The 1,153,433-nt window shown below is 46.5% G+C and overlaps 1 protein-coding gene across 2 annotated transcripts; it reads right to left on the bottom strand.

Annotated features, from left to right (window-relative positions):
* Positions 1–375,886: 375,886 nt before the first annotated feature.
* Positions 375,887–974,733, bottom strand: LOC138304113 (rho GTPase-activating protein 39-like). 2 transcript variants are annotated; one of them, XM_069243876.1, is made up of 10 exons: positions 974,192–974,733; positions 865,774–866,205; positions 736,488–737,778; positions 599,557–600,109; positions 516,341–516,433; positions 429,980–430,053; positions 410,743–410,942; positions 410,195–410,286; positions 384,733–384,902; positions 375,887–382,743 (listed from the first exon to the last, which is right to left on the bottom strand). In XM_069243876.1, exons 1-10 carry the CDS (start codon positions 974,200–974,202, stop codon positions 382,549–382,551), a joined length of 3,111 nt encoding a protein of 1,036 aa, XP_069099977.1. In that variant the 5' UTR covers positions 974,203–974,733; the 3' UTR covers positions 375,887–382,548. The 2 variants fall into 2 exon arrangements, with proteins under 2 accessions (XP_069099977.1, XP_069099978.1); XM_069243877.1 differs by lacking the exons at positions 865,774–866,205; positions 974,192–974,733 and adding an exon at positions 820,071–820,169.
* Between the last annotated feature and the right edge of the window lie 178,700 nt (positions 974,734–1,153,433).

Genomic DNA, 1,153,433 nt, shown 5'->3' with positions numbered 1-1,153,433 from the left:
GAGGAGCCACAAATTTGATTCCACCCAGCGTTCCCCCAAGTCTCCCTATAAAAATGATACCTCACTTGTGTGGGTAGGCCTAGCGCCCGCGACAGGAGTCACCCCAAAGCGCAACGTGGGCACATCCAATTTTTTTAAAGAAAACAGAGGTGATTTTTGCGAAGTGCCTACCTGTAGGTTTTGGCCTCTAGCTCAGCTGGCACCTATGGAAACCTACCAAACCTGTGCATTTCTGAAAACTAAAGTCGTAGGGGAATCCAAGATGGGGTGACTTGTGGGGCTCAGACCAGGTTCTGTTACCCAGAATCCTTTGCAAACCTCAAAATTTGGCTAAAAAAACACATGTTCCTCACATTTCTGTGGCAGAAAGTTCTGGAATCTGAGAGGAGCCACAAATTTCCTTCCACCCAGCGTTCCCCCAAGTCTCCCGATAAAAATGATACCTCACTTGTGTGGGTAGGCCTAGCGCCCACGACAGGAAACGTCCCAAAGCGCAACGTGGACACATCCAATTTTTTTTTTTAAAACAGAGGTGATTTTTGCGAAGTGTCTACCTGTAGATTTTGGCCTCTAGCTCAGCCGGCACCTAGGGAAACCTACCAAACCTGTGCATTTCTGAAAACTAGAGACCTAGTGGAATCCAAGATGGGGTGACTTGTGGGGCTCGGACCAGGTTCTGTTACCCAGAATCCTTTGCAAACCTCAACATTTGGCTGAAAAAACACATGTTCCTCACATTTCTGTGGCAGAAAGTTCTGGAATCTGAGAGGACCCACAAATTTCCTTCCACCCAGCGTTCCCCCAATTTTCCCGAAAAAATGATACCTCACTTCTGTGGGTAGGCCTAGCGCCCGCGACAGGAAACGCCCCAAAGCGCAACGTGGACACATCCCATTTTTTGAAAGAAAACAGAGGTGATTTTTGCGAAGTGCCTACCTGTAGATTTTGGCCTCTAGCTCAGCCGGCACCTAGGGAAACCTACCAAACCTGTGCATTTTTGAAAACTAGAGACCTAGGGGAATCCAAGATGGGGTGACTTGTGGGGCTCGGACCAGGTTCTGTTACCCAGAATCCTTTGCAAACCTCAAAATTTGGCTAAAAAAACACATGTTTCTCACATTTCTGTGGCAGAAAGTTCTGGAATCTGAAAGGAGCCACAAATTTCCTTCCACCCAGCGTTCCCCCAAGTCTCCTGATAAAAATGATACCTCGCTTGTGTGGGTAGGCCTAGCCCCCGCGACAGGAAACGCCCCAAAGCGCAACGTGGACACATCCCATTTTTTGAAAGAAAACAGAGGTGATTTTTGCGAAGTGCCTACCTGTAGGTTTTGGCCTCTAGATCAGCCGGCACCTAGGGAAACCTACCAAACCTGTGCATTTCTGAAAACTAGAGACCTAGTGGAATCCAAGATGGGGTGACTTGTGGGGCTCGGACCAGGTTCTGTTACCCAGAATCCTTTGCAAACCTCAAAATTTGGCTAAAAAAACACATGTTCCTCACATTTCTGTGGCAGAAAGTTCTGGAATCTGAGAGGAGCCACAAATTTCCTTCCACCCAGCGTTCCCCCAATTTTCCAGAAAAAATGATACCTCACTTCTGTGGGTAGGCCTAGCGCCCGCGACGGGAAACGCCCCAAAGCGCAACGTGGACACATCCAATTTTTTTAAAGAAAACAGAGGTGATTTTTGCGAAGTGCCTACCTGTAGATTTTGGCCTCTAGCTCAGCCGGCACTTAGGGAAACCTACCAAACCTGTGCATTTCTGAAAACTAGAGACCTAGGGGAATCCAAGATGGGGTGACTTGTGGGGCTCGGACCAGGTTCTGTTACCCAGAGTCCTTTGCAAACCTCAAAATTTGGCTAAAAAAACACATGTTCCTCATATTTCTGTGGCAGAAAGTTATGGAATCTGAGAGGAGCCACAAATTTCCATCCACCCAGCGTTCCCCCAAGTCTCCCGATAAAAATGATACCTCACTTGTGTGGGTAGGCCTAGAACCCGCGACAGGAGACGCCCCAAAGCGCAACGTGGGCACATCCAATTTTTTGAAAGAAAACAGAGGTGATTTTTGCGAAGTGCCTACCTGTAGATTTTGGCCTCTAGCTCAGCCGGCACCTATGGAAACCTACCAAACCTGTGCATTTCTGAAAACTAGTGACTTAGGGGAATCCAAGATGGGGTGACTTGTGGGGCTCGGACCAGGTTCTGTTACCCAGAATCCTTTGCAAACCTTAAAATTTGGCTAAAAAAAACATGTTTCTCACATTTCTGTGGCAAAAAGTTCTGGAATCTGAGAGGAGCCACAAATGTCCTTCCACCCAGCGTTCCCCCAAGTCTCCCTATAAAAATGATACCTCACTTGTGTGGGTAGACCTAGCGCCCGCGACAGGAGACACCCCAAAGCGCAACGTGGGCACATCCAATTTTTTGAAAGAAAACAGAGGTGATTTTTGCGAAGTGCCTACCTGTGGATTTTGGCCTCTAGCTCAGCTGGCACCTATGGAGACCTACCAAACCTGTGCATTTCTGAAAACTAGAGTCTTAGGGGAATCCAAGATGGGGTGACTTGTGGGGCTCAGACCAGGTTCTGTTACCCAGAATCCTTTGCAAACCTCAAAATTTGGCTAAAAAAACACAGGTTCCTCACATTTCTGTGGCAGAAAGTTCTGGAATCTGAGAGGAGCCACAAATTTCCTTCCACCCAGCGTTCCCCCAAGTCTCCCTATAAAAATGATACCTCACTTGTGTGGGTAGGCCTAGCGCCCGCGACAGGAGACACCCCAAAGCGCAACGTGGGCACATCCAATTTTTTGAAAGAAAACAGAGGTGATTTTTGCGAAGTGCCTACCTGTAGGTTTTGGCCTCTAGCTCAGCCGGCACCTAGGGAAACCTACCAAACCTGTGCATTTCTGAAAACTAGAGACCTAGGGGAATCCAAGATGGGGTGACCTGTGGGGCTCTGACCAGGTTCTGTTACCCAGAATCCTTTGCAAACCTCAAAATTTGGCTAAAAAAACACATGTTCCTCACATTTCTGTGGCAGAAAGTTCTGGAATCTGAGAGGAGCCACAAATTTCCTTCCACCCAGCGTTCCCCCAAGTCTCCCGATAAAAATGATACCTCACTTGTGTGGGTAGGCCTAGCGCCCACGACAGGAAACGCCCCAAAGCGCAACGTGGACACATCCAATTTTTTTTTTTTAAACAGAGGTGATTTTTGCGAAGTGTCTACCTGTAGATTTTGGCCTCTAGCTCAGCCGGCACCTAGGGAAACCTACCAAACCTGTGCATTTCTGAAAACTAGAGACCTAGTGGAATCCAAGATGGGGTGACTTGTGGGGCTCGGACCAGGTTCTGTTACCCAGAATCCTTTGCAAACCTCAAAATTTGGCTGAAAAAACACATGTTCCTCACATTTCTGTGGCAGAAAGTTCTGGAATCTGAGAGGAGCCACAAATTTCCTTCCACCCAGCATTCCCCCAATTTTCCCGAAAAAATGATACCTCACTTCTGTGGGTAGGCCTAGCGCCCGCGACAGGAAACGCCCCAAAGCGCAACGTGGACACATCCCATTTTTTTAAAGAAAACAGAGGTGATTTTTGCGAAGTGCCTACCTGTAGATTTTGGCCTCTAGCTCAGCCGGCACCTAGGGAAACCTACCAAACCTGTGCATTTTTTAAAACTAGAGACCTAGGGGAATCCAAGATGGGGTGACTTGTGGGGCTCGGACCAGGTTCTGTTAACCAGAATCCTTTGCAAACCTCAAAATTTGGCTAAAAAAACACATGTTTCTCACATTTCTGTGGCAGAAAGTTCTGGAATCTGAGAGGAGCCACGAATTTCCTTCCACCCAGCGTTCCCCCAAGTCTCCCTATAAAAATGATACCTCACTTGTGTGGGTAGGCCTAGCGCCTGCGACAGGAGACGCCCCAAAGCGCAACGTGGGCACATCCAATTTTTTGAAAGAAAACAGAGGTGATTTTTGCGAAGTGCCTACCTGTAGATTTTGGCCTCTAGCTCAGCCGGCACCTATGGAAACCTACCAAACCTGTGCATTTCTGAAAACTAGAGACTTAGGGGAATCCAAGATGGGGTGACTTGTGGGGCTCGAACCAGGTTCTGTTACCCAGAATCCTTTGCAAACCTCAAAATTTGGCTAAAAAAACACATGTTCCTCACATTTCTGTGGCAGAAAGTTCTGGAATCTGAAAGGAGCCACAAATTTCCTTCCACCCAGCGTTCCCCCAAGTCTCCTGATAAAAATGATACCTCACTTGTGTGGGTAGGCCTAGCCCCCGCGACAGGAGACGCCCCAAAGCGCAACGTGGGCACATCAAATTTTTTGAAAGAAAACAGAGGTGATTTTTGCGAAGTGCCTAAATGTAGATTTTGGCCTCTAGCTCAGCCGGCACCTAGGGAAACCTACCAAACCTGTTCATTTCTGAAAACTAGTGACTTAGGGGAATCCAAGATGGGGTGACTTGTGGGGCTCAGACCAGGTTCTGTTACCCAGAATCCTTTGCAAACCTTAAAATTTGGCTAAAAAAAACATGTTTCTCACATTTCTGTGGCAGAAAGTTCTGGAATCTGAGAGGAGCCACAAATTTCCTTCCACCCAGCGTTCCCCCAAGTCTCCCTATAAAAATGATACCTCACTTGTGTGGGTAGGCCTAGCGCCCGCGACAGGAGACGCCCCAAAGCGCAACGTGGGCACATCCAATTTTTTGAAAGAAAACAGAGGTGATTTTTGCGAAGTGCCTACCTGTAGATTTTGGCCTCTAGCTCAGCTGGCAACTATGGAAACCTACCAAACCTGTGCATTTCTGAAAACTAGAGTCTTAGGGGAATCCAAGATGGGGTGACTTGTGGGGCTCAGACCAGGTTCTGTTACCCAGAATCCTTTGCAAACCTCAAAATTTGGCTAAAAAAACACATGTTCCTCACATTTCTGTGGCAGAAAGTTCTGGAATCTGAGAGGAGCCACAAATTTCCTTCCACCCAGCGTTCCCCCAAGTCTCCCTATAAAAATGATACCTCACTTGTGTGGGTAGGCCTAGCGCCCGCGACAGGAGACGCCCCAAAGCGCAACGTGGGCACATCCAATTTTTTTAAAGAAAACAGAGGTGATTTTTGCGAAGTGCCTACCTGTAGGTTTTGGCCTCTAGCTCAGCTGGCACCTATGGAAACCTACCAAACCTGTGCATTTCTGAAAACTAGAGTCATAGGGGAATCCAAGATGGGGTGACTTGTGGGGCTCAGACCAGGTTCTGTTACCCAGAATCCTTTGCAAACCTCAAAATTTGGCTAAAAAAACACATGTTCCTCACATTTCTGTGGCAGAAAGTTCTGGAATCTGAGAGGAGCCACAAATTTCCTTCCACCCAGCGTTCCCCCAAGTCTCCCGATAAAAATGATACCTCACTTGTGTGGGTAGGCCTAGCGCCCACGACAGGAAACGTCCCAAAGCGCAACGTGGACACATCCAATTTTTTTTTTTAAAACAGAGGTGATTTTTGCGAAGTGTCTACCTGTAGATTTTGGCCTGTAGCTCAGCCGGCACCTAGGGAAACCTACCAAACCTGTGCATTTCTGAAAACTAGAGACCTAGTGGAATCCAAGATGGGGTGACTTGTGGGGCTCGGACCAGGTTCTGTTACCCAGAATCCTTTGCAAACCTCAAAATTTGGCTGAAAAAACACATGTTCCTCACATTTCTGTGGCAGAAAGTTCTGGAATCTGAGAGGAGCCACAAATTTCCTTCCACCCAGCGTTCCCCCAATTTTCCCGAAAAAATGATACCTCACTTCTGTGGGTAGGCCTAGCGCCCGCGACAGGAAACGCCCCAAAGCGCAACGTGGACACATCCCATTTTTTGAAAGAAAACAGAGGTGATTTTTGCGAAGTGCCTACCTGTAGATTTTGGCCTCTAGCTCAGCCGGCACCTAGGGAAACCTACCAAACCTGTGCATTTTTGAAAACTAGAGACCTAGGGGAATCCAAGATGGGGTGACTTGTGGGGCTCGGACCAGGTTCTGTTACCCAGAATCCTTTGCAAACCTCAAAATTTGGCTAAAAAAACACATGTTTCTCACATTTCTGTGGCAGAAAGTTCTGGAATCTGAGAGGAGCCACAAATTTCCTTCCACCCAGCGTTCCCCCAAGTCTCCCTATAAAAATGATACCTCACTTGTGTGGGTAGGCCTAGCGCCCGCGACAGGAGACGCCCCAAAGCGCAACGTGGGCACATCCAATTTTTTGAAAGAAAACAGAGGTGATTTTTGCGAAGTGCCTACCTGTAGATTTTGGCCTCTAGCTCAGCCGGCACCTATGGAAACCTACCAAACCTGTGCATTTCTGAAAACTAGAGACTTAGGGGAATCCAAGATGGGGTGACTTGTGGGGCTCGGACCAGGTTCTGTTACCCAGAATCCTTTGCAAACCTCAAAATTTGGCTAAAAAAACACATGTTCCTCACATTTCTGTGGCAGAAAGTTCTGGAATCTGAAAGGAGCCACAAATTTCCTTCCACCCAGCGTTCCCCCAAGTCTCCTGATAAAAATGATACCTCGCTTGTGTGGGTAGGCCTAGCCCCCGCGACAGGAAACGCCCCAAAGCGCAACGTGGACACATCCCATTTTTTTAAAGAAAACAGAGGTGATTTTTGCGAAGTGCCTACCTGTAGATTTTGGCCTCTAGCTCAGCCGGCACTTAGGGAAACCTACCAAACCTGTGCATTTCTGAAAACTAGAGACCTAGGGGAATCCAAGATGGGGTGACTTGTGGGGCTCGGACCAGGTTCTGTTACCCAGAGTCCTTTGCAAACCTCAAAATTTGGCTAAAAAAACACATGTTCCTCATATTTCTGTGGCAGAAAGTTATGGAATCTGAGAGGAGCCACAAATTTCCATCCACCCAGCGTTCCCCCAAGTCTCCCGATAAAAATGATACCTCACTTGTGTGGGTAGGCCTAGAACCCGCGACAGGAGACGCCCCAAAGCGCAACGTGGGCACATCCAATTTTTTGAAAGAAAACAGAGGTGATTTTTGCGAAGTGCCTACCTGTAGATTTTGGCCTCTAGCTCAGCCGGCACCTATGGAAACCTACCAAACCTGTGCATTTCTGAAAACTAGTGACTTAGGGGAATCCAAGATGGGGTGACTTGTGGGGCTCGGACCAGGTTCTGTTACCCAGAATCCTTTGCAAACCTTAAAATTTGGCTAAAAAAAACATGTTTCTCACATTTCTGTGGCAAAAAGTTCTGGAATCTGAGAGGAGCCACAAATGTCCTTCCACCCAGCGTTCCCCCAAGTCTCCCTATAAAAATGATACCTCACTTGTGTGGGTAGACCTAGCGCCCGCGACAGGAGACACCCCAAAGCGCAACGTGGGCACATCCAATTTTTTGAAAGAAAACAGAGGTGATTTTTGCGAAGTGCCTACCTGTGGATTTTGGCCTCTAGCTCAGCTGGCACCTATGGAAACCTACCAAACCTGTGCATTTCTGAAAACTAGAGTCTTAGGGGAATCCAAGATGGGGTGACTTGTGGGGCTCAGACCAGGTTCTGTTACCCAGAATCCTTTGCAAACCTCAAAATTTGGCTAAAAAAACACATGTTCCTCACATTTCTGTGGCAGAAAGTTCTGGAATCTGAGAGGAGCCACAAATTTCCTTCCACCCAGCGTTCCCCCAAGTCTCCCTATAAAAATGATACCTCACTTGTGTGGGTAGGCCTAGCGCCCGCGACAGGAGACACCCCAAAGCGCAACGTGGGCACATCCAATTTTTTTAAAGAAAACAGAGGTGATTTTTGCGAAGTGCCTACCTGTAGGTTTTGGCCTCTAGCTCAGCCGGCACCTAGGGAAACCTACCAAACCTGTGCATTTCTGAAAACTAGAGACCTAGGGGAATCCAAGATGGGGTGACCTGTGGGGCTCTGACCAGATTCTGTTACCCAGAATCCTTTGCAAACCTCAAAATTTGGCTAAAAAAACACATGTTCCTCACATTTCTGTGGCAGAAAGTTCTGGAATCTGAGAGGAGCCACAAATTTCCTTCCACCCAGCGTTCCCCCAAGTCTCCCGATAAAAATGATACCTCACTTGTGTGGGTAGGCCTAGCGCCCACGACAGGAAACGCCCCAAAGCGCAACGTGGACACATCCAATTTTTTTTTTTTAAACAGAGGTGATTTTTGCGAAGTGTCTACCTGTAGATTTTGGCCTCTAGCTCAGCCGGCACCTAGGGAAACCTACCAAACCTGTGCATTTCTGAAAACTAGAGACCTAGTGGAATCCAAGATGGGGTGACTTGTGGGGCTCGGACCAGGTTCTGTTACCCAGAATCCTTTGCAAACCTCAAAATTTGGCTGAAAAAACACATGTTCCTCACATTTCTGTGGCAGAAAGTTCTGGAATCTGAGAGGAGCCACAAATTTCCTTCCACCCAGCATTCCCCCAATTTTCCCGAAAAAATGATACCTCACTTCTGTGGGTAGGCCTAGCGCCCGCGACAGGAAACGCCCCAAAGCGCAACGTGGACACATCCCATTTTTTTAAAGAAAACAGAGGTGATTTTTGCGAAGTGCCTACTTGTAGATTTTGGCCTCTAGCTCAGCCGGCACCTAGGGAAACCTACCAAACCTGTGCATTTTTGAAAACTAGAGACCTAGGGGAATCCAAGATGGGGTGACTTGTGGGGCTCGGACCAGGTTCTGTTAACCAGAATCCTTTGCAAACCTCAAAATTTGGCTAAAAAAACACATGTTTCTCACATTTCTGTGGCAGAAAGTTCTGGAATCTGAGAGGAGCCACGAATTTCCTTCCACCCAGCGTTCCCCCAAGTCTCCCTATAAAAATGATACCTCACTTGTGTGGGTAGGCCTAGCGCCCGCGACAGGAGACACCCCAAAGCGCAACGTGGGCACATCCAATTTTTTTAAAGAAAACAGAGGTGATTTTTGCGAAGTGCCTACCTGTAGGTTTTGGCCTCTAGCTCAGCCGGCACCTAGGGAAACCTACCAAACCTGTGCATTTCTGAAAACTAGAGACCTAGGGGAATCCAAGATGGGGTGACCTGTGGGGCTCTGACCAGGTTCTGTTACCCAGAATCCTTTGCAAACCTCAAAATTTGGCTAAAAAAACACATGTTCCTCACATTTCTGTGGCAGAAAGTTCTGGAATCTGAGAGGAGCCACAAATTTCCTTCCACCCAGCGTTCCCCCAAGTCTCCCGATAAAAATGATACCTCACTTGTGTGGGTAGGCCTAGCGCCCACGACAGGAAACGCCCCAAAGCGCAACGTGGACACATCCAATTTTTTTTTTTTAAACAGAGGTGATTTTTGCGAAGTGTCTACCTGTAGATTTTGGCCTCTAGCTCAGCCGGCACCTAGGGAAACCTACCAAACCTGTGCATTTCTGAAAACTAGAGACCTAGTGGAATCCAAGATGGGGTGACTTGTGGGGCTCGGACCAGGTTCTGTTACCCAGAATCCTTTGCAAACCTCAAAATTTGGCTGAAAAAACACATGTTCCTCACATTTCTGTGGCAGAAAGTTCTGGAATCTGAGAGGAGCCACAAATTTCCTTCCACCCAGCATTCCCCCAATTTTCCCGAAAAAATGATACCTCACTTCTGTGGGTAGGCCTAGCGCCCGCGACAGGAAACGCCCCAAAGCGCAACGTGGACACATCCCATTTTTTTAAAGAAAACAGAGGTGATTTTTGCGAAGTGCCTACCTGTAGATTTTGGCCTCTAGCTCAGCCGGCACCTAGGGAAACCTACCAAACCTGTGCATTTTTTAAAACTAGAGACCTAGGGGAATCCAAGATGGGATGACTTGTGGGGCTCGGACCAGGTTCTGTTAACCAGAATCCTTTGCAAACCTCAAAATTTGGCTAAAAAAACACATGTTTCTCACATTTCTGTGGCAGAAAGTTCTGGAATCTGAGAGGAGCCACGAATTTCCTTCCACCCAGCGTTCCCCCAAGTCTCCCTATAAAAATGATACCTCACTTGTGTGGGTAGGCCTAGCGCCTGCGACAGGAGACGCCCCAAAGCGCAACGTGGGCACATCCAATTTTTTGAAAGAAAACAGAGGTGATTTTTGCGAAGTGCCTACCTGTAGATTTTGGCCTCTAGCTCAGCCGGCACCTATGGAAACCTACCAAACCTGTGCATTTCTGAAAACTAGAGACTTAGGGGAATCCAAGATGGGGTGACTTGTGGGGCTCGAACCAGGTTCTGTTACCCAGAATCCTTTGCAAACCTCAAAATTTGGCTAAAAAAACACATGTTCCTCACATTTCTGTGGCAGAAAGTTCTGGAATCTGAAAGGAGCCACAAATTTCCTTCCACCCAGCGTTCCCCCAAGTCTCCTGATAAAAATGATACCTCACTTGTGTGGGTAGGCCTAGCCCCCGCGACAGGAGACGCCCCAAAGCGCAACGTGGGCACATCAAATTTTTTGAAAGAAAACAGAGGTGATTTTTGCGAAGTGCCTACCTGTAGATTTTGGCCTCTAGCTCAGCCGGCACCTATGGAAACCTACCAAACCTGTGCATTTCTGAAAACTAGTGACTTAGGGGAATCCAAGATGGGGTGACTTGTGGGGCTCAGACCAGGTTCTGTTACCCAGAATCCTTTGCAAACCTTAAAATTTGGCTAAAAAAAACATGTTTCTCACATTTCTGTGGCAGAAAGTTCTGGAATCTGAGAGGAGCCACAAATTTCCTTCCACCCAGCGTTCCCCCAAGTCTCCCTATAAAAATGATACCTCACTTGTGTGGGTAGGCCTAGCGCCCGCGACAGGAGACGCCCCAAAGCGCAACGTGGGCACATCCAATTTTTTGAAAGAAAACAGAGGTGATTTTTGCGAAGTGCCTACCTGTATATTTTCTCCTCTAGCTCAGCTGGCAACTATGGAAACCTACCAAAGCTGTGCATTTCTGAAAACTAGAGTCTTAGGGGAATCCAAGATGGGGTGACTTGTGGGGCTCAGACCAGGTTCTGTTACCCAGAATCCTTTGCAAACCTCAAAATTTGGCTAAAAAAACACATGTTCCTCACATTTCTGTGGCAGAAAGTTCTGGAATCTGAGAGGAGCCACAAATTTCCTTCCACCCAGCGTTCCCCCAAGTCTCCCTATAAAAATGATACCTCACTTGTGTGGGTAGGCCTAGCGCCCGCGACAGGAGACACCCCAAAGCGCAACGTGGGCACATCCAATTTTTTTAAAGAAAACAGAGGTGATTTTTGCGAAGTGCCTACCTGTAGGTTTTGGCCTCTAGCTCAGCTGGCACCTATGGAAACCTACCAAACCTGTGCATTTCTGAAAACTAGAGTCATAGGGGAATCCAAGATGGGGTGACTTGTGGGGCTCAGACCAGGTTCTGTTACCCAGAATCCTTTGCAAACCTCAAAATTTGGTTAAAAAAACACATGTTCCTCACATTTCTGTGGCAGAAAGTTCTGGAATCTGAGAGGAGCCACAAATTTCCTTCCACCCAGCGTTCCCCCAAGTCTCCCGATAAAAATGATACCTCACTTGTGTGGGTAGGCCTAGCGCCCACGACAGGAAATGTCCCAAAGCGCAACGTGGACACATCCAATTTCTTTTTTTAAAACAGAGGTGATTTTTGCGAAGTGTCTACCTGTAGATTTTGGCCTCTAGCTCAGCCGGCACCTAGGGAAACCTACCAAACCTGTGCATTTCTGAAAACTAGAGACCTTATTGGAATCCAAGATGGGGTGACTTGTGGGGCTCGGACCAGGTTCTGTTACCCAGAATCCTTTGCAAACCTCAAAATTTGGCTGAAAAAACACATGTTCCTCACATTTCTGTGGCAGAAAGTTCTGGAATCTGAGAGGAGCCACAAATTTCCTTCCACCCAGCGTTCCCCCAATTTTCCCGAAAAAATGATACCTCACTTCTGTGGGTAGGCCTAGCGCCCGCGACAGGAAACGCCCCAAAGCGCAACGTGGACACATCCCATTTTTTGAAAGAAAACAGAGGTGATTTTTGCGAAGTGCCTACCTGTAGATTTTGGCCTCTAGCTCAGCCGGCACCTAGGGAAACCTACCAAACCTGTGCATTTTTGAAAACTTGAGACCTAGGGGAATCCAAGATGGGGTGACTTGTGGGGCTCGGACCAGGTTCTGTTACCCAGAATCCTTTGCAAACCTCAAAATTTGGCTAAAAAAACACATGTTTCTCACATTTCTGTGGCAGAAAGTTCTGGAATCTGAGAGGAGCCACAAATTTCCTTCCACCCAGCGTTCCCCCAAGTCTCCCTATAAAAATGATACCTCACTTGTGTGGGTAGGCCTAGCGCCCGCGACAGGAGACGCCCCAAAGCGCAACGTGGGCACATCCAATTTTTTTAAAGAAAACAGAGGTGATTTTTGCGAAGTGCCTACCTGTAGATTTTGGCCTCTAGCTCAGCCGGCACCTATGGAAACCTACCAAACCTGTGCATTTCTGAAAACTAGAGACTTAGGGGAATCCAAGATGGGGTGACTTGTGGGGCTCGGACCAGGTTCTGTTACCCAGAATCCTTTGCAAACCTCAAAATTTGGCTAAAAAAACACATGTTCCTCACATTTCTGTGGCAGAAAGTTCTGGAATCTGAAAGGAGCCACAAATTTCCTTCCACCCAGCGTTCCCCCAAGTCTCCTGATAAAAATGATACCTCGCTTGTGTGGGTAGGCCTAGCCCCCGCGACAGGAAACGCCCCAAAGCGCAACGTGGACACATCCCATTTTTTGAAAGAAAACCGAGGTGATTTTTGCGAAGTGCCTACCTGTAGGTTTTGGCCTCTAGATCAGCCGGCACCTAGGGAAACCTACCAAACCTGTGCATTTCTGAAAACTAGAGACCTAGTGGAATCCAAGATGGGGTGACTTGTGGGGCTCGGACCAGGTTCTGTTACCCAGAATCCTTTGCAAACCTCAAAATTTGGCTAAAAAAACACATGTTCCTCACATTTCTGTGGCAGAAAGTTCTGGAATTTGAGAGGAGCCACAAATTTCCTTCCACCCAGCGTTCCCCCAATTTTCCAGAAAAAATGAGACCTCACTTCTGTGGGTAGGCCTAGCGCCCGCGACGGGAAACGCCCCAAAGCGCAACGTGGACACATCCAATTTTTTTAAAGAAAACAGAGGTGATTTTTGCGAAGTGCCTACCTGTAGATTTTGGCCTCTAGCTCAGCCGGCACTTAGGGAAACCTACCAAACCTGTGCATTTCTGAAAACTAGAGACCTAGGGGAATCCAAGATGGGGTGACTTGTGGGGCTCGGACCAGGTTCGGTTACCCAGAGTCCTTTGCAAACCTCAAAATTTGGCTAAAAAAACACATGTTCCTCATATTTCTGTGGCAGAAAGTTATGGAATCTGAGAGGAGCCACAAATTTCCATCCACCCAGCGTTCCCCCAAGTCTCCCGATAAAAATGATACCTCACTTGTGTGGGTAGGCCTAGAACCCGCGACAGGAGACGCCCCAAAGCGCAACGTGGGCACATCCAATTTTTTGAAAGAAAACAGAGGTGATTTTTGCGAAGTGCCTACCTGTAGATTTTGGCCTCTAGCTCAGCCGGCACCTATGGAAACCTACCAAACCTGTGCATTTCTGAAAACTAGTGACTTAGGGGAATCCAAGATGGGGTGACTTGTGGGGCTCGGACCAGGTTCTGTTACCCAGAATCCTTTGCAAACCTTAAAATTTGGCTAAAAAAAACATGTTTCTCACATTTCTGTGGCAAAAAGTTCTGGAATCTGAGAGGAGCCACAAATGTCCTTCCACCCAGCGTTCCCCCAAGTCTCCCTATAAAAATGATACCTCACTTGTGTGGGTAGACCTAGCGCCCGCGACAGGAGACACCCCAAAGCGCAACGTGGGCACATCCAATTTTTTGAAAGAAAACAGAGGTGATTTTTGCGAAGTGCCTACCTGTGGATTTTGGCCTCTAGCTCAGCTGGCACCTATGGAAACCTACCAAACCTGTGCATTTCTGAAAACTAGAGTCTTAGGGGAATCCAAGATGGGGTGACTTGTGGGGCTCAGACCAGGTTCTGTTACCCAGAATCCTTTGCAAACCTCAAAATTTGGCTAAAAAAACACATGTTCCTCACATTTCTGTGGCAGAAAGTTCTGGAATCTGAGAGGAGCCACAAATTTCCTTCCACCCAGCGTTCCCCCGTCTCCCTATAAAAATGATACCTCACTTGTGTGGGTAGGCCTAGCGCCCGCGACAGGAGACACCCCAAAGCGCAACGTGGGCACATCCAATTTTTTGAAAGAAAACAGAGGTGATTTTTGCGAAGTGCCTACCTGTGGATTTTGGCCTCTAGCTCAGCTGGCACCTATGGAAACCTACCAAACCTGTGCATTTCTGAAAACTAGAGTCTTAGGGGAATCCAAGATGGGGTGACTTGTGGGGCTCAGACCAGGTTCTGTTACCCAGAATCCTTTGCAAACCTCAAAATTTGGCTAAAAAAACACATGTTCCTCACATTTCTGTGGCAGAAAGTTCTGGAATCTGAGAGGAGCCACAAATTTCCTTCCACCCAGCGTTCCCCCAAGTCTCCCTATAAAAATGATACCTCACTTGTGTGGGTAGGCCTAGCGCCCGCGACAGGAGACACCCCAAAGCGCAACGTGGGCACATCCAATTTTTTTAAAGAAAACAGAGGTGATTTTTGCGAAGTGCCTACCTGTAGGTTTTGGCCTCTAGCTCAGCCGGCACCTAGGGAAACCTACCAAACCTGTGCATTTCTGAAAACTAGAGACCTAGTGGAATCCAAGATGGGGTGACTTGTGGGGCTCGGACCAGGTTCTGTTACCCAGAATCCTTTGCAAACCTCAAAATTTGGCTGAAAAAACACATGTTCCTCACATTTCTGTGGCAGAAAGTTCTGGAATCTGAGAGGAGCCACAAATTTCCTTCCACCCAGCATTCCCCCAATTTTCCTGAAAAAATGATACCTCACTTCTGTGGGTAGGCCTAGCGCCCGCGACAGGAAACGCCCCAAAGCGCAACGTGGACACATCCCATTTTTTTAAAGAAAACAGAGGTGATTTTTGCGAAGTGCCTACCTGTAGATTTTGGCCTCTAGCTCAGCCGGCACCTAGGGAAACCTACCAAACCTGTGCATTTTTGAAAACTAGAGACCTAGGGGAATCCAAGATGGGGTGACTTGTGGGGCTCGGACCAGGTTCTGTTAACCAGAATCCTTTGCAAACCTCAAAATTTGGCTAAAAAAACACATGTTTCTCACATTTCTGTGGCAGAAAGTTCTGGAATCTGAGAGGAGCCACGAATTTCCTTCCACCCAGCGTTCCCCCAAGTCTCCCTATAAAAATGATACCTCACTTGTGTGGGTAGGCCTAGCGCCTGCGACAGGAGACGCCCCAAAGCGCAACGTGGGCACATCCAATTTTTTGAAAGAAAACAGAGGTGATTTTTGCGAAGTGCCTACCTGTAGATTTTGGCCTCTAGCTCAGCTGGCACCTATGGAAACCTACCAAACCTGTGCATTTCTGAAAACTAGAGACTTAGGGGAATCCAAGATGGGGTGACTTGTGGGGCTCGGACCAGGTTCTGTTACCCAGAATCCTTTGCAAACCTCAAAATTTGGCTAAAAAAACACATGTTCCTCACATTTCTGTGCAGAAAGTTCTGGAATCTGAAAGGAGCCACAAATTTCCTTCCACCCAGCGTTCCCCCAAGTCTCCTGATAAAAATGATACCTCACTTGTGTGGGTAGGCATAGCCCCCGCGACAGGAAACGCCCCAAAGCGCAACATGGGCACATACAATTTTTTGAAAGAAATCAGAGGTGATTTTTGCGAAGTGCCTACCTGTAGATTTTGGCCTCTAGCTCAGCCGGCACCTATGGAAACCTACCAAACCTGTGCATTTCTGAAAACTAGAGACTTAGGGGAATCCAAGATGGGGTGACTTGTGGGGCTCGGACCAGGTTCTGTTACCCAGAATCCTTTGCAAACCTCAATATTTGGCTAAAAAAACACATGTTCCTCATATTTCTGTGGCAGAAAGTTATGGAATCTGAGAGGAGCCACAAATTTCCATCCACCCAGCGTTCCCCCAAGTCTCCCGATAAAAATGATACCTCACTTGTGTGGGTAGGCCTAGCGCCCGCGACAGGAGACACCCCAAAGCGCAACGTGGGCACATCCAATTTTTTGAAAGAAAACAGAGGTGATTTTTGCGAAGTGCCTACCTGTAGATTTTGGACTCTAGCTCAGCTGGCACCTATGGAAACCTACCAAACCTGTGCATTTCTGAAAACTAGAGTCTTAGGGGAATCCAAGATGGGGTGACTTGTGGGGCTCAGACCAGGTTCTGTTACCCAGAATCCTTTGCAAACCTCAAAATTTGGCTAAAAAAACACATGTTCCTCACATTTCTGGGGCAGAAAGTTCTGGAATCTGAGAGGAGCCACGAATTTCCTTCCACCCAGCGTTCCCCCAAGTCTCCCTATAAAAATGATACCTCACTTGTGTGGGTAGGCCTAGCGCCCGCGACAGGAGACACCCCAAAGCGCAACGTGGGCACATCCAATATTTTTAAAGAAAACAGAGGTGATTTTTGCGAAGTGCCTACCTGTAGGTTTTGGCCTCTAGCTCAGCAGGCACCTAGGGAAACCTACCAAACCTGTGCATTTCTGAAAACTAGAGACCTAGGGGAATCCAAGATGGAGTGACCTGTGGGGCTCGGACCAGGTTCTGTTACCCAGAATCCTTTGCAAACCTCAAAATTTGGCTAAAAAAACACATGTTCCTCACATTTCTGTGGCAGAAAGTTCTGGAATCTGAGAGGAGCCACAAATTTCCTTCCACCCAGCGTTCCCCCAAGTCTCCCGATAAAAATGATACCTCACTTGTGTGGGTAGGCCTAGCGCCCACGACAGGAAACGCCCCAAAGCGCAACGTGGACACATCCAATTTTTTTTTTAAAAACAGAGGTGATTTTTGCGAAGTGTCTACCTGTAGATTTTGGCCTCTAGCTCAGCCGGCACCTAGGGAAACCTACCAAACCTGTGCATTTCTGAAAACTAGAGACCTAGTGGAATCCAAGATGGGGTGACTTGTGGGGCTCGGACCAGGTTCTGTTACCCAGAATCCTTTGCAAACCTCAAAATTTGGCTGAAAAAACACATGTTCCTCACATTTCTGTGGCAGAAAGTTCTGGAATCTGAGAGGAGCCACCAATTTCCATCCACCCAGCGTTCCCCCAATTTTCCCGAAAAAATGATACCTCACTTCTGTGGGTAGGCCTAGCGCCCGCGACAGGAAACGCCCCAAAGCGCAACGTGGACACATCCCATTTTTTTAAAGAAAACAGAGGTGATTTTTGCGAAGTGCCTACCTGTAGATTTTGGCCTCTAGCTCAGCCGGCACCTAGGGAAACCTACCAAACCTGTGCATTTTTGAAAACTAGAGACCTAGGGGAATCCAAGATGGGGTGACTTGTGGGGCTCGGACCAGGTTCTGTTACCCAGAATCCTTTGCAAACCTCAAAATTTGGCTAAAAAAACACATGTTTCTCACATTTCTGTGGTAGAAAGTTCTGGAATCTGAGAGGAGCCACAAATTTCCTTCCACCCAGCGTTCCCCCAAGTCTCCCTATAAAAATGATACCTCACTTGTGTGGGTAGGCCTAGCGCCCGCGACAGGAGACGCCCCAAAGCGCAACGTGGGCACATCCAATTTTTTTAAAGAAAACAGAGGTGATTTTTGCGAAGTGCCTACCTGTAGATTTTGGCCTCTAGCTCAGCCGGCACCTATGGAAAGCTACCAAACCTGTGCATTTCTGAAAACTAGAGACTTAGGGGAATCCAAGATGGGTTGACTTGTGGGGCTCGGACCAGGTTCTGTTACCCAGAATCCTTTGCAAACCTCAAAATTTGGCTAAAAAAACACATGTTCCTCACATTTCTGTGGCAGAAAGTTCTGGAATCTGAAAGGAGCCACAAATTTCCTTCCACCCAGCGTTCCCCCAAGTCTCCTGATAAAAATGATACCTCACTTGTGTGGGTAGGCCTAGCCCCGCGACAGGAAATGCCCCAAAGCGCAACGTGGACACATCCAATTTTTTGAAAGAAAACAGAGGTGATTTTTGCGAAGTGCCTACCTGTAGGTTTTGGCCTCTAGCTCAGCCGGCACCTAGGGAAACCTACCAAACCTGTGCATTTCTGAAAACTAGAGACCTAGGAGAATCCAAGATGGGGTGACTTGTGGGGCTCGGACCAGGTTCTGTTACCCACAATCCTTTGCAAACCTCAAAATTTGGCTAAAAAAACACATGTTCCTCACATTTCTGTGGCAGAAAGTTCTGGAATCTGAGAGGAGCCACAAATTTCCTTCCACCCAGCGTTCCCCCAAGCCTCCCGATAAAAATGATACCTCACTTGTGTGGGTAGGCCTAGCGCCCACGACAGGAAACGCCCCAAAGCGCAACGTGGACACATCCAATTTTTTTTTTTAAAACAGAGGTGATTTTTGCGAAGTGTCTACCTGTAGATTTTGGCCTCTAGCTCAGCCGTCACCTAGGGAAACCTACCAAACCTGTGCATTTCTGAAAACTAGAGACCTAGTGGAATCCAAGATGGGGTGACTTGTGGGGCTCGGACCAGGTTCTGTTACCCAGAATCCTTTGCAAACCTCAAAATTTGGCTAAAAAAACAAATGTTCCTCACATTTCTGTGGCAGAAAGTTCTGGAATCTGAGAGGAGCCACAAATTTCCTTCCACCCAGCGTTCCCCCAATTTTCCCGAAAAAATGATACCTCACTTCTGTGGGTAGGCCTAGCGCCCGCGACAGGAAACGCCCCAAAGCGCAACGTGGACACATCCAATTTTTTGAAAGAAAACAGAGGTGATTTTTGCGAAGTGCCTACCTGTAGATTTTGGCCTGTAGCTCAGCCGGCACCTAGGGAAACCTACCAAACCTGTGCATTTCTGAAAACTAGAGACCTAGGTGAATCCAAGATGGGGTGACTTGTGGGGCTCGGACCAGGTTCTGTTACCCAGAATCCTTTGCAAACCTCAAAATTTGGCTAAAAAAACACATGTTCCTCACATTTCTGTGGCAGAAAGTTCTGGAATCTGAGAGGAGCCACAAATTTCCTTCCACCCAGCGTTCCCCCAATTTTCCCGAAAAAATGATACCTCACTTCTGTGGGTAGGCCTAGCGCCCGCGACAGGAGACGCCCCAAAGCGCAACGTGGTCACATCCAATTTTTTGAAAAAACACAGAGGTGATTTTTGCGAAGTGCCTACCTGTAGATTTTGGCCTCTAGCTCAGCCGGCACCTATGGAAACCTACCAAACCTGTGCATTTCTGAAAACTAGTGACTTAGGGGAATCCAAGATGGGGTGACTTGTGGGGCTCGGACCAGGTTCTGTTACTCAGAATCCTTTGCAAACCTCAAAATTTGGCTAAAAAAACATATGTTTCTCACATTTCTGTGGCAGAATGTTCTGGAATCTGAGAGGAGCCACAAATTTCCTTCCACCCAGCGTTCCCCCAAGTCTCCCTATAAAAATGATACCTCACTTGTGTGGTTAGGCCTAGCGCCCGCGACAGGAGACGCCCAAAAGCGCAACGTGGGCACATCCAATTTTTTGAAAAAAAACAGAGGTGATTTTTGCGAAGTGCCTACCTGTAGATTTTGGCCTCTAGCTCAGCTGGCACCTATGGAAACCTACCAAACCTGTGCATTTCTGAAAACTAGAGACTTAGGGGAATCCAAGATGGGGTGACTTGTGGGGCTCAGACCAGGTTCTGTTACCCAGAATCCATTGCAAACCTCAAAATTTGGCTAAAAAAACACATGTTCCTCACATTTCTGTGGCAGAAAGTTCTGGAATCTGAGAGGAGCCACAAATTTCCTTCCACCCAGCGTTCCCCCAAGTCTCCCTATAAAAATGATACCTCACTTGTGTGGGTAGGCCTAGCGCCCGCGACAGGAGACACCCCAAAGCGCAACGTGGGCACATCCAATTTTTTAAAAGAAAACAGAGGTGATTTTTGCGAAGTGCCTACCTGTAGGTTTTGGCCTCTAGCTCAGCCGGCACCTAGGGAAACCTACCAAACCTGTGCATTTCTGAAAACTAGAGACCTAGGGGAATCCAAGATGGGGTGACTTGTGGGGCTCGGACCAGGTTCTGTTACCCAGAATCCTTTGCAAACCTCAAAATTTGGCTAAAAAAACACATGTTCCTCACATTTCTGTGGCAGAAAGTTCTGGAATCTGAGAGGAGCCACAAATTTCCTTCCACCCAGCGTTCCCCCAAGTCTCCCGATACAAATGATACCTCACTTGTGTGGGTAGGCCTAGCGCCCACGACAGGAAACGCCCCAAAGCGCAACGTGGACACATCCAATTTTTTTTTTTAAAACAGAGGTGATTTTTGCGAAGTGCCTACCTGTAGATTTTGGCCTCTAGCTCAGCTGGCACCTAGGGAAACCTACCAAACCTGTGCATTTCTGAAAACTAGAGACTTAGTGGAATCCAAGATGGGGTAACTTGTGGGGCTCGGACCAGGTTCTGTTACCCAGAATCCTTTGCAAACCTCAAAATTTGGCTAAAAAAACACATGTTCCTCACATTTCTGTGGCAGAAAGTTCTGGAATCTGAGAGGAGCCACAAATTTCCTTCCACCCAGCGTTCCCCCAAGTCTCCCGATAAAAATGATACCTCACTTGTGTGGGTAGGTCTAGCGCCCGCGACAGGAAACACCCCAAAGCGCAACGTGGACACATCCAATTTTTTGAAAGAAAACAGAGGTGTTTTTTGCGAAGTGCCTACCTGTAGATTTTGGCCTCTAGCTCAGCCGGCACCTATGGAAACCTACCAAACCTGTGCATTTCTGAAAACTAGAGACTTAGGGGAATCCAAGATGGGGTGACTTGTGGGGCTCGGACCAGGTTCTGTTACCCAGAATCGTTTGCAAACCTCAAAATTTGGTTAAAAAAACACATGTTCCTCACATTTCTGTGGCAGAAAGTTCTGGAATCTGAGAGGAGCCACAAATTTCCTTCCACCCAGCGTTTCCCCAAGTCTCCTGATAAAAATGATACCTCACTTGTGTGGGTAGGCCTAGCGCCCGCGACAGGAAATGCCCCAAAGCGCAACTTGGGCACATCCAATTTTTTGAAAGAAAACAGAGGTGTTTTTTGCGAAGTGCCTACCTGTAGATTTTGGCCTCTAGCTCAGCCGGCACCTAGGGAAACCTACCAAACCTGTGCATTTCTGAAAACTAGAGACCTAGGGGAATCCAAGATGGGATGACTTGTGGGGCTCAGACCAGGTTCTGTTACCCAGAATCCTTTGCAAACCTCAAAATATGGCAAAAAAAACACATGTTCCTCACATTTCTGTGGCAGAAAGTTCTGGAATCTAAGAGGAGCCACAAATTTCCTTCCACCCAGCGTTCCCCCAAGTCTGCCGATAAAAATGATACCTCACTTGTGTGGGTAGGCCTAGCGCCTACGACAGGAAACGCCCCAAAGCGCAACGTGGACACATCCAATTTTTTTTTTTAAAACAGAGGTGATTTTTGCGAAGTGCCTACCTGTAGATTTTGGCCTCCAACTCAGCCGGCACCTAGGGAAACCTACCAAACCTGTGCATTTCTGAAAACTAGAGACCTAGGGGAATCCAAGATGGGGTGACTTGTGGGGCTCGGACCAGGTTCTGTTACCCAGAATCCTTTGCAAACCTCAAAATTTGGCTAAAAAAAACACATGTTCCTCACATTTCTGTGGCAGAAAGTTCTGGAATCTGAGAGGAGCCACAAATTTCCTTCCACCCAGCGTCCCCCCAAGTCTCCCGATAAAAATGATACCTCACTTGTGTGGGTAGGCCTAGCGCCCGCGACAGGAAACGCCTCAAAGCGCAACGTGGACACATCCAATTTTTTGAAAGAAAACAGAGGTGTTTTTTGCGAAGTGCCTACCTGTAGATTTTGGCCTCTAGCTCAGCCGGCACCTAGGGAAACCTACCAAACCTGTGCATTTCTGAAAACTAGAGACCTAGGGGAATCCAAGATGGGGTGACTTGTGGGGCTCGGACCAGGTTCTGTTACCCAGAATCCTTTGCAAACCTCAAAAGTTGGCAAAAAAAACACATGTTCCTCACATTTCTGTGGCAGAAAGTTCTGGAATCTGAGAGGAGCCACAAATTTCCTTCCACCCAGCGTCCCCCCAAGTCTCCCGATAAAAATGATACCTCACTTGTGTGGGTAGGCCTAGCGCCCGCGACAGGAAATGCCCCAAAGTGCAACGTGGACACATCCAATTTTTTGAAAGAAAACAGAGGTGTTTTTTGCGAAGTGCCTACCTGTAGATTTTGGCCTCTAGCTCAGCCGGCACCTAGGGAAACCTACCAAACCTGTGCATTTCTGAAAACTAGAGACCTAGGGGAATCCAAGATGGGGTGACTTGTGGGGCTCGGACCAGGTTCTGTTACCCAGAATCCTTTGCAAACCTCAAAATTTGGCTAAAAAAACACATGTTCCTCATATTTCTGTGGCAGAAAGTTCTGGAATCTGAGAGGAGCCACAAATTTCCATCCACCCAGCGTTCCCCCAAGTCTCCTGATAAAAATGATACCTCACTTGTGTGGGTAGGCCTAGCCGCCGCAACAGGAAACGCCCCAAAGCGCAACGTGGACACATCCACTTTTTTTAAAGAAAACAGAGGTGATTTTTGCGAAGTGCCTACCTGTAGGTTTTGGCCTCTAGCTCAGCCGGCACCTAGGGAAACCTACCAAACCTGTGCATTTCTGAAAACTAGAGACCTAGGGGAATCCAAGATGGGGTGACTTGTGGGACTCGGACCAGGTTCTGTTACCCAGAATCCTTTGCAAACCTCAAAATTTGGCTAAAAAAACACATGTTTCTCACATTTCTGTGGCAGAAAGTTCTGGAATCTGAGAGGAGCCACAAATTTCCTTCCACCCAGCGTTCCCCCAAGTGTCCCTATAAAAATGATACCTCATTTGTGTGGGTAGGCCTAGCGCCCGCGACAGGAGACGCCCCAAGGCGCAACGTGGGCACATCTAATTTTTTTAAAGAAACAGAGGTGTTTTTTGCGAAGTGCCTACCTGTAGATTTTGGCCTCTAGCTCAGCCGGCACATAGGGAAACCTACCAAACCTGTGCATTTCTAAAAACTAGAGACCTAGGGGAATCCAAGATGGGGTGACTTGTGGGGCTCGGACCAGGTTCTGTTACCCAGAATCCTTTGCAAACCTCAAAATTTGGCTAAAAAAACACATGTTCCTCACATTTCTGTGGCAGAAAGTTCTGGAATCTGAGAGGAGCCACAAATTTCCATCCACCTAGCGTTCCCCCAAGTCTCCCGATAAAAATTATACCTCACTTGTGTGGGTAGGCCTAGCGCCCGCGACAGGAAACGCCCCAAAGCGCAACGTGGACACATCCAATTTTTTTTTTAAAAACAGAGGTGATTTTTGCGAAGTGTCTACCTGTAGATTTTGGCCTCTAGCTCAGCCGCCACCTAGGGAAACCTACCAAACCTGTGCATTTCTGAAAACTAGAGACCTAGGGGAATCCAAGATGGGATGACTTGTGGAGCTCAGACCAGGTTCTGTTACCCAGAATCCTTTGCAAACCTCAAAATTTGGCTAAAAAAACACATGTTCCTCACATTTCTGTGGCAGAAAGTTCTGGAATCTGAGAGGAGCCACAAATTTCCTTCCACCCAGCGTTCCCCCAAGTGTCCCTATAAAAATGATACCTCATTTGTGTGGGTAGGCCTAGCGCCCGCGACAGGAGACGCCCCAAGGCGCAACGTGGGCACATCTAATTTTTTTAAAGAAAACAGAGGTGTTTTTTGCGAAGTGCCTACCTGTAGATTTTGGCCTCTAGCTCAGCCGGCACCTAAGGAAACCTACCAAACCTGTGCATTTCTAAAAACTAGAGACCAGGGGAATCCAAGATGGGGTGACTTGTGGTGCTCGGACCAGGTTCTGTTACCCAGAATCCTTCGCAAACCTCAAAATTTGGCTAAAAAAACACATGTTCCTCACATGTCTGTGGCAGAAAGTTCTGGAATCTGAGAGGAGCCACACATTTCCTTCCACCCAGCGTTCCCCCAAGTCTCCCGATAAAAATGTTACCTCACTTGTGTGGGTAGGCCTAGCGCCCGCGACACGAAATGCCCCAAAGCGCAACGTGGACAAATCCAATTTTTTGAAAGAAAACAGAGGTGTTTTTTGCGAAGTGCCTACCTGTAGATTTTGGCCTCTAGCTCAGCCGGCACCTAGGGAAACCTACCAAACCTGTGCATTTCTGAAAACTAGAGACCGAGGGGAATCCAAGATGGGTTGACTTGTGGGGCTCGGACCAGGTTCTGTTACCCAGAATCCTTTGCAAACCTCAAAATTTGGCTAAATAAACACATGTTCCTCATATTTCTGTGGCAGAAAGTTCTGGAATCTGAGAGGAGCCACAAATTTCCATCCACCCAGCGTTCCCCCAAGTCTCCCGATAAAAATGATACCTCACTTGTGTGGGTAGGCCTAGCCCCGCGACAGGAAACACCCCAAAGCGCAACATGGACACATCCAATTTTTTGAAAGAAAACAGAGGTGTTTTTTGCGAAGTGCCTACCTGTAGATTTTGGCCTCTAGCTCAGCCGGCACCTAGGGAAACCTACCAAACCTGTGCATTTCTGAAAACTACAGACCTAGGGGAATCCAAGATGGGGTGACTTGTGGGGCTCGGACCAGGTTCTGTTACCCAGAATCCTTTGCAAACCTCAAAATTTGGCAAAAAAAACACATGTTCCTCACATTTCTGTGGCAGAAAGTTCTGGAATCTGAGAGGAGCCACAAATTTCCTTCCACCCAGCGTTCCCCCAAGTCTCCCGATACAAATGATACCTCACTTGTGTGGGTAGGCCTAGCGCCCACGACAGGAAACGCCCCAAAGCGCAACGTGGACACATCCAAATTTTTTTTTTTTAAACAGAGGTGATTTTTGCGAAGTGCCTACCTGTAGATTTTGGCCTCTAGCTCAGCTGGCACCTAGGGAAACCTACCAAACCTGTGCATTTCTGAAAACTAGAGACTTAGTGGAATCCAAGATGGGGTAACTTGTGGGGCTCGGACCAGGTTCTGTTACCCAGAATCCTTTGCAAACCTCAAAATTTGGCTAAAAAAACACATGTTCCTCACATTTCTGTGGCAGAAAGTTCTGGAATCTGAGAGGAGCCACAAATTTCCTTCCACCCAGCGTTCCCCCAAGTCTCCCGATAAAAATGATACCTCAAGTGTGTGGGTAGGTCTAGCGCCCGCGACAGGAAACGCCCCAAAGCGCAACGTGGACACATCCAATTTTTTTAAAGAAAACAGAGGTGTTTTTTGCGAAGTGCCTACCTGTAGATTTTGGCCTCTAGCTCAGCCGGCACCTAGGGAAACCTACCAAACCTGTGCATTTCTGAAAACTAGAGACCTAGGGGAATCCAAGATGGGATGACTTGTGGGGCTCAGACCAGGTTCTGTTACCCAGAATCCTTTGCAAACCTCAAAATATGGCTAAAAAAACACATGTTCCTCACATTTCTGTGGCAGAAAGTTCTGGAATCTGAGAGGAGCCACAAATTTCCTTCCACCCAGCGTTCCCCCAAGTCTGCCGATAAAAATGATCCCTCACTTGTGTGGGTAGGCCTAGCGCCTACGACAGGAAACGCCCCAAAGCGCAACGTGGACACATCCAATTTTTTTTTTAAAAACAGAGGTGATTTTTGCGAAGTGCCTACCTGTAGATTTTGGCCTCCAACTCAGCCGTCACCTAGGGAAACCTACCAAACCTGTGCATTTCTGAAAACTAGAGACCTAGGGGAATCCAAGATGGGGTGACTTGTGGGGCTCGGACCAGGTTCTGTTACCCAGAATCCTTTCCAAACCTCAAAATTTGGCTAAAAAAACACATGTTCCTCACATTTCTGTGGCAGAAAGTTCTGGAATCTGAGAGGAGCCACAAATTTCCTTCCACCCAGCGTCCCCCCAAGTCTCCCGATAAAAATGATACCTCACTTGTGTGGGTAGGCCTAGCGCCCGCGACAGGAAACGCCCCAAAGCGCAACGTGGACACATCCAATTTTTTGAAAGAAAACAGAGGTGTTTTTTGCGAAGTGCCTACCTGTAGATTTTGGCCTCTAGCTCAGCCGGCACCTAGGGAAACCTACCAAACCTGTGCATTTCTGAAAACTAGAGACCTAGGGGAATCCAAGATGGGGTGACTTGTGGGGCTCGGACCAGGTTCTGTTACCCAGAATCCTTTGCAAACCTCAAAAGTTGGCAAAAAAAACACATGTTCCTCACATTTCTGTGGCAGAAAGTTCTGGAATCTGAGAGGAGCCACAAATTTCCTTCCACCCAGCGTCCCCCCAAGTCTCCCGATAAAAATGATACCTCACTTGTGTGGGTAGGCCTAGCGCCCGCGACAGGAAACGCCCCAAAGTGCAACGTGGACACATCCAATTTTTTGAAAGAAAACAGAGGTGTTTTTTGCGAAGTGCCTACCTGTAGATTTTGGCCTCTAGCTCAGCCGGCACCTAGGGAAACCTACCAAACCTGTGCATTTCTGAAAACTAGAGACCTAGGGGAATCCAAGATGGGGTGACTTGTGGGGCTCGGACCAGGTTCTGTTACCCAGAATCCTTTGCAAACCTCAAAATTTGGCTAAAAAAACCCATGTTCCTCATATTTCTGTGGCAGAAAGTTCTGGAATCTGAGAGGAGCCACAAATTTCCATCCACCCAGCGTTCCCCCAAGTCTCCTGATAAAAATGATACCTCACTTGTGTGGGTAGGCCTAGCCGCCGCGACAGGAAACGCCCCAAAGCGCAACGTGGACACATCCAATTTTTTTAAAGAAAACAGAGGTGATTTTTGCGAAGTGCCTACCTGTAGGTTTTGGCCTCTAGCTCAGCCGGCACCTAGGGAAACCTACCAAACCTGTGCATTTCTGAAAACTAGAGACCTAGGGGAATCCAAGATGGGGTGACTTGTGGGACTCGGACCAGGTTCTGTTACCCAGAATCCTTTGCAAACCTCAAAATTTGGCTAAAAAAACACATGTTTCTCACATTTCTGTGGCAGAAAGTTCTGGAATCTGAGAGGAGCCACAAATTTCCTTCCACCCAGAGTTCCCCCAAGTGTCCCTATAAAAATGATACCTCATTTGTGTGGGTAGGCCTAGCGCCCGCGACAGGAGACGCCCCAAGGCGCAACGTGGGCCCATCTAATTTTTTGAAAGAAAACAGAGGTGTTTTTTGCGAACTGCCTACCTGTAGATTTTGGCCTCTAGCTCAGCCGGCACATAGGGAAACCTACCAAACCTGTGCATTTCTAAAAACTAGAGACCTAGGGGAATCCAAGATGGGGTGACTTGTGGGGCTCGGACCAGGTTCTGTTACCCAGAATCCTTTGCAAACCTCAAAATTTGGCTAAAAAAACACATGTTCCTCACATTTCTGTGGCAGAAAGTTCTGGAATCTGAGAGGAGCCACAAATTTCCTTCCACCCAGCGTTCCCCCAAGTCTCCCGATACAAATGATACCTCACTTGTGTGGGTAGGCCTAGCGCCCACGACAGGAAACGCCCCAAAGCGCAACGTGGACACATCCAATTTTTTTTTTTAAAACAGAGGTGATTTTTGCGAAGTGCCTACCTGTAGATTTTGGCCTCTAGCTCAGCTGGCACCTAGGGAAACCTACCAAACCTGTGCATTTCTGAAAACTAGAGACTTAGTGGAATCCAAGATGGGGTAACTTGTGGGGCTCGGACCAGGTTCTGTTACCCAGAATCCTTTGCAAACCTCAAAATTTGGCTAAAAAAACACATGTTCCTCACATTTCTGTGGCAGAAAGTTCTGGAATCTGAGAGGAGCCACAAATTTCCTTCCACCCAGCGTTCCCCCAAGTCTCCCGATAAAAATGATACCTCACTTGTGTGGGTAGGCCTAGCGCCCGCGACAGGAAACGCCCCAAAGCGCAACGTGGACACATCCAATTTTTTGAAAGAAAACAGAGGTGTTTTTTGCGAAGTGCCTACCTGTAGATTTTGGCCTGTAGCTCAGCCGGCACCTAGGGAAACCTACCAAACCTGTGCATTTCTGAAAACTAGAGACCTAGGGGAATCCAAGATGGGGTGACTTGAGGGGCTCGGACCAGGTTCTGTTACCCAGAATCCTTTGCAAACCTCAAAATTTGGCTAAAAAAACACATGTTCCTCATATTTCTGTGGCAGAAAGTTCTGGAATCTGAGAGGAGCCACAAATTTCCATCCTCCCAGCGTTCCCCCAAGTCTCACGATAAAAATGATACCTCACTTGTGTGGGTAGGCCAAGCCCCCGCGAAAGGAAAAGCCCCAAAGCGCAACGTGGACACATCCAATTTTTTGAAAGAAAACAGAGGTGATTTTTGCGAAGTGCCTACCTGTAGATTTTAGCCTCTAGCTCAGCCGGCACCTAGGGAAACCCACCAAACCTGTGCATTTCTGAAAACTAGAGACCTAGGGGAATCCAAGATGGGGTGACTTGTGGGGCTCGGACCAGGTTCTGTTACCCAGAATCCTTTGCAAACCTCAAAATGTGGCTAAAAAAACACATGTTCCTCACATGTCTGTGGCAGAAAGTTCTGGAATCTGAGAGGAGCCACAAATTTCCTTCCACCCCGCGTTCCCCCAAGTCTCCCGATAAAAATGATACCTCACTTGTGTGGGTAGGCCTAGCGCCCGCGACAGGAAATGCCCCAAAGCGCAACGTGGACACATCCAATTTTTTGAAAGAAAACAGAGGTGTTTTTTGCGAAGTGCCTACCTGTAGATTTTGGCCTCTAGCTCAGCCGGCACCTAAGGAAACCTACCAAACCTGACCATTTCTAAAAACGAGAGACCAGGGGAATCCAAGATGGGGTGACTTGTGGTGCTCGGACCAGGTTCTGTTACCCAGAATCCTTCGCAAACCTCAAAATTTGGCTAAAAAAACACATGTTCCTCACATGTCTGTGGCAGAAAGTTCTGGAATCTGAGAGGAGCCACACATTTCCTTCCACCCAGCGTTCCCCCAAGTCTCCCGATAAAAATGATACCTCACTTGTGTGGGTAGGCCTAGCGCCCGCGACAGGAAATGCCCCAAAGCGCAACGTGGACAAATCCAATTTTTTGAAAGAAAACAGAGGTGTTTTTTGCGAAGTGCCTACCTGTAGATTTTGGTCTCTAGCTCAGCCGGCACTTAGGGAAACCTACCAAACCTGTGCATTTCTGAAAACTAGAGACCTAGGGGAATCCAAGATGGGGTGACTTGTGGGGCTCGGACCGGGTTCTTTTACCCAGAATCCTTTGCAAACCTCAAAATGTGGCTAAAAAAACACATGTTCCTCACATTTCTGTGGCAAAAAGTTCTGGAATCTGAGAGGAGCCACAAATTTCCTTCCACCCAGCGTTCCCCCAAGTCTCCCGATAAAAATGATAACTCACTTGTGTGGGTAGGCCTAGCGCCCACGACAGGAAACGCCCCAAAGCGCAACGTGGACACATCCAATTTTTTTTTTTAAAACAGAGGTGATTTTTGCGAAGTGCCTACCTGTAGATTTTGGCCTCTAGCTCAGCTGGCACCTAAGGAAACCTACCAAACCTGACCATTTCTAAAAACGAGAGACCAGGGGAATCCAAGATGGGGTGACTTGTGGTGCTCGGACCAGGTTCTGTTACCCAGAATCCTTCGCAAACCTCAAAATTTGGCTAAAAAAACACATGTTCCTCACATGTCTGTGGCAGAAAGTTCTGGAATCTGAGAGGAGCCACACATTTCCTTCCACCCAGCGTTCCCCCAAGTCTCCCGATAAAAATGATACCTCACTTGTGTGGGTAGGCCTAGCGCCCGCGACAGGAAATGCCCCAAAGCGCAACGTGGACAAATCCAATTTTTTGAAAGAAAACAGAGGTGTTTTTTGCGAAGTGCCTACCTGTAGATTTTGGTCTCTAGCTCAGCCGGCACTTAGGGAAACCTACCAAACCTGTGCATTTCTGAAAACTAGAGACCTAGGGGAATCCAAGATGGGGTGACTTGTGGGGCTCGGACCGGGTTCTTTTACCCAGAATCCTTTGCAAACCTCAAAATGTGGCTAAAAAAACACATGTTCCTCACATTTCTGTGGCAAAAAGTTCTGGAATCTGAGAGGAGCCACAAATTTCCTTCCACCCAGCGTTCCCCCAAGTCCCCCGATAAAAATGATAACTCACTTGTGTGGGTAGGCCTAGCGCCCACGACAGGAAACGCCCCAAAGCGCAACGTGGACACATCCAATTTTTTTTTTTAAAACAGAGGTGATTTTTGCGAAGTGCCTACCTGTAGATTTTGGCCTCTAGCTCAGCTGGCACCTAGGGAAACCTACCAAACCTGTGCATTTCTGAAAACTAGAGACTTAGTGGAATCCAAGATGGGGTAACTTGTGGGGCTCGGACCAGGTTCTGTTACCCAGAATCCTTTGCAAACCTCAAAATTTGGCTAAAAAAACACATGTTCCTCACATTTCTGTGGCAGAAAGTTCTGGAATCTGAGAGGAGCCACAAATTTCCTTCCACCCAGCGTTCCCCCAAGTCTCCCGATAAAAATGATACCTCACTTGTGTGGGTAGGCCTAGCGCCCGCGACAGGAAACGCCCCAAAGCGCAACGTGGACACATCCAATTTTTTGAAAGAAAACAGGTGTTTTTTGCGAAGTGCCTACCTGTAGATTTTGGCCTCTAGCTCAGCCGGCACCTAGGGAAACCTACCAAACCTGTGCATTTCTGAAAACTAGAGACCTAGGGGAATCCAAGATAGGGTGACTTGTGGGGCTTGGACCAGGTTCTGTTACCCAGAATCCTTTGCAAACCTCAAAATTTGGCTAAAAAAACACATGTTCCTCATATTTCTGTGGCAGAAAGTTCTGGAATCTGAGAGGAGCCACAAATTTCCATCCACCCAGCGTTCCCCCAAGTCTCCCGATAAAAATGATACCTCGCTTCTGTGGGTAGGCCTAGCGCCCGCGACAGGAAATGCCCCAAAGCGCAACGTGGGCACATCCAATTTTTTGAAAGAAAACAGAGGTGTTTTTTGCGAAGTGCCTACCTGTAGATTTTGGCCTCTAGCTCAGCCGGCACCTAGGGAAACCTACCAAACCTGTGCATTTCTGAAAACTAGAGACCTAGGGGAATCCAAGATGGGGTGACTTGAGGGGCTCGGACCAGGTTCTGTTACCCAGAATCCTTTGCAAACCTCAAAATTTGGCTAAAAAAACACATGTTCCTCATATTTCTGTGGCAGAAAGTTCTGGAATCTGAGAGGAGCCACAAATTTCCATCCTCCCAGAGTTCCCCCAAGTCTCCCGATAAAAATGATACCTCACTTGTGTGGGTAGGCCAAGCCCCCGCGACAGGAAACGCCCCAAAGCGCAACGTGGACAAATCCAATTTTTTGAAAGAAAACAGAGGTGTTTTTTGCGAAGTGCCTACCTGTAGATTTTGGCCTCTAGCTCAGCCGGCACCTAGGGAAACCTACCAAACCTGTGCATTTCTGAAAACTAGAGACCTAGGGGAATCCAAGATGGGGTGACTTGTGGGGCTCGGACCGGGTTCTTTTACCCAGAATCCTTTGCAAACCTCAAAATGTGGCTAAAAAAACACATGTTCCTCACATTTCTGTGGCAAAAAGTTCTGGAATCTGAGAGGAGCCACAAATTTCCTTCCACCCAGCGTTCCCCCAAGTCTCCCGATAAAAATGATAACTCACTTGTGTGGGTAGGCCTAGCGCCCACGACAGGAAACGCCCCAAAGCGCAACGTGGACACATCCAATTTTTTTTTTTAAAACAGAGGTGATTTTTGCGAAGTGCCTACCTGTAGATTTTGGCCTCTAGCTCAGCTGGCACCTAGGGAAACCTACCAAACCTGTGCATTTCTGAAAACTAGAGACTTAGTGGAATCCAAGATGGGGTAACTTGTGGGGCTCGGACCAGGTTCTGTTACCCAGAATCCTTTGCAAACCTCAAAATTTGGCTAAAAAAACACATGTTCCTCACATTTCTGTGGCAGAAAGTTCTGGAATCTGAGAGGAGCCACAAATTTCCTTCCACCCAGCGTTCCCCCAAGTCTCCCGATAAAAATGATACCTCACTTGTGTGGGTAGGCCTAGCGCCCGCGACAGGAAACGCCCCAAAGCGCAACGTGGACACATCCAATTTTTTGAAAGAAAACAGGTGTTTTTTGCGAAGTGCCTACCTGTAGATTTTGGCCTCTAGCTCAGCCGGCACCTAGGGAAACCTACCAAACCTGTGCATTTCTGAAAACTAGAGACCTAGGGGAATCCAAGATAGGGTGACTTGTGGGGCTTGGACCAGGTTCTGTTACCCAGAATCCTTTGCAAACCTCAAAATTTGGCTAAAAAAACACATGTTCCTCATATTTCTGTGGCAGAAAGTTCTGGAATCTGAGAGGAGCCACAAATTTCCATCCACCCAGCGTTCCCCCAAGTCTCCCGATAAAAATGATACCTCACTTCTGTGGGTAGGCCTAGCGCCCGCGACAGGAAATGCCCCAAAGCGCAACGTGGACACATCCAATTTTTTGAAAGAAAACAGAGGTGTTTTTTGCGAAGTGCCTACCTGTAGATTTTGGCCTCTAGCTCAGCCGGCACCTAGGGAAACCTACCAAACCTGTGCATTTCTGAAAACTAGAGACCTAGGGGAATCCAAGATGGGGTGACTTGAGGGGCTCGGACCAGGTTCTGTTACCCAGAATCCTTTGCAAACCTCAAAATTTGGCTAAAAAAACACATGTTCCTCATATTTCTGTGGCAGAAAGTTCTGGAATCTGAGAGGAGCCACAAATTTCCATCCTCCCAGAGTTCCCCCAAGTCTCCCGATAAAAATGATACCTCACTTGTGTGGGTAGGCCAAGCCCCCGCGACAGGAAACGCCCCAAAGCGCAACGTGGACAAATCCAATTTTTTGAAAGAAAACAGAGGTGTTTTTTGCGAAGTGCCTACCTGTAGATTTTGGCCTCTAGCTTAGCCGGCACATAGGGAAACCTACCAAACCTGTGCATTTCTGAAAACTAGAGACCTAGGGGAATCCAAGATGGGGTGACTTGTGGGGCTCGGACCGGGTTCTTTTACCCAGAATCCTTTGCAAACCTCAAAATGTGGCTAAAAAAACACATGTTCCTCACATTTCTGTGGCAAAAAGTTCTGGAATCTGAGAGGAGCCACAAATTTCCTTCCACCCAGCGTTCCCCCAAGTCTCCCGATAAAAATGATACCTCACTTGTGTGGGTAGGCCTAGCGCCCGCGACAGGAAATGCCCCAAAGCGCAACATGGACACATCCAATTTTTTGAAAGAAAACAGAGGTGTTTTTTGCGAAGTGCCTACCTGTAGACTTTGGCCTCTAGCTCAGCCGGCACCTAGGGAAACCTACCAAACCTGTGCATTTCTGAAAACTAGAGACCTAGGGGAATCCAAGATGGGGTGACTTGTGGGGCTCGGACCAGGTTCTGTTACCCAGAATCCTTTGCAAACCTCAAAATTTGGTTAAAAAAACACATGTTCCTCACATGTCTGTGGCAGAATGTTCTGGAATCTGAGAGGAGCCACAAATTTCCTTCCACCCAGCGTCCCCCCAAGTCTCCCGGTAAAAATGATACCTCACTTGTGTGGGTAGGCCTAGCGCCCGCGACAGGAAACGCCCCAAAGCGCAACGTGGACACATCCAATTTTTTGAAAGAAAACAGAGGTGTTTTTTGCGAAGTGCCTACCTGTAGATTTTGGCCTCTAGCTCAGCCGGCACCTAGGGAAACCTACCAAACCTGTGCATTTCTGAAAACTAGAGACCTAGGGGAATCCAAGATGGGGTGACTTGTGGGGCTCGGACCAGGTTCTGTTACCCAGAATCCTTTGCAAACCTCAAAAGTTGGCAAAAAAAACACATGTTCCTCACATTTCTGTGGCAGAAAGTTCTGGAATCTGAGAGGAGCCACAAATTTCCTTCCACCCAGCGTCCCCCCAAGTCTCCCGATAAAAATGATACCTCACTTGTGTGGGTAGGCCTAGCGCCCGCGACAGGAAACGCCCCAAAGCGCAACGTGGACACATCCAATTTTTTGAAAGAAAACAGAGGTGTTTTTTGCGAAGTGCCTACCTGTAGATTTTGGCCTCTAGCTCAGCCGGCACCTAGGGAAACCTACCAAACCTGTGCATTTCTGAAAACTAGAGACCTAGGGGAATCCAAGATGGGGTGACTTGTGGGGCTCGGACCAGGTTCTGTTACCCAGAATCCTTTGCAAACCTCAAAATTTGGCTAAAAAAACATATGTTTCTCACATTTCTGTGGCAGAAAGTTCTGGAATCTGAGAGGAGCCACAAATTTCCTTCCACCCAGCGTTCCCCCAAGTGTCCCTATAAAAATGATACCTCTTGTGTGTGGGTAGGCCTAGCGCCCGCGACAGGAGACGCCCCAAGGCGCAACGTGGACACATCCAATTTTTTGAAAGAAAACAGAGGTGATTTTTGCGAAGTGCCTACCTGTAGATTTTAGCCTCTAGCTCAGCCGGCACCTAGGGAAACCCACCAAACCTGTGCATTTCTGAAAACTAGAGACCTAGGGGAATCCAAGATGGGGTAACTTGTGGGGCTCGGACCAGGTTCTGTTACCCAGAATCCTTTGCAAACCTCAAAATTTGGTTAAAAAAAACACATGTTCCTCACATGTCTGTGGCAGAAAGTTCTGGAATCTGAGAGGAGCCACACATTTCCTTCCACCCAGCGTTCCCCCAAGTCTCCCGATAAAAATGATACCTCACTTGTGTGGGTAGGCCTAGCGCCCGCGACAGGAAATGCCCCAAAGCGCAACGTGGACGCATCCAATTTTTTGAAAGAAAACAGAGGTGTTTTTTGCGAAGTGCCTACCTGTAGATTTTGGCCTCTAGCTCAGCCGGCACCTAGGGAAACCTACCAAACCTGTGCATTTCTGAAAACTAGAGACCTAGGGGAATCTAAGATGGGGTGACTTCTGGGGCTCGGACCAGGTTCTGTTACCCAGAATCCTTTGCAAACCTCAAAATTGGCTAAAAAAACATATGTTTCTCACATTTCTGTGGCAGAAAGTTCTGGAATCTGAGAGGAGCCACAAATTTCCTTCCACCCAGCGTTCCCCCAAGTCTCCCTATGAAAATGATACCTCACTTGTGTGGGTAGGCCTAGCGCCCGCGACAGGAGACGCCCCAAAGCGCAACGTGGGCACATCCAATTTTTTTAAAGAAAACAGAGGTGTTTTTTGCGAAGTGCCTACCTGTAGATTTTGGCCTCTAGCTCAGCCGGTACCTAGGGAAACCTACCAAACCTGTGCATTTCTGAAAACTAGAGACCTAGGGGAATCCAAGATGGGGTGACTTGTGGGGCTCGGACCAGGTTCTGTTGTCCAGAATCCTTTGCAAACCTCAAAATTTGGCTAAAAAAACACATGTTTCTCACATTTCTGTGGCAGAAAGTTCTGGAATCTGAGAGGAGCCACAAATTTCCATCCACCCAGCGTTCCCCCAAGTCTCCCGATAAAAATGATACCTCACTTGTGTGGGTAGGCCTAGCCCCCGTGACAGGAAACGCCCCAAAGCGCAACGTGGACACATCCAATTTTTTGAAAGAAAACAGAGGTGATTTTTGCGAAGTGCCTACCTGTAGATTTTGGCCTCTAGCTCAGCCGGCACCTAGGGAAACCCACCAAACCTGTGCATTTCTGAAAACTAGAGACCTAGGGGAATCCAAGATGGGGTGACTTGTGGGGCTCGGACCAGGTTCTGTTACCCAGAATCCTTTGCAAACCTCAAAATTTGGCTAAAAAAACACATGTTCCTCACATGTCTGTGGCAGAAAGTTCTGGAATCTGAGAGGAGCCACAAATTTCCTTCCACCCCGCGTTCCCCCAAGTCTCCCGATAAAAATGATACCTCACTTGTGTGGGTAGGCCTAGCGCCCGCGACAGGAAATGCCCCAAAGCGCAACATGGACACATCCAATTTTTTGAAAGAAAACAGAGGTGTTTTTTGCGAAGTGCCTACCTGTAGACTTTGGCCTCTAGCTCAGCCGGCACCTAGGGAAACCTACCAAACCTGTGCATTTCTGAAAACTAGAGACCTAGGGGAATCCAAGATGGGGTGACTTGTGGGGCTCGGACCAGGTTCTGTTACCCAGAATCCTTTGCAAACCTCAAAATTTGGTTAAAGAAACACATGTTCCTCACATGTCTGTGGCAGAAAGTTCTGGAATCTGAGAGGAGCCACAAATTTCCTTCCACCCAGCGTTCCCCCAAGTCTCCCGATAAAAATGATACCTCACTTGTGTGGGTAGGCCTAGCGCCCGCGACAGGAGACGCCCCAAAGCGCAACGTGGGCACATCCAATTTTTTTAATGAAAACAGAGGTGATTTTTGCGAAGTGCCTACCTGTAGATTTTGGCCTCTAGCTCAGCCGGCACCTATGGAAACCTACCAAACCTGTGCATTTCTGAAAACTAGAGACTTAGGGGAATCCAAGATGGGGTGACTTGTGGGGCTCGGACCAGGTTCTGTTACCCAGAATCGTTTGCAAACCTCAATATTTGGCTAAAAAAACACATGTTCCTCACATTTCTGTGGCAGAAAGTTCTGGAATCTGAGAGGAGCCACAAATTTCCTTCCACCCAGCGTTCCCCCTAGTCTCCTGAGAAAAATGATACCTCACTTGTGTGGGTAGGCCTAGCACCCGCGACAGGAAATGCCCCAAAGCGCAACTTGGGCACATCCAATTTTTTGAAAGAAAACAGAGGTGTTTTTTGCGAAGTGCCTACCTGTAGATTTTGGCCTCTAGCTCAGCCGGCACCTAGGGAAACCTACCAAACCTGTGCATTTCTGAAAACTAGAGACTTAGGGGAATCCAAGATGGGGTGACTTGTGGGGCTCGGACCAGGTTCTGTTACCCAGAATCCTTTGCAAACCTCAAAATTTGGCTAAAAAAACACATGTTCCTCACATTTCTGTGGCAGAAAGTTCTGGAATCTGAGAGGAGCCACAAATTTCCTTCCACCCAGCGTCCCCCCAAGTCTCCCGGTAAAAATGATACCTCACTTGTGTGGGTAGGCCTAGCGCCCGCGACAGGAAACGCCCCAAAGCGCAACGTGGACACATCCAATTTTTTGAAAGAAAACAGAGGTGTTTTTTGCGAAGTGCCTACCTGTAGATTTTGGCCTTTAGCTCAGCCGGCACCTATGGAAACCTACCAAACCTTTGCATTTCTGAAAACTAGAGACTTAGGGGAATCCAACATGGGGTGACTTGTGGGGCTCGGACCAGGTTCTGTTACCCAGAATCGTTTGCAAACCTCAATATTTGGCTAAAAAAACACATGTTCCTCACATTTCTGTGGCAGAAAGTTCTGGAATCTGAGAGGAGCCACAAATTTCCTTCCACCCAGCGTTCCCCCTAGTCTCCTGATAAAAATGATACCTCACTTGTGTGGGTAGGCCTAGCGCCCGCGACAGGAAATGCCCCAAAGAGCAACTTGGGCACATCCAATTTTTTGAAAGAAAACAGAGGTGTTTTTTGCGAAGTGCCTACCTGTAGATTTTGGCCTCTAGCTCAGCCGGCACCTAGGGAAACCTACCAAACCTGTGCATTTCTGTAAACTAGAGACCTAGGGGAATCCAAGATGGGATGACTTGTGGGGCTCAGACCAGGTTCTGTTACCCAGAATCCTTTGCAAACCTCAAAATATGGCTAAAAAAACACATGTTCCTCACATTTCTGTGGCAGAAAGTTCTGGAATCTGAGAGGAGCCACAAATTTCCTTCCACCCAGCGTTCCCCCAAGTCTGCCGATAAAAATGATACCTCACTTGTGTGGGTAGGCCTAGCGCCTACGACAGGAAACGCCCCAAAGCGCAACGTGGACACTTCCAATTTTTTTTTTTAAAACAGAGGTGATTTTTGCGAAATGCCTACCTGTAGATTTTGGCCTCCAGCTCAGCCGGCACCTAGGGAAACCTACCAAACCTGTGCATTTCTGAAAACTAGAGACCTAGGGGAATCCAAGATGGGGTGACTTGTGGGGCTCGGACCAAGTTCTGTTACCCAGAATCCTTTGCAAACCTCAAAATTTGGCTAAAAAAACACATGTTCCTCACATTTCTGTGGCAGAAAGTTCTGGAATCTGAGAGGAGCCACAAATTTCCTTCCACCCAGCGTCCCCCCAAGTCTCCCGGTAAAAATGATACCTCACTTGTGTGGGTAGGCCTAGCGCCCGTGACAGGAAACGCCCCAAAGCGCAACGTGGACACATCCAATTTTTTGAAAAAAAACAGAGGTGTTTTTTGCGAAGTGCCTACCTGTAGATTTTGGCCTCTAGCTCAGCCGGCACCTAGGGAAACCTACCAAACCTGTGCATTTCTGAAAACTAGAGACCTAGGGGAATCCAAGATGGGGTGACTTGTGGGGCTCGGACCAGGTTCTGTTACCCAGAATCCTTTGCAAACCTCAAAAGTTGGCAAAAAAAACACATGTTCCTCACATTTCTGTGGCAGAAAGTTCTGGAATCTGAGAGGAGCCACAAATTTCCTTCCACCCAGCGTCCCCCCAAGTCTCCCGATAAAAATGATACCTCACTTGTGTGGGTAGGCCTAGCGCCCGCGACAGGAAACGCCCCAAAGCGCAACGTGGACACATCCAATTTTTTGAAAGAAAACAGAGGTGTTTTTTGCGAAGTGCCTACCTGTAGATTTTGGCCTCTAGCTCAGCCGGCACCTAGGGAAACCTACCAAACCTGTGCATTTCTGAAAACTAGAGACCTAGGGGAATCCAAGATGGGGTGACTTGTGGGGCTCGGACCAGGTTCTGTTACCCAGAATCCTTTGCAAACCTCAAAATTTGGCTAAAAAAACATATGTTTCTCACATTTCTGTGGCAGAAAGTTCTGGAATCTGAGAGGAGCCACAAATTTCCTTCCACCCAGCGTTCCCCCAAGTGTCCCTATAAAAATGATACCTCATGTGTGTGGGTAGGCCTAGCGCCCGCGACAGGAGACGCCCCAAGGCGCAACGTGGGCACATCTAATTTTTTGAAAGAAAACAGAGGTGTTTTTTGCGAAGTGCCTACCTGTAGATTTTGGCCTCTAGCTCAGCCGGCACATAGGGAAACCTACCAAACCTGTGCATTTCTGAAAACTAGAGACCTAGGGGAATCCAAGAAGGGGTGACTTGTGGGGCTCGGACCGGGTTCTTTTACCCAGAATCCTTTGCAAACCTCAAAATTTGGCTAAAAAAACACATGTTCCTCACATTTCTGTGGCAAAAAGTTCTGGAATCTGAGAGGAGCCACAAATTTCCTTCCACCCAGCGTTCCCCCAAGTCTCCCGATAAAAATGATAACTCACTTGTGTGGGTAGGCTTAGCGCCCACGACAGGAAACGCCCCAAAGCGCAACGTGGACACATCCAATTTTTTGAAAGAAAACAGAGGTGTTTTTTGCGAAGTGTCTACCTGTAGATTTTGGCCTCTAGCTCAGCCGGCACCTAGGGAAACCTACCAAACCTGTGCATTTCTGAAAACTAGAGACCTAGGGGAATCCAAGATGGGGTGACTTGAGGGGCTCGGACCAGGTTCTGTTACCCAGAATCCTTTGCAAACCTCAAAATTTGGCTAAAAAAACACATGTTCCTCATATTTCTGTGGCAGAAAGTTCTGGAATCTGAGAGGAGCCACAAATTTCCATCCTCCCAGAGTTCCCCCAAGTCTCCCGATAAAAATGATACCTCACTTGTGTGGGTAGGCCAAGCCCCCGCGACAGGAAACGCCCCAAAGCGCAACGTGGACACATCCAATTTTTTGAAAGAAAACAGAGGTGATTTTTGCGAAGTGCCTACCTGTAGATTTTAGCCTCTAGCTCAGCCGGCACCTAGGGAAACCCACCAAACCTGTGCATTTCTGAAAACTCGAGACCTAGGGGAATCCAAGATGGGGTGACTTGTGGGGCTCGGACCAGGTTCTGTTACCCAGAATCCTTTGCAAACCTCAAAATTTGGCTAAAAAAACACATGTTCCTCATATTTCTGTGGCAGAAAGTTCTGGAATCTGAGAGGAGCCACACATTTCCTTCCACCCAGCGTTCCCCCAAGTCTCCCGATAAAAATGATACCTCACTTGTGTGGGTAGGCCTAGCGCCCGCGACAGGAAAAGCCCCAAAGCGCAACGTGGACACATCCAATTTTTTGAAAGAAAACAGAGGTGTTTTTTGCGAAGTGCCTACCTGTAGATTTTGGCCTCTAGCTTAGCGGGCACCTAAGGAAACCTACCAAACCTGTGCATTTCTGGAAACTAGAGACCTAGGGGAATCCAAGATGGGGTGACTTGAGGGGCTCGGACCAGGTTCTGTTACCCAGAATCCTTTGCAAACCTCAAAATTTGGCTAAAAAAACACATGTTCCTCACATTTCTGTGGCAGACAGTTCTGGAATCTGAGAGGAGCCACAAATTTCCTTCCACCCAGCGTTCCCCCAAGTCTCCCGATAAAAATGATACCTCACTTGTGTGGGTAGGCCTAGCGCCCGCGACAGGAAACGCCCCAAAGCGCAACGTGGACACATCCAATTTTTTGAAAGAAAACAGAGGTGTTTTTTGCGAAGTGCCTACCTGTAGATTTTGGCCTCTAGCTCAGCCGGCACCTAGGGAAACCTACCAAACCTGTGCATTTCTGAAAACTAGAGACCTAGGGGAATCCAAGATGGGGTGACTTGAGGGGCTCGGACCAGGTTCTGTTACCCAGAATCCTTTGCAAACCTCAAAATTTGGCTAAAAAAACACATGTTCCTCATATTTCTGTGGCAGAAAGTTCTGGAATCTGAGAGTAGCCACAAATTTCCATCCTCCCAGAGTTCCCCCAAGTCTCCCGATAAAAATGATACCTCACTTGTGTGGGTAGGCCAAGCCCCCGCGACAGGAAACGCCCCAAAGCGCAACGTGGACACATCCAATTTTTTCAAAGAAAACAGAGGTGATTTTTGCGAAGTGCCTACCTGTAGATTTTAGCCTCTAGCTCAGCCGGCACCTAGGGAAACCCACCAAACCTGTGCATTTCTGAAAACTAGAGACCTAGGGGAATCCAAGATGGGGTGACTTGTGGGGCTCGGACCAGGTTCTGTTACCCAGAATCCTTTGCAAACCTCAAAATTTGGTTAAAAAAACACATGTTCCTCACATGTCTGTGGCAGAAAGTTCTGGAATCTGAGAGGAGCCACACAATTCCTTCCACCCAGCGTTCCCCCAAGTCTCCCGATAAAAATGATACCTCACTTGTGTGGGTAGGCCTAGCGCCCGCGACAGGAAATGCCCCAAAGCGCAACGTGGACACATCCAATTTTTTGAAAGAAAACAGAGGTGTTTTTTGCAAAGTGCCTACCTGTAGATTTTGGCCTCTAGCTCAGCCGGCACCTAGGGAAACCTACCAAACCTGTGCATTTCTGAAAACTAGAGACCTAGGGGAATCCAAGATGGGGTGACTTGTGGGGCTCGGACCAGGTTCTGTTACCCAGAATCCTTTGCAAACCTCAAAATTTGGCTAAAAAAACACATGTTCCTCATATTTCTGTGGCAGAAAGTTCTGGAATCTGAGAGGAGCCACAAATTTCCTTCCACCCAGCGTTCCCCCAAGTCTCCCGATAAAAATGATAACTCACTTGTGTGGGTAGGCTTAGCGCCCACGACAGGAAACGCCCCAAAGCGCAACGTGGGCACATCCAATTTTTTTAAAGAAAACAGAGGTGTTTTTTTTGCGAAGTGCCTACCTGTAGATTTTGGCCTCTACCTCAGCCGGCACCTAGGGAAACCTACCAAACCTGTGCATTACTGAAAACTAGAGACCTAGGGGAATCCAAGATGGGGTGACTTCTGGGGCTCGGACCAGGTTCTGTTGTCCAGAATCCTTTGCAAACCTCAAAATTTGGCTAAAAAAACACATGTTTCTCACATTTCTGTGGCAGAAAGTTCTGGAATCTGAGAGGAGCCACAAATTTCCATCCACCCAGCGTTCCCCCAAGTCTCCCGATAAAAATGATACCTCACTTGTGTGGGTAGGCCTAGCCCCCGTGACAGGAAACGCCCCAAAGCGGAACGTGGACACATCCAATTTTTTGAAAGAAAACAGAGGTGATTTTTGCGAAGTGCCTACCTGTAGATTTTGGCCTCTAGCTCAGCCGGCACCTAGGGAAACCCACCAAACCTGTGCATTTCTGAAAACTAGAGACCTAGGGGAATCCAAGATGGGGTGACTTGTGGGGCTCGGACCAGGTTCTGTTACCCAGAATCCTTTGCAAACCTCAAAATTTGGCTAAAAAAACACATGTTCCTCACATGTCTGTGGCAGAAAGTTCTGGAATCTGAGAGGAGCCACAAATTTCCTTCCACCCCGCGTTCCCCCAAGTCTCCCGATAAAAATGATACCTCACTTGTGTGGGTAGGCCTAGCGCCCGCGACAGGAAATGCCCCAAAGCGCAACGTGGACACATCCAATTTTTTTAAAGAAAACAGAGGTGTTTTTTGCGAAGTGCCTACCTGTAGATTTTGGCCTCTAGCTCAGCCGGCACCTAGGGAAACCTACCAAACCTGTGCATTTCTGAAAACTAGAGACCTAGGGGAATCCAAGATGGGGTGACTTGTGGGGCTCGGACCAGGTTCTGTTACCCAGAATCCTTTGCAAACCTCAAAATTTGGCTAAAAAAACACAAGTTCCTCATATTTCTGTGGCAGAAAGTTCTGGAATCTGAGAGGAGCCACAAATTTCCATCCACCCAGCGTTCCCCCAAGTCTCCCGATAAAAATGATACCTCACTTGTGTGGGTAGGCCTAGCCCCCGCGACAGGAAACACCCCAAAGCGCAACGTGGACACATCCAATTTTTTGAAAGAAAACAGAGGTGATTTTTGCGAAGTGCCTACCTGTAGGTTTTGGCCTCTAGCTCAGCCGGCACCTAGGGAAACCTACCAAACCTGTGCATTTCTGAAAACTAGAGACCTAGGGGAATCCAAGATGGGGTGACTTCTGGGGCTCGGACCAGGTTCTGTTACCCAGAATCCTTTGCAAACCTCAAAATTTGGCTAAAAAAACATATGTTTCTCACATTTCTGTGGCAGAAAGTTCTGGAATCTGAGAGGAGCCACAAATGTCCATCCACCCAGCGTTCCCCCAAGTCTCCCGATAAAAATGATACCTCACTTGTGTGGGTAGGCCTAGCGCCCGCGACAGGAGACGCCCTAAAGCGCAACGTGGGCACATCCAATTTTTTGAAAGAAAACAGAGGTGTTTTTTGCGAGGTGCCTACCTGTAGATTTTGGCCTCTAGCTCAGCCGGCACCTAGGGAAACCTACCAAACCCGTGCATTTCTGAAAACTAGAGACTTAGGGGAATCCAAGATGGGGTGACTTGTGGGGCTCGGACCAGGTTCTGTTACCCAGAATCCTTTGCAAACCTCAAAATTTGGCTAAAAAAACACATGTTCCTCATATTTCTGTGGCAGAAAGTTCTGGAATCTGAGAGGAGCCACAAATTTCCATCCACCCAGCGTTCCCCCAAGTCTCCCGATAAAAATGATACCTCACTTGTGTGGGTAGGCCTGGCCCCCGTGACAGGAAACGCCCCAAAGCGCAACGTGGACACATCCAATTTTTTGAAAGAAAACAGAGGTGATTTTTGCGAAGTGCCTACCTGTAGATTTTGGCCTCTAGCTCAGCCGGCACCTAGGGAAACCCACCAAACCTGTGCATTTCTGAAAACTAGAGACCTAGGGGAATCCAAGATGGGGTGACTTGTGGGGCTCGGACCAGGTTCTGTTACCCAGAATCCTTTGCAAACCTCAAAATTTGGCTAAAAAAAAACACATGTTCCTCACATGTCTGTGGCAGAAAGTTCTGGAATCTGAGAGGAGCCACAAATTTCCTTCCACCCCGCGTTCCCCCAAGTCTCCCGATAAAAATGATACCTCACTTGTGTGGGTAGGCCTAGCGCCCGCGACAGGAAATGCCCCAAAGCGCAACGTGGACACATCCAATTTTTTGAAAGAAAACAGAGGTGTTTTTTGCGAAGTGCCTACCTGTAGATTTTGGCCTCTAGCTCAGCCGGCACCTAGGGAAACCTACCAAACCTGTGCATTTCTGAAAACTAGAGACCTAGGGGAATCCAAGATGGGGTGACTTGTGGGGCTCGGACCAGGTTCTGTTACCCAGAATCCTTCGCAAACCTCAAAATTTGGTTAAAAAAACACATGTTCCTCACATGTCTGTGGCAGAAAGTTCTGGAATCTGAGAGGAGCCACACATTTCCTTCCTCCCAGCGTTCCCCCAAGTCTCCAGATAAAAATGATACCTCACTTGTGTGGGTAGGCCTGGCGCCCGCGACAGGAAATGCCCCAAAGCGCAATGTGGACATCCAATTTTTTGAAAGAAAACAGAGGTGTTTTTTGCGAAGTGCCTACCTGTAGCTTTTGGCCTCTAGCTCAGCCGGCACCTAGGGAAACCTACCAAACCTGTGCATTTCTGAAAACTAGAGACCTAGGGGAATCCAAGATGGGGTGACTTGTGGGGCTCGGACCAGGTTCTGTTACCCAGAATCCTTTGCAAACCTCAAAATTTGGCTAAAAAAACACATGTTCCTCATATTTCTGTGGCAGAAAGTTCTGGAATCTGAGAGGAGCCACAAATTTCCATCCACCCAGCGTTCCCCCAAGTCTCCCGATAAAAATGATACCTCACTTGTGTGGGTAGGCCTAGCCCCGCGACAGGAAACACCCCAAAGCGCAACGTGGACACATCCAATTTTTTGAAAGAAAACAGAGGTGATTTTTGCGAAGTGCCTACCTGTAGGTTTTGGCCTCTAGCTCAGCCGGCACCTAGGGAAACCTACCAAACCTGTGCATTTCTGAAAACTAGAGACCTAGGGGAATCCAAGATGGGGTGACTTGTGGGGCTCGGACCAGGTTCTGTTACCCAGAATCCTTTGCAAACCTCAAAATTTGGTTAAAAAAACACATGTTCCTCACATGTCTGTGGCAGAAAGTTCTGGAATCTGAGAGGAGCCACACATTTCCTTCCACCCAGCGTTTCCCCAAGTCTCCCGATAAAAATGATACCTCACTTGTGTGGGTAGGCCTAGCGCCCGCGACAGGAAATGCCCCAAAGCGCAACGTGGACACATCCAATTTTTTGAAAGAAAACAGAGGTGTTTTTTGCGAAGTGCCTACCTGTAGATTTTGGCCTCTAGCTCAGCCGGCACCTAGGGAAACCTACCAAACCTGTGCATTTCTGAAAACTAGAGACCTAGGTGAATCCAAGATGGGGTGACTTCTGGGGCTCGGACCAGGTTCTGTTACCCAGAATCCTTTGCAAACCTCAAAATTTGGCTAAACAAACACAAGTTCCTCATATTTCTGTGGCAGAAAGTTCTGGAATCTGAGAGGAGCCACAAATGTCCATCCACCCAGCGTTCCCCCAAGTCTCCCGATAAAAATGATACCTCACTTGTGTGGGTAGGACTAGCCCCGCGACAGGAAACACCCCAAAGCGCAACGTGGACACATCCAATTTTTTGAAAGAAAACAGAGGTGATTTTTGCGAAGTGCCTACCTGTAGGTTTTGGCCTCTAGCTCAGCCGGCACCTAGGGAAACCTGTGCATTTCTGAAAACTAGAGACCTAGGGGAATCCAAGATGGGGTGACTTGTGGGGCTCGGACCAGGTTCTGTTACCCAGAATCCTTTGCAAACCTCAAAATTTGGCTAAAAAAACATATGTTTCTCACATTTCTGTGGCAGAAAGTTCTGGAATCTGAGAGGAGCCACAAATTTCCTTCCACCCAGCGTTCCCCCAAGTCTCCCGATAAAAATGATAACTCACTTGTGTGGGTAGGCTTAGCGCCCACGACAGGAAACGCCCCAAAGCGCAACGTGGACACATCCAATTTTTTGAAAGAAAACAGAGGTGTTTTTTGCGAAGTGTCTACCTGTAGATTTTGGCCTCTAGCTCAGCCGGCACCTAGGGAAACCTACCAAACCTGTGCATTTCTGAAAACTAGAGACCTAGGGGAATCCAAGATGGGGTGACTTGAGGGGCTCGGACCAGGTTCTGTTACCCAGAATCCTTTGCAAACCTCAAAATTTGGCTAAAAAAACACATGTTCCTCATATTTCTGTGGCAGAAAGTTCTGGAATCTGAGAGGAGCCACAAATTTCCATCCTCCCAGAGTTCCCCCAAGTCTCCCGATAAAAATGATACCTCACTTGTGTGGGTAGGCCAAGCCCCCGCGACAGGAAACGCCCCAAAGCGCAACGTGGACACATCCAATTTTTTGAAAGAAAACAGAGGTGATTTTTGCGAAGTGCCTACCTGTAGATTTTAGCCTCTAGCTCAGCCGGCACCTAGGGAAACCCACCAAACCTGTGCATTTCTGAAAACTAGAGACCTAGGGGAATCCAAGATGGGGTGACTTGTGGGGCTCGGACCAGGTTCTGTTACCCAGAATCCTTTGCAAACCTCAAAATTTGGCTAAAAAAACACATGTTCCTCATATTTCTGTGGCAGAAAGTTCTGGAATCTGAGAGGAGCCACACATTTCCTTCCACCCAGCGTTCCCCAAGTCTCCCGATAAAAATGATACCTCACTTGTGTGGGTAGGCCTAGCGCCCGCGACAGGAAAAGCCCCAAAGCGCAACGTGGACACATCCAATTTTTTGAAAGAAAACAGAGGTGTTTTTTGCGAAGTGCCTACCTGTAGATTTTGGCCTCTAGCTTAGCGGGCACCTAAGGAAACCTACCAAACCTGTGCATTTCTGGAAACTAGAGACCTAGGGGAATCCAAGATGGGGTGACTTGAGGGGCTCGGACCAGGTTCTGTTACCCAGAATCCTTTGCAAACCTCAAAATTTGGCTAAAAAAACACATGTTCCTCACATTTCTGTGGCAGACAGTTCTGGAATCTGAGAGGAGCCACAAATTTCCTTCCACCCAGCGTTCCCCCAAGTCTCCCGATAAAAATGATACCTCACTTGTGTGGGTAGGCCTAGCGCCCGCGACAGGAAACGCCCCAAAGCGCAACGTGGACACATCCAATTTTTTGAAAGAAAACAGAGGTGTTTTTTGCGAAGTGCCTACCTGTAGATTTTGGCCTCTAGCTCAGCCGGCACCTAGGGAAACCTACCAAACCTGTGCATTTCTGAAAACTAGAGACCTAGGGGAATCCAAGATGGGGTGACTTGAGGGGCTCGGACCAGGTTCTGTTACCCAGAATCCTTTGCAAACCTCAAAATTTGGCTAAAAAAACACATGTTCCTCATATTTCTGTGGCAGAAAGTTCTGGAATCTGAGAGGAGCCACAAATTTCCATCCTCCCAGAGTTCCCCCAAGTCTCCCGATAAAAATGATACCTCACTTGTGTGGGTAGGCCAAGCCCCCGCGACAGGAAACGCCCCAAAGCGCAACGTGGACACATCCAATTTTTTCAAAGAAAACAGAGGTGATTTTTGCGAAGTGCCTACCTGTAGATTTTAGCCTCTAGCTCAGCCGGCACCTAGGGAAACCCACCAAACCTGTGCATTTCTGAAAACTAGAGACCTAGGGGAATCCAAGATGGGGTGACTTGTGGGGCTCGGACCAGGTTCTGTTACCCAGAATCCTTTGCAAACCTCAAAATTTGGTTAAAAAAACACATGTTCCTCACATGTCTGTGGCAGAAAGTTCTGGAATCTGAGAGGAGCCACACAATTCCTTCCACCCAGCGTTCCCCCAAGTCTCCCGATAAAAATGATACCTCACTTGTGTGGGTAGGCCTAGCGCCCGCGACAGGAAATGCCCCAAAGCGCAACGTGGACACATCCAATTTTTTGAAAGAAAACAGAGGTGTTTTTTGCAAAGTGCCTACCTGTAGATTTTGGCCTCTAGCTCAGCCGGCACCTAGGGAAACCTACCAAACCTGTGCATTTCTGAAAACTAGAGACCTAGGGGAATCCAAGATGGGGTGACTTGTGGGGCTCGGACCAGGTTCTGTTACCCAGAATCCTTTGCAAACCTCAAAATTTGGCTAAAAAAACACATGTTCCTCATATTTCTGTGGCAGAAAGTTCTGGAATCTGAGAGGAGCCACAAATTTCCTTCCACCCAGCGTTCCCCCAAGTCTCCCGATAAAAATGATAACTCACTTGTGTGGGTAGGCTTAGCGCCCACGACAGGAAATGCCCCAAAGCGCAACGTGGGCACATCCAATTTTTTTAAAGAAAACAGAGGTGTTTTTTTTGCGAAGTGCCTACCTGTAGATTTTGGCCTCTACCTCAGCCGGCACCTAGGGAAACCTACCAAACCTGTGCATTACTGAAAACTAGAGACCTAGGGGAATCCAAGATGGGGTGACTTCTGGGGCTCGGACCAGGTTCTGTTGTCCAGAATCCTTTGCAAACCTCAAAATTTGGCTAAAAAAACACATGTTTCTCACATTTCTGTGGCAGAAAGTTCTGGAATCTGAGAGGAGCCACAAATTTCCATCCACCCAGCGTTCCCCCAAGTCTCCCGATAAAAATGATACCTCACTTGTGTGGGTAGGCCTAGCCCCCGTGACAGGAAACGCCCCAAAGCGGAACGTGGACACATCCAATTTTTTGAAAGAAAACAGAGGTGATTTTTGCGAAGTGCCTACCTGTAGATTTTGGCCTCTAGCTCAGCCGGCACCTAGGGAAACCCACCAAACCTGTGCATTTCTGAAAACTAGAGACCTAGGGGAATCCAAGATGGGGTGACTTGTGGGGCTCGGACCAGGTTCTGTTACCCAGAATCCTTTGCAAACCTCAAAATTTGGCTAAAAAAACACATGTTCCTCACATGTCTGTGGCAGAAAGTTCTGGAATCTGAGAGGAGCCACAAATTTCCTTCTACCCCGCGTTCCCCCAAGTCTCCCGATAAAAATGATACCTCACTTGTGTGGGTAGGCCTAGCCCCCGTGACAGGAAACGCCCCAAAGCGGAACGTGGACACATCCAATTTTTTGAAAGAAAACAGAGGTGATTTTTGCGAAGTGCCTACCTGTAGATTTTGGCCTCTAGCTCAGCCGGCACCTAGGGAAACCTACCAAACCTGTGCATTTCTGAAAACTAGAGACCTAGGGGAATCCAAGATGGGGTGACTTGTGGGGCTCGGACCAGGTTCTGTTACCCAGAATCCTTTGCAAACCTCAAAATTTGGCTAAAAAAACACAAGTTCCTCATATTTCTGTGGCAGAAAGTTCTGGAATCTGAGAGGAGCCACAAATTTCCATCCACCCAGCGTTCCCCCAAGTCTCCCGATAAAAATGATACCTCACTTGTGTGGGTAGGCCTAGCCCCCGCGACAGGAAACACCCCAAAGCGCAACGTGGACACATCCAATTTTTTGAAAGAAAACAGAGGTGATTTTTGCGAAGTGCCTACCTGTAGGTTTTGGCCTCTAGCTCAGCCGGCACCTAGGGAAACCTACCAAACCTGTGCATTTCTGAAAACTAGAGACCTAGGGGAATCCAAGATGGGGTGACTTCTGGGGCTCGGACCAGGTTCTGTTACCCAGAATCCTTTGCAAACCTCAAAATTTGGCTAAAAAAACATATGTTTCTCACATTTCTGTGGCAGAAAGTTCTGGAATCTGAGAGGAGCCACAAATGTCCATCCACCCAGCGTTCCCCCAAGTCTCCTTATAAAAATGATACCTCACTTGTGTGGGTAGGCCTAGCGCCCGCGACAGGAGACGCCCTAAAGCGCAACGTGGGCACATCCAATTTTTTGAAAGAAAACAGAGGTGTTTTTTGCGAGGTGCCTACCTGTAGATTTTGGCCTCTAGCTCAGCCGGCACCTAGGGAAACCTACCAAACCCGTGCATTTCTGAAAACTAGAGACTTAGGGGAATCCAAGATGGGGTGACTTGTGGGGCTCGGACCAGGTTCTGTTACCCAGAATCCTTTGCAAACCTCAAAATTTGGCTAAAAAAACACATGTTCCTCATATTTCTGTGGCAGAAAGTTCTGGAATCTGAGAGGAGCCACAAATTTCCATCCACCCAGCGTTCCCCCAAGTCTCCCGATAAAAATGATACCTCACTTGTGTGGGTAGGCCTGGCCCCCGTGACAGGAAACGCCCCAAAGCGCAACGTGGACACATCCAATTTTTTGAAAGAAAACAGAGGTGATTTTTGCGAAGTGCCTACCTGTAGATTTTGGCCTCTAGCTCAGCCGGCACCTAGGGAAACCCACCAAACCTGTGCATTTCTGAAAACTAGAGACCTAGGGGAATCCAAGATGGGGTGACTTGTGGGGCTCGGACCAGGTTCTGTTACCCAGAATCCTTTGCAAACCTCAAAATTTGGCTAAAAAAACACATGTTCCTCACATGTCTGTGGTAGAAAGTTCTGGAATCTGAGAGGAGCCACAAATTTCCTTCCACCCCGCGTTCCCCCAAGTCTCCCGATAAAAATGATACCTCACTTGTGTGGGTAGGCCTAGCGCCCGCGACAGGAAATGCCCCAAAGCGCAACGTGGACACATCCAATTTTTTGAAAGAAAACAGAGGTGTTTTTTGCGAAGTGCCTACCTGTAGATTTTGGCCTCTAGCTCAGCCGGCACCTAGGGAAACCTACCAAACCTGTGCATTTCTGAAAACTAGAGACCTAGGGGAATCCAAGATGGGGTGACTTGTGGGGCTCGGACCAGGTTCTGTTACCCAGAATCCTTCGCAAACCTCAAAATTTGGTTAAAAAAACACATGTTCCTCACATGTCTGTGGCAGAAAGTTCTGGAATCTGAGAGGAGCCACACATTTCCTTCCTCCCAGCGTTCCCCCAAGTCTCCAGATAAAAATGATACCTCACTTGTGTGGGTAGGCCTGGCGCCCGCGACAGGAAATGCCCCAAAGCGCAATGTGGACATCCAATTTTTTGAAAGAAAACAGAGGTGTTTTTTGCGAAGTGCCTACCTGTAGCTTTTGGCCTCTAGCTCAGCCGGCACCTAGGGAAACCTACCAAACCTGTGCATTTCTGAAAACTAGAGACCTAGGGGAATCCAAGATGGGGTGACTTGTGGGGCTCGGACCAGGTTCTGTTACCCAGAATCCTTTGCAAACCTCAAAATTTGGCTAAAAAAACACATGTTCCTCATATTTCTGTGGCAGAAAGTTCTGGAATCTGAGAGGAGCCACAAATTTCCATCCACCCAGCGTTCCCCCAAGTCTCCCGATAAAAATGATACCTCACTTGTGTGGGTAGGCCTAGCCCGCGACAGGAAACACCCCAAAGCGCAACGTGGACACATCCAATTTTTTGAAAGAAAACAGAGGTGATTTTTGCGAAGTGCCTACCTGTAGGTTTTGGCCTCTAGCTCAGCCGGCACCTAGGGAAACCTACCAAACCTGTGCATTTCTGAAAACTAGAGACCTAGGGGAATCCAAGATGGGGTGACTTGTGGGGCTCGGACCAGGTTCTGTTACCCAGAATCCTTTGCAAACCTCAAAATTTGGTTAAAAAAACACATGTTCCTCACATGTCTGTGGCAGAAAGTTCTGGAATCTGAGAGGAGCCACACATTTCCTTCCACCCAGCGTTTCCCCAAGTCTCCCGATAAAAATGATACCTCACTTGTGTGGGTAGGCCTAGCGCCCGCGACAGGAAATGCCCCAAAGCGCAACGTGGACACATCCAATTTTTTGAAAGAAAACAGAGGTGTTTTTTGCGAAGTGCCTACCTGTAGATTTTGGCCTCTAGCTCAGCCGGCACCTAGGGAAACCTACCAAACCTGTGCATTTCTGAAAACTAGAGACCTAGGTGAATCCAAGATGGGGTGACTTCTGGGGCTCGGACCAGGTTCTGTTACCCAGAATCCTTTGCAAACCTCAAAATTTGGCTAAACAAACACAAGTTCCTCATATTTCTGTGGCAGAAAGTTCTGGAATCTGAGAGGAGCCACAAATGTCCATCCACCCAGCGTTCCCCCAAGTCTCCCGATAAAAATGATACCTCACTTGTGTGGGTAGGACTAGCCCCGCGACAGGAAACACCCCAAAGCGCAACGTGGACACATCCAATTTTTTGAAAGAAAACAGAGGTGATTTTTGCGAAGTGCCTACCTGTAGGTTTTGGCCTCTAGCTCAGCCGGCACCTAGGGAAACCTACCAAACCTGTGCATTTCTGAAAACTAGAGACCTAGGGGAATCCAAGATGGGGTGACTTCTGGGGCTCGGACCAGGTTCTGTTACCCAGAATCCTTTGCAAACCTCAAAATTTGGCTAAAAAAACATATGTTTCTCACATTTCTGTGGCAGAAAGTTCTGGAATCTGAGAGGAGCCACAAATGTCCATCCACCCAGCGTTCCCCCAAGTCTCCCTATAAAAATGATACCTCACTTGTGTGGGTAGGCCTAGCGCCCGCGACAGGAGACGCCCTAAAGCGCAACGTGGGCACATCCAATTTTTTGAAAGAAAACAGAGGTGTTTTTTGCGAGGTGCCTACCTGTAGATTTTGGCCTCTAGCTCAGCCGGCACCTAGGGAAACCTACCAAACCCGTGCATTTCTGAAAACTAGAGACTTAGGGGAATCCAAGATGGGGTGACTTGTGGGGCTCGGACCAGGTTCTGTTACCCAGAATCCTTTGCAAACCTCAAAATTTGGCTAAAAAAACACATGTTCCTCATATTTCTGTGGCAGAAAGTTCTGGAATCTGAGGGGAGCCACAAATTTCCATCCACCCAGCGTTCCCCCAAGTCTCCCGATAAAAATGATACCTCACTTGTGTGGGTAGGCCTGGCCCCCGTGACAGGAAACGCCCCAAAGCGCAACGTGGACACATCCAATTTTTTGAAAGAAAACAGAGGTGATTTTTGCGAAGTGCCTACCTGTAGATTTTGGCCTCTAGCTCAGCCGGCACCTAGGGAAACCCACCAAACCTGTGCATTTCTGAAAACTAGAGACCTAGGGGAATCCAAGATGGGGTGACTTGTGGGGCTCGGACCAGGTTCTGTTACCCAGAATCCTTTGCAAACCTCAAAATTTGGCTAAAAAAACACATGTTCCTCACATGTCTGTGGCAGAAAGTTCTGGAATCTGAGAGGAGCCACAAATTTCCTTCCACCCCGCGTTCCCCCAAGTCTCCCGATAAAAATGATACCTCACTTGTGTGGGTAGGCCTAGCGCCCGCGACAGGAAATGCCCCAAAGCGCAACGTGGACACATCCAATTTTTTGAAAGAAAACAGAGGTGTTTTTTGCGAAGTGCCTACCTGTAGATTTTGGCCTCTAGCTCAGCCGGCACCTAGGGAAACCTACCAAACCTGTGCATTTCTGAAAACTAGAGACCTAGGGGAATCCAAGATGGGGTGACTTGTGGGGCTCGGACCAGGTTCTGTTACCCAGAATCCTTCGCAAACCTCAAAATTTGGTTAAAAAAACACATGTTCCTCACATGTCTGTGGCAGAAAGTTCTGGAATCTGAGAGGAGCCACACATTTCCTTCCTCCCAGCGTTCCCCCAAGTCTCCAGATAAAAATGATACCTCACTTGTGTGGGTAGGCCTGGCGCCCGCGACAGGAAATGCCCCAAAGCGCAATGTGGACATCCAATTTTTTGAAAGAAAACAGAGGTGTTTTTTGCGAAGTGCCTACCTGTAGCTTTTGGCCTCTAGCTCAGCCGGCACCTAGGGAAACCTACCAAACCTGTGCATTTCTGAAAACTAGAGACCTAGGGGAATCCAAGATGGGGTGACTTGTGGGGCTCGGACCAGGTTCTGTTACCCAGAATCCTTTGCAAACCTCAAAATTTGGCTAAAAAAACACATGTTCCTCATATTTCTGTGGCAGAAAGTTCTGGAATCTGAGAGGAGCCACAAATTTCCATCCACCCAGCGTTCCCCCAAGTCTCCCGATAAAAATGATACCTCACTTGTGTGGGTAGGCCTAGCCCGCGACAGGAAACACCCCAAAGCGCAACGTGGACACATCCAATTTTTTGAAAGAAAACAGAGGTGATTTTTGCGAAGTGCCTACCTGTAGGTTTTGGCCTCTAGCTCAGCCGGCACCTAGGGAAACCTACCAAACCTGTGCATTTCTGAAAACTAGAGACCTAGGGGAATCCAAGATGGGGTGACTTGTGGGGCTCGGACCAGGTTCTGTTACCCAGAATCCTTTGCAAACCTCAAAATTTGGTTAAAAAAACACATGTTCCTCACATGCCTGTGGCAGAAAGTTCTGGAATCTGAGAGGAGCCACACATTTCCTTCCACCCAGCGTTTCCCCAAGTCTCCCGATAAAAATGATACCTCACTTGTGTGGGTAGGCCTAGCGCCCGCGACAGGAAATGCCCCAAAGCGCAACGTGGACACATCCAATTTTTTGAAAGAAAACAGAGGTGTTTTTTGCGAAGTGCCTACCTGTAGATTTTGGCCTCTAGCTCAGCCGGCACCTAGGGAAACCTACCAAACCTGTGCATTTCTGAAAACTAGAGACCTAGGTGAATCCAAGATGGGGTGACTTCTGGGGCTCGGACCAGGTTCTGTTACCCAGAATCCTTTGCAAACCTCAAAATTTGGCTAAACAAACACAAGTTCCTCATATTTCTGTGGCAGAAAGTTCTGGAATCTGAGAGGAGCCACAAATGTCCATCCACCCAGCGTTCCCCCAAGTCTCCCGATAAAAATGATACCTCACTTGTGTGGGTAGGACTAGCCCCGCGACAGGAAACACCCCAAAGCGCAACGTGGACACATCCAATTTTTTGAAAGAAAACAGAGGTGATTTTTGCGAAGTGCCTACCTGTAGGTTTTGGCCTCTAGCTCAGCCGGCACCTAGGGAAACCTGTGCATTTCTGAAAACTAGAGACCTAGGGGAATCCAAGATGGGGTGACTTGTGGGGCTCGGACCAGGTTCTGTTACCCAGAATCCTTTGCAAACCTCAAAATTTGGCTATAAAAACATATGTTTCTCACATTTCTGTGGCAGAAAGTTCTGGAATCTGAGAGGAGCCACAAATTTCCTTCCACCCAGCGTTCCCCCAAGTCTCCCTATAAAAATGATACCTCACTTGTGTGGGTAGGCCTAGCGCCCGCGACAGGAGACGCCCTAAAGCGCAACGTGGGCACATCCAATTTTTTGAAAGAAAACAGAGGTGTTTTTTGCGAGGTGCCTACCTGTAGATTTTGGCCTCTAGCTCAGCCGGCACCTAGGGAAACCTACCAAACCCGTGCATTTCTGAAAACTAGAGACCTAGGGGAATCCAAGATGGGGTGACTTGTGGGGCTCGGACCAGGTTCTGTTACCCAGAATCCTTTGCAAACCTCAAAATTTGGCTAAAAAAACACATGTTCCTCATATTTCTGTGGCAGAAAGTTCTGGAATCTGAGAGGAGCCACAAATTTCCATCCACGCAGCGTTCCCCCAAGTCTCCCGATAAAAATGATACCTCACTTGTGTGGGTAGGCCTGGCCCCCGTGACAGGAAACGCCCCAAAGCGCAACGTGGACACATCCAATTTTTTGAAAGAAAACAGAGGTGATTTTTGCGAAGTGCCTACCTGTAGACTTTGGCCTCTAGCTCAGCCGGCACCTAGGGAAACCCACCAAACCTGTGCATTTCTGAAAACTAGAGACCTAGGGGAATCCAAGATGGGGTGACTTGTGGGGCTCGGACCAGGTTCTGTTACCCAGAATCCTTCGCAAACCTCAAAATTTGGCTAAAAAAACACATGTTCCTCACATGTCTGTGGCAGAAAGTTCTGGAATCTGAGAGGAGCCACACATTTCCTTCCTCCCAGCGTTCCCCCAAGTCTCCCGATAAAAATGATACCTCACTTGTGTGGGTAGGCCTAGCGCCCGCGACAGGAAATGCCCCAAAGCGCAACGTGGACATCCAATTTTTTTAAAGAAAACAGAGGTGTTTTTTGCGAAGTGCCTACCTGTAGATTTTGGCCTCTAGCTCAGCCGGCACCTAGGGAAACCTACCAAACCTGTGCATTTCTGAAAACTAGAGACCTAGGGGAATCCAAGATGGGGTGACTTGTGGGGCTCGGACCAGGTTCTGTTACCCAGAATCCTTTGCAAACCTCAAAATTTGGCTAAAAAAACACATGTTCCTCATATTTCTGTGGCAGAAAGTTCTGGAATCTGAGAGGAGCCACAAATTTCCATCCACCCAGCGTTCCCCCAAGTCTCCCGATAAAAATGATACCTCACTTATGTGGATAGGCCTAGCCCCGCGACAGGAAACACCCCAAAGCGCAACGTGGACACATCCAATTTTTTGAAAGAAAACAGAGGTGATTTTTGCGAAGTGCCTACCTGTAGGTTTTGGCCTCTAGCTCAGCCGGCACCTAGGGAAACCTACCAAACCTGTGCATTTCTGAAAACTAGAGACCTAGGGGAATCCAAGTTGGGGTGACTTGTGGGGCTCGGACCAGGTTCTGTTACCCAGAATCCTTTGCAAACCTCAAAATGTGGCTAAAAAAACATATGTTTCTCACATTTCTGTGGCAGAAAGTTCTGGAATCTGAGAGGAGCCACAAATTTCCTTCCACCCAGTGTCCCCCCAAGTCTCCCGATAAAAATGATACCTCACTTGTGTGGGTAGGCCTAGCGCCCGCGACAGGAAACGCCCCAAAGCGCAACGTGGACACATCCAATTTTATGAAAGAAAACAGAGGTGTTTTTTGCGAAGAGCCTACCTGTAGATTTTGGCCTCTAGCTCAGCCGGCACCTAGGGAAACCTACCTAACCTGTGCATTTCTGAAAACTAGAGACCTAGGGGAATCCAAGATGGGGTGACTTGTGGGGCTCGGACCAGGTTCTGTTACCCAGAATCCTTTGCAAACCTCAAAATATGGCTAAAAAAACACATGTTCCTCACATTTCTGTGGCAGAAAGTTCTGGAATCTGAGAGGAGCCACAAATTTCCTTCCACCCAGCGTTCCCCGAAGTCTCCCGATACAAATGATACCTCACTTGTGTGGGTAGGCCTAGCGCCCGCGACAGGAAACGCCCCAAAGCGCAACGTGGACACATCCAATTTTATGAAAGAAAACAGAGGTGTTTTTTGCGAAGTGCCTACCTGTAGATTTTGGCCTCTAGCTCAGCCGGCACCTAGGGAAACCTACCTAACCTGTGCATTTCTGAAAACTAGAGACCTAGGGGAATCCAAGATGGGGTGACTTGTGGGGCTCGGACCAGGTTCTGTTACCCAGAATCCTTTGCAAACCTCAAAATTTGGCTAAAAAAACACATGTTCCTCATATTTCTGTGGCAGAAAGTTCTGGAATCTGAGAGGAGCCACAAATTTCCATCCATGCAGCGTTCCCCCAAGTCTCCTGATAAAAATGATACCTCACTTGTGTGGGTAGGCCTGGCCCCCGTGACAGGAAACGCCCCAAAGCGCAACGTGGACACATCCAATTTTTTGAAAGAAAACAGAGGTGATTTTTGCGAAGTGCCTACCTGTAGATTTTGGCCTCTAGCTCAGCCGGCACCTAGGGAAACCCACCAAACCTGTGCATTTCTGAAAACTAGAGACCTAGGGGAATCCAAGATGGGGTGACTTGTGGGGCTCGGACCAGGTTCTGTTACCCAGAATCCTTCGCAAACCTCAAAATTTGGCTAAAAAAACACATGTTCCTCACATGTCTGTGGCAGAAAGTTCTGGAATCTGAGAGGAGCCACACATTTCCTTCCTCCCAGCGTTCCCCCAAGTCTCCCGATAAAAATGATACCTCACTTGTGTGGGTAGGCCTAGCGCCCACGACAGGAAATGCCCCAAAGCGCAACGTGGACATCCAATTTTTTGAAAGAAAACAGAGGTGTTTTTTGCGAAGTGCCTACCTGTAGCTTTTGGCCTCTAGCTCAGCCGGCACCTAGGGAAACCTACCAAACCTGTGCATTTCTGAAAACTAGAGACCTAGGGGAATCCAAGATGGGGTGACTTGTGGGGCTCGGACCAGGTTCTGTTACCCAGAATCCTTTGCAAACCTCAAAATTTGGCTAAAAAAACACATGTTCCTCATATTTCTGTGGCAGAAAGTTCTGGAATCTGAGAGGAGCCACAAATTTCCTTCCACCCAGTGTCCCCCCAAGTCTCCGATAAAAATGATACCTCACTTGTGTGGGTAGGCCTAGCGCCCGCGACAGGAAACGCCCCAAAGCGCAACGTGGACACATCCAATTTTATGAAAGAAAACAGAGGTGTTTTTTGCGAAGTGCCTACCTGTAGATTTTGGCCTCTAGCTCAGCCAGCACCTAGGGAAACCTACCTAACCTGTGCATTTCTGAAAACTAGAGACCTAGGGGAATCCAAGATGGGGTGACTTGTGGGGCTCGGACCAGGTTCTGTTACCCAGAATCCTTTGCAAACCTCAAAATATGGCTAAAAAAACACATGTTCCTCACATTTCTGTGGCAGAAAGTTCTGGAATCTGAGAGGAGCCACAAATTTCGTTCCACCCAGCGTTCCCCGAAGTCTCCCGATACAAATGATACCTCACTTGTGTGGGTAGGCCTAGCGCCCGCGACAGGAGACGCCCCAAAGCGCAACGTGGGCACATCCAATTTTTTGAAAGAAAACAGAGGTGATTTTTGCGAAGTGTCTACCTGTAGATTTTGGCCTCTAGCTCAGCCGGCACCTAGGGAAACCTACCAAACCTGTGCATTTCTGAAAACTAGAGACCTAGGGGAATCCAAGATGGGGTGACTTGAGGGGCTCGGACCAGGTTCTGTTACCCAGAATCCTTTGCAAACCTCAAAATTTGGCTAAAAAAACACATGTTCCTCATATTTCTGTGGCAGAAAGTTCTGGAATCTGAGAGGAGCCACAAATTTCCATCCTCCCAGAGTTCCCCCAAGTCTCCCGATAAAAATGATACCTCACTTGTGTGGGTAGGCCAAGCCCCCGCGACAGGAAACGCCCCAAAGCGCAACGTGGACACATCCAATTTTTTGAAAGAAAACAGAGGTGATTTTTGCGAAGTGCCTACCTGTAGATTTTAGCCTCTAGCTCAGCCGGCACCTAGGGAAACCCACCAAACCTGTGCATTTCTGAAAACTAGAGACCTAGGGGAATCCAAGATGGGGTGACTTGTGGGGCTCGGACCAGGTTCTGTTACCCAGAATCCTTTGCAAACCTCAAAATTTGGCTAAAAAAACACATGTTCCTCATATTTCTGTGGCAGAAAGTTCTGGAATCTGAGAGGAGCCACACATTTCCTTCCACCCAGCGTTCCCCCAAGTCTCCCGATAAAAATGATACCTCACTTGTGTGGGTAGGCCTAGCGCCCGCGACAGGAAAAGCCCCAAAGCGCAACGTGGACACATCCAATTTTTTGAAAGAAAACAGAGGTGTTTTTTGCGAAGTGCCTACCTGTAGATTTTGGCCTCTAGCTTAGCGGGCACCTAAGGAAACCTACCAAACCTGTGCATTTCTGGAAACTAGAGACCTAGGGGAATCCAAGATGGGGTGACTTGAGGGGCTCGGACCAGGTTCTGTTACCCAGAATCCTTTGCAAACCTCAAAATTTGGCTAAAAAAACACATGTTCCTCACATTTCTGTGGCAGACAGTTCTGGAATCTGAGAGGAGCCACAAATTTCCTTCCACCCAGCGTTCCCCCAAGTCTCCCGATAAAAATGATACCTCACTTGTGTGGGTAGGCCTAGCGCCCGCGACAGGAAACGCCCCAAAGCGCAACGTGGACACATCCAATTTTTTGAAAGAAAACAGAGGTGTTTTTTGCGAAGTGCCTACCTGTAGATTTTGGCCTCTAGCTCAGCCGGCACCTAGGGAAACCTACCAAACCTGTGCATTTCTGAAAACTAGAGACCTAGGGGAATCCAAGATGGGGTGACTTGAGGGGCTCGGACCAGGTTCTGTTACCCAGAATCCTTTGCAAACCTCAAAATTTGGCTAAAAAAACACATGTTCCTCATATTTCTGTGGCAGAAAGTTCTGGAATCTGAGAGGAGCCACAAATTTCCATCCTCCCAGAGTTCCCCCAAGTCTCCCGATAAAAATGATACCTCACTTGTGTGGGTAGGCCAAGCCCCCGTGACAGGAAACGCCCCAAAGCGCAACGTGGACACATCCAATTTTTTCAAAGAAAACAGAGGTGATTTTTGCGAAGTGCCTACCTGTAGATTTTAGCCTCTAGCTCAGCCGGCACCTAGGGAAACCCACCAAACCTGTGCATTTCTGAAAACTAGAGACCTAGGGGAATCCAAGATGGGGTGACTTGTGGGGCTCGGACCAGGTTCTGTTACCCAGAATCCTTTGCAAACCTCAAAATTTGGTTAAAAAAACACATGTTCCTCACATGTCTGTGGCAGAAAGTTCTGGAATCTGAGAGGAGCCACACAATTCCTTCCACCCAGCGTTCCCCCAAGTCTCCCGATAAAAATGATACCTCACTTGTGTGGGTAGGCCTAGCGCCCGCGACAGGAAATGCCCCAAAGCGCAACGTGGACACATCCAATTTTTTGAAAGAAAACAGAGGTGTTTTTTGCAAAGTGCCTACCTGTAGATTTTGGCCTCTAGCTCAGCCGGCACCTAGGGAAACCTACCAAACCTGTGCATTTCTGAAAACTAGAGACCTAGGGGAATCCAAGATGGGGTGACTTGTGGGGCTCGGACCAGGTTCTGTTACCCAGAATCCTTTGCAAACCTCAAAATTTGGCTAAAAAAACACATGTTCCTCATATTTCTGTGGCAGAAAGTTCTGGAATCTGAGAGGAGCCACAAATTTCCTTCCACCCAGCGTTCCCCTAAGTCTCCCGATAAAAATGATAACTCACTTGTGTGGGTAGGCTTAGCGCCCACGACAGGAAACGCCCCAAAGCGCAACGTGGGCACATCCAATTTTTTTAAAGAAAACAGAGGTGTTTTTTTTGCGAAGTGCCTACCTGTAGATTTTGGCCTCTACCTCAGCTGGCACCTAGGGAAACCTACCAAACCTGTGCATTACTGAAAACTAGAGACCTAGGGGAATCCAAGATGGGGTGACTTCTGGGTCTCGGAACAGGTTCTGTTGTCCAGAATCCTTTGCAAACCTCAAAATTTGGCTAAAAAAACACATGTTTCTCACATTTCTGTGGCAGAAAGTTCTGGAATCTGAGAGGAGCCACAAATTTCCATCCACCCAGCGTTCCCCCAAGTCTCCCGATAAAAATGATACCTCACTTGTGTGGGTAGGCCTAGCCCCCCTGACAGGAAACGCCCCAAAGCGGAACGTGGACACATCCAATTTTTTTAAAGAAAACAGAGGTGATTTTTGCGAAGTGCCTACCTGTAGATTTTGGCCTCTAGCTCAGCCGGCACCTAGGGAAACCCACCAAACCTGTGCATTTCTGAAAACTAGAGACCTAGGGGAATCCAAGATGGGGTGACTTGTGGGGCTCGGACCAGGTTCTGTTACCCAGAATCCTTTGCAAACCTCAAAATTTGGCTAAAAAAACACATGTTCCTCACATGTCTGTGGCAGAAAGTTCTAGAATCTGAGAGGAGCCACAAATTTCGTTCCACCCCGCGTTCCCCCAAGTCTCCCGATAAAAATGATACCTCACTTGTGTGGGTAGGCCTAGCGCCCGCGACAGGAAATGCCCCAAAGCGCAACGTGGACACATCCAATTTTTTGAAAGAAAACAGAGGTGTTTTTTGCGAAGTGCCTACCTGTAGATTTTGGCCTCTAGCTCAGCCGGCACCTAGGGAAACCTACCAAACCTGTGCATTTCTGAAAACTAGAGACCTAGGGGAATCCAAGATGGGGTGACTTGTGGGGCTCGGACCAGGTTCTGTTACCCAGAATCCTTTGCAAACCTCAAAATTCGGCTAAAAAAACATATGTTTCTCATATTTCTGTGGCAGAAAGTTCTGGAATCTGAGAGGAGCCACAAATTTCCATCCACCCAGCGTTCCCCCAAGTCTCCCGATAAAAATGATACCTCACTTGTGTGGGTAGGCCTAGCCCCCGCGACAGGAAACACCCCAAAGCGCAACGTGGACACATCCAATTTTTTGAAAGAAAACAGAGGTGATTTTTGCGAAGTGCCTACCTGTAGGTTTTGGCCTCTAGCTCAGCCGGCACCTAGGGAAACCTACCAAACCTGTGCATTTCTGAAAACTAGAGACCTAGGGGAATCCAAGATGGGGTGACTTCTGGGGCTCGGACCAGGTTCTGTTACCCAGAATCCTTTGCAAACCTCAAAATTTGGCTAAAAAAACATATGTTTCTCATATTTCTGTGGCAGAAAGTTCTGGAATCTGAGAGGAGCCACAAATGTCCATCCACCCAGCGTTCCCCCAAGTCTCCCTATAAAAATGATACCTCACCTGTGTGGGTAGGCCTAGCGCCCGCGACAGGAAACACCCCAAAGCGCAACGTGGGCACATCCAATTTTTTGAAAGAAAACAGAGGTGTTTTTTGCGAGGTGCCTACCTGTAGATTTTGGCCTCTAGCTCAGCCGGCACCTAGGGAAACCTACCAAACCCGTGCATTTCTGAAAACTAGAGACTTAGGGGAATCCAAGATGGGGTGACTTGTGGGGCTCGGACCAGGTTCTGTTACCCAGAATCCTTTGCAAACCTCAAAATTTGGCTAAAAAAACACATGTTCCTCATATTTCTGTGGCAGAAAGTTCTGGAATCTGAGAGGAGCCACAAATTTCCATCCACCCAGCGTTCCCCCAAGTCTCCCGATAAAAATGATACCTCACTTGTGTGGGTAGGCCTGGCCCCCGTGACAGGAAACGCCCCAAAGCGCAACGTGGACACATCCAATTTTTTGAAAGAAAACAGAGGTGATTTTTGCGAAGTGCCTACCTGTAGATTTTGGCCTCTAGCTCAGCCGGCACCTAGGGAAACCCACCAAACCTGTGCATTTCTGATAACTAGAGACCTAGGGGAATCCAAGATGGGGTGACTTGTGGGGCTCGGACCAGGTTCTGTTACCCAGAATCCTTTGCAAACCTCAAAATTTGGCTAAAAAAACACATGTTCCTCACATGTCTGTGGCAGAAAGTTCTGGAATCTGAGAGGAGCCACAAATTTCCTTCCACCCCGCGTTCCCCCAAGTCTCCCGATAAAAATGATACCTCACTTGTGTGGGTAGGCCTAGCGCCCGCGACAGGAAATGCCCCAAAGCGCAACGTGGACACATCCAATTTTTTGAAAGAAAACAGAGGTGTTTTTTGCGAAGTGCCTACCTGTAGATTTTGGCCTCTAGCTCAGACGGCACCTAGGGAAACCTATCAAACCTGTGCATTTCTGAAAACTAGAGACCTAGGGGAATCCAAGATGGGGTGACTTGTGGGGCTCGGACCAGGTTCTGTTACCCAGAATCCTTCGCAAACCTCAAAATTTGGTTAAAAAAACACATGTTCCTCACATGTCTGTGGCAGAAAGTTCTGGAATCTGAGAGGAGCCACACATTTCCTTCCTCCCAGCGTTCCCCCAAGTCTCCAGATAAAAATGATACCTCACTTGTGTGGGTAGGCCTGGCGCCCGCGACAGGAAATGCCCCAAAGTGCAATGTGGACATCCAATTTTTTGAAAGAAAACAGAGGTGTTTTTTGCGAAGTGCCTACCTGTAGCTTTTGGCCTCTAGCTCAGCCGGCACCTAGGGAAACCTACCAAACCTGTGCATTTCTGAAAACTAGAGACCTAGGGGAATCCAAGATGGGGTGACTTGTGGGGCTCGGACCAGGTTCTGTTACCCAGAATCCTTTGCAAACCTCAAAATTTGGCTAAAAAAACACATGTTCCTCATATTTCTGTGGCAGAAAGTTCTGGAATCTGAGAGGAGCCACAAATTTCCATCCACCCAGCGTTCCCCCAAGTCTCCCGATAAAAATGATACCTCACTTGTGTGGGTAGGCCTAGCCCCGCGACAGGAAACACCCCAAAGCGCAACGTGGACACATCCAATTTTTTGAAAGAAAACAGAGGTGATTTTTGCGAAGTGCCTACCTGTAGGTTTTGGCCTCTAGCTCAGCCGGCACCTAGGGAAACCTACCAAACCTGTGCATTTCTGAAAACTAGAGACCTAGGGGAATCCAAGATGGGGTGACTTGTGGGGCTCGGACCAGGTTCTGTTACCCAGAATCCTTTGCAAACCTCAAAATTTGGTTAAAAAAACACATGTTCCTCACATGTCTGTGGCAGAAAGTTCTGGAATCTGAGAGGAGCCACACATTTCCTTCCACCCAGCGTTTCCCCAAGTCTCCCGATAAAAATGATACCTCACTTGTGTGGGTAGGCCTAGCGCCCGCGACAGGAAATGCCCCAAAGCGCAACGTGGACACATCCAATTTTTTGAAAGAAAACAGAGGTGTTTTTTGCGAAGTGCCTACCTGTAGATTTTGGCCTCTAGCTCAGCCGGCACCTAGGGAAACCTACCAAACCTGTGCATTTCTGAAAACTAGAGACCTAGGTGAATCCAAGATGGGGTGACTTCTGGGGCTCGGACCAGGTTCTGTTACCCAGAATCCTTTGCAAACCTCAAAATTTGGCTAAACAAACACAAGTTCCTCATATTTCTGTGGCAGAAAGTTCTGGAATCTGAGAGGAGCCACAAATGTCCATCCACCCAGCGTTCCCCCAAGTCTCCCGATAAAAATGATACCTCACTTGTGTGGGTAGGACTAGCCCCGCGACAGGAAACACCCCAAAGCGCAACGTGGACACATCCAATTTTTTGAAAGAAAACAGAGGTGATTTTTGCGAAGTGCCTACCTGTAGGTTTTGGCCTCTAGCTCAGCCGGCACCTAGGGAAACCTGTGCATTTCTGAAAACTAGAGACCTAGGGGAATCCAAGATGGGGTGACTTGTGGGGCTCGGACCAGGTTCTGTTACCCAGAATCCTTTGCAAACCTCAAAATTTGGCTAAAAAAACATATGTTTCTCACATTTCTGTGGCAGAAAGTTCTGGAATCTGAGAGGAGCCACAAATTTCCTTCCACCCAGCGTTCCCCCAAGTCTCCCTATAAAAATGATACCTCACTTGTGTGGGTAGGCCTAGCGCCCGCGACAGGAGACGCCCTAAAGCGCAACGTGGGCACATCCAATTTTTTGAAAGAAAACAGAGGTGTTTTTTGCGAGGTGCCTACCTGTAGATTTTGGCCTCTAGCTCAGCCGGCACCTAGGGAAACCTACCAAACCCGTGCATTTCTGAAAACTAGAGACCTAGGGGAATCCAAGATGGGGTGACTTGTGGGGCTCGGACCAGGTTCTGTTACCCAGAATCCTTTGCAAACCTCAAAATTTGGCTAAAAAAACACATGTTCCTCATATTTCTGTGGCAGAAAGTTCTGGAATCTGAGAGGAGCCACAAATTTCCATCCACGCAGCGTTCCCCCAAGTCTCCCGATAAAAATGATACCTCACTTGTGTGGGTAGGCCTGGCCCCCGTGACAGGAAACGCCCCAAAGCGCAACGTGGACACATCCAATTTTTTGAAAGAAAACAGAGGTGATTTTTGCGAAGTGCCTACCTGTAGACTTTGGCCTCTAGCTCAGCCGGCACCTAGGGAAACCCACCAAACCTGTGCATTTCTGAAAACTAGAGACCTAGGGGAATCCAAGATGGGGTGACTTGTGGGGCTCGGACCAGGTTCTGTTACCCAGAATCCTTCGCAAACCTCAAAATTTGGCTAAAAAAACACATGTTCCTCACATGTCTGTGGCAGAAAGTTCTGGAATCTGAGAGGAGCCACACATTTCCTTCCTCCCAGCGTTCCCCCAAGTCTCCCGATAAAAATGATACCTCACTTGTGTGGGTAGGCCTAGCGCCCGCGACAGGAAATGCCCCAAAGCGCAACGTGGACATCAAATTTTTTGAAAGAAAACAGAGGTGTTTTTTGCGAAGTGCCTACCTGTAGATTTTGGCCTCTAGCTCAGCCGGCACCTAGGGAAACCTACCAAACCTGTGCATTTCTGAAAACTAGAGACCTAGGGGAATCCAAGATGGGGTGACTTGTGGGGCTCGGACCAGGTTCTGTTACCCAGAATCCTTTGCAAACCTCAAAATTTGGCTAAAAAAACACATGTTCCTCATATTTCTGTGGCAGAAAGTTCTGGAATCTGAGAGGAGCCACAAATTTCCATCCACCCAGCGTTCCCCCAAGTCTCCCGATAAAAATGATACCTCACTTATGTGGGTAGGCCTAGCCCCGCGACAGGAAACACCCCAAAGCGCAACGTGGACACATCCAATTTTTTGAAAGAAAACAGAGGTGATTTTTGCGAAGTGCCTACCTGTAGGTTTTGGCCTCTAGCTCATCCGGCACCTAGGGAAACCTACCAAACCTGTGCATTTCTGAAAACTAGAGACCTAGGGGAATCCAAGTTGGGGTGACTTGTGGGGCTCGGACCAGGTTCTGTTACCCAGAATCCTTTGCAAACCTCAAAATGTGGCTAAAAAAACACATGTTCCTCACATGTCTGTGGCAGAAAGTTCTGGAATCTGAGAGGAGCCACAAATTTCCTTCCACCCCGCGTTCCCCCAAGTCTCCCGATAAAAATGATACCTCACTTGTGTGGGTAGGCCTAGCGCCCACGACAGGAAACGCCCCAAAGCGCAACGTGGACACATCCAATTTTTTTTTTTAAAACAGAGGTGATTTTTGCGAAGTGCCTACCTGTAGATTTTGGCCTCTAGCTCAGCTGGCACCTAGGGAAACCTACCAAACCTGTGCATTTCTGAAAACTAGAGATTTAGTGGAATCCAAGATGGGGTAACTTGTGGGGCTCGGACCAGGTTCTGTTACCCAGAATCCTTTGCAAACCTCAAAATTTGGCTAAAAAAACACATGTTCCTCACATTTCTGTGGCAGAAAGTTCTGGAATCTGAGAGGAGCCACAAATTTCCTTCCACCCAGCGTTCCCCCAAGTCTCCCGATAAAAATGATACCTCACTTGTGTGGGTAGGCCTAGCGCCCGCGACAGGAAACGCCCGAAAGCGCAACGTGGACACATCCAATTTTTTGAAAGAAAACAGAGGTGTTTTTTGCGAAGTGCCTACCTGTAGATTTTGGCCTCTAGCTCAGCCGGCACCTAGGGAAACCTACCAAACCCGTGCATTTCTGAAAACTAGAGACTTAGGGGAATCCAAGATGGGGTGACTTGTGGGGCTCGGACCAGGTTCTGTTACCCAGAATCCTTTGCAAACCTCAAAATTTGGCTAAAAAAACACATGTTCCTCATATTTCTGTGGCAGAAAGTTCTGGAATCTGAGAGGAGCCACAAATTTCCATCCACCCAGCGTTCCCCCAAGTCTCCCGATAAAAATGATACCTCACTTGTGTGGGTAGGCCTGGCCCCCGTGACAGGAAACGCCCCAAAGCGCAACGTGGACACATCCAATTTTTTGAAAGAAAACAGAGGTGATTTTTGCGAAGTGCCTACCTGTAGATTTTGGCCTCTAGCTCAGCCGGCACCTAGGGAAACCCACCAAACCTGTGCATTTCTGAAAACTAGAGACCTAGGGGAATCCAAGATGGGGTGACTTGTGGGGCTCGGACCAGGTTCTGTTACCCAGAATCCTTTGCAAACCTCAAAATTTGGCTAAAAAAACACATGTTCCTCACATGTCTGTGGCAGAAAGTTCTGGAATCTGAGAGGAGCCACAAATTTCCTTCCACCCCGCGTTCCCCCAAGTCTCCCGATAAAAATGATACCTCACTTGTGTGGGTAGGCCTAGCGCCCGCGACAGGAAATGCCCCAAAGCGCAACGTGGACACATCCAATTTTTTGAAAGAAAACAGAGGTGTTTTTTGCGAAGTGCCTACCTGTAGATTTTGGCCTCTAGCTCAGCCGGCACCTAGGGAAACCTACCAAACCTGTGCATTTCTGAAAACTAGAGACCTAGGGGAATCCAAGATGGGGTGACTTGTGGGGCTCGGACCAGGTTCTGTTACCCAGAATCCTTCGCAAACCTCAAAATTTGGTTAAAAAAACACATGTTCCTCACATGTCTGTGGCAGAAAGTTCTGGAATCTGAGAGGAGCCACACATTTCCTTCCTCCCAGCGTTCCCCCAAGTCTCCCGATAAAAATGATACCTCACTTGTGTGGGTAGTCCTGGCGCCCGCGACAGGAAATGCCCCAAAGCGCAATGTGGACATCCAATTTTTTGAAAGAAAACAGAGGTGTTTTTTGCGAAGTGCCTACCTGTAGCTTTTGGCCTCTAGCTCAGCCGGCACCTAGGGAAACCTACCAAACCTGTGCATTTCTGAAAACTAGAGACCTAGGGGAATCCAAGATGGGGTGACTTGTGGGGCTCGGACCAGGTTCTGTTACCCAGAATCCTTTGCAAACCTCAAAATTTGGCTAAAAAAACACATGTTCCTCATATTTCTGTGGCAGAAAGTTCTGGAATCTGAGAGGAGCCACAAATTTCCATCCACCCAGCGTTCCCCCAAGTCTCCCGATAAAAATGATACCTCACTTGTGTGGGTAGGCCTAGCCCCGCGACAGGAAACACCCCAAAGCGCAACGTGGACACATCCAATTTTTTGAAAGAAAACAGAGGTGATTTTTGCGAAGTGCCTACCTGTAGGTTTTGGCCTCTAGCTCAGCCGGCACCTAGGGAAACCTACCAAACCTGTGCATTTCTGAAAACTAGAGACCTAGGGGAATCCAAGATGGGGTGACTTGTGGGGCTCGGACCAGGTTCTGTTACCCAGAATCCTTTGCAAACCTCAAAATTTGGTTAAAAAAACACATGTTCCTCACATGTCTGTGGCAGAAAGTTCTGGAATCTGAGAGGAGCCACACATTTCCTTCCTCCCAGCGTTCCCCCAAGTCTCCCGATAAAAATGATACCTCACTTGTGTGGGTAGGCCTAGCGCCCACGACAGGAAATGCCCCAAAGCGCAACGTGGACATCCAATTTTTTGAAAGAAAACAGAGGTGTTTTTTGCGAAGTGCCTACCTGTAGCTTTTGGCCTCTAGCTCAGCCGGCACCTAGGGAAACCTACCAAACCTGTGCATTTCTGAAAACTAGAGACCTAGGGGAATCCAAGATGGGGTGACTTGTGGGGCTCGGACCAGGTTCTGTTACCCAGAATCCTTTGCAAACCTCAAAATTTGGCTAAAAAAACACATGTTCCTCATATTTCTGTGGCAGAAAGTTCTGGAATCTGAGAGGAGCCACACATTTCCTTCCACCCAGCGTTCCCCCAAGTCTCCCGATAAAAATGATACCTCACTTATGTGGGTAGGCCTAGCCCCGCGACAGGAAACACCCCAAAGCGCAACGTGGACACATCCAATTTTTTGAAAGAAAACAGAGGTGATTTTTGCGAAGTGCCTACCTGTAGATTTTGGCCTCTAGCTCAGCCGGCACCTAGGGAAACCTACCAAACCTGTGCATTTCTGAAAACTAGAGACCTAGGGGAATCCAAGATGGGGTGACTTGTGGGCCTCGGACCAGGTTCTGTTACCCAGAATCCTTTGCAAACCTCAAAATTTGGCTAAAAAAACACATGTTCCTCATATTTCTGTGGCAGAAAGTTCTGGAATCTGAGAGGAGCCACAAATTTCCATCCACCCAGCGTTCCCCCAAGTCTCCCGATAAAAATGATACCTCACTTATGTGGGTAGGCCTAGCCCCGCGACAGGAAACACCCCAAAGCGCAACGTGGACACATCCAATTTTTTGAAAGAAAACAGAGGTGATTTTTGCGAAGTGCCTACCTGTAGGTTTTGGCCTCTAGCTCAGCCGGCACCTAGGGAAACCTACCAAACCTGTGCATTTCTGAAAACTAGAGACCTAGGGGAATCCAAGTTGGGGTGACTTGTGGGGCTCGGACCAGGTTCTGTTACCCAGAATCCTTTGCAAACCTCAAAATGTGGCTAAAAAAACACATGTTCCTCACATGTCTGTGGCAGAAAGTTCTGGAATCTGAGAGGAGCCACAAATTTCCATCCACCCAGCGTTCCCCCAAGTCTCCCGATAAAAATGATACCTCACTTGTGTGGGTAGGCCTGGCCCCCGTGACAGGAAACGCCCCAAAGCGCAACGTGGACACATCCAATTTTTTGAAAGAAAACAGAGGTGATTTTTGCGAAGTGCCTACCTGTAGATTTTGGCCTCTAGCTCAGCCGGCACCTAGGGAAACCCACCAAACCTGTGCATTTCTGAAAACTAGAGACCTAGGGGAATCCAAGATGGGGTGACTTGTGGGGCTCGGACCAGGTTCTGTTACCCAGAATCCTTTGCAAACCTCAAAATTTGGCTAAAAAAACACATGTTCCTCACATGTCTGTGGCAGAAAGTTCTGGAATCTGAGAGGAGCCACAAATTTCCTTCCACCCCGCGTTCCCCCAAGTCTCCCGATAAAAATGATACCTCACTTGTGTGGGTAGGCCTAGCGCCCGCGACAGGAAACGCCCCAAAGCGCAACGTGGACACATCCAATTTTTTGAAAGAAAACAGAGGTGATTTTTGCGAAGTGCCTACCTGTAGATTTTGGCCTCTAGCTCAGCCGGCACCTAGGGAAACCCACCAAACCTGTGCATTTCTGAAAACTAGAGACCTAGGGGAATCCAAGATGGGGTGACTTGTGGGGCTCGGACCAGGTTCTGTTACCCAGAATCCTTCGCAAACCTCAAAATTTGGCTAAAAAAACACATGTTCCTCACATGTCTGTGGCAGAAAGTTCTGGAATCTGAGAGGAGCCACACATTTCCTTCCTCCCAGCGTTCCCCCAAGTCTCCCGATAAAAATGATACCTCACTTGTGTGGGTAGGCCTAGCGCCCACGACAGGAAATGCCCCAAAGCGCAACGTGGACATCCAATTTTTTGAAAGAAAACAGAGGTGTTTTTTGCGAAGTGCCTACCTGTAGCTTTTGGCCTCTAGCTCAGCCGGCACCTAGGGAAACCTACCAAACCTGTGCATTTCTGAAAACTAGAGACCTAGGGGAATCCAAGATGGGGTGACTTGTGGGGCTCGGACCAGGTTCTGTTACCCAGAATCCTTTGCAAACCTCAAAATTTGGCTAAAAAAACACATGTTCCTCATATTTCTGTGGCAGAAAGTTCTGGAATCTGAGAGGAGCCACAAATTTCCTTCCACCCAGTGTCCCCCCAAGTCTCCGATAAAAATGATACCTCACTTGTGTGGGTAGGCCTAGCGCCCGCGACAGGAAACGCCCCAAAGCGCAACGTGGACACATCCAATTTTATGAAAGAAAACAGAGGTGTTTTTTGCGAAGTGCCTACCTGTAGATTTTGGCCTCTAGCTCAGCCAGCACCTAGGGAAACCTACCTAACCTGTGCATTTCTGAAAACTAGAGACCTAGGGGAATCCAAGATGGGGTGACTTGTGGGGCTCGGACCAGGTTCTGTTACCCAGAATCCTTTGCAAACCTCAAAATATGGCTAAAAAAACACATGTTCCTCACATTTCTGTGGCAGAAAGTTCTGGAATCTGAGAGGAGCCACAAATTTCGTTCCACCCAGCGTTCCCCGAAGTCTCCCGATACAAATGATACCTCACTTGTGTGGGTAGGCCTAGCGCCCGCGACAGGAGACGCCCCAAAGCGCAACGTGGGCACATCCAATTTTTTGAAAGAAAACAGAGGTGATTTTTGCGAAGTGTCTACCTGTAGATTTTGGCCTCTAGCTCAGCCGGCACCTAGGGAAACCTACCAAACCTGTGCATTTCTGAAAACTAGAGACCTAGGGGAATCCAAGATGGGGTGACTTGAGGGGCTCGGACCAGGTTCTGTTACCCAGAATCCTTTGCAAACCTCAAAATTTGGCTAAAAAAACACATGTTCCTCATATTTCTGTGGCAGAAAGTTCTGGAATCTGAGAGGAGCCACAAATTTCCATCCTCCCAGAGTTCCCCCAAGTCTCCCGATAAAAATGATACCTCACTTGTGTGGGTAGGCCAAGCCCCCGCGACAGGAAACGCCCCAAAGCGCAACGTGGACACATCCAATTTTTTGAAAGAAAACAGAGGTGATTTTTGCGAAGTGCCTACCTGTAGATTTTAGCCTCTAGCTCAGCCGGCACCTAGGGAAACCCACCAAACCTGTGCATTTCTGAAAACTAGAGACCTAGGGGAATCCAAGATGGGGTGACTTGTGGGGCTCGGACCAGGTTCTGTTACCCAGAATCCTTTGCAAACCTCAAAATTTGGCTAAAAAAACACATGTTCCTCATATTTCTGTGGCAGAAAGTTCTGGAATCTGAGAGGAGCCACACATTTCCTTCCACCCAGCGTTCCCCCAAGTCTCCCGATAAAAATGATACCTCACTTGTGTGGGTAGGCCTAGCGCCCGCGACAGGAAAAGCCCCAAAGCGCAACGTGGACACATCCAATTTTTTGAAAGAAAACAGAGGTGTTTTTTGCGAAGTGCCTACCTGTAGATTTTGGCCTCTAGCTTAGCGGGCACCTAAGGAAACCTACCAAACCTGTGCATTTCTGGAAACTAGAGACCTAGGGGAATCCAAGATGGGGTGACTTGAGGGGCTCGGACCAGGTTCTGTTACCCAGAATCCTTTGCAAACCTCAAAATTTGGCTAAAAAAACACATGTTCCTCACATTTCTGTGGCAGACAGTTCTGGAATCTGAGAGGAGCCACAAATTTCCTTCCACCCAGCGTTCCCCCAAGTCTCCCGATAAAAATGATACCTCACTTGTGTGGGTAGGCCTAGCGCCCGCGACAGGAAACGCCCCAAAGCGCAACGTGGACACATCCAATTTTTTGAAAGAAAACAGAGGTGTTTTTTGCGAAGTGCCTACCTGTAGATTTTGGCCTCTAGCTCAGCCGGCACCTAGGGAAACCTACCAAACCTGTGCATTTCTGAAAACTAGAGACCTAGGGGAATCCAAGATGGGGTGACTTGAGGGGCTCGGACCAGGTTCTGTTACCCAGAATCCTTTGCAAACCTCAAAATTTGGCTAAAAAAACACATGTTCCTCATATTTCTGTGGCAGAAAGTTCTGGAATCTGAGAGGAGCCACAAATTTCCATCCTCCCAGAGTTCCCCCAAGTCTCCCGATAAAAATGATACCTCACTTGTGTGGGTAGGCCAAGCCCCCGTGACAGGAAACGCCCCAAAGCGCAACGTGGACACATCCAATTTTTTCAAAGAAAACAGAGGTGATTTTTGCGAAGTGCCTACCTGTAGATTTTAGCCTCTAGCTCAGCCGGCACCTAGGGAAACCCACCAAACCTGTGCATTTCTGAAAACTAGAGACCTAGGGGAATCCAAGATGGGGTGACTTGTGGGGCTCGGACCAGGTTCTGTTACCCAGAATCCTTTGCAAACCTCAAAATTTGGTTAAAAAAACACATGTTCCTCACATGTCTGTGGCAGAAAGTTCTGGAATCTGAGAGGAGCCACACAATTCCTTCCACCCAGCGTTCCCCCAAGTCTCCCGATAAAAATGATACCTCACTTGTGTGGGTAGGCCTAGCGCCCGCGACAGGAAATGCCCCAAAGCGCAACGTGGACACATCCAATTTTTTGAAAGAAAACAGAGGTGTTTTTTGCAAAGTGCCTACCTGTAGATTTTGGCCTCTAGCTCAGCCGGCACCTAGGGAAACCTACCAAACCTGTGCATTTCTGAAAACTAGAGACCTAGGGGAATCCAAGATGGGGTGACTTGTGGGGCTCGGACCAGGTTCTGTTACCCAGAATCCTTTGCAAACCTCAAAATTTGGCTAAAAAAACACATGTTCCTCATATTTCTGTGGCAGAAAGTTCTGGAATCTGAGAGGAGCCACAAATTTCCTTCCACCCAGCGTTCCCCTAAGTCTCCCGATAAAAATGATAACTCACTTGTGTGGGTAGGCTTAGCGCCCACGACAGGAAACGCCCCAAAGCGCAACGTGGGCACATCCAATTTTTTTAAAGAAAACAGAGGTGTTTTTTTTGCGAAGTGCCTACCTGTAGATTTTGGCCTCTACCTCAGCTGGCACCTAGGGAAACCTACCAAACCTGTGCATTACTGAAAACTAGAGACCTAGGGGAATCCAAGATGGGGTGACTTCTGGGTCTCGGAACAGGTTCTGTTGTCCAGAATCCTTTGCAAACCTCAAAATTTGGCTAAAAAAACACATGTTTCTCACATTTCTGTGGCAGAAAGTTCTGGAATCTGAGAGGAGCCACAAATTTCCATCCACCCAGCGTTCCCCCAAGTCTCCCGATAAAAATGATACCTCACTTGTGTGGGTAGGCCTAGCCCCCCTGACAGGAAACGCCCCAAAGCGGAACGTGGACACATCCAATTTTTTTAAAGAAAACAGAGGTGATTTTTGCGAAGTGCCTACCTGTAGATTTTGGCCTCTAGCTCAGCCGGCACCTAGGGAAACCCACCAAACCTGTGCATTTCTGAAAACTAGAGACCTAGGGGAATCCAAGATGGGGTGACTTGTGGGGCTCGGACCAGGTTCTGTTACCCAGAATCCTTTGCAAACCTCAAAATTTGGCTAAAAAAACACATGTTCCTCACATGTCTGTGGCAGAAAGTTCTAGAATCTGAGAGGAGCCACAAATTTCGTTCCACCCCGCGTTCCCCCAAGTCTCCCGATAAAAATGATACCTCACTTGTGTGGGTAGGCCTAGCGCCCGCGACAGGAAATGCCCCAAAGCGCAACGTGGACACATCCAATTTTTTGAAAGAAAACAGAGGTGTTTTTTGCGAAGTGCCTACCTGTAGATTTTGGCCTCTAGCTCAGCCGGCACCTAGGGAAACCTACCAAACCTGTGCATTTCTGAAAACTAGAGACCTAGGGGAATCCAAGATGGGGTGACTTGTGGGGCTCGGACCAGGTTCTGTTACCCAGAATCCTTTGCAAACCTCAAAATTCGGCTAAAAAAACATATGTTTCTCATATTTCTGTGGCAGAAAGTTCTGGAATCTGAGAGGAGCCACAAATTTCCATCCACCCAGCGTTCCCCCAAGTCTCCCGATAAAAATGATACCTCACTTGTGTGGGTAGGCCTAGCCCCCGCGACAGGAAACACCCCAAAGCGCAACGTGGACACATCCAATTTTTTGAAAGAAAACAGAGGTGATTTTTGCGAAGTGCCTACCTGTAGGTTTTGGCCTCTAGCTCAGCCGGCACCTAGGGAAACCTACCAAACCTGTGCATTTCTGAAAACTAGAGACCTAGGGGAATCCAAGATGGGGTGACTTCTGGGGCTCGGACCAGGTTCTGTTACCCAGAATCCTTTGCAAACCTCAAAATTTGGCTAAAAAAACATATGTTTCTCATATTTCTGTGGCAGAAAGTTCTGGAATCTGAGAGGAGCCACAAATGTCCATCCACCCAGCGTTCCCCCAAGTCTCCCTATAAAAATGATACCTCACCTGTGTGGGTAGGCCTAGCGCCCGCGACAGGAAACACCCCAAAGCGCAACGTGGGCACATCCAATTTTTTGAAAGAAAACAGAGGTGTTTTTTGCGAGGTGCCTACCTGTAGATTTTGGCCTCTAGCTCAGCCGGCACCTAGGGAAACCTACCAAACCCGTGCATTTCTGAAAACTAGAGACTTAGGGGAATCCAAGATGGGGTGACTTGTGGGGCTCGGACCAGGTTCTGTTACCCAGAATCCTTTGCAAACCTCAAAATTTGGCTAAAAAAACACATGTTCCTCATATTTCTGTGGCAGAAAGTTCTGGAATCTGAGAGGAGCCACAAATTTCCATCCACCCAGCGTTCCCCCAAGTCTCCCGATAAAAATGATACCTCACTTGTGTGGGTAGGCCTGGCCCCCGTGACAGGAAACGCCCCAAAGCGCAACGTGGACACATCCAATTTTTTGAAAGAAAACAGAGGTGATTTTTGCGAAGTGCCTACCTGTAGATTTTGGCCTCTAGCTCAGCCGGCACCTAGGGAAACCCACCAAACCTGTGCATTTCTGATAACTAGAGACCTAGGGGAATCCAAGATGGGGTGACTTGTGGGGCTCGGACCAGGTTCTGTTACCCAGAATCCTTTGCAAACCTCAAAATTTGGCTAAAAAAACACATGTTCCTCACATGTCTGTGGCAGAAAGTTCTGGAATCTGAGAGGAGCCACAAATTTCCTTCCACCCCGCGTTCCCCCAAGTCTCCCGATAAAAATGATACCTCACTTGTGTGGGTAGGCCTAGCGCCCGCGACAGGAAATGCCCCAAAGCGCAACGTGGACACATCCAATTTTTTGAAAGAAAACAGAGGTGTTTTTTGCGAAGTGCCTACCTGTAGATTTTGGCCTCTAGCTCAGACGGCACCTAGGGAAACCTATCAAACCTGTGCATTTCTGAAAACTAGAGACCTAGGGGAATCCAAGATGGGGTGACTTGTGGGGCTCGGACCAGGTTCTGTTACCCAGAATCCTTCGCAAACCTCAAAATTTGGTTAAAAAAACACATGTTCCTCACATGTCTGTGGCAGAAAGTTCTGGAATCTGAGAGGAGCCACACATTTCCTTCCTCCCAGCGTTCCCCCAAGTCTCCAGATAAAAATGATACCTCACTTGTGTGGGTAGGCCTGGCGCCCGCGACAGGAAATGCCCCAAAGTGCAATGTGGACATCCAATTTTTTGAAAGAAAACAGAGGTGTTTTTTGCGAAGTGCCTACCTGTAGCTTTTGGCCTCTAGCTCAGCCGGCACCTAGGGAAACCTACCAAACCTGTGCATTTCTGAAAACTAGAGACCTAGGGGAATCCAAGATGGGGTGACTTGTGGGGCTCGGACCAGGTTCTGTTACCCAGAATCCTTTGCAAACCTCAAAATTTGGCTAAAAAAAACACATGTTCCTCATATTTCTGTGGCAGAAAGTTCTGGAATCTGAGAGGAGCCACAAATTTCCATCCACCCAGCGTTCCCCCAAGTCTCCCGATAAAAATGATACCTCACTTGTGTGGGTAGGCCTAGCCCCGCGACAGGAAACACCCCAAAGCGCAACGTGGACACATCCAATTTTTTGAAAGAAAACAGAGGTGATTTTTGCGAAGTGCCTACCTGTAGGTTTTGGCCTCTAGCTCAGCCGGCACCTAGGGAAACCTACCAAACCTGTGCATTTCTGAAAACTAGAGACCTAGGGGAATCCAAGATGGGGTGACTTGTGGGGCTCGGACCAGGTTCTGTTACCCAGAATCCTTTGCAAACCTCAAAATTTGGTTAAAAAAACACATGTTCCTCACATGTCTGTGGCAGAAAGTTCTGGAATCTGAGAGGAGCCACACATTTCCTTCCACCCAGCGTTTCCCCAAGTCTCCCGATAAAAATGATACCTCACTTGTGTGGGTAGGCCTAGCGCCCGCGACAGGAAATGCCCCAAAGCGCAACGTGGACACATCCAATTTTTTGAAAGAAAACAGAGGTGTTTTTTGCGAAGTGCCTACCTGTAGATTTTGGCCTCTAGCTCAGCCGGCACCTAGGGAAACCTACCAAACCTGTGCATTTCTGAAAACTAGAGACCTAGGTGAATCCAAGATGGGGTGACTTCTGGGGCTCGGACCAGGTTCTGTTACCCAGAATCCTTTGCAAACCTCAAAATTTGGCTAAACAAACACAAGTTCCTCATATTTCTGTGGCAGAAAGTTCTGGAATCTGAGAGGAGCCACAAATGTCCATCCACCCAGCGTTCCCCCAAGTCTCCCGATAAAAATGATACCTCACTTGTGTGGGTAGGACTAGCCCCGCGACAGGAAACACCCCAAAGCGCAACGTGGACACATCCAATTTTTTGAAAGAAAACAGAGGTGATTTTTGCGAAGTGCCTACCTGTAGGTTTTGGCCTCTAGCTCAGCCGGCACCTAGGGAAACCTGTGCATTTCTGAAAACTAGAGACCTAGGGGAATCCAAGATGGGGTGACTTGTGGGGCTCGGACCAGGTTCTGTTACCCAGAATCCTTTGCAAACCTCAAAATTTGGCTAAAAAAACATATGTTTCTCACATTTCTGTGGCAGAAAGTTCTGGAATCTGAGAGGAGCCACAAATTTCCTTCCACCCAGCGTTCCCCCAAGTCTCCCTATAAAAATGATACCTCACTTGTGTGGGTAGGCCTAGCGCCCGCGACAGGAGACGCCCTAAAGCGCAACGTGGGCACATCCAATTTTTTGAAAGAAAACAGAGGTGTTTTTTGCGAGGTGCCTACCTGTAGATTTTGGCCTCTAGCTCAGCCGGCACCTAGGGAAACCTACAAACCCGTGCATTTCTGAAAACTAGAGACCTAGGGGAATCCAAGATGGGGTGACTTGTGGGGCTCGGACCAGGTTCTGTTACCCAGAATCCTTTGCAAACCTCAAAATTTGGCTAAAAAAACACATGTTCCTCATATTTCTGTGGCAGAAAGTTCTGGAATCTGAGAGGAGCCACAAATTTCCATCCAACGCAGCGTTCCCCCAAGTCTCCCGATAAAAATGATACCTCACTTGTGTGGGTAGGCCTGGCCCCCGTGACAGGAAACGCCCCAAAGCGCAACGTGGACACATCCAATTTTTTGAAAGAAAACAGAGGTGATTTTTGCGAAGTGCCTACCTGTAGACTTTGGCCTCTAGCTCAGCCGGCACCTAGGGAAACCCACCAAACCTGTGCATTTCTGAAAACTAGAGACCTAGGGGAATCCAAGATGGGGTGACTTGTGGGGCTCGGACCAGGTTCTGTTACCCAGAATCCTTCGCAAACCTCAAAATTTGGCTAAAAAAACACATGTTCCTCACATGTCTGTGGCAGAAAGTTCTGGAATCTGAGAGGAGCCACACATTTCCTTCCTCCCAGCGTTCCCCCAAGTCTCCCGATAAAAATGATACCTCACTTGTGTGGGTAGGCCTAGCGCCCGCGACAGGAAATGCCCCAAAGCGCAACGTGGACATCAAATTTTTTGAAAGAAAACAGAGGTGTTTTTTGCGAAGTGCCTACCTGTAGATTTTGGCCTCTAGCTCAGCCGGCACCTAGGGAAACCTACCAAACCTGTGCATTTCTGAAAACTAGAGACCTAGGGGAATCCAAGATGGGGTGACTTGTGGGGCTCGGACCAGGTTCTGTTACCCAGAATCCTTTGCAAACCTCAAAATTTGGCTAAAAAAACACATGTTCCTCATATTTCTGTGGCAGAAAGTTCTGGAATCTGAGAGGAGCCACAAATTTCCATCCACCCAGCGTTCCCCCAAGTCTCCCGATAAAAATGATACCTCACTTATGTGGGTAGGCCTAGCCCCGCGACAGGAAACACCCCAAAGCGCAACGTGGACACATCCAATTTTTTGAAAGAAAACAGAGGTGATTTTTGCGAAGTGCCTACCTGTAGGTTTTGGCCTCTAGCTCATCCGGCACCTAGGGAAACCTACCAAACCTGTGCATTTCTGAAAACTAGAGACCTAGGGGAATCCAAGTTGGGGTGACTTGTGGGGCTCGGACCAGGTTCTGTTACCCAGAATCCTTTGCAAACCTCAAAATGTGGCTAAAAAAACACATGTTCCTCACATGTCTGTGGCAGAAAGTTCTGGAATCTGAGAGGAGCCACAAATTTCCTTCCACCCCGCGTTCCCCCAAGTCTCCCGATAAAAATGATACCTCACTTGTGTGGGTAGGCCTAGCGCCCACGACAGGAAACGCCCCAAAGCGCAACGTGGACACATCCAATTTTTTTTTTTAAAACAGAGGTGATTTTTGCGAAGTGCCTACCTGTAGATTTTGGCCTCTAGCTCAGCTGGCACCTAGGGAAACCTACCAAACCTGTGCATTTCTGAAAACTAGAGATTTAGTGGAATCCAAGATGGGGTAACTTGTGGGGCTCGGACCAGGTTCTGTTACCCAGAATCCTTTGCAAACCTCAAAATTTGGCTAAAAAAACACATGTTCCTCACATTTCTGTGGCAGAAAGTTCTGGAATCTGAGAGGAGCCACAAATTTCCTTCCACCCAGCGTTCCCCCAAGTCTCCCGATAAAAATGATACCTCACTTGTGTGGGTAGGCCTAGCGCCCGCGACAGGAAACGCCCGAAAGCGCAACGTGGACACATCCAATTTTTTGAAAGAAAACAGAGGTGTTTTTTGCGAAGTGCCTACCTGTAGATTTTGGCCTCTAGCTCAGCCGGCACCTAGGGAAACCTACCAAACCCGTGCATTTCTGAAAACTAGAGACTTAGGGGAATCCAAGATGGGGTGACTTGTGGGGCTCGGACCAGGTTCTGTTACCCAGAATCCTTTGCAAACCTCAAAATTTGGCTAAAAAAACACATGTTCCTCATATTTCTGTGGCAGAAAGTTCTGGAATCTGAGAGGAGCCACAAATTTCCATCCACCCAGCGTTCCCCCAAGTCTCCCGATAAAAATGATACCTCACTTGTGTGGGTAGGCCTGGCCCCCGTGACAGGAAACGCCCCAAAGCGCAACGTGGACACATCCAATTTTTTGAAAGAAAACAGAGGTGATTTTTGCGAAGTGCCTACCTGTAGATTTTGGCCTCTAGCTCAGCCGGCACCTAGGGAAACCCACCAAACCTGTGCATTTCTGAAAACTAGAGACCTAGGGGAATCCAAGATGGGGTGACTTGTGGGGCTCGGACCAGGTTCTGTTACCCAGAATCCTTTGCAAACCTCAAAATTTGGCTAAAAAAACACATGTTCCTCACATGTCTGTGGCAGAAAGTTCTGGAATCTGAGAGGAGCCACAAATTTCCTTCCACCCCGCGTTCCCCCAAGTCTCCCGATAAAAATGATACCTCACTTGTGTGGGTAGGCCTAGCGCCCGCGACAGGAAATGCCCCAAAGCGCAACGTGGACACATCCAATTTTTTGAAAGAAAACAGAGGTGTTTTTTGCGAAGTGCCTACCTGTAGATTTTGGCCTCTAGCTCAGCCGGCACCTAGGGAAACCTACCAAACCTGTGCATTTCTGAAAACTAGAGACCTAGGGGAATCCAAGATGGGGTGACTTGTGGGGCTCGGACCAGGTTCTGTTACCCAGAATCCTTCGCAAACCTCAAAATTTGGTTAAAAAAACACATGTTCCTCACATGTCTGTGGCAGAAAGTTCTGGAATCTGAGAGGAGCCACACATTTCCTTCCTCCCAGCGTTCCCCCAAGTCTCCCGATAAAAATGATACCTCACTTGTGTGGGTAGTCCTGGCGCCCGCGACAGGAAATGCCCCAAAGCGCAATGTGGACATCCAATTTTTTGAAAGAAAACAGAGGTGTTTTTTGCGAAGTGCCTACCTGTAGCTTTTGGCCTCTAGCTCAGCCGGCACCTAGGGAAACCTACCAAACCTGTGCATTTCTGAAAACTAGAGACCTAGGGGAATCCAAGATGGGGTGACTTGTGGGGCTCGGACCAGGTTCTGTTACCCAGAATCCTTTGCAAACCTCAAAATTTGGCTAAAAAAACACATGTTCCTCATATTTCTGTGGCAGAAAGTTCTGGAATCTGAGAGGAGCCACAAATTTCCATCCACCCAGCGTTCCCCCAAGTCTCCCGATAAAAATGATACCTCACTTGTGTGGGTAGGCCTAGCCCCGCGACAGGAAACACCCCAAAGCGCAACGTGGACACATCCAATTTTTTGAAAGAAAACAGAGGTGATTTTTGCGAAGTGCCTACCTGTAGGTTTTGGCCTCTAGCTCAGCCGGCACCTAGGGAAACCTACCAAACCTGTGCATTTCTGAAAACTAGAGACCTAGGGGAATCCAAGATGGGGTGACTTGTGGGGCTCGGACCAGGTTCTGTTACCCAGAATCCTTTGCAAACCTCAAAATTTGGTTAAAAAAACACATGTTCCTCACATGTCTGTGGCAGAAAGTTCTGGAATCTGAGAGGAGCCACACATTTCCTTCCTCCCAGCGTTCCCCCAAGTCTCCCGATAAAAATGATACCTCACTTGTGTGGGTAGGCCTAGCGCCCACGACAGGAAATGCCCCAAAGCGCAACGTGGACATCCAATTTTTTGAAAGAAAACAGAGGTGTTTTTTGCGAAGTGCCTACCTGTAGCTTTTGGCCTCTAGCTCAGCCGGCACCTAGGGAAACCTACCAAACCTGTGCATTTCTGAAAACTAGAGACCTAGGGGAATCCAAGATGGGGTGACTTGTGGGGCTCGGACCAGGTTCTGTTACCCAGAATCCTTTGCAAACCTCAAAATTTGGCTAAAAAAACACATGTTCCTCATATTTCTGTGGCAGAAAGTTCTGGAATCTGAGAGGAGCCACACATTTCCTTCCACCCAGCGTTCCCCCAAGTCTCCCGATAAAAATGATACCTCACTTATGTGGGTAGGCCTAGCCCCGCGACAGGAAACACCCCAAAGCGCAACGTGGACACATCCAATTTTTTGAAAGAAAACAGAGGTGATTTTTGCGAAGTGCCTACCTGTAGATTTTGGCCTCTAGCTCAGCCGGCACCTAGGGAAACCTACCAAACCTGTGCATTTCTGAAAACTAGAGACCTAGGGGAATCCAAGATGGGGTGACTTGTGGGCCTCGGACCAGGTTCTGTTACCCAGAATCCTTTGCAAACCTCAAAATTTGGCTAAAAAAACACATGTTCCTCATATTTCTGTGGCAGAAAGTTCTGGAATCTGAGAGGAGCCACAAATTTCCATCCACCCAGCGTTCCCCCAAGTCTCCCGATAAAAATGATACCTCACTTATGTGGGTAGGCCTAGCCCCGCGACAGGAAACACCCCAAAGCGCAACGTGGACACATCCAATTTTTTGAAAGAAAACAGAGGTGATTTTTGCGAAGTGCCTACCTGTAGGTTTTGGCCTCTAGCTCAGCCGGCACCTAGGGAAACCTACCAAACCTGTGCATTTCTGAAAACTAGAGACCTAGGGGAATCCAAGTTGGGGTGACTTGTGGGGCTCGGACCAGGTTCTGTTACCCAGAATCCTTTGCAAACCTCAAAATGTGGCTAAAAAAACACATGTTCCTCACATGTCTGTGGCAGAAAGTTCTGGAATCTGAGAGGAGCCACAAATTTCCATCCACCCAGCGTTCCCCCAAGTCTCCCGATAAAAATGATACCTCACTTGTGTGGGTAGGCCTGGCCCCCGTGACAGGAAACGCCCCAAAGCGCAACGTGGACACATCCAATTTTTTGAAAGAAAACAGAGGTGATTTTTGCGAAGTGCCTACCTGTAGATTTTGGCCTCTAGCTCAGCCGGCACCTAGGGAAACCCACCAAACCTGTGCATTTCTGAAAACTAGAGACCTAGGGGAATCCAAGATGGGGTGACTTGTGGGGCTCGGACCAGGTTCTGTTACCCAGAATCCTTTGCAAACCTCAAAATTTGGCTAAAAAAACACATGTTCCTCACATGTCTGTGGCAGAAAGTTCTGGAATCTGAGAGGAGCCACAAATTTCCTTCCACCCCGCGTTCCCCCAAGTCTCCCGATAAAAATGATACCTCACTTGTGTGGGTAGGCCTAGCGCCCGCGACAGGAAATGCCCCAAAGCGCAACGTGGACACATCCAATTTTTTGAAAGAAAACAGAGGTGTTTTTTGCGAAGTGCCTACCTGTAGATTTTGGCCTCTAGCTCAGCCGGCACCTAGGGAAACCTACCAAACCTGTGCATTTCTGAAAACTAGAGACCTAGGGGAATCCAAGATGGGGTGACTTGTGGGGCTCGGACCAGGTTCTGTTACCCAGAATCCTTCGCAAACCTCAAAATTTGGTTAAAAAAACACATGTTCCTCACATGTCTGTGGCAGAAAGTTCTGGAATCTGAGAGGAGCCACACATTTCCTTCCTCCCAGCGTTCCCCCAAGTCTCCCGATAAAAATGATACCTCACTTGTGTGGGTAGTCCTGGCGCCCGCGACAGGAAATGCCCCAAAGCGCAATGTGGACATCCAATTTTTTGAAAGAAAACAGAGGTGTTTTTTGCGAAGTGCCTACCTGTAGCTTTTGGCCTCTAGCTCAGCCGGCACCTAGGGAAACCTACCAAACCTGTGCATTTCTGAAAACTAGAGACCTAGGGGAATCCAAGATGGGGTGACTTGTGGGGCTCGGACCAGGTTCTGTTACCCAGAATCCTTTGCAAACCTCAAAATTTGGCTAAAAAAACACATGTTCCTCATATTTCTGTGGCAGAAAGTTCTGGAATCTGAGAGGAGCCACAAATTTCCATCCACCCAGCGTTCCCCCAAGTCTCCCGATAAAAATGATACCTCACTTGTGTGGGTAGGCCTAGCCCCGCGACAGGAAACACCCCAAAGCGCAACGTGGACACATCCAATTTTTTGAAAGAAAACAGAGGTGATTTTTGCGAAGTGCCTACCTGTAGGTTTTGGCCTCTAGCTCAGCCGGCACCTAGGGAAACCTACCAAACCTGTGCATTTCTGAAAACTAGAGACCTAGGGGAATCCAAGATGGGGTGACTTGTGGGGCTCGGACCAGGTTCTGTTACCCAGAATCCTTTGCAAACCTCAAAATTTGGTTAAAAAAACACATGTTCCTCACATGTCTGTGGCAGAAAGTTCTGGAATCTGAGAGGAGCCACACATTTCCTTCCTCCCAGCGTTCCCCCAAGTCTCCCGATAAAAATGATACCTCACTTGTGTGGGTAGGCCTAGCGCCCACGACAGGAAATGCCCCAAAGCCCAACGTGGACATCCAATTTTTTGAAAGAAAACAGAGGTGTTTTTTGCGAAGTGCCTACCTGTAGCTTTTGGCCTGTAGCTCAGCCGGCACCTAGGGAAACCTACCAAACCTGTGCATTTCTGAAAACTAGAGACCTAGGGGAATCCAAGATGGGGTGACTTGTGGGGCTCGGACCAGGTTCTGTTACCCAGAATCCTTTGCAAACCTCAAAATTTGGCTAAAAAAACACATGTTCCTCATATTTCTGTGGCAGAAAGTTCTGGAATCTGAGAGGAGCCACACATTTCCTTCCACCCAGCGTTCCCCCAAGTCTCCCGATAAAAATGATACCTCACTTATGTGGGTAGGCCTAGCCCCGCGACAGGAAACACCCCAAAGCGCAACGTGGACACATCCAATTTTTTGAAAGAAAACAGAGGTGATTTTTGCGAAGTGCCTACCTGTAGATTTTGGCCTCTAGCTCAGCCGGCACCTAGGGAAACCTACCAAACCTGTGCATTTCTGAAAACTAGAGACCTAGGGGAATCCAAGATGGGGTGACTTGTGGGCCTCGGACCAGGTTCTGTTACCCAGAATCCTTTGCAAACCTCAAAATTTGGCTAAAAAAACATATGTTTCTCACATTTCTGTGGCAGAAAGTTCTGGAATCTGAGAGGAGCCACAAATTTCCTTCCACCCAGTGTCCCCCCAAGTCTCCGATAAAAATGATACCTCACTTGTGTGGGTAGGCCTAGCGCCCGCGACAGGAAACGCCCCAAAGCGCAACGTGGACACATCCAATTTTATGAAAGAAAACAGAGGTGTTTTTTGCGAAGTGCCTACCTGTAGATTTTGGCCTCTAGCTCAGCCGGCACCTAGGGAAACCTACCTAACCTGTGCATTTCTGAAAACTAGAGACCTAGGGGAATCCAAGATGGGGTGACTTGTGGGGCTCGGACCAGGTTCTGTTACCCAGAATCCTTTGCAAACCTCAAAATATGGCTAAAAAAACACATGTTCCTCACATTTCTGTGGCAGAAAGTTCTGGAATCTGAGAGGAGCCACAAATTTCCTTCCACCCAGCGTTCCCCGAAGTCTCCCGATACAAATGATACCTCACTTGTGTGGGTAGGCCTAGCGCCCGCGACAGGAGACGCCCCAAAGCGCAACGTGGGCACATCCAATTTTTTGAAAGAAAACAGAGGTGATTTTTGCGAAGTGCCTACCTGTAGATTTTGGCCTCTAGCTCAGCCGGCACCTAGGGAAACCTACCAAACCTGTGCATTTCTGAAAACTAGAGACCTAGGGGAATCCAAGATGGGGTGACTTGTGGGGCTCGGACCAGGTTCTGTTACCCAGAATCCTTTGCAAACCTCAAAATTTGGCTAAAAAAACATATGTTTCTCACATTTCTGTGGCAGAAAGTTCTGGAATCTGAGAGGAGCCACAAATTTCCTTCCACCCAGTGTCCCCCCAAGTCTCCCGATAAAAATGATACCTCACTTGTGTGGGTAGGCCTAGCGCCTGCGACAGGAAACGCCCCAAAGCGCAACGTGGACACATCCAATTTTATGAAAGAAAACAGAGGTGTTTTTTGCGAAGTGCCTACCTGTAGATTTTGGCCTCTAGCTCAGCCGGCACCTAGGGAAACCTACCTAACCTGTGCATTTCTGAAAACTAGAGACCTAGGGGAATCCAAGATGGGGTGACTTGTGGGGCTCGGACCAGGTTCTGTTACCCAAAATCCTTTGCAAACCTCAAAATTTGGCTAAAAAAACACATGTTCCTCATGTTTCTGTGGCAGAAAGATCTGGAATCTGAGAGGAGCCACAAATTTCCATCCACCCAGCGTTCCCCCAAGTCTCCTGATAAAAATGATACCTCACTTGTGTGGGTAGGCCTAGCCCCCGCGACAGGAAACGCCCCAAAGCGCAACGTGGACACATCCAATTTTTTTAAAGAAAACAGAGGTGATTTTTTGTCGAAGTGCCTACCTGTAGGTTTTGGCCTCTAGCTCAGCCGGCACCTAGGGAAACCTACCAAACCTGTGCATTCCTGAAAACTAGAGACCTAGGGGAATCCAAGATGGGGTGACTTGTGGGGCTCGGACCAGGTTCTGTTAACCAGAATCCTTTGCAAACCTAAAAATTTGGCTAAAAAAACACATGTTTATAACATTTCTGTGGCAGAAAGTTCTGGAATCTGAGAGGAGCCACAAATTTCCTTCCACCCAGCGTTCCCCCAAGTGTCCCTATAAAAATGATACCTCATTTGTGTGGGTAGGCGTAGCGCCCGCGACAGGAGACGCCCCAAGGCGCAACGTGGGCACATCCAATTTTTTTAAAGAAAACAGAGGTGTTTTTTGCGAAGTGCCTACCTGTAGATTTTGGCCTCTAGCTCAGCCGGCACCTAGGGAAACCTACCAAACCTGTGCATTTCTGAAAACTAGAGACCTAGGGGAATCCAAGATGGGGTGACTTGTGGGGCTCGGACCAGGTTCTGTTACCCAGAATCCTTTGCAAACCTCAAAATTTGGCTAAAAAAACACATGTTCCTCACATTTCTGAGGCAGAAAGTTCTGGAATCTGAGAGGAGCCACAAATTTCCTTCCACCCAGCGTTCCCCCAAGTCTCCCGATAAAAATGATACCTCACTTGTGTGGGTAGGCCTAGCGCCCGCGACAGGAAACGCCCGAAAGCGCAACGTGGACACATCCAATTTTTTGAAAGAAAACAGAGGTGTTTTTTGCGAAGTGCCTACCTGTAGATTTTGGCCTCTAGCTCAGCCGGCACCTAGGGAAACCTACCAAACCTGTGCATTTCTGAAAACTAGAGACTTAGGGGAATCCAAGATGGGGTGACTTGTGGGGCTCGGACCAGGTTCTGTTACCCAGAATCCTTTGCAAACCTCAAAATTTGGCTAAAAAAACACATGTTCCTCATATTTCTGTGGCAGAAAGTTCTGGAATCTGAGAGGAGCCACAAATTTCCATCCACCCAGCGTTCCCCCAAGTCTCCCGATAAAAATGATACCTCACTTGTGTGGGTAGGCCTGGCCCCCGTGACAGGAAACGCCCCAAAGCGCAACGTGGACACATCCAATTTTTTGAAAGAAAACAGAGGTGATTTTTGCGAAGTGCCTACCTCTAGATTTTGGCCTCTAGCTCAGCCGGCACCTAGGGAAACCCACCAAACCTGTGCATTTCTGAAAACTAGAGACCTAGGGGAATCCAAGATGGGGTGACTTGTGGGGCTCGGACCAGGTTCTGTTACCCAGAATCCTTTGCAAACCTCAAAATTTGGCTAAAAAAACACATGTTCCTCACATGTCTGTGGCAGAAAGTTCTGGAATCTGAGAGGAGCCACAAATTTCCTTCCACCCCGCGTTCCCCCAAGTCTCCCGATAAAAATGATACCTCACTTGTGTGGGTAGGCCTAGCGCCCGCGACAGGAAATGCCCCAAAGCGCAACGTGGACACATCCAATTTTTTGAAAGAAAACAGAGGTGTTTTTTGCGAAGTGCCTACCTGTAGATTTTGGCCTCTAGCTCAGCCGGCACCTAGGGAAACCTACCAAACCTGTGCATTTCTGAAAACTAGAGACCTAGGGGAATCCAAGATGGGGTGACTTGTGGGGCTCGGACCAGGTTCTGTTACCCAGAATCCTTCGCAAACCTCAAAATTTGGTTAAAAAAACACATGTTCCTCACATGTCTGTGGCAGAAAGTTCTGGAATCTGAGAGGAGCCACACATTTCCTTCCTCCCAGCGTTCCCCCAAGTCTCCCGATAAAAATGATACCTCACTTGTGTGGGTAGTCCTGGCGCCCGCGACAGGAAATGCCCCAAAGCGCAATGTGGACATCCAATTTTTTGAAAGAAAACAGAGGTGTTTTCTGCGAAGTGCCTACCTGTAGCTTTTGGCCTGTAGCTCAGCCGGCACCTAGGGAAACCTACCAAACCTGTGCATTTCTGAAAACTAGAGACCTAGGGGAATCCAAGATGGGGTGACTTGTGGGGCTCGGACCAGGTTCTGTTACCCAGAATCCTTTGCAAACCTCAAAATTTGGCTAAAAAAACACATGTTCCTCATATTTCTGTGGCAGAAAGTTCTGGAATCTGAGAGGAGCCACAAATTTCCATCCACCCAGCGTTCCCCCAAGTCTCCCGATAAAAATGATACCTCACTTGTGTGGGTAGGCCTAGCCCCGCGACAGGAAACACCCCAAAGCGCAACGTGGACACATCCAATTTTTTGAAAGAAAACAGAGGTGATTTTTGCGAAGTGCCTACCTGTAGGTTTTGGCCTCTAGCTCAGCCGGCACCTAGGGAAACCTACCAAACCTGTGCATTTCTGAAAACTAGAGACCTAGGGGAATCCAAGATGGGGTGACTTGTGGGGCTCGGACCAGGTTCTGTTACCCAGAATCCTTTGCAAACCTCAAAATTTGGTTAAAAAACACATGTTCCTCACATGTCTGTGGCAGAAAGTTCTGGAATCTGAGAGGAGCCACACATTTCCTTCCACCCAGCGTTTCCCCAAGTCTCCCGATAAAAATGATACCTCACTTGTGTGGGTAGGCCTAGCGCCCGCGACAGGAAATGCCCCAAAGCGCAACGTGGACACATCCAATTTTTTGAAAGAAAACAGAGGTGTTTTTTGCGAAGTGCCTACCTGTAGATTTTGGCCTCTAGCTCAGCCGGCACCTAGGGAAACCTACCAAACCTGTGCATTTCTGAAAACTAGAGACCTAGGGGAATCCAAGATGGGGTGACTTCTGGGGCTCGGACCAGGTTCTGTTACCCAGAATCCTTTGCAAACCTCAAAATTTGGCTAAAAAAACACAAGTTCCTCATATTTCTGTGGCAGAAAGTTCTGGAATCTGAGAGGAGCCACAAATGTCCATCCACCCAGCGTTCCCCCAAGTCTCCCGATAAAAATGATACCTCACTTGTGTGGGTAGGACTAGCCCCGCGACAGGAAACACCCCAAAGCGCAACGTGGACACATCCAATTTTTTGAAAGAAAACAGAGGTGATTTTTGCGAAGTGCCTACCTGTAGGTTTTGGCCTCTAGCTCAGCCGGCACCTAGGGAAACCTACCAAACCTGTGCATTTCTGAAAACTAGAGACCTAGGGGAATCCAAGATGGGGTGACTTGTGGGGCTCGGACCAGGTTCTGTTACCCAGAATCCTTTGCAAACCTCAAAATTTGGCTAAAAAAACATATGTTTCTCACATTTCTGTGGCAGAAAGTTCTGGAATCTGAGAGGAGCCACAAATTTCCTTCCACCCAGCGTTCCCCCAAGTCTCCCTATAAAAATGATACCTCACTTGTGTGGGTAGGCCTAGCGCCCGCGACAGGAGACGCCCTAAAGCGCAACGTGGGCACATCCAATTTTTTGAAAGAAAACAGAGGTGTTTTTTGCGAGGTGCCTACCTGTAGATTTTGGCCTCTAGCTCAGCCGGCACCTAGGGAAACCTACCAAACCCGTGCATTTCTGAAAACTAGAGACCTAGGGGAATCCAAGATGGGGTGACTTGTGGGGCTCGGACCAGGTTCTGTTACCCAGAATCCTTTGCAAACCTCAAAATTTGGCTAAAAAAACACATGTTCCTCATATTTCTGTGGCAGAAAGTTCTGGAATCTGAGAGGAGCCACAAATTTCCATCCACGCAGCGTTCCCCCAAGTCTCCCGATAAAAATGATACCTCACTTGTGTGGGTAGGCCTGGCCCCCGTGACAGGAAACGCCCCAAAGCGCAACGTGGACACATCCAATTTTTTGAAAGAAAACAGAGGTGATTTTTGCGAAGTGCCTACCTGTAGATTTTGGCCTCTAGCTCAGCCGGCACCTAGGGAAACCCACCAAACCTGTGCATTTCTGAAAACTAGAGACCTAGGGGAATACAAGATGGGGTGACTTGTGGGGCTCGGACCAGGTTCTGTTACCCAGAATCCTTCGCAAACCTCAAAATTTGGCTAAAAAAACACATGTTCCTCACATGTCTGTGGCAGAAAGTTCTGGAATCTGAGAGGAGCCACACATTTCCTTCCTCCCAGCGTTCCCCCAAGTCTCCCGATAAAAATGATACCTCACTTGTGTGGGTAGGCCTAGCGCCCGCGACAGGAAATGCCCCAAAGCGCAACGTGGACATCCAATTTTTTGAAAGAAAACAGAGGTGTTTTTTGCGAAGTGCCTACCTGTAGCTTTTGGCCTCTAGCTCAGCCGGCACCTAGGGAAACCTACCAAACCTGTGCATTTCTGAAAACTAGAGACCTAGGGGAATCCAAGATGGGGTGACTTGTGGGGCTCGGACCAGGTTCTGTTACCCAGAATCCTTTGCAAACCTCAAAATTTGGCTAAAAAAACACATGTTCCTCATATTTCTGTGGCAGAAAGTTCTGGAATCTGAGAGGAGCCACAAATTTCCATCCACCCAGCGTTCCCCCAAGTCTCCCGATAAAAATGATACCTCACTTATGTGGGTAGGCCTAGCCCCGCGACAGGAAACACCCCAAAGCGCAACGTGGACACATCCAATTTTTTTAAAGAAAACAGAGGTGATTTTTGCGAAGTACCTACCTGTAGGTTTTGGCCTCTAGCTCAGCCGGCACCTAGGGAAACCTACCAAACCTGTGCATTTCTGAAAACTAGAGACCTAGGGGAATCCAAGATGGGGTGACTTGTGGGGCTCGGACCAGGTTCTGTTACCCAGAATCCTTTGCAAACCTCAAAATTTGGCTAAAAAAACATATGTTTCTCACATTTCTGTGGCAGAAAGTTCTGGAATCTGAGAGGAGCCACAAATTTCCTTCCACCCAGTGTCCCCCCAAGTCTCCCGATAAAAATGATACCTCACTTGTGTGGGTAGGCCTAGCGCCCGCGACAGGAAACGCCCCAAAGCGCAACGTGGACACATCCAATTTTATGAAAGAAAACAGAGGTGTTTTTTGCGAAGTGCCTACCTGTAGATTTTGGCCTCTAGCTCAGCCGGCACCTAGGGAAACCTACCTAACCTGTGCATTTCTGAAATCTAGAGACCTAGGGGAATCCAAGATGGGGTGACTTGTGGGGCTCGGACCAGGTTCTGTTACCCAGAATCCTTTGCAAACCTCAAAATATGGCTAAAAAAACACATGTTCCTCACATTTCTGTGGCAGAAAGTTCTGGAATCTGAGAGGAGCCACAAATTTCCTTCCACCCAGCGTTCCCCGAAGTCTCCCGATACAAATGATACCTCACTTGTGTGGGTAGGCCTAGCGCCCGCGACAGGAAACGCCCCAAAGCGCAACGTGGACACATCCAATTTTATGAAAGAAAACAGAGGTGTTTTTTGCGAAGTGCCTACCTGTAGATTTTGGCCTCTAGCTCAGCCGGCACCTAGGGAAACCTACCTAACCTGTGCATTTCTGAAAACTAGAGACCTAGGGGAATCCAAGATGGGGTGACTTGTGGGGCTCGGACCAGGTTCTGATACCCAGAATCTTTTGCAAACCTCAAAATTTGGCTAAAAAAACACATGTTCCTCATATTTCTGTGGCAGAAAGTTCTGGAATCTGAGAGGAGCCACAAATTTCCATCCACGCAGCGTTCCCCCAAGTCTCCCGATAAAAATGATACCTCACTTGTGTGGGTAGGCCTGGCCCCCGTGACAGGAAACGCCCCAAAGCGCAACGTGGACACATCCAATTTTTTGAAAGAAAACAGAGGTGATTTTTGCGAAGTGCCTACCTGTAGATTTTGGCCTCTAGCTCAGCCGGCACCTAGGGAAACCCACCAAACCTGTGCATTTCTGAAAACTAGAGACCTAGGGGAATCCAAGATGGGGTGACTTGTGGGGCTCGGACCAGGTTCTGTTACCCAGAATCCTTCGCAAACCTCAAAATTTGGCTAAAAAAACACATGTTCCTCACATGTCTGTGGCAGAAAGTTCTGGAATCTGAGAGGAGCCACACATTTCCTTCCTCCCAGCCTTCCCCCAAGTCTCCCGATAAAAATGATACCTCACTTGTGTGGGTAGGCCTAGCGCCCGCGACAGGAAATGCCCCAAAGCGCAACGTGGACATCCAATTTTTTGAAAGAAAACAGAGGTGTTTTTTGCGAAGTGCCTACCTGTAGCTTTTGGCCTCTAGCTCAGCCGGCACCTAGGGAAACCTACCAAACCTGTGCATTTCTGAAAACTAGAGACCTAGGGGAATCCAAGATGGGGTGACTTGTGGGGCTCGGACCAGGTTCTGTTATCCAGAATCCTTTGAAAACCTCAAAATTTGGCTAAAAAAACACATGTTCCTCATATTTCTGTGGCAGAAAGTTCTGGAATCTGAGAGGAGCCACAAATTTCCATCCACCCAGCGTTCCCCCAAGTCTCCCGATAAAAATGATACCTCACTTATGTGGGTAGGCCTAGCCCCGCGACAGGAAACACCCCAAAGCGCAACGTGGACACATCAAATTTTTTGAAAGAAAACAGAGGTGATTTTTGCGAAGTGCCTACCTGTAGGTTTTGGCCTCTAGCTCAGCCGGCACCTAGGGAAACCTACCAAACCTGTGCATTTCTGAAAACTAGAGACCTAGGGGAATCCAAGATGGGGTGACTTGTGGGGCTCGGACCAGGTTCTGTTACCCAGAATCCTTTGCAAACCTCAAAATTTGGCTAAAAAAACATATGTTTCTCACATTTCTGTGGCAGAAAGTTCTGGAATCTGAGAGGAGCCACAAATTTCCTTCCACCCAGTGTCCCCCCAAGTCTCCCGATAAAAATGATACCTCACTTGTGTGGGTAGGCCTAGCGCCCGCGACAGGAAACGCCCCAAAGCGCAACGTGGACCCATCCAATTTTATGAAAGAAAACAGAGGTGTTTTTTGCGAAGTGCCTACCTGTAGATTTTGGCCTCTAGCTCAGCCGGCACCTAGGGAAACCTACCAAACCTGTGCATTTCTGAAAACTAGAGACCTAGGGGAATCCAAGATGGGGTGACTTGTGGGGCTCGGACCAGGTTCTGTTACCCAGAATCCTTTGCAAACCTCAAAATATGGCTAAAAAAACACATGTTCCTCACATTTCTGTGGCAGAAAGTTCTGGAATCTGAGAGGAGCCACAAATTTCCTTCCACCCAGCGTTCCCCGAAGTCTCCCGATACAAATGATACCTCACTTGTGTGGGTAGGCCTAGCGCCCGCGACAGGAGACGCCCCAAAGCGCAACGTGGGCACATCCAATTTTTTGAAAGAAAACAGAGGTGATTTTTGCGAAGTGCCTACCTGTAGATTTTGGCCTCTAGCTCAGCCGGCACCTAGGGAAACCTACCAAACCTGTGCATTTCTGAAAACTAGAGACCTAGGGGAATCCAAGATGGGGTGACTTGTGGGGCTCGGACCAGGTTCTGTTACCCAGAATCCTTTGCAAACCTCAAAATTTGGCTAAAAAAACATATGTTTCTCACATTTCTGTGGCAGAAAGTTCTGGAATCTGAGAGGAGCCACAAATTTCCTTCCATCCAGTGTCCCCCCAAGTCTCCCGATAAAAATGATACCTCACTTGTGTGGGAAGGCCTAGCGCCTGCGACAGGAAACGCCCCAAAGCGCAACGTGGACACATCCAATTTTATGAAAGAAAACAGAGGTGTTTTTTGCGAAGTGCCTACCTGTAGATTTTGGCCTCTAGCTCAGCCGGCACCTAGGGAAACCTACCTAACCTGTGCATTTCTGAAAACTAGAGACCTAGGGGAATCCAAGATGGGGTGACTTGTGGGGCTCGGACCAGGTTCTGTTACCCAAAATCCTTTGCAAACCTCAAAATTTGGCTAAAAAAACACATGTTCCTCATATTTCTGTGGCAGAAAGATCTGGAATCTGAGAGGAGCCACAAATTTCCATCCACCCAGCGTTCCCCCAAGTCTCCTGATAAAAATGATACCTCACTTGTGTGGGTAGGCCTAGTCCCCGCGACAGGAAACGCCCCAAAGCGCAACGTGGACACATCCAATTTTTTGAAAGAAAACAGAGGTGATTTTTGCGAAGTGCCTACCTGTAGGTTTTGGCCTCTAGCTCAGCCGGCACCTAGGGAAACCTACCAAACCTGTGCATTTCTGAAAACTAGAGACCTAGGGGAATCCAAGATGGGGTGACTTGTGGGGCTCGGACCAGGTTCTGTTAACCAGAATCCTTTGCAAACCTCAAAATTTGGCTAAAAAAACACATGTTTATAACATTTCTGTGGCAGAAAGTTCTGGAATCTGAGAGGAGCCACAAATTTCCTTCCACCCAGCGTTCCCCCAAGTGTCCCTATAAAAATGATACCTCATTTGTGTGGGTAGGCCTAGCGCCCGCGACAGGAGACGCCCCAAGGCGCAACGTGGGCACATCCAATTTTTTGAAAGAAAACAGAGGTGATTTTTGCGAAGTGCCTACCTCTAGATTTTGGCCTCTAGCTCAGCCGGCACCTAGGGAAACCCACCAAACCTGTGCATTTCTGAAAACTAGAGACCTAGGGGAATCCAAGATGGGGTGACTTGTGGGGCTCGGACCAGGTTCTGTTACCCAGAATCCTTTGCAAACCTCAAAATTTGGCTAAAAAAACACATGTTCCTCACATTTCTGAGGCAGAAAGTTCTGGAATCTGAGAGGAGCCACAAATTTCCTTCCACCCAGCGTTCCCCCAAGTCTCCCGATAAAAATGATACCTCACTTGTGTGGGTAGGCCTAGCGCCCACGACAGGAAACGCCCCAAAGCGCAACGTGGACACATCCAATTTTTTTTTTAAACACAGAGGTGATTTTTGCGAAGTGCCTACCTGTAGATTTTGGCCTCTAGCTCAGCTGGCACCTAGGGAAACCTACCAAACCTGTGCATTTCTGAAAACTAGAGATTTAGTGGAATCCAAGATGGGGTAACTTGTGGGGCTCGGACCAGGTTCTGTTACCCAGAATCCTTTGCAAACCTAAAAATTTGGCTAAAAAAACACATGTTCCTCACATTTCTGTGGCAGAAAGTTCTGGAATCTGAGAGGAGCCACAAATTTCCTTCCACCCAGCGTTCCCCCAAGTCTCCCGATAAAAATGATACCTCACTTGTGTGGGTAGGCCTAGCGCCCGCGACAGGAAACGCCCGAAAGCGCAACGTGGACACATCCAATTTTTTGAAAGAAAACAGAGGTGTTTTTTGCGAAGTGCCTTCCTGTAGATTTTGGCCTCTAGCTCAGCCGGCACCTAGGGAAACCTACCAAACCTGTGCATTTCTGAAAACTAGAGACCTACGGGAATCCAAGATGGGGTGACTTGAGTGGCTCGGACCAGGTTCTGTTACCCAGAATCCTTTGCAAACCTCAAAATGTGGCTAAAAAAACACATGTTCCTCATATTTCTGTGGCAGAAAGTTCTGGAATCTGAGAGGAGCCACAAATTTCCATCCTCCCAGCGTTCCCCCAAGTCTCCCGATAAAAATGATACCTCACTTGTGTGGGTAGGCCAAGCCCCCGCGACAGGAAACGCCCCAAAGCGCAACGTGGACACATCCAATTTTTTGAAAGAAAACAGAGGTGATTTTTGCGAAGTGCCTACCTGTAGATTTTAGCCTCTAGCTCAGCCGGCACCTAGGGAAACCCACCAAACCTGTGCATTTCTGAAAACTAGAGACCTAGGGGAATCCAAGATGGGGTGACTTGTGGGGCTCGGCCCAGGTTCTGTTACCCAGAATCTTTGCAAACCTCAAAATTTGGTTAAAAAAACACATGTTCCTCACATGTCTGTGGCAGAAAGTTCTGGAATCTGAGAGGAGCCACACATTTCCTTCCACCCAGCGTTCCCCCAAGTCTCCCGATAAAAATTATACCTCACTTGTGTGGGTAGGCCTAACACCCGCGACAGGAAATGCCCCAAAGCGCAACGTGGACACATCCAATTTTTTTAAAGAAAACCGAGGTGTTTTTTGCGAAGTGCCTACCTGTAGATTTTGGCCTCTAGCTCAGCCGGCACCTAGGGAAACCTACCAAACCTGTGCATTTCTGAAAACTAGAGACCTAGGGGAATCCAAGATGGGGTGACTTGTGGGGCTCGGACCAGGTTCTGTTACCCAGAATCCTTTGCAAACCTCAAAATTTGGCTAAAAAAACACATGTTCCTCATATTTCTGTGGCAGAAAGTTCTGGAATCTGAGAGGAGCCACAAATTTCCATCCACCCAGCGTTCGCCCAAGTCTCCCGATAAAAATGATACCTCACTTGTGTGGTTAGGCCTAGCCCCGCGACAGGAAACACCCCAAAGCGCAACGTGGACACATCCAATTTTTTGAAAGAAAACAGAGGTGATTTTTGCGAAGTGCCTACCTGTAGGTTTTAGCCTCTAGCTCAGCCGGCACCTAGGGAAACCTACCAAACCTGAGCATTTCTGAAAACTAGAGACCTAGGGGAATCCAAGATGGGGTGACTTGTGGGGCTCGGACCAGGTTCTGTTACCCAGAATCCTTTGCAAACCTCAAAATTTGGCTAAAAAAACATATGTTTCTCACATTTCTGTGGCAGAAAGTTCTGGAATCTGAGAGGAGCCACAAATTTCCTTCCACCCAGCGTTCCCCCAAGTCTCCCTATAAAAATGATACCTCACTTGTGTGGGTAGGCCTAGCGCCCGCGACAGGAGACGCCCCAAAGCGCAATGTGGGCACATCCAATTTTTTGAAAGAAAACAGAGGTGTTTTTTGCGATATGCCTACCTGTAGATTTTGGCCTCTAGCTCAGCCGGCACCTAGGGAAACCTACCAAACCTGTGCATTTCTGAAAACTAGAGACCTAGGGGAATCCAAGATGGGGTGACTTGTGGGGCTCGGACCAGGTTCTGTTACCCAGAATCCTTTGCAAACCTCAAAATTTGGCTAAAAAAACATATGTTTCTCACATTTCTGTGGCAGAAAGTTCTGGAATCTGAGAGGAGCCACAAATTTCCTTCCACCCAGCGTTCCCCCAAGTCTCCCTATAAAAATGATACCTCACTTGTGTGGGTAGGCCTAGCGCCTGCGACAGGAGACGCCCCAAAGCGCAACGTGGGCACATCCAATTTTTTGAAAGAAAACAGAGGTGTTTTTTGCGAAGTGCCTACCTGTAGATTTTGGCCTCTAGCTCAGCCGGCACCTAGGGAAACCTACCAAACCTGTGCATTTCTGAAAACTAGAGACCTAGGGGAATCCAAGATGGGGTGACTTGTGGGGCTCGGACCAGGTTCTGTTACCCAGAATCCTTTGCAAACCTCAAAATTTGGCTAAAAAAACACATGTTCCTCATATTTCTGTGGCAGAAAGTTCTGGAATCTGAGAGGAGCCACAAATTTCCATCCACCCAGCGTTCCCCCAAGTCTCCCGATAAAAATGACACCTCACTTGTGTGGGTAGGCCTAGCCCCCGTGACAGGAAACGCCCCAAAGCGCAACGTGGACACATCCAATTTTTTTAAAGAAAACAGAGGTGATTTTTGCGAAGTGCCTACCTGTAGATTTTAGCCTCTAGCTCAGCCGGCAACTAGGGAAACCCACCAAACCTGTGCATTTCTGAACACTAGAGACCTAGGGGAATCCAAGATGGGGTGACTTGTGGGGCTCGGACCAGGTTCTGTTACCCAGAATCCTTTGCAAACCTCAAAATTTGGCTAAAAAAACATATGTTTCTCACATTTCTGTGGCAGAAAGTTCTGGAATCTGAGAGGAGCCACAAATTTCCTTCCACCCAGCGTTCCCCCAAGTCTCCCTATAAAAATGATACCTCACTTGTGTGGGTAGGCCTAGCGCCTGCGACAGGAGACGCCCCAAAGCGCAACGTGGGCACATCCAATTTTTTGAAAGAAAACAGAGGTGTTTTTTGCGAAGTGCCTACCTGTAGATTTTGGCCTCTAGCTCAGCCGGCACCTAGGGAAACCTACCAAACCTGTGCATTTCTGAAAACTAGAGACCTAGGGGAATCCAAGATGGGGTGACTTGTGGGGCTCGGACCAGGTTCTGTTACCCAGAATCCTTTGCAAACCTCAAAATTTGGCTAAAAAAACACATGTTCCTCATATTTCTGTGGCAGAAAGTTCTGGAATCTGAGAGGAGCCACAAATTTCCATCCACCCAGCGTTCCCCCAAGTCTCCCGATAAAAATGACACCTCACTTGTGTGGGTAGGCCAAGCCCCCGTGACAGGAAACGCCCCAAAGCGCAACGTGGACACATCCAATTTTTTTAAAGAAAACAGAGGTGATTTTTGCGAAGTGCCTACCTGTAGATTTTAGCCTCTAGCTCAGCCGGCAACTAGGGAAACCCACCAAACCTGTGCATTTCTGAACACTAGAGACCTAGGGGAATCCAAGATGGGGTGACTTGTGGGGCTCGGACCAGGTTCTGTTACCCAGAATCCTTTGCAAACCTCAAAATTTGGCTAAAAAAACACATGTTTCTCACATTTCTGTGGCAGAAAGTTCTGGAATCTGAGAGGAGCCACACATTTCCTTCCACCCAGCGTTCCCCCAAGTCTCCCGATAAAAATGATACCTCACTTGTGTGGGTCGGCCTAGCGCCTACGACAGGAAACGCCCCAAAGCGCAACGTGGACACATCCAATTTTTTTTTTAAAAACAGAGGTGATTTTTGCGAAGTGCCTACCTGTAGATTTTGGCCTCTAGCTCAGCCGGCACCTAGGGAAACCTACCAAACCTGTGCATTTTTGAAAACTAGAGACCTAGGGGAATCCAAGATGGGGTGACTTGTGGGGCTCGGACCAGGTTCTGTTACCCAGAATCCTTTGCAAACCTCAAAATTTGGCTAAAAAAACACATGTTCCTCACATTTCTGAGGCAGAAAGTTCTGGAATCTGAGAGGAGCCACAAATTTCCTTCCACCCAGCGTTCCCCCAAGTCTCCCGATAAAAATGATACCTCACTTGTGTGGGTAGGCCTAGCGCCCACGACAGGAAACGCCCCAAAGCGCAACGTGGACACATCCAATTTTTTTTTTTAAAACAGAGATGATTTTTGCGAAGTGCCTACCTGTAGATTTTGGCCTCTAGCTCAGCTGGCACCTAGGGAAACCTACCAAACCTGTGCATTTCTGAAAACTAGAGACTTAGTGGAATCCAAGATGGGGTAACTTGTGGGGCTCGGACCAGGTTCTGTTACCCAGAATCCTTTGCAAACCTCAAAATTTGGCTAAAAAAACACAGGTTCCTCACATTTCTGTGGCAGAAAGTTTTGGAATCTGAGAGGAGCCACAAATTTCCTTCCACCCAGCGTTCCCCCAAGTCTCCCGATAAAAATGATTCCTCACTTGTGTGGGTAGGCCTAGCGCCCGCGACAGGAAACGCCCCAAAGCGCAACGTGGACACATCCAATTTTTGGAAAGAAAACAGAGGTGTTTTTTGCGAAGTGCCTACCTGTAGATTTTGGCCTCTAGCTCAGCCGGCACCTAGGGAAACCTACCAAACCTGTCCATTTCTGAAAACTAGAGACCTAGGGGAATCCAAGATGGGGTGACTTGAGGGGCTCGGACCAGGTTCTGTTACCCAGAATCCTTTGCAAACCTCAAAATTTGGCTAAAAAAACACATGTTCCTCATATTTCTGTGGCAGAAAGTTCTGGAATCTGAGAGGAGCCACAAATTTCCATCCTCCCAGCGTTCCCCCAAGTCTCCCGATAAAAATTATACCTCACTTGTGTGGGTAGGCCAAGCCCCCGCGACAGGAAACGCCCCAAAGCGCAACGTGGACACATCCAATTTTTTTTTTTAAAACAGAGATGATTTTTGCGAAGTGCCTACCTGTAGATTTTAGCCTCTAGCTCAGCCGGCACCTAGGGAAACCCACCAAACCTGTGCATTTCTGATAACTAGAGACCTAGGGGAATCCAAGATGGGGTGACTTGTGGGGCTCGGACCAGGTTCTGTTACCCAGAATCCTTTGCAAACCTCAAAATTTGGTTAAAAAAACACATGTTCCTCACATGTCTGTGGCAGAAAGTTCTGGAATCTGAGAGGAGCCACACATTTCCTTCCACCCAGCGTTCCCCCAAGTCTCCCGATAAAAATGATACCTCACTTGTGTGGGTAGGCCTAACGCCCGCGACAGGAAATGCCCCAAAGCACAACGTGGACACATCCAATTTTTTGAAAGAAAACAGAGGTGTTTTTTGCGAAGTGCCTACCTGTAGATTTTGGCCTCTAGCTCAGCCGGCACCTAGGGAAACCTACCAAACCTGTGCATTTCTGAAAACTAGAGACCTAGGGGAATCCAAGATGGGGTGACTTGTGGGGCTCGGACCAGGTTCTGTTACCCAGAATCCTTTGCAAACCTCAAAATTTGGCTAAAAAAACACATGTTCCTCATATTTCTGTGGCAGAAAGTTCTGGAATCTGAGAGGAGCCACAAATTTCCATCCACCCAGCGTTCCCCCAAGTCTCCCGATAAAAATGACACCTCACTTGTGTGGGTAGGCCTAGCCCACGTGACAGGAAACGCCCCAAAGCGCAACGTGGACACATCCAATTTTTTTAAAGAAAACAGAGGTGATTTTTGCGAAGTGCCTACCTGTAGATTTTAGCCTCTAGCTCAGCCGGCAACTAGGGAAACCCACCAAACCTGTGCATTTCTGAACACTAGAGACCTAGGGGAATCCAAGATGGGGTGACTTGTGGGGCTCGGACCAGGTTCTGTTACCCAGAATCCTTTGCAAACCTCAAAATTTGGCTAAAAAAACATATGTTTCTCACATTTCTGTGGCAGAAAGTTCTGGAATCTGAGAGGAGCCACAAATTTCCTTCCACCCAGCGTTCCCCCAAGTCTCCCTATAAAAATGATACCTCACTTGTGTGGGTAGGCCTAGCGCCTGCGACAGGAGACGCCCCAAAGCGCAACGTGGGCACATCCAATTTTTTGAAAGAAAACAGAGGTGTTTTTTGCGAAGTGCCTACCTGTAGATTTTGGCCTCTAGCTCAGCCGGCACCTAGGGAAACCTACCAAACCTGTGCATTTCTGAAAACTAGAGACCTAGGGGAATCCAAGATGGGGTGACTTGTGGGGCTCGGACCAGGTTCTGTTACCCAGAATCCTTTGCAAACCTCAAAATTTGGCTAAAAAAACACATGTTCCTCATATTTCTGTGGCAGAAAGTTCTGGAATCTGAGAGGAGCCACAAATTTCCATCCACCCAGCGTTCCCCCAAGTCTCCCGATAAAAATGACACCTCACTTGTGTGGGTAGGCCTAGCCCCCGTGACAGGAAACGCCCCAAAGCGCAACGTGGACACATCCAATTTTTTTAAAGAAAACAGAGGTGATTTTTGCGAAGTGCCTACCTGTAGATTTTAGCCTCTAGCTCAGCCGTCAACTAGGGAAACCCACCAAACCTGTGCATTTCTGAACACTAGAGACCTAGGGGAATCCAAGATGGGGTGACTTGTGGGGCTCGGACCAGGTTCTGTTACCCAGAATCCTTTGCAAACCTCAAAATTTGGCTAAAAAAACACATGTTTCTCACATTTCTGTGGCAGAAAGTTCTGGAATCTGAGAGGAGCCACACATTTCCTTCCACCCAGCGTTCCCCCAAGTCTCCCGATAAAAATGATACCTCACTTGTGTGGGTCGGCCTAGCGCCTACGACAGGAAACGCCCCAAAGCGCAACGTGGACACATCCAATTTTTTTTTAAAAAACAGAGGTGATTTTTGCGAAGTGCCTACCTGTAGATTTTGGCCTCTAGTTCAGCCGGCACCTAGGGAAACCTACCAAACCTGTGCATTTTTGAAAACTAGAGACCTAGGGGAATCCAAGATGGGGTGACTTGTGGGGCTCGGACCAGGTTCTGTTACCCAGAATCCTTTGCAAACCTCAAAATTTGGCTAAAAAAACACATGTTCCTCACATTTCTGAGGCAGAAAGTTCTGGAATCTGAGAGGAGCCACAAATTTCCTTCCACCCAGCGTTCCCCCAAGTCTCCCGATAAAAATGATACCTCACTTGTGTGGGTAGGCCTAGCGCCCACGACAGGAAACGCCCCAAAGCGCAACGTGGACACATCCAATTTTTTTTTTTAAAACAGAGATGATTTTTGCGAAGTGCCTACCTGTAGATTTTGGCCTCTAGCTCAGCTGGCACCTAGGGAAACCTACCAAACCTGTGCATTTCTGAAAACTAGAGACTTAGTGGAATCCAAGATGGGGTAACTTGTGGGGCTCGGACCAGGTTCTGTTACCCAGAATCCTTTGCAAACCTCAAAATTTGGCTAAAAAAACACAGGTTCCTCACATTTCTGTGGCAGAAAGTTTTGGAATCTGAGAGGAGCCACAAATTTCCTTCCACCCAGCGTTCCCCCAAGTCTCCCGATAAAAATGATACCTCACTTGTGTGGGTAGGCCTAGCGCCCGCGACAGGAAACGCCCCAAAGCGCAACGTGGACACATCCAATTTTTGGAAAGAAAACAGAGGTGTTTTTTGCGAAGTGCCTACCTGTAGATTTTGGCCTCTAGCTCAGCCGGCACCTAGGGAAACCTACCAAACCTGTCCATTTCTGAAAACTAGAGACCTAGGGGAATCCAAGATGGGGTGACTTGAGGGGCTCGGACCAGGTTCTGTTACCCAGAATCCTTTGCAAACCTCCAAATTTGGCTAAAAAAACACATGTTCCTCATATTTCTGTGGCAGAAAGTTCTGGAATCTGAGAGGAGCCACAAATTTCCATCCTCCCAGCGTTCCCCCAAGTCTCCCGATAAAAATGATACCTCACTTGTGTGGGTAGGCCAAGCCCCCGCGACAGGAAACGCCCCAAAGCGCAACGTGGACACATCCAATTTTTTTAAAGAAAACAGAGGTGATTTTTGCGAAGTGCCTACCTGTAGATTTTAGCCTCTAGCTCAGCCGGCACCTAGGGAAACCCACCAAACCTGTGCATTTCTGATAACTAGAGACCTAGGGGAATCCAAGATGGGGTGACTTGTGGGGCTCGGACCAGGTTCTGTTACCCAGAATCCTTTGCAAACCTCAAAATTTGGTTAAAAAAACACATGTTCCTCACATGTCTGTGGCAGAAAGTTCTGGAATCTGAGAGGAGCCACACATTTCCTTCCACCCAGCGTTCCCCCAAGTCTCCCGATAAAAATGATACCTCACTTGTGTGGGTAGGCCTAACGCCCGCGACAGGAAATGCCCCAAAGCACAACGTGGACACATCCAATTTTTTGAAAGAAAACAGAGGTGTTTTTTGCGAAGTGCCTACCTGTAGATTTTGGCCTCTAGCTCAGCCGGCACCTAGGGAAACCTACCAAACCTGTGCATTTCTGAAAACTAGAGACCTAGGGGAATCCAAGATGGGGTGACTTGTGGGGCTCGGACCAGGTTCTGTTACCCAGAATTCTTTGCAAACCTCAAAATTTGGCCTAAAAAACACATGTTCCTCATATTTCTGTGGCAGAAAGTTCTGGAATCTGAGAGGAGTCACAAATTTCCATGCACCCAGCGTTCCCCCAAGTCTCCCGATAAAAATGATACCTCACTTGTGTGGGTAGGCCTAGCCCCGCGACAGGAAACACCCCAAAGCGCAACGTGGACACATCCAATTTTTTGAAAGAAAACAGAGGTGATTTTTGCGAAGTGCCTACCTGTAGGTTTTGGCCTCTAGCTCAGCCGGCACCTAGGGAAACCTACCAAACCTGTCCATTTCTGTAAACTAGAGACCTAGGGGAATCCAAGATGGGGTGACTTGAGGGGCTCGGACCAGGTTCTGTTATCCAGAATCCTTTGCAAACCTCAAAATTTGGCTAAAAAAACACACGTTCCTCATATTTCTGTGGCAGAAAGTTCTGGAATCTGAGAGGAGCCACAAATTTCCATCCTCCCAGCGTTCCCCCAAGTCTCCCGATAAAAATGATACCTCACTTCTGTGGGTAGGCCAAGCCCCCGCGACAGGAAACGGCCCAAAGCGCAACGTGGACACATCCAATTTTTTGATAGAAAACAGAGGTGATTTTTGCGAAGTGCCTACCTGTAGATTTTAGCCTCTAGCTCAGCCGGCACCTAGGGAAACCCACCAAACCTGTGCATTTCTGAAAACTAGAGACCTAGGGGAATCCAAGATGGGGTGACTTGTGGGGCTCGGACCAGGTTCTGTTACCCAGAATCCTTTGCAAACCTCAAAATTTGGTTAAAAAAACACATGTTCCTCACATGTCTGTGGCAGAAAGTTCTGGAATCTGAGAGGAGCCACACATTTCCTTCCACCCAGCGTTCCCCCAAGTCTCCCGATAAAAATGATACCTCACTTGTGTGGGTAGGCCTAACGCCCGCGACAGGAAATGCCCCAAAGCGCAACGTGGACACATCCAATTTTTTGAAAGAAAACAGAGGTGTTTTTTGCGAAGTGCCTACCTGTAGATTTTGGCCTCTAGCTCAGCCGGCACCTAGGGAAACCTACCAAACCTGTGCATTTCTGAAAACTAGAGACCTAGGGGAATCCAAGATGGGGTGACTTGTGGGGCTCGGACCAGGTTCTGTTACCCAGAATCCTTTGCAAACCTCAAAATTTGGCTAAAAAAACACATGTTCCTCATATTTCTGTGGCAGAAAGTTCTGGAATCTGAGAGGAGTCACAAATTTCCATCCACCCAGCGTTCCCCCAAGTCTCCCGATAAAAATGATACCTCACTTGTGTGGGTAGGCCTAGCCCCGCGACAGGAAACACCCCAAAGCGCAACGTGGACACATCCAATTTTTTGAAAGAAAACAGAGGTGATTTTTGCGAAGTGCCTACCTGTAGGTTTTGGCCTCTAGCTCAGCCGGCACCTAGGGAAACCTACCAAACCTGTGCATTTCTGAAAACTAGAGACCTAGGGGATTCCAAGATGGGGTGACTTGTGGGGCTCGGACCAGGTTCTGTTACCCAGAATCCTTTGCAAACCTCAAAATTTGGCTAAAAAAACATATGTTTCTCACATTTCTGTGGCAGAAAGTTCTGGAATCTGAGAGGAGCCACAAATTTCCTTCCACCCAGCGTTCCCCCAAGTCTCCCTATAAAAATGATACCTCACTTGTGTGGGTAGGCCTAGCGCCCGTGACAGGAGACGCCCCAAAGCGCAACGTGGGCACATCCAATTTTTTGAAAGAAAACAGAGGTGTTTTTTGCGAAGTGCCTACCTGTAGATTTTGGCCTCTAGCTCAGCCGGCACCTAGGGAAAACTACCAAACCTGTGCATTTCTGAAAACTAGAGACCTAGGGGAATCCAAGATGGGGTGACTTGTGGGGCTCGGACCAGGTTCTGTTACCCAGAATCCTTTGCAAACCTCAAAATTTGGCTAAAAAAACACATGTTCCTCATATTTCTGTGGCAGAAAGTTCTGGAATCTGAGAGGAGCCACAAATTTCCATCCACCCAGCGTTCCCCCAAGTCTCCCGATAAAAATGATACCTCACTTGTGTGGGTAGGCCTAGCCCCCGCGACAGGAAACGCCCCAAAGCGCAACGTGGACACATCCAATTTTTTGAAAGAAAACAGAGGTGATTTTTGCGAAGTGCCTACCTGTAGATTTTGGCCTCTAGCTCAGCCGGCACCTAGGGAAACCCTCCAAACCTGTGCATTTCTGAAAACTAGAGACCTAGGAGAATCCAAGAAGGGGTGACTTGTGGGGCTCGGACCAGGTTCTGTTACCCAGAATCCTTTGCAAACCTCAAAATTTGGCTTAAAAAAACACATGTTCCTCACATGTCTGTGGCAGAAAGTTCTGGAATCTGAGAGGAGCCACAAATTTCCTTCCACCCAGCGTTCCCCCAAGTCTCCCGATAAAAATGATACCTCACTTCTGTGGGTAGGCCTAGCGCCCGCGACAGGAAATGCCCCAAAGCGCAACGTGGACACATCCAATTTTTTTAAAGAAAACAGAGGTGTTTTTTGCGAAGTGCCTACCTGTAGATTTTGGCCTCTAGCTCAGCCGGCACCTAGGGAAACCTACCAAACCTGTGCATTTCTGAAAACTAGAGACCTAGGGGAATCCAAGATGGGGTGACTTGTGGGGCTCGGACCAGGTTCTGTTACCCAGAATCCTTTGCAAACCTCAAAATTTGGCTAAAAAAACACATGTTCCTCATATTTCTGTGGCAGAAAGTTCTGGAATCTGAGAGGAGCCACAAATTTCCATCCACCCAGCGTTCCCCCAAGTCTCCCGATAAAAATGATACCTCACTTGTGTGGGTAGGCCTAGCCCCGCGACAGGAAACACCCCAAAGCGCAACGTGGACACATCCAATTTTTTGAAAGAAAACAGAGGTGATTTTTGCGAAGTGCCTACCTGTAGGTTTTGGCCTCTAGCTCAGCCGGCACCTAGGGAAACCTACCAAACCTGTGCATTTCTGAAAACTAGAGACCTAGGGGAATCCAAGATGGGGTGACTTGTGGGGCTCGGACCAGGTTCTGTTACCCAGAATCCTTTGCAAACCTCAAAATTTGGCTAAAAAAACATATGTTTCTCACATTTCTGTGGCAGAAAGTTCTGGAATCTGAGAGGAGCCACAAATTTCCTTCCACCCAGCGTTCCCCCAAGTCTCCCTATAAAAATGATACCTCACTTGTGTGGGTAGGCCTAACGCCCGCGACAGGAGACGCCCCAAAGCGCAACGTGGGCACATCCAATTTTTTTAAAGAAAACAGAGGTGTTTTTTGCGAAGTGCCTACCTGTAGATTTTGGCCTCTAGCTCAGCCGGCACCTAGGGAAACCTACCAAACCTGTGCATTTCTGAAAACTAGAGACCTAGGGGAATCCAAGATGGGGTGACTTGTGGGGCTCGGACCAGGTTCTGTTACCCAGAATCCTTTGCAAACCTCAAAATTTGGCTAAAAAAACACATGTTCCTCATATTTCTGTGGCAGAAAGTTCTGGAATCTGAGAGGAGCCACAAATTTCCATCCACCCAGCGTTCCCCCAAGTCTCCCGATAAAAATGACACCTCACTTGTGTGGGTAGGCCTAGCCCCCGTGACAGGAAACGCCCCAAAGCGCAACGTGGACACATCCAATTTTTTTAAAGAAAACAGAGGTGATTTTTGCGAAGTGCCTACCTGTAGATTTTAGCCTCTAGCTCAGCCGGCAACTAGGGAAACCCACCAAACCTGTGCATTTCTGAACACTAGAGACCTAGGGGAATCCAAGATGGGGTGACTTGTGGGGCTCGGACCAGGTTCTGTTACCCAGAATCCATTGCAAACCTCAAAATTTGGCTAAAAAAACACATGTTTCTCACATTTCTGTGGCAGAAAGTTCTGGAATCTGAGAGGAGCCACAAATTTCCTTCCACCCAGCGTTCCCCCAAGTCTCCCGATAAAAATGATACCTCACTTGTGTGGGTAGGCCTAGCGCCTACGACAGGAAACGCCCCAAAGCGCAACGTGGACACATCCAATTTTTTTTTTTAAAACAGAGGTGATTTTTGCGAAGTGCCTACCTGTAGATTTTGGCCTCTAGCTCAGCCGGCACCTAGGGAAACCTACCAAACCTGTGCATTTCTGAAAACTAGAGACCTAGGGGAATCCAAGATGGGGTGACTTGTGGGGCTCGGACCAGGTTCTGTTACCCAGAATCCTTTGCAAACCTCAAAATTTGGCTAAAAAAACACATGTTCCTCATATTACTGTGGCAGAAAGTTCTGGAATCTGAGAGGAGGCACAAATTTCCTTCCACCCAGCGTTCCCCCAAGTCTCCCGATAAAAATGATACCTCACTTGTGTGGGTAGGCCTAGCGCCCACGACAGGAAATGCCCCAAAGCGCAACGTGGACACATCCAATTTTTTTTTTTTAAACAGAGGTGATTTTTGCGAAGTGCCTACCTGTAGATTTTGGCCTCTAGCTCAGCCGGCACCTAGGGAAATGATACCTCACTTGTGTGGGTGGGCCAGGTGCCTGCAACAGAATAAGGCCCAAAACTTGAAGATGTAGAAGGGATAGCACAGCGAGTTTATAAGGGCATATTCTTTTATACATCTTTAGACGGACTCTGCTTTGGGGACCCACATAAGTGAGGTGTCATTTTACTTGGGATACTGAGGGGAAAACTGGGGAGTAGGAATTTTGTGCTGGAGCGGTGATCCTACTAAGAAAAGTCAGGAAAATATGCTTTTTTATGCAAATTTTGAGCTTTACAGAGGAGTCTGGGTAAGAAAATGTTGGGGGAGCCACGCAAGCCACACCTCCCTGGACTCCTTGGGGTGTCTAGTTTTAAAAAATGTCTGGGTTTTGTAGGTTTCCCTAGATGAAGGCCGTACCCAGGACCAAAAACATAGGTGGGCCCTCCCCCCCAAACACAGGTATTTTTTTAATATATCATTTTGATGTGTGCACATACGTCCGTGATGTGCCAAACACTAAAATTGTGAAAAGAAACATACTTAGGTTATGTGAAGAAGACCCCTCACCCACCAACCAAGTTGGTGGCATGCTTCATCATCGGGGTCCCACCCGAGGCACCTAGCGTGTCACAGGTGTACTGCGACGCCTGATTACAGCGGAGCAGGTTTTGTCATTTTTACCACACATACTGGTTGGATTTGGCACGAGGGTGAGTGATGGTTCAGTGGATCAAATTTTATTAACAAGAGATTTCACAAAAATGAAATGCACTGCTAATAACTGAAAGGCAAAAAACTGAACCAATGACTCACAGCTCGTGAGCTGTAAAGCCGCGACAAGGCACCAACCTCTTTACAGTCCATTCACACACCTTTCATACATGACACGCACAAGACCATTCACACCGCCAGCCACGGGCCTAGCACATTACAACACTCACATCGACAGACCGCGCCACTCAAGGGCCCATCACTTACATACGCCCACATGCCTGATACAAGAATCACACCAGCTGATGGGAGTGTGGACTGCCGTTTGGCTGGCACCGCCAGCCAAGCGCCACCTCACGCACACCGCCAGCCAAGCGCCACCCCAAGGACACCGCCAGCTAAGCGCCACCCCAAGCACACCGCCAGGCAAGCGCCACCCCACGCACACCGCCAGCCAAGCGCCACCCCAAGCACACCGCCAGCCAAGCGCCACCCCACGCACACCGCCAGCCAAGCGCCACCCCACGCACACCACCAGCCAAGCGCCACCCCAAGGACACCGCCAGCCAAGCGCCACCCCACGCACACCGCCAGCCAAGCGCCACCCCAAGCACACCGCCAGCCAAGCGCCACCCCAAGCACACCGCCAGCCAAGCGCCACCCCACGCACACCGCCAGCCAAGCGCCACCCCACGCACACCGCCAGCCAAGCGCCACCCCACGCACACCACCATCACTTTTTTTGTTTATAAACAACAAAGAAACCACTAATTATAAAATAAGCACAAAACTACAAACACAAAAGCTCTAACTAAATACATGACAGAGATGCCAACCGTGAAACATATGAAAATATAAAACAGACAGCTTACGCTCACGGTATTTCCCGGAATTTTTTTTTGGTATGGTAACTTCTATAACAGCCGGGCACACACAGCCCAGGCTTTGAAGGGCATTCGGGGCAGTACATCCGGCTCTCCCTCCGGATTAATCTCCGGGCACATACTCTACATTTCTTTGTGGGCAAGTCTTTTTTGGGAGTGGGAGGAATGTGATCTGGAAAGTGCCGATCTTTCAATCTAGCCACATCCTCCACCACTTCTACTCTAGGAACTCTTGCCGGTTCCACCACAATAAGGGTTTCTATCACCGACTCCTGAAATTTAACAAATGTCATCCTTGACTCGGGTGAACAATCCTTGTATACAATAAAGGCATTAAAAGTTGCCAAATGAAATGAATGTAGGGCCAACTTTTTATACCACACATAAGACTTACGAAGAGCAGTGTAAGGTTCCAACCTCTGATCTACTCTATCAACACCACCCATGTGCCTATTGTAGTGCAAAATGCACGCAGGTTTGCGCACTTCCGCAACCTGACCCCAAACAGCCACAGGGGAAGTACTCTCATCATGGATTGTCGATAGCATGTACACATCCCTCCTGTCTGAAAATTTCAGAGCTAGCAGCTCATTATTCCGCAAGGCACTGCACTGTCCCCTCTCAAGTTTTTTACAGACAAGCTCCCTTGGATAGCCTTTCCGGTTAGAACGGATTGTGCTACAAGCAACAGTGTCCACCCTAAACAACTACTTGAACAACTGCACTCCAGTGTAGAAATTATCTACGTACAAATGGTGACCTTTGTTAAACAGCTGTCTAGCAAGTTCCCACACAATTTTTTCACTAACTCCAAAAGTGGCCGGACAACCAGGAGGGTCAATACTGGAATCCCTACCAGTGTAGACCCGGAAATTATACACATATCCTGTACTGCTTTCAGACAGCAGATACAATTTAATCCCATACCGTGCCCTCTTACTAGGAATGTACTGCTTAAAAACTAAACGCCCCTTGAAAAGGACCAAAGACTCGTCCACACTTATCTCTTTGCCTGGAACATAGACCTCTGAAAACCGATCCACAAAATGATCAAGGACAGGCCTAATCTTAAAAAGACAGTCACAATCAGGGTGATCTCGTGGCAAGGCTAAAGCATTGTCTACAAAATGCAGCATACGAAGAAGAAGCAAATACCGATTGCGTGTCATAGTTGCAGGAAATATAGCAGTTGCCATCAAGGGACTAGTAGACTAATAAGAAACCAGTGACGGCTTCCTGATCAACCCCATCAAAAAAGACAAACCTAAAAACCTTTTCATCTCTTCCAGATATGTGGGAACCCACTGAGTAGCTCTAGACTGAGGCTTAAGTCTGGCAGCGTTGTCCCACAAATATTGCTCTGCATACACATTTGTCTGCTCCACAATCTCTTCCAAAAATACATCGTCCATAAACAAGTGAAAGAAATGGACAGGCAAAAAGTTTTCCGTATTAACTCTACACCCTGGGAGACCAGTAAATGCAGGTAACTGTGTCTGCTCCATGTTTGGGGCAATCCAGGTGTCAGGTCTTCTAATGGGAAACCCTTCAGCCCCAGGCTGCTGCACTCTTGGCAGATCAATGTCCTCCTCTAACACAGGCCCTTCATCTGCACTGAGAGTAGCTTCCTCATCAGAAGAATACTCTCGGACAGAAAACTCACTTCCAGAATCTCCTGCTTCCTCCTCTGCCTCAGATGCAGAGTCAGTGTCGTAATCATGGTCTGAAGACGACTCAAAGAGCATGCGAACAACCTGCTGAGCTGTCACTTTGCGGCTAGCCATGATCCTAACAACAAATGGATTGCCAACAACAACTAGCACTAAAATAAGTAATAAACAAAGTGTAGCTTTATCACAAAGAGTTATGTACTACAAAAAACTATACCACTCACTTGCCTGAAAAAGCTACTCACCAAGCAACTACTCTGCACAGACACAGCAATCACCAATGATATCCCACTAAAAAGAGAAAAAAAAAAGCAAATTAGACATATGACAATACAAACATCACTGTGCTCAAATCTAAGGACAATGTCAAACACACAATACTGCATTTAGTATACCACCTACAAACATGTCATTCATGCATGTCAACAATACTCCTTTGGAGTAAATTGCTTTCACTTACCTAAAACATGCAACTATGCAAACCGCAGGACAACTACTGCCAAAACCGCAAAGATCCACAGCAAAGGAAGCAAAAGCGTTGAACTAGAAGAAAAAGAAGAAATAAATTGTTATAATCACAAATACAAATACTTTGCCAGTTGACAAACACCACCAACAACTTAGAAGTTGTCCCTGGTACCTAAGTGGATCCTGCCCCCCTCGGGGGTAGATGGGCGTAAAAAAATAGGGGCAGAGATGACCAATACGAACCTTCCCCACTTTAGGGGGGCGACCGTTGCCCAAGGGGTGCCCCCAAACACACACCACACACACACATACCACACAATCCCTGGCGCCTAGTGTGCTTCCACCCCCTGGGGGCCAGATCGTCCAAAAAATGTCTGGCCTGCCATCGGGTGGCCGAAACAGAAAAAAAAAAATAGCCCCCCAGGGGAGCGACCCTTGCCCAAGGGGTTGCCCCTAAAATAAACAATAAAAACAAAATCCCTGGTGTCTAGTGTATTTCGCCCCCCCCCCCTTGGGGGCAGATCAGCCCAAAAATTGGCAATCTGCCCGGGGGGGGCGAAATACAAAAAAAATAGCCCCCCAGTGGGGCGACCCTTGCCCAAGGGGTCGCCCCCAAAAGAAACTTTACAATAAAAAGAAATCCCTGGTGTCTAGTGGATTTCGCCCCCCCTGGGGGCAGATCCGCCGAAAAAAGGCGACCCGGGGGGGCAAAATACTGAAAAAGGCCCAAGGGGTCGCCCCTAAAATACACAGCAAAATAAAATCCCAGGTGTCTAGTGGTTTTCGCTGCCCCCGGGGGGGCGAAATACTAAAAAAAAAGCCCGGGGGGGGCGAACCTTGCCCAAGGGGTCGCCCCCAAAATACACAGCCAAAATAAAATCCCTGGTGTCTAGTGGTTTTCGCCCCCCACCCTGAAAAATCGGCAGATCTGCCCCCGGGGGGGGGGCAAAATACAAAAAAAAATGCCCCCCAGGGGGGCGACCCTTGCCCAAGGGGTCGCCCCCAAAAGAAACCTATTAGGAAAAATCCCTGGGGTCTAGTGGAGATTCCTGCTCCACAATCGCGGGCCCTGCCCGCGATCGTGGAGCAGGAATCTTGTGAAAACAGGCACAGGGGGAAAGGAAAAACCCTTTCCTTTCCCCATGTCTGTTTTCACCACCCCGCCCCCCAAAAACGGAAAGGACTCACCTTCTGGGTACTTTCCTCCTCACGCGCTGGAAGCAAATGGTTTCCAGCGCACCCGGCAACACTAGATGACTTCGACGCGCTGTGCGCACGCTGACGTCATCGGATTGCCGGGGGTGGGGTCGGGGTGGGAGGGGAAGGTCTTCCCCTTCCATCCCGCCTTGGGGGGGGAAGGGGGTGCACGGGGGCGCGCTAGCGCTCCCCCAAGTTCCCCTGTGCCTTGGACGAGGTGACCTCATCCAAGGCACAGGGGAACTGTAGCCTTGGACAAGGTCACCTCGTCCAAGGCACAGAACATGTTAAAAAAATCATTTGGACAGGAATGAGACATGCTCTAAACAATGTTTCTCTACCCTGCATCTGCCAATGTTTTGTTCCCCAAACACTTTTCAAATCAACATTTTTTGACCAATATTCATAGCCCTCAATAGACAGTTGGGAAACAAAACAATTTGAATATAGGAATTTCATATTAGTCAACAATATTTGCTTATCTTCATATGGAGTTATTTTAAAATAATATGACTTAGCATTCGTTTGATGATGCCCAGAAAAATACTCAAATTTATCAAAATATGTTTTAGAACTCCCTTGCGGGGGAGTCGGGCAATGCTCCCATTGCGTGTAGTCAAATATTGTCTTCAGACTACTGGCTTTATGAATAAAGTGGTGCCCATAATAATTGTAACAAAACATGTCACCATAATTATCCTTAAACTGGTAAACATCTTCATTCTCATAGACAGTATAATATTGTAACTCTGTCAATATGGAATCAACTGTCTTCACGTCCCAATCATCAGATACAATGCCTGGTATTACTATATCATTCATTGATAACTTTAGAACATACGGTAGTTGAATTATCTCAGTGGGACCATATATATCAAACATTACTCTATCCCACACAATCCCATCCGGAATTGGCACAGCAGAAATGTTCACAAAGGACAAGTCTCTTCAAACCTTATGTGATGAAAAATGTGGCTTCAACACCTCTTCCACCTGTTCAACCATTGATATCTCAGGAAGAAAATGACCATGTATTAACAGGAAAAAGGTAACGACAAACCCTATCCACAGAAAAAAAGCCATCACAGTCATGAAAAGCCACAAATAGTTCCAAGGAAAAACAAAATACGTATCTTTAAGCCAATACATCAGCTTACGTGGACCTGGGTCAGGTGTTGAAGAGGACAAAGAGTCCGATAGACCATCGTCGTTGGTGTTAAAGCATCTGGAGGCAGTTCTCGCAAAAGGTGCTGCCGTAAACAAAGGAGTAGTAGGTGTATCATGCGGTGGTACACTGTAGATAACACCACCAGCAACATCAGCAGTCACAGTGACTCGATCAAATGTTTCCAAATTATTTGTCGTTAGTGGAACTATCGTAAGATCATCTTCCACCCTCCCCAAGCTCGGAGAGACAACAGCGTTGGTGTAAATCACTTGGAGCAGAACATCTTCCCCAGTAGTGAGAGGGATTCGGGAACTACTGGGCGTTCCTCTTGGTCTGCTGTGCAGAATCGGCCACATGTTGTAACTTGACATTGTCGATGGAGACAAAGTGATTTTCTTTGGCACCTGGCAACGGCGGTAAAATCACAGTTCTTGTTCCGTGTATTCCCAGCACAGGGACTGGTGCTCGATAGGAAGGGCCAAATTCTTCTTTTACTGCGACCTTTTCACGCACAAGATCCCCAACTCTGGGAATCCAACCAGTAGGCGTCACTGGCTCATCCTAAATTCCTGTGGAGGCAGCACTTGCAGAAGAGTTATCTTCACGGAACTGTTGTAAGTCCTGCAAAACAGTGACACAATCATTTATGTCAAAAGGCGTTTCCGCCGCCTCCTCACCAGGACCATCTAGATCTGGAACAAACATTCGTGTTCCGAACAGGCATTCATATGAAGTACGACCCCCCAGGGACCTTCTAGGCAATTTATTTTGGGCCAGATGTAGCAAAGGATTTGCGCGTCGCAAACGGCAAAAATCGGCGTTTGCGAGGCGCAAATGCCTCTTTGCTATGCAAAAATGCATATTGCGAGTCGGGACCGACTCGCAATATGCATTTCAGAATCGCAAATAGGAAGGGGTGTTCCCTTCCTATTTGCGATTCGGAGTGGAATGCAATACCATTTGCGACCGCATATGCGGTCGCAAAGGGTATCGCAGTTACCATCCACTTCAAGTGGATGGTAACCCACTCGCAAATTGGAAGGGGTCCCCATGGGACCCCTTCCAGTTTGTGAATGGACCCAAAACATTTTTTTCAGGGCAGGTAGTGGTCTAAGGGACCACTGCCTGCCCTGAAAAAATACCGAAACTAAAGGTTTCGGTTTTTTTTTTTAAGTGCAGCTCGTTTTCCTTTAAGGAAAACGGGCTACACTTAAAAAAAATAAATGCTTTATTGATAAAGCAGTCACGAACATGGAGGTCTGCTGACGACAGCAGGCCTCCATGTTTGCGAGTGCCTAGACTCGCTATGGGGCCGCAATTTGCGACCCACCTCATGAATATTAATGAGGTGGGTCATTGCGACCCCATAGCGAGTCGCAGACGGTGTCTGAGACACCGTTCTGCATACCAATTTGCGACTTGCAAATTGCGAGTCGCAGGGACTCGCAATTTGCAAGTCGCAAATTGGCATTTTCCTACATCTGGCCCTTAGTGCTCTCTGTACTCCATACAGGTGGGTTAGCCAACTACGACCCGTACCTAAAACTCTGGCCGTTAAGGATTGCTTTAAATCGCTATTTAAATGCTCCACTACAGAATTTCCCTCGGGATGAAATGGAGACGAGAACTGGAGCTGGACCCCCAACAAAGCCATGGCGTCCCTGAATGCCTTTGAGGCAAAAGCAGGGCCCTGGTCCGAATGGAAAGCTGCAACTGCATATGTACCGAAAAGATACGCAAATCTTTAATAACAGTCAGCCGAGCGCTGTGGCCACACCCACACAAATCTGGAGCAAGAATCTACAACTACCAAAATATATTTTTATGCACTGTCTGGTGTCAGCGGACCACAATGGTCCAAGTACACACACTGTAATGGTTTATTTGAAATTAGAAGGGACGTCTGCGGCAGGTGCTTAGCGGTTGAAACTTTGATTTGTTGACAGATGTCACAACAAAGGACATACTGCTTTGTCTCTTTATAGAGACCAGGCCACCAGTAACGGGCCTGCAACAGCGAAATCGTGGCAGCCACGCCAGCATGTGCAGATGCCACCCCCTCATGCGCTGCAGTAATCAATTGAGGTCGTACAATTTTATTGGGCATCTCGCGTACACCTACGCCTGGTATTTTAACCTCAGCATTCAGCATACTACCCATTGAGTAATGATATTTAGATGGAAATCCTCTAGGATAAGGCGTGCCATCAGCCGTAGCTTTTATGGCTGCCAAAATCTCTGTGTCTGGTTTGGAATTCGAATGAGTAACTGCGGCCATAGTGGCAACTGCCACTGCCGATTTCGCGGCTTCATCAGCCAAAGTATTCCCAGCAACGTGTATTCCAATGCGCTGGTGTCCAAGAGTATGTACAACATGGACTTTAGGCAGCATCTCCTTTAGGTCTGCTACCTTCCCCCACAGTAGTCTGTGCTTTATGGTATTGCCCTTTGAATCTCTGAACCCATTCAACCGCCAGTAATGCAAATATTCATTAAAAGACTGTACACAATAATATGAATCACAAACAAGCAGTGTACACTGTGCCAGATCCGTATGTTCCAAGGCCAGCAACAGAGCTTTCAGCTCAGCCGACTGTGCCGTACAGTCCCCCAATGTTTGTGTATAAGTATGTTGGGGGCAGAACTTCTCCCCTTCCTTATGGCCGCTCATCACTGCACATGCAGCAGAATATTGGTGTTTTGTCCCCACCGCAGGTTGCGCAGAGCCATCGGTGTACATGACTACTTGATATTGATCAATAGGCAACGTGTCAGCGGGAACTGGGTATTCAATTTCATATTGGAGAAATTCCTGTGTCTGTAGCTTTGGGTCAAAAGTGTAATCTACATCAGTGGCTGTTAAAGATGTAGCCCATTGTATCCATTGCGGGTGTAATGCTTTCGCGTTAGGAACACTCGCTTTCGTAACAGCCTCTAGGGCCGGAATGGGGGAAACAACGATAATGCGTTTACCCTGAGCAAGAGGTCTTTCTTTAATAACAGCCATCTGTACAGCAGTGAGAATCTTCTCTGTTGGTGCAAATCGTTGTTCTGCAGTAGAATACAAGTGAGACTTGTATCCTATCGGGACTGTCTCACCCTCATTAAAGGTGACATACGTAAACCCAACGGCCCCAGCTACAACCCTGATGACCAAATGTGTCTTATTGTCCCGTGTGTGTAAATGCTTTGCAGCTAGATCAGTTTGCAAGTCTCGAAGAGTATGTGTATGCTCAATCGTCCAAAATCTACTTGAAAAATCTGGGCGAATTAATTCGTACAATGGTTTTATACGTGTAGCATAATCAGGAATGTAAGTTCTGCCAAAATTTAGAAATCCCAACAATGATTGGAGTTTCTTAATTGTATTAGGAGGTTGCAATTGTGCACATTTTTCTATAAAATGGGGCGCTAGGTTCTTACCTTCATTCGACAGCTCATACCCCAAGAAAATGACACTGAGGAAGGCAATTTTCGACTTTTTGAAGTTAAATTTGTAGCCAATTTCGGTAAACCCCACAACAATGCGGGCTACCCGTCTTAAATGTTGTAGTAACTCGTCATCTGTGAGATATATATCATCGACATATGACAGTGCTTCAGGGTCCAACTCTTGCAAAATGTCAGTCACACGAGCCGAAAACAGTCCTGGGCTATTCTTATACCCCTGAGGCAAACAACAGATTTTTTTCTGAGAGCCAAACGCACTAAAGCTGGTAAAATCCCTGCTCTCGGGTGCTATATTCTGGCAGAAGAAACCATTGTTTTGTACTTTTTACGCACAATGTTATTCATTAGTGCTGCGCTATGTGAATTTTGTATAGCATATGTACGTGTATGTCCGTTCAAATGTCTGTAGTCCAACACTATTCTATACGAATGGTCCGGTTTAGCTACAGGGTAAAGGGATTATTCATCGGCGAGAAACAGGGTTCAATTACTCCCTGGTACTCTAATTGTGTAAGTATGTCTCTCACCGATGCCCTTGCTTCATATTTTATGGGATATTGCGGTTGTGGCTGAGGTTCGCCCTTAATCGGAATTACATGATAAGGATAATCACCATCCCACCCCACGTGATTTCTATATAAGGCGGTGCTTGTGCTAGAGCCCATTTAATGCTATAGGACTCTGCGAGTTCCCCTGGAACAAGTGGTGAGAACGAAGGTTTAATAACCTCCTCCCCAACTGAACAGCTGCGAACAAAGTCAGGGGGCCAATCCTGTTCAGCCAGCAAAATGTCATATATCTTGACTACACAATCCCAAAATATTGCGTTTATAGTGCGTTCAATGTCTCCTTCCAATTGTAAAGTTACTGTATATACTCTATCGGGATCAGAGATACGCATATCTGCTGTTTCGACTTGTATGAAGTCATCAGTTGCTTTCACCTCCAGATGCTCTAGAAGATTCCGGCGAACTATTGTGACCTCTGCCGCGCTGTCTAACAGTGCCAGTGCCCATGTCTTGTTCTTCAAGAGAACTCTCTTCCTGTGTGGCATGTCTAACTGAGACTGCCGCCACTTTTTTCTTTTTAAACTGTTGTTTTGGTTGGATTGGTTTCTCTTCCTTCTTTAAAGAAACCTCAGAAGAGCGTTGTGATTCCTGTCTTGGTTTCACGTACTCTGTTCTCCGCTCTGATCACCCACCTCTCTCATTTCTCTTTTCCGATGAGACCTGAAAGGAACGAGATTGGCGTGTATCCGTGTATTGATATCTATCAGGCGTTTTCAAATTATCCCTATTTCTGAGATTATACTTAGTCTGCGGGGTCTCCGGTCTCGGAGATTCTCCCCTTTCTTTTTTAGGTGTCTGTTGTTTTTTCTCCCAGCACTTTTTATTACCCTCAGGTTGTTGTTTAGTAGTGTCTTTACTAACCTTTCCCTGAAACTGTGGTTTAGCCCCAAGGCTATCACGACCGATACTGGAATATGTTTCCGCTATTATTTTAGGCAGCTCCCGCTCCTGATCTAGTTGCGGGACGTCACAAAGACGCATATGCACCGCCAGTGCCACTGCCTCCCCTTTTAGATTACTCAATATAATTGAGGAAACCGTGGCAAAATTGCCCATCAGTTGCATTCCCAAATCTAAGGCTGGGGCAGCCCCATATTCATCCTGAATTTGTTTAAGCACTTCCGGTAAGTTCGCCAATGTTGGTGTACCGTGTGCTGTTGTGTAGAGCGCGGCAAACACCATGCCCGATGTATTACAATGTTCCACTGTGGGAACCATTCCAAACGGTAAACACATTGTTAATATCCTATGTTTATCCTGAGGTCCCGTATGGGGAAATACTGCCTCCAGCGTATTAATTTTTTGCGCCAGCCAAAATGGAGTCTGGCCGGAACCTTACCCATAATAGAGTGTACAGTCGCCGGATTGATACCTGGAGCGACTGCATGTTGTTGAGCTGGAGCAGCACGCGCTGGGTTTGTGTTTAGTGTCTGCATCACAAATTGTACTAAGCGTCTATATGTAGCCGTTAAGTCTGTATATAAACGACGAACTTCAGCCACCGCCATGTTAGCAACCGCTGGATGTGGTGTATATGTGGCCAATAAAGGCCAGGTAGGACCATCATTACTTAGTGGACCTAGCCTAACAGGTAATATGGTATGGGGTAGGGCACCATCAAGCCAATTATTATGGGGGTCATTACAACATTGGCGATAAAAGGCGCTTACCGCTGTGCAGAAGACCGCCAATACACTCTGCGGCCGCGGAATTCCGAACAGGTATTATGACACATATTTCGGAATCCACCGAAATTCAGACACCCACACAACACCGCCACACCAAAGGTCAGTTATAAACTGGCGAAAAAAAATCCTCCACCGTCACGCCAACAGAAACACGCCCATGCTATCACGACCCACGAATCCACGCGGCGGTCTTTCAACTGCGGTATTCCATTGGCGGTACACACCGCCGCGCTCAAAATACACACACATCTCAAAAACACCGTCACATTGGACAATTCCAAATGCACACACCTGATACACATACAAACACCACTCCCACACACCCAACACAATATAAAACACACACCCACATCACCCACAAACCCCTACGATCAAAAATTAGAGACGAAGACGACAGACAGAGAGCACAGCAATAGACAACCCCACCACACAGAGGCACACAACACCATCAGCCACACAATATCCACGCACAAAACACCACACACCACTACACATCACCACACTCATCACCACATACACAACCCCACACATCACCTACACCACCCCATGGCACTCCAAAGACACCCCAGGTTTTCAGAGGAGGAGCTCAGGGGTATGGTGGAGGAAATCGTATGGTTAGAGCCACAGCTATTTGGCTCACAGGTGCAGCACACCTCTATAGCTAGGAAGATGGAGCTATGGAGAAGAATCGTGGACAGGGTCAACGCAGTGGGACAGCACCCAAGAAATCGGGAAGACATCAGGAAGAGGTGGAACGACCTACGGGGGAAGGTGCATTCCGTGGTCTCCAGGTACAACATCGTGGTTCAGCGGACTGGCGGCGGACCCCCACCTCCTCCCCCACAACTAACAACATGGGAGGAGCAAGTCTTGACCATTATGCATCCTGAGGGCCTCGGACGAGTCGGTGGAGGAATGGACACTGGTAAGTCAAATCTTAACTATCATATCCCCCACTCTACCTGCATGCTATCATACACCCCCACCGTCACCCCTTCCCCCATCACCCCAACTCCTCACATATGTCCCAACATCACAAACCACCCATCCCAACACCAAGCCCTGCATGCAACAACAAAGCATGGTCACCCATCACTAAAGCATGCCCACTGCACATACCCATACACGCCCCTAAACCATCATCACAGAAGCTCCCACACAGGAATGCTAGCACTGGGGTACACGGTCACCCACCCATTGCACACCATGACACACACAGATGCAATAATCATGCTTTTATACCCCTGCAGGACCACTACCTAATGTCACCAGACAGGAGGGTCCAGACATCTCCACCCCACCCACAGAAGAGGCCCACAGTGATGACAGCAGCTCTGGCCAGCTGGATCCAGATGACCAGCCTGGACCATCGTGGGCCTCAGGACAGTCGGTTCCCCTCGCTCATGCACAGCCCAACACTGACCTTCCCCCCTCTGGGAATACCAGTACAGCATCCACCCAGCGGGCCCATACCTCCGTCCCCAGGACACGTCAATCAGCTGTGTGTCCACCACTACAGGGAACCCAGGATAACCCACCACCCCAACAACAACAGGGACCTGCGGGCAGTGGTAGTGGGCACACGGTCCAGGGGACGGAGCCCAGGAACACAGGGGAACTGGGAGGGCTGCTGTGCGACAGGGGGCGGACAGGCCAAGGGAACCCACTCTCCACGAGGCCCTCTCCTCCATCATGGGAGCATACCACCACTCCCAGGAGACGATGGCTACGGTCCTGGCCAAGTTTCAGGAGACCCAGCGCCTGCAGGAGGAAGAGTATTTGGGGTTCAGGGAGGAACTCAGAACCATCAGCTCCACCCTGGGTACCATCGTAGGGGTGCTGAAGGACATACAGAACACCATGAGGGACACCGTGGCACTCCAAGGTGCCCCTGACACTAGCATGGACAAAGAACTGCCCACCACCTCCGCCGGCGCTAGTGGACAGGACGCCCCGCCACAGGACGACCGCACCAGCACCCCACCCCAGACGGAGAACCACCCCGCAAACGGTCCCTGAGATCCAGGAACAGGACAGAGCACGATGGCAAGACACCCCCCAAAAAATGAGACCACCCTGATTGTCATCCCACTGTCCCACTTTGTAACCCTGTCCATATTGGAACTGCCCCAGCTCCACTTCCTATGCCCATATGGGCAGTGCACCTGTGAGACTAATAGACTGGACTCTGCCATGGACATTCCTCCACCATCACCATTTTACCACCCCCTCCAATAATTAGCACTTCAATAAATACCCTTGAACCACAAAACAATATGGAGTCAGTCTGTGATTTTGAAAATGTGTATTAGCAATGACAGTGACAAAATGCGTTCTCAAATGTAATGTCAACATACCTATGTCACACATCACAAGTCCATGAAGGATGCAAGCAGATGATACACGTTGGTAACCACACCTGTGAAACCATAATGGAAATGTACAACTCAGTGACCAAATACTGCATGAAATTGACAGACAGGATAGAGGTAGAAGTGTGAAAGTAAAGGTATTATTAAAGAAAGTGTTCTCACCTGTGTGTCACTGGAAATATTGCTGTATGACAGAGTCCCTGTTGTCAATGTCTTCTTCCTCTTCTTCCTCCTCATCACTGTCCACAGGCTCCACAGCTGCCACAACACTGTCATCTGGACCATCCTCCTGCAGAAAAGGCACTTGGCGTCGCAAAGCAAGATTGTGAAGCATGGAGCAGGCGATGATGATCTGGCACACCTTCCTTGGTGAGTAGAATAGAGAACCACCTGTCATATGGAGGCACCTGAGCCTGGCCTTCAGCAGGCCGAAGGTGCGTTCGATCACCCTCCTACTCTGCCCATGGGCCTCATTGTAGCCTTCCTCTGCGCTGGTCCTGGGATTCCTCACTGGGGTCAATAGCCACGACAGGTTGGGGTAACCAGAGTCCCCTAATAGCCACACTCGGTGCCTCTGGAGTTGACCCATCACATATGGGATGCTGCTATTCCGCAAGATGTAGGCGTCATGCACTGAGCCAGGGAACATAGCATTTACCTGGGAGACGTATTGGTCTGCCAAACATAACATCTGTACATTCATCGAATGATAACTCTTCCGGTTCCTGTACACCTGTTCACTCCTGCGGGGGGGACCAGAGCTACATGGGTCCCATCAATGGCACCTATGATGTTAGGGAAATGTCCCAGGGCATAGAAGTCACCTTTAACTTTAGCCAAATCTTCCACCTGAGGGAAAACAATGTAGCTCCTCATGTGTTTCAGCAGGACAGACAACACGTTGGAAAAATAGGCTAGGACATCACTGATGCCATGGCCGCTGTTGTCTGAAATGACCCACTTGCTAGGAAATGGAGCACTGATAGCACCTGCACTTGAGGGTGGATTCCTGTGGGATGGCGGATTTGTGACATAAGGTCTGGCTCCAACTGGGTACACAGTTCCTGGATTGTGGCACGGTCAAACCTGTAGGTGAGGATTAAATGTCGCTCCTCCATTATCAACAGGTCCACCAGCGGTCGGTACACCGGAGGATTCCACCAGCTCCTCACATGTCCCAGCTGACGGTGCCTAGGAAGGACAAAAGCGACCACAGAGATAAGCAACTCAGAGGTATGTACCCACAGCTACACTGAACACGAAACATAATCCAAAAAAGTTGTGTGTAAGAGTGTTGACTTCAGGCCTAGGTATGTGTGACGCAGTTGAAAATGAAGCCATGTGGGCCCCTGAAATGTCGGATGCCTGACCTCTAAAGTGGGACAATGGGATGTGAGGTAACTGAGATGGCGTTGTACACCGTCGCGGTAGGCGGTCGTAGACCGCGCCGCAATGCTGCATTGGTTAACATTGGATCCTATGGGTCCCAGGAGCCAATGACGAAGTGCGCCGGCAGTGATGATATGCACCGCCGCGGACGTCACCGCCATTTTCTATCTGTTCAATCACTCGATACCTGGTCTTCGACAGGAGAGGACCTACACTGCAAGTGCTGCTGTGACCTCGGTCTGGAAGAGACAATGGCATGTGCGTCTGGGGAAAGGGCCCCTGCCTTCACTGCACAGGAGTTGGAGATGCTCGTGGACTGGGTCCTCCCCCAGTACATGCTACTCTACGGTCCTCCAGACCAACAGGTGAGTACATAGGGTGCAAGTTGTATGGGCTATGCCTGGGTGGAGAGGGCTGGATGTAAGTAGGAAGGGGGCCCTGCGAGCATGAAGGAGTGTGAATGTATGTGCCACATGGCAAGGGCAGGGATGTGGGCCACTCACTTCGACGGTGAAGTTGCTAATGACTTCTCTTCTTCCCCTGTACATGTCATGTAGGTCAGCGCCCACCAGAAGAAGGATATTTGGCGTGCCATCGCCAAGGACGTCCGGACCCTGGGGGTCCACCAGAGACCGAGCACCCACTGCCATAAAAGATGGGAGGACATTCGCCGCTGGAGCAAGAAGACGGCAGAGGCTCAGCTGGGGATGGCCTCCCCACGTGGGAGGGGTGCCCGTCGCACCATGACCCCCCTGATGTACCGGATCCTGGCGGTGGCCTACCCTGAGTTGGATGGGCGCTTGAGGGCATCACAGCAGACACAAGGGGGTGAGTACACTATCATTCGGTGGACTTTGCGTGCAGTGGAGGGGTCTTGGTGGGGGAGGAGGGCTGTGGGTTTCCCTAGGCCAGGGCGAGTTACGTAGGCTAGGCCCCTCCGTAATGCAGGCCATGTGGCACTCCACCCCACCTCTGCAGAGTGCCAAGTACAGGTATACATGCCCCTGTGTCATCTATGTGTGCAGATGTCTATCATAGCCATGTAGGCCATATCCCAGGAACTGCATCTGTAGAGCCCAAGAGGGCGGCGTAGTGCAGGGGCTGCTGTGTCTGTATTGTCCACCAACGGTAGCGGTAAGCCATGCACTCAACCTGTCTTTCTTCTGTTTCCCCACCCCTTTTTGTGCTCTCCCTGTTCTCTTGTGCATCAGCATCATCAGGCGGAGGTACAGTTGGCACCGAGCACGAGGGAGCTGCATCCCACATGGCCATGGAGGGCCACACCACGGACTCTGAATACACCATTGGGACGTAGGGCGAGGGGAGCTTCACGGCGGTCACTGGATCAGCAAACAGCGACACGGACTCGTCCTCCGATGGGAGCTCCCTTGTGGTGGCGGCACCATCTGTGCCCCCCACTTCGACAGGTACAGCCGCCACCCCCCCACTAGCACCGCCCTCCCAGCAGCCCCTCAGCCTTCGCCCTGTGCCCGCTCACCCAGGAGGGTGGGCATCACCTTCACCCAAGGCACCTCAGCCCCTGCCCCTGTCACCCCTGTTGCCCTCAGTGAGGAGGCCATTGACCTCCTCAGGTCCCTCACTGTTGGGCAGTCTAACATTGTGAATGCCATCCAGGGTGTAGAAAGGGAGTTGCAACACACTAATGCATTCCTGGAGGGCATTCATTCTGGTCAGGCTGCCCATCATCGGACCCTGCAATCTCTGGCCTCAGCACTGATGGCAGCCATTGTCCCTGTGTCTAGCCTCCCCCCTCCAACTTCCTCCACCCAGACCCAATCCCCTGTAGCTCAGCCTATCCCAAGCACACCATCAGACCAGCCTGCACCCACGTCAACACACAAGGGCAGCTCAGGCAAACATAAGCACCACACATCCCACAGGCACTCTCACAAGCATCACCCACATACAGATACAGCAACATCCACTGCCTCCACTGTGTCCCCCTCCTCATCGTCTCCCTCCTCCCTCCCAGTCTCGTCTACACTCTCACCTGCATGCACTACCACTACAGCCACTAGGACTCGCATCAGAACACCCAGCACCACACCCCGCTCACCTGCACTCACCACCCCCACTACCATTTACACGTCCCCTGTGTCCTCTCCCAGTGTGTCTGTGACGCCCCCTCCCAAAGTACACAAACGCGGGCACACACACACCCAACATCCATCCACCTCACGACTGCCTCCAGAACATGCACCTGCACCCAAAGCATCAAAAGTTACACCTCCTACAACCACGTCCTCTTTCTCTACTCCCAAACCCCCTCCAGCTACCCGTCCCAGTGTTTGTCAGAAACTTTTCCTGAGCAACCTTGACCTCTGTCCCACCACCCCCCCTCCAATTCATAGGTCCCGTTCTAGCACCTCAGCCAAAAAAAGTCCGGTACCAGTGGTGCCTGTTAGAGGTATGTGGAGTGCACTGGGCACCAGGGCAGCCAGTGTGACACGGAGCCAAAGCACTGCCAGTCCACCTCCTGTGAAGCACCAGAAGTTGGATAGTGCCGGACGGGAGAGGGTGAAGACTCCTGCCGGCAAAGCTGCTCACAAGGGTCCCGGGGGGAGTATCGAGTCAGCTGTGACTCCTCCCAAGGTGGGGAAGGGGCAGAAGAAGTCGCCAAAGTCTGTGAAGAGCAGCAAGGCGGAGATGGCCGTCATCCTCCCCGCTGCCCAGGACGCCACCGCCAGCCCCATCGTCACTGGTCCGGAGACCACCGCCAGAGTCAGTGCCCAGGAGGGCAGCACAATCGTCACTGGTCCGGAGACCACCGCCAGAGTCAGTGCCACGAGGGCAGCACAATCGTCACTGGTCCGGAGACCACCGCCAGAGTAAGTGCCCAGGAGGGCCCCAGCAGCCACAACCCCGCTGGGCAATGAGGGACCGATATGACACACATCGCTGCACAGGTCAGAGACAGCAAAGTCAAGCACCGCTGAACAGGGCAAGCACCGCTGAACAAGGCAAAAACCGCCATGGCAAGCACCGCTGAACAGGGCAAGCACCGCTGAACAGGCCAAGCACCACTGAACAGGACAAGCACCGCTGAACAGGACAAGCACCGCTGAACAGGGCAAAGACCGCCATGGCAAGCACCGCTGAACAGGCCAAGCACCGCTGAAAAGGGCAAAGACCGCCATGGCAAGCACCGCTGAACAGGGCAAGCACCGCTGAACAGGGCAAAGACTGCCATGGCAAGCACCCCTGAACAGGGCAAGCACCGCCAACTCAAGCATCGTTAGCCCATGTGCGGCAGGGGCAGTGACGGAACTGGGACCGTCACGGGGAGAGTGATGCACTCTGGGCACCAGTCCCCCTCCAGAACCAGTGGAGAACAGCATCCACTCCGTTTGTCCTTAACAGGATGAAGCACTCTGGGCACCAGTCCCCCTCCAGAACCAGTGGAGAACAGCATCCACTCCATCTGTCCTTATCAGGGTGAAGCACTCTGGGCACCAGTACCCCTCCAAAACCAATGGAAACTGTTATCCACTTGTGAGACTGTGGCTTTGCACTCCCCAGGATGGTACAGTGGGCAAACCACTCACTGTAGAGACTTGAGAGACTGTGGCTTTGTACTCCCAAGGATGGTACAGTGGGCAAACCACCCACTGGAGAGACTTGAGAGACTGTTGCTTTGCACTCCCCAGGATGGTACAGTGGGCAAAGCACCCACTGTAGAGACTTGTGAGACTGTGGCTTTGCACTCCCCAGGATGGTACAGTGGGCAAAGCACCCACTGTAGAGACTTGTGAGACTGTGGCTTTGCACTCCCCAGGATGGTACAGTGGGCAAACCACCCACTGTAGAGACTTGAGAGACTGTGGCTTTGCACTCCCCATGATGGTACAGTGGGCAAACCACCCACTGGAGAGACTGTGGCTTTGCACTCCCCAGGATGGTACAGTGGGCAAACCACCCACTGGAGAGACTTGAGAGACTGTGGCTTTGCACTCCCCAGGATACATCAATGGGCATGGAGGCCCGTCGTGGATCTAGCGTGGTGCTGTCATCCGGCTGAGGTGCCCCCCCTTCCCTTGCCCCTGAGGTGCCTGTTGTATTTCTATCTGATGCCCCTGCAGTGTTCTCTCCGTTTCTGGACAGGTATCGTGTGTGGGCCTCGCCCATGCATTTTGGGCCCAGTGGTCCACGGACATTGAAATGTGCATACCTGCACTACTAATCGTGATGTATATATCTTTGGAATGTGTATATATTTATGTATATATGAGCTTACTGTATTTTGATACATTACAATGGTTGTACTGGATTTCCTTTCGTCTTAGCATTCTTCCAGGGGGATTGGGGGTTGTTCCTGTGATGTTTGGTAATGCATTGGTGTGTGTGTTGTAGTGTGCGAGGGTGGGGGTGTTGCATGTGTGTGTCCCTGACTTTTGCCTCCCATATGTCGTAGGTGCAGTACTCACCGTTGTCTTTGGTGCCGCCGTTGCTGATGGTCGGAGAGGAGCAGGAACACAATCGCAGGGAGTATTTGGAGTTCCGGCTCCATGGTGTACTCCTTCTTCGTGGAGTTTGTTCAGGTGAGCGGTTTCCCATTGCAAAAGCTGTTTCCGGCGTGTTTTTATCCACGGTGAATCCGCCCCGGAAAAGGTGGCGGATTGGCCTGTTGAAATACTGTGGGCGGTACTTTGTCTCCCGCCTGTCTGTTGGCGGTGACCGCCGTGCTGCTTGTCTGTCCCACTGTGGCGGTCAGAGTGTTAAAGTGGCTGTCTATGTTGGAGGTTTCCGCCACGGTCATGATTCCAATTTTTGTTCCGCCGGCCTGTTTGCGGTATTACCGCCGCTTTAACACCGTCCGCCAGGGTTGTAATGACCACCTATGTTCTTGATAAGATAGAGGTATCTCTAAATATGCGTACGCCCTGTACTGGCCAGGGGCGTTCGCCATCGTATAGGTGTGAAATGTATTTGAATTCCCATCAGCTGCTGGAAATGTGACCCAAGAGTAAAAAAGTTCTGTTCTATAGGCTGCATGGGCGGCCACCACAAACGTGACTGGACCCCCCTGGTTCGTTAGACCATGTGCAAGCAAATGTGCTGTGAGCAGTTGCCGCATATTAAGTGCTATTTGTATTGCCTGGGGATTCGCCATTATGAAAACAGCGACGGTTCAGAGAAGGCACACCAAAATGTTTTTTTTTTTCCTTTCAGAGTTCCAGCTTGAACAACCATCCGCTATAACTAGGATTTACCTATATCGCGGTGGCGGAATCCCTCAGTGCCACGGACGTCTCCGTTAAAGGAACCGAGGAGTCATTGTAATATATGAGACCGAGAGAGTCAGGCGGACCCGAAAATTAGAGCCAGACCAATCGTTGGCGGCGCCATGTCGCGTTGGCTCTCATTATCCTAAATGAGACTACTGGATTTTTGGGTATCAGGGTCGTTCTTGGTGTGGGGGACTAGGTCTGACCCACGAAGAAGGATCCCTGTCACCCTCAATCCGGTTTTGCTCTGGCTAACTAGCAGTGCCTCATCTCTCCCAAGGGGAAGGGATGATTGGGCAGTCGAGCGTATGACGTCTTAGAACTTCTCAGGGAAGTCCTGGTTGTAGGAAAGTACCATCTTGCCTGGCATGTTACCCCCATTTTTCACTGTATATATGTTGTTTTAGTTGTATGTGTCACTGGGACCCTGCCAGACAGGGCCCCAGTGCTCATAAGTGTGCCTGAATGTGTTACCTGTGTTATGACTAACTGTCTCACTGAGGCTCTGCTAACCAGAACCTCAGTGGTTATGCTCTCTCATTTCTTTCAAATTGTCACTAACAGGCTAGTGACCAATTTTACCAATTTACATTGGCTTACTGGAACACCCTTATAATTCCGTAGTATATGGTACTGAGGTACCCAGGGTATTGGGGTTCCAGGAGATCCCTATGGGCTGCAGCATTTCTTTTGCCACCCATAAGGAGCTCTGACAATTCTTACACAGGCCTGCCACTGCAGCGTGAGTGAAATAACATCCACGTTATTTCACAGCCATTTTACACTGCACTTAAGTAACTTATAAGTCACCTATATGTCTAACCTTTACCTGGTAAAGGTTGGGTGCTAAGTTACTTAGTGTGAGGGCACCCTGGCACTAGCCAAGGTGCCCCCACATTGTTCAGGGCCAATTCCCCAGACTTTGTGAGTGCGGGGACACCATTACATGCGTGCACTACATATAGGTCACTACCTATATGTAGCTTCACAATGGTAACTCCGAATATGGCCATGTAACATGTCTAAGATCATGGAATTGCCCCCTCTGTACCATCCTGGCATAGTTGGCACAATCCCATGATCCCAGTGGTCTGTAGCACAGACCCTGGTACGGCCAAACTGCCTTTCCCGGGGTTTCACTGCAGCTGCTGCTGCTGCCAACCCCTCAGACAGGCTTCTGCCCTCCTGGGGTCCAGCCAGGCCTGGCCCAGGATGGCAGAACAAAGGGCTTCCTCTGAAAGAGAGTGTTACACCCTCTCCCTTTGGAAAATGGTGTGAAGGCAGGGGAGGAGTAGCCTCCCCCAGCCTCTGGAAATTCTTTGTTGGGCACAGATGTGCCCAATTCTGCATAAGCCAGTCTACACCGGTTCAGGGACCCCTTAGCCCTTCTCTGGCGCGAAACTGGACAAAGGAAAGGGGAGTGACCACTCCCCTGACCTGCACCTCCCCTGGGAGGTGTCCAGAGCTCCTCCAGTGTGCTCCAGACCTCTGCCATCTTGGAAACAGAGGTGCTGCTGGCACACTGGACTGCTCTGAGTGGCCAGTGCCATCAGGTGACGTCAGAGACTCCTTCTGATAGGCTCCTTCAGGTGTTGCTAGCCTATCCTCTCTCCTAGGTAGCCAAACCCTCTTTTCTGGCTATTTAGGGTCTCTGTCTCTTGAGATTCCTTAGATAACGAATGCAAGAGCTCATCCGAGTTCCTCTGCATCTCTCTCTTCACCTTCTGCCAAGGAATCGACTGCTGACCGCGCTGGAAGCCTGCAAAACTGCAACAAAGTAGCAAAGACGACTACTGCGACCTTGTAACGCTGATCCTGCCGCCTTCTCGACTGTTTTCCTGGTGGTGCATGCTGTGGGGGTAGTCTGCCTCCTCTCTGCACTAGAAGCTCTGAAGAAATCTCCTGTGGGTCGACGGAATCGTCCCCCTGCAACGGCAGGCACCAAAGAACTGTATCACCGGTACCTTGGGTCTCCTCTCAGCACGACGAGCGAGGTCCCTTGAATCCAGCAACTCTGTCCAAGTGACTCCCACAGTCCAGTGACTCTTCAGTCCAAGTTTGGTGGAGGTAAGTCCTTGCCTCCCCACGCCAGACTGCATTGCTGGGAACCGCGACTTTTGCAGCTACTCCGGCCTCCGTGCACTTCCGGTGGAAATCCTTTGTGTACAGTCCAGCCTGGGTCCACAGCACTCTAACCTGCATTGCACGACCTCCTAAGTTGTTCTCCGGCGATGTGGGACTCCTTTGTGCGACTTCGGGTGAGCACCGTTTCACGCATCCTCGTAGTGCCTGTTTCTGGCACTTCTGTGGGTGCTGCCTGCTGCTGAGAGGGCTCCTTGTCTTGCTCGACGCCCCCTCTGTCGCCTGACACAATTGGCGACATCCTGGTCCCTCCTGGGCCACAGCAGCATCCAAAAACACTAACCGCATGATTTGCAGCTAGCAAGGCTTGTTGGCGGTCTTTTGGCGAGAAAATACTTCTGCACGACTCTCCACGGCATGAGGGATCTGTCCTCCAAAGGGGAAGTCTCTAGCCCTTGTCGTTCCTGAAGAAACCTAAACTTCTACTGTCCAGTAGCAGCTTCTTTGCACCCACAGCTGGCATTTCCTGGGCATCTGCCCATCTCCGACTTGCTTGTGACTTTTGGACTTGGTCCCCTTGTTCCACAGGTACCCTCGACTGGAAATCCATCGTTGTTGCATTACGGGTTTGTGTCTTTCCTGCAGAATTCCCCTATCACGACTTCTATGTCCTTTGGGGAACTTTAGTGCACTTTGCACTCACTTTTCAGGGTCTTGGGGTGGGCTATTTTTCTAACCCTTACTATTTTCTAATAGTCCCAGCGACCCTCTACAAGGTCACATAGGTTTGGGGTCCATTCGTGGTTCGCATTCCACTTTTGGAGTATATGGTTTGTGTTGCCCCTATCCCTATGTGTCCCCATTGCATCCTATTGTAACTATACATTGTTTGCACTGTTTTCTAATACTATTACTGCATATTTTGGTATTGTGTACATATATCTTGTGTATATTTGCTATCCTCATACTGAGGGTACTCACTGAGATACTTTTGGCATATTGTCATAAAAATAAAGTACCTTTATTTTTAGTATATCTGTGTATTGTGTTTTCTTATGATATTGTGCATATGACACTAGTGGTACTGTAGGAGCTTCACTCGTCTCCTAGTTCAGCCTAAGCTGCTCTGCTAAGCTACCATTATCTATCAGCCTATGCTGCTAGACACTCTATACACTAATAAGGGATAACTGGGCCTGGTGCAAGGTGCAAGTACCCCTTGGTACTCACTTCAAGCCAGTCCAGCCTCCTACATTGGTTGTGCAGCGGTGGGATAAGTGCTTTGAGACTACTTACCACTCTTGTCATTGTACTTTTCATAAGAGAAAAATATACAAAACAAGTACAGTGTGTGTACACATAACTAAAAAGTTTTGCATTTCCTCTTTTCACTCTTTTCTAAGTGCTGAAAAGTACTTCTAAACTTTCTAAAAGTTCTAAAGATTTTAAAAAGTTTTTTTTTCTGTCTTTCTAAAAGCTCTGACAAACTTTTTATCCGTTTTCTACCACTTTAACTCTTTCTAAAATGTCTGGCACAGGCCAAAATGTTGATCTGTCCAAACTTGCATATGACCACCTTAGCTGGAAAGGAGCAAGGAGTCTCTGTGTAGAAAGAGGTTTGAGTGTAGGGAAGAATCCTTCCTTGGAATTATTGCTTAACATGCTTAGAGAACAAGATAAGGCCAAAAGGGCCCCATCTGTTGAAAAAGTAGCTAATGGTTCCCAATCTGATCCAGGGACACCCCTAGGAAAAGATTCAGGAAAGAAACTTCAGAGCCTGCCCATTACTAGACAGTCTAGCATAGTTGGTACTGATGTTGAGTCACACCATACAGATAGTGTTGTCTCACATCATAGCAAGAGCATTCACAGTAGAAGTGATGTTTCTGTTAACCAAGCTGTTAGGGTGCCTTCTATAAGGGACAGGTCTCCTTCTGTCCATTCTCATCATACTTCTGTTTCAAGGCATGTCCCTCCCACCCATCCTGATGACAGATTGTTAGAAAGGGAGCTCAATAGATTGAGAGTGGAACAAACCAGACTGAAGCTCAAGAAGCAACAGCTGGATTTGGATAGACAGACCTTAGAAGTAGAGAAGGAGAGGCAGAAACTGGGTTTAGAAACCCATGGTGGCAGCAGCAGTATTCCCCATAGTCATCCTGCAAAAGAGCATGATTCCAGGAATCTGCACAAGATAGTTCCCCCTTATAAGGAGGGGGATGACATTAACAAGTGGTTTGCTGCACTTGAGAGGGCCTGTGCTGTACAGGATGTCCCTCAAAGGCAGTGGGCTGCTATCCTATGGCTATCATTTAGTGGAAAAGGTAGGGATAGGCTCCTTACTGTGAAAGAAAGTGAAGCCAATGATTACAAAGTTCTTAAGAATGCACTCCTGGATGGTTATGGCTTAACCACTGAACAATACAGGATAAAGTTCAGAGAGACCAAAAAGGAGTCTTCACAAGACTGGGTTGATTTCATTGACCATTCCATGAAGGCCTTGGAGGGGTGGTTACATGGCAGTAAAGTTACTGATTATGACAGCCTGTATAACTTGATCCTGAGAGAGCATATTCTTAATAATTGTGTGTCTGATTTGTTGCACCAGTACTTGGTGGACTCTGATCTGACCTCTCCCCAAGAATTGGGAAAGAAGGCAGACAAATGGGTCAGAACAAGGGTGAACAGAAAAGTTCATACAGGGGGTGACAAAGATGGCAACAACAAGAAGGATGGTAAGTCTTCTGACAAAGGTGGGGACAAATCTAAAAATGAGTCTTCATCAGGCCGACAAAAACACTCTGGTGGGGGTGGTGGGCCCAAATCCTCTTCTAATCAAAACAAAGAAAACAAACCATGGTGCTATTTATGTAAAATAAAAGGCCATTGGACAACAGATCCCAGTTGTCCAAAGAAAAGCACCAAGCCTCCTACCACTACAACCCCTACTGCTACACCTAGTGTCCCTACTAATAGCAGTGGTGGTGTGAGCAAACCTACTAATAGCCAACCCAAGGGAGTAGCTGGGCTCACTTTTGGTAACTTAGTTGGGGTTGGTCTGATTAGGGAGACCACAGAGGCTGCGTTAGTCTCTGAGGGGGCTATTGATTTAGCCACCTTAGTTGCTTGTCCCCTTAATATGGATAAGTACAAGCAGCTACCCCTAATAAATGGTGTTGAGGTTCAGGCCTACAGGGACACAGGTGCCAGTGTCACAATGGTGATAGAGAAACTGGTCCACCCTGAACAACACCTACTTGGTCACCAGTACCAAGTAACCGATGCTCACAACAACACACTTAGCCACCCCATGGCTGTTGTAAATCTCAACTGGGGGGGGGTTACTGGTCCAAAGAAAGTTGTGGTAGCCTCAGATGTACCTGTAGACTGTCTACTAGGAAATGATTTGGAGACATCAGCTTGGTCAGATGTGGAGTTGGAGGCCCATGCAGCAATGCTGGGCATCCCAGGGCATATTTTTGCTTTGACAAGGGCTCAGGCCAAAAAGCAAAAAGGACAGGGTGACTTGGATCCTGGAACAATGGACCAAGTGCTCCCTAAAGCTAGGGCTAGTAGAAGTAAAGCACTTCCTACTATCCCTCCCTCTACAGTGGATTCTACTTCTGAGGAAGAAGAATTTCCACCCTGTGCAGAACCTACACCAGAGGAGCTGGAAGCAGACACTGCTGAGCTTTTGGGTGAAGGGGGGCCTGCCAGGGAGGAGCTGAGTGTGGCACAGCAAACCTGTCCCACACTAGAGGGTCTAAGACAGCAAGCTGTCAAACAAGCTAATGGGGATGTCAGTGACTCTCACAGAGTTTACTGGGAGGACAACCTCTTGTACACTGAAGCAAGGGATCCTAAACCTGGAACTGCCAGGAGGTTAGTGATTCCTCAGGAGTACAGAAAGTTCCTCCTAACTCTAGCCCACGACATTCCCCTAGCTGGACATCTGGGACAAATGAAAACTTGGGACAGGCTTGTTCCCTTGTTTCATTGGCCTAGAATGTCTGAGGACACAAAAGAGTTTTGTAAGTTCTGTGAAACCTGTCAAGCCAGTGGCAAGACAGGTGGCACTCCAAAGGCACCCCTTATTCCACTGCCTGTGGTTAGGGTTCCCTTTGAAAGGGTAGGGGTTGACATAGTTGGCCCCCTTGACCCTCCTACTGCTTCAGGCAATAGGTTTATCTTGGTGATAGTGGACCATGCCACAAGATACCCTGAAGCAATTCCTTTAAGGACCACTACAGCTCCTGCAGTGGCAAAGGCCCCCTTGGGAATATTTTCCAGGGTGGGTTTCCCAAAGGAAGTAGTATCAGACAGGGGAAGCAATTTCATGTCTGCTTACTTAAAGGCCATGTGGAAGGAGTGTGGTGTGACTTACAAGTTCACTACACCCTATCATCCACAAACAAATGGACTGGTGGAGAGATTTAACAAAACTCTCAAAGGCATGATTATGGGTCTCCCTGAAAAACTCCGCAGGATATGGGATATCCTGTTACCATGCCTCCTTTTTGCCTACAGGGAGGTACCCCAAAAAGGAGTGGGCTTCAGCCCCTTTGAACTCCTCTTTGGACACCCTGTTAGGGGTCCACTAACACTTGTCAAGGAGGGTTGGGAACAACCTTTAAAAGCTCCAAAGCAAGATATTGTGGATTATGTACTTGGCCTCAGATCAAGGATGGCTGGGTATATGAAAAAGGCCAGTAAAAACCTTCAGGCCAGCCAAGAGCTCCAGAAGCAATGGCATGACCAGAAAGCTGTTTTGGTTCAGTACAAACCAGGGCAGAAAGTCTGGGTCTTGGAGCCTGTGGCCCCAAGAGCACTCCAAGATAAATGGAGTGGACCCCACACAATTGTTGAGAAAAAGGGTGAAGTCACCTACTTAGTTGACTTAGGCACTGCCAGGAGTCCCCTTAGGGTGCTCCATGTCATTCGCCTGAAACCCTACTATGACAGGGCTGATCTCACCCTGCTCATGGCAACTGATGAGGGACAGGAAGAAGACAGTGATCCTCTACCTGATCTCTTCTCTTCCACAGAACAAGATGCTCTAGTGGAAGGTGTAGTTTTGGCTGATTGTCTTACTGCTGAGCAGAAAGACCATTGCATAAATCTCCTGGGTCAGTTTTCTGAACTCTTCTCTACTGTGCCAGGTACCACTTCTTGGTATGAGCACACTATAGATACTGGAGACAGCTTGCCTGTCAAAAGTAAGATCTATAGGCAGCCTGACCATGTCAGGGACTGCATAAAGCAAGAGGTGCAGAAAATGTTAGAACTGGGAGTGGTTGAGCACTCTGAAAGTCCATGGGCTTCTCCTGTGGTACTTGTACCAAAACCTCATTCCAAGGATGGAAAGAAAGAAATGCGGTTTTGTGTTGACTACAGAGGTCTCAAACAGGTAACCAAAACTGATGCTCACCCTATACCCAGGGCAGATGAGCTCATAGATACACTGGCATCTGTCAAGTATCTAAGCACTTTTGATTTGACTGCAGGGTATTGGCAGATCAAATTATCAGAAGATGCTAAACCTAAAACTGCATTTTCAACCATTGGAGGCCATTACCAATTCACAGTAATGCCTTTCGGATTGAAAAATGCACCTGGCACTTTTCAGAGGTTGGTGAACACAGTCCTGCAAGGGCTGGAAGCTTTTAGTGCAGCATATCTGGACGATATAACTGTCTTTAGCTCCAGTTGGGATGATCACCTGGTCCACCTATGGAAAGTTTTAGAGGCCCTGCAAAAGGCAGGCCTCACTATCAAGGCTTCAAAGTGCCAGATAGGGCAGGGGAAGGTGGTTTATCTGGGACACCTTGTTGGTGGGGAACAGATTGCACCACTTCAGGGGAAAATCCAAACTATTATAGATTGGGCTCCCCCTACTACTCTGACTCAGGTGAGAGCCTTCCTAGGCCTCACTGGGTATTACAGGAGGTTCATTAAGAACTATGGCTCCATTGCAGCCCCTCTTAATGACCTCACATCCAAGAAAATGCCTAAAAAGGTATTATGGACAGCAAACTGTCAGAAAGCTTTTGAGGAGCTGAAGCAGGCCATGTGCTCTGCACCTGTCCTGAAAAGCCCGTGTTACTCTAAAAAATTCTATGTCCAAACTGATGCATCTGAATTAGGAGTAGGGGCAGTCCTATCACAACTTAATTCTGAGGGCCAGGATCAACCTGTTGCTTTTATTAGTAGAAGGTTGACCCGTAGAGAAAAGCGTTGGTCTGCCATTGAGGGGGAGGCCTTTGCTGTGGTCTGGGCACTGAAGAAGTTGAGGCCATACCTGTTTGGCACTCACTTCATTGTTCAGACAGACCACAAACCTCTACTTTGGCTAAAACAAATGAAAGGTGAAATCCTAAATTGTTGAGGTGGTCCATATCCCTACAGGGAATGGACTATACAGTGGAACATAGACCTGGGAGTAGCCACTCCAATGCAGATGGACTCTCCAGATATTTCCACTTAGACAATGAAGACTCATCAGGTCATGGCTAGTCCTATTGTCCTTCGTTTGGGGGGGGAGGGTTGTGTAGGAAAGTACCATCTTGCCTGGCATGTTACCCCCATTTTTCACTGTATATATGTTGTTTTAGTTGTATGTGTCACTGGGACCCTGGCAGCCAGGGCCCCAGTGCTCATAAGTGTGCCTGAATGTGTTACCTGTGTTATGACTAACTGTCTCACTGAGGCTCTGCTAACCAGAACCTCAGTGGTTATGCTCTCTCATTTCTTTCAAATTGTCACTAACAGGCTAGTGACCAATTTTACCAATTTACATTGGCTTACTGGAACACCCTTATAATTCCCTAGTATATGGTACTGAGGTACCCAGGAGATCCCTATGGGCTGCAGCATTTCTTTTGCCACCCATAAGGAGCTCTGACAATTCTTACACAGGCCTGCCACTGCAGCCTGAGTGAAATAACGTCCACGTTATTTCACAGCCATTTTACACTGCACTTAAGTAACTTATAAGTCACCTATATGTCTAACCTTTACCTGGTAAAGGTTGGGTGCTAAGTTACTTAGGTGGTCATTCTGACCTCGGCGGTAAAAGGCGCCTACCGCCGGTCAGAAATCCTCCATAATCCCGCCGCGGTCGCGGAAACCCGCCACGGTCATTCTGACCCGCAGAAGGCAAACCTCCGAAAATCCGACCGCCACAACAGACCGCCAGACCAGTGGTCGGCGGAAAGGTGGAGGTGACAAAACCTCCACCGTCACGCCAACAGAAATACGCCCATGCCATTACGACCCACGAATCCACGCGGCGGTCATTCAAACGCGGTATTCCATTGGCGGGACACACCGCCGCGGTCAGAATACACACAAACGAACAAAACTCAGCCACATTGGACGATTTGAATCCCACACACCTGATACACATACACACACCACTCCCACACACACAATACAATATAAAACACACACCCACATCACCCACAAACCCCTACGCTAAAAAATTCGTAAAGAAGGCAAGAGCGAGACACCAGCATCCCAAAAATAACAGCCACAGCCACTCAACACCATCACCCACACACTATCCACACACAAAACAACACACACCACCACACTCAACTCACTTAAATACACATACTCCACCCCACACATCATACACACCACCCCATGGCACCCCAAAGACAACCCCGCTTCACAGACGAAGAACTCAGGGTCATGGTGGAGGAAATCGTTCGGGTAGAGCCCCAGCTGTTCGGCACACAGATACAATACACCAGCATTGCCCGGAGGACGGAGCTATGGCAGAGGATTGTCGACAGGGTGAACGCAGTGGGACAGCACCCCAGAAATCGGGAAGACATCAGGAAGCGATGGAACGACCTACGGGGGAAGGTGCGTTCCATGGTATCCAGGCACAACATCGCCGTGCAGAAGACTGGCGGAGGACCCCCACCTCAACCCCCACAATTCACATCATGGGAGGAGGAAGTCTTGAACATCCTGCATCCTGACGGCCTCGCAGGAGTCGGCGGAGGAATGGATACTGGTAAGTTGAAGCGTCAATACTGCTTCCCCCCCACCTGCATGCCAAATCAGACCCCAACCCTCACCCCCATCCTCGAACCCCACCCTCACCCCCACCCCCATCCTCACCCCCACCCTCACCACCATCCTCACCCCCACCACCATCCTCACCCCCACCCCCAGCACACCTATTCCCCGCCAATGTCTCACCATCACAACCCACACATCCCAAAACCTAGGCCTGCATGCGTCCACTAAGCATGGACACCCATCACCAAAGCATGCCCAATGCATATACACATCCCCCCCACAAGCCACCCTCACCAAAGCCCCCACACACGAATGCCAGCACTTGGGGACACGAGAACCCACAGATACACCCATATGCCACACATTGAAACTATAACCATACCTCTATACCCCTGCAGGACCCGACCGTCAACACACCGCGGCGGAGGTGCCAGAATTCTCCACACCCCCCACCCAAGAGGCCGTCAGCGATGACAGCAGCTCTGTCGACCTGGACACCGATGACCAGCCCGGACCATCGGGGACCTCTGGACAGTCGGTTCCCCTCACACAGGCCCAGGCCACTACAGACCCTAACCCCTCTGGGAACACCAGCACAGCTCCCACCCAGCGGGCCCATGCCTCTGTCTCCAGGGCGCGTCAATCTGCGGTGTGTCTACCACTACAGGGCACCCAGGATAACCCACCACCCCAACAACAACAGGGACCTGGGGGCAGTGGTAGTGGGCACACCGGCCAGGGGGCAGAGGCCCAGGGAAACAGGGGAACTCGGAGGGCAGCTGTGCGACAGGGGGGGGAGGAGAGGCCCAGGGAACCCACTCTCCACGAGGTCCTCACCACCATCATGGGAGCATACAACCGCTCCCAGGAGACGATGGCGACGGTACTGGCCCGGTTCCAGGAGATCCAGGCACTGCAGGAGGAACACTATCGGGGGTACAGGGAGGACATCAGAGCCATCAACACCACCCTGGTTACCATGGTAGGGCTGCTGCAGGACCTCGTCAACAACAGGGCGGACACTGAACAACACCCAAGGGCCCCTGCCACTAGCCTGGACCAAGAACAGCCAACCACCTCCGCCGGCGCTAGTGGACAGGAGGCCCCCGCACAGCAGCAGCCCACCAGACCCCCACCTCCTGCAGGAGAAGAACCACCCCGCAAGAGGGCCCTGAGATCTCGCAAGAAGACAGAGTAGGATGTCAAGACCCCCGCCAGCAATGGATACCACCTGATGTCATCCCACTGTCCCACATTGTCACCCTGTCCATCCTTGAACTGCCCATGCTCCATCTCTCCACAGGCCTCTGGACAATGCACCTGTGTGACTGTTACTCTGGACTCTGCCATGGACATTCCTTCACCATAGCCCCCACCCACTTGAAACCACCCATCCCATTTTGAGCACTTAAATAAACACCTATTTTGCACCAAAATATCTGGAGTCTGGCTGTGATTTCAATATATTGTAATTGACATGACAGTGCAAATATGTCCTTGTACATGGTGAAGTCAACAAACAGCTGCCACAAAGCTGTAGTCCATGGGGAAACGAAGCACAGGACTCGTAGTGGGGACCCCAGATCTGAAATAGGGAGGGAAAAGCCAAAACTCAGTCATCATACACTGGGGCAAATAGACAGGCAGCAGAGATGCAGGAGAGTAGTTAACATTTACTAAATTATCTTTGAAATGTTACCTGTGTCCTATTGGAAGTACTGTTCAATGATTCTGTCCCTGTTGTCTGTTTCAGCCCCGTCGTCTTCCTCCTCGTCACTCTCCTCAGGTTCCACCGCTGCCACAACACCACCGTCTCGACCATCCTCCTGCAGGAAAGGCACCTGGCGACGCAAAGCCAGGTTGTGAAGCATGCAGCAGGCCACGATGATGTGACACACCTTCTTAGGTGAGTACATTAGGGATCCACCTGTCATATGCAGGCACCTAAACCTGGCCTTTAGGAGGCCAAAGGTGCGTTCGATCACCCTCCTAGTACGCCCATGGGCCTCATTGTACCGTTCCTCTGCCCTGGTCCGGGGATTCCTTACTGGGGTCAGTAGCCACGACAGGTTGGGGTACCCAGAGTCCCCCACTAGCCATACACGGTGTCTCTGTAGCTGTTCCATCACGTAAGGGATGCTGCTATTCCTGAGGATGTAGGCGTCATGCACTGACCCTGGGAATTTGGCATTTACATGCGAGATGTACTGGTCAGCCAAACACACCACCTGGATGTTCATTGAATGGTAATTTTTTCTGTTCCTGTACACCTGCTCCCTGTCTCTTGGGGGAACCAAAGCCACATGGGTCCCATCAATGGCACCAATTACGTTGGGAATATGTCCAAGGGCGTAGAAATCACCCTTCACTGTAGCCAATTCGCCCACCTCAGGGAAAATGATGTAGCTCCTCACGGATTTCATCAGGGCAGACAACACTCTGGATAACACCTTCGAAAACATGGGCTGAGACATCCCAGAAGCAATTCCCACGGTTGTCTGAAATGACCCACTTGCCAAGAAATGGAGTACTGACATGACCTGCACCAGAGGGGGAATCCCTGTGGGTTGGCGGATGGGGGACATCAGGTCGGGCTCCAGCTGGGCACACAGTTCATGGATAGTGGCACGGTTAAGACGGTAGGTCAGGATAATGTGGCGTTCTTCCATTGTCGACAGGTCCACCAGCGGTCGGTACACGGGAGGATTCATCCGTCTCCTCGCCCAACCCAGCGGACGGTGCCTAGGAAGGACAACATGGAGCACACAGTCAAGCAACCCACAGGTACGTACTCACAGCTAGCACAGTAAACGATTCTCTATGCAGTGAATGGCGTGTCTGAGTGGCTATGCAAGGCCTAGGCCTGTGTGACGCAGTTGAAATTGAGCCATGTGGGCCCTGGAAATGGCGGCTGCCTGACCTGTGAAGTGTGACAATGGGATGTGAGGTCAATGCGCTGGCGTGGCACACCGCGGCGGGCGGCGGGCCAAGACCGCGGCGCCAAGCCGCATTGGTTAACATTGAAGCCTATGGGTTTCAGGAGCCAATGGCGAAGGGCGCCGGCGGTGGCGGGACGCACCGCCGCGGTACGCACCGCCGCGGACGTGACCGCCATTTTCTATCTACTTATCCACTTGCGACTTGAACTTTCACAGGAGAGGACCTATACTGCAAGTGTTGCTGTGACCTCGGTCTGGAAGGGACAATGGCTGCTGCACCTGGGGAAAGGGCCCCTGCCTTCACTGGAGAGGAGTTGGAGAAACTTGTGGATGGGGTCCTCCCCCAGTATGCGCTACTCTACGGTCCTCCAGACCAACAAGTGAGTTTAATCCTATCTGGATTTGGGGCCACTGGCTGGCTTGGGGGCCTGGCGGGGGGCCTGGCGGGGATGGGGGGCATGTTGGGCCTGGCGGGGGCATGGCGGGGGGCCTGGCGGGGATGGGGGGCATGTTGGGCCTGGCGGGGGGCATGGCGGGGGGCCTGGTGGGGATGGGGGGCATGTTGGGCCTGGCGGGGGGCATGGCGGGGGGCCTGGCGGGGATGGGGGGCATGTTGGGCCTGGCGGGGGGCATGGCGGGGGGCCTGGCGGGGATGGGGGGCATGTTGGGCCACTGGCAAGGAAAATGCTGACAAACTTGAACGTGGTATTTCTCCCTCCCTGTACGTGTCACATAGGTCCGCGCCCATGAGAAGATCGGGATTTGGCGTGCCATCGCCAAGGAAGTCCGGACCCTGGGGGTCCACCATCGACGGGGCACCCACTGCCGCAAGAGGTGGGAGGACATCCGCCGCGGGACCAAGAAGACCGCCGAGTCTCTGCTGGGGATGGCCTCCCAACGTAGGCGGGGTGCCTGCCGTCAACTGAGCCCCCTGATGTTCCGGATCCTGGCGGTGGCCTACCCTGATTTGGATGGGCGCGTGAGGGCAGCACAGCAGACACAAGGGGGTGAGTACAAGCATTATCTACTCTGTTGTCGCGCAGTGGAGGTGTCTGGGTGGGGGAGGAGGGCTGGGGGTCCCCCTAGGCCAGGGCGATATCTGTAGGCTGGGCACCCCCGTAAGCCCCTGTGTCCCCAGCCACCACCCTCAGTAGTTTGTCAGTACAGCCATCCCTGGGCCGTGTCATCCATGGGTGCAGTTGTCAACTCTAGGCGTGTAGGGCATGTTCCACGGAATGCGTAGCGGACCCCAAGTGCGCAACTTAGTGCAGGGGGCATCTGTGTCTGTCATGTCCGCTAACTGTACCGGAGATCCATGTAATCAATATCCCTTTATTTCTCTCTCCCCCCCCCCTTTTTGTTTGTCTTTCTGTGCTTGTGTGCATCAGCATCATCAGGCGGAGGAGAAGTGGCATTGGGGCAGGAGGGAGCTGCATCTCACATGGCCCAGGAGGGCCATGCCACAGAGTCAGACTGGACCAGTGAGACGGAGGGCGAGGGGAGCTCCACGACGGGGACGACTGGACCCTGCAGCGACATGGACACGTCCTCGGAAGGGAGCTCCCTTGCGGGGGTGGCACCATCCGTGCCCCCCGCCATTACAGGTACAGCCGCCACCCAGCGCACCATCTCCGCCCTCCCAGCAGCCCCTCAGCGTTCGCCCCGTGCCCGCTCTGCCAGGAAGCCGGGCATCTCCTTCGCCCCAGGCACCTCAGGCCCTGCCCCTGTTACCCCCGCTGCCCTCAGTGAGGAGGTCATTGACCTCCTCCGAACGCTCATTGTTGGGCAGACTACCCTTTTGAATGCCATCCAGGGGGTGGAGAGGGAGGTTCATCGCAGCAATGCGTACCTGGAGGGCATTCATTCGGGTCAGGCTGCCCATCAGCGATTGTTCCAGGCTCTGGCCTCAGCACTGACGGCAGCCATTGTCCCTGTCTCCTGCCTGCCTCTACTAACTCCCTCCTCCCAGTCTCCTGTTCCTCTGCCTGTCCCACCCACACCATCAGACCAGCCTGCACACACCTCAACACCCAAGAGAAGCTCATCCAAACATAAGCACCACAGATCACGCAGACATTCACACACGCAACATTCCGATGCAGACATGCCAACAGTCACTACCACCTCTGTGACCCCCACCTCCTCGTCTCCCTCCTCCCTCCCTGTGACGTCTACACTCACACCTCCATTCACCTCACCATCAGCCAGTGTTTCCATCACCAGCACACCCTCCACTCCAGTCCGCACACGTGCAGTCACCACCCCCACTGCCATTTACACGTCCCCTGTGTCCTCTCCCACTGTGTCTGTCACCCCCTCTTCCACACCACACAAACGCAGCCACCCACCCACCCAACAGCCATCCACCTCACGACAGCCTATCCCTCCTGCACCTGCACCCAAAGACAGCAAACGTGACTCACCTACAACCACATCCTCTCCCTCCACTCCCATTCCCACTGTACCTACCACTCTCCATTGTCCCAAGAAGCTCTTCCTCGCCACTACTAACTTCTTTCCTGACCCTGAGCCCCCCCCTCCTTCTCGTCGGGGTAAGAAGAGCACCTCAGCCACCACCAGCCCTGCAGCCCCCTTGACAAGGGTGCAGGGGTATTGGAGCCCGCCAGCCCGCATGTCTGGATCTTCGCCCAGCAGCAAGGGGACAGCCAGCCCACCCCCTGGGAAGAGGAGCAGAAGGCGGAAGGGGCGCCGCAGGAGCCCGCCTTCTACATCCCCCCCGGACACCACCCAGAGACAGTCACCAGCCACAGCTCCAAAGGGAGGAAAGGGCCACAGGCCCACGACTAAGGAGGGCAAGGGCAGCAAGTCGGAGAGGTCAGGCAGCAGGCCTGCTGCCCAGGAGGAGCCCACAACCCCCATAGCCGCTGCCCCGGGAGGAACCGGCACAGCTGCCCCGGGAGAGCCCACCACCCCCATAGCCGCTGCCCAGGGAGGACCCAGCCCAGCTGGCCAGGAGGGCCCCACCACCCACAGCCCAGGTGGGCAGTGAAGGAGCACCATCCCCGCTGCCCAGGAGGGCACCACCAGGCAATTAGCAGTTGGCCATAGACCGTCCGCCGTCTCAAGAACCGCTGAACTGGGCCCTTCAAGGCAAGGACCGCTGAACTGGGCCCCGCCGTCTCAAGAACCGCTGAACTGGGCCCTTCAAGGCAAGGACCGCTGAACTGGGCCCCGCCGTCTCAAGAACCGCTGAACTGGGCCCTTCAAGGCAAGGAGCGCTGAACTGGGCCCCGCCGTCTCAAGAACCGCTGAACTGGGCCCTTCAGGGCAAGGGCCGCTGAACTGGGCCCGCCGTCTCAAGAACCGCTGAACTGGGCCCTTCAAGGCAAGGAGCGCTGAACTGGGCCCCGCCGTCTCAAGAACCGCTGAACTGGGCCCTTCAGGGCAAGGACCGCTGAACTGGGCCCCGCCGTCTCAAGAACCGCTGAACTGGGCCCCGCCGTCTCAAGCACCGCTCCGCTGGGCCCCGCCGTCTCACGCACCGCTCCGCTGGGCCCCGCCGTCTCAAGAACCGCTGAACTGGGCCCTTCAAGGCAAGGAGCGCTGAACTGGGCCCCGCCGTCTCAAGAACCGCTGAACTGGGCCCTTCAGGGCAAGGGCCGCTGAACTGGGCCCCGCCGTCTCAAGAACCGCTGAACTGGGCCCTTCAAGGCAAGGAGCGCTGAACTGGGCCCCGCCGTCTCAAGAACCGCTGAACTGGGCCCTTCAGGGCAAGGACCGCTGAACTGGGCCCCGCCGTCTCAAGAACCGCTGAACTGGGCCCCGCCGTCTCAAGCACCGCTCCGCTGGGCCCCGCCGTCTCACGCACCGCTCCGCTGGGCCCCGCCGTCTCAAGAACCGCTGAACTGGGCCCTTCAAGGCAAGGAGCGCTGAACTGGGCCCCGCCGTCTCAGGAACCGCTGAACTGGGCCCTTCAAGGCAAGAACCGCTGGCCCTTTGGCAGACGTGGCAGGGCAGGATCTATCTCGGGCAGGGCTGCAGGATGTCCTCTGGCCAACTTGCCTCCTCCAGTGGCAGTGGGGTCTGTTATGGACTGTTTGGACTGTGGCTTTGCTCTCCCCAGGATGGCCCAGTGGGCAGGCCACCCACTGTCTGGACTGTATGGACTGTGGCTTTGCTCTCCCCAGGATGGCCCAGTGGGCAGGCCACCCACTGTATGGACTGTATGGACTGTGGCTTTGCTCTCCCTAGGATGGCCCAGTGGGCAGGCCACCCACTGTATGGACTGTATGGACTGTGGCTTTGCTCTCCCCAGGATGGCCCAGTGGGCAGGCCACCCACTGTATGGACTGTATGGACTGTGGCTTTGCTCTCCCCAGGATGGCCCAGTGGGCAGGCCACCCACTGTATGGACTGTGGCTTTGCTCTCCCCAGGATGGCCCAGTGGGCAGGCCACCCACTGTATGGACTGTATGGACTGTGGCTTTGCTCTCCCCAGGATGGCCCAGTGGGCAGGCCACCCACTGTATGGACTGTTTGGACTGTGGCTTTGCTCTCCCCAGGATGGCCCAGTGGGCAGGCCACCCACTGTATGGACTGTTTGGACTGTGGCTTTGCTCTCCCCAGGATGGGCCAGTGGTCATGGAGTCCCCTCGTGGATCTGGCGTCGTGTACTCAAGTGGCTGAGGTGCCCCCCCTTCCCTTCCCCCTGAGGTGCCTGTCCTATTTTCTTTCTGATGCCCCTGCAGTGTTCTCTCCGTGGAGTTCTTGTCGTGGGACTGGGCCTTGCCCCTTTGCACAGGACCCCTGTGATCCACGGACAGTGGTTGGACTACATTTAGTAGCTGTATATATTTTGTACATAGTTTATTTATTTATTGGGATTACTGGTGTACATATTTCAATATATCTGCCCGTTTATGATCTCTTCTTTTGGTCTTTGCATTATTTCGGAGGGGGATGGTTTGTGGGTTGTGACAGTGATCTGTGGGAATGCATTGATGTGTGTGTTGTAGTGGGTGTGGGTGGGTGGGTGTGTGCCGGTAATCTTTTCCCTCCCCTGTGTCGTAGGTGCAGTACTCACCGATGTCTTCCGCGCCGCCGGGCGTGCTCCTGGTATATGAGCAGGAATAGGAGTGCGGGGATGACCTGCAACTCTGGTTCCATACTGCCGGAATCTCGCGTGGAGTGCGTAGAGGTGAGCGTTTTCCCGTTCGTAGTCTGTTTCCGCCGTGTTCTTATCGGCGGTGCTCCCGCCCCGGAAAAGGTGGCAGATTGGTGGGTCGTAATAGGGTGGGCGGTACATTGTCTGCCGCCTGGCTGTTGGCGGGAACCGCCGCGCTGTTTGTTTGTACCGCTGTGGCGGGCGGAGTGTTAAGTTGGCGGGCTGTGTTGGCGATTCCCGCCAGGGTCAGAATTGCATATTTTAGACCGCCGGCCTGTTGGCGGCTTGGCCGCCGCTTTATCACCGACCGCCAGGGTCAGAATGAGGGCCATAGTGTGAGGGCACCCTGGCACTAGCCAAGGTGCCCCCACATTGTTCAGGGCCAATTCCCCGGACTTTGTGAGTGCGGGGACACCATTACATGCGTGCACTACATATAGGTCACTACCTATATGTAGCTTCACAATGGTAACTCCGAATATGGCCATGTAACATGTCTATGATCATGGAATTGCCCCCTCTGTACCATCCTGGCATAGTTGGCACAATCCCATGATCCCAGTGGTCTGTAGCACAGACCCTGGTACGGCCAAACTGCCTTTCCCGGGGTTTCACTGCAGGTGCTGCTGCTGCCAACCCCTCAGACAGGCTTCTGCCCTCCTGAGGTCCAGCCAGGCCTGGCCCAGGATGGCAGAACAAAGGACTTCCTCTGAGAGAGAGTGTTACACCCTCTCCCTTTGGAAAATGGTTTGAAGGCAGGGGAGGAGTAGCCTCCCCCAGCCTCTGGAAATGCTTTCATGGGCACACATGGTGCCCATTTCTGCATAAGCCAGTCTACACCGGTTCAGGGACCCCTTAGCCCTGCTCTGGCGCGAAACTGGACAAAGGAAAGGGAAGTGACCACTCCCCTGACCTGCACCTCCCCTGGGAGGTGTCCAGAGCTCCTCCAGTGTGCTCCAGACCTCTGCCATCTTGGAAACAGAGGTGCTGCTGGCACACTGGACTGCTCTGAGTGGCCAGTGCCATCAGGTGACGTCAGAGACTCCTTCTGATAGGCTCCTTCAGGTGTTGCTAGCCTATCCTCTCTCCTAGGTAGCCAAACCCTCTTTTCTGGCTATTTAGGGTCTCTGTCTCTTGGGATTCCTCAGATAACGAATGCAAGAGCTCATCCGAGTTCCTCTGCATCTCTCTCTTCACCTTCTGCCAAGGAATCGACTGCTGACCGCGCTGGAAGCCTGCAAAACTGCAACAAAGTAGCAAAGACGACTACTGTGACCTTGTAACGCTGATCCTGCCGCCTTCTCGACTGTTTTCCTGGTGGTGCATGCTGTGGGGGTAGTCTGCCTCCTCTCTGCACTAGAAGCTCCGAAGAAATCTCCCGTGGGTCGACGGAATCGTCCCCCTGCAACCGCAGGCACCAAAGAACTGCATCACCGGTACCTTGGGTCTCCTCTCAGCATGACGAGCGAGGTCCCTTGAATCCAGCAACTCTGTCCAAGTGACTCCCACAGTCCAGTGACTCTTCAGTCCAAGTTTGGTGGAGGTAAGTCCTTGCCTCCCCACGCCAGACTGCATTGCTGGGAACCGCGACTTTTGCAGCTACTCCGGCCTCCGTGCACTTCCGGTGGAAATTCTTTGTGCACAGTCCAGCCTGGGTCCACGGCACTCTAACCTGCATTGCACGACCTCCTAAGTTGTTCTCTGGTGACGTGGGACTCCTTTGTGCGACTTCGGGTGAGCACCGTTTCACGCATCCTTGTAGTGCCTGTTTCTGGCACTTCTGCGGATGCTGCCTGCTGCTGAGAGGGCTCCTTGTCTTGCTCGACGCCCCCTCTGTCCCTTGACGCAATTGGTGACATCCTGGTCCCTCCTGGGCCACAGCAGCATCCAAAAACACTAACCGCATGATTTGCAGCTAGCAAGGCTTGTTGGCAGTCTTTCGGCGGGAAAATACTTCTGCACGACTCTCCACGGAGTGAGGAATCCGTCCTCTGAAGGGAAAGTCTCTAGCCCTTGTCGTTCCTGCAGAAACCTAAACTTCTACTGTCCAGTAGCAGCTTCTTTTCACCCACAGCTGGCATTTCCTGGGCATCTGCCCATCTCCGACTTGCTTGTGACTTTTGGACTTGGTCCCCTTGTTCCACAGGTACCCTCGACTGGAAATCCATCATTGTTGCATTGCGGGTTTGTGTCTTTCCTGCAGAATTCCCCTATCACGACTTCTATGTCCTTTGGGGAACTTTAGTGCACTTTGCACTCACTTTTCAGGGTCTTGGGGTGGGCTATTTTTCTAACCCTTACTATTTTCTAATAGTCCCAGCGAACCTCCACAAGGTCACATAGGTTTGGGGTCCATTCGTGGTTCGCATTCCACTTTTGGAGTATATGGTTTGTTTTACCCCTATCCCTATGTGTCCCCATTGCATCCTATTGTAACTATACATTGTTTGCACTGTTTTCTAATACTATTACTGCATATTTTGGTATTGTGTACATATATCTTGTGTATATTTGCTATCCTCATACTGAGGGTACTCACTGAGATACTTTTGGCATATTGTCATAAAAATAAAGTACCTTTATTTTTAGTATATCTGTGTATTGTGTTTTCTTATGATATTGTGCATATGACACTAGTGGTACTGTAGGAGCTTCACTCGTCTCCTAGTTCAGCCTAAGCTGCTCTGCTAAGCTACCATTATCTATCAGCCTATGCTGCTAGACACCCTATACACTAATAAGGGATAACTGGGCCTGGTGCAAGGTGCAAGTAACCCTTGGTACTCACTACAAGCCAGTCCAGCCTCCTACACTGGTCGCTCAGATCCCAACCAGCTCTCTCATGCAGGGTGTGGTCTCATATACAAATGACAAGGCAGTTTAAGTTTTATAGATTGATTTAATAAAACAACTGCATTTTAGAAAATAAGGCGTGAGCCGCAATAACCAGAACCATACAACACAGTAGCATTGAAATAGTAACAAGAAGAGTGAAACATAAGAATAACGCTATCATAGTGTTAACAGATTACGTTCTCTCTTATTAAGTTCTATTTTGAGCACAGCATGTTAAGCTCTAAGCTTGCCTTTCAGATTCCCCGGGAGGACATCAACCCTCATACCTGAGCAAAGGCCTGTGATCTGGATCAGCATCTGCAACAGGGCAGTCAGCGTCTAGTTGTGGTTCCCTGGTTGGAATCTCCATCTTACGTGTATTAGGATTAGGAAGTGTTTTTATAACTAACATGTCGATGTGCTAACAAACGTCCCTACGTAAGAATGTGTATCGTCTACAAACCAAAGACTAAACTCCTACCACGTCTATCGGCAATGTACCAGACTTTATCCTTGACTGAAGCACAGAGTGAGCAAGAATGTATTATTTGAGAACTCCGGTGCTGAAGTAGGCTAAACAGTGTGATATAAGAAAATAAAACAAGACCATGGAACTGGCTATTGAAAAATAACAGTACAAGGCTGAATAAAATGCATCTAGAGCAAAGTGCACAGAGGCCCAATGCTTTAAGCAAACAAATAAAATGCATCTAGGGCAAAGTGCACAAAGGCCTAATGCTTGAAGCAAACGTGCAAAAGCTACATAAAAATGGCTACACTACAGGGTGATGGGTGTGAGGGTGGGAGTATGTGATGGCACGCAGGTGGGGTGGGAGGTTAAAGTAGTTTAAGATATGACTTACCAGAGTCCAGTCCTCCTGATACTCCTGCGAGGCCCTCAGGATGCAGTATTGCCAAGACTTGCTCCTCCCATGTTGTTAGTTGTGGAGGAGGAGGTGGGGGTCCACCGCCTGTCCTCTGTGCAGCAATCTGGTGTTGATACCACGGAACGTACCTTCCCCCGTAGGTCGTTCCACCTCTTTCTGATGTCATTCCGTGTTCTTGGATGCTGTCCCACTGCATTGACCCTGTTGACGATTCTCCGCCATAGCTCCATCTTCCTTGCAATGGATGTCTGCTGCACCTGTGATCCGAATAGCTGTGGCTCTACCCGGATGATTTCCTCCACCATGACCCTGAGCTCCTCCTCTGAAAACCTGGGGTGTCTTTGAGGTGCCATGATGTGGTGTTGGTGATGTGTGAGGTGCTGTCTGTTGTGATGTGTGACAGGATGTGTTGGTGTGTGTTGTTTGAGGTGCGTTGATGTTGTATAAGTGATGGTGTTGCGTGTCTGTGGATGCTGGTTTTGTGTTAGCTAATCTCTCTCTGGCCTTCTTTCAAAATTTTGGTTGTAAGGGTTTGTGGGTGATGTGGGTGTGTGCTTTATATTGGATTGGGTGTGTGGGTGTGGTATGTGTATGTGTGTCAGGTGTGTGTATTTTGAATTGTCCAATGTGGTTGTGTTTTGTAAATATGTGTGTATTTTGAGGTCAGCGGTGTGTACCACCCATGGATTACCGCGGTTGAAAGACCGCCACGTTGATTCGTGGATCGTGATAGTGTGGGCCTATGCTTGTGGGCGTGATGGTGTGGGTTTTGCTATCACCAGTTTATCACTGTCCTTTGGTGTGGCGGACTTGTGTGGCTGTCTGTATTGTGGCAGATTCTGAGCTGTGAGTTGTAATACCTGTAGCTGAATTCTGCCGCCGCAACGGTATGTTGGCGGTCTTCAGCACGCCGGAAAGTGGGATTTACCGCCAGGGTTGTAATGAGGGCCATTATTTTTTTAAATTACCAATATTTTGGAGGACTTTCAAAACAGAGAGGGAGAGATTGTGTGTGCATTTTTGTCGGTCTGTATGTAAAAATTCCTGGTGAAATCTGACTGAAACTGTAGCATTTTCATCCTTCGCAGGAATCACTGCTCATCGTGATGGATGAATCTTTAGACCTTGTAAGTAGCTTGGTAGAACCATCAACAGAATTTCAATACCACCCCAAACAATTTAAATACCATGACCAAAAACAATGCAAATACCATGACCACTGTGGCCACAGAAGGAAAACTCCAGCCAGGAAATTAAGTGAAAGGATATATTACAAATGCAAGTTCAAAGTCATGTAGACAATGCGCAAAACCAGATTCTAAAGATAAAAAATTACCAAGGGTTGCCCAAGGTGTTGAAATAGATTTAAGCGAATTAACATTAATAAGACTAAGCATTCAAGAACAATAATGCATATCATCAGAAATAATATCTGAGAAACTGAGATAATACTTTGCTCAGAGTTAACAATCATTGGTCAATTCAGATTTAGCAATGTCAATAATCTTTGGCTGGGCACAGGTCAACCCTAAATCAATCAGGGAGATACATGTGTGGGGAGAAACTCCTCTGGGCAAAAGACAAAGGGACAAAATAAATTTGGAAAAGATAATCTCGGACAGCAGATCGCTAACCAAGTTTTAAAAAAAAATATTTTGTATTGACTTTATTCAATTATAATTAGATAACAGTAAGCAAATAACAAACATTCAATGCAGAGCTTCATTCTGGAAGAGGGGGGTTATACCCCAGTCAGCTGTCATGATAGTACATTCTCATACAATAGCAAACATAAGGTTGAGAGTAGGTATCAACTACAGGCAGTGGTTAGGGGCAGAGGTACGAGTTCAAGTCCATAAGCCTGGTTAGTAGTAAATAGTACATGCACGCAAGCCTCGCATTAACATTCACATTACATTAGGTGCAAGGGGCCACCCTCGTCACTCATCCCGCTCGGTGTCCTCCTCCGAGGTAGTAAAAGTGTTGGCTGTAAATTTGTTGAGAAGGTGTCCTCAAAACAGTACTGCATTCACAGCACCCTTGTCAGTGTGTGCCATCTGCATATGCACCTCTTTTACTACCTCCACTCCAAGAGGTCCCACTGCCATGAGGACACCAGTGGTGCCCGGGTACCCATCCACCCAATGGCCACGCGTCTCTTCGCCAAAAGCAGTGCAAGCTGGGTCAATCTATATGGGATTTTTCACCCCCTTGGCTTCAGTACCATCCCTAAGAGGCAAGCCTGGGGAGTTAGAGGAATCATTATGCCTGTTGCTTCCACAATTATGGGTACCACCTCCCTCTAGAATCCCTGGACTCTATTACAATCCCATGCCATATGTAGGAAGGTGGCTTCCACTTCCTGCAACATGCACATTGCACCCTCTTGAAAGGTCCACTTTATTTAATAACCCAGGTGTCACATAGGTGTGATGCAGATAATTGAAATTAACCTTGAACCTGTGATTGCATGACACACACCTCACCAGGGCACAAGCATGCATCTAGTAAGCGTCTTCAATGTGCTTGCCCAAATAACTAACTAAGTTATGTAAAAGATAAGTAAAAAGAGAAAGCGTCAGCCTCTCAGAAGCTCGGTCAAGAGTCTTCTGAAAGGAAAAATAAATGGATTTCTAAATCCAAAAGGGCATTTTAAAGGGCAAATGGCAGAGAGGAATATTCCTCTCCAAGGGTACAGCATTCAGGGAATCTTCATCAGCAAAGCATCAGTATTAGCAAGCAGTAGGACAGCATCTGGGGCCTGCAGAGGTCTGCCAAGGACTGCTCCATAGTTCAATTGTACATTTTAGAATTCACAAACCATTCTAATTTGTCAAAGATATCAGTTCATGTCATGTTAAATAGGCATCAGCCAATGGGAATTATTTGCATTACTCCAAATTGAAACAGTCCAGTTTCTTCCCAGGTCTGTCATGGGAACATCTTCCGTCTGCGTGAAACATAGTATACTATGCCAGTCCATGTTTCATACTGTTCTTCCGTCAAGGACACTAAGCTACATTCTCTCCATCCTTAAACAATAGAATCTATTACCAACTAGCTAAGCTTCTCATGAGAACATAACCTAAAAGAAAATTAATGTTAGGAAATGAATCAGCATATATAACACAATCACAAATTCCAAGATTCAACAGGCCTCACTCATGCTAATCCAAGAGAAAATATAGTATGCATTTAATTATTATGTTTAAGTAAACACACAGTGTATGCAAACTTATAGATTCAGCATTAATATTTCATTAATATGAGTAATACATTTCATTTATAAAGAAACAGCTTTGTTACTGCATTCCATTAGGCACAACAGAGAAGTGCATTTCTCTCACTTTGCACATATTTTTAAACTCATTAATCATTTACTAATCATAAGAAATTCAATAGTGCTTCTATATGCACTGTTAGTCTAGAGTATAAATTACATTTTAACATCAATTTTATCCTCCTAATGTGATTAAATTAAAATGCCATTGTGTCTGTGCAGCTTTCTACGTTTAGCCATTAAAACTACAATGAACGTAAAACACAAAGGGGCATAGTTATGAAAAATGAAGCACAGCTGCACTAATGCAGTTGTGCGTCATTTTTATTAAAACCAGCTAGCGTCGTTCCTTAGTGCAATCCTTGCGCCATATTTATGAAATGTCGTTGGATGGCTTTAAGGAATGGATAGCATAAAAAAGGCATTAACAGCTGCGCAATGCCATAAGGAAAAATGACGTTAAAGCTGCAAAAATAGTGCTTCACCATTTTGCAGATCGTAAACATGTCGCAAAAGGGTTAGCACCATTTTAACACTGCATCAGCATCAAAATAAAACGCAAAAGCAGGAAAGAGTACAATTGCAACAGAAGATGGATTCAACAGGCCATGAGAGACCCCAAACACCCAAGTACCAGCCAGGGGGGTACGGAAAAATCACAGGAGAAGGAGAAGAGAAAGCGCAAGTGTCTCTTTAGTGAGGAAGAACATGGCATCCTGGTCAGAGAGGTGATGGAGCACCAATATCAGCTATTCATCACCCCCAAATTGCCAGTGGGTAGGAGAGATGTGGCAGCAAATAGTGGACAAAATAAACAGTGTCGCTGAGGTGAAGAGAACTGTCACTGAGGTCAAGAAGCGCTGGCAGGATTGCAAGCGCAGGACTAAGGAGAAACTTGCCAAGAACCGTAAGGCAGCACTGCAGACTGGAGGTGGAAGTCCTGCACCATAGGAGGACCTGGATGAGCTGGAGGAGATGGTTGCAGCACTCTTCCCAGAGGAGCTTGTCACTGGACTCTCAGGACAGGACAGCACAGACTACCAGGAACCACCAGATATGCAGGGTAAGTTGCAGGGGGGATATCTGGAACTCCACTAATGGCAGAAGGGGGAGGCACATATGACATACTCAATGCATGCTAAAGGGTTGCATCGGGACACATAGGTCCTGAATCAAGACGTGTCATCCTCACCCAAGCCACACATGTACTGATGCTTTGGTTGTGCTATGCACACCAACATATAGACAACATCAACATAGGCAACTCACATTGGCTCACCATGTAAATATGCACCACATTGCCTAGTAGGCCCGTGCAAATAGTGTGGCTGTGCCATTACAACACCCATTGCATATAGTCAAAGCCATTGTACCAACACAACGTAGACATCAGAGACAAGGATGGAAGTCAATACCACCCCAGGCAGGGTGTTAGGGTGGTGTATCAGGCCAAAATGCTTCCCTACCTCAATGTTGCATTGCCTTTACTCATGTGTGCTGCATCTTGCAGCACACATTGAAATGCCATCTCCGCAAAAATTGCTTGTACATGTGCAGGAAGGGAAAGCTCCCTGCACATGAACAAATCGTCAGCCACCCCGTCATCATGCTGAAATAATTGATTTGTTGGTGTAGCGAACACTAATCTGTGCAGGTGCAGGGGGAATTGCGGGGCTGTTCTATATACAGGTAAATATGGCATATCACTGTGTATCAAAACTGCTGCAATGTACTGCAACACATCTTGCAGCTGCCCTGAGCCATGCCAAATGAGAAAAAGTCTGCCCTAAAGCTTGCAACCTGTGGATCACAACCCATACTGGCTGAACCCACAACAACTCACACACAACCACATGCATCATATGGGAATGGCCACAAAATAGAATGCATACAACACATTGTGCATCTATGTGAACATCAAGTGTGAAGCTGAACAAGTGGCTGCAATCTCACCATTTGACAAGTGAGATGTCTAGATCAAACAGAAAATGAGTGTGTGCTGCTGTGCAAAATTAGGCAGCATCATCATATTAAAAGAAAAGGGATGCACCATATACATTAGAATACACCGCTCCCCTGTATAACTCCCTGCGCTAGTGGTAATCACATGTTGTGCGCCAGTGCAGCCACCCTCGCACTATAGTGCAAGGATGGCTGCGTTGAGGGGGAGAATGTTTATGTGCAGAAAGGAACACCGTCCTGCACAACAACAACCTGAAAGTGTGATTTGCTCTTACTCTGTGTGCTGCATAATGCAGCACACATAGTAAAAGCAAGAAATGCAGTACAAATGTAAGTATTACTCATAGATTTTGTCATGCTAAATCCACCCCTGGGCTGGTGTCAGATATTGGCCCAGTATCCGGAATATAAATAGTCAAAAATCTGAGACAGTGTCAAAACTCAATGGGTGTTGCGGTGGTACACCCATTGCGACACCCATTGCACACACTTTCCATACAAAGTGTTGGGTGTGAAGGGACAATATTTACAAGGTGGCATCAAGGCACATAAAGTGGCTTCATGCCACCTAGTACATACGGGGTGGGGCATTGTGCAACCTGAGCCTCACCAAAGGTCACACTCAGGTGGCATTTGGGGCACCTACATATGCTCAAAAATACCTAGGGGAATATTCATGAGCCCCAAGCTCCACCGGAGCATCACTTTTTGTGATGCTCCAGTGGTGCAATGCACTGTGCCGTATTTACAAGGTGGTGTTAGGCCACTTCTTGTGCATTAATGCCACCCTGTAAATACGACCTGTTAGAAATGGGGTCTCTATTTGGCAGTCGGTTTGCACCCTGTCGAGGTAGGGACCCTCACTCTAGTCAGGATGATGGAGATACCCGCTCAGAAAACCCCTGCTCACCCCCTTGGTAGCTTGGCATGAGCAGTCAGGCTTATCTCAGAAATAATCTGAAAAGCATTTGCACATAACACACATTGATACAGTGAAAACACTATAAAAGGACACCACACCAGTTTTAGAAAAATAGCCAATATTTATCTATACAAAACAAGGCCAAATATGATAAAAATCCAACATACAGTAATAAATATAGGAATCTTTCAAGAATTACTTAAAAATACAGTTCCCTGAAGTTGATAGTTCCACCTGGGGCTATCACAGCATCGTGATCAACAAAACCAACAGTTCAGGCCGATCGTGGCTTTGCAGGCCAGCTACGGTGTCAGGAAGACCTGCAAACAGCACCTTGGAAATGCAGGGCATCGGGATGCTCACGATGAGATCCAGAGAGCATCGTCGCTAGCATCACAGGTATCAGTTCCGGGGGCTGTTGCGGGGGTCGCCGGGCCCTTGAAGTCACACGCGTTGCAGATCAAGCTCTAGGTTGATGAGGTCAGGAGGGCTGGTGTGGATGGTGTCGGGCTGCGGTGCGAAGCGGGACGATGCAATGTGCGGTGCACACTGGTCTCTGTGCAGGCAGCGGCTTGGTGATGGTATCAAGCGGTGTCAGTGAGACTAGGGCTGTGGTGTGAAGTAGGGTGGTGAGACGTGCAGTGTCACCAGGACACGGTGCAGGCGTCGTCGTTGTTATTGCTGAAAAGCTGTCGGTGGTAGGACCAAGTCGGTGCTTTGGCTTGGGACGGGCTCCGTGCAGCATCCAGGGATCGCAGTTCAGACATGGACGTCTGTTGACAACACTGGAGTCGATGGTACTGCCGTCAGTGGGCTGCGATGCGGGACGCAACGGTGCTTTGTGTACGTCACAAACGGTGTCCACAGGCCATGGTGCAGGCAACGGTGCTGATGTTAGCAGGAGCGTCCTTGTCGGGGATGCCCAGGCTGCGGTATGAGCAAGGCAATGCTGGAGTGCGGGGCCCACAGGTCACAGTGCAAGCACCTGCCCGGTGGTGGCGTCAAATGGCGGTGTTGGTGAGACCAGGGTTGTGGTGCGAAGCGGGGCAGTGCGACTCCGTGTGGCATCGGCAGGTCACAATGCAGGCCAGCGGCATCTGTTGTGGCGTTGCCGTGGTTTCTCTTCTTGAACAGCATAAAACACACCGTTCGCAGAGCTGCAGGCAGATGAAACTAAAGTCTTTGATATCCCTGAGAATTCCAACAGGAGGCAAGCTCTACTACAAGCCCTTGGAGAACTTTCTCAAGCAGGATACACAGCGAAGTTTACCCTTTGCTCTCTTTTAAGGCAAAAGCAGCAACTGCAGGCCAACCCAGCAAAGCAATGCAGCAAAGTGGCAGTACTCCTCCTCGATCTCTTCAGCTCTTGCCCTTGGCAGAGGCTCCTCTTGATTCCAGAAAGATTCTAAAAGTCTGGGGTTTTGGGTCCACTACTTATACCCCTTTCTGCCTTTGAAGTTGCCCAACTTCAAAGGAAAGTCTTTGCTGTTGACAAGATCCTGCCTTGCCCAGGCGAGGCCCCAGACACACCAGGGGGTTGGAGACTGCATTGTGTGAGGGCAGGCACAGACCTTGTAAGTGACCACTCCTCCCTCCACTCTAGCTCAGGTGGTTCATCAGGATTTGCAGGCTACACCCCAACTCCCTTTGTGTCACTGTCTAGAGGAGGGGTGCAAACAGCCCAACTGTCAAACTGACCCAGACAGGGAATCCACAAAAAGGCAGAGACACAGAATGGTTTAAGCAAGAAAATGCTTACTTTATAAAAGTGGCATTTTCAAACAGACAATTTAAAAACCAACTTTACTACAAGATGTATTTTTAAATTGTGAGTTCAGAGACCCCAAACTCCACATCTCTATCTGCTCTGAAAAGGAAAATGTTATTTAAAGGGAGCCCCCATGTTATCCTATAAGAAAGATGGGCTTTGCAACAGTGAAACCTGAATTTGGCAGTATTTCACTGTTAGGACATGTAAAAACATCAGCACATATCCTACCTTCTAAATACACTGCACCCTGCCCATGGGGCTATCTAGGGCCTACCTTAGGGTTGCCTTATATGTGGTAAAAGGGAAGGTTTGGGCCTGGCAAGTGGATACACTTGCCGGGTCAAATTGGCAGTTTAACACTGCACACACAGACACTACAGAGGCAAGTCTGAGACATGTTCACAGGGCTACTTATGTGGGTCGCGCAACCAGTGCTGCAGGCTCACTAGTAGCATGTGATTAAAGGCCCTTGGCACCTTTAGTGGACTTTACTAGGGATTTGCTAGTAAATCAGATATGCCAACCATGGATAAACCAATCACCAATACAATTTACCTAGGGAGCACTTGCACTTTAGCACTGATTAGCAGTGGTAAAGCGCACAGAGACAATAAACCAGCAAAAACAGAGTTTAGTATACCATAAAAACAGGAGGTCAGAAGGCAAAAAGACAGGGGAGACATGCCAAAAAGCTGTCAGGTCTCACATGGCCCCTTCACACCCATCACTTTGTGTGGAAGATGCGTGCAATGGATGTTGCTGTGGGCAAATCGCCATGAATGATTGTGTATGTGAAGGAATGGACACCTTCCCACACATAAACAATTAAACCTTTCAATGCAGACATCCTTGCATGATGGTGCAAGGATGCCTGCATTGGTGCCAGGTAGCTCTATGTAGTTCCAGTGCAGGGGACAACATAGGGGTGCGCCGTATGCAAATGAATATGGCGCATCCCTGTGTTGTGCAATTGATGCAGCGGGGTGCTGCCATTCTTAGTGCCACGTTGTGCTTTGTTCCATTACTTGTGAGCTTGAACCATGTGTGATGCACAATGCTAGATATAAGTACAACCACATCCTTGGGTCAGTAACATGTCAGTGAGCCTCCAGTGGCAAATACATGATGTCCCATGTCAACAGCCGATGCAATCCAATATTGATTTTACACTATCTCATTGCAGAGGATGATGGCTTACTTCCTGCTGACCCACCTGTCCTGTATTGTCCTGATGACATGGATGACCAGCTGCCAACACTCAATATATAGACCCTCTAGGATGTCCTAGGATCACTCCATACACCACCTCCATATGCAGGGAGGACACACAGCATTGCAGGGTCTCCACAGGAACTACACAACACCAGCCAGTACTCACACAGCCCTGGACTCCGAGGACCCAGACATCATCTTTCAGAGGACAGTGCTAGGAGTCCAGTGGGAGGAGGTAAAGCAGGTTTGGGTGTGGGAGGAGGCCATGGCAGGCAGCCTAGAGGGAGTGCAGGCGTGCCTCAGTCCAAATAAGGACAACTCAGCTGCCATCAGAGACACCCACTGCCCGCTACGTGGAGTCCAGCAGTCTCTGCCAGACATAGCTACTGTCATGAAGGAGAGGCTACAACAAATGCACTCCCAGAATGCCAGCAGCATTCAGAATACCCTGGAGTCTATACAGTGGGAAGTGGCCTCCCTCAGGGAAAACATGGCTGCCTACCACTGTGATGTTGTTGCGGTCTTGAAGAATCAGCAGTTCCTCCTTCCAGCAGTGATGCCTTATGTGTTGGCACAAATGGCAGCTGCCGGGTCCTTTGACTCTGCATCTCTATCCCATGAAGTGTGTGTGTGGCCCCCTCTATGTCTACAACAGCATCAGCCATGGTACAGGAGGCACCACACACATCAGAGGATGAAGATGTAGAAGGAATAACATTCACAAGGAAAAACATCCGGTAGCACCAGTCTGTGCCACATGGACAGTTTCTCCTTAGTTCTGGGCTTAAGATCATGACAGTGTTTTGACAGTATAACATATGCCCTCTTCACCTAAACACTGTAGAAATGTCTGCTATGTGCTGTCATTGTCTTAACCATACCAAATGGCAATGTTGTGTACTCCTCACTTATGCATACTACTCTTAGCCATGTCTCATGACATGTCCCTAAACTCTGGACTCCGATGGTGCTACATATGGCAAACGTTCACTCATGGGATCTCTGAAATGGATATTGTATAGAAATCACAATAACAATTCCACCTGCAAATAAAGCACATTGCACACATGTAGCATTTCTACGTTTACTGTGATCTATCTACTCAGTTAAAAGTTAACATTGTGGCAATCCAAGTCAATGTGTACAGAATATCAGAACATGAATGCATGACTGTCAGACATTAAGCCACACACTAGGATCCAAACAAGAGAACGCTGAATGATGGTGTTGTGGGCTACAACCAACTTACTGTGTATACTAAATGCTTTGGAACCCATATCCTTTGAAGTAGACATACAATATGTATGGATCATCACTCAATCAATTATAATTTACTCAGATAGGAGTACCAGTACTACTTATTTGTGTGGAACAGGAAAAGCTAACCTTATCAGCGATGGCCACCTGTCAGTGTTGCAGACTACAGTTCCAAATTTTGGAGTTGTCAGATGTACCTCACTTACCAACAATGAATTAGCAGGAACCCACCAATGACAGGTGAAGTACCATATTTACCTGTCCAAGATAAATATTACATACACATTGTGAATGGCTGGAACATAGTGTGGCAAATGTATGGCACTAGTAGACAGTATGTAGCAGTGATTCTGACAGCTCCTTGGTCATGGGGATGCAAATGGGAAACCTGGGAAATCAAGGCAGTAAGCATACAATACGCCATTCCCCCATCTTGGCCAGTGCACTCATGACAAGCCACAGACACAATCAATTACAAAACTAATTAGGCTAAGATGAATAGGATATTTTTTAAAAACCATTAAGCAAATGAAAACCCGAAACCTACCCTATTCTAAACTAACCTATAATAACTATCCTTAATTTAAAATTACACACATCTAAACTATTCTAAACTTATCTTACACATGTAACACCACACTCTAAACATTGGCCCCACACCCCCCTTAAGGTACGAGATACAAGTAGGACAAACTAAGCTATGGCTGCACTAGTACTACCCTAACCTATGGCCTAAACAAATATATATTTTTTGGTATTTTTTATATATATATTTTATACACAAATACCCCAACATTACCCCCTACTCAACCCCCAACAATGAAATAATGTAGAAAACCCCCACCCCCCACTATACTTAACCTAACCTATGCCTACCCTACACCAACCTAAGACTACACACCAAAAACCTCATATAAAACTATACAAAACAGTAAAAGGGAGGGGAATGAACTGGGAGGTTGTACAATACAATATTAGTTCACTTCCTGCTTTTCTTTAACGTTTTCTTTATGTATCGCAACAACTTGCAGTCCTCTGCTGCATCCACCTCCAAATTTAGTCAGTCTGGCCAAAATCTGCCAAATGTCCCTTCTCATGTCCTGCTCAAACTGGCTTGGGACTACTGCTGCAGGTGGCTGTACTGGTGGCAGCCTGATCACTGGTGCAGCTGACGTTGAGGGCCTTGGTCCAGCTGTGGCCCCCTGCACCCCTGATGGCTTGTCTCCAGTGTCCTTTTGTGGCTGTATTGGAGGTCTCCCATAGGGAAAGGCATACCATTCCCCTGGTGCTTTTTCTCGTCTGAGCCTCCTGGCCATTCGGAGATATGCATCATCAACCTCCATTATATGGCGGTATTGTTCGGCCCTCTTATGGAATTCTCGCCTCTGTACATTTGCCATGTTGACAGCTGAAATATGAGGAGAAAGAAGCATCAGTATCAGCATTGGGTGGAGGTTGTACAAACATATAGGGGGGTCATTCTGACCCTGGCAGTCATGGGGTGCCAGGGCCAACGACCGCGGAAGCACTGCCAACAGGCTGGTGGTGCTTCTGGGGCCATTCTGACCGCGGCGGTAAAGCCGCGGTCAGAAAAGGGAAACCGGCGGTTTCCCGCCGGTTTCCCGCTGCCCCAGGGAATCCTCCACGGCGGCGCTGCAAGGAGCGCCGCCGTGGGGATTCCGACCCCATTCCCGCCATCCTGGTCCTGGCGGTTTGCGGGAACGGGTGTCGTGGGGCCCCCTAACAGGGCCCCATTCAGATTTTCAGTGTCTGCTTTGCAGACACTGAAAATCACGACGGGTGCAACTGCACCCGTCGCACACCAGCAACTCCGCCGGCTCCATTCGGAGCCGGCTTCCTCGTTGCTGGTGCTTTCCCGCTCGGCGGGCGGGCGGCCTTTTGGCGGTCGCCCGCCAGCCCAGCGGGAAAGTCAGAATGACCGCCGCGGTCTTTTGACCGCGGTACGGTCTTCTGGCGGTTCCCGCCAGGCCGGCGGCTTCCGCCGCCGGCGGGGGTCAGAACAACCCCCATAATGTACACTGCAAGTGCAGATAAAACATACAGTCCATCAAACATTCCTAAAAAATTACTTACTCCTCCTCTATGACTATTTCCTACCAGCTATCATCAGTATCATGTACATGTCCCTGGAATAAAGGAAATCTATTTTGAAACAACAGGGACCAGAGCTAAGTGGACAAAATTGTCCATGATCAACATTTGTGTCTTTTAACTTACAAGTCTGGATTTCCTGTGCCCTTGTGCATAAGGGGGGCTGTGCATGCAATCCATCACCTCGACACATCATGAAACATCAAGGTTTGCCCAGTCATCATGGAGGCAAGGTGTGGTCCATATGATAGGGGGTCAGGTAACTTCCCACCTGCTATTCTAAAGTTTGGTAAACCAACATTAATGTGTCCTGTTGTAAGACCTGACCTGAGCATACGTAACAAGGGAGCACGCCATTGCCCATGATGTGCACACATGGACAACTGATTGAAACTTCCCAGAAAGTTTAGCTTTAAGCCTGAGCTACACATCAGAGTTGTCAACACATTACAGAACTGAAGCCTTCTACCTTGTGCTATGTAGTGCTACATGTGTTAAACAGCACACACATGGTGGCTTAATGGGTGCCCGAAGGCCCACAGTGAGTTGGACACTGCAGTGGGTGCTGCAACATTATCCAGAAACAGTGTACATCATTTGCACATGCATGTCAGACATCTTCAGAGTACCAGGTACGCACACAGCATTCACGTCATATGCATATGTGATGTGATCTACATTACCCACAAATATCATGGTGGCAGGACCATGTTATGAAAACTGCTTGAGATCTGATGTGGGAAGAATCATAGACTTTTCACACAACCATCTGGAGGTTAGTTGTCTACTAAATGTGTACACTACTGATTGTTGTGCAGCACAATATGGCTCCTTGCAGTACTACATACTCATTGTATCTGAAGTGTACTGAGGCACCTGTGGTGTATCTGTCTCCTTCAAAAGCCCCTAGAGCCATCTGCAGATATCACCCACATCTGTACCGTCCTGTCAGTAAGTGTAAGCTATGTGTGGCACACTGTACTGACAATGGTGCTGTGACACAATGGTTGTAAACAGGCATTCCATGTACATAAACAGCTGCCCTGAAACCTATGATGGTAGGCACTAATGAATAACTGGGCAGCTTAACAATTCCCATTTCACACAATTCCATGCCAGCACATGTTCCCTCTTGAACTACATGAAAGCCATTCTCATTGCACAACATTCCAACAGACATGATGTCGCCATCCATTCTCTGGTGATATCAGATCATTGGTCAGGCAAAACCATCTTTCATAGCATTCCACATTTAAGACTGACTCCCACCAAACCCTGGATTAGCACCCATGACGCACAAGATGACACTTACTGGATGCATCAGGGTATTCAAATCCTGCAACCTCTCCTACGGTGTAGGGTGCAGGTCCACCTGCAAGACATGGATGGAAAACATTGCATAGTGTAATTCGGACATTTCAGTTAATGGACAATATTGTATACTGTTAACTTGTTAGGCTAAGTGAGCACATCATGCTAGTGATAGAGCAGGGCAACTAACAAACATCTGTGATCAGTCAATCACACATAGGTGGTCATTCTGACCCTGGCGGTCTTTGACCGCCAGGGCGGAGGACCGCGGGAGCACCGCCGACAGGCCGGCGGTGCTTCCGCCGCGGTCGGACCGGCACCACTGGCGGGCTCCCGCCAGTGTACCGCCGCCCCATTGAATCCTCCACGGCGGCGCAGCTTGCTGCACCGCCGCGGGGATTCCGACCCCCCCTACCGCCATCCAGATCCCGGCGGTCCGACCGCCGGGATCCGGATGGCGGTAGGGGGGGTCGCGGGGCCCCTGGGGGCCTCTGCAGTGCCCATGCCACTGGCATGGGCATTGCAGGGGCCCCCGTAAGAGGGCCCCAACATGTATTTCACTGTCTGCTGCGCAGACAGTGAAATACGCGACGGGTGCAACTGCACCCGTCGCACAGCTTCCACTCCGCCGGCTCGATTCCGAGCCGGCTTCATCGTGGAAGCCTCTTTCCCGCTGGGCTGGCGGGCGGTCTGAAGGCGACCGCCCGCCAGCCCAGCGGGAAAGTCAGAATTACCGCGGCGGTCTTTCGACCGCGGAACGGTAATCTGACGGCGGGACTTTGGCGGGCGGCCTCCGCCGCCCGCCAAGGTCAGAATGAGGGCCATAGTCTCAGATAATGTAGACCCACACACCTACAAACCATCACTGCCCCTGACACTCCTGTGGCGCTTCTCAGTGCACCATTAATACACGGCATTGCCATGCAGGCGTCTGTTAGCTCTTCACCTCCATGACTATATGGGACTGCTTGACTCTGTATATTGCATCTGAGGGGCATGCAGGCTGTCCCATTGTGACACCCATAGCATTTGAGCCTGCCCCAGATGGTGCAGAGATCTACTTCATTGTCACAGCAAACTGGCAAACTACTGCCCAGGGGTAGTGTGGGTACTCCAAGGTGTTGAGGAATGACGTAATTCATCCTTCAGTGAAGTAAGTAATGTGCGTGTGCCATTGCAAGGCACATACATTAGCAATAACGCTATGGGAGTATACTAATGTGAAGACAGGTGTAACTACTGGCACGTTGACTGATTGAAATCATGGATGTCTTGCCAATAGTGTGTGGCCAGGCATTGTTGCCATAGCATACCATTATTTGTCCAGGGAGGGATAAGAACATGGGCATAGAAAATGCCTCAACACAGAAACACTGGCTCTGTGGTCCAAGGATGCATTTGTTGGTGCAGGGTACTGAGTAATGTGCCAGTGAAGCAGCAGATGCAGGGCAGCCCCATAGTGTCAGTGAGAAGTGGCAGGCCTGTGGAACTGACTCTGCACATGTGTGTGGTAACAGACATAGTATAGGGAGTATGTGATACTCAAGGAACAGGGAAGTGCTAGTAGTCTGGACCCAGTGCATGGTCAAGCTCCCTTACATGACCTTGGCCAATGACACAAAGGAGCCAATAGAGCAACAGGGGTGCAGCACCAATTGCATCAATACAGTCCTTGTGGCCCTCAGTGCACCCTTTACCCCCCCATGTGTGCGCCTAATGAGAATTAAGGCACAGCATGATGCAGGTAGGGTCCAAATGCATCTATTTATGTGTAGGTAAATGATGTGCTCTGCAGGAGTTGCAACAGATCCTCACAACTTCTGCTGAGTACACTGGGGGCCCATCTCATATATTTGTATGCCCCCATATCACTCCTGCTCTAAGCAGCCGTTCAGAGTGCCGGTAAAATTGAACTAAGGGATTTCTCATCTTACTCAGTGGCTTATACATATGCCACCCAAACAGGTTTTGGGATCCCCTTCCATACATGATGCATGGCGCAGGTCTCATTTGGTGTTGCTCATTACCGCGTTGCCCTATGCATGCATCAAAACAATTTGTAATGGTTGTGCAACCTTTGACCCTGCTTGCAGGTAGGTTGCTCCCCGCTCCGCCTTCCGCACCACCTCCTCTCCTGTTACCTTTTTGTCTTTTTTCCCCGCTCCCCCCTCCTTCTCACCTCTTCGCTAGGCTTCTTTTCCCCGCCGATGCGTCCCCTGCGGCCCCTCATGCCTCCCCCCTCTTTCTCACCTCTTCGCTAGGCTTCTTTTCCCCGCCGCTGCATCCCCTGCGGCCCCTCCCCCCTCCTTCTCACCTCTTCGCTAGGCTTCTTTTCCCCACCGCTGCGTCCCCTGCGGCCCCGCCCCCCAGCCCTCTCATTGGACAAGCCCTTCAGCCTCCGAGCTGCCACTTCCACCCTCCCCTCCTCTTACGGCAGCTGCGGCGCGCCAAAGGCACGCCCGTCTGTGCCTGGCCCGTGCCCAGCGCCACCCCCCCTGGTCTGCGAGACCCCTGCACCTCCAGACGCTGCTACACGGCCGAACATCTCAACGCCCTCAATCCCGGCCACATCACAGCATGCTCCCAGTCCTCACCAAGGAACACCCACGGACCTTTCGCATGCCATACCTGCAGATTCACCTGCGACAGAACAACAAAACCAACAAAGACCGAAACTAACCACCTCCACTGCATACTCCTCAACACCCGCTCCGCACGCAAGCACGCCATCGAGCTCTGGGACCTGCTCGACTCCGCCGCCCCAGACGTAGCCTTCCTGACCGAAACCTGGTGGAATGACTCCTCGGTACCCGACATCGCAATAGCCATCCTGGATGGCTACAAGATCATCCGTAGGGACCGCAACTAGGGAATCGGAGGAGGAATAGCCATCGCCCACAAATCCTCCCTCAAGGTCGACACCCACACTGACAACTCCCTCAAGACCACTGAACACCTACACTTCCGCATCCACACCGACCCCAACACCACTCTCAGAGGAACGCTCATCTACAGACCCCCCGGACCACGAGCACCATTCAGCGAATCCCTCGCCGACCTCCCAGCACCCACGCACTCACCTCAATGGATTACATCCTCCTCAGGGACCTAAATTTCCACCTGGAGAACAACAACGACACCAACTCCACTACCCTGATCGACAACCTCACCAATCATGGCCTCAGACAACTCGTCAACACACCAACCCACATCGCCGGCCACACGCTTGATCCCATCTTCTCCTCAAGCACCCACGTCACCTTCAACCATACCACTGTACTCCACTGGACCGACCACCACTGCATCCACTTCACCTACAAGAAACATACCGAGCACCATCGCACCCAACAACCACCCCGCCGATGCTGGAGCAAAGTTACGGAAGACCAGCTTACCAACTCCCTCGCCCAGAACCCACCCCGACTCCACCGACCCAGACACCACCGCCAACAACCTCACCCTGTGGATCAACGACTGCGCCAACACCCTCGCACCACTCAAAAAACCCACCGACAACCAAGCCAGAAGAAAAGCCACCTGGTTCACCGACGAGCTCCTAAATTCCAAACACGACTGTCGGAAGCTAAAAAAGGAATGGCTCCGCAAACGCACACCTGACAGCCTCACAGCCCACAAGGACGCCACCCACAAGCACCACCAACTCATCAGACAAGCCAAATTATCCCACTTCAAAGACCGCCTGGACAACAACGCACATGATAGCAAAGAGCTCTTCACCATCATGAAAGAACTCTCCAACCCCAGCGCCAACATCAACGACATCCCTCCATCCCAAGAACTCTGCAACGCACTGTCCACCTTCTTCCACCGGAAGATCACCGACATCCACGACAGTTTTGACGCCACTCCCACGCCAGACCCCACCCCCAGAACATTCCACCTGTGCAAACCACCTGACCTCCTGGACCAACATGAACGACACAGAGACACGCAAGATCATGAACTCCAACCACTAAGGATCTCTGTCAGACCCCTGCCCCCACCACGTATACAACAAAGCCGACTCCACCATCGCCCCCCAACTACGGAAGGTCATCAACATCTCGTTCGAAACAGCGACATTCCCTGAAAAATGGAAATCCGCGCCCTCCTTAAGAAGCCCAAAGCAGACCCCAATGACCTCAAGAACTTCTGACCCATCTCCCTGCTCCCTTTCCCAGCAAAGGTGATTGAAAAAATCATCAACACACAACTAACCAGCCACCTCGAAGACAACGGCATCCTAGACCCCTCCCAGTCCGGCTTCAGACAAGACCACAGCACCGAAACCGCCCTTCTTGCCGCCACAGACGACATCAGACGCCAAATGGAGAACGGCGAAACATCAGCCCTCATCCTCCTGGACCTATCTGCCGCCTTCAACACAGTCTGCCACCGCACCCTGAGATCGCGCCTCCATGAAACCGGGATTCAAGTAAAAGCCCTCGACTGGATCGTCTCATTCCTCTCCGGCAGAACCCAGAGAGTCCGCCTCCCCCCCTTCCGCTCCGAAGCCACCGACATCATCTGCGGCGTCCCCCGAGGCTCATCCCTCAGCCCGACGCTGTTCAACATCTACATGGCCTCCCTCGCACAAGTGGCCCGACAACACAACCTCAACATTCTCACTTACGCTGCCGACACCCAGCTCATCCTCTCACTCACCAAAGATCCGCACACCGCCAAAACCAACCTCCACGAGGGAATGAAATCCATTGCTGAATGGATGAGAAACAGTCGTCTCAAACTGAACTCAGACAAGACGGAGGTCCTCATCCTCGGACCCACCCCCTCCGTCTGCGACGACTCCTGGTGGCCCACCGCACTAGGAACCCCGCCGACACCGTCCGACCATGCTCGCAACCTGGGCTTCATCCTCGACTCCTCCCTCACCTTGTCTAAACAGGTCAACGCAGTTTCCTCCTCCTGCTACAACACACTCCGTATGCTCTGCAGAATCTACAAGTGGATCCCGACAGAAACAAGAAGAACAGTGACACAGCCCTCGTCAGCAGCAGGCTGGACTACGGCAACGCACTCTACACAGGCATCCCAGCAAAAGACCTACTACGCCTTCAACGCATCCAAAACGCCTCCGCCCGGCTGATCCTCGACGTACCCCACCACAGCCACATCTCCCACCACCTGAGAAACCTTCACTGGCTCCCCGTGGACAAAAGGATCTCTTTCAAGCTTCTTACCCATGCTCACAAAGCGCTCCACGACACCACCGGACCAGCCTACCTAAACAACAGACTCAGCTTCTACACCCCCACCCGTCAGCTCCGCTTCACTAACCTCGCCCTCACCGTCGTCCCCCGCATCCGAAGAAAGACCTCCGGCTGCAGATCCTTCTCATACCTCACCGCCAAAACCTGGAACACCCTCCCCACCAACCTGTGACAGACTCAAGACCTACTCACCTTCAGAAGACTCCTCAAGACCTGGCTCTTCGACCAGTAACACCAGCTCCCCCCCCCCCCAGCGCCTTGAAACCTTCACGGGTACGTAGTGCACTTTATAAATCCAATGATTGATTGATTGATTGATTGCAGGGAAATTGGTACATCTGCCCAGCATCCGCTTCATTATTGTACATCTGACTTGCAGGCCTAAGGTGGTGCTGGAACTCATCATACGGGTAGCATACAACATGTCCACATCCACAAGCATTACATGCAGCACTCATCTGTATCTGCAACTGTCATGCACATGCAAAAGTAAGGACTTTATATGGAAATGTGAGACTTACCAACTGCTCTACCAATCTCAATTTCCAGATGATCCAGCAGAACCTGTTCCCTTGTAACCATATCTGCCCATTGATGTTTGAGCTGGTGGTCGTTCTTCACCTGCCAAAGATCCATGTAAGGTGGTGGAGCACCTTGCCCCACCGCAGCCACCATGCCTCTGCAGGGTAGCCAAGGATTACATGGCCACCTAGCCTAGTTGCAGCATCAAAGGGAGGTAATGCTGAACAAGCCAGATGACTCCCCCAGCTCATCGTCAGACATCTGCGGCATCCTCCCTTCCCCAGACATACTGCAAATACAGTTCACCCCAAAAAAATAAATAATGAAAACCTAATACCTCACCAACAGCTATACTACCCCAGACTAATAACCCATAATACAGAGAGAAATACAGAACAATTACACTACAAAAGACACGTTTAAAGACAACTAAGGACAACACCTACAAGACACACCACAAGAAACTCTACAAACACCCCAAAAACACCAATCCACCTACAAGACCAGCTCCACCCACCTTCACGCAGTCGCAGACAATAAGACTGTGAAGTGAAAGTGAACTCACTGTACTATGTTTGCAGACAGGATGTCCTTGTTCATTACTTCTTGGGCATGTGCGTCTCGTTTCCAGCCTTGCGTCATTTTTTTTTTACTGCATTATGGTCATGTGTTGTTTTTCTCACCATTAGCATGAAAAGGCCTGTGGACGTGCAATAGATGCTCAGGGGCTAGGTGTCTTTTAGCTTAGAGGTATTGTATGGTAAATATGTATGCGTGAAAAAAAATTACGCATGAAGGTCATGCGTGTATTATACACCATGGTGCGTTCAGAGCCGTGTGTATGCGTAATTGCCGCTCAGGGCTGAGATGTCATTTTACTAATGTTGCAATGTGTAGTTGATGGGTTTGCGTCATTTATTTTTTGGACGCATGACAAAATTGCATGGATTTTTGCACTGTAAGCCTTGAGTGCACCCTGATTAACTTAACATATTACATGGGTTGTGCAACAATGTTGTATATGTGGTATGGCAACATGTGCGTGACTATCCAGTACTGTCATTTCGGTGACAATGGTATGTTGAACCTTTAGGTTCATTTATGAGTCTACTGAATGTGGTTACTCATACCTTGTGCACGTGCAGCTACACTGTGTCCACATACATGTTGGCACATGTGTGCTGTGTGTGTACACATGTATGTATACTAATTTGTGGGTGGACTACATTGTTATGTCTGAGATACAAATGTACACATATCTACAACATAATATATATATGGTGGCCTATTTCCAACACATTGTAAAGCATGTGACAACATGACAGTTTCTACTCACAGTATTCATTGGACTTGGACTGCATAGACATCATATAAATCCTGGCAATTTGTGTGTGCATGTGTGTCCACTCTGTGGTGTGCTGGATTTTACTTCATGTTGCTCTGCTACATGTGTGCCATTTGGTCACCCATGCATCTTATTTGCAGGAGATGTTATGTACACATGTGTTGGTGGAGATTGGTACATGTGTGTGTGTGTGTGTGTATAGACATGTATTTTGTAATTTCTGTAACATATGACCACAGTGGTATGTTTATGGGATGTGAAACATCAAATTACTATCTTCCTGCATTGACACATGTTGGCATTTGACAAATGCATGTGTTGTCACATCAATGCCACCTCTGTTTCCGTATGTCGGAACACAGGTGAAGGTAATTTCTTTCGGTCACTGATCTTGTGATACCTTTTGTTCAGAATCCATACACATTACCATGCCCGAGCTATTACAGTGGTACATGTGTGCTAAGATTTGTGACATAGGTGTGCATGCCACCAACTAGGCACTCACATTTGTCCACCTCATGTTTGTTAGGACTGTCACAAACAATGGCGTACCACTGTGTAACAGTGTTGCAGTCTGGCACAGATTGCAGTCTACTCATCATCACAACTATGTGAGTTTCTATGGCAACACAAACCCATGGTTGCATGTGAAGGGGCAAGTTAATGGAGCTCCAGTTTACTCAGCCCCTTGTACACATGAATCAGGCCCCTGACAATGTCATAAGTTAATGTAGTGAGAGCAGTGGTGTGTGGGTTTATTGAGCAGGGACCTAGCCTCTTCTTGATTGCTACTCAGCAGAACTATGCACACTCTCAGCAGACAGACACATGCACAATTGTGGTCAAATAGTCCAGGATATCACATTTTCCTCTGCAGTACCTGATGTCAGCTTTCCCCTCTCATGTACATAGCTTGGGTGCTTGCACATATGGGACATGTGACAAATGTTTTGAAGTCCTTAGTTGTTTCCTTGGGCAGCTTGTTGGGCTTGTATATCTGTGACTTCAATATTAGAAACATACCAGGGTACAGATGGTGTTGTCTGTCATAGCCTCCTGTCATGGTGGCATGTGATGGGCAAATACCATAGTATGCTAGTGGACAACATGACTGGGTTATGTACTGACTTGGCCACCGTCTCTGTACATATGTTAAATGTTCACATGTAGACATTGATGTGTTGTACAGTCAGTGTTGGTCTATGTGTGTCCCTTCTCCATGTATTCCTGCACTACTGGTAAGGCATATATTGCCCCCTACATTGCTTCCATTCTTTAGGCTGTTTACACTTTGTACACATCTTCTACAGCAACATTGTCTGGTCAAACATGGACATGATGCAACATGTGACTTGTGTAATTGAAAGATGTACACATCTCCTTCTACTGGCTACTTGATAGTTACGGTTCCATTGACGGTATTCGTGAGATGTAATGAGTTCCACACACACAACATTACTCCTGCCACAGCACTTGTGTTGTCTTCCTTTCACCTCCTGTGTTGTATTTGCAAGTATCTGTGGGTGTCTTGAAGCTGTCCATCCACAACTTCCATTGAACATGGGTATGCATTTATTCCAGCATGCCACAAACTATGTAACTCTTACCAAGACTGAATGAGATTGAGCTGTGAAATCATCTCACTGCTGTACAGTTAATTTGCCAATTGCAACATATATGGCTAGGTGTACTCCCACTCAGTTTGGTGTTGTGTCTCAGACATTTTTCAGCAATGCTGACCATAGTAGCACGTCCCACACCTGATTGCGATGTTGGAGGCCACAACATGTATGGGACAATTTGGAACTGTTGCTATCACGCACTTGTTCTGTCATGTGAGTGACAATGAGTGGTGTGTATTGCTTTGTGCTGTGTAATGTAGTTATACTCAGCATACTAGGTATACATGCTGACGTGCGAAGAATTGTTGATACTGGCAAACCCACTGCTACCTAGGACACACACCGTACATCAGTCTTCACATGTTTGCCAGGATTTGCTCTAGGCATGTGTCAAGGCAGCAGATTTGTGTGACAAGTGTGCTCCTCATCTACAAAGTGAACATTAGACACTCTGCCTACATTTGACCCAGATGAAAATTTGGTGGTGCATTGCCCCAGTAAATCCATTGTTTGTGACTATGAGTCATGTGTTTGGATAGTGAGTCTGCACTCATAGCTGATTATTTAGTCTGGCAACCCATTGCGCACTCCACAGCCAACGTGTGTGTGACATACGTGAGGTACAGTCCACAATGGGGTGTGCCCAACGGCCACTTGGGTTCCATAACCAAATACATATCATATACACATACCTGACATACCTTTAGTGTGCACATACATCTATCTGCTGCATTGTGTCACATACTTATACAAAAATATCTGCCAATGAAGACCATGGGGCTGAATCATGAGAAATGGGGCAGAATCATTTGATTTAGGTTCTGTCAGAGGCTTGCATACCATGGTTTACGTGGGACTGCCTAGGTGTGACTCCTTCAAAATAGCAATGGCCTATGCATTGACATGCCTGTGTGCTTCTTTGATTGGTGTAATGTGTGTGTGTGTGATCTGTATTTAGATGTCAACATGTGGACACTTGTAGTGGTTTGTGATCAGCTTCTGTGTGCAAAGGGGACTTTACTTCACCTGTCCACACGTGGTGGGCCAGTCGGGGTGTGGCTGTGTTTTGTACATTTGGGTGTATGTGTTTGTGACATGCAATGTAGTGTGGCATGTTGCATATGTTTTGTTGCCTGTACATTTCTGTGGCCCTGCCCATGTTTATTTAGTGTGGTGTTTGTCTTGTTTGTCCTAGATGGTTGGTGAGTTGTGTGTTATGATTGATATGGTGGCTTACCTATGAGTAGCCCATTGCAATATTGGCCATCCTGGAACCGCTTGTTGATGGTGCAATGGCGAAAGATGTATGCATCATGGACACTGCCGGGATATTTTGCAAGAATGTTGGTGAAGAGCCCACAGTGCTCCACAATGGCCTTCATATTGATAGAAGTGTGTGCTTGCAGATCCTATATAGGTGTTGTGTTGCTACAGGTGGCACCAGATGCACATTGGTACAGTCCTTGCACCCAGCACATGTGGAAACCCAGCAATTTGATAGAAACATTGCTTGGTCTGTTGCTGCAGAATCTGGGTGTTTAGGAAGCAGATGTGGTGGGGTGGGAGGCGTAGGATTGCACCCAGGACCTTTGGTAGAAAGACAGAGAAGAATGACAGGGAGATACCAGCCACTTGTGCACCCGTTATCTGGAATGATCCAGACGCCATCATATGGAGGACAGCGAGGAGTTTTGTCATGGGAGGAATGTTACAGGGAGTTTGCACCCTTGCTGTGATGTGTGGCACAATATGGTGCAGCAGGCATACCATGGACTCCTGTTGAGTCTGTACATCCGGACCACATCTTGTTCCCTCATTCCAAGGATGGTTGTGCGCTGCCTGAAGATCCTCTCCCTCCTTTTGCGCTGCCTTTGTGGCTGCTGTGGTGGTGTTTGGGGTTGCTGCAGTGCTGGTGGAGAGATCTGCTGTCTTCGCAGACGTCTGCGCCATGTACCAAGCTGGAGCAATACCACTTCCATGTTGTCCTGGACATTTCCAAAGCTCCTTCTGTGTGTTTTCCATGAGTGGTGGTGTGTGAGCCTCTTTTTAATGCCTGGTCTGACCAGGCGTTAACTTAGCGTCTTAGAGTCCGCTTCCTTAGCGTTGTTTTTGTGTCAGGAGGTAAATATAGTACTAGGGCGTTAGCGTTGTGTTTAGGATGGGAACGTCTGCCCTGCATTTCATTGACGCAAGGTGGGCTCGTGCATCCTAAGCATGGCGGCAACTCCAATATTTTGATGCTAGACGGATCTAGCGCCAAAATATAAATAAGGGGTAAGGTTAGTGCCAAAATAAATGGCATTAAAGCTACGCTAACCATCCTTAAATATGGGCCAAAGTGTCATATTCTGATGGCCTTTGTGACATGAGGGACTCTATTAAATGTTCAGCTACATCACTGACAGTTCATAATATCTGACTCAAAGCATCTGTAGCCAAGTATTTATCAGAAAATACATTAAGGGGAGTAAACCCCCCCCCTCAGAAAGCTATGACCATGGGGCGATCGTGCCCCACGAGTAAGCAGGGCATTTACCAGCAAAACAGAAAAAATATATAAACAGTGGAAGAATCTGAATGCACATGTTTCCTTATTCAGCACTTCAGGAGAGAAAACAATTGTAACGTGGGAACGTGGGTGTTGTCATGTGCAGCCCGCTGGAAAGCAACATGTCAGAGGTTGCAAGCTGAAGTCCTGAAATCGCAGTTGTGACCTCCAATGATCTTGAAATGAAGTTTATGTCAGTCCACTGTTTCAACCACTTAGTTGTGTTTCCATAAATCTCTCCTTAACACCAGGGTCTGCGAAACCTCCTCAGGGGGTCTGCTCAGAAAATTAAATAATATTAACAGATTGGGGCCCAAGCTTTCAGTAATGACTCAGCGGGGAGTCTCCGGATTCCAATTATGATTCCATGGGGGTCCCCAGGTTCCAGTAATGATATAGTGGGGGTCCACAGACGTCAAAAGGTTGGGAATCACTGGCATAAGGCACAAGGGGATTAGGGAGCTTTCTCCCATATTTTCACAGGCCTCTTCAAGAAGCGTTATTTAAAGTCTATAGTCTACAATCTGCTCGAGCTCCACATGCATCTGACATGATTATATGGGAGGTAGGAGGAGGTAGAGTGCACCCTGCTAAAGGAGGAGTGGAACACCATCTGAAGCAGGGTTACAAACATTTTGATTTGTATCCAGTACAAAGAAAATGCACACAAAATCCTAACCCATTTGAACCTGACTTGGTCTAGAAGAGAGCAATGTTTGGAGGATAGGACCTGTGCTAGCGGGATTGTCAGACAAGGTAAATGTTGCTCCATGACTGGTAAACACAGTCGTAAGCCAAAACCTTATTGGGCAGAACTAGTGACCCTTATAAAGGCTATAGCTGGATTGGTGTTGGCACTAGACCTCACTGTCATTCTCGTGGGACATCCAGGAGAGGACAGAGTATACCCTCTAAACATGCCTAAGGGCACATTAATATGAAACCTCCTATTGGCATTAGGAGTAACACTCGCCCATTTTTGGAAACAAGAATTCCCCAGAACCCCACTGTGGGCCTATAGTGGCCAACAATCTGACACATATATACCATGGAAAAAGCTATGTGCCATCCAAGCAAACAAGAAGCACTGATTTGAGAAAATATGGAAATCAATGGGAAGCTAATTGTTAACTTTTGATGCCTTTTCAATGGTACAGATAGGTGACACGCATTGCCCATGCCGGTTTTCTTGGAGTTGCCACACGAGGCAATTCCAGGTCTAAGTTGGAGGTAGACAGGTTCTCTGAGATTCAGCATACATGTAGGAACCCAGCAATCTCCACTGCACCCATCTATTCGTTCATATCTATAAAGAGAAATCTACATATTTGAAACCTCAGCCACAAGTCACCATTTAGGCTTCCATCTCGATGGTGGGAGCAGCACAACTACTGTAGAGATCTGAGCTTTCCTCTTGCAGTATGGCTTTACTCCTGCAGGCTTGGCCGATGTCTTATACCTTGTTCTTAAGGATGAAATGCAGGAGGGCTCCATTTAGTATAGAGGAATGTTGCGGAATAACCATATCCTTCGAGTCATCCTAAAGCTGGTCTGTGAAAAAGAATTACTTGAGAGTTTTGGAATAGGAAAAGTTAAGCGGTTGCAGGAAATTTTCACAGTTCATCTTTTTGCATTAATCGATTAGCCCATATCACACACAAATGGCGGCCACAATTGTGGTAGTCTTCTCACATTAGTTTCTACAAAGTATTCAAAGTAGGTTAGAAGGTTATATAGGGGGTCATTACAACATTGGCGGTAAAAGCTGCTTACTGCCGTGCAGAAGACCGCCAATACACCGCCGGCGCAGCGGAACTCCGCCACAGCTATTATGACCCACATCTCGGAATCCGCCGAAATTCAGGCACCCACACAAGCCCGCCACACCAAAGGTCAGTGTTAAAGCGGCGAAGACAAAACCTCCACCTCCATGCCAACAGAAACAAGCCCATGCTATTACGACCCACGAATCCACGCGGCGGTCTTTCAACCGCGGTATTCCATTGGCGGTACACACCGCCGCGCTCAAAATACACACACATCTCCAAAACACCGCCACATTGGACAATTCAAAATACACACACCTGATACACATACAAACACCACTCCCACACACCCAACACTATATAAAGCACACACCCACATCACCCACAAACACCTACGACCAAAAATTAGTCACGAAGGCCAGAGAGACAGCACAGAATAGACAACCTCACCACACAGAGGCACACAACACCATCACTCATACAACATCCTCGGACAAAACACCACACACCACTACACATCACCACACACATCAACACTGACACCGCCCCACACATCACACACACCACCCCATGTCACGCCAAAGACACCCCCGCTTTTCCGAGGAGGAGCTCCGGGTCATGGTGGAGGAAATCCTACGGGTAGAGCCACAGCTATTTGGCTCACAGGTGCAGCACACATCCATAGCCAGGAAGATGGAGCTATGGCGCAGAATAGTCGACAGGGTCAATGCTGTGGGACAGCATCCAAGAAATCAGGAGGACATCAGGAAGAGGTGGAACGACCTACGGGGGAAGGTGCGTTCAGCGGTCTCCAGGCACAACATCGCGGTTCAGCGGACTGGCGGCGGACCCCCACCTCCTCCCCCACAACTAACAACATGGGAGGAGCAAGTCTAGACCATCATGCATCCAGAGGGCCTCGGAGGAGTCGGTGGAGGAATGGACACTGGTAAGACAATTCTTAACTTTCATATCCCCCACCCTACCTGCATGCTATCACACACCCCCACCCTCACCCCCTCCCCTATCACTCCAACTCCGCACTAATGTACTCATAACACAAACCACCCATCCCAACACCAAGCCCTGCATGACACAACTAAGCATGGACACCCATCACTAAAGCATGCTCACTGCACATACCCAGAACACACCCCCAACCATCATCACCCAACCCCCACACAGGAATGCTTGCACTGGGGTACATGGTGAGCCACCAATTACACACCATGACACACACACATGCAATAATCATGCACTTATGCCCCTGCAGGAACACGAAGGACTGTCACCTCCCCGGAGGGTCCAGACAACTCCACTCCCCCCACAGAAGAGGCCTACAGTGACGATAGCAGCTCTGCCCTACTGGATCCTGATGACCAGCCCGGACCATCGTGGGCCTCGGGACAGTCGGTTCCCCTTTCACAGGCACAGCCCAACAGTGACCTTTCACCCTCTGGTAACACCAGCACAGCACCCACCCAGCGGGCCCAGACCTCCGTACCCAGGACAGGTCAATCAGCGGTGTGTCCACCACTACAGGGAACCCAGGATAACCCACCACCCCAACAACAGGGACCTGGGGGCAGTGGTAGTGGGCACACGGTCCAGGGGATGGAGGCACAGGAACACAGGGGAACTGGGAGGGCTGCTGTGCGACAGGGGGCGGACAGGCCAAGGGAACCCACTCTCCACGAGGCCCTATCCTCCATCATGGGAGCATACGACCACTCCCAGGAGACAATGGCGACGGTCCTGGTCAAGTTTCAGGAGACCCAGCGCCTGCAGGAGGACCAGTATTTAGGGTTCAGCGAGGAGCTCAGGACCATCAGCTCCGCCTTGGGCACCATTGTAGGGGTGCTGAAGGACATACAGCAGACCTTGAGGGACACCGTGGCACTCCAAGGGGCCCCTGACACTAACCAGGACGATGAACTGCCCACCACCTCCACCAGCGCTAGTGGACAGGAGGCCCCGCCACAGGACCACCACACCAGCACCCCACCCCCTGCAGACGGACAACCACCACGCAAGCGTGCCCTGAGATCCAGGAACAGGACAGAGCAAGATGGCAAGACCCCCGCCTGGAAATGAGACCACCCTGATTGTCCTCCCACTGTCCCACTTTGTTACCCTGTCCAGAATTAAACTGCCCATGCTCCACTTTCTATGTCCATATGGGCAGTGCACCTGTGTGACCAATAGATTGGACTCTGCCATGGACATTCCTCCACTGTTACCCATCACCATTTAACAAGCCCCCTCCATTTTTGAGCACTTAAACATAAACACCCTTGAACCACAAAACAATCTGGAGTCAGTCTATGATTTGGTAAAATGTATTATCAATGACAGTGTCAAAATGCATTTCTAGTTGTAAAGGCAACATACCTATGTCACACATCACAAGTCCTTGAAGGATGCATGCAGATGACACACGTTGGTAACCACACCTGTGAAACCGTATTGGAAAGGTACAACTCAGTTACCAAATAATGCTATGAAATTACACACAGGATAGAGGAAGACGTGTGACAGTGAATGTAATGGTAAAAATGAAAATGTTCTCACCTGTGTGTCACTGGAAATATTGCTGTATGACTGACTCCCTGTTGTCGTTGTCTTCTTTCTCAGAGTCCTCCTCATCACTGTCCACAGGGTCCACAGGCTGCCACAACACCGTCATCTGGACCATCCTCCTGCAGAAAAGGCACCTGGCATTGCAATGCAAGATTGTGAAGCATCGAGCAGGCGATGATGATCTAGCACACCTTCTTCGGTGAGTAGAATAGGGAACCACCTGTCATATGGAGGCACCTGAACCTGGCCTTCAGAAGGCCGAAGGTGCGTTCGATCACCCTCCTAGTCCGCCCATGGGCCTCATTGTAGCGTTCCTCTGCCCTGGTCCTGGGATTCCTCACTGGGGTCAATAGCCAGGACAGGTTGGGGTAACCAGAGTCTCCTAATAGCCACACACGGTGCCTCTGGAGTTGACCCATCATATCAGGGATGCTGCTATTCCGCAGGATGTAGGCGTCATGCACTGAGCCAGGAAACATAGCATTTACCTGAGAGATGTACTGGTCTGCCAAACATACCATCTGTACATTCATAGAATGATAACTCTTCCGGTTCCTGTACACCTGTTCACTCCTGTGGGGGGGACCAGAGCTACATGGGTCCCATCAATAGCACCTATGATATTGGGGATATGTCCAAGGGCATAGAAGTCCCCTTTAACTGTAGCCAAATCTTCCACCTCAGGGAAAATGATGTATCTCCTTACGTGTTTCAGCAGGGCAGCCAACACTCTGGACAGCACGTTGGAAAACATAGGCTGGGACATCCCTGATGCCATGGCCACTGTTGTCTGAAAAGAGCCACTTGCAAGGAAATGGAGCACTGACAGCACCTGCACGTCAGGGGGGATTCCAGTGGGATGGCGGATTGGTGACATCAGGTCTGGCTCCAACTGGGTACACAGTTCCTGGATAGTGGCACGGTCAAACCTGTAGGTGACAATTAAATGTCGCTCCTCCATTGTTAACAGGTCCACCAGCGGTCGGTACAATGGAGGATTACGCCATCTTCTCAATTGTCCCAACTGACGGTGCCTAGGAAGGACAGCAGCGACCACAGAGTCAACTTTTTTTTCAGGTATGTACCCACAATTACACAGAACACGACACCAAACACAAAACCCTTCCTGTATGTGTGTTGAGTGTAGGCCTAGCTATGTGTGACACAGAAGTAAATGAAGCCATGTGGGCCCCTGAAATGGCGGCTGCCTGACCTCTAAACTGGGACAATGGGATTGTGGGGTAACTGCATTGCCGTTGCACACCGTCGCGGTAGGCGGTCGTAGACGGCGGCGCAATGCTGCATTAGTTACCATTGGACCCTATGGGTCCCAGGAGCCAATGAACAAGTGCGCCGCCGGTGATGATACGCACCGCCGCGGACGTCACCGTCATTTTCTATCTGTTCAATCACTAGATACCTGATCTTCGACAGGAGAGGACCTACACTGCAAGTGCTGCTGTGACCTCGGTCTGGAAGCGACGATGGCTGCTGCGTCTGGGGAAAGGGCCCCTGCCTTCACTGCTCAGGAGTTGGAGAAACTAGTAGACGGGGTCCTCCCGCAGTACACGCTACTCTACGGTCCTCCAGACCAACAGGTTAGTACACAGTTAGCACGTTGTATGGGCTAGGCCTGGGTGGAGAGGGCTGGTTGTAAGAGGGGAGGGGGCAGAGTTCAGGGAACATTGATGCTTGTGAATACATGTGCCACATGGCTAGGGTAGGGAGGGGGGACACTCACATCGACGGTGCAGTTGGTAATGACTTCTCTTCTTCACTTGTGCATGTCATGTAGGTCAGCGCCCACCAGAAGAAGGACATTTGGCGTGCCATCGCCAAGGACGTCCGGACCCTGGGAGTCCACCAGAGACGGGGCACCCACTGCCGGAAAAGATGGGAGGACATCTGCCGCTGTAGCAAGAAGACGGCGGAGTGTCAGCTGGGGATGGCCTCCCAACGTGGGAGGGGTGCCCGTCGCACCATGACCCCCCTGATGTTCCGGATCCTGGCGGTGGCCTACCCGGAGTTGGATGGGCGCTTGAGGGCATTACAGCAGACACGAGGGGGTGAGTACAACCTCATTCTGCGGACTTGGCACGCAGTGGAGGGGCTGGCTGAGGGAGGAGGGCTGTGGGTGTACCTAGGCCAGGCAGAAATACGTAGGCTAGGCCCCTCCGTAATGCAGGCCATGTGGCACTCTACCTCACTGCAATAGAGTGCCAAGTACAGGTATACATGCCCCTGTGGCATCCATGTGTGCAGATGTCCACCATAGACATGTAGGCCAGATCCCAGAAATTGCATCTGTAGAGGCCAGGAGCACGGCATAGTGCAGGGGGCTGCTGTGTCTGTATTGTCCGCCAACGGTAGCGGTATGCCATGCACTCAACCTGTCTTTCTTCTGTCTCCCCCCCCCCCCTTTTCTGCTCTCCCTGTTTTTTTTTGCATCAGCATCATCAGGCGGAGGTACAGTGGCACCGGAGCACGAGGGAGCTGCATCCCACATGGCCATGGAGGGCCACACCATGGACTCTGAATGCACCAGTGGGATGGAGGGCGAGGGGAGCTTCACGTCAGCCACCGGATCACCAACCAGCAACACAGACTCGTCCGCCGATGGCAGCTCCCTTGTGGTGGCGGCACCATCTGTGCGCCCCACTTCTACAGGTACAGCCGCCACCTCCCCTACCAGCACCGCCCTCCCAGCAGCCCCTCAGCGTTCGTCCCGTGCACGCTCACCCAGGAGGGTGGGCATCACCTTCGCCCCAGGCACCTCAGGCCCTGCCCCAGTCACCCCTGCTGCCCTCAGTGAGGAGGCCATTGACCTCCTCAGGTCACTCACTGTTGGGCAGTCTACCATTGTGAATGCCATCCAGGGTATAGAAAGGGAGTTGCAACACGGTAATGCATTCCTGGAGGGCATTCATTCTGGTCAGGCTGCCCTTCATCGAACCCTGCAATCTTTGGCCTCAGCACTGATGGCAGCCATTGTCCCTGTGTCTAGCCTCCCCCCTCCAACTTCCTCCACCCAGATCCAATCACCTGTACCCCAGCCTATCCCAACCACACCATCAGACAAGCATGCACACACCTCAACACACAAAAGTAGCTCTGGCAAACATAGGCACCACAGAACCCACAAGCACACACACAAGCATCACCCACATGCAGACACAGCATCATCCACTGCCTTCACTGTGTCCCCCTCCTCGCCGTCTGCCTCCTCCCTCCCAGTATCGTCTACACTCTCACCTGCATGCACTACATCTACAGGCACCAGGACTCACACAAGAACAGGCTGCACCACACCCCGCTCCCCTGCACTCACCACCCCACTACCATTTACACGTCCCCTGTGTCCTCTCCCAGTGTGTCTCTGACGCCCCCTCCCAAAGTACACAAACGCGGGCACCCACACACCCAACATCCATCCACCTCACGACAGCCTCCAGTACCTGCACCTGCACCCAAAACACCTAGTGACACCTCCTACAACCACCTCCTCTTCCTCCACTCCCAGACCCCCTCCAGCTACCCATCCCAGTGTTCGTCAGAAACTGTCCCTCTGCAAAGTTGACCTTTTTGCCCCCACCCCTCCAATTCATCAGTCCCGTTGTAGCGCCTCAGCCACAAAGACTCCAGTACCAGTGGTGCGTGTTCAAGGTGTGTGGAGTGCACCGGCCACCAGGGCAGGCAGAGTGACACGGAGCCAAGGCACTGGCAGTCCACCCCCTGTAAAGGCTCTGAAGTTGGAAAGTGGCCGACGGGACCGTGTGAAGACTCCTGGAGGCAAAACAACTCACAGGGGTCCCAGGGGGATTGCAGCGTCAGCTGTGACTCCTCCAAAGGTGGGGAAGGGCCTGAAGAAATCTGCACAGCCTGGTGTGAGCATCACGGCGGAGAAGGGCGGCATCCTTCCAGGCGGTCAGGACGCCACCGCCAGCACCGTCGTCACTGGTCAGGAGACCACCGGCAACGCCGGAGTCATTGCCCAGGAGGGCCCAAGTATCGTCACTAGTCAGGAGACCACCGCCACCGCCGGAGTCATTGCCCAGGAGGGCCCAAGTATCCTCACTGGTCAGGAGACCACCGCCACCGCCGGAGTAAGTGTGCAGGAGGGCCCAAGTATCCTCACTGGTCAGGAGACCACCGCCGGAGTCATTGCCCAGGGGGGCCCAAGTATCGTCACTGGTCAGGAGACCACCGCCGGAGTCAGTGCCCAGGAGGGCCCAAGTATCGTCACTGGTCAGGAGACCACCGCCGGAGTCAGTGTCCAGGAGGGCCCAAGTATCGTCACTGGTCAGGGGACCACTGCCGGAGTCAGTGCCCTGGAGGGCCCCAGCAGCCACAGCCCCGCTGGGCAATGAGGGAACCTCATGCCACACACTAATGCCCAGTCCAGAGTACGTCATGCCACACACCAATGTCCAGTCCAGAGAACGTCATGCCACACACCAATGCCCAGTCCAGAGACCGCCATGGCAAAGCACCGCTGAACAGTCCAGAGACCGCCATGGCAAAGCACCGCTGAACAGGGCAAGCACTGCTGAACAGGGCATACACTGCTGCAGAAGGAAAAGACCGCCACATCAAGCATTGTTGTCCCATGTGCAGCTGGGACAGTGACGGGACAGGAACTGTCACTGGGCGACTAATCCAGTCTGGGCACCAGTCCCCCTCCAGAACCAGTGGAGAGATCCATCCACTCTGTCTGTCCTTCACAGGATGAAGCACTCTGGGCACCAGTCCCCCTCCAGACCAGTGGAGGCTGTTATCTACTTGAGAGACTGTGGCTTTGCACTCCCCAGGATGGAACAGTGGGCAAGCCACCCACTGTTATCCACTTGAGAGACTGTGGCTTTGCACTCCCCAGAATACAGCAGTGGGCAAGCCACCCACTGTAGAGACTTGAGAGACTGTGGCTTTGCACTCCCCAGGATGGAACAGTGGGCAACCCACCCACTGTAGAGACTTGAGAGACTGTGGCTTTGCACTCCCCAGGATGGAACAGTGGGCAAGCCACCCACTGTAGAGACTTGAGAGACTGTGGCTTTGCACTCCCCAGGATACATCAATGGGCATGGAGCCCCGTCGAGGATCTGGCTTTGCATTCATCCGGCTGAGGTGCCCCCCATTCCCTTCCCCCTGAGGTGCCTGTTGTATTTCTCTCTGATGCCCCAGCAGTGTTCTCTCCGTTTGTGGACAGGTATCTTGTGTGGGCCTCGCCCATGCATTTTTGGACTAGTGGTGCACGGACATTGATATGTGCATATCTGCCCTACTTCTTGTAATGTATATACTTTTGACTGATTTTATAATATATCTGTATATATTGGAGACATGTATATTGATACATTACAATGTTTGAACTGATTTTGTTTAGTCTTTGCATTCTTCCGGGGGGGTTGTGGGTTGCTACTGTGATGTTTCTAAATGCATTGGTGTGTGTGTTGTAATATGCCAGGGTGGGGGTGGGGTGTTGCGTGTGTGTCCCCCTGACTTTTGCCTCCCCTATGTCGTAGGTGCAGTACTCACCGTTGTCTTCGCCAGTGCAGGCGTTGGTCTTTGTAGATGAGTAGGAATACAAGGGCCGGTAGGATTTGTAATTCCAGCTCCATTGCGTCCTCCTTCCTCGTGGGATGTGTTCAGGTGAGCGTTTTCCCATTGCAGACACTGTTTCCGCCGTGTTTTTATCCACGGTGAAACCGCCCCGGAAAAGGTGGCGGATTGGCGGGTTGTGATACTATGGGCGGTACATTGTCTTCCACCGGTCTGTTGGCGGTGACCGCCGCGATGCTTGTCTGTACCGCCGTGGCGGGCGGTGTGTTAAAGTGGCTGTCTTTGTTGGTGGTTTCTGCCAGGGTCATGATTCCCTTTTTTGATTCCCTTTTTTTGTCTGCCGGCTTTAACACCGTCCGCCAGGGTTGTAATGACCCCCATATTGAGTAAAAGTTTACAGTCTCCATAATCTGATGACGTCTTTAATACTCATCTACAGTGCGTCTGAGCTGTCAGCAGAAGCTATTGTTTATTTAAAAAAATAAAAAAAGCTTAAAAATGGGCTTATAACTCATCCGTTACTTACCAGTACTTACCACTGATTGACCCTCATTTCCTTCCTTCTTACTGGTCATGCTTCCTTCTTCATGCCGGCTGCTCATCTCCTTGTGCGTTCTTCCTGGGGCTTCTGTCCTATGGAGGATGGACCTAGCATAGCTTCCTGTTTGTGACCAGTGTCCTTCCACTGGCCACATGCTGATCCATGTACTTGTTATTTTTTGTTTTTTTACTTTTGGCCATGCACTCCGTAAGAATGCATGGCACTGTTTGGTTTCCTACCACCTAGCCCTTCTCCCCCCTCCCATGCAGCACACTTTTGTTGCTACCCCTTGCCCTCCTCCTCCTGCTGTTTGTTACCCCCACTGCTGTCTGTTTGGTGGATACCCTGTGTCCTTCTTCCATTGCTAGTCTACACTCCTGCTGTCAGTGTTTCAAGCCCACACCCACTCCTTCCGCTGTCTTTTGTTTCCTCACCTTTTGTGTTGCTTGATCACCCACCCACCCCTAGTTGTTTTTACACATGTTGCACAGCCAGCACTGCTGCGCAACATGGCTTAAGGGTGAAAACAATCACTATGATGTGGTCAACGCTGACAGTGTCATGCCAGTTTTCTTTTTTTTTTTTTTTTAAGCTTGCGCTTCTGTGCAACATGTCTTGAAAGCATTAAAAAAACAGTAGGGGGGTCATTACAACATTGGCGGTAAAAGACGCTTACCGCCGTGCAGTAGACCGCCATGGCCGCGGAAATCCACCACAGGTATTATGACCCACATCCCGAAATCCGACAAAATTCAGACACCCACACAAGTCCGCCACACCAAAGGTCAGTGATAAACTGGAGAAAACAAAACCTCCACCATCATGCCAACAGAAATACGCCCATGCTATCACGACCCACAAATCCACATGGCGGTCTTTCAACTGCTGTATTCCATTGGCGGTACACACCGCCGCGCTCAAAATACACACACATCTCCAAAACTACACCACATTGGACAATTCGAAAGACACACACCTGATACACATACACACACCACTCCCACACACTCAATACTATATAAAACACACACCCACATCACCCACAGACCCCTACGACAAAAAAATCTGAAAGAAGGCCAGGGAGAGACACCACCATCCACAAACTAGCAGCCACAGCACTCAACACCATCACTCACACAACTTCCATGCACAAAACACCACACACCACTACATATCACCACACTTGTCACCACAAACACCACCCCACACATCACCTACACCACCTCATGGCACGGCAAAGACACCCCAGGTTCTCGGAGGAGGAGCGCAGGGTCATGGTGGAGGAAATCGTACGGGTAGAGCCACAGCTATTTGGATCACAGGTGCAGCACACCTCCATAGCTAGGAAGATGGAGATATGGTGAAGAATAGTCGACAGGGTCAATGCAGTGGGACAGCACCCAAGAAATCGGGACGACATCAGGAAGAGGTGGAATGACCTACAGGGGAAGGTGTGTTCCGTGGTCTCCAGACACAACATCGCTGTACAGCAGACTGGAGGCAGACACCCACCTCCTCCCCCACAACTAACAACATGGGAGGAGCAGGTCTTGACTATTCTGCATCCTGAGGGCCTCACAGGAGTCGGTGGAGGAATGGACTCTGGTAAGTCAATTCTTAACTATCATATCCCCCACCCTACCTGCCTGCTATCACACACCCCCACCCTCGTCCCCACCCCTATCACTCCAACTCCTCACAAATCTACCAATATCACAAACCACCCATCCCAACACCAAGCCCTGCATGACACAACAAAGCATGGACACCCACCACTAAAGCATGCACAATGCACATACCCATAACACTCCCCTCAATCATCATCACACAAGCCCACACACAGGAATGCTAGCACTGGGGTACACGGTCACCCACCCATTTAACACCATGAAACACACAGATGCAATAATCATGCCTTTACACCCCTGCAGGGCCACTGCCCAATGTCACCAGACAGGAGTGTCCAGACATCTCCACCCCACCCACAGAAGAGGCCTACAGTGATGACAGCAGCTCTGTCCACCTGGATCTGGATGACCTGCCGGGACCATCGTGGGCCTCGGGACAGTCGGTTCCCCTCACACAGGCACAGGCACTGCAGACCTTCCCCCCTCTGGAAACACCAGCACAGCACCCACCCAGCGGGCCCATACCTCCGTCCCCAGGACACGTCAATCAGCTGTGTGTCCACCACTACAGGGAACCCAGGATAACCCACCACCCCAACAACAACAGGGACCTGGGGGCAGTTAGTGGTAGTGGGCACACGGTCCAGGGGATGGAGGCACAGGAACACAGGGGAACTGGGAGGGCTGCTGTGCGACAGGGGGCGGACAGGCCTAGGGAACCCACTCTCCACGAGGCCCTCTCCTCCATCATGGGAGCATACCACCACTCCCAGGAGACAATGGCAAAGGTACTGGCCAAGTTGGGGCGTGGCCTGACACCGATGGCAGAGGAAGCCTCTCCGTGAGGCTCCTGCTAGCGATCCCCACTCCGTTCCAGCCTGAAATGCAGTGGACCCCCAACCCGCCCCATTGACTGGCTGAAAGTGCGAAGGGGTCCCGAGGTTCATTTTGAGGGGCCCGATCCCGAAGGGAAGAGAGTTTCGGGGCTGAATTTGCGGCCGACGTAGTGCCGCGGGAAAAAAAAAAAAAGATGGCGGCCGCGATCTGTCCGACGCTCCCGGCGGCAGACGACCCACTACAGCAACTCCCTGATCCTATCCAGCTCACCCCTTTGTGAGACAAGAATTACAAGGGGACCTGGCGGTTCCCTCTGGGGACCCACGCCGGTGAACAGTGGGGCCCAGCACTGCGACAGCGCTCGGCTGAGGTCTGCGGAGAACACACAACATGGCGGCCGGCACCTGAGGGAAGGATCCAATGGTTCACGGTTAGTGGCGATAATTCCGGGGTTCCCCCGGAGCACCGTTGACAGCTCCCCTCTGAGGACGATTGATCGTAGTCTACACGGCAAAGCCGGGGGGTACTCCTGGGGAGGCTTGACTCCATGGACTTCCTGAGGTGAGCTGGAACGAGGGGGACGAAGTCGGTGGCTTGATAGGGTGAACCTGGCCTGCACTGAGGCACGGTGCATACGGCCCCCCTTTGCAGGGGTCCCTCTAGATGCGCAGTGCTACCTACAGGAGAGTGCAGGGGGCCCCCAGACACTGGATGAGAGACATGAATGCTTGAGGGCGCCCTCCACGAACGGCGAGGCTACTTAGCTCGACAGGTCCACACCCTGACTGAGAGGAGAGAGGGAGTCCTGGCTACCTGACGTGTGGTGTCCCCAGGGGTTCTTGGCGGCCCAGAGTGCGGAGTGCAGCTGGCACTGGAAGGCGATAAGCCTCTTACACGAGTACCGAGCACCGGAAACAGCAGTTCTCTAATAACAGTTCGGCGATCTCTCTGGCAGTGAAGTATACAGCGCTGAGGTGGGAAAGTTGATGTCCAGAGGCCACCGACCAGACGGAGTTGGAACCATACCCTAGAAGATGGGTAAAGTCGGTCGCCGGAGGGACATGGAACAAAAAAGTGGGTCCTCAGCCGAGACACAAGCAGTCCCGCCTGACCCCAGGAATGACGCTTCAAGAGAGGGACGCGATGACCCCACACTTCAAGATGTCCTACAAGCTATAACGGCTTCCCGTGTAGCACTGGAGGGGAAAATCGACGCTTTGGCCACGGATCTCACAGTACTGCGAGATGATCACCGTCGTCTGGCCGAAAAAGTGTCCACCACCGACAAGCAACTTAAAGAGCTTCTTCCGGAGGTCAAGGATACCACTAAGTCTACAAAGCAGCTGGAGAACCGGGTCAGGGCCCTGGAATTAAGGGCCGAAGATGCGGAAAATAGATCGCGACGCAATAACATACGAGTGATCGGTATGCCTGAAAGTGTTCCACAAACTGGCCTGGCGGAGTTCCTTGAGCGGTGGCTCCGAGAGGACTTAGCGAGCGATGGACTTTCTCCCTTTTTTGCGATTGAGAGGGCACATAGAGTTCCGACGCGTCCTCCCCCCCCCCCGGGAGTCCCCCCACGACCTATAATAGCCAGACTTCTTCATTACCGAGATAGGGATTACCTGTTGCATCAGAGCAGGACCAAAGGAGATCGCACAATGGACAATCACACGGTACGTATCTTCCCAGACTTCTCCCGGGAAGTACAGAAACAACGAGCCTCCTTCAGGGAGGAAAAACAGAAACTGCGCCAATTAGGTCTACAATATGGCATGCTGTTCCCGGCGAAGCTTAGGGTAGTGGCCAAAGACAGCACACAGTTTTTCACTACGGCGGAGGAGGTATGGCAATGGCTTGATCTGCTGTCACATGAGGGGAATGGTCCTCCGACACAGAACCCTGAACATGAACGGAGGAGAGGGGCTAAAAGCAACACGACCCGTATAGTAAATAGTCCTTCCCCTGTGGAGATGCAAACTGAGAGACGAAAAGCCATGGAGGCAGCAGCTTCATTGAGTGGCTCTGATCGGGGATCCCAAGTACAGACCGCTGCGGACGATGAACCATCTGATTCGGACCATGAATCCGAGACCTCCCGTGTGTCTGACGGATCGGGCCCGGCCATAACACCGGGCACCTCTGACTGGGTGATGGCCCACTCCTTTTGTGATCTAGGAGTTCCCCCACTTTCGATAAACTAGTTGACATTTCACGAAGTTTGGATGAGAGACATTAAAACTTTTGTCCTGGGGAAGGGGAGTTGGGATGTTAATTGTTGGGGCTTGTTTAGGGGGAGTGATGAGTGGTGGATGTTTAACATTGGGCTGCTGGTGTTGGATAATGTGAGAGTAGGGATCTTCGTGGTATCTGCTAGCCCTGCTTGGGGCATGTCACAGATGGGGACTGAAATACAGTTATGGCGACATTAGGCACTTATAAATTTCTCTCTTGGAATGTACGGGGCATGCACACAATGTCCAAGAGATATAAGGTATTCTCACATTTACAGCGGAGAGGGATTCAGATTGCGTTGCTCCAAGAAACACATTTAACCCAGGCTGAAGGGCAAGCACTGCAGAAACGGTGGAGGGGCCAGGCATACTATACCTCTTATTCCGCATTCGCCAGGGGTGCCTTGATATGGATCAAAGCCGGGGTTCCATTCCAGTTATTGGACAAGCTCATAGACCCTGAGGGACGTTTTGTAGCAATCCGGGGTCGACTGGAGGGAAGGGATCTAGCGCTGATCAATGTTTATGCCCCGAACTGGGACCAGGGTGAGTTCTTTACACGCTTATCGGGCCTCCTGGCCACCTATTTGCAGTTCCCTCTAGTGATGGGGGGCGACTTTAATTGTGTGGCCGATCCCTCCAGGGATCGCTCCCACCCTCTGTTACATGATTCCCCTCTGATGAGAGTAGCAAGGCTATTCTCCTCCTGGCAGGCGAGCTGGGGGCTGGTGGATGTCTGGAGACGGCTACACCCTGAGACCAGAGACTATTCCTACTTCTCTCCCTGGCACGAGCTCCATGTCCGCTTAGATGTGTTTTTCTGCTCCCCAGACATTTTCCCTCAGGTGCATAATGTTGAATACCTGACCCGCACAATCTCTGATCATAACCCTCTATTATTAGAGTTACACTGAGGTTCACCCCCTTCCCGCATCCCCACCTGGCGGCTGAAGACTGAGTCCCTAGATGACGCACCCTTTCGGGAGGAGCTGAGACAACATATTACCCACTACTTTGTAGATAACGAGGCTTCGACCAATAACCCCTTGATTGAATGGGACGCTTTTAAAGTGGTAATGCGTGGGCACTGTATTGCGGGAGCGGTGGGGGTCCGAAGGACTCTACTCAGGGACACTGAACAAGCGGAGAGGGAGCTGCGAGAGGTGGAGAAAAAAAGACCTGAAAATCCGCTCCTTCAACCTACTATCCTAGAGCTTAGAGCAACGGTCGCTGACTGTGTGGAGCGCCTTCGTTGCTTCGACTACCAAAACTATATCACACGAGCACACGGGGAGAGAGACAAAGCGAGTCGGATGTTAGCATGGGTAGTATCGCAAGCGCATAAGACATCACCTATCCTGGAAATGTTATCGGAGGGGGGGAATCCCCTTCACGGGCAGGAGCAAATTAACTCTCACCTCATGACCTTTTATGAACGATTATATAAAAGCACTCTTCGTCCTGACAGTAACTCCATCAATAGTTATGTATCAAGACTGCAGTTACAGGCACTAACACCGGACGCTGCGTCACAACTTGAGGGCGCCATTACGCAACCAGAGATTCGGAGGGCCATTAGTGAACTATCAAGGGGAAAGACTCCGGGGACAGATGGTCTCCCTATTGAATTCTATGCCATGTATATAGATTTGTTAGCTCCTATGCTCGAGATTCTATTTCAATCCGCCAGAGACCGAGGAATTTTGCCAGCAACAGCGAGGGAGGCGGTAATAGTGCCCTTGCTTAAACCTGGGAAAAATCCTGCGGAAGCCGGGGCATACAGACCTTTATCCATGCTGAACCTGGATTACAAGATCCTCAGCAAGGTACTGGCCTCTAGGCTGCTCCCCCACATGACAACACTAATACATACAGACCAGGCAGGGTTCATCCCGGGGCGCAACACAGCGGATAACATACGCAGATTTATAGCGGTCATGAACGATCAGAATTCGACTAGCCCAGCCCCTGGAGTGCTCGCAGTCGATATAGAAAAGGCCTTTGATAGCTTGGAGTGGGCTTTCCTTTACACAGTGATGTCCCACCTTCGTTTCGGACCTGAATATATTGTCTGGGTCAGATTGTTGTATATCGAGCCCACTGCTAGGGTACGGACAGGAAGGACAATATCCAGACCTTATGCCGTTGAGCGGGGTACCAGACAGGGGTGTCCTCTATCACCGCTACTGTTTGCACTGGCTATGGAGCCACTGGCAGCCGCAGCCCGCGGCGGTGGTGGGGGTCCCGGCATAGTGGCGGGGGGCAAGAGACATCAGATAGCGTTATATGCGGATGACCTGTTGATCTTCTTAGACGATGTACACAGAGACCTTCCCCGAACCCAACAGATGCTTTCGCAATTTGGCGACTTTCTGGACTTCGGGTGAATTGGGGCAAGACCGGCCTGTTTCCTTTGAACGCTAATGTAACCCCACCATTGGAGTTGGGTAATGTCCAGTGGGTTCCAAGATGCCTCTCATACTTGGGGGTCAGGATTTTCCATGACCCACAGGATATAATAGACAGCAATATTGGAGGCTCAATGCGTTCCCTCCGTTCCAACATGGCTTTCTGGCAAACCTTACCTCTATCTGTAGCGGGGAGGGTAGCCATCCTTAAAATGGTGGTGTTGCCTCGCCTCCTGTATCACTTCACGGTCCTGCCAGTATGGATTCCTAAAGCCATATTTGAAGAACTGGAGTCCATGGTCATAGCCTATATCTGGGGTGGTGGACGGAAGCGAGTGGCTCTGGCCAAACTTCAGAGGCGATCCCCAGACGGAGGCCTAGCAGTTCCAGACTTTGAGGCTTACTACTTGGCAGCGCAGCTCCAGTGGTTGGCGCAATGGATAGCCAACAGAGCAGCGACAGGGATAGAGGTAAAAGCATTTACTCCCCCAGAGACTAGATTATACGAACTGTTGTTGGGGTGTCCGAGTACTGGGAAACATGATTCCCTTGAATTTAAAGTCCTTGCGCGCTGTTGGAGGAGCTTTTTGCGTTAACTTAAAGTAAAGGCTCCTTACTCCCCTGACCTACCCCTCTTGTCCCTAAGAGCTTTGCCCCACCGAGGTGACTGGGGTGGACTCCAGTCCTGGGTGGAGGCCGGGATACAGACGGTAGGAGCACTATTTAAGGAGGGAACGCTGATGCCGTTTGAAGTCCTTCGGACACAATTCGGTCTACAGGGAGGGCACTTCTTATTATATGGCTCAGTAGTGGCTAGTATCAGGAAACATTGGCTGAGACGGACAGGAGAGCTCACTGCACAAACAACCTGTACATATTTGGCGACTTCGTCTGGCACCTTTAAGGCAGTTTCTAATCTCTACAGCAGGGTTCAGGCCGATAGGACCATACCTTTGACTCAGCTCAAATCGTCCTGGGAAGTAGACCTAGGCACAACTATATCCGAAGTGGACTGGGAGTGTATTCTGGGGGCTTCCCCAAAATGACTCGCAATGCCAGATTTAAGCTGATTAATTTTTATGTACTACATAGGGCATACCTCACCCCTGAACGAATCAGCAGGTACATTGGAGTGGAAGGAGCACATTGCCCGAGGTGCGGGCTAGAGAAGGCGGAATTTAGGCATATGTTCTGGAGCTGCCCTACGGTGGAGGTGTATTGGACGGAGGTGAGCAGTCTGGTGGCTGGAGCGATAGGAAGGGAGGTCCCCTGCACAATAGGTCAATGTCTGCTTGGCTGGTTTCCACGCACGGCTAAGTACAAAATAACCAACAGGTTCCGGGACTTGGCCTACGTGCTTGCCAAGAGGGAAATAGCGATGTCCTGGAAGAATCCAGTTGGGCCGAGACTGTCCCAATGGACCAGAGAATTAACTAGGTGGGCTGGGTGCGAGAGCGCGGTTCTGCATGGTGAGGCCAGAAGGGGTTGGCGGCCCCTAGAGGCGGCGCAAGGTTGGGATGCGATACTAGACTCCTTTAAGGAGGAATGTCGATTGGGTCCAGACCCCTGATTGAATGATGATTGGATGTTTTGTGAAGTTACCTATAGACCCAATCCATTGGTGCCATTACAGATGACCCCGGGGCAGGATCCTACGGTTGGATTAGACGGGGGAAACACTCTCACATAGTGAGCGGAGGGTTGACTCCTTCATAACACACCTACATACAATACAACTGTCCAGATATGCTACCAACATCATCACTGGGGGGAGGGGCACTGTTGGGGAGGTGTGGGATGGGGAGTAGGGTAGATGTTGCAACATTAGATTGCTGTTAGTGCAGAGATGTATAGATTGAAAAAGCTATAGCCCTCAGAGTATATGTAGATTACTGTATGTTCTCTTATACTATGTTTACCTGCTCACTGGTTGATCGAAATTGCAATAAACTTTGTTTACAAAAAAAAAGGTACTGGCCAAGTTTCAGGAGACCCAGCGCCTGCAGGAGGAACAGTATTTGTGCTTCAGGGAGGAACTCAGAACCATCAGCACCGCCCTGGGCACCATCGTAGGGGTGCTGAAGGAGATACTTAACACCAGGAGGGACACTGTGGCACTCCAAGGGGCCCCTGACACTAGCCTGGACGATGAACTGCCCACCACCTCCGCCGGCGCTAGTGGACCGGAGGCACCGCCACAGGACCACCACACCAGCACCCCACCCCCTGCAGATGGAGAACCACCCCGCAAGCGGTCTCTGAGAACCAGGAACAAGACAGAGCACGATGCCAAGACCCCCGCCAAGAAATAAGACCACCCTGATTGTCATCCTACTGTCCCACTTTGTAACCTTGTCCATATTGGAACTGCCACAGCACCACTTCAAATGCCCATATGGGCAATGCACCTGTGAGACTAATAGACTGGACTCTGCCATGGACATTCCTCCACCATCACCCCTCACCACTTTACAACCCCCCTCCAATATTTAGCACTTCAATAAACACCCTTGAAGCACAAAACAATCTGGAGTCAGTCTGTGATTTTGAAAATGTGTATTAGCAATGACAGTGACAAAATGCGTTCTCAAATGTAATGTCAACATACCTATGTCACACATCTCAAGTCCACGAGAAATCTAAGCAGATAACACACGTTAGAAACCACACCTGTAAAACCGTAATGGAAATGTACAACTCAGTTACCATATACTGGTTGAAATCGACAGACAGGATAGAGGTAGAAGTGTGAAAGTACTTGTAGTAGACAGGAATGTATTCTCACCTGTGTGTCATTGGAAATATTGCTGGATAACTGAGTCCCTGTTGTCAATGTCTTCTTCCTCTGCTTCCTCCTCATCACTGTCCACAGGCTCCACAGCTGCCACAACACCGTCATCTGGACCATCCTCCTGCAGAAAAGGCACCTGTTGTCGCAAAGCCAAATTGTGAAGCATACAGCAGGCCACGATGAGTGGCACACCTTCCTTGGTGAGTAGAATAGGGAACCACCTGTCATATGTAGGCACCTGAACCTGGCCTGCAGGAGGCCAAAGGTGCGTTCGATCACCCTCCTAGTCTGCCCATGGGCCTCATTGTAGCGTTCCTCTGCCCTGGTCCTGGGATTCCTCACTGGGGTCAATAGCCATGACAGGTTGGGGTAACCAGAGTCCCCTAATAGCCACACCCGGTGCCTCTGGAGTTGACCCATCACATAAGGGATGCTGCTATTCCGCAGGATGTAGGCGTCATGCACAGAGCCAGGGAACATAGCATTTACCTGGGAGAAGTACTGGTCTGCCAAACATACCATCTGTACATTCATTGAATGATAACTCTTCTGGTTCCTGTACACCTGTTCTCTCCTGTGTGGGGGGACCAGAGCTACATGGGTCCCATCAATGGCACCTATGATGTTGGGGATATGTCCAAGGGCATAGAAGTCACCTTTCACTGTAGGCAAGTCCTCCACCTGACAGAAAACGATGCAGCTCCGCATGTGTTTCAGCAGGGCAGACAACACTCTGGACAACACGTTAGAAAACATAGGCTGGGACATCCCTGATGCCATGGCCACTGTTGTTTGAAATTACCCACTTGCAAGGAAATGGAGCACTGATAGCACCTGCACTTGAGGGGGGATCCCTGTGGGATGGCGGATTGCTGACATCAGGTCTGGCTCCAACTGAGTACACAGTTCCTGGATTGTGACACGGTCAAACCTGCAGGTGATGATCAAATGTCGCTCCTCCATTGTCAACAGGTCCACCAGTGGTCGGTACACCGGAGGATTCTGGCATCTCCTCACATGTCCCAGCGGACGGTGCCTAAGAAGGACAACAGCGACCACAGGGTCAAACAACTCAGAGGTATGTACCCACAGTCTACACAGAACACCATTCATACACAGAATCTGGCCTGTATTTGTGTTGTGCCACAAGGCCTAGGTCTGTGTGACGCAGTTGGTAATTAGGCCATGTGGGCCCCTGAAATGGCGGCTGCCTGACCTCTAAAGTGGGACAATGGGATGTGAGGTAACTGCGCTGGCGTTGTACACCGTCGCGGTAGGCGGTCGAAGACCGCGGCACAATGCTGCATTGGTTAACATTGGACCCTATGGGTCCCAGTGTAGTGTGGTCAGTTTTACGTATATTTTGCGCATTAGCTTCAGGCCTTAGGCCTCTGTGCACTTTGCCCTAAATATATTTTATTCATTTGCTAACAGCTTAGAGCCTCTGTGCACTTTACTCTAAATGCTTTCTATTAGGCTTCGTACTGTTATTTTACAGAATAGCCAGTTCTACGGTGTTGTTTTTTATTCATATCACACTGTTTTGCCTACTTCAGCACTGGAGTTCTTCATAACATATTCACTCTGTGCTTTAGTCAAGGATACAGTCTGGTACATTGCCGATAGACGTGGTAGGAGTCTAGACTTGCCATTCCTGCGTAGGAACATTTTGTGATCACGATGACATGTTAGTTATAAAATCACTTCCTTGTCCCAATACATGCAAGAGGGAGATTCCGACCAGGGAACCACAACTAGACGCTGACTGCCTCGTTGCAGATGCTGAACCAGATCACAGGCCTTTGCTCAGGTATGAGTGTGTCCGTCTCCCTAGTGATACAGAAAGGCAAGCTGAAAGCTTAAGATGCTGTGCTCCAAATAGAACAAGCAGAGGGAGAGTAGAAACGGTTAGGAATTATGATAGCTTTATTTCTATGTTTTACTCTCCTGGTTACTATATCAATCCTACTATGTTGTATTGTTCTGGTTATTGCGGCTCACGCCTTAATATCTAAAATACAGTCGTTTTATTAAAACATTATATAAAACTTATACTGTCTTTGTCATTTGTATATGAGACCATATTGTGAATGAGAGAGTTGGTTTGGATCTGAGTGACCACGACTTCCCTGAGAAGTTCCAAAGATGTCATGCGCTAGGCTGCCCAATCATTTCTTCCCCGTGGGAGAAATGAGGCACTGCTAGTTAGCCGGAGCAACAACCGGATTTAGGGTGACAGAGTTCCTTACACGTGGGTCAGACTCAGTCCCCCACACCGTTATCGATCCTGCTGCCTAGAAATCCAGTAGTCTCATTTAGGATAATGAGAGCCCACGCGACATGGCGCCGCCAACGTTTGATCTGGCTCTAATGTTTGGGTCCGACTGACTCTCTCGGTCTCGTATATATTTTGACTCCTCGGTTCCGTATACGGAGGCGTCCGTGGGGCTGAGGGTTTCCGCCACCACAGGTTGGGTACATCCTCATACTTTGTGGTTGGTTGTTCAAGCTTGAACTTTGAAAGGAAATACCCCGATATTGGTGTGCCTTCTCTGTCCTAGAGCTATTATTGTTATACTAATGGCGAATCCAGTTGTAATAAATATACCGCTTAATATGCGATTGCCGCTCACGGGTCATCTGATAGCACATGGACTGACGGTCCAGGGGGGTCCGGTCACTTTTGTGGTGGATGCCCATGCAGCCTATAGAACAGAACTTTTTTATTCTTGGGTCGTATTTCCAGCAGCTGATGGGGGTACAACTACTTTTCACGAATATACTGTTGCGAATGTCCCTGGACAATACAGGGCTTATGCATACTTAGAAATACCTTTATCTTATCAAGAACACCATAATTGGCTTGATGGCGCCCTCCCACATTCAGTAACACCAGTAAGGTTAGGTCCGTTGAGTAATGATGGTCCGACCTGGCCTTTATTGGCTACATATACACCATATCCTGGAGTGGCAAATGTGGCAGTGGCTGAGGTGCGTCGTTTATATGTGGAATTAACTGCAACGTACAGACGATTAGTTCAGTTTGTGATGCAGACATTAAATACTAATGCAGCGCGTGCTGCTCCAGCTCAACCACATGCGGTGGTACCGGGAATCAATCCGGCCACTGTACACTCTGTAATGGGCAAAGTACCGGCTAAACGTGAGGAGACTCCATTTTGGCTGGCGCAAAAAATTAATACGCTGGAAGCAGTATTTCCCCATACGGGACCTCAGGATAAGCATAGAATTTTGACGATGTGTTTGCCGTATGGGATGGTTCCTACGGTGGATCTTTGTAATACTTGGGGCACGGTGTTTGCCGCACTCTATACTACAGCACACGGTACACCGACTTTGGCTAATTTGCCGGAGGTGCTTAAACAAATTCAGGATGAATATGGGGCTGCCCCTGCCTTAGATTTAGGCATGCAATTGATGGGTAATTTTGACGCGGTTTCTTCTATTATTTTGAGTAATCTCAAGGGGGAGGCTGTAGCACTAGCAGTGCGAATGCGTCTTCGGGACGTTCCGCAGATTAATCAGGAGCGGGAACTTCCGAGAATAATAGCTGAAACATATTCTAGTATTGGTCGTGATAGCCTAGGGGCTCGACCGCAGAAGCCACAATTGCAGGGTAAAAATAATAAGGATAATTGTAAGCAGCAGCAACCTGAGGGTGCGAAAAAGCGCTGGGATAAGAAACAGCAAATACCTAAGAAAGATGATGGGCAGTCTCCGCAACCGGAGACCCCGCAAAATAAGTATAATCTCAGGAATAGGGATACTTTGAAGACGCCTGATAGATATCAATATACTGATACGCGCCAATCTCGTTCCTTTCAGGACTCCTCGGAGAAAAGAAGTGAGAGAGGTGGGCGGTCAGAGCGGAGGACGGAGTACGTGAAACCGAGACAGGATTCACAACGCTCACCGGAGGTTTCTATTAAACAAGAAGAGAAACCGCTGCAACAAAAACAGCAATTTAAAAAAAAGAAAGTGGCAGCAGTTTCAGTTAGACATGCCGCTCAAGAAGAGAGTTCTCTTGACGAACAAGACATGGGCGTTAGCGCTGTTAGACAGCGCGGCAGAGGTCACAATAGTTCGCCGGAGTCTTCTAGAGCATCTGGAGGTGAAAGCAACTGATGACTTCATACAAGTCGAGACGGCGGATATGAGTCTCTGATCCTGATCAAGTATATCTTGTGACTCTACGATTAGAAGGGGACATTGACCGCGTTGTACACGCCATCTTTTGGGACCATGTGGTGAAATCATATGATGTCCTGTTGGCCGAACAAGATTGGCCACCTGACTTTGTTCGCGACTGTCCGGTTGGGGAGGAGGTTATTGCGCCTTCCTTTTCACCACTTGTTCCGAGAGAACTAGCGGAGTCATATGGTAAATCATGGGCTCTAGCACAAGCCCCCGCCCTATATAGAAATAATGTGGGGTGGGATAAACATTCACCTTATCATGTCATTCCCATTAAAGGAGAACCTCAGCCACAGCCGCAATATCCTATTAAATTTGAAGCAAGGGCATCGGTTCGGAAAATTCTTACACAATTGGAGTACCAAGGTGTGATTGAGCCTTGTGTCTCGCCGATGAATATTCCCTTATTTCCGGTTGCTAAACCGGACCATTCCTATAGGATAGTGGTGGATTACAGACATTTGAATAGTCATACACGCACATATGCAATACAGAATTCACATAGCGCTGCGCTTATGAATAATATAGTGCGTAAAAAATACAAAACAACCTTGGATATCTCGAATGGATTTTTCTGCCAGAATATAGCACCCGAAAGTCGGGACTATACCAGTTTCAGTGCGTTTGGCTCTCAGAAAAAGTTTTGTCGTTTACCTCAGGGGTATAAGAATATCCCAGGACTGTTTTCGGCTCGTGTGACTGAACTTCTGCACGAGTTGGACCCTGAGGCGTTATCATATGTTGATGACATTTATTTGACGGACAATGAGATTCTACAACATCTCAGACGCGTATCGCGCATTGTTGTGGGTTTTGCTGATATTGGTTATAAGTTTAATTTTAAGAAATCGAAGATTGCCTTCCTCAGTGTTATTTTCCTGGGATATGAGTTATCGAGTGAGGGCAAGAGCCTGGCGCCACCTTTTTTGGAGAAATGTGCTTTACTGCAGCCTCCTAACACGGTTCGGAAGCTCCAGTCAATGTTGGGGTTTCTGAATTTTGGCAGAACTTACATTCCTGATTATGCTACACGTATAAAACCCTTATATGAACTGATTCGCCCGAATTTTTCAAGTAGATTTTGGACGATTGAGCATACACACATACTGCGAGAGTTGCAGAATGATCTCTTAGCGGTTAAACATTTACACAAACGGGACAATAAAACTCATTTGGTCATCAGGGTGATTCCTGGGGCTGTTGGATTTACGTATGTCACCTTTAATGAAGGGGAGACAGTCCCGATAGCATACAAGTCCCACTTGTATTCTGCTGCAGAACAACGTTTTGCACAGACTGAGAAAATTCTCACTGCAGTACAGATGGCGGTGATCAAAGAAAGACCGCTAGCCCAGGGCCAACGCATTATTGTCGTTTCCCCAATTCCAGCCTTAGAGGCTGTTACAAAAGCAAGTGTTCCTAATTCGAAAGCTTTACACCCGCGGTGGATACAATGGGCTACGTCTTTGACGGCCACTGATGTGGATTACATATTTGACCCTAAGCTGCAGACTCAAGAATTTCTTCAATATGAAATAGAGTACCCAGTTCCTGCTGGCACATTGCCTATTGACCAATATGAAGTGGTCATGTATACCGATGGCTCTGCGCAACCGGCGGTTGGGACTAAACAACAGTATTCTGCTGCATGTGCGGTGGTGAGCGGGACTATGGAGGGGGAAGTCTTCTGCCCCCGACATACTTATACTAAAACCTTGGGAGATTGCACGGCGCAGCTGGCTGAGCTCAAAGCTCTTTTGTTAGCGTTGGAGCATGCAGAGCCAGCGATATTGACCTTGCTGGTCTGTGACTCCTACTACTGTGTGCAATCCTTCAATGAATATCTGCATTATTGGAAAATGAATGGGTTCAGAGATTCTAAAGGCAACACCATTAAACATAAATTGTTGTGGGGTAAGGTTGCGGGTCTGAAAGAAACGCTTCCTAAAGTCCATGTTGTACATACACTTGGACACCAGCGCGTTGGAATACACGTTGCTGGGAATACTTTGGCTGATGAGGCTGCAAAGTCGGCAGTGGCTATCGCCACTGTAGCCGCGGTAACTCGTTCGAGTTCAAAACCAGACGTGGAGATTTCGGCTGCCATAAAAGCTACGGCTGATGGCACGCCATTTCCTAAAGGATTCCCTTCTAAATATAGTTACTGCTTGAGTGGTGCACTAAATGCTGTTGTTAATATTCCAGGCGTTGGTGTACGTGAGTTACCGAATAAGATTGAGAGACCTCGATTAATTTCTGCAGCACATGAAGGGGTGGCATCTGCGCATGCTGGTGTGGCTGCCACGATTTCACTTTTACAGGCCCGTTATTGGTGGCCTGGTCTCTATAAGGAGACAAAGCAGTATGTCCTTTGTTGTGACGTCTGTCAACAAATTAAAGCATTGTCGGCTAGACGCCCGCAGCAGACTCCTCTTCTGATATCAAATAGACCATTACAGTGTGTGTACTTGGACCATTGTGGTCCACTGTCACCAGATAGTGCATACAAATACATATTGGTTGCTGTAGATTCGTGCTCCAGATTTGTGAGGGTCTGGCCACAGCGCTCGGCTGAAGCTCGGACTGTTATTAAAGATTTGCGTATCTTTGTCGATACATTTGCAGTTGCGGCTTTTCATTCGGACCAGGGCCCTGCTTTTGCCTCTAAGGCATTCAGGGACACCATGGCTTCGTTGGGGGTCCAACTCCAATTCTCGTCTCCATTTCAACCCGAGGGAAATTCTGTCGTGGAGCGTTTAAATCGTGATTTAAAGCAATCCTTAACAGCCAGGGTTATAGGTACGGGTCGTAGTTGGCTAGCCCACCTGTATGGAGTACAGAGAGCACTTAATAACTTGCCTAGAAGGTCACTGGGGGGTTGTACTTCATATGAGTGCCTGTTCGGAACACAAATGTATGTTCCTGATCTAGATGGTCCTGGTGTGGAGGCGGCAGATACGCCCTTTGACATAAATGATCGTGTCACTGTTTTGCAGGATTTACAACAATTTCGTGAAGATAACTCTTCTGCGAGTGCTGCCTCCTCTGGAATTAAGGATGAGCCAGTAACACCTACTGGTTGGATACCCAGGATTGGGGATCTAGTGCGTGAAAAGGTCGCAGTAAAGAAAGAATTTGGTCCTTCTTATCGAGCACCTGTCCCGGTGTTGGGGGTGAGCGGCACGAGAACTGTGATTTTGCCGCCGCTGCAAGGGGCCAAAGGAAATCGTTTTGTTTCCATTGATAATGTCAAGTTACAACATGTGGCCGATTCTGCACAGCAGACCAAGAGGGACACCCAGTAGTTCCGGCATCCCTCTCACTACTGGGGAAGAAGTCCCGCTGCAGGTGATTAGCACCGACCCTGTTTCCTCTCCGAGCTTGGGGAGGGTGGAAGATGATCTTGCGATTGTTCCACAGTCAACGATTGATATCGATTATTTTTCTCAAGTTGCTGTACGTTCTACTGATGTTTCTGAACATGTGATTTATAGCGTACCTAGGAGAGAACCTCCATCAGCTTCCTTGTTCACTGTTGCACCTTTTGCAAGAACTGCCTCTGGCTGCTTCAACGACGCGGATGCGGCTGTATCCAGCTCTTCGTCTTCGCTGTCTTCAATCCGAGGTCCACGTAAGCTACTCAGTTGGCTTAAACGTACATATTTTGTTATTCCTTGGAACTATTTGTGGCTTTTTATGGCTGTACTGACTCTTTTTTTATGGTTGGGATTTGTGGTTACCTTTTTTCTAGTAATACATGGTCATTTTCTTCCTGATCGATCAGACATTGAGCACGTGGAGACTGTGTTGAGACCACATTTTTCGTCTCATATGGTTCGAAGAGACTTATCCAATGTGAACATTTCTGCAATACCAATTCCGGATGGGATTGTGTGGGACAAAGTAATGTTTGATATATATGGTCCCACTGAATTGATTCAAATACCGTATGTTCTTAAGTTATCAATGAATGATATTGTTATTCCAGGCATTGTTTCTGATGATTGGGATGTGAAGACAGTAGATGCTATGCTAAAAGATTTGCAATATGATACTGTCTATGACGATGAAGATGCTTACCAATTTAGAGATAATCATGGTGATATGTTTTGCTACACCTATTATGGACACCACTTTATTCACAAAGCGAGTAGCCCTAAGTCCATCTTTAATTATGTACAATGGGAACATTGCTCGACTCCTCCACAAGGGAGTTCGAAAACGTATAATGATAAATTTGCATATTTTTCTGGGCATGATCAGCGAAATGCTAAGTCTTACTATTTTAAAGTGACACCGTATTTTAATAAGCAAATTTTGTTGACCGATACTAAATTATTGTATTCTAATTCGTTTGTATCTAAACTTTCGGTCGAAGGATATGAATACTGGTTGAAGACTGTTGACTTGAAAAGTGTTTGGGGTACGAAAAATTGGCAGATGCAAGGCAGAGATACATTATTTCGAGCATGCATTATCCCTGTGCAAATGATTTTCCTCAATGACACAGTACAACAGACTAGTTGTTTGGGCTTGGCGTCGATTAGAGAATTGACTTTGCCTAGTATACCTGTCCCTTCTAAATTAAATAACTGGCAGCACTATGTGAATGCTACTTTTAGTGAATTTACGCATTGGGTCCAGAATGGTACGCTTAATGCTTCATCGTTACATCCGGGCGGGTGGTTATTGTGGCCTGTAGACACTAATCAGTGTCATCAATGTTTTGTTACCTCTTCTGGGGGGTTCAGGACTAGTAGGGCAGACCCTTGTTACATTTCACCAGAACATGCTGATATAATAACTACATACAGTGTGGGGAAACTTTGTCAACAATGGTTGAAGTACTCCACGCTGGGTGCAGTTAAGTCACACCTCAAGTTACTGTCTAATGGTACTGATTTACAAGATTTCTTATCAGGTCCCAAGGTTCCCCGGAGAAAAAGGTTCTTATACGAAGTGTATAATGAGTTTTGGAAACTTTCCCAGCAGGAGGCTGCAGCCCGGTTAAGACAGATTGATCAAGAAAATCTGCTGCAGACTTTGGTGGTCATTCTGACCTCGGCGGTAAAAGGCGCCTACCGCCGGTCAGAAATCCTCCATAATCCCGCCGCGGTCGCGGAAACCCGCCACGGTCATTCTGACCCGCAGCAGCCAAACCTCCGAAAATCCGACAGCCACAACAGACCGCCAGACCAGCGGTCGGCGGAAAAGTGGAGGTGACAAAACCTCCACCGTCACGCCAACAGAAATACGCCCATGCCATTACGACCCACGAATCCACGCGGCGGTCTTTCAAACGCGGTTTTCCATTGGCGGGACACACCGCCGCGGTCAGAATACACACAAACGAACAAAACTCAGCCACATTGGCCGATTTGAATTCCACACACCTGATACACATACACACACCACTCCCACACACACAATACAATATAAAACACACACCCACATCACCCACAAACCCCTACGACCAAAAATTCAGAAAGAAGGCCAGAGCGAGACACCACCATCCACAAACTAGCAGCCACAGCCACTCAACACCATCACCCACACAATATCCACACACAAAACAACACACACCACCACACTCAACACACTTAACTACACATACTCCACCCCACACATCATACACACCACCCCATGGCACCCCAAAGACACCCCCGCTTCTCAGACGAAGAACTCAGGGTCATGGTGGAGGAAATCGTTCGGGTAGAGCCCCAGCTGTTCGGCACACAGATCCAATACACCAGCATTGCCCGGAGGACGGAGCTATGGCAGAGGATTGTCGACAGGGTCAACGCTGTGGGACAGCACCCCAGAAATCGGGAAGACATCAGGAAGCGATGGAATGACCTACGGGGGAAGGTGCGTTCCATGGTATCCAGGCACAACATCGCCGTGCAGAAGACTGGGGGATGACCCCCACCTCAACCCCCACAATTTACAACATGGGAGGAGGAAGTCTTGAACATCCTGCATCCTGACGGCCTCGCAGGAGTCGGCGGAGGAATGGATACTGGTAAGTTGAAGCTTCAATACTGCTTCCCCCCCACCTGCATGCCAAATCATACCCCAACCCTCACCCCCATCCTCGAACCCCACCCCCACCCCCATCCTCACCACCACCCTCACCCCCACCACCATCCTCACCCCCACCACCATCCTCACCCCCACCACCATCCTCACCCCCACCCCCAGCACACCTATTCCCTGCCAATGTCTCACCATCACAACCCACACATCCCAAAACCTAGGCCTGCATGCATCCACTAAGCATGGACACCCATCACCAAAGCATGCCCAATGCATATACACATCCCCCCCACAAGCCACCCTCACCAAAGCCCCCACACACGAATGCCAGCACTTGGGGACACGGGAACCCACAGATACACCCATATGGCACACATTGAAACTATAACCATACCTCTATACCCCTGCAGGACCCGACCGTCAACACACCGCCACGGAGGGCCCAGAATTCTCCACACCCCCCACCCAAGAGGCCGTCAGCGATGACAGCAGCTCTGTCGACCTGGACACCGATGACCAGCCCGGACCATCGGGGACCTCTGGACAGTCGGTTCCCCTCACACAGGCACAGGCCACTACAGACCCAAACCCCTCTGGGAACACCAGCACAGCTCCCACCCAGCGGGCCCATGCCTCTGTCTCCAGGGCGCGTCAATCTGCGGTGTGTCTACCACTACAGGGCACCCAGGATAACCCACCACCCCAACAACAACAGGGACCTGGGGGCAGTGGTAGTGGGCACACCGGCCAGGGGGCAGAGGCCCAGGGAAACAGGGCAACTCGGAGGGCAGCTGTGCGACAGGGGGGGGACGGGCCCAGGGAACCCACTCTCCACGAGGCCCTCACCACCATCATGGGAGCATACAACCGCTCGCAGGAGACAATGGCGACGGTACTGGCCCGGTTCCAGGAGATCCAGGTACTGCAGGAGGAACACTATCGGGGGTACAGGGAGGACATCAGAGCCCACACCTCCACCCTGGTTACCATGGTAGGGCTGCTGCAGGACCTCATCAACACCAGGACGGACACTCAACAACAACAAAGGGCCCCTGCCACTAGCCTGGACCAAGAACAGCCAACCACCTCCGCCGGCGCTAGTGGACAGGAGGCCCCCGCACAACAGCAGCCCACCAGACCCCTACCTCCTGCAGGAGAAGAACCACCCCGCAAGAGGGCCCTGAGATCTCGCAAGAAGACAGAGTAGGATGTCAAGACCCCCGCCAGCAAAGGATACCACCTGATGTCATCCCACTGTCCCACATTGTCACCCTGTCCATCCTTGAACTGCCCATGCTCCATCTCTCCACAGGCCTCTGGACCATGCACCTGTGTGACTGTTACTCTGGACTCTGCCATGGACATTCCTTCACCATAGCCCCCACCCACTTGAAACCACCCATCCCATTTTGAGCACTGAAATAAACACCCATTTAGCACAAAACTATCTGGAGTCTGGCTGTGATTTCTAAATTTTGTAATTGACATGACAGTGCAAATATGTCCTTGTACATAGTGAAGTCAACAAACAGCTGCCACAAAGCTGTAGTCCATGGGGAAACGAAGCACAGGACTCGTAGTGGGGACCCCAGATCTGAAATAGGGAGGGAAAAGCCACAACTCAGTCATCATACACTGGGGCAAATAGACAGGCAGCAGAGATGCAGGAGAGTAGTTCACATTTACTAAATTATGTTTGAATTGTTACCTGTGTCCTATTGGAAGTACTGTTCAATGATTCTGTCCCTGTTGTCTGTTTCAGCCCCGTCGTCTTCCTCCTCGTCACTCTCCACAGGTTCCACGGCTGCCACAACACCACCGTCTCGACCATCCTCCTGCAGGAAAGGCACCTGGCGGCGCAAAGCCAGGTTGTGAAGCATGCAGCAGGCCACGATGATGTGACACACCTTCTTAGGTGAGTGCATTAGGGATCCACCGGTCATATGCAGGCACCTAAACCTGGCCTTTAGGAGGCCAAAGGTGCGTTCGATCACCCTCCTAGTACGCCCATGGGCCTCATTGTACCGTTCCTCTGCCCTGGTCCGGGGATTCCTTACTGGGGTCAGTAGCCACGACAGGTTGGGGTACCCAGAGTCCCCCAATAGCCATACACGGTGTCTCTCTAGCTGTTCCATCACGTAAGGGATGCTGCTATTCCTCAGGATGTAGGCGTCATGCACTGACCCTGGGAATTTGGCATTTACATGCGAGATGTACTGGTCAGCCAAACATACCACCTGGATGTTCATGGAATGGTAATTTTTTCTGTTCCTGTACACCTGCTCCCTGTCTCTTGGGGGAACCAAAGCCACATGGGTCCCATCAATGGCACCAATGACGTTGGGAATATGCCCAAGGGTGTAGAAATCACCCTTCACTGTAGCCAATTCGCCCACCTCAGGGAAAATGATGTAGCTCCTCACGTATTTCATCAGGGCAGACAACACTCTGGATAACACCTTCGAAAACATGGGCTGAGACATCCCAGAAGCAATTCCCACTGTTGTCTGAAATGACCCACTTGCCAAGAAATGGAGTACTGACAGGACCTGCACCAGAGGGGGAATCCCTGTGGGTTGGCGGATGGGGGACATCAGGTCGGGCTCCAGCTGGGCACACAGTTCATGGATAGTGGCACGGTCAAGACGGTAGGTCAGGATAATGTGGCGTTCTTCCATTGTCGACAGGTCCACCAGCGGTCGGTACACGGGAGGATTCATCCGTCTCCTCGCCAAACCCAGCGGACGGTGCCTAGGAAGGACAACATGGAGCACACAGTCAAGCAACCCACAGGTACGTACTCACAGCTAGCACAGTAAACGATTCTCTATGCAGTGAATGGCGTGTCTGAGTGGCTATGCAAGGCCTGTGTGACACAGTTGAAATTGAGCCATGTGGACCCTCGAAATGGCGGCTGCCTGACCTGTGAAGTGTGACAATGGGATGTGAGGTCAATGCGCTGGCGTGGCACACCGCGGCGGTCAGCGGTCGAAGACCGTGGCGCGAAGCCGCATTGGTTAACATTGAAGCCTATGGGTTTCAGGAGCCAATGGCGAAGGGCGCCGGCGGTGGCGGTACGCACCGCCGCGGTACGCCCCGCCGCGGACGTGACCGCCATTTTCTATCTACTTATCCTTGCGACTTGAACTTTCACAGGAGAGGACCTATACTGCAAGTGTTGCTGTGACCTCGGTCTGGAAGGGACAATGGCTGCTGCGACTGGGGAAAGGGCCCCTGCCTTCACTGGAGAGGAGTTGGAGAAACTTGTGGATGGGGTCCTCCCCCAGTATGCGCTACTCTACGGTCCTCCAGACCAACAAGTGAGTTTAATTCAATATGGATTTGGGGCCACTGGCTGGCTTGGGGGCCTGGCGGGGGGCCTGGCGGGGATGGGGGGGCATGTTGGGCCTGGCGGGGTGCATGGCGGGGGGCATGGCGGGGATGGGGGGCATGTTGGGCCTGGCGGGGGGCATGGCGGGGATGGGGGGCATGTTGGGGCTGGCGGGGGCATGGCGGGGGGCCTGGCGGGGATGGGGGGGCATGTTGGGCCTGGCGGGGGGCATGGCGGGGGGCCTGGCGGGGATGGGGGGCATGTTGGGGCTGGCGGGGGGCATGGCGGGGATGGGGGGCATGTTGGGCCTGGCGGGGGGCATGGCGGGGGGCCTGGCGGGGATGGGGGGCATGTTGGGGCTGGCGGGGGGCCGGGCGGGGATGGGGGGCATGTTGGGCCTGGCGGGGGGCATGGCGGGGGGCCTGGCGGGGATGGGGGGGCATGTTGGGCCTGGCGGGGGGCATGGCGGGGGTCTGGCGGGGATGGGGGGCATGTTGGGGCTGGCGGGGGGCATGGCGGGGATGGGGGGCATGTTGGGGCTGGCGGGGGGCATGGCGGGGGGCCTGGCGGGGATGGGGGGCATGTTGGGCCTGGCGGGGGGCATGGCGGGGGGCCTGGCGGGGATGGGGGGCATGTTGGGCCTGGCGGGGGGCATGGCGGGGGGCCTGGCGGGCATGTTGGGCCTGGCGGGGGGCATGGCGGGGGGCCTGGCGGGGATGGGGGGCATGTTGGGCATGGCGGGGGGCATGGCGGGGATGGGGGGCATGTTGGGCCTGGCGGGGGGCATGGCGGGGGGCCTGGCGGGGATGGGGGGCATGTTGGGGCTGGCGGGGGGCATGGCGGGGGGCCTGGCGGGGATGGGGGGCGTTGGGCCACTGGCAACGAAAATGCAGACAAACTTGAACGTGGTATTTCTCCCTCCCTGTACGTGTCACATAGGTCCGCGCCCATGAGAAGATCGGGATTTGGCGTGCCATCGCCAAGGAAGTCCGGACCCTGGGGGTCCACCATCGACGGGGCACCCACTGCCGCAAGAGGTGGGAGGACATCCGCCGCGGGACCAAGAAGACCGCTGAGTCTCTGCTGGGGATGGCCTCCCAACGTAGGCGGGGTGCCTGCCGTCAACTGACCCCCCTGATGTTCCGGATCCTGGCGGTGGCCTACCCTGATTTGGATGGGCGCGTGAGGGCAGCACAGCAGACACAAGGGGGTGAGTCCAAGCATTATCTACTCTGTTGTCGCGCAGTGGAGGTGTCTGGGTGGGGGAGGAGGGCTGTGGGTCCCCCTAGGCCAGGGCGATATCTGTAGGCTGGGCACCCCCGTAAGCCCCTGTGTCCCCAGCCACCACCCTCAGTAGTGTGTCAGTACAGCCATCCCTGGGCCGTGTCATCCATGGGTGCAGTTGTCAACTCTAGGCGTGTAGGGCATGTTCCACGGAATGCGTAGCGGACCCCAAGTGCGCAACTTAGTGCAGGGGGCATCTGTGTCTGTCATGTCCGCTAACTGTACCGGAGATCCATGTACTCAATATCCCTTTATTTCTCTCTCCCCCCCCCTTTTTGTTTGTCTTTCTGTGCTTGTGTGCATCAGCATCATCAGGCGGAGGAGAAGTGGCATCGGGGCAGGAGGGAGCTGCATCTCACATGGCCCAGGAGGGCCATGCCACAGAGTCTGACTGGACCAGTGAGACGGAGGGCGAGGGGAGCTCCACAACGGGGACGACTGGACCCTGCAGCGACACGGACACGTCCTCGGAAGGGAGCTCCCTTGCGGGGGTGGCACCATCCGTGCCCCCCGCCATTACAGGTACAGCCGCCACCCAGAGCACCATCTCCGCCCTCCCAGCAGCCCCTCAGCGTTCGCCCCGTGCCCGCTCTGCCAGGAAGCCGGGCATCTCCTTCGCCCCAGGCACCTCAGGCCCTGCCCCTGTTACCCCCGCTGCCCTCAGTGCGGAGCTCATTGACCTCGTGAGGACGCTCATTGTTGGGCAGACTACCCTTTTGAATGCCATCCAGGGGGTGGAGAGGGAGGTTCATCGCAGCAATGCGTACCTGGAGGGCATTCATTCGGGTCAGGCTGCCCATCAGCGATCGTTCCAGGCTCTGGCCTCAGCACTGACGGCAGCCATTGTCCCTGTCTCCTGCCTCCCTCTACTAACTCCCTCCTCCCAGTCTCCTGTTCCTCTGCCTGTCCCACCCACACCATCAGACCAGCCTGCACACACCTCAACACCCAAGAGAAGCTCATCCAAACATAAGCACCACAGATCACGCAGACATTCACACACGCAACATTCCGATGCAGACATGCCAACAGTCACTACCACCTCTGTGACCCCCACCTCCTCGTATCCCTCCTCCCTCCCTGTGACGTCTACACTCACACCTCCATTCACCTCACCATCAGCCAGTGTTTCCATGACCAGCACACCCTCCAGTCCAGTCCGCACACGTGCAGTCACCACCCCCACTGCCATTTACACGTCCCCTGTGTCCTCTCCCACTGTGTCTGTCACCCCCTCTTCCACACCACACAAACGCAGCCACCCACCCACCCAACAGCCATCCACCTCACGACAGCCTATCCCTCCTGCACCTGCACCCAAAGACAGCAAACGTGACTCACCTACAACCACATCCTCTCCCTCCACTCCCATTCCCACTGTACCTACCACTCTCCATTGTCCCAAGAAACTCTTCCTCGCCACTGCTAACTTCTTTCCTGACCCTGAGCCCCCCCCTCCTTCTCGTCGGGGTAAGAAGAGCACCTCAGCCACCACCAGCCCTGCAGCCCCCTTGACAAGGGTGCAGGGGTATTGGAGCCCACCAGCCCGCATGTCTGGATCTTCGCCCAGCAGCAAGGGGACAGCCAGCCCACCCCCTGGGAAGAGGAGCAGAAGGCGGAAGGGGCGCCGCAGGAGCCCGGCTTCTACATCCCCCCCGGACACCACCCAGACACAGTCACCAGCCACAGCTCCAAAGGGAGGAAAGGGCCACAGACTCCCGACTAAGGAGGGCAAGGGCAGCAAGTCGGAGAGGTCAGGCTGCAGGCCTGCTGCCCAGGAGGAGCACACCACCCCCATAGCCGCTGGCCAGGGAGGACCCAGCCCAGCTGGCCAGGAGGGCCCCACCACCCACAGCCCAGGTGGGCATTGAAGGAGCACCATCCCCGCTGCCCAGGAGGGCACCACCAGGCAATGAGCAGTTGGCCATAGACCGGCCGCCGTCTCAAGAACCGCTGAACTGGGCCCCGCCGTCTCCAGCACCGCTCCGCTGGGGACCGCCGTCTCAAGAACCGCTGAACTGGGCCCGCCGTCTCAAGCACCGCTGAACTGGGCCCCGCCGTCTCCAGCACAGCTCCGCTGGGGACCGCCGTCTCAAGAACCGCTGAACTGGGCCCCGCCGTCTCCAGCACAGCTCCGCTGGGGACCGCCGTCTCAAGCACCGCTGAACTGGGCCCCGCCGTCTCAAGAACCGCTGAACTGGGCCCCGCCGTCTCAAGAACCGCTGAACTGGGCCCCGCCGTCTCCAGCACCGCTCCGCTGGGGACCGCCGTCTCAAGAACCGCTGAACTGGGCCCGCCGTCTCAAGCACCGCTTAACTGGGCCCCGCCGTCTCAAGAACCGCTGAACTGGGCCCGCCGTCTCAAGCACCGCTGAACTGGGCCCCGCCGTCTCAAAAACCCCTGAACTGGGCCCGCCGTCTCAAGCACCGCTGAACTGGGCCCCGCCGTCTCAAGAACCGCTGAACTGGGCCCGCCGTCTCAAGCACCGCTGAACTGGGCCCCGCCGTCTCAAGCACCGCTGAACTGGGCCCCGCCATCTCCAGCACCGCTCCGCTGGGGACCGCCGTCTCAAGAACCGCTGAACTGGGCCCCGCCATCTCTAGCACAGCTCCGCTGGGGACCGCCGTCTCAAGAACCGATGAACTGGGCCCCGCCGTCTCCAGCACAGCTCCGCTGGGGACCGCCGTCTCAAGAACCGTTGAACTGGGCTCCGCCGTCTCCAGCACAGCTCCGCTGGGGACCGCCGTCTCAAGAACCGCTGAACTGGGCCCCGCCGTCTCCAGCACAGCTCCGCTGGGGACCGCCGTCTCAAGAACCGCTGAACTGGGCCCCGCCGTCTCCAGCACCGCTCCGCTGGGGACCGCCGTCTCAAGAACCGCTGAACTGGGCCCGCCGTCTCAAGCACCGCTGAACTGGGCCCCGCCGTCTCCAGCACAGCTCCGCTGGGGACCGCCGTCTCAAGAACCGCTGAACTGGGCCCCGCCGTCTCCAGCACAGCTCCGCTGGGGACCGCCGTCTCAAGCACCGCTGAAGTGGGCCCCGCCGTCTCAAGAACCGCTGAACTGGACCCCTCCGTCTCAAGAACCGCTGAACTGGGCCCCGCTGTCTCCAGCACCGCTCCGCTGGGGACCGCCGTCTCAAGAACCGCTGAACTGGGCCCGCCGTCTCAAGCACCGCTGAACTGGGCCCCGCCGTCTCAAGAACCGCTGAACTGGGCCCGCCGTCTCAAGCACCGCTGAACTGGGCCCCGCCGTCTCAAGAACCGCTGAACTGGGCCCGCCGTCTCAAGCACCGCTGAACTGGGCCCCGCCGTCTCAAGCACCGCTGAACTGGGCCCCGCCGTCTCCAGCACCGCTCCGCTGGGGACCGCCGTCTCAAGAACCGCTGAACTGGGCCCCGCCGTCTCTAGCACAGCTCCGCTGGGGACCGCCGTCTCAAGAACCGCTGAACTGGGCCCCGCCGTCTCCAGCACAGCTCCGCTGGGGACCGCCGTCTCAAGAACCGCTGAACTGGGCCCCGCCGTCTCCAGCACCGCTCCGCTGGGGACCGCCGTCTCAAGAACCGCTGAACTGGGCCCCGCCGTCTCTAGCACAGCTCTGCTGGGGACCGCCGTCTCAAGAACCGCTGAACTGGGCCCCGCCGTCTCCAGCACAGCTCCGCTGGGGACCGCCGTCTCAAGAACCGCTGAACTGGGCCCCGCCGTCTCCAGCACAGCTCCGCTGGGGACCGCCGTCTCAAGAACCGCTGAACTGGGCCCCGCCGTCTCCAGCACAGCTCTGCTGGGGACCGCCGTCTCAAGAACCGCTGAACTGGGCCCCGCCGTCTCCAGCACCGCTCCGCTGGGGACCGCCGTCTCAAGAACCGCTGAACTGGGCCCTTCAAGGCAAGAAGCGCTGAACTGGGCCCTTCAAGGCAAGAAGCGCTGAACTGGGCCCTTCAAGGCAAGAACCGCTGGCCCTTTGGCAGACGTGGCAGGGCAGGATCTGTCTCGGGCAGGGCTGCAGGATGTCCTCTGGCCAACATGCCTCCTCCAGTGGCAGTGGAGTCTGTTATGGACTGTTTGGACTGTGGCTTTGATCTCCCCAGGATGGCCCAGTGGGCAGGCCACCCACTGTATGGACTGTATGGACTGTGGCTTTGCTCTCCCCAGGATGGCCCAGTGGGCAGGCCACCCACTGTATGGACTGTATGGACTGTGGCTTTGCTCTCCCCAGGATGGCCCAGTGGGCAGGCCATCCACTGTATGGACTGTGGCTTTGCTCTCCCCAGGATGGCCCAGTGGGCAGGCCACCCACTGTATGGACTGTATGGACTGTGGCTTTGCTCTCCCCAGGATGGCCCAGTGGGCAGGCCACCCACTGTATGGACTGTATGGACTGTGGCTTTGCTCTCCCCAGGATGGCCCAGTGGGCAGGCCACCCACTGTATGGACTGTATGGACTGTGGATTTGCTCTCCCCAGGATGGGCCAGTGGTCATGGAGTCCCCTCGTGGATCTGGCGTCGTGTACTCAAGTGGCTGAGGTGCCCCCCCTTCCCTTCCCCCTGAGGTGCCTGTCCTATTTTCTTTCTGATGCCCCTGCAGTGTTCTCTCCGTGGAGTTCTTGTCGTGGGACTGGGCCTTGCCCCTTTGCACAGGACCCCTGTGGTCCACGGACAGTGGTTGGACTACATTTAGTAGCTGTATATATTTTGTACATAGTTTATTTATTTATTGGGATTACTGGTGTCCATATTTCAATATATCTGCCCGTTTATGATCTCTTCTTTTGGTCTTTGCATTATTTCGGAGGGGGGGGTTTGTGGGTTGTGACAGTGATCTGTGGGAATGCATTGATGTGTGTGTTGTAGTGGGTGTGGGTGGGTGGGTGTGTGCCGGTACTCTTTTCCCTCCCCTGTGTCGTAGGTGCAGTACTCACCGATGTCTTCCGCGCCGCCGGGCGTGCTCCTGGTACAGGAGCAGGTATAGGAGTGCGGGGATGACCTGCAACTCGGGTTCCATACTGCCGGAATCTCGCGTGGAGTGCGTAGAGGTGAGCGTTTTCCCGTCCGTAGTCTGTTTCCGCCGTGTTTTTATCGGCGGTGCTCCCGCCCCGGAAAAGGTGGCGGATTGGTGGGTCGTGATAGGGTGGGCGGTACATTGTCTGCCGCATGGCTGTTGGCGGGGACCGCCGCGCTGTTTGTTTGTTCCGCCGTGGCGGGCGGAGTGTTAATGCGGCGGGCTGTGTTGGCGGTTCCCGCCAGGGTCAGAATTGCATATTTTGGACCGCCGGCCTGTTGGCGGCTTGGCCGCCGCATTATCACCGACCGCCAGGGTCAGAATGAGGGCCTTTGTCTGTTGTTGATAATGGCATGCATACCCTTTCTGACCATGTTTACACGATTGACAGCATTGTCTCTTCTGCTATTGACATTTTAAAATCAGACATGTCTTCTTTATATCATGGGCAGAGTCAGACACGATCTATCATGCAGCTGGGTTGGACTCTTCAGACCTTGAAGGCGGGTCGCGTTCCATGGCAGCGCATTCGTGCCAGAGAGATCTTTATCTCCTTTAATTTAACTCGTCAACAACAATTGATGGCTAAGAAGGAAGCGACGTATGTTATGTTAAATATTGAAAAGTTGGAGAAACTGCCTTTTACGGTGGCTGAGATTCCGTCAGCTGAGTGGTTGATTCATGGGGTTATTAATTTGCCTATCTCCACTCTGCAATTTACTTCTTGTTTGAAGCACATTCCGGTGGGTAGATATGAACTATTGGGTGACAGTTACATACACGAGGTGTGGGAGCTTCCTTTTCAGTACAGATGTGTTAATGGTTTGCGGGAAGTTTTTCTTAGCGGTAGCGAATGCGAAGCTTCTGTTAGCCATTCCATGGTTTGTAAACAGCTGTCCTTGCACGGAGCGTGTAATGCTTCGATTGCTAACTTAGCTTGTTATCTGAAGGGAGTTCCAGTCCCGGTAATTAAAAACACTTTCCAGGTGCTTTCTAACGGCAGTTACATTGTTCTTAACAGCAAACGCTGCTGTGGCATGCGTGCCGGAATAGTTTACGTCGTTGTCGTCAACAAGGCCGTTACGTGCTGCGGGAATGTGTTGTTTCCCCCTACTGAATTTAGGGAGGTAGCGGACATCTGGCCTTATATTGCTACTTCCAAGGTTGATTTCGACAAGTTGAGTCGGCTGAAAGCTTTATTGTTTCAAAAGCATGTGGCCCTTACATCTGCTAGCGAGACCTACGCACTTCAAGTGGCAAGGTCATCGGCGGAGATACAGTCCCTTTTGAATACTAACTTTCCGAGTCACTTCGGTGAACTTGTGGGACGTATATTTAATGCACCCAGCACTGCTGGTATTGCTCATTTTTTCAAAGCCGTTGGTGTTGGTTTCGTTCACACCTTCTCTTCCATATTCCGTTTGATACCTTCGGCTATACACTCTATTTTCGGAAGCATTTTTGGGGGTTTCCCGATTACTTTGGCTTTATTGGCTGGAGTTTTGCTGTTGTTGCTATTTTTTCGCAATGGCTGTCCCGCCGCAACGAGATCCTGTATTGCTGCTCCCGTCAGCACAGCTGTGTCGTGAACGCATGATGCAGCGATTTGGAGCAACACTCCTGGCTCATCTGGAGTGTGACTGGTCTTTGTCGTTCCGACCGGTTTTGGATTGTGTGCAACCCGTGTTTCGATGCCTTTGGTGCTCGTTTGAACATGCACTGGCTTTCTGTCTCTCACTGCAGCGCTCTCCAGTGGTTGATCTTGATCTGTTGATGTTCCCGATTAGGGCTCATTCCCAGACTTGTGCACTACGGTTGCGTTTGCTTCGTGAAGCGGATTATGAGATTCCCTTCCTGGAGGAAGATGGTTTTGTCTCTTTCCTTGGCACTACACGGGGTGCCGCCCTGAATGGTTTTGGGGCTTTGGAACACACCTGCTCCATGGTACTTTGTGGCGTGGATCTTCCGATATTGACCTATCTCGAAGTGGAGGAGCTTCTACGTTCTATTGCTTCTGTCTGACAATTGGATTTTTTTTTCTCTCTCTCCCGACTAAATTGACACTATATTGCAATCCGCTCTATCGTCACATGTTTCCTAAATTTATGGCTTTGTTGTCTTCTCATCTTGTCGAAATGTTGGGTTTAAATTTAGGTCATGTTTTTAAAAAAAAAAATTATGTTGTTGGAACCACTTGCTACCGACAAGGGGAGGGTGTAGTGTGGTCAGTTTTACGTATATTTTGCGCATTAGCTTCAGGCATTAGGCCTCTGTGCACTTTGCCCTAAATATATTTTATTCATTTTCTAACAGCTTAGAGCCTCTGTGCACTTTACTCTAAATGCTTTCTATTAGGCTTCGTACTGTTATTTTACAGAATAGCCAGTTCTACGGTGTTGTTTTTTATTCATATCACACTGTTTTGCCTACTTCAGCACTGGAGTTCTTCATAACATATTCACTCTGTGCTTTAGTCAAGGATACAGTCTGGTACATTGCCGATAGACGTGGTAGGAGTCTAGACTTGCCATTCCTGCGTAGGAACATTTTGTGATCACGATGACATGTTAGTTATAAAATCACTTCCTTGTCCCAATACATGCAAGAGGGAGATTCCGACCAGGGAACCACAACTAGACGCTGACTGCCTCGTAGCAGATGCTGAACCAGATCACAGGCCTTTGCTCAGGTATGAGTGTGTCCGTCTCCCTAGTGATACAGAAAGGCAAGCTGAAAGCTTAAGATGCTGTGCTCCAAATAGAACAAGCAGAGGGAGAGTAGAAACGGTTAGGAATTATGATAGCTTTATTTCTATGTTTTACTCTCCTGGTTACTATATCAATCCTACTATGTTGTATTGTTCTGGTTATTGCGGCTCACGCCTTAATATCTAAAATACAGTCGTTTTATTAAAACATTATATAAAACTTATACTGTCTTTGTCATTTGTATATGAGACCATATTGTGAATGAGAGAGTTGGTTTGGATCTGAGTGACCACGACTTCCCTGAGAAGTTCCAAAGATGTCATGCGCTAGGCTGCCCAATCATTTCTTCCCCGTGGGAGAAATGAGGCACTGCTAGTTAGCCGGAGCAACAACCGGATTTAGGGTGACAGAGTTCCTTACACGTGGGTCAGACTCAGTCCCCAACACCGTTATCGATCCTGCTGCCTAGAAATCCAGTAGTCTCATTTAGGATAATGAGAGCCCACGCGACACCAGGAGCTAATGACGATGTACGCCGGCGGTGATGCTACGCACCGCCACGGACGTGACCGCCATTTTCTAGTTGTTCAATCACTCGATACCTGATCTTCAACAGGAGAGGACCTACACTGCAAGTGCTGCTGTGACCTCGGTCTGGAAGAGACAATGGCTTGTGCTTCTGGGGAAAGGGCGCCTGCCTTCACTGCAGAGGAGTTGGAGAAGCTCGTGGACGGGGTCCTCCCCCAGTACACGCTACTCTACAGTCCTCCAGACCAACAGGTAAGTACACAGGGAGCACGTTGTATGGGCTATGCCTGTGTGGAGAGGGCTGGCTGTAAGAAGGAAGGGGGCACAGTTCTGCGTGCATGAAGGACTGTGAATGCATGTGCCACATGGCAAGGCTAGGGATGTGGGCCACTCACTTCGACGGTGCAGTTGCTAATGACTTCTCTTCTTCCCCTGTACATTTCATGTAGGTCAGCGCCCACCAGAAGAAGGATATTTGGTGTCCCATCGCCAAGGACGTCCGGACCCTGGGGGTCCACCACAGACGGAGCACCCACTGCCGGAAAAGATGGGAGGACATTCGCCGCTGGAGCAAGAAGACGGCGGAGGCTCAGCTGGGGATGGCCTCCCAACATGGGAGGGGGGCCCGTCGAACCATGACCCCCCTGATGTTCCAGATCCTGGCGGTGGCCTACCCTGAGTTGGATGGGCACTTGAGGGCATCACAGCAGACACAAGGGGGTGAGTACAACATCATTCTGCGAACTTTGCGCGCAGTGAAGGTGTCTGGGTGGAGGAGGAGGGCTGTGAGTTTCTCTAGGCCAGGGTGAGTTCCGTAGGCTAGGCCCCTCCCTAAGGCAGGCCATGTGGCACCCCACCCCACCTCTGTAGAGTGCCAAGTACAGGTATACATGCCCCTGTGGCATCCATCTGTGCAGATGTCCACATAGCCATGTTGGCCATATCCCAGGAATTGCATCTGTAGAGGCCAAGAGCACGGCGTAGTGCACGGTGCTGCTGTGTCTGTATTGTCCGCCAACGGTAGCGGTAAGCCATGCACTAAACCTGTCTTTCTTCTGTCGTCCCCCCCTTTTTGTGGTCTCCCTGTTCTTGTGTGCATCTGCATCATCAGGCGGAGGTACAGTGGTACCGGAGCACGAGGGAGCTGCATCCCACATGGCCATGGAGGGCCACACCACGGACTCGGAATACACCAGTGGGACGGAGGGCGAGGGGAGCTTCACGGTGGTCACAGGAACTGCAACCAGCGACACGGACTCGTCCTCCAATGGGAGCTCCCTTTTGGTGGCGGCAAAATCTGTGCCCCCCCACTTCTACAGGTACAGCCGCCACCCCCCCTACCAGCACCGCCCTCCCAGCAGCCCCTCAGCCTTCGCCCGTACCCGCTCACCCAGGAGGGTGGGCATCACCTTCGCCCCAGGCACCTCGGCCCCTGCCCCTGTCACCTCTGCTGCCCTCAGTGAGGAGGCACTCACTGTTGGGCAGTCTATCATTTTGAATGCCATCCAGGGTGTAGAAAGGGAATTGCAACACACAAATGCATTCCTGGAGGGCAATCATTCTGGTCAGGCTGCCCTTCATCGAACCCTGCAAACTCTGGCCTCAGCACTGATGGCAGCCATTGTCCCTGTATCTAGCCTCCCCCTCCAACTTCCTCCACCCAGACCCAATCCCCTGTACCCCAGCCTATCCCAAGCACACCATCAGACCAGGATGCACACACCTCACCACACAAGGGAAGCTCAGGCAAACATAAGCACCACACATCCCACAGGCACTCACGCAAGCATCACACACATACAGAAACACCAACATCCACTGCCTCCACTGTGTCCCCCTCCTCATCATCTCCCTCCTCCCTCCCAGTCTCGTCTACACTCTCACCTGCATGCACTACCACTACAGCCACTACGTCCCGCACCAGCACACCCACCACCACACCGCGCTCACGTGCACTCACCACCCCCACTACCATTTACACGTCCCCTGTGTCCTCTCCCAGTGTGTCTGTGACGCCCCCTCCCTAAGTACACAAACGCAGGCACACACCCACCCAACATACATCCACCTCACAACAGCCTTTAGCGCGTGCACCTGCACCCAAAGCCACAACATTTACACCTCCTACAACCACCTCCTCTTCCTCCACTCCCAAACCCCCTCCAGCTACCCGTCCCAGTGTTCCTAAGAAACTTTTCCTGACCAAGCTTGACCTCTTTCCCACCCACCACCCCCTTCAATTCATAGGTCCTGTACTAGCACCTCAGCCAAAAAATCTCCAGGACCAGTGGTGCCTGTTGTTACAGGTATGTGGAGTGCACCGGGCACCAAGGCAGCCAGTGTGACACGGAGCCACAGCACAGCCAGCCCCCCCCTGTGAAGCACCAGAAGTTGGACAGTGCCCGGCGGGAGAGGGGGAAGACTCCAGCCAGCAAAGCCGCTCACAAGGGTCCCGGGGGGAGTGTCGACTCAGCTGTGACCCCTCCCACGGTGGGGAAGGGGCAGAAGAAATCGCGAAAGTCTGGGAGGAGCAGCACGGCGGAGAAGACCACCATCATCCCCGCTGCCCAGGAGTCCACCGCCAGCCCAATCGTCACTGGCCAGGAGGCCACCGCCAGAGTCAGTGCCCAGGAGGGCAGCTCGATCGTCACTGGCCAGGAGGCCACCGCCAGAGTCACTGCCCAGGAGGGCAGCCCGATCGTCACTGGCCAGGAGGCCACCGCCAGAGTCACTGCCCAGGAGGCCACCGTCAGCCACAGCCCAACTGCCCAGGAGGGCCCCGGCAGCCACAGCCCAGCTGCCCAATGAAGGACCGCAAGCCCCAGCCCAGCTGGGCAATGAAGGACCGCCATGGCAGGCTCCGCTGAACAGGGCAAAGACTGCCATGGCAAGCACAGCTGAACAGGTCAGAACTGCAAACTCAAGCTCCGCTAAACAGGGCAAAGACCGCCAGGGCAAGCACTGCTGAACAGGGCAAGCACCGCTGAACAGGTCAGAAACTGCAAACTCAAGCTCCGCTGAACAGGGCAAAGACCGCCATGGCAAGCTCCGCTGAAAAGGGCAAGGACCACCAAGTCAAGCACCGCTGAACAGGGCAAGCACTGCCAAGTCAAGCACCGCCGAACAGGGCAAGGACCGCCAACTCAAGCACCGCTAGCCCATGAGCGGCAGGGGCAGTGACGCAACTGGGACCGTCACGGGGTGAGTGATGCACTCTGGGCACCAGTCCCCCTCCAAAACCAGTGGATACATGCATCCACTACCTCTGTCCTTGACAGGATGAAGCACTCTGGGCACCAGTCCCCCTCCAGAACAAGTGGAGACATGCATCCACTACCCCTGTCCTTGACAGGATGAAGCACTCTGGGCACCAGTCCCCCTCCAGAACCAGTGGAGACATGCATCCACTACCTCTGTCCTTGACAGGATGAAGCACTCTGGGCACCAGTCCCCCTCCAGAACAAGTGGAGACATGCATCCACTACCACTGTCCTTGACAGGATGAAGCACTCTGGGCACCAGTCCCCCTCTAGAACCAGTGGAGACTGTTATCCACTTGAGAGACCGTGGCTTTGCACTCCCCAGGATGGTACAGTGGGCAACCCACCCACTGTAGAGACTTGAGAGACTGTGGCTTTGCACTCCCCAGGATGGTACAGTGGGCAACCCACCCACTGTAGAGACTTGAGAGACTGTGGCTTTGCACTCCCCAGGATACATCAATGGGCATGGAGCCCCCTCGTGGATCTGGCGTGGTGCACTCATCCTGCTGAGGTGCCCCCACTTCCCTTCCCCCTGAGGTGCCTGTTGTATTTCTATCTGATGCCCCAGCAGAGTTCTCTCCGTTTTGATCAGGTATCTAGTGTGGGCCTCACCCATGCATTTTGGGCCCAGTGGTCCACGGACAATGACTTGTGCATTACCTGCACTACTAATCGTGGTGTATATTTTGTTTCATGTGTATATATATATATATATGTAGATATTTGGTTACTTTATTTTGATATATTACAATGGTTCCACTCATTTCCTTTTGTCTTTGCATTCTTCCGGGGGGGTTGGGGGTTGTTACTGTAATGTTTGGATATGCATTGGTGTGTGTGTGTTGTAGTGGGTGAGGGTCGGGTGGGGGTGTTGCATGTGTGTGTCCCTGTCTTTTGCCTCCCCCTCCCCTATGTCGTAGGTGCAGTACTCACCGTTGTCTTCGCCGCCGGCGTATAGGAGCAGGAAGACTAGTGCAGGAAGAATATGGAGTTCAGGCTCCATGGTGCCCTCGTTCCTCGTGGAGTGTGTTGAGGTGAGCGTTTTCCCTTTGAAATGGCTGTTTCCGCCATGTTTTTATCCGCGGTGAATCCGCCCCGGAAAAGGTGGCAGATTGGTAGGTTGTGATACTGTGGGTGGTACTTTGTCTCCCGCCTGTCTGTTGGCGGTGACCGCCGCGCTGTTTGTCTGTACCGCCGTGGCAGTCGGAGTGTTAAAGTCGCTGTCTTTGTTGGCGGTTTCCGGCACGGTCATAATTCCCATTTTTTTACCGCCGGCCTGTTGGCGGTCTTACTGCCGCTTTAACACCGTCCGCCAGGGTTGTAATGACCACCTAGATCTTGTAAAGAGAACAAAACTTATTGGCTTAGTCAATGCTTGTTTCTCGTTACATCTGTATATGTGTAAGTTAATTTAAACTGCAAAGTATGCAGCTGTTAGAAAATGTGGAATTGGAACTTAATGGATTAAGTTTAGTTACTCTTCAGCCATTTTTGGGATCAATTCTATTTAGAGAAAAGATTACATTGGGGAAGAAGGACGCCACACGGCAAAAGGCCTCTTTATTGGAAACAGGTGCACTTACAGCAATAAGAGACCCTTGGCCTAAACACCTCACAAAACTAAAACCTCACCATACATCGAGTTATCCTATCATACCTCCCCCCTCCCTTTTCTCTTACCACATGGCCTCTTATTACCCCTTACATTGTAATGATTCCTTGCTGAAATCTATTGTCATGTTAATAGTTTCCTGCTGCTTCCTACCTCTTGAACGTGCAAATCCCCCAAACCTCTTAAAGTCCACCTATTCTTGTCTGAGTTGTCCTGCTGCCCTCCAGTCCTTTCCCACCTGCCAATGCCTTGTCGGTTTTGCCATCCCCCCCTGTTCTCATAGTCCTGTGCACTGTCTTAGTCCCGCCACCAGAAAAAGGAGCTCTCTCCTTTTTCTGCCCCCCCCCCCCCCCCAGTATGCAGGCGCACCCGCCGACCGACCTCACTCTTACCTTTCACCTAATAAGGCTTTTAGGACCTCCTTTACCTGGAGCAGGTACAACTCCATGCCCATGAAGGACAAGTGCACCGCAAAACACCTTAATTTCTTTATTGATCTTCCACCTGGCCCTCTCAATAGCCCCCGGTTTCTGCACCCCTCTCCAAATTCTACGCCTCACAAAGGCCATCCAGATCAAGTGACATCCATACCTTTGTCTATGAATCGCCAACAAGTCCGCCTTCATGGCCTTGATCACATCCAACCCCGCCTTCGTCACTAAATCATTCTCACCTAGGTGTAGTAATAAAACATCAGGACAGGAGTTGCACCCCTTTTCCGCCTGCAATGTCTCCAACAACTGTCCCCACTGCATTCCCCCTTTTCCCACCCATCGAACTCTGTATCTCTCCCTATCCAACCCCAAGTTGACACCAATAGCTGTTTGCCCTGCTTGTCTGTGAGCCCACTTGACAAAAGAATGTCAGACGAGCCATATGGACAGGAATTGCATCTCCGGACCCGACACCGAACCTGCAGCAGGAGAAAAAGATGTTGATGCTTAGTCAGCCACTCCGGAATCCCCACGTCTGACATAACGCTTATAAGCATCGGACCTTCACCTCCCCATTCGCATTATCTGTCCGGAAACCCATCCCCGCAATCCGGCCTCTGTCGCCATGCGTAAATGAGTGCATGCCAAAGTGAGATGCGTTCTGCCCCACATACTCCAGACTCGCTCAAAGCACTGCTAACAGCTGCCAAGCAGTTACCTTGGCCCCGTTGTTATGTTGGAATACTTCTTCTCCTACTTGTCCCTCCTGTTTCAGCGCCTTACACAACCTTACCGGGAATATCTCAGACACAGGATAAGTCACCAGCACCACATGCACCCCCAGCCCTTGTTGATCCGTCTTAGAACTCTTAAGTCTCACAATTACCGACGACCCCCGAAAACCCACATCAGTCCATCGCAACCCTGGCTTGGTCCTGGACCCCAGAAGCTCTGACACCCTGCACGCCCCAAAACATCCATGACATTAGCGTCTTGAAAAGGAGACTTACCGTCGCATCATAGCACTCATCCTAAAGACTGTTCATGACATCCTTCAACAATCCCAATGACATGGGCTGGCTCCCTGCGCCTCTCTTCCCCTCCTCCTTTGCCCAACCATATAGGATCAGCTGGCCCAATTTACCAGTGGATAGGGCATACCCCCCAAAAAATATACCCCAAAAGGCAATACCTGCTAATTTTCGCGGCGATGGTGATACGCGACTGTCGTCTCTCCACCATTGCCATAATAAAACGCACCACATCTTCCACTCTTCCTTTCTCATCTGGATGCCACCTCGCCCCTGATTGCCTGAACTCCTGCCAAGCCCGGATGTAAGCTTGCTGTGTAGATAGAGCCAGAGAATTCAGCAGTACCTGAATATCCTCTCTCTCCCACTGACCATAAGGCTACTGGCATCCGTGTCCTGGGCAAGGGCTCGCCCGCAACGAGCCCATGGAATCGCTCCCTCTGTGAATGAGACAAAGCATCAGCGATGTCATTGTTCACTCCTGGAACATGTCTTGCCCTAAATTGGATATTGCAGCGCAAGCAGTGCAACACAAAAACGTGCAGCAGTTGCAGCACCTGCGGATCACGCGCAGATTGCCTGTTCACTACTTGAACTTCTGCTAGGTTGTCAACTCTGAAGAGTACTTTTTGATGTTCCAGTAATTGCCCTCCTGTGACCACCGCAACCACCAACGGAAACAATTCCATGAAGGCTATGCTCCTCACCCCTCTTATCCACGATGCCCGCCAAGATTCAGCGCAAAACCACTCTACAAGCAAAATTCAGATGCCCCAGCAACACCTGACCATCTCTCACAGTGACTTTGTTTTTCCCCACCATGTCCGTAATCGTGATGATCATGGCCCTCTTTTTATCCAAAGGCAACCTGGCCACCATCAAATTTATGTCTAACTCAATCCCTAAAAAGGTCAATGCTGTGGATGGTCCTACCGTCTTTTCAGGGGCCAGGGGCACACCCAGGTCCCCCATAATGTCCTGGAACTGCCGGAGGATGACCACACAATAATCTGATTCCGCCGGAGCCACAAAAAAGAAGTCATCCAGATAATGTGTCACCCCGGTATGTCCCGTGGCATAGGAAAATATCAATTGCAAGCAAGTACTGAAACACTCTAATAACGAGCAGGAAATAGAACAACCCATGGGCAACGCTTTGTCGACATACCAGTGACCCTGACCTGAATGCCTAGCAATTCAAAATCATCAGGATGAACCGGCAGGAGGCGGGAAGCAGACTTTATGTCCGTCTTAGCCATCAAGGCCTTTTCTCCAAATGCCTCCACCATCAATCGCGTCATAAGACACCTTGGTCAATGCCTCTGGGATGAAGTAATTGACCGATATCCCTTCCGGCCAAGACAGGTGGTGAATGAGCCGAAACTGGCCTGCTTCTTTTTTGAGGACAACTCCAATAGGAGAAACAATGAGATTATCTAATGGCCAATCTGAGAGGGGGTCCTCGATCCTACCTTCCGCTATCTCCTTGTTGAGCTTTTGTTGTACAATTGCCTCTCATCCTGTTTTAGGTTGTCAGCCCACCGATGCACGCGCGGACCCGAGTTCGCTAGCCGAAAACCCTCTGAAAAACCAAGAAACAACAATTGCGCTGCGTCCCTGTCGTCATTCCGATCCAGCCAAAATCGCAACCTGTCCAGCCTAACCGTGTAAGAGCTTTTCCCCAGGGTACCCTGTCTTCCTCTGCATTTATTGGCACCCTGGTTACCTGTACTACTACCACCAGAAGCTGGGCCTTGCCCTGATCCTGATGTCCCAGAGAATTCCCAGAAGCATAACAGTGGATGACTGCATGTTTACCTGCGCAGTGAGCATTCATGCCGGAATTTGCAGTATTCTCGGGTGCACAAACCCTTGTTATAGTCCCAGCATATCCCAGACTTGACAGTCCCATTCCAACTTGTTCCAGTCGTGCCTTTTGTTTTTGCACCTGCCCCATCCTGGGTGGGGCGGTCCCGAAAGGGCCCATATGTAATGGCCAATCCGCTAACCGTAAAGACCATTTTCCCAAATTTTGAAAGGCCCATGGTATGCTGCCATAAGTCTGCGTCAATTTCCCCCCATAGGACTGAGTCGTCCGCCGCCAACCGCACCCGGAATTCCTCATCGTATTGAACCCATGCGTACCCCCCATAATTAGGCTGAGCTTTCCTTATCACATCCATGTATTTTAAGAGCGCTACCACCACTGGTGTAAATTAAAAAGGCCGCCGTCCAATTTTCAATAGTGAACGGGATCTTTGGCCTCTTAGCCAGCTCGTACTCCTCCTCCTCATTGGAACCTTCTTTGGACAGCACTTCCCTGTGTAGTAACTTCAACATCTCCACATACTCCCGCGCCAGATCTTTTCTTTCGTGGTTAATATCAAATGGAACCCCAGTGGCTTTGCCGTACTTATGTAGGGAAGCTTTTTGCCTCCTCCCCCCTTTCACAGTACCTGTCTCCACCTTTATCTCTTCCTGTCCTTGCGGAGGTGCCCCTTGTTCCCCCGCCTCATCCCGCCTGACACCTACAATAGCTACATAAACTCCTTTGTGCAAGCGCTCCTTGACCTCATCTACTTTTGCTTGAACCACCACCGAAACAGCCATGTCGGGCCTCTTACCTGTCATCAAGGACCGGGGCCGCTCCTGAGCCACTCGCCTTGTTCGTTGAAGTCTGTCACCCTTCGCTGCTGCTGTCTGTAACGACTGAACAACATCATAAGAAACCCCCCCTTAACGTACCACCCGTCATCCTCCACCCCCTCCCTCAACTCCCCTTCCTCCATGCTATCCTCCTCATAATCAAGGTCATCCATCTGTGCACCACTCTCCGCAGGCAGGGCGCCCTCCAAATCCCTTGCCTGTGCGTCACCCGTCCTACCTCTGGGGTGCACCACCAACTTACCCCGTGAGGGTCCCGCACGCTCCTGTTGGGCCCGGTTAGGTCGCCGCTCCAGAGAGGCTGCTGCAGGAGGGGGCGCAATACCCACTCTGCTACACCACCCCCTGGGAACAACCATAACCTCTTTGACCTCTTCCTCTGAACTTGTCCTCGCCGCCATCCAGCTAGCCGCTCGGGGCCCCGCCTTCTCTTCCTCCTGGGGTCTACGGGCCGCCCATGCCCATCCCAGGTCCCGCTGTCCTATCTTGCTGCCCTGCCATGAGATGCCCATAGATCCGGTTAAACCTGCATCGTCCACCATGTGACCTCCCAGACCTGCCTGCACCCTACACTCCCTCCCGCAAATGCTCCCTCTGGAATCACCTCCCTTCCTACCTGTACCTCTAGGCCCAGTGACCGCCCGTAAGTACGGCGAGGGGACGTACTTTCAATGTAATACTGTCCTCTTCTACTCCCCCTTCATCCCTTTCACCTTCATCACTCCAATCCCAAAGGAACTGATTTTTGGGATCCATTCCACCCAAACCTGCTGCTGCCTCCCCTGTACATGTAAAGCTTGTCCAGGAGCCTCCCTCCTGCCATTCATTCTCAGAATCCATTAACTGTGCCCCCTCCCCGCCCCAGCCCCCGACGTCCTCTACGGGGTTGTCTGCATGAAAGAACTGCCACTCCCCCATCCCTTTCATCCTTTGTGCCCTTACCCGACCCTCCCCCCTGCACCACTCGTCCCTTCGTGGGGGTTCTCCGCGCCCTGCTCCTCTCCCTTGTCTGCCAGCGTGACCATCCCGATGTACTGAGAATCTCCGTCTCCCTTCTTCAACAACTCCACCGTTTTCGGCACTGCATGCCGTACTTAAGAAGGGCGTGCAGATATTCCCCTTCCCCGCTCCTTCCTCTTGTCCCGCCTGCCGAGTGCCCGAGCCCTCCCCTTGTGCTGCACAGTTACCGTCTTCAGTTTTCCATACACATGGCGCAGGGGCGAACATACCAAAACGGCTGCCGCCACCACGCTCGTCGCTCTCCCAACCTCTGCGCTCACTAAGGCGGCCCGCCTCCTTCAAAAAGCAAAGTGCTTCCTGCACTTTCGCCTCCGCTGCCATAACGCCGATTGAACCCACACCGGTAAGTCAAATATGCTTCTGGAACCACTCCTTCCCGCCTAATCTTCACCTACCAGATCCTGCCACACTACCTATGATGAAAACCCACCCAGGAAAAGTACCAAAGTAAGGAATTTATAACACACCCAACTTGACGAGCCTGACTAACTGCCTACCACACTCTACTACTACTGCCAAAAGCTACGCTCCGAACATACCCGGGGTTTAACTAAAATGGCGACGGGGCATAAAATGACCCCTTTAAATAACTCCCACCATAGCCCAAAAAACACCCAAATGGCACCCAAGGGCTAAACCACTTCCCCCCCCGGACCTCCAGGGAGATCTGGTCCTTTCTTATATTATTCCCTATGAGCAGGTCCCTCTTTTATCAATGTAAAATAAAGCAAAGTCAATGGGATTAATGTGTCAGCTAAACATGGCATTTTTTTTCTTCTGATGCCACTGATAGCTTCACATGAGACTATATTTATGTTTCCCAGGCGTTTTTGAGGTATTAATCATTTTGAATCAATCAATCAATCAATCAAAAAATTTATTAAGTGCGCTACTCACCCGGTAGGGTCTCAAGGCGCTGTGGGAGGGGAATGGGGGGATGCCGATTACTGCTCAAAAAGCCATGTCTTGAGGTGTTTTCTGAATGTCAGGAGGTCCTGGGTCTTGTTTAGGTTGGTGGGGAAGCAGTTCCAGGTCGTGGAGGCAAGGTAGGAGAAGGATCTGCCTCAGGAGGTGGTGCTTGGATGCGGGGGACTGTGGCGAGGGCGAGGTCAGCAGAGCAGAGGAGACGAGTAGGTGCGTGAAAGTTCACTCGTACGTTGAGGTAGGCTGGTCCAGTGTTGTGGAGGGATTTGTGGGTGTGGATGAGGACTTTGAAAATGATCCTTTTGCTGATGGGCAGCCAGTGAAGGGATCTGAGGTGGGCGGAGATGTGTCCATGGCATGGGAGGTTCAGGATGAGATGTGCGGCTGCGTTCTGGATACACTGGAGTTTCTGCTGAAGCTTGGCTTTGGTACCAGCGTAGAGGGCGTTTCCGTAGTCTAATCTGCTGCTGATGAGTGCATGGGTGACATTTTTTCTGGTTTCTATGGCGATCCATTTGAAGGTCTTCTGTAGCATGCGAAGGGTGTTGAAACAGGAGGAAGTTATGGTGTTGATTTGCTGGGCCATGGAGAGAGATGAGTCTAAGATGATGCCGATATTGCGTGCATGGATGGAGGGTGTTTGGGGTGGTCCTAGGGTGGTGGGCCACCAGGAGTCATCCCATACTGTCTTGTTGGGGCCGAAGATGATGATTTCTGTTTTGTTGGAGTTGCGCTTGAGGTGGCTTGCTGTCATCCATTTGGCGGTGTCGAGGAGTCCGGCGTGGAGGTTTGTCTTGGCGGTGGCGAGGTTCCTGGTCAGGGAGATGACGAGCTGGGTGTCGTTTGCGTACAAGATGATGGTGATTCCGTGGGGGCGGAGGATGTTGGCGAGCGGGCCATGTAAATGTTGAAGAGGGTAGGGCTGAGGGAGGACCCTTGGGGGACCCTCAGATGATCTTGGTTGCTGGGGACTGCAAGGGAGGGAGGCGGACTTTCTGGGTTCTTTCAGCGAGGGAGGTGAGCCAGTCCAGGGCCTTGTGTCGGATTCCTGCGTCGAAAAGGCGTGCGCTGAGAATTTGGTGGCAAACAGTGTCGTAGGCTGCGGAGAGGTCCAGGAGGATGAGTGCGACAGTCTCGCCCATTTCAACTCTTCTTCTGATGTCGTCAGTGCAGGCGATGAGGGCAGTCTCAGTGCTGTGGTTCTTGCGAAATCCAGACTGGGAGCCGTTGAGTGCATTGTTTTCCTCTAGGAAGTGAGACAGACAGACGTTCCTTATCTTCTCAGCGAACTTGGTGGGGAAGGGGAGAAGAGAAATGGGGCGGTAGTTTGTGAGGTCTTCTGGGTCTGCTTTGGGTTTTTTGAGGAGTGTGGTGACTTTGGTGTGCTTCCAGGTGTCTGGGAAGGTGGCAGCATTGAAGGAGCTGTTGATTACGGAGCGGAGCTGGAGAGCGATGATTGGGCTGGCCTTGTTGAAGATGTGGTGGGGGCAGGGGTCTGTGGGGGAGCCTGAGTGGATGGAGTTCATGTTTTTTTCAGTTTCTTCGTCGTCAGTAGGGATCCAGGTGTGCAGTTAATTGGAGTGGTGGGGTGTGGTGTTGTTGGTCATGTCAGTGGTGTCGGTGGTGGTGATGGTGGGTGCAGAAGGTGTGAAGCTGTTGTGTATGCCTAAAATTTTGAGGTGAAAGTAGTTGGGGAGGGAGTTGCAAAGGATTTGAATGTGTGAGGGGGTCAATGGTGCAGGATTTGGGTTTGGTGAGCTCTTTGAGGATGGTAAAGAGTTCCTTGCTGTTATGTGAGTTACTATCTATGCGTTCTTTGTAGTATGCCCTTTTGGTGGTCCGGATGAGATGGTGGTGTTTGCGTATGGTGGTTTTGAGGGTGGAGAAGTTGATCATGGAGAGTTCTTGGCGCCAAGCTTTCTTGGTTTTGCGGCATTCGCGCTTGGAGTTCAGTGGTGAAGCAGGGGGCGGTCTTGATGTTTTGAGTGTTGTTGTTACTTTTCAGTGGGGCGAGGGAGTCTGTGCAGGTTGTAAGCCATTGTGTGAGGTTGTGAGCAGCGGTGTTGGGGTCGTTGGTGAGGGGGGTGGAGCTTGTGTGAGCTTGGCGTTCAGGTGTTCTATGGGGATCGTGTCCCACATTCGGTAGGTTGTGGTGTGTTGTCCGTAGTGGGTGGGGGATTTTGTGAAGGAGAAGTGGACGCAGTGGTGGTCGGTCCAGTGGAGTTCAGTGGTGTGTGTGAATGTTATGTGGTTGCTGGAGGTGAAAATTGCATCCAGCGTGTGTCCTGCTGAGTGAGTGGGTGAGGTGACCAGTTGTTTGAGTCCTAGGTTCGTAAGGTTGACTAACAGGGTAGTGGAGTTGTGGTTGTGGAAAACACTTCCAGGTGAAAGTTGAGGTCACCAAGGAGGATGTAGTCTGTGGAGGTGAGGGCGTGGGGGCTGATGGTATCAGCGATGGCGTCACAGAAAGGGGGCGGGGTCCTGGTGGTCTGTAAATGAGGGTTCCTCTGAGGGTGGTGTTGGCGTTTATGTGAATTAAGAAGTGTAGGTGTTCTGCGCTGTCTAGGGTGTCATGGGTGTTGGTGGTGATCTTGATGGTGCTTTTATGTATGATGGCGATGCCTCCTCCTCATTTGTTTATACGGTCTCTACAAGAGATTTTGTAGCCTTCTGGGATGGCTATGGCTATGACATGTTCTGATGAGGGGTTCATCCAAGTTTCCGTGAGGAAGGCAATGTCAGGTGAGTGTGTTGTGATCAAGTCCCAGAGCTCGATGGTAGGCTTGTGGATGGAGCTGGTGTTTAGGAGTATGCAGTTAAGGTGGTGGCGAGGGCTGTTGTTGTTGTGGTTCGTGTTAGTGTTGTTGTGGAGCCTGTTAGTGTTGTTGTGGAGCGTGTTGTTGTGGAGTGTGTTAGTGTTAGTGTTGGTGTGGAGTGTGTTAGTGTTGGTGTGGAGCGTGTTAGTGTTGTTGTGGAGTGTGTTAGTCAAGATAATGCAGAGGTGATTCCCCACAAAGATTTAATCAACTCATAAATACATTACTTCAAAAGATTTACCGCGGGACGCGCCGGCGAGTTACCGGCACTTTTCTCTTTCTCTTAACATCGAATAAGGGTTCTATCTACAACTGTGACAATTCAATGTCTGAAGTTTTTTGTAATATGCTCTGAATTAGCCTTGAGAAAGCCCCCGCTCATGCGCCAAAAGGGCGAAACACGTGTTGGCTGTTGCATCAACGTATATTTCTATCTGATTTTGCATCCAACTTGCTGATTAATGAAAATTACTTCAACTTCAAGCTCGTCTTTACCTCAAATGGACTAAATATTTCTGGAACTCTCCTTCTCTTTACATTGCAATTAAACAATCTTTTGAAGTAATGTATTTATGAGTTGATTAAATCTTTGTGGGGAATCACCTCTGCATTATCTTGACTATTACTATTGGGAGGCTTAGGGTCCAGGCCCCCCGGTTTGATTCTCCCACACCTTGCTAACCTACGAATAGGCATTCTAAGGAAGTCGATTGACTGGACTCCCCTTTTCTTTACTGGAGTGTGTTAGTGTTGGTGTGGAGCGTGTTAGTGTTGTTGGTATTTGTGGGGGTGTAGGAGAAGCGGCATGCATGACATGTGAAAGGTCTGTGTGTCTGCTTGGGGTTGGGTTGGGCGCAGGTAGGGTGCTGTCCTGGGTTGAGGGCGTGGAGTTTGGTGGAGGAGTAATGGTGCCTCGGGGATCGGGGCAGCGGGGGAAAGGTCCCTTCTTTGAAGGCCTGTAATGAGCAAGGTCAACTAGAGATTACTTGTAAAATAAAACAAGCATTTGCAATGCAATGGGTCTCGCATTACGTTGAGTTAGTGCTATGAGCGTTGTAAACTCCTAATCAGACTTTTCTTGCCACATTAAATGGAAAAAAACGTGATGATCGCGCTGCGAAATAAAGAGAAAATGTAGTCCAGAAACCAAACGGAAAACATGGCGCCTCGTATGATTCCAGTTGTTTATCGGTACTCACGAGGATGGACAAACACCGGAAAAGGCATGACCTATGCATGCCTGTTGCGAATTAAAAAAAGCAGATTTTAAAAGGCAAGCCCACGAACCAATGAAAGTGACTGAGGTAACAAGGGCATGGTTAAAATCCCCCTAAAATGAGATTAGAAGGGGGACGGAGCGCTTTGCCATCTCCCCTAAAAAAGATGACAATTTAGCTGAGACGGAGGCTCATTGCTGAAAGAGAACCTGCATGGAAGAGGAAGAGATTAAATATGCTGATGTGTCGCCAGTTCTGGCGGACCCATTTCTAGAGAGGGGGTGCTGACCATCGGGCGAAACGGCGCACAAACCACAACACTCTAAATGGGGGTAAAAGGCTGCTTTAATAGAACATGTCTGGAAACAATAATAACCTTGGCATTTGCCTTACAAAACTATAAAGCCTCACTAATACATAAAACTCCTAAAACCCACCCCACCCCTCCAGAAAGTTACCCCTCATCAATAACCTCTTTCCATGCCCACCCTGACCCGACCAATCCAGTACCCATCTGCCCAGCTGTCCACCTTCTGTAATTCCCTTTGCCTTTTCCTCCCTTTGTTGCTTTTCCAAATTCCTGACGTCTAATGTTGTGCATCCGGAACCCTTCCCCCCAAAGGCATGTCCGTAAAGACCCCGCCACACAAGAAGACCCGCCAGGCGTTTTCCTGCCCCACCCAAATTAAGTGCAAGAACCCAGATCCCACAAATTCTCCCCCAACAATTCCGATATCTTCAGTCTTAACTCCAGGATAATGCTCATTACCTAAAAAAGATAGATGCATTCCATCCTGGCAGACAAGAGCTACATCCCCATGGACAATCTCACCATGTTGCAGAATAGAAAAACCCTCAATACGACAAAAACTACGCATTTCCCTATTCACCTTCCTACGCTGCTTCTCAATTCCCTTAAAAGAATTAGCTCCTATCCAAACTCTCCTAGGAACCAACTGAATCCAAACTATATGCGTACCAGCCCATCTCTGCCTGATCCTCAACAAACCTAATTTCATTACCTTCAAAAGGCCAATCCCTGATAACGCCACTAAATCATTCTCGCCTAAATGAATCACCAATAAATCTGGACAAATCCCTTGATCCCTTGAGCCAACCTTTTGGAAAGAAAATATAACAATTCCCCCCACCTCATACCACTTTTTCCCAACCAGTAAACTTGAATACTAGCACCATCCAAACCCAGTTGCCTTCCAAAATGACATAACACCGCCTGCTTCTCAGCCCAATGCACGGAGGAATGCCCAAAAATCCAAACGGAACATTTTCGGGCCAGCCACACAACCTGCAAAAAGCAGAAAAAACAGAGGCATTACCTACAAAGAAATTAACATAAGGAAAAATCAACAGACCCCAAATCTGATGAGTTCGAACATAACGTCTAAAACATTGGGCGCGCCAATGCCCCAAATCCATAATCTCTATATCGGAATGCCCAAATTGTCTAGCTTCAGTGGCCGCTCCAATCCTAAAAGAGTGAGTACCATAATATGAAGGATCCAACCCCAATTTTTAATTGCCATTTTTAAGACTGCAAGCAGCTGAAAAGACTTCAACCCGGAACCATCCTGATAAATGAATACAAACCTGCAATCTTCTGGCAAAAAATTTGAAAAAGGCAACCAACAATAGACCGGACCATCTGGAAACTCCACCGCCCGCAACACTAACTCCCGACCCCTACCTAACTGATCAGCTTTTGAAGCCCATAACCACAAGTATGACCAAACATTACCTACCCTAATATCTGAACGTAGAAAACCATCCTTAACTCTCAAGCCCAACAATTCTGAACCTCGAAAAGCCCTGTGAAAAAGCCATGACATGCATAACGATATGAGAACCTCCTCCCAAGGAGAAAAACAAATGTGTGGCAAAACACCAATCAATTCCTTCAACAAATGTGACGTGATCGGGTGCCTCTGATCCCGCCGAACACCCCCTCTTCTAGCCCAACCCGCAATAATCCGTCTACAAATTTCACCTTCCATAGGATCATACCCCCAGAAGTATTTACCGTAAAAGGAAATGCTTGACAACTTAGCAGATATACTTACTGCTGATAGACCCAATTCAATCTGTTGCATGATAAATCAAACTGCATCCTCCCGTCAAAAGACGCAACACTTTTTCATCCTTTGCTTTTTGCACATTAACAAGATTCACTACAGTATGTTATCAACATTAAATACCGCATTCTTGTTGGCTAACGTGTGACCCCAAATTGACGGGGCCACAATTAAAGGAAAAAACTCCAAAAATGCAATGCTATATCTAGCCGCCTCCACTCCTCGGGCCAACTTTCTGCAGCCCAATGATCGTCCCAAAAACTCCAAAACCAAGCGCACCTGAGGCATCAGAAAAAATTTGCACTTGCCAAAACCAATCCTCAGCTTCCACCAACATCGTGACACCATTGAAATCCTGAAGAAAAGTAATCCACATCCTTCAGTCAGCCCTAACACTGGCCTTCAGCCGGATATGATGATGAGGCAAAAGCGCACCTCTGACTGAAAACCCCAACCTCCTACAAAAAGCCCTTCCAACTCTTACCACCTTGCATGCAAAGTTCAAATGCCCAAGTAACCATTGAACTTGCCTCAACTCCAACTTAGGTTTCTGTAGAGCCTTTTCTAACAACTCGATCAACAGCTGAACCTTGTCACGAGGTAAACGAACCTCCATTTTTTGTGAATCCTAGAAGTTTAAACATGTTTTGGGCCCTTCAGTTTTTTCTGGAGCTAATGGAACTCCCATGTCCTTCATGACCTTCTGAAAATCCAACAAAGCTGACATACAGTCACCCTACCCAGCAGCCCCAACCAAGAAAAAATCATCCAAGTAGTGTGTTACAAACTTATAACCTGTCTGTGCCTGAAAAAAACACTGTAAAAAGGAACTAAACAGTTCAAACAACGAACATGAAACCGAGCATCCCATTGCAGCATCCTGTCCACAAAAATAGCCCCATCAAACTGCATACCCAACAAAGAAAAATCATCAGGGTGCACCGGAAGGAGCCTAAAAGCCGAATGAATATCTGATTTTGCCATTTCTGCCCCAACACCTCAACGCTTCACTAATGTGATATCTTCATCAACCGAGGCATAGTGGACGATGGAATCCTCCGGAGCAATAAAATCGTTAACCGATGCTCCCTCCGGCCAAGATAAATGATGTATCAACCGGAACTCACCCAGTTGCTTCTTAGGCACCACTCCCAATGGGGAAATTGTCAAATTATCCAAAGGCCAATGATAAAATGGGCCAACAATTCTTCCCATTTCAAGCTCCTTATGCAATTTGGCCCTCACCACTTCCGGCTGATCTAAAGCCGAATTCAAATTGTTTGCCCATCTCTGCACTCGTGGTCTCTGATAACAAAGCCTAAAACTTTTGAAAAATCCCCAAAACAAAACTTTTCCTTCGGACCCCTTAGGATAGAACTGTAGCCAATATCTCATCACCTCAAAATTAATAGGCGTAGGGCCCTTTTCCTGCCACCTGCTGTATATGGCCCCTACCCCTATCACTGCCTCTCCCAAACGGGCCCTGCCCTCCCCAGTGCATGCCTCCAAAACATTGAAACACTCAATGTCTGCCCCCACAGTTGGAACAATCATGCCTGAATTTGCACTGCTGTTGTGTACAGATACCACTATTGAACGACCAGCATTCTCCGTTTTGCGGTATTTGACCCCTTGCTGCACCCCCCACCCCATAATGGGTGGGACGACCCTGAAAGGGCTGATACTGCAAAGGCAAACCACTAGCAGTATGCATAGCCGGCACATTCCTCCCCGTGTGCAACCACTGCATCCATAACTCGTTGTCTATTTCCCCTGAGTCTTTATCTGGGTACACTGCCAGCCAAGCCTGAAACTCTTCATCATACCTGAACCATCCGAAACCGCCGTAATCCATCTGTGCCCTCCGCACAATATCCATATACTTAATAAGGCAACACAATGCTCTGGAAAACACTCACAATAAACACTTGCGTATATCAAAAAGGCTGATGTCCAAATCTCAATTGTAGTAGGTACCTTAGGCCTATGCGCTAACTCCCACTCCTCCTCCTTCGAGCCTTCCTTAGCCTGAACCTCCCTATGCAATAACTTAAAAACATCAATGAACTCTCCTCTACAAATTTTATCCTTCAGAGATTGAGTGCAATGCGCCCCCAAAGGCATCAACACCCCTATGTAAGGCAGCTTCTTATTCTTAATACTTCCCCACACACCCTCACTATCCCTACAGACTCTTGCATTACCTTTTTTTCTGCATGACCCGAAACCAGCTTACCTGAAACTGTGTCCATAACACTTACCTCTGGAATTGAATTTGTATTCAACACAACATCAGCCCCAGGCCCAGCCTGGACCCCCATTTCTTTTAACACCTTACCAACCAAACCTACCCCCCAGAGTGAGACACCCCACCCAAAACGATATGCTCCCCCCTTTCCTCACCTCGAGGTAAGTTTCCCGCAGATAGGTCAATCCGAATCCGTCCACTGTGACGATCGCCCCGGACCTCTGCCCTAGATGATGTTAGATTCTTGCACACAAGTACCCTTCGGTACATTAATCGGTAAAGGTGCTACCACCTCAAAACCATTCCCTTCCTCATAATCCAGAAAATCTCCTTCGCTAGTGACACTGCAATCCAAACCACCAGTGCCCCAGCTGGTAGAAGGCTCTTCGTCTTGTGTAAAATACTGCATATTCTGTGTCACGGGCAAATTTGAATCCCCCAAAGTCAGGTGATCCGCTCTGGGTCTCACTCTCTCTTCTTGTCAGTGTCCAAGGGGTGTACCAACCCCCACCAATGATGCCTGATTACCAACAGGCCGCCCAGAACCTGCGGGTACCACCTGCTCTTTATGCCCACCCAATGCATAAAAGCCACCACACCCAGGATCCTGAACTAAACCACCTGGCTGCCAAAAATCCACCCTCACCTGTGCCCTACCAGCCTTACCACTAGTATCAAGCCTCTCCATATAACACACCTCTCATACTCATGCCACTATTAACTGACCCTTCCACATGCTGCCCTGACTGATAAATAGTCTGATTTCTCACATCCCATTCCTGCACTTTATGCAGCATTGGGCGAACCAATCTAGGCACTAATTGCAGCCTTCCCCCCTCTTGCTCCAAAACAGGGGCTTTAACAACCTCCACACCTGAAATAACACTGCTTCCACCTAAAATATTGACCTCCTCGCTATCCGATAATTCGATGACATCTTGTTGCTGCACTGTAATGGGAGCAGCCATCTTGAAAGCTGCTCCCAGCTGCTTTTCCTCTAAAACACACTCCTCTCGCTTTTTGTTACTTTCGGAGGGGAGTGGAGCTTATTTTTTCCCTCTAATGGAGCCGCCCGTTCCAACGCGCGCATGCGCGTCAACAGAAACAGCCCCCAAGCAGCCGGCACACAGCGCCGCACTACTTGGAGGGACACCTCGCCCCTTAGCAACAACGCGTTGCCGGATCGACGCACCAGAACGGCGTGCGAACGTCGTACCGCCTCTTCTCCCTGCTGCAATATGCACAGGTAAGGTCTTTACCTGATCGCCACTAAGAGGAACCACAACCTCCGGTGACGCAGCGATTTTCCGCCCTAAAGCGCCATTTTGCTTACATTGTTTGGCCTTGCGAGTCGGTGACTCGCAAGCCAGAACCGCTGCAGTCACACCCTCTGAGGAGGCTCTTTTGGGTCTCTTCAAGCCCACCCACACCTGTTGAAGCACGCCCTCCTGGAGGAAGTCCTCCCTACCCTCCTCCTGAAGCTTTTTTAAAGCCAGCAAACCTTATCTGAATTATCCATAATTCCTAACAAGACACTGCAACCGACTAAATATCGCCCCACAAAAACTTCAAACTTATCTAAGGCCTAACCTCACAAACCAAAACAACGACTATCCTGGGTGTGGCAAAACGGCCAAAGAGGCCGCCCACACCCTGCCCCACCTATATAAACCCTACCCTTAAACCCACCCTTCTGCCTAAATCTGCCCGGGGGAGACTGGGAATGTCCTCGCTCCCCCCAAGCCCCCAATAACTTAAATCCTTAGAGCATATGTGACAGTCTTTTGAAACTCAATACTTCTAAGTGAAAAACATTAAAGGGCCCCTTATTATTCATTCTTTAGCTAAACTCTGAGTTTATGAGAGTGCTACAGCACCTCCCACACCCTAGTTCCAGTGCCCCTGTGTGTCGCTTAGCTGTAAGCATTGCGGCTTTCTTTTTTTATTTGTCGTGTCCAAAGAGACAGTTGAGTTAGTGCCTCTCTTCTAGTGATGACAATCGTAATGAGTCAGTTTATGGTGTTACCTTACCACTTATGACCAAACGATTCTGTTTTTCTTGATGTAGTGCTTTTTCAGTGAGTGAAGAGCATGATCTGACTGTTGAATTCATCCAGTCATCTGTGAATGTTCATTTAAAGCAAGAAAAATAATAACATGTCCCATGTATTAAATATGCACCACAGGCTTTAAAGGTCTATTTTTTTTTACCTAAGTGTTCCTTTTTTAATTCATGCAAAAATGATATTACAGAAACAGTGTTTGGCTGTTCATTAGTACCAACCCTGAAAATAAATAAACTTTTGTTTCAAATAATTTTCACCATGCTCTAAAGCAGAACATGCATTTACAAATGTTTGCATAACACGTAGGCCTAGATTTAAGAAAAGTTGTGCTTCATTACATGAAGCGCCACTTTCCTTGCGCCCCATTGCGCCTCCCTCATGCCACTGTGTGTTCCCTGTATTAATGATACGGCGCACTATGGCGCATGTTAGGATCAATAGCATCATCATTTCTGACGTGATTGTGGTACTTTGCAGGATTAGTGCCAAAAATGCTGGTGCTAATCCTGCAACATTCATAGAGGCCCATTATAAACAATGGTGTGCCTTGATTTAACGCCTGCACTGAGCAGGCATTACAAATGACAAAACAATATGGAGCAGTGGAATCTCAGATTCCACTGCAACATTTTTCTGGGCCCCCTAATGGAGGAACACCCCCTGTGAATACATTATGCCTGGCGCAGGCATAATGTAGTGCAAGGGTTTACAAATTGGAGCAATGCACCCATTGAACCACTTTGTAAATTTGGCGTGGCATTTTTGCCAACCTAACGCCACATCAGCGTAAACAAAATGACGCTAATGTGGTGCTAGGACCTTCTTAAAGTTGGGCCTTAATGTTATAATGTTATGTTACATGTGTGGTTATCAAAGCCCACTCCAGGTTGGTGGTATCTGAGTTGTAAATACTTGACCATAGAAACAGACCATAAATAGACTAGTGCAAACGAGTCCTTTCTCTATTCCCTCATCCTCTGTTCCCCAATCCTTCACTCCCCGTATATGGCAACCGAACGGACCTTTACAGTTGGAGGCGCCTTGAGATGCTGTTAACATACCAACTGGCACTAGAGCTCTGACTGAAGATATGATGATGTAGGAATTAACCTAGTAAGAAACACATCGCCTTGTTGACACATAACACTGGTGATCAGTGACTATGAGGGGATAGCGACACCATCACCCCCTTTCTGCTGTACGCAAGAGCCTACAATTCTCATCTCAAGTGAAGAAGAAGAATTTAAAGCTTTTCCTGTACAGCACGCCAGATTGTCTTCTCAGGCTGGAAGGAAGATACCTACAGCCTATCGTATTGTATAGGCAGACATTTGCAAACAACTGTATGCCAGTAAATTGCCAACATTTGCAATAACTTACCTGCGTTATCAAAAGGAGCCTGCTGACTGTATAAATATTCTCTTATTCGGCTCTAGCACTCCAACTATTTAATTATAGCTACAAAGCATTTTTCTTTTTGCAAACGGCACGATTTACAGAATCGGGCGCTTGCAACAAGAAAAAAGCATTTTGCGATGCACAGACCCAATTTTGTGATTCGGTAACCTATTTACCAAATCGCAAAAAAGGTTTGTGTGTCGCAATTAGGAAGAGGTGTTCCCTTCCTAATTGTGAGTCTCAGTGCGATGTATGATTGTTTTGCAACCATAAATGCTGTCACGAAACAATTGCAGTTAGCAGCAATTTCAAATTGGTGCTAACCCATTCACAAACGGGAAGGGGACCACTTGGGACCCCTTCCCCTTTGTGAATGGATCCAAAAATATTTTTTCAGAGCAGGCAGTGTTCCCACGGACCATCGCCTGCTCTGAAAAAAAATGAAAAGAAAACTTTTTTTCTTTTAAATCCTTTAATCCCTGCGCTGCTACGCCTTTTCTATTTGGGCAGTTCGCGCTCAGGCCCCCTTTTTTTGTCCACGTAAGCCACCCACGTCATATTTGTTTTCTTTTTTTCCAGCATCTAAAGGATTCTAGAGGTACCCAGAGTTTGTAGGTTCCCCTTGAGGACACTAAGAAATTAGCCAAAATACAGCGAAAATTTCGTTTAAAAAAAAAAAGAAATGGGAAAAAAGTGCTGCAGAAGAAGGCTTGTGGTTTCTTCCCTGAACATGGCATAAACAAAGGTTTTGCATTGCTAAAATCACCATCTTCCTATCTTTCAGGAACAGGCAGACTTGAATCAGAAAACTAAATTTTTTCAACACATTTTTGGCATTTTACTGGGACATACCCCATTTTTACTATTTTTTGGTGCTTTTAGCCTCCTTCCAGTTAGTGACAGAAATGGGTGTGAAAGCAATGCTGGATCCCGGAAAGCTAAACATTTCGGAAAAGTAGACACAATTCAGAATTCAGCAAGGGGTCATTTGTGTAGATCCTACAAGGTTTCCCAACAGAAAATAACTGCTAATATAAAAAAATATTGAAATTGAGGTGTAAAAAACAGCCATTTCTCTCCACGTTGTAGTCTGTAACTTTTTCCTGCCATGTCAGATTTTCAAAAGTAATATACCGTTACGTCTGCTGGACTTCTCTGGTTGCAGGGATATATTGCCCTTGTAGGTTCATCAAGAACCTAGGTACCCAGAGCCAATAAATGAGTTGCACCTTGAAATGGGTTTTCAATGTGTGCTGGGTATACAGTAAATTATTTGATAAAATATAAAGAATCAAAAATAGATATCAAGGAAACCTCTGTATTTCCAAAATGGGCACATGATAAGGTGTTGAGAAGCAGTAGTTATTCGGACATCTCTGAATTCCAGGGCCCCCGTATTAGCATGTGAATTACAGGGCATTTCTCAAACAGACATCTTTTTTACACACAGTCTTACATTTGGAAGGAAAAAATGTTGAAAAAGGCAAGGGGCAATAACACTTGTTCTTCTATTCTGTATTCCCCCAGGTCCCACGATAAAAATGGTACCTCACTTGTGTGGGTAGGTCTGAAGCCCGCGACAGGAAATGCAACATGGACACATCACATTTTCACAAAGACAACTGACCTGTTTTTTTACAATGTGCCTAGCTGTGGATTTTGGCCTCTAGCTCAGCCGGCACCTAAGAAAACCTTCCAAACCTGGACATTTCTGAAAACTAGACACCTAGGAGAATTCAGAATGGGGTGACTTGTGGGGCTCTCACCAGGTCCTGTTACCCAGAATGCAAACCTCAAAATTTGTCAAAGAAAAAAAACACTTTTTCCTCACATTTCGGTGATGGAAAGTTCTGGAATCTAAGAGGAGCCACAAATTTCCTTCCACACAGCGTTCCCCCAAGTCTCCCGATAAAAATGGTACCTCACTTTTGTGGGTACGCCTAGTGCCCGCAGCAGGAAATGCCCCAAAACATAACATGGACACAGCACATTTCCCTAGAGAAAACTGTCCTGTTTTTTGCACAGTGTCTAGCTGTGGATTTTGGCCTCTAGCTCAGGCGGCACCCAGGAAAACCTACCAAACCTGGCCATTTCTAAAAACTAGACACCTTGGGGAATTCACAACGGGGTGACATGTGGGGCTCTCACCAGGTTCTGTTACCCAGAATCCTTTGCAAACCTCAAAATTTGGCAAAAAAAACACATTTTCCTCATTTCCGTGATGGAAAGTTCTGGAATTTAAGAGGAGCCCCAAATTTCCTTCAACCCAGCGTTCCCCTAAGTCTCACGATAAACATAGTACCTCACTTGTGTAGGTAGGCCGAGTGCCCGCGACAGGAAATGCCCCAAAACACAACGTGGACACAGCACATTTCCCTAGAGAAAACTGACCTGTTTTTTGCAAAGTGCCTAGCTGTGGATTTTGGCCTCTAGCTCAGCTGGCACCTAAGAAAACCTTCCAAACCTGGACATTTCTGAAAACTAGACACCTAGGGGAATTGAGAATGGGGTAACTTTTGAGGCTCTCACCAGGTTCTGTTACCCAGAATCCTTTGCAAACCCCAAAATGTGGCTAAAATACACTTTTTCCTCACATTTTGGTGACAGAAAGTTCTGGAATCTGGGAGGAGCCAGCCATCGTTCACCCAAGTCTCCCGATAAAATGGTACCTCACTTGTATGGGTAGGCCTAGTGCCCGTGACAGGAAATGTCCCAAAACACAATGTGGACACATCAAAATGATCTATTACAAAACAACCTGTTTTTGCAGGGGAGGACACCTGCGTTTTTGGTCCCAGCTACGGCGGTCATCTAGGGAAACCTACCAAACCAAGACATTTTTGAAAACTAGACACCCGGAGAAGTATAGGGAGGTGTGGCTTGCATGGATCCCCCAACATTTTCCTATCCAGACTCCTCTGCAAACCTCAAATATACCTAAAGAAATCACATTTTCCACACTTTTCTTTGTAGGATACCTGTTGCCGGTATAACTTTCCTACCACCCAATATTCCCCTTGATCTGCCGATAAAAATTATATCTCACTTGTGTGGGTGGCCCATGTGCCTGCAACAGAAAAAGGCCAAAAACCTGTAGACATTGAGGGGATAGCACAGCGAGTTGATAAGCACATACTTTTGTTTTATACATCTTTAGGCTGACTCTGCTTTGGGGACCCAAACAAGTGAGGTATAATTTTACTTGGGAGACTGAGGGGAACCCTGCCTGGTAGGAAATTTGTGCCGGAGCCGTGATCCTACAAAGAAAAGTGAGAAAAATATGCTTTTTAAAGCACATTTTGAGGTTTGCAGAGGAGTCTCGGTAAGCACGTTTTGGGGGATCCACATAAGCCACACCTCCCTGGACTCCTCCGGATGTCTAGTTAAAAAAAATGTTTGGGTTTGGTAGGTTTCCCTAGATGAAGGCCGCACCCGGAACCAAAAACTTAGGTGCCCCCCCCAAACACAGGTAGTTTTGTAATAGATCATTTTGATGTTTCCACGTACTTCTGTGATGTTCCATACACTAAAATTGTGAAAAGAAACGCACTTAGGTTATGTTAAAAAGACCCATCACCCACCAACCAAGATGGTGGAATGCTTCATCATCGGTGTCCCACCCAAGACACCTAGCATGTCAATGGTGTGCTGCAACACCTGATTACAGCGGAGCAGGTTTTGTCATTTTTACCACATATACTAGTTGGATTCGGCACAAGGGTGAGTGAAGATTCAGTAGAACAAATTGTATTAAGAAGAGATTTCACAAAAATGAAATGCACTGCTAACAACTGAAACACCAAAAAACTGAACTAATGACTCACAGCTCGTGAGCTGTAAAGCCGCGTCAAGGCACCAACTGCTTTACAGTCCATTCACACACCTTTCATACATGACATGCACAAGACCATTCACGCCGCCAGTCGCGGACCCAGCACAGTACAACACTTGCATCAAAGAGACAACGCCATTCCAGGGCCCCGCCTACATGCCTGACACAACACACCTGATGGGAGTGTGTGGACTGGCGTTTGGATGGCACCGCCAGCCAAGTGCCACTCCACGTATACCACCAGCTAAGCGCCACCCCACACACACCAGCAGCTAAGCGCCACCCCACGCACAGCGCCAGCCAAGCACCAGTCCACGCACACCACCAGCCAAGCACCACTCCACACACACCGCCAGCCAAGAGCCACTTCATGCACACCATCACTTTTTTTTGTTTTTAATCAACAAAGAAACCACTAACTAATCATAAATAAGTACAAAACTACAAACACAAAAGCTCGAACTGAATACATAACAGTAATGCCGACAATGAAACTGAACATATGAAAATAAAAAAACAGCTCTTTACGATCACAGTAGTTCCCAGTAATTCTTCTGTGTGTGGTAACTCCTGAAACAGCCAGCCACACACAGCCCAGGGGGTGAAGGACAGTCCGGGCAGTACATTCGGCTCTCCCTCTGGATACCTCTTCGACACAGACTCTATGGTGGTCATTACAACCCTGGCGGATGGTGTTAAAGGTGCGGTAATACCGCAAACAGGCCGGCGGACAAAAAAAGGGAATTATGACCCTGGCGGAAACCGCCAGCAAAGACAGCCACTTTAACACACCGCCCGCCACGGCGGTACAGACAAGCAGCGCGGCGGTCACCGCCAACAGACAGGCAGAAGACAATGTACCGCCCACAGTATCACAACCCCCCAATCCACTACCTTTTCCGGGGCGGTTTCACCATGGATAAAAACACGGCAGAAACAGTTTCTGCAATGGGAAAACGCTCACCTGAACACATCCCACGAAGAAGGAGGACTCCATGGAGCCGGAATTACAAATCCTACCGGACCTTGTATTCCTACTCATCTACGAAGACCAACGCTGGCGCTGGGGAAGACAACGGTGAGTACTGCACCTACGACATAGGGGAGGCAAAAGTTAGGGGGACACACACGCAACACCCCCACCCTCACCCCCACCCACGCATAGTACAACACACACACCAATGCATTCACAAAAATCTCCGGAACAACACACAACCCCCCCGGAAGAATGCAAAGACCAAACGAAATCAGTACAAACATTGTAATGTATCAATATAAATGTCTCAAAAATATACAGATATATCATTAAATCAGTCAAAAGTATATACATTACGAGAAGTAGTGCAGATATGCACATATCAATGTCCGTGCATCACTAGTCCAAAAAAGCATGGGCGAGGCCCACAAAAGATACCTGTCCACAGACGGAAAGAACACTGCCGGGGCATCAGATAGAAATACTACAGGCACCTCAGGGGGAAAGGAAGGGGGGGCACCTCAGCCGGATGAGTGCAAAGCCAGATCCACGACGGGGCTCCATGCTCATTGATGTATCCTGGGGAGTGCAAAGCCACAGTCTCTCACGTCTCTACAGTGGGTGGGTTGCCACCTGGACCATCCTGGGGAGTGCAAAGCCACAGTCTCTCAAGTCTCTACAGTGGGTGGGTTGCCCACTGGACCGTCCTGGGGAGTGCAAAGCCACAGTTATCACAAGTAGATAACAGCCTCCACTGGTTCTGTAGGGGGACTGGTGCCCAGACTGGATTAGTCTCCCTGTGACAGTTCCTGTCCTGTCACTGTCCCAGCTGCACATGGGATAACGATGCGTGATGTGGCGGCCTTGTCATTCTTCCCCGGTGCATGCCCTGTTCAGCTGTGCTTTGCCATGGCGGTCTCTGGACTGTTCAGCGGTGTTTTGTCATGGCGTTCTCTGGACTGTTCAGCGGTGCTTTGCCATGGTGGTTCTCGACTGTTCAGCGGTGCTTTGCCATGGCGGTCTCTAGACTGGGCATTGGTGTGTGGCATGACGTTCCCTGGATTGGGCACTGGTGTGTGGCATGACGTTCCCTGGATTGGGCATTGGTGTGTGGCATGAAGTTCCCTGGATTGGGCATTGGTGTGTGGCATGACGTTCCCTCAATGCCCAGCTGGGCTGTGGCAGTCAGGGCCCTCCTGGGCACTGACTCCGGCTGTGGCGGTGGTCTCCTGACCACTGACGATACTTGGGCCCTCCTGGGCACTGACTCTGGCGGTGGGCTCCTGACAAGTGACGATACTTGGGCCCTTCTGGGTACTGACTCTGGCAGTGGCGGTGGTCTCCTGACCAGTGACGATACTTGGGCCCTCCTGGGCACTGACTCTGGCGGTGGTCTCCTGACCAGTGACGATACTTGGGCCCTCCTGGGCACTGACTCCGGCGGTGGTCTCCTGACCAGTGACAATACTTGGGCCCTCCTGGGCACTGACTCCGGCGGTGGTCTCCTGACCAGTGAAAATACTTGGGCCCTCCTGGGCACTGACTCCGGCGGTGGTGGTGGTCTCCTGACCAGTGACGATACTTGGGCCCTCCTGGGCACTGACTCCGGCGGTGGTCTCCTGACCAGTGACGTTACTTGGGCCATCCTGGGCACTGACTCTGGCGGTGGTCTCTGGACCAGTAACGACGGTGCTGGCGGTTGCGTCCCAACCGCCGGGAAGGATGCCGCCCTTCTCCGCCGTGATGCTCACACCAGGCTGTGCAGACTTCCTCTGGCCCTTCCCCACCTTTGGAGGAGTCACAGCTGACTCTGCAATCCCCCTGGAACCCTTGTGAGTTGTTTTGCCTCCAGGAGTCTTCACACGGTCCCGTCTGCCCCCTTCCAATTTCAGAGCCTTTACAGGGGGTGGGCTGCCAGTGCCTTGGCTCCGGGTCACACTGCCTGCCCTAGTGGCCAGTGCACTCCACACACCTTGAACAGGCACCACTGGTACAGGAGGCCTTTTGGCTGAGGCGCTACGACAGGACTGATGAATTGGAGGGGGGGGGGGAGCAAAAAGGTCAATTTTACAGAGGGACAGTTTCTGACAAAGACTGTGATGGGTAGTTGGAGGGGGTCTGGGAGTGGAGGAAGAGGAGGTGGTTGTAGGAGGTGTCACTTTACGTGTTTTGGGTGCAGGTGCAGGTACTGGAGGCTGTCGTGAGGTGGATGGATGTTGGGTGTGTGGTTGCCGGCGTTTGTGTACCTTGGGTGGGGGCGTCACAGACACACTGGGAGAGGACACAGGGGACGTGTATATGTGAGTGGAGGTGGTGAGTGCAGGTGAGTGGCTTGTGGTGCTGGGTGTCCTTGTGCGATTCCTGGTGCCTGTAGATGTAGTGCATGCAGGTGAGAGTGTAGACGAGACTGGGAGGGAGGAGGCAGACGACGAGGAGGGGGACACAGTGGAGGCAGTGGCTGTTGGTGTGTCTGCATGTGTGTGATGCTTGTTTGAGTGCCTGTGGGTTGTGTGGTGCCTATGTTTGCCAGAGCTTCCCTTGGGTGTTGACATGTGTGCATGCTGGTCTGTAGGTGTGCTTGGGATGGGCTGGGGTACAGGGGATTGGGTCTGGGTGGAGGAGGTTGGAGGGGGGAGGCTAGACACAGGGACAATGGCTGCCATCAGTGCTGAGGCCAGAGATTTCAGGGTTTGCTGAAGGACAGCCTGACCAGAATGAATGCCCTCCATGAATGCATTACCGTGTTGCAACTCTCTTTCTACACCCTGGATGGCATTCACAATGGTAGACTGCCCAACAGTGAGTGACCTGGGGAGGTCAATGGCCTCCTCACTGAGGGCAGCAGGGGTGACTGGGGCAGGGCCTGAGGTGCCTGGGGCGAAGGTGATGCCCACCCTCCTGGGTGAGCGGGCACGGGGGGAACGCTGAGGGGCTGCTGGGAGGGCAGTGCTGGTAGGGGAGGTGGCGGCTGTACCTGTAGAAGTGGGGCGCACAGATGGTGCCGCCACCACAAGGGAGCTCCCATCGGCGGACAAGTCCATGTCGCTGGTTGGTGATCCGGTGGCCGACGAGAATCTCCCCTCGCCCTCCGTCCCACTGGTGTATTCTGAGTCCGTGGTGTGGCCCTCCATGGCCATGTGGGATGCAGCTCCCTCGTGCTCCGGTGCCACTGTACCTCCACCTGATGATGCTGATGCACAAAAGAACAGGGAAAGCACAAAAAGGGGGGGGGAGACAGAAGAAGAACAGGTTGAGTGCATGGCATACCGCTACCGTTGGCAGACAATACAGACACAGCTGCCCCCTGCACTATGCCGTGCTCCTGGCCTCTGCAGATGCAATTCCTGGGATCTGGCCTACATGGCTATGGTGGACATCTGCACACATGGATGTCACAGGGGCACCTTTACCTGTACTTGGCACTATACTGCGGTGGGGTAGAGTGCCACATGGCCTGCATTACCGAGGGGCCTAGTCTACGTATTTTGCCTGGCCTAGCTACACCCACAGGCCTCGTCCCCCACCCAGACCCCTCCACTGCGCGCTAAGTCCGCAGAATGAGGTTGTACTCACCCCCTTGTGTCTGCTGTGATGCCGTCAAGCGCCCATCCAACTCAGGGTAGGCCACCGCCAGGATCCGGAACATCAGCGGGGTCGTGGTGCGACGGGCACCCCTCCCACGTTGGGAGGCCATCCCCAGCTGAGCCTCCGCCGTCTTCTTCCTGCAGCGGCGAATGTCCTCCCATCTCTTCCGGCAGTGGGTGCCCCATCTCTGGTGGGCCCCCAGGGTCCGGACGTCCTTGGCGATGGCACGCCAAATGTCCTTCTTCTGGTGGGCGCTGACCTACATGACATGCACAAGAGAAGCCATTACCAACTGCCCCGTCTATGTAAGTGTCCCCCATCCCTAACCCTTGCCATTTGGCACTTGCATTCATGTTCCCTGAACTCTGCCCCCTTCCCTCTTACAACCAGCCCTCTCCACCCAGGCCTAGCCCATACAACGTGCTCCCTGAGTACTTACCTGTTGGTCTGGAGGACCGTAGAGTAGCGTGTACTGGGGGAGGACCCCATCCACAAGTTTCTCCAACTCCTGAGCAGTGAAGGCAGGGGCCCTTTCCCCAGACGCAGCAGCCATCGTCGCTTCCAGACCGAGGTCACAGCAGCACTTGCAGTGTAGGTCCTCTCCTGTCGAAGATCAGATATCTAGTGATTGAACAGATAGAAAATGGCGGTGACGTCCGCAGCGGTGCGTATCATCACCGCCGGTGCACTTCGTCATTGGCTCCTGGGACCCATAGGGTCCGATGTTAACTAATGCAGCATTGCGCCAGGGTCTACGACCGCCTACCGCGACGGTGTGCAACCGCAACGCAGTTACCCCACAATCCCATTGTCCCAGTGTAGAGGTCAGGCAGCTGCCATTTCAGGGGTCCACATGGCTTCATTTACTTCTGCATCACACATAGCTAGGCCTACACTCAACACACATACAGGAAGGGTTTTGTGTTTCGTGTAGTCTTCTGTGTAACTGTGGGTACATACCTTGATTAAAATTGACTCTGTGGTCGCTGTTGTCCTTCCTAGGCGCCGTCAGCTGGGACATCTGAGAAGATGGTGGAATCCTCCGGTGTACCGACCGCTGGTGGACCTGTTGACAATGGAGGAGCGACATGTAATCATCACCTACCGGTTTGACCGTGCCACAATCCAGGAACTATGTACCCAGTTGGAGCCAGACCTGATGTCACCAATCCGCCATCCCACTGGAATCCCCCCTGACGTGCAGGTGCTGTCAGTGCTCCATTTCCTTGCTAGTGGGTCTTTTCAGACAACAGTGGCCATGGCATCAGGAATGTCCCAGCCTATGTTTTCCAATGTCCTGTCCAGAGTTTTGTCTGCCCTGCTGAAACACGTAAGGAGATACATCATTTTCCCTGAGGTGGAAGATTTGGCTACAGTGAAAGGTGACTTCTATGCCCTTGGACATATCCCCAACATCATAGGTGCCATTGATGGGACCCATGTAGCTCTGCCCCCCCCCACAGGAGTGAACAGGTGTACAGGAACAGGAAGAGTTATCATTCTATGAATGTACAGATGGTCTGTTTGGCAGACCAGTACATCTCCCAGGTTTATGCTATGTTCCCTGGCTCAGTGCATGACGCCTACATCCTGCGGAATAGCAGCATCCCTGATATGATGGGTCAACTCCAGAGGCACCGTGTGTGGCTATTAGGGGACTCTGGTTACCCCAACCTGTCCTGGCTATTGACCCCAGTGAGGAATCCCAGGACCAGGGCAGAGGAACAGTACAATGAGGCCCATGGGCGGACTAGGAGGGTGATCGAACGCACCTTTGGCCTCCTGAAGGCCAGGTTCAGGTGCCTCCACAGGACAGGTAGTTCCCTATTCTACTCACCGAAGAAGGTGTGCCAGATCATCATCGCTTGCTCCATGCTTCACAATCTTGCATTGCGACGCCAGGTGCCTTTTCTGCAGGAGGATGGTCCAGATGACGGTGTTGTGGCAGCTGTGGAGCCTGTGGACAGTGATGAGGAGGAAGCTGAGGAAGAAGACAACGACAACAGGGAGTCAGTCATACAGCAATATTTCCAGTGACACACAGGTGAGAACATTTTCATTTTTACCATTAAATTCACTGTCACACGTCCTCTATCCTGTGTCTAATTTCATAGCATTATTTAGTAACTGAGTTGTTCCTTTCCATTACGGTTTCACAGGTGTGGTTACCAACGTGTGTCATCTGCATGCATCCTTCAAGGGCTTGTGATGTGTGACATAAGTATGTTGCCTTTACAAATAGAAACGCATTTTGACACTGTCATTGATAACACATATTACCAAATCATAGACTGACTCCAGATTGTTTTGTGGTTCAAGGGTGTTTATTGAAGTTCTCAAAAATGGAGGGGGGTTGTCAAATGGTGAGTGGTGATGGTGAAGGAATGTCCATGGCAGAGTCCAGTCTATTAGTCTCACAGGTGCACTGCCCATATGGGCATAGGAAGTGGAGCTGGGGCAGTTTAAGTGGGACAGTGGGAGGACAATCAGGGTGGTCTCATTTCCTGGCGGGGGTCTTGCCATCTTGCTCTGTCCTGTTCCTGGATCTCAGGGCCCGCTTGCGTGGTGGTTGTCCGTCTGCGGGGGGTGGGGTGCTGGTGTGGTGGTCCTGTGGCAGGGCGTCCTGTCCACTAGTACCGGCGGAGGTGGTGGGAAATTCATCGTCCCGGCTAGTGTCAGGGGCCCCTTGGACTGCCACGGTGTCCCGCAAGGTCTGCTGTATGTCCTTCAGCACCCCTACGATGGTGCCCAAGGGGGAGCTGATGGTCCTGAGCTCCTCCCTGAACCCCAAATACTGGTCCTCCTGCAGGCGCTGGGTCTCCTGAAACTTGTCCAGGACAGTCGCCATCGTCTCCTGGGAGTGGTGGTATGCTCCCATGATGGAGGATAGAGCCTCGTGGAGAGTGGGTTCCCTTGGCCTGTCCGCCCGCTGTCGCACAGCAGCCCTCCCAGTTCCCCTTTGTTCCTGTGCCTCCGTCCCCTGGACCGTGTGCCCACTACCACTGCCCCCAGGTCCCTGTTGTTGTTGGGGTGGTGGGTTACCCTGGGTTCCGTGTAGTGGTGGACACACTGCTGATTGACCTGTCCTGGGTACGGAGGTTTGGGCCCGCTGGGTGGGTGCTGTGCTGGTGTTACCAGAGGGTGGAAGGTCAGTGTTGGGCTGTGCCTGTGCAAGAGGAACCGACTGTCCCGAGGCCCACGATGGTCCGGGCTGGTCATCAGGATCCAGTAGGGCGGAGCTGCTATCATAACTGTGGGCCTCTTCTGTGGGTGGAGTGGAGTTGTCTGGACCCTCTGGGGTGGTGACGGTCCTTCGTGATCCTGCTGGGGCATAAGGACATGATTATTGCATGTGTGTGTGTCATGGTGTGCAATTGGTGGGTGACCGTCTACCCCAATGCAAGCATTCCTGTGTGGGAGTTGGGTGATGATGGTTGGGGGGATGTTGTGGGTATGTGCAGTGAGCATGCTTTAGTGCTGGGTGTCCATGCTTAGTTGTGTCATGCAGGGCTTGGTGTTGGGATGTGTAGTTTGTGTTATGAGTACATTAGTACGGATTTGGAGTGATAGGGGGTGAGGGTGGGGGGGGTGTGATAGCATGCAGGTAGGGTGGGGGATATGAAAGTTATGAATTGACTTACCAGTGTCCATTCCTCCACCGACTCCTCCGAGGCCATCTGGATGCATGATGGTCAAGACTTGCTCCTCCCATGTTGTTAGTTGTGGGGGAGGAGGTGGGGGTCCGCCGCCAGTCCGATGAACCGCAATGTTGTGCCTGGAGACTGCTGAACGCACCTTCCACCGTAGATCGTTCCACCTCTTTCTGATGTCCTCCCTATTTCTTGGGTGCTGTCCCACAGCGTTGACCCTGTCGACTATTCTGCGCCATAGCTCCATCTTCCTGGCTATGGATGTGTGCTGCACCTGTGAGCCAAATAGCTGTGGCTCTACCCGTAGGATTTCCTCCACCATGACCCTGAGCTCCTCCTCGGAAAAGCGGGGGTGTCTTTGGCGTGACATGGGGTGGTGTGGGTGATGTGTGGGGTGGTGTATGTGTTGATGAGTGTGGTGATGTGTAGTGGTGTGTGGTGTTTTGTGCGTGGATGTTGTGTTGGTGATGGTGTTGTGTGCCTCTGTGTGGTGGGATTGTCTAATCTGTGCTGTCTCTCTGGCCTTCGTGACTAATTTTTGGTCGTAGGGGTTTGTGGGTGATGTGGGTGTGTGTTTTATATTGCGTTGGGTGTGTGGGAGTGGTGTTTGTATGTGTATCAGGTGTGTGTATTTTGAATTGTCCAATGTGGCTGTGTTTTGGAGATGTGTGTGTATTTTGAGCGCGTCGATGTGTACCGCCAATAGAATACGGCGGTTCAAAGACCGCTGCGTGGGTTCGTGGGTCGTAATAGCATGGGCGGGTTACTGTTGCCGTGGAGGTGGAGGTTTTGTTTTCGCCAGTTTAACACTGACCTTTGTTGTGGCGGTCTTGTGTGGGTGTCTGAATTTCGGCGGATTCCGAGATGTGTGTCATAATAGCTGTGGCGGAATTCCGCGGCGGTGTTTTGGCGGTCTTCTGCATGGCGGTAAGCGCCTTTTACCACCAATGTTGTAATGACCCCCTATGTTTCTTAGCGGTAAAGTCTTTTTTGGGAGTGGGAGGAATCTGATCAGGAAAGTGTCGATCTTTCAATCTAGACACATCCTCCACAACTGCTACTCTAGGAACTCTTGCATGACCCACCATAATAAGGCTCTCTAGCACTGACTCCTGAAATTTAACAAATTTCATCCTTGACTCAGGGGAGCAATCCTTAAACATAATAAAAGCACTACAAGTTGCCTGATTAAACAAATGAATCGACAACTTTTTATACCACCGTAAGACTTACGAACAGCAGTGTAGGGTTCCAACCTCTGATCTACTCTGTCAACAACACCCATGTGCTTATTGTAGTCTAAAAAGCACACAGGTTTGCGCACTTCAGCAACTTGACCCCAAACAGCCACAGGTGAAGTACTCTCATCATGGTTAGTAGTTAGCTCCTGTCTACAAATTTCAGAGCTAGCAGCTCATCATTCCGCAAGACACTTGTAGGAAGTTGGCTCTATATATACTATTTCAAAGTAAGAAATAGTGTGCACAAAGTCCAAGGGTTTCCCTTAGAGGTAAGGTAGTGGCAAAAATAGATAATACTAATGCTCTATTTTTGGGAGTGTGGTCGAGCAGTAGGCTTATCAGAGGGTAGTGATAAGCATTTGCTGTACACACACAGGCAATAAATGAGGAACACACACTCAAAGACATACTCCAGGCCAATAGGGTTTTATGTTGAAAAATATATTTTCTTAGTTTATTTTAAGAACCGCAGGTTCAAGATTTACAAATAATACTTTAAATGGAAGGTACTTCAATTAGATACTTTAGGAACTTTGAATGAACACAATATCATGTACAGTCTTTGTAAAAGTGGCAATAAGCTATTTCAAAAGTGGACACAGTGCAAAAATCAACAGTTCCTGGGGGAGGTAAGTAAAGGTTGGTTTTGAAGGTAAGTAAAACACTTACAAGTCTCAAAGTTGGGGCATAGGAAGCCCACCTTTGGGGCTTCAAGGCAACCCCAAAGTTACCACACCAGCAGCACAGGGCCGGTCAGGTGCAGAGGTCAAAGAGGTGCCCAAAACACATAGGGGGTGATTCTAACACTGGTGGTCGGTGTTAAAGCGGCGGCCAACCCGCCAACAGGCTGGCGGTAAAAAAAATGGGATTCTGAGCCTGGCGGGAACCGCCAACACAGACAGCCACCTTAACACTGCGACCGCCACGGCGGTACAAACAAACAGCGCGGCGGTCACCACCAACAGACAGGCGGCAGACAATGTACCGCCCACACTATTCCAACTCACCAATACGCCACCTTTTCCGGGGCGGGAGCACCGCCGATAAAAACACGGCGGAAACAGACTACGGACGGGAAAACGCTCGCCACTACGCACTCCAGGAGGAAGGAGGACAGCATGGAACCCGAATTAAACATCCTACCTGCTCTCGTCTACCTTCTCATCTACCACGAGTACGAAGTCCGGCGCAGACGACAACGGTGAGTACTGCACCTACGACACACGGGAGGGGGAGGACGAAAGGTTACGGGCACACACATATGCGACCCCCCCCCCAACTATGTACTCACCAATGCAGAGCACCAAGTCACAGGGACACCACCCAAACACCCCTGAAAAATGCTAGGACATAATCATATTTGGAATAAATATTTATGTACCAAAAAGCTCCAGAAAATTATCGTACAACCATGAAAGATATTCACAACAAAACTAATGACATACACATCAGTGTATAACTGAAGTACCAAGTCCTGCACATCCTACGAATTCAGCATGTCCGTGGGCCAAAGTCTTGAGAAATAAGGGCAAAGCCCACACAGGAGACCTGAGTCCTTTGGAGAGAACACTGCAGGGGCATCAGATGTAAAAACTACAGGCACCTCAGGGGGAAGGGAAGGGGGGGGCACCACAGCCACATGAGTCCACGACGCCAGATCCACGAGGAGCCACCATGCCCACTGGACCATCCTGGGGAGTGCAAAGCCACAGTCTCTCAATGTCTCTACAGTGGGTGGGCTGCCCACTGGACCATCCTGGGGAGTGCAAAGCCACAGTCTCTCAATGTCTCTACAGTGGGTGGGCTGCCTACTGGACCATCCTGGGGAGTGCAAAGCCACAGTCCATCAGGTGGATGACAGTCTCCACTGGTCAAGGAGGAGGCATGGTGGGCACAGTGAACCATAAACGGTGCTTGAGACGGCGGTGCCCAGCGGAGCGGTGCTTGAGATGGCGGTGCCCAGCGGAGCGGTGCTTGAGAGGAAGGGCCCAGCGGAGCGGTGCTTGAGAGGAAGGGCCCAGCGGAGCGGTGCTTGAGACGGCGGTGCCCAGCGGAGCGGTGCTTGAGAGGAAGGGCCCAGCGGAGCGGTGCTTGAGAGGAAGGGCCCAGCGGAGCGGTGCTTGAGCTGAAGGGCCCAGCGGAGCGGTGTTTGAGATGGCGGTGCCCAGCGGAGCGATGCTTGAGAGGAAGGGCACAGCGGAGCGGTGCTTGAGACGGCGGTGCCCAGCGGAGCGGTGCTTGAGAGGAAGGGCCCAGCGGAGCGGTGCTTGAGAGGAAGGGCCCAGCGGAGCGGTGCTTGAGAGGAAGGGCCCAGCGGAGCGGTGCTTGAGATGAAGGGCTCAGCGGAGCGGTGCTTGAGATGGCGGTGCCCAGCGGAGCGGTGCTTGAGAGGAAGGGCCCAGCGGAGCGGTGCTTGAGACGGTGGTGCCCAGCGGAGCGGTGCTTGAGAGGAAGGGTCCAGCGGAGCGGTGCTTGAGAGGAAGGGCCCAGCGGAGCGGTGCTTGAGATGAAGGGCCCAGCGGAGCGGTGCTTGAGATGGCGGTGCCCAGCGGAGCGGTGCTTGAGAGGAAGGGCCCAGCGGAGCGGTGCTTGAGAGGAAGGGCCCAGCGGAGCGGTGCTTGAGACGGCGGTGCCCAGCGGAGCGGTGCTTGAGAGGAAGGGCCCAGCGGAGCGGTGCTTGAGAGGAAGGGCCCAGCGGAGCGGTGCTTGAGATGAAGGGCCCAGCGGAGCGGTGCTTGAGATGGCGGTGGCCAGCGGAGCGGTGCTTGAGAGGAAGGGCCCAGCGGAGCGGTGCTTGAGACGGCGGTGCCCAGCGGAGCGGTGCTTGAGAGGAAGGGCCCAGCGGAGCGGTGCTTGAGAGGAAGGGCCCAGCGGAGCGGTGCTTGAGAGGAAGGGCCCAGCGGAGCGGTGCTTGAGATGAAGGGCCCAGCGGAGCGGTTCTTGAGATGGCGGTGCCCAGCGGAGCGGTGCTTGAGAGGAAGGGCCCAGGGGAGCGGTGCTTGAGAGGAAGGGCCCAGCGGAGCGGTGCTTGAGAGGAAGGGCCCAGCGGAGCGGTGCTTGAGATGAAGGGCCCAGCGGAGCGGTGCTTGAGATGGCGGTGGCCAGCGGAGCGGTGCTTGAGAGGAAGGGCCCAGCGGAGCGGTGCTTGAGACGGCGGTGCCCAGCGGAGCGGTGCTTGAGAGGAAGGGCCCAGCGGAGCGGTGCTTGAGAGGAAGGGCCCAGCGGAGCGGTGCTTGAGAGGAAGGGCCCAGCGGAGCGGTGCTTGAGATGAAGGGCCCAGCGGAGCGGTGCTTGAGATGGCGGTGCCCAGCGGAGCGGTGCTTGAGAGGAAGGGCCCAGGGGAGCGGTGCTTGAGACGGCGGTGCCCAGCGGAGCGGTGCTTGAGATGAAGGGCCCAGCGGAGCGGTGCTTGAGATGGCGGTGCCCAGCGGAGCGGTGCTTGAGAGGAAGGGCCCAGCGGAGCGGTGCTTGAGATGAAGGGCCCAGCGGAGCGGTGCTTGAGATGGCGGTGCCCAGCGGAGCGGTGCTTGAGAGGAAGGGCCCAGCGGAGCGGTGCTTGAGAGGAAGGGCCCAGCGGAGCGGTGCTTGAGATGAAGGGCCCAGCGGAGCAGTGCTTGAGATGGCGGTGCCCAGCGGAGCGGTGCTTGAGAGGAAGGGCCCAGCGGAGCGGTGCTTGAGATGGCGGGGCCCAGCGGAGCGGTGCTTGAGAGGAAGGGCCCAGCGGAGCGGTGCTTGAGATGAAAGGCCCAGCGGAGCGGTGTTTGAGATGAAAGGCCCAGCGGAGCGGTGCTTGAGATGGCGGTGCCCAGCGGAGCGGTGCTTGAGATGAAGGGCCCAGCGGAGCGGTGCTTGAGAGGAAGGGCCCAGCGGAGCGGTGCTTGAGATGGCGGGGCCCTGTTCAGCGGTGCTCTTCTCCACGGCGGGGCCCTGTTCAGCGGTGCTCTTCTCCACGGCGGGCCCTGTTCAGCGGTGCTCTTCTGCACCGCGGGCCCTGTTCAGCGGTGCTCTTCTCCACGGCGGGGCCCTGTTCAGCGGTGCTCTTCTGCACCGCGAGCCCTGTTCAGCGGTGCCTATCTCCACGGCGGGCCCTGTTCAGCGGTGCTCTTCTGCACCGCGGGCCCTGTTCAGCGGTGCGTATCTCCACGGCGGGCCCTGTTCAGCGGTGCTCTTCTGCACCGCGGGCCCTGTTCAGCGGTGCTCTACTCCACGGCGGGCCCTGTTCAGCGGTGCCTATCTCCACGGCGGGCCCTGTTCAGCGGTGCTCTTCTGCACCGCGGGCCCTGTTCAGCGGTGCTCTTCTCCACGGCGGGGCCCTGTTCAGCGGTGCTCTTCTCCACGGCGGGGCCCTGTTCAGCGGTGCTCTTCTCCACGGCGGGGCCCTGTTCAGCGGTGCCTATCTCCACGGCGGGCCCTGTTCAGCGGTGCTCTTCTGCACCGCGGGCCCTGTTCAGCGGTGCTCTACTCCACGGCGGGCCCTGTTCAGCGGTGCTCTTCTGCACCGCGGGCCCTGTTCAGCGGTGCTCTACTCCACGGCGGGCCCTGTTCAGCGGTGCTCTTCTGCACCGCGGGCCCTGTTCAGCGGTGCCTATCTCCACGGCGGGCCCTGTTCAGCAGTGCTCTTCTGCACCGCGGGCCCTGTTCAGCGGTGCTCATCCAGCAGGTCAAGGGAGCCAGACCTGGCCTGGACTCCCTGCTCAGTCGCCCTCGGACCGTGACGTTTCTGGACCCTTCGGGGACGGACTCCTGGCCTCCTTAGTGTCCTCCTTCCCAGCTGGGATGTGGCATGTGGGGTCCACCTTCTCCGCGCTCCTGCTGCCCTTCCGCTCCTTTGATGGGGCTCTCGGGCCCTTGCCTCCCCTAGATGGTGTGGGTGGTGAAGTGGCCGCACATTGCTCCTTGGGGGCAGCCCTGTCGGTCCTCGCACGGCGGCCCTTGTTTTTGGGGGTCCTCTTGCCGGGGGGGGGGGGGGCTGGACGTGTCCTTGCTGCTGATCGATGTGTCACTGCTGGCAAAGGGTGGGCTCCAGAACCCAGGCACAACAGTGACACCCGAAGCTGGGCTGGTGGTGGCTGCGGTGCTCTTGGGACTCTTTGAAGATGGATGGGGGAGCTCATCGGGGGGAAAGAGGTTAAGGTTAGCCAGGAAAAGTTTTTTAGGGCCAAGGTAAAGGGTAGGAGAAGTGGAGATGGAAGTGGAGGTAGAGGAGGTGGTTGTAGGAGAGTCAGGTGTGCTGTCATTGGGTGAAGGTGCTGGTGCTGTAGGCTGTCGTGAGGTGGATGGCTGTTGGGTGGGTGTCTGCCTGCGTTTGTGTGTCTTGGAAGAGGGGGTGACAGACACAGTGGGAGAGGACACAGGGGACGTGTAAATGGCAGTGGGGGTGGTGACTGCACGAGTGTGGACTGTACTGGAGGGTGAGGTGGTGATGGAAGCACTGGCTGATGTTGGGGTGCATGCAGGTGTGAGTGTAGACGTCACAGGGAGGGAGGAGGGAGACGAGGAGGAGGGGGACACAGGGGTGGCAGTGGCTGTTGGCATGTCTGCATCTGGGTGTTGCTTGGGTGAGTGTTTGTGGGATCTGTGGTGCTTGTGTTTGGATGAGCTGCTCTTGGGTGTTGAGGTGTGTGCAGGCTGGTCTGATGGTGTGGATGGGATAGGCTGAGGAACAGGAGACAGAGAAAGGCTGGAGGCAGTAAGAAGAGGGGAGGCTGGAAACAGGGACAATGGCTGCCGTCAGTGCTGAGGCCAGAGCAGTGAACGCTCGTTGATGGGCAGCCTGACCCGAATGAATGCCCTCCAGGTACGCATTGCTCTGTTGCACCTCCCTTTGCACACCCTGGATGGCATTCAAAAGGGTCGTCTGCCCAACAATGAGCGTCCTTACCAGGTCAATGAGCTCCGCACTGAGGGCAGCAGGGGCAGCAGGGGCTGAGGTGCCTGGGGCGAAGGAGACGCGCGCCTTCCTGGGCGAACCGGCACGGAGCGAAGACTGAGGGGCTGCTGGGAGGGCGGGCTGGTGCGCTGGGTGGCGGCTGTACCTGTAGAGGCGGGGGGCACGGATGTTGCCGCCACCCCTAGGGAGCTCCCATCCAAGGACGTGTCGCTTTCGCTGCTCTCACCAGCGGTCCCCGTCGTGGTGCTCCCCTCGCCCTCCGGATCACTGGTGCCCTCGGTGTCTGTTCCTGGGCCCACCGGGGCCTTGTGTCCTGCAGCTCCCTCGTGCTCCGATGCCAAATCTCCTCCGCCTGATCATGCTAATGCACACATGCACAAGAAGATGAAGAGAAAGGGAGGGGAGAGAAAAAAGAAGACCAGGTTGAGTGCATGCAATGTCAACACCGTTGGCGGAGAGGACAGACACAGGTGCCTAATGCACTAAGCCGCGCATTCGGGGTACACTACTCAGTACTACTGACTAAGACAACAGGCCAAGAGACGTCAAACGCGCACATGGGAGATGCTGGACCTTCAATGGCTGTACTTGTCACCCTACCGAGGTGGGGGCCGGGGGCACAGAGCCATGCCTAAGGGAGAGGACTACACTACAGAAAGCGCCCTGGCCTAATGTCACCCACAGCCCTCCTCCCCCACCCAGATGCCTCCACTGCGCAGAAAGATAGGAGAATGTGCTGATACTCACCCCCTTGTGTCTGCTGTGATGTCTTAAAGCGCCCATCCAATTCAGGGTAGGCCACCGCCAGGATCCGGGACATCAGGGGGGTCATGGTGCGACTGGCACCCCTCCTAGGTTGGGAGGCCTTCCCCAGCAGTGTTTCTGCGGTCTTCCTTGTTCCGCGGCGGATGTCCTCCCACCTCTTGCGGCAGTGGGTGCCCCGTCTGTTGTGGACCCCCAAGTTCCAGACTTCCTTGGCGATGGCACGCCAAATCTCGATCTTCTGATGGGCGCTGACCTATTTGACATGTACAGGGTGGAAAGGAGGAAATCATGAATGACCTGCATGTTAGATGTGATTGGCCCCCCCCACCAACTTTGCCATATGGCACATGCTCTCATCTGTCGGGCGTTGCACTCCTCATTCGCCCCCCACCCCACCAACTTACATCCACCCCAATCCACACAGGCATAGCCCATTCCATGTGCACCCGGTGTACTCACTTGTTGGTCTGGAGGACCGTAGAGTAGCGCATACTGGGGGAGGACCCCATCCACGAGCTTCTCCAACTCTTCAGACGTGAAGGCAGGGGCCCTTTCCCCAGTCGCAGCAGCCATTGTATCTTCCAGACCGAGGTCACAGCAGCACTTGCAGTATAGGTCCTCTCCTGTGGATGATCAGGTCTCGAGTGATTAAGCAGATAGAAAATGGCAGTCACGCCCGCGGCGGTGCGTACCGCGGCGGTGCGTACCGCGACCGCCGGCGCACTTCGTCATTGGCTCCTGAAACCCATAGGCTTCAATGTTAACCAATGCGGCTTTGCGCCGCGGTCTTCGACCGCCTACCGCCACGGTGTGCCCCGCCAGCGCATTGACCTCACATCCCATTGTCCCACTTCACAGGCCAGGCAGCCGCCATTTCAAGGGCCTACATGGCTTAATTTTGACTGCGACACACAGGCCTAGGCCTTGCATTGCCACACATACACGCCTTTCAACCCATTGCCATTCTTTAACTGTGCAAGCTGTCTGTACGTACCTGTGGTTTGGCTGACTCTCTGCTCCATGTTGTCCTTCCTAGGCACCGTCCGCTGGGACTTGCGATGAGAAGGAGGAATCCTCGCGTGTACCGACCGCTGGTGGACCTGTCGACAATGGAAGAACGCCATATATTACTTCGATACAGACTTGACCGTGCCACTATCCATGACTTGTGTGCCCAGCTGGAGCCAGCCCTGATGTCCCCCATCCGCCAACCCACAGGGATTCCCCCTCTGGTGCAGGTTTTGTCAGTCCTCCATTTTTTGGCCAGTGGGTCATTCCAGACCACAGTGGCCATGTCATCTGGAATGTCTCAGCCTATGTTTTCTAAGATTTTGAGCAGAGTGTTGTCTGCCCTGATGAAACTCATGCGGAGCTTCATCATTTTCCCAGAGGAGGGTGACTTGCCTACAGTGAAGGGTGATTTCTATGCCCTTGGACATATCCCCAACATCATTGGTGCCATTGATGGGACCCATGTGGCTTTGGTACCCCCAAAAGACGATGAGCAGGTGTACCGAAACAGAAATAGTTATCATTCGATGAATGTCCAGGTGGTCTGTTTGGCTGACCAGTACATCTCCCATGTAAATGCCAAGTTCCCAGGGTCAGTGCATGACGCGTATGTGATGCGAAATAGCAGCATCCCCTATGTGATAGAGCAGCTACAGAGACAACGTGTGTGGCTAATAGGTGACTCTGGTTACCCCAACCTGCCGTGGCTACTGACCCCAGTGAGGAATCCCCGGACAAGGGCAGAAGAACGTTACAATGAGGCCCATGGGCGTACTATGAGGGTGATTGAGCGAACCTTTGGCCTCCTGAAGGCCAGGTTTAGGTGCCTGCATATGACAGGTGGATCCCTAATGTACTCACCAAAGAAGGTGTGCCATATCATCGTGGCGTGCTGTATGCTTCACAACCTGGCTTTGCGACGCCAGGTGCCTTTCCTGCAGGAGGATGGTCCAGATGGTGGTGTTGTAGAAGCCGTGGAGCCTGTGGAGAGTGAAGAGGAGGAAGACTCAGAGGACGACACAGACAATAGGGACAGAGTGATACAACAGTATTTCCAGTAACACCCAGGTAAGAATCACCCATGCCATTTCACAATTGGTTCTAGCCTCCTGCATCTGTACTTTCTGTAGTTCCCACCAGATCTTTTTGGGTAATTTTTGTTTTTCCCTTCCCTTCTCAGTGCTGTATGACTCAGTGCCTGACTTCTGCTTGGTTTGCCCATGAACTACAGCGTATTGACATTGGTATGTTGTCATCACTAATTGACAGAACAGATATTAAACAGTAATATGTAATACATTTGCTAATAATACAGCATGACTCCAAACTGATTTGTGTGCAATATGTGATTTATATACAGGGCTAGATATTGGTACATGTGATTATAAGGGTGATGGGTGGGGGTGGAGTAATGTCCATGGCAGAGTCCAGTTCTCAGTCTCACAGGTGCATTGTCCTTTTGCCTGTGGAAGGATGGAGCAGAGGCAGTTCATGGTTGGACAGGGTGGCAATGTGGGACAGTGGGAAGAGTTCAGGGGGTATGTCCTGCTGGCGGGGGTCTTGACATCCTACTCTGTCTTTTTTTTGGATCTCAGGCTCCTCTTACGGGGTGGTGGTTGTTCAGCAGGAGGTGGGGTTCTGGTGGCCTGCTGTGGTGTTGGGGCCTCCTGTCCACTAGCGCCGGCGGAGGTGGTAGGCTGTTCCTGGTCCGGGCTAGTGACAGGGGCCCTGTGTGGTGCCACATGGTCCCGCAACGCGTCTTCTATCCTGTTGAGGGCCAGGATGATGGTCCCCATTGCGGTCCCGATGATTCTCAGCTCCTCCCTGAACCCCATGTAGCGTTCCTCCTGCTGTGCCTGGATCTCTGTGAACCTGGCCAGTACCGTCGCCATCGTCTCTTGGGAGTGGTGGTAGGCCCCCATGATGGTGGTGAGGGCCTCTTGGAGAGTGGGTTCCCTGGGCCTCTCCTCCCCCCCCTGTCGCACAGCAGCCCTCCGAGCTGCCCGTTTTCCCCCGGCCTCTGTCTCCTGGACGGTGTGCCCGCTCCCACTGCCCCCAGGTCCCTGATGTTGTTGGGGTGTTGGGTTAGCCTGGGTGCCCTGTAGTGGCAGACACACCGCTGATTGACGTGTCCTAGAGACAGAGGCATGGGCCCGCTGGGTGGGAGCTGTGCTGGTGTTGGCAGAGGGGGTCGGGTCTGGTGTGGCCTGTGTCTGGGTGAGGGGAACCGACTGCCCAGAGGTCCCCGATGGTCCGGGCTGGTCATCAGGTTCAGTGTCGACAGAGCTGCTGTCCTCACTGTGGGCCTGTTCCGGGGGTGGGATGGACATTTCTGGACCCTCCTGGCTGGTGTTTTGGCGTTCGGGTCCTGCATGGGGTAAGAGAGTTTGGTTATTGTTTCTGTGTGTGCAATAGCGTGCGTGTTATGGGTGCCCTCGTCCCCCAGTGCAGGCATTCACTTGAGGGAGGTGTTGTGAGGGTAGTTAGTGGGGGGGGGGTAAGTGCGGTGGTCATGCTTGGGTGATGGGTGTCCATGGATTGTGTTGGCATGCAGGAGTTGGTGTTGGGATGGGTGGGTTGTGCTGGTGAGACATTGTCAGGGAGGATGTGTGCTGGGGGGTTGGGGGTGAGGGTGGGGGTGTGGGTTGGCATGCTGGTGGGGTGGGGGGGATCTAGTAGTTGAGATTAGACTTACCAGAGTCCATTCCTCCGGCTACTCCTGCGAGGCCCTGAGGATGCAGGATGTTGAAGACCTCTTGCTCCCATGATGTAAATTCGGGAGGGGTGGGTGGGGGTCCGCCGCCAGTCTTCTGGACCGCGATGTTGTGCCTGGAGACCATCGATCGGACCTTCCCCCGTAGGTCGTTCCATCGTTTGCGGATGTCCTCCCTATTCCTGGGATGCTGTCCCACCGCGTTGACCCTGTCCACGATCCGCTGCCATAGCTCCGCCTTCCTAGCTATACTGGTGTGCTGCACCTGTGAGCCGAAGAGCTGGGGTTCCACTCTTAGGATTTCCTCCACCATGACCCGGAGTTCTTGGTCCGAAAAGCGTGGGTGCCTTTGGGGTGCCATGGGGTGGTGTGGGTGAGGTGTGGGGTGGTGTATGTGATGATGAGTATGTTGGTGTGTGGTGCTTTGTGCTACTATGTGGTGTGTGTGATGGTGTAGTGTGCCTCAGTGTGTATTGCTATGGATTGTCTGCTGTGTCTCTCTCTCCTTCTCTCAGTAATTGTGGTCGTAGGGGTTTGTGGGTGATGTGGGGGTGTGTTTTATAGTTGATTGATTGTGTGGGAGTGGGTTGTGTATGTGTATCAGGTGTGTGTATTTGTAATTGTCCAATGTGCCTGTGTTTTGGTGCTGTGTGTGTATTTTGACCGCGGCGGTGTGTACCGCCAATGGAATACCGCGTTGGAAAGCCCGCCGCGTTGATTCGTGGGTCGTAATGGCATGGGTGTTTTTCTGTTGGCGTGACGGTGGAGGTTTGGTCATCTCCAGTTTATCGCTGCCCGCTGATGTGGCGGCCTGCAGTAGAGGTCGGATTTTTGGAGGTTTGGCCGTTGTGGGTCAGAATGACCGTGGCGGCTTTCCGCGGCCGCGGCGGTGTTATGGCGGTCTTCTGACCGGCGGTAAGCGCCTTTTACCGCCGAGGTCAGAATGACCCCCATAGGCTTCTATGGAGAACAGGGGTACCCCGGTTCCAGTCTGCCAGCAGGTAAGTACCCGCGTCCTCGGGGGGCAGACCAGGAGGGTTTTGTAGGGCACCGGGGGGACACAAGAATGCACAGAAAGTACACCCTTCCTGAAGTGTTGGTTTTCTGCAGGTCGAGCCAGGGGCGTTGGGTGCAGAGTGGAAAGTCTCACGCTTCCGGCGGGAAACGTGAAGTCTTTAAAGTTGCTTCTTTGTTGCAAAGAAGTTGCAGGTTTTTCAACAGGGCCGCTGTTCACAGGAGTTTCTTGGTCCTTGGGTGCAGGGCAGTCCCCTGAGGCTTCAGAGGTCCCTGGTCCCTGTTGGATGCAACGCTGTTGCAGTTTTCTTCGAAGTTGGGAATCAGGCCGGTAGGGCTGGGGCCAAGGCAGTTGTCGTCTCCGTCTTCTCTGCAGGGCTTCAGGTCAGCAGTCCTTCTTCTTGTTAAGGTTGCAGGAATCTGATTTCCTGGGTTCTAGGGTGCCCCTAAATACTGAATTTAGGGGTGTGTTTAGGTATGGGAGGGCAGTAGCCAATGGCTACTGTCCTTGAGGGTGGCTACACCCTCTTTGTGCCTCCTCCCTGTGGGGAGGGGGGCACATCCCTAATCCTATTGGGGGAATCCTCCAAAATCAAGATGGAGGATTTCTAAAGGCAGGGGTCACCTCAGCTCAGGACACCTCAGGACACCTTAGGGGCTGTCCCGACTGGTGGGTGACTCCTCCTTGTTTTTCTCATTATCTCCCCTTGACTTGCCGCCAAAAGTGGGGGCTGTGTCCAAGGGGCGGGCGTTTCCAAAAGCTGGAGTGCCCTGGGGCATTGTAACACAAAACTTGAGCCTTTGAGGCTCACTGCTAGGTGTTACAGTTCCTGCAGGGGGGAGGTGTTAAGCATCTCCACCCAGTGCAGGCTTTTGTTTCTGGCCTCAGAGTGCACAAAGGCTCTGACCCCAGGGGGTCAGAAACTTGCCTCTCAGCAGCAGGCTGGCACAGACCAGTCAGTCCTGCACTGAAGGACTGTGTAAAATACAGGGGGCATCTTAGAGATGCCCTCTGTATGCATTTTTTAATAAATCCAACACTGGCATCAGGGTGGGTTTATTATTCTGAGAAGTTTGATACCAAACTTCCCAGTATTCAGTGTAGCCATTGTGGAGCTGTGGGGTTTGTTTTTGACAAACTCCCAGACCATATACTTAATATGGCCACACTGTACTTACAATGTCTAAGAATAGACTTAGACACTGTAGGGGCATATTGCTCATGCAGCTATGCCCTCACCTGTGGTATAGTGCACCCTGCCTTAGGGCTGTAAGGCCTGCTAGAGGGGTGACTTACCTATGCCCCAGGCAGTATTGTGTGTGCATGGCACCCTGAGGGGGATACCATGTCGACTTTGCCTTTTTCTCCCCACCAACATACACAATCTGCAATGGCAGTGTGCATGTGTTAGGTGAGGGGTCCTTAAGGGTGGCACAACACATGCTGCAGCCCTTAGAGACCTTCCCTGGTCACAGGGCCCTTGGTACCACTGGTACCTTTTACAAGGGACTTATCTGTGTGCCAGTGGTGTGCCAATTGTGGAAACAATGGTACATTTTAGGTGAAAGAACACTGGTGCTGGGGCCTAGTTAGCAGGGTCGCAGCACACTCCTCAGTCAAGTCAGCATCAGTATCAGGCAAAAAGTGGGGGGTAACTGCAACAGGGAGCCATTTCCTTACAACACTGCACTGTCCCCTCTCAAGTTTTTTACAGACAAGCTCCCTTGGATAGCCTTTCCAGTTAGAGCGGATTGTGCCACACTGAACAATTCCTTGAACAACTGAACTCCAGTGTAGAAGTTATCTACATACAAATGGTGACCTTTGTTAAACAGTCGTCTACCAAGTTCCTACACAATTTTCTCACTAACTCCAAAAGTGGGCAGACAACCAGGGCGGGGTCAATACTGGAATCCCTACCAGTGTAGACCCGGAAATTATAAACATATCCTGTACTACTTTCAGACAAAATATACAATTTAATTCCATACTGTGCCCTCTTGCTAGGAATGTACTGCCTAAAAACCAGACAACCCTTGAACAGGACCAAAGACTCGCCCACACTTATTTCACTCAAAGAAATTGTCAGGCAAAAAGTTTTCTGTATTTACTCTACACCCTGGGAGGCCAGAAAAGGCAGAAAACTGTGGTTGCTCCATGTTTAGGGCAACCCAGAGTGCAGGTCTTCTAATGGGAAGCCTTTCAGCGGCTGGCTGCTGCACTATTGGCACATCAGTGTCCTCCTCCAAAACAGGCCCTTCATCTGCACTGAGAGTGGCTTCCTCATCAGAAGACGCCTCTCAGACAGATTCTCTCCCTTCCTTGCTTGCCTCAAATGCAGAGTCAGTCTCATAATCATGATCAGAAGACAACTCAAAAAGCATACTAACAACCTGCTGAGTGGTCACCCTGCGGCTGGCCGTGATCCTTTCTAAGAAAAGTAACTTTGCAAATGCGCCAACAACAACCAGCACTGTCTAAAATAAGTAATAAATAAAGTGTGGCTTTATCACAAAGAGTTATGTATTCAAAAACTATACCACTCACTTGCTTGAAAAAGCTAGACTCACCAGCAACTACTTTGCACAGACACAGCAATCACCAATGATATCCCACTAAAAAGAAAAACGAAAAGCAAATTAGACATAAGACAACACAAATATCACTGTGCACAAATCTAAGGACAATCCTGCATTTAGTACAGCACCTACAAACATGACATTCATGCATGGCAACAATACTCCTTTGGAGTAAATTTATTTATTTACTTACCTAAAACGGGCAACTATGCAAACCGCAGGGCAACCACTACCAAAACTTCAATGAGGAACAGCGAAGGAAGCAAAAGCTTTGAACTAGAGCAAAAAGGAGAAATACGCTGTAATAATCACAAATGCAAACTCTTCGCCAGTTGACAAACACCCCACCACCAAACATTTAGAAATTTTCCCTAGTGTCTAGTGTTCTCTGGCCCCCTTGCCAATCTGCCCCCCAGTACTGTGCTGAATCCCTTGCCTAAGGGGCTGCCACCCAAACAAAACAAAAAGAAAACTAAAAAAATCCATGGCGCCTTAGTGGCTTGGGGGCAGATGGGCCTAAAAAAAAGAAATATGCCGATCTGCCTCCAAGGTGGGCAGAAATTACATAAAATATATTGCCCCCTTTGGGGGGGTGACCGTTGCCTAAGGGCCACCCCGACACAAAGCACACACACTCACACACATAAGATACCTGGCACTAAGTGGATTCTGCCCTCCCGGGGGCAGATCAGCTTAAAAATAATGAGCCGGTCTGCCAGCAAGGGGGGGCAGAAACGGCGTAAAACATTATGTCCCCTTACAGGAGCGACCTTTGCCCAAGGGGCCGCTCCCTCACACACAAAAAACACACACACACATAAAAACAAAAATCTCTGGTGCCATCAGGAATGCTGAAAGAGTCATCAAAGGAAAGGGAAACCCTTCCCATTTCCTTTCCCCTGATGCCTCTTTTGTAGCAATCCCCCCCATGCCTCCCCCCACCGGCCGGAGGAAAAACTTACCTCCTTCCTCGTGGATGCGCTGGAAGCAAATGGCTTCCAGCGTGTCCGGCAGCCCCTAATGATGTGATGTCATTAGATGGGGCGGGGGTGGAAGGGGAAGCTATTCCCCTTCCAGCCCTGCCCTGGGGGGTGGGAGGGAGACCCTCGGGGGGAACGCTAGCGCTTCCACCAAGGGCCAGGTGCAGGATGTAACGGTTAAGTCCTGGGAACCCGAGTGGTACTGCTCAGGACGTAACTGTTACGTCCAAGGCACCTGAGGGGGTTAAGGAAATCAGGCTCCATTTAAAAAAACAAAAGCATGCACTGCTTTATTTAAAAGCAGTTACAGAGATGGTGGTCTGCTGTCCTCAGCAGGCCACCATCCCCGTGAGTGCGGCCATTCCCAATGGGGTTGCAAATCGCGACCAACTTCATGAATATTAATTAAGTGGGTCATTTGCGACCCCAATGGGAATCGCAAACAGTGTGAGTTACAGCATGAAGTATTGCGATTGCAATTTGAGAATCGCAATTATTTGCAAATTGCGATAGGCAATACCAAAGGGTCATACATCTGGCCCTAAGCGGCTGTGCAGTGAATGCATTTAATGTGTATGAACATTATGAGACTGAATAGGGGAGCGGCGAGTGCTACAAACCAATTTTAAGGCTGGCTGGAGTAAAAGAGAGAGAACACCTTCAGCATACTGTGATAAGTGTAATACTTCAGATGCTGCAGCGTCGATCGTGTACTGCGAATGCTACAAGCAAATCGTAATTCAGATTGAAATAACTAGAATGCTGACAGCCTATTGTGATAAGCGCTACAAGGCTGAGGCAATAGCTCCAAATGCAAAAGCGTAGTGGTTCGGGAAACTTTTGTAGAATATTCACTCTCTCATCTTAAATAAAGTACGGCGAGCTGTGACTGCATAGTAAACTTTGTAGGAAAGTACCCTCTTTTTGGCATGGTTTCCCCCACTTTGTGCCTGCTATCAGTGTGCTTAGACTGTTTTCACTGGGATCCTACTAACCAGGATCCCAGTGACTGTGCTCTCTCCCTCCAAATTTGGTTGACTGGGACTTGTGCACTCCACAATTGGCATACTGGTGCCCCCTTATGAGTCCCTAGTATATGGCACTTAAGTACCCAAGGCATTGGGGCACCAGGGGTTCCCCATGGGCTGCAGCATGTATTGTGCCACCCGTGGGAGCTCATGCAAAATGTGTCTGCAGGCCTGCCATTGCAGTCTGCGTGAAAAAGTGCATGCACCTTTTCACCACAGGTCACTGCACCAGGTCACTATAAGTCACCCCTATGGTAGGCCCTTCTAGCCCAGAGGGCAGGGTGCAGGTCCCTGTGTGTGAGGGCAATCCTTCATGAGCAGAGGTGCCCCTGGGAATTCCAGCTCCATTGCACTGGACTTCTTAAGTGCGGGGAAGCCATTTTACCCGTGTACTGGACACAGGACACCTGTGTCCATCTACATAATGGTAAGTCCGAACCTGGGCATGTTTGTATCAAACATGTTGGAATCATACCCCAATACTGTTGCCAGTATTGGCTGTATGATTTCATGCACTCTGAGAGCTCCTTAGATGCCCGCCCCCAGTATTGCTCCTATCAGTCTTCTAAGATTTACCAGGCAGCCCACGCTGCTGCCACCCCTCAGACAGGTTTCTGCCCTCCTGCTGCTTGACTAGCTCAGGCAAGGGAAGGCAGAGCAAAGGATTTCCTGTAGGAGAGGGAGTCAACACCCTCGCCCTTGGAAATAGGTGTTACAGGCTTGGGAGGGGTAGCCGCCCCAAACAACCGGTTTGCTTTGAAGGGCACATTTGGTGCCCTCCTTGCATAAATCTTTTTTCACCAGTCTAGGGATCCCCAGTCCCTGCTCTGTCACAAAACTGGACAAAGGAAAGGGAAGTGACCACTCCCCTGTCCATCACCACCCCGAGTGTGGTACCAAGAGCTCCTCCAAGAGGCCACTTTATTCTGCCATCTTGAAACCAAGATGTGCAGAGGCCCCTGGGAGCATCTGACTGGCCAGGTTAGGCAGGTGATGTCACGGACTCCTCCGGATAGGTGGTCACCTTGCAAGGTGACCAATCCCCCTTTTAGGGCTATTTAGGGACTCCCTTGCTGGTGGGTCCCCAGATCGACATGCAAGACTCTACTAAGACTCCTCTACATCATTTACTTCGACCTTGGACCACTAGAACCGCAACTGGACTGTTCAGGAACCAACAAGACTGCAACTCTGGCGACGACTTTGCTTTGCAACATTGTTTCTCCGGCTTGTTCCAGCAACTGCAACATTTCCTCAGCTGTGCATCCTCTGAGGTCCGCGAGACTTGAGCCTGCACCAAAAAACAAGAAAGAATCTCACTTGGAGTGAAGGAGTCACTCCCCTGCACCTTCAGGTACCTACAGCAACGACATCCCGCTGTGTGGATCTGCTTTCCTCTGGAAATGTGTGGATCCTGCATTACAGGTGGTGGTCTGGAGTGACCCCCTTGGTCCTCTCTGCCAGCTTTCCAGCTTGAGAGAAGGTGGGCCCTTGTCTCTCCTTGCAGGACAGTACCACTTTGCACAGTGACTCTTGCAGCTAGCAAGGCTTGTTGTCTCGTGCTCGGGATCTTCAGGCTCCGACTAGCCCCGGCCCCCAGCACTTCTTTCTGCAAAGCAGAGTCTCCTCTCTGCTGCTCCAGCGACATGAGACTCCTTTTCAGGTGTGCTGACTGGGCCTCACTCCAGCTTACTGTGACTGCTGCCTGTGGGGGCTGCGACTGCTTTTGTTGGCTCTCCCGACTGCTGAGGGTCACCCCTGACTCCCCTCCAAGGGTCGAGTCCCCAGGGCCTTGCTGGTTCTCTTCAGCCTTGCAACTCTTCTTTTGTTCCTCTTGCATTTGCCAAGGCTTTTTGGTGGTTCTTCAACACCACTGACCAACTGCAACCTGACAACCAACATGGGACACCATCTGCACTGCTCCAAGGATTCCTCTTCAGCTCCTGGGCTCCACAACTGGTCTTCTTTCCCCGTCGACGTGGTTCTTCATCCACAGAAGGGTAGGTAGTAGCTCCTGTCCCCTCTGGATACTCCATCGTGGACTGGACTCTGTCCCCCTTCTTTTGCAGGTTTTCTTCTTTCAGAATCCACCGTATTTTTCTAGACTGTCCTGTTCTTACCCAATCCCTTTTCCAAGTCCTCTTGTCCAAGTCCTCTTGTTAGTCCTTGGGAAGAACAGGTAATTACCTCTACTCTCCTGGTCGCCACTCAGGTACTCACCTCTTGGGGTTCCTAGTTTTTCCAGCTCCCCTCTATCAACTCCATGCCCTTGGGAGGGGGACCTCACTTCGCATTCCACTTTATTAGTACATGGTTTGGCCCTCCCCCAGGCCCCTTACAATTTTCACTATGTATTGCCAGTGCTTGTTGTTTCTATGCTAATTTCTGAGTTCTATTGTGTATATAACTAGTTTGTATTTACCTCCAGTTTAGGGGGGGCTGCCTATAAGTAATATAGTGTTGTGTTACTATCAGAAAGTACCTTTATTTTTGTAACACTGCGTGGTTCTTTCAAGTGTGACAACTTGCTTTGTGGCCATAGTGGTATGGTATAAGCTTTGCATGTCTCCTAGATAAGTCTTGGCTGCTCGTCCAAAATTACCTCAAGAGAGCCCTGGCTTCCTAGACACTGCCTTCACTTCACTAATAGGGGTTGCCTGGACCTGATATAAGGTGTCCACCACACCAGGCCAGCTTCCTACAAAATATGGGCTGCATTTCTGAGGAAAATATGTAGCGCAATAGTGAGCGCCAACATTGTAGGGGATATACGCGGCCGTAGGAGGTGATGGTGTGAGAAAATGTGCCGTATACATGCAACATTCTAAAGGTCGCAATGGTAACGGTGGTTGCCACCAAAGAGGAATCACAGCAGCGACTCTCTCTCCCCGCAGCGTACAAGTGCTGATAATAGCGGGTATAGTGGAAGCAAAAGAATTTGGAAAAAATTGGCAAACCGCATGTCTTGTTATTCAGAACAGTCTCTCAGCCTACTTTCTCCCACAAGGAATCCTAGGAGAACTCTGGGCGGTTCCTCTGCCACACACCCCTGGTGTCTGTAAATCTGATCGGTTTCCCTTTTGCACACTCACCTGGTAAATCAATACAGGTCATAACCACACCTATATAAATACGGAAGGGAACTAAGTATGGTGTGGAGAAGTAAACAGTCTTTGGGAAAGAAGCATTGGTATTTGCAAATACATGTAAAGTGTATTCTATTTTCTGATATTAGCACCCGCAATTATATTGTACTTGCTGATTTCTACACTAAAACTAAAGGTACACTTTACTGTAAACAACCCTATTTATTAATGGCACCAGCAAGTATGTCCCAGCCCCCACATTTTCTTAACGAGAAAGGAGATCCAATTCTACTCTGGAAACAGTGGACTAAACTGTTTGAACCATATATAATTGTCGTAGGGGGCAGGGGAATGTACGCCATGAAGGAAACAGCGCATCTTGCTACACAATCTGGGTATAGAGGGAAGGAAAATATCTGAAGATGTATCCCAAGCAGACAAAGATGAAGAAGAGGAAGAAGAGGACCAAGTGGATGTCAGGCTACCTTCAATAAACTGCAAGATCATTTTGGCAAAAGAATAAATGTTGTAGTAGAAAGACACAAGTTTTTCATGAGAATTCAGTGAAAATCAAAAAAAGTTACAGCATATATTTCTCCTCTAAAAGGATTATCCAACACTTGAACCCTAGCAGATTCCTTTATTCATGACCAGTTTGCCAGTCTACCAACAACCCCAAAGTACAAGAGAAACTACTGACACAAAACATGGACCTGAATCAATCTATTGATGTAGCAGTTGTTATGAAGCACACAGTGGAATGCATGAAGTAAATGAGGGTGAATACTGAAAAACAAACAACTTCTTCTGCTGAGGTAAATGTTATTAAGAAATTAGGAGGTCCACCTTAATACAAAATGATGACTCTTACAAACAGTCTTCACATAAAAATGATGACTCTTACAAGCAAACAGCAGCAAATGGAAAAACAAAATGTTTTCCATTGTCATCTTGCAAACTATGTACCATGTCAAACCAGAACTTCCATCTGTAGGACATGTGGGAAAAAGGCACTGTGCCAGAGTGTGTAGGAATGTACAGAACAAATAAACAGTGAAAGGTAAAATGGTATTTCAGGTGACTGAGGAGACACAAAAATTTGAAATTTCCATTCTGTGAAATTTTATTGGATAATGAGCCAGTAACTGTGTTTGGGGATTCCTTTTTCTCCATACACTTTATTGGATAAGGAAGTGGTTGAATGGAATGTTTCCCCGATAGGAGTGATTTATCAGAGCCACCAAATATTAAAAGTGGTGGGTGTAACGGGGATATAATACCGCTGGATGGTAAGGCGGAAATGCGTATGTGTTTCAAAGACGGAAGCACCATAAGGAGTGTATATATTACTGAGAGGCTCTAATCTTCTACGGTGGAAGCATCAGAAGGATTTAGGCATAAATTAGATCCTAATTGTGCTGATCCTGCCCTCCTAAAAAAAATCTATGGGTAGGGAAGAAGTATGCAAAGAGTTTCCTGAGGTGTTCTCAGCAAAGTTAGGAGTATTAAAAGACTATTAACACCACATTAAACTCAAGACAAAGGTTGGACCCCTTCTCCACCTCCTACATGCACCACTCAGAGTAGAGTTAGACAAATTACTCACAATTAATGTAATTAAACCAGTAGAACGTTCCGAGTGGTTAGCCCTGATTGTAATTGACTGGAAAGCCTCAAATAGTCACATTAGGCTATGTGTAGACCTCAGAGACTTAAATGCCAATATATGGGTGGACCGACATTCATTGCCCCGGATCCATGAAATTCTAACACTAATTGGCACAGCCTCCTATTTTAGTGTTTTAGACTTGTTGTTGGCCTACCATCAGGTAGAGTTAGACTCTCCCTCAAGACATTTAACTTCATTCATAACCCCGGTAGGACCCTTCCAATACAAAGGAATGCATTTTGGACTGGCTGCATTCCAGAGGATAATACAGCACCTTTTACAGACTTTTCCCAAAACCATCTGCTTCCAAGGTGACAGTTTGATCTTTGGCATCAAAGAGAAAGAGCATGATAACACTCTTAGGGCAGTATTAGGCAGACTAAAAAGGGCAGGGTTAATAAAACAAAAGAAAAATGATGTATATTTGTAATCTCTGTGGAATATTTGTGAAACACAATATCACAGGAAGGTATTAAAACCAAGATTGATTTAGTGGAGTCGATACAGAAAGCACCAGTGCCCACCAATAAAAATGAATTGAAGTGTTTCCTTGGACTTGCAGAATTTTACTCAAAATTTGTATCTGAGTTTGGAACTTTAGTGGATCCAGTATGTAATCAACATGGGAAGGTTTGATCCCATCAAACCTATCCTTCTAACTACTGATGCCAGTAACAAGGGACTAGGGCCACGCTCACACAAAAAGAAATCAGAGCAGAACATGTAATTGCTTTTGAATCAAAAGCTCTCAAAGGGGATGAATGCAAGTACTTGGTAGTGGAAAAGGAAGCATTGGGCTGCTATTGGGTGGTCAAACATTTATTTTTGTTGGGGGGCATTCCCTTCACTATCACAACAGACCACAAGCCTATAGTTTACTTTTTCATGACACAAGGGTCAGAAGGAACAACACCCAGGATTTATCAAGGGTGCTTGGACTGCAGGGATATAGTTTCAGGACACAGTGCCTACTAGGATCACAAAACAGTGTAGTCAATTACTCTTCCCAGAACCTCCTTGAGGGAGAGGCAGAAGGATAGAAGAAATTCCAGAGGATACAGTGTTAGCAATAACTTTGTCTGGCCTTGTGCCTTGAGACCCTTATTTTTTTTCAAATTCCTGATTGATTGATTGATTATGTCTGAGCAATGAGAGCGAAGCATGAAGGAAGATGAAGATTTCAAGCCTCTATTTTCTTATAGTCATTAGGGTTGCCCTACAAATAAGAGTAAACTACCCGACCACGTAAACAGATACTGGAAAGTGAGGGTGGCGTTAAGTGATACACGGAAATGTATTTGCAGAGGAGATAAAATTGTGCTTTCCCAAACAATGAGAGAAAACATAGCAAAATTAGAACACAAGGGACACCTTGGACACAAACTCTCACCTGTCAAGATTCCAGATAAACAGTGGACCCAGTTAGCTCTGGAAATTAATGAGCCACTTAGTGAACGATTCATACTGGTATTAGTAGACTACCACACATGATAGTTTCTAACAAAATGTATGCACATTTACAACTAATATCCTCATAAATGTTTTGAAAGATATTTCTTTTGAAGAGGGAATCCCAAACATTCTTATAACAGACAATGGGGTACAATGAAAAATGTCCTCGCTACTGTAACAAAAAGTTTCAATTCTAATAAGGAATTTGAGGCAAGGATTATGTAATCTTTTCTTCACTTTATTGACTAGCAGCCATTTCATAACTTCACCAATACAAACTACTATTTCCATGAAACACTGGGAATGAAGTAAAAGAAACAATAACATCCAATGGTCTATCAGTTCCATGGATTAGTCATGGATTAGTCAACACAGATATTAAAAGTCTCATTATAGTCCACCACTGTGTCCCCTCAGCCATTTTCGTCGCTCAAGTCACACTGTTGCTGTGTTGTCACAGGTCCTGTATACCCTCCTCTGTTCCTATAAAAAGAGGGAAATTTTAGCAGGCTACCGTGATTAGTGGTAACAACCTGCAGAAAAACAGCAGTTATATCCACTGAACATCAGATGCATGAGGTATTCTCATAATAAATTTAATTGAAACTAATAAATCCAATACTTACTAGTCACCGGGAGGGTCTTCATATCATGATTGACAGGGTGGGATAACCCTTGCCTCAGAGTCCTTAATAGAATTGAAACTTTTTGTTATGATAGCTAGTAACTTTTTCATACTATGTCAGGACCGGAGGTGAGGATTATGTAGTTCAAAACTTGCTCACTACCAGATGAGCCATATCCAATATCGGCTTTAAATAGAATCTCTTAAATGTAGAGTCCAAAGACCAGTCAGCCACATTCATGATGTCTTCCAGGTGGGCACCTAACCTATATGTTATTGAGGCCATGGCTCCACACGCAGAATACGCACCAAAGAAGAACAAGTCAATACAGGCCTCCTGCATCCCCCATCTCACCCAATATGCAATGGTGGGGGAAGACACCACCTTATGGGATTTCCGCAGTGCAATGAGAAGCGGACGTTCACCTGGAAGGCGAAATTCTGAACACATCTCCCCGTATGCTTTGAGGCATTGCATCACACAGCTCTGGGAAGTATGGAAAGGCCGGATGTGAAATAACTGTAGTATTACACTTTGTCCTCCTACTCATGGAGAAGGATTTTCCACAACAAGAAAAAGACCTGCCTGAAATATCCAAAGCACACACATGTGAGACCCTTCTACAGAATATCTACAGGATATCAGTCAGAGAAGTATAGTCAGCTTAGCTGACAGTTCCTTTCCAGACAAAAATTGGTTGGGTTGCCCAGACAAGAACAAGTTAGCACTTGGTAGACATCCCAAAGTGCAGAATAGTGAGGTTCCGGGGGAAGGGATAGGAGACGACACACAAACAGATGTTCCCCTAATTAGAAGCCCTCCATCGGAAAATGTCCCACCAAAATAGTGTAGCGGTACGTATTGATATTGACAAAGCAATATGGCAGTCCGTCCATCGCCATGCTAGCCAGGAAGTTAAGGATATGAACTTCATCAGCACCCACGGGATTGAGATCCCGTTGCAAACACCAACTCGTCCACTGAATCCAGGCTGATCTACAATGCTTAGTTGTACTGTCAGCCCGGGCTTTGGACAGGAAGTCCTCCTCTTGGTTTGAAAGGCCCGGGAATGACCATTGTCCCCTGTAATCTGCCACACCATTAGCAAAAGTGATCCCTCCAGAACCATCTGATGAGGAACCTGATCCGGATTGAGGAGAAGCAATGGAAACAGGGGGAGACGGACTGGGGAATATCAAGAAAGTTCGAGAAGTACCAGAAACCAAACTTAAGACTTCCATATAGGGGTGACCCTCACCAGACTGGCCTGCTGGCGCCTGACCTGAGCGGATGCTTGCATGATCATCATGAAGGGGCGAAAGGCATATCCGGTTTCCCGACTCCAGTTTTGGAGAAAAGTGTCTGTGGCTGCAGCCTGTGGGTCCAGTCTCCAGCTGAAAACCCTGGGTAGCTGGTGGTCCAACATGGACACAAACAGGTCTACTGAGAATGGATCCCACTAATCCTGGAGAAGATCTCCGGGTGGAGTTTCCACAAGCTAGAATCCCAGAAATGTTTGGATTGATAATTTGCTACTTGGTTTCTCCTGACCAGGGAGGTACTGTGCCATGACTGTGATCTGACAGTCCAGGTGATACTGCCAGAAACTGGTCGCCAGATCGAAGAGTGTCTTGGATCAAGTATCTCCCGAATGATATAGTGGACCATGGAGACGTTGTCCATTTTCAGGAATACACACAATTGAGCTGAGTCCTTGGTCCAGAACTGGACCGCAAAGGAGCCAGCTAAAAGTTCCAGACAGTTTATATGTAACTGCGGTTCATTCAGAGACCACAAGCCTCAGGTGGAAAAATCTTCACACTGCACGCCCCATCCTAACCTGCTGGTGTTGGATTCTATGACTAGGTCTGGGGCAGAGCCAAAAATCACACTCCCATTCCATGCATCCATATGGAAAAGCCACCCACATACTTCTACCCGCGCTTCTTCCGAAAGAGTGACTATTTGAGAGCATGTTAGGCCCTTTTGCAGGTGGACGGCCTTCAGGAGCTGTAACGCCTAGTTACAGTGGAGCGGGCTTGGAAAGATGGCTTGGATGGCCAGAATACTTTGCAACTTGTGATGAATCTTCGTCACCTTCTGGGATGGAAGACTCAGAGTGGCTTCAGTAGATTCTATTATGAATCCGAGAAAAAATGCTTTTTGGTATGGGATCAACAAGGACTTGCTCTTGTTTATGACAAACCTGAGCTGTAGAAGATCAACCACTAATTGCATCTGGTGGGACAGCTTTTGGGGGGCACTGGGCCAGGAAGAGCATATCTTTGAGGTATATGATCAGGCGTACCCCTTGCGCCCCAAGGTATTCCATGACAAGCTTGAGAACCTTCGTGAAGCACTAAGGTGTTGAGTAGAGGCTGAAGGGCAGAGTGGAAAATTCTGAAGTCTGTTGGTGCCAGACGAATTGGAGAAACCGCCTGTGTGGTGTGAAAATTGGAATAGAAAGGTATGTGCATCAACCAATCGAGGAGGCGCAAGACATCAGGCAGGAGGTGGATCCCCTCCATTCTGAAATGTCGGTATACCAGCCATTGGTTGAATTAGCGTAAGTTGATGACTGGTCATTGGCCCCCGTCTGCTTTGTCGACTAGGAAAAGATTGCTGATGAAGCCGCTCGGGTGTGGAGTCGTGGCAGATATAGCACCCTGGATCAGCAGTGCTGCGACCTCCGCGCCCATGAGGTAGGTCTTGTGGGAAGATAACTGAATGGGTTGTGGGCAGTAGTCCTGTCTAGAGGAACTGTAAATTCTATAAGAAAGCCTTGGATTGTTTGCAGGACCCATGCATCTTTTGTGATTGATACCCAAGACTGGGTAAAATTTGCCAGATGGCCCCCTACCTTTAGAAGGGAAGAAGGGAGAACACTCACCAGAATTGGTGAAAGCGCCTGCTCCTCTATCACCTCAACCTCTGAAGTGCAGTCCTCTTGTTGGATAGAGGTTAGTGAAGTGACTTTGATCCTGGTATTGGCCTTGCTGGGAGCCTTTCCCTCAAAAAGGGTACTGGGAGCGTGCCAGTCAGACAAGTGACCCCCACTCAACCTGCCGGGCCCGTGGCAAACCCAGGAAGTAAACACTCTTTTAATTGAGGTTTGTGCCTTTTCTAATGAAGTGAACGTGTTTAGGGACTCCTTAATAAAAGGTTCCCTAAAGAGTCCCCCTTGTGCTTCTGCCCCTACCTCAGAATCTGCTAGGTCCCCAAGCTTAGGGTCCACCTTTATTTGCAAGGAGCAGTGGGGCTCAGTGGATAACGTGCAATTTTCTGTTGCCGCGAAAAATGATGGCATGCTGCGCCCAACCAGACAGTACGTCTGGGTAAATTATGGAGCTCACAGACACTGAATCCTCAAATATGTCCAATATCTTTGTCAACGGGCCAAGGACGTCCAAGAGTTTGTCTTGGCACACCGGCCAGGATCCATCTATACCCTTCGCTGGGTCCTTCATTTACTTTTAGAGGAAGGTGGTCATTCTAGGGTCAAACTCAGTTGTGAAGACTACCTTACCCTCCAGGGAAGGGCGAGAGCATTCTGCCCTGAGGCAGTTACGGGACTCCTTTTCCATTAGTTTCCGGATGCGACCCGACACATAATTTGCCACCTTTTCAGATAGGGCTCATTTGGAAGACCGGGGGTGAAGGATGTCATCAGGGTCCAACATGTTGGACCCCTTGACTGCAGTATCGGGGGGGAGAGGGATGGGAAGAGAGGAGCCAAGGCTTTGAGGGGCAGGCATCATCTTTGGGCTACATCTCACCTCTGAAAACCCAGATTCGGAGGATGACAAGCAAGAGCTACCACATCACCAGCCTGGGGATGGAAGCATTGCAAATCAAGGCAGACAGAGACGGGACCACATTGCAAACCAATACTTTGGAAGGTACGTGGCAACTGTCACCACACTCACTAATGTCACACACAAAGAGCCCAGTTGTGAAGTGGATCAAACAAAACATTTTAATAAGTGAACCTAATAACTAAAGAACAGAACTGTCGGTTGCCTCATGTGCCTCACGAGTCCTGCAGTGTTTGTGCCTAACACCTCCTCCTGGTACGCCCAGCATGGCTCGTGCCAGGTGGGTCAGCAGACCCCTGACGTGCACTGCCACTCCGCAGTACACGTGTGTCTGTGGCAGATGCACTGCTGATAGTGGACCCCTCCTCACTGTCCTGAGGGGTCTCAGCCGTGCCCCTTGCCACCTGCCTGGCCTCCAACATGTCCACAGCATGGCTAATGCGGCCCAGTCCCCGCGCCACATCCCCTGCAAAGTGGCCCAGGTCCACCTGCAGGTTCACGGTCCGTTGTGACAGGCCTGTGGTGTTCACTGCAAGACGGACAATGGACGCTGCCATGCGGTCAAATCTCTGCACTAGTTGGCGCTCACAGCGCCTTGCACTTTGTCTCTCAGCCACCAGTTCCGTCACCAGTTGGCGTATTGATAGTGTTAGGTCATTGACATTGTCATTCAGTCTTGAGAACTGTGTGTTCACTTCTGCCAGGCCATGAGTGAAATTGTGTTCCATCCTCTGCATTGCACCAGAAATAATCCTCAATTGCCTTGTTTGCAGGTGCTGACCAGATAGGAGGGATGCCTCAACTGCAGACATGGATGCCTCCCCTATATCCTCCTGGGCCACTGCCTGGACCTGGACTCTGCGTCTGCGACACGGTGGTGCTTCTGGCTCTTGCTGTCTCACAGTGTGGCTGGGACCAGGTGTCGTGTCTCTTTCCTCCATGTCCACTTCTTCATCTGGAGGGAACTGTGGTGGTGTTGTGCTGGGCCCTGTATTGTACTGTATTGGCTGCTGCAGCCTCCTGCCCTGCCTGTGGCCTGCTGTTGTCACCCTGGCTGGTGTAGCTGGTGGGGGTGTCTTGTGGGAGACCTGTGGGACATAGGGAATACACTGTCAGTCTCTAACATCTGTTGTATGCCTCCTAATAAACATTTGCCTATATGCTGCCTACTGTACTACATTGCCCATAATGCACCATTCTGGTGGTTGCTAGTCTGGCATGGAGCTAGTCTGGTTGTGCATGCTGCTGTGTACTGGGTGAGTGTGGGTATAGCATTTATAGGTGTATATGCATGTTTCATGGTACTCACTTTTGGATGTCCCTTGCGCTGAGGTGTCCAGTGCTCCAATTCCTGACACTGCCTCAGGCTCCAGGGTCTGCTCCACCAATTCCTCCATGGCTGTGGGTGGTGGGATGGTGGATGGGCCTCCTCCTGTGCCCCTCATCTCCCTGAGGCGCTCTGCCACCCTCTCCTTTGTCCTGGAGCGCAGGTCATACCACCGTTTTTTAATTTCTTCAATGCTTCTGTGGCTCACCCCTATAGCATTGACCCTCTCCTGGATTTCCTGACAGATCCTCCTCTTTTCAGTGTCTGGGACACTCAGGGCTGCCTTTCCAAAAAGCTGGTCATGGTGCTGGCAGCATTCCTCTGTCAGCACCTCAAGTTCCTTCTCAGAGAATTTTAATTTCCTCTTCCTTCCTGCACTGCCTGTGTCTTCCATGGTTGCAGCTGTTCCTCCAGGTAGTTGCTTAGCAGTTTGAAAAGGGTGTGGTCCTCCCTCTTCCAGGGGTATTTGATGACTTCCTGGCTCTGATGTCATCAGCAAGAGCCAGGAAGTGTTTTTCCAACTGTTTTGCTGCACCTGCACCTGCATGCAATTTGCGGCACAGTCGCAATTTGCGACACCCGACTCGCAAATTGCGAGCTCGTTTTTAGCGAGGTCGCAAAAAGCGACCTCGCTAACAGCGGACTCACAATCTGCGGTGAAAAGTGTTTAATTTGTGCTTTCCTAGTTCTCATATATTCTGGAATATTTGCACAGTTCATTTGTAGACATTTATATTGTGCTCTGTGCTAGAAAAAAAACTTTGCCTTTACACTACCAGATTGTCAGATAAATCCTCTACTTTTCCTTCTATGACTTCAAAGTAAAACACCAATATCACTCAGGAAGACAGAGCCTGACATTTTACCTCAATCTTTGAATTCACAGCAAATGTGACAAGATAAGAACAAAATTTAAAGACCTATTTACAGAAAGCAAACGCTTGTGGCAGAATAGAGTAAACAGACTATGCTCCACGGGAAAGATAAAAACATGCTAGAAAGCCTACAACAAATAAAGTCAACAAACAGAAAGTCAGCAACTGTGAGTTACATAACACAAAGTAAGTAGTGGGTGGAATGTTTTGTCATGGAATCTTTCAGAATGCCCCTAAGAAGTGTTTGCAAACCAGACAGTTGCACTATCTGGCAGGGTTCGATGTAAAAAGGGGACAGGGAAAAGTCACAAACAGAAAATAGAATATATTTACAGCCTGACTGCAATATAAGTAAACGATAGACAACTGATTTACTTTACTGCTTATTTGTAGAGATACAGAATGTTTGCTACCTGTTAAAACATATACATAAGAGAATATGAATATGCACATTCATTGAGAAAGAATGAAACTTTTATGGTATGAGGATATCCGTCAGTTTTACTCTCTACAATCTTAAGACACGTAAATGAGAATAAACAGGTTATGAACTACTACCTGAAAATCCTGTGACGAGATGATACACAACAATTTTTATTTGTTTATTTTTCAATGGTGTGTGATCATCAATATGGCTTTGCAGATTTATTAGAAATAACAGATAGAAGGAAAAACGAACCTACTTTATGGTTATATTTGCTTTGTGGGTAGTTGTTCCCCGGAAAATGAGTTCTCTAATTATTGGACTTTTTCACCTGCCCTTAAAATACTTACATAGGAACACTGGACAATCAATATACAATGAAAGGTATGCTTTGCAGCCATAATTGATAGCTTTGCTGGCTGAAACCCACCTGGAAACGCACTATTATATTATTTTTACACAATATTTATGTGATTCGGTCCTAGGCCATTCAAATAAGACAAATCAAAGCAAAAAAATAAAAAGAAGAAAGAAACGCTACAAATATCTGGCTTATTCCAAAGCAAAAGATTCAGATACATGAATAAATCAATAAAAATCTAAACATGTTGCCCACTCCTACAGGTTTGGGCTGCACAGGTGCACCAAATCTCAGATGATGACCTCAGTTAGTGGCGTTGAATCAGTCAATTTCCAGGCTCAAGAGATGTAGAGGGACACTTTCTTGGATGCAAGTTCTCAGTCTGCCCAAAGGCATAGGGACAATGCTCTCTGCTTCTTCTGGTGGTGTGAGCTAGAAATACTGGATGGAAGGTTTCCCTTGCAGCCTAATAGAATGTAAGTATAAAAGCATGAAATTAAAAACTGCCTCCCGGCCTCCCAGGTTATATGCACATTTGTCGCTATTTGTTAAGGTTTCTGACCATTTTTGGGGGTAAGATAGTACTGGGAAGATCCTGAGTCTGCATTTATAATAAAGCTTTTGTTATTCCTCTGTTTAAGGAAAAGTTCAAATAATAAGGTAGACTTGATGAGCAAATATGCCCACTGTTTTGCTTTCACTAATGACCGAGATGACAACAATCTCTGCAATGCACTTCTTAGTTTAAAGAAGACATTTATTATTACTTCACCACGAGGTTCCTGAGAGAGGAGATTAGTAGGTTGGAGGCACACGTTTAAAAATAGTCACAACAATGAAAGGAAAATATATCAAAGTGATTCTCAACTGCAATGTACAAAGCAAATATATGTGATTATATTATAGCATCAAGCAAAGAATAAAAGTCAAAATTCATCACCGTAGGGCCTATCACTGCTCGTCATCTTTCTCATGCCAGCAAGTTGATGGCCCCTGTTCAACTGCGAGAAAGAGATTTTCCACCTTCACAGGACAGGTCAGGCAGTTGACGTCCACTCCTGAATGAAGTCTCAGAAAATTCCACCTCACTGCTGCCCAGGGACACCTTTTATAATATTCAAAACATGCTGGCTACTGTAGGTCAGAGTTGGAAGAAACACTGTTGAAAGTTGGCCAAGTTTTCAAGGCTGTTTCTCCCAAGGCCTCGCTAGAGAAAAACATGAAATATGCACTTCCTTATCATACTAGTGTTCGGTGAGAGGAAATAAGAAAAACACGGGCTTGTGGAAAAACACAGCTCATCTGCAATGTCTCAATTGCAATGTCTAACGCCACGATAAAGCCAATAGGCAGCTAAAATGAATGCAAAATGTAATGTCTTTTGCCACGTTAAAGCCAATAGGCAGCTAAACTGAATACAGAATGTAATGTCATGCCACGTTAAAGCCAATAGGCAGCTAAACTGAATACAAAATGTAATGTGCTACTGTAGTGAGATAAGGACTTTTGTGTCCTCAACCTGACCCAGTATAGGATGGGTTTTATGAGAAGTGATGATTCAGTACTTGGAAAACCCAGTTCACCCTTAAGGGATGCCATTGGAGTACTAGGGCGTAGGTATAGCAGCCAGCGAACACATTTGTTCTTCACTACTTGTAGGTTCTTGACAGTCTTGTATGCTCATATTTCCACACTGTAGGATCCTGCCGGCATTCATTTTGCTTTATAAGCATGAATTTTTGATTCAAGAGAACGTCTGCCAAAGAGTTGTTGGCAAAGTGGATAATTCCACCCTGTTGGGACAGAAAAAGTCCTCTGTATGGTGAGAGACGTGTACCCCTGCCCCGAGTGCCCAACGGTGCAATTGTCTGGATCTCTAATGCTAATTTTTTGTCATAGGTGAACACAGATCATGCATGTGCACCATGACATAGTCCCATCTCATAGATTGCATTCTTGTTGGACCAGGAGGGGCACTCAAAGCGCTAACCTCATAGTGGGGGAGGGTTACTATTTTCACCAGAAGTTCAATAGCATGAGCGTGGTGGTGGCAGCATGCTGTGTAGTGATCAGTAATAGTAAACATGTCCTTTTTACACTGTCACTGGAGTGAGGCCTACATGCTAACTCACCTTTTTAAAAGTTCAGCTGTTGTGTGATTAGTGCACCCTTGGCCTACATCAGACTGATGTGGAAGTGCGTGTGTGATGAAAACGTGCTGAGTGCATGTATGCTCACAAGGGGGTACTCTACACCCTGGGTGAAGTATGGTACAGTGTGCACATGGTATATGTGTGTGCACTGGCAGTGTGTGTTTAAAGTGACATACTCTGGTACAGTACAGAGGCACTGTAGCGCTGAACAGTGTGCGCAGAATGAGTACGTGTGTTACGAGTGGATATGCTAGTGATCGCATAATACATAAGGACAGCAGCGCTGGACAGTGAATGAAATGTGTATGTACATTGAGTGCAGAAGTGTCTGCACTGGTACATTACAAGGAAGGCATTGGTTTTGATTTTGGGAAGTCCAAGCCTGCCTGGTGAAAACATAAGGAGTAGAGGAATTCCCCCCAGACAGAATTGTATATTGTATTCTGCATTCCTGTAAACTGTGTGGGACAAGCACAGGATGAGGGGGAACCAGGCTCTCCCTGTGCATTTCAATGGGCTTTCTGATGCAGTGGCAGATCACAAGGAAGGGGCCTGGACATCTCTCAGGAAGAGGGAGATGGGTCTGATAAGGGAATCATAGAGGGTAGGGTTGAGGGCTCATAATTACTCTTTGATGCACATATCACTGTGGCTGGCATCCAGGTGTGGATTCTGGTCAATACCTTGTTATGGGTTAATGAGTTTCAGAGTCCTGCTTGCTATAACAGGCATCTTTCATGAGGAAGCATAAAGGCAAGAGATATGTTCACTTCAAAGAAGCAGAACCCTAACATAAAACTTCAAAGGTCTAGACCCTAAATCACATTTTGTATCTAGAAAAGAACTATAAGTAGTGGAGTCTGAGAAGCCATACTTAGTCATTTGCCCAGCAGCCTAGCTGCATCAGGAGGAGACGCTAAGCATACCTTCTGCCTGTTCCCAGGACTAGGGGCACAGCCTGCTAGTCTCTTTGCTGGGTGAGGGGGCATCACCCAGGGTTACCAAGACCAGCTGCCCTGATGTCTGGAGCACCAGTCCCTTTCTGCTCGCCAAGATCTGCATGCCTGTGAGGATAAGGAGCGAGTTGGGGAAAGTGAGATCCATAGGGGAGCCCAGGTGTGTGAGGCTCCTGAGTGAGGTGTAAGGAGCAGTGCAGCATTGATCAGGCCATTGCCTGTGCACTGCATTGTGAAGTTTGGTGACCCAGTATGCTAGGAGAGGCTGCTGTGCAACAAGAACAGTGCTGCATCGAACAAGCTGTTGCCTGTGTGAAGCACTGTGAAAGTTTGGTGACCCCATGTGCCTGGAGAGGTCACTGAGCACCAAGGACAAGAGCTGCATCAATCGGGCTGTTTTCCATATGCTGCATGGTGAAAGATTAGTGACCCCCATATGCCAAGAGGTACCAGTGTGTGCCAAGGAATTCTACTGCATACATCGGGCGTTTCTAATGTGCAGGAAGTTGCAACTACCCCGTACGACAGGAGGGGCTGGAGGGAGAGCCAACCTGAGGCCAGTGTGACCTACAGTGAGGTTTTCTGGAGCAATCCTGGATGCCAGGAGGGGTAGCTCGGAGCGCTAAGGCTGGAGGTCCGAGTCGCTGCCTGTGACAAATGCTGCTACGACCAAGACATGGGGGGGTTGTGTCAGAGGTGGCCAGAGGACACAGAAGACACCATCAGAGCCCAGCTGGAGCAAGGAGACTGCCACCATCATTGAGCAAGAAAGAAAAAGACTTACCACGTGTGGCTGGAGCCACAGCAACTCCAATCGACAGGACGCTGGTAAGCCCGGTTCAGGAGAGAGAGCTGGAGCCTACCAGGAACTGCACGTGTGAAAATGTTCAGCCTGACTTTTCCAATCCGGGCCAGGACTGCACCTCTGCCAGATTCTGTACCACTGGAATGGGTAAGCTGAGATCTGGGCCTACCGGGCCCCGGGGGAAATATACCGCCTTTGATTTTTGCAACCCTACTTCACTCTACTTGACTACACCTTACTAACTGAGTCTGAGAGGGGGATACCTCATAAACAGGACCTAGAAGATTACATTACCTGGATGCTGCCGTATGGGAATTGGGAATAATAGCACACCTGTTACATGAGAATTGGGTAGATGGAGTAGCCTTACACCTACTATTATGCCTACCTCAAGGGGAAACTGTGTTACAGCTTTTTGAATGTTGTTTACCTTTGCATGTGTAGAATTAGAATTAAAGTACTTTCATACAAAATAAGTATTTTACTGGACATTGATCTATTGTGTGTGCTGGTGCATTGGGTGCTTGACCTAGTTGAGCGGAATCCATAGTAGGGTGAGCCCCGGGACAATATGTGACACACCCGTGTGTTGACTCAATATAGCCTCACTTTTAGATGATTGCACCACCCAAGTCACCTTCTGATTGAAACAAATGCCGAAATAGTTGAAACGTTTTGCTCTTTCCAAGTTTGCACTGCAGCTGTTGAATATCTTTTTCAGCTTTTTTGGCAGTCTTAATATCATGAATTTTCTTTTATTGATGTTAATGGTTAGTTTTTTTTTAAATTTAAAGCAACATCTATCAAATTCCTGGAGGAACTGGTGCATCAATCGTTCTCTCTGTGATAAAAAGACAGAATCATCAGCGAAGAGAAATAATGGAAATTTGGTCCTCCTATTTTGGGAATATCGAGATCCAGGTCCAGGAGGGTTTTCACCATATCATTTATAAAGAGATTGAAAAGCAAGGGTGTGAGCACCCACCCTTGTTGCATGCCTTGATCGATCTTGATCTCAGGGGTGCACTCCCTTGTTCTGCCATACCGAGCATCAGCTGTATTTTTGTATAGATTTTGTAGGGCTGATGTTAATTTCTCCGAGACACCATGTGCTCTCAGAGAAACTCATAGGAGTGACCAGTCGACTAGATTAATAGTTGACTTTAGGTTGATGAATACCACTTGAAATGGTGCTTCTTGATTGCTACATACATCAAAGAGATCAGAAAAGGTTGCAGGGCCTGGTCAACCATGCCTTCTCCCTTTCAAAATCCAGTTTAGTAGTCAAACATGATCCTGTTTTCTTCAGCCCAGTCCTGCAGACGATTTAGCAGCAGCTTGACATATATTTTTTCCTTGGCATCTAGGAGTGAAATTGGCCTATAGTTGGTGGGGTTGTGACAGCTTCTCTTTTTTAACAGATAGGTACTTTATTGGCTTGTTCCATGAGGGTGTGACTTGCTGATGAGACCATATAACGTTAAATCTGGTGGCTAGGGCAGTTACCCTGATAGATTGTTTCTGAAGGCATCCAATGGGACATTATCTAGGCCTACGGCCTTTCCTGGCTTCTGATTTAGGATTGCCAATTGTACTTCGTCCTCTGAGAATCCCATGGTATAAAGATAGGAGCTATGCCGCGCTTCAGGCGTGGGTATTATGAAGGGTTTTCACATGGGTGACTAATTGGCGTTGATGCGGTATTTGTACTGGGAACGCAGCGCTAAAAAGTATAAATATGGCCTTAGTGCCTCAAAGCAACAGTCTTAGCTAATTCATCTTTTCCAACTGATACACTGCTTTGCTTGCTTGCTCTCAAGTATTTGCGTGTTGGGACTTCTAGGACAAGCGCTTCCTGGTGCGCATAACTATTGTTAGGTGCTTGATGTCTGAGTAGTCTGTGATGTTTCACTTTTTAGCACTCCCGGCGCTGTGTTGTCTGGTTTGTGTTGACACAGTGAGTTAAAATGGTTAGTCTATTCATTACAGTTGATCTCTAAATCTAAGCTCTTTTTTGGCCCCTTGTGCCCTCATCTGAACAACATCCAGAATTTAGTTGTATTTTTTCTCTAATCGCTATCTCCACTGACTGCCAGACTTTATTTTTTAATTGTACATTCTTTTTTATTAGGAGCTTATCGTTTTTTCTGAGATGTATTATATATTTGTTTTCCTCCTCGGTCTTGTGCCTTTATTTTAGGGCTTACGACAGTGCTTTCTTCTGGATCAGACAATCTTAGCTAAACCGCTCCAGTGATTGGGTACCAGCTCCACCTGTGAAGCCTTTGTGCATTTTGTTCCTGATACTAGCAGTTCCTGTCATGAGGCACTCGAGCCCTTGTCCATTTCTTTGGTTTTGTGGCTTGACAAGGTCAAGACGTTCAGTGCATTTCAGTGTCCAAAGTGTACTTTCTTCTTCAATAATCTAGATCTTATGTGTCCAGTTCGTGTGTGTCTCCGGTTGGGCTTAAGGGTAAATTTGCCTCGGTTTGAGTCCCACAACTTCAACAGCTTATGTATGTTACTGCAAGAGGGGCAAAGGTCAACTACAGGGGGACATGATCGCTTTCCATTTGTTGGATGATTTTCAGGTTCATCTCCTTATGTCATGTTTCTATATTGATTATTATCTAATCAATTAGACTTGAGTCTCCGAGGTGTACGGCATTTTGTCAGGTGTATTGGGAGACATACAACCATTTAAGGTCCAGACGGCATTTACTGAAAAAAGATTAGACAAACTCTCCTGACTTTGTCCCATTGGAGTTGGAGTTGGTTAGAGCTGCTTATCTTTGGGGATAGCACTGCTATGTGAGATCTGTCTGAGACCGTAAACACTGCGTACTTCAAAGGATACTTCTGCTGCCTGAGATATTGTTTGGGCTCCAATTCCTGTTTACTTTGAGGTACAGGTCCGCTGACTGAAACCCCTGTGTTGGTTAGAGGGTTTGGTTTGCATTATCAGCCTGCGAGATTGATGCAACCTGACAAATAGCTCTGATGAAGCCACAGCCTCTGATATCTGTGTACAACATAGGATATCTTACTTTTGGGGATCTCAGGACAGCTTTGTTGTTGTAAACCTACCCTAGGCTGTTAGAGCTGTATATTGCTGTAGTTTCAGCCTATAATTTCCAATTAATCAAATGCGTTGCCCTTCTAATCTCTATACATGTAATATATGTGAAGCTAATAGCATCGTAGCCCTTGCTGTCATTCTTACGGGCGAGCGCAAAGTGCTCCGTCCTGTGTTGTAATCTCTCTTTGGGCTTCAAACCATTCCCATGTCACGTCAGTGTCTTTCATTGGTTCGTCAGCTTGCCTTTTAAAATTTGCTTGCTTTCAATAGTGAAAGGCATGCATAAGTCATTCCTTTTCCGGTGTTAGCCCTCCTCGAGCGCAGCAACCAAGTACTGAAAACATACGAGGCTCCACATTTTCCGTCCGGTTTCTGGACTACTTTTTCTCTTTTTTCAAAGCGCAATCTCACTCGGCAGAAGTCAAGCGCTTTGCATGACATCGACCCTGTTACATCGTTAATTGCACTTTTGCCGGTTACGTAGATAATTGCACTTTTGCCAATAGGTTTCACTACGAGTGAACTTTTATTTCCCTTTGTGGGTCTGCTTTGCACTGATGGCGGTCGTCAGCTTATATGGCAAGAAAAGTCCAGTTAGTTATGTGAAACTGTTTTATTTTAATTTTCAATTTATGTGGCATGAAAAGTCCGGTTAGGAGTTTACAATGCTAATTGCTCTATCTCAAGCAAACAGGAGACCGGTTGCATTGCAAATGCTTGTTGTAACAATGTATCCAAGACGGAATGATGGCTCTTCTGTGTTAGATTTAGCCTGTGTGTTATGAGTAACCTGAGAGATAACTTTGCTGTGTTAAGCCAGAGCCCGTAATGTATGTGTGAACCAAAGGATGATTCTGCTGTCTAACTTCCCTGTAAGATTGATATTTTCAAAGGGATAGCACTGTTGTCTGAGCATGCAAGATAAGTCAATAGCATGTAAAACCTGCGCATCCCAAGGGATATCCTAAGAGGTAAAACTTGAATAATAACTCGAGGTCAGATCTTTGTACCCTGGGTAATGATTCTATTGTATGTGCCTCTTCCTGTAACATTTGATCACTCAATGGCTTACTCCTGCATGTGATGCCTTGGCACACACATTTACTACCAGGCTTGTTTAATTAGTCTATTTCTCTACATGGGCTGACTTTGAAAACCTGTTGAGTTTCCACTGCGGTCTTTTCTCCAACTGATTACTCCCTTTGTCTGCCACAAGGCCTTTAGAATTGTGTTTGTTAGATTACTCTACATGTCATATAACATGTCAAAATATGTTAACCTCTTAGGCCCTTATTTATACTTTTTTAGTGTCGCATTTGTGCCGCTTTTTGACGCAAACGCAGCGCTAAAAAGTATAAATATGGCCTTAGTGCCTCAAAGCAACAGTCTTAGCTAATTCATCTTTTCCAACTGATACACTGCTTTGCTTGCTTGCTCTCAAGTATTTGCCTTGATGTTTCTTAATCACTAAAAGTATGCCTAGAAGGATTAAAGGTTTGCCCAGTTACCAAATGTATTTTATTTTTTACATAAATGAAATTTTAGTGCTATCTCTGTAACAACTTTCTGACTGGTGGTGTTTTATACTAAAAGGCACAAAACAAGTGCAACGAGAACAGAGCATTTGAGGTAATACTTTTGTCATGGGGTTATTTTACCACTTTGCATGGGAACATTTATTTTAATTCTGGGCCTGTGGCCTGTGTCTCTTTACCTAGTTCATTTCATTTATTCCTTTTATTATTTTAGCTTTTATTATTATAGGCTTCATTTTAGCGGAGATGTTACGATGTCTACTTTACACAGAAAATACGCAATATCATGTCAGGGCAGTTCTCAGAACAACAACATGTTTTATTATAAAACCATACAGGTATGGCGTATGGGGTTGGGGTGCCTTTGTATAGACTAGTATGGGAGGATTAGGGCTAACACTGCAAGTGCTCTCATGAAGATTTTTAGAAGTGCAGGTAGGGATTTTAGATTCATCAGTGTGACAGAATGCTGGGACTTTACATCTGTTTCACTTTTTTGTCACAATAATGGTTATGTTGTGTTTCATCTCCATAATAATCGCAACACAGAACACAGTTGCTTCAATAAATGTATTGAATCAAATCCTGCTTCTGTTTGTCTGTGCATGTATGAGACTTGTGTAACTAAGAGAGAGGGGTAAGATCTGTTCCACCATGACTTTCCTGAGAAGTCAGAGTGTCATGCATCAGGCTGCCACAAATAGCCTTTACTTTTGGCTTTTGGTGAGGTGCAGCTAGCTAGCCAAAAGGGTTAGGCTGACAGCTGCTAGACGGTGTGGGATCGACTAAGTCCCCCACATGCAGAGGGTGCTGCCGCCCAAAGCCAGCAGTCTTGTCCCCATGACGAGAGTACTACGACATGGTGCCACCAAAATTGGTTAGGCACTAACTTTACGGATCTCCCAAGTATCTCTGTCTCTTTACGTGCTAAAGGAACCATAATTACCTTATATGGAGACATCCATGGTATTAGGGAACATCCTCTTCAGCTAAATAGACATTACCTATTTTAGGCTGTAGGTTGTTCAAGCTGGAACCTTAAAAATGATTTTCCCAAAATGGTGTTTCTATCGCTGAACTAACTGTTTTTAAACATGGCAGACCCTCAACGGGTAGCAATTGCAGCAAATATGAGACAACCTCTCACACAAAATTTATTAAATCATGGGCTCATCGCTGAGGGCGGGGAAGTTACGCTTGTGGTTGAGGCACACAAAGCATACAGAACTGAAATATTTTATTCCTAGGTCACTGTTTAAGCAGAAGATGGGAACACATACACATTTCACAACTACACTGTAGCAAACACACTTGCATAATACAGACCATATGCATATTTAGAAATACCGCTATATTTTAAGGATCAACAAAATTGGTTTCATGGTGCCCTACCACATGTTCCACAAAAAGATTGACTAGGTTCTTTAAGTAATGAGGGTCCTAGGTGACCAGACTTGGCCACATATACACCACACTCCCATGTAGAGGTTAGGACAGTTTGGGAGCCAGACCAGGTAAACTACAGTTACAAGGTAAATCCAAAAAGGATTCTACCAAGCAAATACAGGAGGGTTCTAAAATACACTGGGATACACAAAAACAAAATAAAGACAGTCAAAAACAAAGAGGAAAATCTCCACGATTGGAGTCCTCTGAGAAACGCTATAATCTTAGAAATAGGGAAACTTTAAAAACTCCCAATAGATACCAATATACTGACATTCGCCAATCTCATTCCTTTCAGGACTCACCCAACAAATGCAGTGAGAGTGGAGGGTAGTCAGAACACCAAAATGAGTACATGAAACCAAGAAAAGATTCACAATTCATCTAAAGTTTCAATATAAAAAGGAAGAGAAACTTCCTCGATAAAAACCCCATTTGTGAAAAGAAAAAAGTTGCAGCCATTTTGGTGAAAAATGCCACACATATTGAGAACCTTTCTGAAGATCCGGACATGGACAATGACTCTGCTAGACAGTGTGCCAGAGGCCACAATAGTTTGCCAGAATCTTCAAGAGTTTCTGGATGTGACAGCAACTGATGACTTTCTTGAAGTCGAAACTGCGGACAGGTCCTTCTCCCCATTCAGCAGGGTTTACAAGGCATATTTTAAGGATCAACAAAATTGGTTTCATGGTGCCCTACCACATGTTCCACAAAAAGATTGACTAGGTTCTTTAAGTAATGAGGGTCCTAGGTGACCAGACTTGGCCACATATACACCACACTCCCATGTGGCAAACTTACAAGTAGCGGACGCATGCTGCTTTTATTCTCATTTAGTAGAAATATATAGATGCTTAATACAATTTGTAATGCATCCTTTAAAACGGTCCTAACAATGGCTGTTCCAGCGCAACCACATGTGGCTACAGCAGGAATTAGCCCTGCAACTGTGCATTCAATAATGGGTAAGTTACCCACCAAATGTGAAGAAATTCAGTTTTGGTGGGCAAAAATAAGAGCTTTGTAAGCTGTGTTTCCCCATATGGGACCCCAAAACAAACAAGGAATTCTCACAATGGGCTTGCCCTTTTGGGATGGTTCCCTCAGTGGACAACTACGGCACATGGGGTGCAGTATTCGCTGCACTCTACACTACCACACATGGTACACCAACACTTGCAAATCTTTGGGAAGTGTTAATGCAGATTCAAGATGAATACGAGGCTGCCCAAGCACTAGATTTTGGATGCTAATAATGGGTTATTTTGCCACAGTGTCCTCAATAGCATTAAGTAATCCTAAAGGGGAAGCAGTAGCATTGGCAGTATGCCAGTGGCTCCAGGATGTTCCTGCACAGGATCAAGAACGTGAGCTGCCAAAATATTAACAAAACCTGTACTAGTAGAGGTTAGGACAGTTTGGGAGCCAGACCAGGTAAACTACAGTTACAAGGTAAATCCAAAAAGGATTCTACCAAGCAAATACAGGAGGGTTCTAAAATACACTGGGATACACAAAAACAAAATAAAGACAGTCAAAAACAAAGAGGAAAATCTCCACGATTGGAGTCCTCTGAGAAACGCTATAATCTTAGAAATAGGGAAACTTTAAAAACTCCCATAGATACCAATATACTGACATTCGCCAATCTCATTCCTTTCAGGACTCACCCAACAAATGCAGTGAGAGTGGAGGGTAGTCAGAACACCAAAATGAGTACATGAAACCAAGAAAAGATTCACAATTCATCTAAAGTTTCAATATAAAAAGGAAGAGAAACTTCCTCGATAAAAACCCCATTTGTGAAAAGAAAAAAGTTGCAGCCATTTTGGTGAAAAATGCCACACATATTGAGAACCTTTCTGAAGATCCGGACATGGACAGTGACTCTGCTAGACAGTGTGCCAGAGGCCACAATAGTTTGCCAGAATCTTCAAGAGTTTCTGGATGTGACAGCAACTGATGACTTTCTTGAAGTCGAAACTGCGGACAGGTCCTTCTCCCCATTCAGCAGGGTTTACAAGGCAAAAAAACAAACTGAAGGAATCATAGAGAGCACAATTAAGGTTATATTGTGGGGAAGATTAACTCTTAGGCCCTCATTACAACTCTGGCGGACGGCGTTATTTTGGAGAAATGTACTGCCAATAGGTTGGCTGTACCGTTCCCCAAAATATGACATTGGCGGTTTGGCTCAAGCCAAATCGTCAATGTACCACTCCGTCCGCCAGGACAGTAAGAGCCGCCAGGCTGGAGACTTCAGTCTCCAGCCAGACGGCCATCACTGTCCCACCCGTGGAATTTTGACCCCGCCTACCGCCATGGTTTACGTGGCTTCCTTACCGCCACGAAACCATGGCGTTAGGCACTATCAGTGCCAGGGAATTCCTTCCCTGACACTGATAGGGGTCTCCCCTACAACCCTCCCCCTCCCCATAGTCCTCCCCACCCCCATGACATACACGCACATTCACGCACCAACATACACACGCATACATACAGTCATACCCACATTCACCCACGCATGCATGCATACATACATTCACATTCACATACACTCACACACACACACACACACTGACATACATACAAGCACACACGCATTCACACAACACCACATACACGCACACTCACACCCATTCATGCACACATGCATTCCACACACCACACAGCTGCATGCATGCACACAGAAACATACACACACACACAACACCCCACACCCCCTCCCCTGTCAGAGAACCCAACTTACCTGCTTGCAGGGGGTCTTCCGGCAGGAGACAGAATGTGGCCATGGATCATGATACGGTCTGCAGCGGTCTACTGGTGTGGCGCTGCTGCTGGTAGCAGCGCCACCTTACTGCTGTCTGCCGCCATGACCGTAGCCGGAATTCTGCAGCCTTCTGGCGGAATTCCAGCTACGGTCATAATATGGCGGATGATAGGTAGCCATGGCGGTAGGTGGTCAATACCGCCATTGACATAATGAGGGCCTTAGTTATGATATCCTTCTGGCAGAAAAAGATTGGCCACCTGAATTTGTCTGCAATCTCCCACCAGGGGAAGATGTCATTTTGTCATCTTTGTCATCTTTTTCTGTACTAGTTCCAGAGGTACCATAAGAAGCTTATGCCGTAGACTTGGCATTGGCACAGGCTCCAGAGCTGTACCGCAACCACGTAGGGTGGGATAGAGATTCCCCTATTATGTTATACCAATTAGGTCAACACCACAGGTTCAACCACAATACGACATTAAACATGAGGCTAGAGCACCTGTGGGAGAAATACTCTCACAACTCAAGTACCAGGGAGTAATTGAACACTGTGTATCACCAATGAATAACCTTTTGTTTCCTGGAGCTAAGCTGGACCATTTGTTCCGAATAGTCTTAGATTGCAGACACCTTAATAGTTACACATGCACATTTGCAATACAAAATGCACACAGCACAGCAGTTAATAATGAATTCCCTCATTATGACATTGGTGGTAAATGGCGGAGGCGTACAACCATCTGCCAGATTATGACACATACATACAAAACGACAGAAAACAGCCACAACCACAAATCTGCCAGACCCACTGCATGTGATAAACTGTTGCTAGTACCACTAATACCGTTACGTCACCAATACAACGCCCTCCAAATAATGACCCACAAATCACCACAGTGGACATTCAACGGCGGTAAACCATTGGTGGTGCACACCGCCACGGCGGAAATGGCCACCCAAATACAAAACAAGACAACAATTGCCAGAACAAATAACTCACACCTGACACAAATACACACACCCCACACACCCACCAAAAGCAGTTTCAAACACCCCCTTATCACCCACAATCCTTTGCAAAAACGAGAAGATGGCTACACTTTGCTACGCCAATCCTAAAGAGAACTGCACACACATCTATTCATCCGACACACACCCCACCGCTCCACACATCACCCTCTGCACAACATACACACACCACACAACACCCATGTCTCCACAAAGGCACCCCCGTTTCACCAATGAGGAGTTGCGGGTCATGGTTGAGAAAATAGTCAGGGTAGAGCCACAGCTGTTTGGAGCACGGGTCCAGCAGATTTCCATTGCCAGGAAGATGGAGCTATTACAGAGGATCGTGGACAGGGTGAATGCTGTGGGACAACATCCACTCACAAGGGACGACATAAGGAAGAGGTGGGATGACCTACGGGGGAAGGTGTGTTCCATTGCAGCAAGGTACCAACTTGCCATCAGGAGGACTGGCGGTGGACCTCCACCTCCTCCCCCACAGCTGACAGCATGGGAGGAGCAAGTCTTGGCAATCCTGCATCCTGAGGGACTCACTGGAGTAGCCAGAGGACTTGACACTGGCGAGTCAACATTTACTACCTATCTCCTCCCATACCTGCATGCCACCACGACCCCTCACCCTGACACTCATCACCCCACTCCATCCCACACAGTCCACCACCACAATTAGCAAAATGAAATGCCAAGCCCTGCATGCCATACCCACTGTATGCACATCCCTTCCAGCCCTGCATGCACAGAATGGAGAACTAACAATCCCACGATCCATTACCACACACAACCAAAGGTGTCAGGGCAACAGCAATAACATTGGGGAAGCTAGTGATGCAGAATGTGTCAAAGACATGTAGCATAATATACCACTTACATCCCCACAGGTGCCCCAGCCAATGTCAGTGGCGAGGAGGTGCCACGGCTACCCAGTCCCCCCACCAGAATCCAGATGTGATTGCTTCAAATAAAGTACAGTTCAAATGATTCAAATTCCCTATGTACTCAAAGTATCTATGAATTATGTTATAACACCAGTGTTTGTTTCTGATGACTGGGATGAAAAAACAGTTGATTCTATGCTTTCTGAGCTTGAATATTACACTGTTTGAAAGTGACAATGTCTACATGACAGTAGCAGATTATCGGGAAAATGTTCTGTTACCATCATTACAGACATTTTTTTCTGCACGAAGCCAGCACCGCGAGAACTGTTTATAATTCTACACAATTAGAACATTGTTACTGGGTATGATGGTAAAATGAGTCTTATTATTTTAAACTGCCACCTACAAAATTGTAGAATATTTTGTTGACTGACACAACATTTATTCTGATTCCTTTGTTTCCTGGTTGGCTATAGAAGGATATGAATATTGGTTAAAGTCGATTGACTTAAAAAGTGTGTTAGAAATTAGAGATTGGCAAATACAGGGTAGGGAAGCTTTATTTAGAGCATGCCTTCTCCCATTACAAAGTATATTTCTCAATCAGACTGTACAACAAACAAGGTGCTTAGGCTTGGCAAAAATTAAAGAACCAAGGGCCAAATGTACAAAGCATTTTTCTAGTCGCAAACAGGCCGATTCGCAGAATCGGCCCATTTGCAACTGGAAACATGCGTTTTGGGATGTACAAGGCCCAAACCCAAACTGCGATTCAGTAACTTGTTACCGAATCACAATTTGGGTTTTGCAATTCGGTATTAGGAAGGGGCGTGTTCAGGGCATCCCTTCCTTATACCAAATCTAAGGGCCAGATGTATGAAACTTTTTTGCATTCGCAAACGTTGCGAATCGCAAAAAACAGCCGTTTGCGAATGCAAAAACGTGGTCTGCGATGCATGAAAGGCATTCGCAGATCAAAAATAAGAAATTGCAAAAATTGCGATTTTTTGCGTTGCGACCTGGTTTTGCGAGTCGCATTTTGCGATTCGGTATTTCCAGTAGGAAATTGCGAGGCGCAAAATGTGATTCGCAAAATCCAAGTCGCAATTCTATGCATCAAAAAATCGCAAATTGAGATTTTTCACAGAATGGCATTTTGCACATGCAAAATACCACTAAGGGAAACCAGGGGGTAACAAGGTGCAACCTATATAAAGAGGCCCAGAATGCCTCAGACTCTTTTCCACAATGGCTGCACTCTACGTCATGGCGAGGAGAATGAGGATCCTGGCAGGTTTGAGGAGAGGGAGGAGGCGACAGGAGCGCATTTTCAGAGTGCGCATTACACTTTTTAACGAGACAGAGGAGGAAATATTTGAGAGGTATAGGTTAACTCAGCCATGATACTTGATCTGATAGCTGAGCTACAACCCATACTGCAGCGCAGAACACAAAGGACTCATAGCATACCCACCCATGTGCAGGTATTATGCTCCCACCACCTACTCGCCTGAGGGAGCTATCACGGGGCCATAGCAGCAGCTGGAGGGGTATCACAGAGTACCCTCTCTAGATTTTTCAATGCATTTATCAACGCCATGCTGAGCAGGATACACCAGTACATCAGATTCCCCCACACCCCACAGGATATACAGCAGACAAAAATAGATTTGTACCAGATAGCACAGTTCCCCCACGTCCTAGGTGCCATAGATGGGACACATGTTGCAATCTGTCCACCATCAGCCACAGAGTATGTGTACCGCAACCGTAAATACCAACATTCAATGAATATACAGGTGATATGCAATGCCTCCTACATCATTACTGATCTCGTGGCCAGGTACCCAGGGAGCACACATGATTCGTACATCTTTCACCATAGCGGCATTCACACAAGACTGCTAGCTGGGGAGTTTGGAGAAGGATATCTACTAGGTATTGTCCCTCTGTACACTGGCGCATTGATGGCGTGCTGATGTCAGATGGCTCAGTTACTCAATATACCCTCTGTCCCTTCCAGGAGACAGTGCCTGCGCAGTGTGCACCTACATGATGACGCCCTACCTCAATCCTGCAACACCTGCTGAACGGAGATACAATGCAGCACACAGGGCGACCCGCAACGTGGTGGAGCGCACCTTTGGACGGCTGAAGAGTCGCTTCCAGTGCCTCCACAAAAGTGGAAAGGCACTACAGTACAGCCCAGAGACGACATGTAGAATAGGGGCTGTAGGAGGCTGCCCTGGCTTGTAGTGGGTACCAGAGGTACTTACACCTTGTGCCAGGTCCAGTTATCCCTTATTAGTGTAGAAGAGGTGTTTCTAGCAGCTTAGACTGATAGAAGGTAGCTATGGCAAAGCAGCTTAGGCTGAACTAGGAGACATGTAAAGCTCCTACTATACCACTTATATCATATGCACAATATCATAAGAAAACATAATACACAGAGTTACTAAAAATAAAGGTACTTTATTTTTATGACAATATGCCAAAAGTATCTCAGTGAGAATCCTCAGTAAGAAGATAAGATATATACACAAGGTATATGTACACAAACCAAAATTAGGTAAGTAAGAGCAAGAAAAGTAAGGCAAACAGTGTAGAATTACAATAGGTTGCAATAGGAGCACATAGGTATAGGGGCAACACAAACCATAAACTCCAAAAGTGGAATGCGAACCACGAATGGACCCCAAACCTATGTGAGCTTGTAGAGGGTCACTGGGACTGTAAGAAAACAGTGAGAGTTAGAAAAATACCCCACCCCAAGACCCTGAAAAGTAGGAGTAAAGTACACCTACTACCCCCAGAGAGCACAGAAGTCATGATAGGGGGATTCTGCAGGAAGAACAAACACCAGCAGTACACTGACAACGGATTTGCGGACCTGAGTACCTGTAAGACAAGGGGACCAAGTCCAATAGTCGCGACAGTGTCGAGAGTGGGCAGGAGCCCAGGAAATGCCAGCTGAAGGTGCAAGGAAGCTGCCACTGGTTGGAAGAAGCTTGGAGTTCTGCAAAAAAAGAAGAGGACTAGGGACTTCTCCTTTGGAAGACGGATGTCCCACGTCGCGATGAAGCTTGCAGAGGTGTTCCCATGCAGAAAGACCACAAACAAGCCTTGTTACCTGCAAGGGTTGCGGTAGAGGTTTTTGGGTGCTGCTGAGGACCAGGAAGAATGTCGCCTTTTGCAGGAGGAGACAGAGGGGGCACTCAGCAACTCAGAGAGCCCTAACAGAAGCAGGCAGCACCCGCAGAAGTACCCCAACAGGCACTTAGAATAAAAGTGAACCGGAGTCCACACGAAGTCACAAAAGGGAGTCCCACGACGCCGGAGGACAACTCAGAAGGTTGTGCACTGCAGGACAGAGTGCTGGGGACCCAGGCTTGGCTGTGCACGAAGGAAATCCTGGAAGAGTGCACAGGAGCCGGAGCAGCTGCAAATCACGCGGTACACAGCTTTTCAGTCTAGCGTGGGGAGGCAAGGACTTACCTCCACCAAGCTTGGACTGAAGAGTCACTGGACTGTGGGAGTCACTTGGACAGAGTTGCTGTGTTCCAGGGACCACACTTGTCAGGATGAGAGGGGACCCAGAGGACCAGTGTTGCAGTCTTTTGGTCCCTGCGTTAGCAGGGGGAAGATTCCGTTGACCCACGGGAGATTTCTTCGGAGCTTCTGGTGCAGGGTGAAGGCAGGCTACCCCTAGAGCATGCACCACCTGGAAACAGTCGAGAAAGCCGGCAGGATTAGGCGCTACAATGTTGCTGGTAGTCTTCTTGCTACTTTGTTGCGGTTTTGCAGGCGTCCTGGAGCAGTCAGCGGTCAATCCTTTGGTAGAAGGTGAAGAAGGAGATGCAGAGGAACTCTGGTGAGCTCTTGCATTCGTTATCTGAATAATTCCCTAAAGAAGAGACCCTAAATAGCCAGAAAAGGAGGTTTGGCTACCAAGAAAGGAGGATTGACTACCAAGAGGGTTAAGAGCCTATCAGAAGGAGCCTCTGACGTCACCTGCTGGCACTGGCCACTCAGAGCAGTCCAGTGTGCCCCCAACACCTCTGTTTCCAAGATGACAGAGGTCTGGGACACACCAGAGGAGCTCTGGGCACCTCCCCTTGGAGGTACTGGTCAGGGGAGTGGTCACTCCCCTTTCCTTTGTCCAGTTTCGCACAAGAGCAGGGCTGGGGGATCCCTGAACTGGTGTAGACTGGCTTATGCAGAGATGGGCACCATCTGTGCCCATCAAAGCATTTCCGGAGGCTGGGGGAGGCTACTTCTCCCCAGCCCTTCACACCTATTTCCAAAGGGAGAGGGTGTAACACCCTCTCTCAGAGGAAATCCTTTGTTCTGCCTTCCTGGGCCAGGGCTGCCTGGACCCCAGGAGGGCAGAAACCTGTCTGAGGGGTTGGCAGCAGCAGCAGCTGCAGTGGAGACCCCGGAAAGGCAGTTTGACAGTACCCGGGTTCTGTGCTAGAGACCCGGGGGATCATGGAATTATCCCCCCAATACCAGAATGGTATTGGGGTGATAATTCCATGATCTTAGACATGTTACATGGCCATGTTCGGAGTTACCATTGTGACGCTATACATAGGTAGTGACCTATGTATAGTGCACACGTGTAATGGTGTCCCCGCACTCACAAAGTGCGGGGAATCTGCCCTGAACAATGTGGGGGCACCTTGGCTAGTGCCAGGGTGCCCACACACTAAGTAACTTTGCACCCAACCTTCACCAGGTGAAAGTTAGACATATAGGTGACTTATAAGTTACTTATGTGCAGTGGTAAATGGCTGTGAAATAACGTGGACGTTATTTCACGCAGGCTGCAGTGGCAGGCCTGTGTAAGAATTGTCAGAGCTCCCTATGGGTGGCAAAAGAAGTGCTGCAGCCCATAGGGATCTCCTGGAACCCCAATATCCTGGGTACCTCAGTACCATATACAAGGGAATTATATGGGTGTACCAGTATGCCAATGTGAATTGGTAAATGTAGTCACTAGCCTGATAGTGACAAATTTGGAAAGCAGAGAGAGCATAACCACTGAGGTTCTGGTTAGCAGAGCCTCAGTGAGACAGTTAGGCACCACACAGGGAACACACATAGGCCACAAACTTATGAGCACTGGGGTCCTGGCTAGCAGGATCCCAGTAACACATAACAAACACACTGACAACATAGAGTTTTCACTATGAGCACTGGGCCCTGGCTAGCAGGATCCCAGTGATACAGTGAAAACACCCTGACATATACTCACAAACAAGCCAAAAGTGGGGGTAACAAGGCTAGAAAGAGGCTACTTTCCTACAGTGGCTACTTGTGCAATCTTGCACAATATAGCTACCACAAGGGGCATACCTGTAGAAATATGTGATACTGAATCTGATGAGGATGATGATCCCATACCACCCCTACAGCCAGCAGACAGGACCAGTGCAGCAGAGGGAAGGCAAAGGCGTGCTGACATCACACACAACCATTTCAGATGTAAGTATGAATAAGACAAATGCACTGACAAATGTACCTGTAGTGAAGTAAATTTATTACCTTAATGTCAGGTAATGATAGTCCAATGAATACCAATAAAAGTGAGTTAAAAATAGAAACAATAGAAGTTCAGAATAAAGCACTATTACTTCATAGTGTACTCATTACCCCTCTGGCCGCTACAGTTACTTCTTGCGGCACCTCTCTTGTCTGCCTCAGTGGCAGTGCTGTGCCTGGCACTGCGCCGTCTGCTGTCCATTGCGGGTACAGCTAGGCTGCTGAGGCTGGAAGTGTCCTCCGTGCCCCCCAGTCCAAGCTCACTAGGTGTGGCTGACCTGTGTCCCATGATGTTGTCTATCACATTTGTGATTTGGACAAGTCCATGAGCCACATCCCTGCTGCTGTGTGCTGCCTCCACCTGTGCAGCCACTGCACGATGTGCAATCTGTGAGGTTGAATTAGCTAACCTATTGACAGAGTGACAGAATCCCCCGAACATGTTCATGAATCGTCGCTCCTGCCTGCGGTGGCTCACCCTGTCATGGCGCAGCTCCTGGCATAGTTCCCGCACAGCAGAAGTGGACCTGTCCCTCATGCAGCTGTTCTATATTTGCATTCAGGCACTCCAGCTGGCGATGCAGGCCCCCCATGTTGGCATTATGTTGCTGCATCTGTTTTTGTAAACCAGTGATATTTGTGTTATGCAGGCGCTGCTGCTGCAACATAGCTGCTTCCAGGCCACCAAAGAAGGAGGTTCCCTCACCTGCCTCATATGCCTGTGCACCTGCATTTGTCGCCATCCTGCGGGGTGCTGTGGTGTGCTGCGTACTGGCCTCCTGCATCTGGGTGCGTCTGCCAGTTGGAGATGGTGTATGTGGCCCTTCCTGCTGCTCATCGGAGTCCTGACTGAGCTCTGGCAGTGGCAGTTCCCTGGGCCTGCGTCGGAGTGACGCAATGGTGAGAGACCCACTCGTGTTGGAGTCTGGGGCTGGATGGGTGTCAGTCTCCCCTAAGCTGGCACATTCTGTGGCTGCTAGGCCTGGCCCACCTTCAACGACAATATGCAGCATGTCAGTTATGTTTGTTACAAGTAAGGGCACACAATGGTAATAAAGGTACAAGTACTTCTCTTCACTGTGTTGTGGGTGTTGTGTTCTTCTGGGTGCCGCTCTACTTAAATACATTGTATGTGCTACTTTCAGCTCTGGGTTGTGGACTGCCACTCCCATAATGCATTGTTGTGCTGCTTCTAAGATGTGGAATGGACTACTTCTCACAATGTTTTACATTACTTGCTAATTCCTAAGGGGCTTTTGTGCATACACATATGGGGTCACAATTCAATATTGCACTTACCTTTGCTGGTACTTGGTGTGCCGGAGGTGTCTATCTCTGTAGACCCACTCACTGCTTCAGGGAGGAGTGTGGACTCCACTAGGTCCTCTAACGGGGTGGATGGTGACTTTGTGGGTGGACCGCCTCCTGTGCTCCTGGCCTCCTGCAGTCTTCTTGCCACCCTCTCCTTGGCACGGGACCGCAGGTCGGACCACCTCTTCTTAATTTCTTCGACCGAGCGATGTGCCACTCCAATAGCGCAGATCTTAGTTTGTATGTCTGCCCAGAGTCTCCTTTTCTCACTCTCCGGCACATGGAGTGAGCTTTTGCCAAAAAGCCGGTCATCGCTCCTGACCACCTCCTCTGTCAGCACCTCCAGCTCTTGCTCGCTAAATTTGAGCTTCCACTTTCTTTCTCCTTTCTCCTTTCCTTGGGCTGAGGTGTCCATGGTTGTTCAGGTGTGCTGCCTCCTTCAGAGTGTTGCTCAGTGTGGCTGGGCTGACTCTCTCTGGATGCTGGTTTGGGTGTGGCACCTGAAACTGCCTGGGATGACTCACTTCCTGCTTGTGATGTCATCAGGCTCCTCCAGGTGTGCTTTCTCAAAATTTCGCGCAATTTGCAATTTTCAATTACCGAATCGCAATTTGCAAAAATGCAAATTGCGATTCAGTAATTGGGCCTCGCAAACCACAAATAGCTTTTTTTTAAGAAATCGCTAATTCCGAATCGCAATTATGGTACATGGCCTACTGCGACTCGGAAATAGCGATTTCTTAAAAATCGCTATTTCGATTCGCAAAGCCATTTCTTCATAATATGGCCCTAAATTGTTTTGTGATCGTGAATGCGGTCGCAAAACAATCGCAGTTAGCACCAATTTCAAATTGGTGCCAACCCATTCGCAAAGTGGAAGGGGTCCCCAATGGACCCCTTCCCCTCTGTGAAGGCATGCGAAAACGTTTTTGAAGAGCAGGCAGTGGTCGCATGGACCACTGCCTACTCTTCAAAAATGAAACTGAAACATTTCATTTTCTTTCTTTTTAAACGCAGCCTGTTTTCCTTTAAGGAAAACAGGCTGCGTTTAAAAAAAAGATTGCCTCATTTAAAAGCAATCACAGACATGGTGGTCTGCTGACACCAGCAGGCCGCCATCCCTGTGATTTCTGCGATTCCAAGTGGGTCGCAAAATGCGACCTATCTCATTAATATTAATGAGGCAGGTATATTTGTGAACCACCGGGAATCACGAAAGCAACTCAATGGAGTTTCTTGCAATTGGAATTGCTATTACCTAATTGCAATTTGCATGGAATCGCAATTCCAAATATACGTACATGTGGCCCTAAATGCGGCCAGTATTCCCTCACCAGCTAAGTTTGAAAAATGCCAAAAGATTTTAAATGCAACTGAAGAACAGCTCAATGGATGGGTCCAGATCAGCATCTTTAATTGAACATTTTCGGGTCCCAATGGGTGGTTATTGACGCTAGTGGACACAAATGGTTGTCATGCACATTTTGTAAACTTCACAAAGGGTTTTTAGCACAAGCTGACCTGACCCTCGTTATTTCAGCACACAACACTCTGGGGTCATCACCACATATAGCGTGGCCAAGCTATGTCAACAATGGTTAAAGTCTTACTAATAGCCATTAAACAACACCTTAGTCTCCTGTCAAAAGATATAATTGTATATATGTTACAAGACTTTTTTTTAGGTCCCAGGAAACCACACACAAAATGTTTCTTATATGCAATATATAATGAAACATGGAAGCTTTCCCAAAAGGAAGCAGTTGTCTGGTTAAGGCAAATAGATGACGAAAATTTGCAGAAAGCTCTAACCGTTGTCATTATGCAGTTGGGTTAGATGTTACAAGTTCTTAAAAGTGGCTGCATGCCCCGGCAATAAGTTAACTCCAAGAAGTTGTTTGCCGCTTTTCATTTGACCTGAATACAACAGATAATGGCTAAGAAGCAATTTACCTTATGTTTAACAGTGAGAAGTTAGAAAAGTTGGCTTTTATTGTGGCAAAAATGCCATCAGCAAAGTGGTTAATACAGGGAGTAATTAATCTGCCGATTTCAACATTTTAGTTTACCTCATGCTTGAAACACTTTCAAATAGGCAGATTTGGGCACTAAGGAGATAGTTACATTCATGAGGTGTGGGAGCTACTCTTTACGTAAAAATGTTTCAGTGGCATGAAGGAGGTCTTTCTTAGTGGCAGTGACTGCAAAATGTCTGTGAGCCAATCAATAATTTGTAAACAGCTGTCCTTTCACAGAGCTTGTAATGCTTCAGTAGCAAACTTAGCTTCTTATCTGAAGGGTGTTCCTGTCTCTTTAATTCGCCCAGCATTCCAGGTGCTCTTGAATGGAAGTTATGTGATACTGAACAATAAATGCTGCTGTGGTATGCAGGCTGGCATCGCATACATGGTTTTAGTCTCCCGAATTGTGATTCGTGCAGAAAAGTGGTTCCCCCCAACCGCCATCCCCACCCCCACCCCGAGATTGATAGATAACAGTAGTAGACATATGGCCAAATATTGCTACTTTTAATGTAAATTTTGACAAGCTGAGCAGATTGAAGGCTCTTTCCTCATGAGGCCTTTCCCAGATGAATACCTATTCCTGCAGAGTTCCCATTGTGCCAAGCTACCTGTGCGCTGTTATCGGGTTACGCACAACAGTACTCCCACGTGCAGCCCGCACACACAACCACACGTGGGCACGTGTTCACGTGTACCAAGCCAAGTGCTCCTTACCTTTGCTGCATCGCAACAGGCATACCTTAAAAGGCGGGCACTGGCAGTAAACATGTGCAGTCCGTTTATTGTGTTAATACCTTGGGTGAGACACTGGTAATGAGGCTCACCCACAGTAAAAAGTCTAAAAACCAGGTGATCAAAAAGCGAAACATCCAGGCAGACTGCTGAGGCAGAACCCCATGCAACAGTGGCAATGGAAGCAAAACCACCACAGGAAGACCCCACTTCTGAATGAGCTTGAGAAACATCTGCCTGCTCAAGTAGTGCTCCTGAGAGGAAGGAATTACCCTGCTCAATGTGTTCACCCTGATATTCAGCTTCCAGTGAATGTACATTTCCTTCAAATATCTTGTCCTGTTCCCACAAGAAGATCTGTTCAGAAACCCTCAACAACGCAAGAGACCTTATGCCCTCTGCAGAGGTAATATTTGGCCGGTTTGTTGTCTGTCCTCACAAGAACACTTCTGCCCACTAAAAGATGAGTGAATGAATGGCTGTAGCGAAAGTTGAAATTCGTCCAACTCCCTCCAATTGGAGGATCTCAAATGTTGGACCCCTGGCCAAAGACCCTGGGCGTGCTGTGACCCAATCCAGGCTCCCCATCCTGCTGAGCTGGCATCCATTAATGATCAGAGTCAGGGATGTCAAGCTGATCCCTCTCTTGATGTTGGAGGACCCCATCCACCAAGAAAGCTCCTCTCTCATGTGCGCAGGACCAATGGAACAGCACATGCCTCACTACCCTCTTCAACTGTAACCTGGCCAAAGGCATCAAGACAATGGTTGCCGCAAAGTGGCTCTGCACCTGAAGCCAGGCCCCTGCAGAAGGATTGTCCTGAATCATTTTATCTGACAAGTGACTAATTTTTGTTGATCCTTTTCTATGTCAGAGAGACCAATACTTTATGGTGAGAAACCTTGCATCAATGAAAGTTTGTTCCCAAGCTGGAGTCAGATGAGATTTCTTCTTATTCACCAGAAAGCCATGACGTTATAGCACTGCAAGCACTCTTCTTATGTCAATCACTGTGGCTCCACAGTAGAAGAAAACACCAGAGAGTCGTCTGTATGGAAAAAATGCAACTCCCTCTTGCTGTAGCACACCCACCAGAGGAACCAGAACTTTGGGAAACACTCTTGGCACTGACTTTAGGCTGAAGGGCAGCAACTGGGACTGACAAGAGCCAACTGCAAAACGGCAGAAGCTTTGGTGATGTCTGAAAATAAGGACGTGGAGATAGGCGTTCTGAAGATTGATTGTAGCAATGAAGTCACCCCCTGCCACCAAATAAATTACTTGCTGCAGGAAAAGCATTTTGAAATGGATGGACTTTATCCATAAGTTTACGCCCCGCAGGTCAGCCACCAACCTTTATTCTCCATTGGCTGTCTGCACCAGAAAGAGAATGGAGTAGACTCTCTTACCCCTTTCCAATGCAGGAACCTCTACAATCATCCACTTTTCCAGAATGTCCAGAACTCCAGACCATAAAGCTTCTCTTTTTACTGGATCTATAGGGATAGACATAGGGAATGTGCCCAACTCTGGAGGCTTCCTGACAACCTCTTTCACATAACGTCTCTTCACTACACTGAGCACCCTTTGATCCCTTATGAAATCCTTCCAAGAACTGAGAATATCAAACAGCCTTCTACCCATTGGGCCTACCACATCTGGAAGAGAGGACCAGTCGGGAGAAATGCTTGCATGTTTCAGTCTTCTTTCTTGAATCCAGATTCTTAGTGGACCTTTTAAGCTGAAATCTTCTTCTCCAGGGAAGAAAATCCCTTGGATTCCTTTCTAGAAAAATCCATAGGGTCTCTGTTCCAGGACTCATAGGATTAGGTGCTGCACCCTTATAAGGAAGGGTGTGCTTACTGTCCTTAAAGGATTTTTTGATGGTAGCATCAAGCTGATCCCCAATCCTCTGCCCTTCAAAGGACATTTTGAGGAGAGATGCCTACTCCAAAATAATCTGTCTTCCAGCTACACATCCATAAATTCTGCCTCACCAGAATGGAAGCACCAGAAGCCACTGCAGGGGATCTGCGGAAACACCCACCAAATGTTTCTCTTCTTGCTCCATTTGAAGAAACAGATCGCCCAATCTACATTCCCCTGGACGGCAGCGGAAAGAGACTCAAAGTCCTTCAACAGTGATAATGCTATGTATGCCGCACAAGTAGCTGCCTTCTTGGGACACAGAGCTGGCAGAAAAAGACTTCTTAATCACACTGTCCACCATGCGATCTACTGCATCCGAAGGTGAACGATCCTCCAAGTTAACTGCCATCCTTCCAATCACGAGAAGTAGGATTGAATTAGCCTAGACATTAGATAGAAACACATCCTCCCCTTCTGTCAAGACGTACATCATTTGAAGAAACCTAGGTATATTGGACTGATCCACCTCCTTCCAGTGTCTGAAGATATCCCCTTTAATACTCTTGTGAAGCAAAAATGACAAGACTGAAAGTTTAGCAGATTGTGGGAGGTGTTCACCCACCTCTGGCTGGTCAGCTGGTACTTCCAAACTCAAATGGTCTCTGCCATGATCAGGAATCTGACACTCTCTGAAGGCATACTTACCTGATGAAGTTCTACTAGGACTCTCATCAGCTGCATCCGAGGAAGTATCTGGAGCAATAGCCTTCACCTTAGAAGATTTTGTATTATTCAGCCAGCCCCCCCCCCCAACCCCCCATTCTTCCCTCCCATCCCCTCCCCCCGTCAGACTGGATCTGGACTTCAGTCACAAAAGTTTAACTAGCCGAAGACTGCTCCCAGGGCCTCTTAGATATCTGTTACCTGAGCAGACTCCCCTCAGAATCAGAGAAAGATGAAATCAGACACCTGTTCTGAGTACTTGTTTTCTCTTCCATCATAATAGCCTGCACCATACACAGTGGAAGAGTAAACCACATAGAGCCAGAAATCTAGGGCACCTATAAATGTCCCCTGTGCTCCATAATTAATCAATTAAACAGAACAGCCAATAATGGCACACAAACCATTGATCATTTGCATAATACAAAACACATGTATCAACAAACTTGTGGTTATATAAAACAAGTACCTCATAACTACTAGATAGAGTAGTCCCTATCAACTAGTATCAAGTAAAACATGTAATAAAACTATAAAAGAGCCACAACAAAACCGCTTGTGGCCAGCATGCTCAAATATGTCAGCGGACATCTCCCCAGGTCCTCCACATCCCAGGAGACACCTGCTCTCACCTTCATTATCGTGACCCTCAGGCCCCCCTTGGGCACCTTGGAAGGCTGGGGCCAGCCTGCCTTCAAATTAAAAGAGTACATCTCTGGAAGGCGCCCTCAACTCAACAGCAAGCATGGGAAATAGGAGCAGGGCCACAGCAGGCATCAATCACTGGCAGGGCTTTCCTTAGCGCTGGTGTGTGATAGTGTTTGTTGGCGCTAGGGTGACCACCTGGCATTGAGGCAAATTCTGGATAGGACTGTAAAAAATTCCGGATAAAGGGTCTAAATTCAGGACAAAAATTCAGAATGAAGGGTCCAAATTCAGGACAAAAATTCAAGAACAAATGTCAATTTTACAGACACACCCAAGAGAGGCCATGCCTCACTATGTTATCAGTGCATTTATTTACTCTTTTTTAACACAGCACTATTTATTCACTGTGGTCTTAATGAGGCAGGGCAGATGGTGTGAGCAACAGTCCCACACCTAATGTCAGGATGTGAGGTACCCACAACTTGTCTGTAGCTTCACAGCACTAGAGTGTATGTCTGGGACTCTACATTTATCTCAGAACTGGGAGCCAGGACTACCAATCAAAGATAATAAAAGAGGAGGATGAAATTGAGATCAAATGGGAGATCCACAGCAATTGATTTAAAGGGTTGTTGCTAAGAACTGGATAAATAAGAAAGAGAAGAACAAGGTGGGACAGTTCCTAAAACCAGACAAGATGGGTCCACCAACACTATCGTAAGGTACTGGGTACCTGGGGAGTTGTCTCTGCAGGCAGGAGAGAAATAGAAGATGCACTGTCAAGTGGTTGAACAAGCAGCACCCACCCCCTTGGCAAACGTGTCTGGTGCAATGGTCCGCTGCTTGTGCTTGTGAAGGGTGGCCATAGGCCAGGCCCCTTGCAAGGTTGTGCAAGGCAATTGCCCACTTTGTCCATGTCTTAAAATGGTTTTGAAATTGAGCAAAAGCCAAACAAGTGATCTTGGTTATCCCTAAGTGTCAAGTACACATAGAATCTTCAAAATATAAGATGTAAATTGCACAAATAAAATGTAAAAATGTAATTAGTGTTTCTTTAATGTATGGCACTGTTTTCCCCTTTATATACAATTAGACCTCAGATTGAACTGGGAACCAGTTACCTTTCGATACCTAGTGATTAATATCTACCTTTCTCCCACAGATTTGCAGGATCAAAATCTCAGCAGAGCGTCATGGTCCCTCTGAGACCAGTTTGCCTTTTGGCCTTCTCTTCTGCTTTCTATGGGGGGCCACGTGGCACTGGTGAAGAGGGTGGGCTACCCTGATGGTAGTATTATTTTGCAAACCTTCCCCTGCTTGTCCTTCATTCATTCTTCAGACATGCCACACATCTGATTTGGTCGCAAGGGCGCCGCCTAATAGCTCTTTCCACTCCAAAGCTACCCGTGACTGCGGGTAGATTAGGCCTTCTGGACTTAGAACGCTATCATTCAGCTGCACAGGTCCAATGGGTGGCTCGCTGACTTTCTGCCCACCTCCTTGCATGCGATGGGGTTTATCTGTAAAGAATTTTAATGAGGGCTTACTGCACTGCTCATTGTTTCCTACTGACCATTCTACGGATCACCATATGTGCTTTTCATGCTCAGCTTTCTTTTGCCTTGCTAGAACCTCTAAACTCACTGACATGAAGAAACCCTGTTCTTCTGCACTACCTTTGCTAAGCCTTCTCACTCGCACAGGACAGCTGTGCTCTAAGCAACTCCATCAGTGGCATGCTGCAGGTGTCTTCAAATTGGGGGATTTTTTTTCTGAATGGCGAGCTACTAAATTTCCAAACCCTTGTGGCAGACTACCATCTTCACCCAGGTCAACTCCTTACTTATAAACCACTTTAAACAAACATTAAATGCCCTATTTCAGTGGTTCCCAACCTTTTGACTTCTGTGGACCCCCATTTCATCAATACTGGAGCCCGGGGACCCCCACTGAATCATTATTGGAATCCGGGGACCCCGACTGAGTCATTACTGATAGTTGGAACCTAATATTATTACATTTTCTGAGCAGTCATGGACCCCCTGAGGAGTCTTCACGGACCCCTAGGGGTCCCCGGCCCACAGGTTGGGAACCACTGCCCTATTTCATATCTGCCACCTAGCACTAACCCTACATGATGTGTGTCAGAAGCTCTACACCAAAGGGACTGGTGGCAAACTGATAGAATGGGTGTACAGACCTTTCCTGCAACCTGGAGACCATTCCAGGTCTTCTTGTCATACTACCTGGGTGACTGATGTGGCCAAACATCTACAAGATACTGAGTGGACTAAAATACTGGACTTTCCCCACAAAGTATCCCACGGCTGTCACTTTAAGTACAGTCATAGAGCTTCATTGGGAATGCATTCTGCCCATTGCTTGCCATTGGCTTTGTGGTTTGTAGCTCACATTTCGTTGCTTTCAATTTGCTGGCTTTATTAGTTTTAGGCTATGCAGCTTAATTTCATCCCTTCCCTTGCACAAACCTTATTTACAGTATCCTTCCAAGTGCTCCCTTTCTGTAAAAAGGCCTGTAAATCTTGTTCTTATCTCATCACATTTGCTGTACATTCAAAGAACAAGGTCAAATGTCAGGCTCTGTCTTCGGTTGGAACTTAGGCCCTCATTATGTCATTGGCGGTAAATGCCACATACTGCTGCGCTGACAGCCCCAACTTACCGCCGCTTTGGTGAATATCCGTTCGCCATATTATGACACACACAACAATCCGACAGATCACAGCCACATACACAAATCCGCCAGCCCAATGGTCAGTGATAAAGTGGCAGTTCCAAAACCCTGTTATGCCAACAGAACAACACCCATATCATTAAGACCCACGAATCACCACGGCGGACATTCAATGGCGGTAACCCATTGGCGGTACATACCGCTGCGCTCACAATGGACAACCACATTCAAAACAACACCACATTGGCCAATACCAAAAACACACACCTGACACTCATAAACACACCACACCCACACCACTATAAAACACACCCACATTACCCACAACCCTTTACCAACAACTATTGCCACCATGAGACTGAGAAGAACACAGAGACAAATAGACACACATACCACTGACACCCACACACCCCTTATGCACTCAACATCACACACCCCACCACATTACCCAACACACCCTCACCAACACACATCACGCAGCAACTATGGCACCACAAAGGCACCCCCGTTTCACTGGGGAGGAGTTAAGGGTCATGGTGGAGGAAATTGTCATTGTAGAGCCACAGCTCTCTGGAGCACACGTGCAGAAGATATCAATAGCAAGGAAGATGGAGCTATGGCGGAGAATCGTGGACAGGGTCAACGCCTTGGGACAGCACCCAATAACAAGGGACGACATCAGGAAGAGGTGGATCGACCTACAGGGGAAGGTATGTTCCAATGCAGCAAGACACCAGCTCACCATACAGAGGACTGGCGGTGGACCCCCACCCGACAACTCACAGCATGGGAGGAGCAGGTACTGGCAATACTGCATCCTGAGGGACTCGCTGGAGTTGGCGGAGAAATGGACACTGGTAAGTCAACTTTTAACAATTATCACCCCCCCCATACCTGCATGCCATCACACACCCTCACCCTTATTCCCATCACTCCACCACATCCCACACACTCCACCATCACATCTCACTAATCCCAATGTGAGGCCCTGCATGCTGTACCAATTAATGGACACCCCTCCCAACCCTGCATGGTCAATTATCACTAAAGCATGCACAGCATAGGGAAACTAACAATCCCACAATACATCACCATACACAAACAAAGGTGGCAGGGCAACAGCAACAATAGGGGGGAAGCCAGGGATGTTCAATATGTCACAGACATGAAGCATAATAATCACTTACATCCCCACAGGTGCCCCAGCCAATGTCACTGGAGAGGATGTGCCACCACTATCCAGTCCTCCAACAGAAGAGACCCACAGTGATGACAGTAACTCTGGACTTCTGGATCTGGACCACTGGACAGCCGGTCACCCAAGCCCACTCACAGACCACCACAGAGCCTCCCCCATCAGGAACCAACACTACAGCACCCACTTAGTGTACCCACACCTCCGTCCCCAGGACACGTCAATCAGCAGTGTACTCACCTGTACAGGGACCCCAGGCCACACATTGCCCACAAGACAATCAGGAACCTGGGGTCAGTGGCAGTGGACACAACGTTCAAGGGACAGAGGCACAGGCCGAAAGGGACACTGGGAGGACTGCTGTGGGCCAGGGGGAGAACAGGAGCAGGGAAACGACTCTCCAGAAGGCACTCTCCGAGATCCTGGGAGCCTACCAACATTCCCAGGACACGATGGGCCAGATCCTAGACAAAGTGCAGGAGAACAGGCTGCAGGAGGGACAGTATCAGGGGGTCAGGGAGGATTTGCAGCCCATTAACAACACCCTGATCCCCACAGCAGGGGTGCTGGCAGACATGGCCAATATCATGAGGGAGGCAACAGCACACCAGCGGGGCCCTGCCACTATCCAGCCATCTTAACAGCCCTCCACATCCGCAGCCGCTCGTGGCCAGGAGGCCCCACCACAGGACTCACAGGCCACCAGCACCCCTCCCCCTGCAGAAGGTCAACCACCCCGCAAACGTTCCCTTCGAACCAGACAGAAGCCAGAGACATTTGCCAAGACCACTGCCAGGAAATGAGACTCTCCTGATTGTTTCCCTTGTGTCCCACTCTGTCACCTTGTACACCTTGAACTGCCATTGCTCCCCTTCCTATCACCATGGACAATGCACCTGTGCTACAAACAGAGTGGAACAATACTCTGGACTTTCCTCCGTCATCAACCCATTCCATTGAACTTTCCCCTCTATATTTTAGCACAACAATAAACACCCTTGGATAAAACTTAACTACTAGTATTTTATGTATTGCACATTTGTATTGATTGAAACAGCTACAACCATTGCAAATTAACTGTAAATAGTATGAGGATAGAATTAATGACCTGTAGCTGGCTTTTGTGATCATATCAGAAGAATGTTGTCATATCACCAACATCTGTAAAATGAATATCCATAGGTAACAGTAAGTAGGGGAAAGAAGTGGGTAGTGCCAGCATGCCAATGCCCCACAGAATACACCAATAGTCATAGAAATGTGAAATACTACTGTCTCACCTGTGTATCATTGGAAGTACTGATGTATCACTAATGTCCTGTTGTCCAAATCCTCATCCTCTGCCTCCTCATCCTCACTGTCCTCAGGGTCCACTGCTGCCACAGGGGCATCTCCAGGCTCCTCCTCCTGCAGAAAAGGTACATGGCATCTGAGGACCACGTTGTGCAACATGCAGCATACCACTACTATCTGGCAGTTGGGTGAGTAGCACAGGGATCCCCCGGTCAGATGGAGGAACATGCACCTGGCCTTCAGGAGGCCGAAGGTCCTTTTAATGATCCTTCTGGTTCGCACATGTGCCTCATTATAACATTCTTCAGCCAATGTTCTTCTGCACAGGGTCAGCAGCCATGATAGGTTTGGGTAACCAGAGTCACCTGCATATACTGAGGGACAACATTTAGCCACACACTATCTTATATGGCCAACACCATATGCATACACCAACATATACTGGGTGGGAACCAGGGCTCACCTATTAGCCACAGCCTGTCCCTCTGTAGTTGGGCCATCTCATTTGGGATGCTGCTATTCCTTAGGACAAAGGCATCATGCACCGACCCAGGATACTTAGCATTGACGTGGGAGATCTACTGGTCCCCCAGGCACACCATCTGCACATTCATGGAGTGGAAACTCTTACAATTCCTGTACACCTGTTCATTTTGCCGGGGGGGGGGTACAAATGTAATTTGTGTTCCGTCAATCACCCCAATTATATTGGATATATGTCCCATTGCATAAAACAAGGCCTTCTCAGTGGCCAAATCCTCCAACTGGGGAAAAGCAATGTATCTGCACATGTGCTTTTATCAGGGCAGACAAGCACGATTGCGAACATTGGCGGTGACATTCCTGCTGCCAAGCCCACTGTCAATTGTAAAGAACCATTTGCCACGAAATGGAGCACTGATAGAACCTGCACAAGAGGGGGGATCCCAGTCGGCTGACGGATAGCTGATACCAGGTCAGGTTCTGCTTGGGCACACAGCTCTGTGATTGTGGCCCTGTCCAGCCTATAGGTGAGGATAATGTGCCTGTCCTCAAGTGTAGTCAAGTCCACCAGGGGTCTGTAAACAGTGTATATCTCCATCTCCTATTCATCCGCAGTGGTAGGTATCTAAGGGACACAAGAGTGAGTAGGCTGTCACAATTTGAACAATAATACCACAACAGCAGTCCACATCATGCAAACATGTTTTGGGACAGTGTAATTTATAAAGTATGTGCCTATTTATCCTGTGACACAGCAATTATCGATAGGCCTGTTCACCCCCCCTGAAATGGCGACCGCCTGTCCTGTGTGGAGGGACAGGTGGAAGTGAGGTAATGCCGCCAATGTTGTGCGCCGTGGGGGTAGGCGGCAGTGAACCGTTGTGCAATTCCTCATTGGTTTCATATTGGGCCCTATGGGGTACAGTGGCCAATAGGGATCTACGCCGGTGGTGACGAAATGCACCGCCGCAGACGTGACCGCCATTTTAATTCACATTCCTCACTTGTTTCCTGACCTTCCATAGGAGAGGACCTACACTGTGGCCCTCATTACAACCCTGGCGGAAAATCCCGCTTACAGCCGTACCGATGACTGCCAACATACCGTGACCGCGGCGGTATTCCGCTCCGGGTATTATGACCCACATAGAGAAACCCACCACAATACAGACACCCACACAAGTCTGCCACAGCAAAGGTCAGTGATAAACTGGCGATAGCAAAACCCACACCGTCACGCCAACAGGAATATGCCCACAGTATCACGACCCATGAATCAACACGGTGGTCTTTCAACCGCGGTAAACCATTGGCGGTACACACTGCTGCGCTCAAAATACACATGCACTAACAAAACTACACCACATTGGACAATTCAAACTACACACACCTGACACACGTACACACGCCACACCCACACACGCACACCACTAAAAAACACACATCCACATTACCCACAACCCTTTCAACGAAAAAATTTGAACAAGCAGAGAGAGAGAAAAGCAAAGACCACACCATCATCCAGAGGCACAGAACAGCATCACACATACACCATCCACGCCCATCACATAATACATCACAGCATAGCACCCCACACATCACCTCACACATCACTCACACCACATCATGGCACCTCAAAGACACCCCAGGTTTTCTGAGGAGGAGCTCAGGGTCATGGTGGAGGAAATCATCCAGGAAGAGCCACAGCTATACGGATCACAGGTGCAGCAGAACCTCCATTGCAAGAAAGATGGAGCTATGGCGGAGAATCGTCGACAGGGTCAACACCGTGGGACAGCATCCCAGAACCAGAGATGACATCAGGAAGAGGTGGAAAGACCTACGGGGGAAGGTACGTTCCGTGGTTTCAAGACACCAGATTGCTGTACAGAGGACTGCCAGTGGACCCCACCTTCTCCCCCACAACTAACAACATGGGAGGAGCAAGTCTTGGCGGATCATGCATCCTGAGGGCCTCTCAGGAGTAGCAGGAGGACTGGACTCTGGCAAGTCAAATCTTTACTACTTTATCCCCCCCACCCTACCTGCATGCCATCACAAACTCCTACCCCTACCCTCACCCCCATCACTCCAACACCTCACATATACCCCACTATCACAACCCACCCATCCCTATACCAAGCCCTGCATGCAACACCAATGCATGGACCCCCATCGCAGACCTACGTGGACACCCATCACCCACATAATCACCAATCACACAAGGCCAAGGCGACAGTGCAAGCCTATTAATACAGGGGACACATCCATTGCAGAAGATGGCACACACAGATACAATAACAATACATTTCCATCCCAACAGGACCACTACCCAATGTCACCGGACAGGAGGTGCCAGCCATATCCAGTCCTCCCACAGAAGAGACCCACAGTGATGACAGCAGCTCTGCACGCCTGGATCAAAATGACCAGCCTGGCCCATCTGGGACCTCTGGATAGTCGGTTCCCCTGCCACAGTCCCAAACCACCACAGAACCTCCCCCCTCAGGAAACACCAGCACAGCACCCTCCCAGCGGGCCCATTCCACTGTCCCCAGGACACGTCAATCAGCAGTGTGTCCACCACTACAGGGACCACAGGCAAACCCACTAACCCAGGATGATCAGGGACCTGGGGTCAGTGGCAGTGGGCACACAGTTCAGGGGACAGAGGCACAGGGCAACAGGGAAGCTGGGAGGAATGCTGTGCGACAGGGGGAGGACAGGCCCAGGGAACCCACTCTCCACAAGGCACTCTCCAACATCATGGGAGCATACCACTGTTCCCAGGAGACCATGGGCACAGTACTGGCCAAGTTTCAGGAGACCCAGCAGCTGCAGGAGGGACACTACATGGGTATCAGGGATGACCCCACCAAAATCCACACCATCCTGGTCACCATAGCAGGGATGCTGGCTGATATGGGCAAGACTATGAGGGAGGCAGTGGCACAACAAAGGGCCCCTGACACTAGCCAAACCGAGGAACAGCCTTCCACCTCCGCTGGCGCTAGTGGACAGGAGCCACAGGAACAACAGGCCAAAAGCACCCCACCCCCTGCAGAAGGAGAACCACCCTGCAAACGGTCCCTGCAATCCAGACTCTGCTGATTGTCACCCTTCTGTCCCACTATGTCACCCTGTCCAACTTGAATTGCCATTACTCCCCTTCCTATGCCACATTGGACAATGCACCTGTGATACAAATAGACTGGACTCTACTATGGACCTTCCTCCACCATCACCCCAGCCCCTTGCACATACCCCTATACTCATTAGCCCCTAAATAAACCCCTTTAATCACAAACCAATCTGGACTCAGTCTGATCTTTCACAAATGTATTATTACAACATTAGCAACAAATAGCAATGTAAATGTTCATTTACTCATACCAATGTATGACAGTTGTTGGGCAGCAGTACATATAGTAGAAGGCAGAATGTGGTACCCAGATCTTCAAAAAGGAAATCCAAAGGGAACAGTCAGTGTCCATAGATAGAGGTTAAGAGGCTGACATGCGCAATGTCCTACAGTATTCTGAATTGTGAGGAGGAGTTACAGTCTCATACCTGTGTGTCACTGGAAGTACTGCATGATGATATTTGTTCTGTTGTCAATATCTTCTTCCCCTGCCTCCTCTTCCTCACTGTCCACAGGCTCCACCACTGCCACAAGACCATCACCAGGCTCATCCTCCAGCAGAAAAGGCACCTGGCATCTCAAGCCAGGTTGTGCAACATACAGCATGCCACGAGTATGTGGCACACCTTCTTCGGTCAGTAGTATAGGGAGCCACCTGTTAGATGGAGACACCGGAATCTGGCCTTCAGAAGGCTGAACGTCCTCTCAATAATATGCCTAGTTTGGCCATGTGCCTCATTGTAGCGGTTCTCTACTCTTGTCCTGGCATTCCTCACTGGGGTCAGTAGCCATGACAGGTTGGGGTAACCAGAGTCACCTGCAAATTTCGAGGGATACCTGTTAGACACACACACTAACCCTTAGGGACTACCCCATACCCAGACACCTACTCATACTGTGTGGGGACCTTGGGCTCACTTATTAGCCACACCCGGTGCCTCTGGAGTTGGCCCAGCATATAAGGGATACTGCTATTCCGCAAGATATAGGCGTCATACACACAGCCAGGATATTTTGCATTCAAATGGGAGATGTAATGGTCCGCCAGACACACCATTTGCACATTCATCAAATGGTAGCTTTTTCTATTTCTGTACACTTGTTCATTTCTGCGGGGGGGGGAACAAATGCCACATGTGTACCATCAATGGCACCAATGATGTTGGGGATATGTCCCAGGGCATAGAACTCAGCTTTCACTGTGGCCAAATCCACCACCTGGGGGAACACGATGTAGCTGCGCATGTGTTTCAACAGGGCAGACAAAACTCTGGTCAACACGTTAGAAAACATTGTCTGAGACATCCCAGATGCCATGGCCACTGTAGTTTAAAAGAAGCCACTTGCCAGGAAATGGAGCACTGACAGGACCTGCACTAGAGGAGGGATACCTGTGGGCTGGCGGACAGATGACATCAGGTCTGGCTCCAATTGGGCACACAGTTCTTGGATTGTGGCACGATGAAGTCTGTATGTGATTATGATGTGTCTGTCTTCCATTGTCGACAGGTCCACCAGGGGTCTGTACACCGGAGGATGCCACCATCTCATCATCTGCCCCAGCTGTTGTAACCTATAGAGGAGAACGGTGAGCAGAGGGTCATTTACCACATAGGTAGCACAACTGTGTCTGCAGTAATGTTAGTAAATCTGTGTATGAAATAGTTAGTCCGTATATGTGCCAAGATGTGCTGTGACGCAGTTAGATGCACCCCTGAAATGGTGGCTGGCTGACTTGTCAGGAGGGACAAGGAAAAATGAGGTAACTGCGCTAGCGTTGTGCAGCGTCGTGGTAGGCGGTCAAAGACCGCCGCTCAACTCAGCATTGGTTATCATTGGGCCCTATGGGTTCCAGGAGCCAATGGCCACGTACGCCAGCGGTGACGGTATGCACCGCCGCAGACGTGACCGCCATTTTCTACCTGTTCACTCACTTGATACCTGACCATCAACAGGAGAAGGCCTACACTGCAGGTGCTGCTGTGACCTGAGTCTGGAAGCGACAATGGCTCAAGTGTCTGGGGAAAGGGCCCCTGCCTCCACTGAGGAGGAGTTGGACAAACCGGTGGATGGGGTCCTCCCTCAGTACACGCTACTCTATGGTCCTCCAGACAAACAGGTGAGTACACTGTGAGCATGATGCTCAGGCAATGCCTGTTTGGAGTGGTGTGGATGAAAGCCACATGTTGGGGGGGGCTGAGGGATGCATGTGAGGATGGTCAGTGTATGTGCGTCAAGGCATGGGTTGTAACTGGTGGGCAATGAGTATGACGGTCCGGACGAGTGAGTAACTTCCTTTCCTCCTGTACTTTACCTCTAGGTCAGCGCCCACCAGAAGAAGTGTGCCATCGCCAAGGAAGTGCAGACCATAGGGGTCTATCACAGACGGAGCACCCACTGCCGCAAGATATGGGAGGACCTGTGCCGCTGGAGCAAGAAGACGTCGGAGGCCCAGCTGGGGCTGGCCTTCCAACGTGGAAGGGTGCCTGTCGCACCATGACCCCCCCTGATGTTCTGCATCCTGGCAGTGGCCTATCCGGAGTTGGATGGGCGCTTGAGGGCATCACAGCAGCCACAAGGGGGTGAGTAAGGTGTCATAAAGCTGACTCTGTGCGGTTTAGGAGGGATCTGGGTGGGGGTGTGTGGGCTGTGGGTACCCCTACGGTAGTGGTGTTGCTGGCACTGACCATGTGTGTCCTCTGTCTTTCCCTCCTTCTTGTTTTGTCACCCTGTCATTGTGTGCATTAGCATCATCTGTCGGAGAAGCAGAGGCACCGGCGACGGAGGGAGCTGCATATCACATGGCCCATGAGGATGAATCCACGTAAGGTGAAGGCACCAGTGGGACGGAGGGCGAGGGGAGCTCCACGGCGGGGACAGGAGGGGATACCAGCGACATCGACTCCTCCTCTGATGGAAGCTCCATGGCGGTGGCGGATACCTCTGTGCCCACCCCAACTACTGGTACAGCCGCCACCCCCCTACCAGCACCATCCTCCCAGCAGCCCCTCAGTGTGTTTCCCGTGCCCCTCACCAAGGAGGGTGGGCATTTCCTTCGCCCCAGGCACCTCAGGCCCTGCCCCAGTCAGCCCTGCTGCCCTCAGTGAGGAGGCTATTGACTTCCTGAGATCCCTCACTGTTGGGCAGTCAACCATTCTGAATGCCATCCAGGGTGTCGAGAGGCATTTGCCTGGAGGGCATTCATTCTGGCGTGACAGCCCAACAGAGAGCATCTCAGGCTCTGGCCTTAGCACTGATGGCAGGCATTGTCCCTGTGTCCAGCCTCCTCCCTCCAACTTCCACTACCCAGACCCAATCCCCTCTACCTCATCCTATCCCAAGCACACCTTCAGACCAGCATGCATACACAGACAAAAGTGGCTCAGGAAAACATAAGCACCACACATCACACAGGCACTCACACAAGCACCATACCCATGCACACATACCAACATCCACTTCCTCCACTGTGTCCCCCTCCTCCACCTCCCTCCCAGTCTGGTCTTCACTCACACCTGCATTCACTACATCATCAGCCACTGCCTCCATCACCAGCACGCCCATCACAACACACCGCTCATGTGCAATCACAACCCCCACTACCATTCACACACCCCCTGTGTCCTTTCTCAGTGTGTCTGTGAGCCATCCTCCCAAAGTACACAAATGCAGGCACACACCCACTCAACAGCCATCCACCTCACAACAGCCTCCAGCCCATGCACCTTCACCCAAACTCAGCAGACGTACACCTCCAGCAACCGCTACCTCTTCCTCCACTCCCACATCCCCTCCATCTCCCGGTCCCAGTGTGTCTAAAAAACTTTTTCTGGCTAGCTTGAACCTCTTCCCTACACCTCCCCCCGTCCGACCTATAGGGTCAGGATGACTAGATCCCAGCCCAGCACCTCAGCCACACATCTGCGTCTGCTGAGATCCGTGCAAGTCGGGGTGGATCGAAGGGGGCAGCCGTCAGAGCTGCCAGTGTGCCACCTACAGATGTGAAGGACCACCCAATTCCGCCACATGCCAAGGTCAAAAAGGGGTCGGCTTCCAGCAGGGGAAAGTAGCACCACCCAGCAAGGCCTCGCCCAAACACAGAGACGACAGTGCCAAGGTCCCAGCATCGACTGCCAAGGTGGGGAAGGGCCACAAGACAAAGGGCAAGTCACCTCAGGGCACGATGCCTCCTGGTGAGGGGCTGGTGACCACCATTTCCTCAGGGATGCCAGCGATCTGTACCACAGTCACCACCGCCACAACAACCGCCACCTGCACCGGCACCGCTACCTGCACCGCCGCTGCCACAACGTCGGTCTGCAGCATCCTCCCCAAGAATCAGCCATTCGAGGCTGCCCAGAGATGGTATGGTGTCTCCCTCCACCACAAGAGACAACTGTACCACGGGCAGCACCGGCAGCATTTCCGCTGCAGCCACAGCCACCTGCACCACCATCTGCACCGCCACATGCCCAGCCGGTGCCACTCTTTTGGACGTCAGCAGCATCACCAGTGGGCAGCCGTTTGAGGCTGCAGGTGACGTCCTGGACACGCCATTTGAGGCACCACCACCAGCACTGGTACGACCAGCAGTGAGCAGCCTAAGTCTCCACAGGATAGAGTGTGGCTCTGCCTCCATGGAGTATCATGCTACCTGTTCCATGTACATCGCGTGGCTCAGACACCCAGGTGAGAGGATGTTAACTGCCACACCCCAGGTGCTGCATGACTGGGCACAATGCCCCCTCCAGAACCAGTGGAGAGATACATCAACTCACCCAAGCCTTGGCAGGATGAAGCACTCTGGGCACAAAGCCCCTCCAGAACCAGTGGAGAGATACATCCATTCACCCAATCCTTGGCAGGATGAAGCACACTGGGCACAAAGCCCCCTACAGAACCAGTGGAGAAAGGCATCCACTCACCCACTCCTTGGCAGGATGAAGCATTCTGGGCACAAAGCCCCCTCCAGAACCAGTGGAGAGATACATACACTCACCCAATCCTTGGCAGGATGAAGCACTCGGGGCACAAAGCCCCCTCCAGAACCAGTGGAGAAAGGCATCCACTCACCCAATCCTTGGCAGGATGAAGCACACTGGGCACAAAGCCCTCTCCGGAACCAGAGGACAGATACATTCACTCACTAAATCCTTGGCAGGATGAAGCACTCTGGGCACAAAGCCCCCTCCAGAACCAGTGGAGAAAGGCATCCACTCACCCAATCCTTGGCAGGATGAAGCACACTGGGCACAAAGCCCCCTCCAGAACCAGTGGAGAGATACATCCACTCACCCAATCCTTGGCAGGATGAAGCACTCTGGGCACACAAACCCCTCCAGAACCAGTGGAGAAAGGCATCCACTCACCCAATCCTTGGCTGGAGGAAGCACACTGGGCACAAAGCCCCCCTCCAAAATTAGTGGAAAAAGGCACCCACTAGAGAACCTGTGGCTTTGCACTCCCCAGGAGCAAGCAGTGGGCAAACCACCCACTTGAGAGACTTGAGAGGCTGTGGCTTTGCACTACCCAGGACCAAGCAGTGGGCAAATCACCCACTTGAGAGACTTGAGAGACTGTGGCTTTGCACTCCCCAGGACCAAGCAGTGGGCAAACCACAGACTTGAGAGACTGTGGCTTTGCACTCCCCAGGACCAAGCAGTGGATATGGAGCCCCCTCGAGGAGCAGTGGCTTCTTACCATCTTCCCCTTGAGGTGCCTGTGTTTTTTTGACCTGATGCCCATGCAGTGTTTTCTCAGTTTTGAGGCAGGTGTCATGTGTGGGCTTCGCCCATGCCTTCTGGGACCACTGGTCCACGGACATTTACAAGGGACAGTGTACAGCCTTGTGTACATAATGTAAATATTTGTGTATACTGATTATTTGATTTTCTCTTGATATATCTGAATATTCCAATATAACACTGGTTAGACTAATTTCCTTTTGTCCTTACGTTCTTCCAGGGGGTGATGGGGTGTATCTGTATTGTTGTTGGATGTGTTTGTGTGTATGGTGTTGTGGGTGAGGGTGGGGGTGTTGCGTGCCACATGTGTGTCACTCTCTTTTCCCTCCTCCCCTCCCCTGTGTGCTAGGTGCAGTACTCACTGTTGTCACCGTGGAGTGTCGAGAGATGAGTGGTTCCCCTTCATTGTTCAGTTTCCGCCGTGCTTTTGATGTCGTTGGTACCGCCCCAGAAAAGCTGGCGGATTGGTACCTTGTAATACGGTTGGCAGTACATTGTCTTCTGCCTGTCTGTTGGTGGTGACCGCTGCGGTTTTTGTTGCTACTGCCGTGGGGGTCGGAGTATTAAAGTGGCTGTCTATGTTGGTGGTTTCCAGTGTGGTCCTGATCCCATTTTCTTTTACCGCCAGCCTGTTGAGGGTGTTACCGCCGCTTTAACAACGACCGCCAGGGTTGTAATGAGGGCCTGTATGTGCTGCTGTGATCGGTGTCTGGAACCTACCATGGTCAGTGTGACCGGGGAGAGGGCCCCAGCCTTCACTTCTGAGGAGTAGGAGCGACTGGTGGATGGGGTCCTACCCCAGTACTGACTGCTGTATGGGCCTCCAGACCAACAGGTGAGTACACTGTGGGCATGATGCATGTGGTATGAATTCATGGAATTGTGTGTGAAGGCATTGTGTAAGTGCGGTGGGTTGATGTCCTCTTGGCGGTGTACATGTTGTACGCTGGGCTATGTGTGTGCCAATGGTGATGCAGATGGGTGCGGTGGGCCATTTGTGTGACATGCTGGACTGTTTGTCTAATGGTGTTCTCCTGTCTCTATTGCCTCTGCAGGTCAGCGCCCTTCAAAAGAAGGGAATAAGGTGTGCCATCGCCAAGGAGGTGCGGACCCTGGGGGTCTATGGTGAGATGCTGGGCACGAAAGACCGCGGAGGCCCAGCTGGGGATGGACTCCCAACGAGGAAGGGGTGCCCATCGGACCCTGACCCCCCTGACGGCCCACGTACTGGCGGTGGCCTACCCTGAACTGGATGGGTGTTTGAGGGCATCACAGCAGCCACAAGGGGGTGAGTACAGTGGCTGTCATTACAACTTACGGTTGGTGGGGTGGTATGCGGTTGTGGTGTGTCAGTGGATGCCCCAAGGCCAGGCCAGACATGGCAGCGTAGGTCCTGTGAAGGCTAAGCGTTGAATGGAAAATAATGCTTACCTAGCTTGTTAGAATTCACTTTTGGGCAGGGCATCGTGGGTCCCTGGTGTGCTGCAGTTGGCGGTGTGTGCCCCTCCTCATGCCTTGGTGACTAGCCATTTCACTGGTAGCACAATGCATAGTGCGTAGGCCTGTTCCCTGTGTGTGAGGGTGCTGTGTACACCAAAAGTGATGTTGGTGTAGTCATTGAGCCTGTGTATCCTTTGTCTCCCTCCCCCTCTTTCTTGTTTTGTCATCCTGTCCTAATGTGCATTAGCATCATCTGGCGGAGGAGCAAAGGCACTCTGAGACCTCCTCCGATGGGAGCTCCCTGGTGGTGGCGGACACCTCTGTGACCACCCCAGCTGCAGGTACTGCTGCCAACCCTGTACCAGCACCGCCCTCCCAGTAGCCCCTCAGCGAGTTGCCCATGCCCGCTCACCCAGGAAGGTGGGCATCTCCTTCGCCCCAGGCACCTCAGGCCCTGCCCCAGTGAGCCCTGCTGCCCTGAGTGAGGAGGCTATTGACCTCCTGAGATCCATCTCTGTAGGGCAATCAACCATTGTGAATGCCATCCAGGGGCTGGCATCCCAGATGCAGCAATGCAATGCATACCTGGAGGGCATTCATGCTGGATTGGCGGCTCTACACATGTCAGGAGCACTTTCCTCAGGAGCAGTACCCTCCAATGCCCACCTTCTGGCAGCATCGACTCTGCGACTATATTAGTTATCAGAGGTTCTGAGTGGCCGGATGAGGGGAAGGGATTTTGGGGAGGGTACTGCAGGGAGGGAGACCTGTGACAATAATAAAGACTATGAAATCAGATGTCATATATTAAATAGCTTGATATACTTTCAACAGATATGATTGTATGAACCTACTCTCACCTGTTGGATTTATGATGAATAAACCAGATCTGTAGTTTTACTTTCCAATACCAGGTAATTTAGGATTGTTGAGGGAATTTGATTTCTATTCTTATTTTCCCAAGAATATACAGTCTTATATTCATGTAACTTAAAAGTTCGGAAACTGTATTAACCTTTAAACAAATTATGCAGGATTCCTTAAAATAGCACTTAGGCCCTCATTACAACCCCGGCGGTCGGTGATAAAGCGGTGGTAATATGAATTAATGCATCAAAATACAAACGTGTATACATATTTACAAATGTAAGGACACAGCCCAGTCCTCAATGTCCGTGGGCCATTCTACCACAACACATAGGCCAACTCGAAAACTCGAGCTGCTCACCAAGAACCTGGGAAACATAAGAGCTCTGCTAAACTTAAAGGTTTCCTTCGGAGGAGATGTGGTCTTGCGGTTAGAGCTGCCTATTCATTACCTGGGGAACTTGGCCTTGGCTCAACATCAACGTTGGCTGAACCGGTATCACTGAGCGAGCACGTCCTCCAGCACTGACTTTACCTGCTGCACGTCGCCGCCTTTCATCAGTGGGCGTGATTTGTGGTTCTTCACTGGGTGACTTTGCTCATCCATCTCCCTGAGCCGACGCCTGGTCTTCACGTTTTTACTGCTTCACGTTTCCGAACTTTGATTTCTTTGCTCAGAGGCTTTTTGCAGCAGCAAACCGACGACGAGGTTTTGGCCCGAGCCGAGATAACGAGGTTCCTTCGCAGAGATTATCAGTCTGTGTTTGGGGTATGGCGCAGTGTCACAGCCGCGCCTCCTCTGCGCCGCGAAGAGCAAGCACTGGCAGTCCATGGTGCCCTTGAGAGCTGCGCAGCCCGCCAGGCTCCTCTGACGGGAGGAGGACCCCTGGCCACCACGCGCCGCCAGCTCCCTGAGCAGCATTGAGTTCAATTGTTTGGAAGAAGCTGTTCACAGAGACCCCGCAGTGGAGTCCTTCTCTATGACGAGTAGACCCCGTGACAGAGACAGGCAGCAAAATTCAAGAGTTGCAGTAAAAACAAAGTGAGACAATAAAAAAAGAAAGCACTTTGAAAACAAACCATCACAGCCATTACGATAATCAGACCTGAGTAGCTGCACGCCGAGCCAACCTGCTTTGGCCGTTTACTAGCCTCTTGCGTTTACATTCACTTTCGGATATCCTGGAACGTGGGCGTTATGATATAGACGACTGCTGTGTTTTTGGTGGTTATTACTTCAGCGAGGACTCCTTCCATCGCACTTGACTGTTGTTAGCGTCGGGCAGGGACGGTCTTCCGAGCGCCACCTCATTCTTCCAGAAATCTCCTCCTCGACTACCTGCAAGTCCGAAGTAGAACAAACACTCATTAAGCCAGGAGCTCTTTATTATTGAGTAAGGCGCTATTGCACTTAAAAGCCTACAAAAATATACTTATTCGATCATTTTTTTTGATTCTCCTTTCAGGAGGATTGTTCTCTTTGCTTCTGCATAAGTAGTTTTAGCTTCCAAGATACAGTCTCTCCTCCAGCCGCTTCCGTCTTTGCCAACGTTATCACGAGGGGGGCTAGGTCGGAACCTAGCAGGCACTGCTTTTCGCTTTTCACAGACTGCCCCTCGCTGACGCGGACTAGGCAGCGATGAGCCAAGGAACACAGTGCATCGAGGAACTACGGGCAGCTGGAGGCTATTGCTGGTCGGCGCTGGATGCCCATTAAGCTGACCTTGTCTGGGTCAGCTGGAGAAAAAGAGGGTGACATTTGTAAAGACCGAGTCCGCTCTTTCGTGCCACGTTCAATCGTAAGTCAGCTGCATTAACCTCCTTGCGTCCCGACCATGGGTACTCTTCACTATGACTTTGAAGAAGCTCCGTTCAGGTCGCCTTCTCCCAGGAAGATCTTGTTTAAAAACCAAATCTAACCCCAGGCGGAACAAAACCAACTCGGCTCTCTTGCTGAAGGGACAACCGCAGAAGCATCTTCTTTCCTTTTGGGGTAAAGAGAACCCCTCATTTCCGGAATCTAAAAGGTGAAGCTATTTCCATCGCATCCCCGGACTCAGAGTCCCTTGGAGGTCCTCCTAGGGAGTCCTCAGGGGGGCTATCAAGTGAGCCATCTCAGGCAGAAGCAAGCCAGAGAAGAGGAGCTGGGATCTTGGAGCAGGGCCCCATTGCCTCCATTGCCCCCCTTGCCGAGCCTTTGGGATCTGTCCACCCCGCTTGGAGCCCGTCGGGGCCGATGTACGTTCCCTCACTTTCTTCTGCCTGGGCAGTCGGTTCCCATTCCCAAGCTGACCAGGATCCGAAAAACTCTCAGGAAATTGCTCCCATCACTTCTTCAGCGTCTATTGCTATCGGACCCTGTGACTTCACTCTGCCGGACCTGGACCCAGTTTTATTTCAGAGATACGGCCCCCAGGTAAAAGAATCCTTGAGTCTGCCTGCGATCTCCGGGTCCAAGGGCCTTCCGACCCCTACTGGTCTGGAGCTGTTTAATAGTACTCCATCATTACAAGACTCATTATACATTCAATCTCATTTGTTTGTGTCGCCGGCCCTAGATATTAGTGGAATTCAGCCCACTCCTCCTCTGGAATCAGAGGTTAAGCTCTCAGCTTCTTTGTTCAACTTGGGAAATCTCCTCGCTTCTATTCTAAAGCTCTTGGAGAAATTTGTAGGGGGCTCAGACTGTATCCTTGACTCTGTTACAGCAATTTTAGCGGAGATGACTAAAGACCAAAAGGAGACTGTATATCTCTCGACCCGACTCAGCCCAGCGTTGCTCCTAGACAGTCTCTTGTCGACCAGAGGGCCCCCCGGGCTCCCCCCAGGGCGCCCCAAAAAATGTGTACGTTCATGGATGTAGGCACCCAAGCGGGGAGTTTTCAATGCATTCGTCCTAGCGATGTAAAGCCACTACCGGCTAGCCCTGTGGACTTCATTCGATTTATCTTTGACTCTCCCACACTGAAAGGCAATCACCTGGCACATTTGCCATCAGCTCCCTGCGAAGGTGTTCCCCATCTTCGAAAGAGCAGTCAACCAAAAAAATGGGCCAATAACCTCCCCCCCCCTTGCTATCCCCGGTAGAAGTCCCTGAGAGGGGAACCATTGCCAAAGGTGGGAAAAAACCTAAGAGATCGAAGAAACTAAACCAACGGATCAGCAGGAAAAAGAGAAGGAAGGTATCGTTCCCCAAAGTGATAATTGATGGGACAATCTACCCCCGAACCCACATAGAGCCACCCGCGATGCAGCCTAGTCCGCCCCTTCCACATAGGCCCAATTCCACCAAAAGGGGTCCTGTAAGCATGCATTCAACTGACCTCTCTTCCATTCCAGCTCTGAACCCAACTGTCTCTACATTTTTTCCCTCTAAACAGGAGACCATCCCTATTTAACCCTCTATCTCGTTGCCTAGGGACGGAGCTCCCTCTACAAGCTATAACACGGATTCTCTGATTGTTGACTTTTGTCCCATTTTTGATGCCGATTTAATTCTAAATAGGTCCACCTTGTTAAGATGCTTTTCTGAATCCACCTTTCTGAAACACATCACCAGCTACTATATTGACCTTGTTTCTCTACGGATGGTTAGTGGTGGTCTCAGGGCTAGGGTTGCCTTTCGCTCCCTCTACGCGGCAAACCTGGTCCTCTCTCATGCTGACTTTCTGCAGTGTCAGAGGATTGATGTAATTCCACTCTTACCCTACCCCACTTTCAGAGGGGAAAAGATTGTGACTAAGAGCCCTGTGAGACACCAATACCCGGTCTACTTCAAAGGCACTGATTTTCCCTTATACAGATCTAGATTAGATCTACAGGCCCTCAAAGTATCCTTAATAGGGAAGGATAGACAGGTGCTATTGCGGGAGCCACGACACGCTCTGAATCTTCTAGCTACCTACGCCCTGGATGGTTGGGGTTGGCTCTCGGGAGCCCTTGTGCAAGAACGGGGGTCCAGGGACTCACTCCAACCTTCTTCCTAATAGAGGTTTAAAAATCATTTCCTGGAATGCTGCCAGGGTAAAATTTAGCAGGGAAAAACAATCGTACCTCAGTACACTTAAACCAGATTTAATTTGTCTCCAGGAGACTTGGGCAGACACAGATCTATTGTGGGACAACTATTTTGTAGTCGATTGTAAGGCCTCTTCGTCTAGAAAAGGTCATGCTAAGGGGGGGTAGCTTGTCTACTGTCCAACTCCCTCAATTGGGATTATTCCTGCTATAAAGATCCCAGCAGCCTCTTTATGGCACTTATGATTCATCTTCGTAATATCAAGCTAGGTCCTACTTCACTGCTTCTAATTAATGCTTATGTGCCCCCAGAGGCCATATTTGACTCTTTGTTAGAAAGGGTCTTTGCCTTTATTGAGGACTCCTTAGATACTGAGTTCCCTCCACTGATCGCACTAATGGGAGACTTAAATTGTAAAGTTTCCAATTTCGCCTTATGTCAAGTGCTCGATGAAGAGAGAGAAACAGCGCTGTGTATCCCAGATTGTGTTTTCAACCCTCTAATTAAAACAAATAAAAGAGGCAAACTTCTCCTCGGTCTTCTTAAAAAAAACGACTATATTATTGCTAATGGTAGGTCCACTTCGGACTCCCCTGCCTCCTTCACACATATTTCTCAGCGGGGAAGAGCCATTCTGGACTACTTAGTACTTGGTTATTCCATTGATTGTCTATTGGAAGATCTTAAGATATTATGTTCCCCCTATAGCGATCATAGCCTGCTTTCTATCACTCTAGAAACCTCCATATTGTCACAAAACTCATGGAAATCTAATGCGTTTACCCAGAGTTTTTCTAATAAGAATTTTAAGAGGATGGCTGGTGTCACTGAGATTTTAGCACCTGTAGTTGCTAACCTGACTAGTTGGGAGGGAATGGAGTTGCAATACTTCTCTGATCTCCTGATGCAAATGGTGGCTAACAACTTGTCTGGTGGGCATAAAGTAGCCCGGAAAGCTATTCCCCGTGCATTGCTTGACCTAAACAGAGAAACAAATAACATGGTCAGGGCCCAGTTTTTTGTTTTTTTCTGAGGAGAGGAAAATCAGGGTTGCTCTATTAAAAAGGAGAAAGAAGCGGCTGAAGATCCGCCTTGCAAAAGAAGCGGGGGACAGGCTTTGGATTAAGCTCTGGGAAGCTGCTACAAAGGGCCAGGCTAGGTGTTTTTGGGCATTAGTGGGTCAAGGTTGTGGGTCTAGAATTCGCCCCCCCGTTCCAATCTCCGAAGCCCGATGGTTAGATTTCATCTCCTCCCTGTACGCTTCAAATGGGGTTGTATCTTTCCGGCTTCCAGAAATTCCAGGAACTTTCACTTTTCCTCCCTCGTCAATAAAAGAGATTGACTGTGCTATCAGTGAGATGCGCCCCTCCGCTGCAATGGGGCCAGATGAACTTCCTTTATCAGTTATTAAACAGGATAGGAGCTCTTGGTCTAAAATCTTACATGTGGTCTTTAGTAGATGTTTCCATTCCAGATGTATTCCTCCTTCGTGGGTCGGCAGTATAATTGTACCCTCATTCAAAAAGGGTGATCGATCTTGTCCTGGCAATTATCACCAGATTGCCCTCCTTGATGCAGTGGGAAAAGTTTTTACCAAATGTCTACTTTCTAGACTTATGTCTTGGGCGGAGGAGAATAACATCATCCCCTTGGAACAATCTGGATTCAGGCGCAAACATAGTACTCTAGATAACATCATGGTGCTGCAAACTATTACCGAAAAATATGTAAAACTGAGAGGTGGGGTTGTTTATGCCGCTTTCATAGACCTCTCCACGGCTTTCGATAAATTAGACAGAGATCTTTTATGGACTAAGCTCTGCAGTCTGGGGATACCTTTACCACTCCTGGAGTTAATAATTGCCTTCCAGTCCAATACCTGGTGCAGAATCCTCTTGGGGGGTGATAGAGGTTTATCCCATAAGATTTTTACTTCTAACAGGTTAAAACAGGGTTGCCTTTTGACTCCACTGCTTTTTTCCCTCTATATTTCAGATCTCCCCTCCTTTTTATCCAAGGGCAACGGTTTTCCCCCGCTGGTGGGTGGGCGCCCAATTTGTTGCCTGTTGTACGCTGACAACATCTTAATCCTTGATTTAACCCCCAAAGGCCTACATAACCGCTTGCAGTGCTTATCAAAGTATTCCGACTCACATTATCTGAAGATTAACTTATCCAAAAATAAGGTTCTCTGTTTCTTGGGGAAAAAAAGGATGACCTTCCCCAATTATCAGTGGATATTGGGCAACCAAATCCTTGAAATCGTATCCCTTTTTAGGGAAAATAGTGAGCGGGAACCTTAGCGATGTTGCCCACATCGCCTCTAATAAAGCAAAGGCTGAATGTCAGGCAAGAGGTCTGGGGGCCCTTTATACAGCTAACGGGAGAAGGCACTTCTTTTACCTCCTATCTGCTTATCGACTTAAAATTCCTGCATCCCTGCTATACGGGGTGGAACTCATTGACATCTCCAAATGGGGGTTCCTAAATCAGGCAGAAAGTAAAATTCTTCGAAAATTACTATCTGTTAATACGGCAGCCTCAGTGGCGATTCTGAGGCTGGAAATGGGGCTTACAAGTGCGTATGCTCAAGGATTAGCGGTGGTTATCGGTTGGCCACCTCAATTTTAAAAAGCGAGGAAAACACTTTAAGATCACTACTGAAGAAAGAGCTCCTCTTAGATAATAGCAAGCCCAAATTTGCCTTTTGTAAGAATTTTTCTACTGCCCTGGAGAGGCTGGAGCTGGATCGCAGCCAAGTTTTAGAACTCTCCCCACTGTACTTGAGGGTGACCCTGAAGAGTGCAACGTGGGTGTTGAGCTTCCGCCAAGACTTGGAGAGCTGTAAAAAATGAAGTTTCTCTGTGAATATAGTTAACACCCTAGTAATAAAAAAAACACAACCGTTCTTCATGTGGAACATCCCCTGTAGTGTTAGGCACTTTTGGACGCTGCTCCGACAGGAATTGCTCCCTTTGAATACACTATTGGCAAAATGGTACGGTACTGCAAAAGAGTGTAACTTTTGTCTGGCAGAATCTCAAGATTTACACCATGTTTTATTTGTCTGCCCTTCTCTTGCCTCATTCCGGCGTAAATGTCTAGAACCAATTCGTTTTCAGTTTTCTCTATTGTCAGAGCCTGAGTTTCTCCAATGCCTGTATGATCCTCTGAACGAAAGATTTTGTTTTAGAATATTCAATTTTTTAAATTGTTTTTTAAACTTATTTTAAGAAACTCTTGTTGTAAGGCAAGTCAGGTGGCATAGGATTTTGATGTAATATTTCACTATACTTATCTTTTAACTTACCTTCTGGTACTTGATTGGATGTAAAGTGTAAATTGCAGATCCGACCTTTTGCTCACCATTACTGTAAATTTTATGTGGTTCTCAGCAAGATGTAAATGGTAAATGTGATTTTTTTTCTCTTTTATTTTTGGGCTGCAATGTAAATGTAAATTTTCTGCTTTCTTCTTTTATGTGGACCTCGGTCGAGTTCCAAATCATAAATAAATAAATTGTCAATTGTCACAACACATAGGCCAAGACCCCACCTCGGGCCACAACACAGAGAGAACACTGCAGGGGCATCAGGTCGAAAATAGACAGGCACCTCAGGGGGACGGGGAATGGGGGGGCACCTCAGCCGGAAGATGGTACAACACCACTGGTCCTGGAGGGGGCAACATGCCCTGTGCGATGTCCTGGGGAGTGCAAGGCCACAGTCTCTCAAGTGGGTGGTTTGCCCACTGCTTGGTCCTGGGGAGTGCAAGGAAACAGTCTCTTAAGTGGGTAGTTTGCCTACTGCTTGGTCCTGGGGAGTGCGAGGTCACAGTCTCTCAAGTGTGTGATTTGCCCACTGCTTGGTCCTGGGGAGTGCAAGGCCACAGCCTCCTAAGTGGGTGATTTGCCCACTGGTTCCGGAGAGGGCCTTGCGCCCAGTGTGCTTCATCCTGGGAAGGATGGCGTGAGTGGATGGCTTCTTCCACTGGTTCTGGAGGGGGCTTTGTGCCCAGTGTGCTTCATCCTGGAAAGGATGGGATGAGTGGATGGCTTCTTCCGCTGGTTCTGGAGGGGGCCTTGTGCCCAGTGTGCTTCATCCTGGGAAGGACGGGGTGAGTGGATGGCTTCTTCCGCTGGTTCCGGAGGGGGCTTTCTTCCCAGTGTGCTTCATCCTGGGAAGGCTGGGGTGAGTGGATGGCTTCTCCACTGGCTCTGGAGGGGCCATTGTGCCCTGTGATGCAGATCTTGGGGAGTGCAAGGTCACATTCTCTCACCTCGGTCTTAGACCCACATCCCATGGATGCAGGACTACACACTGCCCGCCGGCGGTGACGGCTGCTCAGTGGTGGCAGTGGCGGTGCTGGTGGCAGTGCTGGCAGTGGTGGGGGAGGCTCCAGCCCGTCCTCTGCAGCCTCGGATGGCTGCCCACTGAGGCTGCTGCTGCTCTCAGTGGTGCTGGTGGCGGTGCTGGCAGTGGTTGGGGGGGCTCCAGCCCTTCCCCTGCAGCCTTGGACGACTGCCCACTGGGGCTGCTGCTGTTGGCAGTGGTGCTTGTGGCGGTGCTTCCAGTGGTGGGGGGACACCACTTTCCTTGCAGTCTCGGATGCCTGAACCACCATGGTTGGTGGTGGGGGCTCCAAATGAGTCCCAGCACCAGGCCGCCTGTCCTTCCTGTCTGCTGGTACAGGCCCCTTACCTTTCCTGTCAGAAGCCGGGGTTTGCCCCTTGCCCTTCCCTGTAGCAGCCGGGGGTGCCTCCTTGCCCTTCCTAGACGCAGCTGGTGGTGCCTCCTTGCCCTTCCCTGTAGCAGCTGGTGGTGCCTCCTTGCCCTTCCTTGAAGCACCTGGTGCAGGCACCCTTTCAGTGTGGCTGCCTGGTGCCCGGGATCCTCTCCCACCTGCAGTAGCTGTCGACACTACTGTGACCATGGACTGGGGTGGCTGAGGTGCTCGCCTGGGTTCTGACTACCCTGGCCCGACGTGAAGGATGGGGGGGAGTGGTATGGAAGAGGTCAACGGTGGAGATGAAAAGCTTCTTAGGGAGATTGGGGCGGGAAGAGGTTGAAGGTTTGGGAGTGAAGGAACAGGACGTGGTTGTAAGAGGTGTCTGTCTGCTGATTTTGGGTACAGGTACATGGGCTGGATGCTGTTGTGAGGTGGATGACTGTTCGGTGTCTGAGTGCTTGCGTTTGGGTACTTTGGGAGGAGGGGGCACAGACACAGTGGGAGAGGAAACAGGGGACGTGTGCATGGATGTGGGTGTGGTGACTGTCAGTGAGGGGCGTGTACTGATAGGGGTGATGGTGGTAGTGGATGAGGATGTAGTGCATGCAGGTGTGAGTGTAGACGCTACTGGGAGGGAGGTGGACAAGGAGGGGGACACAGTGGAGGCAGTGGATGTTGGTATGTCTGCATCTGGATAGTGTTTGTGTGAGTGACTGGGGGATGATGTGTGGTGCTTGTGTTTACCTGAACCACTCCTGTGTGTTGTCCTGCATGCATGCTGGTCTGCCTGTGTGCTTGGGATAGGTTGGGGTTGAGGGGAATGGGATTGTGTAGAGGAAGTTGGAGGGGGAGGCTAGAAACAGGGACAATGGCTGCCATCAGAGAGGAAGCCAGAGCCTGGATTGATCTCTGTTGGGCCGCCATGCCAGAGTGAATGCCCTCCAGGAATGCATTTGTCTGTTGCAAATGGGCTGCCAGACCCTGGATGGCATTCGCAATGAATGACCGCCCAACAGAGATGGATCTCAGGAGGTCAATAGCCTCCTCACTCAGGGCAGCAGGGCTAACTGGGGCAGGGCCTGAGGTACCTAGGGCGAAGGAGATGCCCACCCTCCTGGGTGAGCGGGCACGGGAAACACGCTGAGGGGCTGCTGGGAGGGCGGTGCTTGTATGGGCGGTGGCGGCTGTACCTGTAGTTGGGGTGGCACAGAGGTGTCTGCCACCACCAGGGAGCTTCCATTGGAGGAGGTATCACTGTCAGAACTGTCCCCTCCAGTCTCCACCGTGGTGCTCCCCTCGCCCTCCGTCCCACTGGTGCCCTCACCCTTGGTGGATTCGGCCTCCTGGACCCTGTGGGATGCAGCTCTCCCCGTCGCCTGTGCCTCTGCTCCTCCGCCATGTGATGCTAATGGCCATAAGGACAGGGTGAGAAAACAAAAAGGGGGGAGAAACAAAGGATACACTTGGTCAATGGCAGCAACAACACCACCGTTGGCGTACACGACACACACACACAGGGAACAGCCCTACGCACTAGGTTATGCACCAACAGTCACAATGCTAGTCACCAGCCCATGGACAGGGATACCTAACGCCAATTGCAGCATACCTGAGACCTACAGACTCCTGCCCAGTGGTGGAGCCTACTAGCTTGGTTGGAGGAAATTTACATCAGACCCTGCCCAACATGGGACCTACCCTGCAATATCCGGCTGAGCCTAGGGGCACCCACAGGCCCACATCCCCTACCTGGATGCCACCCCACCACACGCAAGTAGTATATTGGGGCACTGTACTCAACCCCTTGTGGCTGCTGTGATGCCCCCAAGCACCCATCCAGCTCCGGATAGGCCACCGCCAGTATCTGTGCCATCGGGGGGTCAGGGTTCGACGGGCACCCCTTCCTCTATGGAGGCCATCCCCAGCTGGGCCTCTGTGGTCTTCCGTGCCCAGCATCTCAGGTCGTCCCACCATTTACGACAGTGGGTGCTCCACCTGCTGTAGACCCCCAGGGTCCGCACGTCTTTGGTGATGGCACGCCATATACCCTTTTTCTGATGGGCGCTGACCTGCAGAGAAATACACATAGGAAAAGGTATCAGTCAGACCGTCCTGCCTGTTACACTCATGGCCCACCATAGCCCTCACATCCCCTTACACACAGACATTACCCACCATACATGCAGCACGCTACCCAGGGCCCTTCCACCAACCCCTCCACATGTGGCCCTCACACACACCAAGCCCTATGCATCATGCTCACAGTGTACTCACCTGTTGGTCTGGAGGCCCATACAGCATTCGGTACTGGGGGAGGACCCAATCTACCAGTCTCTCCAACTCCGCCACGGTGAAGGCACGGACCCTTACCCCAGTGACACGAGCCATGGTTGGTTCCAGAAACAGGTCACAGCAGCACTTGCAGTGTAGGTTCTCTCCCATTGAAGGTCAGGTAGCAAGTGAGTGAACGGATAGAAAATGACGGTCACGTCCGTGGCAGTGCGTACCATCACTGCTGGTGTACATCACCATTGGCCACTGTAGCCCATAGGGCCCAATGGTAACCATTGAGGAGTTGCACGGCGGTTCTATACCGCCTCCTGCAACGGCGCACAATGCCAGCGGAATTATCTCATTTCCACATGTCCCTTCTAACAGGACAGGCAGACGCCATGTCGGGGGGGGCAGGCCATGGCACCTAACTTCATCACAGTACATATAAGCACCATTTGGGCCTATCCAACAATATACTGTTACAGTCACAACATGCAATGAAGTGTAGTGTTTGGAAATATGGGATACTGACCAGCTGCTCACTGATTTTCCCCCTAGATTGCAACCGCTGCGGATGATTAGGAGATGAGACATCTCCCCATGTACAGGCCTATGGTGGACTTGGCAACAATGGAGGACAGGCACATTATCCTCACCTATAGACTGGACAGGGCCACAATCACAGAGCTGTGTGCCCAATTGGAGCCTGACCTAATATCTACTATCCGTCAGCCCACCGGCATCCCCCCTCTTGTGCAAGTCCTATCTGTGCTCCATTTCCTGGAAACTGGCTCCTTCCAAGTGACGAGGGGCTTGGCAGCAGGAATGTCACAGACAATATTCTCAATAGTGTTGACCAGAGTGTTGTCTGCTCTGATTAAACACATGCACAGCTACATCGTTTTCCCCCAGGTGGAGGATTTGGCCACAGTGAAAGCTAATTTCTATGCAGTGGAACATATCCCCAACATTACTGGGGCTATTGATGGTACACATGTTGCTTTTTTTCCCCCACCCCGGAGAAATGAACAGGTGTTCAGAATCGAGAGAGCTTTCACCCAATGAATGTGCAGATAGTGTGCCTGGCGGACCTGTACATCTCCCATGCCAATGCAAAGTATCCTGGGTCTGTGTATGATGCCTTTATCCTGATGAATAGCAGCATCCCATATGTGATGGCTCAACTCCAGAGGCACCTGGTGTGGCTAATAGGTGAGCCCTGGTTCCCACCCAGTGGATGTTGGTATATGGGTATGGTGTGGACCCTAAGGGTTAGTGTGTGTCTAACAGTTGTCCCTCAATATTTGCAGGTGACTCTGGTTACCCCAACCTCTAATGGTTACTGAACCCTGCGCGGAATCCCAGGACAAGTACAGAGGAACGATACAATGAGGCACATAGGTGAACAAGAAGAATCATAGAGGGGACATTCGGCCTCCTGAAGGCCAGGTTTCGTTGCCTCCATCTAACGGGTGGATCCCTGTACAACTCACCCAAGTAGGTCTACCAGATCATCGTGGCATGCTGTATGTTGCACAACCTTGCCTTACGTCGCCAGGTGCCTTTTCTGCAGGAGGATGAGGCTGGAGATGGGTGTGTGGCAGCAGTGGACCATGTGGACAGTGAAGATGAGGAGGCAGAAGATGAGGATGAGGACAACAGAAGTGCAATAATTCGACGATACTTCCAATGACACACAGGTAAGACAGTGTAACTTCACTTTTAATTGACAGTTTTGTGTTTGACATTGTCACTGGCAGGCTAATTTTCCCACTTCTATGGCCACTTACTGTACCCTTTGGCATGTCTATTTGTAGAGATTTGTGCCCCACTATCGCTCCTGGTGTGTTGACTGCAGCCAACTACAGGTCATTCCTATGTATACATTACTGTACAGTTGTATTGCAGTGTTTGAAGCTTGTTAAACAAATACATAGTTCAATCATTTGACAGACTCCATACTTGTATTTTTTCAAATGGTGTTTATTTAAGTGCTAATAGGTAGAGGGGGATGTGCAATGGGCTGGGTTGATGGTGGAGGAAAGTCCAGGATAGAGGACAGTCTATCTGGTTCACAGGTGCCTTATCCAAGGGGGCATTGGAAGGGGAGCAATGGCAGTTCAAGGTGGACAGGGTGACAGGGTGGGACACAAGGGTGACAATCAGGATAGTCTTATGTCCTGGCGAGGGTCTTGGCAATAGTCTCTGGCTTCTGCATGGGTCGCAGGGAATGTTTGCGGGGTGGTTCTCCTTCTGCAGAGGGAGGGGTGCTGGTGGCCTGTTGGTCCTGTGGCGGGGCCTCCTGTCCACTAGCGGCAGCGAGGTGGAGGGCTGTTCATCGGTTTGGCTAGTGGTAGGGGCCTGGTGGTGTGCCACTGCCTCCCTCATAGTTTTGCCCGTGTCTGCCAGCACCCCTGTAATGGTGACCAGGGTGGTGTTGATGTCCTTCAAGTCCTCCCTGATCCGCAGGGATCAGGGAACAGCCTCTGGTCCTCCTGCATTTTGTCCAGTATCTGGCCCATCGTCTCCTGGGAATGGTGGTATGCTCCCAGGATCTTGGTGAGTGCCTCCTGGAGAGTAGGTTCACTGGGCCTGTCCTCCCCCTGTCGCACAGCAGTCCTCCAAGCTTCCCTGTTGTCCTGTGCCTCTGTCTCCTGAACCGTGTGCCCACTGGCCCTCACCCCAGGTCCCTGATTGTCCTGTGTTTGTGGGGTGGCCTGGGGTCCCTGTGGTGGTGGACACACTGCTGATTGACGTGTCCTGGGGACAGAGGTATGGGCCCGCTGGGTGGGTACTGTGCTGGTGTTTCCTGAGGGGGGAGGCTCTGTGGTGGTATGGGACTGTGCCTGGAATACCGACTGTCCAGAAATCCATGATGGGCCAGGTTGGTCATCCAGATCCAGGCGTCTACAGCTGCTGTCATCACTGTGGGCCTCTTCTGTGGGGGACAGGATGTTGCTGGCACCTCCCCTCTGGTGACATTGGCTGGGGGACCTGTCGGGATGTAAATGCAGTGTTATTGTTTCTGCGTGTGACATCTTGTGCATGGGTGTGTTGCCCTCTATGGATGGTGTTGCATTCGCAGCTTAGCCTTGTGTAAGTAGTTATTTGGTCGGCTTGCTGTTTCCCTCTAGTGTGCATGCTTTAGTGATGGGTGTAAGGAAATGCCTCCTTGGCATGGTTACCCCCTAACTTTTTGCTTTGCTGATGCTAAGTTATGATTTGAAAGTGTGCTGGGACCCTGCTAAGCAGGCCCCAGCACCAGTGTTCTTTCCCTAAACTGTACCTTTGTCTCCACAATTGGCGCAACCCTGGCACTCAGGTAAGTCCCTTGTAACTGGTACCCGTGGTACCAAGGGCCCTGATGCCAGAGAAGGTCTCTAAGGGCTGCAGTATGTCTTATGCCAGCCTAGGGACCCCTCACCCAGCACATACACACTGCTTGTGTGTGCTGGTGGGGAGAAAATGACTAAGTCGACATGGCACTACCCTCAGAGTGCCATGCCAACCTCACACTGCCTGTGGCTTAGGTAAGTAACCCCTCTAGTGGGCCTTACAGCCCTAAGGCAGGGTGTACTACACTATACCACAGGTGAGGGCATGTGTGCATGAGCCTTAGACATTGTAAGTGCAGGGTAGCCATAAGAGTATATGATCTGGGAGTTTGTCAAACATGAACTCCACAGTTCCATAATGGCTACACTGAAAATTGGGAAGTTTGATATCAAACTTCTCAGCACAATAAATGCACACTGATGCCAGTGTGCAATTTATTGTAACATACACCCAGAGGGCATCTTAGAGATGCCCCCTGAATATCAATTCGACTTCTAGTGTAGGCTGACCAGTTTCTGCCAGCCTGCCACACACCAGACATGTTGCTGGCCACATGGGGAGAGTGCCTTTGTCACTCTGTGGCCAGGAACAAAGCCTGTACTGGGTGGAGGTACTTCTCACCTCCCCCTGCAGGAACTGTAACACCTGGCGGTGAACCTGAAAGGCTCACCCCTTTTGTTACAACACCCCAGGGCATCCCAGCTAGTGGAGATGCCCACCCCTCCGGCCACTGCCCCCACTTTTGGGGGCAAGGCTGGAGGAGATAATGAGAAAAACAAGGAGGAGTCACCCACCAGTCAGGACAGCCCCTAAGGTGTCTTGAGCTGAGGTGACCCCTGCCTTGAGAAATCCTCCATCTTGGGTTTGGAGAATTCCCCCAATAGGATTAAGGATGTGCCCCCCTCCCCACAGGGAGGAGGCACAAATGGGTGTAGCCACCCTCAAAGACAGTAGCCATTGGCTACTACAGGAAATCAGATTCCTGCAACCTGAAGAAAGAAGAAGGACTGCTGACCTACAAGCCTGCAGAGAAGGAAGACGAGAACTGCTTTGTCCCCAGCCCTACCGGCCTGTCTACAACTTCAAAAACCTGCTCCAGTGACTTATCCGACAGGGACCAGCAACCTCTGAAGCCTCAGAGGACTGCCCTGGACTAAAGGACCAAGAAACTCCAGTGAACAGCGGCCCTGTTCAAAACCAGCTACTTCTTTGCAACAAAGAAGCAACTTTCAAAGACTGCACGTTTCCCGCCAGAAGCGTGAGACTTCACACTCTGCACCCGACGGCCCTGGCTCGAGATCCAGAGAACAAACACCTCAGGGAGGACTCCCCGGTGACTGCGAGCCCGTGAGTAACCAGAGATGACCCCCCTGTGCCCCCACAGTGACGCCTGCAGAGAGAATCCAGAGGCTCCCCCTGACCGCGACTGCCTGTAACAAGGTGCACCCGCAGCCCCCAGGACCTGAAGGAACCGAACTTCAGCGCAGGAGTGACCCCCAGGCAACCCTCTGCCTAGCCCAGGTGGTGGCTGTCCAGAAAAGCCCCCCCAATGCCTGCCTGCACCGCTAGAGTGACCCCTGGGTCCCTCTATTGTTTTCTACCTGAAACCCGACGCCTGCTTTGCACACTGCACCAGGCCTCCCCTGTGCTGCTGAGGGTGTGTTTTGTGTGCCTACTTGTGTCCCCCCCCCAGTGCTCTACAAAACCCCCCTGGTCTTCCCCTGAGGACGTAGGTACTTACCTGCTGGCAGACTGGAGCGGGAGCACCCCTGTTCTCCATAGGCGTCTATGTGTTTTGGGCACCTCATTGACCTCTGTACCTGACTGGCCCTGAGCTGCTGGTGTGGTAACTTTGGGGTTGCCTTGATCCCCCAACGGTAGGCTGCCTATGCCCCAGAACTGAGACTTGTAAGTGTTTTACTTACCTCCTAATCTAATCTTTACTTATCTCCCCCAGGAACTGTTGATTTTTGCAGTGTCCTCTTTGAAAATAGCTTATTGCCATTTCTACAAAGACTGTATATGATATTGCTTTTATTCAAAGTTCCTAAAGTATCTAACTGAAGTAACTTGCATTTAAAGTGTTTACTTCAAATCTTGAACCTGCGGTTCTTAAAATAAAAATATATTTTTCAATATAAAAACCTATTGGCCTGGAGTAAGTCTTTGAGTGTGTGTTCCTCATTTATTGCCTGTGTGTGTACAACAAATGCTTAACACTACCCTCTAATAAGCCTACTGCTCGACCACACTACCACAAAATAGAGCATTAGAATTATCTAATTTTGCCACTATCTCACCTCTAAGGGGAACCCTTGGACTCTGTGCACACTATTTCCTACTTTGAAATAGTTTATACAGAGCCAACTTCCTACAATGGGTGTCCAAGCAGGTCTGTGATGGGGGTCTATGCATTGGTGTTGCATGCAGGGCTTGGTATTGGGAGGGGTGGGTTGTGATGGTGGGGTGTGTGGGAGGTGGTGGAGTGATGGGAATGAGGGTAAAGGTGGGGGTATGTGATGGCATGCAGGGGGTGATAGTGATAGAGATATGACTTACCAGAGTCCAGTCCTCCTCCTACTCCTGCCAGGCACCCAGGATGCATGATTGCCAAGACTTGCTCCTCCCATGTTGTTAGTTGTGGGGGACGAGGTGGGGGTCCACTGCCAGTCCTCTGTACAGCTATTTGGCCCCTTCTGCCACGAAACACACCTCCCCCATAGGTCATTCCACCTCTTCCTGATGTCATCCCTTGTTCTGGGGTGCTGTCCCAGGGAGTTGACCCTGTCCACGATTCTCTGCCATAGCTCCATCTTCCTAGCAATGGATGTCTGCTGCACCTGTGATCCAAATAGCTGTAGCTCTACCCAGATGATTTCCTCACCCATGACTCTTAGCTCCTCCTCTGAGAACCTGGGGTGTCGCTGTGATGCCATAGATGTAGTGTGAGTGGTGTGGGTGAGTGTGTGTGGGGTGATGTGTTAGGGTGTGTGATGTAAGGTGCGTGGATGGTGGTGTGTGGCTGTGGTCTTGTCTGTGGTCTTGCTATCTCTCTTGTGGCACTTGTTTGTAGTCATAAAGGGTTGTGGGTAATGTGGGTGTGTGTTTTATAGTGGTGTGGGTGTGGTGTGTGTATGGGTGTCAGGTATGTGTTATTTGAATGTTCCAATGTAGTGTTGTTTTGTATGTGTGTGTGTATATTGAGTGCAGGGGTATGTACTGCCAATGGTGTACCACCATTGAATGTCCGCCGCTGTGATTTGTGGAGCTTAATGTTGTTTGCGTGGTTCTGTTGGCGTAACGGTGTGAGTTTTGATACTGCCAGTTTATCACTGACTTTCGGGCTGGCGGACTTGTGTATGTGGCTGTATAGTGTTGGATTGCTATGTGTGTGTCATAATATGGGTAGAGGTAATCCGCTGTGGCAGCAGTATGTTGGTGGCAGTCAGCATGGCGGTAAGCGGTACTTACCACCAATTGATAATAAGGGCCTTTGGTGGTCATTCCGACCCTGGCGGTAAAAACCGCCAGGGCCGGGGACCACGGAAGCACCGCCAACAGGCTGGCGGTGCTTCCAGGGCCATTCTGACCGCGGCGGTAAAGCCGCAGTCAGAAAAGGGGATCCGGCGGTTTCCCGCCGGATTTCCCCAGGCCCGGAGAATCCGCCATGGGGATTCCGACCCCCTTCCCGCCATCCTGTTCCTAGTGGTAAAACCTGCCAGGAACAGGATGGCGGGAACGGGTGTTGTGGGGCCCCTGGGGGCCCCTGCACTGCCCATGCCACTGGCATGGGCAGTGCAGGGGCCCCCTAACAGGGCCCCACAAAGATTTTCACTGTCTGCTTTGCAGACAGTGAAAATCGCGACGGGTGCTACTGCACCCGTCGCACCCCTGCAACTCCGCCGGCTCCATTCGGAGCCGGCTTCATTGTTGCAGGGGCTTTCCCGCTGGGCCAGCGGGCGATCTTCTGGCGGTCGCCCGCCGTCCCAGCGGGAAAGTCAAAATGACCCCCGCGGTCTTATGACCGCGGTGCGGTCTTTCGGCGGCCGCCGCCCGCCGAAGTCGGAATGAGGGCCTTAGTCTTTTAAAATACCAGAAGACAAAAATCACCAAAAGAATATTCACCAAAAATGAAAGTACTGGTTGCTTTGAAGCTTGTCCACACCTTGTAAATCCACTTGTGTTCTCTTTTGCCAAAATACATGAATGTTCTGTGATTCTCTGATTAAAGTCTTTCAAACGCTGGTTATCACATCTCAAAAATAGTATTTCTGTAAATTAACTTAGACTTGACATTCTTTAAAAAATGCTTTTATCACATCTCAGAAAGATTCTGTTTCTATAAATTAACTTCCGCTTGATATTATTTCAAAATGGCTCTTTTATCACATCTCAGAAATAGTCTGTTTCTATTAATTAACTTCCACTTGACCTTCTTAAAAAGAAAATAATTTTATGACATCTCAGATATATTCAGTTTCTGTAAATTAACTTCCACTTAACATTCTTTCAAAAAGCTCTGTTATCACATCTCAAAATCAATCTTTTTCTGTAAATTAAGTTCCACTTGACATTTCTACTAGTTTTCACAAAATAAATTGAGTAAATTGTTCCTTTGGTTTTAACAAAACAATCTCTGTCTATAAGTACAGAGTTGTAACTCTCCGGTGCCTCTCACATAAACCACAAAGCTTTCATTGACAATTCCCAAAGGAGGCTTACCATGATTCAGGAGCTTATCAGTCACCACCAGCTGCCAGGAGAGAATCTAAATCACCAGCACAAGTCAGGCAGTTATGCTGGTATTTATAGATGGGCCTCACCTGATTATGGTAATCACCACGTGTATTCTAATTAAGTCAGCACATGGCACTTCTGTCGAAGAGAGGAAATACAGTCAATGTGTGTGCTTCACAGGATGTAAATAAAGGATATTTTTAAATGACTGTCATTTCTGGAATACTTGCTCTCTCTCCTTTTGTATCGCAACATTTATATGTTAACAAACCCAGATTCTCCAGTTACCACCACAGGCCGGGCTGATAATAATGACAACAGAGACCAATTCAGGCTCTGGCCTCCTCTCTGATGGCAGCCATTGTCTCTGTTTCAACTGTACCCCCACCAACTTCCACTTCCTAGTCCCACACTCCTCAACCCCAACCCATCACAAGCACACAGGCATACGGGCATGCAAATAAGACAACACCCAAGAGTGGCACAGACAAACACAAGCATCACACTTCATCCCACAGGCACTCACAAAAACACCATTCAGTTGCAGACACAACAACATCCACTGTCTCCACTGTCTCCCCCTCCTCCTCCACCTCCCCCCCAAGTTGCGTCCACACTTACACCTGCATGCACTACATCAAAATTCACTACAAGCATCATTACCACACCAAGCAGAACACACACCTCACTGGCAGACACCTCCACAACACCCATGCATGCGTTCCATGTGTCCTCTCCCACCGTGTCTGTCCACCCCCCCAAAGAACACAAACAGAAGCACTCAGACACCTAGTAGCCATCTACCTCACAACAGCATACAGCCCATGCACCTGCAACCAAATCCAGCAGACATACACCTCTGACAACCACCCCTCATCCTCCACTCCCATTACTCCTCCCTCCACCCACCCCAATGTCCCTAAAGCGCTTTTCCTTTCCCAGATTGACCTCTTCCCTACCCCTCCCCACCGTCCTTCACGTATGAGCAGGTTAGCAAGGACACAGCCCAGCACTTCAGCCAAAGAGTCCAGGGGGGCAGTGGTAGCACCACCTACTCGTGGTGGTAGGGATACCAGAACAACACTGAAGGGGAAGGAGACAGCACAACTTGGAATGAAAGGGAAGAGTCTGGCACCAGCTGTGAGGAAGGGGAAGGAGCCTGCACCAGCAGGCAGAGAGGGGACGTGCCCATCCACCCCTGCCAGGAAGGGAAAGGGATCCCCAACCCATGACCAGGAGGAGAAGGGGCACTCTACGCCAGCAGAAGCTGTCCGGCGCACACCGCCACCACCAGCAGCTGTCACAGGGCCCCCACCGCCAGCCATGGATGTGCTGCCACCACAGAGTGCAGGAGCTGCCCAAGAGCCTCCCTCAACCACCAACACAGTGCAGCCATCACAGAGTGCAGGGGCTGCCAGGAACCTCCCCCAACCACCACCAGCATGCAGCCATCACAGAGTGCAGGGGTTGACAAGGAGCCTCCCCAACCACCACCACAGTGCAGCCATCACAGAGTGCAGTGGCTGACCAGGAGCCTCACCCAACCACCACCAGATTGCAGCCATCACAGAGTCAAGGGCTGACCAGGAGCCTCCCACAACCACCACCACTATGCAGCCATCACCCCCAACAGACCGCATGTAGTCCACCCTTCAGGGGCTACTGTGCGGGCTGCCCCCTCCAGAACCAGTGGGGTATTCACCCACCCGAGAGACTGCTGCCTTGCACTCCCCAGGACAAAGCACAGGGCATGTTGCCCCCTCCAGAACCAGTGGGGAAGACACCCACTCGAGAGACTGTGGCCTTGCACTCCCCAGGACAAAGCACAGGGCATGTTGTCCCTTCCAGAACCAGTGGGGAAGACACCCACTCGAGAGACTGTGGCCTTGCACTCCCCAGGACAAAGCACAGGGCATGTTGTCGCTTCCAGAACCAGTGGGAGACACCCACTCGAGAGACTGGTGCCTTGTACTCCCAGGACAAAGCACAGGGGATGTTGCCCCCTCCAGAACCAGTGGGGAAGACACCTACTCGAGAGACTGTGGTCTTGCACTCCCCAGGACAAAGCACAGGGCAAGTTGCCCCCTCCAGAACCAGTGGGAAAGACACCCACTCGAGAGACTGTGGCCTTGCACTCCTCAGGACAAAGCACAGGGCATGTTGCCCCCTCCAGAACCAGTGGGATTGTTCCCGCATCCAGCTGAGGTGCCCCCCGTCTGAAACATTCTGCAGTAGGCAAATATGAGTGGCTTGGAGGCAGTTCCATACATGAAGTGTGGAAGATGCCTTTCGATTACAAGTGTATGAACGGCTAAACAGAGGTCTTTCTTAGCGGAAGCAAATGTGAGACTACTGTTAGTCATTCTTTGATTTGTAAGCAGCTGTCCTTGCATGGCATTTGCAACGTAGAGGACGTAAACTTGGCATGCCATCTGAAGGTTATTCCCATCCCTTTGATTCAGCCAGTATTTCAGATACTTTCAAATGGAAGTTATTTGGTTCTAAACAATGAAGGCTGCTGTGGTATGAAGCCTGGAATTTCTTATGTGATTTTGGTTTCTCAAATGGTAACTTGTTTCGGACATGTTTTATTCCCCCCCCACACAACAGATAACAGTAATAGACTTGTGGCCCCACAATGCTACTTCTAATGCAAATTTTGACAAGTTGAGCAGAGTAAAGGTGCTCAAGTAAAATTGATATCAGCCAGAGAGATTTTAGATCTCCAGATAGCGAGGTCATTAGCTGAGATACAGTCCCTATTAAATACCAATTTCCCCAAACACTTTGGAGAGTTGGTGAGCAGAATGTTCAACGCTTCTAGCACTGAAGAGGGTGTGTACTTTTTTGAGGCTGTCGGTTCTTGGTTTGTCAGCACTTTCCAGACCTTGTTTGGAGCCATACCTTCAGCCATACACTCACTCTTTTGAAGTGTCTTCGTCAGATTCCCAGTTACTTTGGTGTAAATTGGCAGAATATTGCTGCTATTATTTTTTCTACGCAACAGCGGCCCTATTTCAGTAAAGCAGAGTGATGGAGCTACTACCAACCAGGCTGTGTCGTGATCAGTACTTCAGAGCTTCCTTCCTGGAAGTACTGGAGCATGATTGGTCATTGAGATTCAGACCAGTCCTTACCTGTGGACAATCGGTTTTCCACTGCATTTGGTGCATCCTCGAATGTGCACCAACAGTGTGACTTGCCGTGCAGCCTGTGCTTCCTGTGGACAAGGCTCTGTTAATGTTCTCGTTGAGGGTTCATTCTCGGACATGCCCCTTGAGACAGAGGTTGATTTGCGAGGCATCTTTTGAGCCATCGCCTGTGGATTTCCTGTCTCCAGCGACATCTGGCTCAATGGATGGTGCCGCCTCCGCAGGTCATACTGCGTTTGAGGTCCCTGCACACTTCTGCTCAGTTCATCCCTCTGCTAATCCTTAATCCTTAATCTATTGCCTGCCGAAGTGGAGTCCTTTCTGGTCTCAATCTCCATCGATGACATTGGAGACCTTTTGCATGACCATGATTATTGATAATTTGACCACTGTTATTTTTTTCGGGGGGGGATAAAATGTGACAACAAATTGCCTTTCAATTCGGCCTGTGTTGCTTTTCACTGTTGACGTTAGATCTCTTATGTCTGCTTTTAAATTGGCTTTTAGATTTTAAGTTTAGAGCATTTTTTGATGTTGGATTACACACCCTTGTTTCGGCAAAAGGGGAGGGTGTCATGAATCCATTTTTAGCTTGCTTGGGTATAGGAGTTTAGCTTAGCTTTGGCTTGCAGGCCGGTGCCCTGTTATCATCATAAACATGCTCTGTTTTATTGTTTGCTTTTATTCATTTTAGCATTCCTTGCAGTTCTTTTAGATGAAGTATTTTTGTTTTATAACCAGTTGCCATTCTGTGAAAGAATCATTATCAGTAATGTACGTATTGGATTGTCATCATGTCCTTTTACATCACTTAGACAAGAACAGAATGTGAACATGTCAGGCATTTTGTTATGATATTGCTGGCACACATTTGTGCACACAATATAACGGTACATACTAGCGTCAAGATGTCTGCAAGGACAATAACTAGGGCCCTATAAAAAGACTCTCAGAGACCAAGGTCATTAGAAGGGGTTCCACCCAGGATGTTCCATCTATACTGCACGTCACTTTGCAGCAGACCTCCGCCTTTGTGTCTCTACGAAGCCTGATTTGGAGACTGGAGGCAGATCTTGTTCTATGGTAACAGGGGTGGTTGCACAACTACGCCATATAATACACCCCATTTATTCACATTGGTGCCTAGCCGTGTGATAGAGAACTTGTGCTTAGCAGTACCATACAGTTCTTGAAGTTAAGGCCTCTGAGAATCCGCATAAGTAGAAACGTAGAAAAGAAGTCCTTGTGTTTCCCAAGTATTTGTTGAGTTGCATAGTCTTCAGAGACATTGTTTCCAAGGAATCGCTGAACTTTTAAAGGAGTCTGACATCGCCAGTCAATCCACCCTTGTAAGGAAGGATCTGATGAAGTTGTGCAAGGACAGAAAGATCACTGTGGGAAAAAGACAAAGAGAGAGGATCTGGTGTAGGCCCTCAAAGCTTGGGAGGAAGCCCACAGAGCTCAACAAGCACTAGAAAAGTAGATACCCCAAGGTAGTGGGGAAGAAGAGAGGATTAGGAGGATGCCCTCCACCCGAACACCAGGCTAAGAGCACATAAAGGGAGTTCATACAGCAGCAGGTATCTTCAAAAGACAGTCCTGGAGCTAGAAGAGAGAGCTCTGACCCTGGATGAAAGGATGCTGGCCCTTGAAGGAAGAAGAGCCAAGCTGGACATGAGGCCAAAGAGAATGGTGGCAGCAATAGACACTGAAGTATCTGCCAGGGGGGCCCAAGTCATACTGCCCAAAGAGATAGTCCCTGGCTAATGTACCAGGGGATGACCTAGACAAATGGCTGGCCTTATATGAGGAAGCTCTCAAAATGAGGAAAGTGGGTCACAACTCTGGGGAACACTACTTTGGGAGTTAGTACCAGTAGTGGGCATGGATAGTCTGCTCACACTTGAGGATGAGGTAGCAGAATCCTACCCACACATGAAGGCAGCACTTGTTAAGTTGTTTGGTCTAACTCTTGAGGATTACGGGCACAAGCTTAGGACATCATACAAGGGGCAACACAAATCTAGGTTGACGTTGTAAATACATCAATAAAGGCACTGGATGGTTGAATAAATGGTGACCAGGTGCGTAAGGGTTCAACAATTTGGTGGTCAAGGAACACATCCTTACGAATTGCCCTTCAGACAAGTTACACCAACATCTAGTAGATTCCAAGCTAACTAGCCCCAGGGAGCTGGGCAACATAGCTAACAAGTGGCTTAGGACAAGAGTACCCAAGAAGACCCAGGGGATGATTCCATCTAAGGGGGGTTAGGCACATTGTAGGAAAAAGAGGGAGTAAGTAAAAACCCAGACCACCTCTAGCAAGCAGCGTATTGGGGACCCAAGTCTGAAGAAACTCTTAAAGAAGAGGTTGTGCTCTGACTGCCAGCAGTCAGGGCACCACAGAGGCGATGCAGTGTGTCATAAACAAAATTGGCACTGGGGTGGCTAGTGTAGACTTTTGAGGAGGACACCTCAGATGATGTGGTTCTAGTAGCTTTAAAATGGGATAAAGGTGTAGATGGTAAGCTGTTGATCCCTGAGGGCAATTCTACCACCTCAAGAAGAATGGGATCACAACCACTGGCCTGAGAGACACATGTGCCAGTCACATCCTAGCAGAGGACAGATAGGTTAGTGACCCCAGACCAGTACTGAGGAAAGATAGGGTAGCCTAAGGGGAGGTCAGAGACTTCTTTGATGCCATAGTGCCTCTCGAGGTACGGGGTACCCTTAGCTGGCATAGGGTGGTTATCACTCCTGACCTCCCCCTAGATTGTCTCCTTGGCAATGACCTCCCAGATGTTGGTCTGAGCCCAGAGGGGGGAGCCACCCAAGGTGCTGCCAGTCCCAAGCATCCTGGAGGTCCTGTCCCTAAAGTTACGAGACGTAGGACCCAGAAAAGAGGTAAGGGTGAGAAAGGAAGACTACTCTTAGTTAGAGACCTAGGGAGCCAGGAGCAACCTACTCCAGAAAGAAAGGGCCCCTAGACTGGCCTTGGTGAGTCAGGCACCTGCTCAGAGTCAGGGTGGATCCCCTGAACTGAGAGAAGAAAGGGTGAAAGGAGGGTATCTCCAGGAATCCACAGTAGCCCCTCAAGTAGCACATCCACCTGTCAGTGGGGAGCTGAGGGTGTGGTTCTGGGTATTGACAGTTGTCAGTAGCCGCTGTTGGGTAATTGCCTTTTTGGCAGCACTATCCTTGGCATGGGAACCACATCCCATGACAAGAAGTAAGGTGGGCCTCAAACCCTGCTGATCTAGGTAGGGTTACTTGAGTGTTGGGTAACCTCTTTGTGTCAGCTAGGCGTTACTATAGATGAGGGAGGGGTGTAGATGAGGTAGATACCTCATAGACCCAAGTAAAGGGTAGAGAGAAGGTTGGCACAGACAGAGTCCTAACCAAGGCCCAATTTAGGTTGGGGCCTGTCACGGTCAGCTCCCTAGTGGAAGTGACCCTGGCAGAAGGATGTAAGATAGAGTAGGCCCTGCAATGGATATCCAGGCCCTACATCCTTCCTCGCTGAATCGTCAAGCACACTTACAAAAAGTCTGGTTGAGTTCTCCTGGATGTATTAGCTGGGGGAGGGAGGTTTTGTAAGGAAACAGGCTTTTTGCAGGGGTACCACAACTTTCTGCTGCCATGTTGACTGCCAGGAATTGGTGTAACGACTCTGAAATGCCATGATAAACAGGACACTGCATGTGCTCTGACCTTGAGCAGAGTCAAGACTTATTTGCATATGGCTGGGTCGAAACTGAGGTGGCATGGTGGCCAAAAAAACATGGATTGGGATGTGGCCCAAGCGATTACCAATGGCTGAGATTAATTCAAGTATTCCACCCATCACTTTTTGGTTTTTGCATTTGCAGCCCTAAGTGTGCCAGGTATTCTCAGATGTGGGCCCCGGGCTCACTGTGCCACTGGAAGCTATAACTGGCTGAAAAGTCCTAACTGAGATTAAACTGGTCCTAGGTTGCTTGTGTTCCGGTTTAGGGAGGACCTGGGCTGGCAGTTTCAGTTGGTCTGTTCCCATAAGGAGCAGAGTTAAGACTGATTTGAATTTGGCTGAGTCCAAACTGAGGTGGCATGGTGGGCAAAAAAATGGATTGAGATGCGGCCCGAGTGATTGCCTGTGGCTGAGATTAATACAAGTATTCCATTCATTACCTTGTTTTTGCATTTGCAGCCATAAGTGTGCTGGGTGTGCCCAGAAGGTGGTCCCGGGCTCACTATGCCACTGGAACCAACCTGGCTTAAGAGTCCTAACTGAGGCAAAACTGGTCCTAAGCTGCTTGTGTTCTTGTTCAAGGAGGACTTGGCCTGTCAGTTCAGGCTGGACTGTTCCCATAAGGAGCAAGGTCAAGACTGATGTGCATATAGCTTGGCCCAAACTGAGGTGGCATGATGGGCAAAAAAACAATGGATTGGCATAAAGCACTGAGCGATAGCCAGTGGCTGAAATTAATTCAAGCATTCCATTCATCACCTTGTTTTTTGCAACTGAAGACTGGAAGAGTTCTCTAATACTGCTAACTCGACTTTGCCATTTAAAATTATTGCAAAGCCCAAATCTCCCTTTTTAATGTATGTTAGTCACCTGTATGGCAGGCCTAACGAGCCCCAAAGCAGGGAGCTGTATATTAAAAAGTGGAACATGTACTTTTGCAGGTTGTAGCAGTTAAAACCCTAAATTGTTGTTTTTACTTTGGAAAGACTGGTAGCCCCATTGGCCAGTACAGAGTTACAGGCTAGCACCCCAGCCCTACTAACTTCAGAATGGGACTAAGCTTGGTACTTACTGGTATCAAAAGAATCTGTGCATTAAATCCAATTTAATTGATAAATTAAATTTAATGTCACTGGTGGCCAATGTGCAACTTTAGAAGTTGTCACTTTAGTTGCCCAAGGTTTCCAGTGCCTATTTACTGATTCACATGACTTGCCTGCACACTGCTTTCTGTCCTCCTGTGAAGACGTGCTAACAAATCCAAGGAATAACACAATACGGGCCTGTATAGTTCCCTGTGCCATACTGGTTGCACACAGCTTTCTGCCGTTCTAAGGCGATACCCTACCAGCTCTCAGGAAAGTGTTTAATAAGACCATAATTTAGTTGCTGTTCATGCCGCTCGCCAACTCTACAAGCAGATCGTGAAAGATAAACAACATAAATGAGACGAAAAAATCTGACAGGATCTTTTAGACACTAATGAGGGTAGGCAAGAGGCACTGTTTTGGAGGGTCATCTCACCTGGTCATGTTGGGACCAGCATTCAGACAGACCATTTCATTTCATCATTAATTTGGACAAACCATTTTTTGTCGTTTCATGCCGATACCTCGTATGATCAACCAGTGCTCTCTAGTACTTCTTTTGTTATCCCTGTGTGTAAAGTACGCTCTGTTTCTCCAGCAGATACGAGATTGGCTATTAATTATCTATATCAACGCAAGGCCTCTGGACCTCATGCCATTTCTGGTGAGTTACATAATTCTTAGATAGATATTTGAACCCCATACATCAAGTGCCTCTCAAATGCAATTCTCAAAGAGGCAGGCCTACCTTCTACCTGGGCCAGGGCTCACATCATCCCTATTTACAAAAAGGGCAAAAGGAGCACTCCAACAAACTATAGCCCTATAAGTCTTTTTGACAACCTTTAAAAAATATTTTGCTCCCAGCTCCTCTCTAAGCTCCATGATTGAATGAACGAAGTTAAGATCTTGTCCCCCTTTCAGGCCGGGTTCCAGTGCAAGATTATCACACTAGACCAAACACTCAGTCTCCTTCTTATCATCTAGAAATATACCTTCCTCTCTAAAAATCATCTTTATGTGGATTTTGTTGATTTCAAGGTGGCATTCATTTTGCTCCCCAGACGTATCCTCTGGGAGGTGCTTGGTGACCTGGAAGTCCATTCTGGTGTTTTGAATACTCTTATCAGGCTTCACTAATCCAACCATGCAAGGGTGAGATGGGGCTCTGGCAGCGAATCAACTCAGCCTATTCCCGTGCAGAGGGGAGTCTGCCAGGGGTGCATGCATGGGGGTGTGACTGTGTGTGTATAGAGGGGGTGTGACTGTGTGTGTATGAATGCGGGGTGTGGTGTGTGTCAGGGGGATATATCGTGCGTGTGTGCAAGTGTGTTCGCGTGTATGTGTGTGTGTGTGCATGCGTGAGGGGTGGGGGGTATGTATGGGGGGCTCATGGAGTTGTGGGGGAGGGGGCCCTATCATCTTTGGGGGGGTTTGTAGGGGGCTGTGGCTGTTGGAGGAGGACTGTGGGGGGGGAAGATCCCTATCAGTGCCAGGGAAGGAATTCCCTGGCACTGATGGTGCCTACAGCCATGGTTTTCGAGGCGGTACAGCCGCCACGAAAACCATGGCGGTATGCGGGGTCATTATCCCACAGGCAGAATAGTGACGGCCGCCTCCCACCTAGCGGTCGTTACTGCCATGGCAGACGGTGGGGTACATTGGCAGTTTGGCATGAGCCAAACCACCAATGTCATAATTTGGCGGTAGTTACCAACAGCCTGTTGCCGGTGCTACCGCCAAGTTAACACCGTCCGCCAGGGTTGTAATGAGGGCCTAAGAGCTTATACTCTGGCAATAAAATAAAGTGGTTTGCCCACTTGACAGATTGGCTATGTGAATTAGGGCTGCAGTACTTCTCTATTTCACTCAAGTGCATTAACTCTGACTCTAAGGCTCTATTAAACAAAATGTACTGGGACTTTTTGGTGGCCCATTTGCATCCCTTGACTAGTTTGGGGTCTCTATCTTCCCAAATCTTGATCTATAAACCACTCCCTAAATTTAAGACATACCCTGATGAGATCTACCCGCCACTCACAAAAAAAACGTATATATTACATTTCATTTTTGCATTTTACCTTTATGGGTTTTACCTAGCAGATGGTCCCCAGACTCCCTCCTTAAGACTTAGTGTAAACTATCTGGGTACAAATCTGAGGATATTGGCTTTTTTCAGTTTTTCTGACCTCACTACAATGGCCCTAGGCTCAAATGGATTTGTCCTTTGTGCCTTAACCTGGGCCTTGACAGATTATTGTAAGCCCATAGAATTTTTACTACTGATTCCTCTAGGACCACAGTTTTTGGTATTAGTAAATACTTACTTGCGGCCTGGTTTACACACTCTAAACTCATGTTGATACTCTGAATTCTTGTTAACGTGCTACAAATTTCCATTCTGGTGTTTTACCTTTGTTCGCTTTACTAGATTATTTTTTCACATGCTTTTCACTGTTTCTTGATGCCACATTAATATGCATTTTACTTTATTGTTAACTCCCTTCGCTATTAATGCACTTTATAAGTACAATCTGTGGTACCGTGCTACTGTGTTTGCTGCTCGATTACTCAATAGCTGCTATGAATGTGTGTTTGTTTTTACATTGTACTTTTATGGCCTTTTGGCCGAAATAAAGTCTTACTGCTACCAGGGGCCTGCTCTGGAAGGAGGTGTCACCTCCTTCTTGCAGGAAGCCAAACAGTTGCTGGCCCAAAAGGTAAGCTTCAAAGGGGAAGTTGCTTTGAAGGACAAATGGGTAACACTTTGGGAGAGGGGCTGCTCCATTATTCAGGCAGACAGGCTGGCTTTAGGGATAGGAGAGGGGAAACCAGTTGCCAAACCAGTTTTCAAGTGACGTGTAGCCCCATTGGTAGACATACCTCTGGGTTAGGCAAGAGAGTGTAGGAAAGTATCCTCCTTTTGGCATGGTTACCCCCACTTTTTGCCTGCTGTCAGTGTGTTTTTGACTGTGTTCACTGGGATCCTGCTAATCAGGACCCCAGTGACTGTGCTCTCTCCCTCTAAATTTGGTTGTTACTGACTTTGTACACCCCACAAATGGCATACTGGTCCCCCCATTTAAGTCCATGCTATATGGTACCTAGGTACTCAGGGCATTGGCGCACCAGGGGTTCCCAATGGGCTGCAGCATGTATTACATCACCAATGGTAGCCCATGCAAAATGTGTCAGCAGGCCTGCCATTGCAGCCTGTGTGAAAAGGTGCATCCACCCTTTCACTACAGGTCACTGCACCAGGTCACTGTAAGTCACCCCTATGGCGGGCCTTTCTAGCCCAGAGGGCAGGGTCAAAGTACTTGTGCGTGATGTCACCCTTGCATGAACAGAGGTGCCCCTACAAACTCCAGCTCTATTTTCCTGGACGGGGAAGACATTTTACCTGTGTACTGGACACAGGTCACCTGTGTCCAGCTACATAATAGTAACTCCGAACCTGGGCATGTTTGGGATCAATCATGTCGGAATCATACCCCAATACTGTTGCCAGTATTGGTTGTATGATTCTATACACTCTAGGGTTTTCTGGGGCAGCCCGCGCTGCTGCCATCCTACAGTTAGGTTTCAGCCCGCCTGCTGCTTGACCAGGCCACGCCCAGAAAGGCAGAACAAAGGATTTCCTTTGGAGTGGGAGGCAACACCCTCTCCCTTTGGAAATAGGTGTTACATGGCATGGGAGGGGTAGCCTCCCCAAGCCACCCGTATTGTTTGAAGAGCACATTCGGTGCCCTCCTTGCTTGCACCAGTCCAGGGACCACCCTGTCCTGCTCTGGCACTAAACTGGACAATGGAAAGGGGAGTGACCACTCCTCTGTCCATCACTACCCCAGGGGTGATGCCCAGAGCTTCTCCAGGTGGCCACTTGATTCTGCCATCTTGAATCCAAGGTGGGCAGAGGCCTCTGAAAGCATCTGAGTGGCCAGGTTAAGCAGGCGACGTTACAGCCCCCTCCTGATAGGTGACGAATCCCCTTTCCTGGGCTATTTGGGGTCTTCCTCTTAGGTGGGTCCTTAGATTTGACGTGCAAGATTCTAGCAGGATTCCTCTTTATCATTTTCTTAAACTTCTGGCCAATGGGACTGCAACTGCACCCTCCAGGAACCGACAATCTGCAACTCCAGCGACGACTCCGCTTTGCAACATTGTTTCTTCCTTCTCTCCTTCCAGCAACTGCAACATTTCCCTGGCTGTGCATCCTCTGAGGGTGACGAGTCTTTAACCTGGACAAGAAGCATAAAGGAATCTCCCTTGGAGTGAAGGAGTCACTCCCTTGCATCCACAGGCACCAACTGCAACGACGACCTGCTGCTTGGATCTGCTCTCCTGCAAAACTGCGTGGATCCTGCAACACAGTGGTAGTCTGCAGTGGTCCCCTTGGTCCTCTCTACCAGCTGTCTAACTGGGAGTTGATAAGTCCTTGCCTCTCCCTGCAGGACAGTACCCCTGTGCACCGCGACTCTTGCAGTGACCAAGGCTTGTTGGCTATTCTTCCAAGGGATCTTCAGGCTCAGTGTCCTGCCTTCTGCTCCAGCAACGTGGGACTCATCTCCAGGTGTGCTGAGTGGGCCTCACTGCTACTGCTGTGCCCGCTGCCTGTGGGGGCTGCATCCTCAACTTCTGACTCTCCTCACTCCTGAGGGTTGCCTGGGACTCCCCTCTTTGAGTTGAGTCTCCCCGGACCTTCCTGGTCCCCAGCAGCTCTGCAACTCTTGCCTTTGCAAGGCTTGTTGGTGTTTTTTCCACACCACGGACTGACTGCAACTCTTCTTCTGACATGGGACATAGACTGCATCACTCTTTGAACTCTTTATATGCTCCTGTGCTGCATAGCAGACTCGTGGTCTTCACCGTTGACCTGGTCCTGCATCTCCAGAAGGGTAGGGTGGGCCATGGCTCCTGCTCCAACTGGACACTTCAACTGGAGCTGGTCTCCTTCATTTGCAGGTCCTCTTCTGTAAGGATCCACCTTGGATTTCTTCTGGTCTTGCTTGGGTCTTGCACAGTCCTTTTACAAAGTTTACCTGTGTGTTTGGGGAAAAAACAGGTACCTACCTCTTCTCTCCTGGTCACTGGGGGGGCACTCTGGTACTTACCTTTGGGGGTTCCTAGGTCCTCAAGCTCCCGTCTATAGGTTCCACTTCCTTGGGTGGGGGACTTATTTTTGCATTCCACTTACTTAGTATGTGGTTTGGTCTCCCCCTAGGGACTCCATTATTTTCTGATATTTCACAGTTTTCTATTGCTTTCTATGCCAATTCCTGACTTCTAATGCGCATATATCTGTGTGTTTACTCACCTGCTAATGGAGTATTGCTTATACAGCATTTTAGTATTTGTGTTACCATAAAAGTACCTTTATTTTTGTAACACTGTGTGGGTAAGTGCTCTGTGACTACAGTGGTATTGCATAAGCTTTGCAAGTCTCCTAGATAAGTCTTGGCTGCTCATCCACAGCCACCTCTAGAGAGCACTGGCTTCCTACACAGTGCCTACACCGCATTAATAGGGGATACCTGGCATAAGGTGATAATACCATAGGTGCTCATCACACACCACACCAGCTTCCTACAGGGAGCTCCATCTGTTGGGAGATGGGTCCTGGTGTCCTGAGAGATGTGCTAACAACTCCCAGGAAAAGATTCAACAGGGGCCTGCTTTAGAAGGTTTCACATCTGTCCTGCGGGAAGCCACATGGGAATTAGCCCAAAAGGCGAGCTTCAAAGGAGAAGCTGTCATTGAAGGGCTAATGGGTAACACTTGGGAGATCTGCTGCGCCACTGTTTAGGTAGACAGGCTGACACTGGGGACAGGGGAGAAGCCAGTTGTCAAACCAGTTTTTCAGGGGGTGTAGCATCTTGGTAGCTGCACCTCTGGGGGTGGGCTAGGGAGCCCTGAGAGTTGTCTCAGCATGTTAGGAGTCACCAGAATGGTGCATCCTGGGATAACCAGATGTCCCACTTCCCAGGAAGTGATCATCAGGAGGGAGGTAACCTAGCAGCCCATTGGCTACCATTCCCATCCTACCTTGAGGGCATTTTCTGAAGACAAATAGGGTACCCCTGGCACCTAGAACCAGATTACAACCGACTCAGAAGAACTGAAGGAATGCCCTGCTGCACCAAGGGATCAGCAACAAGAGGCTGCACCTACGAGGACTGCACTGGCTGGCTAGCAAAGAGCAGAACTTTGCCTGCTGTGTCCTTCTCAACGAGAAACCATCTCCAGAGCCCAGCCAAGTCAAGAGAACTCCAAGGGCAAGCTGACTGGCCTCCTGTTCGCAGCACAGGAACACAACAGCTGAAGAAGCCTGCTGGGGAAAGATGGCAGCCCAGAGTCTTCAAGCTGCTACCACTGCCATCATGCAGCACGAGGATCAAGACACGATGCACAGAGTTGCACTGAGTTTGCTGAGCCCAGGAGTGCTGTTGGAGAGTTGCTGGGACCCTCAGAAGGAAAGTCATCAACCCAGGTTGGATTGGCCTGCAACGGTGACTGGACTTCGGCCAGACTGGAAAGGATTTTGTAGGATGTCAACCCTGAAACCAGGACCCTCTCATCACCTTTGTTGACCAAGGAATCTCTGCAGGAAGACACCATTGACCGTGTCACAGCCACAGCATCCTTAAAGCATCTTCAGGATCCTTCATCCCTTTATTCAGAAGCACTACATAGGAATCCATTGCTACGAGGATATAGTGCCTGGAAATGTCAAGAATTGCTCCTCCTGTGAAGGTTAACTGTTCTCGAGGAACTTGCTAGTCACCTTGACTAAATCACTGCTTGCATTGGTCACCCCAAGTACTTCTAACCAACCCCTCTGACACCCACGTTTTCCTTGAAAAAGTATCTAAAGGTCCAATTCATTAACTTTGCCAAGGGTTGTTCGTGGTTGCGTGAAATTGCGTTCCTTTATTATTGCTTGTAAAATCTTTATCTTTGCAACCCTCCAGTGGATCTTTTTTGCTGTAGTGTCCAAATAATTAAAACATACAGTACATTTTTATAAATTGGTGACTGAGTTGTTGAGTGTAGTATCTATTTCTTCTTCAGTTGTCTTGGTGCTTAACACTTCTTCCTCTGTGAGAGCCTTGCTGCTCAGTGACACAGCTACCCAGGGCTGAGCTGAGGATTTTACAGGTGAAACCTACTGGACCTAAAGGGGTTCGTAAGTGTGTTACATGGTGCGGTCACACAATCACACTATATAATACACCCTATTTCCTCACAGCAATCAATTGCACCTACCACATGTGGAAAGCAAAAAAAAGTGGAAGAAATCCCTATCAACCCTCTTCCCTTCCTGCCAGTGTATGTGGCATACTTTTGTAGAGACACACTGTTTTATTTATGCAGCTCACAACCTGACACAAGGATTGGGACTGGTTTGTCTGAGAAATGGCCACAATATCACTGGACACCGCCAGGAATGACCCTGTAGCAAAGAAATGTAGAGCTGCTGGGAACCTGACATAGGCTGAGATGGAATGGGAGCGACGAAGCAGAATCAAGATTCTGCTGCCAGACAGAAACCATGTTCAAGATGACATAAGGTGGAAAACAGAATCTGGAGCTAATACCGTAGCTTGACATTCCAAGGAGGTTTATCTTTTGTCTGAAGATCCTCCCAGCTCTCCTCCTTCTCAAATCAGTCTGTCTCTTTACATGGGGCAAACCAACAATAACATTCAGCGACATGCAGTAAGGTCTGAAAGGGTTTGCTTGTGGCTGCTCAAATTTTATGTATACAGCCAGGCTGTGACTGGCTAGTGACATTCTGGTGGAGCTGGGTGGGGGCTTGGTAAGCATAGATACAGGTGTGTATAGTGTTTGGGAGAAACTTGGATATTCGTAGGTTTGATTAGAAGTTTTGACTTGTGTATAACATTCACGCTTCAACTGATTGTGGAAGACATTACATGACGGGTAAGTAGTTGTTAAATATGCAAATTATGAAGAGATGTTGTAACAAATATACTTGTGATGTTCTTGTTACCACTTGAAGGGTCATATGAATATGTTTATGTTTTTGTATCTTACTTGATATATCTACACTGTTTTAGAAGAATGGGTTAGCAATCCCAATTACCCATCCAATAACCTTCTTTATACCTAACTGGTCCTACTCCCATCACATTTGTTCAACAGCTTTTGTTTTTCACCTCCAAGTAACAAGTGTCCCTCACTCGCTGTGTAATCCAATGTTTTGTTAACATATTGTCATGCTCTACTGTTACCTGCACAGGTCCTACATATACACATATATAACAGCCAGTGCCTACATACAGCTATTTTCAATTAAAGTAAGGCATCTTACACTATGGTGGTTGTACAACTAGATGTCATATCTCATGATGTGTGAGTCGAAGCATATGTGTTGCAGCATACACCAATGTTGCTCTGTTATTTTACTGTGTTGTCGTCCATCTCAAGTGCGGAGAGATTCCTCCCTGACGTTTGGTCTAACTTTACCTTTGTGAATCGGGCCCTCAGTGCATAGCCATAGCAGATACACTATCCAGTACTGTTACTTCCATGCACTCAGTGCTTAATTTGTAAATAAAAGGTGCTATTGCCCAAAGCTTTCCTATTCAATACGCGGCTGCTGCTGCACTTAAATCTGCGAACACGGAATACTGAGGCAGCGTAATCCCAATGCTATCTCTGACCTCTTCAATCCATTTAAAGCCACTCACTGCCCATTTAGCTCACACCTGCAGCTTTCTGCTTTCTACTATCGTGATGCTTTTTCGTTTTTCTCATCCTCTGTCTTTCCCAAAGGTGTCTTTTGCTCGCAGCAAATGATTGAGGCTGAAGACTAAGCGCCGGCCCTCAAAAATAAGTGCCAGTGCTCAGCACCGGAAACCACAAGCACAAATTAAGCACTGCATGCACTGTACCATCAATGATACATATAAATTCCGCCCACACATTCATTTGGTGTGCACTACTCAGTGATGTAGCCTTTCTGTATTGTGACATGGTGTGCTACAAAAACACACAGAGCCAGCACATACACAAACCATGCGCGCTCTGCACAACACTTCACCTTTCATGTATTGTACTTCTCACAAGCACACGTACACCCAGCACATGCTTCCACTGCACAGCACTACATCTCTCATTTAATGTATGCCTTGCAGGTATACATACACCCAGTGCACGCACCCACCATGCATGTACTGCAGAGCACTTCTCTATCCGTGTACTTCACCCTTCCCAGACACCGATTAATCCATTTCAGTCACCACTAATGCATTGCGCTACACTCTACATCTTACTTATGTAGGCCAAGAGTGAGTTGAGCACACAGCAGCTTAGAAGTTTCTCCCTTCATAGCTATCAACCATTTCAGTGGGTTATGATCTGTTTACACCACAAACGTATATAGACAGAACTTGCATAAGGCCCAGACTTTGGAAAGGCACTTCTTCTCAACATGTTCCCAGTTCAGCTCTCTAGATGCTAATCTCCTACTAATAAAGGCTTCCTGAACCTCTCTACCTTTGATGTCCAGTTGAGCTCACACTGTTCCTACTCCTTTGTCAGGGGCATCTGTTTGTACAATGAAGGGCCGACTGTAGTCAGGTGTTTTTAGTGCCAGAGTAGTCCATATTGCCTTCTTCAGTTCCTCAAATGCTTTTTGACACTCTCCAGTTCATATAACTTGCCTGGGCTGCTTCCTAGCGGTCAAAGCAGTCAATGAGGCAACTATACTTCCATAATTAGCTACAATATTCCTTTAATACTCTACAAAGGCCATCACTTAAGTCTAGGTAGTAGCCACTTCCCACTCCTTGATGGATTGAATTATGGTATCCAATGGGCATATCTTCCCATTCCTCATCTCATGCCTATGGTAGACTACGGAGGACTCCCCCATCTGACACTTAGTTTCCTTGATGGTAAGTTTGCCTCGTGTATCCTGGTCAACACCAGTTAAAGATGCCTCAGGTGGCCCTTCCTTGAATTGCTGAACACTGCAATATCATCCAAGTAGGCCACACAAAATTCTCCCAGCCCTGCGAGAACATGGTTCACCAGATGCTGAAAAGTGGCAGGAGCATTCTTCAACCCAAAGGGCATCGCCTCAAATTGATATAGCCCCTCTAGCATAGAAAACACTGTCTTCTCCTTGACATATGGCGCCAAAGTGATCTGCCAATATCCACTTGTCAGATCCAAGGGGCTCAAGTACTTTGCAGCACCTAACTGATCCACAAGCTCATCTGTTCTTGGGATTGGATGGGCATCAGTTTTGGTTAACTCACTGAGGGCTAGGGAGTTAGTAGATCCCTGCTTTGGTGTTAGAACCAAAGGACTAGACTATGAGATCTCACAATGATTCCCAGGTCCAAAATGTTTTGTCAACCTCTGCCTTAATGCATCTCTGATCCCAGTTAGACATTCTGCCCTTTACTCCCAGACTGTAACCTGTGTCTATGTTCTGCACACAGACAAGGGTCAACCCTGGAGTCTGTAAAAGAGGTTGGCAAACTATTCCAACACCTCTCTACACTCTCTCTGCTGCTCAGGCGTTATCTCAAGGTCTAATTGAACTCCCTTCATAGTGAAATCCTTCATGTCACTATGCAGCAGGTCAAGAAAAGGCTGACTGTCTTCCTCAACTTCCGTTGCCATAGCCATGACATTCACTGTGTAGTGTCTACAGATGTAGGGCTTCAGTCAGTCACAGGGAACACCATCTTTGGTTCCCTTGTGGTACCTATGTCCATCAAGTAGTTTAGTTCAGACACCTTCTGAACTACTCTGTTTGGCCCAAACCATTTGTCCTCCAAAGCCCTGGGACAAACAGGCTTTAGTACCAACACCTGACTGTCCTGATACCCAGTAAGCATGGCTTTCTGGTCGTACCATTCTTTGTCATCACTTGGTAGCCTGAAGGTTTTCATTAGCCTGACTCATGTATTGTGCCGTCAAGTTCCTGTGGCCAATGACACAGTCCATCACATCATTCTGAGAAGACTCTGAGGTTCCTTCCCCCGCTTCTCTAAGTAAGGCAAGTGGACCCAACACCAACCTTACTTCCTTCTGCAGGGGATCTCGGTAGGCAAATAATAGGCATGGCAAAATATCCCACTTCCTTCCTGAGGTTCTCTGGCAGATGTCCCATCAAACTCTTCAGTGTTTTGTTAAACTGCTCCTCCAAACCACTGGTTTGCGGGTGGTATGCTGTGGAGAAGTGATAGATCATAACAACTTGCTTCCACATCTCCCCCATGTAATAAAATATGAAGTTGGTTCCCTGGTCAGATATTAACGAGGAAATCGAACCCTATAAAAGATCCGTAGGAGAGCTCTCACTACCACATTTGCAGTCATGCCCCCTCAGAGATACAGCTTCAGGGTACCTGGTGGCATGAAATACCACAACCAAGACATATTTGTTTCCCAACTGTGGGGGGGGGGGGAGGGGTTGAATATTTAAACTATGTCTATTCCCACTCAATCAAATGGAACACCTACAACTGATAGAGGCAATAACGGTGACTGAGTCCTCCTGTCTAACCACTCATCTGGTAAGATGGACAGGTTCCACAGAACCTCTCTGTGTTCCTGTGCATTCCTGGCCAGTAGAACACAGGGTTCAACCTCTCTAGGGATTTTCTAATGCCCAAATGTCCTGCTAAGATAACTTCATGGGCCAGTGACAATAGGTAGATCCTGTGCACTAATGAAACCACAAATCTCTTGGTAGTTCCTGGCTCACGGTTTGCTGGTTCATTAAAAAGCAGACCATCCTTTTAGCCAACATGGTATTTCCTGATCACTGCTTTGCTGACATGTTCTTGGGCTTCCTTCTAAAGTCCCACAAGTGTAGGGCACTCCTCTTGTACCTTGTGGAAATCTTCCAAGGTAGGCTGCCCAGCAGCTAACAAACCATGCAGCTCTTAAAGCGACCCAGACTCCAGCAAAGCATCTGCTTCAGAAGCCTAATCCTCCTCTCCCTCTAGAGCAGCGATGACCCCCACAGCCATTGCCTTCATGAGTCTGTCCTTTCCTGTAAAATACCTTTTCCAGGTCTCTGTAAATCAGAGGGGATACCAGTCCCAGTTTAAGACTGTTGTGTAGTGTGAGCCCTAGTTAACACAGCTGACGTTGTCCAAGCCATAAAGACCTCTGGTTCTGGTACCAAGTGAGGGACAATCAAATAATTGCCAAATAAACATCCAGCTCCTTGCTTTTTCCTTACCCCAACATCAATCATGGCCGTCTTGCCATAAAGCTCAACCTTAATCCTGGCAGGTACATACTCCGTGCAGTTTCCATTGGCTGCCAATCCTGTATCCTTGGTTCCAGGGTGCATCTCTTCAGGCTTATGGTACTTCCTCAAATATAGTACGGAAGGCTCCAGGATCTCTTAGGGTAGGCACGTTCCTCCCATTGATATTAAGTTACTGCACAAATCTCACTGTGTTAGGACGAATGAGGCAGAGCAACTGGGTCTCTTCCCCAACTGTCCATAGCTACTAGGTTATGCACACCCGGTCCCTCTCCGGTACCTCCACCCATGTGTAACATGCTTGCTGTCACAGTTTTTCTGGGTTAAGTTCCTTCTCTTAACAATCTCTCTTAAAATGTCCCACCTTGTGGCACTTAAAACAAGCCACTACTTTGGACTTGGAAAGACTACCTTAATGTCCCTTCTCATGATGCTCCTTCCCGGTACACCACTACCATTCCCATGTTTCCTGGGTCCTGCTCAAGTCCCATGAGAATTACTGTGGTCCTTACTTCTGGTTTGGAACCAGTCTGTGGAGAGCTATTTTCCCCTTCTGGCTTAAAACTATATTGCTCTAGCCCCTTTGAACCGTGTTACCCAACCACATATCAGCTAACACTGCAAGTTTTGTTGGATCTCTGTTCGATCACACAGGTATTGCCTAAGTGTGATAGAGCACTCCTCCTTGAGTTGCTTTGTCACCATCAACACTGGTTAAGATACTGAAAAGCCTTGGCCTCCATCCCTCTTGCCCACTCATTCCAATCACACAATACACCACAAATCCAAGCCTCAACCAGAACATCATCAGCTCTTTTGCAGTCTGTATTCTGCTTTCAGCCCAAACCACATAATGAGAGCTTCCTTCATTCCACTATAGACCATATGGTCTGCGACAGGCATTCTCCCAATACCAGCTGTCCCTTCCAATGACATGTGCCCCATTAAGGCTGATGGCTTAGACACCTTATTTAAGGCCTGCCCCTTGAAAGCAACCTCAAAGCTCGCAACCCATCCCAAAATATCCTGACCTTTCACATGCACATGCGCAAGATCTTTAAGAATATTGGCCAGAAGCTGGCCTGAACTGGAGGTAGACTCATTTATCCCAGATGGAGTTGTCATTGCTGCCATCTTAATTTTCCTTTCTCAAGAAGTATCATTTCCCTTGCCAGCTCTCTTTTCTTTTCCTTTATTTTCTCCTCCCACTCTGTTTCTGCTCCGTTTATATGTTTCTCTCTTCTCTCTATCTCACACAATTTCTTTCCGGGTCCATTCCTCTGGTCTCTCCCTCCTCCTCTCCTCTTGTCCTGGTGAGCTAGTCTTATCTTCCCCCTCTCACACTCTCTGACTTACTCATATTCCTCAGCCTTAGCTTTCTGAAGCGCCATCTGCAAGCTCAGGGTCTCTGCTAGACTCAAGCCATCCATGTAAGGGATTGGCTCCTGAAATTGGTGACAGTGGTACCCTTGAAATTTGAGGTGGTGGACATGCCTCAAATATTTTAGACACTAAAAGTGTTGAGTGTCTTGGTGAAACTCTGGAAAATGCATTAGGGGACACGCTCAGCGTGTGTTTGTGATATCTGTCACGGGGATCCTAGTAAATGAATCCACAGCGCTCTCTTCCTGGGCTTCTACCATGGTTCCCTCTCTAGAGTCAAATACAGCCACATCCCCTCCACTCACGGTCTCTGAGTGGTCCCTAATAAAATTAGCAAGGAACTCTGTTCCTTCTCCTAGGAATCCTCTGCCATCTGTCCCTACATACATCCTTCATCTGATCTATAACATGGTGTTAAGATCAATTGTGTTCTCCACTGTCTATGCATGTCGCCTTTGATAGTAGAAGAAATAAATTGGACATACTGCACTACTGGAACGTATTGGAAATGGGTAATATCACTGCTGTATTTAGGTTCCTAAACGTTTAGGCGCCCCACTGCTTGCCACCACTTGTCAGAACACCTTTCAGATAATGCAGGGGTTACTGGCCCAAACCCTGGGGCTTGAGGCCTTTTACTCCTGATGTCACAGGTCCAGACCTACTATAGATCCTGAGTAACTTGGCCAAGTACAACTTCTGCACTTGACTCTCAGTGGTATCTATGGTCAAGCAGACCAAGGCTCCCTTGGGGGAAGTGTGAATACAGGTCAGTAAAAACGACTCATAACTCAAAGAGGGCACAATGATGTCAATACATCAAAGTCCAGTAAAATACTTATTGTTATAGTAAAAAAAGAATTTTACTTCTGCCTCTATGCATTCAAAGCAAGATTACGACATATATACACAATAACACATTTCCTCTTGAGGTAGGGACTCTAGTGCTTTGCTAGTAGAACCCTCACCCACTTGCTCTTTGTAATATGGTAGGCGTTATTTCCCATTCACTGGTGGCCGCATCCAGAGATCCTCACGAGTAGGCCTCAACTCAAGAGTCCACTCAGACTCTTGGTAACCAACAGCAAAAGTGTCTTGGGTCTGCAGCACCCTCAGCAATGAGTTGGTTTGCAATATCCCAGCGAGTGCTTGACTAAGGGAACGCACACTGCTCCGGTCCTGTGCGGGGAGCTGGCTGCATGCAGCTCTCTCCTGAGCTTATGCCACCTGCTTCAGCAGAGATCAGATGTTCACCACTGCTCCTTCTGCACAGTAAGTCTTGCGTTCCCCACACAGGACTAGCGGGATTGGATTCCTGTGCTCCAACTTAGGGTCCAGGTTATGCAGTGATACACTCATGGTGTCTTCCTCAGTTTTAAGGATGGCCGCTCCGGCTTGGAAGACGGCGTGATTCACACAACCACTTGGGTATCTGCAGCCTGGCATACAGGGTTGCCGCTAGGCTCTGACCCTTCTAATCTGGCGATAACTTTCAAGGCGGCCTCTCCTGGTATACTGGGTCACTGTCAGAGGCACGACACAGTTTCACTTGCCCTGCACAGCACTCCACTCATGACTATCTTCATGGCAGCCCCCTCCTGGCATATGGGGGTAGATGACTGGAATCTGAACATGGGCATTGACCCGATCAGTAAAGCAGCCATCCTCACACCTTGAGCCCACCCGGCTGGGCTCCTCACTGGACCTCGGTTCCTCATGTGCTCTTCTCCTCACCACAGGGCACACAAGCAGGCAGTTGCTGGTGCTCGACGGCATGTGGTCTTGGTTTCCCAGGGTGATGTTCTATCACCCAGCAAGAAGACTAACAGACCTTGGCCACAAGACCAGGTCACAGGCAGAAGTCGTGCAGAGCTTGCCCTCTTCACACAGCTCGTCTGGCTGCTTGGGAGATGACAAATTTTGAGGTCTGCATCTTCCCTTCTTATAGTCCATTTCGAAATACCAAATGTGATTTATGGTCTTTATAGTTTTATGTTGGGGTTCTGCTTCTTTTGAAGTGTTCTTTTGACTATCTTCTTCCTCCTGAATGGCTGTCACAGCAGGAGAGACTCCAAAGCTGATAGTCCCAAAAGACAGGCCATGGAAGTGACTAGATTTCACACCTGGATGTCAGCCACACTGATATGTGCATTAAAAGATTAATCCCGGGCTTTCAATCCCTCCTCTTCATGGTTCCCATATCAGCCCCATCTCCTTCCTGAGTTGTGTCAGGCCCTTTCCGTGTGATATATCACTGAATCAAAATGCACCCTTTGAAGTGTACAGAGACTGTCTCTTTCTCCATTCTCTATCGAGTCCCACCAAGAAATGCAGTAATACACAAATCTGTTGGGGGGGTTGTTCCTCTACTCCTCATGTCTGCACCAGGCAGGCCTGGGCTTCCCAAAATGGAACTCAGAGTCCTCCATGTAATACACCATTACAGGCACCCATTGCACATACTCTATCCAGTTCTGGTACCTCCATGCATTGTGCCATCACTGACAAATACACATTCAGCCAACACATTTGTTCTGTGAGCACTGCTCAGTACTGCTACTCAGTGCTACTTGCAAACACACACACAATGCCAGCACATACACTCACCATACGCAAGCTGCATAATAATTCATCCTTCATGTATTGTACTTCTTGCAAGCACTCATACACCTAGCACATCTTCCCCCTGCCCAGCTCTACATTTCTCACGTAACGTATCCCTTGCAGGTGTACATACACCCAGTACACAAACTCATCATGCATGTTCTGCAAAGCACTGCTCTATCCCTGTAATGTACCGTTCCCGTGGTCACCACTCCTGTGCTGCAAAGCACTCTACACCGAGCTGATGTAGGCCAGAGCTGAGGTAAGTACAGAGCAGCCAAACTTTAGAAAGGTGAGTGAGACTGTAGCCACGCTACAGTGATGTAGGTTAAAACGAACCTGTTCCCTACTATTAATCATTAAACTGTATTCTGCCACCACCGCACTTGTGCTGCTTAACTCTTGGTGAAGGCAGTAGCTTTCCACCACTAAAAGGGTAGTGCTTTGGGCACCCCTCCTGGTCCAAACAAGAACGCAATCTGTGAGACAGACCTATGTCATGGCACACATACGATCTCTATTTGTCTATGACAACAAAAAGCAGCATTAGGGATCCAGACAACAGTATATTTGGGCACTCAGGGCAGGGGTTTACATCCATAACCAGTGCAAAGGACTTTTCCATCCCAAGAATCACGCTTCAGAAGTACAAAACAAATTGCTTCATTTGTGATTTCCTAATTGCTGATTAGTCTGAAATGTGTGTATAGTTAATTTACAATTATTTAAATGTTGTTGGGTGTTAGAAAAAAGACAGACATCCTGCTGCCTTTACCTTCACTTCCTGTACCTGCCTGATATCCCGGACCACCTCCTCAAGTATCCAAGGAAGTTCAAAACTTTGCAATTACCATGGACTCGAAGTTAACAATGAATGCCCAAGTGGACAAATTAGCACAATCAAGCTTCATCACCTTGAAGACTCTGCCACGCACCTTCCCCCACCTCGCATTTCCACACAAGGTGCAGGCTACTATCTCTCTTGTACTATCCAGACTGGATTATGCTCATGGCCTCTACCATGGACCATGTCTGTCTATTATGAAAAACGAAAATGTATTCAGAACTCAGCTGCCAGGCTAATATTACATGTAAAGCCACAAGCCCACATCATCCCTGACTTGAGAGCACTACACTGGTTACCTGTTGCCAGAAGATCCACCTTCAACCTGCTTTGTATCACCCACAAAGCTATACATGGAACAGGACCGCTTTTCATCAGAAACAAAATAACCAAATACATTCAACAAAGAAACCTCCGATCAAGATTGGCACCCCGCCTCAGAACACCATCATACAAATAAAAGACAATAGGTGGTACATCCCTCTCCGTTCAAGCAGCCAAACTATGGGATTCTTTACCCCCAAATATAAGATCCACGGATAACTATCTTGCCTTCAGAAGACTACTCAAGAGTTGGCTCTTTCCTTCATAACCACCATATTCAAACAGCAATGGACTGCATACGCCTGCCTGTGTTGATAAATATTTATAATCTGATTATGTGTCTATTCTAGATATGTATAGTTCTTTAAGAAATATGTATGTTACTATTTCATAATAATAAATTATACACATACTCTTTAAGCCTGTTTAACAAATGTATATTTAGTCACGGTTATATATATATATATATATATATATATATATATACTCACATACACACACACATATGTCTGTGTGCATGTATATATGTATAAGTTGTTATATTAGATACTTTTGAATCCCTGCTTTCGTTTTTATATCACAATGATCAAATGTGTATTATCATAAGCATATCGCTATTCAAAAATTAAGGAAAGAAAAATAAAATGAATGTTAGAAAACTACACTTATTAATGAAGTTCAAATATTACAAATCTTGAAAGTCAGTATTTATACAATATTACTTTTCTTCTCACATTATTATACCCATTATTGTATTCCTTGCACATACATTCCCTGACTATGTATTCACATATCTATTTATTACTCTAGTCTTACTGTACTAGAGAAAAAAGTTATACAAATAAATAAAATCTAGTCTATAAAATTAAATTCAAATGATAAATAATTAAAAATAATATATAAATAAAAGAAACATTTAAACAATAAATATATATACATATAAATATAATATAAAATAAATATAATATAAATGTACTCTCTTGTAAGCTTTACTCTGTCTCCCCATCACCCAATGTCTCTATCATTCTATCTTCCATCCCCAACCTGACTCATCCCTAACCCATTCTACTAATTTGTTCTCCAAAATAACCCTGCCTAAACTCTGGATTCTCCCCTCCACTATCGCTCCATTACTCTAGTCAATCCAACTAACAAATTCACATATCCTCTGCTCAAACTAACTCATAATAATACTAATATTGTACTCACATCTCCCTATACTAATTCACCACTAATTCCTCTTGGGTTCTGGAGTAGCATGCTACTCACCGAAAAGCGTTTGAGCGCCTTGTCAGTGGTAATAAGCACTATATAAATACAATTACCCCAACAAGGTTGTCACCTAGGTCACTTTTACAAAATCCTCTCACTTTGCAGTCAGAGAAACATACGTTAAAAAACAGTTTCTGAATAAGCAGTAATTTGTCATAAGACATTGCCTAACATTTGACTTTTTTCTTTAAACACACAGCAAATGTTTAAAAATAATCACAAAATGTAAAGGCATCTTTATTATTCGATCACTTTCTGAACGTCATCCCTACTTCAGCGCCTATCAGAGAGAGAGCCAATGTAAGGATTTCAGTGTTTATGACAAAGATTTTTTCCATTTAAACTGTGAAACAAAATATACTACAGCAAATGAAACATATTTTTGCAATTGAAACTTTATTATTGTTCATAAAACATTGTTTAAGGTCTTACATTTACAAACATTTTTGGCGTTACAAAAAGAAAATTATCCAGTGTAATTGAATATCTTATTATACAGGGTTGGCAAAAAATGCATTCATACAGAACAGCGGCAGCAGAAATACACAAATGTATGTATATATTTACAGGGGATCTAAGTGCGAAGACTACCGTCAATAGGGACGGTCTGCAGCTGAAGAATCATGCTCTCAAGAGCAACTGAACACGTACTGGGAAAAAAATAACATTAAGGAAGACAATCTCTGTACGGGATTCAAGAACTTTTTAAATTCATAAAATTAAAAACAAATGTAAAAGAACAAAAAGACTGCTTGCGTCCTGAAACATACCACCACATCAAACTCAAACACGCACGTCTTAGCTCTCAGAAAATATACTACTTCACTAACCACAAACATACACTTTTATGCAATCTGTCAAATCCCAAATAATTGGAAATGGTACATTACCTCGCAGATTAATGTATATGTTACAAACTGTCATGAGAAGGTAAACTACTTCCTTCTTCGGCATAGGCTGCCCTTGATACTAGGAAGTGCACTTAAGCCCACTCCTTTTCAGACAAACCTACTCAGGCCTTCCCTTAAATCGTAACAGTCCAACAAATACATCATATGTGTGTTAATAGTTCTCTGTGCACATCCTGCTGTAAATACAGCTACTGTCAAACAATGTGTGCATTTTCCTGTCTTGTGGGACCAGAAGGACGCTTGCATTGAATGGTAATACATCCACGTACTAAAATATATATATTTCTTTTTTACACAGGCTCCGGACTGCACCGGTTCTGCAAACAAATGAAGAAAACATAGTGAAGGCCTTCAAAGTATTAGTAATGATTTTTAGATACAAAAATGAACCTTCAGTTTCTTTTGCTTGAGCAACAGACCAGCAAATGTTTGTAAATCGGTTGTTCTTTTTTTGAGAACTAAAAGTCAAAAATATGTTTTCTGTGGCATGTCATGTTTAACAGTTGTGACATGATCCTTCTTTAACATGTATCATTATCAACATATGTAATTAAAAATAGGTGGATTGGAAATGTCGGTTTTGCATAGATCTGAGACATCTAACAGCTGTGCAATCTGCTAATTTCTAGCCATGAAACTGTACAATTTAAAAAAGTTATAAAAAAAAGCCTGATCACTTTGTACTTTAAGATTAAAATATTTAGAACGCCATAAAAAAAATCAGTGTTTGAATCAAAGTATACAAAATCAAGACTATAACCAATTTTCTGCACAAGCAGTCTATCACACAACTGCAAGTATAAAAGCACCAAAGCTCAGTCACAGTAAACAAAAACAATTTTAACAGAAAATAAACAACAAAATAGACAGTGTTGTGGTCATACTGGGCACAGACGGTGTTGCTGCTCTGAGCCAATAACCAGTATACTGCAATGTGACCTTCTAAGGATACATAGTGTTTATTTTCATGGAGTTGACAGCTATACAACGCCGAGAACACATAGCTGAACTAAAGCACGCATTAAACACTTTTTTCAAATATGACATTCCTTTTGCCTCAGAAAGCATTAAATCTGAATTGGTACATTAAATTATATTGGGACCTGAAATCTACTAATGAACAATATTCTACACCTAGCATATGCATCCCCTCCAATCCACATGCAAAAAAATCCTATCCTGACCTCTGCGTCCATTTACATACACTCATTACCCACCACAAGTGCCATCTGTGTTGACAAATACGTTATTCCAGCTCCAGTCAAGTGATGAAATCATAGGTGCGGGAAATATGCTGCACCAACGAGGGCACACATACACCACAATGTAGAGTGGATTAATTCTAAACAAACTTCAAGAGCGATACTGATCAAAGCGCGAGTTGATGGAACCTTCTGTCAGACTGTGGATATGTACGGGTGGCAATTCTAGTTGAGGCAGTTACAAAGCTGGTGGCAGAGCTTATGTAACCATGGATTGGGAAAATAAGGTCATCAGGATGAACATGATCAAGAGAAGGCATATGAACTTGGACACTGGACTAGCATGTTATTGTAGGGGTAGAGTGCCATAGGCATCAGAGCATCATTGACAAGAGTATGTACAAGTGGGATGCTAAATTGCTAGCCAGATCTGACAAAGGAAACTAAAAAGGTGCAGACTCTTGCAGCAAAATAGAATAAGTTATCAACCTGGTGAGCAGAGTATACACCGGGGGCATTGGAAGTTGGAGGCCTACAGCACATTGGCCGTAAAAAGGAGCTAATATTGTGGATTTACTGTCTGGAAAACAGTAAGGGCATTGCAGGAGGGATTCGGGAAGCACCTGAAGAAATCAAATATTTGTTTTACTGCTTACCTAAAGAAACATTTGCTGTTGAAGAAAAGACAGGACAAACAAATCTAGTTGTTAGAGGAACTATGGGATGCTGACGAGAGAGAAGACTGGATTCTTCTATGTGTCAATGGCGAGAAAATGCGTGGAATTTGGAAATGCATATGGGAAAATTTGGAAATATATATTTGAAAAAAAAATCTATGGAATTTAGCAAAACATTTGAATGGCAAGGTAAAGCTGGGTGATGTGTCAGAGATGCTACACCGGGTACTTGAGTACTGAATGCTTGCCACAAAGAGGAGTGTAGAACAATGATGAAAACCTTAAGCCTGTCTTGCGTTATGAGAGCGAGGTAATGAGTTACATAAAGTAATAAAAAAGGAGTTTCATAGTCTTTATTTTGATAACTTGAACCAAATTTGTGTGTTTGTCTGCAGAGGGTAATGGTAGTGTTAAGAAAGCCACTGTGAATGTAACAACGTTAAGAGGGCTTCTGTATTCCAGTATGTCTGCAGCCAAAATGTTGGGGGAACAGTGGTAACAGTATGAAGGCAACATGTGGAAAGAAGTGGAACCAGGCAAGAAGATAATGTAGAGGACAATGGAATTCAAATTCTAACCAAAGAACTGTAGATCGCAAAATACAGAAGTGAAACCATATATGACAATTTCTGGAATCAAGCAAAAGAACACATTTCTGTTTTTGTACACACTTAACTAATTGTGTCACAGACTTGCTTGCACATAGAAATAACAGGAAACATGAAATCAATTCTAAAGTTTTTAACAGTATAATTAGATGTCAGAATATGCCATGTGTGAGAATTTTGTTGGTGAATTAAGACCTATTAACAAGGAACAATTGTGTACTACTAGGATAGTCGTACATGCAAAATAGTACTTAGAGGTGCTCATCACGGCCTTTTCAGCAAGGCCATCTCTGTTTTAAGTTATTGACTCTAGTTCTGAATTCAGCATGTAACCAAAACAATGGGGTCAGTTTACTTTTGTTTTACTGTTATGTGGTACGTTTACCCCTCTACAGACTCATGTACTAGAAGGTACTAGTGGCAATATTAAGCCATGTCTGCTAACTTGGTGCAAGTGCACACTTGAAGGGTTTGGGTGAGGTGGGGTTCTTGATCATAAAATATACAGCTTAGAAGTTGGTGTACAGTAACTATTGCGTCCCTGAATATATGCAGCTTATCAGTGGGTTTCCTGCTGCTCCAATTCTTGTTGGAACTGGACACACAGCAGCAGAATAGGAGGCAAGTAACAGTCTCAGCGACTAAGAGACAATTTCCCTTTACCATATGTTAAAATGTTTCCAGGGTAACTAGATGTCATCATAATTTCCCCTAGTAAAGGTCTCCATATCTTTCACAAAAGAAACAATGAAATGTAGCCCACTTCCAGCAGCTCACAGTTTAGCGCATGCCAGGTTCACTGTGATAATTCAATGTGAATGGACGTACAATAGATGTTCACAACAAAATTCATAGAAGTGCACAGCCTAATACAAGGGTCTATAATGAAAGTCCAAAGCCCAATGCTTGGGTGTAGAACGGATAGCCTACAGCCTAAAGCAGATGTGCCCAGCTGTAGCTTTTCATGGGAACAAAACTTGGGTTTGCATGAATAATCATCCACTTCCAAAGGTACGGACGTATTTCTGAGATCACGGCCCAATGCAGGGTTTATGACTAATAATTCACAGTCTGATGCAAATGTGTTTAACAGTGAAATACAGGAGCCGAAGTCTGATAATTAAGTGCAAGTGTGTGCAATTGATTATTCACATTAAAATGCAGGGGCCTTTGATGGCCTACAGCTGTCCAGTGACCTATACAAGTGTATACCACTAACTGTTCATTCTCTGTTGTGGAAGGGCCTGTTCTGGATTTGAAAAATAGAAACTTAAGTCAGGAAGTAAGAATAACCATCTGATAAGCGCAAACTAAATAGCCTGAGGGGACTATCTTTTCTGAGGGGACATCAAAAAGATGCTGCTGCCCCTGATTTAGTACTCAGTCTGCTCATCTCTCCAAGTATGCTCCACTGAAGTCTAAGTATTTCATCCAATGTTTTTCTAATTTGCTCATGCTGAAGGTCTTCAAAGGTAGACCTGTAAGCCATCATGTTCAAACCAATGAGAAGGGTGACATAGTAGCTTACAACCAAAACAAGACGTCTAAACGTCCAAAGTGCTTGAAACTGCAACTCTAAGGCATATGGTCTCCTTTCTTGGGGAAATCTTACTTTGTTTCGGACATTCATAAGATAAAGGATTCAGAGGCCATGGTAGGTAAGAACAGAGAAAACTTCAGAGTAGAAAGAAACAGAATTATGTCCTGGTCCCTCATGTGATTTTAATGTGTGTGAGAAAAGAGGCAAGTTCGATGGTTTGGCCATATGTTAATGTACTGTGTACTGTCCTTTACGGGACATAGGGACCAAATCAAAATCACTTAATTTCTAAATATCGGGTTGCGCTGCATTTGGAGAAAAACAGAGCAACTGCAAACGCTTAAGTACAAGAGATAACGCTCAACTGCTTGACCACCATATTAGTGTTTTACAGTGCAGAAAAAGATAAATATGCTAGGTGCGTTTGAAAATATCTGCATGGTTGCAGTGCCAAATGAAGTTAGTCTTCAAATGCTTAAATTAGAGTTCCAGGCTTCTGCCACCTCTACAACCACCCAGTGTAATGTAATATGGGGCATGATTTGATCAGCTGTGACTTAAGTGTATAAGTCCACCTTCCACACAAGCAGTATTTCGAGCAAACCATTAGTCCACTCTGCATGTGAATGACCTAGTCTTTTGTTTTCACTCTGAAAGTAAAGCCAAATCCATTTGTGCTGATGGAATGTTTGACCAACTCGGGTGCTTGAAACATTTTAGCGGTTGACTAGTAAGTAAATGAGAAATTAAGGGCTACTTGCTCTTTAAAAAGTTGTGTATGTGTCATACACAGAAGAGCATAGAATACCTGGATAAGGCACAGAATTATAGTCATCTTCTACAGTGGTATAGGTAAAATTGTCTGCACCACTCGAGTTCCCCAAAAAGTCATAAAAAGAATACACTTCTTGGGGCATATATAGATCCAAGGCAACAATTCTTTTTGATGTGCAGATAAACATATCAGGTGATTTTAAGTAAGTGTGAAGTGTACTGTTTATGTTACAGTACATGATGTCTTACTACAGGAATCAGCTTTTAAGGGAGGTGCATCCTTTGCAGTTAGACAGCTATATGCATTTTTGCATAACATGGACATGACTCAGGGAAGCAAAGTTGATGACACAAATGTGGCTATGGTACTAAAGCTATTGTTTCATATGTAAATCAATGGAATAGTAATTTATGGTGTGTAACAACAAGATTATAATTTGCAACTAGATGGAATTTAGTGATACAGTCGATTTCCGAGTTACACTTTATCATGTAAAAAGGACGTGGGAATAGGGCATGCCACACAGCAGGCTTTAAGAAGAATATGTCCCCAAGCAAATGAAGACACTCAATTACAATACTTTAAAACATAATTTTATAAATTTGCTATGTGCCTCTTGTTTATCACTTTTCATTCTCAATGTACCATGAAAAAGACAGGGAAGTGTCTATAAGGTGCTTTGGAGAAATGAAATACATTAAAACTACCACTTGTCGACCCGAGCAAGAGAAATAGTAATCCCCTTCAAAGATACAACAGGGATTCAATCAATAATGAGTCACACCATCCAGTATTTGCTGAGCCCAATGCATCATTGATGTTTGAAAAGAGAATAAGGAACTCTAAAAACAAGTCTCTTCTACAAATCAGTAGGAGCATTTAAAACGTAACTGGGAACAAGCTCAAAAGCAGTGATCCGAGGATAGCGGGTTACTGGGGAACACTTGTTAGTCCCTCTAAAAAAAGTATTCTTCAAACTGGGCCTTTCAGAATTAAAGGCACTCATCTGCAGCAGTGATATGATATGATTAGTTACGAAAACTACACGCCAGTAATCTCTGGATTTATTAAAAAGTATGAAATCCACTTCTGTTTTATCTCAATGCATAACTTAAAAGAAATGGTTTTAAGAAACGCTTCCAGTACTAATTATGTTGAGGTTTACAAACAGAAGTACACTTCTCAGAAAGTTGACGCACAAACACTGAGCTGTACACAATTTCTCCACCTCTACTGAAGGCTGACACGCGAAAAAGGTCCTTTATAACTTCACTCCCAGTTTCCTCACAGAATGCACATATGTGACATACAACTTGATGTGCATTCCTATAGAAGCCCCTTAACGAAGCTCGTGTCCAGGTGCACTATCAGCATCCGCAGAAAAGACATCTCCTTGCGTGTGTTTTCAAAGATGACCCTGGGCTCATCCGACTGGCACCGGAGGCAGTTGGGGGCCATTACCATAGCTAGGTTGTTTACATCCATCTTGGTTGTGCCCACGTTGGTTGGTTGTGCAAAAATCTGCCCAATGAGAGAGAGGAAGAGGACAAGTTAGAAGGAAGTCAAAGTCAAGGAACACAAGGAACAGAAAAAGTGGGTTTACTTTTGCTTCAAAAACCCAGGAACCCTCCCTTAACAGGTCTCTGTCAACACATTAGCTAACAAAACAATGGCAACGAGAACATTTCTAAATACTTTTGCATTTATACACCTTAAAGTGAGGATTCTCCAGTCCTTGGGTTGATTTCATTCTTGGAGTCAGTTTGTGCCAAGCAGATGGGTCAAGGGGCGTTCACCGTGGTGGGTGTTCAGACTGTGGACTACAGCAAAAATACAGGTATGATAGTAGTGGGGCAGTACAGAGATGGATGAACAAGGTGAATGGGCTCACAGGAACTGAGGTGGGTTTGTCAACAGGCTACTACCTAATATCAACTACACAAGTCCCTTCTCAGATAGGAGTTTTTGGGTTGTCGTCGGACTGTATTTGCAACTTAAACTGAGAGTGCTAACTGCCAGGACTTGACAAACTTGAAGAGAACAGGATGAAAAGGGGCAAGATGCATTTTCTACAAACGCAGGATGGTGCACGAGAGGGCTGGAAGAGACGTCCCTCTCCTTCAGAAGCAAACCTTTTTTTGTACTGTGTTAACGTGAGACCAGGAGTGGGAAAGAAGACGGACAAACGCACACAAAGTGTTTGAAGTAGAACAGCAAGTATGGCAGTTACACAAATAGACACAATAACTGCATGATGATTTGAATAACAAGCCAGTTTTTATACACATGGACATAGACCTTAATTTAACAAGTTCACAAAGGCTCTCCATTTTTTTAAACCTTTGAGGATGTGTAGTGCACCAAACTGGAGATTTGCCAACGAAGTGGTGCAGACTCAGTGGTTCATCTGCCTAGACCTGTCCACGGCACTTCATGCACTGAATGAAGATTGTTGCACAGGACATGCACGAACCTAACAGCAGAGAAAGGCTCATGGCAAGAGACATGCACTGCAAATAAGCAAACACAGAAGACACCTAATGACGATATTCATAAACAATAACAAATGGAATCACATTTGAAGAAGTTAATGTTACTCCTTTGTATTCTGAATGTACAAAGATTAGAGTAGTCACACTACTACTGAAGACCAGTAGAGATGGCGCACACATAGTTGCTTCAAATGCATCTCCTATACGGATCCGATGTCCTGGCCTTTTAATGATGCTCTTCAACACGCATCCATTATCTGAAGCAACTGTATGTGCCACCTCTTCGTCCCTTTAGCACAATTATCCACCATGGTTACTCTCAACCTTTGTATATTCGGCCAATTAAGGTTCACCAACGTTAAGGGGGTCATTCTGACCCTGGCGGTCATGGACCACCAGGGCCAACGACCGCGGGAGCACCGCCAACAGGCTGGCGGTGCTTCCGTGGCAATCTGACCGCGGCGGTACAGCCGCGGTCAGAAACGGGAAACCGGCGGTGTCCCGCCGGTTTCCCGCTGCCCTGGGGAATCCTCCACGGCGGCGCTGCTAGCAGCGCCGCCATGGGGATTCCGACCCCCTTACCGCCATCCTGTTCCTGGCGGTGTTCGCCGCCAGGAACCGGATGGCGGTAACGGGTGTCGTGGGGCCCCCTAACAGGGCCCCACTATGATTTTCAGTGTCTGCCAAGCAGACACTGAAAATCGCGACGGGTGCAACTGCACCCGTCGCACCCCTTCCACTCCGCCGGCTCCATTCGGAGCCGGCATTCTCATGGAAGGGGGTTTCCCGCTGGGCTGGCGGGCGGCCTTCTGGCGGTCGCCCGCTGGGCTGGCGGGCGGCCTTCTGGCGGTCGCCCGCCAGCCCAGCGGGAAACTCAGAATAACCGCGGCGGTCTTTTGACCACGCAGCGGTATTCTGACGGCGGTACTTTGGCGGGCGGCCTCTGCCGCCCGCCAAAGTCAGAATGAGGGCCTAAGTCTTAACACAATGGCACACAATTTCTGAAATGTAACTCTACCTGAAGGAAGTGTATGAGGTAACACAGCACAAGTCTGTTCAGCTCCGGCAGTAAGTGGACGACAGATACAGCAGCATCTGGATTTTCATAGTTGCTGATGCACTGCTTGTAGAACTGCTGTGGGATCAGTGGTTCCTCAAGCTCCCGGTACCAGAGCTTCAGCAAGGATGCTAAAAGAACATGGAGAGGAGGTCAGAGACGGCTTAACGCAAGAAGCCTGTTCGCAATTCTTCAGTTCATCATTATGAAGCACACCACTCCCAAAACCCTATGAAACTCATCTTAATACAGAAGAGGAGTTGAACGAGAGGCGCATACACTTTAGACAGAGCTTTGAGGACATTCACTGGTGTTATGGATATTAATGTAAAACTACTTAAATCATATAGACAGAGGGGAACAAGAGCCCAACGGTGATAGCATAACAAGGGCCCTACAGCAAGAGAGGAGACAGGGTCTGAGAGCAAGATAGGCCCGAGAGCAAGAAAGGAGCCAGAGCCTACCAGCAAGAGAGCAGCCAGTTCCGCAGAGCGAGTGTGGAAGCAGGGTCTAACAGCAAGAGAGGAACGAGGGTTAAGAGCAAGTGAGGAACCAAGGCCAGACAGCTAGAGAGCACTGAAGTCATGGCCTGTAAGCAAGAGAGGAGCCAGGGCCAGACAGCAAGAGAAGGACCAAAGTCTGACGGCAAAAAAGGGACGAGGACCTGATAACAAGAGAGGGACCATATCCAATGGGAGGAACCAGGGCACAAAGCAAGAGAGGGGCCAGTGCAGACAGCGAAAAAGGAATGCTGACAGACCGCAAGAGAGGAACCAGAGCCTGGCGGCAAGAGGAACCAGATCCAGACAGTGAAAGAGAGTTACAGAGGCAAGACAAAAAAAGTGGAGAACATTCACCTCCACCTAAATCTGTATACAGAGCATACTGCATATCCAGCAATTTAACAAATCTTTATATTCATCACGATGTACACTAGTCTGTAGGCTGCACTTTCAGATCGTTGAAGACTCAAAGACAGTATTCAATGCAAATTAACGTATGATAGCAATGATTTTGCGAGGGCCTCACCCACTGGGTCCTGCATCATCCAGCACTAGTGTGGCCAAGGGACTCTTCTACAGGGCCATATCTGCACAAAGTATGTGTGTGGCCTTGGGCGGCCTCTCCTACAGGGCTCAGACAGCACGCGCCATTAGTGTGGCAAGGCTGTATTCTACAAAGGGGGTGGGGGCATGTGTGTACACCAAGCTGTCATTGCAGCAGCGTCACACTTTCACAGTCCGATGGCTCGGATAATGACACAGCAAGAGATTCAAGGATAATGCCACGCAATGTGGAAAAGCAAAGGATCTTCTTTATTAGGACAGTGTCTGTAGAGACCCCATCCACAATGAAGCATCACCACAACTGACATGGAATGCTATCTACCACGTTCCACATTGACAACCACCCCACATTCCATATCTTCATTACATAACATGGATATCTACATTCCAGAGATCAGCATTATCACATAGATACAGAATACAGAACACCAGATCACCTCCCTCACCCAATATTAAAACAACCAATTAAATTAACGTAAAATACAAAATATACAGCAAGGAAAATGAAACACTAATCACAAGACGTGATCTTGTTGACGAAGTGGCATCCTCCTCACACGCTAAGGTTTAGCAACCCCCTCATGTACATCATGTGCCGCACTCAGATGTGGAGTGTCTCCTTCATAGGGATAAAAACTGGCCACCCTGTTTAAGTTCCAACCTCTATGTTCATTTTTGTTTACCACATTTGTGAATACCTTAATGATGCTGAATGGTTGACTATATTTAGACATCTTTCCTTCCTTCTTAGGAAACTTCATTTTCACCCATTCCCTCACACACACATTAGTACTCTTAACAGCCTTCCTCACATCATACCACGTTTTTCATTTCACCATCCTCATTATCGTCATCACCATCATTTTCCTTTTCCTTCCATCCTTCATTTTTCCCCAGCTTGGTCATCCACCACCTTCCTTTTCTCATACACCCACATTGGAATGAATTCAGAATTAGCTACCCTGCCTTTGAACAACTGAAAAGGAGCTACCCCTGTAGAAGAATGCAGGGAAAACAGATACTCACACACTGTCTTTCTCATTGCTTATTCCCAGTTTGCACCACACGCCAGAGCTTGTTGCAACATTTCTTTCAGTACTTTTATAAACCTTTCCACCACACCATTGTTTACTGAATGATATAGAGCTACCTTTTTATGCTTTATGCCTCTAGCTTTAAAAAAATCCTCAAACACCAGAGGTTAGTTGCACACCATTGTGAGAAAGCAAAGTTAACGGGAAACCTTCCTTCTCAAATAGTTCTTCTAAGAATTCTATAATCACTCCAGACTCAACCAAGCCCACAACCGTAATCTCAGGCCAATGTGAAAACATGCCACCATACACTAGAATTTACCAGTCATAAGAATTAATTTTCACAGGACCCAGGATAACAAGAGCAATGTCAGTCCATGGACCACTAGCCTGCTCCCTCAAAACCATAGGCTGTGTTCTACATTTCAACTCCTTGCTACTGTGTGAGCACTCCACACAATTCCTAACCTCGCTCTTAATAAACAATTCCATGGCATGCCACCAATATCCCTCTCTGACCCTCTCTTTGAACTTGGCAATACACATGTGACTCACGCAAGCACTCACCAGCTTCTTTCTCAGCCTGCCTGAGGGAACTAGCTTACTACCACTGATAAACAAACCATCCATGACAACCAAATCATCTTTGATTTGCCAGAACCCTTTCAAATCATCTCCACACTCATTATTTTCTCAGCAACCAGAAGAAACCATCCTCATAACTTCCTAAAAGACACTGTCATTCCTCAGACCTGCTCTCCAATCTTCTGATACAATGTCCTCAGTAATCAAACATACAGTGACCTCTTCCTCTGAATTCTCTCCACCTAACCAATCTCCTTCCTCTGAAACTTCACTCTCTGAACCACCCAAACTAGACAATCTGCCAAAATATTGTTGGCTCCAGGTAAGTAAGATATGTCAGATTCCTAGCAAGGCGACAGACAACCCACTTGTGAATCCTGTGAGAGACAAAATATATATATATTTTTTTTTTAAAACACTTCCTTGAGGGACATTTCATCCATCTTGATTTCAAACTTCCTTCCCCACAGAAACTTCCTCAATTTACGCAGGGCTCAGAACACACCTAAAGCCTCCTTTTCCACCACTGAATAGTTAAGCTCCGTACCCCTCTGGCCCCTAGAAATGAACAAAATGGTTCTTTCTTTCCCATTCACCGTTTGCATCAGTGCAGCTCCTAATCCCTTTGAGCTTGAATCTGTCATGGTATACGATTCATCCTTAGGGTTAAAGCTGCCTAAGTAGGGCACCTGATTTAACCGCTGTTTCATACATTTAAATTCTCTGTTGCATTCCTGACACCACACAAATTATTTTCCATTCTTTAACAAGCCCCTCATACAAAATGTTTTCTCTGCAAATTTTGACACAATCTTATAGTAAATGTCAGCCATTCCAAGGAACTGTGACAGTTCCTCTTTGTTTTTCTGTGCATGGACACTAATAATGGTGTTCAACAACGCAAATTTTGTTAATATTATAGACATCGTAATCAAATGTCACAAACATTCGATCTCCTGGACATTACATTTACATGCCTTACCTCTTAACGTCACACCAGCTTCACATAGCCTTGACAAAAAATGTCTTAGCCTATCAACATGTTCTTTCCCATTGGTCCCAAAGATCAAAACATCATCCTGATACACCCTGACACCCTCAACACCTTGGCGAATGTGTTCCATCGCTCTATGAAGGACAGAGGTGGCTGAAATCAGCCCAAAGGGCATTCTCAAGAACTTTAAGGTGCCAAAAGGCGTCACAAATCCTGTCAATTCTTGGGATAAGGGGTGCAACCTTATTTGGTGATAGGCAGATGTTAAGTCCAGGGAGGAAAAATACCTAGCATCATCAAGAGAATTCAACATTTCACTTATATTAGGGAGTGGATAGTGGTCCATCTCACATTCCAGACCTTCAGAACATAACATGGATACCTACATTCCAGAGATCAGCATCATCACATAGATACAGAATACAGAACACTACACACAGGCTTGCAACATCATAATGCTCAAGCAAAAGGACAGCGTGGGGAAGAACTTTAGGATGTCAACACCACACCAGCTAACTGGAGAAGTTCTTACATGACCCATAAATAGATATTTAAATTGAAGTGCAGGGAATGCCCAACCTCAGGAGAACGGTAATTATAACTGGAATGGGCCCTGTCACATCCTAAGCACGTGGCATTCACAAATGCTGAGATTTCCATTCTAGGAAGTGATTTCTGACTCTCATGGCCCAACCACAGACAAGGTAACTAAACCTGCAGGTCTCCTGCAATCCAGCTCAAACCTGGGGGAGACCACAGCATTCTACAAATGAAGATATTCATCGAAAAGTGAATGCAACACAGCTCTAATGTGTGACATGATTATGGGCAACTTAACTACCTTCATCTTGGAAAAAATCAAAGTAACATTTTAAACCGTCTTCTAATAATGCTAAAGTCGGAACTTAAAAACACCTTGATGTAAAGAAGTTGGAGAAACTACTACTATTTTATATTCTGGACAGTAAATCACAAACTTTGATAAAATGATGAATAATACGCAATCAATAAATGTAGCAACAAGCTGCTGTAAGTACAGTGACAACAGAAATCAATCAACTCCTGATAAGCCTAGTGGAGCAAGCCCTGCCTAAACCAATAGGTTTGACAGTTGTATGGAATGTAGATTGGTTGTGTGCATGTCGTTAAAACTTCAAGCCTATTGGCTTTACCAGTGCTTGTTTACCCAGCATCACTGGGGAAAGAGCGCAGAGCAATGTATCTGAGAAATGAATGAAACAGAAAAAAGGGTTGCTTTCTTTCTGTAGCAGCCGGAAGCTTTTGTCAGCTCTTGCTCCCAGTGCTTCTGGGCTGCTCATCAATTGATTAAAACGAGGTGGCCATCTTTACAAACAGTTAGCAAGCACCACATGGCAGCACTGGGGAGTGAGCCACTTGAAAGAAATCTGCCCCTTTTTTTTATCATCCATTTTTCCGATTCTTTTTTCAACGCTCATTACTTAATGCTACCAGGATGCTTCCAAACTGATTTCAGTTGTAGAAGTGCCTCATACAGACCAATGAAGCTAGATGGACACACCTAGACAGACAACATAAAAAACAGTGATCTTCCTTCCACATTTGGAATCAACACTAGTTCCTTCACATAGGCACTTCCAAGTCCCAGAAGATCCCTATGACCTCCACAGCCCCTCAAAGATCTGTCCTGTACCCAGCTATCTTTAACCTCTCCATGGGGACCCTTCTGGTTTTACTCACCAATAACAGCATTAAAATTTTACAATTTTCACGTAGTACCAAGGGATATGGATTCACCCTGGACACGAACATCGTCCTAAAGGAACACATTGTCAAGAAAACAAAACTGCTTGGTATTAGCTCTCGATCATAAAGAAAGTGAAACTGTTCCTCGTAGAAAGCCACTTCGGAAATGAAAAACTGCTTACTCTTGCATTTGAAAATAGGCTACACCCTGCTCCATCATTTCCCAGATTCCACACTGGGCATTTTAGGGCATCCTGCAAGCTGCAGAACAACTCATCCACAGTTTGAGATAATATGACCACAACAGCCGCATCATGATGTAAATTCCACTAGAACTGATCTGCATGACTTTCAGAACCTATGCATGTACAAGCTCATCACTACCATTGCTACTGCCTTTCTGGCTTGCAAGCTCATCTCCCCTGGTGTCTCTCAGCACAAACTCAACCAAGAAACAATCTCTTTGTAGACAAAATGGTGTAAAGAAAAAGAATGCAACCGGCCTTCTCCAACAATGTACTAGAATCTATAGCAACATCCGTGTATTGTTCAGGACTCCTTCAATACTGCTTCATTTTAGGAAAAAAGCTTTAGACACACCTCTAAAAAAAACTCTGAATAGTTTCTTACCTGTAGGTGTAGTTTCACAGCTTGAAGAATCTTCTGGATTCACATACTGTGCATTATTCTGCCATTTAGTGGTTAGGTCAGGAATTTTCCTAATTCTTACGCCTTCTTTCGTCCTTTCTTTATTTTTTGTTTTTGTTTCTGGGAGTCAATGGATCTGTCCATTTGGAGCTTACTGTGAGGCTGTCTCTACTCCTCCTTAAGCTCCCACCTTTTGTCCCCATCTTCAGATTCTTTTTTTCTCCATCTTCTTGGGGGAGGTGGGTGGTTCTTTCGCTTGTGAATCTAGAAAATTGCTCAGGCTACAAAACTACATCTACAAATAGAGAACGATTTGTTTTGCAGCATGAATCTTTTCTGGATTCACTTGATGTGCATAGATTATGTAGCGCTATGTTCGATTTGCGGTGGTTGGGCTGAAAATGGACTTCTACTTGAAAATAGATGTTTTAGTACCCTTTGCCACACCTGAGATTCTTTGCTCATTCGAACGTCTATGCAGTAGGGTTTTGTGAAAGTGTGGGTAGACCATCCGTCTGTCATACAAATATCCTGTAATGGTGTGTTTGCTAGAAAGGCAATTGCTGCTCCTTTCTTCCTTGTTAAGTGTGCTCTTAAGTTTGAACTCAATTTTCCCCCGGAATTTGTGTGGCATATTTGAATAGTTTAAGAGATCCATCTGGCCACTGTACTTTTAGTTACTGTTTTTCCCATGTTGCTGTCCGCAAAAGAAACTAAAAGCTGTTTTGTCTTCCTGCATAGCATATTGTTCTTTCAATGTAGTACATTACTGCTTGCCTAGCGTCTATTGAATGCAAAGCTCTCTGTGCTTGATCTTTTGAGTTTTGGAAAAAACTTGGTATTTAAGTAGTTTGGCTTATATGAAATTGTGAAAGTATTTTTGGTAGAAACTGTGGATACGTTCTCATGACAGTTCTGTCCTTGAAAATTTGCATATATGGTTCCTGAATTGTAAGAGCTTGTATTTCGCTCACTGTCAGGAGCCACGTTATAGCCACCAGAAATGCTGTCTTTAATGTGAGCATCTTTTTTGAGGCTTTGTTTAAGGGCTCAAATGGTGACTTCATTAATTGAGACAACACTAGATTAAGGTTCAGTGCAGGTGCTAGTACCTTCCTTGGTGGTGCAATTCTTTTGGCTCCCTCTAGGAATCGTTTTATTACTGGCGCTGGGAAAAAAACATCTCTCTATGCAGTTCTTTGTGTAAGAAACTATTGCCGCTAAATGTACCTTTAAGGAGGCTTATGTTAAATTGCAATCTATCAGATAGTTAAGTAATTAGGCACTGTTGATTCTTTTGCAATTTTTCCTTTAATAATCCCCTTTTAAAGCACCATTACCAGTATCTTTTACATTTATTTAGATAACTAATGCCTTCTTGTTGGCTTTCTTGTCTCTCTAAGTGCTTTCATAATCTTTTCTAGTAGTTTTAAGTGTACAAATTCTAAGTCCCCGGGAGTCAGGCAGCTAAGCTCACAGCTTCTGGGTAAAAATCTTTCTGTTTAGATAACAGGTCTTGTTGTATTGGCAGTTTTTGAATGTTCCCGTCTGCCATCTGTAGCAGTTCTGAGAACCAGGTCTGTTAATCTGACTGGGGGCAATTAAGTTTAGAGTCATTTTGCTTCTTTTGCATTTGTTGATTACCCTCTGTAATAGTGGTATCAGGGGGCAAAGCATAAACAAATGTCCCTGAAAAGATTATAGGCAGAGCATTCCCCAGGGACTGGTGGTGAGGTTGTCTGGATGCACAGCTTTGGCCCTTTGCATTCTGTGTCATTACCAAAATATCTACTTTTGGAGTTCCTCACTTCTGAAAGATCCTTTTGAGTACTTTCTAATTTAGTTCCCATTCGTGTGAACAAGACTTCTGTCTGCTGAGCTTGCCCACCTCTGTACTGTCCTTCCACTGAAGGTGGATCCCTGTTCATGTTATCTTCCTTTGTCCCAATTCCAGAGCTCTTGGGCTAGCTTTGATAGCTGAAGAGATTGTGCTCTTCCCCCAATTTGGTGATGTAAAACACTGTTGCAGTGTTTTCTGTTTGGATAAATACTGTTTTCCCTAGTAGCTGCACCTGAAAGGCTTTTAAGGCTAGGAATACTGTTTTTAGTTCTAGGATGCTGATGTGTTTTACCGTATCCATTCCCTTCCAAACTTCTTTGACCTTGTGCAAGATCATGTGTGCTCCCCACCCCATAAGTGAGGCATCTGTTGTAACTTTACTGATGGGAGTTGGTTGCTGAAATGTCATGCCTTGAGTTATATTTGACTTGTTCCACTACACTAGTTACACCTGCATTTTTTGCATGACAACCACAAGATCGTCTCTGTGTATTGTGACCATTGGTTTTGTAACCATTCCTGAATTAGACTCATGTGTAGTCTCACATAAAGGATTAAGGGAATGCATGATACCATTTTCCCTAGAAATCTCCCCACCATCCTCACTGTCAGAGCTTACCCTTTCTGGTAAAGTTGAGTCTCAGCAATCTATGATTGTGTTCTCTTCTCATTGGGAAACACCTTCCCCTGATATGAGTATTTTCTTGCTTCAAGAAATATAGTTTCCTGCTCTGGTTTGGGGAATGATTCCTCTATGTTTATTGAGAATCCTAGTGAGTATAAGGTTTCTTTTACTTTCTGTATGTTCTCTTTGCATTTTTTGTAAGAATTACTAGCTCGTCGTCTAGTTAAGGCTAAACATGTATGCCTTGCCTCCTGAGGTGTGCTGCTGCTAGGCACTTGGGGAACACTCTTGGGGATGATTTTGTCCCGAATGCCAGTATTGAGAACTGGTAGTGAATCTTGTTTACCATAAGGCGTAGGAATCTTTTGTATTGTGCTTTCACTGGGATGTGCAAGTAGGCATCCTTTAAGTCTATTGTTGCCATGTAATCCCCTATTTGTAATTGAGGGATTACCTCTTGAAATGTCATCTTGAATTTTGAGGTGCCTATGAACCTGGGGTCTACAACTGTTCCTAGAGAGCCGTCTACTTTGGGAATTAAGAAATATGTTGAGTAGTATCCTTTGTTGGCCTCTTTGTTCAGAGTCCTCTCTATTGCTTTTCTCCCGAACAATTCTTCCACCTCTTTGTTGTTTCTTCTTTGAAGTGAATATTTTTCTTTGGCCCTCTCACTGGAGAGAATTTTAGAAAGTCTATGCAATATCCAAAATGGATTAAGTTTAACATCCATTTGTCTGATGTTATTTTCCTCCACCCCCTACAGGTGTAGCATGTAGGAATAGTTGTTCCTTGATGGGCCTCTCGCTGATGGTGTCTGTGAGAGGTCTTTTTGATTTGCTGAGTCTCTTGCGTGTGAGAGTAGATCCTCCCTTGTGGGGTTGACCCCTTCCATTGCCTCTTCAACAAAAAGGCTATTGACTTTGTTGTTGATATTGCCAGCCTTGTTTTACTGAGGCTCTTTGGCTGGTTGCCTGAAAGCCTTGATGCAAAGATACCGTCTGGAAACTTACTCTCTGTGTGATGGTACTGTTCCCCTGCGTACTCTTCCCCAAAACTGTAATGTTCCCATTGATTTTGTGGTTTCATTGTCCTTCTTTACCTGGTTGAGTTTGTTGACAACTGTACTGCCAAACAACTGTTCACCGTTGAATGGGGTGTTCAGGATACTGGCCTGTACCTCTGGCTTGAACTGTGAGGTTCTTAACCATGAGTGCCTTCCGAGTGTTACTCCCATCACCATTTGCAGGCTAGATGTATCTGCCACATCCAAAGCTGGCTTTAAACATGTGTTGATGATGTTTTTGTCATTATCCACTAAGTGTGCCGCCCTTTTCAGTATTGTTGTGGGAGGTGCTTCATCAGTTCTCCAATTTCTTCTCAGTGCTGATGTGCATGGCGATTCAGCAGTGCATTTGAATTTCCTAAGTGCCACTGATTGGCTGCACTCTGCTCAAATTTCCTCCCCATAAGCTCCATCCTCTTGCTTTCTTTTTCTGGAGGCATCCCTACTGTTGATAAAAAATTGCCCATTTTTCTTGCAGTTACGACAAAGATGGAAACTACAGACTGTTCCTTTTATATAGGCTGGGTCCTTTGATGAATGTTTGTATTTTTGCTCTTGGAGTCACAGCTCGACAAGTAGCAGGTTCTTTAAAGGCTCCTCTTCCCTGGTCTAGGACACTAGGGAGCATAAATAGAAACTGCTTCCTGGTTTGCGTAGGCATTAGGGCTTCCAGAAAAAAGCAGGACTGAGGTTTGTACTCCTCCAGGTGGACTCCATACTTCTCAGTCATATTTTTAGTGACTAGGTTATACATGCCTACATAGTTGGGTAGCGAGGGTCTCAAGGGGTATCTTTCCACCTTTTCTTCTGGGGAGTCTATATCCAGATCCTGCCACTGCTCTACATACTCAACTTCTGAGCTTTGTTCCTCCTCTTCCCTATAGAAAAGGTCTTTTTCCTCTTCTTGGGGCTCTGTAGTAGTTGGAGTGTAGGAAAGTGCTCCTTTCGGCATGGTTACCCCTCACACTTTTTGCCTGATAATGATGCTGCCTTGGCTGAGAGTGTACTGGGATCCTGCTAAACAGGCCCCAGCACCAGTATTCTTTCTCTAAAACTGTACCATTGTCTCCACGATTGGCACACCCCTAGCACACAGATAAGACCTTGTAAAAGGTAACAGTGGTACCAAGGGCTCTGTGACCAGGGAGGGTCCCTAAGGGCTGCAGCATTTATTGTGACAATCTAAGGGACCCCTAACCAAGCACATGCACACAGCCATTGCAGATTGTGTGTGCTAGAGGGGAGAAAAAGGTAAAGTCGACATGGCATCCCTTCCAGGGTGGCATGCCCACAAACCACTGCCTGTGGCATAGATAAGTCAACCCTCTAGCAGGCCTTACAGCTCTAAGACAGGGTGCACTATACCACAAGTGAAGGCATAGCTGCATGAGCAATATGCCCCTACAATGGCTAAGCCCATTCTTAGACATTGTAAGTGGAGTGTGGCCATATTAGGTACATTGGCTGGGAGTTTGTCATTATGAACTCCACAGCTCCATGATGGCTTCACTGAAGACTAGGAAGTTCAGAATGAAACTTCTCAGCACAATAAACCCACATTGGCATCTGCACTCTGACCCCTGTAACGCCCCTAAATCTAGGATTTAAGGGCTCCCCTTAACCTAGCTCACCAAATTCCAGGTGACCTCAACAAGGACTGCTAAGCAGAATGCCCAGCAGCGAAGACTCCAGATGACAACTGACTTGGCCCCAGCCCTACCGGCCTGTCTGCAGCTTCAAGGGCTCTGCTACCAAAAGGTCCAGCAGGACCAGCGACCTCTCCAAACCCCCAGAGGTCTGCCTGCCCACCAGAGGACCAAGAACTCCTGAGGACTTCGGCCCTGTCCAGATGAAACCCTCCAAAATGACTCAAGAACTGCCCCAGATCCGCGAGTCCTGCACACTCTGCACCCGACACCCACGGCACTTGTCCAGGTGGCCCACAGGCCTAGGGCAGGCCCCCAGGCAATTCTCACCTTGTGTCCACCCAGGGTTGACCCCTCCTGGCCAACACGACTACATCTGCAGCCTAAATCCATAGGACCTCCCTGACTGTAAGAGAACAGGGCAAATATTTCTGACGCCTAAAAGGTACTCCTGTACCCGCAGCCCCCTGGCCTTGGGGAATCCGACCACTGGTACAGCAACGTTCAGCAGGCGTCCCTCCTCCTTGTCCAGCTTGTGGTTTTTCAGAGCTGACCACCTGGACCCAGCCTGTAGCATCTTTGTAACCCCCGGGATCCCCCCTTTTGAAAAGCATTGGGAGCCCGACGCTGTGCCACTGAAGGAGTGTGTTTGGTATTACCTGTGGCCCCCCTCGTGTTCACCTAAACCCCCCAGGTCTGCCCTCCGAAGTTGCGGGTACTTACCTATCAGCAGATCTGTTTCTGAGTTCCCCCAGTCTCCGTAGGATCCCATTCAAAATCTAACTACAACTCTGACCTCTGCACCCCCATGTTGCAGGTGGTGTGAGTTTGGGGTCATCCTGAACCCCAACCAGTGAACACCCTAACCCCTGGAGACAGGAACTGTAAGTCGAGTACTTAACTCAAAACTGCATTAATCCCTCCCCCCCAGTATGTTTTGAAAATTGCACAGTGTCAACATTTAAAAATGAAAAGTGTTTCTTGCCTGTAAACCGTTTCCTTTGGCAAACTAGTGCTTTTGATACACATGTTCGATACTTACTTGCAAATATACTTACATACAACAAGATCCAATAGGTTCTGGAAATAAAGTAACAAAATATATTTTTCCAATATAAATACATTGGCCTGGAGTTAGTCATTGAGTGTGTCCCCCATGTATTGACTGTGCGTGTACAACAAATGCTTTGCACTACCCTGTGATAAGCCTAACTGCTCGACCACACTACCCCAAAAGAGAACATTAATATTATCTACTTTAGCCTCTATTAAGCCTCTGGGGAACCCCTGGACTCTGTACACACTATATCTCATTTTGATATAGAATATACAGAGCCAATTTCCTACAGGGAGGTTTAATTTCCTTGACCTCTTTCTCCTTGTGGTCTTTAAGCATCAAAGTATTTTGGGGTACGCAGAATCCCTTGAGGATCTCATGGAAATCCCTCCTTTTCTAAATGAGAGCTGCCATTTCGGTCTTGAGATGCCTCCTCTTCCGCTCTATCTCTGCCGCCTTCTCTTCGGCATCGAGGCTTGGTGTCTTCCTCTTTGGCGTCGAAGAGTCCTTCGAAGATGTCTTGGTCACTGAGCTTCATTGTTCCGCTCACAGCCTGCCTATTTTCGACGCCGATGCAGCTTTTACTCGACTGTCTTTCGACGACTTGGATTTGTTGTTGAGTCCTCCGGCGGAATTTCCTTTGAGAAATCCAAGGACTCTTTTAGTCGCGGTGTGCCTGTGGTCGGCAAAATCTTCTACGCCGAGGGTTCCTTTGACGGCCTTGAGTCCCATTTACGTGACTCAGGCTATTTTTTTTTTAGGTCGATGGCTCTCTTAGCTCTGGTTTCTTTGTCGTCTGGCCTTCGACGTCGATGATCTTCCCTTCGACGTCCGACATCTCTCACTCAGCTTCCTCTGCAACATTGTCACCTCTACGCTGGAGAGGCCCAGATCCCTTAGGGATGGTGTTGTCTGCTGGCACTGCAAGCTGTGGTGGGCCTGCCTCTGTCTCTCTCTCACCCCTTAATGTCTTTGACATGAAGATCAAGCAGGTATTGCACTCCTTGCTTTGGGTGTTAACAGGAAGGCAGAGGCTGTAGACTAGGTGCTCGTCCTTCCGGGAGAACTTGTGGTAGCAGTTATCGCAAAACTGGAAGGGAGTCTTCTCCATTTCAGCCCTTCAAGAAGCCCCCTGAATGGGCATTCTCAAAAGTCTTTCGAAAATCCTCTCTTTTCTCTGAATACGCCTCCTATACCTTTTCATCAGGAATTGAAATGACTCTGATTAACTTTTTGATGGTGTTCATGAATTTCTTCACAAACAACGTCTTCCTTGCATTGGAGCTCCTTCACTAGCCTTCGAGACTCAAAGGCGGAAAAAGAATCTGAAGATCGAGACAAAAGGTGGGAACTTCTGGAGAAGAAGCTACAGTGTCACAGGAAGCACCAAATGGGCAGATACGTTGAAGCTCAACAACAAAAACAAAAAAATAAAGAAAGGACTAATAAAAACATAAGATGTTGGAAAATTCCTGACACAGCCACTAGATGCCAGACAACATGTGAATCCAGAAAAGATTCAGGCTGCTAAATAAAACACAACAATGTGTCAAAAGTCCACTTCTGCTCCCAGAACCCAGCTATAGCTTCGATCATTTGCTCAGTGTTGCTTTTGCCTCTGACCATATGCAGCACTACACAACACTGCATTTTGGCTAAGTTGGCACTATACAAATACCACATATGTAGATGAAAATACTTATGGTAAGCTGACCCAAGATGTTATTGTCAAGGTCTTAAGCCAAGAGATGGTTATAGAGTAAAATAAACCAGTGGCTGAAGCAGGCTGACACACAGCCCCTTAAAGTAAGGAAAAAATATAATACTGTTATCATGTATTGAGTATGTTCCATAGAGGTCAATCTTAACAAGTGCTGCCAAAGCCAACATGTTTAGCATTTGTGAAGGAGCAAAATAGGCATGTGCACAAACATAACATCTACTTGCTAGTCATTGCTTATTTACTAGAAAGCACCAAGGCACAAGTGCACCTAGAACTGACAGCCTGCTTGCCAAATTATTATCAATGTGGTGGCCATCTGGAATAGTAAAACAATAATACAGTATTTAGAATACCATTCTAAGAGTACCTCCATGTTTATATTCAGTTGGTAAGCAGTGCAGCAGCACCAGGGAGTAAGCACTGACAAAACCATTTGAAAAATGTATGCAACTGACAATGTTTCATGCCAATGAGTGAAGATTCAGGAACAAAATAGGCCACTGGCTAAGGAAAGCTGGCTTAAAGCTTCTTAAATTAACTACAGAATACATGTTAACCCTACAAGCAGGAAACTATGGGGATAGATAGTTGTTGGTGGTAGTAATGTTTCTCCTTGTGTGCTGCAAACCCAAAGGGGTAGAGTTGGGGCAGACAACACTGTCCCCTTGTGCATGGGAGTGCTTCTGGGCACAGTCGCACTTTGTTTATTGCACAGGAGCATAGTGACCATTTGTGCACTGCAGTGCTTAGAGGCTTCAGGTTACGTGTAAACTACAGGTCCTAATGTCCCTTTGTTTTTTGCTGTGCTGGAAGGCAAGAGCCCGGCATGATCTTTCCCTCATTTATGTGCTCACTGCTTGGTTACAAGATGCTGTACTGTGCACTTCAATGTTTTGTGCACAGCGATCCTTTTGCACTAAATTGCTGGGGGAGCCACAGTGCTTCACTATGCTTTGCAGTATGCTTCCTTTGCACACTGCATGACAGAAGGAGCAGTCCATGTGTACTGTTGTTCCTTGGCTTTGGTATCCAACTCTACTCTTCAGAATGTGACCCATGTCACATTGGGCAATGCAAGGCTTGGAGACTAGTGGCACTGTGCTCTGAGGGTCTTGGACAGGTATGGCATCACCTTGCTTGGCAGTGCTAGAGGCCTGATCTCCACGTGAACTGCTGGCTGCACAATAATATTCTATGTACCATAATATAGTAGGCATAACTTTTTGCATGCTGCAATTCTGGGAAAACTGTGCTCCTATCAACAATGGAGTACTGCAGGCAGCCATGGTATGCCACTGTTCTCTGCAAGACTGATGGCATAGTGGTCCTGAATTGGTTGAATGAAGGATGCCTACTGAACAGAATTCCATATTGCAGTTTTGGATATCTCTGGCTGATACCCTATCACAATGAAGTCTTTGACTGAATACCACTTTTGGCAGAAGATTTCTATTTGGAGTCCTCAAATTATTTGACCTTGCCTCTTGCTTCATCCAGTTACTGATTTTTTTTCTTCCAAAAAACATCATTATACGAATCTTGTGGCTTATGTCCTCCTTGGCGAAACTGACATACACTGGGATGTATCTACAAACATGAATATTAGTGTTTTGCCCCTTACCCCAATCAGAACCAAATGATTTCCATATCAGATCACAAGATCTCCCCCAACTCAATCTTTGCCATGACCAGTTTGACCACGACATGGCACCTCCTCCTGGTATTCTCTCCTATGGCTCTTTCAACAACATCAGTCTATTGGCATTTGAATCCCTCTACATCCTCTGCATTTTTGCAGCCCTGGATAACTTTCACTATCAAATCCTTAAAGACTAGATGCACACCACTGGCAGAGAAGTATGGAATACCAGGCCCTAAGCACCACTATACATGTAAACAAGGCTTTACCACCTTCAGACCCATACTTGACTTACCGCAATCATCCTACTACTATGTCATTTTCCCTCTTTCAAACCCCTCACCAAAAGGCTAGACAATGCTCAGGAGGTTCCTTTTTGGCCACTGTGTAGCAGATCTTAATGCAGAGTACGACCCATCTGGCGATGGTCTTCTTCTGCACTGCCCAACCTTTCTTCGCACCCACAAACCCTACGAGGAGTTGGTCGTCCACCTGGAACTCTTTTGTTCCATCATGGAAGAACACCGACACTCTTTTTGGATCTAGGTGGTGGAGTCTCTCGTTTTCCTTAGAAGGATGTGGGGCTGTGTAAAAAGTAGGCAAGGTGATAGATCGGCCTCCCTGAAAAGATGTGACCAATTTGGGGAGAAAGGAGGCCCTATTGTGAAGCACCACTTTGTCAAGATTAACAGAGAGATGTACGGTGGTTTAGGCCTGCAGCTCACTCACCCTCCAGGCAGATGCAATTACCACAAGGATGGTTGTTTTCAATGTGAGATGCCTGAGGGAACAGTTGCAAAGAGAGGCTCGAAATTGCGCAGACAAATAGCCCTTAGGAGTTCCAAAAGCATGCTGGGCAAGGGAAAGAATGAACAGTAGTAACTCCGAAAGAGGAGCAGAAAGGGTGATCAACAGACTTATCTGTGCACCATGCCACAAATTCTTTCCAACAAAAAGGCGTATACTGTTCTGGTGGAGGGGCGTCTGGATGCTAAAATGATATTACAGAGAAGGAAGGACGGTCAAAAGCTTTCAACCTCTGCTGCTCAATCTCCATGTAAGAAGGTGGAGAGTGGACAGGTTTGGGTGAAGAACCTTGCCTTGCTGCTACGACAGAAGATCTTCCAGAAGGGGCAGTCTGATCAGTGGTACCAGACTCTCTGTGCACAGTCCGCAGCCACAAGGATTACTTGGGCCCAGTTGTTCCTGATCTTCTTGAGAACTGTGGGCACAAGTGGTATGAGTGGAAAAGCATATAGGAGGCCTGAATGTCACTGAGACGTGCAAAACTGCTGACAGTAAGTGTTCTCAGTGCAGGTGAACAGATTAACCCGAAACTCTCCCCACTGCTGAAAGAGACCTTATGCCATCATCGGATGGAGATGCAATTTGTGATCCATGAGGCATTTTCGTCTGCTCAGGGAATCAGAGAGTCCGTCAGATGTTGAACCACCACGGATATGCTCTGCTGTTCCAGCCGTGTCCAGAAACAAAGAGCTTCTTGGCAAAGGGTCCATGAGCCCATCCCGCCCTGCTTACTGCAGTACCACACGGTGGTGGTGTTTTCCATGAACACCTGCACTATCTTTCCCTTAATAGAGGGAAGAAAGGCTTCCAATGACAGTGTGATCGCACAGAGCTCCAGCATGTTGATGTGGAGTTCTGCTTCCGCCGCAGACCAGATTCCTCTGATCTTCACCTCTCCCATTTGGCCACCCCATCCCAGGAGTGGTGCATCTCTCACTACTGTCAGATCTGGGTGGGAAAGGGAAAGGGAAAGGGATCTGCCTATGGCCAAATCACGGTTCATTAACCACCAGTGCAGGTCTTTTGCAGTTCTCCCTGCGATCTGGGCCATGTCGGAGAGATTCCCCTGATGCTGTGCCCACTGGAACTTCAGGTCCCACTGCACAGCCTGCATATGCCATCTGCAATGTGTCACCAGCAGGATGCAGGAGGCTATGAGGCTCAGCAGCCTCAGAGTCAGTCTCACAAAAATACACAACAGAGGCTGAAACATTAGTATTATAGCCTGAATATCCTGGACTCGCCGCTCAGGAGGATAAGCCCAAAACTGCACTGTGCCCAGAACAGCTCTGATGAAAGGGAGCATTGGAGAGTGAGTCAGGTGTGACTTCGGTTCGTTTATAGTGAACCCTAGCGAATGCAGGGGGGTCACTGTAGTCTGGAGACGACAGCCTGGGGTGAACCAGCCTTCAGTAGCCAGTCGCCGAGCTAGGGGAAGACTGATACCCCTGATCTCCGCAGATGAGCTGCAACCACCGCCATTACCTTGGTGAACACCCGATGGGCGCTGGTAAAGCTAAAGGGGAGCACGGTAAACTGAAAGTGCTTGTGGTCTATCTTGAACCGCAAGTAATGTCTGTGGCAGGCACAACAGGGATATAAAAATAAGCATCCTGCAAGTCCAATGCTACCATCCAGGCTCCTGGGTCCAGGACAGACAAAATCAATGTGAGCATTTTAAACTTCTCCTCCTTGAGGAAAAGATTGAGGGCTCGTAGGCCCCCTTTTTGGGGACCATAAGGTAGCAGGAGTAGCAATCACATCCTACTTCTGGCACTGGAACCCTCTCTATGGCTCCCTTGGACAAGAGGCACGCAACGTCCTCGCAGAGAAGGAACAGATGATCCTCTGTGATCTGATCGAAAGATCGTGGCATGGATCGAGGGGTAGTTTTGAAGGGGAGGGAGTAGCCCCTTCTGGCTATCTGCAAAACACACCTGTCTCAACGAATAAACTGCCAGTTGGGCAGTTAATGGCGAATTGTGCCACCAACTGGGTGTCCTTGATGGTAGAGAGTCAGACTAGGAGGGTTTAGAGGCTACTGCAGAGTGGTGGGAGGGATGGTGGGGGTAAATCTCTATCGCTGGCAACCTGACCTACAAGGTCGTTGGGTCCAGCACCTTCTGCCACGCAGAGGCTGGGCAGCATGTGCAGCACGATGGCTGGGCGGGAATTGGTGTAATTTGGAAGCACCTCCTGTAGCCGGCAAAAGGCAGATTTGGGGGGGGGGGGGGGGGGGGGGGGGGAAGTAACGGACGAGGGATTGCTGCAAAGCCCAAGAACCTGGCTGTAGCACAAGAATCCTTGAAGCGCTCCAGTGCACCTGGATAGCCCCCGAAAAGCCAGACATCCTCAACGAGGCATGGCGCCTTGGGGCCACTGTCATTAAAACTGATCCCAGGACTTGTGGCAGCACTTACGCAACCGTGTCACAGCGTGTGGGAATAACAGCCTAAAAGGCATGCGATGTTCACAGACCACAACGCAAGGCTGGCAGAAGAAACATCTTCACAAATGAATCCAGCCTGTTGGATTCCTATCTGGTGGAGCAGTAGGGAACGAGCCATGGGAAATACACACTTGGACCATCAAGCTCTCAGGGGTGGGGTGTTTTGTCTGAAAACTTGGGTCCCCATGTGTAGGTTGATGGTGGCAGGCAATCACCCTATTCATAGGAGCCACTGTGCTAGGTTTGGACCAGGTACCCAGAAGGACGTCCGTGAAGGCATCACTGAATGGGACAAGGGTTCAGAGGTGAAAGCACCCGTTTGCAGCAACCCTGTCAAGAGATTAGTCTTGACTGCCACCAAGGGTAGCTGAAGGTCCAGGACCCAGCCACCCTCCTCACCTCCACTGCATAAGAGGCTCCCTCCTCCATAGCCATGGTAGGGGGAGAAAGCATACCAGTATCTGGAGATGTGTCCAATCCACTGGCTTCACCCAAGTCCTCACACCAGTTCATTTATTCTTCATATAGCTGGTATTCTAAAGTTTACAGCGACCCCTCACATTCTTTCCAAGGCCTAGCCCAGCAGAAAAGGGCTCAGGATCCGAAAGAGGCTGAAATGCTTCTGCAGGTGTCAGTCAGGCAACACCCATCCGATTAGGTGTCAGAGTCAGGGATGACAAAGGGGATGGCGGTGCTGGTGGGTGCTAGAGGAGGCAGGAGCGTCGGCAATGGGACCGGTGCTGGGGAAGGTCAAGGTGATACAACCAGCGACGTTTTGGATCGAGGAGTGGATCCATTACAGCCCATCAGCGCAGAGGCTGAAGCTGCCAGTGCAAAACCTAATGAGGGCCACTTAGATCCAACTGGACTGAAACCGCTCTGGCAGGGTCAGATTTCCCAAAAATGATACACATGGCCTCATAAAATTCTTTCAATTGGGCATGCGTCGATCCAGCTCCCAGAAACTCGGGGAGGTGCTTAGTCACACATGCAGAGGTTTCGAAGAACAAGGCCTAAATGACAAAGCTCCCTTGTCACGTCGGCAGGTGACAAGTCTGAGAGTCCTTCGACTTCTTATTCTTTTTCTTGTACCTCAATTTACTAGATTGCCCCAAGGAATTTGAGTGGGATGCCTTCTGACTCTGCAACCAGTTACAGGACCTTCCTCTCAACCGAGACCTTGACCTACACAGAGTTGAGTGCCAGGCTGCCATCAGCTTTAGGGACCACTCCCTCAAAGTCATCAAATGAATGGCCAGGCACTCGGTGCACAACTTCGGGCCTGGTCGCAATCCAAACACCACAAGCAGGCGTGGTGCAGATCCATATGGATATCGCCCAATGGCAGGATCCGCAGGGCTCAAACCCCTTCTTCCGTGACAATATTCTCGACACACCAGGATTAAGCTAAAAAAGAATTAAACAAAAAGTTGAAAAAACAAACAGTCAAAAATTGACTGAGGGGTAGCTCTCTCTCGGATCAGCGCTGGCTGGTTTGGAAAGAAAAGAACTGACGTCAGAGCACCTGGGTGGAGCCTATATAGAACCTTTGACTTCTTTTCTGCCATGATGACGCAAACAATGGACACGGAGCTGATCGAAGGTACCTACCGGCGCACAGAGGTACTACTAAAAAAAAATCTTACGGATCTAGTCTGACGCCTGGGGAGATTTCAAAGGTAAGGAATCTGCAGCGAGAACTCTCAATCAGATAATATTAGTAGTGCAGGATGATTTTCAATGAACCTAAGTAGCTCTTATTACAGAAACAACTGGGAGACCCTTGCTCTATGCAGTTTTTTTTCACCGCACTCTTAAGCACACCACGTAATACCTCTCACTCTGCTTGCCTCATGCCACCATGCTTCTTTTGATTTCCTTTCAGGTACTTAAAGTTTTAGATCAACAGTATTTAGACCACTGCTGCAAACTGATCACAGATCCTTCTTCGCCATCTAACCACACCCATGTGTAACAGCTTCATTTTGTTCCAAGACACTCTAACAGACTGTTTTCAATCTACTCAACATCTACAATCTGGTTTATGTGCTTTCCACTCCAGAGACCGGGCTCATACATGTATCCAACAGGATCATATTTTAGGCAGAGCCTTTCAGACAGCCAAGCTGTCTAGTTGCAAAAGGCCTATTGTGGACTTACCAACCACTGTCTGTTGCTTCCCCCTATCCATCCCTCCACTGACACCAATGCCCACTATTTTTTCGTTTTTTATTTGATCTTGTGGAGCACTAGGCAGTACATTGCTGTTCTCCCCTCCATATTAAAAAGAAAACTGCTTTCTCGCTTTTTAATGTACTAATCTATCTCTGGTTGGAAGGTGCCACATCATTGTGTAGACGTGCATTCTTAATGACTTATGCCCGCACCAACAAAATCACGCAGCTGTGTCATCACTTCTTTTTCCCCCAAAACCTTTTGCCATGCTGTGCACCGTCACCATAAGGCACTGGCACCCTCAATACATCCCTGAGACAAGACTTAGGGGGTGATTCCAACTCGGGACCCGCCATTTGGCCCCCATGCTGCCAAAATACCGACGCCCCCATTCCAACATTCCCGCTGGGCCGGCGGGCGCTAACCATGTTAGCGACCGCCGGCCCAGCGGGAATGAGGCCTGCAACACATGAGCCGGCTCCGAAAGGAGCCGGCGGTGTTGCGGCCGTGCGACGGGTGCAGTTGCACCCGTTGCGCTTTTCACTGTCTGCTAGGCAGACAGTAAAAAGCTGGCCGGGGCCCTGTTAGGGGGCCCCTGCACTGCCCATGCCAGTGGCATGGGCAGTGCAGGGGCCCCAGGACACCCCTTACCGCCAGCGTCTTCCTGGCAGTGACAACCGCCAGAAACAGGCTGGCGGTATCCCCAGGGCAGCGCTGCCCTGGCGGATTCTCCCAGCCGGGGCAAAAATGGCGGGAAACCGCCGGCCCCGGCGGGCCGACTGCGGTTTTACCGCCGCGGTCAGAATGTCATTGGAAGCACCGCCAGCCTGTTGGCGGTGCTTCCCTCATTCGTGACCCTGGCGGTCCAAGACCGCCAGGGTCAGAATGACCCCCTTAATGGCTTTGCCAATTCTTGTCTTCCTATCTCACTAAATGATTTTTACAATGCAGCCCTTTGCTAACTCCTGGTAAATGCTTTTAAAACCAAGAACTTTTATTTCCTGCATCTTCTGTCACTATTTCCTGTATCTTCTGTCACTCTTCGGTCACTCTCTGCCAATCAACCCTACATTATCCCCACTGACATTCTGACGTTGTCTCCTCTACTGCGAACAATAGTGCTATTCAACTTTTACCATTGTACGCCTTCTCATCCGAAAGGAAAAAATACACATAATGCCTTATCATGAGGTGAGAAAAGATTTGCTCTATTATCCCGTATCTTCGATGATGCCTTGTAGGGTTTTGCAGTAATAGTTCTGTTTTGGCGTGGTTTAGGATCATGAAATTTTAAGCCACCCGTATCTGAATAGTGAGATTTATAATGCCTGAGAAAGGACAGCTACAGAGTGGAATATAAACCCAGACATGTGGCACAGGCTCAACCTCTGAATCACTGTCTGTTACTTGGCTCATGGGTCAAGTCCACTAACTCCTGTGACCAACGTGAAGTGGAAGGAGCAATACAACATCAGAGTCATTCAAAGACAGAGCAGCGGGTTGGAGGGTATGGAACTGCTTGCTGAAAAAGAGTCCGTGATAGACAAGGCTAAGGTAGTAGGGTTGGATTATGTAAACATTGTACAGCTTTCTCTGCAATCCAACTGGTTATTAGGCGATTATGCTCCAAGACGTGTTAATCTAAAATAGGCCAAATGCTAAGTGTTTTAACGTAGCAAAGATGGACGTGCAAATGTGCTATTTAAAGGGATTCAAAAATAAGAGCGCAAAGATGGCATTAGGCCCAACTATTATTGTTAATCAGAATACGTAAGTACCAAAAGAAGAGTGTAATAAAGATTCTCGCAATTAGTAACAAGACTGCTGGATTTAGATGGCAGCAGCACTAGACGCAGGGGACGGAGTCTGATCCTGCACCGTGTGACAACTGTCAGCCTAAACCTCCCGGCCAGCTAGCAGCAACTCACCAGTACCCAAGAGTAAAAGATGATTTGTGGCACTCCTTGGCATGTCATCTGAATTTCCCAGGGAAATTGTGGTGGAACACATCTTACCCCTTTCTCTCAGTCACATATGTCTCACACAAAGGCAAAAAGGACGCAGGGCGAGGTTCAATATGTTTTACTGAATCAACTGCATTCCATGCAAAAAGGCATGTAGGGCGATTATGAGGATGATAAAACATAATAAAAGCAAGGCAGTGACAAGGAGAGTGAAACATAGGAAAAGCTCCACCATACTGTCACAACAATGGTCTAACATCCCTAACTGCACTACTAATATTCTCTACAAGAGCATGGCAGTGTAAGCCCTAATCTACCTATAAGGCCCATTGGAGAGCCCCATACCTGCGACTGCAGGTTAAGAAGAGGTCGGTTGCTCTACCTCCAATTCTCCCACATAGAGGAAGAGACTGCGTTAGCGACATGGAGTGTACGATGGCAACTAGTTGTAATTCCCCTCTATTGTGTAGGGGCAGTGAGGTGCTTTATAATAAAACATCTGATGTTCTGAGAAAACGTCCCTGACGTGACAAAACATATTTTTCTGTGTATAAGAGTTGGCGACATGATGAACGCTTTGTACCATATCCGCAACTCAAATTAACTCATAATAATACTAAAACTGTACTCATTATTAAATTATACTAATCCATCACTAATTCTTGTTGGGTACCGGAGTAGCGTGCTACTCATCGAAAAGTGCTTCGACGCCTCGTCAGGGGTAGTAAGCGCTATATAAATACGATTACAATACAATACAATACAATACAATATCACATACTACCTTGGACAGAGCACAGAATGAAAATGCTGTGCAGAGAAAAGAATAACAGAAGTCTGTGTAAAAGGACAAGCTAATAAAATAATAAAAACATTTACGCTAAAAGAAGGCTTCTGCTAAAACAATAGAAAAATAAAAATGCATGACTAAGTGAAAGAGCACAAGCTGCAGGTCTAGGCTAAAATACCGTGCCTGTGTAATAGCTAATGTAACCTCATGACAAGAGCATAAAGTGGCATTCTATACATATATTAATAATAATCAGGGTGTAGTACTTATATAAAATACTTAAAAGATGCCAAAGCACTTAACCAACAGATTCTACATATTCATAAGCAATCACAGTAAATCCTACCCTCGACTTCTTCAAAAACGTGCCGAGTGCACCTTGAAGAGACCTATCAAGTTTGACATGTTAATTCTGACACATGGGACCTTGGGAAATTAGAATGCAAGTCTATGTGGTTTAGTAGCTCTTACTGGTGCCACTAAGGTGTAATAACACCTGTTTCCATTTAAAAGCCATTGCAGTTTGTCTAAAATCTTTTTTTCAAATAGTTTCTTTAGTAGAACATTCCAGTGTTCCTTCTGGACCGTGTCTTATTCCTGTTTTGTGAGTTGAGGAGGATTCAAACATGAAATTAGATAGTCTGATTAAGGCGTTATTACCGAAGCCCTCAACTTTACACTAATTCCACAACTCTAGACTGTTCAAAATAATAATGGAAAAAACAATAAAGAAGTACGTATTGCATATCTCTGTAAATTACTTTATGTACAAAAATAAGCAACATTTTAGAAAATGCAAAGGAGTGGGGATTCTTAACCTAAAAACAGGATCTTTAATTTTGTACTACAGGCATAACAGTGCTTTCAATATAAAGCTCCCTGCTGGTTCCCCAAAATACTGTTAATGTGGTTTTGAAAACATGAACAGAGCCCTCATTTTTGATGGTCATGATGCTAGATCCATTAAAAGCAGGAGACAAGTTTTGACTTTTTTTTAAACCCGCACTTGACGTGTGCAGCTTCCTCATGGCGAAGAAGGTGAATGAAGGTTGGCCACCTCCAATGCACTACCAAGCAGGTCGGTCCGCCTCTTTATCCCAAGCCAAATAACGCAGCGTGATCTTCATAAATGTTGTAGAATGTAATTTGATAACCATTCAAGGCAAAATATCCTCTTTTTGAGCACTGGGTCACTAGAGTGGCAAAGATTACAAACCTCCCAAAAACACCCTCTGGCAAGAAAAGTATCAGTCACATGTTTGTCCTTTAGTTGTTTCCAAAAGTACCCTTTACAGGGTAACCAACTAACTAAGGAGGATCTTGTACATAGCTTGACCGGATGTCCCTGAGCAGCCTTAATTTACTGTTAGAAGAATTGCTTTGGAAACAAATATAAAACCTAGGACACAGAACAATCATGAGGATCTGTGGGCTCCACACTTCAGGACACGATCCTGAAGACACACATCCTGCCAACAGACATAGTTTTGCTTGCCAGGACAAAATATTTGCATATTCACACAGATATGCAGTGAAGTGCAGCTGCTGGATTCTAGGAGCATGTATATACACAAACAAGAATGTTTTCTTACCTGGTACTGTGGGATCCACTAGATTATTAGGAATCCGCCACTGATCCACTTGTAGCTTCAGTGCATTGACTTCATCAATATCGCCAGGTACTCTGCAAACAAACGCACAAAGGCATCAGCACCCCACATATGTGCCAGTAAACTCTACTAAAAATATGCTAAAGGGTTATTTAGGCAATTTGTGCCAATGACCAAATCCTGATATTTTTTCAGAAACCAATAACAAGAGGTAACAGAGTGAAATACGTGTAACTGTGGATTTTCAGCTTAATTTATTACACCTTTATAGACCTGCATACACACTTGAACCCCATTTTAGGATTATATTACATCTATGTTTTTATCTTCGATCTCCACTTCAATTTACTCTAGTGGTGACTGTGCACATAAAATAAAGAATTAACAGTCATGGCAGCAGTGGTGTCTATGGATAACCAGATCTCAATTTATACATTACTCTTTCAGGCAGTTCCATACTGTAACAGATCTAGAGTAAACGCTTTTAATAAAAACAGATGGCACGATGTTCCGTAGGCATTAAAATACACCTGAATATTCCTTCAGTCTGCTCTCCACCCAGTGCCAGGACTTGTTCTGAGAGCTGCGTCTGTACCCAGGGAAGCTTCCGGTCTGGAAACAATTCCTGCTGCCGCAACATGATCTCTTCCAGGGAGCTCCCAAACAGTGATGGTGTCAAGATGGCATTCCGAGCATGCTCGATTTCTTCCAGTGTTGGTTTCCGGATGCCCTGGAAAGCAAACGTAATGCAGAGTCATAAGTATATGTGTACAGATAAGACGGTGAAAACGTCCAGCATGGACTGTGTGCAAAAACATCATATCCAAGATTACTACCACAATTATTTGTAACCTTTTACAGTCACAACGATGGACTTTGAGCCATAGCCATAGCTAACTGACACTACTGTCTCAAAGCCATATCCAAGATTACCACCACAATTATTTGTAACCTCTGACAGTCACAATGATGGACCTTCAGCCATGGTCGTAGCTGATTGAAACTACTGTTTCAAAGCTTGAGGCTGCCCTGTAACTCAGCCTAGATGCAGTTTTCTGTCTGCAACACCTCAGTTGCCCACTTCCAACACCAACAGTCAAGCATACTGTTGTCTCTCAGTATTCTTCAACCATTAAGGACTGCAACCAAATAATTACAAAACATTGTATTTATCTATTTCAGGATGTTACTTTTCTGACACACTGGCCTTTAATCTTCCAAAAACTTTGAAACTCTCACTTAGAAGTTGAAAATCTGCTATGACTTAAGTGTTAGCATGTGAGCATCAAGGATGCAAAACATTAAGGCCCCTCATTACGACCCTGGTGGTCGGTGTTAAAACGGCGTTAAGACCGCCAACAGGCCAGCAATGAAAAAAAGGGATTTTGACCCTGGTGGTAACCGCCATCACAGACAGCCACTTTAACACACTGACCACCAGGGTGGTAATGGTCGCTGGGCTGGAGACTTCAGTGCCAATCTTACCGCCACGAAAACCATGGCGGTAAGCACTATCAATGCCAGGGAATCCCTTCCCTGGCACTGATAGGGGTCTCCCCACGCCCTTCCCAGAGTCCTCCCCCACGCATCCCTCCCTCTTCTGCCCTCCCACACATATACACACCCACACGCGCACCCATATACACACAAGCACACACTCATACACACCACCACCCATGCATGCACACATACATACCCACACAACGCAACACACACCAACATACCTTGTCACACACACTGTAGGAAGTTGGCTCTGTATGCACTATTTCAAAGTAAGGAATAGTATGCACGGAGTCCAAGGGTTCCCCTTAGAGGTAAGATAGTGGCAAAAAGAGATAATTCTAATGCTCTATTTTGTGGTAGTGTGGTCGAGCAGTAGGCTTATCAAAGGAGTAGTGTTAAGCATTTGTTGTACACACACAGGCAATAAATGAGGAACACACACTCAAAGACAATTCCAGGCCAATAGGTTTTTGTATAGAAAAATATATTTTCTTAGTTTATTTTAAGAACCACAGGTTCAAGATTTACATGTAATACTTTAAATGAAAGGTATTGCAGGTAGGTACTTTAGGAACTTTGAATTAGCAAAATAGCATATATACTTTTCACATAAATCACATATAGCTATTTTAAAACTAGACACAGTGCAATTTTCAACAGTTCCTGGGGGGAGCAAGAGTTTGTTAGTTTTTGCAGGTAAGTAAACCACCTACGGGGTTCAAGTTTGGGTCCAAGGTAGCCCACCGTTGGGGGTTCAGAGCAACCTCAAAAGTTACCACACCAGCAGCTCAGGGCCGGTCAGGTGCAGAGGTCAAAGTGGTGCCCAAAACGCGTAGGCTTCAATGGAGAAGAGGGTGCCCGGTTCCAGTCTGCCAGCAGGTAAGTACCTGCGTCTTCGGAGGGCAGACCAGGGGGGTTTTGTAGGGCACCGGGGGGGACACAAGTCCACACAGAAAGTACACCCTCAGCGGCACTGGGGCGGCCGGTTGCAATGTGTAAACAAGCGTCTGGTTTGTAATTGAAATCAATGGGAGACCAAGGGGTCTCTTCAGCGATGCAGGCAGGCAAGGGGGGGGGGGGGGGGGGCTCCTCGGGGTAGCCACCACCTGGGCAAGGGAGAGGGCCTCCTGGGGGTCACTCCTGCACTGGAGTTCGGATCCTTCAGGTCCTGGGGGCTGCGGGTGCAGAGTCTTTACCAGGTGTCGGGTTCTGAGAGCAGGCAGTCACAGTCAGGGGGAGCCTCGGGATTCCCTCTGCAGGCGTCGCTGTGGGGGCTCAGGGGGGTCAACTCTGGCTACTCACGGTCTCGCAGTCGCCGGGGAGTCCTCCCTGAAGTGTTTGTTCTCCACAAGTCGAGCCGGGGGCGTCGGGTGCAGAGTGGCAAGTCTCACGCTTCCGGCGGGAAACGCAAGTTGTTTTAAAGTTGCTCCTTTGTTACAAAGTTGCAGTCTTGGGTGAACAGAGCTGCTGTCCTCAGGAGTTCTTGGTCCTTCTAGATGCAGGGCAGTCCTCTGAGGCTTCAGAGGTGGCTGGTCCCTGGGGAGAGCATCGCTGGAGCAGTGTCTTTAGAAGTGGGGAGACAGGCCGGTAGAGCTGGGGCCAAAGCAGTTGGAGTCTCCGTCTTCTCTGCAGGGTTTTTCAGCTTAGCAGTCCTCTTCTTCTTAGGTTGCAGGAATCGGAGTTCCTAGGTTCTGGGGAGCCCTTAAATACTAAATGTAAGGGCGTGTTTAGGTCTGGGGGGTTAGTAGCCAATGGCTACTAGCCCTGAGGGTGGGTACACCCTCTTTGTGCCTCCTCCCAAAGGGGGGGGGGGGGGTCACATTCCTACCCCTATTGGGGGAATCCTCCATCTGCAAGATGGAGGATCTCTAAAAGTCAGAGTCACCTCAGCTCAGGACACCTTAGGGGCTGTCCTGACTGGCCAGTGACTCCTCCTTGTTTTTCCTCCGTGGCCGGAGGGGGCGGGCAACTCCACTAGCTGGAGTGCCCTGGGGTGCTGTAACAAAGGGGGAGAGCCTTTGAGGCTCACCGCCAGGTGTTACAGTTCCTGCAGGGGGAGGTGATAAGCATCTCCACCCAGTACAGGCTTTGCTACTAGCCACAGAGTGACAAAGGCACTCTCCCCATGTGGCCAGCAACATGTCTGGTGTGTGGCAGGCTGCTAGAACTAGTCAGCCTACACGGATAGTCGGTTAAGGTTTCAGGGGGCACCTCTAAGGTGCCCTCTGGGGTGTATGTTACAATAAAATGTACACTGGCATCAGTGTGCATTTATTGTGCTGAGAAGTTTGATACCAAACTTCACAGTTTTCAGTGTAGCCATTATGGTGCTGTGGAGTTTGTGCACGACAGACTCCCAGACCATATACTCTTATGGCTACCCTGCACTTACAATGTCTAAGGTTTATGCTTAGACACTGTAGGGGCACAGTGCTCATGCCCTCACCTATGGTATAGTGCACAGGGCTGTAAGGCCTGCTAGAGGGGTGACTTATCTATACTGCATAGGCAGTGTGAGGTTGGCATGGCACCCTGAGGGGAGTGCCATGTTGACTTACTCGTTTTGTCCTCACCAGCACACACAAGCTGGCAAGCAGTGTGTCTGTGCTGAGTGAGGGGTCTCCAGGGTGGCAGAAGATATGCTGCAGCCCTTAGAGACCTTCCCTGGCATCAGGGCCCTTGGTACCATGGGTACCAGTTACAAGTGACTTACCTGCATGCCAGGGTGTGCCAATTGTGGAAACAAAAGTATAGGTTAGGGAAAGAACACTGGTGCTGGGGCCTGGTTAGCAGGCCTCAGCACACTTTCAAATCAAAACTTAGCATCAGCAAAGGCAAAAAGTCAGGGGGTAACCATACCAAGGAGGCATTTCCTTACACACACGCATTCACAACACACAACATACACTCACATTCAGCCATTCACGCACACATTCAACGTGACTCACACCTGCATGCACGCATACCAAAACATACACCCCCACATACACACAACACCCCCCACATACATACAACACCCCACCTCCTGTCAGAGTATCCGACTTACCTGCTTGCAGGGGGTCCTCCGGCTGGAGATGGTCTGCGGCGCTGCTGTCAGCAGCAGCGTCCACCAGCAAACACCACCAGGCCGCATCATTGGTCATGATCCGGTTGGCGGTGTTTCACTGGCATTGCGGTGCTGCTGTCAGCAGCGCTGCCTTACCGCCGTCTGCTGCCATGACCGTCGGCGGTATTCCGCCAGCATTCTGGCGGAATACCGCTGGCGGTCATGAAATGCGTAGAAGGCTGGTAGCCACGGCGGTGGCACATTGACAGCCGTGGTGGTAGGCGGCAGTTACCGCCAAAGTTATAATGAGGGCATAAGTCCTTATCCTATGACTTCCTAGTAATAGTAGATGGCAGTGCCAGGTGAGCTTGGAAGTTGAGTAGCATAGGACTGAGCAGTTGGACGACCAGTATTATCAATGGTCTATCACAAGTAGGTAGAGTCCAGATCTAAACTGAATTACAATTGGCCTTTGTTGTTTGCTGAATACTGTGAGAGGAACTGAAATTTGATGGATCTATTTTCTGTGTGTGCTGGCTTGGTCTGAAATCAGTGAAACTATTCTTGTATTTATTTTAGTTTGGGGATCACGGGGTGTGTCCAGGAACAATGTAGACATGCTCGTGGGGACACAATGTTTATTTGGCGCTCTCTTTTCCTCATCTGAAAGCCTCAGTGATTTGTTGTATATTCACAAGTTGCCTGTAGGGGACATTGTTCGGATCAGCTTTCAGTTTAATACTGAAAGTATTTCATAATTCAAGGCCTGCAAATCCTAAAGGGGCTTCGCTTCTAAAAGTGATTAGCTGATTGTGGCAATTTTCACATCACTGCACTGTACTATTCTGATGAGATTGCATTGTGTGACAACTTATACATCAAGAGTGTGCTTAAGGTCCTACAAGATACTGTGAAGACAAAGTGACTATGGGAAGATCTATACAGTGTCGATTTGAAAGACAACTAAGGAAGCAAAACTGGCAACAGTGACTAAGGATTACAGAAATTGGAGCATTACCCTAAATAATAAGTTGTTATGTCAAGAAATATGACACTAGGAAAAAAACTTCTCTCTTGTATAAAATATTTACAGTTTAGCTACACTTATGGGGACTAATTCTTGGTTACCCTAATAATGGCATGTAATGTTAAAAAAAGAACCCAAAACTGACTGACAGTGTACCAAATTGGCTACCGCAGATAGGTGATTCATGAAAGAGTTCAAAGCCTCTTTTGACGAAAATTTCTTGAAGTAAGACTGTCAAGGTCCATTTAGTTAACAAGACAAAGGCTTAATCTTGAAGCTGGTAGGACTAAGTGATTCAGGTTACTCTTCGTTTGTTATGTCATAATAAGCACAGCAGCAAGTAACACGTAATTTGCTTTGATCTTCAGTGACACCTAAGGCTTGGACAGAAGATGGTGCTCATGTTTCATACTGCTAAGTATAGCTTAATATTTTAAACCTGCTGCTGATCATGATCAAAATATTAATCAACAATGGTTTCAAAATTGATGTGTGAATGGCAGATTATGATGAGCTAAGGAAAAAGGCAAAATGTTTTTGATAATGTGAGTTATTTATCAGATTTCAGTTACCGAAGTATATTAAACTTGTCCAATGCCTAGAAATAAGAAGAATACTTGTGCATTTTAGATTTGGTCCCCGTCTAAAACTGTGTGTCGCTGTGGCATGGCCAATAAAGCACTGGAGATTCAGGGTTTGAAACTGTACAGAACGTTTTATATTTTTGTAGTGTGCTACTTTTATTGGAGAATGCACGTTTCAATATTTATGAATGATTTTGTTGTTGAAAATGATAATGTCACTGTAACAAAACAGTGATTAGACTTTTTTTTGTAATACAAAATACACGTTTATATGGTTTTATTAAACAATTCTGCAGAACCTTCAACAGACTACCTCACTGAGCATTTCATAACACACCTAACTAAGAGTAGTTTTTATAATAGACTAATCCTACAGCATATTTTACAATGAACAAACCAGCAGAGGATACAATGGACAAGCATCAAAGCAAAGTTTACATTGGACTACTCTTGATGCAATGGTCACAGAGGGCCCGAACTTCAGCAGGATTTATAATAGACTAACCCTAAAATAGAGTTAACAATGACCTAATTCTACAGCACGGTTTACATTGAACTAAATTTACAGCAAGCAACAGAAAGGAATCTCTACCTATACTGTTTAATACGGACTAACCAAGAAACATAGTTTACAATTGACTAAGCTGTACAGCAAAGCACAGAACAGACTATGCCCACAACATTACTGACACCTGAATAACACCACAGTCCTCTATTCCGGAGGGTTACGCTACCATGCCTTGATAACTACTCGAAATTATGCACTTCAAGAAGGGCCTCTCTTACTCTGAGATCAAATTATCAGAGAAAGTCAGTATGGAGATATAAAGGCGGTTGGGCCATGTGAAAGCTTGGAATAGCCAGTTCTTTTTTGGTTCCATGCTAGACTTGGTAATCGAGTTACATTCAAGCGAATGCTGATCGCCTGCTGTGGAGAACTGTCTTCAGGTGGAAAGTACGGAGCTGAGGGTTCACTTGCATATCAACTGTTTGGAGCTCCTGGATGGATCCTCAGTGGAAATGTGCTTCTTAAATGACAAAATCAGTGTTGCATCCTTCCAAGGATGGAAATTACTGGGATTCTCCAATCCTTCTACCCTATTTTCAGGTTCTTCTTATTGGTCAGAGGAAAGAGATCAACTTGAGAGGGTCATCAATACCGTGGGCAATGGGCTAAAACATTACTCATATTTTACCTTTTTGTGATATGGTGGACGAGGGTAAGCCTTATTATATGACAAAGTTCTGCAGATCAACAGTGTCAGCAGGACATGCCCAGGTTGGAAAGCACCATTTAATTTACAGCTTTTATGGTGATTTAGGTTACTCAGACCCCAAAAATGCAGATTTTCAAAGCTATGGCATGACAACACAGCTCACTTGTGGTTTCAGAAGTTGTCCGATAAGAACTCCTAGTTTAAGGAACAGATGGCAAACACTGTCCATGCTTTTGGGCTTAACATCTTGCAAAAGAGATTAGACTGGATGAGCACTGGATTAAGCACAAAGAGTTTTTAATCGAGACGGCGTAATGTATTCAGTTTTTGTACCCAGCTTTTCAAAGGCACGCCTCTGTGTAAAGCACAGTATCTCAAGCATTATGACCAAACGACAATGGTGCAGTGGTGTGGAAATGTAATACGCATTCTTTCTGCAAACTGTTTGACTTTGGTTTTTCCATCCACACTAGATAAGTAGGTTTGTTGGGTGATGAAGGAGGTCTGTTTCGATAACATCCATTTGGCATCCACCGAGTTTACTTAAAATAAATCCAATTTTAAGCCATTAAAGGATTTCACCACAGTAACAAACTTACAGCATAACCCTCACCCTCCTGACTGCCATAGAAGGTAAAATGTCCTAGGCTGAAGGAAAGTTATAGGTCCAATAAGGACAATTAGGTAAGGGTTATCCCCGACTCAACTGTCAACTCCTGATGTTATTTCAATGTTATAGCCTTCCCATTGCCCATATTAAATATGTTCACAAGTCTATGCTAACAATGGAATTCTATTCACAAGCTTGAGGTTTGATTTTGTTTTGTTTCACAACAGAAGCAAGAGGAGAAGAGTTCGATGCAGATTTGACAACAGGGGTGTAATGAGTTTATCCAAGACATTTATGCAAAGAGATGGAGATAATCTTCATGCTTTTTAAGGTTGCAGGGCAGCTGACTGGTAGAAGACTTATGATGTTTGGTACTTATGTCCCTAAGGGTTCTGGGAAATACACTTTTTCTGATGTGTTTTGTCACTAGCTGCTGTATTCTGTCTGTAAATAAATGTTAGCATAATCCTCACTTTGTTCATCTAACAGAACTGCAACTTACTTTCACAGTACCTACACAATTTTACATTCTGCATTTTAATTAATCGTGAGATGTCTAAAAGATTATTTCCCAGCAGAATTTCTATTATGAAGATAATTTTGAATAACATTCTATTGCATAATGTGTACAGGTTAGTTGTATTCTATATGGGACAAGGATAGAGCATATCATTCCCATATAATAATTACCCTAATAATTAATCTAGTTTGTTGGCATTTATCAATTCCACATCATAAAACCATGCAATACATAGCTATTTCTGAGTTAATGACCAGATCATTCTTTACCTTCCATAAAGGAAGGCTGTATGGGTAAATGAGAAACAGTCTGGTAGGAATGGGCAGTTATTCATAGCAAACCCCAATACTAGCGTCTTCTAAAAGGTCTGGTAATTGTTACTGGTGTTTATGGAAGGGACCAGGCAGCAGGAGGACATCAAAGAGGTAGGTGTCTGTTAGGCTCCCTGCAACACAAAGAACATCTCCACCTATTTGTGGCAATACTTTGTCCACCCATTTTACTGGGAAAGGTGATGGAACCTCTGAAGTTGTAAATACGTACTAATCAAATGGGGACTCACACATAACCAGGCAACTGCACAAATCACTGTTTTCAATTGAATTTAACTCAATCAACCTCTCTATATATACCAGAGAGATCACAAGTGTTTATACTTCATCAGAGGTTGGGAAAGCAATGTACCACTGATGGCCTCCAGAATAAAATAAGGTGTAATTTCCAGGTATGATTACTTAACTATGGATAAACCACTATAATTATGTGATTCTGCAGCTGCAGTGTTTACACCATAATTGTGGATTTGCCGCACTTGCCATAAAAGCATGTCGGAGATTTCAACAAAAAAATGTTTATGGTTCAGTTTGATCAAAAGTCACTAAAAAAGCATCCGGTGACTTGTAGGTACAGACCCTCTGCAAAGGTTGACTGGTCACATTTTAGTTATTGATTGCTGATTTACAGTATTAAGGAAGTACTAAAGAGGTGAATAGTTTGCCCAAACAGTACTAATATGTAAAAATTACAAAACAGGGAATTAATACTACCACAGAAGGTTTTGCATAACGCTGCCTAATTTACCTTTTTCCTGACTACAGAGCAATAACAAAGTGGGTTATTTTCCGAGCTTTCTTACTAAGTTATGGTCCTGAGGGGCAGGACAAAGGTTGAGGTTCTAGCTCACTGCATATTTAAAACTACAAGCGGAATAGATTTAGACCAACACAAACATCTGGCTATATATGATGATAGGAAATTGGTTTTGCCTCTCTCCTAGCTGCTTTGGGCTCAGTATAAGGACACTTGCAGAGCAATAGCAGCTGATGGTACTCAGGATCCTATGATGAAGTGTAATTCCTGGGCCTTGCAGCATGCTGTTCTATACAGTAAAATAAAAAATATTTTCATTTACTGCCCAGTTACTTTCCTTGTTTAAGCAAGTAATTTCATTAACATTCAATTTATACCAGAGCTTTAGGGTGGGTTGACTCCTCAAACGAGCTTAGAATGGTTTAACAACTGCAGTAACAAACATGATTTGCAAAGGCAATGGGTCTTGTCTCTGTGATGTAATGGCTTTGCGAATCCCTTTTTATGATGCTGTGAAGCATCAGCAAAATAAATAAATATATATAGAAAAAATTGAGCTGCGATGTGCAAATAGGAAGTATACTTCATGACGCCACTGGTGCCGCATTATTTAGTATGCACATGCATATGTTACCAGACTTGTGCGTGACTAATGAATAGCGTGCACATAATTTTCTTTACTGATCTATGATGGTGGACACCACTTGGATTGGTAAATAAAAAAAAAATATATATATAGCAGCCTGGCAGCAAAAGTCAACTGCCAGGCCCTCCAAAAAAATAATGATTCCTTTTTTTAATGCCCTCGAGGGCAGGAAAGACTCATGAAGGAGCCAGTGTGAGGGGATCAAGAGAGAGAATGCGTGTAGCAACAGATGGGAGGGATAATTGGGAGACAAGAAAATAATGTATAAAGTAAAATAAAAAAAGCCAAAGAGGATGCAAAGGATAGGGTGGGGGGGGGGGGGGGGAGAGAGCAGCACAGAGCACATGGGAAAGTGGAATGGGTGAAATAAAAAGGGGCATATGAGGGAATGAGCAAGTGGGGAGGAGGGAGCAATAGTGAGCACTCGAGGAGGTGGTGGAAGGATTTGGTGAGAAGAAAGCAACACACGAGTGACAGATCCTGAAAACACGGTCAAAAAAGTATTTTCCTAAATGTGAGCAGTGAAAAGATACAAATTTCAATCAAAACCGGCGGTAACCACAGCAAATCTCAAGGGGTGATGGTGGAGGGGACGACGGGGGATGGGGTAAATACAGTTTTTTTTAAAGTATCTGTTACCGATGCCTCGCTCTTCTCTTCTGGTGTCCCCGCATTCTCTGGGACACCACCACAGGCTTCCCAGCAATCCTAGCGCTGCTCTCATGCTAACCCTAGCATGACAGCAGCACCAGGATTGGCCTTAGCAGCTTGGTCTGCCACTCAGACAGTGCACGGGAGACTGTGCAGTTTCTGTTGGAGAATCCTAAGTGTGCATGTGAGTCTGGCCAGGCTGAGACAGCCGACCAAACACACTTGCGCACTTAGTGCACAGACTCCACTCCCCCTCCCATGGCACAGCCCCGCACCGTCCCACACATGCTGCTGCCTGAGCCAGCAGCTGTAAAAAAAAATTAAAAAAACAATAATGAAATAAAATATTGTTTTATTTTACAGCTGCTGGCTCTTAGCTGGGGGGATTGGTGGGAGACTCTTTTCCGCCACTGCAGATTAGCTGCCCCTGATCAAAACTATGATATAAAGGGTATGTTAGAGGGAAGGGATAAACACAAGAAGGGGAATACAAGCCACTGAATAAGAAGCAAGCAAATGACAGTGACAATAAAGACAACCCATGGGAAGCTGTGGGTGGGCTTTAAGCCCACTGCAAGTTCTTGGTATGATCCACAAGAAGTTCTTGCTTACAGACAAATTAAAGATAGAAAAACATTGTTGCTCTGTTGTCCTTACTAGCTCGAACTGACACCACAGATTTGTAAACCATCACGTCATGATGTGATTTTTCTTTTAAACTTATATTGTATTTTTCAGAAAAGAATGGAAATAGAACAGCACAGCAGAACATAAACATAAAGCAACCATTCCCATGAGTGAGTCATCATAACAAAATTATAGCAACAGTTCATACAAGTAACTGTATAAAAAAAAAAGCTGTCATATTGTTCATCTGCACCTACCTTGTCAGTCTGCACCTTTTGCCACCAGGTAGTTATATAGCCAGGATCAGGAAAGCATTTTTTGTCTTGATAATCCCTTTATCACATTTTGACAATTCTTCACAATCCTTTCTAAATGAAAGTCTCATGCACCTCAGCTCCTTCCAGGAAAGTTTCAGAGTGATCCATCAAGCAGGGCCAAGATAAAAAAAAGGGGGTAGGGCCCCAAAATGCATTTTCCCTATGCAATTTTCCACAGAGAAATTGAACAGCGATTCCGCAAAAATTGCATTACACCAAATTTGGCGGAAAGCTCAATCTCGGTCCAGAAAATTAGCTTTTTGTGATTTGGAGCAAATGCGTAAATCTGTTCAGTAGTCTTTGCGGAACTACAGTTAGAAATGTATGTACATTTCACAAAGCAGATCCACCTCTGATCTGCCATGGAGGATCTGATGGTGGATGACAGCTACTAACTGGGGTGGACCCCCCATCTACAAGCTCAACTGCGTATTGTGATTGGCCAGCCAGAACCTGAATAAAAAATTGCCGCCCTAGGACTCAGGGCCCTAGAACATAAAAATAAATAAGGTATAAGGGGGAAGAGTAAGGGTATCCAGAGGGGCCCCTCCTGGGGTTAAAATTAAAAATAAATTATTTTTCATCTGTGTGGGAGGGGTAAGAGGGCATTACTAAAAATAAATATAAAAAAGGGGGTTGAGCGCCTGTGGGGCGGGAGCCCAATCCGATGCTGCTCACAGCCAAAAGCCATGCCACCACGGGGGGTCGGGTCCTGCGAGGGGTTGGTTGCAGGGCCTGGTCGGTGCCTAATTCCACGCTGTGCACAGCCTTAAACATCTTACTTTAGGTTAAAAATAAATAAATAATTGATAAAAACAAGGTTAAAATGGCATTATAGTTAGGTACTGTAATAATATCTTATTCAATGACTGCACTCATAACATCCTTAATCACATCCAAATTACATAATTGATAACAACACTGTGCATGACTGTGTATACTACTACCATCATTTAGAGTTGGGCCCGGATGTGTGAAAGTTGTTTTTTTTAAGTAGAAATATTTTTATTCAGAAGGTAATGAACGGGGTCATCAACTCCATTGTTAGATTGTTTTCCCGCAAAGTGGGTGAGGACTGAATGTGAAGTGAGGGGATACATAAAGAGATGCCCATGCATACGAGGAAAAAACAATATTAAGTGACTCTGCAGAAGCCATAGGCATCTGGGGAAGAGGGCAGGGGTATGTGACTCTACAGCACTACATGCCATGAACAGATGCTTAGAGGGCAAGCAACACTTTCCATTCGATTCATGTGTGGCTCTATATACACATGCTGTGCCTAGACTGCAAAGCAGTCCTCCCAAACAGTGGTGGCTAGCCTGTGGGTGTTGCAGCAGATTGAAAGAGCATAAGAAGAAGTGCCTAGCCAACATTAGCTAGTTGGCAGGGTAGGACACCCACGAAGTAATGTTTTGAGAAAGTGTCTGGTGTGGGCCAGATTGCTGTTTTGCATGTTTCAGCTAGAGGGATGTTTCCCAGGAAAGCCATAGAGGCTAATTTCTTCTAAGTAAAGTGTGGTCTAGGAGGAGCGGGAAGAGTCCTAGCCCAGAAACCTGCAAGTGAAGTAAGTAACAGACAATGGGCCGGATTACAACTTTGGAGGAGGTGTTAATCTGTCCCAAAAGTGACGGTAAAGTGACGGATATACCACCAGCCGTATCAAGAGTCCATTATATCCTATGGAACTCGTAATACGGCTGGTGGTATATCCGTCACTTTACCGTCACTTTTGGGACGGATTAACACCTCCTCCAAAGTTGTAATCAGGCCCAATGACTTGTACTATGGCTTTGAATGGCTCAATTTTTTGAGTGACAGTAGTACACAAATCTCTTCCACTTGGCCATGTAGCAGTCACAGGTGGTAGGTCTGTGAGCTTCCTTGAGAATGCTTATGTATTCTGATGGAAGATTAAGGTATCCAAATTCTATGACCTCAGGAGGCAGATCACAATGATGAGGGACCTTGGTGCCTGATTTCTCCATGGTTCTGTGTGAGAAGGTCTGCTTGTTGGGGAGCCTCTCGTGCGGAACCAGTGAGAGTTTGAGCAGAGTCATGAACCAGAGATGGCAGGCGCATGGTGGTGCCATCAGGATGAGCGTGAGGGAAGTCTGCCAAAGCCTTCAAACCACAAATGGAAGAAGAGGGAGAGGAGGAAATGCATAGGCAAATATTCCTGACCAGTTCAACCATAGTGCATTGCCTTTGGACTATGGGAACCTGGAGGTGAAGTTTGGGCATTTGGCGCTGCTGCGAGCTGGTGTCTTTGTGGGAATCCCCATCTCTGAAAGTAATGGAGGAGATATTGGGGGTGGAGTTTCCACTTGTGGAATTGCTATTGCTTCCTTCTGAGGAGATCGGCAAAAAAGTTGTCCATCCTCAGAAGGTACTCAGAAACAAATGAATTTTGTGGCAGAGAGTCCAATGCTGGATTGTTGAGGCAGCTGTGAAGCGTGTGTCTCCCGTCTAATTTATGAAGGTAATACACAGCTGTCATGCTGTCCACCCAGACAAGAACAACCTTGCCTAGCAGGTGAAGTAAGATAGCCTTCAACTCTAGGTGAACAGCTAGAAGTTCTAGGTGGTTGATGTGGAGGTCCTAGTACTTGGTCTCCCCCTGTACAGTTAGTTTTTTTTTAAGTGTGCACCACACTCTCTAAGACAGGCATCTGATATAACAATCCTCTGTGGAACTAGGTCCAGGAAAAGCTGCCCCTGCAAAAGGTTGTTGGTGTTCCATCACTGCAGAGAGCGATGAGTGCAGCAGCAGATCAACAGTAGATTGTCCCAATTACCCTCTGCCTGAGACCACTGTTGTTCTATACATTCTTGCTGGTTGCCTTGTCTGCTTTTTTGTATTGCTTTGCCGGAATCGGAATGTCCAAGGACATCTGACGTTTAGAGGGTGAAGCTGCAGGGCGCGAAGGGCAGGAAAGGATGCAGCCCATTTGTGGGTGAATAACCAGGTGTTTCTGCCTTGAGTCGAGCTGATCCAGCAGCTTATGGAGAATCGGCTTGACTGCGCTAGTGTCGGACTTGCTGGTTGACCCCAATGTCCTTGACTCCGTGGGTGTCTTCTGTTCCGTTGCTGAGGTTCCAGTCAGTGCATGGGTGGCTGGGTACCCATGTCTGGGTGGCCAGTTCCAAAGTGGCTGGTGTTGAAGGCTTTTTCTGTGGTTTTTCTGTGTCGAGCCAGAGCTGAAGTGGTTGTTGGTGCCTATTGGGGTCTGAAGGCCTGACTCTGATGCTCCACAATGGCTGAATGCCCTTAAGCCTCAGACTACTCGAGGTGGGTGCAGTGTCAAGGGGGAGAGGGTGCAGTACTCACGGACTGCTGAACTGGCAAAGGCCCTCGATATCCAGGTGGGAGCCAGAACTTTCTCCACAGGAGAAAGACTCCTCATCCGCAGCTGACAATTGTGGGTGTTGTTTCCCCTCGATATTCTCGGGACAGAAAAGGTCTGGGGTGTTGTATCCACCCCTATGAGACATCTTGAGCTGATGAGAACAACGCAGAAGGAATAGCAAGTGTCACAGGTGGCCTCATTGTGTTCCTTGACGGGCACAGATCGCAGACCCGATGGAGATTGGTACGAGGATATTTCGCGTGTCAGTGAGGGCAATACTGAAATGGCACCCATCCCATCACCATGGAGGTATGGTGGAGAGATAGAATGTACAGAAGGGTCTGATGGGAAGGGCCCAGTATGGGCAGCGGTCCGTCCAGATCCTGCTCGAGCAAAGTAATCAGACGTCGACATGAGACAGAAAGTAAGGGAGACGTGATCAAAGTACAGTATCTGTGAAAGGAAAGAACCATTTTAACCGAAAAGAGCACCACAACGGTGTTGACTCGGAGCACACGTCCCAACTCAATGGTGGAAAGAAAACAATTTAACAATGAAGTTGATGACCATGCACAGTATTGCCAAGAGAAGGAGTCACAGTACATTGTGACTCAAAAGACTACTTTCAAGAAAAACTACTTGCACACTTCTGGGACAAATACTAGGTGGCAAGAGTAAGCGTAGCATGTGTATCTACAGCCACACATGACTCCAACATAATTTATCTCTAATGTCTCATCCTCTAAGGAAATAGAGTTGTTCCTGAGGTGCAGACTAACTGTAGCACTATACTGCCATCAAAAGAGTTCTGATATGATTACTATAAAGGAAATGTTTATGAGACAAACACTCTATTCTTATGGCCTGGCCCCTTGAAACGTGCATTAATATTCATATTTCACAACTTATTGGTTAGTTTGACCTCTATGTTTGTGTTTATAAATAAATTGAATTAAAGCCTAATTGCAATGCCCAGCCCTTTTTTCCAACTGATGAATGCAGGTAAAATTGAGATGGTCATGGGGGCGATTTCCATACGGAGTGGAGTAAAAAAAAAAACCTGCCCATGGTTTTCTATGTATTGGTTTATATCGAGGCTATTACGCCAGTTGTTTGGACTTGGCATGATTTCACACTGACTCTTCACAAGGCTCTTAGGTCATTACTGTTCTCTGAAAACAGTCACGTTTGCATGTTTGTAATCTTTAATGTGATTTTACCCTTGAAACAAAGATTGTGACTACATACTACAATGTCCAGCCTAAACTCCTGTTCACTCACTTTTAATTTCCGTTTTGACTGGACTGCATAAGCTTCTCATTTTCCTGCTCCGAGCGTTTCACCTTGCCTTTAGTTATTCTTTCTAACTTGATACTTTCCAAAGGACTGAACAAAGGACAGGCATAGGGTGAAAACGAGGGCTATAAGTGGACAGGATGCAGGAGATATATAAAGCATGCCAAAGGGGCAGAAGGATAGCAGAAGAGGCAAGAGGAAGACTGTAAGTGAGCAGAGTGCAGGAGATATAGAACATCATTACAAAAGGGCAACATAAGACTAGAGGTGAGAGGAAGGCTGAAGGCGGGCAAGGGATAAGATATAAAACTACAAGAACAATGGGTGACTAGGAGACAAGGTAATAGGAAGGCTACTACTAGGCAGGATGCAGAGGAGTTATAAAACTTTCTGCCAAAGGGGAATGATATGCATTCTGGGGAGGGGATTGCTATAAGTAAGTAGAGTGTAAGATACAAAACAACATGGCCAAAGGCAAATTGGGAGTAGTAGGAGAGGAAGGGTACAGATGGGCAAGGTGCGGTGGTGCAAATGTTTGGACAGGAAGGTCCCATGCTTGGTGAATGAGCATGTTCCCCGGCCCAGAGTGCCTGATTGTATGCAAAACGGGTACCCTGCCCTAGCATCATGCTGACCTAGCATGTATGCAGAGGTCAAGTCCTGTCCTTTCTAATGTGAGGTCCAGAACTTGTGTTGTGATGTGGAGGGACACACCAAGTGCGCCCTTATTGAGGATTAAGGATCACTATCCATGGTCTAGGTAAGTCACAAAGTGGTGGCAGCGGACCGAATTTTTGTGATTTATTAGAGTGGCAAGTCCATTTTCTCTGCGTCACAGAGAGACGTATCTCATGGCCCCTCTCATTTAAACTTTCACTGTTATGTGAACTCCAGATTCTTGCACTGATATTCCATGTGAATGTCAAGCGCATGTGTGTGCAATGTCTGTGTAACAGATGTACGGAGGTAAGACTGTAAGTGAAGAGAGTCTGAATACTAATATCATTGGGGTCCATTTTGAAAGCTCCTGGTTTAGCATGACACTAGATGGAGGGTGTTACAGCTTCCCCAGACAGTGAAAGTGTACTGAATGTATTTCTGTTGCTGGAGGGTGGAGGTGCAGACACTGATGTGAAGGAGGGTGGAGCTAGGGCTCCCCTAGAGAATTATGTGAAGACCTTGTTAGCAAAGGCTGCTGATTAGTTCTTTTTGAGCACTGCCATTTGGTAGACGGCAGGGGTAAGAGGAAGGACTGCAGGTAATGTTGTTCAAGGTAAGGAAGTTTCTAGGCAGGGTCTGTCTTTCTGGCTGTCCGTTGATTACAGCTTCATGAAGGATGATGACAGACAGGCACAAAGAGCTCAAATTTCATTGGGCCTTTGTTTTGAATATTCCTGGTTGGTGCCAGCATCATTGTTCCCTGCTGCAAGAGCTGTCACTTTGCACAAATTCTGTGCCTTAGGAGCAGAAAATGTGGCGTAGGAAGAGCCAGAAAATAACACCAGAAAGAGAACCAATCCAAACTGGTTCAGAAACCTTAGAAAGTGGATCACATCGCTGTTCTGGAAAAGATGTATAAAGGTGGGATCCAAACCACCCCATTTGTCCAGTTCCAAGTTTTTCTTGATCACCCAGGAAGAGAATGCGCTGCATACAGAGTCAAGACTGGCAATCAGTAAAGCCAGGAGGGATGTGAGTGTGGAACGGGTCCTACGGTCACCCTAAATGGTTCTGATCATGAATTGCATCAAGCTTTCTACGGAAATCAAACATAGAGTAAGAGTGGCACCCTGATTTGGCTGGAACTTGTGCTGCCACTGTTGAAGTCCAAGTGCTTCATCAACACCGAGGTGTGTGACCTGAGCTACATACCAAAGTGCCAGGACTGGAGAAGGTGGGGGGAGAGGTGGATGGGGGGGCGGCAAAGCAAGAGTTTATTACCTCTGGGCCAGGGTGCCCATTAGTCAAGTGCATGGGAGAAGAGGGCACTCTTACAAGTTAAATAAGATCAGGATGTAGCCCTTCTGTATGTAAAGTAATGAATCTCAACTCAAAGGCCTCTGTTGGGCCACTACACCTCAAATTAGGCTGTTCTTTTACAAGCAGTGCCGTTAGACTCTGAGGTAACAGGAAGGAAGGAAAATGTCAACAGTCATAAATGAAAAACATGTAAAGTGTTATCAAATAATGTGGCTTCCAAAAAAGAACTCTCCTGCAAAACCTATTTCCACAACAATGTGGCTTGTAATAGGTTTGCCTTCTTTTGTTCTTATGATGGTGAGAGATTAGAAGCAGAAGGATGAAAAATGCAGTTGCACTAAACATCGGATGTTTTCATTCAAACCTCCTTTCTCAGGCTTATCTGGTTTGCTCTCTTTTTTTCTCTTCTTATCGGTTATTTTCATTTTATAAGTGCTTGTCTCTTGTAAATGCTTCTTTTCTAGTTCTTTGAACTTTTTATTCTTGCTCTTTTGTCTCACCCTCTCTCAGGATCCCCCTTGATTCTCATTTTTACCCTTGCTCCCTTAATCTTTAGACTTATCGCTCTACTTCTCACTCTTTTCCTCTTAGACGGTCCTTCTCAATCTTTCTTTATTCATAATTCTCTTTTTTGTTGTCTTCATCTTTAGACTCTACTCTCTGTTTCTGTGTTTTTCCACATTTCTCTATGTTTTCCTTTCGCAGGCTCTTGATCACTTTAGTATGTATCTTCTCACTGTTGGTGTCTCTCAGGCGATCACTCCGTCTCCTTTCATACTTTTCTTGTTTCCCCTTACTTTACCACTTTAGTTACCTCCACCACACTCCGATTCTCTTTTCCTGAAGATCTGTCCCTTGCTCTTTTCCCTCAAACTACCAAGAATCCATGTTCCCTGGACTGATTCTTAGAAGCAGCAGCTGCTACAGTTTTGAGGAGTGGTTCGCACATTCTGCTTGTGCCCTCTGAAGTACTCTGGGTACCTTCTGGGTCGGGGAGCAGAAGAAAGCTGAAATGCTAAGGTCTCTTAACGCTCGCTGCACTGGGGTCTCATGGTAACAGACACCAACTACTTCATTAAAGAAGGACCTCTGGTTTAGCACAGCCAGGGAAACTGTGGTATAAACGAACTCTGTCACTGCCTTCCCGGCAAATACCTCGCCACAGACCGACAGTAACATTTAGATTTAGTTCAGATTTCCTATAAATAACTGACATTCACTGAACTGTACATAGTCACAGAGTGAAGAACAACCAACAGCCAGCTGCCCTATGCGAATATGTACTGGTCGTTTTTCAGTCTTACCTTCTTTCCTCCGGTAACTGCCACCTTCTGCAGTTTGCGGTAACAGTACTTTGCATAAGTACTTATGGGCAACCCTGAAAAAAGAAGTGAAAGGGAGGCGGAGTCAGAGCAAGGTCACGATGTAACATATGTGAAAATACAAACAGAACCGTGGTTCCGAGAGGTCACGTGCGTGAGCAAGCAAAGGTAATTTCTGAGCATGAAACTGGCTCTTCCCCAGCCCTAATGCCCTTTTAAAGTAACATAGGGTTGATGCTGCCCCTTACATAACGACACTGAAGAGTCTGAGATGTGGCTGACACTGTCTTAAACATATAGGTAAACTGGACATTGAGAAGCAATTGACTAGAATGTACCCCAGCCATCTGATAGTGTACTGCCCCTGCCTGGCATGTAACACGATCTGCCTAGGCCTCACTGAGTCCTAAGAGTTTGGCATGCCTCATTCATACACACATTTTTAGAGTCCGACCCGTGACCGACTTTGACTTAATCTTAAAGAGACGTTTCAAAGCCTGCTTTGGGATAGCAAATCGGTTGAAACTGCAGTGTTCCTAATGGACTCCTCCGTTTGCGTTTCAATGGGAATGGCCTACATATAAACCAGAACGAACCAATCGCTACTCTTCAACTTTTGCTGCACAAACGGTGCAAAGGGGTGACCTGCTGACTGTTCAGACTCTACCAGGCTGTCATAGTGTCTCTTCAAATTACCTGTAGGTCAGGAACTTTGTCAAAAGAGGCCCTCGATGCTTCTAGCACGCGGAGCTTAGGACAAAAAATTCTGATATTGAACAAACACAGGTAAAGCCAGTCCTATTCAGTGGTGAAACCTATTGAAGTTGCTAAACCCTTTTTTCATTTCGTATTTGATCAGCCATCTTTGAAAGCATATTTTATTTTTACAGATCCTGTTCAAACATGACCATCTTCGAATGAGACTTGCAAAAATAAAAGAAACAATTTAAAGATGCCTCACGCATATGTGGGGGTCTATCTTGAAATAAAAACATTTGAAGAAGGCTGCCCGTGGCATGTGGACAGGCCTGGGCAATAAAGAGGCCTAGGTGGACAAGAGAGTGCTGGGTGGGGAGAGTGAAAAGAGAGAGGGGTCTTTAAGAGAAGGAATAAAAGGATGTTTTTCTACATCTCTGGCTCTGTCAACTGTGTATGACTTACACGGCAGGCAGACCACTAGTAATAGTTTACTGGCAAGTGATAGGTTAGCTGACAGACACGTGTTGGCACAACATTACCTGTGACTGTTGCACTGTTAACTAGTGGCAGGGCAGGAAATGTAAAAGCCACAATGTATATTTTATTTATTTACGGTTTTTTTCTTTTTTTTTCCTTCAATAATCCTTAGATGCTGGAGTTCCATTCTTTATAAGAGGGACAGTCCTCATTGCAAACTGTCAAAATCCTACCTTTACTCCATGAAATGTGTAACTTTATTACACATTGAGGGGATCTTGAACTATGCTAGTTTGAATGCTGTCTTCTGGATGTCTCTCTTGCTTCCCACATCAATGAGACTCGGAGACATAATTAGTTGAAATGGTGTTTTCCCAATTTCTGCTTCTACTTCTTTGGGGTTGTGGTGATGGAGTTAATTCGATGACCCAAGAAGAATTAGCAAAATGTAATATATTAGAAATAAGTATCTAATAGTAGGTTGGCTTTTTTTAAAACATACACTAACATATTCCCTATGAATACACTTTGAGCCACCAATATCCTAGATTTTTCGTAGCACAATATTTGTAGAGTATAGTTCTGGGAAGTTTTACCATTCAGAATGGGTAAATAAGCTGAGAATAAATGATTTCCCCCCTTTTTTTTTTTAAGTGGAAAACATTTCAACTATTTCTTTGAGAACTTTTAATTTTACATTCTTAAAGTAAAAGTGGTGATTCATCAATACAATAGTATCAAAGTATGTAACCGGTCTCAGAGATCACCACTTTCACTAACTAACCTGTTCCTCCAAATATCTCTGTAACGGTCCCCATATATCCTTTGGTGTATTTTCGGGCAGGAAGTAGCAGAGCGATACAGTCCCCTGTAGTAGACAGTAACCATCCCTCGGATTTGGGAGGAGACCTTGAAACCACACCATCACCACTTTTTTCACTCGTAGTAGTAGCATGGCTGTAATCCTCCTTACCAACAACAGTACTTGTGTCACATGACCTAGCAGTTTCAGAACGGGAGACACTTTCAATGGTGAACCAATGAGTTATTCAATCATACCTGGTACTTTCAGCCTGAATAGAGCTATAGAAGGATATTCCCATGCCAGATTTATAAAACCCGCGTACCTACCTTCTTTTACAACGTCTGCCATCAGAGCTCAAGGTAGGGTCAATTTTATTCAGTTATCTCCGTGTGTGATACGTTCTATTAATACATTTAAAAAACAAGTGTTTATTAGAGTAATTCACTGAATCTGCCCTTATTTGAGCACTGCAGTGTTTCTAGACACTGCGATGTGTGAAGTTGTCTGACTGGGTGGGGTTACCAGAAGACACCATGTCACCAGGGTCTCTCAACTGTCCTGTAGTAGGCTTTTCCTTAAGCAGTTAAATCAAAGTCAAGGACTGCATCATAGTGCCCCCAGTGACATGTAGTCATAACTTGACTTTACGCTTTGATGCCTGCAGTATAGTATATGGAGGACTGATTTTGCAGAGGTTGCCTTCAGCATGAACTTGGTAGCTTTACAGAGGTGGACGAGGCACTGAAAGCTTGAGTCAGTCATGAGCTTGAAGTCTGGCTCAGCTTGAGGTCCTTTTGAGACCTCATGTCCATAATGAGCAGTGATCCTTTGTGACTTCTGCCTGCTTCCCTCTACCCAAGATGTGGTGTTACCATTAGAGCGGCCGATTGTGGAACTAGGGAACCGGGTGCGAGTCTCGGCGTCGGCTGAACATCCTTTGATTCTGGGCAAATCAAATAATCTCTCCATGCCTATAAACAATGCCTGTGATGGTGGGTAATGTAGCTACATTACAATATGGTGCCTATGTAACATGCTTCAATACCTTTGGCTGATTTGTGCAAAGTGAAACCAAAACCCTGGATAAATTGTGGTTTCCCTGCTTTAATTCTGTCATCTTAGACATACATTTAATGACACTATAACTCTTTTTCTTCATTGCGTATTAAATCACTTTCAAATCTGTGAGTTTGTAGGGGCATGTCCAAGATGGCGCCCAAGTGAGAGCATTTATGTGGGGCTCAGCTGCCTGACTCGGATAGCCGACTGATCCAGCCTGCTCACCCTGGATCTGACCCATGATCCCAGCAGGGGAAACCCAGCAGATGACTGGGAGCCCAAAGAAACAACTCACGCACCAGCGCGACCACTTTGAGATGTGGTGGAGGCCAATGGATCAGGACTCGTGATCACGAAAGTGGCAGCCCCAGGGCCTGAATCACCTGCATAGGCGAGACTGGCGAAACTGCGGGCAAGATCCACGGAGTCCACAGCCCTGCCACCCTCTAGGGCATTTGGATCCGCCCCTACTGCACGAGACTCCTGCAAAGAAGGGCTAACCCAGCTGCAGCCAGGACCCACCTACTGGATACCTGGTGACACCCCCGCCCCTCCATAATGACAGGGCTCGTGATGCAAGTTGGTACCCCCGCGCCAGGCAAGTTACCAAGCCACACCCAGGAGGGGTTGGGGGGGCTCGACCTCCCCCATCTGATGTCTATCGAGGCCCCACAACATCACCTTCTGCAGCTGGCGGACACGGCACAGAGAGACATGTGAGAGGCCTACACCCATCCTCCCTCCCCTGCGTAGTATTGGGCACCATCATGGAGGCCTCCCACTGAGTAGTCACTGCACTCGTGGGGGATGCTCAGATCCCCAGGAACCTGCCTCAAGCAACAACTCCAGAAGTCGGGGATCTGAGCACCGCATGTAAATATAGATATTAATTTCACATTTGAAGTGTTGGAGAGGACGTCGTTTTTAGGTTCAGCATAGCGTGCAAGCACTGCTTTTCCGATGTGTTGGTATGTATCTGGACTTTTAACCACGCCCATCACTATCACTCGTTTATGGATTTGCCTTTTAAAAAGCCTTTGTTTTTATTGGTAACTGCTTCACTTTTCTCCCTCCTTAGGGCGGTTTTGTTACCACCTTGACCATCGACCCTGTTACATGGATACTTGCACTTTTGCAGATAACTTTGAATGTGAGCGAACTTCTTTTTCTTTTGTCTCTCTCCTTCGCATTCACGGCAGTGCTTTGAACCGGCTCGCTTACGTCAACTGTTTTACTTTTTATTTTCAGTTTATGTGACGAGAAAAGTTCAGTAAGAAATTTACAACGCTAATAGTTCTAACTCAGGCAAATGCAAGACCCATTGGACTGCAAAAAATGTTTTGTACCTGGAAGCTGTTGGTAAAATTGGAGGGATAACACTGTGAGTAGTGGGTATGTGATATGCGGCACAGCCAAATCGGTGAAGTCTTATTTAGGAACTGCTATTATCAATCACCTTGTCTGTGTTTTTTACTAGGCAACCATAACTCTTGCCCCAGAATTGTCTCATATGGTCTACTGATAGGCATTCACCGGTGGTCATATGGTAAATGTACTCTTATGGATAAAAGAAAGAGGGTGAAGATGCATTGAGCTTCATATGTTTATCCACTGTGATGCTTTTGTATGTGTTTAGTCCAATACTTGCTGTTTGTTTACTTACTTCTTTAGAAGGTACGGTGCACAGTTGGGTGACTACCGGTCCTCATGCCTTGATGAATTTGCCTGCAAGCTTTATTTTGCAATTAAACATGTCAGCTGCTCACAACAAAAAAGTCGAAACATGGAAGCTTGTTTTAATCATGAGCTGACGCATACAGTAAAAATGTATTTGATATGCCATATTTGTAATGGATTTCTGAGGAAGGTATTCTCTATTTTCTTCCTTTGATGAGGGCCTACAGGAGTGTGTTTTTTTTTTTTTACTTTAATCCGCAGCTATACACATTGAGCACCACTACTGATATACATGGTTTGTGTTCCTCCGGCTTCTATAGGAAAGTGCTGATGATGATACAGTGACCAAGTTGGTGAGCAATAGCCAACCGGCTCATGATGATCACTTACGTGGGGCACTTCCTATAATTTTATTGAGTATTCTTTGGAAGAATGTTTGTGTACAACTCCAAATGAATTATAAGGTCTCTAGGCACCAGTCTGGGAAAGAATCACACCTTAACATATGGTCTGACTGAGTTTTCGCTGGAGCATGAACTAGCCTTCTATATGGAGTTGGCTTGAGAGGAGTGTCTTGTATATTTTGGTGTGACAAGCACCAAGGACTTTTGTGTGGTATAGACTGGCCAATACACCTGGCACGCCACTGGACATCTTAACATGTGACCACCACTTCCTCCAGAAGGAAGCAATCATGGCAGTGGTGCCAGACTGTGTCTCAATTACATCTGGAGGTGTGAACCAAGACCTATCCCCCATCACCTTGCAATGCTACGGTACGCTCATAGCTACTATCTCTTTCCTGCAGGAAAATTGTGTTAAGTACAGTTCGGGCCACCCGTTCAGCCTGATCTCTATTTGGAACAAGGAAACACAGAAGGTATGCAGCATGAAGGAAGCAAACTCGATTCTAGAACTGGAAACCACATAGGAAGAGACCGACCACTCGGGCCCCCCTTTGCAAAACATGGGGGGCCCTTGAGATCTGGTTGGAGGGCCTCTAGAAAGGATACAGGCAAGCCCACAGCTGATGAAAGCCTCAGGGAGGAAAAGGGCCAGCCTCTCGTTAGCAGATGGAGGCCTGGGCGTCCCTACCTAAACCACTAATACCAGGCAGCCCAAATACAATATTTGGTGGAATGAAATAGACCCCTTACCGAAAAACACTGGTGCTTCACTGATCAAACAATAGCTGGGATTCACATTTAGAAGATTCCCTGGCTTTTTAAAAAACACTGCCCCCCCTCCACCCCCAGGGTATACATCTCGCCTATCACATGAGCAACACTAGGAATGTGGGACAGGATCAAGCTCCTTCGACATTTTTCCAATCACATTTCCACATACAAGCCGGTTGTAGGCAACCCTGCTTTCCCCTCTGCCATGCAGGACAATCCATTTCTCAGATGGCAAAGGCTAACTACAAACAATCTGGAGACCTCTTTGACCACTCAGGCCTTATGAATTTTCCTCAAATACAGGCCAGATATGGTTTACCAGCTGATGAGCACGGAAACTATACCGCCACCCACCTTTGAGAATACTCCCACGCAGCACGACCCCTTCCACAATTTGAGAAAACGGTCTTCTCCCACCAGAGTGACAACTGCATCCTCTCATACATCTACACTTCTTTGAACAGACATCTAGAAACCACAAAGTCTCCTGCACAGAAGAGGTGTGAATCCGAATTAGATCGGTCCACCCCCAGGGAATGGACTGACATCCTGTGCAGGGCCCACACTTCTTCTGATACTGCTCAAGATAGTCCACTATTGGTACTACAGTCTGGCCAGACTTGCCAGATTGTGGCTGCAGGGGCGGAGTGGCAAAGGCTGCTGGCTCAGCTGTGGTCACACAGGAACACTGCGATATACAAAACTGACATCCTCAACACACACAGCTATACTGTTAAGACTCTCTAATAAAACTGACATACCATCTGCACTCCAACAAAGGAAGATACATTACTCTGGCACTCTGCACGGATAAACAAGTCATCTTGGCCAAATGAAGCACAGACAAAAAAACAACTCATGCAGATTGGTTGCTTAAACTAATGGACCTACTGACCCTGAAGAAACTGATAACCATCACAGACAAAAGACTACCCTTCTGAAAAAATCTGGGGCCCATGCATTCAGTTCCTGTCCCAATACTTCCGAGTACTAACCTGCCCGGCATATTCACAAGTGGTCTGACTAACTGGTGCCAGGGACCCCATGGATTTGACTACTACAAGCTAAATTCTAGTGACAGTCTTCTGAAACATTCCACGACCTGCCCCTCCCCAAAGCTTTATATGTAACGGAGCCCCTTATCTATCACTGAACTACTTCCCAACACACCGCCCCTCCCCCCCAGACATGCTGTTCCCCATCAATGCTCCCCCTCTATAGCCCCCTCTCTGTCCTTCACCTCACCGGCAGTCGGATGCAGGGGTGAATTTATGTTTTAGATCAGTGGTTCCCAACCTTTTGACTTCTGTGGACCCCCACTCTCTCATTACTGGAACCCAGGGACCCTCACTGAATCATTCTTGGAATCTGTGTACCCCCCACTGAGTCATTACTGGAAGCCAGAGACCCCGGCCTAAACATTGTTGAAGATTTGAAGAGCAAAACAATACACAAAAAATACAGAAACAAGTATTCATCGAACACCCAGACAAATGATGACACTTTTTCTTTCATTTGCAAACAAATATACATAAAGAAATAAACATTTTGATTTTAATAGGAAGGCTGGAGCTTTTCTAAATTCAACTGAAGCCACATACACTATATTCTGCTTTATGCACCTGTACTTCTCCCACAAATCAATTTGAGGACACTAATTTCATTTTTAGCCTCCAGTTTCAAATTCATTGACATTCACAGAACATTTAAACTTTTTCATTTGTACATTTAGCCACTTTATGTATATACAATTTATTAATCAGTTAATATTACTTAATTTTCTAAGCAGTAGCAGACCCCCTAAGGAGGCTTCACTGACCCCCAGGGGTCCCCGGACCACATGTTGGGAGCCACTGTTTTATATTACAAAACTCAATAAAACAGATTTGAACTATAAATATTTTAGTTTAGACTACCAGTTGTACAACACTATCACTTTTAATAAGTGGTCCTTAGTGCAGTGGTATGATGTGCCCTATTAATGTTTGAAGAAACTTTGTAATATTTTACGTGGTGATTGTTGAATGATTTACATAGCAAATATGTTCAGGACTCGGTTCATCCCATGGATCGGCTCTGACTAGCTCTTCCTGTTAATTTGTGGCACGCCCACCTCTAGCTATGCAAAAAACATGAAAAACAAATAATTTGCTTTCTGCTGAGAATACAGCCATTGAATGTTACACATGAAAAATAACGTCGCAAAAAGTTAATCTTCTGCACAGTTTAGAGTAGTTGAAGCAACTGTGCTGAAAAAGGATAACTCGCTAATTCCATGGAAATAAAGATTACCTCATATCTTCAACAATTAAGGGGTGTCCAACCCTATTCCCGGCCTGGATACATAAATACTCTGGCCCTTGACTAGACTGAATTGCTGATCGCATTCAGGAAAGAATTATGGATTGATAGGTTTGCACATGTTCACAAATTCACCACTTTGAGGGTGTCAGATATTTTGCAAAGCTTCCTGACCTAAAAATGTCCATCCACAGCCACCTGTGAGCAGATTAATTTACATGTAATATTACACCATACATGTGCACTTTAAATTGAATTGCGAGTGTAACTTCATATTTAGTGAGCTGGAAACATGAAGTTGCACGAGTATCATGCATTATGCATACACCCGAGTTAAAATTAGGGATGCAAATGGCTTTGTGAAGCAGGCCTTACAGATGACCTGGAAATTGTAATAGTCCAATGTATCTTTAAATGGGGAATGACATGACAAAATTTCATTACAACATTGTGTTGCGCATTTCCAATAAGTTGCGCTACATGCATCAGCTTGTTGCTTGGCATGGCTGTCCTGTGATGTGATTACCACATTTAAAACGCAGAACAAATAATGCATTGTAAAACGCAAAGGGCATGTTAAATGTTACCACACATTTAACACGACTTCTGCACATTCACAAAAACTATCTCTTCATTAGCTAGAGAACTGGCAGAGCAATAACAGTTTGAAAGTCCATCGCCCTCAGCAACTGAAGCCAGAATCAAGATGTTACTTGCCAAGAAATCTAGAACCTCCCCGATAAGCTGGGGAGTCTGATCGAATGGTAGGGCTGGGAAAGAATCATGTTAGGCGTGAACTTTTCAGAGCCTCATCATCATCTGAAGGGTGCTGACACCAATAACCTGCACAGATGACAAGTGACACATGATGGAAAGCAGGTGTCCCAAGTACATGGCGGACAGAAGGTCCACCCTAGAAGAAAGGCGAGGAATTAGTCACAACATCAGCTCTCAAATATGTAAATGTGGGGACTGGATTCAGGGAATGCTCTCTTAGTTCTCCACTAGAATCTACATGCAAGATTCAACCAAAGAGTGCATGTGCGCGTGAATGCACCACAGCCCCAAAGAAAGTGCAGCACACTGGGCAGTTCAGTAATTGCTATGCAAATACCCCCACCGCATGGAGCCTCTTTCACATACTGATCCATTCTGAAAATGCCTGCTTGGAATTGGAATTCCGGGGTTAATACTTTACATCTCAAAGCACTAGTAATTCTAGTTGCAGTCCTATGCCAGAACTTGCTTTAAGATCCGTTTCCAAATAACGGAATCACCACACCAGTTCCACTGAATAACAACACCAGTTCCAGGGAATAGACGGGAGAAGAGAATAGTTTATATTTTGCAGAAGAGTTAGGATAGCTAGCTTCCACTGCTGCATCTTGGCAGGCCCCAACTATGTATACAACACCATCACTATTTAAAGATGAAAGATTCCACTCGGTGCCAGTTCGTTATGGGAACCAGCCATCATTTAATTCCATTGGAGTGCAACCCCATCATCCACACCATGTTTTATCGTTGTTCAGTTCACACAACTGCCATATATTTTCGATGCACTGTCATAGCCTCGAAAAATGCAAGATCACGCAATAACTAATTAGAGATTCAGACTACAGCAGACACATCGAAAAAGACGTACACATAAAACGTCTTACAAATGTGGTCTGGTGATATAAACGTAGTTTGAAATAGTAAGGCAAACGAATTTAGAGTAACTTTCAAAAGTTACTTTTCTAATGAATTAACGGCATTTTTAAAACAAAAGGACCCATCCTACGAATGATGAACAAGATGTGGCCCCGTACCCACCGGATGAACCTATCACGTTATAATGTCCATTGGTCTGCCATCTACAGCATCTATCAAAAACGCCCCATTGTTGTTCGACATTTAGACAACTCCATCCTTATTCGATCCAAGTTGCTATCTTCTCTTTATTATTCTCCTTCTGCCCCACGTCTTCCGCAAAGTGCTTGCAGTCAATTGTAGGGTGGCATACAGCACTTTGCAAATAACTATAAACATTTTTTTTTCTTTAGGGAGCAGCAATAATTATTAATTTTCACACTTCTATATGAAAATACATGCATGTTATTCTATTACAAAAGTACAAAACAAGTTTATAATATAAAATTTATTAAAAACTAAATTTTTCATTTAATGTTTTCATTGATTTCAACTGGCTTTATATATTTTCACTGATGCAGAAGATAACTGATTTTATGAGTATATAGTTTTTACTTCCTTCCATTGCCATATTTAGTGCCGTCTATTGTAATCTTTCTGTTTATTTATAGGCCACTCGATCACAGTTATTGTCAAAATCAGCCAACAATTGTTTTGCGGATTTACCCACTTCTTCACAGCTTTATTCACGTTCTTTTTCTGGTCCTCTCGCTCAATTGTGGCCCAATGTCTAAATAGTCTAAATACTCATCTATGAACACTGCATCCGATATTCTGATCCATTCCGTGGTTAACGTATTTTTTTAGGTTTCTCTACCCAGGTGCAAGACTCGCGTTATTACAGTGCTAGTCACATTATCTTTAGCCTTACATGATAGTCTAAAACAGCATATGTTCACTGACCACCACGAGACCCTGAAGAAGAGGATGAAACTGCGAAATAAGTGCTGACAACTGAACGCCAATACACAAAACTCGCTGCACACGGCCTTTGGCATGTTTGAGTCAAAAATCATGCTCAGTTTGCTAATTGTTTTTGTCTGCTACATGAGTTTTCTACACATTTGGCTCCCATAACAACTACCCTGCAGTCAGGCACTTATTATAGTGCCTCATCTTTGCTGTGGATTTTTTTTCCACAGTGCGAAAGTCGCAAATAGAACTTGATTCCTGAATTTTACAAGGTGGTGAGAAAAACTCTACAGACACCATCAAGAATAATATTTACCTGAAAATTCAATTATGATGGACACACCACTGGATCACATCTTGAAACAGCAGAGACAGCCCCACTAGCACTTTATTTATCCATAACTAATTAAGCTCAGTGTTTCTTTCTTAGTTTAAAACGTTACATTAAAACAACCATTTCCACCCCATTTATATTGTCACTTTAACCTTTATTTTTCAGGGAATTTGTTCAAATGTAAAGTAAGACACTATTACATACCCAACTATAATGTAACTTTAACCTTTGTTTTAGTTCAGTGAATTTCTAGGTATTTTTTTAAAACAGAAAGTAATATTTTATTATCATACCTAACTTTACCAACCCTGCTGCACATGCCCTTGGCTCAGTGCCCAATCCCACCTCACCTGGGGTAGCCACCCCACTGTAGTGGCCTCTGGCCGTGGGCGGCATGGTTCAGCCACAGGGTCAACTGCCCGTATGTAGCCAAACCACCACAGACACTCACACTCCCCATATTTTTTTTATTGTTTTCTGATCCCGGGGTTTTCTGTGTTCCTGAACAACTCGCATGAGTCACTGTGCAGGCTGGCAACCGCGGGAGACCATTGGGAGCACGGCAACCCGAAGAAATTTGATTGTGGTCCTCCTCTGGACCCCCTACCCCCCTCCTATAAGATCCAGGGGGGCAGGGCACCCCTATCCAGTCCCCTTACAGCTTTTAAAAAACATTTTCAGGACATGGGGACAAGTACCACTTTATAGTCTACCACTACACAGTTACCAACCTAAGATGGTTAATCATCTATATATCAATTTTTATATCTAAATATGAATGAAAATATTTGAAACTTGAACACAAAGATCACATGAGATGTATTAACAGAACAGAGCGAAGTAGTAAGGTTTGCGTTTAAACTGGTTTGTTTAATCTTTTATTCTTGATAACCTATGCCTTGCGAAACATACTTCTCTCTGGATTTACGTATTTAAGTACAGGGCTTATGTGTCACAAATATCTGTAACTCAAAGTAGACATAGCACAGAAAAAATATGTTACTTACCCTGCAGGCATCTGTTCATAGCGTGCAGTGATGTAGATTCACATGATTTACATACACATGCCATCTAGTGTTGAGCTTAGTTGTTTGCAACTTGTTTTACTTCAAAGAAGTATTTTGAGACACTAGGTATAGTGCCTTCTCCCTCATTTGGCAATGTGCATCAGCTCTATTGCTAGACAGTTTTCCACACAGTGGGTGAGGGTAGAGAGGGATTAGTAGATAGAAAAGGTGGGTGCAAGAAGCAATATATAAAAAGTTTATGTATGTGCGTGAATAACTAAACTGAAGCCTTCCAGTGTTAAGGAAAGAATAAAATGCGAGGAAATCTCACCACTACAGACATCAGTAGAGAGCACTGTAGATCTCTAAGTAGTTAAAGAGCAGTGCAGGCCCCAGTTGCAAGGACACAAAGTAGGTGAGAGTTTACCAGAAAGCAGAATATAAACTCAGTAAGTTTCAGCTAAATGGGAAAACATGTTTACCAAGCAGCCATGAAGTTGCCTCCCTCAGCAGCGAAACCACTTCCTGCAAATGACCATGCGGAAATATCATAAGAGGATGTACTTGTTGACTGACCTGAGCTCCAATATTAGCAGTAGGTTGTGAGCTACTGGTAGCTCTCCTGAGTGCAGCCTGGCCTACTAAATTTGGAGCTTTTGTTTGGTTGAATAAATATGTGTATGAAAATTGAGAGTGAATTTAACAACTCAAATGTTTTTTTTTTCCAGCACGCACAAGCTGATGTTTAAAGAAAAATGGGAAAATTACCAAAATATATTTGTAGCCGAATATTTGAGTGTCATTTGGAAGAGGCACTGGTATTAAGGACTGAGGGTGAGCTTGCGGGGTTGAACATTTGGTGGGGTTGAGGTGAGCTCCAGGCAGGAATTGTGCTCGATGATAAAGAGAACCCACTAGTCAGAGTGACTGCTTCCTAATGAGGAAGAAACCCCTGAAGTCTCCACCTGACAAATTGTGTATGATGGGGTGGGATTAGCTCCCTTTGCCCCTACCCCTGGCGTTTTGCCTCTGTAAGCCAATTTAGAACACTCCTGTGTGACTGCTAGTACTATACAGGGAGTGCAGAATTATTAGGCAAATGAGTATTTTGACCACATCATCCTCTTTATGCATGTTGTCTTACTCCAAGCTGTATAGGCTCGAAAGCCTACTACCAGTTAAGCATATTAGGTGATGTGCATCTCTGTAATGAGAAGGGGTGTGGTCTAATGACATCAACACCCTATATCAGGTGTGCATAATTATTAGGCAACTTCCTTTCCTTTGGCAAAATGGGTCAAAAGAAGGACTTGACAGGCTCAGAAAAGTCCAAAATAGTGAGATATCTTGCAGAGGGATGCAGCACTCTTAAAATTGCAAAGCTTCTGAAGCGTGATCATCGAACAATCAAGCGTTTCATTCAAAATAGTCAACAGGGTCGCAAGAAGCGTGTGGAAAAACCAAGGCGCAAAATAACTGCCCATGAACTGAGAAAAGTCAAGCGTGCAGCTGCCACGATGCCACTTGCCACCAGTTTGGCCATATTTCAGAGCTGCAACATCACTGGAGTGCCCAAAAGCACAAGGTGTGCAATACTCAGAGACATGGCCAAGGTAAGAAAGGCTGAAAGACGACCACCACTGAACAAGACACACAAGCTGAAACGTCAAGACTGGGCCAAGAAATATCTCAAGACTGATTTTTCTAAGGTTTTATGGACTGATGAAATGAGAGTGAGTCTTGATGGGCCAGATGGATGGGCCCGTGGCTGGATTGGTAAAGGGCAGAGAGCTCCAGTCCGACTCAGACGCCAGCAAGGTGGAGGTGGAGTACTGGTTTGGGCTGGTATCATCAAAGATGAGCTTGTGGGGCCTTTTCGGGTTGAGTCAAGCTCAACTCCCAGTCCTACTGCCAGTTCCTGGAAGACACCTTCTTCAAGCAGTGGTACAGGAAGAAGTCTGCATCCTTCAAGAAAAACATGATTTTCATGCAGGACAATGCTCCATCACACGCGTCCAAGTACTCCACAGCGTGGCTGGCAAGAAAGGGTATAAAAGAAGGAAATCTAATGACATGGCCTCCTTGTTCACCTGATCTGAACCCCATTGAGAACCTGTGGTCCATCATCAAATGTGAGATTTACAAGGAGGGAAAACAGTACACCTCTCTGAACAGTGTCTGGGAGGCTGTGGTTGCTGCTGCACGCAATGTTGATGGTGAACAGATCAAAAAACTGACAGCATCCATGGATGGCAGGCTTTTGAGTGTCCTTGCAAAGAAAGGTGGCTATATTGGTCACTGATTTGTTTTTGTTTTGTTTTTGAATGTCAGAAATGTATATTTGTGAATGTTGAGATGTTATATTGGTTTCACTGGTAATAATAAATAATTGAAATGGGTATCTATTTTTTTGTTGTTAAGTTGCCTAATAATTATGCACAGTAATAGTCACCTGCACACACAGATATCCCCCTAACATAGCTAAAACTAAAAACAAACTAAAAACTACTTCCAAAAATATTCAGCTTTGATATTAATGAGTTTTTTGGGTTCATTGAGAACATGGTTGTTGTTCAATAATAAAATTAATCCTCAAAAATACAACTTGCCTAATAATTCTGCACTCCCTGTAGTTGTTGATGCCTCTGAAAGGAGGCGTAGGGGATCTGAAGAGATGGTCTTAATTCCTCCCCTGAACTGTGGCCTCTGAATGGACTCTGAAAGGACTCTCTTGGAGTAGACGTCTAAATGGCACCAATGGCCTCCGCTATGTCTGTGTCTGTTCTCAGCTTCTCAAGCATCTGGTCCACCTGCAGTCCAAAGAGATTTTCACCGCTGAACGGCAGATTAACATATGCTTTTGACTGTTGGGAGCTATTGTTGCAGTGGGACTCGGTGTCCCAGTTTACTTTGCCTGCCCCAGGAGATCAGAAGAAGGGCTATCACTGCTGCCTTCCTGCCTGGGTGCTTTAAAAGCGCCTACCACCTCCTGTGGCATGGGTCTGTTGGGAGCTATAGTTGCTGTGGGACTCTGTGTCCAAGATTTCTTTGCCTGCCTCAAAAGCTCACAGGAGGTGCTGTCACCACTGCCTTCCCGCCCACACTGCACTCTCTAAAATCACCTACCACCTCCTGTGGCACGGGCTGCGGCCAGAGAAGCCTGGGCCAAGGGCCCTTCAACGCACAGAAGAGGCAGGGCAGGGCCAACCCCCCTGGTTTTATTTTTCTGACTTTGACGACTAGTTTTGTTCTCTGGACTCTATGGTAATCCTCAGACTGCTGCAATTGAAGACTTTTTCAGTTCACTATCACGGCTTGTATACCTTTCAGTCTTCCTGGTTGCTAAGCCCAGGGCTAACTGTGCAGTGGATTCATAAGAACAGTTGCTATGTGTGCACAATTTCCTTGACAAATTGCCACAGAGACCTACTTGGTGGCCCATATTTTCAGACTGTTGCTGTTGTTATTGGGAGAGCTGTTATAGTTATAAACTTATTGGGAGCACATTCATCTTCTACATATGAATGTCTGTGTGTCAATGTTAGTAAATGTTTTGTGGGGTGTAAATCTTGCAGCTGATGTTACCAGGGGAATTATAGAGTGCTTGCCAATGTTTAGCCAGAATATTGTCCGGTTGTTCCCTCAGCCCCAGGTTGAGGTTAAAGATCATAAGGCATCCTGAGCATGCATTGGCAAAGCTCAATAATACTGCGCTCTAACCTAGTGCCTGGGGATGTTTATTACCTTAAATTGTTTATTACCCATATGTCAACACACAGTTCTTTGCCTCCTCTCTGGAAGTCCTGTGCCCCAGGTTAACTATGGGAAGCCCTTTCATGGTCGTGGGAGCTTTACCTACTGCCCAACTTTCTTATTAGTCGTTCTTTTGGGGTTTCAAGCCGTGTGTTTACGTGATCACCTAATTCATCTAAGGTTTTATTTGTATATATTTGCTTATTTGTGATATTAATTACCATGGCCGTGGGAGCTTTACCTACTGCCCCACTTTCTTATTAGTCGTTCTTTTGGGGTGTCAAGCCGTGTGTTTACATGATCACCTAATTCATCTAAGGTTTTATTTGTATATATTTGCTTATTTGTGATATTAATTACCATGCAACACCAACAATAGAGGTTACGTTTTAGGGACTTAAGTTGTGCTTATATATCATGCTCTTTTCATTCTTAAATACAACCTTAACAGGGGACGCGCATTTGCTGGCCTTGAGGGACAGGGGCTCTGTGTCCCAGAAGCTTGAGAGGCGGGGGGCGGAGCAAGCCCCGTGAGTGCTTTATAGCGCAAGGATTCTTCCCGCCGCGCGGGACGCACATTTGCTAGCCTGGAGGGACAGGGACTCCGTGTCCCAGAAGCTTGAGAGGCAGGGGGTGGAACAAGCCCCGTGAGCGCTTCATAACGCAAGGATTCTTCCCGCCGCATGGGACGCGCCCGGGCCAAGGGCGGGCCCATCCTTTGCCCGTCATCAACCGACAGAGGCTGGGCTGGGCCACCCCCCTTTATTCTTGTGTGGTTGGTGAGTCTGTGATTATTTTATCTTTCTCTAGTGCCGGAGATCCCTTGTGAGATATAGGTTAGTGACTGCATTCTAATTTGTGACTCCTGCTGACCTACTTAGTGAGGTCTTACCTCTTGTGAAATGGGCAGGAAAAAGGGTCAGCAAATTGGAGCCCTGAGTGGTGGTGGAAGGCAGGGTAGCTCAAATACCACATTGGACTCCTTCCTTGCTAGAGCCGTTGGGGTTGTGACCAAGGAGATTGCTCTGGCGGAGAGGAGGCTCTCCATGGAGATGGATGACTGGCGCCATGTTTCAGTAGTGATCCCTCGGAGGGCCTGGGTGAGGAGGCGGCTCATCTTGGGAGAGATCAATGTGCCGCTCCTGAGCTCGCCCATACTGTGCTAATGGGGGATCTTGGTGGTCCAGGGCCTTTGAGAAGAAGTAAGAGGCTCCTACTGGCCTGTCCCCCGGCTTGCCCCCTGGATAACTGTAGCCCTCCCCAGAGAAAGAAAAAGTTATTGAAGAAAACGAGGACTAAAGTGAAATCATCTCTTTTGGAAAACTCTAAGGGGCTGAATAGTGGTTCTGACTCTTGCCAGCCCTTGGGATGTGATGCAACTAACTTATTGTTAAAATTTAAGGGGATGATTGAGGCTATTTTGTCCATTCCACAGGCGGACTTGTGTCCCCTAGCTGTTTGTATCAATCAAGTGAGGAGGTGATCTTGCAGGAGGACGCTCCTGGGGCGAGTGCCACGGCAAATGGAAAAACTTGCAAATCTTGGGGCACAGGGTGCCTGTGCTGAGTCTGTGCTGGATCCACCTACTGCCCAACCAACGGGGGCGAGGGCAGAAACCAAATCTAGTAGAGGCAGGCAACTTGACTGTGGATTTGTGGCAGTTGGGGGGGGGGACTGCCAACAGAATGGTGGAAATCATAATCAGTACCTGTTGAAGAAAAGCTCCTCGTTGGTTTGCTTGGAGATCCCCCTGGCCTGTGCCCTTATGTGGTGGTGTTGACTAACGTTCCTGCTCTGGCCCCTGGCGCTAGTGAATCTACAGCCCAATTAAAAAATAAGACTGCCCATTGGTTGAGTAAAAATTGTGATTTTGCATGTAAGGATCTCAAGGACATTTTGCTTGTTAGAAGAATTGATTGGGTCGGGCCTAAAAAAAAAAAAAAGAGGGCAATGAGGACTGTATTATTATAAATGTCAGATATTCTGGCCTGGTCCAACGGCTTCCCTCCACATATAGCCCGGCTTCCCCAAGAGTGGGAAAAATTGGTATGGCCCCTTGGGTTACTTTTATAATCATATGCGAGAGGGTGCTGAGTTTTTCCTTGGAAACGGTAGGAATCCCCCCAGGTCAGAACGCCCTGCAGCCAACCAGTAGGAGACCTGATGTCATTTGAGATCCTGACTTGGAAGGGGTGGATTGACGATGCGCTAAGAGTCAGACAGTAAATCGGGTAGTATTTCAGAATATTGATATGTCAAAGGTGGTGCAGGAGGGGAAGACTACGCAGTGTTGCCTTATTTCATGGAACGTTGCCAAGTTATCTGATCAGGCATGGGTCAGGTGCCTGGCTAATTACGATATTATGCTCCAGGAAACCTGTTCGGATGGGCAGGCTGCATGGGATGGATATGATAGATTTGTAGTCCCAGCTGTGCGGTCCCTTGGAGGCCGCTCGAAAGGTGGTCTGGTTACCCTGAGCCGCTTCTCCAAAATAGTGGGTGCATTTCAAATTATCTGTAACCGCCAGGGTACATTGCTTGTTTGGGTAATTTTTTCAAACAACTTTAACGTCCTCTTGGTAAATTTTTATAATGCTGTTTGGGATGTGGGGTGCCAAATCAGGGCCCTCTTCTCAGTTCTTCAGGTACTGAAGTGTAGAATGGAGGAGGTGGGGCTGGAATTCTGCGCTATTGTGTCGGGAGATTTGAATGCAAAGTTGGGACGACTTAGCACAGTGGTAAATCCTTTTGAGTATGACTGTGAGGATCACTCGGTGGAAGGTGTACAGGATTCTAGAGGCAGGGTTCTGATTAAGGGACTAAGGAAGATGGGCCTTTTGAACATTTGTGATATCGAAGTAGTGGACACTTACCAGCTCCCAACTTTTGTAGGTAGAGGGTCTGGCTCAACAATTGACTATATTTTTGTGTCCCCACTACTGAAAGATTTGGTGATCGGAGGAGAGGTGTTAGGGAAGTGTACTAGTGATCATAACCCCCTCACAGTCTGCTTTAATCTCCCAGGGGCTTTATGTAAACTAGGACTGGCGGGCCTGTATCAGTGAGGATAAAAGATCAGGGCAGACGAGTTGGTTGGAAACAGGTAGATTCCCAGCAAGTTGTAGAAAGGGTTGCGGGGGACAACCTAAATCTGATCAAGGGTATACTTTTGTCAGAGACTCCCAGTCCAAAGGAAGTTATGGCTGCAATGCTCAATATAAACATAGCCTTTAAAAACTGTCTACTTTCAATAGGTAATCGCCCCAGTAAGCATAGATGTGGGTGGTTCAGCAAGGCCTGTTGTGATGATAGGAAAAACATGAAGACGGCCCTAAAAGAATATCCCAGAAATAGGGTCCTTGTTAAAGAAGCAAGGATTAAATATAAAAGGTCTCTGAGGGACAGTAAGCTAAAACCTAAGGAAAAAGCCTGGGAGGAACTGGAGCGCGCTACAGTCCTTAAGGACCCTGATCTGTTCTAGAAGGTGGTTAATAGGGGCTATTTTGAAACTGAAACATCTGAGGGTCTGGGCTGTAATATTGCCCCGGAGGCCTAGGTAAATTATTTTTGTAGAATATTTCAGGGAAGCCCCTTAAGAAATAACTGGGATAATGAGTTTTATGTGATTCCCAGTGTAGCTATTAGGTTTTCACTTCAGGAGGTTATCGATGCACTCCAGGGTAGTGCCAGTAATAACGCCCCAGGCCCGGATTCGATCCCTATGGATCTTTATAAATCCTGTCCGCAGTTATGGGCGCCTATCCTGCTAAATGTTCTTAATGCAGCAGTCACTGTGGGAATTCCTGCCTCTTGGAGATTGGCCTGTACTATCCCAGTGTTCGGAATGATCCTAAGTCTTATTGCCCTATTTCCCTCCTTGATTCTTCAGCGAAAATTATGGGCCAGATTATTTTAAGGCGTATTGAGGCCTGGATGGCGGATAATGAAATTTTGAGCCAGGCTCAGTACGGTTTTAGGGAAGGGCTTGGCACTTGGGAACAGCTAGGAAGGGCACTCTCTACCTTGCCTTCATGGACCTCAGCTGTACCTTTGATAAGGTAAATCGGGCTATATTGTGGGAGAGGCTTAATCAGATAGGGATGGATCCTAATATTGTGGAGTTGCTTCGGTACCTCCACTTAGGAACGGCTGCAAATCTGGGGAGAAATGGGGAGTGTTCAGATGCTTTCAAGCTCAATAAGGGCGCACGTCAGGGTTATGTCCTGGCCCCTACTCTTTTTCTTTTATATACAAATGGATTGTCTGACTTTTTGGTGGAACACTGTAGGGATGTCCCTAAGGTGAATGGTAACAGTGTCCCTGTACTGACGTACGCGGATGATGCGGTCCTTATGGCCCGCACTATAAATGGCCTCCGTGAAGCAGTTAGAGCCTATGTTACTTTTATGCCAGCTCTGGACTTAGAGATTAACTATAAAAAAAATCACACTTTATGGTATGTGGAAAACCTCTGAGCAGGGTGGGGGAGTTGAAGATTGAAGAGCAAATTATTAGCAGGGTTCATGACTTCCCATATTTAGGGGTTATCTTTGATGATAAAGGTACATGGAAACCCTGTATTGCCAGAAGAGGAATGCTTTTCCATGCTACAGTTGGTGCTACATTTGATTTTGCTGCTAGAGTAGGAAATAAACATATTAAGTCATTGCTTGAAATCTACAGGCGTAAATGTCTCCCAGTCCTGCTGTATGGTGCAGCACTTTGGGGGTATATGGATACCCGAGCCCCCGAGGTAGAAGAAAACCGTTTCTGCAGAAGGCTATTGGGAGTTGGCCAAAACACCTCTGGTTTTTGTCTTCATTTGGAATTAGATCTCGAGTTTGTACAAGACATCATTCAGCTTGCTCCCCTCTTGCTATGGACCTCTATTTGGAGTAATGAGCATGCCACTTTTAATAGAGAGATTTTAAGGGTCTGCCTGGCTTGTGACAACGTAAAGAATATCCCCTGGCTGATGTACATAAGAAAGGCGGCCCATGATCTGGGGCGGCCTGACTTGTTTGATACTCCTGAGGGTATGACTAGTCATGATAAAAACTGGGTAAAGGATAACTTTCTGAGAATCTTGGAGGCCAAAAGAGAGGGGAAGGTTGTAGGGAAAAAAATCAGTCAGGGATTTTATTATGCTTAAGATGGGGGCGGGCCCTGATCCCTATCTCTTAGAGATAAATGATGTGAGGGAAAGGTCTCTTATTACCCGATTCCGCCTTGGGGTTATTAGAAGTAACCTATGCTTCCCGCTAGGCCAGTATGGTGAAAAATCTATTAGACTGTGTCCCTGTGACGGAGTGTCTTTGCAGACTGACCCATTTTACATTATTTTGTGTTTTTTATGCACCTTTTAGGCGTTGTTTTTTATTCCCCCTGTGAGGCACAAGGGTTTTGTGCAATATCGCCCTGCTTTCCTGTGGCTGCGAATGGCTCCAGATGCATTGGTGTGGCGGGGACTGGGATCTTTTTTGAGGGGAGCTATTACTTGGCGCAGTAACGTAAAGTACTTCTAAGAATGGCTTTTTAATTTTCAATATTGATGTTTTATTTGCTTTTAAATGATGGACATTTTTATACACTGTTTTATTGCTAATTGGTTTATGTATTGCTTTGTTTATTTGTTTTTATGGTTGAACTTTTCATACCGAATAAAGATGATGATGATGATGAGTAACCTTAACAGAAGTAATACCCATAAATGTTACCTGGCATTGAAAGATATCATATGGAAAAGGAAAAGCATAGATAAGCACTTAGATGAATCTACTAATAAAAACAAAAACGTCATGCCCCTCCTCAAACAATTGCACTTTGCGAGATATAGATAACCTTATAGAAGTAGGAAACATTCTCTGCCCTACTGCCCAAAAATCTCCAAACTCAAAATCATGAAATCCACTTAAAGTAGCCCCTTTATTTAAAAAAAAAAAAAAAACACAGGTATCTCAACCAAGCCCCAGAGCTCTAGAGATCTTAAAGATGTACCCTCACAGATTTCTGCTTGAGGGAAACCCCAGTAGTACTGAGTTTACCATACGATTGCTTTGTCCGTGAAGTCACTATGGAAACTATAATAGTCTGCTCAAACCGATTTGCAGCACTGTCCACAACTGTAGAATCCATTACTGAACCTTGGCTAAGAGCTAATCCCACTATGCCGCCTGTACTGACCGAGGCGGCCAATGACCAAATAAATGAACTCAGGGAAATAATTTCTATCTTGAGGGCTGAAATTACGGACCTAAGAATGAAGGTCCGGGTACTATCTTAATCCTGTTATATAGGGGGAGCCACTGAGGGTCGCGATATTGGCAGTGGCAATTTTATGGAAGGGAGTCATACAGTTACCCATTCTAATCTGACCCAAAATATAGTTCCACCTTGCAATTTAAAGGTACCCTCACCTAGGTTAGCATGCAACCCTAGGTTTCCTCCTGGGAATATGGGGCCGACTGTCCTTTTATCCCATGCTACTCACTCAGCCTTTCCATCGGGGATCCAAAAGGGACCTGATAACCTCAAGACCCTTCCTACTCTAGGTAAAGACACACAACTATCACAAACTCTACTGCACCTATCACTAATTTTTCCATACCTTTCACCCAATATCGACTAGAAACAAACCCAGATTTTATCACCTTTTTGCGTCTTAGGTCCATTTATATGACAGGAGTTCCCAAGTTCCATCCACAATATAGGGAACACAAGGCCTTCCTTATCAATAATTCTATCCATTGGATAAGGGACGTCTGAAGGTGCTATAGTGTAATTCCCTCAGACATTTTTAGGGCTACTATGCTAATAAATCCAGCTGGCACTTTTGATTTTATTAAGTAAACTTTTTCTCATTAATCCATAGTGAATGGGTTATTATCACTAGAAGCCCTAACTCTCCCTCTAGTAAATTTAAAAAATCAATTTAAAATATTCCTGGCTGCAGAAGAAGGCAGATGGCTCTAAAAATCTTTCTCCAACATACTTAAATGACTGACGGCAGTCTAAAAGGAACCCTGATTCAGACTGTTCTATAAGCCAAATTGCCAAACTGGAGATAGAGCCTCTCCAGATTTAGGTATTTGGGATAATCTTCAAGACCCTGGCTCTAGTCTCCCAAGTCAGCTTTTGTTTTCTTCGGCCCCAAAACATGAATCTGGCTTGGCCACACACAGGTCCTGTAAATCTACATTTTGTCCTGCCTCATTATGATGACCGGGAGACAACCTCTGCATCAGAGACCCCTGAAATTATCCTAAACAAAGGTGGACACCTTAACAGTAACCTCCTGGAATATAGCAGGCCTAAGGAGAAAAATAGTCCAAGTGGATCGGGGGACCTTTATAGATAACAGTGATACTGTTATGATCCAGGAAGCACGGGAATTGAAACCTTCCCACAGGCAAGGTTATAAAACTTTCTTTATTCCAGCTCAAAGTCAAAGACCGGCAGGCTGGCAGGAGGTCTCGCTTAATGGCTCAATATTACTTTGGGCTGATCTGTTAAGCAACTAGCTATTAATTCCCCCGACCTGCACGGGTTGGCGATATCACCCTAGCATGGGAAGAAACTATTTCTATATAAGGTGTACAATAAAAGTGCTCTGAAGAATTTAGAATCTCCAAACATATTCTTAGTAAGAGATCATATTGACGGGCTGGCCAAGGATGCAGCCATCATTGTTGCCAGTGACTAATATATCCTTTGAACATTTAACCCTTGTGTGTCGTGCCCAAATCACTGTTTCCTGGTAAGCAGGAGAGAAAATTAAGATTGTTAAACAGGGCTCACAATTAAATCCCAGTAATTACCGTCCAAAAAGCCTTATTGAGGCTTCACAGAAAATATTCTGCAAACAAGTTTTAGATCATCTTCTTGCATGGGTGGAAGACAACAAAATTCTCTCCCATTTCCAAGCTGGCTTTCGTTCTAAGACGAGTACTGTGGATCACGTTTTTAGATTTTTGCTTCTGAAGAGGAAGGTAGTGGATCTTAGCAGGGACAACCTTTATATGGCTTTTGTTGAGTTAAAGTCAGCCTTCAAAATGGTCCCAAGAGAAAGGCTTTGGTGCACCTTAAGAGAATTAGGCCCTCCCCCTTACTGGACAATATAATCTGTCTGCATACAGACAACTTTGCACACGTGAGATGGGGTCCTAATGGAGAGACAACTGAGAGGATTAATGTGGCCAAGGGAGTCAGGCAAGGCTGTGTACTCGCCCCAACCTTATATCTCCTTTTCATAACAGGTGTGTTGATTTTCTTTTGAATTGTGTTAACGACTCACTTGTTTTGGGGGAGGGACTCTACGAACCCCAGCCCTATTATTTGAGCCCTATCATCTGTAAGGGGGTTTCTTCACTGGCGGTTGCTTGCTGATTGGTGAAGGGAGCACCATGTTTGAGACTCACTGGCCTTATTAATAAAGGCCTTAAATTACTACTTCTGGATGCAGCCTCATTACTAGACCATGCCAAAGCTTTTTGCTGATGCTGTGCAACACTGAAAAAAATCTAAAACAAAAACAGAGAAACAAGCATTTGCAATGCAACGGGTCTCGCATTTGCTCGAGTTAGATCTATTAGCGTTATAAACTCCTAACCAGACTTTTCTTGCCACACAAATTGAAAGAAAAAAAATTAGTGCAATTGCACTATGTAAAAAACAGTGCGATTGCGCTGAAATTTAAAACCAAAAAAATGAGCGTGATCGCGGTATGTGCGCTGCGTGGAAAATAAAAAAGAGAAAGTAGTCCGGAAACCATGCTGATAACATGGAGCCTCGTATGTTTTCAGTAGTTTGCTGATGTGCTCGAGGAGGGCTAAACACCGGAAAAGGCATGACAAATACATGCATTTCACTAATGAAATCAAGCGGATTTTAAAAGTTAAGCCCACGAACCAATGAAAGTGAAAGGCGTGACATGGGCGTAGTTAAAAGCCCAAACAGAGATTACAACAGGGACTGAGCGTTTATGCGCTCAACCCTAAAGAGGCACATTGATGCAGCTACTGCTGCAGCCATGCCAGTATAGAAGTGTGTGCACGGGTAGTTACATATATGCAGTGTTACCACACATGCCGCACCTACGGAAGGACTTGTCACCCTGTGCTTTTATTTTATTTGCTGAACTAAAACGGTGGACACTACTTATAATGGGTAAATATCAGCAAATGTCAGCTGCCAGGCTCTTCAAAAAATAAATAAATGGCCACATGGGTGTGTGAGCAGGTGGAAGGAAAGCAATGTGGAAGTCGAGAGAAAGCAACTGAGGTGCACAAAAGTGATTTATGCAGTTTGGAACAGCCCAGCAACAAATGGCAGCTTCCCTGTTTTCTCAAACAAAAATTCTACAATGGCAAGGGGTAGGTGAGCAAAAGAGTGGGGTTGGCAAGGGAAGTAATGGGCATATGCAGGCATTTAATGGGAGAAGCAGCACAACACAAGTGAAATAAAGGGAGATAAAGAGGTTATGATCCAGAGGGGGGAACAAACAAAGGGAGAGGAAGGCAAGCCAATGAATATGAAGCAAGCAAATGAGAGTGACAATAAAGCTAACCAATTTGAGCAACAGCGGATTCTAAGCTGAATACGTTTTTGGCATGGTCCACAAAAAACCTTTGCCTATACACAGCAATAAACTGTCTGGTAGGTAAAGACTTAAAAATATGCATTGGAAAAGCCAATAGGTCTCGCCTATACAAGAGCAATTTGCTTTGGCAATGTGTTTTTGCCATGCTGTACACCAGTGTGGCGGCTCTTCAGCATGGCTAAAAGATAGTGGCATGGAGTGTCAGAGTGGAGTGGGGGGAGCAGTGTGTCGCAGAGGGGTTTTGTTGGAGCGCTGTAGCATGGAGTGGGGAGAGCAGAGTGTCAGTTGAGTAGAGGGGAGTAGAGTTCAGTGGCAGAGAGTGTTGTAGTGTGGAAAGGGGTGTGGTGGAATATGGTGGAGTGGGTTGAAGTGGATTGAGGTAGTTGAGTGGGCTGGATTGGAGTAGAGTGGGGTGGATATGATTGGGGTATGGGGTGGATTTAAATGGGGTGAGGTGGATTGGAGTGGATTTGAGTAAGGTGGATTAGACTGGATTGGAATGGGTGGTCTGGAATGGCATGATAGGGCTTGGGTGGGATGGACTGAATTAGGGTGGGATATACTATAATGGAGTGGGGTAGACTGGATAGGAGTGGGGAGGATAAGATTCTAATGGAGTGGGGTGGATTGGATTCTGGATTCGATTTGGGTGGAATTCATTGAGGTGGGGTGGACTGGATTGGCATAGGATGAATTGGATTAAGTGGGGTGAACTGGAGAAGGGTAGGCTGGGTGGACTGGGGTGGACTAAACTGGGGTGGGGTGGGGAGGATTGGGTTGGGGTGGAATGGAGTGGGGTGGACTGGATAGGGCTGGGGTGGATTGGACTGGAGTGGGGTGGGGTAGTTGGACTGGAATGGGGTGGACTGGATTGGACTGGAGTGTGGTGAATTGGATTGGTGTGGGGTTGATTGATTGGGGTGGGGTGGCTTGGCTTCGAGTGGGGTAGAATAAGATGGTTTGGAGTAGGGTGGATTTGACTGGAGGTGGATTGGGTAACACTGGTCTTGATTGGAGTGGGGTGGACTGGAGTGGGGTGGAATTGATTTGAGTGGGCAGATTGGGTTGGATTGGACTAGGGTGGATTGGATTGGAGCGGACTGGTGTGGGGTGGATCGGACCAGAGGGGGTTTAATTTAAGTGGGGTGGGTGGATTGGGGTGGGTGGATTGGACGGGGGCAGGGTGAACTGAAGTGGGGTGGGGTGGATTGGAATGGAGTTGGGTGAATTGGAGTAGAGTGGATTACAATGGGTCGATTGGGTTGGGGTGACATGTATTGTTTTGGAATGGGGTAGACTGGACTGGGTTGGATTGAAGTGGATTGGGTTGGTGTGGGGTAGATTTTGATTGGTGTGGGGATATTGTGGTGGATTGGAGTGGGGTGAACTGGGATAGAGTGGGTGGACTGGAGTGGGGCAGGCTGGAGTGGGGCAGATTGTTTTGGATTAAAGTGGGGCAGATTGATTTAGACTGGAGTGGGGCAGATTGAAATGTATTGGAGGGGGGCACGCTGTTTTGGATTGAAATGGGGCAGACTGGAGTGCTGCAGATTGTTCTGGTTTGGAGTGGGACAGATTTAAGTGGAGCAGATTGTTTTGGATTGGAGTGGGGCAGCCTGGAGTGCAGTAGATTGTTCTGGATTGGAGTGGGGCAGATTGTACTATGGCAGATTGCTTTCACTGGAGTGGGGCAGACTGTATTGAGGTGAATTGGAGTGGGGTGGATTGGATCGAAGTGGATTAGAGTGGAGTGGTTTAGGTAGGTGTGGAGTGGACTGGAAGGGAGTGGGGTGGACTGAAAGGGGTGAACTGGGCCATACTATTTTGGATTAGAGGGGGGCAGACTGGAGTGGGGCAAATTGTTTTGGATTGGAGTGGAGAACATTGGAGGGAGGCAGGTTGGAGTGGGACAGATTGCTTTGGATTGCAGTGGGGCACGTTGTTTTGGACTGGAGTGCAGCAGACTGTAGTAGGGCAGATTGTTTTGGAGTGGGGTAGATGGGAGTGGGACATATTGTTTTGGATTGGAATGGGGCAGATTGGTTTGGACTGGAATGGTGCAGATTGCTTTGGAGTGGTGCAGATTGTTTTTGATTGGAGTGGGACAGAATGGATTGGCGTGATCTGGAGTGGAGTGAATTGGGGTGAGAAGTTTGGATTTTAGTGAGGTGGACTGGTGTCAGCTGAGGTGATGTGGATTAGCGTGGATTGCAGTGGGGCAGATTGGATTGGGGTAGATCAGGGGGTACTGCACAATTATGTGTTAAAGCATCATTTCAGTATTTATACATAAGAAAGAAACAATGTAGCTTTGCAACATTTAGAACAAGATGAACGAGTTACTTACCTTCGGTAACGACTTTTCTGGTGGATACATTAGCTACCTGTGGATTCCTCACCTCATGAATACTCCCATGGCGCCAGCATTCGACGGAAATCTTCTTACTAGTCTCTGCACGTCGACGAGGACGTCACTCTAGCCCACGCGACGCCGTCTGACGTCATACAGGCAATAAGAGGTCCTCGACGACGTGCGGACGTCAGTACCAATCATTTTTTACGTGCATGAGAACAACCAGGCAATGCAATGAAAGAGCAAGGCAACATCCCATTACATTGTAAAAATACACAACATTGCATGAATAACTGTAAATCTTTTATATATATATATATAACTCTCTCTTTTTAAAATATATATACACATCAAGTATATACACAAAGATATATACATATTATAGATATATATAAATATATATATACAACCTCCATTGCACCCTCAAAGACCAAGAGGAGCGTACTCAAGGATTACTTGGTAAGACCAGAAAGGCAACGGGGAGGCGGGTGGGACCGTGAGGAATCCACAGGTAGCTAATGTATCCACCAGAAAAGTCGTTACCGAAGATAAGTAACTCGTTCTTCTGATGGATACAACTACCTGTGGATTCCTCACCTCATGAATAGAGTCCCAAAGCAGTACCACGCCCGGCGGTGGGTGCCTAAATGGTCAAACCAAGAAATCCTGCAGCACTGACCGTGCAAAATGGCCGTCCCTTCTAACCTCAGAATCCAAACAGTAATGCTTTGCAAAAGTGTGAAGGGACGACCAAGTTGCGGCCTTGCAGATGTCGACCACAGGAACACCCCTGGCCAAGGCCGAAGTGGCCGACTTAGCTCTGGTGGAATGAGCTCTAATGCCCTCAGGAGGATCCTTCTTTGCCAAAGAGTAACATATTTTAATGCAAAGAACAACCCACCTGGATAGTGTTCTCTTGTGGACTGCCTTTCCTCTCCTCTTGCCCACGTATCCAATAAACAGCTGATCCTCCAGCCTGAAATCCTTTGTTCTATCAATAAAGAAGCTCAACGCTCTCTATGGATCCAGACGGTGCAGTCTTTCTTCCTCTTTGGAAGGATGAGGCGGAGGATAGAACGTGGACAAAGTAATTGCCTGAGCCAAATGGAAGGGTGAAACAACCTTCGGGAGGAAAGCAGCCTTGGTTCTCAACACCACCTTATCCCCATAAAAAGTTGTATAAGGGGGCTTTACTGATAAGGCCTGCAACTCACTCACTCTCCTTGCTGATGTTATAGCTATCAGGAAGACTGTTTTTAAAACCAAATACCTCAAGGGGCAAGAATGCATAGGTTCAAAAGGGGACCCCATAAGGAAAGTCAGGACCAAGGACAAATCCCATTGCGGCATAATGAATGGCTTTGGAGGATATTGATTTAGAAGACCTTTCAAGAATCTGATAACAATAGGGGATTTAAATAAAGATGGTTGGTCTGGAAGACATATGAAGGCTGACAAGGCCGATAAATAACCCTTAATGGTAGCCACTGCACAACCTTTCTGCGCCAGAGATAGAGCAAAAGACAAAACGTCCGATAGATGAGCATGCAAAGGATCAATCTGCCTCTCTCCACACCACGCAACAAATTTAGACCACCTATTAGCGTAGATAGATTTAGTGGAGTGTCGCCTGGCCGCTAATATAACATCCACTACCTCAGGCGGGAGAGAGAAGGAACTCAGGTTGCCCCGTTCAATCTCCAGGCATGTAGGTGCAGACTCTGGAGGTTGGGGTGTAGAACCTGCCCCTGCGACTGCGAGAGGAGGTCTGCCCTGAAAGGGAGACGGAGCGGCGGGCACATTGAGAGTTGGAGAAGGTCGGAGTACCACACCCTCCTTGGCCAATCCGGAGCTATTAAGATTACTAGAGCCCGGTCTTGGCGAATCTTCCTCAATACTCGAGGAATCAAGGGTATGGGAGGAAACGCGTAAAGCAACTGGCCGCACCAGGTTATTTGAAACGCGTCCCCCAACGCTCCCTGCATCGGATACTGAAGGCTGCAGAACAACGGACAATGCGCGTTCTCTCGAGTGGCGAACAGATCTACCCGAGGAAACCCCCACCTCTGGAAGATTAAACGGACTTGATCTGGATGGAGACGCCACTCGTGGTCTGCCGAGAAGTGGCGACTGAGACTGTCCGCACGCACGTTCAAAACTCCGGCCAGATGGTTTGCTATCAAGCAAATCCGATGGTCCTTTGCCCAGGACCATAGTCGAAGAGCTTCTCTGCAGAGAAGGTACGACCCCACTCCTCCCTGCTTGTTTATGTACCACATCGTGGTAGTATTGTCCGTTAGGACCTGTACCGACTGACCACGAAGGGAAGGGAGGAAGGCCTTGAGAGCCAGACGTACAGCCCGTAACTCTAACAGATTGATGTGAAACATCTGTTCCTCTGGAGACCAAAGGCCTTTGATCTCCAGATCCCCCAGATGAGCTCCCCACCCTAGAGTGGAAGCATCCGTTATGACTGTGGCCACTGGTGGCGACTGCTGGAACGGCTTTCCTTGTGAAAGATTGTTGCTCGCAATCCACCACTTCAAATCCACAGCAGCATCTCTGGAGATCTTGACAGTACCCTCTAGATCCCCTCTGTGTTGAGACCACTGCCTTCGGAGGCACCACTGAAGAGCCCTCATGTGCCAGCGAGCATGCGTGACCAACAGAATGCAGGAGGCAAAAAGACCGAGCAGACGAAGGACCTTGAGGACTGGAACTACCGCTCCATTTCGAAACATTGGAACCAAATCCTGAATATCTTGAATCCGCTGAGGCGGAGGAAAGGCCCGACCCAATGTTGTATCCAGTACTGCCCCTATGAACAGGAGGCGCTGAGAGGGCTCTAGGTGAGATTTGGGCTCGTTCACCGAAAAACCCAGGTCGAACAACAACTGGGTTGTTGACTGCAGATGATGCGACACAAGCTCCGGGGACTTGGCTTTGATCAACCAGTCGTCCAAGTAAGGGAATACTGCTATCCCTTTCCTTCTGAGTTCTGCCGCAACCACCGACATCACCTTCGTGAAGACTCGAGGTGCTGAAGTAAGACCAAACGGAAGGACCGCAAACTGATAGTGTTGCGATCCCACCACAAACCGGAGATACTTCCTGTGTGACTTGAGTATCGGGATATGAAAGTAAGCATCCTGCAAGTCGACAGACACCATCCAGTCTTCCATGTTCAACGCCAAAAGCACCTGTGCTAGGGTCAGCATCTTGAACTTTTCCTGCTTGAGGAACCAATTCAAGATCCTCAGGTCCAGAATTGGTCTCAAACGACCATCCTTCTTGGGAATCAGGAAATACCTTGAGTAAACTCCTCGACCCCTTTCCTGCTCCGGGACCAACTCCACCGCGCCCTTTGAAAGGAGGACTTGCACCTCCTGTTCTAGCAACAGGAGGTGTTCTTCTGAACAATACGAAGGGCGGGGCGGGATGAGGGGCGGGAACTCCCGAAAGGGAAGGGTGTAGCCTTTTCCCACAACACTGAGAACCCAAGTGTCCGATGTAACAGTCTTCCATTTGGTGAGAAAATGCTGTAATCTTCCCCCTACAGGAGAGGAGTGAGTGGGAAATGGTGGAAGCCTAAGGCTGCTTCCCCTGCTGCACCCCGCTAGAGGATGAGGAAGAGGCAGAGTGCTGCTGAGAGGCTCCTCTGGTGCGGACCCTACCTCTCCCCCTGAAAGATCTATAGGGATGGGAAGAAGCAGGTTGCTGATATCTCCCCCGAAAGGAAGAGGAGGAAGAGCCACGCCCAAATCCACGAAACCTCCTGAAGAATCTGGAAGAGGCCGTGGAAGAAGGAGCTTGGAGCCCTAACGACTTAGCCGTGGCCCTGCTTTCTTTAAAACGTTCCAAGGCCGAATCAGCCTTAGCTCCAAACAGTTTGTCCCCATCAAACAGGAGATCCAACAATGTGGACTGTACATCTGCCGAAAAGCCCGAGTTACGGAGCCAGGCCTGTCTCCTTGCCACCACAGTTGTGCCCATTGCCCTGGCTACCGAGTCGGTGGTATCCAGTCCCGTCTGGATAATTTGGGTCGCAGCAGCCTGGGCATTTGAGACAAGATCCAAAAGACCCTGGGGAAGCTCTGTAAACGAAGAGGAAATGTCATCCATCAGAGCATGAATATACCTCCCCAGGATACAGGTTGCATTGGTGGCTTTTAACGCCAGACTGCAGGATGAAAAAATCTTCTTCGACTGCGCCTCTAGCTTCTTTGAATCTCTGTCCCCAGGCACCGTCGGAAAAGAACCAGGCGCTGACTTGGACGAACAGGAGGCCTGCACCACCAAGCTCTCCGGCGTAGGGTGCCTAGATAGGAAACCAGGGTCAGTCGGAGCCGTCCGATACCTCCTGGCCACGGCTCTGTGAGCTGCTGGGGAAGATGCCGGCCTCTTCCACACCTCTAACACCGGATCCAGCAGAGCGTCATTAAATGGTAACAGAGGCTCCGCCGCGGCTGAGGCCGGATGTAACACCTCTGTCAAAAGGTTTTGTTTTGCCTCCACCACCGGCAAAGGCAGGTCCAAAAAACTAGCTGCCTTCCGTACCACTGCATGAAAGGAAGCAGCTTCCTCAGTATATTCCCCCGGGGACGAAAGGTCCCACTCAGGGGAAGTGTCCAGCCCACTGGCCGACTCCAGTCCACGCAGCCCATCACCCGAGTCCTCTAGCTCTCCTTCCTCTAGGGCTCGTTGGTACTCCTGCTCTTCCAATACACGGAGAGCACGTCTCCTTGAATGAAGTCGTTGCTCAATACGCGGAGTCGACAATGCCTCCGCCGAAGTCGAAGATCGGCGCCGATCTTCAGAAGCCACCGACGCCGCATCCGGCGCCACAGGTAACTTCGGCGCCGACGGAAGAGCAACAGCCGCAGATGGACCCACCGGAGTCACAGGCCGAAATCCCGACGTCGACGGGATGGAAATCTCCGGGGCCAATCCTTCTGAAGCCACCGGAGCGGCCACCGGCGCCGACAGTGGCGCCGAGCCCACGTTCCCAAACGGGAGAAAGGGCATAAAGGGTGCCGGCCGAAGAGGCGCAGGATCACCCAAAGAAAAGGCCAAAGGCCCAGCCGGAGCACCCCCTGGAGCCATCTGTTGGAAGATGGCATACATCGCATTCAAGAATGCGGAACTATCGGCTCCAGGGGTGGGAAAAGCCGGATACTGGGGTGCCTGTCTCGGAGGCGACCCCGACGCCGGCCTCGGCGTCTGCGCCGGAGAAAACACTTGAGGCTCCAATACCTCAATCACCGACGCCTGTCCAGGTGAAGTTGGAGACGCCGGAGAGGGCAACGGCGTCGAAGGATGCGGCGTAACCGTGGGACTGACCTCCCATGTCTTTCGGCGCCGATCCGGAGACCTGGAGCGAGTCTCCTTTGAATGACGCCGAGATTCTCTACGGCGCCGGGAGTCTCGATGACGCCGATGTCTTGGGGAAGAAGACTTCTTGTGATGTTTCCCCTTTATCTTGGCCATAAACAGCTTCGCCTCACGTTCCTTGAGGGCCTTTGGATTCATGTGCTGACATGAATCACAAGTCGAGACGTCGTGGTCGGAGCTCAAACACCAAAGGCAATCGGAATGAGGATCCGTCACCGACATCTTGCCTCCACACTCACGACAAGGCTTAAATCCAGACTTCCTCTGCGACATTATTTCCACAGCGAAAGACTACGCAGCAAGATATACACTGTAACCGCAAGAGTAACAGTTGCTCCCTCGAAGATAACCGTTTCGAATGCACGGAAAAAAGGGAACTGACGTCCGCACGTCGTCGAGGACCTCTTATTGCCTGTATGACGTCAGACGGCGTCGCGTGGGCTAGAGTGACGTCCTCGTCGACGTGCAGAGACTAGTAAGAAGATTTCCGTCGAATGCTGGCGCCATGGGAGTATTCATGAGGTGAGGAATCCACAGGTAGTTGTATCCATCAGAAAATCAGGTTTTGAGAACAGTACCCACCAGCAAAAACAAAAGAAAACACAAGTCCAAAGTGAGAAGGGACGACTTTGAAAAATAAAAGAAAGTTAAATATAGAAAATAAAACTTTGCAATTTTTTTGTCCTGTTTTCGCCAGTCACAAGCCTTCTGTTTACAAGGCACTAGAAGTTAAAAAGAGCAAAATAATACTTTAATCACGTCGGGAGCAGCAGAAGGGCACTGATTAAGTTGAATCAATCAGTGCTTGGCCCCTGCACCAGAGAGGAACAGAAATGATGCTTGACCTGCAGTGACAAATTACAAGGCTGAAATTAAGAATGTCATGCAAGCCAGCAAATGGTAAGTAACGTGCGTGCAGGCTCCAACCCTGTTACTGTACTCATCAGAGTTTTGCAAGCCAGACGCATGCACTTACAATATCAACCCCAATTAGACCCCATGCAGATCAGATGGTGCAAAAACATCCTTAAAGGTGCTGAAGTAAAAAGGTTCCCAGTATGCTAATTTCCTTGTTTCCTAGTCTGAACACTGTGTTGGTGATCAAGCAAAAACATAAGTGATAACAGCAGAACTTTCAGACTGATGATACAAGTCTGGCACCAACCAACTAGTGGGTTCGTTCTGGTGGGAAATCAGCAGCATGCTGTATCATACACCTTTCATAAAAAAATATTGAAAGCTGAAGGGAGAGGGAGTAAAATGGCTACAGCTTCTCCTAGATATCCAGAAAACATACCTTGATATCCACTTAAGGAAAGGTGGGAAAGCATGGGCCCCTGATAGGACCATCTGTTAGGAATAAAGTTTGTGATAGCTGCATCAGACTGTTGATTTTCACAACGTATGAGTGCGTCAGCAAAATGGGGATGTACTTTTAGAGTACAGCTCAATTTCTTATTTTGGGAACATAAAACGTACTAAACAATAGCCTGTATGGTCTTTTCCATACCCCGTAGGGCACACTCTAACGGAGAAGCAGTTTTACTGGGTTAAAAGGTCCCATAGCTAATATGCTGACAAACACGGAACTCCTGCAGTAATCCCCAGATTCCATAGGAAAACATTAGATTTAGATTCACAGAAAAGAAGGTGAGCGGGGGCGTTATCTGCCAAGACAGTGAAGGCCTTCTTTGAGTATCAAGCCAAGCCCAATCTGTTGACCTTCAAGTTGCTTCTGTGTTAGAAAGCTTGCACGGTGTCTTGATGCCACGTCTGAAGTCTCTTGCGGAGTTCAAACACTTTCTGTAAATGTACTCAACGCTGGGTTAGTGATGCACAGAAACAAACATCTTCGAGCTCATGGTGTAATTTGGGTGAACCACGGTGAGCTCAGCCTGCAAAGAATGTCATGTTCTCACGGTCACTCGATTCCAGTGCACTGGACTCCCCTTCTCTGCCTACATCCAGAGGCTTCCACCAGGAACTGAGTCAGTTGGTATCGACTCACCAAGGACAGACACCTCAACAATCACTTACGAGACACATAAATTCACGACAAATTACAGATTTTAAAAAAAAAAGACAGAGACCTCTGAAACACAGCATTCGCTCCAACTCCACGCCGAGCACCACAGCCACGAAGAGCAAAGACAGCAGTATCTAGGGTGACACCATAAAACGTTTCAGATTTTCTTTTTTAACAGGAAGCATCATCCTGACTTTAAGCAAAATATTATCACCACTAACAGTGAAGGCAGACGAACTTTTAACTTTACACGATGCACTGTTCACACAGCGTAAGAAAGCACATGTCTCACCTTCATAAAAAAGAACCCCTGTTGCCACCAAGTGGCACAGCAACAGCTTAGGCTTTGCCCCATCTAATAGCCCCACTGAGATGAAGTAAAAAGGCAGACTTTACAACAGGCATCCCGCCCATTAAATGATGTTGCAACAGTTTAGGCTTTACATCAAGCCCACTCTGAATGAGTGACACAGCAACTACTCAGATTTTTGCAGAGGCCGTCCACAAGGGGGGCATGGAGGGCCAGTGCCATAAAGGCCGCCTTGGAAACATAAGGACCGGTTTTACCGGTTAGGGACACAGGGCCCCCCTTTCTCCCAAAGGGTAAGCATGCCAGGTATGGTGCGAAGGTTGGTGGGGGGGTAGGGGGTGGCTTGGGTTGGCAATGTTGGTTTAAACCCCCCATAGGGGGAGAGTATTCTCATCCCCAGAAAGACACATAGGGGTTATAAGGTGTGCTGTCCCTCATACAAGGGAATGGAGCAGGGCAGGACAGCAAAAACAACAGTTACGTGGCATTGTCGAGGCACCAGGAAGCCGGAGGACAGCTGTAGTCAGCAGTGACACAACTGATTCATTAAGCTGGAGAGTTACGGCGGCCAGAACTTACCGAGGTAGGGGACCGCTGGAGTGCAGGGCGACACGACCTTGCCACTGTCGCAGCCCGGGGCCTGTAAATACAGAGGACTGTCGTTCTCTGCAACGTGACTCTGCGGGGCATGATTTTTACACCACCGAACCCTGGTGCCTGGGAATGCAGAGGGCCGCCTTTCTCTGCGACGCAACTCTGCAGGATACATTTTTTCCACCACCACAGCCCAGGGGGTTCCTGCAATAACAGAGGACAGCCGAATTGTCTGCAATGTGACTCTGTAGACGGCTGTGAGGACTAAAGTGTTGAGCGCCTACCAAGGGTCTCGCACTATCCCCCAAGATCACTGTCACAGCCGGGGAGACCAAGGCTCAGAGGACCGCTGCACAGCCAGTGACGTGCCTCTGCAGCCCGAGCCAGCACACATGTTTGAGCTTTGGAGGAGGGGCCGGGTCTTGTACTTGAGAGGGAAAAGCGCTCTTAAAGGGCCAGTGTTGGATTCCTGCAAGGGCTATCCAGCATATTTTTGACTTGCTTAAAGCTAAATTCTGTCATAATAGTGGTGCTGCAAGTCAAACTAAGACTCTGAAACAGTACACCCCAGTGGCCGCATCCGGGTTGCTGGTGGGGTACCTTTTTTACTCGGCCTTAATTAGGCCCCCTTACCTTAACTTTGCCCCCTGCTATTCACTTCCGTTTTGTTATTGCCACAGCTGTTTCTAAGGTTTTGGAGGGAAGTGTGGCCGGCAATACTAATTGGGACAGGGCACAGCCTGTCAAAGTGACGCAATCTAGCCCCTATCCAGCAAAGTAGCCTAGTGGCATTTGACAGCGCTACCAGGCATGGAGGATAGGGGTTACATCAAGCAACCTGATGAGGTGGAGGAGATGGCGAGCAGGATGAGGAAGGCAGCAGTGAGGGCTAGATGAAGGTCACAGCTAACAACAGGCTGGTGAATCACCAATCACCTGAGAAGAACCAGGAGAAGCAAGCACTGAACAAGAGGCTTTGCCAAAACCAAATAAATGCCAGAAGATTGACAGCAAAGCTCCTAAGAAGGGAAGAAGCGAGAAGGGGCTAGGGCAAGTGGGCCCGCCACCTGTGGCAATAACGGCGACAGTGTAATCCAGCAACAGCAACAAAGAGAAGTCATCTGAAGGTGAGCATATCAGTGCAATAGTTGAAGAATGTTTAAAATCTTTCGCAACAACAGCACTGCGCAAGGGCAGGCTCCTGAAGTGGGAGGGAAGAGAACGCCCAAAGTGGGAGGGAAGAAGAAGCAAGGCCAACTGATAGAAGGGGGGCAGACGGGCAAACAATTAGGGTAGTTCAGAGTGACCCACGACAGCATGGGGTAATGCAAGGGTTAGTAGAACATCCACAACTAAAAGCCCGATAGCAACAGGTCAGGCACCAGAGACATATGTAAGACCCTTACTGGGTCAACCCTCCGTGATCACAGCGTTGGCAAGCCTGACCCCCTAGCAGTGATGGAGAGAATATGGAGGAAAGAGTTCACTGACACGTCACCCTCCTAGAAATAAAGCTGAAGGTCTAGACCTCACCCTGTGCAATAAGAAGGAAGAGGACAGAGGGGAAAGAAAGAGAGAGGGGAAAGAAAGAGAGAGAGGAAGGAAAGAAACTTTGACAACTGGTTGGATGCATTTAGGGTAATGGCGTGTTTTAGAGTTGAAAAATTCCCCCACTGCGCAGCTGACCTATGGCTTTACGAGTCCAAGATACACAAGGCACACAGACAATTTCCAGGTGATGCCTGGCTTGAGTATGACAAGGGGTTCAGGTTAAAAATGCAGACCAACCCAGAAATGGAGTGGAAGGAAGAGGATGCGTCAGGCTACATCTATAAAATGATGGTAGCCAGGGAGGTCAAGGATTGGGCAGGGAAGAGCGAGCAGCCCTTTCGGGCCACCCATTTCAAGCGGAAGCAGAAGACATATAGGACTATACATAGGCACAAATCAGGCCAAAGCTGGAAAGCGCCCAGTGACAGGAGACAGCCAACGATATGCTGGAAATATGACATTGATGAAAGCACATGGAGGACAGGATGCAAGTTTGGACACGTCTGCTCCTCATGCGGGGGAGATCACCCATCCTCAGGATGTAAGCGAAGCAAGCATTGCACAGACAAGAAAGAGAGAAGAAAGAAACTTTGGTGTGCGCTGGGCACCAAGGGGGGGGGGGTCCCAGGGAGTGGGCAAGGTTTTGGCTGGCCAGATCCTGCATCAATACTCATTTCCTCAAGTGGTTAGCCAACGAGTACAACACAAGGAGGATGAGAGTTTGCTAGTAAAGAGTTTTGAGGAAAAATTTGTAATACCATTTATGGGAACCATAACTGGAGGAGGGGAAGGAATTTAAATCAGCAAGGGAACACCCTGTTGTGGTTCAACAAAAGATAAAGAAACAGAAAGACCTGGGACGTACAAAGGGTCCACTGTCCCTCCTTTCCCCAGGGACTTAATAATCTCCCCCCTTGGGGTAGTCCCAAAAAAGAGCCAGGACAATACAGACTTATTCATCACCTTTCCTTCCCCAGAGGGGGTGTAGGTCAATGATGGGATCATCCTGACAGCATGCTCAGTGGGATACTCAACAGTGGAGGATTCCATTGACATGGTGAAGGCACCAGGCAGGGGAGTTAGACTATGTGGCAGGGACATCAAGGAAACCAGAAGTCAAGGTCACAGATTTGAGAGAGGAGACCAGGAGCCTCTGCAGCAAAGGGAAGGCAACTCTTAGAGAACTACAAAAAATGATTTGCAAGTTTAACTTTGCAGCAAGGGTCATACCCGCAGGGTGGGTGTTTGCAAGGTGTTTACTCAGACTGACAGCAGGCCTACGGGAAAAACACCACCACGTCAGATTAGGGGCAGGAGTTACAAGAGACCTAGCCATGTGGGATTCTTCCTTCACTGACCTCAATGGGCTCCTCATCTGGAGAGAGGGATGGGGCCATGTCCAAACAGATAGCCCTATTCACGGACACAGCAGGCAGCTATGGTTTCGGGGCTATACTGCGGAAGGATTAGTGCTTAGGGCAGTAGGCCGATAGATGACACAATTTGGGTGTCACAGGCAATATCACCTTTCTCAAGCTATTCCCCATAGTGTCAGCCTTAAATGTGGAAAGCAAGACTGCAGGATCTGAAGATCACACTCTGGTCTGACAACCAGGGTGTGGTACAGGTCATTAATAGAGGAACTGCCACATCCCCAAATGTATTGAGGCTTATGAGGCACCTGGTTAGACTGCAGCTCGAGGTGAACCCTGACATTAGGGCAAGACATGTCCCAGGCATACAGAACTCACTGGCGGATGCACTCTCTCGTTCCCAGATGGACAGGTTCAGAAGGCTAGCACCAGAGGCCCATAAGGCAATGACACCCTTTCCAAGGGAGCTGGCGGAGCAGACCTGTCTATACTAGTTTAACATGCCATCACACCCATCACAGCTAGGCACTACAACAAATACTATCAAAAAAAGAGAGGGACTGGGAGAATTATGGTCCAGTGTACAGTCTCCCAAAGCCAGAACCTATAGAAAAAAAAGTACACTGTTCCAAGGCAAAAAGCATGTGTGGCAGAGGCGTACCAGTATTTTCAGGAGAGCCCTCAAGCATCTACTAGGATGCTGAATATCATCATTGGGCAATCTCCTCGTCAGACCGGCACTGCAATGTCTGGCGGATCACCCCAATCAAGGTGGTGGTACTCAGTCGATAATCTTCCAGCAGGTATAGATAAGTCTGCGGAAAATACTGACAAAAAGACATAAGTGTAGGAGAGATAAGTGATTAAAATTGGCTCTGAGCCTTAGACATCATTATTTAATAACTCAGGAGAGAAGGAACAGGCCAAGATTAAAAAAGCACTAGAGGAGTAGACACAGGGAACAATGTCCCATTATACTCCAAGAAAGGAGAGAAGGTAGAGTACCCTAATCCTAACAAAAAGTGGAAGTGCTGGGCCCAAGCCCACTTAGGGGCAGTAGCCCATTTTTCAAAGAGAAGAATGGGTAGGGATCCCACTGCCTCCCATTACATTAGAATGGCCATTAAGGGTTGGAAACGGCTTGAGGGAAAAAGCACGATGCAAGGCGCCCCATAGATTTCAAAAAGTTAATCAGGATAATCAACGTCTTGGAGATGGAAGCGGACAGCCCGTATGAATTCTTATTATTCAGGGCGGCCTTTACAACAGCATTTTTGGGTGCTTTCAGGTCAAGTGAACTTGGAGCCCCAGCGAAGAGGGACGTAGGATTGGCTTGCCTGCGGCTTCAGATATTAGGCTGGATGCGGAGAAGGTCTATTCACTGCTCAGACCAGACCAGATAGGTAAGGATGCTTGGATACAGCTCAGTTGCATAGAGGAGACAATGTACTGCCCAGTGTGCTGCCTACAGTATTACTTGGTGATACACCTCAGAGGGACGGCCCCCCTCTTCCTACATAATAACAGGGAGATGCTGAGCAAATACCAACTCTCAGCAGTCATGCGCAAAGCCCCGGGTCATGCAAGTTATACCTCCTCCTTGTTTTGGGTCCCATTCAGGATAGAAGCAGCCATGACAGCAACACAACATGAGTTTCCTAAAGCTGGCATCAGGGAGGTGGCCAGGTGGTGCTCCAACTCTTACAAAAGGTATATACAACCGCAATTGCTATGAACAGGTCACGTCCAGCTGCGATTATATTTGGCAGAAGTGTTTTGATTACCTTGGCAGAGGCTCAGCCAAGAACAGTGTGGGTGGTCAGGCACTTGTTCATGCACGCTTGGTGTAACCACAGTGGCAGTTGACCAACAGGAGGCCAAAAAGCTACGGATGTCAAATGGTGGGGCTACCCAGAAATGAGATGGGGTCAGCTTTCAACGGCATTGTACAGGTTACGAGCAGCAACCCCCAAACAACCACAGGAGCAATGACCTGGCTCCATTGGACAGAAAGGATCTCCTTAACGACATTCGATTGAGTTAAACAGAGGTAGCAAGAGCATTTGGCAACACCACCATATTCTGGTCCAAAATTATTCCCAGGCTCACATGGCGTGGGGCCATGTCGAATAGTGCAGTGGACACCTCTAGGAGAAAACTGAATATTGCAGTCAGCAAACACTGCAGGGCGAATGGTCTGAAGAGCATCCAACATGGGGTAATTGACCTAAGACGCCCAGAGTTAAATGCCCTGGACAGGGTGCAGCTGTCCAAGGAAGGCATGGATGTGTTTTGGTCTAATCTATGAGTGGCCATAGTAGAGGGCTGCACATAAAAAAAGAAGCAAAAGAGGACACCTGACAATAACACAGAGGGGGGGGCCTGCTTGAAGACATGAGCCTCACAGGCGGCGTTGCAGAAGAAAGGGGGGCAATTGTTGGTAAGGTGGCTCACTCAGAAACGGCGGTATGCCAAGAAAAGGGCAATCACTTGGGCATCCCTTATGGAAAGGTAAATGGGGCAGACAGTAAGCGGAGTACACTGCTCGCAGCCCAGACCTGCCAGACTGTGCCTGCAGGGCACAAAAACTCACCAGGTAGCAAGGTGGGCCTAAACAGAAGTAAGAGGTTACCCCCTCACAAGCATGGTAAACCAACAATATTCTGAGGACTCATAAAAAATACATGATTTGGACAAAACATTTCTTGACAGAGAGCTGGTAGGCAGCATGTGCACTGCAAATTACTTTCTATTGTAATTGTTTTATTGCTTTTAAACTCAGTCACTTTATTGTTTCACTTGTCACAGTGAAATTTTGCAAAGTGCAGCCTTTGACAAGATGTCCGCAGATTTTCTCATGTACCTTTAAAAAATATATGACATGGCAGTTTGGAATGGAAGTCTGAAGCATGCTTTGAACATTTGCTTCTTCGGAAAACAAAATAATAAAAGGAACCGTTGGTGTTGGTCCCAGCATGTATTCACACAGGAAACAGAAATCTTCTTATCTTGGAATATAAACTCCTCTTGGTTGCCGGGGGGACCAGGACGCTCCTTCCCGATTGGCCTGCCTACCGCCTTTCACCACCATTTAAAGGCGCGCCCCTCGCAGGATGGGCCCGTCTTCGGCCGATTGAGGCTGGGCTGGGCCCACTTTCTTTCATCTGTTGACTTATTCACCACGTAAGATTTACAATATTTTAATTTGTTGGTATTGTGTAGCTGCTACTTCCCCGCGTCCATGGGGAAGAGGAAAGCTGTTGATCCTCTGGATCCACTGACTGTCTGTAAAAAGCAGAAAAAGCGCTCCCTCAAGCTAGTCACCAAGCCCAAAGGAAGTACCCATAAACCCTTTGAGTAGATTGATCAGCTATTCGAAGAGGTGGAGGCGATTTTAAATTGTACAGCTGGTTATAATAGAGCCCCGCCTCCAAAAAACGCTTTATCCCACCCGGGGAGGATCCAAGATTTCTTTAAAAATAAGAAAAAAGAGATAAAGGATCAAGGTTTGGTTCCAGTTTCGACCAATAGCGGAGCGGCTTCACTCACAACACATTTTTTATCTTCTTCCCCCCCAATGCCTTAACAAATATGGTTAGTGATCCATTACACAGATGTGGGTCTCCTCTAATGGAAGCAGAGGGAAGCACTCCTATTTTAGCCATTCCATTGAGCCCCGTGATAAAATCAATTCCAAATATACCATGTAGGAACCGGTTTGAGGTCCTAGCTGAGGAGGACGAAATATCTAGGGCTTTCGATCCCCCTGTAGCCGATCCCAATAAAGAGGATACCCCTCGTACCTTTGTTCCAATCTCTGCTCCTCCTTTGGAGCATCTTCCCACAGAACATAATGCCTTCCTTATACTCCAGAGAGTGGAAGAAGTTAGGTCTCTGGTGTTGCAATTGGCAAAAACTCTGCAGGAAAGACCAGAGTGCGGATGCAAAAGCCATCTAAGAGATGAAGGGGCGAAGGGAGGCCACATAGTATCTGACTCAACTCCATTCACTTGGTCTGCACAGGGGGGTCAAGCCATTGATTACCAAAAGAAAAAGATATATAGGTCTGGCACAGATGCGAACACAAATTGTCCTGTAGATAACCAAACACAGGAGCAACAAGCTAGCAAAAAGGTATCCACTGAGGGGGCCACTATGATAACTCATTTTGCCCTCAATAGCCTCCCCCCAGATTTTTCAAACTATTTGTTAACCAAGAGGTGCAAAGAGACTGACAATCCCTCATTCAAGAGGGTCTGTGTTCCTTCCAATGTCAGCAAACCACTTGTTCCCTTATCCTCCTCCGGTTCCACTTGTGGAACTCCCTCCCAGAGAATCCCATGCAGCCCAGTTACATTGCCAAATGTCCAACACCCCAAGTTCGGGTCAAACATTATTTTTCTGAAACAAGTCCCAAAACTGTTATCAGGGCTTATCGAGGACCATGAGTCTAGGGTTAACAAGGTTACTCACTGGCTACGACACCAACGGAACTGTTTATCAGTCATACGTTCGGATATCCGCAATGTCAAACGGTGGAGCCCCCCAGGGTTGAACCATGATGTAATCTCAATTGAGTTCCACGACAGAACTTTGGTTGAGAGTCTTATCGCGTTTAATGACCGTACCCGCCACCTTATGGAACGTAAGAAGGGATGTATTACTCTAGAGACAGTGTTGGAGGAAGGAGGTCAGGTTAAAGTTCTCAGCCACTCATGCCGTAATGCTACAAGTAATCAATCTGGGTGCGGTGATCCTATCCAGATTAACCCTGTATGACTGGCCACAGCCCAGGACCCAACCCTAGGAGCTGATCTAGAGGAACCTATTTTGAGGGATTTCGTTGGATCTACCACTAATGAGTTGATTCCTGAGAAGACCAACTCTCAGACACTATGTCCTGTCACTGAGAGAAAAGGCTTATCAATTATGACATGGAACCTAGTCGGCCTTGGGAGAAAATTAGACGATATTGACCGGTGTTCATACATAAATACCCAAGATATATGCCTCTTCCAAGAAACATGGGCTGAGGAGAAGATTACTATAGATGGGTTTCTTTCCTTTAATTTGGCTGCCCAACCATCTGCAAAACTGACAGGTCGAGCAAAAGGGGATCTCTTGATGTTATTAAACAAAAATGTGCAATGTGTATACAAGATTTTAAAATTTGATTGCCCAGATTTGATAGGGTTACAAATCACGTTTCAACAGAGTTTTAATATAATCTTTATCAATGTTTATGCCCGGTCTGTACCTCGAGGGGTAGAGTCTAAGATTTTAAAACAGTTACTTGATTTTTTAGACCCTCTACAACCAACTTTCTATCTGATAATAGCTGGGGATGTAAACTGCACCTTTGAACCCTCTGCAATAATAACTGGTCTCACAGAGGAAGAAGATCAAACATGGGGGATTGCACAGCTGACCAGCGATTATTTTTGGTTTAATTCTTATGTAGCTACCCAGCTGGCATCTCTCTGTTTGAAGCATGGCCTCTGGGCCTGTAATGGCTGCATGCCCTCTGACCTTGACACTGCACCCACTTTCAAACAAGGCTCATCCACAGGTGTGATTGACTATTTTTTAGTGGATGTGAGATTGTGGCCCTTGCTGAGAGATATGAAGGTGGATGTCAGATGTGAAAGTGATCATTATCCCCTGCTACTTTCTATATCAGGGGACATATTTGGTAGAACCTCGAATAACCAAGTTACTATGGTCCCCACTCCCATTTTGAACAACCTGTCCACGAAGGTCAGGTGGCCAAAGGTGCAGTCAAACCCTTATTTGTTACGAGAGATTTACCTGGCTTTTATAGACAATCTGGCCCCATATCATGATTGTATTTTAATGACACCCCACTCTTCTCTATACATGAAAATATGGTCATTAGACTGCAACGTATTTTTTATAAGAAGGTTGGAGCAAGACAGCAAGGAGGCACTTCGGCCAGCAATTCATGGTTTGATGAATCCTGCTATAGGGCCAAGACAGGATTATAAATTGCTATTATGAAAGGGATCTCCGGGGAAATACAATCAGCCAGACGCATTTATAAGGAATCCATTACTCGAGCAAAAAAAAACCTGGGAAGAAACAATTTGGCAGGAGTTGTTGGATGCTACACAATCCAACAATAATAAACTGTTCTGGGAATTATTGTGCAAGCGAGAGAAGGAGGGTAGGACCAGCCTAAGTAATCATATAAAGCCAGAAAGATGGGTCGAACACTTTTCAAGCCTATATGATAAAACTGTCATTCCCATGATCAACTCTGGAAGAGAGTCAAGATCCTCCCTCCAATCCGGATGTGCCTCTTGGCCTAGCTCCCCTAGAAGGGGGCCCACAGACCTTTAAGGGCCACATTTGTTTTTCCTATTAAAGAAACTGCTGAGGCTATTCGCTCGCTAAAACTCGGAAAAGCCCCAGGTCCAGACAAAATTCCGGGGGATCTCTATTCATCTGAGCTAGCAATATGGACCTGGTACATCAATGCAATTTCTAACAAAATTACCGAAGGGGGGCAGATCCCCATGACATGGAAAGGTGCTGAAATTATTCCCATTCATAAAAAGGGTAATGTAAACCTCCTGACAAAGTATAGGCCGATTAGTCTGATTGACAATGTTAAAAAAATATTCACCAAGCAACTTCTAGGCAGATTAACTAATTGGGCCACAGATCACCAGATCCTCTCTCCCCTTCAAGCTGGGTTTCGATCTAGGATAAGCACAGTGGACCAGGTCTTTTGGCTGGCCGTGCTGTATTGGAAATATACAGTTCTTGCAAAACAACCCTTATATATTGCTTTTGTTGATTTGAGATCAGCCTTTGACCTAGTTCTAAGGGAATAGTTGTAGGAGGTGTTATATAAAATAGGGACTCCAGCCAACATAATCCAACTCTTGAAGCAACTGCATGAAGAAACTTATGCGCAAGTGAGATGGGGTAATCTAGGCGAACTAACGGACAAAATCCCCATTAATAGGGGTGTCCGCCAGGGCTGTGTGCTGGCACCATTTTTATTTTCTATTTTCATCAAGGAGGTGGTACAGGTTTTAATGGCATGCCAGAACGACGCTCCAACTCTGTGCGCCCAAAAAATCCTGATTCTCCTTTTTGCAGACGACTCCCTTCTTATCTCTAAATCTCCTATGGGCCTACAAACTCTTATTAATAGATTCAATTCCTTCTGTCGAGATTATGGCCTAGAGTTGAATCATAAGAAAACCAATTTAATGGCACTCCGTTCTGGAGTGCGGAAGAAATGCACCATTCACTTAGAAGGCAATCTCCTGGACAAGGTCTGCTCCATCGACTATTTGGGTGTCAGGCTCACTGATAATTTGCACTGGGCAGAACAGGTCAATAAAAGCGCTGGCCATTTGAAGCACAGTGCAGCATCTATCCTGCGTTTCTACAGGGGCACGACAGCAAAAACTGTCTCCCCGGCAATCAAGATATATATTGCTAGAGCACAGGGTGCTGCTGCTTACGGTGCGGAGGTCTGGGGCTTTTCTGACTGCAACAGGTTAACCATCGGAGAGAATAGCTTTGCGAGGTCTCTATGTGCTTGTCCTTCAAGCACTCCACTGATACCATTGTTTTTAGACCTGGGCCTGAGACGCATAGCTGACCTAATCATTTTAAGACCGCTTCTATATTGGATAAGGCTATGGACCGTACCAGAACTGGATGTTTATAGGACCTCACTTCTAGATCTGTTAAAGTGCTCCAACTCATCCTCTATTCCCTGGGTTAAACATGTATCTAGATGGTTTAACAACCTGGGACTTGGAGATTTTTGGGGAAACCCCCATAAACTTGAGAAAGCCCATTCCAAAGTGTTGAAGTGTGTATACTGGTCTTATGTACGTAACGATTACATTACTCACAGAGCTCACGGTTGCTTAACAAATCTCATCACAGATTTTAAGTGGTATCTGCAATTTGAACCATATTTAGACACCATTCCTGACACTTTAGGCAAAAGCTTATATGCCAGATTCCGCTTTGGGTCGTTGCCATTGAATTCTCTGGTATGTAGATGGGGTACAAAAACAGTTACTGATATATGTCCTGTTTATGGAGCAACACCTGAAACAGTTGAACATTTTATGTTTTTCTGCCCCGCTTATTCTCTTCCCAGGTCTAAGTGGATTCGCAACACTTGCCGTGAAATGGGAATAAGAGATTGTGCTTCTGCCTTGAGGATTTTAAAAAGTCTCCACTCCACGATTTTAATACATGCTGTTAGCAAGTATTTGCTAGCAGCATGGCGTATACGCAACTCTGCTATCAGAAATGTGTCTTAATCATGATTGGCAACTTCTTAAAGATTGTAGAGGGGGGGTTGCAGTTACACTGTGTACTGTTTGATGGTTTTTAACTGATCTGTATTTTATCTATTTTATATATTCTTGATTTTATTACTATTTATTGTATATTCGCTTTGATGATTGACTGATCGAATAAAGCATGTGTTAAACCTAAACATGACATGTACAGTATCTTTCCATCTTGGTGCAGTGTTTTTGGCTTTATTCTCCTTTTACTTTTTGATGTGTTGAGTAATACATATTGTGGACCCAAAGAAATATAGGTTCATGACATATGTTTCTGGACCATGCTTTGATTGTATTAATTGCTACTCAGGTCCTGAGGATTACTGGCTCACCCCATTTGATAGTAATAGCCACTGGGAGTGAAGCAGCATCAGCTTACAGTAAACAAGATGCATAGTTCCACTGAGACCCAAGCATCATCAAGTTGACTTTGCATGATATATCATTCCCATTGTTCCCATGTGAGCCACTGTTCCCATCTAGAATGATGCCTCAATAGCTGTGTGTATTTAAGATTCTTTTTATCCATAGAAATGGATATACTCTAATTTCAGGCACCTATGGTGGAAAGACTGTGAAAACTATGACGCCTGAGAGGATTACTGAAATAATGGTCTTGTGTGATGTAATAAGAGAGATGATATTTAACTCCCAATGCGCCTATAACCTCAAAGTCCTCCCAGCTTGTGATCCCCAATGTGTAATTCACCAGAATAAACCACAGTAACTTAAACCTTGTATTGCTCATGAGACAGGGGATGATCAGCATCTTTCATTTTCTATTTAAAAGATTAATACTAATCACTGGCTTTGCATGCACACTTCAGTATTCAGATTACCCAGCACTGACACTATGAGTGATGAAAGAGGTTGCAAATAAACTATATACCTCACCCTGACCATAAGAGGACATCATGCAACAATAAACAGCTGTAAAGGAACTCAAAAGTGTTCTTCTAAAGTATTACCAACCTTCAATTAGTACTTGTTCTAAGCAGCTGCAAAATACTACAAAGCTTCATAGTTTGTATGCCCCCCCACTCATTGCAACTGTAGAGTTACTGTGATCCACCCTAATTTTTTTAATTTTTTACTACTTTAAGCACCCCTTTTTATGTGGTCTAACAATATAAATATTGCCTTTATACATTTTTATAATGGCTCTTTTCAGCATGATAGCTCAGCACATTTTATCACGGTTAATGGTTTTATCAAGGACCTGGAACTCAAACTTGCTTAATTGCACAAAGGTTATGAAATTATTTTAGGAGGGGATTTCAATACCAAACTAGGACTGACACAGTTGGAAGATGACCACTATCCAGAGCCTGGTCATCTGCAAAGAGATCGGAGAGGTACAGCTTTACCTTCGCTTGATCAAAACATTTGACCTAGTTATTGTTATTGAGGCTTGTCACCCTAATTACTCACATAATGCCACCTTTGAGAGGGGCGATTACTCTTCCATTATCAATTACGTTTTTTAACTAGAAAATGGTTGGCAAAGGTGGAGGGGGCATTAATTGTCCCCAGTAATTATAGTGAGCATAATCTCCTATGCCTACATCTTTGTTCACCAAAGAGGAGGAGAGAGTTGAGAGTATGGCCTCAGACTTATTAACAGTTAAGTCCCACGGCCTGTGCCTGGGCTGGAGAAATACAGATATGATCACACTTTTGGCCAACTTATGCTCATTGCATTTGCCCTTGGTATCTAATTGCCTTAGTCAATTAGACTATTATAGTGTGCGGGCTAGATCATTTGTCCAGCTGAGTCTGGAGGGTAACAGGCTGTTACTGAAGCCCAGTAACCTGGGATCCCCGGAAACTTAGTGGTTTCCATCTGTTCCATCTGGGTTAGTCCCTATGCAAGCTAAATAGAGAAATCATTAATGACTATCTTGTGTGTGAGAAAGGCTTGCAAATCTCCTGGTATGATTATATCCAAACCAAATTAACAAAATTGGGTAGGCCATCTCTTCTTTTCACTAACCCCTCCTAGATTCAGGCTACGATCTTGGCTTCCCTCTTGGCAAATTTGATCTCACAAACGTCTTGTTATGTCCATGTGACGAATCTTCCCTGCAAAGCCTTTTATATTTCACTTTCTTCTGTAAATGTTTTAACGATCTGACAAAACTGTTTTTAATTCTGATTACACGAAGAAGCAGCATTAGAACCTAAGTTGCAGCCCCTGTGTTCTTGCAACAACTGGATTCCCCAACTAACTGCATTAATATCTGTTCTTTTTTAAAATATGGTCTTAGCAGCAGAAAATTATTACTGTTTTAGCTTAGCGGCCCAACTTTTGAATGAAAGCTATATGCCTCCTTATTAATTCTCTTACGTGATCTATGCACTTAAAACTGCACTTTATTTGTTCTCTTCTACAAAGCTAGACTATTGCTTTGCGTGTGATAATGCCTATTTTGTGATCCATTTTACCCCTACGGAGTTCTACTTTGTTACTGGTTTTTATATGAATTGTCTTATTTTTAACTTCCTTATATACATATTATTTTAAAGTGTTGCATTGTGATGTTATTCCTGTATACTTTTATGGTCACATTTGTGTCCGAAATGATGTGTTTTTTTTAGTTTTGACCATAACAGTATATCATGTAACAGTAAACAGTTCTAAAGAAACTTAAAAGTGTTCTTCTAGAGTATTACCAGCCTCCAATTAGTAATTGTTCTGAGCAGCTCCAAAATACTACAAAGCTTCATAGTTTGTATGTAACAATTTCTATGTAATAATTTCTCACACATGGCTGCCTGACTCTGTGTCCTCGAGGGCTCCATGCCTATGTGTGCTTTGGTGTGTATTTTAGGTCGGAGGAGTCTTCACATTTTCTTGTAAAACTATCCCTCACTGGAGATCGATGTTGGACAATTTTTATGAGCATAGTGACCCGGACACTGATTCAGACCAGGGAGACCGGGAGACATGAGGGTATGCTGAGTCTTGTTGTATAGGAGAGATGTGGCTACCAAGCAAGGATCTGGAAAACACTCATTCATGCTACCTCACAGACTTGGTGTAGGTGATACTGTCTACTCTGTATTGGTCCCCACCGTCTGGCAAGTTGGATGTGTAGTATGGCATCTGCACTTGCTAACATGCACTGTATGCTGTTTTTTACTACTATAAATGCAAAAATAAAGGTTTAAAAAAAAAAAAATTATTATCTTTTCCAAAACCTGTTATTTGTTTCCCTAGAATGCATCATAATTAGTAAGAAAGAATTTAGCTGCTGGGATAGGAGGGAATCGAAGTAGGAGTGGGGGAAATCGAAGGGGGCAATTGTTATCAGGTTTTCTCAGCAATCTGTGTCTGATGCTGAAGAATGATATGGTTATGAGCAGCAATATATTTAAGAATATGCAATCAACACATTATTTACAGTCACTTCACAACAGAGTGTACCATCCATTGAACAATGCACTTCCGATTTTTTTTTAACATAATTTCTTTTTTTTTGACAACATAGAGTCAGCTGTTTCAACATAAACAGTCTGAATAGGAAGGATAAAAGGTAGACAACTGTTTTCAGACCACTTCAGTGCTAGAAGGGTAGTGTGGGTAATGAGTGCTGTGGCTTTGTTGGAGTGCCTGTGGAAAGGGGACTCTTGCTCCACTCGAGAGGGCGATCGCGTAGACGACTCCGTCAGTTAGCCCGTCCTGTCGCTGGGCACTACCGTTAGAAGGTGTTGGCTGCTGGGTTCCTTTAAGGTGGGTTTCCACCCATTCCAAAGCCGCTTCTGGTTCCGTGAAGAAATGGGTGTGTTGGTCATGTACGACCTCCAGTTTAGCTGGGAAGAGTACTGTATGCTGAGTTCTCGCAGCAGTCACTTCACTAATAGGAACAAAGAGCACTGCTGCTGTGCTTGCACTGTTAAGTCCGAGTATACCAAGACTCAGCTATTGCCATGGGTGAAGGAGGGGGGGGGGGGCTGCTTGTTGCGTGTCTTGCAGTATGGTGTTCCGGTCTTTACAGTGTAGGAGTTTGACTACGATAGGGCTTGGAGGGGCCACGTGGGGCAGTCTGTGCACTGGGACGCAGTGGTTTTCCATGGTAAAATGGGGGTGGGGAGTGATTGATTCCGAGTGAAAGATCGGACCCAGTCTTCCAGAAATTCAATCATGGGCCCAGTCCCTTCGGCTCCCTCCAGCATGCCCACCACATGGCTGTTGCTGCGGTGGGCTCGACCCTCTGCATCTTCGGCCACACGGTCCAAGCGTTGCACTCTGTCCAGTAGGTCCTGGGTGGTCCGCTCCTGGGTTGTAAGTTGAGGTTGTTTCTCAGCAATAGTGTCAACACTAGAGCAGTACTCTATTGGCGACAAAAATGCAAAAACCCAGCACTCTCAAAACAACGTAATTGATGCATTGTGCTGATATGTTGTGGTTTAACCTTTTACACTGCAGAGTTCAATCCTGAAAACGTATTTTTAATATGCTTACAAATACTGTTCCTTTGCAATGTATTGCTGCAGGTTTTCAGAGTGTGTTAGGGTGTGGTCCCTTTCCAGGGCCTTCCAGAGACTTTCCCTGCAACATGCCTGGGTGTGGTTCTGGGCTGGGCCAAGACTCTATAAAAGAGAGCCAGCCCAACTCCCAGTGCTCACTACTCAGAGGTCCCGGTGCAGAGCAGCAGCTTCTTCCTGAGCTCCTGTCCCGGCGGCCTATTTGGATCTTCCAGTCTTCTGCCCTTAATCCTTCATTGGTGATCATTGTTCCAGGCGGTAAGACGGTGGTTGGACTATCCCGACACCGTTATTGAGAATTTTTATATTCATGGTTTAAATCTTAAATGAGTAATAGATTACTTGCGCGCTACCATTTCTTGACATTTATATGGTTGTTTACAAATAGGCAAGACACGCAATTTGTTTCATAAAGGTTTGGCTTTGTTATTCATTGCGTGCTACCATTTCTTGACATTGGCATGGTGGCTTAAGAATCGGCAAGACGGGCGATTCTTTTTATGGTGTTTAAACATTGTTGTCCATTGCGTGCTACTATTTCTTGACATTTACATGATGTTTTACGAATTGGCAAGACACACAACTCGTTTCATGAGGATTTAACTTTGTTGTTTATTGCGCGCTACCATTTCTTGACATTTACATGGTGGCTTAAGAATCGGCAAAAGAAGCGCGATTCGTTTCATTGTACTTTAATCTTGTTATTTATTGTGAGCTGTTATTTCTTGACATTTACATCGTGTTTTACGAATCAGCAAAATGCTCAATTCGATTAATGATGATTTGACTTTGATATTCATTGCGTGCTACCATTTCTTGGTATTTTACATGGTGACACTCGAATCGGCAAGACGCACGATTCTCTCCTCGAGTTTAATTCATGTTGTTTATTGTATGCCACTATTCTAAGATATTTATTATGTAATATTCAAGTTGACAAGTTATGTGATTTGTTTCCTGAATCCATATTGTGTTATCCATGGTGCACAATCCTTTTATGGTGTCTAATATATATATATATATCTGCAATATGCGCAATTTGTGTTGAAACATTTTTAAGAGTACACAGAAGGCCAGAGTTTCTAGATGCAATATTGTATGGTCCTAGTATACATTCTCAAAACAGGATTTATATGACTGGTTTAAAATTTTGTCAGAATGTTTTTCATTTAATTCATCTTGATTCCCCTATAGGTATCCAGCCATCTTGAAACGTAGTCATTTTAAACTTAACTCTTAGATTGTTCATGTTTTCAGAGTGACTAGGCTTAGAATCATAGTCTACTATTGATTTCAGGAGATATAATTTTCTTATTGTGTGTTCTAACCTTGTTCTTACTACAGGTCTCCTTCCCAGCTGTTCCCTTCCTAATCCCCTCTTCCCCTCTTGAACTCTCTCAGTCTCTGTGATTTATCTATCAGAGTCTTGGAGCTGTTCAGTGGTGGACGTGTTGGGAACGTGCACAGACCCTGAGGATCTGGTGACTCTGACAAATAGTTTGTTCAATTTTTTAGACACTTTTTGTGAGCTTGCTTTGGTCATCTCTGAGGAGTCCTATTTCTTCCCAAATTTGTGCAATGTGCGCCTAAACAGATGTACATGAGGATTTGATTGCCTGTAGGATGGCGTCCAATTTAGGTTTCGGGTTGTGGGGAGCAGGGGCTGCAAGTGGTTTGTTTCTTTCTCTGGGGATGGTGATTGGCTTGTCGATGGTGGTCATGAGGGAGTCTTCATTGCCTTCTGTCGTCCCATTGTAGGGGTAATGAGAACCTCAATTGTTTGGTTTGGTTAAGTCCAGATAGGTAAAGCTGTGCCAGAATGTCTTGGCACAGGTTGGTTAGCAGGCAAGGGGGCAGTCCCACTGGTGTGGTAAACGCAAAAAATGGTTGGCGTGCTGGGTCTCAAGTTCCTCAGCAGTTGATCCAAGGGCCTCGAGCCCCCCCGCTGAGCAGCTCATAGAGGCTGCACTAGCTGCACCTAAATACCAGAGTGTTGTCTCCCCACCTATTTGGTGAGACTGAGCTAGCTGGTCAGAGGTAGGCAGTTCAGAGTTTATTAGTAGGGGAAGCTTGGAGCAGCAGAGGTGATGGCGAGAGGGTCTCCCCACCCCCATTAGTATCTGGTTTGGTTGAGCTGGTGGCTATGGGAAGTGATGGCAGGACAAATCCCCTCTGTAGCTGGGGCGTTGGATTATTTCCACTGACTCGTAGGTGGGGCCCGTAGAGTCAAGATAGGCCAGCCTCCCCACTGGGAGAGGCCTGCCGACTGCACGCCGATTAAGTGATTCACGCAGTGAGGAACTAGCAGGCTGTGGGTCTCATTGGTACTCACAGCAGACAGTGTCTGGTTTGCTATGGCCCCGGGAGGCCCACGTGTGCACTCTTTGGTCCCCAGGGACCTCCTTATTCCCCAGGCAGGGCCCTCTATGTGGGAAGGGGGGGGGGAGGGGTTGGGGTGCGCAAGGTTGGTTTCAGGCCCTGGTGGGACAGCCCTTGTTGTCTGCAGCTGGGGCAAGTAGCAGAGAGGTCCTCTGTGCCTGCCTTGTGGATTTGGCCAGAGGTTCTCCCCATGGTGCAGCCGGCCGATCCCCTCGCAGTTGTTAGCACCCCCCATTGTAGGTGGTGTTGAGGAGCTGGGCCGCCCGTCTCAGAATGATGGGGGGGCGAGAAAGCGGTTGTAGGCTCTGATGGGCTGTTCCATGGTATGAGCGGTGGGGATGGGTTATGATGATGTCCGCGCGGCCTCCTACTGTGGTGTGCTGCTGCTGTCTTGTTGAGCCAGCTGCAGGCCCCCCTTCTTGTTGCGGCCGGCCAATCTCCCTTCTGTGCCTGGCAGTCCCCCTGGTCGTGAAAAGTGAAAGGGGCCAACCTGCACGCCTCAGGCTAGTGGGGAACAAGGGAGCGGGATGGGCTCTGGGGGAGGGTACGCGCCCCACGAGGCGTCTGGTGGAAACAGATAGTGCGGAGGCCTCTCCGCAGTGTTGTGTGGATTCTGTTTTTTTTGGAGCCTGCCACCAGCCCTGCTCCCGGCGCAGCTGGCCCGTTCCTGCTCTGTTTGGGTGGCTTCCCCCGGCTGTGGTCAGAGGGTCGGCTGCCCACATCGAGGTTCAGTGCACCCAGGGGCTGGGCCCTCGCTGCACGCACAGACTCAGGTAGTCGCAGTCTACGCTGGTCAGCAGACCAGGCCGTGACTGGACGGTCTCTGCAGTGGTCCCCGCAGACTTTGGGGTTATGAGCGTTGTGCGCAGGCTTCACTAGGCAGGTCCCTGCTGTTATTCAGGATAGTGGAGGGCTGTGAGGCTCGGGAGGCAGAAGCTCAGCTAGAAAGCATCCGCCATCTTCTGTGGCTTAGCCAGACCCCTAACAACACACTTCTGATAGAAGACCAGATGACTTAACTGTATTTGAAGAATGTTTACCTGACAGCCCCCATCCACACCTAGCATCACAAAAGTGTCCATGTTTTAGAAGGATAGGAGATGAAATTTCACTTGCACAAAATGGGTCTCTAGTCAGCTTTAAGATGATGAAACCAGTGTCCATGGCCCTTATGGCCATGTGCATACCTTTAATCATTTACCTCAATATTTTTTTTACTGCATCTTGGAGGTAATAATTCATAAATGCTCTGCTTCAGAATATGGGAGTTGTAGTACGTATCAGGAAGTCGCATCTCTTTCCCTCTCACAATGTGCTGCCTCGAAATGCTCAGGTAGACACCATGACTCTTCAAACTCCTCATATCCAAACTACATAGCATTAAAAATGGCATAAAGAAAGTTCTAACACTAGATCTTATGTTTTTAAGAACACATTTCTAGACTGTGGCTCTTTTATTAGTATTAATTCATGTTTTGTTTCTTGGCCTATTCCTTTTTACAACTTTGATGACTATACATCTACAAGTATGAATTTCTTACCATGACACCCAACTTTTACTGAGCATACTGCTCAAGATGGACATCATTTTAGCATTTCAATAATTCAACAATCCTATACACATGTGTAATTTACATAGCAAGGGAATGCTGGTACTTTTGAGAACTCCTTCATGGAGAGTATTTTATAGTCCTGAACAATGTTAAAGTAAACTGCATTTACCGCCATTTAGGAGATTCTAGAGATTGGACAGATTTTCTTGAACAATAAAAATATATGGGGCCCCTTAGAAGCAGACAGGTTTGCTAGAACATTTAAGTCTCCGCTTCCTTGGTCTTCATCTATTGAAAACAGATACAGAAGCTGAGGCCCAATATTGGCCTAAATTTAAAGCTCATGCTGTGCTATGGTTGCAATGTTTATGATACAGATTGACATCCAGGATTCTAGTGACCTCTCTGTGGCCATCTTGGTCTTGGCCCCAGTGGTGTTATACATGACAAAGAACACTCTTTCTCCTTCAAACGGTCCCTCATCTCCTCACAGGCTGTGAAAGCCCCCAAATCATTTGGCACAGATCTCATTACAAGTAATGATTTGGAGGATGTGAGGGGCAGCTGAGTAGTCCCAGACCTTTCAACAGCTGCTTGAACTCTTTCCAAATCTTTGAGTCTAAAAATTCTACAGTAGCTTAAGGAGCTCTTATTTGCTGCCGTATGTAGTTTTGACAACACTGCAACATCTCCATTTATATTTTGAACAAGCAAGACTGGATACTCTGTGTCTTGATGATTTTCCATCGTAGAAGTAAATGAAAGAATAAGTTGCTTATATCTGTCAATGAACTTTCTGGTGAATATGAATCTTCCCCAGGTGCTAGACTGAATACCGAAAACTTAAATAGATCTCCTGTTCTGATATGTAGTGTCCCCAGCTCAACTTTAGTACCTTCCCAGATGTTACACCAAGGTAGTGCTCTGACATCAGTTCGTTTTTAATACACCCTTCAGGAGTTACTTTCTGCTAGAACTTCACTTACAAATGTCTACAGGGAGTGCAGAATTATTAGGCAAGTTGTATTTTTGAGGATTAATTTTATTATTGAACAACAACCATGTTCTCAATGAACCCAAAAAACTCATTAATATCAAAGCTGAATATTTTTGTAAGTAGTTTTTAGTTTGTTTTTAGTTTTAGCTATTTTAGAGGGATATCTGTGTGTGCAGGTGACTATTACTGTGCATAATTATTAGGCAACTTAACAAAAAAAATATATACCCATTTCAATTATTTATTATTACCAGTGAAACCAATATAACATCTCAACATTCACAAATATACATTTCTTACATTCAAAAACAAAACAAAAACAAATCAGTGACCAATATAGCCACCTTTCTTTGCAAGGACACTCAAAAGCCTGCCATCCATGGATTCTGTCAGTGTTTTGATCTGTTCACCATTAACATTGCGTGCAGCAGCAACCACAGCCTCCCAGACACTGTTCAGAGAGGTGTACTGTTTTCCCTCCTTGTAAATCTCACATTTGATGATGGACCACAGGTTCTCAATGGGGTTCAGATCAGGTGAACAAGGAGGCCATGTCATTAGATTTCCTTCTTTTATACCCTTTCTTGCCAACCACGCTGTGGAGTACTTGGACGCGTGTGATGGAGCATTGTCCTGCATGAAAACCATGTTTTTCTTGAAGGATGCAGACTTCTTCCTGTACCACTGCTTGAAGAAGGTGTCTTCCAGGAACTGGCAGTAGGACTGGGAGTTGAGCTTGACTCCATCCTCAACCCGAAAAGGCCCCACAAGCTCATCTTTGATGATACCAGCCCAAACCAGTACTCCACCTCCACCTTGCTGGCGTCTGAGTCGGACTGGAGCTCTCTGCCCTTTACCAATCCAGCCACGGGCCCATCCATCTGGCCCATCAAGACTCACTCTCATTTCATCAGTCCATAAAACCTTAGAAAAATCAGTCTTGAGATATTTCTTGGCCCAGTCTTGACGTTTCAGCTTGTGTGTCTTGTTCAGTGGTGGTCGTCTTTCAGCCTTTCTTACCTTGGCCATGTCTCGGAGTATTGCACACCTTGTGCTTTTGGGCACTCCAGTGATGTTGCAGCTCTGAAATATGGCCAAACTGGTGGCAAGTGGCATCGTGGCAGCTGCACGCTTGACTTTTCTCAGTTCATGGGCAGTTATTTTGCGCCTTGGTTTTTCCACACGCTTCTTGCGACCCTGTTGACTATTTTGAATGAAACGCTTGATTGTTCGATGATCACGCTTCAGAAGCTTTGCAATTTTAAGAGTGCTGCATCCCTCTGCAAGATATCTCACTATTTTGGGCTTTTCTGAGCCTGTCAAGTCCTTCTTTTGACCCATTTTGCCAAAGGAAAGGAAGTTGCCTAATAATTATGCACACCTGATATAGGGTGTTGATGTCATTAGACCACACCCCTTCTCATTACAGAGATGCACATCACCTAATATGCTTAATTGGTAGTAGGCTTTCGAGCCTATACAGCTTGGAGTAAGACAACATGCATAAAGAGGATGATGTGGTCAAAATACTCATTTGCCTAATAATTCTGCACTCCCTGTATTTGTCATGCATTTGGGAAACAAGCACAGTCAAAGCTAAGAGATCTCACCTATGGGACCTATCAAGTTTGTTAATTGCTTTTGGTGGCTGCTGTTCAGCACTGTCCAAATGAATTTTTAAAAGAAGGCACTGTGGCGGTCACATCATTCCACTGAGGATTGCATGCGTAGGAATGCATGTGGGTGCCAGCAGAATGACACGGGTGCCATTTGCTGTAATTGTTTATTTAACAATCCAAGATGGTGGATGACGGATCAGTAAAATAAAAAGGGGGTAGCGCTGTCACAGCCGGGAGGCCGGGAGGAGAGTCACGCAATAGGGCAGGAGCCCTTTAAATTATCGTCGCGCTCCCGCAGTCGCGGGTAGCGCTGTCACAGCCGGGAGGCCGGGAGGAGAGTCACGCAATAGGGCAGGAGCCCTTTAAATTATCTTCGCGCTCCCGCCGTCGCGGGTAGCGCTGTCACAGCCAGGAGGCCGGGAGGAGAGTCACGCAATAGGGCAGGAGCCCTTTAAATTATCTTCGCGCTCCCGCCGTCGCGGGTAGCGCTGTCACAGCCGGGAGGCCGGGAGGCCGGGAGGAGAGTCACGCAATAGGGCAGGAGCCCTTTAAATTATCTTCGCGCTCCCGCCGTCGCGGGTAGCGCTGTCACAGCCGGGAGGCCGGGAGGAGAGTCACGCAATAGGGCAGGAGCCCTTTAAATTATCTTCGCGCTCCCGCAGCGCGGGACGCGCCCGGGCGAAGCCCGTCAGAGACCGGAGGAGGCTGGGCTGGGCCCCACCTCTTTCACCTGTAGTAAGAGAATTACTTGTTATCTAAGAGTTGTTTAAGAGAGTACAGATTATAGCACCATCCTACTATTCTTAAATTGAGAAGCCTATTCTTCACTCAGCCCTTCCCCCATTAATTCCTCCTCTAAGCTACCCCATTGCGGGCATCTTCCCAATATGGGGAAAAGGAAGGCTATAGATTTACCAGCACAATCCAAGGGTACTAAAATCGCAAAAAAACGCCCAAGTAGACCTTTGAATCCAGCTATACCCAATGGGTTAAACCCATTGGATGAAATAGATCTCCTAGTTAAAGAAGTTGAGTCTATGTTAGGTACACAAACAACTCTAGGGGCAACTAATTTAAAGAGAGGCCCCCCTAACGATAGGAAAATCCCAGAGTTATTTAAAAAGAAGGGGTCAAGGGATCCTACAGATACTATAATAGGGGTAGATGGAGACGGGGGCCCGCATAATTGCAAGGGCCCCCTACCGTTACCCACTTATAACATAGCGAGTTCTCCAGTATCCCAGCTGGGTCTCCCACACGTACCACATACACCAACCCTTCTACCATTGACTCCGGTGATCAAGGTGGTCCCTAGCCTATTCTGTACTAATCGTTTTGAACCTCTATTGGTAATAGAGGACTCGCCCGTGCCCACGAGTGTGCCCAAGTGCAAGTCAGTAGTTGGAAAACCCAACCCTAGTGTTATTTCACCGATCCCCCAGCTCGAGCCAGAAGGCAAAGAACCAGCAGCTAGTAGAGACAACCTGGCTACAGTTCTTCAGAGAGTTGATGAAGTTAAGGGACTGGTTTTAGTATTAATAGATCTTATGAAGAGCAATCGTGCTTGTGCTGGACTTTGTAAAGTCTGTGGGGCGGTCAGGGGGGAAGAAGCCTTCCCATTATCTGCCCCACCAATGGGGACGGAGCTAAGGGACAATTGTTGTCTCCCCACTAGAAGGGGGACAGCTCTTCTAGGGAGGGAAGACTACCGTTGTGATCCCAATATCGACAACATGAGACCCAGGAGGTCTACAAATGTACCTAGGCACAGAGACCGTCAAGGTAGTTGGTCAAGTAATCTTACTAGTGACAGGGCCAGAGGTAGGACTAGCAAATCCGACCCACCGGAAACTGTCCAAGATTCCAGCCTTACACAACCCCCCAACAAGTCACATAAGACTCCCTCTAACAACATCACTCTCTCCCGATACAATACTGAGAGTATAGTTAATAAAGAACAGGACCTGTTTATAAGTCAGGGAACAAATAAAATCTATTTGACTAATGTTCCAAAACTATCGCCAGGGTTAGCTGAGAATCAAGCTTCCTTGATCAACAAAGTCATACATTGGATACGTTCCCGACGAAGTTGTCTCTCTGTTATTCGTTCTGACATAATATCGGCCAAGAGAAGCAGCATCACAGGGACCAATCTTGACATAATAACTATCTATTTTGAAGACAAGTATATGGTGACACAATTAATGGATTTTGATCGTCGTACCCACTTGGAATATGCAACAACCAGGGAGGGAATTAGATTCATGTTACACCCACAAAATACTGGACAAGCCATGGGACTGGCAGGATTTGATGGTTTAACTAATTCCCGCGGAGGTGCTGCACGAAAGGAAGCTAATCCCAGGCTGTTGCCCAATCCTGTATGACTGACTACTGAACTAGTAACTAATGTGACGGCCTGCTCCAAGGCCTTACATTTTACGGGGGATGACAAAACACTATCACCAAACACTTGTAGTACTGACTCGAGTGTGGTAGACGCTGGATGCACACCCGTGGTGACAAACCAAGATAAATGTACATTAGAACTTATGTCATGGAATGTTGCCGGCCTGGCAAAGAAACTAGATGATGGTGAATGGGCCTCTTTTATTAAAAAAACAGACATATGTTTGTTTCAGGAAACTTGGGCGGAGGATGCCACCAATATAGATGGATTTCTCTCATTTAGTGCACCTGCTATACCTCCAGAGAAGGGGAGGGGCCGGGCAAAAGGTGGGCTCTTATTACTTGTTAACAAGAATTTGCAGTGTGACTACAAGCTTTTGGGAATTGATTCTGTAGATCTAAAAGCCATGTGTATTACGTTTAACAGAAGATTATCAATTGTTATTGTTAATGCTTATATACGATCGGTCCCAAATGGCTCCGAGTCCTATACCCTGGCTATTCTGTCTGAATTTGTAGGCAGCCTCCACCCCTCAACTATTCTAATCATAGCTGGAGATTTTAACTGTACCTTCGAGCCTTCTATTCTCACAAGTGGTTTAACTGATGAAGAAGATGAGCAGTGGGGGATCCCACAACTATCTATTACCCAGCCTTGCAAAAAATCTCGGGTGGCCATGCAATTAGCCACATTATGTTTAAATCATGGCCTTAGGGCCTGTAACGGTAGAACTCCATCTGATATGAACAGCGCACCTACTTTTAAAAGGGGCATGTCGACAAGCACTATTGATTACTTCTTGGTCGATGTTAGGTTGTGGCCCCAATTGGTAGATATGAAAATAGAAGTAAGATGTGACAGTGACCATTTCCCCTTGCTCCTTACTCTTTCTGGAGAAACGTTCAGGAGAACACTTAATAACCATGTCACAATCATTCCGCCATCTTGTTGGAATAACAAATTCACCAAGATTACATGGCCAAAAGTGGTGTCCAACCCTCATCATATCAGAGCAATATATCAGATTTTTTTAAATAATTTGGCAGAGTATGAAGACCAGGCAGTGGGGAATATTCCGATTCTCAAAATACATGATAACATGTATACCCAACTACGGTCTTTTTTTTATAAAACAAGGCGGTCAAAGCCACATGAAGGGTAAGGGGCACGCAAGGGATGGTTTGATGAGAGGTGCTCAAAGGCTAAGTCTGGGTTAAGAGTTGCAGTAATGTCTGGTTCCCAGGGGGAAATTAAACAAGCCAGGTCCCTATACAAAGCAACTTTGTCTAATGCTAAAAAGAAGTGGGAGGATTCCCTGTGGCAGGAATTATTAGATGCTTCCAGAGAGAAGAACAATAAGCGTTTCTGGGAGCTTCTGTCTAAAAGAGAAAATGGAGGTAGGAGTTGTCCCAGCAACCATATCCAACCAGAAAGCTGGGTAGAGCATTTTACTACTCTCTATGCCCTACCAGAGGGCCCAATGGACACCAATGTGGTCCACTCTCCAACAGAATTGTTGGAACCAAATTCCCGTATGGCCCCCCAAGTGGAGTCTCAGTGTGTCCCTGAGCGTTGCCTCATTTTTAAAATAGAAGAGACCCTTGAGGCTATAAATAGCCTAAAACCTGGCAAAGCACCTGGACCAGATAAGCTTCCTGGAGATCTTTATAGATCAGAACCACATATCTGGTCCTGGTATATAAATGCCATTTCAAATAGTATAGCGGCAGGGGGGCAATTTCCAGGTACATGGAAGGGGGCAGAGATCATACCCATTTATAAAAAAGGGAATGCTAATCTCCCAGCCAACTACAGGCCAATTAGCCTTATAGACAACCTACAAAAGATCTTTGCAAAACAAATTTTACAGAGGTTAATCAATTGGGTTGAGGAGTACCAAATCCTTTCCCATCTACAGGCAGGGTTTCGTGCAAAAACAAGCACGATAGACCAGGTTTTTCGATTGGCCATATTGCACTGGAAATATGTACTTGTGGCCAAACAATGCCTGTATGTGGTATTTATAGACCTGCGATCGGCTTTTGATTTGGTCCCAAGAGCCAAACTGTGGGAAGTGCTGGGTAGATTGGGAATCCCAGAGGATCTATTACTCCTGTTAAAACGACTGCATGAGAACACTTATGCCCAAGTGAGGTGGGGTGAACAAGGCGAACTGACAGAACGGATTCCAATCAGAAGAGGAGTTCGCCAAGGTTGCGTGTTAGCCCCCCTACTGTTTACTATATTTATCAACGAAGTAGTAAAGGCTGTGTCCACAGGCCAGAATGATGCCCCTTCCCTGAATACACAAAAAATCCCTATCTTGCTCTTTGCCGATGATTCACTCCTCATTTCTAAGACACCAATGGGTGTTGCAGACCCTTGTTGACCGGTTTAACCAATTCTGTAGCGATTATGGGCTGGAGGTTAACATTAACAAAACAAAATTGATGGTCTTATCCAAGGGACCTAGGAAAAGATGTTCCATCCACATTGAGGGAGTACCGCTGAAGGAAGTAAGCTCTATAGATTACTTGGGAGTTAGGTTAACCAGTAAACTACTATGGGAAGAGCAGATTACGAAAAGTGCAGGGCTCCTTCAACATAGAGCCTCATCCATATTGCGTTTTTATCAAAGCTCCTTTACAAAGGTTGTTTCCCCAGCAATAAAAATTTACACGGCTAAGGCTCAAAGTGCAGCCCTGTACGGAGCGGAGGTATGGGGTTACGCTAACTGCAATAAGATCAGTGTGGGGGAAAACAACTTTGCAAGGGCTTTAATTGCATGTCCACGCACTACACCCTTGCTTCCATTATTTCTAGATCTGGGGTTAAGCCGAGTAGCAGACCTAGCTACTCTAAGACCTCTCCTTTATTGGATTAGATTATGGACAACCCCCGAACTAGATATATATAAGACCGCATTACTCGATTTACTGAAATGCCAAAATGCTAATACTCTTCCCTGGATTCGCCATGTGGCCCATTGGCTTCGGCTTTTGGGCTTGGGCGACTATTGGGAAAATCCCCACAAATTAGAGAGACGGCACAAAAATGTTTTAAAGTTAACCTATTGGTCTTACGTTAAGGACAACTACATAATCCATAAATCCCATGGTCGCTTAACTAATTCCTTTACTGATATTAAATGGTCCCCAAAGTTTGAATCCTATTTGGATGTGATACCGGACTTGCAAGGCAAGAGTTTATACGCAAAGTTTCGTTTTGGCTCACTGCCCCTGATGTCATTGATTCATAGGTGGGGGTCGATTAATCTTCCCGATACATGCCCTGCCTGTGGCAGTATTTTTGAAACCATTGAGCATTTTATGTTCTTCTGCCCAGCCTATGCGATTCCGCGAACAAAATGGATCCGCAAGATTTGCAGGGACATGGGATTCAAGAATTGCTCCTTGGCTCTACAGGTTCTAAAAAGCCATAATTCAGCTGACGTAATTCTTTCAATAAGTAAGTATTTAGCAACAGCTTGGCGCATACGTTGCCATCTTCAAAAAGTTATTTAAGGTCTTATCTCTATATAGGTAAGATTTAGAGCCATATGTGCAAATCAAGTTATTGTTTTAATGTTTTACACCTATTTACAGACATGTATTTATTTATTTACTTAAGAATTATTATATTCTGTTTTATGTGCTTCTATGGTCATTGATGAACTAAGTTGATGATGAAGATGATCTGGATGAAGTGGGTGGGATAGGGCTTGGAATAGATTTTTCAGACATTATGTAGGTAATCATTATGTGTTTCTGCCATTTTAACACTAGTTTTAGCCATAAAGAGCTATTTTTTATGCATCTGTCTGGTACTCGTGCCATTTTAACATGAATCCGATAACCATTTTAAGTTAATATATAAGCTTTTTATCACACTGTGCTTGTGTCTTAACGACTTGACAGTGCTTAAATTTGCCAAATGATTGTGCCGGTAGTAGGCTCTCTTTGTTAAAGTATGCCATCTAAATTATTAAGGAATTATATTATTATGTAACATCAAATCAGCACTTTAAATTTTTACATCTTGGGTCGGATAGTTTGTATTTATCTTGATGATGATACCATCTGGGAAATATGTATTTTGAAATCACCCCATATTGTTTTAAGAGTTTTAAATATTTGTACTATTTTAACGTTATGAAGCAATTGTCTCAGAAACCCTGGTATCTAAATGTTAAGTTATGTATCGGGATTAATGGTGGATTATAGTAGGCCATTGCCTATAGAAGCTTTTCCTGTTCTAAACCTTACTATTTTCAGCCAGTGTAAAAGTATAATGAAGAAAACGTACCTTTTTTGTACAATTTAATATGTAACTTTTATGACCTATGGTCGAATAAAGTATATGATGATGATGATGATGAATAAAAAATAAAACGTTTTTTTAAGTGTGAAAGCGCTAATAAATAAAGATTAGCATTGCTGGTTTTGAGGGTAATGGAGGAGTGGATGAGGGAAGAAGGGGAAATGCAGCACACGGATGGTGTAAGACAGTATAACTGGGAGAGGATGAGGCCAGATAGGCGAAAGAGAGCAATAAAAGTGTGGGTGGGGGTGAGAAAGACAAAGATGATAGCAACGCAAGGAAGGAGAGAAGCACATGGGCAAGAGAGAAACAAGGAACAGAAGGAAGGGGAGAGGCACACAAGAGATACCGCTGGAAAACACATGCACTTGTTGGGTTCTTACACAAAAAGAATTCTGTCATCCATTCATTCTTTCATCCATCATTCAGTTTTTCACCATTCTGGCTGTCCATCCATATTCAAACCTATCTATCTAGCCATCTAACTAGCTATCTTTTCACTCACCCATCCTTCCAGTAACCCTTTCACTCATTCATCCACCCTTTCACTCATGTTTAGACCCACCCTTTCCCCCAGCCACCCATGCTTTCACTCCCCCATACACACCCTTCCCCATCCATCCACTCATTCACCCATCCATTTGTTTTCACTCATCCGCCCTTTCACTCATTAATCCATCCATGCTTTCACTGATCTGTCCATCTAATCATGCTTATTTCATTCATCAATCCATCATTTCATTCTTCTGCCCACCCTCCTTTTCACTCATCCATTCACCTATCCAGCTTTTCAACTATCCATCCAACCTCCCTCCAACTCGTCCATCCTTTCACTCATCCATTAATCCACCCTTTCACTCAGCCCATCCATCCTTTCACTTCATCCATTCGTTCATCCTCCCTTTCACTCATCCATGTATCCTTTCACCCAGCCATCCATACCATCCCTCACTCGTCCATCCAACCATCCTTTCTCTGATCATCCATCCAACCATCATCTCTTTCATCCATCCACCCTTTCATTCATCCATCCTCCTTTTTAGTCATCAATCCATTCTTGCTCTCATTCATTCTTACATCTATTGTTTCACTTATTCATCCATCCAACTACGCATCCATCCCTTTACTCACCCATCCATCCCCCCCTTTCACTTACACATCCATTCATCCCTCCTTTCACTCAGTCAACCACTCACCCTCTTCATATTAATTATGAGCCTTTGTCTACCACATTGCAGACAGAAGAGGCCCATCAAGAACTCCACCCCCACTGGAGCTGCTAAACTTGAGGGGTTCACGACAATCAAGGAGCTATCCTTTCACTCATCTGTTCATCTAGCTTTCCTCATCCACCTATCCATCCTTTCACTCCATCCATCCTCACTCAGCCATACATTCTTTCACTCACTCATCCTTTCTCTTATCATTCATCCACACTTTCACTCATCCATCCATACACCTTTTCATCCATCCATCCTTTCATTCAACCATCCATTCTTTCATTTATCTATACATCCTCCATTTTACTCAACCATCATTGCATCCATCCCTTCAGTCATTCAACCATTCATCCATCTTTCACTCTACTCACCCAACTTTTCACGCTATTTTGAGCCTTTGTCTGCCAAGCTGCAGGCAGAAGAGGCCAATCAAGGACTCCATCCCCGCTGTAGTTGCTAAAGCGAGGTTTTTACGGCGCCCCTGCGCCGCCACTGCTAGAGCACCGATCAGCTTCCTCCTTCTCCTCCACATGTTAAAGCGTGCAAAAACGACAATTAGATAAATCACTAATACATTCCTTTTATTCGGCAAAGACAGTTTTCCATGCGAGAGAGGGGCCAGAATCTTGAGAAGAGTCGGGAATATTGCCATATAATTGCCTTTCATTGATACAATCAGAACAAAACCGGCTTTCAACAAGAGTCAAAGCTACCCGTGGGGATCAGCGTCTTAAATCAATGGGAGACTAGACATCTAAAAATACCTGACGAAGGCTGAGGAGAAAGAGGAGCCTTCAGAGGATAAAATGGTTTCTTGAATTCCTGACACTTATTTCAGGTTAATGAGACTTAAGGAAGGTTTTAGCATAAAATAATGCTGCAACTGTGCAACACTTCCAGCGGTAAGATTTCGCTGAGAAACCAGTGACTACCGAAGTACAAATATTAATAGCTTATTGCTTACCAATAACGTAATGTGGGATCTCATTACAAACCCATCAATTCCTCATGAACTTTCTCGTTACAATCCAATATCATATGAGAGGAGGCCAACTGCTCTCATAGATCTGTTGGTACTAGTCCCATTACAGTAGCAACTTTTAAACACAAGGAAAAACTGCTGGGCTCTGACAGACTCAGAAGTTACTTAAGGATTTTTGCAAAGGTAGACGACTGGAAAGTGTTGCCGCTGCCTTACCTCTTTTGCATGGGGCTCGGGACGGTGAAGATCGCCCGCCCCGGAGAACATGTTTCTGTGGAGGCCAGGCACCGCAAGGCAGGCCGATACCCAGCTACGGCACGGGGGGCAGACGCACACTACTGGCCTGGCTGGCGCACCGGGTTCCAGGTCAGTTCTCCTGGTGGCAGGGACGCCTGAAGTAGGGTGCTTTAGAAAGGGCTGGAGGTATTACTCCTTTCAGGTACTTGGTGCCCACGCTTCTAAGTATCGTTTCAAAGAATAAAGGTTAAAATTAAACTTAATCTGATATGCGTAAACATCAGGAGGTGCTCTCTTTGGATGAGGAAGCATCAAGAGTGCGTGAAGATCAAGAAGATCTCTTTCCTCTGCTAAGTCTATACATGGTGGAAAGAACGTGGTTGATCCAGATGTATAGTGCCTTATTGATACAGCAATGTCAGAAGCACTGGAAGCAGGAAAAAGAGCAGGAAAAAAGAGAAGGAACAAACATTACAGCGGAGGAAACGATTCCTTTGAGTCGAGATCATCCTCTCTAGAGATTGCTGGCCCTTGTGCAAAAGGAAAATATCAGAGAAAGAAGAAATGGAATAGATACTGGTACATTTCAAAACAATCTGGGGGTTCGCCACTGTTTCCACCAGACTCAGGTTCTCCAGGACTAGCTATTGTGCTGCATGACAAAATCAAGTTTCTCATTTTAAGGGAATGGAAATAATTGGATCATCTGTTGATTCTAAGATTTATTCAGAAAATGTACATGATGGAAAATCCAGACTCAGTCCACCCATTCAGCATAAAGACCACCTTCCATATTGGCAAATCTCACTGGAAAGATGTTGGCTAGTCCAAAAGACTACACATTCAGATGCACTGGATAAGAAAACAGACTGCTCTAAAGAAGACTTACATAGCACTAACCTTGACCAAACAGACTGGCACATTGGCTGTGCATACAACACTGTCTTGGGTCAAGGTATTTGATGCTTTAGCTGCAGCTATGCAGGAAGGGGAGGACTGTTCCTACATTGCCAACAGCAGAAGCCAGATGTCTCCTGTGACGGTCTCAGGGCTTCACCTATGATGGTTCTATTTACCCCAGAAGACAAATTTGGTTATGAGATTGGAAAGCAGAGAATTAAGAACAAGCAGTGCTGTGCAAGATTAATTTCTTAGGAGTGAAGCAGTATGGAGAACAGCTGGATTCCAAGGTCACAAAAGCATTTAAAGACTGTAAGCATGCCTTTCGTAACAAGGGAAAGTCAAACTCATCTTCTTCCCAAAATGTGAATGGGCAGTAAAGAAAAAGGTGGTTCCAGCCAAAGAAAGATTGGAAGAACACGGAATCCAACAAACATCCTTCTAACCAGAAACATTCCTGACAACCAAGGAGCTTTGGACAATACTCCCCCAGTAGGGGGGTCAAATCCGAGAATTTTTGGGGGTCTGGAGTCAGGAAGTGACAGGTCTTTGTCTTATAAATATCATCAAGCAAAGCAATAGTATTGACTTTAGCTCAAATTTTCATGTGTTCATCACTAAGCCTGTTTCCAAAAATAATGGAAAGTCATCTGCTTTTTAGAAGAGAGTACAAGGACTTCTCAGGAAAGAGGCAATTTTTCCAGTCCAAAGAGTACAATAAGGTTCTGGAATCTACTCAATCCTGTTCTTAGTGGAGACCTCTTCCGGGGGTTATTGCTTGGTACAGACCTGAAATTAACAAATGGATCTCCACAACTGTTTAAAAATGGACTCCTTCAGAGAATAATACATTTAACTACACTGGAGGAGTTTGTGGTAAAATTGGATATGCTGGATGCATATCTCCACATCCTAATCGATTAGGACCATCAGAAGTTCTTGAATATTGCCACACACAAATACCATATTCAGTTCTATGTTTTCCCTTTTGGTCTAAACACAGCTCAGAGGGTGTCCACAAAGGTGCTGGCCCCATTGGTAGCCCTGTTGTACACACAGGGTATAGTAGTGCACCAGTACTTGGACAAATAGATAATTCATTCACCATCGGTTCAGCAGAATAGGGATCATCCTCAGACGTTGTGTACTCTTTTGCAGGATCATGGGTTTCTTATTGAAAACCATCAAACCTGATTACATTCACCGCAGCAAAGTTCCAGACAGATGTGGGTATGGCTCTCCTACCAGAACCAAGGAAATTGAAGGTAAGGTATGTTTACCATTTGAAAAGACAGAGGAGATCAAGAGTAAGAAATTGTTTGCTGGTGGAGGGAGATCTGGCTGCAACTGCATTTATCATTCTTTGGGCTGGGTTTCATCCTTGCGTTTTTGTACACCACTTGTTGAAACAGTGGATTTCTGTATTAATGGACCTAAATACTCTTCTTCCAGTGTCACAAGAAGTAAATAAAGAACTGAACTTGTGGCTCAGTCCCTTATATCTAGGAGAAATGACAACGTAGACTCATTCCAAGCTCAAATTTATCACAAGAGATTTGACCAGATATGGATGGGGAGCAACATTGCACACTCAAGAGTTAAAGGGCATATGGCCTCTAAAACTGTGAAGCACTCCTCAAACTGTGAAGAAATTGGAGGCATTGAGGCAAGCCTTACTATCCTTTGATCCTCAGATTCCCCAAGTGGTGATCAGAATGGTCAATATGGCAATTAAATCTTATGAGACAGGCAGGGTGGCACCCATTCCTAAACACTGGAAGAAAGACGAGGCCTATTTTCTGACTGTAAGAAAATAATCAAGTCTCCCTCACAGCACTGTATATCAAAAAAGAGGAGGCTGTGGTGGCAGACAAACTCAGCAGGATTTTTCAGTAATCTTGAGTTTCTTTTGCCTCAATCCACTATTGTTTATAAGAATTTGCAGGAGGCGTGGTACTCCAGTAGGAGATCTGTTTGTGTCCAAGGAGAAGATGTTATGTCGGAAATTCATCTCCAGGCACAGGAAACTAGATGCCTGGCAATAGATGCAATGTATTTTCCTTGGCCCCTAGGTCGCCTCTACGCTTTTCCCATTTTTCCTCTCATTCCAAGAGCATTAATGAAGATCAAGAGGGAGACGGTGTTGGTGATAATGGTTGTTCCCTCTTGACCCTGCTCGTCCTGGTTCCTTCTTCTCTGTCAGGTAGGCAGGGGTCAGGAATGGGCTCTCCCAATGTCTCTTTCTCCTTGTCTAAATCACTTCCAAAATCTGAAGTCCTATCCAAGCTCAGATTGACGGTTTGGAAGTTGAAAGGTTAGGTTTGCAGAAGGGTAGCCTGTTAAGAAACTTGGCAGCTGCCATCTAAGGTTCTAGGACGGAGCCTATTTAGAGATCCTATAAGCATAATTGGGAGTCAATTAGAAAATGGTGTACCCCAAAGGTTAATGTTCTTTCATTTCTTGAGAATGGTTCTGACTTAGGGCTTTCTACTCTACGTGTCACCCTGAAACTTCAATGGGCAGCCATTAGGACATTTAGAGGAAAGTATAGGTTCTCCTGTGTCTCATGTGTCCAGGCTACAGAGCAGTCTTTCTATCTCTAGGCCGTTAGTGAGAAAGATGGTTCCGTACATGATTCCCACATGATTCGAGCAATGAATTTAATTTGCATAATGTGATGCCAGACCCTAAGCAACCCCCAGTTACCTAGGAGGTAAATAAACTCCCTGTGCCATGTATGTATGCATTTGTGATGGGACAATGCACTTATGCATAAAGTGCATGAACACACAAACTACAACACATATTTATCAGTGATGACAAGTGTGTGGCAAATGAATGCACACAAAATGTGCAAATCATTTGAGATAAGTGAAATGTAACAACTTTAGAAGGCATGATTTTGATGTGCACATTTTCATCTATATAAGAGTAGAAAGAACAGATGAAATGAGCTACTTATTTGATGACAAGCATGAACACAATTATACCTGTCGATACAGTGAGAGTTGATCAGAGTTTGCAATGGCTCACAAAGATGCTTGTATATACAGATTTTCTAAACAATATGAAGATGGTATTTTCTGGGTCTCCTATTCCCACAGGAAGAAGAACAGGGTAATTTTCTTAGCACAACCAATATATCCAGACTATAGGAGCGGTAACAAATTCATGAGAGCATGGTGTGATTGACAATGTTGCCTTCTTTATAAAATAATGGACCCCCAATTTTGAGGAATCAAAGGTCCTGACATAAAATCTGCAAATTGAGTTCCGAATGCTACATATTGACCATGTAGACGCAGGGGCACAATAAATGCACCAGATGCATTAGCTGTGTTATTTAACTTTGTCAGTGGGGGGAGGGGAGGGGGGGTACTTGATCTGTTACTATAGGTCATAGGACAGGCCTCTGTGATAGTTAAATGCTCCCTCCATGAGTCGGTGATCAGCACAATGATGAAGCAAGCCACATTATTATCATGTGGGTGAGAGTTCATATATAAAAAGGGAACTCTTTGTATACCTATGTGTGGGAATAGATATTTGGTTCTGGTACGCCCATGCCTTGAAAACCGATACATTGCCGGAGATTATTATTATTTTTTTTTTAATAACGATTGTGGCCAACTATTCCACCCCAGATGCTCGACAATGCTGGGGAGAGTTTTATTTTTTGGTTACTCATCCTGTCCTACCCAAGCCATGGGAACAGTGAGGTGAAGGCCTTATTAGGTCGAGCCCAGGAGACAGCAAAAGCAGTCTGGCAGCACAAGACCTACTTCAGGAATACATCCCACCCTTTGCTTACCATAAATTGGCTTTGTTATCACTTTCATTTGTCTGCTTTTTATTTGATGGTGTTGTTTGTCCCTTCCTTGGAACATAGCCTTTCTGCCATCGCTCTGATTGACTGGTTTTTATACTTTCACTGCTCACTTTTAGAGATGTACTTTTTTCTTTTTGTTTACACACTCCATAACAGTACATGTGATTTACTGCTTTCTCCATCATGTACTTCACTATCCCCCACGTCCTCACTCCTGCTTCATGTTGCTGTCTCCCTCATGTTGCAAGCCCTCTCTTGTGTCCTTGTCCCAGCCACAGTCCATTCCTTGCTCATGCTTAATAATGCTTTCTGGCATGTGCCCTCCCCTCCCTGCTGCTATCCCTTGTACCCTGTTTTTACCCTACCCCAGCATACACTCCAATGCTTCCACCCTACCTGCTCCCTCATGCTTTCTTAAGGAGGACCAGTTCTGCTCATACCTCCTCCTCCTAACTGATCCACCACACATTGGTAAACGAGAAAAAAAGGTACCCACATCATTTTGTAGATGAGTATGCATAATGATGCCTGTGGACAACTACAAAGCAATGCAGCTAATGTGGCAGCATCATCACCCCCCCCTTTTTTCTCCACTTTTAGTCATGTTGCACACCATCTTGTCGAAGCATCACTAAAAAGCATGAAAATAGGTTGCAAAAAGAGAGCCCTATTAGCTTTGACCAAGCTTGTTTGTTTTTGGTGATCTCTCCTCCGTTTGTATGACACATGAAGGAGGGATCTGCATTAACCAGGGATCACTGACACAATATGGGAACCAAAAATATCATGTAACACAAATAGTGTATCAAAAATATTGTTTACAAAAATATTTGTATATACAGAAGACATTATTTTACACTAATCTCATACAAAAATATTGTTTCTTATATATATATTCTTAGAAATGGGGTCTCTAGTTGGCAGTCGGTTTGCACCCTGTCCAATTGGGGACCCTCACTCTAGTCAGGATAAGGGAGATACCCGCTCAGATAACCCCTGCTCACCCCCTTGGTAGCTTGGCACGAGTAATCAGGCTTATCTCAGAAGCAATGTGTAAAGCATTTGCACATAACACACAGTTATAAGTGAAAACACTACAAAAGGACACCACACCAGTTTTACAAAAATAGCCAATATTTATCTATATAAAACAAGACCAGATACAATAAAAATCCAACAAACAGAAAATACAAATATAAATGCTGCAAGATGTACTTAAAAATACAGTTCCTTGAAGTCGATAACTCCACCTGGGGCTATCATGGCGTCATAAACAGCAAAACCAAAAGTTCAGGCTGGCCTCAGCGTCGCGGGCCAGCTGCGATGTCGAACAGATCCGCAAACAGTACCTTGGATTCACAGGGCGGCGTGATCCTCGTGGTGAGCTCTGGAGAGCGGCGTCGGTGGCGTCGGTTCCGGAGTCGGTGCAGGAGTCGTCGGGCCCTTAAAGTCACGCACCTTGGGGATCGAACTCCGGGCTGATGAAATCAGGTGTGCTGGCGGGGATGGTGTCGGGGCTGCGGTGCGAAGCGTGACGATGCAACGTGCGATGCCCACAGGTCACGGTACAGGCAATGGCTCGGTGACGGTGTCCAGCGGCATTGGTGAGAACAGGGCTGTGGTGTGAAGCAAGGTGGTTCAATGTGCGGTGTCCACAGGTCACGTGCAGGCAGCGTCGTCGTCATTGCGGAAGCGCTGTCATCTGTAGGCCCAAGCCAGCGGTCCGGGACGGGACGGTGATTTGTGACCCTCACGAGCGGTGTCCACAGGCCACAGTGCAGACAAGGATGCCTGGTGACGACACTGGAGCTGATGGTGCTGGTGTCGGTGGACCGGGGCTGCGGCGCAGGACAGGACGGTACTTCGTGCTCCTCACGAGCGGTGTCCACAGGCCACGGTGCAGGCAGCGGTGCCAGTGTCAGCAGGAGCGACGTCATCGGGGATGCCCAGGCTGCAGTGTGAGCACGTGACGCCGGAGTGCAGGGCCCACAGGTCGCGGTGCGAGCAGCGGCTCGCTGAAGTTGTCTGATGACGGCGTCAGTGAGACCAGGGTCGCAGTGCGAAGTGGGGCAATGCGACTCCGTGCGGCGTCAGCAGGTCACGGTGCAGGCCAGCGGCGTCATGTGCGGCGTTGCAGTGGACAGCACAAAACACACAGTTCCCAATGCTGCAGGTCAAGGAAACTGAAGTCTTTGGTGTCCCTGAGACTTCCAACAGGAGGCAAGCTCTACTCCAAGCCCTTGGAGAATTTTCTCAAGCAGGACACACAGCAAAGTTCACCCTTTGCACTCTTTTCAGGCAGAAGCAGCAACTGCAGGCAAGTCCAGCAAAGCAACACAGCAAAGGGACAGTACTCCTCCTTCAGCTCTTCAGATCTTCTCCTGGGAAGAGGTTCCTCTTGATTCCCGAAAGATTCTAAAAGTCTGGGGTTTTGGGTCTGCTTCTTATACCCAGTTCTGGCTTTGAAGTTTGCAAACTTCAAAACAAAGTCTCAAGTGTTTGCAAGATCCTTCCTTGTCCAGGCCAGGCCCCAGACACTCACCAGGGGGTTGGAGACAGCATTGTGTGAGGGCAGGAACAGTCCTTTAAGGTGTGAGTGACCACTCCTCCTCTCCCCTCCAGCACAGATGGCTAATCAATATATGCAGGCTACACCCCAGCCCCCTTTGTGTCACTGTCTAGAGGAGAGGTGTGAACAGCCCAACTGTCAAACTGACCCAGACAGGGAATCCACAAACAGGCAGAGCCACAGAATGGATTAAGCAAGAAAATGCCTACTTTCTTAAAGTGGCATTTTCAAACGCACAATCTTAAAATCAACTTTACTAAAAGATGTATTTTTAAATTGTGTGCTCAGAGACCCCAAACTCCACATGTCCATCCGCTCCCAAAGGGAATCTACACTTTAATCAGATTTAAAGGTAGCCCCCATGTTAACCTATGAGAGGGACAGGCCTTGCAAAAGTGAAAAAAGGAATTTAGCAATATTTCACTGTCAAGACATATAAAACACATTACTATATGTCCTACCTTAACCATACACTGCACCCTGCCCTCGGGGCTAACTAGGGCCTACCTTAGGGGTGCCTTACATGTAAGAAAAGGGAAGGTTTAGGCCTGGCAAGTGGGTACACTTGCCAAGTTGAAGTTACAGTCAAAACTGCACACACAGACACTGAAGTGGCAGGTCTGAGACATGATTACAGAGCCACTTCTGTGGGTTTGCACAACCAGTGCTGTAGGACCACTAGTAGCATTTGATTTACAGGCCCTGGGCACCTCTAGTGCCCTTTACTAGGGACTTATCAGTAAATAAAATATGTCAATCATGGATAAACCAATCAACAGTACAATTTCTATAGGGAGCACTTGCACTTTAGCACTGATTAGCAGTGGTAAAGTGCGCAGAGACAATAAAATAAAAAATATATATGTATAGTTTAAAGTAATACATCTTAAATATTTCAAAATATACCAATAATATGTTAAATCTCACTAATATTTATTGCTATATATACATAAACATGAAGGCATATGTTTACATGTATAAACATAAATACAAGGTAACAATTATACATTTATTTTTTACATTATATTTTGATAAATTCTTTAAATTTACTAATGTAAAAAGCTTATTATATGTATATATATATTTTTTTTTTACATGAAACATAAAAGATATTAACAATACAATTCCAAACATTAAATAAATTACCAAGGAAATACAATTATTATTATTTTTTTTAATAATAAATGCATTTAACAAATATTAGGAAATATACTGAATTCAGGGAATAATGGATATCCTATTCCAACTCTACATTTATGCAACAGTAGAGAAAGTGTAGGACTTCGGAGGGGTTACATTTACTATTCCCATTCCAGTAGGGAACGCAGTGGACTTCGGAGGGGTTTACTTTACTAATACCTCTCCAGTCTGTTCAACATAAGGGAAAACATTGGATTTCGGAGGTTAGTTAATTTACTATACCCGCTCCAGTCTGTGTAACAATAGGGAAAGCATTGGATTTTAATGAGGTTGATTTTCTATTATCACTCCAGTCTTGAAAGTGTTGGACTTTGAAGGGGGGAAGATTTACTATTCCCCCGCCAGTCTAAGCAAAAATAGGTAAACTACTTTTACTGCAAACACATTGCTTTTTATAATAACTATTAATTTATTTAAAAAAGGTAAAACTCAAAATAAACATTATGTAACATAATATATACATATATTAAAAAAAAAAAAACAATTACCCAATTTACAAAATTCATAAACAATGTAATAATTTTGAAATAAAAAATGTTTGTTTAGTTATTACTCAATTAACCTTCCACCCTAGACCCCTACAAACCTAGCAACCCACGCCTAAAGTATACCAACGTACATGATTGATAATCAATTAAATATGTAATTATAGAGTAATAATTAATTCTTTAATTATTACTTAACTTCCCGTCTTATACTTCCTACAAACCTAGTAACCTGCAACTAAAGAACAAGTTACTTACCTTTGGTAACCCATTATCTGGTAGAGACTCTATCTAGATGCAGATTCCTTCCCTTTGAATTCCCTGGCATCAGCTTAAAATCCGGAATCTTTTTGCTGAGCAATACCCTGTGCGTGCTGTCGGGTGGCATCGTTCGGATCCGCGTTCGTCATCCAGCTCCCCGTGGCTTCGCCAGCATCGCTGGAGCTATCTGTGATGTCACAGTCACCAATAAAGGTACCACCCCGGCGCACTTACATCAGTTCTTTTATTCACAAAACTTCCACGTCATAAGCGCAGAGTCCTGGATAGAACTGACAATTTGTCTGTGCAAAACTAGTGCCCTGAAAGGGGTAAACCCTAACCCTACTAGATATATCCACAGAGCGGTGAGGCATGGGTGGGTGTAAGGAATCTGCATTCCTTACCTTTGAATAGATACCCAATCCATAACCTCCTGGCGGTGGGCTGCCGATACTACTCCTTACACTAAGAAGTCCTGTAGGACTGAACGGGCAAAGTGCCCGTCTCTATATACCTTACTGCCCAGGCAGTAATATTTTGCAAATGTGTGCCAAGATGCCCACATTGCCGCCTGACAGATCTCCACGACTGGTACGTCTCGAGCTAGTGCAGTGGTAGCAGCTTTGCCCCTGGCAGAATGAGCTCACAAGCCCTCAGGAGGCTACTTCTTGGCCAATGCGTAGCAGATTCTGATGCAGAGAACGACCCAGTGTGAAATGGTTCTCTCCTGCACTGCCCAACCCTTCTTTGCTCCAACATAGCCCACAAAGAGTTGGTCATACACCCGGAACTCTTTTGTGCGGTCAAGGTAGAACGACAATGCTCTTTTTGGGTCCAGTTGATGGGAGTCTCTCCTGTTCTTTAGAGGGATGTGGTGGAGCAAAGAAGGTGGGCAGGGTGATGTTCTCACCCAGATGAAATGGCGTTACCACTTTGGGGAGGAAAGAGGCACAAGTTCTGAGTACCACCTTGTCTGGGTAGATAGTGAGATACGGTGGCTTTGATGACAGGGCTTGCATCTCACGCGCCCTACTGGCAGATGTTACTGCCACTAAGAAGGCTGTCTTGATGGTGAGCAGCCAGAAGGGGACAGTTATGCTAAGGTTCGAAGGGAGCACACACCAGAAATGTGAGGACCAGATTGAAGTCCCATTGGGGCATAACAAAGGGCGTACGGGGGAATCATATGTACAAGCCCTTTGAGGAATCTATGTACAATGCGGGATTTAAACAGAGAAGGCTGATCAGGCAGCCGAAGAAATGCCAATAAGGCAGAAAAATAGCCCTTGGGAGTCCCCAAGGCAGAACCCTGCTGGGCAAGGGAAAGAATGAAGAGAAGAGTATAAGAAAGAGAAGCGGATCAATAGACCTTTTTGTACAATAATATACAAATCGTTTCCAACGGCAGGCGTATACCGTTTTAGTGGAGGGACACCTGGCTGCCAAAATAACTACAGACTTTGGGAGCAAGGTCAAAAGCCATCAGCTGTCGCTGCTCAATCTCCACGCACGAAGGCGCAGAGATGACAGGTTCGGGTGGAGAACCCTACCCTGCTGTTTCGACAGAAGATCCTCCCGAAGGGGTAGCCTGATTGGAGGATTGATGCTGATTTTGAGAAGCTCGGGATACCAGACTCTCCGTGCCCAATCCGGAGCCACAAGGATGGCTTGGGCCTTGTCATTCTTGATCTTCTTGAGAACTCTGGGCAGGAGTGGTATGGGTGGAAAAGCGTATAGGAGACCTGAACTCCACTTGCGCCGAAGAGTGTCGCCGAGCGATTGCAGCTCTGGAAACTCCAACATGCAATATTGCTAACATTGTGTGTTCTTTGCGGAGGCATAAAGATCTAAATAAAGCTCTCCCCACTGCTGAAAGAGTCCTTGCGCCACCTCCGGATGGACATACCACTTGTGATCCGCTAAGCATCGACGGCTGAGTTTGTCAGCCCTAGCATTCAGAGAACCCACCAGGTGTTGAACCACCAGGGTTATGCCCTGCTGTTCCAGCCATGTCCAGAGACGCAGAACCTCTTGACAAAGGGTCCACAACCCAACACCGTTCTGCTTGTTTTCAGTACCACACTGCGGTGGTGTTGTCCGTAAACACCTGCACTATCTTCCCTTTCACAACAGGAAGAAATGCTTTCAATGCCAGTCGGTTCGCCCGGAGCTCCAACAAGTTGATATGGAGTCTGGATTCTGCCAGAGACCAGAGGCCCCTGATCTCTGCCTCTCCCAGATGGCTGCCGCATCCCAGAAGTGATGCACCTGGCATCCCAGAAGTGATGCACCTGTTACTACTGTGAGATCTGGTTAGGGAAGGGAAAGGCACCTGCCTTTGACCCAATCACAGCTCACTAACCACCACTGCAGGTCTTTTGCAGTTACCGCCCAGAACTGAACTGTGTCTGTAAAATTTCCCTGATGCTGTGCGCAATGGAACTTCAGATCCCACTCCAGAGCCCTCATATGCCATCTGGCATTTTGACTAGCAGGATGCAGAAAGCCATGATTCCCACCAGCCTCAGAGTCTTTCTCACCGAAATCCAGGATAGAGGCCGTAACATCATCATACCCTGAATATCCTGGACTCGCTGCTCTGGAGGATAAACCCCAAACTGCACTGTATCCAGAACAGCTCATATGAAAGGGAGCTTCTGAGAGGAAGTTAGGTGTGACTTTGGGACGTTTATAGTGAAACCCAGAGAATGCAGGTCTGCCATAGTCTGAAGGTTGGTGACGAGAGTCTGGGGCGTAGGAACCATCAACAGCCAGTCGTCGAGGAAGGGGAAGCCTGAAATCCCCAGCCTGCGCAAATGAGCTGCTACCACCACCATCACCCTGGTGAACACCAAGAGGCACTGGTGAGACCGAAAGGGAGCACGGTAAACTGAAATTGTTTGTGGCCCACCTTGAACCACAAGTAACGCCTGTGGGCGGGCAGGATGGGGATATGAAAATACACATCCTGCAAGTCCAACGCTACCATCCAGTCTCCTTGGTCTAGGGCAGACAAGACCTGAGCTAGAGTGAGCATCCTGAATTTCTCCTTTTGAGGAAGAGATTGACGTCCCTTAAATCCATGATAGGGTGAAGACCCTTGTTCTTCAGAAAGTGCGGGAATAACACGCACTGCCTACTTCTGACATCGGGACCCTTTCTATGGCTCCCTTGGCCAAGAAAGCCATAACTTCCTCTCGGAGCAAGATTAAGTGATCCTCCATCAGCTGTTCTTTCAATGGAGGGACAGAGGGAGGGCAGGGAATGGCCTTTCTGTAAGATCTGCAAGACCCATTTGTCCCATGTTATGGATCGCAAGTGAGGGAGATGAAACTGAATCCTCCATCCAACTGGACTAAGATGGTCTTTCAGAACCATACTAGAAGGGCTTGGGCATTGCGGAAGAGGGGGGCTGGATGGTGGCCTACCTCTGGCTAGACCCTCTGGGTCTGAAGGTACCACAACCTTGTCCTCGCACTGGATGCTGTGAAGCTGGAGGACGGTGGCTGACTTATGGTTGGCGTGGTGCCCCACCCCTTCCGAAGCCTCAAAAGGGGCGATAGGCAGTCTGCTGGCAAGCGGGCGCAGAGAGGCCCAAGGATCTGGCCGTGGCTCAAGAGGCCTTGAACCGCTTAAGCGCTGAGTCTTCCTTCTCTCCAAAAAGGTGTGGGCCATCGAAGGGCATGCCTATTAGATTTGCCTGGACATCCCCCGAAATGCCAGTGGTATGCAGCCAGGCTTGGCAATGAAGATCCACTGTCGAAGAAATCGACCTGCCCAGCGAATCAGTTGTGTCCAAGCCACATTGAATAAAATCTTGACTGCATCTCTCCCATTCTTGACAGCTTGGGTGAGAGTGTTCCGTACGCCCTCTGGGACCTAGGGCATAACTTGTGCCACTGTATCCCATAAAGTATGGGAAAAATGGCCCAATAGGCATAAGGTGTTTACGGACCTCAATGCCAGGCTGGAGGAAGAAAACATCCTCTTCCCACGTTGGTCCAGCTTCTTGGATTCCCTATCCGGGGGAGCGGAAGGGAAGGCACCAAGGGATGTGGAGGCTTGGACCACTAAGCTCTCCAGGGTGGGGTGTTGGGTGAGGAAACTAGAGTCTGTAGGAGCTGGTTGATGGTGGCGGCCAATTGTCCAATTCACAGGAGCCCCTGTGCTGATTTTGGACCACATCCCTAGCAAGACATCAGTAAGGGCCTCATTAAAGGGTTACATCAGCTCCGATGTAGCAAACCCCCAGCTGAAGCACCTCTGTCAGGATGTTAGGCCTGACCGGCACTGTAGGCAACTCCAGGTCCAAGACCTCAGCAGCTCTACGCACCACCATGGCGTATGATGCTCCCTCCTCCGTAGCCACAGAAGGAGGTGAGAGCATACCAGCATCTGGAGAAGTATCCCCGAGGTCCTCATACCAGTTCAGCTGCTCTGATCCATATTCCAAAGGGTCCTCAGACACCTCCCACTGCTAACCTGTGCCTGGCTGATCAAAATAAGCCTCGGACACAGACCTGGGCCGAGTCGGTGCTGTCAAAGTCAGAATCGGCATCGTGCAATGCAGTTCCAGCTCCATATCATCAGGAATGAGGATGGGGCTTCCACCAGCAGTGGCCGCTGGTGGTGGGGGAGCGCTGATGTCGGGCCCGGTGGCGGAGGAGGCCGACTGTGAGGAACCGGTGCCGGTCCAGATCCAATATCAGATCCTGGGGTCCCCAACGGTGCCGAGGCCAAAGCCACCGTCGTCGAACCCGATGGGGCCATGCTAACCGCGTGGGGTCCAAAGACCCACCCGCAGGGGCAGCACGCTCAAAAACGAGGCGCATGGCTTTGCAAAAGTCTTTTATTTGAGCGGGGATCACTCCGGCTCCCAAATAAGGCGGGAGACGTGAAGTCGGCCCTGGCAACGGCTCGGCAGAATCGTGCTCGGAACGTCGACGTTCCTGAGATGCCTTTTCAGTTGATGGGCATGGCAAAATTGAAATCCGCTTGGACTTCTTCTTGTGCCTCTTCTCCGAATGCCCTGAGGACCTCGAGTGGGAAGAAGAGGACTTGGGGATCCTGGAGTGGGACCGTGACCTCCAAGGAGTTGCGCCAACCGAAGTCAACTGTCGGGCCACCATGAACTTCGAGTCGTGGTCCCTGTCGAGGTACCAGAGCCATAACTGGTCAGGGTCCGTCACCGACATGGCGAGATGACAGGCGTCACATGGCTTGAACCCAGTCTTCCTAGATGACATCTTCCTCACAAAGACGAAAACATTATTTGACAAAAGGTCGAAAAAAGGCTTGCCAAAAAGTCAAAGGGTAGCTCGATCCCGGACCTGCGCTTAACCAGCGCGAAAGGAAAAGAACTGACGTATGCGCGCCGGGTTGGTGCCTTTATAGGTGACCGTGATGTCACAGATGGCTCCAAAGACGCTGACGAAGCCACGCAGAAACGGACAATGCACGTGAATCAGAACAACGCCAACCGACGGCACGCACAGGGTATTGCTCAGCAAAAAGATTCTGGATTTGAAGCTGAAGCCAGGGAATTCAAAGGTAAGGAATCTGCAGCTAGAAGTCTCTATCAGATATATTACTAAAATAAGTCAGTATTACATAATGTACATAATTATTAATCAATTAAATAATAACAGATTAATAACTAATCAATATTACTTAACATCCCACCCTATGCCCCTACAAACCCAACGAGTCCACACCTGAATTTGAACTAAAATATATCACTACACAATTTTCATAATTAACCAATCAAATAATACATTAAAAAATAATTGTTAATTATTACCTAATTAGCTCCCCACCCTATACCACTACAAACCTAGCAACCTACACCTAAGATATAGGTAAGTGAACTCAGTATTACATAATAAAGACAATAGCAATCACATACTTAAAAACATTATTTAAAAAGTATTACTTAACTTCACACTCTATCTCCCCTACAAATTCAATAACCTTCTATAACACTATAAATTTCAATTAGCAATTAAGTTAAAAGTTCTAAATCACTTCAACTTACAAACTATAATTGAAAAATAATGATACAAACAATTTTAACACATAAAATGAATATATGAACTAAAACATAAAAATAATTAAACAACGATATTCTTTACAACTATATTACTGAAAACAATATTAACAACAACAATATACTTAACGACAATATTACTTACCTGAAAACAACAATATTCTTGACAACAATATTTCTGCACCACAATATTTTTTTCGCGATATATATATATATATATATATATTTTGTCCAAATACCTTAGTGAATAAGCCCAATACCTGTCAGCTTTTTCAAATTGCAGCATTGCAATATCTGCGATGTGCTGCCTTTTTAGGTCGAGCCCAGGCAGCACGGGTGTGGTGTCTCTCGGCATGTTGTAATCTACTTCTGTTCCCTTTCATCATGCCCAAATCACGCCCATCACTTTCATTCGTTTCTTGGCCTTCCTTTGAAAATTCCCTTGATTTTGTAGGTAAATGCTTTACGTTTGTCCCGCCTTGAGAATGTTTTTTTACTGAACTGGAGACTGACCCTATTACATGGATTATTTAACAATCGGCCATATACCTTAATGTCGGAGCACTACTTTTTTTATTTTGCCTTCGCTCTTGTGGTGGTATGTTGTTTCTTCCTCTTCCTTGTTTTGGGCATGCAGCTGTTTCTTTGTGGTGTCCGCGCCCAAAGGATGCAAGCTGATGGCGGGGTTCTTTTTGATTTATTTAAGTTTCATATAGTGCAAACGCGATTGGAGGAGCACTTTACATTAGTACCACTTACCTACAAGTTCAGCAGTTGAAAAATATACAAACTGGTACATTTTAAACAGAAAAAACACAGAAATGTTCAACGTCACTCTCCCGGCACAGCAGGAGAGCAGATAATACAATACTCACTGCACTCGGTAAACTCGTCCAGTAATGCTTTGCGGGGCACTACTTTTCAAAAACATTTTTGACCATAACTCAGCCTCTGGTGGTCCTACGACAATGGGTCATCTATGGATCCCCACACTAGGTTGGGGGACAAAATAGTAACCTCTCCCACCATGCAGTGTCTTTTTAATCTCTCATGGCTGGAACTTGCTAGGCCTGAAAATGTGAAAGACAATACACCCTCTAGGGTCTAAATATATGGTTACACTGCATTGCTTTCTGCCACATGTGGTTATGCCCTCTAGAGGCTGACTATATGGTTACATGACCATGTTTTTTCCAAATATTCTCTGCACTTGCAAAATCATCCCATGATGCTTTGCGCTGCATTTTTTTTACAAAACATTTTTGCCCATAACTCACCATGTGGTGGTCCTTCGACAATAGGACCACCACCAAAATGTACAGCACAAGCACTCTTTCTGTCTAGTTCATCTCTGGGTCCCCAAACTAGATTGCGGGGGACCCCAAAATAGTAACTCTCCCACCATTCAGTGTCCTTTTTTTTATAACATTATTGCATTAGCCCTATTAGGCCTTAAAATGTGTAAGGCTACGCCCTCTAGGGGCTAAATATATGGTTACACTACATTACTTTCTGCCATTCTCTTTTGTAGTGGTTATGCCCTCTATGGACTGACTATATGGTTACACGCCTATGTTTGTTCCAAATGCTATTTTTATTGTGATGTCCTCTAGGGGCTGTACTGAGCATTACAGTTAAGATAATGCAATATTCGCTGCACTCGGAAACTCGCCCCTTAATGCTTTGCAGGGCATTTCTTTTACTAAACATTTTTGCCCATAACTCACCGTGTGGGGGTCCTTCGGCAATGGGACCACCACCAAAACGTGCAGCACGATGGACTCTTTCTGTCTAGGTCATCTCTAAGTCCCCACACTAGGTTGGGGGGGGGGGAGGCGAAATAATAATATAAATAGATATAATAAATAATGGCAATAATTTGATTTTTTGCTGCAGATAGAGGAAGAAGGTAAATGGAAGTGTTTTTGTTAAATGCATGGCCACTGGAATTATGTGGCAGAGAGGACCAAATTATGCGACAGGGTTGACCAATTTATGTGGCATGAAAAGTCGAGTTATGCATTTACAACGCCAATAGCTCTAAGCAAATGCAAGACCTATTGCAAATGCTTGCTTACTTTTTGTTTCCTCACAATGTTCACATACACAAGTAGGATCACAGCAGTAAGTGGGGACTGCACAATCACTTAGGTAGTGCATACCAATTTTTGTTTTGTCATTGTAAGCAGTCAATTCCAAGTAATTTTCCAGAGATCGCAATCACAGCAGTTCTATATGCACATACTAGACAGTCAGATTTTTGCTTATATCTCCGAAACGGATGGATAAAAATTCATTGCAACATAAAAAGGCACCAAATGTAAAGACAGCCATGCCACTGAACTTCAACCAGCAGTCATAGTTCTTGATGCTGAAGGTTAGCTAAAGGAAAACTAATTTTAAAACAGGGCACATGTTATAATGTTTGAACCGTTTGATAAAATTTGGCACGCTCAAAAGTTGAATTTTGAGTTGCATTTTTCACAACTTTTGTGGCAATTGGTCAATGGGCGTCTATAAATAGGGTTTAAAAAACCCCACAAGATTCCCATTCAACCGAGGTGCCCATAGTAACTACAGAGAGAAGAGGTAAGAGATCTATAATTCACCTGACATTCCAAGCTGACTGCAAATGTATTCCTGGTCACCTAAGACCCCTCAATACACCGTATTTTGTTGGAATTTGCTCACTGGTTATATTTCAAACCCAAATCAACTGATATTTCGAGCTCTATATGCATCAGTTCCTGAACTGAGTATTCCTAGATAAATGCAAATAAGTTCCCTGTCAGCAAATCTCTCTCCAAGTACGAATCCAAACTATGGCTCCTGATTACTTTAAATTCCTAAAGGTGTGTAAATCAATAGGCATAGGTCATGGTGCATTCGAATAAACTCAGCGTAGTATCTACAGATTAAAAATTAGAGTGTACTTCACAACGAGGTGCCCATTAGTTTCTAGTCACTCGTTTATTCTTAGGGTAGACAGGACACGTTTGTGTGGTCCTATCACCAACTGACTTTTCTCCATGGTTTCCTTCACTATCGGGTGATTTCACCTCCAAGGTCGCTGACATTAACCCCGGAAGGAATAGAACAGTACAAGACTTCACAGGGAATACCGAATTCATATGGAGGGTTAACGTGATGTTCGATACCAACAAGGAAAAGATAGCCAATGGAAACCAGCCAAAATACACAATCTCCAAAGCCAATATCCGCCAGGACAGGCATTTCCTGCCTTTCATGACAAGCTGTTTGAAAACCTTTAACTTCTCCTGCTGCCCCATTAACAGTGCGGAAATGCCATTGTTACACAAAGTTTCTCTCTCCTATGCTACACAGGAAGCCGCTTCCTCCATCAAACAGCACTATGTGGATAGCACCACACGGCACTACAGCCCTCGTACCTTCTTCTTCCTCGGAGTTCTGCTTCCTTTTTTTCCTGGATTTGGAGTTCTTCTTATTTTTTAGTTCCATCAGTTCCTTAATCCGCTGCATTACTGAAAAGGCAGAAAGGACCACCTTAGTCATAAAATACTATAAGAGCAGCATACTATTCAAACAAAAAGTCAGCAGTTATTCCTCTATTAGATGTTATACAGCCGACGGGAGGGGGCTTGAGCGATTAGGATGCAGGAAGGATAGCAAGAATCGGATTGTCACATTCGGGTGGTTCTTCAGCAGTCTGTGTTATTTCTGTACCCGAACTTAAAGCAATGCTGCCTCCGGTTCTCTTGTATAACTAGGAGGCAAAGCCTCAGAGGAGGCAAATTATGCTGCGACCTTGGCAAAACATACACAAAAAAACACAGACCAGCACACTGATCATAGAAAGAGGTGCATAGCTAAAGGTAATTAATTCTGTTTTTGAGGGAAACCAATATTTTTCAAACCTCACAACAGGTAAAACGGAGCTCAGTACAAACCTGCTAAGAAAAGTAAAAGCAGAAAGAGCCAACAAAAATAAGCATGCTGCATACTCTGGCCAAACAGTAAGAGGGCTGAGATGGGGGCAAATAAAAATTACATAACATCCGGAAAATGGGCACTGAGGAGGAAACCATTTCGATGTTTCAAAAAGGGAGGAAATGTGGGAGCCAGGCAGACTTGGAAGAAAAGAGAGTTCCAAACTTTTGTGGATACACACAGAGGTTCCATGGCTTGCATTTCTTAGATTTGCAGTCTTTGGTATAAACAGATAACAAGAGGCCTTCGCTTCTGGTAATTTTCGAGCCACTGGCAATGACACATTTTCCTTCTAGCAGCAGGGCATTGAAGGTGAGTTGCATGGGACGTGATAGATTAAAGTTTAACTCTGATGTAGTGGCCATCAGTAGCCAATGTAGAACGGGAACCTGGCGAGGGGTGTTGGCAGGGGCTTTCCGATCATAATTTATAAAATTTAGGTTGCGTAAATGGGTCCAGGATGGCTGTGATCTACATGAGAGAACAGTAGGGACGGCAAGAAAAACAAAACCTGCATTGCACTAACCAAAAAGCATTAATAGCAGCCCTGCAAGGCATTATAGGGTTGTCCTATAGTCGAAGTGTAACTGGGAGGAACTTCGAGAAGCTATCTAACTGGCTACACAGCAAAAGCTGTATGGGAATCGTAAAAATAAAAGATTTGTATTAACGGGAAAGCATTGATGCACCTCCTGAAAGAATTGCTTAAACCATTTGTGAACTGGATGCAGGGATGTATGTGAATGTGCAAAACATAAACATCCATCTTTAATTTAAGGAAGGCCAAAACGGGGCAAATTTAACTGAGAGGACAGCAGTCAGGGATGGGATCCTTAAGGTCTTAATCTGAATAACTCACATCTGCACAGAACGGAAGACTAGAACTAATCCTTCTGCCTAACCACACACCACTGATGATAGCAAACGTCCAAAGAAGTGAATTAACTGTGCTCCGCTACAACAAAGGAACCATGAAGTCATGATTACCAGGAGGTAAACAGTGCCTTCATGCGTGTTGAGGGCATGAACGGGTAACATTTGCAGGAGGTTAACAACGGCAATCAATTTTTGGGTCAGGCACTTATTTTTCATCACCAGACAATGACCCAGCACAGATGAAGCTCTGAGCCAAATTGAGCGTTGGGATGGATCTGGGTTATGCTCAGGGGCCTGTATTTAAATTTAAAACAACAGAGCAATAAGGTCTAATAGTAAACTACTGTTGTGACAGTAAATATCTTTTTACATCCAAGAGAGAGGAGGAAAATCCGCTTTATGTCCTCCCTTTTCATGTACACTTAAATCACACCAAGTATGTTAGCTAATGCGCAAACCCAACGAATTCTGTTTCCCCTCTGTGGGAATGCAGATTTGAGTCCCGAATGGGGACAAAACAGAACTACAGTTTTAACAGAACTCGGGGGATAACTATCCTGATTGAAGAGGAAGCCTCACACCCTTATTAGTGTCATGCTTCATCCTTTGCAACCTCTCCCCACCCTGGTAGGGCAATGCCACCAGGGCGGACTCAACCTCCAGGCAGACCCTGACTGGAGGGAGTTCATATAAAAAGACTACTCTACAAATGCAGGATCCAGCTTGATTAAAAATACCTCGCGATATCCCAGGATTGTCACCTTTAAAAATAGGGTCCTCAGGTAGTTGAGATCAATGATTCAACCCGTCCTAATTAGCCAACATGTTTCTACCCTCTCAACTAGCCTTAACTGGTATGGGGCATTCTTCAGGGTTGTGGATCCCTAACTGGCTCTAGTGTACTAAATACTGAGTTACCTTGTCTAGCTAAACCATACAACCCAAGTGAATCCTACCTGAGTGTAGGAACTTGAAAAGTAACCGTAGATTTTAGGGGATACCGGTTCTTGGTCCGAGAGGGGGACAGTGCCCTTTGTAGTCACACATTCATCAAAATGCCCTATGCAATCCCACTCCCAGCCGCTGGTAACAACGGAAAAGTCCTCTGCATTGTAATGGACATTCAACTCAGCCCTGAGTGCCCAACTGCACTGAGATCTGGATCCTTAATGCTGATAGGCCTGTCCCACAGACAGCAGTCTTGTTGGACTGGGAGGGGCGCTCAAAGTGCTACCCTCATAGTAGTGGAAGGCTACTGCCTTCAACAGGAGTTAAGCAGCACCAATGCAGTGGTGGCAGCATACCGTAGAGTGATCAGTTGGAGAGAATAGGTCCACCTGTGTCACTTGAGTGAGGGTTACAGGTGCAGTGATTTTTAAAGTTCTGCTGCTGTGGTCTTAACTCACCCTTTGCCTACATCAGTTTGGTGTGAAGTGCTGCGCAACACAGAGATGGTGTATCTGTGCTGGGTGTACGTGTGCCTGGGATAGGGTAAAATACAGGAATGATACAGTGCTGAGCACTGTGTGCATGGTGAATATATGTGCTGGATGTACATGTACCTATGAGTGGTATAGTATCTGAAGGATGTGGTGAAGTGCAGTGTGTGCAGGATAAATGCATGTTCTGGGTGTATGTGTATCTATAAGTGGTGCAATACATGAAGGGTGTAGTGCATGCATGTTAAAGATTATGTTACTTACCCTGTAAGCAATTGTTTGTGGCATGTAGTGCTGTAGATTCACATGTTCTGCATACTTCTGCCATCTAGTGTTGGGTCCCGATGAGCACAAGTTGCTTTTCTTCAAAGAAGTCTTCAGAATCACGAGGTAAAGTGATTCCTCCTTTCGGTGACACTGCGCATGGGTTTCAACTCCATTGATAAGATTGTTTTCCTGCAGTTGGGTGAGAATGGAGTGTAAATACTGTTAGTAAGAGATGTCCATGCATGTGAAGTGTAATAGAAATACTATAACAGCCACAGGTGCCCGGGGAAGGTGGGCGGGTGCATGTGAATCTACAGCATAACATGCCACAAACAGATGCTTACAGGGTAAGAAGCATAATCCTTTCAATGGCATGTGTGGCTGTAGATACACATGCGCTGCATAGACTGTAAAGCAGTGCTGTCCCAAAAGCGGTGGCTAACCTGTGGGTGTTGCAGTTGTCTGAATGAGAGTACGAAGCACAACTTGTCCAACATTTGCCTATTGCTGTGCAAAGACATCCACACAGTAATGTTTGGTAAATGTGTGTGAATTTGACCATGTGGCTGCTTTGCATATATCAATGAATGGTATGTTTCCCAAAAAAGCCATAGTTGTACCTATTTTACGTGTTCAGTGTGCTGTAGGAGGTATGGGTAGAGATCTTTTAGCTTTAATATAGCATGTTTGGATACATTTTATTATCCATCTAGATATACTTGCTTTAGATATAGCGTTTCCTGTATATGGAGGTGAAAAAGCCACATATGGTGTTTAGTGTTACAAAAGTATTTAGTTCTATCAATTTAGTACATTAATGCTCTTTTAACATCTAATGTGTATAGAACTCTTTCAGCAACTGAATATGGTTGAGGAAAGAAAACTGGAAGCTCAACCTATTGGTTTAGGTGAAAAGCGGAAACCACTTTTGGAAGAAAGTTTGGGTTGATACGAAGTACTACCCTATCCTTATGTACTTGGAAAAATGTTCTTCTAAGGTTAATGGCTGAAGTTCACTCACCCTTCGTAGTGAAGTGATTGCACCAAAAAAGCAACTTTCCTAGAAAGAAACTGTATTGGACATTTATGCAAAGATTCAAATGGAGGTCCCAAAAGTCTGGTAAGCACAATATTAAGATTCCATGTTGGTGCTGGAGGCACTGTGGGTGGAATCACTCTTTTAAGATCTTCTATAAATGCTTTAATAACTAGGATTTTTATTAATGTTAAATGTTGCCTATTTTGCGCTGCTATTGCTGTCAAATGCAGCCGTATTGCGGTATATGCTAGGCTACAAGTTTGCAAGTAGAGCAAATAGCAAACAATATCTTGAATAGTTACATTAAACGGATCAATTTGTTTGTTTTGACAGTAAATAACAAACCTTTTCAATTTAGCGGCATAGCATGCTCTTGTTGTGGGTTTGTATGCTTCCTCAAACATTCAGAAGCTAAAGTGTAAATATCTAAACTTTATGACTTCAGGAGCCAAATCGCAAGGTTGAGTTCTTTGGATTTTGGGTGTCCTTTTTTCTCCATGGCTCCGAGTGAGAAGATCTGGGGGCGTAGGGGAAGCTTCTTGTATGAAACTACTGAAAGTTCAAGTAGTGTTGTGAACTATGGTTGATGTGCCTAAGTGGAAGCTACAAGAATGAGGGTGCAAGAGGATTGTCTGAGCTTCCTCACCACAAAGGGAAGAGAAGGAGAGGAGAGGTGGAAAAGCAAAAGCAAGTATCCCTGACCAATTCATCCATAGAGCATTGCCCCTGGAGAGGGGGTGTGGGAGCCTGAATGTGAAGTTTGGGCATTTTGAGTTGTTTGCTGTTGCAAAGAGATCTATGTGTGGAAATTCCCATTGATGGAAATATTTTTGGAGGACTCGAGGGTGGAGTTCCCACTCATGAACTTGTTGCCACGTCCTGCTGAGTAGGTCTGCAAGATCGTTGTCCGTCTCTGAGAGGTGTTCTGCTAACAGTTGAATGCGGTGTTGAAGTGCCCAATGTCAGATTGTCTGAGCTAGTCGAGACAACTGTAGAGAGTGTCCCTCCCCTGTTTTTGTAAATAAAACATGGCTGTTGTATTGTTCATACGGACTAGAACAGATCTGCCTTGGAGGTGAACAAGAAAAGCTTTGCGTACTAGGTGAATTGCCTGAAGCTCCAAGTGATTTATGTTGGTATCCCATATTCCCTGTATTGAAAGACTGAGGAGATGAGCACTCCAACCTGTAAGTGAGGTGTCTGCTGTCAGTATGAGCTGGGGAACAGGGTTTAGAAATGGCCACCCTTTGTCAGATTTTGTGTGTTCCACCACTGCAGAGAAGAGTGGGTGCAGCGGTCTACCAACACTAGATCGTGTATCTGACCCTGCGCTTGAGACCATTGAACCGTCTGACAGTCCTGCAGTGGATGCATGTGTAGTCGTGCATATGGGACTATTGCAATAGAAGATGCCATCATCCCTAGGATTTTTTGGATTTTTCGTACTGGAACATGTTGATTGGGCAAAAGTTGACTCAATCGAGTAGTTATATTTTGATTGGATTGAGGTAGGCTAATCCTAAATGTATGTTGAGAACAGCTCCTAAGTAGGGCTGTATCTGAGATGGCTGTAGGTGTCTTTTTGTACATTTTTGGTAAACCCTAACTGGTGTAGGAGATGCATGGTTGTCTGTGTGCAGCAGATATTGCTGAAGGGAACTGGATTTGATAAGCCAATTGTCCAGATATGGGAAGACGTGAATGCTTTATCTGCGTAGATGCGCTGTGACACCTGCAAGGCGTTTTGTGAATACATGAATGGCAGATATTACTCCAAATGGGAGAACTTTGAACTGGTAATGTCAGCCTTGTATGACAAATCTGAGATATTTTCTGTGTGCTGGATGTATTGGGTTGTGGAAATAAGCACCCTTTAGATCTAGGGCAGACATGAAGTCTCCTTGTTGTAATTGTGCTATTACATCTAGTAGAGTGACCATATGAAAATGCTCTGATAGGATGTATTGATTCAGTGGTCTGAGATCTGGAAGTATATGAAAGGACCCATCTTTTTGGGGAATGAGAAAATACAGAGAATAAACTCCTTTTCCCTTCTGATGATTCAGAACAAACTCTTTTGCTCCTTTGTGAAGTAGGGCCTGTGCCTCTTGATTTAACAATTGGAGATGCTCTAGAGAGAGCTTGTGCTTTTTTGGTGGTATATCTGGAGGTGTGGTTATGAGTTCCAGGCAATAACCATGCTGGATAATGTCCAACACCCACTGGTCTGTTGTATTTTACCAGCTGGGGAAAAATTGCTGTACACGTCCACGACAGGTGTTGTATGATCATGAGGAATGAGGAGAGAGTCACTGTTTTGAGGTGGGAGGGGTGGTGCGAGTGAAGGCACCTCTTACTCTACCTTTAGAATTGTTTCCCCTATATGATCCTCTATAAAAACCTCTTGAAGGGGATGCTGAATGTTGCTGTCTGAAAGAGGTAGAGGAATCTGATGCTGATTATCTATTACCTTGTCTGAAAGCTGTTTTTCGAAAGGAGCTTCGGCTTCCAGGAGTTTAGAGCTCCCATTGACTTTGCAACATCAGAAGCTTTTTTCCTTTTTTTTTTTATAGAGCTTGGTCTACTTGTGAACCAAAAAGATGTTCCTAATCAAAGGGTGAATTTAACAACGTTTGTTGGACTGCAGGTTTAAAACCTGATATATGCAACCATGTGTGACGGCGTAGTAATACACTTCTGTTTGTTCCCCTGGCAGCTATATCTGCCACATCAAGAGCAGATTTAATACAGTTGTTGGAGATCAACCTACCCTCCTTTTTAAATTCTTCTCAGAGATGTTAAATAAAATCTTCCATTTGTCCCAGTGTGCTCTATCATATATTGCCAATAGCGCTTGTGTTGGCAGTCCTCTAGTGGTTGGCTGCTTGAACCACCACTCTTTTACCTGAAGCATTAATGAGCTTTGACTCCTTGTCTGGAGGAGTTGCGCCCCCAGAAGTTTGAAAATTAGCTCTTTTACGGACACTGGAGACTGGTAAGGAATCAGGTGAAATCTGTCCCTTAATATAAGAAAGATCTGATGGGGCTGGTTTATATTTTTAGTCAACCCTAGATGTGATTATTCAGGCGTGAACATGGTCTTAAAAAAAAGATTCTGCTGCATGCTGCATCATTCCCTTTAACATGGTCAGATATTGCGATGCCCTACTAGTGGAAGAAAGGGTTTCAAATAGAAAATCCTCTTCTATAGAGTCCTTATGCAATGGGACCTGTTGGTATGCAGCCGCCCTACCTACTGTCTCATTAAAATGTGTAGTGTCATCTGGTGGAGATGGTTTTGCCGGCTATAAATCAGGATTTGTGTCCTCTGGTGGGTCAATATCATATGTGTCCCAAGGATCTAATGATGGCTGTGGTGTGTTATCATCCCTCCCCTGATCTTCTACTTAGGAGTGTGGTGACCCTAATGGAGTTTCATGTATTAAATCTTCTACCTCGAAGTGTGAATGATGTGGTGAAGGAGGTGGAGATGGAGGAGAGGCTGGCAAAGATGGAGGTATTGGACTGGGGGCAATGTCCTTTTTCTTTTTCTTCTGTGGAGGCAGTTGGACATCAATTGCCTCCTCAAATGAAGTCTGAGGACTAAGATGAGAAGATTTTGCAACATTCTGACTAGTATTTTATTGAATATGTATAGACTTTTGTTTTGGATCGGGCTTCTCTGCCGTAGTATGTAAAATAGGCTCTGGCGCTGAAACAGATGAGTTTGATCCGAATGGCAAAACCTACGGTGCCGAAGAATGTTTTGATTTCAGTGCAAAAAAGCTTGATGTCGAAGTTGTTGGGACCAATGACAGCCCAGGTTGGGTCGGTGCCAAAACTTTCAAGGCCATTTTATGGGAGGAGTCTTTAAGCTTGGCCTTCGGTGTTGAGCTGGAATGCAGGACATCCTTGGCAATCATTCGGTGCGAACCATGGCCTGTTGGCAGTTGTGGCCTGATAGCCTTAGCCTCTGTTAACGTGGAATGCTTCCTTGGTACATGGGCCTTTGCACTCACTGCTCGTGCTGCGCCAATGGCATCTGTCTGTGCCTGAAAGATACAATGCTGGGCAGGTCATGCCTCTTAAATGCATATGCTGGATGTATGTGCGCCTATGAGTGGTACAGCTCATGAAGGAGACAGTTCTGAGCAGTGCATGTATACTATATACATGCACTAGGTTTATTTGTGCCTGTGGATGGTACAACAAACAAAGGGCTGAGTGCTTCATTTTAAGAGACGCAGGCCTGCCCGATGAAACAGGGAATGGAGTTACAAAGGTAACCCCCAGACAGACTTGTGTATTGCTGCACTGCTGTAAGCTCGGTGGGACACAAACTTGGGAAGGGAGAGAGACTTCCCCTGTACACTTTAATGAGTACTCTTTGATTCAGTGAGAGGTAACAAGAAAGGGGCCTAAGCACATCTCAGGAAGGCGAGGGAGCTGATAAGAGAATCATGAGGGCTCTGGACTAAATTTTTGATACAGGTATCACTTTGACTGACATCTAGGTGTGACCGCTAGTCTCTTCAATGACCTGTGGTGTGGGACTATATGTTATGGAGACACACACAATATGACAGACTGCTTTTCAAGAGGGAACAAAGGAGTGTGCACTTCAAAAGAAGGAGCCCCCCAACATAAAACTTCAAAGATGTAGTCCCTAAATCACATTTGGGGTCTGGAAGAGGACTATAAGAAGGGGAGTTTGAGACGCTTAAACACCTTAAACAATAATGACTATGGGCCCGCGGCTAAGAGGAAGCACCATACAAAGCGTCCAGTGTACTGCGTTCCCTCGGGCAGCATGGCGGATGAAATGGGCACCTCAGTCGTTCAGGAAATGGCTTTGCTGCATTGGGACTTTATCTTAGACAAATTTAATCTGTGGTTGAGCAATGCATGGCTTCTTTAGTAAAGAGATTACACAGCTTGGAACTGACCGTTCTTGTTTTATCCAGATCAGCTGCTAATGTTAACACGTGTCCTTGTGGTAGTACAGCCCATCCAGATTCCTTAGCCTCAGTAGGGACTCCTAGCAGACTTCACACTGTAGGGGTTGGATCTACGGTTTCAAGTAATGTACCCAACCCCCCTGCCAGTAGATCCTCTCTGTCTGCTCCTATTGGTAATACTATTTCCTCTCAGACCAATACATGGTGAGGTCAAAAGGTTCAGACCAATTGCGCAGAGGGTGGGGTCCATCAGGGTCCAGGGGACGAAGCTCAGCATCAGCCAGCTAAACGTGGACACGCCTGAACCTGCTACCTGACTGTTGCCCATATGTTGCAGTTATGACAGGGGTACCTCATCTTAGGTCATCTAGTGAGGAGCCTACTATGGACCTTAGGGATAAAGTATGTCATTGACTGAGTCAAAATGCTAATTTTGGTATTAAGGAGTACAGAGACATATTATTTGTAAGACTGGTGGATTGGGTGGGCCCAATGGAAAAGAGGATAGAGGGTGACTGAGTGATGATCAACTGCAGATCACCTAGCCTGGCTAGGTTGATTAATTTACACATCTAGACAAAGGTATCCGCCAGACATGGGTATTAAAATATTACCGCAGTTTTTTTTTGTTTTTTTGTTTTACAAGCATTTACAGTCCTGACTTAATGTGAGGCCAACAATGGGCACAGGGGCTTCTTCCACCCCTACTACAACTAAATTTCTCCCTTTGAGCGATCAGGATAGTAATGGCTGACTGCTGTCATTGGAGTTAACGCTAGAAGTGCCAAATTAGATGACCCTCTTATTATCAGAGCTACCATACCAGAGGACGTGGAGCTTAGATCTCTCTCCCGGAATTGTGTGGGCCTTAGGGATAAGATTTCAGATCCCGAATGGTTAACATTTATCTCCCAGTTTGACGTGATCTTACTCCAAGAAACATGGGGGCAGGAGCTGTTTTACTCAGTATGTGACTTGGGCTGTCAGATCGAGACCATATTCAAAGCATTGTCCATTCTGGAGGCTAGGTCTGGTTCAACGTTGGGTTGTTGTAATGTTCTCCTAGCTAGAGATTCTAATGCTAAATTGGTCACGACCCCCACCCTTTTAGACCCACATTCACCAGGGGATGCTGCCCTGTATCTCAAGGCTCCTGATTCTAGAGGGAGGCAGCTGCTCAATGTTCTTGGGCAGGATGGCCTCTTTAATTTAATGGAAGTGGTGGAAAATCCTTCCCTTAGTAGGCCCATGTTTGTAGGGTGGGGCAAGGGGACCACTATTGATTATATAATCACCTCAAAAGGTTTTGGGCGCCTGTTTAATAGTGGGCAGGTACATGACTCACCTTTTAGTGACCATAGTGCTATTGAAGTGAGGATGGTAATGCCAGCTGTCGATTCCCCAATTGGTGTCCCAAGTGTGGTAGGACTGATCGCAAAAGACCAGGGCCAGAGGGCTTAGATGGAGTAATATCCTGATTCCTACTATGCAGGAAATTTTAGTTAGATCAAGCCTAAATATGTTCTTAAATGCACTATTATCGTGTGAGGCACCTTCTGTTGTTATTGTGGCTGATATTCAGAGCTTAAACCCCACTATTAGATCTATTATGTCTGATTTATCTGGTTCTCCAAGAGTTTCTTTAGCTGGCTGGTTTGACAAAAATTGTAGAGTGGCAAGTAAGCACCTACATAACGCCCTTAAAGTTAAGCCCGGAGATCAGCAACTTGTCAAGCTTGCTAGGGCCACCTATAAAGAAGTTGCTGGAAATAGGAAGCAACTTCTTAAGGGAGTAATTTGGGAGAAGTTAATGAGCTCTTGCAAACAGGATAATGGGAGGGATTTTGGCACATAGTCAATGGTAAACCAGCCTATGAAGCCTCTCCCGATGACATAGGAACTAACTTCCTCACCCTTTAATTGGTGGCTCATTTTAAGAAGGTATATTCATTGGGTGTAGACGCTCCTCTGATTGAGGTTGAAGACTTGCCACCATTCCCACTGGGTATATATTTTGGGGTGGAGGAGGTTCAACTGGCCATCCTTCAAATAAAGCACCAGAGCCTGAAGGAGTCCCTATGGACCTCTGTAAGGGGAACATCTGTCTCTGGGCACCATTACCGACGAATGTTTTAAATGTCGATGCTCAAACCAAAATCTCTAATTCTTGGAAAACTGTGGGTATCATCCTGGTTTTTAAAAAGGGATGTAGGCAGGATCCAGGTTGCCACCACCCACTCTCTCTGTTTGATTCCGCTGTTAAGATTGTGGGCATATCATTTTGCACCGCACTGAGAAATCGTTTCAAGCTAACAATGTCCTTTACCCAGCTCAGTATGGTTTCAGAGAGGGAGGGGGATGATGGAGTAGTGCCTCAACCTAAATCTGTTAGTGGGAAAATATGTGGTGGCAAAGAAGGGAACGATTTACTTTCCTTTTATGGATTTAAGCTGTGTGTTTGACAGGGTAAATTGCTCAAAGCTCTAGAGCATTTTAGAGAGTCTTGGGCTGCCACAACCACTGATTAACTTCCGCAGTGCCCTACATATAGGTGTTAATGCTTGAGTTAGATTCGGCACTGAGGGAGAGTGTTCTGACTCCTTCAATTTGTCTAGGGGAGTCAGCCAAGGGTGTGTTCTGGTGCCGATTTTATTCTTGCTATACATAAATGGGCTGAATCTGTTTTTGGTTACCAACGGTAAAGATATGGCGAGGGTTAAGACACCTTGGTGCCTGCTCTACTGTACCCAGATGATGCAGTGTTACTTAATGGTTGAAAAGGTCTGGTGGACTTCTTTGTTAATTTCATGGGGGAGCTGCAGTTTTATGTCAATATTTCAAAGACTCTGACATGTATGCAATTAGAAAGTTGTTAGCGAAATGAAGAATTGGCTTCACTTGGATGAGCCCAAGGGAACCAGAGGAGAATCTTTGGATGAAAGATATATGAGAATGGGCAATAGCGGAGGAAATCAGACTCCAACAATGTAGAGGGGATAGAGGGGATACCCATGCAGAGGAGGACCTACAGACATGCAGGGAGATCCTGGCAGACTTACAGGGAGTAGAGGACCTCCCTACTAAAGAAAGGCAGGTATCAGAGGCATAGGGACAAAGCATTGCAGCTGGGGTAGTTTTTTTTTTTAGTTTAGGGAGGATGATATTCTAACATGTATTTGCACAGTAGAGGAATTCAGAAATTATAATTTCCATTGTATGCTATGCTTGTAATATTTCTTCTCTTTATGCCAACATGTAGAATTGATGGTTCTTTGGTTGGATTTTGTTTTTGAAATAATGTTTATAAAATGAAAAGAACATCTTTAAAAAAATATTTCAAAGACTCATTTTATGGCCTGTAGGAGACGTATTTTTAACCTAAGATGAACCACTATCAAGGGGCGGGTTGTTACAAGGGTGGCCTCATTTCCTTACTAGGGGGTCACATCTGATCAGAAGAATAACTGGCTACAATGCCTTGCTAGTCGATGTTCTTGATTTAATCAAGCATGTGGGTCCCTTTTTAGATTTGCGTTAAGGGTGGGTAATAAACACATTTTACCACTACTTCAGATTTATAAGATGAAATACCTCCCAGTATTATTATATGGCGCTGCTATTTGGGGATATCGTAACTGCCAGGTCATTTAATGGGAAGAAGGCTGTTGGGCTTTGGGCCGTCTAGCTCTAGTCTTTTATACAGGACGAGTTGTATCTCAACTGTGTTGATTTTGCTATAGTTGCCCAGTTGCTTTTATGGATTACTGTCTGGAGTGGTGAACACACTGCATTTTTTCAGGGAGATAACGGAGTACTGCCTTGGTGTGACTAAAGATACAAAATCCAGTGGTTACATTATAATCGAAGTATTACATTATGCCTACGGCATCCTGAGTTGTTATTTAGCCCGCAGCTGATAACCAAGGCTGACCGAAAGCTTGTTAAGGAGAAGTTTCTTCAGCAGGCTAGAGATCGGAGAGAGAACTTGGCCTTGTGAAATCCATCTATGACAGCCTTTATACTTTTTAAATCTAATGTCGGGCCTGAAGCAGATCTTTTCTTTGTCAGAAATCTGTGGGTGAGATCGCTCCTCACCAGGTTTAGGCTGGGTGATATTCAGGTTAATCTTTGCTTTCCTCCATGACAATATGAGCTGTCTTCCACTAAGGTTTGCCCTTGTGATGGTTGCTTGTCCCAGACCCTAGAGCACTTGCTTTTGTTCTGTGGATATTATGATCCTCCTAGAAAGAGGTATTTGTTCCTAGTCCTTAAAGAAAATGGTTTTTAGCAATTTCGACCTGCCTTTCTTTATCTTCAATTGTTAAATGATTATATTGTGGCCATGGTGGTTTGTTCCTTCCTGAAGGGTGCCCTTTATTGAAACAAAGTCATGAATCATGGATTTTTATTATAACGATTTGGTGCCCCACTTACTGAGCATAGCTATGAATGTAATATTTCCTTTATTATTTAGAAATGGAAGTTTTAGGATGTTTTTATATTTTTGTGCTGAGATCTTATTATAGTATGATCAGTGTGTTATTTGTGTGGTTGTATTCTTTTATGATTATATTTATAATCAAAATAAAGATACTCATTCATTCATGTTACTATTATCAAGTTTATGGTACTCAATTTACCACCTCTCAGGGACGTGAGGCTGAGTTTGCCTCACTAAAATTAAAATTCAGGACTTTCAAAACACCACATCTGTAAGCAGTCAGTGCTCAACTCAGTATCCCCATGTTCTAACTAGGAGCGCACACACATTGCTCTTTCCTCACAAAGTGGATACAATATATTTTTAAGTGCATCTGTGAGAACAGAAGCTGTTACTTGACAACAGCAATACCTGTATACCAGCATCCAATACTTCTTTTTCTGGCCCCAAACATATGTGTACAGTCTACTTAATAGTAATGAATGACAATCCAAAATGTTATTACAGGAATAGAATTAGCTTCCTTGAGAAGATGTTTATTTGAAGACTCTATAAAGCAGATATCATTAGAAAAGCTATGTAACGCTGCTGAGGCCACCATAATACGAGCCAGGATTTCTTGCACTGGAAAGTATCCAAGCGCTCTTAACAATTTCACTAACATTAATGTCCATGTCAGGGACTTCTGACTGGCCTAAGAGTGTTCAGTGAAAGGATGGTTTCAAAGCAGCGACACAGACCATTTGAAAGACACCCTTTCCCACAATGGCTTCTGGAAATGCATCTCATGAGATCAAGGCAGCCAGGGAATACCAGCTCAAATACTTAAATCATGAGACTGAAGTTCCCCTTTAATTACATAGCTCAGAACTCAGGAGCACACTTCTCAAGCCGCAACCTAAGACAGGAAGTGAAACAGTTTTAGACAACTAATTCCATCCACATAAGGTCTAGGGGCATTCTTTGCTGCCCCATCCCCAAGACATCTCACAACTCAGTTCTGAGTACTAGGTACACACAGATTGTACAACAGAAAAGGGACAGAAGAACAAGTTACTTACCTTCGGTAACGCCTATTCTGGTGGATACACTAGCTACCTGTGGATTCCTCACCTTATGAATTCTCCCAATGCGCCAGCATTCAACAGAAATGTTCTTCCCAGCTCTGCACGTCGACAAGGAGATCACAATTGCCCGACTCCACGCGACTCTGTCTGACGTCATCATGGCAATAAGAGGTCCTTGTCGGCGTGCTGACATCAGTTTTCACCATTTTTTACGTGCCTTTGAGGAGAACAGGTGATCACCAACTTCACAAACTCAATATATATACATCAATCAAATACAATATATATTTATTAAAATAAAAGAGCAAAAACAAATATACATATACACCCAAAGAAATCTTGGTATGACCAGACCGGCAACTGGGAGGGGGGTGGGACTGTGAGGAATCCACAGGTAGCTAGTGTATCCACCAGAAAAGGCATTACCGGAAGTAAGTAACTTGTTCTTCTGATGGATACAACTAACTGTGGATTCCTCACCTTATGAATAGATAGAGTTCCAAAGAAGTACAGCACTCGGAGGTGGGTGCCTGAACAGTCACACCAAGAAATCCTGCAGCACAGAACGTGCAAAACGGCCATCCTTCCTAACTTCCGAATCCAAGCAATAATGCTTTGCGAAAGTGTGGAGGGAAGCCCAAGTTGAGGCCTTACAGATCTCAGCAACCAGGACACCTATTGCCAAGGCTGAAGTGGCAGACTTAGCCCTGGTGGAATGGGCCCTAATACCAAGAGGAGGACCCTTCTTTGCCAAAGAATTACAGAGCTTAATGCAAAGAATGACCCGCCTGGACAGTGTTCTCTTGTGGACTGCCATTCCTTTCCTCTTCCTCACATAGCCAATGAAGAGTTGATCGTCCACTCGAAACTCTCTGGTCCTTTCAATGTAAAAGCTTTAAGCCCTCCTTGGGTCAAGTTGATGCAGTCTCTCCTCCTCTTTCGGTGGATGGGGAGGAGGGTAAAAGGACAAGAGTGTTATGGATTGCCCCATATGAAATAGAGTAACTACCTTTGGTAGGAAAGCCGCCCGGGTTCTCAGCACCACCTTGTCTGCATGAAAGGATGTGAAAGGGGGTTTTACACTAAGAGCATGTAGCTCACTCACACCCCTAGTAGACGTGATGGCTGTGAGGAAAACTGTCTTCAAAACCGATAGGCTTAACGGGCAAGAATGTAAATGTTCAAACGGTGAACCCATCAGAAAAGTGAGAACTAAATTCAAATACCACTGAGGCATAACAAACGGGGTGGGAGGAAACTTGTTAGTTAACCCTTCAAGGAACCTAAGAACTATAGGGGACTTAAATAAAGAAATTTGTTCGGGAAGGCAAAGAAAAGCCGACAGCGCTGATAAATAGCCTTTCACTGTTGCAACTGTACAACCCTTCTGTGCCAATGAAAGTGCAAAAAGCAAAATATCAGATAAATGGGCCTTTAAGGGATCAATTTGTCTCTCTCCACACCAAGTAACACATTTCGCCCATCTACCGGCAAAGACAGTCTTGGTGGAGTGTCGCCTGGCAGATAAAATAACGTCCACCACTTCTGGCGGGAAAGAAAATGAATCCAGATTGCCCTGTTCAATCTCCAGGCATCTAAGTGCAGGTGGGGATGTAGAACCTGCCCCTGCGACTGCGAAGGGAGGTCTACCCTGTGAGGGAGACGGAGCGTAGGGCACAGTAAGAGTTGGAGAAGGTCTGTGTACCACACCCTTCTTGGCCAATCTGGAGCTATTAAGATAACTTGGGCCTGGTCTGGGCGAATCTTCCTCAGAACCCGAGGAATCAAGTGTATGGGGGGAAATACGTAAAGCAACTGGCCGTTCCAGGACATCTGAAACTTGTCCCCCCAATGCTCCTTGCACCGGATACTGGAGGCTGCAGAACGACAGACAGTGTGCATTCTCCCGAGTGGCAAACAGGTCTACCTGAGGAAACCCCCACATCTGGAAGATGTAATGGATCAGGTCTGGATGAAGACGCCACTCGTGATCGGCTGAGAAATGCCGATTGAGACTGTCCGCATGCACGTTTAGAACTCCAGCCAGATGGTTTGCTACTAATCAAATCCGATGGTCCTGACCCCAGGATCAGAGCCGCAGAGCCTCTCTGCAGAAAAGGTAAGACCCTACTCCTCCCTGCTTCTTGATGTACCACATCGCGGTAGTGTTGTCCGTCAGAACTTGGACCGTCTGGCCGCGAAGGGAGGGGATGAAGGCCTTGAGAGCCAGACGTATCGCCTGTAATTCCAACAGATTGATATGAAACATCTGTTCCACTGGAGACAAATGACCTTTGACCTCCAGGTTCCCCCAGATGTGCTCCCCACCCTAGAGTGGAAGCATCCGTTATGACCGTGGCCACCTGAGGCGGTAGTGAAAACGGCCTTCCTTGTGAAAGATTGCCGCCCACAGCCCACCATCGTAGATCCGCCGCAGCATCTCTGGAGATCATTATCGACTCCTCGAGATCCCCCTTGTGTGGATACCACTGCCTGCGGAGGTTCCACTGAAGAGCCCTCATGTGCCAGCGTGCATGAATGACCAACAGAATGCAAGAAGCAAACAGACCAAGCAGACGTAGGACCTTGAGGACTGGAACAACCGCTCCATTTCAAAACATTGGAATCAACACCTGAATGTCCTGAATCCGCTGAGGCGGAGGAAAGGCCTGATCCAATGTTGTGTCCAGTACTGCCCCTATGAGCAGGAGGTGCTGAGAGGGCTCCGGATGAGATTTGGGCACGGTTACCGAAAAACCCAGATCAAACAACAAGGTTGTCATCTGCAAGTGATGCAGCACAAGCTCAGGAGACTTGGCTTTGATCAACCAGTCGTCCAGGTAAGGGAATACTGATATTCCCTTCCTCCTGAGATTAGCTGCAACCACTGCCATCACCTTCGTGAAGACTCGAGGTGTTGAAGTAAGACCAAAAGGAAGGACCGCAAACTAGTAGTGTCACAAAACAGAGATTCTTCCTTGGCGATGTCAGGATAGGGATATGAAAGTTAGCATCCTGTAAGTCAACAGACACCATCCAATCCTCTTTGTTCAAAGCCAGAAACACCGGCGCAATGGTCAGCATTTTGAATTTCCCCTGTTTGAGGAACCAATTTGAAAGCCCCAGGTCCAGGATAGGCCTCAAACGACCATCCTTCTTCGGGATTGGGAAATATCTTGAATAACAACCCTGACCCCTTTCCTGCTCTGGAACCAACTCCACTGCTCTTTTCGATAAAAGGACTAGAACTTCCTGCTGCAAGAGAAGATGGTCTTCTGTGCAAAAGGATGGACACAGAGGGAAAGGAGGAGGAAGCTCCCAAAAAGGAAGGGCATACCCTTTCTCCACAATTTTGAGAACCCAGGAGTCCGATGTGACTGACTCCCACTCGCGGAGAAAATGAAATAACCCTCCCCTACAGGAGAAGCATGAGACATAATGGGCAGACAACTAAGGCTGCTTTCCTTGCTGCATCCCCCCTGAGGAAGAGGAGGAGGCAGGGTGCTGCTGGGTGGACCCTCTTGTTCTAACCCTATCCCGCCCTCTAAAGTACCTATAGGGCAGACTTGAAGGCTGCTGGGCTGCCGACTGAGGTCTCCCACGAAAGGAAGCTCCTCTCCCGAACCCCCTAAACATTCTGAAAGACCTGAATGGGGTGGTAGTGGAAGCCTGCAGGCCCAAGGATTTGGCAGTAGCCCTGCTTTCTTTAAAACGCTCTATGGCAGAGTCAGCTTTAGCTCCAAATAATTTGTCCCCAAAGGACCTGTGGGACTAGCTGGTGCACCACCAGGAGCCACTGTGTTAAAGATATTAAACATGGCATTCAGAAATGCCGCCGGATCCGCTCACAGAGTGGGGAAGGCAGGATACCGCTGCTCTTCCTTCGGTGTCGGTGCCAGATCCGGAACATCTGACTGCGCTCCAGGTATGAAGCGAGGACTTCCCTGAGGCTCAACCACCTCGAAGACTGAGGGCGCCGGAGAAGCCTGAGGACTCTGCTGTGGAGTCACCGTCGGACTCACCTCCCATGTCGCACGGCGTCGAATGGATGGAGAACTCGACCAAGACCGACCTCTATCTGAATGACGCCGGGAATGATGTTGACGCCGTTTCTTGTGCGACTTCAAGGATTTCCCGGAAGAAGATCTGCGATGACTCCTGTCCTTCGCCTTGGCCAAAAATAATTTGGCCTCCCTCTCCTTGAGCGCCTTCGGGTTAATTTTCTGACAGGACCCACACTCCTCCACGTCGTGCTCAGAACCCAAGCACCACAGGCAATCATTGTGTGGATCAGTCACAGACATGCGACCCCGCACTCCTGACAATGTTTAAAACGGATTTCCTAGGGGGAGACATTGTAACAACAATCAACACCTTCGACAACAGTAGCCTTTCCCAAGAGCTAGAAGAAAACCGTTATGCTTCGAAGGCACGGAAAAAAGGGAACTGACATCAGCACGCAGGTGAGGATCCCTTATTGCCACAATGACGTCAGACGGAGTCACGTGGAGTCGGGCAATTGTGACGTCGACGTGCAAAGCTGGGAAGAAAATTTCTGTTGAATGCTGGCGCATTGGGAAAATTCATAAGGTGAGGAATCCACAGGTAGTTGTATCCATCAGAATAAAGGCTTTATGGAAATTCAACATGATGGCATCTCGATTGCTGAGTAGATTCTTAAGTCAGAAAGGGTTAGGAATGAGGAAAGGAAGGGAGACAAAGTGATCAATTCGGTGGTCTTAAACGTTACCAAAAAAACAGAGAAGTGGTTGCCAATGTAACATAACAGAACATATGTAAAGCTCACATTCACCCCGTGGGGCATCTTGGCGTTCAATAACAGATATTTACTGTCAATGAACTAATTGTCAATCTCAAAAGGATTAAAAGCTGAATGGAACTGGTGGGATCTGAACCTATGATCATGGGTCAGGTACATATTCCAGCAGCAGATGCATTACTTCACCGAGCCATCAGATTTTGCTGAGGTAACAAAGGGGCAATTGCAGATATGCCTGACAGGACTTAAAAATGTACGATAAGGTCACAAAAGGAAAAAAAAAAGGGAAGTAGAGGAGAATGAGACAAATGGCCAGTGTTTATATTTACTTAAATTACACGCCAATAATATGGTACATATGATATAGATACAGAAACTTAATGGTTATAACAAATAGCTCGTAAATACATAAATTGGAAGGTGGAATGCAACAGTGGATCAAAGACAATATGTGTATTAGTGAATTAGTATGTGAGCCTTCTCGCTTCAAGGTGTGAGAAACCAAGGGGTGGTTAGAAACCATTAGTGCGAGGTAGCAGGTTGTTTAGACAAAGCTTTCAAGTCTGTAATAGGTGACCTATTAATGTTAAGTTGAACTGAATGAGGCACTGGGCGGCTCTTATCTGTGGGGAGAAGGTGGTTCCAGGCCCCAATAGCTGTAAGGTTCTGAAATATGATAGAGCACTATGGGGTGATGGTAGTGAAAATAGTTTGCCTGCAGGTAAGGCATAGTATCCAGCTAACCAGCAGAATCATACAATGACAGGAAGAACTGAAAAAATGGAAAGGCTGAAATGACCTTCACCTATTTTCACATAGTCTAAATTATGTGGCCCATAAAAAAGGCAAGCGTTAACTCCTTTCACCCATCCCAAGCCTGGGGGAGTACAAATATAATTGCCAGCAAAAGCCAACATTCTCTGGAACCATTAAGTCCACACTAAATGGCACATCAGTAAACAGAGCACAGATTTCCTGATGTCCTCCAGCTGAAGCTAGGAATTTGACCATACACTGAACACAATGCGGAGAAACAGGTTGGACTGGAGCTAACTGTGTTGCAGTAGTGAAGTGCACTCAGTACAAGCTGTATTTTGGAGAGGAAGATGGCAGATATGACAGACCACACCAAAGTATGCTGCAGAGTTCCAGAATTGCTCATAACTTCCTCTGATGGCATGTTGTAGTGCCAATCCTGGATGCTGTCAATGGGATGAACCATGACCAGGGGTGTGGAATTTATTAAAATATCTACTTGTCCAGGGGACAGGTTGCTTCTCAAATCTACTTGTCCTGTAAAAAGATCTACTTGTCCCTTTGATGCCATGTAGTGTGGCGACAAATTATGGCAGCAATCTCATTATGTAAGAGCTCTGATAATAGCCTCTCTGATTATGCCAGGGCTACTACCATAGTAGGGCTTGAATACTTGCAGTTTCAATCCCTACTGTAGCAATTTCCTTATTTTGCCACCTTTCTACAGATCTGCATACTGGGGCTGGAGGAAGCAATAGTTCCAGGGCTGGAATGCCTTTGAGTCTGCAAACCTAATAACCTGCATGTTTTAAAGATTTTTACCAGCTTCTATCTAATATTTTCCCATCATAAGAAAGGTTGGACATTTACTCCTGACAATGGCAGAATTTGAACTTTTTCCAGGGTTGGGAAGAAAGTGGCCGGAGGGAAAATGAACTTGCAAATGCTCAATAGATTTTCACATGAGCAAATCTACACATGCGTATTTACCCATGCTAAAATACAGTTCACAAATATTTTATAAGGGTACGACATATACCATGGGTGCACTTTTGTGACTTTCTTTAAGAATTTGGGGCCACATGTAGGTAGGTTCAGATTTGCGACCCGCAAATTGCGAGTCAGAGCGACTCGCAATTTACGAGTCGCAAATCAGAATGTAGGATGGTGTCCCTGACACCATCTGTGATTCGCAAGGGCTTCGCAAATGCCCACCTAGTGAATAATCATGAGGTGGGTCGCAATTTGCGACCCCCCTTGCGAATAGCGGCCCTCACAGGGATGGTGGCCTCCTGGAGACAGCAGACCACCATGTCTGTGACTGCTTCCTTAAAGGAAAACGAGATGCATTACAAAAACGAAAAATGAAACGTTTTCGTTTCATTTTTTCAGAGCAGGCAGTGGTCCGCTGCCTGCTCTGAAAAAATGTTTACAATGACATTCACAATGGGGAAAGGGGTCCCATGGGGACCCCTTCCCTTTTGCGAAAGTGTTAGCACCCATTTGAAATGGGTGCAAACTGCGATTGGTTTGCGCCCGCGTTCGCGGTCACAAAACAATCCTACATTGCACTGCGAGTCGTAATTAAGAAGGAAACACCCCTTCCTAATTGCGAGTCGCAAACCCGTTTTGCGATTCGGTAACCAGGTTACTGAATCGCAAAACTGGGTTTGTGCATCGCAATGTGGTTTTTGCACGTCGCAAACAGCGAAAGTCGCTGTTTGCAGCATGCAAAAAGCTACCTACATGTGGATCTTGGTCCCTAATTAGGTCTGGTGTTAACAAAGACATTTTGTTTTTATTAAACTTCTATTTCGGCTGGCTTTACTGTGAGTGATCGCATTCTGCTCTTCCACAAGGAGCATATTGGCACACAAAGTAGTTTTGTTCAGTGTCAGGAACTACAGTGGCAATCAGTGACGTAACGAAACTGGAGGGTGCCCCTTTGCAAAGAACATGGAGGAGCCCTCTCTCCAGACTCACTCAGGGCAGGTGCTGTGCTGAAGGGGCCCCCTGGAGGGCGGCTGCGGGCCTTTGTTATGCCACTGGTGGCAACGTGTGCTTTTAGAGTTCAAAAACATTTTGGGGGATTTTCGCCAGTGTTTGTTACAATGTTGAGGGCCTGGTAGCTCCCACAACAATAAAGTGTTACAAAAGCCATGTCAAAACAAGAGACGCATTGATGAAACTAAAACATATTCGTGTTGAAAATGGTTACACTGATTTTCCATTAGAAATATTTTTGGGAAATACTAGCATGCATCAACACATTTTACTAAATGACACTTCATTTGCATCTAATCAGAGAGCATTCTGGGAGCATTATACTTCGCCTCATAGCCTAAACTTTTCAAACATGTGTATACACGTTTTTTTTTTTTGTACTGGAACCAACGTCAGTAGTGAAGTGTGACCTTAAAACATTTATTTACAGCACTCACCCTAATAATGAAGGCTTTCAAATAATGAACCATAAATACAAGTTTGAACAGCATTATCTTTTGGAAACACATTACCTCAACTGCAGAGAGTTCCACTCTCTGTAAACAGGCAGCCAAAGGGTTTGTGCTGCAGAGGGTTGGGCCTACTTGTCCCAAGGACAAAGTGAACATAAAAACTTGTTGCCCTTGACCCCAAACAAGATGTCCCGGGCGTCGGGCGATAGGAATTCCACATCCCTGATGACACAATGGTGGTACAAGAAGAAACATCTTTACTGGTATCTTTTACTGTACTACATACACAAACACACACAGACACATACTCGCACAACCATCATCATCATGAAATCTGCGCACTACAACACAACAAAGCATGTACTAGGCAAGAACAGCACGATTCTGCTTCCTTAAATAGACATTACTTTTACCAAGTGAACAATTCCATGCAGTTAGAAGCTGTGCTGCCTGTTTTCTCAGAAGGAGGTCTAGAATTTTGGGTATAACGCAGTGATTCAAAGACCTAATTCCTCACACAATTACACATTTTATAGCAAGGTAAAGAGGGGCTGAAGTATGGTGCATATTTGGTAACCTTAGTGGCATTTTTTGGAATCAGTCTGAATTAGGCAGACAGACAAAATGCACTATTTGCCTTGTACAGGAACCAAGCAAAACACCTGTTAAGTGCAGAGAGGAAGATGAAGTTGCAATATTCAAACCACCTTGACTTGTCTTGCCTAAGCATGCAAGTACAAAGCTAGGGGGAATAGTTGTAACACACTGATATGTGTTAAATTAATCTATGAAGTTCACTGCCTTGCTCCATAGACAGTCAAACCAAGAGGGAGGTGCAACCACAAATGAAGCTAGTTTGCAAGTGCTAATAAGTTCTGCATCACAATAATCGTGAGGTTAGTGTTCTACATTAGTGGAATGTCCCATTGTTCTTCTCCGGTATACCCCTATCTTTTCCCTTCCCCAAGCCTCTCCTTTTCCATTTTTCTGGCCACACAGAACGCAAGTTTATGAGAGTTCCATTAGTGACAGTTTCCACTGAGATGCCATCCTCTTGTACGGTAGTAGAATCAAGACTCTGGTACCTTTGAACTTGTGGTGCCAGTGTTCTTCCTTCTAATAGTGGCAACAATGATGGGATCCAGGCCCCACCATTTGACTGTTCCCTGATGTGAAATGTTGTTTGGCGGTCATCTGACAGGTCAGGAAGCACCTGTACGACATGAGAAGACAAGTGCAGCTGATTCCTGCAGCCAGCGATAAGCAATCTTGGCTGTGATTGCTGGCTCCAATGGGAGGTGGTTACATCTGTGCTCCAGTGGTAACGCAGGATCCCAGAGCCAGTCGAGTAGGTACTTCCCCCTCCTTAGGAAGCCTGGCAGGGTTAGTCATCTCTGTCAGCATCTCATCAGCTGGTTCACAGTGTTCCTAACGTCGTTTTGAAATCCCAACTGCCAACTTGTAATCGATACAACCCTATGGAAACATGTGTTGCAATTTAACAATGCAGGCTTTTTAAAGGTACTTAAAGAGAATTTTGTGGCTTTAATTTACTAATTTTGAAACCTTGTGGAAAAGAAACTAAATTAATTTCCCTCCCTTATACCAACTGGTATACTCAACTTTAGCTATGGTGGGCATTCTTAGAGTGATAATAGTGGTCCACAATAGTCACCATGACAATTGCTAGTGGATAATTTGTGAAGGCCTTTTCCTTGCTTGTATCAATACTATTAAACATGCAGCTAGATCCACCTCAAACATTTTCTCAAACAGAAGGTGAGCCACCAATACACTGCAAAAGGCAGAAGGAGGTGTTTCGCACATATCTGGTGGTAAATAAAGGTAACAAAATGCCGGTAGAAAGAAGACAGAGTATTTTACTACATTCACCTGGTTGAGAGGGATAAGATGTTTTCAAATTGCTTCCTAAAATAGAAGCACCAGAGGGGAAAGATGAGTATGATTTAAGTTCAGGAAGCAATGTTAAGATTAGAAGGGAGTTTTAAACCAACTAACAGCACAAAATTGGAGAGATATAATGTCTACACTAGAAGGCAGAGAGAGGGTAAATCATTCAATGAGTTCCTAATGGCTTTAAGAAACCTTTCAAATACATGTCATTTTGGGAATAACACTAACAAGATGATCTGTAATCAACTCATGGTGAATACTAATAACAAAAGAATACAAGAAACACCATGGGTAATAGAAGATTCCACAATGGATAAGGCTGTCACATCATCCAAGACAATAGAACAGTCCATGAATTGGGTCAAAGAGGTAAATAGAACTTATCCAAGGAAGAACAAAACACAAAGGGGGTCATTCTAACCCTGGCGGTAAAAACCGCCAGGGCGAATGACCGCGGTAGCACCGCCAACAGGCTGGCGGTGCACCGCTGGGCATTCTGACCGCGGCGGTTCAGCCGCGGCCAGAAACGGAAAGTCGGCGGTGTCCCGCCGACTTTCCGCTGCCCTTGAGAATCCTCCATGGCGGCGGAGCGCGCTCCGCCGCCATGGGGATTCTGACACCCCCTACCGCCATCCTGTTCCTGGCGGGTCTCCCGCCAGGAACAGGATGGCGGTAGGGGGTGCCGCGGGGCCCCTGGGGGCCCCAAAAGGAATTTCAGTGTCTGCCTAGCAGACACTGAAATTTGCGACGGGTGCTACTGCACCCGTCGCACTCCAGCAACTCCGCCGGCTCCATTCGGAGCCGGCTTCATCGTTGCTGGGTCTTTCCCGCTGTGCTGGCGGGCGGCCTTTTGGCGGTCGCCCGCCAGCACAGCGGGAAAGCCAGAATGGCCGCTGCGGTCTTGTGACCGCGGTGCGGTCATTTGGCGGTAACCGCATGGCGGGCGGCGACCGCCGCCCGCCGCGGTTAGAATCACCGCCAAAGTGTATTGTATGGGTAGTAGACAAAGTAAAATTGAAGTCATAATAGAACCAGCGTACTAAAAATAAAACTTACGGCTACAGGTGTTAGATAGGGAGATCCTTCACATTTTGGCATCCTCAAAAAATTCCCCAGCGGGCAAACAAGGAATGAAGTGTATGCAGAAGAAAGGGGCATCTTGTAAGGAATAGTTAGAAACGCATCAATTGTACAGTGTCTAACATAAAAGTCAAATCAGCAGCTGATGTCTGAGAAGAGACGGAGAGGATGACGGATAAGAACATGATTCTAATGGTTAAGGTGAAAGGAAAAACAAATATGGAAGAAGCAGTGAATCCAATAATTTGTTGTTTGCTGGTGTGCAGTATAAACATATGAGTCAGGGATGAATCTGGATCACCAGTCACTATGATCTCTAAATAATGTTTTGGTATAAAGCTAAGATCATGTGTGAAACATCTGTTGCCAAGGATAATGTTCCACATGTTTAAAGATATAGAAGATCAGGTCAAGTGCTTCCAGGATGACATTTTAGTATTCACAAAGGGCAAACATGAGCATTTTGAGACATTAACAGAGGTGTGCAAAAGATTGTCTGTTAGAGGGACTGGTTTTATGTACACACAAGTGCAGGTTATTTGAATCGTGGAATGCAATAAAAACCTATAAGTCAAGGCTGAATCTGGATCACCAGTCACTATAATCTCCAAACAATATTTTGGTACAAAGCTAGGATCATGTGTGAAACATCTGTTGGCATCTGAAATTTGAGCTGATTGCACTGGACATTTTGTTGCCAACAATTAAGATATAAGTGGCCCGTAAGGGAGCAAATGTTTTGGGATATAAGGACCAGAAACTAAGTAAAATCACTTTAAATCCAGGTTCTGGTGATCAAGTGCTAGTTGCTAAGAGATTAACTTAAAAGATTGCATCCTGGCTGTCTTTCCCGAAGCTTTCTGTTATAAAATAGGAAAACTTCAGGGAGCTGAACACAATAAAACACAGAAGGATGGTGTTGACCCTGTTCTGGTAAAATGCAAGAGAAGTGTAATTCAGTATCTGCAAGGACTTACAGAAAATCCTCAATCAGCTACAAGCAGATTGCTGGAAACTGCCTTTTTGCAGGATTATCCCCGAATGTTTTGCCTTCTTCCTCCTATTTTTTCAAATCTGATTTTGCTGGTTTATTGTCTGTGCGCACTTTACCACTGCAGATCAGTGCTAAATTGCAAGTGTTCCCTGCGTGAATTGCATTGGTGATTGGTTTATCTATGACTGGCATATCTGATTTACTAGTAAGTCCATAGTAAAGTGCACTATGTGTGCCCAGGGCCTGTAAATCCAATGCTACTAGTGGGCCTGCAGCGATGACTGTGCCACCCACATGAGTAGTCCTGTAAACATGCCTCAGACCTCCCTCTGCAGTGTCTGTGTGTGCAGTCTTGCACTGTCAATTCGACCTGGCAAGTGCTCCCACTTGCCTGGCCCAAACTTCTTCTTTTACTACATGTATGTCACCCCTATGATAGGCCCTAGGTAGTCCCATGGGTAAGGTGCTGTGTATTTAAAAGGTAGGACATGTACTGGTGTGTTTTACATGTCCTGATAGCAAAGTACTGGCCAAATTCATTTTTCACTTTTGCAAGGCCTATCTCTTCCACAGATTAATATGAGGACAGCTTTTAAACATCTTTTAAGTGCAGTGTCCCATTGGGAGCAGATAGAGATTTGGAGTTTGGGGTCTCTGAAGTCACAATTTAAAAATACATCTTTTAGTGGAGTTGGTTTTTAGATTGTCAGTTAAAAAATTGCCACTTTTAGAAAGTGAGCATTTTCTTGCTTAACCATTCTGTGCCTCTGTCTGCCTGTGGAATCCATGTCTGGGTCAGACTGACAGTCAGGCTGTTTATGAAGTCATTTTAGCCAGTGGCTCAAAGGGAGCTGAGGTGTATCCTGCATATCCTGATGAGTCTTCCTGGGCCAGAGTGGGGAGGGAGGAGCTTACACCTGCACCTGAAAGGGCTGTGCCTGTCCTTGCAAAATGCAGTCTCCAACCCCCTGGAGTGTGTCTGAGGCCAGGCCCAGGCAAGGCTGGATCTCGTGAACAACAGAGACTTTCCTTTGAAGTTTACCTACTTCAAAGGCAGAAATGAGTATAAGTAGTGGACCCAAAACCCCAGACTTTTAGATCACTTCTGGATCAAGAGGAACCTCTGCCAAAGAGAAGAGCTGGAGGAGGAGTGCTGCCTCTTTGCTATGTGTGCTTTGCTGGGTTGGCCTGCAGTTCCTGCTTCTGCCTTACAGAGGATAAAGACTGGACTTTGCTGTGTATCCTGCTTGTGAAGTTACTCCAAGAGCTTGAAATAGAGCTTGCCTTTTGTTGTAAGTCTCAGTGATATAAAAGACTTCCGGTTCATGTGCCTACAGCACTGGAAACTGTGTGTTTTGTGCTGCAGCAGAAGAAAAACCACCATGACGGCGTCAACGCCGCTGCTACCTGCACTGTGACGTGAAGACGACGCACGGAGCCATGCCCCGATTCAGACCTCAACCCTGGTCTCACCGAGCCGCTGCTTGCACTGTGACCAGTAGACCCCACACTCCACATCGCCTTGCTCACACCGCAGCCTTGGTATCCCCAACGACGCCGCTCTACACTGACGCCACTGCCTGCACTGTGGCCTGAATACACCGCTTGTGAGGTACATGAAGCACTGTCCCGTCCCGCACCACAGCCCCGGTCCACCAATGCCAGCCCCATCGACTCCAGCATCTTCAACAGACACCTCTGCCTGCACTGCGACCTGTGTGCGCTGCCCAGGGCCCGCTCCATGTCGTACCGCCGCCTTGGGCCTACCTACGACATCGCTTCAGCAACGACCCCCATGCCTGCACCGCGACCTGGAAACACCACACATCGCATTGCCCGCTTCACACTGCAGCCCTGGTCTCACCGACGCCGCAGGATGCCGTCACCAAGCCACTACCTGCACTGTGACTTGTGGGCCCCGCAAGTTGCACCACAGCCCAGACTCCAGCAACACCAGCACTTCTGACTTCGTTATCAGCCCAGAGTTCAATCTGCAACACGTGTGACCCCTGCACTGACCTCCGGAACCAACATCCGCCAACGCAAGCGACGCCATACTCTGGATCTCATCGCGAGGATCACGACACCCTACATTTCCAAGGTACTGTTTGCAGGTCTTTCCGACACTGTAGCTGGCCCGCAATGCCACGATTGGCCTGAACTGTCGGATTTGTTGTTCGCAATGCCCTGACAGCCTCAGACAGAGCTATTAACTTCAAGGAACTGTATTTTTAAGTAATTCTTGCAAAATTCACATCTTTGTTACTTTATACTGTATTTTTCTTGTTTTTGTCTTGTTTTACATAGATACATATTGTCTATTTTTCTACAACTGGTGTGGTGTCCTTTTGCAGTGTTTTCACTGTATTACTGTGTGTTATGTGCAAATGCTTCACACATTGCTTCTGAGATAAGCCTGACTGCTCATGCCAAGCTATCAAGGGGGTGAGCAGGGATTATCTGAGCTGAGAATCTCCCTAACCCTGACTAGAGTGAGGGCCCCTACTTGGACAGGGTGTAAACTGACTGCCAACTACAGACCCCATTTCTAACACAGATGATACAGAATCCTCAAATTAAAGTTCGCCAGTGGTGCTGCCGAAAAAGAGTAATGGCAATCTGAGGTTCTTTGTGGACCTGAGGGCCATTAATAACAATATTCTAGTAAACAGACATCCTTTATTAAAGGCATGTTGTCCTTTTTGCAAGGGGCAAATACATTTTCCACACTTGATCTGCAAAGTGCATATTACCAAATGGGATTATCTGGGTCTACCACTAACGAGATTCATTACACCTTTCATTGTTCTCCAGTAGAATGCCATCTGATTTGGCTTCAGCGTCCTCTGTTTTCCAGAGGATAATGTTATACATATTTAAAGACATGAAAGATCAGGTCAAATGCTTCCAGAATGGCATCTTAGTATTCAATAAGGGCAAAAGTGACCATTTTGAGACATTAACAAACAAGTTACTTACCTTTGGTAACGCATCATCTGGTAAAGACTCTATCTAGCTGTAGATTCCTTACCTTTGAATTCCCTGGCATCAGCTTCGAATCCGGAATCTTTTTGCTGAGCAATACCTTGCACGAGCTGTTGGGTGGCGTCCTTTAGTTCCATGTGCGTTGTCCTGCTCAGCCTGGCTTCGTCAGCATCGTTGGAGCCGTCTATGACATCACTGGTGTCTAAATAGATGCCACCTCATCCACAAATAATGCCATTCAATTTGTGTCATCTAAAATGTCTAGTTTCTTGCTCACACATAGCATCAAACATGTCAGGACAGCACTGTATGATCCCCAATTTAATGGCCACATGGAGCGCTGTAACCGGTACTTGAAGGAAAGTATCCAAAGAGCCATTCTGGAGAGAATTCTTTCATCCTAGCCATGCATTAAAGGCTATGGGCCTATAGAATCACTCCAAATTCTGTCACTGGAGTGTCTCCATTTGTATTGTTGAAAGGAAGGCAACCTACTTCACTAGTTCTTGTCCTTGGTAGCTGAAAATTAAATTAAAAATATGTGAGGGCCTCTTGCCAATATTGACCTTGTAAAAGCTGCAAAAGGAGTCTGATTAACAAGCCGCTTATTCTCCACATGACGTTGGACGATCTAAAATTAATGTTGGTGACTAGGTCAGAATTTGATTGCCCAAGTAAGTGGAAAAGAGTAAGAACCAATTTTCTAAACCCATAAAAGTTGTCAAAACCCACAAAGGGAGTGTCATCACAAAGACAGAACGTACTGGAGCCTCAAGAGATTGTCTAAATGTAAGGTACATTTAACCCCTATTATCCTGCAACAAAGTGATGAAACGAATTGCTATGACAGCAGTGATGGTGATTACATGAATGTATTTGATGTAACAGTTAGCGGTTAAACGTTGGAAACGTGAAATGTGGGAAGAAGTACGAGTTGCAAGTAGTCAAGTGAGGAGGAGGAGCAGTGCGGTGCGGGATTTGCAGCAAGTAGCACCAGGGGAGCCGAGAGGAAACGCTGGGCTGAGGACACTATGGGCCTCGGGCACCCCCGGGTGGCTTGGCGTGGTGATTGGCAGGGTGCGGGCCCTGCGGTCCATCGGTCCAGTAGGACTAGTAGCCTGTAGCCTTCGCCCCACCCTCACTTTTGCACGTCGATGCGTGTGCACCGTTTGTAAGGGCCCCCCCCGTTGGAAGAGTTGTAGAAGTCTATAGTGGTTTCTCCCGTCCCACCTGCCTCACTCCGTTGTAGTTCAATTTAGATGTCCCATGCTTGTATTAGAGGGCAGTTGTGGCATCTTGTACATACGCAGTTACTGCAAAAAGTCACTGTGATGTTACAGCGTCATGACAGAGAACAGTTGGTGGAATTTTCATTTACTGCTAATCGCTTTTTTGAGGGCTCACATTGGAGGGATTTTTTAAGCTTTTGGTGTACGTAGAGGCCTTGTGGGGCACTGCGAGTGTCTGTAAGAACTTGTAAGAACCTATAAGTGCCTATATAAGAATCTGTATAAGGAATTAAGTTAGAATAAAGAGGGGGAGGTAGCTGTGCATTAGGTGTCGATTTGCAGGATTGAGGATTGCGGTGGGTGGGGACGGCCTGCATAGGTGTAGGTGTGGCTTGCACTTTGTGACCCTCCCCTGTTCTCTTACTTACTATCTCCCTCTTTTTGTTTTACTTCTTTTGCTCCTTGACCTTTGACTCCTGCCCCTTGTTTAGGAGCTATTTTATTTTTACTGATCTGCACACTGGAAATCAGCCTGAGGTCATCTAAAAGCTAGGAAAAGCTGGGCGCTCTCAGACGATAAGGCAACAGTGAAGGTGACTGTGGGAGCTGTGTTGATCTACAGGCTTGGAGGCCACGAAGGTCCACTGAAGGCTCACAGAAGCGGCCAGAGTGCATGTGTCGCGATCTTCCTTTGTGATTTTGCCCCTCTTTCTCATCGCTCTCTCTCACCCTGCCACCACCTGCTCTTCCCGTTGCGTGTGGGGCACCTCGGTTGCTCGTGTTTTGTGTGCTCGCTGGCTCTGGTCCCTTGCTAGTGGTGCCCTTTTCCTCGTGCAGGTAGGGGTGAGTTGGGTTGAGGTGCTGCAGAAAGGAGGTCAGGCAGAGAGTGCACATACTGGCATAGGCATGGCACGGTATGCTGTTAAACATTCTGAAAATAATGCCCAGCCCAATAGTATTGTCGGGGCTAACGTTTCCAATGTTGATGAAACAGTTCCTGTAGACAGCAACTGTGAGACTTTCTGAAAGGGTAAAGAACAACCCAATGTCCAAAATGCCACCCGGGAAGTTTGTTTTGATAATTAGTGCTCTTGATTTATCTTTAGTTAAAGAATGGAGATATGTTTTATAATAATGGAATGTTCCAGCTGCTCCACTTGTATTAATCTATATTTTACCCCCTGCCCCCTCCTCTTCCATTGGCTCGGTCTGTACTCACAAAGAACGCAAGATGATGAGAGTTTGATTGGTGGCAGTTGGGTTTTTCGTTAAGATGCTGACCTCTTCCATGGTAGTAAAATAAAGTCTCTGATACATTCAACTTGTGACACAACTTTTCTTCCTTCTAACAATTAGCTCGCTGGATGACCAGGTTTTTCCTTTAAAGCACTGCATTTTTAACCTCAAAATTTCTCTCGGATTATGTGTTCTACTACATGCATTGATACACTCAGCAAAACTCCTCCAGTGACAATTCACCTATAAAGACTGGAAGACACCGGAGTGCAAGAGAGCACCCTGGGCCTTTCAAGTGGCAATACTTGCTCCAGCAATGTACTGCACACACTGCTCGTCCTTGTCCAGTTGGGTATGACTGTCTCAAACAAGATGTATCTATATCTCCACAGCAACGTTTAGCCCCTGGCTTTCGAAAAGTAGACAACATCAGAGCAGCTGCAGCAGCCTGAGCAGTGGCCACATGCTTGTGCTGGAATGTATGATGGAGCCATGCATGCGTAGAGCACACATGCCTTTACAAAACGGTTTCTACTACGACCGCATCTTTACCACGCATGCCTTTACCACACATGCATTTACAACGCGTGGTAAATTCTTCCCCCCGCACCATACACCTGACACCAAACTCCGCACGCCAAGCCCTTAAACCTGCCCCTTCCACCCCCTGCTCTGAGCCCTAACCCCGACATACCATGCCCTGTCCTAAAACCTATCCCACCCTGCCCTAAAAACTACCCCACCCCCCACTAAACCCTAAAACCTATCCTGCACTGGACTAGAAACTACCCCAACCCCTGCTCCCACACTAAACCCTAAAAGCTACCCTGCCCTATCCTAAAACGTACCCCGCCCTGTCCTAAATACTACCCAGATCCTCCCGTCCTAAACTGTGAAATCTACCTGTTCTAAAAACTACCCGCCTACCCTGTCCTAAAAACGACCCCACCCTGTCCTAAAAACTACCCGACCCCCCTACCCACCGCCTAAATCCTACCCTACCCTGTCCTAAAACCTATCCTGCCCTGTCCTAAAAACTATCCCGATCCCAGCCCTAAACCCTAAAACATACCCTGTCCTACAAATTACCCCACCCTGTCCTAAAAACTACCCTGACCCTCTGCCCCCACCCTGAACCCTAAATCTTACTCCACCCTGTCCTAAAAACTACCCCGAACTCCAGCCTTTACCCTAAACCCTAAAAGCTACCCTGCCCTGTCCTAAAACCTACTCCACCTTGTCCTAAATCCTACCCTGTCCTAAAACCTATCCTGCCCTTTCCCAAAAAATACCCTGATCCCTGCCTTAAAACCTACCCTGTCCTAAAAATTACTCCACACTGTCCTAAAAACTACCCCGACCCTCCACCCCCCCACCCTGAACCCTAAAACCGAGCATCTTGTTGTAAAAATTACCCCAACCCCGCCTTCACCCTAAACTCTAAAAGCTAGCCCACCTTGTCCTAAAACCTACCCCGTCCTGTCCTTAAAAATACCCCAACCCCGCCCTAAATTCTAAAACCTACCCTGTTTTAAAACCTACCCCACCCTGTCCTAAAAACTACCCCAACCCACTGCCCTAAACCCTAAAAGCTATCCTGTCCTATCCTAAAACCTATCCTGCACTGTCCTAACAACTACCCTGACCCCCCACCCCACCCTAAACCCTAAAACCTACCCTGTCTTAAAAACTACCCTACCCTGCCCTGAAAACGACCTCGACCCTGCTCTAAAACCTAAAGCTTACCCCGTCCTGTCCTAAAAACTACCCGATCCTTCACCCTGAACCCTAAAAGCTACCCTGCTCTGTCCTAAAACCTACCCCGCCCTGTCCTAAAACCGACCCCGGCACCCCACCCTCAACCCTAAAACCAACCCTGTCCTAAAAACTACCCATCCTGTCATAAAAACTATCCCGACCCCCCACCGACCTAAACCCTAAAATCTACCCTGTCCTAAAACTTACCCCACCCTGTCCTAAAAACTACCCCGAGCTCCCGCCCTAAACCCGAAAACCTACCCTGCCCTGTGCTAAAACTACCCCGCCCTAAACCCTAAAAGCTATCCTGCCCTGTCCTAAAACCTACCCCGCCATGTCCTAAAAACTACGCCGCCCCACCTTAAAATCTACCCTGCCATGTCCTAAAACTTCCCCACCCTGTCCTAAAAACTACCCAGATCCCCCACCCTAAAACCTACCCTGTCCTGTCCTAACAACTAACCCACCCTGTCCTAAAAACTACTCTGAACGCCCATTCCCACCCTGAACCCTAAAACGCTCCCAGCGCTGTCCTAAAAACTACCCCAATCTCCCACCTTTGCCCCAAACCCTAAAAGCTACACTGCCCTGTCCTAAAACACACCCCACCCTGCCCTAAAAACTACCCTAACCCCCCACACTAAACCCTAAAACCTACCCTGCCGTGTCCTAAAAACTACCCGACCCCACCCTAAACCCTAAAACCTACCCTGTCCTCAAAACTTACCCCACCCTGTGTTAAAAACTACCCCCTTCCGCCGCCCTAAACCCTACCCTGTCCTAAAAACTACCCCAATCCTCCACCCCCACCCTAGAAGCTACCCTGCCTAAAAACTACTCCACACCCCCCCCCCCCCCCCTTAAAAAGGCTGGCCCCATTTACCTCTCTCCTCTGGTCGCTACTCCATCCTGTTCCGCCCGGACTGCTCCCTCTGCTGTTACCACGCATATGTATATGTGTGGTAAAGGCATGCATGCTAAACGCATGAATAGTAAACGCATATGCGTGGTATTTGCAACGTGGTCAATGCATAGCGTTGCATTGACCGCGTTGCTAGTGATGTTCCACCTCAGTGCCATCTTTGCGTTTCGAACTGCTGTGAGATTTCAGTTCCGAAACTGTTTTCGATGCTGGGGCTTTCAATGCCGAAGTGCTTACCTTTGGTACAAAAGATGTGTGATGCTTCGGCGCCAGAGTTTTCAATTCCTACTCGTGGCCAGTGATTGGAGGCTATGAGTCTTTTTCTGGATTTTCGACGCAAAGCCGAGGCTGGGCATTTCCGCTTCAGTGGTTCGGTGACGATCATAGTCCAAAGGCAGTGGTGGCCCATGAAAAGACTTAAGTCAATCTTGGATGGAGGGTCGATCTTTGGAGATATTTGTTTGTGATTGTGGTCGAGTCGCAGGAGACACAGTACTCACGGTTTGCACCATTGGTAAGGCCTAGATCTCGAGCTCTGACCGCAAACTGTCATCATGAGAGAAGGTGCCCTCATCTGCTGTCGACACGTGGACTTGGGCCTGATGTTGGAAGTCTTTGGTCCCAAATATGTTGGGAGTGTCCTTTATGGTGCGTTGAGACATTTCAGCGCTTATTGGCATCGTTCACGCAATGTTTTCTTGGATCGGAATGACTGGCATCCCTAACAAGTGTCTTCTTGATTGTCTGAAGAAAGGCCCTAGTTACACACCAGATTTTGGTGGGTGTGTGGAAACGTGGCGCGGCAGCATGGGCAGAATCGAAATAGCTTCTGTTCCATCACTGGATAGGCATGGTATAGTCTGGAACATCGAAAAAGAAGATTTGCCCTGAAGGGCAAAGGCCCTCTGGACCAGGTCAAAAGAATGAGGTGGAGTCAAGAAGTGACCGATGGAGATGGTTGTTGGGACACATTTTCATTTGTAGCATTTGTGACTGTAGATACAAATACTCGGATTTGACTTTTAAGCAGTTCCTCTCCAAATCAGTTGCAAGCAAGCAGATGATTCAGATGTTTGAAAATATGTTCCTGAGACAGCTTGGATAACCAAAGCCCACTGATGCCAGAGGACATCAATACAACAATGCTCGGTTAAGGCATGTGGTGATGACCAAGCAGTAGCCCTGCAGATATCTGTTAAAGAGATGTTTCCCAAAAAGGATGATGTTACCCACTTTTTGTGTGTGGGCTCTGGGGAGCATGGGGAGTATGCACTTAGCCTTGGCGCAGCAAGTTGAATATACTTAACTACCTACCTGGTAATGCTGCCTGCTTTAGAGACAGCAGAGAAAGGCAGCTCCAGGAAGGTACCAGAGATGTTTTGGAGGTATTACCCTCTTTGAACCCTTCTTGGAGCCTTTAATGACTACTAGTTTAAACAGGGAAGAATGTTGGCTGTTTTGGATGTATACTGCAATTGTTGTTAAATGCAGGCATATAGAGGTGGAGGAAAGGGGTGCCTGCATGGAAACTTTAAGATGATCTAACTGCCTGGAAATGAAGTAATGCATAAACATCTTCCACTATGCAGCTTAGCAGGAGCGAGCAGTAGGCTTGCATGCTTTCAACAGGTTAGCCATGCATTCCTCTGAAAGGCTGAGATAAACTCTGACAACACAGGTGCAAAACCGCAAGGTTCAGCAAATTGCGATATGGGTGTCTGAGCAGATACTGATGCTGAGTGAGAGGTTTGGATATATGGGGAAGCTTCCCGTGAGGGTTGAATGACATCTCCAGGAGCATGGAATACCAAGGCTGTCTGGCCCAGGTTGGGGCGACTAGGATGAGTGTCATGTGCACCTGCTTCATCTCCATGATTACATACATACAGCTGAAAAAGGTTAGGCAAATGAGGTATGGCCTGGGAGGAGATCAGGCACCATGCTTCCTCCCTGAGCTCTGCTCAACATCCCCCTTTTCCATCCTAAAAGCATGGTGAATCTTCAATGAAAATGCCTTCAAGAGGGGTTCCCGGGTGTCTAAATTGTGGGGCAGCCTCGACGGCTGAGATGCTTGAGGGCCTACGGGATACTGCTCTGTGAAGGCTGCCTCGCCAGATCGGAGGCTGCGGCCTCAGTGGCCACACTGCAGCCGCATCACGGGAAGGTCTGGTATTGTACTTCATCCCCCAAGCAGCAAAGCGCTTTTATTGAAGACTGACTGGAAATAGGGAACTGCCAGGGCAGACCTGGTGGAGAAGCGCATCGCACCGGTGCTCATGCGGGAGTCAAAGTCCCTTAGACTAAAGACATACTACTGTTACTAGTCGAGTTCCGCAAAGATATTTCATTGCTTTACCAGGACGTCACTAGGGCCATCTCTGATTTGGACCAGTCTCTGCACCAAACTGAGTCCCAAATGATTACAGTGGAACGTACTGTCACAGAGCACATGCACAACATTATAGAACTACTCCGAGATAAACTTAAACTGGAAAATCGCTCGAGGCAGAACAATGAGCGCATCAGGGGAATAGCTATGTCCATCTCACAAACAAATCTTAAGGCCTGCGTCCAGGCCCAATTTGCTCACCTCTTCTACCTGCCAGATGACCAACTTGTGCTCCTTGACTGCACTCACAGGGTATTTTGAACATTTCAGCACCAGAAGAACTTGCTGCCAGAGACCCTCACCAAGGTCCACTAATTTCATCTGAATGAACAGATAATGTGGCTAGCCAGACAAAACGAGCCAATAGTATTTCGAGGAGACACTATTTCCATGTATCACAATATTTCAGCTTACACACTGGCCCCACTGCAAAGAGTTTTAAGATGTAACACAACATTTTCAGGCCCACAGAATCTCCTACCAATGGGGCTTTCCACTTCACCTCCACTTTAGCTTCGAGGAAATCAGAATCGCCGCCCGGACACTGCTAGAGGCAGGCGAGGCTCTAGGAATGCCCCCTCCTCCAGACTCCGAAGACCCCCACGGATCCAACAGTTTCGCATAGGTTGACCACGGGGAAGACTGGAGTTTCCAGACAACGGAAGGCACGCAAACAGAAACGCCAAGTTGGAAAGGAACAAAGACAACCATACTCAGTTGATGATACCCTACCCTGAACTCTACAAGTGTCACATTGCTGAGGTGTTGGTTTGCGGCACTGCAAGAGACAATTGTTTCTGCTGACCCTTGGTTCACCTCAGTAACTAATGACTGTGCCAAAGTAAATGGGGAAGGGGGGCATGCTTTATGGGGAGCTAGCTCCCCTGCCTCTTGGACTAAGGGTATGCAACTATATTTATTTTATTCTATACTTGGTGGGGGTAACTTAACCTGTTTTTACGGGGGCCTGGCGAGAGACCTTGATTGTTATTTCCTGTACTCTTGTTTGGTTTCATGTTATATTTAGTGTTTTTTTCACACTCACTGACACACTTGTGTGAAGATATACTTAGGTGGAGGGGGAGATGCACGCTCTTACAAGATGTGGGGATCAAACCGCACACCTGGCAGTGACGATGCTAAACGTTATCACCGTAAACATCCAGGGCCTACATTCCCCAGTAAAACAGATCTCAGACAAACTGGCTGCATCGGGCGTGAGGTGAATATCACTCTCATACAGGAAACCCACCTGCTTAAGGAAGATACTATAGATGCTTACATTTCGATTTGAATCATACCCAATACCACTCTTAGTACACTAGCAAATCAAGAGGATTTGCAGTACTTCTCTGGAGGGGCCGTATCTTTAAACTCAGCAGCATTCAAAGGGACAGAGAGCCTTCAACGGGCATACAATGGACTCTGGGCACTGCCCCCATAACCATTTTTTATCGTCTATGGGCCTAACAGTGACAGGGAGGCTTTTTAAGCTGATCTTTTTCCAGAAATGTCCTTCTTTGCCAGGGGACTTATACTACTGGGAGGAGATCTCAATGCTTCCCTTGATCCTGTACTTGAACGCTCACACCCCGGCAGGGAGAACTCTTTCCACCCTCTGCTCGAACCTAAGGCCTCCTTGACCTTTCTTTGGTCGATGTTTGGCACGCATTCTATTCTAACGTCTATAGGACGTATTCTCATATTGATTACTTCTTGGCTTCCCGATCACTGCTCCAGTGCCTAATTGATACCACAATTGTGGTTAAGATCCTGGCCGATCATGTACCCATGATGCTAGACATGGACCCCGGTGCTCCTCAACCTTCATTTCCAAAACGCTGGGTCATGAATAAGATTGCCTTTCGCGATCCGACTCTTCGTGATTGCATAAAAGACACAATAAAACACTGTTTTAATGAAAATGACACAGGTGACGTCTGCCCAGCTACCCTGTGGGATGCACCAAAGGGGGTTCTTAGAGGGGAACTTCTATCATATACAGCAGCATTTGCAAGAGCGGCCAAGCTTCGCAAACAGGAACTCGAAACTCAGCTGCAGCAAGCTGAGTCTAGACATACAGAAGGAGGCTTGCAGAGGGCCCTGCAGTACCTTAGGCGCATCAGGGGCGAACTGAAGTGTCTGCTAATAAAAGATGCAGCCAAACGCACTATGAGTGCAGGGACAAGGCTGATCGCCTTTTAGCCCATAAAATACGTATACAATCCACACGCAAACATATTTCAGAAATTCAGGAAGAGGAGGGTGATAGATACACTGAGACACCCAAAACTATGAAACCCCACAAGCCGCACGAAGTGTGGCTCCTCCTATCGTCCAACTGCACTTTTGGACTGCACTATTAAAGTTTTCATGGCCATTCTTATGGGAAAATTCCACCACATCTGGCCAGCTCTCATATTACCCCAACAGTCTGGCTTTATAAACAACAGACAGGCCAATGATAATACTTGCCTGGCCATAGCCCTTTTGCAAGCGGCTGAATGGAATCACCAACCAATGGTGCTCCTCTCCCTTAACGCTGAGAAGGCGTTTGACAGGTTACTGGACATACCTGTCAAAGATGCTAGCTAAAACTCATATAGACCCCAAGATGACAACCTACATATAAGCTAACTTTAAGAAGCCAGCATTCAAGTTAAAAATCAATGCTTCCCTATCGTCTACATCACCCTCACAAGAGGGACCCAACAGAGATGACCTTTGCCCACCTTGATTTGTGTACTAGCTATGGAGCCCTTAGTGCAAAGATCCAGTACAATCCTACGATCTGCAGCATGCGAGTTGGTGATCAAGAGCATAAAATGGCCCTCTTCGCTAATGATCTAATCTGTTTTATCACCAAATGAGACTTCTATCCCATGCTCATGAAGGAGCTTGACTGGTTTGCTAAGGCATCCAGCTTCAAGATTAACTTTTACAAATCCTGGGGAATAGGAGTGTCAGGTCTGGAAGATAGCCTTCGGGAGTCCATTCAGAAGGGGGTCTTCCAATGGATGACATCCACAAACACGAACCTGGGGGTTCAGTTTCCACCCGAAACATAGGCCTAAATGATAGCAACATACGTCCTCTACTTATTGTCCTGTTCAAGGACCTCAACCAGTGGGGCAAACTACAGATCTCCTGGCTGGGGCGCCTCAATTGCCTTAAACTGAACTTTCTACCCCTCCTGTTATACCTCCTCCAGACCCTTCCCCTTACCATATCCAAATTGACACAAATCCAGATACGCAATAAAATGCTTAAATTTGTCTGAGGAGGGAAGTTAGCCTGAGTGACCCGGTGACATTTTTCTCTGTCTTACAGCAGAAAGCTGCTTAGGGTATCCGAATATCTCAACCTACATTCTAGCAGCACAGATTCTACCCTCTTTGGATTGGAACCATGACCCAGACAAAAAGCATTGGGTGTACCTCAAACAGGCCTTTTTCCTGACTCCTCTTGTGGTTTCCATAAAACAGTAGGAGCTGAAGAACCCCCACCTCTTCCATTAACCTCTACTTCACTGGCTTACTGGTGTGAACTACGAGGGAGTCGATACTTCCCTTTATATCCTTTTGCCACTACTCCATTGTCACCCAATAAGTACTTTCCATCAGGAGTGGCTCCCCCTTGGCCTTTTTTGTTGGGCCCAAGGGCGATTCCTTAAAATTGAGGGGTTTCTACGAGGATGGGTACCAACGGTCTAATGAGAACCTGAGGGAAACGTTTTCTGTGACTAGGAAGGACACATAGAGAGTAGGCATTGCATTGAGCGGGACGATCCTCTGCTTAATTGGCCATGCAACAAGAGGAGACACCCATAGAAACCTTGAACCTTTCCAATGTCAGACGTAAAGGCATATCATTGTTATATTGCTACATACTTAATTTAACTCCGCCTATGAAACATGCCTATATGAAACAATGGGAAAGAGAATTGAATATTGGTATCACAGACACTTGGGGGTGATATGGCAAAGGGCTTTCAAGCCCTCCATATGTCTCAGCTGTAGAGAAAACTCCTATAAACTTCTCACACAGTGTATTTGACGCTAGGGTGGTTACACAAAATGTTTGGAAGCTCAGAACTTTGTTGGAAAGGTTGCAGAGAATGGGGTACGTTCTTGCTCGCTATACACAACATCACTAATGTCACTTTACCATGGGATCCTCGACTATCCTCTTCGTTAACCCAGGTGAACACAGAACTCTCCTTTCGTCGACCCCCTCAGGGCTGATTAGTTTCCCACCTGCTGCTGGCAACAAAGCTATGTATATCGCAAATGTGGAAGCAGGCCCAGCTCCTACGCTAAAATTGTGGTGGGAAAAGATATGGAATCTATGTGCCATGGAAAAGCTTAAGGCTACACTATGGGGCAGGGTGGCTAAATTTGATGCCACATGGCATCCTTTCACTACACATATACGCCAATAGGATGGAACAGGGGGCTTACACCTTGCCATGTCAAAAACATTGAGGGCCTCAGATATATGGGTACTATCCCCCCAGAATCTGAGAGTGACCTAATGACTTAACCTTTGCTTGGGGCTAACTTAATTACTATGCCATGGCATTCATTATGGGTCAGTGTTCTCCTTATTTTGCATTACTACTGTGAACAGCATGTTTTCTCCTGTTATTTCTAATGCATGTACAACTCGTGGAGACTGGAGGACATGAGGCTGATATGCCTTCAGGAACAATGCTGGTCTTACCCTGCCTGCTAACTTTGTACAATTTTGCTAAATGGCGTATGATAATCCTCCTGCTCTTTTATCTTCCCTGATACTTATGGTAACGCTGCAAAGTATGTCTTCTTTCTCTTTACCAAAATGCTAAGTAAAGTTGCTAAAAAAAGGGTAGGCAAATATCCCTGACCAGTTCATCCATAGTGCATTGCACATGAACTGCGGGTATGGGTACATATCCTCCACCAATGGAAGTAGTTGTGGAGGACTGGAGGCTGGAGTTCCCAGTCATGAAATTGTTGATCCGTCCTGCTGAGCAGATCCGCAAAGTCATTCTTCACTGCTAGAAAATGTTCTGCCAGTAGGTGAATGTTGTTGCAATTTGCCTAGTGTCAAATGTGTTGCACTTGAGCAAAATCCCTGAGAGTGTGGGTGCCACCATGCTTCTGGATGTAGAACATGGCTGTCAGGTTGTCTGTCTTGAGTAGGACTGTTTTGCCCCGTGTAAGTGGGAGGAATACTTTAACAGCCAGTCTGATAGCTTGGTGCGTCAGGTAGTTTATGTAGCAGCCCTGGTGCTGAGGGCACCAGAGTCCCTGGGCTGTCAACTCACAGAGATGAGCTCGCAAACCCATGAGAGAAGCGATGCATAAGTGGTGATGGTCACTTGCAAAAGGGGTTTCCGGTAGAGCCTGCCAAGCAACATATTGTTGCTTTTCCACCATAGCAGAGAATGCACAGTCCTGAATCTTACCAATGCTAGATCCTCCCAATGACCTTCTGCATGTGCTCACTGCCTCGTGAGGCATTTCTGTAGGGGTCGCATGTGCTACCTAGCACATGGTGCAATTGTTATGCACGAGGCCAACAGTTTCATAAGTGGTCAAACAGTAATTGGCCTGCCTGAAAAAGAAGCAGCAGCTGTTCGAATGCCATCATCGTCTGGTCACTGGGGTATGCCGAGTATGAGGACTAACCACCAAAGGGATCAATTTGCTGTGGATAGAGATCGGATTTTTCACACTGATGGTGAAACCTAGATTGTGAAGCACAGATACTGCTTTTTGACCGTGTGCTAGGCACTACAGTTTGTTACTGCTCTTGACCAACCAGCCATCTAAATATGCTAAGATGTAAATGTCATTTTTATGTAGATACGTTGCTACCATCGATAAGCACTACATTAATAACTTTGGAGCTGTAGTTACTCAGAAGGGTAGCGCCTTGAATCGGTAGTGTTGGCCACTTACCATAAAGTGAAGGTATGGATGATGCGCTAGGTGGATCGTGATATGAAGGTTTCCATCTTTCAGATCAGGGGTTCACATTTAGTCGCTTTGGTGGAGCAGGGGAATGACATCTTGTAGAGTGACCAAGTGAAAGTGTTTGGAGAGTATGAACCTGTTGGAAAGTGTGTTAATAGTAAGGGCAGGTAGGTACCTACACTTAGCAATAGGCCACAAACCCCCACTAGCTCCAGTCAAGGTCTCAGTAAATTAATCCTTGTTCAACCCTTGATAGCTTGGCCCACGAGCAGTTAGGCTTAACTTATGAGACAGGTGTGTAAAGCATTTGATATCAACAAACAGTAAATAAGTAAAACACAATGCACAATAAAAATCTGACACTAATTTATAAAAATAAGAACTATGTTTATCTTTAAATGACACCAAAACGACAAAAATCCAAAGTAGGGAACCAGAGATATACATATTTAAAGATTAAAAGTAAAAAATGGAGCTTAGAAGTAAATAGCACTCAAAGGTTTAAAAAAAGTGTGCACTGGACAGGGACTAAGTCCAGAGTTCAGGCCACCCAAGATGTAACACTGTTACATTCACTTTCAGAAGTGTCTCTTGATTCAGGAAAGTGGTCCACAGCACCAGCCAAGGGTTCAGAGGCACTGATTTGCCTCTTGGGATCTGGGGCTACAACTGCCACAATGCACCTTTTCAACTTGGAAAACGACCTTAACCATGCATTGTAATCGACGCAGACATTTACCACGAAAGGTAACCACGCTTGCCGGAACAACGTCTGCCTAGTGCTGTGCCTTAACCATGAATGTGCCAAACTACGCATATGGGTGTTTAAGGCACAGAAAAAGGCAGAGAGCAGGAGAGGACGCAGTGAGGTAAGTGGGGCTGGGGCAGGGTGGGGGGTAGTTTTTAGGTTTGGGGGTGGATTAAGAGCTTGGGGTGGGTGGGGGCGGTCAGGCTATTTTCTTTATAGGGGCAGGAGTGGTGGGGGGGTTTGGTTAAGTTTAGTTTTTGGGGCTTAGGGTGGGTGAGGTGGTCGGGGTAGTTTAGCTATTAGGGGTTGGTGTCGTTTTTAGGGCTCAGGGCGGGTGGGGTGTCAGAGTAGTTTAGTTTTTGGGGGAGGAGGGGCGGGTAGATTTTTGTTTAGGGTTTAGCATGGTAGTTTATTTTTAGGGGCTTAGGGTGGGGGTTCGGGTAGTTTATCTATTAGGGGTGGGGGGTCATTTTTCAGGCTGTGGTTGGGGGGTGTCGAGGTAGTTTAGTTTTTAGGGCAGGGGTGGGTTGGTTGGGGTAGTTTTCTTTTTAGGGCTTTGGGTGGTCGGGTAGTTTAGTTATTACGGGTGGGGGAAAGTTTTAGGGCTCAAGACAGGTGGGGGGTGTCAGGCTAGTTTAGTTTTTAGGGCAGTGGTAGTTTTTGTTTTAGGGCTTAGGATGGGTGGAGGGGTCAGGTTAGTTTAGCTATTAGGGGTGGGGTAGTTTTTGGCCTCAGGATGGGTGGGGGTGTGGGGTAGTTTAGTTTTTAAGGGTGAGGGTTGGAGCAGTTTTTTTTTTAGGGTTTAGGGTAGATGGGGGGGCCAGGGCAGTTTAGCTATTAGGGGTGGAGGTAGTTTGGAGCCTCAGGGCGGGTGGGGGGGTTGTATGACAGAACCACGGTGTTGTTTCCCCATATGCCTTTACTAGGCATGCTTTTACAACAAAAGTTGGTGTAAAGGCATGCGTGGTAAAGACATGCATGGAAATGACAAGGTTGTTGTTCTGACCACGTTGTTAAGGCATGCGTTGTTCCGGCATGGGTGGTGCTGTCATACAATCCATCAACCTTTGTAGTTTTTTACAACAGTTGCTTCAAACTTCTCCAAACTTCTGTCTCTTCTTTCAGATGTCCTTTTGGGTCCTTCAAGTGCCCACAAACTTGCTCCAAGGTTCCAGAAGCTCTGAGTTGCTCCTTGGGAGTTGAGACTACAATTCCCAGATTGCACCAGGTCAGACTCCTCAAATGGCAACTGGAAGCTGGTCACCTGGGCTCTTCTTGTAGGACGTGATACAGGGGACTCTGGTCAGCTCCTCTGTACCGGTAGTTTGCAGGGAATCCACTCCTGGAGTTGCAGATGAAAGTCAAAATCCTTTTCTTGCTGAAGCCCAAGTGTGCAGCTGGTGCAGGGCAGTCTTTCTCCAGTATCTTCTTCTAGCAAGGATATGAATTGTGGGGCAGCTCTGCCATATTTATCCTTGTTTCTGGGCTGAGTAGCAGGGAGGTGCTCCTCAATGGGGCGCAGGCCATCACCCTCTGGGGTGACCACTTCCTGTGAAGTGTGGCAAAAATCAATCCCAGAAAGCAACATTCTCTAAAAATCCAAGATAGAGAAAATTCATCCTTGGAGGTTAAATCTGCTGAGTCTACACAATGGTGTTAGTAAGTCTCCCTTGGTACACCCCTTTCTGCCCCTCTCCTAATATAATCAGCGGGCTTGTATCTGTCTGTGGGAGCAGGAAACGTGGGAGGTCCAGTTTCTATCCCAAGTGGCTTTCCGTTCTTTAAAGACCAGTTTGGCTCCCCTCCCTCCTCCTGCTCTGCCATCTGCTGCAGCAGCTCTCCACCCACCAGATGCTTCCTTTGTCTTAGCCCAGTCCACTTCACACCTTATTAAGTTAGCCTGGCTCAGGCTGCCAGAGGCTGACAATCAGGAAGGGGCACCACAGGGCTCAATTTGGGAACTCTCAGAAAGAGTTCTAAAATTCTTTCCCTGTGCCAATTACACTAAATTCAACGTTGACAACTTGATGGATATTTTATAACATTTCGGCCTTCATTACAACCCTGGCGGTAAATCCCACTTACCGCCATGCTGAGGGGCACCAACAAACCGTTGCTGTGGCAGAAATTCGCTACAGGTATTATGACCCACATCTCGTACTCCGCCACAATACAGCCATCCACACAAGTCCGCCACACCAAAGGTCAGTGATAAACTGGCGATAGCAAAACCTACACCGTCAACCCAGCAGGAATACGCCCACAGTATCACGACCCATGAATAAACGCAGCGGTTTTTCAACTGCGGTAATCCATTGGCGGTACACACCTCCACGCTCAAAATACACACACATTTACAAAACACAACCACATTGGACAATTCAAAATACACACACCTGACACACATACACACACCACACCCACAAACACAGACCACTATAAAAAACACACTACCCACAACCCCTTACAACGACAGTTTTGGAAGAAGCAGAGAGAGAGAGAATAGCAAAGACAACACCAGCATCCAGAAGCACAGAACACCATCACACATACGACATCCACGCACCTCAAAGAACACACCCCAACACATCATATCACAACAAACATCACCCACACCACATTATGCACCACAAAGACACCCCAGGTTTTCTGAGGAGAAGCTCAGGGTCATGGTGGAGGAAATCATCCGGGTAGAGCTACAGCTATTCGGATCACAGGTGCAGCAGACCTCCATTGCAAGGAAGATGGAGCTATGGTGGTGAATTGTCGACAGGGTCAACGCAGTGGGACAGCATCCAAGAACACAGGATGACATCAGGAAGAGGTGGAACGACCTACAGGGAAAGGTGTGCTCCGTGGTATCCAGACACCAGGTAGCCATACAGAGGACTGGCGGTGGGCCCCCACCTCCTCACCCACAACTAACAACATGAGAGGAGCAAGTCTTGGCGATGCATCCTGAGGGCCTTGCAGGAGTAGCAGGAGGACTGGACTCTGGTAAGTCAAATCTTTACTAATATTTCCCCCTCCCTACCTGCATGCCATCACATACCCCCACCCTTAACTTCACTCCCATCACCTCACAGATACCCCACTATCACAACCCACACATCCCAATACCAAGCCCTGCATGTAACAGCAATGCTTAGACACCCATTACAGACCTGCATGGACACCCATCACCAAAGCATGTCCAGTAGAGAGACTCATCCAGGCCACAAAATCACCACTCACACAAGGGCCAAGGCAATTATTCAAGCACAGGAGTAGAGGGAAACTCACCTGTTGCACAAGATGGCACACACAGATACAATAACTATGCATTTACACCCCAACAGGACCCCTACCCAACGTCTCCGGACAGGAGGTGCCAGCCCTATCCAGCCCCCCCCAGAGAAGAATCCCACAGTGATGACAGCAGCTCTGCACGCCTGGATCAAGATGACCTGCCCGGCCCATCAGGGACCTCTAGACAGTCGGTTCCCCTGCCACAGTCCCAAACATCCACTGAACCTCCTCCCTCAGGAAACACCATCACAGCACCCACCCAGCAGGCCCATGCCACTATCCCAGGACACATCAATCAGCATTGTGTCCACCACTACAGGGACCCCAGCCAAACCCACTAACCCAGGACGATCAGGGACCTGGGGTCAGTGGCATGGCAGTGGGCACACGGTTCAGGGAACAGAGGCACAGGACAACAGGGAAGCGGAGAAAACTGCTGTGCGACAGGGGGAGGACCGGTCCAGGGAACCCACTCTCCACGAGGCACTCTCCAACATAATGGGAGCATACCACCATTCCCAGGAGACCATGGGCACGGTACTGGCCAAGTTTCAGGAGTCCCAGCGGCTGCAGGAGGAACAGTACTTGGGGATCAGGGAGGACTTGAAGTCTATTAACATCACCCTGGTCCCCATTGCAGGGGTGCTGGCAGACATGGCCAACACCATGAGGGAGACAGTGGCACACCAACAGGCTCCTGACACTAGCCCGAACGATGAACAGCCCTCCACGTCTGCCGGCGCTAGTGGGCAGGAGGTCCCGCTACAGGACCAACAGGCCACCAGCACCCCACCCCCTGCAGAAGGAGAACCACCCCGCAAACGGTCCCTGAGATCCAGGCACAAGACAGAGAACATTGCCAAGACCCCCACCAGGAAATAAGACTCTCCTGATTGTCACCCTTCTGTCCCACTATGTCTCCCTGACCACCTTGAACTGCCATTGCTCCACTTCCTATGCCCCCTTGGACAATGCACCTGTGATACAAAGAGACTGGACTCTACCATGGATATTCCTCCACCATCACCCCAGCCCATTTCACATCCCCATCCACTGATTAGCACTTAAATAAACACCCTTGAATCACAAAACAATCAGGAGTCAGTCTGTACTTTCACAAATGTGTTATTATAATCTCTCTGACAAATATCAATGGCAATGTTCATTTGCACATACCAGAGTATGGCAGTTGTTGGGCATCAGTGTACATAGCAGAAGGCAGAATGTGGTACCCAGATCTGTGAAAAGGAAAGGCAAAGTGAACTGTCAGGGTCCATACACAGAGGTAAAAAGGCAGACTCATGCAATGTCCTACAGTAGTCTGATATGAGAGGAGATGTGCCAAGTCTCTTACCTGTGTCTCACTGGAAGTATTACATGATGATGTTGTTTCGGTTGTCAATATCTTCTTCCTCTGCCTCCTCTTCTTCACTTCCACAGGCTCCACAGCTGCCACAAGACCAACATCAGGCCCATCCTCCTGCAGAAAAGGCACCTGGCGTCGCAAACCCAGGTTGTGCAACATACAGCATGCGGCGATTATCTGGCACACCTTCTTCGGTGAGTAGTATAGGGAGCCACCTGTCAAATGTAGGCACCGGAACCTGGCCTTCAGGAGGCCGAAAGTCCGCTCTATAATCCTCCTAGTTCGCCCATGTGCCTCATTGTGGCGTTCCTCTGCTCTTGTCCTAGGATTCCTCACTGGGGTCAGTAGCCATGACAGGTTGGGGTAACCAGAGACGCCTGCAAATATCAAGTGGTATCTGTTAGACATACATAAACCCTTAGGGACTCTCCCATACCCAGACACCTATTCAAGCAGTGTGTGGACCTTGGGCTCACCAATTAGCCACACACTGTGCCTCTGGAGTTGCCCCATCACATAAGGGATGCTGCTATTCCTCAAAATGTAAGCGTCATGCACTGAGCCAGGATACTTGGCATTCACATAGGAGATGTACTGGTCTGCCAAACACACCATCAGCACATTCATGGAATGGTAGCTTTTGTGGTTTCTGTACAACTGTTTATTCCTGCCGCACAGGGGGTGCGGGGGGGGGGGGGCAAATGCCACATGTGTACCATCAATAGCACCAATGATGTTGGGGATATGCCCCAGGGCATAGAAGTCACCTTTCACTGTGGGCAAATCCTCCACCTGGGGGAAAAGAATGTAGCTGCGCATGTGTTTCAGCAGGGCAGACAACACTCTGGACAACACGTTAGAGAACATTGGCTGAGACATCCCTGATGCCATGGCCACTGTTGTTTGAAAGGAACCACTGCCCAGGAAATGGAGCACTGACAGGACCTGCTCTAGAGGGGGGATTACTGTGGGATGGCGGATAGCTGACATCAGGTCAGGCTCCAACTGGGCACACAGTTCATGGATTGTGGCACGATCAAGTCTGTAGGTGATAATGATGTGTCTGTCTTCCACTGTCGACAGGTCCACTAGGGGTCTGTACACCGGAGGATGACACCATCTCATCATCTGCCCCAGCGGATGTGCCCTATGGAGGAGAATGGTGAGCAGAGGGTCATATACCACATAGGTTGCACAAGGGTGTTTTGCACTATTGTGATTTCATCGGTGTGTGGCGCTGTCTGTCCGTATTCCTGCCCAAAAGTGCTGTGACGCAGTTAGGTGCCCTGCCATGTGCCCCCTGAAATGGCGGCTGCCTGACTTGTAAGGAAGGACAAGAGGAAATGAGGTAACTGCGCTGGCATTGTGCTGCGTCGCGGTAGGGGAACGAAGACCGCTGCGCAATTCAACATTGGTTATCATTGGGCCCTATGGGTTCTAGGAGCCTATAATGATGTACGCCGGCGGTGACGGTACACACCACTGCGGACGTGACCGCCATTTTCTATCTGTGCACTCACTTCATACCTGACCTTAAACAGGAGTGGACCTACACTGCAAGTGCTGCTGTGACCTGAGTCTGGAAGCGACAATGGCTACAGTGTCTGGGGAAAGGGCCCCTGCCTTCACCGCTGAGGAGTTGGACAACCTGGTGGATGGGGTCCTCCCCCAGTACACGCTACTCTACGGTCCTCCAGACAAACAGGTGAATACACTATGTGCATGGTTGATGGGACACTAATGTATGGAGTGGCCTGGATGGAAGATACATGGCGGGGGTAGGGGGGACTGTGGCCTGCATGTGAGGATGGTCAGTGTATGTGTTTCAGGGCATGGTTGGGAAAATGTGGCCAATGAGTAAGAAGAACCGGACGGGGGAGTAAAATCCATTGATACTTTACCTTTCCTGTAGGTCAGCGCCCACCAGAAGAAGGGTATTTGGCGTGCCATCGCCAAGGAAGTGTGGACCCTGGGGGTCTGTATTAGACAGAGCACCCACTGCCGCAAGAGATGGGAGGGCCTGCGCTGCTGGAGCAAGAAGATGGTGGAGGCCCAGCTGGGGATGGCCTCCCAATGTGAAAGGGGTGCCCATCACACAATGACCCCCCTGATGTTCCGGAACCTGAGGGTGGCATATCTGGAGTTGGATGGGCGCTTGAGGGCATCACAGCAGCCACAAGGGGGTGAGTACAGTCTCATTCAGCTGACTCTGCACGCTTTACGAGGTGTCTGTGTGGGGGATGTGGGCTGTGGGTTCCCCTTGGCCAGGGCGATCTTGCTAGGTAGGTCCCTTGTTAGGCAGGCTCTGTGGCACTCCAACCCCAATAGTGGTAGTGGCCATCTACAACTAGTCAGGCTCCTGTGGGTTCCAGGGGTGCAGCAAATGGGCTTAGGCATAGTCCCCCATGGGCAGGTGTTTTTCCCACTAACTGCTAGTGCATGGGCTAGTGCATAGGGCTGCTCCCTGTGTGTTGTGTCCGCCAACAGTAGTGGTGTTGCTGGCATTGACCATGTGTCTCCTCTGTCTTTCCTCCCCTTTTTGTTTTGTCACCCTGTTCTTGTGTCCATTAGCATCATCTGGCGGAGGAGCAGTGGCACTGGAGCGGGAGGGAGCTGCAACCCACATGGCCCAGGAGGGTGAATGTACGGAGTCTGAAGACACCAGTGGGACAGGGGGCAAGGGGAGCTCCACGATGGGGACAGGAGGGGGCACCAGCGACAGCGACTCCTCCTCTGATGGCAGCTCCCTTGCGGTGGCGGGCACATCTATGCCCACCGCACCAACAGGTACAGCCGCCACCCCCCCTACCAGCACCGCCCTCCCAGCAACCCGTTAGCGTGTTTTCTGTGTCCGCTCACCCAGGAGGCTAGGCATCTCTTTCACCCCAGGCACCTCAGGCCCTGTTGCCCTCAGTGAGGAGGCTATTGAGCTCCTGAGATCACTCACTGTTGGGCAGTCAACCATTTTGAATGCCATCCAGGGTGTAGAGAGGCATTTGCAGCAAACAAATGAATACCTGGAGGGAATTCATACTGGCGTGGCGGCCAAACAGAAAGCATTTCAGGCTCTGGCCTCAGCACTGATGGCAGCCATTGTCCCTGTGTCCAGCCTCCCCCCTCCAACCTCCAACCTCCACTACCCGACCCAATCCCCTCTACCTCGGCCTATCCCAAGCACACCATCAGACCTGCATGCACACACATCAACACACAAAAGTGGGTCAGGCAAACATAAGCACCAGACATCCCACAGGCACTCACACAAGCACCATACCCATGCAGACACACCAACATCCACTGCCTCCACAGTGTCCCCCCTCCTCCACATCGTCCACCTTCCTCCCAGTCTCATCTCCACTCACACCTGCATACACTACATCCTCAGCCACTACCTCCATCACCAGCATACCCATCACCACACACCGCTCACGTGCAATCACCACCTCCACAACCATGCACACATCCCCTGTGTCCTTTCCCAGTGTGTCTGTGTACTTTGGGAGGAGGGCTCACAAACGCCGGCACACACCCACTCAACAGCCATCCACCTCACAAGAGCCTCCATCCCATGCACCTTCACCCAAAATCAGCAGACGTACACCTCCTACAACCACTACCTCTTCCTCCACTCCCAAACCCCCTCCATCTTCGCGTCCCAGTGTGTCTAAAAAACATTTCCTAGCTGCCATTGACCTCTTCCCTACACCTTCCCCCACCTCGTCCTTCCCCTAGGGCCAGGATGTCTAGATCACAGCCCAGCACCTCAGTCACCAAATCCTTGTCCAGTGTGGTCCCTGCAAGTCCGGGAACATCGAAGGCGGCACCCATCAGGGCTGCCAGTGTGCCACCTAGTGAAGCCAAGGACCACCCTATTCCGCCACCTGCCAAGGTAAAGAAGGGGCCAGCTTGCTGAAGAGAAAAGCCGCACCAACCACCCAGCAAGGCCTCTTCCAGAACCAAAGAGGACAGTGCGAAGGTCCCAGCAGTGACTTCCAAGGTAGGGAAGGGACACAAGGGCAAAGGTAAGTCAGCTCAGGGCACAGAGCCTCCGAGTGAGGGACTGGTGTCACCCCTTTTGCAAGACAGACCAGCAACCTGTACGGCGGTAGCTACCGCCGCAACGGCTGCAACCTGCACCGCCACCTGCACGTCTGCTGCCTCTACTACAATCACCAGCATCATCCCCAGTGGGCACCCTTTCGAGGCTGCAGGAGACGGCCTGGTGTCTCCTTCCACAAGTACAAACACCTGCACCACCGGCAGCATCTCTGACGCAGCCACCGCCGCAGCCACCGCCACCTGCCCCACGACGTGCCCAGCCAGTGCCACTACAGCGGACATCAGCAGCATCCCCAGTGTGCAGGCTTTCGAGGCTGCAGAAGACATCCTGGACCCTGCACACACTACATAAGGCACCATCACTGGCACTACCAGCAGTTTGCAGCCTTAGTTGTTGCAAGGAGGAGTGTGGCTCTGCCTCCATGGAGTATCATGCTACCTGTTACCGGTAAATCTCGTGGCTCATACTCCCATGTGAGGGAATGGGAACTGCTACACCGCTGGTGCAGCATCACTGGGCCCCATGCCCCCTACAGAACCACTGGAAAACAGCATCCACTCCCCCAGTCCTTGGCAGGATGAAGCACTCTGGGCACCATGCCCCCTCCAGAACTAGTGGAGTACAGCATCCACTCCCCCAGTCCTTGGCAGGATGAAGCACTCTGGGCACCATGCCCCCTCCAGAACCGGTGGAGAACAGCATCCACCCCCCCAGTCCTTGGCAGGATGAAGCACTCTGGGCACCATGCCCCCTCCAGAACCGGTGGAGAACAGCATTCACTCCCCCAGTCCTTGGCAGGATGAAGCACTCTGGGCACCATGCCCCCTCCAGAACCAGAGGAACATGTCACCAACTTGAGAGACTGTGGCTTTGTACTCCCCAGGACCAGGCAGTGGACAAACCACCCACTTGAGAGACTGTGGCTTTGTACTCCCAGGACCAGGCAGTGGGCAAACCACCCACTTGAGAGACTGTGGCTTTGCACTCCCCAGGACCAAGCAGTGGGCATGGAGCCCCCTCGAGGAGCAGTGGCGTCATCCCATCATCCGACTGAGTTGCCCCCAACTTCTCCCTGAGGTGCCTGTGTTTTTTTCGACCTGTTGCCCCTGCAGTGTTCTCTCCGTTTTGAGGCAGGTGTCATGTGTGGGTTTCGCCCATGCTTTTTGGGACCACTGGTCCACAGACATTTAATGGGACAGTATATGGACTTGTGCACTTGCTGTGAATATTTGTATATACTGATCATTTAAAGTTATCTTGGCCTATCTGAATTTTCAATTATTACACTTGTTAAACTCATTTTATTTGGTCCTTGCGTTCTTCCAGGGGGTGACGGGGTGTATCTGTGTTGTAATTGGATGTGTTAGTGTGTATGTTGTTGTGGGTGGGGGTGCTGCGTGTTGCGTGTGTGTGTCACTCTCTTTTTCCTCCCCTCCTCCCCTGTGTGCAAGGTGCAGTACTCACTGTGGTCGTCGCCGGCGTCACATGGGCAGGAACTGTAACTCTTGCTCCATGGTGTCCTGGTTCCTTGATGGGTGTCGTGAGGTGAGTGGTTTCCGTTCTAAAGAATCTTTCTGCCGTGCTTTTGATGGCGTTGGTTCCGCCCCGAAAAAACTGGCGTATTGGTGCCTTGTAATAGTGTGGGGGGTACATTGTCTTCCACCTGTTTGTTGGCGGTGACTGCCGCAGTGTTTGTTGCTACCGCCGTGGTGGTCGGAGTATTAAAGTGCTGCTGTCTGTGTTGGCGGTTTCCGCCATGGTCATGATTCCATTTTTTTTCCCAATGGCCTGTTGGCGGTATTACCGCCGCTTTATCACCGACCGCTAGGGTTGTAATGATGGCCTTAATTTGGTACCAAACCTGCTATACTTAGCTCATCTCTATTGGAAATAAGACTTTGTTATTTTGAAATAAAGTCTCCCAATGTTAGCCCATGGAGCCCACTGACCACAATGAGGAAAAACAAATTTGAATGTTTTCCCCTTGCCATGGCTTATACAACATATTTTATGAAGTCCCTGCTTATATTTACACTGCACCCAACTCTTGGGTCACCAAGGGCAGACCTTAGGGGTGACTTATATGCCAAAATAAGGTACTTTTAACACTGGATACCACAGAAGTGCACCTATGGGTGAACTAACTATACTGGGGTCCCTAAACCTACATGCCCTACCATGTACTAGGGACTTACAAGTAGGTTGTCAGAGCCAATTATAATTAGGCCTAATTTATGTACACCATTTTAAACAGAGCACTGGCACTGAGGCTAGTTAGCAGTGCCCATGACCGAGTCAAGAGTCAGAAAACACCAGTATCAGCTAAAAATGGGGGCAAAAAGTGAGGGGGGGTTTGAGAGCAGTAACCTCACACAATGAAGAGTATCCACTTGTCTGAGGTGATGTTTTTGCACTGAGGTAGAAGAGCTTCAGCCTTCCACCAATAGGTGTTACAAGGTCAGGGAAGGAAAGTCACTGCTACAACAGAGGAGTCCTTTGGGTTGCTACATATGCCTTTGCCACGTCCATTGTCTCTACAGGCTGCTATATGGAAGCACCTAAACTTTTGGGTCACGAAAGGATGAATGAATGGTATGGCTAATAAGGTGGACTCTGAATTGAGCTACCTGGTCTGGAACTTTTCTGGTTTGTTGCTTCCCGACAGCTGACCTGGGGCTGCAGCACTACAGGGCACCTATGGAATTAGCTATGTCTGCATTTTTTATTTCCTCAAACATCTGGTTCCCCATGATGGCTGAACAGGTGCTCGTCATTGTGAGAAAGTAGCCTATTTCTAGCCTTGTTACCCCCACTTTTGGCCTGTTTGTGAGTGTATGTCAGGGTGTTTTCACTGTCTCACTGGGATCCTGCTAGCCAGGGCCCAGTGCTCATAGTGAAAACCCTATGTTTTCAGTATGTTTGTTATGTGTCACTGGGACCCTGCTAGTCAGGACCCCAGTGCTCATAAGTTTGTGGCCTATATGTGTGTGTTCCCTGTGTAGTGCCTAACTGTCTCACTGAGGCTCTGCTAACCAGAACCTCAGTGGTTATGCTCTCTCATTTCTTTCTAAATTGTCACTAACAGGCTAGTGACCAATTTTACCAATTTACATTGGCTTACTGGAACACCCTTATAATTCCCTAGTATATGGTACTGAGGTACCCAGGGTATTGGGGTTCCAGGAGATCCCTATGGGCTGCAGCATTTCTTTTGCCACCCATAGGGAGCTCTGACAATTCTTACACAGGCCTGCCACTGCAGCCTGAGTGAAATAACGTCCACGTTATTTCACAGCCATTTTACACTGCACTTAAGTAACTTATAAGTCACCTATATGTCTAACCTTTACCTGGTAAAGGTTAGGTGCAAAGTTACTTAGTGTGAGGGCACCCTGGCACTAGCCAAGGTGCCCCCACATTGTTCAGAGCCAATTCCCTGAACTTTGTGAATGCGGGGACACCATTACACGCGTGCACTACATATAGGTCACTACCTATATGTGGCTTCACAATGGTAACTCCGAATATGGCCATGTAACATGTCTATGATCATGGAATTGCCCCCTCTATGCCATCCTGGCATAGTTGGCACAATCCCATGATCCCAGTGGTCTGTAGCACAGACCCTGGTACTGCCAAACTGCCCTTCCTGGGGTTTCACTGCAGCTGCTGCTGCTGCCAACCCCTCAGACAGGCATCTGCCCTCCTGGGGTCCAGCCAGGCCTGGCCCAGGATGGCAGAACAAAGGACTTCCTCTGAGAGAGGGTGTTACACCCTCTCCCTTTGGAAAATGGTGTGAAGGCAGGGGAGGAGTAGCCTCCCCCAGCCTCTGGAAATGCTTTGTTGGGCACAGAGGTGCCCAATTCTGCATAAGCCAGTCTACACCGGTTCAGGGGACCCCTTAGCCCTGCTCTGGCGCGAAACTGGACAAAGGAAAGGGGAGTGACCACTCCCCTGACCTGCACCTCCCCTGGGAGGTGTCCAGAGCTCCTCCAGTGTGCTCCAGACCTCTGCCATCTTGGAAACAGAGGTGCTGCTGGCACACTGGACTGCTCTGAGTGGCCAGTGCCACCAGGTGACGTCAGAGACTCCTTCTGATAGGCTCCTTCAGGTGTTAGTAGCCTATCCTCTCTCCTAGGTAGCCAAACCCTCTTTTCTGGCTATTTAGGGTCTCTGTCTCTGGGGAAACTTTAGATAACGAATGCAAGAGCTCATCCGAGTTCCTCTGCATCTCTCTCTTCACCTTCTGCCAAGGAATCGACTGCTGACCGCGCTGGAAGCCTGCAAACCTGCAACATAGTAGCAAAGACGACTACTGCAACTCTGTAACGCTGATCCTGCCGCCTTCTCGACTGTTTTCCTGCTTGTGCATGCTGTGGGGGTAGTCTGCCTCCTCTCTGCACCAGAAGCTCCGAAGAAATCTCCCGTGGGTCGACGGAATCTTCCCCCTGCAACCGCAGGCACCAAAAAGCTGCATTACCGGTCCCTTGGGTCTCCTCTCAGCACGACGAGCGAGGTCCCGCGAATCCAGCGACTCTGTCCAAGTGACCCCCACAGTCCAGTGACTCTTCAGTCCAAGTTTGGTGGAGGTTAAGTCCTTGCCTCACCTCGCTGGGCTGCATTGCTGGGAACCGCAACTTTTGCAGCTACTCCGGCCCCTGTGCACTTCCGGCGGAAATCCTTTGTGCACAGCCAAGCCTGGGTCCACGGCCCTCTAACCTGCATTGCACGACTTTCTAAGTTGGTCTCCGGCGACGTGGGACTCCTTTGTGCGACTTCGGGTGAGCACCGTTTCACGCATCCTCGTAGTGCCTGTTTCTGGCACTTCTCCGGGTGCTACCTGCTGCTGAGAGGGCTCCTTGTCTTGCTCGACGTCCCCTCTCTCTCCTGGTCCAATTTGCGACCTCCTGGTCCCTCCTGGGCCACAGCAGCGTCCAAAAACGCTAACCGCACGATTTGCAGCTAGCAAGGCTTGTTGGCGTTCTTTCGGCGGGAAAACACTTCTGCACGACTCTCCACGGCGAGAGGGATCCGTCCACCAAAGGGGAAGTCTCTAGCCCTTTTCGTTCCTGCAGAAACCTCAGCTTCTTCTGTCCAGTAGAAGCTTCTTTGCACCCGCAGCTGGCATTTCCTGGGCATTTGCCCATCTCCGACTTGCTTGTGACTTTTGGACTTGGTCCCCTTGTTCCACATGTACCCTAGATTGGAAATCCACAGTTGTTGCATTGTTGGTTTGTGTCTTTCCTGCATTATTCCTCTAACACGACTTCTTTGTCCTTAGGGGAACTTTAGTGCACTTTGCACTCACTTTTCAGGGTCTTGGGGAGGGTTATTTTTCTAACTCTCACTATTTTCTAATAGTCCCAGCGACCCTCTACAAGGTCACATAGGTTTGGGGTCTATTCGTGGTTCGCATTCCACTTTTGAAGTATATGGTTTGTGTTGCCCCTATCCCTATGTTTCCCCATTGCATCCTATTGTAACTATACATTGTTTGCACTGTTTTCTAAGACTATACTGCATATTTTTGCTATTGTGTATATATATCTTGTGTATATTTCCTATCCTCTCACTGAGGGTACACTCTAAGATACTTTGGCATATTGTCATAAAAATAAAGTACCTTTATTTTTAGTATAACTGTGTATTGTGTTTTCTTATGATATTGTGCAAGTGACACTTGTGGTACTGTAGTAGCTTCACACGTCTCCTAGTTCAGCCTAAGCTGCTCTGCTAAGCTACCATTATCTATCAGCCTAAGCTGCTAGACACCCTATACACTAATAAGGGATAACTGGGCCTGGTGCAAGGTGCAAGTACCCCTTGGTACTCACTACAAGCCAGTCCAGCCTCCTACAGTCATCAAATGGTACAGTACATTTAATAGTTGTTGTTGCACCTCAGGCCTAAACCCTGACAACCTAAGACAGGCGTTTCTGCAGAGGACACTGGTATTGATGTCTCTTGCTGCAGTTTGTGATGCATCAAGGGCACAACTAATAATATTATTGCTAGTAGTTTTACCTTCAGCCACTGTCTCCTGTCTCTTCTTCTGTTGGTTCTCTAGTAGGTGCCTCCCTCCTCCTCCATCTCCTCCCAGTGGTATTGATCGTACTTGGGAGAGGAGGCCCACTGAGTTGCCAATATATGTACCTTCAAAAGGCGCAACCTGCTTGTCTGCTGCTTCGATTTTCTTGGACTCCTTGTCATGCAGGGGAGCCTCTCTAGTGGCCTGTGAAGAGTCCCACTTAAGGGCAGTATCGAGCACTAAAGAGTCTGGGACTATCTTCCCCCCTAATGTATAACTGGGTCATCTGCTAAAGGTTTATGTTTTTCTCTAATAAAGATGTTACCACCCTAGCTTTTACAAGCGCCACAAAATTGTCATTAGCAGACTTCAGCACTCCCTTGACCACAGGCAAAAATCATATCATGTATTTGGTTCTGAACAAGGTTATGATTAGAAATTTGTCCTCCTGTGCCTCCCTATGAAATTGTCTTTGGTGATGCAGCGCTGTCCTTTGAATTATTATGCTATGCAGAAGTGGCATCCGTGGGGGCAACTTGACAGTGTACGGCTCGAAGTCTGGGTCATCCTGTGTGTGTACCGCACAATCTCCCCATGGGATATCACCCACCCCTCCAAAGCGTGGCCTAAATGGTTCAACATAGGGGACCTGTGGATAATAAGGACTACCTGGATTTCAATGGGAATCTTGTGGTTCAGGTGGAGGCAAGTGTTGTGAGAACAGTGGTGGTGGAGAAGGTGATGTGGGTAGTAGTGGTGGGAAGAGTGTAGGAATGGTGGCAGAGCTTAACCCTTATAGGCTTGAGGGTGCAGGGTGCAGAAGCTCTAGCTCCTCTTCAAAGACCAGGCATCTATTCTTGGGTATGCAGGCAAGTCGCAGGTGCAGTGGTGAGGCAAGAATATCGCCCGTGTCTAAGTGAATGAAGATTTTCTTTTTCATCAAAAACATCCACCAGCTTCTTGAAGAGACACCCCTCCAAAATATCTGACCTTATAGTCAAGGGTGGCTTCAGCATCTGCCTCTGAGTCAGTTCCAGTATAGACTTTGGCTCTGAAAGAAGTTGCCTGCGCTGGGGTGATTCTGATGCATAGCAAGGCTTTTCAATGCTTCTGTGATGGGGGCGTAGCAGCATGGGGACCTTGATCCAACCTCTTGAGTAGAAAGTGTACCAGTTGGAGATGCTAGAAAGGATGGTTTATGCTGTTTTCAGCTCAACCCTGGGCTTGAAGCCTGACTCTTAAGGAAGCAATACTCCACCTCAACCGTCAAGTGTTTAGGGACTTGTGACTGACCTTAAGGGGCTACTTGCAAGCAGAGTAAATCTTGCATTTAGCCCCGGGCTGGTGTGTGCTGGACTTCTGGCTCAAGGAACTCTATCTTCTCCTAGATGATGGAGCCACTGGAGAAGCTTGCCTCAGTCATTTAATGCGTGGGATACAGGAATGTTGGAGAGAGCAGCCTTTCCTGAGTACCAGGCATGGCAACACTGACAATGTCAGGCGTCTCTAACAACAACTTGGTACTGCATATTGTGATGTGCCTCCCTTCTCTTCTCTGATGCTTGAGCCTCTGCTTACATAGAGATGCAGGGCATGTGTCATAAAATGTCTCAACGTGCTAAGGGGAGATGCAGGGCATGTGTCATAAAATGTCTCAACGTGCTAAGGAAAGAGGCACAGGTTGCAGACATCATGGTAATCAACAAAAGAAGTATGGAGTGTGTTCCATAATGTTATCCTAAGTGCATTTTTTAATGTTCCTCAGTAAAGTTCGTCAAAAATCGCTGCTCAAGGCTGTGGTGCGTTGAGACGTCCAGGGAACTGACCATGGGTCTGGAACACCATTTGTTGCGAATATAAGCTTCCCTAGCTGCAAAAAAGTGTTTTCAAAAGCACATGTGACAAAGGGAGCTGCTGGACCTGAAGCTGACCAGAGAAATAGGGGACCCATTGCATTTAAACGTGTTGACTTAGCAGCGTTCCTGACTGTTGAAACCCAATGGCAGAAGAAAACAAGCTGAGGTGGATCCAGTGTGCTGTTGCACTGTGGACAAGGAGTGGAGTCTAACAAGGTCTTGTGACTCGTACTTCTTCAGAGAAAAAAAACCGTTCCAAATGTCCAAGCTCAATACTAAAAGGCAGGAGTATGCAAAGCATGTGTATCAACAGCAACACATGCAACTAACATATATACACAGTTCTTCAACAAAAGAGATACGCCGTTGCGCCAATTTGCAACATTGAGAGGCACTTTATTCACAATATTCTGACGATAATAACCAGCGTTCTTTCCTTTTCTGGTGCGTTTCGGCTATCCACATAAGCCTTAATCATAGTACTTGGTTTAGTCAGATTTGAAAAACAACCACGTGGTAAGGTAGGCCACCCTTATATCCTGTGGCCTTAAAGTCACAGTCTTTTTAGCAGTCTCTTTAGCTCGCATTCCTTGAACTATAATAATGTCACGTTTGTCTATGCAGTCATGTTCATATATTTTTCAACGTGATCTGTATACATAAATATCATTGTTATACCATTGCCGAGTGTTCACACCTTATAAATTCATTTCAGAAAGCACTGACATTTATTTATTTTTGCTTCCTGTGTTAAAGAATGCGTTTTAATCTCATTAGTACTAAATCAATCAACCTTCATGTTAACCGTCTTACAGATTTTCTTTCAAAGCGCATTCAATCTTTTACACCTTATCTTTACGTTGTCAAATGCTTGATTTCAAAATTATGTAATTGATACTCTTCGTGCAATCTCCATGTCTAAATACAGTGCCTCATGATCACCAGTTTCACTAACACACTGTAGCTCTTCCTGTTATCGTGCTTTTTAAGAGTACGTTCTAAAAAAGGCTACAAATCATCTGCTTAACTGTTTTTGTTCCCACGTCGCATTCGGTGCCCCGCTAATGCTGAACAAACAGTGAATGGGATTGTCTGCCATACCCCAATCACATTCCTTATCCACTTTTTATGCTTAAATCACTATAAATGTCATTGTTGGGAAATCCCGTACCTTTTTCTTTCAGAATTAGCTCGCAGTAAAAGCTGGCGGATCCGGCTGTCCATTTCAATAATTCCAACACAGGCTCTCCGCATACAGCCTAATCTATATATATACATTTCCCTATATATTGTTATGAATACAATTAGGTAATGTGCACTGAATTTTGAATGGGAGTTACGGATTGCATAGCAGGATGGCAAGCTGTGGTTAGCATAGCTAATGGCAATTTTAAGGATTTTTCTCCTTTATTTCATAACAATAACTTCACTTTAACATCATTCTTGAGTGAATTTTAGAGGTTTTTCTAAACTTAGAGTAAGGTGTTATGAACAAAACAAACCACACCTTCATATTAACATTTATTTTAAGATGAAAGGTACAATTGTTTTACTGGTGGCAGTGTAGATATATGTGGTGGGGTGAAATATGAAAGGTTATGAATATTCATGCCTTAGTCCTGGAAAGCCTTTAGCTGTGTGTAACGGGAGTTGCCTGCATGGCATGGTCACAAGCCAGGCACTACAAACCCACCTTAAGGCTATCTGCCGCTGCACCTATCCTTTGTTTGTGAAACATTGGGTTGCCACAGACAATCAACTTTCCTTGCAGCCAACTGCACTTGCACTTCACAAGTTAAGTCTATCTCACCTTTCGAATGATCCATCAAATTTTCCAAAGGCTATCAGCAAATAAAAGCTTTTTGACCACCCCCTTAACTTTACTCCAGATCTCCCTTTGCCAGAGCCGAATACAACCTATGAATAGGTAATATTACATACCAACGGAAAAGCATTCTACATTTTCCTGGCGAGTATTATTTTCAGATGTGTCAAAGGGTGTTCAAACTGGTCGTGTAACAGCCAATGGCCTATCCCATACAAATTCTCCTCTTCAACCCTGTCTCCCACCCCCTCTCCCAACTGTTCCCTCCCTTATGCTGTGCAGTGCTATTAAATTGATATTCTCCAGCCTTATGTACAGATTCATGTCCTGTTTAGTCAGCGTAACCTTTTAGCGCCTTGCCCTGGCCCTAGCTCCTTATTTGCTCACTCTTGTTTGCTTCCTATGGGGATCCGGTCGGCGAAAGGGCCAATGGTACTACCAGTTGCCTGAGTTTCTCAACTAGGATCATCTACCCTCTGGCCCTCTCTGAAGGACAGCCCAGCTTCTGCGCCTCGAAGGTCAATACTTCCCCTTCATATTCCGTCCATCTCAAGAGTTCCATATGCCAAGCTACCACCTAGGGGCCCCGGAAAAGCATTATAGGATTCAACACTGTGGCAGGAGCTGGTGGGGAAAAACAGGGGGCACAAGCCGTGAAGAAAAAGAAAGGAATCCAAGAAGCAGACAGACCACAAAGGAAGCGTAAGTAAACATTTCTAGGTTGGGACCAGCCCCACATATAACAAAACCAAATCTGTGTTGCGCTCTCCTTTCAAACCTCAGGGAAAAGGAGAAAAGTGACAGAAGCTCCCCAACCTCATCCAATAAAAAGCAAGATGAAATGGAGTTAGAGAACTGTCCATTAGTGATTTCACTGTGAAGCACAGACTGATGCAAAACATGTTTATATATGTTCCCCGGTGAAACTTCCGCAAATCAATGCTAATATCTCAAAAACGAATTAACTGATTTGCTGCAAACCAAATAAAGCCCCTGCTCTGAGTAAAGTTCTACTTCAATTAGCCCCCTGGATGCCTATGAACAAACTTGAAGTGCCAAACCTTAGCCACATGTGCTTTTCCGGAAGCTTTCTTCTATTGACCTGAGTGAGTCCGTCTACATATATTCTCACTGTTGTTTTTTCGGCAAGGGTTGCATAGATCCTTTATCTCTATGTCATATGAGATATATGAAAAAACACAAACAGCGAGAACCCATTTTCAGGGTTAATGGTATTCACAAATTACAAAATAAGCAGGCAAAAGGCAATTTTGAAAAAGACATCCTATAAATTGATTTCTATGAAAGGGCGAATGCCATTCAGATTGAAAATGTCTATTGAACAGCTTATGGCAAATGGTTTACAAGTAATGGTATTTTAGGAATATTTTTACAATGGAATCACATCTAAGCCAAAACAGCTGTTATGTTGATTTTCACAAACACCAACACTTGGTGGCTAGGAATTAGACAGCCAGCAGTCTTGGTGCCTTCTAGAGAGAAGAGGTGTCCACTATTGAGGCCGTTGTCCTTCTCATGTTCCTCTGTAACAGATTTTTCATGGTGGCTGTGGATATAACAGGAAGCTTATTTATATGAAGCAATATTAAAGATTTTTTATAATCTGAATATGATGCATTTGGGCCACTTAGAGACAGAAAAAGACGATTGCTATAATTGAGCTGCAATGTGCTATTGGGAATGCAGTTTACTATTTTAATGACTAGCAGCAGCTAGTGCAGAACCTCTTCGTAGAAAGTCATCTGTTGGAACGGGGACAATGGTATTATGAAGTCTAGACTGCTAAAATAAATTACATTATGGGTCCAACAGAAATCCTTAATTCATGCTATTTGAAGCATGTTATGTGATTGGCTTTACAAGTTGCCAATAGGTTCTGTGATGGCCCTGGTTGTAGTCAGAGCCTTGGCTGGCATTTTTCCATGCATGTGGGTTCCCAAAAGAAGTTGTATATCACATACAGAACAACTAAACGAAAGCAAACACAAACTACAGAGTAGAGGTTCTACCTACACGTGACTGGTCAGTTGGCTTGGTCTACTAAGAGCTTGCTCTCAGCCCTACAAGAACCAATGAAAAGACAGAAAATAATTTTGCTTTCTCTTTTGAAGTGGAATATTATACTACGAGGTCTTGTAATTGACTACAATGATCTATAATAGAAGGGAGGAACCTTCAGCTCTCCATACTACATTTTCAAATGTCAGTGATGCAGAGACCTAGGTATTAAGAAGGGGTGTTATAGACAAACAGTAGTACGAACCAATCAATTGATCAGGATTTATAAAGTGTGGCTAATTACCTGACAGGATATCCAGGTGCTTGCAGGTCCCGGAGGCTTATTCTAAGAGCCATGTCTTGAGGCCATTCAGAATTCCAGAAATGAGGTGACGGTCCAGAGTTGCCAGGGGAGGCTGTTCCATGTATTTGCTGTGATGTGGGAGAAGGAGCGTCCTCCGCTTCTGCTTTAGGAGATTAGGGGAGTATGGGCAGGTGAAAGGAGGTGGAGCACAGTCTTCTTGATGGATGGTGGAAGTTAGGTTACAACATATTTATAAAGTGCACGTTCACCAAAAAGTTTCTTGCCATTGAGGCAAGGAAGACCCAACAGCTTAGCCATAAGTCTGTTTAAAGGGGCAGGTTCTCTATAGGGTCCCGAAGCACATGTATGAAGCTGTGGCTCTGATGTGCAGGGAAGATAATTCCATACATTTGGGGCACTCACAGCACACCTAGTACCAACCAATCTCTTTCTGCTGAATTTCCTGTTATTCAGGGGGTTGTTGATGTAGGCCAGTCCTTGGATGTGTAGAGCAGTGTGTGCACGGGTCAGCAGCTTGAATTGACATCTCTTCTGTGCAGGGAGCTAGTGAAGTTGCCTGAGGACGGGTGTGATCTGAATTTGATGGGGAAGGCCGAGAAGGAGTCTGGCTGCGGCATTCTGTATAGTCTGAAGTCTTTGTAGAAGGTGTGCGGCCAACTTTAAGTAGAGAGCATTGTCGTAGTCCAGTCGGCTGGTGATGAGGGTCTGTGTCACAGTGTGTCTTGTATGTAGGGGTAGCCAGTTGAAGATCTTATGTAGCATGCACAGGGTGAGAAAGCAGGCAGAGCCAAAAGCACTGATCTGTGATTTCATGGTAAGCTTGTTGTCAACGGTGATTCGGAGGTTTTTGATATGGATGAAGGGAGTGGGGGAGTTCGGGCCCTAGGTGTGATGGCCACCAGGAATCACTCCAAGTGTTGCTGCGGTTGCTGAAGATCAGTACTTCTGTTTTGTCCGTGTTCAGCTGCAGACAGTTGGCGATGCTTGTCTGTGGAAGTTCATTCTGGTGGTGGTGGGGTCATTGGTGAATGAGAGGGTGAGTTGGGTGTCATCTGTGTAGGAAATTTTGTTGAGACCATGGGACCTGACAATATTGGTCCACGGGGTCATATATGTGTTGAAGAATGTGAGGCTTAGGGCTGAATCCTGGGGGACACTGCAGGTGATCTCCTTGGGATCAGAGGTGAAAGGCGGGAGGTGGATCCTATGGGATCTTCCAGTGAGAAGGAGGTGATCCACATAACCACACCCCTTAAATGGCAATGTGGTGGAGTCTTTCGATCAGCATGTGTTGGGATACAGTGTTGAAGGCTGCCGAGAGGTTGAGGAGGATCAGAGCTACTGTTTCTCCTATGGTCGAGGAGGGTTTGGATGTTGTTGGTGGCTGCGATCAGGGCAGTTTCGGTGCTGTGATTGCTGCAGAAGCCAGAATGGGAGGCGTTAAGTAGCTGGTTCTGCTCCAGGTGTGTCATGAGTTGTTTGTTGATGATCTTTTCCAGTACCTTCGCTTGGAATGGGAGCAGGGAGACTGACCAGTAGTTTTAGAGATCCCTGGGGATGGTGGAGGGCTTTTTTAGTAGTGGTCTGACATCAGCGTGTTTCCAGGAATCGTGAAATGTTGCGGTGGTGATAGAGCGGTTAAGCAGGGTGGTGAGTTACTAGCCGATCCTCTGGTTTTGGAGGTTGAAGATGTGGTGCTGGCATGGATCTGTGGGAGCTCCGAGTGGATGGATTCCATGGTGGAGGTGGTGTCCTGGGTGGAGAGGAGGCTCCAGGTGGTCAGCCTGTGGTTCGTGTCAGTTGCAATGATGGTGTATATGCCGAGGAAGTCCACAGGTGTGGGTTGGGGTTTGAAGTTTCTGTATATGGCTGTGATCTTGTTGTGGAAGAAGTCGGTGAGGTTGTTGCACAGCTCCTGTGAGGGTGTGATGTTGCTTTCGCTGGCAGTCAGAGTGAAGAATTTCTTAACGATGTTGAAAAGTTCTTTGATGTTGTTGGTTTCGATGCTGAGGCTAGGGCCGTCTTCTTTGTTCCCCTCAGTAGGTGGTGGTAGCGTTTGAGGGAGGTCTTGGAGGCTGTCCTATCCTTGATGGCACGCCATCTCCTCTCAAGCTGTTTGCTGTCTCGCTTCGCTGTTCTGAGTGTTTGGGTGTACCAGCTGGCCTTTTTGGAGGATTTCTCCGGATGTTGTTCTTGATGGAGACAATGCTGTTGGCGCAATTGGTCATCCAGGTGTTAAAGTTCTTCACACACTATCAGAGGGTGGTGGCTTTATGTCAACATCAGGACAGAGAACGGTCTACGGGCGACAAAAATGCAAAAACCCAGCCTTTATGCAAGGGCATAATTCATGCATTGTATTTATATGCAGTATGTTACCTTTTTGCATTGCAGACTTTAACCTTGAAAAACACTATTAATGATGTTGCAATAACTGTTCATTTGCAATGTACTGCTGCAAGCTTACTGAGTGTGTTAGGGTGTGGTCCCTTTCTAGGACCTTCTAGAAGCTTTCGCTGCAGCATGACTGGGTGTGGTTTGTGGGCTGGGCCAGACTCTATATAAGGGAGCCAGCGCAGCTCCACGTGCTCACTATTCAGAGGTCCCGGTGCAAAGCAGCAGCAACTTCCTGAGCTCCTGTTCCGGAGGCCTACCTTGATTTCAAGGCCTGCCCGGCATTATATTGGTGATCCTTGAGCAGGGTGGTAAGGTGGAGGTCGGGCTGGGCCCCCGACCCCGTTCTGTAAGATTCTTGAGTTTTAGGCCTACTCGTGGAACTTTCAGAGTAAGCAAGTCATTGCTCTCATGTAAAACTTGATGTTCAGATCGGCGGCAGCTTGCACGATCATTTCATGGCATTTGCATATTCTTGTTAGAATCAGCAGTGTGCGCGATTCATTTCCTGCATGTAAACCTTGATGTTCAGATCGGCAAAAGCTTGCGCGATCATTTCATGGCATTTGCAAATTCTTGTTCGAATTGGCAGTGCGCAATGCATTTCCCGCATGTAAAACTTGGTGTTCAGATCGGCAACAGCTTGCGTGATCATTTCATGGCATTTGCATATTCTTGTTCGAATCAGCAGTGTGCGCGATTCATTTCCTGCATGTAAACCTTGATGTTCAGATCGGCAAAAGCTTGCACGATCATTTCATGGCATTTGCATATTCTTGTTCGAATTGGCAGTATGAGCGATTCATTTCCCGCATGTAAAACTTGGTGTTCAGATCGGCAACAGCTTGCGTGATCATTTCATGGCATTTGCATATTCTTGTTCGAATCGGCAGTGTGCGCGAATCATTTCCCGCATGTAAACCTTGATGTTCAGATGGGCAAAAGCTTGCACGATCATTTCATGGCATTTGCATATTCTTGTTCGAATCGGCAGTGTGCGCAATTCATTTCCTGCATGTGAAAATTGGTGTTCAGATTGGCAAAAGCTTGCGCAATCATTTTCATGGCATTTGCATATTCTTGTTCGAATCGACAGTGTGCGCAATTCATTACCCGCATGAAAAACTTGGTGTTCAGATCGGCAAAACCTTGGGCGATCATTTCTTGGCATTTGCATATCCTTGTTAGAATCGACAGTGTGTGCGTTTCATTTCCAACATGTAAAATTTGATGTTCAGATCGGCAACAGTGTGCGCGATCATTTCGTGGCAATTACAACTTTGATGTATAGTGTTTGTTGAAGTGCACACATTTTTCCTGGGCTTCTGGATTTTCTGCGAAGATGCTAAATTCAAAATGTGACATTCTTTGTGCGAATTAAGTTCCTAGTACAATTCCTATTGTTTTCCTGGGAATGTTTCAGATTGCCTTTGTCCTCATGTTTGAAATGCAATGTTTGTTCTTAAACATTATTCTAGAAGGTTCTTGTATTCCCACACAGTATGTGACATTTCATGAAAATGTCCATAAGAAACATTGTATTAACCAGTCTTGATTTTTTTTCCAGGTGCCCAGAGTTCTTGAGGTCTAGTGATAGTAACTTCTTAGGTTATCCTTGATTACAGTATGAGAACACCTAGAACCATAGTCTAGTGAAATTAACTTTGATTATATCTTGATATTGTGTTGTTTAACCTTTTGCTTCCTACAGGTCTCCTTCTCAGCTGTTCCCTACCTAATTCCCTTTTCCCCTCCCTTGGACTCTGTCAGGCTCTGTCATATTTCTATCAGAGTTTTGGAGCTGTCTAGTGGTGGACATGTTGGGAACGTGCACAGGCCCTGAGGATCTGGTCTCCCTGACACTTTAGCAGGACTGGAGGTGTTCAGCTGGTCTCTGAGATCTTGTTCCACCTTTGGTGGGGGGGTGCTGGTTGTATTGGAGGTGACAGTGCAGGGGTTGGAGATGCTCAAGTAGAGATGGAGTGATTGGGCCATGTGAGTTCTGCACAGTGGCTGTGTTAATGCAGTTGCTGAAGGTGAAAAAGCCTTCCAGCATGTGTCCTGCGGTGCATGCAGGGTCGTGGATGATCTGGGTCAATCCACGGCTGCTCATACTGTGCGAGGAGGTGTGCGGTGTTGTTGTCGCTGGGGGTCATCGATGCGGAAATTTAGGCCATTAAGGAAGATGTAGTCCTTGGAGTCTAAGGCTAGGGGTGCAATGAAATCTGCGATGGAGTTGCAGAAGTTGGCGCACAAGCCTGGGTGTCGGTATGCAAGGGTGCCTGTGATGGTTGTCTTGTCATCCGTGTGGAACTTGAAGTTGAGATGTTTCATGGGGGTGGTGGTGTTGTCAGTGGTGGAGGTGGCTGTTTGTTGCAGCATCCAGAGTCAAGTGTATTGAGCTTGGCGATGGTGTATCTTCGGAGAGCGGGAGGACCAGGTGTTGGGGTGCTAGGCACGGAGCGGCAAGCTCACCGTGCGCCTTTGTGTTGCGGCCTGCATTAAGTAGGTCTTGGGGTGGGCGGGACTTCTGTTGGCAGGAAGAACGGTGAGTGGGAAAACCCAGGCAGGAAATCACCAGCAGGAAAACCTAGGCAGTAGCAGTGTCATTGGATCAGTCTGGAAAAAGCAGGACCTGGAGGCCACAGGCAAGGGGCTAGGTGTACAGGTGTCTACTGATGCAGTCTCGCTGCAGCCTGCATTAAATAGGTCCTGGGGTGGGTGGGGCTTCTGTTGATGGGAATGGTGAGTGGGAAAACCCAGGCGGTAAAACCCAGGCAGCAGCAGGGTCACTGGATCAGTCTGGAACAAGCAGGCCACAGGCAAGTGGGCAGGCTAGGTGCCCACATGCCTACTGAATGAAAACACAATGGAATATGTGGTTGGTTTAAAGGGAAAGCATATGGCTGCATGGAAAAGTCTAAAGCCAAATTGCAAACAAGTCAATTCTGGATAAAGTGTAGGAGTGAACAAGACTGAATGAAAGGTGAAAAGGTATGATTATAGATTTGTCAAATTCTGTTGACCTTGTGATTAACTATAGAACTTCATGTACGATTATCAAAAAAGTTAGTGAAGAGTTCTACTACTGATGCATTGAACACCATCCAAGCACTGTACAGGGTGTTTCACAGCAACAGTCTGATAACCCCTCATAAGTCTGCCAGTGGAACAATGATGGTTTTGTCAATTGAAGATGAAGAATTGTATGTGCACTTACAAAGATATACAAGGAAGGGTGGATATCCACAGACGCAAGGTTGGTACATCTTACTAGATGGTACCGCTGTCCTACTACAGAAATCCCCTTTGTTGAGTTGTGGAGATGCAATGAAGAGGATTGGTTGACTGGAATTACATGTATCATACCTGAACATTTACAACACATATGCATGCAGGCAAGATGCTTTGGCTTACTCTCAATTGAAAAAACAAGTCTGGCATTCTCATGGGCTCCCACGGTAGACAGTGTCATGCTGAAGCAAAAAAAGGAAAGAATGCAAAAAATAGGAGAAAGGTAATCCAAATTCTTGTAATGGCAGTGCTTGTTGAGCATATGCATGGTAAATGTCCCCAAAGCTGGGACAGTGACCTGTGTATTTACTAAGAATAACACCCATGTCCAGATACCTAAAATGGAGCGTGCACAAGTGCCATGATAATCTATCCATGCTGCCCACATTTTCATTGTGTTTTGTTGGGCAGCTAGAAGGTCTTGTATTCTGTTTTTTCAAGAATTCCACATTCACTCAGTCCAGCTTTATAGCTGACAAGGCTCAGGGCTTCCATTACACAAAATCGTTGGACAATACCTCTCTTACGGACTACCAGCCCCAGTTCCGCAAATCATGATTATACCTCTCCATATCATCAGGAGTATTAAGATGAGTCTACATGAAGGTTAGAGTTATCTGGTGACCTACTGCAATTGAGTTGAACCCATCTATTGATTTACAAAATTCTCTAAGGACTCTACAACTTTAGACTGTTTGAAAGACGTTCCTGTCATCGGTTTGGCATCTTAAGCAACTTTTCCTATTCACTAGAGCCTTGGAGTAGTTTGGTATATGTGACCAAAGTAATTAAATGTTGTGAGTCTACAGTGAAAAGCGATATAATTTTCTCTAGGGTCTACCATGGCTCTTTGCCAGTTGTGTCATCCACGGAACCCACATCTACCTGACACGTATTCCAAGTCCATGAAATGTAACAGATGTATGTATAACCAGGGTATTGTATGTTCTTTTTTGTAAATCCTTGAGATGTTTTTACCTGGTAGTTAAGACATCATGAACTTTGTCTTTCACAGGCTGAATTTAGGGGGTTACTCAAGAGTAGTCAAGTAGGGGGACAATGCATGACGGAGCTGTAAGTACTGAAAGAACACCATTTTGGATCTTTTAAAGCTTGTTTAAGAAGACATAAGCTGGAATCAAAGGAACACTAGTAATATTTTTCATTTATAAAGCATTATTCATTTCCAGCTGAGACTATATATCTCCAAAGCACTCTCAGAAATTGAGAACACGTGCTCTCTGTGTCATCAAAACTGAATAGTTTCTTATCTGTAACACCAGTTCTCTTGTAGGGGTATTTCCATTATAGTCATAAGCAGAGAATAGTTCCGCCCGCCTGCAGGGAACCCGGAGCACTTTTTCCAATATAACTTCTTAAGTGTTCATGTTCATCTTACTTCAGGAAGGCCTGCAAAGTCACTTAAGAATGTCCATAGGCAGCCTAGAGGAAAGACTACAGTGTCCAAAATTCTTCATCCAGTTTGCTTTAAAAAGGACGAAGTTAAGGCACATGCATTCAAATGCATGAATGAGTTTAAAATTCAGGAGAAAAAATCTTTCACAAACCTTTTTTTATAATGCAAAACAAGGATGAAGGAGTGCAGGGCAGTGTAGTGCATAGGCTGCCATTATCAGTGAAGAAAAAGGAGATTGTGAGTTTCATAACAGCCAGTTGTCCAGTATCCCATGATGCCTAGAGTGAGGCAGTTACCTCAATTCTTTTTGTAGGCAGTCATCGCTGAAAGTCGTGGTATAGCTGAGATATTATTCTGTCTACTCCACCGGGGAGGAGGGAGGGTTGCTTATGACTATCATGGAAATACCCCTACGAGAGAATTTGGATTACAGAGAAGAAACTATTCCTTCTCTCGTAGGGGATTTCCATGTATAGTCATAAGCGGTGAATAGAATAGCAAGCCCATCCCAGAAACAGCGGGGGAGTAGACCGAACAATATTGGAATGCGCTATACAGAAAAGAGGTTCCTGGGAGAAGCTTGTCCTACGTGAGCATCTGTCCTGGCATCAGAGTCAAGACAGTAATGTTAAGTGAACGTGTGAACAGACTTCCAGGTCGGAGCCCTCCAGATATCTGCCAGAGGATCATTCCTCAACAAGGCAGTCCTAGCCAACTTGCCTCTGGTGGAATGCGCTCTTGGTTTACCAGCTAGAGATTTGTCAGCTAGCTGGTAGCAGTAAAGAATACAGGAGACAATCAACCGAGAGATTGACAGTTTAGAGGTGGCCAGCCAGGTACGAACCGACTCATAATTAACAAATGAGTGTTGTGATTTTTTAATAGATTTGGTTTTGTCTAAATAGAATTTTAAAACCCTCTTTACGTCTAGAGAGTGTAGTGCCCTCTCAGCTGGAGTGGTTTTAAAGAAAGTTAGTAAGGAAATTGTCTGGTTGACTTCAAAGTCAGAGATAACCTTGGGTAAGAATTTAGGATGTGTACGCATCACTACTTTGGAGAAGTGGAACACTGTTTAGGGCTCATGATCACAGAGAGCCTGAATCTCACTAACTCTGTGTGTTGATATCACTGCCATAAGGAAAGCTGTTTTCCAGGTGAGGTGTTGGAGAGATGATTTGTGTATGGGCTTGAATGGATGATTCATGCGACGTGAAAGAACCACGTTCAGCTCCCATGGTGAAGAACTCCTGAGTGATGGGAAAACTTTCTTATGACTGGCAACTGAAAGAAAGAGGTTTGGAAAGGACCTTTTCTGTATGTAGTCAAAGCTGCCAGATGGACTTTAATAAAAGAGAATTCTAAACCAGATTTTGCTAAGTGTAATAAATATGGCAGGATGACATCCTCCTGGCAAGATGCAGGTCTATCTTCTTGGAGGAACACCAGATGCAAAATCTCTTCCATTTGGAGGCATAAGCAGTTCGGGTGGAAGGCCGTTTTGCTTCTTCCAGAATTTCCATACAGTTCTGTGGAAGATGTAAGTGCCCATACCTGCACTAGATCAGGAGCCATGCTGCCAAACTCAAGGAGGAGAGATTGGGGTGTCTCATCTGACCTCCTAGTTTCGTCAGGAGGTCTGGTCTGCATGGAAGCCTGTGATGTGGTTGGAGCGACCGGTGAAGGAGGTCCGAGAACCACTATTGCCTCGGCTATTCCGGGGCAATGAGGATCATTCTGGCTGAGGTTACTGAGAGTTTGATTAGGACTGCTGAGATCAGGGGAATTAGTGGAAAGGCGTACAGAAATTTGTTGGACCAGTCTATCCACAGAACATTCCCCAGCGGTTCTGGGTGCTAAAATCTGGTGGCGAAGCCTCAGCATTTTCTGTTGTCTGCTGTGGCGAAAAGGTCGATAGAAGGTGTGCCCCACAAGCGGAATATATCTTGAGCGACGTCTTCATTCAGAACCCACTCGTGGTTCTCGTCTAAAACCCTGCTGAGGGCATCCATTTGTACGTTCTGAACCCCTGGAAGGTGAGTTGCTATTATCTTTATATTCCTGGCCAGGAGCCAGTGCCATATTCTCTGGGCCTCTTGAGTCAAGACTCTGGATTTGGTTCCCCCCTGCTTGCTCAGTTGTGGTTGTATTGTCCGTCTGGACACACAGGGTGTCGGTGTTAAAAAGGAGAAAGGCTTTGAAAGCAAGGTGAACCGCACGTAGCTCGAGGAGATTGATGTGGTAAGACTTTTCCCTTGGAGACCAGAGACCTTGTATTTGAAGGTGATCCATATGAGCTCCCCACCCGAGGAGAGAAGCACCTGTCACGATAGTCTGAGACGTAACATGTGGACGAAAAGGCATTCCTTGTTGAAGAGCACCACCAACTGAGGGATTGGAGTGCATGGTTGGATAGACTGATTCTGTCTTCCCAGTTTCCCGTCTGTTGAATCCATTGTTCCTCCAGGCACTCCTGGAGAGGTCGTATGTGCAGGCGAGTGTTGGGAGTTAGGCAAATGCAAGAGGCTATAGAGCCTGGAAGTGAGGAAACTGTGCAAACTGTGGGGTGATGGATAGTCTTATGCACGCAGCACTTCTTTAGTATCGATAAGCATCGTTCATCCGAAGGTAAACTTTTCCCTGTAGCGCATCTATGGTAGCTCCTAAGTACTGCAGTCTCTGGACAGGTTTTGTCATGGACTTGGGAAAACTGACATGAAGACCTAGGTGATACAGAAGATCGCATGTGCAAATTAAGTGCTGCTGGGCTTCTAGAAAGGTGGCTGCCTTGATAAGCCAGTCATCCCGATATGAGTAGACAAATATCCAGTGCTTTCGAAGATGTGCTGCTACGACAGCCATGCATTTGGAGAAAGTTCTGGGTGCTGATTTGAGACCAAATGGAAGGACAGTGTATTGGGGGAGTGTTGTTTCCCCACCACAAATCGCAGGAACTTTTGATGTTTTCGCAATGGGGATATGGCAGTAGGCGTTGTGTAGGTTGACTGAGCAAAGCCAGACCCCTTGGTCAATTTGGGGATGTATTTGGTGTAGGGCAAGCATCCTGAGCTTTTCTTTTTTGATCCAATGGTTGGCAACCTTCAGGTCTAGAATGTGTCTGAATTCCTTTTTGTCCTTTTTTGGGACCAGAACGTATCTTGAATAAATGCCTTTTCCTCTCTGGTTGAGAGGAACTGGTTCCATTGCTTTCTTTTCTAGCAATATGGAAACTTCCGCCTTTAGGAGGGTGAGATGAGAAGTGGTTGCCCTCGGCGGAATACCTCGCGGTGGAGTGGAAAATCTGAGACAATACCCATTCTGCACAATGTTTAAGACCCAAGTGTCTGTTGTAATTTGTTGCACTCGGTCAAGTGATTGGTGATGCTTTCCCCCACCGGAGTGGGTAATGGCCTTGGGGAAGAAAGCTTTCAGGGTTTTGCGGCTGGTTGTTGACGAGTGCCCTGAGTAGACTGGTGTGCCGCCCGTCCTCTTTGTTGTTTCCTTTGAGGCTGATAGGCTCTTTGGAACTGATGCTGAGATCTATTAGATGGCCACTGAGGGGTTTGAACCCTGTGAGAAGGGTAGCAGCGCTGGAAGGGACAGAAGGATCCTCGGTCTTTAGATTTTTCAAGACCTACCACTTTCAAAGTGTCCAATTCTGCCTTCATTCTTGCCATTTCATCATCGGCAAAAGAGCCGAACAGTGTGGATCCTGAAAATGGCAGGTTTTGAATGCGTTGCTGAGGTCTGGTTTTAGGGACGTTAGACGCAGCCAGGCATGCCTCCTTAACGATATCCCATAACAGTATGCATGTGCTGAGAGCAAGGATGAGTCCGCTGCTGCGCTAATGACCTGGCTGGACACCATAGTACTTTCTTTCACAATCTCGAAAAAATCCTTCTTTTGATCCCTCGGGAGATGGTCAGCAAATTGGAGCAGGGAGTCCCACAAAGCCCTATCATATCTTCCCAAGAGGGCTGTTGCGCTTGCTGCTTTTATGGATGTTCCTGCCAAACTACATACTTTGCGGCCTGCCAAATCCACCTTTCTGCTCTCTGTGTCCGGCAGAGAGGTAGCCGACAGAGAAGTGGTGTGAGATTTACGGGCCAAAAGGATCACCACTGAATCAGGTGGAGGGTCGGAGTGCAGATACAAAGGGTCTCGTTCTGGAGGACGGTACTTTTTTAACCGTCTGGAAGGAGCCCACTTTGTCGTGGCCGGTGTAAGGAAGACTTCCATGGCGGATTCTAAAAGACCCAGTACCAGAGGAAGTAAAGGTCTTAAGGCCGAACGTTGCTTTAGCGTTAAAAAAATTACTGAAGTAGTTGGTGTCGGGACAGCCATTGGAATGTTATGTTTTGCTGCGCCTTGAACTAAGACTTCATGAAAGGTATTAACGGCGTCCACTGATGATGTACGAGGTTGAGGCGAGTCAGATAGAGTAGGTGAATAGTCTCTGGTAGACGATGAGGAGCCTCTGTGGTAGCGTCGGAAAGAACATGACCTTGACCTCTGTCGCTATCTGTGACGAGAGTGCCTTGACCTTGTTGTACAACAGCCAGATGCATGGTAGCTATGGTGTGAACGGTGGCGCGATCTTGAGCTCGGTCTGGGAGCTGGAGTGACGCTCGGTGCCTGAGGCACCGGAAGTGGTGTAGGTGTCTGGGGGAGCGGAGAAGCTGGCAATGGGGCAGGCAGATCTTGAGGATGTGGAGTTGCAGCCGGAGGTGGAGAGGTAGTAGGAGGTGGAGACGGAGATGAAGGAAGGAGAATCAGCGAAGGATAAACTTCCCTGGGACGCTGTGACTCCGGCGAGGAATAAATCCTTCTCAGAAGCTTTCTGTGTCCTCGACGTCGAGGGACTTGTCGACCTCTCCCTTTGTCATCAATGTACTGATGAAGACCTAGACCTTGACGTTGGACTGTGACGGCAACGTTTCCTTTGTCCGCCGACATCAACACACTCCTCGAAGTTGTGCATCGAGCATCCAGAATCCTCAACGTCATGCTGTGGTGTCCTGTTGTGCGGTCTCTCGATGTCGTGCGGCAACGTTTGTGCGATGTCAGTCCAGACTTCGACGACGAACATGTGGGTGCTGTACCTGCTTTCAATGTAGATCTCCTTGATGTCGACAGGGACAAAAGCGTTTTCTGCCTGAAAAACGCCTCTCAGACCTTCCACGTCCACTGGAGACTGAAGGAAGAGCTCTGGTGCAAGACTGACCTTCACCTCGTTCAGAGGTCCAATGGGCTTCTTGCTGGCATCGCCTTTCTGCTTTTCCTTGAAGGCGAATCTTCTCCCTGTCACGCAGGGTACATGTGGAAAATGACCTGCAGATTTTACATGAGGCAGGAAGGTGTGAGGATGGTAGACAGATAATACAGACATCATGAGAGTCTGTTCTGGCTTTTTTCCTGAACATCTTGGGCATTTGTCGATTAGCGAAGGCATTTTTCTGTGAAAAAAGCCTTATTCCAGTCAGAAAAATACCAAATTGAAGAGAGAGAGAGTCAAAAGACGTTGAGTGAAACAGTTGTCACTGAAAATTTCAATGATTTTTTGGAGAAAAAAACCTAAAAAGGTCGAGCTCAATGCTCCAGGGTCCTGTCAGCAGGAGCCCGAAAAGAAAAACTGAGGTAACTGCCTCACTCTACGCATCATGGGATACTGGACAACTGGCTGTTATGAAACTCACAATCTCCTTTTTCTTCACTGATAATGGCAGCCTATGCACTACACTGCCCTGCACTCCTTCATCGTTGTTTTGCATTATAAAAAGGTTTGTGAAAGACTTTTTCTCTTGAATTTTCAACTCATTCATGCATTTGAATGCATGTGCCTTAACTTTGTCCTTTTTAAAGCAAACTGGATGAAGAAGTTTGGACACTATGGGGGTTATTCTAACTTTGGAGGAGTGTTAATCCGTCCCAAAAGTGACGGTAAAGTGACGGATATACCACCAGCCGTATTACGAGTTCCATAGGATATAATGGACTCGTAATACGGCTGGTGGTAAATCCGTCACTTTTCCGTCACTTTTGGGACGGATTAACACCTCCTCCAAAGTTAGAATAACCCCCTATATCCTTTCCTCTAGGCTACATATGGACATTCTTAAGTGACTTTGCAGGCCTTCCTGAAGTAAGGCGAACATTAACACTCAAGAAGTTATATTGGGAAAAGTGCTCCAGGGTCCCCGCAGGCGGGCAGAACTATTCACCGCTTATGATTATTCATGGAAATCCCCCACAAGAGAGGATTTATTTACCAAAATCCAGTCCTTGTGACGCGTATCGTCATAACAGCCTTGCTCACACACTGTGCTTGTCTTACCACATATACTCTTCGTGAACATGAACATGAACAGAAAAATAGGACTAAGGAATACAACTCTTAGAACAATGTTACAAAGATCAGCTATATGCAGACCTCGGGTCTAGCTTACACTTCAATACGCTTGCACCTGGCTGCAGTTGCTGCCTACCTACAAAACAGACAACATTTATCACTTTTCAAAATACCAGTTATTAAAGCATTCATGGAAGGACTTAGAGTCCACCCAGGGTTCCCTCCTGCACCTGCTTGAAATCTCAACATTGTACTTAGGGGTCCACTGTTTGAACCACTGCATAGCTGAAATCTCCAATTTCTATCCTAGAGGGTTGCTTTTCTAGCAGCCATCACTTCACTCAGACATGAAAGTGAGCTCCAGGCATTAACTTTGGAAAAATCTTTCTTCCGGATCCACAAAAACAGAGTAGTCTTTTGATCTAACCCAAAATTTCTACCAAAGATAGTTTCCTCTTTCCACCTAAAACAGTCAGTGGAATTACCAGTTTTCTTTCCACAGTCTGATTCAGTTGCAGAAAGAGCCCTTCATACACTGGATTCAAAAAGAGCTTTAATGTACTATATTGACAGAAACATGTTATGCCAAAGATAAAAGAACTTTGCCCATACCTCCTAAAGCACACTCTACTCATAGAATACGAACATCTATGGCCTTCTTGGGCAATATACCAATACCTAAAATCTGCAAAGCAGCTACGTGATCAGGTCCACACACCTTCACTAAACATTATAGGTATGGCTGTATTAGCACACCAACACGCAAATGTAGACAAACAGGCTGTGGTACATACACTCTTTCAAACAACTGCAACACCCCCAGTTTAGTCACCGCTTTCTGGAGGGCTCTACTTTACAGTCTATGCACAGTATGTGTAACTAAGGCCACACATGCCATCAAATGGATTATGTTACTTGCTCTGTAAGCCTCTGTTCATGGCATGTAGTGCTGTAGATTCACACATGTCCGCCCTCCTCTCAGGACATCTGTGGTTGTTGCAGTATACTCTTGTACTTTCATATGCATAGACATTTCTTTTTAACACTTACTCACACTCCATTCTCACCCGAGCGTGGGAAAACAATCTAACAATTGAGCTGGTGCCAATGCACATTATCACTGAGAGGAGTCACTTTACCTCGTGACTCAAGACGCTTCTTCAAAGAAAAACAACTTGCAAACATCTGGACCCAACATTAGATGGCAGGAGTATGCAGAGCATGTGGATCTGCAGCCACACATGCCCTCGAACATTGTGTTTGCTCTCGCTTGGCTGGAGCATTTTCAAAACTCACACCAAGCTGGCACAAACACCAACTTCAAAAATGCTCTTTTTGAAAAAAGGTGGTAACAAAACCAACATAAGGAGGGACAAACGTAAATCAGTTCCCAACTAACACAAATAATTTTTGTAAGGAAAGCCCACAAATGAGTGATAGTGATGGGCGTGCGGTGGGCGTGGTTAAAAGCCCAGATACACACCAACACATTGGAAAAGCAGCACTTGTGCGCTGCTATGCTTGACCTAAAAACTAAGGTTACAGGAACCTTGTAGTTAGGAAATAGAATTATAAAAAAAATTGAAATTCACTTAAAACTCAAAGTTTCAGGGATCCTATGGTTACGTTCCAATTTTACACACACAAAACAAAAGAAATTCAGCAGTTATAGTTATTTCAAGAAACTATAACTCATCCCTAAGGTAACAATAACTCGTGGTCAGCACCCACATGCCACCAACCCAAAACTGTGCAAGTCTTTTGGCCATGTGCAGTCTGGGTTTGGCCACAACACCTGGCCTGGAGCCAGGCCCTGTCGCCAATGCCCCCAAAGGCAGCCAACCCAAGAGACCCTTCCCCGGGCTGCTTTTGGCCCAGGGGATCGCATCCACAAGGGCCTGGCACATTGTTTAGGGGAAAAGGGCATGTAGTCCCCCTCCGCCGGCCAAGTTTGGACCAGGGGGCCCAATCCCTCGGGGCCCAGCACCATATTTATTGGGGAGGGGGGCATGGTCATCTCATACACTGGAGCCCAGAGGAATTTTTTTGGGTGAGTGGCGAACATGGCCTTCCTCCTTCAGCCGTTTTTGGCCCCAGGGATGCCATCCCCTGGGAGCCAGGGCATTTTGTAGGGTCCCCTGTTCGATTTTGGCCTCGGGATTGGGCACGTGACCCCCTTTCTCCAGGCAATTTTCGCATCAGGGACCCCATCCAGTGGGGTCTGCCACTATAATTATGAGGGAGGGGCTTGCTATCCCCTGACCGGGGCAATTACGGCCCTGGGACCCCTATCCCTTGGGGCCCGGTCAATAAATGGTGGGTGCCCACCCAGGTCACCCACCACACTTTCGTAGGGGGTTATGGGGGGCGGCCCAAGGCCCCCATGTCCCCATCCAGCTCCCCTCCTCCAGCGTGAGCCAGCATTGCTCCCGCCTTCAGGGAGCAGCAAAAAATGATGCTCCCTGTGGGCATGAGCAATCTTTTCATCTGGTTCCTTGCCCGCTTCAGCGCTGGCAGGGAAACAGATAAGAAGTTCACTCCCAGGGGGCGGAAGCATTTTTATGCTCCTGTCTGCTTGGAGCAGACTTTGTGTTTGCTCCCCCCTGGCAGGAGTTTTAAAAATTTCTCCCACCAACCAAGAGCAAAAACAGGTTTCCCTGCCGCTATGTATGCACACCGGGACATAGCATGAGTCATCCTTGAGGGATGGCGTTCCCAGGGCCATTAATACGCTATGGGAGGGGGGATATGTGCCACCCCCCCTTGCAGATGCAGCCAGGGCCTGGGAGATGGGGCAACCAGGGCCAAAATCAGCCCGGGGAGGGAGGCTGCGTGCACCCTCTCTCGTTTTTTATATGGCTGCCCCCCAAGAGGTACCGTGGGCCAAAATTGTCCCAGAAGGTGGAGGGGACACAGCCCACCATCTCCTTCTCAAAATCAGCTGGGCCCTGGGGGATGGGGTCCTTAGGGCAGAGACTGGCCTGGGGAGAGGGATGATGCAACCCCTCCAAACATACATTATTGTCTCCGTCCCCCCTCCGCACACCCCCAGTCCTGGCCGACCCAGTGGGTTTAAAAAAATAAATAAACCAAGCATGGGGGACCACACTTGTTTTTCTAAAAATATGTTGGTGTGGATCATCTGTGAAATTTTGTTTTAAAAAAAAGATTTTGGTCCCTATATGAACCCACCACCAGGTCTAGGGGGGTGAGGGTATCCCTACCCTTACCCCATGGCTTTTTTCCCTTACTTTTTAGGACTCAAGCCCATGTCCTGAATCATAACATGGCTGCCACTGCATCCTGGTTGAAGTGGTGGCAGCCAATCAGATAGATAGATAGGCAGATGTACAATAGACAATTAATGCAGCACAATAAAAACTGTTAACGCATGCAAATGTACCAATAAACATACATTTGTTACCACAGTGCAAATGTCAAATTCCAATTTATTACCACAGCAGAGAGAAACTGGCATGTGATAAGAAATGTGTAGTGCCTCCCACATTGCATGCTACATTTACACATACGCAATGAAACAACTCTCCTAATAGTCACAAGGCTTCTTGATGTGAAATGTGAATTTACCTTACTGCACAATTTTAACCCCTTCAGTCCTAATTTTCGTTAAATACTTTTGTTTAAAAACAAATACATATGCAAATATGCCATGACACAAACCATAAATGAAGATGTGCAGAGATTAATGTGCTATTTTTTTCCTAGACTTGAGGAGGAGAGGGGCATCATGACTACAGCGAGACTCTAACAAGCACAGGCAAAAGCCAATAGTTCTTGTCTATGCAAGAACTATTGGCTGTGCCAGTGTGTTTTAGCCATGCTGTACACCAGCATGGCTGCTGTTTAGCATGGCTAAAAGTTAGTGGCGTAGAGGAGAGTTGCGTGGAGTGTCACAGAGAGCAATGGCGAAGAGTGGACTAGCGTATTGTAAAGAGGAATGGCACAGAGTGTTGTATATTGCAGTGAGATACAGTGGGGTCGGTTTAGTGGCATACACTAGAGTGGCATAGAGTTGAGTGGACTGGTGTATAGTGCACTGGCATAGACTGTTGCAGAGTACAGTGGCACAGAGTGCAGTGACTGAGTGCAGTAGTGTTGCATTCAGCAGCATACAATGCAGCTTTGTAGAATGCAGTGGTGTAGATTAGAATGGCGCACTGTAGAGTGCAGTGGTGTAGAGTGCAGTGGTGCAGAGTGGAGTTGGACTGAGTGGAGTGGGGCCAAGCAGAGTGCAGTGGCATCAAGTGCAGTGGCATAGAGTGGAGCCAAGTGAGTTGCATAGAGCGGAGTGATGAGGAGAACAGTGGCGCAGAGTACAGTCAAGTGGCATAGAATGCAGTGGCGTAGAGTGCAGAGTAGAGTTGAGTGGCATAGAGTGGAATGGGGTAGAGTGGTACAGGTTAGAGTTCAGTGGCAGAGAGTGCAATGTTGCAGAGTAGAGTGGAGTAGAGTGGCACAGAGAGCAGTGGCGTACAGTACAGTGATGTGGAGTGCAGTGACAAAGTGCAGTTGTGTACAGTGCACTGGTGTAGAGTGCAGTGGTAAGAGTTGAGTCGTGTTGAATGTAGTGGCATAGAGTGGAGTGGCACAGAGCGGAGTAGAGTGGTACATATTCTGAAATACGTACACACATTTAAATGCTGTTGTGTGCTAGAAACAAACTCTTTCCTACCCACAGTGTCCAGCAAGATTGTCACATAAATTCTCTCACTTTGAAGTCAAAGAAATAAAAGTAAACAAGAGCCCTCGGAAGACAGTGCCTGACATTTGACCTCGGTCTTTGAATGCACAGCAAATGTGACAAGACAAAAACAAGATTTAGACGTCTGTTTACAGAAAGGGAGTGTGTTGAAGAATACAGTAAACTCAGTTTAGGCAATGGGAGGGACGAACTGAACCTGGAGAGCATAAAGCAATTAAAGCCTGCAACTAGAAAGCCAGAAAATGGGAGTTATGAACTACAAAGTTATTGGTAATCAATGGGCAGAATGCATTCCTAGGTCGACTTTCTGAAAGTCCCCAAGATGTCTTTAGCCAACTGCAACCTAAAAAGGGCACTATGAGATTTATGTACATTGATGTAATGTCAGCATTTCAATAAAGAAAAGAGGGTGGTCACTTACTGCTCTCGTCATTGACCTCGTCTAGATGTCGATAGATGTAGCCTTCCAAGTAAGACTGAAACTTTGGCGAAGGGGAGAAGAAGGCCAGGCAGATGGCCATGAGTTCCCAGCCCCATGCCAGGCTCCTATAGCACATGTTGTCTGTGGTCTGCCTTACAAGCTGTATATATAACTCATCTCGCAGGCCTTGGATGCTCCAGCATTTGATGACTGTCACCAGAGCCACGTGATTCCTATCTGAACGTGCCTGTCGGTCCCCCATGTACACCTGCACCAGTTTAAACATTTCACATGCTTCTTTCTTGATGACGCGGTTACTAGTAATCAGCATGGGCTTCTTGATGGAGCCACCATTCCAAGAAAGCATGTTGGCAATAGAGATCCGGCGCCGGAAGAGACCTTGCGTGTGCATGTTAAGGTTCTTGGCTGCCCAGTCCACCATGCTTGTTTCAGAGAGCGGTTTCCGCAAGGTGGAGTAAGGGAACTGGTACCGAGACATGATTCTGGGAGGTCTGCTGCCCTCCTGTTTAGATTCAGCTTCCAGAGTCCCACTCTGCAATAGAATGAAAAAATCAGGGGCATCAAAAACACATTACCTAACAAACCATCAGCAGCACAACAAAAAAAACATTATCTAGATATAACAAACGCAGGAGACCCTCAATTCAAATTTCCATGTGCACTGGTTACAAAATGACTTTCTACAAGTTTGAACTCCTATTGTTAAGATATCTGTCAAATCAAGTTTTTTTATCATCAGCGTAAATTATGAACATACTGCATTGCATACGACAATGCTGCTCGAGTGTGATCAGCTTGGCCGCAGATTTCCCTCTTTAATAAGAAGCACATCCTACTCACCTACATACTGCTATGCTGCAGTCAAGAGATACGATTTTGATCGACTTTAAAGTAAGCTAAATTCGTGCTATTAGACATCTGTCTAGATGTTGCGTTCAGTTTCTTGAAACATCTAGTAACATGACTGCACTCATTACCCAAAGAGTCCTGGATTTAAACTAAAAACCTTACATTCTATGGGTACAAAAAACCCATTATCTTGTAAACGTTCCTTAAACATTTACACTATTTTTAAGACAATGTACAGATGTGTTTTTTAAAGCGTACATAGTTTTTCTCTTCAATTTATGACGCAGAAACGATTCCCTCCCTGGTACTAACTACTTTATGGATAGTCATATTTAGCTTCCACAGGCATTAAAACTAAAGCCTAGGACAAATTAGATTCTAATCATATAAACATTTTACATTTTTAATAAGCTACATAAAATAGTTAAAGAGTCTTTAGAAAACAAAGATTGTTATGCAATTGTTACTGTTGTACAACTTTTTTCTTTATTATTCATACCATATATTTTTGGCGTGGCATTACCAACTTTGGGCAAAGACACTAAAGTCCGGAAAATAATCACATAGTAGAATGCATAATCAATATTTTTTTAATCATTGCATATTGGATTCTCGAATTCTAAGCAACTGCAAAATTTTATTTAAGACTGAATAAACGTGTCAGTTGGATTTCTTTAAATCAGATTTTAAACTTTCGTCGAGCATGAAATTATTTGTTTGTAGGGAATGAAAGCCATTTTTAAGGAGAAATTTGCACAGTGACATTGACACGGTCTGCCTGCACTTTTAATCCAACCGAATTTGTGTACTTTCAACCATTTCATTGTTTTCCAGATTTTGGTATGTCCTTAAAATATAAATAACTTGTATGATTGGGGAAGGATAGGAAACATTATGGACATACATACAGCACAGAGTCCAATGAAAAGCTGGGAAATTAACAAGAATAGCTGTTAAAGGATCCATCATGCCTCTGGGTAACCAAAGAGAATTTGTGGATAGTCAATTCCTTTACATCCCAAGCAGATCAGACTCTAGAAATCTGGATCTGGAAAGGGAATTAAGAGGCGTAGCTAACTCACAGGGATGTGTTGTATATGGCCAAATATCAATGCAGGGTTTCAGGCAATCCGCTGTTTTAGAACAGCTGTTTTTATGTCAACAATTACCACAAAGAAATTGGATTGAATGCATGGAATGAGCATGTAAAACTAACCCCAATACCCAACTGACTGACCACTAACTAGGCTCTGGGTAGCGTGCTACTCATGGTAAAGCTCTTTGACGCCGCATTAGGGGTGCGAAGCGCTATACAAATACAATTACACACACAGACACACTTCTAGTAACCCAGCAGATGTGCAGGTCATTTTTTTCACACTTTCACCCCACCAGAAAGGGGCACAGTGTATAATGTCCTCAGACATGAATGAAAGTGGGCTCTTAGACAGAGGTACAAGACCCAGGGCGTAGCCACAGGTGATATCCTGTGTACTGTGCCTCATGGGCATATCCAGGCCCAGCAATTACTGAAGGCAGGGGTTCAGGCCGTAGTGAATGTAGGAACTGCATAACTAGTTAATTAGGGGGTGCAAGGGTAGCAGAGAGAACTTCAACAGGAGATTATCAGTGTAGATTTTAGTTTCATATCATAACCATAGCTTGAATCAGCAGAGCTTTCAAAACTTGTATTTAACACCAACGATGTTCTAAGTGAGAATTACTTATTGTCCATAACTTGTGGAACTAACCTAAGCCTAGAAATAAATATGGTACACAGCGTTATACAAAACAATATAAAAAATAAACTGGTAACGTGCAGCAGGACATGAGACATTTACAATACATTCACCTTCATTGTTCATTATAATGTCACCATGACCCCCATAATGGCGTATTAGGACGCTAGTATACAGTTGCCTGTTTAAATCCTATGTCTAAAAGGCACACATATTATAGTGGCGAAATAAAAACTACATAGATAAGCTTATGTTTCACTTTGACTATAACTTTTGGGTTCTTTGGCAGATGTTCAGCAATTTCACATAACGTCCTGGAATGCACGTGCTTACACATGTGAAATCTGGTAAACAGTGATCAAGGATTTCATAGTTTAAAAGAATGATGAATTAAGCCATTATTAGGAAGTAGTTTAACGTTTGCTTCTTCAAGTAGCACTTGTTAGCATCAACTCCTCAAAACTGTTCGTATAAAATTTCAGCAACCTGGACATTCACATATCTACTTGGCTCATGTGTAAATTAAAAATTGCTAAAATCGCCCCAGTAACATGAGAACAATAATTTATACGTGTTTAAGGCTTATCTAGTTTGGTCGTGCACAGAAGCAGAAATACTCAACTGACTGAGAATTTGTAAATCATGAGTAGCGTACTATACAAAACCAAGGAACCACTTTTTAGCCATCATTCTATCTCAACCACCCTTGGAGCCTGTGTGATCACTCATTTGTATGGTAGGTGCTCGAATTCGAGACCTTTATAACCGATACTCTGCCTTACCACACTCTACAACAACCACTTCATGTGCAGTTTCATTCATATTGTGCAGATCGGAACTTGGCATTGTTTAACAGGCATTGGCAAAGCCAATAGGTGTAGCCAATGTGAGAGCTAATGGCTTCGTCAATGTCTTTCAGTCAAGTTGTGAAGTCAGGGGAAAAAGGACTATGACTGTGCTATACAACGTTGCTAAAAGTCACTGATTAAGCCAATAACCCTCACTTTGCTGACACCAATTGTCTTTGTTAACGTTTGTTTTAACCTACTGTTGTAATTTCTGACAACTTATTTATGAATATCAGCTGTCTCCACTCCAATACCCACAGCGTGGCAATCGTTATTGGGTTCTAATGTTTTCATATCATTGTGGATTTTTTTTAACCTTCCACAAAAGAAACCCTCCAATTAATTGCAGTGCTACATATTACAGTCTCTAGTCAGCGGGTAAAAAGGCATGTACAACAGGGATGAGTTCCTGTACTGTATGAGGTGCAGAGGAAAATTTAGATGCCATGTCGGTGGAGCATCTGCAGACTCGTGTCTCAGGAACCTGACATTTAATTGTGGTGAAAGATGTAAATCTTGGACTTCATTTTTAAATATTGGCAACCCCACTTACCCTTTCACAGATCTATTTTAGCACAGGATTTTAAAGTTTTCAAGGACGACTAATTCCAAGTCGGTATATGTGGTATCTCTCAACCGCGATCCAGTGAACAGAAGTGTCCCAAGTGTCTCACTCTTGCTCTATAGTAGTGACAGAAGGCCAAGTGTCCATCCACACAAAAGGTCAAATATGTATTTCCTTCTCATGCTCACCTGTTGGTCTGTTTCCAGACTCAGGAACGAGCTGGGTAAACACTGCAAGCTTTAGCCCTGGGCCACGTGATAGAGCAGACAATTGGATGACAGCTTCATATGTTACCGATTTTTGAAACCTGGCAAAGGTTTTCGCCAGGTGTCTGTCTGAAGCTTGAAACATGCGGAATGGATAACCAGTCTCCTACAGTGCTGTACTATAAAGTAAATCAATCGCCTTTGGCAGACCTCGCCCGAAGCCGAAATTACATATAATTTTCCACAGGGGAGAAACGAAGCATAAATCATGACTGCATCAGTACTACATGTACTCATATTCGCAATCTTGCATACATAACGACTGAATCAGAACTGCATGTACCAGAAAACAGCGCAATGCAAGCTAAGATGCAGAGACTCGTTGAACTCCTCAGATCTGACACGCGACCTTCTGCCAGCTTCTTTTTTAAAATACGTGTTGTAGTCTAATTTTCGACTCGTAGTGTCATTATAGACAGATTATGCTGTCTGCTTTTAGCATTTCATTTGTATACTGATATTGCTAGGCACGAAACACAACATTTGCAGTACTGTTGAAGAAAAGCATTTGCTGGCGGAGTTTGTTCTTTTTAGTCCTCTGCTGAGCTGAAGTGCAATGGGAGTGTTGCTGCCCTCTGGTGTTTAGAGAGAGAAGAATCAGTGGCTTGTTTTGCTCGCCACTGAAAGGCTAGCACAGTTGGGTCGAGTCAGTCATATTAGATTTCAGTGGCTGGACTTTGATCAATGTGGCCCAGGAAGTGAGTCTGTTGTGTATAACTGGCCGCAATTGCACTGTCAAGAGGGGATTTGGGAACAGGAGGCTGGTGAAACCAGGGTTACCTGTGGTAACTGGGCAACCCCAGGCAAGCCAATTAGCTGTACCACAGCAAATGAAAACAAGGTACACAGCACTCACACATGTGTTGCAGTCCACTGGCAAATACATCCCCTACCATTAAAAAAACAAGCCAAGTCCTCGTCGTACAGAAAGGACAAGCTTCACTACAGCAGCCATCTAAGCAATGGGGGGGGGAGATTGGGGGAGAGTGGGTAGCACTGCGGTCTGTGAGCAAAAAACGACAGACGGAGAGCAGAGCTGTACTGACCTAGCAGGGTAGGGGACCGTAAGCCTGAGCACTAGAATTTGACTTGGATCCGCATGGCAAGTTGAGGCGAGGCGGCATGGCAAGTTGAGGTGAGGCGGCATACAGCGGCATGAGCAGGAAACAAAAAATGGTTAGAGTAGAAACAGTAATGCTTGTAAAAAGCACTCTTAAAGAAATAAAAAAGTAGTCCAAAAACAATGCCTTAAAATGGCCATTGCATATGTTTATCAGTAATTGGTCGCTGTTCTCTGGGAGGGCTAAACCCTGGAAGAGATATGGTGGATGTATGCCATAGACAAATGGGGAGAACAAAAAATGGAGCAATGATGAAGCCAGCAAATCATAAGCATATGGGCAGGCTGAAGCCCACAAAGTACATACAACAGGTCTTTTTTCAAGACAGCAATTGCTCGTTGCTCCAAAGCCGAGACCTAAAAACCATTTGCTAGCAGACCACTGGTAAGTAGACACAGTTACTAGGAGTGGAAATGCAGATCAGAACATCAGACAATTTTAATAAGGCTAGGCCGCCAATGCAGGAAATAATCCATCAATACTGAACCACAATTATAAGGCCTAAAACCTGCTCATCTCCAAAACTTCACACTCCTCCAAGCCCATTACTCTAGTAGGATTGGCCCCGTACTTGAAGATACTTGATCCAGCACAATGAAAACAGAACCACCTTCAGAACATTGGGGACAAAGTACTTCATTATAAACAAGCAAGATTCTTTACATTAAAACTATGTGGCGTGGCAGTGCAAAGCAAACGCGGGGCAATGCCCTTGCCCCAAAGGAGAAACCGCCCTTGATCACTACACTACTAGGTGAACAAGCTACTTACCTTCAGTAACAAATTATCTGGTAGAGACTCTATCTAGCTGCAGATTCCTTACCTTAGAATTCCCTGGCGTCAGCTTCGAATCCGGAATTTTTCTGCCGAGCAGTACCCTGCGCACGCTGTCAGGTGGCGTCGTTCGGATCCCCGTGGGTCGTCCGGCTCCACGTGCGTTGTCAGCATCATTGGAGCTGTCTATGATGTCACGGTTGTCTATATAGACGCCACCTCGGCGCGCGTACGTCATGGAAGAACTAACAGTTATGGGTTTTATCTTTTTCACTTGACTGTATGAAGTAAAAATTCTTACATGCCTTTAAGAAAGGCAAAAATGCCCAAACAAATATATAAATAATGATATATTTGTATAAAAATATCCGCAGAGCGGGGAGGCTTGGGTAGGTGTAAGGAATCTGCAGCTCGATAGTCTCTACCAGATAATTCGTTACCGAAGGTAAGTAACTTGTTCATCTGATAGAGACTTCTAGCTGCAGATTCCTTACCTTAGAATAGATACCCAAGCTATAACCCATGGTGGTGGGTCTGAAGGATATATTTTTATATTAGAAAGTCCTGCAGGACTGAGCGGGAAAAATGCCCCTCTCTTCTCACCTGGTTATCCAGGCAGTAGTGTCTTGCAAACGTGTGCAAGGAAACCCACGTTGCCGCCTGACAGATGCCCAACACGTGTACACCACGAGCTAACTCAGTGGTAGCAGCTTTCCCTCTGGTAGAGTGAGCTCTCAAGCCCTCTGGAGGTTGCTTCTTGGCCAAAGCATATCAGATCTTTATACAGAGAATGACCCAGCGTGAAATGGACCGTTTCTGTACTGCCCGACCCTTCTTTGCACCAACGTAGCCCACAAATAGTTGGTTGTCCACCCGGAACTCTTTTGTGCCGTCAAGGTAGAACAATAACGCTCATTTTGGGTCCAGCCGATGGAGACGCTCCCCTTCCTTAGAGGGATGGGGTGGTGCAAAGAAGGTGGACAGGGTGATATTTTGACCCAGATGGAAAGGGGTCACCAACTTGGGGAGGAAAGAGGCCCAAGTTCTTAACACTACCTTGTCAGTATATATCGTGAGATATGGCGGTTTTGAAGATAAAGCCTGCAGCTCACTCACTCTCCTGGCAGATGTAATTGCCACCAAAAAGGCTGTTTTAATAGTGAGCAGCCAGAGAGGACAGTTATGCAAGGGCTCGAAAGGAGCACGCATTTGGAAGGTAAGGACAAGATTAAGATCCCACTGGGGCATGACGAAAGGCACAGGTGGGAACAAATGCACAAACCCTTTAAAAAATCTTTGTACTATAGGAGACTTGAACAAAGATGGTTGATCGGGTAAGTGTAAGAAAGCCGATAAGGCAGTAAGATAGCCCTTATGGGCCCCTAAGGAGGAACCCTGTTGGGTGAGAGATGGAATAAACAAAAAGTTATTAGAAAGAGAAAAATAAAGAGGATCAACCCACTGGCGAAAGGGGGCAGCCCTGCCTAGTGCCTCTCCCGACCGAGTACTGCTCCGATATGATTGTCCCCGTCCTAACCCTCTCCTTTGGAGCTGTGTACAGCAACTTTGTCCACCCGAAGAAGCCCTCTTGCAAGCCCATGTGGGCGAGGACTGCATATCCTATCCTTTCCAAACTGTCAAATGCCTTCTCTAGGTCTATTGCCAGCACTGCCGACTCAGGCAAGAGGAGGGCAATGGTATCTTTAATGTGAAGCACCCGCCTTATGTTCTGGCCAGTGTTCCTAGTGGGAATGAACCCCGCCTGATCAGGGTGGACTAATTTTGTCATATGGGGCAGTAATCTTGCTGCCAATATTCGGTTCAGTATCTTATAATACAAATTTAGCATAAATAGGGGTCTATAAGCCCTGCTATCATCAGGCGGTTTGCCCGGTTTAAGCAGCTGAACTATCACAGCTTCTTTTGTAGAGTTTGGGAGATATCCTGTTGCACATGCTTCATTATACAGTTGCATTAGCTTAGGGGTAGGTTCCTGTATGTATGTGGCATAAAACTCAATGGGCAAACCATCTGTACCTGGGGTTTTTCCCCGAGCCAACCCTGTGATGGCCTCTCTAATTTCAGGCATCTCAATATCACTTCCCAGGGCGTCTCGCTCGTCATCATTAAGGGTCTGGTGTGGCAGTGCAGACAGGAAGTCTTTTATCTCGGCCCCTGCTCCACATGATTGGCTGGCGTATAGGGTAGTGTAATATTCGAGAAAGTGGGAATTGATGTCAGCTTGTTAGTAGAGCTTAGTTCCCAAGGGGGTAGTGATCTCTATGATAGGGGACCCACGGTTAACAGGGTTGGCCAACCATGCTAGCAACGGACCTGCCTTTCCGCATGCGCCCTCACCATAAATTGTTTATTGTCAAAGCACCGGAGCGTCTCTGTGTAATCTGGCCTCCCGCACCTCCCCCTGCAATTCCGGGGTCAGTTTATCTAATGATCGGAGCTCTCTCTCAGCTATGTCTATATCTCGCAGTAAGGTCTTCCTAATCCCCATAGACGTCGCTATACATCAGCCTCGTACCACCACCTTGAATACCTCCCACAGTGTCTGGGGGAAGGGGCCTTGGGTCCGTTATCCTCAAAGTAACGAATAATGTGCCCTTTTATCTGATCGCAGAATGTGGGGTCCTCTAGTGAATCTGGTTTGAGTCGCCAGGTGGGTTTGTGTGAGATGGCCCTTGTCCATGATAAATGCAATAGAACGGGGTTATGATCAGATATAGTTTTCCCCAGGTATTCTGCTCCTCGTGCCTGTATGTGCACCTCTGAGGTGCACAAGAAAGTATTGAGCCGCACATGTAGGTCATGCACTACGGAGTAGTAGGAGTAGTCCTCAGCAAGTGGACTGAGAGTTCTCCAGGAGTCAATCAGTTGCCACTCAGCTTGCCATTCCAGGAATTTTTTAGCTAACTTGTTTACTGAGGAGTCCTTCAGCGGTGGGTGGATCTATCAAGTCCAGGATTGGCCACACAATTAAAATCCCCCCCAATTAATGCTGTGTGTAACATATGGGATGTAATGTGTTCGATAATTAATTAAGAAACGTGCTTTGCTCTATGTTAGGTGCATATACGTTTATCAGCGCTATGTCCCGCCCTCCCAGGCGGCCAGTGACCACAACAAAGCGCCCAGCGGGATCCATCAGCGTGGTAGTTACCTGGAACCGTACCCCCGCCCTTATCCAGATTAAAGTGCCCCTTGCGTATGCTGAGTAGGTTGTGTAGTATAATTGGCCCCTCCATCGCCTTTGAAGCGCAGTGCCCTCCGCTGCCGTTAGGTGGGTCTCCTGCAGCATCGCTATGTGAACCCCCTCCTACATAAATAGGAGTATACCTTGTAACGTTTGGTCATGTTGTGCATGCCCCTTATATTCCAAGAAATCAATTTATATTCTTGCGGATCACCCATTAAAGATAATCAACAACTGAGCGACCCCGCCCTTCCGCCCGTCAGGTTGATGACTCACATCGTCACTAATAAGGGTCACTGTTCTCCTACAGGTGTGGCAATTGGCAGTTCCCTTACTAAGAAACAAAAACTCCCCTAACTCCCCTTCCCCAGGGCAGGAGACAAAACAATTCCCCATCCAAACTATTACAAACCAAAGTCAAGTCTCAATAGGTGGGTGAACAAGGCGCTCCAGCCACGCAGAGCTCACGGCCCCGGGTAGACTTAGATATCATGCTGCAAGCCTCTAGAACTTTGTGTCTTCGTTGCGCCGGGTCTCCAGTGTGGTTGCCAGTGTCAGGCAATCCTTTCATATAATGTTCTCTGATGTTCCTGGTGTCACTGTCGGTAGTTCCAGGCTCATAGTCAACGAGCTCTCAGATTCTGCATCCGAGTCCCACCCCCCTCAATGTTCCCGTGCAACGTGGGCTGTTATTCTCTTGGCTGAAGGAGGCCACCGCCGCCGTGGGTCGCTGTCTCTGTTCGTGGGCCTCTTCGAGGTGGTTGCCGTTCCCCCTGTTTGGGTCCTCCTGACCTGCATCGTCTGCTCTGGGATATGGGGCACCCCCATGCCCGCCGGGTCCCCCTGCTCATCCAGCCAGGCCCTTGCCTCCTGGGGTGTGCGAAAGAATTGTGCTCCTCGACTGTCCGCCACTCTCAATGTGGAGGGGAATAGCATAGCGTATTGGATATTTAACCGTCGTAGTTGTTTCTTTACTTCTAAGTAACTTGCTCTCTGCCTCTGTACTTTGCGAGAAAAGTCGGGGAAGATACGGACTGAGTTGTTCTCTACTCTTATTTACCCAGTCTTTCTAGCCTGTGCCAGAATGTGGTCACAATCTTTATAGTGCAATAGGGGTGCCACCACCGGTTGCGGTGTGGCCCGGGGCGGGAGGTGGATGGGGAGTGTGCGCCCTCTCAAAGGCAAAGAAGCACAAGAGTCCCTCTGGTGCCACAGCCTCAGAGATCCAGCGCTCAAGGTACTCAGATAGGTTTCTCTGCTAGATTCTGTCAGGAAGGCCCACTACTCGGATATTGTTCCTCCTAGACCTGTTTTCTGCGTCCTCAGCTCAGGCAACTAATGTCACTATTTGTTTCTCCAGGTTAGAGATCCGATCCCCGGCTGCCTCCACCTCAGGTCTAAGTTCCTCCAAAGTTCATTCTGTAGTTGCCACCCGCTCTGCAAGACGACGTAGGTCTTCTCGGAGTAGGCCCAGGTCCACTGCTAGCTAGTCAATTTTGGATTGAAGGCTTTCCCTGGAGAACGTAATTGCTTGTATTATGTCTCCCAATGAGGGGCCTTCAGGCGGGTCCCCAGCCGCCAAGGATTGCGCTGAAATGGCAGGAGGGGATATGAGGCAGTCCTGTTGCGTGCTGGAATCGCCTGCCATATCTTTTTTCTTTCTTATTTTGCCCATCATGTGGCGGTGTATAGGTGCGTGGCTCTTTGGCCCACTGTCGGTGTCCTCCACTGATATCTGCTATGCAGAATGGCCCACGTCAGCCGTCAGGACCAGCCGCTCTGCTCCTGCAGCCCAGAGCCCCTCAGCCCAGTCAGACGCTCTCTTATTGCTGTCTCTCTCCTCCCCTTGCAGCCCCCAGAAGCGGGAAGAGGCGGTACAAAGCAGTCCGGCACTCACGCTCTCTGTTCCCCTCGCCCAAAAATGTAATTCTTCTCCTCCACTGCACAAGGAGGGGAGAGGAGGGTCTCATAGGCCGGGCGTCTCCCCCCACGATCCGGAGCGATCAGCCCACAACAGTCCAGGCCGCACTCCTCGAGCACCAGCACTCTGCTCACCTCTACCGTCTAGCCCCAACGTTTCCGGCCCTAGGGCTGCCCGATCCGCAGGAGGGGTCGCATAGTTCAGCGGGGGCTGCTCCCAAACGAGCCTGTCCCCGCTAGGTCGAACTCGGCCCAGGGCTCGTCGGACTCAGCGCGCCCACCATTTTGAGGTCAGGCTCCACTCGCTTCCCATGCTTGACCCCAACGTTTCTGGCCTTAGGGCTGCTCCTCGGCGTGCCTGGCCTCATTAGGCCTGATTCGGCTTAGGCTTCATCGTCTTCAGTGCGCCAGCCATTTTGAGGTCAGGCGGTGCGTTATCGTTTTCTCTGCGAGCCAGTAGCTGGTCCCAAAACAAGCGACTCAACCCTTGCTTCAAAGCCCCCCCCCCCCCCGGACCTCGGGGCTCAGGGAGAATGTGCGGTAGCACGGGTATTGTAGTCAGGATGTTCGGTAATCAGAGAGCCCGGGCCGGAGCTCTTCCTTGAGGCTGCTCATTCCATGAGTGCCAGGCCACGCCCCCTTATTTTCGTCCGTTTATTACTTAATGGATCAAACCCCTTTAAGAATGGAGCATTACTAATTTCTACTTTCAAGTTCTCAAACTCTTCCTGACAACACTCAGACCATTCAAATCTTACTCTGTTTTTCAAGATTTGTCTTATTGCATACGTTTTTCCCCAAAAAAATGTATAAACTTCGAATAAAACTCCACTAAGCCTAAAAAAGCTCTCACTTCATCCTTATTTTTGGGAGAAGGTGCCTTCAAAATTGCTTCCACTAACTCTTGCTTCGGTTTTATTCTCTCCCCGCAAATCTCATGTCCTAAATATTCCACTTCTCGCACATCCATCTTACATTTTCCATGTTCCACTGTTAAACCCTTCTTTCAAAAACCTCTAAAACCATATGCAATTTCTCAGAATGTTCTTCCTTTGTTTTCCCTATTATCAGCACATCATCCTGGAAAAACATTACCCCTTTGATATCTGTTAACAGATTATTCTTTGAAACACTGAAGCTGCCGAAGCTAAACCGAAAGGCACCCGCAAAAATCAGAAACATCCAAAGGGTAAAATAAACATCGTTAACTTTCTACTATTCAGGTGTAACATTATCTGATGATAAGCAGATTTCAAATCAAGTGTAGAAAACCAGCTCATCCCTCTCGTGTTAGCAAACATCTCATTAATCTTTGGTATTGGATATTGAACCACCCTTATATTTTCATTCAAATATCTTACATCAACACATAGTCTAACTTTTCCATTTGCACGTCTAAGGACAACCAGCAGAGAAATCCATTCAGCGGACTCCACTTACTCAATTATACCATCTGTCATTAATCATTGAGTTCACCTGATACTTCCTCCCTGACTGAGATAGGCATGTAGCAAACCTTATGAACGCGCGGTTTAGCATCCTCTTTCAGTTCTATTTTATGACATAAATCCTTCAAACACCCAATCGTTCCTGAAAATACCTTTGCACGATCGCCGTACACATCAAATCACTCTCAATAGACAACACAGGTTCAGAACAGTTTGGGTTCAAAATTATACCTAGTTTCCCTTGATCTTCCCAACCCAACACTGAGACCTTTTTCATCAATATACAATTTGCACATGCCCTTCCTCCCTTTGAATTCAAATTGCACATTTCTATACCCAATTAATTCTGTTCTTTCTCCAGTATAACTTTTCGCCTTCACATCAGATTTTTTTTAACTGTTGGCCACAAATGCTTTTGAACTTTTCATCCCAAATGTTCTTTTAAATTATAGTGAACGGTGAACCTGAATCAACAATCACTCTGACTGCCACTCCTCCCATGTTTACTTCACCCATTGGTTTTCTTTTCATCCTCTGCTCAATGTCTAACATATCGTATTCTATACAAAATACTCCTTCAGCATTACAATTTTCATCATGTGTATCTGAATCAGTCACTGACAAATCTTCTTCTTCAACGTACTTAACTTTAACCTTTCTATTCCTCTTACACACCCTTGCAAAATGTTCAACATGGTTACACGATGACCACTTATTTTTTTAAAGGGCATTTCTTATTGTCCGTTAAGTGGTCCATACTCCCACAATGATAATATTTTTTACAATCATAGCGTTCCTTCTGCTTGTTGACCTTTGCCTTGAGGTCACTCTTATAATTTTTCTTTTTTCCTTAGATAACCTGCACCTCTTTAACTTCATGTAAATCCTCTTCAATAGCTTTCACGCATCTCCCAGTAAGTTCCACCTTTTTCACTAATGCAATAACCCCTTCCAAAGACACTTCACCGTTTACTCATAACTTATCCGTTAGGATTGCTTGTATGCATGATTATTTGGTCACAAATAAATTCTTCCTGCAACCCACTAAATCTGCAAGTTTTTGCTAAGTTCTTGAGGACCGACACATACTCTTCAACGGTTTCCGATCTGCTCTGTTTCCTTTGAAAAACTTTAAATCGATCCATACTGTCGGAGAGAAAAGAGCATCCAAATCCTCTAATGCTTGGGTGAAAACATCTTGTCTTTCTCCATCACCTCTTATTTTCTTTTCCATTTCATTGTACATTTTAAGACCTCCAGGCCCTATACAGTGTAATAATATTTTTTTATTTTTTTCTGCTGAAAACCCTTCATCCTCAAATGTATCTATGTAATTACAAAAATATTCCTTCTATTCTTGCCATCTCATTACCAGTTCACCCTTAGATAGAAGAAATGGCTGCGGTGCGGATAAATGTAATTTACTCATGGTTACAAAAAATCCTTTTTTGTATATTTTACACAAATATATATATATATATCTCATCCGGGCATTATCAAGCACTGTTAAAATATAGCTGAAAATTCAAAATTATTTACTCGAAACCTCAGTAAATATATTCGGTTTCTGTAAATATATACAATTTCGTTATGTAGGAGTGCTGCTAGTCTGCACCCAGTCTTACCCAAAACCTCAATAAATGTATTCAGTTTCTGTAAATATATACAGTTCCTTATGTAGAAGTGCTGCTCGTCTGCACGATTCATTGACGAAGAAGAAAAAAAACAAAAAACAAAAATCTGAGCCCAAGATGGCGGGTCACGCACATGACCTTTCCGACTTCCTTCTCAGTGACGTGCTTCCACAATGCGGCACTGTGCTGGCTCGTCTTACTGTCATGCATGCGATGCTGCGCTTGCTCGTGTCTCCAACGTTGCACATGAAGATGCGCTTGCTCGCGCTAGCATTTACCTCGAGGGTCTCCGCGCGGCAATACCGGCTCGCGCCCCCATTTTCAGAGTTTCCTTCAAGCGGCAGTATAAAAAAAAACCTGCATACACGTCAATCGCCCCCCTGGAGTATGCGATCTTCGACCTGGAGCAGAAGGAACTGGATTCCGGTACGTCCTTCTAAAAGCTAATCACTATTGACCAGCTCAAAACTCTCACGCCGTCATCAGTGGTGTGGGGAATGACCTTTCATTTTCCCTCGTCGCCAGTTCTGTAGAGATGACTCCAGACTGGTTAAGGATGTAAGTTTTATTGTAATTTAGCCCCACACATCATAATACATCCTCCCTCTGTCTTCACCACCTTCAACTCCCTCCCGGATAGATTCTACATACTAAATTCTATAGCAGAATTATGACCTCACACCAGTGTCATTTAAAAACATACTACGCTCTTTAAAGACATAATAACGTCACTACACTTACAAAGAAAGTTAAATGAGTTACTGCACCTGTTTCAGAGACGTGTATATAGATGTCAAACTGAACATACTTTGTTGATCACCGGGCTGACTACTGGCAGGGCTGAATTAGCCTTTTATCCTACAATTGTCGATTCAATATGTGTCTTTGAGCTTTTACCATTATAGGATAGAATTACTTTTTATTTTCATAACAAAAAGGATGCTTTTATGTGACAACATTGAGTCGACTTTAACACAGTTTATGATAAGAGCCAAGAGTCCTTGAGTGTGCGGTGTCCACTATATAATACATTGTCATTCAAGGGAGTGCATGTCGGAGAGGACCTTTTCTTGTACGACTGTTGCAGGGGAAACAAACGATAATCAACAAATGTTCAGGTAAGTTACCACACAATTTGGTTCTGGAATGCTCAGCAGGCTCAAGACATAACACCTTCCTCCTCCCAAAAGAATCTAACAAAAAGCACTGTAACATTAAGGACAGTAGAAAACATAACTAATATCCAGGATAGTTGAAAACATAATTAATGTCTATTTTGTAAGAAGTGAATTTCAAGATAAAAAATAACGTTTGACACAAAAAAGTACATGAGAACCATCCTCACACTGCAAATCATGACAAAACAAACTCTTTATCCTTTGAAGGAAAACGACTCTTACGCTGAGATGTGGGTTCAGACTGAAGAGTATGGTTAATGGCAATGCTGGTGTCACCAAATTTGTCATTATATTGAGAAGTATCATCTTTATCAGGCAGTTTGTCTTCGGCATGTTTTACTTTGAACACAGGTTCGCAATTACACCACTGACCATTCTCAAGTTTCACTGCACAACAACCAGCACTTATTTCCTCAAGCCTATGTGCACAACCAAACCTCTCAAGCCCTTCATGACTTGGTTCTTCGGTAGCTTGATTCGCACAGAATCTCCTATTAACCAAGGCTCGTCTTTGGTGTTCTTAAGGACATCTTCTCTATTTTTACATTTAGCATGGCTACACATAATGTTGTTTCTTGCTCTGACAAGTATCTGTGCACACTCTTCTTCCGGAAACACACTTGGAGTACCCTTAACCAAGGTCGGCCACTTGGGGAACAACACATCACGCGCACTGCACCTCCTCAAAGCCATAAAGGGTGGAACACCAGTAACACTGTGCGATGTGTTGCGGTATGCCCACAACATAGCTCTCACAACATCTTTGCCACATGACCCAGAAATGAAGGCTCCTCTGATGCGCTCACTGACCAATCTATTCATCCTTTCTACATTGCCACTGCCTTTATGATTATGCCTCTTGTGCTTAATACCAGCATCACCCAAAAAATCATTCATCTCCCACGATGTAAACTGAACTCCGTCGTCTGAGACCATTTCCGGAAGGAAGCCATCTCTTGAAAAGATGTCTGTGAAGAAATCAATCACACTCCTGCTATTAGCTTCCCTCAAGAGCCTTACCCCCAAACACTTGGAAACGTAGTTTACCATGACAATAGCATACCTTTGATGCAGTGACAGTAACTGAAATGTTCAATAAAATCCACACTTAGACTTTTTTCCCAAACATCACTGGAACACTCTACCCTCCGCAAAGGAGGAGTCCTGCAACACACTATACCTCTCAATCCAACGCTCTTCATTCTTATCCACAGCAGGCCACCAAATTCTTCTCTCAACCTTTTCTTACTAGCTGTCATACCAAGAGGTCCCCCATGACATAACTCCAAAAACATGTTACAAATCTTACACTGAGGAATCAACTTTTCATTGCAAAGTAATAAACCTTTTACCAGTGTAAGTTCACTCTGTACCTTGCTTTAAGTTTGGAACTGGGGAGAAAAGGAGTTCTAACGCAGCCAACCTTTCACCACATAGTTCATTATCTTGGCCATTTCATCATCATTCAATAGTTCTTTTCTCCATTCATCTTCATTCACATGTTTACCAGACATCCAAGATACGCTTGTAACCAAACATTCAGGACCTCATTACGAGTTCAGCGGAGGCTGCACACCAAACACACGCACAAAGTAAGACCGCCAGTTCAGTATTCCGCCTGCTGGCCCAGCGGGAAACTACCCACAACATTGACACTGACGTTGTCATTTCCTGAAAATATTAAATAAGTATGAATTTGTCATGCTTATATTGAATTAACTGAATTTTATTAATACAACTAACTTGTGCAAACCAAATACTAATGTGCTTTACATATATGAATTGTAAGGAGTGCAATAAGTTTATTAATGTATTAATGTGTATTAAGGTTTCTTAGCTTAACTAGGCTCAAAAGATTCATTTTGCAGCAGTAATAGAAAACCACTTGCTTATCCTGTCCTCTCTGGCATGAATTATTTTTCTAATGTGTTAATATGATGTTAAATGTCCTACTGTATTGAAAGCAAGAAATATGTTTCAGAATTAACAATGCTGCATTATTTGTTCTAGCTATCGTATAGGGCAGGAAACTCATGATTTCTATGTGAAGAGGGTTTTAGTTTACTGAGACAAAATCTCTTGAGTAACAAATAACTAGAGAATATAATATTTTTTTAGAAATGTGAGAAATCATTCAGATGACAATGCACTTTTGCTGAGAAGATTTGGAATAGTTCCAAATTTGATAGTGCCATCTGCAGCCATTGGATGCTGAATCTGACGTCCGAAGTGCGCCCACCTGAAGGACCAATTAATGGATTGTGAATACTTCTAATTAGTGAGGAACTTTGGAAATAGAGAGTTAGTTCTTGTTTTTTCTAATTAAAGTCGGTCCTAGTTAGTCTTCTCCTGCCTCAAAAAGCTGTTCAGAACTCTGCTAGAGTCCATCTATTCTTGTTTTAAGCCTGCTGTCACACACTGTTTCTTTAAGTCCCCAGATGAGTTTTCTCATCCTAGTCTTATCTGTCCTATTCTATTATGATGTTCAGTACTAATAAGCCCAACGAATACTGAACTGCTGATCTGTCCTATGTGCAGCCTGTGTTCTGCACCGTCCTGATGCTGCTGCCAACTGACGCAGGAAGATGACCGTCCTGCTGTATGCTGTCCCATGAGGCGAGGTATATAAAAATTTGGTTTCTTGTTTCCTTTTCAGTTAGGCACTTACACCAGCATATTTTTGAGTGAGTTGCCTTAGTTAGGTAATTGTTTTGTCTTTCTTTTATTTTTGCTTTTGTCTGCACGTGTTAGCCCATTCCCACAAATCCAAGTCTAAATTTGTGTCAGTGATAGGAATGGCCTAGCCCTGAAACCTGAAATTGATTGTGAACATTGTATTTTGATGATTTACTGATGTCACCATCATCTGCTTTGAAATCTGACAATAATGTGCAGATTGTGTTGTTGCTAATCTATGTTATTCTTTTGGAGTGTCTAACAGTTTTGATGTTTAGTAGGTTAAATATTTTCAGACGCTTTGGTCAGCCTATGGTTTTCATGTACGTTTATAACTTAGTTTTGCGCACCATTTATGTGACATTGATTTTGGGACCGATTTAATGTTAAACTGACCAGGGTGTCTAGAATTGTTTATGGTATAATATCACTGATTTGTGATTGAATGATTCGGATTACTACACTCTTCGCCAAGTCCAAAGATTCGGTCGACCTGAATAGGTGAGAATAGTGATGGTGTCTCACCTGTGCGTTGGTAGTTATTGAACACAGAGCGGGGAGAAAATCTTCTCGGCCCCAGCACGCCAACAGTTTTTGGTAGTAGCGGATGGTTTTGTCTTGTGATGAGGTGAGTCAGAATTTGCCCACATTGTGAGTTGTTATTGGTGTAGTGTAAGGGTTAATGAAATTCCAGCGTTGTGTTACAAGTGTACAGTATGTGTTTTGAGTAGGGTTTGGTCTGGCAATTGTTTTGGCTAAATTGCGGAGCAGTGTGATGTACGAAGAGAGTAGATAATTGAGTAGGGAGACTGCATACTCCAGGTAAGAGAATGGGGAGTTGGCGAACTCCAAGTGAATGTTTGTGCTTAAAAATTGCCCACGTGGTTGTTGTTTTCAAGTCCTGCGAGGCCTAAGACTCCGGAGTATTGTGTATGGAGACACTTGGTTAATTTATTGTTAAGGTGTGGGACGATTGAGCGCTGTTGACAATACCAGTAGAATTCCTTTGAGTGTGTGTGTTGCTGGTTGGTATTAGGTGAATCCAGTGTGCACAGGGAGAATACATATCAATCACAGTGAGGTTAGTGGGTCAAATCTTACTTGCATTTGTGAGAATGTGCCAGAGCCAGAAGAGTAGCTGTTTGTGTGAAAAGCCACAGTTGAAATTTCCATATAGCTTCCAAAGTGTTTGAGTCCTACCTCTAGTGAGCAGACAGGTTTTGTTTTTTGCGCTCGCAATAATTGCATTTCGTTTTTGCATGAGAGGTGTATGAGACGGCTTTGTAGTGAGTCGCAGCTGCTGAATGAAGTGTGTGTGACGTCATCTGGTCCGCCATGGGATAGGTCGGTTGGTAAGAAAAGCTGCGCATGGATTGGTGGACAAAACTGAGCTGTCATAGGTTGAGAACAGCTTGTGAAAAGGATTGTGGGAATTAAAATTACTTTCTGGTTTTGCAGATTTTTTGTTTGTGAATTAGATTTGTGTGAAAATGAAGTTTTGCAAGGCTTTAAGGAGTGCACTGGGAGATGTTTTTATTCCAGTTAGGGTGGGTGAGCCTACTCCACCTGAGGATACATCAGCATTCAAGGTAATGGAGGAGAGAGGAGTTTCAGCATGTTTTTGGGTAAATCAATGGTACAAAGTAACTGAGAAGGAGAGTACTTTAGCCTTCCCTTGTTATGGATCCTTTAATTTGAGAATTTTGGAAAATTTGAGGAGGGTGCTGTATGAATCTCATAGACCTGCACAATTTGAAGCACTTGCTATTTAGGAATTAGTTGCGAGGCTCAGAAATTTGAAAGAAGGATGAGGTAAGCAGAAAAGACGCTAGCAGGAATGTAGAGCACGGAATGTGGAGAGCAGATACATTACATGCAGTGAAGTTATTTTCACCAATTACTCGGGAAGGTGATGGAAGTGTTAAGCCTAAAGCCAAAAAGAAATCTGAGGAAGATACAGAACAGAAACTGTGTGAAAATAAAAGGGTAGCAGATGTTTAGAGTGATTCAGATGATGAATTCATAATTCGGAAGTTGCAGAATTGTCCCCCACCATTTAATGCAGTCGCATTGGTAAGCCAGAATATAGTCCTGAATGTTGCCACAGCTCCAGCTGCACAAAGCCAGGTTCAGAAAATTCCAAATGTGCCTACTGTTGATGTGAGTCCACACCTAATGTACAGACCCTCGCACAATTTGTGAATCAGAGACAGACAATGCCAATGTATTCCCCAGTAATGACATCACAGAATGTTGACCCAAATCAGTTAAATCAAGCTTTTGGTGCAATATTAACTGGCCAAAGTAAAAGTATTAATGTTCCCATCAAGTCAGATGCATTTCTCAGGACCAGTAGCATTAACAGTAACCGAAGGGCCAATAGTCCCATTGTGCCCAGGGTAATAATGAGAGTAGTTCCCAGATTTCAAATCCAGTATCAGCAATAAATTCACCTTTTGGAACTAATGCAAAAATGGAGAGACTAAGCACCACTGTGACAGCCATGACCCCTATGAATTCTTTTGGTTTGAACCAGACATATGAAAGAGTAGGTCCCCTGACTGATGTGACATGTCCCACGTGTTCCGTGGAATCATCTGTGATGGTGCAAGAGCAGGCTATGAGAATCCCATGCAAGGAACCACAGTTTATGCCCTGAGGTAGAAGTAACATTAGTTTACAGGGTTGTCAGCACAACAACTGACTGAATGGTTTGAAAATTTGAGTGGAGCATCAGTTCCAGAAAAACACACCTCAGGGTGAAAAGACATTGAACATTACTAGATTAAAATTGAAATTAAATTAAATGATTGAAGGAACACTTGAATTGGATGGGTTAGATTTTTACAATGCACATGAATTGTGCTTCATGTGCAAGGATGTTACTCTTTTGAGCAAGACAGGCCTAAGAGAAATTAGCTACTTTGGCAGAGAAATATGAATTTGAAATGACTAAATCCAAACAGTTGAAGAAGAGTTACGATTAGAATTTGATTTGAGAGACATTGTGAACATGAGATCACCTAAAATGAAAATTCATATTAAGGAGTTGATTCAGAGTATTCAAACAGGGGCATGATTAGATAAAGGGGAAGGCAGATGGGCAAAGAAAAGATATCAGAAGAAAAAGGCAACTGCATCTTTAAATGATGCACAACAGAGTGAGGGAGCTGTAAAAATGACGCCAATGAGAGAATTACCTGGTGGGGGATTTTGTTCATGTTCCTTGGAGCAGAAGTTACATACTGTCATTTACAAATGATTACCCAAAGTTGAGGGAGAAACCAGTAGAGTGGTACCAGCAAACAGAAAGGTTTGGAAAGCTTGCAAATTGTTTGTGGGAAGATCTGAACACTTTGAGATTGTGGTTGCAGCAGATTTGTGGGCTGAGTGTAAGCGGAGTGGGGACTGGCCAATACGTGAGCCGCAAAGAGATACAGTACCAGCTGCACCGTCTGAAGAGGAGATGAAAAACTATTACAAGGTGATTAAGTTTTTGCAATCTAGAGTTTCGCCTAAAGGTACTGATTGAAAAAAGGATTGACAAGACGTCTCAGGAGGCAAAGGAGTCTGTTCATGCTTATTATGAGAGACTACTGAAAAGATTCAGATAAAACAGTGGCACAGAAATTATTGAACCGACCAACATAATTAATTTTGTGTTTAGATTTATGCAAGGATTGAAGCTTGAAATTAGCAATATGCTTAGGAATCATCTCACCTGCTGTCAAGGAAAGTCGATTGATCAAGTATTGCATTACGCAAAATTCTGTAGTGATGTAAATGAATTGAAGCTGAAAAGGTTGAGGGAAAAGACAATGGTGAAGCCGATCAAGACTGCCCAATTCAGCAGGCATGCAGGGTCGGCAAGGAGTGGTGATCATAGCAGGTATGCAGGGAACACAGCAGAAAGGGAATACAGTGCCTCAGTTCAGAGGTAGAGGTTGTGGAATTCGAGTGAATTCAAATGTGAATGTGGCTGATGTTCAGAACCTGAAAAAAATGCTTCCTTGTTATGCGTGCAGCAATGTCGGGCATTGGAAACGGGAGTGTCCTTTTAGTAATGTAAATAATTTGAGGCAAGGTGCTGGTGTTGCGCAGATGGATGACAACAGTCAATTTCAAAATCAGAGTTCAAAGGCCCCAAGATCAAATTATAAATGTTCCTACTAGAGCATTACAAATGCAGGTTCCCCAACAACAAGTACAATTTCCCCAACAGCAAATCCAAGCCCCACAGCAAATGCAGATATCACAAGCTCCGATGGCACGCCAACAGGTAATGGTTCCTCAGTAGAATGCCAAACAAAGAACAAATGCAAATGTAAATCAGTTAATCAGACAATACAAATTGATTAATTTCAGTGATAATGAAACAAGTGAAGAATACATGAGCCAGAGTTTAAAAGAGAAAGAATGTGTGTTGGCTACTTCATTGGAAGTAGATCAGCGTGGTCTGTATGTGAACGAGAGTGTCATAGGTCATGATGTTTCATTCCTGGTTGACATGGAGCAAACTTCCTCCACTGTCAGGGCTGTAAAAGTCACTAAATGTACCCCTTTCTGGAAGGACAGTTCAGGAGCAGTAAACCAGCATTTGGTAATTCCCATTACAGAGCCCACTCATGTTAAAATAGGAACCTTGAAAGGTCTACACCGATTTGTAGTTTGTGATTCAAGTCCTGTGAATCTGTTAGGAAAAGACTTACTATGCAAATAAAAATGTTCCATCACTTGTAAACATGAAGGGATAGCAATTCAAACCAATAGCGATGATAAAACCTTCAGTCACACTGATGAGATGTATCCTCTCATTACATTGTTTCCTGCCATGACAGTTAAAGACTTGCCTGATGAAGTACAGAGACAGTAACATTGAGAGTTTGGGATCTCTCTGGAAAATAAGTTGTACTTATTCAAGGTGTTGGTCCAGTCAAAGTAACTGTTAACCCAAATAAAGATTTCCCCAGAACGTCACAATATAACATGACTCGAGAAGTGACTAAAGGTATTACCCCATTAATTGCAGATTTTGCTGAGCAACGAATGTTAAAAGAAGTAATGGGCAGACCATGTAATTCACCAATTATTGGATACTGCGGAAGCCAACTGGGAAATATCCATTATTTCAGGATTTGAAAAAGATGAATGAAATTGTGGTATCCTGTTGACACGTGGTGCCAAATCCAGCAGTGATTTTATTTCAGATTCCATGTGAAGCAGAATGGTTTTCAGTTATTTGTCACAGGCATTTTTCTCAGTGCACTTGCACGAGGACAGTCAATTCCTCTTTTCATTCCAATCGGGCAACATTGTGTGTTCATGGTGTTGTACTCCACAGGGGTTTTCAGAATCTCAATACATTTTTAATCAGATCCTGTAGAAGAACCTAGAGTCTCTGAACAAGCCATTTCAGTCTGCTTTAGTGCAGTACATTGATGACCTGATGGTTGCATCCGATAGATGTGAAGCTTGCAGACCAGATACCATTGCGTTATGGAATCATTTGTGGTGAGACACACACAAGGTTTCCCCAGCTAACTTACAGTATTGCCAGAAAGAAGTAAAGTATTTGGGTCAACAAACTGAGAAAGGTGCGAGGAAAGTGTCCTGAAAAATAGTTGCAGCAATTATGCAAATTAATTCCCCAGTTACACATAGAGAAGTCAGAATGTTTTTAGGCTTGGTGAGCTATTGTCACCAATGGATCTAGAATTAATCAGTAATTTCTAAACGGTTGTAGAGGTTGACACACAAAAAAGTCACAGAGCCAGTCCCCTGCAATGAAGAATGCATGAAAGCTTTCACTGAGTTGAGAGAGAGTTTGTGAGTAGAGACGTGGGGTGAAGCTGAGGGAATAACTTTTTATATGAAAGATTTTCCACTGTTGTATCATGAATGTGATGGTTGGGCTCTTTCTGTTTTGATGCAGTCGCATGGAGAAACAAACAGGTCAGTGGCATATTTTTCCACCACATTCGATCCTGTCACTGTTGCTTTGCCCGGCTGTTTAAAAGCCGTGCCAGGGCTGCTGTGAGCATAGATCAATGCGAAGGAATTGTGATGGGACACGCTTTAACTGTTTATGTCCCACATTCAGTTTAAGTACTTTTGGCCAGATCTAAGACACAATATTTGACCAAAGCCCTTCTTACCTGTTATGAGCTATTGATCCTTGGATCGGCAAATATAACTGTAAAGAGGTCTGCAGCCTTAAACCCAGCCACATTAATACCTGTAAATGATGATTCAAATGATGTTAGCAAAATGGAACGTCTGCCTCAATGTCACTGAACTGTGCACAGAACCCAGACATGATATTCACGATACTCTTTTAGAGGCGAATGACCAGTTTGTTTTTGTTGGTGGTTCCTGTTTTAGAGACAGTGAAGGTATTCAGAGAGCTGGTTATGCAGTTTGCACTCTCTCAGGAGTGGTAGAAGCCTCATGACTTCAAGGAGTTCTTTCTGCCCAAGTAGCTGAATTGGTTGCTCTTACAACAGCATGCTGTGTATCAGAGCAGCTCAAAGTGATAATATTCACAGACAGTCAATATGTATTTGGGGTTATCCATGCTTTCGGGCAGTTATGGCATTAGCGAGGTTTCATGACCTCGTCTGGATCACCCATTCGAAAGATTCACAATGTGCTAAATGCCTTACAGTTGCCTGAGAAGACTGTAGTGGTAAAGTGTATAGCTCGCCAAAGATCAGATGATTATGTATCATTGGGCAATGGCCATGCTGACCAAATTGCCAGATATTGTGCATTCCAATGTGTCACCTATGAAGAATGCAGTAGCAAAAGTGACATCAATAAGACAAATTTAAAATGTCTTGATGTCAGTGGTCGATACCTGGGATGAGATTAAGAGATTGCAGGAAGAAGCAACAGATGAAAACACGGAGGGGGTAAAAGCAGGTCGTGCTCAAAGAGAGGGAGATGATGTTTGGATTTCAAATGAAGGGAATGTTGTGTTGCCAGATTGTTTGAAAATTCAATGGCAAGATATTATCATGTTCAGGTTCATTTCAACAAGGAGATGCAATGATTTGCAGTTTCAAACAGACATGGCTCAACCCCAGATTTAGAGTGCTTGCAGAAGCAGTTTCTCACAGATGTGTTACATGCCAACAAATTAATGTAATTAAACACACAATGATTAATTTGAGCCACAAAGGCAGATCGGATGGTCCATTTAACAGAATGCAACTTGATTTTATTGAGATGCCTACTTATGATGAACTGAAGTACCTACTGGTCACTGTATTTGTGCTCTCCCACTGGATCCAGACATATCCAAAACTTAGGAATGATAGTCTCACTGTAGCTAAGCTGCTGCTCAGGGAACTGATATCTAGGTATGGATTCCCGATTTCTTTGGAATCAGATCGAGGAACTCATTTTAATAATGAGATCATAACGTTGTTGTGTGCAGCACTGAACAAAGAGCAAAAAGTGCACTGCAGTTACAGACCAGAGGCATCTGAATTGGTGGAACAAATGAATGGAACACTGCAAGCTTTATCGCCAAAGGTTTGTGCCTCTGCAGCGTTGAAATGGCCTGATGCACTGCCGCTTGTCCTGATGAGTATGCATAGCACCCCTGACAGGAAGACAGGACTGTCTTCTCACAAGATTCTGATTGGGCGTGCAATGATGCTTCTAGCAGTACCTGAAAATGCACTTGTGAACATAACAGATGACTTAGTGCTGGATTATTGCAAAGGTCTGGCTGATGTGGTTCGCTCTTTGTCTCATCAGGTTGCAGCATCAACATTTTGAACAACCCAAGAACAGTATCACAGCTTGAAAGCTGGTGATTGGGTGCTAATTAAAACGCATGTGAGGAAGACCTGCTTAGAACCAAGGTGGAAAGGACCGTTGACGACAACAGCTGTAAAGTGTGCTGGTCTTCCGAACTGGATCCATGCAAGCCACACGTGCAAAGTTCACTGTCCTCTTGAAAACGCAGTCTTATCTCGCAAGAGTCAATATTGAGCAAGAAGGGGTTTGACCTGACCAAGCAGTGAGGACGGAACCAGTGGCAGAAATAGTGCAATGTGGTGAAGGTTCAAGCAGCCTGTATGCAGATAAAAGTGCAGGAGAGCAAAGCCAAAGTCAATTGATTCCTGCCAGTGCAGCAAACGTTGTGAAAGCAGGTGCACGTGAATAGAGAACCGTGAAAGGAGATAAAGGGCCTGCAGCTGCACATGAACTCCTTGGTAAACTCCCATCAATAACAGAAGCAGCTGAAGAAAAAAATCTGAGTGAAGATGAAGATTATGCTGCAAGGAGAACAAAAAGTAAGAGTGCCAAGTCGCAGCTACTCTTCACCTGAATGGAACTATCTTGTCACAAATTAAGGGAGAGAGAGTTTATGGCCTTTTGTTTTGACCGTGAAAATTCGGTTGAACATTCTAGAACTTGAAATCGCATTTGAACTGAGCTTTGAAATAACCTTACCAATTGATCAACACAGACATTACACTCTGTAAGTGACCATAGGCAATCATCAGACTGTGTTTCACTAAAAACGAACATTTGAACTACTTTTGAGAGCCTTTGTTGAAGATCGAGAACTCCTGTAAATAGTGCAAAAACACTTTGAAAGCTGCTTTGTTTTTTGCTAACTTTTGCCTTCATAATTCTCTTTTTCTTTTTTTTATTACTCGATTCTATAGTAGACATGAATTCTGGACAGGGCAAACACAGTAGATGTAAATATGTGTGCACTGGTTTAATTGTAGTATGTATGATTGTGTGCATATTATTGATTGTGGGAATGAATGTTTCAGTGAAAGGAGATGTGCAAAGCACAGCCACTCCAATGGAAAGAATGCCAACATCTAAGCAGGATAAGATTTATAAAGACGAGGGATTGCTTCATTTAAGTTACACAAAGGGAGATTTATCTTTCAATGTGTATTATAGTTTGCTGTATGAGTATGTGGACACAACGAATGTGCATGATTGTTAGGTGTGTACACAAATTCCTTTGTCAGTATAAGCAGGGATCACTTATCACAGCTTACCACTAACTTATGGTATTAATTGCAGTTTACTATTAACATGTCTGCACAATCAAGAGTACATTCAGTACTTCTATTCTAACTATGATTTAGTTTTCTTTTTTTTTCCCCATTAATTAGCCTTTGAGCAGCATTGCAAAGGTTAGAAATATAGATATAGTTGGAGGATTCTTTGAGCCTATACTGACTTTTGGCACAGCGTATGCACACTGGAATAATTTAACATGTGTTCTCACACAGGTAAAAAAGGAGTTCATTAATCAAGTAGTTGATAGAAGAAAAGCAATGAAGGAAAGCATAGGTAAGGGTATAGTCAGCAAGAAGAAAACAGTTCACATCTGATATACAGGGACACATAGCTTTAGATTGACAACATTTAAGAAAGCTTTGCATATATAGGCCGCACTCAAAAGCTGACAATAAGTTTGTGGGGACAGGTGAATGCAGACGTCTTCCTGTTCATTTTGCAGCAGTAATGGGAAATCACTTGTTTATTCTGTCCCCTCTGACCAGAATTATTTTCGTGGGCTGTTAATGTGATGTTCAATATCCTATAGTATTGAAGGCAAGAAGTATGTTTCAGAATGAAAAATGCTGCATTATTTGTTGTAGCTGTCGAACAGGACAGGAAACTCATGATTTCTATGTGAAACAGGTGTTAGGTTTGTGAGAGAAAAACTCTTGAGTAACATATAACTAGAGAATGCAATATTTAGTCAGAAATGTGTGAAATCATTCTAATGACAATGCACTTTTGCTAAGATTTGGAATAGTTGCAAATTTGATGGTGCCATCTCCAGCCATGGAATGCTGAATCTGATGTCTGAAGTGGCCCACCTGAAGGACCAATGTCTGGATTGTGCATACTTCTAATTAGTGAGGAAGTTTGGAAATAGAGAGTTAGTACTTGCTAGTTCTTGTTGAAGTCGGTACTAGATAGACTTCTCCTTCCTTGAAGATGTTCAGAACTCTGTTAGAGTCCATCTATTATTGTTTTACGTCTGTTTCTTTAAGTCCTCAGATGAGTTCTCTAATCTTAGTCTCAACTGTCCTATTCCAATATGATGTTCAGTACTAATAAGCCCAACTAATCCTGAACTGCTGATCTGTCCTATGTGCAGCCCGTGTTCTACACCATCATGATGCTGCTGTCAACTGACACAGGAAGGTGACCGTCCTGCTTGATGAATCATCGCTATATGCTGTCCCATGAGGTGAGGTATATCTAAATGTGGTTTCTTGTTTCCCTTTCAGTTAGGCACTTACACCAGCACATTTTTTGTGACTTGCCCTTGTTAGATAATTTCCAAATTGTTTTGTCTTTTTTTATTGCTTTTGTCCGCATGTGTAAGCTCGTCCCACACTTGCAAGTCTAAATTTGTGTCAGTGATAGGAATGGCCTAGCTCTGAAACCTGAGATTGATTGTGAAAATTGTATTTTGATGAATTACTGATGTCACCATCATCTGCTTTGAAATCTGACAAAATGAGCATATAGTGTTGTTGCTAATCTATGTTATTCTTCTGGAGTGTCTAACAGTTTTGATGTTTAATAGGTTAAATATTTTCAGACGCTTTGGTCAGCCTATGGTTTTCATGCATATTTATAACTTAGTTTTGCGCACCATTTGTGTGACATTGATTTTGGGATTGATTTAGTGTTAAACTGTTCATGGTGTCTAGAATTGTTTATGGTATAATTTCATTGATTTGTGATTGAATGATTCTGACTACTACACTCTTCGCCAAGTCCAAAGATTCAGTCGACCTGAATAGGTGAGAATAGTGATGGTGTCTCACCTGTGCGTTGGTAGTTATTGAACAAAGAGCGGGGAGAAAATCTTACCGGCCCCAGCACGGCAACAGTTTTTGGTAGGAGAAGATGGTTTTCTCTTGTGATGAGGTGAGTCAGTATTTGCCCACATTATGAGTTGTTATTGGTGTAGTGTAAGGGTTAATGAAATTCCAGCGTTCTGTTACAAGTGTACGGTATGTGTTTTGAGTAGGGTTTGGGCTGGCAATTGCTTTGGCTAAATTGCGGAGAAGTTTTATGTATGAAGAGTAGAAAATTGAGTAGGGAGTTTGCATACTCCAGGTAAGAGAATGGGTTGTTGGCGTACTCCAAAAGAATGTTTGTGCTTAAAAATTGCCCACGTGGTTCTTGTTTTCAAGTCCTGCAAGGCCTAAGACTCCGGAGTATTGTGTATGGAGACACTTGGCTAATTTATTGTCTACAGGTAAGGTATGGGTCGACTGAGCGCTGTCAACGATACCAGTAGAATTCCTTTGAGTATGTGTGTTGCTGGTTGGTATTAGGTGAATCCAATGTGCACAGGGAGAATCCATATCAATCACAGTGAGGTTAGTGGGTCAAAGCTTACTTGCATTTATGAGAAAGCCATAGCCAGAAGAGTAGCTGTTTGTGTGAAAGGCCACAGTCAAAATATCCATACAGCTTCCAAAGCGTTTGAGTCCTACCTCTAGTGAGCAGACAGGATGTTTTGTTTTTTGTGCTCACAATATTTGCATTTAGTTTTTGCATGAGAGGTGTATGACATGGCATTGTAGTGAGTCGCAGCTGCTGAATCAAGTGTGTGTGATGTCATCTGGTCCGCGATAGGATAGGTCGGTTGGTGAGAAAAGCCACGCATGGATTGGTGGACAAAACAGAGCTGCTATAGGTTGAGAACAGCTTGTGAAAAGGATTGTGGGAATGTAAAATTACTTTCGGGTTTTGTAGATTTTTTGTTTCTGAATTAGATTTATGTGAAAATGAAGTTTTGCAAGGCTATAAGGAGTGCACTGAAATGAGATGTTTTTATTCCAGTTAAGGGAGGGTGCTCCACCTGAGGATACACCAGCATTCAAGGTAAAGGAGGAGTGAGGAGTTTCAGCATGTTTTGGGGTAAATCAATGGTGCAAAATAACTGAGAACGAGCATACTTTAGCTTTCCCTTGTTATGGATCCTTTAATTTGAGAATTTTGGAAAATTTGAGGAGGGTGTTGTATGAATCAAATCCCATAGACCTGCACAATTTGAAGCACTTGCTATTTGGGAATTAGTTGTGAGACAAAAAGAGGCTCAGAAATTTGAAAGGAGAATGAGGAAAGCAGAAAAGATGCTAGCAGGGTTGTAGAGCAGACAATGTGGAGAGAAGATACATTACATGCAGCAAAGGTATTTTCAGCAATTATTCAGGAAGGTGATGGAAGTGTTAAGCCTCAAGCCAAAAAGAAATCTGAGGAAGATACAGAACAGAAACTGTGTGAAAATAAAAGGGTAGCAGATGTTGTGAGTGATTCAGATGATGAATTCATAATTCAGATGTTTCAGAATTGTTCGCCACCATTTAATGCGGTCGCATTGGTAAGCCAGAATATAGTCCCGAATGTTGCCACAGCTGCACAAAGCCAGGTTCAGATAATTCCAAATGTGCCTACTGTTAATGTTGCAAAGGTGCCAGTGGTTTATCCAACAGTTGCAAATGTTAATACAGTTCAGAATTGACAGACACTTGCACAATTTGTGAATCAGAGACAGATAATGCTTATGTTTTCCCCAGTAATAACTACACAGAATGTTGCTCCAATTCAGTTAAATCAAGCTTTTGGTGCAGTATTAACTGGCCAAAGTAAAAGGATAAAAATTCACATCAAGTCAGATGCATTTCTCAGGACAAGAAGCATTAACAGTAACCGAAGGTCCAATAGTCCCATTGTGCCCAGGGTAATAACAAGAGTAGTTCTCAGATTCCAAATCCAGTATCAGTAATGAATTCACCTTTTGGAACTAATGCAAAAATGAAGAGACTAAGCACCACTGTGCCAGCCATGACCCCTATGAATTCTTTCGGTTTGAACCAGACATATGAAAGAGTAGGTCCACTGACTGATGTGACATGTCCCCCGTGCTCCGTGGGATCACCTGTGATGGTGCAAGAGTAGGCTATGAGAGTCCCATGCAATGTACCACAGTTTATGCCCCGAGATAGAGGTAACAACATTAGTTTACAGGGTTGTCAGCACAACAACTGACTGAATGGTTAGAAAATTTGAGTGGAGCATCAGTTCCAGGCAACACACCTGAGAGTGAAAAGACATTGAACATGGCTAGATTAAAATTGAAATTAAATTAAATGATTGAAGTGACACTTGAATTGGATTGGTTAGATTCTTACAATGAAAATGAATTGCGCTTCATGTGCAAGGATGTTACTCTTTTGAGCAAGACAGGTTTATGAGAGATTAGCTGATTTGGCTGAGGAATATGATATTGAAAGGAATAAATACAAAGAGTTGAAGAAGAGTTACAAATTAGAATTTGATTTGCGAGGCATTGCGAACATGAGATCACCTGGAATGAAAATTCATATTAAGGAGTTGATTCATAGTATTCAAAACAGGGGGATGTGTAGTTAAATGGGAAGGCAGATGGGCAAAGAAAAGATATCGGAAGAAAAAGCTAACTGCATCTTTAAATGGTGCACAACAGAGTGAGGGAGCTGTAAAAATAATGCCAATGAGAGAATTACCTGGTGAGGAATGTTGTTCATGTTCCTTGGAGCAGAAGTGACATACTCTCATTTACAAATGATTACCCAAAGTTGAGGGAGAAACCAGTAGAGTGGTACCAGCAAACACAAAGGTTTGGTAAGCTTGCAAATTGTTTGTGGGAAGATTTGAACACTTTGAGATTGTGGTTGCAGCAGATTTGTGGGCTGAGTGCAAGCGGAGTGGGGACTGGCCAATGCGTGAGCCGCCAAGAGATGCAGTACCAGTATCACCGTCTGAAAAGGTGATGAAAAACTATTACAAGGTGATTGCGTTTTTGAAATCTAGAGTTTCCCCCAAAAGTATTGATTGGCAAAGGATTGACAAAACGTCTCAGGAGGCAAAGGAGTCTGTTCATGCTTATTATGAGAGACTACTGTAAAGAAAATATTCAGATAATACAGTGGCACAGAAATTATTGAACAGAGACATGATTCATTTTTTGTTTAGATTTATGCCAGGATTGAAGCTTGAAATTAAGAATATGCTTAGGAATCATCTGATCTGCTGGCAAGGAAAGTCGATTGATGAAGTATTGCAATACGCAAAACTCTGTAGTGATGAAACTGAATTGAAGCAGAAAAGGCTGAGGGAAAAGGCAATGGTGATGCCGATCAAGGCTGCCCAATCAGCAGGCATGCAGGGTCGGCAAGGAGTGGTGATCGTAGGAGGAATGCAGGGAACACAGCAGCAGGAAAATACGGTGCCTCCGTTCAGAGGCAGAGGTTGTGGAATTCGAGTGAATTCAAATGTGAATGTGGCTGATGTTCAGAACCTGAAAAAAATGCTTCCTTGTTATGCATGCAACAATGTCGGGCATTGGAAATGGGAGTGTCCTTTTAGTAATGTAAAGAATTTGATGCAAGGTGGGGGTGTTGCGCAGATGGATGACAACAGTCAATTTCAAAATCAGAGAGTTCAAAGGCCCCAAAATCAAATTATAAATGTTCCTACTGCAGCAGTACAAATGCAAGTTTCCCAACAACAAGTACAATTTCCCCAACAGCAAATCCAAGCCCCACAGAAAATGCAGATATCACAAGCTACGATGGCATGCCAACAGGTAATGGTCCTCAGCAGAATGCAAAACAAAGAACAAAGGCAAATGTAAATCAGTTAATCAGGCAATACCAACTGATTAATTTCAGTGATGATGAAAAGAGTGACAAATACATGAGCAAGAGTTCAGAAGAGGAAGAATGTGTGTTGGCTATCTCATTGGAGGTGGATCAGCGTGGTCCGTATGTGAACGCGAGTGTCATAGGTCATGCTGTTTCATTTCTGGTTGACATGGAGCAAACTCATTCCACTGTCAGGGCTGTAAAAGTCACTTATGTACCCCTTAGAGGAACGACAGTTCAGGAGTGGTAAACCAGCATTTGGTAATTCCCATTACAGAGCCCATTCATGTTAAAAAAGGAACCTTCAAAGGTCTGCACCGATTTGTAGTTTGCGATTCAATTCCTGTGAATCTGTTAGGAAAAGACTTACTATGCAAATTAAAATGTTCCATCACTTGTACACATGAAGGGATAGCAATTCAAACCAATTGCGATGATGAAACTTTCAGTCACACTGATGAGATGTATCCTCTCATTACATTGTTTCCTGCCATGACAGTTAAAGACTTGCCTGATGAAGTACCAGAGACAGTAACATTGAGAATTTGGGATCTCTCTGGAAAAGAAATTGGACTTATTTGAGGTGTTGGTCCAGTCAAAGTAACTGTTAACCCAAATTAAGATTTCCCCAGAACGTCACAATATAACATAACTTGAGAAGTGACTGAAGGTATTACCCCATTAATTGCAGATTTGGCTGAGCAAGGGGTGTTAAAAGAAGTAATGGGCACACCATGTAATTCACCAATTACTGGATATTGCCGAAGCCAAGTGGGAAATATTGCATATTTCAGGATTTGAGAAAGGTGAATGAAATTGTGGTATCCTGTTAACCCGTAGTACCAAATCCAGCAGTGATTTTATTTCAGATTCCATGTGAAGGAGAATGGTTTTCAGTTATCGATTTGTCACAGGCATTTTTCTCAGTGCACTTGCACAAGGACAGTCAATTGAACTTTTCATTCCAATTTGGCAACATTGTGTATTCATGGTGTTGTACTCCACAGGGGTTTTCAGAATCTCTATCCATTTTCAATCAGATCATGTAGAAGAACTTAGAGTCTCTGAACAAGCCATTTCAGTCTGCTTTAGTGCAGTACATTGATGACCTGATGGTTGCATCCAATATATGTGAAGCTTGCAGACCAGATACCATTGCGTTATTGAATCATTTGGGTGAGAACACACACAAGGTTTCCCCAGCTAAGTTACAGTATTGCCAGAAAGAAGAAAAGTATTTGGGTCAACAAACTGAGAGTGTCCTGAAAAATAGTTGCAGCAACTATGCAAATGAATTCCCCTGTGACACAGAGAGAAGTCAGAACGTTTTTGGGCATGGTGAGCTATTGTCACCAATGGATCCCGAATTAATCAGTAATTTCCAAACAGTTGCAGAGGATGACACACAAAAAAAGTCACAGAGCAATTCCCCTACAATGAAGAATGCATGAAAGCTTTCACTGAGTTGAGAGAGAGTTTGAGAGTAGAGAGGTGGGGTGAAGCTGAGGGAATGACTGTTTACATGAAAGATTTTCCACTGTTGTGTCATGAACGTGATGGTTGTGCTCTTTCTGTGTTGATGCAGCTACATGGAGGAACAAACAGGTAAGTGGTATATTTTTCCACCACATTCGATCCTGTCACTGTTGCTTTGCCCAGCTATTTAAAAGCCGTGGCCAGCGCTGGTGTGAGCATAAGTCAATGCAAAGGAATTGTGATGGGACACGCTTTAACTGTTTATGTCCCACATTCAGTTTAAGTACTTTTGGCCAGTTCTAAGACCCAATATTTGACCAATGCCCTTCTTACCAGTTATGAGGTATTGATCCTTGGATGGGCAAATGTAACTGTCAAGAGACATGTGGCCTTAAATCCAGCCACATTAATACCTGTAAAGTAAGATGATTCAAATGATGTTAGTGAAATGGAACATGTCTGTCTCGATGTCACTGAACTGTGCATAGAACCCAGACCTGATATTCACAATACTCTTTTAGAGGCGAATGGCCAGGTTGTTTTTGTTGATGGTTCCTGTTTAAGAGACAGGAAAGGTATTCAGAGAGCTGGTTATGCAGTCTGCACCCTCTCAGGAGTAGTAGAAGCCTCATGGCTTCAAGGAGTCGTTTCTGCCCAAGTAGCAGAATTGGTTGCTCTTACAAGAGCATGCTGTGTATCAGAGCAGCTCAAAGTGACAATATTCACAGACCGTAAATATGTATTTGGTGTTATCCATGATTTCGGGCAGTTATGGCATCAGCAAGGTTTCATGACCTTGTCTGGATCACTCATTCGAAATGATTCACAATATGTTAAATGCCTTACAGTTACCTGAGAAGACTGCATTGTTAACGTGTATAGCTCACCAAAGATCAAATGATTATGTATCATTGGGCAATGGCTATGCTGACCAATTGCCAGATATTGTGCATTCCAACGTGTCACCTTCTATGAAGAATGCAGTAGTGACATTGATAAGACAAATCAAAATTTCTTGATGTCAGTGGTCTATACCTGGGATAAGATTAAGAGATTGCAGGAAGAAGCAACAGAGGAAAACACAGAGGGGGTAAAAGCAGGTCGTGCTCAAAGAGAAGGAGATGATGTTTGGATTTCAAATGAAGAGAAAGTTGTGTTGCCAGATTGTTTGAAAATTTAATGGCAAGATACGATCATGTTCAGGTTCATCTCAACAAGGAGATACAATGATTCGCACTTTCAAACAGACATGGTTCAACCCCAGATTTAGAGTGCTTGCAGAAGCAGTTGCTCACAGATGTGTTACATGCCAACAAATTAATGTAGGGAAAAACACAATGATTAATTTGAGCCACATAGGCAGATCGGAAGGTCCATTCAACAGAATGCAACTTGATTTTATTGAGATGCCTACTTGTGATGAATTGAAGTACTGGTCAATGTATGTGTGCTCTCCAATTGGATCAAGGCTTATCCAACATGTAGGAATGATAGTCTCACTGTAGCTAAGCTGCTGCTCAGGGAACTGATATCAAGGTACGGATTCACGATTTCTTTGGAATCAGATCGAGGAACTCATTTTAATAATGAGATCATAACGTTGTTGTGTGCAACACTGAACAAAGAGCAAAACATTGCACTGCAGTTACAGACCTGAGGCATCTGAATTGGTGGAACAAATTAATGGAACACTGAAAGCTTGATTGGCAAAGGTTTGTGCCTCTACAGCGTTGAAATGGCCTGATGCACTGCCGTTTGTCCTGATGAGTATGCGTAGCACCCCTGACAGGAAGACAGGGATGTCTTCTCACAAGATTCTGATGGGGTGTGCAATGAGGCTACTAGCAGTACCTGCAAATGCACTTATGAACATAACAAATGACTTAGTGCTGGATTATTGCAAAGGTCTGGCTGATGTGGTTCGCTCTTTGTCTCATCAGGTTGAAGCATTAACAGTTCAAAGGGCCCAAGAACAGTGTCACAGCTTGAAAGCTGGCGATTAGGTGCTAATTAAAAAGCATGTGAGGAAGACCTGCTTAGAACCAAGGTGGAAAGGACCGTTTCAAGTTACCTTGGTGACGGCAACAGCTGTGAAGTGTGCTGGTCTTCTGAACTAGATCCATGCACGCCACACGCGCAAAGTTCACTGTCCTCTTGAAAACACAGTCTGATCCTGCAAGAGTGAATACTGAGTAAGAAGGGGTTTGACCTGACCAAGCTGTGAGGAAGGAACCAGTGGCAGAAATCGTGCAACGTGGTGAAGGTGCAAGCAGCCTGTATGCAGATAAAAGTGCAGGAGAGCAAAGTCAATTGATTCCTGCCAGTGCAGCAAATGTTGTGAAAGCAGTTGCACATGAAAAGAGAACTGTGAAAGGAGATAAATGGCCTGCAGCTGCACATTAACTAGTTGTTGGTAAACTCCCATCAATAACAGAAGCAGTTAAAGAGACAAATCCGAGTGAAGATGAAGATTATGCTGCAAGGAGAACAAAAAGGAAAAGAGTGCCAAGTCGCAGATACTCTTCACCTGAATGGAACTACCTTGTCACAAATTAATGGGAGAGCGAGTTTATGGCCTTTTGTTTTAACCGTGAAAATTCGGTTGAACATTCTGGAACTTGAAATCGCATTTGAATTGAACTTTAAAATAACCTTTCCAATTGATCAACACAGACATTACACTGTGTAAGTGACATAAGCATTCATAAGACTGTGTTTCACTAAAAACAAACATTTGAACTACTTTTGAGAGCCTTTCTTGAAGATCGAGAACTACTGTAAATAGTGCAAAAACTATTTGAAAGCTGCTTCGTTTTTTGCTCACTTTCGCCTTTATATTTCTCTTTTTCTTTTTTTTTACTTGATTCTACAGAAGCCATGAATTCTGGACAGGGCAAACACAGTAGATGTAAATGTGTGTGCATTGGTTTAATTGTAGTATGTATGATTGTGTGCATATTATTGATTGTGGGAATGAGTGTTTCAGTGAAAGGAGATGTGCAAAGCACAGCAACTCCAACGGAAAGAATGCCAACATCTAAGCAGGATAAGATTTATAAAGATGAGGGATTGTTTCATTTAGATTACACAAAGAGATTTATATTTCAATTTGTATTACAGTTTGCTGTATGAGTATGTGGACACAATGAATGTGCATGATTGTTATGTGTGTACACAAATTCGTTCGTCAGTATAAGCAGGGATCACTTATCACAGCTTACCACTAACTTATGGTATTCATTGCAGCTTACTATTAACACGTCTGTACAATCAAGAGTACATTCAGCACTTCTAACTATGATTTTGTTTTCTCTTTTTACCCATTAATCAGCCTTTGAGCAGCATTGCAAAGGTTAGAAATATAGATATAGTTGGAGGATTCTTTGAGCCTACACTGACTTTTGGCACAGCGTATGCACACTGGAATAATTTAACATGTGTTCTCACACAGGTAAAGAAAGAGTTCATTAATCAAGTAGTTGATAGAAGAAAAGCAATGAAGGAAAGGATAGATAAGGGTATAGTCAGCAAGAAGAAAACAGTTCACAACATACCTGATATACAGGGACGCATAGCTTTAGATTGGCAACATGTAGGAAAGCTTTGCATATATAAGTCGCACTCAAAAGCTGACATTAAGCTTGTGGGGACAGGTGAATGCAGACGTGTTCCTGTTCATTTTGCAGCACTAATGGGAAATCACTTGTTTATTCTGTCCCCTCTGAACAGAATTATTTTCCTAAGCTGTTAATGTGATGCTGAATGTCCTATTGTATTGAAGGCAAGAAATATGTTTCAGAATTAACAATGCTGCATTATTAGTTCTAGCGGTCAAACAGGACAGGAAACTCAGATTTCTATGTGAAACAGGTTTTAGTTTTGTGAGAGAAAAACTCTTGACTAACATATAACTAGAGAATTTAATGTTTAGTCGGAAATGTGTGAAATCATTCCGATGACAATGCACTTTCGCTGACAAGATTTGGAATAGTTGGGGACGTGGCCTGGCTTTCGGCAAGATGACCGTCACTGCGTGAGGCTCTGCCGGGCTTCGGGCCTAAATTCGATATTTATCCTGCTGGAGCGGCCGCATCTACAAAAATTTGGCCGGGAAGCCCTTCGGAGACCTGCGTGCCGCCTTTGATTTGGGCGGCGGTCCCTGTGCGGGCTGCTTGCATTGAGCTCCCAGTCGGCTCGGGGGAGACTGCCGCTGCTTCCCGGGTGTGGCCCCTGGTGCTGGTGGTCGTGCCGTTTCCCTCCTAACATGGGGGCCATCGCAGTTGGATCGGTCCGGAGGCAAACACTAGGCTGCTGGGACTGCGGGTCCCCCTCTGGGCAGGTGGATTCCTCGGCTTGCTGACGGTTCCTTGGTGGGCTGTTGGTGCTGAGGAGTGTGTACCGCATTGGAGGGGCCCCTGGCTATCAGACGACGGGCTGTCTACAAGGATCCCCCATTTTCTACTTCTGTGTGTGCCCTGGCTGCAGGCGTTGGATGGGGCTTTGATTCGCCTTGCGGGTGTGTTTGGTGCGCCTGTGCTACGAGCCGTTGGCCTGTTTTGACTTTGATGGGACTGAGTCGCTCGGCTCTCGGGGGCTTTCGGGACGGCCTCTTGGAGTGAGGATTTCTCGGGCTGACCCCTCTGAGAGTTGTCCGGGCCTAGACGGTCTATTGGGCCCCTGGTGCCTGCTGAGTATGGGTAAAGCTGAGCAAAGACAGTCTAAGCTCACCTTTGGGAAAAAAGCGAGGTGGCTCCTCTGCCACTCAGTCTGGAGATGGGCCTGCTGCGGAGGGGGGCCCGGACGTCTCGGTCAGGGCAATGTTCCTGGACCTTAAGAACAGCCTTGCAGGCATTGATGCACAGCTAGACTATGTGACTGAGCAGTTGCACCGTATTAGGGCCAGGGTAGACGGTCACGATACAAGATCGGATCACTTGGAGTCGCGGACGTCTGATCTGGAGGACCAACGCAATGGTGAGAGGGAGCAATTACTTCAAATGAAGCGAGTATTGGACATTATTCACAATAAAAATGAAGATTTGGAGGCGCGGTCTCACCGCAATAACATCCGTATAATTGGTCTGCCGGAGTCCACGGATATGGGCGAATGGAAGATTTTGTGGAGGGTATGCTCTCCGATCTTTTCCCTGGAGAACTTTTCAGACCGTTGGTGGTGGAGAAAGCAATGACTGATTGGGCCTGGTGCTGTTGACTGGAGTTGCCCACTGTGACTGTCTGCGCAATGTGCCCTACGTTTCTTGGCCGCTCGGCTGAACAGTTTTCATATATGGCCCTTTGCCCTCCTTCCCTAGTCCTGTTCAGGACGGTGGGATGGGTGGCTTGGCTCTCGCCCTCTGGATGAGTCCTTATATCATTCCATCTGTTTTGTTTGGGTTTCTTGTTGCTCTGGGGGTTGGGACTTCCGCTTGGACCCGGTTGGGGGGTCTGCGTGGGTGGGGGCTTGGATTGTTAATGTTCTGTTTTCCTCTTGCTTCTCTACTTTCCCTCTCTTTCTTTGCTTGCTACCTGCTGGCAACATGTTTGGTCACTGTGGTCGGATTATCTGCTAGATGGGACGATGTGATGGTGTCAAGACATTCAACGACAGTTTGCTGTCCTACCTGGAATGTGCGTGGCCTGAATGATGGGCGTAAGGTGCGCCTCATGTCTGCTTATGTTAACGGCAAGAAATCGATATATGCATGCTGCAAGAGACTCATTTAGTGGATTCTGCACAGGGAAGGCTGAAGGTTGACTGGAAAGGTGAATCTCACTGTTCGGTATTCTCGAGCTATGCTCGTGGTGTGGCGATATTGCTGTGTAAGGGGTTGGAGTGGCGGACGCAGATGGTTGTAGTTGATCCTGATGGCAGATATGTCTTGTTAAGCGGCATGCTGATGGACAGAGCCTGTCAGCTAGTGTCTGTCTATGGCCCCAACACAGATGACCCTGAGTTCTTTCGCGAGGTGTGGCACTTGGTGGAGTCGTTAGGCAACGGTGCTGTGATTTAGGGTGGAGATTTTAACATGGTTTTGGACCCGGTAGCGGACCGTGAAAGCCTGGCTAGAGTACGGCATGTTGCGGCGGCAAAGGCTCTGACGTCGGTGATGGTTGATGATGCCTTGGTGGATCTGTGGAGGGTGAAACATGGAACCGCAAGGGAGGGCACGTGGGTCAATTATGCTCATAGCAGTTGGTCTCGCATTGACCGTTGGCTGGGCACGAGGGACGTGGAGCTCTCGATGCAGTTGGTGGATCATATGGCTCGCACCTTATCTGACCACTCGCCGGTGAAGCTGGTGCTGCCGGTGCCGTGTGGGCTGGAGCGCACGTTCATGTGCCGGCTGGACCATTGGGTGCTTCGGGAAAGGGCATTCCATGAGGAGGTTTGCGAGGCCATAGTTCACTTCTTTGCTGAAAATAGTGAATCTGTGAGCTCCGCTGGTACTTTATTTTTAGGCTTTCAAGGTGGTAATTCGCAGAGTATGGCTTTCGAGTGGCCCCATACGATATTTGGGTGTTTGTCTGAGCTGTGATGTGGAAACTCTCTGGATGGCCAATTATGGCAAGGCTATATCGTAGCTAAAGGATAAAGTTGAGGCGTGGCGCTCACTGCCGCTCTCGCTTATTGGGCGTATTGATATTGCTAAAATGGTGGTACTGACAAAATTCTTGTATCTGTTTGTAAATCTACCTCTTCCGGTGAGCTTTCTGCTGCGTCTTCGCTCTGCTTTGATACGATTGGCTTGGGCAGTCCAGAATTGCCTGGGAGAAGCTGACGTTACCGTTTGAGCTGGGTGGCCTTGCCACCCCTGTAATAGAACTCTATCACTATTGTGCTCAGGCCCACTTTGCGTATTACTGGTTTCGTCCAATTTGATACTTACCTCATCTTGCTCCTGAGAGTGACGCAGTGTGGCCGGATAGCTTGACCCGTGTCCTTGGTAACCCCTCCCAGCCTACGGCGCGCAGAGTTGACACACTGGCGTGCACAGTGCGTGCTTGGATGGCTTTATTGAATCGCTCTTGAGTGAGCGCGCCTTTTGCCCCCTCGATGCCAGTTCTTTCCGTCGCGGATGCCGAGATGTTTCAAGATGTGAGGCTGCATGACTTTCTTCATACTGTGAATTTAACTGAATTGGGTGACTGGTTTGTCAATGGGCGTTTGATCTCTCCCAGGGATGCGCTCGTGACGGAGGCGCTACAGCACTGCAGCGGCTGTATGTTCTGCGTGTCTGCGCCATGCTCGCTTTTCTGGCCTTCCGGGAACTCCATTGATGTGTCAGGCTTTGGAGGTGCTGTGTCACGGTCAGTCGCCGCATAAGCTCATTACTAAATTGTATAATTGTATGCAGGATCAGCACAGTGACACGAAGTGCTCTGCTAGGGCTCGCTGGGAGGCGGATGTTGGAGAACCTATATCTGAGGAGGTATGGCGGAGATGCTGTGCGCACATGAGTTTTGTCGCCCAATTATAGGCTGCGTCTGATTCACTTCAAGTTTCTGCATTGTCTATACTATACTCCACGTGGCCTGTGCTCCATGGGTCTGCGTGCAGATGCGTGCTGTGAACGATGTTGTGCCCATAATGCTGAATTTCTCCATCTTGTGTGGGAGTGCGCCGAAGTCCATGCCTTTTGGACGGAAGTAATACATATGATTGAGGAGATGACTGGCTTGGGGCTGCCCGTTTCCCCTAGATTGGCGCTGCTTGGATGTGTTGATGAGGTGCGGCTAACATATAAGAGATTGGTGGGCCTGCTTCTTCTGCTGGCTAAGCGCAGGGTTGCAAAGTGCTGGGGTCGGGCCCCTTGTGGCTCTGATTGGCTGCGTGACGCCTCCTTTTGCCAAGAACAATTGATGATTTTCTGGGAGTTAGCTCCTGAGGGGTCTCGGCCTAGGGATATCTGGGATCTGCTGCGCTCCTTTCTGGAGTCCTTATAGTGCGGCTGCATTTGAATCATATGAATGCCCACATGCTGAGTGGCTCTGATCTCCATTGCTCTTCTCCTGTGATGTGACCACGGTATGAAACTGGTTGGCTGTTGTGTGCTCCTGTGTCCCTTCTCTGTCTGCCTTCTATCCTTCTCTTTCTGACTCTGTTGGATCTGTACAGGCTTCTAGTCCCTAGGATGCTATGTTCCTAGACGCACGTCCCTGGATTTAAGATTTGTAATGTGCATACTGCAGCGGATCGGGCTCTTCTAATGGGTCGGGGTTACTTCTAAGCTGTGCACTGGCGGTGTTCTCTGCTGGTGCTTTTGGTTTCTGGATCGGGCCCGTGAACCAGGATGGGACCGATTTATGTCTCTTATGTACTTATGTTCTGCGGGACTGTATTTGCTGACATCTTTTGTGTGTTTATTGTTATATAACAAAATAAATAAATACATTAAAAAAAAATAAAAAAAGATTTGGAATAGTTGCAAATTCGATGGTGCCATCTCCAGTTATTGAATGCTGAATCTGACGTCTGAAGGACCAATGAATGGATTGTGCATACTTCTAATTAGTGAGGACGTTTGGAAACAGAGAGTTAGTACTTGTTAGTTCTTGTTGAAGTCGGTACTAGATAGTCTTCTCCTGCCTTGAAGATGTTCAGAACTCTATTAGAGTCCATCTATTATTGTTTTACGTCTGTTTCTTCAATTCCTCAAAAGAGTTCTCTCATCTTAGTCTCAAGTGTCCTATTCTAATAAGATGTTCAGTACTAAAAAGCCCAACTAATCCTGAATTGCTGATCTGTCCTATGTGCAGCCTGTGTTCTACACCGTCTTGATGCTGCTGTCAACTGACACTTGAAGGTGACCGTCCTGCTTGATGAATCATCGCTGTATGCTGTCTCATGAGGTGAGGTATATCTAAATGTGGTTTCTTGTTTCCCTTTTAGTTAAGCACTTACACCAGCACATTTTTTGTGAGTTGCCCTTGTTAGATAATTTTCAAAATTGTTTCGTCTTTCTTTTATTTTTGCATTTGTCCACATGTGTTAGCTCGTTCCCACACATGCAATTCTAAATTTGTGTCAGTGATAGGAAGGGCCTAGCTCTGAAACCTGAGACTGATTGTGAAAATTGTATTTTGATGAATTACTGATCACCATCATCTGCTTTGAAATCTGACAATAATGTAATTTTTGTGTTGTTGATAATCTATATTGTTCTTTTGGAGTGTCTAAAAGTATTGATGTTTAGTAGGTTACATCTTTTCAGTCGCTTCGGTCACCCTATGGTTAATATGTATGTTTATGACTTCGTTTTGCACACCATATATGTGACGTTGATTTTGGGACTGTTTTAAAGCTTTGAAAATGTATTCAGTTTGGAGTTTGATTTAGTGTTAAATTGTTCATGGTGTCTAAAATTGTTTATGATATAATGTCACTGATTTGTGATTGAATGATTCTGACTACTAGACTCTTTGCCAAGTCCACAGATTCAGTCAACCTCAATAGGAGAGAATAGTGAGGTGTCTCACCTGCGCGTTGGTGGTTATTGAACCAGGAGCTGGGAGAAAATCTTCCCAGCCTCAGTGCGCCAACAACGTTACCCATGCTAAGTAGGAAGCATGACAGTGTTAGTGGGCATCTGCAAACCTACTGGTGTTTGGAAAAATGGGCAACCCTGGCCAAAAACAAGGCAAATTATCATTTGAACAGCATAAAAGCACCAAAGGTCAGCTGAGAGATCACGCCTCTGATCCAAGTGGCACACAGTTGGCCAATGGGGAGGCCAAACTTATGGTGTTTGATTTAAAACAAGCCTAAAATCAATTGATGGGAAACTTGATAAGGTAATGAATTAGCTTGATCACCCGACTGAATACCTGGACAAGCAAAATGTGTTTACTTCTGAAGGAAAAGGCAGTGGCAGTGATGACAGCAAAGAATGATGACTTGGAGATCCACTTCCACCACAACAATATCAGAATCCTAGTCCTGCTGGACCTTGCACATGGCAATAATTGAGCTGCTTTTGGAAAACTTGTTGTCAGTGATGTTTGGGCAAGACAATTTCACAGCCCTGTTCGTAGTGGAGCGAACTCACTGCTCACCGAAGCCGAAACCTGTTCTTGGTGCACAACCACACCCAATTATTGTCCGTATACGCATCAGTTTTGAAAGAGTGGATGTCTTGCAGCTTGCACGAGAACTAGGGCCCAGGCAACATCAGTGGTCAACATTGTTATATACTCTGACTTTCCAGCAATGGTACAAGACAACCGACAAAAGTCCATGGTGACCAATAAGCTTCAGCGCTCAATAGGCATTAGATACAAATCACAGTACCCAGCCACACTGCTTGTTCGAACCCAGTGAAAGCCGAGGTAAATCATGGTCCACAAAGCTGTAACAAAATGTATCAAACAAAGTCTACAAACAGGAGTTGGAATGATTAGACAGGCCTCCACTCTGGGTGACAGAGATGAAATGCGTTATCAAAATGCAACATAGAATGATGTCCCTGGCTCAAGTGAAGGAGACGGACAGTGGACACTATCCTGCATTGTGGACAGTCTGGTAAAAGTGATGAACACCTATAGTAATGAACACCACTCTGAACCTTACAAGCTAGGGAAGGATAATTTCAAAATATCCAAGTACACCATCCCCTGAGGGTGAAGTGCCCACGTGTTAACACAACGAGTTGTTGATTTTCATTTTTGTATGTGCATGGTATCTGGTATATATATCACTGAAATTTGAGGATCTTATAGTGGGGAGGGATGGCTGGGATTGGAGGCTGAAAAAAGTTACTAAATCTGTTGTACAACACTTGACACATCAATATGCTGCTTCATATTTGTGTACAGCCAAGACCATAGATCGGAGTGCTGGGAATGATCCAACCCTGCACAGTGATGTATAAAAACAAAGTAATGGCATGTACACATAGGCCTATAGGTTTAATTTCATGGAATTCTAGAGGTTTAAATAACATTATAACATTATATTAGTGTAGGACTGCTTAACTGGTGAGCCATTTCAATTGAACTATTACAGGAAACACACTTGCAGGATACCATTCAGGTTGGTTTTCTAATAACTAGGGAGATAAGTGTTACTATGTGTCAATACAGCTCTTGCTCATATGTGTGGCCATTCTAATACAGTGATAGGTTTTTTACAAACATCACTGTGTAATCAGAATTTAGAGACACTGGGGATAGATGTTTTATGGTAATTAAGGGGCACATTAAATTACATCCCCATAACTATAATCAACGCATACGGCCCCAATACTGGGACGTTTGATGTATTTCAGGAAATTATGGATATTTGGCAGCAAAATTTGGAGGATATTATCATCTTGGAGGGATTTTTCAATTTTTTATGATATTGACAGACGGACAGATCCCGACAATTTCCCTCTCTAAAGAAATCCCCAAAACAGTGAGATGCAATATGGAAATGCTAGACTAGCATGATACATGGAGAGAGAACAAGGAAAAAGCGGGTATATTTATTCTATTCATCTGTACGTGATTCATCGTCCAGGATACATCTATGGCTGCTCACAACATCAATATTTCACTGGATAACCACACAGTACTATCTATCCTGCACTCTATTTGACCACTAACATTAAATCTTGCAGCTCTGTTGCAATAAGGAAGGATGGGCCTTGTGGCGAGTTCCTTCCTGTGCACTGGAGAACACCATGTTAAGGGCAGAGGTAGCTAATTCAAGCAGCAAATATTTTACACTAAATGCAGACTCGAGAGACACAAGATCTGTGTTGTGGTAACTATTAAATTAATGGTCATACACATTCATTCATGTGAGGTGAAAATAAAACTTAAAACTTTGGAAGAGAGTTCCTTAAAAAAGCAGAATCTGTTTTAAGGGCTGAAATGCACCAAATTTTACTGCCATTTTGTAATGCAGCCGACAGAGAAGTAAGCTCAGGCCAGACATTGTGGCGAAGGGGGGATCCTAAGTAGTACTCTAGCATGGCTGTTCAGAGCACAGACCAAACCAAAAGCATTATTATTATGAACGTGAGAGATGAGAAAGGGATACTTAAGCTAACCATCCCCAACATATAAGGAGTATTTACGGAGTACCCCTTAAACCCAATTCAATGAAGCACAAATATTTGAATACCTAGATAACATCGACATGGCCTGGTTGAAACATGACAGCAGATTACCATTAAATAAACCATGGATGAAATCATGGAGGCTTTGACATGTATGGCCAACAGGAAGGCTCTAGTTCCAATGGGCTCATGGCTGAGCTTTATAAAGTATTTAAAGATCTGCTTATTCCACACTTACAGATAGTCTACAGTGAGGTACTTCACAAATAGACTACAGCCATCCTCATGAGAAGCCATAATTATCAAACTCCTCATGAGAAGCCATAATTATCAAACTAAAACCCTCTAAAGATCTGTGGCATGCCATACTTTAGCAGCTACTGTCCATACGCAATATAGATAGTTAAACACTGGCCCACATTATTGCTAGTATACGGACGTGTCCTACTGGACCAGACCAGGTTTATAACCCCTCAGATTTACTGCCCACAGTATATGTACATTATTCACAATGTTTCAGAGAGACCCAGAGATATCTCAGCTCTTTTCTGCCATAGCAATAGAGACTTTGGCATGCAAACGTAGGCAACATCAAGCAAACAAGGCTATCCTTCACAAATAGAAGACTGATGCTATCTATGTATGCAGATGACATCATGCTATTCATTAAAAACACAGAGACGAACCTTACACCATTGTACTGCAAAATGTCAAAATGTGCGACTATATGGGGCTAGCAGTAAATTGAGAGCAAATCTGAAATGTATTAATTGATGCCAACCACACAGCTATTCAATTTGGATTACCTGCTGCTACTAAAAGATGAATCAATAAGATTTCAGGGTATCCCGATAATAGAGATAGGATACAACATTGGCCAGGAAATCAATGACCCTGAGGGTATTACTGAAAATGATGTAGACTGCTAGATCACCAATAACAATTGGCCTAACCATCTGCACTACTCCAATGTATCTCTAAACATCTCCTGAATGTCCTTCAGGAACTTGATCTAAACAATCTGGATCAGGACATAATGGTGAAAGAAATCCTTTAGGCAATAGTCCTTCTTCAGTCCTGGCAAAATCCTCACACCTAATGGAATCCCTCCTGAATATTACAAAACCAACACGTCTACCCTAGCTCTGCATTTATTAGAAATGTTCTGTGCAGCCAGAGATTCTGGCTCATTGTCAATGGATAACAACAAAGCAGTGATAACTGTGATTACCAAGAGCAGCAAATCTCCAGGAAAATAGGACTTCAATCACCCAATTTTGCTATTAAGTGTGGAGGCCAATATTTTGGCTAAGGTTTTAACCACTCTCTTAGGTACCCCCATCGAGTCACACAAACATTGTAACCAATACGCTTTATGCCAAATATATCGACAAAGCACAACATCCAGAGACCTTTTAATGCAATTGCACTTGCCCTTAGACTGAAAAGACCAGCGGTCATCCAATAGATTGACCTGGAAAATACCTTTTATTGTTGATTGTGCTTATTTTTTCTATTCAAGAGGCTGGGTCTGGGCTCAAAGTTTATTGAATACCTGCAGTGACTTCACACTACCTTCGATGGGGCAGGTTTTCTATAATAAAAATGGCGCCTCTACCGTGGATGCTACATTGTTGCAAAATATCCCTTTCAAAAACCCTAAACAAATCTTCAAACAAGTCTTCACCTCATCTTGATCATTTTTGTGGCACAATAAGACTCTGCTCATTAGTCTAGCGAAATACCTCTGGCCTCTGAAAGCAGGTTGGCTACAGTTGATTTACTGGCATAATATAGAGCCAGAATATAGAGCTGCACACCCAGCATGAATCAATGAATGGCTCCTTTACAGTAAACCAGACCACGTACATGAGTGAACAGTGGGGCCTGGCCAGGAAGGATCCAACACACTTCTTGTCTGGGTGAAAGATTCTTCAAAACACACCATCTGCCACCAGAACAGTTATTACAATTTGGAGGGAATAGCACTTGAGAAATGGGATGACAGGCAATACTTGCTCAACAGGTGCTTATATACCAGAGATGGCAGGTCTCTGGATCTTTGGCATTTCCACCCTTGGAGACATATTGACCAACAAATCTATGAAGGTGATTATTGATATACAGGAAGAATGCAGTTTATTTAAAACACTGCTGTTTTACTACCTTCAACTCAGAAACATAGTCAAGCCATAACTTACCATCATTGGTAAGTTCCTGAATTTAGAACGACAGAAGGCAATCTCACAGTGGCTTTAGTGCTCACTAAGAGCTTCCAAAAGTATAAATGTACGATTCACTAATTTGACACATTCTCCCATGTTGGATATAGGTGGGATGTGGAGATAGGAGACATGGAATATAGTGAATGGCAGGAGGAACTAATGGTTCCCAAGGAGGTTCCCATTGTGGTACGGTGTAAACTTATACAGTTTACATGTGTACACTGAGGATATTACACTAGACAATGTTTGTGGAAATAGGTTGCGTAACCACTCCAACCTGGCTGTGATGTGAAGCAGGCTGGGAAGACTTCCTGCACTTGGCCTAGGGGTGTATTATGCTGCAAAAGTGCTGGAGGGAGGTGGTGAAAGCCATCACGGAAATCACTCATGTAAGGGTTGTTTGCTCGGACCAGTGAGTTCTCATGAGCATCATGGAGAAATTATAAACAGCTCACCATACTAAAATATTTATTGGATTTTGACTGGTTGTTGCAAAGGGAGCTATCACCCAAACATGCATTGTTTCATGAGTTCCAAGCTCAACTAAGTGGACGGCAGATCGAGAACAGTGCAGGATTCTATTATTACGTTTTAAGGAGGGTCTGTGAAATAAAATATTTGCATAGGATCACACAATTAGGTCAAGCTGGGAAGCTGGGATTGAGCTCAGGTTTTCTGATTTCACATTGTGCATTTTTAACTTGTAGAAGGGTAGCTCCTGCTATTTATTTTATTACAGCAAATGTTAATGTTTTGTCTTTAGCTGAACTAAACATCTAACTTGAGCTTTCAGTGGCTTCCCCACCTTTAGCTGCCGAGTATAACACCTTCATCTTTTTAGCTAGCCGAGGAGACTGTACCCGTATGTTACCTGTGTACTTGGCTATCTGTACAAGACATGCCATATTAAATGTGGTAACATTCTGTAAAAAGCATCTTATTCTATTAAACAGATCACTGAAATAGATTACAAAGAGGAGCTGAAAATACCCTTTCCATCATCCAAAATGGTAGGCAATAGTTGCTTATCTGTTTCCAATATTTTTCTTGTCATTTTGAAACAAGTTCAAATTCCAGAATGCAAAGAAGAAAAAAAGACTGAATGCATTATTCATGAATGCTGTAGGCCAACTTGAGACCCCACCATCACCGCCCTGTGGCCACCTACTGAATGTCAACATATGACCTTGCTGTACACCAATGTGATTCCGCTTCTGCACATTAATCTGTGACTCCATAATGCATATATCTGACTCATCAACTGTATATCATCCTTTGATACACTGATGCCCAACATCTTATGCTCATTTCTTCCACAGCACCAGTTTTCTCCTAATACACAGCAAACCTTGCTTTAATTATGAACACTGACAGTTTTTTTTAAAATTGTTTCTGCATTATGTCGTCAATAAAAAGTAAACACACAAATGCTATTAACTGTGTATTGTGTCACATTTAGATTGGCCAAACTAATGAAAGTCAGTGTTTGAAATGGCTAATGTTTGGAGCAATCCTGCCTAACAACAGGTGTGCCTTTTTATTTCTAGAGAAGCTGGTGTCCCAATTATCAGAAGTGATCTGATTTTGCCTTATTCCCCATGTGAAAGATGTTCTTGTATGTGAGTACTGTAGTATGCCCAAATTGTTTGCAACAGTACACCTGATGAGTACAGGCTGGTCCAATCTATCTTGTTATGTTGCAGATAACTGAGCTGTACATTTGAAGGGCGCTTGGAGAAGCTGTAATGTGAAGAATCCTGAGAAACTGATCTTGAGATTGTACCTTAACACTTTAACCTGATTGGAAAATGTATGTTTAGGTGTAGCACATGTAAGAAATGTGTGAGTTAGGGTAGTGCATTGTGATTACAGTTCAGAACACTTTTAGAATACTTACTGAACAGAGAAGAGAAGGAGATTTAGAGTATTCTCTTTATTGGAGAACTGATTTACTTCATTGTTCCTATTGAGGCGACTGTATAATATTTTGTTCTCTTACATATATGACGTGATTGATGTGAACCAGGGGCGGCTCCTCAGATAAGGCGGAGGAGCGTTGCCCCACTGGATTGTGGGAAAAGGACAAATAAAATGATGATAACGTTATGTCATTATCATTTTATTCTTCCTGGAAGAAGGGCAGGGCTGGGCTGGAGGGAGGGGGCCGGAGGAGAGCTTTATGCACACAAAATGTGCATGTCTGTTTGGTCGGCCGTGTTCGGCTGGCCAAAAAGACATGCGCACTTTGCATGTTCTCTACCTGGCTGTATAGCACAGCCGAGTGGAGAACATGCCCAGGCTCCCATTCCTAGTTTGAGCAGCGAAGCAGGCCGCTCAGACCAATCACAACGCTTTTGTTGCTGGTGACAGCGGCACTGTGACTGACTGGGAGCCTAGGAACAGGAAGAGGACAGAGGTTAGACGAATGCATCTCCCCCACAGGTAAACTTATAAAAAACATTTTTCAACCCCCCCCCCCACCTCCTTTGAGTGGCAGCAGTCACTGACATGAACTTCATATTCAGTAATGTATTCATATACTGATTACAGATTGACACTAAATAGAAGATTTATGTCTCCTAAAAATAAACCTTTATGATTTGAAAACATAATCACTCTTTCTTGTGGAACCTAATGTGCTTCACATTATTATTTAAATGTATCAATTTGATGACTAGTCACAGTAGAGAATTACGATTAATCGGATAGGGTTTTATGGGCCACAAATGTGCACAAAGACTAATGCTAACTATACCAATGAGTGAGCTCCTGAGGCACATTACTAAAGTCCTCTAGTGAGACGCAACGTAAGCGCACCTCTGATCAATGTCACCTTTTCACATCAGCCTGTTCTGCAATCATGCATTTCATCTTTTTTTCTTTTCAGTGCTATGTTTGACTGTTTACCTGTGCCCAACAATGTCTTTGTGCTTCTTGGCGTGTACACAATGATGTCTGTATGTTTTAGATTTTAAGGAAAAAAGGAGTCTGTGTCTGTATTAGCCTGTTTGGCTGTCCCATTTGTTTGTTTACGCATGCAATATAAGAATACCAGGCCTACTCACGTTGTCAATGCTTTCCTTAAGTTGCAGCTCCATGCTGTACAGCCACTCTTTAAGATATCCTAACGGCCAGATTTGGGTTTGAAGGCAGGACAACATATGTCAAACAATTCTGGCAACAGATTACGTTAACAGCTAGGGGCGAGTGATTCTACAGGAAGGATCATGAAGTGTTGACAGTCAAGAACACATTTATAAGCTTGTATATTTTTTTAATTAAATTCTGTCACTAACTGTCCATAATTACTGTATGCTGTTATGATCTGTATTAATCTATATTTATGTTGTGCTTTTTATAAAAGGGAACCAGAAACTAGTATATTTTCACATTTATCCAATAAAGGTACCCTTGCATTTAGATACCCGTTGGGTTTTAGTGTATGCAGTACACCCATATAACATCAGTATTTTAGAACAAACACTGCAACTGTCTACAACCTTTGCTGTAGGCAGAAAAATCCTCCCGAGCTACTAGCAAATTTTATTGTTGTAAAACAGTGACCACATGTTATCATTACCCTCTGACCACCCCAAGCAGGATTAGCAATAGTGCCCACTCAAGCATTTCAGGACAGGCACCAGCAGAAATACCAGGAAAAAGCTTATGAATAAGAAAAGCCTACACCTGACTAATGAAATAACAGCGAAGGCATCACATGCCCTCTAGTAGAAACACAATAACCTCATCAATACACCTCTACAAATGAACTTAATTATCATTAAACTATTGTTTTTAAATGTGTTTAGAAATTGCAATATTTTGTCCTCATCACATTATCAGTTTCCTAAACTACACATCCATTCTATTAAATGCCACTTCAAATTTTGGAACAAAAAAACCCTCAATTTTCAATAAGAAAATCCTCTTCTGAAAAAAAACAACAACTAAAGGTCACAGGTACGTTAAAGTTAGGAAATAGAATTAAAAAAACATAGAGATTCACTTTAAAAAACGAACTTGCAGCTTTACTGATAAAACTATATAGTCTTTTAACAATAATCTGTGAAAATTGGGTTTCCGAAAACATTTATCATTTGCACATCACCAAGTAAAGTGTTCTGACTTTTTTCTTCCTATTTTTTTTTTCATCACTCAGAAGTATAAAAAATGGTCTTTCACAGCTACTGAAATATATTTTTCAATGTTTGTAAAGTTGACTTAGTTACATAAATGGTGGGTGTTAGGAAAAAACTGATACCAACAGCATTTCATTTCACATCGGTCAGACAGTTCACCTTACAAAATTCTGGAACTCTGCAGTCACAAAGAAATGTTTTTGCACTGCAAGAAGACAAACTGACTTTTTACCTGTCTCTGAACACAGAGCAAGTGTGACAAGAATAAGCTTTAAAAGCATCTTAATTGCTAATGCAGCTTCTGACTGAACAGAACACCTGTTTTGCAGTATCTGAAAAGTAATCGAGTAGATTTATCAAGCCCTGCATAGGTGACTTGACTCCTTATTGTGCTTTGTCCAGACATACTATTACATTCAGCCCACACACTTTGATAGGAAAGAGACAGGAATGTTCCATTACTAGGAAGGTTTAACAGTCTAAACACTAGCAAATAAACTGACCCACTGCCTAGATACTTGGCTTTGAACGATCAACCTACTGAGTGACAGTCCAAGAGCTTTACCAGTAGGTCAGAAGAGAGACTGTTCTACTTTGTATCAAAACATAACGATAACATTCAAACCACACACCTTGCTGGTCTTACACTCTGAAGTCACTGCATGGAGAGACCATGCAATGACAATCTCCCTCTCTCCCATTATGAGAAGGGAGTGAGGGAGAGAAAGAGAGAGAAAGAATGAGAGAGAGAAAAAGGGAGAAAAAGAGAGAAAGAAAGAGAGAAAAAGAGAGAGAAAGATAAAGAGAGAAACAGAGAGAATGTGTGTGTGTGTGTGTGTGCGCGCGTGCGTGCAGGGGTGCCTCAAGAGCCCTGCAGTCCTTGCCGGCTCGCTACGTCCTGTGGGAGCCAGCACTGATTCAACAAGCAGGGAGCAACTTTTAATAGCAGTTCCCTGATTGTGGAAGCAATGTTTTCATCTGTCTTCCCCAGAAGCATATTTTTGTGCAGGGAAAACAGATGAAAACTCTGCTTTCTGACAGCGGAAACTGTTTGACAGCTCTCCCGCTGTCAGAAAGCGGACATTGTTTGCTTATGCTTGGTGTGGGCTGTCAGCTCCCACCAAGCAAAAGCAAACAGCTATTTCCCGGGGGTGGGCAACCCAGGACATAGCAGAAGCTGGCCCTGGGGGGGTGGCGGTCCCCAGGGCCATTAATGGCTCCTTTAGGTGGTGCATGCGCCCCCTCCAACCAGTGTAGCCTTGGGGGAGGTGATGGTTCCTGGGGCTGGGGCTGCGGGGGTCTGAAAAGGACCCCCTTCACTGTTTTATTGTAGCCCTGGGGATGTGGTGGTCCCTCGGGCTGCAGGAGGTGGGGGAGAATTCCACATTGAATTACATTGCAGCCCAGGGAAGGTGGTGGTCCCTGGGGCTGCAGGTGGGGGGATAAGGCCCCCGCACTGAATTGGAACCCCATCACCAGAGCTAAGGGGTCAGGACTCTACCCTGGCACCTTCTGTTTTGTGTTTTTTTTTACACTTTTTTCTGAGACTCGGCTGCCAAGTCTCAACATGGATGCCAACACTTCCTTGTTGAAGTGTTGGCAGCCAATCAGGTCTCAGCACGAGATTGGAAGGGGTCGGGAATCTTTCTCGTCCCTAGATATACAAATTTTGATTTTTCGTTAACTTCTCTAAAACTATGAAAATATTTACATCAAATATCAAAAAGGCCTCTTTCTGGACCAGGAGCTACCTTTCTGCCAAATTTCATGTAATTCCGTCTGGTGGATTTGGTGCTATAGCTGTTCAAAATTCCTAAGAATGAATGGGGAAAACACGTTTTGGACCTATCCCCCCCACCTTTCTCGGTCCCCACTTGACGGATTGCCCTGAAACTTTCTGAACAGCAGCTGAAGTGAGCACTGTTGTATTTTAGCAAATTTTGTAAAGATTCATCAAATTGCGTCAAAGTTATTAGCAAAAAAAAAAACACTTTCTATAGAAACTAGGTACTAACTATAGTTATCTAGTGGTGACCAACACTATGTTTTATATATATATATATTGCCAACAATCCTCCTGTTACATGCAGAGAGTTCCCGGACACCAAATGATTCTGCAGCGGAACATGCCACGAACAGATGTACACTGGGTAAGGGACATTTTCCGTTCGGTGGCATGTGTAGCTGCAGATACAAATGCTGTGCATAGACTACAAAGCAGTTTGTCCTCCCATAAAAAAAAGCAGTGGTCAGCCTGTAGGAGTTGAAGTTGTTCGAAATAATGTTCTAAATACAGCTTGGCCTACTGTGGCTTGTTGTCTTGACAAAACATCTACACAGTAGTGTTTAATGAATGTATGTGGTGTTGACCAAGTAGCTGCTTTACATATTTCAGCCATTGGTATATTGCCTAAAAAAGCCATTGTTGCACCTTTTTCCTTGTAGAATGTGGTTTAGGAGTAACGAAGAGTTGTCTTTTTGCTTTAACCTAGCATGTTTGGATGCATCTTACAATCCATCTTGCTAAACCTTGTTTTGATATGGGGTTGCCTGTATGAGGTTTATTGAAGGCCACAAACAGTTGTTTAGTTTTTCTGAATGGTTTCGTTCTGTCTATATAGTACACCAAAGCTCTTTTGACGTTTAACGTATGTAGAGCTATTTCTGCCACAGAATCTGGCTGTGGAAAGAAGACTGGTAGTTCTACTGTTTGATTTAGACGAAATGGTGATACCACTTTTGGAATAAATTTTGGGTTTGCTCTTAGTACAACTTTATTCTTGTGTACTTGGAAGAACGGTTCTTCAATAGTAAAGGCTTGAATTTCACTTACTCTTCATAAAGACGTAATTGCTACTAGGAAGGCAACCTTCCATGTTAGAAATTGCATTTGACAGGAGTGCATGGGTTCAAATGGTGGGCCCATGAGTCGTGTAAACACTATGTTTAAATTCCAAGAGGGGACTGGAGGTGTCCTGTATGGAATTATGCGTTTTAACCCTTCCATGAAAGTTTTAATTACAGGAACTCTAAACAAGGAGCTGTGTTGAATGTTCTGTAAATACGCTGAAACTGCAGTAAAATGAATTTTTATGGAAGAAAATGCTAAATTAGATTTTTGCAAATGAAGTAAATAGCATACAATGTCTTGTATTGATGCTTTAAGAGGGTCAATATGTTTAGATTGATAGTAATATACACATCTTTTCCATTTGTTTGCATAACACTGTATAGTCAGTGGTTTTCTTGCTTGTTTAATAACTTCCATACATTCAGATGGGAGTTGTAAAAATACAAATTCTATGACCGCAGGAGCCAAATTGCTTGATTGAGTGTTTGGGGATTCGGATGTTTTGTGTCAACAGATCTGGGCAGTCTAGGAGTTTGGAGTGTGGTACTACTGACAGGTCTAAAAATGTTGTGTACCATGGTTGACATGCCCATGTTGGAGCTATGAGTATCATGTTGAGTGAAGTTTGACGCAACTTGTTGACTAGAAACGGAATGAGTGGGAGAGGGGGAAAAGCATAAGCAAATATCCCTGACCAATTGATCCATAGAGCATTGCCCTTGAATAGGGGATGTGGGTGTCTGGACCCGAAGTTTTGGCATTTTGCGTTTTCGCTTGTGGCGAACAAATGTATGTTTGGTGTTCCCCATTGTTGAAAGTATTTTTGAAGTACTTGAGGATGAATCTCCCATTTGCGTGTTTGTTTCTGCTGAGGATATTGATTGTGTATCCCTGGAATGTATTGTGCTAACAGGTGAATTTTGTTGTGTATTGCCCATTTCCAAATTTTTTGGGCTAGAAGAGAGAGTTAGGATGAATATGTCCCTCCTTGTGTGTTTAGGTAATACATGGCTGTCATGTTGTCTGTTTTGATAAGAACATTGTTCTGTGTGAGAAGAGGTTGAAAAGCTTTGAGTGCTAGGAAAACAGCTAATAACTCCAAGTGATTTATGTGTAGCTGTTTGTGTTTGGTATCCCATTGTCCTTGAATATTGTGATTGTTTAGAATAGCCCCCCAACCAATCCTTGATGCATCTTTTGTAATTATGGTCTGAGGCACAGGGTCTTGAAATGGCCGCCCTTTGCTTAGATCTGTGGAATTCCACCACTAAAGGGACATGCATGTTTGGCGGTCTATCAACACTAGATCTTGAAGTTGACCGTGTGCCTGTGACAATTGTTGTGCAAGGCACTGTTGTAAGGGCCGCATGTTTAGTCTTGCATATGGAACAATTGCAATACATGATGCCATAATCCCTAAAAACTTCATGGCAAATCTGACAGTGTACCGTTGATTTGTTTGTATTTGTGTGACTATATTTTGGAATGCTTGTATTCTTTGCGTATTTGGACATGCTAGCGCCTTTTTTAGTATTTAGTAATGCACCCAAATACTGTTGTATTTGTGCTGGTTGTCGATGTGACTTTTGGTAGTTTGTAACACTCCGAGCCCAACACTAGATGGCAGAAGTAATGCACAGCATGTGTATCTGCAGCTACACATGCCACCAAACTTATATATATATATATATATATATATATATATATATATATATATATATATACCCAGTGTATATCTGTTTGTGGCATGTAGAGCTACAGATTCACATGGTATGCATATCTCTTCTGACATCTAGTGTTGGGCTCGGAGTGTTACAAGTTGTTTTTCTTTGAAGAAGTGTTCTCGGAGTCACAGGATCGAGTGACTCCTCCTCTCGGTTCCATTGCGCATGGGCATCGACTCCATTGTTAGATTGTTTTCCTGCAGAGGGTGAAGGAAGGAGTGATAGAGGATAGAAATACAAAGAGATGTCCAGGCAAATGTAAATGTATATACATTTGTACAAATTTTTAAAACATAAACGACTACAGGCTTTCTGGGGAGGAGGGAGGGTGCATGTGAATCTGCAGCACTACATGCCACGAACAGATGTACACTGGGTAAGTGACATTTTCGTTCAATGGCATGTTTAGCTGCAGATACACATGCGATGCATAGACTACAAAGCAGTTAGTCCTCCCAAAAAGCAGTGGCTAGCCTGTAGGAGTTGAAGCTGTTTGAAATAAAGTTTTTAAGACAGCTTAGCCTACAGTGGCTTGTTGCTGTGAGAACACATCAACACAGTAATGTTTTGTAAATATATGAGGGGTTGACCATGTAGCTGCTTTACATATGTCAACCATTGGTATGTTTCCTAAAAAAGCCATTGATGCACCTTTTTTTCTTGTAGAATGTGCCTTATGACTGCTCAAAAGTTGTCTCTTTGCTTTGATATAACATGTTTGTATACATATAACAATCCATCTTGGTAAACCTTGTTTTGATATAGGATTGCCTGTATGTGGTTGCTGGAAAGCAACAAAAAGTTTCTTTGTTTTCCTAAAATCTTTAGTTCTGTCTATGTAGTACATAAGAGCTCTTTTGAGATCTAGGGTATGAAGAGCTCTTTCTGCCACAGAATCAGGCTGTGGGAAGAAGACTGGCAATTCCACTGTTTGATTGATGGGAAAAGGAGGTACTACTTTTGGTAGAAATTTTTGATTTGTTCTTAGTACAACCTTATGTTTGTGCATTTGGAAAAAAGGTTCTTCAAGAGTGAATGCTTGTATTTCACTAACTCTTCTTAAAGAAGTAATAGCTACAAAGAAAGCGACCTTCCATGTTAAAAACTGAATTTGGCAAGAGTGCATGGGTTCAAAAGGTGGTCCTGGGAGTCTGGTAAGTACAATATTTAAATTCCATGATGGAACAGGTGGTGTTCTGGGTGGAATGATGCGTTTTAATCCTTCCATGAACGCTTTGATAACAGGAACTCTGAATAGAGAAGTATGTTGAATAGTTTGTAAGTATGCAGATATTGCAGTAAGGTGTATCTTCATGGATGAAAAAGTCAAATTTGATTTCTGCAAATGAAGTAAATAGCATACAATATCTTGTATAGATGCTGTAAATGGATCTATGGTTTTAGATTGACATAAGTAGACAAATCTTTTCCACTCGTTTGCGTAGCACTGTCTAGTAGTACGTTTTCGTGCTTATTTAATTACGTCAATACATTCTGATGGAATATTTAAATAAGCAAATTCTATGTCTTCAGGAGCCAAATCCCTAGATTGAGAGCATAGAGGTTTGGATGCATGATTTGACCTCTGTTTTGTGTTAACAAATCTGGTCTGTTTGGGAGTTTGGAGTGAGGTACTACAGATAGGTCTAGTAGTGTTGTGTACCAAGGCTGGCGTGCCCATGTTGGTGCTATGAGTATCATGTTGAGTGACGTTTGACGTAATTTGTTGACTAGAAATGGAAGGAGTGTGACAGGGGGGAAAAGCATAAGCCAATATCCCTGACCAAATGATCCATAGAGCATTGCCCTTGGATAGGGGATGTGGGTGTCTGGATGAGAAGTTTTGGCATTTTGCGTTTTCGCTTGTTGCGAATACATCTATGTCTGGTGTTCCCCATTTTTTAAAGTACCTTTGAAGTACTTGGAAGTGAATCTCCCATTCGTGTGTCTGTTGGTGATTTCTGCTGAGGGTATCTGCCAACTGATTGTCTATCCCTGGAATGTATTGTGCTAGTAAAGGAATTTGATTGTGAATTGCCCATTTCCAAATAGTTTGGGCTAGAAGGGACAGCTGAGATTAATGTGTCCCTCCCTGTTTGTTGAGATAATACATAGTTGTCATGTTGTCTGTTTTTATGAGAACATTCTTCTGTTTGAGAAGAGGTTGAAATGCTTTTAGGATAAGGAACACAGCTAATAATTCTAAGTGGTTTATGTGTAGCTGTTTCTGTTTGACATCCCATTGCCCTTGAAGGGTCTGATTTTTTAGGTGAGCTCCCCAACCGATCATTGATGCATCTGTTGTAATTATGGTTTGGGGCACAGGGTCTTGAAACAGCTGCCCCTTTATTAAATTGCTGCGATTCCATCATTGAAGGGACATATGTGTTTGGCGGTCCATCAAAACTAGATCTTGAAGTTGACTGTGTGCTTGTGACCATTGTTATGCATGGCACTGTTGTAAGGGCCTCATGTTTAATCTTGCATGTGGGACTATTGCTGTGCAAGATGCCATAATTCCTAGAATCTTCATGATAAATCTTACAGTGTATTGTTGATTTGGCTGTATGAGTGGTATTGAATTTTGGAAAGCTTGTATCCTTTGTATATTTGGATACGCTAGAGCTAATTGAGTATTTAGCAAAGCACCTAGGTACGGTTGTACTTGTGCTGGTTAAAGGTGCAACTTTTGGTAGTTTATAGAGAACTCTAGTGTGTGCAGAGTTTTTAATCACATAACGAGTATGTTTTTGGCATTGTGAAAGATTGCTTGATTTTATTAGCCAATCGTCTAGATATGGAAAGACATGGATGTGTTGTCTTCTTAAGTAAGCCGCTACTACTGCTAGACACTTTGTGAACACCCTTGGGGCTGTTGTTATGCCAAATGGCAACACTTTGAACTGGTAGTGTTTTCCTGCTATGACAAACCTGAGGTATTTTTTGTGAGCTTGGTGGATGGGTATGTGGAAATACGCATCTCTGAGATCTAGAGCAGTCATAAAATCTTGTTTTTGTAGTAGTGGAATAACATCTTACAGAGTTACCATGTGAAAATGCTCTTACAAGATGTATAGATTGAGAGGCCTGAAGTCTAATATGGGCCTGAGGGTGCCAACTTTTTGGGGAATTAGGAAGTATAGTGAGTATACTCCTGTTCCTTGTTGAGACTGTGGAACTAATTCTATTGCTTGCTTTAACAGTAGAGATTGTACTTCTTGTTGCAATAGAACTGTATGTTCGGGGGACAACTTGTGATATTGTGGTGGAATGTTTGGAGGGGTGGATATTAGTTCTAGGCAATAGCCATTTTGGATAATTGATGATACCCAGTTGTCTGTGGTGATATTTTGCCAATGAGAGTGGAATTGTTGTAGTCTTCCCCCCACAGGAGATGTGTGGAGTGGAAGGGAGGGAAGGAAGTCACTGTTTAGGCTGTGATGTTGTTTGTTTAGAGGTTTGGAATTTACTTCTATTTCTTAAGTATGTTGACCTCTATAGGATCCTCCAAACCCACCTCGTTGATACTGGGTTTGTTGCAATTGCTTAGTTTGGGAGGTGGACGCCTCTGAGGATTGTGGCTTAAAAACTCCTTGAAACTGTAGCCTGCGAAAGGAGCCTCTAGATGGGGTGGTATATAAAGCGCCCATTGCTTTCGCAGTATCCAAGTCCTTCCTTAATTTTTCAATAGTGGTATCCACTTCTGGGCCAAAGAGGTGCTTTTTATCAAAAGGCATATTAAGTACTGCCTGTTGAATTTCTGGTTTATAACCAGAGGAGCGTAGCCATGCATGTCTTCCGATTGTGACGGCAGTGTTCATACTCCTTACAGCTGTATCAGCAGCATCAAGGGCGGATCTTATCTGATTATTGCTAATCGCTTGCCCCTCTTCTACTACTTGTTATGCCCTTTTTTGGTGCTTCTTTGGGAGATGCTGTATAATGCCCTGCATTTCATCCCAATGAGCCCTGCATTACCTGGCTAAGAGTGCCTGAGAATTTGCAATTCTCCACTGATCTGCTGCTTGTGTAGCAACTCTTTTCCCAGCTGCGTCAAAATTTTGACTCTCCTTATCAGGAGGTGGTGCATCTCCTGAAGACTGATTATTTGCCGTATTTCTCGCTGCACTGACTACCACTGAGTCAGGAGGGACCTGGTGATTAATGTAATCTGGGTCTGAGGGTGCAGGCTTATACTTTTTACCAATTCTAGGTGTAATAATCCTAGCTTTTAAAATCTCCCTAAGACTTTGGTCTGCATGTTTAACCATGCCTGGTAACATTGGGAGACAGTGGTACCTTGAATGTGTAGAAGACAGTGTATTAAATAAGAAATCTTCTAACGGCTCCGAATGCATGGTTACCCCCATGATAAGCTGCTGCCCTGGATATTACTTGGGTGTATGCAGTGGTATCTTCTAGAGGAGAACGTTTTGATGGGTAAAAATCTGGGTCATTATCTGGGATGGGATGGGATGGGATCAGGGTCATAGAGATCCCAAAGGTCTACTGTATCTCCTTGTGAATATAAAGAATGTGTTGGAGAAGGCAGTAGTGGTGGGCTGTTGTGAGGTGAGAAAGATAATTGTGGAGATTAAGGAGGAGAAGTATGGAGAGGTAATGGCTTCTCCTTTTGTTTTTGCACCTTTGCTGGTGGCTGTACAGAGTCCAATTCCTCTTGGAAAGCCAACTTTCTTTTTGTCTTTAAAGGAGGTGTAGTGATAATTCTTCCTGTCTCCTTATGGATATGTACTCTGGACTCTCTCTCATCCATAACATGTAAAATTGGTTCAATTTCAGAATCTTCCTCAGAAGTCTTATGAGATTCTCTCAATTTTTTTTTAAGAGTCCTTGTCCTCTGTATAAGAGGATTTTTTCGTCTCTGAAGTGTGTAGATTTTTTGGTCCTGAAAAGCTAGTCAAAGATCTTGGCTCCGATGCAGATTGCCAAATTTTTTACTCCGAAGGATAGGCTTTTTTACTAAGTCCGAAACTGTGCCTTGAACAGGTTTACTTGACTCCGAAGTAGAGGGAGGAGTGGCCTTTTTCAGCGCCGACCCCGAAGGACGGTTGTCAACAGTCTTTTTTTCAGGCCAAACCATGGCCTTCCGGCAGTGGTGTACCCAAAGCCTTTAAATGGTTTTTGTGCAGGGTGGTTGGGGCAGGCGTACTCGCATGCTGGCCAGCTGTGATGTGTCTGTCGTCTTCCGACTCTTGTTTGGAGTCTGTGTCTTGGATGGAGACTGCTGTCTGTGCCTGCTCTTGCTCCATGACATCGAGATGTTCACAGCTTTTTGACGCCATTTCAAGTCTTCGGGCTCTGCGATCTCGGAGGATCTTCTTTGATCGAAATGATCAACAGCCCTCACAATCTTCCTCCAGATGGTCTAGAGAAAGGCACAAATTACAAACCAAGTGCTGGTCTGTATAGGGGTACTTCGCGTGGCACCGAGGGCAGAATCGGAATGGAGTCCGATCCATCACGCTTTCCAAGCGGTAGGCCCAAGTCGGGCGCACGCACCCCGAAGGGCGGAAAAAATGAAGGTTCCGAAGGTTCTACCGGTTCGATGGGAAACTCGATCGAAACAATACTCGATTAAAACAATACCACCAGCATTTCTGTGGTTTTCCGAATTGAAATCTCGGAGCAAAAGGAAACACGTCCGAACCCGAACGCGGAAACAATGGAGTCGATGCCCATGCACAATTGAACCAAGAGGAGGAGTCACTCGATGCCATGACTCTGAAAAGACTTCTTCGAAGAAAAACAACTTGTAACACTCCGAGCCCAACACTAGATGTCGGAAGAGATATACATAGCATGTGTATCTGCAGCTATGCATGCCATTGAACGTGTGTGTGTGTGTGTGTGTGTGTGTGCGCGCGTGTGCGTGTGCGTGTTGGCCATTATTAAGCAGCCTCTGCCAGGAATGGTTAAACGTAGGCCAGTAATACTCCTAATATATCAATGATAGTCGCCAGTATGCCACAGTTAGGCTAGCAAAGCCAAAACTATGCAAAGAATGATCATTATTGTGGCACAGGCGCTATTATGCCAAGAACTGACACACTTGTGTCAGAGATGAGTCCTGAAATTTGCACTAGCAATTACTTTTGGTGGTCTTGTGCGAAAGCCACAGCTTCCGAAGACCAACACTGTTTATTAGAAAGGGACACATTATCAAACACAGACACACACAAAAATGGGTACACACAGACACATACACACACAGGCAAGTTCATTGTACTCTCAAATGTCTCTGCTTTGCATCCATACCAAGCTCTCCTCAGCTTCAGGGCAGATCGTGCACCAACTAGTACAATTTTCAGTCTGGCTTCTGAAGTATAACATTTCTGCGAGTCAACACTATTTACTGCACATGGCACGGCTGATACAGCACAGTCAACTTCCTTGTGACTTAGTTGGATAGACAGATGGTCATGTGTCAGATGCCAAAGGCTGACACAGTGTGTTTGTTTCACTGTTATCATGAGCCTCTGCCACTGGTTTGAAATGCTGCTGCTCTAGGGGTCTTGAGATGAGCAGTGCTGCCTTCTTTCATATGCACAGATCCTATGAAATGAGGTAGAGAGCTTGGCTTCAACTCCGAGAACTAGTTGAGGATTCTAGTGATCAGTAACCAGCCCACCGAGGACACTGTGCTTTGGTTTGGCACATTCTGAGCCACAAAACAAGAAAATTGTGACCACAAAAAACAAAATTTGCTGTATTTTTGTGACAGGTACGATATGTGCATTTAACAAAAATACTGTGGCCCAGCCGTCAAACCAGCACTGTGAGGCCAACGCGAGCTGGGGATGTGGTGTCTGGTGCTAGAGAGAGCATACAATACAGTTTAAAATTGTGCTCTCTCTGGCACCATCCTGACATTGTTTGCAGCGTGATATACATGCTGCTGGAGGAAGCTGTTAATGTGCTACCTGCACCCTCCTCCCATTTTAATGTAAGGTGGGAGAAAGGTGGAGGACCTACTGTAATGGGGAGAAGTGGGAAACCTAAAAGGCCACATAGGGGAAATTGAAGGGGGCTAGGAAATAAAGGTTTTCTCTCTGTATTTATCAGTAAAAATCAGTAAAAAGAAAAAAAAAACTGGGAGCCTATTTCTAATGGCATTTTTGGGACCTTCACACCTAGATAAGTTAGTGCAGAATGAGGTAAGGATTACTATGAGGAACACAGGGCATCTACACTATGGTGTAACATGGTATGGCAATCAGAGACTAGAAAGTCAATGGTAATGGTTTCTAGAAGCAGATATATGAAACTTTGCATGATTTTTTCTAGAGCTCGACCGTAAACTCCTAAAAACACAGAGCCTAGAAAAAAAGAATCTAAATGGTAGCCTCATTATGGAACACTGTGGTTCCACAGCCAATGTAATAGTGAGCCACCATGACTCCGCCCTGGTCGATGCCCAAGTTAAAAACCTTTAGTCTACTACTACTGGACAAAGTCAGATGCCGTGGCAGAACACAGCATGTGATACAGAAGAGATTTCACACCGCAAACCTAGAGCTTGTATAATATGACACAGCTCAGAAATAACTGTATTCACTGAATCCTTGAGGTGTTCCAGAAGCCATTACACTGGACTTTATTCATACATGTATACAGTCATATGTACAGAAATGCTCCAAACCCTGCAGCCAGAAATTGCATTTCTCTAAATTCCATGCGATTGGTTGAGCTTTCACTCAATCAAGTCCATAGGTGCAAATGAACTTTCCTGTATTAAGGCTGGAAAATTGTGGAATTTCCATCAAGCACGACAGAGGGAGATGTACTTTAACTGCAGTGTGAATGTTTATACATTAAGGTTCATTAATGTTACTGAGACCTGATCTTCCTTGTAAGAGCTTAATGGTTAGTCAAAGCAAGGAAAATCCTATAGGAAAGCACCTCCAAAGAGGCAAGAATGAGCTTTTTAGTAGCTGGACCACTAAATGTTCAATTTCCTCTTTAGACCACTAAGACTGACAAAATGAATGAATGGCTGCTCATTGTACCTCCTTGGTTGCTGCTGCCGCCACTAGTACTCATCCCACAATAATTACAAAATCAATGGTGGGGGACATACCAATGGCTTAAAATACCTAACTAACTCCAGGACCATAAGAAGATGGAGGGTGTACAAATTCAAGGATGGGAGGTTATTATCCTGCAAGGCTAACATCTGGGACAACCCTAATTTTTGTAATCTTAGCCTCTCAACCTTTAACACGAGCAAGCGCATGAATAATTTAGAGACAGCTGTAAAACACATTTTATAAACCTAAGACCTGACATGCTTGTCTTTGAAAATATTACATATAAGATTTAAAAGCTGTAGCACAAATTTGAAAGCAAACCAGTGTTGTTAATACTGAGTAAATGCAGTTTAAGTGCACAACTTTATCAGGGCACAGATTATCTCTTCTATTATTATTTACAATTTTTTTGTGGATGTGTTTTTTTATCTTTCTAAGTTTTCCCTGTCTTGCAAATAGTTTTAACATGATGACGTCACGACAAGGCTGCGGTTCGAACGATTTATTCTAACAATACAATAGAGAGAAATATTTAATAGACTGATGAAGTTTCTGGTAATAAAATAACAGAGAACGGCCATTGTTCTGAGACAATATTCTATTATGAAAACACAATCAGGGAAAAAAGTAGCTAGAAAGTCTGCACCTCAGGAAAGCAAATCATATAACCAAGTAATGCTGTTAAGATGCACATTATTTGCTGCCATGACGGGTTTAGCAGTCGGAACAAGTAAGTGATTCCACGTTGTGAAGTAGAAACTGGCTCAGGAATCCAAAAACATCTGCAGCCTCAATGGCCTTGAATCCTGAATGAAAGCTAGAAAATTCTTTAAGAAGCCAACTCTGCCTCTCAAGTTTGTCCCAGTCACTACAACCCTGTGTGTTTCTAACAGGGACCAGTGCTTAAAGACTGAGCAATTTAAAGCTTGGCATTCTGAACCCACGTGATTAGGAATAATTATTTTCACCTCTATATTTCAGATATCTTACTTCAAAGAAATTCTCAATTAAAACTACTCCACCAGTTAATCAATTTTGAAATTCTGATACATTGCATTTAGAAGTTCAAAAAATGTGAAATGTGACTGAAAATGGCAGGATGCATCATTAGAGATCCAGTAAGTCATCCAGTGAAAGAACCAAGCCTGCCATGCAATTTACTCTAACTTGCTCCACATCCAGAGGAGGTGACATACCTTTTCCTATATGTTCGTTTAATTAGTTCTTGTTAAATACACTACAGCTATTTCAGAACGGTGTTCATTAGAAGGAGCAGAAAAAAAGGTGTTTATGACGGCAATGGCATAGACACAGTTAGCACCATAGGTCAGATCTGCGATGCATGATGTCATTGGCTGCATCACATTACGTCTTCACACTTGGTCCCTTCTAACATGTTGTCTGTAAGTTGTGCACAAAAACACCCATACAGCAGGAGGGTGGTGAGAAGAGAGAGAGTGCTTGTGTGAGAAACAATGAGTGACAGAGGACCTCAGTCTTCATGGGTGGAGTCAGTGGCCTTAGGTTTTGCCAATCAGCTCTTCCTTTCGGTTGCTGAGATAGATTTTGGTATCCTTGATGTTACTGGTTTTCAGACTGTAAGATTCTGATGCCAGACATACTGAAAGGTGAGTCTTTGGTACTGCTTAGGTAGGGAACTTTCGTTCTTTTGAGATAGCTAAATAAACAGTGGCGGTGGAGCGATGCATTTAAACTTGATATCTCCAGAAAGACAGGAACATTTGGCCTTTTTTGGAACGTTGTAGGTCACACAGCTCAAGAGTGCGCAGTAGAGTAGAACAGTCCATGGGTGGGGAAATGGCTCTGGAATCAGCACTCGTCAGGCCTGGGCTTTGGGTAGGTTAGTTTGGAGACAGGCCTGGTGCAACCTGCTGTGAATATCATCACTCTACACAAGGTATTTGTCTGGTGTGCAGTCTGAGAAAAACACTTTAAAAGAGAACAACCTGAAACCAGTTCTGAAATCTGAACAGTGGATCCGCATCCTTGCTTTAGAAAATGTATTTAAAAGTGGGACTCTAATCACTCCACTCTGTTCCAGTTTGAAGTCCTTACTGCTGATGGAATACTCTGCAGAGTACTTGAAGGACTGATGCGTGACCATAACTGGTATCTGCATGACAGGCAGGGCTACTGTAGGTGTTTTAATAAAAAATATTAATGAGTGTTTATGTATCTTTAATAATATGTTTATGTAGAAAATAAAATAACAAAGCCAAATAATGCACGCATTTAAAAATGTGATTACGAAGAATGGCCGCCAATATTAACGAAATGTACTAATCAATGATTTAATACTTCTGAAATGTTGAATATACGTTTGTCTAATGCAGTAATAGGTCATATTAAGGGTTATGAATTAAGCTTTAGCTTTATTACTTGTAGGCCTTAACTCAGTGAGTGTCTTGGTCTACTTGCCAGACCTCATGTAAAAGCTGTATTTTTTAGTGTTTAATAAAATGGCTGTCCTAGAGAGTTAAACTATGCATTTCTATTGTATTTTTTAAATGTGCTCATAACAGAAGCTTCTCATGAGAACCGACTGCTAGGAGATGATGCTCCCGCTAATGCAACATTTTATATGTGATGTGTGTGAGACTGACTTTCCCAGGACCAGAACAATGAAGATACTGAATAGAGTGGATTGTTACCTAACAAACCGGATGGTGAGGACACTGCAAGACAAACCAATCAACGACATGTGAATGGATTAATATTAGAATCCATAGATTTGGGATTTTAGTTTTATTGTACAAAGTCGATGCAATTAACTGACTAATAGGGATTTGGGAGTAGTTTTAACAGTTTTGACTTAACAGGATTACACGGAGAGAAGACAAGACTTCTTCCCATTGCCCATTTCGTCTTGATAAGAGAAGTGCTTAACTTTAATGCTTAGAGGCTGCGTTTTCTGAACTTTGATGCTGAATCCTGATGCCTTGCTGATCGACTGATGTCCTGAGGACGAAGACTGACTCTGCTTTGCTGATCCATACTGAGGATAGTTATTATAACCTAAATTGTGATTATCATGCATATCTGCTTTTTTTTTTCCAAATTTGTGTTACTAAATTGTTTTGCATGAAGCCCAATATGCTGATGCTAATCTGATGGTAATTAAGGATCCTCACTAATGAAAATATGATAACAGGGACTAATGTTTGATGAATTTCTCTGCTAGACGTCATGTATATAACTACATTGATACAGTTGACTTTGCTATTGATTTGCACCATAACCTTAGAATGTTGTTGTTCAAGCTCTGATTGGATTATGTTTCTTTCGCCGGTTTGGACAGCCAGTATTGTTTCTCTGTCTGTTTCATTTGATTTTGAGATTACTATACATGACTTTAGCATTGTTAATATAGGGAAATAAATATTCAAACTTTCACCAAAAGGTGTGGTTATTCATGACTGAAAGGTCATGGTGTGTGACAATTACTGACTCCATTGATGTTATTGATTATTAATGATTATTGATTATTGTGTATTGATTATGTACTGGAGCTATGGTAAGAACATCTTAATTGCGAGTTAAAAGGTTCCTCAACCTATTCACGTCCCCTTGTAAGTTTACTTATTAAGGTCAGATGCGCTAGCACCAGTCTCCCTGAGGTGAGGAGACATCCCTTGAAGCTTGCACTTTCTTTTGGAGTTGCTTAAGGTCAGCCTAATGCCTATACACCTGCCTGCTGTGAAAGGAAAGGAGTCTGCATGGCCCAACAGGAGGAGAGGCTGTTGAGGAGGAGAAGCTCACTGTATGCCTAGGACTGAGGGACTGCCACAGAAAGCTAACTGCCTGACAGTGAAGCTGGAGTAACTTCTGCTGCAGAAGGTCACCTTGGTCTCTCAGAAATGTTCCCGGAGGGAACCTCTACAAACCTTTGTGACTGCGACAGCCCAATCGGGGCTGCAACTGCCGTGGTGACTGCGACAGTCCGAATGGGTCTGGACTACCATGGTGATTGCACCAACCTGACTGCGACAAACTGCTGTAGTAACTACATCAGCCTGATCGGGATAACAACTGCTGTGGTAATAGCATCAGTCCAAACGGGTCTGCAACTACCATGGCAACTGCACCATCCCGATCAGGGGTGCAACTTCTGTGGTAACAGCATCAGCCCAATCAAGGCATCAACTGCCAATGTAACTCAATTGGCCTGATCAGGCCTGAAACTGCTGTGGTGACTAAGTCAGGCTGAATGTGTCTTCTACCACCCTGGTGGCTGCATCAGCTTAATGACTGAGTCAGTCTGATTAGGGTGCAACTGCTGTGGTTGCAGGTCTGCCATTGTGACTATGCTGGCCTAATAGGTGCTGCAACTGCAGCGATGACTGCAACTACCAGGCCAGTGCCTGTACAAGGGCTTGATAATGACGTTTTGGCATCCATTGACTGCTTATGCACCACACACTACCTCCATGAAAAGCCTGTAACTGCTCACCTGCACTTACCTAAGAGTCAGTTGAGGAAAGGGTTTCACTTGGCCCAATCTACAGAGCCATAGTGGGGGTCATCCCACAACACCAGAAGAAAACAACCTCAACTGCTATTTTTTGGGAAAGGTATTGGTCTTCTAATTTGCTGAGGGTCAAGGAATTGTTTCACTGAGGTTGCATTGTCAGTCTAGTTTGTGCCCTCTGCAAGTGCAAAAAGGATTGGGACAACAGAGCACAGATACTGCATGCAGTTCATGAAGCAGAAATATGCTGATTCTGTGCCCCAAAGCATGCTAGGCCCCCTATTTGTAATGTAGACATCTGAGCTGGCATTCACTTTGATGGGCTGCTACGAAGTGTAATAGTGAGAACCACCGGAGTTAATAATCAGATTTGCTTGTCGTGAGCTTGTGCATGGAGCCTTCTCAGTGTAACAAGGTGAACAATCAAAGGCCCCTGTTTGGTAAAAGTGGAACTGCAATAGTTGTGGGTAGACTAATAGATCTGAGAAATGTGAATGGTCAGTGCTCTATTATAGTACTGTACAAGGGCATAGTTCCACATCTCTGCCTCCCGGTGAGAAAGCTTAATTTCTATTTTTCATGCAGTTCTCATTCATTCTGTGCCAATCAAATTTTATTCACTCTTGTTCGCTAGTTGACCCGTCTAAGTGATGACTGAGAAATGCTTATCTGTTCACATTCCACTAACCACCAAATGTTCCTGACACTCGGAAACAGCTGAATAGTGCTTTTCTTCTTCTGTCTTAGCTGTTGGCGTGTTCCTTTACAGGAGAGGACAGCTGAAGTCTGCAGGAAATTCTGCTGAGTTATGAGTCTTTACTCTGCAAAGTCTCTGGTTAGGCCTTTTCTAATTTATGTTTGAAACTAATGAGGGAAAGACAAAAAGTCTAAAATTAAGAACTCCAAAAGTGGTAAATCTGTAAAGAACATGTACAGACACATCCTTTCAAGGCTGTTTGTACCCACTGTGATAGTTTTGATGCACTGACTCATCTGTTTCAATTAAAACCAGTGGTGACCTGAACACACACACACATATATATATATATATATATATATATGTATATATATATATAGTGCACATGTTTAATTCAGCAGAGTTGCTAGTCTGAAGTGTATCGGGCTCTTTGCAGCACTGTAGATACAAAAACAACAGTTTATTCCCAAGTCTGCTTTCTGTCCTATTTGTGAGTAGTGATTACTTACGCTCGTTCATCAGAGAGTGGTTTGCTCTTTAAGACTGCCAGCTGATCAGTTTCCTTTTTGTGTACGCACTAAATGGTGGTCTTTGCATTGAGAGAGTTTGTGCAGACGCAACAAGCATGAAGCACTTTGCTAGGCCCAATGCCCTCTGAATGATTTTTGAATATTGATCTATGGGGGGGGGGGGCTATATTCTAGAGACTTAAAACATGCTATAAGGGACATCTGGTTCTCCTCAGATTCCCTAGGAGTGGGACACTGGAGCACATGAAATTTAGCTCTATGTAAGTGCTAAACAGGACAGTGTGCAGGCTGCTGACCGTGCTTAAATTAGGTAAATAGCATTAACTTGTAGACTCTTCACAACAAGGAGATACACCCACAAGGACCATTTACTGGGCAGAGACTATGTTGGTGGCCTATCTCAGGTCACCTATCGAGACAGCGTTAGGGACTGTGGCTAGAGGGAAGGAAATAGGCTGAGATTGTCCATAAGCAAAACGTGAGGGTTATGTGAAGCACCAGCAGACACAGACAAAAGCTAGCATTGTGAATCATGGATACAGGCGGAACAATGACATCTATATTGTGCTATGCTGCAATTTCTGAGCAAGGTATAGACTTAGCAGAAGGTTGTGGCAATAGAAGTATTAGTTAGAGAGGTTTGCCATGTTGTATAGGCAGTTAGTGGCAGGGTAGTGCACTGTAGCACCTGGGTGCCACATGTGGGTCTTGTGGCTGCCCTGTGTTTTTTTGGGCAACTACACAGTGGCTCCAAGCTAAAGGTAAGTTTGTAGGACACAGGGTAGGAGCTAGCATAGTGACATCTTCTACTATTTTTTCACTTTTTCTCCTAGTGCTATAGAAGCCAGGTATGGTAGCCAGCTGCATCTGGTAGCTCTGAGGTGCTATGCCATTTCAGGTCCTGAGCCCAGGGCTCTGAGAGGCTGATTTCATGGGGATGAAAAGGAATAGGGCATTTTTACAAGTACCTATGTGAGAGGTTCTACAAGCTCCCAAAGCAAAATCTGACATACCTGGATTACTACTTCACTTCTTCTGATGAGTTGATGAGTATATGGTGAGAGGGGATGTGGCATGACATCAACAGTGCCTTTGATGTTGGGTATTACATACTTTTGAGTGTCTAAATTATGTGTGATGGAGTCTTTTGGGAGCACACTGGGACAGCATAATGTTGAGATTCCTCTCCATGTGGATTCCATAGGCGCAACAAACTTCGGATAGCTTCCACTTAACAAAGTCCTATCGCCTTTATGGGCGGAGTTAGGGAACTCCTATCCACTTTCTGCAAGGTGCAGCTCTTCTGGGAACAAAGGAACAATCACAACCGGTTTGGTATCCTTTGCAGCTCAGCCTCCACACCTGCTCAACAGCAAGCTACAAAAGGCTTGGGATGTTTGTACTGTGCCTTACGTAATATACATTTCAACATTTCTTGCTCTAGATGATACCTGAGCACATGGGGCGCTCCACTCAAGAACCTCAGTCTCTTTCTTCTCGATAATACACCTTTTTGACCATTTTATGCATGCTACCTCTTTCCTAGCATGACAAAGGCTACAAAGAAGTGTACTGCCCTGATTGTCCAGAGTTATAAATTCTGAACCCACCACATACTTTACTGATCGTCACTATGTCTATTGTCTATGCAGTGCCTCCCTAAAATAATAAAAAAATGAAAAGAGCTGACACTCAAAAACAAGTCACCTGTATTAATCTGCGCACCCAAAGACGACTGCAGCACCAATACAGAAGCCAAGGATAGGAAAGAGCAACGGTCATGCATTGTTCTGCTCAATGCAGACCAAAGCAAAGCACCAGTAAAGTCCACCTGCCGTCGTCAATCTGGAAGACAAACCAAGAGGAACGCCTAGTTGCCCTGGATCCAGGAAGAGTATGATCAAAGTAACTCAGCCTGCTCTAAAGCAACAAAAGCCTACAGCCAGCCATCCATGGAGGACCGCAAAGAGATTTCCTTCACCTGAGGGACGAGGATGTGCTTTGAGCATTGAATAACTGAACTAACTGATGATCTTACACAGCACCTTGACAAATCTATCTTTTTTAAAGTTGACATAGCCTTGTTTCATGTCAGAGAGGAACAAAATGATGTTTCTTTTTCACTCTAGGTCCATGGCAGAGGGCGGTCATTCTTCTTCAGGAAACATCTGAACTGTCTACCATATACAAGTCCTTAGATACAAACATTTAATGGTCCGATAGTATCCTAAACCTAGAACGAGCTCCCCAATTAACAGATAGACTTAGTGAATGTTGCAGTTCTAACTGGTGCCCCAGGGTTACCAAAAACCTTGACCACAACCATCTGTTTATGATGTACACACCTCTAAAATTCTTCATACATTTGCATCACCCTGTTGGATCACTGAATTTGCAGAACAGATAGCCTAGTAACTACTCTCTTCTTAGTCCATGTCTGGTACCTCCCCTGTCACCGACCCCTGAATCCCAGTAGCCCCATCAACTTGACACTGGATCTTTTCTCAAACAAAATTATGTTTTTTTTTGGTGTGGAAATCGCACTTCAGTTTTTCATGGTTGGTTTTTAAAAACAAATGGCAGGTGCTCAGCTGTTGAAACTCAATGAGTTTTTGTATCTTGTATCTTGGGTCACTAAGATCAAGAGCCAATGGCATATATGTCATAAGACATAATACATTTTTAACATTCTAACACCTATATCTATAAGGAAGTATTGGGATTCTAAAGACTATGTAGAACATTAGGGTGGCATGGTGAGCAAACGAACGATGGATTAAACCCAGATCTGTGACTGGGGGTGAGTGTTTGCATTGTCAGCACTCCGTCCATCATCCTTTTGTGTTGCTAAAGTTGTCCAAAGTGGGAAGGGTATGCCCAGACGTGGGTCCCTTGCTCACTGTGCCACTGGAATCAAGCTAGCCTGGCTGAAGAAGGGTGATACCCTGAAACCGGTCCCAGGATGCTTGTTTCCGGTCCAGGGAGGACCTGGCCTGGCAGTTCGGGCTGGACTGTTCCCATGAGGAACAGGGTCAAGACTGATCTGCATATGGCTGGGTCCAAACTGGGGTGGCATGGTGAGCAAAAGAACGATGGATTAAACCCAGATCTGTGACTGGGGGTGAGTGTTTGCATTGTCAGCACTCCGTCCATCATCCTTTTGTGTTGCTATGTAGAACATTAAACAAAGGCACCAATTGTATGCTGGTTATAGAACCTTACCACATAAGCACTATAAAGTGTTTGGGGTTATACCTTAGCCATGAAAATTGTAGTATCCTTAGTGTTTTGCTCTGTGCTTCACTTTAACTGCTTTAATTGTGAATAAGAGTCTTTTCATCTTAAAAGTGATAGATTTGACTAAAGATGGATTACTATGCCAAACACTATCAGAGGACTACACTCACTACTGTCACCTAGAGTAAGCCACAACAGCTTATCTAGCTACCCTTGAAAAGCCATATATACCAAAGGTGGTAATATGGTTAGACAGCAATGTAAGGCTTACAAAGAGGGTAACCTGGTTAGACAGCTGGAGTGCATCAGTGACTGAGGTCACTGGACCACGGTAGCAAATTAAATGGTTACTTACCCATAGGAGTAGTTTTGCAGCTTGAAGAATTGTTTGGATTCACAAGCTGTGCATTATTCAGCCATCTAGTGGTTGGGGTGTGGAATTTCTTGTGTTCAGTCTTTCTTCTCTCTTTTTTTGTGTTGGGCATCGACGACCTCCACCATTTGGTTCTTGGACTATCCTCTTGTGATCTCATATACCCTCCCCGGAAATTCCTTAAAAACTGCAAAACTACTCCTACATGTAAGTAACTATTTAGTTTTGCACAGTGAATCTTTTCTGGATTCACATGCTGTGCACCGATTTTATAGCAGTTTTCTTTATTGTGGAGGCTGGGTTAATGATGAGCTAGGACTTTTAAACAGATGCTTCAAGACTCTTTGTCCCATTTAAGTCTCTCTATTACTTTGGACATGAATGCAATAGTGTTTTGTGAACATATGTACTGATGACCATGTGGCCACCATGCAGATTATCATTTAATGGTGTGTTTGCTAAAAAGGCGATTGTAGCTCCTTTCGTTCTTGTGGAGTGTGTTCTTGGTTTTCCTTCTAGGTGAGCGCCAGCCTTTTTGTGACACATTTCAACAGCATGTGTTATCCAACTTGCAATGGTACCTTTTGTCACAGGTTCTCCTATATTGTTGTTGGAAAACTGTAGCTCTTCCTCGTAAGGACTGTCTTAGTGATGTCTGAAATTGCCACTTTTCTGATATTGTTTGTCTTTTCTATGTAATACATTATTGTTCTGCTTGCATCCAAAGTATTTAGAGCCTTTGCTGTTTTTGTTTTTGGGTTTTGGAAAAAAACTCTGCATTTGAATAGATTGATTTATGTGGCAATGTGAGATGACCTTGGGTAAGAATTGTGAGTTAATTCTTAGAACCACTCTATCTTTATGTATCTGAATGTATGGTTCTTGTATACTGAGTGCCAGCAGTTCACTCACTCTCCAAAGTGGTCATAGCCAATACATAGGCTGTTTTAAAAGTTATGAATTTTAAATCGTCTTGTGAATTGGTTCCAATGGTTCTTTCATTAGTTGAGTGAGTACCACATTGAGATTCCAAGTGGGTGTTGGTGCACTTCTGGGAGGTGCTGTTCTTTTTGCCCCCTCAAAATCTTTTGATCTTTGGGGCTGTAAGTAGGCTTCTTATGTACCCTCTTGTGTATGCTACTATTGCTGCAAGATTAACTTTTAGTGAAGAGTACGTGAATCTTCTTCCAGCAAGTGTGTTATATATCTAATTACTGTAGTGTCCTGTTTTGTAGTAAATTATATTTTTTACACCAATATGTGAATCCTTTCCATTTTGCTGTGCAACATTTCCTTGTTGTTGTTTTTCTTGTCTCTGAGTATTGCCACTGACTGTTCAGGTTGTCCTAAATAACGAAATTGCATGTCTTCAGGAGCCACACTGCCTAGCTGGAAGTGTTTGGCTCTGGATGTAGTACTTTTCCCTTCTGCATGGAAAGTAGATCCTGTGGCAGTGGTAGTTTTATCATTTCCTGCACCATTTCCATGAGTAGTTCTGAATATCAAGTTTGTCTTGCTGACTGTGAAGCTACTAATATTAGTGTCATTTTTTGCTTTTTGCACCTGTTTATTACTTTTGAGAATAGTGGTATCGGTGGAAAAGCATAAACAAATTTCTTTGACCAACTCAGCAACAGTGTATTCCCTATGGACTGGGGGTATAGGTGTCAGGACACGAAGTACTGGCACTTTGCGTTACGTGGCATTGTGAATACGTCTATGTTTGAGTTCCCCACGTTTGGAGCACTTTCTCCAACACTGTTTGTTTTAGCTCCCATTTGTGTAACATGGATGCCTGTCTGCTCAGTTTGTCTACTAGCATGTTGTTCACTCCTGGCAGATGTATCAGTTAGTGTTATCTGTCTTTGAATGGCCTGTGTCCATATGCCAACCTTGATAGGGGACACAATTCTGCCCCGTGATTGTATATATAGAACACTGTCCATTTGTATTTATATTAATTTGTTCCACAACAGTTGTGTAAAGGCATTTAAGCCTAGAAACACGATTTGTAGCGCCAGTATATCTATATATAGGAATGTCTCTGTGGGTTTCCAAATTCCTCTCACTTTGAGACTCCCCACGTGTGCTCCAAATGCATGTGTGAGGCATTTATGGTGATGATCACTGATGGAGCTATAGTTATAAATGGTCTTCTTGATGTCATATTTGGCTTGTTCCACCATTTCATCTCCTCCTGTATCTTCTGTATTACTACTACTAGATCTTTCCAGCTCCCTGTTGCCAGTGACAACTGACTTTGTAACCATTCCTGGATAGGTCTCATGTGTAGCCTTGCATGCAGAAGGAATGGCATGCATGATGCCTTCATTCCCAGTAGCTTCTCCATCTTTCTCACTGTCAGAGACTGATACTTCTGATATTGGAGAGCTTCTTGTGTTAAGGTGTGTATCCTCTTGTCGCAAGAGAAGTCTTTTTGCTTGAATTACTCTTGCTCCTAAGAATAGCTACTGCCGTTCAGGTTTTGGAGGGATTTCTATAAGGTTATTGTGAATCCTGATCTGTGTAGCTTTGTCATTACCAATTTTATGTACTCTTTGCTCTTCTGTTTTGATCTACCATCCAGTCATCAAGGTATTGGTATACATGTATTACTTTTCTACTGCTACCTTTTCTTGCTACAACAGCCAAGCATTTTGTGAAAACTCTTGGTGCTGACTTTATATCAAAGGCTAACACCTTAAACTCGTAATGTTTTTTGTTTATAACAAAGTGCAGGAATTTCTTGTGCTTTGGACTAATTTGGATGTGAAGATATGCGTCCTTTAGACCTATGGTTGCCATGAAATCCCCTTGTTGGATTTGTAGAATCATCTCTTGTACAGTTGCCCTTTTCAACTTTTGTGTCGTTAAGAATTTGCTTAGAGATCGTAAATCGAATATGGGACGCAGATTTGGAATCAGAAAGTATGTTGAGTAGACTCCCAGAGTTTTCTCCTTGGAGGATACTTCTGCTGCTGCTTATTTTTTTAACAGTTCCTTCACTTTCTTTTGTAGATATTTCTTCTCTTGTGTGTGTGTGTGTTATTTGTTTTCAGTAACAAGTTGGTGGATGTTTCTCCAATTCTATACTCCACTTTTGGAAGACGTTTGCAATTCTTCCCCTCACTGGTGTTGTATGTGGGAGGGTATTTCCTTTTAATGAGTCACTTTAATGGTGTTGCCGCTCCTCTCAGTGGCTGGCTTCTCCCTCTAGCTCTTCCCCAAAAGCACACTTAGTGGTGTCTAAAATTGCCACTGTTGTGAGACAGGCTGTGTCTGACTCGTAGCTTGGAAGCCCTGCTGTGGTGTTCCCGCATGGAAAGCCACTTGTCCTACAGGTCTGCTGGTTGAAGGCGTTCCCTTTCTTGTCTGGACTCTGAATTGAAGGGCCCCATAGACCTTGCAGTCTAATTATCTTTTTTGCAGGTCCCTGTCAAAAAGGGCTATTGATGATGTTGGCCTGTACTTCGCTCTTGAAGCCCAATATGCAGAGCAATGCATGAGGCCTTAGTTGTTCCCATCACCATTTGTCTTGCTGTGTGTGCTGCATCTACCGCTGACTTTAGGAATGCATTGGCAATGCCTTTTCTCTCTTCTGCTAGTGCTTTTGCTCTCTTTTGGTACTGGCTGGTAGGTGTGTCATAAGCTCCGCCATTTCTTCACAGTTGCATGTTGAGGAGTGGATTTGAGTTGCCAATCCTCCATTGAATAGCAGCTGCTCTTGAAAATTTTCTACCCACCATTTCAATCCTCTTGCTTTCCCTGTCTGGTTGGGGAGGGGGTGGTTGGGGGGGGGACGATAGGGGGTGGGAATATTTCCCTTTTCCTGGCCATGGCCACAATTATAAAATCAGCCACAATATTACCTTGTAAGTAAGGGGGGTATTTTGACGCACGTTTATATTTTTTCTCCACTTTTTGCGGCTCTTTAAAGGCTTCTGTTCCCTGATCTATGATTCTTTGTAGCATGGGAAGGTAATGCACTTTGTTTTGTGATGGTATCAGGGTTTCAAGTAAGAAACAAGTCTTTGTCTTTTCTTCTTCCAACTGTACCCCATATGTATCTGCTGCTTTTTCATCAGCTGGTTGTAACACTGTAAGATCATCTGGGGATGATGGACTCACAGAATATGAATCAATGGCTTCTTCAGAAGGATTCTACCTCGAGATTCTGCCATTGGTCTTCAACTCCCTCATATTCTTCGAACTCTTGATAGAAACTCTGTGCCTCTGTATCTTCTTCCTCATACAGGATCTCTTGCTCTTCCTCCTCTTGAGGCTCAATGGTGAGGAGTGGTTTGAGCACACCTTAGATAGTACCCTTTCTAGACTCTTCCGTCAAATGCTTCAGTGGAATCTTGAAAGCCTGCACTGCAGTGTCGAACTCCTTTATTTTTTTAAAGCATAATTTCGGCTTCAAAGCTTCTTTGCTAAAGCTCTTCGACATCAAATGCTTGGTGGATTCTCTTTGTCAACGTCGACGCTCCGGCTGCTGTAGTTGTAGCTGCCGTCTTCTTTTCTCGACTTAAATCATTATTTGGACACCTAAGATTTTTCAGGCACTCTACCTCCTGCAGTACCTTTCAAATCGGACCAGAGGGTTATCTGCGTGTTTTTCTCCTTTGGTCTTTCATGCTCCTTTTCAATGTCGGTGATATTTTTCTCGATGTCAGAGTTTTTCCCTCCTGCTTCCTCAGCAGCATTATCCTTTTTCAAGCTTGAGGGCCTCAATTCTCAAAGTGAAGTGGTAGCCTTCTGGCCCTGCACAGGGTAGTGCCTCTGTTTCTCTCGAGTCTTCAATGTTTTTGTTTTTAAATCTGCACAGGCCTCGCAGGAACTCAAGCCATGGTCGATCGGCAGGCAAAGGTAGCACACCTGGTGACTGTCTCTCTGCGCAAACTTATGATGGCACTGCACGCAGAAACAGAATGGTGTGTTTTCCACTGCAGAATAGACAGGGAGCCAGCCCCCTGACCGAGCATTACCCCATTTCTCCTTATGAAAAAGGTTAGAAAACAACTAATTTGTATCGACAACGTGATCCTCCTCATGGTCTTCAAGCTTTTTTCTTCTTGTTTTTTGACAAAAAACTAATTTTCTTCTTTTAATACCCTTCAGGCTTGGAGACTCTCTCAATGCTTCCAGACCCCACTACGGAATGAATCTGAAGGTGGCGACCAAGAGGAAGGTTTCCATAGAAGGCTTACGACATCACAGGAGGATGGTCCAAGCAGAAGATGGTGGATGTTGGTGACTCCCAACAACAACAAAAAAAGAGAAGAAGGACTACTACTGAACAGAAGAAATTCCGGTCCCCAACAACTAGATGGTGGAATAAATCATAACATGTGAATCCAGAAAAGATTCACTCTGCAAAACAACAGTATCAATCATAAAAGCCACCCAGTAACCATTGACTGCCCATAGACTCAGAAAAGTCTCACACTAGGCTACTTCTAGACGCCTCTGTCGGCAGGATGTGCTTGGAGGTTCTCTAGCGGCACTGCAGGGGCTGGAGGAAGAGTATCAGTTTGCTGCCTATGGTGTATGTGTTTCAATTGTCTGTGAGGATCATGTGAGTGAAGTTTTAATCTGTCTACAGACCATACTAAACATGGTATGTCTGAGGAAAGCTTGTGCTGCTTCTTTCAGGCTTGTGCTGGCTTTGCTGCTCTCTGCCTATGAAGTATGGTGTTGGTCCATACAGATTATGATAATATACTGCTCCATTGCAAGAGTAGCAGCCCTGCAAGTAAATACTGAAACCTTTTCACACTTTCTACTGCTGTGCTCTTCAACTGTTCAGGAGTGTGAGATAGGATTTCAAGTAGCAAGCCCAGTCTACCCAGTCCTTTTCCAATGTGACTACCAACAAATACCACTGCCCTTTCCGTCTCTCTAAACTACACACATCTGCACCCACTCTCAATCCTACACACACACACACAGACACACCTATATGTCTAGAAGACGCACTCATTTCGAGACAAGTCTTTTTTTTCAATGAAAAGAAAAGTATTTTCTTACAAATCAGAAATGTCAGTCTAAGCTATTATTTAGGTACATATCACTGGAAACATCACAAACAAGGTTATGTTATAAAAACCAAAGCAACTGAAGACTGCTTCTTAGGCTCAACATCTCCTCCAAACACAGCTCAAATCTATGCATTTTCCTATAGTTTTCTTGTGGGTGTGTTATGGTTAAAGTGCGGACTACAATAATTAAAAGGACAATTTCAATTCGACAACTGTCTGTGATCAGATTTGGCCAATTTTCTTTCCAATCCTCTGTCTCTTTTGCTCTTTTCAGGGACTTACTGCATCTTTTACGTCTCAGGGGTGCGCTCTTATTCGTCCATGGACTGAGGTGTTACCACTGGGAATCCACATGGCCCCCTCAAATGTTTTGGAAAGTGCCCCCTACTTTTTGCCCCCAATGCTGATGGATAGTAATGACTCTGTTAGTACACTGTTGCCTCCTAAACCGGCCCCAGTGCTTCTGCTCTCTCACAAAACTGATTTGTCAACTTGGTGATTCTCTAATTGACAAAGACTTTACCCCCATAAAAGTCTCTAGTAAATGGTATCCAGGGTACCCCGGGCAGAGGGGGTGAAGGGGCCCCAGGGCTGCAGCATGTGTTTGTTCCACTCTGGGTGACCCAAACCAACTACTGATAGCAGGCCTGTCATTGCAGACTGCAGGAGCAGTGCAAACTGCTCGAGTTCGACTGTGCCCTCACTATGAGTGGCACAATCCAATGCACTGCCTTACATATATGTCAGACAACCCTAAGGAGGGCCTCTGCAGCCCATGAGGCAGGTTGCATTATACACAGACACAGGCATGTAAGCACAAGCTTATATGTTTCAAAAGTGTCCTTTCACTTAAAGTACTCTATAAGTGATAGTTGGTCCACAGGATAACATGTGACTTACACCCGGGCAGACCCGGGCTGCTAGCTCTATTATGGTACCACCTAAATATGTTTAGTTTTAATATCAATCAACGTGTCTTCTCTCTCCTGACACAAATACGGTGTCGAGGAACGTCTGGCATGTACCCTGGTGGCACCTTACAGGTTACCCACCTGTTTGCCCCAACTTCTGTGTGCTCTGGCTGGTCAGCCTGTGTTTTCCCACGCTTGCTACCGCTAAGACAGGATTCTGACCTCCTGCCAGGTAGTGTGGACACTCCCAGGAGCCTAAATCCCCTAAATCCAAGATTTAATGGACACCCCTGACACCAGAAACTCACATCTGAACAACGGACTTCGAAGAAAGACCAAGAGGAGCCCTGTGTCCCCTAAAACTGTACTTTGCCCACTGCAACAAAGCAAAAGGGAGATACTCTGTCCCTGAAGCAAAAGGCTGGGAACTGTGTGAATTACCCTTGTCCTTGGCTCAAACTCTGCACTCCCGGCCAGAGGGACCCCTGTGGACATCAGAAACCACCCTCAGTCTCCCCTGGACTAGTGGCATTAGTCCCCTACAAACTCCATGCAAAAACACAGGATCCGAAGAATCACCCGCCATCTGGCCCTCCAAGGGATCGCCCACATCCAGATGGTCCAGTGTCTTCTGGGAGTTGTAGTCTCACCTGCCTGAAGTTTCAGGCCGCTATGCCACTCCCCCGGACTCTATGAAGTTCCCAAAGCTTTTCGTCGCCTTTAATGCTGCCACGGCTTGTTGGTTGTCAGTTTGGTACTTAACCCTCATGCTTGATGATGCAACTGCAGGGCGTACCATGCAGCCTGCATCTGATATCAATAGCCCAGCCCTTCCTGAGTTTTTGCATCTTCATTTCTGCAACATCATGCAAGCGGTAAAATCAGCACCAGTGTGAGTCCCGCTCAGCACCACGGGCAGTCAGGACACCTTTGCACCCAGACGCCACTGGCAAGGTAAAACTTAACTGACTGTCATTGCCTGGTCCTAGGACCAACACAACCTTAACCCTGCAAGGGTTTCACGTAACTCGACCACTAATTGGTTGTTTTCCGCTAGTGGTTTTTAGGTCTCAGTGCACAACCACAGTCTTGAACCGAGACATGCTGTATCTACCACATGGGCTTCAGCCTGCCCACTGACTTCCCATTTGCTGACTCCCTTGTCGTTCCATTCTGCGTTCACACCATTTGTCTATGATGGGTTTTCCAGTGTTTAGCCCTCCTCAACAGCACCGACCAACTATTCCTAAACCTAAACAGCAGCCATTTTATGGCTTTGTTTTGGGACTACTTTTTAATTTTTTGAAGAGCGGCTATCACATGGACCCCTGTTTTTGCTCACAACTTTCTCAGTGGCTAACAATATACCACCTTAAGAGCACTTTTCACGAATGCTCCTGTCTTTACGTGCATCACTCTCAGTGACCGGGCTGACCCAAGAGCACTTACTCCAGTAGTGTGACTATCTTTGGGGCCCAAATACAGGCGCAGTCTTGTTACCGCTCTGCCCCATTTGTGCTCCGCTCTCAGCACTGCAGAAGCGCAGGACGCAGGCAGACGGTTTCTCACACCCCCACCAGGCCTCTTGTTCACCACCCCCAGCCCATTGCTAAAGGCAATAGGTCGCCCATTGATGAGACCTATTGGCTTTGCCAATGCTTGATCTCCCTTGACTTCAACTGTGATTTAGATTTGCCCCTAAAATCTATAACTCCAGTCGTACTGATGCAATTCCATTCATTTTGATGTCTAAATTGAGGAAAAAATAAGCTAAATTTTTATAAATTCTTATCGTCCATGTTGATGCTCTAAAATGCTTAACACATGTTCTTCTAGTAAAGCCTGACTTCTCTTTGCCACACTACCAGGACTGAGCCAAAGATTGTCTTTGGGGTACTGTGAGAGTACTACATGGTGAGGACTAACCCCAACACCACATAATACTCAATTTTCCTACATACATCAGCTGTTCAAGACCTGGGATGAAAACAATGCCACGTGGTGAAACAGATGCTTTTTGATACTCCAAGCTCCTGGTCAAGCAGGATCAAATTCATATTTATGATATGAAAATGTAATTTATGGAAAACATCATCAAACCTTATAATTCTGAAACAGTGTCAAAATGAACTTTTTCAACCCAGTGATACTAATTTGTCTGACGAAAGACCTTTTTAACTACAAAATATATACATAATATATTTATAGGGGCTGTTTCACCCATTGATCTGCTATAGCGTCACTCATATTTTGCTTTCACCCACCACAGAATACTGGGTAGAAGGTCAGACCACTTCTAAGTCTAAAATTCCTCACCATCAACATGCAGTATTTCTGCCCCTAAACTACAGGATAAGGTTGATGTACCCCTCCTCCAATTTCCGAACACTATGGACCTGAGTGGTGTTTGTGTTACTCTTTAGCTGTTGCAGGTCTAAGTTTGCATACTTGAGTTATTGGGAAGAGACTATTGCTGTAGGAGTCAGCAATTCCAGTAACATCTCAGCCCACATTATGAGATGTTCCTCTGCTCTGTCATCCATCCTTTCCTTCAGCATAGGTCCAGCACTGGACAACCAACAGATACATATTTTTCTTTTTACTAATAGCAATTGTAGCAGTGTAAATCTATTATTAGCCTTCTTAGCCTTAGGGTGAGGACTGACACAAGGAAGACAGTGCTTTATTGACACCTCCAGTCAAATGCCAGACACCTCTGTGGTGTTATTTCTCCCTAGTAATGTTCCATCTTGATGCAGATCATGTGTAAAAAGAAAAACCACAGCACCCTCTGTGCTGCTTCTTAGAAACCCACCAACCTATTCAGATACATTCTGTATAGCCTAGTGGGTGACAGGTAAGTACGTTGCAGCACATACAAGTAATTAGGCTTACACAGAGAATTACCAGACAATTCTTGCACCTGCGCGCATACTCTACTCCAGTATCGTACTTTCAGTGGCACTTGATGGGCTTATTCCCATTTAGATTTTGCTGACAATGTTATTTTAGCCATGTCCTTCTTTCGGGCTTCTTATAGATGTGACACCAATCGCCAGGAGGATCCTATATGTAACAGGACTTCGAATGTGTCCCTTCTAGTATGCTTGGAAAGCATGCCCATTTATCTTTAGCCGTGTTGTCAGTTTAGCAAACAGCAACAAATGCCCAGGACTTATTGCAAACATATTGTGCTCATCTATAAATGTAATGCAACTATCTCGTGGGCACAAGCTCCCCAGAGTCTCTCATGCAACCTTCCTCTACCTAGCTATGGACAGACAGTTACTAATCTTTAAGAAAGATAGCAACCACCACGTCGGCAGCTTTTTACAGAAGGGGTCTGCATATTATTGCCTTAACTGTTGTTTTCCACGCCTGGGCCCACCAGCAGTATTATAAAGGGACACTGTCTCATGAAAGGTCCTTGCCATTAGGCGCATCAGTAGGTTTGAAGCCTCAGGGATCCCCATTAGAAACCTTTTCTTCCTGTTGTCCTACTCAGCAGACCCTCTGGTTGCATGTTGAAGGTGTGCTGGTAAGTAATACAATTATAAGTTGGAAAGTACAAGGCCTCCCTTCCTTGTGTTTAGCTTCAATACCCTCTATCCTACTCCACTCCTTTGCCTACACATATCAAAGAAATCAAAAGGCTATCTATTTCTCTGAACATGTTCCTACGTATCAGGCAATCTGAGTTCTGTGATGCATATAACAATAGAAGTAAAAATACAATTTTTGCTATTGCAATTCTACCTGTGACTGACAAAGGGAGTTTACTCCAGAATGTGATGATTTTCAGGCATGCCAGTACCCTTCTCATATTGTAAACTTATTGTTTCTCACCAATGTGTGCCACTTGTACCCCAAAATATTGATACTTCTCAAGACCCTATGTCAATCCTATATCAGGGAGTGTCTCCTATGAGTGTCCCTCTAACCCCACCAATTTAAACACCAATAACATCTCCTAATTGATATTTTGGGCAAATGCACTGGCAAAACTCTGCATCTCTGTCAACAGCTGCATTATGGAAGTCAGTAGCTGTTGCAGGTATACAAGAGTGTCAGTCTCATGCTCTGTATCTGAGTATTCCATTCTCTTATTCTAATTCAAAGATGAGCAGGCAACGGCTCCACTGCTTGTCCAAATAGGAGGGAGGTGAGGGCACAACCCTTTCTGGTGCCCATCTCTTTGTCCCATTTGTCAGGGGTGTATCCTTCAGATCTGCCTGGCCATTGAACCTGAATATAGCTAGGAGACCCAGCTAAGAAATTTGGGGTCAAAACCAGTCTTTTAGAGTACCGTCCACATATATTACCAGTCTATGGAGTCAAAAGCCTTTTCAGTAGCCAAGGCGACCATTTCTCAAGTCTTTCATTTCTGACCTCTGTAAGGTATGCATGAAATGTGTAAGCCTCCAGCTATTCAGGAGAGTTCCTCTCACTAGTATAAAGTCACATTGGTCTTCTTAAATGGGATAATACTGTCACAGCGACATCAATCACAAATAATGACCAACAGAAACTTGTTTTGTATGGTTTCTAAAAGGTTTTGGTATTAACATTATTATGACTGCGTCTTGCATAGTTTGGGGTAACCAACCCAGGCTTTTAGCTTCCTGAAAGACATCCATCAACCGATCAGAAAGTAGTTCAACATATACCTGACAGAATTCCGGTGCCTTATTTTTGAGCATTTCTTGGGGCCACCTTATCACTTTGGCCCCCTCCCACTTACCCCCCACCAATATGCACACAACGTGGCAAAAAGCAGAGGTGGATGCTTGGTTACTTTGTGAAATTTCGTGCACATTAGTCAAATAATGGGGTCAAAATTATCAGACATCCTAATCTTGCTTTTCTAACGTAATTTCAACCTAACTATAACCAAAGAGATGTTATTAACAACATTGATACATACATACACACATACAGACACAGAGTCAACCACTAATTTATGAGTTCCAGAAAAACCCCCATACTATCTATCCCGTTCCTTCACGGGGTCCATATAGGCACACCCTTTCTCAGATATTCCCATCATCTTCCCATTCAGCAATCCTACAGTGCTCAGATACCTAACAGGAATAAAGTATGTTCTAACTCTATGTTTGTTCTCCGCCAGTCCTCACATTCTGGCCTGGAGGGATGTTTACTACTCAATCTGCTTCTCAACAAGCACAGGTCTGTTTTGTGAATATCTTCCCTTTTGACCACGCTCTATATTTAAAGATAAACACCCCTGAGGTTAGGAAAAAATGAAACGTTGCAAAAATAGAATGTCTTGGAATACTGCGAATAAGGATTGATTTAGAAACTTAATGTATTTTCAGACATCAACATTATAATTACCCCCAAAAGAAGGTTTTTGACGCCTACACACGGAATATTTGCTTGAATTTGAGAGACTGGGATAACCTGATCTCTTTAAAAAAGAATCGTAGGTTTCAGACGTCTTGTTTAAAATCAATTCTAAAACTAAACTGAAGGATATCTAAATAACAAGTGATTGAATTCTTTACTATGCAATCCCAGCAGTTCCCGTTTATTAAAGGCCATGAATGTGTTTCCACTTTCATAAAACTACGTGTCAGTGCTCCTCTTCATCCCTCGTTCTTCAACCACAGCCTTCTTTCCGAGTAACTTACTGCAGATTACTGTTTGTCTGCAGAGAACACAAGGTTTGCATGTGCTCACCTGCAAGTCGTTACCAATACTCTTACAAGCGCCAACGCATGGCCTGGGGTTAGCGTGAATAAAAAACAAGGCAATTAGAGAGCTTTTTTAGGCTTTGACTAGAGCCTGATTTTTGTATCTTGGTATCTTGCCAGCCTAGTATTTTTCTAGAAATATTACAAACATTCAAGAACTTTCAGCCAGCCCTCTTCTTCGACCGGTCTGTTCAAGTGCTAGTCACGTTTTGCTTCCGCTCATCACAATATGCAGCCAGGGGCAATGGGTCAGCCCGTTCCATCCCATTGGCTATCTAGGACTGTGAGTGATGGAATTTTATTTGACAACATGTGCGCAACCACCTGGAGAAGAGAAGCCAGGGCTGGCTTCGTGGGGTGCTGGGCCAACCTTCATTTTTATACGTGTGCCAATTTTGTTTTTGCATATTGCCTATGTTTGTAAAGCACAACACACGATGCACTGCATGATTGCTAAAGCCAGACTTAAAAGCTTTTATTGGTCTTAATAATAATTCCATCTCCTTGTTAACCAAGTGTTCAAACTGTACCTCTGTCATTGAACTATGGAGGGAATCCAATAATGATATTTTTAAGACATCCTCCCTGTGCTATCACTGTACCTGCATAATGGTGGCAAACAGCAGGCATCTGCAGCCACATCTTTCAAGTGCTTACTCACAAAACCAGTGTCACCTAATGTGACCAACTTGCTGTTGCTGGGCAAGTATGTGATCTGAATAGGACAAGCTCTAGCCCGAGGCACTTACAAGAGAAGGAACAGATGGAAGGAAGCACCTGTTGTGCACTGTAAATTCGAAATCCAAAGTATGTATATCTTCCCATGAATATATATATATTTTTTTCTTTTTTAGGTAGGTAGTTACCCCATATATGTTGTTTTTAATAACATTTGACATACAATACACTTAGATGTAGGAGGCAACATGCCTTTCACAATCACGGGAGTGGTACTTAAATGAAGAAACAGGCAGTGTGTCCACGTGCTGGTCTGCCAAAGCCAAGCCCACCTGCACCCACCCACACAAATACCGTGACTGGGGGGGGGCAGACATTTGGTCGGCTTCTATAGCTACTCCTCTTCGGAGCTACTCATCCTAAAAGAAGCAAGAACACCTTTAAACATGGAACTTACCAACTCACTACAGAGGAAACGGCTCCTAAGCAATTTTATAAACTTGAAAATAACCAAGGCCACAAAGCATAATCACAGAGCAATCACCATGAGGATAAGCCCCAGGGACAGAATGTACAAATTGTTAGAAAAACATTTGTACATCTTATTTGAACACACATTCTTTGGAAACCAAAAACATTAAATATTCAATCTCCTGGAGGAAGACAATGTTCATATATTACTTCTAACTAAAAACTGGCTATCTAAGGAATCCACACCTAATTTTTAGCCACAAATCAACCTCAGCACACATTTTTTTTAAACAAAAATAGATCTAACGATAAAAAAGGAGGAGAGGTTGCAGTAACTGCTTTGCGCTCAATTCATATCTCAGTCATTGCCTGCAGCCTCATCCCTGAGGTTGACACTGAAGAAGTAAAAGTTGATTTTAGCATCAGCTGCCTGATCTGTGTAATAACCTACCGACCATCTATCTCAATGTGCAATTATTTTTCCCAACATCTTTTATGAACTGATTTGCTTAATAATTACAGCCAACACACAATTGCTAGTTGTCAGTGGTTTTAACTGCTAAATTGATAGTCCCTCAGTTCATTCAAAAGATATTGCGTTTATCAAACTCATATGGCACTGTCTTTAGAACAACATATTTTAGATCCCACATCCATTAACCAACTCACACTAGACTCAGAGTGGAAAAAGTTGTTACGCCCATGTTTTAACCACCTTGGAGTAGGGATATTCGAGGTAGCCATGGAAGCTTGTCTGCAGGGCATTGACTTAAAAATACTGGCCAGGTTAAGGAAGATTTTAGACACTGCATCTATTGAATTCCAAATTAGATAATCATGTACACTGCTGCCCCTTAGTAAACAGATTTAAGCTGGTTAATATTTCTATTTAGAAAGTGATTAGAATAGAGGCATGCCATTATTACGCCCGATCTTCTTTTTTTATGTAGTCTGATGATTTGTTTAAAGGTGTTTGATATTAACTGACACCAAGAGAACGTCATTTAACTATGAGATAACCACTGGTTAAGCAGAGTTACCCATAACTTGTTCATAATTTAGATTTAAGTTTAAATTGCTTTTATGTTTTCTGGTTTAAAATGTATTGTGAATTTAGGATTGTAATGGTTTTTAGTAACCAAACAATAGAATCTGTCTTTCTAACTCAGAGTGGACATCCAATGTTACTAGCACCAATTTTACAATGATATAATGTATTTGGTCCGATCACCATTTAATAAAATTCTAAATATCCACTGCGGAGAATAAAAGTAGGAGCATTTACATATTTCAAACTATTTGTTGCAGGAATTACATAAACTCGTAACCCATGACATTCACACTAAAACAGCATGCATGTTCCTAGTGTCTTGGCAGATGCTTCGGTATCTAAATTCACAAACTGGATCCGGAACACTAGCAACATTCATGTCCCTAAGTTAAGATGCAATTTCATTACCAATTTGAAACCTGTGGTTTTCTTCAATTCTGAATCTTCACCAGTTAAAAAGGCACTAGCCTAAAGATTATCTTGCTGGAAATAGGTTTACATTGAAGATGGGATGATCAAATACAAAACTTTAGTAGTCAAAACTAAATCTTTTTATTATACTAGTAAAGTAACTAAAGCACCTAAGAAACAAAAAGAGATTTTAAAAAATTTGAATCAACTCTCTTCCCCTAAAAAAGTGCTGCAGGATTTGGAGACAGCACAAGAGCGCTGTAATTCCTTGAATACTTATTTTGTAGACACAATCAAGCTAATCAAAGAGAGTATAGTTAGTATGCCCATAAATTCTTAAGACTAGAGATGCTGATTATAGCTCTTGCCTCCTTTGCTACCTTCACTTCTTTATAAAAGGTAGACTCAAAGTACTAATGAGAAAAGCCAAGTAGGGTTCCCCTAGGGGCTCTTGTCCAATGGATATTATGAAGACAGTTGCATCACTAATATTATCCTGCTACTAGAAAGGTTTAACAAATCACCAACTCAAGGTTTAGTTCCTAAACCTTTAAAGAATGTAAAGGTTATTCCGCTTTTAAGAAAGCAAGGTGACTATCCAAAGGTTTTGAAAAATTATTGTCCAATATCTTTGCTCCTATACACCTCCAAAATCCTGGAAGCACATACAGCCCATGAACTATGCAGCCTTCTACAATCCCTTGACTTCCTGGACCCATTGCAGGCTTGTTTCTGCTATGGCCATAGCAAAGAACTTGTGAATGTTTTGGTAACAGATGCTCTAAGATTGGATGGTGACAGCGGGCAAGTCATGGCCCTAGTTCTCCTGGATTTGTCTGACGTTATGCTAGATTAATTTCTTTTAAAGGATCGAAGAAAGGCAGTCCAACTTGGGTGGTCTATCTCTCTTAGGGAGTTCCTAAGGTCTCATTCACTTTCACATTTGTTTAGTATGTACATTAGATTCCTAACGATGGAGCTGTCTACAAATGCCTATAGATAATATAATTATGTAGAGGATTCTCAACTTTTCCACATAAATGGCTTTACAGCATCCCAGCGAGAGTTCCAAAATATACTGAAGTTCATCTGGTACTGGATGGGCAGTAATTAAATTAAAACTTAATGCTGACAAAACAGAGATTGTGATCTTGAAGAATTGCAAAGATCTCTGTGCAAGCAGGTCTTGATTGGATGGCTGAGCTGGGAAATCCCCTTGTGACAAAGACACCTGCAAAGAGTTTGGGGTAGTGGTAGACAATCACTTTACTATGACATCTCGGGTTGGAGCGGTACCTTCAAAATTTATTTATCTTTTAAAAAACTATTAGAAAACTTGCACTCCTCCTACCCTCAATGGCCTTAAAAAACGTTAATTATGGCAGCCATCACTTTAAGACTGGACTAAGTTAATTCAATCTACCTGGGCCTCCCTACTAACACCCTCCACAGGTTACAATTCAAAAGGAGGCTCTTCGCATTATTTATAAACTGCCACAGAGTTCTTATTTAACACTTGTGCTAAGGCAATTACGTGAGTTTGCTGTCCAACAGAGGGTACAGTTTAGGATCCGTTGCATCACTTTCAAAGCCTTTAACAACATTGCCCCTGGCTTCCTTAACAAAAAGGTAAAAAAATAAATCCCAGCCCGAGCGCTCAGATCATCTTGCTCGAACTTTTTAATTATCCTTAGGTATACAAGGGATGGGTGGCCAGAGCTATTCTGTGCAAGTGTCCTTGCTGTGGAATTCTCTCTCAGAAAGGTTGCGAATGATAACGGTTTTTCTGATCTTCAGAAAATGCTTCAAAACCTGGATGTTCAGACAAGCGTACAGCTATGGCAGCTCGAACTTTTAATTACCCGTAGATACCCAAGGAAAGGGATGGGTGGGCAGAGCTATTCTGTGCAAGTGCACTTGCTGTGGACTTCTCTCTTAGAAAGACTAAGAACAAAAAAGGATTTTTTGATCTTCAGAAAATACTTAAAAACCTGGTTGTTCAGACAAGCATATGGCTGAGGTAGATGTTACTTACATGGTTAATATGAACTTCTTCAACTATACAGTGCCAAGAAAACTTTCGGTGAATATGCGTTTTATCAAGATAAACTAACACAACATAACAAGTATGTTAGAACATATAAAGATAAAACATAACAAGCATTTTCAATGCTCGCATTTGTTCGAGTTAGAGCTATTAGTGTTGCAAAGAAAAAAAATGCAACGCAGCGCAGGTCTATTCTATATATGTGCTATGTAAAATGCAGCGCGATCGCGCTGCGTGGAAAAGAAACAGATAAAGTAGTACGGACCCCAGGCTGAAAACTTCGAGCCTTGCATGTTTTTAGTAGCTTACCGGTGCTGTGGAGGTGTGCTAAACACTGGAAAAGGCATGACGTATGCAGGCCTTTCACAAATGAAAGCAAGCGGATTTTAAAAGGCAAGCCCACGAACCAATGTAAGTGAAAGACGTGACATGGGCGTGGCTTGAAGCCCAAAGAGAGATTACAGAATGGACTGAGTGCTTTGTGCTTGCCCATAAAAAGGACAGTTTGAGGTCAAAAACGACAAAGGAAGGAGAAAGAAAGTATTGATTCTACACTGCCACCTGCAATGTTGTAGCCCTGATGAAGTCATGAGGTGGGAATGGCTCTACCCACTGGCATAAGCGAAGGCACTTGCCAAGATTCAGCGAGAGAAAGATGACTAAACACCCACACATGCGCCCATTTCAACAACAAGCATTGACAAAAACAAATAGGCGTGCTTTGGCTCACATTTGTGGCTTTGCTAGTGCTTATTTTGTTTTATCACATTTTTGTAAAACTTTACTGTTGGGGAGATGCTGGGCCCTCACCGTTATAAAAAATATATAAAAACCTATGCTAAAAGCAAACATATTTTTGGTCTCAAGACGCACACACTGCCATAGTCCCCGGCACGGATAAGAAGTGCTCTGTGTGTGGATGTGCTCAGTATGAAAGAGAAGACTGAGTCACTCACACTGAAATTAGCCAATGGTGAAGTGCACTGACCATGCTGTAGGGGATGGAAATAAAATATGAAAGCAGTTATGGCTGAAATCTACTAAATGTACGTACAATATATAATTTTAGTAAAATCAAAAGCTCCGGCTAATGTGAAACCTAACAATTAATGAAAACGCACTTCATGACCTAATGGCCCACAGCTTCGGAGCATGCCCCCAAAGGAGAAAGATGCACGATGTGAGGGTCATCCTCAAGCAGCCTGACTTTCATTTATCCATTACAAACTGGAATGAACCTCGGCGGTATTACAACAATCTATAGAGAGAGGGGTACGTTGCCATTTGAAACATACACTCCATTACTGATCAGTTCACTCACATGTACAAGTAATGAATGGTACAGATAAATATTTATGTACTGCTTACTACCCCCAGAGGCGCAGACACGCTTTGTGGAGAGGAGGCACGCTGTTAGTAATTAGGGCGTGCATATTGCAAATTGTTGTCGTACACACAACACAGAAATGACTGACCTCACATTTAGATTACGTTATCATCTCACAGATTGCCAAAGACAACCTATCATGCATCTGCTGCTACACTCTGGGGCCCATGTTAAAGATCTGTCAGACGTAGGTCTTTAAATCCAGTGTGCGACTTGGCGCCATTCAAGAAGCGAGCCATATATAACCTGAAGCTACACCTAATCTGTAACATCTACATAGCACCCATCACATTTTGCAGAGGCAGACGTGGGACCACAAACTGCAGGCAGCTCAGAATATACCTAGCGTTTAACTTTAACTTTTTACATTTTATTTTGGCAAGTGCGATAATGCAGATAGAACAATATTTCTCTCTCTCTCTCTCTCTCTCTCTCTCTCTCTCTCTCTCTCTCTCTCTCTCTATATATATATATATATATATATATATATATATATATATAATTGAAACATTAAAATCTATAAAATCATGACATATAATATAGTTAGAAAGGCACAAAAGCATAGAACCTTGCAGCCTTTGAGGGAAGCATCACGTAAGTTAAAATATAGACCAAAATTAATTTAACCCCTCGAGTGCCTTGGACTGTCTGGGCTTGCGCTCCCCGTGGGCCTGCCACCCACATTTCCCTATCGGGGATAGAAGGGGAATCGCTTTTTGGCACTTTTGTCAATTTACCCTTCTTACAAAGGATCATAGCTAGCCACAGAGTGACCACTCAGCAGGCTGTTGGCATGCTTTTTGCGTCGTCTGATGAAGAAGCCACTCTCAGTGCAGATGAAGGGCCTCTTTTAGAGGATGACATTGATGTGCCAATATTGCAGAAGCCTGGGGCTGAAGGGTTTCCAGCTGGAAGACTTGACAGCTAGATTGCCCTAAACATGGAGCCACCACAGTTGCCTGTATTTACTGGTCTCCCAGGGTGTAGAGTACAAAAATTGTGCTAATCAACTCGCTGTGCTATCCCATCAATCTCTAGGGGTTTTTGGCCTTTTCCTGTTGCAGGCACCTGTGCCACACACATAAGTGAGGTATCATTTTTTTATCGGGAGACTTGGAGGAACACTGGGTAGACGGAAGTTTGTGGCTCCTCTCAGATTCCAGAACTTTCCATCACCGAAATGTGAGGAAAATGTGTTTTTTTGGCCAAAAGTTTAAGGTTTGCAAATGATTCTGGGTAACAGAACCTGGTGAGAGCACCATAAGTCACCCAATCTTGGATTCCCCTAGGTGTCTAGTTTTCAAAAATGCACACGTTTGGTAGGTTTCCCTAGGTGCCAAGCTGAGCTAGGGGCCAAAATCCACAGCTAGGCACTTTGCAAACAGCTCTGTTTTCTTTAGGGAAATGTGATGTGTCCATGTTGTGTTTTGGGGCATTTCCTGTCGCAGGCGCTAGGCCTACCCACACAAGTGAGGTGCCATTTTTATTGGGAGACTTGGAACGCTGGTTAGAAGGAAGTGTGTGGCTCCACTCAGATTCCAGAACTTTCTGTCAACGAAATGTGAGGAAAAACTGTTTTTTGGGCCAAATGTTGAGGTTTGTAAAGGATTCTGGGTAACAGAGGCTCGTGAGAGCCCACATGTAACCCCCATCTTGGATTCCCCTAGGTGTCTAGTTTTAAAAAATGTACAGGTTTGGTAGGTTTCCTTAGGTGCCAGCTGAGCTAGAGGCCAAACTCCACAGCTGGGGACTTTGGAAAAAACAGCTTAGTTTTTTTGGGGAAAATGTGATGTGCTTACGTTGTGTGTTGGGGCATTTCCCTTCGCGGGCACTAGGCCTACCCAGACAAGTGAGGTACCATTTTTACTGGGAGACTTGGGGGACTGCTGGATGGAAGGAAATTTGTGGCTCCTCTCAGATTCCAGAGCTTTCTATCACCGAAATGTGAGCAAAAGGTGTTTTTTTTGGCTAAATTTTAAGGTTTGTAAAGGATTCTGGGTAACAGAACCAGGTGAGAGCCCCACAAGTCACCCCATCCTGGATTCCCCTAGGTGTGCAGTTTTCGAAAATGCACAGGTTTGGTAGGTTTCCCTCGGTGCCGGCTAAGCTAGAGATCAAAATCCACAGCTAGGCGCTTTCCAAAAAAACACATCAGTTTTCAATGTAAAAATGTGTTGTGTCCATGTTGCCTTTCCTGTCGCGGGTATTAGGCCTACCCACGCAAGTGAGGTACCATTTTTATCAGGAGACTTGGGGAAACACAGAATAGCAGAAACAGTGTTATTGCCCCTTGTCTTTCTCTACATTTTGCCTTCCAAATGTAAGAAAGTGTGTAAAAAAGACGTCTATTTGAGAAATGCCCTGTAATTCACATGCTAGTATAGTCACCCCAGAATTTAGAGATGTGCAAATAACCACTGCTTCTCAACACCTTATCTTGCGCCCATTTTGGAAATGCAAAGGTTTTCTTGATACCTATTTTTCACTCTTTATGTTTTACCAAATGAATTGCTGTATACCCGGTATAGAATGAAAACCCATTGCAGGGTACAGCTCATTTATTGGCTCTTGGTACCTAGGGTTCTTGATGAACCTACAAGCCCTATATAGCCCCACAACCAGAGGAGTCCAGCAGACGTAACAATATATTGCTTTAAAAAAATCTGACATTGCAGGAAAAAGTTACAGAGTAAAACGTGGAGTAAAAATGCCTGTTTTTTTTAACCTCATTTTCCTTTTTTTATTACAGCTGTTATATTCTGTAAGAAAACCTTGAAACGTCTACACAAATGACCCCTTGGTGAATTCTGAATTTTGTCTATTTTTCAGAAATGTTTAGCTTTCCGGGATCCAGCATTGGTTTCACACCCATTTCTGTCACTAACTGGAGGCTAAAAGCACAAAAAATAGTAAGAATGGGGTATGTCACAGTAAAATGCCAAAATTGTGGTTTTCTGTCCCTGAAAGCTAGGAAGATGGTGATTTTAGCACCACAAACCCTTTGTTGATGCCATTTTCAGGGGAAGAACCACAAGCCTTCTTCTGCAGCCCTTTTTTCCCATTTTTTTTTTAAACTACATTTTCGCTGTATTTTGGCTAATTTCTTGGTCTCCTGCAGGGGAACCCACAAACACTGGGTACCACTAGAATCCCCAGGATGTTGGGAAAAAAGGATGCAAATTTGACGTGGGTAGCTTATGTGGACAAAACGTTATGAGGGCCTAAGCATAAACTGCTCCAAATAGACAATAAAGGCCTGGCACCTGAGGGGGGAAAGGCCTGGCAGTGAAGGGGTTAAGAGTTCTAAGACATAATTATATACTATAGGCTATGCCATAGTCATTTCGAAAAGTAACTAGCATGTATGGTGGCTGGTTGGTTCCTTTATGTCCATGATACAGCGAGCTCTTTAAATGGGCAGGTGCTGGTATGCACTGAGTACAGGTACTTTGATTTGAAAGGCAGAGCATTTTCACTTCCCAACAGAGGTACAATACTTTTATCAGGAGAGCAGGTCTCTGAAGCAGGTAGTTTGGTATAATGAGTACCTGTACTATCATCTTTCCATTTCCAACACTGATTACAGCTTCTATCAGTGTTAGCTTCCTATGCACATGGGCATCGAGTCCTTTGTTAGATTTTTTTTTCCACAGGCGGGTGAGGTAAGGAGTGTATATATCATAAATTATATATTAAATGAAAAAGAGATGTCCATGTATATATTTACAGATTTCCAATATTTTGTACTACAACGACATTAGGCTTCTGGGGAAGAGGGAGAGTGCATGTGACTCTACAGCACTACATGGTGTGTCTACTGGGTAACATTTTCCGTTTGATGGCCATGTGTAGCTGTAGATACATTTGCTTTGCATAGACTGTAAAGCAGTCCCATCCAATTAAGCTGTGGCTAGCCTGTAGGAGTTGAAGTAGCTTGAAAAAGGTGTCCTAAGGTCCTAAGGTCTGCTGGACCAATAATTTGCCTGTTGATGAGCTAGAACATCTACACAATAGTGTTTAGTAAATGTGTGTGGTGTAGACCAAGTAGCAGCTTTATAAATATCTGCTATTTGAATGTTTCCTAAAAAGGCCATAGAAGAACCTTTTTTACTAGTAGAGTGTGCTTTAAGAGTTGTTAGTAATTGTCATTGTATTTTAGCTTTAAGATAACACATTTGTATAAACTTGACTATCCATCTAGCTAATCCATTCTTTGAAATTGGATTACCTTTCTGCGACATTGAAAAAGCTACAAAAAGTTGTTTTGATTTTCCAAAACATTTTTGTCCTGTCAACGTAATACATAAGAGCTCTTTTAACAGATAATACATTTCTGTCATATTGTCTGTACATACTAACACTACTTTGTGAGAGATATGTATCATAAATGCTTTGAGTGACAGGAAGACTTCTAGCAACTATAAATAATTGATGTGATAAGTCTGTTAAATGGGATCCCATTTCCCTTGTATAGTAAGGTTGTGTAGGTGGGCTCCCCAACCCATCTTTGATGCATCTGTTGTGAGAGTGATCTGAGGCACAGGGTCCTGAAAGGGCTGCCTCTTTGAGAGGTTGGTGGGATTCCACCATTGCAGAGAGCCGTGAGGCTGGCGGTCCAACAACACAAGATCCCGAAAGATGACCCTGTGACTGAGACCACTGACTAGACAGGACTGCTGTAGTGGACACGTGTAGTGTTGCATGGGGAACAATGGCAATGCAGGAGGCTATCATCCCCAATAGTTGCATCACTAGTTTTACTGTGTAAGTGTGATTCTCCTGTAATTAAATCAGGAGATTTTGAAAAGCCTGACTCCTTACTGTATTTGGATATGCAATGCTGAATGAGTATTGAGAATTGCTCCCAGATAAGGTTGCATTTGTGAAGGTTGTAGATGGGATACAAGATAGTTTATTGTAAATCCCAAATGATGTAGAAGATTTACTGTGTCTTGAGTATGCTGCTGGCATTTTTCGAATGGTACTGGCCTTTATGAGCCAATCGTCCAAGTATGGGAAGACATGAATGCGCTGCCTCCTGTGGAATGCAGCCACTACAGCTAAGCATTTTGTGAATACCCTTGGGGCTGTTATTATCCCAAATGGCAGTACTTTGAATTGATAATGTTTTCCTGCAATGACAAATCCTAGGTATTTGCGATGTGCCGGATGTATGGGAATGTGAAAATAAGCATCTTTGAGATCTAATGCTGCCATGTAATCTCCTTGTTGTACTAGAGGAATAACATCTTGCACAGTGACCATATGGAAATGCTCTTAAAGTATGTATTGGTCAAGAGGCCTGAGATTGAGAATTTGTCTTAAAGACCCGTCTTTCTTTGGTATGAGGAACTATAGAGAATATAGGGCCAGATGTAGCAAAAAGGCAATTTGCGACTTGAAAATTGCGAGTCCCTGCGACTCGCAATTTGCAACTCGCAAATTGGTATGCAGAACGGTGTCTCAGACACCGTCTGCGAGTCGCTATGGGGTCGCAATGACCCACCTCATTAATATTAATGAGGTGGGTCGCAAATTGCGGCCCCATAGCGAGTCTAGGCACTCGCAAACATGGAGGCCTGCTGTAGTCAGCAGACCTCCATGTTCGTGATTGCTTTTAAATAAAGCATTTTTTTTTTTTTTAAGTGTAGCCCGTTTTCCTTAAAGGAAAACGAGCTGCACTTAAAAAAAAAAAAACGAAACCTTTAGTTTCGGTATTTTTTCAGGGCCGGTAGTGGTCCCTTGGACCACTACCGGCCCTGAAAAAATAGTTTTGGGTCCATTCACAAAGTGGAAGGGGTCCCATGGGGACCCCTTCCAATTTTCGAGTGGGTTACCATCCACTTGAAGTGGATGGTAACTGCGACACCCTTTGTGACCGCATATGCGGTCGCAAATGGTATTGCATACCACTCAGAATCGCAAATAGGAAGGGAACACCCCTTCCTATTTGCGATTCTGAAATGCATATTGCAAGTCGGTCCCGACTCGCAATATGCATTTCTGCATTGGAAACTGGAATTCGCGACTCGCAAACGTCATTTTTTGCCGTTTGCGACTCGCAAATAGTTTCCTGCATCTGGCCCATACTCCTACCCCTTGTTTTGATAGGGGAACTGGTTCTATAGCTCCTTTGAGAAGAAGTGACTGTCCCTTTTCTTTTAAGAGCACGAGACAATCGTGTGAGAGTTTGTGAAAATGAGGAGGTATATTTGGTGGCGTGGAGATAAGTTCTAGACACTAACCATGTTGGATAATTGATAGAACCCACTGGTCTGTGGTGATATTGTAGTATTGTGGATACACATTTGCCAGTCTTCCTCCCACAGAGATGTATGTGCTGTGGGCATTTGTAGAAAGTCACTGTTTTGTATTAGAAGGAAATCCTCTAGAGGTCGGATGCTTTGCCTCTCCGGCTATTATTTGTGCCTCTATAAGATAGAAGGTTCGGTGGTTGAATGTTTTAAAACCACCCCTAAATTGTGGACTATGAAAATTACCCCTGCTGGATGTAGTTAACAAGGTACCCATAGCTTTAGCTGTGTCAGAGTTGTTTTTAAATGTTTCTATAGTGGTATCTACCTCTAGGCAAAAAAATGCTCCTTAAAAGACATGTTCAAGACTGCTTGTTGTATCACTCTTTTAAATCCTCAACTCCTGAACCACGCATGCCTTCTTATAAAAACACTACTGATCACACCACGTGCTGCTGTGTCAGCAGCATCAATGGCACATCTGATGGAATTATAGGAGATGGCTTGTCCTTCTCTTTTTTGATACTCCCAATGGAAGATGTTGCAAGAACTCCTCCATCTCATCCCAGTGCACTCTGTTATATCTCGCCAGGAGTGCCAATGATTTGCAGCCTGAGCAGCTACTCTTTTGCTGCCTGTGTCCATTTTTTTGCTCTCCTTATCTGGAGGCTGAGCATCCTGTGTGGACTGACTGTTAGCCCTCTTTTGTGCTGCACTACCCACTATAGAGACTGCTGGTAGTTGTGTTTTATGAAAGTTTGATCTGAGGATGCAGCTTTATATTTCTTGTCTACCCTTGGCGTGATTATTCTTGCCCTAACAGGTTCTTTAAATATGTCATTGGCATGTATGAGCATGTCTGGCAGCATGGGTAGAAATTGAGTCTCTCTGTGTGTGTTGGTTAGTGTGTCCAGAGAAAATCCTTTTCGATTGGATCTGTATGCAATTATACATAATGGTACGCTACTGCTCTTGCAATAACTTGGTTGTATGCAGTCGTATCCTCAGGGGTTGAAGGTCTTGCTGGATAAAGGTCTGGGTCGTTAGGGAGAATGGGATCTGGATCATATACATCCCATGGATCCACATCTTGTGGGACATCACTTAGATCACCTCTATGAGATCATGATGATGCTTGTGGAGAAAATTGTGGGTGAATAGAGGATGCAGGTGATTGTGGTGGAGTAGAGTGAAGTGCAGGAGAATGAGGTAATAAAGGCAGAGGTTGTTCTGAAGCCTTGTCCTTTTCTTTGGAGACATTTTCGGGGGAGGCACAGAGTCCAAGGTTTCTTAGAATGTAAGTCTCCTTTTGATTGGAATAGGAGGAGAAGCCTTGATTCTTCCGGTTTCTTTTTGTATGTAAATTTTGCGCTGCCTAGCATCCATCACTTCGAGGATAGGCTCTACAGAAGATGTCTCCTCAGAGGAAACTGTAGAATCTTTGCCCACTATAGTTTTCAGCTCTGAACTCTTCGAGACCAAATGCTTTTTTCGAACCTAAAATGTTGGCTCTGAGGTACATGGCAATAGTTTATTTTGCTCCAAAATGGTTGTTTCCAATTCTCTACTCGATCCCGAAACAGACTGGGATGTAGATGCCCGTTTAGTCAGTGCTGAAGGCATTTTGGTCTTTGTTGATTTCGGTGCCAGAGGGTGAGGCATCCAAATGTATTTTTGAGATCCCAAGGGCAGTGGAGGACTGACAACCACTTTAGAAGTCTTTTTAAAATTCTTTACTTGTTGTAACGTTGTTGATGTACTCACGTACTGCGCCCCTGGGATGGACTGACTCTTGATGTCCGAATCTTGGTCCCACTCGGAGTCTTGAATGGAAAAGGCTGGCAGGTTTCCAAGTTCTTCCTGTGTGTGCTATTCTCCAAAGATGTTGTGTGTGTCATCCGTTGTGTTCGACGCCATTTCTAAGCGACGTGCTCTTCGGTCCTGGAGGGTCTTCTTGAATCGAAAAGACCTACAGGTGTTGCAGGCCTCCTCTTTGTGTTCCAGGGATAGACACAAATTACACAACCAGTGTTGATCCATGTACGGAAACTTGGAGTGACACCGAGGACAGAACTGAAACGGAGTACATTTCATTAGCCTATCATTCTCCGACTACAGTTGTCAAAGTAGGCCCAAGAAGGGCGTAGACGCCCTTGAAGGCGTTACATCAACCTGACGATAAAAATCAGATCAACTAGTAAAAGTATGGAATACATGATCGAAAACTATACCGACGATAATAGAAAGATGGAATTTAAAGTTCGAAAGATACCGAACCGAGATTCACCAGAGCTAGAGGAAACACAGCCGAACCCGATGGCAGAGAGAAAACTACCTAACAAAGTACTCAATGCCCATGTGCACTATCACTGAGAGGAGGAGTCACTCTATTTTGTGACTCAAAAAGATTCTTCGAAGAAAAACAACTTGGAACAATCTGAGCCCAACACTACATGTATATATATACAATAACGTCTCAAAGCTACACCATTTCAACTTCAATAACCCTGGACTGGTTTAAAAAGAAGGGGCAGCACAACCAGACTCCACACCAATTAAATATGATTTCATTTCATTCTCCAGTGCAGAAAACAACACGAGTGATGATGCGTTTCGGCCAGAGCCTTCGACTGGACAGGGATATAAATATATATATGGAAAATGTCACTTTCCCAGTAGAAATCTGTTTGTGGCATGTAGTGCTGTAGATTCACATGCTGTGCATAAGTCCGCCGTCAAGTGTTGGGCTCGGAGTGTTACAAGTTGTTTTTTTTTTAAGAAGGTTTTCGAGTCACGAAATCTAGTGACTCCTCCTCTCTGTGATAGTGCGCATGGGCATCGAGTCCTTTGTTAGATTGTTTTCCCACAGGAGGGTGAAGTCAAGTGTGTACAAGTGTGTATATATATATATATAGTAAAGAAATGAGATGTCCATCCAATGTATATACATATTTACAATATATAATACTACAATGGCCACAGGTTTCCAGAGAGGAGGGAGGGTGCACGTGAATCTACAGCACTACATGCCACAAACAAATGTCTACTGGGTAAGTAACATTTTCCGTTCAATGGCATGTGTAACTTTAGATACACATGCTGTGCATAGACTGAAAAGCAGTCCCCTCCTAAGAAATAAGAGGTGGCTAGCCGGTAGGAGTTGTATTGGTTTTTGAAATAGTGTTCTAAGCACTGCCTGTCCAACATTTGCTTGTTGGTGAGATAATACATCAACACAGTAGTGTTTAGTAAATGGGTGTGGTGTAGACCATGTGGCTGCTTTACATATGTCTGCCAATTGGTATATTACCTAAGAATACCATTGAAGCCCCTTTCTTCCTAGTGGAATGAGATTTTCGAGTTACTGGTAACTGTCTTTTGGCTTTAAGATAGCAGGTTTGAATACATTTGACTATCCATTGTGCTAATCCTGTATTTCAAATAGGATTACCTTTGTGAGGCTGTTGAAATGCCACAAAGAGTTGTTTGGATTTTCTGAAATGTTTTGCTCTTTCTATATAGTACATGAGAGCTCTTTTAACATCAAGGGTGTGAAGAGCTCTTTCAGCAACTGAATCTGGGTGTAGAAAGAAAACTGGCAATTCAACTGACTAGTTGATATGAAAAGGTGAAACCACTTTTGGTAGGAATTTTGGATTTGTCCTAAGAACTATTTTGTTTTTTTTAATTTGAAAGAAAAGTTCTTCTAAAGTGAATGCGTGGATTTCACTAACTTTTCTTAAAGAAGTAATTGCTACTAAGAAGGCAAACTTCAATGATAAAAACTAAAGGCAAGAATGCATAGGTTCAAATGGTGGTCCCATATGTCTTGTGAGTACAATGTTAAGATTCCACACAGGGGCTGGTGATGCTCTACGTGGAACAACAGTCTTAAGACCTTCCATAAAGGCTTTTATAATAGGAATCCTAAACAGGATAGTAGGTTGTCTGTTTTGGAGGTAAGCAGCAATTGCTGTCAAATGTATCCTAATAGAGGAGTATGTGAGGTTTGCTTTTTGTAAATGTAGCAAGTAGCAAACAATATCCTGTATTGAAGCTTTAATTGGGTTGTTTTTAGGCTGACAATAGCAGACAAAATGCTTCCATTTAGCCGCATAACACTGTCTAGTTGTGGGTTTGCGTGCTTCTTTTTAGAATATCCATACATTCAGAAGGCGATGTAAGTAGCTAAATTCTATGACTTCAGGCGCCAAATCGCCAGGTTGAGTATGCTGGGATTTGGATGTCTGATTTGACCACTCCTTTGAGTCAACAAATCGGCCCTGTTTGGTAGTTTGTGATGTGGTACTACAGACAGATCCAACAGTGTTGTGTACCAATGTTGACGTACCCACGTGGGAGCTATGACTATGATGGTTAGCGAGGTTTGTTTAATCTTTTTGATCAGAACTGGAATTAGTGGGGGGTGTGGCCAAGACCAGCATGGCGTAGGCTGTGGAAATCGAAAGCTCCAGGATCCGCGACCGTAGCCACACGCAACAACCCATCCTGCAACAGCATCAAGGGGCAAACAGGTGATTACTTCCTCCGAGAGCGGGAAACTTTTATCGACGGCGTTCCACAGAGCGGAATTCTCTTGAGAGTGAGGGGTGCATCAGGAGCGGCTTGAGCAGCAGAGTGTCAGAGGCCTCCGGGCGGACCGCAGAAGCCCGAGGCAATAGAAAACTGGGCTCCGTCCGGGGCAATTAACCGGCAGGCGAGTGCACAGCCTTGCGGACCAACCAGGGAAGGCAACGTTTGAAATACAAAGGGGAACCCCCAGATGCCAGGAACGCTGTGGTGTAGCTCGAACTTGAGGCCCTGTGTAGCACACTCAAAGCACAGGCATATGGTGAGTGCTGAGGCTGTCCTGTATGCACTGGATTGATACAGACGCAGGGCTCCATGAACAGACGATTTCCCCTGATAAAATTTCTAGGGAATGGAGGGAGGGGAAAGAAAAAGTAAGGAGAGAAAGGAAGGGGTCCAAGATAGCGACTCCACCAGTCACTGAAATCAAACGAAGCAAGCCTAGGGTGGAGTGCCCGGAAACAGCTGAGACTTACCGTCTACATAGAAGACACCGCGGAGGAGAGAGAGAGAGGGGAAAGCTCAAGATCAGGACACAAGATCTGAGAGGGATGCCGAGATCACAGAGGGACCCCACACACATCTGGGAAGTTGAGGAGCATATGGGAGGCCCTCTTCGCTCCGCCTAACATGGGGACTTAGACATTCTTAATTGCACCCACTACAGACCGGTGGGACAGCAAGATCGCACTCCACATAGATGGGGAAAACCACCAAAAAAAGGGACTGCGACATGCCCCCCCCCCCCCCACACTGCAAAACACGTTCAGAGGGACCGAACCCTGCAACACAAGGCCCACTGCAAACAGATCCTAGTGAGCCGACTCTGCAAGACGTACTACAAGCTATAGCGGCATCCCGACCAGCATTAGAAGTCAAAATAGACACGCTGAGTATAGACTTGGGACTTTCGAGAGATGACCACAAAAAAATAGCTGAAAGGGTATCCACTGCAGAAAGGGATTTAGCGGAAGCACTCCCAACATTAACGCTAACTGGAAATAGACTAAATAATATTGATAATCGCCTTAAGACACTTGAAGACAGAGCAGAAGATGCGGAAAACAGGGCAAGGCGCAACAACATTAGGATTATAGGAATCCCAGAAAAAAGCGAAGGGGCACACATGGTAGACTTCCTGGAGAATTGGCTAAGAACAGAGGTAGCCACGGAGGGTCTATCCGCCTCCCTGGCCCTGGAAAGGGTGCACGGAGTACGTGGCAGGCACCCTCCCCCCAGTGTCCCCACAAGGCCAATGATTGTGAAACTGCTCCACTTCAGAGATAGAGATCATATATTGAGACAAGCACGACAGAAAGAAGAATTAACAGTAGGAAATAGCAAGATCTCTATCTTCCCTGACTTCTCCAGGGAAGTACAAAGGTGCAGAGCGAATTATAACGCAGTGAAACGCAAACTGCCCGAAATGGAGATCCCTTACTCAATGCAATTCCCTGCCAGACTCAGAGTGGTCGCCCCGTCGGGCACAGAATTTTTTTCAACACCAGAGGAAACTTGGGCATGGCTAAAGTCCAGACCAACATCCGATCCGAATGATAGTCCACAACACAGAGCAAAACGAAGGCGGCCAAGATCAACCAGGCATCAACCGACCTACAGACGCGACCCCCTTACCACAGACGAGGCACTCAGCGAAAGGAGACAGGCGATGGAAGCAGAGGCTGGGATCGGCGGGGCAACCGGGAGATCAGGAATCACCCCACCCCGGAGCCCAGAGAAAGAAGATGAACATTCGGACTCTGACAGTGAAACAGCAACTTCCAAGCAATCGAGTATATTACTGCCCATGATCACGCCAGGTACAGCAGATGAGATCCTTTGAGCAACAAGCACCAGATTGGAAAGACTGAGTCGCAAGACAAATGCGCAACAAAGAGCCCCAGTGAGAACGGAGAATCATGCCTACTAACATGAGACTAACAACATACTGGAGGTAACAGCCCCAGGCGTTTCACACAGCATCGAAGATTGGTGTGGCCAAGATGATCTGGGGATTCCCGGGGCTCCCGCCCACTTGAAGACTGACGCAGCACCCCCATAACAGCTGTGAAGACCACAGCAAGACCTAGAATACTAGTTTCAACTTTGTTGATAAGTAAAAGTTTGGGGAAGCCAGTATGTCCTTATCTCTGGGGAAGGGGAGTTGGGATTTTTGTCATTTAAAAAGATTACAGTTTACGACGAACAAGCTAGGTAAGGAACAAAATAATGAGCTAGATAGACATAACTACATGACAGATGGCTGGGGTAAGAGACCTGAAATGTTTAACATGGAATGTTAGGGGATTAAGATCTATGGCCGAACGCCACCAAGTATTCGCATACCTCATTAGAAGGGGAATCCACATAGCAATGCTCAAGGAGACACACTTAGATGCAACAGAGGGCCAGGCACTCCAGAAATGTTAGAGAGGTAGAGTTTTCTGCACAACCTACTTGGCGTTTGCCAGAGGTACGTTGCTATGGATAAAAGCAGGAATTCCATATCAACATCTATCAACGGTTAACAATCCCCTAGGGCGATACATGGTAATCACAGGAAAAATAGACGGCAAAGAGGTAACACTAGGAAGCATATATAGTCCCAACTAGAACCAAGGAGAGTTCCTAGCAACCCTATCCACAAAATTAGCAGAACACCTTTTTCCGAACGATAATATTGGGAGGAGACTTCAATTGCATTGCAGACACAGCAGTAGATAGATCGCACCCTCCCCTCCCCACATCACCAATGATACGAACGGCGAACGCATATCGGACCTGGCAATCCAACTGGGATCTAATAGACATTTGGCGAGCACAAAACACTCAAGGCCGAGAATACTCTTATTACTCACACATGCACGACCTGCACGTCAGACTGGATACTTTTCTAACCTAGCCAGAAATGCATAGGGCAGCACAAACGAGCGAATACCTGGGCCGAACAATCTCGGACCATAACCCACTCCTGATCACCCTGAATTAGTCCCGGACAAACACACCAATACCCACTTGGTGGCTACAAACATGCCATCGGTGAAGCGATTGACGCTTACTTTGACACTAACGAAGGCTCATCCTCCTCCAAGCTAATCGAATGGAACGCATTCAAGGTGGTCCTTAGAGGTAGGTGTCTATCGGTGACCTCTGGAGTGAGGCGAACCCTACTGCAGGATATGGAGAAAGCTGAGCGCAGCCAAAGGGAATTAGAGCAACAATGTCCCCGAGCCCCATATAGAAGGGAGTCCCTCACTGTAGAACGGGAAAAAAACAATGGCAGCGATCGACCAATTACGCTGCTATGACTACAAAGCTTACTTAACCAAAACACACGCAGAGGGAGACCGGGCAAGTACACCCCTAGCATGGTTAGCGAATCCTGATAAGAGAAGCTCAGTAATAGTAGAACTCGCCCTACCTGAAGGGTACCGGGTCACTTCACAGATGGCCATTAACGAGGAATTCAGGAAACTCTACACATACCTATACTCAAGCAAAGTACAACCCTCAATATCAGAAATTCAGAGCTTCCTACACCATCTACCACTCCTCAGGTTATCCGCATTAAATGCGAATGACCTGGGAGCACCAATTACACTAGCGGAGGTGAAAGATGCAGTAGCTTCTATGGCACGAAACAAAACACCAGGCCCGGACGGTTTACCAATAGAATTTTATTTATTTTATCTCTGTAAACTAGGACCTAAGTTGGTAGCAGTATATAACCTAGCTGCTTAAACCCAGTCTTTCTTATCAACTGCACAGGAGGCACTGATTTTACTGCTACTGAAACCAGGAAAAGTCCCTACAGAAGTAGCATCTTACAGACCACTGTCAATGTTAACTACAGATTATAAAATATTAAGTAAAATATTAGCGACTCGACTCATGCATCATATGCCCCAAATTATACATTCTGACTAAGCTGGCTTTATACCAGGGCGTCAAACAGCACATAATATACGCCGCCTCATAGCCTTAATGAATAGCGATGGATTTGACAAAGATGAGGCAGCAGTACTAGCTATCGACTTCGAAAAAGCATTCGACAGCTTGGAATGGCGGTATCTATATGAGGTACTTAGTAGACTGGGACTGGGCACCCGATTTGTTGCATGCACGAAACTCTTGTATCTCAACCCGAAAGCCAGGGTGCGTACGGGCACTACCATTTCTGATAGCTATGAAGTGGTGAGAGGCACCAGACAGGGCTGCCCCCTCTCACCCTTGCTATTCGCACTAGCGATGGAACCGCTGGCCTACGCCGCTAGGGAGGGCAGAGATTATAAGGGTGTTTCCATAGCAGGTCGCTCCCATCATATAGCACTATACGCAGACTACCTTCTCTTCTTCCTCTGAAATATGGAAGGGGATCTACAAGGAGCTCAATCACTACTGAAAAAGTTTGGAGACCTATCGGGCCTCATGGTGAACTGGGCGAAATCCAGTCTCTTCCCACTTAGGGAGGGAAGATATTCCCCCCGGTCCTGGGAGAACTACAATGGGAACCAAGGTGCCTCAAATACTTAGGGGTCCACATTTATCATAACCCACAGAACCTCTACGAAGGAAATACAGAACGAGCACTGCGAGGTATTAAAGATTCCATGGTGTTCTGGGCAACACTACCTATCTCGGTGGCAGGCAGAATAGCATTATTAAAGATGATAACCCTCCCTAGGCTACTTTATTTTTTCGTTGCCCTCCGGGTGTGGATTTCGGGCAGCTTTTTCACTGCCCTGAACTCTATTCTTACAGGATTCATGTGGGGCGCGGGCAGACGAAGACTCTCACTCGCAGTAATGCGCAGGACAACTGATGGGGGTGGCCTGGTTGTCCCAGACTTCGAAGATTATTACCTGGCCGGTCAACTTCAGTGGTTGGCCAGGTGGATAGCTGCCCGTACAATACCCGAGAGTGAAATTCTACCTTTCACTCCTGAATTACGCACGCTGTTGATGGTGATGTTGAACCTCACTGGACCGAAGCCCAGCAGATTCCAGGCTCTCAAGGTCATCCATAGATGCTGGAGGAAATATCTACGTAAGACAATGTCCCAGACCCTACTCACCTGAAATCCCACTAAGATGTTTATTAACATTCCTACACACTGGGAATTGGGCGGCGATCAGAAGAAGGGAAAGTGCGGGGGCCACAACACTGGGCATATTATATGAAGCCGACTCCTTGTTACCATTCACAGATTTCTGTGATAGATACCGACTGCCACAGTGGGTTTCCTACTACATAGAGCAATTACAAACACAATTAGAAAACACTGGCGCATGGGAAGCGCTGAACCCCCCACATCGGAAGTAGCGCAATACCTAGTTAGTACGACGGGAACAACTAGAGCAGTAACAACTCTCTATAGAAACATCCGTGCCAATGGGACCCAACCATTATCGGACCTTAAACTGAAATGGGAGGTAGACCTAGGGGTAACATTAGAAGACAACACATGGGAGGAAATCCTAGCCTGGACCACAAGAGCTTCTAGAAATGCCCAATTTAAATCAATAAATACATATGTCCTTCACCGAGCATATCTCACACCAGGCAGAACAAGAAGACATTTTGGGGCCTTGAAGGCTTGCTGTCCCAGGTGCAAAGAGGAAGGGGCCGAATGTATGCACATGCTTTGGACCTGCCCAGCAATCTGAGACTACTGGCACAACACAACACAGCTGCTATCTGACCACATTGGACGCGATGTGCCAGAAGACCCCGTTCACTGCCTTCTGGGAAGCTATCGGCATCAACCCCAGAATAAATACACTAATCAATTCCAAGATCTAGCCCTTGTGTTAGCCAAGAGAGAGATAGCAATAACATGGAAAGCAACGTCAGGGCCAAGAATACAAGCATGGGTGAGGGAAGTTCTTAAGTGGTCCAAAGCTGAAGAAACGATCAGACACAGAGAGGCACGGAGGGGCCAGGGTCCAATAGATAGAGAGAAAGCCTGGAGTACACTAGTGGATGGGTCGGAACAGCAAATAGAAGAACAGCAGACACCCTGACTCCTATAAGAGACCATCAGCAGATAGGCATGGACATCCCCGAAACCTTACATAACTCATACGTTATAACGAAACACACTTCTGGGTGTGCCCTAGGCATACCTAAGAGTAAAACTGCATTTGCAACTCCTTCATAAGAGATCTAGCTCACATACACATTAACTACCACACTGCACTTGCCAATTACTCGACCGTAAGTTGGAAAGGGTGGGAGGGAGGAGGGGGCGGATCCCCTCAAGTAGAGGCATACATACTGACAAGCGACCAGCAAACTGCTATACTGCCATGCAGAACTTGCCTGTCTTCCAGGATAATGATAGACCCGCAAGCAAGGCTATATGGTTATGACAAACCAACACCCAGCCAGTAGAGAACCCAAAGACAAAAGAGTAAACTGTTTGCTGGAGCCACTATAAATACCAGACATCAGATTCCGCTACTCTACTTGAGGGGAGGGCTCGACATGTTATAATGTTTGTACTAATATATGTACTAAAACCAATAAAATGTTTTTTTTTTTAATTGGAATTAGTGAGAGAGGTGGAAAAGCATAAGCAAATATCCCTGACCACTTGATCCATAGAGGATTGCCCTTGGATTGAGGGTGTGGGTACCTGGATGTGACGTTTTTGGCATGTGGTGAAAAGATCTATGTCTGGGGTTACCCACATTTGGAAGTATTGTTGAATCACCTGTGGGGGAATCTCCCATTTGTGTACTTGTTGCTTCGTCCTGCTTAAGAGGTCGCTAGTTGATTGTGTATCACTGGGATATACTCTGCCACTAATTGAACTCAATTGTGAATTGCCCATTTCCAAATTGTCTGCACTCAAAGGGACAATTGAGATGAATGTGTCCCCCTCTGTTTTTGCAGATAATATATTGTGGTCATATTGTCACTTATTATTAACACTATTTTGTATGTGATTTGTGTCAGAAAGCTATGAGTGCTAGGAATACTGCTAGTAATTCCAAGTGGTTCATGGAATAACTGTTGAATTGAGTCCCATTCCCCCTGTATAGTGAGGTTGTTGAGATGTGCTCCCCAACCTATCATTGATGCATCTCTTGTGATTATGGTCTGAGGCACAGGGTCCTGAAAGGGTGGCCCTTTTGATAGGTTAGTATGATTCCACAATTGCAGAGAGTGGTAAGTTTGGTGGTACAACAACACTAGATCCTGAATCTGAATGTGTGCCCGAGACCATTGTTGAGAGAGACATTGCTGTAGTAGCTGCATGTGAAGTCTCACATTGGTCACTATTGCTATGCATGAAGCCATCATTCCTAATACTTTCATCACTATCTTCACTGTATAAGTGTGGTTGTATTGTAGTTGTGAATTGGGATTGTGAAATGCTTGAATCCTAACTGGATTTGGGTATGCTAATGCTGACTGGGTGTTCAGAATTGCTCCTAGATATGGTTGTATCTGTGATGGTTACAGGTGAGATTTGTGGTAATTTATAGTGAATCCTAGATTGTGTAAGGTATTTATAGCGTATTGAGTATGTTGCTGACAAATCTGAAGCATACTGGCTTTTATGAGCCAGTCGCCAAGGTATGGGAAGACATGTATGTGTTGGCGTCTGAGGAATGCAGCAACTACAGCTAAGCACTTGGTGAACATCCTTGGTGCTGTTGTTACTCCGAATGGTAGCACTTTGAATTGGTTATGTTTTCCTGCTACAACGAATCTTAGATACTTTCGATGTGCTGGATGTATGGGAATGTGGAAATAAGCATCTTTGAAGTCTAATGCTGTCATGTAATCCTGTTTTTGTAGTAGAGGAATGACATCTTGTAGCGTGACCATATGAAAGTGTTCTGAAAGTATGTATAGATTGAGGGGTCTGTGATCTAGGATTGATCTGAGAGTACAATCCTTTTTTGTATGAGGAAGTATAGTGAATATACTCCTGACCTTTGTTGGGATATAGGTACTATCTCTATGGCTCATTTGAGCAGTAGTGATTGTACCTCCTGTTTTAATAGAGTGAGATGATCCTGAGTTCGTTTTTGTGAACGAGGTGGAATGTTTGGTGGGGTTGAAATTAGTTCTAGACAATAACCATGTTGGATTATTGACAGAACCCATTGATCTGTAGTGATGTTGTGTCATTGTGGATAGAAATTTACCAGTCTTTCTCCCACAGGAGATGTGTGCTTTGTGGAGATGTTGAGAAAGTCACTGTTTATTTGAGTGAGAGGAACCTCTGGAAGTGTCCGGTTTACCTCTTCCTCTATTGTTGGATCCTCTGTAGGAGCCTCTAAATGATCCTCTAGTGTAGTATTGTGAGGATTGTTTTTGTTGGGAAGTTGCTGTTTCTGAAGCTCATAGTTTGCAACCCCCTCAAAATTGTGGTCTACGAAAAGTACCTCTGGTGGGGGTGGTATACAACGCGCCCATGGCTTTAGCTGCTTCAGAATCTTTTTCAAGTTTATCGATGGCTGTGTCAACCTCAGGGACAAATAGATGTTGTTTGTCAAAAGGCCTGTTTAGCACTACCTGTTGTATTTCAGGTTTGAAACCTGAACATCTTGACCAGGCATTTCTTCTCATAAGCACGCTGGTGTTGGTTGATCTAGCTGCTGTGTCAGCTGCATCCATAGCAGATCTAATAGTGTTATTAGATATTGCTTGCCCTTCATTTACTATTTGTTGTCCCCTCTTTTGGTGTTCTGGAGGGAGGTATTGTAATAGCTGTTCCATTTCATCCCAGTGTGCCCTATTATATCTAGCCAAAAGAGCTTGCGAAATGGCTATCCTCCAATGATTTGCAGCTTGTGAAGCTACTGTTTGCCCCACTGCATTTATTTTTTTACTTTCTTTGTCTGGAGGAGGGGCATCTCCTGTAGACTGACTGTTGGCTCTTTTATTTGCTGCACCAACTACAATTGAATGAGAAGGCAATTGGGTTCTTATAAACACTGGGTCTGAGGGTGCCGGTTTATGATTTTTATCCACTATGGGAGTGATAATTCTAGATTTAACAGGTTCCTGGGAAATATAGGAAGCATGTCTGAGCATTCCTGGAAGCATCGTTAGACATTTGTATTGTTTATGTGAAGACGCTAGTGTGTCAAAAAATGAGATCTTGTTCTATCTGATCTGTATGCATTTGCACATTATGATAGCCTGCAGCTCTAACCACTACTTGATTGTATAAAGTAGTGTCTTCTGGTGGCGAGGGTCTAGCAGGATATAAGTCTGGATCATTTGGTCAAATGGGATCAGAGTCGTATGTACCTCATGGATCTTTATCCTGCTGGTCATCACTAAGATCATCCCTGATAATGAGGATGTGTAAGGTGATAATTGTGCTTCATATGTGGTTGATGGTGGTGGTGTGGAAGGAATAACAGGAGAAAGTGGTGGTGAAGGCTGTTTATGTTTTGTAGCCTCTTCCTGTTGCTTATCCTTGAAGACCTTTTTTGATAGAGGTACATCCTTTGAAGTGTCTTTAAAAGTTATTTTCCTTTTAAAGGACATTGAAGGGGAGACAATTATTCTTCAAAAAAAAAAAAGTGTGTTTCCCATGTTCATTTCTATACTGATTTTAGACACGACTGCAGCCTGAACCGCTGAACAGAATTACACCAATTTTGGCAGAAAGGTAGCTCTTGGTCCAGAAAGTTCCCTTTTTGTTATCTGGTGTAAATCTGTTCAGTAGTTTGAGAAATTAAAGGGGAAAAAAATGTGTATATCTGGCAGAGACTAAGCGCAGATCTCATGGTGAGATCTGAATGGCTGTCAGCACTTCAACCAGAAACTGGTAAAAGTTAAAACATTTAATTTAGAAAGGAACAAAATGAGGGGTTCCATTTTGTGAGGAATCCACAGGTAGTAACTGTATCCACCAGAAAAAGCATTACCGAAAGTAAGTAACTTATTCTTCTGATGGATACACCTACCTGTGGATTCCTCACCAAAAGAATTGAGTCCCCAAGCAGTATAACCTCCGGTGGTGGGTGCCTAAATGGTCAAACCAAGAAATCTTGCAGCACCGAGCGAGCAAAATGGCCATCCCACCTGACCTCAGAGTCCAAACAGTAATGCGTGGCAAAAGTATAGAGGGATGCCCAGGTCGCTGCCCTGCAGATGTCAGCCACAGGAACACCTCTAGCCAAAGCTGATGAAGCTGCCTTGGCCCTGGTGGAATGGGCACGAAGCCCCACAGGTGGGTCTCTCTTCGCCAAAGAATAGCAGATCTTAATACATAGAATGACCCACATGGATAGCGTTATGTTGTGGACCGCCCTACCTTTCCTCTTCCCCACGTATCCAACGAAGAGCTGTTCATCCTGTCTGAACTCCTTGGTCCTGGTGACGTAGAAGCTCAGTGCTCTTCACGGATCCAGCCGATGGAGCCTCTCCTCCTCCTTGGATGGGTGAGGTGGAGGGTAAAAGGAAGCGAGAGTAATTGACTGCCCCAGGTGAAAGGGTGTAACAACCTTCGGTAGGAAAGCCGCCTTGGTCCTCAACACCACTTTGTCCTTGAAGAAGGAAAGGAATGGGGTTTCTACAGTTAGAGCCTGAAGCTCACTAACCCTTCTGGCAGATTATATTGCCACTAGGAAAACAGTTTTAAATACTAGGAACCGTAAAGAACAAGAGTGCATGGGTTCAAATGGGGCCCCCATAAGAAAAGTTAAAACCAAATTAAGGTCCCACTGAGGCATAACGAATGGCGTGGGCGGATACTTATTAGTAAGTCCCTTTAGAAACTTTAAAACAATTGGTGACTTAAAGAAGGATGGTTGATCAGGAAGGCACAGAAAAGCAGATAGTGCAGACAGATAACCCTTAACAGTGGCAACTGAAAAACCTTTCTGTGCTAAATAGAGTGCAAATGACAAAATGTCAGATAAACCAGCTTTTAAAGGATCTAAACTATTCTCTCCACACCAGCTTGTAATCTTAGCCCAACGATTCGCATAGATTGACTTGGTGGAGTGTTGCCTGGCCGATAGAATAACTTCCAACACATTTGGATGGAGAGAAAGGGAACTCAGATTGCCCCGTTCAATCTCCAGGCATGAAGATGCAGGCTCTGGAGGTGGGGGTGTAGAATCTGCCCCTGCGACTGCAAGAGGAGGTCCACCCTGCAAGCGAGACGGAGCGGAGGGCACTGAGAGAGTTGGAATAGGTCCGAATACCACACCCTTCTCGGCCAATCCGGAGCTATTAAGATGACTTGTGCTCGGTCTTGGCGGATTTTCCTCAGAACTCGAGGAATCAAGGGTATGGGGGAAACGCGTAAAGCAACTGACCCTTCCAGGACATCTGAAACGCGTCCCCCAAAGCTCCTTGCACCGGATACTGGAGGCTGCAAAACAGCGGGCACTGCGCATTCTCTTGAATTGCAAACAGATCTATTTGTGGATATCCCCACATCCGGAAGATATACAGAACCAGATCTGGATGAAGACGCCACTCGTGGTCGACCGAGCTGCGTCGACTGAGAACATCCGCACGCACGTTCAGGACTCCGGCCAAATGATGTGCTACCAAGCAAATCCCGTGGTCCTGAAGCCAGGACCAGAGTCAAAGAGCTTCTCTGCAGAGAAGATACGACCCCACTCCTCCCTGTTTGTTTATATACCACATTGCGGTCGTGTTGTCCATTAGAACCTGGACTGACTGACCGCGAATGGAAGGGAGGAAGGCCTTGAGTGCCAGCCGTACTGCCCGCAATTCTAACAGATTGATGTGTAATTTCTGTTCTACTGGAGACCAAAGGCCTTTGATCTCCAGGTCCTCCAGATGAGCTCCCCACCCTAGAGTGGAAGCATCCGTTACCACTGAGGCCACTGGTGGGGGAAGCGAGAACGGCCTCCCTTGAGACAGGTTGTCGACCGCTGCCCACCATTGAAGATCCACTGCAGTGTCTCTGGAGATCTTTATCGAGTCCTCGAGATCCCCTTTGTGCTGAAACCACTGCCTGCGGACGCACCACTGGAGAGCCCTCATGTGTCAGCGTGCATGAGTGACCAACAGTATGCAAGAAGCAAACAGACCGAGCAGAGGAAGGACTTTGAGGACTGGAACTACTGCTCCATTTCGAAACATTGGAATCAAAGCCTGTATGTCCTGAACCCGCTGTGGCGGAGGAAAGGCCCGATTCAATATCGTGTCCAATACTGCCCCTATGAACAGGAGGCGTTGAGAGGGCTCCACGTGAGACTTGGGTACACTGACTGAAAACCCCAGGTTGTACAACAATTGAGTCGTCGACTGGAGATGGCACCGCACGAGCTCTGGAGTATTGGCTTTGATCAACCAATCGTCCAGATAGGGAAATACAGCGATCCCCTTTCTTCTGAGCTCTGCCGCTACCACCGCCATCACCTTCGTGAAAACTCGAGGTGCTGAAGTAAGACCAAATGGGAGGACCACAAACTGATAATGTTGTGATCCCACCACAAAACGGAGATACTTCCTGTGCGGAATCCACCCCTTCGTTCAACGCCAAAAGAACCTGTGAGAAGGTCAGCATTTTGAACTTTTCCTGTTTGAGGAACCAATTCAAAATCCTCAAGTCCAAAATCGGTCTCAGTCGACCATCTTTTTTGGGAATCAGAAAGTATCTTGATTGGCACCCCTGACACCTCTCTTGTTCGGGAACCAACTCTATTGCACCTTTTTGTAATAGGGATAATACCTCCTGCTGTAACAGGAGAAGATGATCTTCCGAACAGAAGGATGGAAGGGAGGGTGGGAGGAAATTCTCGAAAGGGAAGAGCGTACCCCTTCTTCACAATGTCGATGACCCAGGAGTCTGATGTTATGACCTCCCACATTGGAAGAAAAAGGGAAAGTCTACCCCCTACTGGAGACGAATGGACAGGGAATGGCGGAGGACTACGGCTGCTTTCCTTGCTGCACCCCTCCCGAGGAAGAGGAAGAGGCAGAGTGCTGCAAGGTGGCTCCTCTCGTACGGACTCTTCCCCTGCCCCTGAAAGATCTGTAAGGCAGGGTAGAAGCAGTTTGTTGTGGTCCTTGAAGTCTTCCTCGAAAGGAACCACGACCAAAAACCTTTAAATCTGCGAAAGCCTCTAAAAGTGGATGAGGCTGACGTCTGGAGTCCCAAGGATCTAGCTGTTGCTCTGCTCTCTTTAAAGCGTTCTAAGGCCAAGTCAGCCTTAGAACCGAAGAGCCTTTCCCCATCAAACGGGAGATCAAGGAGCGTAGCCTGCACATCCGTCGAGAAGCCAGATGATCTGAGCCAAGACTGCCTTCTAGAGACTATGGTCGTGCCCACAGCCCTAGCAACCGAGTCCGAAGTGTCCAAACCAGACTGGATGACTTGCGTCGCAGCCGCTTGAGCATCCGAAAAGAGTTGCAGCATCTCCTGTGATAGATTAGGATGGCCCTCTGCCTCTTCCATAAGGGCATGTATGTAACGTCCCAGTATACATGTGGCGTTAGAAGATTTCAGGGCCATACTGCACGATGAGAAAGTCTTTTTAGCAGTATGGTCCATCTTTTTCGACTCTCTATCAGCAGGAACCCCAGGGAACGAGCCAGGAGAGGATCTGGAGGAACATGATGCTTGGACCACAAGGCTCTCCGGAGTTGGTTGCCTGGAGAGAAACACCGGATCCCCAGGCGCCGTCCTGTAACGCCGAGCCACCGTCCTGTTGACTGCAGCGGTGGATATAGGCTTCATCTAAATATCCTTTATAGGGTCCAGCAGAGCCTCATTGAATGGAAGAAGAGGCTCAGCAGAAGCAGATGTTGGATGGAGGACCTCAGTCAACAAATTTCTCTTAACCTCCGCAGTGGGAAGAGTAATATCCAAAAAGTCTGCAGCTTTACGAATGACCTTATGGAACGTAGCTGCCTCCTCTGTGATCTCTCCAGGAGAAGCTAGATCCCACTCCGGGGTAGTGTCCAGGCCGCTATCTGAGTCTAGACCCTGGAAGTCACCTGGGGGCTCAACAACTTCTCCTTCCTCCAGGTGTTGCCTTGCGTGACTTCCACCCGGTGCCATGGAAGCAAAGATGTTAAACATAGCATTCAAAAACGCTGCAGGATCCGATCCCGGAATCGGGAAAGCCGGGTACTGTTGTTGCTGCACCGGCGCCGGCAAATCTGCCGAAGAGGGTCCGGGTAACTCCTGGCCAGGAGAACCTTCAGGCCTCTGGAGAGGCTCGACCTCAAAGACCGACCCGGGTGACGGCGGGGTCGTCGGAGGAGGAGGGGTGACGGTCGGGCTTATCTCCCACGTCGGACGACGCGAGCCGACGGAGAAGCTGATCTAGACCTGGACCGACCCTTGCTCGATCGGCGCCGAGATCCATGACGGCGCCGAGAGCCACTATGATGGTGGCGAGACCTCGAGGATCTCGACGAGGACTCCCTCCTATGACGCCTCTCTTTCTTCTTCTTGGACCGAGCCAAGAATAACTTTGCCTCTCTTTCTTTGAGCGCCTTATTGTTCATGCGCTGGCACGAACCGCACGCCTCGACCTCATGATCTGAACTAAGGCACCAGAGGCAGTTATCGTGGGGGTCGGTAACCGACATCCGACCCCCGCATTGGTTACAAGGTTTAAAGCCGGATTTTCTAGGCTGAGACATCGTAACCGTCAGTTGGTAACAGTAGCACCCTGTGAGCCTCGAAGAAACAACCGTTATTCGGGCACAGAAAAAAGGGAACTGACGTCTGCACATCGACGAGGGCTTCTTATTGCCTGGATGACGTCATGTGGCGTCGCGTGGAGTCGGGCGATTGTGACGTCATCGTCGACGTGCAGAGCTAGAAGAAATTTCCGTTGAGGCTGGCGCGAGGGGAGAATTCTTTTGGTGAGGAATCCACAGGTATGTGTATCCATCAGAAATGATGGTTAGTGCTGTGGAAAGAAAAATTAGGATCTTTTTTAAGTGAGTTCTCAAATATCTTCCTGTTCTATTTCATTAAACCATTCTGACATGTAGACTGAAACGCACACTTTCAGCACCAGCAGCACACTGCCAGTTAACTCCCTGGTTATTAGCAGTCTTACTACAGTGTTCTAACGAGCAACTACAGTGTAAACATTCAGAATTTATGCCAAAAGTGTGGCACATATGAACATCATCTTGATGGAACTGAAGCGGAAATGAAGTGGAAAACTGAAAGCATTTTCTACTTAGGATATTTCAGTAAATGAGAAGATTAGGGAGAGTCTCTCAAGATGGCCATCAGAGAAAAAAGGGCTTAGATGTAGCACAAATATCACCCAAATATAGCATAAGTATAGCTCAACGGCAGAAGTGTGCAAAACGCTGTTTTTGTTTTTTTTGCAGTTTTATGTAGTGCAGACTTGAAGGAGGGTATTGGAGTGTGTTACATGAGCATCAGTTACATTACACAAGGACACACTCCTTTTGAGCTTTAGGCACAGGGAGATTAAGTGATCTGCCCAGAATCACAGGATGTTGAGCTGTCACCAAATTTAGAACATGGGTCCCCTGTTGCAAAGTCCGCAGTTCTGGCGGTAACGCCATATTCTCTCCTCTAAGTGTAACACGAGTGATCAACTGGATAAAAAAGAACATTGCGATAGCAAATAATCTAAAAGTGCTTTGTCATTATTTGGGAACTCAAAAAAAATGTACTCATTTTAGTTTTTTAGTGCACTAACCATAATGTCTATGGGAATAAGACTCATTTTTTATAATTTCTAAAGGAAATGCTTAAGGTATTACAGTTTTGATCACATCAAGATGACGTCAAGCGTGCTACACGTTTGTAATAAATATAGAACATTAGCAATCTAGTTGCTTGTTAGAATACTGTGGGGAGGCACAGGTTAGGGGCATGGACTCGGATAACTAAGGGTAGGGAGGAGGGTGCAAAAGGCAAAAAGCTGACTACACTGGGCAGGCGGGAGGGGAAGTGGCAGCACAATAGACCATTGAGGGCAAGGGAAAGGGGGGCAGGGGCAACAAACTAACCATACAGGAGGGGCAAGAGAGGCTGTGGCAATAAAACAGACCATTGAGGGCAGAAGGAAGCAGCAGTGGCAGTACAACTATACATGCCAAAAGACCCGATTCAGGCAGAAAGCTCACGATGGGCGTGAAATAAAGTTACCTTGGGGCACGAGTGTGTGTATAAAATCTGAACCTAACTATACCATCCCTGTAACCTTTGGTTTCGCAGTGTGGTTACCTATTCAAGGGCATGTGCAAATGTGTCTCAAGACGCTGCAGCAGCCATTTTTATAATCTAACGTTTCAGGATGGTGATGCTTAACTTGGATTACTAAATGAAAAAACAAAAGTTGCTCGCATTGGACAGAAGCTTGTCACCTAACAGGACATTTCAGCAACTGGAGAGGGGTGAGGCAACGACGGAGCAGTAGGACTATGGGGAAGCAAGTCAACGCTGCCTATTGGTAGGAGCACCAGGGGGCAGAGAGGGGTGGAAGGGAGGGCAACAAAGGAGTTAGTGTGGTATAGAAAAAAAAAGCCACAAAAAAAGCTTAGTGCAATGGGAAGTGGTGAGAGAAGCAATGGACAAGCTTATGGAGGGGCAACGCATACAGCGTAGGGGGATGATAAACAGGGGAGAGAGCAATACAATATCAATGCCAAGAGGTCTAGCTTTAAAGGAGTGTTTTACCCTAATATGAAGCATTACAAGAAAATAGGACGAGAATGGATATGTATTTGTTTGAAACAAAGAATTGTAGAATAATATTGGTGCAGGTTAAAAGGTCAGGTGAAAGTTGCATTTTCAAGCCAGACCTAAACATCCATGTAAGTAATGACCGCCCTCCTCCCATGTGTGATGCTGCCAAAGAAAACATCATAAATTATGTAGTTATCTAAGAAACCTTAATAGCATTACAGTGCCACCATATGTGTGCTACTGAAAGTTCAAGCTCTGGCAGCTGGATAAATAAACAAAATGATCACAGCTGTGGATGGCAAGCACGTTTTACGGAAGCACACAATCTCTGCCCAATCAAAACATACTCCTGGCTCCCTACATATGAGTGGAGCCAAAGCCCCATTCTAATGATGCTCAAAAAACTGTCTTGTGACAGCTGCGCTGTCAAGCTAGACCATAACACTGTAGATCACTCATGTAAGCAGTGGAATGATACAATCGTCCAATCAAAAGGATGCTAAAGATTTATTTGCAGCTTAATCATCAAGATGTGGATGTGCAAACTGATTGTTTGAGAGAATTTCTTATGCACATGCATTACAATAAGGTCTCTTGGTGCAGGTGTTCTGTAAGTTACTCAAAATAGGTGTGCTTAAAGAGTCTTTTTGAAAGTGGTCAAGAATGACATAAGCTGCAGTACACATGGTAAAAACAATTGTAGAATAGACACAGAGCAATGAGCCCAAAACGATGAAAGCCCTTCCATCTTTACTTTTAAGTTTCAAGCTAGTAATTTAAAGATCATGAGTTCTTAGGGTAAGTGAAAAGAGGAGTTGCTATTTGCAAGTAGATAAGAACTAGATTATTAATAATGAGACCATTACACAGCGAGGTTTAAATACGATTCTGTACCCAACATGATGCAAGAGAAGTCATCTGCTGGCCTGTAGTAATGTAGAAATATAGCCCACTACTGAGTCCCAATATCAGACAGCAGCATTGTGCAATCTCTGCAGACAGTGGATCTGAAATGCTGGGAGTCCTTTAAACAGGCACTTGCAATCACCAAACAGAGTGACGTCAGCCGCATCCATATTGGAAGTACATGCCTTTGCTTGTTAACCTTTGAAAGCAGCTATGAAAGACCAACCCAATTAAGTCATTGAGCGACATGTCAGGCCAATGTGGAAGCACATTTTTTAACTTTGGCAGGCAGAGGATTGAATTTGTGACAAAAAACCTTCAGGTGATGATGCAATGCTGGACTTTTGGTTAGTGTTAGCAATAGTAAGCACTGTTTTGAGGCTTTTGTGCTGCAAGTAGCTGTTATATGTTCAGCCCTCCACTATCCTTAAATCTCTGAGATCAAACCCAGAGCTTTCTTAGAAAGGATTAATTACACTTGGGTGTCATTGGCAAATGTTGGGCCCACATGTGATTAAGAATATTGAAAAACACAGCAATGCACATATTAAACACTTCTAGTAAATAAGTGGAATCCTAAGGGTTACCGCTGGAAGGTATGGCTCCCAAAGGTGGGAAGGTGCCAAGGGTCACCTTTGGTGCATGCTGCTGAAGGAAAAACAGACTGGCAATAATAGGTTGCAGGAACAGCAGTTTCTCGAATTTCCATTAAAGGAATCCACATGATTGTAAATTTTATCTCCGACACGAAGGTACAGTTCTCACATAATATCAGCTCTAAACAGTACTCACCCTCCACTTGTTTAGAAATGAAGCGTTTTTTTTTTTTTTCAGGAAATAGTAATTTTTTGTTTAAAATCGGCTTGTTTCCAATGCAGTAATTAATTGTTGTTGTTTTAGTCTGTTGAAATACCTTACCCTATGTCCTTGAATATACGCACCTCTTTGCTCTTCTGTTTCTTGAAGGCGACAGGTTGAGAAATTAGCTGACCAGCCCACAAAAAGGAAGGTACGCCATTTATTCATGTTGAACAACTGCGAGCTTGGGTGACCACTTTAATTGTAGTGACACTAGACACTGTATGCTTCTTTCCTCTTAAAGCCTTTTGTCCCATTGTACAACATCAGCACACTATCGCTGAGCACATCCTTTTTAGAAATATTCTTCATTTTTTTATTTACATGATATCTGCCTATTTATGCATAGAGGCCATAATGTCTGAATGCAAAGTAAAGCTAACACATGAAGGTCAATATTTACCCCTCCACCCAGGATTGTATTTGTCGGAGGGGGACTGGCAGCTTTTTAGCTTCTGAAATAACTCATTTTCAGACATTTATCAGCTTTAGAGATGGTCAATCTTAATCAAACTGACTAGTGGGGACATACAGATATTTAACAAGGCAAGAGATAGTGATGAGCCTAGCGTTATCCCACAGTTCACAATCCCACATTTTGACAAGGTGTATGCAGCCATACCAACTGCTTCCAAGTAGTAACAAAGGACCTTAACCAAACCAATGTGATATGTTCTCTTCTCCATCCTACCCATGAGTGTGATGAACAAAATTAGACATGACAGCAAACATTCCATCGTGCAACCACAAACTAATGCCTCTGTCAAACAAACCTCTCTAACCACGCCTAAGTGGTCCATCAGCAAGATTTTGCGTTCACAACTTTGAATTAAACAACCATCCCGCACACAATCAAAAGTCTCTGACTATGCAAGGATTTGAGACACCAATGCAGTAGTCGCAGCTGGTTCAGATATCATTAGATTATACCTCACAAATGATCTCCCCTTGAAATGATCTGTGCCCAAATCCCTGAATAATTACATGATTGGTGTGACCCCCGACAGCTGTGACAGGAAGCCAGCAGCTGCAGCGGCGGCAGGCAGGCAACTGGTGGCAGGGAAGGAGCTAGTGGTGGAGCCAGTGAAGTGCTGATAAGCCGGTAAGCGGGGCTAGGCGACAAGGAGAGGGGGGGGGGCAATGGAGAGCATTGTCCTTGCTCTCCCCGCCGTGTCTTCCCCCGCGCCGTGAATACTTCACTGAGCACTTGGATCCTGGCCGAACCGCCCGCCCCCGCTCCCCCTACTTTGCTCCATTGCAACCACATACTGGTGCCAGGAAAGGCACTGGGGCCAAAGAAGAGAGGGAAAGAGCTCAGAGAGCCCCCTCAGATGTCATAGAGGTGCACAAGGCAAAGCACATTCAGTTCCCAGGCTTCCAGGCACCCTCAGACTGCAGAGCCCAGAATCCCTGGGAAAAAGAACACACAACAAATACAGTGAAAGTCAGTGACAGTGTGGGAACTGGCAAACTAGCGGCAAGCCAGTGATCACAAATCACCCAAAGCACTTGGCTGCACGCTGCCCTTCCAAGACTGAAGCAGCCAGCAAATAGACGATTGTGATTAGCACACACACAAAATTACAACCAATCACCAGCCGAAGCACTCAGATATTGCCTGTCAATCCAGGGGTGGCAGCAAGGATGACTTTAACACGGGGATGGAAAAAATAACCAAAGATGCAAAGGCAAGGCTCCCCAGGGGAAGGTAAGCACGAGCAAAAAAATGAATCTACAGAAAGGAAAATAACCCCACACCTGGCACAAACAAAGAGATTGCCTTGCAAATCTCAAAGCAAAGGCAAAAAAGCAGGATACAAAATCACAGATGTCTTGCTCACTAAGAAGGAGTTGAACTCCACCAGCGCCTTAATAGGTATAGCTCTTGCCAACGACTCTGAGACAACAAGCGCAGTCGATGTGAAGACTGCGCAGGACACTGAAAGGACCTGTGCGTACCAGGGAAAAATCAACACACCAATTCCCCAGCCAAATAAAACCGGCTTAACAATCAACGCAGAAATTCACAGATGTTACCTAAATTATACTTTTTCCACTTTAAACCTCAGTAACTGGAACAACTGGGGTGAGAGTTTGTGCTGCACTTCTTTTTCCAAACAACCCTCGCAAATAGAGAACGACACAGACTGCATCATAATTGAGGAATTTCCGCTGACAGACCTTTCAGATACTTGCTCAGATACACCTCAAGGCAATCAGATTGCAAACAACAAAATAAAATTGAGATCTACCTGTAGCACAAGCTCACCACGAAAAGATCACCCATCTTGTAATATAATAACTACACAACATCCGACACACATGTATCCTCAGCTGTCATGGCAATGGAGCAACTAGAGGTGCTTGATGACTCAGACCACACAACGGGGGCTAAAGCAAATGTAGAACCATCAGCATCTGGAGACTTGTGGAAGGCCTTGCTAGCAACAATGGACGCGATGTCAGCAGCTATCCAATTTCAATCAGATAAGCAAGACACTCAGGTAGATTTACTTAACATCCTGGCCGTCCACATTGTGAGCTTCGACAACAAGCTACAATCCATGAACGATCTGATAAAGAGGGCTCAATCCCACTCATACACCCAGCAGGTGACATGTCAGTGTTCCATCACAGGCGATAACTCACAAAGAACCCTGGATATCCTAAACAACATCTTGAAAGAGATAAAAATCCAGACCCTTAGAACTGAAGAGCATTTTAGTAGTAGAGGCGAGAAGACCCCCAAAAACCAAACGAATAAGGAAAACCCACAAAACGCGAAGGAATTCCATGAGGAAAGCAATAATATCAAGGATATTCACTTATCCGGACAGGCAGGGTCTCAGAGCAACACAGAGGGCAGATCATGACTTAGTACACAAGAAATGGCCCCCCCCACAGGCGGATTGAAGGAACTAATTCCCAACAGTTCAATGGTGGAGGAATCCTCCCTCACGAAACGGGAAAAGAAACAAAAAAGGAAAAATTTAAGGGGGTCCAGCAAAGCAGTATATGGAAATCATCTGCTAAAACAAATGGCACGCAGTCTAAGGAATCAGAAAGCACAGAAAACAGAAACAAGACCTGCCTATCTAGTCAGATCAGGGCAAAACAGCCAGCTAGCAAGGACAATTCTACGGGCGAACCAAGTGCTCTAGTTGATCAATTAACATCACAGCAACAGTCTCCGAAAACCCCCAGTTCTAGTAACAAACAGGGTAGCAGCCTTTTGCACGGAGAGTTGACCTTAAGAGAATTCCAGGGAAACAGAACAATCATCAGGCAGTGCCCAGAACAGGGAACTCAGCAGGTTACTGACAGACAGGGAGTTGGCAAACCCTGGGAATATAACCCTCAACGCACAACATGATCGTACCAAATCAACCTGCAGGCAACAAAAAACTGATTTTAGATCATGGTTACCATCCTTGGTCAGATGATTGCACAAACAGCCCGGCACAAAAAAGAATCCCAGGACACCAGATAACGCAGGACAAGTTGGCCTCAGAGGATAATAAATTACTTTTCATCCCTTGCTATAATTCGAAGGGGGCTTTTAACATTCTAAATAGAGGCACCATTCTGAAGTTAATAAACGCGATTTTGCCCCTGGCTCACATTTCAACAACAGAACTGATGACCGTGAAGTTCACTCCACATCTAAACAATAAAGACAAAGAGGCAACGCTGACATCCTGGGCCACGTCTGCCATTATTGATAAAATTTTAGTACATCAAGATACATTTAGCGCATGGGGCATCGTCGTGAAAAAACTAGAACCACCCAGATACCCTAACCTTCTGGTACCACAACAAAAGAAGGGCAGCTCAATCTTAAAAGGGGCCATGGGAGCAGAAACCTCCCCAAGCAGTTGGGACCACATAACAATGGGAAAGCACCAAAGCACGCTCCATCCTTGCATGCACCAACAGATCTTCATTGGTACGCCCTCAACAGTCAAACAGGCTGGTAGGCAAAATTTAAATGACAACAATCACAAATGGTCCTGACAAAAATCCAGAATATACCCATATTTGCTCCTGGAACACTCACTGTCTAAACAATCTGGTTACCGACAAGGCGGCTCTGAGTTTCCTTCAGCAGTTTGAAATCGTCATGTTGCAGAAAACATGGTGCATGGAGCCGATACAAATTTCGGGAGAATCTGGGGTAGACGTCTCTGCAAAACAACCTCAAAAACATGGACACCCCAAGGGGGACCTCACAAGGTACTGCTCCACAAAAATCAACTGGGTGCTCAAAAAGATCGACTTGGGAACTGACTGGCTGCTACCAATAACATTGGAACATCGGGCGCCATCAGGCAACAACAGAACTTTACTATTGATCAACATGTAAATATATCCTAATAAAATACAAAACAGTGAAAACATGAAAACTTTGCCCAGTATTCTAAAAATGCTGCAGAAGCAAAACAAGGACGCAATCCTCATTTTGTCTGGCGATTTCAACTTTGATTTGAGAAAGGGCATCACAAAACGCCCTAACAGAACATGCGCATATATAAAGTTTGAAACTCTGGGTTTGCGTGCCTGATGCCTCTTCCCGGGGAACGCCTCATCTGCACAAGTAACCTTTTCAAGTGACACAAAAAAATCCAACATCGACTTTACATTAATAAATGAAATTGAATTGCCACTGGTCTCAGCTTATAGGATCCAACAACGCACAGAGAGCGACGACTTCCCACAACTCATCAAGATCTGGAATGAATGGATTTGGATCCCCACCGCCAATATCATAATCTCAGCCCCAGTGACTTATGACACAAAAAAACTGAAATGGAAGGTGCTGGGCCTCGACAAAGTAATAGAAGAAGTGTAACGCAGTGCAGGCACAACCATAGAGCTCAAAGAAACACTAAGAACGCAGGAAGAAGAAGACCACACCCAAGGAGAACGAGTGATTGCTTGGATGTACTTGTGTGATTCCTTAATAAATACATTTTCCATCAAAAAATGCCTCCCAATTTCGGTCACAGAGTCAACAAAAAAGTCAAGGGTTGCAAAGGAGAAAAGTCATGGTTCAACAGAACATTGCATAACCAGAAAAATCAGGTCTCTAGAGAATTAAATAAAGTCCTAAAGGACATACACAGGGGCAGGAAATCTGATGACACAAGGCTTTCTGAACTAAGAGCCAAATATAAGAAAAACTGCTGGATGGCAAAACAGAGTTATCACGAGGATCTGTGGACCAAGCTGCTTATATCCAATAAACAGAAAAATAACAAAAAATTCTGGGAACTAATAAACGTACTAACTCGGAAAAAATCGACACACAAATGCAGGTATCGACGCAGCCACATGGGAAGCCCACGTACAGACAATGTTCTCACTCTCAGAGCACCATGTGAAGGAGGAGGCCACACAGATAGACAATGATTTAAGCAAAGCAAGACTAATTTTGCCTTGAGAGTGACAACGCAAACAGACTTACTTCTAAAAGAAAATGAAGGAAAGCATGCACTAATGACCATTGACATAGAAATGCTGATAAGCCTTATCAAGAAACTAAAATTGGAAGGGGCAGCTGGTCAGAACGGAATTCAGAACGCCTTGTTTAGAGGAGACCCTTCATACTGGGCGCATTATTTGGCGCTGCTTGTTAATGATCTCCGAGGCACTGCAGGTCTCCCAGGTGCATGGAAAGGCAGCATTATTCACCCTATGTACAAAGCAGGCAACCCCGCAAGCCCTTCAAACTACAGGCTAATAGCATTGATAGACGTGGAAGCAAAACTCTACGCATCCTGTCTACTGCAACTACTAGCAGAATGGATTCATGATAGACAGCTAATTCCACAATGCCAGACAGGTTTCGGAGCTGGTATGGGTGCTTCCACCAACCTGGCAACCCTGGCCTTGCTGGGAAACAAAGCCAGGCTTAAGAAGAAAAGGCTATTTGTATGATTTATTGACCTAAAGGCAGCTTTTGACTGCATACCAAGAACCCGCCTATGGGAGAAACTGAAAGGTTGGGGCTTACCATGCAGCCTTCTTAGCGCAATGATGGACTTGTACACAGGTACCTGGGTGCAAGTAAAAATTGGAGAGAGCAGCCACCTTACCAACAGAATATTAACAGCAAATGGACTGAAACAAGGGTGTGTATTAGCTTCCACGCTGTTCAACTTATATCTTGCTGACCTAGCCGAGGCTCTTGCTCCCGTAAATAGCCACCCTCCAGTATTGGCCAAGAAAGGAATTGCATGGCTACAGTATGCAGACGACATAGTTTTACTCAGCCAAACACCTGTTGGGCTACAGCATAGCATCGATGCACTTTATACATACATAACAATGCAAGGCCTAGAATTGAATTTGAGTAAAACTAAGGTTGCCCGCCCAGTTGATAGGAAGTTTAAATCTGCTACATGGTTCGTAAATGGAACCCAGGTGGAGGTTGCACCCACATATAAGTACTTGGGATTCACTATGGACAGCCTCTTGACTTTCAAAGAGTAGCTTGCTGTCGCTCAAGCAAAAGCCCTCTCATTGACCTATGGTTTCAAAGTTCTAAAACAAAAACTGAGCTGCCCATCACACACTCACCTGCTTTCTGTCATGGCAGCGCGGCTAATGCCCACCGTCACTTATGGCGCCGAAATCATGCTGGGGAAGGAGGCAGTTTTTTTCAATCAAGTCCAGACGAAGGCATACAAAACAGTTCTTCGGATACCATGACCAGCATTTCCAGCTCAGGTTCGTTTAGAATTGGGTCTGAAAAACTATGAATTTCAGAGTAGATGTGTCTTCATTAAATTATGCTGGAGGATGCGTGCAGCTGAGACTGGTACTCTAAACAACCTATGTTGGATGGAAATTGAGGAGCAACAGCATCACAACGATAAAGGCATCTGGGGTCATCACTTAAATAACTGCATTAAAGTGCTAGGTTTGCTAGAAGCCTGGGACCGGAACCCGGACAAAAAGGAGTTTTTTCGGAAGGCAAACGCTGTCACTAAGATGAAATCTTTAAATTCTGACAAACAAACTGGCCAGCAGACAGCAGGCCTGGACTGAAATAACATCATACAAAACTTTACGGGCACAGTAGTATCTAGCAGCAACTTTCAACCAGTCGCTGAAACATCGATTCATGCTTTTCCGCTTTGGGTTGATGGAAACGAAGGATATGGTCCCTTCAAGGAGCCAGCAGGATCTGACACATTCCTGTTGACTGTGTGGGTACAGACAAGAGTCATTAGAACACATCTTTTGTGTGTGCCCGGCTTTGTTAGGCCACAGGACATGCTATCTGAAAAACATTTTTAAGACACTGAACATACGCTCATTTAGGCCGGCCATTATTAGCTGGCTCAGCGGACTTTCAATTCTGTATTCTTGTCGAGAAACCAAATTTATGGTACAGGCCCAGAAAGAATTAGTGAATAAAGTTGAAACCGAGTGTGCATGGGCCATCATTTTATGATTAGTAAAGCTCTGAAAGTTCAGTTCCAGCCAGGAATCAGCCTTATGTACAACTTAGGATTCTCACTGAGCTTTACTCATCCGCAATTATAGTGTTCGTAAGGGAGCAAGAAAGTCCTAAAGTTAAGCTCAAGACCAAGGTTGGAATCAGTGGAGAACATTTTAGCTACGCACAACTCTTTACCATGATATGTTTTAGTTTCAAATAAGCTTTATATGTTTTTATTATGGGTCTCTATTAGTTCAATGAGTAGGCAAAATATTCATATCATTATGTATGTCGGAATTGCAATGGTTTTAATTAACTGTGTCAGTAAACTTAAACTTGATACATTGATACACTGTCTCTACAAATTGCCAAAAAACGTCTGATGCCTCTCTTCACTAGCTCCGATTCATCCACACTGACATAGAATAAAGAAGAGCACCTTCACTCCCCAAACAAGCAGTCACAATCCATACTTGTGTGCACCCTAATCAATTCCCACCACGACTAACAGTGTAGTTTAGGCAAGCCTTCCCAACTACTAATTCCTTAAAATACCACATAAACAGTATAAAACGTTCGCCCAACCTCGTCTTTGGCTTTAAATGAAAACAACCTGTCTAAGGCAAACTCAAAACACTCCACTGGCTCCTGACAAGGCTAGAGTACAATTTAACTGCCTCTGTCTGGCAGACAGGTCTTTGTTAACAAAACACAAATACCTCCAACACAGAACTGAGTATTACCACTTCACCAGAACCCTCTGCTCATACTAACATCTTGTACATCCCCAAAATTAAATAAAAGGAAGACGGAACAGACACTCTCTTATGTTGCTGCACACGTCTCCTCGCCATGCTGTGGAACAGCCTTTCACCACTAATTCATGCACACAGCAAAGTTATGGAGAATGTCTTCATGGTACCTAGTATGTCTTGTTCTTATTGATAACATTTTATTGTATGTTGGCTGAATTCACATATCTACTAGATTCAAAGGCAATTGAGAAATATCTACCTTTTTTAGGCAAAATATTAGAAAAACCTACTTCATTTTTCCCATTCATATTACATTTGTGAATCATTACCTGGCTGGATATGAGAAATCTAGCCCTGAAATTCGTAAACCAGCCTCTGAATGTTACCTCATCTTTCTGCCCACAGCCAGTTAAAAGCAGTTGAACTGGGTCGGACTGAAAGTGGTGAAAGCCATGAAGTTGGTTAAACGCATGCTGACTTTTTTTTCAGATCACACATAAGCTTTATTCGGCCAGCAGACCATCAAAGCAATACAATACAATACAATATAAATAGACATCATAATATCATAACCAAATTTAAAAGGGAATAAAATCCATGTTTGCCCGATTTAAAACAATTTGAGATTGTTGTAAATAAAAGATGCGTATGCGCCATGCCGCTACTAAAAACTTGCTTACTGCATAAATTATCACATTTAAATTGTGGCTTTTTAAAATCCTCATAGCTAAAATATATTTCCTTAAATTCAATTCCCGACAAATTTTGCGAATCCATTTAAACCTTGGGGTTGAGTAAGCGGGACAAAAAAACATAAAATGTTCTACGGTTTCGGAGGAAATGCCGCATGCAGGACAAATATCAGAGCTTGGCTTAGGTCCCCATCTGCTCGTCAAGGCCTTCAGAGGTAATGTTCTGAATCGAAATCTAGCGTACAAACTTTTACCTAACAAATCAGGTATTACATCTAGATATTGTTCGAACTCTGGGTACCATTTAAAATCAATAAACAAATTAGTTAAATGACCATTCGATTTTTGGGAAATGTAGTTATTACGTATGTGGGACCAATAAGCTCCCTTCAGTGCTTTTACATGGGACTTCATAAGTTGATGGGGATTCTCCCAAAAATTCCTCAGTCCTAAAGTACAAAACCAACTGGATACGTGTTTGATCAATGGGATGGAAATGGAGTTAGGACATTTTATCAGTTCTAATAAAGAAGACTTATATACGGCCAATTCGGGGACTATCCATAGCCTCACCCAATACAATAAAGGCCGTAAGATAATTAGGTCAGCCATTCGTTTAAACCCTAGGTCTAGAAATAGGGGGGTTAATGGGGTGCTAATAGGGCAGGCGCATAGAGCCCGTGCAAAGCTATTCTCAATTTTGGTTATCCTGCTGCTATCTGACATGCCCCAAATCTCTGCGCCGTAAGCAGCAGCACCCTGTGCCTTAGCCACATAAATCTTTACTGCTGGAGACACAACTTTAGCGATCGTATTCCTATAAAGGCGCAGTATGGATGCTGCCCGATGTTGCAAAAGCCCAGCACTCTTGCCAACTTGTTCCTCCCAGAGGAGTGAATCTGTAAGTCTCACACCCAAATAGTCAATGGAGCTAAACTGGTCCAAAATAGCGCCATCTAACCTAATAGTACATTTCTTACGGAGCCCAGAGCGAAGCACCATCAATTTCGTTTTCTTTGAGTTCAACTCTAAACCAAAATTCCAGCAGAATGAATTAAATCTGTCCACGAGAATTTGTAAACCCATAGGGGTTTTCGAAATCAGTAAAGAGTCATCCGCAAAAAGGAGGATAGGGATTTTCTGATTAACTAGGGTGGGAGCATCATTCTGGCATGTCATTAGTTCTTGGACCACCTCGTTAATGAATAGAGAAAACAGAAGTGGTGCAAGCACACATCCCTGACGGACACCTCTTTTAATGGGGAATTTGTTAGTCAATTCACCTTGATTGCCCCATCTTACTTGCGCGTATGTGCCTTCATGCATGCGTTTCAATAGATGGATAATATCGGGTGGGGTCCCTATTTTGTATAACACTCCCCAAAGCTTATCTCTTGGGACCAAATCAAAAGCAGAGCGCAGATCAACAAAAGCAACATATAAAGTTTGCTTTGCCAAGACTACGTATTTCCAGTGTAGCACGGTCAACCTAAAGGCCTGGTCAACCGTACTAATTCTAGAGCGGAACCCTGCCTGAAGCGGTGAGAGAATCTGCTGCTCCGTAACCCAGCTCGATATTCTAACTAGCAGTTGTTTGGCAAAGATTTTTTGTAAATTGTCAATTAAACTGACCGGTCTGTAATTGGCTGGAAGATTTATATTACCCTTTTTATAGATTGGGATAATCTCTGCACCCTTCCACGTCTCAGGAATCTGTCCTCCTTTTGTGATTTTATTTGACAGTAGGTTAATATACCAGGTCCATATGGATAACTCTGATTTATAAAGATCGCCTGGGATTTTATCGGGACCTGGGGCTTTACCTGACTTCAAGGAGTTGATAGCGTCTGCAGTTTCTTCTAAGGAGAAACAAATATAACTCTCAGAGTTATATAGATCCCCATCAGGTGGAGAAATGGCAAGGTTAGCATTTGATAAAATAAGGGGGTCTAATCCCACTTTATCACAATCAACAGCCCCAGTGGAGATAGTTCCTTCATAAAGGAGAGTAAAGTGCTCCACCCAGCTTCCGGGTTGGATATGGTTCCTTAGATTAGACCTACCCCCTCTCTCGTGCTTAGTCAGCAGTTCCCAGAAAAGCATATTATTGTTTGCTTTTGTAGCATCTAACAAATCCTGCCAAATAGAATCTTCCCAGGTTTTCTTTGATTGTAGAATTGTCTTTTTATACATACATCTTGCTTGTTTAATGACCCCCGGGGTCCCGGCCTTCCATGATGATTTTACTTCAAGAACTGCACTGGTGACCATAACCAATTTTCAGCTTTCTGTTTCAACATACTTTGGGTTTGTTTCCCCAACAAATGTATGTTTCTTTGTGTAACTCGCACTGCAAACTGATGTCTCTAGGTGCTTATACAGCAGCAAGGAAAATCTGATGCCATATTAAGCATGAATGAAGTAGTTTAAGGGAGGAAGAGCAAGGTAAATTCAAAGTGGCCACATCTCCTCTTTGCTCCTGGTAAATATACCAGCACAAGAAAGCAACTCAAAACTAGTGCCTATTTCGTTGGCTCGTTGACTTAGAGGAGTGAAAGGAAAACCTCTTTCCACACTCGTATATAAGAACAGTATGAGGATGTCCATTCTTAACAGAACCCTTTAACGCTCCTTTACAAAGTGATCTGATGTCATAAAGGATAACTCGAAACCTAAAAAGGTTTAGGATTCTCTTCTTCTCAAGTTGAAAAGCTATTCAACTAAAAGTGCATGTGTAGCACTAAAAGACTAGGAAAAAGGCACTGGCCTTTCCCCTACCTCAAAATGAAAAGGAACAGAAGATCCTTTGTTGTGGGCTCACTAAATTATCTGCCAAGAGTGAGCTAGGGCAACTTTCCCTCTCAATAGTAAAGTCCTGTCATGGAAATCTGACATCTGAAAACAGTGAGAGGAGAGCTGGAAAGAGAGACCTCATTCAACATTGTGCTTGTGGCATTGCCGAAAAGTAAAGCAAGTAGCCATACTTCAAATATCATTCAGAACTACCAAGCTGCTGAAGGGATCCCCTCTAGGAACCTGGAGCGAGGTCAATGAGAACAAGGTGTTGTGTATGGCTGGAGCAAGGTATGTGCCTAGGCGAGTGTGTAAAAGAGCCTAGTGTGCAGTCTCCTCACAGAGGAATATTAAGTCAGGAGATCATACACCCACCCGTGACTTTTTATGGCATAGGGATAATGCTTTTCCCACAAAGAGGATTAACGGTGAATAGTTCACTAACAAAAAGCTGCAGAAACACCTCCTGGGCTTTCAGTACTTTGTGGTGCCTTTATCTTTGCAAGTAATAGTGCCTCCTGCCTAAGTTCAGTCTGGCAGGCAGTCTCTCTGTAAGACACAGCCGAACACAAACATCAGCATGCCTCTCTGGTCAACAACCCATGAAAATAATGGTGCCAGCCTGCCTAGGTCGGTTGAAAGAAAGTGATATATATGTTGTGTATTTTAGCCACCATTATATTACCACTGACATTTTTATAGCAGAAAAACATCATTCACTGTGTTTTCTGTGCTAAACTAACTCTCCAGATTCTCCTGCGTGTTAGTCCACATGGTCATTCTGGTTAACCATCCTTCTCGAGCGATTCAAATCCAAGACTTGGACCCTAGAGATGGATCTGTTGGTTTAGACCAGAAACACACATGGCATCGCTCTGATCTTGAGTCCTGCATTTGACAGAACACTTCTCTGGTGTGATTCGGGAAAAGGACAAGAATGAATTCAGTCATAAGAGAAAGGCTGCCTGCTTCTGTGTATGAAGACAAGCATGTCATAGCCTAGACAGAGGAAAACGATACACTGCATTCTTGGATAAATCCAACAGGGAACTGTAAGGAAAAAATAATACAATCAGTGAACTCTGGCAGCATCAATACTGGCACCACATAGTAGGGATGTGGATCTGAGTTTTAAAAAGAAGCTTGTAGAAAGGAGCAGGCAGACATTCAAGAGTATATTTTCATCCACAAATCAGTACGCTGAGTCATGCTGGTAGCCAACAGCACAAAGTAGTTAATCATCATGATGGAGAAATGGCATACCTTTTACAGATTTTGTTTTTCAGGTTGTTTTCAAAGAGTTCCATGGGCCCGAAACTGGAAAGACAGGAGTGTGGATCCTTGATGAGTATTTCTTAGGAGACTTGTTATTTAGTCCTTAAAAGAGTTAGAAAGGTGGAAGACTATGCTCCCTAGAGAACACAAACTGCTGTTTTCTTTACTCCTTGACTTGTAGACATACTAGTAGCACTAAATATATGGACGGATGTGATTTATAGGAGGCCAACCTAACTACAAAGGGAAGGAGCTCTGCAAAAAAGGGTAGAGCAAGGGTTGCAAGATCTGTGGACTTGCTGTTTGATTATCCACTTATTAAATTCCCTTTATTTCCAATCTTACAACCCTGTGAGCTGTAGGTGCCACTGGAGATACTGATCTTGAGGTAGGTAAGGTAAGGTGGGGCTTCCATAGCGTGTTTTGCAAAATGATGTAATATATCTTAAAGGTATTGCAGTCTGGCAGGGTGAGCCAGCTGAGTTAGCTCTTTGACAGTGGGTGTGAGCCAGGTGAATATCTGGAGACCCATGATCAAGTGGACTTCTGCTTGACATATGTTTTTCAGAAGGGCAAGGTGGGATTCCAACACACTCGCCAGGAGGGCATTGCCTCCATCAAGGTTCATGGGACAGGAGAGGTGGAAAACCAGACAGAATGTACCATTAAGTCAGAGAAACAACAGCTTTGGAGAGGTATTTCTTAATTGTATTTCCCTCTAACTTTACCTATGTAGACTATAAAACCTGATCAGGGTGTAGAAGTATGGCCTAGAAGAGGGTGCATTGAATAGGAGACAACAGTGCTTAAAAGGAAGCAGACTTCACATGGATGAACATTGGATGTTGTCTGGCTCAACATTTTGATGACAGGTTCACTGAGCATCTCTTTCGGTGAACCGAAAACAGAAACACACCATCCTATTATTTTATACCTCCTTTCATTCATTTTCTTTCATCTCCTTCTTTGGCTTAAACTCATAGGAAGTCTAGGCCAGAACCACCTTCCCACCGATACATATCGAACCCAAACCTCAGCCAAAAACTGATCATTAAAGCAGGTTGTTTTGTTACAGTGCAGCACAGATGTTGAGAACTTTGGACTCTACAAATTACTAGGCATTTTTTCGTTTGCATAGAAAATAGTACATACAAGCTGAATAGATAATCACAATAAGTCTTCAACATTACGTCACAGATCTGCATAAGAAACTTTTAAAATACCTGTGATACTATCCGTGCAGATTCAGAAGAACCCAAGCTTGTCTGGCTGGTTACATTTTTTTCGAAAGAGTCTATTTTTTCATAAGTCCTCTTTTGTCGAATTATATCCTGATGAGTTGATAAATCGTTATTGCAGCTTGGCCTGTGTTCCCCTCCGGCCCTATATAACGACCTACTGCTCGCCATAATATCGTCCCTTGATCCACGAGCCAGACCCTTTTTCAGAGGATCTCCTTGAAAGCGCACCCTTATACTTTCAGACTGCATTGCATTTTCCAAAGTGTCAGCATCAAGGCTTGTTTTGCTTCCTCTGCAGGTATTAGATCTTCCAACCACCACACACATTTCTGCTATCAATTTTTCATTTAAAGCATTCAGTTCACTACTGCTGCCAACTGAGCCAGGTCTCATTTGACCAACTCCCTGCCTACGCCCCTTCCTCTTTCTTAGGCTTGGAGAAGGGCCAGTTGAGTAGCCAGAATCTTGCTGACTTATGACTGTTGGATACTCTTGGGTCTGCAGGCTATTTTGTCGGCTGTGATGAGCTTCGATATTTTTCAATACATTAGCCTCCAAGACTCTCCAGGAATGCTTGAAACTGTCCTTGGAAATGAGTGGGCCCGGGGATTGCTTACCATGTGACTCCCCTGTCCCGCTGAGAGAGATAGATTGCTTTGAAGATTGATCCACATTGATCATATGCTTGATGTACTCCCGTCCAGCAGGGCTGTAGTCTGTGGCAGAGGGGTTCCGCTTGTGCTTACTGAAATTTTGCTGGTATAGGCTCGGGTGCTGCAACAATTTTGTAGGTACAAGCTGCTTCTGCAAACTGTTATCTGGAGACATCTGTGGGGATGTTCTACTTATGCTGTTGTTATCAATGTCCATCTCCACTGGCGGCTCATCATAGATTGGAGACTCCAAAGAGGGCTCATCATAGATGGGTGGTGAGGAGGCATACCTGGGTGAAGAAGGCCGTGATGACCCTGGAGTTTTTTGAGGTGTTGAATAGTTAGAGCCATTTGTGAGCACTAAACAAAATCCACCATTATCTGTCTTTTTAATCTGCATAAGGTGCTTGTCTGTTGGAGAAGCCGGTGTTGGGGAATTTGTGGATGGCTGGACATACGAGGTCGCTTTACTGACAAGTGATTTCTCGTTGCTTAATTGTTGAGCATTTTGTTGCTGAAGAGAATTGCTGGATGCACTATGGGCGTGCTTCAAGCTGTTTACCTTGACCAACATGGCTGACATCGTTCCTGGTACAGGCTGCCATCTGTTCGGAGTTTCCCTGTGGGGAAAAACAGGATGCCTTTATTTTTCTGCATAAAGTGAACAAGAAAAATAATCTTAACATGCAGACAAAAACCCTCTTTATTGTGCTAAATATTATGTTAAGCTGGTGACGCATAAAACAAACATGATAACTTGAAACTCTGCTGTTCGTGACCCACGAATGACCAGGACGCACAACTTTGATAAAAGTGGAAATGGCATATTGTGTGCCTAAGTATGATACTACTAAAACTCAAAGAAAAGGCGGACTTTACGTAAAAAGTCTCAGTTGTGTGTTTTGTGTTTTTCTGTTGCAGTCTAAAAACAAACAATGCGATCAGAATTCAATCACTCCAGAAGCACTGCCTCCAAAAATCGAGATGGGCTATGAAGGATGTAATCAGTAAATGGTTTTAATGTTAATATACTGCAGTGACTTTTAACAAGTTAATAAAAATCCTATAACAGATTGTCAACTTTACGGTTAAACATTTAGATAATATTACTTTAATAGCTCAGAAAGACACACTTCTCCCTCATCTTAGTGCAGAACTCTGCTGGAACCAACACTTCAGCAATGGAATGGTAGACATTGCTGCTCTTTCACCAATTCTGAAACTTGAGTGATAAATAAAGGCCCAGAGTTGATTGTTTTTTTGACAATCCTTGTTTGGTAAGAGGCCAGAATTCTGAGTTGGGTGGTATTTACTGCATCCGGTAATCATCAAGAGAGGTAAATACCTCACTCTTCGTTACATTTCGTAGGTGAAACCTGCCAGGATCTATCACAGGAAAACAGTAGAGTATTTAGCGTAGTATGCATGTTTGGCGTGGTAAGGACCAAGATCCCTATCTTATTTCCCAAAAACCCTGAATAATAGGTGCTATTTATCTCATCCGATAAATGAAGCACCCTGGACAAACTTGGAATCAGCCCCAAGTCAGCTGTTTTCTCACTAAATCATGATCCCACACCCATGTTCACAACAATGATGACCACTGCACAAGAAAGCAGCTGCTATCCTGTGACAGTACACATTATGCCTAAATATCACCCCTCTTCTGACCAACTCTGACTCAAGGACATAGTGGTTTTGGTCAAATCAGTCCTTTCTGAAGCATGAAGGAGATGTTGGAGTACATTATTTTTTATCTATGTATGAAGTAAGAGCACCATAGATGGGATCCACAACTCATTTCAAAGAGCTGAGAAACACAGGGTGCTGCACCAGTAAACTGGTGGGTAAAAGGTGAAAGGTAAGTGCATGCTTAAGCCATACTGAAGTTCCCGAAAGGTACAGTACAAGAGATCGGGAGCACAGGTAGCAGGACAGTGAAAAGTGTGCATCAATTGTTATCCTTCAATATGCTGGTCTTCAGATTCTCCTCAATTGTGAAAATTTCAGAAAAGAAGATTTGTGGTATGCATGGACTGTAGCTAAGGAGGGCGAGTCTTTCCAGACAGGCTATGGATTTTGAACATAATTTTGAAGTTGATTATGTTGGCGATTGTGAGCCCAGGCTGACCTTTCAGGAAAGGGTAATGCATATCTTACTGGCCTGATGTGTGGAAGGGTTTTTGCAGTTTGTGGAAAAGAAAATGGATAACTTGGGGTGCTGTCCAGCATTCGGACTGAGGAGGTCTGCATGGATCAGAGTCAGGGAGTAGGAAGGAAAGACAAACATAGCCTGCGGGGGAGACTGCATGACGCTAGCCATGGAATTGGTTTCGAGTTGTATGGAGTAAGACTGCAGCAATAAGTTACATCCCTGACAGCGCATCTAGAGTAGGGGAAAGAGCACAAAGGGGCTTGCACTTTAACATTATACTTCTGTGCCTATAAACACAAGTAACCACGAAAAAACAAAAACACCCAGACTCGGGAGGATGAAATCATAATTAGCACAAGCAAAAGAAACAGAAACATTAACGTCCTTTAAGCAGGAAAATACCCAAGTCCTTATCGTTATAGCCTGGTGAGACCCAGTTCAAATGCTTAAAGAAGGTGGTGGTGAAGACGTTTGCAAGGCTTGAGACAACTGTAATGGTAGCGGAGATGGAAAGAACTCACGTGCCAACCCATGTATATTCTCTCCCTCAATGCCTTCTATTGTGCAATTGTAGATGTCTGTATCTGCACTGTTCTCTTGTGTATTTTTTTCCTGTTTATTTTTATTGAAAAAAAAAAAAATGGGCAAATCACCCCTCCTTTGTCCACCCACGCATTATTAAACACTCCTCCCTTCCCCAAAAAATGAAGAAAAATTGCATTAATGAACAGACCTGGACTGGAAGTGGTGGCAGCCTATGGTCAAGCGATGTAAGTATAGGCAAACTAAACTTGCACCTAGAGAGTGAAAAGCAAGGCGTATCAATGAGAACTTCAAAGCAGTGATCTTCCAAATCATAATCTACACAAAGGCACACTTCCAATACTTCTGGGATCTTAGAATCACTCCCAGAACCTGTCGCAATTTGGGTGAGAGAGTAAGTGGTTCCTCTGTAGGACCTCTGATGAAAATGGGTACCTTTTGACAGTTTCAGATTATCGCAACTGCAACGGGTGCACATACCAAGTAGAGAAACCACTGAGCTCTGGGTGTCCTAGCTAGAAGAGGAGTGGTGGCAACCATGCCAACATAGTCCCAGTCTGGCAAAGCCAAGCCAGCAGTACAATTCTGACCTTACCAGGGAGCTACAGTGGAGATTCAGTGGGCCTATTCCACTTTGCAATGTGACCAGAGCTTCACCAGAGAGATTAATGGCCTTCTCTGATTCAAGGGCCCATACCCACAGCTCCGCTCAATCCCACTTAGAGTAAGGAAAAGTGGTAATCAGGCCTTTCAACCAGACGTGATAAGGGATAGAGAGGCTACAATCCTTGCAGTGTAACAGCCATAGGGACTGGCTTGTGGGGCCACAGGGCGAAGTCGTAATCTTGGGGGAACGAGCAGAGCCTGGCATTACCAAAGCCTAGGTGGGAACTAACAACTCTAGAGAAAGGATTATGTGAGGTGAGACTGAAGTGGGTACAAACAACTCCACCCTCAGAAGCTAAGGTAACTAATTTCGACCCTAGGACAACCCGTAATGTGTGGGTTATTGCAGATGTACAAGATGAGTTACCTAGTTCTGGATACAATGATCTTTGCTTTCCTTATGAAAATGGTGAATGTTTCCTTTTAAGACATTAACAGAAAGGCCATTTAATTTCAAGCAGGTTTCGAAATGCTCATTGAATGAAGAAATCATTAAAGTTTCATTTGAAAGTCCTACTTAGAGGTGCAGTTGTGTGTTGTCCGCTCACATATGATAGTGATCTCATGCTTGGGGATGATTTCTGTTGGAGACTAAGGTATACGTGAAAGAGGAGGAGAAACAGTATGAGCCTCGTAGAAAGTTTAAGTTAGTTAGATAATTTTGTAATTTGTAGTGGTCTAGTTGGAAAAACTGGATCCTGTACGAGGAGATGAATTCAAGTTAGGCTAAACACCGGCTATTGTGGCATTAAATCTTTTATATAATGGTGTATTGTTGCATTGTTTAGAGTGTTGATTGCTACTCTGAGATAAACGAGACTCAAACAAGGCTCAAGCGGAACATTTAAGATTTCTCATAAATCTACAAACACAAGCCTTTATGCTGAGGCCTGGTGCTAAACACGACTAAAGTATACTAGGTTGTTTCACATTATGTATTCTTCAGGTTTTTTAGATCTAGTCTCTTCCTCAACCTAGAAATGCAGTACCGATAAGATATGTGATGGCAATTGAAAAAGACAATAATTTTTACCATAGTCTGTTTAGAAAGAGGTGTGATTAAAGATTTGTTTGCAGACATGAAGGTTCTTCTGTTCACCAGATAAGGCCCAGGACCTAGGTGTGCCTTAAGGCGAATGCTTTAATGACAAATGGAGCATCTTCAACATGAGCTGCCACCGCTTAAAACCACAAGGGTTAGGGGTGTTGTATGTGAATACAATTAGAGAATGAAATGGGTGAATTGCATGAACAAATAGCTGTGCAGCTTGAAGCGCCTCTAGATTCACATGTTGTGCATTGTTCTGCCATCTATTGATTTGGTCAGGTGCTCTGTAAAAAGGTAAACATTTTTGCTTTGTGGGCATCAACAAGCTGCAAAACTCCTCCTACATATAAGTAACCATTTTGTTTATGAATATTTTCTGTATTCAAATGCTGTGCATTGATTTTGTTGGGGTATCTGCCTCCTAGTGTACGTTGGGTTGAAATGCACTTGAACTGTCAAACAGGTATTTTAGTACCCTTGGTCCAATCTGCACTTTTCGGTTTATCTGAACCTCCCCACCATAATGGTTTGTGGAGGTGTATAAGAAAGACCATGTACCTGCCATGCATATGTCGCCTATGGACACGTTTACTCAAAAGGCCAGGGTTGCTCCCTTTTTTCTTCTTGAGCGAGCCCTTGGTTTTGTATCTAGTAACTTCCATACTTTTGTATTGTCTGCACCATCCATCATGTGATGGTTCCCTTGATTACTGGTGTCCACTTGCTCACTCATGAAGAGAAGACAAAAAGTCGACTCTCTTAGATCTTTTGTTTGTTGGAGGTAGTACATGACAGCCCTTTGTACGTTCAGCGTGTGCAGGGCTCTTTCAGCATGCGTTTGTGGATTCTGGAATAAAGATGGTCGCTGGATGGCTTGGTTAACAAGAAAATGTGACACTGTCATTAGGAGAAACTGAGGGTTAGTCATTATGGCTTTTCTGTCCTTATGAATTTGTAAGTAAGGTTCTAGAATGGTGACTGCTTGGAGTTCCCTGACTCAATGTCTTCTTCAAAGGTTCTCTTCAATATTAGGACTTGGAGTTCAGACTTGTGCCTGGACTGGAACGCATCCTTTATTCGATGGGTGAGTATTGTATTTAAGTTCCACATAGGTGTGGGTGCAGCCACTGGTAGGGCTATCCTTTTGCTCCTTTTAGGAACCTCTTTAAAACCTGCAGGGTGAGGAGACTGGTTTAAGTGAGTACTCTAGTGTAAGCCACAAAGGCCTCTAGGTGGATTTCGAGAGATCTGTATGCTAAGTTATCTACCAGGTGGGTTTTATATATATTAGGACTTAGGTGTTCTCAGTTCTATTATCGATGAGACCTTGTCTCTTGCACCAGTGGATATATATGTTCCATTTTGTGGTGTAACAGTTGAGTGGACTTGGTCTTCTGGCCTCCTGGAGGATCTCCATGGTTCGGTTCAGGAAATGGAGTTGACCGACCTGTAAGTACTCATGATCCAGAATGCCAGGTCAAGACTGGGTGGTTTTGGGCAGCAGACCCTTTTGATTGTGAGTACGTCCTACACTGCTGAGAGGCCTATCTTTAGCTCCTTGTGAGCTCTCCACTAGGTCTATGAAACCGTGCCTATCTGGCCCACTGTGGGGCTATCAGAATGAGGGTCATCTCAGAGCACCTGAATTTGTATTCAGTGGTTGTATAGTCCATTCGGATCAGCAATGTTTTACCATGTACCTATGCTTGAGAGGCCTCGGTCTGCCTCCATATGCTGCTGATTTTGAGACTCCCCATGTGTGCCCGCAACTTGTGTGGGATGAATCAGTGCAGATGGCCACTATTGGAATTGGTAGCTTGAAAGGTCTTTCCATGGTCAAATGATCTGTGCTCCACCACCTTAGCTGCTTCTCGATAACTTATTTTACTACCTGTAGACCTCACGAACTCCCCATGACCTGTGACCACTTGCTGTGCATCCATTCCTGGATTGGGTGCTTGTGTAGTCTAGTTTGTGATATGAGTGGGTTGCAGGATACACTCTTCCCCAAGGTTAACACTGTGAATTGGTAAAATACCTTTTCTATAACAAATCTGAGGTATCTTCTGTGCTAGTGATTTATGGGGATGAGTAGGCAGGCGTTCTTTAAATCTACCAATGTCATATAATCCCTTCACTTTAGGAATGGAATGACTTCTTGTAACACTGTCATCTTGAAATGTTAAGCTTGTATATATTTGTTTAGTAGTGTGAAGTTTAGTATTGGTCTCAAGGACTGATCTTGTTTTGGTACAAGGAAGTTTAATGAGTAGACACCTCTTCTGAGTTTTGTTAAGGGAATTCACTTGAGGGCTTGTTTGTTATTGAGCTCCTTTACATTCCCTCACAGCTGGAGTAATACTTTCCTTGAATGTGATATCTCCTTTGGTGATACTGATAGAGTTTCTGAGAAGTTTATGCAATAGCCATGCTGTAATATGCTTAGGATCCATTTGTCTGCGGTGACTGACTCACAGTTGTAGAGAATCCCCTATCCTGTCTACCATTGATGTCTTGTGCTGGGGGTGTGCCGCACAGGAATCACCTGTTTGCTTGTCAACTCCCACTGGGTTTTTACCCCTTCAACTATCTCTTTCTTGAAAAGACTGTCATGGAGGGTACCGTCACTGGTGGGTTGTGGCATGTTGTACTGCTGACTGGCTAAACCCTGGTTGTTGCGAGGCAGTTCTGCATTTGAAACCCAGTGTTTGGAGTGCTTCTGGCTGCAGTGGCTCCTCTTCTGAAAAACTATCATAGTTGTTTCATTGCCCTCCTTGACTTGTTGCAGGGCCTCATCATCTGCTGGGCTGAAGAGGGTGTCCCCTTTGAAGGGCATATTTATGCATGGGGCTTGTATTTCTGGCTTGAACCCCAATACTCTCAGCCAGACGTTCTTTCTCTGTGATCTATGCACATCTACCTATAAGCTGTGTCTGCAGCACTGAGGGGTGGACTTGAGGCAGGACAACGTTTTACCCACAGGTACCGTCATCGTCGCTCTCTTTTAGCACTTCCCTGGGAGATGCTGCATTAGTTCTTCTATTTTGTCCCCCTGTTGCTGGCTATAGCACTTGAGGAGGTTGTTTGATTTTACGATTATTCACTGAGTAGCCACAGCTCTCATCTTTCTGCCCACCATCTCCATCTGCTTACTCTCCTTGTCACTGAGGCTCATTGATGTGGGGGCATTACTTCACTTTTGTTGGTGTTGTGACAAAGACTGAGTCAGCAGTCACAGTCACCTTGGTGTAGAGGGGGTCTTGAGAGGATGGTTTGTATTGTTTTCTTAACTCATGGACTCACAACCTGCGAGGTAGCTGGTCTTTGAAGGAACTCCATCTTTTGGTCGAGAATGATCATCAACTTGGGAAAGTTCAAATTCCTCTATTGTAAAGGAAACTGTATCTTGATCAAAAATCATGACACTACCTGCTCTTCTTCGAGATATACGCAGTAGATGTCCTCTAACGTCTTAACGAGGTGTACTCAGTAGGTGTCCGCCACCCTTTCAACAACTGTGTTATTCACTATAGGGTCATTTAGTGGTGAAGGCCTTGAGGGATATGTGTTGAGGCCATTCTCTGGGGAGTTGGTGTCCAGATCTTGACTGGCTTCCTCTTGTGGCTCCTGTTCTTCGAAGACATTGGTGCATTCGTAGCTGAAGAACTTGTCCTGCATCTCCTCACGAGGCCCTGGTGTCAAGGTTTGCTTGATGTCTGCCTATTCTTCCTTGACTGCCTTTAGCACTGACAGTTACGTTGGGATCTGAAAATCCTTTAGCGAACTGCTGAAGTCTTTCTTTGGAGAAGTGCTACCATTTCAGCCTCGAGACAGAGCTTCTTTTGTTTGATGTTAAGAGTTTGTAGGTTAGCGTCAGTTGTGGGCACAGCCTTCCTTTTCAGAGTTGGTAGGTCCTTTGCCTTAGGCTCTTTTTCCTTCATCCTCTATTGAACGCCTTCTGGCATCAAAGGTATCGTCTTAAGACATTGAGCACCCCTTCCTCGTCATCAGACTCTCCTTCCTGTGTCAGCTCTTTTTCCTCAATGTTCTCTTTGTCGTTGGACAGGCCGAGCTCCTTCTTCGGTGAGTTGGCCATGGCATAATTCTCCCAATGCTGCCTCTTTCACCTTCAGTGTCTTCAGCTCAAATTCTTTGTGAGCCTAGCATCCCTTTTTGAAAGACAGAGGTAGGTCTTTCAGGGTGAACTTTCCATGAAACTTCTGGCAGAATTTAAGGGGAGATTCTCCATTTCCCCTGCTGCCTCACAATTCTACATTCTCCGACCCTGTGCTCTTGGTTCAATGAGTCTACCTTCACCGTGAAGGGTACAGTCACGGCTTCCTCATGGTGACTGTAGTTCTCCAGTATTATCCCGTGGATTTAAGCTGCTTTTCCCAATGTTTTTGTTGAAAAATCCATTGCATGTTCAGGATTCTTTTCAAATCTCCTCCGTCCTTCCAGACCTAATGGCAGAGAAAAGACATTGAAGATGGCGACCACGTATAGAATTTTCCAGAGCATACCTTTGACATCAAAGAGGGATGGACATACCACAAAACTGTAGTGATGAAGATGCCCATGACAAAAAAAATAAAAATAGAGACAAAGAAGACACAATTCCAGACCGACTACTAGATGGTGGAATAAATGAATAGCATATGAATCCAGAAAAGAGTCACACTGCTCTTCTCCCAGGTAGACACTTGCCACTGAGAATTTGATTGCTGGCTTCCTCGTGTTTGTAGCACTGAAAAGGATGGTTGCTGAAAGGGTGACCTAATCTCTTTAGGATTGCCTCCCATGTAGACGGCATTTTTTTCGGTACCCCAAAAAATCTTTGTTGCATCATTTGCTTTCTTCATCCTTTCTAGTGACCTGTCAACAGCACTCTCAAATGAATTTCCCTCTGTGTAGTGTTTACTTATGACGCTGCTTGCACACTTGGCTTAAAACCTGTGACTCTCAACCATGCATGCCTCCGAGAGTGGTGCTGGTACACATTGTCTGCCAGCTTGTCTGAAGCATCTAAAGCAGATTTCAGCCTTGTACTTGATATTGTCTTTCCCTCCTTAATGATTTTCTTTGCTCTCTTTTTGAATTCATTTGGGAGATGCTGTATCAAATTCTTACTCTCATCTCATTGGTTATAGCCACACTTACTGAACAGAGTGCTGACATTTCCAATTCTCCACTGTGTGGCAGCTGATCTTCCTATCTAGCTTCTTAATGTTTTCATCAGGAGAATGCCCAGTAAATAAAGAGGCATTTGACCTTTTTAAAACTGTGGATACAACAAAATAATCAGCTGAAACATTTTCCCTTATAAAGAACCTTTGTATTATTTTTAACCCTGCAAGTCACTGCATTAGAAGATGCTCGTTCGTTCCTTCCACGCTGCGTGATGCTTGGTAACATAGGCAGGTAAAGAGGATGTCTCCTCTTATCCATTTTCTAACGCAGTTCCAAAAAGGGTCCTTTAATAATCATTATCCAATCCACCATGGTCGAAATCCTCACACCTCCACCTCCCTCTCCCCCCTACACATTCTATTTGCAGTTCTCTTGATGATCTACCAGCAATCTGTGATACTGCTCTGCCTCATATCCAAATCATGGTGTTCTTTGGTGTTCAGTTTTTTTTGTAACTGAAGGACCGCCAGGGGTTGATGTCTGCAACAAAAAAACTTTTACCTCCATTCATAATTTCCACACCCAATCACAGGATAAGGGTATAATGCTCGACATGTGAATGTAGAGGAGAAAAATCATGTGTCTGACATGGTACCAGCTTAGTTGCCTTCCCAGAGCTCAAGAAACTCTCAGATGTGCTCGGGCCCTAGGAATGCCTGATTTTAACAAGTTGTTTGCTCTCTTTTGCAGTGAGAGAGAGAGGGCTGCCTCAGTGCTTACACAAATGCATGGCAATTCCTAAAGGCCTGTGGCCTATGCCTCTACTACTCGACCCCGTAGCCTTAAAGAAGTGGCAGCTACAGGTGTCTGCATTGAAAAGTGTGAGAATATTGTGTAGGGTCACCCCCTTACTGTGCTTGTACCCCACTTAGTTGAGCTGTAGTTCACCTGTACCTGCACCCAACATTTGACAAATAGCAGGTTAACATGTTATGAACAAATTATTTTGGTTGCGGACAATGTGCATTTGAAGCGTTGTCCTACCTTGAATTCTGCTACACTGCTACCCCTTCATGAAGCTGAGGGAGAAGAGGGAGTTGTCATGCATAACTGTCTGGATGTCACTTAACTATGCGGCAAGCCAAGACCAGATATTCAAGATGAGCCACTGCCCAAACCTCATTTCATACTGTTTGTGGATGAGTCTTGTTTGAGAGACCATGGAGGAAATCTGAGGACTGCATACTCAGTCTGTACAGTCTCAAGCGTAGCTGAAGCCTCCTGGCTTTGTGGAGTTCTTTCCACACAAGTAGCTGAATTAGTTGCTCTTACTAGAGCAAGCTGTGTTTCTGAACAGAAAAGTGACGATTTTCCCTGATAGTCAGTATGTCTTTGGTGTGGTCCATGACTTTGGGCAGTTTGGGTCACGAGGTTTCATGCCCTCCTCTTCATCTCTGATTAGGAATGGAGAGCATGTACATAGTTTGCTCGAAGCTCTGCATTTGCCTACTCAGATTGCGGATATGAAATGCCCTGCGTACCGCAGTGGAGACAAAGATGCAAAATATTGTGCTCATACAGCATGTGAGTTCAGTGGGGAGTATTGCAACAAGACAAAAGATGAAACCAAGTACAACCTTTTTTAACTACCGCTGAAATTTGGAGGAAGTGCAGACGCTGAACAGCAAGGTTGGAGCACAGCAGGGTGTGTCAAAAGGGAAGTTTGGGATCAGCAGATATACTGTGGGACCTCTCTAGCACCTAGATTGGGCAACCTTTTTTCTTTTTTTCTTTTTTTTTTTTAGCATTCAGGCCACAGCCTTTGCCTTTTGTACTGAAATACATTTTTATTAGTGTTCATATTTTTAAGCAAGTTGTTTTTATACTTTAACAAACTGTCTCCTTCTAAGAAGACAGAGTTCATGCTGCACATTTTATCAGCCACTGTGCACTGTTCAAGGCATCATGTATGCTATAAAATATGCTAACTCATACTGCCAGTCCAGGAGTCAGTGCTATCCACAAAGAGACACCAGTACATCAAGCCTGTTTCACCAACTCTGTACAGGTTACTATATATAAACAACACATAGGCCTAAGGAGGGCAGAGGGCATTCTAGCTATGACCGTCCTGGGACATGTACGATACAACAGGCAGCTCTGCTGAGCCTGCCGCTGACTCTTCAGCTTCCCAAGGGGATTGCCATCCAGACAACAGGCAGACCCCTCCTATCTCATACAAGTATGGGGTGGGGGTTACTCCTTTTCATTGGGACAGACAGAAGGGTTACAACCACTAGGCTCTCAGATCTAGAAAAAAGGGGTTAGGCAGAAATCTCTAGGGTTTCTAGAATCTTACAACATGATGGGGTTGTTTATCTTCTTTAACTTGGTTGTAATGATGATTACCATATTATGTTTCATCTGCCTTATTATCGCAGCCCACACTTTTTTACACTAGGATTCAAATGCTTCAATAAATGCATTGAAATCCAGTTTGCATCTTGTGTCCTGCCTTGGCATGTGTGAATCACTTAGTAACTGAGTGAAAGGGGTATGACATGTCTATACAACACCTTCCTTGAGGAGTCAGAGTGTCATGTTTAGGTTGCCAAAAATGAGCTCTTCCTTTCCAGGGTTCTGTGAGGCACTGCGGGCTAGCCAAGAGTAAGGCCGACAGCTTCTACAGTGGTGTGAGGCTGACTAAAGTCTCCCACACTCAGTGGTGCTGATGCCCTAAACACACAGGCTTATTACAATATTAGGAACACCACAATAAACACAAGACCTGTGTAACCAGATAGTCTGTTGCTCGATATGGCTAGACATTTTCATGATCCTGCTCGTCTAGGAAGGGATGCCATGGTTTGTTAGTATCGGCAGACTTCGTCTAACCCCAAATTTAGACTGATGGCTGACAGTTTGTGTTGTCGTGTTGGACTCTTGCTCTGGGCAAGACTGCTGGTTTAGGGATGACAGTACTTTTGTTTGTAAGCAACTACGTCTTTCCTACAACAAGTCGCAACTGTTGTCCCAACCTTACCGGCTCACTAGCAGCACCTCACCAGAAACACAATAGTAAAAGGTGATTTATGGCAGCTGTTACGCATGGACTCGAGAATAAGATTTCTCAGGGAGTGTCATGGTTAAACGGAGATTACCCTTTTCTCACAGATATATAATGTCTCATACAAACACAGGCAATGACATAGATGCAGTAGAGTTACAATAGTTTTTATTTAACATAACTGCAATTTGCGATAAGTTGCATGGGCTGCAATGATTAGGATAATGAATAATGCAAGAAACAGAATTGTGAAGTCGAGAGTCATTATTACAAAGACCCCCACCATCTTGCAATATCTAGAAATTATATATGAGATGTAATATGCCTTAATACCCTAATGTGAAAGACCTAACCTCCTACCTAGAGGAGAGCTGGTTTTGTTAAACCTAATCTGCCAATGCCATGTCCATGAGAGGAGCCCCTAACCCTTGTTACCTTGGAATGAGGACTCTATCTCAGACTCCGCAGGGACACGAAGACTGGGTCAGCGTCAAGATGACTGCAGCATCGGTATCAGTGATGGTGGCGATGCCCTCTGGTCGCAATCCCTCTCATTATCTGTCTAAAGTGTGATGTTTTTATACAGATCTACAAGGTCCCCTGACGTAGGTGTGTTCCTAAACAATAGACAACAGACATGCTTGGGACGGCAATTATCCATCGAAAGTATAGAGAGGGAAAATCCCTAAGTGTGAACACCTACTGTTTGTTTGTCTTTGGTGCTTGATCTTGACGCCTTGTCGCAGTGACACTGATAATGTTACCCATAACAAGTGGCCTAACTATAAACAAGGCAGCCATCTTAGAATAAATAAATAATTAAATGGGCTAAGACAGAGCAAGCTAAGTAGGTTAAAAGACACGAGGTGACAGGGGCACGAGTCTACAAGCCAGGGGCTAAGCTAACTCCTGTTATCCCATTAAAACGAACTAGGATTTCACTACAGTGTCACAGGTGTGTTGTGTGTCAACAGATGAATGTAGAGAAACAAACTGCAGTGACATTTAGGCACACAGAAACATCAGGTGATCCTTTCAATAGGATGCAGTTGGGCTTCATCAAAATACTTGTGTGCAACGGGTTGAGGTATGTCCTGGTGATTGTGTCTATTTTATCGCATGGCTATCCAGTCAGAAGAAATGACAGTCTTGCAGTAGTTAACTGTTGCTGAGGGGACTCATTCCCTAGCTTCAGTTTCCCGACTTCTCAGGAGTCAGACAAAGGAACCCACTTCAACAATGAGGTTCTGAAATTGTTGTGTGCAGCACTGCAGGTGGAGCAGAGACTACATTGCAGCTATCGATTTGAGGCTTCAGGGATAGTGATACAAGTGAATGGCACACTGATATCCAGACTGGTTAAGCTTCATCACCTTTGAAATGGCTTGATGCTTTGTCCCTTGTGTTGATGAGTCTACAAAGTATTCCTGACCGGAGGACAAGATCTATCCCATGAGATTATCATGGGCAGAGAAGTGAGACTGCCAGCTGTGCCTGTAAATGTGCTTGTGAACATTACAGATGATTTGATTCTTGATTAGTGCAAGGGACTGGCTGACATGGTGCATTCTGGGTCTCACCAAGCCGGAGCAGCCCCAGCCCCACCACATCGGAACACTGCCATGACCTCAGTGCCAGAGACTGGGTCCTGGTGAAAAAACATGTGAGGAAATCCTGCCTGAAACCACGTCGGCGTGGTTGTTTTTCAAGTTATCTAGGTGACAATCATAGCTGTTGAATGCAGAGGTCTCCCCAGCTAGATCCATGCTTCCCATACTTTCAGAGTTAAGTGTCTCCTTGATGATGTGACATCACCTCTCCCAGAAGTGCCACTGGGGACAGAAAGAAGGGGGGGGCTGAATGAGTCAATAGCTGAAACTGAGACAAGAAACCCTCATACTGTGCTGATTAATGCATCAGATTCAGACCCCAGACCTAATGCTGTGAGAATGCAAGTGGGAGCTGGAGACCATTGGCCAAAAAGGCAGAAGAAAGAAAGCCTGAGTCTGTCTGAGGGATATGTACCTCAAACTATCCCAGAATATCCTGAGGATCCTGGCTTGAATGACAGTGAGGATGAGGGATCCACACTAAGGAGATCAAAAAGAGTAAGGGTACCCTGTCACACGTACTCCTTACCTGAATTGACCTACTTTGCTACTGGAAGGACTGAACTTTTGGACTGTGAGAATAACAGTGCAAATACAGTTGAGCCTCCCTGAAATTTAACTTTGTGGCTGGACTCTGTTTTGAAATTACTCTGCCACTGAATGGACGGCTCGATTTGTTATTACTATGATTTCTGAACTGTGTACATATTAGATACTTTAGATGAACTTTGACAGGGAATTAAGAAGAATACAGAGACCCGGAGCAGCTGAAGGAGCTTAAGGGTGCCATTTAGAAGAACATGGAGTAGGGCTAAGGAAGTCGCATGAAGATTCTGTGAATAAAATCATCGCATTGTTGGACTTTGTTTGCTGTTTGCACAGGTGGAACTTGACAGAGAAGACTCTGCTGCTGCTATATTCCACCCAACAATCTGGTTTTAAAGATGCCATGGAAACTAGCAACACAAACAGTGTAGAAATATCTTGATAGGCACACTAATAGTTGTCGTTGTACTAATTATTGTTTTGCTTGTAGGGTTATATTCATCTATATCTAGTGCAGTGAAGAACAAACGAAGTAAACCCCACACTTTCACGTCCTGCTGATAATAGTCAACATTCACTTAATGAAAAGGAGCTATATGTAGAGTTATCACGAGGAGAATATTCTTTAAATACATATACTAAATTCCGTTATGAATATGTTGACACTATGAATGTGAGGGATTGTTATGTGTGTATGCAGATACCCTCGTCATTTGCGGAAGGTATCACCTACCATCACATACCTTTGACATAGGGTGTCTCCTGTAGACTTTTCTATGGACATGCTTATTTTCAGTATTATTTTTCAAATTATGATTTAGTTCTTTCAGAAGTTTATGTTTAAACATTTAAATAAACATAATTATGCCAATTTACAGAAGCTGGGAAGAATGCTTTAAATGAAGTGGAAGACAGAAGAAGAGAGGGAGATGTTTGAACAGCAAATTTAAATAAGTTACTCATGTGGACTTGGGAGGAGATTGATCATTAAACAGCAGAAAGTCAACCTGCATTAGCAACCTAAAGGGAAATTGTGTGTGCAAGCTGGTAAGAAAGAATATAAAAAAAATTTGTGGGAAAGAGTGAATGTGACCACACTTTTGAAATTGAAGTAAAATGGCAATTATTTTTAGATGGAGAAGATCCTGTGATTCCTGGGGTTTATTTTATTTGGGGGGGGGGGGGGGGGGGGTGTCTATTTCAAACTGCCTAAAATAGTATAGTCCAAGTTATTTAGGTGTAGTCTTTCCAAAGATTTATTATGTGGAACATTTGGATGATCCTGTGTGGGAGAAGAATTGTAGTCTAAGGGAGGTACTAGTGTTGGAAAAATAGTAGGAGATATTTTTGGTACCATAATACCATCTGTGCGTGATTTTGAACGACAATAATTAAAAGGTTATTGACTGTATTTAATAAGCTCTCCACTAGTACTGCAGGAGCTTTATTGCTTGCAGATTCTGAATCACTTGCTATAAGATCTATGATCATGCAGAATTGTCCTACGTTAGGTGTTCTGCTTGCAAAGGAAGGCGGAGTCTGTTGGATGTTAAACAGTCAGCAATGTGGCAGTTACATCCCTGATGATAGTGAAGACTTGAAAAAGTACATTAAGAACATGACTGATCTGAGGGGAGATTTGAAGGACGTAGCAGGGACAGGTACTTGGGAAGCAACTGGAAATGGGTTTGCTGCAGTTGGTAGATAGGAAGTGAAATAGTAGGTTCTATTTTGAGATTATCTGTGATAATTGCCTTGTGATAATCTTTGGTTGTGATCTTTGAGGAAGAAGAGGAGTGAAGAGGAATAGAGAAGAGATTGAATTGAAAAAGAGTCAGTGTAGCTATTATGACGAGATGAAACACCTGGAGTAGACTAGATGAAAATACATAAAATATAGGAGGTTTAGATCGGTCTATCTGATAAATGTCTTGATTGTGAGGATTTGATTCGCCATCAGAGGTGGGAGTGGAATAGTGTAATTTTGGCTGTACCCTTACATGGTACAGAACACAACAATGTGATCAACATCATATATTCTGTGTGCCTTATCCTTATTAATGTAAAGTAAAGAATCATACTGTTTTATTAAAGGTGCACTCACTGTAGAAATTAGTGTTCATTTACATGTGTGAGGTATAATGTTTAGCTTTAATATGCAAATTACAGTTCTCATTCATATTTATGCTTGTATTTTGAAATGCTGCATTTATTGAAAAGCACTTTGCACATGTAATCATGAATCCATTGTTTATGTTTTTTGTTTATCCTGATATCGTGCTTGTAGTTTTAACCCCTTAGCTGCTGGGCCGTTTCCCCTCCCCCCCCCCCCCCCCCAAGTGCTGAGCCCTTTTTTGGCTATTTGGGGTAGTTCGCGCTTAGTCCTTCATAACTTTTTGTCCACATAAGCTATCCACGCCAAATTTGCGTCCTTTTTTTCCAACATCCTAGGGATTCTAATGATACCCAGAGTGTGTGGTTTCCCCTGGAGGAGACCAAGAAATTAGCCAAAATACAGTGAAAATTTAGTTTTTTCCAAATAAATGGGAAAAAAGGGCTGCCGAAGAAGGCTTGTGTTTTTTTCCCTGACAATGGCATCAACAAAGGGTTTCTGGTGCTAAAATCACCATCTTCCCAGCTTTCAGGAACGGGCAGACTTGAATCAGGAAACCACATTTTTCAACACAAATTTGGCATTTTACTGGGACATACCCCATTTTTACTATTTTTGGTGCTTTCAGCCTCCTTCCAGTTAGTGACAGGAATGGGTGTGAAACCAATGCTGGAACCCGGAAAACTAACCATTTCTGAAAACTAGACAAAATTCTGAAGGGGTCATTTGTGTAGTTCCTACAAGGTTTTCCTACAGAAAATAACAGCTGAAATGAAAAAATATTGAAATTGAGCTGAAAACAACAGCCATTTTTCTTTATGTTTTACTCTGTAACTTTTTCCTGCGATGTCAGATTTTTGAAAGCAATATACCGTTATGTCTGCTGGACTCTTCTGGTTGCGGGGATATAAAGGGCTTGTAGGTTCATCAAGAACCCTAGGTACCCAGAGCCAATAAATGAGCTGCACCCTGCAGTTGGTTTTCATTCTATACTGGGTATACAGCAATTCATTTGCTGAAATATGAAGAGTGAAAAATAGGTATCAAGAAAACCTTTGCATTTCCAAAATGGGCTCAAGATAAGGTTTTGAGGAGAAGTGGTTATTTGCACATCTCTGAATTCCGGGGTGCCCATACTAGCATGTGAATTCCAGGGCATTTCTCAAATAGATGTCTTTTTTACACACTCTCTTATATTTGGAAGGAAAAAATGTAGAGAAAGATAAGGGGCAATAACACTTGTTTTGCTATTCTATGTTCCCCCAAGTCTCCCGATAAAAATGATACCTCACTTGTGTGGGTAGGCATAGCGCCCGCGACAGGAAATGCCCCAAAACACAACGTGAACACGTCACATTTTTTCATAGAAAACAGTGCCTACCTGTGGATTTTGGCCTCTAGCTCAGCCGGCACCTGGGGAAACCTAGCAAACCAGCGCATTTTGGAAAACTAGAAACCCAGGGGAATCCAAGATGGGGTGACTTGTGGGGCTCTGACCAGGTTCTGTTACCCAGAATCCTTTGCAAACATCAAAAATTGGCCAAAAAAACACCCTTTCCCATCATTTCGGTGACAGAAAGTTCTGGAATCTGAGAGGAGCCACAAATTTCCTTCCACCCAGCGTTCCCCCCAAGTCTCCCGATAAAAACGGTACCTCACTTGTGTGGGTAGGCCTGGTGCCCGTGGCAGGAATAGATCACACAACGGTCAATGTTGGTCCTTACATGAGGCAGCTGTGGACCCTGGGGTGATCCATTCTTGATGCAGGCACTAGGTGTAGGCACTCAAGTGGGGTAGTGTTTTTATCAGGACAGGTAAGGAATCACTGGGTGGTAGGAATTTTGTGGATCCCAGCATATTCCTATAGTTTGTGTGACAGAAATGCGAGAAAAATAGAGTTTTTATTCAACATTTCAGCTTTGCAGGGTATTCTGGGTAAGAGAACTTTGGGGAATCCACACAAGTCACACCTCTGTGGACTCCCCCGAATGTCTAGTTTCCAGAAATGTTTGGGTTTAGTGTGTTTCTCTATATGGCCGTCGAACCCAGGACCAAAAACACAGGTGCCTGCCTTACAAAACCAGTTTGTTTTGCAATAGATAATTTTGATGTCTCCACAATACGATTTGGGTTGTGGCCTGCACTAGGGAGGTAGTGTGGGCATCGGCCAGTGGCTGACGCCCACACTTAAGAGGTTTATCAAGTTTTTAGGAGTGCACAATAACTGTGATTTATTAAGTTAGCATGAGTATGCCTTCATTTTAATGTGTGAAATACCTTTTCTGTGTGTTGCATGTTTTTCTTTTGCAGGTGCACTTCTGTGATTTCTTAGTTAGTGAAATGAGTATTGTGTATTAGAGATAGAAAGGCCTAAAAAGAAGATCTTGGCACATACACGATGATTTAATGATCAGAAGTCGCTATTCATTGCCTATCCGAAGAGAAGAAACTCAAAGCTTACCTGGTTGTTTGAGTTCCGAGGTATGGGAGAATCACTCTATGTTGTGAGTGTGCTCTGTGAGAAACAGAAATAATTGGTTTCTGGTGACGTGTTCAGAAGATACAAATGCTCCTGGAACTTTCCACTTTAAGTTAGTGTTACTGTTAAAGTTGTGGCAGAATTATTTAGACTTGGAGGGATACAGACCTCTCAGACCTTTTTGCCCTTACAGTACATAGCTTCATGTTAACACTGGAATCTCTATTTCTGAAGACTTCTATTGGAGTATTTGTGATGCAGACACCTACCATGCTCTATCCCCAAACCCATGAGATCATATCATATTTACACTAGACCTAACCAGATGTCTTTAACTCTGTTCTTGCTGAAGAGGAGAAATCAAAATTACTTTGAGGAATATTTATTCCTACTTCTTAGTCTCTGTATTGCTTTGGCTCTAATTTCTATATGCTTTATGCTAAGTAGACTGAATTTCTTCCAGCGTTTCAGCTTGACAGTTCTGTTTCTGTGTCTTTATAATCTGATTTTGATACGCACATATATTGAAGTGATTACTAATTTATAATAAATTTACTAAGCTTCCATTAGATTCCTGGTCCTCTTTGTATGGCGAAATTGGCTTCACAAAACATAAATTGTAAGCTCATTACCAACTTCCTTGCCTCCCAGGACACTCAAAGATCCATCGGATTGAGATTACAACCCCTTCTGCATGTGCCCCTTCAGGGGTTAATAACGAATTGTCTGCTATAATGAACAATTTACTTGCCTTCGTTAACGCTTTACCTGGTACAGACAATATCTAGCTGCAGATTCCTGATCTTTGAATTTCCCAGTCATCCAAATGGATCTAGTAAGTTTTGCATGAGCAGTATCCCTGAGCGCCATAGGGTGGCTTTGTTCGGTTCAGCCGTCGGTGCTGGAAATGACGTTGCGGTCACCTACATAGGCGCCATCTAGCCACATGGATGTCAGTTACCTTTCACAACTTTTTACGCCAGAAGTGCAGAGCCATGAAGCGAACTGACAAAATTATGTCAAAACTAGGGGTCTGAAAAGGGACCAAACTCTAGCCCTAGAAATCTGTCCGCAGAGCAGGCAGGCATGGGTGAGTCTGTAAGGAATCTGCAGCTATATATTCTCTCTACCAGATAATGTGCTACAGAAGGTAAGTAACTTGTTCATCTTATAGTGACTTATAGCTGCAGATTCCTTACCTTTGAAGAGATATCCAAGCCATACCCTATTGCAGTGGGCTGTGGACAAATTTTCTAAACTTGAAAGCCCTGCAGGCCTGAACGCCAAATGCCCATCCCTGAGGACCTGGCTGTCCAGGCAGTGGTGTTTGGCATATGTGTAAAGGGATGCCCACGATGCTGCCTGGCAGATGTCCAGATCTGGATCCCCACGAGCAAGCGCTGTGGTTGCAGCTTTTTCTCCAGTGGAATCGGTCCTTAGGAGAGTTGCTTTTTTAGCTAGGGCGTAGCAGATCTTGACAAAGAGAGCAACCCAGCGCAAAATAGTTAATTTCTGTACTGCCCAACCTTTTGGATGAGTTGGTCGTCCACCTGGAACTCTTTTGTGTGGTTAAGGTAGAAGGACAATGCTCTTTTTCGGTCCAGATGGGGGAGTTGTTCCTCTTCTTTAGAAGGATGTGGGCAAGCATAAAATGTTTTTGATGATAAAGACCAAACCTCACACCGTCGGCAGATATTATCACCACTAGAAAGATTGTCTAGATGGTAAGCAGCCGCAAGGGACAATTGTGTAATAATTTGAAGGGAGAACAAATGAGGTATATGAGAACCAGTTTCAGGTCCCTCTGAGGCATGATGATGGGCGATGGGGGAGACATACGTACAAGCCCTTTCAGAAACCTATTTACAATAGGGGACTTAAATAAAGAGGGTTGGTCAGGCAGCTGAAGGAAAGCGAACAGAACAGAGAGATAACCCTTATGAGTACCCAGACCAGAGCCCTGCAGGAAAAGGGTAAGAATGAAGTGAAGAATATCAGAAAGAGAGACAGACAGAGGGTCAGTAGACTTTTCTGAACAGTAGACTTTTCTGTACAATATTTTTCAATTTTATGCCATCTGCAGGCGTATATCACTTTGGTGGTGGGATGCCTGGCTGTCAGGATAACGTTACAGACTTCAGGAGGAAGGTCACAAGCTATCAACAGTCGCTGGTCAATCTCCACACAAGGAGGCTGACAGGTTTGGGTGGAGGACCCTTCCCTTTTGTTGCAACAGAAGATCCTCCGAAGGAGCAGCCTGATTGGAGGATGGATGCTCATTTTCAGAAGCTTGGGATACCAGACTCTCTGTGTCCAGTTCAAAGCAACAAGGATTACTTGGGCCTAGTCATTTGTGATCTTCTTGAGAACTCTGGGCAGAAATGGTATGGGGGAAAGGCATATAGGAGGCCTGAACTCAACTGAAGACGAAAAGCGTCCCAGAGCGATGGCTGCCTTGGAAACTCCAAAGCGCAATACTTCTGACACTGTGCGTTCTCTTCGGAGGCGAGCTGATCCAACCAAGGCTCTGAAAGAGTTCTTGTGCCACCTCCAAATGGAGGAATCACTAGGCATAGATGGCCGAGTTCAACTCCCCTGACGTTCAGAGAATCTGCCAGGTGTTGAACCACCAGGGTTATGCCCTGCTGCTCCAGCCATGTCCAGAAATGCAGGGCCTCTTGACAAAGGATCCACAACACCACCCTACCCTGCTTGTTGCCGTATCACATGGCAGTGGTGTTGTCCGAGAAGGCCTGCACTAACTTCCTCTTGACAGAGGGAAGAAATGCTTTCAATGCTAACTGAATGGCCTGGAGCACCAACAAGTTTATGTGAAGTTCGGATTCCGCCGGAAACCACAGACCTCTGATCTCCACCTCTCCCAGATGGCTGCCCCATCCTAGGAGTGGCACATTTGTCACTGCTGTCAGATCTGGTTGGGGAAGGGAGAGGTGCCTTTGACCCAATTGATGTCTATAAGCTACCACTGCAGGTCTTTTATAATTCCCTCTGAGATCTGACCCATGTTGGAGAGATCCCCTGATGCTGTGCCCAATGAAATTTCAGGTCCCACTGCAGAACCCGCACATGTCATCTGGCATGATTCACCAGAAGGATGCAGGAGGTCATGAGGCCCAGCAGGTTCAGGGTCATTCTCACTGAAATCCAGGATAGAAGCTAAAACATCAGTATCATAGCCTGAATATCCTGGACTTGCTACTCTGGAGGATAAGCCTGAAACTGCACTGTGTCCAGGACAGCTTTGATGAAAGACAGCGTCTCAGAAGCAGTCAGGTGTGACTTCAGCACATTTATAGTGAACCCCAGCAAATGCAGGAGGCGCACCGTACTCTGGAGGTGGGAGGCGACAGCCTGGGGCGAGCCCGCTTTCAAAAGCCAGTCATCGAGGTAGGAGAAGACTTAACCGCTTGACCAGCGCAGATGAGCTGCGATCAACGCCATCATCTTGGTGAACACACAATGGGCACTGGTAAGGCCAAAGGGGAGCCTGGTGAACTAAAAGTGCTTGTGGCTTACCTTGAACCACAGGTTATCTGTGGGCAGGCAGGATGGGATTGTGAAAATACGCATCCTGTAAGTCCAAAGCTACCAGCCAGTCTCCTTGGTCTAGGCCAGACAAGACCTGAGCCAAAGTGATCATCTTCAATTTCTCCTTTTTGAAGAAGAGATTGACGGTTCTTAGGTCCAGAATAGGGTGAATACCCTTGGTCTTTTTGGGAATCAGAAAGTAGGAGGAATAACAGCCACTGTCTACTTCCGATATTGGAACCCTCTCTATAGTTCTCTTGGCCAACAGAGCTAAAACTTCCTCTCGGAGCAAGCTCAGATGATCCTCCGCCAGCCATTCCTGTATTGGTGGTACAGGGGGAGGAAAAGATTGGAAAGGGAGGGTGTACCCCCTCAGAATAATCTGAAAGACCCATTTGTCGGATCTAATGGACTGCCAGTGGAGGAGATGATGTTGGATTCTTCCTCCAACTGGGTACCCATGGTCTTGCAGAACCAGACTAGGAGGGCTTAGAGGCTGCAGTGACATTATCCTACTCCAGAGTGTGAACAGCCACGGAATAATAACCCACGATTGATGTAGCACACACCCTGAAGTGAGTCACTTCTAGGTGCTGGGGTCTGAGGTGACAGATTGACAGCCATGAAGCTGTGGGTGGTCTGTGCGACTGTGCAAGCCACTCTACACTGCCAAACTGACTGTGCGTGCGCAGGTGAGGAAAAGGGTGCTGAGAAGCTTAGTGCAAACATCAGTAAACACCCATAAGAGAGCAGCAGTAACACCTCTACTACAACACTACGATTTCACCAATCAAGCAGTAGTGGAAGCTATCCCAATATGCACAAACCATGAGGAAGGTGTGTAAACACCTCTACTATAAGCAATACCCGTGTCTGTTCGGGGGCTCAACAACATGGGAAAAAAGTACTTCAATCAGAGCGTGAGCAGCAGATGAACACTAATAACTCAATTTACTATCAGTAATTGGTCGATGCTCCAGCAAAGGGACAAACACATGAAGAAAAAAGTAAAACCTCATGCACTGACAATTGAGAAATAAGGAAATGAGAGTGATGACAAAGATAACCAATGGTACGTAATGGATTGGCTCTAACACCTTTTTTTTAACAAAAGATCTCTGCAAGTGACAACGCATACGCTGTCTCAGTTGAGAACTAAAAATGGCACTGCTCTAAGATCTTCTCATTTTTAGAGGTCTTATGATGCTGTCTTTTACAGTACATTCATTTCCAAGTGTTGTTCTTACTGCAGGTAGGAATAAGGAATGCTGAAAGAGACTGAAGCTAAGGAAGATGTTTCCCAAGGCAGTGGTAATTTCATTTTCAGGCCTTTGCTGATGTTAATGAGGTCATCCACTGGACTGGGAGAATATGGAACGGTCTCGGAAAATATTATCTGTGGTATGGGTCTATTGACTGGGTGTAGTGAGCTTGATTTAGAGTAAGTGAACGTAAGAAATAATGAAAGATTCAAAAGAGCTGAAGAGGGTGTCTGGTCTTGTGCATTGGAGATTGCTGAATGATGGCTAAGTGTCACCTACAAGGAAAATGCCTACATGTTCCTTCTAGCCATTTTCTAGGACTGAGCCACATGTCCAAATTGGCAATTAAGTGAGGTAGAGGTATTGGTCATGTTCTATGTGTTTCAAGTTCGCCAGTGACAGGAGGAGACAGAGACTCAGCTGGAAATATCTACTACCCCCAGTGGTTTGTGGAACAGTAATTAATGTCTCAATTGGTCAGTGTGCATGCCACTGCCACCCAAAGCACAGGCAGCCATTGAAACCATCCCACACATAGATTCACATTTCAAATGTGCCCAGCCATCCGGCATGAAGACGTTTTTTGGGATAATTGCTCTCTCTCCCACATCACCGCTGGAGAGAAGAGCTTGAGCAATCAAGGTTGCTTATGTATCCATGTCAATGCCACTAAGGAGAAATATTGATGGTAGAGCACTTGAACTTCAACCTAAATGCCTCTGTCTTTCCATGACAATAAATTATATTTCATCTCTGCTGTAAAAGGAACACGTTTAATTGTGTGCACTATAAATCTCATCCCTGCTTAGGCTGTACACTGAATCACAAACACTCAACGCCAAAAACTCCAAGTCATTTCTGAAATCACAGCGGTTGGAGATTTCTTTACCCAAAACATGAAGGTAGTTATATATTTCTTGGAAAGGTTTCGAAAGTATGCTGTTTAGAGTCCCCCTCTACCTCCAGATACATTCCACCCAGCGAAAAAGTCAATGTGTCTATCACTACATTTAAGGGAAATCATGTGGCTGTGAAGAAGGGAAGCAAAAACGGGGAGAAATACAGAAGACTAAAGGAACAAGCATTTGCCATGCAATGGGTCTCGTGTTTTCTCGAGTTAGAGCTATTAGCGTAGTAAATGCCTAACTGGACTTTTCTTACCACATAAATTGAAAATTAAAAGTAAAACTGTTGACAGAGGCAAGTCAATTCAACGCGCCACGGCTGCCATGAGTGTGAGCGCAAAAGTTACTCGCTCCTTGAATGAATGTCTAGAAAGGATCGCGGCTGGGATGAAAGGCAAACCGAAACCGGAGGAGGGGCCATCACATGCTGTAACAGGAGGAAGCGTGACATAGTGTGATGGCCAACAAAAATGTTCACTTAGTGAAATCGTTTGGGAGGGAACTCAGCACACAAAGGAGGGACATTTCACAAAATGCACCAATAGAAATTAAGCATTTAGGACAAGCACAACAAAGAATGAATAGCACGAGTGGGCGTGGTTAAAAGCACACAGAGAGATTACAATAGGCCAGAACGCTTACGCGCTCAACCCTAAAAGGAGGAGAAAGAAAATAATATAGAAGGAAAGGAGAAATCTGTTGTCCTGAAGTAAGCCCTCAGGGTGAAGAATGCACAAGAAGCAGGATACAGTCCAGTTATGCATGGCACAGACAAGTTACATGAACTCGGGCATCACTGGGGGCAGTAGATATTTCCAGCTCAGTCTCTGTCTCCAACTGTTATTGGTAAACTTGAAACACATAGAACACTCACTTTTCAGCTTTTTCCGGAGCCTAAACTTACTCAGAGAGAAAGGAAACACAGAGAGAGAAACGCCAAGTACAAAGAATATTCACACATCAACACTTTCCAGAGATTAAAGCTACAACGAGCGAAACTTGGGGAGCCGTACACACCCTGGATAAACAGCACTTGTACATCAGCGTTTTCCAGGACAACAGCTACAAGCATACCCATGGGGCAGAATCACTAAGTACAAAGAACACTCACACAATCATCAATTTCGAGAAATGAGAGGCTAGAGATACATAAGGAGGCACACGAATCGCCAGGTACTAGAAGAAAGGAAGTTTGGGGAGGTTAGGGAAGGTTAAAAGAGAGTAGACAGAGGAAGGAGGAGCACTTGAAGTCTTTAAGGAATCGTTGGAGCAGAAGGGATGTGGGGAGAACAGATAGCCAAGAAATAATGTGCAATAGAGAAAGGCAAGGCATGGAGCAAGGAGTGAAAAGGAAAAAGAGGAGAGTGGAAGACAGGAGTGGTCAGGAGACAGTATTGGACAATGTAAGGCAAGAGAGAGCAGAGAAATGCAGGCAAAGGAAAGGCAGCCTAGTAGGGTAGAGAAGAACAGAGGAGCCAAAGAAGGCAGATTAAGAGGGAATGGGTGAAATGGAGGGTGATTAAAAGCAGTGTGAAGCAGCAAGGCCAGGGGAATGCAGCAGAAGGCAATGTAGAGTAGGGGAGGGTGGTGGAGTTTAGAGCAGGGCAGTGGAGAGAAAGTGATCAAACAAAGGTATTTGCAGTTGCAGTGAGAGTGAGTGAAACGACTGAGACTTTGATGCTCATAAATTAAAATTAAAACTAATTTTGAGACACAGTCTTGAAAGCAACTTCAAGCAGACAGATATCACAATTTTCAGTGCAGGGGTGCTCCCTGCCAGCTCCCATAAACCCCACTGTTACTGAAGATCTACAGACCCCCAGGACATTGGATGCACACAACCCAAACTCATACGGTTGAGCCATGGTCTCCGCAGGGAAGGCAAGGGGAGCACTTGTCCTGACCTGGATTTAGATACAGCGTGGTGTGCAGGCTCACAGTGCAGCGTAACACTGTGGCTGCCGTAGTGTTATGCTGCCTCAGAATGGATGATGCTAAAATTATGCCCGCCCCCAAAAATAATTTCTTCAGACGCCCATGGGTTGAGGCCACGTAATACCCTGCTTGCCCCATAGCCTACTGACAGGGTCTGACGTTTCATATCTCTTAACATGAGGTCATGCAGTGAATAAGACTACCAGCCATCCGTCCAGCCGAGTCCTCACACCAGATGTAATTCAATAGGCAGTCTCACGTTGGGCTTCATCAACCTTCTTTTAGAGCATGGGTACTCGTGAAAATCTTCCCAGGTGCCAAAACGTTTAGTCTGTGCTGTGACCGAGGGCCTCTTTGATGCCAGCAGTGGCAGTCAGGAGGGGGGTGTTTGCTGGTAAGGTTGATGTAGAGGAAGTGAAGCATATATTCATAGTAGATGAATTTCACAAGGAGAACCCAGAAAATCTGGAACTAATCCTGGCTTCCTCACTTCACCAAATCGTGTGACCCTAGACAATTGTTTTATTTCACTCTCCCTCCTTTTTATGGGTGAGCACAAAGTGCTCTGTCCATTCTGTAATCTCTCTTTGGGCTTTAAATCACGTCCATGTCACGTCAGTCACTTACATTGGTTTGTGCGCTTTCCTTTTAAAATCAGTTTGCTTTCATTTGTGAAAGGCATGCATACGTCATGTCATGCCTTTTCCGGTGTTTAGCCCACCTACACAGCACCGGTAAAGTACCAAAAACATACGAGGCTCAATGTTTTCAGCCTGGAGTCAGGACTACTTTATCTGTTTATTTTACACGCAGCGCAATCTCGCTGCGTTTTTATTTTGCTTTACAACGCTAATAGCTCTAACGCGGCCAAATGCGAGACACGTTCCACTGAAAATGCTTGTTCTTCATTATTATCATATGTAAGAGGACCTCAAAATACATGACTGCAGGATGGGTGCTGTACTAAACCTCTTCCTGTGTTTGATCTTAAAAGGTATAGTGTTATACGTTTATAGTGTTGTAAGAACCCAGGCCACCCAAAGAGAGCACATAACAACTGACTTGCCACTTATTTTACTACTGGCATTGTTGTCAGGGTATGGGGTGGGGAGGGGGGTTTCAAATGAATGTTTCTAAATTTATGCTTGAAAACTACCATTTTTTTAAAATACTTCCCAAAGCGCTGATATAATCTAACGCACTAAGGTAAAACGGTTCTGTATGGTGATGAAGTACTTTTTGAATTCTGCGAGATGTCTTGAAAAACGAAGGTGTTTCTAAAGTTAAGTGGGGCAGGACTCCCTAGCCAAATCCTTTTTTTAATATCAATTAGCCTTTAAATAAAAGCTTACCTGTTTATGATCTTTTTAACGTTTAGTGCAGAGTCGAGTAACAGTAGCAGTTCGGTGCTTCTGTTGAACTAAGGGCCCCATGTAAAGGTCAGGAGAGCCACATGCGAGCACTGGCCCGTACTTTGAGTATCAATGCTTTAGAGCAACTGTCCTACGGCACCTTTACATAAGGCTGCCCCTGCAAGATCAAGCGAGCCTGCTCTTTCCAAGCATCTCAGTTCCAATAAGTGGTACAGGCAATCAAGATCTCAAGCTAACCTTAACAGAGCTATTCTGGTTTCTTACGCCAAATGGAAAACCTTAATCAGGATGGTGGACAACGGTAGTCTTTTAGACAAGTCTCTATAGTACGATATCACACAAGAAACCCTGCCTTAAAGACCTGGACACCCAACTGCGCTGCGAATTGAGCTTTTTATCTTGTTCACCCTGAGCCATTAAACGAGCAATACCATTAGGTGCGGGGGAGGATTTGGTCACCTTCCGTCTAAAATAAATGTATTTTGCTGGAGGTCCCCAATTGGGAATAAAAGACAGCTAAAAAAAAGCTATGAGATGTTCGATTCTGCAGTCCGCACACTTACGTCTCCTGATCTTTCTACTAAAGTGGTGCGTGTTATATTCATAATCCCATGCACCACCCACCCCCACTTTCAGGCGTCGCCAGCGGGCGACCACTGTAGCACACACCCATTGAGGCAGATTTGGAAGGCCCAAGGAATGTCAGCACGGAGCTTGTTTTGAAGAGTTACCGTTTCCTGCAATTGTGGTACTGTTAATTGCATTTTTTGTCTCAATATAGCCCTCGTTGGGGAGCAACGCTGCCCTCCCTATGTTAAGTAAAGACGTTCTATTTTTGTAAAACGCCCTGGAAAGATCGGATATCTTAAAAAAGGAGAGGCAGACGTCCTGCTGTGAGGCAAGTCGGAGGTCAGGAAGGTGAGGTTTTTTGGCCTCTGCACAGAAGTGACCTTGACTAGTCAATGGTTAGAACAAAAAATGCTGGCAGTGATACAAAGGGTGAGGCTAAGCTTTCTCGATATTTTAGTTGGAACGACACTCCACACATTCTGTGGTGCGTGATTAAGTGATTACGTTTATAAGGAAAAAGAAGCTGACATGTCTGTGGAACTGTGTTTAGTTCATCTTATGAGCTTATTCAGTACTTTACCTATTGTATCTGTGGAAATAATACTTACATCAGTGGTTCTTTACTTTTTTTTTTTTTTTTTTACCTTGTGGACCCCTCGTAATCATTATTGGATTGCGGTGACCCACCCAGAACCATTACTGGAATTGGGGGAACCCCAAGGAATCCAGGCCAAGGTAATTTCTCCAACTGGAACCTCAAAACAATGTATTGCATTTATATAGCGCTTACTACCAATTTGTGGAGCGCTGAAGCGTTTGCCTACATGAGTAGCATGCTCTGCCAAATAGGGTGCGTGGTTTTAAAGATTTTTTTTATTTTTATCCTATGTAGGAAGTATTTCCATTACGACCACCAAGGTGCAGTTATTGTATTACAGGACCAGGAGTGTAGCAGTGTGTCGGATGAAGAAGTGTAACAGCTTAGACACACTGTTTTGTGGTTTTTAGTATGCTGTTACCTTTGAACAGCTCGGAAGATCCCTTTATGGTATTTCATATGAAAAAGTCAGGGCCATTGGAATTATGTGATTGTGTGTCCACAGCGATTTTCAGGTAAATATAGATTTGCGCATCTGCCACATAATCCATTATCTATGGCATAATCTGCAGAACGTAACAAACAAAATGTTGTTTCTAGCTCAAAAAGATCAAAGGTTACTAAAACTGCGACAAAAAGTGTTGCCACGCAGTGGAAGACCCTTTCCAAAGCTGCAGTGGTCACCTTTCTTTTGCTTATTGCTATATTTTGATGACTGGCACTAATAAGATGCAAAAAAGATCAGATGATGGACGGAATGCTGAACATCGCAAACCTTCACCCCCCAGTCACAAAGATCTGGGTTTAATCCATCTATTGTTTTTTGGCTCACCACGCCACCCCAGTTTGGACCCAGACATATGCAAATCAGTCTTGACCCTGTTCCCCATGGGAACAGTCCAGTCCGAACTGCCAAGCAAGGTCAGGAAGCAAGCATCCTAGGACTGGTTTCAGGGTATCACCCTTCATCAGCCAGGCTATCTTGAGTCCAGTGAGCACGGGACCCACGTTTGGGCATACCCTTACCACTTAGGGCAACAGATGCAAAAAAGATCAGATGATGGACGCAATGCTGAACAATGCACACATTCATTCCCAGTCACAAAGATCTGCGTTTAATCCATCGTTTTTTTGCTCACCACAGCAAGGTGCAACCAATGCCCATAGTGTGTTACCAAGTTTAAATTTGATGAAATTATTAAGTAATAATATTACAAAATGTGCTGCATTATGCCACATAATTAGCATTTTGTTGTCATATAATTTACTCACCCCTGCCACATAATTTGACCCTTTCCTGTCCCATAATTCCAGTGGCCCTGGATATATTCCGCTTAGCTGGTTACTGCACAGGGTTGTCCAATGTGAGATTTTGTGTATAGTTGTGGTCCTGAGCTAGCATGGTTGGAGGGAGAGAGAAGTGGAGAGATCTGTTGGGATGAGCATTTTTATTATCGTCCCAGATCCGAGTGTCTATGTGAGATGTAAAAAAAAGTCGTCATATTGTATAGATACTTGGGACCTCAATGTACTACATTAAAGTCCACAAAACGTATCCAGTAATGTGCATACTATGATTTAAACCTCATAACACACACAAATAGAAAGCATCAAATGCCCAAATGGTGAAAATTTTAATTCACAAATAAAGAAAAATCGAACTTTTGATCTCAATGGGAAAGTTGAGTTTTTCTAAATGTGTTTTTATAATTCTAAAAGACAAAGCAATATGCTACACTTTAACATATTACTTTTTTTTTTTTGCTCCTAATGCATGGTCTCTTCAGTTGGCAAGTCAGCTGAGGCCACTCATCGCCTATGCTATATTCTGTTTACTGGACTGGCTCTTCTTCCACAAATCAAGCCAAGGACGCCAACTTAATTTATATATATATATATATATATATATATATATATATATATATATATATATATATATATATATATATATATATAATTTAATTTTCCTATCAGTCACCCACCCGGTAATTAGTGGTCACAGGCGACCTTTAGGGTTCCACAGACCACAAGTTTAGAATCGCTGAATTACAATATAAAAAGGTCTAAAACCTAAGAGGAGTTCGGACCAAAAGCAGCAGAAGCTGGGACCAACTTGACACTAACCAGCCAGTATCTGAGCCCCATTCTGCAAGAGGCATCCCAGAAATGTGAGGGTAGTGCCTAATCCTGCAATAAGCCCAACACATAGAGCCTAGGATCCTGGAGAAAACCTGGGCAGGGCACATGCACCATGCTCACTTGGAAGCCTGGTTCAGAATGCCTCATCCTGCCAGGAACTCAGGAGTTTAGCCCAGGTCACCAAGAACCAGACTTGGACCAGCATAATATATTTAACTGACTGTTGGAAATGTCCCTTTCTGCAGTGTTATTCCCAAACCTTTTGCCTATCTTCTTCTATTTTTCTGACATTCTTTTTTTTGGCTTTAGGACTGCGGGAATTGCACCACTGCTAATCAGTGCTAAAGTGCATGTACTCTGTCCCCTACATCTTGGTATGATTGGATTACACCTGTTTGGCCAATTTAATTGACCTATCCCTTGTAAAGTGGTATATCATATACCCAGAACCTGTAAATTAAATGCTACTAGTGGGCCTGCAGCATAGATTTTGCCACCCACAGAAGTAGCCCTACAAACCTGTCTCAGGCCTGCCACTGCAGTGGTTATGGGCACAGTTTACTGCCACATTAACTTGGCATTTCAAACTACTTCCCAAGGCTAAAATTCCCTTGCTACTACACCTAGGGTAGGCCATTGGTAGTCCTATAGGCAGGGTGCTGTGTAAGTAAAAAGTAGGACATGTACTTATATGTTCTGCACGTCCTAGTCGTGACAAGCAGCTTGTTTCATGTTTCACTACTTTGAGGGCTGCCACTCTCTTGAGTTAGTACTGGGAATTCTCTTATATACTTTTATGTGGTAATCTCTGATCTGAAAGGAGTAGCATTCGTATGTTTGGAATGGCAGTGAGAAATCCTGCTTACTGGTGTAGTTGGATTTGAGATTACTATTTTAGAAATGCCACTTTTAAGAAAGTGGGCATTTCTCTGTGCTTATAACTCTAATGTTTTGTAGACTGGCCCCAATTCATAGCTAGGGCAGAGTGACAGCTACAATTTGTGCATACTTTCCAGACAGCCACAACATAGTAGGGGCTGGGTATGACTGGAGAGGCATCTGCATCAATCTGCATACTGATGGTCTTCCTGGGTTGGGAGAGGGAGAGTTTGTTCACACCTTACCTGCCAATAGGCTGTGTCCTTCCCTCACAAAAATGGCTGATTTACCCCCTACTGATGTCTGCAGCCAGGGCTGGGTTGAAAGGGATTGTGTTACAATTGAAAGGGTTCCTTTGAAGTCACCCCCTGAACAAAGACATTTTGGAGTATACGCGCAGGGGTTCTGACCCCATGTTTTTAGAGTACTTATGGAACTGTGACTGAACTTCTGTCAGAAGGACTGCTGTGCTGCACAAAGGACACATCTGGACTGCTCTTCTACTGTTGCACTGCTGCCTTCTACAGGCTGTGTGGCCTAAAGGACTCAGAGGATTGTTTTCCTGCTTGCTGCCTTGTTGCCAGCAGCCCCAACTTAGGTTTCACTTGGCACTGTGGTTGTATCAGGAGGAACCACCATTTGAACTACTTGCTGGTTATGTGCTGACCTGCCTGCCTGTTAGGCTGTTGAAAAGACTGCCACCCTGCAACAATGACTCTTGCTCTGGCCTGCCAGCCCATTTGCATCCTTTGGGTGTTCTCTGAAGTGCCCAGTGTGTCATTCGCTCTGTTTGAGGCTCCTTGGCACTTTTCCACAAGAGTGTTATTCTGCTCTACCTCAAACTAAATTAGACAAAAGGAAATGAATACCAAGAATGCAGCACTCTTAGTCGGTGTAAAGAATTTATTAAGGGACGTCTTAAGTTTCACACACAGAGAAAATAATGTGGTCTTTTATTTCAAAGGCAGTAACACAAGTACAATTCTGAAAATAATTACAGCAGTGAAATAATAATGATCACAGAACTCAACAATGGTTATTATTTTATATATATATATATATATATATATATATATATATATATATATATATATATATATATATATATATATGGAAAATGTCACTTACCCAGTGTACATCTGTTCGTGGCATGTGGTGCTGCAGATTCAAATGCTGTGCATATATTGCCATCTAGTGTTGGGCTCGGAGTGTTACAATTTGTTTTTCTTCGAAGAAGTCTTTTTTCGGGTCACGGGACCGAATGACTCCTCCTCTTGGTGATAGTTTGCATGGGCATCGACTGCTAGATTGTTTTCCCACAGGAGGGTGGAGTAAGGAGTGAAGAATTGTGTATGTAGAAATATATATATAGAAAGTAAAGGAGATATCCATGCAATGTATATACATATTTATATGTTTAAGTACTACATTAACTACAGGCTCTCTGGGAGGAGGGGAGGCGCAAGTCAATCTGCAGCACCGCATGCTACGAACAGATGTACACTGGGTAAGTGACATTTTCAGTTCAATGGCATGTGTAGCTGCAGGTACACATGCTGTGCAAAGACTGAAAAGCAGTTCTCCTCCCAAGTAAGCGGTGGTTAGCCCATAGGAGTTGGAAGTAGTTTGAAATATATATATTTTTTTTTAGCACTGCTTGACCAACATTTGCTTGTTATCGATATAAAAATCCACACAGTAGTGTTTAGTGAATATGTGTGGTGTGGACCATGTGGCTGCTTTACATTTGTCCACCATTGGATATATTTCCTATGAGTGCAATCAAGGCACCCTTTTTTAGTGGAATGTGTTTTTGGAGTTACTAATAGATGCCTTTTCACCTTGAGATAGCTAGTTTGAATACATTTTACAATCCATCTAGCTTATCCTTGTTTTGAAATAGGATTATCTTTATGAGGTTGTTGGAAAGCAACAAAAAGTTGTTTAGTTTTTCTAAAGTCTTTTGTTCTGTCTAGGTAATACATTAGAGCTCTTTTGAGATCAAGGGTGTGGAAAGCTCTCTCAGCAGCAGAATCTGGCTGTGGAAAAAGACTGGCAATCTGACTGACTGATTAATATGAACGGGTGAAACCACTTTAGGTAAAAAATATTTGTCCTAAGTACTACTTTGTGTTCGTGTACACGGAAGGAGGGTTCTTCTAAAGTAAATGCTTGAATTTTACTTACTCTTCTTAAGGAAGTAATTGCTACCAAGAAAGCAACCTTCCACGAGAGAAACTGAATAGCGCAAGAGTGCATGGGTTCAAATGGTGGGCCCATAAGTTTTGTGAGCACAATATTAAGATTCCATGCAGGAGTTGGTGGTACTCTAGGTGGAATAACTCATTTAAGCCCTTCCATAAATACTTTTATGACAGGAATTTTAAATAGAGAGGTATGTTGTCTGTTTTGGAGGTAGGCTGATATTGATGTTAAATGAATTTTAATAGACGGATAGGCAAGGTTTGCTTTTTGTAAATAAAGCAATAACACATAATATCCTCTACTGCTGCTTTAAGTGGATCAATATTTTTAGGTTTGCAGTAATCTATGAAACGTATCAATTTATTTACGTAGCATTGCCTGGTTGTCAGATTACGTGCTTGTTTTAGAATGTCGATACATTCTAAAGGAAGCTATAGGTATCCAAATTCTATGACCTCAGGAGCCAAATCGCCAAGTTGAGCACAATGGGACTGGGATGCTTAATTTGACTCCTGTTCTGAGTTAACAGGTCTGGGTCAGTTTGGAAGCTTGTGATGTGGTACTACTGACAGATCCAACAGTGTTGGGTACTGGTGTTGACGTGCCCATGTGGGAGCTATGAACATCATAGTGAGGGAAGTGTGATGCATCTTGTTGATGAGAAATGGAAATAACGGGAGAGGGGGGAAAATCGTAAGCAAATATCCCTGACCAGTTGATCCATAGAGCATTGTCCTTGGATTGAGGGAGTGGGTATCTGGGTGCAAAGTTTTGGCATTTTGCATTTTCGCTTTTTGCAAAAAGGCTTATGTTTGGTGTTCCCCACATCTGAAAATAATATTGAATTACTTGTGGGTGAATCTCCCATTTGTGTATTTGTTGCTGCGTCCTGCTTAGCAAGTCCGCTAGCTGGCTGTGTATCCCTGGGATGTACTCCGCTAGCAGGAGAATGTGATTGTGAATTGCCCATTTCCATATTGTTTGTGCTAGAGGGATAATTGGATGAGTATGTCCCTCCCTGTTTTTTCAGATAATACATTGTTGTCTGTCCTTATTAAGGCTATTTTGTGTATGATTTGTGGTTGGAATGCTTTGATGGCTAAGAACACTGCTAGTAATTCCAAGTGGTTTATGTGATAGGTTTTCTGGATTGAGTCCCAATCCACTCATATTGTCAGATTGTTGAGATGGGCTCCATACATATTGTCAGATTGTTGAGATGGGCTCCACAACCTGTCATTGACGTATCTGTTGTGATTATGGTCTGTGGCACAGGGTCCTGAAATGGCAGCCCTTTTACTAAGTTGTTGTGATTCCACCATTGCAGTGATTTGTAAGTTTGGCAGTCTAACAACACTAGATCCTGTAGTTAACCCTGTGCCTAAGACCATTGTTGCAAGAGACACTGTTGCAGTGGTCTCATGTTTAGACGTGCATTTGGCACTATTGCTATGCATGATGCCATCATTCCCAATAGTGTAATGACAAATCTTACTGTGTAAGTTTGATTGGCTTGTAATTGGGATATGAAGGAGTGAAACGCTTAGAACCGTTGTGGATTTGGGTAGGCTAATGCTGACTGAGTATTCAGAATTGCTCCTAGACAAGGTCGAATTTGTGCTGGCTGAAGGTGAGATTTCTGGTAATTGATTGTGAACCCTAATTTGTGTAGGGTATCTATTGTGTATTGTGTGTGTTGTTGGCAGTTTGGAATAGTGCTGGATTGTATTAACCAGTCGTCTAGCTAAGGGAAGACATGTATGTGTTGCCTTCTGAGGTATGCTGCAACTACAGCTAGACATTTTGTGAACACTCTTGGTGCTGTTGTTACCCCAAAGGGGAGTACCTTAAATTGATAGTGCTTGCCTCCTATTACAAACCTTAGATACTTGCGGTGAGCTGGGTGTATAGGAATGTGGAAGTAAGTGTCCTTTAGGTCTAACACTGCCAGTTTCTGTAGAAAGGGAATGACATCCTGTAGAGTGACCATGTGAAAAAGCCCTGACCGGATATATATATTAAAGGCCTGAGATCAAGAGTGGGTTTGAGAGTACCATCCTTTTTTGGTATAAGGAAATATAGGGAATATACTCCTGTTCCTTGCTGTGAGATGGGAACTATTTCTATTGTCTCCTTGAGTAGCAGAGATTGTACCTCTTGTTTTAGTAGAATAGTGTGTTCTGGAGAGAGTCTGTGAGAACGAGGTGGAATGCTTGGTGGAGTAGAGATGAGTTCTAGGCAATTCCATTGCGGATAATTGAGAGTACCCATTGATCTGTAGTAATGTTTTGCCAGTGAGAATGGAATTGCTGCAGTCCTCCTCCCACAGGATATGCATGGTGCTGTGGAATGTTTGGGAAGTCATTGTTTTGTGGATGTTGAAGCACCCTGTGAGGCTGGGACTTTACCTCTGGCCCTGAAATGTTGTCCTCTACAATGGTCTATGAGTGACCCCCTTGCGTAATACTGCTGGCCTTGCAGTGAATGGCAGGTGGAAGCCTCTGTAGTTCGGGTTTTAAATCCTCCCCTACATTGTGGTTTTATTATTTATTATTTATTAAATGACATCCTTAATGACATATTAAGGACCGCCTGCTGTATCTCTGGTTTGAAACCGGAGGACTTCAACCATGCATGCTGCCTAATAGTAAAGCTGGTATTAATTTTTCTAGCTGCAGTGTCAGCTGCATCAAGAGCATACCTAATTTGATTATCTGTGATGGCCTGACCTTCCTCTACAATTTGCTGTACCCTTTTTTGGTGTTCTTTTGGGGAGATATTGCGAGAATTCTTGCATCTCATCCCAATGTGCCCTGCCGTATCTTGCTAACAAGGCCTGGGAATTGGCAATACGCCACTGATTGGCTGCTTGTGTTGCCACCCTTTTCCCTGCCGCATCAAATTTACGGCTTTCCTTGTCAGTAGGGGGTGGGGGAGTTATAGCCCCAGAAGACTGACTATTGGCATGCTTCCTGGTTGCACTGACCACAATTGAAGCTGGTGGTAATTGCTGTGAGATGTAAATTGGGTCTGTTGGTGCAGGCTTATATTTTTTGTCAATTCTTGGTGTAGAACCCTAGCTTTGACTGGTTCTTTGAAATTTTCGTCTGCATGTTTGAGCATACCAGGAAGCATTGGTAGACACTGGTATTGTTATGCGCTGAGGACAGGGCATTGAAAAGAAAGTCCTCCTCGAAAGTTTCCGCAAGCATTTGTACTCGATGGTATGCAGCGGATCTGGAGATAACTTGGCTGTATGCTGTACTATCCTCAGGTGGAGATGGTCTGTTGGGATCCAAATCCAAATCGTTAGATGGGATAGGATCTGAATCGTACATATCCCATGGATCTATGGTATAACTATAATCACCCCTTCCCTCTTCTTGTGAGGAAGTGTGAGAGGGTGATAGTGAAGGTGGTGGAGTCAGAGGTTGTGGTGAAAAGGAAAGTTGCGGTGACTGTGGTGGAGAAAGCTCAACAGGTTTTGGCTTTTTTTTTTTGCTTGTAGATTTTAGCCGGTGGTGGGGCAGTATCCAGAGTTTACTGGAATGCTAACTTCCTTTTAGTCTGTGGAGGTGGGGAAGTCTCTTTCTGGATTCGAATTCCCCTTTGTTTGCTGTCCATAACCTCAAAATGGGTAGAATGTCTGATTCCTCCATTGGATGTTCTGAAGCATGTTTTGTGCCTTTAGAGGAATGTCTGGTAAATATCTTGGGCACATGCTTCATTCGAGTCGAAAGCCCTGTTTCTTCTGTGTAAGATGTTTTTTTTTGGCTCTGAAGTTGGATCGAGATGTTTCGAGTCCGAAGATGGTAGCCGAGGTTTCGGCTCCGAAGCAGAGCGTATTTATTTCGGATCCGATGGTGCTGGACGTCAACTTGGTTCGGAGGTGGAGGCTTGCATTTTTTGGCTTGACTCCGACACCGAAACAGGCGTGGTAGCCTGTTGAGGGGGAGCCCTGGCCTTTTTCGGCACTGAACCCAAGGGTCGGTCAACAATGATTTTTTTCCGGGTGGAACCACGGCTTAAAAGCAGCAATGCACCCAAGGCCTTGCCTGATTTTTTTAATTGTTGGTGTTGGGGCAGGTGTACTCGAGTACTGCGCTGCTGATACTACCTGTCTGTTGTCCTCTGAATCCTGCTCGGAGTCTGGGATCGAAACTGCCGTTTGTGCCTGCTCTTTACCAAGGACACCGGTGGTGGACTCTGTGAGTTTCGAGGCCATCTCTAATCTTCTTGCCCTTCGATCCCGTAACGGTTTCTTCGATCGAAAAGACTGACATGCCTCACAGCTTACTTCTCGATGTTCTGGAGAAAGGCAGAGATTACACACCCAGTGCTGGTAGGTGTATGGACGACAGAATCGGAATGGAGTCAGAACCATTAGCCTATGACGCAGTAGGCCCGAACAGGCCCTAAGAGGGCGCGGGCACCCGAAAGGGCGTTTAATTGAGCCCAACGGTACTATCGAATCAAGTTCAGAAGTAAACCGCGTTCGAAACAATACCGACGGTGTGAGCAAAGTTTGAAAGAGTAGAGAATTTCCGAACCGAAAATCCCAGCGTGAGAGGGAACACGTCCAAACCCAACGGCAGAAAGAAAACAATCTAACAAAGGAGTCGATGCCCATGCGCATTATTACCGAGAGGAGGAGTCACTCGATTCTGTGACTTGAAAAAAGACTTCTTCAAAGAAAAACAACTTGTAACACTCCAAGCCCAACACTAGATGGTTATATATGCACAGCATGTGCATCTGCAGCTATATATGCCATCAAACCTATAAATATGTCGTCTACGTATTCATGCATGCACAACGCAAAGCTAAAAATAAGAATTAAAAATGCATCACCATGGGGCTTGACCTCAACATCATCTCTTTGTCTGCTAGCTGCAAACTGTGGAAACCGGATGACCGTAAAGAGAGAGAATTACCCAAAATGGGATTCTGAGCAAGGCGTCCCTCCTCAGAATTAGTTCCTTCTAGTTGAAGCTGTCAAGCTTCCTCTCCTTATATTCTTTTACGTAGTGTACACAATTATCATGCCTCATGTGTTTATGCTGATGCTTGGTAATACACGTGTTTTACTACACCATATCATGCCCTAATATATGTCACATTCACATTGCATTGTCCTGAATTCATGTACGGTCCTTATGATTTGTGACATTGCAGTGCTTAGGATATGTAAAATACGAGAAACATATTTTTTACATATAATTCTGTGTGGAGTCTCGTTTGTAGTGTATTTATTGTGTCACTGCTGTAAGCGTGTTGCGCAAACACTTTACACATTGCCTCTGGGGATAAGCCTGCCTGCTCTGCACAAAGCTACCAGGGAGTGAGCACATGTTATCTTTGGTGTGTAACTTACCTGCTCTGACTAGAGTGGTGGGTTCTGCCTGGCTTAGGTGCATACCCCAGCCAACCACAAACCCCATTTCTAACACTGACCAATAGCTACTCTCAACCAAATGCAAGCCTATGCAAGCCCATCAGGTGTCTGCCACAACCAGCTAGGATCAGCCCCACAAGAAGTCAACCCAAACTTGCTAGATGTCCCTTTTCAAACCAATAGAGAGAGAATTCTCAATGGGATTCTGAGTAAGGCGTCCATCATCAGAAGGACTGGACAGCAGAATTCTAGAAACTTCCCCTCCCATACAGAAAGTTGTTCAAACGCTGGTTGCACCAGGTCAATGTTGAAAAGAAACACACTAGAGACTGGCCAACTCTCACAGTGTTTTTCCAAGACCAAGCTGTTCCCTGCCTTACCCTAAACATTCTTAGCCTGGTACATTTTATCACTGATATTCCCCTGTGTAATGCGCCCATCCTCTGTGAGAAAGAGCGAAAACAAGTTGCCAACACCAATAGGAAGGCAGTTCAAACCTGCTGACAGTCTGGCGGCTGAGCCCTCATGGAAACATAAGCCCAGATTACCTGAATGGAACGGAGGAGGCTGGGAGTAGGAGACATATGGGTTTGAACTAAAATAACAACCAGCTTAATGTGACCCATGATTACATCTGCAACCCCAATCCTCCAGATCCTTGAAGCTCCCTGGTTCCGAACTCCAATACATTTCAAGAGAATAACAACTTGTTTGTTATTAGCACTTCATCATGCATTTTTGTTGTTTCCAAGTATTGTAAATAATGGGTACTATTATCACTCAATTTAGTGATATTTAACTCACAGACCTAAGAAAGGTAGGAGCTCGAGTTCCCCTTGGCAGGTTTCTAATTCAAATCTTGCAGATCTTAGGATCCAGCACCCATCTCGCCATCATGAACTTCGTTCTTACTTTACACTGTATTTACTTCAAAGTTTAGTGTGAACCTTATATTCCTCAAGATCTCTCCTTTTAAAATTCCCGCCTCTAAAATAACTTTACTGGCTCCCCCAGGAAGAAGTAAAAAGTTCAAAATTGCCAGTCTCACATGTATAGCTCTACACCTATACAAACCTGTTTGTAGCTAAGCTCTCCTGGCCTTTCACCAAAATGAAAAAAAAAAAACAATTCCAAAGATGTTTTGCTAAATAATCTTATGCCTGTCTCTTAAGCAACATGGGTAGACCATATGGGCTTATCAACTGTAGGCCCCCTCTACCTAATGCCCATATTCTGTTTTCCTCTTTTCTTTTTTTAGAGACCGATCTTCAGTTGTCTGTTTTTTGCTTACAAAGCTCTGTGGTACCATTGTCAATGTAGATACATAAAATTGCACATGTATGTATTCTGTGCTGTGACTCGAGAAGCAGCAGCATGGCATAAACTATACATGCAGATGCTAAGCGTGTAATAAGCAAATATTATCCTACAAATGCTAACTTCAGCAAGTTCCAGGTGAATGAAGCTTTCTTCACATGGCCCTCATCTACAATGAATGGCACTCTGTTGAAAAAAGTTTCAAACATTCGATCTTGTGCTTTCTGGGAAGCGTAATTAAAAACTTACCAACTACCCAACTACCCCACGACTGCAGAACTGTACTACAAGAACAGCTAAAAAATAGGGAACATCAACACCACTCCCAACAACTCGTTCTCTTAAAATCCCAGCAGATAAAACCTGCATAAAGCAAGCTGGGACGTCTAAAACAGTAACTAGGAAATCTGTCTGAAAGCCAAAACCGCCAGCTGAATCTACTGTCCTGTCAAAGCAAACCTTGATCATAACCAAATGTGTTAAGAAGCTTATATAGCAAATCTTTCAAAAAGTGTTCAGGATCTGGTATGATCCCTACAGCTTTCTTGTCAGAAACTGTGCAACAACCACTAGCCATATTTAAAAACACAAAATGTATACATTACATTTAACTTACCATTTTTTTATTCTGGTTGAGCTGTGACAACAATAGGGACTCCCTACCATACTCAACATTTTTTATTCTGGTCGAGCTGTGACAACAATAGGGACTCCCTCCCATACTCAACTGCACGTAACAGTCAAATGAACCTCACAGCTTACCACTACTTGAAAGCCAGTTTCTGATGAAGATATGGCATAGATTTTCTTTGCCCTCAAATCAACCTCACCTGTTATCAACATCTGCAATGGCACTCCCCAACCACACTCATCAGCACCTCAATTACTACAGGAAACATTATTTAGAAGCTGAAGCATGTAGGTGTCATGCTCATCCTAAAGAAACCAAATACCATTCTACCCTATTTCTGACACATTCCCCACCTTCAGTGCATGGCCAAAGTACTTGAGGCAGCCATCATTAGACAACTCTGACACCTTGAACAACCATCTATTTACTCATTGACATCCACTTCAGCTTCTGCCTCTGATTTGGGGTGGAAACCACATTTCTGGCATACATCAAAGCATATCATCCAAAGTCTAAGGAAAGGCTTGGGCACCACTCATAATGGCCCTCTTTCATGACCTCAACATCACAATGTATTTCTTAACCACTCTGCACAAGTTAGCGTGAGGTGAATGACACCCAAGTAATTTGTGACATTCTTGGTGCATGGGACCTGTCTTGTCCATGCTAACACCTCTTTTGCCAAAATCCCTGCCAGCACCTGTGAAGTATTACAATATTAACCTTACCCCCAAGCCTCTCCCAGGCACGTGTCCCTTCACACTCTTCCCACAACATAGTTAAAGCTAAAACTATAAAGATCCTCACTCACCAAATTGAAAGGGTGGTTTACTAAAGACACTGTACATTAAGGGTTGAGTGGCAGAAAGACTATGACACCTAACGGGGTCTGAATGACAAAGATTGGGACATACTAGAGAGTGCCTGCTGTTGAGCTTCAGCGTTCCTGTATATTCATTGAGTCGTGCTTGCTATGAACGAATGAAACCATGACCATCTTGCACAGTTCAATCTAAAGGAATGAAGGGTACTAAAGAAAATGTAGAGTTCCTGTTCAGACAGACAATGAAAAGTGCCAGGTTCCAAATAGAAGGTAGAATCCTGGCTGCCTTCGAGAATGCAGTGGTAGATCTCAAAGAAAGTGAACAGTGTTGAGTACGTCTTGGAATAACTGCTAAAAACCACATAGAGCAACAAGTGTCAGGTCTACACAGAATAAAGATGCCAGTGCCACAGAGAATAAAAAGTGATAGACTTCACATAGAGTGAAATGTGCTGGTACCCCTAAAAATGAGGAGAGCTAGACATCACAAAGAGCAAACAGTGCAAAGTCCCACACAAAATGAATATTTTTGGGTGCCCGGTTATGAAGAGTGACAGGCCCCACAAAGAGTAAAGAGTGCCAGGTCCCGCAAAGGATGAAAAGTACTGGTTCCCACAAAAAATAAAGAGTATCAGGTCCCAAAGAGAAGAAAGAGTACAGAGAAGCCTTGAGAATGAAGGCTGCCAAGTACCCCTGGAAATCAGGACTGCCAACAACAACAGAGCAATAAGAGCAATGTGTACCACAAGAAATGAAAGAAGATGGATACCACAGTGATTGAACCACAGTAAAGGAAAAGAAGAGTTCTAGGTTCAAGAATGAAGTGATACTGAGTGTATGTACCTCAAGTAATGAAAATGCATCATACCCCAGAGAATGACATGACTAGAACCCCCAGAGAAAGCAGGGGAGTGGTAAAGCAGGGAATGAAGAAGGTCAGTACTATAGTGAAAGCAGAGTATATGCCACCCCAGACAAAGAAGACTGAATAGCATCACCTTGAAGAAAGAGTGCTCTGTACTACAATGATTGAAGTGTGGCAGGCTGGTTGGGTCCAAAATGGTCTTTTTTAGTCCCTTTTCTGTTGTTTTGTGCCTGGGCATCATCAACTATTTGGTGCTATGTCCCTCATTGAATAACGCAGATGTACGCTAGGGAAACCTTTGACGTAGTCAGCATCTTCAGATACTTTGTTTCATCTTAGTGTGTCTGGTTTCCTCTTCTTGTATTTTCTTCCTAACTCTCTCCTTTGCAAATTCTCCTCATTTTGGGAAGTGAATCAAGAAGATTCTTCAAGCTCTAAAAATACACCCAAAAGGTAAGTAACCCTTTGATTTTGCACTTTTAATATTTACTGGATTCACTTGCTGCGCATTAATTTCAGAGCAGTAGTACTTCCCTTGGAAGGCTGGGTTGGCCAGACTGTATATTTGCAAACAGGCCTTTTAATACTTTTTTCCCACCTGAGCTTCCTTGTTAGTCTGAATGACAACACAGCAGTACTCTGTGAAAGTATGCACAGAAGATCATGTAGCCACCACGTATATGTTGTTTCAAGACACATTGGTGATAAAGACAGGCGTTGCCCCTGTTTTTCCGTGTTGTGTGACCTTTGCTTTTTTTCTCAATGACACTCCAGCGGTTTTGTAACTTTTCTGGATTGTCTGTACTATCAATTAAGCAATTGGTCCCTTAGTGACTAGGGAGCCTTTACTTATTTGGGCAAAAAGAGATGAAGAACTGGTTCCCCTTTCTGTTTTTTAAAAAAAAAAAATTTTAAACTAATTGCCACCCTGTCTGCATATATTTGTAGGTACAGCTCCTCCTTTGTCAGTGCCTGCAACTCACCAACTTTCCAAAGATGCATGATGACAATCCAGAGGGCTATTTTAAGGGGTACGTGTCTGAGCTATGTCTCTGAAATTTGTGTTCCGCATTGGTTGAAAGGATGGTTTCATGGGTTGTGTCAAGAACAGGTTTAAGTTTCTACATAGGTGTTGGATCTGAACTCAGGGAACCTAGTTTTTTTTTTATCCCTCCAGATATCTTTGGTGGTTTGGTGCAGAATACAAAGCTAAGTACATTAATAGCCTGATGTTGTTAAACATGCAGGGTCGGTTTAAAAAATAATTTAAAAAAAAAACCTTATAATGAATTTTAAATTGAGCTCAAAATGCTCCATCATGTGCTTTCTAAACAGCACTTCTAATGAAGTTAAATTATAGCATAAGAAGTGTGAAGCTATTCTAACTGCTGCAAAATGCTATCCTAATCTTATCTTATCTTATATTGCCAGATATTGGTTTTGCTAAAGAGCTGAACTAGGTCCGTGGGCCAGAATACTGAATATAAATAAGAGCATAAGGTTTTTGGTGCTTTAACATGAAACATTATGACAGGAGAATTTTGGAAGATCCGCAGCCAAACTTTCCTGTAACAGAAATGTTCTTACAAAGTGCAATGTGCTCAATCGTAAACAGGTAAGATAGTATCTATAGGTAGTGTTCAATATTAGAATCAAATAGGGTTCAATCCCTATCAAGGTGGACTCAGCAATGTAATTTCCACAGTCTTCATGTACTGAACTCATGCAGTCAGACCCTAAGGCAATTGTTGGCATAAATAAGTTTAACTTTTTCTTTTCAACAAGTGACTCTGCATGTCAGGTTCGAGAAGGTTGACCATCAAGTTAAAAACTTTTCTTGCATAAGCAAAACAGAGAATCCAACACATTATCAAGTGCTAGACAGTCCTTTAAGAATACCCGTACTAGGCCTGTCTCCGGTTTTCACTAGCTGTTAATACACAAAATCAAAGGGACCAGAACAATGGCATTCTATATATGGCTTAAACTAGCCTCAGCATGGCACATAAATGAGACAGTACCCCAAGGGACTGAGAGACGTCTACAAAGAAAACCTTTCTAAGCTGTTCGGAATCTGTCTGGGCTGCAATAACCTCAACTTCTCACTCCATAAAGCCTAACAGACAAGGATTTACTTTTAAAGATCTAAATAATTTCTCTCACTGGTTTGTGGTCTGCGAGAACTGAAAAACCATCTCAACTGCTCTGCTGAATTGTTGAGGCCTTCAAGTTTAAACTGGTGCTCAGTTTAATGCAGCATTAAGAGAGATTCCCATGTAACTAAAAGGTCTTAATCTTACCTAGTTGGGAACCCACCATTTCATAAGACTTACTCTTGGTATTACAGGACCGCTAGTCATAATGAACAATTTGGAATAAATCTACCAACCACTGTAGACCATTTGCTATTCTTCCAATAAGGACTGTGTCATCCGTGTATAGCAAGATTGGAATCTGACTATTACCCATCTGCAGCAGGTCCTTTCCTCTAAGCCTCCATTATTGTATATTAAAAACAAAAAAGGGTGCCAGAATGCAGCCCTGTCCCACACCATGTTTGGATCCAGTAAAAAAGATGCATTTTCCCTGTGGGCCGTAATGGACTTTGACACAGGTAACCCAATGTAGACTCCTTAGAACGGTAACTAGTTCCTTTTAAACTACTGATGTTCTCCGTCAGGGACCATAGCTTAAAGAGATTTACCAAGTCATAGCTACAGGAGAGGTCCATGAACACTAAGTGTAAGGCACCTTCCCTGACCCTGACATATTTCCCAGTGATAAGATGAAGATTAAAATACTTCTCGACTGCCAATTCCGGACAAAACCAGTAATTTTCATAAAATATTCAGTTGTTCAGCCTGAATTTCTAACCTTGGCAGGAGGACCCAAACCAAGATTTTGGCGGTGGAATCCAAGAAGGAGATTGGGTCATAATAACTTGGAAGGCATCTGTCCACTTTCTTAAAGATAGGTTAAATTATAGAAACCTTCCACAAGTCTAAAAATGGGACTGTAACTGCAGTCCTCAAAATGTGTGTAACAAACATGGTCCATAGTGTCAAGATAACTTTCAGGACACGGTCAGGACCAGAAGCCTTCCCTGAGGGACTACTTTGTACTGCTAACACTACATTGTTTACAGTGACTGATTTACTAAGTGCTTCAAGTGCTGGAGTATCTAATGGTGTGTCCACAGTTGTTTCTGGGTTAAGACCCAACTTGTGATTCAGAAGAATATATATATTTTTTTTAATGATTCACAAAAGCTCTTTGGAATAAAAGACATTACCCCGGGGAATGCACTGTGAGAGAAAAAGGGGTGGTTTATTACTTACAAGAATCTAGCGATATCCTTGGTATTCCATGCTTTTCGGAGGTAATCCCAAGTCTTCCTAGTTCTTCTGTACATTCTACAAGGGCTGCGTTATACCCTCGCCTTGCATTAGATATTCCAATATTATTTCTGGGTTTGAATCGTAACACATTTTTTAGCTGCATATGGGCTGCAGAACATGCGGAGTTAAACCACTTATGGGGTTGTGCTGGAAATGACCCTTTCTGCAGGGCTATACCCAAACGTTTTGCCTCTCTCCTCCTATTTTCTGACCCTCTTTTTGTTGGCTTTAGGACTCTGGGCACTTTACCACTGCTAATCAGTGCTAAAGTGAATGTGCTCTCTCGTCTAAAACTTGGCATAATTGGGCTGCACATATTTGGCATATTTAATTTACCTGTAAGTCCCTTGTAAAGTGATGTACCATATACCCAGGGCCTGTATATAAAAGGCTAATAGTGGTCTTGCAGTGCTGATTGTACCACCCACAGAAATAGTCTTTCAAACTTGTCTCAGGCAAGCCACTGCAGTGCCCAAGTGAACATTTTACTGCCATACTGACTCAGCAAGCCAAACTACTTGCCAAGGCCTGAACTCCCTTTTTTACTTCACCCAAAGTCACCCCTAATGTAGGCCCTAGATAGCACTAGGGGCATGGTGCTGTGTATGTAAAGGGCAGGACATATATTTTTATGTGTTACATAGCTAGTAGTGACAAACAGCCTACTTTGTTTTTCATGACTGTAAGTGCTGCTCCTCCCATATGTTTGCATTGGGAATTCCTTTATATATGTCTAAGAGGTCATTACTGATCTGTGAGGAGTAGAGTGGGCATGTTTGGTACGTTTGAATGGTAGAGACAAATCATGATTATGGGTGTTGGTGGATTTTTTATTACTATTTTTGAAATACCCCTCTTAGAAGGTGGATATTTCTCTGTGCTTATAATTCTAGTGCTTTGTAGCCTGACTCCAATGCACCTCTGGGGCAGAGGGACAGCTCCATTTGAAGCATACTTCCCAGACAGCCATAACACAGAAAGTACTGGGTGTGAGAGGAGAGGCATCTGTATACTGAAAGTCATTGGTTCGGGGTGACACGTACTATCCCTGTATTTATGTCACATGCACCATATTTCTACTGCATGGGTCCTCCTAAAGTCCAGAATAACAAGTACCACTTCAGTATGTACTTATTATGCTCACTACCTCTGCTGTATGTCGTTTGGTTCTACTAGCAACCAGGATAACAAGTACTATTTCATTAATTGCATTTTATGCACTCTACTTATGACTTATGATGTATTAGGTCTAATATATTTGCAATAAGACCTATATTTTTACATAATCCTGTGTGGAGTCTCTTTTGTGGTGCATTTATTGTGTCACTGGTGTGGGTGTGTTGCGCAAACGCTTTAGACATGACCTCTGGGGATAAGTTTGACTGCTCTGTGCCAAGCTACAAGGGATGAGCACAGGTTATCTTTGGTATGCAAATTACTCGCCCTAACTAGAGTGGTGGGTTCTGCCTGGCCGAGGTCATACCCTAGCCAACCAGAAACCTAATTTCTAACAGGTTGTTTCTGTGACACTACGGATTTGGAAACTAACATGTTGTATTTTGAGGCACAAATTACACCAAAATCTTTTAAAATGTTCAAGGAGGTTACCTTTTGCGACAGAAATGAAAACAAGCATTGGTCAATGCAAGAGCTATTCGCTTTGGCAATATCTTTTATCCATGTTGGACATCAATGCGGCTGCTGTTTAGCATGGCTAAAAGTTTGTGGGTAAAGGAGAGTGCTGTGAAGTGGAGTGTCAAAGTGGAGTAGAGTAGAGTGGCATAGAGTTGGATGGAGTAGAGTTGAGTGAAGTGGTGTATCATGGAGTAGTGTAGAGTGCCGTGGAAGGAATAGAGCATCATAGAGTCGAAAGGCTTAGGATGGAGCAAATTTGAGTGGCTTAGAGTGGGGTAAAGCAGTGGTTCTTAACCTTTGGCCTGTGGACCCCAGGGGTCTGTGAATCCCACTCAGGGGGTCCCTGAGTGCTTAGAAATTTAAATATTAGTAACTGATTAATAAAGTGTATATAAATTCAAAAAAAGCAACATTTCAAGTTTACATTTTTAAAACGTTCTGCAAATGTGATTCCAATAATGATCCAGTGGGGGAACTGGGTTTCAGTAATGATTAAGTGTGGTCCACATAAGTCAAAACATTAAGAACCACTGGAGTAGAGTGTCAGAGCAGAGTAGAGTGTCGTAGAGTGGAGTGCCATAGAGTGCTGTGAAGTGCTGTAGAGGGTGTTCCGTAGAGTGGAGTAACGGGTTGTAAAGTGGGGTGGTGTAGAGCAGAGTAAATTGTTGCAGAGCAACTTGTAGCACATTGTAGTGGAATTGAGTGGACTAGTGTAGGAGAGTGGAATGGCACAGAGGAGAGTGTTGTAGAGTGGAGTTGTGTAGAGTGGAGTGGCAAAGAGTAGTAGAGTGGAGATGAGTGGAGTAGTATGCGTAGAATATAGTGGAGTACAGTGGCATGGACTGGCATAGGGGGAGCTTCGCAGAGTGACGTAAAGTGAAGTAGTGTTGTAGAGTGGAGTGACATAGAATGTTGCAGAGTGGACTGGCATAGAGTGGAGTAGTGTGTCCTAGGAGAGAGTGGAGTAAAGTGACATGGACTGGCATAGAGGGAAATTTCTGCAGAGCAAAGCCTTGTTATAGAGTAGCATACAGTGGAGTAGAATGTTCTGGAGGATTACAGTAGAGTAGAGTTTAATGGAGTAGAGGGTGATAGAGTGGAGTATTGTAGCGTGTAGTGTCGCAGAGTGGAGTGTTGTGGAGTAGAGTCGCCTAGAGTGAAGTGGCATAAAGTACAGTGGTGCAGAGTAGATTGTCGTAGAGTGCATTGGTTTTGACTAAAGTGGTGTAAACTGCATTGGCAAAAGTGCAGTGACATATAGTAGAGTGGTTTTGAGAAGATTGTTTCAGAGTAGGGTGAAGTCGCATAGAGTGGAGTAGTTCAGGGTGAAGTTGAGTGGTGCAGAGTGGAGTGGTGTAGAGTGCAGTGGTGTAGAGTAGTGATGTACAGTGGTGTGGAGTACACTGAGCAAAATAGATCAGACTGACGTGGAGTGATGCAGTGTAGTGCCGTACAGTTGAGCGGTGCAGAGAAGAGCACACTGTCATACAGTCCAGAAGCGTAGAGTGATGCAGAGAAGAGTGGTACAGTAGAGTGGGGGAGAGAAGAATAGAGTGGTGAAGACTGAAGTGACAGTGTGCAATGGTGTAGACTGGCGCAGCAAGCAGTGGCGTAGAGTGCAGTGGCATAGAGTGTTGCAGAGTAGAGTATAGTGGTGTAGAGTGCAGTGGTGCAGAATAGTTGGCATACAATGCAGTGGCGCAGTGTGCATTGGTTTTGAGCAAAGTGGTGTTGAGTGCATTGGTGTAGAGTGTTGTGGTTGAGAGTAGAGTGGCATAGAGCGCAGTGCTGTAGAGTGGTGCAGAGTGGAGTGGTGCAACGTAGAGTGCAGTAGTGTAGAGTACAGAGGTGCAATGTGGACTGACACAGATTGGTGTAGAGTAGAGTGGCACAGAGTGCAGTGGCATAGAGTAGATTGTTGAGTACAGTGAAGTGGTGTTGAGTAGAGTGGTGCAGGGGTATAAGGTAGTGGCACAGAGTAGAATGGTACAGAGTGGAGAGGCACAGAGTACACTGACACAGAGTAGAGTGGCGTATAGTAGTGCAGTGTATATTGCAGTAGGGCAGAGTGCACACTGGTGTAGTGTGGAGTGAAGCAGAGTGGAGTAGAGTGGTGCAGAGTGCAATAGAGTAGATGTTTCAGGGTAAAGTGAAGTGACAGAGTGGAGTGGTAGAGGGTACTGTGCAGTGGCATACAGTAGTGGTGTAGAGTGCTTTGCTGTAGAGTGCAGTGGCAGAGTGCAGTGTTGTAGAATGGAGTGGCACAGAGTAGAGTGTAGGGCCCTAGACTGGATTGGTCTAGAGTGCATTTGTGAACAGTAGAGTTGCAAAGAGTTCAGTGGGGGAGAGTGCAGTGTTTCAGAGTAGAGTGGCAGAGAGTGAAGTGGCAGAGAGTACAGTGGTGCAGAGTAGAGTGAAGTGGTGCAGGGTAGAGTGCAGTAGCATATAGTGGCGTGTTGTAAAGTATAGCTGCACCAGCGTGTAGTAGCACAGAGTGCATTGGCGTAGAGTGGATTGGTGCATAGTAGAATGTAGTGGCGTAGAGTGCAGTGGCATACAGTAGAGTGGTGTAGAGTTCAGTGGTACAGAGTGCAGTGTTGCAGAGTAGACTGCCGTAGACTGCAGTGGTGTTTAGCAGAGTGACAGACTGCATTGGTGTGGAGTGCCATGGCGTAGAGAGGTAAAGAGTGAAGTGACACAGAGAGCAGTTGTGCAGAGTACAGTGGTGCAGAGTATAACAGAGTAGATTCGAGTGCAGTGACACAGTGTACAATGGCATAGAGTGCAGTGGCATAAAGTGTTGCAGAGTACAGTTTAGTGGTGTAAAGTGGCATAGAGTGCAGTGGTGCAGACTAGATTATCATAGAGTGCAGTGGCATAGAGTGCACTGGTTTTGAGTAAAGTAGTGTAAAGTGCATTGGCGCAGAGAAGGGTGGAGTGGCGCAGACTGAAAGCCTTAACCAAGGATTGGGGGATATAAATGGCATAAAGAGCATCTCTGATGGTAAGGTTGAGGCCAGAAAAATAAGTTACTTACCTTAGGTAACGCTTTTTCTGGTGGATACAGTAGCTACCTGTGGATTCCTCACCTTATGAATTCTCCCAATGTGCCAGCACTCGACTGAAACTTTCTTCCCAGCTCTTCACGTTGACGAGGACGTCACAATTGCAGGTGACTCTGTCTGACATCATCGTGGCAATAAGAGGTCGTGCTGACTTCAGTTTCACCATTTTTTACGTGCGAACAGGTAAAAACCGACCTCACAAAAATAACATATACATACCTATCCAAATACAATATAAACACAATATTTATTTTTATAAAAACACCCAAAAACGTACATACATATCTAGCAAAAGAAGTCTTGATATGACCAGACAGGCAACGGGGAGGTGGCTGGGACTGTGAGGAATCCATAGGTAGCTACTGTATCCACCAGAAAAAGTGCTACCGAAGGTAAGTAACTTGTTCTTCTGATGGATACAACTACCTGTGGGTTTCTCACCTTTTCAATGGAGTCCCAAAGCAGTACAGCAAATGGAGGTGGTTGCCTGACCGGTCACACCAAGAAATCCTGCAAAACAGAACGTGCAAAATGGCCGTCCCTCCTAACTTCCGATTCCAAGCAATAATGCTTTGCGAAAGTGTGGAGGGAAGCCTAAGTTGCTGCCTTACAAATATCCACAACTGTTACACCTCTAGCCAAGGCCGAAGTGGCAGACTTAGACCTGGTGGAACGGGCTCTAAAACCCTCAGGTGGAACCTTCTTTGCCAGTGAATAACAGATCTTTGCGCAAAGGATGACCCACCTGGAATGGTTCTCTTGTGGATGGCTTTCCCCTTCATCTCACCCACATATCCAACGAAGAGTTGGTCGTCAACACGAAAGTCTTTTGTCCTTTCAATATAAAAACTCAGAGCTCTTCTCGGGTCTAGGCGATGAAGTCTTTCTTCCTCCTTTGAAGGGTGGGGAGGAGGGTAGAAGGATGAAAGAGTAATAGACTGCCCCATAAGGAAGGGAGTAACAACCTTAGGAAGGAAAGCCGCCCTGGTTCTCAAAACCACCTTGTCAGCATTATAGGATGTAAAGTAGGTTTGACACTAAGAGCCTGGAGCTCACTCATATGCCTAGCAGACGTGATAGCTATGAGGAAGACTGTTTCCAAGACTAACAGCCTCAATGAACAAGAATACATAGGCTCAAACGGTGAAGCCATTAAAAAAGTAAGAACCAAATTCAAATCCCACTGAGGCATGAGAAATGGAGTGGGAGGAAACTTGTTAGTCAGGCCTCTCAAGAACCTGACAGCTATAGGAGACTTAAACAAGGAAGGTTGATCAGGAAGGCACAGCAAGGCCGACAGCGCTGATAAGTAACTCTTCACAGTCGCAACTGCACAACCCTTTTGTGCTAAGGAAAGGGCAAAAAGAAAAAGATCAGATAAGTGGGCCTTTAAGGGATCAATTTGCCTCTCTCCACACCAATTAACAAATGTTGCCCATCTGTTGGCATTGACAGTTTTGGTGGAGTGTCGCCTGGCCAATAACATCCACCACTTCTGGAGGGAGAGAAAAATAACTCAAATTGCCCCGTTCAATCTCCAGGCATAAAGGTGCACGCTCTGGAGGTGGGGGTGTAGAACCTGCCCCTGCAACTGCGAGAGGAGATCTGCCCAGTGAGGGAGACGGAGAGGAGGGCAAATTGAGAGTTGGAGAATGTCTGAGAACCACACCCTTCTTGGCCAATCCAGAGCTAATAAAATGTCTTGAGCCCAGTCTTGGCGAATCTTCCTCAGAATCCGAGGTATCAAGGGTATGGGGAGGGAAACGCGTAAAGCAACTGGCTGCACCAAGACATCTGAAACGCGTCCCCCAATGCTCCTTGTACTGGATACTGGAGGTTGCAGAATGACAGCCAGTGTGAGTTCTCCAGAGTGGCAAACATGTCTATCTGTGGAAAACCCCACATCTGGAAGATGTGAAGGACCAAGTCTGGATGGAGACGCCACTCGTGATCGGCTGAGAAATGCTGATTGAGACTGTCCGCACGTACGTTGAGAACCCCGGCCAGATGGTTTGCTACTAAGCAAATCCGATGATCCTGAGCCCATAACCAGAGCCGCAGAGGCTCTTTGCAGAGAAGATACAACACTACTCCCCCCTGCTTGTTGATGTACCACATCGCAGTAGTGTTGTTGGTCAAGACTTGTACTGACTCACCGTGAATGGACGGAAGAAAGGCCTTGAGAGCCAGACGTATTGCCTGCAGTTCTAACAGATTGATGTGAAACATCTGTTCTACTGGAGACCAATGGCCTTTGCTCTCCAGGTCCTCCAGATGAGCTCCCCCACTCTAGAGTGGAAGCATCCGTTATGACCGTGGCCACCGGAGGTGGGATGCAAAACGGCCTTCCTTGAAAAAGGTTGCCATCCACAGCCCTCCATCCTAGATCTGCTGCAGCATCTCTGGAGATCGTTATCGACTCCTCCACATCCCCTTTGTGTTGAAACCACTGCTTGTGGAGACACCACTGGAGAGCCCTCATGTGCCAACATGCATGAGTGACCAACAGAATGCAAGAAGCGAACAGACCGAGAAGACGTAGGACCTTGAGGATCAGAACAGCCGCTCCCTTTTGAAACACTGGAATCAACGCCAGAATATCCTGAATCCGCTGAGGCGTAGGATAGGCCTGATTCAATGTTGTATCCAGTACTGGAGATTCTTCTTGTGCGACTTCAGAATGGGGATATGAAAATAAGCATCCTGCAAGTCGACAGACACCATCCTATCTTCCTTGTTCAACGTCAGAAGCACCTGCGCTAGAGTCAGCATTTTTAATTTCTCCTGTTTGAGAAACCAATTCAAAATCCTCAGGTCCAGGATAGGTCTCAATCGACCATCCTTCTTGTGAAACAGGAAACATTTTGAATAGCATCCCTGACCCCTTTCCTGCTCTGGAACCAACTCCACTGCACCTTTCGATAAAAGGACTTGAACCTCCTCTTGCAGCAACAGATGATCTTCTGAACAAATCGAATGACAGGGAGGGATGGTAGGGGGAAACTCCCGAAAAGGATGGGTATAACCTTTCCCCACAATACTTAGTACCCAAGAGTCCGATGTGACTAACACCCACTTGTGGAGAAAATGAAATATCCTGCCCCCTACGGGAGAAGCATGACTTAAGATGGATGGAAAACTAGGGCTGCTTTCCTTGTTGTGTTCCCCCAGAGGAAGAGGATGAGGCAGGGTGCTGCTGGATGGCTCCACGTGTCCTATCCTCCCTGCCCTCTAAATGATCTATGTAGAGGGTTGGCAGGCTGTTGAGACCTTGACTGAGGCCTTCCACAATAAGCGGTTCCACGGCCAAACCCCCTAAATCTCCAAAAGGATCTAAAGGGGGTAGATGCAGAAGCTTTTAGCCCCAAAGATCTCGCAGTGGCCCTGCTGTCTTTGAAACGTTCTAAAGCAGAGTGCGCCTTGGACCCAAACAACTTTTCACTGTCAAACGGGAGGTCCAATACAGCTGCTTGAACGTCCGTTGAAAATCCAGAAGACCTTAGCCACGCATGCCTCCTGGTGGTCACCGAAGTACCCATTGCCCTGGCTAATGAGTCCGCTGTATCCAGACCAGACTGGATGATCTGCTTGGCCGGTGCTTGGGTGTCCAAAAGGAGCTCATCAAACTGGCCCTGCATATCCTCATTAAACTTCACCTGCATATCCTGAGGCAAGTTAGTCACCACAGCTCTAGCCGTGTCCACCAGGGCATGAACATAACTACCCAGCACACAGGTAGCATTGACTGATTTTAGGGCCATACTACAAGAGGAGAAACTCTTCTTGGCTGCTTGCTCCATTCTCTAGGACTCCCTGTCCGATGGAGTAGCAGGAAAGGAACAGTTCACAGATCTCACTGTTGAAAGGAAATGCTTGTAGAAATATAGGGCAGGAGAGTTTGTGTTTACATATTCCTGAATTGGGACGGCTCCCTTTCAACCTCTCCCTTCAGACTTTTTCTCATATGCCTCATCTGTCCCCAGGCAGGTATTCCTACAAACTACCAACTTGCGGTGTGGCTCAAACAAGGTAAAAAGGAGAACCTGGATGTGCCATACCAGGCTGCAGACGCCAACACTGTTGCTGATCCAGTCTTTGACAGATAGCATTGTCTATCATACCCATAGTTCCCGGACCGGAGAGGTGAGTCTTAAACAAATCCATAGTGACCAGGCCTCGTTAGAGCACCCAGCAACCCTAGAAAACTGACAGGGCCAAGAATCAGGTCCAGGAGTTGTCCTGCTAGAATCAGATTGTAAAAATAGGACGTGTTTTGGGTCTCTTCTGCAACTTTGGTCCACAGGCAAAAGGTGAGGCCAAGGGAGGAAAGGATATGGAAAAGGGAGAGAGCTAGTTTGCAGGATGGAGGCCACAGAAGGGCTACTCGGCCCGCAACTTTTAAGAGCAGGGACAACCTCGAACATGAATATTTCTACATCAACTCCCCCTCCCTCATGCGTCATTTTACTAAACAGACTACTGATTGTATACGTAAAAGCTGATAGTAAGACCATGCCAATGAACTGCTCTTTTCATTGAATTTCTTTTTTTAAATGATATCTGGTGTGTACTAAACTGGAAGTACTACACCAACATGGAAAATGAAACGTGGTTTAATACTGTTTTGGGTCACACAAAACACTATTTTAGACCTGGCATCCTTGGCTTAGTTCCTGTGTTTTTTGCCTGTGCCTCCCATGTTTTAATTCTGTGTAGGATTCTGTTTTTACTGGTTTTGGTACTCTGGGCACTTTACCACTGTTGACCAGTACTAAAGTGCAAGTACTCCCTATGTAAATTGTATGTGTAATTGGCTTTTCCATGATTGGCATATCAGATTTACTAGTACGTCCCTAGTAAAGTGCACTAGAGGTGCCCATGTCCTATAAATCAAATGCTACTAGTGGGCCAGCAGCACTGATTGTGCCACCTACATGAGTAGCCCTGTAAACATGTCTCAGACCTGCAACTGCAGTGTCTGTGTGTGCAGTTGTAACCTGCCAATTCGACCTGGCAAGTATACCCACTTGCCAAGCCCAAACCTTCCCTTTTTATACATGTAAGGCAGCCCTAAGGTAGGCCCTAGGTAGCCTCATGGGCAGGATGCAGTTTATGTTAAAGGTGGGACATGCACTGGTGTGTTTTACATGTCCTAACAGTGAAATACTGCCAAATTCGGTTTCCACTGTTGCAAGGCCTATCTCTCCTATAGGTTAACATGGGGGCTGCCTTTAAATATCCTTAAAGTGCAGTTTCCATTTGAGAGTAGTTTGAAATCTGGAGTTTGGGGTCTCTGACTTCACAATTTAAAAAAACATATTTTGGTAAAGTTGTTTTTTAAATTGTTTGTTTGAAAATGCCACATTTAGAAAGGGGGCATCTTCTTGCTTAAACCTGTCTGTGCCTGCTCGTGTATTCCCTGTCTGAGTCAGACTGACAATTGGGCGGCTTGTGAATCTCCACTACACAGTGACACAAAGGGAGCTGAGGTGTAGCCAGCATATCCTGATGAGCCATCTGGGCTAGAGTGGAGGGAGGGGTGGTCACTTACACCGGAATGGGCTGTGCCTTCCCTCACAAAAAGCAGTCTCCAACCCCCTGGTGTGTGCCTGGAGCCAGGCCTAGGCAAGGCAGGAGATTGTGAACAACAGAGACTTGCCTTTGAAGTTTTCCTACTTCAAAGGCAGAAAGGGGTATAAGTAGTGGACCCAAAACCCCAGATTTGTAGATTTGCTTCTGGAACCAAGAGGAACCTCTGTCAAGGAGAAGAACTGAAGAGCTGAGGAAAAGTGCTGCCTGTGACTGTGCTTTGTCAGGCTATCCTGCAGTTGCTGCTTCTGCCTGTGAGAGGGGACAAAGACTGGACTTTGTGGTATATTCCTGCTTGTGAAGAATCTCCAAGGGCCTGGACTGAGTTTGCCTCCTGTTTTGAAGTCTCGGACCATCAAATACTTCCTCTGCCAGCACCTGGACTCTCTGCTGAGACTCTTGCCCTGCCAAGTGATGCCCTCTCCAGTCCCTGGGCCCTTGAAAGGTGAAGCTGGTAGAACAAGGACTGAAAACCTCACTTGCAGGAGAGAAAATTTACGCATTGCCTACCCAACCAGAGAAGAAACGACACACGTCCTCACTTGCGAGTATGGAATTGACGCATCGCTTACTTTTCCGACGCTTGCCTATGTGGTTTTATTTTTGACGCAAACCAGCTACTTTGTGTAACAACGTTTCCATTGTTTTCTATGGAGTAAGACTCTTATTATTTTACAAACTCATACCTTGACTTGCGTATGTTGTTTTTTTTATTTTCTGGTCTTGTTTGATTTAGATAAATAATGCCTATTTTTCTAAACTGGTGTGGTTTTCATGTTGTAGTGTTTTCACTGTATTACTGTGTGTGATGGTACAAATACTTTACACATTGCCTTTGAGATAAGCTTGACTGCTTGTGCCAAGCTATCAGGGGGTGAGCAGGGGTTACCTAAGTGTGTATCTCCATTGCCCTGACTAGAGTGAGGATCCCTGCTTGGACTGGGTGCAAACTGACTGCCAAACAGAGACTGTAGGAAAGTACCATCTTGCCTGGCATGTTACCCCCATATTTCACTGTATATATGTTGTTTTAGTTGTATGTGTCACTGGGACCCTGCCAGCCAGGGCCCCAGTGCTCATAAGTGTGTCCTGTATGTGTTCCCTGTGTGATGACTAACTGTCTCACTGAGGCTCTGCTAACCAGAACCTCAGTGGTTATGCTCTCTCATTACTTTCTAAATTGTCACTAACAGGCTAGTGACCAATTTCACCAATTCACATTGGCATACTGGAACACCCTTATAATTCCCTAATATATGGTACTGAGGTACCCAGGGTATTGGGGTTCCAGGAGATCCCTATGGGCTGCAGCATTTCTTTTGCCACCCATAGGGAGCTCTGACAATTCTTACACAGGCCTGCCACTGCAGCCTAAGTGAAATAACGTCCACGTTATTTCACAGCCATTTACCACTGCACTTAAGTAACTTATAAGTCACCTATATGTCTAACCTTTACCTGGTAAAGGTTGGGTGCTAAGTTACTTAGTGTGTGGGCACCCTGGCACTAGCCAAGGTGCCCCCACATTGTTCAGGGCAAATTCCCCGGACTTTGTGAGTGCGGGGACACCATTACACGTGTGCACTATACATAGGTCACTACCTATGTATAGCGCCACAATGGTAACTCCGAACATGGCCATGTAACATGTCTAAGATCATGGAATTGTCACCCCAATGCCATTCTGACATTGGGGAGACAATTCCATGATCTCCCGAGTCTCTAGCACAGACCCGGGTACTGCCAAACTACCTTTCCCGGGGTTTCACTGCAGCTGCTGCCAACCCCTCAGACAGGTTTCTGCCCTCCTGGGGTCCAGCCAGGCTTGGCCCAGGAAGGTAGAACAAAGGACTTCCTCAGAGAGAGGGTGTTACACCCTCTCCCTTTGGAAAAAGTTGTCAGGGCTGGGGAGGAGTAGCCTCCCCCAGCCTCTGGAAATGCTTTGATGGGCACAGATAGTGCCCATCTCTGCATAAGCCAGTCTACACCGGTTCAGGGATCCCCCAGCCCTGCTCTGGCGCGAAACTGGACAAAGGAAAGGGGAGTGACCACTCCCCTGACCTGCACCTCCCCTGGGAGGTGCCCAGAGCTCCTCCAGTGTGCTCCAGACCTCTGCCATCTTAGAAACAGAGGTGCTGCTGGCACACTGGACTGCTCTGAGTGGCCAGTGCCAGCAGGTGATGTCAGAGACTCCTTCTGATAGGCTCTTACCTGTGTTGCTAGCCTATCCTCCTTCCTAAGTAGCCAAACCTCCTTTTCTGGCTATTTAGGGTCTCTGCTTTGGGGAATTCTTTAGATAACGAATGCAAGAGCTCATCAGAGTTCCTCTGCATCTCTCTCTTCACCTTCTGCCAAGGAATCGACCGCTGACTGCTCTGGACGCCTGCAAAACCGCAACAAAGTAGCAAAGACGACTACTGCAACCTTGTATCACTGATCCGGCCGCCTTCTCGACTGTTTTCCTGGTGGTGCATGCTGTGGGGGTAGTCTGCCTCCTCTCTGCACTAGAAGCTCCGAAGAAATCTCCTGTGGGTCGACGGAATCTTCCCCCTGCAACCGCAGGCACCAAAAGACTGCATCACCGGTCCTCTGGGTCCCCTCTCAGCACGACGAGCGTGGTCCCTGGAACTCAGCAACTCTGTCCAAGTGACTCCCACAGTCCAGTGACTCTTCAGTCCAAGTTTGGTGGAGGTAAGTCCTTGCCTCCCCACGCTAGACTGCATTGCTGGGTACCGCGTGATTTGCAGCTGCTCCGACTCCTGTGCACTCTTCCAGGATTTCCTTTGTGCACTGCCAAGCCTGGGTCCCCGACACTCTAACCTGCAGTGCACAACCTCCTGAGTTGTCCTCCGGCGTCGTGGGATCTTCTTTTGTGACTTCGGGTGAGCTCCGGTTCACTCCTCTTCGTAGTGCCTGTTCCGGCACTTCTGCGGGTGCTGCCTGCTTCTGTGAGGGCTCCTTGTCTTGCTGGGCGCCCCCTGTCTCCTCACGCAATTGGCGACATCCTGGTCCCTCCTGGGCCACAGCAGCATCCAAAAACCCTAACAGCGACCCTTGCAGCTAGCAAGGCTTGTTTGTGGTCTTTCTGCGTGGGAACACCTCTGCAAGCTTCTTCACGACGTGGGACATCCATCCTCCAAAGGGGAAGTTCCTAGTCCTCTTCGTTCTTGCAGAATCCACAGCTTCTACCATCCGGTGGCAGCTTCTTTGCACCCTCAGCTGGCATTTCCTGGGCATCTGCCCAATCCCAACTTTGTCGCGACTCTTGGACTTGGTCCCCTTGTTCCACAGGTACTGTCGTCCGGAAATCCATTGTTGTTGCATTGCTGGTGTTGGTCTTCCTTGCAGAATTCCACTATCACGACTTCTGTGCTCTCTGGGGAACTTAGGTGCACTTTACACCTACTTTTCAGGGTCTTGGGTGGGCTATTTTTCTAACCCTCACAGTTTTCTTACAGTCCCAGCGACCCTCTACAAGCTCACATAGGTTTGGGGTCCATTCGTGGTTCGCATTCAACTTTTGGAGTATATGGTTTGTGTTGCCCCTCTACCTATGTGCTCTCAGTGCAATCTATTGTGACTGTACATTGCTTGCATTGCTTTCTATTGCTATTACTGCATATTTTTGGTATTGTGTACATATATCTTGTGTATATTTGCTATCCTCATACTGAGGGTACTCACTGAGATACTTTTGGCATATTGTCATAAAAATAAAGTACCTTTATTTTTAGTATATCTGTGTATTGTGTTTTCTTATGATATTGTGCATATGACACTAGTGGTATAGTAGGAGCTTTGCATGTCTCCTAGTTCAGCCTAAGCTGCTCTGCTAAGCTACCCTTTTCTATCAGCCTAAGCTGCTAGACACCTCTTCTACACTAATAAGGGATAACTGGACCTAGAGTGTAAGTACCCCTTGGTACCACTACAAACCAGGCCAGCCTCCTACAGAGACACCATTTCTAACAACTATCAACAGAAACTGCTGTTCATGGAGGCTTATTGTTACCGATCTACATAAAACACACACACTTAACAGACTTACAAAGTGCTGTTCAAAATGCGACAGAAGGTGCCATGCTCCAAAACAAGACGCATTGCCAAATTTGTACTGGGCTATCCATACTCTGCAGGGTAGTCTGTTGGTTTACAATACAAGGGTTTACTTAGGTCTGAGTGGCCCCATACAACAATCAACAAACCTACCACTGTAAAAAGAACTGCTAGAAAAGAAGCACCCTCCAGGAACATGTTGAATAAAACACTAATTACCCATACTTATTTTCCTTTCAGTGAGAGTTAGGGCGAGATTAACCCACATTACTTTTCCACGTCATAGACCGCGATGAAGAGAATCTGTGTGGTGCATGAAAAGGCCACAAGGTACTTTTATGACTGCATAGGATCTGAAGCACGTACATAAGAATGCCATACCTGAAAGAAATGCATGCAAGAAATCATTATACAGTTTCTCTAACACAAGTTCAGGACAGGTGCACAGATGCATTGGTCATAACCCAACATTTCCAAAGGAATCTTACAGCATCACTTTGGGACTTCTATAATGAAGGTTATGAAGATTGAAAATAAGAATGGAAGTAACTTTCTGACAGCAGAAGCACAAGGGCTCATGAGAAACGCATGCCAGTGGCTGATAAAGGACCAACTGCCCGCTATAGATTTTTGACCATTAGAAATAGGTCACGGACCCCTGACAGGAACAAGTGTTCATAGGATGGCTTATACACAACGCACAACTGTATTTCACCATTTAAAGGCAGCATCATGTTAGAGGCAATAATAATGTAAACCACGCAACTCTAGTTCAGTTTACATTAAGCATTGGATGAAGTTCCCATTTACTAAGTGGTTCTATATAGAATTAAGAGCGGACATTGAACAGTCAGCACTTCTGGAAACCAGGGAGGGTGGAAGATACATGGTGGAGTGGTTAAGATGCCAGCTGTGAAAAGAGGTGACCCGCAGACTAATTCCAACTCTCCCACTGCAGCAACACTGTTTGATCCAACTTCTCCCTTCTGTCTAAGTTTCTTTAACTACAAAAAGCAAGCGGTTGAACTGCATTTCTTGAATCCATTAACACGTTAGTCTCCGATTTCAATTTCTGTCCACAGTAATCATCATGTCCCACAATTTCTTTATAATTTCACATTCAAATTACTACCATTCTATTATGTACCTTTACAAAAGACGATTTTCTCTTCTAGGGTGTCGTCTAGCTAACTGAAGAGAATGGTTGGACAAATAAGTGCTTCGCTTCACAAAACGATCTCAAATGGAATGAGCTTCCATAAACATCAAACATGAGCACAAGGTAACCTTAACCCACTCAAATGTTAGGATCCGCTTGGAGGTTGGTACTGATAACGTTTATGCCAGGCATGGCCACCAATGTCAGCATTTATATACAGCCTAGGTTTCCTCACAATAGTTTTTTTTTTTTTTTTTTTTTAAAGAGTCAGTGGTCAAAGTGGGCAGGATCTGAGGGGCACGAAGTGCCCCAATTTTTTTAATTAATGAAAAAGCGTCCCTCTACGTTTTTTTGAGAAGGCAACCACCCTGATAAGGTATCACTGAGAGAGTCTCCGATGCTGTGAAACCAAAGGTGGGCAGACAGCTTAACAGTAAACAAGCCTTCTTGTCAGGGTGCTTGCTTGTCTGAAAGAAATGCAAACGTAAGCAACTGATGAATCTACAAATGTAAAAGTTACTATAGTCAGTGCTAACTTCAATTGATGGAATCACCTGATGTTTTGGGATGACAAAAATGTACTCTTTTTAATTGACAGTGCAAGGAGTTACCAGCTGAGCTATGAAGTGCTTGCTTTTAAAGCACAGCTGTAAAAAAATGCATCATGTGCAGACTGGGTATTAATAAAACTGATATTTTGGAAGCACCATTTTATCTTTCTGTCAAAGTCCAGCGATTTTCTTAGCTCTGCGTCCCTAGTGAGACTGTTATGAGCGCTAAAGTACAGTGACATTCAGGAAAAACTTGAGCTGGCTGAATATTTCATGCAGCAAGACTCATAACTACGTTGACAGAGCACTTGGTTCAACAAGGCAGGTGGAAGACCAGTTCAATTTCAACCATGATGAATATAGCATAAATGTAATTAACAGATGGGCCGTCATATGCCACTGCCAGTTTGTGCTAATGGGCAAGCCCAGCGCTGGGAAGTTACCAAGGAAAGCAACGAGAAACCACACACAGTCTCCCATTTACACATTTTCACACATATATGCACTCATATGTAGTAATATATAATATACATGATATAAATGTATGGAACAAGTATAAATGTGCATATACACAGCAAAAACAAGGAACTTAACTTCACATTCACGGTGTATATCGTTTAGTTTTAACTGCACATTCCTGTTGCGCAGTTCTAGTCATGGACAGATTTGCTCATGACACATTATTGTATACTGCTGCTGTTGGTGGTACAGACTAAGGGCTAGATGTATGAAGCAATTTTCCTGTTGCGAACGACCAAGTTTGCAGAATCTGCGTCTGCAAAAAGAAAAATTCATTTTGGTTTGTACAATGCCCAAATTGCGATTCAGTATTTGGAAAGGCCGTGTCGAGGGCATCCCTTCCTAATACAGAATAAGAATGGTATGTATGAATGTTTTGCAAATGAAACGTGGTCGCAAAACATTCAGATTCTGCCTCCAGCTCAAAGATGGTGGTAACCAATTTTCAAATGGGAAGGGGCCCCCAACGGACTCTTTCCCATTTGAGAATGGTTTGGGAAATATGTTTTTTAGAGTCTACTCTTGAAAAATAAAAAGAAAACTTTAAAATATTATTAATTTTTAACGCTTCTCATTTTCCTTTAAGGAAACGGGCTGCATTTAAAAAAAAGATTGCTTTACTTACTTTATTGGAAAGCTATCACTGGTATCGTGGTTTGTTGACCCCAGCGTCCACCATCCCTGTGATTTTTGCGATTCCAATGGGTCGCAAACTAAGACTTACCTCATTAATATATTCATGAGGTGGTTCTATTTCTGACCCACAAGAATTTGCAAATAGAACTCAAAAGAGTTTCACACAATAGAAATAGCGACTTCCTAATTGCGATTGGCAGGGAATCATAATTAGGAAATCGCTATTTTTAATCTAAGTAAATATAGCCCTAATAGTTTAAAGGTAGGCGGGAAAAAAATTGGGATTTAGACCCACAGAACACTTCATTAAAGTGGCCGCAGGTTATTCAATTCTTCGAAAGTCCGTACCCTGCAAATGCTCCTCAGTATTAGCAAAATATAATAACAACATCAACACAGCATTCTACAAGTGGCAGACAGTGCGCTCAAGTCAAGTACTATACTTGACAGCCTGTGGTATTATGGGAAGGGTTGCTAACACACAGTTGTGGCAATCATTACAAATTTCTCAATTGACATTGCTGGCAGTACTACTGAAAAGTAGTTATTACGTGTGGGGAAAGGCTACTATTCTACAGAAGGCCTGCATACACATCACCCAGGCCCTGGTTCAAGGCTGAGGGACTTGGAAATAACTTGTGGGATGTGGACCTTGCTCACAATTTTCTGCCCAGATCCGGGGCCAAGCCTGGGGCTGTCAAAGAGAGTAGGGACATATCTACTTAGGGTCTCTTTACAGCTGGAGCAGGCTAAGAAGAAAGAAAGGGGTATGTGGGTCAGGGGACACTTACCTCTGCAGCAGCTATCCCTAGGACACAAAGTAAGGCCCAAGAGATTAAACATACATAAGGAAAGGGCATTACTAATATCTTTCTATTTGGGTCTATGCACTGGGCAAGGCTGGAAGAATTTAGAAAGCCTTCCCTCACCCATATCCAGTCATGTCCAAGTCGGGTGTGCAGGCATCTTTACCTAAACCCTATTTGGCTCTGGCATTTTTTAGCCTCACTGACACAGAGATTTGCAAATTCTTCCAAGTGGGGGCGCCATATAAATGTTTTCTATTGTGATCACCAATCAGGTTGCTTGGATAATTAAGACTCCTGTGGGATCTGCAGACCACTCAACGGGTGTTAGAAAAAAACATAGTTGCTAAATCCAAGTTTGAATGCTATTCAAATTCTTTGTCTTCAAAGTATCCTCTGAAATGGAACGCACAATAATTAGAGGATAAACTAACACTATATAGACTACCCTCATAAATGAACCCTTGAGAGTCCACACTACACAATTTTAAGACACAAATACCTCACAAGCAACTAAATGGATTTACAATAAAGAACAAAATGGGCAGTCTATGTAAAGTTCTATTATCATACCAAGTTTAATGTAATTCCACACAGCATGAAACATAAAATACCCTAAGCTGGACACATCAAATTTTGTTTCATAAGAATTGTGCTAAAGTAATTAGCAAACCAAAATAGCGATTTCCTATGAAAAGTGAAAAATAACCATAACTTCATGGCTACAGAGATTACTGTGTTGTATGTATTCAACGAGACAGCAAGAGATATTCCATCAAGAAAAAAAAGTTAAAGGGTAGTTTAGGTAGAGGTGTGTCTGTAGGTAATAGTGGCTAAAGGATTAAAACGAAATTGACTTTAAAATTCAGAAGTTAATATAAGAATTTAACTCTAGTGCCTATCCCCACCATACACAACCTCCTACATTAAATATATCTGTCCGTACATACGACACAACATGAATTAACGTGCAGTGTCAGAACTAATATCTGCAAACATAACAGTCATCCACCTACTTATTTAGTAGCTTAGTCACAATGAATTTCCATTTTCTGCCAGTGAAAGTGGATGTGGCATTGTAAGAAACTGGGTCTCCAGTTGGCAGAGGTATGCACTCCCTACAAATAGGGACCACAATCCTAGTCAGGGTAAGCTAGATGCAAATTTACAAGAAAACCTGTGCTCAACATCTAGTAGCTTGGCACAGAGCAGTAAGGTTTATTTAAAGAGAATCTGTAAAGTATCTGTGTAACACACGGACACAGTAACACAATGAAAACCCCACCAAAAGCCTTCCACACAGGGTCAGAAAAATGTATTATATTGTTATAGCTAAAAGAAGACCAAAATGACAAAACTTACAATAAGTAGATCTTCAGATATGCAATTTGAAAGATTTAGGAGAAAATAGCGCATAAAAGCTCAAAGTGCCAACTGTGGTTCTCTGGTCGCGCTGGACCGGGACAAAGTCAAGAGTTCAGGCCGACTGCGATAGAACGTGGGCCGGATACAGGGACCCAGTTGGGCCTGCTGTACACAATACCATAAATCCTAGTGCTTGGTCTGCACAGTGTTAATTTGAGAGGTAGTGGTTATGGGGGAGAACTACAGAGGGCAGAGCACCTTAGACCCACTTCAAAGGCTCCAGGACTGAGGTCGTACCCCTTGGCAGGGCAGACTCACAGATGGCAGAGTCCAGGTGTAGGATCAGGCTGGCTGGAACTCTTTTGTGCTCCTGAGACTTCAGAAAACTGGCCTTTGGAATCACTGAGGGTTCTGAGTTGTAGAGCTGCAGGTCCAGTCCTTCTCACTCCCAGGCAAGAGGGCAGCAGGCACAGCAGGATTCCAGCAAAGTATCAGTCTAGCACAGTAGCAGTCCATTCAGCAGCACAGCAATCCTTCTTCCTGGCAGAGTATCCACAGGTCAAGAAGTGTACTGAAGTGGTGGTGTCTGAGCTCCAGTATTTATATTTTGGTGCCCTGGTTCTGCAAGGTGGGACATGCTTCTAGAGGCACGCCTTTGAAATGCACGAATGCCCTGCCTCTCTTGTCCTGGCTCCACGCTGGCTGGAGTGACAATGCAGGGTCTTTAAGACCTATTGTGGTGGACAGGACAAGCCTATTCAGGTGTGAGGCACCGCTAAGCTCAGCCTCCCATTAAGCCAGTTAATGGCACATTAGGCCCATCAAGTCACACCTAATCTCCCACGGTGTGTGGCTGTCTAGAAGGAATGCACAAGGCCCAGCTGTCACCTACCCCGATGTATATTGAAGACTGTCAGCCGGCATAAAGGGCTAAGAGCAGAAAAATGCAAATTTTCTAAAAGTGGCATTTTAAAAATTGTAATGATAAATTTGACTTTACAATTACAGAGGATTTATCATTACAATTCCATAGGGGCTAAACATGATATCTCAACCTCCTTCCAATCAGGAATTACACTCAATAAATGTATTAAGGAATCCCCAATGTTATCCTGAGAGTGGTAGGCCTCGAAGTAGTAAAACTCGAATTTGAGAGTTTTCACAACCACGACATGTAAAACTAAAAACATAAAAACATATATGCCCTGACTTTTGCTTACATAGCACTCTGTCCTACGGGTTACCTAGGACCTATCTTAGGATTGTCATATGTGTAATCAAAGGGGTGTTTAAGGCTTGGCAAGGGGTTTTAAATGCCAAGTCGACATAGCAGTGAAACTTCACATACAGGTTCTGCAGTGGCAGGCCTGAGACATGTTTAAAGGGCTACTTACGTGGGTGGCACAATCAGTGCGGGGGGCCCACTCGAAGCATTTAATTTACAGGCCCTGGGCACATGTAGTGCACTTCATTAGGGACTTATAAGTAAATTAAATATGTCAACTGTGGACAATCCAATGTTACCATTTTAGGGAAAGAGCACATGCACTTTAGCACTGGTTAGCAGTGGTAAAGTGCCCAGAGTCCTAAAGCCAACAAAACAAATTTAGCAAAAAGTGGAGGAGGAAGGCAAAAGGTTTGGGGGTGACCCTGCAGAAAGGGCCATTTCCAACAGGCATTTATCGGAATAGCTCAACCTTACCTCCCTTCACTCTGTTCACTATCAGCCCTAACTCCTACCACGACAGGGGTCAAAGCCCAAAATCCACATCTTCACTACTTATGCAAAATATAGCTGTACCCTAGGATATGTACAGGATCTTGCATAAATCATGATAACTCTTTAGCAGAAAGAGAAACCAAGCATAAGAAGATGTTTGAATCTCATCATCATCTAACTTTATTTCGGTTATAGAAAACCATAAAAGTACATATAAAAAGAACATCAGTATAAAACAAAGCAATAAAATCAATTCATACAAGAAAAAACCTTAAGCAAAATTTAAAGTTTGTATTCCCAAAAGGCCAGCAGCTTAATAAGGCCTTCACACAATCATATTGTCTAAGTATTATACTTGAACTAGAGGTACGGAAGATCACTTAAGATCATTTGGAAAAGACATGTGGCCAGATGTATCAAAGTACTGATTTGCATTTCCTAAGAAGCAAATTTTAAGAAATTGCTATTTGAGAAATGCAAAATGGTATGTAAGTGTTGGAAAATGGGTTATTGGTAGGGCAGGTAGGTACCTACACCTAGCAACAAGCCACTAACCTCCACATAGGTACAGTTAGGTCTCAGTAAATTAATCCCAGCTCAACCCTTGGTAGCTTGGCAACGAGCGTCAAGGCTTAACTTAGGAGACAAAGTGTAAAGCATTCAAATATCACAAAACAGTAATTAAATAAAACACAGGAAACAGTTTAAAAATCCAAAACCAATTTATAAAGATAGTTTATATTTTTATCTTTAAAATGACACAAAAACGATTAAAATCGGTTCAGGGGAACCGGAGATATGAATTTTTAAAGAATTATTACTTTTCTAGCGCTTAGAAACAAAAAGCGCCAATCGGGTCATCTGGTTGCACCTCGACCGGGGCAAAGTCAAACTTTCAGGCCGACCGCGATGGAGCCCTGCTCGGCTACAGGTCGCGGGAGGCCTCGGTTAAAAAGTTACCTTCTGACTTAGTCTTTATTTTGAAGTTTTTCTTCACCGGGACGAACCTGCCAGTTGAATCCGACCTCCTGGAGCCCTTGTCCGGATACGCGATGTGGGTTTCCTCGGTGGAGACTTTTACCTTCGGACTTAGTCGTTTTTTCGAGATGAAAATCCTTCGACCAGGGTAAACCTGGATCTTGATCCGACGTCCATGGAGCCCTTCTCGGATACGATGGCTGGGAGGTCCCGGTCAACTTTTTACGTTCGGACTTAGTCTCTTTTTTGGATGTTTTTCTTTACCGGGACGAACCACGAAGTCAGGCCGGGTCGCGGTTGAGGCAAGCCGGCTAGAATTTCCGCGGCGGGTCGGTCCCTCTCTGGAGCTTTTTTCCAAAAATTCTCAAATCTTTTCCAAACTTCTGGGGCTTCACCCAGATGTTCTTTTAAGGTTCTTTTGGGGTCCACAGCTCACCCCAAGGGTCCAGAAGTTCTGTGATGGTCCTTGGGGGGTGCGGACTTCAACTCCCAGAATGCACCTGGCGCAAACTCCTTTTTGGCCACTGGACAGTGGTCAGCTGGTCGCTTTCTTCAGGAGTTGGTGCAGGGGACTCTGGTTAGCAATTTTTCACCTGTAGCAAACAGGGAGTCCCTCCTTGAACCAGTTGAAGCCAGGCAAAGTCCTTCTTGTGGTGAAGCCCAAGTGTGCAGCTGGTGCAGTCCTTCTGAGTGCAGGGTCCAGGTGCAAGCCAGGGGTCCAGCAGGGCAGTCCTTCTTCTTCTTTAGTTCCTTTCTTGTTGAATTCTGGAGGGGATCTGAGGCGTGGGTGCAGGTCTGCCAGTTTTATCCTTGCTCCTGGGTGAAAAGCAGGGGGGCCCTGGTTCTCCAATCAGGGACAGGGTCGTCCCCCTGTGATGACCACTTCCTGGGAAGTGTGGCAAAAATCCATCCCAGAAGGCAACAGTCTCTAAAAATCCAACATGGATGAATCTGATTTTTGGAGGTTACATCTGGCTGAGCCCACCCACTGGCGTGGCTAAAAATCATAAACACACCCCTCTCCTGCCCTCTCCTAATCTAATCAAGGGGGCACCTAATTGTCTGGGGTTGCAGGATGTGGGGGTGTTGCTGGGTGCTCCAAATGTCCTTCTCTGCCTTTGAAGACCAGTTTGGCAGCCCTCCCCCTTCCTGCCTCACCATCTGCTGAGGGGAGATTCTCTCCCCCAAGCACATTCCTTTGTGTGAAGCCTGGCCACTTCACACCTCATCAAGGCAGCCTGGCAGAAGCTGCTGCAGGCTGGCCAATCAGAGCACAGCAGCAAAAACAATGCAGAGCTGAAATTGGCAGCTTTTTAGGTAAAGTCTAAACTTTTTACCTGAACTAGTTATATTAAATCCAACAACTGGAAGTTGTAGGATTTATTACAACAATTAATTTGATACCAAATTCTTGGTATGCAACATTTAAGGAGACTTTAAAATTTAAAATAAAGTCTGCCCATTCTAGCCTATGAAGGCCATTTACTTCAATGAGGGAAAAACGAATTTGGCTGTTTTTACCTCACCAGGGCTTATAAATCTATTTGTATAAAGTCCCTGCTTATAGTTACATGGCACCCAGCCCTAGGGGCACATAGGGCACACCTTAGGGGTGACTTATATGTAAAAATAAGGTAGTTTAAGACTTTGGAAGTACCTTTAATTCCAAAGTCGAATTTGCATATAACTTTAATTTAAAAGCAGCCAGCAAGGCAGGCTTGCTTTTAAAATGACACTGGGCACCTCAGCAATGCACCTAGGTGTGCACCACCTATGCTGTGGTCCCTAAACCTACATGCCCTACCATATACTAGGGACTTATAGGTAGGTTAACTTAGCCACTTATAATTAGCCTAATTTGCATATCCATTTTACACAGAACACAGGCCCTGGGACTGGTTAGCAGTACCCAGGGCACCTTTAAAGTCAGGAAAACACCAGCAAAAAGTGGAAAATGGGGGCAAAAAGTTATGGGGCCTCTGCAATCAGCCCTGTTTTCTCACAGTAAGAAAATAGCGAATCCTTATTAGTGATTTCCTAAAATTTGCAATCGTAATTAGGGAATCACTATTCGGGAATGGGATTCCATTCATTCCTACGGGCATGAAGGCCCATAGGTGAGAATGGTTTTGCATTTTCAAATTCGGTAATGCAAATCCAAGGGTGCTAGGGGCCTAATGCCCCCTTTGATGTCCCCCCCCCCCCCCACCAAAAACATTGGGCACATGTAAAGCTCACATATGCCCTATGAGCATGTGGGTGCTCAATGGTACTTTTAAAAATACATTTTTAAAATTGCACATGGTTACCACCAAATTGGCTTTGGTGGTAATTGCATTTCCTAAATGCCCAGTTAACATTTAGGAAATGCATGATAAATGTGCGTAGTAAATCGCAATAGGAACTCCCTATTTGCGATTTCCTATTTAGGGAATCACATTTTGTGGTTCCCTAATTGGAATTTTAGGGAATCGCTTAAAATTGCATTGCAATGCCTTTCATACAGCGTGAAAGGCAATTTTGTATTCGCAAATGGTGGAATCTTGCGATTCGCACCTTTTGCGAATGCAAAATATCTTGATACATCTGGCCCATGGACCCAATAAAAGTTGAAATGCATTGAGGACTTGTTACTTCATTTCCTAAAATACTGTACAAAATTAAAATAACGGACGACCAAATATCTTAAAACATTTAAAAAACACTATCCCAGTAAAAAATAAAGCACATGATGCTTTAGAGCCGTATTACTTCTTTTCCTGAGATGCCATACAGAGTTTAAGTAATGGGCAACCAAGTAAACAACACATCTCCCAGTATCTGCCCTACATTTCCTCAGGGCAGTATGCCTATCATCTAGCCCCAGAAGGCACCACAAAGGGATGCCCAGCAAACATGCTGTTTGGTATAAGCGCAGCAAAAAAAAACAGGAGATGCTCGTCGTTCTCCACTGCCAGACAACCCATGGGACAGAGGTTGGAGGAGTTGACATTACTGCTCCAGGAGGCAGTGAACACTGCAGTAGGTAAGATCCACAATATAAGTTTGACATAAAGAGACTTTACCTTTGGCATACTCAGATAGTCCATAAAATCCTCATAAAAAGAACCACATTTAAAAGACAAATACTGATCTGTTAGGCTACCCGAGGAGACAGCAGAGATGTTAAGGCCCAAGACCGCATCCCAGTAAAAATATCTGATAAGGCCCCAGGAACTGCTGGTCACTGAAGTGGGATGAAGCCAGAAATCAGACAATAATAGCTTAACATGAACTACCCGCGGGGTCCTAAGGGTGGGCGAAGATTTCGGTGAAGCACTCTCTACAGGTGATAAGTTGCTCAGTAGCCCATAACCTTGCCCAAAATAAAATAGGTTTATGATGTGCTATATCTGAAATCAGCCTTAGGTTTAGATCAGACCTCAGTTGGAGAAGTGGTGTACTTTTAGTTAATTTCAGTAAAGCTCTTAAAAAATAATTCTCACCTTTGGTTAGCACGTCAAGATTACAAAAACCCCATAGTTTGCAATCACAGAGAGCAGCACTACACGTCTGAGCCATGTATATTTCCAGAGAAGGTGATATAAGGTAAGAAAAGGCTCTACCTGAAAATCTGACAAAGGATCCAGCTTTATGCTTAAGAGACAGGGTGTTTTTCCCTATCTGCGATGACCAACTATTAGAATCTGACAATTTCACTCCCAAATATTCACATTATGAAACCCTGTCCAGTTTTGCTCTGTCTAGTGCCACATTCCCCTTAACTTTCTTACTGTGTGTAAATACTATATATCTTGTTTTGGACTTATTTACCTCCAGGCCATAGTCCTTGCAAAATTGATTGAATTGCCCCAAAAGCGTGTTTAGGCCTGCAAAAGCTTTGGCTAAAAGAAGTGTGTTGTCTGCAAATAGCAGACATGGTACTATGGAGCCAGCTATCTATGGAGCATAATTTGTGCAGTTTATCAGGTAAGAGATGCTATCATTGATGAACAATAAGAATAGATTAGGAGCAAGGACACACCCTTGCTGTACACCACACCTTATTGGAAAGTTCTCTGTGGTTTCTCCCCCAGGGCCCCATCTGACTCTGGCTAAATTATTACTGTACAAATTCCGAATCCGTGACAAACGCCCTAAGGGTACCCCAATTCTGAGTATGACCTTCCAGAACTTTGCCCTTGGAACAAGGTCAAAGGCTGCACAAAGATCTACAAAGGTGACAAAAAGCGTCCCTCTATCCTGGTCGATGGTTTTACATTTTATGGTCAAGAACTGAAAGATCTGATCCAGGGTACTTGTCTTAGGAATGAAGCCGGCTTGGAGGTGTGATAGGGCCTTGTTAGATCTGATCCAGTCTCAAAGTTTGATCAAGAGGTCCTTGCTATATATTTTTTGGGTGTTGTCTTTCAGAGAAATGGACGGATAATTTCCTGGTTCTTGCATTGAGCCCTTTTTATAAATGGGCATTATTTCCGCCCCTCTCCATGATTTGGGGATGGGTGCGCATGCCGCAATTGCATTATTCAAAACATTTATTATAAGGAGCCCAAATCTGGGTTTCCGCACAGAGCATGCATCTGATGGGATCCCAGGGGCTTTCCCCAGTTTCAGCCCCTTAAGGGCATTGGAAGATTCTTTGACAGAAAAACGCACTGCCACTTCCAAACCGGCTCTGCTAGGTAGTGAGGTATCTGGATTGGGAGGAAATGCTATGGAGGAAGGCTCTACATAGAGAGCCGAGAAATGCCCCACCCAGTCTGCCTCGGAAATGTGACATCCGGGATAGGCATAATATTTATGACCACTGTGAGTGACCAGATGGCAAAACATTCAAGCATCACCCACCCCTTTGCAGCTTCCAGCAGATCTTCCCAGACCTTAACTTCCCACCTAGACTTACTGGATGTAATAGTTTGGGCATGATCTCATCTAGCTTTTAACATTTCTGGCCTCACATTGCTTTTTACGGCTTTCGTCAGAGCTGAATGGGCCACTCTGCATTTTTTGTCAAACCATTTGTGGATTCTGGAGCCTGGATTACAAGATGGAGCCTTCCTTTTCAAAAAAAGGTTTCAGTTCCTCGAATAAGGATGCATGTGTGGCCAATATCTGAGGAGGATTGTTAGCCCGATTTAAACAGCTTGCAAGTGCATTATAGACAGCTCTATAAATCCCTTTCAATGAAGGCTCGTTACTAGAAATATCCACCAGTTTCACCTTGGGCCTATTATTATTCAGGGCCACAGATTTCCCATACTGGATTTATCCTTAAGGTGGATCCCTTTTAGTGTAAGATCAAGAGAGAGGTGGTCACTCTCCTGGAGGTCAACAATCTCCATATCTACCTCATGCCAGGTCATTAGTTCCAGTAGAACATAATCTATGTTGCTGCAATAACTCTTAAACCATGGGTAACAATTACATCTACAATCTGGAGGGTGGTTGCACTCATCTTGGGGCTCTATTTGGTTGAGGAATAAGAAGCAACACCCCAGCATTCTTCCTCTAGCCTAAACAAATCTAGCAGGGGCTGCTATGGCTCAAAACAACAATTAAAATCACCTGCAATAACCTTTGGGATGCCTGACCCAAAGTCTTCTAATACAGTATTGAGAGTATTCAGGGTTTGCAACTGCTTCCTGAAGGGTGTTTACCTGCAATACATATTCACCAAGAAGGAGGGAATACCCCGCTTGGGGGGCAATTTGGGGCCCGCACCGGCACAGAGTCTGTCGACTCCCACCACCACATCAATGTGGTTTGAGACTGGGATGTTACAATCCCAGATTGAACTGTATTGGCCTTGAGGAAAACATTTAAAGGAATAGAGGGGCAGGGCAGTGGTCTGCAATAATCACTTCTAGGGCAGCTACTGGATTTATAAAAAATACCTCAGGGTTAGAAGGGCTATTTTCAACACCCCAACTGATCTACACACATCTTCTAATAAAAGCTTGCAAACCAAATTAGGATCTTTGAAATTGATGATCTCAATCATCTCCTGGACGGTCTACCGGCCCCTGCCTAATCCACCCAACTCTGCGCGTTAAAAGAATGTTATGAGCCACTGAGACCAGAAAATTATTGTTGTTCGCTAGCCAGTTCAAACTTTTGTTAGTTAATTCCTCAAGTTTGTCCCTCTGGCCTTTATGCAATTCAGAGACTCCTGCCAGGATTGCCATGTAAGGGTAGGACGCAGGTGGCAAGTTTATGACGGGGGGCCTGTGGCTGTGGGTTGAACTAGCTTACCCATGATTCGCTAAGCTGATACCATTCAAGCCAGGTTGGATCCCTTGTTGCTTCCCCTCAATTAACTGCCCATTGGCTAATGCAGTAAAATAAAGCCCACTGGATAATGCAATAGCTCTAGGGGTTGGAATAATTGGAAAATGAGCCATGAGGGGGTCCACTCTTCTTACAACAAGGACTGGTACCACTAGCCATACGGGACAGAGGAGGATTGTCAGGAACACCCCCACCACCCCCACAGACTGCTGGGGTTGACACCACTTGTTATGGTTGTGGATGGGGGCTCCAGGTGACTTTATAAGTTTGCTTATTGGCTTCCAGACGTGCCAGTATGGGTGTAAGTTCTGTGTGCAGGGCAGCCTTCACTTTATCAACAACCTCCGCTATGACTTGCGGTGCCCAGCTAGAGTAGAAGTCATGCCTCCTTGCATCAAAGGCATCACATGGTGGCTTTGTGGGCACAGAGGTACTGGGAACAGAATCAAAGGTACCGGACTGTTGCAGTCTATTCCGGACTATTCTCTGAGATTTTTTTGCTGGTTGATAGAGACCCACACACCCATTTTCAGCGAAGTGTACTTTATTTGGTACACAGAGGGTTGAACAAATAGCCTTTACAACCCCACCAGACTCCACCTCGAGAGAAATAGTAGCCCCATTAGGTTCCACCTCGAAGGTAATAATATCAGCAGCAGGGGTGCCAGGCATACCGGAAAGGTTGAACAATGACTGGGGCAAACCCCCTGTGCCCAAGGACAGTGTCCTTTCTGCAAGCTCGATTTCAGTGGACACCACCCCTATTGCCCCTTTGCAACATCTGATGAAGTGGAGAAGGCTTAGGAGTAGGGGTGGCAGTAACGGTGGTGGGACACTTCAGTTTGCTCATGGGGCCACAGGAAGGACAAGAGTAGAAGGGGTGGAGAGGAAACGGCCATCAGAAGATAGTTCGAGGCACCAGAAGCCAAAAAACGGTTCCAGGAGCTTTGACCTGAGAACCGATGAAGGTGCATGCCAAGGTGCAGGTGAAGGAGCAGGTCTATGTCACAATACCACTCCGACAAAGCAGAACAACAAAACTAAGAAGATGATGATAATATTGATGTGGCTGAAAAGCACACCACAACAAAGTAGCAAGTCTGAGGAACTCCCAGCAAGAGCAGCAGCAGTGGTAGCGGCAGCAAATGTCCACCTACCTCCTCCCCCAGTCTAGCAGCAGTCGCCGCCTCCACCCACATAAACTAGGGTGAAGAGGAAGCTAGCAGGACAAAAAAAAAAGAAAAAACTGTAGTAGTCGGGTGACGAAAGTCTCTAATTTACACCTTAGTACTGCACTTACTGCGCTCACTGCAAGGCAACTCAAGGACTTGCTTAGCAGCCAACTGGACCTTCTGGGGAGAGAGATCACCCCCCCTCCCCCCCCACCCCACCTACAAACACACACAGCTGGGCTGCCACACTAGCCCTCAGCAGCCAGGCCCCTCTGCACTAACAGTCACTAACAGCCACTGCTCACCACATGCGACTGTCCAGCAGTACACCTGTGCCCACCGGCCTCCACGAGTGGGCTGGATACAGTGACAGTGGACAGGTTCAGGGTGCTGCAGCTGCAGCAGTAACAGTGACAGAAGCAAAACTGTGGTGCCAAAAACTGCCAAAACCACTGTAGTACTAATGAAAAGCAGTGACGGCAAAAATGACCAAGGCTAGGAGCACAGTCCAGAGCACCGCCAGATCAACCAGGGAGCTGAGGGGCCAAAGATGGAGCCGAAGCTGACATCTAAAAATCGCCAAATGTGTTCAAACGGACCCTAGCACACCTCCGAGGCTCAAACCAGCACAAGGGTCAATGCTTGTGAATACTTTACTCAGGTCGCCATAATCTGCGGTCTGTAGTTGCTTTCCTTCCCTCGTAGCTCTCCAGCATGAGAGTGTGACGTCTGTGGGCAGGCACAAGCATGGCATCAGTGGTAAGGAGATGAGACTGAGTACCATTTGTTTGAATCTCAATTCAGAATATTCTTCTTGCATTTCTGCATTCTATAACAGGTTTACGTTTGTGTATGCGTTGAAGGCAGTTCACAAAGTAGCCACAAATTTCAAAATAATAGCCGTCCTCACAGACGAATAAGGACAATGTCAAAAAAAATATGCCTGTATGTGCTGGGATTGGTAAAGACAAAATATACATGTTATTTGCAGAGAGTGCAAATAGACAAATTTTGTTTGGTTGTAACTATGGCTTCTTTGAAATATTCAGATGATATGGGGCCATCCAATGAATCTGTGGTTATGCAGGATTTAACTAACTCTAGTACCAGCCTTAGTATTATAGCCCGGAAAGACGACCTTCTGTGCATCCTTCTTTCAGAGCTCTTTTGACTCACTGGAATTATTAAGGGGTATGGTGACACTCGTGTCCTTTTGAAAGTTGAAGAGGCCTTTCTGCATGTTAGCTCCCACTGTATCTTTTCCATGACAAAGTTTATTTTACTGTCTCAACTAAACAATTATGATGTTTAAGATATGAGCCGATTGCCAATCGATTGAACAAACAACAAGCAGCATATAATTTTCCCTCTAGGCTTTGTCTGTGTTTTTTGAAGGTCGCTCTCTGGGAGACTACCTAAGGGAGGAGTGTCACCTTAGGATGAAGTTTTATTATTTTCATAGGTAATTCTACACTCAGAGCCCAACTTAGGCCCGTATTTAATTTTCAAATAACAAGTCTCATGTTACTGTTTAGTAACGGAAATTTATTTTCTTAAAGCTTCCTTCTTATAAACATCTTAATGAAAAGGGGGCGGAGAAATGGTCTGACCAGATCATTGGCCTAGGGGCACCAACTTTAATGCCAGTGCTTGAGGAAAGTAAGGCATTAAAAGTGTGGCTTCAGCAGTGTGCGAGCTTGTTACTATTTACCCTAAATCTAATGTTCCAAAATGTGTTAACATACATTAAACTGCTCCAGAGTCCGGAAGCGCTCCCCAAATAATAAGGTCACCTTAACTATTATGCTAATCCACCACCTCGACCTCAATAGTGATAAGCAAGTGTGGCTGTACAAAGGGCTGAAGCTATGTCATTGTTAAGGGCGTTGTTGTTCTCCTCAGTAACACAAGCATCTATGATTTTCAAAACATCAATTTTATCATTCTCCAATAATTTGAATAAGTAGTATTCCTTAAGACATGAGCTCCAGTTTAGGAGCAGTCCTTATAAATGAAGTTCAATTTTTGTAAAAGTAGTTTCACTTGTGTGACTGTCAGAGAGATGTTTATGACAGGGCTTGGTGTGGTGGGATTTTTATGCCAGCTATGTTCAAGGTGGACATGTGAGCTTGCATTTGAATGAAAGGGAAATTAACTTCTGCCCAAAAACAAATCAACTTACATGAGGAGAACCAGATGCAAGAGCCATAAATGGAAACAACTGGCACTAACCAATGAGAGAAAGTCATATACAGTTGCCCACGATTAATGTGATTACTGCTTCCTGAAGCATCTTTTTTTACGTCATTCAAGAAATGTATGCAGTGTCCAGGATCTACTACAATTACCTGACTGCTAGGCCAACGCGGAGTTTCTGTCTAGATAAAGTGCATGCATTATGGTCTTGTTAATTGATTATAATCGGTGTACTACGTTTGTAAAATATGAAGGCAAAATAAAAATAAATACTTTAAAAAGCATATGCAGTCTGTGAGATTGTCCTGTGTCTACAACAACTCTGATCCTAAATCCATTTTGTTGTTAAATGTACCATAGAAAGACCTTCCAAAGTCCTTGGACGTCCATATTCCCAAATCAGAGGGAAAAAAAGTAAGCCTTTCTCCCAGAATAGAGTGTGTGTGAGTCATAACACACTATGTCAGTGGTTGGGAGACTGTATCCTAAGGTGATCCTGCTTCCCACCTACAACAGCTGTCGACGTTTATTGGGCACCAAGGGTGGTGTAGTGACACCCTGGCACTTTAAGGCAAAGGTTGGGAGCAGGATAGGTTGAACAGATTGCAAGATACTTAAGAACAACCTCCTACTCAGATATACAGAGCCACTCCTTGATCACTGGTTGTTCCTGGCAGGTGGGAAGGTGATTTCCTTCAGCCTCATTAAACAGATTTACCTAAAGCCCTGTTTACTCCACCGTTAAGCCTCAGGGGGAAGGCAGAACACCTATTTATAATCTATGCTTTGTGGTTCTTACATATTTGAATTATTTTACTTCACTCGCCTTGCATATGAACTTTTATGGAGTCTTTTTTGCATACAATCAAATATATTGCCTATGTTGTAAGATGACAGTAAGCCTCACATTAGGAAATGAAGTACAGGGGGCCTGTGTAGTTGAATATTTTATTCCAGCAAGAAAGTGTCCCCTTCATATTGTGAAAAAGAACATCTAAGGAAAATTATGTTACTTTGAGTTCGTACTCTAGGGAGAGCAGCACTCATTCTGCTTCTTCCCTTCCTCACTATCGACAGCTGCTGCCCATGACTGCCCTCACCTCCGGAGGAGTCTGCAATTTCATTTTCTATTTCTGGCGCTCCCACTCTTGATTGGGATTTGGCTGTGTGCTTTTAGATGGCCACTCCTCTTTGTGCTTCGTACACCTGCCCAGGAGGAATGCCTGTACTGAAAGACGAGCCTCGCCCATTCTGGCTCCAAACCAAACTAGCATCCAGAGATGAGGAGACCTAATCAGCAAGCTGCAGCTTGCCATTTGAACAGAAGCCTAGAGCTGCAATCGAACATTTAGGTTCAACTTGTGCACTAGACTGTTTCAGCACTGTGCAGTGACCCAACACTGCACTGTGTACAAATGCATTCATCTAAAGCCATCTCCAACAAACCTACTGCACTGGTGCCTAAACATCGAGTAGGGCTGAGCACTAGCAACAATGCACTATGAACATTCAGGCCCTTTTGAGGCCCTCAGGTCCTCCAGGACTCTACAGCAGTCCAAGAGGTACAGTGCTGGGACTTTTGTGCCCTGGGTAAGACAATCGAGACATACCTTCATGTAACTGTGACACCACAAGCCTATTCAGGGGTTTTTTATTTGGCAAATCATTGTTATCAATTGCTTAAACCTAATTCGTTGAACTGGAGAAAACTCAACCCATAATTGCATAAGTTTGATAATCAAAAGCACAGTACTACAAACACGGTGTCCAAAGACATGGAGGGACCTCATCGCCTTATAAGATCAAAAAGCACCAACAGGCAGCTGATTGAATCGTATTCAATATTTCAGAGAGTACATATCTAATTGTGGGCGTCGTTTTTCATGCATACAGGAACATCAGAACAGCAGCTAATCATGGTGTACAGCCATATGCCATAACAAATGAAAGGGCAGAGAAGAACAGGGCTATGCTGAACAGACGGCATATCATACAGTGCAAGAGATGCTGTTCAGATCTATTCCCAGTACTGGCATGAAGTATGAATTGATAAAATAAGGGTCGTGGCGAGCTAGAGAAGACGGTGACCTTCCCAGATACTTGTCTATTTTTACAGCACACACAATTTGGGGTTAGTGCTGCTGTGTTATTGTCTCTAAATCCAGCATCAGTAACCCAAATACAAGTGCAACAACCCAGGTTGTAATTTTGCAGCCAGTGTCTTTTGACATATATCTCTGAGAAAGCATTTAGGGTTTCAGCATAGGACCCTAGGGCAGTCTGCCTGCTTGCCTTAGCAGACTTCTCAGCGGGCGGAGTGCAGAGGTAGCAAGTAGCTTAAACGCACAAAAACACTTAAAAATGTTGCTTGACTGCTTCAACAAGTCTTAAGTATATCCGATTAGTCCACGGATGACGAGGGTGAAAACAATGCAAGTATCAAATCAGCCCAAAAACAATAATAATAATGCAAATATTCTATAATCCCTGCCAAGATATTATCCAGTCAGGAGGGTGGGTCTTCTGTCATGTAGACTTGTCAGGCACCACCATCTACCACATGTGACAGTACATGTATCCTGCCAGGCACACAGCACAATGCCTGCAGGACCACTTAGATTTAGACAAACACATGCCTACCACACGAGGTGCAGGTGGCTCCCATATCTGCACGTTATTTGGCTACTTGCATTTTTAGGTCTGGCTGAGAAAGAGCTTTTGCAGTCTCACCTGCCTCATGTTTTCATAGTACTATTGGAAAACATGAGGCTGGTGAAACTGCAAAAGATCTTTCTCAGCCAGACCTTAAAAAAAAGCAAGTAGCCAAATAACGTTATTATCTTAATTGTTTGCATACCGCATGTCTGCAAAAAAACATTTATTATGCATTTTAATTTTTACAAATGTATGTTTGCCAAGGCCAGGCACATTAGCTTTGCCAATGCAAGTTAACTGCTGGCTTCATTTTGCTTGTAGGCAACGCCTGTAAGCAGGTTAAGGCTTAAATGTTACACACGTCTTCAGTATTACTGTTTGAGTCATCAACGCAGCTCTTTTGCAGTGTAGGAGTCCTACATCACAACGCCTGAGTTTATCTGCGTTACCTACCCGTTGTCTGCTGTGTATTCACACGGCGATGAGCGAGTGCTCCCTATCGCCAGGGTGCAAGGCGCCACTGTTGCTCGACAGTGTTTACACTGATATTAAAGTTAGCTTCTTCGAATAACCAGTTTCCGTACTCGGTTTGAGGTGCCACACTGATCAGTGCAAAAGGAGGTGTAAAGTAAACACACTATCACAATAAGCGAAAATGCTATGAGCTAGTTTAGTTCCATACTGACTACGTGTCCCGTTTGGGCACGGGCCAGGCACTCCTAGTGCACACTCAAGAAGAGAAAGTGACGCCGACTACAAAGGAAAATAGTTACCTCTGTAGCCTGATCGGCTATAATAGAGCTCAAATCCTGTAAGCACAAAATTAATCAGTAAACCGGAATAGGACCCCGTCGCTGGGAATGGTCACCAAAGAATGTTAAAATGTTGAGGAGTCATGAAACAGTTATGGTAAAAAAACATACTCTGTGATTTGACTCACAATGAAAGGATGGATCGCTCGGTAAAACAAAGATTTTGTTATTTCGATTTGCAAAGACTAGAACTGGAATGACAGGCTAATGTTCATAATTTCTACAAGGGCTCCAAGTCCCTCATTTCTTTACCGAAATGCTGGCGCTGGATTCCCTAGGAAAGGACCCGGCCCTTATGTGAACAGATATGTCCTATTCAGAAGAGCTACCCTAACCCCCAAGGGAACCTGGGTTTCATTTGACACAATGGTGGCTTGGGGGAGTAACTGCTTGCTCGTCACCAGTGTCTAAAAGTAAAAAATTTTAACAAAAGAGTGCTTCTGGCAGAAAGATACGCGCGTCGCCGAAGCGCGAGGGCATATTGGTAGGAGAAGTTTGTTTTGACTTACCAGGTCAGGCAGCACGGGCAAGGAGAGGCAGTTTGAAGTTTGCGTGCTGCTCAGGCGCGTCACTGAGGCAGCACATTGGCGGATGGGGCAGAGGTGCTTTGATGGAGAGTGTGGTGCCACATGAGAGCCGCTTGGGGGCCTGTGCAGGGGTCACACATGCACAGAGAAGGGCTGACGTCACTAGGGAGAGGGCACAACATGCCCAACTCCCTTCAGAAATAAGCGTGGAGCGTGTAGGAGATGTGCTAGAGGAAAGGCAATTAAGAGGGGAAAAGACGATGGCGATGTTTATCAAGCAGGACACAATTAATTTAGTGTCTGATGACGAAGGAGACCAGCAAACAGACACATTAAGGCGGGATACGGGCATTCAGGTGGTTGAAAGGCTCTTAGTTATGTAAGAGGGCAGAATGCTGCAAATTATGGTGTGTCACATGTTACACAAAGTCCAGAAATGGGATATAAATAATCAAATGCTTTTTAGAGCAGGGCAGCATATTAAAATTAATGAAGACGGAGGTATAGGCATGAGAGGTATGTTGTATGGGGAGTCTGATTTAGGGGGCAAGGCACGTACAGGTTAGAATGGATTTTTGGCAGTCCGAGTCGGCTGTTTCGCAGGCTGGGTGTGACCGTTTTTTCTACACTGGGTATGGCAGATGAGCAGGCTTCATCGCTGCGGGCTGGGGCAGTCGGCAGAGAAACAGAGGACTCTGGTGGGGACTCGGGCACCCTCAGCACACCAGCCTAAAGTGATGGCAAGATACAGAGCGACTTGCTTGACATCGAGAGCATCAACTGGAAGAGCAGTTCATGTGCCACAAAAGAAGGTTATAATGGAAGAGCCGTCTACCAGTCAATGCGCTGAGAGTTCTTTTTTGCATAGTTATGAATTTGAGGAGGAAGTTTTGGATTATGATGAAGGGAATGAAGTCAAAGAGGGTAAGATTGTGCAAGAGAGGGATAGGAAGGAGGAGAAGGTGGGGGACAGGATGGCTTTTAATGGAAGCAGGAGCATTGGTGTCTTTCAGAAGAAAACTGAGAAGACGGTCCAGTGTGATCGTAGAGGTGGATTAGAGGAGATGAAAATTATTATGGCGCACATACCTAGAGGTGAGGAAATTTGTTTGAAGGTGGGGAGGTTACTCAGTGTAATTCTGTTGCGGTTGGCAATAGCCCGGTGGTGAAAAGAAATTTGAGTTTGAAATCCTGGGGAAAGGACATGGGAAAGGACATGGGTATTAAGGCTGATTTTGAGGGTGATGAAAAGGTTGGGAGTGATGTTACGAAGTCTGCTGTAGTGCACTGGCTCCCCGTCAACAAGAGAATCACATTCAAACTTCTCACTCACGCTCACAAGGCACTGCACAACACCGGACCAGAATACCTCAACAGACAGCTCTCCTTCTACACCCCGACCAGACAGCTTCGCTCCACTGACCTTGCCCTCGCCACCGTCCCACACATCCACAGAACGACCGCCGGTGGCAGATCATTCTCGCAACTCGCCGCCAAGACACGGCACACTCTTCCCACCCACCTGCGACAGACACAGGACCTACTTACCTTCATGAGACACCTCAAGACATGGCTGTTCGAGCAGTAGCAGCCCCCCTCCCCTCAGCGCCTTGAGTCCCTCTAGGGTGAGTAGTGCGCATTATAGACACCCTGATTGACTGATTGGATAGTAGCCGCAGTTGGGATGGCAAGGCAACCCAGGCAGAGGTGGGGATAGGGGCAAGGGCCACATGCACCAAGTGGTGGGAAACAGGCCCTACTCCTATTTAATTGGCGATTTTGAACTACTGGTTGCGTTTTTAGCCACAGGAGTTTGATGCAAAATGTTTGTTCTGGGGTTTTTATGAAGGTTTGTGTTTGTGTTATTAGGGCCCTAGAGTTCAGAGAGGGTAAGGAACTTAAGGTCTGCGACTGAGCACCCACAATTGGTTCGGGCTAATCTAAAAAAAGAGCTGGAGAGAATTGTGGGTCTGTTTAATTATTGGCCGATGCCAAACTTGACCATTTCTCCATTGGGTGTGGTGCCCAAGAAGCAAGAAGGTGAGTTTAGGCAGATACATCACCTTAGTTGGCCTTTAGGTGCATTCATTAACTAATTCATTGCCCAGGAGGATTCAATAGTACATTATCCATCGGTTGATGAGGCAATTGCACTGGTAAGAGTTTGTGGTGCAGAAATGGCAAAGTCTGACATCCAGTCAGCTCCTAGACTTCTTCCGGGTCACCCAGAGGATTTTTCTTTGTTAGGGTTACAGTTTGAGGATGCCATTTATGTTGAGAGGATGTTGCCTATGGGTTGCTCGATGTCATGTTCACTTTTTGAAACATTCAGTTCCTTTCTGCAGGAGTTTTATCAATCACAGAGTGGTTGTAAGTATAGGACGCATTATGTGGATGATTTCTTTTTGGTTGGTCCTGCTGGCTCGGGGGTATTGTGTGAGGCTACCTGTCAGTGTGAAGGCAGATTTGAGAATGTGGATTTCTTTTTTGCAAGACTTCAACGGGGTGACTACTAGTTTTTTTTTTATGATGGCTGGTTCTAGCAAGTTCAATTTTTTTCTGATGCTTCAGGTGCACATGGCTTTGGTTTCTTTTGGGATGGTCATTGGTCTGCTGAAAATTCACCAGATTCTTGAAAAGCAGCCCAGCATAGCACTGCCTTTCTGGATTTTTTTCCTTTGGTGGTGGCTTTGCCACTGTAGGGGAGGACACTGGTTAACAGGGAGGTTGTATTTAATGTGGATAACCAGATAGTCATCAATTTGGTGAGTTTTCAAAAGGCAAAGGATGAAAAGCTGCTGCAGTTGTTGCAGTGTTTCTACTGAACTGCTTGAAGTTTAATATATTGTTTAAAGTTAGGTATGTTCCGAGTGTGAATAATGATATCACTGATGCATTATCTCAATCGCAGTGGCAGAGATTCTGTGGGCTCGCAATGGGAGCAGATGTGCAGATGTCAAAAGTCCCCCAGGCCCTCTGAGAGCTAGGAACATGAGGATGTTGGAGTTGATTCAGCAGTCCATGGCTCCATCTACTCGCAGACAGAAGATATGATCAGGCTTGGTAAGAATTTATACACACAGGTGCAGTCAGGTGGGTGGTTGGTCCATTGGTTTGCGTAGAAAGAAGGGAGGATGCTGTTCGCCTCATTCAGATGTCAGGTATTCCTTTTTACGCTAAGTATTTTTGGAGATATGATCCAATGGAAGGTCAGATTTGCAGGAGAACTGTTGCTGGCTGGGCTAGTGAATGGGAAAAAGGATTGATCAAAGGTGCCCGGTAACTGTCCAGTTGCTGCTGGACATCATTTTAGTTCTAAAGGAAATTTGCTATTCACCATAGGAAGTGGAATTAATGTGCTTGACATGTTTATATCACAGGGCTTTTAGAGTTTCTGAGCTGTTGGGAGTAAAAGGTAAGGCGGGTCTTCAAAGCTCTAATATGTGTATGACATCGGGGGTTATAACTTTGTGGATTGAAACATCATAACTGATCAGTTGGGGAGGGGGCATGAAGTCATTATGAAAGGATCAGATCTGTCTGTTAGTCCAGTATATTGTTGGGTTTCTTTTAGGAGAAGTTTGCCGAAAGACTCCAAGTTTGTATTTATTCATTAGGATGGTTCATTCTTGGAGTTTTTCCAGTTAATTTCGGTTTTTGAAAAAGACAATTGGTAAGTTGGGGATGGCACCACAATTTTGAGGAACTCATTCTTTTTGGATTGGGGCTGTTAAGGAAGCAAATAAATTGGGGAAATCTGACAGTTCAATCATGAATATGGGCCGTTGGAGGTCTCATTGTTTTAAGTGTTAGTTTAGGTCAAGCCCTCCGAAACTCTGTTAGGTCGCAGGTTGGTATAATGTTTTCCTGGGCTAATTGTGCGTTTTAACTTTCTAGGTTGCGTTGCTGGCCCGGACAGATCAGGTTCTTCAGTGTGAATAGTGGGCATTCCTTCGTTCGTTGGGCTGAGAAGCATGCTGCAAGACATTTTGGTCATCCATTGGGCTTGGAAGGGCCCAGAATAAATATTTGGTTGGGGGGTGGGTGGGGGAGGGGAGGAAGAGTGGTATGAGATGGGGTGAACTGTTAAGTGTTCTTTCTAAGATGTCAGCCAAAGGGTTTTGTCCAATTTGTTGTTATTGCACTTAGGGGAGAATGATTTAGTGGCTTTATCAGGTGGTCATTTGAAGGCCATGAAGAACGAGTTACTTACCTTCGGTAACGACTTTTCTGGTGGATACATTAGCTACCTGTGGATTCCTCACCTAATGAATACTCCCATTGCGCCAGCATTCGACGGAAATCTTCTTCCTAGCTTCTGCACGTCGACGAGGACGTCACATTTGCCCACGCGATGCCGTCTGACGTCATACAGGCAATAAGAGGTCCTCGCCGACGTCAGTACCAACATTTATTACGTGCCTGAGAACAATAAACCATTGAGATGAAAAGACAATAGCAATATCTAATGACATTGTAAACAACACATCATTGTGAGAAGTCGGTCTACTAATTTAATAAATTCTTTTTTTTTTTTTTAAACAAGTAAATAAATAAACTATATATATATATATATATATATATATATATACATATATATATATATATATACATATATATATATATACACATATATACATAACCTATACCCATCCTCAAAGCCAAGAGGAGCACACTCAAGAATTACTTGGTTAGACCAAACAGGCAACGGGGAGGCGGGTGGGACCGTGAGGTAGCTAATGTATCCACCAGAAAAGTTGTTACCGAAGGTAAGTAACTCGTTCTTCTGATGGATACAACTACCTGTGGATTCCTCACCTAATGAATAGAGTCCCAAAGCAGTACCGCGCTCGGTGGTGGGTGCCTGAATGGTCAAACCAAGAAATCCTGCAGCACTGACCGTGCAAAATGGCCGTCCCTTCTGACCTCAGAGTCCAAACAGTAATGTTTCGCAAAAGTATGAAGGGACGACCAAGTTGCGGCCTTGCAGATGTCGACCACAGGAACACCTCTGGCCAAGGCCGAAGCGGCCGACTTAGCTCTGGTGGAATGAGCTCTAATACCATCAGGAGGATCCTTCTTTGCTAAAGAGGAACACATTTTAATGCAAAGAACAACCCACCTGGAGAGTGTTCTCTTGTGGACTGCCTTTCCTCTCCTCTTTCCCACGTATCCGATGAAAAGCTGATCCTCCAGCCTGAAATCCTTTGTCCTGTCTATGTAAAAGCTTAGCGCCCTCTTTGGGTCCAAGCGGTGTAGTCTCTCTTCTTCCTTTGAAGGATGAGGCGGAGGATAAAACGTGGACAGGGTAATTGTCTGGGCCAAATGAAAGGGTGAAACAAACTTCGGAAGGAAAGCAGCCTTGGTCCTCAACACCACCTTATCCCCATAAAAAGTTGTATAAGGGGGTTTTACCGATAAAACCTGCAGCTCACTCACTCTCCTTGCAGAAGTTATAGCAACCAGGAAAACTGTTTTAAGAACTAACAATCTTAAGGGGCAAGAATGCATAGGTTCAAAAGGGGACCCCATAAGGAAAGTTAGGACCAAGGACAAATCCCATTGAGGCATAACGAACAGATTTGGAGGTAATTTATTCATAAGGCCCTTCAAGAATCTAAGTACTATAGGAGATTTAAATAACGAAGGCTGGTCTGGAAGTAACCCTTAACAGTAGCCACTGCACAACCCCTCGGTGCTAAAGACAAAGCAAAAGACAAAACGTCTGACAAATGAGCACGTAAGTGATCAATCTGTCTCTCTCCACACCATACCACAAATTTAGACCACCTATTAGCGTAGATAGATTTAGTGGAGTGTTGCCTGGCCGCTAAGATAACATCCACTACATCAGGCGGGAGAGAAAAGGAACTCAGGTTGCCCCGCTCAATCTCCAGGCATGAAGGTGCAGACTCTGGAGGTTGGGGTGTAAAACCTGCCCCTTCGACTGCGAGAGGAGGTCTGCCCTGAGAGGGAGACGGAGCGGAGGGCACAGTGAGAGTTGGAGAAGGTTGGAATACCACACCCTCCTTGGCCAATCCGGAGCAATTAAGATTACCTGGGCCCGGTCTTGGGGAATTTTCCTCAACACTCGAGGAATCAAGGGTGTGGGGGGGGAACGCGTAAAGCAACTGGTCACACCAGGTTCTCTGAAACGTGTCCCCCAACGCTCCTTGCACCGGATACTGGAGGCTGCAGAATAACGGGCAGTGCGAGTTCTCCCGGGTGGCAAACAGATCTATCCGAGGAAACCCCCACACCTTGAAGATTAAACGGACTTGATCTGGATGGAGACAGCACTCGTGGTTGGCCGAGAAATGGCGACTGAGATTGTCCGCACGTACATTCAAGACTCCGGCCAGATGATTTGCTACCAAGCAAATCTGATGGTCCTTTGCCCAGGACCATAGTCGAAGAGCTTCTCTGCAGAGAAGGTACGACCCCACTCCTCCCTGTTTGTTTATATACCACATCGCGGTAGTATTGTCCGTCAGGACCTGAACCGACTGACCACGAAGGGATGGGAGGAAGGCCTTGAGAGCCAGCCGTACAGCCCGTAACTCTAACAGATTGATATGAAACATCTGTTCCTCTGGAGACCAAAGCCCTTTGATCTCCAGGTCTCCCAGATGAGCTCCCCACCCTAGAGTGGAAGCATCCGTTATGACCGTGGTCACTGGTGGAGGCTGCGTGAACGGCCTTCCCTGGGAAAGATTGTCGTCCGCAATCCACCACTTGAAATCCGTGGCAGCATCTCTGGAGACCTTGACAGAACCTTCGAGATCCCCTTTGTGTTGAGACCACTGCCTTCGGAGGCACCACTGAAGAGCCCTCATGTGCCAGCGAGCATGCGTGACCAACAGTATGCAGGAGGCAAACAGACCGAGCAGACGTAGGACCTTGAGGACTGGAATGACCGCTCCACTTTGAAACATTGGAACCAACGCCTGAATGTCTTGCATCCGCTGAGGCGGAGGAAAGGCTCGATTCAATGTTGTATCCAGTACTGCCCCTATGAACAGGAGGCGCTGAGAGGGCTCTAGGTGAGATTTCGGCACGTTCACCGAAAAGCCCAAGTCGAACAACAACTGGGTTGTCGACTGCAGATGATGCAACACAAGCTCCGGGGACTTGGCTTTGATCAACCAGTCGTCCAGGTAAGGGAATACTGCTATCCCCTTCCTTCTGAGCTCTGCCGCAACCACCGACATCACCTTCGTGAAGACTCGAGGTGCTGAAGTAAGACCAAACGGGAGGACCGCAAACTGATAGTGCTGCGACCCTACCACAAACCAGAGATACTTCCTGTGCGACTTGAGTATCGGGATATGAAAATAAGCATCCTGCAAGTCGACAGACACCATCCAATCTCCCTTGTTCAACGCCAAAAGCACCCGAGCTAGGGTCAGCATCTTGAACTTTTCCTGTTTGAGGAACCAATTCAAAATCCTCAGGTCCAGGATTGGTCTCAACCGACCATCCTTCTTGGGAATCAGGAAGTACCTTGAATAACAACCTTGACCCTTTTCCTGCTCTGGAACCAACTCCACCGCGCCCTTTAAAAGGAGGACTTGAACCTCCTGTTCTAACAACAGGAGGTGTTCTTCTGAACAATAAGATGGGCGGGGCGGGAAGGGGGGCGGAAACTCCCGAAAGGGAAGGGTGTAGCCTTTTCTCACAATGCTGGTAACCCAGGCGTCTGATGTGATGACCTCCCACGTGTGAAGAAAATACAGTAACCTTCCCCCTACAGGAGAGGAGTGAGTGGGAACTGGTGGAAGCCTAAGGCTGCTTCCCCTGCTGCACCCCTCCAGAGGAAGAGGAAGAGGCAGAGTGCTGCTGAGAGCCTCCCCTGGTACGGACTCTACCCCTCCCTCTAAAAGATCTATAGGTGAGAGAAGAGGTAGGCTGCTGGAATTTCCCCCGAAAGGAAGAGGAGGATGAGCCACAACCAAATCCTCGAAACCTCCTAAAAAACCTGGAGGAGGCAGAAGAAGTGGCTTGTAATCCTAACGACTTGGCCGTGGCCCTGCTCTCCTTAAACCTCTCCAAGGCCGAATCTGCCTTGGCACCAAAGAGCTTGTCTCCATCAAAAGGGAGGTCCAGCAGGGTCGACTGCACATCTGATGAAAACCCTGAGTTACGAAGCCAAGCCTGTCTTCTTGTAACTACAGCCGTGCCCATCGCTCTAGCCACAGAGTCAGTTGTATCCAACCCAGATTGGATAACCTGGGTTGCATCAGCTTGAGCGTCCGACACGAGATTCAGCAGCCCTTGAGGAACCTCTGTATGCGTAGATGTTATTTCGTCCATCAGAGCATAAACGTACCCCCCTAAAATACACGTAGCATTGGTGGACTTTAATGCCATGCTACATGACGAGAACACCTTTTTGGATTGCACGTCCATCTTCTTGGAGTCTCTGTCCGATGGCACTGATGGAAAAGACCCAGGCGCAGACCTTGCCGAGCAGGAAGCCTGGACCACCAAGCTTTCAGGCGTTGGGTGTCTAGTAAGAAAGCCAGGGTCAGCCGGTGCAGCCCGATACCTCCTGGCCACAGTCCTATTGACAGCCGAAGACGACACCGGCTTCTTCCATACCTCCAACACAGGTTCCAACAGCGCCTCGTTGAACGGCAAAAGAGGTTCTGCTGATGTAGAGGCCGGATGCAACACCTCTGTCAGCAGATTCTGCTTCGCCTCAGTCACCGGCAAAGGCAGTTCCAGAAAGTTAGCTGCCTTCTTTATAACAGCATGAAAAGTGGCCGCCTCTTCAGTAAACTCCCCCGGAGATGACAAGTCCCACTCAGGGGAAGTATCAAGGCCACTAGCGGTGTCCAGCCCATGAAGACCCTCACCAGAGTCTTCAATTTCTCCTTCCTCCAGGTTCTGCTGATACTCTTGTTCTTCCAGGAGACGGAGAGCACGTCTCCTCGAGTGCAGCCTCTCCTCAATCCTCGGCGTCGACATGGCGTCAGCAGATGTCGAAGAACGACGCCGATCACCGGATCCGTCCAACGCCGGGTCAACAGGTGCCACAGGTAGCTTCGGCGCCGAACCAGGAGTCGGATGGAGGGAAGACTGCTTCGGAGTCGCAGAAGCCCTAGACGGCGTCACTGGCCGAAACACCGAAGCCGCTGGAGTCGAAACTCCCGGAGCCGAAGTCTCTGGAGCCACCGGAGCCGACACCGGCGCCGAGCCCACGTTCCCCAGGGGGAGAAAGGGCATGAAGAGTGCTGGTCGCAGCGGAGCCGGAGCACCCAAGTTAAAAGCCAAAGGACCCGAAGGCCCAGCCGGGGAGCCACCTGGAGCCATCTGCTGAAAGATGGAAAACATTGCATTTAAAAATGCGGTATTATCGGCTCCAGGGGCCGGAAAAGCCGGATACTGGGGTGCCTGGATCGAAGGGGACACCGACGCCGGCCTCGACGTCTGCAACGTCGGAGAGAACATTTGAGGCTGTGGAACCTCAAATACTGAAGGCGGTTGGCCCGAAGATCTGGGCGAAGTCGGCGAGGCTGGAGAAGGCAACGGCGTCGACGGATGGGGAGTGACTGTGGGACTGACCTCCCAAGTCTTCCAACGCCGAGTCGACGGCGACCTCGACCGAGACCTCTCTTTACTTGACAGGAGTCTCGATGATGCCGATGAGACTTCGGTGAGGAGGATTTTCGATGGTGCCTCTTCTCCTTTTTCTTCGACTTCGCCATAAAAAGTTTGGCCTCACGCTCTTTCAGGGCTTTCAAATTCATATGTTGACATGAATCACACCTGGCCACATCATGATCGGAACTTAGACACCACAAACAGTCAGAATGTGGGTCAGTTACCGACATTTTGCCCCCACACTCACGACAGGTCTTAAAACCTGACTTCCTCTGAGACATAGTAACCTCAGAGAAAAAACACAGCCAAAAAACACACTGTAACTGCCGAACAGCAACAGTAGATCCCTCGAAGATAACCGTTTCGAATGGCACGGAAAAAAGGGAACTGACGTCGGCGAGGACCTCTTATTGCCTGTATGACGTCAGACGGTGTCGCGTGGGCAAATGTGACGTCCTCGTCGACGTGCAGAAGCTAGGAAGAAGATTTCCGTTGAATGCTGGCGCAATGGGAGTATTCATCAGGTGAGGAATCCACAGATAGTTGTATCCATCAGAAGTGGGATTTATTGAGGATAAAAGACAGGAGGGCAGGGACACATACTGTATGGATGGAGTTAGTGCCAAGGCGGGTTTGGAGAGGTGCTAGGACATTTATGGGGATTGAAAAGCAACGTAAGAAGGTCAACAGGGAGATGAGGGGCTTTGGCCAGGTTCAAGAGATTTCTGTGTTGAGGCATGAGGAGATTGTTCACGAGGATTTAGCATTGTTTAGGTAGAACAGGGTTCATTTATCCTTTATGGATAATGAACATTACTTGTTAGATCTTTGGCTTCAGATTGCAGATCTTTTAGGAGAAAATATGTGGGGTCAATGATTGAAGCGATTTCTTTTTGGGTGGGGCAGGAAAACACCAGAAGGTTTTCCTGGGTGGCGGGTTTTAGAGACATTCATTGGGGAGGGGGGTGGGGGGGGGTACAAATGTACAAATATGGGAGGTGAAGGATTTTTGAGGAGAAACAAAAGGGAGGGAAGGGCAAGGGTACCGGATTGGTCTGGTCAAAGTGGGGATGTGAGTGGGGCATTGATGAGGGGTAAGTTTATTAGAGGGTGGGGGTGGGTTTTAGGAAGTTACATTGTATTAGTGAGTTGGGTTTGTTTTGTACGGCTTAATGCCAGGGTTAATGTTTTTTGCCAGACCGCGTCTATTAAAACTGCCTTTTACCCCTATAATTTGGAAAGTTGTGGTTTTGTACACCATTTCACCCGAGCAACAATGGTTTACATTTTAGTGTGCTTAATTATCATGTTATGATTTATCAGCAATAATAACTGTTTTCAATCAATGTATTAAGTCATTAAAAAGACCAACACAGTTTATCATTGTAGTTTATACCAGCAACAACCCTAACTTATAGTGCAATGTGCCCAATGTGAACAGAACCACAAGATAACGATATATACATTGAAGAGAAAGTAGAAGCAGGAAATGTGTGTTCCTTTCCACAACAAACGATCCTGAAACATTTTAAGCCAATAGGTCTTGTGTACCTTTGTCTATTACATTAACAAAACTAGGCATTCCAGAAGGACAATACAGAATATTAAAAGAAATATCTGAGATGCAGAAATCCAACGTTGCTCAGGGTTAGGAATAATCAGTATATTCAATTTAGCTGAGTCAATATTTTAGGCTGGGCAGTGCAACCCTACAACTAACCAAATCAAGGAAATACATGTGTGGGGTTAAACACATGTGGGCATAATACAAAAAAACACAAAAAGGGCAAAAATACATTGGAAAAAGATCATCTTGGACAGTAAGCTATTAACTAAGATAAATAAAAGATAGATAAAAAGGGAAAGCGTCAGCATATCAGAAGCTCGAGCAAGATTCTTCTGAATGGGATTAGGTAAAGATTTAAGGTCATCTTAAGGGGCAATAGCAGAGAGGAAGATACCTCTTCAAGGGGTTAGCATTCAGTGATTCTTCATCAGCAAAGCATCTGGGATCAGCAAGGTGTCTGCAAGCATCAGGGCAGCATCTGGGAAATCTGACAGATTCTGACCAATGTCCAACCGAGCACTGCCATATCAAAAGTCATAAAGCATTCTGATTCGCCAAAGGTATCAGTCCAGGTCACATTGAAGGGGCAACATCCAATAATAATTGATCACACAACTCCAAGAAACAAACTCTTCCTTTCCCAGGCTTTCCATGAAAACATCGTCAATCCGTGTGAATCCACGCAAGTTTGAAACAAGTGTATATGGTGTCAGTTCATATTCCACAATGTACTAGCTTCAAGGACACTACGCTACGTTCTCTCTATGTCTAAAAAATGGGGTCTGAAAGAAAACTCAAGTTATGAAATTAAATCAGCATTTCCTGCACAATCATAAAATACAAGCTTCAACAGGCCTCGCTCATGCTAACACAAGAGAATTACAGTAATGCATTTAATTAATACATTTTAATAAAATACAAATAATATGCAAACTTATGAATTCAGCATTAATAATACTTCATTGACATGAATAATACATTTTATTTTAAACAAAAAAGCTATGTTAACGCATTTCATTAAATGTGGCAGGGAAGTAAATTGTTTTCACTTTTGAACACCTTTTAAATTCATTAATCATTAGAAATTCAATATCATTTCTATATGCACTGTGAGTCTAGAGTATGAATTACATTATAACATCAGTTTTATCCCTCTAATATGTAATTTAATCCAAACACCACTTAAGTCGAGCTCTGCAATGCAAGCAAATGCACATTTAAATTACATGTCAGTGCAGCTTCTATGTTTGACTACTAATACTTAGCACAAAACTGTCAGATTTGGATTAGTTGTGCGACACAAGGGGCTCTACTAAACTTTACACTACATCTGTCCCCCCCTTTGTTGGCAACTATGCCATCATATAATACCCCCCTCTCGTTTTCAATGAGACAGCCCAAAATTTCAGAGGTTTATTTCAGGTAAGATCTTCTGAAATGCACTAACTGCTTGACATTACTGTAATACAGACTTCTCCTGGTCTGCATTTCTATCTCATCCTTTCTCTGTCTACTCTTAGCTCTTTTCTCTTTCAGTATCTTGTATAACTTGTAAAACCCCATCTGCAACTAGGGTGGACAAGAATCAGTTCCCACAATACCTCTTCACAGATTTCCAAACCATCTACCACTGGCTGTAAAACCATTCCTTAAAGCTTCAACAGCATCTGTTGCTGTCAGCCCTTTCAGCTCTTGTTTCAAGTCAGTCATGTTTTCAATGTACTTTCTTATATCTCTGTACTATTGGCAAGAATATAAGTGCAACATTGTTGTGCATCAAGCATTTTGCAAACTCCATCTTCTTTTGCAAGTAAAATGTCTAAAGCAAGATGATTTTGCAGGATCATTGATCTCACAACTACCATCTCTGTGTCCAATAACAATATGGCACCTGCTGTGTCTGTAAATAACTTATCCACAATGGTTGACATCTTGCTTATCTTGATATCATTCAAGATAACACCTTCTGGTGGAATTATGGCACCACAATTATCTCCTACAATCTCTAAAACACTTGCTCCTCTGTTGACTCTAGAGTTTGATTTATTTCTCCAAATTGGATCATTAAAACATTTCACATAATAAACCTTTGGAAAAACTGCTCCCCTGTACCATACCAGCCTTTCAGCAGCTTGTGATAGGCACGTATTAAATAAACAGCTGGTATGGCAGGGTCCTAACCATTCAACATTAAATTCTAAACAGGTCTGAACAAATATGCATGTCTACACTCACTAGTATCTACAAAATATGTGCCAGTCTTACACTTAGGCCTATATATACATAGGTTCTTTACATGTTACCAATCAATAGCCAGGATTCCTTGTTTCCAGCCACTGAATGTACTGCATCTTTTTCCCAATTCTGTAAAACTACTCATTTTTCTATTTTGGCTTTCATCGCTCTTCTCTCCTCAACTTGTCCAATGAACTCATTTTCTACTGAACTAAGACTGCAGGTCAAATTGTTCTTGTGTGCATATTCTGTTCCAAATGTCAATGGAGATACAAAGAAACCTCCCACATAATTAATATTTTTTTTCTTTTGCAGTAGTACTCAAATGTTTCAAGACAGTGACAACTGAAAACACCAAATCATAATTTGAATAAAAGTATTCATCATACTCCTTCTGATAAAATAATGTTAATAACAGACTGCATGAAATTCCACAGGCTAGGGATTAACTGTGATATGTTATTCCTTCACTTACTGTTGGAGGCAGTCGTGTGCACACTTCTGTATGTATGTAATCAATTTCTTGATATGCAATCTCATTCCGAGAGATCTCATGTTAACTATATCCTTTGAACTAAACTCTAATTGGTAATTTCTCTTCAATGGTTCAGATTTTTCTAAATCCACATCATATCTCTCGCCAACCTCAGCTAAACTCTCATAAGCCTGTCCTGCGCTAACTGTGGTAACATTCTTATACATGAACCGTAGTTCCTCTTCTGCGTCTGCTTCCAATTGAGCTATGTCTAGCATTCCATTTCTTTTCATTCTAATTTTAACCTGGGTACATTTACTGATCTGTCTCTCTCTGGTGTCTCTTCTATTCTGGCACTGCAATTTGTCAGTCCTATTGCACCTTGTGGACTCAAAGTATTTAACCAATCTGTCAATCGATGCGCTGTGAAATATTGCAAACTGGTTTTATCTCTCTGGGTGACTTCTTGACGGGGGCTGCCAAGTACATTCAGGATCAGATATGGTCTGAGCATGTTATTAGATGAGGATCTCAGGAGAAACTTTGCATCCGGAACAAATCCTGCTTGCTTTAACATCGGGTTAGGTTCAGCAATTCTTGTAGGGGTGGAACAAGAGAAGCTGTTCTCTCCATCTCTGAATTGTTTGAATACGCAGATCTCTGCCTACCAATTGGTGACATCCCAGAAGATGTAACTGTTTTTTCAGGAACAGTAGGGCATTTATTGAATGGGTATTACTTTGAGGATTACCTGAAGCATGCAAGGGAACAAGTGGGCGTAGACTCACAGACACTGTTAATGCATTGAGACCCATAAGATTTGTCTGATTCTGAGAAATTGTCATTCCTTCACTCTGTCCTGTTAAGACAATGTTGAAACTTTGTCCTGTTTGACTCAGGGTAGAAATCGACTGAACTGATGCGGGCCACAATTTTGAACAAGCAAATTCACATAAGGTGTCAGCACTGTTTGACTCACATTCAGATCTGCAACAATTTGATTCTCAGCTGAACTCTGCAGATGCTAAAATGTATTAACAGTTGGAACTTGTGGATAAACCACATGCATTTGTGTCAATGAATTGACAGGTGCACCTGGAACAATCTGATTTGGGGTCTGTGCAACTGGAGCAGTTTGCACATTCAAGGCTGTATTTTGTACTGCTTCATTTCTTGCATCTACCTCAACTGAGTAATACGGTGGTGGATGATTCTTCAATAGCAGATTTATAAACTCATAATCTGAATCACTGTCATACATTACTGTCTTTTTACTTTCAACTTCTGCTGTCTGTCCCGCTTTTTCTCATTTCTTTCACGTCTTTGGTTTTGTACTCTCATCACCTTACTCTGAAATATCTGGAAACATTCTGACTCCATCTAATATATCTACTCTCTACATTTTCTGCTCTGCATCCCATCTAGCTTCTGTAGTCTATTCTTGTATTTTGCTGACATTCTTTCATGGGCAACAAGTTCCCAAAATACTAAGGGCTTCAAACTAAACAGGTCCTGGAAGTGGTTTCATTTCATATATTGTCTACAATTCTCAAATTAAATGTTCCATATTGGGGAAAAGCTAAAGCACCTCCTTTCTCAGTAAACTAGCACCTTTGTTCAAACCATGTACATGAATGAAAACCTTTAATAGACAACACAATATAATCTGGAATTACTTCTGGTGATGTTTCTATACCATTTGTAACTGGAATACATACATTTTACATAAACACACTTTTAAACTCTTTGAAGAACTTTATTTTTGGTCAAATTCAATACATCACAAGAACCAAGAAGCAACTTCAATCCCACAATTCTTTGTTCTTGCTGGTCTCAACCAATAGCAACACAGCACTGTCCACCAATACCAGAGTGACTTCAACCCAACCAACTTATACCAGCACGGCATAATACAACATCACACTCACTTCTTTCAGCAATACAGTCGCTTCGCAATTGACTATCACACAATTGCTCACACACACCTAATGCAAAAAATTGCAAGCAAAAATCAACAACCTGACTGCACACTACGAGTAGGAACTCAAACTTCAAAGCTGTGCGGGCTTTCACTTCTCCAACTGTAGCTTTCACAATTAGACAAGTGAAGCTTGTCCAGCAATTCTCACTCCAGTTGATACAGATTCTCTATATGCACTCAAGATTCACTAGATACAAACCAATAACTCACATTCACTCTAGGAAAATAATTTGCACTGTCAACGACTTCTCACGACAAGCACCTCACTGCAGACAATAAATCAGCCAAGTGTTTTTTTTACACTATGCGTTATCCTGGAATCTTAGGCCACAATGGACCTGTCAGTAACAACCATTGGCATTTTTGAGCAAAAAGCGCCACAATCACTTCGAGTACGACGACTCCGCAAAACACTTCACAACATCACACTTCAACACAATCTTCAAGCCAAAAGCTATTTTATTTGGTCATGTAAATAGGTCATAAAAGAATCAGGTTACAATACAAAATATAAAAACATACCATATTTACAAAACATTTTCCATAAAAACAACCTAAAAATCCCACTAAAAGCAGAGCATCTCATCTTGTTATCATAAAATAGTTTAAAAAAACAACTTGTTATGCCAGGCCACAGCTCCTTTCAGGAAGTGACCCACTGAACTGCGTACATCAAAATCATTCAACTGGCGAAGGAAAAGCAAAGCGGCCCTACAATTAGTAAAACATTTCACAAGCTTTCCATGAAAACATCTTCCATCCGTGGGACTTCACAGAAGTTTGAAACAATTATATACATTGTCAGTCCATGTCCCACAATGTACTACTTTCAAGGATATATGCTACTTTCTCTCTGTGTCTAAACAAAAGGGTCTATTACCAACTCCTAGTCTCCTCATGAGAAAACAGTCTGAAAGAACTCAAGTAATGAAATTAAATCAGCATTTTCTGCACAATCATGAAACACAAGCTTCAACAGGCCTCACTCATGCTAACACAATGGAATTATAGCAATGCATTTAATACATTTAATAAAAACAAATGATATGCACACTTATGAATTCAGAATTAATAATAATCATTAATATGAATGGTACATTTCATTTTAAATGAAAAAGCTTGGTTTACATATTTCATTAAATGTGTCGGAACTAAATTTTTCTCACTTTTAGACGCCTCTTAAATTCATTAATCGTTAGAAATTGAAAACGTCTCTCTATGCACTGTTAGTCTAGAGTCTAAATTAAAGTATAACATCATTTTTATGTGTAATTTAATGTTAATACTACCTACGTCAAACTCTGCAATACAAGTAAACGCACATTTAAATTACATGTCAGTGCAGCTTCTATGTTTGACTATTAATACTTTGATTAGCACAAATCATAAATTGTCATATTTTAATGACTTTTGAGACACAAGAGGCTCTACTAAACTTTAGACTACACCCCAATCATGTGGATTTTGTTCTCAAGTAATGAGATGAAGTCTTTGGCTTAAAATGTGGCAATGCACAAAAATGGAAGACTGACAAAAACCAATGTGTTTCCTGACCTAAAACATTCTGCAATACAGCTCATCCAAACTAGGTCTCAGTCTGAAAATGAGTCTTGATACAGTAATGCCTGTAGAAAGTGTGCATCCTATCTGGGCCTTAGCCTGAAAATTAGTCTTGATACAGTAATGTAGGAAAGTGTGCTCTGAAGACCAGATTATAAACACTAGACGTTTTCACAAAAGGCATACCTCAAGGACGATCCAATTACTGGCTTACCCTAAGCAAGATGAGACCTAATAACTCCTTGGATGATTATATCTCGCAATTTCTAACATTCAATCTTCAATTTAGCAGAATGAGCATAACCAAGACTGCGGCTTTACAATGGGGCACTTGATAACTTGCCTAGACCCTACCAAAACGTGCTTCACATACTGTGGGACGCAAATAACCTACTAGCATAATTAGCTCCCATTTCCATTGATAATCTGACACATTAACCAAAAAGTGAGAATGTAGAGAAAATTGTGCCAAAACCTGAGCATTAGTCAGAATTTGCATTCATTTCTTGTTCTCAGCTAGGTGTGGCTATCACATCAGAGTTGTACTTTTCCAAGCATTTCAGACAACTTTTGGCAACTTTCAACACAAGCAGACGTACTCGCAGAAGCATCATATAGGTGGACCCTTACACACCACTAAACAAGCTTAGTACCTTCATGACGTCTGCAAAAAAAACAAAGCTGTAGGTTATCCTTGCTCTACAGCACTTGTACTTTTATAAAAAGTGACTCATGAAGTATTAGCTCAATGGGCTAGTACACAATTTTCTCTCCAGTCTTCGAGGAAGAATGGGTTCAGCAGCTGAATTAGCTGTCTGAACTGGATCTTGCACAGCACAAGCGGGTCTATGAGAATCATGGTAGAACCTCACAAATTTGAAGCAATTATACTCTACTTCGAGAATGAGGGAGATCTGAGAAAGGGACTTGACCTGATCACTCCAAGAGCACATCCACACCTCAAGAGCTCTTGCATAGCACACACAGCCTCCCCTATCCATAAAACACAATACACACCTAGGACTATGTCTGTTCCCTTACTATTCCAACCATGAATAAAAAAGCTATACTGATATTTTCAAGAATCCCTCCTACCACGGTATTACTACACTATTAAACACACACATTTTCAATAACCATGAATCCGCAGTAGCTTCTTGTATCCGGCCTCAAAAAATGATACAAATGTTACTAGACCTGCAGGTCGAGTAGCCTGAATAATCTACTCAACCTAACTGTAATTGTCTTGACCTGTAAATGGGTCTCTAATTGTGTGATCCTAGGCAAATATTTTAGTTTACAGAGTCGCCATTTTCTTCATTCTCTCATACAAGTGCACCTTCAAATATGTGAGCTTAGCATTCCTTCTGTACGAAAAAACTCTCTTGTTTGAATAAATAGACTAAATGTTTACTCCATGTATAATAAGAATCTACCTCACATAGAGGGAACATATGATCCGTAGCTTGCCTCTTAGTTTACTAACACCATTGCCATCAGGGCAGGAGTTTTTCTTAGTTCATGTTTAAACACTAATTTTTAATAAATATATTACTAAAGTAAGTTTCCATAAAAGTTCAAGACCCATTACGATAAATGTTAGCTTTATTGATAAAACTATATAGTGTATTAACAATAATCTGAAAATTGGATTTCAGAAAACATATTTATCATCTGCAAATCACTAAGCAAAGGGTTGTAATTTATTTTCAGAATTTTAAAATATTTTCTCCATCACAAAGAAGTACAAAAATGGGCTTTCGCAACTACTGAAATATATTTTGAAATGTTTGCACACACTACAACCGAACACAGGCAACCCAGGAAGTTTCACCCTAGTTATGGGCTCATCAGCTGGGTACAGTTTGGTTCCAGTAACACAGTGAACACTGGATCCTCATCTGAGCATACCCATGGCAATTAGGGCAGTACATGAAACACACAAAAGGTGATGGGAGGCTGCTTGCAATAAGTCTAACTACTGGCAAGAGCTTGGGCTAGCACTCCATCCCATCCTTCTACTGCTCATCATGCCACCTTCGTTAGTGCCCAGCCATATGCAAATCAGTCTTGACCCTGCTCCTCATGGGAACAGTCCAGCCCTAACTGCCAAGACAGGTCCTCCCTGAACAGGCTCACAAGCAACCCAGGACGAGGTTCGCCCTAGTTATGGTCTCATCAGACAGGTAAAGCTTGGTTCCATTGACACAATGAGCATAATACTCACATCTGTTCATACTAGGGCAGTATATGAAACACACAAAAGGTGATGGGAAGATACTTGCAATAAGACTATGCACTTGCAATGGCTTGGTGCAGCACTCTATCTCATCATTCTTTTGCTCACCATGCCACCTCAGTTTAGGGAGTGGAGTCACAACTTTTTGGAAGAAGGCCGCTTGAGTCCTCAGCGCCAATTTGTCAAGCAAAAAAGTGGTATAGGACAGTTGCACTGAAAGTGTCTGAGGTTCACTCAGGTGATGAGCTGACTTATTTGTAATGAGAAAGACAGTCTTCAAAGTCTGGAGGCCAGCAAGAAGCTATGTAATGGCTTGAAGAACATACACATAAGGAAAGTCAAGACAGAGTTAAGGTACCACTTGGCATTACAAACAGCATGAAAGAAAAGGTGTGTCAAACATTTAATAAACCTCATTGCAACAGGTAAACGTCTACAGTATTCACTGCAAGGTTTTGCTAAGCTAAAGTCAAAACAATCAAAATGACTTCAAACAGCTTCGCCTGTAAGGAGTCAACCTTGCAAATGCCACACCAGGTTACAGATTGTCCCAGTGCCTAGCATAGATGAATTTTGTGAACCGGCATCTGGCAGTGAAGATGACAACCATCAGTAAAGCCATCAAATCAAATGCAGTCAACTGCCACCATTCCATCTCCCCACAAATAGGTGTGGAATGTATAGATTCAGGTGGTGGAGGGCCCTGCCATGTAGCTGAGACAGGATGGTCTTGCGGAATGGCTTATTGCAATTCCACATAGCGTTGTTGTCCCGGAGAACCTGCAACAGCCTTCCCTTGACTGACGGCAGGAAGTTCTTCAGAGACATAGAAATGACCCGCAGCCCAGCAGAATGAGATGGAGCCGGCTCTCCACTGGAGACCAGAGACTTTTGATCTCCACTTTCCCAGGTTACCTACCCAACCCAGTAGTGATGAGTCTGTCACCCATGTCAGCTCTGGGTGTGAATGGAGAAGGACCTGGCGCTAGACAAATCGTATACAATATGCCACCACTGTAGACCACAAGCTGTCTCTTCGGAGTCCTGAATGGTGTTTGAAAGTCTGTCTTAATGCTGGGCTCACTAAAACATCAAGTTTCACTACAGTGCATGCATGTGCCACCTGCAATAGTTGACAAGGACGATGCACAAGGCAGCCACTGACCCACTCTTATCGTGATCCAGGACAGAGCCTAAAACACTGGGATCATAGCCTCAATGTCCTGGACTTAATGCTGTCCTGGACGGCCCCAATGAATGGAAGACCCTTTGAAAGAATCAGGTGAAAGTTCTACTAGTTTGTAATAAACCCAATGGTGTCAAGAGTTCTGCTGTCATCTGCCGGTGGTATATGACTGACTGCAGTAAGCCCCTATTCAGCAGCAAGTCATCGTGGTATGGAAATACAAGGAGTCCCGGAGTTCCCAGACTCTGAAGATGACCACTGCCATCACTTTAGGGAACACCTAAGGGATGATGGTGAGGTCAAAGGGGAAATGGCACACTCAAAATGCTCCTGTCCAACCTTTAAACACAGGTAATGCCTGTGGGATTTGAGAATGGTTATTTAAAAACATGCATCCTGCAATTGCAAGGACACCCATCCAGTCACCTGGGTCCAGGGCAGAAAGGATGTGGAGGCAACAGGAGCGTTTTTATTCTGTTCTTCTGCAGGGGGGCATTCAGGGCTCAAAGGCCCAGGTTTGGCCTGAGGCCCGTCCTTTTTCAGGACGAATAACAATGCCTGCCCTCCTCTGAGTTCAGTACCCTCTCAATGACACCATTGGAGAGCAACATGCAGTTCTCCTGCAGCAGGATGGACAGATGCTCAACCAAAATTAGTTTTGTGTGGGATGGAAACAGAGTTGGAAGAAAAAGCAGTGCATAGCCTTTTTTCACATTTTGTAAGATGATTTGTCAGATCAGATCACTGACAAGCCAGAGAGGAAATACTGAATCCTGCTTCCCATTGGTTGGATATGCGCTAAGGCAAATTAACATGGTTTGTTGGCCAATGGAGCACGAGAGAAAGACCTAGAAGATTGGTGATCTTGCTGGCTTACACACTGTCAGCCAGACTTGTGTCCTAGACTTGGAAAGGCCTAGGTTGCTTGCTACGAAACTGGCTGTGAAGTAGTCTCTTATATGCCTCTGTCTGCCTACATGGCCCCTGAACATCTGTAAGTGATGTAGACATTTTTTTGGCAGGGGTCAAAAGCCTCAAGGAAGTGCTGTAGCTCTGCTGTCTCTAAAGAGTTCCAAAGTGGAGTCTGTCTTCCCCCACAAAGAGGCAAGACCATCTGAAGGCATGTCCATTAGGGCGGCCTGTACATTGCCGGTGAACCCGGTGGACCTTGTCATAAAGACTCTTGCATAGCAACGAGACTGCTAGATTTGTGGCAGCAGCAGCTCTGCGTTGTAGGCGACTGAGTCAATTCCACACCGGCTGGCAGCTATAAGACCAACCCTCCTGGCTCAGAGCAGCACCTCACCAAAACTCAACCAGAAAAGGTGATTTGTGGCAGCCTTGCATGGACTCTGAAAACCCCTCAGTGAAATTGTGGTGGAAACAAGTCTTACCCCTTTCTCTCCACATACAAGTCTCTTACACACACACATAGGCAAGAAAAGAGATGTAGGACTGTTGTCAATACATTTATTGAGAAGACTGCAATCTATGATAAAAATTAATGAGCTGCAATATTAGGATGATGAGGAATAACAAAATCAGGATTGTAAAAATTAGAGGTGTGAATATAAACAACCCCAACATATTGTTATAACATGAGTAGAAAAATCCTACCTAAAAGATAAATCATTAGCCCCTAAGCGACAGCATGGTGATCTAAGCCAAATTTGTCCATACAATGTTCATGAGAAGCACACCGACCCCCGTTACCCTGGTACAAGGTCAGACTGCCAGTATCCAGATCAGCATCCGTGGAGAAACAAAAGCAGAGGGCAGCTGAAAACCAGCATGCAGCATGGATGGAAATTCTGGCTGGAACCTTGTCTAATGCCCTTTGTCCTAAAAGATGTTTTTATAGGGGACATGTGTATGTTCATGCACAGAAGCCTGATGTGGGTATGTACCTAAGCGATGGACTGTTTAAGCAGGCTTAGGGCTGGCAATACAAAATATTATTCTGTGTGCCTCGCATTCCGTTCTTCTGATTCCGAGGACATGATGCAAAGTATGTCATCCATAACACTAATAATTACGCTTTCGCAGATTAGTAGCTGATATTGAAATTAAAACAATACCACTAAAGGGTTTAGAAAATGAAAATGAATAAAACGAACAAAGCATGATAACTGGGTAAAAGGGCAAGGCAGCAAGCCTTAGCTAAGCTATCACTGTGTCCAAGCAACTAACTAAAATTGACCCACGACAACCTCATCTAGGAGTGCCTACAAAGGGCAACACTGGTACCAACAGTCCTGTCCAAGCAATCTGTGGTATCCAGACCTGTGCAGACAACATGCTTGGTCATCCTGCTCATCATGTATCATCTGGGCCAAACAGACCCTAAGATCTTCTGAGACCTCCTGCATGATCTAAATAGCCATGTACCAAGGGGCATGTGTGTAGCAGCCTAACAGTCAGATGACATTCACAGATCGCAGTGTCAGTCTAGCGGAAGAAAACTTGCGTTTACCAAAAGCATCTATCTTTCGGGATCCTATATATACAATAGTGGTTAGAAATGAATTAGGATTCACCTAACTGGAGAAAGCCTGTACAATTGCTTGGTGACAAAATCAGGGTCACCAGGTGCCCTTCTATGGCATCTGTCCATCTGCCTGTTCACAGGCAGACAAGAGCATGTTCAAGACCAAGAAGCCATCAGAGTATCTGCAAAGCCATCATTAAATGGAAGCAAAGACTCAAATGTTGCTGGACCAGGGTGCAGAATTTCTGTCAAAACACTTGCTTTAGTAGATGGAAGGCAGCAGTAATTTTAATACCAAGGCTGCCCTGAGAACCACTACTGCAACTACAGTACTCTCTTCCACTGGTGGCCCATGCAGTGAGTCAAGCTCTATCTCAGAAGAGATATCAAGCCTACTGACATTCTGTAAATAAAGATATAAGGTATCATCAGTATAATGAAGGGGTAGCATGCCAACCCCTTTACCATCATTAGCACCAATTTCCTGAGGTGCAGCCTGCCCTGGCAAAGGAACAGTCATAGCCAAAAAGATAACAGCGTTTTTGTAGATAGCTGAGATGTGGTAGAGGCAGAGGATGAACAGCAACAGGCCACATCTTTGTATTCTCATAGCACAGGATCCGAAATGGGCGTCAACACTGATCACACTCCAGTACCAGAGGTGTTGGCACCAACGTTGGTCGTGAGGTCAGAGTGGAAGTCTATGCCAGACATATAGGTATGGGCTTGGTAACGGGTCCCAGTGGTGCGTATGACACTGGGGAAGGGCCCAGAAGTAGCCCGAGTAGAGGTCTCTGCAGTTCTCTGGGGGGTCGGGGAGTGTGCTAGAGGGAGCCATAAAAACACTGAAAATTTGCAGCATGGTCTTTCTGCAGGCTTTAATTTGCTGTGGGGTCAATAATGGCCTCGGAAGAACGAGTTACTTACCTTCGGTAACGACTTTTCTGGTGGATACATTAGCTACCTGTGGATTCCTCACCTAATGAATACTCCCATGGCGCCAGCATTCGACGGAAATCTTCTTACTAGTCTCTGCACGTCGACGAGGACGTCACTCTAGCCCACGCGACGCCGTCTGACGTCATACAGGCAATAAGAGGTCCTCGACGACGTGCCGACGTCAGTACCAATCATTTTTTACGTGCATGAGAACAACCAGGCAATGCAATGAAAGAGCAAGGCAACATCCCATTACATTGTAAAAATACACAACATTGCATGAATAACTGTAAATCTTTTATATATATATATAACTCTCTCTTTTTAAAATATATATATACACATCAAGTATATACACAAAGATATATACATATATACATATATATAAATATAATATATACAACATCTATTGCACCCTCAAAGACCAAGAGGAGCGTACTCAAGGATTACTTGTTAAGACCAGAAAGGCAACGGGGAGGCGGGTGGGACCGTGAGGAATCCACAGGTAGCTAATGTATCCACCAGAAAAGTCGTTACCGAAGGTAAGTAACTCGTTCTTCTGATGGATACAACTACCTGTGGATTCCTCACCTAATGAATAGAGTCCCAAAGCAGTACCACGCCCGGCGGTGGGTGCCTAAATGGTCAAACCATGAAATCCTGCAGCACTGACCGTGCAAAATGGCCGTCCCTTCTAACCTCAGAATCCAAACAGTAATGCTTTGCAAAAGTGTGAAGGGACGACCAAGTTGCGGCCTTGCAGATGTCGACCACAGGAACACCTCTGGCCAAGGCCGAAGTGGCCGACTTAGCTCTGGTGGAATGAGCTCTAATGCCCTCAGGAGGATCCTTCTTTGCCAAAGAGTAACAGATTTTAATGCAAAGAACAACCCACCTGGATAGTGTTCTCTTGTGGACTGCCTTTCCTCTCCTCTTGCCCACGTATCCAATAAACAGCTGATCCTCCAGCCTGAAATCCTTTGTTCTATCAATAAAGAAGCTCAACGCCCTCTTTGGGTCCAGACGGTGCAGTCTTTCTTCCTCTTTGGAAGGATGAGGCGGAGGATAGAACGTGGACAAAGTAATTGCCTGAGCCAAATGGAAAGGTGAAACAACCTTCGGGAGGAAAGCAGCCTTGGTCCTCAACACCACCTTATCCCCATAAAAAGTTGTATAAGGGGGCTTTACTGATAAGGCCTGCAACTCACTCACTCTCCTTGCTGATGTTATAGCTATCAGGAAGACTGTTTTTAAAACCAAATACCTTAAGGGGCAAGAATGCATAGGTTCAAAAGGGGACCCCATAAGGAAAGTCAGGACCAAGGACAAATCCCATTGCGGCATAACGAATGGCTTTGGAGGATATTTATTTAGAAGACCTTTCAAGAATCTGATAACAATAGGGGATTTAAATAAAGATGGTTGGTCTGGAAGACATATGAAGGCTGACAAGGCCGATAAATAACCCTTAATGGTAGCCACTGCACAACCTTTCTGCGCTAGAGACAGAGCAAAAGACAAAACGTCCGATAGATGAGCATGCAAAGGATCAATCTGCCTCTCTCCACACCACGCAACAAATTTAGACCATCTATTAGCGTAGATAGATTTAGTGGAGTGTCGCCTGGCCGCTAATATAACATCCACTACCTCAGGCGGGAGAGAGAAGGAACTCAGGTTGCCCCGTTCAATCTCCAGGCATGTAGGTGCAGACTCTGGAGGTTGGGGTGTAGAACCTGCCCCTGCGACTGCGAGAGGAGGTCTGCCCTGAAAGGGAGACGGAGCGGAGGGCACATTGAGAGTTGGAGAAGGTCGGAGTACCATACCCTCCTTGGCCAATCCGGAGCTATTAGGATGACTAGAGCCCGGTCCTGGCGAATCTTCCTCAATACTCGAGGAATCAAGGGTATGGGAGGAAACGCGTAAAGCAACTGGCCGCACCAGGTTATTTGAAACGCGTCCCCCAACGCTCCCTGCATCGGATACTGGAGGCTGCAGAATAACGGACAATGTGCGTTCTCTCGAGTGGCAAACAGATCTACCCGAGGAAACCCCCACCTCTGGAAGATTAAACAGACTTGATCTGGATGGAGACGCCACTCGTGGTCTGCCGAGAATTGGTGACTGAGACTGTCCGCACGCACGTTCAAGACTCCGGCCAGATGGTTTGCTATCAAGCAAATCTGATGGTCCTTTGCCCAGGACCATAGTCGAAGAGCTTCTCTGCAGAGAAGGTACGACCCCACTCCTCCCTGCTTGTTTATGTACCACATCGTGGTAGTATTGTCCGTTAGGACCTGTACCGACTGACCACGAAGGGAAGGGAGGAAGGCCTTGAGAGCCAGACGTACAGCCCGTAACTCTAACAGATTGATGTGAAACATCTGTTCCTCTGGAGACCAAAGACCTTTGATCTCCAGATCCCCCAGATGAGCTCCCCACCCTAGAGTGGAAGCATCCGTTATGACTGTGGCCACTGATGGCGACTGCTGGAACGGCTTTCCTTGTGAAAGATTGTTGCTTGCAATCCACCACTTCAAATCCACAGCAGCATCTCTGGAGATCTTGACAGTACTCTCTAGATCCCCTTTGTGTTGAGACCACTGCCTTCGGAGGCACCACTGAAGAGCCCTCATGTGCCAGCGAGCATGCGTGACCAACAGAATGCAGGAGGCAAACAGACCGAGCAGACGAAGGACCTTGAGGACTGGAACTACCGCTCCATTTCGAAACATTGGAACCAAATCCTGAATATCTTGAATCCGCTGAGGCGGAGGAAAGGCCCGACCCAATGTTGTATCCAGTACTGCCCCTATGAACAGGAGGCGCTGAGAGGGCTCTAGGTGAGATTTGGGCTCGTTCACCGAAAAACCCAGGTCGAACAACAACTGGGTTGTTGACTGCAGATGATGCGACACAAGCTCCGGGGACTTGGCTTTGATCAACCAGTCGTCCAAGTAAGGGAATACTGCTATCCCCTTCCTTCTGAGTTCTGCCGCAACCACCGACATCACCTTCGTGAAGACTCGAGGTGCTGAAGTAAGACCAAACGGAAGGACCGCAAACTGATAGTGCTGCGATCCCACCACAAACCGGAGATACTTCCTGTGTGACTTGAGTATCGGGATATGAAAGTAAGCATCCTGCAAGTCGACAGACACCATCCAGTCTTCCTTGTTCAACGCCAAAAGCACCTGTGCTAGGGTCAGCATCTTGAACTTTTCCTGCTTGAGGAACCAATTCAAGATCCTCAGGTCCAGGATTGGTCTCAAACGACCATCCTTCTTGGGAATCAGGAAATACCTTGAGTAACATCCTCGACCCCTTTCCTGCTCTGGGACCAACTCCACCGCGCCCTTTGAAAGGAGGGCTTGTACCTCCTGTTCTAGCAACAGGAGGTGTTCTTCTGAACAATAAGAAGGGCGGGGCGGGATGAGGGGCGGGAACTCCCGAAAGGGAAGGGTGTAGCCTTTTCCCACAATACTGAGAACCCAAGTGTCCGTTGTAACAGTCTTCCATTTGGTGAGAAAATGCTGTAATCTTCCCCCTACAGGAGAGGAGTGAGTGGGAAATGGTGGAAGCCTAAGGCTGCTTCCCCTGCTGCACCCCGCCAGAGGATGAGGAAGAGGCAGAGTGCTGCTGAGAGGCTCCTCTGGTGCGGACCCTACCTCTCCCTCTAAAAGATCTATAGGGATGGGAAGAGGCAGGTTGCTGATATCTTCCCCGAAAGGAAGAGGAGGAAGAGCCACGCCCAAATCCACGAAACCTCCTGAAAAATCTGGAAGAGGCCGTGGAAGAAGGAGCTTGGAGCCCTAACGACTTAGCCGTGGCCCTGCTCTCCTTAAAACGTTCCAAGGCCGAATCAGCCTTGGCTCCAAACAGTTTGTCCCCATCAAACGGGAGATCCAACAATGTGGACTGTACATCCGCAGAAAAGCCCGAGTTACGGAGCCAGGCCTGCCTCCTTGCCACCACAGTTGTGCCCATTGCTCTGGCTACCGAGTCGGTCGTATCCAGTCCCGTCTGGATAATCTGGGTCGCAGCAGCCTGGGCATTTGAAACAACATCCAAAAGACCCTGGGGAAGCTCTGTAAATGATGAGGAAATGTCATCCATCAGAGCATGAATATACCTCCCCAGGATACAGGTTGCGTTGGTGGCCTTCAACGCCAGACTGCAGGACGAAAAAATCTTCTTGGACTGCGCCTCTAGTTTCTTTGAATCTCTGTCCCCAGGCACCGTCGGGAAAGAACCAGGCGCTGACTTGGATGAACAGGAGGCCTGCACCACCAAGCTCTCCGGCGTAGGGTGCCTAGACAGAAAACCAGGGTCAGTCGGAGCCGCCCGATACCTCCTGGCCACGGCTCTGTGAACTGCTGGGGAAGATGCCGGCCTCTTCCACACCTCTAACACCGGATCCAGCAGAGCGTCATTAAATGGCAAAAGAGGCTCCGCCGCAGCTGAGGCCGGATGTAGCACCTCTGTTAGAAGGTTTTGTTTAGCCTCCACCACCGGCAAAGGCAGGTCCAAAAAACTAGCTGCCTTCCGTACCACTGCCTGAAAGGAAGCAGCCTCCTCAGTATATTCTCCCGGGGACGAAAGATCCCACTCAGGGGAAGTGTCCAGCCCACTGGCCGACTCCAGACCACGCAGCCCATCACCCGAGTCCTCTAGCTCTCCTTCCTCCAGGGCTCGTTGGTACTCCTGCTCCTCTAATACACAGAGAGCACGTCTCCTCGAATAAAGCCGTTGTTCAATACTCGGAGTCGACAATGCCTCCGCCGAAGTCGAAGATCGGCGCCGATCTTCAGAAGCCACCGACGCCGCGTCCGGCGCCACAGGTAACTTCGGCGCCGACGAAAGAGCAGTCGAAGCAGATGGACCCACCGGAGTCACAGGCCGAAATCCCGACGTCGACGGGATGGAAATCCCCGGGGCCAATCCCTCTGAAGCCACCGGAGCGGCCACCGGCGCCGACACTGGCGCCGAGCCCACGTTCCCAAAAGGGAGAAAGGGCATAAAGGGTGCCGGCCGAAGAGGCGCAGGATCACCCAATGAAAAGGCCAAAGGCCCAGCCGGAGCACCCCCTGGAGCCATCTGTTGGAAGATGGCATACATTGCATTCAAGAATGCGGAACTATCGGCTCCAGGGGTGGGAAAAGCCGGATACTGGGGTGCCTGTCTCGGAGGCGACCCCGACGCCGGCCTCGACGTCTGCAACGCCGGAGAAAACACCTGAGGCTCCAATACCTCAATCACCGACGCCTGTCCAGGTGAAGTTGGAGACGCCGGAGAGGGCAACGGCGTCGAAGGATGCGGCGTAACCGTGGGACTGATCTCCCATGTCCTTCGGCGCCGATCCGAAGACCTGGAACGAGTCTCCTTCGAATGACGCCGAGATTCTCTACGGCGCCGGGAGTCTCGATGACGCCGATGTCTTGGTGAAGAAGACTTCTTGTGATGCTTCTCCTTCGATTTCGCCATAAACAGCTTCGCCTCACGTTCCTTGAGGGCCTTTGGATTCATGTGCTGGCATGAATCACAAGTCGAGACGTCGTGGTCGGAGCTCAAACACCAAAGGCAATCGGAATGAGGATCCGTCACTGACATCTTGCCTCCACACTCACGACAAGGCTTGAATCCAGACTTTCTCTGCGACATTATTACCACAGCGAAAGACTACGCAGCAAAAATACACTGTAACCACAAAAGTAACAGTTGCTCCCTCGAAGATAACCGTTTCGAATGCACGGAAAAAAGGGAACTGACGTCGGCACGTCGTCGAGGACCTCTTATTGCCTGTATGACGTCAGACGGCGTCGCGTGGGCTAGAGTGACGTCCTCGTCGACGTGCAGAGACTAGTAAGAAGATTTCCGTCGAATGCTGGCGCTATGGGAGTATTCATTAGGTGAGGAATCCACAGGTAGTTGTATCCATCAGAAACTCGGGTTCTGTCAGGACTGTAGGAAACTGTCTCTTTATATGATATTTCAAATGAGATATATTGTGCAAAAGAGTCCAGGGGTTCCCTTACTATTGGGCATGGGCAAGCTCTAGCAATCCCAAGGTGTATCTTTTAGGGGGTAGTGTGGTTGACCAGCCTAAGGCTTATCAGAGAGGAGTATTAGACATCTGCATGTACACACACAGTCAATAAATCAGACACAACTCAAGAAGAAGATCCACACCAGTTTACAAAAATAACAAGTATATTAATATATTTTTTGGCACCAGAATGACTACAATCAGGTAAGTACGCCTTACAAGAAACACCTTTACAGTTTGAAAAGTCAACAGTGCAAGTTCTGAAAAGCTGCAAAATCAAGTACTGCATTCAGGTTTAGTACAACAACTTACTAGGCCAATCTCCTCGACTTTAGGTAAGTATTGAGCAAGGGTCAGGACCACACCAACAGGTCACACGGCGCAGCACTGGGGCAGCCGGGTGCAGCGGTGTAGTACAGATTTGGGTGCCCAATTGTTTTCTATGGGGAATGGTCCAGTTGAAAAGATTGTGCAGGTGAGGTCTGGGGATCCATTCCGGAGGAACCAACAGGTGGGTCCCAATCCTGAGGTGTGTGGGGATGATGGGACACCTTCAGTCCTCTTCTCCAAGGGCCGGAGGCGACAGGTACAGAGGTGTCCTGAGGCATCAGGTTTTCTCTAGCAGAGCACTAACTGTTGATGGGGCCTGCATGCAGAGACTGCAGGTGATGTTGGTGAGTCCACACTAGAAAAGTTCCAGGTGGGCTTTGTCTCTGGAGGGCTGGGCGACTACGTTGGCACCATTGATCCACTTCAACTCGGGCTAGGCAGCACAGGTGCAGTGGTGCTTTCCAGTGTCAGATTTTCTGTGGTACGGAGTCCTTGCAGTTGTCTTGGGGAGCCTGCACGATGCAGGGAAGCAGTTCCAAAGGAGTTCCTGAGTCTTTGTTGAAGGAAGGCAGGCCTCCCAGGCTTTTTGGAGGCACAGCAGCTTGCAGTACAGGTGGACTCTGGCGCAAATCGGCGGGAACAGCAGACAGGCCAGCAGGGCTGGGGCCATGTCAGGTGCTTCTTCCTCTGGTTTTGCTTTTGCAGCTCTTGGGTGTCGTTCTTCGTAGGTAAGTAGGAATCTGCTTTACTGGTGCCAAAGCCTCCCCTAAATACTGAATTTAGGAGTGTTTCAAGGAGTGTAGGTTGGTAACCAATGAGCTACTTGCACCTAGGGACACTACACCCCCTATATGACTTATTTCTGTGGGAAGTGGGCAGACCCCAGAGTTTCTTAATCTGCGAACATCAAGATGGCAGATTTTGAAAAGTTGGGTCTACATCAGGCAGCTCACCCTAGGGGTGGGACTGACCTGAGGGGAGGTCACATATCCCTAAATGCTGAATTTCCTGCCTGCCCAGGTGCCGGATGGGCCCTGGTGCAAGGAGCTGGCATCTCTCCTGTGAGTGAGGCCAGATCTGCATACCAAGGTTGTGGGCTTCTTTGAAGCCCCTACCTTGGAATGCAGAGTTGCAGGTCATCCTATTTTGGTGGGGTGTGTAATCACCTCTCCCAGAGTAGGCTTTTTATTTTTTGTGGCCACCCAAGAGCAATGGCTCTCACCTTAGGCTGTCAGACTTGTGCCTAGTGGGGGCAGGGTGGCTAAAACTAGGCCGTCCCTACATGGGTAGCTGGTAGGTTTTCATGGTGCACCTCTAAGGTGCCCTGGGGGTGCATGTATTAATAAATTCATCCCTGGCATCAGTGAGGGTTTATTATTACAAGAGGTTTGACACCAAACATCCCTTTTTCAGTTAAATCATCATGTAGCTGGCAGCTTGTACTGATCGGTGTCCAGCACATGTACTTAAAATGGCTTCCCTGTTGACTCACCAAAAGAATCGACAAAGACAGCAGGGGCATATCTGCTCATGCAGATATGTCCTCACATGTGATATATCAATCACCCTGCCTTAGGCCTGTCAGGCCTGCTGTAGGGGTGACTTCATATACTGCATTCAGTGTCAGGGGACATGGCACACACCTGTATGCCATGTTATGTTTTCACTTTTAGCTGCACCGAGACACGCAGCCTGAAATGGCAGTCTGCACGTGCTAGGTGAGGGGGCCCTGAGGGTGTCACAATACATACTGCAGCCCTTGTGGATCCTCCCTTGGTACCTGTGCCGTAGGTACCAGGGGTTGCATTTACTAGGGACTTACAGGGGGGTCAAAGGTATTGCTAATTAGGGAACATCTCCATAGTTTTAGGGAAAGAGATCTGGCTCTGGGGATCCAGTTAGCAGGAACCCAGTGCACTTTCAGTCAGAACTGAATTGAATACCAGTCAAAAAGTGGGGGTGACCAAGTCAAAAAGGGGCACATTCCTAGAGACCTCGAAGATGTGCAATTAAATCACCAATCCCTTGCACCTTCTGTTTGGAGGACGAGTGATGGAATGGGATTGAGTCTTTCTTCACTTTCTTGTCTTTAGACTTGGTCTTTGACTTGCTGGAGGACTTTGAGTGCAAAGTTGAATTAAGTCGCTGAAATTGGATATATGCATAGGCTGCGACTTCTTCTTATGTTCAGCCACATAGAACTCCACCTCCTAGTTTCTGATGACATTCCTGTGAATGAGGACACACTAATCACATAACTTCATGTTCTGAGCTCAAATGCCAAAGGCACCCCTCCTGCAGGTTCTTAATCGACACCAGCTTCCTGCACTTGTAACATGGCTTGAAACCTGGCGTTTTTGGTGGGGACACCATTCCCTGGCAGACTGAAAAGTTTTGGAAGCCATCTAAAAACTGACAAATTTGGGAGCAGAGCACTGGATCTGAATCAGAAGTCACAAGTCACAGAAAAAAAAGGAACAGATGTCTGCATGCAGAAGTGACTTGTGCTCATGTACGGCTCGGCTTCGTCACTTCTGAGGTGGCATGGAGCTAATGCAGAGCATCATAATGCCACCTAGTGGCGTGCAGGAACACTGCTACAAAAAAATACGGATCCAATCTGGTAATTGTGGCATATTTAAAGGTGAGGAATATGCAGTTAGAATTATTCATCAGAAAAGTAGTAGGAAGAACCATCACCTTCAGCTGCCTATACTACTACATTCATTACGTATTAAACTCCTGCTTTACTCTATGAAACACCCAGAAAGACTACAAGAGTAAGCTCTCTGATTATTTTATTAAACCCCTGGGACTATGCTGTTGGACATCTTTCTACTAGCTCCCTGTAAATGCTTACAGCCTCTTTAAGGTGTTCGGTATGATGCAGAACAATTCAATCATATAATTCTATAGAAGATTCAGTGTGGGTGAGTAAAGAAAGGCGTGACACTTTGTTCTTTCACCAGTAGAAGAAGGCCGAGTTTAATCAGGACATGCTAAACTTTTCAGCATTGGTCAAGAATGACATCAGTGAGACGTGACCTCTTTGGTTCACATTCTGAACTAGCAAAACAAGCACAACAAAGATATATCAAACGCATGGGTAGGCAATTATAAAAGCTTTTTACAAGGGCGCAACTACATTTATGGATGTTATGTTTGCTTTGGTACCTTTATTATGACCTTGAGGTGTACTTCAAACACTGATAAATAGGCATTGCTGTACCGCTGTACCATGGAAATTGCAAACTGTTTCCCCCTAGATCTAGTTGAGGATATATAAGCAATGAACTTTTTTGTTTAGCCAACACCAAAACGTAAACAATCCTCATAAACGAGTAGAACAATTTCATTTTCAGTGTTGCATTTTACTGGACTTTTGTTAAAAGGGGAACCTCGGAAAAACAAAGCAACATAGCAGAATACATTCTGGACGCCTCAACTTCACTACGAAAGACAAAAAAACAAAAAAACAGAGATAAACAGTAAGTGTCGAGCAAATGTTAAGATACAAGATTTGGCATAAATTGTTCAAGAGCCTCTACAGGGCCACCAAATACACAGAAGCAAATGAAGCAGCCTCTGGCAACTTTCAATTAGTAAAACAAACTCAACCACCACATCATAATATTGACTACTTGTAACACTGTCTGCTGGAATATACATTCATTCATGTCTCTCTAAATCTGTAATTCCTAATTGTAAAGGAGTTCCACACAGGCTTCGCAAGAAGGTAACGCCTACAGCCTATCAGTGATTGAGCCTCATGTGATGTGCTGTCTTAAGCAATTTTCTCGGGAGTATCTACTATGCGTGACTGAGCATCTGGGTCATGTGATTCGGACAAACCTTCGTATCCATTGTGCAAACCCCTGAAACACAGTCTGGAAACTGTTCTAATTTCTTTGCGCCAGCGACTGTAATCCACAAGGAATGCCTTCCAGCGCATTACTGGAATGCCAGCCAATGTACATCCAGCAGCTGCTGGTCACGCACACCACCAGAAGATTCTCTGTTCATGGCACCGCGGCCACTGCTTCAAGAAGGAGGGAAGGTACTTTACAACGTACATAAGGTGTTATGTTTAAAAATATAAACTGAGGATCCTTGTCAGACTTGGTACCTATTCAAATTATGTAAACAATGGAATTATTCACACAACAGAAGTATATATAATCCTTACAGTGTCAACACACGTTCCAATTTGAGGCTGGTGCTGGCTTAAACGTCTGGATCCTTTTGTCTACTATTTTTATAGCACTTTATTTATGTCACAATATAACACCAGTTTCTTGATCCATATAATACTAACTTGGGCATTAGAAAGGTTATATTTTTAACCCAAACAGACCGAAGTCAGGTGGTTATTGGGCTTGCATGCTTTCTTCTGCTTGCTAGAAGAATCGTTGGGCAATGTTGCTAACACACTTTTTTTTAACCAAGTATAATCGCGAAGCTCACCTAACGCCTGCGTTAATGCACAACAACTTGGAAATGCACACCACCTTTTTTGGGGGGGGCGGGGTTTGACATGTCGAAGGAAACACACAAATAACAGCATAGAAGCAATTGTTAGCTTCAGCTACATGGAGTAAATCCTAGATCAGTTCCTCCCTTATCACAGGACATTCTCTTGCAACGTTGTCCACAAACTGCAAAGGACATCCAGCAAAATGGTGATTTACAAACGTTGAGCTAAAATCACAGACACTTCAAGTTAACCATTCACTTTCTCACATTACAAGCATTTAAAAAGGGTAAAATCATTTTTACTCCACTAATCCGACGGGGCCTCACAACCCCAAACAGTTTCTGTTGTCAGACCGCAGTTAAGCAAACCTGATTTTTGAAGTGTTTCTCAATTTTAATTCAAAATCACAGAACATTCTGTTATGGTCCTAGGGTTTCTGTTAAATTTTACTTTGTATTCTCGAGTGTGCCCTTTATAGGTTATGTCTAATGTGTCATCTTTGAGATTAGAGAGAAAAGCTCCACTATATATACAAATGAAAGCAAAGAGAGAAGGTAAGCAATGGTATCTCTGGATTGAGGTGGGAAGAGCAGTGACCAGGACAACGAAACAAAGCAGCTAATCTTGGATAAGCCCAGGGTGCATGTCAATCAGGACCTGGGAAGCAGATTCTGGGTCTATAGACCATCATCTCCACAGAGAGTGTCTCCATATTTGTTTATCAACATGCAGAATAACATTGTCATAGTAGCTCGGACGGCCTCTTTGAAACAGCAACCTTTACATAAAAAACAATGTTTGTCTGACCATGCATGCTCCAAATGCCTTTTATTTTATTTGAGTTGCCAGTGAACATGGATTTTGAGGAGCCATGTTCACCATTATAGCCTATAGAACTTGTAATGCGCTGGACAGGATATCCGTCACGTTTGTGATGGAGGAACCCCTCCGTCAAACACTAAATCAGGTCCTAAGTCATTTTTGGTGAATTCAGGAGATGAAATATGCTAAGACGGGCAATGGAGAGCACACTTCTACAAAAACACTTTTCCTGGCCTCTCCCAAATCCACACGAGCACTCAGCAGGGCCTGATGATGCACAAGCAGCCTTCATTTGTTGAAGAGGCCAAATATGTACTTATGGGGAGAGGTGGGGGGTGGGGGGTCGCCAATACTCAACGGAAATGATAAAATCAGCAACTCTGGATGTATTAAGCACAATATTGATATGAAGCCTCTCAGGTATTTGTCATCTCAGACATCAAACTATCTCACACATTATGACCCTTCTCCAGACATTCACCTACTTATTGTGGCTCTCAGCAAAGGTCTTCTAGTTTTTTGAGAGGCAGCAATGAAGACAGGGGCAAGAAACAAACAGGGGACAACCTTGAGTGGAACTCATTCATAGATCTTGCATTGTTGTTAATAAAAATGCCTTCTGACATGCTGTTCAATAGGGGAGTCGGAAGAGTTGTGATCAGTACTGACCAGGAGTAAGAACTGTTGGTGCTGAGAGTGCGGTAAGAATACAGCCCAGAAGTGAAAGGCAAAGATGGCTGCTAGAAGAATGTTGAGACAGCAAAAACAGGTTTGCTCATCTGTGTCGGGCGGACGTTGCCAATGGACGAAGCAGGGAGCTGTGTCCAGGAACAAATGGGGAACAGCTCTGGGGATATCAGAAGAGCTGGAAGAGATGCTCAGTCATCATGTAAATGAAAATAAAGTGAAACGAATGCCATGCAGGCAAAAGAGCACAAAAGGATAATTAGTCAGGAAGGTGTGTAGCCAGCAGCAACAGGCAGGGGGCACACTGCAGACAGTCTGTACCTAAGAAAAGGTAAGCAACACCTCTGCATGCATAAAGAAGTCCTCAAAGTACAAGCTTAGACTTCTGATTCCAGTGTAATTTAATCCAGGAACAGACTCAGTTCATTTAGCTCCCATCAGAGTCTTTGACATACTATACAAATGAAGAACATAGTTTTCTAATACTGAAGTCCAACTGAAATAAAGATTTTAATAGAATCAAATCAAAAACTTTACTTGGTGATGCATAAGTAAATTTGCCGAAACCCAATTTTCACACATTACCATGTGTGCACTATAAGTTTTATCAGTAAAACTGCATGTCCCTGAAAAATCAGTGGCCATGACAATGAAGAATATGCTATCTGTAAATGACAGTGGGCTACTACACCATGAGTTAGTAGGAAAATGTTACTGAGCCAGTAAGATTCACATGCTCTGCATCCTTCCACCATCTAGTGTTGGGTCCGGAAGGTTGCAGGTTTCTTTTGTTCGAAAAGTCTTTGGAGCCACGGGACATAATGGCTCCTCCATTTGCTTGCAATGTGCATGATCCTCATTCAGATTGTTTTCCCACAGGCGGTGAGGTATGGAGCATAGTGAAAAGATAAGAAAGTGGAATAATCCATGCATGAGAATGCATATCAAAAAGAGTGTAACGGCCACAGGTATCTGGGGGGGCGGAAGGGTGCATGCAAATCTACAGCACTACATGCCACAAACAGACACTTACTGGGTAAGTAACATTTTACGTTTGATGGCATGTGTAGCTGCAGATACACATGCTCTGCACAGACTGAAAACCAATGGTTAACCTGTGGGTTTTACAGTATTCTGGAATAGAGTACGTAGCACTGTCTATCTTCACTTGCTTGATGGCATGCTAAAACATCCACACAATAATGTTTAGTGAAAGTGTGTGGTGTTGACCATGTAGCTGCTTTGCAAAAGTCAGCTATAGGTATGTTACCTAGAAATGCCATAGATGTACCTTTTTAGATGTGGTTAAATTTGTGCTGGCTGAAGGTGAGATTTTTGGTAATTGATTGTGAACCCTAACCTGTGTAGAGTATCTATTGTGTACTGTGTATGCTGTTGACAGTCTTGAATGGTGCTGACTTTTATTAGCCAGTCGTCCAGATATGGGAAGACATGTATGTGTTGTCTTCTGAGGTATGCCACAACTACTGCTAGATGTTTTGTGAATACCCTTGGGTGCTGTTGTTACTCCAAAGGGTAGAACTTTGAATTGGTAATGCTTGCCTCCAATTACAAATCTTAAGTACTTGGGATGTGCTTGATGTATAGGAATATGGAAGTAAGCATCCTTTAAATCTAATGCTGTCATGTAGTCTTATTTTTGTAACAAGGGAATGACGTTCTGTAGAGTGACCATGTAAAAATGTTCTGACAGGATATACTGATTTAGAAGTCTGAGATCGAGAATTGGTCTGAGGGTGCCATCCTTTTTTGGTATGAGGAAGTATAGAGAATATACCCCTGTTCTTTGTTGATTGATGGGAACCATCTCTATTGCACCTTTGAGTAGAAGAGATTTTACGTCTTGTTTCAATAGAGCAATGTGTTCGAGCGAAGCGGGTGTGATCAGGGTGGAATGTTTGGTGGAGTGGAGAGGAGTTCTAGCCAATAACCATTGTGGATAATTGACAGTACCTATTGATCTGTTGTAATCTGTTGCCAGTAAGGATGGAAATATTGCAGTCTTCCTCCCACAGAAGATGTATGCTGTTTGGGAATGCAGGGTGAGTCACTGCTTCGATGAGGTAGAAGTACCTCTTGTGGCAGGAGATTTACCTCTGGATCTAAAATTGTGTACTCTATAAGAGCTCCTGAAAGATCCCCTGGGAAAATATTTTTGTCCCTGTTTTTGCTGGGACGTACAGGCCTCTGAAACTTATGATTTAAAACCTCCTCTAAATTGAGGTTTGCGAAATGAGCCCCGAAAAGGTGTTGTATAAAGGGCTCCCATGGCTTTCTCTGTTTCTGAGTCATGTTTTAATTTTTCAATGGTTGTGTCCACTTCCGGTCCAAATAGTTGCTGCTTATTAAAAGGCATATTAGGGACCGCTTGTTGTATTTCAGGCTTAAAGCCTGAGGACCTCAACCAAGCATGCCTTCTAATTGTAATGCTAGTGTTTATGCCTCTAGCTGCTGTGTCAGCTGCGTCTAATGCTAACCTGATCTGGTTATTGGCAATGGCTTGCCCCTCTTCAACTACCTGCTGTGCCCTTTTCTGATGTTCCTTTGGGAGGTATTGCAGGAACTCCTGCATCTCATCCCAATGTGCCCTGTCATTTCTAGCTAAAAGGGCTCGTGAATTAGCAATACGTCAGCGATTCGCAGCCTGGGTTGCCATCCTTTTGCCTGCTGTGTTGAACTTGCGGCTTTCTTTATCAGGGGAGGAGCGTCCCCTGCAGAATGGCTGTTAGCACGTTTCCTGACTGCACTGACTACAATGGAGTCTGGTGGTAACTATTGGGAAATGAAAACTGGATCTGTTGGTGCTGGTTTATATTTCTTGTCTATTCTAGGTGTTAACACCCTTGCTTTGACTGGTTCTTTAAAGATTTCATCTGCGTGTTTGAGCATAACAGGCAGCATTGGCAAACATTGGCATTGTTTGTGCGTTGAGGAAAGAGTGTTAAAAAGAAAATCATCTTCCAATGGCCGAGATGCATATGCACACTATGATATGCTGCTGCCCGGAAATTACTTTGATTATATACTGTGGTATCCTCAGGTGGAGATGGTCTTGTGGGATAGAACTCAGGATCATTGGGTGGGATTGGATAAGAATCATACATGTCCCATGGATCCATGTTATAAATACTATCACCCATATAGTCCTCATGTGAAGAAACATGAGACTGTGTGGGTGAAGTTGGTGGTGGTGGAGAAGAGTAAAGATAAGGCAAATGTGGAAGAGAAAGCTGAATAGCCTTTGGCTTTTCCTTATGCTTAAATATTTTCGCCAATGAAGGTCCAGCATCCAAACTCTTCTGGAATGCTAATTTTCTCTTTGTCAAAGGCGGAGATGCAATAATCTTTCCTGTCTCTTTCTGGATTTGAATCCTCCTTTGTTTCTGGTCCATGACCTCAAGAATGGGTGTAATGTCTGACTCACTCCCTCTCGTTCTGAAGATTAAGCATGTTTTTTGCCTTTTAGAGAATGTTCCGAAAGTTTAGTGGCAGAATGCTTTGTACTGGCCAAAAAAATAGTTTGAGTAGATGGAAAAAGCTTTTTCGGCTCCGAAGATGGACTTTGATGTCTTGGCTCCGAAGAGGAACGTGAATGTTTTAGTTCTGATGTACATGGAAACTGACTTGGTTGGGATGTGGAAGCCTCCATCTTTCGACTTGACGCCAAAACAGGCGTGGCAGTCTGTTGGTGGGGGTGAGTTTTGGCCTTCTTCGGTGCTGAACCCGAGGGTCGATCGAAGAGTTCATGTTTTTGGGTGGAATCATGGCTTAGAAGCAGTGGTGTCCCCAAGGCCTTGTATGGTCTTTTAGTTTGATGGGTGGGGGCTGGTGTAATCGCCTACTGAGCCGCAGGAAGTACCTGGCTGTCCTCTGAATCTCGGTCAGAGTCCGAATCTGGAATGGTGACTGCCATCTGAGCCTGTTCTTCACCAAGGATGCCGGGGTGGGCTCTGTGGATTTCAATGCCATCCCCAAACGCCTTGCTCTCCGATCTCGTAGTGTCTTCTTTGATCTAAAAGACCGACACGCCTTGCAGCTTTCTTCTCAATAGTCTGAAGAAAGGCAGAGGTTACACACCAAATGCTGGTCAGTGTAGGGAAACTTGGCGTGGCACCGAGGACAGAATCGGAATGAAGTCCGATCCAAGGGCCTGTGACCCAGAAGGCCCGAAGAGGCCCGAGAATGGCGCATGTGCCCAAAAGTGTGTTTAATCGATCCCGACGCAACAATCGGATCGAGTGTAGTGGGAAACCGCGATCGAAACTATACGGACGGTACGATAAAAGACAGAGATGTTCAGATAGTACCGAACCGAAAGTACCAGAGCAAGAGGAGACACGTCCGAACCCGACAGCCAAAAGAAAACAATCTAACAAAGGAGTCTGATGCCCATGCGCACTATCATCGAGAGGAGGAGTGACTTGATCACGTGACTCGAAAAAAGCTTCTTCAAAGAAAAACAACTTGTAACACTCTGAGCCCAACACACTAGATGGCGATATATGCACAGCATGTATATCTACAGCTACATATGCCATAGAACATTATTATATATATATATGATAAAAGCCACCCCCCCATTGCTGTCAGAAGCTCCACGGTCTGACCGTCGATGAGCCAGGCCCTGGCTTATGGGAAACCTTATTCACCCTTGATTAAATCCTGCTGTACTGCTTGAAAGATGAGAGCAGCACAACAGGTGACTCTACAAATGTTAAGTTGTGTCTCTGGTGTAATAAGAGGGCCTGATAAAACGTGAGCCTGCACAACTCTGTGATTATTGTGCACTTTCATCCGACCCGCTCTCAAAAAACGGGACATTTCTTTGTTTTGACAAAAAGAGTTGAGACACTGGGACAAGTCCTTAAAAAAAACACTTACGTGGATGGTAATTGCTATTTGCAATTACCATCCACATAACTTTAAAAAAACTAGATGAACTGCACCATTGCGGCCTCTAGTGGCAGCTGCTGCTGGCTCCACAATTCATGAACAGGCGATTACTGACTTTATAGGCTGGTGGCACCGGAAGTAAGCCTTTGCCCGTCCTTTGCCATCTTTGGCTTTTGCTCCAGTAACAGATCTTTTGAATAGACATCTAGCATTCCCTCTTTTGCCCACCAGAGGCAAATCTAACACCTAAACACATGGCCTAAGTTTTACCCTCAAGGAAAGTACTGGGATTCCACATTTATCAGAAACACTGCCGTCTACAAGGTTATGGGCAGAGGTACCATAATGTCTGCAGGGAAAAAAGATGTATAAAGAAGAAAATGCGGACCTTTATCTGACAGACAAGTTATGAGAAGCGTGGTATCTGCCTTCCTTAGAAAATGGTTGGTTTAATATTTTAAAAAGTTTCAAAGACCTGGCCAACACAAGGAAGAATGCCAAAGAAACACACAGCAAAATCTAGCTGAATAAGCAGATGTTTACTTCTGGCAGCTACTGCACAAAACTAGGCTATTAGTGTAGGAAAAATCAGGGAATAAACACAATGCACCACTGACTGGGACAGAAAATAAACATTGTGGGATAAAAATGGAACCACCTCAAACAAAGGAAAAAGAGACATCAACATGGTCACAAAAACAGAATTTGATGTCTAAATGGTAACAATAATAACCTTCACCGTGGGCAGAGTTCATAATCCTTACAGATAAGCGATAAACTAAAGAATTGTGGCCCTTTATGGTTGATAAATGCAGTTAGGATCTAAACAAAAAGGGGATGCACAGGTCTTAACCCCTTTAGTGCGGGTCACGACCAGTGGCCGACACCGGGGAGGGTGTTTGAAAATCCTTGGGTGCGTCGCACCCGATGATTTTCTTTTTTTTTTTTTATCCCTGGGAGACACAGAAGATCCCCGCCCCCCACTCCCCCTACTGCAAAGAGCAAATCTGTATTTTAAGTAAATAGCTGAGTACGTTAATAAAGTCAGCCACTACCTGCGCTATAATACAAATTAAATGTATGTGCGGGTGGGGGGTGGCTATGGAGAGATGAAGAGCACGTTTGCTGGGTGGCAATGAGGAAATCCAAGGAGGAGGACATGGGAGCACCAATAATGAATGTTGGACTGGGCGCAGGAGGTGCTAAAGTCTGTGACGAATGGTATGTGACAAGGTGTTTGAGTGTCTTGAAAGAACGTGCTGATTGAGGGAAGAAGCGCAGGTAAGGCGGCCTCTACTGTTGCACGTATCACACACACACACCAGCAATTTTGTGACTGTCTATGTAGGCTAGTGTTTTAGAGCAACAGTTTAGCCAAAAGCAGAGATGACATTTTGATGGATGACTGCTGCTGACGTCACTCTGGTTATAGAGGACAGCTCTGACATAGGATCAGAGACTGAGACAGCATCTGAGGGATAGGACAATTGTGCAGACTGTGGGAGTGATTTTTCAGTTGGAGGAGTCCCATTGGATAACTCCTTCCAGTAAATTGTGAGGGAGGTGATGAGGCAGTCCTGTTGTTCCTTCGCAAGCACAGTCTGTGCAACAGGGCAATAGTGGGTTAGCCCAACCCAGAGAGCAGGTGAATGCGGGGGCAAGCACAGATAGGGTGCTCTCTTGGGAGCTCCCCAATTTAGTTCAGCCCCGAATTCCACTGCCCAAATTGTATTGTGGAGACATCAAAATTATCTATCACAAAACAAACTGGTTTTGTAAGGCAGGCACCTGTGTTTTTGGTCCTGTGTTCGGCCGCTATATAGGGAAACATACTAAACCCAAACATTTCTGGAAACTAGACATCCGGGTCCACATAGGTGTGGCTTGTGTGGATTCCCCAAAGTTGTCCTACCCAGAATACCCTGCAAAGCGGAAATGTTGAATAAAAACTATTTTTCTTGCATTTCTGTCACACAAACTACAGGAATATGCTGCGATCCACAAAATTCCTACCACCCAGTGATTCCTCACCTGTCCTGATAAAAACACTACCCCACTTGAGTGCCTATACCTAGTGCCTGCGTAAGGAATGGATCACCCCAGGGTCAACAGTTGCCTCATGTAAGTACCAACATTGACCGTTGTGTGATCGATTCCTGTCGCGAGCACTAGGCCTACCCACACAAGTGAGGTATCATTTTTATCGGGAGGCTTGGGGGAATACTGGGTGGAAGGATATTTGTGGCTCCTCTCAGATTCCAGAACTTTCGGTCACCGAAATGTGAGGAAAAAGTGTTTTTTGGCCACATTTTGAGGTTTGCAAAGGGTTCTGGGTAATAGAACCTGATCAGAGCCCCACAAGTCACCCCATCTTGGATTCCCCTAGGTGTCTAGTTTTCAAAACTGTGCAGGTTTGCTAGGTTTCCCTAGGTGCCTGCTGAGCTAGAGGCCAAAATCCAAAGCTAGGCACTTTGCAAAAAACAGCTCTGTTTTGTTTGTCAAAATGTGATGTGTCCATGTTGTGTTTTGGGGCATTTCCTGTCGCGGGCACTAGGCCTACCCCCACAATTGAGGTATCATGTGCAATGTGCAGGTTTGCTAGGTTTCCCTAGGTGCCTGCTGAGCTAGAGGCCAAAATCTACAGATAGGCACTTTGCAAAAAAACACGTCAGATTTCAAAGTAAAAATGTGATGTGTCCATGTTACCTTTCCTGTCGCGTGCATTAGGCCTACCCACGCAAGTGAGGTACCATTTTTATCGGGAGACTTGGGGAAACACAGAATAGCACAACAAGTGTTATTGCCCCTTGTCTTTCTCTACATTTTTTCCTTCCAAATGTAAGACAGTGTGTAAAAAAGACGTCTATTTGAGAAATAATTCACATGCTAGTATGGGCACCCCAGAATTCAGAGTTGGGCAAATAACCACTGCTGTTCAATACCTTAACTTATGCCCATTTTGGAAATACAAAGGTTTTCTTGATACCTTTATATTTCAGCAAATTAATTGCTGTATACCCAGTATAGAATGAAAACCCATTGCAAGGTGCAGCTCATTTATCGCCTCTGGGTATCTAGGGATCTTGATGAACCTACACGCCATATATATCCCTGCAACTAGAAGAGTCCAGCACATGTAACGGTATATTGCTTTAAAACATCTGACATTGCAGGAAAAAGTTACAGAGTAAAACGCTGAGAAAAATGGCTGTTTGTTTCAGCTAATTTCAATATTTCTTTTTTCCAGCTGTTATTTTCTGTAGGAAAACCTTGTAGGATCTACACAAATGACCCCTTGGTGAATTCTGAATTTTGTCTACTTTTCAGAAATGCTTAGCTTTCCGGGATCCAGTATTGGTTTCACACCCATTCCTGCCACTAACTGGAAGGAGGCTGAAAGCACCAAAAATAGTAAAAATGGGGTATGTCCCAGTAAAATGCCAAAATTGTGTTGAGAAATGTGGTTTTCTGATTCAAGTATGCCTGTTCCTGAAAGCTGGTGATTTTAGCACCACAAATCTTTTGTTGATGCCATTTTCAGGGGGGAAAAACAAAAGCCTTCTTAGGCAGCCCTTTTTTCCCATTTTTTTTTTTTAAAAACAACATTTTATGCGTATTTTGGCTAATTTATTGGTCTCCTCCAGGGGAACCCAGAAACTCTGGGTACCTTTAGAATCCCTAGGATGTTGGAAAAAAAGGACACACATTTGGCGTGGATAGCTTATGTGGACAAGAAGTTATGAAGGCCTAATCGCGAACTACCCCAAATAGCCAAAAAAGGGCTCGGCACGGGGGAGGAAGGCCCAGCTGCTAAGAGGTTAAGATGTGTGTGGGCAAGAAAATAAAGATCTCGTAATGTCCATGGATCTGCGCGACATTAACGCAACATTGGAACAAAGCTATGTTACCTAGAGATGCCTTCGGACTCGGATACCTCAGCATTTAGGTAGACTGTGACTAATCTTTCAATTTGCTTGTATTTGAAACGGTGGATTGATTGGCACCCGATAATTATTCCTGCGGCCTGCCAGACATAACATAGTACACGAAATAAAATATTGTCATGTTTAGATAATGCAGTTGGCATGGCAAAGGAATGCATTCTGCTGACAGTTATAAACGCAACAGTCACCTACCTTCCTGATTCCTTCCTACTATCCAGACTATCACCTTTACCCCTCGCCGCCTCCTTGCCTCTCTCCATTTCCTGCATGAGTGCGACGTGAACTGGGGTGTTCCTGCCTTCGCTGCTAGTGCTGCCCCGGTGCGAGGGGCGCTCACTACTCATCCGGCCCCTGAAGTCGGACTGGGAGCTGCGCTTCATGGCCTGAAGCTGAGCTAGTGGCACTATGTCGCAGTTTTGAGGCCTATGCCAGACCGTCTGTCGCGAGATGGCATTGTAGTAGTAGAAACGGTTGTTGTTCTGGTCAAACAGCTCCCACCACTGTTTCTCGTCGGCCTGGCGCACATTCACGTTGGCCGGAGGCTCCCAGCCGCACTCCCCGGTCACCAGGTTGACGTACATGCGCTCGCGGGAGCGAGGCTCGATGATCTCCACCCAGTCGGAGCTGAAACGGTAAAAGACAGTCACCGTAAGTAAAATAAGAAGCTGGAGTCAAACTGTGAATGCAGACGCTGTCTGAGTTGGAAACCATTCACGTGCACTCGCGACAGCTGCTCCGATCAGACTCACACCTGTCAGGCTTTCACAGCTGTCCCACCAGCAAACAAAAAAAAGAAATATACAACATGCTTTTTGGAAAGGAAAACGTTTAGGTGTTTGACCTATATTCTACACTGAATGTTCTTCTTAGCAGCCGGGCTCTCCGTATTTTACTGTGCCCACTCCCACATATCAATTCACCATGCATTCGCTCAGAACTTTTTTTTTTTTTTTTCAGACCGCCGATCATGCTGCGGTACCCCAGCCAAACTAGCGCATCAGAAACACCAGCAAGCCAAGAGAAGGGAATATTTTCCTGTAGGTCAATGTTCCGATGGTTAAACCAATAACAGCTTTGTTTTTGGCGACTTAAAGGGAAAACTATATGACATTAAAGCTGCTTTAGGGCGCAGCTCCTGCAAGGAAAAAAACTACAGAAATAATGTACATCCTTTACATTTATGCAGAATGACCTCCTTAAAATCTTTATACGGGCGTTGCACCCGCCATACTAATTAATCGGTCTCTTAAAGCCCGTTTTGAATATGCCCTCTAACCAACCGCCCCTCTTCCCTCCAAAAACAAAAATAGGTTGACTGTAATATACATACGGGAAAAATCCCTGTCGCATTTGGAATGGTCACTGGAAACCGCCACCGGGAACCTCAGAAAGTGTTTGACAAGTTGAGACAAACACGTTGTACAAGCAATAACTTGGGGATTTTCTTACCAGTGTTATTGGTTTTCACAGATGGACTGTGGGTGTTGTGAGAGACGATCAATAATAGGCTTGATGTTGAGGAAAATCTAGAATTTAATGTAGCCACTGAAATCTTGAGTTTGGGGACATGTCATAGTTTTGGTCCTCCCAACTTGAAGGTGAACAACTGCAATACGCAAACGCCTGCAATCCCCTTTACTCTTCTGTTATGGACGACCTCTCTCCTTTCCCAGAGCCAGGTTGGTTTACAGGACCTGTAATCCATTATTCGTCATGTATAACTATTGGGTTTATGTGACTGGGGTCGATTTTGGCCGCAGGAAGATAGTAGATATGAAAGGAATTTAGGCGGCCAGTCGGTAGGCACCCTTGGAAGAAAGTCTCACTTTGGAGTCTCAGAACAAAAAGCATTTCAACAACTCAGAGTTAATTTGTGCAAGTACTTCTGATAGATTTCTTTCTTGAGGGCCTAACTCAACAGTATGATAACATAACTGTATTTGTAAAAACAAGTTCATGGCCGTTTATGCAACCTGAGGCTGATCTACTGATGTTTTTTGTTACTTAACTCAAGGATACTAATTTTACACCACCCCTCCGATTCAAACCTGTGAGTAGAGACATTAGTCCTCTGAGCCATCTGACTGGGCACGTGATGAAATTCAGACCCCATTTTCAATTTTTTGAGTTTTCAGCCTTGCTATGCTAATGTTAGAAGCTGCCACCCTACTCCCCCCAAAATAATGCTATTTTGGATCGTGTTGATATGGGAGCTTGTGGCATTTTATTTGGTTTTCGGTCAGGGAGTCTGGGGCATTTCTTGTCCAAAACAGCTCCCACCTCCAGGAGTGGTGGGTGAATACTGCGCAGTGAGAAACCCCATAACAACATGGTCAGAAGATTTTTAGATAAACATCAGTCAGGTTTCATGAAAATAATACAATTTAGTAACACCGAAAGTTTTCGTACATGACTGAACATCATTGTAAGCCACCCAAAGTACTGGAAATCAGCTTGTGCCGGGCAGAGGCAGAAGTGATCTTAGTTTAACACGTGAACTTGTCAGACACAAGGATGTTGAGTAAGGTGGTGTGTGGGGTGGGGGGGGGGTATGCAAGAGTCGGCTTTGGCTGGGTACTGGACTGTGGTAGGGGGTAGCACGGAAGGGTTGGAAGCCCGAATAAGGTTTATAATCAGGATCTGAAAATGGGTTCTGTACACTGTGACATGCTTTGGATATTCCGGGTTGATTTGTTCAAAGTTCGCCCCTAGGAGTAAAGAAACAAGAATACTCATGTAGACGACGGGTAGCAGAGCAAAATATCATCTTGACTGTAAAATCTACTGTGTCAACTAGCAGCGATGACCTGAATTTTAGGTCGAGCACTCAAGCGCTCTAACGTGTTGTAATCTATATGTGGACTTTTAACCACGCCCATCACTATCACTCTTTCTTGGGCTTGCCTTTCAAAAATCCTCTATCGTCATTGGTAAATGCTTTACGTTTGTCCCTCCTTGGGGCGGTGCTGTTAGCACCTTGGACATTGACATTGTTACATGGATAATTGCACGTTTTCCGATACGTCTGACAGTGAACAAACTTCTTTTTCCTTTTCCGCTCATGGCGCCACGCTCATAGCGGCTTTGAATTGGCTCGATTAAATCAACTGTTTTACTTTTCATTTTTAATTTATGGGGCAAGAAAAGTCCATTTAGGAATTTACATCGCTAATAGCTCTAACTCGAGCAAATACGGGACCCATTGCACTGCAAATGCTTGTTTTAAACCTTGTCTGCTTTTGCACATTGCAATTCTGCTTTTTAAACATTCTGGATCTGTATTCGTGAGACGTGAACATTAGCTGCACTGGCCCTCGAAAATCACGAATTTGGACGGACTAATTTCTTGCAGACTTCATCAGAAATGTTTCTTCAATCTTCATTCTATTTCTTATGTTTTTGGCTTTTATCTTATAGTTGTAATTATTTTTAAATAAACAAGAAAATGTATTTGCTTTTGTGCTCCTAGCAAGCGCTCGGTCTTATACTGGCGATAAGCCAGGGTGCTCAGGTTGTACGACCAACCTCATGATTAGATGACTCACTATAGCAATGGGGGCTATCTGCGTCTTCAGATTGCTCACATTTGTATCTTGATAACAACAAGCACTGGCAAACCAACAGGTCTTGCCTACGAGTTACTGGATTTGTAATGTTTTTTGCCATGTTGAACAGCACTGCCGCTGCTCTGCAACCTAGATGAAAGTTAGAAATAAAAAGGCGCTATGACGTGGCATACCATTTTTTTCAAACATTAACGGCTGCTGCACTTCAGCCAAGCAGCCGTACAACATGGCTTAATGCTTTTAAGGGCAACTATTGGTGCTGTCACTCTATTTTTTTAGCCATGCTGTACAGCAGCGCGAGGTTAGGCTTTCATTTAAATCCCAACTCAAACTCGACACACTGTGTGATCCTTTGCATTTAGCAGCATGGCAATCGTTACCATTTTCTCTTTCACCTATATAGTGTTGATGTCTATATAGAAAGTCTGTTATGAAATACTTCTCTTTAATCCAGAGAGTGCAAAATTAATGAACAAAAACAGAAAGAGACCCACGCCGGAGGCTGTATTTGTAAGCCTTGCACAGCAAAAGATATCTGTATACTGGTTACCAGACAGCATGGCACGGACTGTGCACACAACTTATCACTGGCTGAGTGCCAGGTGTCACCATAAGTGTGTGAGATAATAGAGTGTGTAAAGTATCACCCAGCACACAAATCTGCACCTCACATGCTGTGCCAGATTTCAGTGCACAAGGCAGACTTGAGAGAGGGACAAAAAAAAGGTGATGTGCGAGCAGCAGGAACAGTGTCCTAGTAGGTGGGAACTTCAATTCAAGGCAACCAGGTGCATATACAGAGGCTTAGTGCACCAAAAAAGATGTCCCCTATTATGATGTGAGGATCACAAAGTTACTAATGATGGTGAACACTAATACAGCGCTATAGACTAAAAACAAATGGAAAAAAGTAGCTCCAAAATGCAACCAGTGGATGAACAAACACTGGGCAAGGAACTAGTACTCTGGTTGTGCTCCAGTGGAGGGACAAATACACGAAGACGAAGTGAAGTCAGCATGCGTTGGCCAAAAAGAATCAAGGAAATGAGAGTGACGATGAAGCCAACCAATGGTAAGCAATGGGCAGGCTCTAAGACCCCTGTGAGTAAACAAAATGTCTCATAATCAACAGCACCACAATCTCTCTGGCGAGACCTAAAAAACATTGGCAAAGCCAAAATGTTCAGTGTTGACTGCCAGCATCTTAGCTTTGTCTGTGCCTGTTTTATTTTGTAATGGTTTGTGTAAAACGTTATGCTTGGGGAGCTGCTGGGCTCTCACCAATTTCTATTTAGGGGAAAAAACACTAGAGAAAAGCAAATATATTTTTTGGTATGTAAAACCACACTGGCATAGTAGTCCATGGCCCTGAAGGGATTACTTTTTGTGCACATGTGCTTCGTGTGAAAGAGAGGAATGCTGTCGCTTATAGTGAAGTTAGCCAATGGATGAAGTGGGCTTACTCATCGCCCCAAGCTCTATCTATCTATCTATCTATTTATCTATCTATCTACATGCAGTTTAATTTTGTGCATGTGCTCTGGAAGTAAAATACATAAAAATCCTCGAGTGGAAAAGAAAGTGGACAAATAGTCCATCAACATGAGAACCAATAACTACAAGAGGCACTCATACATACGTAGTAATCAAATAACAGAGTACTTACAAGTCAATATTGTTATATACTTATACTGTGTATTATTGCCAATAAGAAAATCAAATTAGCTAATAACATTTATCAATGTCCTTCTGTAGAGTAACAATGTTCGTATCCAATGTGGTCAAATGATATGGTGTGATGCTCCAACGTATCCAATGTGGTCAAATGATATGGTGTGATGCGCCAAATTCTTGGTATAGACCAAAATTAAAGTCCCAATTTCTTCAGTTCAAAAAAAGTTATGATCTTCTTGGTGTGACTTTTGAAATCACAGCCAACACGTGTTTCATCTGGGATTATCCCAATGACTTCATCAGGGCTGTAATTATATATATGTCTATTATTATTGATACAATTGTATTAATTGTAGAAAGATACCATCACCAAAGTGATATAGATGGTGGTATAAGTATCTATTAGTGTAGTCCCAACTCACATTGGAGAAATAGGTACCATCACCATTGTGCTATAAACGGTGGGATAGAGCATGCATATTAGTCATAACTCGTAAGTTACTGTAGTGCATGTGAAATCCTCAAGGTAGTGCTGACTAATATATACAAAAGTCCATGTGTGAAGGTCAGGGGGATGGGACTTGATAAGTCACATTAAATTGCATAGCCTGATTTTATAATATATTGTTAGCGTAAGAACTTAATTTCTTACCTATACTGAATAGGTCCAAGGTTTGAGAAACTAGAAATCTTATTGTCGTATCCACGATATTCATATGTGAAATTCTATTATGAAAAATATGGGCACCGAGTAAGTAACCAATATGTAAATACATCAGAGTTAATCATTAGGGTTTTAACTTATAGGAACTCATATTAATAAGTATTGCATATATACCCGTTTCCCTAATTGGTAATGAGAGTGTGACTCACCGACCACTCATCTACATTCTTATGTCTTTAGTGAGTACCTCTATAATTGAGAAAACTCCTAACATCTCGCTACTTTGTGAGTAGCGGTAAAGAAATAAATTGTCAGAAATGAGTAGAATTGTATTTATAACTTGCAGTCACGTCTTCTCTTTGAGATATAGATTAAAAAAGAGTACCATGCTTTTCAATACGCTTACCTGCGTGTTGTATTGTTGTTATTTAGACTCGTATTTTTCTGTCTGGCACGAGTACGCGCAGCGCTGTGCGTCTATCAAACTCTGTAGAGAGCCTCTCCCCTCCATTTATACGAACAGGGGGTTAGGTACTGAAACGGCGTGCAGAGTCACGCTCAATTAGTTGGTGGTTAGCTGCATAGAAAAAGGACTAAAAGTCCCGACCGCCATCTTATTGGTAAACTAAAGCTGTTAGATAGAAAGCTATTACGTATTATTAACCACATCGTATTAACTCTAGTTGTATAATAGTGACTGTATGACGAGACTCATGATAGAACTAATGGGCCGGTGGTCAATCATAAGAATGTTCTCCGTATCATTTAGAGAGGAAGAGATAACAAAAGTCATTCTTCACTTATTAGTTTTTAGACAATATAAAATGTTAATTCCTAGTGACATGATTCTATATGAAAGAAAAGCTTCCGAGGTTCTTTTTCCGTTCCCAGATATACCTGTCTGCGTTAATCAGCTCTATCATCAATATATGTGAGTAACACATGTCAAATGAAGATCAGGGGCCCAAAGTGAATCAATTATGAGGTAAACAGTGTTAGTCACGTGAAAATTAGTAGATACTTGTAAAGGGAGGTTAAGGGATGGGGTTAGGGTTCAGTAAACCTATAATGATGATCATAATCTAGTGGCATATGAATTCTATTCATAGTAATGATAACACATGACAGCAAATAATATTGACACATGACAGAATTGCGGCCAGACATGCGCCCAACCTCCCTAACCACCCGATCCCATGCTGCACATTGCCCTTTGGCCATGCACAGCAGGAGTTGTCCGCGGCCTCTCTGGGTGTGAGAATAGGTGTGAAAGGGTGTATCTGGGGGTGAGAGTGGCTGTCAGATTGTCTGTCTGGGAGTGAGAGTGTGTATATCAGTGTTTTAGTGGGTGCGTCACTGTGTGCGCAGGCCAGTGAGTGGGTGCATGAGGGTGTCAGTGGGCCTGTGAGTGAATGTGTGACAGTCTGAGTGGGTGTGAGAGTGGGTACGTAAATGTCTGAGTGTGTCAGTAAGTGGGTGCGTACCTGTCTGAGTGGGTTTGTGAGTGGTTGTGCAAGTGTCTGAGTGGGTTAGTGAGTGGGTGTGTAAGTGGGAGAAATTGAAATAAGGAGATATAGAACGAGAGAAAGAAAGTAAGAGAGATAAAATTGTTTTAGGCTTTGATGTCTGATATACTTAGAATGAGATATTTCAGTACAATGTCCAATAAACAATGTATTTATTATTTTAAAAAAATATAATTCATTTTTATTAGGAAAAAAAAACGAAAAAAGGGAAATTAGTCCAACTGGACTCGAACCCCCAATGCTCAGTGTGAAGGTCTGTGACCTTCACACTGAGTGCTGATTTTTCTTTAAAGCCCTTTAGAGGCTATCTGTGACAGACTGTGAGGCCCCCCTCCAATGTAATGATAGCCTCAGGGGGTGGTGGTCCTGAGGGCTAATGGCCTTTCTTATTTTAAATATTTGTCCTGAGGGGAGGCCCCTCACATATTATTGGGTGATAGTCCCAAGGAGGTGGTGGTCCCCGGGAGGGGCGCCCCTGCATATTAGAACAAAGCCTTGGGGAGGTGGCGGTGCCCCACAAATAAATTACATTTTGTCCTGGAGGTGGTGGTCCCTGGGGTGCGGGGCACGTGCCCCCCCCCCGACACACACACAAAAGCTCAATCGCCCCGGGGAGGTGGTGGTCCCAGGAGCTTAATAAAGCCCGAGGAGGGGGTCCCCCTCCTACATTAACACCAAAAGCCCCCAGGACCTGTCCCACCCGGGGGCAAATGGAAAAAAAAGCGGCCAGACTGCATTTGTTTTTTTAAATTTCTGAAAACTATGCAGATTTTTTAAAATGCTTTTTAGCCCTGGAGGGGTCCCTCTACCCTGGCCCCCTTTCTTTTTTTAACCTTTTTTTTCCTGTGACTCGGCTGAAGGTGAGTCCCAAGCTGGCTACCAACACTTACTTGTTTGAAGTGTTGGCAGCCAATTAGATATCAGCGTAGGGACAGTTGGATCCACTGGGGATCCACGTTCCTATGTATCTATATTTTTTGGACTAAAATTACTCTGAAACTACTGAACAGATTTACACCAAACCACAAAAGTTGTGATCTGTGGAACAGAATCTAGCTTTGTGCCTAATTTGGTGTAAATCCGTTCAGTGGTTCGAGCGGGAAGCGTTTCTAAAGGTCCTATGAAAACATTAATGGAGAAAACACGTTTTGGGACCCGCCCCTTTTCTCTGCCCCAGCTTGACGGATCACCCCGAAACTTTCAAGGCAGAAGCTGAACTTAGCAAACTATAAGTTTTAAAAAAATTGTGAAGATTCATCAAGCGGCGCCAAAGTTATAGGCAAAACAAAAAACTCTCTTCCTATGGAAACTAGGTCCTAACTATCTAAATATATGTGTATATATATATATATGTATATATAATAATACATACACACCCACAAACATCCAAACAGGCTCATACATTACATTATTGCACAACAATGATTTTTTTAAACTGTACATTCTTACCAACATAATTACTTTTGACTTCTTTTTACTACAACCAAATGGAATAATGCAGAATTTCATTCAATGTTTTGAATTAACATCCAGTTTGGAGATACCCCATTTTCAAGCTAACTGCCTTAAAATAAAAAAAATAAAAAGTGTGATATGGTTCCATATTGCCATATTCGGGTGCTGGCGATATTTAAAAACTACTATACCTTTAACAACAGGCTTCATGATGTCACCAAAGGCAAGAAATGACCTTATTACAAAGTTACATATTATATATTCTTCCCTATTACAAGACTCCATATTATATATTATTTTTCTCTCTATATATGCATATATATACACACACAAACATATATATATATATATACATATACATATACACACGTGTGTGTGTGTGTTTATATATGTTTCAAAACCTAGCCAGATTGCTTTAATTGATATTAATACTAAAAAAATAAGAACAAATGACATTTACCTAAAGTCAGTTTATGATTTATTGTCACAACGGTTGGCTTATCATCACTTCGATATCTCACTTTTATGGCTTTTACATGTAGCTGAATTTACACATTTCAGGAAATCACACCCTGTATCCTGCAGCAAAACTCTTTACCTACGCAAGTTTACAACACTACCCTCTTCCCAATTTCTAAGCTTTACTTTTATTTTCAACAGTCTACTAAAAATATAATTAGTGTGTTCTCGATAACCTCGGAGAAGAAAGCGCTTCGATGTTACAGAGTGCTGGGAGTCCTTCGGAAAGGCACAAAGCAGGTGGGTGCACTCCAGCGGAGTGTGCGAAGGGAGAGGGAAGGTGTGAACAGGATCTGCCAGCAGTCCAAGATTCCACCTGCCTCCCTCCGTCATCGGTCATCAGAGGCCTGGCCACTCAGCTTTATTCCAAAGAATGCTGCATACGGACTGAACTCTTCAAGTCAACGGTACACGCGGGGGTGAAAGAATCCATCGTACGGCTTTATAGGAAGCCAACCGCTATACGATTGTGACACCATCTGCGGCCTGGAATTCTGAAAGGATGTAAGAGGAAGGTGAGGTGGCCAGATTAATGAGCGCCATGAAAATAAAAAATACTTTTCTTTGATCCAAAGTCGAAGGAAGACTCCTGCAACCTTCTGCATGTCGTGGCTTTGGGCACAGGCCCAACCTGCACATACTAAAGACTGGCCTTAGATCACACATGAAGTGTCGGAAAGTAGAGGGATCCCCTCGGATCCTAGTGCAGACAGCTATTCCTGGGCCTGATCTGTGACCCGGCCAGCGCAGAGAGATGTGCTGAATTTGTCCTGGTGCTATTTTTCATCCCCAGGACTCAATTCAGCACCACCCGCATGCAGTCTGCGTTTGGGTGCAGCAACCTGCAATCAGCAAGAGGGCAACTCAGAGTGTTTTTTTGGTTGCAGTCTATCAGATGCTAAAGACATCTTGGTAACATTCAGAAAGTTGACCTAGGAATACATTCTGCCCATTGCTTGCCACTGGATTTGTGGTTTGTAAATGACATTTTCTTGCCTTCCATTTGCTGGCTTATTTGTTTTATGCTGTCCAGGTTGAGTTTGTACCTTCCTCTGTCAAAACCTTATTTGCAGTATCCTTCCGAGTTCCTCCTTTTTGTAAACAGGCCTGTAAATCTTCTTCTTATTTTGTTGCATTTCCTGTGCATTCAAAGACATAGGTCAAATCTGAGGATGCTTTTTTACTTTTCTTTCACTGACTTTAAAATGAGAGGAGTTATGTGCCAATCTTGCTGGAAACTGGGGATAGGAAAACGTTTTTTATCTAGCAATCTACAGCATTTAAATAAACTCTGTAAGTATTTCAGAATATATCAGCATTAGAAACACAAATGCAGCACATTTTTGTCTTTTTCTGAAGTGTGTTAGAAACAAATACTAGGTAATGCAATATCCACACATTTCCATCTGTGCACTGCATAGTTTTATTAGTAAAACTGTATGTCTGTGCAAGTATAATGGTCTTTCAATTGCAAATGTGTTGTCCGTAATGGCAATGTTCTACCACACCATGGATACTCCACTCTACACTACTCCACTTTACTCTGCACTGCACCACTCAACACCTTTGAACTCTACTCCGCACCACTACACTTTACACCACTCCATGCCACTGCACTCCGCACTACTCCACTGCTCTCTAGGCCACTCCAAACTATGCCTCTCTACTCTACCCTGTACCACTCTACTCTTTGCCAGTGCACTCTTTGTTACTCTACTATACACCATTGCAGTCTTCGCCACTACATTCTACGCCATTCCAGGCTAGGCCACACCAATCTACCCTGCACAACTCCACTCTATCCACTCTCCACCACTGTACTGCATGCAACTCTGCAACACTTCACTCTACCTAACTGCCCTCTATGCCAATACACTTTACTCTTAGACTCTCAACTCTATGTCCCTGCACTCTACGTCAATCCACTGCACACCACTCTAACCTACTCTGCACCACTGCACTGTATGCCACTGCACTCTACACCACTTTACGCTACGCCATTACACTCTATGCCACTGCACTCTACCCTGCACCACTGCACTCTACACCACTTCACTGTACTTTGAAACAATTTACTCTTTGCCACTCTACTCCACTCTATCCACTGTACTCTTCTCTGCATCACTGTACTATATGCCTCTGCTTTCTATGCCACTCTACACCACTGCACTCTGACACTCTACTCTGCAACACTGTACTCTCCACCTCGAACTCGCTGTCACTTTACTCTATGCCACTACACTCTATGGCACTATACTCCACTCTGCACCATTCTATGCTGCTCTACTCTGCATCACTCTATGCCATTGCACCCTATGCCATTTGTCTCTACTCTGGGATCCACACCACTGTACTCTAAGCCACTTTATTCTACCCAGCGCCACTCCACTCTGCACCACTCTATGCTATGACGGTCTATGCCATGGCAGTCTATGCCACAGCAGTCTGCAAAACTGCACTCTACTATGCACCACTCAAATCTACGTGACTGCGTTCGACAACGCTGCATTGTACGCTGCTGAATTCAATGCTACTGGACTCTACGCCACTATACTCTGCATCACTCTTCATCTACGCCATTTCACTCTATACCAGTCCATTCTACTTTATGTCACTCTAGTGTATGCCACTCTACGCGACACAACACTATGGCACTCCCATACACGACACGCTCCGCTACTGCACTCTACAACACTCTACTCCACTCTTCCCCATTCCACTCTATGACACTCCACCCTACTCTCCTCTATGCCACTTTTAGCCATGATGAACAGAATCCACAACACTGTACAATATGGCTAAAAAAAAATAGGTATAGCCAATAGCTCTTGCATAGGCGAGACCAATTTGGCTTTGTCAGTGCTTGCATATTTTAACTTCCAGAAAGGCATAAACAGGCCTAATTTAAAGGGCTATCAGCCATTATTTTGTTCAAGTATCATCCTGGCCGGAAGCTATCTGGAACGTAACACGCAGATGTCAATTCAATGGAGGGAAACAAAAACACACAACCTATCGCTTCACAAGTACTTAGAGAGTATCAGGCCTCATTTCTGGAAATGAGGAACAGCCTGCTGTCCAAACCCACAGTTCCAATAGTTGGGGGCCCTCCTGCAGACTGACACCTGAGCTCTAAGGAGTGTGGCATAACCGGCTGAGCGAGCAAGAGGCAGAACAGCTGTCTACTGCCAGCTCTGGCTGGGAGGAGCAGTCCTGCTGTTTTATGTTTCTGGGAATTAAGACAATCCCAATGTGCTAGTTGAAGCTCGAGCTCAGAGGGTGAAATGGGCCTTGCTGTATCTGAAGCCTCACGTTCCTAAGAGTGTATTTGGGTCTGCTTTCAGCTGACAGTCAGATATCTCGGGGACCCTGAGGAACTCCCTGAGGTTCGAAGCTTAAGCTACTGTAGTAAAATCCATGAAGCTCTCCGACAGGCTCAGTGCCTCAGCCCACTGCCTCAAATGAGACGCACGTTCTAATTACAACCCACATAAAAATGTAGACACAACACTGTGACCTCATCTCTAAACACAGGAAGGTGCTGTGAAAATACCTGCTGAACCAGTCTGAAGTATGTGGTTCGCATGGTCGCTAAAGACAGAGCTGGGAAATATGATCGCTGTGAACATACATTAGGCTACGTAGCGAGGGATCGGTGTGTTCAGTGGCCGGCCATCGGCGTAGCAGAGCCCGCAGTGCTTTTACAGCCAGCAGCGAGGAGAGCATTTTATGCCGAATGGGATGGAGTGGAAGACCGACAGTTTAGTGATGCAAGCCCTTTGTTTAATGATCAAAAAGGTTTGACAACAGGTGGTGAGAAGGAAGCGGCAGATTCTCGCTCTTGAGAACGAAAGCTCAGATATGTACTAGCAAAGGGTGGTTCATGGTTCCATAAAGGATGCAACAACTCAAGAAGGGTGTTAGCTAGTAAGTTAAGTGCACATCACGCGCACATCTATTTCATAGTGTTTAGTGGTGTGAGGGGTTTCGCGATGGGGCAGAAGAGGTTGAACCCAAAGCTTTCAGGCCTAATACCATACATCGTATGCATCGGAATGCACAGAACAGGAGCGTAGGATAGGTATCTGTGCTCCGTATCCATGCCCGGGGTAGGAGTGAATAATTTGGAGCAGCTGGATGAACAGTTAACTAAGGACAAGTTCTGAGGGCACCTGGAGGGCTAAAATATGCAAAGGCACCTGATGGCTTCTTCGCCTTCTACAAAATCTTTGCACCATAGCTAAGCTTCCTCGTGACTTAATACTTCCAACAGGTTCACTGAGATCCAGGGGTTAACGTGCTCCATGGCAGAGGAGACTATCTCCCCAACTTCAAAGCTGAGCAAAGACCCTGTGCTTAGTACCTCATATTTACAACAATCCGGGCCAATACACTGGATGAGTCATTACCCTGGCTAATACATACTGATCAGACAGGCTTCATTTGTGAATGTAAAGCTCCTGGTAACACCAAGAAAGTCCTACACCTCGCAGTTATAACCAGGAAGAGGGGCAAACTCTGCCCTCCTCTCCTCCGACCCAGAGAAACTGGGTATTTTGCCAGCTTCCTTGACTGGGTACAGGCTAACTATAACTCTGCTGGGCAAGAATCAAATTTAATGGGCAGCAACCAAGGCACGCTGACATTCGATGGAGAAGATACTGGGGCTGCCCTCTCTCACTTTTATTATTTGCACTTATTTTAAAGCTCTTCTTGCAAAAGATCAGGAATAATCCCTTGATTTAAGGGGATCGGCCTATGGCTGATCACATATGAACTCTCAGCGTTTTCGGACAACACCTTCATAACATTAGAAGATCCACAGCAATCAACTAAAGAATTAATTAACAGTAAAATTGGAGGCTTTCCAGGCCATACAATTATTAGCATATCTGAGGGCCTAATTCTAGCTGGAGGGACACATATGATTACATATTTTCAGTCTAACCTCCTTTAAATAGCTGATGGTATGTGCTGAATACTTGTCAATCAGATTCAAACCCAGCTGACACTTGTTTCATGGCATAACCACTCCATATTTTAGGTAGGACATATTGCAGCCTTGAAAATGATGATGTTTCCTAAAATGTCATATATGTTCCGAGCCATCCCTTTAACCTTTAAAAGCAGTGATGTCAGTTTATTTCAGGAACTCTGTAATTCCTACATTTGGACAGTAAGAAACTTAGACTGCATTGGAGGCATTGCACGAAACACCCTGGGCCGAGGGAGAGGGGGGATTCTGGTGAGAGTCCCATATGCCACCATTATTATCAAGCCTTCCAACTTCGATACATGATAGAGTGGCTGCAAGGAAAGATGGACAAATTCTGTTTTTTCACTGAACAAAACCTGGCAAAGTGACAAATGAGTGAGGTCCATTAGGTACCAAAGACGCACTGGAGTCGAAACGTGCATCTATAAACGGTCCATGTTGACCTGCAGGTGGGGGTTTACTTCCCACCAATCTCAATTTCACCTCTATTTGGCAATACGGACTTAACATCAGGGCGGGACAGGCCCTTATTTCAGAATTTGAACAGACAAGGGTTTTTTTAGGCACACACGAGAAAGAAGTGATCCAGACAATTCTTTATAAGTGGCATTACAAGTGTTGGATGGAGGTGCCTGAAAGCACAGCACCGGTGATGACCTTCCCGCGGGGACTGTCGACTGCACACAATCAGAGCAAAAACTATCACACACCTCTTACTGGGAGCCAAATAAGTGATCCTGTCCTTGTAGGGTAAGCATCAAGCCCTGACGCTAGGTTTCTGGATGCAGAAAATGTTGGGGCCCTCAAGCTATGATAAGGTAACATATGACATGGTTTATAAGGTGCATGTATTTACCAACGTATGTGTTCCCGCAGTAGCCTACCTGAAAAGATGACAGAGAGCTCACCTGCCCAAAGAGGTTCAGAGTTCAGGGACAAATACACTCTAGATGACAAATGAATGCACTATTTCAAACCGCAATGTGAACAATGCCACCTATGTGGGGCAGGGTAAGGGGCAGTCGGGAAAATGACGTTCATAATAATACAGCTGTGCTGGTAGAGGATGGAGAAAGTATTCAAGGGGCAGTTCTGTGACTGCTTGGTGGGTATGCCTGCCTTATGCTTTATTGACAAAATGTAGTAAAATGTTAAACCTAAAACATCTTGCAGAGTTTACATCACCTGCAGCAGGAATTTTGCACAACCAGCATTTTCCAGAGTAAAATAGCAAAGGCAACTCTTGGGGTTAATGCATTTCCTGAAAAGATGGGCATGGGTCTTACTCATCATAAAAGAGCACAGAGGTTCAATGTGCCTTGTGAAAAGCACATTTAACACGTGAGTCCTAGATTTGTACTTTATATAGATAGCTCAGTAGGTACTGGTTTTGACGCAGACATCCTTGTGTTACCTGTTGGTCACAAGTTACAAGCCTAGTACTATAGCCAACTGAATAAAAGCCAGGATCAAGGAGTTGTCTGCAGCTAAAAGTCATTAGTTTAGAACTCACAGTTTTTATCAAACGTTCAATGTTTTAATGTTAGTAAAAAAGGTTCTTTTGATTAGTAATAAAGACTAAGAAAGGCCGCAGGTGAAGTGACGTCACGGGCTCTGAGAGGTGGCAGAAGTAGGAGAGCACAGCAGGAGTTGCCTTCAGCACTGCCGCTAAGGGAGCACGAGCGCGCAGGCCGGAGCAGGGGTGAAATGTCAGTGCCAGAAGCAGAAGGTCGCCAGGTAGCGCGTGCAACGGTTCCCCAGTTCACACAGAAGTAGCTCTGTGCACGGAAGTCATGCCTGCCCTCTGCCAGCAGACCAGCCGCCGAGTCCTGAGGTGTCTTAACCTCACCTGCCCCTCACCCTACCACCACCTCCCTCTTCTCCACCAGACAAGGACCAAAAGAGGTCCAGAATAAACCCAGCAAGGCGCTGTAAAGGATCAAAAGGGAGCTCAATGATTTGACCTATGATCTGCCAGTATTGTGTTCTGCAGGTACACCTGGAGATGGAATGCTGGAGACTGATAAATCTGAAACTCTTACAAGATGGGAAAGTAAAATTCTCCCTCAATATCATAGTTTGCTTGTTAGGTAGATGCGAAGTGACAAGCTGTTTTTGTTTCCCTCCTTGGCACTGGCATCAAGTTGTTAGCCTCCAGATATGTAACAGCCAGGAAGGGTGTGGATAGCCCTTTAAAGCACAGCATTGTGGTGGGCCCTGCTGGAACTGAAAATATGGAACCTCCCTCACTTACCGCTTGCAGGTTTCTCATCTGAACGCAAAGCAGCCAAAGTGCGGGTGGAAGCAAAATGACATTAGGGCAAAGTACGCATATCTCTCTGGGGCCAGCCTGAATCCCGGATTTGGCTAAATAATATATGCCGTATCGAAGATCTGATTAGATGGCCCTAATTTGAAGCACTGGTTTACCTTCAATTGCCATAAAAAAGCCAGTCTTTGGAAACCCTGCTTTCAAAAAAGGGATTCGACTGCCCCGAGGACGTGAAAGGAGTTGTGACTTTAATGACAGGACAAACCAAGTACCAGTAGAGTCTCCCCGAGCAACATTCTGGATTGCCGTGCCTTGATGTGGCAGTCGTCTATCTCATGTGTTGTGGATGGTGAGCTAATTACTAGACCGACAGCCTTCTATTACCATTTGTTTGTCTGGGGTTAACACAAATCTAATCTCTTTAATCGCCTGCTAACTCTGTATGGCTCACCTACTGGGCTTGAGCTACACAAAGAGCTACAACATCCAGCGGGGCACTAAATCTAAAGGGGAGACTGCCTGGCTGACTGAAGCACAAAACCTTGCCTCTTTCAAAAAATATTCTAATAAGGCATATATAGTTTTGTGTCAAACTGGAACCAGAGCTCCACCACAGCAAACCTGATCACACACCAGAAGACGCACATAGACAGGTCAGTACAGATGATGGGTGCACAACTATTTTGCGTCCATCTGAGGAATCAGATGCCAACATGGTAAACAAATAGTTGATAGATGGCAGGGTCCGACCTGCACGAGATTGCCATTGGAGAGTCTTTACCCCTCACCCCTTTAGTGGTTTCCCACTCATATTGTTAGCTTTGAGATATTTGGAAGTTCCTCAGCCTCTTCCGTATCCACTCCTGTTCCTCTTAAACACTGAAAGTGTCTTTGAAAACTAGCAAAAAGGTTCTGGGTGCTCTTCTAGGTGCCAAAACATCACGGTAGGGAGACACACCTGGGAAGACGGGCAGCATTTCAGCAAACCCAGATGGCTTTTCTCTACTTTCTACTAATTGTGCTCTTTACTGATGAAGGGCTAAACCCAGAAACACATGTCCGGAGTTAAGAGCACTATCTGCACCTACCTTGGTGATCAACTACAGCAAGTCTGAAGTAAGCATATTGCATTTACCAGAATGCAATGGCAATGGGGTGAACTGTGTTGGGATGAGAGGCAGTGTGCTCCCGTCCCCGTTGTGATTAAAAGGCTCCCTTGAGCCAATGAGCTGACAAGCTATTCTGGGATCCATCCACCTGTGTGCTCGTGGAGTGGTACTGTGATCTGTGGAGACTTGGGCAGCATTTCAGCAACCCTGGATAACTTTTCTCTGCTCTCTACTACTGCTGTTCTCTACTGATAGAGGGCTAAACCCAGAAACATGTGTCTAAGCAATAACAGCACTAACTGCACCAACTTTGGTGAAAAACTACAGCAACTCTGAAGTACGCATACTGCATTTACCAGATTGCAATTGGGTGAATTGTACTGGGATGAGAGGCAGTATGCTCCCTCCCCCCTTCCGTACTGAAAGAGTGTCAGGCTAACACAGGAGTTGGGCCTTCTAACTATCTCAGGCCCTTAGAGAATACATGGGCGCCTGAAGTTTCACAACATGAGACATTTCAACTCCCACAGGTTTCGGTTTCTCAGGTTATCTGGGGCTATCATGCCCTCAAGAGCAGCAAAGGATCTCATTTAGTTACTGTTTCAGGCAAACCTCATTTGAAAATCTGAATTTACGATAATAACTCTTAAAGGGAATCAAACTCTAATCAGTTTTATGCACCAAGCCTTTCCAAGTGCATTTCCTTCTTCAGGGGCAAGTACCCTCTTTAAAACAATTTGACAAAACACAACAGCATTTTCCAGCCACTGAATGAATTTCATATATGCATCTCCAAAGTGTCAATCTATCAGTTACGCCCAACATCATCTACCTGGGGCAAATACTTTCCTTAAAAATGTTCTGAAAATCTAAATAGCTCACAGTCTGTCATCATTATGAGCTCGTGACACAAGTTTTCAGATTCATACTATAATTGTTTAAAACTCAAGAAAACACGAACGTTCGAATAATATAACTTGTTAATACCCTCAATATCTCAAATTCAGAGTCATTAGAAGCTTACTTCAAAAGGGATAATTTTACCTCCCCAAAATCACATGTCCATTTCAACAAGTGTATGGAGAGAATTTACAGTCTCAATAAGTTCATTTTACACCTGACTGTGCATCACCCACTTCATTCTAATGACGTTGGTCCAAATATTTACCAAAGAGCTAACATTAAGCCAGTGTAGTGCACACTGGCATATCCTATGAGACATTGCATAGGAACACTTGAAGGTATTGTGTTTATAGTTTTAAACAGAGAGGCATCCCGTGGTTGTTTCTGTCTAGCTAGGACTGCTCACTTTTGTTTTCATTGCCTTTTAGGGACGCTTGCTTACGTTAAAGGGCTTGTAGCCCACCGGTTATTTACCCTTTGTTGGCTTGCCTGGCACTCTTCTTTTCAGCCTTGTAATTTATCACTGCAGGCCTAGCATCAATTCCCTCTCTCTCTGCAGGGACTAAGCACTGATTGATTCAACTTAATCAGTGCCCTTCCACTGCTCCCAACATGATTGAGGTACTATTGTGTTCATTTTAACTTCTAGTGCCCTGCAAACAGAAAGTGTGCGACTGGCAAAAATGTGCCCAGCAGGACAAACAAAATTGCAAACTTTTATTTCCTACAGCTAACTTTCTTTCATTTTTATTGCTCTTGCTCATGAGTGCTGCTCTCAAAAGATGACGATTATCTTGTTCTAAATATTGCAAAGCAACAGTGTTTCTTTCTTATATGTAATTTTTTAAATGATGCTTTAACACATAATCATGCAGTTCACCTAGCTACAGTCCACACCAATCTACCCCACACCAATCCACTCATCCTAATCAAATGCACTCCAACCCACCCCGTCAAATCCTCCCAACCATCCAATCTGCCCACTCCAATTAGCCCCACTCTAATCCAAAACAACCTGCCCCACTTCAATCCAAAACAATCTGCCCCACTCCAATCTTCTGTGCTCCAAACTGCACCACACCAATCCAAAACAATGTGCCTTACTTCAATCCAAACACCACTCCTAAACAATTTGCCCTACTCCAATCCAAAACAATAGGCCCCACTCCATTCCAAAACAATCCGCACTACTCCAATCCAAAACAATCTGGACCACTTCAAAACAATCTGCCCCACTCAGATCCACCAAACCCCCCCCACTCCAATCCAAAACTGTATTCCCCACTTCAATCCAACACAATAATCCCCACTCCAATCCATCACAATCTACACCACTCCAAAACAATCTGTTTCGCTCTAATACAAAACAATCTGCCCCACTCCAATACAAAAATATTCTGCCTCACTCACCTCTATCTCACTCCAATCCAAAGCAATCTGCCATACTGCAGTCTGCTGCACTTCAATTCAAAATAATATGCCACACTCTAATCCGTCTCACTCCAATCTGCCCCACTCCAATCCAAAACAATCTGCCCGACTCCAAAGCAAAAGAATCTGTCCCACTTCAATCCAGAAGAATTTGCCCCTTTTGAATCCGCCCCACTCCAATCTGCCCCAGCCCACTACAAAACAATCTGCCCCACTCCAATCCAAAACAGTCTGCCCCACTCCAATCCAAAACAATCTTCCCCACTCCAATATGCCCCACTCCAGTCCCCTCAATTCCAATCCTAGCCACCTCACTCCAATACACCTAACTCCATGTCAATTCACCCCACTCCAGTCCAATCCACCCCACTCCACCCCAGACCAAAGCAATCCACCCCACTCCAGTCCATTCCACCCCACTCCAATCCAATTCACCCACTCCAATATACCCCACACCAGTCTAATCCATCCCACATCAATCCAATCCACCCCAATCAAATCTACCACACTCCAATCCAATCCACCCAACTCCAAAACAATCTGCCCCACTCCAAAGGAATCTGCTCCACTCTAATATGCACCACTCCAATCCAAAACAATCTGTCCCACTCCAATTCAAAACAATCTGTCCCACTGAAGTCTACCCCATTGTACTCCAATCCAATTCACCCCACTACCCCAATCCACCCCAACCCACTCCACTCCATTCCACAACACTCTTTACCACTGAACTCTACTCCCCTATACTCTACGACACTCTACTCCCCCTACGACACTCCAACAAATACAATCTACGACATTCTATTATCCCACTCCACTCTATAACACTCCACACCACTAACTTTTAGCCATGCTGAACAGCAGCCACACTGGTGTACAACATGGAAAAAACACATTGCCAAAACCAATAGCTCTTGTATAGTTGAGACCTATTGGCTTTGCCAATGCTTGTTTCTGCCTGGAGCTCGATTTCCTTAAAGCCCTTGTGATGTCACTAGCAAATGAAAGACCGCAAGTGCATTTCAAACATATCCCGCTAAAATAGAATCACATGTAGAAAACTTTCCCGGGCCAGTTTAATAACTGATCACTATATACCCTTCAATCAAATTGCAACAATGTTTGTAGCTGAAACAAAGTAATTTGCCGTTTTTGTGCTTTCACATAACTCTGCATGTCCCCTACATAACAAGCCCGATGGTAACGAAACAAATGCCCAAATGACTTTCCTTCTGTATAGAAAAAGAGAATTTTGTGCAATTTGCAATTGTCAAGTTATTTGTCTGGCACATTGCTGTCACCACTTGTTTGGCCCACATCAATCTTGTGTCGTCCTTGTGGCTTACAGATGAAATTTATGTGTGGAGGGTGTTTGATGTAACCTCTGTATGGGCTGAATGTCGCACATATAATGTACAGTGGTTAGTAAACGTAAAGCAGCAACTGCTTGTTGTGGAATGAAACTCAAGTGGCTGCATGGGCGACAATAGTATTGGTTCAGGTCCATCAGTAGAAAGACTTCTAAAGCCTGCACTGGGTAGAGGGTTTGCCTGTCTTTCTGATGGTACAGCATGCAACTAAGAACAGCAAGGTAATACATGTTTGTTTATCAGAAGGCCCGTCTTTTCCTTTACCTGTTCTTGGTGTGAGACCCAGACTGGTGCTGTATGTTTGAGTGATGTTCAATTCATATTGCAAATGACCATGTTTACTAAAAGTGGCATACCACGGTTCAGAAACACATTTTCAACACTTTGCTGAAGACTACATGGACATAAGTATTTCATCGCTGAGCACAGAGGGTGTACCAAAGCTAGGAGGTCAGGGCATCTACGTACTCCAATTTGTGAATTACTAGGATTTTGATTCTGAGGTGCATCCCAAGGCAGAGATTTGTCTGAGTTGGTAGAAGCAAACATTCTCAGGCAGAAGGGTCCTATTCCATTTAATTCACAGTGGCAAAACTAAGGCCTTGAAGGAGATTATTTTTGTAACTGAGAACTAAGATAAGATGTGTAGGGCTCGGCTGATAGGATCTTGTGAGTGCAGATGGGGGAGGAGCCATTTTGTGTACATATGCATCCAATGATAGCCTTTGAAGGAGATATTTGGGTACACTGAAACAGAGAGCATTAACAATGCCTAAACCTGAAAGCACAAGGTTATGGTTGCCGGGAGTCAGTGAGGGAATCCCAATAAGTAGACCATTCTTCTGATAATCCTCAATCTATAGAAGGACGATTTGATCACTGTGTTGATCTCGGGCTGATGTTAAAGTCTGAGCTTTTTTCAAAGTTGTGGGCACTTTTGAGGGATGGGTGCCTATTTCTGAGAACCATCACCTTTTGTAAGCACTGAGCTCACCAATGGTCTAGAGGGGAGGATTTTGGTCTTTCTAGCATTTAACTTCAGAGGAGGTTCCTAGCTCAGCTAACTGAAAAGGGCAGCAAGAAAGAATCTGAGTTCTGGACAGTTTGCAGGGCTCAGGTTTCACCATGTTCTAAGGGTGGTCTGCGTATTTTTATAATTTTGGCCTAAATTAATAGAACAATCACAGGATCCTGAACACATAGCATTTGACTGGGTGATGGAAGGAGCTGAAGAGCAGTGCTGAGATGATCTGTGTGCAGTTCGAGAGAAGAGAAGCAATCTAGAATCTTGCCCTGGAACCCAATGTTATTGAGCTGTGTGAGGAGACTGCGTGAAAGATCATGATAAAAGCTGCTAAAACGTTCATGTATACACTTGGAGTATGCAGTTGCTAAAAGAATCAGAAAAGGAAACAGAACAGGCAGTAGGTCATGATGGGTCTGAGCAAGCAGCTCAAGGGGGATCTGTTTGCTCAGAAGAAAGAGCCCTCGCACATGAAGATGGGTGCCATGCTTCATCACCAGGCAGCTCCTCATTGGCATAGCACTGCAATACCCAATTGGCCCCTTGAGGGGGCTCTTTGCCAGAGGTCTTTTAAAATAAGACACAATGATAGAGTGGAGGTGCTGTGTGAGCAGACTGATGTTTAAGTGTGGTATAAAAATAACTAAGAGAGACCCTGAAAGTTTTAATACCGAGGACCTCTTGTTATAAATAAAAACAAGACATGACTGTGTTGGAGACAATGATCCGGTACAGCTCACAGGAAAAGTGAGAACGTCGATCAACATGTTTAGTGCCATATAAAGTCCCTGCAGATCTTGGCACTTCATCAGGGCTATGCAACTTAATCTACCAATGATTGAGGTTACAGTAGTGGTAATTAGTAACAATTACAAATCTCAAAAAGTCACCCTCAAAGTGTACGTAGAGTACACCTTATGATACCTAAAATGACAAATTTGAGTATGTAAATGCCCACTTAGGTGATGACAGAGACCGCACTATCTGCGAGTGAAAGGCGTTCAGCACACTAGGAAAGCTGTGACCTACCCCTCTCTGCTACCGTGGGCATTTTGCAGTGCTCATATTTCAACACATTCAGAATGTCTGCATATTTTTAGCATTTTACTCTAAATTAATAGAGCAATCATAGCTTCCTGGAATACAGGAATGACTGGGTGAAGGATCATGATAAAGGCTGCAAAGAAGTTCAGAAACTTATGTGAAGAAGCTCAAGCTTGTCACTTTTGTTATGATGTTATTTCATGTTGTGATGATGGATGGATTCTATCCCACACAATGGGTGGTAGTCCAACTTGGCCATCAACCCATAATTTCTCTTCTTCAATGTAGTCATTTTAGTTGGGTTATTGCTGCACTTCTTATCAGTTCCCTTAGGGATTACTTGGCAATAGATTGTCTTAGGTCAAGCATGTACTTCTCAAAAGAATGGTTTAATGTAGAAGCCTTCAAGTCAATCAGGTGTGTCCACTGAGGAGTGAGGTACCGAATACTGCTAAGTTGCAGAGGAGTGGAAAGTAAAAGGAGCTCTATTAAGATTGCTGGTAGTCAGCTCTACATTGAAGCTCCCTTTTTTGTGACTGGTGGCATCAAATTCTGTGCAAAAGGCTTCAGATAATTGGCAAAAACAGCTAAAGGTGATAGGCATTGTGGGAGGTGGGGGCTGGGGTTTGGTTCAGTTGGACCACTATTTTCTGAGTTAAGACTCTAGATCACAACTGCTTGACCTAAATAGTTCGCCATAAGATTGTAGATCTGAGGAGAAGAGATAGGTTCAACTGCATTTGATTCTGGAAACAGAACTCAGACAGAATACTAAAGAGTTCCTTAATGAGACAGTTGGAGCCAGAGATTTGGGTGACAAAGTACATCTTCTTCACAGTCTTGATTAATTGTTTGTATAAGGATAATTGGCGAATATATTAAATTTGTACTGTCATTTCATCACTTTCCAGGATATGAATTTTTTTTTAACTGCTTGAAATTGGTTCTAATCTGACCCAAAATATGAACATTTTCCAAAGATTGCTTCACACACTTAGAAGATCAGATCTCAGAAACTCTCACACCCAGTTAGGTTTTCAGGGCTACATTTGGCAAGCTATTGGAAGATTCTCCCCGCTCAGATTTCAGACTCTCACAGGATTTAGGCCTCTATAACTGAATGATGTCCATGCAGGTGTGTACCTGTGGCTGATTACGCTTTCAGATATAACTGTGTGTCAATAGCATATGGGAATGTTATACTTTGTTAGCAAGATCACCAACGTTTCCCTACAGGGAATGAACACTGTCAGGGCAAGAAAGGTACAATGGGAGTTTATGCATCTGACAGGGAAAGAGGAGTTTTGCCTGTTGTGAAAAAAAGGAGGGGAAACTATTGAGGGCTGTTCATATAAAGCCCATGTGGGTAGACAGTGAGGACTAAGACTTAATGACTTACTTTGTTGAAGTTTGCACAGGGCTCAAGGAGAGCCTTGAGGCACTGGTCGCCTTGTTGATGATTATAAACAAACTCGATTGTTGCTTGCAATGTAGGATAGACAACTCCATGACCTTGAGATAAAGGCAGTCACTGAAATCACATATACAACTACATTGCACAATAAGAGGGAAGAACATGCTATACTGGTTGAGGGTGACAAATCAGGCAGACCTGGATGACCAATTCAGGCAGGCAAGGGACCATTTTTACTAGTATCAGAGACCAAAGTGGGACCATGCAATAGTCACAAGCCAACATTAATGCAACATGCTTAGGCTACTATAAGCAACTGGCCGGCAATCGTGCCAAACGCCCATACTGAGACATAGATGACTTCCTGAGGGATGTACGATACCTTGACTGACACACTCAGACATTAGCATGTTGAGGCATCTGATATTTATTTGTAAAGCACTCAATCATCCCCAAAGAATAATCCAGCACCCAATGGCAAACCAACCTGCCTCAATAAATCCCAAAAAACAGTTACTGAGCGAAAAGCCAAGGCTTCGCATCCTACGGAAAATCAAGAAATCAGAAGAAGAACATAGACTGAAAGGGAGGGCATTCCAAAGCAAAGCTGGCAAATAGTTAAAGGAACAGACTCCTATTCTGGATATCTTAATTCATCTGCATTGTATTCAAAGCTTGATTAGTGGACTGAAGAGCGAACACTGGCTTATGAAAAATGACTCTTGCCAAGCAGGAACGCTGGGTCAATGTCATAAAGTGCTGTGTGCGCATGCCAAAGAAGCTTAAAGATGCCCATCTTACAGCCTGGAAACCAGTAGAGACACTTTAAACAGGCCAAGACCCAGCTCCTGATGGAGAGGTTGCATATCAGTCTTGCCACAGAATATTGAATCAACTAGAAGGAAGTGAACAAATAAGCCACCATTCCAACATAGTCAAGTAAGTACTGCCATAAATCTAATCTGCTCACACACAGGGCTTGCACAGTGGTCTTATGCCACGCCACGCCACAGGAATCCACTGACACTGTCTGCAGAGAGGCAATAGGAGACCAAAACAACTTCCACAGACAGCAATCAACTGGTCCTGCATGGAAAGGGAATCTTTGGTCAGTTTCTTAACTACTACCCTAGGTCTAGAAACAGGGCCTAACAATGAGAGCCACCAGAAATCATTCCAGATTCTTAAGTGCTTACCAAAAAGCGAAAAATGTAAGTCTTTCTTAGGTTAAGTTTCAGACAGTGAGATTGCATCCACATTGCCACTTCAGAGCAGCAATTCACTAAGTTTCCTCTTGTCTCTGTATTCCTTTCATTGATGAAAGCAACAAGCTGAGTGTCATTGTCATAAGTAGTGAACTCAAACACCCAGACTTTAACTATACCCACTAAGGTGACACGTAGACATTGGGATGGGGCTCAGGAATAAATTCCCAAGGAACACCACAATTTGCCACCACGGCTGTGATTTAAAAGGGGGCGGCTGTACCTAATGAGAGCTGATGCTCAAAAACAAGCAGAACTATTGCAAAGTTGTTGAATGCAGGCCGGTTTCATGCAGGGTTTGTAACAATAAATAATGGAAAACGATGTTAAATGCAACAGACAAGTCCAGGAGGATTAGAGCAGCAGATTTGCAGTCAACGACCAGGAGCCTGATGCTGTCCAGCATCACCAGCAGAGTGGATTTGAAACTATTTTTGACTCTAAAACTGGTTTGATAGTGGCCCAGCAGATTGTTAGTTTCCAAGTAATGGGAAAGCTGGCAGCTGATTTAAAGCAATGTAATAACTGAGAGCACTGGGCAAGTTGGTGGAGCAGACAGCCTCCATCTTGAATGTGATGACACTTTCAAGGATCAACTAGCATCCAAGCTGGTCACAGTTTTAAAAAAAGGCACTTGAGAGGAATATACTGCTGTCCATGACCTGCGAGGCACTAAGCATGGCACCCCCTGCAGCCAGGGAATTGTCCGGATGACTTATCATTATATTGACCACTTTCCATATTAAACATTGATTTTATGATACTTGGAAAGCTCTTAGCCAATAGATTATTCCCTTACTTGCTACGATTTACCCATGTCTATCAGGTTGGTTTTTATTTCAGGCCGCAGCACATCTCAAAATTGACAACAGCTCTTTAAGATAGCTCTGGTGGCTGCCAAGAGTTGGCCTGATACTGCTGTGTTATCGGTTGATATGGAGAAGACATTTGACTCCTTCAGTTGGAGATATTTACATAAAGTGCTTGCCCGTTTGGCCTTGGGGACATCATTGTAAATGAACTGGGGTCCTGTATAGCTCTTAAACTCCCCATATGCACTGGCTGCATGATCTCAGAACAATACCAAGCGAGCACGCGGAACCAGACCACGATACCGCATTTCCCACCGCTTATTCACTTTGGCAACTAAACTGAATGTAGCGCACCTTTAAGTGACTGGAAGGAAATGAGGGATCCTGAATTGCGCAACTCTAATATCATCTCACTTTATGGCAATGACTTGTTGCATATGCAGGAGGCAGAGGCTAATATAGGGGATGTCGTGTGGGAACGTGATACCTTTGGGGAAACTATCTGGGCTTAGAGTGAATTGGGGCAGATTAGTATCTACCCGCTGAGACCTACAGCCACTTTGACTTGGGGCACCACACGTCAACTCTCCCTAAGTGGGTACCCTCCACTTTAAAATATTTGGTAGTTCAGATTGATCGTTCAGAAGCTGACATAATAGACAGTGATACGGGCTAAGCAGTAAGATCTCTATGGTCTCAGATGATGTTCTGGCGCTCCCTCTTTCTCGCAACATCTGAATGGATAGCAGTGTCACAAATTATATAGGTACCCCAATTTCTTTATTACTAGACAAATACAGCACATACTCTTCTAAAGAAATATTTTAAGAGCTAGACTGTTTATTACTAGACTTGATTTGGAACGGAAGTGCGCCCAAGAGTTGCACTAAAGACTTTAAAACAGTAGGTTGGTCACAGTGGCTGAGGGGCCACAGATTTTGAATTATATTATTGAGCAGCTCAAATGCAGTGGCACTCATGCTGACTGGTGAAACAAAACCTAAATGAGCTACAATACGATATACAGGCTGAGCCCCCTCGGTCTTCCAGCCAATCGACAGCGCAACACTAGACCATGCCTCTTGCGAGTAGCACAATATTGTAATGGGCTACACTGCGCCAAAGACTCTCCATCCTATGTCCCTATCATACTCATTGCCTTCCTGTTTCCCTGGCTGACTGTGAGTACCAGTGGAATGGCACCATGCTGGGAACAGACCAGACTGACCACATTGGTAAACCTGTTTGAGAATGAAACATTAATTCTGATGGATACAACTCCCTGTGGATTCCTCACCTAATGAATTCTCCCATGGCGCCAGCATTCGACGGAAATCTTCTTCCTAGTCTCTGCACGTCGACGAGGACTTCACTCTAGCCCACGCGACGCCGTCTGACGTCATACAGGCAATAAGAGGTCCTCGACGACGTGCCGACGTCAGTTCCCTTTTTTCCGTGCATTCGAAACGGTTATCTTCGAGGGAGCAACTGTTACTTTTGTGGTTACAGTGTATTTTTGCTGCGTAGTCTTTCGCTGTGGTAATAATGTCGCAGAGAAAGTCTGGATTCAAGCCTTGTCGTGAGTGTGGAGGCAAGATGTCAGTGACGGATCCTCATTCCGACTGCCTTTGGTGTTTGAGCTCCGATCACGACGTCTCGACTTGTGATTCATGCCAGCACATGAATCCAAAGGCCCTCAAGGAACGTGAGGCGAAGCTGTTTATGGCGAAATCGAAAAAAGAGAAGCATCACAAGAAGTCTTCTTCGCCAAGACATGGGCGTCATCGAGACTCCCGGCGCCGTAGAGAATCTCGGCGTCATTCAAGCAAGGAGACTCGTTCCAGGTCTTCGGATCGGCGCCGAAGGACATGGGAGATCAGTCCCACGGTTACACCTCATCCTTCGACGCCGTTGCCCTCTCCGGCGTCTCCGACTTCACCTGGACAGGCGTCGGTGATTGAGGTATTGGAGCCTCAGGTGTTATCTCCGGCGTCGCAGACGTTGAGGCCGGCGTCGGGGTCGCCTCCGAGACAGGCACCCCAGTATCCGGCTTTTCCCACCCCTGGAGCCGATAGTTCCGCATTCTTGAATGCGATGTATGCCATCTTCCAACAGATGGCTCCAGGGGGTGCTCCGGCTGGGCCTTTGGCCTTTTCATTGGGTGATCCTTCGCCTCTTCGGCCGGCACCCTTTATGCCCTTTCTCCCTTTTGGGAACGTGGGCTCGGCGCCGGTGTCGGCGCCGGTGGCCGCTCCGGTGGCTTCAGAGGGATTGGCCCCGGGGACTTCCATCCCGTCGACGTCGGGATTTCGGCCTGTGACTCCGGTGGGTCCATCTGCTTCGACTGCTCTTTCGTCGGCGCCGAAGTTACCTGTGGCGCCGGACGCGGCGTCGGTGGCTTCTGAAGATCGGCGCCGATCTTCGACTTCAACGGAGGCATTGTCGACTCTGCGTATTGAGCAACGGCTTCATTCGAGGAGACGTGCTCTCCGTGTATTAGAAGAGCAGGAGTACCAACGAGCCCTGGAAGAAGGAGAGCTAGAGGACTCGGGTGATGGGCTGCGTGGTCTGGAGTCGGCCAGTGGGCTGGACACTTCCCCTGAGTGGGATCTTTCGTCCCCGGGAGAATATACTGAGGAGGCTGCTTCCTTTCACGCAGTGGTACGGAAGGCAGCTAGTTTTTTGGACCTGCCTTTGCCGGTGGTGGAGGCAAAACAAAACCTTCTAACAGAGGTGCTACATCCGGCCTCAGCTGCGGCAGAGCCTCTTTTGCCATTTAATGACGCTCTGCTGGATCCGGTGTTAGAGGTGTGGAAGAGGCCGGCATCTTCCCCAGCAGTTCACAGGGCCGTGGCCAGGAGGTATCGGGCGGCTCCAACTGACCCTGGTTTTCTGTCTAGGCACCCTACGCCGGAGAGCTTGGTGGTGCAGGCCTCCTGTTCATCCAAGTCAGCGCCTGGTTCTTTCCCGACGGTGCCTGGGGACAGAGATTCAAAGAAACTGGAGGCGCAGTCCAAGAAGATTTTTTCGTCCTGCAGTCTGGCGTTGAAGGCCACCAACGCAACCTGTATCCTGGGGAGGTATATTCATGCTCTGATGGATGACATTTCCTCATCATTTACAGAGCTTCCCCAGGGTCTTTTGGACGTTGTTTCAAATGCCCAGGCTGCTGCGACCCAGATTATCCAGACTGGACTGGATACGACCGACTCGGTGGCCAGAGCAATGGGCACAACTGTGGTGGCAAGGAGGCAGGCCTGGCTCCGTAACTCGGGCTTTTCTGCGGATGTACAGTCCACATTGTTGGATCTCCCGTTTGATGGGGACAAACTGTTTGGAGCCAAGGCTGATTCGGCCTTGGAACGTTTTAAGGAGAGCAGGGCCACGGCTAAGTCGTTAGGGCTCCAAGCTCCTTCTTCCACGGCCTCTTCCAGATTTTTCAGGAGGTTTCGTGGATTTGGGCGTGGCTCTTCCTCCTCTTCCTTTCGGGGAAGATATCAGCAACCTGCCTCTTCCCATCCCTATAGATCTTTTAGAGGGAGAGGTAGGGTCCGCACCAGAGGAGCCTCTCAGCAGCACTCTGCCTCTTCCTCATCCTCTGGCGGGGTGCAGCAGGGGAAGCAGCCTTAGGCTTCCACCATTCCCCACTCACTCCTCTCCTGTAGGGGGAAGATTACAGCATTTTCTCGCCAAATGGAAGACTGTTACAACGGACACTTGGGTTCTCAGTATTGTGGGAAAAGGCTACACCCTTCCCTTTCGGGAGTTCCCGCCCCTCATCCCGCCCCGCCCTTCTTATTGTTCAGAAGAACACCTCCTGTTGCTAGAACAGGAGGTACAAGCCCTCCTTTCAAAGTCAAATCAAATCAAATCATTAACATTTATAAAGCGCGCTACTCACCCGTGCGGGTCTCAAGGCGCTAGGAGGGAAAGGGGGGGTTATCGCTGCTCGAACAGCCAAGTCTTTAGGAGTCTCCGGAAAGCGGAGTGGTCCTGGGTGGTCCTGAGGCTGGTGGGGAGGGAGTTCCAGGTCTTGGCCGCCAGGAAGGAGAAAGATCTCCCACCCGCCGTGGAGCGGCGGGTGCGAGGGACGGCAGCAAGTGCGAGGCCAGCGGAGCGGAGGGGGCGGGTGGGGACGTAGAAGCTGAGGCGTCTGTTGAGGTATTCCGGTCCCTTGTTGTGGAGGGCTTTGTGTGCGTGGGTAAGAAGACGGAAGGTGATCCTTTTGCTGACTGGGAGCCAATGCATGTGTCTCAGGTGTGCGGAGATGTGGCTGTTGCGGGGTACGTCGAGGATGAGGCGGGCCGAGGCATTTTGGATGCGTTGCAGGCGGTTTTGGAGTTTGGCGGTGGTCCCGGCGTAGAGGGTGTTGCCGTAGTCCAGGCGACTCGTGACAAGGGCGTGGGTCACGGTTTTTCTGGTGTCGGCGGGGATCCAGCGGAAGATCTTGCGGAGCATGCGGAGAGTGAGGAAGCAGGCGGAGGACACGGCGTTGACTTGCTTGGTCATGGTGAGAAGAGGGTCCAAGATGAAGCCGAGGTTGCGGGCGTGGTCTGCGGGGGTCGGGTGGAGTTGGTCCCAGAGCAGGAAAGAGGTCGAGGATGTTACTCAAGGTATTTCCTGATTCCCAAGAAGGATGGTCGTTTGAGACCAATCCTGGACCTGAGGATCTTGAATTGGTTCCTCAAGCAGGAAAAGTTCAAGATGCTGACCCTAGCACAGGTGCTTTTGGCGTTGAACAAGGAAGACTGGATGGTGTCTGTCGACTTGCAGGATGCTTACTTTCATATCCCGATACTCAAGTCACACAGGAAGTATCTCCGGTTTGTGGTGGGATCGCAGCACTATCAGTTTGCGGTCCTTCCGTTTGGTCTTACTTCAGCACCTCGAGTCTTCACGAAGGTGATGTCGGTGGTTGCGGCAGAACTCAGAAGGAAGGGGATAGCAGTAGTCCCTTACTTGGACGACTGGTTGATCAAAGCCAAGTCCCCGGAGCTTGTGTCGCATCATCTGCAGTCAACAACCCAGTTGTTGTTCGTCCTGGGTTTTTCGGTGAACGAGCCCAAATCTCACCTAGAGCCCTCTCAGCGCCTCCTGTTCATAGGGGCAGTACTGGATACAACATTGGGTCGGGCCTTTCCTCCGCCTCAGCGGATTCAAGATATTCAGGATTTGGTTCCAATGTTTCGAAATGGAGCGGTAGTTCCAGTCCTCAAGGTCCTTCGTCTGCTCGGTCTGTTTGCCTCCTGCATTCTGTTGGTCACGCATGCTCGCTGGCACATGAGGGCTCTTCAGTGGTGCCTCTGAAGGCAGTGGTCTCAACACAAAGGGGATCTAGAGAGTACTGTCAAGATCTCCAGAGATGCTGCTGTGGATTTGAAGTGGTGGATTGCAAGCAACAATCTTTCACAAGGAAAGCCATTCGAGCAGTCGCCACCAGTGGCCACAGTCATAACGGATGCTTCCACTCTAGGGTGGGGAGCTCATCTGGGGGATCTGGAGATCAAAGGCCTTTGGTCTCCAGAGGAACAGATGTTTCACATCAATCTGTTAGAGTTACGGGCTGTACGTCTGGCTCTCAAGGCCTTCCTCCCTTCCCTTCGTGGTCAGTCGGTACAGGTTCTAACGGACAATACTACCACGATGTGGTACATAAACAAGCAGGGAGGAGTAGGGTCGTACCTTCTCTGCAGAGAAGCTCTTCGACTATGGTCCTGGACAAAGGACCATCAGATTTGCTTGATAGCAAACCATCTGGCCGGAGTCTTAAACGTGCGTGCGGACAGTCTCAGTCGCCAATTCTCGGCAGACCACGAGTGGCGTCTCCATCCAGATCAAGTCCGTTTAATCTTCCAGAGGTGGGGGTTTCCTCGGGTAGATCTGTTTGCCACTCGAGAGAACGCACATTGTCCGTTATTCTGCAGTCTCCAGTATCCGATGCAGGGAGCGTTGGGGGACGCGTTTCAAATAACCTGGTGCGGCCAGTTGCTTTACGCGTTTCCTCCCATACCCTTGATTCCTCGAGTATTGAGGAAGATTCGCCAAGACCGGGCTCTAGTCATCCTAATAGCTCCGGATTGGCCAAGGAGGGTATGGTACTCCGACCTTCTCCAACTCTCAATGTGCCCTCCGCTCCGTCTCCCTCTCAGGGCAGACCTCCTCTCGCAGTCGCAGGGGCAGGTTTTACACCCCAACCTCCAGAGTTTGCACCTACATGCCTGGAGATTGAACGGGGCAACCTGAGTTCCTTCTCTCTCCCGCCTGAGGTAGTGGATGTTATATTAGCGGCCAGGCGACACTCCACTAAATCTATCTACGCTAAAAGATGGTCTAAATTTGTTGCGTGGTGTGGAGAGAGGCAGATTGATCCCTTACATGCTCATCTATCGGACGTTTTGTCTTTTGCTCTGTCTCTAGCGCAGAAAGGTTGTGCAGTGGCTACCATTAAGGGTTATTTATCGGCCTTGTCAGCCTTCATATGTCTTACAGACCAACCATCTTTATTTAAATCCCCTATTGTTATCAGATTCTTGAAAGGTCTTCTAAATAAATATCCTCCAAAACCATTCGTTATGCCGCAATGGGATTTGTCCTTGGTCCTGACTTTCCTTATGGGGTCCCCTTTTGAACCTATGCATTCTTGCCCCTTAAGGTATTTGGTTTTAAAAACAGTCTTCCTGATAGCTATAACATCAGCAAGGAGAGTGAGTGAGTTGCAGGCCTTATCAGTAAAACCTCCTTATACAACTTTTTATGGGGATAAGGTGGTGTTGAGGACCAAGGCTGCTTTCCTCCCGAAGGTTGTTTCACCTTTCCATTTGGCTCAGGCAATTACTTTGTCCACGTTCTATCCTCCGCCTCATCCTTCCAAAGAGGAAGAAAGACTGCACCGTCTGGACCCAAAGAGGGCGTTGAGCTTCTTTATTGATAGAACAAAGGATTTCAGGCTGGAGGATCAGCTGTTTATTGGATACGTGGGCAAGAGGAGAGGAAAGGCAGTCCACAAGAGAACACTATCCAGGTGGGTTGTTCTTTGCATTAAAATCTGTTACTCTTTGGCAAAGAAGGATCCTCCTGAGGGCATTAGAGCTCATTCCACCAGAGCTAAGTCGGCCACTTCGGCCTTGGCCAGAGGTGTTCCTGTGGTCGACATCTGCAAGGCCGCAACTTGGTCGTCCCTTCACACTTTTGCAAAACATTACTGTTTGGATTCTGAGGTTAGAAGGGACGGCCATTTTGCACGGTCAGTGCTGCAGGATTTCTTGGTTTGACCATTTAGGCACCCACCACCAGGCGTGGTACTGCTTTGGGAATCTATTCATTAGGTGAGGAATCCACAGGTAGTTGTATCCATCAGAAGAACGAGTTACTTACCTTCGGTAACGACTTTTCTGGTGGATACATTAGCTACCTGTGGATTCCTCACGGTCCCACCCGCCTCCCCGTTGCCTTTCTGGTCTTACCAAGTAATCCTTGAGTGCGCTCCTCTTGGTCTTCGAGGGTGCAATAGATGTTGTATATAATATATTTATATATATGTATATATGTATATATCTTTGTGTATATACTTGATGTGTATATATATTTAAAAAAAAAAAAAAGAGAGAGTTATATATATATATATAAAAGATTTACAGCTATTCATGCAAATGTTGTGTATTTTACAATGTTATGGGATGTTGCCTTGCTCTTTCATTGCATTGCCTGGTTGTTCTCATGCACGTAAAAAATGATTGGTACTGACGTCGGCACGTCGTCGAGGACCTCTTATTGCCTGTATGACGTCAGACGGCGTCGCGTGGGCTAGAGTGACGTCCTCGTCGACGTGCAGAGACTAGGAAGAAGATTTCCGTCGAATGCTGGCGCCATGGGAGAATTCATTAGGTGAGGAATCCACAGGTAGCTAATGTATCCACCAGAAAAGTCGTTACCGAAGGTAAGTAACTCGTTCTTCTATTCCATTCCTAACTTAATACCACTGAGCTCCCACTTAGGTTGATCCAACCCCAGAGGGCTGGGCTAGGCTGGCACCAATGCACATTATCTGGCATATTACTGATTCAGAACTTACATCACACAGTTCCATGCAGACTCTGTTCAACGTGGTTACGAGAAATTAAACCTGGTTGGAAGGCTGACTTATGGGGCCCACTCACTGACTGAGTGGGAAAAGTCCCATGAATACCCCAGAAACCCCCCTGCTACACTAGGCTGCAGGAAATTAAATACTATCAAGCGAACATAGCCTACATGCCCTCCTATGTGGTTGGTAAGAAACTATAAAGCGGGATGGTGCACTGTCCCTGCTGCCTGGCCCAAAAGGCAGACTTTTTCCATATGATGTGAGACTGTCCATCAATAGAATGCTCCCTTACTCCTGAAGCCTGCCTTGTAAGCCTAGCCCTGTACCATTAAACGACGTAAAGCTCGAGCCAAATCTGCGGATCTACTGTTGATCCTAGCAAAACAAACTATAACTATGCATTGGAAGTCCACTACCAGTCCCCACATTAAGTATCGGGAGGCAGTGATTACACAGCGGGAAAGCATGTGGTCTATGGAAATATCCAAATGCTAGTGAATGCAACGAGCTTTGTGTAGCATTTTTTGAAAGCCAACATTCGGACCCTCTAAATCCTTGGCTAAGTCCCTTGGCACAGACCACTGATAAGAGACCTCATAGTACCCACACCAAGCTTGAACAGCGAACTTTATCCACCTTCGCTATATATGACCCCCACTTTAGAAGTAGCTATGTATCCCCTGGTGAATATATGACACCTCCGACGATCCAGTTGCCTCCTCTGCCTTTGTCTCTTTTTCTGATATGAACTAGAGATAAGGCCCCAGTTTCATACTCGCACCTCCAGACATCGTCTTCACTCGATATTTCCCAAAAGGGAGTCGTTTTTTTACTGATTAATTATCTGTAATTCATGTTCGAATTATGTACCCTTAAAATAGGCTTTCTTCCACGGAAAGGTGGGAATTCATAGATTTAAATTGTTCGCTTGCAACAGTCTCACATATAAGCCTCATCATCAATTATGCCATGTTATTTCTAAACATAAAGAAATAACCAACATATATTGAGTACATGTACACCTTTTGCAACATGACCTTATTGTGTATAGTGTAAATGAATTAGACAAATTGTTGAGTAACTGCTTTTGAAAAGCCAAAAACACAAATTAAAAAAACAGCTCAGTTACGGCAGTGGAGGGTGCGAAAACCGGCTTAGAGAAGATTCTGGTGATTAATCGGGTGCCGGGAGTTGCAGCGCCACTCCATTTTAGCAGCCTATAGCTCTTAGAAGAATTTGCCAATGAAAAAAAGGCAGGCCTTGAGCAGAGCTCTACCACGCTCTACCTGCCTTTCACCTAAAAGGCTTCACCTGCCTTTCACACTCTACCAGACCTTTCATGCTCTACCACGGCACCACTAACACATGTCCCCAGCGAAGTGAAGCTTGAATCTGTTAACTCCAGAGTGCCTGGAACTTTCATTCCATTGCGCATCAATATGTATAGGTTTGCTGTGCATTGCTAAAGTTTTAGTTACTGAATACTTGACTGAAGCACATGCAACGTTTGCCAAGGAAAGCTGGCTGCCACATCAAACACGGGTGCTTAAGCCGTATCAACACACTGCCCTCATCCTCACGTCCCAGAGCATGGCTTCATTGGGCGGGCTCAAAAAGAGCTGTTTTTACTATTATTACTCTCTCCAGTGCTCAGTCTGGCCAGGGCTTGGTGCCAGTGCTGGGCCAACTACCGGCTGCTTCTGAAAGACTGGGCACATGTCCAGCAACAAACTGGAAATACTCTGCTTCCTCTAAACGAATAATCCCAAGGCCTTTTCCTTTCAAACAATAACAGGGTCTATTAAGGAAAATGTGTTTTTTGTAACAGCCTAGCCATATGAACACACGTACACATCAGCCCGTGAATTCAGCACGTTGTGCAAGGGTTTCCACTATGTCAAGTATCAAGCTATAATCCGGTGGGAGACAATGATAGGAATCGTAGACAAACAAACACAGGCAAAGCCAACAGGGTACAACATTTCAAGCCAGAAGTATGCTGGTGGTACCCACATCTATATCGGATTCATTGAAACACTGTGAAAACATGGCATTACACAACCAGGCTGATGATACCCACCTATACCCAAGGTTGTCCATTCATTTGATCTGAAAACTTCTGCAAACATTAACTGAAAGAATGTCAACCTTGTAGTTGAAACTGAACTCTAACATGACCAAAGTAATGGCATTCGTCAGGAAATTGTTCTAGAACAGTGGTTCCAAAACTTTTGACTTCTGTGAACCCCTACTTTATCATTACTGAAACTCGAGGACCCCCACTGAATCATTATTGAAATCCGACAACCATGCCACTAGTTCATTACGGGAAGCCGGGGACCCAGGCCTAAACATTGTCATATATATAGTGGATTGCTGGCCCTGATTTGGGGACATAATGAGGCTGTGAGACTTTTGAGAAAAGTAGTGTTGTTTTACAGTTTTTACTGTTTCCAATTGGCTTCTGTGTGTTGTCAGTAAAGGAAGAGAAAGCATAATCCTCACCTCCGTGTCCTTAATAGAACTGAAAATTCTTTTCGCGCAAGCTAGAAATTTTTTGATTTTCATTCAAGACCCTGACAACAGTCCACAAAGTTATTTGGTGCACTTGCGCTCACTATCTCCAAATATTTCCCAACACTGACCTAACAGAAAACTCAAATCATTCTTTGGACCACTCCATGCTTCATCAAACAAACGCTTGACTGGAGATGTCTCATAGTGCTGTGTCCTAAACTCTGGAAAGTCCTTCACAACAGTTCAGTAAAGAAAAAAAAATTACATTGCATTTCATTAACCTCTAACAGCACTCCCGCCTGGTCAAGCATTCTAGGACATCTAACAGATGCCATCATACCCAACTACCCTCCCACCCCCGGCCAATCAGTCCCTACTAAGCACTCTGAAATTGCCCAGCACTTCATGTGGCTCTGCACAAGATACAAATATTATTAAAACCAAGAGAACTTGTTGCATAGAAAATAAATCAGAACGCTTTGTAGTGTATACGTCAGTACCGTCTTCTTAAGGAGTGGCAGGTGTGTTCGGTACTTTCAAATAACGCAATGGGGGTTGCCTCAGAGATGGTTCTGAGTCTGCCTGTTTCTTTTTACGTGCCCTTTCTCCGTTCCGCGTGTTGGAGTACGCATAAAAATGATCACATGATGCCTTGTTTACTATACTCATATTTGGACTTTTGACATTCTTAGCCTTGAAAAAGTCTTGTGGACGAAACACGTGTCGGTTGCACCTTAGAAAAAGCATATGTTATATTATGTACAGAAGATTTGGATGCATAAATGAATAAAATTGGACAATTTGAACCTGTGACTGATGTGTACTTACTTATCAAGGAACACTGAAAAGCTTTGTAGAGTGCCTTCAGTACCGTCTTCTTAAGCTGTCCGGCTGTTTCATAGAATGGAACTTGACACCTTAGGTGGCTGGGTGTTGTTAATATGTGAGCACTACTTTGTGGGACTCGTTTTGCTACTCTTTAGACTTATTTACTCTTTGTTTGAATTACTGTTACACCCTATCCATATGTATGTGGGATGTGCAAATATACATCATAGCCACCTTTTTCTCATGCACTGACACCTCCCACTACTGTTTGCTTCTTTCTCCAGCAGTATTCCCAGCAGAGTCCCAGGTCTCCTGAGGGTTTGAAGCCAATTGATGTGTATGTCAGCCTGTCATACTTCCTATACACCCCAACCAAGTTATAAGCCATTGACTGTTAAAGTCACCCGCCCCCACATCCCATTTATTCTTTGAGACTATGGCTGACAATATCCAGGAATGCCAGGGTGATGTAAGCCTGTTACCCGAGTCATAAAATAGGCACAGCACTAGGGCTATTTACACCAGAAGGCCTCTTCTCCAACAGTGTCTACTAATATTGCACACAATTAAGCCCAGCTGGCTTACGGTTCAATAACTAACTTAGTTTAAAAAAAAATGTGCCATCATACAATGAAACACACAAAAACAAAGTACAAATCTAAACATGGGGAAGTAGACTCCCGCTGTATTGAGGTTTATTTCCTTTTTTTGCTACGCAGTAGAGTTTATTGCGTTTTCGGTGCTGCAAGGTCTGGAGAGGGGTACGATGCTGGAAAGTGCTAACTCACGCATTTGTCTCACTCCTGTACCTTCTTAAGGAGCCCATGATTTCCCCATACACACATTTAAAAGCAACCAACAATGCACAATTATTTTTGTGGAATATAACTTGGCCGCTTTTATTTATTTACCAAATATGCATGATTGCCCATAAACATCTTGTTTTTTGGATTAGGCCCAACCCGCTACCTTGCATGTCTGTGCCCTGCCACCCGTCCCAGCAGGTCTGAGTTGCAAGTGCTGTGTTCTGCTTACTCCCCTTTGCTGGCCCCTTTTCACCCTGCCGTAAGGCTTCCCCAGGTGAGTGGCCATTCAACAGCACACTGCCTTAATAGGTGTGCTTACCGTCAGCATTGGTAAAACCTCCTTTAATAACTGCCCCTTGACTGTCCCGCATCGCTACTAAATGTTTTAATACCGGGGTGGGAGGGTGGGTTTCTTCTCGGTCCTTGGTCGTGCGCTGCTGTCCCTGATTGCCATAATGCCCATTGGAGGAGACAGTGCGGATTTTAAGACTCCCACTCAAACGCCCCCCCCACCAACTCTGCAGGTGTTCCACCCTATCCATATGTATGTGGGATGTGCGAATATACATCATAGCCACCTTTTTCTCATGCGCTGACACCTCCCACTACTGTTTGCTTCTTTCTCCAGCAGTATTCCCAGCAGAGTCCCAGGTCTCCTGAGGGTTTGAAGCCAATTGATGTGTATGTCAGCCTGTCATACTTCCTATACACCCCAACCAAGTCATACGCCACTGACTGTTAAAGTCACCCGCCCCCACATCCCATTTATTCTTTGAGACTATGGCTGACAATATCCAGGAATGCCAGGGTGATGTAAGCCTGTTACCCGAGTCATAAAATAGGCACAGCACTAGGGCTATTTACACCAGAAGGCCTCTTCTCCAACAGTGTCTACTAATATTGCACACAATTAAGCCCAGCTGGCTTACGGTTCAATAACTAACTTAGTTTAAAAAAAAATGTGCCATCATACAATGAAACACACAAAAACAAAGTACAAATCTAAACATGGGGAAGTAGACTCCCGCTGTATTGAGGTTTATTTCCTTTTTTTGCTACGCAGTAGAGTTTATTGCGTTTTCGGTGCTGCAAGGTCTGGAGAGGGGTACGATGCTGGAAAGTGCTAACTCACGCATTTGTCTCACTCCTGTACCTTCTTAAGGAGCCCATGATTTCCCCATACACACATTTAAAAGCAACCAACAATGCACAATTATTTTTGTGGAATATAACTTGGCCGCTTTTATTTATTTACCAAATATGCATGATTGCCCATAAACATCTTGTTTTTTGGATTAGGCCCAACCCGCTACCTTGCATGTCTGTGCCCTGCCACCCGTCCCAGCAGGTCTGAGTTGCAAGTGCTGTGTTCTGCTTACTCCCCTTTGCTGGCCCCTTTTCACCCTGCCGTAAGGCTTCCCCAGGTGAGTGGCCATTCAACAGCACACTGCCTTAATAGGTGTGCTTACCGTCAGCATTGGTAAAACCTCCTTTAATAACTGCCCCTTGACTGTCCCGCATCGCTACTAAATGTTTTAATACCGGGGTGGGAGGGTGGGTTTCTTCTCGGTCCTTGGTCGTGCGCTGCTGTCCCTGATTGCCATAATGCCCATTGGAGGAGACAGTGCGGATTTTAAGACTCCCACTCAAACGCCCCCCCCACCAACTCTGCAGGTGTTCCACCCTATCCATATGTATGTGGGATGTGCGAATATACATCATAGCCACCTTTTTCTCATGCGCTGACACCTCCCACTACTGTTTGCTTCTTTCTCCAGCAGTATTCCCAGCAGAGTCCCAGGTCTCCTGAGGGTTTGAAGCCAATTGATGTGTATGTCAGCCTGTCATACTTCCTATACACCCCAACCAAGTCATACGCCACTGACTGTTAAAGTCACCCGCCCCCACATCCCATTTATTCTTTGAGACTATGGCTGACAATATCCAGGAATGCCAGGGTGATGTAAGCCTGTTACCCGAGTCATAAAATAGGCACAGCACTAGGGCTATTTACACCAGAAGGCCTCTTCTCCAACAGTGTCTACTAATATTGCACACAATTAAGCCCAGCTGGCTTACGGTTCAATAACTAACTTAGTTTAAAAAAAAATGTGCCATCATACAATGAAACACACAAAAACAAAGTACAAATCTAAACATGGGGAAGTAGACTCCCGCTGTATTGAGGTTTATTTCCTTTTTTTGCTACGCAGTAGAGTTTATTGCGTTTTCGGTGCTGCAAGGTCTGGAGAGGGGTACGATGCTGGAAAGTGCTAACTCACGCATTTGTCTCACTCCTGTACCTTCTTAAGGAGCCCATGATTTCCCCATACACACATTTAAAAGCAACCAACAATGCACAATTATTTTTGTGGAATATAACTTGGCCGCTTTTATTTATTTACCAAATATGCATGATTGCCCATAAACATCTTGTTTTTTGGATTAGGCCCAACCCGCTACCTTGCATGTCTGTGCCCTGCCACCCGTCCCAGCAGGTCTGAGTTGCAAGTGCTGTGTTCTGCTTACTCCCCTTTGCTGGCCCCTTTTCACCCTGCCGTAAGGCTTCCCCAGGTGAGTGGCCATTCAACAGCACACTGCCTTAATAGGTGTGCTTACCGTCAGCATTGGTAAAACCTCCTTTAATAACTGCCCCTTGACTGTCCCGCATCGCTACTAAATGTTTTAATACCGGGGTGGGAGGGTGGGTTTCTTCTCGGTCCTTGGTCGTGCGCTACTGTCCCTGATTGCCATAATGCCCATTGGAAGAGACAGTGCGCATTTTAAGACTCCCACTCAAACGCCCCCACCAACTCTGCAGGTGTTCCACCTGCAACCTCATTGGGGGGGTTGAAATGACTCTAGAACCCCCATTGGCCCCTTTTGCTTTGTGCCTCTCCCTCCTAGATACCCGTGTGGGGGGAGTGTCTCCTGCAAGGCTGCGTGACCAGCTCCCTAAACCTGTTTAACCAGTCCTTTTGGGTCCATGGCAGCCATTATGGCACCGGCCCTTTATGCTCCCTTTGGTGTGCGGCCTTTGCAATAACTCCCACACTTGTCTCACTCCAGTACCTTCTTAAGGAGCCCATGATTTCCCCATACACACATTTAAAAGCAACCAACAATGCACAATTATTTTTGTGGAATATAGCTTGGCCGCTTTTATTTATTTACCAATTATGCATGATTGCCCATAAACATTATTAATCATTATTATGGCTTTCTGCAACATAGCCCCCAATCAACTCACTGAAACATGACAATATTCTTTGACACCTCAACACAAGTTATTGCTGGTATCATAAATCAACATTGTTCAGGTCATTAATCAAGAGTAACAGTGATTGATTGGCCTTTGAGTCCTGGCCTCTGCTTGTCATGTATGTTTGACACACTCTCCTGTAGACAATCCCACATTTCGCCTTGAAGGGGGCTCACTCCATAGTGTTTGTTTTACCATGTTTTTCTGAGGGTGTAGCCTCTTGTTTTTTTAATTAGGCCCAACTCGCTACCTTGCGTGTCTGTGCTCTGCCATCTGTCCCGGCAGTTCTGGGCTGCGAGTGCTGTGTTTGCTTACTCCCCTTTGCTGGCCCCTTTTCACCCTGCTGTAAGGCATCCCCAAGTGAGTGGCCTTTCCATTGCTCACCACCTTACTAGGTGTGCTTACCGTCAGCATTGGTAAAACCTCCTTTAATAATCGCCACGCTGCCTGCGAGGCTCACATCTCCAGGCAGCCCCCCCACAATTTTTTCATTTTTTTTTTTTTTTAGGAACATCCCACCTGGGCCATCCCTGCCAATAAGTTTGCCCAGAAGATTTCCATTCCTTCTGAGGGTAGGTGTATGCCATCCTCGGCATACAATTCCGGACATCTTGGGTGAAACAACCCATGGCGTATGCTTTCCAGCCCATTTGCTTTACAGTATTTGCAGGTTGCGATGTTTAGCTTTTGCCATTTGATCCTGGGGATTATCTCTTGCCGGATCTCATTCAGGAGGTCCTTCCTCTCTACTTGAGCTAAATCGTTGCCACCTAGACGTATGATTATTATCTCCGGTTGTCTTTTTGTTGTTACTTGTAACCCCCGGTGTGTCTCTGAGCTGGCCCCACCTCATGCTGGGGTAACCCCACCATCTGATGTCTGTCACCATGAAGCCTCCTCTCAATTTCCCGGCATTATGGTTGCACCATGCCTGAATCCTATGAATAAATGAGTGCCCAACCACCCACACTGTTCTGGGTGGCACACCTGTCAATATAATTGAGGCAACTTTTGTCAAGAGAGCATGAGGCCTATTGCCTGCTCATAGTAAAGTCGGCAGCACATAACTTTTACACACTTAAGAGCGCCACCTGCCCACCACCTTGATGGTGTTCTCTTCCAAGCTAAAATCCACTGCTGTTGTGGCAGCGCCTATACGGAAAGAATGTGACCCAAACCCTGCTGGTGCCAGGCCCCGCTGGCTTGAGGCTTTGTGCATGACCGCAGCAAACTGGTATCTGCTTAACCACTCGCCATTACTGTGCATAAATAGCGGGCCCGGCACGCCTGGCCGGATGATCATGTACTCTCTTAGGCAGCAAACCGGGCAGTGATTGACATCTTCTATGCAGCTGATCCGGACCAAAGTGCCCCTGCCTTGCTGGTCGGTTTTTGATCTCTTTAATAACAGCCGCACTCTGGCATTCTCCCATTTGCAGTCTTCCACCTGAAGGCAAACGTCCATTTTCTAGGCTGCTGCTACAATTTCGCTGACGGGAAAAGCTCCAAGAAAGCTGTTGTGAAAGCCGCTCTGAATAGCCTGTGTTCGCACGGGTCGTCTACCACTGCTCCCAGTGCATCTAATAACAATGTCGGTTTTGTGAAATCCTCTTGTCCTGTCTTTGCCCCTCGAGACCCCTCAAACCCTTCATTGCTGTTTTGATGTAGTGAGAGGCTGTGGCATCTTTTCCGGTATGTATCTTTGAAAACTGAGCCACTGCTGCTAGATGAGCCTGTGCCCAGGAATTCGTCTTCCCTTGCTGCTCAGTCCATTTGATGAAGCGTTCCACAGCCGGTGCAGTGGCCTCAGGGTCCCCCAGTGACCTTAACCCCCTATGTTCATCAGTGAGCTGACATATTTGCTGTACCTCTTGCGTGTCTCTGGCTTGAGTGCACTGTCAACTAATATTGACAGGTCTGCTCCGCCAGCTCCCACAGCTCTTTTCGAAAAGGTGTCGCCCATCACGCCTGCAGGCTAGTCTCCTGAATTTGTCCATCTGGGAACGGGAGAGTGCATCCGCCTGTGAATTCTTTATGCCTTGGACATGTCTTGCCCTGACATCAAGGTTCCCCACAAGCTGCAGGCTAACCAATCGCCTCAAAAGTCTCAATGTATTCGGGGATGAGGCTGATTCCCTGTTTATGGCTAGGACCACTCCCTGATTGTCTGACCGCATTGTTAGCTTCATGTTCCGCAGTTTGTCCCTCCATACCGTCAGGGCCACCACTAAGGGAAACAGCTCCAAGTATGTGATGTTCCCAATAATACATACCTTGTGCCACCTGTCTGGCCATTTGCCTGCGCACCACTCGTTGCCCAATAATGCTCCAAAACCACAGCTGCCTGCAGCGTCTGTGAACAGAGCTATCTCATTGGCTGTTACCGATCCCTCTCTCCAGATAAGGAGTCCGTTAAATTGCAACAAAAAGGCATCCTACATGGCCAGGTCGTTATTTACCCCAGCCCTTAGTCTGATGTGGTGGTGTTTCTCGTGTAAACCTGTTGTCAATTTGGTCAAGCGCCTTGCGAACACTCTTCCTGCCGGAATGACCCTGGTAGCAAAGTTCAATTTGCCAATCATCCTCTGTAATTCCACCAGTGTTGCTTTCTGTTTCCCACATAGTGTCCTGATCTCTTCCCTTATCTCTGACGCTTTGCCTTCCGGTAGCCTTGACGTTCCTGCGACTGAATCGAGCTCAATCCCCAGAAATACTAATGCTGTTACCGGACCCACTGTCTTTTCCTCTGCTAGAGGGACACCGAGCTCCTTTGCCAGGCTTTGGAAAGACCTCAAAATGATTGCGCATTCGCTCGTAACTGCTTTACCCACAAATAAGAAATCATCTAGATCGTGCATTTTATCCCCGCTGGATGGTTCATACGCAATGCTCATTCTAAGAATGTAATGAACTGCTCCAAATATGCGCAGGAGATGGAGCAGCCCATGGGCATGGCCTTGTCGAAATACACTTTCCCATTGTGCTGAAAACCAAGCAAGTGGAAACTGTCTGGATATACTGGTAACAAGTGGAAAGCTGACTCTATGTCTGCTTTTGCCATCAACGCTCCCCTGCCTGTTGCCTACTGAACCTGAGTGAGGGGGGATACCATCATTTACTGATGCGCCTCCTGGGAAAGATAGTGGTGTATTAGTCTGTACTCTCCTGCCTCCTTCTTTGGGACCACGTCCGGGGGGGGGGGGGAATTATTACGTCTTTTTTTTTGGGGGGGGGGGGGGAGAGGTGGGCCAAGGGACCCTCGATACGACCCAGTCTTTTCTCTTTTTCTATCTTTTGTTTCACCACCTCTGGGTGTTTTTTTGCGGATTTTAAATTCCTGATTTCCCCCCAGCCATCTGACCTGTAAATGGTATTTTGAAACCCTCCTCAAAACCTTTTACTAGTATTTCTGCTTCTTTTTTGTTTTAATATTCGTTGGCTAATCTTCTAAGCATGTACGTGTTGATTGGGGATACCATCATTTACTGATGCGCCTCCTGGGCCGGGGGGGGGATTATTACGTCTTTTTGTGGGGTGGGGGGGTGAGGGGCAAGGGACCCTCGATACAACCCAGTCTTTTCTCTTTTTCTATCTTTTGTTTCACCACCTCTGGGTGTTTTTTTGCGGATTTTAAATTCCTGATTTCCCCCAGCCATCTGACCTGTAAATGGTATTTTGAAACCCTCCTCAAAACCTTTTACTAGTATTTCTGCTTCTTTTTTGTTTTAATATTCGTTGGCTAATCTTCTAAGCATGTACGTGTTGATTGGGGATTTGGCTATTCGGAAGGTTTCCCAACCTCCGGTTGCCTGCCTCATGGCCTATCTTTCTTTAGTGTTTCTTTTTTATCTGATCGGTGTTTGCTTTTCCTTCATCCTGCGGCTAGGGGATCGCCACCACATGACGAACAAATGTGCTGAACTTACAACCCGCTCCAATGTGCACTCATCGGTCTCGTATTTCCAACAAATTGCCTGTGATCCCTTGTCCCCAGGTCCTTTCCCATTCTGCCAGGGTCTGAATCTGTGGAATGACCTGAGCTTCTCGTGTTTTCCCTTGTAGTATGCATTCCGAAAGGGCTGCTCCCCCTTCCCAGCCCAGGATCTGACCACTTTGGCTACCAGCTGCTTATGTATGTAGCTAGAGACATCTTCCTCGTTCCACTTCATTTCTGGGTGGGTCTGCATTTTTTGCCTGAAACTCTTATCATATTCCAACCAGGCATCCGCTGGGAATTGCCAGAGTGCCTCATGTATTTTGGATTCGTATAACCAGAGCTCTGCCACGCATCAGGGAAATTTTTCAACTATAACACAAGCCATAATCCTAAATGCATCCAACCAGTTTTCAAAACTCCTTTCTTTCCTCACTCTCTTTCTCTCCTGTCTATCCTCGTCTTTTTTAATCGCACACTGTGAGGGCCAAGCCTTCTAATTGAATTTTGAGGAGGGAAAATATATCTATGAATTCTTTCCTCCATATTCTTTCCTTTACTGCTAATGAGATGGCGTTTGCCAGATCTGCTGCCTTCGTGGTCATTGTGGGGGCGGGCCTAAAGAGGGTCTTGGCCTACTAGTGCAAGGGAGCTTTTCTCCCCGCCCCCCTGAACTCAAGCTGTTGTGGGATCCCCAATGGCTGCCTGCTTGCGCCTGACTTTGTCTATCTCCAGGCCCTCACCCCTGGCAGGTCTCACATCATTCCTTCCTCCCCTAGCGTGCTCCTGACTCTGCACCACTGCTACTAAATAACAATGGCGCAAAGGACTTTAAACATTCTTTGATTATAGCGCTACTATGCTCACCCTCTGCTGTTTTCATCATGCTGCTGTTCCCAGATTTCTCCACTGCCACAGGGGTTTTTGAGCAGGTTTTAGACCCTTGGTTTCTTGGGGGCCTTCTTTGCTGGTTTTCCCTCTACTTTCTGACGCTTCCGTGGTTTCTCCGCAATTTCCTGCTCTGCACATGGACAACTTGTTTGACCCTGAGAAGTTGAACCTTTGTCTGCCTGCTGTTCGCCATAAACGTACGCCGGTTCCTCTGTCATCTTTGTGCGTACCCAGTCCTTTCCCCGCATCAACACCTCCGCTCTCAAATGTGCCAATATCTTCTCCAGTTCGTCCTGATGATCCCCATTCCCTTGGTCTTCCATATTGCGATTTACTGTTCATTTCTTTTTTTTAATATTATCTGCTGCTACACTTCAGTCCTTGAGCTAAAAACAGCTGTTTATGCAAAAAAATCTGAAATACCCAGGTAGAATTAGCTACGACATGCCCTATCCCTTTAAGAGAGAAAGGGAGAGCCCTGGCCACGCCTCCCCGAACCCTGGATGACGCTTACTTTAGGCAGAAGCGATGAGGGAAACATCCGTTCAGTTGTAGTGTGCTCCTGTCCCTTTAATAAAGCAAAAAGGTGGGTGGGTGGGAATCCCCGGCCACGCCTCCCCAAATGCCTGGATGATGATACTTGCCGGTCGCAGGGAGAAAAATGTCAAAAAGATAGCATGCGCCGAACCTTCCCTTATGGCCAAGTCCCCGATGTTTGAAATGTCGGAAAGGAAGGAGGAGAATAAAGGCCCGACTAAGGAGTTGCGTCGCCCGGCCGGGTGGTCCTCCACGGGGGGCTCAATCGAATGTCACAATGCAAACAGGGAAAATTTGAAAATGCTCCCCCCCACGTGGCCCTGACCTGATGGAGCACTCTGCAACCACCTCCAATGCCTTGAAAATCTTAAGTTCAGCTCTTGAGCGCGTGGAGAAGTGTCGCGCACCTGGGCTGTCCTCCACGCCGTCACCGCTCTCCAGGCACAGCCCTCAGTGCACACCGGCGCCAACACTCTGCAGCACCCTTGTGGATTTGGGTCTCCCGGACACGGGCAGTCCTCCACTCGCCAATGCTGCTGCTGGAGGGGGAGAAGGCCCCACCACCCAGGGCCTCTCTTGCCCCTCAGGAAAAATTCTGGTGGAAAGGGTTCAGAGTCACGTCGCTGCACAGCAGCTGTCTTCCAACCCCCAATAAGGCCTGTTGAGTGGAAACTTTGCTACAAAAACAGGTAAGCCCCTTCCTCCTGTCTTCTCCGTCCTTGGTCGCGCGCTGTCCCCAATCGCTGTAATGCCCATTGGAGGGGACAGTGCGCATTTTAAGACCCCTGTTCAAATGCCCCCCCACCAACCCTGCAGGTGTTACCCCTGCGACCTCACTGGGGGGTTCAAATGACTCTAGAACCCCCATTGGCCCCTTTTGCTTTGCGCCTTTCCCCCCCTAGATACCTGTGGAGGGGAGGAAGGGGGGCGTCTCCTGCAAGGGGGCGCGACCGGCCCCCTACACCGGTTTAACCGGTCCTTTCGGGTCCAAGGCAGCCGTTATGGCGCCGGCCCTTTATGCCCCCTTTGGGGGAAGCCTCTGCGAATGCCGTGGCCAGCACACATTACAGCCAGAAATACTAGGGTAACGCTAACACAGGCCTGTTACCTGAGTCATAAAGAGGCACACCGCACAAGGGCTCTTCTCAGCATCCACTCAGTATATAAATTGTTATTTTTTCAACACGCAAAATAAATAATGCATACTAGCAGTGCTTTGAATAAAACGCTCACTTTTCAAAGCACTTGCTAAACCACTGTGTCGTAAGACATTACTAAATTAGGAGTCTCGTCTCACTGGAAAAATAAACATGGTGCCCCTCTGCCACTGCTTAGCCATTCCTTTTTTACCCTGCAAACATTAAACCACTGGCAGATCACACATGCAGAATACTGCAAATTAACATTATTTAGCACTGTTCAGAATCAGGCTAATGGGTTGAAGATTTTTGGAAGGTTGTTATCATATAATACAGTTAACAGGGTTAACTCCGATCAAGAGCTCTGAAGATCTCAATATGATCATCAGAGTTGTCACCACTGTGAGGATTACTCATCTCTCGGATACTGGGATGGCAAACAAAATGAAGGCATGCATTTAAGTGTCTGGTGAAAATGAGCTAACAGCACAATCCACACTGGCAATGAACTCGTATGTATGCATACCGAAAAGCATGCACATGTGCAGGTCACTCTTTAGCCCTCTGTATAATTTCTAGTGTCAGCCTCTTTTCGGTTGCAAGTTATTTGCCACACAACTGTTATCGGAGTCATAATAAACAGAACCAGGACATTTGACATCAGAAGGCCTCTTCTCCAGCAGTGTCTGCTCTGAATATTGCACACAATTAAGTCCAGCTGGCTTACGATTCAATAATTAACTTTGTATTAAAAATGTGCAATAACGCAATAAAACACACAAAAACTAAGTGCAAGTCTAAGAATGGGGAAGTAAGCTCCAGCTGTATTGAAGTTGTTTTTTTTTCTTATGTAGTAGAGTTCATTGAGTTTTCGACACTGCAAGCTCTGGAGAGGGGTGTGATGCCAGGTAGCATCAGGCCTCTACAGAGAAGGCCGAACTTAATTTTAGTTTCAAATTCAATTTTTTACCTTGTTTTCTTTTTTCTCCGCTTCGAGTCCAACGCATCCCAAGTGCTGCCTTGCAGGGTTGCAGACTGACTAGCGGCAGTGACCAGGCAGCCTGGGCCAGAGAATGAGAGGCCGCGAGTGAGGTGACAAGGTGGTGGTCGCATTAGAAGGAGGAATACATTAATAATACCTCCTCTGGCTCTCTCGTTTCTGACTGCACCACACCTCTCTGCTTCCTTCCTCGTGCAGCCAACAACAACTAGTGTCAAGTCACGAGTGTCGGGCTAGCCGCAGTGTCTCCAATTCCTGCCTCACTGCTGCTGGTGGAGCCATTAAGGCAAAAGAGACTAAGAGCACGGCAGAAAGGGCCAGTCACTGCATGGCTCTTTAATAAAGCCATAGAGTGATTGGTCATGAGACTGTCAACGACGACGGAACCTCCCACCCCCGGCCTGAGCACGGCATGCCAATCCTGGCACTGCTATTGCGCTGTCATATTACGAACACAGCATGAGACCAGTGGCAGAATTGGTCTGAGCAGGCCAAGTTAGCGCTCATTAGGAGACTGGGGGATGCACCTGTTATTCCCTCAGGCTCATTAATTAAGCATGTACAAGACACCTCTAGTGCGCATGCTGGCCTAGCCACACAAAGGCTGCCGTCCAACCAGAAATGCGCACTGCAGGCCTGCCACTTTCTTAAGAGTGACTGTGCTGGGGGTGCAAGCAACTGTGCAGCATAAGTTGAACCTCATTCTGCATTAGTGTGACTCACTGTAAATTATTTTTAAGCCCCTCACACCTTCCTCAGGAGGCACTTAAACAGGACCTAACAAACAATTTAATTATCCCGCAGCTGAAAAAAGCTGACCCCTGCGGGCAGGAAAAATAAATAATCATTGCATTTTTAAATTTAATACTGGGGATGGGTGGCAAAAGGGGCTGGAGTGTAGTGGGGGCAGAAATATAGAGGGGCACCGGCCCAGCGCTCTCACGGAGGAACAGATGTGTAGGTATAAAGATTAATGTTTCAAATGTGGAGGCAAAAATCCAGTCATGCAATGTTTCGGAATGGAAAACATTGGGGAGTAATGACGAACAGCGACAGTGATGGAACACCAGATGCAGCCTATACCAAAGGGCCTATACACCAGCTAAGGACAACAAATTTAACAATATAAGACTACATATAATGCTACAATCATGTTCTCTGACCAGATTCAAACGTTTGCAAAAGTTTGCGAGGACGATTGATGATTCTTTAGTTTCAAAATGAAATGTTCAGAACAAAATGCAAGTAGGAAAAACAGGGTTTTGCTAAATTATTGTGAAATATTAGCTACTATTTCTTTGAGGCAGCATTTAGTAAAATGTGTTGATGCATGCTAGTATATCCCAAAAATATTCATATAGGAAAATCAGTGCAACCATTTTCAAAAAGATTGTGGGAAATATGACAGTAAACAAGCACTGGCAAAGCCAACCGATCAGTCATTGGTTGTACTTCTTTTGGTTTTGTCAATGCTCGTCTTGTTTTGACATGGCTTTTGTAAAATTTTATTTTTATGGGAGCTGCCAGGCCCTCGCCATTGTAACAAACATTGCCAAAAAGCAAAAAATGTTTTTGGGGTTCCAAAACCACACAATGCCACAGTGCTTCCTGGCAGTGAACAAAGCTACTTTGGGTGCCAATATGTTCCTTGGGGAAGAGCAGAATGCTATCACTCACAGTAAATGATAGATAAATAGAGGCAAAAATAGAATTTTAATAAAAATGAAATGTCTTGTTTAACGCCAGACCTAATTAGGGACCCAATTCTTAAAGAAAGTCACAAAAGTGTACCCATGGTATATGTCTTTGCATTACTGGCTTTCATGAATTCACAAGAATTCACAGAGGTAGACCAGGAAAACATATTCCTAGAGAATATCTGTGAACTGTATTTTAGCACAAGCAAATACGCATGAGTAGATTTCTATTAAGTGTTTACAAGTTCACTTTCCCTCCAACCACTTTTTTCCCAACCCTGGAAGGACTTATACTTCTGCCCTTGTCAGCGAGGAGTACATTTCCAACCTTTCTCAATATGGTAAAAGATTAGAAAAGAGCTGGTGAAAATCCTTAAAACACACATGCTAGTAAATTTGCACAGACTTAAAAGCATTCCGCCCTCTAACTTGCTTACTGCTTCCTCTAGACCCAGTATGCAGATCTGTGGAAAGGTGGCAAAATGAGGAAATTGCTATAGTAGGGTTTGAAATTGCTAGTATTCAAGCACTATTATGGTATTAGTCCTGGCATAATCAGAGAGGATTTTATCAGAGCTCTCACATAATGAGATTGCTGCCATAATTTGTCACCACACTACATGGCACCAAAGGGACAATTAGATTTTTTTAGTAGGACAAGTAGATTTAGGAAGCAACTTGTTCCATGGACAGGTAGATATTGTGTTAAATTCCACACCCCTGATGATTGCAGGGTACAATCGTGGGCAGAACATATGAAATCTGGAAAATAATTTAAAACGTATAGTGGCAAGAAAATTGGAAAAAGAGGTAAAAGAATGCAACATTTTCGGGCCCATTTTTTGAATGGCTATTGCAGGATATGACAATATAACTATTAGGCGGTCTTCCCAAGAAAACAGAAGGGGAGTACAGCATGTTTCATCATTTATCATCGCTGGAGGGCGCTACAGTCAATTGCTTCAAAGCACCAGAAAGATTCCAGTGTAAAATATTCCAATGTTGATGATGCTATCAAATTGGTCCAAAAGAGTAGGGAAGGAGCTGAGCTGGCATAATGTGATATGAAATCGCCTTTTGCATAATGTCGGTACACCCAACAGATTTTTAATTATTGGACATGCAATTTGAAGGAGCTGTCTGTCCAGATGGACAGAGTACTACCAAAGGGATGTGTTCATTATTTGAGACTTTTAGTACCTTTTTGTAATAAGCATTTTCACTTGGTCACAAGTTTGTTTCACGTTATGCAGACAACTTTTGTTTGTGGGCAGGGACAAATTCTGGTGACTGTAAGAGATATCTGAGAAGCTTTAAAGACCTAGTAGAAAAGTTGGGGGGACCCATTGCACTGGTAAGAACTGAAAGGCAAGACACTAAATTGACAGTTCTGTGCACAGAACTAGACAAAGCTGAAGCAGTAGCTGGAGTTCCAGAAAAGAAAGTAGAGGAGATATGAGACGTTTTTTGATGAAGGCATGACATAGAAGCATTTGGAATTAAGGAAAGTGCAGAAACTATTGGGATACTTACATATTGCAGGCAGAGTAGTTAAGGTGGCCAGGGCTTTTTGTAGAACCAAGTGGCACTCAACTGACGATCCCCAACTAGGTCGAAACCGGTCATGGGTTGCTTGTGTTCTGGTTCTGAGGACCTGGCTTGCAAGTTCAGGCTGGACTGTTTCTATTGGAGCAGGATCAAGGCTGATTCCAATTTAGCTGGGTCTAATCTGAAGAGGCATTGTGGGCACAAAAAAGCAGTGGAATGGGACGTGGCCAAGAATTAATGTGTTTTATGGATGAAGAAACTGTGTGGCAGGTTAAATTTTGTTTTATGCTTTAGAGGAGAAATGCATCGAACTGTTTTGCAATGGACACTGGTGTGTTGTGAAATGGCCAGAACACTAGTAACAGCAGGGAAAGAGTATAGCTTTCCTGGAATTCGTTACAATTAATGGTCGTTCTGGTGATCTGAGGAGACAAGCTTGCAGATAGGAACACAATGTTCAATGTAGATAACATGACAGTGGTTGACTTAGTGAGTAAACAGAAAGCACAAGATTTGAGAGTGCTAGATTCGCAGAGACTCTTCATATTACAGTGTTTGCAGATGAATGCTGTGTTCAACGCAAACCATGTGCCAGGAACGAATAATAATATAGTTGATGCTTTGTCCTGTTCGCAGGGGCAACAGTATTGAAGAATAGCCCCAGTAGCACAAGATCTGAAGACAGGAAATATGGGCATGGGAAGAATACGATTAGGTGCCTTAGTAGAAAGGTAGACTGTGGTATCAATCGGTTAAGGTAATAATCAAGTATGGGAATAATTTAGACAATTTGGTAACAAGTGGAGGGAAAAGGGCTAGAGAAGAATTGTGGCTGTTTGTTTTGAGTTTGATTAATGGGGTCTTTTACACTATAGCAAGTAAAATGGCAGGCATATCTTTTATGGAATGTTGTGGCAGAGACATGACCCAGCTGATGGTGAGTTAGAGAGGCAAGTTTCGACTGGCTGGGGAGGAGGAGGGGTGCAATCAATAGTTTGAGGCACCGAGTGACATTTGACGTTTTACGAGAATGCTTTTACAATTAATTCAAAGAGAGCACCTTTAGGTTGTGCATGTTATGGATGTTTTATGTCGCCTTCAGACTATCAGAACTAGTAGCTTCAAAGCTGGCAGCAGGTGTAAGGCACAATGACGTGATATTGAAAGGTTGTAGATTTGATTGAGGAGCTCAAAAACCGCCAGGTAAGAAGGGAAAAACGGGGGTGGTTGAGAAAGTGATGAAACACAGAAGTCTGTCCAGTGGCAAATATTTTTGGAATGGACTAGGAAGACATTCGACAAAATCTTCCAATAACCGACAAAGGGTCAAATGTTACAGCTTGTTATTTACAGGGAACCTGAGGAAAGCAAACAAGTTGGGTTTGCAGGCAGAAAAGTATGAGGCACGCTCCTTACAATAGGGACAGGCACAGAGGCCACTAGACTGGGTTTGAATTGGAATTACATTTGACGAAGAGAAAGAAGAATTCCAAATGTTGTGAGAAATACATAATACATTAGAAAATGAGAATGTGTGGAGTTTCTTTGTTAAGTTTATTGAAGTTGCTTCTTTCTCTATACTACAGGTTACGTTAAGGCCCCCTCTGAGTGTAATATGGTTTTATGGATTTCTGAACACCGTTAGGTCCACTGGGCAGCAAAATATGCAGAACAGCAGATATATGGCAGCTCTTCCAGACTGCCTAGCAGCAGAAAGAAGGTAATGTGGCGGGGGAAAAACAGCATGCAATGGGACAAGCTGTTGCCTTTTTTAGCAGAGCTTTCTGTGGGCGGAGTTGTTCAAACACCTTAGTTATACCCGCTTGAGAAAAAAGATTTGGTAAAACGGTCAGGCTCATCATTTATTAGACAGACAAAGGTGAATCTGATGCTACTAAAAAGAATGTGCTGGAACATTTATAGTGTGAACAGAATTTGCACCAAGAACTTGGAAAAAGGCTTACAAACATGCAGCAGTGAACAAGAGAGGAAGAAAATTAAACTGGGCAATTACTTTTTTTTGTATGCCATCTGGAAATTGTTGGCGCATGTGAATAATAAAGAGGAGGATGGGTACATATACAGTGCAAATAGAGTGCATTATTTCTGCTCGGGAATGCACATTGCATGGTGGAATTCTGGTCATTGTTAGCCATGCTATGAAACGATAACATGTGGTGTGAAAGTAACTACAACTATTAAAAATCTTTAAGGGGGATGGAGCAGGAAAACATTTTTCAGGGTTTTAGCGAATGCTGGTGATCAGGGGGCCTGTAAAGTCAGGTGCGGGCCATAGGGGAGGGGAAAAATATGTTTGGGCTTTTGCAGCAGGCAAAGGGGAATGGATATGGAGATTTTTTGTGGGGTGTGAGCAAGGGAGGCTGGAGAATGCAAGAGAAGGGCAATGAATGGAAGAAGAAGGAATGACGTTTTGAGACATTATGAGTTGTTTGGGTGACGATTAAAACTTTGGGAGTTTTGGAGGAGTCGGTATTTCAAGAAGATAAAATGCACTAGTAAGGTTGATTTCATTATGTATTTTAAGTCAATTAATTTAAATTACAGGCCTGTCCTAAAGAAGTGGCCTTCTATGCTTACAGAACGGTGTGTGGTTATTGTGTTTTACTGCACAAAGAATGAATTTGCAACTGGAGCCAGTAATCTGTAGGGTCTTCAGTTCCTTGCTGTGGAGCATGAGTGATATAGCCTAATTGATCTGGGCGAGAAGTGAGTACCAGCTCCTTGGGAGATTGCAAAGGGTCACAAGGTAGGGGCCAGATCTAGAGGTTCTCATATGGGTGAACTGGGGTGTGTAGTTCAGGTAAGTGAATCACTGAAGGACATTGCCACTGAAGCCCATTTATGAGAAGAAAATGTAGAGTAGGGTTGGATGATCAATGGTGTTAAAAGTTGCAGAGGAGTCAAACTTGATGGAGAGTCACCATTGTAGGTGACCTAAAGTGCATAATCAGCTACTACATAATCGACTTCTTGAACTGATGCATTTGATTTTTCGAAGGACTTCAGTGATGACATTATTTTCAATGATCTTACACAAAAATACTAGGTGCATGAAGGGTTTATAATTTCCCAGGTATCTGGTCCGAGTTGTATTTGTTTTCGTGAGGGCCAGGGAAGATGCTTGAGAGAAAGATACTTTATGATGCAGAAGAGAGGGAGAGAGGGATTGGAGTGTAATTATTAGTCATTACATCAGTCATGAGCTTCCAACTGAACGAACATAGGTTAACCAGGGTTACATGGTCTTTCTGTAGCTGCAAACAATGCTACTGCTTCTCCTGTCTTCTAAATGCATGTTTGCTGTCTGTGAGTTCTTGAACGAATGTCTGGATTGCTTGGGTTTAAATATTAATATTTTGTTCTGGGCATGTGCCAGTTATTGTGTAAAGGTATTAAGGTCAAAGAGCGGGGTTTGGGATATTGGTGCCAAGATCAATAGTGTAGGGGAGAGCAAAATTGCTGCATGCTTTGATTGTTATCTGTGAACAGTTCTGCAGTGGAAAGAGGATGGATGAGTGTTGCCTAGATGCGTCGCTATGGTGTGAGTGGTAGGTGAAGTTAGTGAAGCCAGGTGAGAAAGTTCTTGTTGTTGTCTAAAGTGCTAGTTGGTAGACTGCAAAGAAGTTTGATGATTGTGGTATCTAGTAGATTGAGGTATGTTTTGTGGCTGTTATGGTTACTATGTGGCCTACGAGGTTGACCTCTTGAAAAAAGATGTTGTTGTAACGGACTAAAACTATCGTCTTAAGATGGTAGGCCACCAAAGAGAAAGTGGGGCTGTGCCCTGGTGTGCATAAGATAAGGTGAAAAATTGACAATTGGGCTGCAGAAAGTGTCCAAAGAAGAGTTCGGAGTGGCTGTTAAGCTGTTCTTGCATGAAGCAAGACTGTATCATAACACAGAACTTAAAAAGATAAAGCAACAAATCAGAAGGTTTCAGCAGACCTGGCTCAAAATAAACAACATTAAAGACAAACTGCATCTACACAAACTTAACTGAATATACAACTCATCAGTCAAAAAAGCTCAAACAAAAAAAATCTACTACTCAGACAGAATACAAAATGCTAAATCTGCAACCAAAGAATTTTATAAAATTCTCAATTAATTTGAAAAAACCTAAATGCATGGAAGGAAGTCATCACACTACTCAAGATTTCACAAAGATACTGGCAACTCATTACACAACCAAGGCAGACACATTGGACTCCTATTTAAAGCGCCCACCTCTTTCCTAAAATCCCCTCTAAGAATAAACCAACCCAGCCTCTACAGTCCTTCAAACAAATATCATGAGGTGAATTTATGGATTTGGTCAAAGCAAGCAGGCCTTCCGGTTGCCCTTCGGACCCTTGTCCACCACACATCTTCAAGGACATTCTTTTATCTACTTCTGCTGCCACACCTGTAAGAAGAATCTCAACGACTCTTTAACTACAGGAACCTTTCTTGAAGACCTGAAAAAGGCATACAAACGTCCGTTATTAAAACAAACCTAGACCTGCAGGACCCCAACAACTATAGACCAATCACAAATGGACCTTTCCTGGGCAAACTGATAGAAAGAGCAGCATTCGCCCAGATGTCACAATTCATTGAAGACCATTCCATACGTTCAGACTACCAAACTGGATTCCGCCCAGGAAGAGGCACTGAATCGGCACTCATAGCAATCTGGGATGCTCTTGAAAACACAGTTGACTGAAATGGAGTTGCTGCACTACTTCTCTTGGACCTCTCGGCTGCCTTTGATATGGTTGACCATGACACCCTACTTCAAAGACTCCACTAAGCCGGTATAGAAGGGACTGCTCTCGACTGGATTACATCCTACCTTCAAAACAGGACTAATATTATCTATTCTCCTCCCTTCTCATCCAAACCCTATCTCACAAAAGAAGGGGTCCCCCAAGGATCAATCATCTCACCTTTGCTTTTCAACATCTACACAATATCATTACCAGAACTGATCAATGATTTTCAACATGCATGCATGCTACAACTATGCAGATACAAATACTACCTAAACTGGAATGCCCCAAAGACATTGAAAACTCACAAATCTTCAGTTGCCTCAGAGCTGTTGATCAGTGGATGACTTGGAGCCATCTCAAACTAAATGCCTCCAAAACGGAAACACTGGTGACTGGAAAAATTATGACCCACTGTGCGCCTGGCCTGATGATCTCGGACCACCTCCTCAATTATCCAAGGAAGTTAAAAACCTTGGAATTACCATGGACTCCAAGTTAAATATGAATGCTCAAGTGGATAAATTAGCACGGACAAGCTTTATCACATTCAAGACTCTGTGACGCATCTTCCCCCACCTCGGATATCCACACAAGCTGCAGGCTACTATCTCTCTTGTACTATCCAAACTGGATTATGTCAATGGCCTCTACCATGGATTATTTCTATCTATTATGAAAAAATTACAATGTATTCAAAACTCCGCTGCCAGGCTAGTATTACATGTAAAGCCACAAGCCCACATCTCCCCTGCCTTGAGAACACTACACTGGGTTACCTGTTGCCAGAAGATCCACCTTCAAGCTGCTTTGTATCACCCACAAAGCTATATGCGGAACAGGACTGCTTTTTATCAGAAAAAAAAAAATAACTGAATACATTCAACAAAGAAACCTCCGCTCAAGATTGGCACCCTGCCTTAAAATACCACCATGCAAGAAAAAGACCATAGGTGGTACATCCTTCTCTATTGAAGCAGCCAAATTATGGAATTAATTACCCCCAAACATAAGATCCACTGATAACTATCTTGTCTTCAGAAGACTACTCAAGAGTTGGCTCTTTCCTTTATAACCACCATATTCAAACAGCAATGGACTGCATATACATGTGTTGATAAATATTTTTAATCTGAATATGTGTATATTCTAGATATGTATAGTTCTTTAGGAAATATGTATCGCTACTATGTCATAACAATAAATTACACACATACTCTTTAAACCTGTTTAAAAAATGTATATTCACTCACGATTAAATATGTATATGTATGTGAATATATATACACACACACACATATATATCTATGTGTGTAAATGAAAATAAAAAAAATAAAATCTATAAATAAAACTCAAATTATAAATAAGTAAATTGAAGTAAAAAAATAATAAAGGAAAAATAAAATAATTATTTTATATATATATATATATATATATACATAAAAATTATAAATAAACATAATATCAATTTACTCTCTTGTAAGCTTTACTGTGTCTACCCATCACCATATGTCATGTCTCTATCAATCTTTCCTCCATCCCCACTCTGACTCATCCGAAACCCATTCTACTACTTTCATCTCCAAAATAACCCTGCCTAAGCTCTTCCCTCCTCTTCCACATCTAGCTCACTAAAACCTCATTTTACTACCATGATCTCCCAAACAACTCTAATAAATTCTCCATCATTTATCTCACTGTGACTCATCCAAAACCCCTCCTGTTACTATGATCTCCCTAACCCTTTCCACAGACTCTTCCCTCCTCCATCTCTCCTTTACTCATCCCAAGCCTCATCCTATTACTATAAACTCCCAATTAACATTTCTAGATTCTTCCCTCCACTATCCCTCCATTACTCTGGTCAATCCAACTAATAAACTCACATATCCTCTGCTCAAATTAACTTATAAAAATACTAAAACTGAACTCATATTTCCCTATACTAATCCACCACTAATTCCTCTTGGGTTCCAGAGTAGCGTGCTACTTGCCGAAAAGCGCTTCAACACCTTGTCAGGGGTAGTAAGTGCTACATAAATACTATTACAATTACAATTAACAAAAAAGGGAAAAACAATGGGGTATGGACATTAACAAAAGTTGACAATGATCTTTATCCCTTTCCTCTGTTTGGTGCATCACACAAAGTGGGGGAACTGGATCTTTCTGTCAAATATGCACATTTGGGCAGTGAGAATAGCCATCACAGTAAAAAGGGTCTGCTAATTCTATTATCTTTGTGCATAGGAACATTTTCCACTGTCTTGTCACTCTTCTTATAGCATTATTCGGAGTACAAATCTTTCCCATGAAAGTGAAGTCTCTAATCTGAGACAAACATTATTCAATGAAGTGAATTTTACTACTACATAGAACAGTCTAGCCTGAATACAGCTTTGTAGTTAAAGACCTCAATTACAAAGAATGTATCTAGAAAAGGAACTAATTTACCACCCCATACAAAGTGTCCAAATACAGTCAGAAGAAAGGTAAACACGAGGACTAGCAGGGGAAAATTCACCTCCAAAAAGGATGTGCGTTGCAAAGGATAATCAAATACTCCATGTAGTGGGCATGTCTAGCTCTGGGACAGTGCTCCCACATATGACAGTGTCCTCCACAACCACCAAAGCCACTTAGGAGTTGCCCTTCCTGGAGGATGTGGCTCTTAACTCATCAATGGGCACACCACGGAATGCCGCCTTGGCTGAGGCTCAGGCTATGGAACACGAATGCTCCTAGGTCTTTTTTGGGGATGTCTTTCCAACTTTAACACCTGCTGAAGTGGAAGACTTCCTGTCCTCTATTGTCTCAGACTCGATTGAGAATTCTAAAAATAACTTTGACTCTTGAAATTCAGTCTTTTTATGCCATATGTTAACAGCTTTAAATTGTCCTTTTATATGCTCATGTGTCCTTTTAACTTGTCATTATTGAAATTTTTACATATATCTTCAAGTGAGTTTTAGTAGCTTTTATGTATATTTAGGCTTTGAACCACCTTCAACCGACAAGGGGAGGGTGTTGTGTAGCCATGTTAGTTGTAAGCTTCATGCACCTTATTTCGGCATACTAGGTCTGCCGCTGTGCATTTTCACCTAGATATGTTTTATTCAACTTCGCTTTATTATTTTTATAGTAGCCACTTTTACAGTCTTGTTTTATTTTCTTCTATCTGACTGTTTTTGCCTAGGCCAGCACTCTGTTCTCAAACAAGACATTCTTGCTCACTCTGTGCTTCTTCCAAGGCTATAGAAAGATAACATTGCCGGTGAGCGAGGTATGAGTTACCATGTCGCGTAGGCTCTCATTATTCTAATGAGACTACTGGGTTTTGAGCGGCAGAATCGCCTGCGGTGCGGGTGACTAAGTCTGACCCACTGCGGGTGACACCCGTCGCTCCAATCTGGGTTTTGCTCCGGCTAACTAGCAGTGCCTCATCTCTACCCAAGGGCAGGGATAATTGGGCAGCCGAGCGCATGACATAAATGGTTTCTCAGGGAAGCCGTGGTCACTCAGGTCACTTCCGTTTCTCTCAGTTACATTAGTCTCATATACGTAATGACAAACGGAGGCAGTATATGTTTCAATAAGATTTTAATGAAGCGACTGCATCTTATTTAGAAAAGCGTGAGCTGCAATAACCAGGACGACAAAACATAACAGGATTAAAATTGTGACTAAGAGAGTAAAACATAGAAATAACGCTATCATGTTGTCACTAGAGTCATAGACTAACTCCTACCTAGGCTATAATAGAGCACAGCATGTTAAGCTCTAGATCTGCGCTTCAGGTTACCCCAGGAAGACATCATGCCCCATACCTGTGCAAAGGCCTGAATTCTGCGTTAGCATCTGTAGCGAAGCAGTCGGCAATCAGCATACAGTTGTGGTTCTCTGGCTGGAATCTCCATCTAACATGTAAAGGACAGGGAAGTGTTTTGTAACCAAACAGCTGATGCTCTGAGAAACTGTCCCTACGTATGTGTGTTTTCTATGAATGTCAGAGACTAAACTCATACCACGTTCAGGACTGGGGTAAACCCATCACATGCATAAACCAGCGCCAGCATGTGCTTAGAATAGTCTGATAGGGAGTGACATGATCAGTTCTGAAACATGCGGACTTGGTCACAACCAAAGGAAGTGCAAGATTTGGAATGCCTGGAAGAAAATATGAAAGCCAGGAACTTACATCATCAAGAAGGGCATACAGTTTCTTCATTGAAAGAACAGATCAAGGAGGTTCTAAATGCCTGTAGCCAATCCCATTTGCTTGAGCATTTCTTTAGGACATCAACCTCAAAGTGCTGAAGAAGAATTACTCCATGGATTTCGCTGTTGTGTTAAGAAAAGCCACTGGGTGTAGACTACTGTGAGTATATCGCCTCTGACATACTGAAGACAGGTCTGTCTGCTTTTCCATAGGTTGGTATGGTTTTACACTGCTCATCATGGAAGATACTGCCCATCCGTGCCCCTTCCAAGCTGATTTCTGCTGATTTAAATAAATCTGCATGATGGTAACTGAACTTGAGAGCAAAGCGATCAGGAAAATAATAAAAGATATGAAGACAACTTAGAATACACAGCCTCCCAATTACCTTGCTGAAGCAACTGCAACAAAAAACTTCAAAGTTAAAAACGTAACCATGATTAGGCTTTGGGAGATCGTTAGTCAAGTCATGAGCTTGACAACTACCAGACAGCATATATGCATCTGAAACAGCTGTTTTGCACATCTGCACCTTAAGTCATCTTTGGCTCCCCAGGTCCTCCCGAATAACCTGCCATAAGCGGGATAGGGTGCTATGCAGGGCACTGTTACTAATTATCAATATCAAGGGCTATCCTGGCATTTTGGAACTCCAAGACAAAGCTGCATGCATTACCCAAAGACACTTGTGTGACTTTTTAAAATTTCATGAAACAGAATGTTGAATCTCCTTTATTTTGTACTCTCACACTTTAAACTAGAGCTTTGAGGAGGCCCCTAGTCAAGTCATGTGCTCGCTAATCCCCAGACAGCACTCAAAGCACATAAAACACTTGTGTATTTTAATTCAGCTTAACTTGTTTAGGGCCTATACCTAATTAACAGTATAAACACTTGAAGTTTGCACATTTTTGAACTTTTATGAATTTTAATCATGGTCCTTCTTTTTTGAGATTTTAATGAATCGAATACAAATAAAAAGTACCTCTATGGGTCCTCTAATGGTTTGAAGGGGGACCCTGCAGTGCCTGTTAATCCAGTGGCAGGTCTCGTGCTGGAACTGATGGCTTGGAATGCAGATTTGATATGCCTATGAGCTAAAAATTTAATCCAATCCAAATTCCCTAAGGCGGAGTTTGTTGACTATTATAACTGAACAGCAGTAAAAGCTAACTCCTTACCAGAAGCCACCCTGTAGGGATTGAGAAATTATTGATACTTCAAATTCCCAGGACTTTAGTTCTTCATCACTACCACCCCACTGCTTAAATGATGGTCATGTAACTTCTGTGTGGAACTCCAATGCAAATGCTGCACTGCATTAGCTTCCTCGCAGGAGAATCTGACATATGAAGACCAAATGACTAAAAGAGTCATGCTGGCAATACATCCCAGAAGAGAGCATATACACCCATCCATCCACCCATTCCTGATTTACTGGTAACATGTGAAAAGATTAGAACCAAGACAAAGCTTGTACAAATCGGGAAAATGATTGTCTCTGCCACTTCCCTTCTAATCACATGCTGCAGACCAGTAAACACGGGAAACTGAGAAAATGCAAGTTATAGTGCATTTAGCCACTGACAAAGTGCATCTGACCCAAATGTCCACCAGGCTACCTGTTTCAAGAAACGGGTGCAGATCCTAAGGAGTAAAGAATCCAGGACGTAGACAAACAGGTCCACACAGGGAAAACTAAACCTCACTGACACGAGGGAAAAATGTAGCTTAGGGATAACCTCGGACAACGGTTTATTCCACATACAAACAAACCAAAAGACATGAGAGACTTAATAGAATAGATTTACACATTATATTGTCAACTACATCACGGCACTTGAGAAGCTTTTTCCATTGACTGGCGTCAGTTTGCTGTGGTGGTGTTTGTTCTAATCAGGTCCCCACATCTCTTCAGCAAATATGCAAACCTTTCTGGGCTTTTCATCACTCTAACTGGTTCCTTGCAGTTGAAGGCCTAGTTCTGCTCACATGGGGACCACTGACACCAGCCAGTCTGTGTCGAGGCTACACTGTATCTCACTGTCACCCACAGACATCAACAATCAATATTCCTTGGGTCTGGAAGGAACGAAGTAAAGTCCACTATCTAAGGTAGCGGTCTTCAAACTGGGTGGCGGGCAACCCTAGGGGGGTCTCAAGTGATCCGGGGGGGAAGGTGGGGGGACGACGACCAGGCTCTGGTCCAAAGATGTACTATGCAGATAACAGTACTTTGTTTTAAGTAGAAAGAATTTATTGCATGTTTAAAATGGTAACAACACTTAACTGCAATGTTTAAAAAAGTCCACCTTAGTAGAATAATTGCAAAAAATTCTGAGGAGAGGCCTGGTGATTTTATTTTTTCACCTGGGGGGTGCGGCATTAAAAAGTTTGAAAACCACTGATCTAAGGAGGGTGATACAGCCATTGCTGGCTTTCTTCCCGGATGGCTTGTTGCACTAGGATCCTTGGATCCCAATCTTGTGACAAGAGCAAAACAGCAACTAAGACCTCAGGACATTAGGCACCACCTATACCAGGTGTAGTTTCTTCATAAGGACTGGAAAAATAGACATTTGGCCCTGCAGTGGCATCCATATCCTCTTCTATTGGAATGGATTGTGGTTTAGACAACTCAACAGTTGTAGCTCTTTAAGCCTGTCCAAGGTTAATTTGAGGAGTGGAACTAAAGTACTGTTGTAAATGCTATGACGAAATTGATGGGCTTTCTCAGAATTCAGGAGAATCTCATTCTACCGAAACAGCTCAGGGCCAATCCTCTTGTATGGTTTTGTCTGCTCCTTTGTGGACGAGTATCTCAGCAAATCTACAAGGTATGCAGTACCATTTTGATCGTGTGCACAGAACTCTCAATGGTGGTGCAGGTACATTTTTACAAAACTCAGGCTGAAGGAGAAGCCTGCAAACTATCACTGTTGATTCAAGACTTCAAACCAGAGGAAACGCTGACAATCTTTGGAAATAGCAGAAGGAAGTTATGCATCTTGCAGATCTAGTGAGGCCAATATTGCACTTGGCCATACTAGCAAAAGAGTTCCATATAATGCCTTCATTTTGAATTGCACAGTGAGGCTAAATCGGCAGATGTTTTTCAAGACTATTACCAATCTACATTCCCCAATTAATTCTCCTCCAGAAGCATTAAAGAACAGCCTTTCCATTACTTGGCACCAGAGTCTTGATTATAAGTGAATCATAGGGACAGAGGTGAAAAAAATATTGTACGTTTTTGGTGGCTATTCCGCAACCCAAGAGTATTGAACAGGACATCGCGCAGGTAGGGAAAACAATTTAGATCAGCCTTCAAGCTGCCACGTGAACTGCTGCTTCTGATATAGGAAGTAATGGAAACCTTTCCTGCTCTTTAAACTGAATCAGAGTGTCCCTAGATATTTAAGCCTGGAATTTGATTGCTATGTTAAAAGTTCAGTGCAACATATCTTCGGTGGGTTTGGAAATGTACTAAAGAATGTTTTTCCAAAGTAATTGCTGGAGAAAAATGTGGTATTGTTCACGGATACATTTCTAACCACCTCCTCCACCAATAAGCCAAACAGTTGACTTAAGAGGGGAAGACCAAACAAGGTGTGCTTCTATGTACTCTTGGGGGCCTATTCACAAAGACATTTCTGAGTTTTGTGAATTGGCTTCAAAACATATAAACTGAGAATAAAAATAGAAATAGAAAGGACTGTGCCCTCAGCGCACATTTTATGAAAGGGAAATTGACGTTCCTGGGGCCAAATGACAAATATATGTAAGAATAAGTAAAAGAGTACTCCTGTACTATTACTTTCCCATAATCATACATGCTTTTGAGAATCCCATTCCGTTCTTTACCCCACTGAATTACAAAAGCAGCTTCAGTTTGAGTGTTGATACTAGCAGGTTAGTAAAAGCCCACATCTAAGTTTAACTGCGCATGCAGCTCTATTTTATCTAAAAGACATGCATGATTTTAACTCTGCTAAAATAAAACTGGCAATTTCTGGTAGTATTTCTCCAATGACAGATGCATAAAGGTCCTTCTTCCAAGTGAGATGCTAACAAGAATCTACAGTACAGATACCCGCTACTTTCTTGACAAACTGAACAGTTGGAGAAGTATCCACTATGGTCACCAAAGCATTGTCTTACAATTCTATTATCTTTCACTTAAAGTGCCTCATCTAGGTCACATATGTGCATCATACATTTTGATAAACGCCATATCCCAGTCCTTTTGCTATTTGTGTATTAGATCCTTGGCCTCCTTTGGAACTGGCTAGGCTGTAGAACTGCCTAAATAACCCTCCGCTGGTATATGGTGAGGACTCGATTCAAGGAATCAAAATCTTCGTCTTAGAGAAATCTCTGGTACCTTCTCTTTAAGAACGCATTTCCCTTTTGCTGGCTGATCCCCTTCCTTGTTAACTGTGGAAATTAATGTGGATGAAGATGATGACAGAGACACTGTTTCTTTCAATGATAATGCATCTCCTGGACTTTCTATTAGGCAACTGTCAGCCACTAGCTTTGTTATTGTACTTATCATCATGTCCTGTGTAATAGCAGTTAAGGCGCAGGTGGCTATTCTCTAACGGGTTGTGCTTTTTCCTGTTGTAGGAGGCTGGTCTGGCTTAAAGTGGGTAGCTTGTGGTACTTACACCCTGTGCCAGGTCCAGTTATCCCTTATTAGTAGAATAGAGGTGTTTCTATCAGCTTAGGCTGATAGAAGGTAGCAATGGCAAAGCTTAGGCTGAACTAGGAGACATGCAAAGCTCCTACTATACCACATATATCATACAGCACAATATCATAAGAAAACACAATACTCAGAGTTACTAAAAATAAAGGTACTTTATTTTTATGACAATATGCCACAAGTATCTCAATGAGTACCCTCAGTTAGAAGGTAAGTAATACACACAAGTTATATGTACACAAACCCAAAACAGGTAAGTAAGAGTAAGAAAAGTAATGCAAACAGTGTAGAATTACAATAGGATGCAATGGGTGAACATAGGTCTAGAGGCAACACAAACCATATACTCCAAAAGTGGAATGCAAATCACAAATGGACCCCAGACCTCTGGGAGCTTGTAGAGGGTCGCTGGGACTGTAAGAAAACAGTCAGGGTGTCCAAGATACCCCACCCCCAAGACCCTGAAAAGTAGGAGCAAAGTACACCTACTACCCCAGAAGGACACAATAGTCGTGATAGGGGGATTCTGCAAGAACCACAAACACCAGCAAAGCACTGAAGACGGATTCCTGGACCGGACGACCTGCAAGGCAAGGGAACAAAGTCCAAAAGTCGCGATAGTGTCTGGGGGGGCAGGAGCCCCGGAAACCCCAGATGAAGGTGCAAGGAAGCTGCCTCCAGATGGAAGAAGCTTAGGATTCTGCAACAGCGAAGAGAGGTAGGAACTTCTCCTTTGGATGGAAGATGTCCCACGGCATGCTGAAGGTTGCAGAAGTGTTTCCACGCAGAAATACCGCAAACAAGCCTTGCTAGCTGCAAGGGTTGCGGTAGAGGTTTTTGGGTGCTGCTGGGGACCAGTAAGGACCAGGATGTCGCCCCTTGGAGGAGGAAACAGAGGGGGAGCTTAGCAACTCGAAGAGCCCCCACAGAAGCAGGCAGCACCCGCAGAAGTACCGAAGCAGGCACTTAGAAGATTTGTAAACCGGAGCTGGCTCAGAGTCACAAAGGAGGGTCCCACGGCATCGGAGTCCAACTCAGAGGGTTGAGCACTGCAGGATGGAGTGCTGGGGACGCAGGCTAGGCTGTGCACAAAGGAATCCTTGGAGGAGTGCACAGAAGCCGGAGGAGCTGCAAATCACGTAGTACACAGGTTTGCAGTCTAGCGTGAGGAGGCAAGGACTTACCTCCACCAAACTTGGACTAAAGGATCACTGGACGGTGGGAGTCACTTGGATAGATTTCCTGTGTTCTAGGGACCACGCTCTTCAGGATGAGAGGGGACCCAGAGGACCGGTGATGCAGTCTTTTGGTACCTGCGTTAGCAGGGGGAAGATTCCGTAGACCCACTGGAGATTTCTTCTTGGCTTTCAGTGCAGGTTGAAGGCAGATGACCCCCACAGCATGCACCACCAGGAAACAGTCGAGAAAGCCGGCAGGATGAGGTGCTACAATATTGCTGGTAGTAGTCTTGCTACTTTGTTGGGTTTTGCAGGCGTCCTGGAGCAGTCCGCGGTCGGTCCTTGGCAGAAGTCGAAGAGGGAAGTGCAGAGGAACTATGGTGAGCTCTTGCATTCGTTATATGAAGAATACCCCAAAGCAGAGACCCTAAATAGCCAGAAAAGGAGGTTTGGCGACCAAGAAAGAAGGATTGGCTACCAAGAAAAGTAAGAGCCTATCAGGGGGGGTCTCTGACGTCAGGGCTGAGGTGAACCGGTGTAGACTGGCTTATGCAGAGATGGGCACCATCTGTGCCCATCAAAGCATTTCCAGAGGCTGGGGAGGCTACTCCTCCTCAGCCCTTCACACCTATTTCCAAAGGGAGATGGTGTAACACCCTCTCTCAGAGGAAATCCTTTGTTCTGCCTTCCTGGAACCAGGCTGCCCAGACCCCAGGAGGGCAGAATCCTGTCTGAGGGGTTGGCAGCAGCAGCAGCTGCAGTGGAAACCCCGGAAAGGCAGTTTGGCAGTACCCGGGTTCTCTGCTAGAGACCCGGGGGATCATGGAATTGTCCCCCCAATACCAGAATGGTATTGGGGGGACAATTCCATGATCTTAGACATATTACATGGCCATGTTCGGAGTTACCATTGTGACGCTATACATAGGTAGTGACCTATGTATAGTGCACGCGTGTAATGGTGTCCCCACACTCGCAAAGTCAGGGGAAATTGCCCTAAACGATGTGGGGGCACCTTGGGTAGTGCCAGGGTGCCCACAAACTAAGTAACTTGGCACCCAACCTTCACCAAGTGAGGGTTAGACATTTAGGTGACTTATAAGTTACTTCTGTGCAGTGAAAAATGGCTGTGAAATAACGTGGACGTTATTTCACTCAGGCTGCAGTGGCAGGCCTGTGTAAGAATTGCCTGAGCTCCCTATGGGTGGCAAACGAAATGCTGCAGCCCAAAGGGATCTCCTGGAACCCCAATACCCTGGGTACCTAAGTACCATATACAAGGGAATTATATGGGTGTACCAGTGTGCCAATGAGAATTGGTAAATTTAGTCACTAGCCTGCAGTGACAAATTTAGAAAGCAGAGAGAGCATAAACACTGAGGTTCTGGTTAGCAGAGCCTCAGTGATCCAGTTAGGCACCACACAGGGAACACATACAGGGCACATACTATGAGCACTGGGGTCCTGTCTGGCAGGATCCCAGTGACACAAGGGCTAAAACAACATACATACTGTGAAAAATGGGGGTAACACGCCAGGCAAGATGGTACTTTCCTACACCTATTCTTCTTAGCAAAGGAATCAGCTTAGGCTTTTTCTGTGGCATTACAGAGCTTTCTTCTGGCAGACATAATGTTCACCAATAACTCTGATGCTCAAAACGAGTTTTGGGACTTCAAGTCACTGCCCGGCCAAACCAGGACCTAACATTTTTCTATGCGTGGGGGATGATGTGAGTGTACATCAAGTCACAGCAAAACAGCGATAGCATATTACATGATATCAATCAGAATACAATGCCCAAAATCTGCAGCCCTGAAGGTAAAGATGATGGTGAGATCACAGCTATACCTATTTCCAGACAATCTAGTGCTTCTGATGGCCGGCAGAGCCTGGCCGATCAATGACTCTGTCCCAGACAGTGCAACCTTTGAGAAGAAAAAGGCAGTCCAAATATCTCAGGACTGGTGCAGAGAATTTCCTCGCATCAAATGTGCAATATTTACTCTTAAGTGCAAAAATATCTGGACATTGGACCAAAAAGCAAAAATAACAGTTTCGCATTTAATGATAATGTATGGGAAGGAGAGAAAATAAAGAATTTTTGAGCTTCAGGTGTGTGATAGTACCCTTTCTGAGTGATTTGAAAATCAGGAAAAGGCAGTTGAAAATGTCTCACCCCCGGGGACTAGAATGGCATTTCAAGGTTCCATTTTTAGATTGAGCCTAGGTAGCGCACAAGCGGTGTCTCTCAACATATTGTAATCTACATCTGTGGGCTTTCAACAAGCCCATCTCACCCCCATCACTTTCATTCGTTCCTTGGCCTGTCTTTCAAAATTCCCTTGACTTCGTAGGTAAATGCTTCACGTTCATCCCGCCTTGAGGCTGCTTTGTTACCGCGTTGAAGACTGACTCTTGTTATATGGATTATTACACGATCTGCCACGTACCTTAATGTGGCGCACTACATTTTAGGTTGAGCGCGCTAAAGCTCTGGCCTGTTGTAATCAATCTGTGGGCTTTTAACCACGCACACTGCACGCCCATTACTATCAATCGTTAATGGGCCTGCCTTTCAAAAATTCTTTGTTATCATTGGTAAATACTTTACGTTTGTCCCTCCTTGGGGCAGTTTGGTTACCACCTTGGCCATCGACCCTGTTACATGGCACGTTTTGTGATATATTTGACTGCAAGCAAACTTCTTTTTCCTTTCGCGTCTCTCCTTTGCACTCATACTCATGGCGGCCATGGTGCTTTGAATCGGCTTGCTTATGTCAACTGTTTTACTTTTCATTTTCAATTTATGTGGCAAGAAAGGTCCAGTTAGAGCTATCAGCGTTTTAAAATCCTAACGCGAGCAAACGCGAGACCCAGAGCATTGCAAATGCTTGTGTTTTTTTGTCTCGCCACTTCATGCTGCGAGGCCATATGCTGTTTCTTCCTCTTCCTTGTATTGGGCGTGCTGCTGTTTCTTTGTGGTGCCTGAGCACTTTCCATGAGGACGTGAAGTTTCAAGTGACGCAAACTCGAATGAAGAGCGCTTTACATGAGTAGATGAAGTTTCATATGCCACAACCTCATACTTATTTTATTTTTTTCGAAACAGCTTATTACTCTTGTCTCCCCTCCCTCATAACCTGAATGCACAGCATAAAACCTTTCTTAAACAGGCGTTGCACTTCATTTTCCAGCACGGTGAGCAAAAGTTATTGGGAATGTGCTGAATTCAAGATTGCAGGGTGCAGTACCTTATGTTTATATTTCACATGCTTAACTTAATCTTGCATTCTCTGTGAGTGTTTGCTTTTTCCAGGATGCTGTTACTTATTTTTTATTACTCTTTTCTCCACTCCCTCATAACCTATTTTACATTTTCTGGTTCTCCAGCGCCGCAAGGTCAAACGAATGGCAATAGCACCATGCAAATATCATCACTTCACTATATACTAAAAAGCAAAAGTTTTTAAAAAATTGCATTTTCAAAGCAAAAAGTTCTAACTTTCACAAATGCAAGAAGGACTGCATTGCAAATACTTATTGGGGATGCATTCAGTCACGCGTTCAATGGCCTTCAGTTCAAAGTTTAGTAAAAGAGACATCAACCCCTGGGAAAAATAACACATACAAGAATCGTAAACTCTCCATAAACACGAAAAAGTAATGTAAAAAAGGAGAAAATTCAATATTTAGCATATTCCTGAAATCTCATTTTTCTTCCCCATACCGGTGCATACAATCAGCAATGACAACACTACCGCTTTATTAGGTGCGGACTATTAATTTACACGCTTATTCAGACAAGTACTGAAATTAATTCCAACCAAGTGAGTGACAGAGACAGACTGGCATTCAGGGAAAGCGTTATACACCAAGGCAAGCTAATTAACAAAGTTTTTAACAGAGTTACTTCAGGCTCGACAGACTCCACCCAAGCCAAACCAGCTTTTCATCTTTTAGGATTCATCTGTTTCCCAATAGGCAGGGCCACTGGAATTATGTGGCAGGGGTGACTAAATTAAGCAGCAAGGTTGACTAAATTAAGTAGCGAGAAAAGCCAAATTATGCGAAGTAATACAGCACAACTTGTGATAGTATTACTTTCTTATGTTGCACTTTTTACACAGGTTAGCAATGTCTGAACAAAGGTTTCATCTTATTAGTAGCAGTTTAACAGTCAATTATGCAAAAAATGCAAAATCTCATAATTTGAGTGGTCCTGTCAATAGATCAGTCCACCTTTTCATTAATCAGTAGTGTCTAGGGACTTTTGGTCCCCATCCCAACACTTTGGGGTTCAGCTTTAGAGCCCCTACCAAGGTAGGTTTAATCTCCTAAAGCCCTGTACAGAGATGCGTGAGCCATGTCATCAGTGTTGCTGGAGTACCGCCATGTAAAGTTGCATTCTAGTAATTGGATTTGCCAAACAAGTGCAGGTCCAGAGAGAGGATGTTGGGGGCTACTTTTGGGTTTGCGGAGACGTCTGCAAACCCAGCCATAACAGGAAATAAGTACACTGCCTCACACAAACAAATATGTTTGAACACCAGACTTTGAAAACACATGCAACCATTACAAGTTTCCCACAGAAAAAAAAAAAATCAGCTGCAATCAAAACTGCCCCACATGATGGCCATTTACTGGCGTGCCATGCTCTTCCAACGAACAAATCCCCAACGGTATCATTCTATTAAATATCAGAATACGTGACGGATGTGCTGACCTTGAAGTCATGCTTCTGTGAGACTTTATGGTGTGACAATGGACACCAACAAATCTGATATTATATTGTCTAAAGGCTGCCTTTATGTATAATTTAGTTCAAGGTTTGGACTCGCCTTTTAATAACACCCCTCTCACTCCAGGACTTCTCCTCTACTTCGTGAATATTTTACCTTTTTTTTAGTTACACTTTTGGTCATGAAAAAGAGTAACTCATGTGCCAGTCCGTCACTGTAAGTATATGGATGGATAGCCACTGAGGGATGGATAGACTCCGAGAGCTGTCTGACGCCACGGGGTATGCCTCTGTTTAGGTCAAATAACCGATACTGTAATGCCTTGAAAATGGAAGACAAACTGAGTAATCCTGAACCGCAAGAATAGGGCACCCTACAACCGAACTACACAGAGAGACGCTCTCTAAGATATGGACGCACAGCAAGCAAACGCAAACGCCGACACTCATCCTGGAAGGAGTCCCCGCGACCCGGCTGTGCTCCCTGCGTGCTGGCGGCAGCCTGGGAGGACGCGATCCTCCTCGCTCAAAGCCGGCCGGACAGCTGCGGTTCAGTCACTCCTGCCTCCCCTTCCCCCCACTCCCCAATTCTCTGTTCCCGGAGGCATCATGTGGAGTGAGGAGGTGAGAAGGCAGAGGAGGAACAAATGGGAGGAGCAAAAGGGGAGGCAGGCCTGGCGAGCCCCTGGCAGTTCAGCAGCCCCTGGCAATTCAGCAGCTTACTCCATTCCCCCGTGCCTCGCAGAGAGGATACAAGTGAAGACAGAGGAGGAAGGGAAGCAGGAGGCAGGCCCAAAGGACCCAGTGCCTCACAGTCACACTAGCCTGACCAGTTTGGGCGTGGCAGCTGTATCCAGCTGCCGTCAAGTGCGCACCTCGGTCCTCCACAGAAGCGGCCCAGCTAGGTCTGGGTGCAGCTTGTGGGGAGCACCGGTGAGACCCGCTCGCCACCATCCCTCAGCAATGAGCAGCAACATTCCCAGAGGCCCTAGAGGCCCCATGCAAGGGGACCAAAAGTCTGCACATCTGTGGTGCATCTCACCTCAGGGCATCTCAGGATCACAGAACCTCTCAGGCCAGAGCAGGTGAACGAAGCCTGGCAGCTGAAAACACACTGGTGGACCCAATGCAGCCTCAACTGCTTCAACTACGTAGCTACAGCAGGGACCTGCAGCAGGAGCAGACAGCAAGCGTAGGCGTGGGCCCCAGACCAAGCGTCACAGTCGTAGGCGGCTGTCGCCAAGAGCGCCCCCGTTCACCGCGGAAGCAGCCCAGCTGGGCCTACGTGCGGCTTGCAGGCACCGGTGAGTCCTGCTCGCATGGCCTGGGCTCCCCTTCCTGCTGCGGATTGCAAGTCAGGAGAACTCCAGGAGGACACCAGCCCCCCATTCTCCTGTCTCACTCTCACACTCATCCCATGAATAAAAGAGGAGAAGGAGGAGTGCCCACAGTCCTTGAATTCCTCAAGGGAGACCAAAAGAAGGGTGGTGAGAGCATGAGGACCCGCAGCTCCCACCTCTTAATGGCTCACAACAGAATACAAAATTTAATGAGGAGAGAAAAGGCCGCCCCTAACAAACAGGGAGGCGGGCCAAAAGAGGGAAAACAAAGCATGCCACAAAGCCCGAACTCATGCCACAGATGTCGCCTAAGGGCGCAACAGCCTCTACAGCTCCAAAGGTGGGTTCCCCAGGAACCAGGAGAAGACACAGTGGGGAACCCAGAGGATGAAGGGTGGTCCCAAAGGGATCCCTGAGTAGTTTACGCCACTGGAGAAAAAAACTAGCTACAAAACTATGACCGGAGACTCAATCCCGAGTTGTCACCCGGGATGAAGAGCTTTTAGTGACAGCGCAATCACCCTGGGAAGCTTGTGGGTGGACTTCCCCCCCAGGCTTGGATCCCTCAAATAACAAAACTGAGCATACTCCCCAGCCATTAAAGCAGCCAATTGCGCTATCACCCACCATTGTGGTAACTAACAGAACCATAGTTACTGACGACCTTCACATCAAAGGGCAAATTCAAAAAGGCAGCTGGGACAATCTGTCCTCAAAACTATCAACCTCAAGGTTACATTTGCCTAACCACCCCAGTGAGGCCTCTCTAACACTGGAGGAATTAGAGGAGGTGTTCAACACTGATGTAGACGAAAGGGATGACCAACTCTCTCCCACAAAGAGTTCCAGCAACCAACCCCTCACAAACTCGCTGCTCACGTCAGAAATCACGCAAAATCTGAGGCACATAGACTCTGACCCTCTTCTCCTGGCAGGGTGGGCCGCTCTAAATAAATCCCTCACAGACCTAACAAATGCTACTATATTCAATACAGACAAACTAAACATTCAAATTCAAATCTTGCAAAGTTTGGCTACCACAACTATGGCTACTGATAACAATCTGGACAGATTAAACTCGCTAATCAAAAGAGCTGATGCACAAGTGGAGGCCGACAAGGAGCTTCCAACCCAGGGTCATCATTGTCATTACAGCCCAATCTTAAATAAACTGCAAGAATTGCCATCCATCATGTCTACAATAGTGGTAAACTTAAAACAGGAAGCTGAAGAATGGAGAAATGGCAGCCAATGGACACATGATCAACCAACCCCAGGAACAGTAAACAGACCTCAAATGGGTGTCACCAACATGGCAACACAGCCCGAAGCATGCCCAGAACAGACGATGGGAGCAATAACAGAAAGCCCAGAAAAAAAAAACACACACACCCGTGACGAAGGCCCCTTTCTTCCGGTTCTGTCTAGAAAAAACAAGAAACAGCTAAGGGAAATGCACAACAAACCATCACGGGGCCAAGAAACCAAAGCCCATCCTGCACACAGAAAATGGTGCAATAACCCATTGGGAGGAATCTGGGGGAAAGAGTTAAACATCAAAGAGGAACTGATAAAATACCCGCCTCCCACCAAATCGTCAGATAACAATGCTCTGCCACCGGGACCACAAGATGGCTACTATCCTCAAAGGCAGCAGATAGAGGAAGGAACCGTCTCTGTTGGAAGCATGAACCAAGGATCTCTCTGCAACGCTGCAGCACCGGACAGGCCCAGCGAACCGCAATCAAACTGCCCCCAGTTATACACCCTCCTGCAGTCAGTGTCCTCTGGCTCATCCCTTAAGATCTCACCTATCACGCCATGGATTGCGTCAGAGAGGAACCCGGGCCCCTCCACCTCCCAAGGGGCTCTTCCCGCATTAACTAATCCAACGGAGCCTCACAGGAGCCACGTCCAAATTGATAAATATGCAATTTCCACCCAGGCCACCCACCCGAGCGCAGTCCGTGAGATGACAAGGGAGCAGTGGAACGTTCCTTCCCCAATAGACGCTCCATCCTCGTTATTGAGATCTTCGAGGTCCACCTCAAAGACCATAGTCCGCTCACCTAATTCAACCTGCATAGAGCAAGCACCCACCGATGCGGAGCGAATGAGAATCACCCATGTTGAAATTACATCAGCACTCCACACTGCAAAGCTTCACACAACTGCGCCCAACCCTCTACAGAACTCGAAGGATAAGGGTACTCATACCCTAATCTTTCATCCCCCGTAAAAATCATTGTTTTCAAGTGAAGTGGGACAGATCGGAGTGGGGCACAATGTTTTGGATTGAGTGGGGCAGACTGGATTGGGTACATTGAAGTGGGGCATACTGGAGTGGGTCAGACTGTTTTTCGATTGGAGTGGAGCAGATTGTTTTGGACTGGAGTGGGGCTCATTTGAGTGGGGCAGATTGCTTTGGATTGAGTGAGCCAGATTGTTTTGGACTGGAGTGGGGCAGCTTGTTTTGGATTGAAGTGGGAAGATTTTATTTGATTGGAGTGGTGAAGATGGGAGTGGGGCAGATTGTTTTGGATTGGTGAGGGGCAGACAGGAGTGGGGCAGATTATATGGAGGGGAAGGGGGCAGATTGGAGTGGGGCACATTGTTTTAGATTGGAGTGGGGAAGACTTGAGTGGTAGAGATTGTTTTGGATTGGCATGAGAAGATTGTTTTGGATTGGAGTGAGGCAGTGTGGAGTGTACTGAATTGGAGTGCGGCTAATTGTTTTAGATTGGAGTGGGGCAAATTGTTTTGGATTGGACTGGTGAAAATTGTTTTGGATTGGAGTGGAGTGGATTGGAGTGGGGTAGATTGTTTTGGTCTAGAATGAGGCAAATTGATTTGGACTGAAGTGGGACAGATTTGTATTGTTCTGTATTGTAATTGTATTTATATAGCGTTTACTACCCCTGACGAGGCGTCGAAGTGCTTTTCGGCGAGTAGCACGCTACTCCAGCACCCAACACGAATTAGTGATGGATTAGTATAGGGAAATATATGAGTACAGTTTTAGTATTATTATGAGTTAATTTGAGCCGCGGATATGAGAGTTTGTTAGTTAGATTGGCTGGAGTAATGGAGGGGTGGAGGAGGAAAGAAATCCAGAAGTGTTAATTGGGAGTACATCCCTCATTTACTCATCCCAAAGGCTTCGGATGAGTAAAGGGGGATGGAGGAGGGAAGAGTCTGTGGAAGGGTTAGGGAGATCATAGTAGCAGGGTGAGATAAATGAGGGAGAATTTAGTAGGGTTGTTTGGGAGGTCACGGTAGTAGAGTGAGGTTTGGTGAGTTAGATGTGGAAGCGGAGGGAAGAGCTTAGGCAGAGTTATTTAGGAGATGAAAGTAGCAGAATGGATTTGGGATGAGTCAGAGTGGGAATGGAGGATAGATTGATCGAGACATGACATACAATGATGGGTAGATAAGTGTGATAAGATGAGAGCAGGGATTCATAGATATATAGTATAACAACCCACCCAGGAGCTATGCAATGACCCACAAACATGCCAAGCACAGAACAACATGCACACATACATATATATATATATATATATATACACACACACACACATACATGCATGAATACACACACATATGCACACATAAGTACATACAATGTATAATATGAACCATGGGTAAATATACTTAGTCAAACAGGTTTAAAGAGTGTGTGTGTGTGTATTTTATTGTTATGACATAGTAGCGATACATATTTTCTAAAGAACTATACATAACTAGAAATAGACACATAACCAGAAAAAAAATATTTAGCAACATAGGCATATGCAGTCCATAGTTGTTTGAAAATGGTGGTTATGAAGGAAAGAGCCAACTCTTGAGTAGTTTTCTGAAGACAAGAAAGTTATCTGTGGCTCTCATAGTTGGGGTAATGAATTCCATAGTTTGGCTGGTTGAACAGAGAAGGATGTACCACCTATAGTCCTTTTCTTGTATGGTGGTGTTCTAAGGCGGGTTGCCAATCTTGAGCAGAGGTTTCTTTGTTGGATGTATTTGGTTATTTTGTTTCTGATCAAAAAGTGGTCCTGTTCCATGTATAGCTTTGAGGGTGATACAAAGCAGCTTGAAAGTGCATCTTCTGGCAACGGGTAACCAGTGTAGTGCTCTCAAGACAGGGGAGATGTGGGCTTGAGGCTTTACATGTAATAGTAGCCTGGTCGGCGGAGTTCTGAATAGGTTGTAGTTTTTTCATAATAGATAGAGATGATCCATGGTAGAGGCCATTGGCATAATCCAGTTTGGATAGTACGAGCGAGATAGTAGCTTGCACCTTGTGGGGAAATCCGAGGTGGGGGAAGATGCGTCGTAGAGTCTTCAAGGTGATGAAGCTTGTTCGTGCTAATTTGTCCACTTGGGCATTCATAGTCAACTTGGAATCCATGGTGATTCCAAGGTTTTTAACCTCCTTGGATAATTGAGGAGGTGGTCCAAGATCGTCAGGCCGGACGACAGAGGGTTATAACTTTTCCTGTCACCACATATGAGTATTTCTGTTTTGGAGGTATTTAGTTTGAGATGGCTCCAGGTCATCCACTGATCAACGGCTCTGAGGCAACTGAAGATTTCTGAGTTTTCAATGTTTTTGGGGAATTCTAAATTAAGTAGTATTTGTGTGTTATCTGCATAGTTGTAGCATGTGAGATGAAAATCATTGATCAGTTCTGGTAATAATATCATGTAGATGTTGAAAAGCAAAGGTGAGATGATTGATCCTTGGGGGATCCCTGCTTTTGTGGGGTAGGGTTTGGATGAGAAGGGGGGAGTAGATGATATTAGATCTTTTGTGAAGATAGGAAGTAATCCAGTCGAGAGCAGTCCCTTGTATGCCGGCTTCGTGGAGTCTTTGAATTAGGGTGTCATGGTCAACCGTATCAAAGGCAGCCGAGAGGTCCAAGAGAAGTAGTGCAGCAACTCCATTGCGGTCGACGGTTTTTTTAAGATCATCCCAGATTGCTATGAGTGCCGATTCAGTGCCTCTTCCTGGGCGGAATCCAGTTTGGAAGTCTGAAAGTATAGAATTGTCTTCAATGAATTGTGACATCTGGGCGAATTCTTCTCTTTCTAACAATTTGCCCAGGAAAGGTCCATTTGTGATTGGTCTGTAGTTGTTGGGGTCTTGCGGGTCTAGGTTTGTTTTCTTTAATAACCGTTGTCCGTATGCCTTTTTCAGGTCTACAGAAAAAGTTCCTGTAGTTAAAGAGTTGTTGATGATTCTTTTTACCGGTGTGGCAGCATAAGTAGATAGAAGAATGTTCTTGAAGATTTGTGGTGGGCAAGGGTAGGAAGAGCAACCGGAAGGTCTGCTTGCTTTGACCAAATCCATAAATTCACTTTGGGATATTTGTTGGAAGGACTGTAGAGGCTGGGTTGGTTTATTCTTAGAGGGTATTGTAGGAAAGGGGTTGGTGCGGGTGGTTTTCTTCTGTTTTAAATAGGAGTCCAATGTGCTTGCCTTGGTTGTGTAGTGAGCTGCCAATTTGTTTGCGAAATCTTGAGTGGTGGGATGACTTCCTTCCATGCATGTAGGTTTTCAAAATTAATTGAGAATTTTATAAAATTCCTTGGTTGTAGATTTAGCATTTTGAATTCTGTATGAGTAGTACTTTTTTTAGCTTTTTTGATTGATGATTTGAATATTCCGTTAAGTTTGTGTAGCTGCAGTTTGTCTTGACTGTTGTTTGCTTTGAGCCAGGTCCGCTGCAACTTTCTGATTTGTTGCTTTATCTTTTTAAGTTCTGTGTTTCTCCAAGGTGTTAGTTTTCTTTTGTTGTGTTTAGTTTTTCTGACTGGTATTAGGATATCAAAAGCTGCCTGTAGTTTTGGCACAGAATTAATTGTATCTAGATTTATGTTGGCTGTTAGTTGTGTTTCTAAGTCATCAAAATTGAGTTTGCTCCATGGTCGATAGGTGCATGTATGTAAGTAGTTGTGGGGTGTGTTGATTTGTGGAGTTTTATGTTGGAAAGTTATCAAAAGGTGGTCTGGCCAAGTGATTGGCGTGATGCTATGAATGGTAACTAGTTGAGGCTTAGCAAAAATGACATCTAGGATGTGTCCAGCGATGTGTGTGGGATTGTGTACAATCTGATGTAGGTTCAATGTGACTAGGCCAGTGGTGATAGCTTTTGGATGGGGCATATTGGTTTGTCAAACCAAATGTTTAGATCCCCAAGAATGCATAGGTTGGAGTATAGTGTAATAAGGTTTGAGACTGTATCTAGAAAAGCATCTGGGAATGTGGTGTTGTTAGGTAGAGGTCTGTAAAGGAGGAGAAAGTTACAGGAGGAAGTTGGAGTAGGGTGGCATCAGGTGAGGAGGGCTTCGCAACCTTGTATGGAGATGTTGTCTGTTTTACTGAGGTTCATTGCCTGTTTGAATATAATAGCTAGTCCATCTCCTCTCTTGCCTTTTGTGTGATGGTTTGATAGCCCGGAGGAACGGCTTCATGCAACACTGGGGCCATGTCATCTCCCAACCTGGACAGGTTTTTTTTGCACTGGAGTGGGGCAGATTGGAATGTGGCAGATTGTTCTGGATTGAGTGGAACAGATTGGAGAAGGGCAGATTGTTTTGTATTGGAGTGGGGCAGATTGTTTTGAATTGGAGTGGGATAGATTGTATTCGATTGAAGTGGGGCAGATTGCTTTAGACTGGAGTGGGGCAGGTTCTTAGGAATTGGAGTTGGGCAGATTGATGTGGGGCATATTGTTTTGGAGTGGGGCAGATGGTTTTGGATTGTAATGGGGCAGACTGGAGTGAGGCTGACTGTTTTCAACTGGAGAGGGGCAGGTTGTTTTGGATTGGAGAGGAGCAGGTTGTTTTGGATTGGTCGGAGTGCGGCTGATTTTTTTTGGATTCGAGTGAAGCACATTGCTTTGGATTGGAATGGGGTATATTTTTGCAATAAAGTGGGGCAGATTGCTTTGGAATGGAGTGGGGCAGACTGCTTTGGAATGGAGTGGGGCAGGTTAGAGTGGGTCAGAATGTTTGGATTCGAGTGGGTCACATTAGAGCGGATTGGGGTTGGGAAGATTGTTTTGGATGTGAATGGGGCGGATTGCAGTGGGACAGATTGAGTAGGGTAGATTGTTTTGGATTGGAGTGAGGCAGACTGAAGCAGTGTGGATTGTTTTAGATTGGAGTGGGGCAGATTGCTTTGGATTGGAGTGAGGCAGGTTGTTGTGGATTGAAGTTGGGCAGATTGGTTTGGATTGGAGTGGGGCAGATCGGTTTGGACTGAGTGAGGTAGACTGGAGTGGGGCAGATTGTTTTGGAAAGGGATGGGCAGATTGTATTAGATTGGAGTGTGGCTGATGGTTTTAGATTGGAGTGAGGCAGATTGTTTTGGATGGGGGGCAGACTGGGTGGAGGCAGAATGTTTTGGAAAGCAGTGGGGCAGAGTGTTTTGGATTGAAGTGGGGCAAACTGGAGTGAGGCAGATTGTTTTGGACTAGGGTGGAGCAGATTGTTTTGGACTGGGGTGGAGCAGATTGTTTTGGGCTGGGGTGGAGCAGATTATTTTGGATTGGAGTGGGGCATATTATTTTGGATTGGAGTGGGGCAGATTGTTTTATTTCAGAGTGGAGCAGGTAGTTTTGGATTGGAGTGGGGCTGATTTTTTATTGCAGTGGAGTGGGACAGATTGTTTTAGATTAGAATGTGGTACATTGTTTTGGAATGGGGTGGACAGGTTGCTTTGGAATGGAGTGGGGCAGATTGTTTTAAATTGGAGTCCAGCTGTTTTTTTTTTATTGGAGTGCATTAGGACTGATTGTTTTGGACCAAAATGGTGCACATTGTTTTGGAATGGAGTGGGGCAGACAGGGGTGGAGCAGATTGTTTTTGATTTGAGTGGAGCGGATTGGAGCTGGCCAGATTCCTTTGATGGCAGTGGGGCAGACTGAATGGGGCAGACTGTTTTGGATTTGAGTGGGGCTGACTGGAGAGGTGTGGATTGTTTTGATTTGGTGTGGGACACATTGTTTTGGATTGGAGTGGGAGAGATTTGCACTGGGGCAGATTGTTTTGGATGGCAGTGGAGCACATTGGATTTGGGAACATTGTTTTGGATTGAAGTGGGGAAAATAGTTTTGGATTAGAGTGGGGCAGATTGTTTTGAATTGATTGGGGCAGCTTTTATTGGATTGGAGGGGCAGATTGTTCTGGATGGCAGTTGGGCAGATTGTTTTGGATTGGAGTGGGGCAGATTGTTCTGGATGGCAGTTGGGCAGACTGGAGTGATGCAGGTTGTTTTGGATTGGAGTGGGCAGACTGCTTAGATTTAAGTGGTGCAGATTGTTTTTGACTGCAGTGGGGCAGATTATTTGGGTTGGAGTGAGGCAGGTTGTTTTGGATTGGTGTGGAGCAGATTGGAGTGTGTCAGATAGTTTTGGATTTGAGTGGGCCAGACTGGAGTGGAGCAGATCGGTTTGGATAGGAGTTGGGTAGATTGTTTTGGATTGGAGTGGGACAGATTGGAGTGGGGCAGATTGTTTTGGATTGGAGTGAGGCAGGTTGTTTTGGATTGGTGTGGAGCAGATTGGAGTGTGTCAGATAGTTTTGGATTTGAGTGGGCCGGACTGGAGTGGAGCAGATCGGTTTGGATAGGAGTTGGGTAGATTGTTTTGGATTGGAGTGGGACAGATTGGAGTGAGGCAGATTGTTTTGGATTGGAGTGGGACAGATTGGATTTATGCAGGTTGTTTTTGGAGTGGAGTGGGGCAGATGGTTTTGGAGTGGAACAGATTTGGATTGGTGTGGAGCAGATTGGAGTGGGTCAGATAGTTTTGGATTTGAGTGGGTCAGACTGGAGTGGAGCAGATCGGTTTGGATAGGAGTTGGGAACATTGTTTTGGATTGGAGTGGGACAGATTGGAGTGGGGCAGATTATTTTGGATTGGGGTGGAGAAGATCGGTTTGGATAGGAGTTGGGTAGATTGTTTTGGATTGGAGTGGGACAGATTGGACTTGTTCAGGTTGTTTTTGGACTGGAGTGGGGCAGATGGTTTTGGAGTGAAACAGACTGGAGTGGGGCAGATTGTTTTGGATTGGAGTGGGGCAGACTGGAGTGATGCAGGTTGTTTTGGATTGGAGTGGGCAGACTGCTTAGATTTAAGTGGTGCAGATTGTTTTTGACTGCAGTGGGGCAGATTATTTGGGTTGGAGGGGGGCAGATTGTTTTGGATTGGAGTGAGGCAGGTTGTTTTGGATTGGTGTGGAGCAGATTGGAGTGTGTCAGATAGTTTTGGATTTGAGTGGGCCGGACTGGAGTGGAGCAGATCGGTTTGGATAGGAGTTGGGTAGATTGTTTTGGATTGGAGTGGGACAGATTGGAGTGGGGCAGATTGGATTTATGCAGGTTGTTTTTGGACTGGAGTGGGGCAGATGGTTTTGGAGTGGAACAGATTTGGATTGGTGTGGAGCAGATTGGAGTGGGTCAGATAGTTTTGGATTTGAGTGGGTCAGACTGGAGTGGAGCAGATCGGTTTGGATAGGAGTTGGGTACATTGTTTTGGATTGGAGTGGGACAGATTGGAGTGGGGCAGATTATTTTGGATTGGGGTGGAGAAGATCGGTTTGGATAGGAGTTGGGTAGATTGTTTTGGATTGGAGTGGGACAGATTGGACTTGTTCAGGTTGTTTTTGGACTGGAGTGGGGCAGATGGTTTTGGAGTGGGGCAGATTGTTTTGGACTGGAGTGGGGCAGATTGGAGTGCAGCATATCGGTTTGGATAGGAGTTAGGTAGATTATTTTGGATTGGAGTGGGACAGATTGGAGTGGGACAGATTGTTTTGGATTGGAGTGGGGCAGACTGGAGTGGAGAAGATCGGTTTGGATAGGAGTTGGGTAGATTGTTTTGGATTGGAGTGGGACAGATTGGACGTGTGCAGGTTGTTTTTGGACTGGAGTGGGGCAGATGGTTTTGGAGTGGGGCAGATGGTTTTGGACTGGAAAGAGGGGAAGATTGTTTTGGACTGGAGATAGGCAGACTGTTTTATATCGGAGTGGGACAGATGAGGCAGGTTAGAGTGGGGAGGGTTGGGATGGTTGGAGTGTGGTGGGTTGGAGCAGATTGGGGTGGATTGGATTGGTCTGATGTCAACTGGACTGAGTGATGTAGATCGGGGTGGGGTGGGGTGGATTTGCGTAGATTGTAGTGGAGTGGGTTGGGGTGTACTGCACAATGGGAGCAGCGGGCGGCACTTATTAAGTTTAATCAATCAGTGCTTGGACCCTTTTAAGGAGTGAAAGGAAGATGCCGTTTAAACGGTGGCGGGTATCTCCAAATAGAAGCCAGATGTAATACTCCAGACGAGCTCATTAAGCCAAACATAGGTAAAAGATGACCAAGAGCCCATATGCACCTCACCCATATGGAACACACGATCATGGTCAATGCACCGCGGATGTCATTGCAGAACTGGCCCAGAGCACACTCATCACTGTTTAAAGCCTTCAATTCCAAGCCATTTGTGGGGCTCTAATACTTTCAAATATTATCATACATTTCCACGAATCCGGACCATGGCCCCACCCTGCTAAGATGCATGCCAGTGCCATATATACCCGGGTCTGGTTGTATATTGTCGTAAATATATATTACACTTACAATTTTCGGCACTTAGCGGTTTGATTTTGGGGTGAAATGGAGAGTCGGTATGGCTGAGATTATAACCTACTTGCTGAAGAAACAGCCTTTCATGGTTTAAAGGTCGAACAGGCCGAAACCAGTGCAATACAAAGTAGTGGTCTGCCTCAAAAGCAGAAGGTACAGATTTGGGTCATAACGGTGTTGCACATGTAATGGCGTTTCTCAGGCTTGTGCTTTCTTCTTTGTCACGTGTTTTAGTGTTGTTGCTGCGATAGTTATCTGGAGTTCCAAAATGTAATTATAGATCTTAACATACTAGCTTTCCTCACTCTAAGGAACATAATAGTTATTCCCAAAAGGTCCGTTTCATAAGACACCATATTGTACCGCTAATGAATGATAAATTGAGCTGGGCACTGCCACTAAAAGGGAGCTGCAGTAAGAGTGAATATAACATGCATAGACTTAGAAGTTTGTGTACTGTCTGCTCAAATCTTCTGTTTGCTGCGTTTATAAATGGTTGGATGGTCAGATATGTTAATGTAATGCTCTCAAAAAAAGATCTCATGCGAAAAAAATAAAAATAAATGGTAAACTTCAGATGCGAAATTCTCGCCTTTCTGCTCTGTCACACCACGTCCTTCTATAACAAATCCCCTTTTATCTTCCACCCACACTGTCAATCTACCCCCCCTCCTCTGTCTCTTCATCCTCGTAGTCGTCACACCTGGTCACCCCTATCAGCCATCCCCCGTCTCAGACACTCAGTCATGTCACGAAAACTTTCACCACATAACTTCGGCCCCTCTATCATGCCACCCTTTCTGTAACCTTCCCCACAAACCCTGTCCTCCATCTCCATGTCACGCAGTGCTCCCTATCCCCGTGAATGCCTCATGACTACCACCCCCTTCCCACATGCCAAACCCATCACCCCATACTCTCAATGACTCCAAATCCCTCCTACCCACGCCCGCCGCGTCACCTCTTGACAAAAGCACTACACATGCTCCTCTAGCCACATCAACACAGGTGTCTTGGTTCCCATGCAACAGAGAGGTCTCTCAGCTGAATTGACTGAGATTCTCCTTCATGGCCATAAGAAACGACGAGGTTTACAGTTTGCTCCCTAATTCGAGCCTTCCTGGCGGGATCAGAGAAAAAGATTACGTGTACACTCGGCATGGCGCACCCAAGATTAAAGCCAGACTTTTGACCAGCAAATAAGTTATCTGAACTCTTCTCATTATAATATATATATTTTTTTCTTAGTTATACTTGGATTCCCCTGAAGGAAACTGGAACGTGAACGAAGACCGATTTCCGTGAAATAAATGCAAAAAGAATACAAAAAGAAAATGCAGGAACAGGCCTGTCCTGTCTAATCCAAAAACAGATCCGCTCGACTGACACCCAGGCCTGAAGAAGCAGGCACATTACTGAAATGAGCCCAACCAGGCCTCCAGAGAGTGAATCTCTCTGTGCTTATTGTAATGAGTCTTGTGGAGTAAACTCCTGGTCACATTATCCACTTGTCACCCCTTCAGCTATAATCCCTTAAAACACTCCGCAACAACATGAGCAACTTTGTGACCCATTCCTCCTCTGGTACGCCACACACTTCCACCAGTTCGCTGGGCCTCAGGGATACGCACCTGTCTGGGCTCATCATAACCGAGACCAGATATTGCAAACCTGTTTAAGCCTGCCTCACCAGGCCTAGAGAGGAGGCACCAGCCTGGGCTCGATTCAGCGTGGACAAGGGATCACCCTCATTTCTGTGATTGCAGAAACTAAGCATTTCTTCTTTCTGAACGTTTAAATCTTGGGCATAACCCAACCCCGGGGGTACCAGCACAGGCTACAGAGACTGCTCCTTCCTGGGATTCTCCTACATTGGCCTACAGAGTGTGCAACTGTGTAGATTGTCCCAAGCAGGACAGCTAATGCTCCTGCCCGCATCTGCTGCAAATTACGACCAGGGTGAATAATTATCTGGACCTTTCCGGACTGGTGTGCAAGCCCTTGGACGTCCAGAATATGTATGTACCTCTTGAAGACCGTCCCAAATGACCTCACAGAGTGTACCATCCTGGACAACTCCCAAACAGACCCAATGAGCACACACATTTCTGGATCGTTTCTAAATGGGACATATGAGGCACACACATTTATTGTCCCCTCTAACTGCTCCCACAGAGGGCGCTTACTTATAGGCATCCACATACCCGACCTTCTAAAGGCCCACCTTTCTGGCACTGTCCTCATCTAGCCTACAGAGCGCTGAATTCTGAAAGCCTAAAAAGAGTGTGGCTCCGGGACAGTCTCACAAACAGACTTGTGAAGTACACGACTCCGCAGGCTCGCACAGTTCGCACCTCTCTTGCTGTAAAGTGTTTTCTACTCCGATTGGGCTCCTTTGTTGGCACGTGTGCTCATCGAGTAACCTCAGATTTGTATTGCTATCTGACACATAAACCGAGCACATCTCTGTTGTCATAATTGTGCAAAATAACCTTATCACCCAATGTCCGTGAAACAAGAAACAAGAAGTTATGCCTAACAATAAACAAACCTGCACACAGGCTGTGCACCCCAGCTATGTTTTCAGATTTCTTTTTTTGAGAGAAGGTCCTGTAACATCGGAAAGGTGTGTAAAATTCAGGCACATGTAACCATATTGTTGGCCCCTAAAAAGGTATAACCCCATGAAAAAAACAGGTGAAAGTAATGCAGCGTAACCATATATTTAGTCCCTGTAGGGCTTAGTGCATTATAGATTTACAAGGCTAACAGGTCTATTGCAATGATATTACAAACAAGGCTCATAAAACATAATTTCTCTCAGTTGTAAAAGTAAAGTTCCAACAATGAGAGCTTAAAAGATAATGATAATTGGACCACAGCCAAGCTTCAGAGAAAACTCCAGCGAATCCAAAACGCAGCCGCACGTCTCATCCTCAACCTCCCTTGCCACGAACACATCTCCACCCACCTCAGATCCCTACACTGACTGCCCATCATTGTAGGAAAGTACCATCTTGCCAGGCATGTTACCCCCATATTTCACTGTATATATGTTGTTTTAGTTGTATGTGTCACTGGAACCCTGCCAGCCAGGGCCCCAGTGCTCATAAGTGTGCCCTGTATGTGTTACCTGTGTTATGACTAACTGTCTCACTGAGGCTCTGCTATCCAGAACCTCAGTGGTTATGCGCTCTCATTTTCTTTCCAAATTGTCACTAACAGGCTAGTGACCAATTTCACCAATTTACATTGGCATACTGGAACACCCTTATAATTCCCTAGTATATGGTACTGGGGTACCCAGGGCATTGCGGTTCCACGAGATCCCTATGGGCTGCAGCATTTCTTTTGTCACCCATAGGGAGCTCTGACAATTCTTACACAGGCCTGCCCTTGCAGCCTGAGTGAAATAACGTCCACATTATTTCACAGCCATTTACCACTGCACTTAAGTAACTTATAAGTCACCTATATGTCTAACCTTTACCTGGTAAAGGTTGGGTGCTAAGTTACTTAGTGTGTGGGCACCCTGGCACTAGCCAAGGTGCTCTCACATTGTCCAGGGCAAATTCCCCGGACTTTGTGAGTGCGGGGACACCATTGCACACGTACACTATACATATGTCACGACATATGTATAGCGTCACAATGGTAACTCCGAACATGGCCATGTAACATGTCTAAGATCATGGAATTGTCACCCCAATGCCATTCTGGCATTGGGGAGACAATTCCATGATCCCCCGAGTCTCTAGCTCAGACCCGGGTACTGCCAAACTACCTTTCCCGGGGTTTCACTGCAGCTGCTGCTGCTGACAACCCCTCAGACAGGTTTCTGCCCTCCTGGGGTCCAGCCAGGCTTGGCCCAGGAAGGCAGAACAAAGGACTTCCTCAGAGAGAGGGTGTTACACCCTCTCCCTTTGGAAAAAGGTGTCAGGGCTAGGGAGGAGTAGCCTCCCCCAGCCTCTGGAAATGCTTTGATGGGCACAGATGGTGCCCATCTCTGCATAAGCCAGTCTACACCGGTTCAGGGATCCCCCAGCCCTGCTCTGGCGCGAAACTGGACAAAGGAAAGGGGAGTGACCACTCCCCTGACCTGCACCTCCCCTGGGAGGTGCCCAGAGCTCCTCCAGTGTGCTCCAGACCTCTGCCATCTTGGAAACAGAGGTGCTGCTGGCACACCGGACTGCTCTGGGTGGCCAGTGCCAGCAGGTGACGTCAGAGACTCCTTCTGGTAGGCTCCTTCAGGTGTTTCTAGCCTATCCTCTCTCCTAAGTAGCCAAACCTCCTTTTCTGGCTATTTAGGGTCTCTGCTTTGGGGAATTCTTTAGATAACGAATGCAAGAGCTCACCAGAGTTCCTCTGCATCTCTCTCTTCACCTTCTGCCAAGGAATCGACTGCTGACCGTGCTGGAAGCCTGCAAAACTGCAACAAAGTAGCAAAGATGACTACAGCGACCTTGTAACGCTGATCCTGCCGCCTTCTCGACTGTTTTCCTGGTGGTGCATGCTGTGGGGGTAGTCTGCCTCCTCTCTGCACTAGAAGCTCCGAAGAAATCTCCTGTGGGTCGAAGCAACCGCAGGCACCAAAGAACTGCATCACCGGTCCTCTAGGTCTCCTCTCAGCACGACGAGTGAGGTCCCTTGAACTCAGCAACTCTGTCCAAGTGACTCCAACAGTCCAGTGACTCTTCAGTCCAAGTTTGGTGGAGGTAAGTCCTTGCCTCCCCACGCTAGACTGCATTGCTGGGAACCGCGTGTTTTGCAGCTACTCCGGCTCCTGTGCACTCTTCCAGGATTTCCTTGATGCACAGCCAAGCCTGGGTCCCCGGCACTCTAACCTGCAGTGCACGACCTCCTGAGTTGTCCTCCGGCGTCGTGGGACCCTCTTTTGTGACTTCAGGTGAGCTCCAGTTCACTCCACTTCGTAGTGCCTGTTCCGGCACTTCTGGGGGTGCTGCTTGCTTCTGAGAGGGCTCCTTGTCTTGCTGGGCGCCCCCTCTTGTCTCCTCACGCAATTGGCGACATCCTGGTCCCTCCTGGGCCACAGCAGCATCCAAAAACCCTAACCGCGACCCTTGCAGCTAGCAAGGCTTGTTTGCGGTCTTTCTGCACGGAAACACCTCTGCACGACTCTTCACGACGTGGGACATCCATCCTCCAAAGGGGAAGTTTCTAGCCCTTGTCGTTCTTGCAGAATCCACAGCTTCTACCACCCGGTGGCAGCTTCTTTGCACCCACAGCTGGCATTTCCTGGGCATCTGCCCACTCCCGACTTGATCGTGACTCTTGGACTTGGTCCCCTTGTTCCACAGGTACTCTCGTCAGGAAATCCATCGTTGTTGCATTGCTGGTGTCGGTCTTCCTTGAGAATTCCCCTATCACGACTTCTGTGCTCTTTGGGAAACTAAGGTGCACTTTGCACCCACTTTTCAGGGTCTTGGGGTGGGCTATTTTTCTAACCCTCACTGTTTTCTTACAGTCCCAGCGACCCTCTACAAGGTCACATAGGTTTGGGGTCCATTCGTGGTTCACATTCCACTTCTAGAGTATATGGTTTGTGTTGCCCCTATCCCTATGTGCCCCCATTGCATTCTATTGTGACTATACATTGTTTGCACTGTTTTCTATTGCTATTACTGCATATTTTGGTATTGTGTACATATATCTTGTGTATATTTGCTATCCTCATACTGAGGGTACTCACTGAGATACTTTGGCATATTGTCATAAAAATAAAGTACCTTTATTTTTAGTATATCTGTGTATTGTGTTTTCTTATGATATTGTGCATATGACACTAGTGGTACTGTAGGAGCTTCACTCGTCTCCTAGTTCAGCCTAAGCTGCTCTGCTAAGCTACCTTTTCTATCAGCCTAAGCTGCTAGACACCCCTCTACACTAATAAGGGATACCTGGACCTGGTGCAAGGTGTAAGTACCCCTTGGTACCCACTACAAGCCAGGCCAGCCTCCTACAATCATCAAAAGGATAATTTTCAAAATCCTTGTCCACGCTCACAAAGCCCTCCATGACACTGGACCGGCCTACCTCAACGAACAAATCAACTTCCAAATACCAACTCGACAGCTCAGGTCCGCCAACCTCGCCATCACTACAGCCCCCACATCCAACTAACCACCTCCGGCTGCAGATCCTTCTCCCACCTCGCCTCCAAAACCTGGAACTCCCTCCCCACCAACCTAAGCAAGACCATAGACCTCCTAACCTTCAGAAAGCACCTCAAAACATGGCTTTTCGAGCAGTAACCACCCCCTCTCCCCAGTGCCTTGAGACCCTATTGGGTGAGTAGTGCGCTTAAGAAATGTATTTGATTGATTGATTATCGTGGTAGGGGGTATTATTTTAGAGTCCCCACTAACATAGGCCCTCAATATGACATTGGCGGCAAATGCCCCCTACCGCCACGGCGAAGGCCGCCAACATACCGTCGCCGTGGCTACCAGGCACCCACCCGCATTATGACCCTCAACGGAATTCCACCAGAAGGCTGGAGGAATACCGTTAACGGTCATGCCAGCTGACGGCAGTAAGGTGATGCTGCTGACAGCAGCGTCACGTCCCGTCTCCTACCGGAGGACCCCCTGCAAGCAGGTAAGTCGAGTCCTCCGACAGGAGAGGAGAGTGGGGGGTGGTGTTTGCGTGTGTGGGGGTGTCTGTTTTTGTATGCGTGCATGTGGGTGTGAGCGGCGTTGCATGTGTGCGTGAATGAATGTGGGTGTACATGTGTGTTGTGTGTTGTGAATGCGTGTGCGCGGCAATGTATGTTGGTGTGTGTTGCAGTGTGTGTGAGTGCGTGCGTGGGTGGGTGGATGTGGGTATGTGTGTGTGTATGATTGTGTATGTGTGCACATGTGGGTGTGTAAATGTGCAGGGGGGCAGGAGAGGGAGGGGGAGGTTGAGGGAGGACTCTGGGGAGGGGGCGGGTGAGACCCCTATCAGTGCCAGGGAAGGAATTCCTTGGCACTGATAGTGCCTACCGTCATGGTTTTCGTGGCGGTAGACTTGCCACGAAAACCATGGCGGTAGGCGGGGTCTTAATCTCGAGGGTGGGATTGTGACGGCCGCCTGGCTGGAGACCAAAGTCCCCAGCCCAGTGGCCGTTACCACCCTGGTAGCCGGAGTGGTAAAAGGTACCGCCAGCCTGTTGGCAGTACCTTTCCCCAAATTACAGTTGACCGCCAGGGTCGTAATGAGGGCAATAGCGTTGGGACCCAGACATGAAAGAGCAGGTCATGCTGAACATTTTGGTGGTGGTCCCATTGTCCCAGGACCAACATGGGCTGAGTTATGAGCACAAATGTTTTGTAAAAGTAATGTCCTGAAAAGCATTAGAGGGTAGGTTTCCATGTGCCACAAATATTTTAGTATGTTGATATGACTGTAATGCTTAGAACAGCCCCTAGAGGACACCACAAAGAAAAAAGCATTTGTAAGAAACAATGTAATTTAACTATATAGTTAACCCCCAGATGGCATTCCCACACAAAAAGAAAATGACATTAAAATGTAGTGTAAGCATGTATTTAGCACCTAGAGGATGTAGTGCATTACAAATTTTTGGGGTTAACAGGTCTATAACAACAATATTACAAACAAGGCCAAACAAGGCCCTTAAAACACAAACTACTCCTAGCTGTAAAACAAAAGTTCAAGCCATGAGAGAGCTTAAAAAGACAATGAATGGTGGAAGGGGTTATTATTTTGGGATCCCCACTAACCTAGTGTGAGGACCCACAGATGATGTAGACAGAAAGAGCAGGTCATGCTGAACATTTTGGTGGTGGTCCCATTGTCCTATGGCCACAGCTTGCTGAGTCATGGGCAATAATATTTTCTAAAAGTAATGCCCTGAAAAGCGTTATGAGTCAAGTTTTCCCGAGACATTTTTGCTTTGACGATTTCTGTTATACCATAAAGCATTTACCAATTTCAAGTGTTTTAACGGGAAAGCCACAAGAAATTACTCTTATTAGGTAACTGTGAACAATGTGACCAGTGCTTCAACAGCATGAATCGAGTTCACACTATTTGCCTGGTCGCGCTGTGAGCGCCATGGCCGCCATGCAGCACGAAAGAGAGAGACAAAAGAAAAAAAAAGTAGTTTGCCTACACTGAAGTATATCAGCGATCGTGCAATAATCCATGTAACAGGGACAGTCTGCATGGCGTGACAAATAAAGCTTCAAGGCAGGACAAACGTAAAGCATTTATCAATTACATTAAGTGATTTTTGAAAGGCAAGCCCATGAACAAGTGAAAGTGATGGGCATGATTAAAAGCCCACAACACTTACAACAGGTCAAAGCGCTTGTGTGCTCAATTAAAACTGACTTTATACCCTATCACTTTGGAGCACCACAATCAGCCCTTTATTCAACAGATGCAGCAAAATATTGATGGCAAATATGACAACCAATCTTTTCTAATTGGTCAGTTCTTGGCCTTTAACTCCCGAGCCCAAACCTAAAAGGGTCCCTAGACATTATTTAGATACCAGAACCATTTTACTCCAAACAGGCTAGGGCAGCGACCATGCCAGATATCATGTTCGCCTAAATAAATTATTTTTTGAAAAATGGGGGTTAACAATTCAGTTTTATAAATACGTAGGTTTAAAAGGCAACAGGTTTTACAGAACAGAATATTCCAGCATTTGGCATAATACCCAGCAGCATCTTTTCCCTGCAGCAGAAAATTAAGCATGTGTCCACAAGAAATCTGTGCTGCTAACTCCAGGTTGAGTTCAGAGCAAGATGGCCTGAGTATCTCTCAGCCCATACACTCCTGAAAGCAGCAACTTTAAACCTCCATGGGATTTCCCTATGTACCATATGAACTGTCAATCTGTCTGACTAGCTCTACGTCAGGGGTCTAAAACATTTTCTGTAATTAGAGCTACTCATGTTTAATGGAAATCATCCCGGGCAACTAAGATTATTAGTGTTGTGAAAGTGACCATCTCAGACAATATTATATTAGTGTCCTCCCTCCCTATGCACGAATACCAGCAGTGATCCCCTCAGTGGATCAGGCAGGCTGCCAACAGTAATAAGAAAAAGGCCTTTTCAGTTTGGAATGCCCCTTCAAGTGTAATACATGGCATCAATAGCTACAATGTCTCTGGCACCAAGGTCATAATATGAGTGATATTGCATGATTTATCACTCAAACATCAGTTTTAAAAACATTTTGGAAAAACATTTGTCTCAAAACAGCGGCCTATGAATTCTGAAAATACCCACACTTTCATCTGGAATTTTCAATTTTGAGATAATTGTATTAATTAAACCAAACAAAAGTTGCTAATTTAGAAGACTGGGCTGCACAATGTGGAGCTACTTACTTCCAGGTAGTTGGACAGCTGCAAGTAGTCCTGAACTACTTTTTGGAAAAAGCTGCTTCACCTGGTCTCCAGAGTCCTAACCTAAGTCAAGCTCAAAACGGCTTTAATTATCTTAGTGATTTGAAGCAGCCCATGTATTTATCACCGTTTCTGTGAAAACAATAGTTAAGGGATTACTCGCTCTTGAGCTCTAGATACCCAATCTGATCACACCCTTGACAGTACTTACTCTTAAGATATGTAAGGACCATCATTTTATCACTCATCACAATCCACACTGAGCACATTTAGGGTCTTGCAGGTTTAAAATCCAATTTCTGAGGACGCCCATTCGCGTCTGTCTTTGGAGCTCATTTCTGAAATGCCCTTTTTCTAGTTTCATCATTTTATTGCCTACAGAAATTAACTCAATACTTCTGATGTAAACCTCAGACACATAAAATTACTTCAGATACAGTCTTCATAACTGGATACAATACTGACAATGATGCATAACAAAGAATTTTGGCAAAATGCGTTTTTTTCTGCTGGTTACCTCAGTCTGTAAACACCCAAAATTTTGCCTGGCTCTCGAGGCTGCCTAGGCATACTCATTGGTCCCTGTGAGGAAAAAGGACACGATAGCCGTAAGAACCCTCTTCTGTGTAACAGGTTTGAGTACTTTCGCCACATGTTGTACTTCTGACCAAGGTTACTCCATCCCATTCGTATGTACCTGCCAGCCATGTTCTTTAATTACTGACTCATGTTCAATGTTGCACGGCTACATAACTCACTCTGCTCATGCTATCCGTAATGAAGTATTGTTCCACGCTGCACACCAAGCTCTGTGCTTACTGTATTCTCTACTTCCTTTCTAACAACATCGACACACCTAACCCAACATGCCTAATTAAGAGTACAACACACGAGCACACCACATGTAATCAGAGGAGATCTGTGCAGATAAAGTTCTGGCTTCAGTGAATGGAAGCAGCCCTGCTGCTGCTCTTCCTACGTAACATCTAATCCTAAATGTCAACACCAGTAAACATACACCCACAGGAAACTAACATTTTCGGAGTCAAACATGAAGGTGAGCAGTTTGGGAGCTCACAGATCAAAGTTAAAGCTCTCTTTGAGCACCATTTGCTCTTGATGCATGACTTACCCTCTTGTTCTCCAGTGGAAGCAAGATAATCTTGAGAGCTCCAGAAGTTTTAGCCCCACTATAATGGGATATGAGGCGCACAAGTACAAGTGAAGGCTGAGGCCTCCCTTGAGGAAGCAATAGGCAAACCCCATTTGCAAGCATGAGCGATATGGGGCACTGGTCCAGAAATAGCAGCATCACAAACAAAAGTCACAAGTGGTGAAGCTAGGAGGAGTTACTACTTAACAGATCTAGACTTTGAAAAACATTTTATATTAATTTAGGCTTTGCTGTTTAATTTAATGTACTTAATGTATTACCTTGTTAGGGTCCATCTGGGGATTCCTAAAGAAACCATTAGGTAAGTCTATCAACAATAATACAAATGTTAACAAGTTAACATCCAGGAATCCCTTTCAGCGTACAGGACTTCCTGTAATGCAGGGCATGAATTTCAACATGCAAATACTCACCACCGAATCTAATGGGAGACGCCCCCCATCTACCCAAGAGGAAAGGGGTGTAAAGGGCTTCCACAAAAGACTGTCAAGTGATTTAATAATCATTGCCCTTCGGCTCCTCTAAAAGGAGAAATTAACTTCTCCATCAAGAATCCCAAGGGCCACTACAAACACAGCTGCTTTGCCTCTAGTCATGACTTGGAGGTTGTACATTTTCAACGTGCCATGTGTTGAAGAAATTTACCATTGCCTCTGTGCATCACTTTTGTTAGTAAAAGAAACATATTGTGTACTTATAATTATTTTTTGTTGTGCTGTTGCGTCCTATTTGCAACACAGCACATAACACTCAAGCTTCACCTACCCTCTAAACCCATCTACATCACACTGACAAATCCCAAACAGGGCTAAACAATGATGAACATCATGGAGGGATGCCGGCTGGTAGACACCTGACACTGCTTACAGAATGTGACAGTATTATGAACTTTTTTATAATTGAAAGCCTTGAGGCTAAAAGTGAGGGGGTTTCCCTGTAAGAACTGAACCAACAAACTCTTAGAAGCATGTCCTGGATCCGCATCACTAGACTTGTGTCACAGGTCCATGGCTCTTAACTTCTATGTAACTGTTGAGATACCACTGAACTCTAGGGTTGCATGGCCGTGCCTTCTGTATACTGCACTTGACATGTATCAGCACGCCGTCAAACCCCTTGCTCCAGACTTGTGTCCGATCCGGTGTACTTGTTATTTGCACCTGGCTTGGATCCACAGCACTAAAGTTGTGTATGCATGCCTAAGCAGCACACTAGACAAAGAACTGCACCCATGATCCATCGCACTAAATAACTGCACAATCCACTGTAACAAGCATCTGTTTGCATAACATGGAGCTACTGAAGTACCCTCAGATGTGCACATTCGTGACAGAATGAACTGAGCCTGTTCGGGTTGTCACAACAGAAAGGTGGTGGATGTAACGCTTGAATGAATGTCAGCCACTGGCAATTGCTTAGGCCATATCCCATTCCATCTTTTTTCTGCCCACCATGCCACCTCAGTTTGAATCCAGCCATATGCACATCAGTTTTGACCCTGCTCCTCATGAGAACAGTCCAGCCACAACTGCCAGGCCAGGTCCTCTCTGATCCAGAACACAAGCAACCTAGACTGGTTTCACCTTAGTTAAGGCTCTTCAACCAGGTACTGCATAGTTCCAGTGGCACAGTGAGCCCAGAAACCACATCTGGGCATACATGGCGCACATAATACTGCAAATGCAAAAACAAAAATGCGATGGATGGAAAGCTTGAATGAATCTCAGACACTGGCAATTGCTCAGGTCCACATCCTAGTCCACTGGATTCAAGCTAGCCTGGCTGATGAGGGGTGATACCCAGAAACCGGTCGCAGGATGCTTGTTTCCAGTCCAGGGGGGACCTGGACTAGCAGTTCGGGCTGCACTGTTCCCATGGAGAGCAGGGTCAAGACTGATTTGCATATGTCTAGGTCCAAAGTGGAAAGGCATGGTGAACAAAAAAACAATGGATTTAGGCCCTGATCTCTGACTGGGGATGAAAGTTAGACATTGTTCAGCATTCCATTCGTCATCTGTTCTTTTTGCATTTGTCACTTTAAGTGGAACGGGTATGCTCAAATGTGGGTCCTGTGTTCGTCAGCCCACTGGATTCAAGCTAGCCTGGCTGATGAGTGACACCCCAAAACTGGTCCCAGTGTGCCTGTTTCCGTTCCACTGGCCAAGCAGTTCGGGCTAGACTGTTCCCATGAGGAGCAAGGACAAGAATGATTTGCATATGGCTGTGTCCAAACTGGAATGGTGCGGTAAGCAAAAATAAAACAATGGATGTAGGCCAAGATCTCTGACTGGGAGTGAATGTTTGACATTGTAAACTTCGCACTTGTATAGCACACTACTCACCCGTTGGGGTCTCAAGGCGCTGTACGCATACCGCTGTGGAACCCCTCCTGGCTTTTCCCTGTGAGGCACCCACTCCTGGACAGCCCCAGGGTGTAGCCAGGCATCCAATCACTGTGAGGGCCGTTGTGGAGATTAAGCAAGCTATTGCCCAGAGTTACAGAGTGGGACCCATTAATTAGATTAGGCACTGAGGCGAGAATTATCTGGTCCAAGGGAATTGAGCCCAAGACCCGCTGAGGTGGGAATTGAACCCCGGTCCCGGGCCAGATCTCTGCATCAGGGTCTGCCACTCTAACCATTGTGCCACACTTCTCCACATTGTTCAGCATTCCGTCCATCAACTGTTCTTTTTCTATTGTTCGGGATTGCACACCATTTGACTTGTGTGTACACTTCCTACACAGTAATTAGTTTATACTGCTCCATATGAGGTTGATATTGGTTGATAGTGAGATGGCTTTCCAATGTAAGCATGCATGCATGAAATAACGTTAGTACCAGGCCCAATGTTCATACTGGAAATGTATTTAATAAAGCAAGATGCTTTAAAATGCTGTTAAAAAAAACAGTCTGATAGTTGTACTGTTTAATTTCAATATGTTCATGCAGAATTTGTTATGTCAAGAGTTGCATGATCTAAAAGAGAAAAAAAAGTATTTTCCTTACCAAGAACATGATAGGCCATGTCCATGGCATGCTCATTGCTTTAGTGAAGCCTCACCAGAAAGGTCCTGGCGGCTGCAACGGGGTCACACAGGCACTGTTAAGGGATTCTTACTGCAACCATTGTCCCAACAGCACTGCCAAGGGCCCACAGCAAATGTCAGTGTCACTGACAGTGTATTGAGTACAGAGTGAGCAGCTGTCAGCCAGGGCAGAGGACGTATGGCCCTAAATCTACTTCTACTACAAGCCATGCCTGCAATGAGCAGCGTTGTACCAAACTCCATACCTTCACTGTTCCACTTAATGCCACACTCACAGAAGGAATATGAGACTTCGGACCACACTCTTGGGTATACAATGTGCTGCTTTGTACAACACTTTGGGAATTTGCTGTACAACTTTACACCAGACCCCATAGCCCAGGATGTGTACATCTGTACCCTACTCCTGGGTCTGTGAAGTTCTGCTTCATAGCCCACGCATGGGCGGTAATATCCTGCTTTCTAGTACACTCGTCCTCAATGTGTAGCTTTGCAGCACACTGGTGGCCCTGCAATGAGCATTTTGGTTGAACACTACTGGATATGTGTGTGTAATTGTGTTGTCCACTATTAAGCATGTGGTGTGCAGCTTTAAACCCATCTCCAGGGACTGAGAAATAACACTACAAATGTATGTTTTCCAAACATAGTCTAGAAAGGAGCACCGACAGTCACACATTTACTATGGAGTTTTGCCACAGAAAAAAATGTGGAAAACTGAGAGTTCTGTTTACAAATACATTTAACTTACAGAACAAGAAAAACCTGTTCAAGAAAAGGCTTTTCAATTTCTAATTCAGCCTCGGTATGCAATACATGACCAAAAACGTGTTACAGCAAGCAGTAAACACAAAGACAGTCAAATTAACAAGGCTCACTGCCAGCTGCTCTCCCGTCATGAGCTCTTATGAGACTGAGAGGTCTCTATGGTTGGTTACACAGTTCACGAGTGTTTTTTTAAAAACTGAAGAGCACAAAAATATGCATTTTAATACCAAGTGCAGTCTACCAAAATATAATGAATAGTATTGTATTGCAGCATTTTATAGCACCTTCCTACCTCTTGTCGAGATCGTAAGCCCTATGCGGATCAGGTCAATGGTTGTGATTAGAAGTTGCCTAGATGTCAAGTCAATGGTTGTGATTAGAAGTTGCCTAGATGTCAGAAGAGTGTTGGTAGTGGTGTCATCTATTATTTTGGAGTATTCGTGTCATGTGTGATGCCCGGAGAAGTTGTTCCAAACAGCATCGTGAGAGTCCATGTTACGTGTGTGGCAATAAACAATGTAATAAGGTGAAAAGTTTCTATGAAGTCCACACAAACCAGTCAGAACTGGTTTCTTAGAGGTACTTCAGTCTAGATCAGAGTTCTCCCAGTAGCTACCCTATGTGCTGCCCAAAATAATAAAGAAAAAGATTTTGTTTGATTGTGTTAAGTATGTTCCCAAAGTTGAAGTTGAAAACTATGCATTTAACGGGAAATTTGTGTATTTTCAGAGCTGATATTTGCAGATAAAATATATTGTAGGCTGCTTTTTTAAATGGTAATTCATGCTATGTTAGGCGTCTTTTTACTGATGTTATTTCTCAGGTGCCGGGGCCCATGCGTACATCACTGCTTTGACATGCAGAAACATTCGAAATTGAAATTCATACATTTTTTTCAATTATTGCTGCTGACCTTGCCTGCTAGGTGGTCATTGCTAGTAATCCTGCAGGCAATGGCCACTAAAGAAATCTTGTCTGAAGCGGTCACTATTGTAACGCTGGTAATTTGTGTTAGTACCTGGCCATGATTTTTATTGAACAGAAGTAGCTCTTAGAATAGAAAAGGGTGGCGATCCTTGGTCTAAACAAAGCTAGATTGCAAACCGTAGCGAGCCTGGTGTGCAGTGCAGAGTACTCTGAAGGATTGTCTTCTGAAAAGGTAGGTAGTGTAGTGGTTTGAAGGGAAGGATACTAAAGTTCTGTGTATGTGAAGACTCATCTAGCAACCGTGTTCTGTATTCTTTGTAGATTTTCTGGTGTGTCCAATATAGGGTGAGGTTGCATAACTCAGAATCGTTCTAACAAGCACCATGAATGCCCATATCCGGTTTGAGAACCTTAAATAAAGGTAAATGCCTCATCGGATGGTCACTGTGCAGAAAAGAGTCCCGTGTTCATTTTCTGATTTGAAATTGTAAAGACAATATTGAAGTTCATGCTAATAAGGTTTTCTACTTCAGTCGGAATAGTAAGTGCCAATCCCATTTCCTCAGCCAAGAGGATATAGGATTATCGTTTTACCATAATCTGTAGGTAAGGGCTTCTGTCTATGAAGGGTAAACTTTGAGATTATTCTCAAGCATCCCTTATTCCAAAGCTAATACATGCATTCACAGAGTTTTGAAGTATTGACCTGTAAGTCATTTTGGATGTTTTGAATGATCCGAGTGTCATTAGAGTACTCACAGCAAGTGAGGTTGAAAATTAACAAAATTAAAAAAAAGAGAAGCGAAATATATGCAGATGGGTAGGAATGCAACAGTAGACTTGAGGAGCACATACTGAACAGATTTGTGGGGCAGAATTGAATGGTGGCAGTGAGACAATTTGGGGCCCACCCTTGCAAAAGGATTTTATTCACTTGAGGACTGTATCCTGAAGTTGTATAGCCTTGGGTGATTTTGTCAAATGCTGACAACAAGTTGGGCAGTAATAGAGCAGCAACCCCAGTGTTGTCAACAATGTTACTAATGGTATCCCATGTTGTGATTAGTGCTGACTCCATGCTTTTTCCTGGCCTGAATTCATTCTGTCTGCCTGACAGCAGCTTATTATTTTCGATTAATGTTGGTGTCTGAGAAAAGGCACCCTTGCCTATTGTACAAAAAGAGCATCATCTAAAGCATGGGTACTCGCAAACATTTTCCCAGGGGCCAAGAAGTTTAGTCTGTGACGTGCCTGGGGGCCGCATTGATGCCAGGGCAGTGGAGGTCAGGTTGGGTGGCTGAGGGTATTGGTGGAAAGGTAGGTGTAGGAGAAGCAAATTATATACATCTAGTGGCTGAAATAAACAATGGGAAACCAGAAAACATGGAATTAATCCCGGCTTACCCACTTTTCCAAATTGTGTAATCTTAGACAATTGTTTAGTCTCACTTTCCCTCCTTTTTCTGCATTATCACATTTAAGATGACCTCGAAATACATGATTCATGATGTGCGCTGCACAAAACAGAGAAGCCTATGTTTCATTTAATAAACTATAATGTTGTTCATGTATGATAGGAACCCCGGCCACCCATAATGTGCACTTGCCTCTTTAAATTACTATTGGTGATATTCTCAGGGTTAGGGAAAGAATTAATGTTTGCAGATTTATGTTTGAAAACTATCACTTTTAAATGATTACATCTCAATGCACTGATAAAATAGATTGTATTAAGGCGAAAAGGTTCTGCATGTTAACTAAATACACTTTTTTAATTTTGAAGAGACTGTCTTAGTTTTACACTTGTGCTGAAAGATGTCTTTAAAAATGAAGGCGTTCTAAAGTTTAAGTGCAGGAGTCCCTAGTTACTTCCTTTCTTTAATACCAAATAAGTTTGAAATAAATGATTGTGTGTCTATTTAATATTTTTATTGTTAGTGCGGAGCAAACAGCTACCCAGTGCTCCTGTTGCTCCAGGGGCCACATGTAAAGGTCAGAGGGGCTGCATCAGGGGTGTACTTTGAGTATCCATGATCTAAAGAATCTTTAGTTTTTCAATCTTAGGCCCTGATTACAAGAAGACTTTAAAATGTTAACCTTTTCACGAACCACTGTTTGCACAGATTGGAATTCCAAGTAATGTGGAATTTACCACAAACAGTAATTATCAGGTGTGATAAACTTTGCATCACTGCCATTTTCCCAGGTCAATTTCAGCGGGTCAAACATATCGCAGTTCAAAACTGCAACAAACAATATTTGGTAATTACCTGGTCCTGAAATCCAGTGTCATGAGTGTTTGACAATGTTCATCATTCCGTCCATCACTTGTTGTTTTTGCTTTGTCGCCCTAAGTGGGAAGGGTATGCCCAGACGTGGGTCCCGTGCTTCCCATGCCACTGGATTCAAGCTAGCCTGGCTGATGAGGGGTGAAACCCCGAAACCGGTCCCAGGATGCTTGTTTCCGGTCCAGTGAGGACCTGGCTTGGCAGTTCGGTCTGGACTGTTCCCATGAGGAACAGGGTCAAGACTGATTTGCATATGGCTGGGTCCAAACTGGGGTGGCATGGTGAGCAAAAGAACGATGGATTAAACCCAGATCTATGACTGGGGGTGAGTGTTTGACAATGTTCAGCATTCCGTCCATCACTTGTTGTTTTTGCTTTGTCGCCCTAAGTGGGAAGGGTATGCCCAGACGTGGGTCCCGTGCTTCCCATGCCACTGGATTCAAGCTAGCCTGGCTGATGAGGGGTGAAACCCCGAAACCGGTCCCAGGATGCTTGTTTCCGGTCCAGTGAGGACCTGGCTTGGCAGTTCGGTCTGGACTGTTCCCATGAGGAACAGGGTCAAGACTGATTTGCATATGGCTGGGTCCAAACTGGGGTGGCATGGTGAGCAAAAGAACGATGGATTAAACCCAGATCTATGACTGGGGGTGAGTGTTTGACAATGTTCAGCATTCCGTCCATCACTTGTTTTTGCTTTGTCGCCCTAAGTGGGAAGGGTATGCCCAGACGTGGGTCCCATGCCACTGGATTCAAGCTAGCCTGGCTGATGAGGGGTGAAACCCCGAAACCGGTCCCAAGATGCTTGTTTCCGGTCCAGTGAGGACCTGGCTTGGCAGTTCGGTCTGGACTGTTCCCATGAGGAACAGGGTCAAGACTGATTTGCATATGGCTGGGTCCAAACTGGGGTGGCATGGTGAGCAAAAGAACGATGGATTAAACCCAGATCTATGACTGGGGGTGAGTGTTTGACAATGTTCAGCATTCCGTCCATCACTTGTTGTTTTTGCTTTGTCGCCCTAAGTGGGAAGGGTATGCCCAGACGTGGGTCCCGTGCTTCCCATGCCACTGGATTCAAGCTAGCCTGGCTGATGAGGGGTGAAACCCCGAAACCGGTCCCAGGATGCTTGTTTCCGGTCCAGTGAGGACCTGGCTTGGCAGTTCGGTCTGGACTGTTCCCATGAGGAACAGGGTCAAGACTGATTTGCATATGGCTGGGTCCAAACTGGGGTGGCATGGTGAGCAAAAGAACGATGGATTAAACCCAGATCTATGACTGGGGGTGAGTGTTTGACAATGTTCAGCATTCCGTCCATCACTTGTTGTTTTTGCTTTGTCGCCCTAAGTGGGAAGGGTATGCCCAGACGTGGGTCCCGTGCTTCCCATGCCACTGGATTCAAGCTAGCCTGGCTGATGAGGGGTGAAACCCCGAAACCGGTCCCAGGATGCTTGTTTCCGGTCCAGTGAGGACCTGGCTTGGCAGTTCGGTCTGGACTGTTCCCATGAGGAACAGGGTCAAGACTGATTTGCATATGGCTGGGTCCAAACTGGGGTGGCATGGTGAGCAAAAGAACGATGGATTAAACCCAGATCTATGACTGGGGGTGAGTGTTTGACAATGTTCAGCATTCCGTCCATCACTTGTTGTTTTTGCTTTGTCGCCCTAAGTGGGAAGGGTATGCCCAGACGTGGGTCCCGTGCTTCCCATGCCACTGGATTCAAGCTAGCCTGGCTGATGAGGGGTGAAACCCCGAAACCGGTCCCAGGATGCTTGTTTCCGGTCCAGTGAGGACCTGGCTTGGCAGTTCGGTCTGGACTGTTCCCATGAGGAACAGGGTCAAGACTGATTTGCATATGGCTGGGTCCAAACTGGGGTGGCATGGTGAGCAAAAGAACGATGGATTAAACCCAGATCTATGACTGGGGGTGAGTGTTTGACAATGTTCAGCATTCCGTCCATCACTTGTTGTTTTTGCTTTGTCGCCCTAAGTGGGAAGGGTATGCCCAGACGTGGGTCCCGTGCTTCCCATGCCACTGGATTCAAGCTAGCCTGGCTGATGAGGGGTGAAACCCCGAAACCGGTCCCAGGATGCTTGTTTCCGGTCCAGTGAGGACCTGGCTTGGCAGTTCGGTCTGGACTGTTCCCATGAGGAACAGGGTCAAGACTGATTTGCATATGGCTGGGTCCAAACTGGGGTGGCATGGTGAGCAAAAGAACGATGGATTAAACCCAGATCTATGACTGGGGGTGAGTGTTTGACAATGTTCAGCATTCCGTCCATCACTTGTTGTTTTTGCATAAGTACTACATTATGCCCTATGTCCATGTTTGAACTCTGAATAGGAGTCAATTAACAGACCCAGTAAGTACCTCACCCATGATGTCTACATTTACTATATCTAGTAAATAAGTAAAACCCTACCACCCATATTTGATTGGGGCTCAAGACAAAGGTGAGCTTCTAGCTTTACTAATTCCTAACAGTAGATAAACATAATATCAAGTGCAAATACCACGCATACATTTTACTTTGAAACCAAGTAAATGTTTCCTCTAAGGATTCACTAGTCCCGTTGGCTGGGAGGAATCCTAGCCCACTCCTGCTTACAATTGGTGATGTTTGAGGGATTTCTTTTATGAACAGGTCTCTTTATGATTTCCCAAAACACCTCAATTGGGTTGAAAATGCAATTTTTACGTGGCCAATCCAAAATCCTGACTATGTCATCCTGTTACCTATTTACTGCTGTGCTTGGATAACTGTCCTAATGCACGATCCATTTTCAGCTAGGGGCAGATGCTGGTCTGATGAGATAATGATTTTATATAGAATGTGCTGTTTTAGAGGAATTCGTGATGGACTAAATAATTCTGAGAAGTCCAAGTCTTGCAGCTGCAAAATGGGCTCAAATTGTCATTCCACCAAACAGTTGGTTTGTGGTCTAAACAGGTGCTGTTTGGCAAATTTAAGTCAGGCAGCAATGTTATTTTGGAGAGAAGTTGTTTTCTCCCATGTACCCTCGCATGAAAGCTGTACTTATTCAGTCTTTTCATAATGTTAGTAACATAAACTCTAACGTTTACCATCTCACCAAAAGTCTGTTGATACCCGGATGTAGGTTTTGGGGTCTTAACAATCTAAAGGAACATCATACGGTCCCATCTTAAGTGTTTTTTTTTTTTTAGAATGCCCACTCAAGAGTAGATTGGAAAATGTCTTGAATGTTCTCCATTTGTAAATAATCTTTCTTGTTGTGAAACTTTGTTTGAAATTGGCTTTAGAAACCTTCCCAAACTTTTCATCAGCAACAATTATTTCTTTGATGCTGGCGTAACTCGTGATGAGTTGCCAAAAACAAAATTCTTCAATCCAAACTGACAACAATTCTGACTTTGTATATGGCAAAAATTATTGATGCTTAGGTTAGTGTGTGCAATTTGCAGCAAAACCTGATTATAATTACCTTCTTAACTAATGTGGAAGCAGCAAGGGTGCCGTTACGTTTTACATGGCTTCTGAAAGCTGGGTGATATTTTGGTTTAATACAGGATAAAATGAATATTAGTATTAGACCCCACCACTCCTATCCCTCCTGTGATTCACGCCGGCGAGACTACATCAGTGCTCCCACGTATCCCATGGGTCGTAGCACGCCTGTAGCTGAACGGGAAGAATCCCAATGATGAAGCATGCCACCAAGGGGTAACCCTGGTGGGTGAGGGTTTCTCTAACAGGAAAATCATTTTTCCTACCCATTCTGCTGTAGTTCTTTTAGTTGGACCTCTTTTGTAATGTTATTAGTATGCATAACCACAGAATCTTAATAGAGTTATTTTCTTTTTACATAATTGCAAAAAGACAAAATCAATGATGTATGTATAAAACCAAAACTGATCAGGAACATAAAAAATGGCAAATGCATGTACAAGTTAGATTGCGTACAGCTCTGATTAGCAACTGTGCTCTTCCGTATTGGCTTTTTATTTTTGATGTTTTGAAGTGCTAAGCACCACCTGTACGCGTTTTTAAGACCAAGTCAGCCCAAAAATGATGTCCTGAACTTTTCCAATGCAAGTCCCAAACTTTATTGCAACGTGTGATTTTGATGTTTCTGGAGGCTATTTCATGTAGGTCTAACTTATTGCCAGATTTCAGCTTGTGGGTGAATAGCTAATTTAAATAACACTACAATCCTCTATAAATATCCAACGTAAGAAAAAACAAGTACACAAATGCATAGCTGCTTTAGAAACTCAAAAGACATTTACCTCTCTGATTTAAATGGGAGGGACAAAAATGCTATAACCAAACTATAGAGGAAACAAATACAGGTCGGTGGATCAATAGATGCTCAGAGACGTAATATGCTGTACTATCTGAGGGGTATAGGTAAGGCTCTCAGTTTTCTGTTTTTACTGATTTAAAAAAATAATCTATACACACACGTTATCTGTCTGTATTTTTTAAATATGAAAAAATAAAAATATATCAACTTTTCAGTGACTCTCCATGCTGTCATTTATGACTGACAGATAGACGGCAGGGACGTTTTAAGAAGGGGCAAATTTTACATTAACAGCTCCAAGCTTTGGTACTATGATGTGATTTTTTTCATATAAGTGTACAGTGTTATTGTTGGTTTTTGTAGTGCTTCTAATATAAACCGTCAGACAGCCCATTCTTTCTCGGTTAACAAAATGTGGAAACATTACTGTTGCATCTTCATTTTTTTCCACAAAACATAAAATAAATATGGATAAGCACATATAAAATAAGAATAAATATAGATACCAAAATTAGATATATATATATACACATCCATACATACATACACGAACACCATAAAACCTGGAGGCCCAGCTTTGAATCCTAATGCTAATGCTAGCAAAGCCAATTCAGAATTTGATTCTTCAGAGGACGAAAAACGAACTTATTCTGAAAGGTGCTGTAACAAACACCCATAACATAATGAGGCTGCAAAACGGTGTAGCTAAGCAAATATTTGATTTTAACATTTTATACAACTGATATCTCCTGTACAACAATAACACTTGCTCTCACGCACACTGCTGTCCTAAAAAGTAGAGTGCATCTTTGGCTTTGTAGTACCTGCTTGTTGCTATTACCTTGTGGACAGTGTTTTTTTTTTTTTTTTATAGTGGGTCGGGTGGAAGCCCAAAAGGTATCAAAAGTCCAAAGGTATTAAAAGTCCAAAGGCGCAAAAAGTGGTAGGGCGCTCAAAGATAGCCAATGGGGAAATTCCAAAGGGCGCGGGGCAGGGGTCTTAAACATATGATGGGCCAGGAGGCGAGGCCAAAAGTGCACGGGAACCCTAAATGAACAAGGGCTAGGGAGGGTTACATGTATGAAATGCTTGCATAAAGTAGGCAGGGACATCCAAAAAGATAAGGTGTTAGGGATGTCCGATAAAACGAGGGGGGGGGGGGGTGGGGGGGGGGAGAGATCCCTGAAAGGTCATATGTACCATGACAACACGAAGGGCAAAAGCTCTAAAGATCCTTTCAATATTGCAAACACCATTAACACTAGGAGACAGGACACAAAACACATTATGTGACTGAACTGTATGGAGAATGGGAAAAACACAGCTACTGGGGAACCTCTAATGCTAAGGCTCATGGGACCAACAAAGTCATTAGTAATAGCAAAGTCACAACTGACCACCAGACCAAGCCTTAGGGGATACGAGGAGCTGCTTGGACCTATAAGGACACAGGGAGTCCCCGAGGACCACTGGTCGGGAAAGGGGGTGACGAGGTGGAGCACGTTGTAGGACACAATGCCGTATGTCCCTTAGACAAGGGAGCATGGTCAGAAAAGGGGGTGAGGCTATTAAAGAAGTGCTACAGGAGGTAAGAGATAAAGGACAACAGTACAGCTCGCTAAGGCATTCCACTTCCAGCCTGAAGGGAAGTGCAGTACTTGTGGTGCCTGGGGACTGCACAGGCGCAAAACTGTAGCGTGTGGAAAAGTTGAAAGTTTCAAGTTGTTACGTCTACGATTCCCCCTCCTCGTGGTGTACCTGGAGACTCAAATCCTGCCTAGCCCTTAACCCTTCCGCCCCCGTTTCTGCCACGGGACCTTAATACCCGGACAGACCAGCGATTACCTCTCAGCCATCTTCGCATGTCCCAAAGCCCCAGTCGTCTGTATGGTCCGGGCTCTACGCTCCAACACGTCAACTGCCGGGTCCGGCCTCCCCTTCCTCGGTGCGCCAGAAACTCCCCAACGCCCTGGGAATCGGATAGTTCCTGTTCCGGACTCCCCGTTTGGCACGGACTTTTCACGTACACTATCGGCACTCTCCTTGCCTCCGTTCCGAACTACTTATGGTGAATTTGGCTTTCTCCTCCCGCGCACTATTCTGGCCCCCCAGTCTGTCCCATCGGCTTCAGGGAGCCCTCGGCGTGCTGGGCTTTCCCCGCACACTATGCGGGCCCTCCCTCCTTCCTGCGTAGCAGGGACTCGGAGCTCAGGCTTGAAACCCGATCCTTCCTCCCAGGAGGGGGAGGGAGTGGATAGGACAGCTGGCAGGAGGAGGAGGGCGGACACAGGAAGGCTAGGTGCTCAGGGGCACCGCTCAGACAAGAGGAAAAGTGCAGGATGGGTAGGAAGCAGCTCGTCTGCCGTGGGCCGGGATAGAAGCGCGGAGGGAACCTCTACCGAGTAAGGCGAGAAACTACCCTCATGCCCATGAAGCAGTAGAGACAGTGGGCGTCTTTTTTAACTGGTGGACACCATCTACCCTGCCAAGAAGTTGCCCCCCCCCCCCCCCCCACAAAAATATGCTAAACGTGTCCCGGTGTCATTTTTAGACACGGGACACATGGGGAGGAGGCTTATCAGATTCCAGCAGGTCCCATAACAAAGACTGAAGTTAACCCTTTGCATGTGTCAGACTGCCAGAGCCGTAGACGCTGTGGTGGGCGTGTGTCCCGGCTGTCCTGACACTCACAGGGAAAGCTGCGACCGCCTACACCCTTCTAACAGGGATGGCATCAAAAGCGGCATCTGATGACACGTCAATGTCATAAGAAGTTGCCAGGATGCGCTTGAAGTCATTTGCTTCCAGTGCAGTGAATGAGCGAAAAGGTAAGTTTCTCATTAGGGAGTGGTGGGGTTGCAGGAGAACAAACAGACATCAGGGGAAAATAAAGGGTTTTCCCTTCCCCTTGTTTCACTTTAGTGTGCATTCCTGCTGCACAGTTGCACAAGGGGCTACAATCATGCAGCAGGAATGCCCACTAGACACCAGGGATTCTTTGCTTTTTTTTAAACTTTTGTTTGAGGAGCGGCACCCTTTGGGGACAGATTTTGTGCCTGTTTGTGCCCCCTCTTTGGGTGCAGATTGGACTTACATTATTAGGCCCATGTTAGACCTGGCATCCTTAGGGTGGTCTTGCACAGACTTTTTGCCATTACCTCATGTTTTGTTGCTGTTTCCTTTTCTTGGCCTTAGGACAATGAGCACTTTACCACTGCTAATCAGTGCTAAAGTGCATGTGCTTCCCCACTAAAACATGGTAACATTGGTGTATCCGTAATTGCCATATTTTATTTACTTGTAAGTCCCTTTAAGGGTAGTATACCACATACCCAGGTCTGTAATTTAAATTCTACTAATGGGCCTGCAGCACTGATTGTGCCACCCACCTAAGTAGCACTGTAAACATGTCTCAGGCCTGCCACTGCAGAGCCTGCGTGTGCAGTCCCACTGCCACCCCAACTTGGCATCTAAAACCTCTTGCCAAGCCCAGAACTCCCCTTTTTCTTACATGTGTCACCCCTAATGTAGGCCCTAGGTAGCCCATAGGGCAGGGTGCCATGTAAGCAAAAGGTAGGCCATTTACATTTAGGTTTCTCATGTCCTAGTAATGGAAAAACTCCTAAAGTAATTTTTAATTACTGTGAGGCCTGCCCCTCTCATAGACCAGCGTTGGGAATTCCTTATAAAATCTTTAAACTCAAATTCCTGGTCTGAGAGTGGTAGCTGCATCATGTTTAGTACCAATGGAAGGGTAGACTGTGGAGAGAAGTTGGAGGCTGGTTCCCTGCGCCATGCGACGACAGAGCCTAGAGGCTTTGGAATTACGCCCAAGGCCTCCCTGCGGAGCACAGTAGAGATGCAGCTTCCAACGAAGATATGGGGGAAGTGAAATAGCCACTAGCTGTAATTGGTTAACCAGCACTTATACTGAGGTTTGCCTGAATGTCCCTCCTGCGTAGCGCTTTAGAAACGTGCAGGAGTGCGGAGAGCCAGGGAGAGAGACAACTGTTGAGCTCTGGGGCCCAGCAGTGAAGCTAAACCTGCTGTGGTGACTCCCTGGCACTAACTGAGATGCTTCGCAGGGCCCTGGGTGCTGAGACGGCCTAGACTGCGTGGCAGCACCTGACTACTGCAGCGTACAGTGTGGTAAGACCTTGCGGTATTGGAGAGGTGACCTGTGGCAGATTGGGGGAACATTGATGAACATGCTCTACCCCCTTCACTAAGTTACTTGCGAGACGCTCTAAGTTAAGAAAGGCCCTCTTGAGCTGCATCCAAAGTGGGTAAAGTTGGGGCAGCACTGCTAACAAGACTGAAGGTGTGAAAGTATGCCATAGTTGGGCCCTCGTGGTGTCCCATACATGCTTGCAGGGAGTGGCGCAACGGCCTTCTGAAGATTGCAGCGGAGACCCCACACGCAGCTGATAAGAGGCGCAGCCTCTCAGACTAATGCAGTTATGGGAAAGGCTGATAGGGTGCAGACAAAGTTACATTTCAAGCAACAGAAGACCCCTAAGTCGCAACGGAAGACCCCTAAGTCTTGTGGAGAGGGAGCGACAGCACCAGACCTCTCAGCTGAAGAGATGGGAGCAGAATCAGACCCGGTCTTGAAGCAGATATTGGTGTCCAAGCAGCACAGTCTTACAAAGATTGATAGGAAAATCAAAAGCTTATCCTTTAGGATAGACCGCATGGTTAAATAACTGGACAAACAAGCTGAATGTTTATACCTAGTGGAGCGACGTGTATCTGACACAGAGGACGAACAGGTCACACTGACATCAGCACAGAAAAAGGTGGGCAAGCTTCTGCTTATGCTTCAATCTAAAACTGAAGCTCTTGAGGCCTGCTCTTGTAGAAATAATATTCAAATCATAGGGATAGTGGAGTCTACCCGCATTGACAATATGGAGCGCTACGTTGAACAACTGCTATCTGACATATTGGGTTGAGAGATGTCCGCTAACATATTTGTGGTAGAACGAGCGCACCAAGCACTTGTATCACGCCCCATTATAGTGAGATTGCTAAATTATAGGGATGGAGATGCAGCTCTTCGGAAGGCCAGTGAGTTGGGGGCTCTAGGCATGAGGGCATGGAGAGATCACTCTACCTAGATTTTACGTATTAGGTGCAAGAAGGAGGTTTCTATGGGGGAAGCGCCAGCTGAGAGAGCTTCAGGTAGGGTACAATATGTCCTACCCTGCACGACTTCGGGTAACAGTGGATGGGAAAGCACTGCTCTTCACGGATCCAAAGAAACTACAACAATTAAATGCACTGAGAGAGACTGTCGTACAGCAGAAGACCTCCTTGAGGGCTGGCAATGGGGAGCCGGACAACGCAATGCATGATGTAGAGTAACCCAGACTGTAAAGGCTGGGAGAGGGATAGTTGATCGATTCCCCCACGACTGAAATATGGTCTACCCAATGTAGCTGAACTCACACGAGCTGATGTGTGATTGTGTCAGCTTGCCTCACACTGCACTGCTGTCGCACTGGTCGGCATGAATAGCTAGGGGAGCCTCATGATGGGAAGATATATTGCAGCCAAATGCTTCATAGGGGGTCTGGCGAAACTTTTGGTCAGCATATATGGCCCCAATCATGATGATACAGACCTTTGTTACACACTTAATTCTAAACTGCAACAGTGGGGTGATCTGCTACAGGTATTGGGTGGCAACATTAACTGTGTGCTCGACCCTGAACAGGATAGGTCGCTGGGCCCTGCAGGGTGGCCCTTGGCTGTTGCGTGGGCTATCTGCGAGATTATGAAGCAGGAGGGAATGTTAGATGTCTGGCGCTATAAATACCTCCAGTTACCAGGTTCACACACTGTTCATCTGTGCATGATATACACACTCATATAGATTATTGCCTACTCTCGAGGCGGTTGGTCTCCAGGATACACCAAAGTGAGGTCCTGCCGTACACCTACTCAGACCACTCCCCAATTGTTCTGGAGTTGGAACTAGGAACCCAACTGCCACCCGTGTTCTCTTGGCAGTTCCCACCAAATTGGCTAGTAGACAGGATATTTAATAATGAGCTAGGCCAGGCTATAGAAGAGTACTTTACAATGAATTCAGGCACAGTGGCAAAATTTGCCACAGGTGTGGGAAGCCTTTAAAGTATACATACTGGACGTGACTAGCAAAACAAACTGTGGTACTACAGTCTTTACGTGATCGTCTTTGGCGGTCGGAAGGAGAGATTGCTGACTTAGAATGGCGATATGAGTCTGGGCTCGGCAGGTCTGCATTGAGTGCCATTAGGACAAAGATTGATGAATTTCAGGAGACAACCCAAAGCAAAGTGACACATATGGGGACATATGCAGTGGTTCAAATATACGGGGAAAAGGAAAGAACAGGGACCACATTGGCAGCGATTATGGCCCCCAAACAGGAGAGCAGCATGATACTCCAGGTCATGATGAGGAGGTTCAAGTATTATAGGAGATATAGAACAGGTGACAGAACACTTTAATTACGCCTACAGTTTGATGAGGCGGCTGTCACTGACTAACCCACATGTTAGAAATGGAGTCTCTAGATGGGAGTCAGTTTACACCCTGTCCAAGTAGGGACCCTCACTCTAGTCAGGGTAAGAGAGCTACTCTGCTCACATAACCTCTGTTCACACCCTTGGTGGCTTATCTCAGAGGCAATGTGTAAAGTATTTATACAAACACACACAGAAATACTGTGAAAACACATCAAAAGGACTCCATACCAGTTTAGAAAAATATTCAATATTTATCTAAATCAAACAAGACCAAAACGACAAACATCCAACATATACAAGTAAAGATATGAATTTTTTAAAAGTTAGAATCCAAATAAAACACTTAAAACACAATAGCTCCAACTAGGACTATCGTTGACGGAGGCGTTCCCAACAGTCTCTGCCACTCACGGCGAGAGTGGCACCGATCACGGAGTCACACGGATCCCCAGGTACAGTACCTTTTGGTAATGAGGAAAACAAGTTGGTGCACGGAGTTGGGGAGGTGAGGCGTCGCTAGATCCAGGGCGACGTTGGTTCCTTACTGCAGAGCAGGGGAGGTGATGCGGCGTCAGTTCCTGACGATCCGTCAGGGGCGATGAATCCGGTGGATCAAGACGTGATGGGCGACTTCTCAGGGTTGTGGTCACGCTACAGGACTCCAGGCGCTGCGGAGGTGTTGGATATCATGGACATCAGTGACACAGCACTTGGGAATCATGGAGACAGCTAGGCTGCAGTGGCATCAGGCCTGCGGTGTCTGTTGGGGTTGTCGCTCTCCAGTGGAGACCGCAGCTTTGTGTTACAGGCAATGGAGTTGTGCAGCGGCACCAGTTCTGGAGTCGTCCAGAGTCTGTGTGCCTGGATCTTCTTGTTTCCCACCAGAACTCACTTCCAAGGGCCCAGGAACTGGATTGGCACAACTTTGCAAGTCAGGGTCCTCAGCCGGAGTACCCAGGTGCTGGCAGGTGAAATCTTTGATGTCCCTGAGACTTTTAATAGGAGGCAAGCTCAGTTGCTAGATTTAGTGGAGAAAAAAAAATAAAAATTGAGTATTGTCAGCGTAGGACACCAGTGTTAAATCAAATCGTCTTATAACCTCTGCTAACGGATAAATGTAGAGATTAAACAATGTGGGTCTCAGGGAGGAGTTCGGAGGGACCCCACGTTTGAACAAAACACAGTAAGAAAAGTAAGAACAATCAAGAACTTGAAAAGTCCTATCCTCTAAAAAGGAGGTGAGCCATTTTAACACACTGCCAGAAATCCCGGCATTAGACATTCTCTGGATCAGCATGGAATGATCAACCGTATCGAAGGCAGCACTGAGATCGAGTAGGATGATGGCTGCTGAGCACCCTTGATCGAGGCGCTTTCTGACCTCCTCCATAACTGTGAGAAGTGCTTTCTAAGTGCTATGTAGAGGCCCAAAACTAATTTGCTTGGGATAAAGGATGTTATAATCCTCAAAGAAGCCTATGAGTTGTCTGTTTATTTGTTTTTCAATTAATTTAGACACCGCAGGCAACAAGGAGATCACCTTTAGTTATGAAGAAGAGCTGCATCAAAGTGGGGCTTTTTCAATAGGGGCTTAACTATAGCATGCTTCCACTGATGCAGGACATGGCTCAAGGTAAGGGAAGAGTTGAGGAGATTGGTCAGGACCGGGGCCATGACTGCTGATTCTCAGGGCCAAGATATGAGGAGGTGCTGGGTCAATGGGAGAACCCGACTTTAGAAACTGAAGAAGGTTGATAACCAGATCTTCTTTGAGAAGAGAGAAGACTGAGATAGTGTGAAGTTGTAGCGTAGAAAGACTGGGGAAGTCTGTTGTCCGGGAAAGTAGAATAAATATCAAGAATTTTCTTTTGAAAAAAGTGATCAAGATTGTTGCTATGTTTTTGTGAAGCATCTGGAACGTCAGTGTGCGAGACAGGGTGGACAATCCCTTTAAGAATTTGAAGTACTTCTTTAGGGGTATTTGAAGACTGTTCAAAGTGGCATTTTCAAACAGACAATCTAAAAACCAACTGTACCCAAATATGTATTTTTAAATTGTGAGTTCAGAGACCCCCAAACTCCATACCTCTATCTGCTCCCAGCGGGAAACTGCAGTTAAAAGACATTTAAAGACAGTCCCCATGTTAACCTATGGGAGAGATAGGCCTTGCGATACTGAAAAACAAATTTGACAGTATTTCACTATCAGGACATGTAAAACACACCAGTACACGTCCTACCTTTTAAATAGACCGCACCCTGCCCATGGGGCTACTTAAGGCCTACCTTAAGGGTGACCTACATGTAGTAAAAGGGAAGGTTTGGGCCTGACAAGTGGATACACTTGCCAGGTCGAGTTGGCAGTGCAAAACCGCACACACAGACACTGCAGTGGCAGGTCTGAGACATGTTTACAGGGCTACTCATGTGGATGACACAATCAGTGTTGCAGGCCCACTAGTAGCATTTGATTTACAGGCCCTGGGCACACATAGTGCACTTTATTAGGGACTTACCAGTAAATTAAATGTGCCAATCATGGAAAACCAATTATCAATATATTTTAGACAGAGAACACTTGCATTTTAGGACTGATTAGCAGTGATAAAGTGCCCAGAGTATCAAAACCAGCAAAAATTAATTACAGCACAGGGTCCAAAAACAGCAGGCCAGAAGCAAAAAGTACAGGTAAACCATGCCAAGAGCTGCCAGGTCTAACACCACATAACTATGAAGTGGCTGTTGACGCAGCACAAAGAGAGACTAATGGCCCGCTGCAACCAAAAGAAATTCGGACCATGTTGAATGACATGCCATCAGGCACGGTGCCAGGTACTGACTGGCTGACAATGTCCTTTTAGAAAGCCTATCAAGACCTACTCTACCACACCTAGTTAACCTTTTTTGAAGAGATGGCCGCAGATGGCTGCATGTCCCCTGCCATGCACGAAGAACTGTTGGTGGTCCTGTTAAAGCCAGGTAAACCGGCAGATCGCTGCTCCTCAAATAGACCGTTGTTGCTCATGAATGTCGACACAAAATTGTAGGCAAAAATCCTGGCTGATAGGCTAGCCCCCCTATTGCCTGAAGTGGCGGGCATGGAACAAGCAGGATTCATACCTGGGCACAGTTTACTGTTTAACCTCTGGACCCTATTCAGCGCAGTGTAACATTTAGATGCAGAAACCAAGGTGGTGGTGGTCTTTTTCGATGCAGAAAAAAGTTTTGACGCAGTGGAGTGGGGTTTCATGCAAGCTGTCCTGCGCAGCATAGTGTTGCGATACCTCTTTCATCCACTAGTCAAAGTGTTGTACACGCAACCAGTAGCGCAAATCAGGATGAACATTATTGTGACCCCTTCCTATCGCCATAGAAATGGGGATGAGGCAACGGTACCCCTTCTCCTCCTTAATTTATGCAATAGTCGCAGAACCACTGGCATGCACACTTCGGGAATACCATTCCCACAGAGGTTTGCTTTTCTCCTGTAATAAGCTTATAGTGTCAGCATACGCAGATATATATATATATATATATATATATATATATATATATATATATATATATAAGAGAACCAGACGGGAACCTGATGCCAGTAGTGAGGGAGGTTCTTATTCCTGAACATTCCGATAATACACATTCACTCAGTTTTCGATTGGTTGAGGGCTTTGATGATATGATTGACATGGACTGGTAAACAACCCTGGTTTGATAGCAGACTTTGATCCCACCATTCGATATGGGGAGACTCAATGCACCCAACCTGGAGGCATACTCTAGGGTGGCACAATCACAGTTTGCTTATTACTGGGTACATGGCCTGCAAGACCTACCGCATGTACAGCTGGAACTTTGGATCGCTGCACTGCTTTCGCTACCCCGGTTCCTGTTCAGGCGCCTGAATAGGCGATATGGAGTGTTAGACTACTTGAACACAACTGCATGTCACCATCTCCTTGAGAGACAGGCAGGTTCCCTGTTGTATTTCCCTGTAGGAAAGTACCATCTTCCTTGGCATGTTACCCCTATTTTTACCTTTATGTCAGTATATTTTTGCCTGTCTCACTGGGATCCTGCTGGTCAGGACCCCAGTGCTCATAGTTTATGGCCTAATGTGTGTGTCTGTATAGTGCTTGACTGTATCACTGAGGCTCTGTTAATCAGAACCTCAGTGCTTATGCTCTCTCTCTGCTTTTAAATTTGTCACTGTAGGCTAGTGACTTCATTTACCAATTTTAATTGGCACACTGGATCCCCCCTATAAGTCCCTAGAATTTGGTACCTAGGTACCCAGGTCATTGGGCTTCCAAGAGATCCATTTGTGCTGCAGCATTTCTTTGGGCACCCATAAGGAGCTTAGACAAACCCTTGCACAGGCCTGCCATTGCAGCCTGCGTGAAATAACGCACATGTTTTTTCACAGCCATTTTCACTGCACTTAAGTAACTTATAAGTCACCTATATGTCTAACCATCACTTGCTGAAAGTTAGGTGCAATGTTACTAAGTGTGAGGGCACCCTTGCACTAGCAAACATGCCCCTACATAGTTCAGGGCCATTTCCCAGGACTTTGTGAGTGCGGGGACGCCATTACACGTGTGAAATAGGTGTTACAGGCTGGGGAGGGGTAGCCTCCCCAGCCTCTGGAAATGCTTTGAAGAGCACAGATGGTGCCCTCCTTGCATAAGCCAGTCTACACCAGTTCACTGCTCTGGCACAAACTGGACAAAGGAAAGGGGAGTGACCACTCCCCTGTCCATCACCACCCTAGGGGTGGTGCCCAGAGCTCTTCCAGTATGTCCCAGACTTCAGCCATCTTGCTTTGCAAGGTGTGGGGGCATGCTGGAGGGCTCTGAGTGGCCAGTGCCAGCAGGTGACATCATAGACCCCTCCTGATAGGTCCATACCTGATAAGGTACCCAGTCCCCCTCCCAGGGCTATTTAGGATCTCTCCTGTGGGTTCTCCTCAGATTCTGCTTGCAAGTTTCCTTCAGGAATCCTCTGCAACTACTACTTCATCCTCTGACCTTGGATCAACTGCAGCCTGCTCCAGGAACGGCTTTAACAGCAACAAAGGATCCACAAGAGATACTTTTCCTCTGCAACTTGAGCTCCAGCCAGCAACTGCAACAGTTTCCACAGTGTGCGTGCTCTGGGGACTCCCTGTCTTCATCCTGCACCAGAAGGACCGAAGAAATCTCCTGTGGTGTGAAGGAGTCACTCCCCTGGTCATGCAGGAACCTTCCAAGACGATGACCGGTACCCTTGGACTCCTCTCACAGCGACGAGCGTGCTCCTAAGGACACAGAGGGTAGACCCCATCGACATAGACTGTCCTGAGGTCCTGCTGACGCAATTTGTAGGGGGTAAGACCTTGCCTTCCCTGAGAGCGACGGTACCCCTATGTACTGCGTCTTCTTCACCTCCTGAGGCCTCTGAGCACTGTTTGCAAAACTCCTTTGTGCACAGCCTGGCCTAGGTCCCCAGCACTCCATCCTGCGACGTTCAACTCGCTGAGTTGTTCTCCGGCGGCGTGGGACTTTCCTTTGTTGTGCTGCACCAACCGCATTTTGCACCTCCTTTGTCCCCGTGTCCTGGGACTCCTGTGGGTGCTGTCTGGCATCCTGAGGGCTCTCTAAAGTGCTGAGAGCCACTCTCTTCCTCCTCACACAGAGTTGAGCCCCACAGGTCCATCCTGGGTCCAGCCAGCGCCATTTTAATGCAAAACACACATATATATATATATATGTATATATTGTGTATAATACTTACCTCCAGAAGGAGTATTGTTTCTAAGATATTTTTGGTACTGTGTTGTCGTGTAGGCTCTCATTATTCTAATGAGACTACTGGATTTTGATAGACAGAATCGCCTGCGGCGTGGGAGACTGAGTCTTACCCACTGTGGGTGACACCTGTCGCGCCAATCCGGGTTTTGCTCCGGCTACCTAGCAGTGCCTCATCTCCACCTAAAGATGGGGATGACTGGGCAGCCGAGCGCATGACATCCTTGGCTTCTCAGGGAAGTCGTGGTCACTCAGGTCTCATCCGGTTCTCTCATTAACAATTCAGTGTCATATATAAATGACATACAGAGGCGGTATATGTTTCAACAATAGGTTTAATAAAACGACTGCATCTTAGATAGCAAAGCGTGAGCTGCAATAATGATGACGACACAACATGACAGTATTAAAATTGTGACGAAAAGAGTAAAGCATAAAAACAACGCTATCATACTGTCACTATAATCGATGGACTAGCTCCTACCTAAGCTAAGATTGAGCACAGCATGTTAAGCTCTAATTCTGCCCTTTAGGTTCCCCTTGGAAGACATCAACGCCCACACCTGAGCAAAGGCCTGCGGTCTGCGTTAGCATCTGTAGCGAAGCATTCGGCAGTCGGCATACAGTCGTGGTTTACTAGCTGGAATCTTCCTCTAACGTATAAGGGACAAGGAAGTGTTTTTATAATAACAAAGCTAATGTTCTAAGAAAATGTCCCTACGTAAGGATGTGTATTTTCCTAGGAATGTTGGAAATTAAACTTCTACCACGTTCACCCGCAATGTACCGTGCTGTAGCCTTGGAAGAAGCACAGAGTGATCAAGAATGTCTTGTTCGAGAACAGAGTGCTGGCCTAGGCAAAAACAGTTAGATAGACGAAAATAAAACAAGACCGTAAAAATGGTTATTGTAATAAGCTGAATAAAATATATCTAGGTTAAAGTGCACAGCGGCCTAGTGTGTTAAAATAATAACGTGCATGGAGCCATAACTAAAATGGCTACACAACACCCTCCCCTTGTCAGTTGAAAGTGGTTCAAAGCCAAAAATATATCAATTTATTGCTAAAAAGCTCAACCTAAGATATATATATATATATATATATATATATATATATATATATATATATATAAGCAATGTCAATGATGACAAGTCAAAAGGACACATAAGCATATAATGGACAATTTAAAATATAAGCATGTGGTATAAAACCGAATTCCAAAAGGCAAGTCAATTTTGAAAAGTTCCAATTGATTGTTGGGCCATAGAGAGCAGGAGGTCTTCCACTTTGGCCGATGTTAAAGTCGGGAAGTCATCGCCAAGAAGGATCAAGGAGCAGTTGTGTTCGATAGTCTCTGCCTCAGGCGGCATCCCGTGGTGTGCCCAGTGATGAGTCATGAGCTACATTCTCCAAGAAGGGTAACTCATAAGTAGCTTCTCATAGCAAACGCAACCTCAAAGCGCATGTCCGGTAATGAATCCTCAGCGAGAACATCAACAGATCAGCGTCCAATGTAGGCAAGCCCTGCGTTGAAAGACAGACTTCCAGTGCGTGTTCAAAAGAGCACCAGACACCGAAACACGGGCTGCACACAATGCAAGACCGGTCTAAATGACAAAGACCAGCCACACTCCAATTTTCTCCAGGAGTGTTGCTCCAAAATAATGCATCATGCATTCACGACACAGCTGCGCTGATGGGAGCGCCCTCATTCCTCCTCGTTGCGGCGGGACAGCCATTGCGCATAAAAAATAGCAACAACAAGATGCCAGCTAATAAAGCCAAAGTTATCGGAAATCCCCCGAAAATGCTAGAGAAAAGTGAGTGAATTGCTGATAGTATCAAACCAAATACGGAGGAGAAGGTGTGAATGAAACCACTACTAACAGCTTTGAAGAAATGTGCGATTCCAGCTGTACTGGACGTATTGACTATTCGTCCCACGAGTTCACCAAAGTGTCTCGGAGAGTTTGTATTTAAGAGGGACTGTATTTCTGCCAACGAAGTGCGTAGGTCTCGCGCGCAGGTGTAAGGGCCACATGCTTTTGAAACAATAAAGCCTTGAGTCTGCTCAACCTCAAAATTCACAGTTGATGTAGCAATATGAGGACAAATGTCAGCTACTTCTTTAATTTTAGTCGGGGGAAAAAGCACGTTTCCCCAGCATGTAACGACCTTCGAGACCGAAATGGCATAAACTATCCCGGCTCGCATACCACAACAGTCTTCACTATTGAGAAGGACGTAGCTGCCGTTTGAAAGCACCTGGAACGTAGGTCTAATCGAGGGGGCTGGAACTCCCTTCAGATAACAAGCTAAATTTGCAGCAGAGGCGTTACATGCCCCGTGCAAGGACAGCTGTTTACAAACCATCGAATGGCTAACTGAAGTCTTGCATTCACTACCGCTGAGAAAGACTTCTTTCATCCCACTGAGACATTTGTACGAGAAGGGAAGCTCCCACACCTCATAGATGTAACTATCTCCCAGCCTTTCATATCTGTCTACCGGAATGTGTTTTAAACAGGCGGTAAATTGAAGTGCAGAAATAGGCAGATTAATGACCCAGTGTATTAGCCACTCAGCAGATGGTATTTCAGCCACAGTAAAAGGCAACTTTTCTCATTTCTCAATATTAAGTATGACTTAAGTTGCTTCCTTCTTAGCAATTAGTTGTTGTTGTCGCATTAAATTAAAGGAAGAAAATATCTCCCTCGCTGTGACATACTGCCAGGGAACGCGACCCGCCTTCAGTGTTTGAAGTGTCCAACCCAACTGCATAATGGACCTTAGTTGACTTTGTCCATGATGTAAAGAAGACATTTCTGTTTGTATAATGTCTATAGCAGAAGAGACAATATTATTTAAAGTATATATCGGGTCGGACAAGGTATTAATCCCGTTATCTACAACAGCTAATGCCTTTTTCAAATTGTCTTGATCTATTTGCCTTAACCAGGCAGCTGCCTCTTGTTGGGAAAGCTTCCAAATTCATTATATACTTCATATAAGAAACACTTCCTACGGTGTCTTCGGGGGCCCAACAGGAAATCCAGTAAGTCAGTGTTATTAGACAGGAGACTGAGGAGTTCTCTAACAGCATCTAGTGAGGATGATCTTAACCATTGCTGGCACACTTTTCCTACACTATACGTCGCAACTATACCCGCATGTTCAGATGATATATAGCGAGTGTCTGGCCTACTAGTTCTAAAACCCCAGAGGAGTTGATGAAACGTTGATGACATCCATTGGTATCTATTGGCCACAATAACCACCCGCCGGGATGTGTCAGTGAAACATTAAATGTACCATTCTGGACCCATTCGTCGAGCTGATCTTCAGCTGCATTTGTATATTTTTGCCATTTATAAAGCTTTGCAGGGGCAGGTATACTGGGCGTGTTTAATTCCTTAATTTTAGCTAAGCCTAAACAACTCGTTTGTTGGACTGTTTCATTTAAGAATATAATTTGTACAGGTATGAGGCATGCTCTAAACAAAGCTTCCTTTTCCCTGTTCTGCCATTGTCTTGTTCCCCATACACTTTTCAGATCGATCGACTTCAGCCAATATTCGTAGCCTTCTATAGACAACCAGGAAACAAAAGATTCAGAATATATACATTTTGTATTTGTCATTAGTATATGTATATCCTTAGTAGGTGGTACCTTAAAATAATAAGACTCAGCATTTTTAACATTGTGCCCAGAAAAATATGTAAACTTTTCAGAATATGTTTTAGAACTCCCTTGTGGTGGAGTCGGACAATGTTCCCATTGTGTATAATTAAAAACAATTTTGGGACTGCTCACTCTATGTATGAAATGGCGCCCGTAATAATTATAGCAAAACATATCACCATAATTTTCTTTAGATTGATAGACACCCTTGTTTTCAAAGACAGTATAATACTGTAATTCAGTCATCATGGAATCAACTGTTTTCACATCCAAATCATCAGAAACAATGCCTGGTATTATAATATCATTCATTGATAGTTTGAACACATATGGTATTTGAATTACTTCCGTGGGTCCATATATATCAAATATTACTTTGCCCCAAACAATCCCATCAGGAATTGGCACTGCGGAAATGTTCACAAAGGATAAGTCTCTCTGGATTATGTGATGAAAAATGTGGTTTTAGAACCTCCTCCTCCAATTCAACTGTTGATCTCTCTGGAGGAAAATCACCATTTACTAACAAGAAGAAAATGATAACAAAACCAATCCAAAGAAGGAAAGCCAGGACAGTCAAAGAGAGCCATAAATAGTTCCATGGAAAAACAAAATATGTTTCTTTAAGCCAGTTCATTAGCTTACGTGCTCTTGACAAGTCAGGTGTCGAAGAGGCGCATGAGTCTGAGAAGTCATCATTGAAGTCGGCAAAATATCCAGAAGCAGTTCGTGCAAATGGTGGGGCCGTGGTCAGTGGTGGAGTTGGTGTTTCCCTTGGTGGCACACGGTAGTTAGCACCATCCTGCTGTGTTGGAGTTGAGTCAACTCAGTCAAATGTTTCTAAATTGTTTGATGTTAGTGGAACCAATGCAAGATCATTTTCCACCCTCCCCAAGCTCGTAAAGGTGTTGGTATAAACGGCTTGTAGAGGAACTTCTTTGCCAGTAGTGAGAGGGATTCGGGAGCTACTGGATGTTCCTCTTGGTCGGCTGTGGAGGATCGGCCACATGGTGTAATTTGACATTGTTGATGGAGACAAAACAATTTTCTTTGGCACCCGCCAACGGTGGTAGAATGACAGTTCTGGTACCGTGTATCCCTAGTACTGGGACTGGTGCTCAATAGGAAGGGCCAAATTCCTTTTTCACAGCGACTTTCTCACGTACAAGATCCCCAACTTTGGGAATCCAGCCGGTAGATATTACAGGCACATCCTTGATTCCTGTGAAAGCAGCACTGACAGAGGAATTTTTGTCATGGGACTGTTGCAATTCCTGTAAGACAGTGACACGTTCATTTATGTCAAAAGATGTTTCTGCTGCGTCCACGCCAGGACCATCAAGATCCGGAACATACATTTGAGTTCCGAACAGACACTCATATGAAGTACGACCCCCCAGGGAACTTCTAGGCAGATAATTAAGTGCTCTTTGGACTCCATATAAGTGGTTAAGCCAAATACGACCCATACCTAGGACTCTGGCCGTTAAGGATTGCTTTAAATTGCGGTTTAATCGCTCCATGACACTATTTCCCTTGGGATGAAATGGAGACGAGTACTGGAGTTGGACCCCCAATGAAGCCATTGCGTCCCTGAATGCCCCTGAGGTGAAAGCAGTGCCCTGGTCCGAATGGAAAGCTGCAACTGCATATGTACAGATAAAGACTCGCAAATCTTTAATAACAGTCCGAGCGTCAGCCGAGCATTGTGGCCACACCCATAAAAATCTAGAGCATGAATCAACAGCGACTAAAATATACTTGTATGCACTATCTGGTGTTAGGGGACTGCAATGATCCAAGTACACACATTGTAATGGTTTGTTTGAAATCAAGAGGGGTGTCTGCGGCAGGCGTTTGGCAGTGGAAACTTTAATCTGTTGGCAGATGTCACAACAAAGGACATACTGCTTGGTCTCTTTATAGAGACCTGGCCACCAATAACGGGCCTGCAAAATCAAAATTGTAGCCGCCACGCCAGCATGGGCAGATGCCACCACCTCATGCGCTGCTTTAATCAATTGTGATCTTATATCTCTATTGGGACTACGCCTGGTATCTTAACCTCAGCGTTCAGCATACCTCCCATTTGGTAGAAATATTTGTCAGGAAATCCTTTAGGATAGGACGTACCGTCAGCCGTAGCTGACACGGCAGCCCATATGTCTGCGTCCGGTTTTGAACTCAAACAAGTCACTGCAGCTACAGCAGCCATAGCCACTGCTGACTTTGCGGCTTCATCAGCCAATGAATTTCCAGCAACGTGTATCCCAATGCGCTGGTGTCCAAGTGTATGTATAACAAGGGCATTTGGTAGCGTCTCTTTCAGATCGGCTACTTTCCCCCACAGAAGTCTGTGTTTGATAGTGTTGCATTTGGAATTACTAAACCCATTCTGGCACCAATAATGCAGGTATTCATTGAAGGACTGGACACAATAATATGAATCACAAACAATCAGCGTCAGCTGTGCAGGATCCGTGTGCTCCAGTGCCATCAGCAGAACCTTTAGTTCTGCCAACTGTGCTGTGCAATCCCCTAGGGTTTGCGTAAATGTATGCAGGGGCCAACATTTATCACCCTCCACATAGCCGCTTACGGCTGCACAAGCAGCAGAATATTGGTGTTTTGTGCCAATTGCAGGTTGTACTGAGCCATCGTTGTACATGACTCTATGATATTGTTCAATAGGCAGTGTATTCGCTGGAACTGGGTATTCTATTTCGTACTGTAAAAATTCTTGAGTTCGTAATTTTGGGTCAAAGATGTAGTCTACATCAGTGGCTGTCAAAGACGTAGCCCATTGTATCCAACATGGATGTAATGCTTTGGCATTCGGAACGCTGGCTTTCATAACAGCCTCTAGGGCTGGGATCAGAGAAACGAAAATAATGTGTTTTCCTTGGACAAGAGGACTTTCTTTAATGACAGCCATCTCTACAGCAGTGAGTATTTTCTCAGTGGGAGCAAAGCGATGTTCTGCCACTGAATATAAGAGCGATTTGTACGCAATCTGGACTGTCTCACCTTCATTAAATGTCACATAGGTGAAACAGATGGCACCAGCGATTAGTTTGATGAGCAAATGTGTTTTGTTGTCCCTCATGTGTAAATGTTGTGCTGCAAGCATGTCTGTTTGCAGATCCTGCAGAATGCATGTATGTTCAACTGTCCAGAATTTACTTGAAAAATCGAGACATATCGGATCATATAAAGATTTTATGCGTGTAGCATAATCTGGAATGTAAATTCTGCCATAATTTAGGAAACCCAATAGAGATTGGAGTTTTTTTAATCATATTTGGTGGTTGTAACTGTGCGCATTTTTCTAAGAATTGTGGCGCTAGGCTCTTTCCTTCAACTGACAGCTCATATTCCAAAAACAGGACGCCGAGGAAGGCAATTTTAGTTTTTTTGAAGTTGAATTTGTAACCAAATTCTGCAAATCCTACAACAATGCGGGCTACCCGTCTTAAATGTTGCAGCAATTCATCATCCGTAAGATAGATATCATCTACATAGGACAATGCTTCAGGATCAATCTCGTGCAAAATTGCTGTCACACGAGCTGCAAACAGTCCTGGAATGTTCTTATGCCCCTGAGGTAACCAACAGATTTTTTTCTTGGAGCCTAGTGCGCTGAAACTTGTTAAGTCTCTACTCTCAGGGGCTATAGTCTGGCAGAAAAAAAACACATTAGAAATGTCCAGTGTTGTTTTGTATTTTTTACGCACTATATTGTTCATTAGTGATGTGCTATGTGAGTTTTGTATAGCATAAGTGCGTGATTGACTGTTTAGGTGTCTGTAGTCTAAGACTATTCTATATGAATGGTCTGGTTTATCTACTGGGAATAATGGATTATTCATTGGGGAGACACAGGGTTCAATTACGCCCTGGTACTCTAATTGCGTGAGTAGTTCTCTCACAGGTGCTTTTGCCTCGTGTTTTATAGGATACTGAGTTTGGGGTTGAGGTTCATTCTTAATTGGAATTACATGGTAGGGGGATTCTTTATCCCAACCTACGTGATTTCGGTATAACGCAGGTGCCTGTGCCAAAGCCCAATAAATGGCATAGGATTCAGCGAGTTCCTCTGGAACAAGGGGCGAGAAGGAATGCTTAATCACGTCTTCCCCATATGGGCAGGTACGGACAAATTCAGGTGGCCAATCTTGTTCGGCCAATAAAAACATCGTATATGTTTACCACGTGATCCCAAAAGATTGCGTCTTTGATGTGCTCAATGTCTCTTTCTAACTGTAGCGTTACTTTATACACCCTATCGGGCGTGGAGACACACATTTCTGCTGTTTCTACTTGTAGAAAGTCATCAGTTGCTTTCACCTCCAGATGCTCTAGAAGACTCCGGCAAACTATTGTGACCTCTGCCGCGCTGTCTAGCAGTGCTAGAGCCCACCTGTTGTTCTTCAAGAGGACCTTCTTCCTGAGTGGCATGTCGAACTGCGACTGCTGCCACTTTTTTCTTTTTGAATTGTAGTTTTTGTTCCACCTCCGAAGAGCGTTGTGATTCCTGTCTCGGTTTCACGTACTCCGTTCTTTGCTCTGATCGCCCACCTCTCTCATTTCTTTTTTACGTGAGTCCTGAAAGGAACGAGATAAGTGTGTATCAGTATATTGATATCTATCAGGCGTTTTTTTATTGTCTCGGTTTCTGAGATTATATCTATTCTGCGGGGTCTCCATACGTGGAGATTCTCCCCTCTCTTTTTTAGGAGTTTGTTGTTTTTTATCCCAGTGTTTCTTATTACCCTCAGGTGCTTGCTTGGGAAAATCTTTATTCGATTTACCCTGAAATTGTGGTTTGGATGGTCTGACCCCTAAACTGTCTCCACCAATGCTAGAATAGGTCTCTACAATTACTTTAGGCAGCTCTCATTCCTGATCCTGTTGCAGAACGTCATGGAGCCGCATGCGCACTGCAAGTGTGACCGCTTCTCCTTTAAGGTTATTTAAAATGATTCAGGCTACTGTGGCAAAATTGCCCATCAATTGCACCCCCAAATCTAGGGCCGGGGCAGCCCCATACTCATCTTGAATTTGTTTCAACATCTCCGATAGATTGGCAAGTGTCAGTGTACTGTGTGCGGTTGTACAGAGCGCAGCAAATACCGTGCCCCAGGTATTACAGTTATCTAAGGTAGTAACCATCCCAAAAGGCAAGCACATCGTTAATATTCTATGTTTATCCTGAGGTCCCGTATGGGGAAATACTGCCTCCAGTGCATTAATCTTTTGTGCTAACCAAAACGGAGTTTCCTCCCGTTTGGCAGTTACATTACCCATTATTGAATGTACAGTTGCAGGATTTATACCAGGTGTTACTGCATGTGGATGTGCTGGAGTAGCACGTGCTGGGTTTGTATTTAATGTTTGCATTACAAATTGTACTAATCATCTATAGATCGCTATTAATTCAGTATTTAAACGACGAACCTCAACCACAGCAAAATTTGCAATTTCAGGATGTGGTGTATAGGTGGCCAATAAAGGCCTGGTTGGACCATAGTTACTTAGAGGACGTAACCTTACTGGTAATATTGCGTGGGGTAGGGCGCCATCAAGCCAATTGTTATGTTCTTGATAAGATATTAGTAACTAGTATTTCTAAATATGCGTATGCTCAGTATTGTCCAGGCGCATTTGCAAGTGTATAATGCTGAAATGTATTTGTGTTCTCATCAACTGCTGGAAAGGTGACCCAAGAATAGAAAAGTTATTTTCTATAAGCTGTCTGGGCATTCACCACGAATGTGACTGAACCCCCCTGGGGCGTTAGGCCATTGGCTAATAAATGTGTAGTAAGAGGTTGTCTCATATTAACCGCTATCTGTACCTGCTGTGGATTCGCCATTATAGACAGACTATCAGTTCAGAGAAGGCAGACCAAATAGGGCTTTCCTTTTAAAGTTCAAGCTTGAACAACCTCCAGCTTCTGATAGGATAGCCTACGTAGCTGGGGTGGAAATCCTCAGTACCATGGACGTCTCCGTATACAGTATTGAGGCGTCATTATATATAATGAGACAGAGATACTCCGGAGGACCCGAAAATTAGAGCCTGACCAAACGTTGTGGTTGCCATGTTGCATAGGCTCTCATTATTCTAATTGGATTGTGAGAGACAGAACCGCCTGCGGTGTGGGAGACTGAATCTAACCCACTACAGGTGACACCTGTCACTCCAATCCAGGTTTTGCTTTGGCTAACCAGCAGTGCCTCATCACCACCTAAGGATGGGAATGACTGGGCAGCCGAGCGCATGACATCCTTGGCTTCTCAGGGAAGTCGTGGTCACTCAGGTCTCATCCGGTTCTCTCACTAACAATTCAGTCTCATATATAAATGACATACAAAGGCAGTATATGTTTCAATAATAGGTTTAATAAAACAACTGCATCTTAGATAGCAAAGCGTGAGCCGCAATAACCAGGATGACACAACATGACAGTATTAAAATTGTGATGAAAAGAGTAAAGCATAAAAACATCGCTATCATATTGTCACTATAATCGATGGACTAGCTCCTACCTAAGCTAAGATTAAGCACAGCATGTTAAGCCCTAATTCTGCCCTTCAGGTTACCCTGGGAAGACATTAACCCCCATACCTGAGCAAAGGCCTGCGGTGTGCGTTAGCATCTGTATCGAACCATTCAGCAATCGGCATACAGCTGTGGTTCACTGGCTGGAATTTCCCTCTAACGTGTAAGGGACAAGGAAGTGTTTTTATAATAACACAGCTAATGTTCTGAGAAAATGTCCCTACGTAAGGATGTGTATTTTCTACAAATGTTAGAGACCAAACTTCTACCACGTTCACTGGCAATGTACAATGCTGTAGCCTTGGAAGAAGCACAGAGTGATCAAGAATGTCTTGTTTGAGAACAGAGTGTTGGCCTAGGCAAAAACAGTTAGATAGACGAAAATAAAACAAGGCCATAAAAATGGTTATTGTAATAAGCTGAATAAAATATATCTAGGTTAAAGTGCACAGCGGCCTAGTGTGTTAAAATAACGTGCATGGAGCTATAACTAAAATGGCTACACAACAGTGTCACCCAAATAAATACCTTTATTTTTGGTAACACTGAGTACTGTCTTTACTTGTGTATAAGTACTGTGTAACTATAAGTGGTATTGCATGAGCTTTGCATGTCTCCTAGTTCAGCCTAAGCTGCCCTGCTATAGCTACTTCTATCAGCCTTAGGTGCTAGAACACTACTACTTCACTAGTAAAGGATAACTGGACCTTAAGGTGTGAGTACCCAACGTACCCACTACAAACCAGGCCAGCCTCCTACATTGATGGTGCAGCGGTGGGATAAGTACTTGCAATTGCTTTACCACTTTGTTGCTTGTGCTTTTCACAAGAAAAGCTTTCTCCAATACTTAGAGCATATATAATATATACCTAGAAGTAATTTTCTGACTTTCTAAGATTTCTTTAAACTTTGCAAAATGTTTTACAAAGTCTTGAACAGTTTTCTTCTTTTCTCTAAAAAGTTAGCTCTGTTAATCTACTAACTTTTTACTCACTTTCCCAAACTTATTTTTCTCTTTTAATATGTCTTCTGTAGAAGCTACCCCTACAGTTGTGAAAACAACATATGAAAGTCTTAACTTTAAAAGTTTGAGGGGTCTCTGTATTGAAAGAAGTTTGGCGATTGGGAAGAACCCCAATAAGGAGTTCCTCTTAAATCTTCTCCTCCAAGATGACCAAGGACTCAGCACTGGTCCAGATCAGACAGGGGAAGAGGTAGAGGATGATTCTGTTGTATTCATGTATTAATGGAATCAACGGCACGTTCTGACAATTCAATTTGAAGAACGCCTTTGGGATTTCGATGGGAGGCGGTTATAGGAGAAAGAAGAGGAGCCAGACGCTGGTTAGAGACCCTGTATCGTGTCTGCTTCTACATTGGATTTCAAATAAAACTGGATTGAAGCTGTACATGATCCGCTTTATGTTGTTATTCACAACAGATTCCAATCTACCAGGAAGGCTCAGAGGAGCAAACTGACAAGCCTGGGCAGGGTCCTTCCACAGATCTATCTGTCAATAAACCACCTAGTATAACTGGTAGTGGGAAGGGTTCACACGCATGTAGGGCTCCCTTCACCCACAGAGGGCAGGTCACTAGAGTGGCCCCTGTTAGAGATAGGGCTGCCTCTGCACACTTTCATGTTACCTCTGTGTCAGAGGCTTCACACAATTCTAACCCTGAGGACCAGTCCGTAGGTTGTGAACTCAGATAGCTGAGGTGAGAGGAGGCCAGACTGAGGCTAATGCAGCAATAGGTGGCCTTAGGGGAATCCCTGGCTGTGGAGAAAGAGAGTGAGGGTTTGGGGTTAGTTCCCCATGGTGGCAGCAGCAGTTTTAGAAATCCAAATGTTAGGGAACCTTCATTTGACTCTAGAAATCTGCACAAAGTTGTCCCTCCAAACAAGGATGGTGATGATATCTACAAATGGTTTGCTGCACTTGAGAGGGCCTGTAAAGTTCAGAGGGTCCCTCATATGCAGTGGGCTGCTATCCTTTGGTTATCCTTCTTTAATAAGGGGAGAGACAGACTTCTTATTGTCAGAGAGGATGATGCAGATAACTATCACATTTAAAAAAATGCACTCTTGGATGGTCTGGGCATAACCACTGAACAGTACAAACTTAAGTTCAGAGAGACCAGAAAGGAGTCATCACAGGACTGGACACACTTTGTCGTCTGTTCTGTGAAGGCCCTAGAAGGTTGGTTAAATGGCAGTAAGGTGACTGACTATGAAAGCCTGTATAACTTGATTCTGAGAGAGCATATTTTGAATAATTGTGTGTCTGACTTGTTACATCAGTATCTTGTGGACTCAGATTTGACCTCTCCTCAAGAACTGGGAAAGAAGGCAGACAAATGGATCCGAACAAGGGGCACCAGAAAAGCTCATACAGGGGGCGACAAGGATGGCAAGAAGAAGGATGGTATGTCACATGACAAGGGGGGGGGACAAAGATAAAAAATCATCAGAGTCTTCATCAGGCCCACAAAAATCCTCTGGGGGTGGTGGGTCCAAATCCTCATCTCACAAAGATAAGAAACCTTGGTGTTATTTGTGTAGAGCCAAAGGCCATTGGGCAACTGACAGTCATTGTCCAAAGAAAAACACCAAACCTCCCACCACCACAACCCACACTGCAACGACTAGTGCCCCTAGTAATAGCAGTGGTTGTAGGGAAAGCACTACTAGTAGCCAAATAAAGGGTGTAGCTGGGCTCACCAGTGGTAATGTAGTTGGGGTTGGTCTAGTTAGGGAGATCACTGAGGCTGTTTTAGTCTCTGATGGTGGCATTGACCTAGCCACTTTAGTTGCTTGTCCCCTTAATATGGATAAGTACAAGCAGTTACCCCTGATTAATGGTGTTCAGGTGGAGGCCTACAGGGACACAGGTGCAAGTGTCACAATGGTGATAAACAAACTGGTTGCCCCTGAGCAACACCTACTTGGTCACCAGTACCAAATGACAGATGCCCATAGCAACACTGTAAGCCACCACATGGCTGTTGTGAATCTCAACTGTTGGGGGGTTGTTACTGGCCCAAAGAAAGTTGTGGTAGCCACTGATTTACCTGTAGAAATCTACTAGGCAATGATTTGGAGCCTTCAGCTTGGGCTGAAGTGGAGTTGGAGGCCCATGCAGCAATGCTGGGGATTCCAGGGCACATCTTTGCTCTTACCAGGGCTCAGGCCAAGAAGCAAAGAGGACAGGGAAACTTGGATCCTGGAACAATGGACCAAGTGCTCCCAAAAACTAGGGGTAAGAAGGGCAAACCCTTGTCCACTATCCCTCCCTCCACAGATGATTCCCCTTTTGAGGAAGAGGAATTCTCTCCTTGTGCAGAACCTACACCAGAGGAGCTGGAAGCTGACACAGCTGAGCTTTTGGGTGCAGGGGGGGCCTGCCAGCGAAGAGCTGAGTGTGGCACAGCAAATCTGTCCCACATTGGAGGGCCTCAGACAGCAAGCTGTCAAGCAGCAAAATGGTGCTGTCGCTGACATACACAGAGTTTATTGGGAGAATAATCTCCTTTATACTGAAGCAAGGGACCCTAAACCTGGTGCTACCAGAAGACTGGTCATCCCCCTTCAGTACAGGTAATTCCTCCTAACTCTGGCTCATGACATCCCTTTAGCTGGGCATTTAGGCCAGAGTAAAGCACGAGACAGACTTGTTCCACATTTTCACTGGCCCCATGTGTCAGAAGACACAAAGGAGTTCTGTCGCTCCTGTGGGACCTGCCAAGCCAGTGGCAAGACTGGTGGCATCCCAAAGGCCACCTTATTGCCACTACCAGTGGTTGGGGTGCCCTTTGAAAGGGTAGGGGTTGATATTGTTGGCCCCCTTGACCCTCCAACAGCTTCTGGCAATAGATTTATCCTTGTGGTGGTGGACCATGCCACAAGGTATCCAGAAGCTATCCCCTTAAGGACCACTACAGCTCCTGCAGTGGCAAAAGCCCTCCTGAGAATCTTTTCCAGGGTGGGTTTCCCTAAGTAAGTGGTGTCAGACAGAGGTAGTAACTTCATGTCTGCATACCTAAAAGCAATGTGGAAGGAGTGTGGTGTTACCTACAAGTTCACCACCCCTTATCGTCCACAAACAAATGGATTGGTTGAGAGGTTTAATAAAACTCTTAAAGGCATGATTATGGGACTCTCTGAAAAACTCAGAAGGAGATGTGATGTCCTATTACCATGCCTCCTTTTCACCTATAGGGAGGTACCCCAAAAAGGTGAACTACAGCCCATTTAAACTCCTATTTGGTTGCCCTTGTTAAGGAGGGTTGGGAACAACATTTAAAAGCTCCAAAACAAGACATTGTGGACTATGTACTTGGCCTGAGAAGTAGAATGGCTGAGTATATGAAAAAGGCCACTAAAAACCTTCAGGCCAGCCAAGAGCGCCAAAAGCAATGGTTTGACAGAGTACCACCCAGGGCAGAAGGTGTAGGTATTGGAGCCTGTCGCCCCAAGAGCACTCCAGGACAAATGAAGTGGACCCCATCTAATTGTAGAAACGAAAGGTGAGTTCACCTACCTTGTGGACTTGGACACTGCTAGAAGCCCCTTTAGGGTGCTTCATGTCAATCGCCAAAAGCCTTACTATGACAGTGCTGACTTAACCTTGCTCATGGCTACAGATGAGGGATAGGAAGAAGAGAGTGACCCTCTCCCTGATCTTTTCTCCAACACTGAAGCTGATAGCTTAGTGGAAGGATTGGTTTTATCAGACTGCCTTACTGCTGATTAGAAGGAAGACTGTAAAAATCTCCTTCATCGGTTTTCTGAATTCATCTCCCTTACACCTGGTACAACTACTTGTATTGAACATACAATTGACACTGAACACAATTTACCTGCCAAAAGTCAAATTTACAGGCAACCTGACCATGTCAGAGATTGCATAAAAGCTGAAGTTCAGAAAATGTTAGACCTTGGAGTTATTGAGCCTTCTGCCCAGTGGTGCTTGTCCCCAAACCACATAGCAAAGAAGGAAAGAGAGAAATGCGGTTTTGTGTGGACTATCGGGGTCTCAATACAGTAAACAAAACAGATGCTCGCTCTATACCCAGGGCAGATGAACTAATAGATACACTGGCTTCTGCCAAGTATCTAAGCACTTTTGATTTGACTCCAGGGTATTGGCAGATCAAAATGTCATAAGATGCTAAAGCAAAAACTGCATTTTCTACCATAGGAGGGCATTATCAATTCACAGTTATGCCCTTTGGTTTGAAAAATGCACTTGCCACTTTTCAGAGGCTGGTGAATACAGTCCTCCAAGGTTTGGAAGCTTTTAGTGCAGCATATTTGGACGATATTGCTGTCTTTAGCTCCACCTGAGAGGATCACCTGGTCCACCTCTGGAAAGTTTTGGAGACCCTGCAAAAGGCAGGCCTAACTATCAAGGCTTCAAAGTGCCAGATAGGGCAGGGGAAAGTGGTTTAACTCGGCCACCTGGTAGGTGGAGAACAGATTGCACCACTGCAGGGGAAGATTCAGACCATTATGGACTGGGCTCCCCTACTACTCAGACCCAGGTCAGAGCCTTCTTAGATCTCACTGGGTATTACCGAAGGTTCATTAAGAACTGGTTCCATTGCAGCACCTCTTAATGACCTCACCAGTAAGAAAATGCCTAAAAAGATATTGTGGACAGCTAGCTGTCAGGAAGCTTTTGAGGAGCTTAAGCAGGCAATGTGCTCTGCACCTGTCTTAAAGAGCCCAAAGTACTCCAAAAATTCATTGTTCTTCTGAATTAGGGGTAGGGGCTGTACTATCACAACTGAACTCCGAGGGCCAGGATCAACCTGTTGCTTTCATTAGCAGGAGGTTGACCCCTAGAGAAAAGCATTGGTCTGCCATAGAGAGAGAGGCATTTGCTGGGGCCTGGGCACTCAAGAAGCTGAGACCCTACTTGTTTGGGACTCACTTCATTGTTCAGATAGACCACAAACCTCTATTATGGCTTAAACAAATGAAAGGTGAAAACCCTAAATTGTTGAGGTGGTCCATTTCCCTACAGGGTATGGACTATACAGTGGAACATAAACCTGGTAGTACCCCCTCCGAAGCAGATGGACTCCCCAGATATTTCCACTTAGACAATGAAGACTCATCTGGGCAAGGTTAGCCTTATTGTCCCTTGATTGGGGGGGGTGCGGGGGTGTAGGAAAGTACCATCTTCCTTGGCATGTTACCCCCATTTTTACCTGTATGTCAGTATGTTTTTGCCTGTTTCACTGGGATCCTGCTGGTCAGGACCCCAGTGCGCATAGTTTATGGCCTAAGGTGTGTGTCTGTATAGTGCCTGACTCTGTCACTGAGGCTCTGCTAATCAGAACCTCAGTGCTTATGCTCTCTTTGCTTTTAAATTTGTCACTATAGGCTAGTGACTTCATTTACTAATTTTAATTGGCACACTGGACTCCCCTTATAAGTCCCTAGTATATGGTACCTAGGTACCCAGGGCATTGGGGTTCCAGGAGATCCAAATGGGCTGCAGCATTTCTTTTGCAATCCATAGGGAGCTCAGACAAACCCTTGCACAGGCCTGCCATTGCAGCCGGCTTGAAATAACGCACACGTTATTTCACAGCCATTTTCCCTGCACTTAAATAACTTATAAGTCACCTATATGTCTAACCTTCACTTGGTGAAGGTTAGGTGCAAAGTTACTAAGTGTGAGGGCACCCTTGCACTAGCAAAGGTGCCCCCACATAGTTCAGGGCCATTTCCTGGGACTTTGTGAGTGTGGGATGCCATTACACGCGTGCACTACATATAGGTCAATACCTATATGTAGCTTCACAATGGTAACTCCGAATAAGGCCATGTAACATGTCTAAGATCATGGAATTGTCCCCCCATTCCAAATCTGGTTTTGGGGAGCCAATTCCATGCATCCTGGGGACTCCACGATGGACCCCCAGTACTGCCAAACCAGGTATCTGAGGCTTGCACTGCAGGTACAGCTGCTGCCACCTCACAGACAGGGTTCTGCCCTTCTAGGGTCTGAGTAGCTCAGTCCCAGGAAGGCAACACAAAGCATTTCCTCTGAGATCAGGGTGTTACACCCTCTCCCTTTGGAAATAGGTGTTACAGGCTGGGAAGGGGTAGCCTCCCCCAGCCTCTGGAAGTGCTTTGAAGTGCACAGATGGTGCCCTCCTTGCATAAGCCAGTCTACACTGGTTTAGGGACCCCTTGTCCCCTGCTCTGGCGTGAAACTGGACAAAGGGAAGGGGAGTGACCACTCCCCTGTCCATCAACACCCTAGGGGTGGTGCCCAGAACTCCTCCAGTGTGTCCCAGACTTCAGCCATCTTGCTTTGCAAGGTGTGGGGGCACTCTGGAGGGCTCTGAGTGGCCAGTGCCAGTAGGTGATGTCAGAGATCCCTCCTGATAGGTCCATACCAGATAAGGTAGCCAATCCCCCTCTCAGGGCGATTTGGGGTCTCTCCTTCGGGTTCTCTTCAGATTCTGCTTGCAAGTTTCCTTCAGGAATCCTCTGCAACTACTACCTCATCCTCTGACCTTGGATAACCCGCAGACTGCTCCAGGAACTGCTGTAACAGCAACAAAGTATCCACAAGGGATACGTTTCCTCTGCAACCTCAGCTCCAGCCAGCAACTGCAACAGTTTCCACGGTGTACACGTTCTGGGGACTCCCTGTCTTCATCCTGCACCAGAAGGACCGAAGAAATCTCCCATGGGGTGACGGAGTCACTCAACTGCTCACGCAGGCACCTTCCAAGACGATGACCGGTACCCTTGGACTTCTCTCACAGCAATGAGCTTGCTTCTAAGCACACAGAGGTTGGACCCCATCGACATAGACTATCCTGAGGTCCTGCTGATGCAATTTGGAGGGGGTAAGACCTTGCCTTCCCTGAGAGCAACGGTACCCCTGTGTACTGCGTCTTCTTCACCTCCTGAAGCCTGTGTGCACTATTTGCAAAATTCCTTCATGCACAGCCTGGCCCAGGTCCCCAGCACTCCATCCTGCGACGCTCAACTCGCTGAGGTGTTCTCCGGCGGCGTGGGACTTTTCTTTGTTGTGCTGCACCAACCGCGTTTTGCATCTCCTTTGTCCCTGTGTCCTGTGACTCCTGGGGGTGCTGGCTGGCATCCAGAGGGCTCGCTAAAGTGCTGAGAGCCCCCTCTTCCTCCTCACACAGAGTTGAGGCCCCCCAGGTTCCTCCTGAGTCCAGCCAGCGCCATTTTGACGCAAAACGCATATTTGTCGTAACCAAGGCATGTTGGCGACTTCCATCTTCACATCTGCATCCATCTGCATCCATCTTCACGTCGTGGGACATTTTCTGCATCATGCAGGGACCAGCTGGCATCTTCCCAGGGTGCATTCCTGCAGTCTTTGTCCAACCGGGGACTCTTCTTTTGCACCCTCTTCTGGTTTGGCAGGGGCTCCTGCCCTTCCTGGAACTTCTTTCGACTTCTGGACTTGGTCCCCTTCTTTTGCGGGTCCTCTGGTCCAGGAACCCAGCAGTTGTTGTTTGCAGACTTGGTTGGGTAATGCAAAATCCCAATCACAAGGTGTAGTGTGTCCTAAGGAAACTTGCAGTACTTTACTCCTGCATTTCTGGGCTCTGGGGTGGGGTAATTTACTTACCTTTACTGTATTCTTACTCTCCCAGTGATTCTGCACACACTACACTTGTCTAGGGGGAATTCGTGATTCACATTCCACTTTCTTAGTATATGGTTTGGGTTGCCCCTAGACCTATTTTCTCCCATTGCAATCTTTAGCATTTCCTATTGTTTGCATTATTCTGTGACTATTTACTCATCTAATGTTGGTGTCTAGTGTATATATTGTGTATAATACTTACCTCCAGAAGGAGTATTGTCTCTCAGATAATTTTGGTACTGTGTCACCCAAATAAATACCTTTATTTTTGGTAACACTGAGTATTGTCTTTACTTGTGTATAAGTACTGTGTAACTATAAGTGGTATTGCATGAGCTTTGCATGTCTCCTAGTTCAGCCTAAGCTGCTCTGCTATAACTACCTCTATAAGCCTAGTCTGCTAGAACACTACTACTTCATTAATAAGGGATAACTGGACCTGGTATAAGGTGTAAGTACCCAAGATACCCACTACAAACCAGGCCAGCCTCCTGCATTCCCCTGATACTCCTGGACTCGTGCACACGGTTCCTGTTGACACAAGAACATAGGCCCTGATTTATACTTTTTGGTACAAAACTGCACTAACGCAGTTTTGCACCAAAAAGTTTAGCCCTGGCTTGCACCATTTTTGTGCATATTATGGGCAATGAGATATCTGGTCAACTAAGAGAGGAAGATAAGGTAGCTTTGGAAGCGCCTGTGACATTTGAAGAATTAGATACAGCAATTCGCTCTTTGGCAAGTGGCAAGGCGACGGGGGGGGGATCTAATTCCATTAGAATTTTATAAGGTTTTTTTGTGGAGATACACAATCAGCTGTTTAGCTTATTTATTGAAGTACAGGCAGGGGCCCCCCAACCGACCTCTTGGGGGGAGGCCAAGATCGTAGTTTTTCTGAAAAAGGGCAAGGAACCCTCCCTCCCCGGCTCATATCGCCCGATTTCGTTAATCAATAGTGATGCCAAGATTTATGCTAAAATACTGGCCAGCCGACTGCACTTGGTAATTTCTGGTTTAGTATCTCCATGGCAGCATGGTTTTATTCCAGGGAAGAGCCCGGCAGATCAGATAAGACGGGTTATTACGCAACTTGATGCTAGGGCTACGGTTAAGCTTCCTATGGCAGTAATTCTGCTTGATGCAGAAAAAGCGTTTGATCGGGTCCATTGGCCCTTTCTATGGGCGGTCTTGCGCAAGAATAACATTGGTCCTGGGTTTGTTAAAGCAATTCAGCAGCTCTATCATAAACCAACGGCTACGCTACAAGTTGCTGGGCTGAAGTCCGCTCCAATCAGTATTCAGAGAGGTACTCGGCAAGGCTGTCCGTGTTCACCATTGCTCTTCGCTCTATACATTGACCCCTTGATCAGGAAATCGATTAGTAATAATCGGATCACCCCAGTGTCATTGAAAGGGGGTGCACCAAGATCCTAGCATATGTGGACGATATCGCTGTGGTCACTACCGATCCTATGACTGCTATATTGGAAATAGAGCAGGAAGCCCTGCAGTTTGGGAAAAGGTCTGGCTATTTGTTGAACAAAAGCAAATGTCAAATTTTGGTGAATGAATGGGTAGACTTTAAGGATGAGTGTGTAAAGACTCAGGTTCAATATTTAGGTGTTAAATTGATAGCAAACCTTGACGAATTAGTTAAAATAAACCTGGCCCCGGACTTAACTAAGACCAGGAAAGATCTCTTTCGCATTAATAATCTACACTTATCACTCATGGGACGGTGCAATGTGATTAAAATGATGTTTCTACCCAAAGTACTTTATCTTTTTAGAACAATCCCGCTAGAGATTGGGCAGGACAGTTTTAAACTCATGGAAGGACTGGTTAGCAGTTTTATATGGTCCTATATGAAACCGCACCGGGCTTTCTGCTTTATGACGCTTCCAAGAGAGAAAGGGGGGTGGGCACTCCCCAATTTTAAACTCTATTATCTGGCAGCAGTATTGCAGTATGCACATACACTTTATGTCATGGATAGATCCAGGCAAGATACTCTCCCTTCGATATATACCTTGACTCTGGGTAAAGAAGCAGATGCAGTTTTTCTGCGGATTTTGGAACCTAGTTATTATAAAAAGGTCAAATTTAAACCAGTCTACTCCGCATTTAAAGTTTGGGCTCAGGTCAAACGTAAGATAGGGATAGGATGAGTTTGCTACTATACCCCTTTGTGGAATACCCCAATGTTCCCATCAATATTTAAAGACCACTAATGTTTGAGATGGACTAGCCGTGGCATCCACAAAGTTGGAGACCTTTTCCTTCCTGGCAGCTATTTTAAATCATTTGAAGACTTAAGCGTGGAATTTTTCTTTGATAAAAGAGATTTTTTTTAATTTCTACAGGTCAGGAATTTTTTGTCAACTGTTATGACCCAAGGCCTGTGCATAGACAAGATTAAGTTGATGGAGGTTTCGGGTCATCCCACTAGCTGCGGTATTAAGAATCTGTATCCACTACTTTTAAATGTAACACAGGATGACTTGGCTTTACTTGTTAAAAAGTGGGAAGGGCGGGTTGGAGCCAAAGAGGCAGAGGTTTGTGAATCAATGGAAATGGCACAGACTGTTTTATTGTCCGAGGGCCCTCAAGTTTAGCATTTTATGGTATTGTACAATCTATATTACACACCGGCCAAGATTGCGAGCTGGGGGAAGACTGCTGGTATTACCTGCCCGCGATGTGGTAGCCCGAAAGCAGAGCTTCGTCATATGTTTTTTGAGTGTGTAAAATTGTCAAATTTGATAACCGTCATATCTGATATCTTGAAGAAAATTTTGAAACAGGCAGGCTATTTGACACCTCAAATGGTTTTGCTGGGGGTTGACCATTCAGTGTGTAAGAATCGAGATAGATATTTCTTGTTTGTAGCAATGTCTGTATTACGCAGCTGTGTAGCATCTTATTGGCGGGATGTAGATCCCCCACGGTTTAATCAATGGTTTTCACAGCTCTTATCTATTTATCATTTGGAAAACAGTCTGTACGAATTAAAAGGTGCCGCAGCTGGGAAAAAAGGTGCCAGAATTTGGGCACCCTTTGCCTCATGGCTCCTGAGAATACGCTCGATAAAAAATTAATTTTATATGGGCTCCCAAGTGTTATAGATCATAATAATTGATTATGGAGTCTTTTTCTGTAGGTATTACGATATTGATGTATACATGTATTTATGCAGCAATCATGTATCCAGCTGTGTGTTCAAATTTTTTTTTTTTTTTAAACGAACATAGGCCCTGATTTATACTTTTTGGTGCAAAACTGCACTAACGCAGTTTTGCACCAAAAAGTTTAGCACTGGCTGGCACCATTTCTGTGCACCAGCCGGGCACATATTTATGGAATGGTGCAAGCCGATGCAAATGGTAGGCTAGTGTAAAAAAAAAAAAAAAAACGTTAGTCGGGTGGGGCTGGTGGTATGGGAGAAGGGGCTTTTGACCCAAAAAATGACATTAGGCAGGTTAGAGTAAAAAAAAATGACTCTAATCTGCCTAGAGTAATTTTCTGATGCAAAAACATCCAGACCACATGACTCCTGTCTTAGAAAAGACAGGAGTCATGCTCACCACCCCAATGGCCAGCACAGGGGACCATGGTCCCCTGGGCATGGCCATTGCACTCTGTGCCATGTATGGGGGCCCATTTCAGGGCCCTCTATGGCACTTTAAAAAATAAAATAAAATACTTATCTTCACTTATCTGGGATGGGGTCCCCCAACCTCAGCTGTCCCTGTGATGTGGATGTCCCTGGGGCCTGTGGAGGGCACCTGTGGGCTTATTCCATGGTGTTCCACCATGGAAATGGGCCCACAGGTCCCCTGACGCCTGCCCTGACACAGGCATTAAAAAATGAGGCAAAGCAAGCTTTGCACTATTTTTTACTCCTCCTCACTCCCGTGCACCATTTTTGCATGGGAGTATAAATAGGGCATTAAGGCCATAGAGTAATTTTTTGTATGGGAACGCCTACCTTGCCTCTCATTAAGGCAAGGTGGTTTCCACGTCCCAAAAATGAATTTAACTCCATAGATTTGGTGCTAGACGGGTCTAGCTCCAAAGTATAAATATGGAGTTAGTTTTGCACCTAATTTTAAAAAATGACGCTAATTTGGTGCAAACAGAGTATAAATATGCCCCATAGTGCAGTAAAAGCACTGAATTACCTAGGGGTTAATACAATAAGGGACCTATTTGACGAGGGTAAGATGTGTGACTGGGAAACTCTGCATGCCTGTGGAACCTGTGCCACCCGACTAGTCCCCAGTATGTCATCTATAGGTTACAGTGTGTTATTGACACCATGCCACAATTCATTGATCTCCGATATGTGTATTTTCGTATCCGTCTGCTATAACTGTTTATAAAATGACAAAAAATAAAAAGTCAGATTTATTATTACTATTTTAGAAAAGCCACTTTTAGAAGGTGGATCTTTCTCTGCACTCCCTGCCCTGTGTGCCTACAGTCTATCTCCAGTACACGTTTGACTTGGGATAAGTGACATCTACACTTGAGCATTCCCTTCAGACACCCACAACACAGAATACTGAGCCATATCTGCATACTAAAGGGTCTTCGTTGGGAGGAGGTTGGGAAAGGCTCACACTTACACCTCAAAGAGTAAAGGCTAGAGTTCAAACAAAGGGGCTGATTACCTCCCGTTGGCTGTCTGGTGCTGAGACAGACCTAAAAGGGGGACCTGTGCACGTCACAAGAATTCTTTTGTAGTCATCCCCCACATCAAAGGTACTTTCTTGTATAAGTACTGAGTCTGTTGACTCTCTCATCAGTACGCTACTGGGCCAAGAAGAAGCTCTGCTGGAGTAAAGGCTGCTGCAACAGGAGGATTGCCACTCTGCAGTGACTGACTGTTCCCAGGAACTTCTTCCCTGCCGTGCTGTGCTGCCTTGCAACTAGAAACCTAAAGTCCCCTCCAGAGTGACTCCAAGCTACTTGCTCTTTTGCCCTGGGCATCATCTACTTGGAACAGCAAGAACCTTGTAAGCTACTTGTGGTTTGCCCTTCCATGATCAGGACTACAGCACCAGCCTTTTTCCACCGACATTCACACCCCTGAGCCCACTCCATAGGACAAGTGCTCAATTCTGCAGGAGCCCGTCTGAGTGCTGGTGAGCGCGAGTGAAGGAAATGGCCCACGTCCGACTTTCCAACACCGTCCGCACTGTGTTCATCTTGCATGGCCCGAACTGGGAATTGGCACCTTGTTCCCCGAGCTGTCCTGCTGGAGAGGAAAGCGCTATGTGCTTGGAGCAAGCCCGCCGCCGCAGGATTATAGGCACACAACATGGCTTCTGCATTTTGCCTTCATCTGCGAAGAGCAGTGCACTGCTGCAACGCAGGTTATCCCAGCCCCGCCTTTGTGCATCATCACAAAAAGGCAGCTGCCATCTTCAGAAGAGGCACTGGACTGTTCCCATGGGGAACAGGGTCAAGACTGATTTGCATATGGATCGGTCCAAACTGGGGTTGCATGGTGAGCAGAAGAACGATGACTTGGGGTGAGTGTTTGAAAAGTTTCAGCACTCCATCCATCATCCTTTTGTGTTGCTACAGTATTTGAGGGACAGAGGTGCCAAACTTAAGCCCCGCTCTAGAGCTACCCAGTGGACTCTGGAAGAGTTGAAGTTCTGGGATTTAACTCTTTTGATGGGGTAGATAAGGAAGTAGTCGCTGTCTTCATATTGGTCTACCAGTCCCTTGATGACAACAGCCATATTCCCTACAATCATGAGTCATGATCGGCTTCTGCTTCAGATGCTGTGTTTTGTTAATAATGCTTTAGCGTTGCTGCGAGATCACCCTGATTGTGACTGTCTATTTAAGATTCCACCTGTCCTTGATCACTTTGTAGATCGATTTTCAGAGATCCTTGTTCCAGGAGAAGGAATAGCTGTGGATGAGTCTTTGGTCCTGTTCAAGGGCCTTTTGGTTTTTAGGGGGTACATTCCTAGCACGAGGGCACATTATAGAATTAAGATGTATATGCTGTCTACACTGTCTGGGAGTAGTACAGGTTATGTCTATCATTTCTGGGTCTATACTGGTAGGAATTCCACCCTTGACCTCCCCCTGTTGTCCATCCACTTTAGGAGTTAGTGAAAACATTGTGTGGAAACTTGGTAGAGGAGTTTTTAACAAAGGTCACCATTTGTACCTAGATACCTTCAACACTAGTGTGCAATTGTCCATCGAATTGTTCAAAGTGGACACTATTGCTTGTGGCACAGTCTGCTCTAGCCGTAAAGCTTATCGAAAGGAGATTGTTTGTACAAAAAACTTGAGAGGGGAAAGTGCCGTGCCTTGTGTAGTGATGAACTGCTAGCTGTGAAATCTGCAGACAGGAGGGATGTCTACATGCTGACTACCATCCATGATGAAAGTACTTCACCTGTGACTGTTTGAGATCAGGTTGCTGAAGTGTGCAAACCTGTGTGCATTTTAGACTACAATAAGCAAATGGGTGGTGTAAATAGAGTAGATCAGAGGTTGTAACCTTACACTGCTGTTCATAAGGCTTACATTTGGTATAAGAAGTTGGCTAGCCATCTCCTCCATTTAGCAACCTTTAATGCCTTTGTGGCGTTGAAGGATTGTTCTCCAGAGTCAAAGATGACTTTTGTTCAGTTTCAGAGATATGTGATAAGCAGCCTTGTTGTAGTTGAACAGGCAAGTGTTCCTAGAGTTGAAGTGGTGGAGGATGTGGCTAGATTAAAAGGTCACCACTTTGCTGATCACATTCCTCCTACGCCCAACAAAAACGATCCCTATAAGAGATATAGGGGGTGATTCTGATTCTGGCGGGTGGCGGAGGCCGCCCGCCAGAATTCCGCCCCCAAAATACCGCGCCGCGGTCAAAAGACCGCAGCGGGTATTTCAAGTTTTCCCCTGGGCTGGCGGGCGGCCGCCAAAAGGCCGCCCGCCAGCCCAGGGGAAAACGACCTTCCCACGAGGATGCCGGCTCGTAATCGAGCCGGCGGAGTGGGAAGGTGCGACGGGTGCATTTGCACCCGTCGCGTATTTCACTGTCTGCCAAGCAGACAGTGAAATACTTGTAGGGGCCCTCTTACGGGGGCCCCTGCAGTGCCCATGCCAGTGGCATGGGCACTGCAGGGGCCCCCAGGGGCCCCGCGACCCCCCCTACCGCCATCCGGTTCCCGGCGGGCGGACCGCCGGGAACTGGATGGCGGTAGGGGGGGTCGGAATCCCCTCGGCGGCGCAGCTAGCTGCGCCGCCTTGGAGGATTCAACAGGGCAGCGGTACACTGGCGGGAGACTGCCAGTGTTGCCGGTCTGACCGCGGCTTTACCGCCGCGGTCAGAATGCCCTGCGGGGCACCGCCGGCCTGTCGGCGGTGCTCCCGCCGACCCTGGCCCCGGCGGTCTAAGACCGCCGGGGTCAGAATCACCCCCATAGAGTCTGAATGGGAAGAGGCATGCAAAGTAGAGTCGGATGCACTGCCTTGATTGCCCTTCTAAGTATGGGCTGTGTGTGCCCACTTGTTTTAAAATGTACCACACACAAAATAATTTTTGGGAGAACCCCTGAGCTTTGCCAGGTCTGTATCATGTTATTTTTTTTGTTCAGTTTAACGTTGGCATTAGTGTGATGTATTTAGTTAGAGCTGTTGTGTTAAAACTTTGTATTTACTTACAATTAGTTTGTGTTAAAAAAATGTGATGGTGGTGTGCGCGGACTGGTGCTTGGTTGGCGCTGTGCATGGACTGGTGCTTGGCTGGCCCTGTGCATGGACTGGTGCTTGGCTGGCGCTGTGCGTGGGCTGGCACTTGGGTGGTGGTTTGCATGGGTTAGTGCTTGGCTGGTGGTGTACGTGGGCTGGGGCTTGGGTGGTGGTATGAGTAAGCAGGTGCTTGGGTGATGTGTGTGAGCTCGCGCTTGGCTGGTGGCGTGTGATTAGTGACTTGCTGGTCACTACACACACTGCTAGCCAAACACCAGTTCACACACTCCGTCAGACGGTGTGATTGCTGTGTCAGGCATGTGGTCATACAAAAGTGATGGGCCCTTGAATGGCACTGACCGTTGCTGTGAGTGTTGTAATGTAACGGGCCAGCGGCTGGTGGTGTGAATGGTCTTTTGTGTGTGACGTATGAAAGGTGCGTGAATGGCCTGCAAAGGAGTTGGTGCCTTACTGCGGCTTAAAGCTCACAAGCTGTGAGTCATCGGTTCATTTTTTATTAACAGTGCAATTAAATTTTGCGAAATCTCTTGTTAATGAAATGTTTATATATTGAACCATCACTCACCCCTGTGCCAAATCCAGCCTGTATGTATATATAAAAATAATGATGGGTAGCCCCAATTCGTATTTATTGCACTTCTCCTCTCAGTTGGGAATTCAACTCATGAAAAAAACCCGCTCTGCTGTAATCAGGCCGTCTAAGCACACCCCTGATATGCTAGGTGTCAGGGCCCTAATGATGAAAGCTTGCCGCCAACTAGGGGCCTGATTCACAAAGGTAAACTTAGATTTTTGGTCTAAGTTTAGGCCAAAAGTCTAAGTTTACGACTTGTCGGTATTCACAAAGGGAAGTTATGAGTAGTATCTTTACGTCTGCACTCGGAGCAGAATCTCCACACTTGGGGTGGGGATCTGCCTCAAGTGCGGAGATTCCACTCCGGTTGTGGAGAGTACACTCCACACGCTGACATAAAGATACTACTCGTAACTTACCTTTGTGAATACCAAAAAGTCGTAAACATAGGCTTTTGGACTAAACTTAGACCAAAAGTCTAAGTTTACCTTTGTGAATCGGGCCCTAGGTTGGTGGGTGAAGGGTCTTTTTATCAAAACCTACAGGTGTTTTTTTTCACAATTTGAGTGTTGGGGCATCACAGAAGTAAGAGACTTGGTAGCGTGCTCGCTTCTTATCTAGGGAAAATCTACCAACTCTAAATATGTTTGAAAACTAGACACCCAGGGGAGAACAGGGTGGTGTGCTTCTTGATGATCAAATTGCAAATCCTAAAATGTGACGCAAACACACATTTACCTTCCATTTCTGTGCGAAATTCTTCCAGAAACAGAAATAAACCACAAATTTCCTACCACCCAGCGTACCCCTCCATCTGATAAAAATGATACCTCACTTGTGTGGGTGCCCAAACCAAAGTCACCCTAAAAAAGTATTAAAAAAACTGCACCCATGAAAACATTTTGGTGCCTCCTCAATCTCTACATGTTTTTGGCCCTTCCCTGATGCAGGCACTTGGCCCACCCACACAAGTGAGGTATCATTTTTAGTGGGAGACCTAAAGGAAAGCTGAGTGGTAGGACAGTTCTGGTTTCCTTCAGATTCCAGAACTTTCCATCACATAAATATGGGGAAATGTTTTTTTTAGACAAAGTTTGAAGTTTGCAGGGGATTCTGGGTAAATAAATGTGGAGAGAGCCACACAAGTCACCCCTTCCTGGATTCACCTAAGTGTCTAGATTTCAAAAATGTACAGGTTTGCAAGGTTTCCCTAGGTGACGGCTGAACTAGAGCCCAAACTCCACAGCTAGGCACATTGCAAGAAACGAGTCAGTTTTCAGTGGTAAAATGTGATGTGTCAAAGTTGCGCTTTGGGCAATTTCCTCTTGCGGGCACTAGGCCTACCCACACAAGTGAGTTACCATTTTTATTGGGAGACTTGGGGGAATACAGAATAGCAGAACGAGTGTTACTACCAAGTGTATTTCTCTGCATTTGTGCCCTTTAAATGTAAGATAGTGTGTAAGAAAGAAGTCATTTTGAGAAATGCCCTCTAATTCACATGGTAGTATGAGTACCCCCAAATTCAGAGATGTGCAAATAACCACTGCTTCTCTCCATATCTTGTGCCTATTTCAGAAATACATAGGTCTTTCACTCTTAATATTTTACCAAATTAATTTCTATATATCCAGTAGCCAATAAAAAACTATTGCTAGTTGCTGCTCAGTTATTGGCCCTGGGTAGCTTTGGTTCTTGGAAAACCTATAAGCCCTATATATGCCTACAACCAGAAGGGTCCAGCAGATGTAATAGTATATTGCTGTTGAAAATCTGCCATACTCAGAAAACGTTACAGGTGAAAACCTGGACACAAAAGGCTGTTTTATAACACAATTTCAATCTTTTTGTTTATTTCAGCTGTTATTTTCTGTAGGAAATCATTGTAGGATCTACACAAATGACCCCTTGCTGAATTAAGAATGTTGTCTACTTTTTAGAAATGTATAGCTTTCCGCGCTCCACCATTGGTTTCACACCCATTTCTGTCACTAACTGGAAGGAGGTTGAAAGCACCTTATATAGGAACAATGGGGTATGTCTCAGTGAAATGCTAACACTGTGTTGAAAAATTTGGTTTCTGATTCTAATCTGCCTGTTCCTGAAAGCTGGGAAGATGGTGATTTTAGCACTGCAAACCCTTCATTGATGCCATTTGCAGGGAAATAAAAAGATGCTTTCTTCTGCAGCACTTTCTTCCCATTCCCCTCCCCAAAAAACAAACAAAAATTAGCTGTATTCTGGCTAATTTGTTGGTCCCCTACAGGGGAATCCACAAACTACGGGCACCTTTAGAATCCCCAGGACCGTGCAAAAAAGGACGCAAATTTGGCAGGGATAGCTTATGTGGACAAACAGTTATGGGGGCCTAAGTACGAACTACCCCAAATACCAAAAAAGGATCAATTCAGGTAATGGGTAATTGGTGGGGGGGGGGACTTAGCAGCGAAGGGGATAAGGGGACATAAGACTTCCTTTTTTGCAGCAAGTGTCTTCACCTCATAAGATATTATAAAATGCATACTTTGCAGCCATTTAAGCAAAACAGATTTACTGGCATGTGAATCCTTGTTGCCAGTTTCTTTGCGGCAGGGTTTTTTAAAAAAAAGTATAAGTTGAGGCCCAGATTTTGCTTTGGGATTGCATCACTTTTTTGGGCACGCCCCTGGGGCAAAATCTAATTTGTTAAATATTGTAATGTGCTCAGCTGCACTCATGATAGACCTGCTAAACTGATGTGTGAGGTCTTAAGATCTGATGTCACTTCTTCCTGTGAGGTCATGGGCTTGGATGCCACTTCCTGGGATGCCACATGCGATGTCACACGCAGTGATGCCATTTGTATACTGCCTAACTTGGTTAGTCCCACCACTTTTTGTTTTTTTAGGACGTGTTCACTGATAGACCAGGAATGATCCGCCGATTACACTCCAAAGGGAGAGGCAGGTAAGTTGTCCTGCCACCACAATAGAGGAGGGGAAAAGTCCTCGCAAACCTCACGTTCACAGCAATTGTGTTATCAGGTTCTGGGCCGACAGCCATACATTTCAACATTTAGTACCACACAGTGGAAAGAGATTTTCAGAAAGAAATAGGGGGAAATGCAATTTCCCCATGAACTAATGTTCGAATGGAGGAAGTTTTAGGAAAGAGAAAGCTAAAATAGTATGCTTTTTGTCTTTGGAAGTATGATTATCAGCATGCATAGAGAGCTCTTTCAAAACGTAGAGCGCTGTGGTTTCCCAGTTCCAGGCATCTGTCATTAACTCCTGGATTTTTTTTTCTTTCCATTCAGGCGTTCAGTTGAGTTTAGGGTATGTTCAATGTGACTTAAGGCATGGGTACTCTCAAATATTTTCCAAGAGGACAAAAAGTGTGTTCTGGCGCTGCCTGCTTCGCACACAGTGCGACAGTTCGGCAGGCAACACCTGCCATGGGCCCTGCTTATACTCAAACACTTCTGTAGAAAGTGCCGATTTGAATGGGAAGAAGGCCTCGAGGCAAAGTAATACATAAGGGAAACTCCTTGCGCCACACCTTCGGTTTGGATCATGGTAATCGGGGCACATACGAGTTGTTTACTCTTAGAACCTGGGGTGAGCCACTCATAACGCCACCTCATACTCAATTTGGGCGCACCTTCAATATTTAATTCTAAACGAGTGTTACCCGAGTTGTGAAATTAAGGTTTGGAAACCCAGCAGATAATAACATGCTTAACAACAACCCGTTAATCATGTCTCAGGAAATGTAGTTAATACTCCAGTCACAGAAAAGGGATTGCTGGCATGAGCAGGGAGCACATGGGATGGTTCGTAATGTACAGGGCACACAGTGGTTATTGCAGAGCAACACATTTTCACATTGCCCCTGGCTTAAGACACTCATGTTGGATGCCACAGGCATGTCTTATTAATGGGGCTGCTGCACCTCGCGGTGCAGACAAATAGGGTAAACTTGTTATGACAAGAGTTCCCATCTTGCATTTGGTAAACATCTCTGAATTTCCTGTCACTGTCCAGATACACCAACAGGGTCAGCAAGGTACTGATTCAGTACACTTATTTGTTTTTTCTTTCAAGTCCTGTCTCGGAGGACAAATGCTGTTGCAACGTTTTTTGAAACATTCTGCATGCACAGAAACATGGAATCACAGAAGCATTTGCACACACATTTTATTCCAGGTCTCAACTTTCGTAAAGCTTCCCCAGTTGTCTGCATTTTGGCATTATCTTGATTGGAATGTTGCACCTGGGTGGCATCAGCACTGCAACACAACCTCAATAGTTTGTGGTTTTATGATGAGTGCTGGGTTTCCAGTTAATATATAGACAGGAAATTAAGCAGAATACTTGGGCCAGGCTTCTTTCCAGCTCCATCCAGGACTAGGATTGCTTGTATAGAGGCACCCCAGTTTGCCACTTGGGAATCTTACACAGTTTTAATTGGATATGAGTCGTGCATTCAAACTGCGCTGGGACGCATATGGCATGACTACAGAATGCCAGTGGTGCCCCAGTAGGATGTGATGGGAGTTTTCAACTTTGGACAGTGATGTATGCTTGAGTTCAACCCTGGTTTCGCCTAGTGTAGTATCCATCCATCACTTAATGCAACTTCCCCTCTACTCAAGTGGATGCTTTGATCTGCAAGTTAGGCTACTTTACCGCTGCATCCCCCTGTTCACTCCCTTTGACCTGGTCCAATGTGTTCCTGTTAAACTTGCTTGTGCTGACATCGTTAGCATAATAACCCAGAAAGATGGCCTTTTTCTATGAGGGGCGAACTTAGGAAACCTAGCCAGACCCTACATATATTAATAATGAATTTGTTCACATTGCTTGATAGAGTATGTCACACTGCACTGTGGTAACAATATTTCCACCCCGGCCCCCAAGTGGGACCTTTTAGAAATAACATGTACAGCTAATAAGAGAGTAAAGCTATTCTCATGGGATTGTCCACAAGCCTCAATTTAGTAACATAAATATACTATTGAAACTTTGAGACATTTTCACCTGTCGGGCGCATGATAACTTTATATACCTGATGCCAATGAAGCCAGACCTGTTGATTGTGGAAACACATTCTCAGTGGCACCAAGCAATGTGCATTTAAGTATGAATGATGGTTGCGGTGTACAGCAGGTACCCTTATGACCCACAGCTATGTTTTGGGTCAATTCGACTGACTACCAAAACATTTAGTGATGATTGCATCACGATTTCTTTAGTAGTTGGAGAAACCATGGGACAATACCTTAACAAGGGTAATTTGCGAATGCAGGTAGCCTCTTCCACCTCTTCTGAGTTAAGGACACAAAAGGGCAACATCTTAAGGGAAGGAATAGTTTAACTTTAACACACATAGCCTCTCTGAGGTTTCAACTATACAATAGCATTGAGTTAGTTTGCAGGAATTAAACATGCTCCTGTGGGTGTGATCCATGCGACCCGCGCAGGCACATCAACATGCTTCTACCTATTGTAGCATCCACAGGGTGAGCACAATTTTGGTCCCCTTGAGAACAGTGACCTGGGTGAACAGTTAAAGACTCCATAAAATAACACTGTGTATAGGGATCCAGTCCGGAGGTACAGACATACAAGCAACAGCATCTTTAAATAACATTTACAACTGTAACATTCGACTGAACCCAGGGGGCAGCAAGAGGGCTTGGCACTAAGAATTAATTCAGTTTGAATAAGGTGACAGGTAATGGTGGTGGTGCCTCAGGGCCGACAGCTGCCACCCCTGAGTCTTGGTGGAGTTACAGGGCAATCCAAAGGACTTTGGTGCAAAAACCAACTACAAGAACGAGCCTAGATGAGCTTCAAGCCAATATCCAAGGAGTCCTTACAGCTGGGCCCCAGACTGTGCCCCGTGTTGGACCTGGCCTTTTTTGCAGGGTTATCTCCAAACATTTTGCCTTCTTCCTCCTATTTTGTCTGACCTGTTTTTGTTGGCTTTAGAACTCTGGGCACCTTACCACTGCTGACCAGTGCTAAAGTGCAAGTGCTCCCTCTCTAAATTGTATTGGTGATTGGCTTATCCATGATTGGCATATTTGATTTACTAGTAAGTCCCTAGTAAAGTGCTCTATGTGTGCCCAGGACCTGTAAGCCAAATTCAACTAGTGAGCCTGCAGCACTGATTGTGCCACCCACATGAGTAGCCTTGTAAACGTATCTGGAGTGTCTGCGTGGGCCGTTTTAACCTGCCACTTCAATCTGGCAAGTGCACCCACTTGCCAGGCCCAAACCCTCCCTTTTACTACATGTAAGTAATCCCTAAGGTAGGTCCAGGGCAGCCCCATGGGCATGTACTGGTGTGGTTTACATGTCCTGATAGTGAAATACTGCTAAATGTTTTTTTTTACTATTGCAAGGACTATCTCCCCCATAGGGTAACATGGGTATTGCCTTGAAATATCTTAAGTGTAATTTCACATTAGGAGCAGATAGAGATGTGGAGTTTGGGGTCTTTGAACTTGCATTTTAGAAATACAGCTTTTGGTGAGGTTGTTTTTTGAAATGTACGTTTGAAAATGCCACATTTAGAAGATGGGCATTTTCTTGCTTAACCATTCTGTGCCTCTGGCTGTCTGTGGAATACACAGACAGGCTGTCTGGGTCAGGATGACAGTTGGGTTGTTTGTGAATTCCCTCTAGACAGTCACACAAAGAAGGCTTAGGTGTGCCCTTCATTTCCTGATGGGTCTTCCTGAGCTACGGTGGTGGAAGGAGCTGACACTTACACCTGAATAGGCTGTGCCTGTCCTCACACAAAGCAGTCTCCAACCCTGCGGTGTGTGTTTTGGGCCAGGGCAGTTACAGGTAAGTAACTCATTTTTTTTGTAAGCAGGGCCCAGTGCTATATGCCGTAGGAGGCACTGCCACTCTGCCTGCTGCTTTGTTGTGTAGGCCTGCTGCTTGCTGCTTATGTCCCGGGAGTGAAAGGACTGGACTTGGCTTTCTACATCCTGCTTTCCAAGGTTCTCTAAGGGCTTGAACTGAGCTTGCCTCCTGTTAAGAAGTCTCACGGATATCAAAGATATAATCTACCAGTGCCTGGGCTCTTCGGCTGAAAGCCCTGACTTGCCTAGTGGTGCCCATTCCAGTCCCAAGGCCCTTGGAAGTGTGAGCTGGTGACTTGAAGGAAAAAATCCACGCACTGATGCATCGTGGCTGAAACATCGATGCAGCAGCTGGAGAATTGGCACAGCGCCTGTCTTGTGGCTGCAGAATCAATGAGCACGTCTGGATTTTCCATGCATCGTCCCTGTGGCGTAAGTTTCTCATCAACCCCCCACCCCAGCAACGAACCGAGGCTGCGTGTCTGGAAATCAACACATTGCTTTTCCTGCGAGGAAAGGATTGACACATTATCTCCCCTCCAATAAGGAACCAACACATCACCTCACCTGCTAGGAATGAATCGATGCATCACCTCCCCTGTGCTGTAAGCAATCGACGTATCGCTTTGCTTTTTTGGCACCTCACCTCTCCTGCAGCCCGTACCAAACAAGTTACTTACCTTCGGTAATGACTTATCTGGTAGAGACATATTCTAGTTGCAGATTCCTTACCTTAGAATTTTCCCCAGACGTCAGTCTGGATCTGGAGATTTTTCTTTGAGCAGTACCCTTGCGTGCCGTTAGGTGGCCTGGGTCAACTTTGCATTCATTGTTGGTGTCGTGATCAGTGGATATGACGTCGGGGGTCGTATATAGACACCACTGCGGCGCGCTGACGTCAGTTTCTCTTCATGACTTTCCACGGCAGAAGCACGGAGCGATGAAGAACACTGACTCTGGTGCACCAGAACTAGGGCCCTGAAAGGGAAGTCCCTGGCCCTACAAATCAGTACACAGAGCGGGGAGGATGGGTGGGTCGGTAAGGAATCTGCAACTAGAATATGTTTCTACTGGATAAATTGTTACCGAGGATAAGGAACTTGTTCATCTGATAGAGACTTCTAGTAGCACATTCCTTAACTTAGAATATATACCAAAGCAATACCATCCTCGGAGGTGGGCCTGCAAACCAAGATCATACTAGGAAGTCCTGCAGGAGGGGACGGCTACTAGTAGCCGTCCCTCCAGACCTGACGGGCCAGGCAGTAGTATTTAGTAAACAAGTGCAAGGCAGATGTCAAGGACTGGCACTCTGGGTGCTAACGCAGTGGTTGCAGCTGTTGCACTGATAGAAGGAGCACCCAAGCCCTCTGGGGGTTGCTTCTTAGCCAGTGTGTAGAACATTTTAATGCAGAGAACCACCCATCTGCAGATGGTTCTCTTCAGGACTGCCTGACCATTCTTCACACACATATAGCCCACAAAGAGTTGATCGTCCACCCAGAGCTCTTTTGTATGATCAAGATAGATCATCATTGCTGTTTTTGGGACCAGACGGAGTCTCTCCCCTTACCTTTAGGATATGGGGCGGGGTATAAAAAGTAGGCAAGGTGATTGATTGGCCTACATGAAAGGAGCGTGACCACTTTAGGCAAAAAAGAAGCCCTAGTATGAAGCACCACCTTATCAAGGTGGATGGAGATGAAAGGTGGCTGTTTTCAAAGTAAGCAGGTGAAGGGGACAGTTGTGAAGCGGCTCAAAAGTAGCGCACATTAGATATGTAAGAACTAAGTTCAAGTCCCATTGGGGGCGTTATGAACAGGGCAGGAGGAAAGAGATTGGTAACTTCCTTAGGAAATCTTCAGATATTGGGAGATTTGAATTAAGAGGGTTGACCAGGCAATCTGAGGAATGCCGAGTTGGCAGACAACCCTTGAGGGTGCCCAGAGCAGAGGCCTGCTGGGCCAGAGAAAGGACAAACAAAAGAACCTCAGAAATAGGAGCAGAGAGGGGGTCAACAGACTTATATGTACACCATGCCACAAATGTGTTCCATCTACAGACGTATACCATTTTAGTGGAGGGATGCATAGCTGCCAAGATAACATTGCAGACTTCAGACGGAAGGTCAAAAGGTGTCAGCTGCTGCTGCTCAATCTCCACGCAACAAGCCGGAGACTGGACAGGTTTGAGTGGAGAATTTCCCTGCTGCTGCGAAAGAAGATCCTTCCAAAGGGGCAGTCTGATCAGAGGATTGATAGCCATGCTCAAGAGCTCAGGATACCATACTCTTTGTGTCCAGTCTGGAGCCACAAGAGTGACTTAGGTCTGGTCATTCTTGATCTTCTTGGGAACTCTGGGCAGAAGTTGTATAGGCGAAAAGGAGGCCAGAATTCCACTCGAGACGAAAAGTGTTGCTGAGCGACTGGTGCTATGGAAACTCCAATGTGCAAAACAGCTGACATTGCATGTACTCTGTGGAGGCGAACAGATCTAACCAAGGCTGTCCCCACTGCTGAAAGAGACCTTGTGCCACCTCCGGATGGAGACCCCTTTCGTGATGGATCAGGCATTAATGGCTGAGTATGTCCCTCTGACGTTCAGAGAGTTCACCAGATGTTGAACCACCAGGGATATGCCCTGATGTTCCAGCCATGTCCAGAGGTGGCGATCCTCCTGACAAAGGGCCCACTACCCCATCCCGCCCTGTTTGTTGCAGTACGACAAGGTGTTGTCCTTGAACACCTGGGCCATTTTCCCTTTGAGAGAGAAAGGGAATGCTTTCAACGCTAGTGTAATCGCCCTGAGCTCCAAAAGGTTGATATGGAGCTTGGACTCTGCCAGAGACCAGACGCCTCTGATCTCCACCTCTCCCATGTGGCTGCCCCATCCCAGGAGTGACGCATCTGTCACTACTGTTGCAGCTGGTTGGGGAAGGAAGAGGGATCTACCTCTGACCCAATCACGGTTCACAAGCACAATCACCTCTGAGATCTGGACCTTGTCGGAGAGATTCCCATGATGCTGCGTCCACTGGAACTTCAGGTCCCACTGCAGAGCCAGCATATGCCATGTGGCATGAGTCACCAGCAGGGTACAGGATGCCATACGGCTCAGCAACCTCAGAGTCATTCTCACTGAAATCCAGGATAGAGGCTGAAACATCGGTATCATCGCTTGAATATCCTGGACCCTGCACTCGAGGGGATAAGCCTGAAACTGCACTGTGTCCAGAACAGCTCAGATGAAAGGAAACATCTGAGCGGGAGTCCGGTGTGACTTCGGCATGTTTATAGTGAACCCCAGCGAATGCAGGAGGTTGGTCATAGTCTGGAGGTGGGAGACGACAGCTTGGGGCGAGCTCCCCTTCAACAGCCAGTCAGCGAGGTAGGGGAAGACTGAAACCCCCAACCTGCACAGGTGAGGTGCGACTATCGCCATCACTTTGGCCTTACTAGTGCCACTTGAGTGTTCACCAAAGGGGAGCGCAGTGAATTGAAAATGCTTGTGACCTATCACGAACCGCAAGTAACTTCTGTGGGCAGGCAGGACAGGAATATGGAAATAGGTATCCTGCAAGTCCAATGCTACCATCCAGTCTCCAGGGTCCAGGGCAGATAGGACCTGAGCCAGAGTGAGCATTTTGAACCTCTCCCTCCTGAGGAAGAGATTGAGGGACCGGAGGTCGAGGATAGGGCAAAGACCTTTGTCCGTTTTGGGCAAGAGAAAGTAGCAGGAATAACCACCACAACCTACTTCTGGCACAGGGAACCTCTCTGTGGCTCCCTTGGCCAAGAGAGCTAAAACCTCCTTGTGGAGAAGTGCCAGCTGATCCTCAGTCATGTGATCTTAGGATGGTGGTCTCAAAGGGGAGGAAGTAGTCCCTTTGGACTATTTGCAAAACCCATCTGTCTGACGAGACGGCGTTCCAGGGGGGCAGGTAATGGCGAATCAGCATCCGGGGAGGTATCCAGACCGCTAGATTCGCCTAGTTCCTGAGCCAAGTCCATAAGGTCCTCAACCTGGAATTCAAAAGGGTCCAGCGACTCCTCCAAACTCTCACCAAATTCGTACACATAAGAATAAGGGTCAGGATTCGACCCAGGGACCAAGGGCCCCGCCAAAGTCAGAATCGACGTTGAGCGATGCTGCACCAGCTCCATGTCTGAGTCAGCGATGAGTATAGGATCCACGCTGCCTGTGGTCCCAGGAGACGTTGGAAGCGTCGCCCCAGGACCGTGAGTAGGGAAGATTGCAAGGGTACGACCGATGCCCATCTGGATCCAGAAGCGGATCCTTGCGTGCCCCTTGGAGCCAAAGCTGCTGGTGTGGAACCTGAAGAGGCCCCTTCCAACCCTGCTGGGCCCAAAGGCCCTCTGACAGGGCCAGACTGCCCAAAGATGAGACACCTGGCCTCATAAAATTCTTTTAACTGGGCAGGGGTGGCTCCGGCTCCCGGAAACTCGGGGAGGTGCAGAGCCAACTCATAAACTGGCTCCAAAGACGAATGCCTAGAGCATGGATGCTCCTCCTGCGTCACGTCATCTGACCGACAGGGTGAAGTCAAAGAACGGTTGTGCTTCTTTGACTTCTTCTTGTACTTACCTGAATGACCTGACGATTTGGAGTGGAATGAGGAGAAGTGGTGATAGCTCTGCGAGCGGTCTCTGGACCTCTCTCTCAAGTAGGAGTGATGCGGAGCTGGATGCAGGGCTGTGAGTAGGTTTAGGGACTGCTCCCTCAAAGCGTTTGGGTTCATGGCCCGGCAGTCGGAGCACTACTTTGGGTCGTGGGTGTGGTCGTGCTCCAAGCACCAAAAATACACCAGGTGTGGATCCGTCACTGACGTCATGCGGTGACAGGAGCCACAGGGCTTGAAGCTGCTCTTCTGTGACAACATCTCTATGCACCAGAAGTAAAAAAAACCTCAACAAAAGTTGAACGGCTAGTCAAAAAGCGAATGTAAGGGTAGCTCTCTCCGGATCTGCGCGTAGGCTGGCGCGGAAAGAATAGAACTGATGTCAGCTTGCCGGGGCGGCACCAATATACGACGCACGTCATATCCGGCGACCATGACACTAACGACCGACGCCACCTAACAGCACGCAAGGGTACTGCTCGAAGAAAAATCTCTGGATCCAGAATGATGTCTTGGGGAAACTATAAGGTAAGGAATTAGCAACTAGAAGTCTCTATCAGATGTCAATGTTTTTGACCCATCCCAGGTCTTTTGTGCTAAAAAGATACAACCATTGATTTCTATGGATTAAGACTCATTCAAGCATTTAAAAAGTTATATCTTTACTTGTGTATTTTGGATTTTTTGTCGGTTTGGTCTTGCTTTATTCAGATAAATATTGCCTATTTTTCTAAACTGGTGTGGAGTCCTTTTGCAGAGTTTTCACTGAGTGTGTGTGTGTGTGTGTGTGTGTGTACAAATACAATACACATTGCCTCTGAGAAAAGCCTGACTATTTATGGCAAGCCTACCAAAGGGTTGAGCAGGGATTATTTTAGCTGTGTGACTCCCTTACCGTGACTGGAGTAAAGGTCTCTACTTGGACAGGGTGCAAACCACTGCCAACTAGAGACCCCATTTCTAACATTGGTGATCAGTGGTGAAGATAGGACATGTATTTGTACTTTACATAGAGTGATTGGTGTACAACACTTCCATATCGCAGACCATTACGTACCATTATACTGTTTTTCTCTTTCTGTTTTTGCAACTCGTGAGTTTTGGCCGTAATCATGTCTCAGTCGGAAGAGCCAGCAACTGTTGCTTTGGTGTTTGACCAGGAGAGGTTGGAAACATATACTGTGCCTAGCTCAGAAAGTTCTGCAGGAAGTTCAGATGTCCTTGTGAAGGCCTCACTAAGAAGAAGGAGCTGCAAAAGACACTGAGGGCCTGGTTAACAGCCAGGAATGCTGGTGAGCACACACAGGGTGAGAATGGTGTTGTGGAGGAGGAGGAACAGAGTCTGCACCTGGAACGACTGGCGAAACCAGCATCGCATGTGGGGAGGGGACCAACTACAATAGTGGGAGAGCTTTCTCCAGCCCTGGCATCAGTGTTTCTTCTCCAGATCTGTTTCAAGGGGAGATGGAGAATAGGCAGAGAGCCAGGAAGCTCAAGTTGGAGCTGATAAAGCTCAGGTTAAAGCAGAGAGAAAAATCCATCAAAGAAATGAGACTGGCCCATAAGGAGGAGAAGGCTCTTTTATCTCAGGAGCTCAGTCTGAGAGAGCTGGAAGCCAGGAAGGCTGAGTTCAGCTCAGATGGTGTCAGCAAAAGTATCATGTTCAGTAATGAAGAAAAGATCCATGTTAGAAATGAGGTCTCTAGTTGGCAGTAAGTTTACACCCTGTCCAAGTATAGACCCTCACTCTAGTCAGGGTAAGGGAGCTACACAGCTCAGATATCCCCTGCTCACGCCTTGGTAGCTTGTCACTAGCAGTCAGTCTTATCTCAGAGGCAATCTGTAAAGTATTTGTACACACACACAGTAACACAATGAAAACACCACAAACGTATTCAGCACCAGTCTAGACAAATAGCCAATATCTATCTGAGTAAAACACAATCAAAACAACAAAAATCCAACATACACAAGCAAAGATATCACCTTTTAAAGATTTAAAAGAATCTTAATCCTGAAAAATTAATGGTTGTATCCTTATAACACACAGTATCTTCGATGTGTCAAAACAAAGATGATGCGGGCTGCAAAGGAAGTGATGCGCCGGAAAAGCAAGCAATGTGTTGATTATTTTCACGCTGGACAGTTGATGCGTGGCTTCTTTTCCTGCCCATCCAGCGATGCGTGGATTCTTTTCCTGCCTGGCTGGTGATGCGTCAGTTCTTTTCCCGCCCGACTAGCGATGCATTGATTCCTGGTTGCGGAGCAACATTGATGAAGAAAATGATGCCGAGGTAAAATGCATGGAATATCCAGACACATGTCAACAATGGATCCGCACGAAACAGGTGATGTGTTGATTTCACAGCTGCGAGACAAGCAATGCATCATTATTTTTCTGCCGCGGTTCATGTACTTCATCGATTTTTCTGCTGCAACGGCCTCAGTGCATGGGATTTTCACTCAGGTTACTTATAAGGGCCCAGGAACTGGATTTGGCACCACTTAGCAAGTCAGGACTCTCAGCAGAAGAGCCCAAGTGCCTGCAAATTAAGTCTTTGATGTCCCTGAGACTTCACAACAGGAGGCAAGCTTAGTTCAGTCCCTTGGAGAACCTTGGAAAGCAGGATGTAGAAAGCCAAGTCCACTACTTTCACTCCAAGGACAGATCAGCAAGCAGCAGGCCAGCACAGCAAAGCAACAGGCAGAGTGGGAGCTCCTCCTAAAGCATCCAGCTCTTCTTCCTGGCAGAATGTCCTCAGTCCAGAAGTGTTCTGAAGTTTTGGGGTCAGCGGTCCAATACTTATACTAATTTTTGCCTTTGAAGTAGATACACTTCAAAGGAAAGTCTTTGTAGTGCACAAGACCCTGCCTCTCACTGTACTGGCCCCTTACACACTCTAGGGGGCTGGAGACTGGTTTGTGTAAGGGCAGACACAGCCCTATTCAGGTGCAAGTGTCAGTTCCTTCTACCACTCTAGCCCAAGAAGACCCTTCAGGATATGCGGGACACACCTCAGCTCCCTTTACGTGACTGTCTAGAGTGAATTCACAACAGCCCAACTGTCAGTCTGACCCAGACGTGTATTCCACAGCCAAGCCGAGGCTCAGAATGGTTAAGCAAGAAAATGCCTACTTTCTAAAAGTGGCATTTTCAAACTTACAATCTAAAAGCCAACTTTACAAAAAGATGTATTTTTAAATTTTGAGTTCAGAGACGCCAAACTCTGCATCTCTAGCTGCCCCCAATGGAAACGGCCCTTAAAATATATTTCAAGGCAATTACCATGTTATCCTATGGGAGAGATAGGGGGTACCCCTCTCCCTGTCACTTCCTCCTAGAGTCAGTAGAGTGTCCATACAACCACCAGGAATATAACTCATCGTACCAGTTCCCCAGTTCACCTCAGGGTCCCTGTGCACCTCTGGAGCTACCTCATATGCCTAAGCCCACTGCAGTATGTCACACCCCCTCTTTAGAAACCAAGGGCAAGATGTATCAAAGGGTTTCACCCATTTTGTATCTATGGGAAAATGTGTTTGTACATATGGACATAAGTCTCTGGGTATGTGGACATTTGGAAATGGCCCTTTTTGCAGAGTTATCCCCAAACTTTCTGTCTTCTGCCTCCTATTTGTCCTGATCTGTTTTTGCTGGTTTTAGGACTCTGGGCACCCTACCACTGCTGACCTGTGCTGAAGTGCAAGTGTTCTTTGTCTAAATTGGATTGGTTTATACATGATTGGCATATTTAATTTCCAATAAGTCCATAGTTAAGTACACTTTGTGTGCTCAGGGCCTGTACGTCAAATGCTACTAGTGGACCTGCGGCACTGATTGTGCATCCCACATGAGTAGTCCTGTAAACATGTCTTAAACCTGCCACTGCAGTATCTGCCTGGGCAGCTTTAATCCAAAAAGAGAGGGTGAAATGGTGAGTGATTGGCGCTCCTACTTCTACCAGTTAGAACTAGAAAGTGATTTAAATAATACGGTGCACAAACCGCTCAGGTAACCACCCTTCAAAAGTTACCCCCACGATATCTCAGAAGGATATCCTAACACTATTATAAGGAGTGGTGGCACACGTGCAATAAATCCAATCTTCGTAGATAGGAAAAAACTAACATGAACCAAAGTATTAAACACACTGTATCTATCTAGAATAACACCAAATGATATCATAACATAAATTTATTATTCTCATTTTAGATCATAGAATACACAAAATCATACATCCTATATACAATCGTGAGTGAAAATAACATTGTTCAAATTCACAATTACATAATTCGTCTAATTAAATAACTTCCTAAACCAAGAGAAATCCCTATTTTTTGAATTTGTTGTCAACACGTGTTTCATCCGGGGGAGTGCCCCTAGGATTTCCTCAGGACTTCCTTATTACATAAAGATCCATCCAATAATTCCTAAAACAATATTGCCAAATAACATGTCAATAATCAATTTCATTTTATCCATACCCTTAATATAAACCACAAAGAATAACCACAAAAAATTACCTCAAAGAAATTAATTAAATTTTACCTCAAAAAACAATCATGTGAAATGGTGAGAACCATGCAAATATCCAACAAAAATAGGTGACATAAACATAAACAAATCCATCTCAAGTGAGCACATCATTATATCAATTATTTCACCCTGACAGACTATAAAAGGTGTAGTGAAAACTGAAACAAGTGCAGCTCCACTATAATTCTAATTAAGAACCTATTTGGTGCCCACACTATACTATAGTATTTATTATAAATACATACCAATGATATATGATAAACTCACCATAATTGTAAATATAAATATAAGTATAAATATAAATAAGTGTCATGCTCTTCGTATCTTCCAAAGAACCCAATTCTATTTAGTTACAAATCCCCCAGAAAAATGTGTGCCCCCTAATTTATTTAAATTTTACCTTGCTAGTTCAATTATGTTAAAGTTTCTTTCAGTGAGCCAAAGTGCTTCTTGACCATCAAAGTCAAAATATAATAATACATGAATCCAAAAAATAATTCAAAAAATAATTAATTGTTTCAGTTATGTCACAATTTACAGCGTAAATACAATATTCATGCGATCCTCAAATAAACTTACCCATTCGCTTATGAGCTTGAATCGAATACTAAAAAATCTCTCCACTCATTCCCAATGAATGTACCTATTACAAAAGTTTGCACCAATTAAATACATGGACAATGCCTTTCAATCTAACCATGCAAATGGAAATTAAGAGTCTCAGTTTACCTGGTACATTATCCAGCTACCAGCGAGTACGCTACCGATTTGATTAAACCGAGTTTTCAATCGTGCGTCCTATTTAAACACATTGGACGCCACGGAAGAATAATAAAGATAGAAAACGGACTATCGTACAACTAATCGGCTCTACTATGAACATAGATGATGCACTCACCTCTTGTGATCTCCCTGTTTAGTTAACAAAGAATACTAAACATCAAAAACGGACTCCATTAGCTGCACCTAAGTCCAACGAGGAAAGAAGCCACATTAATCCAATATTTATAACAGCTTGGAGCCAATTCCTTTCTATATAGACTCCATTCTATAAAAGCTCCCTATCCTAGCACTGACTGAAGCCAATCTCTACTTAAATAAAATTGTAACATTACAATTATTTCATTATCACTACTGATAGTTACTATAAACAATAATAACAAAAAAATAAAAAATAAAAATACAAAATAACAATAAAGTAAAATTCAGGAATGCTAAACTTAATTAATCAAATTACGTAATATAACCTTACTATTACTTATAATTAAATCATATAAACTCATCCGAAGAGACTTTTGTTTGTTATTACTCACCAAGAAAATACTCAATCTCATGATCTGTGTTTAAACCTTGTTCTACCGCTCCTAACTTCATAATCCACAATGATTCCCTTCTTCTTAAGGCCAACTCTCTATTACCCCCCCGTGGGTTATTTTCACAATGTTCAAAGCCAAAAAACTTAAAGTCTTTGTGTACTCCTTGTGCTTTACATACCATCATGTGCAAGGCTATCGGGTAACGCTCATCTAATTGCTTAATTGCCCTCCAATGTTCCGAAATTCTCGTCTTAAGTGGGCGTATCGTGCTGCCCACATATATCTTCTCACATTTGCAAACAAGCATGTAAACTACGAATTTTGTGTTACAATCTATATGTGATTTTATATGAATTTTACCTCCTCTTCTATCTAGAAACTCTTTCTTAGAATGCCATGCCCATTTGCACATTGCACATGAACCACATTTAAAAAAAACACGGTTATGTGCACTAAGCCAATTAGCCTTAGTCTCCTCTGATATATAACTGGGACTTAAAATACTATGGAGGGTATTACCTCTTCTAAACGACACCTCCGGTCTCATACCAATATATTTCTTGAGGGTCTCATCTTGAGTCAGTATTGGCCAATGTTTTTTCATTATTCTCAATAATTTATGAGAAACCTCTGTGTAATTTAAAATAATCCTCAATCTCTGAGCACTATTCCTCTTGTCCTCCTCAATCTCTTGAGTCCTTGGTGATAATGTCTGTGAACGGGAGATTTTAAGAACTTTATTTCGAGATTTGATAATATTCTTGTTTGAATAACCTCTCACTTTAAATCTATGCTCCATATCAGCAAGAGTATCATAAAAATCACAATCCCTACTACAAATCCTTCTCGCTCTGATCATCTCACCCAACGGTATGGCCTCTATTTGGTGTAGTGGGTGTGAACTTGACGCATGCAATATAGTATTGCAAGAAGTACTTTTCCGAAACAATCTACTTTCTATTCTGTTATTCTCCACAAATAATTCTACATCCAAAAATTCTATTTTGGACTCACTGTACTTATATGTAAACTTCATATTCACATCATTCCCATTGAGATAGTCACAAAAGTTCTCCAACACTACTACATCTCCTGTCCATACCATAAGACAATCATCAATATATCGCCCCCAATAGAGGATATACGAGTGCCAATTCGCCGCTTTAGAGCCCCAAACCCAATTCTCCTCGAACCATCCCATAAACAGGTTGGCATATGATGGTCAAAATTTCGAACCCATCGCTACACCCTGCTTTTGTCTGAACCAGTTTTGTTTGACCCAAAAGTAATTATTATTGAGTATAAGATCAATCATATCCAACAACATGTGTGTATGTTCTAATAGGCTCGCTGATCTTTTATTTAGGATGTATTCTATTGCTTTCAATCCCCAATCATGTTGAATACTAGTGTAGAGAGCTGTCACATCTAACGTTACCAAAAACATCCCTGGTTCCCATTGGATGTCTGACAATAAACTCAATACATGTTTCGTGTCATTGATATGTGAAGGTAAATTATTTACAAATGGCTGCAGAAAAACATCAACAAACTCTGACAGCCTCTCAGTTGGCCCTCCTATACCCGATACTATCGGTCTCCCCGGTGGAAATTTAGATTTCTTATGAGTTTTCGGTAATGTATACAGACACGGGTATTTGGGACGAAATACTTGTAAATACAAAAATTCTTCTTCATTCAGTAAATCTTTATCTCTCCAGTCTCTTAACATTCTGTTTATTTTCCCTGTCAAAGCTGATATTGGATTATACGAAAGCTTCTCATAACAGGCAGAATCACTTAATTGTGTATAAATTTCCAGTTCATAATCTGTGCGATTCATTACCACTATATTGCCGCCCTTGTCTGCTTTTTTAATGGTTAAGTCCATATCTGATTTCAAAGTCTTTAATGCCTTGTATTCCTCTTGTCTCAAATTTGATCTTCTCCATTGTATCTTCTTAGTTTCTTCCTTATCCAGATCATTCCAAACTAATCTAAAGAATGTCTCTATATTACTGTCCATAGTTGATTTGGGTACCCAGGTTGATCTTCGTTTCAAACCACTAGAAATATGTTTATCCGGAGAGATACTCAAATCTTGTAAAATTGAAGACGTAGTTATTGGATCTCCCTCATAGTCTGTGATTGTCATTAATGTTACAGTGTCATAAACATCCTGAATCGACAATTTGCTAAATGTTCCTATTCCAAAAGAAGACGTTTCTGTACCAATCGCACGCGATTCAAAATATCTCTTAAGTTTCAATTTCCTTATGAATTTAAATAAATCAATTTTAGATTGACAAACATTACCTTTAACCGATGGACAAAAGCCAAGTCCTTTATTCAGAAGTGATAACATTTCCAAGGAAAGTTGCTTATCAGACAAATTGACCACATTATTCTCTAATTCAACATTAATATCTATGTCTTCTTGTCCCGTGACCTTGTTTTCATGCCCACATAAGTGTCGCCTTTTATTACCTCTTTTTCCTCTCCGTGTCCTCCTCCCCAATTTCTTTTCTGATTTGTCTCCCAATTGCCTTGTTTTATTCTTTTCAATTCTTGTAAAAAACCCACTGCTTGTAAATCAGAACCCATATGCACATCTCTAGTCTCAGTATCACTGCTGTCTGTCACTAAACTACTTCTGGAGGTGGATGCTGATTCTATCAAATTACTAGGTTCTACTGTAGAGGCTGCACTCTTTACCAAGTGGTCACATTTACGTGAAAACGTAAACACTCTACCATTCAGATAATCCAATTCATCCCTCTTCAATTTCCTAGCTTTTCTCTGTTTAATGTCTTCTTGATATCTCATTATCACATCATTAAGAATGACATAATTTTTATCTGTCGCCTCCTTTAAATTTAACTCACTAATTTCTTTCTCCAGCTTCTCTATATCTGCTTGTAATTTAACTACTTTCCTCTCATCATTTTCTATTAGAATGTCCATCAGTTTCATTGAATTTAATCTAAGTTCTTCTTCCCATCTTACCAGCAAATCCGCATCTAAATCTTCATAAGTAGGAAAAATGTGTGACCTCAGTTCCCTAGGGATTCTATCCAATTTTCTATATTGTCTTAATGTGGTTGCATCCCACCACCTAGACATTTCATTTTTCTTCATCCTTTCCAACCTAATAAATTTCTCTTTTAAACCTTCCTTTCTCCTATGGTTCCCACCAATCGTGGCTTGCTTAACTGTGCAGCCACTGTCTAAGCTCTTAAACAATTCCTCAGCTATCTTCATTCTATCTTCCATTGTACCAAATGTAATTGAATTCGTATCCCTTTAGGAGTATGGTGCAGCCCACTCACATCCAATTAGTATAATCCAAAAAGAGAGGGTGAAATGGTGAGTGATTGGCGCTCCTACTTCTACCAGTTAGAACTAGAAAGTGATTTAAATAATACGGTGCACAAACCGCTCAGGTAACCACCCTTCAAAAGTTACCCCCACGATATCTCAGAAGGATATCCTAACACAATTATAAGGAGTGGTGGCACACGTGCAATAAATCCAATCTTCGTAGATAGGAAAAAACTAACATGAACCAAAGTATTAAACACACTGTATCTATCTAGAATAACACCAAATTATATCATAACATAAATTTATTATTCTCATTTTAGATCATAGAATACACAAAATCATACATCCTATATACAATCGTGAGTGAAAATAACATTGTTCAAATTCACAATTACATAATTCGTCTAATTAAATAACTTCCTAAACCAAGAGAAATCCCTATTTTTTTAATTTGTTGTCAACACGTGTTTCATCCGGGGGAGTGCCCCTAGGATTTCCTCAGGACTTCCTTATTACATAAAGATCCATCCAATAATTCCTAAAACAATATTGCCAAATAACATAAGTCAATAATCAATTTCATTTTATCCATACCCTTAATATAAACCACAAAGAATAACCACAAAAAATTACCTCAAAGAAATTAATTAAATTTTACCTCAAAAAACAATCATGTGAAATGGTGAGAACCATGCAAATATCCAACAAAAATAGGTGACATAAACATAAACAAATCCATCTCAAGTGAGCACATCATTATATAAATTATTTCACCCTGACAGACTATAAAAGGTGTAGTGAAAACTGAAACAAGTGCAGCTCCACTATAATTCTAATTAAGAACCTATTTGGTGCCCACACTATACTATAGTATTTATTATAAATACATACCAATGATATATGATAAACTCACCATAATTGTAAATATAAATATAAGTATAAATATAAATAAGTGTCATGCTCTTCGTATCTTCCAAAGAACCCAATTCTATTTAGTTACAAATCCCCCAGAAAAATGTGTGCCCCCTAATTTATTTAAATTTTACCTTGCTAGCTTTAACCTACCACTTCGACCTGGCAAGTGCACCCTCTTGCGAGGCCCAAACCTTCCCTTTTGCTGCGTGTAAGTCACCCCTACCCTAGGCCCGAGGAAGCCCCATGAGCACGATGCAGTGTTTTTAAAAGCTAGGACATGTACCGGTGTAATGTACATGTCCTGTTAGTGAAATAGTTCAAAATTCGTTTTTAACTATTGCCATGACTAACTATCCCTAGGGTAACATGGGGATTGCCTTGAAATATCTTTTAAGTGTAATTTCAAAATGGGAGCAGATAGAGGAATTTGGGGTCTCTGAAATTACAACTTTTGGTGAGGTTGGGTTTTGAATTGTAAGTTTGAAAATGCCACTTTTAGAAAGTAACACAAAAGGATGATGGATGGAGTGTTGAAACTTTTCAAACACTCAGCCCCCCAGTCACAGATCTGGGATTAGTCCATTGTTATTTTGCTCACCATACCACCCCAGTTCGGGCCCAGCCATATACAAATCAGTCTTGACCCAGTTCCACATAGGAACAGTCCAGTCCTGGCAATCGAAAAAAACTGATGGATTAAACCCAGATCTGTGACTGGGGGTGAATGTTTGATTTGCTCTGCATTCCATCCATCATCTGTTGTTTTTGCATTTGTCGCCCCAAGTGGGAATGGTATGCCCAGATGTGGGTCCCATGCTTGCTATGCCACCATATTCAAGCTGGCCTGGCTGATTAAGGGTGATACCCTGAAACCCGGTACCAGGATGATTGTTCCAGGTCCAGGGAGGAGCTGGCCTGGCACCTGTCCTCACACAAAGCAGTCTCCAATACCCTGGAGTATGTTTGGGGCCAGGCAGGCTCTTGTGTACTAAAAGACTTCTCTTTGCAGTTTGCCTGCTTCAAAGACAGAAGTGGGTATAAGTACTGAACCACTGACACCCCAAAGAACACTTCTGGACTGACGACATTCTGTCAGGAAAAAGAGCTGGATGCTGTAGGAGGAACTGCCACTCTGCCTGTTGCTTTGTTGTGCTGGCCTGCTGCTTCTGTCCTGGGAATGAAAGGACTGGTCTTGGCTTTCTACATCCTGCTTTTCAAGGTTCTCTAAGGGCTTGAACTGAGCTTGCCTCATGTTAAGAAGTCTCAGGGACATCAAAGATGTCATCTACCAGTGCCTGGGCTCTTCTGCTGAGAGTCCTGACTTGCCAAGTGCTGCCCATTCCACTCCCTGGGCCCTTGGAAGAGTGAGCTGGTGACCTGAAGGAGAAAATCCACGCAGCGATGCACAGCGGCTGAAAAATGGATGCAGCACCTGTCACGCGGCTAAAGAATCTATGCAGCACTTGTCTCATGGCTGCAGAATCTACGCAGCACCTGTTTTACAGTGACTCCATCAACACAGTGCATCTGGACTTTCCCTGCAACGTTCCTGGGGCATCAATTTCTCATCATCCCCGCAACCCAGTTAGGAACGAGGTTCCATGTCTGGAAATAAGCGCATTGCCTTTCCAGTGAAGAAAGAATTGTTACATCACCTCCCCTGCGCAATAAGGAACTTACGCATCGCTTTGCTTTTTCAGTGCCTCACCTCCCCTGCGGCCCGCATCATCTTTGTTTTGACTCATCCTGGATACTTTGTGCTCAAAAGATACAACCATTGATTCCTTTGAACTAAGACTCATTTAAATCTTTAAAAAGTGATATATTTACTTGTGTATGTTAATTTTTTTTTCGTTTTGGTCTTGTTTTACTCCAATACATATTGACTATTTTCCTCAACTGTTGGGGGGGCAGGGTGTGTGTGTGTTTGTGTGTGTGTGTGTATATAAATAATTTACATTTATAACAAGGAAGTGGTTAATGCTATATTGTCGCACATCTGACACCAATCAATTTAAAGTCGCGTAGCCTGTATTTGTGCGCGGTGCAAACCTGGTCGTAGAAACCCAACCACAAAGGGTTTCAAAATTGCACAGGTTTCGTAGATGGAACCCCAGAGGGGACCACCCATGGACTGTGCTGTGAGATACAAGTTGAGAAGGAAACAGGGACCAGGGCACTCTGAGTCTCTAAAATAAATATATAGTCCAAAAAGAGTAGAGTTGCATGGAGTGTTTAATCCAAGAACAGACAACAGCCAACACGTGTTTCGTCCTGAAGGACTTTTTCAAGGCTCATAGATTCAAACTTGTATGAAGAATAGTTTCACTAGGGTTGCTGTAGCCCCTAAAATATAGCATTGGTTCCAATGTAAATAGTGAGTCTTGCCATATTTTGTGGCTAGTGCTCCTGTCTTTGGCACTATGCGGCTTGCCGTACTTGTAAGTATTGGTCAAATAGTATATCCGTGATTACATACGGTGATAGACACGGGGTCCCTCTGGGCCCAACCTTATTTCCTTTAGTCGCTGTATGTTTGGTCATGCGTCCAATAGTTCGAAGAGCTCAAGAAACAGCGCATGATAACGCTGTCTTGTTGCCGGTGTAATCTGTAAATAATTTACACATTGCCTTTGAGATAAGCCTGACTGCTTGTGCCAATCTGCCAAGGGGGTGAGCAGGGGTTATCTTAACTGTGTGACTCCCTTACCCTGACTAGAGTGAGGGTTCCTACTTAGGCAGGGTGCAACCCACTGTCAACTAGAGACCCCATTTCTAACACCCTTGTTTTCCCATGGGCAGTTGTAAGCCTGAGCAACTGGGGGGCTTGTCTGGTAATGCTTCTTCTGTGGGAGTGAGTTCCTTTCCTGGACTATGGTTTCAGATATGGGGTGAGCCCCCAGAGATTCAGTCCCAGATGTTGTGTATTCTTAGTCCTCGTTGGCTTATCAGGCAGGCAGCCAGCCTAGGCCATATCATCACTGTCTGCCCTTGGATTCCCCTGAAGTAACCCATTATTGCACCAAATAAACCTAATTAAACCTATTAAATAAACCTACTAAAACAAATTGGTGTGTTCTCAGTCATTTTCTTGTGGACTTCTCTATTGCATGTATTGTTCAGTGTAAGTGTGTGGGTCTGGCTATGGGATATCTGTGCTATATGACAGAGGGTCACAATGATGCCAGCAGGGTGTTGGTTTGGGGGTGGGGGTGTAAAGTCAGCCTATGGGGAGCAAAGCTTGTACATGTTGTGGACTGAGTCATGGAGTTATTTTGAGGGTTTCATTTCATACTGCCCTCCAAATACAGTCCCTAATGTCTAGAAGAGTTGTAGATTTGAAAATGCTGTGCTATGCTCTATGTGGGTTGCTAGCCCTCAAACAGACCTAGGTGTAAGCATTATGCAGGCTGTTACTATGTTTGGTGAGTCTAGTGTAAGACTAGTTAAAGTAAGTAACTTGGTTATTGAAGAGAGAATTACATTTAATTTTAGGCCGCACAATATCCTTTTTCTGTTAGTCTCTTATCTTCAAACATTATGAACTTTTATACATTGGCTCAGATAAGGTAGCTAGTGCTTTAAAAAATAATTTCCAAATACTCTCTAACAAGTTGTGCAGTTCATTGAGGTGGGTAGACACAAACAATCAGCCTCCCTCACTCGATGTGGTACAGTGGGAACGTTTTAGCCTTGACGCTATGAGACTTGAATGCCTAATCCTGGCTTTAACATTTTGCCAAAATTAACTCTTAAAGTCTGGACAGGTTCCACAACACACTGACATTTCTTTGGCGATAGTAGTCCCGAAGTCTCACCACTGGAACAACTCACACACCGATTGTTGTGTAATAATTATGTAGTAAGAAAACTGGACTGTAACCAAAAAAACATTTGATTTCACCAATGGGGTAGAGAATATCTAGTCTCATTCTACTCACTAAAATGTGGAAAAGTGAGGAGGTTATGGACCTTGAAACAAGGTATCCTGCACTGTGGTGTTGGCACTCTTGCTTCACTAAATTATTCGATCATGGTCACATCATTTCCTTCCTAAGCCTTTGCCCCCTTTATTGCCTTTATGTGATAGAGGTGGGCGAGCCATTGAATTTGGCTCAACTCAATGTTCTCTTGAATCCTTTGAGCTCAAAACTAATTGAGCCGTCAGTGACCTCATGCACCAAGAATTAAAGGCAAAGCATTAACATTTGATGTAAAAAGAGATCCACATCTAGTGGTTGAATTGTACAATGTGAAACCAGAAAGCTGGGGGTTAATCTTGACTTCCACTGTTGACCAAATTGTGTGATCCTAGGTAATTGTTTTATTTCACCTAGCCTCTTTCTTCTTCCTTATTACTTCTGAGAATACTTTGAGATGCATGAGTTCAGGATGTGTGTGGTGCAAACACTCCTCTTGTGTATGACTTAATAATGTTCTGTGTATGATAGTAACCAAGGCCACATGGAGGTGCATGTGACAAATGAGTTGCCTCTTCGTTCACTATTGGTGTTGTCGAAAGAGATGGGGCAGGACATGAATGTTTCTAAGTTCATATTTGAAAACTATCAATTCTAATCAATGCCTCTCAATGCCATGGTACAATCTGATCTACTAAGGTGAAACACTACCACATGTTAGAGTAATAAATTTTTTGGATTTTGAAGAGACTTTATAATATGTTTACATGTTTGTTGCACAATCTCATTAAACTTAAAGGTGTTCTTAAAGCCAAGTGGTGCTGGAAACGTTCTGTGATTCTTTTCCTTTATTTTAGTTAACCTTTACATAAATGATTGCCCATTTGTTTACAATCTTTCTGAATGTTAGTGATCAGTCAAGTAAAGCGACCCAGTGTTGCTGTTTAGTAAGGGGCCACATGTAAAGGTCAGATGGATCGTAAGCACCGCGGGCCCAAATTCAGATCTGTACAATGAGTACCCCTGACTTTAGGGGTCCAGATCTTAAAAACCTGGAAATAAAAGTAGGACCATTTTTGGCGATAACTGTGGGGCACAGAATGATTGTCAAAACTCACTTGTTCTTAGTCGACTCAGAAAACCGGAAGGCCTCGATATTTGCAGAAACTGTCCAGAACAGACCAGGAAACAGTGTAACTGTCACAGCAGATCTGTGAAACCTGATCACCCTACCATGACTACAAGTACTAGAATGCAAAGTAAAAACCCTGGGCTGAATGAGCCATTGATGTGGAATCAAGAAACTTGCGAGCACTGCTGCCCCAGAGAAAGAAGATGAGGAAGAAAGCCAATGTACCCGAAACAGAGGAGAGAAAACTCCCCTCCTGCATCACAAACAGTAAAGGATGAAAATATGTGTCACTGCCCAAAATAAAGTAAATATTCTGCCATCTCATGAGGAGCACTCTCACAAAAACTACTTCGCTCCAGTGCCATGGACTACTACTGAGACAATGTGTGCTTTTTGAGATCAAAAAATTATTTTGCTTTTATACATATTTTTTTAATTAAGGAGGGTTCAGCACCTTCACCAATATTAAAGTTGTGAGAAAAACATAAAAAACAAATCAAAAGAAGCATTGACAAATCAGAAAAGCTAGTGGCCAGTTCCAGACATATTGGCTTTGCCAATGGTTGTTTGATAGCCTTGTGCCATATCTTCTGTGAACGCAACAAAAATGAGTGCCCTGTGGATTACTCATCTTTTTTAACCCTCTATCCCTCATCAGAACTCTGTAATAGTCAACTCTCTGCAACCTTATGCATCCATTTCAGTGTATTCACACACATAAATATATGTACACTATGTAGAAGTCAAAATCACTTATTTATGATACATTACAGAAAGTGCAACATCAGGTACATGAAAGTAATTTTGAACACAGAGTGCTTGAGGTTGGTGGTCATGTGCTTTCATAATAACAAAAAGAAACATGAAACCAATATATGGAAATTATCTCACATAAATCACCCAGGAAATGTAAGCATAAATGAGGGGTAAGCTTGGTATATATTCTGAGAAGATCAAAGACGATGTTTGCAAACGCTGAGATAAGAGGTGGCTGCGTTTCAACAGCAGTATTTAGTCACAGCAATTAGCCCTTCAACGTTCTCAAGAAGCTGGCTCTGTAAAGTGACACCGGTGCAATAACACGCCCACATTAATGAAAGGGATGTTTTGATACATTTTCTTTAGTTGAACCGCCACCTACCCCCAGGACCTCAGTGAGACACTTGCTTTGATTGCAGGACAGTCCTGCAAAGTACAATTTAGGACATGCTACTGCAATTAGGGTTGAGCAGAATATGGATTCTTTGCACAAGCAGTGGTCGAAGTGCACTAAAATAGGTATGGGAACTGTGATGCAAAAACGCAAACGGCAGTGATTGAAACTTAACAGTTGCCAAGAGGAGGCACAGTATCAGCAACAAATGAAAACCAGGATCAGCATTGAGAAAGGAAGACACAGTGATGAAGCAGTGACAGCTGGTTTTAAACTCCTCCTCCCACCTATGCTGCGGTCCTGGTGGGGGGAGAGGCCACGGCTCAACAATCCCTTTGATTAAAACAATAAAAACAAAAAATAGTGTCACATAGTATTTTTAAAAACAGTAACAAACAAGGCTCAACTGTTAAAAAAGCATACCTTCGAATATGAAGCATGGCGCCGAGCCGCGAGAAGAAAGGATTGCGGCTTGGAATAAATGGAAAACCAAAACCAGACGGGAGGAGGGGCCATCACACACTGTAGCAGGAAGAAGCGTGACGTAATGTGATGGCCAACAAAAAGTTTCTCTTAGTGAAAGCTTCCTGGGCGGGAACTTAGCATGCAAAGAAGGGACATTTAGCACAATGTTCCAATAAAAGCAAAGCATTTAAGACAAGCACAAGAAAGAAAAAATGATGAGTGGGCGTGGCTAAAAGCCCATAGATTGTATACAGCATGTCTCGCAGAGACAGCTCATGCGCTGCCTAGGCTCGACCTAAAGAACATTTCATGTGCACATCTAGGCATATGGAAATCTATGTCTACGCCCAAAATGTGTGTTTTTTTTAGTTCAGTTCATTCATGTGTCTCCCTTCTGCAAAAAATCTTTACATTTTTTTATAATTTTCTACAATCTGCATCTGGTAAAAAATCCACTTTTGCAAGCTGACCACCTTCCTTGCTTCAAATGCCTCATCTTCCGCAAACCGCATCTATTGTCACACATTGTATCCCACTATTACTCCCATCCCGCCACACTTTTATGCCCAGAACTTTCCCTCATGGAATACAATGATTACTAGCCAATGGGCTATCAGATCCCCTCCCCTCTGATGATGACTTACTGCAAAGTGTGGCATCTAACTGTCCCCCCAGAATGTAATATCCTGCCCATTCCAAGATGGCAGAACCCCTCCCTTAGTTTGTGGATCTTGATAACCCACCCTAGAGGTGAGGGTGCCTGAGGGCTACACGCCTATGGGAAAACGAGTTTAGCAACTATTTACCCTTCTCTGTCCCCAATACTAACGTGTCACCAGAACAAAAGGACAGCCTCTCTCATGTGTTTCCACCATTTGCTCTTCAAAGGCAGATTCCCCTTCGAAGTCTGCCTTTTGGGCTCACTCTGTTTGACCTTCCTGCCAGGGAGATGTAACATCTCTTCCAATGGCAGGCCCTTTTTTTTTTCTTTCTTAGTTTAAACTTTTTTTATTGAAGATGCACAGCATGCAAAAAGAACAATATAAATAGAAGACATATAAATACATATAATTTATCTCATCCATATATAACAAACAGCAGTTGTTAATTAGTTTCATTAAAGCCACCCAAAAAAAAAAAAGTAAAGTGCAGGTAAAGTGCAGGAATTAATGATACTTAATATATACCACATACAATCAGCGCTTAACTATTGCCTAGCCACTGTGCGAGCGGGCCCAAAATTGATTTACCAATCTGTCTGCGGGCATGGCTCTTAAGTGCATAAGAACCCATCTCAAAATAAAACGTTGAGCAGAGGCAGGCCAGCCAGTGATTAAAAGTTGGTGGCATTGATTCCAACCAGAAACTTCTGTGACAGGTCTGTGTGCCCCGTTCTATCAATTCCTAGCAATACAAGTTGAGGAGTGATCACAACATCCTGACAAATAATCCTGGACAAAAACTTGGCCATATCAGTAAACAATTCATGCAGTCTACTACAGCTGACAAACATATGTACTAAATCGGCCGCTGTGCTCTTACAACGGGACATACCACCCCCCACGAGCTACCCCATTTAGACAACCTGGCAGGAGTATAATATAAATGAAATACTGTCTTATAGTGTTGTGCTTGAGGCCCAGCAGCAAGCAAAAAGCACTGGGCCATTTCTTAAGAAGCCAAAAAAGAGGCTTCAGAAGCTCCAATACTCCGTGCCCACCTCTTCACCTGATTACCCAAATCGTCTGACAATAAATCCAGAAAAAATGGGTATAGCGACCGAACCCGCGATCTAGTATACTTGCTCAAAACCTCCAAGACTGCATTTCTGTCCCCCAATGGCCCGCATGCGGGAGTGGAAGTTGTCAGCAAAAAATCCCTGATTTGTAAGAATTAAAAAAAATCTTTACTATCAAGCTTAAAATCGCTTGTCAATTCCTCAAATGACTTAAGGTGGCTATCCTTATAAAAATCGCCAATACGCCGGACACCCCGCTGTGCCCAACTGGCACAGCGCTTGTCCTTAAAAATGTCAGGAAGTATGGGCGAGTTCAAAATAGCCGTATAAAAGTTAACTCTGCCGATTCCAAATCTGGTTTCAATGCTAGACCTCACCTTAAATGCAGCCCGAGCGGTCTTAAGCTTAACTTTTTTAAAATAGCTAGGCTCAACAATTCTCATAAAAGCTGCATTAGCATGGCTCCCCCAAATCATTGTAAATAGAAGGACATGTTTCACCACTGCCTCTGCTATCAACATCTTGGTAATTAGCGGTTGAATATATTGTAAAGCTGTTACCCAGTAATAAAAAAGAAAGTTTGGGGCAGCCCAACCCCCTTTATTTCTTGGAAGCACTAAGTACTTATATGCCTGCCGTGGTTTAGAAAAGGACCATATAAAACTGTTTACTAAATTTTCCATGTGTTTAAGCCAGTCATTGCTAATTTCCAACGGAATAGTGCGAAAAAAATACAAAACCCTAGGTAAAAAGAGCATTTTAATAAGATTGCACCGCCCAATAATCGTAAGGTTGAAATTATTCATACGATGCAGCTCTTTTCTGGTTCTTAGCTAGGACAGGGGCAAGATTGCTCTCAACAATCTGCTCCAGGTTAATCATTAATCTAACACCTAAATAGGTCACTTGTTCAGCCCTTCTATTATCTGCAATAGAAACCCATTAATTACTGGGTATTTGACATTTAGCCTTATTTAATAAATAGCCCGAAATCTTGCCAAACTCTGCCGTTAGCTTCTCTATTTCTTCAATCGCCAGCCTTGGATCAGGTGTAGTAACGGCTAAATCATCCGCATAAGCCAACATTTTAAATGTGCCATCAATCATTACCATAGGCGGGATCGAATTGCTTTGGAGGAGCCTTCTAATTAAAGGATCAATATAAAGTGCAAAAAGTAATGGTGAGCAGGGACAACCCTGTCTAGTACCCCTTGCGATTAAAATACGGTCTTAGGATGCCCCAGCCAATTGAATTCAAGCCATAGGTTTCTGATATAGGCCCTGGATTGCCCTAATAAAGCCAAGATCTATATTAGCTTTTAAAAGCACTGCCCAAAGGTACTCCCAGCTCACCAAATCAAAAGCCTTTTCGGCATCTAATAAAATAATGACATAGGGGCAGAAACGACCTGGGATGCATCTAACATGGCAATGACCCGCCTCATATGGTCAGCGGTCCCACGCCCAGGAATAAACCCGTGCTGCCAAGGGGAGAAAAACCCACTAATTACTCGGCTCATTCTGGTCACAAGAATTTTAGTGTACAACTTAGCGTCTGCATTTATTAATGAAATAGGACGATCGGAACTGGGTAATAGTCGATCCTTCTCCTTTAAGAAAAAAACAATAATATTAGCATCTAGCCATGAGCCCGGCACCTGTACTCCATCCTGTACTGACATAAACAACGCCAGGATGTCGTCTTTCAATTCCTCAAAAAAAGTATTTAAAAATTCCATTGGGATCATATCGGGCCCAGTAGCTTTCCCATTAGGCAAAGAGGCTAATGCTGCTATGATCTTGTCCTGCAGAATAGGAGTAGCCAATTGGCGGCTCTCATCTGCCGACAGCCTTGGACCTGGCGTTTCACTCAAATACTCGTTAATCGAGTGGAGGTTGGTTTTCCTGCTGATACAAAACAGAATAATAATCCTTGAAAACCCTTAATACCGCCAAATCCCCCGTACAATCTGGCCTTGGTTGTCCTTGATAGCAATAATGGCATCCCGGGTCACCTTCTGTCTAGTATTATATGCAAGCAGTTTGCCCACCTTCTCACTAAACTCATAGCATTCCTGTCTACGAGTATGAGCTTTAGTAATGTCATGATCTAAGTACATCTGGGTAATCCAAGCTTTCATAGCGGCAATCTGGTCTAAAATCTCCGGTATCCATTTTTTTTTCAACTGTAACACATAAGCCGGGTCCAGCAAAAGTCTGGCAGGCCCTTTGTGTTCCTTTCTGAGAGTCATACACCTCCTCCAAGAAGGGCAGAAGGCTGTCTTTTGGCCAGCAACCGTAAAAGTCACTGGAAAACATTGGGCAACAGGGTGGCAACTTTCTAAAGTTCGCATTTACTTAGGAGTTACATTAAATTCAATTTCAACATCAACTCTGATTTAATGCAAGGACTCTTTTGATACACTGAGGTACCAACTTTTGTAGTCCAATTCAGACGTTAGCACAGCTGAGTTCTCAGGGTGTAACCCTGTACTCACTAATGGGGCTATTAGCCTTCCTATAGTAAAAACCAATTTTCTTTTTTTTTTACTGTAAGAGCACATAAAACACCTGTTCCACTTTACACCACCCTGCCATAGGGCTTGATAGACCTCTCTTTAGGGTGACATATATATTAAAACAGAAACTTTTAATGAGCTTTAATGGCAAAGTCAAATTAGCAGTTCGAAAACTTCTCTGCCAGCCAGCAATGGCAGGCTGAAAGCCATGCTTTGCTTAGTCACACTTGTGGTGATACAAATAGTGCTTCGTTCGATGAGGGCCACTTTAAGTTACAGGACCCGGGGTACCCCTGGCACCATATACCTATAAGTAAATTAACTTATGCCATTTCTGGGTGAACCAACCACACATATACTTTTTAAGGGTCATAACACTGGCACTGAGGTCTGGTTAGCAGGCCTCAGTGCACCTTTAGAGGCAAAAAAACAGCAGCATCATTCCAACACTTTGGGGGTGATCATGCAAAAAGAGATATTCTCTTATAGTTCTGACTTTAATACATGATGCTCTAACAATCTATATGATGTAAACTGTGATGCAAGTTTTATGGTGGTCAGTAGTACTTACAGCTGACCTGTTGTGTACATCAGAGAGTTTTGTGTCCAGTAAACTTTATGATCGATCCCTGTTTCTTCAGCATTTCATCACAACATTGTGTGGTGACGAGCTGGGCCCAAAACAAAGGCCTGATTTAAAAGGCCATCAGCCCTCATTGTTCAAGTATCATCCTGGCTTGGAGCCATCTGGGGCCTAATACTCCAGTGCAGTGGAAGGAAACAAAGGCACACAGCTTGTTATCACTTCACAAGTACTTAAACCATGATTAACTCCTTGGGTTCCCAGGACATAATGGTTATATCCTCGTTTGCCCCTCTCGGATGCCCAGGACGTAACCGTTATGTCCTGCTATGGGCCCTCGAGGGGAGCGCTAGCACTCCCCCCAATTGCCAAGCACCCCTCCCAAGATCAGGGATGGAAGGGGAATCGCTTCCCCTTCCATCCCCGACCTCCCCAGTGATGTCTGATGACCTCAGCGTGTTGAGCGCTGACCTCATCAGAGGCTGCGCCAGCTTCCAGCGCAGATTGGAAGAGAAATGCAAAAGCATTTCTCTTCCGATCACCTCATGGGGGTGGGAGAGGCATCAAAGGAAAGGAAAGGCGTTTCCTTTCCTTTGATGTCTCTCTGAGCATTTCTGCTGCCCGATCGTGAAGCAATCGGGCAGCGGAAATGCCCACTAGACACCAGGAATTTTGTTTTGTTATTATGCCCCCCCCCGGGGGCAGATTGGCTTATTCTAATTAGGCCGATCTGCCCCCAGGGATCTTTTTTCTTGTTGTTGAGTTTTTAAAAACTTTTTTAAACGTGGGGAGAAAATTATCTTTAGGCCATTTCTGCCCCCCCCCCCTTGGGGGCAGATCGGCCTATTTTTCTTAGAAACCACTAGACAGCAGGTATTATTTTTTAGGTCAGTTCACGTAAGGGGAGTGACCCCTTAGGCAAGGGTCTCTCCCCTGGTGGGTGGGGGGAATTTATTTTAGGCCATTTCTGCCCCCCTTGGAGGCAGATTGGCCTATTTTAATTACGCCTATCTGCCCTCAAGGGAGGCAGAAACTGCTAGGCACAAGGGATTTTGTTTTCTTTTTTTACAGATGAGGAGTGACCCCTTAGGCAAGGGTCGCTCCCATGGGGGGCAAATTTATTGTAGGCCATTTCTGCCCCCCGGGGGCAGATCAGCCTATTTCTATTAGGCCGGCAGAAACCACTTAGACACCAGGGATTGGTGTGTGTGTTTTGTTTGGGGAGCGACCCTGGGGGGCAGCCCCTTGGGCAAGGATTGCTCCCCATGGGGACACATTACATATCATGCAGATCGACATATTATTGTATGGCCGACCTGCCCCAAGGGGGCAGAAATTCCAACAGAGACCAGGGAAGATTCAACTGAAGGGGGTAACAGACTTTCAACTCTTCCCCCACACACTAAAACATCTTATCCCACTGCAAGCAAGGGGACATTCGATTATTTTGGGTTTTGGTTTTACATTTGGGCCATGAGAGGTTGTCTAACTCTCAAAATCGTCCCACTTGGAATGGTGAGGGCTGCACTTTTTGGACTTTGGGACACTGCTACATAGAAAAATCTACAAGACCTAGACACATCTGAAAACTAAACATCTGGGTGAGTCCAGGGTGGTGTGTTTCACATCCACCCGCACCATTTTCTTACCCACAATGCCCTGCAAACCTTGAACTTTGCTGGAAATCACACGTTTCCCACATTTTTTGTGATGGAACCCACAAAATTCCTACCACTCAGCATTGTCGCATCTATACTGATAAAAATTCTGCCCCTCTTGTCAGCCTAAAAACGTTATTTTTGATACTGCCCTTTTGGACCCGATTTGGTTCCCCTTCAATTTCGACATGTTTTTGGCTCTTCCCTGTCAGAGGCATTTGGCCCACCTACACAAGTGAGGTATCATTTTTAACGGGAGACTGAGGGGAACGTTTGGGTGGTAGGAAATTTGTCCCGGTGTGGTGATCCCACACAGAAATGTCAGAAAAATTTCTTTTTTTTATCTAAGTTTGAGGTTTTCTGAGGATTCTGGGTAAGAAAACACTGGGGGATCCACACAAGTCACACCTCCCTGGTCTCCCTCAGGTGTCTAGTTTTCAGAAATGTTTGGGTTTGGTAGGTTTCCCTATATGACTGCTGAGCTCAGGACCAAAAACGCAGGTGCCCCCCGCAATAAAAGGTAGTTTTGTATTTGATAATTTGGTGTGTCCACATAGTGTTTTGGGGCATTTCCTTTTGCGTGCACTAGGCCTACCCACACAAGTGAGGTACCATTTTTATCAGGAGACTTGGGGGAATGCTGGGTTGAAGCAAATGTGTGGCTCCTCTTAGATTCCAGAACTTTCTATCACCCAAATGTGAGGAAAAAGTATTTGTTTTGCCAAATTTTGAGGTTTGCAAAGGATTCTGGGTAACAGAACCTGGCAAGAGCCCCACAAGTCACCCCATCTTGGATTCCCCTTGGTGTCTAGTTTTCAAAAATGCATAAGTTTGGTAGCTTTCCCTAGGTGCCGGCTAAGCTAGAGGCCAAAATCCACAGCTATGCACTTTGCAAAAAAGCAGGTCTGTTTTCTTTGGGAAAATGTGATGTGTCCATATTGTGTTTTGGGGCATTTCCTATCACGGGCACTAGGCCTACCAACACAAGTGAGGTACCATTTTTATCGGGAGACTTGGGGGAATGCTGGGTGAAAGGACATTTGTGGCTCCTCTCAGATTCCAGAACTTTCTGTCACTGAAATGTGAGTAAAAAGGTTTTTTTTCTATTTGCCAAATTTTGAGGTTTGCAAAGAATTCTGGGTAAGAGAAACTGGTGAGAGTCCCACAAGTCACCCCATCTTGGATTCCCCTAGGTGTCTAGGTCTAAAAAATGCACAGTTTTGGTAGGTTTCCCTAGGTGCCGGCTGAGCTAGAGGCCAAAATCCACAGCTAGGCACTTTGCAAAAAGCACGTAAGATTTCAATGTAAAAATGTGATGTGTCCATGTTGCCTTTCTTGTGGCGGGCACTAGGACTACTCACACGAGTGAGGTACCATTTTAATCGGCAGACTTGGGGTAACACAGAATGAAAGAGCAACTGTTATTGCTCCTTGCCTTTCTCTACTGTTTTTTCCTTCCAACTGTAAGACAGTGTGTAGAAAATGACTCTATTTGAGAAATGCTCAATTCACGTGCTAATATGGGGACCCCGGAATTCAGAGATGTGCAAATAACCACTGCTTCTCAGCACCTTATCTTGTGCCAATTTTGGGAATACAAAGGTTTCCTTGATACCTATTTTCATTCTTTATATTTCACCAAATGAATTGCTGTATACGTGGTATACGATGAAAACCCATTTCAAGTTGCAGCTCATTTATTGGCTCTGGGTTCCTAGGGTTCTTGATGAACCTACAAGCCCTATATATACCCACAACCAAAAGAGTATAGCAGACGTAACGGTATATTGCTTTTGAAAATCGAAATTGCAGGAAAAAGGTACAGAGTAAACCGTGGAGAAAACTGGCTGGTGTTTTACCTCAATTTCAATATTTGTTTATTTCAACTGTTATTTTCTGTAGGAAAACACAAATGACCCATTGATGAATTCAGAGTTTTGTCTACTTTTCAGAAATGTTTAGCCTTCCGGGATCCAGCATTGGTTTCACACCCATTTCTGTCACTAACTGGAAGGAGGCTAAAAGCACAAACATTAGTAAAAATGGGATATGTCCCAGTAAAATGCCAAAATTGTGTTGAAAAATGTGGTTTTCTGATTCAAGTCTGCCTGTTCCAAAAAGCTGGGAAGATGGTAATTTTAGCACCGCAAACCCTTTGTGATGCCGTTTTTAGGGAAAAAAACACAAGCCTTATTCTGCAGCCATTTTTTCCCATTTAAAAAAAAACTAAATTTTAGCAGTATTTTGGCTAATTTCCTGGTCTCCTCCAGGGTAGCCCACATACTCTGAGTACCTCTAGAATCCCTAGGATGTTGGAAAAAAGGACGCAAATTTGGCTTGAGTAGCTTATGTGGACAAAAAGTTATGAGAATCTAAGCGCGAACTGCTCCAAATAGCCAAAAAAAGGCCTGCCACCTGAGGGGGAAAAGGCCTGGCAGCGAAGGGGTTAACTATGAAAAACTATGATGTAAATATAGAGAAACTATGATTCGGAGGCAGTTTTTTCAACTTTGGTCACCTCCCTATGTAAAAGTTGTGCTTGCAGTATAAGAATACAAGATGTATCTGTCTGTATGAGTAGTTAAACAAATAATGATTTAAATGAACAATACTACTCATCCCAGTGTGGGACATTAGAGTGCTTTACATCAGACTTAAAGGCACAGTAAATCATGCAAGCGTGTAAATCAATGTACAGGAAATGTTACATAAGACAATGAGAGTTATAAAGTGTTGGCGTCACATATCGCGCACACTTGTAGACACTGTGTTAAGGTTGAATGGTTGGGGGAAACACAAAGTCAGGATAGAAAAGATAACACAGTGATTGTGGTTGTCTAAACTAACAAGACATCATTACTTCCCAAAATAACCTTTCTTTGCAATTTTAGAATAACAACATATTGAGACAAAAGGGTACAAGAATTTAGGCCCAGGACCTAAAGTTTGCATGCAGCTCCTTCATGCCAGTAAATATGTCACTGTGCTATATCAGAAGCCTTGCAAATAATAAACCTGAAGTAACAAAATTATCTTGTGTCAAAAGCATGAGCCTATTTACCTATCTAAATAAAACAGAAATATGTCATCTGCATGTAACACGATATGCTTTATAGCAGGCACATTCATCCTCTATGCTACTTTGAGTCAAAACTGGGACTGGACAAGAACTCTCCCAGAACTGTGGTAACCTCTAGAGTTATCTTACTTATATTTTAATCCACTCAAAATTGCTGGGCACACAATGTTCCCTGCAGCAGGCGTCGTAACCCTGTAAGATATTTTAAAACCAATTAAGTAATCTAGAACTGATTTCACATTAAATATGTCCTTGTTGCTAATTTCTTTGCATCAGTTGTTTTGAAATAAATGTATAAGTTGGCTGTAAGACTGTTTTTCAAGCTTCGCTCCTCATGACTCCAACCCCTTTCCTCTGTAATTCATTGATCCCCCAAATTATCTGGTGGCAGAGTAAATGTTTTCCAATTCCAGCACTTGGTACTTAGGACCCAAAGTTAAGATACAAATTCACCTTAAGAAAATCTTTCTATTTTGACCTAACAGGTGGGCGCCACACATTTAAAGAAGAGACACAATTTTATTTGAGTAAGTGCTGCACCAAAATGATATTTAGAGTTGGGACTGTTATGTCCCTAGTCATAAGGTCTTTTCCCCTACAGTGACGTGACAGTATGGTAGACCGCAGTGAGGGTGGACTGGCACCAAACAGACATGCTGACACAGGGTGCACTGGTGATACGTGACTGCCCAAACGCGGGCCCTGCCCAGTCCTTTATTTCCCTGGTCTTGAAACGACAGGGGCATCTCTAGAACACCCTTCAGCCTCAACTTTACATTCCTCCCCACAAAGGTTAAACAGAGGACATTGAACTTTTAAACTATTGCACACTTAAAACACACATGTATGGCTTTGAACTGTTTGATGACAATCCGAAGAATATCGGCCCAATGGCCTCCGGACACTGATGAGTCTCTGGTTCAGGAGTCCATCACATAGACCTGGAACCTCTGGAAGAGAGTGAGGTTACTCTGGAGGTTAAAGCGAGGGAGATCTCACCTATGTTCGTCGTCTCAGTGAGTCTGGGATCCTTTGTTGCTCACTAAAGGGTCTTTTATGGACTCTACATTAAGGCCCTCATTACAACATTGGCGGTAAGTGCAGCTTACCGCCATGCTGACTGCGGCCAACATACCACGACCGCGGCAGTATACAGCTACCCGTATTACGACCCACACATAGAAATCCACCACTATACAGACACACACAAGTCCGCAAGCCCAAAGGTCAGTGATAAACTGGCGGTACCAAAACCCACACAGTTATGCCAACAGAAATACGCCCACAGCATCATGACCCACAAATGACGGCGGTGGTCATTCACCAGCGGTAAACCATTGGCGGTACAGACTGCAGCACTCAAAATACACACACACATACAAAACTACACCACATTGGACAATTCAAACTACACACACCTGACACACACACCACACCCACACCACTATAAAACAAACACCCACAATACCCACATCCCTTTACGACCCAAAGATTTTGGCAAGTGGGAGAGAGACAAGCCAGGAGCACCCACTGAATCTGAGCCACAAAACCCAATCACCCATACACCAGCCACGCACCTCACAGCACACACCCCAACACATCACCCCACACACCCTCACACACACCACTCACACTACACCCATGGCACAACAAAGACACCCCAGGTTCTCAGGGGAGGGGCTAAGGGTCATGGTGGAGGAAATCATCAGGGTAGAGCCACAGCTATTTGGATCACAGGTGCAGCAGACATCTATTGCTAGGAAGATGGAGCTATAGCGGAGAGTCGTGGACAGGATCAACGCTGTGGGACAGCACCCAAGAACAATGGATGACATCAGGAAGAGGTGGAACGACCTACAGGGGAAGGTATATTCTGTGGTTGCAAGACACCAGATAACAATATAGAGGACTGGCGGTGAACCCCCACCTCCTCTCCCTCAACTAACAACATGGGATGAGCAAGTCTTGGCGATCATGCATCCTGAGGGCCTGGCAGGAGTAGCAGGAGGACTGGACTCTGGTAAATCAAATCTTTACTACTTTATCCCCCACCCTGCCTGCATGCCATCACAAACAACAACCCCTACCCTCACCCCCATCACCCCACCACCTCACATATACCCCACCATCAAAACCCACCCATCCCAATACCAAGCCCTGCATGCAACACCAATGCATGGAAGCCCATCACAGACCTGCATGGACACCCATCACCACAGCATGCACACTAGTGACAATCACTTAGCCAAACAAATCACAACTCACACAAGCCAAAGCTGCCTTGCTAATCACAACCATAGAGGGAAACATACCCATGCACAAGATGGCACACGCAGAAACAATAACACTGCATTTACATCCCCACAGGACCCCCACTCAACATCACCGGAGAGGAGGTGCCAGCCCCACCAGTCCCCCCCAGAAGAGACCCACTATGATGACAGCAGCTCTGCACACCTGAATCACGATGACCAACCTGGCCCATCAGGGACCTCTGGACAGTCGGTTACCCAAGCATAGTCCCAACCCACCACAAAGCCTCCCCCCTCAGGAAACACCACCACAGCACCCACCCAGCGGGCCCATCCTTCTGTCCCCAGGACACGTCAATCAGCAGTGTGTTCACCACTACAGGGAACCCAGGTAACCCCAAAAATACACTACAAGAAATCCAGGCCACCCCACAAACACAGGATGATCAGGGACCTGGGGTAATTGGCAGTGGCCACACGGTTCAGGGGACAGAGGCACAGGACAACAGGAAGCTGGGACAACTGCTGTGCGACAGGAGGAGGACAGGCCCAGGGAACCGACTCTCCATGAGGCACTCATCAACATCCTGGGAGCATACCACCATTCCCAGGAGACCATGGCCAAGTTTCATGAGACCTAGCGGCTGCAGGAGGGTCAGTACTTGGGGATCAGGGAGGACCTGAGGGACAGCCACATCACCCTGGTCACCATTGCAGGGGTGCTGGCAGACATGGCCAACACCATGAGGGAATCAGTGGCACAACAACGGGCCCGGACACTAGCCACACCGAAGAACAGCCCTCCACCTCCGCCGACGCTAGTGGACAGGAGGCTCCGCCACAGGAACAACAGGCCACCAGCACCCCTCCCCCTGCAGAAGGAGAACCACCCCGCAAACGGTCCCTGCGATCCAGGCAGATGCCAGAGAATATTGCTAAGACCCCTGCCAGGAAAATAAGACTCTCCTGATTGTCACCCTTGTGTCCCACTCTGTCACCCTGTCCACCTTGAACTGCCATTGCTCCCCTTCCTATGCCCCCTTGGACAATGCACCTGTGGTACAAATAGACTGGACTCTACTCTGGACTTTCCTCCATCAGCAACCCAGCCCATTGCAATACCCCCTCCACTTATTAGCACCTAAATAAACACCCTTGGAACAAATTCAAGTATGGAATCTGTCAATTGTTTGACATATGTATTAGTTTAACAAACTGTAAACATTGCGATTCAAATGTACTGTAATAATTACATAGATACGACCTGTAGTGGGCAGCTGTAAACACACCAGGAGCCAGAGTGGGGCACAGCTATCCGAAAATAGAGATGCCAAAGGGTGCAATAAGTGGCCATAGAAATAGAGAAATCAGGCTGACATGTCTAATGTCAAACACAAAACTGCAATGGAAGGTGAAGTTACAGTGTCTTACCTGTGTGTCACTGGAAGTACTGTTGAATTAGTGTAGTTCTGTTGTCCACATCCTCTTCCTCTGCCTCCTCTTCATCACTATCCACAGGCTCCACCACTGCCACACGACCATCCCCAGGCTCATCCTTCTGCAGAAAAGGCACCTGGCGTCTCAAGGCCAGGTTGTGCAACATGCAACGATGACCTTCTTGGGTCGCTAAATGATCCTCCTTGTTCGCCCATGTGCCTCATTGTAACGTTCTTCTGCCCTTGTCCTGGCATTCCTCACTCAGTAGCCATGAGAGGTTGAGGTGACCAGAGTCACCTGTAAATATCGAGTGATACCTGATAGCCACACACTCACCCTTAGGGCCAAACCCACACCCATATACCTACACCCCTGGGAGGGGACCATGGGTTCACCTATTAGCCACACCCTGTGCCTCTGGAGTTGAGACATCACATATGGATGCTGCTATTCCTCAAGATAAAGGCATCATGCACAGAGCCAGGATACTTGGCATTGACATGGGAGATGTACTGGTCCTCCAAACACGCCATCTGCACATTCAGAGAGTGAAAGCTTTTTCTATTTCTGAACACTTATTCATTCCTCCAGGGGGTGGGGGGAACAAATGCAATATGTGTACCATCAATGGCACCAATGATGATGGGGATATGTCCCAGTGCATAGAAGTCAGCCTTCACTGTGGCCAAATCCTCCACCTGGGGGAATACGATGTAGCTGTACATGTGTTTCAGCAGGGCAGACAACACCCTGGTCAGCACATTTGAGAACGTAGACTGTGACATCCCTGATGCCATGGCCACTGTCACTTGGAAGGAACCACTTGCCAGGAAATGGAGCACTGACAGGACCTGCACTAGAGGGGAGATACCTGTGGGGTGGCGGATAGCTGATACCAGGTCTGGCTCCAATTGGGAACACAGTTCTTGGATGGTGGCCCTATCAAGGCTGTAGGTCAGGATAATGTGCCTGTCCTCCATTGTCACCAGTTCCACCAGGGGTCTCTACACGGGGGGATGTCCCCATCTCCTATTCACCCTTAGTGGTTGAACTCTATAGTGAAAAACGGTGAGCAGAAGGTCATATTCGAACATATTTCCACATTATTATGCAATTTTTGCTTTACAGAAACAGTATGTGACCTCGTAAGTCAGTTGATGTGCCAGTGTCTGCTGTGACACAGGTAGGTGCTATGGCCTGTGCCCACCTGAAGTGGCGGCTGCCTGACCTGTGAGGAGGGACAAGTGGAAAAGAGGTAATTCCGCTGGTGTTGTACGGCGTTGCCCGTCGATGACCGCCGTGCAACACCGCATTGGTTATCATTGGGGCCTATGGGTTCCAGGAGCCAATGGCGATGTACGCCGGTGGTGACTGTATGCACCGCCGCGGATGTGACCACCATTTTCTATCTGTTCACTCACTTGCTACCTGACCTTCAATGGGAGAGGACCTACACTGCAAGTGCTGCTGTGACTTGTGTCTGGAAGCAACAATGGCTTGAGTGTCTGGGGAAAGGGCCCCTGCCTTCACTTTGGAGGAGTTGGAGAGACTGGTGGATGGGGTCCTACCCCAGTACCCTTTACTCTATGGTCCTCCAGACAAACAGGTGAGTACACTGTGAGCATAATGCGTGGGGCATGAATGTATGGATTGCTGTGTGTGTAAGCCTTGTGTAGGGGGTAGTCTGAGGGGTCCTGGGCAGAGTGCTGCATGTATGGTGGTCAATGTATGTGCGTAAGGGGACGGGGGGATATTGTGGGCCATGAGTATAACAGTCGGGATGGTATGACTAATACCTTTTCTGCTGTTTTTATTCTCCAGGTCAGCGCCCATCAGAAAAAGGGTATTTGGTGTGCCATCGCCAAGGAGGTGTGGACCCTGAGGATCTTTGACAGGCGGAGCACCCACTGCCGCAAACGGTGGGAGGACCTGCGCCGCTGGGCAAGGAAGACGGTGGAGGCCCAGCTGGGGTTTGCCTCCCAACAAGGAAGGGGTGCCCGTCATACCCTGACCCCCCTGATGTTCCGCATCCTGGCGGTGGCCTATCCGGAGTTGGATGGGTGCTTGAAGGCATCACAGCAGCCGCAAAGGGGTGAGTACAGATTCTGAATCATGAGTTTGCACGCGCTAAGGTATTACCTGGGTGGAGGATGTGGGTCTGTGGGTGCCCCTAGGTCAGGGCGAACATGGCAGGGTATGTTCTATAATGGGCAAGCTCAGATGCACTCCAACCCCAATAATGTTAGTGGGCATCTACTACTGGGCTGGGTCCTGTGGGTTTCAGGTGTGCAGCTAATGGCGTTAGGCATTGTACCCCATGGGCTGGTGACTAGCATTGTAACTGGTAGTGCATGGCCTAGTGCATAGGGCTGTTCCCTGTGAGTTGTGTATGCCAACGGTAGTGTCGTTGCTGGCATTGACCAAGTGTATCTTCTGTCTCTCCCCCCTTTTTGTTTTGTCACCCTGTCCTTGTGTGCATTAGCATCATCTGGCGGAGGTGCAGAGGCACCGGCGATGGAGGGAGCTGCATCCCACATGGGCCTGGAGTCTGAATCCACCGACGGTGAGGGCACCAGTGGGACGGAGGGCGAGGGGAGACCCACAACGGAGACAGGAGGGGCAGTACCGAAAGTGACACCTCCGCCGATGGAAACTCCCTGGCTGTGCCGGACACCTCTGTACCCACCCCAACTACAGGTACAGCCGCCACCCCGTACAAGCACTGCCTCCCAGCAGCCCCTCAGCATGTTTCCTGTGCCCGCTCACCCAGGAGGGTGGGCATCGCCTTTGCCCCAGGCACCTCAGGCCCTGCGCCAGTCAGCCCTGCTGCCCTTAGCGAGGAGGCTATTGACCTCCTGAGATCCCTCTCTGTTGGGCAGTAAACCATACTGAATGCCATCCAGGGTGTAGCAGGGCATTTGCAACAAACAAATGCATACGTGGAGGGCATTCACTCTGGCGTGGTGGCCCCTACAGAGAGCATTCCAGGCTCTGGCCGACTCACTGATGGCAGCCATTGTCCCTGTCTCCAGCCTCCCCCTCCAACTTTCTCAACCCAGTCCAAATCCCCTCAACCCCAGCCTGTCCCAAGCACACCTTCAGACCAGCAATCACCCAAATCAACACACAGAAGTGGCTCAGGCAAACACAAGCACCATCCACATACAGACACACCAACATCCAATGCCTCCACTGTGTCCCCCTCCTCCTCGTCAACCACCTCCCTCCCAGTAGCGTATCCACTCACACCTGCATGCACTAACCCTCATCCACTACCTCCATCACCAGCACGCCCCTCACTGGCAGTCACCACCCCCACATCCATGCACACGTCTCCTGTGTCCTCTCCCACTGTGTCTGTGACCCCTCCTCCCAAAGTACACAAACGCAAGCACACAGACACCCAACAGCCATCCACCTCACAACAGCATCTGGCTCATACACCTGCACCCAAACACAGCAGACTGACACCTCCTACAACCACTCTCTCTTCCTCCACACCCAAACCTTCACCCTCTTCTCGCCCCAGTGTCCCTAAGAAGCTTTACTTTGCCAACATTAACCTATTCCCTACCCTTTCCCCCTCCCCATCCTTCACCTCAGGGTAGGGTGGCCAGAACCCAGCCCAGCACCTCCGACACCCAGTCCACGGCCACTGTGGTTTCTGTAGCAACTGCAGGGGTGAGAGGCTCCAAGGAGTCACCCGTCAGCCCAGCCAGTGTGCCAGCACCACCTGCCAGGGCCAAGAAGGGTCTGCCACATAGCAAGGACAAGAAGGGGACACCAGCCAGCAAGGGGAAGGAGGCACCACAAGCCAGCAAGGGCAAGAAAAAGACACCATCTGCCAAGGGCAGGAAGGGACACACAACACCAGCCATGGCACTTCAGCCGTCTGAGGCTGCAGGTGAAGGCCTGGAGGCTACCACCACCACTGCCAGCACCGCCACCTTCATCGCCGCCAGCAGAACCACTGCCAGCAGCAGCAGCCCCAGTGGGCAGCCGTCCGAGGCTCCAGGTGAAGGCCTGGAGGCTACCACCACCACCGACAGCACCGCCACCTGCACCGCGGGCAGCACCGCCACTAGCAGCCCCAGTGGGCAGCCGTCCGAGGCTGCAGGTGAAGACCTGGAGGCTACCACCACCACTGACAGCACCGCCACTTGCACCGCGGGCAGCACCGTGGCCAGCAGCACCACTGCCAGTAGCAGCAGCCCCAGTGGGCAGCCGTCCGAGGCTGCAGGTGAAGGCCTGGAGGCTACCACCACCACTGACAGCACCGCCACCTGCACCGCAGCCAGCACCACCACCTGCACTGCCGCCAGCAACACCACTGCCAGCAGCAGCAGCCCCAGTAGGCAGCCGTCCGAGGCTGCAGGTGAAGGCCTGGAGGCTACCACCACCACTCACAGCACCACCACCTGCACTACCGCCAGCAGCAGCAGCCCCAGTGAGCAGCCGTCCAAGGCTGCAGGTGGAGGCCTGGAGGCTACCCCCATCACTGACAGCACAGCCACCTGCAGCGCAACTGGCATCCACTGAGCAGCCGTCACTGCCGGCGAGCAGTGTGTAGTGGTGACTACATGGGCTGCAGTGCGTCCTGGCCCCTGCAACACCTGTCAGTGTTACACACAGGTGACAGACTGTGACCTTGCCCCATCCAGGATGAAGCACACTGGGCACAAGGCCCCCTCCAGAACCAGTGGAAGAAGGCATCCACTCAGCCTCTCCTTGCCAGGATGAAGCACATTGGTCACAAGGCCCCCTCCAGAACCAGTGGAAGAAGGCATCCACTCAGCCCCTTCTTGCCAGGATGAAGCACACTGGGCACAAGGCCCCCTCCAGAACCAGTGGAAGAAGGCATCCACTTGAGAGACTGTGGCTTTGCACTCCCCAGGACCAAGTAGTGGGCAAACCACCCACTTGAGAGAGTATGGCCTTGCACTCCCCAGGACCAAGCAGTGGGCAAACCACCCACTTGAGAGACTGCGGCTTTGCACTCTCCAGGACCAAGCAGTGGGTGTGGAGCCCCCTCTAGGCCAGTGGTGTTGTACCATCTTCCGGATGAGTTGCCCCCCCCATTCCCCGTCCTCCTGAGGTGCCTGTGTTTTTTTGACCTGATGCCCTGCAGTGTTCTCTCCGTGTTGAGGCAGGAGTCAAGTGTGGCCTTGGACTATGTGTTATGGCCCAGTGGGCCATGGACATTTTGGAGTGGGCATTGTCCCTCCTTTTGTATATATTGTACATACTGTTTATTGTTTAAGGACGTATATATCAAAAACTGTACTATTACACTCATTTTACTCCATTCCTTTTGTCCTTGCTTTATTCTTGAGGGTTACGGGGTGTATATGTGATGTTGTTGCATCTGTTTCTATGTATGGTGTTGAGGGTGGGGACGTTGCGTGTGTATGTCACTCTCTTTTTCCTCCCCCCCTTGTGTGCCAGGTGCAGTACTCACCGTGGTCGCCTTCGCCGGCGTTCGTGTTCCTGGTGTATGAGAAGGAACACCAGCACTGGTAAAAAGTGCAGCTCGGGCTCTATGGTGTTGAGAGGTGAGTCGTTTCCCTTCAGTGTTCTGTTTCCGCTGTGCTTTTAATGGCGTTGGTACCGCCCCGGAAAAGCTGGCGGATAGGCCTGTTGTAATGCTGTGGGCGGTACATTGTCTTCCGCCTGGCTGTTAGCGGTTACCGCTGCGGTGTTTGTTGCTACCGCTATGACAGTCGGTGTGATAAAGTGGCTGTCTGTGTTGGCCACTTTATCACCGACCACCAGGGTTGTAATGAGGGCCTAAGGCTTGGGATTTGTTACTTGGGTCCAGAAGGTGAGTTACTGGGTGTTTCTGACTCCTCAAGAGAGGGATAAGACAGTCCTTATTCTTCGTCTCGACTTTCAGGTTCCTGGCCTAGATAGTCTGCTGAGTCTTCGCTGCTATTGTGTGGTGTGTGGAACGATGTGAAAACTACTGCCTTGGTTCCTCTCCTTACAGACACCATGGTGCCACAGATCTAAGTGACCTGTCATTGCTGACATGCAAGGGGAAGCCATAATTTGCTCCTGGGATGCCAGTCCTTCACTAGTACCTAGTCTCCCACTTGTAGGCTGAGGGGTTTGCCCCTGGTGTTTGGATAGTCGCTGGTTCTGGTCCGTTTGGCAACAGGTCAGTCGGTTGGAGGGGTGGCCGCAGGCACACTGGATGATGTGAGATGGCATCCTTGACCATCCAGTCGAAACACAGGATGCTGGGTGCTATCATGGTGGTTATATGGGGAGTCCCCCAACAGTCTCTTAGTAAAGCATAGAAGGCCTGTTCCGCACTTTGTTGTTTGGCTTGGTCATGTGAATGGTCTTAGTTGGGGACATGAATCTTAACTGTGGCTTGTGGCCACCGAGGAGTGATTTCAGTTATGTTTGGGCCCCTGTGAGACTAGGTAATGTGCCAAATCCTGCCCATGATATGGAAGCCTAATGTCTGTTTGCAGTTCTTTGACCTGGCCATAAGTGGCCATGATTTCTTTCCAGCTTGGGTATGGTTTCGCTTGCTAAGATGGATCCCACAATCTCCACCTCCGAATATATGGAGAAATCATGAATGATTACTAAAAGATATTTTCCATGTGATTGGCTCCTAAAGCTGCCATGGGACACCTGGGATGGGTTCTATGATAATCGATGTAGGGGGGCCGGCCCCCTGTAGGTTGACAAAGCCTGCATTTCTTAACAGTCTGTTCCATGCAGTCATTCAGTACTGGGAACCAGACCATACTCGGGAGCCAGTTATTTATTTTGATGATCCTCTGGTGGGGGCTGTGTGCTAGGTCGATGATTCTTTGGGTCAGGCTTGTTAGTTTAATGAGTTGAGGCCCTCTAAAAGTTACCCTTGGACAATGACTGTCAGCCCATCTCACACATGTTTCAACTAAACTAACTTCTCTCTGGCTGTCTCTGTTCTTTTCAACAGTCTGGTGGTGAGGGTGTTCCAGCTTATTGACCATTTTGTTGTAATGGCCAGTTGCAGGCTGTCATTCTCGTTTGTAGCTTCTACAATGTGGGCCAGTGGTACTAGGAGGGTTTGTGATCATTCAGTGACCGCCCTGGCAAACTCCTCCATATCTGCCTCCTCTCTTGCTTCTCGGGCATGGCTGTCCGACCATGCCGTGACAATAAGTCTACAGGGTTCTGTGCACCAGGCTTGTACTCTACTGAGAACTAGTACTTCTGAAACTGAAAGATTTATTTCTTGATCTTGTGAGGGGGCTTTGTTGAGGACCCTCTGAGCATGGGGATCAGCGGCTTATAGTTGGTGTTGACAGTGAAGGGGTGGCCATACAGGTATAGATAGAAATGTCTACAGCCTTAGTGTATCGTAATTGCCTTCTTCTCAATATGAGAGTAGCGATGCTCCTTGGGGGTTGCAGCCTGGCCTTTGTATGTGATGGGAGCTCAATGTCTGCATGATTGCCTCTGTGAGAGTATCGCTCCTAGCCCAGCAGGGCTGGCATCTACTGATAGTTCAATTTCCTTCTTCAGGTTAAAGTAGGCGAGAGTGGTGGACTTGGACAGCACTCCTTTGATGACTATGGATGCCTGTTCCTGCTCGTTGCCCAACCTTCAGGGAGTAGATGCTTTAGCGAGTGTGCGTAGGGGCTCGCTGAGCGTGATGGGATTCTGCATGAACCGCCCACAGTGCGTGACCATCCCGTGGAAGCTTACACCTGTAATGGTGGCTATGGCTGGTGCTGAGTGGATGTCATGGTGTTTGACTGGATCAGGGTGACTCCTTTTGCAAGAAAAATGGTATGCAAAAAAGCATATTTCCTCTTTAAGGAGCTCACACTTTTCCTTGTGCAGAGTGAATCTACTGCCTTGAAGGTGTCTCAATACAGCTTGGAGTCTGTGGAGGTGTTTTTCTAAGGTAGGTGTGTGGACCAGGATATTGTCACTGACATACAACTCCCCTGGGAGTCCCCTCAGTACATTCCTACTGATGTCCTGGAACACCTCAGCTGTGCTGGAGATGCTGAAATTGAGGTGTTGGTATCATCTCAATCCAAGGTGGGTGGAGAAAGGAGTGACACGGCATGACTCAGCACCAGGAGGACCTGGTGATCCCCTGACCTTAGGTCCGTTTTGGAGAATCAGTAGGAGTCTGTGAGTTCCTCCACAATGTCATGGACTATCTGGGTCAGATGTCTTTCTTTATAGCAAGGTTTGGGTGGCACATATTGATACACATTCTCACCTCCCCTGGCTGTTTCGGCTTCTTGGCCTCGGCGATGGGTGAAACCCACAGGGTTGGCCCCTTTCTTCTGCCTCGAGTTTCCGGAACTCTGCCTTCACCTTTGACCTGAGATGGAAGGCTACCCGTCTGTGGTGCAGGGCAGTGGGTTGTACTGATTTATCGATTTCAACCTGTGCTTCTGAACAGTTGTTAGAACTCACAAAGAAGGGAGTTGATTGTACTGACATGGACCCCGAAAGCGAACTGAGCAAGTTGGAGGCATTGAGCTGTTTGGCAGCTCAAGAGCATTTTTCCACCCCTCCTCAGGTGAAGTAGATTTTTGCACTCATTGGTGTGGCCTTGTTGCATAATGTTTGAGGTGAAGACTGCTGCGGGTGGAGGCATGTTGTGGTGCCAAACAGATACTCTCTCATGGTTGTGGGGTGAAAGATTGGGAAGGTCCAACAACAAGGCTGGGACTGAGCAGTGCACGCCCATTCAAAAGGTTTATGAAGAGGTTGGCAGATAGTTTGCTTACTTGAAGCTGATTACTTAGGAAGTGGCTGGGCTGCTTCAAATAACACTGTCCCTATTTGGCTCCAGCTGCATACGTAAACCCCTTTAAAACGTAAAAGTGGGACAATACACACAAGTCTAGCAGTTTCAAAATAGCATGGATCTCTATTTGCTTCCTTTTTAACACGTAAATAGCCATTTTCACCGTTAAATTACCAATGCATTGACTTACATCTACAGCCATGTGCTTGATTTGCTCAACTGACATCAAAAGCAAGACCACTGGGTCCGTTTTATTTAATCGTGGAGCAAAGATGCTTCACCTGTGTGAATTTGCAAAAATGTAATTGAACACGTACCCCAGTTACAGACAGCCAAAGAAATTGAGCTATTGTTGGGAAGTGTGTGTCTGATCAAATGAGGAATGAAAGTCGATATGAGAAATATGTCATGAGAAAAATAAATAAAGGATGCATAAAGGAGGGAAGGCAGAGTTTGAGGGAGGTTATGACTTCAGAGAATCGGGAGGAAGAGGGTGTTTCAGAAGGGCGTGTGAGGGAAATTGGATTTAGGAGAGGGTAGAGAGTGGGAGAGGGGAAGTTATAGTAAGAGGCAGGTGGGAGAAAGTCCTTGTCGAAGTGTGTGTAAGACAGATAGCAAGGAGGATCAAAGTTGTCAGAAGATGGAAAAAGAAAGGGGGTGTGAGAAAACAATTAGACATAAGTGTAAGGGGAGAATGTACAAGGTAGAGAAAGGGAATGAGGAGAGCGAGAAAGATGACAGTGTGGTAAGCCTGTGTAAGGCGGAGCTTGAATCAATGCCGATTGGAGAAATGTGAGAAAAGAGAGGATGATGTGTGAGAAAGAGGTGAGTGGAGGGGCATTTTTGGGGGGAAATGGATAATAGGTAGGTGCCTGGGGCCCCCCATTCAGTTGATATATTACTAATGCAATAGGCAAATGTAGCACCATTACTGGAAGTGGTGGTGCCTTCTTGAAGCATGGCAATAAACCTTGCACTAGCCCTGGAACTGATGAGGGTGATAGCAATAAGAAGTAGGGGCGTGTGTAAGAAAATATATGTTTGAGATGAAGAAGAGAAAAAGGCAGAGAATGAGAAAGTAGCTGTAAAAGAGTATGGTGGAATATGGAAGAAGGAGAGAGGGAGGTGCAAGGAATATGATTGTGTGGAGAGTAAAAGAAGAGGGTAAAAATATGAATGAAGGTGAAAGAAAAAATAGAGGAATGACTGTGATGAAAGAAATGAAACAGGAAGGGGACAAAGGTGAAGGATTAAGGTGGAGAACGAGGTAGAGAGAAAGGGATGGAATGGTCCTGTGAGGCACTGGTCTCTCCGTCTAGCCCCTTTTACATACTGAGTATGGAATGTCTCGGTAAAGGGTATTCTGTAAAAGGTTTGGCAAATGCTCCATCCTGTCAAAGGTTCATTGCGAAATGTGCATTTGTGTGCATCTCTGTCACCAGAATAGTTGGCCCTCAGTACTATGACTGCTGGTGTCAACGTATTTCGGAGCTGAGGTACCAAGGCAAAACTGTAAAATTTGGGACTGGCATTCCAGACGAGGGGAGTACCTCAGTGAATTTACCTCTGTTCTTACCCCCAACATTAACTGCTACCCCTGTGTGAGACATCCACAGGCTTGACCTGTATCCTGGTAGTTCTGTGAACCCCACCAGTCTATGAGCTTAAGTTGTAGTTGCCACCGGGTCTGATGTGAGGTTGAGCTGACTCACACGAAAACATTGACTGTTTTTTATGGCTCCCCCTGCCTGCATGGCTGCTGATAAAAGCTCATGAATAACCCTGCACAGGACTACAGAAAATGTTTGAGCTCAGGATGGGAAACCAAGAGCTCCCACGCACAGTACTAGCAAAAGGATGAATATGGAGAAAAAAAGGACACAGAGAAGAGGCAATTAGAATGAATAGGTGGGATAGGAATAGGAAAAGAAGAAAAGTAAGGTATTGTGTAAGGAAGGGGAAAATGAAGAAATAAAGGGTAAAAGGAAAAAAGAAGGTATTGTGGGAGAGGGAATTGAGAGGGCAAGAAGGAAGAGTGGAAGGAAGGAAGGGTGAATGAAAGGTATGGTGGAGATAGAAAAGAAGGAAAAGGATTGGATGCATGGTGGAGAGTTGGAAGAATGAAGGGTGGAAGGTGTGGCGAAGAGGAAAAGAAGAAAAGGTGGACAGATGGAAGGATGGGTGGAATGTTGAATCAACTCTTCTAGGAGGGTTCAAGCTTCGTTCGCATGTGCCATTAGATGTATGGTTCTAAGTGTGAGTTGTTTTTTCTGGCTACTCCTTTGCTGCTTTCTGAACAGATAACCTGGTGCAGACACATGCAGAAGGTTCTCATTTCACACCTCTCATTACACTAAAAAATGCACCACTGTGCAAAGCTGGTTTCTTATTTATTTATTTTTAAATATAAAATTGGTAGATAGGTTCTCTGCTTTTGTCATATTCCATTCTTCTGTCACTCTTGATTCTTCTTTCTCTTCTGGCTGCTGTTATTTTCTCTTAGGCACTATCTCCCTATCAATCTTTTCTTTGTTACCTGGTTGATATCCTTTCACTGTGTGACAACTGCCCCATTGTTTTTCCTCTCTGTCACCGGTAATAGTACTATCTTCATGCCTGTCAAAATTTCTCCATTAATGACAACAGTCCACTTACACATGACTACATGACAGCGGTGTCATATGTGCTTATTTTGACTTTGGTTAGAAAACACACAAACATACTAAAAAGCTCAGTCTTCTGGTGCAAACAAATGCTTATTATGTTGTACACAGTTTCCCAGTCGGAGAAAACTATTGGACTGATGAAGTACTGGAAAACAGTTGTATCCAGAATATGGGGGTCATTACAACATTGGTGGTAAAAGCCGCTTACCGTCGTGCAGAAGGCCGCCAATACACTGCCGCGGCCGCGGAATTCCGCCACAGCTATTATGACCCACATCTCGGAATCCGCCAAAATTCAGTCACCCACACAAGTCCGCCACACCAAAGGTCAGTGTTAAACTGGCGAAAACAAAACCTCCACCTCCACGCCAACAGAAACATGCCCATGCTATTACGACCCACGAATCCACGCGGCGGTCTTTCAACCGTGGTATTCCATTGGCGGTACACACTGCCGCGCTCAAAATACACACACATCTCCAAAACACTGCCACATTGGACAATTCCAAATACACACATCAGATACACATACACACACCACTCCCACACACCCAACACAATATAAAACACACACCCACATCACCCACAAACCCCTATGACCAAAAATTAGTCACAAAGGCGACAGAGAGATAGCACTGAATAGACAATCCCACCACACAGAGGCACACAAGACCATCACCCACACAACATCCACGCACAAAACACCACACACCACTACACATCACCACACACATCAACACTCACACCGCCCCACACATCACACACACCACCCCATGTCACGCCAAAGACACCCCCGCTTTTCCGAGGAGGAGCTCCGGGTCATGATGGAGGAAATCCTACGGGTAGAGCCACAGCTATTTGGCTCACAGGTGCAGCCCACATCCATAGCCAGGAAGATGGAGCTATGGCGCAGAATAGTCGACAGGGTCAACGCTGTGGGACAGCATCCAAGAAATCGGGAGGACATCAGGAAGAGGTGGAACGACCTATAGGGGAAGGTGCGTTCAGCGGTCTCCAGGCACAACATCGCGGTTCAGCGGACTGGCGGCGGACCCCTACCTCCTCCCCCACAACTAACAACATGGGAGGAGCAAGTCTTGACCATCATGCATCCTGAGGGCCTCGGAGGAGTCGGTGGAGGAATGGACACTGGTAAGTCAAATCTTAACTATCAGATCCCCCACCCTACCTGCATGCTATCACACACCCCCACCCTCACACCCTCCCCTATCACCCAAACTCCTCACTAATGTACTAAGAACACAAACCACACATCCCAACAACAAGCCCTGCATAACACAACTAAGCATGGACACCCATCACGAAAGCATGCTCACTGCACATACCCATAACAACCCCTAACCATCATCACACAAGCCCCCACACAGGAATGCTTGCACTGGGGTACACGCACACCCACCCATTGCACACCATGACACACACACATGCAATAATCATGCTCTTATGCCCCTGCAGGATCACAAAGGATCGTCACCACATCGCAGGGTCCAGACAACTCCACTCCACCCACAGAAGAGGCCCACAGTGACGATAGCAGCTCTGCCCTACTGGATCCTGATGACCAGCCTGGACCATCGTGGGCCTTCGGAACAGTCGGTTCCCCTTGCACAGGCACAGCCCAACACTGACCTTCCACCCTCTGGTAACATCAGCACAGCACCCACCCAGCGGGCCCAAACCTCCGTACCCAGGACACGTCAATCAGCTGTGTGTCCACCACTATAGGGATCCCAGGATAACCAACCACCCCAACAACAACAGAGACCTGGGGGCAGTGGTAGTGGGCACACAGTCCAGGGGACGGAGGCACAGGAACACAGGGGAACTGGGAGGGCTGCTGTGCGACAGGGGGTGGACAGGCCAAGGGAACCCACTCTCCACGAGGCCCTTCCTCCATCATGGGAGCATACCACCACTCCCAGGAGACGATGGCCACGGTCCTGGTCAAGTTTCAGGAGATCCAGCGCCTGCAGGAGGACCAGTATTTGGGGTTCAGGGAGGAGCTCAAGACCATCAGCTCCGCCTTGGGCACCATCGTAGGGGTGCGGAAGGACATACAGCAGACCATGAGGGACACCGTGGCACTCCAAGGGGCCCCTGACACTAGCATGGATGATGAACTGCCCACCACCTCCGCCGGCGCTAGTGGACAGGACGCCCAGCCACAGGACCACCACACCAGCACCCCACACCCTGCAGACGGACAACCACCACCCACGCGGTCCCTGAGATCCAGGAACAGGACAGAGCAAGATGGCAAGACCCCCGCCAGGAAATGACACCACCCTGATTGTCACCCCACTGTCCCACTTTGTTACCCTGTCCATACTTAAACTGCCCCAGCTCCACTTCCTATACCCATATGGGCAGTGCACCTGTGAGACTAATAGACTGGACTCTGCCATGGACATTCCTCCACCATCACCCATCACCATTTTACAACCCCCCTCCATTTTTGAGCACTTAAATAAACACCCTTGAACCACAAAACAATGTTGAGTCAGTCTATGATTTGGTAAAATGTATTATCAATGACAGTGTCAAAATGCGTTTCTACTTGTAAAGGCAACATACCTATGTCACACATCACAAGTCCTTGAAGGATGCATGCAGATGACACACGTTGGTAAGCACACTTGTGAAACCGTAATGTAAAGGAACAACTCAGTTACCAAATAATCCTATGAAATTACACACAGGATAGAGGAAGACGTGTGACAGTGAATGTAATGGTAAAAATTAAAATGTTCTCACCTGTGTGTCACTGGAAATATTGCTGTATGACTAACTCCCTGTTGTCGTTGTCTTCTTCCTCAGCTTCCTCCTCATCACTGTCCACAGGCTCCACAGCTGCCATCTGGACCATCCTCCTGCAGACAAGGCACCTGGCGTCGCAAAGCAAGATTGTGAAACATTGAGCAGCCGATGATGATCTGGCACACCTTCTTCGGTGAGTAGAATAGGGAACCACCTGTCATATGGAGGCACCTGAACCTGGCCTTCAGGAGGCTGAATGTGCGTTCGATCACCCTCTTAGTCTGCCCATGGCCTCATTGTAGCGTTCCTCTGCCCTGGTCCTGGGTCACTGGGGTCAATAGCCAGGAAAGATTGGGGTAACCAAAGTCTCCTAATAGCCACACACGGTGCCTCTGGAGTTGACCCATCATATCAGGGATGCTGCTATTCCGCAGGATGTAGGCGTCATGCACTGAGCCAGGGAACATAACATTAACCTGGGAGATGTACTGGTCTGCCAAACATACCATCTGTACATTCATGGAATGATAACTCTTCCGGTTCCTGTACACCTGTTCACTCCTGTGGGGGGGGGACCAGAGCTACATGGGTGCCATCAATAGCACCTATGATGTTGGGGATATGTCCAAGGGCATAGAAGTCACCTTTCACTGTAGCCAAATCTTCCACCTCAGGGAAAATGATGTATCTCCTGACGTGTTTCAGCAGGGCAGACAAAACTCTGGACAGCACGTTGGAAAACATGGGCTGGGACATCCCTGATGCCATGGCTACTGTTGTCTGAAAAGAGCCACTTGCAAGGAAATGGAGCACTGACAGCACCTGCACGTCAGGGGGAATTCCAATGGAATGGCGGATTGGTGACATCAGGTCTGGCTCCAACTGGGTACATAGTTCCTGGATAGTGGCACGGTCAAACTTGTAGGTGACGATTAAATGACGCTCCTCCATTGTCAATAGGTCCACCAGCGGTCGGTACACCGGAGGATTCCGCCATCTTCTCAATTGTCCCAAATGACGGTGCCTAGTAAGGACAACAGCGACCACAGAGTCAACTTTTTTCCAGGTATGTACCCACAGTTACACAGAACACGACAACAAACACAAAATCCTTCCTGTATGTGTGTTGAGTGTAGGCCTAGCTATGTGTGACGCAGAAGTAAATGAAGCCATGTGGGCCCCTGAAATGGCGTCTGCCTGACCTCTAAACTGGGACAATGGGATTGTGGGGTAACTGCGCTGGCGTTGAACACCGTCGCGGTAGGCGGTCGTAGACCGCGGCGCAATGCTGCATTGGTTAACATTGGACCCTATGGGTCCCTGGAGCCAATGAAAAGTGCGCCGCCGGTGATGATACGCACCGCCGCGGACGTCACCGCCGCGGACGTCACCGCCATTTTCTATCTGTTCAATCACTAGATACCTGCTCTTCGACAGGAGAGGACCTACACTGCAAGTGCTGCTGTGACCTCGGTCTGGAAGCGACGATGGCTGCTGCGTCTGGGGAAAGAGCCCCTGCCTTCACTGCTCAGGAGTTGGAGAAACTAGTAGACCGGGTCCTCCCCCAGTACACGCTACTCTACGGTCCTCCAGACCAACAGGTTAGTGCACAGGTAGCACGTTGTATGGGCTAGGCCTAGGTGGAGAGGGCTGGTTCTAAGAGGGAAGGGGGCAGAGTTCAGGGAACATTAATGCATGTGAATGAATGTGCCACATGGCTAGGGTAGGGAGGGGGGACACTCACATCGACGGTGCAGTTGGTAATGACTTCTCTTCTTCCCTTGTGCATGTCATGTAGGTCAGCGCCCACGAAAAGAAGGACATTTGGCGTGCCATCGCCAAGGACGTCCAGACCCTGGGGGTCCACCAGAGACGGGCATCCACTGCCGGAAAAGATGGGAGGACATTCGCCGCTGGAGCAAGAAGATGGCGGAGGCTCAGCTGGGGATGGCCTCCCAACGTGGGAGGGGTGCCCGTCGCCCCATGACCCCCCTGATGTTCCGGATCCTGGCGGTGGCCTACCCTCCATGAGTTGGATGGGCCCTTGAGGGCATCACAGCAGACACAAGGGGGTGAGTACACTCTCATTCTGCGGACTTTGCGCGCAGTGGAGGGGTCTGGGTGGGGGAGGAGGCCTGTGGATGTACCTAGGCCAGGCAGAAATACGTAGGCTAGGCCCCTCCGTAATGCAGGCCATGTGGCCCTCTACCCCACTGCAGTAGAGTGCCAAGTACAGGTATACATGCCCCTGTGGCATCCATGTGTGCAGAAGTCCACCATAACCATGTAGGCCAGATCCAAGAAATTGCATCTGTAGAGGCCAGGAGCATGGCGTAGTGCAGGGGGCTGCTGTGTCTGTATTGTCCGCCAACGGTAGCGGTATGCCATGCACTCAACCTGTCTTTCTTCTGTCTTCCCCCCCCTTTTGTGCTCACCCTGTTCTTTTGTGCATCATCATCATCAAGCGGAGGTACAGTGGCACCGGAGCACGAGGGAGCTGCATCCCACATGGCCATGGAGGGCCACACCACGGACTCAGAATGCACCAGTGGGCCACCGGATCACCAACCAGCGACACGGACTCGTCCGCCGATGGGAGCTCCCTTGTGGTGGCGACACCATCTGTGCGCCCCACTTCTACAGGTACAGCCGCCACCTCCCCTACCAGCACCGCCCTCCCAGCAGCCCCTCAGCGTTCGCCCTGTGCCCGCTCACCCAGGAGGGTGGGCATCACCTTCGACCCAGGCACCTCAGGTCCTGCCCCAGGCACCCCTGCTGCCCTCAGTGAGGAGGCCATTGACCTCCTCAGGTCACTCACTGTTGGGCAGTCTACCATTGTGAATGCCATCCAGGGTGTAGAAAGGGAGTTGCAACACGGTAATGCATTCCTGGAGGCCTTTAATTCTGGTCAGGCTGCCCTTCATCGAACCCTGCAATCTCTGGCCTCAGCACTGATGGCAGCCATTGTCCCTGTGACTAGCCTCCCGCCTCCAACATCCTCCACCCAGACCCAATCCCCTGTACCCCAGCCTATCCCAAGCACACCATCAGACCAGCATGCACACACCTCAACACACAAAAGTAGCTCAGGCAAACATAGGCACCACACAACCCACAGACACACACACAAGCGTCACCCACATGCAGACACAGCAACATCCACTGCCTCCACTGTGTCCCCCTCCCCGTTGTCTCCCTCCTCCCTCCCAGTCTTGTCTACACTCTCACCTGCATGCACTACATCTACAGGCACCAGGACTCTCACCAGAACACCCAGCACCACACCCCGCTCACCTGCACTCACCACCCCCACTCCCATTTACACGTCCCCTGTGTCCTCTCCCAGTATGTCTATGATGCCCCCTCCCAAAGTACACAAATGCGGGCACCCACACACCCAACATCCATCCACCTCACGACAGCCTCCAGTACCTGCACCCAAAACACCTAAAGTGACACCTCCTACAACCACCTCCTCTTCCTCCACTCCCAGACCCCCTCCAACTACCCATCCCAGTGTTCGTCAGAAACTGTCCCTCTGCAAAGTTGACCTTTTTGCCCCCACCCCCCTCCAATTCATCAGTCCCGTCATAGCGCCTCAGCCAAAAAGCTTCCAGTACCAGTGGTGCGTGTTCAAGGTGTGTGGAGTGCACCGGCCACCAGGGCAGGCAGTGTGACACGGAGCCAAGGCACTGCCAGTCCACCCCCTGTAAAGGCTCTGAAGTTGGAAAGTGGCCGACGGGACCGTGTGAAGACTCCTGGAGGCAAAACAACTCACAGGGGTCCCAGGGGGATTGCAGAGTCAGCTGTGACTCCTCCAAAGGTGGGGAAGGGCCAGAAGAAGTCTGCCCAGCCTGGTGTGAGCATCACGGCGGAGAAGGGCGGCATCCTTCCCGGCGGCCGGGACGCCACCGCCAGCACCGTCGTCACTGGTCCGGAGACCACCGCCAGAGTCATTGCCCAGGAGGGCCCAAGTATCGTCACTGGTCAGGAGACCACCGCCAGAGTCATTGCCCAGGAGGGCCAAAGTATCGTCACTGGTCAGGAGACCACGGCCAGAGTCATTGCCCAGGAGGGCCCAAGTATTGTCACTGGTCAGGAGACCACCGCCACCGCCGGAGTCAGTGCCCAGGAGGGCAAAAGTATCATCACTGGTCAGGAGACCACCGCCGGAGTCAGTGCCCAGGAGGGCCCAAGTATCGTCACTGGTCAGGAGACCACCGCCACCGCCGGAGTCAGTGCCCAGGAGGGCACAAGTATCGTCACTGGTCAGGAGACCACCGCCACCGCCGGAGTCAGTGCCCAGGAAGGCCCAAGTATCGTCACTGGTCAGGAGACCACCGCCGGAGTCAGTGCCCAGGAGGGCCCAAGTACCGTCACTGGTCAGGAGACCACCGCAAGAGTAATTGCCCAGGAGGGCCCAAATATCGTCACTGGTCAGGAGACCACAGCCGGAGTCAGGGCCCAGGAAAGCCCAAGTATTGTCACTGGTCAGGAGACCACCGCCGGAGTCATTGCCCAGGAGGGCCCAGGCAGCCAGAGCCCGCTGGGCAACGAGGGACCGTCATGCCACACACCAATGCCCAGTCCAGAAAACGTCATGCCACACACCAATGCCTAGTCCAGAACCACCATGGCAAAGCACCACTGAACAGTCCAGAACCGCCATGGCAAAGCACCGCTGAACAGTCCAGAACCACCATGGCTAAGCACCGCTGAACAGTCCAGACTCTGCCATGGCAAAGCACCGCTGAACAGTCCAGAACCGCCCTGGCAAAGCACCGCTGAACAGTCCAGACACTGCCATGGCAAAGCACTGCTGAACAGTCCAGAACCGCCATGGCAAAGCACCGCTGAACAGTCCAGACACCGCCATGGCAAAGCACCGCTGAACAGTCCAGAACCGCCATGGCAAAGCACCGCTGAACAGTCCAGAACCACCATGGCAAAGCACCGCTGAACAGTCCAGACACTGCCATGGCAAAGCACCGCTGAACAGTCCAGAACCGCCATGGCAAAGCACCGCTGAACAGTCCAGAACCGCCATGGCAAAGCACCGCTGAACAGTCCAGACACCGCCATGGCAAAGCACCGCTGAACAGTCCAGAACCGCCATGGCAAAGCACCGCTGAACAGTCAAGAGACCGCCATGGCAAAGCACCGCTGAACAGTCCAGAACGGCCATGGCAAAGCACCACTGAACAGTCCAGACACCGCCATGGCAAAGCACAGCTGAACAGTCCAGAACGGCCATGACAAAGCACCGCTGAACAGTCCAGAACCGCCATGGCAAAGCACCGCTGAACAGGGCATGCACCGCTGAAGAAGGAAAAGACCGCCACATCAAGCATTGTTATCCCGTGTGCAGCTGGGACAGTGACGGGACAGGAACTGTCACGGGGAGACTAATCCAGTCTGGGCACCAGTCCCCCTCCAGAACCAGTGGAGGCTGTTATCTACTTGAGAGACTGTGGCTTTGCACTCCCCAGGATGGTAAAGTGGACAAACCACCCACTGTAGAGACTTGAGAGACTGTGGCTTTGCACTCCCCAGGATGGTACAGTGGGCAAACCACCTACTGTAGAGACCTGAGAGACTGTGGCTTTGCACTCCCCAGGATGGAACAGTGGGCAACCCACCCACTGTAGAGACTTGAGAGACTGTGGCTTTGCACTCCCCAGGATGGTACAGTGGGCAAACCACCCACTGTAGAGACTTGAGAGACTGTGGCTTTGCACTCCCCAGGATGGTACAGTGGGCAAACCACCCACTGTAGAGACTTGAGAGACTGTGGCTTTGCACTCCCCAGGATGGTACAGTGAGCAAACCACCCACTGTAGACACTTGAGAGACTGTGGCTTTGCACTCCCCAGGATGGTACAGTGGGCAAACCACCCAATGTAGAGACTTGAGAGACTGTGGCTTTGCACTCCCCAGGATAGTACAGTGGGCAAACCACCCACTGTAGAGACTTGAGAGACTGTGGCTTTGCACTCCCCAGGATACATCAATGGGCATGGAGCCCCGTCGTGGATCTGGCTTTGCACTCATCCGGCTGAGGTGCCCCTCCTTCCCTTCCCCCTGAGGTGCCTGTTATATTTCTCTCTGATGCCCCGGCAGTGTTCTCTCTGTTTCTGGACAGGTATCTTGTGTGGGCCTCGCCCATGCATTTTTGGACTAGTGGTGCACGGACATTGATATGTGCATATCTGCACTACTTCTCGTAATGTATATACTTTTGAATGATTTTATAATATATCTGTATATATTTGAGACATGTATATTGAAACATTACAATGTTTGAACTGATTTTGTTTTGTCTTTGCATTCTTCTGGGGGGGTTGTGGGTTGTTAGAGTGATGTTTGTGAATGCATTGGTGTGTGTGTTGTAATATGCGAGGGTGGGGGTAGGGATGTTGCGTGTGTGTCCCCCTGACTTTTGCCTCCCCCCTCCCCTATGTCGTAGGTGCAGTACTAACCGTTGTCTTCGCCAGCGCCTGCGTTGCTCTTCGTAGATGAGTAGGAATACAAGGGCCGGTAAGATTTGTAATTCCGGATCCATGGAGTCCTCCTTCCTCATGGGATGTGTTCAGGTGAGCGTTTTCCCATTGCAGAAACTGTTTCCGCCGTGTTTTTATCCACGGTGATTTCGCCCTGGAAAAGGTGGCGGATTGGCGGTTGTGATACTATGGGCGGTACATTGTCTTCCGCCTGTCTGTTGGCGGTGACCGCCGCGCTGCTTGTCTGTACCGCCGTGGCGGGCGGTGTGTTAAAGTGGCTGTCTTTGTTGGCGGTTTCCGCCAGGGTCATGATTCCCTTTTTTTGTCCGCCGGCCTGTTTGCGGTATTACCGCACCTTTAACACTGTCCGCCAGGGTTGTAATGACCCCCTATGTCTTTGTTTTGCCCAAAGAATGCTTTGCATTGTCCTGGTCATAAGCAGGTCAGAGAATCATATTATATGCAGATATAGCTGTCAGTGGACGTACAATTACAGTTATGTAGGTGAAGATGCACAAGCTGTTGAAAAATATATATGTACACTTGTTATATTGAATGGCTGTTGTGTGAGACAGTGGTGCAGAATCGCACAGGGGCAAAAGGGAAGTAGTCAGAGGGAGACCAGAGGGAATACGTGCATGCACAAAGAAACCTGTGTAACTGCCATAAACCTACAGCACTCCCACCCCTAGAGTCTTACAGCTCATGCAATGGATGCTTTGTTCATGTCCAGCCCAAAGGTTCTGAGGACTGAGGGAATTTACAGCGTCTTTCACTGCTGGGAGAGTCAGAGAGCTACTGCCAGAGTCCTATTCTAATGATTGTGACATATGTATTAACCTAAACTGCTGCATGAAACCGTTGTTTGTGACCTTGAAGTCACAACGTACTCTTGACCTTTACATAGCACAATTTAGAGAATGTCCACTCCAACCAAGCCTGTGGAGGTGACCACAATAGGACCAACAGTAGGAATGGCAGAGAATGGCTGCATTGTGGGTGACGGTCATAGGCAGCAGTAGGACTTTTAAGAGTAATATGAAAAAATAACAGAACTCAAGAATGACAGCGGTAGGAGTCTCGCAATATGATAGCAGCAGAAGTTGCATGAACTAACCACTGAATTAACCACTAACCCTCGATTCTGGAGAAGCATGCTGTCCAGTGTAAATCGCTTCAATGCTTTGTCAGAGATAGTAAACATTATATAAATACAGTTACAATACATTACACTGCTGCTGCTCAATGTGTATCTGTATTGTGAGGAAGAGAAGCTTGCACCAATGATGCTTAAACTGTACCTACTCTGTGAAGAAAATAATCTTGTGCTCTTGCTATTGTAGTGTCTTAGGATGCAATCACTCTGGTGGACGTTAAGGTTTGGTCTTAAATGGATATGGGATAGTGAGAAGTTAGTTGAATGTTGTACACTGATGAATAAAGATGTTGACTACGAGCTCCGAAACAGAACTGCTCTTCCTGACAGCTTGCATAGAAATAGCAAACTGCATGTGTTTGCCACATGCACCCCAAGTCGGTTCAAAGAAGCCTGCAGTTGGCGTATGTGGAGTGCAAGCTCCACTCCATCCCGTACTAGACCTTGTTGAAAAGTTGAAGGCCTAGTAGAGACGCAACACAGGAAAAGTCCACCAAGATTTTCTGGCATGGCTAAAAATAAATACAAGGTGCTGCACCACAACACCAAGCCATCATTCATACAAAGAAAATGCTAAGGGCAGTGACAAGTAAAACAAAGGCAGAGACAACCAGACATAACGTTAGAAGGCAGCGACAACCAAGTTCAAATAGCGAACTCTACAACCTCAAAATCTAGTGAGGTGACTCGAGAGCGAACACAGGGATCGTGCTCACAAGGTTGTTGGTCATCATAGAAACAACTAAAGCCCCCTTTGAAATTTTGAGTTGGCTGCCACAGAGACATGGAGTATGGTGCTGCTGCATTCTCCACCTCCATTCGATACCTCCAAAAAGCAGAATACTGGTGCAAGATGGGCCACAAGGATTGAGACTTTAGATGATTTCATAGAATCCCTGGAAGAAGTAAATGATGAGAAAATCATTAAATACTTAAAGAATCACGCTGGTGATGGAGTGAAAAAGAAAATCTCACCGACTGAGACAATTTCATGCTGTCAGAAAAAAGAACATTAGGTGCCAAGTTCAACCCAATGCTGAACGTCGACTATGAAAGATATATTTTCAATCAAACAAAACAAGTTGGTGAAACGATGGATGAGTCTGTTGAGAGACTTGATGTGCTTACCAAACACTGCAAGTTTAGTAAATGTAATGATGACAAAGCCATGCGCCTCAGAGTCATTAATGGCTGTTTGTCAGACTTGTTCAGAAGGCACATTTTGAGAAAAATGCTCAGCCGAAGAGCTAGCAGATCAAAAGGCCGCTGACATGGAAGCAGGAACAGTGAAAAATGAATCAACATTAATCATGAAGAGTAAACACAAGCACCAAGTAGATTCTTCTAAGTCGACATCCTTGGAGAGAGAAAGACTGTATTTCCAATGTGGATTTTCATTTCCACATGAAAACAATGTCCAGCCATCTGACAAAGATGCAAAGGGTGCTGAAAGAAAAAGCACTTCATAACGGTTTGCAAAAGAAAAGAGTACTCAATTGTGTCATAGCTCGATGGTAAAATGGACACCGGACGGTTTCAGAAGCATTCTCACCACTCCTAGAAAGACATAAGGCAACCTCAACTGCGACAGTTAGAAACAAAATGAAATTGATAGTCATCAAATTCATCCTACAGGAGTTCCTTGCTGTCACCATCAATCGACTGCGAAGAAGGTAAATGTGCAATGATCATAGATAAAAAGGAGAGACATGCACATGTGGGCTTTGCCGCTTGCAAAGAAGACAAACAGCAAAAGCAAGTGAATAAATGAAACAAAAGTACTCACATGGACATTGCCCAAAGTTCAAACTGAGAGTTAACAGGTGTCCCATAACCTTTGTAATCGATAGCAGTGCATCGATCAACATCATGGCAGTTGAACAATTTAATAGTCTATTGCCTGCACCTCGACTCAAAGCTTCAAATACAAAGGCGTACACATGGGCTGCTTCAAAAATGTTGTGGAGTCAAGTGTCATTCACAGTGACCTTGCAACATAAGAACACGTCTGTGCAGGTCCCAATCCACATTCTTCAGGGTACTCCATCTAGAGCATGTCTGCTTGGTTTTGCAACTGCTGCTGACATGAGACTGATATCTATCAGCTGCAGCCTAAATATGCAATCTGAAATTGTGATTCAGTCCCTGTCCCTGTTTCATAGCCTAGAAAGACTCAAAACAGTGAAAGAGCAACTTCACATCAGTGAAGAAATTTGGCCTGTTGCACAGACACCGCAAAATAGCATTTCATCTACAAGAAGCAATCGAGAAGGAAGTAGTGGTCCCACACCATGAGTGCCGCCCATAGTGGTAGTGTTGAGAAAAAGGATAGTGGAGGTGCAGTGTGTACCTTTGTGGATATGCGCCGAGTCAACAAAGAAATCAACAAAGAAAGGGACATCCTGGTCTGCACATTGCAGAAATGACCATGCAGCCAAATGGAGCTAAAGTATTTTCCTGTCTTGACCTGAATAAGGGATACCATCAACTTGAACTGAAAGAAAGCTTCAGGTACTTTACTACTTTTTTTACATGCATTGGTTTGTTCAGTTACAAAAAATATTCCAAGATGTTATATGTAGAATTATTCAGCCTGTCACGCATGCCTTTAATTACAGTGATGATATACTGGTGTTTGGAAGAACATGGAAGGAGAATGACAAGGCTGTCAAACAAGTGTGCCACTTTCTTACCGATGCAGGTCTCACAGTAAACGCTAAAAAGTGTGCATTTCACAAAACCAAACTCAAGTTCTTTGGGCATGTATTTTCAGGTGGATGGATGACTCCTGATCCTGCCAAAGTGCTAGCTCTATCAGCCAACTGCCCTCTGCAAGATGTCCCTATCGTCCGGTCCTTTTTTGCATGGCCAGCTACAGTTCAAAGTATATTCGTAACTTTGCCACAGTGGGTGTCTCATTGTGAGACCTGACAAAAAGAACTGTTCAGTTCTGATGGTCAAATGAATTTCATGTGTTTCTGTATGGAAAGCACTTCACAACACTCACAGACCACCAGGCGTTGGTCACAATTTTTTCAGAAATCCAAAGGCCAAAATGCCTTCTCGTATTGAAAGGTGGGGGTTCCGTCTACAAGAGTAAGATTACACAATTGTGCACAAGTCAGGCAAGAATCAAAATCGTGCGGATAATGTTTCACAAGTACCCTTACAGAGGCATAGCTCAATGTTGGAGGCTGCCGAGGAATACGCAAACTTCATGTTCTAGCATGCCTGCGGCTCTGTCCATCGAACAGATCATCGCCGCCACAAATGTCGATAAGGACATGCTTGCTTTCAAAAACGTCACTTTAGCACAATCACGGAGACAGAGCATTTGATCTCTCAGTGATGATGTTGAATTTCAAAAATATCGAAATGTCCACGATCAGCTGTCACTGAAGAAGTCATTGTGCTAAGAGGATCCCGAATTGCCTGCAAATCTAAGGCACCAAGGGGCAGATTTAAGAGCCCCTACTGCCACCTTAGCACTGTCAAAGGGTAATTTTTTTAAAGTTAAGGTAGCGCTAAATTGGCATTTTTTCTGGGCCATATTTACAGAGTGGCGCAATGCATGCATTGTGCCACTTTGTAAACCATTGCGCCACATTATGCCTGCGCCAGGCATATTGTATGCCTGGGGGAGCATTACCCCATTAGGGGGGCCGTAAAAAATGGTGCAAGGAAATCTAAGAGATTTCCTTGCGCCATTTTTTCGACACTTTTAACGCCTGCTCAGAGCAGGCATTAAAAGGGGCTTCCATTATTTATAATGGGCCCCTATGTACTCTGCAGGAGTAGCACCAAAATTGTGGCACTGCTCCTGCAGAGTATATCAATGGCGTAAAAAAAAATAAAATTACGCTATTGCCCTCCTATCCTGCGCCAAGGGGGACCGTATTTTAAACACGGCTCACACATGGTGGCAGTAGGGGGGTGCCAAAGGGCGCAAGGAAAGTGGCACTGCACTAAGACATTGTGGCATTGTAGCCACCAAGAGGGCTTTGAAAGATTTAGGGGCTGATTCTAACCCCGGCGGTCTTCGACCGCCGGGGCGAGGGTCGGCGGGAGCACCGCCGACAGGCCGGCGGTGCTCCGCAGGGCATTCTGACCGCGGCGCTTTGGCCGCGGTCAGAAAGGGTAAACCGGCGGTCTCCCGCCGGTTTACCGCTGCCCTCAGAATCCCCCATGGCGGCGCAGCTTGCTGCGCCGCCATGGGGGATTCTGACCCCCCCTACCGCCATCCTGTTCATGGCGGCTTTCCCGCCATGAACAGGATGGCGGTAGGGGGGGTCGCGGGGCCCCTGGGGGCCCCTGCCGTGTCCATGCCAATGGCATGGGCACGGCAGGGGCCCCCGTAAGAGGGCCCCGCAAGGTATTTCAGTGTCTGCCTTGCAGACACTGAAATACGCGACGGGTGCTACTGCACCCGTCGCACCTTCCCACTCCGCCGGCTCGATTACGAGCCGGCATCCTCGTGGGAAGGGAGTTTTTCCCTGGGCTGGCGGGTGGTCTTTTGGAGACCGCCCGCCAGCCCAGGGAAAAACTCATAATACCCTCCGCGGTCTTCTGACCGCGGAGCGGTATTATGGGGGCGGAATTCTGGCGGGCGGCCTCCGCCGCCCGCCAGAATTAGAATCACCCCCTTAGTGTGTTTCCCTCACTTGGATAAGAAAATTGAGAGGGAATTAAAGGAGTGTCACTTATGCAATTGCCTGTATCCTCAGGTGACTCAGCATCCACTAACCATGTCTGATCTTCCTGCGCATGAGTGGTAAAGAATAGCCATAGTCTTCTTTGGGCCTCTGGGGGATGGACACCATCTCATGGTGGTCATCGCCAAATATTCCCTTTTTCCTCTGGTGGAGGACGTCATCAACCACTCACGACAAGGTAATTGAGAGGCTCAATTACATATTTACAGTGTGGGGTATATGGGACACTCTCAAGTCTGGCAACTGTCTGCTGTTCAACAGCAAGGAATTTAAAGAATTTCTAGCCAGGCTCAATATCAAACATTAGAAAAGCACCCCCTTATTGCCTCAAGCCAAAGGTGTTGTGGAACGCTTTATGGGGACCCAGAGTGCAACGTGCATCGATAGAAGGTACTCAGCTGAGTCAGGCATTATGCCAAGCTCTCTGTGCTTATTGGCCCACTCCTCACTCTACCACTGGTGAGAGTCCTGTCACACTGATGTTCAGGAGAGCGATAAGAACAAAGTTACAACAGTGGAGCCCTGAGCGAACTTGATTGATGACGAGGTTTGGGCTACTGAAACTGCTCGGAACTGTCAGATAAAAACATATGCCGATAAACATGGCCAACTTTAGCATTGGTGGCGCCCTGTGCGATGATCTTTTTTGGTAATGGCCTCCTCCTCAGATTCCCACACTACCACATGCATGGCAAAAGTGCCCCTCCCTCACATACATTTAATTTGTTTTAAAGCTCAGGTAAAGGCTAGCTTTACTATTCTACTCAGGTAGGCACATAAAATGCAGATCTGTTCTTTGCAGCTGGCATATTAACCCTCTGTGCTACTTTATGGTGAGTCAAAACTGCCTCAGGAACATTAATAACAAAAGTTACCTTTACATTTTTATTGTTGCCTGAAAGGTGCCCACACAAGGATCTTAGCTTCAGGTACTTTTAAATTGTAAGTTATTGCTAAACACAGCGCCCACCAGCCAGGTCAGTGCCCAGTGCGGCCACACCAGTCGCACCCCCCTAAAGCCAGCCCCGCTGATCAATGTCGTTGAACTCTGGAAATAGTGCTCGACAGTGGTGACCTGGGACCAGATGTAGCAAACTTTTGCGAGTCGCAAATGGCCCGAATCGCAATTTGCGACCCCACAAAAGTGGAAATGGGAAGCAAAAATCCCATTTCCGACTCGCAAAATGCGACACGAGCCATTACGACTCGCAAAAATAGCGACCCCATTTTGCGACCCGCAAATAGGAAGTCGCAATTTGCGAGTCGCAAACCAAATGCAATAGCCACTCGCAAATTGCGACTAGTCGCAAAAAGCCCATTTTGCACTTCCAATTTACCACTAACTCAGAGCAGGTGGTAACCAGAACCAAAGTATAAAAGGAGACCCAGAAGGCACCTGGGTTACTCAAGATGGCGGAGATATATGTGATAGGAATGAGGAGGAGAGCCCACGCCGCACAGCAGAGGAGGAGGAGGAGCCAGAGACAGGAGAAGATATACAGAACCAGGCAGACACTGTTCCAACAAACAGAGGAGGAGATATATGATAAATATAGACTCAGCAGTGCAGCAATACTAGATTTAATAGATTTACTTAATCCGCAGTTTCAACGCCAGACTGTGCGTGGCTGCGCCATCCCTACGCATGTGCAAGTGCTATGCTCACTGCACCTCTTGGCCTCAGAAGCTATCAGGGGGTCATTGCTGTGGCAGGTGGGGTATCCCAAAGTGCACTCTTACGGTTCTTTAGAGCATTCCTAGATGCCTTACTCACACACATGTCCAGATACATATACCTACCCAGGAATGAGGCAGAAATCAATAGCACCAAGTTGGAATTCTACAGGATTGACAACTTCCCCCTTGTCATAGGGTGTGTGGACGGGACACATGTACAGATCTGCCCTCCTGCAAATCGGGAATATCTGTTCCGCAACAGGAAGTGTACCCACTCACTGAATATCCAGGTGGTATGTGACGCCCATTATGTTATCACTGACATGGTTGCCAAATTTCCAGGGAGTACACATGACTCCTACATTTTCAGGCACAGTGGGATACACCAACGCCTAGAACGTGGGGAGTTTGGAGACGGATACCTCCTAGGTATAGCTGAATACACCTTGCAGACATACACACAGTTCAATGTGGAAACCATCTATTCCCAGCTAACATTGTACATTTTGTGCCAAACAGGTGACAGTGCATATGCACTACGACCATGGATACTCACCCCGTACTTAACACCCAGCAATGAGACAGAGAGGCGATACAACAATGCCCATAGGAGGACCCGAAATATCATAGAGAGGACCTTTGGACTGCTGAAGTCAAGATTCCGATGCCTCCACAGAAGTGGAGGTGCCCTCCAATATAACCCAGTAACAGCTTTCAAGATAGATGGCGCATGCGCTATACTCCACAACATTGCCACCAGACGTGGGCTACCTCTCACCCCAGAAGACCCGGATTCGGAGGATGAAGAGCAAGAGCTACCACATCGCCATCATGGGGATAGAAGCATTGCAAATCAAGGCAGACTGAGACGGGACCACATTGCAAACCAATACTTTGGAAGGTACGTGCTAACTGTCACCACACTCACTAATGTCACACACAAAGAGTCCAGGTGTGAAGTGGAACTAACAAGTGATTTAATTATGTGCACCCAAAAAAACTATATACATTAACAACAGTTCAGGGGCTGTAAAAGTCCACCTGTCATGCGGACACATTGACCTCATGTGCCTCTACCCAGGACAGTGTGGAGCTCATATTCTACGCCGGCCTCGGCCAGCATGGCTGGTACCTGGTGTGTCAGCAGTGCCCTGCCTTGCGCTACCACTGCGCAACACCCTGGGGTCACTGGCTGAGACACTGCTGATGGTTGAGCCCTCCTCGCTGTCCTGCGGCGTGTCAGCCGCGCCCCTAGCCACCTGTTGGGCCTCCATGATATCCACGGTGTGGCTGAGACGTCCCAGTCCACGTGCCACATCACTGGCAAAGTGGCCCATGTCTACTTGGAGGCTGACCGTGCGCCTTGAAAGGCCAGTAGTGTTCACTGCCAGCCTGACGATGGAGGCAGACATGCGGTCCAGCCGGTGCAGTAGCTGCCTGTCACGACGCCTTGCACCCTCTCTCTCAGTTATGAGTTCTGCCACCAGTTGTCTCATTGAGAGTGCAATGTCGCCGACATGTGTGTTGAGTTGTTGCTGCTCTGTGTGTACCAGCTGCATACCACTGTTTTGCTCCATGCACCGCATGGCCCCTGATATTCTCCTTATCTCCCGTGTCTGCAGGCGCTGACCCCATAGGAGTGCGGCCTCGGCGGGCGACATGGAGGCGTCCCCTGACTCAGCCTGTGGCTCTGGTGGTACATTTACACGTCGCCTGCGACGCAGTGGAGGCTCCGTGTCATCTACAGTGGCACTGTGGCTGGGACCACGTGCTGGCTCACTCACCAGTATGGCAACTGGTGCATCATGAGGGGACTGTGTGTGGGTGGTGCAGGTCTCTGTGGTGGCTGGTCCTGACTCCTCTGCAGGCTGGTGGCTGACCTGTGGCCCCTGGATGCTTTGGCTGGCGGTGGTGTTGTGTGGGGGACCTGTGGGACATAGGGAACACACTGTCAGTATCTACCATCTGTTATCAACTTCCTAATAAACTGTTGGCTGTCAACTGCCTACTTGACTACATTGCCCATAATGCACCATGCAGGTGATTGCTACTCTGAAATTGAGCTATTTTGGTTGTGCATGCTGCTGTGTACAAGGTGGGTGGGGGTATGGCATATATGGGTGTACATGCATGTCTCATGGTACTCACCGGTTGATGGTACTGGCTCTGACGTATCCAGCTCTTCCCATCCCGCACACTGCCTCTGGCTCCAAGGTCTCCTCAACTCTTTCCTCCAGGGGTGTGGGTGGTGGTATAGTGGACAGTCCCCCTCCAGTGCCCCTCATCTCCCGGAGCTGCTCTGCCACCCTCTCCTTGGTCCGGGAGCGCAGGTCATACCACCTTTTCTTTAACTCTTCTATACTCCGGTGGCTGACACCCATGGAGTTCACCTTGTCTTGGATTTCCGTCCAGATTCTTCTCTTCTCCACCTCTGGCACACTGAGGGCTGCCCTCCCAAAAAGTTGTTCATGGTGCTGGCAGCATTCCTCTGTCAGCACCTCCAGCTCTTTTTCTGCAAATTTCAATTTGCGCTTCCTTGGTGTCTCTGCCATGGTAGCTGCTGTTCTCTCTGTTTGCAGTTCAGCAGTTTAAAATGGGTGTGGTCCTCCCTCCTCCCAGGTGTATTTGTAAACTTCCTGGCTGTGATGTCATCATCAGGAGCCAGGAAGTGTTTTCCAGAGTGTTCTGCTGCACCTGCATTCAATTTCCAGCACAGTCGCAATTTGCGACACCCACTCGCAAATTGCGTGTTCGTTTTTAGCGCGGTCCCAAAAAGCGACCTCGCAAACAGCGGACTCACAATCTGCGGTGCAACTTCATTTGCGAGTCTCAAATTGAAGTCGCTTTTTCTTCTTGGATACCATTTAACGAGTCGGAAATGGCGAGTCGCAATGACTCGCCATTTCCGCCTTGCTAAATTTTTCCTACCTACATCTGGCCCTTGGTTCTCATCAAACAAAAACGGAAGCAAAAGTCTAATCTTTCATTTGATGCGGAACCTTTGAAAGTTGTGAAGCGCAGGGGACACATGATAACGCCGTACCGTCCCGGTAAATCCATCACGAGGGACTCGTCACATTTCAAACATCTACCTTCCCACTCATCAGTCCCTGCAAACTCAAAGGAGACTGTTCCACCTGAAAAGCCCTAATCAAACATCAGACCCTGTACGCTCAGGGCCAACCGTGGTCACACTTTCTGGCCGAACTGTGCAACCACCCAGACAGCTAATCGGGGAGATATAATGATGCTATTAGTTAACGTTTTGTTTCTGTCCTTTTTATTTAAGAAAGGGGGCGATGTAGTGGCTTAGGACTATGAGCGCTAGGTCCCCATGGCCCGGGCAGACTCAAGGAGGAGATTACGCAATCATTCTGGGAGGGAGGTGTTAAGGTATGATCTTTAGCAGTTATGGGATAGTGAGAAGATAGTCAAATGTTGTACGCTAATGAATAAAGATGCTAACTATGAGCTCCGTGTGTGGCGTGTTCTTGTGCATGCTCCAGGGCTTGGGAGGACGCAACAGCTATGTTGTTCCTGTTCTGTGTGTGCTGGAGCCTTGTACTACTCTGCTTGCTGCTGACATCTACTGTGTGTCATTGTTTGGGTTACAGAAGCGTGCACTTCTGCATGTCTGCAGTTTCTATATTGTGTCTTAATGAAGATTGATATAAAATTTTCTGTTATGTGATGGCAACATGATTGGCATTTTAAATGCTTGTTTTAATCACGATGCAAAGACTGAGGCCCATATTTATGAAAAGTTTGCGCCGCCTTTGCATAATTTTTTTTACACAAAAGCAGCACAAACCTAACGCCATATTTATATAGTAACTGAGTTAGCGTCCTTTTTTGGGAGTGCTAACTCACCTTGCGTCGTATTGTGACACTGATATGCAAGGTAGGAGTTCCCTTCCAAAAAAAGTACGCTAACCCTCTAGCGCAATATTTACCTCCCAATGCAAAAACGACACACACAAAGGAAGCAGACCTAAAAAATGAAGCAAAGGCCAATTTGCATCAAATTTTAATGCCTGGCCAGACCAGGCATAAAAAAGAGACCCACACACCACCACTTAAGGAAAACACACAGAAGGAGCATTGGCAACCTCCTGGACAACATAGAAGTGTTATTGCTCCAGCTTGGCACACGCAGCATATGTCAGCGATGACAACAGGTCCCTCCACCACCGCCGCAGCAACCTCAAACACCACCACAGCAGCCACAAAGGCAGCGCAGAAGGCGGGAGAGGATCTTTGGACAGTGTACAACCATCCTTGGGCTCAGGGAACAAGATGTCATCAGGAATTACTGTCTGAACCAGGAGTCAGTTGTACGCCTGCTGCACCACATTGTTCCAGACATCACTGCAGAGTGGCAACTCCAACAAACATACCACCCATGACCAAAAACCTTGCTGTCCTCCATATGCTGATGTCAGGATCTTTTCCAGACAATAGGTGCACAAGTGGCTGGTATCTCCTAGCCATCCTTCTTGGTCTTCCTTATAAAGATTCTGGATGCAATCATACGCCTCACACCCCACCGCATCTGCTACCTGAACACACAGCAACTGCAGCAGGAAACCAAGCAAGATTCCTATCTAATCGCTGGGTTCCCGCATGTGATGGGCGCAATGGACTGCACTCATGTCTAACTGGTGCCACCTGCAGCAAAAGAACACCTATACAGGAACTTCAAGCACACCCATTCCATTAATGTGCAGGCCATTGTGGACCACCATGGGCTCTTCTCAAACATCCTTGCCAAATACCCCGGCAGCGTCCTTGATGCCTACATATTCTGGCATTCCACCATCAAAGAGTGGTTCCAGGATGGCCTACTCGTTGATATGCCACCATACCAATCAGTACAAAGACTTCACACCTACCACGTAGGAAAAACAAGACATACACCACACTAAACACAGATAGGCAGGGGAACACAGATGTGCAGGCAACAACACATATGACACATGCCACACTACAATCATTGCACATCACACACACATATACACACACATGTACATAAAACAGCCACAACCTGACTAGCGCACCACATGAGGACAGGTGGAGCTATGTCCCCTTTGCATACAGAAGCTGGCCGCAAACTACTACAAGTGTCCACTGGTTGACACCAAGATACAGATCCCCGACACAATACATCTAATAATGTTTAGCTCAGCAACGTGAATAGCATAGGCCATGTCAATGTTAAGAAAGTCACACGTAGGCACAGCCCCACATCAGTCATGGGGTTCAAGCATCTGGCGGCATCAATTTCAAATGCCACCCAAGTGTTGCCATTACCAACTACATGTCACCTACACATACCTGACATACCTGTAGTGTGCACATTCACCTGTCTGCTGCATTCTGTCGCACACACAGGAATACAACATTACCTGCCATGGAAGACCATGGGGCAGAATGAAGAGAAGCCATGGAGCATCTAGTCCACTGCCACCTCACAAGCGCCCCTTAGCACCGTCTAACGCCACCATGTGCGTGCTGTATACAATAAACGGTCCACCATGGCGCAGAGTTTGTTCTATACTGTAAAGATCATGGATACTATTGTAGGACTCTGTAGGAGTATTGAGGTCATACCTGACCTTTCATGCACCGTGCATAGGGACCTATGTAAAAGAATGATGTGCCCCTCCCAATGCCTGCACTGTGCATGTGTTGAAAGTGGCTGTGATAAATCATGTATAGGAACTTTGGAGATTCCACTGTAACTATTTTTGATTATCCTACAAATGTGTGATTCACACCCTAGTACTTTTGATGGCTGGCACATCCAACACCTGCCACAAAGGGTCACTATGTGTTGCACTGCATGTGTAGTGCCTCATGGTAACATGGAGGCCACAGTTTGGCTTTGTAGGGCTACCGTGGTGTCTCTACATATGACACCACTGTGGTGCAAGGAGGTGGAAGGTTCCACCAATAATAGGACGCTGGCACAAATATGGACAACACAACACATATTTGTAGGGCTGAACCATCTGTTTGGATTGAATATTACAATCCCCAGGTCCCTAAACCACAACCCTAGATTGTCATGTCCATCAACTCAGACCTATGAAACCATTTCACAAAACAGGAACATGCACTATACCAGAAGCAAGTCTGAATTACCATTTCACCTAAAACTAACTGCCAAGGTACATACCAAACCACTATCAAGCATTACCAATACATCTTCTCTCATTCCTTTGCTGCCGACCAAGGTTATGGCATACAGCCATGGGTTATGACTCCATTTGGCAATCCCACAATGGTGGAAGAGCATTCATATAATGAAGGGCACAGGAGAACACAAAATGTGGTGGAGAGGACAGTTGAGCTTCTGAGGTCAAGGTTCAGGTGCCTGGCCCTGATAGGAAGGACTTCCAGATACACTATTAAATAGGAGAAATAGTTTTAGGGTCCTGATGAAGCGTCAATGGATCATTTTTATGACCGTTAAGACGCGAAACATGTTGACCAGAATACGCTAGGACTAGGTATACTACCTTTTCCCTTGTATAGAGTGTAGTGGGACATCATCCCCCGTATCTCACTCCCTCTATTTTTTATTCTTGACTTGAACCTTTTTCCTGATCTATTAAAATTATGATGCTTGAGGTTCAAAGCCAACTTTAACCCACTTTTCTCTCCTTTTGTTTTCTCACAGTCAGTTTCCATTTCAGACCCCACTTTGCAAACACACAATTTCGGTTGAGCACCACCACCGATTTCGGGGTGGTCCGCCAGACATTGCACCACCGGTCTGACGAGGAGATTGCCCAGTGATGAAACTTGGCATCTTAATGAATGGTTGAGGGCTCTCCTGAAATTACTGACTCTGTCCACCCTGCATATATATTTTTATATATATATACATTGTTTTATATATATATATTGGAACAGTGTACCTCCTTTTTTATACCTGATAGGAAGGAGCCTGTTGTATGCTCCACCACTGGTAAGTAAGATGATACTGTTGTGTGCAATCTTGCATAATATATGTATACGGACCAATGTTCCCTGGGATGAACAGGTAAATGTCCCCAACAAGGAGGAAGATGACAATGGTGCAGCACATTTGAAGGGGGAACTACAAAACACCGCTGCAGTTGTACAGACCTTCTACACATAGACACTGTACAAATATTATCACTTTGTAAATATCACCAATAAATTACTTGGCACCTGAATCTCCATGGTCTACTCATTCTCCAATTAGAATGTAACTCATACCTCAGAGAGAAGGAAAGAAGCACTACAGTTTCAAGTACGGTAACAACATAGTTTGTGATGTAAGAGAGTCTATTGCCTCCTTGTCACACATCAGTGACACATAACTCACGGTCATGTGGCTCTTGAAGGCCTAGATCCATGCAGCACAACATATAATGTGCTGTTAAGTGGGCAATTTGCAAATTCCTAGCCCTTTCTCCACATCATCACCACGCCTGGCAGGATGTATGCAAGGGGGACATACATAAGGTAGGGGCTGTTATGAAATGGTGTTTAAGAAATGTGGGAATTGAACAGTGTCACATCTCAGATGGATTGCTGCTTTGCCAGCACAATGCATGTGTGACAAGGGGGGACATCATTGGTAACTATGGACCTTCATTTACAGTACAAAGTTTGTAACCAATGTAGAGGCAGAGCCTGCACTGTAAATCCGTGGGCTTATGGTGTTTAAGAAATGTGGGAATTGAACAGTGTCACATCTCAGATGGATTGCTGCTTTGCCAGCACAATGCATGTGTGACAAGGGGGGACATCATTGGTAACTATGGACCTTCATTTACAGTACAAAGTTTGTAACCAATGTAGAGGCGGAGCCTGCACTGTATATCCTTGGGCTTATGTCCTGGCACTGCCATTGGACCCAGCCATACATGGTAAGCTGTACCTCACTTATGGCACACACACTTTGGCTGTGGAGTGCGCTAGGGTTTGCCAGACAAATGAAGCAGCAATGGGTGCCGACCACTATCCAAACATATGGCCCATTGTCAGGATCTAAGAATAAAATGGGACAATGCACCACCAAATTATTGTCTGGGCAGAAGGTAGGCAGAGTTTGTTTCACTCCCTAAGTAAATTCTATGCACACTTGTCACACAAATCTGCTGTCTTGACACATGCCTACAGCAAATCCGGACATACATGTGAAGACTGATGTACAGGTGCATGGCCTAGGTAGCAAAGGATTTGCAAGTACCAACAATGGTTGACATGTGTTAGCAAGGTAACCTAGTGTAGTCTGTATTACACCATCGCACAGCACATAGCAATACAAACCACTCATTGTTACTCACTTTCCAGACCAACAGCATGGCACCAACAGTGACAAAATTCCCTAATATGTTTAGGTCTCCAACATGCCAATCAGGTGTGGGATGTGCAAGTATGTCTAGCAATGTACAAACATGTCACAGACCCATTAAAAAATAAATGGAAGTAGAAGTAGACAGATACGTTGGATGTGGCTAATGAAAAAAGCAGCACTGAGAGGATTTCACACATTAACATCATACAGTTATGGTAAGAGTGACATAGTTGAATGCAGGAATAAATGCATACCCATGTTCAACGAAGGATATAAACATGGTAGGTCACTTGGAGAGAACACAAGTGCTGTGGCAGGTGAAATGTGATGTGTGTGTGGTACTCATTAAATCTTGCACAGCCAGGCAATGGAACGGTAACTATCATGTATCCAGTAATAGAAGATGTGTACATCTACAATTTACAAAAGTCATACATTGCATCCTGTCCATGCATGACCAGACAATGTTGCTGTAGAAGATGTATACAAAGTGTAAGCAGCCTAAAGATTGGCAGCAATGTAGGATACAAAATATTCCTAACAAGTAATGTGGTAAAATGTGGAGAAGGAACACACATAGATCAATACTGACTGTGCAACACATCAATGTCTACATATGATCACCCAACATATGTACAGAGAGGATGGCTAGGTCAGTACATAACCCACTCATGTTTGCCACTACTATAACCTGTTAGTTGCCCATCGCATACCAACATGACCGGAAGCAGTGACAGAAAACACCATCTGTCTACTGGCATGTTCCCAAAATAGAAGTCACAACAGAGATACAACCCCTAACCAAGCTGCTCACTGAAATTACTAAGGGCATAAAATCATGTCTGTCAGACCATGCAAAATGATGAGATCTGTCCTACAAGTGCAAGTAGCCAGTCCTCAATTCATATTAAGGGAAGGCTGATATCAAGTACCCCAGAGGAAAAAATTATATCCTAGTCTGTTTGATCACAATTGTGCATGTGTCTGTCTGTAGGGGACTGTGTATTGCTCTGCGGAATAGCAATCATGTGGAAGCTAGATCCCCGCCCAAAACACCCTGACACCACTGCTCTTTCTACATAGACTATTGACATTGTGAGGGGCCTGATGTATGTGCACAGTGGACTGAGTAGTCTGGAGCTTCGTTAACCTGCGCCTTCACATGCAACCATGGATCTGTGTCGGGATAAAAACTTGCACAGTAGTGATAAGGAGTAGGCTGCCATCTTTGCTAGACTGCAACACTGCTCCACAGTGGTATGCCATTGTAGGTGACAGTCATAACCAACATGATGTGGTCGACTGTGAGTACCTAGTTGGTGGCATGCATACATATGCCAGATATCTCTGCACACACGTACTCCTCAAATGGCACAGGCCTGGTAATGTGTGTTGGAGTCTGAACAAAAGGCAACTTACCACAAACGTAAGTGCATATGTATCACAAGATCATTGACAGAAACAAACGACCTTCACATGTGTTTGGACATATGAAAAATAGGTGGCACTGACTACACAGGCACTTGTCAAAGTCAGACATGTGTCCATGCAGGAAGATAGATATGTGAGGTTTCATATCCTATGAACACACTGCTGTGGTCATATGTTACTGAAATGACACTAAACATATCTTTACACACAGGGCACAAAGCAACCTTCATTGACACATGTGTGTACACCATCTCCTGCAACTAAGATGTATGGGGAACTATATGTCACACGTGTAGCAGAGCATCATGAAGGCTAAACCAACAACACACTACAGAGTGAACACACATGCACACACAGTGCCAGGGGTAACATGATTTCAACCCAGCTGTAGTCCACTGCATCCTCTGAGTACAATTTGTCATGGCTGTCACATGCCTTACCATGTATTGTACATAGCCCGTCACATCTATTGTGCTGTTGATATGAGTACATTTGTATATCAGACATAACAATGTGGTACACCCACAAATAGGTGTTAGAACACATATGTACCTCATAGTATACATGTGCTAACATCTATGTGGACACAGTCTAGCTACACATGCACATATGCATACGTATAGCTCATCACATGCATCACACATATAAACAAACATAGGTTAAACATACCAATGTCACTGTCAAGATATGAATGGACATGCACACACATGTAGCCATACCATACTGAGAACACAATTGCATAGCCCCGGTGACATGGTATGTGAATCTGGGTGCACTGTAAGGCTTCCTAAATAATTTCCATGCATTCCCGTCATGCGCCAACATTCTTTGATGCAAACGGCTAAATTCCATACACCACAAGCCCAGGAAAATGACGCCTGGTCCCTGTGCGTCAATCGCACGGCCACATGCCTTGTCAGCCTGTATGGAAAGGAATACCACACTTGCATCACAAATTTAGACTCAAACGCCTAAACTTCATGATTTCCTATAAAGAAAAAAGACACCTGGCCCCTGAGCATCATTTGCAAGTCCACAGGCCTTGTCAGGCACAATGGGAAAAAATCGACGCATGAGCGTCATGCGTAAAAAAATGACGCAGAACTGAAGACCTGACACACAGGCCCAGGAAGTGATGAAACAGGACATCCAGACAGTATACATGGTACAGTGAGTTCATTTTCACATTCACTTCACAGTCTTATTGTCTGTAACTGTGTGAGGGTGTGTGGAGCTAGTGTTGTTGGTGGATTGGAGTTGTTTGAGTGTTTTTGTGCCGTGTCCTGTTGCTGTTGTGTCTTATTTGTCTTTTAATCAGTCTTTTGTGGTGTAAGTACTGTATCTGTCACTGTATTGTGGGGTGTTTGTCTAGGGGTAGGATAGTTTGTTGGGTATTTGGGGTAGTTGTGTTAGTTTTATCTTTATTTTTTTCCTGCAATTACATTTGCATTATACAAACACTGCATGATGTGTGTGAAAGGGAGGATGTTGGAGAGGATGGCTGATGAACTGGGGGCTTTATATGGCTTGTGCAGCATTACCTGCGAATGATGCTGGTATTGGGTGGCCGTGTTATCCAGGGCTACCCCACAGAAGCCAGGAAGCTGCGGTGTGTCAAGGTGCACCACCACCTAACAAGAATATTCAGAGCTGGACGCAAGGACCACCAACTTAAACACCGTAGAGCTGACTGGATTTCAAGGGAGCAAGAACTACAGTTGGTAAGTATCCCATTTGTATAGCAACACCATTATTTGCATGTGCATGACAGGTGGTGATAAGGTTGAGTGCAGCATGTTTTGTCAAAGGATCTTGACATGTAGTATTGTGCCTGTATTAATAGCCCCAGGGCCACCTTAAAAGTCCCATTGTAATTAACCTTAATAAAGCAGAGCCAGGGCAGATGTGCCATCTTCCCTGCGCAATCAAAACAAAGTGGAGCGAGTCTTGCATAGCACCACTTGGTTTCGACCAGCACAACATGAGGCCTGAGTCAGGCATCAAGTATGGGGGGGATCTACACTTGTATGGGGGGGTAAAGTACATGGCTCTGGGAAATATGATACATTTCCTATTGCCATATTTTGTGCAATTTGAACGGCTACTCAGAAGAGGTGTTATAAGGGGGCATATCATTGTATATGATGGGCTCAGCAGAAGTCATGCTAATCTTTTTGTTGCTACTCCTGCTGAGTACATCATTTGCGTCTATATAAATTGACACAGTTGCCCCCTGCCTGCACCCTGCTGCACCGTATTTTTCATAAGGCGAACACATGGCGGGGAAAAGGGGTGCACTAAGGGCCACAAGGTCTGTAGTGATGGACTTGGTGCAGCACCACTTTCCTTGAATCTGCCCCTTTATGTCATTGGCCAGCACCATTTAAGGGAGCTTTACTATGCACTAGGTCCACACTTCTAGCACTTTCCTCTTTCTGTACATTGTGTATCACATACAGCTCAAAATATGTCCATTACCCCACACACATGTGCTGAATTTGTACCACAGGCCTGCTGCGTCTAACTGACAGTATGGGGCAGGCCTGCATCTGCACAAGCACATTACTCAGAAACCTGCATCAACACAGGCATCATTGGACCACAGAACAAGTGAATCTGGGTTCAGGCAAATGTCTATGCGCATGTTGGTATCCCTTCCTGGAGAATTAATGGAATACCATGGCAAAAATGGGTGGCCACACAGTATTGGTGAAAAATCCATAATTTCAATCAGTTAATGTGCAGGTAGGAACAACTAAATAAACATAAGTAAACTGCCATGGCATAATAACTCAAGTGTGTGTGCCTTGTAATGTCACACACATATTAGTAACTTGAAACAAGGATGTATCAAAGCATTCCTCAACATGTTGGAATACTCACACAACCCCTGGGCAGTTGTCTGTCTGTTTGAGGTGACAGTAAGTTAGGTGTCTTCAACATTAGGGGGCAGGCTCAAAAACTATGGATGTCACAATGGTATGGCCATTGCAACAACCATCACATGCCCCTCAGATACAGAATACTGTATCATGCAGCCCCATATGCTCATAGAGGTGTAAAGCAACAAAACACCTTCATGACAATTCCATGTACATATGGTGCAGTTAAATGCACCACAGGAGTGTCAGGAAAAGTGATAGTTTGTGTGTGCCAGGGTCTCCATTGTCTGACACTACTTCTGACTGACAGACAGAATATAGATGTTTTACAGTTGGCATGGTCTACCACTAGGTTGACTTGCTCATACAGCTTAACTAGTTGATTTTAAAACTGTCGTCCATGCACAGAGATGTCCAAATATCACAAAGCTATGTTTTTCTTTCATGTATTGCAGGTGGGCTGCCACCCTTCACCAGTGGGGAGGTGTCCAGATTTGAAGTCCCCAGTGCTGCCAGTAAGTGTCACCTTGTGCGTCACATGTGGCAAACCACGGTTTGGCGTGAAACAGTCTGATGTGTGCAATGCAACAAATAAAGGTTTTGCATGATCAATGCTATGATATCATTGGAATTAGGATGGTAACATAATTTCTGATGCAATGTTGAGCATTGGCAATGGCTTGATTGTTGCACATGTGGCAACATGTGCTGCTGTGGAATTGTGGGTGTTAGGAAATGGACATCATGGCCACATATACATTGATGTCATCATGATAGGTGTCAGAGCTGCTGTTTGTATATTAGCATGGCTGTTGACAACAACTTTGTCACAGCACTATTGACAGCACTGTGTGCCACACGTAGCTTACATTTACTCACAAAACAGTACAGTTGAAGGAAATGTATAGCGGTCTCTAGGGTGCTAATGTAGGAGACACTTGCACCACTGGTGCCTCAGTACCCTTCAGATATAAAGTGAGGCTGCAGTTGTGCAAGGAGCCATATAGTGCTGGGCAACAGTCAGTAGAGTACACAGTTAGTATACAACTCAGCTCCAGATGGGTGTGAGAAATGTCTATGGATTGTCGCAAGCTAGATCTGAGCAGATTTACCAACATGGTCTAGCCATCATGATATTTGTGAGTGATCTTGGTCACATCACATGCGTACAATGTGAATGCTGAGTGTGTATCTGGTACTTAGGTGATGTCTGACATGCGTATGCACATGTTGTTCAATAGATATGAATACTGTAGCAGCACCCAGTGCAGTGCCAATCTTACTATGGCCCTAAGGGCACCCATACCGCCACCATGTGTGTGCTGCATTACACATTTTGCACAACTTAGCACAGGGTAGGGGGCAATAGTTACGTAATCAGTAGACAACTTTGATGTGCTGTTCAGGCCTTGGCCAAACTTTATGGGTTCTTTGCATTATATGTACACATCGTAAACCAGGACACATGAATGAAGTTTTAACAAACCTTAGACTAGCTGGTGGGAAGTTTCCAGCCTCCCTATCAGATGACTCCCACCTTGCATCCATGATGCCTGGGCAAGACTTGATGTAGCCAGGGGTGTCAAAGTGGTGGATTGCATACAAAGTGCCCCATATTGACAATGGCACAGGGAATCTAGACTTGTTGGGCCACATGATCCTCACAAGTTTGCTATCACAAATGTTGAGCAAGGATGTAGTAGTCCACTCAGGCCCTGGTGGTCAACAATGAATAGCCGTTATCCCAGTGGCATGTACATGATACCGTAGATGGCTGGTAGGAAATAGTCATAGATTTGGAGTAAGTAATTGTTATGGAATGTGTGATGGACTGCATGTGTCATCTGCGGATGCTGTGTACATTGCATGTCTGTTCTACCTCCACCCAATGCTGTATTTAACCTCTTAGCTGCTGGGCCTTTTCCCCCCCAGTGCTGAGCCCTTTTTTGGCTATTTGGGGTAGTTCGCGCTTAGGGCTTCATAACTTTTTGTCCACATAAGCTAACCACGCCAAATTTGCGTCCTTTTTTTCCAACATCCTAGGGATTCTAATGGTACCCAGAGTTGGTGGTTTCCCCTGGAGGAGAACAAGAAAATAGCCAAAATACAGTGAAAATTTTGTTTTTTCCAAAAAAATGGGAAAAAAGGGCTGCCGAAGAAGGCTTGTGGTTTTTTCCTTGAAAATGCCATCAACCAAGGGTTTCTGGTGCTGAAATCACTATCTTCCCACCTTTCAGGAACGGGCAGACTTGAATCAGAAAACCGAATTTTTCAACACAAATTTGGCATTTTACTGGGACATACCCCATTTCTACTATATTTGGTGCTTTCAGCCTCCTTCCAGTTAGTGACAGGAATGGGTGTGAAACCAATGCTGGATCCCGGAATGCTAAACATTTCTGAAAACTAGACAAAATTCTGAATTCAGCAAGGGGTCATTTGTGTAGATCCTACAAGGTTTTCCTACAGAAAATAACAGCTGAAATAAAAAAATATTGAAATTGAGCTGAAAACAACAGCCATTTTTCTTTATGTTTTACTCTGTAACTTTTTCCTGCGATGTCAGATTTCTGAAAGCAATATACCGTTTTGTCTGCTGGACTCTTCTGGTTGCAGGGATATAAAGGGCTTGTAGGTTCATCAAGAACCCTAGGTACCCAGAGCCAATAAATAAGCTGCACCCTGCAGTTGGTTTTCATTCTATACTGGGTATACAGCAATTCATTTGCTGAAATATGAAGAGTGAAAAAGAGGTATCAAGAAAACCTTTGCATTTCCAAAATGGGATCAAGATAAGGTTTTGAGGAGCAGTGGTTATTTGCACATCGCTGAATTCCGAGGTGCCCATACTAGCATGTGAATTGCAGGGCATTTCTCAAATAGACGTCTTTTTTACACACTCTCTTATATTTGGAAGGAAAAAATGTAGAGAAAGATAAGGGGCAATAACACTTGTTTTGCTATTCTGTGTTCCCCCAAGTCTCCCGATAAAAATGATACCTCACTTGTGTGGGTAGGCCTAGTGCCCGCGACAGGAAATGCCCCAAAACACAACATGGACACATCCTATTTTTTTTATAGAAAACACAGCTGTTTTTTCCAAAGTGCCTACCTGTAGATTTTGGCCTCTAGCTCAGCCGGCACATAGGGAAACCTACCAAACCTGTGCATTTCTGAAAACTAGAGACCTAGGGGAATCCAAGGAGGGGTGACTTGCGGGGCTCGGACCAGGTTCTGTTACCCAGAATCCTTTGCAAACCTCAAAAAGTGGCTAAAAAAACAAGTTTTCCTCAGATTTCGGTGACAGAAAGTTCTGGAATCTGAGAGGAGCCACAAATTTCCTTCCACCCGGCGTTCCCCCAAGTCTCCCGATAAAAATGATACCTCACTTGTGTGGGTAGGCCTAGCGCCCGCGACAGGAAACGCCCCAAAGCGCAACGTGGACACATCAAAATTTTTGGAAGAAAACAGAGGTGTTTTTTGAGAAGTGCCTACCTGTAGATTTTGGCCTCTAGCTCAGCCGGCACCTAGGGAAACCTACCAAACCTGTGCATTTCTGAAAACTAGAGACCTAGGGCAATCCAAGGAGGGGTGACTCGCGGGGCTCGGACCAGGTTCTGTTACCCAGAATCCTTTGCAAACCTCAAAAAGTGGCTAAAAAAACAAGTTTTCCTCAGATTTCGGTGACAGAAAGTTCTGGAATCTGAGAGGAGCCACAAATTTCCTTCCACCCGGCGTTCCCCCAAGTCTCCCGATAAAAATGATACCTGACTTGTGTGGGTAGGCCTAGCGCCCGCGACAGGAAACGCCCCAAAGCGCAACGTGGACACATCAAAATTTTTGGAAGAAAACAGAGGTGTTTTTTGAGAAGTGCCTACCTGTAGATTTTGGCCTCTAGCTCAGCCGGCACCTAGGGAAACCTACCAAACCTGTGCATTTCTGAAAACTAGAGACCTAGGGCAATACAAGGAGGGGTGACTCGCGGGGCTCGGACCAGGTTCTGTTACCCAGAATCCTTTGCAAACCTCAAAAAGTGGCTAAAAAAACAAGTTTTCCTCAGATTTCGGTGACAGAAAATTCTGGAATCTGAGAGGAGCCACAAATTTCCTTCGCCCCGGCGTTCCCCCAAGTCTCCCGATAAAAATGATACCTCACTTGTGTGGGTAGGCCTAGCGCCCGCGACAGGAAACGCCCCAAAGCGCAACGTGGACACATAAAATTTTTTGGAAGAAAACAGAGGTGTTTTTTGAGAAGTGCCTACCTGTAGATTTTGGCCTCTAGCTCAGCCGGCACCTAGGGAAACCTACCAAACCTGTGCATTTCTGAAAACTAGAGACCTAGGGCAATACAAGGAGGGGTGACTCGCGGGGCTCGGACCAGGTTCTGTTACCCAGAATCCTTTGCAAACCTCAAAAAGTGGCTAAAAAAACAAGTTTTCCTCAGATTTCGGTGACAGAAAGTTCTGGAATCTGAGAGGAGCCACAAATTTCCTTCCACCCGGCGTTCCCCCAAGTCTCCCGATAAAAATGATACCTCACTTGTGTGGGTAGGCCTAGCGCCCGCGACAGGAAACGCCCCAAAGCGCAACGTGGACACATCAAAATTTTTGGAAGAAAACAGAGGTGTTTTTTGAGAAGTGCCTACCTGTAGATTTTGGCCTCTAGCTCAGCCGGCACCTAGGGAAACCTACCAAACCTGTGCATTTCTGAAAACTAGAGACCTAGGGCAATACAAGGAGGGGTGACTCGCGGGGCTCGGACCAGGTTCTGTTACCCAGAATCCTTTGCAAACCTCAAAAAGTGGCTAAAAAAACAAGTTTTCCTCAGATTTCGGTGACAGAAAGTTCTGGAATCTGAGAGGAGCCACAAATTTCCTTCCACCCGGCGTTCCCCCAAGTCTCCCGATAAAAATGATACCTCACTTGTGTGGGTAGGCCTAGCGCCCGCGACAGGAAACGCCCCAAAGCGCAACGTGGACACATAAAATTTTTTGGAAGAAAACAGAGGTGTTTTTTGAGAAGTGCCTACCTGTAGATTTTGGCCTCTAGCTCAGCCGGCACCTAGGGAAACCTACCAAACCTGTGCATTTCTGAAAACTAGAGACCTAGGGCAATACAAGGAGGGGTGACTCGCGGGGCTCGGACCAGGTTCTGTTACCCAGAATCCTTTGCAAACCTCAAAAAGTGGCTAAAAAAACAAGTTTTCCTCAGATTTCGGTGACAGAAAGTTCTGGAATCTGAGAGGAGCCACAAATTTCCTTCCACCCGGCGTTCCCCCAAGTCTCCCGATAAAAATGATACCTGACTTGTGTGGGTAGGCCTAGCGCCCGCGACAGGAAACGCCCCAAAGCGCAACGTGGACACATCAAAATTTTTGGAAGAAAACAGAGGTGTTTTTTGAGAAGTGCCTACCTGTAGATTTTGGCCTCTAGCTCAGCCGGCACCTAGGGAAACCTACCAAACCTGTGCATTTCTGAAAACTAGAGACCTAGGGCAATACAAGGAGGGGTGACTCGCGGTGCTCGGACCAGGTTCTGTTACCCAGAATCCTTTGCAAACCTCAAAAAGTGGCTAAAAAAACAAGTTTTCCTCAGATTTCGGTGACAGAAAGTTCTGGAATCTGAGAGGAGCCACAAATTTCCTTCCACCCGGCGTTCCCCCAAGTCTCCCGATAAAAATGATACCTCACTTGTGTGGGTAGGCCTAGCGCCCGCGACAGGAAACGCCCCAAAGCGCAACGTGGACACATCAAAATTTTTGGAAGAAAACAGAGGTGTTTTTTGAGAAGTGCCTACCTGTAGATTTTGGCCTCTAGCTCAGCCGGCACCTAGGGAAACCTACCAAACCTGTGCATTTCTGAAAACTAGAGACCTAGGGCAATACAAGGAGGGGTGACTCGCGGGGCTCGGACCAGGTTCTGTTACCCACAATCCTTTGCAAACCTCAAAAAGTGGCTAAAAAAACAAGTTTTCCTCACATTTCGGTGACAGAAAGTTCTGGAATCTGAGAGGAGCCACAAATTTCCTTCCACCCGGCGTTCCCCTAAGTCTCCCGATAAAAATGATACCTCACTTGTGTGGGTAGGCCTAGCGCCCGCGACAGGAAATGCCCCAAAACAGAACGTGGACACATCACATTTTTTCATAGAAAACAGTGCCTACCTGTGGATTTTGGCCTCTAGCTCAGCCGGCACCTGGGGAAACCTAGCAAACCAGCACATTTTTGTAAACTAGAAACCCAGGGGAATCCAAGATGAGGTGACTTGTGGGGCTCGGACCAGGTTCTGTTACCCAGAATCCTTTGCAAACCTCAAAATGTGGCTAAAATACCACGTTTTCCACACATTTCGGTGACAGAAAGTTCTGGAATCTGAGGGGAGCCACAAATTTCCTTCCACCCAGCGTTCCCCCAAGTCTCCCGATAAATATGATACCTCACTTGTGTGGTTAGGCCTGGTGCCTGCGATAGGAATAGATCACACAACGGTCAATGTTGGTCCTTACGTGAGGCAGCTGTTGACCCTGGGGTGATCCATTCCTGACACAGGCACTAGGTGTAGGCACTCAAGTGGGGTAGTGTTTTTATCAGGACAGGTGAGGAGTCACTGGGTGGTAGGAATGTTGTGGATCCCAGCATATTCCTGTAGTTTGTGTGACAGAAATGCGAGAAAAATAGAGTTTTTTCTCAACATTTCAGCTTTGCAGGGTATTCTGGGTAAGAAAACTTTGGGGAATCCACACAAGTCACACCCCTGTGGACTCCCCCGAATGTCTAGTTTCCAGAAATGTTTGGGTTTAGTGTGTTTCTCTATATGGCCGCCGAATCCAGGACCAAAAACACAGGTGCCTGCCTTACAAAACCAGTTTGTTTTGCCATAGACAATTTTGATGTCTCCACAATATGATTTGGGTGGTGGAATTTGGGGCTGAACTAAATTGGTGAGCTCCCAAGAGAGCACTCTCTCTCTGCTTGCCGCCGCATTCACCTGCTCTCTGGGTTGGCCTAACCCACTATTACCCAGTTGCACGAACAGCTTGCGAAGGGACAGCAGGACTGTCCTCATCACCTCCCTCATAATGTACTGGAAGAGGAGTTTTCGAATGGGACTCCTCTGACTGAAAAATCACTCCCAGAGTCTGCGCCATTGTCCTATCCCTCAGATGCTGCCTCAGTATCTGATGTCTCAGTCTCTGATCCTATGTCAGAGCGGTCCTCTATAACCCGAGTGCAGGCAGCAGTCATCCATCAAGATGCCATCTCTGCTATTGGCTAAACTGTTGCTCTAAAACACTAGCCTACGTAGACAGTCACAAAATCGATGGTGTGTGTGAGATACGTGCAACAGTAGAGGCCACCTTACCTGCGCTTCTTCCCTCAATCAGCACGTACTTTCAAGACACTCAAAAAACACCTTGTCACATACCATTCGTCACAGTCTTTAGCACCTCCTGCGCCCAGTCCAACAATCATTATTGGTGCTCCCACTCCCTCCTCCTCGGATTCCCTCATTACCACCCAGCAAAAGTGCCCTTCATCTCTCCATAGACTTTACTAATGTACTCAGCTATTTACATAAAATACAGATGTGCTCTTTGCAGTAGGCATATAAACCTTCTGCGCTTCTTTATGGCACTAAAACTGCCACTAGACAAGTCGGACCCTTTTCCCCCCAGGGAAACCACACACATATTGACAAAAGTGATGTATATATGACAGCCAACCACCTGAAACTCAACTCAAGCAAAACCGAAATAATCCTCTTTGGCCCTCACCAAAAAAACCTGGGACCCCCCATGGTGGCCCACCACGCTAGGCCCTGCACCCACCCCCGCCAACTACGCACGCAACCTCAGCATCATCCTAGACTCCTCCCTCTCTATGACCCAACAAATCAACGCTCTTACCTCCTCATGCTTCAACAAACTCCGTATACTGAAAAACATTCAAATGGATCCCCACAGAGACCAGAAAAACTGTCACTCACGCACTCATCAGCAGCAGGCTTGATTACAGAAACGCCCTCTACGCCGGCACCACTCTAAAACTCAAGTGCAAACTACACGCATCCAGAACTCAGCAGCACGACTCATCCTCGACCTCCACCGACACGAACACATCTCTCCACACCTCAAATCCCTCCACTGGCTCCCCATTGACAAAAGGATCACCTTCAAGATCCTCATCCTCACACACAAATCACTCCACAACACAGGCCCTGCCTACCTCAACGAGAGTCACCTTCCACACCCCCACACGAAACGTCCGTTCAGCTGACCTCTCTCTCGCCTCTGACCCCCGCATCAAACACACCACCACCGGGGCAGATCCTTCTCCTACATTGCACCCAAAACATGGAACGCACTCACAACCCACATTCGCAAGACCCAAAACCTACTTCTTTTCAGGAAGGGCCTCAAAACCTGGCTTTTTGAACAGTGAACCTCCTAGCCCCTTTCCCTCCCCCCCGTCCCCCCCCAGCGCCTTGAGACCCTCACAGGTGAGTAGCGCGCTTTATAAATCTCTTTGATACAGATCTACCTATATATATATATATCTACATAGATATATCTATAGATATATCCATGTACCTAGATATATCTATCTACATAGATATATATATATAGATATATACATATATTTTTTTTTAGTTGTTGTATGGTTTCCTTGGGGGCCAAAATGGCCCCCAGGGAAACCCTACAACATCTAAAAAAAAAATTGCCCCCACAGGGGGTCACCCTGCCCACGGGCGACCCCCTGTCATTTCATTTTATTTTTTATTTTTATTTTTATTTTTTTTTTAAAAAAAATCCCCTGGGGGGGGGGGCGCGATCGCGCCGCCCCCCCTCCCCAGGGGGCACCTACCTTTTTATTTTTTTAGGAAAATTATCCGGGGGGGGCGGCCCGTTTTCCGGGGGGGGGCTGCCCCCCAAAAGTGAAATCCCTGGTGTCTAGTGGGGTTTCCTGGCCCCCGATCGCAGCTGTGCTGCGATCGGGGGCCAGGAAACCGTTTCAGAAGGCCTCATAAGAAAGGGGAGACTCTCCCCTTTCTTACGAGGCCTTCTGAAACTGTTTCTGGCCCCCGATCGCAGCACAGCTGCGATCGGGGGCCAGAAACAGTTTCAGAAGGCCTCGTAAGAAAGGGGAGAGTCTCCCCTTTCTTACGAGGCCTTTTCAAAATGTTTCCTGACCCCCCCGATCGCAGCTGTGCTGCGATCGGGGGAGCCAGGAAACCTGAAAGTGTTTCCTGGCCCCCGATCGCAGCACAGCTGCGACCGGGGGCCAGGAAACACTTTCAGGAAGGCCTCGTAAGAAAGGGGAGTGTCTCCCCTTTCTTACGAGGCCTTCCTGAAAGTGTTTCCTGGCCCCCGATCGCAGCTGTGCTGCGATCGGGGGCCAGGAAACACTTTCAGGAAGGCCTCGTAAGAAAGGGGAGACTCTCCCCTTTCTTACGAGGCCTTCCCGAACGTGAAAAAGGCCGTTTTCCCCATGAAAGCAGGAAGCGGCCGCAAGGCTGCTTCCTGCTTTCATGGGGAAAACACCTTTGCAACGTCAGCGCGCCTCGCGGCGCGCTGACGTCACAAAGGGGCGGGTGGGGGGCGGGGGGAGACACGGTAGCTTCCGTGTCTCCCGGGGGGGGAAAAAAAATAAAAAATAAATCCTCGGGTGCGACGCACCCGAGGATTTATTAATGCCCTTCCTGGTGTCGGCCACTGGTCGTGACCCGCACCAGGGAGGGTGTGTGGGCGTCGGCCAGTGGCCGACGCCCGCATTTAACGGGTTAATGCTTTATTCTCCTCATTTTGCAGCTGCCAATATGACACCAGCAGAACAACATGCATTCCACAAACAGGCAGACAGCTACAGGCACATATTGGAGGTGAATGCCGGGTACCAGAGGATGGAGAGGAGGTTCCAGAAGGAAACAGCCACAGGGGCATGGTGTGCTTTCAGGGGTCCAGGGAGCATCTGCGGGTCCAACCACCTCCACATCAGCTGCACCTGTCAGAAACCAGGTAGCCGTACAGCCACCTGCTGCTGCCATTACATCTAACTTTGAAAGAGACATGAGATGGGACATAGCCGCGATGATGGCTAGATCGGAGCGTTTGGAGAAGGAGGGTGCAAACAATCATAAGTTGTTAAAGTACATTAAGAGAAAACTGAAATAAAATGTGAAGTGGCAATGCCACAATCTCCCAGTTCCTTTCCTCTCTCTTTTACAGCTAATAGATATTTATATTGGGTTTTAGATTGGTAGTGTTAGGTTAGTAAAATAGTGTAAGGTAGGCATAGCTTAGAGTAAGTATAGTTGGGGCTGGTTAGTACTTTTTTAATTTGGGAGGTTGGGTGGGGGTTATGTTGGGGTATATATGTATAAAATGTTTTAAAAATGTACAAAATGTTTAAAAAAAATTGAAACCTACAAAATAATATATATTTGTTTAGGACATAGGTTACGTAAGCACATGTGTAGCCTTAGTTTATGTTGTCCTACTTGTATCTTGTCTCTTAAGGGGGTGGGAGCACAATGTTTAGAGTGTGGCGTTACATGTGTAAGATTAGTTTAGAATAGGTTAGATAGGTGTAGTTGTAAATTAAAGTAAGTTGGTTTAGGGTAGTTTAGTGTAGTGTAGTTTTTAGTAAAGATTTAGGTATGAAGTTTTAAATAGTTTTCAATAAATCATGTTTGTATTAGACTATTTGTTCTCCATGTTGATTGAGTGTCTGGGTGTTCTCGTGTGTGCACTGGCTAAGTAGGAGGAATAGCTTAGGGTATGCTTACTGTCTTCATTTCCATGGAGTACCATGTGCATCCCCTATGACGAAGGAGCTGTCAGATTGGCTGCTAAATGACATCAACTAGTCCATACATTTGTCTTCAACTGTTCCAACCATTCGCATTGTGTATGTATATGTTATCTTGAACAGGTAAGTATGGAACTTCAACTGTCATTGATGGGGTCTTGCAGTATCATTGTAGGCAAGTGCGGCACCTATGACAACAGCCAAATTTGGGACTGTATCCTGCAACACTGACAGGTGCCAGTCACTGATTAGGTTAGCCTCTTCTGTACCACACATATTAGTTGTACTGGTACTCCCATCTGGGTAAATTACCATTGACTTGGTTCTGGGTCAACTTCCAAGGATTTTTGTTCAGTACATGTATTTAATACTCTGTATGTTGGTTGTAGCCCACAATACCATCATTCACCTTTTTCATGTTAGGATCCTAGTATGTGGCTTTATGTCTGACAGTGATGCACTCATGTAATTATGTTCTGTACTCGTGATATCCATTCACACAGTGCAATAATTTTGCTGAGTTGATGGATCACAGTAAATGCAGAACTGTTACATGTGAACAAGGTGCTTTATTTACAGGTGCAATTGTAATTTCAAATACTATACAATGTCCAGTTCACAGACCCCATGAGATCACCTTTGCCATTTGTAGTACAATCACAGTCCAGATGTGAGGGACTCATAATGATACATGGGTAGGAGAAGTGTGCATTGGTTAGGAGGTGTCAAAATTGCAATAGGGAAAGTTGAGATAATTACAGTACATAGCAGACAAGTCAACAGTGGTTGAGTGAAGAGGGCATATTTCCTGCTGTCACAACACTGGCATGATCTTAAGTACAGATCTGAGGAGATCCTGTCCAAGTGGCACAGACTGGTGCTACCAAGTGGTTTTCCTTGTGAATGTTGTTCCTTCCACATCTTCATCCTCTGATGTGTGTGGTGCCTCCTGTGCCATGGCTGGTGCTGTTGTTGAGGGGGCCTCACACACATCAGGGGATAGAGATGTGGAGCCAAAGGTCCCAGCAGCTGCTATTTGCGGGAACACATAAGGCATCACTGCAGCAAGGAAAAACTGCTGATTTCTCAACACTGCAGCAACATCATGGTGGTAGGCACCTGTGTTTTTCCTGAGGGAGGCCACGTCCCACTGTATGGACTCCGGGGTATTCCGTATAGCTCCCAGGCCTATTATCTATCATGCTGCTGCCACTTTGTGAGGGCAATTGTTGAAGCCTCAGCCTCATGACAGCAGCTATGTCAGCCAGGGACTGCTGGAGTCCATGCAGGGACTGGGTGCCTCTGATGGCAGCTGAGTTGTCCTTATTTGGACTGAGGCACCTCTGCACTCCCTCTAGTCTGCCTGCCATGGTCTCCTTCCTCACCCGCACCTGCTTGGCCAGCTCCTGCTGGACTCCTACTGCTGTCCTCTGGAAGGTGATGTCTGGGCCCTCAGAGGCCAGGGCTGTATCAAGGCTGGCTGGTGGTGTGTGTTGGTAGCTGGGTGGTTCATGTGGAGACCCCGCAATGCTGTGTGTCCTCCCTGCGACTGGAGGTGGTGTCTGGAGGGAACCTAGGACACCCTGAAGAGTCTCTTCATTGATGGTCGGCAACTGGTCATCCATGTCACCTGAAAAAGCCAGGACAGGCAGGTCGGCAGGATATAAGGCATCATCCTCTGCAGTGAGATACTGAAATGTCAATCTTGGATTTTGGTGGCTGTTGACAAGGCACATCATTTACTTGCTACTCGAGGCTCAGTGACATGTTCCAGACCCAAGGTTGTACTTGTACATTATGTGTAGCATTGTTTCACACATGGGTCAAGCTCACAAGGTATTTTGGGGCACTTTTAGGTGCTCCTAGCGCCACCTGAGCATTACTTTTCGTGATGCTCGGGTGGTGCAATGCCCTGTGACGATTATACAAGGTGGTGCTAAGCAACTTATTGTGGCTTAATGTTATCTTGTAAAAAGGGCCCCTTCACATGCAGCACTTTGCGTGGTAGGGGCGTGCAATGGGTGTTGCTGTGGGCGTTCCACAGCAACACTGATTGCATTTTGACAGTGCCTCAGATTTACGTGTTTTTGTCCTTGTAAAAATATAATGCCACCCCAAGGGTGGCACTGGCATGGCACAATGAAGTTATTTGCCATCTTTTCTCCTCATTTTGAACTTGTTCAATGTGTGCTGCATTTTGCATGACACATAGACAGAGCTAATGTCCTTTTAAGAATGCTTGTTTTTGTGCAGAAAGGTGTTCCTTCCTGCACAAAAACAATCTCCCCCTCAAAGCAGCCATCCTTGCACTATGGTGCAAGGGTTGCTGCGTTGGCTGCCAGCTAATTTAGCGCCCGCACAGGAAGTGACACAGGGGTGCCCGCTATTCTAGTAAATACTGGCCATAAGTGAGTTTTGAAAATGATGGTGCAAAATGCTGCCAAATTTGGGGAAGCGTGGCACACCATCATTTCCTATTACATCTGACCCTTTGGGCTTTGATCCCACACCACCTACTTCCTTGCAGGCTCCTTGTCCCTGTCACTGACACCATGGTGGCATGTAATTAGCCTTTCTATTCACCATGGTGGACATTGCCACAGTAGTGTAATATGTGCCGACACTCTTGGTGCAATGATGCATTGGCACCATGAATGATGGGACTAGGGCAACATAGCACAGGCAGGTCCATTGCACACAATGCTTTTGTTACATTCTCATCTGCCTGATGCAGGCCCCACACATGTGCTAATTGGAAGGGACAGTGCAACCATTATGGATTGTCTGCACCATTAGATTGTCCCTCCCTAAATGTGGAACATTTTCTTGCATACAACATATCAGCAATGGGCATGTGTTGGTGTAAGGATGTTAAATGTGGATCAATGCATGCATTTTGTGACTTTGTAGATGTGGCACAAGGGGAATGTGCAGCTTGGTTACACATGGGCTATTATTAGAATGATGATACAGTTGCATTAGGGGGTAGTGACATTGTGCCAGTAGTGCAACACTTATGCCACTTGTGCCAGTTCTCACGCATGTTGACTGTACCATTAAGCTGTAGACCAACCATTCACACAAGACACTCTGGCCCTCATTATGACATTGGCGGAAAATCATGCTTACCGCCACGCTGGCTGCCACCAACCCACTGCCGCTGTGGCGACATCCGCTCACCATATTATGACACATACACACCAATCCATCACTATTCAGCCACATGCACAATTCCGTCACACCAAAGGTCAGTGATGAACTGGCGGTATCAAAACCCACACTGTTACGCCAACAGAACAACGCCTACCACATTATGACCCACGAATCACCATGACGGACATTCAATGGCGGTAAACTATTGGCGGTACACACTGCAGCGCTCAAAATACACACACACATATACAAAACAACACCTCATTGGACAATTCAAACTACACACACCTGACACCCATACACAAACCACACCCACACACCCACACCAGTATAAAACACCCACCCACAGAACCCACAACCCTTTACGAATACAAACCATTGGCACGAGACAGACACCGCAACCACCTACAAGACCAGAGCCACACACCACCATCGCCTATACACCACCCACGCACCTTACATCACACACCCCAACACATCACCCTACACACCCTCACCCACACTGCTCACACAACACCCATGGCACCACAAAGATACCCCGGATTCTCAGAGGAGGAGCTAAGGGTCATGGTGGAGGAAATCATTTGGGTAGAGCCACAGCTATTTGGAGCACAGGTGCAGCAGATATCCATTGCTAGGAAGATAGCGCTATGGCGGAGGATTTTGGACAGGGTCAATGCCGTGGGAAAGCACCCAAGAACCAGGGATGACATCAGGAAGAGGTGGAACGACCTACGGGGAAGGTACATTCCATTGCAGAAAGGCACCAACTCACTGTGCAGAGGATTGGCAGTGGACCCGCACCTCCTTCCCCACAACTAACAATGTGGGAGGAGCAAGTCTTGGCAATCATGCATCCTGAGGGCCTGCAGGAGTAGCAGGAGGACTGGACTCCACCACAACCTACCATCACACATCACTCATCCCAATGCCAAGCCCTACATGCACCACCATTGCATGGACACCACTCACAGCCCTGCATGGACACCTATTACTAAAGAATGCACACTGTAGAGAATCAGCTATCCCACCATATACCAACTCACACAAGTGAAATCTGCCAGGGCGAATACAACCAAAGAGGGCAACCCACTGATGCACAATATGTCACACACAGAAACAATAACACTGCATTCACATCCCCACAGGTACCCCAGCCAATGTCAGCGGAGAAGAGGTGCCAGCACTATCCAGTCCCCCCACAGAAGAGGCCCACAGTGACAACAGTGACTCTGGTCGCCTGGCTCTTTTCATTTTCAAATTGTGCCTTTTTTGTGCCCTGTACTGTATTAGTGCTTCTTAGCACTTTTTGTGCCTGCCCTGTTGTGCGCTGCCCCCGCCCTTTTTGGGTCCCTGCGGGCCCACCCCCCTTGTGCTCCCATTCGCTCCCGCCTTCCAGCTGCTCCTCCCTCCCACCTCCCCTTCTTAATAGCGGCCGCTGGGCGGGCGCGCCAGAGGCATGCCTGTCTGCGCCCGTCTGCGCCTGGACTGCGCCCAGCACCAGTCCCCCTGGCCCTCGCTGCCCCGACCCCCGAGGCAGCATTGCTCCTCCACCATACTCCACGCCCTCAACCCAGGACAACACCCCACCTGCACTCAGACCAAACCCCAAGCACACACACGGACCGTTCACATGTCACGCATGCCGCTTCTACTGCACTCCCACAAACACCAACACAACCACAACAGCCCCCGCAACCACCTTAACTGCATTCTCCTAAACACCCGCTCCATCCACAGGCACGCCATCGAGCTCTGGGATTTGATCACTACAAACTCCCCTGACATCACCTTCCTCACGGAAACTTGGATGAACCCCTCATCAGAACCCGACATAGCCATAGCCATCCCAGAAGGCTATAAAATCTCTTGCAGAGAACGCACAAACAAACCAGGAGGAGGCATTGCCATCATACACAAAAGCATCATCAAGATCACCACCAACACCCTTGACACCCTAGACAGCGCAGAACACCTCCACTTCTTAATTCAGATAAACGCCAACACCACCCTCAGAGGAACCCTCATTTACAGACCACCAGGCCCGCCCCCCCTTTCTAGGATGCCATCGCTGATACCATCAGCTCCCATGCCCTCACCTCCACAGATTATATTCTCCTTGGCGACCTCAACTTTCACCTGGAAAACACCCACGACCACAACTTCACAACCCTGCTAGACAACCTCACGAACCTAGGACTCAAACAACTGGTCACCTCACCCACTCACTCAGCAGGACACACGCTTGACGCAATCTTCACCTCCAGCAACCACATCACATTCACACACACCACCGAACTCCACTGGACCGACCACCACTGCGTCCACTTCTCCTTCACGAAACCCTCCACCCACTACCGACAACACACCACACCCTACCGAATGTGGGACAAGATCGAACACCTGAATGCCAAGCTCACACAAACTCCACCCCCCTTCACCAATGACCCCAGCATCGCTGCTCAGAACCTCATGCACTGGCTAACAACCTGTGCAGACTCCCTCCCCCCACTGAAAAGTAACAACAACACCCGCAACATCAAGACTGCCCCCTGCTTCACCACTGAACTCCAAGCCTCCAAGCTTGAATGCCGCAAAACTGAGAAAGCATGGCGCGAAGAGCCCTCCATGAACAACGTCTCCGCCATCAAAACTACTATATGCAAACACCACCAACTCATCCGGACCACCAAAAGGGCCTACTACAAAGAACGCATAGATAGTAACTCACATAACAGCAAGGAACTCTTTACTATCCTCAAAGAGCTCACCAAACCCAAATCCTGCACCATCGACCCCCCTCACACACAAAACCTTTGCAACTCCCTCTCCAACTACTTTCACCTCAAAATCTTAGACATACACAACAGCTTCACACCACCCGCACCCACCACCACCACCGACACCACCGACATGACCAACAACACAACACCCTCCACCCCAACCAACACCACAACTGGACCCCCACCAACGACAAAGATACTGAAAAAAACATCTTCAACAAGGCCAGCCCAATCATCGCTCCCCAGCTCCGCGCCGTAATCAACAACTCCTTTGACGCCGCAACCTTCCCAGACACCTGGAAGCACGCCAAAGTCACCACACGCCTCAAAAAACCCAAAGCAGACCCGGAAGACCTCACCAACTACCGCCCCATCTCTCTTCTCCCCTTCCCCGCCAAGGTCGCTGAGAAGATAGTGAACACCCAACTGTCTCACTTCCTAGAGGAAAACAACGTACTTGACGCCACCCAGTCTGGATTTCGCAAGAACCACAGCACTGAGACCGCCCTCATTGCCTGCACTGACGACATCAGAACTAGAGTCGACAAGGGCGAGACCGTCGCACTCATCCTCCTGGACCTCCCTGCTGCTTCAACACTGTTTGCCACCAAATCCTCCACACACGCCTTTTTGACGCAGGAATCTGACACAAGGCCCTAGACTGGCTCACCTCCTTCCTCGCCGAAAGAACCCAGAAAGTCCACCTCCCTTCCTTCCAGTCCCCAGCAACCAAGATCATCTGCGGGGTCCCCCAAGGGTCCTTCCTCAGCCCTACCCTCTTCAACATTTACATGTCCCGGCTCGCCAACATCCTCCACCCCCACGGAATCACCATCATCTCATACGCAGACGACACCCAGCTCATCATCTCCCTCACCAGGAACCCCTCCACCGCCAAGACAAACCTCCACGCCGGACTCCTCGACACCGCCAAATGGATGACAGCAAGCCACCTCAAACTCAACTCCAACAAAACAGAAATCATCATCTTCGGCCCCAACAAGACAGTATGGGATGACTCATGGTGGCACCCGCCCTTGGACCACCCCCAACACCCTCCACCCACGCATGCAACCTCGGCATCATCCTAGACTCATCTCTCTCCATGGCCCAGCAAATCAAAACCATATCATCCTCCTGTTTCAACACCCTTTGCATGCTATGGAAGACCTTCAAATGGATTCCCATAGAAACCAGAAAAAACGTCACCCATGCACTTATCAGCAGCAGATTAGACTATGGAAACGCCCTCTATTCTGGTACCACAGCCAAGTTTCAGCAGAAACTCCAGCGTATCTGTCAGCGAGACCGGATCCTCGGGGTTTGCGCCTGTTCCCAATATGTCCACCTCTTGGCAGCTCCAAACTCTACTAGCCGTTATAGCACAGAGTTAAAGAATGGCCAAGCGGGGATGGGGTTTAGGTTGGGAACAGCGGGGAATGAGACCTGTGGAAGCAAGAGTTAAGAACACAATAGCAAGGTCATTCGCATTAATCTTCATGAACTTTGCTTTAACTCTTTATGCTCTAATAACATGAGAAATCAAGAACTTTTCAATACCATGACCTTTTTATAATCATATACTCTGAACATTGAACTTTCTCAAGGTAATCCTTAAAATAGCAATTACATCACAGCAAGAGTCAATGAGTACATTTGTTCCCAAAGAATTAACTGCTATATGATTCATGAATGATACTCTAGCATTGGCAAACTGACTCAACATGTTCTGTCTAGAATGATCACACTATGTTTGATCTATATTACAAGATTCAGTTGCTCAGAAGTAATTGCGCATCTTATTGCCAAACTGCGCATCAAGACTCAAGTACCTGGAATGATTGCGCGCTCTACCGATCTGAACTGCAAAGGTTAATTGTCAAGAATGAATCGCACACACTGTTGTTGATTCAACCATCAAGATTCAAATGCCTGAAAATGATCGCGCACTCTGCCGATCCGAACTGCAAGGGTTAATTGCCAAGAATGAATCGCGCACACTGTTGCCGATTCAACCATCAAGATTCAAATGCCTGAAAATGATTGTGCACTCTGCCGATCTGAACTACAAGGGTTATATGCCAAGAATTAATCGCACTCACTGTTGCCGATTCAACCATCAAGATCCAAATCCCTCAAAATGATTGCGCACTTTGCCAATCTGAACTGCAAGGGTTAAGTGCCAAGAGTAAACCGCACACACGGTAAATCACAAAGTCAAAAACTCAAATGTTTCTAGAAAACGGAGTCGAGGTCTATCCCGAACTCCGCCTTACTGCCCTGCTTGGAGATCAGCAAGATAATGAGGACAGGGTCAGGAAATGTCCAAGTAGGCCTCCGGAACAGGAGCTCTGGAAAATGCTGCTGCTCTGCAGCGGGACCTCTGAATAGTGAGCACGTGGAGCTGGGCTCGTTCCCTTAAATAGACCCAAACCCCGCCCACATGCCACACCCAGCCAGGCTGCAGGAAAGGATTCTAGAAAGGCTTAGAATAGGGACCACACCCTAACCACACTCTGTTATCCTGCAGCAAAGCCTTGAAAATGTACAATACATTACAAACAGCACTAATGAAATTTCTAGATAAATATATGCAATGCAAAAGGTTAATATACTGCATCAATACATAATGCATGAATTATTACAATGCACAAGGTTTGTCTTTTTGCATTATGCTGCCCGTAGAGCGCGCACTGTCCTGGTGTTGACAGTATCCAGAACGCAGCCACACGTCTCATCCTCAACCTCCCACGCCACAAACACATCTCCACTCACCTCAGATCCCTTCACTGGCTGACAATCAGCAAGAGGATAGTCTTTAAAGTCTTCATCCACGCTCACAAATCCCTCCACAACACTGGACCAGCCTACCTCAACGAACGAGTGGACTTCCACGCACCCACTGACTCCTCTGCTCTGCTGACCTCGCCCTCGCCACAGTCCCCCGCATCCAACACACCACCTCCGGAGGCAGATCCTTCTCCTACCTCGCCTCCAAGACCTGGAACTCCCTCCCCACCAACCTGCGTAAGACCCAGGACCTCCTGACCTTCAAAAAGCACCTCAAGACGGGGGCATGGCCAACATGGCGGCCGGAGTGGACGTGTGATTCGAGCTCCGCTCACGGCCCACCTCTGATCGGCAAAACAAAGATGTCCTTGCAGTCGTCAGTAACTTAAAACGGCTGCGCGGGGACACAGCAAGCTCGTAGCAGCGATCGTCGCTACAAAAAAAAAAAAATGAAGACGAACCAAGAGGCAGGCGCGATGCGGCCTCGGAGGTGAATCTGGAAGGGCGGGGAGGGGCCTTGCCTGCGCCCGGCCTGACCTAGCTACGGAGGTGGCGCTAAATCCCCGAAGAGCCGCGTTGACCATCGGAGGGAGCGAGACAGGTCAACGCTCCCACCTGGGGGAAGGTACAGTTTCTCCCCTGAAGGGGATCAAGTTTAACGCGGCGGTCCCTCTGCGTAGACGAGGGGCGCGCCCTGAAGCATGAGCCGGGTCCCGAGCTGACCGAATCCACAAAGCAGGGCGTACTCACTTCCAATGCGTCCGACGATGCAGCACGGCCCCACGAGTGAGTCCAGGCGTGCGAGGAGAGGCCGTGCCTTCGCCCGACTGGCCCGGCGCGTTAGACCCCCGGAAGACCACGCCGCCCTCCGGAGAAGACGAAGTGGGACAGCGCCCCTTCTCCTCCAGAAGCAGGTACGATTTTTCCCCTGAGGGGGGTCAGGGCAAGCCAGAGAGTGCAAGAAAAGCAAGAAGGAAGGCAAATAATTTTTTTTTTTTTTTAAAGTAAGGAATAAGAGGAAACAACAAGAGAAAGAACAGTCAGTGTAATAGAAGAACAGTGGTTGAGAGCTGATAAAAGAATCCAACGAATAAACTTCCCACAAGAGACATGAAACGTGAACATATAAGGTCCAGCTTCCATCTGAACTTTTACGCCAAATAAGGGAGGTAGAGCAAAAAAAAAAATTACTGCCTCACGCAACAAATAACGTTATCACGACAAGTATAAACATGGGCAAATCAAAACTTCCTAAGTCACACTCAAACACAGAGACTGAGACAACCCCCCTTGAGGGAGAAATGGACACTCAAACTGATGCTTTACGAAGGATGTCTGAAACTTTGGCTGCTCACTCTGCACAATTCACTAAAGTGCTACAGGCGGTACTGGACACAAAAACCTCATTAGAGGGAAAAATAGAATCAGTGGTACTGGAAGTCAACCTACTCCGCACCGATCAATGGAAACTGGCAGAAAGAGTAGCCACCACCGAGACGGCACTAGAGACGGCCCAACCAGCAATAGTCGAGATGAAAGCTCAGATCCAACGTATGGAAAATGACATAACATCACTACAACGTAGAGCGGAGGACGTTGAAAGTCGTTCGCGAAGGAATAATGTAAGGTTTATGGGGGTTCCGGAGCGACTAGAGCTTCCGAACGCTGAACATTATTTAGAGCAATGGCTTAAAGACACAGTACTACCTCAAACCATTGCACAAACAAAAAGCTTTCGTAACAAAAACCGATACGAATGGAGAACGCCGAGATAACAGCGTACCCCGACTACACAATGGAGGTCCAACGTAAACGTGCCACCTTTACCAGAGTGAAGCAAACCCTCAGCAACAAAAATATTGCCTACTCCCTCCTCTTTCTGGCCAGGCTGAGAGTAATAGACGACAACAGGACTCTCTTCTTTCCATCAGCAGAAGACACGTGGACATGGCTCCATGCCAAGGGACTGGTGGACCCACTAAAGGAACCGGACGGATGCAATGAGTGGCTGGAGCAGCACCCCAGAAGGAAAAGAAAAACCACCAATAGGGCTCAAGCCAGGCCAATGAGATCGCAAGCAGCATATGCACATGCACTGGTCCTTAAGGTGGCGACTACATTCACATCCGCGCAACCAACACCCAGAACTGGAAACAGAGATTCGGATTCAAACTCCTCAAGAGACTACCCGAGTCCCCCTCCTTCACCACTCATGCCTGGCCCCACCCTGACCCCACGCACAGCAGATGACATATGAAGCCGCACAAACAAGCAAGACAAACTAAAGCAATAAATGAGCAAGCGACACACCAAATAGTGGCAGACATAATCGACCCGGAGCAGATCAGGAACGATACATAAACCAACACACATAGAACAGATTGTACTCCTCAACGAATGCGTACAGCAAACGGACATCGAGAAAGGCTGACATGTATGAACCACCCCCAAGCGCAGGAAAAAACTAGAAACCTGGATGATCGTGACAGGCAGAGACACAAAGTTATCCACGTGGACCACGGTCGATTGCTGGCCCGGACCCCCTCATCGACCACGTCCCCACACCCAGTGGGGTCAACGTATGGACTTGAAGCTCAGAAATGTTAAACATGGCACCGGTTGTGCCGCACACTTCGGTATGGTTAAGGTGTTGTTTTTTGTTAATGATAATATGCCAGCATGTATATCCCACTTGTTGCCACAGACGATAAGCACAGGGGGGAGGGGACTCAGAGAGGGGATGCTAAATCCTAAAAGATTCACAATTATTGCGGTGCAATTATCTAGTGACATAAAACTAACACTATAGCTACATACAATATCTTAACCTGGAACGTTAGGGGGATGGCCAATATAAATAAATGCCATAGAATCTATAACTACCTCAAACACCATAAAATCCATATAGCAACACTACAGGAGACACACCTAGCAGTTGAAGATTTAAATAAGCTGACCAGGAAATGGTCAGGAAAGATATATGGCACCAACACTTCGTCATACCCAAAAGGCGTACTGATATGGATAGCACCTGATGTCCCTTATGCAGTGGAACATACACAGATAGACAAAGATGGTAGATATGTCCACTTAAGAGGGGAACTGGACGGTAAACAACTGAGCATCACAGGTATATACGCGCCCAACACTAAACAGATAGACTTCCTACAGTCCACTTATGCAGCACTAACATGGGACCCATTGACTCCTAATATATGGGGAGGAGATTTCAACTGTGCGCCAGATACCAACATGGATAGATCACGCCCCCCACTAGTAGGTGCCCCAAGCAGAAGACTCTCACAAGCACTGCAGAACTGGATGTCAGATAGAAGATTACATGACGCATGGCGGAACCTACATCCTATGGACAAAGAGTACTCATATTTCTCCCCAGTACACCAACTACACACTCGCATAGACTTGCAACTATACACGTACGAGCTCACAACATCACTAATCAAGGCAACCTACCTGGCTAAAACGATATCTGACCACTGCCCCTTAGTGTCTACGATAAGAGGGGTAGGACACATACGAATGCGCCTACCTGGCGCTTACAGCCACCTCTATTACGCGACCCCCCCCAAGCAAATGGCACATAATAAAACACCAGGAGGAGATGGGCTCCCAGCGGAGTACTATCAGACCTTTGCAAAACAAACAATGGCACCATATCTAGTAATGCTGCAAGAAGCATTCGACAGCGGATACCTCCCAGAGTCACAGCGCGAAGCAACTATAGTGGTCCTCCTCAAGAAAGGACGCGATCCACTAGATGTCCGGTCATATAGACCACTGTCACTATTAAATTCTGATTGTAAATTACTGGGAAAGGTACTAGCAAACCGATTATTCCCATTAATGTCTACACTGATTCATCCGGACCAATCTGGTTTCATACCTGGTCGCAGCACGCATACAAACATCAGGTGCCTGCTGCGACTCATAGCTGAAACACCAGAGCTAGACTACGCAAGGACGGCAGTATCACTGGATATAGAAAAGGCATTTGACACATTGAGCTGGCCACACCTGCTGGGATCCCTTAAAAACATGGGCTTCGGCAATACATTCATAAGATGCATAACAATACTGTATGCAGACCCGAAAGCAAGAGTAAAAACAGGTAAAATCATATCGAAGAAATTCGAAATAGGCAGAGGCACCAGACAAGGATGCCCTCTGTCACCACTATTATTTGCAGTAGCAATAGATCCAATAGCAGCGCGCCTATGACAGGAGGCTCCAAAATGGGACATCCCCGACAGTGGGGCACATAAGGTCATTTCGTTATACGCAGACGACTCATTGATATACCTGCATAATAGCTCGGAATCCCTACCAGACATACTGCATCTGCTAGACACATTCGGGGACATATCGGGACTACGGGTAAATTGGGCAAAGTCATGCCTGTTCCCGATGCAATCAATACCAGACCCCCACAGAGAAACAATCCCCACACATAAACTGCAGTGGTGCCACGCCACATTTAAATACTTGGGAGTACAAATCTACCACCGTGAACAAGACCTCAGAGAAGGCAACCTAGATCGGATGATCAGGGCGACAAGAAACTCAATGCCATTCTGGTGCTCACTCCCACTCTCACCCATGGGAAAAGTAGCCATAGCCAAAATGATCATACTACCACGTATTCTATATTATTTCTCAGCACTACCACTTAAGCTCCCTAAGAGCTACTTCGCGCCTCTAACCAGCCTACTAACAAACTTGATATGGGCAAAGGGCCATCGCCGAGTAGCTCTAGCTAAGACATACTTACCATTAGAGAAAGGAGGGATGGGTGTACCCCAATTTGAACTATACTACGCAGCGGCACAAATACACTGGATCATGGACTGGATGTGTAACCAAATGGCCCAGAAAGCCAAATGGTAAACACCCTAACAGGACACATGGACACGATGCATTGGCTCATTAGTCGCGACAAAACAACGAAGACTGACAGTGTACTACTGGAGATGGCAGATTGGATATGGCATCGATATGTAATGACAACAGGACGTAAACCACCATATTCACCCAAAATCCTGTTACTAGCAGCCCCGGGGCTAAACAACACACTACGACGTCTCAAACTAACCAAATGGGTAGACAAAGGGATTAACACAATCGGCAACATATTTGAAGAAGGACATTTCTTAACATATGAAGTATTAACAAACAGATACAACCTGGGTAAAGGCGAATTTCTCACATACAGGGCCCTACAACATGTGGTGCGCAGTACATGGGGAAATGGCAGCAATTAACCTATCACAGCACCAATACTACATGAATTATTGACAGGGTTAGGCACACAAGCAGATATATCCTGGATATACTGTACTCTACAGAATCATCCGGAGGAACCCCAAACACAAGCAAAAAATAGATGGGAGACAGCGCTACATACACCCATACATACAAAACAATGGAACATGGCACTACTAAATACAAAAGAAATATCACGTAATGCCCACTTCCGGTACACACAACTCAACTACCTGCACCAGACTTACCTTACCCCAGCAAGAATCAAACGCATGTTTTCCCAATCCATTCCGGAATGCCCAAGATGTGGAATACCAGAGGCAGATTTCCTACACATGACGTGGAGCTGCCCTCCGATACATTGCATATGGCAGGAAGTAACGACGCAAACAGCCATATGGTCGAGATTACCCCTTACTCCCACTCCAGAGTCCTGCCTATTGGGAATACGCACACGACAGGGTGCAGATAAACAAAAACACAGTAGCGCAGACCTTGCGTTTATTCTATTCAAGCGCCTAATTGCAATATAATGGAAAACACCCAGTACACCTAGCACACACCGTTGGACACAAGAGATGCTACACTGGTCTAAAGCTGAAACACAAGTGTTACAGACACTACGTGACAGTGGAGTAGAAATAAAAGGTACAGATATATGGGACACTATCATAGAACAGCTGGAGCAAAAAGACGACATACAACCCCCCTGAACTAGATAAACGATCAATGCAGTAACAAGCTTATCCGAGCACCACTTATCAGTGAAGTTTAGCCAACATGCAAATAATAACCTGAAAAACACAACTGACTTGAACTATGCACTTCCTTAACCCCTCCCTGGACATGCCTCCTTCCCCCTCCCTGAAGGATCATTTCCTTATATAACACTGGACACAAATAGACAACACGCACAAACATGACAATTAATACATGGCATCACCTGTTACTAAGTTCTACAGCGGGTTTCTTTTTTGCTGGTTTGTTTTCCTTTTGTTTTCTTTGTTTTGCTTCCCCCTAAATACTGTAGCCTTATTTGGCAGCAGATCGTATATTGAACGCTTTACCGACACAATATGTAAATTGCAATGAAACGTTAAATTTAAAGATAAAATGTCGAAAAGGCGGAGATATATCCAGCAAATGTACATGTTGTTAAATGAATAAACAGATTTGAAAAAAAAAGCACCTAAAGACATGGCTTTTTGAGCAGTCATACGGCAGCGCCCCCTCCCCCCCCAGCGCCTTGAGGCCCAATCGGGTGAGTAGTGTGCTTAATACATTTTGTGATTGATTGATTGATCTGGATGACCAACCTGGCCCATCAGGGACCTCTGGACAGTCGGTAACCCAGCCAAAGTCACACACCCCACAGAGCCACCCCACTCAGGAAACACCACCACAGCACCCACCCAGCGTACCCATACCTCTGTCCCCAGGACACGTCATTCAGCAGTATGTCCACCACTACAGGGACCCCAGGGCACACTTCACCCCCAAGACAATCACGGACCTGGGGTCAATTGCAGTGGGCACACGGTTCAGGGGGCAGAGGCACAGGACAACAAGTAAACTGGGAGGAGTGCTGTGCACTGGGGGAGGACAGGCTCAGGGAATCAACTCTCCAGGAGGCACTCACTGAGATCCTGGGAGCATACCAACATTCGCAGGATATGCTGGGCCATATCCTGGGCAATGTACAGGAGAACAGGCGGCTGCAGGAGGGACAGTACCAGGGGATCAGGGAGGACTTGTAGGCCATTAACACCACCCTGGTCTCCATTGCAGGGGTGCTGGAAGACATGGGCAACATTATGAGGGAGGCAGCCTCACACCAGCGGGCCCCTGCCACTAGCCAGACATCTGAACTGCCTTCCACCTCCGCTGTCGCTAGTGGACAGGAGGCCCCGCCACAGGACCAACAGGCCACCAGCACCCCTCCCCCTGCAGAAGGTGAACCACCCTGCAAATGTTCCCTGCGATCCAGGCAGAAGCCAGAGACTATTGCCAAGATCCCCGCCAGGAAATGAGACTCTCCTGATTGTCACCCTTGTGTCCCACTCTGTCACCCTGTCCACCTTGAACTGCCATTGCTCCCCTTCCTATGTCCCCTTGGACAATGCACCTGTGCTACTAATAGACTGGAACTGTACCCTGGACTTTCCTCCATCATCACCCCAGCCCAATGCACTTTCCCCACTACTTCTTAGCACTTAAATAAACACCCTTTGAAAAAATACAAGTATGGAGTATGTCAAATGATTTAAGTATGTATTTGTTTAACCAGGTTCAAACGTTGCAATTCAAATGTACAGAAATGTTCACATTGGAAAGACCTGTAGTTGGCTGCAGTGATCACACCAGGAGCGATAGTGGGGCACCAACATCTGCAAAATGAGTTACCAAAGGGTACAGTGAGTGGGCATAGAAGTGGGAAATAACAGCATGCCAGTGACAAAGATAAACAAGAAAATGTCAGTGAAAGATGAAGTAACACTGTCCTACCTGTGTGTCATTGGAAGAATTGTCTGATCACTGCAGTTTTGTTGTCCTCGTCCTCATCCTCTGCCTCCTCATCCTCACTGTCCACAGGGTCCACTGCTGCTACACGGCCATCTCCAGCCTCCTCCTCCTGCAGAAAAGGCACATGGCGTCTCAAGGCAAGGTTGTGCTACAAACAGCATGCCATGATTATCTGGCAGACCTTCTTGGGTGAGTAGCACAGGGATCCACCTGTTAGATGGAAGCACTGACACCTGGCCTTCAGGAGGCCAAACGTACGTTCTAATATCCTTCTTGTACGCCTATGTGCCTCATTGTAAAGTTCTTCTGCCCTTGTCCTGGTATTCCTCACAGGGGTCACTAGCCATGATAGGTTGGGGTAACCTGAGTCACCTGCAAATATGGAGGGACATTTATACACCCACTATCCCATATGGCCTTCACCATACCTATACGCCAACATCCACTGGGTGGGAATCAGGGCTCACCTATTAGCCACACCCTGTGCCTCTGTAGTTGGGCCATCACATTTGGGATGCTGCTATTCCTCAGGATAAAAGCATCATGCACAGACCCAGGATACTTAGCATTGGCATGGGAAATGAACTGGTCCGCCAGGCACACCATCTGGACATTCATGGAATGAAAACTCTTTTGATTTCTGAATACCTGTTCATTTTGCCGGGGGGGGGGCAAATGCAATATGTGTTCCATCAATGGCCCCAATTATGTTGGGGATATGTCCCATTGCATAGAAGTCAGCCTTCACTGTGGCCAAATCCTCCACCTGGGGGAATACAATGTAGCTGCACATGTGTTTAATCAGGGCAGACAACACTCTGGTAAGCACTATTGAGAACATTGGCTGTGACATTCCTGCTGCCAAGCTCACTGTCACTTTGAAAGAACCAGTTGCCAGGAAATGGAGCACTGCTAGAACTTGCACACGAGGGGGGAGCCCAGTGGGGTGACGGATAGCAGAAATCAGGTCTTGCTCCATTTGGGCACACAGCTTCGTGATTGTGACCCTGTGAAGTCTGTAGGTGAGAATAATGTGCCTGTCCTCCATTGTTGCCAAGTCCACCAGGGGTCTGTACAAGGCTGTGTGTTTCCATCTCCTATTCATCCGCAGCGGTAGCAATCTATGTGGCAAAAGAGTGAGTAGCCAGTCACAAACTGAACATTGTTGCCACAACAGTACAATGCATGATGTTAATTTGAAATGTATAAGTGGCATTTGTCCTGTATGTCCAATTGTGAATTGTGACGCAGTTATAATCCAGGGCCTGCCCCCCTACTGAAATGAGGTCCGCCTGTCCTGTGTGGAGGGACAGGTGGAAGTGAGGTGATTCCGCTGATGTTGTGTGCCGTTGTAGTAGGCGGTCGGGAACCGCTGTGCAATGCCTCATTGGATAATATTGGCCTCTATGGGGTACAGTGGCCAATGGTGATGTACGCCGGTGGTGACGGTATGCACCAACGCGGACGTCACCGGCATTTTCTATCTGGTCTCTCACTTGCTACCTGACCTTCAACAGGAGAGGACCTACACTGCATGTGCTGCTGTGACCTGTGTCTGTAACCTACCATGGCACGTGTGACTGGGGAAAGGGCCCCTGTCTTCACTTCGGCGGAGTTCTAGGTTGGGCCAAGACTCTATAAAAGAGAGTCAGTCCAATTCCCAGTGCTCACTATTCAGCGGTCCCGGTGCAGAGCAGCAGCTTCTTCCTGAGCTCCTGTCCCAGCGGCCTATTTGGATCTTCCAGTCCTCTGCCCTCATCCTTCATTGGTGATCATTGTTCCAGGCGGAAAGGCGGTGGTTGGACATTTCCCGACACCGTTATTGAGAATTTTCATATTCTTGGTTTTAATTCTTAAATGAATAACAGATTACTTGCGCACTGCCATTTTTTGACATTTATATGGTGGTTTGCAAATAGGCAGGACGCACGATTTATTCCATAAAGGTTTGACTTCGTTATTCATTACGCGCTGACATTTCTTGACATTTACGTGGTGGCTTAAGAATCGGCAAGACGCGCAATTTGTTTTATGGTGTTTGGACATTGTTGTCCATTGCGCGCTGCTATTTCTTGACATTTACATGATGTTTTACGAGTTGGCAAGACGCATAACTCGTTTCATGAGCATTTAACTTTGTTGTTCATTGCGCGCTACCATTTCTTGACATTTACATGGTGGCTTAAGAATCGGCAAAAGAAGCGCGATTTGTTTCATTTTACTTTGATCTTGTTATTTATTGTGAGCTGTTATTCCTTGACATTTATATCGTGTTTTACGAATCAGCAAGACGTGCAATTCGATTAATGAGGATTTGACTTTGATATTCATTGCATGTTACCATTTCTTGGTATTTTACATGATAACACTCGAATTGGCAAGACGCACAATTCTCTCCTCGAGTTTAATTCATTGTATGCCACTATTCTAAGATATTTATTATGTAATATTCGAGTTGACAAGTTATGTGATTTGTTTCCTGAATCCATTTTGTGTTATTCATGGTGCACAATCCTTTTATGGTGTTTACTATATATATATATATCTGTAATATTCGCAATTTGTGTTGAAACATTTTAAGAGTACACAGAAGGCCAGAGTTTCTAGATGCAATATTGTATGGTCCTAGCATACCAGTCAGCCTAGCCAGTGTGCCACCAACCCTTGCGAAGGCAAAAACTATTCCACCACCTGGCAAGGTGAAGAAGGGGACAGCATCCAGCAAGGGGAAGGAGCCACAACCACCCAGCAAGGCCACCTCAAAGACTCCAGCTGCCAGACCCAAGATGACACCACCAGCTGCCAATGGCAGGAAGGGGCACAAAACACCAGCCAAGGAACTTCAGCCGTCCGAGGCTGCAGGTGAAGGACTGGTGGCTACCAGCACAACCGCCAGCACCGCCACCTGCACCGCAGCCAGCACTGCCAGCAGCCCCGCTGCTAGCACCGCCCCAAGCACTGCCACCTACACCGCCACTTGCACCGCCACAAACACCACTACTGTCAGCAGCAGCAGCCCCAGTGGGCAGCCGTCCGACGCTGCAGGAGAAGTGCTAGAGCCTCCCCCCACCACTGGCAGCACCGGCACCTGCACCGCAGCCAGCACCGCCACCTGCACCGTGCCGCACATGCACTGCCGCAAGCCCTGCTGCAAGCACCGCCACCTGACCGCTGACAGTAGCACCACTGCCAGCAGCAGCGGCTCCAGTGGGCAGCCGTCCGAGGCTGCAGGAGAGGGGCTGGAGCCTCCCTCCACCACTGGCAGCACCCCCACCAGCACTGGCACTACCACCACTGTGCAGCCATAGCCGCCGGGTGGACTCTAGCCCTGCCTCCATGGACTATCATGAATCCTGGTCACTGCAAATCTCGTGGCTCAGACACCCAGGTGAGGGACTGTGAACTGCCACCCCCCAAGTGTTGCATCACTGGGCACAAAGCCCCTCCAGATGCATCCACTCACCCTATCCTTGGCAGGATGAAGCACACTGGGCACAAAGCCACCTCCAGAACCATTGGAGAAAGGCATCCACTTGAGAGACTGTGGCTTTGCACTCCCCAGGACCAAGCAGTGGGAAAACCACCCACTTGAGAGACTGTGGTTTTGCACTCCCCAGGACCAAGCAGTGGGCAAACCACCCACTTGAGAGACTTGAGAGGCTGTGGCCTTGCACTCCCCAGGACATCGCTATGGCCATGGAGCCTCCTCCAGGAGCAGTGGTGTTGTCCCATTTTCCGGCTGAGGTGCCCCCACATTCCCCGTCCCCCTGAGGTGACTGTGTGTTTTCGACCTGATGCCCCTGCAGTGTTCTCTCCGTATTGAGGTAGGAGTCAAGTGTGGGCTTGGCCTATGAGTTTTGGCCCAGTGGCCCACGGACATTTTGAGTGGACAATGTACAGCCTTATGTACATATTGTATATATTGTAAATACTGTTTTTTAATTTATAACGTATTTCTGACTATTTCTAATACAACACTCATTTGACTCCATTCCTTTTGTCCTTGATTCTTCCAGAGGGTTACGGGGTGTCTATCTAATGTTGATGCATGTGTTTGTGTGTGTATGGTGTTGGGGGTGAGGGTGGGGGTGTTGCGTGTTGTGTATGTGTGTCACTCTTTTTCCTCCCCCCCTCCCCGGTGTGCTAGGTGCAGTACTCACCATGGTCGTCGCCGCCGCCGTTCGTACTCCTGGTAGATGAGAAGAAACACCAGCATGGGTAACACCTGTAGTTCGGGCTCCATGGCGTCCTGGTTTTTCCTTGAGTGTCGAGAGGTGAGTGGTTTCCCTTCCAAGTACTGATTCCGCCGTGCTTTTGATGGCATTAGTACCGCCCCGGAAAAGCTGGCGGATGGGCGGGTTGTAATGGGGTGGGCGGTACATTGTCTTCCGTCTGGCTGTTGGCAGTTACCGCCGTGGTGTTTGTTGCTACCGCCGTGGCAGTCAGAATGTTAAAGTGGCTGTGTTAGCTGTTTCCGCCGTGGTCGTAATTCAATTTTTGTTACCGCCAGCCTGTTGGCGGTATTACCGCCGCTTTAACACCGACCGCCAGGGTTCTAATGAGGGCTATAATGTCTGCAAAGGGGGTGTTCCTGTCTTTGTGTCATTTTTTCAGCGCTTTTAACGCATGCTCAGAGCAGGTGTTAAAAGTCGTCATGCCATTGTTTTAAATGGGCTTTGCAGGATAAGCATCAACATTTTTTACGCTAATCCACCAAAGCTTCGAACTAGCATAGAAAATGTTGGCACTAGTTCCCCTAACTACCGATATGGTATCTTAGATATGGAACACACATGGTGGGGTTAAGCAGGCGCTAAGGGGTGCAAGAAAAGTGGTGCTGCACTGGGTGCAGCACCACTTTTCTTAAATGAGGGTCAAACAATGTATCCCCTCAATGCAGATGTTATGTCCGACCCCGGATTGTACCAGGAGCCCTGACGAGGGGTGACTCACACCGATATGGTGATGAGAGCAGTGACCCTCTGTTTATGTATAAGGTGGTAGGGTCCTGACGTCAGGGCTCAGCAGTTTGGCGCCGGCAGGGAGAAAATACGAGCACTGTGTGCGGGTGAATTATTTACTGCGCGAACGCTGTTCCTAAGTGCGCCGTCGGTGTTCCAGGCCGGAGGTCTAAAGCAAACGTGTACCGCTTACGGTGCACGTAACAAAATTGGCGACGAGGATGGGATCACTCACCGTTCTTCCCTCCGTGTGAACGGAGCAACGGGGGAGAAGCGACGGAGCTGCGGCGGCCGGGCAGGTCGGGAGACGCTTCAGGGGACGAGCGCCGGGAGCGGCAGAAAAAAAACAAAAAAAAAAAAAAACAGCACAGTCACGAAGCGGCACGAAGAGCGGAGGTGGAACCAATGAACCCACGTGGCGTCCGCACTCCGACAAGCCTACAAAGCAAATAAACAGCACCACGAGGTGGCAATACACACGGTGAGAGAAGGGGGCGTGTCTGTTCAAAAAGGAGGGATCCCACAAGGAGAGCAGGCCCGAGAACATCGTATAAGAGCACCCACCACTAATCTAGGAGTCTCTAAAAAGGAAACACCAGAAGACAATCAAAAAAAAAAAAAAAAAAAAAAAATTCAGCAGTACAATGGCCACGTTCCCAGCATTAGAGCCTTTTGTAGTGGAAGGGCCTCCATCAGCTCAGGCAGCTAAGTGGAAGTCATGGGTGGAGCGCCTGGAAAACTATTTTGCAGCAATGGCGCTGGACCCAGACAGGCAGAGACCGATGCTCCTGCACATGGGGGGAGCCATGATACATAGAATTAGCAAAACAGTAGTGGAGGAGGGACCCCCGTTCAACTACCGAACTTTAAAAAGGGCAATCACAGCTTATTTTGAACCCATGGCAAACCCAGACTATGAACAATTCCTTCTCCGCCAAGCCAGACAACAAGCGGAGGAGTCAGTAGACACCTACTATGCCAGACTACGGGAACTAGCCAGCACATGCACACTACAAGATCCGGAGGATGAAATCAGAGCCCAATTCATCCAAGGATGCTACTCCACAAAACTGAGGGAACACATTTTGCAAATCCCTGGCATGGCAATGGCTGACATGTTAACAATGGGCAGATCAAAAGAACTTTCCAAAGTGAGAGCAGCACACATGAAGTCAGCGCTCATGCAAGGGATTAAAACAGAGCCAGTGAACAGTATCAACTCGGGTCCCACTACAAAAAGGAAAGACAAACCAAGGTTGGCGACCAACCAACGGCAATGCTACATGTGTGGGGGGACATTCTCACATCAAGGAAGATGTCCGGCATTAGGAAAACAATGCTCAAACTGTCAAAAACCAAATCACTTCGCGAAAGTATGTCGTTCTGCGACAAAACCGAAGGCAGAGACAAAGAGGGAATCATGCGGCGAAAACCATTCAACAACCAGACGTAATTCCAGACATGGATGATGATGATGAACCGGAGGGGACAGTATATGTAATACACGCCACAGAACCCAGCAGCCGCACAAGAAAAAGGGCCCCGAAATGCAAAGTGAAAATAGCCGGCCACCAAGTGACAGCGCTAATTGACACAGGGGCCTCAATCAACATCCTAGCCCAATCGGCGTTTAGACAGCTGCAACCAACTCCCCTACTTCGCCGCACTGCTGTGCAAGTATTTGCCTTTGGATCAATCACGCCGCTTCCGCTGGCAGGGGTATTCACAACAAACATCAGTCATGAAGAACACACGGTCCAAGCCAAGGTGTATGTCGCCAAGATAGGAGCGGGGATGCTACTCAGCTGCCGCACAGCGGAAGAATTAAAATTGGTAACCTTTGCATTCAGCATACATCTAGGAACGCTGGACAACCTCCAGGAAGAATATAGCAGTTTGTTCAGAGGGATTGGCTGCCTAAAAGGGAGGCAAGTGAAACTGCACATCGACAAATCGATAGAGCCAGTGGCCCTAAAACACCGAAGGATAGCGTTTCACCTCAGACCGCAAGTGGAGGCTGAACTCAAGAAATTGGAAGACGCAGATATCATTGAAAAGGTGGAGGGGCCCACACCATGGGTCTCTCCCATTGTAGTCACCACAAAACCGAAACAGCCAGGAGAGGTGCGCATATGCGTGGATATGCGCCTACCCAATATGGCCATTAGGAGAGAACGCCATCTCACCCCTACAGTAGATGACATCGTGACAGAGGTCAGTGGATCAAAATGGTTCTCAAAAATGGATTTGAGGGCCGGATATCATCAGATCATGTTAGCCCCGGAGTCTCGGGCAATAACAACATTCTCAACACATGTGGGGCTGAGGCGGTACAAACGCCTAAGTTTTGGAATTGCCAGTGCGGCGGAAGTATTCCAGGACACCATACGAGGGATACTAGCCGGGCTGGAAGGAGTAATCAACGTCAGTGATGACATTTTAGTACATGCCCCCACAATAGAAATACATCTAAAAAGACTCCGGGCGGTATTTCAACGACTACAAGCGAGTGGGCTGACCCTACACCGAGAAAAGTGTAAGTTTCTAAGACAGGACATTGCATTCTTTGGGTACCATTTTTCAGAACACGGTGTCCGACCTGACCCTGAGAAAGTAGCGGACATAAAGTCTGCGCCTGCTCCCACATCTGTCACAGGAGTCCGAAGTTTTTTGGGAATGGCGACTTACTGCGGAAGGTTCATGAAGAACCTAGCTTCACTCACAGCCCCGCTAAGAGAGCTTACGAAGACAAACACCCCCTGGGAATGGAATCAGACACAGGAGGCAGCGTTTCAGGCGACAAAGCAAGCACTGTCCTCAGAAACAACGTTAGTGTACTTTGACCCGGCAAGAGACACTGAACTATCAGTAGATGCCAGCCCCGTTGGTCTGGGGGCTGTGTTATCCCAAAAAGGCAAAGATGGTGAGTGGGCCCCAGTGGCATATGCCAGCAGAGCTCTGACGGTGACTGAACAAAGATACTCTCACATAGAGAAAGAGGCCTTAGCCGTATGTTGGGGATGCCGCCACTACCACTTATACCTATACGGCCATCCATTCCTTGTCTACACTGATCATAAACCTCTGATCCCTTTGTTTAACAAAACAGCATCTCAACCACCCCCACGAATAGAGAAGAGGATCTTACAACTTCAAGAGTATCAATTCTCGGTGGTATATCGGCCGGGAACCCAACACCCGGCTGACTACTTATCACGTCATGCAAGACCGGCCTCAGAGGAAGAAAAGGAGGAAGCAGAGAACGTTGAGGAGTACGTGCGACTAGTGGTAGAAAGGTCCAAGCCACTGCCAATGTCGCTGAAAGAAATTCAGGAAGCGACTCAACGGGATGAAGTGTTACAGTTGGCCATGTCATGTGTTCAGGATGGGAAGTGGCATATGCTGAAACAAAACTTGGCACGAAGAACCGAGGATGCAGGTGTGGCACTACAGGCATTATTCCGTGTTCGACACGAGCTGGCTGTATCGTCGGAGGACTGCCTTCTACGAGGCAGTCGCCTTGTCATCCCAGATGCCCTCCAACAACGCACGATTGATCTAGCTCACGCTGCCCATCAAGGCTTGGTAAAAACCAAAGCCAGACTGCGAAGCAAAGTGTGGTTTCCGAAGATGGACTCCAGAGTGGAACAGACAATACAGAGGTGTCACGTTTGCCAAATGATGGGGCCAGCGGATCCCCCATAGTCACAGAACCGATTCCAGCCACCCCTTGGCACCGGGCAAGTGCCGATTTAGGCAGTTTACCAGATGGCAGACACATGGTGGTGGTCATTGATGACTTCTCAAAGTATCCGGAGGTAGAGTTGGTGGAGACTACCACCACGGACAAGGTAATATCGTGCCTGGAAAAAATAATGGCCACCCATGGAATTATGAAAGAGTTGAGGACTGACAATGGTCCCCCATTTTCAAGTCATAATTTTTCCAAATACCTCGCTTCGCACTCGATTCATCACCGCAAGATCACTCCCCGATGGCCTCAGGCCAATGGGGAAGCAGAAAGATTCATGCGTACCCTCAACAAAGTGATACGAATTGCAGTAGCTCAAGGAAGGAATCTAGACTGTGCTATATTTGAATTTCTCAGAGAGTATCGTTTGACACCACACAGCACTACTGGAATATCACCTAGCTTCCTATGTATAAGAAGGAATGTGAGAGATACAATACCTCAGATCAACACGCCTACAAAAATTCAGGATCAGGTGGAAAGGAAGCTACGAGACAGACAAGCTAAAAATGACAAGATGACAAAGAAAAGACGAGCCCGGGTGAAAGACATGCAAGTGGGTGACAGAGTGTTGATAAAAAACCGACATCCGGGAGGGAAGTTCAAGACTCCTTTTGAGCCCTACCCATGGGCAGTGGTGAGAATAAAAGGGACCCTAGTGACTGCCAAGAGGAACGAGGAGATCGTCACCAGGAACATATCTTGGTTCAAACTATACAACTATGACGAAAAAGCATTTGGAGAAACAACACCAGGGGATGAGGTCAAGGAAGAGCCGGAGGAATTCGTGATACCCAAAGTACAGGGAAGCCTCTGTCCCCAGGTGACAGTCCAAGCCCAGAAACTTGGCAAGGAGTGGAAGAAAACAAAGATGGTGAGTTGAACCAAGAAGTTGGAATGAGAGAATCGGAAAAGATGCCGGGAGCTGGGGTGACAGAGAACGCGCAGAAAAGAGGTGGGAACAGGTATAATTTGCGACCCCGCATCCTCATCCCTAGGAAACTCCAAGACTATGCCTGTGAATAAATTAATGTTTTTCACAGGGGAAATGGATTACCAAGGTACTGTGTTGTGCTTTGCTAATGACTTTCATGCCAGAGACATGGGATTATGTTTATTGTTGTTTGTTTCATTTTAGATTAAGTTGAGGAGGAATGTTATGTCCGACCCCGGATTGTACCAGGAGTCCTGACGAGGGGTGACTCACACCGATATGGTGATGAGAGCAGTGACCCTCTGTTTATGGATAAGGTGGTAGGGCCCTGACGTCAGGGCTCAGAGGAAATAAAGAGAGCCGGGCAGTTTGGCGCCGGCAGGGAGAAAATACGAGCACTGTGTGCGGGTGAATTATTTACTGCGCGAACGCTGTTCCTAAGTGCACCGTCGGTGTTCCAGGCCGGAGGTCTAAAGCAAACGTGTACCGCTTACGGTGCACGTAACAGCAGACACCCTTGCACTATGGCACAATGATGCCTGCGTTGGCACAGGCAGCTTAATTCAGTGGGGGGAAATGCAGGGGTGCACCATATTCCTGTAAATACGGCGCATCCCTGCGTTTTAAAAGTGGCGCATAAAGCAGGGCCTAAGTGATTGCCTCACCTGTTCCCATTGCCTCGAGAGAACAGTTCAGCCCTTGCCTTAAAAATACTCAAAAATAGTTGTGAAATCATGAATGTTTATCAGGAAAAGGCGGACGAGGCGGATATGGATTTTGAAATATAGATGCATTTCACTGCTAATGCGCACACATTAACATCTTCCTAAAACGAAGGAAGATGTTTAGATAGGAAGCCCTATTGATTACCCCAGGCAATTAGATCCTACAAGGGTTTGGGTGGTGGACATAGCACAACCTACAAACCGCTGTGTCTGAAAAGACAGGAGTAATTGGAAACGAAAAATCCCAGCGTTAGAGACCCCCAGCGTGCAGTTGTTTTTTAATAAAAGGGACACTTCCGAACCTTGCTCGACCTCTGCCTAAAGGGAACGCCGATCCACCTCTAAAAATGTGTGTGTTTGTCTGGAACGGACGGGTGTTATCCGGTTCTTCATCCATCCGCGTGTACCCCCGAATAAGTGCCCTGATTCCACATATTTATCGTCCCACCGATCTGCTGTTCACGACCAAGGAAGCCGTGGATCATCTGCTGGTTAAAATTATACAAGCTTGCCATCTAGTGGAATATTGTGGGAACTACACGGTAAATCACGAACCTATACTATCTTACAACCTTATAATATTTATCTTCGATTCTAGCAATATTTGGACATTTTCATCAAGAATGCTGATGAAAATTAGGAGTAAACACTTAGGCCCATATTTAAGAAAAATGATGCACAACTGCGCTAGCGCAGTTTTGTGTAATTTTTTTAAACACAAGCTAACATCATTCTCTAGTGCCATCTGTGCTCCATATTTAAGAAATGACGCACAATGGCACTACTGGATGGTTAGCGGGAAAAAAATGACGTTAACCATTGCAACATGCCGTAAGGAAAAATTACGCTAATGCTGCAAAAGTGGCGCTAGACTCTAGCGCCACTTTTGCAGCATTAGCGGGGCCTCCTGTCCACTAGCGACAGCGGAGGTGGAAGGCAGTTCAGATGTCTGGCTAGTGGCAGGAGCCCGCTGGTGTGAGGCTGCCTCCCTCATAATGTTGCCCATGTCTTCCAGCACCCCTGCAATGGAGACCAGGGTGGTGTTAATGGCCTACAAGTCCTCCCTGATCCCCTGGTACTGTCCCTCCTGCAGCCGCCTGTTCTCCTGTACATTGCCCAGGATATGGCCCAGCATATCCTGCGAATGTTGGTATGCTCCCAGGATCTCAGTGAGTGCCTCCTGGAGAGTTGATTCCCTGAGCCTGTCCTCCCCCAGTGCACAGCACTCCTCCCAGTTTCCTTGTTGTCCTGTGCCTCTCCCCCTGAACCGTGTGCCCACTGCAATTGACCCCAGTCCGTGATTGTCTTGGGGGCGAAGTGTGCCCTGGGGTCCCTGTAGTGGTGGACATACTGCTGAATGACGTGTCCTGGGGACAGAGGTATGGGTACGCTGGGTGGGTGCTGTGGTGGTGTTTCCTGAGTGGGGAGGCTCTGTGGGGTGTGTGACTGTGGCTGGGTTACCGACTGTCCAGAGGTCCCTGATGGGCCAGGTTGGTCATCCAGATCAATCAATCACAAAATGTATTAAGCACACTACTCACCCGATTGGGCCTCAAGGCGCTGGGGGGGGAGGGGGCGCTGCCGTATGACTGTTCAAAAAGCCATGTCTTTAGGTGCTTTTTTTTTCAAATCTGTTTATTCATTTAACAACATGTACATTTGCAAAACGAAGAAAACAAAAGGAAAACAAACCAGCAAAAAAGAAACCAGCTGTAGAACTTAGTAACAGGTGATGCCATGTATTAATTGTCATGTTTGTGCGTGTTGTCTATTTGTGTCCAGTGTTATATGAGGAAATGATCCTTCAGGGAGGGGGAAGGAGGCATGTCCAGGGAGGGGTTAAGGAAGTGCATAGTTCAAGTCAGTTGTGTTTTTCAGGTTATTATTTGCATGTTGGCTAAACTTCACTGATAAGTGGTGCTCGGATAAGCTTGTTACTGGGTTGATCGTTTATCTAGTTCAGGGGGGTCGTATGTCGTCTTTTTGCTCCAGCTGTTCTATGATAGTGTCCCATATATCTGTACCTTTTATTTCTACTCCACTGTCACGTAGTGTCTGTAACACTTGTGTTTCAGCTTTAGACCAGTGTAGCATCTCTTGTGTCCAACGGTGTGTGCTAGGTGTACTGGGTGTTTTCCATTATATTGCAATTAGGCGCTTGAATAGAATAAACGCAAGGTCTGCGCTTCTGTGTTTTTGTTTATCTGCACCCTGTCGTGTGCGTATTCCCAATAGGCAGGACTCTGGAGTGGGAGTAAGGGGTAATCTCGACCATATGGCTGTTTGCGTCGTTACTTCCTGCCATATGCAATGTATCGGAGGGCAGCTCCACGTCATGTGTAGGAAATCTGCCTCCGGTATTCCACATCTTGGGCATTCCGGATTGGATTGTGAAAACATGCGTTTGATTCTTGCTGGGGTAAGGTAAGTCTGGTGCAGGTAGTTGAGTTGTGTGTACCGGAAGTGGGCATTACGTGATATTTCTTTTGTATTTAGTAGTGCCATGTTCCATTGTTTTGTATGTATGGGTGTATGTAGCGCTGTCTCCCATCTATTTTTTGCTTGTGTTTGGGGTTCCTCCGGATGATTCTGTAGAGTGCAGTATATCCAGGATATATCTGCTTGCTAGACCGTTTTGCTGCACGTATATATGTCGCAAAACAGGTTAGCGCAATTTTGTACTGCATTAGAGTCAAAACAAAATGCACAAGCAGGAAATTTCCAACTTAAAGACAAGATGGAGTTTGCAGGCCAGGACAGACCCCAGGGAGACCCCAATCACCCGAGTACCAGCCAGGAGGGTCCAGAAAAGTCCCAGGAGAAGGAGAAGAGGAAGCGCAAGTGTCGCTTTAGTGAGGAGGAGCATGACACCCTGGTCAGAGAGGTGACGGAGCACCAACACCAGCTCTTCGTCACCTCCAAATTGGCAGTTGGTAGGAGAGACGCCATATGGCAGGAAATAGTAGACAAAGTCAACAGCGTGGCAGAGGTGAGGAGGACTGTCATTGAGTGCAAGAAGTGCTGGCACGTTTGCAAGCGCAGGACTAAGGAGAAACTGGCTAGGAACTGAAAGGCAGCACTGCAGACTGGAGGTGCAAGTCATGCCCCACAGAAGGACCTGGATGAGTTGGAAGAGATGGTCGCAGCGGTCATCCCGGAGGAGCTGGTCACTGGAATCACAGGACTGGACAGCGCAGACTATCAAGAACCACCACAAATGCAGGGTAAGTTGCAGGGCAGAATATCTAGAATTCCACAAATGGCAGAAGGGAGAGGCACATAGGACACACCCAATGCATGCTGTGCCTCTGGACACATAGGCCCTCATTCCGACCCTGGCGGTTTCAAACCGCCAGGGTGGAGGACCGTGGGAGCACCGCCGACAGGCCGGCGGTGCTCCAATGGGCATTCCGACCGCGGCGGTAAAGCCGCGGTCGGACCGGCAACACTGGCGGTCTCCCGCCAGTGTACCGCCGCCCATAGGAATCCTCCAAGGCGGCGCAGCTAGCTGCGCCGCCGAGGGGATTCCGACCCCCCCTACCGCCATCCAGTTCCCGGCGGTTCTCCCGCCGGGAACCGCATGGCGGTAGGGGGGGTCGCGGGGCCCCTGGGGGCCCCTGCAGTGCCCATGCCACTGGCATGGGCACTGCAGGGGCCCCCGTAAGAGGGCCCCTAAATGTATTTCACTGTCTGCTTCGCAGACAGTGAAATACGCGACGGGTGCAACTGCACCCGTCGCACAGCTTCCACTCCGCCGGCTCGATTCCGAGCCGGCTTCATCGTGGAAGCCTCTTTCCCGCTGGGCTGGCGGGCGGCCTGAAGGCAGCCGCCCGCCAGCCCAGCGGGAAAGTCAGAATCACCGCCGCGGTCTTTCGACCGCGGAACGGTATTCTGGCGGCCCCCGACAGGCCGGCGGCGACCGCCGCCGGCCAATGTCGGAATGAGGGCCATAGGCCCTGAATCAAGACACGCCATCCCCATCCAAGCCACACATGTAGTGATGCTTTGGTTGTGCTATGTACTCCACCATATACACAACATGGACATAGGCCACTTAACATGGTTATACTCCACCATGTAAACATTGCCTGGAACGGACGTGCAAATAGTGTGACTGTGGCTGTGCCAGGACAACACCAATTGCATATTGTCAAATCTCCTGTACCTACACAACTTAGACATCAGGGACTAGTATTGAAGTCAATACCACCCCAGGGGTAGAGTCAGGGTGGTGTAACTGGCAAAAATGCTTCCCTTCCTCCTTGTTGCATTGTCCTTCTCATGTGTGCTGCATCTTGCAGCACACATTGAAATGCCACCTTAGCAAGAATAGCATGTACATGTGCAGGAAGGGACACCTCCCTGCACATAAACAAATTATCTCCTCAAGGCAGGCACCCCTTCATCATGCTGCAACAATGCCTGTGTTGGTGCACAGAGAATAAATGTATGCCGGTGTAGGGGGAAGTGCAGGGCTGTACCGTATTCAAGTAAACACGGCACATCCCTGTGTTTCTAAACTGGTGCAGTGTCGTGCAACACATACTGCTGCTGCCCTGAGCTGTGACACTTGAGAAAAAAGCTGCCCTAAAGCTTGCAACCTGTGGAACACAACCCACACAGGATGAACCCACAATGACCCAGAGACAACCATATGAGCCATATGGAAATGGCCACAAAATAAAACACATACAACACATGGAGCACGTTTGTGAACATCATGTGTGCAGCTGTACAAGTAGCTCCAATCTCACCACCTGACAAGATAGAGGCCCAGATTTATCAGAAAATGACGGTATGTGATGCTGGCTGCATTGAGGGAGAGAATGTTTTTGTGAAGGAAGAAACACCTTCCTGCACAACAACAATCTTAAATGGTGATTTGCAGAATGCAGCACACATAGAAAAAGCAAAAAACGAGGAGAAATGTAGGCATTTCTCCACGTTTTTCCATGCCACCACTGGGGTGGTGTTAGACTTTGCTGCTGCTTCCGGTTTCCAAAAACACGTAAATCTGAGTCAGCGTCAAAATGCAATGGGTGCTGCTGTGGCACAACTACAGCAACACCCATTTCATGCACCTTCCATGCAAAGTGCTGCGTGTGAAGGGGCCGTATTCGCAAGGTGGCGTTAAGCAACAAAAAGTAGCTTTACCCCACTTTGTAAGTACGGCACAGGGCATTGCGCAACTGGAGCGTCACCAAAATTGACACTCAGGTGGCGCTCGGGGCATCCAAATATGCCACAAAATACCTTGTGAGCTTGACCCATGTGTGATGCACAATGCAACACATAGGCCCTCATTATGACATTGGCAGTAAATCCCACTTACTGCTGCGGTGATGGCCGTCGACATACCGTGACGGAGGCGAACATCCGTTCGCCATATTATGACATACACAAACACACTAAAGTGACAGAATACTGCCACAAACACATATCCGCCACCCCAAAGGTTAGTGTTAAACTGCTGGTACGAGCACCCATACCATTACGCCAACAAAACAACACCCTCCACATTATGACCCACAAATCACCACAGCAGACATTCAACTGTGATAAACCATTGGAGGTATACACCGGTGCGGTCAGAATGGACACCCAAATACAGAACAACACAAAATTGGCCAATATTAAAAACACACACCTAACACTGATACACACACCACACCCACCCACAGCATTATAAAACACACACCCACATTACCCACAACCCTTTCCTAACAGGAAAAATAACCAAGAGATAGCCATGCAAGTCATAGACACAACTCCACACACACCACAAACACCCATTCATCCGTCATGCAGCTGACACTCCACCACATTACTCAATACCCTCTGCACAACACACACCACACAACACCCATGTCCCCACAAAGGCACCCCGTTTCACTGATGAGGAGTTGCGGGTCATGGTGGAGGAAATAGTCAGGGTAGAGCCACAGCTGTTTGGAGCACAGGTACAGCAAATCTCCATTGCAAGGAAAATGGAGCTATGGTGGAGACTCGTAGATCGGATGAACGCCATGGGACAGCATCCATGAACAAGGGACTACATCACGAAGAGGTGGAATGACCTACGGGGGAAAGTACGTTCCATAGCAGCAAGGCATCAGCTCACTATTCAAAGGACTGGTCGTGGAGCCCCACCTCCTCCCCACAGCTGACAGCATTGGAGGAGCAAGTCTTGGCAATACTGCATTCTGAGGGACTCACTGGAGTTGCCGGAGGACTGGACACTGGTGAGTCAATATTTAGCACCTATCACCCACCATACCTTCATGCCACCACAACCCCTCACCCTGACACACATCACTTCACTCCATCCCACACAGTGCACCACCACAATTAACTAACCTGAATGCCAAGCCCTGCATGCCATACCCACTGCATGCACATCCCTCCCAGCCCTGCATGTACACTCACCACCTATGCATGCACAGCATGGAGAACTAAGAATCCCACAATACATCACCATACACAAACAAAGGTGGCAGGGCAACAGCAAAAATATAGGGGAAGGTAGGGATGCAGAATATGTCGCAGACATGTAGCATAATACACCACTTACATCCCCACATGTGCCCCAGCCAATCTCAGCAGTGAGGAGGTGCCACGGCTACCCCGTCCCCCACCAGAAGATGCCCCCAGTGATGACAGAAACTTTGGACTTCTGGATCTGGATGAACTTCCTGGCCCATCAGGGACCACTGGTCAGTCGGTTACCCCAGCCCATACCCAGTCCACCACAGAGCCTCCCCCATCATTATCCAACACCACAGCAGCCACTCAACGTCCCCACACCTCTGTCGCCAGGACACGTCAATCAGCAGTGTGCCCACCTGAACAAGGACCCCAGTGCACACCTCACAGGCAAGACAATCAGGGTCCTGGGGTCAGTGGCAGTGGGCGCACAGTTCAGGGGACACAGGCATAGGGGGCCAGGGACACACGGAGGACAGCTGTGTGCCAGCGGGAGGACAGGCCCAGGGAACCAACTGTCCAGGAGGCACTCACTAATGTCCTAGGGGCTTACCAACAATCCCAGGACAAGATGGTTCAGGTGATAGATATCATGCAGGAGATCCAGTGGCTGCAGAGGAACACCACCAGGAGATCAGGAAAGAATTGCAGGCCCTCAACACCACCCTGGCTCCATAGCAGGGGTGCTGGTTGATATGGCCAACATCATGAGGGACTACACAGCACACCAGCGGGCCCCTTCCACTAGCCAGGAGGCCCTGCCACAGGACCCACAGGCCACCAGCACCCCTCCCCATGCAGAAGGTGAACCACCCCGCACACGTTGCCCGCGACCCAGACTGACACCAGAGACACTTGCCAAGACCATGAACACCGCGAGGAAATGAGACACTCCTGAATGTCCCCCTTGTGTTCCACTCTGTCACCTTGTCCACTTTAAACTGCCATTGCTCCCCTTCCCATCGCCCCTTGGACACTGGACCTGTGCTACAAACAGGCTGGACAAGATCCTGGACTTTCCTTTACCATCACCCCATTCCATTGCACTATTCTTTCATAATTTTTACTTCAATAAACAACCTTGAACACAACTTGAGTAACAGTGCATTATCTGACAGAAATGTGCAATGTTTGGAACTGTATCACCTTGTGCAATTGTCCTGAACTTTGTGATTCCATCCAAGAAATTGCAAGTTGCAGTTTGTAGTCATCACATCAGTACACAGTTGTAACCACATCAACATCTGCAAAATGGGAAGGCATGGGTGATAGTCAGTTGAGATGCAAAGGAAGTGATTGCCATCATGCTACAGCCACACAGAAAAATAATTGATCAGAGGAATGGTAGGTTCTACTGTCTTACCTGTGTGTCATTGGAAGTACTGCTGTATAACTGATGTCATGTTGTCCACATCCTCATCCTCTTCCTCCTCATCCTCACTGTCCTCAGGGTCCACTGCTGCCTCAGGAGCATTTTCACCCTCCTCCTCCTGTAGATAGGGCACATGCATGTGATGGCCAGGTTGTGCAACATGCAGCATACAACAACTCTCTGGCAGACCTTCTCAGGGGAGTAGCAGAGGGATCCAGCTGTCAGATGGAGGCATCTGAACCTGGCCTTCAGGAGACCAAAGGTTCTTTCAATAATTCTCCTGGTTCGCCCATGAGCATCATTATACCTATTCTCAGCACCTATCCTCGGATTCCTTACAGGGTCAAGAGCCAGGACAGGTTTGGGTAGCCAGTCACCTGCAAGAAGTGAGGTGCAAACATTAGCCTTGCACAATGGCATGGGGGATGACTCCTGAAGGCATACACTGACATCTATTGGGTGGGGACACAGGCTCACCTATAAGCCACACCCTGTGCCTCCGTTGTTGTGCCATCACATGTGGGATTCTGCTATTCCTCAAGATGAAGGTGTCATGCACTGACCCAGGATACTTGGCAGTGACGTGGGAGATGTACTGGTCAGCCAGGCACACCATTTGGACATTGAGTGAGTGGAAACTCTTCCGATTCCTGAACACCTGTTCATTGGCCCGGGGGGGGGGGGGGGGGGGACAATTGCTATATGTGTTCCATCAATGGCCCCAAAAATATTTGAAATATGTCCCATTGCATAGAAACCAGCCTTCACAGTGGCCAAATCTTCCACTTGGGGAAAGCAATGTAGTTGCACATGTGTTTGAGCAAGGCAGACAAAACCCTTGCCAGCTCTGTTGAAAACATTGTCTGTGACATTCCTGCAGCCAAGCCAGTTGCCTGGAAATGGAGCACTGATAGGACCTGCACAAGAGGGTTATCCCAGTGGGTTGACTGAGATCAGATATCAGATATCAGATATCAGATCAGGCTCAAATTTTGCACACAGCTCTATGATTGTGGGCCTGTCCAGTCTATAGGTTAGTGTTATGTGCCTATCCTCCAGTGTAACCAAGACCACTAGGGGTCTGTACACGATGGCTTGCCTCCTCCTCCTATCCTCCACAGTGATAGGTACCTAAGGGACACAAGAGTGAGAACGAAGTGACAAACTGAACAATGGAACCATCACTTCAGTGTACATTGACCATGTATGTTACTGGACAATGTAAATGGCAATGTATGTACAATTGACAGCAATGACGCAGTTTTAAATTTAAGATTGTGTACCAGTACCATAAAATGGCGAACGCCTGTCCTGTATGTAGGGACAGGTGGAATCGATGTAACTCCGCTGGCGTTGGGCGCCATGGCGGAAGCAGGCCTTGCACTGCCGTGCTCTTCATCATTAGCTAAAATGGGGCTCTATGGAGTACAGTGTCCAATGAGGATCACCAGCGGGGGAGACGGTGTACACCGCCGTGGACGTGACCGCAATTTTCTGACTTAAACCTCACTTGATTCCTGACTTTCCACAGGGCAACACCTCCACTGCGTGTGGTGCTGTGACCTGTGCCTGGAACCTGCCATGGCCCGTGTGCCTTCACTTCGGAGGAGTTGGAGCGCTTGGTGGATGGGGCGCTACCAATGTATGGATAGCTGTATGGGTCTCCAGACCAACAGATGAGTACACCATGGGGACGATGCATGCGGCAAGGCTGCATAGAGATGTGTGTGTGTGCTGGCAGTGTGTAATTTGGATGGGGGGTATGGTGGCTGGTAGTGTACACGCAGGGCTCCTGGTAATGTGTGTGCCTGATGAAGGGAAATGCTTTTTGTGGGCCATATGTGTGACAGGCTGGATTGTATGGTTAATGGTGTCCTCCTGTCTGTGTTTCCTCTGCAGGTCGGCGCCCATCAGAAGAAGGGATTATGGTGTGCCATCGCCAAGGACGTGCTGACCCTGGGGGTCTATAGCAGGCGGAGCACCCACTGCAGGAAACGGTGGGAAGACCTGAGACGCTCGGCCCGGAAGACCGCAGAGGCCCAGCTGGGGGTGGCCTCCCAAAGAGGAAGGAGTGCCCGCCGGAACCTGACCCCCTTGATGGCCCTCATATAGGTGGTGGCCTACCTAGAGCTGGATGGGCACTTGAGGCATCACAGCAGCCAGAAGGGGTGAGTACAGTGTGTGTAACAACCATCTTTGTTGCCTGGCATAGGATCCTGGTGATGGGTTAAAGTCAGTGTTGCCCCTTAATGCCAGCTCATACATTGCTGCGTGGTCCAGCTCAGGGTAAATGGGTGAATAGCAAAATCTGGATAGCTAGCTAGGTGGCATTCCATGTCAGACAGGGCTTAGTAGGTACCAGGAGGGGTGCCGATGGCGTGGGTTGGCTCTCATCCTGCTGTGGTACCTAACCAATGGAATGCCAGTGCTATGCATACTGCTCAGCCTTGGTTCCTGTGTGTGATGGTGATGTGTATGCCATCTGTGGTGTCGGTGCTGTAATTGACCCAGTGCTCCCTTTCTTTCTCCCCCTCCATTTTCTTGTGTCATCCTGTCCATGTGTGCACTAGCATCATCTGACAGAGGAGCAGGGGCACTGGTGAGTGAGGGAGCTGCAGCCCACGGGACCCACGTGGCAGAGTCCACCAACGCCGAGGGGACCAGTGGGACAGAGAGCGAGGGGAGTACCACGGCGGGGACAGGAGGTGACAACACTGACTCTGAATCCTCCTCTGATGGGAGCTCCCTTGTGGTGGTGGACACCTCTAGAACCACCCCAGCTACAGGTACAGCTGTCACCCCCTGTACCAGCCCCTTCCTCCCAGTAGCCCCTCACCGAGTTGTCTGTGCCCGCTCACCCAGGAGGGCGGGCATCTCCTTCGCTCCAGGCACCTCAGGCCCTGCCCCAGTGAGCCCTGCTGCCCTCAGTGAGGAGGTTATTGACCTCCTAAGATCCAGCTCTGTAGGGCAGTCAACCATAATGAATGCCATCCAGGGGCTGGTATCCTGGATGCATCAATGCAATGCCTACCTGTAGGGCATTCACAGTGGCTTGACAAACCTTCAGAGATCGTTTCAGGCTCTGGCCTCCTCTCTAATGGCAGCCAGTGTCCCTGGTCTTACCGTCCCCCCTTCAGCTACCACTTCCCAGTCCCAGTCTCCTCAACCCCAACCTATCCCATGCACACATACAGACAAGCATGCACACAAAACATCACACAAGAGTGGTACAGAGAAACACAGGCAGCAAACTTCAAGCCACAAGCATTCACACAAACACCAGACAGTTGCACATACAACAACATCCACTGCCTCCACTGTCTCCCCCTCCTCCTCCCTCACAGTCACATCTGCACTCGCAGCTGCATGCACAGCATCAACAGCCACCACCACCATCACCACATCATGCAGCACACCCACCTCACTTGCAGACATCTCCACAACATCCATCCACACGTCCTCTTTGTCCTCTCTCACCATGTCTCCCCTCCTCCTAAGAAATACAAACGCTCGCACTCAGACCCCCAACAACCATCTGCCTCACACATGCACACTGTCCATGCACCTAGACCCAATTCCAGCAAACGTACACCCCCTACAACCCCTACCTCTTGCTCCAATCCCATCCTTCCTCCCACATCCCGCCCAAACGTCCCTAAGAAGATTTTCCTTGCCCATCTTGACCTCTTCCCTCCCCCCATCCTGCCTGTAAGTGCAGGGTCCCAACGACCCAGCCCAGCACCTCAGCCGAACAGTCTGCCACTGCTCTCAGCAAGAAATCTGCTGCTGGCACTAAGGGGCCCCTGAGTGGGACAGCAGCCACTGCCAGTAAGTCCACATCTTTGCCTCAGAAACAGAGGTCTAGGATGGTGAAATCTAAGAGACAGAGGTCAGGTTCGGTGGAGGCACCTCCTAGACCTGGAGGCAAGGACACAAGTCACATGACAAAGACCAAGGGGGCCCCTCACAAGAAAGAACTCAAGGATCCCCCTCCACCACCCGAAAGCAAGGAGCACCCTCCACCACCTGAAAGCAAGGAGCCCCCTCCACCACCTGAGGGCAAGGATCCCCCTCCACAGCCTAAGGGCAAGGCTCTCCCTCCGCCACCTGCAAGCAAGGAGCCCCCTTTACCACCTGAGGGCATGTAGCCCACCCTCTAGAGACTTTGGCCAGTAACTCCCCTCCAAAGACTACTGGGAAAGGAGCCCCCTCCAGAACCAGTGGGCATGATACCCACTCCAGAGACTGTGGCCTTTAACTCCCCTGCAGAGACTACTGGGCAAGGAGCCCCCTCCAGAACCAGTGTGCATGATACCCACTCCATAGACTGTGGCCTTTAATTCCCCTAAAGAGACTACTGGGCAAAGAGCCCCCTCCAGAACCAGTAGGCATGATACCCACTCCAGAGACAGTGGCCTTTAACTCTTCTCCAGAGACTATTGGGCAAGGAGCCCCCTCCAGAACCAGTGGGCATGATACCCCCTCCAAAGACTGTGGCCTTTAATTCCCCTCCAGAGACTACTAGGCAAGGGGCCCCTTCCAGAAACAGTGGGCATGACACCCACTCCAGAGACTGTGGCCTTTAACTCCCCTCCAGAGACCACTGGGCAAGGAGCCCCCTTCAGAACCAGTGGGCATGATGCCCACTGCAGAGACTGTGGCCTTTAATTCCCCTACAGAGACTACTGGGCAAGGAGCCCACTCCAGAACCAGTAGGCATGATACCCACTCCAGAGACTGTGGCCTTTAAATCCCCTCCAGAGACTATTGGGCAAGGAGCCCCCTCGAGAACCAGTGAGCATGATACCCACTCCAGAGGCTGTGGCCTAACACTCCCCTCCAGAGACTATTGGGCAAGGAGCCTCCGCCAGAACCAGTGGGCACGATACCCACTCAAGCTGAGGTGCCCACCAAACCCCCCTTCCCCCTGAGGTGCCTTCCCATTTCCAACATGATACCCCTGAACAGTGGAGTCCAGATGACGTCAGGAGTCAAATTGGTGCTTGGACTATGCCCTGTGGCCATGGGACCCTTTGGTACTTTGGACTGGCCATTGGCCCAACCTGTACATTGACATCTGCATGTTGATTTCATAATTCATTATGGTGGCTGTTGGCAGCAAATTACAGTGTTCGTACTTCAGATTTTTGTCCTTGCATTATTTGCTCGTGGGTCCTGTTACAGTCGATTTACTCTTCAGGTGGTTATGTGTGTGTGGTGTGTGTGTGTGTCACTCTCCTTTTCCTCCCTCCCTCCCTTGTGTGCTAGGTGGCTGTACTCACCATCGTCGTCTTCATCGGCGTTGGTGCTCCAGGACGGCCATGGTGTGGTAGAGCATTGGGAAAACTTGGAGTTCTGGTTCCATGGCAGCCGCGGAGACCACTGTGTCCCTGATGGGGAGTCTTTTATTTTCTGTGATGTGTTTCTGCCAGGCTTTTGATGGCATTCCTACCACCATGGAAATCCTGGCGGTTTTCTATGTCATATTATGGTGGGCGGTACCTTGACTTCCACCTGACTGTAGGTGGCTACCGCCATAGTCGGTGGTGTTAACGCACTGGCGGTTGGTGTGGTACATTGGCTGTCTATGGGAGGTCTCACTGCCATGGTCATAACTTGGTGGTAATTAGCAGTGGCGGTCAGTACACCGCCAATGTCATAATGAGGGCCATAATGTACAACTGCAACCTTGGGACAGTAACATGTCACTGAGCATCCAATAGCAAATAAATGATGTGCCATGTCAATAGCCACAACAATCTAAGATTGACTTTACAATATCTCATTGCAGAGGATGATGGCTTACCTCCTGCCGAGCTGCCTGTCATGGATTTTACAGATGACATGGATGACCAGCTGCCAACCACCAATGAAGAGACTCTCCAGAATGTACTAGGATCCCTCTAGACACCACCTCCAGTTGCAGGGAGGACACACAGCGTTGTAGGGTCTCCACATGAACCACCCAGCTACCAACACACACCACCAGCCAGTACTGACATAGCCCTGGACTCCGAGGACCCAGAGCTCACCTTTCAGAGGACAGTGGTAGGAGTCCAGCAGGAGCTGGTCAATCAGGTGTGGGTGGGGATAGAGACCATGGTCGGCAGTCTAGAGGGAGTGCAGAGGTGCCTCAGTCCAATTAAAGACAATGCAGCTGGCATCAGAGACATCCAATGCCCGCTCCGTGGACTTCAGCAGTCCCAGGCCGGCATACCTACTGTCTTGAGGCAGAGGCTACAACAATTGCCCGCCCAAACTGGCAGTAGCATAACAGAGAACAGGCTGGGGGCTATGCAGACTACCCTGGAGTCCATACAGCGGGATGCGGCCTCCCTCAGGGAAAACATGGCTGCCTACCACCATGATGTTGTTGCGGTGTTGAAAAATCAGCAGTCCCTCCTTGCTGCAGTGATGCCTTATGTGTTCCCACAAATGGCAGCTGCCGGGACCTTTGACTCCACATCTCTATCCCCTGATGTGTGTGCGGCCCCCTCTAACTCTACACCAGCACCAACCATGGCACAGGAGGCACCACACACCTCAGAGGATGAAGATGTGGAAGGAATAACATTCACAAGGAAAAGCACTTGGTAGCACCAGTCTGTGCCACATGGACAGTATCTCCTTAGTTCTGGGCTTAAGATCATGCCAGTGTTGTGACAGTAGGAAATGTGCTCTCTGCACCCAACCACTGTTGACTTGTCTGCTATGTATTGCCATTGTCTCCATTCTTACCAATTGGCAACTTTTGACCTCCTCACTAATGCACACTTCTCATAACCATGTCTCATGACATGTCCCTCATCCCTGAACTCTGACACATGGCTAAAGTTCACTCATGGGGTCTGTGAACTGGACATTGAACAGCATTCGAAAATACACTTGCACCTGTAAATACAGCACCTTGTATACATGTAGCATTTCTATGTTTACTGTGATCCTTCTACTCAGCTAAATGATTGCATTGTGTGAATCCATGTCAATGAGTATAGAACATCATTACATGAGTGCATTACTGTCCGACACAAAGCCACACACTTGGATCCTAACATGAGAAAGGTGAATGATGGTGTTGTCGGCTACAACCAACTTACTCAGTATTCTATACAAATATTGAACAGATATCCTTGGAAGTTTACATAGGCATGTATGGCTCTGAACCAAGTCAATGGTAATTTACCCAGATGGGAGTACCAGCACAACTAATTTGTGTGGTTCAGAAGAAGCTAACCTCATCAGTGATGGGCACCTGTCAGTGTTGCAAGATACAGTTCCAATTTTGTCTGTTGTCAGATGTGCCACACTTGCCAATAATGAAACTGCAAGACCCCACCAACGACAGTTGAAGTTCCATACTTACCTGTCCAAGATCAAGTATACATACAAATTGTGAATGGCTGGAACAGTGGAGGGCAAACGGATGGACTAGCTGATGTTATTTAGAAGCCAATCTGACAGCTCCTTGGTCATAGGCGATTCACATGGTAATCCTTGGAAATCAAGACAGTGAGTATACCCTAGGCCATTCCTCCAACTTGGCCAGTACACACATAAGAACCCCCAGACACTCAATCAACTGTGAAAAAAACTAGACTTATACTAACATAATCTATTGTAAAATATTAATAACCATATACCTAATACTATCCTAAAAACTACCCTACACTAAACTAACCTATTCTAACTTATTTCAACTTACAACTGCACCTATCTAACCTATTCTAAACGTATCTTACATATGTAACACCACACTCTAAACATTGTCCCCCCATCCCCCTTAATAGACAAGATACAAGTACGACAACATAAACTATGACTACACATGTACTAACTTAACCTATGGCCCAAACAAATATATATATATATATATATATATATATATATATATATATATATATATATATATATTTGTTTTTGTTTTTTAATGCGCAAATACCCCAACATGACCCCCATAACAAAATGTACTAAATCCCACCCCCTTACTTGACTTAATCTAACCTATGCCTACCCTACACTACTGCACTAGCCTAAAACTACCCATCTAAACCCCAATCTAAAACTATTTACAACAGTAAAAGGGAGGGGAAAGAACTAGCTTTTTATATTTTTTTAAATTTTTTTATGGACGTTAACATCTTCTTGTTCTTGGCACTGTCTTTCCATTATGCTGGCCATGTCCTGTCTCATGTCCCTTTCAAATTGGTTGCTCATGGCCGCAGCAGGTGGATGCACAGCTGCCTAGCTTCTTACAGGTGTAGCTGACATGAAGAGGTTTGGACCTGCAGAGGCCCCCTGCACCCTTGATGTTTTCCCCAAATTGTCCTTCTTCTTCTGCGGCTGCTGTGGAGGTCCCTCATGTGCGAACGCACACCATTCCCTACAGTGGCCTTTTTCTTGGGGAACCTCCTTCCCATCCTGTGGTATCCGGCATCCACTTCCAAAATGCGCCTGTACCTTTCAGCCCTTTTGTAGTATGCATGCCATTGCTCAGGTGTCATATTGGCAGCTGAAAAATGAGGAGAATCAAGCATCACATACATCAGTGAGTGGAGGTTGAACAGACATATAGGGCCTCATTACAACCTTGGCGGACGGCAACTGCCGCCTGCCAAGGTGTAACCGCCGTGCGGCTGCCAATGCAGCCACTCTCCCGCCGTGCCCATTATGACATCCTCGCTGGGCCGGCGGGGATGTCGGCCGCAACATGGGAGCCGGCTCCTAATGGAGCTGGCGTTGTTGCGGCCATGTGACGGGTGCAACGGGTGCAGCTACAGCAGTGTGGGGCTGTGCCAGGGGTTCCCTGCACTGCCCATGCCAAGTGCATGGGCAGTGCAGGGGCCCCCAGGGGCCCCGCGACTCCACTTCCCGCCAGCCTTTCCATGGCGGTTCCTACCACCATGGACAGGCTGGCGCGAAGGAGACTCGTAATCCCCTGGGCAAGCAGCGCTGCCCTGGCGATTTACAACCGCCGGGACGACTGTGGCGGGAAACCATCGGGACGACTGTGGCGGGAAACCGCCGGCCGTGGTCGTAATCAGCAAAATTGTACTGCCAGCCTGTTGGTGGTACAATCTCCGAAACAGCCCTGGTGGTCTTTGACGCCCAGGGTTGTAATGAGGCCCATAATGTATACTGCATCTGCAGATGACACATGCAGTCCAGCACACATTCCTCAACAATGACTTACTCCTCATCTATGACTATTTCCTACCAGCTCCCTACGGTATCATGGACATGTCACTGGGATGACGGCTATCCATTGTTGACCATCAGGGCCCAGAGGTGATTGGACTAATTTGTCCTTGAGCAACATTTGTGTTATCAAACGTGTGAGGATCACGTGCCCCAAACAAGTCTGGATTTCCTGTGTCCTTGTTCATAAGGGGGGCTTTACATACAATCCACAACTTTGACACCCCTGGTGAAACATCAAGGCTTGCCTAGTCACCATGGATGCAAAGTGGGGGGCATCTTATAGGGTGTCTGGAAACTTCCCACCGGCTATTCTAAAGTTTGGTAAATCTTCAGTCATGTTTCTTGGTTTAAGATCTAGTCTGAGCATATGTTATAAGGGGGCACACCATTGCTCATGATGTGCCCACATGTACCAATAATTCAATGTCCCAAGAAGGTTTGGGCAAAGCCTGACATGCACATCATCGTTGTCTACACATTACAGAACTAATGCCCCCTACCCTGTGCTATGTTATGCTACATGTGTAAATCGGCACACACGTGGTGGCTGTATGGGTGCCCTTAGGCCCACAGTGAGTTTGGCACTGCACTGGGTGCTGTAACACTATTCTTATATATTGAACATCATGTGCACATGCATGTCAGACATCATCAAAAGCACCAGGTACGAACCCAGCATTCACATCATATACACATGTAATGTGACCTACATCACTCACGAATATCATGGTGGCAGGACCATGTTGGGATATCTGCTGAGATCTGGCTTGGGACAGTTCATAGACTTTTCCCACAACCATCTGGAGCTGAGTTGTCTCCTAATTGTGTACACTATTGACTGTTGTCCAGCACAATATGGGTCCTTGCAGCACTACAGCCTCAATTTATATCTGAAGGGTACTGAGGCATCTGTGGTGCAAGTGTCTCCTACATAAACTCCCTAGAGACCTCTATAATAACCTACATCTGTTGGCGTCTTGTGGGTAATTGTAAGCTATGTGTGGCACACAGTGCTGTCAATAGTGCTGTGACAAAGTTGTTGTCAACAGTCATGCTATTTACATAAACAGCTGCTCTGACACCTATCATTATAGACATCAATTAATATGTGGCCAGCTGTTCAATTTCCTAAAACCCACAATTCCATTCCAGCACACGTTCCCCCTTGTGCTGCAACCAAGCCATTCTCAATGCTCAACATTCCAACAGACATGATGTCACATCCTAATTCCAATGATATCATATCATTGGTCAGGCAAAACCATAATTCATAGCATTTCACACATCAGACTGACTCACACCAAACCCTGGATTGGTACACATGACACAAAGGATGACACTTACAGGCTGCATCAGGGTCTTCAAATCTGGCGACCTCACCAAAGAGGTAGGGTGGAAATCCACCTTCAATGCATGAATGGAAAATATTGCTTAGTGAATTTTGAACATATCAGTTAATGGACAACATTGTTTACTATCAACTTGTTAGGCTGAGTGAGCAAGTCAACCTAGTGGTAGATCAGACCAACTGACAAACATCTATGATCAGTCAATCACACATAGGCCCTCATTCTGACCCTGGCGGTTTGTAACCGCCAGGGCAGAGGGCAGAGGAAGCACCGCCAAGAGGCTGGCGGTGCTTCCGGGGCAATTCTGACCGCGGCGGTAAAGCCGCGGTCAGAAAAGGGGAACCGGCGGTTTCCCGCCGGTTTTCCCCTGCCCCAGGGAATCCTCCATGGCGGCGCTGCATGCAGCGCCGCCATGGGGATTCCGACCCCCTTCCCGCCAGCCTGTGCCTAAAGAGGCTGGCGGGAACGGGTGTCATGGGGCCCCTGGGGGCCCCTGTAGTGCCCATGCCACTGGCATGGGCACTGCAGGGGCCCCCTAACAGGGCCCCATTAAGATTTTCAGTGTCTGCAAAGCAGACACTGAAAATCGCGACGGGTGCCACTGCACCCGTCGCACCCCAGCAAATCCGCCGGCTCCATTCGGAGCCGGCTTCATCTTTGCTGGGGCTTTCCCACTGGGCCGGCGGACGATCTGCTTGAGATCGCCCGCCGGCCCAGCGGGAAAGTTGTGATCACCGCCGCGGTCATTTGACCGCGGTGCGGTGTTTGGGTGGTTTCCGCCCGGCGGGCGGTGCCCGCCGCCCGCCGGGGTCGGAATGACCCCCATAGTCTCAGATAATGGAGACCCAGACACATACACACCATCACTTTCCCAGACACTTCTGTGGTGCTTTTCACTGCACCATGTATACATGGCATTGTCATGCAGGTGTTTGTTAGCTTTACATCTCCATGATCATATGGGACTGCATGACACTGTATACTGCATCCGAGGGGAATGCAAAGGTTGTTGCAGTGGCCATCCCATAGTGACACCCATAGCTTTTGAGCCTGCCCCAGATGTTAAAGACATCCACCTCATTGTCACTGCAAACTGACAAACAACTGCCCAGGGGTTGTGTGAGTATTCAAAAGTGTTGAGGAATGCTTTGACACATCCTTAGTTATTACTTACTAATATGTGTATGCCATCACAAGGCACACACACGAGCAATAATGCCATGGGAGTTTACTTATGTTTAATTAGTTGTACCTACCTGCACATTGACTGATTGAAATTACGGATGTATTGCCAAGACTTTGTGGTAAGCCATTGTTGGCATGGTATTCCATTATTTGTCCAGGAAACGATAAGAACATGCACAGAGACATATGCCTCAACAAAGAAACACTTGCTCTGTAGTCCAAGGATGCATGCATTGGTGCAAGTTTCTGAGTAATGTGCCAGTGATGGAGCAGATGCAGGGCAGCCCCATACTGTCAGTAAGATGCGGCAGGCCTTTGGTACTAATTCAGCACATGTGTGTGGGGTAATAGACATAGGGGGTCATTCTGACCCTGGCGGCCGGTGGCCGCCAGGGCCACCGACCACGGGAGCACCGCCAACAGGCTGGCGGTGCTCCCACGAGCATTCTGACCGCGGCGGTTCAGCCGTGGTCAGAAGCGGCAAGTCGGCGGGCTCCCGCCGACTTACCGCTGCTCGGGGGAATCCTTCATGGCGGCGGAGCGCGCTCCGCCGCCATGAGGATTCTGACAGCCCCTACCGCCATCCTGTTCATGGCGGGAAACCCGCCATGAACTGGATGGCGGTAGGGGGTGCCGCGGGGCCCCTGGGGGCCCCTGCCGTGCCCATGCCAATGGCATGGGCACGGCAGGGGTCCCCGTAAGAGGGCCCCGCAAAGTATTTCAGTGTCTGCTTTGCAGACACTGAAATACGCGACGGGTGCAACTGCACCCGTCGCACCCCTGCAACTACGCCGGCTCAATTCTGAGCCGGCGTCCTCGTTGCAGGGGCATTTCCTCTGGGCCGGCGGGCGCTCTTTCGGAGAGCGCCCGCCGGCCCAGAGGAAATGTTTAAATGGCCGCCGCGGTCTTTTGACCGCGGTGCGGTCATTTCACAGCGGTACCTTGGCGGACGGCCTCCGCCGTCCGCCAAGGTTAAAATCACCCCCATAGTTTGGGGTGTATGTGATACATAATGTACAAGAAAACAAAAGTAGTAGTAGTCTGGACCCAGTGCATAGTCAAGCTCCGCAACATGGCCTTGGCCAATGACAAAAAGGGGCAGTATGAGCGAAAGTGGTGCAACAACAAGTGCATCACTACAGTCTTTGTGGCCCTCAGTGGACCCCTTGCCCCCACGTTGTGTGCGCCTAATGAGCATTAAGGCACAGCATGATGCAGGTAAGGTCCAACTGTATCTATTTATATGGAGGAAAATGATGTACTCAACAGGAGGTGCAACAAAACATCATGACTTCTGCTGAAAACATAGGGGCAGATACATTTATATCCTCCAGTATAACATCTGCTCTCAGCTGCCGTTCAAAGTGCATGGAAAATGGGGTTTACATATTTCTAATTTTTCCCAGAGGCTAGTACATTTGCCTCCCTAACAGGTATTGGGCCCACCTCCCATACATGATGCATGGTGCAGACCTTATGTTGTGCTGCTCAAAACAGAGTTGCCCCATGCATGCATCACAACACTTTGTAATGGTTGGCCAGGGAAGGTGGTACATCTGCCCTACCTCGGCTTCATTATTGTATATTATAATGGCAGCCGTAAGGTGGCGCTGGGGCTCTTCATACACGCAGTACACAACATGTCCAGATCCTTAAACATGGCATGCTGCACTCAACCGTATCAGCACCTGTCATGCACATGCAAATAAGGGACTTAGGCCCTCATTACAAACCTGGCGGTCGGTGATAAAGCGGCGGTAATACCGCCAACAAGCCGGCGGTTAAAAAAATGGAATTATGACCACGGCAGAAATCGCTAACACAGACAGACATTTTAACATACCGAC

The sequence above is a fragment of the Pleurodeles waltl genome, chromosome 7, assembly GCF_031143425.1.
Source record: "Pleurodeles waltl isolate 20211129_DDA chromosome 7, aPleWal1.hap1.20221129, whole genome shotgun sequence".
Classification (NCBI taxonomy): Eukaryota; Metazoa; Chordata; class Amphibia; order Caudata; family Salamandridae; genus Pleurodeles; species Pleurodeles waltl.
This window is presented reverse-complemented; position numbering and strand designations above follow the sequence as displayed.

Excerpts from the sequence above, each read along its gene's own strand:
- LOC138304113 (XM_069243876.1), bottom strand. Across the intron at positions 410,943-429,979 it reads CAGTTACCGGAGGAAAGAAG|GGCATCCGGAAACCAACACT; the intron begins GTAAGACTGAAA and ends TTTGCTTTCCAG. Across the intron at positions 382,744-384,732 it reads ACCTCATACACTTCCTTCAG|ATTTTTGCACAACCAACCAA; the intron begins GTAGAGTTACAT and ends CTCATTGGGCAG.